The sequence below is a fragment of the Diabrotica undecimpunctata genome, chromosome 7 (genome assembly GCF_040954645.1).
Source record: "Diabrotica undecimpunctata isolate CICGRU chromosome 7, icDiaUnde3, whole genome shotgun sequence".
Taxonomy (NCBI): domain Eukaryota; kingdom Metazoa; phylum Arthropoda; class Insecta; order Coleoptera; family Chrysomelidae; genus Diabrotica; species Diabrotica undecimpunctata.
The window spans coordinates 113,050,286-114,063,689 of NC_092809.1; the positions used below are offsets into that span (position 1 = coordinate 113,050,286).

Below are 1,013,404 nucleotides of genomic sequence, written 5' to 3' on the forward strand. Positions count from 1 at the left end.
TTGTCTTCTTTTAAGGTGTCTTCTTCTACCAACACTTTTTTCATTCAACATAACACTAGTGGTAAATTATTGACAGATCGTCTTCTTTTTCTAAAATAGATCTCACACGGAAATTCCAATGGAGGTTAAGTTTGCTTCTGAAAACTTTTACCTGGAGATACCATCATTTTAGTACAGTTTTTGTTATATTGGAAAAGGTAGATTCATTATTATGATCTGAAAAGATATAAAGGCCTTTTCTATTAACACCGTTTCCTGCATGATTTAACCAACACCACCAAAGTACTCAAAGTGTAATTTTACTCCACACTTACTTATATTTTTCTGTTAAGACCTGGCTCTCTACTCTCAGGACTGTCCTGTAAGCTAATGTTGTAGCATAATTTTTTTCTTTTAATATCGAATATTAACTATATAAACAAGTTATTTGATACGCCCCTGGCTGATGACAGCGACCTGGAGCTGTCTACTTTTAAATGTTTGTGTTTAATCATCTGAAAATCAATATTAACAGCTAATTATCGAATTTGATCTCGCCATAATTGAGTTTTAATTTTAAATTTTCAAAGTTCCCACAAAAATTTGAAGACCCAGCGCCTTTAGGGTTCAATTTCGTGTAAAAAGAATCGCAGAAGAGAGATACGATTGGTTGCAAGTAAAATCTGGTACGAAAAAGTATGAGTTTGACACGAGAGAAATGGTGGCGAGAGGAGAACAATTTAGAGTCAAGGGGAAGAATGGCAGCGACTGAGTAGTAAAGATCGTTTTCGTGAAGTTGAAAAAAAAAACCGGCAAATTTTATCTTTATTCCATGAGAAGAAGGTGATTTGAGCTAAAAATGCCACGTGACAACCTTGGTAATATAAGTTAATCACCGTTTGTTGTAGGCTGTATCCTGTGACAGCTCCTGTGAACAAGGGATCCTATAACAGCGTCCTGAAGGCTAAGTAAGCCGACATGGTTTTAAGTGAAAGTTAAGTGGTTGAGTTTTAAGAATCACATGTTGTTGTCATCCAGGATAACCTGAAGTCCAGTTTTGGTATTTGATTTGATTTCTCCCAGGATTTGTCCAGCCTCTATTTAGTGTCTTCCAAGGGTCAGGTTTTGATTGTTTGAAGTTTGTGAGACAATGTTTTTTTTTTTCGAAACCAAGGTAACAAACTTTTTTAATAGTTTCAAAAAAATAATTATCCAGTAAAGCGAGTAGTTTTGTTAAATTTTTCTAAATAAACACTTATCGTTTAATTCAGTAAGATTTAAGTGACATAAGGTTAAATGCTCGAATAAATGAACTTTAATCAATTGAAAGGTAGATATCGAGCACAGTTTATTTATTAAATCTTGCCCAAGTACTTTCGCTCCTACAGCATCAGAGGCATCTGAAATAAGCCAAGAAACGTTTTTTTAACTGAAGAAAATTAATTAACTTCGATAAAAAAACTCGAAGTTGATTGTTGATAAAAGTTTTTATGTAATAAAACGTTGTAGACTTACTTCGTCAAATTTGGCCTAACCAACCATCTGTTGAGAATGTCATAGACATAAAATTGTAAATTACACTACATGGCACAAGGGCAACCAGTTTAAAATTTAAAAAACGGCGAAGCTACATATTGGTTGGCATCAGGAGAGAGAATGGCTCCTAGTCTTAACGGAAATGTTAAGGTGACATGTGAGATCTGACAACTAGGATGGGCAGTCACAATGATGGTGATTTGATCTGCTCATTTCAAAATTCTATGAAACTGAGCATTGACTAAAGGTCCAACTGACACTACTATAGGAAATCAACTGATGAAATATGAAATTATATAGATTACTTTAAGTGGATTGCATAATCCAGATCTCACAATCAAACCTGTCTGTAATAATTAGGGTGTTATTTTGAGAGCAAATGAAGTGGACGTAGAGTATGAATGCAAGAAATAGACTAAACAATCTATTAGATAGTGGGTGGTTGCCTACAATAAAAGGGTCCACCAAGTACTATCACTACTGTAGAAAAGAAGAAATCGAACTCTGAAATTGAAGTACTAAGAATTAAAAATCAAAATTAAAGGCAGTGTAAAAATGGGGTATAATCCAAATAGTTCAGTTAAACCCACAGTCAATGGGAGAACCATAAAATTACAATGTCAAAGCATTACTCAAAACTAACTGACCAACAATATGAGATGTTGAAATATACAACTGTGGAAATGGTATATCTAAATTACGAGATATGGAGAGTGTAATCAACGCCAACTATCGATCAATTGAACCTGAGCAAGCTAGTTTTGTAAATTATTGAAGAATATAATAGAAATGTTAATCAAAATATGAAATTAATATATTCTTAATCGGTATACTCAGTGCAGGCAGCCTAAACAGCCGAGCTGGGTCCCCCACGAGGTGAAGCTGCAATAAAGTTTTTAAAAATAGGTTTAAATTTAGTACAATTTAAATTAATTTGAGTATTAAAACAGTGACAGTTTTATTTAGTTTCTTTTGATGTTGTATGTATGTATGTATGTTATGTATGTTTTGTTAGAAGGTTCAATCTAATGTTTGTTGATAAATTTAGATTTTTTTTACTAACTGTTTATATACAATAAAAATAAATATGTAATTTTTCTCTTAAACTAGGAGTTTAAAAAATTGTTTCTTTTAAAAAAATATTCACCCTCAAACATTTTTTGGGAAAGAAAAACCATATACCTTCTTTTCTAAGCATCAAGAGGATTTTTTTAAACGCCGTCCTAATTTTAAATAGTTTAGAAATCTTCTTGTTGAGTATTGAACAGGATATCCTGTAAGTATTTCTTAATTTCTTTTTCGTTGTTAGTTCTCTCAGTCCTCCCCAAAAACGATATTGATGTTGATAAATTTAGATTTTTTTTACTAACTGTTTATATACAATAAAAATAAATATGTAATTTTTCTCTTAAACTAGGAGTTTAAAAAATTGTTTCTTTTAAAAAAATATTCACCCTCAAACATTTTTTGGAAAAGAAAAACCATATACCTTTCTTTCTAAGCATCAAGAGAATTTTTTTAAACGTCGTCCTAATTTTAAATAGTTTAGAAATCTTCTTGTTGAGTATTGACCAGGATATCCTGTAAGTATTTCTTAATTTCTTTTTCGTTATTAGTTCTCTCAGTCCTCCCCAAAAACGGAATCCTTATCCACAGCCTTGCTCTTCAACTAAAAGACGAGTAGACGTTCGCAAACGTTTCAATTTATTTGCTCCTCCTATCTCCAAGCCTAGTGATTGTTCAGTTTTCCCTTCTAACCCCCTATAAGCAAATTTTTACTATGTATCATTGCCTGTATCTCCACTTCGTGACTAAAAGTTCACAAACTACACGTCAAAAAAGCATGTTTTTAGACGGTTCTTCCCGAATTCCTCCAAAAATTTAAATTTTATGGAAAAATTGTTTGAATATAAAATTAAGCTTATAAAACAAAGAGATTCGTCTTTTATTATTACTGTAAACTTAATACAGTATTGTCCAAAATAAACAGTACTGAAACTGAAATATAGATGTCTCTTTGTGCGCGCTGTCATATTCAAATTAACTAGTATAGACCTGTTAAGTAATCCTTAAGCAATTAATTATTAAGGCTTTATTGTTAACCCTTAACTGGTCCGGAGTCGTCTGACAGACGAATTCATATTTTTAATTATATTTTATTGGAAATTGGCACTGGCTACAGGCAAGTCCTTTTATCTAATCCTTAAACTATTGGAGCTTGACAAGTGGGTGTATTTGCGACAAGTTTCTCTCAGTTCCTAAAAAGTTATCGCAATAATTAGGTCGAGAGTAGTTCCTCAGACGACGCCGGACTATTGGTGTGACTTTTTTGTGTGTCGTGACAAACGAGTGCGTTTCGACGTAGACGATTATGAGACAACTCTTTTAAAGTGGTACAATGAGGAATTTGATAGTGACAGTGATGTAGACGATATTTTGGAAGACCATAACATTGAATCTGAACACGATATATGTTCGGAATTTTCTGATTCTGACGAGCCTGCAGATTGTAATGAATTAGCAGTAAGTGATAAAAATAAGTGACAAAACCTATGTTTATGGTAAAAATCGACACAGGTGGTATACGTCAGAAGTTATCCCCTCATCTAGAACACATAAACACAACATTGTCATAAAAGTGCCAATTCTAAAAACAAAGGCAAAAATGCTCGGCGACGCTGCGATACCCTTGTCTGTTTGGAATATGTTGTTTAGTGATAACATTCTACAACATATTGAGCAGAATACAAACACAAAATTACGATCAATGCGTGAGAAATATTCTGCTAGTTATATCCATCATCTTAGAGAAATGGATGTTATTGATTTAAAAGCATTTTTTGGGACTTCTTGTTTACACTGTCATTTTTAACTCCAGTTACGAAAATATAGACCGTTTATTTGCAACAGATGGAACTGAAAGAGAAATCTTCAAAGCAGTCATGAGCAAAAAAAGATTTGCTATTCTTTTACTTGCTATCCGATTCGACAATCCTGAAGACACGGAGGAACGCAAAAAAGATGCTTCAACTATCCAACAAGCTATTTCATTTATATTCAATACTTTTATAGAAAATTGTCAAAGTGTATACGGACTTGGTCAATCTGCCACAATTGATGAAATACATGTAAGTTTTCGAGGTAAATGCCGGCTAAAAAAACCGGCTAAATACGGACTCAAAATACAGTGTCTTACGGATGCACATGATGGTTATTTGTATAATGCTTATATCTACAGCAGAAAAGACTCAGATAAATTTGGTATCAGTGATGATTACAAAAAATTCCTAAAGCCTACACAAGCTGCGTTGCGCTTAGCTGAACCGCTCTTTGGTAACAACCGAAATATCACAGCTGATAATTGGTACTCTTCTATTCAATTAGTGGATATTTTACGAACGAATAACTTGACTTATGTGGGCACACTGAAAAAAAAATAAGGCTGAAATACCTCCATCTTTTCTGCCCAACAGAAACAGACCTGAATGGTGAACAATTTATGGATTTAGGGAAGAATGTACCTTAATTTTTCATGTAGGAAAAGTGGGAAAAGCTACAGTACTTATATCTTCACTGCATAGTAGACGTTAGAGTGATCCCTCTACTGAAAAACCAGAAATTATTTCTAATTATAATGAGAATAAGGGAGGTGGAGATTTCCTATATGAGAAATGCTCCAAAAGCACCTCAAGCCGTCGAACCCGAAGATGGCGCTTAACAATTTTTTTCCGCATATTGGACATTTCTAGAGCAAATTCATATATTCTATATCAGTGTTACAAAAACAATCCAGTAATAAAAGAAAAAAGTGTTTTTGCTTTGGAGTTGGCTATGCAGTAAGTGCAAGATCACATGAAAAGACGAATGACAATGACGAACATTCCACGTCAATTACGTCTTACAATTAGCCAGATACTTGGAGTTCAAGAAGAACAAGAGGACAATCAGACTGATGTTGTTCTTATTTTAGAAAAACGCAAGATTTGCAGTTTGTGTCCGAGTAGAAATCGCAGGATGACAAAATACCTGTGCTTGCGTTGCAAAAAGCCTATTTGTTTGGGATGTACAAAACCACTATGTAAAAATTGCGTATAAAATTCGTAAAGTTTGACTGATGCTGGAAACAAACATTTTTGATCTATTTTTATTTTACCTTGTTTTTTATTTAGTGTACAGTTTTAACATTTATCCTAGGAATACATATTTTTCCATAGTGTTTTTTATTAATTTTTTTAATTACTTTACAAAACTATGTACTTTTTCACAAATATTTGTATGGATGTCAGTTTTATTTTAATATTTTCTTCTTAACCCACATAATGCCCAAATATAATACATTCACTTTTATATAAATATATCAGGGTATGTTTGTAACATTTTTTCTTAATAAAAAAATTATTTTTGAGTGTTGTTTTGCTTTCTTGAAAACAGTAGTTTCGCAGACTACGCCGGACCAGTTACGCTACTGCTACAGTACCGGACCAGTTAAGGGTTAAAAATGGCGTTTAGTACAGAGGAGAAAGTGTTTCTTGTGGAGCATTATTTTCGCTCATACGGAATCGGCCGACGTAATATTGCAAGTCTACAATACGCGTGTTATCAATTCACACAACGGTTTAATAAACGCTCTTCAAGTAATGCTGTAATTTTGAAGGTTGTAGAAAAGTTTAGAAATACGGGTAATGTATTGTGCCAACGAAAAGTGTTGCATCTTGGCTTAAAACGAACTTCCTTGTAAAAAATCCTGAAGATTCAGGTACATATGTGATTCAGATACATCAACAATTCCATCCTAGGGATTATCGCAGTAGAGTGGAATATTGTGCCAGAATTCTTGCATTACACTATGAAAATCCTGAATTTTTAAAAAATATATGGTTTTCAAAAGAAGCACATTTTCATTTGTCAGGCCATGTAAATCGTCGCACAAATCGATTTCTGGGCTTTGCCAGACCAGACGAAATTCAAGAAGTTTCTTTACATAGCACCAAAGTGAGTGTTTGGTGTGCAGTTTCGGGACACGGAATCATTAGTCCACACTTTATCGAAAAAAAGGGTAGGCAAGTCACACTTAATCAACAGAGGTACATACAAATTTTAATACGCTTTATCCCTGATCTACGTCAATTTTGTCGTGCACGTAATTTTGCCTTTCGAGACCAATTTTTCCAGCAGGCAACTTGCCATACTGCTGTCGCAGTTCGTCAATTTCTTCAGAGACATTTTTCAAACAAATTCATTTTACGATTTACTGACTTCCCCTATTCTGCACATTCTCCAGACTTAACATCTCCAGACGCATACATTTGGGGCATGGCTAAAACTGCCGTTTTTTAACGGGCACCACAAACCATCAATAAGTTAAAGGATGCCGTTAGAGCTTTCTTCGCGGACTTGAGATAACCTTTATTCCATAACATTACGAGAAATCTGGAATATCGGTATGAAGTCTATCTTGAGAGAGGAGGAGCTCATTTAGAACATGTTATAAAGTGTCAATAATATGTATTTTTTAAAACAATAAAATAATTACAAGTTTAGTACTGTTTATTTTCGGCTATACTGTATTAACAACGTTATGGCTGTTCAAAAGTAGACTTTTATCTATCGAATACAAAAATCCAAACATATGATGTTGAATAACCGGAAAGCAGTAAGTTTTTCATGGAAAACTTATTAAAATTTTGTTAATCTTACAAAACCCTTTGAAATGATAATAAAAGTCATTTGCATGAAAATTAAGGTAAGTTATAACTAAAATAAAGTCCGCTTATATTTTTTTTTGACGCAGAAAGTAACAAACTCATCCTCGTCTCTCCAAAACCACCCTGGTTGAAATTATTCGTTGTTTATTGTAATGTTTTTATTATTCTAATTTATTGTCTTTATTTATTATTAAAGGTTCTATTTATAACACTTACAAATTTATTAAAGTCTTTATTACTAATTTATTTCACACTAATAATTATATAATTTATCTACATTTATTATAATACGTGCGTTACATTTTAAAAACTCGACGCGATGTTCAAAAACTAACTGCCCTGTTTACAACAAAATTCCTCTTTAAATATAAAATGCCGTTAGTTCCGGAATCGCCGCGATCCCCCATCGAAGAGCCCAGAAGGTCTCTCATACTGGTTTAATTCGGCCTGCTTCTGGAAATTTCAAGTCGTGGGTGACTCATCAGAATTCAGGTAAACAGGTCTTTCAACTGAGCGCCGAAATAACTAGAATAGAAAAGAATTAGTCCAATTAGTACAATTAGTACAATTATAGAATTAGTACAATTTACAGTTGTATATGCCATAATATTTATCGTAACATTATTTACAATTTACTTCATTTATATACAAATATTACATTCTAAAAATTTAACTGGTGTAGAAGGTGTAACTTTTAAAAAATCTGAGTTTAAATTGAAGACGGTATTTTCGGAATTTCTCAATTCACTTTTTTCAAAATAACTTAATAACTAAAAAAGATACAAAAAAATACAATATTACAAAAAAACAGCTTTTTTTATTAAAGATTTTAATTATTTTTTGTTTCTATAGACTAAAAAAATTAAAGATATGATTATTGAAAGGTTACATTCGCATGCATCGTCTTCAAGCCCTTCCAGCGCAACCCATTTTAAATCGAAGGGATTGAAAAAAAAATTAATATAGACAACTTTGCTGTTTATTAGTTATTTAAAATTTAGTGCAAATTTATTTAAAAAAAATTGTTTTTATTAATCTACAAGCTTCAATGAAGCTTCGTTAGTAATAAAGTACTTGAAATCCAGGTTATTGTAACTTAATAATAATTTCTTTATCCGTAAGAGTTAACTCATGTTAAAAATATATTGACTTTCTTAAAGAGAAAACGTTTTCTGGCGACCAGTATATACCTACTGAAATGGAATACATTTAACATCTAAACACGGAGTCAAATCAGTTGAAAACAATATAATTTTTGATTAGCTGTGCACCGACTCTAAAGGCGAGCGTTGGCCTTTGGTAATCTATACGGCAGGTTGTTCAATAGCCGTGTACCGAAATATCCAATACCTTAAGAATGCATTAGGTACATTAATGCAACGTTGTCAAGCTGGGTCATTTGTTACATAAACGCTAATAAAAAAAGAGAAAAAGAATTTTATGGAGTAACACATAATATCTATTTATTAAATTTTTCTTCCTTCACTTTTTATTTGAAATTTAATATACAAAAATTGATTTATTTTGTTAGACATATATTTTCTTTTTTTGTTCTGTCTCATAATAGTATTTTAATACGGAGAATGATTTCTAGATCCGATTAGATTGCTTAGTCGCAGCAGATTTTGCTTGTATACTTTAAACAAAAATTAAGAATTTTCAGGAGAGGCAAAAAACATGATATTTGAAAAACTCTTCAAAACTGTTATATTATTGTGTGGTATTATTATCTTACTTTTTAGAATATATTGAAAATAATAATACCTATATTTAAGACATTAATGTGGAAAGAGTTATGACCACATAGAACGTACTGCTATAAATAGATATTACACATATAGGTAAGGCTGGTTGGTGACATAGAACCTATTGCAAATGAGGTATTCTAAGTTAAAATAAACCCAAAGAATAAAAGAGAAAGGAAAATAAATAGAATTAATCTTTCCTTATTACAAAACATGTGCCAATAAAAATTTAAATTTAGCTGTGGGTAATATTAACATACACTAAAACAAATTTCAAATTTTATTTCTGACACTTTAAAAAAACAATGGTAAGAAAAAGGTTTTATAAAAAAAAGTTTTAACGAAAAGATTTAATATGCAAACAGGTAGTTATATTTAAGCATATGTGTGGTAAGGTGTCATAAAAATGGTGATGATCACCTGGTATTAATGGTTTCATTTCTTGTAAATGAACAAATTTTGAAGTTTCTATTGGTAATGGTGCTTGATATAAGGATGTTTTATTTGATGATATGTTCAGTTGTTTAGGTCTTCTAGGTAAATCTGCCCATTCCATGTCAAAATCAGTTTTATATTTTATTACCCGTTCCACGGAGTCATAGTAACCTCCCACGAGATCACTAGCACATAGATAACCTTTTTTATTTCCAGGTCTAATATTGGTGTATCTTTTCACAACATTTTTAAAATCTGCATAATTAAGATAAACAACGTTGTAGGGTTCTGGGATCTGTCTAGCGGATTTTATAATATTAACATAATCTGCCGGTACAAAAATATCTTGACGCCTGGATCATTTTTTTCTATGCTGCTATGAATTGTGTCCACCTCCATTTGCGTATGACCGACCTCCAGATACTTTTGTTGTATTGTAACCTGCTTGTGAATTACTAGTTATAACAGAGCATTTGATATGGTAACAGATCGATTCTGGTACCCACATACATCGCTCCATATCACTATTTTTGACGGATTACATTGATTTACTTCAGCTTCAAGCTGTTGAACCAAAATTGATACAAAAACATTACTATCCAAACCGCCGTTACTCTCGTGCCAAATATAGCATGTGGCTTCCTTCGATTTTAAATTATACATAGTGTAATTGTGAATTTTCAATTTCGTTTGGTAATATGTAGATGAAGCTTGTAACCTTGGTGATAACAAAACAGCTTGAACGTCTACTGTAAAGACTAAGGTGTTATCCTCAGATTTGGTTTTATCATCATCTTTCTCTGTTCGGGCTCATTCATCTTCATTTCATCTTCATCTTTTTTATTAGTATGAATACCATAAACTTTTTGTGAAATATTACTATGTTTAAATGCAGTGCACTGGTCACAATGATCTTTTCGTGGAGAAAATATTGCCACATTTAATTTATGGAAAATTTTCATAAAAAATCGACGGGAGTATGGTATGATGTTACTTTGACTCAAATATTCGTTAAACAGATGCATTTGACTTTCCCACACTGGTTCCAAATATAGTTTTTGGGACGAAACTCTGAAGTAATGTGATTTAACTTTTGGCAAGCTATTGAGAAATTCTGTTACATATTTTTCTTTTTCTTCATTAGTTCTACTTACTTCTTTGGTGGTATGGCTGACTGTCATATTTTGTAGAAGCCAGTCTTTCAATTGCCGTTGTCCAATACCTAATGTAGATATAAACATTTATTTACAAACGTATAATCTAGGTGCACTTTCCTTCATAGACAAGAAATATTTAAATTAAATCTTTTTCCTGCATTCAGCATTTTTAGACTTTCTCGAGTATCGTGGCGATCCTATTAATACAAGACTGCGTATGTAAATTTTTCTAGAATCCCAAGATTCAATCCCCCAAAAATGTTTAAATATTAAATTTTGCTGTTCTTCTGTAATTTCGGAATACTGGAACTTTTGCCGAGGACCTCCAATGTTTTGTGCTCCTGTCTGCCCGCTACAACGTAATTTCAAAGTTTTTCCTGGTTTTATGCTGGTTTGTTTATATTTTTCATCAGAATTTTTTTAAAAGCCCAAGTATACAGGTTCACAGGTATTAAGGTTCACCCATAAACCCAGATAAAGCATTTTTTGCACGTTTCCACTTAGTTGAATCACCTTGCCATTTCTTTGAACGTTTCTTCTGACGGCCATCGTTAGTCGCAACTACAAATAAATTACCAGTAACAGGATCCAACTCTTCTTTAGTAGAACGGCCATCCGATATAGCAGAATGCAGGCTAATATCATCAGGGGCATATTCTGAGCCAGAATCGCTGAATCCTGTAGGTTCTGGATCACTACATACACTTTCGCCAGACGAGTCTTTAGATCGGAATTTTGTTTTCAGTTCTCCGGTGCTCTCATCTAGGATTATCTGCTGATGTTGATCTGGAGCCAAACTAACCAATTTCCTAGCTCGATTCATAGTTAACATATACGTAGGTTGCTCTGAAACAAAAATATTAAAAATTAAGGTTCAAATGCGATATGTTCTATGTCAAAACAAATTTAGTCAACGTACACATAAAACATTTTGCAGTTTCACATATAAAGTTATTTACATTATTTTAGTATTTACAAGTAAAGAATAAAAATTATATACTTCTGTTTTGTCTAGTAGCTACTATTATTAAGCATAATACAAAATAATTAAGGAGGCAATAATTGTACTTAGTAAAGGGAGGTAAATTTCTATTGGAACGAAATATTTTCTTAAATCAGTAGTAAAACATACAGATTTAAATATGATTAGGATGTAATATTATCATAAATGATAATAAATTGTATTTTCAATAGTAATAGCACTAGTGATTCAATTTTCGCGATAAGTCTGTCGATTTACTTCTAAACGAAACTGAGTTGCTTGAAAACACCACGAGTCCGTAGGACGAGTGGTGTTTTCTTTAAGAAACTCAGTTGAGTTTAGAAATAAAAGACAGACTTATAAGCTAAATTAAATCACGAGTGGTATTTTATTAGACTATTTCATGAAGAAAGTGATAGGTCAAAAATTCAGTAGAATGAGAGGAAGGAATTTAGTTAGTCTTTCGTTGTTATTTTCTGCATCTAATTTGTAGTTGCGATCCACACAGAACATCATAAATTGACTCCATATATAAGATTTAGATTTTCTTGTGTTACTCGGTATATTTTCTTCAATGTTTTGGTTTATAACTTCGTTTGAAGTACCACCGAAACGACTCATTTTGACGTATACAGCAATAATTTTTTTGGCAAACGTCAAACTTTGCTTTGCGATCGGTATCCATGGTTACGTCGTTGAAAACACGAAGCAGATAGACCAATCAGAATTCAAAGACAGTTGGTGTTTTCGCGATAACACAAGCTGTCTTTGGTTTGTGATTGGTCAGATTATGTGAACATTTTAAGATGAGTGAAATAGTCAGTTATACTTACCAATAGTATGCCAATAGTTTTCAATATTTATCAGCGGTAATACACACTCCACTATCTTTAAGCAAAATACGTTGTCACATAGAACGTATTGCAGTTACTCACGCCGCGCCGGCCGACTTATAACGTTTTGCAATAGTTTTAAAATCTAGTTTGTAATAGAAAATTTACATGGAACGTTTTGCAGGTGCATAGTGAAGGTCATAATAACACTGTTGGTTAGATAAACTAAATAACCGAAATTTTTGACATAGGACGTATTGCCGTATCACCGACAATATGCGGTCTTTCTATTCTTTGCGGGTGGACGTCATCTATCAGCTTTTCTTAAGGGAAGTTTGTCATCTTCGCCAACTTCAGGATTTTCAATAATTTTTATTACCCGCCCAATACATAACCGATCTTCTCGACCTATGCAAAAATTTCCAAATCACCGCTGTAATTTTGAAGTAACTAATTGCATAGCCAGTTGTTTTATAAAAGCATACCTGTTAATTTTTCTATTGTTGCTAATAATTGATGCAAAATATAAAAATTTACAGAAGATATATTGAGCAATCTAAAAAAATTGACATTGACCATTGTTGAACATATTCTGCATTTCCCATCTAAGGCATCTATATTCTCTTTTTTCAAATTGTAGAAAGTGATTATTTTAGGTTTGTTAACTTCATTATCAGTGCTTTCCAAATAGTGCATCGACGATATGAATATTACAATTTTTTGTTGTACAAATAAGTTTCTGTATCCATATTTATGCGATCCCAATTCTCTAGTTTTATTTCGCAAGAATTCAGTTGGTATTTTCCTTTTGTTTTTTTTTAATATAGGTAAGTTTTTTTTTATTTTAAAACATGTACTAATTCTATTGATGAAAACGAGTTGTCGGCAGTTATGTTTTAGTTAGTGTTGATAATAGGCTTTGCAAGTGTAAGAACAGATTGTCTTGGTTTTGAGAATTTTTTATCTTCGTCAGATAAGTTACAATCACCAGAATTTTTCGGTGTACATTTAAGCATTTTAAAAAATAGTTGTGGTTAAAAAAAATTTTGGTGCTATATAGTATAGTTAAATATTGATGGAAAGGTGATCAAAAGTAAAAAATAATAAAGATTTGTGAAAGTAACATACTGCAGACGTAAATTAAAGGAGTGATATTTTACTGAAAATGTAGAGGACGCATCATCACCAGTCATTCATTCATTATGGGATGTAAACATACAAAAACACAACAATTATGGCCTATTCGAGTTACGTTTTCTTAAATGGCTTAAAGTATGGAACCAATTAAACATCTTGGAAGCAAAAATAACGATCTTCAAAAAACTTTGCATGCAAGTACAATGATACATAACGCCTCTAATGTCATTTATTTTTTTATTACTCTATTTTTGGTTTCGGCGGAAATACCTTCAACTTATTGTATTTAAATAGAATACCCTGTATATTGTTGCAAATGTTAAAATAACTTATTATTCCTATTTCATACACACCAAGTTTGGTAGAACAAATTTATTAAAACGAGAAATAAATCACTTTACAGGTTAAGAATAGGTGAATTTAAGTTACTGGAATTGATTAAGAGAAATCACCTCAAACTTCCACAACAAATTTGGCGCTAAGCCATGGTATAAGTGCCATCCTATCATCATCAAGAATTGTCAGACGATGATTTTTACCGACGAATAGAGTTTTGTAAGCTACTGGTAGACATTTTAACGACGGCAAACATTTTACAGCTAATATATAATATTTTTCAATGAGCTAACATTGTGTTTAAATGTAATAGTTTAAACTAGTCCAAAATAGTCCAAACTGTCCAAAATGGGCTTATATGCTTATGCTATATTTTTATAGACGGAAACTAACAAGGTGATAAGTATTTAAATTTACTAAATAACCAAATTAATCCTCCCCTGTAACAGAATGGCCAGTTACCACAAAATTTTTAGTTTCAACAGAATGGAGCTCCTTCCCTAATATTATAGATAGGTTAAAATTGGATGGATTGAATAAAAATTGATTGAGTGGCCTGCTTATTCTCTGACTTTAACCCATTAGATTTTTTTCTTTAAGGTTATCTAAAATCACATGTTTACACTAGGCGATCAACATACTTGCAGGATTTGGCACAAAGAATGATTGAATTATTAATGAATTTAAACTAATACGTGGAGAAGTTTTGAAAAGAGAGTTTTCATCTTTAAAAAGATGAAAAGAGAGCTTGGTATGCATAAATTATAAATAACAAGTTCGTTTAAAATATGAAAATATATACAGGGTGTCTCCTTTAAAGTAAATAAGTTGGGGATATTTCCGATGAAACCGAAAGTAGAGTAGTAACAAAAATATGGCATAAGATGCGATATGTGTCGTTGTACATTCATGCAAAGTTTCATGAATCTCGTCTTTTTCATTTCAAAGATATTGACTTGGTGCTTCGTGCTTCATACCAACTCTGTATATGCCGTTTGTTTAACTTTTGCTCATCATAAGGTTGAACCGTTAATATAGATATAATAATTGTCGTTTCCCAGGATGGTATCTGATGGATGAACAAAATAGATGATAATAGAGAGGTAATAATTAACTACCTACCTAACATTTTACGGTCTATACCCTAATACCCACTTTATTTATAAATCAAATGCCCATATTTTGAGGCGACTAAAAACATCGAGCACCTAGTATTTAATACTTAGTCACTAAAAGTCATAATCAAGCCGTACCGAATATTAAAAAGAATAAACTGTAACCGAAAAAAGTTGCAAATTTTGGTCTATTAAAAAGTTCAATACGATATTTTCTATCATTATACTTTTACTTGGGAAGTAAAGAAGTAGAATGCTGCAACATGGAATTGGTTCCAGTTTACTCCAATTAGCCTCTTCTTACTCAAATCCGACTCTCACCTTCACACTGATGCCCCTGTGAAACCGAACAATCTAACTGGAGATCCGATAATCAACCCGGGTAAAAAGTTGGACCTCAACTGACGAGATCAGGTGAAATGGTCTTCCGAAAATCCTGTCCAACCATTTAAAAGAAACCCATGTTATGAAAGCTACAAAGAAAATAGCCAAACTGTTTAACCTACCACGAACTCGCAAACTAAATAAGGACAATGATTTTAAATCTGCACGTGGAATGTGAGAAGCCTTTATTAATTTGGAGCTACAACTCTACTCATACAAGAAATCCATAAAGTCAAAGTAGACATCATTGCTTTGCAGGAGAACTGGATAAGGAATTCTGTAAAAAGAACTTCAATACCTGCCACAGTATACACCCTACCCGACACGAATTTGGTACCGGATTTATTGTGAGCAGCAGGATTAAACACAGCATAATTGATTTTAAGGCTAATAATCACAGCATATGTCGAAGACTTCAAGGAAAGTTTGCTAATGTTAGCATTATAAGTATTCACGCATCAACCAAAGAGAAAAAGGACGATGAAAAAGACATGTTCTATGAGGCACTGTACCCGGAGCACGATCAGTGGCCAAAAAAGATGTTAAAATATTAGCAGGAGCCTTTAATGCCAAAGTCAGACGAGAGAATATTTTTTCTGCAACCATCGGTAAAGAAAACCTAAATGCAGACTTAAATGACAATGTAGTGAGACTCATAAACTTTGCTATGAGCAAAAATATGGCTAAAGGTGGGACGATTTTTTCTCAAAGACATATATAAGGGAACTTGGAAATTTTCTGATAATGGAGAGATTAAACCAATAGATCAAATGGTCATTAATGCAAGATATTGTTTCTTGTAGGTGTTCTTTTAGATGTTAGATATTTAAGAAGAGCAAACGTAGACAGGGATAACTATATAAAGGAGATCGAAAAAAAACAAATATTCACAAACTAAAAATCCACACGTAGCAAATGTATATAGAAAGAAAGTAAAAGATCCAATAAGGACAAAAAATGTAAAAGAGCAAGAAAGTATTAACCAGTTATGGATAAAAATACCAGATTTTGTATTTTTAGAAAAGTTGAAAGATAAGGTAGAAGCACGACAGAAAAAAGGAGTCAGTGGTTTGATAATGGGCACGAGATGACAACGAATAATAAAAACGCAGCTTATCAAAAAATTTTTGAAGCAGGTTGAACATGGAGAAAAAAAATAGTATAGACGCCTCAGAAGAGAGGAAAAGTTTATTCATTAACTTAAGAAGAGGGACTATGAACAGAAAAAGTTAAAGTAGATACAAAGTTTACTTGAAAAAATGAAACAAGAAAATACTACAAATCCTTAACTATCAGCCATCAAGAATTTAAGACAGTACAAATCAGTTCTTACTAGATGTACACAATATTTTAGCGACATAGAAAATCAACTGAACGTACATCAGCAACTACACATTTAAGCACCACTAAGAGAAAAAATGTAAAATGTCATCCAAAAGCTTAAAACCAATAAAGACCAGGAATCGACAAAATCTGCTCTGAAATATTACGGAAAGTGGTAACTATCTTTTGGCAGTAATCTATAAATTGATAGTACTTGATACGGAGAAACGAATTGATACCGGAGGAGTGGCTAAAGGAAATAGTATGCCCGCTGCATAAAATGGGCGATGAATTCGATTGCAAGTACTAGATGTAGAGTCATTATTCTGTTAGTATCTGCATATAAAATATTTGGCAAAGTACTTGTTTAGAGACATAAACTCTTTACAAAGAGATTATTGAACCATTACACATACAAACCAAATACAGGCACATAATAAAATTTTAGAAGTAGAGGACGACCGTGTAGAAGATGAATTGATGACGTAATAGAAGATCTTAAGATTTTAAGGATCAGAAGATGGAGGGAAGTTGCTAGGAATCGACGGGAGTGGCGACCCCATTATGATGATAATGATGATACTTTTATTTGACCACATATAACCTGAAAATGGAGACGACAAAAATTTAATATAAAGAAAATATGCAAATTAGTTAAAAGAGTCAAAACTTTCTCACGCTAAACATACTATCTATTTGTAAATTTATAACGAGACACTTTGTATGGTTATATAAAATTAATACACTTAATATCAAAAAAATATATCTCAATCTCTTTTGTAACGTCAACGTAATATCTAAGAATATTATTGATTAGTAGTAGAAGTAGTAGTAACTGAACTGTCGGGATTGAAAATTTCTCAAATATTAACTGCATTTCTTCAGTCGAAGACGAAGATTCGGTGTACGAAGAATTTTACGTAGGCGGACTAGGACTAAACACTTACTTATCTGTCTACTCTTTAATTATCTGAAAGCCCTATCAAGTTTAATGTTTCTCAGAGTTCGGAACCTTTTGTCAACGTTGCCAAATACACAAAAATATTTAAATTAGTATTTTAGTTAGGTGTAGGTTATATAGCTTAACTTTTATAAAGAGATAACTTTTAGTACAGACCATCTTCGAATATGTTTCATAGTTTTGTAAATGATTGATAACAAAAAATAAACCACATTTAATTTAATTTTTAATTATTTATCATCTATTTTGTTATGGATCTAAATGCCACCATAGTGCAACCAAATAATTAAATGTTATAATGCACTTGCATTATATTCTCACCACAACTAACCAAGATAACTTAGCACGTTGAGTAAGGTGTGAAGCGAAGAATGTATCACCCAATAATACAGATAATAAGCTCGTGAGACAATAAGAACTGCCACTTATTATCATGCACACCTACAGATACACCTGACAGGTACACCTGAACATTTAAGACTGCCAGTTGTGTCCGATAGTATGTGGCGGGAAAAACTCAGGTACACCTGACAAGTACACTATTCTGGTATACTCGTCAAGTTTACATGACAAGTTTGTTAATTCACCATGGATTATTCAGAAGATGACTTGCTCTTTTTCTATTAACTTTTTGTAATTTTTGCGAAACGTAAAAATAGACAGAAGAAACGTAAACAGCGGTGTGAGTAATGGTTGCAGAGAAGAAATAAATTCACCCATATCAATCTCCTTAATGAATTAAGACATGAACCATCTAACTATAATAATTTGCTGCTCATGAACGAATCAGTATACAACGTGTTGCTATCACATGTATCTGCTTTGATCAAGAAAAAAGATACACAAATATAACTATATCCCCACGCGAAGTACTGACAGCTACTTTGAGATTCTTAGCAACTGGCCAACCGTCTGAGTGTTTCAAATATTCCACTAGGATTTCACCACAATTTCTTGGACAAATTATTCCTGATAGGTGTATGTGGGGCCCTGTGGAAAGTTCTGCAGCAATAAATTAAGGTATGTTCTCTATGAGAAAATGAGACATCTTTTTATAAACAATATGGAAGAAAAAAATGAAAAGTAAACTTTTATTATACTTAAACAAACTTTTTATTTTCGTATTTACTCCTTCAAAAGTTTCAATGTAATTTAATAAAAAACTACCTTTTTGTACTGTTGTGAGAAGTTGGGTTTTGTTCTTGTTGCATGAATGGTGCTTGATATTATGGACTTCGCGTGGGAGATGGTGGACTTGATGTGGTAGATGTTGTAAAATGTTATGGATTTGTGTAAGTGCAATTCCACTCCTCCCTTAGTGGAATTGTAAAATCGAATGATCTCTGGTGGTATTTGATTCGTCACGTTTTTCATGAATTGTTGAAAGCATGACAACAACTTTTTTAGTTTTTGGTGGACAATACGAAAAAAATGTAAGTTATTCACTATAGCAAAACATGGCAGAATTTATTTGCCTGTATTTGAGCTTCAAAAACCATTGAGAACATTTTTTTTGTTTTTTCTCATGATACTAACAACCACGGTATTCTTGGTGTCTGAAAGGAATTTCGCCATATCTATAGATGTAAACCAGTTGTCCATTGTCAAGTTCCCGTTGGTTCCTTGAAATGAAGAGGTAAGTTTATCGCACTGATACTGGGCTACATGAATATCACGTAGTGTGGAGCCCTTGCCTACATAAACCTCAGCGACAAGTACAAAAGCTGTTTTAGCATCACAGCACATCATAATTCCATATTTATCGGGTTTGGAAGGTATGTACATTTTGAATGGACATCGGCCGTACCATAGATGCAAACTACCGATTTCTCCTAGTAGATTTTCGATAGTAGACGGCGGTATACTTCAAAATACACGTTTCTATGAAAATTAGTGGTTAAAAATCTACATATTCCTTCACCTAACGACGTAACTGAAACGACGTAACTTTTGTTGCGGACGATGCATTTCCGCTGATATCTGAAACTTTAAAGCTATTTAAACAGACATGCCTTAATTCTGTCAAAAAGAGGTTTTAACTATGGTATATCTTGCGGAGGACATATAGTTAAAAACGTATTTGATATTCTTGCATCGAGATTTCGTATTTTTCATACGGCAATAAATTTAGAACCACAAAATAATGAAAAGTTTGTGATGGCAGCTTGTGCTCTGCATAACTTGTTGGTGGATCAACAGCCTACAGTTTATGCCCCTGTAAATTGTTTGAATCAAGAAAGTGCTCAAGATGGAAATATTTTGTCTCTTGATGTGATAGTGCCCAATCTAATATGAACCCACTGCAATCTCGTAATCGAGGAAATATTTGTGAAAATGCCAAAGAATTTGGAGGACAATTTCAAGATTACTTCATGGATGAAGGGAAAGTGCCATGGCAAAATTAACTCATATTGAGGAATAATAGGCGAGGCAATGAAGCAATAAATGTACCAAATTTTTACAGTAGGATGGATCTCAATGAAACTTATTGCATTCAATTCATAAGAGTGTCATAAAATGTTATGAGTAAACATGATGATGCGAAATAAAAATTGCATTATTTAACAAAGAAAATGCATTTTCCAAAGTACTTTTCGAAGTGATGAAAAATGATAAATTTGTAATTCGCAAATAATTGACGTTACAATATTACTACCCGCAGGGATTTTGAGGTCACAACATAAATATCATGACAGGGATCGTGTTCGAGGCATCTAGTGCACCTTAGCCTGGTCTCGTTGATTTTTGTGGAAATTCCATACAAATCATTTTAAACTCTTTACTCAGGTGTTTTTGGGGTCGCTGAACACTAATATCATGTCGGCAATAGTGTGCGATGCAGTTAGAGCTCAAGACGGTATTGGCTCCTGGAGTTTTGTGTAAATTCGATAAAAAATTAGTATAAACTCGTTACTGGGGGGTTTTGGGGCCGCTGAACACTAATATCATGTCAGCGATATTTATGTAGATTATTTGAGAACCAATATTCGAAACGTATGAAGGCCGAGTGAAGGCAAAGGCAAGAAGCATTACGAAGGAGAGGAAGCCCACCCAACAGATGGACTGACGATTTGAAGCATGAGGGAGACCTATGGCCGTTAAGGCATACAGGTTGATGATGATGATATTGACCTGTTCTTCTCGGAGACTAATTTATGTGTATTACTTCAGGTAGGAAATTAGCTAAGTAGGTAATCCTGGAAAGAATTTAAGTACGACGTACGACGTTTTAGACGTCCTAGGTTTTACTGTTAATTTTTATTCTATATCAACATCTCTAGAACCTTATATTTCCATCAAGATTTAAATATTGGATACAAATACGCTTATCTGTCTTATAATTAGAATTTTGTATTCCCAACCGTTATTAGTCGTAAGGGGGGAGGGTTTGGTATTCTTTACATTTTTAATTTTTTTTTTATTCAATAGATGACTCTTCAACAGTCTCTCTCTCTTGTCGTTTCCCCATTACTGAGGATTGTGATTTCTTCCAATATTCCTAACAATTTATAATAATAATTTAATCTCCATTGGTCTCTATCTTCAGCTGCTCTTAGAGCTTCGCAGAATGAGTCCCCAGCTAAATTCTTAATTTGGTCGGACTATCTAGTTGGTGATCGTCATCTTGATCTTCTCCCCGGAACGTTTCCAGAAACAATATTAATTTCTCCAAACGATCGTCACCTCTGCAAACCACGTGACCAAAAAATTGCAGATTACGTTGCAGACTTATTGTAGACAGCCTTTTTTTAATCTCCAGTTAGTTTAGAATGGAAACTTTTGTCCTATGTTGTCCTATGAGCTATCCAAGATATGCGCAGCATTCTTCTTCAGCACTACATCTCAAAGGCATCAATTTTTTGGCGCTCGCATCCGCGAGCAGTCCAAGTCTATGCCCCGTATAGAAATATTAAGAATACAAGTGCATTCACCAGTCTCATCTTGGTATTTTGATAGATAGATCTGTCTTTCCAAACTTTAGTTAGGCGAATCATCGCATTTTTTGCCATACCAATACGTCTCCGAACCTCTGCTTCACATTTACAATTGTCTAGTTATACTAGACCCTACATAGATAAAACTGTCCACTATCTGGTATTCCTGTAACATGTTAGTCAGTTGAATAGTGTGGAATCTGTCGACCACCATTATTTTTGTCTTAGCTTTATTGATTTTCAGACCAACTTTATTGCTTTCGTATTTTTTTCGCAGGAGATTAAATATTTCTTGCTTATTCGCTGCTATAAGTGTAGTGTCATTAGCAAATCTTAAATTTGAGATTTTCCTACCATCCACTGTTACTCCACCGGCTCATCCATCTAAAGCAATCCTCATGACATGTTCACCATATATGTTAAATAAGTCAGGTGAGAACATGCATCCTTGCTATCACCTCTCTCGGTCTTGAATTGTTTTGAGAACTTCTGATCTAGTCGTACTCTTGCTATATTGGACTGGTACAGATTTTTAATAAGTTTCAACAAGTGTATTGGTGTGCCCATTTTTATTAAAATGGACCACAGATTTATTAAGCTTACACAGCCAAATGCCTTTTGGTAGTCAACGAAGCATATAATCATAGATACTTGAAATTCTCTAGACTTTTCAATGAGTTATCTCAGGTTCAGGATTTGTTCCCGTGCACCTTTAACCTTTACAAACCCCGCTTGTTACTGAGGTATTTGGTAATGTAGATAGGTTTTTTATCTATTTTTGACGATATGCAATAAGATTTTACTAGCATCTGTTATTAATTAATGACAGTGTGCAGTAGTTTTTTAGATTTTAGAATTGAAGTACACCAATCAGATGGCCATTTTCCTAAATTCCAAACAGCGACACAGATAGAATGGATGATATGTAATCCTTTGTTACCTAGTAACTGTAGTATTTCACCTGGTATTGAATCAATGCCTGGGGATTTTTTTCGCTTTAATTAATTGCATCTTTGTCGTCAGCGAGTAAGACAGTAGGTTCTCTAGGGTAATCAGAAAGCCACTGATTTTCTGCTGGTACCTCGTTATTTTAATATAGCTCGCCACAGTAGTTTCGCCATGTTTCCAATATTTCGTCGGTATCGATCTTTAGATTACCTTCCTTATCTATTACAGACCACGTTTGAGATTTAAATTCCCTGGTAAGGAGTTTGATTTTCTGAAATAAATCCCTCGGTTTATTTCGACAGCCATGTTCCTCTATCTTTGCATATTTAAGAGATGTAATTAGCTTTGTCTTTGCTGCACTGTTTTCTGATTTTTTTCGATAACGCTCTGTATTCATCTTTTGTTCCGTATCTAGTTTTATGTTTTCTGCGTTGAATCACAGTCCATGTATTATTGGATATCCACGGCTTACGGCACGTGAAAATCGCTGCCTCACAGTCTTTTGCAGCCTCAATTACCTTATCTTTGAGATAGATCCAAGTGCTCTCAGGGTCACTATCTACTTGTTCTATATATATATGTTTTACAGTTGATGGCCGACGACTTCCATCTTGATTTTATTAGGTTGTGGTCTATTTGATTTCTTGTTCGTCCATCTGGGCTGCGCCATGTGTATTATCTCCGTGGATGATGTTGATACTCGTGTTTGTAATTGTAAGATGTTGTTCTTCACAGAACTCCACTAGACGGTCACCATTCTCATTTCTCTGTCCCAGTTCACTTTTGCCCAGCACTCGTTCAATATTTTCGTTAGATGACCCTACTTTAACGTTAAAGTCTCCTAAAATTATGATTAGTTCACGATTCGTAATAGCGCTAACAGTTTCTTCTAGACGACTATAGAACCTGTTGATGTCTTCTTCTTGTGCAGATATTGTAGGAGCGTATATCTGGACAAGGTGTAGGGTATTGGTGAATATTCTCATTTTAATGGATATTATCCTGTCATCAACAGTATTATATCCAATTACGCAGTCGTTCAGTTTAGAGGGTAAAACTCTCCATTTATACTTGTGTTATCTGGGCCCGAAAATAGACGCCGTTACCAGCAGCTAGTCTTTAAGAGTGTCCGGTTAAAATTTCAGAGTACTCGGAGCAAAATTGATGGAGTTATAGGTATTTCTTCTTCTTCTTTCTTCTTCTTCGTCTAGCCATTCACGTCCACATCTGAACATAAGCCTCTTCAAGTCTTCCTTTCCATTGTTTTTTATTGTACGCTACTTGTAGCCAATTTTTCCCGGCAGTCCTTTTCAGATCATCTGTCCATCTCATAGGAGGTCTGCCTCTGGGTCTTTTGTGTTGGTATGGTCTCCAGGTTAAAATTGATCTGTGCCATTTGTTTAGATCGCTCCTAGCTACATGTCCAGCGTATTCCCATTTCAACTTTAATGATTTTTGCACCACATCGGTGACTTTGGTTTTCTGTCTTATCCATGTGTTTGTTTTCTTGTCCTTAAGTGATATACCTAGCATTGCTCTTTCCATCGCGTGTTGAGTGACTCTAAGTATATTCATATTCTTTTTTGTGATTGTCCATGTTTGTGCCGCATAAGTTTATATCGGAATAATGCATGCATCAAAAACTTTAGATCTAAGATGTAATTGAATTTGTTGATTTCTGAGTATATAGTTCAGTTTACCGAATGCTGCCCAAGCTAACTTTCTTCTTCTTTTTATTTCTTCAGTTTGAATTTCCCTATTTAGTATTATTTTTTGTCCTAAGTATATATATTCTTCAACTTTTTCTATAACTTTATCGTTTATTATTGTCACGGTGTCTTCGGAGTGCATGACTTTTGTTTTGTTTAAATTCATTTTCAGTCCTATTTTAGAAGATTCGGTATGTAGTTCTAAAAGCATGGTTTGCATTTCTTGTAGGTCAGTAGCTATCAGGATTATGTCATCTGCAAATCGTAGATTACTGAGGTAGCGGCCATTGATGTTTATTCCCTTATATTTCCAATTTAGGTTTTTAAAAACGTCCTCCAAAACTAAGGTGAACAGTTTGGGTGATAAAGTATCTCCCTGTTTGACTCCCCTGTTTAATGGTACAGGGTTCGTGTGTTCATTTTCATTTAGGTAGTATGTAGCTGTAGCTTGGTTCATAGTTTCTTTCATTAAGTTAATATATCTGCTGTCTATTCTACAATTTTGCATTGCGTTTATTACGGCCGTGTGTTCTATGGTATCGAAAGCTTTTTCGTAGTCTACAAATGCTAGGAAAACTGGAAACTTGTATTCGTTACATTTTTCTATTAATATTTTTGTGGTTAACAGGTGATCGGAAGTTGAATAGCCTTTTCTAAAATCTGCCTGTTCATATGGTTGGTATTCGTCTAATTTCCTTGTTAGTCGAGTAGTTATGACTTTGGTGAGTATTTTAAACAGGTGTGACAGTAGGCTGATGGGTCTGTAGTTTTCCAATTTTCGACTATTACCTTTCTTGTGTAATAAGATTACTTTAGAGTTGTTCCAGCTCTTAGGGACTTTGCCCTGATGTAAACAACTGTCCACAAGCTTAGTTACAATTGCAATTAGTTCCTTACCTCCTTCTAATATCATATCTGTGGTAATATTATCTTCTCCTGCAGCTTTATTTCTCTTCATATTTTCCAATGCTGTAGTTACCTCTGAAATTGTTACTTTTGGCATTATTTCTGATCCAACATTTTTTATTAATTTCCGTGCTGGTCTCATCTCATCATCTTGTTGATGTGTTCTGTAAAGTTCTGTGTAAAATTCTTCTATTCGTATCAGTATGTTTTCTGTAGTTGTGATTTCATTTTCGTCTTTTCCCATTAATGATATCATCTGACGTCGTCCTAGTGTCGGTCTGAGGCATTTCATACTCTTATTTTTTTCAATAGTTGTTGTTATTAATTTTTCGTTTTCTTTTCTTTTTTGTTGTCTGATTCCTTTTCTAATCTGCCTATTAAGTTCTCTATATTCGTCGGTTCCCCTTTTGTTAGATTTATTTAAAATTTTCCTTCTTTTTATTTGTTGTAATATTTCTTTGTCTAATTCATTGTATGTTGTTTTTGGTTTTTTCAGTTGCAGAAGGCTTTTATTCACTGTTTCGGTAATAAGGTTATTCAAATCATCAATATCATTGGAGTTTATCTGCTGCATGCTAACTTGATTTAATGCATGCGCTATCTTTTTATTAAATTCACTATTTTTGATTTCTTCAGATGTCCATTTGTATCTTTTTTCATGTATTCTTTTTCTTTCTAGTTTTTTGTTAATTATTAGTTTTGTTCTTATTAGTCTATGATCGCTTCCTAGGTCAAACTGATTTAATACTGATACGTCTTCTACTAGGTTTCTATTCTTCGTTAGGATATAATCTATTTCATTCTTTGTCTTTTTATCGGGGCTCATCCATGTCCATTTTCTGCTTGGTTTTTTATTGAAAAAGGAGTTCATTGAGTACATGTTATGTTCATTCATGAAATTGAGAAGCATTTCTCCTCTATCGTTTCTTTTTCCGTAGCCATAGTTACCAATTAAATGTTCGTAATCTTCCTCTTTTTTGCCCAATTTAGCATTAAAATCTCCTAATAGTATTTCGTAATTTGCTTTATTTGTATCTATAGCTGTTCTTATTTCATCATAAAATATTTCTACTTCTTCATCGTCGTGGCTATAGGTATTTAGGAGTGGGTAAATTAAGTGACTTAGGTGAGTAAGTGAGAAGAGTAAGTGAGGTGAGTAAGAGATAAGTGAGTAAGTTAATTAATTGAAGTGAGTGAGATGAGTGAGTGAAGTGAGTGAGTGCAATGAGTGAGTGAGGTGAATGAGTGAGATGAGTAAGTACGGTGAGTGAGGTGAGTGTGGTGATTGAGGTAAGTGTGGTAAGTGGGGTGAGAGAGGTGAGTAAGGTGAGTGAGTGAGGTGAGTGGTCGAGATGAGTGAGTTATTGAGGTGAGTGAGTGAGCGCTCACATAGAAATTGGAATAAATACATGGTCAAGTTCTAATAACTAGGCACGCACGGCAGATAACAATTGAATTACTAGCGCGGACAAAAAGACTGCAGATACAACAAAAAAAGCAGAGTTCTTCGAAGACAGGAGCAAAAAGATGCTCTAGATATTTTATCAGGAAACTGTTGGTATGAAAAATATGTTTTTTATGTGTATTTTAAAAGTATGTTTTCCTCTAAATAATCTTTTGTCTTCTCTAAAGTCGGTGTACACTGTATCTCAAAAACTGCTTGATCGATCCTTCTCAAGTTTTGCACACTTCTTTTATAGATAAATTACTAGGTCGCAACATTGAGATATTGTCCAGTTTGTTGTTATAATTAGTTTTACATCAAATTTGTTAAATTTTAACAAACAGTGACTTTTTTTTCATCTTAGAAAATTAGCTGCCATTGGCTTAATTTTTAATATTTTTGAACCAAAATTTCAGAAAATACTCTTAAAATGTTGTACTAAAATGTACTAATATTATAAATACATTTATATTAAACATTTTTTCAACAAATAACTCAATATGTCTAAAATATTGAAAATTAAACCCCCCTCTTAGGTTGACTATTGGTCAGCCTATATTCCATTTTTATTTTTGTTTTCTTGATTGACTTTGGGGACTATATGTATAATTTTTATTTAATTATTAATATATTAATAAACGCTAAATAAATTAGTTATATATTCTTCATTTAGTCCGTCATTATACTTATAAATTTAATTGTATATTATAAACCAAAATGAAAAGGTGTGAGGTAGGTGGGAACAGAACACAATACTTCCAAAGACTATACAAGACGCGCCTTTAACGTATAAGGTTTTCGGTGTCCAAAGGTATTACTCGAGTCATTCGTAAACGATGTAGGGAACAACATGACTAAGCGCCAACAATGGCTATTGTTAGATCGTAATCAGATCATAATCTCTCATGTTAATAATGGGTCTTATTGCTAAATGTGATAATGCTTTTGTTTTGGGTTATAAGTCACTTTTAAAACGACTGAATAAAGGGGGCCATTTATATGGGAAGAGCGCATTTGACTTTTTGTATGACTACCAGAGTTTTCGTGAATAGTAATTTTAATTCAAATACGATTTTACATAACATATTGTTGGCAAAACAGCAGGCTATGATTTCATTACCGGTGATGTCTTGAAGCATCATTCCGATATGTGAACTGAAAATATTACATAGTTTGTGTAATAAAATCTAGCACACAGACACATAGTGGGACGAAAACGCCAAAAAGCGCTTAAAAATGTTTTTTTTTCTATATACAATCAATAAATGATTACTAAATTTGCATAGGCCTACCTTTTAGTAAATCAGAACTGGAATTTTATAACCCTTCGTCCACTCAAAAGCTAATGGTAGCGTTTAGACGGCAAAGAAGGATGAGTTCGGAAATTTGAAAAAAATTTCAGAAATAATCTATAATTCTTTTTTAATAAAGGCGGGTATATTAATTTATCTCGTGTTCAACCATAGTTACAGAAGAAAGATAATTCAATATTAAAACCGACAATCGGTTTTGATCAGCCCCGAAAACCTAAAGAATTCAAGGTATTTTTCCAAGAATCTACAAAAAAAGAGCCTCTTATGTACTCTTTGAAATATATATTAATTAGTCATCAAGGGCTTGAATAAAGATCCTGAAGGAGAATTAGACGAAAATGCCGCTGAAGCCCTAAAAATCCTATGAACAAGCTGAATTTTGCTGAGAATGTCAATTTTGGAACCCCAAAACATACGCAAAAATTTTTCTAATCCTACCTCTCGGCTTTCCCCCCTTCGAAGGGGGAAAAACCGAAAAATCGATTTACCAAGATTTTGTACGTCTTGGAAAAAAATGTAGCAGAGATAATTTTAAATAAAAAAAAAATCATTATTAAACATTTTTGTGTAGAATGAACCGTTCTCTCAGAAACAACTCTTGAAGCGACCGACGATTTTGAATGACAGTTATGCGCGCGAAATCAAATCATAAAATTTGATTTATCTCGACAGTAAAATATTGTTCTGAAGCTATTTTCTTGTGGCATTTTAAAGTAATTATTATTTAAATGGGAATAAGCCACAATTAAAGGTTAAAGTACGTTTATTGACGTTTCAATTTCCACTTCGGAAATCGTTCTCAAAATACAAACATTAGTAAATTAAACAAATGTTTTTTTGTTTAATTTACTAATGTTTGTGTATTTTGAGAACGATTTCCGAAGTGGAAATTGAAACGTCAATAAACGTACTTTAACCTTTAACTTTGGCTTATTCCCATTTTGACAGTAAAAATACCATCTTTTTTATGCAATGTTTGTATTTTCCGCATATGAAGTCAGTTTTTATAAAGGTGTTATATAAATAAACATTAACTAACTTAATTTAAATTTAAATAAACGCCAACATCAAAATATACGGGAGAATAAGGAGGCTTGAGACCAGGGAGGAATAAGACACAACATTTATAACCTAAAATTAGGTAAACAGTGCCATCTGTTGGTTACTGGTTCATAACTTGAGTCAAGTTATTCACTGCTCTGCCAGCGTAATGGCGATAATAATAAGCAGTTGTTAGTACACGTGCAGAAGTTTCGCCGAAAGTAAATCTTAATCTTGTGATATCGTTGTAGTTTGTAGCAAGGTTAAGTGAAAACTCGAGTGGATTCTTCAGGTATTGTGACCTCAGGTATGTTTTGAATTATTTGTTTAATTATCTGATAAATTAGAAGTTTAGCAAGTATTTTAGGTTAAATTAATTGATGAAATTCTATATAGGGAGACATGAGACAGTTGCTTTAGGGAGACATGATACGTCTCAAGTCTCTCTGAGACATCTCATGTCTCTCTAAATAGCGTTTTATAAAACAATATGAGTTAACATTCTGGTTAAATACTTGATTCGCTGGATTACTAGTATTTTTAAATGGTTAATGCCCATTTGCACCAGTTTCCATTAAAATTTACCTGTTAGTTTTAGATGTCATTTGATGATTAAAGTGTTTGTTAATTAGTCGTAAATTTTGAACGGAAAGTGGTGTAAAGAAGGCATACAACTGCTAAACCTAATATTGTTTCAGATAAAATATGCCCCGTTTTTGGATTAAAAAGACAGAGCTAGTAGTTCCTCCTTCTGACGTAATGAAAACCGCAGTGGAGCAAGTTCTTGGTGGAGCAAAATTACTCGCAACTGCAAGGTTCGCATGCAAACATGATATCGATAAGCAGACGCTTAACAGATATGTGCAAAAAAGTTACATGCCCCTGACGACAACATTTCTTATTCACCTGATTTTAAAACTGCGTTAGTCTTTACCCATGAAAAAGAGACACTTTTTTCGGATTATCTAATTTTTGATTTGCAAATGCACCATCGTTTAATAATCCCATGTGCACGTCAACTTGCATTTCAATTTGCGAAGGCCAACCATAAAAAATATCCTAAAACATGAGATAATAAATCCATTGCTGGCTATGACTGGTATCGCGGTTTTAGACATCGTCACCCTAAGTTACCGCTTAGGACTCCAGAGTCAACCAGTTTGTCATGATGTCACGTTTTTCAATAATTTAGAATCGGTACTAAAACGCAAAAAGTTTGAACCTTATCAGATCTGAAACATTGATGAGACAGTAGTTACAACGGTACATAAACCACTCAAAGTTCTGGCAGTGAGGGGTGTTAAACAAGTTGAAAACATCACGTCTGCTAAATAAGGCACATAAGTAACTGCCTGTTGTGGTATTAGTGCTAGAGGGAGATTCATTCCACCATTTTTCATTTTTCCAAGAGTAAATTTTAAGGACTATATGTTAAGTGGTGGTTTTCCAGAAAGTGCTTGTGTTGTTCATTCCAGTGAATGGATATCTTACGAAAACTCTGTTGTTTTCCTGTACCACTTCATAAAACATACTGGTTGTTCAATGGAAAACAAAGTACTGCTGCTAATGGATAACCACGAGAGCCATATTTCCGTTGAGTCCCCAAAGAAAGCAAAAGAAAATGTAATTGTGATGCTTGCGTTTCCACCACACTGCAGCCATAAAATGCAGCCGTTGGACGTATCCGTTTACTTCCCCTTTAAAAATTATTATAATTCTCAGTGTGCATTATGGATGGTTTCAAGTCCAGGTCAAACCTTGACCATTTACAACATTGCTGCTTTAGTTAGTCAAGCGTTCGAATTAGCTTTCACTCATAAGGAAGCTTCATTAGAAAACATCAAGTACAATTCTAGAAGATGCATCATCTTTACCAAAAACTGGCGTGCAAGAAGAAATTTCGAACCCTGTGAATATTTTAGAGTGGAAAGATATGCATGAAGTATGCTTCAAATAAAGCTCTTAAGGATGTCAAGATTCTCCAAGTTGGAGACTTCGTTTTAGTTAAATTTGACAGAAAGACTTCAACTGCGCATCATGTGGGACTGGTACGAACAAAGGCAGATGATGAATATGGAATTAAATTTTTACGATGTCACGAAGCCACCTGAAAATTTATTTATCCATCAATGGAAATATTTCTTTAGTTCGAGAACAAGATATTATTTTAAAATTACCGTATCCAAACAATGTAGGTGGATCAAAAAGAGCTAAATCTACACTGACATTGGGCTTGGACTTATTATCAAAACTAGCATGAAAGCACGAAAAACTATGGCAAGATTAGCTAAATGACACACAATCTTTAAATTGCAAATTGTATAATTTATAAAAAATAAAATTCATTTTTTTGTCTGAAGTCTCTCGAGTCATCCCTACAGGTCATCCATTAAAACTAAAGATATTAGAATTTGTAGCTAAAGTTATGTACTTTCGAAAAACGGTCATGCGTAATCGAAAATAATGAGTTTTAAACGTTTTATATCGTTAGTAACGTAAAAGTTTAAATTCAGCATTTTTTAGGCATATTTCAAATGCCGCATCTTTGTTCCCAAAACTCCAAATCGAAATTTCATGCTAAATGTTTTGAAGATTAGGCTGTAATAGTAAAAATTTCATAGTGACTGGTCAATGGAAGTGATAAATTTTACTGATCTTATGAGAATCGTAAAAAATAGTAAAACTCGTGCAACGTTTATTTATTTAACAGTTTTATAGAAACTGACTTTAATTGCGACAAAATGCAAAAACTGCATACCAAAGCTGTACTCTTCACCTTTAAATCGTATTTTGGATCTTGTCAATAAGACACTCTGATGAAAAGATATCGAATTTTTACCCTCGAGTTGATACACATTTTATTTAAAAATTGATTTCGCGCGCGTAACTGTCATTAAAAATCGCCGGCTGCTTCAAGCGTTCTTTCATGTTCATCGATGTTTTTTCCCCCCTCATAAGTAGGGTTTTAAGGAGGTAGGATTGGCAAACTTTTTTCATTTTTTTTTGTGGTCACAAAATTGACATTATCAGCAAAATTCATCTTGTTCATATGATTTTTAGAATTTCACTGGCATTTTCGTCTCTGATAGGGCTCGCGGTTGTTGACAAACCACCGTTTTTTCGTTATACCGTTTTTTTTACTTACTGTTTAACCTGACGGTTATAACCGGTCAATAAAAACCGGTAATTTTAAAAACCAGTGTTCGGTTTTTTAATCAATAGCCAATACCCAATAGGTTACAATGTTTCATTTACATTACACTTTAGTTGACGATATTCAATTCGAATCGATATTAATAGTATCGATATCGATACTATCGGAAGAATATGTTGATACCAAGATAATCAGTCGATATAGAAACAGCAATTTTTTACCAGCAAATTTTACAACCTGGTGCACCAAAAATCCAAGCCAGGAATGAAAATTTTGATTTAATAAAAATATATTATATATATATATATATATATATATATATATATATATATATATATATATATATATATATATATATATATATATATATATATATATATATATATATATTGTTATGCTATTTAAATTGTATTATATTGCTTACTTAGGAAAAATCCTGTCTATATTTATTAAATGATCTAATCTCCAATTAATCACAATAAATCAGCATTAATTAATTACAATCTCAGGCTATTTAAATTGTACTATTTACCTTTGATCGTGGATTCAAAATATTTTCCAATTGGCTTCCTAATCGGGATAGGTAATATGACCTGAATAAAATACATAGAATTTCAACTGAACTATATGTGAGATGTCCTTTATTTTAATGAAATTTTATATAACAATCAATCCTGTAATATTTGCAATATACTAACTTTAAATATATGAGAAGTTGTTTTCTATCATGGACCCAAATGTTATTTTACATTGATTTTTAATATGTGTTATAACTAAGCTCTTTTTATAAATTTTTTTTTTTTTAAGTGATCGCAAAATTAACTGTCTCTATTATTTATTCAATTTATTTAATTAATAAATGAAAATCACACTCCAGCTCTAATGAAAATTGACTGACCTTTCCTTCTCTGCCGTTGCAATTCTATGGCCACGCCACAACAAAAAATCCTTTCTCTGCTTCTGCTCCTATTGTGGTCCAGATGACGTACACCTTTCTCCTATCTGTCACTGTATCTGCAACCCAACAACTCGTGTTAGTCTATGCAGCCTCCTTTTGAGCCAATCTCCGCGCCTGTTTACAACTCCAAATGTTTCCGGCTTCGTCTGCTATTAATATTCTTATACCCTTTGGTTTTCTATCTCTCTGTACCCCGTTCCTCACACTGGTCAGCTTTTACACAGCAAATAAACACACCCGGTAAATTACGTCTTCGGAACTTCAAACAAACACAAATCACAAAGCTCCTTCCTTCTTGAACAACTAAAACTGACTAACCAACCTTTTTTTCTTTCTCCTATCTCATAGCCAAAACCAACCTCCTTGCATTCAAAAATTGACCAATAAAAATCATCCACCTCTGTGACGTATATCGTTACCAACCAACTCTCTCTATAAAACGTCATTCGGGTATTTCCAGAAAACAACCTTCTTTAATTATTCTAACTAAATCTATCTGCTTTACAAATATTTCTTACTAATAGCTACAAACGATACCTGTTTCTCAATTCAATGTCTTTTGTTAATAAACTTTTACCGATATATTCTTTCGGGGAGAAAAACCACCGCAAATCCCGGTCTATTGTTGCAACACTTTCTATATACACTTTTATTCCGGGTAAATCCATTCCACAATAACCGACTTATTTAAATTTCTTATCGATAATATTTGAAAGTCTTGTCTCTGAGGCCTAATGAACAATTCTTCGAACAACTTAAAATACATATTTTGTCTTATACAGGATGTTTGAAAATTTATATGCCCGTGTCTTTATGAAATATCAATAATTTTAATTTTTATTTAAGTAATAAAATTTGTATATCGGTTTTTTATTGCTTATGGACATTCAAAAGTACAACAATATATATATATATATATATATATATATATATATATATATATATATATATATATATATATATATATATGTATATATATGAACAAATTTTTAATAAAACATTTTTATTTTATTGATTATATTTGTTTATTAATAAATATAATATACCGCAATATATTATATTGTTATGTTGGCCAGTATTTTTCGTGAAGCCTATTGAGGAAACTCGTTCGTATATATATTGGTCGGTTAAGTGGATTCTCTCATCCGACACAATATCGTTCAACGAATACACCAGTCTCTCTGATGCCACCGAACTTATACCAACGACATATATATTTTTTGGCTATAAAAGCCTAACCTAGCATGAAGGTCCTGCTCTGCTCCTAGAATACAAATGGGGCAAAGGCTGCTGCAGGTACGAGTTTATTTTGAAAACAAATTTGAACCTGTGTTTCCAGGGAACCTGAACTGGAACCACTGTTCACCAACTCCAGGTCGTGTGAAGACCAAAGAGGATTTGAATTAATTTGAACCCACTTTGGCTTCTTCAGTCTCAAAAGAGTAGGAAGTAGAAGTTTTTCAATGTTGTCAAGATACTTCCTGACTTCTGAGTCTAAATTAGATGTGCCTTTGCCCTCTTTGCCATTAACGGATTAATATATACTTTTTTGAACCTTGGGTAAGTGAGTGTAGCATGACACAGCAGAGGGTTTTGTAAAATCTTGGGGCTTTTCCCTTGAAGGCTAGTAACAAGTTTTGAGAATAGCCTTTGGGCCGCACTAGGAGTGGTTTTTTAAAGACCTTTAAAGAAAGAGGTCGATGATGGACACAAGGGGATTACAAGGCTGGTAGTAGTGTACTGGGCCTCATCGAAAGGCAATAAAATGCTGACAATTTTATTGATTAATTCTCTGTCTGCACCAGAAAATATTCTCGATACTTTGTTAATTAAGGGATTTGCCAATATTACAGATATGTAACGGTACATTAGTGCGAACTTTTAGAGATCCCCACGCGCTCGCGGGCACAAAAATTTCCCCATTTGTTTTGGATTAATTGTTTTTTCTAGAAGTAACTTATCCGGTTTTTCACCAGTTATTACTTTAAAAAGAAAAAACCGGTTATAATCGGGACAAAAAAACAACCGGAAAAACCGATTATTGCAGGGTAAAAAAACTGGTTTTGAGTTATAACCAATAATTTTTTCTCACCCCTAGTCTCTGACAACTGGAGTAAATTTTGTTATCTTTAGTAATATTTTATTTTTATTGTAATTTTATGAAATGTATACGAGATTCCATATGATAAATAAATAAATAAATTCTTGTGCAAATCTGTATAAGTAAACACATGTTAATATTTTATACTCGCTTCGTTAAAAAGACAAAACAATTCCGATAACATCATGTATTTGAAAACTTCAAAAAAATCTGCACTAGTCGTATCCCATCGCGGTCTGTCATACTCTAAATAAATTACAAAGTGTTTAATCGCGGTTTGTTAGTCACAAAGCGGCAGCAATATGCGGCTTGTCGAGTTATCATCCTCTTTGGACAAGCGCATTACCATATCTAATCAAGAACAGAAAGAGCCACGAGGAGCCGGACTACGATGGACATCTCCTGACCACTGAACAGTGACGCCAGCAGTAGAGGGAAGAGGGGTGTTCTTTTGGTATTTGCATTTTATTAGCTTTTTAGTACTACTATTAGAACCAGTTTTTTAATGCTTTTTAAGTTAATAACTATTGTATATTAAACTCTTTTATCAATAGGACCGAATTATTTGGTCTACTAAAAAATGAAAAAGGCAAGTTGCTGATTTGTTTTTTAAGTTTCCTATATGTAATGAATTTTAAGGCCTTAAAAAACCTAGAACATTTATAATAATATTTATTATTATGCTAAGTCAAATCATTTATTTAAGAAACGCAAATGGAGCTACTGAGATATTTCGTGTCTCTAAACATTTTTTACTCTGCGGTATACCAGAGAGATCTAGAAGTATTTTGAAATAGAATCCTAGTCTTCACCAAAGGAACTGATGGCGACCACTGACTAAATCAATCAATGAAATAAAAATAATTAAACGGAGCTGATTAAAACCAAGTCATAATTATGACTGGGATTGATACATGCTGTAACTTTTTAAACGTCACATCTTTTTAATTTACATTTAAATAATTATTTTATTTTAATTTCTTTATTAATTTATTAATTCCTTAACCTCCAGCTTCGTTTTTACTATTTTTTTTCTTCAAAAAGTAGTTGGCGCCCTCTGTCTTTCTTTTCTCTCTCTTTCTCTCCCGTAGAATAAATATTCGCCTTTTTTCTTTCTGCCCGGTAGACTAAATATTCTGTTCTATGTTGACAGAAAAGCTAATTCCATCATATAGGAACATCCTATGACATCTGTGCTAACTTCATGCAGTCCCTTCCTACTTTCTCACCTTTAATGATGGGATTATTTTTTGTTTATAATTAACATTTATAAAAGAAGGTAGGAATTATAATAAGCTTCATTTTATGGTCTGCAAAATTCTCTTGGGTGAGTATTTTTTATTGTAATCTTTATTCCATAATTCTAACAGCATTTTCAATATTCGTAACCTCACTTTTGAGCTGTTGTTGTATTTTAGTTTATCGACCATATTCACAGTTTATTGGCTGTATTAATTGGCCGTATGATGAAAATTTATCGAATCTATTGGAGGACCTAACCACTTAATTGGGAGGCCACACACGCACATGGAATAACTGCAGATCTCAGGAGGACCTAACCGTCTAATTGGGAGGCCACACAAGCAGCCCATTGATGCCATCGTTGCCATAAGTATCACCCTCACTATATTCATTGTTAAGCATTGGTAGGGTTGATTGTTTCCTATTTTTAATAAATATGATTAGATAAAAATTGTTTTATTTGCTATCAGCTAGGGGTTCAGGTTTGATTCCTAGTTTAAGACCAGACGAACTAACACTTGAGATACTGAGCTAGCGAAGCATAGACGATAAGCTCCCATGGTTGATTGAGGTATAATTTTTTAATAGTATTTCAATTCTCTTTGGTAGTCTTATTGTTAGAATATCTATGTACAGCAATGAACTAACTGAACGATAATGCTGATAATGATATTTAACAAAACCACGTACAAGTTAACAAAAATGTTTTAATAAAAACAGAAAAAAATTATACATTAATTAGATACTCTTAAGATCTATTTTCTCAAGCTTTTGACAAGGTGTGACATACAGGACTTCTGTACAAGTTAAAGAAAAACCTACCTCAAACTTACTTTAAACTGCTTAAATCATACCTTACAGAAATAATATATCTAGTAAGGTATAGTGAAGCCTAAACAAAACTCTACCCCATCATATCTGGTGTACCTCATGATATAGTGCTCGGACCGATCTTGTACCTGATATATACGGCTGACTTACCAACAAGCAATAACTTAACGCTTGCAACATTTGCAGATGATACTGGTTTCCTAACATGTCATAGTAATCCAGCAATAACATCAGAGGTACTGCAACTACATCTCAACAAAACTAATGAATGGTTTAAACTCTGAAGAATTAAAGTAAATCCATCAAACTTTACACATATTACATTTACTCTAAGAAGAGGTATGTGTTCACAAGTTTACCTCGATGGACATACTTTACTCCAAAAGGTGACGTAAAATATGTAGGCATTCATCTATCCAAATGATTAACTTGAACCAAACATATACGGACGAAAAGACTATAACTAGGAATTTTATACAGAAAACTTTACTGGATGCTGGAAATAAACTCACACCTATCGATCGACAACAAGTTGTTGATATACAAAGTAATAATCTAACTAATCTAATGTTATGAAAATACAAAGATTTAGGATCAGACTGTAATCTTTTAAACCCGTTGAGGAGTGTTTCTGGAACCAACAAGAAATAGAGAATATATTGTAATATTTCTTGCTTCTCCTTGAATGTTCATGGGTCTCTGGTACAATTCTGGATAACTAGGAATGGTTTAGGTCTCTAAAGAACTTTAAGGCAGATTGCAACCATTTAACATCACCCTGGACTGATTCTGGGACTTATAAAGAACTAGAATTTATTCTGGAATATTGCTTGATACTCCTAGAATGTTTTGGAACCTCTGACAAAATTCAGGGCAACCATGAAGAGTTTAGGAAACTCTGAAGTACTTTAAAACGTGCTGGAACCATTAAACACTACCCTGAAATGTTTCTGGGATGTTTAAAACCTAGAGGTTATTATTTAATATTTCGTGATTCTGTTAGAATGTTTTAGGACCTCTGGTAAACTTTAGGACAACCCGGAATGGATTAGAAGGCTGAAAGACTTCAAGGCTAACTAGAACTTTTTAACATGATAGTATTTGTGGTACGTTTAGTAAAATTAGAGGTAATCAAAAATATATTAGAAGCCCATGGAGGACTTATTATTAAACTGGATTACTTAAAAGAGTTTCTTACGTTGTTTTAGGACCTCTAGAATAAGTCAGTATATTCTAGAATGGTTAAGAGGTTCTGGAAGACTTCAGCTTGCTATGGAATATTTCAAAAGGCTCTTCAGGAAATCAGAAATAGTTCAAGAGTTTACTACGGCCTTCAGATCAGGCTGGAACCTTGTAAAACTACCGTAGAGTGTTTCTTGGATACCTTAAAAACTTTCTGTAAGCTGTTTTCTGGCAGATAGCGAGCGACCCTAAAAAAATCCATAGAAGTAAGATTGAAGCCCTGGTGATGTTGGTCTACAGAAGAATTCTACGCCTGTCCTGAAGAAATGTTTAACAAAAACACATTTAAATTTACTAAAAGAAATTCCTTATTTATTTATTCTATCTGTTCTAATTCCGGAGGAGTTGTATTCACAGACAGACCGACGGACGGACAGATAATTGGCATTTACAACGAATGTTGTAAAATTTAGAAATAAAAAAGCCCACAAACTGTATAATTTCGACGCCCCTGTACAAGGGATCACGTAGTACTTTTAAGGGGAATGTCACTGATTGGAATACCATCGGTATTTAATTGGTGTGAGAACTGGTCTGAGAGACAATATTGACGTATAGGACTAAACAAAACAGATATAATTAATTAAAAAATCTGAAGGATATGTTGTTTCTTTGTCGCAATTTTTAGTTACCTCAAAAGCATATGTCGGTTGCAGATTACAATTGTAAAGACGTCTAGTCGTTTTTGTTTATCGCAACTCAGACAAAGATAAATGAAACGATTTTTAGTCACTGACAATACCAATATAAAAAAGTCAGTGGTTGCAGTCAGTTTAAATTCAAGAACGGGCTTGGAACCAGAGAAGTTATTTGAGAGTGTTTTTGGTAAAAAGTAAAGATGAAGGCTAAACATGTACAAATTATAGTACCATGTTTTAAACAATGATAGTACCATAAAACTAATTAGGTGTAAAAAGTACAAAAAAGGAGTACAAATATCTGAAACACAGTTCGTATTTAAAGAGTGGTCGAGCTAAATAATCTAAGTGCGATTATTAAAAATTACCAGAAATTAAAGAAAACTTAAAAACCCAAAAAAATAAAATAAATATATAATTGTTTATGAAAATTCTGCTTTATTAAAAAGTACGGAAATAATGTATATCAAACTTTCGGTGTTACTACACTGAAGAAACTTGGTAATTTACAATAAATGAAGAAAAAAGGAAATGATCTAAGTACACCGAAATAATATATCGTGGGCTTACTGCAAAAATCCGTTAAGTCCGTAATTGTTTGTTTCGAGAAAATTAACTTTTAATGTTTACTGTCTCATTAATACTAAACTATTAATTTCTTATGATTATTATGTTAAAAAAATTAAAGTTTGAAAGTTGATATATTTCGGCAATACATGTTTTGCTCACAATATTATTATTTTTTACAGAGGATGCTAAAAAACAAAACCAAATATAAAAATAGTGCTGCAATATTTTGGTTGCGGTTTTGTCCGCCACAGGTATCAGAATACAAACAGAGCTGCTTTATTTCGGGTTTCATTTGGTTAATATAGTTAAGTAAGCAACTACCTATTTCTGAACTGCCTCTTTTTCCTTGTAACTCTGTTCATCCATAGCAAAAGGCATCATTTGGTTCACGTAGCTCATAAATGGTAAAATTATACATGCATACTTTAAGATTGTAATACATAGAACTGACGTCACTCGAAGGTATTTGTAACACTGATTGCAAATCAAAGGTACAACACATAAATTCTTTATGCTGCTGACATTTCTCCTTATCATCTGCTTTCGCATTCATACACTCTTTCTTCCGTATAGTGTGTTGTACGTAGTCATTTTCTAACAGCTGCTTCTCCGGGCCCACTTTTAAGGAATTATATTTAGTGCAAAGCTGGCATTGATCTTTTTTTGGCTTATAGAAGGACAAGTTGTAATTGGTACAAAAAATCCTCCTATAAGTAATTTCGCTTACATGTTTTACATTTTCATTTAAACATTCTTGTTTACATAAATTGTACATTTTCGTAATGCTAAGTTAAGGGTCGAGGTACAAACGTTTAGTTTCTTTTCTGGAATAATGAGATTCCATGGTAGGAAAGTTTTCTATATGATTTTTCACTCTTTCTATACTTTCTTGGACTGTCTTGTTATGTGGAGTCTTCTTACCTCTATTGTCTTGTCCAACAAACATTTTTCCCTCTCCCTTACTTTTATACGCAGTGTCAATCATATCGGCCGAAATGCATAAAGTTTTAAGAAAAAGGCTTTTACATACCCGGATTTTTTGCACATCATTATTTAAATATTAAATTTTTGTATCGGTTCTCTCTTTCCTTGAACTCTCTGTTTGCACTCTTCTCCTTAACGGTGGTATACTTTCTGTTATTCCTAGAAGAAACTCTTTTTGCTTTAAATATTCACTATGCCAAAAGTTGTGACAAAGTGATTTTCTTCTGAAAAATGTGCATTGCATTGGAACCGGCATTTTTCGCAGTTTGATACCTTTGGTGCCTTGGATTCAATTTTCTGTTTTTTCTTTAAATTTCTTTTCCATTTTGAAGGTTTAGCTTTCTTCCATCGACCTCTTTTTTGCGTAATTTCTGTATCTGCTAATTGTTCATTTATTAAATTTTCTTCCTTACCTGCCTCAGTACTTGAGACATTTTCTTTATCAGTACTTTCACTCTCTGATGAAGGTTCGTATTGTGGATCTTGAATTGAACAATCCGAGTCAAAATCTTGTACTTCAGGAATCATAATGATATCTTTAGTGAGCACTAAGGAAATCGAAAAACTTGGACCAGCAATAATGTTTGGATCATCTTTTGTTGTTGAAGTAGAACCAAAACCAGGGGAATTATCTGAAACAATAGAATTGTAAATTTAACATCCTACGGGTTTCAAAAGTATACTAATAGAACATTATCTAAGCTTTTACTTAGCTTGTAGCTAAATTAATTGCCTAGTAAATTGGTAGGTATTCATTGATAATAATAATTAGTGTACTAACTTGGACAACTTGGATCAGCAATAATGTTTGAATCATCTTTTGTTGTTGAAGTAGAGCCAAAACAAGGGGAATTATCTGAAACAAGAGAATTACAAATTTAACATTCTATGAGTTGTAATAGTATACTAATAAAACATTATCTAAACTTTTACTTAGCTTCTAGCTAAAGTAATTGCCTACTAAATTGGTAGGTATTCATTGATAATAATAATTAGTTGCAAATATCAGCAAGAAAATATTATATACTCTGTTTAATAGATCTTTTAAAATAAAAATACATAATTTTAATCAAACATAACCTCACTCTTAGAAAAATTAAATATAATATAAGAATCCACTATTAAATACATACCCAAATTATGGTTTTCCTCTTCTAATGCCATTTCACACTAATTTTTCACATCTACTTTTGCCACTTGTCATTATTTTATTGACTAAAAAACTATAAAACTTAGCAAAGTAACACGGTGAGGTTTATTCGTTACAATGAATATTTAACACAAAATAGTCTGCCAAAACAAGTTAGGTGTCCTTATGTGATATTTGCTGCATAAGCTATTCCCCGAAAAACATTGTGATAAACATCAGAAATCGTTTAAAATGCCTTAACGGTTTTTAGCTGTATTACATTGCATCATTTTGATAAATATATTTCTGCAACATCGGCTATGTGCTCTTAACGGATTTTTGTAGTAGCTTTTGCATTCTAGGTCACTATTATTTTACAATGTAAACCTTTTAAATAAACATAAAGGCTTTTTGTAGAAGATTTTTTTTTATTATAAAAAATAATAAAAGTAAGATCCATTTAAAGCAGCTTAAAGTATATTGCTTGTATAAGATTGTGTTATAAGGTAGTTAGTATATTTTGGTCACATTTAGTATTAACGTTTAGATAAGTGCTTTCACTAAACGGGTTTTACCAGTAGATAGTTTCTCTCTAATACTCTCTATGAACAAACCCGAAAAATGACCAAACATGGACTTAACGGATTTTTGCAGTAAGCCCACGATATTATATATATGATTAAAAATTTAAAATAGAGGTGAAAATGCTCTATTTTCCTGGATAATGAAATCTAGCATGACGCGAAGGTCTTTTTTCTTACTTTTGTTTATTGCTGAACACCAGAAACGCTAAGAGTTTTGAATTTACCTTTTGGACAGTCACACCTTTTTTCAATAAACGACACATCTCCTATCTCATTAAGTCACCGAATTTTTTTTTGTACAATACTATTCTTGGCTCTTCTTTCGTCATACATAACCACGATGCTTGAGTACTGCCAAGTTTAGATGTATCTACTACTACTACTAAGGATTTCCACAGTTTTCACTGTCTTCCTTCACTCAACCGTTTTCTCCAATTTTCCCTGTCATTCCAGTCTCCATCTCGCAGGGTTCTTTTCTCCATAGCCTCGTCGATTTCATCTCTGAATGACCTTCGGGGTCTTCCTCTCTTTCTTCTTCCAATCGGGCTCCATTCTGTGATTTTGTTTATCCAGCGTCCTCTGTCCGCTCTTCTGACGTGGCCGTACCAGGATAGTCTCTTCTCCTCTATATAGTCGATTATGTCTGATTGCACTCCCATTCTCCGCTTAATCTCTGCGTTTTCAATTCTGTCTCTTTTTGTAAGTCTACAGCTTCTCCTCAGGAACTCCATTTCTACTGCTCTTATTCTACCTCTATTTCTCTTGTTTATTGTCCAGTTTTCGGACCCATATGTCAGGATACTTCTTGTCAGGGTGTTATATATTCTCTTTTTTGTCTTTATCGTAATGTTCTTATCCCACAACACTGAGTTTAGTTGTCTTATACAGTTTCTTGTTTGTCTCAGTCTGTTGTTTATATCTTCTTCTGTTGTTCCTTGGTTCGATATTATGGTTCCTAAATACTTGAATTTATCTGTTCCATTTATTTGTCTTCCCTCGTCTATCTCTAGGTTTCTCATATCCTTGTTTTCTGTTGTTAGGTATTCGGTTTTCTCTAAGTTTATTTCCATTCCGTTGTTTTTATATTCTTCTTCTAGTTTTCTGAGCATAAAGCTGAGATCTTCTTCATCTTGTGCGATGACTACTTGATCGTCGGCAAAACTTAAGGTGTATAGGTATTCGTCTCTTAGATGTATCTATACATTGTAATAATATTTTATCAAAATCAAAAAAGTACATTCTCCCATATCTTACAGTCTGTAAGACCTGAAAGGTCTAGAAGCAGCAATTACAGTTTTTACATTATTTACTGTTTGAAGCTTAAAACGTTTTGCTCGTATCTCGATAAGAGCAAAATCTCTATCTGAAGATGTAAAGCTATGACCTGAAACTAAAAATTTATAATCGATGTTATCAAAATGTCCATTTGCTACTAAGAAAATAAACATTCGGTTTTTTTATTGCCCCGCACAGTTGTCGCTCCATATACATAGTTTTCGCTTATAAGTTGAAAGCTCTCCTGTATTCAGGGCTTGTAGAAGACATTATGCCATTTGATTTCCACCACTACCCGATTGCCCTTCACATTATATTATCTGACGTATCTTGCACGTGTATTCCAAAATTGTAGCATGAAAATACTTTTTGTAGATTCATGGTAATGGTACATGTATCGGTACCTGGAAGAGTACTGCTGGTACTGTCTTCGTCTTCTTAAATAACGTTAAGAGCTTTACCTGTTTTTCTATCATGTAATTTCAATTTAGTTTTAGCTTCTCTGGATACATTAAGATCTTTGTCCTTGCCTTGCCACAAGTCTTACAGGTATCAACTCTGGGTCTTCTAAAAGACAGATTCGAAAAATCCTTCATAAAAACTCTCCTATAGAATTTGTATGTTGTGGTGCAGTCAGAATGTTTTATTTTAAAAGCGTTGAATAGCTTATTAACATTGATATCCGGACTAAGACATTCTTTTTCACTTTTTGATCGACTGTAGTGGCTCTCGTCCTTCACGAAGCTATTGATGTGATCTTTTACCATCTGTTTATCACAAAGAGTGTACTTAAATTTTTGAACTTCTCCTTGTTTATCCTTGAAGGTTGTATGTCCCTCTTTTTTTACGCCTAACAAGCGTAGTAATCTTTTGCGGACTTAGAGCAAATATGTCCAAAAACGTTTTTTCACAAACTCTTTTCAAGTTACTTTGCCCATCTGGAATACCAAAACCTATGGTACACTGTCGTCTATTTTCTGATGAATCATCATAACTAGGATGGCAGCGATTTTGGACTGATAAAACTTGCAATAATCCCATGAGATAGCTGCCTTGTTCGTTAAGTTCAAGGCCATGATACAAGTCGAAAAGCTTTATTTTTGTATCAACCACGTCCATACAACTGAATTTACATTTGAATATGATATAAAATAGAAAAATCTCATAATAATATCATATCAACAAAGCCAAAGTAACAATAAAAAAGTTTTGGGTTGTAAAATCCAACAGCACTGGTAGCTATTCACAAGTTAGACTATCGTGCGTCCTAAAATTTCAAGTGAAATATCTGTTAAAAATCTCGTACTAACCTCTTTTTTGGAACGGCTTTTCCAGGTTTTTGCAGCTTATGCAGTTTTGCATTTTGGTGTAACATTAGGTTTTCCACTCAATCTAGCTTCACTTTGTTTTTTTCTTGTTAACTTCGTATACTTTTTATCACCAAACGCACTAAAATCCATTGCATTTACTTTAAAACACAAATATATAGACAATAAAAATCGATTTTAATGACGACACGTCAACCTGCATACTGGCACTTAGATCAATTAACAAGGATCATGATGCCGCACTTACAGACTGCTTCATCTTTGGGCTTCATTTGCAACCAATAGAGTGAAGTTGGCACGTAGATCTTATAGAAGGACATTGGCATAGGAACATAGATCATATTGATTGAAAACAAAACATTAAGAACACAAGAAAATTTATATTTTGGCTAGACTACTAGAGCTCGGCCACTCTTCATTTATGAAAGGGATATCAACAACATACGTTATTTTTATTACTTCGAAAATAATGGAACTTATTGTTATAACGAGTTATGTTGCAAACTTTCATACAGTATGTAAAACAAGTATTTAAAATGATTTCTATTAGTTTTTTTTGTGGGAATTAATCAATTACAAACAAAAAAGAGTCAATTCAGCTCAATTTCAAGGAGAAATTGAGGGAATATTATTGTAAATTATGTGTTAAACAACATCTTGTAGAACTAGATTCACAATTTCTAAAAAAATGTTTTCTATATATATATATATAAATATATATAACAAGCGAGTCTTCTACAGCTGGCGCCGCTTCTCGCATCCTAATTTCCAGCGTTTTCTGTCGAAGCAATCTTCAGTTGTTAGATCTCTGGCGGTTATTGCATCGTCGACATCGTCTCTCCAGGATTTATCTCCAGGATCTATTTTTAGGCATTCTCTGAAGGTGTCCATACCAGTTAAGTCTTTTGGCTTCGATTGTGTCTATTATGTCTAGATCGATTTCCATTGCTCTCCGAATATCTTCGTTTCTCACCTTATCAAGTCTAGTGAGCTGGCAACATCGTCTCCAGTAGTTCATTTCCATGGCCTTAATTTTTGATTTGTTTCTTTGGTTTATTTCCCAGAGTTTATTTTTTTTTTCTGGGAAAAAAAATGTTTTCTATTAAACCAATTATTTGGTTTCTGAGGTAATTTACAATGTATAAGATTTACACTTACTTTCATCTTTATCAAGATGAATTTTATATTTTAGTAATTTACACTTTATAATTGTACCGGGTGGTCCAATAAGCCGATTTCTCGGCTATATATCAGAAACTATTTATGTTATAACTTTAGGTGAAAAATTCCTTAGTAAAAGTGGCCAAGAGAAATCGCTGGAAATAGCTTTCAAGTTTCTGGGTTAACCGCTAGGTGCTGGTTTGAAAACCAGTTATTTGGGAAATATGCCCGATTATAAGTAAACTAGAAATAACTAATAACTGGTAAATAAGTAAACTAGAAAAAGGCCTAAATTCTGCACAAAGTTGTTCAAGTACTTTTTTTATTTTTTTCAAATAAAGGGTGGGGGAGAGTGGGAAAGTATTTGTGGATAAATACCTATAACTTTGGTTTGGATTAATCGATTTTAACAAAATTAGTGTCATTAGAAAGAGTGTGGATGAATTAATTTACATCTACCATGAAATAATTGCATTTAGTTTTAATTGTCATAGGTAGAGGGTACTTTCGAATAGAAAAAATTAAAATTTGTTTTTCTTTAAAATGTTTACTAGAAACACCTATTTATTGTAAATTATAATGGAACTGGATTAAATTCGTAACAAAATGGCGCAAACCACATGTTAATAGCTTTTGTTGAACTCGAGATATGAATAAAAACGCATAAACATAAGTAAGTATAGTATTGACTCACCTTGTATTATAAATTAAATTAAAAAATAAGTCAGTAGGTACTTTCAAATTTTTTTATAGAAGGAGAATCTTAATGTTGATACCTATTTTGACCATTGTTATTTCATATTATGTTTAAAAATAGTTTTTTCGAAACTAAGTAGGCTATGACAATGAATTTGACGGGGAGTGTTTTATTATAATTCGTATTGAAGATTGCACTTTTTTCAATAGATATTAATATTGGTAATATTAGTAATTAATTATCAGTACTAATAATTCGTGATGAGTATATCAAATGCAGAATTGTATGATATGATTGGAGTTTATTTCGAATGTCACCAAAATGCCGCTATTGTCTCATGTATATATTCTGTAAGATATTCTGATGGGAGAAATTATGGCAAAGAAGTATTTGAAAGAAAGGCAAGAAGATTAAGAGAAATTGGTAGTTTTCATCGTCCTTGTTTTAAACGACGTAATAGAGGTATGACCGAAGATAATTCAATCAATGCTCTTGCTTTCATTCAACAGAATCCACATAGAAGTAGTCGACAAATCTCTATAGAATTAAACGTACCCAAAACTACTGTTCTAAGGCTTTTAAAACATCACAGGTTGGTTTTTCATATTATAAAGTGAACGTTTAGGTCAGAAACTTGGAATTCCCTTTAAACTTTGGATTCAACTGTTATTTTAATATTCTGATAAAAAGGGCAACACGGCGCTTTTATCCTTTTATCCGTTTCTTAAAAATACTTATGCACGATTTATCTTGTGAAACAATTGTGGATTTTTCAAGATTTTTGAGTTTTAGTAAATATAGTGGTTTCTTTTTCACCAATATTTGTTGTTCTATTTTTTAGACTGCATCCTTATCATGTAGTTCTCCACCAAGCTTTACACGAGAGAGATTTTGATGCAAGGCTGGATTACTGCAATTGGATGTTGGGTCTGCTAAAAGAACAACCGCATATCATGTCAAAGATTTTGTGGACAGACGAGGCTACGTTTAATAGTGCGGGTGGTGTTAATCTGCATAATATGCATTATTGGGCTGAAGAAAATCCGCACTGGATAGATGAGGTGCAGGTTCTAGGTAGATGGAGTCTTAATGTTTGGTGTGGTATAGTTGATGGAAAGATCGTAGGTAGATATATATTTTGATAGAACTTTAAATGGCGAAACATATTTGGGTTTTCTGGAAAATTAGTTGCCTGTTTTATTGGAAGACATTTCCTTACAAACAAGAAGATATATGATATTACAAAATGTCGGGTGTCCTGCGCACTTTTCCAGACGAGTTCGAGATTATTTTTATGTAAGTTATCCAAATAAATGGATTGGAAGGGAAGTATATTTTCATGGCCAGCTAGATCTCCAGACTTAACATGCCTGGACTTTTATCTGTGGGGAAGATTGAAGCACTTAGTGTACCAAACTCGACCAACCACGCGAGACGACATAAAACAGCGCATTGTAAACGCAATAAATAGTATATTAACAGATGAGATTGAAGCAGCTTTTATGTCTATGTGCGAAAGATTCTTTTTTCGTGTCGACATCTTTGTATGGATAACGATGGAAAACAATTTGAACATTTAATTGGACATTAAGTTTTAATGATCGAGATATTTGTATGATCTTTCACATATTTAATTTTAAGTTATAATAAAGGGTGAGTCAATACTATACTTACTTATGTTTATGCATTTTTATTCATATCGCGACAAAAGCTATCAAGCTATCAAAAGCTATCAACATGCGGTTTGCGCCATTTTGTTACAAATTTAATCCAGTTCCATTATAATTTACAATAAATAGGCGTTACTATTAAATATTTTGAAGAAAAACAAATTTTTTTTATTCGAAAGTACCCGCTACCCATGACAATTAAAACTAAATGCAATTGTTTCATAGTAGATGTAAATTATATCATCCACACTCTTCAGTAATGTTGTCAAATATAAGCCAAGAATTCATTGGACCTTGGATACTGTCAATTAAACCAAAGAGCTCAATTCGAGCATTTGTTGTAATTATTTTATTTGTTTGTCTTTAATATGAAATGATTTCTTTAATAATTTTCTTTGTAAAATAAATTTTGAATTTAATTTTAAGAAATACGAGCACTGGTTTCCCTTACACTCTGTATACTGAAGTTCGAATGTGATGAGTTTGGTACGGTTGTACTCAGAAAAATATAAGCTTTTAATTTTTTATATAAAAATATGCCCTTTCTATTTAAAAAGTTATCGATGACGTCACACCTAGTAAGGTAGTGAGGGTAAAAGTTTTTTTTCCAAAAAGGTTAAAAAACAAAAATAAAAATCGACCTGTCAAAGCTTTAACTCTGAAAATAATTAAGTCATGGGATAATAGATCCACACTGTATATTAATCATACATAAATATATTAGTTAAGCAATTTCTGTACTGTGTTCTTAAAATTTGTGTATAGTTTAAATTTACTTATTTAATATAAACTAGCGGACCAACTCGACATCGAGCTTTTTAAATGAAATTTTTATTTTGCGAGAAAAATTAAGTAAAAATATTTTTATCAATAACTCAAAAACTATAAATGATAATTTCGTGAACTTACATTTTTGAACTCTACGTTGAATTCTCTATTGATTTGACTAATAAAAACGAAACCGGAAGTCGACCTCAAAACCGGAATGCAATTTTTAGTTCATCAAATGTCGACATGGATATCATTTAGCAGTTAATTTTGCATGCTGATCACGAATCCGATGTCAGATTTGCTCTATCTTGACGTTTTATGCGCGTTTCGGGTCACTTCCGGTGTCGGATCGCAACCGGAATTACATATTTAGATTCGTCTCGACGAGACCTTTTGATCCATATATACATTGTGGGGTCTAAAACTTAAAGTAAATTTTAACTTCCGGTCATCTCAAAACCGGAAGTGAATTTTTGTACCAAAAGTATATCTTGACAATCTCATACGTAATACTAATAATATTCCGAAAAAATATTTTAATTATCTAATATGGTTTTTGAGTAAAGTGGTGGACAAGAAAAGGGCTTAGCGTTTTAGTATATAAGATGACAATAAATGACAGCACTTTTTGTACAGTAAGTATATTTTGTATAAATTAATTTGAACATATTTTGGTTTTAATTATAATTCAATTTTTAATATTTTGATTTTTAATTCTTATTCTACTGTCGTTCTGAACTAATTACTTCATTTTGATACAGACATAATTAATATCAATGGACAATTTTACACAAAAACTTACCTATAACAAGAAAAATAAGGTTATTTCAACAAAAACAAAGCAAAATTGATAGAAACACAATTACCAACCTACTAATTTAAATACCTAAGTTTAGTTTTAATAATGAAAAGAGCTGTAGGTATTATGAAACTGAGTGTGACACTAAAGTGTACTTTAGTCTAAAGTGAACATAAGTTAAGGTTTAGTTTAGGTTATCAATATAAAATCGGGCTTTAATTTTTATTCTATACACTTTTCATTTTAATATAATTTCATATAAATATAATGTCGGATTTTTACAATTATCAGTTCAAAAAGAGATTTCTAAATCAGCACTTATTAAATATGGCTTTTTGCGAAATAGTAGTCACAGTAAACAATTGGAAGAGTTCATTTAAGCGACGAGGAGTGACCGTTATACAACATGTAAACTTTTCAATTTTAATTTTTAAAATTTTATTTTTGTTTACAAATCTATAAAAATAACAAATAAATAATAAAATTACTTTATTTAATTTTAGATATATTATTTGAATTTTAAAAATACAGAAAACATCGTATGAAGCTTCCGGCTTGTCTACAGTACCGCCGACTGTACCACATTTTTATTTGTTTATCTCTTTAAACGTTCTGACATAATGTACTAATAAAACTTTATTATGCTGATGTCAAGTTTGACGTATCTACATGTATGTTTCTACATATGAAAACACGTATGTAGCAGTTCTCGTAATGTTCATAAAACGACAAACACATTAATGGCCTCAAGTACATCGACTAATTAGTCGTTTTATGTGCGTGTAATATAATTTATTTTATTTGCTTTAAATTTTCCAATTGAAAGTGATACTTTAAAATTGCTGTTACAACTTAAGTATATATACTTTAACGTTACCGATTATGGAAACATTGTATTTGTAGAGGAGAGAGCTTCTTGATGTATCAAATATAGTGAAAGTGCTGCTTCGCCAATAAATTAAAGTTATTTAACAATAATAACCTATGGGCAGTACACTGGATTTAACAAAGATGGAGAAAAATGCATGAGAAATCTCATTTTTATTTTTTAATTGCCACTCGGACATTTAATTTTCCACCTTTATTAATGATGATGTAAGGAGAAGTAAAGTCCTCACTTATAAATTCAAATACCAAAATATTTAAATTTTATTGAATTATTGAGATTTTTTGAAATTTATAAAAGAAAAACTTTTCTTTTATAAATAGGGAAGTATAACGGGAGTTATTTATACACGGTGGACAGCAGATCGCCAATGTCAGGAAAAAAATAGTTTTTAAAATTTGTAACTTTCATATGGGACTGAAAGCTGTAAACGAAGCGTTCCTTAATATCAACAGTGTCATAAGACCAAGTCTGTAAAAAGGTATGAATAAGTTAGAAATTCCAAAAAAACTCATATGCATGATAAATGTGGCGATGGCAAAGATGCTGTCCGTATTGCTTGTCAAATTTAAGGTGATACTTGACAAATTTGTCCATTTGCGTAGAAAATTAAGTGAGAACGCATTCGGAGGAAAAGAGATACATAATGCGCTAGGTCTCTTCGCCTCGTTGGTACACTCCATACTACAAGTTTACAGAGAGTGCCTTATTTATTAATGGAACTTCTATGATATGTCTATATTGTATGCTATTTTGACGTTTCAATTTTTCCTTCTGAAATTTTTCTCAAAATACAAAATATTTTGTTTTGTTACTTGGTAAAAAAATTCTTCTAATAATTATATTTTATTTGACTCATTAATATTGACCATTCAGTCATGTTGAAGCGGCAGTTTTTTCGAACACTTCTATAAATGTCTCGTTCTGTAATTTTATAAGAGGAATATTGGCAGAGATGAAAGCTTTACATTTCCGTTACAGTAAACTGTATAAGAATAAAAGAACAGTAGTTAATCTTATACCTGGAACATACCGACGAAACACTTATTACTTAATTTTTATACTAGAGTTGTAATATTTTATTTTAAACTTATTTTAAACTAAAATTGTGGCTTATTCCCAATGAAAATAGTAAATTACATTATTATGCCACAAGAAAATAGCCTAAGAATAATTTTTATTTTAAATAAAAACACACACACACACACACAAGCGTACAACCCAGCTCCTACAGAGACATGTGTTCCAATGGAATAGTGGGACCCACATGTCTGAAGATCAAACCGGTCACACTCCCTTCGAGTGGTACCTATCTGACCCACAAGCTATCCTTCCACCCCTCCCCCTCGCAGAGGAGACTGTACTCATTTTTTACTTTGGAGACCCTGTTTAATAGAACATCTTCCGTATGTGGTTAAGCCACCTAATTTTAGGGGTAGCTAGAAAAGCTTTTCTCCCTTTGAATGACTACTTAGGACTCATGTTCCCTAAATGTATTGTCCAGACAGTGGGCCATCGCCCATCGACCTGGGTCGATATCTCGCTGTCCAAACTGTGTGTGTGTTCGGTCACTCAGTCGTTGAATTGGCAAAATGAATTTTGTTCTCTTCGGCGACTGGATACCCAAAAGGCCTGTCCATCCGCCTACGTCTGTCGGTATGTGACCTCAATGTTCAGTTTACGCGTCCTTCAGAAAGGTGTTTCGGTGCCGCTGGCACTCAAACTCACTGATTAGTCTGATGTCTAATACTACTTTTAGATACAAATTACTTGACTACACAAGACACTTGAGATAAATTAATTTATAACTCACCACAAAAGACACGATTAAAATTAAAGTTCGTCTTCTGTCTCCTAACTACTATTTTCTAGAGAATCCACACTATCAGTGTCACTATCTTTCTGCAAATGTATTATTAAATCGTCTACAATTAAGTTTAGAGCTGGTTCCTTTTCCATTTAATAACGCTCATAAGAAATAGCATGCTCGCAATATTTTTTCCACTCATCTTGGGAAAATTTACATTTTTATTTGCCGCATATTGTTTTAGAGCAGCCCACTCTAACTCAATTGGATTTAAGTCCGGATGGTAGGGAGGTAGTCCTAAGACAGAGTGACCTGCATTGTTCATAATTTGAACATATTGTTTAATATTTCTGAGAAACTTCCTCCGGGGCATTCCTTGTATATCGGGTATTTCCATTATAATTTTCCTGTTATTCTTCGCTTTCTTCCATCGAAATCCCATATCTCTCATCATTTTTCTCAAAGTTTCATGCGACCCTGTATAAATATTGTCTTCATTAATTTTTTTTTGTAATATGTCGCAATGTAGGAACTCGTTTTTCCGTGACATATATTATTATTATACGCCGAAGTTAACCTTTGTCAAAATCGCCCAATTGAATTTTGGGGCAGATCTCATTCTTTTGTTAGGCGTCGAAAATGATGTAGAAGCACCTTCTTCTATATTTTTCATTTCAGGAGATATCCGTTTTATAGTGGCTATACTTACTCCCGTTGCTAAGGAAGCACGCTCTTAAACTTTTTTAAAATCTTTAACATGCGGATTTTGCATCGCTTCTCTCTGCATAAAAATAATTACATTTGCTATTACCTCCCTCGTTTGTCCAGACAAGACTTTGCCTTCTAATTTTGAATGAAAATCCATGTTTATATTTTAAAATACTTAACAATAATTATTTAAAAAGTCAAAGCTATTGTAATACAATATTTCTTCAACACACAGTAACTTTAAACATAACTAAAATAAAAAAACTTTGTCGCAGACTATACAAGTACCTTGTACTTCGAAGGGCCAAGAAATAATAAGGACGAATTGTGTTGTGGTCGAATGCGCATCGTGGGTGGAGCCTAATTTCAAATCGGCCAAGTATCACGTTAAATTTGACAAGCAATACCAGTAAAAATTCAGAACGACACGTTAAACCTATTCGAAACAAATAGGGGTTAAGGCAGGGGACACACTGGCGTATAATCTTTTTAACAAAGCGTAAATAAAGCCTAGAAGAAGTCTGAAGAAGATGAATGGGATTATGAATGTAGCATATGAATCAAAATAAACCCAAATTTATGCCCACTAACATAAACATGAGAGCTGGAAATGTTGGAGCAGATCTTAGTGCCAAGCAACAACATTTAAAATATTCTTATTCCAATTGGTATATAAGATTCTAAAGTCGTCGAAGAATGATAACCATAAAACGATCATTAAAAATTTTTAAATTACCGATTTGAGTCATCCGAAAAACCCCAACAGCAAACGCAAGTTGAAAAATAAACCTACTCAGGCAATTTTACCAAAGAAAGGAAAGTTACAGATTGCGAAACGTAAAGATCCTTATTATACGTCGAGAGTCAAGGAAATGAGTTGAGGTCAGTTTAAATCCAGCTTTGGGTAAGCTAGAAGCTCCTGTTCGCGCTAGCCGCACTTCAAAAAATTAACCCAGTCGGAATATTAATAATTTTACTCAACTTGTGTCAATCACATCACCGATAAGTTCTCTAGTTTTTTTGCACATACATTGAAGACCAATAAATTTCCTAAATCAGCTGTCGTAAGCAAGTTATCGGCGTCCAAAATATGTAGTTGTAACTGTGTAAATAGACTTGTTAAAGCTTTATTTACGAAACCTTCATCTGTCCCAGATTTCTGGGCAATCCTTCAAAAAAGTATAGAAAAGTAAACCTATTTCCCTAAGGACAAAACTCGTTCCTCAAAGGAAAAACCATGGACCTTTGACTGGTGCGCGAAATAAAGGCATCAGGACGAGGTGTAAGGACAAACACACCTGTATCTTCGTACAACTATTATCTTTGTCATTCTTTATGTGCTCTGTTTTTTATAATTAACCATATTTATTATCTTCGTACTTCATGTACGGTCTCTTGGCAATTTTGTTGAATTTTGCTTTCAATCTTTTAATTTTATTAGATCTTTTTTGTTACTCAGTACACCACTCAGTACACCCAGTTCATTTAGTATGAAGACCTTTAAATCTAACTTGAACTGTTCAAAATATTTACAGTTCACTTCCTGACAATGGGTAAACCTTTTCTGATAAGAATAAAAACACCAAATTATGTCTTAAGATGTTTTTTTTTGTATTAAAACAATGTCATCACCATCATCATCATCTAGCCTTCATTTATCACGTACACTGTGTAACAAAAATTGTAACAAAAAGTATTTTGGACCAATGTAACAAGTTACAATAGAGCGCCAATGTAACAAAAAACAAATGAATTAGGGAAGGTTGTCTTCGTGCACCACTAAGAGTCAACTATAAAATGTACTTTGATACACCAAAGAAACTTCTAATCCTCACAAAGGAAGATATTAGATCAGGATGATAAACATAGCAAAATGTAAAATATGAATTTGAAATATAACAAAATTGAAGTGTAGAAAAAATGTAACCAAATTGGAATATAAAAATACAACTAAATTAAAGGTTGGCTAGCGAACTGTGTCAGAGAATGACTACTTGACACTCAAAAGAGGATTCGGCCAATTTGCATGCCCTACAGAGACCGTAGAATAAGAAAATAGATGACAAAGTAATCAAAAAAATATGAATATGTAAATGTAAGTAATAGAATATGGAAGTTCCTCTGAGATATGAGTAGGCGCCAGGAAAGTATTAACATATATCTTCCAAGGTATCTTGTAATGCTGTATATCGTTTTTGCTGAAATGAAAAAAAAAAAACAGTTATTAATTGAAATTAAAATAGGTTTACACATATATTAATGAAAATACCAATAACGAACTCTCTGATTAAATGTGTACATAAAAAACCGTACAGTAGAGTTAAAAGGGAGGATTTAAAACCTCAACCTGTATTCGAAAATTAGTCTTTAAAGATTATTCAATATTATTTTAAAAAATAACAAGTTTTTATTATTATGAGAAATAGTATGGTTTAAAGTAAAAAAATTATTATAGAAAATTATTAAAATTGATGGATAAAAAAACTTATAACGAATTGACAGTGTTCCACACTCTAATCAATTAGGGTTTCCTGAAGTTGTACGGGAATAGTCTGGTAGAGATCTGGACCTCTGAAAGAACAGCTAAGAATGACTAGTATCAACCCCTGGGGATCAGGTGTATAATCCGCCTAGGGAATAACTTACCCTTTTTCTTAAAATAAACCCAAAGAAACAAAAATAATGAATCCTTTCCCCTGACTCCTGATTAACTCCTTCAGTAGGCTAAAAAGAATATTTGTGTTAGTGTTCCTTCTTCCTCTTGAGAAAAGTAGGGAAAAACACAAGGTTTCTTAATCTTGAAAGGTAATACAAAAAGGTACTAAGGAACCTTGTATGAAGGCAAAAAACCTTATTGATTTTGTAAAAATATGACCTTCGAATGGTTTGACAATATTTTATGTGAAATGGATTGATTGAATAGATAATTTTAACGAAAGGCATGCTTGGATATATTTTAGAATATAAAAGAACGGTATGAGACAGAATATTTTTAGGAACTGAAAAAAGATAGATAATTATATGTTTTTTAGGCTGGGAAGTAAAATAGAAAATTGACATATGAATTTATATTATTACTAGATTTCGATTTAGAATATTTCTAAATGAAATGATGTGAAAAATGACAGATATACATAATATCAACTATCAAAGGAGAAATGACAAAATTTTAGAAATCAAAATGGCTGATGGTTTTTATACTGTTTTCACTTTTTTATTGATAATTAGACCCACTTACCGGCTTAGAGTGGCTATAAACTAAACGGGACACACACAAAAACAAACCAAAACTTTCCTCCAAGTTCTCTTCTTTCCAAAAGAAAAACAAAATTCAATATTCTTAAAAGAAAATTTAGGACTTCCGTGGCCGCCTACTGGTTTAAACCCAAACTTTCCTTCTTCCCTGTTAAAACAAGAGTGGCCAAGAGGTCGGGGAAATATGTATATCATTTTCCAAATCTGCCGCTTGAAACTGAAGTGACCAAGAGATATTTAATGGATATTGATTTAAATATTTTATTTAATAGTGATGAAAGGAGTATTGAAGTGACGGACTCGTTACAACTGCTGGACATAGGCATCCCTTATACTCCTCCATTCTTTACGATTTGGTGCTCTTTGTTGAAAAATTTTTGGTTATACGCCTGATGTCTTTCTCTACTACGTTTGTCTGCTCTTGGCCTCAAATTTGTAATTTTGCTCGTCAATCGTGAGTCGTGCATTCTCGCTACATGGACTGTCCAGTTTCATTTCAGTTCCGCTTTGCGTTCCACAACACTCTCTGTGTTCTGTGTCACTCTCAATTTCAATAACAATAATAACAATAACAATAACAATATCTTTATTTTTAGAAAATAATATACATTCCGTGAACATAAAATTATTTAAAAAAAAACAGTGTCACAAACGAAAATATTATTTACTTATTCCTAACCGTTACATATACAAATAGTCCTCCTCAGAATATGGCTCAAGAGCTACCAGTAATTTAAATATTTGATGTTTATACAAACTTAATCTTTCCTCCCTTTTAATAGGTTCAGGCAGTTTATTAAACAATTTGATGCAGCAATAAAGAGCGTTTTTTTCTGTTATACTTAACCTGTGTATTGGAATTTTATAATTATATAACCTGGTATTTACTATACTATTGGGCTCAAAGTTCCTAAAGAGTATTTTATTCTTATATAGAAACAGTAAGCATTCTTGAATAAATACAGCGTAAACTGTTAAAATATTATTACTCCTAAAATGCCCTCTACATGATTCCCTACTTTTTAAGTCAAACATAACTCTGATTATTTTTTTCTGAACCAGAAATACATTATTTATGTCCCTACTGTGGCCAAAATTTATTAGACCATATCTAAATTTTGCTTCAAAATTAGCATGATACACTGTTTTTAATGAGTTACTATTCATGTATTTTTTTAGAACTCTAAAGCTGTAAATCACTTTACTCAAAGACATACATAACTGGTCAACATGTTTATCCCAACATAAAAAACTGGCAATATATAATCCTAAAAATTTGGTACTGCTGCTAATATTTAAAGTGTCATTATTTACAATAATACTGTGTGGCATATCTGAATGTGCATAATTTGTCTTAAACAAAAGAAGATCTGTTTTATTTTGATTTAAAACCAACCTATTCATAGAAAACCAGTCTTTAGCTTTCTGGAACTCTAAACTAGCATTAACGCTTAGAACAGACTTGTCTTTACCACTGACTAAAATGTTTGTATCATCTGCATAATTTGTTATGCTGGAAGTAGTATTAGCCACTAGACCATGAATATCATTGATATAGATCACAAACAGTAAAGGACCAATGACACTTCCTTGTGGTACTCCAATATTGATAGTGCTTTCAGATGAGATGCCTATTTCAGTGTTTTTATGTATTTTTACTAAATGTCTCCTATTTGCCAAGTAGGACTTAAACCAGTTCAATGCTGGTCCACGTATACCATATTTCTCCAATTTATCAAATAATAGGTCATGCACTAAACAGTCATATGCCTTTGATAGGTCCAAAAAGAGACCCAAAGCCATATGACCAATCTCAGTATATTTCAAAATATCCCAGACAAATTGAAAAATCGCAGTCTGAGTTGATTTTCCCTGTTGATAACCATGCTGATTTGCACTAATAATATGACATTTTGTTAAAAATTCTGTTATCCGCCTATACATAGTCATTTCTAAGATTTTTGAAAAGGAACTTAGAAGGCTAATTGTTCTATAGTTATTAATTAATTTAGAATCACCCTTTTTGTAAACAGGTGTTACTATGGCAGTTTTCAGGCATTCAGGAAATACACCAGATTTGAGTGAATTATTTATGATTGTAGTGAGAGGATTCACTATCTCCTTTATACAAAGTTTAAGGATTTTAGTGGGTATTTCATCAATTCCACAACTCATTTTGTTTTTTAAATTTTTAGTTATATCCATAATTTCAGTTTCTGTCACAGGTGCGACAAACACTGAATTTATGTTACTTGCAATGTTGTTTTTATATTCAGTGTATTGTAATTGAGATAAAGTGTTATTTAAAGTAGTATTTAAGTGGATCATGTATTTATCAGCAATCTCTTGAGGACTACCCTCTACTTTTATTGAATTTACACTTTTTAATTGACCATTAATTTCACTAACAATTTGCCACATGTATTTCTAAGCCGTTGTCTTTGTTGTTTTTGCGCCATAAGTCATGACCGGTAACAAGCATTGGTCAAACACTTTCTTTTGAGGCTAATTGGTATGTTCGCCCTCAGTGTATCTCGTAATTTTCCAAAGGCTGTTCACGCTAAAGTAATTTGTCTTTGGATTTCGCATATTTGGTTATCCCTGTTGATTCTTATTTTATGACCCAAATACGTATCTTTCTTCACGAGTTCTACCACTTTGTCTTGAACAGTTAAATGGTTATTGAGGACCAGTTAAATGGTTATTTGTCAGAACTTAGTTTTGGTCAAGTTCATTCTGAGTTCCACATTCGAACATGCAAAGTCCAATTCATTTAACGTATCTGTAGCTTGTCCTAAATTATCTGTGATAAGAACAATGTCATCTGCGAAACGGAGATGGTTAAGCTTTTCGCCGTCTATTGTGACTCCTCTGTAGTCCCAATTGACCATCTTAAGGGCATACTCTAATGTCGTTATTAATAATTTCGGTGACATTGGGTAATTCGGGTAATATATTTCCTTGCCTTATCCCACGTTTTATTTTTATGGGTCGGGTTTTATCGTGTATCTTAACAATCATTGTATTATTTTTGTAAATATTGTAAATAAGTACACTATACCTATAGTCAATCCTACTGTCATTCATTGCTTCTATAAAGCTGTCTATTTCGATCGTGTCGAACGCTTTATTAAAGCAATGTGGTGACGAGTAAACAAGTACTATCTAGTAGGTAACTGTTGCCAAAATTTCATGAATATCATATAAATATGAATAATATAAATGAACTTTGTAATCGAAGTACTGAAATCCGTGGTTTATAATTATAAGTTATTAAATATAAATCGTCTAATTGAGTTATTTATCAGATATTGTATGGAGTTGAAGTTGAATAAAGATACTTTATTTTACTTTTACAGATAATGTAAAATACTCACTAAAATAATTCCATTTTTGAAAATATTTTATATAGAGCCTTAGAGCGCACTAAAAAATCTGAAAAAATTCAGAAAGAGAGTTTTAATAATTACCAATTAACATGATTTTTCCAGATTTTTAAAAAGATATATTCGGAAATAAAATATTCTTTTTATCGAAAGTATTTTTTCTGGAGCCTACTAATATATCTAAAATAATTAGAAAGAAGTTCTACTAACCAGCAGTCACCATGATTTTTCACAATTTTTTTTAAAGAGTAGACTCTTTTGTACAAGTAGTTAAAATATCACTTACACTTTTTAAAAAAATATTGTACTATCCAGGAAGTACAAAAGAGTATAACGAAGTATAAATGACAATGAGAAACTCCTCGGCTTGGATGATATTAGAGTTTATGGATTTAATTAAAATTAAACTTACAAAAATTTACAAATTACTTTTGTTTTAGTTTACATGCATCAAGATTTTAAAAAAGTTTGATTTAAAAAAATTTAGGAGAGGGGATCTGGCGCCTTCCGGTTAGAGTTAAGGTTGGCGCCTTTTTTTAGTCAGTCCGGCCCTGCTTCGACTCCTTAATATTGTAAAGATTCTCACTAGTTATAAATTAGTCTAAAATCAAAAACTCTTTGTCGAAAAAATTGTTTCTAAGTAAATAATATTCGCATAACTTTAAATGATATGTTAGTTGGAGATTTTTCACTAATACTCAATAAATTGCAAATTCATGCATATTTTTTGACGATTTTTACCTTGAATACTTAGCTTTATGCGTGGCGTTAGCAGTTAATCCCAAAAAAACTATAAATGGGCCAAATCGCCGTTTTGAGTGTGTGCAGGTATTTCCGAAACCGCGACTAATTTGGCATTCCGACCTCCAGGCCCCGTATATATTATAAGAAAAGCAAATAACTTCTTGACATTTATTTACACTGAAGTATTAAGTATGGCAGAAATCGAGACATAATCATGGCTCGTTTTATTAAAATTCGCACGCAAAGCCTTCTGTTCGCCATCAGATAAATTTCGAATTAATGGAGAGGAGTGAGTTATTGAACAATGCACAGCACCGTCTTAGATAATTTATATTATAATATGTTGATTTTTCGATTAAAACTTGTAATTTTATTTTTTGGATAAATTCCAAAAAAAAATTTTTTTAATTGATTTTTGATGGAAACTTTAGAAGAAAATAAAACTAACACTTAAAAAAGATGTGAACAAAATAACCAAATAGCAAATACAGCAAAGGAGACACGAGGAGAAAATAAAAAAAATAATCAAACAATGTTTTGGCAAAGAATGCCAACATACAACTAGACGGGAATTTTTACAAACAAACTCCCGATTAAATAGGAGGCCATATGAAGAAAAAAACAGATACAACTAGATTATACAGAAAGAAAACAGAACAATATTAAAGAGGAAAATACAATAAGTAAGACACTTTAACGACAGTAAATAGACTAGAAAATTTTACAAAGAATCCAAACGACAAAGGTAAGGATTAATTCCAAAAACAACAATTTGCAAGGACAAAAATAAAAGCATTAGTGAGAAATCAGAAATTCTGAAATCATTGAAAGAATATTGCCTTCTATGCATAGAAAAAGAATATGAATAAGGAGAAGAAATAATGCATCAAGCAGCAGAACGCTTAGTTGAAGGATGAACGTTAAAATAAACTATTCATGTCATAAAGCGGTTAAAGAATAACAAAGCGCCTGGCGCAGACGGAATAACTACAATACTAATAAAGCATGAGAAACGTGCATTATGGAAGCCTATCCATAGAAGTCATACTCTAGGATTGCAAATTAGGAATCGCACGTATTCTATACAGGAAAAAAATATTAAAAACTAAATATTAAATAATTATTAAATAACTAAATTAAAACAGATTAAATTTTTCTGAAAATTTTGTTGAAATGAAGTGAATATTCTATCACCAAAGTATGTGGCACCTCTGTACACTAACCAATGCAGTGGTAAATATTTAGGAGACATTCGTTGGACTTTCCGAGTTTGAATTTGTATCAGCCCGAGTGTCTGATAAAGCAGGGATGCTAAAATGTGTCATAACACTTTATTCATACCGATTCGAAAACGGAAAGTTTAACATATTTGTCCAGCTAGGTCATATATTTGACCATTCAATTCAACAAAGCGATAGCAGCTTTTGCTAAAAGATTTAATCTTTTACACATTTCGTATAGCTAAGAGGACAGAAAATGATATTATTAAATCGTTTTCGTTCATGGCCACTAAAGTAGGTGGCACCTCTGTACGCTAATTACTGCAGTGATAAAGATTTAGGAGATATTCGCTGGACTTTCCGAGTCTGAATTTGTATTATCCCGAGTGTTTGATGAAGCAGAGATGCTGAAATGCGTCATAACACTCTATTGAAACCGATTCGAGGAGCACGGGAAGTTAAAATTTGTCCTCCTAGGCCATTCAATTCAACAAAGCGATATTAATACTCTTACAAGAATACAAGAATTGTCGATTATCGATTATCATTGCGCCGAACTTTCGACATCCTCTTAGATATCTTCTTTGGGGCTTTCGAGGTCTCAGTCTTCCGGGCCTTCAGACACTACTACACCGATCACTAACCAATGCATTACTGGTACTGGGAATAGAGGACGGTTCATTTATACCGTCGAAGGTGACGTGGCCTGGGCGGAGGTTGACGTGGGTGTTAGCGTGAGGATTGAAGGTAACCGTATGCCGTCATCTCGTTTATTGAGACAATTTGGCATTTTTTCAATTGCTTTGACTTCTTGTATAATTCCTGGTTTATAAAAGCAGATGGGGCCTATGGTTCTGGAGTTTTCAAAATCAATTTTGTGACCTGTATGAAAATGGTGTTGACATAGAGCTGAAATTAAGTCGGAATTGCGAACAGAAATGGAATGTTCATAAATCATATTTTGGATTCTACGAGTTGTTTGGCCTATATCGGATCGAGGACAATCTGCATAAGACATTTCTTAAACTCCATTTTGTTCACTTGGAATGTTGTCTTTGATTGACCGGACAAGAATGAAGGTTTTTTTGGAAGCTAAATATTGTCTTTATTCCTCTTGATTTAAGAATTTTGTCGATTTTGTCAGTGACATCTTTGATATAACGAAGAAAAGCTTTCGTATGATGAGGGTCTGAGTCTTTGGGTTAAGATCGAATGGGACATATGTCTGTGGATGCATCTATTGATGTGATTTTCGCGTCTGTTTTGGATGAGGGCTTGTTTTAAACTAGAGAGCTCAGCGGGTCTACTTGCATCATCGCAAAGGCGTAATAATCTGGAGACACGCGTATTAATGACTGAATTAATTTATGAAGAGGAATGATGAGAGTTGGCATGCAAGTAAAGATTGGTATGGGTGGGTTTTCGATAAACAGAGTGATAAAAACCTTGAGATTGGTTTTTTCTTTCTGATAACGTTGAGAAACGATAGGTATATAAAGTATATAAATATATAGAAAAATATCGTTGAACGAAACTATAGTTTTTGGGATATGGGACTATGTAGTAAACTTGAGTGTAGAATAAATTGCAGATTTTACCATTTTGTTCAGACTGTAACACTAAAGATATTTTGTAATCATTAACAAAACTAAAATGTTATTAGTAGTTACAGAATTTCCGTTAAGATACTTAAGTTCTTAAGACAACCCTGAATGTTGTTAAAATTATATAAAGTCGAGGTGAGATTTGAGCATTATTCACAGTCAATTACGATCTGACGTGAGTATGGACAAAGACAAATGTAATTTAACATGATACTACCCATACAAGTTATTGATTGTATGTGTACTTAAAGTGTGAAAGTATTTTGTCTAGACTGAAGTAATTAATACGTATTCACATTACGTGTGAATGTTTCTGAGACTTATTTTAACCCTTTTTATTAATTTTTTTTCTTCGCCCTCTTTATAGTAACCTATAAAATTTAAGTTTATTCGTGAAGAAGTTAGTTTCCTTATAACGTACATCTGTAAAAATACAGGGTAAAGTACATAGGGTAAAATACATCTCAGTTTCCGCAATGACTTCCTCATTTGAAATATCTTTCCCTTTTGGGGTCTACAAATACCAGTAGTCAGAGGGCCAGAACTGAAAAATACGGATGTAAAAGCAATTTAAAGTACAAATGATTTGTCATCGCGCTCTCCGACTTCGTTAGTGCCATAACCCTAAAAAAATGGAAAATTGTTTTTTGGCCGAATATGTTCATTTAGGTATTGTCTTTATTGTGCAATAATTTTATATAATTTAGTTATCTTAAAATCAAGATATCGCGCCTATGGCGTTATGACATTTTCCGGTTTTGGCGCTCCCTGCGACAGCAAGGTCGCCACAAGACAGCTTACGTTACGCTGTGATCGGGAGTGGATGTGTGGTAAGTAGATTTCATTTTTCAATATTGTCATAACATGTGATCATGCATTTGTTAACCAAGAAAAATTACTCAAGTAAAACTTCTCTAGTACCTTAACCTGTGATATGGCAGTAATGCAAATTGGAAGTGTGGCTTTGTGTGACACACTCGACGTTGCTGACTGCTGCCCTAACTTGTGTTATGGCTGTACTGCGAACTTGATTATGAATAGATTTCCGACGGTAGATAATTTCCATTACTATTACATTATGTGCTAAGACATTACTGTAGGATAGCTATAATTGATCTATTCTGGGATAAGACGTTATTACTTATTATTATTAGTCGTTTAAAAGTCGTAAATTTAAGAGATTTAAAGCGAATTTGTAGCATGTTTCTTTTTAATCTTAAAACTGATTTTTTAATAGCTGTATATAGCTTAATATGGAGTTAGCCCTTCATTGTTCGGAGTCAGAATTTCATTTTGACACATTGGAATATCACATTCCTTAATACATAGACTGTAGTATGTATAAATACATTCAACAAACATAATTAATATTTTCCTTTCTATTTCTCTAGCACAATGAATACCAATTCAAGAGCCGCCTTGATGCTGTGCCTAGTTCGCGATAATTCCTTGCAATACGAAATAGCAAAGGACGGTGATCATTTTATAACGTCAGAAATTGAATTTGATGGCCCTGGTTACATTGAGTGCTTGGAAGGCGTAAGTGGTAAGTGCATATCTAAGGACTAATAATCAGATATCTTTCGAAACCATAACATCGGATGTACAGTTTAAGTTTAACTTTGGCATTTTTTGTTTTGTAGGCACTAGAGAGGCTATAAATCCTCAAACCGTATCTACCCAAATTTATTCTGAAACTGATACCCGTATAGAAAAACATGGAATTGAACATTTTGAGACTAAATCAACTACGGAAAATCATGGAATGGAACTTGTTCAGACGACTGGTGTCCTTGATGCCAACATCCATTTGACTATCCTCCGAAATGTTGAATTTACGTTTAAGGGCGATGAGAATTCTTGTCAAGATTGTAGTAGTTATGATTACATTTAATGCATGGAAAACGTAAGTGGTAAGTGCGTACCTAAGGGACTCAATCCTGAAACCGTATCCGCCCAAATTTATTCTGAGACTAATACCCCTATAGAAAGACATGGAATTAAACATTTTGAGACTGAATCAACTATGGAAAATCATGGAATGGAACTTGTTCAAACGACTGGTGTCTCTGATGCCAACATCCATTTGACTATCCTCCGAAATGTTGAATTTACGTATAAGGGCGATGAGAATCCTTCTCAAGATTGCAGTAGTTATGACATCAATATTTTACTACAAATCGCAAATCAATTCCTATAATTTTACTACCACTAACATAATTTCTGGTGAAACAAAGTGCTATTTTTGGCATCAAGGTAAGGGAAACAGAGGGACCAATGAAGATTTGAGCACAAAATATGACAATGACTCCGTTGAGGTCACTTTTTACACTGATAACTGTTGCGGACAAAAAAGAAATAGATTTGTTATAGCTATGTTTAATTTTGCGTTAAGTACACTAAAAATTAAGACAATTAACAGGTCATAGAGAAACAGGTAAAGCGACACCCAAAATGTGGACCGATTTATATACCTCAGCAATATGTGACTCTAATTAGAGAAGCAAAGAAGACCGGAAAACCATTTGAAGTGAAAGAAATGTCTCATGCAGATTTTTATGATTTCAAAGCACTCCAAAAACAAATCGGTAACAACTTTGATGTTGATGAAGCTGGCCAGAAGAATAAGCTTACTGAAATCAAGATTGCAAGGTACGAAAGGCCGGACTACTACTTAATAGCTACTTCGTACGAAGACATATATGAAATGAAAAAAGTTTTCTTCAAACAGCGACAAAGCAAGAAAAAACCTGTCAAATTATTACTGACGCATGCATACAAGAAAAAAAAAATTATATTGACGAAAGGAAAAAACGTCATATTAAAGACTTACTTAGTTAGCGAGTCATTCCCGAAACTTATGGTCCCATTTTAAGAACTATTTTAAAGTCATGAATCATCTTATCATTTTAAACAATTATTACTGTTCTTAGTTTTTTACAATAATATCCTCATTGGTATATTTATAAAATGACAAATTTCAAGAAAACGATGTCTATCTTAATGAATTAATACAGGTATAGGCCCTAAGCCTTGAATTTTAATTATGGGCGCCTCAGCAATAGCGCCTTATCATATTTTAAGGGTGAATTTCAGGGTAAAGCAATGTCAATAACTGAAAATAAATACAAGCATTACATAGCTAAATATATTCAACATGAGTGCAGAATTTGGTTAACTTAGATACTGTATTTCCAAAGAAAAAAATGAAAAGTTCACATAAAATTTTGTTTTTACTCTCCTGAAAAGTTTGCGATTTTGGGGTTATGGCACTAACGAAGTCGGAGAGCGATCGTTGCAATCGACTTGTGACAATATGCATTGTCTTAAAGAAAAGGCACTTTTTTCTCCTGAACTTGTGTCCGTTTTTCGCAATCTATATCTTCAAATTCACCAATATACTACAAAATATTTGCTAATATTGGTGCTCCTGTTCTAAAGGTAATCGATTGGGAAAACTTTTTGCGCATCCCGAAATAGCAAAATCATTTTCAGTTAGTTTTCCCGTTATCGTGTTTGTCACTTTGGATGGGTTTTATCTACATTAGACAATTGGCTGCCGTTCTGATTTCAAAAGTAAGTTATGAATATATGTTTCATGTATTGGCATGTAAAAATTTTGTAAAAGTCGTGACTGGTAATAAAATGTCAATATCTACCTATTTTTTACCTTGTTTAAAAATCTAGTTACGTTATCAACACCAATATTAATACTTGGACATTCAAACTTAATAAACTTTCTGTCAAGTTAATAGTATTATTGTAGTAGACCTATTCAAAAAGTCTTTGTATCTATCAATATGAAGCTGACTGACAGTCAAAAAACTAAAATTCTAATAATTATTGGTTGTAGAGGTAAGAAACGTGCGCAGAAAGAAGTATGTACGTAATTTAATAACAAATACCCCAACCGAGAACCAATTTTACAATCCACTGTAAGCTAAATTGAGAAGAAATTCGGAGAAATGGGTCATATTAAAGATCTCCCTAAAGGTAGTAGAGAACCAATATATGAAAACAAACATGTAGATGTTCTATTAGCCTTTCAAGATGATCCCCATACTAGTTTACGTCAAGTAGCATTAAATAATGACCATTCAACAGTTCTGAGAAAGCTGAAGAAGAAAAAGAGGCATCCCCACAAAGAAACGAATTGAATTTTGTTAAATTATAATGGAACAATATAACAGAGATCCGAATTTTTTTAAAAAGGTTCTTTTAATTGATGAAGCTACATTTCTACTAAACGAATATGTCATTAATCAAATAAAATGTCTAAACTTGTTTATCGGTACTTGGCTACGGAAAATATACACTGGATGCAAGAGTATCGTACTCAATACCCAGAGAAAGTTAATGTTTGGGCGGGAATAATAGATAATGGGATTAGTTTACCACACTGTCTCGAATAAACCATAACAAGTCGTCGATATTTAGAATTTTTCAAAACTTCTTACTCCCCTAATTGAACCAGTTGTTTCCAAACAGAAATGAATTAGGGCTGCAGCTAGATAGTGCGCAGTTACTTGAACAACGTCTTTCCAAATCGGTGTATAGGTCGAAGAGGAACAATAGAAGACCGCCTTGGTCACCTGATTTGATTTCACTTGATCCCTCCCTTTTTATGAGGATACCTAAAAAGAAAAGTGTACCAAAATAGACCACAAAAAATGCAATTATTGAGATTGCACACATACTGTAAAACTTATAGAGAAGATTCGAGAATTGTTCGCAGCATGTATTTCGCATTGTATTTTACCTAAAGGTGAACAATTTGAACACTTAATTTAGGTTTCGTTGTATTTAATGAGTAATACATAATAAATATTTATTGTAATAATAATTTTTATTAATATTTCAAAAAAATACAAACATCAATTGTAATAATGTTTAATAAGGACTGTGTATGCCATGAGACCTCGTGCCACCTGTCTCATGTCATAGTCCTGTCAGGACTTTACATTCATGAACTATTTAGTCTCATGGCATCTTTTCCTTCCAATAAAACATAGAACTTACAACAATGAACTAAGAATAAAAACATTTTAAACTAAAATCTAATAACAATACTGATTGCAAAACTAGAACATCTCGAAATTATTAAATCTAGATGGAGGTTTAATTAATCTTTTACTTCTGGTAGAAAACTGATTCGGTATTTTACTCTCACAGGCCGTTGATGTTGAAGGTCTGTCATTCTGCTTGTGATCAAAATCATCTGCTAGGTTAATATGATGTTAAGACATATTATTAGATGGTCTCAAGTGAATGAGTGATGGTCACTCTATTTCTTCTTACCAATGTCCAATTTTCTTTCACAACAACATATGATCTTGGCTCTTGTAAACTCTCTTGGATCTTGGCTCTTGTAGGCTCTCATAGTAGTGCTTGTACAATTTTCTTTTACTATCCAATTTATTCTTTTCATTTTTTAGGTCTATCTGTTCTGGTAAATATTTTTCATGTAAAACTGGAAGTTTGCCTCTGTCTACGACTATTCAAGATGTATGCTGGGGATTTATCTAATCCTAATAGCGGTGTGTTCCTATATTCTAATGCTAACTGAAGATTTTCACACTTCCTGAAAATGTTTTTAGCTATCTGGACGGCTCGTTCTGTCCTTCCATTCCTTAGAAAATTCTGGACATTCCTCAGAGCCAAAAGCATATTATCAGATACGACTTCCAAAGGAATTCCATGAGTGGCAAACATAGTATTAAACGAATTTATTATTGACTCAGATGTTTTGGACTGCAACTAAACAATTTCAATCCACTTTGTGAGATAATTCATTACAATAATTAAATAAGATGCTCCTCCAAATTCACAAATATCTACCGTTAGCATTTGAAATGGCAGTTCTGGAATTTCTCTTAGTATTAACGGCTCTTTAACATTCTTTATTTGATATTTCTCACAATCAACACAATTTCGAACCAATTCCACTATGTCCTTATTCGTATTTGACCAGAATAATAGCTGTCCCGCTCTTTGCTGTGTTTTTGTAACCTCAAAGTGTGTTTCATGAAGCAACTTTAACATCCTATACCGCAAAGAATCCGGAACTATGACTCTGTCCTTATAAAACATGAGTAAACGTCATGCCTAATATTAAAATAATTTTTTACTATGTAAGGTACCCTCGATGCACATGACAGTTATCCTTTTTCACAAAAATCCTTTCTCCTTTCTTCTGTTACATTTAAATGTATTCACCATTTCCGTTGCAAAAGTATCATCCTCTACAAAAAAAAAAAAAAATCCTCTCGAAATAATTTCGAGACGACAAATAAGCTATCAGCTTTTCATTACCTGGTTTAAATTCTACAGTTAAGTCATATTTTAATAATTTCACCTTCATACGTTGTAGTTTAGGAGAGTCTACTTCTGTTATGCCTTTCTTCATTATCGAAATCAATAGCTTATGATCTGTGAAAACCTTAACTTCTCTACCATAAATATAATTATGAACTTTAGTACAAGAAAATAGGATTGCATTTAGTTTCTTTTCAATCCGGCTAAATTTGGTCTCACAATCGGTTAAAGACCTAGAAGCAAAAGAGACAGGTTTAAGATTTTGTAATAATACACATCCAACACCGTTTTGACTTGAATCTGTTTGAATTACTATTGGAATATATTCATCAAAATTTGCAAGATGAGTGATGATGATAAGATGATGATGATGAGTGAGAGATGATTTATTAAATTAAATGAGTGTGTGTGACTTCTATTCCACATTCAGACTATATTCTCTTTTAACAATTCTCTTAATGGGGCTGAGACATCCGATAAATTTGGTATAAAATGGCGATGGTAATTGATCATGCCCAGTATTCTTTGCAACTCTTTTTTATTATTGGGTTCTTTCAAATTTATAATAGCTTTAACTTTATCTCATACCATCAAGTCAGGTCTCATACCATCTTTATCGAATTTATTTCTAAAATCCTTTACTTCAGACATTCTACACTGTAGCTTAACTCCAATATTTCTAGCACTTTCTAATAAGAGTACTTTATTAAGGATTCTATCATGTTCTTTAAGAATATCTGCAAATATTAAAAGATCATTAAAATAGATAAGACACCCATCAATATCACCAATCTGTTCTAAGTTAATTCTTTGAAAAAATTCAGGAGCAATATTTAGTCCGAATGGAATTCTATCAAATTTCCAAATTCCAAAAGGAGTTCCAAATGCACAAACTTTACTGGACCTCTCATCAAGGTAAACTTGATAGAATCCTTCTATAAAGTCTAAAACAGAAAAATAACATTTGTTTTTTAACTTACTGCATATCTCATTAATAGTAGGCAATAAACAATATTTCTTTTTAAGTGCTTGCTTTAAATTCTAGGATCCAAACAAATTGTTAATGTTTTATCAGGTTTTTCAACTATATCCAAATTGTTCAACCGCTCTGTAGGACCCTCACATTTAGATATAATGCCACGTTTTTCTAAATATAACAGTTGATTTTTTAATCTCTCTTTAATGGCTAAAGGGACCCTTCGTGGGGGCTTAGCCACGGGAACACAATTATCTTTAAGTTTTTGTTTACATTTTTGAGGACATTTACCTAATCCAGTGAATACATCAATATTTTGTTTAATAAAGTCATTTTTTGTTATATCTAAATCTATGTTATCCTAATACTATATTATTTATCTATGTATGTTATCTACTCTTTATGTCAAATCTAAATCTAAACATGATTTTACACCTAAAATTGGCATGAGGTTATCTTTAACTATAACAAATTCTAGTTGAAATATTTTCCCTTTAAATAAACATTTTAGTGTAATAATATTTAATACGGACTGTTGTACATCTTTATTATTATTACTTTCAGTAATACAGTATCATCATAACCTAATCTAAAGTGCTTAACGTCTATTTATGCCATGAGACCTCGTGCCGCCTGTCCCATGTCACAGTCCTGTCAAGACTTTACATTCTGAGCTATTCAGTCTCATGACTTTAATTACTCAGACATATTGATATGGCTAAATAGATATTTAAGAAACCTTTCAAATAATGTATTACAACACACATATTTACATTTAAAAATTTTAGCAATGACGTCATCACGCTCACATAGATGACGTCAAAAATAAAAAGGTATCCTTACGACTAGCCTGTTTAAAAATAAAAATCGACGGGTTTCATGATTTCTCCTTAAAATAACTGGTTTACGAAATAACGAATTTGTTTCTTTCATTTGCACCATACCATATAAAAGAAAATAAAATAAATAATATAATCATTCAACTACAACGTAAAATAAAATAATGAGATAAGCGTATAAATGTATTTTAAAACCCCTAAATAAATGTCTAATCTTTTATATTTGAAAAACTATTATCCAATTAAAACTATCAGCATAACTTGGCACTATTATAGCTATAAAATTCAATATTCGTTCATTCGAAATAAGTGCCCAGTTCGAAATGAATTAATGCCATTACTCCGTACAGTCTCTGGCACTAAAACAGAGTTTTGAGTAGAAAATGGTTATCGTCGTTTTGAAATAACAGTTTGGTAGTGTATGCTCACCCTTGTAAAATGATAAATACTGCTATTAAAGCAACCGCAGAAGATTCTCGAAAAGCTATTGCAATAAAACTCAAGGATGCTTTGTTTATTACATTACTGAGTCTATAAAATTAGTAGCATATATGTTATTCTTTCCTATAAATCATATAGTTTATACAAAACAATCTGACTTTATTTAACTATGCAATAATTGCAATATATAATGGTATAAGATTTCCAAACATTTATTTGGAACTTTTATGAAACGCATCGGTATTAATGGTTCCCGTCTTTAAAATCTAATCCCTTTATATATAAAATCATAGAGCCTACGAAATATATCTTAGAAAAAGAACAGAAAAAACAAAGAAGGAACTGCCAAGGAGATCCGCGATCGACTGACAAGTAGATTTCTTGCGTCCTCATCTACATCATCCTCCCATCGCTTTCTTGGTTCTCCAATATGTCTTTTTGTCTGCTTACTTACATTTAACAGTATTTTGGAAGCCTGTTTTCTTCCATCCTAAAGATATGGCAAAATCAAGTCGCTGTAGGTGGATATTATGTCATTCCTAATTAGCCAAATTGGTCAAAATAAATTTTGACCAAATCCTGTAACTTCACCTAAATCTAGAAATTAAGCATAAGCGAAAAAAAACTTCTTAACTCCGTATCAGCTTGACGTTAGAAAACCACGTACCTCTAATATAAGTGAGGTTAGGTACATATAGTAGACTGGCAACACGGTAACCAAAACGTAAACAAATATTTTATTTGTCGTCTGCAATAAACTCAATTTCTGAGAGTTGTAACGGGAAATAAATTATTGAAAATATCCAGTGAACAATATAAGACATTAAGTGAAGGAGAGTGCTAAGAAAAAACTTTAAAATCGGTGAAATTACATCCGAAAACACCAAGGCCCTATAAAAAGTAAGATCGCTGTAATTGATAAGCCTAATTAACATCAAAGCATAGAAACGAAACTCTGACCTTTGAAATTGCGACGTTGCCGTTGTGAGTAGACTTTCGGGGTAGACACAGAAAAATAACAACGGTTAATAAACATAAAATAAATACGGTAAACGCTGTCTTCTCTGAACTGTTGAGGTGGAAGACAGTGTTTGGCGCCGGAAAATGGAAAAATATATGAAAAATTTAGACAGTGATGATACACTTTCAGAAGGAGGGGCAAAAAGGAAGGACAGATATAAAGACAGCGAGGAAGAAGATAACATTTTCAGAAAGAGCAAAAAGTTTTCGAGAACACCAACAAAAACTCCAGAGAAAAAAAATGAGGCAACAAAAATTGATCAATTACTAATAATGGTGAGCCACCTCACCGATGATATTAAGGAAATAAAAAGAAATCAACAAGAATGCAAGGAAACGATAGAAAAGCTCATAATGGAAAACAGAGAGCTGAGAAAAGAAAATTCAGAACTAAAACAAGAAAATATAGAGATCAAGGAGGAACTCAGAGAAATAACAAAAAACATGGAAGTTATGGAAAAACACCGACGAATAAATAACATAGTTATGTACGGCCTAAAGATAGACACATATGAGCAAGCAAAGTTGAAAGGAACAATCAATAATTTCATCAAACAACATATAGGAGTAGAGGTTAAAATAAGGAATGCTCACAAGTTAGGCGAAAAAACATGCCTAATTGAATTGGAAAACCAGGAAGAAAAAAGAAAAATAATGGAAAAAAAGCACAAGTTAAAAGAAATTAAAGAGTACAAAATATATATCAACGAAGATGCAACCACAAAAGAACGAGAAATACAGAAAACAATTAGAAACATTGCTCAAGAAGAAAGAAATAAAGGAAATGAAGTCAAGATTGGAGTAAAAAAAATATGGGTGAATAACAGCGAATGGAAGTGGAATGACAAAGAAGGCGCAATATGTAAAAAAACATCAAAAAACTAGCAACTAAATGTACTACTGGAATAAAGTTGACGAAACAAGCACAGAACAAGGTTAGCGATAATACGAAAAAAGGAAAAAAGAGGAAAAAAATGATAACGGGACCAAAACACAAGAAAACATTACGAAAAGAACACTTACTTTTGGGAACATGGAATGTAAGAGGCACATATGGAGAAGGCAAACTTAAACACTTAGCGAGAGAAACCGAAAAGTTCCATTTTGACATAGTAGCTTTACAGGAGACGAAACAACTGGGAAATGATATATTAGAAATAGAAGATACAATGTTTTTTAACAGCGGTGGAAAGAATCGAACGTTAGGCACAGGTTTTATGATAAGAAAAGAGCTAAAAGAAGCACTAGTAGAGTTTAAACCAGTATCAGACCGCATATGTAGTATCAGGTTCAAGGGAAAATACCAAAAAATCACCCTCATAAATATTCACGCGCCTTCAGAAGAAAAAGATAATGATGTCAAAGAATGTTTCTACAATGAATTAAACAGAACAATCGAAAATATACCCAGATATGATATGAAAATTATTCTAGGCGACGCAAATGCCAAAATAGGGAAGGAAGAAGTATTTAGACCGACAATAGGAAAATATAGTAAACACAATGAAACTAATGAGAACGGACAATTCCTGATAGATTTCGCAAGAGAAAAAAATATGATCATAATGAGCACATATTTCGAACGAAAAGAAATACACAAGGAAACTTGGATATCGCCAGATAGAAAGACTAAAAACCAAATAGACCACGTGCTCATCGAAAAAGAAGAACAGCAATGTATAAAGAAGATAAGAACATACAGAGGACCAGACGCCGACTCAGATCATTACATGGTGGGCATCAAAATTAAGCAACTGATACCAGAAAACAAAAACAAAATAAAAAAAAAGAAATGTATACATAACCCAATTCGATTAGCAACAAAGAAAGAGCAAGACATATACGAGGAAACAATGGAAAGAGAACTAAAAAAGATACAAATAGAAGAGCAAACTGAGAACAAATGGGAAAACATAAAGCAAATAATGAACAAAGCAGCAAAAGAATGTAACAAACAAGAGAATAAAAAGAGGAAAGACTGGTTCGACATAGAGTGCCAAAAAGAAATAGAAATAAGAAAATCATTAAGGATTGAAATGATCACGAAAGAAACAACAGAGACAAAGAATAGATATAGGGAGCAAAGACAAAAAGTAAAGAGAGTGCTGAGAGAAAAGAAGAGAAAACACATAGAAAATAAGCTAAAAGAAATAGAAGAGAATTACAGAAATAAAAAAATAAAAAACCTATATCAAAGTGCTAGAAATGAAAAAAAAGGTTTCCAACAAAAACCCATATTCGTCAAAAACAAAGCAGGAAATAATATAAGCGGGGAAACAGAAATTGCCGAAAGATGGAAAGAGTATTTTGATGAATTACTAAATGGCAATAATAAGTCAAACCAAAGAGAATACGTGGAAACAGAAGCAAGAATCGAACACTTAGAAGACATAGAAGATAATTCACCCAGCAAAGAACAAATCGAGGAAATCATAAAAAATCTGAAAAACAACAAATCCCCTGGAAGCGATAACATAACAGCAGAGATGATGAAATATGGTGGAAAACTGCTAAATAATTGGATATACAAGATCATAAAGGAGATATGGATAAAAGAACGAATACCCGAAGATTGGAAGGAAGCCATTATTTGCCCATTACACAAAAAAGGAGATAAAACAGAATGCAGTAATTACAGAGGAGTAGCGTTACTAAATACCGTATATAAAATCCTATCAAAATCCATAAAAGATAAGCTAGAAAAAGAAGTTGAAAATATAATAGGCGAATACCAATGCGGATTTAGACGAGGGAGAAGCACAACGGACCAAGTATTCATAATCAGAGAATTACAAGCAGAAAGCTATGAACACAACTTACCAACGATAGCGCTATTCATCGACTTCCAGCAAGCATACGATAGAATAAAAAGGAAGGAATTAAAAGAGACCCTTCAGGAACTGGGAGTTAGCAGAAAGTTGCGTAACATGATACATCTTACTTTAGAGAATACAGAAAACAGAGTCAAAGTAAACAATCATGTATCGGACAAATTTATAGTAAACGAAGGATTAAGGCAGGGCGATCCTTTGTCATCATTACTCTTCAATTTATGCCTAGAAAAAATAATGCGAGAAGCGAAAATCAATAGAGAAGGACTCCTATATCATAAAAGACACCAAGTTTTGGCATTTGCGGATGATATAGTGTTGCTGGCAAGAGGAAAAAAAGAGCTACAGGAGATAGTACAGAGAATAGTAAAAGCAGCAAAGAAAATGGGACTTTACATAAATGAAACTAAAACAAAATGTATGCAGTGGACAGATGATCAGTTCAGGGATGGACAAAAGTTTAAAGTAGAAGTAGAAGAAAGATTATCATACGAATTCGAAATGGTAGAAAGATTTACATACCTAGGTACAATAATATCACGCAAACCTAACATTAAAGAAGAAATACAAGCTAGAATAATGGCAGGCAATAGAAGTGTACATGCTCTTAGTGGAATGTTGAAAAGCAAGTTTTTATCAAGAAAGGCAAAAATACAGTTATACAAAACAACTATACAACCAATAGTAACGTACTGCAGTGAGACATGGACAATGACAAAAAATGAACAAAATTTACTGGAGATATGGGAAAGGAAAATCCTGAGGAAGATATATGGAGGAATAATAAGGGACGGTTTATGGATAAGAAGATCAAATGATGAGTTAAAGAAATTATATAATCAACCTAACATAATAGGAGTCATAAAGGCACAGAGACTAAGATGGCGAGGTCACCTAGAAAGGATGCCGAACACGAGGACTTCAAAAAGGGTAATGAACTACACTATAACTTTAAAAAAGAGAAAAGGAAGGCCAAAAAATAGATGGAATCAGGAGGTAGAAAAAGATATGGAAGAAATTGGACTACAAGGCCAGAAAAGAAAAATGAATAACAAGAAGGAATGGAGAAAAATCACATATCGAGCCAGAGAAGATCTCAGTACATAAAGAAAAGCGAAAATGAAGAAAGAACAAACTTTTTAAGCCATGGGCCTCTAAGGCCTTTAGTGCTATTGTATATATATAGGTACATATAACAGTAACACGTGAGGACTGTTGTATTGTAAGAAGGAAATCGCCACCAAATTTCAAGTGAGACTTTTTTGTCCTTATAGATGTCCCGAGCACAGAAAATGGTAAAATTAAAATTTGCGTTGTCAAAGCCTCCGATCATAATCGATTTGTTTGTACCACATCAAAGTAAAACTGGAGATATTTGTAAAGCGGATGTTTTAATTATCGAAGATGTATTCAAAAACCCCCATGTAGCAAATACATTTGAGAAAGAACCAGAAACACATTTTAAAAGAAATGGTGTGATAAGTAACCAAATTTAAGATTCAGAATGCACCTTATCTAAAAACCATAAGAAAGAAATTTTTGAAAAAGAGAAAACTTCAAGAAAGAACAGAAAAATGAGAAGCTATATTAACCCTTTAACGGGCAGAACTATTTTTTGTAAAAATATATGTTTGAATAGTAAAAGTATGCCATTATTCTTCATTATCAAGACAAAAAATGTTTAAAAAAATCATTATTTGAAGGGCTGAAAAAGGTGGTAAACATAGCTACCAGTGTGCATTTTGACAAACGATTAATACTTTCTGGGCAATGATATATACATATATGTATATATATATATATATATATATATATATATATATATATATATAAATATAAAAAATATAAATATATATATATATATATAAATATAAATATAAAAAATATAAATATATATATATATATATAAATATAAATATAAAAATATAAATATAAATATATATATATATATATATATATATATATATATATATATATATATATATTATATATATATTGAATGGATACGGAGGCAAACCCAGGTGACTGATGTAATCCAAAGAATAAAATCCCTGAAATGGCAATGGGCAGGACATATGGCAAGAAGAACAGATAACAGATGGACCACTAGAACAACTATGTGGTACCCCAGGAACGCTAAGAGACCAAAGAGGCGCCCGAATCTCAGATGGAATTATGATATTAGAAAATTAACAGGAACAACGTGGTCTCGAATAGCACAAGATAGAAAAATATGGGCGCAAATGAGCGCAAATTATTAGAACAACGTATAACTAAGACATCGTCGAATAATAATAAGAACATTGAAATAAGGGAGGCTGCACTGTAATTGGAAACGGTTGATAAAGCTGCACATGATGATGATGATGATATATTTATATAGCGACGGGTAAAAACAATTACAAAGATTTATAAAAAATATACTTTATTTTGAAAATGTGAAAAAAACTAAATCCAGGAATATTTTAAATTTATTATGTAGTAACTTTCTATCTATTCTGGTAGGGTGCATAGCAGGATAGCAGAGCAGTATTTGCATAGAGCAACGTTACAAACTTGACAAATCAAATTGCAGCGCGTTTATTTTTTTTTTAGATAAATACAAAGGGCACAGCGCCTATAAGTTTCTTTGGTGAGTAGTTGTGAACCAGCATTTAAAGCTGAGTTTGATGGAGATCCAGCCTTTTTTCTGAAAGTAAAAGTACTAATCAATTTATCAGCTAGTTCATTGCGAAACTGTAATGCAGTCATAGGTTTAGTACTTGAGTTATTTTGTTTTTAGAGTTCCTTATATAAAATATAGCTGTTTACTGTTGCTGCCTCTAAAAGGTAGTAGAATATTTTCACCCACCAACGTCTTGATTTCCATGCGATGGAGTAGTTAGCATGATATTGATCGAATAGATCTACTCCATTCATTTATTTGTTATAATTAACTATTACCTAAGGACATGTACTTGATCTCTATTTCCGGTTTTGTTTGTTCTCAAAACCTGAGTTTTTTCTTGAAAATAATGTAGATTGTTGACAACACTAACACATTTTAAGCCTCTATCTTTCCACTTATACACAGATATTTCCCTAGAACTAACCGAATTTGACTGATTTTGGGAAAGCTCTTTATCAACACATAATATTTGTTTTGGAAAATATTGTTTTGTATGCCTTACTGTGCCACAAGTAAAAGTTTTCTTTTCCAGTAGTTTCTGCATCAGTGGTATTGTGGTAAAAATTATCAGCATTACAGTGTACGCAATAACCACGATTTTGATATTTTGACGCAAGTTTTAAAACAACACGTTGTCCTAACATATCGGACCAAGAAAGAGTCGAGTTCTTCCATATCCATAAAAAGTTGAGAATTTTTCAGGGTAGCATAGAGGTTCGATTCTTTGGAAATTGTTGGACAGATACTCTCACTAAAGAAAACTCTGAAGAAGTCGAAGATTGATATAACGAAGCAAGGGCTTGTTCCTCTTTATCGTCTTTATCGGCAGGATAGTTAAAATTTCTTTTTAGAAAATAACCTAGCCTACTTATTGTGTTTGAAACCAAATTCATCCTCTGGATCAAAGTCAGGATCTTGAACCGAATCATCAAAATCTTCATTTCCGCTAGAATTGTCTTTCTTGTAAGAGTACATTGGTGCACCCTTTTCAAGTGCTGCACTGGAGTACTGAAACATGTCAGCTGGTTGTCGATACTAGTAGTCCAGGTTTGTGACTGAGTTCATGAAAGTAAGCTTGTCTCAAAGAAATTGTTGTCCGCATGTTGTCATCATCCTGGTCTTAAACAGACTAGGGCCCACAGTTTACTAACAGAAATGTTTTTGTAAATAATAGATCAAAACCAAACAATAAGTACCTAAATGACTTAAGGTAAAGTTACACTCAATGCTTACTTGGAATCAGCATATAGAACAAATAACCAAGAGAGCTGTAACTCCGTTAATAGTAGCAGTAGTAGTAAAACAAGTAATTGCATATGCATCAGTGATATGTTTACCAATCATGCAGTATAAAGATGCTATCCCCAAAGTAAGCAAGGTGCAAAGACTTTCTTGCCTTGGAATCATAGGGGCTATGATGGATACATCAACGGCAACTCTAGAGACCCTTTAAGACCTCGCTGTTTTACCAAAAAGCCATTTTCTTATAATCCAAATATAATTTTAGTGTTCAAATTAATTTTTTTTTTCTTCTAAAGGTTTCAAAATAGTGATACAATTTGGCATCTGGCTAAAACTATTTAAATACAATCCAAAATACATAATACTGCTTTAAAATAATATTCGTTGGCTACAAACCAAAAAAATCAAGAATATCAAATAAAGAAGAAATAGATAACTTCTTATCAGAAGCTGGAGATACTATTTACTTAGTAACAAGGGTAATATAATATAATTAAATGTAGTTTCTCTTCTTTCATTTGATTAATTGTTATGCATATTTTAAATTGCGTTGATCATTGGTTTGGCAGGCGCTTGTCGTCGTGACGATTTTTGTAAAATAAGTTTGAATTATATAGAAGATAAGATATTATCCATTAACCATATTGGTAATTAAAATTCCTTATTCTAAAACTAATATCGAAAGAACTTTGGTCGTCATTGAAGAAAATAATATTTCTTTTTAGAGGGAAACATTTGTCATTATAAAAATTTTATTAAAAAATCCTTTATAAAAGGAATGTATATAATAAAAAGACCCTTTCGGGCTACATTACAGAACGTTTTCGGACAAAAAGTCTATCATCAGTGTATTACCTGGAATAAGTATTAACACTTTAGTGAATGCAAACGTAAAGGTAAAGGTTAAAAAAGCAATGTGGTTAAATACTTACCAAGTGTACATGAGTAAATCACTAAATATTTGGATAAAAGCCCCTAAAATGGTTCAAAATTTATTATGTGTTACATTTTTGTTGAAAAGATGGTATGATGTTAAAGTATTTAACAGATACCTTGCATGGCAACGTAATACTCCGAATAGGGATTTCTGCTGACCCTCAGACAATGTCTGAATGGGTTCTAGATGACAACTGATTAAAATTACAGTTTTTGAACGGATGCATGAACAAAGCAGACAATTTAACTTGTAGTATGTGTTTTAATGTGACACCAGCCAACAATGTGCTAAATGAATATGTTAAGAAATTTTAAAATTTTTATTTATTGTTCCGTATAATAGTAGCAAACATCAATATGTTGGGATTAAAGTGTGATGTACCACGAAAATTATGTTTAAACCTTGTTAAACAATTATATGTATGAAAAGACTTTAAAAATGTTTGAATCTAAAGTTAGCGATCATCAATACATATACCTAATGGAACAAGAATAAAAGGGATATAGGTATTAATAAGCTTAGTGAAGATAGGTGTACGTATAATTTCAACCCACAAGAGGCAAAATAAAAAATCACCCACCTACAACCATTAAAATCCTGTAAGCCAATTGACAGGTCGTCCACAGGGTTTAACGCACAACAGGATAAAAAAATCCTGATACGTCTAATAATATTAATTTCAATACTGCCACTCCTGTTAACATCCCTTCTTCTTCTTCTGGTGAATATTCGTTTAGAATATTGGCGATCATTCTGGCTATAATTATTTTATTAACTGATGCTTTAAATAGATTGTGGAGAACCATTTCCTCAGGTTTTTTAACGATGATATTCTTCTTCTCTCAATTCCTCGCTTTCCAAATACTTTGCCTTGAAGGATTATTTTCAGTAATCTGTATTTAGTGCCGTTTCTCATTATTTTTCCGAGATATTCTAACTTTCTCTTTTTAATCGTATACATCACTTCTCTTTCTTTCCTAATTCTTCGTAGTACAGTCTCGTTGGTTATCTTGTCCGTCCAAGATATCCTTAGGATTCTTCTGTAGAGCCACATCTCGAAGCTTTAAGTTTTTCCTCCATCACTACAGTGAGTGTCCAGGATTCAACTTTGTAGTATACTATCGAGAAGATAACATCATGGAAGCCTTATTCCAGATTAAGGTTGTGGCTTTTAAAGGATTTGGCCATATTGTTGAATGCACTCCTAGCCTTCTTTATTCTGCATTTTACTTCTTGTGAGTGATCCCATTATTTATTTACTATTGTTCCAAGATAGGTAAACTGTTTTACTCGGTCCACTGACCATAAATTTAGTTTTTGATATATTTACTTGTAGTCCAAATCTGTCACTTACTTCATTTACTTTGTTTATTAGTTGCTGTAAACTGTTTAAACTGTCTGCAAAAATAACGGTGTCATATGCATAGCGGATGTTGCTTAGACGTTCTCCATTTAAAAGGATTCCATGTTTGCAATTTTTCAAGGCTTTACTAAATATTTCCTCTGAATATAGGTTGAATAATATAGGTGAAAGTATACATCCTTGTCTAACGCCTCGCAGAATCTGGATCGCTTCCGTCGGTTCATCTCCAAGATTTTTTATGTTATGTAATTTATAATAAAAAGTTAAGAAGTAATTTATCCATTCAGATTCTTTTTAAAATAATAAATGCATGCAGAAAATAATATTGTAAGTAAAACAATTCAAAAGTGATTTTACCATATTCGCAGCATTCCAGGAAACTTCCTACTCATCCTGTAAAATATCACTTTTGGAACTTGTTCCATTAATTACTATTAACTATATATATTTATTGCAGCAGAAGTACTTGAATGACAATTTCTATTACATTTCAATTTCTATTACAGTTACACCGTAAACAACATTGCGGAAATTTGGATTCATTTAATGCAATTATTCGCAAATCTAATTTTACATGAATGATCGCGTCGGATAATTGCAGTTAATTCATTTTTAATCTTCGCGTGACCAAGCGCACTATTTTTGTTGCACAATTTCAATAAATATTTTTTTACAATACCACGATTTAGCTAATACTCGAAAATAGATACTTCATTAAAAATATTGAAGACTTGATATTGAAATATAAGACTTGATAATTACGTAAATTAGTTTTGTAATAATTAACAATGTGGGAGTATGTCAACCTAGTTACCTTGACTTTTTAAGATTAAAAACTTGCCGGGCTAAAGCAAACCTAAGAGTTACGGTATAAACATATAGATTTGCGCAGATACTGAGACAGCTTACATTTTAAATACCCAAATTTATGCTATTATGATAAATATTAAACGTGAGCTAAATCAGTCACAAAGGATGGCTATATACGATCATACTATATTCAAATTATTAACGAGGAATTCCATTGCTTCTAAATTTGTTGATACTGGGAAGAAAATAACGCAGAAGTATTCAAGTATGACATTTATGACTTTTAAATTTTGACAATCGTTGAGAATCAAATCTTTTACTGACAGATATTCTTTTAATTATATAATTCTCATTTATTGTCTATTTTTTTAGTTATTTTTCATGCAATTTTTCATTTAAACCTACTTACAATAAATATATGATGACTAAAAACGAATTGATCGAGAGTAGTGAATCGAAGTGAACAACAGCTATTTTGTGACGCTACTCGTGACGACGCCATATTGTAGTGCTAGTTCCGTAACGATACTCATGCCAACTTCATCTTGTTTTGCTAGTTCCGTGACGCTCCTCTCAGCATTTTACTATAAAAAAGTAATACAACCCTAGTATAGAAGCTTCTCTTCAAAAGAACAAGTTGTATCTATATAATGCAGATTTGCACCAATAGCTTAATAAAGATAAGTGTAATAAAAGAGCAGAATTTTGTCGGTGAGTGTAGGAACAACTTTAGTATGATGTTAAACAGACAAACAACACGGACGTTGAATGTTTGGGTTAAAATTCTTGGACATTATGTCATAAGATCCGTCTATTTCGAGAATCACGTAAACGGAAAAATGTATCTACATTTTCTGGACAACCAATTATTAGGAGTAGTTTATGGTTATGGTTATGATAAATCGGGGCAGGACCCATTCATGAGTCCTTCAGACATCTTCAGACAGGCGGGTCCATTGTATCACCCTTATCATACGGAGTAGGCCCATAAGGACCTATTCTTCGACGTTTCTGGGCCCCAGGCTGTTCTGGGCTCCTATATCTGCAGTAATCAGCAGGAACTCCAAGTCTGAGCCCTTCATGCCGTTCTGAACGTCTAATCCTTCAGTACTCTTGTGGCCTCACAGAAAGCGACAAGTCTCTTTAAGGATAACTCACTCATTTGGTTCGGTTGTATAAAGATCGAACCCAGAATTTGCCACCTTTGATAGAGCAGTGCCGGGCACTTCCAGAGGACATGCGAGATGGTTTCCTCCCCCTCATTACAAAGACAGCACTATGGGCTATCCGCCAATCCAAGCAGATGAAGATGCCGCTTAAGTCTACAGCGGCCGGTAAGCATACTGACCACCAGAGAGCACCTTTTACGGTCTATAAGGAGAAGTTGGGCTGTAAGACTTTTGTATGGTCCCACTATGTAAAACCTAGCCTGTCTTATATCTCCACAACTGGCCCAGGAATCCTGGAACCTCCTTAGAAGAAGCTCTTTGAGACTGCCCCGACCTGTACTAAAGGGCACTCCAATCACTATCGTACCAGTGCGTCAGCCTCGTGGTGGCCTATTGGAGGTAGTAGAAATAGAGAATGTGGATATAGAAGGGGGGAAGTGAACGAGTAAGACTTTTTTTCTGAGGCTATATAAAAGACAAGGTATAAAAAGTCAAATCATATACAAAAAATACATGAAGGAGGGAATTATAAATGAATGTATGGGATTAAACAGAAATGTATTAAATAGTATCGCTCTTTTGAAGATCGCTTGCAATTATGTATTGACGTAGATGGATGCCCTTTGAACAGTTATTATAAATTCAACGATTTGCTTGATATTTTTAGTAAATATTTGATTAGATTTAACTTTATTTGTATATTAAACATCACTTCACTTTAGGCTAATTTGTTAATTGGCATACAAGTTAGATTTTGAATAATGGTTGTAATTAGAATACCTATTATCGCCACAACCTAACTGTAAGTCTAAGCTAATTGTATTTTACACACCAACATTACTCATTCCAAGTATCGACCAAAAAAAGAAACCAACAGCACACACACACACACACACACACACACACACACACACACACACATTTTGAAAAGTAGCCTCACCTGCTAACGTATCAGCAATGTACACGCTATTTACTTCTGAAAATATAAATAAATATTTGATGGCAAATTTAACTATTATATAAAATAAATAAGATGTTTAAATATAAAACTTGAGTATAGTTTGACAGAAATTTATTAACTACCAACCTAAAAAAATATATGATGACCAGAAACGAATTGGAGATTGAATTGCAAGATGGAGAGTAGTTAATCGATGTGAAGACCGCTATTTCATGACGCTACTCGTAGTGCCGTTTCGTGCTGTTCGGACTTTTTAATATTTGTTAAATGGCAACCATGTCTACACCGCGCTTGGTTATGCGCATTTAACAAATATTAAAAAGTCCGAACATGGAATCCATAGGTCGCTGGATCATATCCGGCTCGAAGGACCAAAAATGTATAATAGAATGTGAAAACACTGGTTTGTTTTTACTTCTCCACTGGTAAATAGAATTGAAGTGAACACTGTGGACTGTAATTTCGTTTAATTGTAATAGAATAGATTTTACACGTCTAGGTATGTGTACACTCTTACTTCTTACTTATTCTAAAAATGGTATGAATGCGCATAACCAAGCGCGGTGTAGACGTGGTTGCCATTTAACAAATATTAAAATGTCCGAACACGTGGTGCTTCTTCCGTGACGCTCGCCTCAGCAGTTCACTATAGAGAACAAGTAATACAACGCCAGTATACCAGCTTTGCTTTAAAAATCTTTTGAAGTTCTTCTTCTTCTTCTTCCCCTTTATAAGCAATTCTGCTTGTTCATTGGCGGATTAATACCCCTATGGCAGGTTGCCACTCCTTCTTTTGCACTGTCATCCGATACTTCTGCCGATTGCTGACTTATCTCTTGCTATTTTGACGACAGGGGTCTTCCTCATTCTGCTTATGTGGTTGTCTGCTGCGCGCGGCACTAGAGAATTAGGCGCGTTGAATCGCTAAAGTTGAAAATCGTTGAAAGTATCGTCAGCTGTGTCTGTAGTGAAAATGTGGAGTGCTTACAGTGTCCTATTTTAGGGGGAACCACCAGTATCAGATATAATTTTAGGAAATTACCTAGGGACCTATATTCTTTTATAATATTGCTATGGATTTATCCATTTAATATTGAGCAATGATTGTAAACATTCTTTATAGTTTAAACTTCAATGAAAATTATTAACTGTGTCTAAAGACATATATGATATGAGTTATTTTACCCAAGAGTATTAAGTATAATGAATATACATAAAAACATAATTTTGTTTTCTTAGGATTTAACATTTTGTCAGCACATTATCTCAAATTCACACTTAAATCAATATGTTTTTACTATTAGGTCTGTTGAATGTTTGTTCTTTACACAAAATTTAGTCTATACTTCATATTTATTAAAGGCGGTAAAATATACATTACAATTCAGTTGTTTATAAACCACTTTCAAAGCATAAAGAACCTTTTAAGCTTTGTTTATATTATTTTGTGTATATTAATTGAGTTAATTGGAGTAGCCCACTTTGATAAAAAAATACAGTCAATTTATGGATATTTCAAGGTGACAATCTAAAAAAAGCTGATTTCCTCCCATGCATTTTATTAGAAACACTTGAAATTTAAAAAAAATTTAAAAATCGTAAGATGTAAGACCTTAATCGTGAGATCGTGAGATTTGTCTTCAATTCGTGAGTAGATTCGTCATTTACAACAACTACAACAATAAAGGTAAATAATTGTACACTAATATTTCATTATCGTAAACTATGATTGATTGATTAATTGTTAGATTGACACAAAAGTTGAGAAACTGAGTTTATAGCGGCAATTCCTTGTTCCTATTGTGCAATTTAATAATATTCATATCAATAAATATTCTACCGAGAAAAAGACGTTGTCACGTAAAATCTTCGCCCGTAAAACCGACTTTACAGGCAACCGATTTTTTTTTCTATTTTGTGTCCATTTATTTATACACTGTACGTTACATTTTCTTCTAATGTCTTCACTTCTCTTTTGATCTCTCAGCGTATTTCCTGTAATTCTTCTCAGTACTCTCATCACTGTCGTTTCCAGTAATCTTTGCGTTGTGGCTGTGTCAGGTCTTGTTTCTGAGGCATATGTCATTATTGGTCTTACACTGGTTTTATAAGTTCTTGACTTCATCTCAGTGTTAATATGTCTGTTTCGGCATATAGTGTTATTAAGGCATCCTAATAGTGTATTTGCTTTTTGTACTCGATCTCTCATTTCTTTGTCTAGGTCTCCATAGCTGGACAGTGTAATTCCAAGGTATTTTAATTCCGTTACGTGTTCAATACTGATGCCATCAATTTCTATTTTACATCTGGTTGGTTTTTTGCTGATTACTATTGTTTTGGTTTTCTGAGATGATATTGTCATATTAAATTCTTTTGCTCTTATTTTAAATCTGTAGACCAGTCTTTGCAGACCATCTTCATCTTGGACTATCAATATTGCATCGTCTTCGGAACAGAGTATTTTTATTTCTTTATTTCCCATTCTGCATCCTGTTCCTTTGTTAACACTTTTGATGATTTCGTCCATGATTAAATTGAAGAGCATAGGGCTCAATAAGCCCACTTGTCTTATCCCGCTGCTAATTTTTATAGGTTCTGTAAGTTATCCATCTATTCTTACTGTTATTTTGTTGTTTTGGTATATACTTTCGATCATTTTTATAATATTTAGAGAAACTTCTATATTATACAAAAGATGGATTACATCTTTGAGTCTCACTCTGTCAAACGTTTTCTTAAAGTCAATCAGATAGAGAAATGCTGGTCTATTATACTTTAATGATTTCTGAGTAATTTGCCTTATAACGAATATTGCATCTGTACACGATCTTCCTTTACGAAAAGCCTGTTGTTCATCTACTAAACTTATCCTCTGATTGTACTTGTAAAATTTTAATTGTAAGTTTTAGTGTAATATTTAACAAGTTTATACCTCTGTAGTTTTCTGGCTGTTTTTATCTCCTTTTTTGAATAGTAGATCTAGTTCGCTTGTTCTTCATTCTTCCGGTATTTTATTGTGTTTTATAATTTTATTGACCAAAGAGGGCTGATCGGACAACGAAGAAGAGGAAGACCGAGACTTAGGTACCAAGACAACCTAGAAAATGATTTGAAGTCTATCGGAATTAGAGCATGGAGAAGAGTTGCCAGAGACAGGGGCGAATGGAGGATTGTTCTGAAGAAGGCTTTGGCTCATAAAGAGCTGTAACGCCACTGATGATGATGATGATGATGATGATAATGTTATTAATTAATGTTGTTAATTGTTTTGTCATTGATGCTCCACAATATTTCAGGAATTCATTTGGTATATCGTCTTTACCTGCTTCTTTTCTGTTATTTAGCCTTTCAAATATTTTACGAACTTCGTATACATTTATATTAAGTTCTTTATTTATGATAATTTCGGGTGTTTCCGGTTTTAGCGTCATTTGTTTTCCCTCTGTATAGAGCTTTTTAGGTAGTCAATCCACATATCTTTTTCTATGTGTTTTGGTTCTATTTGATCCTTTACCTCCGTTCTTTGACCTCTTATAAAGCGCCATATTTCCTTCTGCAGTCCGTAAAAATCATGTTCCATTTCTTTCGAAAATCATTATCGGTAATCATTTTTTATTTTTCTTACAAGTGCTTGTGCCTCCATCAATTCGGGAAGTACGGGATGCAATAAAACACCTAAAAAATAATAAATCTCCAGGAAGTGATGGTATACCCGCGGAACTTATTAAATGTGGAGGTGCTACTCTGACTAATCATATATACAAAATCATACTGAGAGCCTGGAATGAGGAACAAATCCCAGAAGAGTGGTGTATTGGGATCGTTTGCCCGCTACACAAAAAGGGCGATGAATTAGAATGTAGAAACTATAGCTCCTTAATACAGCATACAAAATATTTTCGAGTATTTTATATGGTCGCCTGAGTGAATATTCAGAGTAGCTTCTTGGCGAATATCAAAGTGGTTTTAGGCCTGGTTGATCAACAACAGACCAGATCTTTGTGCTAAGGCAAATACTGGAAAAAACCAATGAATTCAATATCGACACATACCATCTTTTCGTAGATTTTAAATAGGCCTATGATAGTGTCCTAAGAAATAAATTGTATGATGCCATGGATGAATTCCACATGCCCGATAAACTGATAAGATTGGTTAAGGCTACAATGCGTAAAGTTGTTTGCAAAGTCGAAATACAGGGCGAACCATCACAGGTATTTGAAACGCATGTTGGGCTGCGACAGGGAGATGCGCTGGCGTGTCTCCTTTTCAACATAGCTTTGGAAAAGGCGGTCAGGGATGCCCAAATAGACAGCAGAGGAAACATTTTTAATAAATCAACCCAAATTTTGGCATATGCAGATGATGTTGATCTAGTTGCCCGCACAACACGCAAGCTAGAAGAAATGTATACCACCTTGTCAAATGCCTCAAAAAATATGGGCCTGCAAGTAAATGAAAATAAAACTAAGATAATGGCATCAACACCCAACAATAGAGCCAGAAACATCGGCCACCAATTCACCGTTGATAATTCGACCTTTGAAGTGGTGGACAAATTCACATACTTAGGCTCCCTGATCACCAAGGAGAACGTCGTGACGGAAGAAATCAAGCGAAGAATAATCCTAGCAAACAAATACTATTTTGGACTGAGTAGACATATGAGAAGCAGAAACTTAAGCCAAAAAACAAAAATAACCATATACAAAACCCTTATACAACCAGTGTTGACAAATGGGTCGGAGACATGGACCATTTCCAAGGCAGATGAAAATCTCCTGCTTATATTTGAACGAAGGATCCTGAGAAGAATATTTGGTGACATCTGTGAAAATGGTGTTTGGAGAAGGAGGTACAACTACGAGATATATCACAGATATAAACATATATTTGGTGGTAAAGACGTAGTATCCTTTATAAAAATATTAAGACTAAGATGGGCAGGACATATGGCAAGATCACAGCAGAACAACCCTCCTAGAAGAATCCTTATGTCACAACCTGTGGGAAGTAGAAATAGGGGTAGACCAAAACTCAGTTGGAGGGATGGTGTAGATGAGGATGGTAGACAAATAGGCGCAGCAAACTGGCAACAGTTGGCAATGGATAGAACTGACTGGCGTAATAGACTTGGGAAGGTCGAGGCTCTTTTATAGGGCTGTAGCACCAATGATGATGATGATGATGATGACAAGTGTGTGTGATTCATTTCTAATTGTCTTGTAATTATGGTATACCTCTTGCGTTTTGGTTGACATGTATTTCAGGTAGGCTTTTTTCTTTTCTTTACATTTTTCCTTTAATTCTGTACAAAACCACGGAGTTCGCCTTGGGAACGATATTTATTTTTATTTATATTTCTTTCACCAATAATTTTTGGAATAGGTATCTTGTGGAGTCATCCTGTAGGCTTCCGACTTTTATCTTTTGAACTTAAATATATTTTAAGATGTTAAATCTCTACAATTCTACAGGTTTCTACCAGGTTCTTTTACCACGGGTTTTTTAAGGTTCTTATTCAACTACGTTGTATAAAATTAAACTATTACCTTATATTGCAAAAACGAGAACATCGAGAAGAGTAAAAAATGTAAAAATATACAGAGTGTTTCATTAAAAAAGAAAACTTTTTTCCAACTAATAATGTGAGTTGCTCTGTGTATTTAAAAAGTATGGTCCTGTTTATGCTGCAACTTTTATCTAAATATGTAATTTTTTTCGTATCTCTTACGACAAATAGGTAACTGGACTTCCTCATACTAATGCCGCTCCCTGTATAATATTTATTACCTTAGCAGGCAATAATGATATTTTATATAGTTTTATAAGTGGAAAAAAAATGTTTAAAGACAAACTTGGATGATGGATGTAGTTCTTTCTTTTCTTCATCAAAGTCAAAGTCGTGTTTTTTAAAACTTATCCAAACTATCGGATAAGTAGTCACTACCCCTAAATTATTGCCAATAAATTGGACTACTATCAAATGAATGGGAACATCGAATACGAATTTTCGTAGTCGAACGTAGGTGTTATTCAACCCTGTTATTCTCTAGCAGGTTATAAACTAGTCAGTCTAGTAAAGTTTTTATCTGTGTACTGGCGAACAATAGATATATTTCGTCCCACATACAGTTAGGAAGTTTTGAGCTATAAATGCGGATAACTAATGCTCGAGTGAAGTTAAAAAGTTAGTTTTGTTGAAGAGTTCGGCAAGTACAGGGTAATCTATATAATTGGCTTTGTTATGTTGACCACAAACAAAACCAGACAGAGAAGTAAAATCTACTATGCGGTAAGGTAGGTTATGGTCAGTGGCGAGATCAATACAGGGAACGCTGCAGAGATAAATAACTTTTTTTTTTTATAAATACTTTATTTAACCCTACAGTAGACGGGTGGGTTAAAAATTACACGATTAGACGGATGAGGCCTGTCAGGACCATTATTTTGACAATTTTTTAATGTAAAATTTTTTTTTGCAAAAATAAATTATTTATTAAAATAAAATACGCTTTTACATTTCCTACAAAAACAAAATTTATTTAGTCTAGTAAAGAACTGTGCTCTAAACTTGAACTGTCTTTTTCCTAATTTTGGTTAAGACACTCCGCACAACAGGCTGTAATCGGCTCCAGACAAAGTCGGCCCTTCACAATTTGCAAAAAAATCTAGTTCTACGGCTCTTACAATATTTGCATTATGTCCTTTTGTTTGGTGGGAGCTCTGGATGCGCTGAATCTCGTAATATAGCTTGGTATTATATTACTCACATGTTTTGCGGCAATTTGGCGCACACCTCTAGGCAACTTCTCTGTTAAAATTCGTGCTGCAATGTTTGATTTAACCAGGTCACGTCCTAGTTTTTTTTTGAAAACCTCTTCTGTATTTGCTACAGTGTGCATCTTGATTATTGTCCACAGTTATAGCAAAAGCATTAATGACAGCCAAATTTAGCAGTCCATAAGATGTTACTATTGTCCATCTTCTCGTTGCCCCGACTACGTTGTACGTTGAAGCCATTCCATTTACCACAATTACTTCACTTTTTGTTAGGTTGTAGAAAGATATTATTTCTGGCTGTTAAGCATCTCTAGTTGACGGATCTGTTGACAATCTCGCGATGCAAAGACGATACTAGTAAGACATTTTTAGATTTCTTGGGAACATGAAAGACAAATACAGAAGACAATACTGGTATATCATTTGCTCTTAGCAGTATTTCTGAAAGCTTTCGTTATGAACCATACAAATGTTGGCACATTCTTATTGCAACATCGAAACATTTATTTGACACCAGAAACGGTGCTTGAGATTGCTAACCTGCATAAATCTCCATGTTGTACGTGTAAACGGTTCTCGAATCAACCAATAAAAACAATTTTGTTCCATATTTGTTGGGTTTATTAGGAATGTATGTTCGAAACAAGTTTCGTTCTCGGAAAGCTAAAAGCATTACGTCTAATGTAAGATATTATCAAAGAGTATAAGAAGAATTACATTTTTGGTTAAAAACTTCAAATTCTTCTTCTTCTTCTTTTGGCATCATAACCCTGTATGGGTCTTTGCCTGTCTGGCTATGTCCTTCCATTCAGATCTCTCTTGTGCCCTTCTTCTCTATTGTCTTATGTTCATTGTTTTCAGGTCGTCTTCCACGTCATCCAACCATCTCGTTCTGGGCCTTCCTATGGGCTTCCATTGTAACATTTTCTTTGTTGTTTTTACATCATTTTGTCTCTGAACATGTCCCAGCCATGACAGTCTTTGACTTTTCACAAATCTTACAATGTCATAACCTTCATTTAACTAAAAACTTCAAATACTTCTCTAAAAGCAGCCAGTGTATAAATAATACTTCTTTTTTTCCACGTGTCTGTGTCATCAAATCTAATCACACGAGACAGGAATCTAAATCTTCGCTGCGACATAGCAGCTACGAAGATTTCAGATCCCATTCCATCGTTTACCAAATAGTCTTATAAATTTCTTATTGCTCCTTTTTCAGAGAAAAGCAAACCAAAATAACCTGCAATTCTTCTTTGGATGTTTGTTTGGATTTTCACATCATGTTTATTGTGGACCAACTTTTCCGATGTAAATATTTGTACATCGCACATTTACGTCAAGAATATCGCTAAGTAAATGATTCCGTGCCTCAGTTGGAGTCATTATATTTGTTGTTTGTCATATCGGGCCTGGTAAATGAGAGATCATATTTTGGAATTTTTCTCCATTTAATTACATTTTTTCCGAAATAATAAAAACGCCTATCATGAGCTGATCCTTCTACACGATTAGCACATTTTCATCTTGTTCATCTTCTTCTTCAATATAAGTTTCATTATTGCTTAACTATTTGTGATCTAAGGTATACAATATCCTTCAGAATCATTTTCATCCGAAAATTCCTCGGTATCCGTTGGAACTGTCTTGTATACTTGTTGTCAACTTTGCACTTTTTTCTTATATGGATCCATGCAGCGTTGTCCGCCCTCTTCCTCTGGCTTTTGTCCCATCGATCCTCTTCGGTCAAAAACTTTTTTAACTGTTTCACCTTTTTCTCGCCTGTTTACATGCCTTATTCATCTAAAGCATGCTAGCTTAATGAATTTTACAACGTCCAAAACTTCTCCTACCTATGGTCTTTTATTTTCTCCATATATTCTTCTTAGGATTTTTTGCTCAAAACGTTTAAGCAGTTCTTAATCCTTCTGGGTAGGTGTAAGTGAGCATGTTTCTGCTCCGTTTGTTAGCATTGGTTTTATTAATGTTTTATAGACGGTCACTTTAATTTTTCTGAATATTTTTGAGACTATTTGTCTTCTCAAGCCATAGTAACACTTATTGGCAAGCGCTATTCTTGTTTTAATTTCTTTGCTAACGTTGTAATCTTTAATCAACAGCGAGTCTAGGTAAATGAAGGTGGCTACATCTTACAGTTTTTAATAGTCAATTATTATTCTTTTAGTACTTAATCTAGTACGACATATATGTCTGGTATTTTGGTAATTTATATTTAGTCAAATTCTATATACAGATGCTTTTAACGACCGGAATGCATTGGTCAGAGACCTCGTGAACCTAGCTGCGATGTCGATGTCATCTGCATATCTGACAACTTGTACATATTTGTTAAAGATAGTACTATTTGTGTTAATTTAAGACTCGAATTACTTTTTTCAGAGTAGGGTTAAATAAAAAAAAAAGAATAGGTTATCATCCTAACAGTCTATTTTTGCAATGGAAGAGTCTTGGAAGATCCTTCTAGATTCTGATCATGCTCACTGCTCCTGTAAGTGTTAGTTTAGTTAGTTAAATAAAATGAAGCGGTATTTTAAATTCCCCATAGCTACCATGAAGTTTATATCTATTAACTAAGTCATATGCGGCTTTGAAATCCATGAGTACATCGTGGGTGTCGACATCGAACTCTAGGGTTTTTTCAATAATCTGCTTCACTGTAAAGATTTGGTAAGTTGTTGATTTATCAGACCAGAAATCAGACAAATATTTTCTCACTATTTGTATGGCGTTGGAAAGCATTCTTTTTTTGTACAATATGTTAAATAATACTTTTGTAGTGTCGTTACAAAAGTTGTCGGTAGTTAGGCAGTAAATACATTAGCTTTTCGTTTTGTCTTTTTTGTCATGACATTTTTACGAAGACTTCTCGTCTCCTGTCCTTCATTTATCGTAAGTATGTAGTTATGGTATTTCGACGTATGGATGTTATCCGTTTTTCTCTTTCTTGCTCGTGGTATGCTGCTTCTTAGAAAAAGGGAGAGTAACTGGTGACGGTCTTAATTTGGTCTGACCATCGAAGTGGCGATATCCCTCGAGTTCTTTTATTATTTACTTTTTCTTCAACTACCAACTTCTCTATTCCTTTTCTTTATCTGCTATGTGTCCAGAATACTTCAATATACTTTGGTTAATTATTGTGGTTAACCTAGTTCTAATGTCCAGAGTATGCGAGTCAGACTTTTGATGGTCCAAGTTTCTTCACCCAAGGTTGCGATAGAATAGATAAGTAATCGTTCTAGGCGTAGGTGTTGTTCTTAGTTATGGCAGTAGCTTTATAGGTTTTAGTAAGTTCATCCTCCTACGTTTTTTATTTCCGGCTGGATATTTCTTGTTCAATCAATGATCACATTTAATCTTCTGTGCATTTATTTAAGTCCATATTTATGATTAGTAGTATCTAGTCTGTTCATAATATGTTCAAGTTTATTTGTTGATAATGCTAATATTATAGTGCTCTCATCAGCATAGAGAATTGCTGATTTTTCGACATCCTAGTGTCATTTTACCTTGCCATCCATCGAAAAAATACGCATTTTCTACTTGCTATAAGAAAATATGCTACCTGATGTCTGGAATAATAGAAACGATATAAAAACTCGAATTGAAAAAGCTAGAAGCTTTTTAAGTATCAATATACGTATAAGAATTCTTAGATGTTAAGTCGTTAGTGTCCTCTTCTACGAAGCAGAAAACTAGATTCTCACAGAAGATGCCATGAGATTTCCACAGAAGATCTTGATTTCATGCTTAGAGCTTCTACACTGTCTCTCTGAGTGAGTGAAATCAAATCTCACCTGTCTTTTCGGTAACAAATTTTCTGTTTAAAACTTTTTTTATACCATATGATTATTTATATCTAAAAAGTTCCAAACCGAGAGCTCAGAGTTAATCTCATGTTCAATGTTTTAAAGTAGACAAAAAGTGAAAATAGTATTCATTAATTTTTATTTTTAAGGTAATATGTAATATGTTATAAACCTAACATAAATGTTTTCATTATATTAGGAACTTGTTTTAAAGTTTTGTCAATTTTAGTAATTTTTTTGTCTACAAACATAACTTGTGTTCAGTATTTTTAATTTTGAAATAGAAATAGCGGTGGCATCAGTTGGATTTGCAACTAGTTAAACTTTATTATCAAATCTCCTAAAAGGACTGAAAGAGCATCGTAATGCAAATGTAATGGATTTTAGCGTTTCAAAAAAAAAGTACTTGTGTATCAATGTGTAAGTATGACTCTGTATGTGGGCGAAACAAGTGGGGATAGGGGTAGCGGAAAGAAGATGAACAAGAAGGCATAGCGACGCCGACGTCGCGACGTCGACGACGTTGTTGTAGCGGGTCAGTCAGTGTGCCGACGTTTATCGACCGACTCGCGTCTTCATCCGGTCGAAAAAAGTTCGACCACGCGGCTCGGACCAAATGAGGCCTCCATAGACACATGAACCTAAATATAAGGTAGGTTTTTTGACAGTGACTAAAAAAGAGGAATATCTTATCGTATGTTAGTTGCTTTCCCCAAAAAAATTTCCCGACCAAGATTATGCAAGTTTTAAAGTGTTTTAGAGTAAGTTTTTAAACATTTCACAACTTTTATATTGACAGCTTTCATGTAACAAAACATTAAAAATGCTTAATTCGTACTACACCAGGGCAGATCTATGAAAAAAGATTAAGCATATTTGGATGTGAGAGATTGTCTGATTTCTGCAGAAAAAGTTAGTAAAGTTAGGAGTTAGGGATAACTTCAGCAATAATAATTGACCTATTTCCCCTTTTAGTAAAGTCGGGAATATTAATAAAAAAATTAAAATATTTAAAAATTACTAAAAACATCGTTTTTTCTACTTTCCTTGCTTATAACTAAAACGATATTATGGAGTAAAGTCGTAAAAAAATTAAATAGCGGTATTTGAATTTTCTATAAGATGCGTCTGGTTACAAATATTTTAATTTATTATTCTTGCTGCAAAATAGCAATAAATAAAAAATGGAGGAAACAAGCATTTTATTACTCAATGTTTTTCAACCACTTAGATTGCCCTTAGGACCTTTATAATTTGCCTAGAAAATATGTATAATATAATAAAACAAACCACCAAATTTCATAAAAATTAATTGATTAGATTTCGCATAATACTTTTGCAATCTAATTTGTATTTTATCTACTTGAAATTCTTTACAACTCGTATAGAAGTTTGCTAAATTTAAACATATAAAAAAGCACCCTTGCTATCTAACGTATTTTATAGAATTGAAAATCTGATTATTTGGGCTGCTTCAGGAATGTTTTAAAATTATAAACAATTTTTTGACTTAAAAACAAATAGAATATCTCGGTAACTATTACTTTAAATTAAATTTAGAAAACGGCATTGGAAAAGACTTGGCAAAACACTTCTTTTAAAAGCAAATAAAGTTGAATTATAAGCAGTGGTTCCTGAGATACAACCGGTCAAATTTCGTATTTTCAATATATTCATAACATATAGTAGGTATAATAATAAAAATGATCAGCATTGCGTGTGGAAAATACCAAAAAAACTGGGTTAAAAAAAATAATTTCAGTTAATAAGTTTGAAATTGGTATAAGCACGTAGAAAATGTATTTTCTCGGATTCCAATTGAGTAATTTTCTTCTTTTTTCTACTCCGATGTAACTCGAATAGAAACGTCTAAATAACGTATTACCAAATCCCAAATATGCTTTTGTTTTGTTTTAAATAAATTTATTTATAACAAAATAATAATAAATATTTTATCATATGTTTTCGTTTCCTTTTGTTTATATAACTAGTTATTTAAATAAAATAAAATATTGTTTAATACTTAGAGTGTCCATCGGTAAAAAAGTTTATGATATATACTATCTCCAAACTTTGAACATCGCTTCATTAGTCTGATACGGTTTCCTCTGCGATGTTGTTTGTTCTGGGGCGCTTTTCCTTTAATTTTCCCAAAACATGTCGATTTTATGATATACTGAAAATTTATAGATACTGCTATTTTTTTAATTAAATACCTCAAAAATTGTAATAAAGAAAAAAAAAATAAAATTACTCCGATTTTTCTGTCTGACGGTAAAAGTGGCTGATTTTATGACTATAAAAAATTTATTCACAACCGTTTTTTCCACACAGTTTTTGTTTTAAAATGAAATATAAAATATGATATAATAGGTGTCTGATAGTACAATAGAGTCGTTTTAATATAATTAAAAAAATTTTATAATTTTTCTTTTGAACATGGTACCTTGCGTTCATAAGTATATATTTGGCTGGTAATAACCGGCTGATTTTTTTACAATTTAAAAAAAAATCTATTGTTTTGATGTTTGATCCAAAAATGTTTCTGATGAAACTGGCAGCGATAAGGTAAATACCTTCGATAGTAGTGATAACGACAATTGTGATGAATGCTACGACAATTTGAAAATTTAACTAATTTTGTAATTTTTTTTTTCTATTTTGAAAATGTACACGTATTTTTATATTAACTAAATAATATTTTCAAATATTTCTTCTTCTTCTTGCTGTGCCTATCCGTTTCAGATATTGGCGACCATCATGGCAATCTGTATTTTGCAAACTGCTGTTATGAAAATATTTGTGGTTGTTGTGTTAAACCACGTACGTTTTCATCCAGGAAATCCGTAGCCTTCCTGGTCATCGTTTTTCTTTACTTTTTCTTGTAGAATTATTTGCAGCAACCCATATTTTCGTTGTTACTCATGATATGACCAAATTATTCGGTTTTGGCTGTTTTTACTGTGGTTAACAACTCTTTTCCTTTTTGCATCCTTAATAAAATGTCCTGGTCAGTAACGTGGTTGGTACAGAATATCTTTAGGATTCGACGATAAAACCACACTTCAAAAGCCTCAATTTTCTTGCAGGTAGCATCTGTAAGAGCCCACGACTCAACTCCGTACAACAATATAAGAATAATAAGAATAATACATTTTGTTTTAAAAAAGGTAAAAGAAATAATAAATTAGACTTACAATCAATTTAATTTAACTATTCAGACGACCGGTTTTGCTTTCTACAATATGCAAAGCATCTTCAGGTCTCGATACAAAGTTAAATAAATGCTGAAATAATAAACCCATATGAGGGTGTTGTCTAATCAAGATAAACAAAGATAGATGATATAAATTATATAAATTACAGTCATTATGCCAATATTACATGTCTGTGGTTTTTCAAAGTGAATAAAATGTTTAAGTAGACAAGGTAAGACCCACAAATTGGTAAAATAGTCTATTAAACTGTAATGAATTAATAAATGAACAAATAAATAAAACATTACTTACATGCCGGTACTCTATTAATTGATGGTTGAAAGAACATGGTTCAAACTATCTTGTATTGTTGATTGGAGAACTCAAGTCTGCTATTGTAATTGTTTGACAGTAAACGGGGAGGTTCTTGAGGAGACAGATTTTATCCAATGAAGTAGAGATAGGTGTAATGTAATTGTTTGTTTGATGAAAGTAATGTTCTATACCATTAAGTTATTTATATTTATTCTAGAGATATATTTATGAAATGTGTGTTATTTATTGAGATTTTTATTTTTGAAGGTGACAGTTATGAGACAATGAATGAGAGTAGATGTACAAATTGTGTGGGTGTGCAATTCTATCAACTTGTAATTATCAAATTTCTTTGATAAAGTTCTGTTGCAATATGTAGCAAATGGTTGTAAAGTCCAATATATAAAGTTAAAATTAAAATTAAGGACACTTTAAGACACACAGAGAACACACAGAAAACACTTAAAAAACTTAAAAAACGGGGGGACGAAACATACATTAAATTTAAAAAGGGGAGGATTTGAAAGTACTACATCTCTTACTTGGAGACAATGAGTTTTTTATGTTATATATTAGATTTTAGAGGTAAATTTGACAAATGTAGGTTAAAGTGTGACAGTTCTTCTTCTATTTTAAATGCTGTAAGTTAAGCTGTAAGTTAAGTTATCTAGTTTTATGAAAATAAGCTGATATTAATAAATGTCAAAATTTTTTTATTGTAGATATCAAAGTTATTTGATGTGTTAATATTGGCATACTTTTACAAACTTTAAATAATTAAATTTTAATGTAACAATATAAATAATTGTAATACATCTTCTATGATAACTAACTTAGCTTAGTCAAAGTTACAGGACAAACTTAAGTGATTATTTGGTAATTAAATTAAATATGTACATTTGTAATCAAAATGTATAACAAAATTACAAACTTTCTTTGAAATAATTGTTGGTGTGAGTTATCTGCCATAAATATTTTTAAATATGTATTCCAGTTCTGATATATTAATATGGAACTTAAATAATAAACAAATAAACTATAAAGTGTTATCTATTTAAACCGGTGTAGCAGTATAGCAGTTTATAGTAAAAATATAATATTTCTATTTGAAAATGTAGATTTGCATATGATTAGGAATAACAAAGATCCATTTAATTAATACTACTAGTCTGAACGACTTTACAATGTTGTGTTGGGAATCATCAAACCACGTGTTGAATTTGAAATAAAATATTTTGTAAAATGAGTGTATTTCGAAACCAGATGGGATGTAATAATAAGTTTGGGTTAAATAAGTTGAGGTACCATACCAGTTTAATACTGATATTTAATATAGTTTTAGGAATAAATGTTGTTTCTGGTAATATGTTAAAGAAATTCTGTGAACAAAAAACTTAGATCCATGGGGGACCAGATTTTAAATTTATGTAGAAAATTTAAATAATCCAAGAAGTATATCAAATGTATTTGATTGTATATGGGATTCTGGAATAAAATATTGTTTGACCATGATATTGAAGTTAATTCCAAAAAATGTGTGAAGATAATGGAGACTCCATTATCCAGTATCCATTACCCATTATCCAAATGTTGATAGATTGGTATCAAAAGCCACCACACTCTGGAAGATATTTAAACTTTTTTTTCAAATCATTCTACTCAAAAGTTTAATACAGTGATCACAATGAAGAATAGGGCAAGGCATATTAGTGATGATAAATTCATAAACAGAACCTTAAATTTGCTGTTAAACATCTTTGAAAATAATGGATACCCAAAACATATCCTTAAAAAATTGATATTTAACTTAGACATTTTGACGGTCGCACTGATATCGGAACAGTACAAACAATCCAATATAAAAAACTACCATTAATAAAACAGGTAACACCTTCTGTAACCAGTTTATTTAAACAATTTAGCAATATTTAAATTGTCCAATATAATTTATTAGAAAACCGACAACTGTTTTCTAAAGTAAAAGACAAGACACCAACTGTAAATAAAACTAACGTTATCTACAAACTGCCTTGTTTGGATTGCCAGAGCTGTTATGTTGGTCAAACTTCTCAATGTCTAAAACAAAGGGTCACACAGTACAAAAGTGACTGCACAAAAAAGAAGAATACATGTGCGGCAGTTGACCATTACTTAAAAACTGGGCATCAATTTCACTACTCAAATGTCAGGGTTCTACAGTAAGATAATAACTACAAAAAAAGATTGTTTTTAGAAATGTGTCATAATAATAGAGAAAAATATGCAGTAAATTACAAGGCAGACACGGGACAGTTGAGCAATATCTACTGTAATATTCTTAGTATGTTAAAATAATTGTTCTGTTTACAATTATATTTTAAATCACCCCTGTATGTTTTTAATGTGTAATTTTATTGTGTTTTAATTGTTTCTTGGTTGCTTTTGTTTGCTTTTTATATTTAATTACTAGTGACCTAGGTGCTTTTAACCAATATTTTTATTACTGTTTTGAACATATGTATTATGTACAAGAACATCTTTAAATATTGTAAACTCTAAATCTGTAAGTAATTCACTGTTTATTCTCACCTTATATTTATACAAATTTTAACCATATTTTAGTTGTCTCCTGATCAAGCTGACAAAAAATCAGCGAAATATAGAGAAATAAAAGAAAAAAGAGTTTTTTTCAAATAACAGACCGCATACCCGATACACCACTACAATAAATTGTTATTTACGTTTCGGTTGATAATCCTACCAGTTTTGCTATATATGTATGTATATATATATATATATATATATATATATATATATATATATATATATATATCCTTTGATGTATCCATTAAGCTAAGTTAAAACAACTTATATTATACTACTACTATAATTATATATTTTATAAATTTGTGCTTCCGAACAGCCTTACAAAGTTTTCGAAAAGAAAATACTTGTCTTTGTATTAAGATTTTTATTAAAACCATAGTAGTATTAAACTAAATCACATATTAGATAACATATTTTTTCTAGAAAGTATTTGAAATGCCACTGGAAACAATAATTCGCAATGCCCCTTATAAACAAATTGTAAATAAAAACATGAAAATGAGAGCGTAAAAATTATATTAAAAAAACATTTTTCTGATTTTTTCATTTATATCTTAAAAACTATAAAAACCGTAGAAAAAATTAAGAATCTGTTAAGTAAATTTTTGACAAGTTCGAAGCGATAGAGTAATTATTACTCCTGTTAAAAAATCTCATTATTTAAGAAAATTTTTTTTAACGTTGTAGTTTATATTTACAACCCTTATGATTAATAAAGAAAAACTTTTTGATATAGAAATTCCGAACAAATGTTAGAGCCTAACATTTCAAAAATAAGCATTAATGTTTGGCTTTCGAAGATGGCCTAACATTTATAATAAATAATACACAAGAGAAAGATTTAGAAAATTCTCAAAAGAACAACTCAAGAAGCAAAACATTCTGGACTGAAAATAAATTAATACAAGACTAAATACATGAATTTTGGCAGCACACTAGCAACGGGAGAGTCAAGTAAAACGAAAGTTATTAGAATAGTTATTAGCCAAACGGTAACAAATAAAAATAGGAGGGTAGGGTGAGTAAAAAAAGTATTCAGAGACGAATAGTTTAGTTTTCAAATCTTTATATCATTTATTATATATACTTTATAATTTTTAAAACGACTTTGCGTTTTGTATAGAAGACTGAAGTGTCTCTTGAATCAAATGTTCCATTCATTTATAGAATTTAAATTTTGCTCAAATTCTTTGAAAATTTAATACTCCGAAAACTGTCAGCAATATATTTTATAAATAAAAATTATCAGTATTAAATTAGACCAGTTCATCATACGAGCTTGCATGTTTTATCACTTGTATCAGAACGCGAAAACACAACCATACTTCATTTTAGTTCATTCCATTTCTATTCACTATTCACCATTTAAGATTCAATTGAAAAGTACTTATAGTTTACGTGCATCAGTATAACTAGTTTATGGTGCTGTGTAAAGTTTTTCTCTTAGGCCAGTCAGACTATGTAGTTGAAAATATTTTTGTAAATTTTGAAAATAGATTGTAACGTTATAACCACTAGACGTTTGTTATTTTTCTTTAAATAACTATTTTATTCTAATTTCTGTTGATTTACTATTTTTATTTTAAAAATAGTTGGCGTTCAACTTTCTATCAACCAAATATTCTGTCCTATTATTACTCTTTAATTTCAATGATCACTTATTTCGATTCTATTATTTACTCTTGGAATGCCCCCGTATGCATACCCCGTATCTACTCTTTTTGATTTCAGAAGGACTTCTCACTAAGACTGAAGATCTACAAAAAATCCTTTTAGAATTTAACGATGCCCATAGAATTGGTCCAACTAAAATGAAAGCTGATCTTGCTGCTTTTCTGAAGAGTTATTCACCTTCAAAAATCAAGGAAAAGTCACCGAAATTACTATTCCGTTGTTTCTCCGACACCAAGTTTTTAAACAGTACGACATGTTTTAAGGGACTAGAAACCTCAAATATTTTAGTGATGACAACTTTATCATGGTTTTGAGTAATATTCGGTCTATAAAATATAAAACAAATCTACTTTTACAGAGCACTAACTTAAAGTCAACGAAGCTTTTTTTTGTAGAAAAATATATCACAATTGCTAGGTATGATCGTCCAAGTTCAGCTCATGGGGACATCCTAATTTTTTCTATAAATAATGATTTCTCTCCTATAACAAAATATGACTTTCTGTTGAATGAATCCTTTTTTGAGTTTTTTTGAGTGACAATAATCTTAATCTATACATTCTTTGCATTTATAGATTACCTGATTCTTCCACGGAAATATTTTTTTCAAAGCCTGATAAATTTTTTAGATGACCTGCCCAATAAAAGCAGAAAAATTCTATGCGGTGATTTAAATATTAATTACGCTGTTGTTTGTACTATCCTATGGTTTCACAATGCACGTTAATTCTTCTACAAGAATTACTAAAACAACACCTACCATAATTGATTATATTGTCCCACATTTCACACCCCTTGATGTACGCTCTACAATTGTTAATGCAGGACTATCTGACCATGAAGCAGTTTATACCAAGTTTAACATTCTTAACAAATCCTCCTCGAAAACCCGACGTTTAGGTAGCATTTTTCCATTTTTTCCACATGAGCATTTCCGCTCAGAATTTTCGTAAATTCCAAAATTTATGCTTAACTTCTGAGTGGCACTTTCCTTCTGTGGACGTGGACTATAACTTCAGTGATTTTTTAGATAGGCTTGTCTGTCTTTTCAATAAAGCATTTCATTTAATTACAATTAAGTCAAAACATCACAAAACCCTGGACTACCAAAAGTATCCGCATATCATCAAGAAATTTACTACCAACGTCTTTGTCACTGTCACTGAATATATCACCAAGTAAGGAAAAACCTATCTAAAACTTATCAAAAAAGCTAAAACAATGTATTATCAAAATAGTCTGGGAAGCTCTAAAAATCAAAACTTGGTCCATAATAAACGATCTTCGAAATAAAACTAACACAGCTCACACATTTTCTCTTCCAAACCCTGAAAATCTAAATGAATACTTTGTTAATGTGACTAAAAATATAACAGTAACTATTTTGCCACAACAAGATCCCATTAACAAGACCAGTTGATAAATCTGAACTGATTCAAACATTCAATAGTAATAATAGTCTCCCGTTTTATACCGCTGTCGCGGCTTTGGGAGTATAGCAGGGTAGTCTGCTATATCTAGGGCCTACGGTATACAAGGAAGGTAACATGGCCAGTGCTACGCTTCAACCGTCTATTATTACCCCTGGTTTTACCCAAGGTACTCATTTTTATTCAGGCTGAGTCGACCTGGGGCCTATAGACATTTTTAAAATGTCTAGATGTTCTTGCCGGCGGTGGGATTCGAACCCCGGACCACCAGCTTGCGAGTCAAGCATCCTACCGCTTGCGCTACGCCGGCCCACATTCAATAGTATCAATAGCAAATATTCCTGTAGTAGGTACTGATGGACTATTTATAAAAATTTTCTTAAATCTCCCAAAAAATGTGTTTTTTCTTTTCATAAGGCTGGTAAAAAATCGAATGTCTGCAACTGTAGACCTATTGCCTTACTACCGGTACTATCCAAAATATTGAGAGACTTGTAAAAGCCGGACTTATGTCCTTTCTCGTTAAAAACAACATTTTATTACAATGTCAGTTCGGCTTTTTATCTAATAAATGTGCCAGTTATGCTATATTTTCTGTACTACATGATGTCTACCAAACGCTGAACAATAATCTTTACACTGCCTTTGTTTTTTATGACCATGCCAATGCTTTTGATTGTGTAAATCACGACATTTTGATAAAAAAAACTAAATTTATAGGAAATAGTAAAGAACTAGTTAGAGCAAATGATACTGACTCTAGTCACAAAAGCATTGTACGTGGAGTACCACAAGGTTCAGTGTTGGGTCCTGTACTTTTCCTTATCTTTATAAATGACATCACTAACTTAAAAATCGATGAAAACATTTTTCTTTTTGCTGATGATACCAGTATTACCTGGAGGAACTCTAATGTGCAACTATTTATGCAACTATAACTTCTGATCTACTTAAAATAAAAACCTGGTCCGACTCTTGTTTACTCTCTTTTAACGTGGATAAGTCAGTACACAGTAGACAGTAGACATTATCTTATAAACAAGCTCTTCAATCGTTGCTTCTTAATAACAGCCAGATCAGTATCGTTGATTCTGTAAAAATCTTGGTATTTTTATAGACAACAACCTTAAATGGTCCTTTCATATAAATTTGTTAAGTAAGAAACTCTCCTCAGCCTGCTATGTAATAAGATCTGTTTCGAAGGAAATCAATTTAGAATCATGTACAAAAAAGAGCAATACGGTATCTCTTTGGCCTCAGTAGAATAACACATTGCAGAAGCTACTTCAAAAATCACCTGATTTTAACGCTTCCCTCTTTATATATTTTAGAAACTGTTAACTTAATTCGTAATTATGCTATCACATGCAGCAACTTAAACTTATTAGTTCGTTAGGTTTTATTATGCAATTTGCAAGTTAATTAAAATTTGCAATGGTTTGTTTATTTTATTCTCTTTTATTTTGTGCTATTGACGATTTTTCGTGCTGTTAACGTTATTTTTCTGACTTTTTCTAATTTTTGTCCATAAAATTGTACAATTTTCAGTGACAATAAAGCAAATTTCTATTCTATACTAAGTTTATTTCTTTGTTGGCCACTCTGAATTCCGATCTGTCATGTCAAGTTTCGCTTCGATAGAAGTGGCAATATTTTTTTTGTATTTGACGTCTATTTAAAGTACGATCTTTGTTCCAAACCCCATTTCTATTGTTTGAATCGAATCTTAGGTGGAGTACCCAATATATAAGTTGTTAATATTTTACAGACATTCAATGTCTTTCTGATAATATTTTTTGACATAACCTAACTTCTAAGCGTTTCTAATAGTGCGCATTCAAGAAGAAGATATAACTTTAAACTACATGATATTTACAAGCATGAGTTTCGTGGGATAGATATTATCACTACAATCAAGTGTAATCGTTTGCAGTGGGCAGTACATGTATCCCGGGCCCCACAACCAACAAAATAAAAAGGATTTTAATACCACAGCCAGTAAGAATAAAAAAAGGGGAGAACGACGTTAAGGTGAATAAACGGCGTAACACGTCATGCTAAGTAGATCGGTGCTGCCAAATGGAAAACCCAATAAGGCACAGAAGGCTTAAACAGGTCAAGGCCAATTAGGAGTTGTCGTACTGTAATGATGATGAAGATGGATAAGTTACTAGGATTGATGTTTAGGTAAATTTTTATTCAAAATTTCTTTGTCGTCTATAAGAAAATTTGTTGAAGATAACATTTGTACTGGACAGGAATTCCTGTCAAAATTGATTTAATAATGACGATTCTGTTTCTTCATATTAGTGAACGTAATCTATTTTATAAACTGTTAATATTATTGATATCTCCCTCTTCCTCTATTCTATTTTAGTTCCCATTCCTCTACTCCTTAAATATTTGTTACGTAATATAGCTGGCCTACAGATTGTTTTATTGCTTACGCGGCAACTTTACCTTCTAGTAGGTAGCAAGAAGGAGCAGATCTATCAATCTGCATTTGTATTGTGTCGGAGGCAATACGTTTCAATTAATTGCTAAGTCGATTGTCGATTGTCGATTGCTGGGCGGTTGCTAGTTTGTTGGTGGGAACGCGGTTGTATTTACGCCTCGACTCGAGTAGGTACTCTTTGTAATTTGCATTCCAATGCTGGTGGTACCTAAGTGAGCCGGTAGTCCAGTTAAAATATATTGGCATGTTAACTAATTGTTGCAGGTTGTATCGTTCTAAGCGATATAACATTATTTTTATCCACTTTGAAGGATTACCAAAATAAATGAAATTACTGTATGGACTGGTTACATTTTGTAAATATATTTAGAAAATTATACAAATATAAGTACAAAAATAGAACAAGAGTACCAATTTTTCATTATTCCTATCCATTTTCGCTATCAATACAAAAGTATTTAAAACCTAATCAGTACTAAATCATGACAAACTTACAATAAACTTTGTTTTAAAAATATATCTAGTAATGTCGGGATTTTTTTCTTATTTAGAAAATACAGCCGCATGGATGTTAGCGGCAGTCATAGAATACAAAATTAAATTTTATAATAAATATTTCTATGGATTTTAAAAAAATACAATATCATCTCAAATAAACGTTAAAGTGTAAATACGAACTTAAAAGTTCTCTGCATTTTAAAGTTTAATTTCAGATAGTTTTATTACATATAAACTCAAGTTAAATTACACATTTTAAAGTTCTCTGCGATTTAGGAAGTCCTAAACACAGTTACATTCTATTACTATAGTTTAATACATATACATTAGTACTAGTTTAGTCGTCGAAGCGATCGTCGAAGGCTCCATTTATGGAGTCTTCTAACGGGGGCGAGCCCCCCGATAAAATTCCAAGGGATCAGGATGCGATGGATGATTGCAGTTATGGTTCCCATGGATTTTCATCCAATCAGCTAGAAAACTGGATAAGTAGCTTTAATAATATTAATCATTTAAAAACCAATAAACAAATTAACTCATTAACTTCTAATGAGCCAGAAAAAAGCAGACCTGTATATGTATATGATAAAACTGATTTAGGGCCATTTCACATTTTTATTGAAAACAATGATAAAAATTTTACAGACAAATTAAATGCAGTTAAGATAGGTGAAATATTATTTACCGTACACCCAGAAATTGATAATTATATTAAAAAAATTTATTCAATTGGACGCAACCGGATTAGGATAACATTTAAAAACTATGCTAGTGCAAATACCTTAATTACTTCTAAATTGCTTATTCAAAAAAATCTAATTGCATATATTCCGAAATTTCAATTATTTAAATTAGGTGTAGTTAGGGATATAGAATCAGATATATCGGAAGAATATCTTAAAGATAAAATAAAAGAATTTGATCACCGTTGTAAATTCTCAGTGGATTATGTGAAAAGAATAAAGAGAAAAATAGTAACAGATGATAAAGTAGTTTCTAAACCTACAAAATTGGTAATTGTATCATTCAAATGTCAAAGTATACCAAAATATATCGTAATTAACCATGTTTTACATAATGTAGAAAAATACCATGAAAAAGTAATAATTTGCTACAACTGTTATAGGTATGGACACATGAGTAAGCAATGTAAAAGCAACCCTAGATGTCTTAAATGTCATGAGTCTCACCCTTCCGATTCTTGTTCTTTATCATCCTTTAATAAAAAATGTCTCTCCTGTGAAGGTGAACACTTCACTAATGAATGGGAGATATGTCCAGAATTCGACCGTCAAAATAAAATAAAACATTACATGTCTGAAAACAGCTTGTCTTTCAAAGAAACGCTTAAATTATTTCCTAAAGTAACCTATGCATCGATAACAGCTAATAATTCCTCAATAAATTCACATCAAATTCCAATTATGAACGCTCCATCTTTTTTTTATGCCTCTACTCAATTGTCCACATCCCCCTCACCCTCCAATCAGCTCGCCCTCCCTACAGTTTCAAACAGATATACAATAATAAAACCTCCAAAATCCAAACGACCCCTCCCTTTCTCGCAAGATCCAATAGCAATAGAACACCAAAAAATAATAAAGTTAAACCCCATGTCCACCAGACCTGGCGGCATTTTCAATTCATCTTCTTATCAATCTACATTTAATGCAGAACAAGGATCCAAAATACATGAATCTCCTAAAGAATTAACAGAACTAATATCAAATATAGTTATAAGTATTATTTCTAATATGAATCACAAAAATTTTGAAATCCCAGAAAAATCAGTTTTAATAAATTTAATTCAAACAGTTTTAAGTTCTCTCTCATATAATAAAGAATAGTTTGGTAATTTGTCAATGGAATTGTAGATCGGCTAACTCTAATAGAGAAAATCTTCTCCACCTACTAGAAGACCAGAAAGTTGATATCGCATTATTATCAGAAACTAGATTTAAACCAGAAAAGTATATTAACTTTCACGGATATAATATTGTCAGAGACGACCGCTTTTCAGCAACTGTCGGTGGTGGCTCAGCAATTTTAATAAACTCAAATCTGTATTATGAGGAAGTCACCATGAAAGTCGAATTATTAAACATCAATAAAGTAGCCATTAAAATTAAGTTTAAATCATTCACTATCACATTTATATCGATGTATGTTCCCCCAGGAGAAAAGTTATCGTTACAACAGTGGAACAATTTCATAACATCTATAGAAAGACCGTTCATAATAGGAGGCGACTTCAATGCTCATCACATTGCCTGGGGCTTGGACAATCATACAGATATAAAAGGCAAAATCTTAATGGACTGTATAGATGATAATAATTTGATATACAAAAATGATGGCTCTCCTACTTTCTTTAGGAACTTTTCGAAATCGGCAATAGATCTGACCATTTGTACTCCTGACTTAAGTCATCTGATCACTTGGAAAACACTTTAAGACCTATTCGGTTCAGACCATGCACCTATAAGGGTCGAATTAGAGGATCAACCAACTCATATATATAATATATATATATATATATATATATATATATATATATATATATATATATATATATATATATATATATATATATATATATATATATATATATAACCCGTATTCACAAAAGTGGAATTTAAAGAAAGCCGACTGGAAATTATATGAACAATTTTCGGAAGATATCTTTTCTCAATCTGAAGATATAAATTCATATGAAATATTTTTGGACAATATGAATACAACTGCATCCTACTGCATCCCCAAATTTAAAATAAAAAAACCAACTTCCAGAGGAAAATACTAGTGGGATTTAGAATGTGAGATCACCAAACCAAGAAAACCTACTTAAGTATAAAAAAGATGATGCCCACGTGAAGAAGATCACTAAACAAGATAAAAGAAATAGCTGGAGAGATTATGTCAGGTCCTTAAATAGGTCGGTCCCTATTAAAGATGTATGGTCAAAAGTTAATAGACTAAAAAATAGAAAAACTAAGAACAAAGTCCCTATAATACTATCGGAAGCTTCATGGATAGAAGAGTTCCACCAAAATATCACTCCACTGTCTGCAGAATTAGTAATTCCTGACCTATAAGTGAATGCGCAATACGACTATCCAGAACAAATTCGCTTCTTAATCAAACCATTTTCTGGCACTGAACTTTACTTTTCGTTAAAGAAAAATTCAAATTCAGCACCAGGTGCTGATGAAATCCATTACTCGATGCTATCAAATCTTTCAAAAATTGGTAAGACTGTGCTTCTAAATATTTACAATGAAATTTGGTCACGCCGCATAAAGATTCCTGACGATTGGCACGTTTATACTATTCTCCCGATCTTAAAACCCGGAAAATCGTTAAATAATTGTGATTCTTACCGTCCAATAGAACTGGCTTCATGTATACTTAAAACATATGAGAGACTAATTAAAAACCGTTTAGAATTTTGGTTAGAAAAGAACGACCTATTACCAAAAACTCAGTTTGGTTTTAGAAAAGGTAAATCCACACAAGAAAGCCTGAATCACTTATTGATAGACATTTAGGGTTCCTTTACTCATAAGAAAGCAGTTAGTGCTTTGTTTTTAGATATAAAAGGGGCTTATGACAATGTTGTCTCCACATTCTATATGCGAAAATGTTGGAAATAGGAATACCTGAAACTGTAACATGGAATATCATTAATTTGTATGTTAATCGATCAGTACACGTTAGATTAAATGGAGATAAGTCTAACACACGGTACACATCTTTGGGACTACCACAAGGTAGCATCTTGAGTCCTCTATTATATATTCCTTATACTGCTGATTTAGAAAATAAACTTCCTCAGCATATAAAAGTCTTACAGTATGCTGATCATGTTGCAATCTATGTAGAAAATAAGTCAATAGATAAATGTAATGAGTACCTTAAATCAGGATTGAATATTATAAAAAAATGGGCGACGGATAAGAATTTAACAATCTTGGAGAGTAAATCAACCATTGTTACTTTTACCAGAAAACGATATTCTCCTCCAAACCACCTACAATTTGATAATTATAAAATTCATTATAAAACTTCAATAAAATTTCTTGGCGTATTGTTAGACTCAAAATTAAATTGGAAAGAACACACAAATTATATATTGTGAAGAACGGAAAACGCAATGAATATCATCAAGACTGTAAGTGTCAGTAACTGGGGAGCTGACCTAAACATCTTAATATTACTATACAGAAATTTAATGAGATCGATCCTAGATTACGGATCTATATTTTATGGCTCAGCATCAAACGCTGTACTCCAAAAAATCGAAAGTATAAAAAATAAAGCACTTAGGTTAAGCACTGGTTATTTTCGTAGTACTCCCATATTGGTCATGGAATGTGAGCTTAATGAACCTCCACTTTCATTACGCAGAGAATTCCTAAGTGAGAAATTTATAGTTAAAGTGGCAGTTAACAATAAACTGTTGTTGAGTAAAATTGTACAACTAACCACTACATATCTAACTCATCATTACTGGGAAAAAAAGAAGCAGCTTTTAGTTGTGGAAAGTTTTCTCAACGTTTCTAGTTACATTGACGACATACACCAAATGGAACAAACCTCGTCTCGAAAATTAAACTATGAAGATTATTTATCTCCATTTAACTGCCATTTAAGTAATATTCTTGTCACAGATTTTCTTACTAAAATAGATCACCTTCAGTATGTACAACATCATTGGGGGAGTTATCAAAAATTATATACAAATGGTTCAAAAATGGACGGCAAAGTTGGATATGCTATATTCTACCCTCAAAAAAGTATAAAGATAAACAACAGATTACCTGACAAAATGACAACTTTAACAGCTGAACTCGCAGCAGTCAAAGAAGCCTACAAAATATGTATGAATCAAAAAGAACTAAACTATGTTATATTTACAGACTGCCAAAGCATTCATAAAGCAGTACATAAACTGAAATATAATTTACATAATTTTGAAGAAAATTATATCATCAGTGACATTATAGCACTGATAGCTTTGAAATCGGGCAAAAATATCATATTGTACTGGATAAAAGCACATATTGGTATAAAAAACAACGAAATAGTAGATGCTCTGGCTAAAAAAGTAACAATGAAAGAATCCACTCTGCAAACCTATCAACTTCCTATGGGTGATTTAATATCTGTAATCAGATCTCTTAAACGCACAAAATGGCAGGGACACTACAACAATTCAGACAAAGGCAAATTTTATAAAAGAATCCAACCCACAATTTCCGTCAAGACATGGTTTAAACAAGTTTCCAACAGAGGCTTCATCAAAACTATTTGTAGAATAAGAAGCAATCATTGTATGACTCCAGTATACAAAAGAAAATTAGGACTGACAAATAATAATGAATGTATATGTGGGGAACTAGCTGATCTACAACATATGCTGTTAGAATGTCCTTTACATTTTATTGAAATATCAAATTTTTTTACCAAGCTAGTTTCAAGTTAATGTTCAATTACCTTCTAATCTAACACATCTTTTAGAGTCAAAGAATCTAGATGTATATCAAATTTATATGGTCATATTAATTGCTTAAAATTAAAGCTCTGACAAAAAAAAACAATAAAAAAAATAAAGAATAAAAAAAGGAGAACAAAATAAAAAAAAAATAAAATAAAAAAAACTTACTAAGAAGATCTAAACCTCCGAGGTGTCGAATCGGGTTTATGTCTTAGCGTAGTAATAAAAAAAAATAAATAAAACAAAATAAAAAAAAAGTAAAAAAAAGTAAAAAAAAATAAAAAAAAAATTAAAAAAAGATACAAAAAATAAAACAGCAAAAACAGAGTACAAACTAGTAAGTAAGTTTCTAACATTTCATGTCTTAACTGTCAATACAATAGTTTTAAATTTAAATACTAACAATATCTTGTGTAAAGAGAGAACTCAAAACAAATTGACTGGCCAGTTGGTTGTCAAAACCAGTGCCAATAAACACACACACACACACACACACACACACACACACACACACACACACACACACACACACACACACACACACACACACACACACACACACAAAAATACAATATTATCGGCTGAAAAAATAGTGCTCAATAAATTACGTATACTGTTAGGTATGTTAAATGGAACACAATAATTAGCACAACGAGGACATAGAATTAAAAAATGGTAACAGTCAAAGGTTGGCGAAGTGCTTTATCTACTTTAACTTATTTAAGGCCGAAACTTTTGTCTTTCTTATATTGATGAGATATTTAATTTTTAGGCATATTAAGATTGACAAAAATAAATTATGGAAGAAATTTTACACAAATTACGGTATATTTTTCAAACAAGGTTGTCCTTTTAAAATCCCGGTGGCATAATCAATGATTGTGAATAACAAAAATAATTAAAAGTACCAAAATTTTAAAACTTACAGATTTTTATTCTAATTATTCCAACAAATTAAAATAAAAAAATCTGAAATATCTAGTTTGTATGATATTTATATCATACAAACATTACATTACATTTATTGCAGCAAAAATTACATTTTTTTTTGTGACAAGCAACACGAGTTTGAGTGTCCTTATAGACAATAAGGTGATATATCCGATCGTATCTTGAGTGACTATGCAAATTTGCTGAAGGTTTGCTAGGTTTTTTTTGTTATCTTTTTAAAAGATTCAATAATGCCTACTGTAATTGTGCGACGATGCTGTAAATGATCCATTTTACCACCACTAATTCTATGCAGTTGTCAGATCCACTATGTGGCTTATTATGGGAAAATACCATTTCTTGTTACTGATGGCAAAATACTCTGTAGCAGCTGCTATTTTCATCTGCCCGACGCACGCCACCCATGTTTTCGGTATACTGATTTATAATATTATTTTGATCAACAAGCACCTTCTTTTCTTGTTTTTGAGAATACCGTTAAACTTGATTTGTTTGATATGTCTGATTGTGATTGGATAATATAAAACAACATTATTATCATTCCATTTGCAAACTACTATTTCACTTTCCTCTGCCGTACAGTAGTCAACCGAACCTCTTTCTTGGTATCTTTTCAATATCACAATATTTACACTTTTTTTTTCTCTTATTGTAGCTGTTCCTTTACATCCCCTTATTATAAGTTCTTCCAAAAGCAGCAACGTGGTAAAATTCTTATCAAAATATATATCATAGGGTAATTTGGAAGTTTTGTCTTGCCCAAATCAAGAAGTTTATATTTATCTTGATTAGTGGTTAAAGATCTCAGATATGTATCAAACCACTTGACATAACCTAGCCTAGTAGTTCCCATCCAAAACTTATATCTCCATCTAATAGGTTTACCACGGATAAACTGCTTGGATCCATGTTTTCCATATTACGGAACCATTAAATCATCCAAGCTGTGGTTTTCTTCTTGTGGTGCTAAATTGAGAAATTTTTGATTTATTACATCAATCAGAGGTTAAACCTTTGAAAATATGTCCTGTGTATCCAATTTTGCATTGTCACAGCAATCTTCTTCTTCTTCACGTGCCATCTCTGTGACGGAGGTTGGCAATCATCATGGCTATTCTAATCTTAGATGCTGCTGCTCTGAATAGTTCAATTGATGTGCATCCGGACCATTCCCTCAAGTTACGCAATAATGAAATTCTTCTTCTTCCTACACTTTTCTGGCCCTGGATTGTCACAACAATGAATATTCTGTATTAGAAACCTGAAATGGTTCTAGACATTGCATTAGCTATAAGGTCGTGAGTATAATCAGGGGATTTTCCCAGTACATATATCACCTAGGAACACTCATATATCCACTATAAAATAAAATTCCAACAAAACACTTAAGTTCGTTTGTTGTAATATCGCCTTCACGGTTATGTAAATTGGTGTACATATTTAGAAACCTACCGGGGAAATGATGTTTTTTGGACCACCTATTCTACTCCAACTTGAAATCTTGCTATGTATATCTCTCTTGGCCCTTCGATAGTTTTTGCGGCGTTTGCTCTTCTGTTCTTTCACATTTACTGTAGTTACTTGCTTTTTAAACTTTGAGTTATTCTTTTTAGAGTGCAGCAAAGGCATGTTGTCTTCATCTTCATTGAAAGCGGATTTGGTATGGGTTTTTGAATCATTTTTCAAGTTACTTATTTCCACAGCCTCTTCATCACCGCTGTCCTCGTCAGTTTCTTTCCCATCTTTAAGGGAAAAAATAATTATGTCATCAGGAAGTTCATTATCTGACAGATTTTCTATCTCGTTCATCAACTAACTTAAAGTCAAAGGTTTTGGTCCAGTACCTAAAAAATATTCATTTTTTAGTATAGTGAAAAACGCCACCGTTCTTTATAAAGAACACCAAACTTTGATAACCAATATACAAAAATAATAATAGTTTTATATTATATTACTTTTTACTTTTTAACTTTTTACATACATTTAATATTAAAGGAATTTTAAATACGTACATAAAATATCTTTGAAATTAAAGGATTTAAACAATATATCTTTCTCACTCACTCACTTTTTCACTATCTCTTAATAACCAGCAATATAAAAAAATTATTACAGGCATATTTGTAACGTAACGAGGTCGTTTAATAGGAGGGTGGCCTAAAATGTTTTAAACGGTTCTGAGCAGTTTGGTCCGTTTTTTATTCTACATTTATTATCTTCGTAAAGTAATTTTATGTCATTTATGGAGGTCTTTGATCAAATAAAAGGCAGATATCGAGTACAGTTTATTAATTAAATCTTGCCCAAGTACTTTCGCTTCCTAGAGAGAGAGAGAGAGAGAGAGAGAGAGAGAATTCATTATCTCTCCTGATGTATGATGCCAACCATAATGTAGCTTTGCCTATTTTAAAAAATTTTAAACTGTTTGTCCTTGTGTAGTGTGGTGTAATGTACAATTTTATGTTTATGACATTCTATGATTGTTGGATAGGCCAAAATTAACGAAACGTCCCTGCAGATGCTCTAGGAAGCGAAAGTACTTGGGCAAGATTTATTTAATAAACTGTGCTTGATATCTACCTTTTATTTGATCAAAGTTCATTTATTCGAGCATTAAACCTTATATCAATTTATGTAGGTGTTATCTACTTCGTGATTTTCAATTGCTTTTTACAGGTTGTGGACTGGGACACTATCATAGGCCTTTCGTAGGGGAACAAATAGAATGTGCAATTCAGCGTTAAGCTTTTCTCTTTTGAATGTTTCTGTGAGCTCTTTCATAGAAAACAAATTATCAGTACATGAGCATCCGTGACGAAAACTACTCTGTCCGCAGTTGTTCCTCCATTCTTTTTTAAATGATTTTCCCATCCAACCTACCCACAGAAGGTGTGACGCATATTCCCCTAGCCCATTTTCTGTCCCTTCGGTAATTTCCCCTTAAACAAACATGTGTTAAATATTTGTTTTAATTCTTGTATTTTGAAGGTATGTCTCCAGCGACAGTGCTCTGTTTTTTTTTCATTCTTTTTACAGCTGATATAGCTACAGAAGCAGAAAAATGGCAAAAGTATTTCGAACAAATATATCAAGAAACGAATAGAGAAGAAAAAAGACAACAAAATCACAGAATACACAAGAGAAATAAAATAACAAACAGAGAACAAGATGACGAAGAAGAAGAATTGACCTATACAGAAGTAAAAGAGAAAATACGCAAAATTAAAAACGGGAAAATAGCGGAAGAAGACGGAATATGTGCAGAACTTATAAAATACGATGGGGCACTATACAGGCAGATTTATAAACTAATTCAGAATATATGGAGCAAAGAAAATACACCCGAAGATTGAAAGAAGGGAATTATAGTAAAAATCCCAAAACAAAGAGATCATAGAATATGCAAAAACTATCCAGGAATTAATTTACTGAATGTAACATATACAGTAATGACTGGTATAAGTAAAGACAGACTAACAATATATACAGAACAAAGCATAGGGGATTAGAAATACGGTTTTAGAAAAGGAAGATCAACGATAGACGCTATATATACGCTAAAACAATGAATAGAGAAAACATACGAGTTTACATACGATACACCACATATGCTTTTCCTAGACTTTAAACAGGCGTTTGACAAACTAAACAGAAGAAAAATGATCCAATACAAGAGAGTAATATACCAAATAAAATTATAAGAATGATAAAAATAATAATGCAGAGTTCCCAAGAATTAATAGACACCGGAAGAGAAAGAACAGAAATACAAAAAATAAAAAATGGAGATGCGCTTTCAACGGTACTATTTATTCTATGACTAGACAAGATATGCGTATGATATAACAATAGTAGCAACAGACAAAAAGGCATTAAAGAAAACCTTCCTAGAAATAAAAAACGAAGCCAAACTGAGAGAACTAGAAATAAATAAAAATAAAACAAGATACATAAACGTAAGCAAGAAAAAGAAGACACAAATGGCAGAACTGACAATTGATGCACGTAGTTTCATAGAGGTTGAAACATTCAAATATTTCGGAGTACTAGTCAACAAAAGAAATAAAAGTGTACATAAAAAAAAAGAATTCAAGCGGGAAATACAGCGTTTTATAGAAATAAAAAATGTTTAGAGATAAGAAGATAAGCTGAAACACAAAAATCTACAAAACGAAAATAAGATCAATAGAAGTATATGCTGGCTGAATCACAAAATATAAGAATGGATGGGTCAAGAGAACATATTTAGAACAATAAAAGCACAAAGAATTAGATGGTATGAACACATAATAAGAAGTGAGAACAGCAATCCGTTAAGAGTTATAACGGAATGGACACCGCCAGGTGAAAGAACCAGAGGCAGACCTAAACTGAGATGAAAACAACAAGTGAAAGAAGACTTAAGAAGTATAAAAATTAGAGATATAGAAAGGACAATCAAAGAGAAAAAAGAATGGAGAAAAGTAGTAGAAACAGCGAAGTCACCAGAAACTGTAAACTGAAACCTAGAATGGGATGATACCCCACACAAAAAGGATCTTTAAGTGAAAACAGCTTCAGCTTCTTCGGAAGCGAATATGTATGCATATGTATGTATGTATATATATATATACATATATATATATATATATATATATATATATATATATATATATATATATATATATATATATATATATATATATATTGTAAAGACTACGACCGTCAATTTATATTTCTAAAGTATTCAACTAGTGAATTCAGAGGTTTAATCGGTCATTCAGGTTGGCAAATAAAAAAAAGAAGTCAACTACTTCATAAGTTTATTGAAGACGTTTCGCTTTATATTTCTAAAGCTTCATCAGTTCTCTAAAATATAACAAATGACATTGAGTTTATAAGAAATACAGATATAGTTCATAACTTACAACTCAATATGTAGTATGTTATCGATGTTATCATATCTACTGTACACTTTACTCCTTATTTAAAACTAACTTAACCAAAAAAGAAAAAACAAAAAACAAAAACAAAAAACACACAAACTTTGCAGAAAATAATGTTCATATTCGTAGATATGAATATTTAAAAAATTTTAAACGAACATTTGGCTTCATTTAGATGGTTCTCCACTGAAGACCAACAAAGTTCTGATTTATTGCAATCTAAACAAACAACTTGACGCGATACCGAAAATTATTTTAAGGGCCATGTGTCACCAAATTCCAAGGTTTGAGACAATTATGAACTTCTACAGGGGACATTGCATAATTAGTTGGACAGGTGGAATTTATATGGCGGAAATATTCGATATATTATTTTTAATTTATGTTTTAATGAAACTTGGAAATAGGGGATAATTTTGTTATTATTTTGAACAAAACATACGCCAACTTTTAACTGAAGAATAATTGGTATCATTTATTTCGTAAGATGAGAGAGTGGTAAACCTGGCTCAAATTGTCGATGTCGGTTCTTTTGTTTATTGCCGATGAGTTCTTGAGGATCTCACACATTTCAATAAAGGAGCGTTTCTGATGGTTGTTTTGTTTCGCCAGTATTTTGGTATTTGTGAAATCAATGTGATGTTTAGTGGAAATGGCGTGTTGAGCAAGGGCACAAGAGGGTTTGGAAAGTCTGATGTCGCTTTTGTGTGAAGTTATACGCCCTAGAAGAGATCGACTAGTCTGGCCAATGTAGCAGGAGTTGCATTCTGAACAAGGTATCTGATAGACAACATTAGTGTGCTCTAACGAGCTTAGTGGAGTTTTAGACTTGGAGAATAACTTTCCAATGGTTTTAGTATTTTTTAGGGATATTTTGACGGGTAAGTTTTTGAATAGTTTAGTAAGCTTGTTCGTAATTTGTGGGAAATAGGGAAGAGAAGCATATTTTGTGACTGGTTTTGTGGTTAACGGGGAAATGTTTGTCTGTATGCTATTGGATATGGAGGCTAGTATTGCACCGTTGGGTGCTTCCGAAATAGAATGACCATAGCTTTTAGAGAAAAGATATCTGTTGATGATGGATATGGGGTAAGAGTTATCAATGAGAATGGATTTGAGTAAATCCAAGGATTCCCTCTTGTACCGCGTATGGGTCAACGTATGAACTCTAAAGCTAAGAGCTTGTACAAGGTTATGTTTGTATCTTATTGGGTGTGTAGAGTGGTAATTTAAGAACCGGTTGCTCGCCATATCTTTCCTGTACCACGTAGTGCCCAATGTGTTACTATGTGTGCGTATGATTCGCATATCCAAAAACGGTATGCTGTTAGCAACCTCCAATTCACAAGTAAATTGCAGGTGAGAATCAACGCTATTGAAGACTGATAAGGTGCTTAAAATCTTATCAGGTGGTGTTGCTAGGATCAAGTCGTCGACATAACGCTTTACAAAGGGAACCTGGAAATCTAACTTACTGATACTCTCATTGATAAGGTCATCGAGTACGAAATTAACTAGAATGGGGGAAATGGACGATCCCATGGGAGTTCCAAAGATTTGGCGATAATATTTGTCGTTAAATATTAGATAATTGGTGTCAAACGTCAGTTTTAATAATTCCGAGAATATTTCCCACGATACTGGACTGTGTGGTTGGATTTCATTCCAATGGTTCCGGAGTGACGGAGTTCCGGAGTTCCTGTAGAAGTTCATAATTGTCTCAAACCTTGGAATTTGGTGACACATGGCCCTTAAAATAATTTTCGGTATCGCGTCAAGTTGTTTGTTTAGATTGCAATAAATCAGAACTTTGTTGGTCTTCAGTGGAGAACCATCTAAATGAAGCCAAATGTTCGTTTAAAATTTTTTAAATATTCATATCTACGAATATGAACATTATTTTCTGCAAAGTTTGTGTGTTTTTTGTTTTTGTTTTTTGTTTTTTCTTTTTTGGTTAAGTTAGTTTTAAATAAGGAGTAAAGTGTACAGTAGATATGATAACATCGATAACATACTACATATTGAGTTGTAAGTTATGAACTATATCTGTATTTCTTATAAACTCAATGTCATTTGTTATATTTTAGAGAACTGATGAAGCTTTAGAAATATAAAGCGAAACGTCTTCAATAAACTTATGAAGTAGTTGACTTCTTTTTTTTATTTGCCAACCTGAATGACCGATTAAACCTCTGAATTCACTAGTTGAATACTTTAGATATATATATATATATATATATATATATATATATATATATATATATATATATATATATATATACAGTGTGGAAACCACTTATGGAATAAAATTGTTTGTGTCCTTATTATAGAAAATAATAAAAAACTCTGAGACACGTTAACTTTTAAATTTAAATGTGCGCTTTTTAAACACAAATTTATAGGTACAGGGTGATCCACGCAAGTCTGGCAAAGTTCATAATCCTTATTTTTAATGAAACACCCTGTATATTTTTATGTTTTTTAAAGATTCTTAACAACCTGATTTCAACGAACTATATCATGTAGGGTCTATAATGAATAATACAAGGTGAAATTTTGAAATTAGTAATTTATCACGTGTTATGGTATTATTTTAAATTAGCTAAATACACAAAATACACTTCTACTCTAAGTGTCAGTATATTGGGGAAAATTTCTGTTTAGTAACCGTGTTAACATTTTTTGTCATGAATAGGTAAAAACTGTCTGGATAGTGTGCTAATTAAACTAAATCGGTAAATAATGCGAATTGTTATCAATCAGTTGATGGTGTGTTGATATTTTACATTAAAATAATAAATTCCTTATTAAAAACTAATTTCTTACAGAAATAAAAATGAAATATTTAACTGAGACCCGCCGAGTTGAGATGTTACTGATGATCGGTTACGGGGAGAATTGTAGAAGTCAAGTTGAATTAGCAAACTTATTTAATCAGAGATATCCTCAGCTGCCTAATATTGCACAAGGTACTTTGTCTAAAATTTATGCACAATTCAGAGAACTTTGACATGTCAAACCATTAAAAAATAACCTAACTTCATTGAAGATGAGGTGAAAGTGGATATTTTGTTAAGTGTCGCAGAGAATTCAACATCAAGTTCACGTCAAATTGCACGTCAAAATAATGTGAGTCACACAACTGTCCTAAGGTGTCTCCATGAAGAAAAACTTCATCCATATAAATTGACTTTTGTGCAGGAGCTAACAGAAGATGATCCAGATCGTAGAATGTATTTATGCGAAAGAATTATGGATAAAATTAACACAAATGAAATAGCTCTTGGCATAATTATTTTTTCTGATAAATCAACATTTACATTGAACGGACAGGTAAACCGACAAAACTGTAGATATTGGTCAGCGGAGAATCCTCATTGGATGCTTGTGACACACACTCAGTATCCTCAAAAGTTGAATGTTTGAGCAGGTATTATAGGAAATCCTATTGGTCCTATATTTGTAGATGGTAATTTGACAGTGGAAAAATATTTAAGCATGCTAAGAGACGATGTTCTTTCTCACTTAGATAACTTATATCCCAATCCAATAGATCCTACCCTACCGCATGAGACTATCTGGTTCCAGCAGGACGCTGCAACACCTCATTGTGCTTAAATGGTGAGAAATTACTTGAATGAAATCTACTTCAATAACTGGATTGGACGAAGGGGTACTATTGAGTGGCCAGCTAGGTAGCCAGATCTTACGCCTTTGGATTGTTTTCTGTGGGGTTATCTCAAGAACAAAGTATATGCAACACAACCAACTAGCATTGAAGACCTCGAAGAAAGGATAACTACAGAAATACGGAATATTTCACCTCATACTTTAAAGTAAATTCGGGATGAGTTTTATAGGAGACTGTGTTATTCCCAACAACAAGGTGGAGAACATTTTGAGCATTTATTTTAATGTAATCCGATCAATTACTTCGGGTATTCTATGAATTAATTGTCTTGAAGAAAATTATACTTAATTTCAAAATTTCACCTTGTATTATTCACAATAGACCCTACATGATATAGTTCGTTGAGATCAGTTTGTTAGGGAGCTTTAAAAAACATAAAAATATACAGGGTGTTTTATTTAAAAAACAGATTATGGACTATGCCAGACTTGCGTGGATCACACTGTACATTCAAATTTATGTTTAAAAAGCGCACATTTAAATTTACAAGTTTAGGTGTCTCAACGTTTTTTATTATTTTCTAAAATAAGGACACAAACAATTTTATTCCATAAGTGGTTTCCACACTGTATATATATATATATATATATATATATATATATATATATATATATATATATATATATATATATATATATGTTATAGTTTTGAGTTTCTTGAAGCGTACTATATTTAATATAAAATTAGTTTTTCTTGGGTTTAAGTTCAATAAATTATATTATATGTGGAACTAGATTTTATTTTCCATAGGAAATAGATTTTCCGTTTGCTGCCAAAACGTTCATTTCTATGGAAAATAAAATCTAGTTCCACATGTAATATAATTTATTGAACCTAAACCCAAAAAAACTAATTTTATATTACAGTATTGCAGGTATATCTCCAGGGCCAGTTGCTCTGTTATTTTTCATCCCTTTTAGTGCATTTATTATTTTCAGATGTCGAGTTCCACAGAAAATATCCAATGTTTTTTTATGCTAAAAAAATGGTTTTGAAATTTAAGGGTACATTCGTGGAACCATGATTTTTTTAATTCTTTATTAGCGTTTTTTTACCTGGGTCATTTTGTTCCATCCACATTACATGCCCTATCCACCTCAGACGTCTTATCATTATTTACGATATCTGGTTCCTGGTATATTCTATAAGGTTCAAAGTTGTGTCTTCTTCTTCATACTCTCATACATCCCCATTGCCATTAACTGCTCCATAGTACTTAGTACTTTTCTTTGGAAACATCCTAACATGTTTTTATTACTTTTTGTTAGAGTCCATGTCTCTGAACCATATGTTAGGACTGGACATATTATTGTTTTGTAGAGTTTTATTTTTGTATTTCTCGATATAATTGTGGATTTAAGGTGGAGATTGAGTCCAATATAGCATTTGTTATATAACAAGTGCTATATGTCCAATATAGTATTGCAAATTCTGCGGTTTATCTCTGCGGTAGTATTATTTTCAGTGTTGAGGAGCGCTTCCAGGTATACAAATTCGTCCACTTCTTCGATGACGTCGTTTTATATAACAAGTGGTAGTAAAGGATTTTAGGATTTGTGGTTGCGTGCTTATTTTCATATACTTCGTTTTGTTGGTGTTTATTATTAAACACATTTTTGTAGCTGATTCTTTTAATGCTACATATGCCTCTTGTACAGCGTTTTCCGTTCTACCAACAATATTGATATCATCAGCATAGGCAAGGATTTGCACTGATTTATTATATATTGAACCAATGGTTGTGATTTGTTATATACGTATTACTTTTTCCAGAATCATATTGAACAGTATACAGGAGGGATGGTCTCCCTGGTGCAGCCCGTTATTTATTTTAAAGGGTTCAGACATTTCCCCCTGAATTCGTACTCTACATTCAACTTTTTCAAAAGTTAGTTTTGTTAAATTTACCAACTGATTTGATATTCCTAGCTCTTTCATTGCTTTAAACATTTCTTTTCTATTCATAGACTCTTAGCCTGCTTTGTAGTCTATAAATATTTGATGAGTATCTATGCCATATTCCAGTGTTTTTTTCGAAAATTTGTTTCAGGGTTGCAATCTGACGAATTGTCAATTTACCACGTCTAAAACCAGTCTGGTATTTTCCTTCTATCCGTTCTGCATACGGTGCCATACGATTAGATAGTACTGTTAAAAATATTTTAAACGTTGCATTTAAAAGCATAATTTCTCCGTGGTTAGAGTATTAAAAGATATCTCCTTTTTTGTGAATGGTGCAAAGTATTCCACTATTCCAATCATTGGGGAGGGATTTCGGTGTCCATATTTCTTTTATAAGCTACTGTAATGCCATTATGGTATCGTCGCCACCTTATTTATATAGGTCAGCTGGTAGACTATCTATTCCGAGTGATTTGTTTCTGGCTAGTTTGTTAACTACATCTTTAACATGAAGAATCGTTGGTGGTTCCTCTTACCTCTCGTCTGTTTTCTTACCTTATGTCTTTCGACTTTCAGGTTTTCTTTTTCTTACTCTATATTAAGTGTCTGGTTAAAGTATTCCACCCATCTATTTAATACATCTTTCCTTGTTGTTAATAGGTCGCCATTCTGACTTCTGCATTGCCCTGTGATTGCCTTGAATTCTTTTCTGTTGATGTTAACTCTTTTATAGAATGCTCTGAATTCTTTCTCTCTGTTGAGGTTTTTTATATATTTAAGTTCCTTACTTAAGGGTTTAATGGCTTCATTTTTTTCTTTTGAGTATCCTCTTTTTTTCGCTTGTCTTTGTTTGGTAATTCTCTACAGTTGTTCTAGTTCGTCGGGTAAGCATCTTTCTGTAGGTTTCATTTTTTTCTTTTGTTGCATTCTTGTATTCATCGTCAAATCAATAATTTTTATGGGCACACATTTCTGTTCCTATTTCATCTTTCGCTGCTGCTTCAATGTTTTCCTTTATTCTGGTCCAGTAGGAGTCTATATCTGTCTGGCCTTCTTCATTTACATTTTGATTCCTTAGCTTGTTGGTGAGGTTCTTTACTGGTGTTTGAAATTTAATTATTATATAAACTAAATAAGATGTTTACAAATAATAATTATATTAATATGAAATTATTTTAACACCGGAAGTCTCATGTAATTTAAACAGATGGTTTAGTATTGTTATTTGGATGACATTTATGACTTTTAAATGTTGACAATCATTACGAATCGAATCTTTTATTGATAGATATTCTTTTAATTTTTTACTTGCCATTTAATTTCTGTATTTTGTTAGTTGTTTTTCATGCAGTTTTTATTTAAAACCAGCTTAGAATAAATATATTATGATGACTAGAAAAGAATTGATCGAGACTAGTAAATCGATATGAATACCCGCTATTTTGTGGCCCTACCCGTGAGGCCTTCTCGTCGTATCGCTAGTTTCGTGACGCTCGTCTGAGCATTTTACCACAAAGAAAAAAGAAATACAACGCCAGTACAGATGCTTCGCTTAAAAAAATTGGTCCCAAGAGTGTGCCCTCAAATTTCAAAATCAATGTGTTTGACATCTAAAAAGTGGATATTTTTCGTGAAATTCGACTAAATGCAATTTGTGTTTGCCTGTCTTTTATTTCATAAGTTGGGGGAGTATATAGATATCTTTTTACTTAAAATAACTAAGTAATATTTGATTCATTTGTATTAGTTCTATTTTTATCTTTCATGTGTATTCTGTCTGACGTTCCTCAATCGTTTGCCATTTCTCCCTCGATTTTAAGCTTTCCATTAAGGTTTTTATACCTTTACATTTTTCTTTTGCCAAAATTGTTTTTTTTTTCTGTTCTCTATTCCCTTTTCTTTGTTTCATATATTGTCTTCTGTATTCTCTTCTGACTCTTGATCTCCTGTGATCAGCCACTTTTGGTAAGCTTTCTTCTTTTCCTTTATTTGGTTTTCTATCTTTATTTTCCACCAATACGGATTTTTGTTTTTATAATATATTTGGTTATTTTCCCTTTTAATGGCTCCTTCCTCTTTAGTTTTCTTGGCCCTTTTTCTTTATTTCAGTAGGTACCGCTATAACCATTTTCCATTGTTTTAGTTCTGTAAAAGTTTTTTTGTTATTTCTTGTTTAAACTCTGTACATTCCAATATACTACATTCATTGTCCGTTTTTGCAGTTGAGTTTGCTTCCGTTTTTTGTTTTCGTCTAGTGTCTAAGGCTTTTTATTGCAATTGTTGCTTTAATTTTGATTTTCCAGGTGCTGGGGAGCTAACTCCACAACCTGACCCTCCTCCTTCCTCAACTGGGCTTAGTACCGGCTACGGCGGAGTTACGTGGTACCTTTAGATGAACTTTATTCTAATACAGTTCAAATATATCTTTCGATGAAGATTCCAGCAGTCCCATTTACCTATTTTCAGGCTGCAGTTGACAATATCTTTCTTTTAAATAAGGATAATGTTTTGACATTTCTTTCCTCATACATGGTATATTCTATGGTAAATTTGCCCAATCAATATTTATTATTATAAGTTTTATTTAAATATTATAAGTGTCAACATTAAACATATTAAGGAGACCCAAATTTTTTGTTCAGAACTATAAGAAATTTTCTAATAAACGAGCTAAATATCAGGACTTTATCTTCTCAATCTCAGTCTAGTTAACAAATGATTAATACAAAGAAAATAATTTGCTGAAAGAAGACAAACGAAAAGGCTTTACTCTAATTTCATTGCTGACTCTTTTTAACAAAACCGACCAACAAATTAAAATTTTCAAAATGAGTGGCAGAATTTAATTACTGATGCGTTTTGAAAAGTTGAAAGTGAGTGAAGGATTATTGTGAGAAATACCATTTATCATGCACCAAATCATGTGGCGAGGGTGTCAAAAGGCGCTTTCAACCTCTCAGTGACGTAGCAGGCAATCTTCTGTTAATTTTATATTACTGTTTAGCTCTAGATAATTTTAATTTAAGTTTTTATTTTTTTTGTTGGTATTTTAAAAACATTCATTTCATTTTATTTAAAATATTTTTTGTTAAACTTGCTCTTGTCTCTTACGAGTATTCCAATCTTTCGATTTGGTTTGCACACTTTTATTGTCGTTAATTAGACATGTTTGTCTGGTATAATTTATCAAATTTTGCGCTTTGTTTGCTTCAATGTGTCTTTCCTTGTCCTCAAATTTTGTGGCGCTCATAATTATGTGCTCTAAAGTTCATGGACGTTATTAGTCATATTTCTACATTGCCACAATATAAGCAATTATTGCTTAGAAATTTTCTAACAATAATTGAAGACCTGTCCGGAAAAACATTGTAAGCGACAAATTTTAATAACGTGATATTTCAGTGGAAAAACGTACTTTGTGCGTTAAGCAAATTAGTGACACCATCTATTATAATTAATTTCAATTCAATGCCCTCCTTACAGAACTACAAAATACGGCACGAATGCGAAAGGAAAAACGTTAGTTGTGCATTAAACATGTCGGAGTGTGGAGAGTTATCGCCTATAACATGTGTCTTAAATCATCTAAATAAAGGTAAAAAACGACAAATAAATTTTGAAAACTGGGCCAAAGAAAAGCGTAAGTGCTTAAAAAAACAGTAAAGTTATAAAAATGTTTCTCTTCTAGAAAAATTGCCTCCTAATGTGGTAAGTGGAAAAGTTACATGTGTTGAAAATCTGTAAACTCATATTTTCGTTTTAGGCTAGATCTTGTGCACGATTATGCACCCTTAAAATGATACACAACGTATTTAATGATATCTATAAGAAAACATACAGTGAACAGTCATAATATTTGGGGATATCTATGGAAGTAGGGGAGCCAAAGAGAAGGAGGGTAGACAAAGCCACATCAAAACGTCAGTGTACTGTAAAATATTTTTTGTTGATTACTGGAAAAAGATAATAGGTATGCCAAATAATGTTTTGTGAAATGTATTTGATAACAAAATGCAGAGTTCAAATTTAATTTGAAAAAATCAAGTCAAATCAAAAGTTGCTTGACTGTCGTCAAAAACTTGTAAATCGTCAAAAAAAAAAAAAAAAAAGAGTCTGTAAAAGACCTAATCAGACAACATGTCTCGTCTTCAACTCCAACAAAAAATGGTGCCTTAACCCTGACCTAAACATTAACAACATGCTGTTTGAGCTGTTTAAAATATTGTATCTAAAAGTTGAAGTAAAATTACATACTTACAGAGAAATGTTTAAAGAAGATTTTAATTTGCGTTTTAGAGTTCCTCTCTCCAATACTTGTAAAATATGTGATGAAAATTTTATAAAACTGAGTGCTGCAGCGAACGAGGAAGAACGAAAGTAGACTCAAACTGAATTCGAGATACTAAAAGATAAAGCTAAGATTAATACTATTATAAGAATTAATATTATACTCCGCCTAAGTTGTCTGATAAGTCGATTGAGTAGCTCATCGGATGACACTGCCGGTCCCAAGCCCGGATAAAGGAAGAAGGTTCGTAAGGCGAGGTTAGCCACCTACCTGGGGTAAAGAATCCATACTGGCTCACAGAACTGAAGATACAACCTCGGATACCGGACGGAACTATCAGATGACGATACGCTCTATGACAACGGAAAAACGAATTGGTAAACGAAAACCTAAACACCCCATCACAAGAATCACGTGCTGGAACTTAACGTCGTGGAATGGAAGAGACCAGAAGATCTTACCAGAAATGAAGAAACATAATATTGACATCTGCGCAATCTCCGAGACAAAGAAAAAAGGCCAAGGAATATCAAAATACGGAGAGTTTACACTCATATACAGCGGAAAAGCTAAACAAGAAAAAGCACATTCAGAAGTCGGAATTTTTCTGCACGATAAATACACGCAAAGCATCGAAGACATCGAATACATCAACGACAGGTTATTAAGAATCTCTATAAAAATGCGTAACATCACAACACACCTGATAAGCACATATGCCCCAGACATACCTAAGCCCACAGCAGAAACTGAAAATTTCTATCAGCAACTACAAAACACCGTAGATAACATAAATGCTAAACACAACGTTATTGTATTCGGGGATCTTAACTCACGGATCGGAAACGATGTCATACTACTACTACTACTACTAAGGATTTCCACAGTTTTCACTGTCTTCCTTCACTCAACCGTTTTTTCCAATTTTCCCTGTCATTCCAGTCTCCATCTCGCAGGGTTCTTTTCTCCATAGCCTCGTCGATTTCATCTCTGAATGACCTTCGGGGTCTTCCTCTCTTTCTTCTTCCAATCGGGCTTCATTCTGTGATTTTGTTTATCCAGCGTCCTCTGTCCGCTCTTCTGACGTGGCCGTACCAGGATAGTCTCTTCTCCTCTATATAGTCGATTATGTCTGATTGCACTCCCATTCTCCGCTTAATCTCTGCGTTTTCAATTCTGTCTCTTTTTGTAAGTCTACAGCTTCTCCTCAGGAACTCCATTTCTACTGCTCTTATTCTACCTCTATTTCTCTTGTTTATTATCCAGTTTTCGGACCCAGATGTCAGGATACTTTTTGTCAGGGTGTTATATATTCTCTTTCTTGTCTTTATCGTAATGTTCTTATCCCACAACACTGAGTTTAGTTGTCTTATACAGTTTCTTGTTTGTCTCAGTCTGTTGTTTATATCTTCTTCTGTTGTTCCCTGGTTCGATATTATGGTTCCTAAATACTTGAATTTATCTGTTCCATTTATTTGTCTTCCCTCGTCTATCTCTAGGTTTCTCATATCCTTGTTTTCTGTTGTTAGGTATTCGGTTTTCTCTAAGTTTATTTCCATTCCGTTGTTTTTATATTCTTCTTCTAGTTTTCTGAGCATAAAGCTGAGATCTTCTTCATCTTGTGCGATGACTACTTGATCGTCGGCAAAACTTAAGGTGTATAGATATTCGTCTCTTACTGGTATGCCCATTCCTTTGCACTTTCTCCTCCATGGTTTGAGTGTCTTTTCCAAGAATATTTTAAACAGAGTAGGGGACGTAGCACAGCTTTGTAGAAGTCCTTTTGTCGTCTTAAATGGATTGTAGGCTTTATTTCCACATTTAATAGCTACTTTGTTTTCTTTGTATAGTGCTTTAACTGCTTTTATTAGTGTTTGTCGGATTCCGAGATCATTCATTGCTTCCCATAATTTGACTCTAGGTATTGAGTCATATGCTTTCTTTAGATCAACAAAGGCCAGATGGACCGGTCTACCTTTTGCCATTTTCTTCTCTATCAGTTGTTCTAATGTGTACGTATGATCTAGGCATGATTTTCCTACTGTGAACCCTGCTTGGTCTTCTCCAATTTTTCCTATTATTTCAGTTTCTAGTTTTTCTTTAATAATTTTCCCGTAAAGTCTACCTACCGACGATATTATACTAATTCCTCTATAGTTTTCACATTTTTTCCTGTTTCCTTTCTTATGTATGGATGTGATGTATGATGTCATACCAGGTATAAAACAAAAGTATAACAAAGAAATAATTAATGAAAACGGCGAAGCATTAATAGACTTTTGCGCTAGAAATGAAATGAAAATCAACAACACATACTTTGCTCATAAAAACCAACATAAATACACTTATAATAATAATCGAGGCCAGCGGTCAATATTAGATTTTATAATCACAAATCGAGTGATAACACCGTCACGAGTACTTGATGTCAGAACCCTAACATTTGCTAACCTGGGAACCGATCACAACCTTGTTTTATGCAAGATGCTACTAGAACGTCCGCAACGAAACAGAAAACCCCCAATGCAAAGAAGCTAAAAAACAGAAAATCACCTGGAACAGATGGTATACCCAATGAACTCTTAAAATATGGAGGCTCTGAACTTGGAAGTAAACTGTCACAACTATTTAACAAAATCTTAAACGACACAGAAACACCAGAGGAATGTCATAAAAGCATCACAATCCCCATATTTAAAAAAGGACAAAAAACTTGCCCACAAAACTACAGAGGAATAACCCTCTTAAATACAACGATGAAACTTTTCACAAGTATTCTCAAGGACAAATTGGAAAGGCAAATCACTAATGCTGAAGAACAACAAGGTTTTACAAGAGGGCGGTCTATAACAGATGCAGTATTTATAATAAAACAAATAAAAGAAAAAGCTATAGAAGTTCTAAGCATTCTAAATATATTAATAGAAAATAGAACACCGACCAACATAACAAAGATAGTCCATAACCTAAATAACAACAATGTATCCAAAGTTAGAGAAGGAGACCAATTCACTGAAAATATTCCAACACCGGGAGGAATTAGATAAGGCGACAGTTTAAGCCCCTTCTTGTTTAAGCTACTCATGGGCAAAATCATAAACAAAGTAACATCTCTCAATCTCGGATACAGAATGGGTAACAAAAGAATTGGTATGGTGTGTTACGCAGATGATGCAGTAATTATTGCTGAATCAGAAAATGATCTTCAGAGACAGCTCTTTCAATTCTTTCAAATAAGCCGCCAACTAAATATGACCATTTCTACTAACAAAACTAAATGTATGACAATAGCAAAAGATCCGCTCAGATGTAAGTTAGTGGTTGAGAACAATCCCATAGAACAGGTGATGCAATTTAGATATCTGGGCATAGATATATCAAGCACACACGACCCAGTAAAGGACCTAAGGAGTCAGATCAATAAAGCATCCGCATTGTCGGGATGTCTGCGAGAGATTGTCTGGTCAAATCAGTATATGCGCACAGATAGTAAAATTAGAATCTACAAGACTTGCATACTACCGATCATGACATATGGCATAGAAGTGCGCGAAGATACCAAAAAAACGAAACAGATGCTAAGGGTTGCCGAAATGAAAACCCTTAGAACAATAGTGGGCAATACAAGAAGAGACAGGGTGAGAAATACAAACGTCAGAGAGCAGTGCAAAATTCAAGATATTGTAAAATGGGGAAGGCAGCGTAAGAGGATGTGGTACAATCATGTAAGACGTATGAATGGATGAGAATAGACTCCCAAAAATTGCCCTAGAAAACAACCCGCCCGGTTCAACACCGGAAGACCACCTAAAAGATGGACAGTTGGCAGGGTTGATAGTGATAGTTGGCAATCTACCTTCCAGGAAATTAACCAGAGGCAGCTTCAAAATTAAACAGATCGAAAGATCGCCAAGAAGTAGAAGAAGAAAAAGAAGAATATTAAACTCAACTGGCTTCAGGGTTGAACCGCGTCGATTATCGAGCGAAGTAATAATCGGATAATAAGAGATTTGTTTATTATAATGGAACTCTACTATGGACATGAGATGAGAGGCAGAAATATTCATTAATAAACTCCATTAATTCAAGGAAAGCGAAATGTGAGAAGACGAATAGTATCCTGAATTAAAAGCCCGAGAAAATGGTTTGGATACAATATCGCAGATGAATTATTTAGAGCGACGGTCAGACAGATGTGCAGATCAATGAAAGAAAAAAGAAGAAAAACTTGGAAGTTTGGATATGTGTTTTTATTTTATTGTTTTGGTTCCCGGTTTTCTTTATAATTTTCTTTGATTTTGATTCTCATGCCATAACTATTTCAAATAATTATTTTATATTTTCAGTCCCCTGTCGTTCTTGCAAATAATATTGTCTAAATATGGAAATTTTATATTTAATTCCTTTGACTATTTTTTTTGCCTGCAGGGGAACTTTTTGTCCATTCCAGTCAAAAAACACCCTTACCGGAATCATCTTATGCTTATATCTGTAAATTCTGATAAATTTGGTTATAGATGATTTAAAAATAATTAAGAGTCGTCAGTAGTTGGACCGTTAGTGATAATAGAGGTATATGAATCTTGCCCAGTTTATGATTTATTATGACAATTAAATATTTTATTAACAAATCCTTTTCATAGTTTTATACAGAACGCTAATGTAATTTTTATCATACTCATAAAGTTCTTTTATCCACAAGTTTTAGCCGACATAGGAGACCAAAAGTTCGTTTTTAACCCCTAAGTAAATAGGTGAAATCTTCAGCCGTATGGTAGAGGATTTATAGGAACAGAACAAAATGAATAGAAGTCGTTCGTGACTGCGGTTGGTAATAAAACGGTATAAAGGGTATACAGTTCAAATAAATTGCTGTAAGCAGGTAATGAAATGATATCACTGTCGTGTAAGAAAGTTTATTACAACCTATGTACGTAAAGAATTTTAAGGCAAACGTAATTTACAGGCTAAGGCAAATTAATAATTCTACACAAAAAAGATATTTAAATTTTTTTACCTAATATAAAAATAAATAAATAAAAATTAAAAAACCAAGTATTTTTTAATTACCGCTTTTAAAAAACTAATACGGACAGACATAAACTACGGTTAAAAAACTATTAGGACATAGGCACATATATTGGAAAATCACACAGTGCCATAATTTTTGACAGGGTGTATAATGTTATTTAATTTATTTTTTCTTTTTTCATTTTTTTACAGTAGGTTTTTACAAATGAAGAAATGCTAAATATGAGTTGTGTATAACCATAAAGAAATTTCTCCGGCAGTTCTGTATGCAGATAAAGGCAACCAAATCATAAAACTGTTTCAAATATATTTCATCCTCGGACTGTAAGAATTCTTCTTTTTCTGTCCACCCAGAAATTTTCATGCCTTGTTTTTTATGTGCTTTTTCTTCTCTCAAGGATGACAAAGGTTATCTGATGTACAACTTTATTTTATGATGATGTCCTCTTCCTACGTGCAATCTCAGTTGAGGTTCGTGACCATTATGGCAAATTCGGTTCTAACATGTACTGCTTATATTAGGTTATTTCCGTTGGTGTTCGTACAATCTCTTATATTGCAGACACCTCTTCTCTTTTCGATCTATACTTCTTCCTTCTATTTTCCCCCCAAGATTAGTACGAATAGCTACAGTTCGTACTCACTGTGGCGCATAATATAAATGTGGCTCATCTTAATAGTTCGGACTAGTGATGTAGTATCTATTGTATTAATTCTTATGAATTTTGTAACTATAGGGATCTATTACTATTAATTTCTAAGATTTACTGAATCCTTGCTTCATTTAAAATCTATATTACAGATTATTTTTCATGACTAAAATATGCAGTCTTTCCCTTTTATTTGGAGATAACAGGAGACACTTTCGTTGAATTGGTCGTCGTATATTGTTGCACAGAACAATTACTCTACTCGTTATCCGGTCCAACGTAGTATGTTTCAAAACAATGAGAGTTTTTCACGGCCTATCCATCTTTTAGGTGTCCATTAGTTATCCATTTGCGAAATATTCTACGTATCATTTCAATCCTTGCCATTATCTCTTCATCGCATGCATTTTCATGACTTAACCAACTTTCCAAATATCTAAAGCTTGATACGATCTCAATATTGTTAGTTGTTATTGAGATCGGTTGTATATTTATTTTGTCTACAGCCATCCATTTTTTTATGTTAATATTAATGCCCCATCTGCGACCTATCTCATGCACTCTATCCAGCAGTATTTGCAAGGCCACCATGGTTTCTGCGATGTTGGCAGTGTCATCGGTGTATGGTATGTTGTTTATGATCTCATATTCTATTTTTATTTCTTTTGACCTGCGATGCAGGGTCTCACAAAATATGTTCTTTGAATAAATGTTAAATAGCAGGGGTGACACAACACAACCCTGTCTTACACCATAGTTGAGGAAATAAAGCACAAAAATAGGCCTTACTTTCGATTTTCCGCAAAATAAGATGGAATTTTTACTTACATACTAAACAAACGACTACTACAATTAACTGAAAATATTGTTGAGAATATAAAACCGGTTTTCAATAAGGAAGATCTACAACTGACCAGGTATTCAGTGAAGTAAATTCTAGACAAATCGTGGTTGAAATCTATTAATATGTTGGGTACATTGAGGTGGACAACATATTCAGATTTTAAACAGGTTTTAAACAGCTCTAATTGATTCACGAAAAGCAGCTGTCAGAATACAACTAAGAACTTCTCAATAGGTAAAGGTTTAAAGCAAGGAGACGGGTTAGCACCGACACTATTCAATCTTTGTCTTGAATATGTGGCAAGACAGGTAAATATAGGTAGAGCTCATCTCCTAACAAACAAATTAATATAGATTGCCGCCTATGCCGATGGCATCAGTATTATGTTTCACAGAATAAAAGAGGCGGCAGAAATATACTTAAATTTAAAAACAGGGGCAAAAGTGGCTGGAATAAAAATAAATATTCAAGAGACAAACAAACTAGCACAGGGAAGTGCTAGGGGAAACAGACACACAGTTGAATTAGTGGACGATATTCAAACTGTAGAAAGTTTCACGTATCTGGGAGTTGTATTAATTACTGATGGAACAGAAGAATCACAAATTCAAAGAAGAATAATTCATAAAGGGAAACTAAGCTTAATTTTCACCAGAATGTCTCTAAAGACATACTGTTTACTTATTGTTTTTTAGGTCTGATCCCTTTTATTAGCTTATAACAATTAGCCACATAGCTCCACAATCTCTGCGCAGACATGAGGTAAACAGAAGTAAAATAAAATAAATTATGAACAAAATTAAACTGTCAATCCACCAGGACATACTTGGGCTTACAACAAATTGACTGCCATCCCTAAACCTACCCTTATATCTTGCTCAGGCTTAAGGAATCGCTGACGACTGCTTCAACGTGACTGCTGAATAGATGGAATGAAGATGGTTGTTACTTCCTGCGAGAACTCCGTAGGTCTATCAGGAAGGTCTATCAGTAGTTTTAATGTCCCTCGCCATATCTGCAAAAGTTTAAACAAAACTTCAAACAAAAAATTGCCACTGTGGAGCTGCAATCCATTTTATCCATCATATTATCCAGAAATATGAGCAGAGAGCATATCCTGGCGATCCAATGAATTTAAAGGCTCCAATAGCCCTGTACCTTAAGTGGATACCTGCAAGTATTTATAACATATGAAATCTATCTTTGACCTATTTTTCACATTATATTATGTATAGTTAGTAAAAGAACTGTGTTATCCACATTTTACATTTTACAAATATCTTATATTACCATGCGTGCTTTACGCTAAATAACCACCACTTAGATGCTCCAAATTTATCCTTTTCATTACATTGTAGCATTTTTGTTTCACCCCGTATATCAAAAATACCGAAAAATATTTATAATCTCTTTGCGTCTCTAAGATTGATAATATAAACATTCTTAGTCTGTTTATAATAACACAAATTGCTTTTTCTTTTGATATTTATTCCGCCTGTTAGATATTTACGCTGGAAATAAACAATAATCTTTCCGCTGATGCGGGCAAGAGACCGATTTTGGGAGAATGATATCACTCTTCGATAAATTGGCAGCGAGAGCAGTCGATTTTATTGTTGAAGTCATGAAGAATTACGTAACATCGGGAATTCAATAGTGTGAAGTGTAGCAGTCACAGCTTAGGTTCCGAACGGGAAAATATGGTTCTCGGCAGAGAATTTTAAAAATTATTTTCATTTTATTCCATGAGTTTTGGTTAGGAAGAGGTGATTAAGCTCAATTGCTATGTGGCAGTCTTTGTGAAGCGAAATAATCACCGGTTTGTTGCAGTATTCCGTGTCAGGGGATTTGATGAACAGCATGTCTGAGGCCTAAGTGAGGACCACATGGTTTTAAGTGAAAATTAAGCAGTCCAGTTTTAAAGAATACATATTGTTATTATCAGGATAACCTGAAGTCCAATTCGATATTTGACCTCCACACAATTTGCCCAGTTTCCATTTTGTCTCATATGGGTCGAATCCAGATAGTTTGACGTTTTTGTGGGACAGTGTTTTTTTTGTACCCAATTCCAAGGTAACAAACTTTCTTAATGACCCAAAAAAAAATGATAATTCAGCCAGTCAAGCAAAGTACTTTTGTATAAATTTATCTAAATAAAATAAACATTCTTCCATAATATACTAAGATTTGATTTCACGACAAATTAAAAGGTTATTTTTTGTTGTGGCTTATTCCCATTAAAATAGTATCTAATTTAAAATGCCACAAAAAAATAGCCTCAGAACAATATTAAAAGATATAAATACATATAAGTTTTATGGATCAGCTAATTGTGATATTTTAGTTTTATTTCAAATAAAGTTAACCTTGATAATTAATTAAAAATTCAGAAAAGTTTGATATTTCAGTTCGAAATATGACAGTTAGTATTATCCTTCTCTGTTATTCTGTACATATCCAAAAATTTTAAATTCTGTTTTGTTTTGTTAAAAGTAAAAAGTTTTAAAAAATTTTAAAAACATTTTAAATTCTATTTTGTTAAAAGGTTAAACTCAATGTAAGGTTTGTTGATAAATTTTGATAATTTTATTTGTAATAACTGTTAATGTGAAATAAAAATAAATATGTAATGTTTCTCTTTAAACCAGGAGTTTAAAATTATTTTTTTTTAAAAGATTTTTACCCTTAAAATTTTTTAGGAAAAAAAAGCCTTTCTTTCTAATTAGCAAGATTTTTTAAGCGGCGACTATTTTAAATAGTTTAGGAGTCTTCTTATTCACGACCTAGCTCTCCAACCAAAACACGAGTAGCCGTTCGCAAACTTTTCAATTTATTGGCTTACCCTATCTCCAATCCAGTAATTGTTTAGTCCCCCTTTCAACCTCCTATAAGCAAATTATAAATTGTTACAACACTTTTGAAGATTCTACTTACGATTACAGCAAAACGTTTGTTATTATTTCTAAGTTGGTGAACACGTCTAAATCTAGAAGATGATTTAATAAATTTGACCATAAAAATTGGAGCCAACATTCTAAATCAAATCTAAGTTTTAGCATTCTATTAAAAAAACAATATAACTGTTTTTTACGGAAAACAGATTGAACTTGATGACATCAAAATATATCGGTGTTGTTTGTATCGACTATACTCTACATAAAAAAGTCTCGATAGACCTATAACTCTGATAAACGTAGTAGTGAAAACGAGCGTTCATTAAAAGGAAAAAGAGGCTTTTCAGCATTCGTTTATTTTGAGTGTTTCCAATGTGAATTCCGACTGTATGATCACACGTCCGGTAGTCCATTAATTAATTTTATAGGCCAGGTTAGAAAATGTTGGATAATAATGTCAACATTTACTAGTTATGAAACATTTTCTAATAGTTTATATACATTTGTGTTTTCTTGTTAATCTATCGTTCCCAAACGATACTGAAATCATCTCTTTATACATTTCTATGGCGGTTGGTTTCAATAAATGAATTGCTTTATTGTTTTTGAAACTGTCTGAAACTGTTTTGTTAAGTGTCTCTCACTATATCCATTTCAGGTATTTGACATTCAGCAATTTTTAGTGATGGGTAAATGATTTTGGTCTGTCTGATAGTCAAGCAGGATAAGCTTTCGCTTCACCAAGAGAGGTCTAGTGGAGTGATGGTACGATCCCCGACAAGGTAACACAAAGTCAAACGTAGTAGTTTAAAATTCAAAAAATAATATGGGCACAGCGTTATTCAAAATTTTCGGAGATTGGAAATTCTTTACAAGAAACTGGCACATTGTCAAAATTCTATCAAATTTTTACGAAGACGTAGAGACAGCAACCTAATACCAAAGGACTTGAAGTTACGTCCAGCATATTCAAGCAGAAGGTCGAAAAACAGTCTACATAGAGCCAGTTTGTCCATGATCCGCGAAAGGTTACAATCCCAAAGATCTAATTTATTTTTTGTTGAACAAGATATTGTAGATTTGCTTTTTAATGTAATATCAAATTCTGATTTTGATCAAATTATTTTTAGTTTACATATTGTATATGAAAATTCATATAAGAAACAAAGAAATGTATATTTAAATAAATTTAATATTCTTTTAGAACAAAACAGTATACACACTTTAGATAACCTAAATAGAAATAATGACATATTAGCGACAGTTGTCAATCTATCAAATAGACATTTAAATGTAACGGAGAGTTTGATACTGTCAAAGGGTCTAAACTTTGCTGTTACTCATCCATCCATTCCAAAACTAGACATAATAAGCTCAATGGAGAAAACGAAAAGGAAGAAACAGAGTATTATTTAAACTTGAGTTGAAAAAGTCTATTAAAATTGAACAAAATATAAGCAAAGAGGAACTAAAGGCTATAAGAACTTTAAACAATGACGACTCCATAATCATCCTACTAGCAGACAAGGGGAATGCAACTATGATATTGGATAAAATTCAATAGGAAAAAAAATTAAAGATCTAATAATAAACGGGCCCTATACAAAATTAACAAAGGATCCACCAAAGCATTTGGAAAACAGAATAATATATAGAACTTTATTCAAGTTGAAAGATTTATATTAGCCGAAGATTTTGAAACAAATATTATTTCTAAACAAAATTTAAAATCCACAGTATGGTGGAGATATGTAGACGATGTAGACGATAAAGAAGAGACAATAACATTTACCATGGAAAAGGAATATAATAACACACTACCTTTCCTGGACGTTTAAATCTCTAAGAACGATACTGGGTATGAGACTCAGGTGTATAGAAAACCAACAGATACCAACAGATATTTAAATTTCAAATCAAATCACAATATTAATATTAAAAAGGGAATCATTAAATCCTAATACGATAGAGACAAAGTTACTTGTTCCAATGAAAATTGGTTCTTGGAGGAAAAACATTTGTTAACATCTGTTTTATTAAAAAATGATTATCCTTTATCGTTTTTAAATAAGGAATTTTCAACAATCGACCGAATAGAACAGAACAACTTAGAACGAGATCCTACAGTATACACAAGGAATAATACGAGGAAAATAACAATACCATACATAAAAGGATTATCAGAAAAACTTAAAAGGATAGGAAATAAATTCAACATTTCAACAACATTCAAAACAACAAACATATTAAGATCTATTTTGTCTAAAACCAAACATAACAATGAACAAGAAAGGACAAAGAATTACATTTATAAAATACCTTGTGAATGCCATCAGTTTTATTTAGGTGAAACATCAAGGCCATTAAATGTTAGAATAAGTGAACATCAATCTTATATTAAAAATAGAGAATTTGATAGAACTTAAATATGTAAAGATGCATGGGATGGGATAAAAGAAACTGATGGTAAAAAGAGAAAAATCAAAGAAGCGGCTCTAATTATGCTAAATTATATTAATTGTGTCGCAAATTCCTCGTCAGAATGTAGTAGGATCTGGTTACACATATTAAAAGAGGAAGTTATTAAAAGAAAAATACCAGTATTAGTAAGTCGGTAACATATAGAGGATACATCATTTATGTTTTTTAAATAATAAACATAAAAAATCAGAATTTGGTGTTTATTGAACGTAAACTAAATTCACAACCAAATACTTACCATGTCGGGATAGTATTATGTGGTTTTTTCCTTTGTTTTTCCCTCATAATTTACTATGGAATCACTAACAGGAGATTTTTACTGTCATCATGGCATGTGTTTGTCTTTTTAAAGACGAATTACATGCTATGATTTTTTCTGACGGATATTCTCAAGTTAAAGTTGATTTCATATAATCGAATGAACTATCTTACAAGTAAAGTCATCCCAGGAACGCAACTCAACAATATTGGCAATATAATTTTAAAGTCGTCTACTTTAAAATGTATAATGTATGTCTGAATTGTCAATATAAATGAGTCAGATAAAATTAAATTATTAGAAGAATTTTTCAGCAAGTAACAAAAAAACAAATTTTGTTTAATTTACTAATGTTTGTATTTTGAGAATGATTTCCGAAGTGGAAATTGAAACGTCAATAAACGTACTTTAACCTTTAATTGTAGCTTATTCCCATTTAAATAGTAATTACAAAAAATACAAATAGATCTTGTACTTAAAACTAGAATACGCTGGTGTATTAGATTAACCTATATGTTGGGTATTAAAGAATCATGGAAAATTTAATTTAATTTTTTAATAGTTGAAAGGGAGACGTGTTATTTCTGTTTTATCGAAGTAAGAAATATCATATTTACCGTAGCCAATATCTTGGAATTCTGCTCGACCTTCTGTTAGCATTTGTTTATAATATTCGACCCATAATTTCGGGAATATTATAGTTAACCTTCTGCATTTTTTCTTCGTATCCCTAGTGTTTTTCAGAGTGTAACCAGCGGATTTTATCGTTAAGATTTCAGTTGTCCTTAGGAGCTTTATGATTGTAGCTATTTCCGCTCTGGTCTCGATAGCTCATTATTGGTCTTACGCAGGTGTTATATAGTTTCACTCTATTTGCTATGCTTATGTTCTTGTTCCTCCAGATAATGTCATATAGGTAATCAAATAATATTACTGCTCTGTTGCTCTGTCTGTGTCTTGACTTTCTCCTTGTGGTTTTTTCTACTGGTAATGTTGACTGGATATTTGAAGTTTATAAATGGCTCAATATTTGGTTGTTTGTCGCTAGTTTACAACTCTTAGCTGACTGTGTATTCTTAATAGATATAACTGTATTAATTTTTTTGCAATGTTTTTGAACTTTTTTATCAGATGAACAACAAGGATTCAGATCCAGAAGATCCTGCGTAGATGCTGTATTTATACTAAGACAAATCACAGAAAAGGCCATCGAGTACAATAAACCAGCATATCTATGTTTTATAGACCTGACAAAGGCTTTCGATCTTATCCAAATCAAAGACGTCTTACACCTACTGTATGAAAGAAACATACCAATCAATATTATACAAATCATCAAAAGTATCTACTTCCATAATCGAATACAGGCAAAGATAAATGGAAAACTAACACAGTGTATACTAGTACAAAGCGGAGTCAGACAGGGTGACTAGTTAAACCCACTTCTCTTTAATATAATAATGGACGAAATAATACAAGCAGTACGTAAAGGTCATGATTACAGAATGAAGAACAAAAAAATCTAAATATTATGTTATGCAGACGACGCCGTATTAATCGCTGAGACAGAAGATGAGCTACAAAGATTAACACACATCTTCAATACAACAGTCAAGAAATACAATATTATAATATGATAATATCAGCAGAAAAAACCAAATGTATGACAACATCTAAATACCCACTACAATATAAAATCAAAATTGATGGGAAAATAATAAAGCAGGAAGCAAGGTTTAGATATGAATATGACGAAGATGTTGAAGAAGAAGTACGACAACAAAGCTTAAAAACAAGTAAAGCGGCGGGATATCTCAATGACACAATCTGGAAGAACAACCATCTAAGACAAGACACAAAGCAGAATTCTGTAAAGCAGTAATTAGACCTATATTAACATACACGACGGAGACAAGACCTGACACATCTAAAACAAGACGACTGCTAGAAACAACAGAGATGAAAATACTTCGACGAATATTAGGGAAAAGTCTGTTGGATAGCGAGAGAAGCAAAAACATAAGAAAAGCGTGCAATATAGAACACATAAATAGATGGGTGACAAAACGGAAACAAGAGTGGAACGAACACAGTAGAATGGCAGAGGATAGGATAGTATGAATAGCACGAGATAAGTCACCAAATGGACGAAGAAGTATTGGCAGACCAAGAAAAAGATGGTGCGATAACTTAAACAATTTAGGAGGCTAATATTGAAGACAAAATAGGCTTTAAAGCCTACATACAAGAAGGAAGGATAGGATATTTTCATCCTCCCAATTGAGCACTACATCATAAGTATAGCAACATATTCTTCTAATTTCTTTATTTCTCATTCTGCAACTTCTTCCTGCTATTTTAAATTCTTTTACGATTTCATCCAACACTGTCCCCGTCTTGTCTTTGTCGCCATACTGTTTTTTTATTTTTTTCATCCATTGACGTTCTTATTTACGTTTTTACTACCTATTGCCCTAGTTATCATTTCATCATAGTCCTTTTGTTCTCTCTGTTGCTAATATAGCTGCTTTGCTAGTCACAATAGCAAATATGAAAAATCTTATTTCATTTATTAAAAGATATATAGGGCTAAATAAAATATGTCGTTTTATTTATATGATTCTTACTCCTCTGATGACTGACCTAATATATTCGCCAGTCGATTTCTCTCATATTTACAAAATTCCAGAGGTGACTAACCCAACTAGCGATAATAACAGGAATCGATTTCAGGAGGTCTGTGTTGACGTTTTGAAACACGTTTCAGTCATTTCAATGATTTCCATAAGTGGCGGGCACTTGTTTATACGTAGTGGTCGTAATTAGAAGCAGCCGTCAATAACTCGTCGATGAAGCTATCAATTCACATCATATCAAATCGGACGGATCTGACCGGATCGTCGGACTCGAATTTACATACTATGTGATTTATTTATTCTTGTTGTGATGGGAACAATGAGGTGTGCTAGCTGCAGTAAGGTAGTGGGTAGGGTCTGACGAAAATGTTATTAATCACTATTCACTTTCGTATTGTTTTATTGTGGTCTTCTGTGTGGTAAAGGATGATTTGTGGTTTTTAAGAAATGCCTTGGGGTAGCATGGTATATTCTTTTTTAAGAAAACAACCGTTGTATAACGTTCTTTTAAAAGTTTAAATATTTAACGCACACGTTTTTTGGAATCAAAAATAATACGTAATACATTAAATGATTAATGAAAAAAATAACAGAAAATATTACTGCAATATGCTTTCTTTTAGTAGACTGTTAAGAAGAATTTTATTAGATCAAAATATATGCAGTTGTTTAAATAGTGAAAAACCTGTCATTTTTAATACTATAATCTCTACAAGTTGTATAGAATAATGTGATCAATGTCTTCTTGGGGAATTAAACTCCAAGCCTCAAAATTGAACCAGGAAGTTGAATTATTATTCTTTTCCTTATCGCATCCTATTCATGTTACGATTAAATGGCAAAAAGGTCAGAATATCTAGCGGCTAGGGCAGAATGTTATGTATGAACTTAAAAGTCATAAAGTAACCTAATAGGGCCTGCTAATGTCTAAGGTCTGGCATTATAGTAGTGGAAAAATCTATTTTATTGTTGATGAATATATAGTACAGAAACTGGTTCTAAAACATTGTAGATGCGGAGTACTAGAAAACGCTTTCATATGAAATTGCAGTACATACCATAATTTCTCGAATAACCACTCTCCCACTTTCACAGCGAAACTAAATGTCTCTCCTTTCATCACATCTTCCACTACTCTTCTTCTATTTTTACTGAATACTTCCTTGATACCTCTTCAGTTTTGCCTGCAGTGGAACATGAAAATCCCCTGATACCACGAAATCGTTAACCAGATAGGTCACATCCTGTAGATGCAAGATATTCTTTCGATCTCATGGACGCCAGAAGCTACCAATCTTCCTACCTACCTAGGTCAGAAGGATGAAGAAGACTATCAAACCTAAAGAAGGATGAACATGTAGAACAAGACGATAATAATCTGCATATTGAAACCGTTGCGACAGAGTATAGCAGACAACTGGATGAAAGCCTTGAGATGGGGGAAAATATGAAGAAAAAAGGGGAAAAATGAAGGAGAAAATTAAGAAACTTAATAAACAAAAAGACAACAGGAATATTGTGGAAATCCAAACCAGTTAAAAACACGAATGGTTTGATAAGAACTGTTAATAAGCAACTGATAATAAAAATGTTGTGTATTAAAAGTAATAAAACAAAATACAACAGTGTTTCCTTATGATTAAGATGTCATTAAATTAATTGATTACTCTTTTTCTACAAAACCTATCAATTGAACCAACAAACACAGCAATAAATTGATTTTTTTTTGTGGACATGTCTATGAATGTTGTGATTCGAAATTTGTTATAAATTCATTTCCAGTTTAAGGGGGTCTACATTCAAGATTAACACTTAGAGTTAAGTAGTGATTAAAAGAATAGTATTAAGGTGCTATACTTTCTTAAAAGGTGATCTCTTTGCTTTTTAGTAGATGACAAAACATTAACGATAGTCTGTTTGTTTGTTGGACTTAAATAAGCGTAGAAGCAAAAGCTTTTGCTAAGATATAATCTTTTAGACATTTCGTATAGCTGAGAGAACAGAAAACGATATTATTAAATCGTTCATGGCACCTCTGTACGCTAACGACTGTAGTGGTTAAGATTTAGGAGACATTCGTTGGACTTTTCGAGTTTGAATTTGTATCAGCCCGAGTGTCTGATGAAGCAGGGATGCTCAAAAGAGTCATCACTCTCTTGATACCAATTCGAGCATGAGAATTTTATCGAACTTGTTCTCCTACTCTATATATTTGGCAATTCAATTCAACAAAGCGATAGCAGCTTTTGCTAAAAGATTAAATCTTTTACACACAAGTATTATATGGGACATGCTTACTAGAAGTAAAAATTCAGTTCATTATGTAATTTGCAAGTTCAGAAACAAAAACTGTATAGAAAGCAAATGTGATTATTAAATGGTATAAAATTGTTTATTGCAAATTTCACGTTTTGCAATTAAAATAAGGGTTTGAAAAGATCATATTTGTCATCCTTGTCATTCAAAATAATCGATTTAATAAAAGATGAAAATTGGATTACAGGAAGCCAAAAAAATGTAATTTTTGTAGCCTTTTTTGTCTTTTTTATGTTATCACGAGGAGCACCACGCAAACATTTTTATATAAAAATTACTTGACAAGACAAGGGTATTTGTTTAAAAACGATCCTTCTATCACATTATGCAGGTGGCATATCCATGCCAACTTTAAGCTTCAATATTTCGGCAACCGAGTGCAATTGAAATCTGTAAAACTCGTTATTTTATTTATAAAATTGTTTATAATATTAAAAAACTTTCTAGGCTCTTCTAATTTACCGATTTTAATTTTTTAAAGTGCGTTTTAAATCCTGAGCCATTCTTTATATATAAAAAGTGCATATTTAAAGTGCTTATTTTGGACCCAGTATAATTTTGCAAATTTGCAGTATATTTGCAGACCCTGTATTGCAAAATTATTGTGCAAAAACTATAAAACCGATCCTAATGAAACTTATCACACGTTTCACTCGTATTATAAAGTTGTTTTAGGCGGAATATAAAGGCTGTAAGATATGTTAAGAAGTCAAAAAAAATTAAAGGAAAGTCATTATACAAACAATAAACATTAAATATTTCATATCTGGCTAGTTAAGTATTATGTAAAATTGAAAAACTAAACTTTTATTTTAGACTATTTCAATAGACTATTTTTAACTGATAAAACGTCATAGCAACGCCACGTTTCCTACTGACAAAACTCCTTCTTGCCGGTGATTGCTCAGCGACAAAATTATGACAGATCCGTCACGACGGTGTCTGGTAATTCTATTGTTGTCAGTTTGACAAAATCAAGATTTGGATGCCAGATGCCAGTGAAGAAATCAAATAATTGGTTTCGGAAAATGTCCCATCATAACGAAATGTACTACCATAACGAAACTAGCAAAAATTCTTGAGGATTATGCCTTTAATATGAATAAAAGCAATGGCGAAGACTATAAAGAGTCGTCTGTAAAGTCAATGGAGAATACTGCAGCAAAAATGGCACACGAAAAATATTTTACGGGGTACGGCATAAAATCGACGCTTTCAGAGATATATCTTTCAAATGTGCAAGGTTTGCCAGATATACCAAGCAGCTTCAAAGTATTCAAGAAAAAAGACTCAGTTCAAAAACATCGTCTACCGAAGAACTATTAAAAATCATCCAAAGCTACGCCGACGAAACCTCCGATGGAGCACAAAAAAAGTTTTCTCACCTATACTCATTTAAACTTGCTTGGAGAGGTTATGGGATAATTTACGTGCTGAATTGAATACAACAGCATTTTTTTCAAAACAAATCAAGGCGGTTCGAACAGTTTGGCAAGCAGCAAATGGCTGGTAAGAAATTCATCAAAAGAAAATTTATGCCCAGTTAAATTATTTTTTAAATTAATGGAAAAAGGGTACCAAAGATTTTATCAGACAGACTCTTTCTTACCGTTCATCCCAACTGAAAGGATGGATCTTGGTTCAAAAACTGTCCATTTGGAATCAACACCGTATCTAAGTGGACAAAAATGTCAGCTGAAAAAATTGGACAAGACACAAAAAAACATAAAATAACAAACCATTCGCATCGATCTTTAGCTGTGGCAGCCTTATTCAAGCAAGGTGTTTCTGAATAGGAGTTAATTAAATTAAAGGGTCACTCAAATGTAAGCTATCTAAAACCATATCTGCAGCTGGATTCCAGTCACCACCAGAAGTTGATCGAAAATCTCAGAACAACATATGAAGCCGGACCTTCGAGTTCCCAAATGCTACAAGTCAATAATACACAAAATCATGCTTTGGTAGAAAAGAATGGGCATACTACAGCTTATAATAAATAACTAAATATTAATGAATAAATAGGTAAAGATTATGTTTCGTTGATCTGGTGCATTAATTGTCTCGTAAGATAGTTTTGTGGAATATCATTCGAGAGAAAATTATTTACCGGCAACATTTTCTTCTGGTTTTATTCAAGTTCATTTCCTTTTGGCAATTTTCGCTTACGAAATTTTGACAAAGTCACTCGACGGACGTCTCGTGATTTAACTTTTAAAATTTAATTCGCGAAAATTGGCAAGCAATAAACTTTCCCACCAGTCGAAAATATTGCCGGCAAAATTTTCTCTCTTATGATATTATATTCGCTTTGTGTGTAACCATGGCAGGGGTACCTTGAAACGATGACAGCGTGCCTAGCGGCGAAATATGACAGAATTGGACATATCTTTTTACGCATAAATTTTATCAAAAATGGTTGCAAATAGAAGTTGCGTATTTAATTTTGCGAATAATAGCAAAAATAGTGAGTGTAGTTTTTATAGGTTTCCGAAGATTACATATAAATTATAGAAAAGAAGAAAATGGATTCGTGCTATTAATATGAAACAGTAAATATCACCTAACCTCATTTTTATGACAATAGGTGTATATTATATCAAACAGTTGTTTTGTAATTTTTAGTGCTAAGCGTTCAGATTGAACTCCAAAATCTAATTATCGAATTTGCAATGCTCATTTCGTCTCCTTCTTCATGTACCATGTCCTTTCAGAACGTTGGTTACCATCATAGCTTCCTTAATTTTATTCACTGCCACCCTAAATAGCATGCTTGTATCAACACAATACCAATCTCGCAAGTTCTTCAACCATGAGGTTCTTCTTCGTCCTGGAATGCGTTTGCCTGCTATTTTTCCTTGCATGATATTTTGTAGCAAACCTATATTTGGGACCTCTCATTACATTTCCGAAATACTCCAGCTTTCTCTGCTTGATAGTTTTTATGATCTCAGTAGTCTTGCTAAGACGTTCTAGTATTGTGGAGTTTCGAATCTTTTCCACCCAGGAAACTTTTAAAATTCTTCTATAGCACCACATTTCGAAAGCCTCAAGGCGATTTTATTCACAGTCCAGGACTCGACACCATGAAGTAAGTCCGAGAACAGGTAGCAGCAAAGTAGGCGGATCCTCAATGCCAATTTTGGGTCTCTGTTACATAACACCTTGGACATCCTTCTAAAAGCCGCTCTAGCCTGCTCTATCCTAGATCTAATTTCGCCGTGACTTTCTGCGTTACAATTTAATTGCTGTCCAAGGTAAACGATTTTATCAACTTGCTCAAATTTGGTATTATTTACATATATAGATGGTTGCATATGCTGTTGTTTACTTATTACGAGTATTTTGGTTTTTCGTATGTTCAGATCCAGACGTGCCTCCCTAAAACTCTCAACGACACTATCAAGTAGTGTTTGCAGATCTTCTTGACTACAAGCTAGGACTACTGTATCGTCCGCATATCGCAAATTATTGAGGACTTCACAGTTCACACGTATTCCTTCTTGGTTTTCAGAAAGTGCTTTTCTGAAAATTCTTTCAGAGTAAACTTTGAAAAGCAGTGGTGACAAGAGGCATCCCTGCCTTACTCCTCTTTTAATATTAAGAGCCTGTGATTCCACACCATCTACTAAAACTGATGTTGTTTGATTCCAATATAAATTTACAATTATTCGAAGATCTCTGCCGTCCAAGTCAATGTCTTTTAGATCTTTGATCAATATACAGTGCTTAACAAGATCAAATGCCCTTTGGAAGTCAATAAAACAACAGTATATGTCTACAGATATATCTCGACATCTTTGAGCAAGTACTTTCATTCCAAACAGTGCCTCTCTCGTTCCAAACCCGTTACGGAAACTAAACTGTGTGTCATCCAGGTATTCCTCACATTTATTGTAGATACGACCATGTATTACCTTCAGAAAATTTTTCAATAAGTGGTTTAAAAACCTGATGGTTCTATAATTAGCACAGGTTTTTGCTGTTGTCTTCTTAGATAGAGCTATTAACAGTGAATTAGACCAACCATTAGGTAGTTGTCCGCTGGTATAAATGGTATTGATTTCGTCGGCAATAAAAAATCTGAAAATGAATTAAATCCAAATTATATTCCTACTATTTTTTCCTGTAATGGCAATAAAATACAGAAGGTTAATCACCAACAAGCTCTGAATAGGTATGACATTTATTTTCTATTTTTCTTAATAATTTGTAAAATTTGTTTAAAAAGTTATTTAAAAATTAATTTTAGACATGCACGTTTTATAAATAGAAGATTTAAGGAAATCAGTATAATAAAAAATAATCAGAATATAGCTTCAAAAAAACCGAATGAAAAATGTGCTAATGTGATTTCTAATATGAGAGAAAAACAAGTAGAAAGGGAAACAAATTTAAATGTAGTCATTGAGAATGAAATAAAAGAAGTATCGCCAATTTTAACAGCAGAGCAAGAATGTCAAGCTAACTTTTGCCGTCATTTTTCTGATGCTTATAAAGGTAAGTCTTTTACCTGCAACAGATTTATGTACATTCCTGATAGATGTGACTCGGAAGTGCAAACAGATATATGTGAAAAACCGTAAACAGTTTAAAGACAAGAATAATTGTGGTAAGCTGAAAAAAACGTTTATTAATTCATCGAGCCAATGTGATTTTACTAATGATCCATGTAAAAAACACTTCGTGGGCTTTGCATCAATTAAGAATAAAGAACAATTACTAGATCTTGCCGGAGTATCACCAAATAATTTTGAATTTTTACTGACAACGATACCGGCACAAGAATCGCATAAATATACTGTTTCAAGAGAAAATCGACTTTTAATATTTTTAATGAAAATGAAAACTGGTTTAACTTTATCATTAAATGTAATATTTTCTATCCATCGAACAATAGTTTCAAGAATTTTTTTTTTCACTTTTACAATTTAGTTGTATCAACAAAATAGTTAGTGACCAAAGCCTAGTACAGTCAAATATGCCTGAATGTTTTAAACTAGAGTACAGTGATACTCGAGTTATAATTGACTGTGCTGAATTAAATATTGAGATTCCTGTAAGTGTTGATAATAGAGTTTATTGCTATTCGCGTTATGAAAAAGGATTTACTGCAATAGTATTAATCGGTATTACGCCAGGTGGTTTTATTTGTCTAGAACCTAAAGCTGCTGGAGGAAGAAAAGCGATACACACTGACTATTGAGAGTGGACTAATTGATTTACTTGAAGATGGTGATAAAGTTCTAGCTGATAAGGGTTTTCCTAATTTTCAAACAACTATAAATGATAGTGGTAAAAGAGTAATACTAATAACGCCTCCTTTTTAGACAAAAAAACAGAATTTTCAAAAGAAGAAACAAAACAAACATATAGTATAGCAATAGTACGAATTCATGTTGAACGGATAATGCAGATATTGAGTAAAATTGTGTATTAGTAAATTTACAACCACTAATTATATCGGATGATAATTGCAAATATTTTTTTGTTCGCTTACTTACCAATTTAATTATTTAGTTTTATTTTGGAAAAAAATTGTTTGTAACTTGTTTTAATTAATAATAAATTTTTAAACAAATTAATTTCTTAAATCATTTATAACCTGGAAGAAAATACATATTACAAAATATTACAAGTATTACAAATAAATTCAACAATTTACTTATAACTACAAAAAAAGTGAAAGTTTTGTAATTTTAATACACCTTGGAATAATTTTTATAAAAAATAAATGTAATATTTTGATTAAAAAATAAGTTCTATAAAAATGTTTCAATCAAATTATTATTTTATTATTTTAATAAGTATTACTTATATCTTATCCAGTAAAGCACTGTACTTGACTCACATTTTTGTTTTAATTTAAATTATTTTTATTAATCAGACTAGATTGAGCTAATGCAGGTAACTAATATTTAAAATAAAATGTCTTGCTCTTCAAAACAACACTTTTTAGAAACGTTTCATCCTTTTTTACTGGAACATTGCAAATACCAGCTGGCGAATAAACAAATAGATCACACTCATTAAAGCCAGATAAGTACATTTGTATTTGGCACTGAGTATAATATTGAGAACTTGCTTTTAATACTACTTGGCCATTTACTATTGCACTTTTCACCATCAACAATTGGAATTTTTTTACACGAACTTGGACATTTAAATTCTATAAGCTTGATTATTTTGTTAGAGGAAACCATAACATCATCTAAACTTATACACAGCCACGGTTGTTTCAACAGAACTAACCAGATTCCTAACAGCACCGTTTCAAATGGATCTGCCCCACACGAAATTTACAGTCAACCAAGTAACACAAACAATAAATGAAGTCGACATCAAAAAAGCCCCTGGATTTGACCTAATCTCTGGCAAGATTCTAAAAGAAATCTCGGATAAGTGAATAAAACTAATAACCTTATTTAATGCAATCCTGCGCCTAAATTACTTCTCTAGTTCATAGAAAGTGGCACAAATCATAATGATCCTTAAACCCGGAAAAAGACCGGAAAATGCATCTTCATACTGCTCTGCTGCTTTCCTTGACATATCTTCAGGCTTTTGACAAGGTATGGCACATAGGACTACAAATAAAATTAAAGAAGCTCCTACCCTATCTTCACTTCCAGCTCTTAAAATCCTACATAGAAAATAGACACTTCCTGGTGAAGCACAGTACCGAGCACACTAAGATATATTCTATTCACTCAGGCATACCACAAGGCAGCGTTCTCGGACCAATTCTATAACTTTTATACACAGCTTACATTCCAACATCTAGTACAACTACTACAGATGACACTGCTATCCTGACATCCCACACAGATCCATCAACAGCATCAAGAAATCTTCAATCAAACCTAAACCTAGAATTCAGCAATGAATGAAAGTATGGCGCATCAAATCTAATGAATTGTCTAATTCCTCAACTCGAGGACGCTAAATATCTTGGCATGCACTTGGATTGCCGTCTAACTTGGAAAAAACATATTTTTAACAAACGAAAACAGCTTGGACTTAAATTGAGAAATATGTATTGGGTCATTGGACACAATTCAAAACTATCTTTGGATAACAAAATTTTACTCTAAAAGTCCATCCTCAAGCTCATATGGACTTATGGGATTCAGCTATGGCACTGCTAGCGTCTTCAATAGAAACATCTTACAGAGATTCCAAAACAAGGTGCTGCGTACCATAGTCAATGCGCCATACTATGTATCCAACTAGGTGACTCAACACGACATCCCCCTAGAATCCGTGAAAGAAGCCATATAACGTTTTAGTACTAAGTACTAAGTACTGTAAAAGAGTGCTAGTGCATCCTAATGCGTTTGCTCGACAACTAAATGTGCGGAACGACTTTGAAGTGCGTAGACTAAAACGGCATTTGCCGTCCGACTTTTCCAACTGAACATAATAAGTGTATTCAAACTAATAAAATTTTAATTTTAGAATTGTAAAGAGGTTACTCACTAGAGTAACTCTCTACGTTTCTGCATTTTTTTACCATACCAAATGCTTAATGCCCAATGGGCAGATTGTTGTACTCAATGGAGTTAATAATAAAAAAAAAATAGTTGAGTAATACTTTTGCAATGACTAGGTGGGCATCTCATTGACATTCTGCCCCTAGATACATCCTTAAACCCTCATATACAAATACGTATTTATATTTTTTTAAAAGTAAAATGTTTAAATGTCGAAGCCACTGGAATGTTTTAAGGATTAATATTACACCAATTATTTCTAAGACGCCGTATCGTATCTTCGACGGACAAATCGAAGCAGTCTTATTCATCGAAGCCACTGACGGGTCGGCTTCTCCCTCTTTATCTTCAGAAAATAATTTCTCTGAAGACCAACCCATCGCACCGAGCTATAATTAAAGCATTTAAAACGTCGTATAATCATGAGTTTATGAGTTCATATGAAAATTATATCAAGTATTAATACAATATCAATCAAGCTAAATGGTATAGGCGTAATTTAAGCAACGTAATCAAAAGGTTCGGCTTAAATATGGGCAGATTTCTGTCAATCACTCACTCGGGTAAAAATAGAATGATTTTTATGTCGCATAATTTACCAAATTGAAGGTTTTTAACTCAAAAATAAAAAATAATTTTAAATAACAAATAAAACAAAATTTGATCCAATTTTTTTACGTATTAAAATGTTTTACAAAAAGGCATAAAGATAAACTTACAGACTCTACTTACCAACTTCCTACTCTCCTAGGAAGTTGAATAATGCGAAATATAAATTAAAAGAAAGTGAAACATTCATTGAAGACATAAGTGCATGAAGGATATATGTAACATAAACAACTTTTCAAGTAAAATGAATTCAAAGTTTTTTAATTAGAACTTTTTTATTAATAAGCCTAGAGTGATGCCATTTTGAAGAAACTTAGACCTAAAAGTACACTTTTTAATAATGATAATTTAACAATAATAATTCACAACTAAAGAAAAATATTTAATTATAAATCTACATAAATCCTTTATTCCCTAAGTAACTTAGGCAAACATTTTTAATTCAAAATGCATAAAGGATACAAGAAACAATAAAACGATGTAAAACCAAATGTTATTCCTAATTCGTTCTTCTTTTTTTTATTTTTTTATTTATTTCATTTTCGACCTCTGCGCCTTCTTTATTTTCTTATAGACGAATATAAAAATGTCTATAAGTTTCCTCTATAAAACAAACTTGTTGTTTTAAATTATTAATTTTTTCCACATAATATCCACTTTTAAGAACGGCGTATTTGGGTCTAAGGAGTTTTTGTAGTAATATTCACCGTAGCTATCCACACGTATCTATTTGATATCATCTCTAAAATTTATTTTATCTCCACAGCAATTCGTTTTTCTATTTAATAAGTGTGATTTATTTTCTATGTCTGCTATATTTTAAAAATGGTCGGTTATATTTATAATAACAGAACCTTTTTTACTTGATTCTCTTATAACATCTCTATATTGATCTGCGGCATATATGGTTTCAACTTTTCGTAATTTCTTTTTAATATTTCCAAAATCTCTATCAGAATCTAAAAAGGAATGCCGTAGTTCTGGAAATTTATGGTCTATTATCTTCACGTATCCCTTTAAAATTAAGTACTGATATAGGCATATTAGGTTAAAATTTTTGTTCTGTCCTGCACACGAGTCAGACCATATGAGAAGATGGTTTATTTCTTTCTTTCTGCTTGTTAAAAGTTAAACAAATGTGTGCAAGGTATTGCCAACTTCAAGACTGCTCTTCGTTGCTACATCTTCGGTCCAATTAAAAAAGTAGGCTTTATCACCCTCTGACGTTATTGTGTGGATTACAAAATTATAAAACCACATCTGACTCAAATAAAATGCCTTAGAAGTAGTAAAGCGTAGTAAAGGCATGGTCTGTTGTAGGTATATGGTTAAATAACACGTTTCTTTATTATTGTGCTCATTCTCTATCGACTTTTTGTTGCTCAAAAGCAAATTAAATTTTTTCTTTGTGGATCTCATTCCATAAATTCGCATCGCACGTAGCATGTGCCTTTTTTGGGCTGGCCAAAAGACAAATTAAATTCTGATGAGAAAATGTGCGTATAAAAACTTTTTGAAACCAAAAACCGTTTGTCCATCTTAGTTTCTTGAACATATTCTTGATACAATTCATGTAGTTTTGTTAAATTTAACAAGGGAGACAAATATATTTTATTGGCATTTTTGTTTCGCGAATAGTGTGACTGTTCTGCAGGAAAAGAGAGAATGTGTCCTTTTACAGCATCAACCACATTTTTTTCTATTTTATTTGGTCTACAATTATGATGCCCCCTTTTATCTAGTGAAGGAGCTGTAGCCCTTGATTTTAATTGATTCTGAATGAGTTGCACCTTTTTATTTGATATTTGGTAAAGGGAGATAAAGGCAGTCTTACAGACAGTTTTGATACCAAATTTTACAAAAATTTACAAAAAATTTTGTATAACCAAATGTATATGATTTTTTTTTACTAATGTTTTTTCTATGGCGATTAACTGGCATAATGGAAACAGATTTAAAAAGTAATGATTTTTTTGCATTTTGATCTAATGCGTAAAACTTACAAAATATTGTTTCCCTATCAAACTTGTTAAATTGCTCATCACATTTCTTTTTGCAATTTTCTTTTTTGCATAAAAATCCTTATTCGTGACTTTTGCTTGGCATCTCTTTTTTACTTTTTAATGATATATATGTCTCACCTCTCTGTCTCGCTAAGGCAGCCTTATTCTTCTTTCATGTTTCAGGACGGCGTTTCCTTATTCTTTTCTGGGGAATTGAAAACCTTTCTCTTAACATTATTTATGCTAGATATTAAAAGACTTTCTTTCCTGTCCAATAGATTTTCAGTATGTTCATGTTGATTTATAAGTAAAACTGAATCTTCTACTGTGACAGGTGGTACTGCTACGGGATGACTTTCATCCTCACAATGAGAATCTTCAAAACTTTCGCTCGAATCCGTACTATCTGGATTGTAGTCGTCTGAAGTATATTCTGGAGAAGTTACTTCATCTTCCGAAATAGAATCTACAATTTAAGTTTTTTTTAACATATAATGTAGGTAGGTTACTTTATTATTTTTATCTGCAGACCAAAACCTTTAAACAATTTAATTTTAGAATGAATATTTACCTTGCAAGTTTGCAACTCTGTTGAAGATACAATAAATGTATTCAACAGAGTTGCAAGATACAATAAATGTATCTTGCAACTCTGGTGAAGATATCTGCTTTTCATGCAGGATATTCTCGATTCTTGGTGGAGTTTTATCTGGTTCAGGTAAAGTGTCGGCAATATCTACGACAATAAAGTTATGCTGTATCTCTTTTTCAACGATCAAGTTGTTTTACAATATTTAAATATTAAAAACATTGCTCAAAACAAGTTTTATGGAGGCATTTTGTTAGCGTTCTGGTAAACTCTTAAACTAAAATTATTATTAAGAAGCATATTTTAGTAAAAACAAGATAAATTATCAATTCAACATACCTTCATACTGTTTTTGTCCCAAATTAAGTAAAAGTCTACTTCTTGCTGACATTTTCGCAATTTATTTCACTATTTTCATTATAAAAGTACACAGTACGATTTTATATGTGAAGAACAACATAACCTAACTTTAGGGATCTATGTAACATGATATGACAACAGCAATCCATTTGGTCACGCATAAAAGATCTATGTATAATATTGAGCACATGGATATTTTATGCACTTTTGTAATAAAATATTGCTTGGTACATAGATCCTTTATCCCCTAATTAAATCGTTGTTAAACGTTTTTAAGCCAAATAAATCTTATGAAGCAAATTTAGGGGTTAAAACAGACGTACTGAGCCTAAAAACTGATATGTTAAAAAAATGTTGCATAGATCCTTTATGCACTTGTGTCTTCCATTACCGAAATGCCAGCTGCTTAGGATCTACCTCCAGACGAAATGAATCAATTTCTTACTACAATTGCAGAGAATATAATTACATCTCTTCCCAATATTAACGTCGATGTCGTCGTCAATTATAGAAATTATCCTTCTCCGAGCAAGTCATTTTTTTTTCGTCCCGTTTTGAAAGAAGAGGTCTCTCAAATAATAAAGTCTCTTAGTAATTCTAATTGTAGGGACGTTCACGAAATTAATAGCAAAATTTTAAAAGAAACTTACCAAATAGTTTTAACACCTTTCACTCATCTTATTAATTTAATTCTATCAACTGGAGTATTTCCAGAAATACTAAAATACTCAAAAGTACTACCAATTTACAAAAAAGGTGATACTTTTGGGAAAGTGATCAAGTTATCAAACAACAATTTTATTCCTATTTTGAGTCAAATAATTACTTTAGCAACTCACAATATGGATTCAGAAGTGCTCGTTCTACTACGAACGCGGTATTTAACGTTGTGAGCGAGGTGATTGAGGGGCTTGAACGCGGCAATCGCATAGCAATTTCTCTTTGCGACTTGTCGAAGGCATTTGATTGCGTTTCACACGACATTTTGCTTCACAAACTAAATTACTATGGAATCAGAGGTATCCCTCTTAAGATTATAACTTCTTATCTATGTGGCAGACACTAGGCGGTAGTGTCTAAAGGTCATCTCTCCGATTTTCTATCCGTTAAACATGGAGTCCCACAAGGTTCGGTCTTAGGACCTCTTTTGTTTATTATTTATGTCAACGATCTGCCTAAATTCATATCTCCGTACAAAACCATACAATTCGCAGATGATACGACACACGTTATATCAGGAAAAAATAATATTGATTTAAAAATGTCTCATGAGGAAGTTTCTACAAAATCTAGCTCATGGTTTGCTGCAAACAAACTAAAACTTAACTCTGATAAAACGCAAAATTTGGTTATATCTGCAAGTAATTTACACAATGATCTAGTTAACAAAGAGACTGTTAAACTATTGGGAATAACCATAGATAATCGACTTAACTGGTCGGCTCCTATCTCACAACCTAAGAAGAAACTATCAAGTTTATTATTTGTTATTCGCCAACTAGCAAGGGTTGTCAACTTTGAAACATTAAAAATGACATATTTTTCCTTATTCCACTCTCATCTAAACTATGGTGTAATTATATGGGGCAATTCAACAAATGCACTTCAAATTTTTAGAATGCAAAAGAAAGCTGTCAGGATTTTAGCAGGAGTTAGTTATCTAGAACACTGCCGACCTTTCTTTATCAAATTCAAAATTATGCTGCTACCTACTCTGTTGATATTTTAAGTTCTAACTGAAATCACCTGAAATTCACATACGTGCTCATTTAATAAAGCAGTCTGATGTCCATGTTCACAATACGCGAAACTGTCACTAACTACGAACAAATCGCTGTAGATTAAGTCTTTCAGAAAAAAATAGTCTTAATTATAACTATTACAATATTCTACCAAAAAGAATAAAACAGCTAAGCTGTAATAGTTTCGATAAAGATATAAAAAAATATCTTCTAAAATATTGTTTTTACTGCTCAGAAGAATATATGACTCATTGCAGAACATCGACTGAACTGCTTAACGTAACTTTGCCATAAATGTTTTTCTATTTATTATATGTTCTTGTTTGTATATATTATTTAAGTAACGTTTTATATTCGTTTTTTAATACTATGTATGTTCTTTTTGACTTGCTACAAACAATATTTGTATATGTTATGTAGTTAAATAAATACTATACTCCACTCTACTCTACTCTACTCTACTTAGGGCTTACTCTTCAAAAATTACTTTAATTACTAAAATTAAAAACAGTTACTTTCAAAACATATAATTCCTGGATTTTGTAAAGCCTTTTACAATTAAATTTTTCGTTGATACTTTTTTTGCAATATCAATTTTATGTTTAAGTTCCTTTTTATTAAAAATGTTTGCTTTGACTACAATTTTTAATTTGTTTAATAAACTTTTTCAATGACTTTTTGTGCTTATTTCGATTCCACCTTTCAAAACTATCTATGTAGGTATTAAAAATTTTTACAAAATGAGTATGTCTGTGAAAATTTTATCTTTAAAACTAAATTCTAAATTTCTCTTTCTAAAACTAAATTTTAAATTCTAAATTTTTCATCCCTAAATTTGATCCCCAATTGCAATTACGTCATTGTTGGCTCAGTTATTTTGTGGCAACAATGACGTAATTGCAATTGGGGATCAAATTTAGGGATGAAAAATTAGGAATTCATTTCGAGTGTGCAGTAGAGTTACAGTATATCACGGTGGCTACGTATAACTGCAATACTAATCCAGTAACTTCATTATGCTTCATTACATAAGTTATTAAGTAAAATAATTTTATATTTTTGGATCTCCTGAAAAGTTACACTTTTGTAGTTGCGTCGTTGTTCCACCGGGACAGCGATATGTCGTACTCTCTCTCAGCACGTATGTATATCAACACATAAGTAAATATGTTGTTTTGTCTGTCAGTGATCGAATATATCTTACGCCACGTGCTTGTCCCGTTTTTCTTTTATTCTAACTATTGGCTGAGTCTTCTTTGATTGTACCGAACACACTCACTTAAAAATTCGTCTTCTATTTCATCAGACCTAAACCCAAAGACTTCAAGAATTGTTATCGAGTGTAAGATGAGCTTTTTTAACAGTATTCATAGACGATGTAGTGTCGACTAGTATCACATGAACCTATCTTGGGTAAATATTTAATTAACTGTGCGTACTTCTTTTATTGTTTAAATTCGTAACGACTTGTTGAAAGTTAAACATGTTTCATAACCACTAAAATGTGTTGTGGGATGGCATGACTTTCAGTCTCCGGAATATTGAATATGGCCGCTGCTGCATTATGATCCTGGGAGTGACTACTGCTTTTATGTTAGCTATTTATGTTTGATCAAGCACGACAAGCTATAGATTTCTGACCATAATTTTCGTTAATTCAAGCGAATTTTAATGAAGATATGTAAATAGTTATTACATTGGTGAATATATTATATTATATATATTTTAATAAAGGATCAATTAAAGCACTTAGCAGACTCTGGCTTTAATATAAAATTTATTTGGGTTAAGGCACATATTGGACTCAAAGATAATGAATATGTAGATTACTTAGTTAAAACCAGTATAATATCAGGCACTTTATTGTCATATTCTTTATGTGTATCAGATGCCATTACGATAAAAAAAACAGCTAACGACATGGAAAGATCAATGGAATCTTTACTGCTTTACAAACCCAACAAGATACACCACTTTACAACCAGTTATTCCTCAAACTACTTGGTTTAAGAATTTTAAATCTCCACGTAAATATATAACTACCATAAATAGAGTACGCTTTGGACATGCGTGCTATCCAAGTCATTTATATAAAATAAATGTGATTGAAGATGATAATTGCAAACATTGCGGAAAACTAGGTGATCTTGATCACATCTTTTTTGAACGTCCTAAGTTTCAACAGCATTCAAACTCTCTCTACAAAAAATTTATTGAATTTAATATGTATGCAACATTCAATATCCAGTGGCTACTGGCTATAGGCTCACAACAACTATAATATAATATCATGATAGATTTCTTGTCAGACACATGCACAGTTCTATAGAAGTTGTACGCGAGAATGGAATTTTTCATGATCGTGTGGAAATTTAGATTTGTATCCTTTGTTTACCCTAAATGTTATAACACCTTATCCGTGGTCCAGTTTTGTTTGTCTACTAAGAATGTCTTGATGGGCCCCTAGACGAGAAGCAAGTGACCCTGTAAGTTTCCTTGTCGTATATTCTTCTATTAATTATCCGTTAGTTTTCTATTAGGGATAGAGTTGTGTATTTGTCTGATTGGATAATCTATTGCAACTGGCTGAATGACTAATGTCTATGCCATTAAAAAAAATACATTGGTAAATACATGTTAAGCATGAGCTAGTTTTACAGCGATTACAGGAAATCAGTATTGACGATAAAGATATAATAATTATATGAGATCGGACAGGGTGATTATGCTTAGAATCAGGAATAGTTTCACCCCCTGGATCTTTTGCTTTTTTGATAGCTCGTGGACTATATATTTATTTCTTCTATAAGGTTGGTTGAAAGTAACTGCAGGCTCAATCGTCTAATTGGCTTACCTACAAGGGTTGCTAAGTATAGTTTGTTTAATAAAACTCACCACATCCCAAAGACCATATATTGACTCTAGTCGGACAACAATACGTTCAAAGTTAGTTACTAGTACATGATTTATTTACAGCATTCTTTCTCAACGTTGCGCTGCTAAGTTTATGTCTTTCCTTTTGAGATCATCCTCCACGTTGTAACGAAATATTTTGCCTACCTCAGGGTAAGAACATAGGGGTAGAAGATTGGGGATAGAAACTACTGGGGTAGAAATAGGGCAAACAAAATAATCGATACTGGTGCGTACGGGCACTCAGGGGTTAGCTGGAGAGCTGGGGTTGTGGATAAGTTGAATCAAAGGGGTCAGATTGGGGTAACTACAAAAATGAAACCAAGGGATACTTACATAAATCTCCTGGAATTAAATGAACAAAATTGACAGACAAGAAATACCTCTAGCTATTTCAATTCAGACGCTGCTTCGAGAAGACTTCCTGCTGGAAGAAAAAAAGGTTCTTTTTTCAATTTTGCACTTAAAATTCTGAGATTATTGCTGAAATTTCTGGGATTGAACTCCGATCCGGGATTGACACGGTCTAAAAACTACATCTATTTGAGGTAGGAACTGACACAATTAAAATAAAGCTGCTCCAGTAATAAAACAGGAACACAGACGAGGTGGAAGGAGGCACTTACTCAAACCTTGGAAACTTGGGATTTCTTAATTATTTTTCGGATGTTCACACAAATCTTTCAAACATCGAAACAAGTGATTACTCTTCCAAAACTGACATATTACATAAGAATAATTCTCACTTGTTTCCCGGCAAAATTCTACCGGCTTTATTTCTCAGCACACTCTTATTCCAATAACATCTTACTTCTTCAAGCCACACCTTCCAACTGACCTTTTCGTTTTCATTTCAATCGAAGGTCAGCAACACCCCTTCCTCTCCGCATTGCCTACCATTTGCCGAATCGACCCGAAAATTAACCTTAAGTCTCTTCTGGAGTTATTACGTCTCAGAGAGAGAGAGAAAAAACACAAGACTTGCAATATTTTTTCTATGAACGTTGAACTTATAACGCCATAAAATATCGATCGTTTTAAAATTCCTTTGCAAACAGAAAAACGAAAATATTCCACCGACAGGGGCGTACTTACAGAATTTATATTATAATATAGATATTAAATATTATATTATTATATAGATAGAAACAAATTTAAAAGCGCTACAACGTGATGATATGTATTGCAACGCTAATATCTAAAGACTCATGTGTCTTATAGTAGGTCAAACGTAGACAAACATTAAATTATTATAAACAAATATACCACCAAAGACACGAGGCCGTTTACAAACATCTGGTTAATATTTTGATAGTAAATATATTGCCAACTCTAACAACAAAATAGAAAACTTAATTTAAATCACATCACATTTACCAAAGTTAATAACGATAACCTAAAAGTTATTAAATTACTCTTTACCTTCAATAGTGCAAGTATTTCTACAACTTAATATTTAAAATATAATACTAAAAATCCTGTTTATGCACCGGAGTCTAATTCCAACTCAACCTTTATCTCAAAATCTGGTGGGTTCGAAGAAAAGATAGTGAGGGAGATAGTTATTCTGTCATCCTCAGTTTGTCTCTAGTCTAATGCTCCCTGGCTGGGAGTGTTCAATTTTTCACATTCAAAAAACCATGTTATAGTTTTCGTTGTATTAATTCCTATCATTCTTCACCTCGATTTTAAAATTATTACCCTACTCCAATCCTTAGTAATAATTCCTACTACCACTTTAACCCCACTCCTTTAGATATACAGACAGTTTTAAAATAGCAAACGAAAAAGAGTCTCCTCGACTTTTGACTGCCGCTAGCCACAGACGCTCTCTCTCTCTCTCTCTCTCTGATAGTTACGCGAAAAATATCGTGAATCCTCTTTTGAATCATAAGATACTAATTGTATCTTATTAGATACTTTGCCCATTAGAGGATTAACAGAAAAGTGATAAAAACTTGTAAAAAATTGTAATGATTTAGATGTGGTGTATCTGGAATAGTATACGATTTTTTATCTTACGGAGGGGATGATACATTCAGAGATAGATATTTCGCGGATGACTAGGAATCTTTTGATTTGGGTGCCAAGACGGTATTAGCTCTCTGCCAAACAATAAAAAACCCTGAATGTTGCATGGTTTATTTTGATAACTTTTTCTGTTCCCCTAGTTTAGTACACTACTTAAGACACGAAAAAGGAATTCTATCTCTTGGAACATTGAGAGCAGATCGTCTACAAGGTTGTGGTTTTCAAACAGATGCGGAATTAAAAAAAAGAAAGAGGATCTTTTCAGCAGAAAGTGGATAACGAAAAAAGAACTTGCATTATAAAGTGGTTTGATAACAAGGCCGTTCATGTGTGCAGTTCGTATGTAAGTGTTTATTCTATTAGATTATATAATATATTTATTAAAAGATTCTCTAAAGAAGCTAAAAAGAAAATTGAAATACCCCGTCCATTAATTATCAAGCATTACAATGCACATATGGGTGGCGTAGCTTTGGCAGATATGCTAGTTGCCTTTTATCGAACACCTTTTAAAAGCCACAGGTGATACGTTTCAATTTTTTCCCAAATATTGGATACAATATATGTGTCAATAACGCTTGGCTTTTATATCGCAGAGATAATAATTTACTGGAGGACGAAGAAAATGGTATGGGTCTAAAGGAATTTTGTAATATAATTTGTCGATTCCCTTCTATTGAAAAATAGAAAAAGGAGATCCGACGGAATTAATACACCAAAAAAGAAGATTCGTACTCACGTTCAGAATATACCTGGAGAAGATGTTAGAAAAGATCTTTTTGGACATTTTTTAACTTTTACAACCAAAGGACGATGTCGAAACTGTGGCAAAGGACAAACAACTATGAGTTGTTCAAAATGTAGTGCGAGGTTATGTTTAGTGGAATCCCGTAATTGTTTTTATGATTTTCATAACTAAATTTTTAAATTTTTTAACAACTTATAATTATTACTTTTTACTTTTATTTTTTGAGTGTTCCAAGTTTTATTTGAAGTTTGGAATTTAAGCTGTAAAAATAAATGTTTGATCATCTTTGTAGGTTATTTATAATTTTTAAATCTAAATGATTGATATTAATTGATCCAATATTATGTTTATGGTTTAAACCCCTACTTTATGGTATCTGTCCATAACATTTAAAGTAAAACACAGTACCACAAAATGTAATGAAAACAATAAACAAATCTACAATTGTTTTGCTAAAATATATTTTGTGAAAATTTGATAATTTTCATTTAATTCAATGACCCAATATTATTTAATATATTGGTCCAACCGACAAATATACATCTTTGCAATGTATCTTTCTAGATACGGAGGTGTTTTTCTAATAACCTGGCAATGTATCTATTGGTCATCAGTACTTGTTTTATAGTATTCCTGGCAATGTGTCTTGCGAGATACATTGTAATGTACAGTACGCCTAGTAGTGTATCGTATGAGATACAATGTCAATAAAATGTCAAAAAAATTAAAATAGAAACAAAAATGTAATTAACTCTGAAAATGGAGCCCTCTAAAGATAATATTTAGTAAGCAATACCATTTTTCTTACAGCGGTTATGTGCGCGCCAAGTTAAGGGTTAACACGCTGCAAGACTTTGCCTATGCTAAGCCGACATAATTTAGTTAAACGTCCCTGCGAGCTACCGGCAGCTTACGATCGACTGTTAGGAGACCTCTGAATTAGAGGACGATATTAAAACAGTAGAAAGTTTAATATATTTGGGAGATGAATTAAGCACGGATGGAACAGAAGAACCAAAAATTTAAGGAAAAATAGAAAAGGAAAAAAAGCTTATTCTTGACTTGCCCATGTACTCCATCCCAAAGGAAAATATTTTGAACTAATAATGAAAACGAAGTATGGAGATCCAGATACAAACCATGAACTCTACCAACTGTTCAACAAGAACTGATCAGAATTTGTTAAAGATCAGAGACATCGATGGACTGGTCTTATAGCGAGAATAATAGCCAACATATTGACGAAAAGAGCCCTAGATAGTAAAATACAGGTGCCAAAACCACAAGGAAGACAGGTTAGAGGTTGGAGGCATAGTTTGGAGTAGGCTAAGGCTCGATTTGTTCTGGACCGCCGTAGGAAAGAGAGTTTTCTTTTTATTTATTTGAAATACAAGTAAAAATGCAATAAAAAATATCGTATAGACATAGAAACATCTGTAACTGGCTAAAAATTAAACAAAAAAACAAATATAAATAAACATTTTTACACATAAGTAAATTAAATACAAAAAAATAAATGTTGAGTGTGTTGCAGTTGGGAGTCTATGTCAATTTGGGTAAAGAGAAATACATAAATATAAAGGTTTACTCAGTTCTCCGGTAGGGTAAACTGAATGATGAAATTACCAATTACCAATATTAGGGTGCTGTTTAGTTCAAAATATATAACAATTATACCAACATTGTATGTGTACAGTTTTATTGGTGTACCATTTTAAATTGTATGAGTGTTACTTGTACCAATTCCCTCTATAGGCATATAAGTAACACTCATACAACTTAAAATGATACACCATTAAAACTTCTTCTTCCTATTTTTATGTAGACATGACTCTGTAGTCTGTTTTTCAATGTGCCTCCAGTAAGTTGTCGTTCCATCGTTTTCGTGGTCTTCCTACTGATTATCTTCCTATTGGGGAACCATCTCTTGCCGTCTATTTGTTGTCATTCGGCTTATATGATCGTTCCATTCTACTCTTCTATTTCTTACCCAGTTCTTAATTTTCTCCATTTTTCATCTACGTCGTATATCTGTACTTCTAGCTCTGCCTCATAGTATTTTGCCATCAATTTTTCTGTGTTCTCATCTCCGCTGTTTCTAACATCCTTGTTGTCTTCTCTGTGTCAGGTCGTGTTTGTAATTATTGATCATTATTGGTCTGATGACTGATTTGTAAATTCTTCCTTTCGTTTCTTTCCCGATATTTTTATTTCTCCATATTGTTTCATTTAGGCAGCCTGCGGCTCTGTTTGCTCTATTCACTTGATCTTTCACTTCAGTTTCGAGCTTTCCGTAGCTAGATAATGTGATGCCCAGATATTTAAACTCCATCACTTGTTCTATTATCTGACCTTCCAGCTCCAATTTACATCTTAGTAAATTTGCTGTTGTAACCATGCATTTTGTCTTTTTTGGGGAAATTAACATGTTAAATTTTCTATCGGTTATATTAAATTGGTGCAGCATACGTTGTAAATCATCTTCACTTTGAGAGAGTAGTACTACATCGTCTGCATAGCAGATTATTTTAAGTTGTTTTTCTCCCATTTGGTATCCTTTAGTTCTTACTTTTTTATTATGTCATCTATAATCAGGCAGAACAATAGAGGACTCAGGAAATCTTCCTGTCTTATCCCATTGCCAGCTTTAATAGGGTCGGTTAGTTCTTCTTCCACTTTTACTTTTATTGTTTTGTTTTGGTAGATCGATCGATTTGTATCCTTCTTAAGGTCCACGTAACATAGATATGCCGGTTTGTTTTATCAATTTGTACCATTACAACTGTACACATATAATATTGGTATAATTGTAATATATTTTCTACTAGACAGTAGCCTAATATTGGTCATTTATAATTTTAGCATTTAGTTTAGGATGCTGTACATTGTTTCTTTGAGCAGTATTTGTTTTTACGATTGGTAGGTTGCTAACCTTGCCAATCAGCCTCCACATTTTCACATTAGAAAAAATAGTAATAGCAAAGATAAGAATAGAGAAGGAAGACCTGAACATCATCGGAGTATACGGCCCAGAAAATAACAAGCCTTAAACAACAAGGAAAGCATTTTACAACCAATTACAACAAGTAGTAGATCAAGTCAGAGGGAAGATGATAATGTTGGGGGATTTTAACGCTCGAATAGGCAATCAAGTAATACCCGGCATTAAACAAAAACATAACGAGAAAGTTAAAAATTAAAATAGAGAACTGATGATCAACTTCTGCACGAAAAATCAACTAAGAACAAACAACACATTTTTTGACCACAAATACCAACAAAAATATACATTTAATAACACCTGTGGACAAAGATCTATGATAGATTATGTTATAACCAACAGAGATATACATCCATCGAAAATAATCGACGTAAGATGCCTCAACTCAGCAGATGTAGGTAGCGACCATAGCCTAGTATTATGTAAAATAAGAATCATCCTGAAATACTTCCCAGCCGAGAGAGCACCGCCAACACTAACCAAAATAAAAGCCGAAGGACTAAATACGGAATCCACGGAATACTTATACAGGAAAAGAAAATCAGAGAAAATCACTGGGAATGAAATATTAGAAAACGATAACATCGAGGAAAGCTGGGAAAAAACTCAAAAATAACATAATTATTAACGCAGCAACACAATCACTTGGAGAGAGGAAAGTAACGAAAACTAACATATCAAAAAAGAAAACACCATGGTTTAGAGAGGAAATGAAGACAAAATGAGAAGAAAAGAAGAAAACCTTCTTACAATATAGAACACAACAAACACAATAGGCATACAACCACTATAAATGAATCAGAAATGAAACGAACACTTTGGTTAGACAAATAAAAAAGGAACACTGGCAAACAGATTGAACACGACTTCCACGGAACACAAAAAGAAATATGGAGAATGATCAAAAGACAAAAAAAAGAGATGAACGAATTAATATAAACGAAACACATCCAGAAGGAAATGGGTAGACTGCTTTCGATACCTATTTGCTAAAGGTGACGATAATGAACCACCAACACCAGAGGTGAGGACAAACGAAGAAATAAATATTGAGGAGGAAGAGGTAAAGGAAGCAATAAGGAAATAAAAAAATAGAAAATCACCAGTAGAGGACAGAATACCGAACTAACTCCTAAAGTACGAAGAACCAGATCTGACCAAACGACTATTAAGACTAATCCAAAAAATAATAGAACAAAACAGAATTCCTCAAGAATGGAGATCAAGTATCCTAATAGCTCTTTTTAAAAAGGCAGACAAACCGGACCCGGAAAATTACAGAATCCTTGAAAGATCATGCACCGACGCTATATTATAATGAGACAAGTGCAAGAGACATCATTAGAATACAACAAACCGGCATATCTATGTTTCGTGGACCTTAAGAAGGCATTTGACCGGGTCAAATTAAAAGACATTATCCACTTACTGTACGCAAAAAAGATACCTCTAGGAATAATCAAAACGATCGCAAACATCTACCAAAACAACACAATAAAAGTAAAAGTAGAAGAAGAACTAACCGACCCTATTGAAGCTGGCAATGGGATAAGACAGGGAGATTCCCCGGGTCCTCTAGGTCCTCAGGTTCAACCTGATTATGGATAAAATAAAAAAAAGTAAGAACTAAAAAAAGGTACCAAATGAGAGAAAAACACCTTAAAATAATCTGCTATGCAGACGACGACTACTCTCTCAAAGTGAAGATGATTTACAAGGTATGCTGCACCAATTTAATATAACCGCCAGAAAATTTAACATGTTAATTTCCCCAAAAAAGACAAAATGCATGGTTACAACAGCAAATTGTAAATTGGAGATGTAAATTGGAGCTGGAACGTTAGATAATAGAACAAGTGATGGAGTTTAAATATCTAGGCATCACATTATCTAGCTACGGAAAGCTTAAGTGAATAGAGCAAACAGAGGCGCATGCTGCCTACATGAAAGAATATGGAGAAATAAAAATATCGGGAAAGAAACAAAAAGGCAGAATTTACAAAACAGTCATCAGACCAATAATGACATACGCGGCAGAAACAAGACCTTACATAGAAAGGACAAAAAGCATGTTTTGAAGCATGAAACAGCAGAGATGAAAACACTTAGAAACATTGATGGTAAGACACTATGGAACAGAGCTAGAAGTACAGATATACGACGTAGATGCACGGTGGAGAACATCAAGAACTGGGTAAGAAATAGAAGAGTAGAATGGAACGATCATATAAGCCGAATGACAACAAAGAAGAAGAAGTTTGGGATGCATAGTAAATTGTAGTATGCGAAGTTGGTCGTTCGTAGTAGAATAAACTGATTGTAAGTTTTTTTATTTATTTCTCTTTACCTAAACAAAAAATTAAATAATGTCTTTTTTGTCTAATTATATTGTTGTAATAATGTTTTGGTAAGCTCCTCTGTATTATTAGCCACTGCTTAAAAAATTATCAACCGTGGTGGGTGCTTAAAAGATTCATTGAGAATATGTTTTCTATTCAATAGTACAGAATTGAATGGGTTGGTAGCTGACAGCTGAATATTTAAATAAATAACTGCTTGAAAGCAGGTTCACCTCAACGTAATTTGTTTTATTTATTGATACCGTGATTTTAAAAACTCTTATTTTCGATACATTTAAATATGACATTGAGTTGTCAGAACATGTATATAACTTCTTATGTACTAGTAGATAAAAAAATTTAGGTGTTTCTTTTGTATAAATATCGCGTAAGAAAAATTTAAATAGAGTTCATCTAATTTAGAATACCTTAAAAATATTATCTCTTATTCTTTTAGTCAAAATTAGCTTAGAAATATCATATTTATAAGTAAAAAAAATATAAGTTTCAATCACGTGGAAAATATTTTTCAAGGAATCAAGTAAGTGTTTTTTGGACTATGCTGTCATAATTAAGAAGTGATATGCTGACCCTAAACGCTGTTGTATAGATATAAATTATGTTGAATGAATAGCACTAGTCTAAAAATTATCATAGTTAATGGAAACATTAGCTATTAGAGGTGTTGATAAATTCATTTAAACAAATTTAAAAATAAGATTATTATGGGTGACTTGAATGCAAAAATTGGTAAAGGGAAAAGCGGTGAATTAGCTGGTGATTTTCGTCTAGGGAAAAGAATTTAAAGGGAAGAAGGATTAAAACTATTTGTAGAGCAACCAAAATTTACAATAATATAAATACGCTCTTCAAACTACCACCAAGACGTTTGTATACTTGGGTCTCTTCGTAATATCAACTAGGAAACATAATAAGGAATCAAATTGATTACATAATGGTGAACAAGAAATTCCGTAATGGATGCCTATCAGTTAAAAGTTACCCCGGTGACATATCGTTAAATCATATTCCTGTTATTGGTAAATTTAGGTTTAGATTTAAAAAGGTTACAAAAAAGAATAGTAACAAAAAATGTGATATGAGAAGACTAAAAGATAAGGAAACAAAGAAGACAGTGAATATATGTGAAACCTTTAACAAGATCAGAGAAGAACATATAATAGAATATAAAGAGAAGAGAAAAGTTGGATGATCGACAATATACTGCAACTCATGGAAGAAAGCAGAAAATCAAAGAATAACAAAAGAATGTACAAAAATATTCAGAAACAGATAAGAACCCAAAAACTAAAGGCCAAAGAAAATTGGTTAGAAACAGTGTGATGAGAAAGAGTTGTTGGAACAAAAACACGATACATTTAATATGCATAAAAAGGCAAAACAAGCAGCTGGTCTTCAAAAATCCAACGCAGCTAGCAAACTGCCAGATTAACAGGGGAACATCATCACACATAAAAATTAAGAAATACGCATATGGGTCAAACACATACAAGAACTCTTTGATGATAATAGGTCCGAACAACCTCCCTCCTAGATAAATATGTAATGACTATTTACCAATCACATCAGATGAAGTGGAAAACGAAATATCACAACTAAAAGATGGCAAACCTCCTGGACCTGAAAATACGTATGCTGAACTCATAAAGCTACTTAACTCCGACGGCACTCAACTACTAACAAAAATATTTACATACATATATTTAAATGGAGTAATACCAAGATCATGGCTAAAGTTAACGTTTATTGCTCTACCAAAGAAAACAAAACCCGTATCCTCCAATGATTTCCGGACCATCAGCTTAATGAGCCACATTTTAAAGTTGTTTCTAAAAATCATATATTAAAGGATCTATAGACTATGCGAAGAAAAAATCAGCCGTACATAGTTTTTGATTTTCGAAACGCAGTGGGGACGAGAGGGGCTATCTTTAGCATACAAGTGCCTTTTCAACGATGTAGAGATGTGAATTGCGATATTTATGCATGCTTCATTGATTACCATAAAGCATTTGATACAGTAAAACACAAGCTGATGGAGATATTAACAAATATTGGAATAAACACCTGTGATCTAAGAATTATGAGCAATCTTCACTGGATTAAACATCGTCCATCCGTACAGAGGCAGGAGAATCCGATAATATCAAAATCAAACGTGGGGTCTGGCAGGGATGGATACTATTACCCTTACTGTTTAACATATACTCTAACTAATGTCTTCCTTCCCACCACTGCCAGGTAATCCCTATTAGACACCAGTTAAAAGATATATATATATATATATATATATATATATATATATATATATATATATATATATATATATATAGCTCAAGATAATAAGAAATTTAAATTAAAATGTACAAGCATTGTTAGAACATTTCCTATTACTTGTGACCAAGGATAACTGGCAAAGTGCGATTAAACATGTGTTAAAAGAAGAAGAAAACACGGATTTAGATATCCATAAAGTTTCATGGTTTATTTGAGTGCACATATTATATATTCAAATTTATCGTTTTACCCGAACATTTTCCAAAAATGTTAATAGATTAGTTTTATCCAGATTTTTTGTCAAATTAATATAATTATGTAATGCCATGTAGCCTAACTACCTGCGTCAATTTCGTGGCGTAATACCCAATTTAAATTATGGTTATTGGAAATATATGAGAAAACCATTAATACGAAGTATTTTTAATGAAGAACTCCATCGATGACTACCATTAAAGTACTAATTTAGAGAAACTCGAACAATTATTGCTTGGGCATCAAATAATTTTTCAGTAATTGCACTTATTGTCATTTTAAATGTTTTTCTAACGTACATTGAGTCGAATAAAACCGACTTATAAGCACTTACAATAATTTTAACGTGTAAAACTACGTAAAACTATCGAAAACACTTAAAAATAATGAAAAAGGTGCATGATTTGGAAGGCAGTACCGGACTTGCAATCCGTTTAATATAATGGTACAATAACGTTGTTCTTAGTTGAATGATCTTCATTACGAAAACACGTTTTATCTCAGCAGAGTCATTTGGTAATGTCACCAAAGAAGCCATTCTGTGAATAGGGTTGATCGCGGTAGTAGTCAAAAAAGTTTTGGGGGTTCCAACCCTTCAGAAAAATTAAGATATCATTTACACAATTAAAATAAAAATAGGCATGCGGCCTATCCTTATTTTAATTGTGTAAATCATCATCATCATCATCATCATACGCTTTCATGCTTCTGTGCCATTCTGCTCTGTCCATTACTTGAATTTTGGAAAAGTATCAATTCACCAATGAATAAGCAGAATTGCTTATAAAGAGAAAAAAAATCGGAAAAATTCCAACTAATTGGCTGTATACCATAATTTAAAATAACTTACCATCCAGTGTGAAACTTCTAATATAATTGATATAATAATTAATACAATTATAAAGAATATCCAAGGATTATAAAATTGTTTAAAACCTTTTCGGTCCTATTAGACAATCATCAGTGATACCTGAAAGTAAATAATTCCATTTTTTTGTTCTTCTTGTTCCTTCTTGTATTTAGGCTTTAAAGCCTGTTTCGTTTTCAATATTAGCCTCCTAAGTTAGGGCACCATCTTGTTCTTGGTCTACCAATACTTCTTCGTCCATTTGGTGACTTATCTCGTGCTATTCGTACTATTCTATCCTCTGCCATTCTACTAATGTGTTCGTTCCACTCCTGTTTTCGTTTTTTTCCCATCCATTTATGTCTTCTATATTGCATGCTCTTCTTATGTTTTGGCTTCTCTCGCTATCCAACAGACTTTTCCTTGATATTCGTTGAAGTATTTTCATATCTGCTGTTTCTAGCAATCCTCTCGTTTTAGATGTGTCAGATCTTGTCTCCGCCGTGTATGTTAATATAGGTCTAATTGCTACTTTATAGATTCTTGTTTTTGTGTCTTGTCTTAGGTGTTTGTTCTTCCAGATTGTCTCATTAAGAGATCTCGCCGCTTTGCTTGCTTCTAAGCTTTGTTGTCCTACTTCTTCAACATCTCCGTAACTAATTATATCTATTCCCAGATATCTAAACCTTTTTTCCTACTTTATTATCTTCCCATCAATTTCGGTTTTACATCGTAGTGGGTATTTAGATGTTGTCATACCATTGTTTTTTTTCTGCTGATATTATCATATTGTAGTTATTGGCTGTTGTATTGAAGATGTGTGTTAATCTTTGGAGCTCGTCTTCTGTCTCAGCGATTAATGCGGCGTGGTCTGCAAAACGTAATATTTGGATTTCTTTGTTCCCCTATCTGTAACCATGACCTTTACGTACTGCTTGTATTATTTCGTCCAATATTTTAATAAAGAAAAGTGGACTTAACAAGTCACCCTGTCTGACTGCGCTTTGTACTGGTATAAACTGTGAGTTTTCCATTTATCTTTGTCTATATTCGATTGTGGAAGTAGATGATTTCTATGGTTTGTTTAGTAAAGATTGGTATGTTTCTTTTATACAGTAGGTGTAAGACGTCTTCGACTTGGATGCAATCGAAAGCCTTTGTAAGGTCTGTAAAACATAGATATGCTGGTTTATTGTACTCGATCGCCTTTTTTGTGATTTGTCTTAGTACAAATACGGCGTCTATGCAGGATCTTCCGTATCTGAATCCTTGTTGTTTATCTGATAAAGTTGTAAGTTTATTGATTTTGTTGGTTAGGACTTTTGTGGTAAGATTAATCGCGGTGTTTAGTAGATTTATACCTCTATAATTGTTGGGTATTTAAGGAAGCTTTAGACGGTTGTGCGAAAGGAATACTAATAAACGGTGAATGGTTGAATAACATTAGATATGCAGATGACACTATAGTTTTTGCCGATAATCTGAATGACTTACAGATATTAACAAATCGCATAACAGAAGTCAGCAACAGATACGGACTAGCTCTTAACATAAAGAAAACCAAATTTATGACAATTAGTAAAAAACCAATACTAAACGCTCAACTTACAATCAACCAACAGAATATCGAAAGAGTCGAGCAATATACATATCTAGGCACCAATTTAAATAGCCAATGGGACCACTGAACAGAAATTAAACAGCGAATAATAAAAGCAAAAGCAGCATTCGTTAGAATGAGAACCATTTTTAACAGTCGAGATATATCATTAAAAACAAAATGCCGTCTATTGAACTGCTACATATTCACAGTTCTGCTCTACGGAATGGAAGCATGGACACTGACTGTTGCATCTATGAATCGGCTCGAAGATTTCGAAATGTGGTGTTATAGGCGCATCTTACGTATATCCTGGGTTGACAGAGTTACTAATGTGGAGGTCCTGCGTAGAATGGGGAAAGAATGTGAAATTCTCATGACCGTCAAAACTAAAAAGTTGGAATATCTAGGACATGTAATGAGAAATCCAGAACGTTACGGCCTTCTCCAGCTGATTCTCCAAGGGAAAGTAAATGGTAAGAGAGGACCGGGAAAAAGACGCATTTCCTGGCTTCAAAATTTACGAAAGTGGTATAACACGACTACCACTGAACTGTTCCGCGCTGCAATAAATAAAGTAAAGATAGCCGTGATGATCGCCAACATCCGGAACGGATAGGCACTTTAAGAAGAAGAAGATAATTGTTGGGGTCTTCTTTATCTCCTTTCTTGAACGTTGGTATCATTATGCTGTTTTTCCATGGGTCTGGTATCTTGCAGTGCAATATTAGTTTTTGTATTACTTTTCTCATCTGAATGATTATACTTTCTCCTCCGTGTTTTAGAAGCTCGTTGGTTATTCCGTCTGGTCCTTACAACTTTCTATTTCTGAGTGAATTTATGGCTATCTCCACTTTCTGAAAACTGATTTTTGTGTCTTAATTCAGGTACGTTATCATGTTGAATATTAATCCCATTTTAATTTACTTTAAGTACTTTAAGTAATTATACCATATGCTTTTTATAAACAGTCAAAATTTTACCCATTAGCATTAACAAGCAGCAGTTTTCTTGTGCTGACAACGTTATAGAAGCCAAATTGGTGTTACTATGTGATCTAAAGTTAGTTTAAATGTGTAAACAATTTTATCCAGTATTTACTGTTGATATCATCTGTACTTCCAGTTCAAAACCTACTTTCGTTGATTATCTATGTATATTAATTTCATATTTCATTTTGTCAATATATTTATAAAGAGCCTGGTTACTTGTTCTGCTCTTTCCAATTCAACTTACAGTCTTTCTAAATTATCTATGATCTTTGATTTTACCTCTTGTGGGTTACCCCTCATATTCATGTATTATGCAAAATATTTAACCGATGGTAAACATGGATTACACTATAAAAGATATATATTAGATTCACCCTGTATAGTAAGTGGTGCCGGATGATAAGGAATGTTGAAAACAAACACTAATGGTGGTTGAGTACACAACTAACACCGGTTGACCACTAGACTTGGCTTCTAAACCGCTAAAAGTGTTTGTCTACGCTTTCTTATTTCAAGCTTACTGCTACAGGCCATTCTCGGAAAAAATGTCCATAGCGTTTGTTTGAAAGACAAATTTATTTATACACGCACTTATTGGACGATAAAAATATTTATTTGCCTTCGAGAGGGCATCGAATTTTTTTGATGCACTAAGCGGATTGCATTCATTCATAAAAGTCGGAAGAATATACTGTTATTGGACCCAGTTTTGTTGAATTTTAGAAGGAATAATATATACATAAACGTATATGTATATATATATATATATATATATATATATATATATATATATATATATATATATTTATATATATATATATATATATATATATATATATATATATTTATATATATATATATATATATATATATATATATATATATATATATATATTATATATATATATATATAAAATGTGCACTCGTAAGTGAATGGGATATTTTCGGTCAATTTGGAGATAAAAAAGACAAGAGTTGTGCTACTTTATCTATTTATTGAAGACGTTTCTCCCAATGTTCATTGGGCATCATCAGTTCATCTAAAAGAGTATTATAAGCGATACATCTATATGAAAAACAATTAAGTAAATGATCTTACCATTAAAAGATCTGTAGCATTAAGATGTTATTATTGTGAAGAAACATCAAAAATTAATCTATTAAATAAATCACCAAAAAATTAATCAATCAATGTTTTCAAAAGTTAAATTAAAAAAATTAATATAAAATTACTTTAATTGGGAATCTTCCGGCGTTCTGTGTTTCTGTGTTTTTGCTGATTTATTTAATAGATTAATTTTTGATGTTTCTTCACAATAATAACATCCTAATGCTACAGATCTTTTAAAGGTAAGATCATTTACTTAATTGTTTTTCATATAGATGTATCGCTTATAATACTCTTTTAAATGAACTGATGATGCCCAATGAACATTGGGCGAAACGTCTTCAATAAATAGATAAAGTAGCATAACTCTTGTCTTTTTTATCTCCAAATTGACCGAAAATATCCCATTCACTTTACGAGTGCACATTTTTTTATATTAAATTAAACGGTCATATTCCTTAAAGATGTCTTGCTCATGCTCTTTAATTTAATCATAAATAAAAACATCAAAAGCGTTAACAAAGGAAGAGGATAGATAATGGGAAACAAAGAAATAAAAATACTCTGTTGCGCAGACGACGCAATATTGATAGCCCAAGATAAAGATAGTCCCAAAGACTGGTCCACAGATTTAATATAAGAGCAAAAAATTGAATATGACAATCTCATCTCAGAAAACTAAAACAATAGTAGTCAGAAAAGAACCAATTAGATGTAAAATGGAAATGTATGGCAACAGTACTGAACAAGTAATGGAAATCAAATACCTGTGAATTACACTCTCCAGCTATGAAGACCTGGACAAAGAAGTCGGAGATCAAGTATAAAAGCAAATAGACTGGCAGAATGCTTAATAACACTATATGGCAAAACAGACACATTAACACTGAGATAAAGTCAAGAATTTGTAAAGCCAGTGTGAGACTAATAATGACATATACCTCAGAAACAAGACCCAACACAGCCACAATGCAGAGGTCACTGGAAACGGCAGAGATGAGAGTACTGAGAAGAATTACAGGAAATACGCTGACAGATCAAAAGAGAAGTGAAGACATCAGAAGAAAATGTAACGTACAGTGTATAAATCAATGGACAAAATAGAAAAAAAGAATGGAATAACCACATAAGCAGAATGAAGGAGACCCGTGTCGTCAAAATAGCAAGAGGTAAATCACCAATCGACAAAAAGAAGTATCGGACGACCGCGCAAAAGAGGGAGTGATAACCTACCATAGAGGTATTAATCCGCCAATAAACAAGCAGAATTGCTTGTAAAGATGAAGAAGAAGAAGAACAAGCAACAAATATTTTCAATTATCCATCTAATGTACCCTGTAAATAATTTTTCAGGCACTCACACCTTAAACTGCTTGTGAAAACACTTAGGAATCTCCAACGACATAAGAAATATGTGGAGAAGTTTGGTCTAATATGTGAGGAGGCTTGGATGGAGAAAACCAATTTTTACTATGCAGTACTTCTTGTTAGAAAGTGTCCGACTATATTTAACTAACACAAATAATTCTCAAGGCAAAATTTACTGGACTAGATTAGACTAAAATAATTAAGAAATATCAAAACACTACTAAAGATATTTTACAAAAACTTGGCCAGAAAGTCATAGACTGTCTGTGGCGATAGGTATGTTGCCATTGTGCAAGTTTACATTTAAAATAAAATCAAGTTAATTTAATCCCTGAATAAGATAAAAGTTACTAATACATTGTGCGCTATAATTGGTAATTACAATTTATTGTGTACATACTATCATAATAAACTTTTAATAATTCCCTCGATTTACTGCATTTTCTTGCCATGGTACTGCTCCAACAGAGTTGAAATAATCTCTATAAGAATCTCGTATAGTTCTTGCAGATGTAGAGTGTCTGTTCGCACCCTATCTTGTGACCTGCGAAACACAAACTGAGTTTTCAGTTTCTTCATTTCTATCTGTCTAAGAAGTATTGTGATCTATCAGATAATAATTGTGACGGGCTACACAAGCCAACGTAATTTTTTGCACTTTTTCTGGACTTAAGAGAATAAGTTTTAAAAGTACCCTCCACGTATTAGCCAAAATGCCAAATGCACTTTCAACCATTTTTCTGCATATTGAAAGTCTTTAATTAAAAATGCGTTTGTCATGATCCAAAACTTTTTGTGGATATGGCTTTAATATATTATCCATTAGAGGAAAAGCATTATCAGTAACTATAACATAGGATGTTCTAATTAAGCTGCCAGGAAGTAAAGCTGGTTCAGGCAAATTCAAAGTTTTATTTACAAGAGCATGATACAAATTATTGGCTTCACTGATTCTGCCATTGACCCCTACATTCACATATATAAACTTATAATTTGAATCTACTAAACCCAGTAGGACGATACTGCTTGTGCCTTTATAATTGTAGTAGTATGATCCTGCAGTTATTGGTGCATTAAATGTAATGTGTCTTCCATCCTAAGCACCAACACAATTGGGGAAGTTCCATGCAGACCCAAAATTTGCTGCTATTTTCAACCATTTAGTTGGTCTATGTGGGGTTTGAAGAAACTGTTCTTTTAAGTTTTTAAAAAAAGCATCACACACACCTCAGGAAAAATTTTGAAAATAGTATTTTCATGTACCCTAGTACTATAAAATATTGACCTGAGTGATTCACCAGTAGCGGAGTGTAATATTCAGTCGATGTTCAGTACTTATTGAATCACGCATTACTGTGTTTGTCTTCTGTATATCATTTTTAAACATGTTCAAAAGATTAACAAAACTGTTTTCATCCAGCCGGATAAAATTTTGATAGCTACCGGGATATTCCATTCTCAACTCTTGATTTAAAAGGTTGAGAGTTCCTCTTCCTTCTTGCCTTCTTAATAGCCATTCTTTTGTCTATGTAGGCTACTTTTTCTTTGAAATAAAGATGTTCTATTTATTGACCAAAACGCCAATGCCACTTGGATATTGATGAGAGCTGCAAGAGCCAGTATATGTCTATGGACATAGACTATAGATATATTATTATTTAGTTCAAAAGTAGAATATACCTTTAAATTTATTATTTCTGCACAAGAATGTACCTCTCTGTAGAAATATATTACTAAAAATAAATATAATGGATAAATTGCATATCTGTTGACGAGACGACTGATGTTAAAGGAAGCTATATTTCAAATTTGGTTATAGGAAGTTTAAACAGGAGTGAACACTGTAACTTTTTGTAGATTTGTCAATGAATGTCTTTGAATGAGTAACTTTTTTTACCTCAACCGATACCAACTGAAAAAATTTTGTTATTAATAAGTGATGCTGCACCATATGATCAGAGCTGGACAGCATTTAAAATATTTCTTCCAAATTTGATACACGTTACCTGTTTAGCACATGCTTTAAATAGAGTAGCAGAAACTTTAAGGACATAGTTTCCAGTAGTCAATACTCTTGTATCAAATATAAAAAAAAAATATTTTTAAAAGCTCCTCTGCGAGCTCAGGCGTATAAAGATCGTACCTTTACCACCTGAACAGGTGATAACTAGATAAGGAACATGGTTAAATTCAGTAAATTTCATGACCGATAATTTTGAGTGAATTAGAGACGTCATTTGTAGTTTCGACGTAGATAGCTCAGGTGCTATAAAAAATGTGTGGACATTTAAAAAAAACCGTTATTAAAAAATAATTTGGCACATATAATTTTGTAAATATTGCTAAATCATTTACTGGATTAGAAAATCGAAACATTTCATTAGACCAAAGTATTGAAATTATCAATTTATTAAAAGAAAACATTAAACATCTTGGGAAAACCAACAAAGTGTATCACAAAATCTGCGCAGTGTTAAAGAAAAATGAGGGATAACAAATAAATAATATTATTAAGATGGGGAATTGTGAAGATAATTTAATTTTACAGGTAGAATCCTCAATTGTACAATATTTTAAGTTTGCTCATATAACTTCATGTGAAATGGGAAGAAGTTATTCAGTACATAAACAATTATCAGATAGACGACACAGTTTTTCTCTAGAAAATTTAGAAAAACATTTAAAAATATATAGTTTTAACTGTAATAATAGTATATTAAAGAATGATGATGATGATGAATGATGATGAATCAAAGAATAAATAAATATATTGATGTGGATAATACCAATTTCTATAAATATTTTTTGTGATTTTAGCATAAAATAAATTCAATACCTTCAATACAAGTATTACTGCGTTTATTATTTATATGCATTAAATGCATAAAAGCATAAGAATAATATTTTAGTAAATATTTCAACTGTTTTTTGTGTATATTGTTTTTGTGCATGTTTCCCGAGCTCTGGTGATAACTTTATCTAATATAATGTAAAAAATGTCATTTCTTCTTTTCTTATGTTACGTCTAAGTTAGTCTTCTCACACACACACACACACATATGACTTCATCCCAACCCCTATAGGACATGAGTGTACCACTGCTGGACAGTGGGACCCCCATGTCCGAAGATCAGACCGGTCTCGTTCCAAAAGAGCAAGTCATTTTGGCTCGGTACCTATCTGACCCCCAGGTTTTTCCACCACCCCTCCTCTACGTCTGACATACGCAGAGGAGGCTTGAACTGTTACGTCGGGCGATTTGGGAAAAGAAAACACCCTCCGTTTTCCATGACTTGTGGTTAGGCCACCTATCTGTAGAGGTAGCTTAGTGTAGCTTTTCTCCCTATTTACTTTACTGAATTTATTATGACTTTACTTTGGGCTCTGTGACCCTAAAAAATGTGTGTCCGATCAGGGGGTCGACAGCAAGCTGTCGGCCCTCTGCTCGGCCGTTGTGTGCTCGGTCACACAGTCGTCAATTTGGCAAAACAAGTTTTGGTCTCCTTGTCGACTGGGTGATCGATAGGCCTGGCCATCGAGCCCGTACTTATCGCACACGACCTCGATGCTCAGTTTTCGCGAGTTGCCTGTGGCAACTTAGCCCTGATGGGCTAATTCCTGAAGGGTCTTTTTGCCTTAGGGGCGTGCCTGAGGGGCCTCAGCCTTATGGATTTATTGATTAGGATTTTGTCCTGTTTATTTAGTTTTGCTTTATTGGCTTATACAGATTTTTGTTATTGGGTTTTTGGCTGATATAATAATAGGGGTAGGGGTTTTTAATGGATGAGTGGGTGGGATGTGCATTCCCAAGTGTATATTGCTCTCACACATCCCGTGTATATGTTTTTGGGTTTTTTTTTTAAATTTTGTTTTAACTGGTTAGTAAAATAAATATAACTGAAATAATAATAACTAAAATACAAATAAAAATTTGGGGGGGAGTGGGTTGGGAGTAGGGGGTTTCTTTGGTGAGCTAAGCTCTTTTTTTGATTTTTTTGTGTTTTTGTGTAATTTTTGTGGGCCAAATCTGCTAAGCCATAGATTAGGACCTCTCATGTGAATATCTTTCTTTGCGTTCAATTAGGGTTTCCCCTGTATCCAGCCAGCTGTTGTTTTGGCCGTCTATGTACTGTCCTTAGATTAGGATCGTAGTTTGTCAACTCTCTTAGCAAACGGTTCGGATGGTTTCTGATGTTTTCAAAAAGCTCATATGCATGTTCGACCATCATGTTCAGAAAGCTCTTTTGCTGCGAATCCCTATACCTATACGTACCTTAGTGGTACATATTTAGGAATTTTAAGAGCCTCCCTGATCATGTAGTTCTGTACAGTTTGGATTGTCTTTCTGTTTGATTTACATGCATGCCCCCACGCTGCTGAGGCGTATGTGAGGGATGGCAGAATGATGGCGTTTGCCATTCTTATTTTCGTTTTGAACCTCAGATTACTTTTCATCTCTATTAGCGAGGAGAGCTGACTTCTAAGGATTTTTGCCTTATATACCGTTCAGTTTATGTGTTCGGTAAAGGTGAGTCCCTGTTGGGGATTCCATGCCGTCTTTTGTACATGACTGCCTGAGTTTTGTCCGGGTTGACGGCAATTTTCCACGTAACACACCAATATTGCAATTGGTCTAATGCCGTTTGCAAGTATCTAGTGGCCAGATCAGGATTTCTGCTGCTAGCACCTATAGCAGTGTCGTCAGCCTAAAGGCTGAGCATAGTATGTTGATCACCACTAGGGGTATCTGAAGTGTATATGGTGTACAGGTAAGGCGACAGCACGGCTCCCTGTGGCACTCCAGTCAACATGATTCCAACTTCGGATAGGGTGGGCCCTATTCGAACTCTGAACCTTCTGTTGGCTAGGTACGAGGAGAGGAAACATGTCATCGCTTCACTGTATCCCAGTTGGTTCTTTTTATACAGCAGTCCGTCGTGCCATACTCTGTCGAAAGCTTTACTGACATCTAAGAAGGCGGCTGCTGGATATTTCCTTTCATTATACCCTTTAGTGATATACTCTGTCAATCTTAGTATTTGCAGTTCGCAGGAGTGATTGTTCCTGAATCCGAACTGCGCTTCAGGGATTGTATCCATTGTCTCAGATTCTTCTCTTAATCTTGCCAAGATGACTCGCTCATCAATTTTGCTTACTGATAATAGTAGGCTAATGGGTCGGTAGTTCTGTGGAAAAGTTCCGTCTTTACCCGGTTTCCCTATCATTATAACATGGGCCTCCTTCCACCTGTCAGGAAAGTGTCTTAATCTTATAATATGATTGATTATGTTCGTTAGGTGAACGATAGCTTTCACTGGCAGATTTTTTAAGGCCCTGTTTGTGATGTTATCTGGGCCTGGAGCTTTCTTAGCGTTGGTCATTTTGATGAACAGCTGGATTTCCTCGGGGGTGGTATGCCTGATAGCTATGTCGCCTCTACTTCTCTTTAGGTATCTGCTCCTTATTTCCACTTCGTCTTCAAAGTCTGGATCTTCGTCAGGATGGTGGTTGTTTCTGCATCCTCTTTCTAGTGTATCTTTCATGACTTCCGCTTTGTCTTGTCCAGAATAAACTAGGCCGTTTTCCCCATGCAACGTGGGTATTGGCTTTTTATCCTTTCGCAAGACTTTAGAAAGCTTCCAGAAACCAGATTTATTAGGGTCCAGCTGTTGGATGAAGTCGTCCCAGCTGTTATTTCTGTAGATTTCCAGCTGTTTTTTAACCTCCCTATTTAGTTTATTGACAATTCTTTTATCTTCTATGTTCCTAGTTGTGTTTGCCCTTCTTCGCTGTCTGTTTTTCTCTCTTATGAGAGTTTTTAGTTCGTTGCTGATGTCTCTGAATCTTCCTCTGGTTGTTGTTGAGGCTTCTTCTTTTGTGCTGGTTTCCAGCGCATTTTGGTTCTTTCAAATTTTAACACATACTCTTCTAGTTCCCGTTTGTTGTTGATGTCAGGAACTATTCCTATTGTTTCAGAGACAATACGTTTGAAATTGGGCCAACTTGTCCTCTTTTTCTTGTATGGCTGCACGTAGTTTGTTTCTACGGCGCCTAGAGTTAACACGATTAGGTTGTGGGTGGAATCTCCTTCATTGAGTGAGATTATATCGTGTTGTTGTCCCACGTTGTGAAGAATTGCAATGTCCAAATAGGTAGGTAGCCTGTCCCTTCCATGGAAGCATGTGGGCTCCATAGGACCTGTGACAACTGTATTTATTTGATTTTCTAGATATTCACACAAGAATCTCCCGCTTCTATTACTTGTTCTGTCAAACCAATTGGGCGATCTCGCATTTAATGGCGTCCAGATCCTCGCCCTGGATCGGCTCATTCGGTCTGACATAGGCGGAGACAATCTTCAGCGTGTCGTTGGCCGTAATGATCCGAACTATGGTGGCTTCCATAGTGACCAGACCACCTGGTGTAGGAATTGATTGGTGTTCTATTCCTTTTTTCACCATAATGGCCGTGCCTCCTGAACGTGATCTATGGTCATTCCTGTAGACGCTATAGCCCGGAAATTTGGTTTTCACCTTTTCCGTGAGACGAGTCTCTTGTAAGGCTACAACGTCTAAATTGAGTCTGTTGGTAAACTCATCCAGATTGTTAATTTTTTGTCTCTTTTTGTCTATTTGTAGAGTTAGTCTTCTTTCATCAGTGCCCTTTATTTATAACAAAATTTTATTTAATGTCAGTCACATTACACACTACGCATGCGTTTCACAAAAATTACGTTACGATTTAACTGCAGGTGTAAAACAAGGAGCAATGGAAAATGTGTATAATTTTTCTACATAAATTTTGGTTATTATTCTTGAAATAATTTTCGAAGTAAATCTCGTCATGTAAAACAGCTCTAAGAAATGCATTATAGAGGAGAATATGTTTGAGATCTATAAAATGACATAATAACCTCTCCAACAAGACCATGTGAGAAGACATATTCAATTGTTTAAAACTATCCTTTTTAATTAATTGATCTGACCGTCTAGTGTCTACGTCACCTGTATATATTATTTACATTGAATGTCACTACAATCATTTGGTAAAGGACAATAATATTAGTATTGTTTTTATCTTTTTTGTATCTAAAAAAATAAAATTTTAGATACGACTAATGAAGTAATTTGACAAATTATCCAAACAAAAGATACGATCAATCCTTTTTAAAATATATTACGAGGACAATATATGGTATTTTTCCAAGAAGACCGAACAGCCTCGAGGTTTTTTGTAGATTTACGTGAAGAAAATATCAAAATGAGGAAGTTTCACAATAACACGTTACAATATTTTGATTGGTTTATCTAAATGAAAAACTTTGCATATTTTCAGCGTACTTCCTAGACGAGAGCATTAAGATGTTTGCATCGCCTTTTATATTTCCTTAGGAAATTAGTTGGGATAATTCTTATTACAAATAAACAAAAAATTTCGAGCTTGTTTGTACAATTATGATCATCAGCAACATTCCAATAATTCGTTTTAAATGAAATTAACAGCGTTGTGCCACCTTCTCATCCGTCTTTCATTTCTGTTTTCTTTTTAAAAATATTCTTGTGCTTCTTATTATTATAAATAATTCATATATTATATTAAAGGGTGTGACAAAAGTAGCGGGACAATCGAATACTTCGCGAAATTTACATCAGATAAAAAAAAACTGAAAAACACTTCAATATTTTTCGAAAATCTATCAAATAACACATCTTAAATAGGAACCCACATTATTTATTGCAGATTTGGATTTCTTGTGCAAATGTGCCTAAATAACTTTTATTCGAGATGTTTTTTTCAAATTGTTTATAGATGGCGTTACAATCGGAAAACAATCTAATATCTCAAGAAATACACTGTGAAATCCAAAACTAAAAAATACGTATTTAATATTTTTCAAAAATCTATTGAATGACACCGAACACGATTACCACCCCTGCCAAAGACGGGCCATGTTGGGAGAATGAATGATGGACAGTGGTCCCAAAAAATTACAATGTGGAGACTGAACAGACAGAAGAAGTAGAGGTAAATCATCTAGAGATCGACAGAACTGGTAGAAATTAGGGGAGGCCTATGTTTAACTTTATACGCAGAAGGCTAGATGATGAAGATAGTTAACTCTATAGATTGTATTCTTTATAGCTTCTAAACAGTAAAATTAACGTCTTAACATTCTCTTAACGGTCTTAACGTTCTCTTACCCCATGTTTTCTTCTTACCTCACTAAAACCAATGATATACCACTTTAGTAAACTTAACTTTTTTTGAGATGTATTAGTATATGCTAGTTTTTATAGACAACTATACAAAGAACAGCAATATTACCAAAGATAATAAATCAGGGATCTGAAATTTTACCGGACGTAACACCCAATGAAGTTCGAAGGTCAGTGCAAGAAATGAAAAACAATAAGTCCCCCGGAGGCGATGAAATAGTGGCAGATGCCTTGAAGGTGGCTGGAAAAAGATTATGGCAGGTCCTTGCCAAACTATTCACTAGATGTTTGCAGGAAGCAATAACACCAACCCAGTGGTATAACGCAGAAATTATCATACTTCATAAAAAAGCGGATGCTACCGACCTCAGGAATTACAGGCCCATAAATCTACTTTCACATATTTATAAACTATTTACAAAAATAATTACGAAACGACTAGAAAATAAATTGGAATTTTATCAGCCCATAGAACAGGCGAGTTTTAGAAAAGGCTATGGAACAAACGATCACCTACTGGTAATAAAAAATCTTATAGAAAAATGCACTGAATATAATAAACCACTAGCTTTAATATTTGTCGACTATGAAAAGGCATTCGACACCGTAAACCAACAAAAAATGTTGGAAGCCTTGACAGAATGCCGAATTGACTATCGGTATATAAATATAATTAAACATATATACCAAAACGCAACAGCCAGTGTTAGAGTGGGTGATCATCAAACCCAGAAATTCCCGATACAACGTGGAGTACGCCAGGGGGACACCATATCGCCGAAACTGTTCACTACGCTTTTGGAATATATATGGAAAAGGGCAAAACTGACCGACAAGGGCATAAACATAAACGGAGAAAAGCTTAGCCATCTAAGGTTTGCAGATGATATTGTACTAATAGCTGATAGGATAGATGAGGCCAAAGAACTTTTAAATCAGCTCTACCTTTCCTCGCTAGAAGGGGTATTGAAAATAAATGCCAGATAGAATAAAACCCAGATGATGACAAATCTTGTAGTCAGCGAAGATATATGCGTAGGAACATGATCCATAGACCAGGTAATAACCTATAAATACCTAGGTCATGAGATTCGCATAGGAAAAGATAACCAAACCGTTGAGCTTCTCCGTCGTATAAGACTGACTTGGGCAGCCTTCGGCAAGCTGAACCATATTTTCAAATCGTCGGATATACCAATATGCCTTAAAAGAAAAACGTTTAATCAGTGTGTTTTGCCAGTGTTAACTTACGGTGCCGAAACGTTGACCATGACAAGGAGAACAGTTCAAAAGATCCGTGTGTGTCAAAGGGCGATGGAGCGTGCTATGTTGGGCGTTTCACTACGAGACAAGATCCCAAATCGCCAGCTACGACAAAGAACAGGAGTGGCTGATGCAGTAGAGAGAGTAGCAACACTAAAATGGAACTGGGCAGGTCACGTGGCTCGAATGACAGACAATAGATGGACAAAGCGGATACTGGAATGGAGACCAAGAGATGATGCCTACCGAAGTAGAGGTCGTCCACCAACACGTTGGACTGAAGATCTAAAACGTTGTCATAGGAATTGGATGCAAGAGGCACAAGATCGAAATAGATGGAAAATTATAAGGGAGATCTATGTCCAGCAGTGGATAAGCGAAGATTGAATGATGATGAAGTATATGCAATTTTCGTCATATTTAATGCCTCATCTTGTTTGGGAGTACTTGGCACTATCCGTTCTTCGACTTATCCGCTTGATACTGGTGAAAACTGAGGGTCTTACTGTTCTGTCTTGAATATTAATGGGGGCAAATTAGCCGATTAATACTCTTCTACTACTTTCATGATCGTTGTAAATAATTCGATACTGACTTGCATAGTCATTATCCCCGTTTTATTGATGGCACCTGAAAATAATGATCTGCAATGATAAGCTTTTCTTTTGTCAGGTTTTTTAATGCCTGATGCCTCAATTGTTGATGCAAAATTCATATTTTTGAGAGTGTTTCAGAATATGACTGAAGTATTTCAGCTTGCGACTTTTTATTATATTAAGTAGTTGCTTGACAGTAGATGATTTGGTTTATTCATTTATGTACATCCTTACACAGCTTATCTTTTGCAGACGTCTGTATGCCGACACAATGACAACAAAATATCAGGCTGATCTATGCCAGTGGGCTGTTTTTTCTTCTCTGGATGCCGTATCTTCGAAACTTCAACAGATATGCTATATCTGCTATATAAACCCGCTGTCAACACCCAAAACATCTTTTATTGGGCCATGTGATATTCAGGTCTCATGCATTAAGGCGATGAATATTTTTATAGCTGCAGTAAGTTCTCCTGTCTTGTTGTAATAAAAGTTCGCCTGTAAGACCTTGATTGCGGTCATTGAAACGTATTTGAGGTAAAGACATAGTTTACGATCACGATCGCCCCTCTAGTCATTTCCTTCATATTTATTTGTAGACTCAGAAGATTTACTAATTAATGATGCATATTCTAAATTAGGGATATAGGATAGCATATTAAAGATATTATTGGGATTAAGACAAGACCTTTTTTAAAAACAAAACATCTTCTGAGAACCATCCTTTGTTCCAAACTGATTAGATAACATAACAGAATACAGGAAGAAGCTATAAAATGTCTTTGCTACGTTGACTTAAAATTGACTGTTGTAACAAGCAGTGGGATACATAAAATAAAGCATAGTAATACACTACCTGCACCGTTGGATTTCAATACGTTCATCCACGATATTTTTCCTTATGCCTTTTTGTGTAAGTACTAAAAAATCATACGAAAAAAGCAAAATAAAAATAAATTTATAGTTTAATCAGTTTGCGTTTTTCTGAAAATCTATTTTCCTTATTATAAAAAGTTTGGGTCGTGCGACGATATTATCCGTTATGCCATTTTATCAATCGATAGAGGAACATTGATTCTGTTTTTAAAAATTATGGTATAAGGTTTTAGTGCCCTAAAGGTATTAGTTATACCTAAACCTGTAATGTTAATTGGTCAGTATCCGCGATTTTCTCCTTCATGACAGTAGAACATTTTTTACCATATAAGAAAATTAAATTTTCTGGTAGATTTTCCCAGGAAACCCCACAGTTTTCACATATTTTACTCTCCTTAATTTCATTAAAGGCAGAAGGGAGAAAATCATGACTGAAGTTATATAGAAATCCGACGGTCTATAATTAGGCAAACCACTGATGAAATAATAAGGACTGGCCTATCATAGGAGATACATAAGTTATGTAAACAAAATGAAAAAAAAAAAACATTTATCGTGTATTCCAAAGATATTTTTAGAGCATTTTATTCAATAGAATACTAGTAAATGTTTCGACAAATTCATAATATATTCATTATCAAACAATTCGGGTAGAATTGTATAAATTGGTAAATGTAATTTCAAGAAGCGATGACGGATGTATCTTTAAAATTGACATGGAAAAACCTAAGTAAAAGTAATTTAAGAAACCACAAATTGAAGGGTCAAAAAGTTGAAATCTATGAATATTAATAATATTAGTAAAGTATAGTTATATGAATATTAAAATACCTTGACCCAGAATCGAACAAAAAAACCGAGTTTTATTCATTGCTATTAAATACTACAATAGAAATTTTGGCGGAAATGTCAGAATGATAAAAAGACGAAAATGATTATTTGAAGAATATACATTTTTAAACAAACATTGAAATTCGTGTTTAATGAGCATTATGTGGTTAGCGTTTTCCAGATCCATTAGGTTCTATAAAACCTGTGGGTGATAGTTGTTTTTTATCATTTTATCATAATCTCAATTTTTTTCTCTTGTGATAATGTAGATTCTGGAACATTTCTTTGCAAATTTTTAATGTTTTGTCGTCGTTATATGTGATATAATATGAAACCACAATTTGTCGTTTTATTATTTCTGCGTTCTCCTGTATCCCTTCTTTCTATCTTCTTTGACTCTGTCTTTATTCTTTCAGAAGTTACTTGGTCTTTATCTTGCACTTTTATAAGAAAATCATAAATAATTTCTTTTTGTTCATCTAGAGAGAGTTTCTTGTGACATTTATTGCGACAGCATGTAGGAAGCGCTTGAAATACTTTTGCAGGTTTGTATATACCTTTGAAAATACCTTTTATATTTTGGTTTTTTAGGTTGAACATTATTTATTTGGAGTTATTTATTTGGTCTCTGTCATCATCACTTTTATTTGTAAAATGATCATTAATTACCTTGTCACACATATTATTATTGGTAGTAGCTGTTATGTTACACTTTTTATATTGAATTGCTTGATATTAACCTGGCCTTTCATTGTCACTTGTGTCAGATGAAGTGTACGAAGGAATATAATTTTCATCTACATCTGAATTATCACTACCCAAAATATGACACCAATTCTTCAGAATTACCAGTTGCTTCACAATTTCAACTTATTTCTTTAATTTCGGCATTATCTAAACACCTTTTTAATCCTCTTATATTCACTAATTTTTTTAAATCGTCACTTTCAGTGTATAATACTGTTTCTTCGATATTTACTAAAAACGCCAAATTTTCATGTTGAATAACCATATTAACTAACAGCTTTCCATGCGACACACTTTTTACTAATAGTTTTCTTAATTACCACCGTATTTAGTAAAATGCATAACAATAAAATTAGGTTATGTTATGTGTTAGCTAGTAACCAAAACTTGATGTCTATAAAACATCCGTTCACATTTTCATTCTGATGGTGACAAAACTTGATATGTCGACTAACCAACTTTTGGCAAAAATTAAAATCTTTTTCTTTTTATGAAAACATGACTCTGTCTGTTTTTCGTGGACGTGGTCGTCCTACTGATCGTCTTCCTATTGAGAAACCGTGTCTTGCCGTCTTTACTACTATTTGTTGTCATTCGGCTTATATGATCGTTCCATTCTACACTTCTATTTCTTACCCAGTTCTTGATGTTCTCCACCTTGCATCTACGTCGTATATCTGTACTTCTAACTTTGTCCCGTTGTGTCTTGCCATAATTTTTTCTAAGTGTTTTCATTTCTGCTGTTTCTAACATCCTTTTTGTCCTCTCTGTGCCAGGTAGTGTTTCCCGATATTTTTATTTCTCCATAATGTTTCACTCAGGCAGCCTGCGGCCCTGTTTGCTCTATTCACTTGATCTTCTAATTCAGTTTCAAGCTTTTCGTAGCTAGATAATGTGATGCCTAGATATTTAAACTCCATTACTTGTTTTATTTTCTGACATTCCAGCTCCAATATACCTCTTAGTAAATTTGCTGTTGTAATCATGCATTTTGTCTTTTTTGGGGAAATTAACATGTTAAATTTTCTGGCGGTTATATTAAATTGGTGCATACCATGTTGTAAACGAGCATACGTTGTAAATCGTCTTCACTTTGAGAGAGTAGTATTGCGTCGTCTGCATAGCAGATTATTTTAAGTTGTTTTTCTCCCGTTTGGTATTCTTTTTTAGCTCTTACTTTTTTTATTATTTCATCCATAATCAGGTTGAACAATAGAGAACTCAGGGAATCTCCCTGTCTTATCCAATTGCCAGTTCAATAGGGTCGGTTAGTTCTTCTTCCAATTTTTTTTTATTGTGTTGTTTTGGTAAATATTTTCGATCGTTTGGGTTATTTCTAGAGGTATCTCTCTATAAATATAGCCTCATTATAAATATAGCGTCGGTGCATGATCTTCTCGACCTGAAACTTTGTTGTTCTTCTGCTAGTGTTATAATTTCATTCAGTTTATTTGTTATCCCTTTAGTTGTTAATTTTAGTGTTATTTAATAGTTTAGTGTAAAAAATTAAAATAAAGTAATTTAATATATTATCATGATTATTCGTTAACTTATATATCTTTAATAATATTTTCTTTTGACATATTAAGTTTTGGCATATAAAAATATAACTTTAAACACATATCATGATTCTCAAAGCTGAAAACCGTGATTTTGATCAAATACATATAATATGCATGTTTTACGTTATTACTATGTGTTTTTACTCTTGTTTAATATTCTTTATAAATCCTCTTCTTTTCAAATTTTCTATAAATTTTCTTGTTTACGATTTTTTAAAAATGTTTAATTTATAAATATTCAGTACTTACTGCCGTTTTTCATTTGTATTATTATTTACAAACTAGTTTTATTTCCAAGTTATTCTAAGCACAATGACCACCTTGTACGAATGTTTTATTTGTTTATGTTGCTAGCGTATGGTTGAACATTATGTCATTACAAAAATTCACAGTTCATCAATGATGAGCTGAGGTATGCTAGCTGCTTGTTTGTTGATTGTTATCAGATACACTCAGAGAAAATCACGGCGACATTAAAGTGAGTATATGCAGTTAATTTTGTTTATTTTCGCTAGTCTTCAACCGATTTCAATTACCGGAAAAAATATTTACCTAAAACAGGTAATTTTATTTTTACGATCTTCAGAGTGTTTAGATTGGCTGTTTTTTTAAATGGGTACGGAAAAAGGTCTGTTATTATTGTTATTTTTACTTGCCCCTTGTTTGACTTTCTAAGAAGTATCCGTACACAAATTTCAACTTCAGTCAAGTTCTTTAACAAACATATATGTACATATAGATTTCTTTGTTATATATGCGCTAACTAAACCAATTATATGCTGTAGGTTATACCAAAATTTTAAGATCATTTGTAATTGTTTTTACTACTTTTGTATCTGAATTTTATGGAAACTTTTCCTTCTATTGCGGCTTCATCTTATCTCATATAGAGAAATATATATTATAATAAGAGAAATTGTTCAAGCTTGTCCAATAAGAAGTATTTTTTTTATCTAGCTAGTTCATTTAGCTCATTTACGATTGAATTAAATGGCAAAATTTATGGCCTAGGACAGAGTTTCCCAAACTTATCTAAACCGCGACGCCTTGTTGCTAAAAAATTTGTTCGCGACTCCCCAATTTTCCCCCACTCATTTATTCAATATTATTTGACAGAAATAGCGTGCCAAATTTACAATTATCTGATGGTTTCTCAAATTTAATTTTACTTTACTGTTTAAGTTTAAATCAAAAACAATTATTTTATTTTAATACAATGATTTTAATGATCGCGATCTGTCCCACTAGTAATTAGTAGTAGGTACTTCTGCCAGAATAGCATTTACAATAAAAATAAATAATAAGCAGTCGACTGCACATTGTACACCCATATTAGCTTGTGTCTACATCGCAAAACTCTTCCATGATAATCGCGAAAGCGCTCGCTACTAGATGGCACTCTGGAACGTTCTCGTAGCCTCGTTTTGGCTTTATATAAGCGGCGATGCGCAACGAAACCTCAGTTTGAGTCCAAACAGCCTATGGTGGCGAACGCGGTGTTGAGTAATGAGTAAATATTTTACGACTTACGTATTCCCGTTTACATATTTACGTCTACGATAAATTATAAATTATGGATAAGTTTTTAAAAAGAAGTGCAGAACCATCTACGTCTGAAAGTGGCAGTAGCAGCAATAAAAAGAAAAACAGATTCTACATTGATGAATATCTTAAATATGGTTTTACCGTTATTTCCAATAAACCACAATGTGTTATTTGTGGACAAGTCTTGTCAAAAGAAAGCATGAAGCCATCAAAGTTACTTTGACATTTAAATAGCAAACATCCAGATAAAAAAAACAAGCCCGTAGAATTCTTTGAAAGAAAGCTGAACGTCCTTCACAAACAGCAAGACAGTTTTCCCTTGGCAACCACTACTAATGAAAAAGCATTATAAGCAAGTTATAAAGTTGCTTATCGTGTTGCCAAAACTAGTAATCCGCACACAATTGCTGAAAATCTGATTTTTCCAGCAGCTGTTGAAATGGTACATATAATGTGTGGGGAAAGAGAGGCTGCAAAACTAAATACAATACCTCTGTCAAATAATACTATCCAAAGAAGAATTAGTGATATGGCAGAAGATATTCAAGAGCAAGTTGTGGAAAATCTTAATAAATGCACGTACTTCTCTCTTTAAATGGACGAATCCACAGATATATCTAACTGTGCCCAATTCATTACGTTTGTAAGATATGATACAAATAATCGCATTCAAGAAGATATTTTATTTTGTTCCCCATTGGAGACCAATACCACTGGAAAATGTTTACTCGACACTTTTGTGAAACGTACAAGGTCGCGACATTAATATAATTACAGCCACAGATAAAATTAAGGCGTTTCTAAGAAAAATCGATTTATGGTCGACCTCACTTGGCAAAAAACAACTCGATTCATTCCAGTGCCTTCAGGAAATTATAGAAAATGTATCCAAATACAGTGCTACAAATTTTGAACAAGTTTTTGCTAACAAGCAATTTAAAAAAACAGCTCTGTGATTATTTCCCCGAAGAAATTCAAAACAGTTACGACAGTTGCAGATGGATACTAAATCCGTTTTTAGCCGATTCCTTTCAGCATGTTGAAATACCAATAAACATGAAAGAAAAACTTATTGAAATATCAAGTGACGGAATGTTGAAGCTCCAATTTTTTTCCCAGAACTCGGACCAATTTTGGACCGAAAAGATGCAGGAATACCCCCAGTTGGCGAGTGAAGCTGTAAAATGTTTGGTTCCATTTGTAACATCATATTTGTGTGAGTTAAGTTTCTCGTCTATGACTGCCATTAAAACAAAAGTTAGAAATCGTCTCGTACTTGAAAATGATATAATTGTGTGTGTCTCAAATACACAGCCTAGATTTGAAAGATTAGTTTCACAGAAACAGGCGCATAGCTCTCATTAAGATTATAATATTTGACTTTATTTTACTCTTTTATTTTTACGGACTTTAATATTTAGTTTTATATTTCGTCTGATAAGTAATTGTTAATTTCTATTTACGGCGTTGTTAAAATAAAAATACATGATCTAACAAAGTGGTGCTTTTGTCTTATTTTGGAAATGTTCGGCGACCTTCCTAGTACCTCATGGCGACCCCCCAGGGGGTCGCGACCCCCATTTTGAAAAAAAAGGGCCTAGGAGGACAAATTCGTTAAACTCCTCGTGTTCGAATTGGTATCAATACCTATTGATACCGATAACCGGGATAAACGGAGGTATTTGTTTCGGGAGTATTGTAAATTTGTAAGAAAGTAAATTTGTATTGGAATTAAATTTGTATTATTTCTCAATTCGGGGGTAAACCCAATCACAGGAGTAAACACATTCACGGAAGTAAACCCATTCACGGGAGTAAAACCACTAACAGGAGCAAGTTCGTTGTGTTTTGGATATAGCTTATGTGTAATGCTGATCATATGCAACAAACATGAAAAATAAATTACTAAATAAATAAATTATACACTATATTTTTAGTAAAAACTCTATCGCTTCCTTAATTTATTTTCCTTGCGATGGTACATCGATAACGTTTGACTTTGAATATTTTAACATCATCAAACTTTCAAAAGACTTAAATATTAAATTGTTTAAAATAATAAACTTCTTGCATGTACACCAAGTATATCTAAAGTACCATAAAGCTTTAAATTATTTTGCTTAATAAATTTAATCTTAAAATTACAGTAATCAAAAATTTTGGCAAATTTCGCGGAAAAATTAATTACTGATGAAGTAGTTTAATTTCCGATTACATATCGGAATCATCATCAATATGAAAAATAAATTTTAGCAATAAATCAACTGAATTGTTTCAAGAACAAAATGTCATTGATTAAAACTAAAAAGTTGAACGTTGAAGTAACGATACGATCGTTAATAATCCAAGATTTCGACCGTTAGCAAAATCACATTCAATAATGAACTCGAATCCCTACAATAGCTACTAATTTGCCGCCGTTGGAGTAGGCAACTTACAATACAATTTAATATATCGATTGATCAATAATCGATTGCCTTGTCATTGGAGAGGAAGGAAACCTAACCTTCTTATCTATGAAGGGAATTCTGGTCATTTTGGAAGAGAACTTCGACAAGAAAAGTTAAGTTATCACGGCAGGCAGGACTTACGAGCATGGATAGAAAAAATTTTAAGTTATTATTTTTGGGAAATGTGAAGAATTTTAGTTTGAATAAGTATTTAGTTTGTACAGTTTATCTTTAGAAAATTACGTTGTTTTTTATGGGAAAAAACACGAGGTTCTGGTAAGTTACTTTCCATACACTTACTATCTCCATTTAAATATTACAAGTCCTCAATCATTTAAACTTTCTCACCTTAGTAGAAATATCTAACCATCATTTTTTATATATGCATATATAAGTAAATTCCATTATGGAAATATTAAATATTTGAGTCAAGGTCACTTAATGACCAATATATTCTATTTTTTGTTATTTGATTAAAAACTAATAAATAAGAACACGGAATAAAAAGGATTTTTTTGTTCTCTTGTAGCCTGCCGGCTCCAATCGTTGGACTTTTTATTTGGGGAAGATTTTTTTTTTAATTTGGGAAATACTTGGATTTAAGAAGAGTTGGACGGTTGATTTTGGGCAAAGAAACCATATTAAGTTGAAATGTTCTGGTTGGTCTGCCAGTCCTAGTCAGCTGTTACATTAGTCAACATAGGCAGAGCCACCTCAGAGTACATCCACTACCTGGACAATAGACAACGGACTAGGGAACTTCCTTTCCGACAATAAGGCTACTAAGAACATTTATTTTCTTTTTAAAACTATTAATAATTAAAATTTCAATTTTTTTATATTATATATTATATCCTTGGATACTTTTGTAACCCACTTAGGCCTTCAGCCTAAGTGGGTTACAAAACAGGTTTGTGCACAATCCCTGGGTTGTACTCTCACCTTGCTGAATCCTTTTACTTGCCTTTATTCTTACATTTCTGCTTTATCTTTATACTGTATTTTTATGTATGAGAGAGTAATAAAACAATAAATTATGTATGCAAATCCCTAAACTGTTGATACGGGTGACTCAATGAAAAACAGATATTTGTCAACAAGTTTACAGAAGTATATAGGAAAACAATTTTAAATTAACTATGACCACCAGGTATAAAGGTTTGAGCAGAATAGAATACAATAGTTGTGAGGGTTACTAATCCCTAAATAAGGTTGCCAGTGTCGGAGTGATGGAGGTTAACAGGTACTAATGAATTTGCAAGAAATGTAAGATGTTTATTTTGTTGGTTATATATAACCAATAAAAGTTTAATAAGTACCTACCTATTTGCAAAATAAAGTTTAATTCTTTAGATAAAATAAAACGTTTTATTTTATCTGAAATGAGTGCGTTCCACGAAGTAAGGGTTTCAACAATCAAACATTTAATTCTTTAATTCCAGGAATCTACGACAGTAATTGACTAGATAATTACCTTCTAAACTTATTCCACAGAAAATGTGATAGTGGGTTTTTCCATTTTGTATATAGGAAGGTCCAAGTGGCGTATTCAAAATTCTTAACAGTTCACTAAAAGTAGGTACTTCAGTTGCAAGGTGCAGTTTATTGTGTATACTAGTGTTATGGAAAATTTGGAAGTGCCGTGTAAACGCCGAAAAATTGGTCCTTTAACAGTTAATGAAAAAACATTAATATTTAATTGTTTTAAATAATTTACAGACAAACGTTTATGTGAAAGTGTTGATGAGACCGTTGAGTTAGTTAGCAGTACACATGGTGTTGGGAAATCTACGATTTACAGAGTTATTAAAGAAGAGAAATGTGGTAGTTTTCAAATGCCACGTAATGCTCCAGGGAAACCAAAATTTAAAATAGAATATCATTTTAAAGAAGGACTTCGACGGAAAGTGCATGAATTCTTCTTTAGACAAGAATTTCCAACATTGGATAAAGTTCTTGTCTCAGTTCGAGATGATAAGGATTACCCAGAAATGAGTCGAAGTACGTTATGGAAACTTTTAAAAGAAATAGGCTTCCGCTGGAAAAAGAATCCCAGAAAGTCTATTTTATTAGAAAGAAGCGATATTGTCATATGGAGAAGACATTTTCTAAGAACCATAAAGGAAATGAGAAACCAAAAAAGAAAAATATTTTATCTTGATGAAACATGGATCAACGAGGGTCATACACCAAATAAATTTTGGCAGGATGAAACTGTTACAAGTCAAAGGCACGCTTTTGTAAATAACTTATCTACTGGTTTAAACCCACCATCAGGAAAGGGACGCAGGCTGATAATAGTACACATTGGCAGTTCAGACGGTTTTGTTGAAGGTGGTTTATTAACTTTTGAATCAACTCGTACCGGTGACTACCATGAAGACATGAACGCTGATGTCTTTCAAGAATACTTGGAACAAATGATAGATCTTCTTCCTAAGAACTGTGTAATAGTAATGGATAATGCAAGTTATCACTCCAGACTTATAGAAGGACTGCCCACAACCAAGTGGTTAAAAAAAGACTTGCAGAATTGGCTGAGTTCAAACAATATTACGTACCATCCCGGATCTATAAGAAAGGAACTTTATTCGTTGTGTGCCCTTCATAAAGAAAAATTTAAAAAATACGAAATTGATGAAATTGCCAAAAATCGTGGAATGACAGTACTTAGATCCCCACCATATCATTGTGAATTAAACCCGATTGAACTGGTATGGGCACAGATAAAGAGTGAAGTTTCAAGAAAAAATACCACTTTTAAAATTCATGATGTCAAACAGTTATTTTTGGAGGCCGTAAATAATGTAAAACCTGAAAACTGGGAAAAGGCAGTAAATCACACTATTAAAGAAGAGGAAAAAATGTGGAAGCTGGACAATATTACTGATAAAATGATCGAGCCAGTTATTATAAATCTTGGTTCTGAAAGTTCATCTTCTGAATCTGATTTGGATTTGTAACAAGTAGCTGTAAGTTTTATATTAATATTTTTATTCATCTATTTAACATACCTTAGACGGTTTTAAAAACTCTTTTTCTCTTTTGTAATTTTTAAAAATTAAAAAAAAAATGTGAATTTTTTAAAACCCTTTTTAATGTAGGCCAGTCAGTTCTAATATAGTGTGTGATAAAAGAGGTCACTTTTGTTTACATACACATAACACTTTATAACACTGAAATAATTCATTTATTTTTTACAATTATTCAAAGTAATTTTTCAATTAATCTTGAGCACGCCCATGGAGTGGTCGGAGGTACCAGTTAAAATTATGCTAATTACTCTCTCGTTCACAAAAATAAACTATAACAAATTTATTTATTATTATTTTACATAACAACATAAATTGTCAGGATACATTATCCCATTTTATGGTTACTAGTACGTACCTTTATTTTGTCAGATTGATGTAAGTTGTGTGCTGTTCTAATTACTTAACTGACTATTGTCATACTTTAAAACTGCCTCTTTTATTATTTTGTCTAAATATTTAATTGTTTTGTTCTATTTTAATTATTATTTACTCCATGTGAGTTATTCAACAGTTATAACATACTTACCTATTGACCTCATTGTCAAAGAACTGGGTAGATCAATTTTTGTATATATTTATATTTTGGGTCGTACTTTTAGATAACTGTTTTTGTAAATACATATTTTTGGGGATATATTTTAGTAATTGTTTGGTAAATATAATATACATATATGTTTTGGGGCTATAAGTAAATTAAGATTGTAATATAGTGTATTGAGCATTTCAGATTTTTATTTGTTTTCCCATAATTGTTTATTTTCAGTTATAAGTTTCCAGTATATAACTATAGATACCCCAAATTGGAGTGATATTCAAAATTCACTCTGGCGCCCATCTCATGATCATCTTAGGATTGATCTAACCTTAAGTTACTACAGGCAAGCAAACGTGCCGACCTCCTCTCTGAGCACAACTCTCATTCTCTTGAGCTAAGCCTATTCTCTTGTAGTGTTTCAAGTAAGCTTCATATTTTCTTTTGTATTGGTTACATTCCCTGTTGTTTGACAATTTATTTTAACCATAAGTATTCTTATTCACTACACTTTATCTTCTTACATAATTTCTCATATTGGCTTCACCATTTCAGGCTTTTTCCCTTCATTTGCAACAATGTCAGTTGGTAGTTAAGATCTCTTTCCTACGTGGCGCTAGGAGTTATAAAGAAAATTATAACACTAGCAGAAGAACAACAAGGTTTCAGGTCGGGAACATCATGCACCGACGTTATATTTATAATGAGGCAAATGCCAAATGACAACAAATAGAGTAGTAAAGACGGCAAGAAACGGTTTCCCAATAAGAAGACTATCAGTAGAAAGACCACAAAAACGATGGAATGACAATTTACTGAAGGCACATTAAAAAACAGACAGAGTCATATTTACGTAAAAACAAAAAAAAAAAGAAGAAAAATTTTTTAAGTTTTGCCAAAATTTGGCTAGTCGACATATTAAGTCTTGTTACCATCAGAATAAAAATGTGGACGGATGTTTTATAGACATATCAAGTTTTGGTTACCAGCTAACAGATAATATAACCTAATTTTATTGTTGTGCATTTTACTAAAATAAGGTGGTTCTTTGGTTCTTTTAAGAAAACTATTAGTAAAAAGTATATCGGTGAAAAGCTGTTAAATGATATGGTAACAGTATTACACACTGAAAGTAAGGATTTTAAAAAATCAATGGGACGTGATATAAGAGGATTAAAAAGGTGTTTAGTAGATGCCAACTAAAATAAAAGCAGCAGCTCTTGTACAATTATACACGTACCAACATTGAACTTTAAACAAAAGTAAAGAATAATTTATGCATATTTTGGCGAGAAGTAAACAAGTGGGAGTTGGTAGATTACATTACGTCAATAAAAACCTTTATTGCTAGTAATTGTATGAAAGAAATTTAGACGCTTTCTTCTTAAAAATATCAAATATTTTAATAAACAACATTCTTGTTTTTATTGCCTAAATTCTAAGTAAATATATTTAAATCAACTACTAGGATTTAGCACTTCGATAAAACAAGGATTCCCAAGTAATATATTCAATTTGAAGACGGATATTCAAAATGTTATGACATTAATTTCAGCATTGTAATAAAACCGTGGCGCTAGTGACGTTTCTACCCAGACGGCGCCGGCGCCCAATGAATGATTTATCAAAATAATGTTTAATAATGTCTCAAAATAATTAATAAGGTAAAATAACTTTTAAATGAGTATAATATGGAATTACCAACAAAGGAAGATGTGAAAAATAGCATAAAAAAATTAAGACTAATAAATATGCACCAAGTAATACTATTAGCACAGCATCTCTACACGGTGGTCAATCAGTTAACATGCAAAATCTTAGCAGAATATAGTCTATAAAATTACCGATGGACGTCTGTGGCGGTTTTCTCTAAAATTCTGTCGTCGTTTACACTACAATATGATATGTGAGAAAGAAAGGCAGATCGTTAAGCAAAATATCCACGTGATAAGAGTGGTATCCCTACTTGGCACGATCTGAATGAGGAGCAAAAATTCAAATGGAATTTTAAATATTATTGTTTATTTGGCTAATAATGAATGTATAAATATAATGGTTAAGCTGCCGTACAATTATATTGTAAACAACATTATAATAGTGTACTTACTGATTATTTAAATTTATAAATCATCATCGTCACCAAATTCAGTACCGCTATCAGTATGTAAATCTATAATCACTGGATTAATTTCACCAATTTTATCTTCCCGAATGTATCACTCTTTTATTAATTTTTCACATTTATTTACAGTTTTGACCCATATTTTTGGAGTTGCAGTTTTAAGAGCTTCTTGCCACATTTCCCTAAATGCATCGTCACTATATCCACTGCATCCAAAGTGATTATCATAAAACATTTTACATATACCCCAGATGTGTTCAACGGGATTAAATTGGAAGTGATACGGTAGTACTTGATGTCCATAACTTGATACAATTTGGCCAACTATATAAACTGTTGGGTTTTCATTACGTTTCGAAATTTCCAGTAACTCTGATTTAAAGGCATATTCCGGAAAATTGATATTATTTTTAACTAACCAATTATTTATGCTCGGTACGTTCCACGACTGTTTTGGCTGTTTCTCCAAAATCTCTGAATGGTAAAGTGCATTATCTAAAACTATAACTGATAGTTCACTCAGACAACAGTTTCTCCTCAAGCCATTTAACAAACATACCTGCATTCATGTTTTCATGGTAATCAGCAAATTTTAATTTGGAAGGAAAAATCAAATCTGCGTTTTCTATAAAGCCTTCTTTCACTCCTGCATGAAGAATGATGTGTCTTTTATCCCTAGTGCGTCACAAACGCGTTGATTTATAAATAATAATGACTTTAAAGGTCCACCATGGTCTCATTCCATGGTAAAGTATTTATGTACATTTGCAATTAATTCATCAATATCCAACTTACGCCTAGGCATGATGATCACTTGAAACTACACGTTTGAATTAGAATATACTCAGTTTTATCAATATTACATAAACTTTCTAACTGTTGTGTTTGAGAGGTAAAATATATTATAATCGCTTACAAAGATCCTAAACACATTATGCAAATTAGCATAATGATCATTAGGAATGCCGATTTTTATTTAATTCCAATAAGGCATACCAAATCAGTTGGTAAATTTAACAAAACTAACTTGTGAAAAATTTAATGTAGGGTACGAATTCAGGGGGGACTATCTAAACCTATTAAAACAAATAACGTGCTGCGCCAGGGAAAACCTCTCTCCTGTATACTGTTCAATCTGGGTCTGGAAAAAGTAACACGTATGTCACAAATCCCAAGCATTGATTCAATATATAATAAATCATCGCAAATCCGTGCCTATGCTGATGATATCAATATTGTAAAACGCTGTACGAGAGGTGTATGTAGCATTAAAAGAATTAGCTACAAAAATTTGTTTAATAATAAACACCAAGAAAATGAAATATATGAAAATAAGTATGCAACCTAAAATTCCACTACCACTCATTATAGAAAACGACGTCATCGAATTAAAGAACGAATTTGTATACCTGGGAGTGCTTCTTAACACTGAAAATAATACTACCGCAGAATTTTCAAGGCAAACAGATGCTATTTTGGGCTCAATCTCCTGCTTAAATTCACCAATTCAGTCTCCTGCTTAAAGTGTCAAGTGACAATTATATGAGGAATTCTACAAAAATTCGCACCTTAACTGGAGCCAAATATGGTGATATTGCAATTTGCTGCCCGTACCCCGCAGTAACAATTTTTTTCTATAGGTTGATACCAAAAAACATGTTTTCAGGTGCGAGCCTCAAAAAAAAAGACAAATTTAAGTTTTTTTCAACAAAAAACTGATTTGTTCTCTAAAGCTATTTCATTCTTCTAGCGATCTGCCTCGAAAAACGAGTGAAAGAGACTTCTATACATGGAGCACACGTACATATCAGGTACCAATCGCTTCGTCTTGGTCTCCAGAAGGAACTCTGACCCTTTGAAGAGCCAAGAAACACCTGCTCAAAGCGTGGTAAGCGGTTATTCAGTCACTAAAATCGACGTTTTTTTTTCATTTTTTCGCGATTTTACCCGAAAATAGATTAAAAGATACCTCTATAGTTGGAGCACACATACATATTAGGTACCAATCGCTTCGTCTTGATCCCCAGAATGAATTCTGACCCTTTGAAGAACCAAGAAACACCTGCTCAAAGCGTGGCAAGCGGTTATTCAGTCCCTAAAATCGACGTTTTTTTCATTTTTTCGCGATTTTACCGGAAAATCAAGTTAAAATGACTTCCGTAAGTGAGGTTCATCTACCTATCGGAAGCTGGTGACTTGATCCTCAGTATGTAGTCTGATCCGTCATCAAATTATAGATAGTAAATTGTAATATAGCTGAAAACCTTCACATCTAGGTTCAGTCGGTAAAGAAGAGCCCTTTAAGTTATAATAAAGCTTGAATGAATAATGTCACTGAATAAAAAAGTCAAATTTATTTCAATACGCATTGATTTTTAAAGATGTTTTGCATTTAGAAAATGTTATTTGGTCGATAAATTATTAGAAAAATATTTCTATGTATTTTCAGGTAAAGTCAAAAAATAATAAAAAGATTATTTAATATTATATGCCAAGTTCTTTTTTATATTGTTTTATTAATGAAGAATAAATATATTTATAAAATTTAGAATATTTTTATTTTACTTGACTAACTTTTATCTCGTTCTAATACTCATACTAACAAAAAAAAAGTTTGTTATAAAAAAAAGAAGAAAAAAAATGGAATCGTATTTTCTTACTAAAAACACAATAAATTAACTACCTATAATTTGATGAGTGTATCAGGCTACATACTGAAGATCAAGTCACCAGCTCCCGATAGGTTGATGTACCTCACTTATGGAAGTCATTTTAACTTGATTTTCCGGTAAAATCGCGAAAAAATGAAAAAAACGTCGATTTTAGGGACTGAATAACCGCTTGCCACGCTTTGAGCCGGTGTTTCTTGCTTCTTCAAAGGGTCAGAGTTCCTTCTGGGGACCAAGACGAAGCGATTGGTACCTGATATGTACGTGTGCTCCAACTATACAGGTCTCTCTTAATCTATTTTCGGGTAAAATCGCGAAAAAATGAAAAAAAAAACGTCGATTTTAGGGACTGAATAACCGCTTGCCACGCTTTAAGCAGGTGTTTTTTGGTTCTTCAAAGGGTCAGAATTCATTCTGGGGATCAATACAAAGTGATTGGTACCTAATATGTACGTGTGCTCCAACTATACAGGTCTCTTTTAATCTATTTTCGGATAAAATCCCGAAAAAATGAAAAAAACGTCGATTTTAGTGACTGAATAACCGCTTGCCACGCTTTGAGCAGGTCTTTCTTGGCTCTTCAAAGGGTTAAAGTTGCTTCTGGAAATCAAGACGAAGCGATTGGTATCTAATATGTACGTGTGCTTCAACTATAGAGGTATCTTTTAATCTATTTTCGGGTAAAATCGCGAAAAAATGAAAAAAAAACGTTGATTTTAGGGACTGAATAACCGCTTGCCACGCTTTGAGCAGGTGTTTTTTGGTTCTTCAAAGGGTCAAAATTCATTCTGGGGATATAGACGAAGTGATTGGTACCTAATATGTACGTATGCTCCAACTATACAGGTCTCTTTTAATCTATTTTCAGATAAAATCGCGAAAAAATGAAAAAAAAACGTCGATTTTAGGGACTGAATAACCGCTTGCCACGCTTTAAGCAGGTGTTTTTTGGTTCTTCAAAGGGTCAGAATTCATTCTGGGGATCAATACAAAGTGATTGGTACCTAATATGTACGTGTGCTCCAACTATACAGGTCTCTTTTAATCTATTTTCGGATAAAATCCCGAAAAAATGAAAAAAACGTCGATTTTAGTGACTGAATAACCGCTTGCCACGCTTTGAGCAGGTCTTTCTTGGCTCTTCAAAGGGTTAAAGTTGCTTCTGGAAATCAAGACGAAGCGATTGGTATCTAATATGTACGTGTGCTTCAACTATAGAGGTATCTTTTAATCTATTTTCGGGTAAAATCGCGAAAAAATGAAAAAAAAACGTTGATTTTAGGGACTGAATAACCGCTTGCCACGCTTTGAGCAGGTGTTTTTTGGTTCTTCAAAGGGTCAAAATTCATTCCGGGGATATAGACGAAGCGATTGGTACCTAATATGTATGTGTGCTCCAACTATAGAGGTATCTTTTAATCTATTTTCGGATAAAATTGCGAAAAAATGAAAAAACGTCGATTTTAGGGACTGAATAACCGTTTGCCACGCTTTGAGCTTTTTTTTTTGGTTCTTCAAAGGATCAGAGTTTATTCTGGGGAGCAAGACGAAGCAATTGGTATCTGATATGTACGTGTGCTCCAAGTATAGAAGTCTCTTTCACTCGTTTTTCGAGGCAGATCGCTAGAAGAATGAAATAGATTTAGCGAACAAATCCGTTTTTTGTTGGAAAAACTTAAATTTTCTTTTTTTTTTTGAGGCTCGCACCTGAAAACATGTTTTTTGGTATCAACCTACAGAAAAAAATTGTTACTGCGGGGTACGGGCAGCAAATTGCAATATCACCATATTTGGTTCCAGTTAAGGTGCGAATTTTTGTAGAATTCCTCATATCGAGAATTACGAAAATAAAACTGTACACAACAATAATACTCCCGGCCCTAACATATGGTTCCGAGACCTGCATCATAACAAAAAGTATTGGCAAATGAAAAGTACTAAGGCAAATCTATGGAGCAGTCAATGACAATGGAGTGTGAAGAAGATGATACAACTTCGAACTTTATAGAATATACCAGGAACCAGATATTGTAAAATATATTAAGATAGGACGTCTGCGGTGGATAAAACATGTAATGCGGATGGAATAAAATAACCCAGCTAGGAAAACGATCTTTGATAGACTTATTGATCAGAGAAGAAGAGGAAGACCCAGAACAAGGTTCCTTGATAACATCGATGAAGACATGGGAAATATGGGAATACGTGCTTGTCGGAAAAAGGCGATAGATAGGGACGACTTTAGAGAAATTCTTGAGGAGACTAGGACCCACGCAGGGTTGTAAAGCCAGAATGATGATGGTGATGTTATTTGAAATGGGTCTGTCGTATCATGTTATATCTGTATCTGAGCCACTGTGTGTCCGTCATCGTCATTCAAAAGAGTCTAACTAGTTTGGACGGTATTTAATATTCATTTAATATTTTGTATAAAAGAAAATTTAAAGTATTGGAAAACATTAGAACAAATAGAAGTAGTAATAGCAGATCTAAAACGGGTGGATTCCTCAGAGCTCAAAAGATTTTCAAATAAAGAGAACTACATATTTAACGGGTATACGATTTATATGATATTTATTGACAGATAATTTAGTACCGATGTTATCGATAAATTGCCTTCGTCATTACGACGTGTCATATCCATAATTTAAAAACTATCGACTTTTAGGTACCTCTTTAAGTCATAAAGATAGTTTAAAATTTGTTTTGTTAATTTTACTGTCTGTTTGAATAAGTTTATGGTAAACATTATTATATTTTCATTTACGTCATAAATGGTAGTAATTTTTATTTTTTGCTAATATCTAATTAAAGAGTCTCAAAATCTAATTGGCTAATTTGGATTTTAGTTCAGGGAACTATGAGAAGTCAAAAATTAATTGTGGACTAATAAAATTAGAAAAAAAAGTTATTGTTTAGCTAGATAGCTCGATAATGGTAAAATAGAAAAATCGGCGAAAAGTTGTAGATTTATATGATGTCTTATAATGAAAAATCAAGTCTAATTGGTCAACCCCTTGCATTTTATTATTCTTTTAATAATATTATATTTGTATCGCATAAGTAAAAATTGGGCTAAGTGCCAAAAAACGAAAAAATATTTTTAGGGCTTAAAAGTGGTATATGTGCCAAGCCCGATGCTGTATAAAGTGGGCTAAGTTCACAACTACTCAGAAGTAGTTCTAAAGAACGCCACAAGATCGTGTACGTGTCAAGTGACAGGCTCATACATATCTGGCGAACGCATGTGACCGAAGCCCTTCGACCGAATTCATTCGATGTCTTCCACGTTCGATGGAAAATTTGGTATTTGGTCCACATTACAGCGAACGAATTCGTTTGCACCCATTCGATCAGTTCGCGGGTAATTTTAGCGATTCGTGACTCGGCAGTTATTTATTTGATATAAATTGTTAAAAATGACATAGGATGAGGATATAATTATTGCAAGTGCGTTGTATATTATTATTACTGAAGCGGAGGCAAAAGCAGTGAAAGATCCCCCCAAAAAACGACGAAAACAGCGCTGGCGAACAACATCATTATTCAAAAGCAGAAGCCGGTATAGAGGGATAGACTTATTTAATGATCTAAAAGCTGAAAATTTTGGACATAGGCCTCCTCTTCCTTCTTCCACGTCTCTCTATTGTAGGCAGTTTGTATCCACTTCGAGCCTGCGTGTTTCTTCAAGTCATTTAAGCATCTCATTTGTGGCCTTCCTCTTTTTCGTTTGTAACGATAACGATATGGCCTCCAGTGTATAATCATCTTATTCCATCCGTCGTCTTTCTGTCTTATGGTATGTCCAGCGAACTTCCACTTAAGTTTTGCTATCTGCGTTAATACATCGGTCACTTTTTTTTGTTGCGGTTTTCCGTGTTTTCCTTTGTAAACGTCCAAGTTTGAGAACCGTAGGTGAGAACAGGAAGTATACATTGGTTGAAAACTCTTGTTTTTAAATATTGGGGTTATTTTCTATTTTTTAATATATAGGAAAGTTTTCCGAAGGATACCCAAGCCAACCGTATCCTTCTCTTTATTTCTCCGGTCTGATTTTCTTTATTTAATTTAACTAGTTGTCCCAAATATACATATTTTTTTACTTGTTCTATAGTTGTTTGTGCAAATGTAATTATTAATCATTCTGGTTGGTTGGTCATAATTTTCGTTTTATTATAATTCATTTGTAGACCTATTTTTGTTGATTCGCTATTTAATTCATCAATCATATTTTGTAATTCTTCCCTTTTATCTGTTATTAATACAATGTCGTCTGCATATCTTAAGTGATTCAAGTATTGGCCATTTATGTTAATACACCGTTTTTCCCTTTGAATGGTTATTAAATGAAATTGGACCAAAAATCGAGAAAGAAGATAAGTTAAGAGAATAAGTTTTAAAATGTGCGTCGATAGATACATATATAGTATTGAAACGATAACTACTCTCTTCTACACGATATCATGCAAAAAAGAGTAGGAAAAAGGAAAGAAGAAATCTTCGCTGAGGAATATCAGAGATTGGACTAACCTAAAAATTAAAAGATATTTTACTTAGCAAATGATAGGAACGCGTTTAAAGAAGTGATTGCGAACCTTCGTTAGAAGACGCCACAATAAGAAGAATTATAAAGAACTACCTTTATCTTGGACTTTAAACAAGAGCAATATTGATAAACTAGAGGCCTTCCAAATGTGGATATACAGAAGAATTTTGAAAATACCTTGGACAGACAAAGTAACAAATAGTAAAGTTCTTCGAAGAATGAACAAAGAACGGGAGCTGTTGATCACCATCAAGAGAAGAAAGTTGGAATATTTTGGTCATGTGATGAGAGGGAAAAAGTACCGATTGCTCCAGTTAATTATCCAAGGAAAGATTCAGGGCAAACGAAGCGTGGGGAGACGACGTATATCTTGGCTGCGCAATTTAAGAGACTGGTTCCAGTGCACATCTAACCAATTATTTAGAGCAACAGCTTCAAAGATACGAATAGCAATGATGATTGCCAAACTCCGTAGCGGAGTTTGGCAATGGACTTGAAGACGAAGACCTTTATCTTAGCATTTCCGCCAACAGCGTCTTCAATAGGCAGGCCGTGTATTTAGGATGGAAGAAAAGAGGAACGCCTATTGAAAAATTGAGAAAAAAGGGTTAAGAATTTATAGGGCGGTAAACTGGTGGGATAAAACTATCTGTCTTGAAGAAAAATCTTTAACATAGGATTTGCTAATGACACTACACCAATAGCAGCAACAGGACAAGAATAGCTGCATCTTGTCAGCAAAATCTTGCAAGAATTGTACAACTAACATGGGCATGAGAGTTGCATGAGTATGAGATCGCACACAGCTTTAATTACTTAGCTCATATGATTATTAATAATACAAAAAAGCAATATTTTAGTAGGGCGAATCACCATCCTCAGTAATGGAGTAACGACAATACAGAGATATTTTTATTTAGTGTGTCATGCATGTTTATAATCTTTGTCTTGTACTTATTTGTCGTTGTGTTTGCGGATATCTTAATTCTTTGAAAATGTCAATGTTTTTATTTTTATGATACTCTTTTTAGAATTGTCGTGTCTTTTTCCAGCTATTTATTTTTAGAAATTGGCTATGCATATTAAAAAATAATTAAAATTCAATTAAGATATTTAAGATGTTTTAAATAGTTGATGGATTTATTTTTATATCGTTTATTTATTATTTTTTAGCAGAAACTGAGACATAAATTTCTTTCAAACAATTATTACAAATAAGAAAGGTTATTATTGACGTAATGTAATATACCCACTCCTACTTGCTCACTTGTGCCGGTAAACTATGCATACATTATTCTTTGTTATTATTTGATTTTGTTTATAATTCAAATAATACATTCAAGGATATTTAAGGCGCCAAGAGGTAAAATGCAAATATTGATATGCGAAAAAAAAGAAGAACTTGAGGATAACTAATTTATTCTCACATGGGTGTTAAGTACCAACTTATAAGACAAAATAATAGCGTAAATAATAGATTTATCAATGTTATTAGATAGAATGGAGCCGATAATCAATAAAGTTGTAGATCCTGATTTAGATATTTTCGTATCTTGCTAAAAGTGCTAATGACCAAAACGGTTCTAATCTTTTGGTTGCTATTTTAGACTTTTAATAAGTTTATTTAAATATGCAAATTTATTTCAGACAAATGGTATTTATGTACAAAACATTTCCATTGGTTTCTTACGTAATAGTTTTGCTTTATTAAAATCGTTGGAAGTACGAGTATCATCATCATCATCTTTGGCTCGATAATCTGTGTTCGACTGTTCGGTGTCTGACGATCTGTTGCTATCTTCTGATTTTTAATATTTGTAAGTCGGTTTTAACTCCATCTAACCATTTAATTCGCGTCAAGCATCTGCTTCTTCCTACATATGTTCCCGTGGTTAGTTTTTTAGCCATCGTGTTGTATGGTATTCGAATTTGGTTCCAAATGAATGGAATACATTTTTTTTGTTTGATTAATAATATTTAATGCCGATTGTAGAATTTTTGTAACTAGAAGTGACTTGGGAAAGTTTACTTGGGCTTCGAAGAGTTTTAGATTGTCAAGGCTAATAAGGCCATCAAAAGTTTTGTATAACTTCGTCATCCTTTTCTTCTTCGTCTTTTGTTTGTTTTCATTGTTTTCGTGGTCTTCTATTTCGTAGTATTATATTTGCATTCAGTTTATTTGTTATTACTTTGGTTGTTAATTTTAGTGTTGTGTTTAATCAATTAATTCCTCTGTAATTTTTCGGGTCCAATTTGTCTCTCTTTTTGAAGAGAGGTATTAGGATACTTGATCTCCATTCTTGAGAAATTCTGTTTTGTTCTATTATTTTTTGAATTATTGTAATAGTTGTTTGGTCAGATCTGGTCCTCCGTACTTCAGGAGTTCGTTCGGTATTCTGTCCTCTTCTGAGGATTTTCTATTTTTTAATTACCTTAGCCCTGCAACATCCGGAAGTTAAAAAGCAAGTGGGGGAATATATTAACAATCAAGTTAAGCAACTAAAAGAAGAAAATAACATCCAACGAGAAATCAATCAATTCGAAGAAATAATTAAGAAAACTAAACAAGATCTGCTAAAACCAAACAAAGAAACAAAGAAGAAATCTTGGATGACTCCAGAAATCCTTCACTTAATGGAACGCAGAAGGTTAATTAAAGGAAATAAAGATGAATACAAAAAAATGCAGGCTTACATCAGAAGAAAAATAAGAGAAGCTAAAGAAAAAGAAGCTGTAGAGAAATGTAAAGAAATAGAAAGACTACAAGCCAAGCATGACAATTTTAATGTACACAAAAAGGTAAAAGAAATAACGGGTACTTTTAAAAAGAGAACACAAATGAAACTCATAGACACCAATGGAAAATTAATCATTGACACCCAAGAGATGAAGGACAAATGGAGAATATATTTGGAGACACTTATTCAAGATCAAAGAACGGATTATAGGCATCCATTTTCAGAGAGGATGACGGGCACGGACATACTTAAATCCGAGGTAGAAGAAGCAATAAAACGGATGAAAAGCAGAAAAGCTGTAGGGCCTGATAATATCGAAGCTGAATTTTTAAAACTCTTGGAGGATGAAGGAATAAATTGGATCACGGCTGTCTTCAATAAAATATACAATACAGGAATCATCCCTGATAAATGGTTAGAATCAGAATTCATAGCGATACCTAAAAAACAGGGGGCTAAAAAGTGCGAAGAATATCGAACAATCAGCCTAATGAGCCACATGTTAAAACTGTTTCTTAGAGTCATCCATGGAAGAATTTATAAGAGGTGCGAGGAACAAATATCAGACAGACAGTTCGGCTTCATTAACGCAGTGGGTACCAGAGAGGCACTTTTCGGAGTACAGGTACTGATTCAAAGATGCAGGGACGTTAACTGCGACGTATACGCGTGCTTGATCGACTATGAAAAGGCATTTGACAGAGTTCAACATCAAAAGATGATAAACATTTTAAAAGAAGCAGACCTGGATGACAAAGACCTCAGAATAATTTCAGAACTATACTGGAATCAGACCGCATACATGAAAATTAACGGAGAAGAAACAGATCACATAAAAATACTACGCGGAGTTAGACAGGGATGTATTCTATCACCGTTGATATTTAATATGTACTTAGATGTCTCTACTAATTAGAGGGACTTCAGAGGCTAATGGACAGAATAAACGAGTACAGTCAACAGTACGGACTAAACATTAATACCCACAAAACCAAACAAATGATTGTCAGCAAGGAGAATATAAATGGGGCTCATCTATACATTAATGGGACGCAGATAGAGCGAGTAAAACAGCATTGCTACCTGGGAACTATTATAAACGAACAGTGGAGCAATGTACAGGAAATAAAGTGCCGCATAGGAAAGGCAAGAACGGTCTTTAACAAAATGAGCGCCATCTTCAAAAGTCACAACATATCCCTGGATACAAAAATGAGACATTTGAGATGCTATGTTTTCTCTGTGTTGTTGTACGGGGCGGAGGCATGGACGCTTACAGACACCACTATTAAAAAACTTGAAGCATTTAAGATGTGGCTTTATAGAAGAATGCTGAGAATATCATGGACAGCAAGGATCACGAACAAGGAAGTTCTAGAAAAAATGAAGAAGGAACCAGAGATTGTGTTTACGATTAAACGCATAAAATTGCAATATCTGGGACACGTTATGAGAAATCAGCACCGTTACTCCCTGCTACAGTCTATATTGCAAGGTAAAGTCAAAGGTAAGCGCGGACCCGGTAGAAGGAGAATATCATGGCTGCGGAATTTAAGAACATGGTTTAAGAAAACCTCAAAGGAGCTGTTTCGAGCCGCAGCGAGCAAGGTCATGATTGCCAATATGATTTCCAACATCCGAAACGGATAGGAACCAGAAGAAGAAGAATTACCTTAATTTTCTAATTAAGGAAGCATTAATCCTTTACCTCTTCCTCCTCAATATTTATTTCTTCGTTTGTTGCCACCTCTGGTGTTGGTGTTTTATTATCGTCGCCTTTAGCAAATAGTGATCGAAAGTAGTCTACCCATGTTTCCTTCTGAATGTGTTTCGTTTTTATTAGTTCATTCATCTCTTGTTTGTCCTCTGATCATTCTCCATATTTCTTTTTGTGTTCCCATCTGTTTTGAGAAGCTCTGCCAGTGTTCCTTTTTTATTTGTCTAACTAAAGTATTCGTTTCATTTCTGATTCGTTTATAGTGGTTGTATGCCTGTTGTGTTCGTTGTGTTATATATAAAATTTTATTTTGGTGTCCTGAAAATTCAGGAATTTCAGCGCCATATTTTTGGGAGTAATTTTGAAAAATTGATGTAACAATGTAGGTTGTAGTAAGGTTCGTGTTTAATATATTTCGGAAAATATGAAAAGCTATCTATATCTGGATTAAGAAAGGATTTTGTGTATCCTGTATTTATTAAAAGCCGTAAAGAAGGGATAGATATTTCGATGTAGAATAGCTCTTTCATATCGGAAAATGAATAGAGTTCTATTACGTTTCGAATGCTTTGCTTGGGTCCACAGGAAAATTTACGCCTTCTTCATTTTATGTGTGCATTTTAGTGGAAATCTTCTTAATCGGGTTCGTAGCAATGGTAGTTGGCTTTCTCTTCTTCTCCCTCTCCATGGCATTGTATACTGTACAATTCTACTCTAACCCTTGGCTGTGCTCAGTAATTTGGTGCAACATTTTGGCGGCCCTTGTTTTTGGTAACTGATACTCCACTCACAGATGTCGGTCTAGGCTGCTGTGATTATCCTGGTTTGAGTGGCTATACATTTGACTGGCTCTAAAATCTGAATGCTGTCAGGTTTAAATTTTATCTTAATAGGGTAAAGTTTGGCTGTCAGAGTGGCTATTGGAACTAAGGTTGGAACTAGTCCTGTGAGAAGAATTGAGTAATACCAAACCAGAACTAAGGTCTCCTTGTAGTGCCTATCCGTTTCGGATATGATATTGACGACCATCACCGCAATCTAAACTGTTGCTCTGAAAAGATTTGTGGTTGTTGTGTTGAACCATGTACGTAGATTTTTCAGCCAGGAAATCCTTCGCCTTCCTGGTCATCGTTTCGTACTAATTTTTCTTGTAGAATAAATTGCAGAAACTCATATCTTTCGCTGTTTCTCATTATGGTAAGAAAGTAAGTCAATACAAAAATAGAATAAATAAATTCCAAGAATAGATGACAGCATATTACCGCTAAAAGCTATTAGCTATAAATGTTCTGGAAGAAGAAACATGTAAAATTCCAAAAAGCGATGAGTACCGTAATGGATAATAGTGATTAATATAATAATAACAGGTAAAGTAAAGAAAAAGAAGAATTTTTTTACGAAATCTTATTTCTTCTTCCACGTTTTCTAAAATTAGCACTTAAGCCGTAACTTCTTTTAAATAAAGATTTTATTGATAGCATCCATTTAATGGTATTGCCTTCGCTCTAAACGTGTTTCTATTTATTCAATCAGTTATAATTACATCATCGGGAGCCGTAAATTCTTGATACGTTGAAGTGATTCCTTTGTAAAGCTTTATTAAGCTGACGCTTAACTCCATACGCATACCTACAAGTGTTGAATAGGCTTCTGAGTGTCTTTTATAATTTAGTAACATACAATAAAATCTTTACAAGTAAATCCATTGAGATAGGAACATGTTTGGAATATCATTGAAAAGTATCGATTGTAATTTTTTATTATACACAGAAAATAGTTAATCAATTATAAATGTATTTAAAAGACTACGAAGAGATTATCATGAAGCAATTATTCGTTTCTTTAATGGGGTATGAAAATTTAATCCTTAGTATTTTAGATATAAATCAGCCAAGGAAAAGACAAAAGAAAGCAAATGCTAAAAAACGTAGAAAATATTTTACATATTACATGATATATAAATATTTTACAGAAAATACTTTACATTTTGGAAATAAACAGCATATATTATCTATTTGGCTTTTCGATTTCCCATACGGAAATCGTATTCCAGTCGTTAGAGACAAAAATGCCACTGCAACTTTAAAAATTATGAAAACGCAAGCTGAATTTTGCTGCGAATGTCAATTTTGGGAGCGTAAAAAAGATGCAAAAAAGTTTTATAGAAAAAATATTTTAAACAAAAAATGTAACTAAAATGATTTTAAACAAAAAAAAAAGGGTGTGGCAGCCCAGTGGGACTGCCGGTAGAAGTTATACTTCTATACACGCGTTCGCCGTTACAAATTTTTATGGGAGTGAATCTGCACAATCATTACATATGTAATTCTATAGGTAAGAGAGAGCAGAAAGAGAAACAGAATTAGGTATATGGTGCATCATTTGCTGTATATAAACAACATTTGACTTGTAATAGGAGGATTTCATCAAAATTTAATAATATTTGTATGAAAATGTATATTTTTATTTTCAGATATATATGTGAGAAAGGAGTTGAGTGCAAAAAATTTTTTTTACACATACTCTGCAGTAAAATTCATTGTTTATTTTGTTATTAATATAAAAATACAATTCAATACACTGCAACATAATTCAATATAATAATACAATACAAATTAAAATGCAATAGTCATAAGTATTTAAAAATGACAATATACATAACTTACTTACGCATATGTTTAATATACACAAATAACTTCAAAAACTGAGCAATGAATCGCCGTTGTAAAATTTTTATTCTAAACTCTATTAAAAATTTATAAAATCTTTATTTTTATATAGATAAACAAAAGTATCATTTTTAATCCTACCCTATTATCGAATTTTTCGTTTCCAACAATAATTTTTTCAAAACAAATTTTTTTTTTGAGCGGGTTAGAGTATTTTTTATATACATCTGTTTGTAAAAATTTGTTCAAAATACATTTTGTTGTTTTAAACACAGTAATTAATATTTTTAAATATTTTTTAACAAAAAAAAAAAACAAAAAATTGCTTCACCGTGACTTGTTAGCACATTGCCGTGACCAGAATTCGAACCTGGGTTACCACGGCCACAACGTGGGATCCGAACAACTAGTCCACTAGACGATCACGGCTAATTAGGCGATGTGTATTACGATTATAGTTCGAATATTTTAAAACTCTAACCTAAGATTCCATTAAAACAAATTTAGGTCAGTTGTTTACAAAAGAAACAATGTACTTAATATTAATTTAATATACCATTTTATATAAATAAGTACGCTAATAATTAAAAATAAAGTAATCAATCAGTGGAAATAATAACAAATACATGTTTCCGATTCTAAAAATGCTAAGATATTAAATAAATAATATTCATCAGTATTTAAAAATGACAATAGGTATACATAACTTACTTACCCATATGTTTAATTTACCATGATAATAATATTAATACAAATTTAATTAAAATGAAATATTTATAAGTATTTAAAAATGACAATATACGTAACTTACTTACGCATATGTTTAATTTACCATGTTAACAATATTAATAAAAAAAATATTGTTTGGTGATACAACTGTCAATTTATCTGACATTGATAAATACAATATTTAATTGTTGTTTGTTGTGTATATAAGTTTGTTCACATTTGAACTTTCTTAAGATATTTACAAGTTTTAATTTATAATTTAACATGCCTAACGAGGCTTGTTACTCCCGTGCAAATTTCCGATTCACTCCCGTGCAAATTTCCAAAGTCGAGCGCGGGTCTAGAAGTATAACTTCAAAAACCAACAACTCGCATTATGTTGTAAATTTTCATTTTATTTTAAAATTTAGCATTTTTGCGTATATTACATATATTTAATAAAATTAACGTTTGGTTTTTAAATATTTCAAAAATAAAAGAGGAAATTCATATTGGGATTCGAATACATATACACCAGCGTATGAACCAAACACGTAAAATATTTGCCAATTAGACACGACACAGACGTATTTCAAAATTGACAGTTCTCGGTCATACAGTGATTTATTGAGATTATTATTTTAAAATACAAAAGTCTAAAATAATTATGAACATTTAATAAATAATACAAAACATATCACATAAATAATCATATTAATAATATTATATATATATATATATATATATATATATATATATATATATATATATATATATATATATATATAATATTATACATATAATATTAAATATATATACAAAAGGAACATTTTCCTCTCGAGAGAGGAAGAGAGAGAAAATATATTTTCTGTCTCTCTCTTACTCATTATCTTACATATGTAATGATTTCACCGATTCATTCACCGATAAGATGCTGTTGCAGTTAACATTTCTAGACTCTCATACTCAATTCCTATTCTCACCTCTACGAAGTGTAGTCTTGACCTTACGTTTAAACCCTGGACACATCAGCAATCTTGCTGGAGATTGGGTAAACAACTCCAGAAAAAGGGAAGGGCGGGACAAACGAGTAACGGAGACATGGACCACCGAAAAGAGGAAAGAACCAGGGGAATCCATATGTAAAACACCAATGTTACGAAACAAATATTATTGCCTCGGAATAGAACAGATTATCAAAACAAACGACGAAACCTACGGATAAAGGATATTTTACTACGAACATTAAATTTATTAAGTTGGTACCGACATAAAATCGCCACACGGTAATCCACATATCACGATACGCGTAAAATGTGTAAATCCTCACATCTTTCGTGAAACACATACTCAATTTTCAAAAAAAAAAATGTTTGGGCAGATATTTTGGGAAACCTAATAGTTGGGCCTGTTTTTCTCAATACTAACTTAACCGGTGAAGTGTATCTGGAGATGTTACAAAATGTAGTTGAACCGTTATTACTTGAAATTCTGAAGAATAATCCAGATGAATTTGGCAACTTGGAAATTACGTTTTAACAAGATGGCGCTCCTGCACACCATTATGGTGCAATAAGGCGTTACATAGATGAGGAATGTCGTGGTAGATGAATTGGATGACGAGGTACGATAGAATGGACAGTTCGGTCACCGGACCTCACACCATTAGATTTTTTTGTGGGGATACTTAAAATCTAGAGGTTAAGCTACAGCACCCGACAATATTGACGTTTTGAAACAACGAATTGTTGAAGAATGTAGTGCAATTTCCTCCGACACATTTGAACGAGTACGGCAAGAGTTTAGAAATAGGATGCATTACTGTCAGGAAACAGATGGAGCACATTTTGAACACCAAATACTGGTTGAACTGGTTGTTAAATATTTATTAATTAAATGGATACTTACCATAAGAACTGGTTGTTAAATATTTATTAATTAAATGAAAAACTACAATTTGAGTATTTATTTAACTTATTCATCAAAATGAGCTTAAACTCAAACAAAATGATTATGACTGAATAGGTATTTTCAATATCTTTCAAACAATACCTTTTACCATAAGGTTCCATTTAAAATTATCTGTCACAGTGGCGCTGTAACGTCATCTGTCACTATTACGTCACCTGTTTTGACTATTTGAGAAGCCTACGTCTGTTTATTACCTCCTTCAAAATTTCGCTATTATAACAATAACCGTTCAAAAGATACGAGAGGGGAACGGACTTTTGTCTAGCGCTGTATATTGATAAGGTAGAAGGAGAACATACACACGATCAAAGTAAAACATTCCACAAAAAAGTAAGACAATATACGAGAGACTCTAATACAAGGATACCCAATTTCGTGAAAGATAAATATGGAGAAATGTTCATCGCTGAAAATAAAATAACATAAAGGTGTGCTGTATATTTTGAAGAACTCCTGAACGCCTAGAATGCTACTGATTAAAACAATTAAACGATGAAAAACGGAAAAAGATGAGTATCAAACGAGACCAGATGGGAGCAGATCTGTAGGACAGTTACAAAGAGGTGGAAAGATGCAGTCAGATAGGATCTGGAGAAAGTGAGAGTGATACAATAGTGGCACAGAACCAACAGATATGGAAAACCATAGTTAACGCGGCAAAGACTTACGTTGTCTTCCTTTTTTGATGATAAATAAACTAATATATACTCTACTATCATTGAACGTTGAACTCCTATAAATTCCATAATAAAAAAATTATAAGTAATTAAACAGGATAACTTTACAGAAGAAAAATATAAAGTTTTTTTGCCCAAAATAAGTTTAAAAGGGCGTTCCGCCTTTACGTATCGCTTTTTTTAAAAACGTTTTAAGGACACAATTTGTTTCTTTAATTTATTAACGCAGTGGTGCTATAAATTCGTCGAAAATATCACGAACGTGTGAGAATGAACTGCGTTTCTTGGAATACATAGAAATAAATATTTAACGTGTACTACAGTTTTTCTTCTAGCGCAATAAAATGCTTTTTACAATGCGAGCTGGAGTTAAGTATCGGTTTGAATTACTCCCATTTAGTCATTAATTTAATAGTATAAGTTTAAGATTTACGATTTACAATAGAGGTAAGTCAGAAACGTGACAAATTAGTAAACAATCAACCAGGCATCATGGCGTTGATGAAAAGAAAACAAAGGCAACCAGATTCAATAAAAATGGCTTGATAATATTTGTCATAATTATGATTCTAAAACTATTTCCTGGTGGCATATGTAACACTCAATAGTTTAGATGTTTCGAATAAACCACGATAATTGTAATTCACGTTATATGCTTTTAGTTTAGACATTTCGATTTTAAATTGGAGAATGGTGAAAAAAATATATAAAAATTCACGTATAACCTGCAAATTATATTTTTTTTATTATTTGGCAGTTCATGAATTCTTGACCGCTTCTACTTAGAAAAGACAGTTAAGATTTGATTTCACGTATAGTGCCTCTACAATTCGCTTATACGTATTTCGTATAATCCCTGCTGGACTCATCAGAGCGACTGGGTAGAAGCCCTGAACCTGAAATCAAATATTTTTAAGCAATGGAAGTGATAATAAAACTTCATACAGATGCATACAGCGCCGTCTGAGAATAGAAATCCGGAGATTTCTACAATTGAGGACCTTGCTGCAAGAAGGGGGCAACTCTATGTTTGGTCAAATTTTAGTTTATAGATGCATATTATGTAAAAATCTGAGTTGAATCAATTGGTGCAAGAAAGAAGCAGATCCATTTATAAATGGTAAACCTATAACTGTTTATGTACCTGCCTCCGAAAATGTTTGTTGCAAGAAGGCTGCAGCTCCGAAGCTGCCCCCTTCTTTCGCCAAACATCGAGACCCTTCGGCTGTAACCGTTAGCTTGACCTCGAATGTAATTAACGGAAATTTAAGTTTAATATTCAGTCTATGATTCTTCGTCTGATCTGTATAATCCATCCAAATCGGAAAAACGATCCGATCCTGATGAAACGGCGCCTTCAGTGAAAAGAAGGCGTGTAAAAAAACACAAGTCAATACAGTTCAAAACGAGGTCCAAAGGGTTTCGTTTGCGAAGAATAGAAAAAGTATTGATCCAGCTAAGTGAAAACGGAACATTAAGAAAAAGTGTATTGCAGAAGGAAAAAGTTATGTTAACTGGAATGGTAGTAGTGTGGGGCTAGTGAGAAAGTGAATCTTGTGAATGTAAGTTTAAATGTTTTGAAAAGGTGAACGAAGAACAGAGGCAAGCAGTTTTAGTAAACTTTAATGAAATAGGAGACAAATAGATTTAAACTATCTACTTGGGTGGTTTAATAAAAACAAGCAATGTTTGCCAGAACTCGAGCTAAAACTGATGAGCAAGAGAGGCGTAGTTGTACTCACAAGTAATGTTTTAAGCTGGGTATGGAAAAAATTCGAGTTTGTAGGAGTGCATTCGGAGCAATACACGGGATATCCAAAAAACGAGTGAATAATATTGTTAAAACTTTGCGCAGTAACAACATAACACCCCCGAACAGCAAACAAGGTAAACATAAAAATAGAAAAAACCGAATTTCAAAAGATTTACTGTAGAAGATAGATAATCACATAAAAAGTTTTCCACGACGCGAGTCACACTACAGTCGAGTGAAAATGTCCTGTTTCTATTTGTCTTCTGATCTCAATGTTAAAAAGATACATGAACTTTATTTGCAAGTGAATGAACCGGAAAGTGTTGTTGATAAAAACTATAAACCTAAAGTAACCTACGATTTTTATTTTAGGTATTTTAAAGCAAATTTTAATTATAGTTTTGGGACGCCTCGTTCAGACATCTGCAAAAGATGTGACATATTACACAATGGCCTTCAAAATCCAGCTCTTGGTGATACTGAAAAGGAAAATTTACGACTTGAAAAGAAAGTAAATGAGGTTAAAGCAAGTCGTTTTTTTACAGACTCAAGAGAAAAGACAAAACTGAGCCAACAAAATAACGACATAGAAATTTTAACGCTTGATTTTCAGCAGAATTTTCCTCTGCCGAAAATTCCGGCCGTCGAAGCCTTCTACAAACGTCAACTATGGGTCTACAATTTTTGCATACATTCGGGCAAAACCGGCAAAGCTCATTTTTACATTTACGATGAAACAACAGCTAGAAGATCACCGAATGAAGCTGTTGCTTTTCTTTATCACTACAAAAAAAAATATCCTTCCAAAAAATGTCAGACAACTGTACTTTTTTCCGATAATGCTGCAGCTCAAAATAAAAGTTCCACGATACAGTTTCTGCATCTTCTTTTAAGAACCACGTCTTTGGAGAATATTCAACATCGTTTTCCTGAACCAGGGCACAGTTTCCTACCGTGTGACCGTTGTTTTGGTGTTATAGAAAAGTGTTTACAAAAAAAAGATTATATTTTCTCTCCTACACAATACTGTCAGTTTGTTTATTCAACAGTTATCCAAATATTTAATATCCATTATGGTTCATCAAGATAATGATCTTCAACTTTAGCAGTCATTTTGAGAACCATTTTAAAAAAGTTATAATGAATTCTCAGAAACAGAGGTTTAAGATTTCTCAACACCAGATTTTTGAATACAGCAAGGACCACATGGATACAGTTAATGTGTCTGTTACAACTGGAATTCCTATTTTTGAATCGTAAGACAAATTTTGAAGGAACGATAAAGATAATCTTTCAGTTGAAACTAACTTGATGGTGTACGAGTCATCACTACGAGTAAAAAAGCCAAGTACAAAGACGTCATGCAGTTAGCTACCAACTACGTTCCAGCCAACGAAATGGAGTTTTACCAATTCCTTAAATGTGATGACGTTGGTAATGGTAACCATGATTCCCAGATTTCAGGCATGAATAACGACGACCAAGCAGACGAATAGACTAATTTTTCTGTTAATAACGGTTTTTTGTTAATTTTTAATAATAATAAACAGATTTTGCTGTAATTTTTTTTTATTTTTCAATAATAACTACAAGGACTAATATTTTTTTTTGTAATTTTGGTTCAAGAGAGGGGTAGCTCCACTTTTTTTTTACAAAAAGAAGCTTATATAAATAAAGGAAAAAGTTGGCAGATGTACCAATATGATTATCTTTTAACTAAACTAAAATATGGGGAATTTAAAATTGCATTTTAATGCAATTTTAAACAACAAAATATTGGTTCATCTAGGCAAAAATTTAGGATTTGATTTCACGTATAGTACCTCTACAATTCACTTGTACGTATTTCGTCCTAGCGGACTCATCAGAGCGACTGTATAGAAGCCCTGAACGTGATATCATATCTTTGCCGACGGTGCCCTATGCGTCTGTATGAAGTCATTTTATTATTACTTTCTTCTATGACGGAAAACATTTGATTTCAGGTTCAGGGCTTCTTTCCAGTCGCTCTGATGAGTCCTGCAGGGACGACATACGTATAAGCGAATTGTAGGGGTACTATATGAACTGTCTTTACCGTCTTTTTTATATCTTTATTTATTGATTTTTTGAATATAAAAAACCAGTTCATGACAGGTTCTTGCCTAGATAATCCGATATGTCGTGGAATGCAATTTTAGATTTCCTATGTCGTTCCATTCCCGCTGTCACCGAAGGCTAAGATGACGAACACGATATTAGATACAGTCTTAGAGAAACTGCAAATAATGGAGGACCACAATAAACGAGTCGAAAAGAAGTTGGATAATATACAGTCAGATTCAAGAAAAGTATCTACAGTTAATGAACAGCTGAAGATGGAAAACAAGATTATGAAGAAAAAATTACAATATAAATGGAAAGAATAGAAACGCGTAAAAAAACATTAGAAGGAAGAACCTTCTGCCATCTGGCTTTTCCCAAAAGTTTGTATTTAGTAGTCTTTTAATATGTAATATAATGTGCTAGATTTTAAATTAAACCTGAAGAACAGAAAAGCAGCAGGTAAAGACGGGATACCAAATGAGTGACTGAAATATTGTGGAGCAGCAATAACAGAACAATTAAGAACATTAATTATTAAAATTATAAAACACATTAAAATACCGGAAGAATTGAGAACGAACGGAGGAGATAAAAAACAGTCAGAAAATTACAGAGGTATAAACTGTGTATTTCTGTGTCTGATTGACCCAAAGAAAGCGTTTGACAGAGTAAGACTCAAAGATGTAATCCATCTGCTGTATAATAGAGAAGTTCCTCTAAATATTATAAAAACTATCGATAACATCTACAAAAACAACAAAATAAAAGTCAGAATAGATGGACAACTTACAGAACCTATAGAAATAGGCAGCGGTATAAGACAAGGGGATTCATTGAGCCCCATGCTCTTCAATTTGATCATGGATGAAATCATCAAAACCGTTAATAAAGGAAGAGGATACAGAATGCGAAACAAAGAAATCAAAATACTCTGTTATATAGACGACGCAATATTGATAGCCCAAGATGAATTTAATATTGACTATCTCATCCTAGAAAACTAAAACAATAGTAGTCAGCAAAGAACCAACCAGATGTAAAATAGAAATTATTGGCATCAGTATTGAACAAGTAATGGAAATAAAATACCTGAGAACTACACCGTCTAGCTATGGAGACCTGGACAGATAAGTGAGAGATCAAATACAAAAAGAAGGACTCGCAGGATGCCTTAACAGATGTTACGTTTTTTCTGTCTTACTGTATGGCTGTGAAAGTTGGACAATGGACTCTAACATAGAAAAAAGAATAGATGTATATATACAGACGAATGCTGAGAATTCCATGGGTACAAAGAGTTACTAATGTTGAGGTATTTCGTCGCATGTGTAAACAAAAAGAATTACTAAGAACAATCAAAGAGAGGAAAATGCAATACTTGGGTCATGTGTTGAGAGGCGAAAGATACGAATTACTTCAAGTTATACTGGAAGAAAAAGTACAGGGCAAAAGATCAGTAGGACGACGCCAGAACTCGTGGCTGAAAGACCTGAGGAGATGGTTCGACCGCTCTTTCGCAGAAATCTTTCACGCAGCAGTTTCCAAAACTATAATTGCCATTTGGATCGCCAACCTTCGAAAGAAGATGAGAAGAAGATGCCTTAATAATACTATATGGCGAAACAGACACATTGAAACTGAGATGAAGTCAAGAATTTATAAAGGCAGTGTAAGACTAATAATGACATACGCCTCAGAAACAAGACCCGATACAGCCACAACACAAAGGTTACTGGAAACGGCAGAGATGATAGTACTGAGAATAATTACAAGAAATACGCTGAGAAATCAAAAGAGAATTAAAGACATTAGAAGAAAATGTAACGTACAGTGTATAAATGAATGGACACAAAGTAGAAAAAAAAAAAGAATGGAATAAGAATGGAATAACCACATAAGCGGAATTAAGGAGACCCGTGTCGTCGAAATAGCAAGAGATAAATCACTAATCGGCAGAAGAAGTATTGGACGACCGCGCAAAAGATGGAGTGACAACCTTTCATAGAGGTATTAATCCGCCAATGAACAAGCAGAATGGCTTATAAAGAGGAAGAAGAAGAAGAAGAAGAAGAAGAAGAAGAAGAAGAAGAAGATTTTAAATTGAACTGCTTACTTTTATTTCGTATTTCATTTTTAAAACAGTAAAAATACCTACGTCATTGCTCAGGTTTACCTGATAATTCAACTTTGTCAACTAACCATCTAAAAGATTAATCTTAAAGGAATTACTATTGTAAATTTTTCATTCTGTTTATAATAGACTCAATAAAATAATGTTTTTCAGATCCCATATAGATGGTCTGGGCCTCAGATTTTGCAAATTTCGGCTTACAAGGTAAGTTTATTTGTATTAATAGTGCCACAGCAGTTTAAAAAATTTATTATTAATTACAAACCTAATTTTCCATTAATGATAGAGAGTATAAGACAGCAATAGTATTTAAAACAGTATCTCTGCAATTGATATTTTACAGAATAGATATTTTGTTAAAAGCATCCATCAACACTTGTGGATAATTGCAAGAGGACTGAATAGTTGTATTTAAAGTATTGTATTGTAGATGAGTAAATGTAGCTTGGCGACAATACAAAAGAAATAATATACAAAGACAATGATTCTTATTTAAAGGATATATGAATTGACAAAAAAATTAAAACACCAACAATTAAATATCAAAACAACGACCTTAACGTAAATTAATACATTTTTAGATAACTCAACATAATTTTTGTAATGTCAATATCCTTCCAAATATAACATGTTCTAATTATCAAAGAAGATAATATGAGTCTCAGAGACCGTTATGTCAAAATTGTGGAATGTATTTTTAAAATGACATTTACCAATAAGTTCTTTGTTAATATACTAATTAAACAATATATATGGTATTTTTTAAATATAATTCATTACCAATTTTTCAAAAAGCAAAAAAAGTAAAACGAAAAACACGTTTTCTCTGGTAGCCTGAACTCAACAAAACTTCAAAGAAAACTCCGTGCTTGAATTAAAATATTAACGTATATCCCTAAAAATTTTGAAAAATTTTAGATTGAAATGTATTATTGGTAGGAAGCATTGGTTAGTAACCAGTTAGAAATCAAAGTTAGTAAACATCTTAAACGATATAAATAATCATGATACTATGACTAACAAGAAAGGATCTTCCCGTAGCACAAAATCGGTCATGTTCGCGCATGTCGTCATTGGAGAGTAGAATTTGAATTCTTGTCAAAGTTAAATGGGATTTGTATGCATTCTGTGATGAAATTATTCAATTAGCAAAATAATAATATTAAATAAAGGCTTAATAATTACAATAATCGTACAAAAAAGGATATCTCCAAACTATTTATTAAAGATTATTTATTGATACATACAAAAAACTGACATTACGAACGTGCAACTCTCCAATTACGTCACGACCTATGCGCAATATCTTATCTTCTTAGTCATAGTATCATGTAAATAATGTCAGTTTGGACAAATACGGTTCGTTACGATGTCGTACAAACTTAATATTGAATTAATATTGAATAAATGAAAGTACACACCAGCCCAGTTAGAAAAAATTCTAATGTTGCCGTAGACGTATTCATTTTCCTAGTAAAATTCTCATTATTGATGATGAAAAGTCTTTTATACTTTATCCAATTCCGAAATAAAGAGCAACGACTGAATTTATATATGTAAATGTACAAGATACAAAATGTACAAAAAGTAAAATTTGCCGATAAAATTTTGGTATGGTGTGCCATCTCAGAAGGTGATGTTTCACAGCCGTTTGTTGGGGGCGTGTTCGTTATGAAGCTCTCAATGCTGACAATGGCGTTGTCAGGTATCTTACAACGCTTGTTCAATTTATAAATACTCATCAACCCAATGATGAAATCATATTTTGGTCCGACATAGCGTCATGCCATTACTCCAGGAAAACGACAGATCGTTTAACTGCTCAAAATATAAATTTTGTTCCCAAGTGCGACAACCATCCAAATGTGCCTTAGGCGAGGACTATGGAAGAGTTTTGGGCTGTTTTGAGTCTAATGGTGTATAATCATGGCTGAGAAGCCCAAAGTAAAGATCAACTAAGGCGAAGAATTTTGCAAAAATTTCGTGAGATCGACTTAGAAATAGTCCAAAAGCTTATTGCACATGCAAGACCAAATTATCATACCATCGAAGATCACGGACCTTTGTCTGTTCTGTAAAAATACATTATAAACCTTAAATTATATGTAGACTTAATTGCCTGTATTTAGTTAATAAAATAAACTTAATTTACAATAAGAAAATACATATTTATTTTTTCCGAAAACTTTAGGGACATGCGTTAATATAAAATAAACTAAACATTTCTAAAAGCCCAAGTAACAACATGGAACTATGGAAATTATAAAAGCTCTTTGGTGAAACAAAATTTTTTTTGTTGAAGTTAAATACCATTTTCCACACATTCGGTACAAATAGGTGTCTAGGGCTCCAGGCTAGTGATGGGAAGACCTGGTTCGTTTCGGTGACCCGGGTCTTCCAGGTCATTCATTAAAATGATCCGTTCATAAAGATCCGTCCATATGAACGCCTAATTAAATTTGTTGTGTAAAGGTCAAGTGTGTAGAGTTTAATATTGATATGTTTACGAATCTTTCTAAGAGTATTATGAATTAATGATAATACAGGACCCGTTCATAGAGATTCGTTCATTAGAACGAATTTAAATATATTGTTGCTTACGTGTAGAATTCGATATTGTTGCTATAAATTTTAGAATGAAATATAGTTTAAGGCTGACATTAAGATTTGTATCTCTCAAATCATCTTCAAAAATCATTAAAACAAAAAAAATACTTGAAAAATTTAAGTAAAATTACAAATTCCATATTATTATGTTCATGAATGAATGATAATGCAACATTTAAAATGGATTTTATTTCCCATAAATTTATAAATAGAACAGACTACGGGACTATTGACTCGACAATTCGAATGTATATAATTTTACAGTTTTGCAGCGTAAGGGTTTCGCCATTCTGGGAAACTGAAATCGCCGTTTGAACGATCCTTTGCGGTTCGCGGTTAATGCATTAATTTGACCGAGCAACGTATCGCGATCACACAGTTCGTAAACACTAGGCAGCGTCATTCATAGGGTAATTCGAACGATAGGGTCACAGAATGTGATGGTATCAATCACAGGTCTTTAAAAAGATCAGATCTTTGTGAACGGATCGTTCATGATCACTACTCCAGACATAAATTTTTAACATTTATAGTAGCTGGATTTGTTTTTACGTCTTTGGTTGGATGAACAGTAAAAACGTCTACCAAATGCAGAGCTTGCCCATTGTCGGAAATCTTATAAATCTCATTCATTCTCAATTTTATTGTTCTGGAAAGTCCTGGAGATATTCTATGGTTTTCACGTGGCGTTCAAGGAATTGATACCCAAGATTTTCAATAAACAACCTTTTGGTATCATTTTCTGCATATTATGTAAAACCAACTACAAATATGTGTTATGTGTAACACGAAAGCTAATACCTCGATCTGATAATGCTCTGTTGTTGTCTATACAATACTGAAGAGGGTGTTTTAAAGCCTTTAAGATACAAAACAGGATAATCATGTCGGTGCGAGTGTTCTTAAAATATAGCCGTTATTTATAATTATTATGGACTATCTTCCAGAATGGCTGTTAGCTATGGAGGGTTAAAATAGCAGCTAAGCATATTTTTGTTGTTTTTTAAATAATAAATAGGTAGATTTTTCAAGCCATTCAAGACCATATGAGAGAAGTAAAACCGACATAGAGATCATTGCAGAGATATGGAAAAATTATTGCTCAGGGATCGATGGCATACCAGCTGAAACTGTAAAAGCAATTGGCAAGATTGGCGTAGATGTAATACTGGATAGGTGCAACATGATAGGGTTCACAGGTAAATAGCCCGATGAGTGGCATGAATCAACCTTTATCCCTATCCATAAAAAAGGATCCCTAAGCATATGCAGCAATTAGAGATTTATTGCCCTTATTGTTAATGCAAGCAAAATCCTGCTACATATAATCAATGAACGGCAAAGAACTTTCTACTTCCATAAATAGCCGTAGAACAATGCGGATTCGTGCCAGGAAAAGAAACGAGGAAGCAGATAATGAACATCAGATAGATAATAGAAAAAGCGAAGAAACTCAACATACTAATGCTGCTCTGTTTTGTAGATATAATTGAAAATATGGAAATACCTTACAATCTAGTTAACCTAGTAAGAAATCTGTATGATGACATCTCAGCATAAATTAAAATACACGGAATATATTCAGATGCGTTCAAAACAAAGAAATGAGCTACACAGGGCTGCACACTATCACCATTATTATACAAAATATATTCTGAATATATAATGAGCAAAGTACTAGACGAATGGGATGGAGGAACCACAATGGGAGGCAGACAAATCAGTAACCTACGATATTTAGATGACACACTTATACTAGCAGCGAATGAAGCTCAAATGATTACCACCACCGAACGGCTAAGCCGGATAAGCAAAGAATTTGGACTTCAGATCAACACCGGAAAAACAAAACTAATGGTCTTAGATAAAGCCAATAATAATCTACCGCACATACACCAAATGGCAAATTTCGAAGTGGCACAGATTTGTATATGTAGGATGGCGATTGCTCCTTATATAAATACCTACTAATACCTAACAATGGCGATTGCTCCTTAGAAATCATGCGTAGACTAGCAATGATCCAAATCGCAACAGCTAAACTAATAAAAATATAAAAAGACTGAACAAAAACTACGCTCAGGTTGGTCAATACCCTTATTTTTCCCAATTGCAACATACGCAGCTAAAACATGGACTCTCAAAAAATCGATAGGATTGAAGCCATCGAAATTTGGAGAAGATTCTATAGATATATGCCCTTAGGCAGAAATTCTATAAAAAAATTCTACGCGTGTCCTGAACAGAACATAGAACCAACTTGTCAATTCAGGAAGCTGCTTATGGAAGAGCTTTATATAAAAGACAGGTTATTACAAAAATTAAACCGAGCAAACCTAAATTACTTCGGCCATATAGCTAGAAAACAGGGATCATGGAACGATTGGTAGTAGAAGAAAAAATAGAAAAAAAAAAGAGGTTAGTCTTTGTATGTGGGTATATTTTATTTTATAAAAACCCTTAAAAGGGCAACATTACAAGCACGAACGTTTTCGGAACAACTGTTCCATCATCAGGTTAAAATACAGGTTACCATGCCTGAGCCACCAAAATATTTGGGTAAAAACCCTTTAAAATGTAATGTGTTACCAAAGATTGTACATGTTGTTGATAATATTATATGATGTTTAATATTTTAATTAGATTTTACTTCAGGTAACATACACCCATGCTTAAGTGAGTTCCAGTGTCCGGAGAGTAAACCTCTTCAAACGGACTACGGCTGGCAACTGGGTGTATGTTACCTGAAGTAAAATCTAATTAAAATATTAAACATCATATAATATTATCAACAACATGTACAATCTTTGGTAACACATTACATTTTAAAGGGTTTTTACCCAAATATTTTGGTGGCTCAGGCATGGTAACCTGTATTTTAACCTGATGATGGAACAGTTGTTCCGAAAACGTTCGTGCTTGTAATGTTGCCCTTTTAAGGTTTTTTATAAAATAAAATATACCCACATACAAAGACTAACCTCTTTTGTTATACGTGGTATACAGCCAGCTACAGGAATTATTTTCCTTGTGGATTTTTTTAAAAAATAGAAAGCTAAACACCAAGAGAAAGATCTCTAATACGATGGGTAGACCAAATGAAGACTCTGGTAGGAAAATGCCTACACGAAGACATCCATCTGGCACAGGATCGCAGCCAATGGAGACAGCAAGCTAACAATATTTAGAGTGTCACCACACCCTGACAAAGGCTTAAGGAAGAAAATTCTATAGATAGATGTCCTTGAGCAGAATTACTGATTGGACTCTATTAAGAACTATCAACATTAGATATCAATATGCCGTTTTGATAATTACTTTCGACAATAAAGCGAACAACTAGACATGATCACATGTGCTAATTATTCATATTTTTTACCACAATTGTGCTTATATATGTTCAGTAGTTTAAACTGTATCTACATATATTATATGACATATTGCATATAATATTATAGCATATTATAGGCATATTTCTTTCTGAAAAACTGCTTTATAGATTTTGCGTAGTATTATTCTGTCTGAGATATAGAGGATTCATCAAATTTATTTACGATTTGTGCATCTTTACCAATTTCTCGTTACCAAATTTAAAATATAGTCCTATATTTTTGTAGTACATACAACCACAACAAATCCGTCTAATACCGATTGCGGAATTTATGTGATAATACCAAAACTTGACCATGTTTTATTTTAACATTATTTCTATTAACGTTTTTTCGAAAATTTATATTTGCCTGAGCAACAAAGCAAATGAAGACGATTTAAAAAATGACAATAAGCAAATATAAAACCTAAAAAATATCAATAACCAAATTTGATGGAAATACACATTGTCCACAAGACGAAGTCGGAAAAATCAACTAAAGGATAGTTCAAATGAGAACACAATCTTTTAGAAAATGAAAATATTGTAAAAGATAAACTATGATATATTTGTATAAAGATACTTGTTAACGTATTTAAATGTAATAAAATAGCAAATAGGAAAATTACAGATACCTTCAAAACCTAGACTATAAAAAACTACATAATATATAATTTATGTTCACACTTTACTTTAAAGCTACACACTAAATTATAATAAATTGAATTCCTACTTCATCAACTGCTCTTGTACATTTTTTTATTAACAAGGTAACCTAACCTCATATTTCGCAAAATAATTGCGACTAACTCACTAACATTCTTGGAATTACCCTCTTAACCTTGCTCACGTATTTAAATATACGCGATACTTAACCATGAAAAGTTAAGAGAATTGAAGCATAGAATTTAATTGCTTCTCGTAACTTGAACTTTGTTCTTTGTCAATATTGTTTGACTCGTGGATTTACCTCGACATATACGCTCAAAAATTAATGTTTAATAGTTCGTGGATAAAATTTGTTTCATGAATTAAATACTAATAACTGGTGCTTTGTAAATTTTTCCAAAAAAATTTGTGGTAGTCGACGACAGATATCTCTTAAAAAACGCACTTTTGTCTATTGGATATTTCAAATTTTGAAGTTGAAAGTAAACACTTCTTAAATTAACTTACTTCAATTTATTTATACAGTCATGTGATAATAAATTTAATTGTCCAATGAAAATATATAACACATACATAAGAGAGAAAAATGTATAACACTTCATATACCTACATAACAAAATTTATATTTACAAAAAGTTTTCAATAGACCAAAACCTAAAATTTAACCATCAGATACCAAATTGTATAAGTTTACGAGATTATGCGAGAGTATACGAGGTTTCTCAAAAAAATGTCATTTTTACTCAAGAGTAAAGTATTTTTATTTCTAATAATAATGAATATTATTATGAGGAAAAGATGTTTAAAATTAAAAATAACTTATATATCCAACCTCATATATCCAAGATTGCTTATTTACGAGGACAGATTGATATTAAAGTAGCCTTTGATAGATGGTGCCACTTGATACCGAATTGGTTTCGTTGTTGACATTTGCCATTCATGACATGACGTCTGTCAAAATTTTAAGTTTTAAAAACAATTAGTTTCGTTTTTACAGCCGTCAAAAGCAAGCAAATTTTGTGTTTTCGGAGAAATGGAAAAAGTCGAGTATCGTTCGGTGATTAAGTTCCTCCACAAAAAGGGTAAAACGAATGTACAAATCAAAGCCGACCTGGACGAAGTTTATGGTGAGGTTGCACCTTCGTTAGCAACGGTAAAATTTTGGATGCAAATGCAGAAACGTGTGACCACTTCGGAGACGCTTTTGGGGATGATACGGCGCGATCCGAAGGATTTTTTTCGCCGATTTATCACCATTGATGAAACCTGGGTGCATTATTACACACCGGTCAACCAAATAACAGTCGAAACAGTGGCGCAAACGCGGCGAAGGGCCGTCGAAGAAGGAAAAGGGTGCACATTCGGCCGGAAAAGTGATGGCGACTGTTCTGGGATGCAAAGAGCATCATCTACATCGACTACTTGGAAAAATGGAAAAACAATCAATGGTGAGTACTATGCAGTATTATTGGATCGATTTGATGCCAAATTGCGTCGAAAACGCCCCCGTTTGGAACGCAAAAAAGTGATCTTTCACCAAGACAATGCACCGGCTCACCGATTGGCCGTCGCCACAGCAAAATTACACGAATTGGGCTATGAATTGGTTGAATACTGATCGTTTCTCCCAGATCTTGCCGCCAGCGATTCTTTCCTGTTGCCAAACCTAAAAAAAATAGCTCAGAGGACGCCGTTTCTAAACAAATAATGAAATCGTCGCTGAAACTTCGGCCTATTTTGAAGAGCTCGAACAAAAGTACTATTCGGATGGGAAAACAAATTGGAACATCGTCTTACTAAGTGTATCGAGCTAAAAGGGGACTATGTTGAGAAATAAATCGATTTAATTCCAAAAAACTTGTTTTTTCTATCAAAGGCTAGTTTTATATCAATCTGCCCTCGTACATACACATACACAAGACAAAATCAAATAAGTTTAAATCTGGAGTCCAAGGAATTTCAGAAAAACGATGAAAAACTCTTTCGTTGAAAACATTTTCAAATATATTGACGTACACTTAAAGTCCTTTTACCTTATGACGACCGATATGGAATTAAGATTTGATCAGTGGGTCTTAAACAGTGGGGCGTTAATATTTAATTCCAATCGCTTGAAAAGTAAAAATATTTAATTTCCTGTATTTTATGTTCAGTAATAATATTGGATTTTACTGTATCAAAGGCAAATAAAATGAATATAATATGTATATACAGGGCGTGTTAAAAGAAGCGGGACAGAATATTTCGAATACTCGAAATTATTTCTCGACATCAAATGTTCATCAAGGTCTCTCTAAGTCTCTATTTTGCGTAGAGTGAAAATTGTACGAATGGTTTTGCATGCAGTAAAATTGGAAAATGCCAAGTTGCTGCTATGTCCAAATTTGAATAAAATACATCCAAGACTTTACTTTCTGCAGACACTGTATTAAATATAACCTTGAAACAAATTGGCACTAAATCTTTTCCGAGTTTTCAGCAAAACAAAAAGTTTAAACACGTTTAGTCCAGTAAGTAATACCAAAGCTATTGAAACTTTCGACTTTCAGAACTAAACGCCGCTCTTCTGGAGATGACACTCTACGTTTTGACTGTATTTTATTTTCTTCCAAAATACTCATTTTACTTTAAAGTACCGCTTCACTACACTACTATAAAAAATAGGTACTTATGTACAACTATTACACCCTTAAAAGGACGAAGGTTGTACAACAGACGAAACAATCGAACACAAATTATTTAACATCCAATGCTAAACAAGCATAAACACTGCATTGATTGTGATTGCAAAAACCGTTCGCATGTTTTAAATAAGATTTTTGCTAATTATGTATTTTGTTAAATTATTAAATATCACCAATACAACCCACGACCATCAATTAATTTTTAACGATAAACAGAAGTGTAATATGATGACAAGATTGAATTTGATCTACTTTGTCGATAACAGTATCATTAACAGAAAGATATTTTTAAATAGCATGAATGATTTTTCAATGATTGTATGGATTTAAGAAATACATTACTAAACAAATTTTTAAAGTGTCTATAAAGGAGGTTACAATTATTATTACAGATGGTACTCCTTATTTTTTAAATAAAATGTTCTTGTAAAGGTATAACTTTGATTATTGGGTAAACCTACACTATACGATACGTCAGAAAAAATGGGAAAAAAAGTTTAACGTGTAATGAATTCACTGTTTAAATAAATATTCCGTACTCGTACTATTGCAAGAAAATATTAAAACCAATAAACGATAACTTTTTGAGCAGTTGAAACAACAGAGCAGTAAAATGTTATTCATAAAGGTAGTGTAAAAAGTAAAGGGGACGCGGAAAGGGACGAGGACGAGGTGAAATTTGCAAAAAAGCCCAAGAGAAAGTTCGGAAACGTATTGCCGTCGAAGATTCTGACACCGAAGAAAGTGATCTTTCCAATATTGAAGAGGATACAGATTCTGACACCGAAGAAAGTGATCTTTCCAATATTGAAGAGGATACAGATTCTGACACCGAAGAAAGTAATCTTTCCAATATTGAAGAGGATAAAGATTCCGAACTAAGTTTACAGGGTTCAATTCCTGATAACGACGACGCCGTGTGCATGTTTTGCGAGTAGTCTTATTCAAGTAATAGCAGAGGGGAATCTTGGGTATAGTGTCATAGCTGTCTTTTGTGGGCACACAATGAATGTGCCGGTGCAGAAACTGAACATTATATCTGCGATTTCTGCAGATAGATTTGTGTATTTTTTAAAATGGTCCCCTGGCGGCCATATTAGAGTGACGTTTTTGTTTTTCACAGTATCCTAGATACTGACTAGAATAATTTTTTTTATGTTAGATCTTAATTTTTTTTATATTTGTTAATAATACTGTATTAGTATTAGACTAATAGTTATGTTGGACGGTGGACGCCTACGCAGAAATGCATGGCACCTTAAGAAGAAGACTAGTTATGTGGACGAAAATTAAAATTTAAAAATGTTGATTGTTTATAATATTTTTTCGAAAAACAAATTAAGAGGCCATATTTCCACCTTCTTCTCTACTATTAAATGATATTTATTTAAATTTTATTATTTATTTACTATTTCGTCTAAATTTGACAGGACTGTCAGAAGTAATAAACAGATTATGCTTTGTTAATACGTTAACAGGTGACGTTAGGAGCAAACATAATTATTTAAAGAATTATTTGACTATGATATAATTTGTTTAAAATATAAATAATAAATAAATATTAAAATTACTTTATTCAAAGCTTTGCGCTAGTCTACTGTACCGTCTTCTGTACCATTTTTGTTACTAAATTTATTATGTAATCAAAGTACTGAAGTCTTAAATTTATTAAATACCTTTCTTACAGTTCCATTTTGAATATTTTTATCTAAATGTCTGAAATTCAAAATGTCTTCAGCTTCTCGAAATGTTCTATAGGTATCACCCACTATTTTCAAAATCTCAATTTTCTCTTCCAAATTTAATGTTTCTGGCATTTTTACCTTTTCATAAACATTTAAAACTTTGATTTTCGACGCTATCGCAGAAAAAATGTCGAACAAAATAGTTTTCTTCAAAAAGTTATTTTTAAACAAAAAGAGAAATCAAACGATTTCTACCTGGCGAATCCGAATTCAAATTTTTACCACTGTGCCTTCTAAAACTTGCAAAGCAAACAGCTTGATAAATTACTCGACACGGGAATCTAAAAATTGCATTCCACCTGCCGTTCATCATGGTCAAAATTCGTAGTGAATTCAGTTTCTGGTATTCCAAACGGAGTAAAGTAATAAAACATAATGACGGTGTTAGATTTTTGTTTCGATACAGGGCAGCAACAAGCTGCTTATACGTATTTCGACCTCTTTAGGTCTCCTCAGAGCGGTATAGCCACTGCTCTGAATTAAAACAAAAATCTTTCCCATCCTAGACAATATTTAATAACTATATACATGGAATCAGTGGAAGACAGTTTCGTAAGATTGATTCCATATAAAAAAAGGCCCTTGACGAAAAAGAAAACGAATTAAAAACTAGATTTTTTAGACGTAATCGAAATATCCCAAAATTTCTCGTAGGGTTTGGAACGTCAGAAAATGTATATAAACAGGAAAATTATGTTTTAGTGAGTAGTAGTAATTAAGTGTTTGATTACTTCTGTCATTCAGTGAGAGTTCATTTGGTTAGAGTTATTAAAAAGTATTGTAATATTGTTTACTTTTTTTAAATAAAAGTTATTAGAAAGAAGTCTAATAATACCTTTGCTTTTATATTTTTAATTTTTTTTAGTTGGTACCATTTTATTCTCTCAGTTTTACTCAGTTCCAGAAATCACACTAGTTTAGTTCCTCAAATATTTATTTTGCCTTCTTTATTAACCAATTCTGTAAGTAAAACAGTTCTTTCTATACACTGTATTCAATTTCTTTATTACAATTTTATTTTACGTTGGTTTTTATTTTTATTTCAGTCGTTACTTACATTTAAGCTCTTACACTTAAGTTAAAACTATTACTTAAAACTATCATTTTTGTATCACATATCCAATAATTGATGTCAGACATGGCACTTGATTTTAACCCATTTAATCCTACGACATTTTTTTCTCGATAAAACTACATTTTTTTTTAATGTCGTTCGAATTTGTTTTAAATGAATACAAAAATGGAATTTTTAGCAAAAATAGGTGTACTTATCCGAGTACAATGGATTGATCGGGAGTCAAAAATATAAAACATTGTGTAAAAATAAAAATGTTTTACTGAAAATGATAATGAAAATATAAAGCATTGTGTAAAACTGATAATGTTTTGTTACAATATAGGTATATACTTGGGTATATGCTGTATGATAATCTAACGAGTATAAAATTGTACAAAACAATTACGTTTCGAACACAGAGTAACTTCACACTTTATACAAGTCCAAAGTACTCTTTGATGGCATAAGCCGCTTTCATCCATTTTTAGACTAATTGGTACAGATCCCGCTAGAATAAGTAGATTTCCCAAAAGTTCTTAATATGACGTACTACATCTCGTTGAAAAGCCAAAATATCTATTTCCTTATTTTCAGCTAATATTTGTAACCTCCATGAGTTAACAAGAGCGGAGTTGAGCATATGGGTAAAAATGAGCCACCATCATTTCTTATCTTACATACTGACTCGGTAGTTATTAACCGATTGGTCAAAGATAAACACCGCCTATTCAAGCATTGTATGCTGAGAACAGTTTTGGTTGGAATACATCAATTTTTCCTTTGGTAGCAGCACACCAACGTTTCACTTTTGGAAGTGGTTCAATACTATCGTAACTTGTTGCCATTGTAACCACATTGTTGACCTTCCATTTTACAAAAAGTAGTACATTTGTTTTGTCAAAGCAATATTTAAAATATCCAGGATTCTTCTTTTTCATTACAGTGGAAGGTGGCAAAGAACATTTTTTTATACGATTTTTTCTTGCTGTACCTGTTGTTCTAAAGTCCTCCTCTTTCAAAGTTTCCATCAAATTGTAACTAGCAAAATAATTGTCAAAAAATATTTTTGAAAATCCATTCATACTGTACTCAAATAATATATCTTATATATATATATATATATATGTTATTGTGATATTTAGAGTCTTGGTGCGCCAAGCAATAATTAGCTAATTAAATTTTTTGATTAATTAAAATTATTTAAATGATATGATTCTGACTCTATCACAATTTTTAATTCTTGTATCTCAGGGTTAAATTCGTGCTTCAATATCTATGCTATTACATGTGAAAGGTAAGGTCCAGAGAATACCGGAATAATAAAAAACACATATGATCTAACACTATATATTGAAATAAAAATAATGAAATAATTTACACTCAAAAGTTTTCAATAAACAAATCTCATATAAGGATTCTCAAAATTTTGTTCTCCGTACGTGAACAATCAAAAAATTAATGGTACAAACAATATTAATTGAAATCTCAAAATCCCAAACTATTCTAACTCTCCTAATCCAAATATTTATATCCTTTCTAAATTACGTGTAAAAATTGTGTTATCAATAAAAGAAAAACTGCAGAAAACAAAATTATCTCTCTCTGATGATGAGTGGTCCAAATCCTTGTTCCTTGTAGATTATATTATCTCCTCTCAACCGCTCCCTATGTAATCAGCAATCTTACATCAGATTGTTGCAAGTATATCGTCCTTAATGATCTCCTTCAAAAGCACAAATCATTCAAATTATGATAGCCTTTCTCCTCTCGATAAACTGAATCTCTCGTTGGCCCGAGTGAAAAATTGACTCTTGGAATATCTTCTCTTTACGATAAACTGAATCTCTCGTTGGCCTGAACAGTGACTCTTGGAATATAAGTAGAGAAATATGACTTACAATATTTTGTTGTTTCAGCTTCTGTCAGATACACTAACTCCACAAAAACTCACTAACATTCAACACTACTGCTTGCTACATTTCGGGAACCGACAGAGAACAAACACTGTTCTTTCTTGAAGACTTGGAAACCAACTGCCCGCTATCTTTTCTCTCTCCTCAATCTCGCTAAACTTTCTCCCACACACTTATCCCACCTTTTTCAATCTCCGCCAATCACAACTCGTCACAATTCCCCCATTTCTTCATTTCGATAACAAACAAATTTTTACCTATAATTATAAATTTCCTAAAACTTATTTACAAATAATATTTTTCTATAAATCTTAAAACTAACAAAAACCTCTTTCTAAAATATCTTCTATTGTCTTTAATCACTGCACTAATGCATTTGTAAAAACCCGTTTCAATTTGTCTTTTGTTTCACTTAAACTTATGCGGGTCACTCAAGTTTAACAAAGAAATGATTGATGTAAAGCTTACATTTTGTTTGGTACAGGTAATTCAAGGATTTAATAACTTTCCTTCACCGAAATGTTTGTTGGATATTATCCTACTTATCTGAATTATTTTAATGTTTTTGAACTTTGAAATATTTTAAACAAACCAATATTTTCTTGATTTTACATATCATAACAAATCCCCGCCATTTGATCTGCCGAAAACTCTTTGTTAAATTTTAAAATGACAAAAGTTTTCCAGGATCAAATCATTTCACTATGTTATTAAAATCTACTTATGATACTGATAAATGTCGTGAATGTTAAAATACCCCGTATATTGCCTGTCTTTATACGGGATTGGATATATTTTCGTTTTAAATTTTTCCAAGTATTTTCCCTTAAAAGAAAGTTCATAATTTTTAACCACTTGATTTACTTTATTAACAAAATCTCCATGGTTTCCTAAATTCTTCTCTATTTCCTTCTCCATGTTTTTTCCACAATTTATTTTTCTTTCATCCACCTTTTGTTCACATGTGTTCACTGTCCATAATACTTCTTCACAAAATTCTGGATTCTCGTCCATCAGTGCCATTTTTTCTTCTGTTTTCTTTTTATCCTCTAATTCCCTTTGGTATTCCGAGCACCATGTTTCTATTCCTTTCACTTCTCTGATGATACCTTTTTTTTCTTCCTGCTTCCATTCTGTTTTATCGTCGGTTGCCAACAATTCTTCTGTACCTTCTATTTCCTGTTTTTCTCTGGTCTCCATCTTATTTTCCTGCTTTCTTTTCGAACTCTTCTTCTTTTTCTTCCTTCTCCTTTTCTTTTCTGTTAGATCTTGTTCTTGTACTTTCGGTTTATCCTCTACAGTCATATCGATTTCTTCGCGTTTTTCCTGTGCATTGATCCTTCCAGAATTTGTTTTCCTATCTGTTTGCTTTTCTTCTCCTGTGTTGTCTGGTTCTGCTCTGATTTCCAGTTTATTTTCCGAAAAATTGATGGTGATATCTTTTTTCCTCAATTCATCAATTCCCGCTATCATATCATGATTTAAATCTTCAATCACCACACATTTCATAATATGGAATTTGTTTCCCACTCTTATCTGTACTCCCAAGCCTTCGTTTACTGTCGTCAAATTTTTATTGTTTGCACCCACTAAATCAACCCTAGGAATCTTATACACAAATCTGTCCAAATTTAATTCTTTTACTAGTTTTTTATTGATTAGCGATATCTCCGATCCAGAATCAATCACAATTTTAATCGCTTTATGTTTTATAAATGCATCTAAAAATATTAGATTAGAATTAGAAATTTGTCTGTCGTTTCCTATTGCTACATGATTCATCTCCCTTCTATTTTGTTGTTGGAAGCTCTGGTTATTTCTATCGTCCCTTTGTTCGTTAGTATTCCTATTCGGAGGATTTTGTGCATCTCTATTCCTGTTGTGATTTTCATATGTTCTCTGTTGTGTGTCATTCCTGTTATCGTAATTTTGTTGTCTATTGTAATTATTGTAATTTCTCGGCCTATATTCGTTTGTTGATCTGGGATGTCGGTTTCTCTGGTCATAATTTGATGAATACCTTCTTTCCGGTCCATTATATTGGTCATGTTGTCTTCTATTTCTCATTTCTTTTCTTTTCGCTTCTTTTAATTGAAGGAATTGGCACAAACTATCAATATCTTGATAGTTTCTCAAAATCACGTGATCTTCCAAAGTTTCCTCAAAATGTCTGCTGATCATTTCTACCAGCTGTTCGGTAGAATATTTGTATTCTAGATATTTTGAATTGTTATATATCTGCAAAGCATATCTTTCTTCAGATATTCCCATTTTTTCGTGATATTTTCCATTCTGTAGCTCTTGGTTGATTTCTCTCTGTTTATTTTTCCCCCAGAAATAGTTGAGAAACTTATTTTCAAAATCGGTCCAATTTTCAAACTCATCTTCCTTGCTTTCATACCATAACGCTGCTCCTTCTTTCAAATGGTTTCTAATTGTTTCTTTGCAATCGTCAAAATATCTAATATGTTGTAATTTGGTTTTCAAATTTTTAACAAACGGTACTGGGTGTGTTTTCCGAATATCCCCGCCAAATTGTATTTTCGCCTCGCTTGTTCCATGGATGATAACTTCTTTTCTCTCTACCCCTCTTAGTTCAATTTCTGCCATTTGTTTTTCATTTTGCTTTAATCTTCTTTCTACTTCCTTCCTGTCTTCTTGTAATGCCATTTCAAATTTTTCTTCTAACTGTTCTAATTCCTTTTTCTGGACCGTCTTACTATCTTTCATTACATTTTCAAGTTTGCTTTCTAATTCCTCCAAATTATCTTTAATTCTCATTTCTTGTTCTTTCATATCATTTTTAATTTCATTAATCTCTTCTATTTGTTGTATCAGTTCTTTCTTTATCCCCTCAACACATCCTCTAATTTCCTGTTCATAGTTTTCCAGACGCTGCTCTATATTGCTCATTGTTTGTTTTGTTTCCCGTTGGTTTTCTTCCATTTTTAGTGATGTTTCTTTTTGGTTTTTCTCTATTGTTTGTTTTGTTTCTGCCATTGTTTGTTTTGTTTCTTGTTGATTTCTATCCATTTTTAGTGATGTTTCATTCATTGTTTGTGTCTGTATTTGCATCATTGCTAATAATTTCTCTATTCCTGATAATTCTTTTTTTTCCTCAACTATTGTAACATTTCCTTCATTATCCGATCCTTCTTCAACAATTGTTTCCTCTTCTCTGTTATCCTCCTTCCTTTCTTGCATTTTGCTTTGACTCCTTGTCGTCGACATGTTGTTTCTTTTCTTTACTGTTTTTGTCCCCGCCAAATGTGAAATTTTACAACACTCTATATGTTTCAGAACACGACAATATTTCTCCCCAAATGTATTAAATTTTCACGACAAATATCAAATATGCAATCAGTAAAATTCAAATAATTCAAAATAAATATCAAATGTACGATTGGTAAAGAAAATAAAATCAAATAATTCAAAAGCAGTAAATATCCACTAACTACGATCAATCAATAAATCAAATTTATATTCTCTGGAAAAATTGTCAAAATACTTTCAAATTCCCTCAATGTTATATGTTTTTATCTCTGGATCACCTGTACTTATTCCAGATCTCTTTCCCTTCCTTCACATGTAAAGCTGCGATATATTCAAGCCCCACGTTGGGCGCCAGTTATTGTGATATTTAGAGTCTTGGTGCGCCAAACAATAATTAGCTAATTAAATTTTTTGATTAATTAAAATTATTTAAATGATATGATTCTGACTCTATCACAATTTTTAATTCTTGTATCTCAGGGTTAAATTCGTGCTTCAATATCTATGCTATTACATGTGAAAGGTAAGGTCCAGAGAATACCGGAATAATAAAAAACACATATGATCTAACACTATATATTGAAATAAAAATAATGAAATAATTTACACTCAAAAGTTTTCAATAAACATATCTCATATAAGGATTCTCAAAATTTTGTTCTCCGTACGTGAACAATCAAAAAATTAATGGTACAAACAATATTAATTGAAATCTCAAAATCCCAAACTATTCTAACTCTCCTAATCCAAATATTTATGTCCTTTCTAAATTACGTGTAAAAATTGTGTTATCAATAAAAGAAAAACTGCAGAAAACAAAATTATCTCTCTCTGATGATGAGTGGTCCAAATCCTTGTTCCTTGTAGATTATATTATCTCCTCTCAACCGCTCCCTATGTAATCAGCAATCTTACATCAGATTGTTGCAAGTATATCGTCCTTAATGATCTCCTTCAAAAGCACAAATCATTCAAATTATGATAGCCTTTCTCCTCTCGATAAACTGAATCTCTCGTTGGCCCGAGTGAAAAATTGACTCTTGGAATATCTTCTCTTTACGATAAACTGAATCTCTCGTTGGCCTGAACAGTGACTCTTGGAATATAAGTAGAGAAATATGACTTACAATATTTTGTTGTTTCAGCTTCTGTCAGATACACTAACTCCACAAAATCTCGCTAAACTTTCTCCCACACACTTATCCCACCTTTTTCAATCTCCGCCAATCACAACTCGTCACAATTCCCCCATTTCTTTATTTCGATAACAAACAAATTTTTACCTATAATTATAAATTTCCTAAAACTTATTTACAAATAATATTTTTCTATAAATCTTAAAACTAACAAAAACCTCTTTCTAAAATATCTTCTATTGTCTTTAATCACTGCACTAATGCATTTGTAAAAACCCGTTTCAATTTGTCTTTTGTTTCACTTAAACTTATGCGGGTCACTCAAGTTTAACAAAGAAATGATTGATGTAAAGCTTACATTTTGTTTGGTACAGGTAATTCAAGGATTTAATAACTTTCCTTCTCCGAAATGTTTGTTGGATATTATCCTACTTATCTGAATTATTTTAATGTTTTTGAACTTTGAAATATTTTAAACAAACCAATATTTTCTTGATTTTACATATCATAACAATATATATATATATATATATATATATATATATATATATATATATATATATATATATATATATCTGATACTGTACAAATAAACATTACCATTTAGTACTTACCCTTTCAACAATAAAACTTAAAAAATGATAAATAATATCAAAATCACAAAATAGCAAACACTTTAATGATCCAACAGAAATATGGATGTTAGCTTCTAATTACTGCGGCCAAGGGCAGAAAGTGGCGCATCAAAAGTTAGAAAGATGAGCACCAATAAAATATAATTTGTGAAAACTAGCAGAACACTTCCTAATAGAATCGGATATATACATGAAATGCCACTATTTTGCAAGATATGTCACTACTAGGCTATTTTTGCTGCTATACTCGGACGAGTACAGTGGGACTAAATGGGTTAAATAACTAACCCTTCTTCTTATGACAACTGTAGTATTTCATCCAGTGTAAAATATATTATATATATATATATATATATATATATATATATATATATATATATATATATAGATATATATATATATATATATATATATATATATATATATATATATATATATATATATATATATATATACAGACTGTCCAAAATATTAATTTAAAAGACAAACCAACCATATCAGCAAGTATATAAGTGGAACGTTAGGGGAAAATTGAAAAATAATGCAATATTCCAAACACAATTAAAACACGAAATTTAGAATTTCTGTGTCATACTGTGAGAAGCGAGCAGCCATACAGATTGCTTCAGTTGGATTTACAAGAAAATTTTATAACAAAATCAGACTAGGAAGAAAAAAAAAACGGGTGTGGCAGTTCAGTGAGACTGCTGGTAAAAGTTATACTTCTATACACTCGTTCGCCGTTACAAATTTAGATGGGAGTCAATCTGCACAATCATTACATATTTAATGCTATAGGTAAGATAGAGCAGAAAGAGAATATTTTGATGAAAATGTATATTTTTATTTTCTTATGTGTATGAAAGGAGTTGAATGCAAAAAAAAAATTTTACACATCTTCTGCAGTAAAATTCATTGTTTATTTTGTTATTAATATAAAAATACAATACAAATTAAAATGCAATATTCATAAGTATTTAAAAATGACAATATACATAACTTACTTACGCATATGTTTAATTTACCATGATAATAATTTTAATAAAAAAATAGTAATAATGTTAATAAATATTAAATATATTCACAAAAGGAACATTTTTATTTTCGAGAGAGAAAGAGAGAGAAAATATATCTTTTGTCTTTCTCTTACCTATATCTTACATATGTAATGATTTTGCTGATTTACTCCCGTACAAATTTCCAACGTCGAATGCGCGTATAGAAGTATAACTTCAAAAAATGTTTGTGGAAAATAAAAATAAAAAACTAACAACTCGGATTGTGTTGTAAATTTTCATTTTATTTTAAAATTTCGCATTTTTGCGTATATTACAAAATTTATTAAGATTAACAAGGGGTTTTTAAATATTTTAAAAATAAAAAAAGAAAATTCGTATTGGGATTCGAACTCACATATACCAGCGTATGAACAAAACACGCAAAAAATTTGCTAATTAGACATAACAGTAATGTATTTCAAAATTGACAATTCTCGGTCATACATTCTCGAGAGAGAAAATATATCTTCTGTCTCTGTAATACCTATATCTTACGTATGTAATGATTTTGCTGATTCACTCCCGTACAAATTTCCAACGTCGAACGCGCGTATAGAAGTATAGTTTCAAAAATTTCCTGGTTTTAAAATCAAAGAGCTTATTTTATTAAGAAAACCACCAAGTTGTTCCGTTCAACAGTAAGTAAAGCGTTAATTTCTAAGATGATCACCAATAACCAGAACGAGTGACACGATGGGAGAAAAAAAAAGATTCATATACTTGTATACTCGCTTATAACTCTAATAGTTGATGCAAAAATCTGTAAAATAAAAAAATGTGCAATTTTTTTATCCTATGTGTCATTTAAAAGCTACTCATATTCTCAGGTTTTATAAAAATCAGTTTTCCATAAATTTGTGACTGATAGTATCTACACTACTGTTACATCTGCGTTTAGTGGTAATTTGTTCTTAAACGCACACTAACAACCTGTTAATAATTATAAAACAAAAACAATAACACAATTTTTTCATGTAAACGCCGTCCCTGAACAAATTGAATGCATTAATTAAGGAGTGTTTAGCCAGCGGCGGCCATTACATTTCGCATGGTGGACTTGATAACGTGTTAATAATTCCAGCTTGACATTATTACTACTATTAAGTATGTTTCAGAGTACTCAGACTTCTTTACCTTGGTGAAGAATCACTTTGCATTTGTCTCAGCGCCACTCCTGTTTACGGCTTTTCATTTGCACTTTGTGTATTGTTATTTGAGAAAGTAACTAACCCCCGCAAGATTCATACCGCATGGTCTAACGTATAGTGTTAAAAAAATAATTCGCAAATTAAAATTTTGATTTATAGTCGGTATACCTATAAGAAAATTATTTAAATACATTTTTTTACTGTTCTTTATTAGTTCTATATCATATACACACACACACACACACACACACATATATATATGTATATATATATATATATATATATATATATATATATATATATATATATATATATATATATATATATATAAGCCCTGACACACTTGAAGAAGTAATCAGTAACCAAGCAGATGTACCAGAAGTCCTTCTGGAAAAAGTAGAATCGACAATTGCAAAAATGAAAAGCGGTAAAGCAGCTGGAATAGATGGTATAACAGTGGAACTGCTTAAATACGCTGGCAATAAAACCTAAAAAATCTTAGCAGGCATATTTACGGACTGCCTAAGAACGAGATGCATACCAGACCACTGGAATAGAGCAAACATAATTCTCATTCATAAGAAAGGTAGCAAAGAGGATATCAAAAACTACAGACCTATAAGTCTAGTACCAATCGTATATAAGATATTCACAAAGATCATTAACAAGAGATTAACAAACGCATTAGATGCTGCACAGCCGAGAGAACAAGCTGGCTTTAGAAGTGGATTCAGTACCATATATCATATTCATACACTTCGAGAACTAATAAGCAGAGCTAAAGAATATGAAATACCGCTAGCATTAACCTTCATAGATTTTGAGAAGGCTTTCGATTCTATATATCCCAATTAATTGCAGTAATTGAAACTTTGACCAATCAAGGCATTAACAAACCGTACATAGAAACTTTAGCAAATATATACAGACAAGCAAAAGCTAAGATAAAAATTTATGAAAACACTCCAGAGTTTCCAACTACCAAAGGCGTATGACAAGGAGACGCAATATCACCAAAGCTGTTCACTGCAACTCTAGAAAATATATTCAGCAAAATGAACTGGCAGAACAAAGGAATATCCATTGATGGAGAATACCTCAGTTATCTAATATTTGAAGACGACATCGTTCTGATTGCTAATAATCCTGCAGAACTACAAGAACTTATGAAATGAACCTAAAAATGAACTTGACAAAATCAAAAACCATGTACAACGAGCTAGTGCATGTCCGAGATGTAATAATAAACAACATTGCTCTTAAGACAGTAATCGAGTATGTATACCTGGGACAATTAATACATAACTCTGGCTTCTTACTTCCAGAAATCAACAGCTTGGACCTCTTTTGGTCGAAATGCAGTTATATTCAAATCTAAGATGTCAATCCACCTGAAAAAAAAAGCATTCGATCAGTGTATACTACCAATCATGACATACGGCCATACGGCAGCGAAACTTCTACACTAAAGAAAGGGATAATATCGAAACTCAACGTCACTCAAAGGTCAATGGAGCGATGTATGATAGGTATAACAAAAAAAGATCGCAAAAGATTAGAATGGATCAGACAACAAACCAAGGTTAATGAGGTAATCCATATAATTAAATTTTTAAAATGGCAGTGGGCGGGACATTTAGAGAAGAACTTACACTGTGGTATCCAAGAGGCAAGAAAAGCGAATTTTGGGCAATCGTGGGCAGATATGAAGAACGAATATATAAGGGAGGCTACACCATAATTGGTAGAATATGCCGAGAATGATGATAATGACGATGATATATATATATATATATATATATATATATATATATATATATATATATACAATATTTGACATAAGACTTCTATAGAATACCTTCTTCTTATGGTGCCTATCCGTTACGGATGTTATAGAATACCTATCTTTCTTTATTTCGAAGATGTTGCAAGGTCTATTAGCTATATCGTTCAACCATTCATTTTAGAATTTAGAAACATTTTTACTTCATATATCAGAAAAAAACTATCCTCATTATGTTACAAAATAATGCTTCTTATTATTTCTGTTTTTTATATGGATTTTTTATATTGATAATGTTTCTCTTGTGATATTTAGAAAGGTTCCTTATTATTTTTATACTGTTACTAATTAAATTCGGCTGTTGTGTCTACGATTGAGATGAATCTGGAGAAATAAGTTTTCTGTTTAGGTCGATTTGTACAGTAGCTCTTTATTCGCGGAGTACTCTCTCCCTCTCTCCAATGGCGCTATAGCCCAAATCGGGCCTTGGCTTCCTCCAAACTATGCCTCCAACCTTGTCGGTCCCGCGCCAATCTTCTATCTTTTCCGTGGCCTTCCTTTTGGTCTTGCGCCCTGCATTTTACTATCTAGGGTTTTTTTTTGGCAATCTTTCTATCTCCATTCTTACTACATGACCAGCCCAGCGAAGTCTCTGAGTACGTATTTCGTAAATATGCCGCGAATACAAAAACCGTAAATATGGAATTTAAATTTATGTTTATTGTATATTATTTATTTATATTATGTTATTTCTATTAATTTGCTAATATCAACTGCTTTTTCTTGATTTACTTGTAAACTGTATTTTGGTATTATACCAAGGTTACAGTGGATACGTTCCTAGGTAACGAAATAAAAAAAACAAATATATAAAAAAATTAGTTTCATTAGTTTTCGACTATACATATTGATCAGTTACATATTATCTTCAGGTTTAAGTAATGGTTAACTTAACTATGTAGTCAAGTTGTGCTTATGATATACTATCTTAGTTGTGCCTTGTAGAATACATAGCATTCTTTCCCTCCTCCGGATGTACTGTTGTGGGTGAGGTCACTGTTATAGACTGTATATAGAATAGACATTAGTGTTGCTGTGTGACCCTTGCTTGAGGACTGAAGAGTGTGGAGAGTTTATCACTGACTTAAACACGCATAGTCTGAGCAGGGAGGTAAGCATGAATTATAATTCTCAGGAAATAAATTAGTACTAACGCTTGCTGTAGTTTTTTGAAGAGATCAGCATACCACACCTAGAAAGATGCCGATAGCTTGCATGTTGTGTTTATTAATTGCCTCAGAAGTGAAGTTTGGTGCTTTCACCAATACGATATTAATGGATTGAATGGCTTTAATTCCAAATCGAATGTTGCGTATGGGTTTTTCCTTAAGATCTCTCGCAGATCTTGTGTAGGGAACTAAGAAGCGAAATTGGTCCGTAAGATTTAGGGCTGGTGAAGAAATTCACTGGTTTTATGATGATGATTATGCTGACTATCCAGGACGTAGGAAAATATTTCAACTTGAGACTAGCATTTTTGATTTTGACCAACAGCAGAAAGATGGGTTCTGAAAGTTGGTTAAGGCATCTCTTGTGTATACTATCTGGGCCGGGGCTGTGTTTTTGCCTAAACTACACAACCTTCTAACAGTGTCGGTATCTACTTGGGCCATTATTTTGTGGTGATCCATTTTTTGTCTGTTACGGCTGATCTGATCAGATCACCCGTCATCCCCCACCCCTTCCCGACTATTAAATTCTTATTTTACTTCTCCACACAATTCCCTCAGGGTTTGGCTTCGGTTCTCTGGGGACCTCAGCCTTCCGTAGTCTATCCGTTTATCACAATTCTCTCAAATAACACCTTAATTTTTTATCCTCTTTACTCAAACTGAACAGAGCCACCAACAACAATTTCAGTTTACTAATATATTCAATATAGACCAATAGTTCATTCAACCTACCAACTTATAACTTAATCTTTTATTTCCTTATGTACCTAGTGTTGCTTTATAACAGATAGGGCCTTTTCTCAAGTTATAAGTTGAGTACTTTATGACCAGCACATTATAAAACCACTTCCAACCATCAATTTTTGTCCATTTCAGATACCTGTCAACACCCAAAATATAACTACATCACTCAGTTTGTTAACACCCAATCAGATATTACATTTATGAACTTGCAACTCAAGAAATTCTACATTTTCCAGGTACCAAATGTTGTTTTTTGACATACAGGGCCTAATATAATTGAGTTATAAGTCAATTTTTACATCTGTCTTATACTACAATAGTTTTATTCCATTCATTGAATAATATTCTCACATATCAAACATATTAATTCCTATACTTTTCAAGAACCCAACTGTCCACCTGTGTCTAGTTTCCATTTTCCAGGTACCAGATGTTATTAAAACATAAAGGGCCTTATATTAGAATCTTTTCATCACACCACTTGACACTGTATAGTTGGTTGCCTAACTTTAATCACATAATTTTCTCACCATAACTTTATCTTACATACATAATTTACAACAATAACATTGATGGTTGATACTGTTATAATTTTATTTTATTTCAATTTTTCACAACTTTTAAATAACGTTGGCTTTTGTCTTAAATAGACACATATAGTTACACTGACTGCTCTGTCACAACTTCCGTCATAACCTGCCAAGATTGTCATTTTAATCAGTTGCTTTATTGAAGTCCTCGTAGACATACCGTCTCAGGACTTGCAACTTATTGCAGAGTCATATGTCGCCATGTTACCAATCCAACGGTAACTTTACCATCTAAATTGTAAAACAGACATTATGTAAACTAAATTTCAATTAGCAATTTTTAAAGGGTTTGTAACCCCATATTTAGTGGCTACATCCATGTATTAACTTGTAAGTATTAACCACATTTTACACTAACCTTAGTCAAAACTTAAATTATTTCAATTCTTTTTAATTAAGTGGTTAAATACTTTTAGGGTACTGATGATGGAATACTTATTCCGAAAACGTTTTGCCAATTTAACATAGCCCAACTGGGTTTTTTATATACCTTTTTATACAAAGGATTTTATTCAAAATTTTTTTAATATATGGTATACAGCCAAACACAGGAACTTAGTTTCCTTGTGGATGTTTCTATAATTATAATATGGTAGTTAATAGCCATTCCAGGGTGACTAAAAAACGTTTAATCAATGTTGGTGATTCTGTAGAAAGGCAGATTCCGAAGAAGGTCTGAAAGATATCTGCCACTTAAATTTGTGGAGGAATCACCGAATTTGATGTTGAGAACCGGTATTAAAACTGTTCAGTTGAGTGTAGAGAAGTACTCATCAAAGGTTCAGAGAAAGGCTTGGTGGATGTCTTATAGTAAGAGATTACAGTGGTAATATGTTCTCGGTCAATATCAACTACTAGATAGTTGATATCGGGAAAGAATTTGGTTATAAAAATATCAAATTATTTTAAAATAATTTTTTTTTGGAAACTATTTGCGGAGTAGAAACCGAAATGTCAAATAAGAATTACAAAATGTAATTATGACTTAATCTCATATAAACATAATTATTATTTTAAAATTCCCAAAAGAGTTTATGTATTTCCCATTTTCTTCATTTTTATAATAACCATCTTTTGTAAATAACTATCCGAGAATATCTATTTGACTGTCTTTTAAAATATGTAGGATTTTTTTGGGTTTTGGCCAAAGTTTGTTTTAACACTGCTATCTACTCTTTTCGTTTTATTATTAAAGCAAAATAACTTATCTTTATACAATTCTGTACATATTGCTCATGCGTTATCTAATTGGTAATAAATCAGTAATTTACTAACAAACATCCATTAAACGTTCTGTCAGACATGTACCACAACAATAAGTGTGCCATGTTTAGTAACAATAACAATATACGTTGAATTCAAATCACGTAAAACCAATGAATTAATAAGCTCCTCCTACCTTTTTGTTTCTAAATAAACCAATCCAGTACTGGGGATTATTATCAGGGTCGGTTTAAGTCACGTTTTAATAATGAAAATACTACGGTGCAAATAAGCTCCATATCGATTTTGCAGAATATTGAATATATTTATGCATTTACAATCAGTGATTATTGTAGTTACTGAAAATAGATTATTATTATTTTTGTCTGTTAAGATTTTTTTGGCTACAAAAGGAAATATGGCGCTGGTGGATTTACTACCTAAAAAATCCCTAAAAATTACCACAAATGAAGAACTTAATATAAATGTACAGGAAGTTCGGAAAATACTTGAAAATCTGAAGAACAGAAAAGCAGCAGGTAAAGAAAGGATACTAAGCGAATTACTGAAATATTGTGAAGCAGCAATGACAAAATAATTAACAAGATTAATTAATACAATTATAAAACAGAATAAAATACCGGAAAAATGGAGAACGAGCGAACTAATTTTACCATTCAAAAAAGGAGATAAAAAACAGCCAGAAAACTGCAGCCGTATAAACTTGTAAATACTACCCTTAAACTTACAACTGAAACCTTACAAGTGCTAATAAATCAGAGAATAAGTTTAGCAGATTAACAGCAGAGTTTTCGTAGTGGAAGATGGCATAGTGGTACAGATGCAATATGCGTTATAAAGCAAATTACTGAAAAATCACTCGAGTATAATAGATCAGCATTTCTCTATCTAATTAACCTAAAGAAATCGTTTGACAGAGTAAGACTCAAAGATGTAATCCATTTTCTGTATATTAGAGAAGTTGCCCTAAAAATTATAAAAACTATCGAAAACATCTACCAAGACAACAATATGGAAGTCAGAATAGATGGACAACTTACAGAACCTATAGAAATAGGCAGCGGAATTAGATAAGGGGATTCATTGAGCCCTATGTTCTTTCATTTAATCATGGATGAAATCATCAATGGCGTTAAGATAGGAAAAGGATACAAAATGGGAAACAATGAAATAAAAATACTTGGTTATGCAGACGACTCAGTATTGATAGCCCAAGATGAAGATAGTCTGCAAAGATTGGTACACAGATTTAACATAAGAGCAAAAGAATTTAATATGACAATCTCATCTCAGTAAACTAAAACAATAGTTGTCAACAAAGAACCAATCCGATGTAAAATAGAAATTGATGGCATCAGTATTGAACAAGTAATGGAAAAAACCTTGTTGCTATCAACAACTCCTCGTAGACACTTTGTCTCAGGACTAGCAATCTCCAGTGGAGTCTTACGTTACAATGTTATCTATTCCTGTTGTAACTTAAACATCCTAGTTGAAAAAGTTAAATAATGTAACTAAAATTTAATTGAACAACACTTAAAGGGTTTTTACCCATGTATTGAGTGGCTCAAAACATGTATATCCAGATAGCACTGATGATGGAAAATTAATTCCGAAAACGATCTGTGATGTAGCCCGATAGGATGTTTTAATATTAAACAATCCAGCCATTTACAATAGTTGTTCCAAGTAAAAATTTAAAGGCTAGTTTATGGTACCATTTGAAACTTTTTCTTAAAACGGAATAATAAGAACTCATCTAATCACAAAAGTATACTCCTTTTTTTGCTTGATTATAATCAATAATTGCCGTTGGTTTCAATACAAGCTCACGTTGCCAGTTTTGCTTTCCTGTTGGTTTTAAGGTAGTTGTACGGGTTGAATCAGTACTTAACATCAGAACTGACCGTTTGTCCATCCATTTTATAATACGTAAGGAGTTGTGAATACGCCAAATTTCTCCTTTCTCATTTTTTAGGTGCCTTTTTTGAATACCTCTTCTGTTGGACCTCAGGGTTCCACAATAAATTATTTGTTTTTTGAAGAATAATTTGGCCAAAGACAAACTCGAGTAACAATTATCAGCATACAAATAACGATAGTACCCATTTTCGAATTCAACATGTTCAAGATCATACACTATCTGCTCACTCTGAGAAGTATATGCATTTTTCGCTTTCAATTTCTGTCTCATTATAATCATCGAATAATTTACTCGCACTTACATCAGTGTACGATTCATCTAAAGAACAAACATAGCTTTTGTCGATTACAGAATCGTCCGAATCAAAAGGATCTTCACTGTCACTATTTGGAAACTCTGCAAGCACATGGTGTCTTGAATCGGTTGGACTTTGGCGAGCATGTACAATACTTAGGTTATCTTCGTTATATTTTTTATTTTCAACTGCAGTACTCGGTTCATTACGCTCTACAGTTTTTGTTTTGTTTGTATCAGCTGTTTGAGCTAAAAACGAAATCTTTTTAACGCCAAATTACATTTTTAGACTAGTAAAACAGGGACGTAAACACACCTGCTATTAAAATATAAAAGATTACAAAACGTCGATTAACTGCGCAAGCATGCATATATATGTGCCGGTCCCGTAGGCCCGGTCTTTCACCCGAGTAACAAATTGTAATGTCTGTGCGTTAACGGCCTACAAATCTCGGTACATTTTGTTCTTTTAGAAATGTTTCCCATCTTAAGTAGTATAATGATGTTTTTAGCATTTAAACAAACGAATATTAACGAAGATATGCCTTTCGTAATTTTTAAAAGTTTGCAGTTTTCACATACCGCAATTTAATAATAACGAACACCGGTCTCAGTGGACCGGTAACGCAGTCAACAGGTAAACATGTTTTTAGCTGTATTTTAGCACTCATCCTCGATACCTAGGGTATCAAAAGAATTGATCTATGTCCTTGTTATCGAGTTATAGGTGATCTAGTATGATGAAGAATCTTTATTATAATTATTATTATTATAAATAAGCAAGGGCAGAGGAACAAGTCCCTATTATGCCCAAAAACAAAGAAATTTCATTAATAACCTACTAGTAACTAACAAAATTACAAAAAAAAAGAAATAAAATTACAATTTTTGGTTTACAAAAGAAAAACAACATTTTAACTATAATATAAAACGGTCTAGTCTGTTTTTGAACGAGTTGGTAGAGAAAGCAGAGACAATGTAAACTTAAGGTTATTCCAGCACTCAAAAACTCTATTTGGTAGAAAGTTCTGTCTTGATCTTGTAGAAAAATTTTCTTTCTTTAGTTTAAACTGATGACCTCTGAGGCGTTCATCGAGATTTCCAAAATTGAATATATAAGTTAGGTTGGCCATACTAAATATTTCTCTAATAAGAAGGTCTTCTTGGTCCTAAAGGAATTCGAGTGGCTTTTCTTTGAACGTTTTCCAACAAAGTCTTGTCTCGAACCAAATCAGGATACCACGTTGGTCCAGCGTATTCAAGTATGGGTCTTACGTAGAGTGTAAAATTTACAGAATGATTGCATTGAAACTATCGAGGAACACCTTCGAATAAGATACAGTCTAGAGTTCGCACGTTTACAAATAGAGGTAATATGGTCGGACCAAGTTAGGCTGCTTTTTACGATGGTCACCAAGTAACACCAAGGTGGTTATACGAAAACACAGAATCTAACGGCTGCCCGTTAACAAAGTACGGCACAAGTGGGTTGTTTTTACCAATTCGAAGCACTACACATTTTTCCGAATTTAAGGGTAGTAACCACTGGGAACACCAAGTTAAAATAGAGTCCAAGTCCATTTGGAGGGTTAGCTGGTCTGTGATTGGATTGGCATATATTTTTGTGTCATTAGCGTAGAACGATATTTTACTTGAGACATAATAAGAAACATCTCTGGTATAAACCGTAAAAAGCAGAAATCCAAGGACAGAACCCTAAGGCACTCCACTTTCCACTAACCTTTCCTGTGAGAAAGATTCGCCAACTCTAACTTTGTAATATCGATCTGTCAGGAAATCATCTATCCAACGAAGTAAAGTACCGCGAACTCCGAAATGTTCTAGCTTATATCGAAGTCTGCGCTTAGGTACACGGTCAAAGGCTTTAGAGAAATCTAGATAAACAACGACGACCGGCTGCGAACTGTTAAGGGATGACGTCCAGTCGTTAACACAATGCAAGAGATTGGTTAGAGTAGAGCGACCAGAGACAAATCTATGTTGTTGTGTTGGAATAACATGTTCCTGGAGAAGGAATTTGGTCATCTCCTCGGAGATAATGGCTTCCATAACTTTGGCAACTACTAGCAGCAAGCTAATCGGACGATAATTGTTGGGGTCAAGTTTGTTGCCTTTTTTAAAAACAGGGGCGACGGAAGCTAATTTCCAACTAGGGAGTAAGGAGTTCTGGATGAAAGAAGTTTGCATAATTAACGTTAAGGGTATCGCAGGCGTATCTGCGCACCTTTTTAACAGTTTTGGTGTTAAACTATCTAAACCAGGTGAAGCGGCTGTGCGAAGTTTAATTAAGTGTTGTTTGATATGATCCACTGTGAATTCAACTTGCTGTAAGGATGCGCCGACACGATTACAGTTAATAGCAGGTAGATAGCCATCATTCGATTCTTTAATAAAAACCTGTGAAAATGCTAAAGAGAGAGTTTCGGAAGATTCTTTGTCAGAGGAGCATAAAGTCTGATTGGGTTTTTGAAGTAGAGGAATAGAAAGTTCTTAAATGAACTTTCTGACCCAACTGAATATCATAAGGATTACTGCTTATTGTAGGGTCTCAACAACGATGTTAACTAAGCCCAAGCTGTTTCGTATTCCCTGAGAATCTCTTCGGAACGTTGCTAGTAGTTAATCATCATCATTTAACCCGGATCTATCCACTGCTGGATATAGGTCTCCCTCCGTCTTTTTCATGTATTTCTGTTTTGTGCTGTTTGCATCCAATTTTTGTCGATCCGTTTTATGTCATCAGACCATCTTGTTGGTGGACGACCTCTACTTCGATGTGCTAGTAGTGGGATGTGGCGACCCCACCGCCCAAAGGTGTTTTAACCTTTGCAGTCAGCCTAAGGTAGCAAGTAGATACTCTTCTATGACCCCGGTAGAAGACAGATCTGCTAAAGGGACGCAACTTTGCCTTAAGCAAGCCTTGACTTTCTCCACAGTCCCCTACCAAGGAGAAGTCATGTCCTAACCAAAAATTTCCATCAAATTCGTACATATCCATTACACATCCTAACCCACTACCAATACGCACTGGCCCGCGCGGTAGTGAAACGACTAAACCCCCCTCCTCTATTCATGTATGCAAAATTCAGGATAGTAGTTGATAGATTAGAATAAAAATCAATTAAGAAACTTCAACTAAAACAACAAACAAATAATTTGTTAAGTAGTAAACATTTCTAAGCGAAGGAAAGCGAAACTCCGATGGTTTTAAAGAATTGAATAATCAAATAAAGAAGGGAGTAAAGGAAGATTTAAGAATCTACAATGAAAAAAAAAGGTAGAAAAAATAATAGAAAAGAACCGAGGCCCTAAATGCTTAAGATCAAACTTAGGAAGGCCTATAATAATCTAATTGAATGATAAAGATGGAAAAGCAAGTAGAGAAAAGAACGAAATCCTAAAAGTTACTCGAACATTTTACCGTGATTTATATTCCTCAAACAAGAACCCAGATAACACTGCAAAGAAAGATCTTAAGAGAAAATAACGAATGTCAACTCAGAAATACTCCCTAACATGGAATCCTTCAAAATAAAATAAGTTATGGCACAATTAAAGAACAATAAGGCTCCAGGCGATGGATTACTTGTAGAAATGTTGAAGAAGGGGAGTGAAATTATTCTCGAAGAATTGAAAAATTTTTTCAACGAATGTCTTCACAGAGGAGAGGTCCTAGATGATTGGAATAAAAGTTTAACAATACATCTCTTCAAAAAAAGTGACAGGAGAGATCTGAAAAACTATAGGCCAATACACAATGTCCGACTGAAGAATAAAAGATGGAACCACGAAATACAACAATGGAGACCATGGTTAGGAAAAAGAAGCAGAGGAAGACCACAAATGAGATGGGCTGATGACATTAAGAAGATCGGAGGACACAACTGGAAGCAAGTGGCGCTAAATAGAAAACACTGGATTTATTTGGGGGAGGCCTTTGTCCAAAGTTGGATTACTTAAGGCTGAAGAAGAAACTTTAAATTGTTTAAAATAATTTAAAGAATGTCATTAGTGGTAAGTTATTTTGTTTAGTTTCCATAGTATTCTTTTACAATTAGATATAAATTTGTTAGTCAATGGAAATGTATGATTGATACACGAAATTGAAAAATTCAAATCAATTTTTTTCAAAAATGGCGTGTCATATGGACTTTAGAGAACAGCATCAGTTTTGTTTAAATAGAAATTTGTTAAATGTTATCTGAGAAAAATGAAATTTTTAAAGACATAAAAGTTATGAATAACCCTGCTAAACGAGCCGCTTATGACTGCAATTAAAAAACGTATTCTCGCCAAACGATTATCTAAATTGTATTAAAAAAAATATACAGAATGCCATTACTTAAAAGACAACCGTTTTGAAGATATTTGAATTAAACCGATCTTAAAGGGCCATTTTTAAAAAGTTCTATATCCCTTAGTAGGAAGTATTTTCGATAAGTTGATTTATACCAACTCGACATAAAATAAGTTCCAGTTTTCTTTTGTGGACTCTGTATACTTAACTACAAATTCTAAACAGGCAACCGCAATGTATTTTTGAATAACGTTTATATCATAAATATATTTTTTAATTCGATTTAACTTTTCTATTTTATATAAGACCTTGATGCAATATTGTTGAACTTTCTACTTGCAGTAGCTTCGGAAATAGAAAATAAAGGCATAAAGGTGCAAATGTTCGATAGAAAGCAAAGCATAGCGAATCTATAATTGGCTAGGGTCCAGAAAAGGTGGCCCCAAACGGGTCGAGGCCATATTATCATTACAAAGGGCAAGGCACGAGTGACTTATGAAGAATTGTTATATATAAAGCCCAAATTACCTTTTACCAATTGTGTTTTCACATATTTTATCGGTTATTCGGAATCTATACATTACTTTTGGTGACAAGGGACACAATAGATGCGTTTTGAAATAGAAAGTTCGTATGCCATTTTGTGGGGGATCATACGTCAAGATGGAAAATTAGATTACAATTTAGGTTTATTATCAAGGGGAAAGTTTTTCAATAATGTATTATTTGACCAACCATTTATCGCTGATCATAACATATTTGAATTGGTGCTATTTACGTCAAACAGGATATTTGTTTTAGTGTATTCCCCAGTGTTCTTCAATCTGTTTAAAAAGTGCCTATATACATTTACCTACATAATATATTTTTTTACTGCCTACACAGCAACTGGAATTTATATTATTTACACTAATAAAAATATCATTAAATATGTCTTAAGCAAATTTGAATTATTATGTACACTACCGCCCAAAATTAATGCACCACCTTAAATCTACCATAAGTTTGAAGCTATTTTTCTTCTAAACGGATAACTCGATTCTGATGATTTTTTCTTATATTATAGGCATATTTTTAATAAATCACTTTATTAATGTTTTCCGAAAAATACCAATGGGTTGCTCATATGCGGGATAAAAATAAAGTTGTATTTTTTTATTGTATTTTACAGTAACCTGTGGAATTTAGTACATATAATTAATATTTTTAGATATATTTACTCTTCCTAAAGATTTTAGTAAAAAAATTATCTCGATATCTTTATTATCAATGATAATACTTAACTTTAAATTTCTTCTTCTTATGGTGCTTATCCGTTATGGATGTTGGACACTAATATGGCTATTCTGACTTTGTTGACTGCTGCCCTGAAAAGTCCGGTAGTGGTTAAGTTAAACCATTTTCGCAGGGGTTATGCAGCCAGGATATTCTTCTTCGTCCTGGACCTCTTTTCCCATGCACTTTACCTTGAAGTATGGTCCGAAGTAGGTCATATCGTTGTTCATTGCGCATTATATGGCCCAGGTATTCTAGTCTGCGCGACATTTTATGGTTACGACTAGGTCGCGCTCTTTACCCATTGTATATAGTACTTCTTCGTTGGTAATTCTGTCTAAGCAGGAAATTTTCAACATGCGTCTATAGCACCACTACTCAAATGCTTCGAGTCTCTTCAGTGATGCTTCAGTTAAGGTCCATGACTCCACGCCATATAAAAGAACGGAGAATATGTAGTATTTTAGTAAACGAACTTTTATTTCCAATTTTATATCGTGGCTGTTAAAGATTTTTTTCATTTTGACGAAAGCTGATCGCCTTCTCGATCCTTATCTTAATTTCCGTCGATTGGTCCCACTGTTCATTTAAGTTTGCACCCAGATAACAAAGTTGGTGATTTGTGTTATAGGTTGTTGGTTAACTAGTAATTGACCAGGTGGTATCCTATTTTTGCTTATAACCATGTATTTGGTTTTTTTGATGTTAAAATCAAGCCCAAACCTGCTACTTACTTCTGCCACCCTGGAAACAAGTGTCTGCAGACCTTCAAGACTGTCTGCAAAAATGACAGTATCATCAGCGTATCTTATGTTGTTCAATCGTTCTCCGTTTATAAGTATTCCCTCGTCTATGTCCGTTTTGATTTAAACTTTTTTAAAATTTAACAAGTTTTTATTACCATTTAAAGCAAAATGAAACACTACTTACATAAATTTTATTGACATTTAATACAACTAAAGCCTAAGAAAATATAATCTAAATAATCTTTACCAATTCGCTCTCCCAAAAACACTTATTAACAACTATTTCCACCTCTACATCTAATTACTTCTTCTCAGCGACGAGGTATACTTAAAATCGAACGGCGTATTTGGTCTTGATCAATTACATCCCAAACCTCTCTCACCATAACTTTTATGTCGTCAAGCGAGACAGGTGGTGGTTGTCGGCTCCTGAGTTGGTGATTAATAATATCCCACAAATTCTCTATGGTATTTAGATCAGGGCTGCAGGAAGGCCAGTTTATAGTTTGTATTCCAACCTCGTCCAAATAATCATGGACCCCATACGCAACATGTGGTCGAGCGTTACCATGCATTTAATAAAAATGATTTCCTATGTAAGGAGCAAATGGAACTACATGGTAAAACAAAATGTCTGTAATATACCTTTCACTTGTTAAGGAACATATTCGTAAAGCAACAAGATCCGTTTGCGCTGTAAGAGATGTTCCTCTCCAAACCATTACAGATCCTTCATTGAATAAAGTAAGAGGTCGTATGCTGCACTGTGCATAGCGTTTTCTTGGCCGTCGAATAACTCTCATACGTCTATCTGAGCTATATAAGCAATACCTCGATTCAGCAGTGAATAACACGTGCTCTCAGTCATTCAGTCAAGGTGCTCTCTGGTAAATTGTAATCTATTTCTACGATGATTTACGTTTAAAGCTGGTGATCCGACTAGTATCCTTACATGTAGATCTTGTTCAGCGAGATGCTTTTGTATAGTGCTTCTACTAATTTCTAATATTATGTGCATCTGCCACTTGTATGTGTAAATGTCTCACTGCAGCAAAACGTTTTCTTATAGCGCGAAGCCTGATAAACTGATCTTGGCATTGTGTTGTGAGTCTTCCTTGTCCACGACGTCTCGTATGGTCGTTTGTTTCTCAAAAACGTTGAATTATTCGTGATATTTTATTATCAGACCTCAACACTAATTTCACGAGAACCCAATATCAGCTAAAGTAATTACCTGAACACATTTATCTCAGCAAAACATTTATAGCAAAACAATTTATTAAATTATAAATAATATTAACAGTCTAAAACTGTCCTGTCAAATTGTTTGATTTTTCATAGCCAACTAACTGCTTCCGGTAATGAGTACTACAATTTAATAAGATTACGTTATGCTTTGATCGTACTTTTCCTTTTTGATAAATTCCACAGGGTGTTGTAATATAAGATGAAAAAACAACTTTTCTTTTACACCCCCGTATATGGGTAAAACGTTGATATTTTCCAGAAAACAATAATACAGTAATTACTTGGAAATAAATCTGCAATGCGAAAAAAAAAAAAATTGAAATACAATTAAGGATTCCAAAGAAAAATAGCTTACAAATTATGGTACAGTTGAGGTGTCAATTTAGGAAAATAGAAAATCACGTATTGCTTTGAACGTACTTTTCTTTTTTGATAATAAAAATATCGAGATGCTTTTTTTACGAAAATGTTAAGAAAATATGAAGCTATTTTGAAATATTAGTAAGATGTAGCGTTTGTTTCTAATATATTCCACAGGATGTTGCAAAATAAGATGAAAAACAAAATTATATTGTGTTTTTCATTACATTAACATAGTCATTAATTACATTAATATAGTAATTAATTAAAAATATACCTACAATGTGAAAAAAATCATTGAAATCCAATTAAGGATTTAGAAGAAATATAATTACTATTTAAATGGGAATAAGCCACAATTAAAGGTTAAAATACGTTTATTCACGTTTCAATTTCCACTTCGGAAATCGTTCTCAAAATACAAACATTAGTAAATTAAACAAATTTTGTTTTTTGTTACTTAGTGAAAAATTCTTCTAATAATTTAATTTTATCTGACTCATCTATATTGACAATTCAGACATAAATTATACATTTTAAAGTAGACGACTTTAAAATGATGTTGCCAATATTGTTGAGTTGCGTTCCTGGGACGACTTTATTTATAAGATAGTTCATTCGATTACATGAAATCAACTTTAACTTGAAAATATCCGTCAGAAAAGATCATAACATGTAGTTCGTCTTTAAAAAGACAAATATATGCCATGATGACAGTAAAATTCTCCTGTTAGTGATTCCATAGTAAATTATGAGGGAAAAACCAGGAAAAAACCTCATAATACTATCCCGACATGGTAAGTATTTGATCGTGCATTTAGTTTAACTTCAATAAACGCCAAATTCCGATTTTATATGTTTGTTATTTAAAAAACATAAATGATGTATTCTCTATATGTTACTGACTTACCAATACTGGTATTTTCCTTTTAATAACTTCGTCTTTCAATATGGGTAACCAGATCCTACTACATTCTGCCGAGGAATTCGCGACACAATTGGTCTTATTTAGCATAATTAGAGCCGCTTCTTTAATTTTTCTCTTTTTACCATCCGTTTCTTTTAGGACTATATTTGAATCATTCCATTGAACCCTATGTTCATTATCCCATGCGTGTTTACGTATTTGAGATTTATCAAATTCTCTATTTTTAATATAGGATTGATGTTCACTTATTCTAACATTTAATGGTCTTGATGTTTCACCTAAATAAAACTGATCGCATTCACAAGGTATCTTACAAATGCAATTCTTTGTCCTTTCTTGTTCATTGTTAGGTTTGGTTTTGGACAAAATAGATCTCAACGTGTTTGTTGTTTTGATTGTTGTTGAAATGTTGAATTTATTTCCTATCCTTTTAAGTTTTTCCGATAATCCTTTTATGTATGGTATTGTTATTTTCCTCGTATTATTCCTTGTATATGCTGTAGGATCTCGTTCTAAGTTGTTTTGTTCTATTCGATCGATTGTAATTAATTAAAAATGCCACAAGAAAATAGCTTCAGAACAATAAGAAGAAATATAGTTTCAAAATCATGGTCCATTAGAGGTGGTGCGTTAATTTTGTAGTATATATATATATATATATATATATATATATATATATATATATATATTATATATATATATATTATATATATATATATATATATAAATATATATTATATATACTATAATAAATTATTAAATGCATTTAATTATTTTGTTATTATCCGTGTTTTTATTTTTGTTGTCTCTTGTCAATTATATTTAAAAATTTGTTCGTCTGATTTCTTTTTTTTATTTTTTATTTGTTTTCATATCCAATTAAATTTTTTACTAATCGTGTGGTTTAATTAGTAATATTAGCACATGGGCTTAATTGTCCCTCTTTTGTTATGTTTAAATAAATTCTTATGCGTCCATTTGCTTTAATTTTTTCAATCGATATCGCAGATGCAGGAGAAAGTCCTGTTAAGATATTTTGTGATCTAAGTAGGGCTTTCGACTGTGTTAATCACGAAATTTTGATTTAGAAATTAAAAAATATCGGTATTCAAGGACGTGCACTGAATTGGTTAACATCTTATTTAACTGCACGTCGACAATATGTCAGCTTTACTAAAAAAGGTAAAAAATCAAATGCGAGTCCTAAATCTAACTATCTCAGTATTAGCATAGGTGTACCACAAGGTACAATTTTAGGACCCACCATATTTCTTATTTACGTAAACGATGTGGTCTCGGTTAACTCAGATGAATATTTTACAATATTTGCAGATGATATAAATGCTATAATCAACAAATCTGATACCTCTTTGGAGTCTAAATGTATTCGTTTAATGTTGAACCTTTACAGCTTGTTCTGTAATTATTACCTATTAATGAATACCCAAAAACCTCTTTTCAGGCAGTTTCATAATTGGCATCGATGTGTTAACCTAAATAATTTAAATATATATTCATCTGTAAAGTTCCTAGGACTTCATATAGATGAATGTCTTAATTGGAGAAAACATTGTGATGCATTTGTCGCCAAATTAAACTCACTAACTTTGTTGTTAACATAGAAATCATTAATAGTGCTTTATTTTGCCCAGGCCGAATCCCGTCTAAAATAAAGGATTTGTTTTTGAGGAACAAGTAGCCATATTAAGGAAGTCTTTATTGCAAAAAAAAGAATAATAGTCTATGGCTGGTATCGCCCATTTACTAGTTGCAGACAGTATTTTTAAATATTCAAAGTACTGCCTTTGGCCCGTCTTTATATTCTGGAGACTTGTATATTTGTATTTAATAACCTTGAGAATTTTAAAAAAGGAGCAAGTTCATAACCTAAATGCTAGATACAAAGATACCTTACGTGCCCCAATATGCAGGGAAAATATATATTTCAGGTCTCCTAGTATAATGACACAAAGACTTTTTAAGTTTGTGTAAAGTGTGTTAAGTTTGTGTAAAAATATGAAATGAGAATATTTTTTTCTAGCTGGCGCCTATACTGCCCGGACTATTTGTATGTGTACTTATATATTCCCCATCCTATCTAACCATGGTTTATATCTTCTGTGTTCGCTTCTAAGTCGCTCTGATGAACCCCGGAGCGTGAAAAGTGTGCTCTCTGTACAAGCCTGTATGAATGACTACTAATATTTATATGTAATTAAGTGGCTAAAGGTTCCAAACCAAAGACGGTTCGTATTTTAATATTCACGGAACTAGCTCAAAAATATCATAATAAACACCACAGCATCAATCGTTTTGTTTATATTCGTATAACAAATTAGTATTTTTCCATTAAATTTAGAACAACACTGTTTAGCTATTTTATATCACCTTATTTGACGACATTTGGTAAGATTTATTTTAAAAACTTACTTATTTCGTTATTTGACTTATGTTTCCTTATATAAAGGTGACAATAAAAACAGCAAAGTTATTTTAAATATTTACTTTTTATTACTCATATTTTAATTTAGTTTACTAAATCATACAATACACAAGAAATCATTTTATACCGATGTTGATATTTCGAAATATTTTCATTATTCCGCAATATGGCATTCTATGTTTATAAAATTGAAATCGAAGCGAGGGCCTTCTAAGACGAGACTCGCTGTCAACGGAGCTTTTTAATCCCGTATTGGAAGTAATAATTAAAATAGCAGATTTGATATGAAAGAGATTTAGAAACAACCATCCATGTATTGCAAATGCTGTTAACTTAATAGAAATCAATAGATAATAATACAAAAAATCAAAGCATGAGCTTTCTCGTTTTATAAAATTGAAGGTAGCTTTATATAGTAGATACTTATCACTAAACCTGAAGACTTTTAGTTTAATTAAATGTTACGTGTTCAGTGTACTTGATTATGGTATGGAAGCTTGGACTTTAAACTCGGAATCAACCTTTTTCTTTCGGTGTCATATTAGGTCCTCCTAACGTTGGAAGTTACATTGGCGAGTTGGTCATTGTTTTCAGTTAATCAAAATAGTTGTTCGAAATTGCGTATTCCTGTCCAATCACGAATGCTTTGAGCCACAAGATCGCTTCCTTCCTAATCCTCTGCGGCCCTCTATTTTACCTTTCATGATAAGCTGAAATATTTTGAACCGGTCTCTTTCTAGAACAGGCACTATGATTTTTTTTTTCTAATTTCAATAAAGAACGACATTTGCTCTATTTAACGTAACTTGGTTAGTCTTCATCGCTGTAAAGGGTATCCGGTGCATTGTTTTAACACACTGTTTAACAACACTGACCAAATATAGCCTTTGATCATTCTTTGACGTAATTTTAGGTTTCAGCTGGGGTTACAAACGAATGAATCCATTTTTAGAAAGGTTATGCGAGCTGCTTCATTTTTGCATTTGATCTCTTTACATGGGTTTAGTTATCTTTAATGTAGCATTTTATATACTTATTTAAAGTGAGCAGCTCTCCTAATATAATATTGGTCTTAACTTCATTAATTTTTTATTTTGGAAAATAAAGTAGAGCATTTATTTACTAATGACAATAACGAGGATGATGTTCTTTGATATTTTTGGTTCCGACTCCCAATCCAACGAGGATTATGTCGAAGAACAAAATTCCAATATCGATACTGATAAAGCTGAAAATAGCTGAAGCTGACAATGAAGTAGATGATAATCCAGTTAGACATATTGTAAGTTTACTCGGAAAATACAGGCATCGTTCGTCTACACAACAACCCTCAAGGCATGGCCGTACAGCAGCCAGAAATAATGTTACACATTTACCCCAAAGAACAAGACAGGATACTTTAGTTTCCTTAAGAGGCCTAGAACTTACTGTCCAATGAAAAAATGTTAGATATTATCGTCCTGTATACAAATAAAAAAATCATATGCAAAAGTGACAGTGTCGTAGCACAAGGTTACACCAGATTGACAAATAAAACAGAAGTGCAAGTCTTGTTATTTGGTGCATTGGGTGTTAAGAACTCTAACGTTGATGAACTTTTGTCCCTAGAATTTGGGGATGGAATATTTTGTTCCACGATGTCACAGCAGAGATTTGAGCAACTGTATGTTATACTGCACTCCTTTTGAGTTTTTAACTATGAATGAACAGCTCGTAGAATTCAGGGGAAAATGTCTATTTAAAATTGATATAAGTAGTAAGTCCGATAAATAACTATTAAATTGATGATGAATGACTGTAAAACATTTTATATAATTAACAGTATTTCATGCATTGGAAAAGTTGAAACATACAACAAACAAACAAAACATGTGTCAGTACCGGCTTTTTACGTTCAAAAAGTGCCAAAACTAATACAGATAATCAACTGAAATATAAGAGTTTATAACTAGTTTACCTCAGTACGTTTGGCTTATCCAAAGATTAAGGCAATACAAAATTAATCTCTAGGGTACACTGGGAAAAATAAACCAAAAATTTCACCTTTCTTTTTTGTCAAAAATGAAATAGGTACAAAAAAACCAAACCTTATACACACCTATAATGAATCAGAAAGACATAGATATACATTTGACCGACTATGTCATTCTTGAAGCTCTTTTCTGGTGCAAGTCCCCATTGGAAATGGGGACTTGCACCATAATAGAAGATCATTTCTGAAATATTTGGGAATAGTTTTTATTGAACCACTAATACCTTCCTTACAAAAATCACTCAGGTAAATTTTTTTTAATTTTCAAGTTGAAGACTCTTCAATGAAATATTCCACAAATTTAGTAAAGCAAAATAGGTGTTATTCTGCAACGTAAGAAATAGAAAAACAAAGCACGCATTATTGGCTTTCAATAAAACTGAATGCATGAAGCTTGTAGCTACATTGTGTTATATGAATGTTATCATCAAAATGATTAAAATTGAAATACCTTCATAAGAATGAATATGAGTTCAATAACCAAAATGCGTTACCTTTTAGTTAGAGAAACACCTTTTTGTAGTTAAATTTAAGTCAAATATTCTAAATTAAGTGTATGATTTTTTTTAGAAAATGTTTTTAACAATTCTTAAATTTCAAATTTAAATTTTTTAATTTTTTGTATTTCTACAACTAAGGAAGAGAAAATATAATGACTTGATTATTCTTGTGTAAACAATAGTGATTGAGCATAGAAACGATGAGATATTTACTTTTTTTTTTATTTCTTCACAAAAATTATTAGGTGTCTGATATCTATCCATTTAGTAGAATAGTAGAATACCTTTACTAGAATAGAATTAAGGTGTTCTACTAAGTGATTACCAGCTAAACAACATCAGATATGCAGGTGACACCATAGTATTTCCGGACAACTTAGAAGACCTACAAGTTCTGAACAAAATCACGTATTACAGTCAACAATATGGACTCGATTAAACGTTAAGAAGACAAAGCTTATGATAATAAGCAAGTAAAGGATAACAGAAGGTCAACTCTACGTCAACCAATCCCCTGTAGAGTGACGCAATACAACTACCTCGGCACCATAATAAATGAAGAATAGACCAACAACGAGGAGATTAGAGCACGCATCGGAAAAGCTAGATCCACCTTCAATCGGAAGGGGGCCTCCTTCAAGAGTCACAACATCTCTCTTGAAACAAAAGTAAGAATGCTGCGATCCTACGTCTTCTCTGTCCTTTTTTATAGTGGAATTTGAATCGTGCACCTTAAATGAAGATATGTGCAGAAAACTGGAATCATTTGAGATGTGGCTATATCGGAGAATACTTTAGATCCTGTGAACTGACCAAGTCACAAATGAGGAGGGTCCTTAGAAGAATAAATAAGAACCGAGAGGTACTGACCACCAACAAATCTAGAGAGTTACAGTTCTTCGGACATATTAAATTTTTGCAGGAATTTTATTCCTGCATTAACTGCAGAAAATTAATTTCCTGCAGGGAAAAATATTTGGAAAACGAGGTCCAGGAAGAAGAAGAACATCTTGGTTAAATAACCTCAGAATCTTGATCAATACAACATCTGTGCAGCTTTTCCACGCTGCTGCAGATAATATTGTATATATTGCCATGATGATCGCCAATATTCGTAACGAATAGGCATATCAAGAAGAACAATCTGATATCCACGTGTGCAGTTTATATAAAAAACCGGTGTCATCTTCTAGGGTTACGTTGTTGTTGAAGAAATCTGCTTGCTAGAACTACTTGTAATTACATGGGCATGCAGCTGTGTTCTTCCTCCATGTTATTTATAATACTGATCAATCAATTGATGCACTTGATGTAAATGCTATGAAATGGATTTGATGAAATTGCCTTCTTACCTATTAGATTTACTTAATAAACAAAAAATGTAGCAAGTTCCAGAAAAGAACTCCAAAATGAATCATGCAATGTTAGTTTGCACCAATATATGAAAAAGTTATTTTACTCGACCTTGAGAATAAAATACTAAATGCATCTTCTTCTTCTTACGGTGCCTATCTGTTCCGGATGTTGGTGATCAGCATAGCTATCCTAACTTTACTTGCAGATATTCGGAATAGTCTGGTTATAGACGTATTGAACCACTTCGTTAGGTTTTGAAGCCAAGATATTCTTCTTCTCCCTCGTCCCCTCTTTCCAAATACCTTGCCTTGAAGAATGAGTTGCAATAAGCCATATCTGTGTTCATTTCTCATAACATAGCCAAGATATTCTAATTTGCGCTCTTTGATTGTGTAAGTGATATCGCATTCCTTGTCCATTTTACGTAGGACCACAATATTAGTCACACGATCCGCTCATGAAATTCGTAAGATGCGCCTGTAACACCACATCTCGAAGGCCTCGAGCTTTCCATAAGATGTTTCGGAGAGCGTCCATGCCTCTACTCTGTATAAGAATGTAGAAAATACATAGCATCTGATGATACAGATTTTCTTACTAAGTGGTAAATCGTGACTTCTGAAAATCGACTTCCTCTTTACGAACGCTGTTCTGGCTTTCCCTATGCGTTGTTTTATTTCAGTAGAGTGGCCCCATTGACTGTTTAGTGTTTATGTTAGTACCAAGATATGTGTAGCTATTTACCCTGTCAATTGGCTGTTGCTTTACCAAAATATGTTTATTTATTATTTCGCGCTTCAGCCAATATTCTCGACTTCTATCTGATATGCGCGACATTATTGCTTGTAAACCATCTAGGCTAACTGCAAAAACTACTGCGTCGTTAGCATACCTAATGTTGTTTAGACGCAGTCCGTTAACTAAGACGCCTTCCTGTAGTTGTCCCAGAGCTTGCTTAAAGATACGCTCCGAGTACATGTTAAATAGCACTGGAGACAGAATGCATTCTTGTCTCACTCCTCTATCTATGAAGATTGTATCTGTCAACTGGTCATCCATTTTAATGTTGGCAGTTTGGTTATAATATAAATTATATTTAATTCGCAAATCTCAATCATCCAAGCCCGCTTCTTTTAAGATGGATATGAGTTTGAATGCCTAAAATATGTACATAATTATAAAATTTAGAATCAGAGAGTAATAGCAAGAACATTTTTATATATAATAAAAACAATAAAATAATGAAGCCTATAATTGAAAAAAAAAAATTCAAACCACTGGGAAATAGGTTATACTGAAAAGAAAATTTAACTATAAAAACTTAAAAATAAAAGTTATTTTTCTTAAAACAGTTTGTTATAAATACAGATCCACCAAATTTTACATTTAAAATGTCAAGCCATAAAAATGTCGTCATTAAACGTGGTGAGTACACTATTAACACACCATATCTAGAGGTATTCCCGGCTTATCCTAATTACGATAGTTTTGATGGCTTAATAGAAAGGTATTTTTGTCATTTTACCATCTTAAAACTTTCATAAAAATATGCCAAACTAGATCAAAATTATAACAATATATTATATATATTACCTACACTCTAACAAATTTGTAATGAATTTACAGAAATGTATTGCTACTAATTTCCTATTAAAACAGTTTAGTCACACTTCTATTTATGATTTTTCGTAAGCAGACCGCTGTACATTTCTTCTTGAATATACTTGTTAGTAACTTGACAGTAAGAACAACAAGATGTTTCAGCGGTTTCAGACGCAAAAACCGTGGGAAGAATAACAAAAACTAATTTTAATTTCTTCCGAAACGAAGGTGTCAGTTTAAACGCTTTGTTTTACAGGTTGCACGGATTGATATGACACTGTTGCCAGATATAAACGAAACACATTAACTCATTTAATGATTCAGTATTTATTATCAAGTATTGTTTCGAATACTTTATGAAAACGTATAAAACATTAGAAATGATACTACAATCTTTAGACTTCAGTAGCTTCAAGGCATTAGGTTATCCTTAGGCGGGATCCCAAAAACAAACAACTTAAAATGGGATAGTTGGCGGGTGTTGGCTGTATACCATATTAGTTAAAAACTCTAACATCGAAGTAAAAATTTCTCTTAACCTAACCAAAAATTTAAATAATTCCACTAAGTTAAGAAAATCGTGAATGTTAAATTTTGACTATCAAATGAAAAATGTGGTTTATATTACTTATTTTAGAGTACTTGCGCTACTATCCTCAAATCCAAACAGTGATTGCGTTTAAATTGCAGATAACATAATTAAAGTATTAAATTAGACCTCTTGATGCCAATGAAAATGGATATAACTATCCGGGAACAGTATGTCCCTACTAGAAATAAAATTTCACATCCGAACTGATATGCGAGAGTTTGCCAACTGATTTAAGATGCCAGAAATAATAATTTACTGTTTAAATGACAAATGACATTCAGGACATCATCGATAGTTTGTTTTTAAGAAGTAAGCAAGGTCAGTTTATAAATTGACTATAAAGTTAAATTGATCAATAGTATTATAAACTGTTTCTTAATATTGTTCTGAAGCTATTTTCTTGTGGTATGTTAGAGTAATTACTATTTAAATGGGAATAAGCCACAATTAAGGGTTAAAGTACGTTTATTGACGTTTTAATTTCCACTTCGGAAATCGTTCTCAACGAAGAACGATTTCCGAAGTGGAAATTGAAACGTCAAGAAACGTACTTTAACCTTTAATTGCGGCTTATTCCCATCTAAATAGTAATTATTATAAACTGAGATATGAAAAGGACATATAGAATTCAATATGAGATAAAATAGGAAAAACAGTGAAGTAAGAATGAAATAGTCGGATAGACTAGAAGATGTATGCAAGAGATTTATCCTATAGACTGACGACGAAGGATGTATACATGACTAATATTACTATATGAGAAAGTAAAAATTAAGATGAATTAAGTAATATGAGAAAAAATGTATTGAAGTTGTAACTAATAGGTGGGATGTAAAGTTGGTTGAATATGTCTGGGGAAATGTTAAATTGCATTTAATGTAATATAAATATTTTTGAATTAGTTGAAAAAAATGTGGAGAAGAGATTAAGATCTATGATTATTGGTAATACAAAATGTAAGTATTTTATAAAATCATAGAAAGTCAATCTTCTTCTGTTCTTAGTGTTATTAATTGCGACAATACTTGATGCAAACGAAAATTAGCGAAGATATATTGGATAAGAGAATTTGTGCAGAGTAAATATCCTCTATAGGGCTAGAGTATTAGTTCTTGGGGAAAGAGGTTGATGAACTGCCCTCTGAAGGTCTAGAGGTGAAGAGGTCTTGGCTGTGTTTCTGATCTTGGGTTGGATAGGTCCTTTATACGAATGAGGTTTTTGCAGGCAGTGGTGATATTTAAGGTTTGATTTCCGATTTACTGGTAACGGATTCGATGGCAGAGTTGTGGTTCAGTGCGGGTCCTGGGGTGATCCTGAACGAGGATCAGCTCAGGACTATACGTTCAACAAAGAAGTGAAGAGTCTCGCAAAAATTGGTTTATGTGAAGTAAAGTATCGTTGTATAGCCTCGTTTGTTTACTCCATGGTGGTGACTTGGTGGTCATTAATTTGAAAATGAACTTATGGGGAAGGTATCGAAGATATTTAAAAGGAAAAGGTCTCAGCTGAATGGGTCGAATGGTTTTATGATGCCAAAAGCTTGTACGACATATTATAGAGTGGCCAGAATTTTTTTAAAGTAGTACGAGACATTTTTTCTTTTGCAGTTTGAGTGCAATGTTTGGTTAAGTGATCGCCGGTGCATTTTATGGAGTTTTTTTTTTTAGTTGGCAGTATGGTTTCATATGTCCATAACGCTGGCATCTTAAGCACTGTGGTCTCTGCCTTTTTTGACGAGGCGGTTCGATTTTGACCTTATGGTTCATCAACTAATCTATTTCGTATATTGCTTTGTTGTTTTCAGCTGCTTTTATGTCAATAAAGAACATCGGAAGATTTTCTTTGGTTTAAGGATGTCTAATATTCCAGAATTTCGTACACTTTTGATCACATTTTCTCCTTAACCCAGATAATAGAAACAAAGATGGCACAGAATGAGGAGATTCATATGTTGTTCGTCGACCTACGGAAAGCCTACGACAGCGTTTTACTGAAGAAGCTGTGGCAATCAATGGAAAGCACGAATATTAATATAGAATTAATAAAAGCCGTCAAAGTGCTATACAACCAACCAATAACAAAAATAAAAGCAGGGACACAAATAACAACAGGATTTATAACATCAAAAGGATTAAAGCAAGGATGTTGTTTGTCCCCCACTTTATTTAAAATATACCTCGAAAGTGCTTTAAAAAGATGGAAATAAAAATGCAGGAGAATGGGGATACCGGTTATCAACACTATGCTCTATATATATATATATATATATATATATATATATATATATATATATATATATATATATATATATATATATATATATGTATATATATATATATATATATATATATATATATATATATATACGCTCAACTTTGCAGACGATCAAGTGATAATGGCTCAAGATTATGACGATTTAAACTATATGCCATGAAAATTAATTGAAGAGTATGATATATGGGGTCTAGAAGTAAATAAAAAGAAAACCGAATACCTGTGTATTGGAGTAGAACAAAAAGATCTCATATTAGACGATAACACACAAGAGAGAAATACGTCAGGGAGAAAAGCCATCACAATGTTAAACAGCATTTTATGGGACCAATCCATCGGCAAAGAAAATAAAAAGAGGATATATGAGACTATAGTAAAAAGTATCACTTTGTACAGCTGTGAGGTATGGCCACTGAAAGAAAGAACACTGGCAACGCTGAAAGCGACAGAAATGGATTTTTGGAGAAGAGCTACAGGAAGATCTAGAAGAGAAAGGATTGCCAGCGAATGTATTAGAGAAATAATGGGAATCAAACGAACAATCACAGATGATCTAAAAACAAAACAACTTATCTGGTTCGGACACATACAAAGAATGGATATTGGCAATCATGACCTTGCTCGCTGCGGCCCGAAACAGCTCCGTTGAGGTTTTCTTAAACCATGTTCTTAAATTCCGCAGCCATAATATTCTCCTTCTACCGGGTCCTCGCTTACCTTTGACTTTACCTTGCAATATAGACTGCAGGAGGGAGTAACGGTGCTGATTTCTCATAACGTGTCCCAGATATTGCAATTTTATGCGTTTGATCGTAAACACAATCTTTGGTTCCTTCTTCATTTTTTCTAGAACTTCCTTGTTCGTGATCCTTGCTGTCCATGATATTCTCAGCATTCTTCTATAAAGCCACATCTCAAATGCTTCAAGTTTTTTTAATAGTGGTGTCTGTAATCCATGCCTCCGCCCCGTACAACAACACAGAGAAAACATAGCATCTCAAATGTCTCATTTTTGTATCTAGGGATATGTTGTGACTTTTGAAGATGGCGCTCATTTTGTTAAAGACCGTTCTTGCCTTTCCTATGCGGCACTTTATTTCCTGTACATTGCTCCACTGTTCGTTTATAATAGTTCCCAGGTAGCAATACTGTTTTACTCGCTCTATCTGCGTCCCATTAATGTATAGATGAGCCCCATTTATATTCTCCTTGCTGATAATCATTTGTTTCGTTTTGTGGGTATTAATGTTTAGTCCCTACTGTTGACTGTACTCGTTTATTCTGTCCATTAGCCTCTGAAGCCCCTCTAAACTATCTGCTATCACCATGGTGTCGTCGGCATCTCTAACATTGTTTACTCTTTCACCGTTTAGAAGGATGCCTTTGTCTATTCCGTAAAGAGCCTCGTTAAAAATTTTCTCTGAGTACCTATTAAATATCAACGGCGATAGGATACATCCCTGTCTAACTCCACGTAGTATTTTTATGTGATCTGTTTTTATGTGAAAACGAGGTAGACCGAGAAAAAGTTGGAGCGAAGGAATAAATAAAGAACTGAGAGAGAGAGCCATAGAAGAAGATCTATGGAACAACCGGACTAAGTGGCGATTGGAAGTAGGAAAACGGCGGAGAACGTTATAAACCGACTAGTAGTAGTAGTAGTAGTAGTAGTAATATTCCAAATATTTGTAACAATATGACCAAGTTATTCCAACCCTTTTTTTAAATAATTTGTGTCAATTGAGTAATGCAAAATTTTAAATACGACCCTGAAATTGCGATCATTCTTTATGTGATAAGTATGAAAATCCGTTTTTTTCTCCATTAACGCTTTTGTGATGATTGTATAACTTTCAGTCGTTTTGGGTTGTACTTTCACTTGGCCAAATTTAGAACTTTCAGTTCATAATTATTTTTGGCTTTTAGATTTAGTAGCTCCATTACTGGAGCTATATGTTTACCTCGTTTAATAAATATTGGCGGAGGTTTAAAATTAAGTTATTTCTCTGATTTCTCTGATTCCTTGGCGTCTTTGCTTAGAACCTCATATTTAGTAGAAGTAGATGGTGGAGAGTTTAGCCAGTAATCGTTGATTTTTGACTGGGCTGATTCAATGTATTTTATTTGAATTTTCGACGAGTTTCTAAGCTTCAATTGGGTCTTGTGTCTTCCATTAAGAAAACTTCCGTAGTAATAAAAGGATAATTATATAATATTTGCCTGTACAACAGACATTTGGACTTCTTATTTTCTGGTCAATTTATTTCAATAGTGATACCACGGTTCTCTTTGACAAACAAAATGGCAAAAAAGTCTAAATCGTCCCAGTAATTGTTATGAAACCGAGGTACTTTACATGGTCGCCCTAAGTGCACTATAAAATTAATTAAATCGTCATCATTTTAATTAGGTTGCAGTATGATTTTTCTGTTAAACTGATGACCTCTCGAATTGCACATGCGCAAGCACAATTACTGTAACGAACAGAAGAAAAAAATGGTTAGCTAACCGAGATTTTGTCAGCCTGGTTTAAAGCACAAAAAACGCGAAGAAGGTTAAAAAATTGGTTAAAAATTTTATCTAGGTTAGCTAACCAAAATTTTAACCTCAGCTAAGAAAACTGGGCTAGTATCAAAAAACCATCAATTATTTTCTATATAATTTTAGGGTTTATTTACCAAATAATTTTTTCTTTCACAAACGTTTGTATGACTGATTAACATTCTAAAAATATTCTTCTCCATAACATATATTTTTTTTAAATTTAAGCATAATTTAAAAACATTATTTGTATGTTTTTACAATCGAAATAGTAGATCAATTCGACAACATTGCCACAAAAGATAAAATTTAAGAATAATAGAAATAAAGAACGAAACAAGGATCGACAGCTGTCACTCGATGGGTTGCCGTTTTTTTGACTGGCAACATCTTCTTCAAGGTGGTCCACTGTGATGTTCTGCCACTTGACATCTAACTAAAGGTAACTATTAGATTTATGGACGCAGCCGTGAACTTGGAAGTGAAGAGATTTTAACGTTTTCGAGGAAGGGATGTTAATTTTATGGTATTTGTTTCATAAAAAAAGTTGAAGCATCTATTAGGCATCATTATTTTCTAGTATATCTACCGGGTTCAAATCGCAACAAAGGTTTAATCAGGGGCGCGCTGGTAAATGTTCCAATAGGATCATTCTGATCTAAAATACAAATAAATATTAAAATTGTATTAAATACCGAGTATTTTTGTTAAGTTAGTAACACTGTGTTAACTGGAGGCTATTTTGACAGCTGTTAAGTGATTTATGTTTAGTTTGGTTTGGTATTTCAACATGACTAGACTGACGCCTAAACAGCGCTTCCAAATTGTGCAAATTTATTTTGAAAATTGTCGTTTTGTTCGAAATAGGGGAACATGTTGTACCTAGGGACAATTTTTACAATTTGATTTTTATAAATTAGACAAATAAAGATAACAAAAAATAATAAAATCTGGACAGTTGTTCTTACCTTTGTAAAGCTAATTCGAAAATGCCAATTTTCCAACTTATATATTTCTACCCATTTTATCACTTTTTTTGTATGTATGTACGTGTCCCTAGGAACAACCGGTCTATTGTACCTACGGACACGAAGAGTTGTACCTAGGGACACGAGTTGAAGTACCTGTACAACCAGAATTTAATGTGTAAATACAAATACTTCATATTCGTGAAAATTTTATTGAAAATATAAACTGCTAATAATACACAGACTACCCTAAATTAATTTTATCAAGATATTGGAAGGATAAATGTGTTTGATTGTCGAGAGGATGAACCTGCTGTTTGTGGTTGAGGAAGTTTTTGTATAATATCGCTGATGTTAGTTCTATATTCCTTTTCATCTTCAACCTTAAATGTATAGCCATGTGCAAAGGAATGAGCTTTCTTTAAATATTTTTTTAAACTCTGTTTCGTCCACATTCCCTGATATTGCGGCTACAAAATATCCTGAATGCTGTTTCCCTTTTAAGTGCATCAAAATGAAATCACCTTGCTGAAGATCATCTGGAGTAAATTAAATAGAATCAATTTCTAAATCTGCCAAAGAATTATGATTACAATTACTGTTCTTACTTTCTTTTATTTCATTAAATTCTGGGGCGTTGGTAAGAACGCGAGACCTTCCTTTTTTGCGCCCCTTAGAAACGTTCTTAGAACTTAGAAAACGCAAAGCTTTTGGAATAGGACGAACCTCATATGGTGAAATAAAACTTGACATAACAGGAATTGGTTCTTGAAAATCCAACTTAATTCTGGTGTGGAAGATGACGTTAAACCAGAACACGAGCGCTTAGGGTCTGTTTCGGAAGCATCACAATGCGGTGGATCGGGGTCAAAATAAACAGGAAGGGTTGTGTAAATATGGATCCTCTCGATCGGTTATGTCAGAAATAGATGGCAAAAAGTCTTGTTTAGTAAAAATATCACTGTTAACTCTGCTACGTTGTAAACGGTAACTGGTTTCCCTGCGTTACCAGGAGAACTCATCCAATTAGTCATTGCATTATTGTAGAAAGACTTAAAGGGTCCAAAAACAGATAAATCAAGAGGTTGCAATCGGTGTGATGTATGGGGATGAAAAGTTACTAAAATGACTCCCGAACGTTTTGCTAAGTTAATAATTGGGTATGTAAACATGGCTTTTATGGTTATCTAACAATAAAATAACCTTATCCTCCAAAGTACGTTTAACATATGATATGAAATCTTCTAGGAATTTAAAAAATATATCTTCATTGGACCATTCACTCGGATTTGCAGCTCTTATTGGTTCAGGTAGTGCTCCTTTCAACATGTGACTTTTAAAATTCACTCTCGGAAACACAAATAAAGGCGACATAGTATTTTCAGCAGCAGTTGCTCTGGCCAAACTTGTACCCTCGGGTTTTCTAAGTGACAGAGATGCAGAATGTCTATTTCGGAAACTTCTAAGCTAATTATTTCCTGCTTCTTTTGTATCGTCCCAGCAAGCAGGATATTTTTTTTTATTTTGCTTTGCATATTCATATGCCAGTTTTTTAACGTTTATCAAACCTAGGCCATTATGCATTCTAGCAGCTGTTTTTTAATAGTTTACCAGCTCCGTTTCCTCGGCTTCATTAAAAACTTGCTTCACTTTATAATTCGGACTGTATATAAAATTGTTTTGACCTGATGTTTTAAAATTTTTAATGTGTCTTACTAATGCAGACTTTGCAATTCCAAATTGGCTCGCTGCGGCACGAATTGAAAGACTTAATCATACAGCAGTTGGATATTATGTCCATCTACTTCATGAAAGATTTTGTGAAAATATTTTGGTTTGCTTGCTTAAAAATTTCAACTCGTGTTAGAATTGAAGTTACACGATCACCTAGAAAGGCGTAGATTCGGTGAATGGGGCCAAAATAAGATTCTTATAAGCGAATTTTGTTAATTGATGAAGCTGAATTTTGATTGAATGGCTAAGTCAACAAACAAAACTGTCATATTTGGAGTAAAGATAATCTTTAAGTGTATGTTGAGAAACCATTACATTCAGAAGAACTGTGAGTTTGGTATACTTTATGGGCTAGTGGAATCATTGCTCCGTACTTCTTCAAAAAGGATGCTGAACCAAACGTTACAGTTAATGGTGAGTGCAATGGAGCCATGATTAATATTTTTTGTATTTCTGAATTGAACAACCATGATATGCAGGAGCTGTAGTTGCAAAAGATGTATCACACATATCACATATCGAACATATCGCATAACTCGGGCCACAATTAATTTATTAAAGGCAACGTTTGGTAACCGCATAGTTACTAAATATTTGACCCCTGAATTGGTCTATAAACTCGTGTGATTTAACACCGCTAGATTATTTTCTGTGGAGATGTGCGAAGCCGCTGGTCTACGCCGATAGGCCTGAAACGATTAACTACTTATGGGACAACATTCGCTGCGTTATTACCTGTGTACTGCTACCAATATTGGAAAATATCATCGAAAATTGGACCTCCAGATTAGACTACGTCAGAGCCAGCCGTGGCGGTTATATGGCAGAAATCATATTTAAATTATAATAACAACATTATCTTTCGAAGAAAGTCAATGTTAATTTAAAACATCAATTTTGTTTTATTCCATTTCAAAGTTCTAGGTATACCTCTAAAAAAACATCCATTATGTACCAATTGTTAAAAAAATAGTGTATGAGAGTAAACAATACCTCCAACTATAACACAGATATAAAAAATAAAATTAATTGACTAATTTTAATGGACAAAAGAAAGGTTTTTATTTAACTACCAATAGATAACAGACATTAACTACTTCTTTGTTTTTTTCCTTCGTAAGAATATGGTGATGTTATGGTATTTGACGTATAGTTACTATACATTCTTTTCGCTCCAGAGCATGGTGTGCTGCCTCAGAGAGAGTACGAGAAAGAACGACAGCAATCAGCGGTGCTCTTTATGTGGTCTCATCAAAGTTGTGATTTTCCTCCAGTTCTTTTACCATGTACTTTTTCTTTAACCGCCAATCTCGCCATACGCTCACTACGTCTATGTAGTTGTGTATCCAAAATACCCCAATATATTTTGGTTAATGACAGAACAATTAACAACATTAATTAATAAAATTCTAAAACACAATCAAATACCAGAAGAATGGAGAACGAGCGAACTAATTCTACTATTCAAAAAATGAGATAAAAAACAGCCAGAAAACTACAGAGGTATAAACTTGTTAAAAACTACGCTAAAACTTACAACTAAAATTTTTTAAGTGTTAATAAATAAGTTTAGCAGGTGAACAACAGGGTTTTCGTAGTGGAAAATCGTGTACAGATGCAATATTCGTTATAAAGCAAATTACTGAGAAATCACTAGATTATAATAGACCAGTATTTTTGTGTCTGATTGGCCTACAGAAAGCATTTGACAGAGTAAGACTCAAAAATGTAATCCATCTTCTGTATAATAGAGAAATTCCCCTAAATATTATAAAAAAACTATCGAAAACATACACCAAAACAACAAAATGGAAGTCAGAATAGATGTACAACTTACAGAACCGATAGAAATAGGCAGCGGAATAAGACAAGGGAATTCATTGAGCCCTATGCTCATCAATTTGAGCATGGATGAAATCATCAAAAGCGTTAACAAAGGAAAAGGATACAGAATGGGAAACGAAGAAATAAAAATACTCTGTTACGCAGACGACGTAATATTGATAGCCCAAAAAGAAGATAGTCTGCAAATACTGGTCCACAAATTTAACATAAGAGCAAAAGAATTCAATATGACAATCTCATCTCAGAGAACTAAAACAATAGTAGTCAACAAAAAGCTAACCAGATGTAGAATAGAAATTAAAGGCGTCAATATTGAACAAGTAATGGAAATAAAATACCTAGGAATCAAACTGTCTAGCTATGGAGACCTGGACAAAGAAGTGCGAGATCAAGTACAAAAAGCAAATAGACTGACAGGATGCCTTAATAACACTATATGACGAAAAAGGCACATTAACACTAAGATTAAGGCATGAATTTATAAAGCCAGTGTAAGACCAATAATGACATATGTCTCAGAAACATGACAGACACAAAATAGAAAAAAAAATGGAATAACCACATAAGCAGAATGGAGCACCGTGTCGTTAAAATAGCAAAATATAAGTCACCAATCGGCAGACGAAGTATTGGACGACCGCACAAAAAATGGAGTGACAACCTTCCATAGAGGTATTAATCCGCCAATGAACAAGCAGAATTGTTTATAAAGAGGAAGAAGAAGAAGAAAAAGATTTTGGTTGATAATTGAAGTGAGCCTAGTGGTGATGTCTACTTCTGTTAATCTTAAGATATTTGTGCAATGTGCTGTCCAGGGTATGCGCATCATTCTGCGATATACTCACATTAAAATATATTTGGGAATATCTTCACAACAACTCCATTAAACAGTCTACAAGTCATAATAAGTCTTTTATTAGAAGCTTAATACCTAGATATTTTCCAGACATATACTTAATTTACTCCTTTTAAAAACTTATGATATTCAAGTTAAAAGGTATTTTATAAACATGTCACACAGCTCCTGAAAGCAAGATTGCCAAAAATATAATTAAACTTATTTAATTACTCCAAAACATTCAAATAGTCCTTGTTCTAGTAGACTAACATGCATCTCAGAAGTTGGAGCTGGAGGATATGAAGGGAACGCAAAGTTAAGCCTAAGTGAAAGCCTAGGTAATCATTTTACTGTCTTTTAAGTAGAAATTTACGGTATAGAGTTATGCCTGCAGGAACTATTACGAGGAATAATAGAGGCAGATCTATAAAAATTATATCTAATAGTCAGGCGGAAAAGAAAAAGTAACAAAGTATCTTTACTCTGGGTGCCTGAACATACTGGTATTTAAAAGAAAAGGCACTTTCCAGCGAAAGGGTAAAAGAAACAGTGATACACCCAGAACTTTTCATCGAAAAAGCAAGAAGCACAGCTAAAAACTATAAAGGACTGAATAGAACAAACAAAACGTAACCTCCGGATGAACATCCGAAGAAGTGATCCATAGAGTAGATATAAGAGTGATCTGTAAATAATCGTAGGTCTCTTTACAGAATACTGTCGCCTTAAGGGGCATATGAATAAAATCGGATTGACAGAAAGTAAGGATTGCAGATTTTGTGGATAGGAAGGTTCAAAACATTTGACCATTATTAACTGGAACTCTACGACTTCGTAAAAGTGTTACCAAAAACCATAACAGACTTTGTTAAAGAGGCTGGGCTGAAAGGAGGATGGGACTAGGGATAAGCCACAATTGATCTCTTAGGTCGAGTGAAAGGTTGATTAAGCGACCACTCATATTGAACCTAACCTAACATTTATCCTTAAGCATGCAAGAAGTCTTTTAAAATAAAAAGAAACCACTTTTCTTAAGACAAGATTTTTCCAGCTCCTCAAAATGACTAATATTTTTTACATCCTTTTACCTATTTACTTAAAAAAATATTTTGATTTTATATTAGTCATTACATATTAAATATAGTAATTACAAGAATATTTTTTATTTGGAAATATATTTCTTGGTACTAGTAAGCCAGATATTTTCTTTACAAAACCAATATTTACAGATATCTTTTTTCTAATCCTTCTTATCATTATTAGCATACTTGTGGCAAAGTAGAACACGTAGTCACATACACGTTAAGTGATCTTGTTACCTTGTATTAAACAGAAAAACTTATACAAAAAATTCATTTAAATTTATTAAATGGAGTTTAATAACTTAATCGAACAAAATATATTTTGTTCTTTTTTTGGCCGCTACTACTACCTAATAAATAGACAACTGGCTACCTAGTAGTAGGACAACAACATGACTACAGGAAAGAACACGTTAGTTAATGGAGAAGGGTAGTAAATGGGGTATGGTAGTAAATATAACTAAAACGGAAGGTATATGTATACGAAAGAGACCGCAAAATATTATTTTAGAAAATAGCAAATGAAAATTTTCAAGATGCAGCTAGAGTGTGTTTAGATAAAAACGGGAGGTAATGACCTCTCCTCAGACCGGGAGTGGACAGTGTTTTACTGTGATTAAAGAGAGATCTTTGTGCTAAGTGCCAACCGGGTGCTGTTATGTCTTTTTCAAGACAATTATGATGCTTTCCGATCTCAGTGTCCATCTCAATTTTTGGTTTATAAAAACCGATGAGAGATACGAATTCGAAATTTTTAAAATCCATTTTGTGATCTATTTGGCCTAGAACAAAAATTTAGTCGGATCTGAAAACTGTAGTGAAATGTTCATAGATTCTGTTTTGAATTTTAAGGTTAATTTGACCTCTGTAATATCGTAGACAGTCTATACAAGTAATTTCATAAAATTAGCGTTGTTCGTGTAGGATGACGCCTTTGACGGATCCGACAAAAGATGAAAGATTTTTAGTAGGAAATAAATATTGTTTTAATTACTTTTATTTAGGAATTTTATCTATTCTGTCACTGATTTCTTTGATATAAGAAAAAAAAGTTTTGAAATGATCAATGCTATTGTAGATTGCGATCGGAATTGGACGATAGATATTTGTAGATGCTCCTCCTATAGATATGATTTACGCGGCGACCATTTTGCACGTGGTTTTAAAAAGGAAAGATGGATGTGGATCTACTTGAGTGTGTAAACTTGAGTTGGTATACGAGTAGGAATTGGTACAAGTGGGAGTTTGATAAAAAACGACATGACAAGAATAAATCAGAATTTCTATCGTGAGCTGGTTACTATTTATATCAGTTAAAAAAGACATCAAAGGGCAAATTATCGTTAACACATGTAGGGTTTGAGCATTGATGCGGATAGTGCACGAGTCTAAAAGTCTTCCACGAAAATATTAGCAATTACTATAGAAAGTGGGGAGACCATTGAAATACCTTTTACTTGTCCATGGAATAGATTTTAAAATATAAAATAATTGTTGTATATGTAATATTAAATAAGGTATAAATGGTCTTACTGGGTATTGTCTTAAGTTTCCAGAATATTTAGGGTTTCATCTGTAAGAATCTTTATGAAAAGTGAAGTGATGTACGTAAAGAAGCAATTAGTTCTTAACTTTAATCCCATAAATATCGTAATATGTTATCTACGTCTTAAAAAAAATATCTTTAATTATAGCTTCCTTAGTGTATTATGCACCTATGGAAGAAATAAAGACGACGAAAAAGATAAGTTCTATGACACTGTGGACAAAGAATGTGATCGATGCCCATGCCATGACGTGAACATAATTGCTAGAGACATTAATGCAAAAATTGGCAAAGAGCATTTTTTCCAACCAACTATAGGACGTGAGAGCTTTCATGAAGAGTTAAACGATAACGAGATGACTAACTTTGCAAGAACCAAAAAAATGACAGTAGGAGGAACAAGATTTCTTCATAAATGATGATAAGGAACATGGAAATACCTTCACAACAAATTTGTTAACCAGATGATTCACATCCTAATAATGCTAGGCATTCTTCAAATTTCATGGATGTCAAGTTCAAATATAGATAGTGATTGCTTTCTTGTAATGGCAAAAAACCTAAAGAAGGATAAATATGTGAAACAAGACATAAATGAATGTGGATAATCTGCGCATTGAAATGCGCAAAATGGATGAAGGAATGAATAATCTGGAGACAGGGGGAAAATATGCAGGACTTGTGGACAAGATGTAGACATACAACAATTGGGAACAGGAATATTGGGGAAAGCCAAACCAGTAAAAAAATAAATAGTTTAACAAGGAGTGCCAAGAAGTAACAGATAACAAAAATAAAGCATACCTTAAGGCAATTCAAGCAGTACGCACAAGAAGAGTAAAAGAAGAATACTGGATCCTAAGAAGAGAAGAAAAAGGTTTCATAGAAGAAAAAAGAGGAAATTTGAGGAACGGTAGTTAGAATGGAAAAAGGTCTAAAAAATCAAAACGAAAATCGTTTTACAGACATTTTAATAAAATAAGTTTTTGTTAAGAATAGGAAGGTGTAAGGTTGGAGAGAGAAATATCCGAAACGATAAGAGCCTCGTTCGGTTGAAAATGATTGGAATATATTCAACCCAAACGAAAGACCACCTACCATTGAGAAGGTTGCCCAAGCCGTTATAAACGCTTAAGAATAATAAATCACCAGGAACTGATGGAACAATATAATAAAGAAACGCAAGCTGGAATACTTCGGTCACAATATGAGACGCCCTGAAAAATATGATCTTTTACATCTGATCATTCAGGGAAAGATCCAAGGTAATCGTGGTCCTGGTAGAAGAAGAACATCGTGGCTGAAAAATCTAAGGCAATGGTATGGAAAATCTACTACATCGTTATTTAGAGCTGCTGTCAATAAAGTCACGATAGCGAATATGGTAGCCAACATGATATCCAACGATCGATAACGGTCATAACGGATGAAATTCATTGTTTATTTTGTTATTAATATAAAAATACAATAAAATACACTGCAACATCATTCAATATAATAATACAATACAAATTAAAATGCAATATTCATAAGTATTTAAAAATGACAATAATATACATAACTTTTCTACTTACGCGTATGTTTAATTTACCATATAATAATATTAATAAAAAAGTCATCCCCGACTGGGAATCGAAAACCGGTCTCCCGCGTGACAGGCGGGTATACTGACTACTATACTACCGAGGACATGACACAAACGTATTTCAAAATTGACAGTTTGGGTCATACAGTGATTTATTCAGATTATTATTTTGAAATACAAAAGACTAATATAATTATGAACATTTAATAAATAATACAAAACATATCACATAAATAATAATATTAATAAATATTTTATTATAATAATAATATATGTATATATATATATATATATAATATAATTTTAAATATATATACAAAAGGAACATTTTTATATTCGAGAGAGGAAGAGAGAGAAAATATATCTTCTGTCTCTCTCTTACGCATTATCTTACATATGTAATGATTTCACAGATTCACTCCCATATAAATTTCCAACGTGGAGCGCGCGTATAGAAGTATAACTTCAAAAAGCGACTGGCCCGAGTATATATATTATAGAAGTATAACCCTGTTAACAATTGCTTACAAAATACTAGAAAATATTCTTTTCAAAAGTTTACATATTGGGAATAATTGAAAAATATTATTTTTCCGGATTCGCTACGAAAAAATCAAAAATTTACCAGAGTCATTCAATAAGACAGATATTCGGGAATATATTAGAATGAGTTTGGCATACCAAAAAACTTATACGAATATCGAGAATAGCAACGTCTAACTTAAAAGGAAGTGTTAAAATACAGGGGGAGAATTATATACCTTTTGTCATAAAGGATGGACTTAAAAAATGGGATGTGCCTCCTATATAATATTGCATAGGAAAAGGCAGTCTATGCAAGACTGGTACTATTTACAATAGATCGATACAGATACATTAGCATACGCTAATGATATTGACCGAATAGGCCGTAGCAAGCAATATGTTGATTTATATTTCGTAGCCTTGGAAACAGCAGAGGAACAGATTGGTCTAGTGGTCAAGGGAGATAAAACCAAATAAACGCTGGTTACTAAGGATCCCATAGCAACCGATGAACGGAAAACAGTTTTTATAAATCATTTATTTGAACGTGTTGACTGCTTCACATACATTGCGAATAGAGCATAGTATGGACTCTAAAAACAATTCCACTCAAAAAACATCCAAAGAATGATAAAAGATTTTTGGGGATATTCAAGTTTAAAATACTTCAAAAATATTTGGAGCTATAAACGACCAAGAATAGTGACGCAAAAGATATAACTTTGAATAATTTCAACTCTTTAATGAATCAGACTTAACTATTCACAGGAACACATGTAGGAAGAAGAATGGAACATGGAACAAGAAGAGTTGACACCGACTTGGGCGTGTTAAAAATCAGAAGATGGCAACGGTCGCCAGAAATCTTGGAGAATCAGGTAGACCAGATCCGTAGAGGTTTCTTTTATGTGAATCTTTATAATCTTTTCGAAAAATATACGTTTATAACCAAAAATTGGGTAAAAAAATATAGAATTTAAATAAACATTAACATTGAAAATGTCAAACCATATATGATGTGATAACATGTAACCGCTCAGCGAAACTTGGTAGAAACTAATGTAATAACAGCCTATATGTTTAACCTATATCACAACTTACCACAATTACGATTTTTTTGATGGCTTTATAAAATTATGTAAAGGGTCAATAACAAACTTACTTATTGTGTGTTTCTGTTATTTAACTAATAGCAAAAATTCAACGTATTGAAAAGGTACTTTTATTTAATCACGTAACTAGCACTCGACATTAGTTTAGTCCTAGATTCCTTAAATCACAATTTAATTCTTACCCCTTTTATACTTATCCATTGTCGTAATACTCGCAGCATAAATTTCCTAGTTGTGTTATCGGTTTATGGATTTAAATTAGATTTCTAAATTTAGACGGATTTATACGGATTAGTGAGAACAATCGAGAACGAGGACACTTAAAATTATTAAAAGTTCTCTTCTACGAGAGTGTTGATAAAAAGAAAATACGGAAGTGTCATATTATATATTTTACGAGAGTAAATTGGAATGTTCTCGTACTAGTGCACAAGTGGCATCACTATACAGGATTTATTCTGCCATCCTAAGCAAAAAGGCAGTATCTCTATAAATGTAAGTTTCGAGATAATGCAGATTTTAATAAACAGGGCTGAGCCACCATATATTTATTTATGGATTCCGGAATTGTTTAACTGTGTTGTAGTTCTTTTTGATATCATTGAATAAGTTTATTTTTTTGTCAGCTATTTTTATAAATTTTAATGAAAATGGCGGATACTGCTTTTAAGCAAGGTATATTATTACAACCGTTAAGAATGAAATACATAAAAAAGCAGTAACTCCAATTAGTTTGAGGTTACTGCTTTTTAGTGTAATATTTCTTCAACGTAAAGCACGGTGACAACAAAAATCATTTTGTTTTATTAACTTTATTAGTTAAGAACTTTCTTAAAACATTATTAAGCTTAACTCTACATTTTGTTGAAAAACAAATAATTAGTTAAAACAGATTATTAATTATTAAAAAAACACAAAATCCACTTATTAAACATCATCAAACTCCGATCTTAAATCTGCGGCTGCATCATTGACGGGAAGGCTCTGCCAAAATTATATCGATTTTCAGAAATTAATGTAACCAAATTTTGCAAAATCGCTAGCTTCCTTTCTTCTGTAATTCCTCTTGGTTTTGAAATGCTGACAGGTTCTTTGAAGCCAGACTTGGCTACTTTAAATTTAAAAAAAATTAATTCATTTGTTTCGTTGGAAACAAAACTTGTTTTATAAAATAAATTAAAGATACCTCGCTTAGCAACAACTTCAACCATGTCTTTCAGGTAGGGTCGTGGTGTTGTATGGTTTATTTTGTGAATTTATGAGTTATCAGACCAAATAAAGAAATCCTCAAGCTTCATTTCTTTGGTCTCAACCTTTCCAGAATTAGCTGACTGAACGCAAGACACAAAATCAGCGAAGTCATAAACCTTTTTCATTCGCTGCAAAGACTGCTCCACCTGATGGTGAAAACTGTCAGCTGACATAAAGGAATGACCTGGTTCAAAATATCTAAAGGTAATTGTCTGTGCTGCAATTATATTAGAATTGATAATGTATATTAAGTATGAGAACAGTGACCAATTCTTGTTTTGGCCCGCACAGTTGTCAAGCCAAATGATTATATTATGTTCTACATCACGCATGTGCAACATAAATGCATGAAATGTACTTATCAAGTCTTCCTTTTTCCTTCCTGATATGCATTCATGCCAGATGCACGCAAAGGATTTGATTTTATGTTTCTTTCCGACGGCTACAAAGGTTTCGTTGAAAACTATAATTCTTTGGCAAAACACAACTTTTTTGAACATATCGATTCTTTGCAACATAATCACCTTCTCCAAGTCAGCTGAAGCACAATCTGTGCTTAATGGATAATCATACTCTGTATGAGCCCTGTACTTTTCACGTGCTTCCTTAGATTTTTTGATGTGTTCTTTCCAAAAGTTACAGTTACTACAATCCTCCGATAATGACTGTTCGGTATGTTTAGGATTGTGAAGCTTAAAACCCCCCTCACACAATTCGCACTCTTCATGGCCCAATGATACAAAGGAAATATTTAAATCCTTAGACACACATTTTCTATATAGTTCATATGAACACTTTATATTTGGATAAACTGTAATAAAATCTCTATGCATACTTCGAATGGTGATATCACTCGGAAGGTATCTCTTGAGAGGAGTATCTTCCCTGCGATAATGGGACACAGAAGGGTTGAAAGATTCAACATGTTTTTTATTAATTTTCTGTCTATACGGGGTGTTCTTGTATGTTTTCCTCTTCTATCAAATAAAGGTACGATATTCTCAGGGTCTTCTTTCGCCATAACATTTGTGATGATTTTGTCGTTCTTTGAACGATATCCTAGAGTGCACAGAAATTTTTTTTTGCACACTTCATGCTTTTTTCGAGCACTTTCTACACTACCGCGCCTTCTTTTCACATCATGAACTGCCACATTTGACGAAACAAAAATCCGTCTCTCTATCCAATTCATCAACCAGTACTGCTTGTTTATTGTTACCCGCTGATTCTCATTAAAAACTGTTTTACATTTCCTATGGCACACATCGCACCCAGGTCGAATATAGTGTTTGTCCCGTTGCTTCTGAGCATGTTCTTATTTCCTTTCTTGTTTTGTTTTATCGTTTGTCTTTCTCAGTTTTTCTTTTTTAGTATTATACGTTTCATCGGAATTTTCACTGCAAGATACGGCAGAACTTGTTGAAGCTATGGTACCTGTTAAACCAGCTGTAGTAATGTTCTTATTGTTACAACTCTTATTAGTAGCTCTGATACTGTCGTCCGATTCTGATTCAACGCTACCATCTGAACTAGACTGCAAAAAGTCAGGGTCTTTAAGCGAGTCATCAGAATCAGCCTGAAAACTCGTTAAAGTGGATGTAGCTGGCAAAGCTGAATTTTCACTTTCGGAGATTTGTAGCCTAACGGGTTCTAAGTTAATATATATTTTACCTTCTATCTCTTCACTGTCACGCGGTTCCTCACCATAACTTGGATTGATAACTTTCATTGTCTGCAGCATTTGCAGTATTTTCTTACCACGGGTTCCCATGTTTTAAATTTCTTTAGGTTAACTGTTAACTGTAACAAAATAATATATGACAATAAACCTATTAACAATCGAGTCAATAATAATACATACCTAAAACTTTTTGAAACAAATAAATGTACTGTAATCATTATTATTGATATGAACACGTACACACAGTGTGACTAATTAGAATAAACTGAAAGAAACTCACGCTTTCGGCTTCACTGTTTACACACAGAAACTAAGAATTGTGATATCGTGATATAAATGTGTGGTGGGACATGTCGCGATAAACTCAAGCAGGTGCTAGATTAAAAAGCAGTATTTCCATTTTCTGTAGGAGATACTACCTTTTAGGGTTGTATAAGGTACTTACTGCCTTTTTACTAAGGAATGCCCAACAACAAGTTGAGATATGTACTGCAATTTTAATAGTCTACCAGACCAAGGAATGAACGCTTACTGCTTTCTAACTTTGTTTGGTATATTAATAATTGTATAAGAACCCATATAAAAGAGCAAACTCGAAAATTGTAAAAATTGGAGATACTGCCTTCTTGCTTAGGACGGCAGTATTGGTTTGTTATGTTTTGCTTACTTTTTGAAGAGAAATGAATCATGGATATACTATATGATTTTACTATATCTTTAAATTTGGTGAACAAAGGTAGTAAACAACAATTTTTTTTAAACAAATTGTAAAAATAAATTTTTTCATTCCGCCTAATTTTTTCCGTATAATCATTATGAACAAAAAGGGTCTGTTGTAAGTCTTGTCTAAATTTGATCGTTTTCGAGTAATAAATAATTTAAATCTTAAAAGAACGTAAAATGATGATTTACCGGGCTCAAAAACATAAATGAAAAATAGAATTTTTGAAATTATCAAGTACCTAACTCCAAGTTAAAGCCTTGTTTTTATCAGCTCTATAAATTATAGATGAAAATTTTGGGCGTATTTATTAACATAGTTTTTTAATTGTTAATTCATCGCGTATTGCAGGCGACGACTCTCGAGCGCTCGTCTTGTCATAAGCGCTTCATTAACAATTAAAAACAATGTTTTAGAATTAAATAAGCCCAAAGTACTTTTTCAGAAATGATAAAACAAGGTTTGAACTTGAATTTGAATTGGTGAATTCAAAAATAATATTTTTACTTGTATTTTTGAGCAGTGAAAATTGTAATTTGGCGCTTTTTTCAGTTTTCAATTAGTTATAACTCGAAAACAATCAAGTTTAAAAAAAAATTAGCAGATATGTATTTTGTTTAGACTGATCCAAAAATTAAAAAAAAAAGATTGGCCCGGGTCGAAAAAATTGATTGCTACAATTTGTTAAAAAAAAAAAATGAAAAAAATTTGAACAACTTTTTGCCTGGGCGACCTCTTGATCCTTATTTGGGGGTATCTCATTAATGTGATTATACAAAAAAATCTGATGGGAATATTTTTCCGAACGAACCCGAGCTTTTCGTCTTGTTTAAGTTAAAACCGAGCTGATTCGGCTACTCGAGAAAACAGTCAACTTATATTTATTTATTATAAATAGCTTTTTTAGAAATAAAAATTATACTTTTATAAAATATGATCTTTTCACCTTAGAATGGCACTAATTTTAATTTTTAATTGTTATAAACACAACAGCTGTGGTTTTTTAAACAAATTAAGTTACCTCCACTTCTAATTGCCGCCAAAGACTTTTTTTAAATCTTTGTCTTGACTTCAGTTATAGGGATCAACAAGTTTATCAAATCGAATAAGAGTCAAATGTGTGTACTGTATAGGGAGCGCTGTAGCTTAATTAGTTTACGTAGGCGGTCCGATAAGTACTTATCCTCACCGCCCCATGGCTCGTAGATGGCTAATGTCAAAATTTCAGCCGAATCGGATACGTAGTTTTCTTTTGAAAGCGTGTGAAAGTGGACGTGTCCGTGAAAGTGGACGTGTCCGCGGATTTTAGAAAAATGGCAATATCGATCGATGATTCGATTCTTGTTTTTGCAAGAAAAATCGCGCAGCGAGATCAAAAATAGTTTGAATGGTATGTACGGTGACCCATCATCTTCGAAGACAATCCTCAAAAATTGCTTTAACAAGTTTCAACGTGGTCGCACGTCGGTTTTTAATGAGCCACGCCCAGGTGCCTAGAAATCGGCTACCTCGAAGCACAACGTGACAAAAATCTCATATTGGGAGATCGCCGACTAAAGGTACGCAAGATAGCTGAGACAGTAGCCATCTCAAAAGACCGAGTACGTCATATCCTGCATAAAATTTTTGGCATGAGAAAGCTATTGACGCGATGATTGCTGCGTTTGCTCACTCCGGACAACAACCTTAATCGTGAGATTACTTCAGAGCAGTGTTTGACACTATTTAAGTGTAATTCGAAGGAGTCTATACATTGTTTCTTAATCATTCATTAAACATGAATCCGTTGCTACACACCAGATACTAAAAACAGTCAAAACAGTGGCGGCAACCGGTGAACGTGCTCCAAAGGGGGCGAAGGCTGTTCTATTGGCCGGAAAGACGATGGCCACCATTTTCTGAGATTCACAAGTGTAAGCAGTCACAAAGCTCTACTACACCGAATTATTGGACCGATTCGATGCCGAATCGTAGAAAAAACGACCCCATTTAGCGAAGAAAAAAGTTCTCTTCCACCATGACAACCGACACGCTATACCTCCGCCGTCGCTATGGTCAAAAATAATAAAATTGGACGAATTGGGCTATGAACTGTTGGCCTATCCGCCATATTCTCTAGATTTGGTCCCGTGTGACTTCTTTTTGTTTTCAATCTTGCAAAAGGCACTTGCCGAGCAGAAATTAAAGTCGAAACAAGAGGTCATTGCCGCCACGGAAGAATACTTTGAAGATCTCGAAAAAACACATTTTTCATACGGATTAAAGAAGTTGGAGCATTGCTTAGTCAAGCGTATCGAGTTCTTTTGTAGGCTAAGTACTTATCAGATAACCCAAGTATAACGCAAAAATAAGTGGTTGAAAAATTTTTGAGCTATTATTTTATTTCTGCATAAAAATATAATTGGCCAACAAAAGAATTCGGTTAAAGTTAGATCTCTCTCTTTTTTAGAAAAAAAGTTCTGGTCCTGTAAAATTTTATATTAATTTAAGAATTTTTATAAAAAATTGAACGTATCTCAAAAAGTTCAATTTTTGTTGAATTTGCCGTTCAAATCTTAGGAAGTCTCCAATTTGTAATTAAGAAATGCTTTTTTCGTAAAAAAAAATTTACAAAAGTCATTTTTAAAATAAAAATGGCGAAAAATTTACATTTTTGAAGTTTCATTCGTTAATTTTGCATAAACTATTTGGTCAAATTTACTATAGCACAGCTCAAATTGAAGCTCTTTTAAGATATTAATTTGATACAATAAAATTCAAAATTATCAAAAAACATTAAACATTTAAACAAAAAACTTTTTTTGGATCTTAAAAGTGCCATAAAAAATTTTAACCAATAGTTTGGAGTTGAAAACAGCTGGAGGTTACTCCACGCATTCTCCAGCTTAAAATCATTCATTTTTGTTTCTACAGCTTAGACTATGACCATCCTTTGAAGACAAGCCCATCCTCAGGACATCAAATTCCACCACCGAAACACCACCAGTACCCGACGTAGTGTGCCGCCACTCACTAAAACGAACCATGTCCTGAAGATGTGACGAAAGCCACCTAAAACAGGACCCTCACACACACACACACACACACACATACACACACCTATACATACACACATACGCGCACACACACACACACACACACACACACATATATATATATATATATATATATATATATATATATATATATATATATATATATATATATATATATATATATATATATATATATATATATATATATATATATTATAATGTTGCAAAGAACAAAGTTACAAAAAATTAGGGGGTGTAAGAAACAGAAAACTTTCCAACATGGAGGACAAACAGAATTTACAAAAAAAAAACTGATAGAGGTATTATTTAATAATTGACAGTATTAAGTTTTATATTTGAAGTTAAATGTGTCGATAGCAATTAAAGTAAATTGTCGCATTTTCGCATTTTTATATTTGACTTCTATTCAACAACGTTATTACAATCTAGTAAATGAGAATTTGAATTAGTATCACTTACTAATTCGGAATAGGCTTGTCAACAAGTAAATTATTTAAAAGTGTGTATTAACATCACAAGCCAAGCGATAATGAGCGAGGGAAATTTCGATTTTCACGTATATTGAGAACGATTTCCGAAATGGAAATCAAAACGTCAAAATATTGTATTGTAAAACTTGTAAAGTAAAATTGTGGCTTATTCCCAGTAAATATTCACTTATTCCTTATAAATTCAGTATTAAGTTTTCAAAATGCGAATAATCTATATTTCCTACAATCTCAGATAGTTTTGGGTTAACCATTTTATTTTAATAAATCCTGTTATCGTATTTACACATTGTAACAAGTAATCGATAAATTTGTAATACATAAAGTGTTGAAATTATTATAAAGATACATCTCTTTTACTAAAAAATCCTTTTTTTTACTACGATATGTTACAGAACATTTCTTATCATCAGTAATACAATATTTATGACGCCAGAGAAACCCAGATGGATTATTGTAGTTTTGTTTACTATTAACTTATATCTCTGTGAATTTTATTATTGACAATTTATTTATAATCCGAAAAATATTGAAAAGTCTTTTGTCCTTCTAAGGTCGTTTACAGACATGTCAAGGTCGATTCAAGTATATCAATAAATTTACAAATTATTTTTTTGTGTCGTACTTAATTTTGGAAATAAAATTTTAATATTTTTGCTCCATAGATTCTTGTAATCAGTCGCCATCTATATCCAAGTTGCTATTTTTAATTATCTTGTCTACGACTTCTCTCCAGCCTCTTTTTAGTCTTCGTTACGTTTTCTGCGTCATGGCTGTACCCAATTTAACAGTTGTTTTGGAAATATATATTCTGTCATGCTCTGTACATGGTCGTATCATATAAGTTCTTCTTCTTCTACTTCTTCTTTTTTTGTAAACATGACTCTGTCTGTTTTTCAATGTGCCTTCAGTAAGTTGTCGTTCCATCGCTTTCGTGGTCTTCTTACTGATCGTCTTCCTATTGGGAAACCGTCTCTTGCTGTCTTTACTACTGTATTTGTTATTATTCTGCTTATATGTTCGTTCCATTCTACACTTCTATTTTTTTACTCAGTTCTTGATGTTCTCCACTTCTGTCAGGTCTTGTTTCTGCCGCGTAGGTCATTATTGGTCTGATGACTGTTTTGTGAATTCTGCCTTTCGTTTCTTTCCCGATAGTTTTATTTTTCCATATTGTTTCATCCAGGCAACCTGTGGCTCTATTTGCTCTATTTACTTGATCTTCACTTCAGTTTCGAATTTTCCGTAACTAGATAATGTGATCCCTAGATATTTAAACTAAATCACTTGTTGTATTATCTGACCTTCCAGGTCCAACTTACATCTTAGTAAATTTTTATTTTTTTGGGAAAATTATCATGTTATATTTTCTGGCGGTTATAATAAATTGGTGCAGCGTACGTTGTAAATCATCTTGACTTTGGGTGAATAGTATTGTATCGTCTGCATAGCAGATTATTTTAAGTTGTTTTTCTCCTATGTGGTATCATTTTTTAGTTCTTACTTTTTTATTATTTTACCCATAATCAGGTTGAACAATAGAGGACTCAGGGAATCTCCCTGTCTTATCCCATTGCCAGCTTCAATAGGGTCAGTTAGTTCTTCTATTTCATCTATCTTCTAACATATTATTTAACTGTTTTGCTTGCGCGGGCCACGAGTTACCGCTCTGGGTTATGTCCAGCCCAGCGACTCAGCTCTCGAGAACGTGGGCCCTTCTTTTTTTCTGGTTTGCCACTTTTGTTAGTATTGTTACTAACATGCATTCGGCATGGCCCGTGTAACGGATGCATCTCGAAAGCGACTAGAAGTTTCCTGCGATGTATCGAGTACGAGAGAGGTCAACCCATCAAATAGGTGAATTAGAGGTGGGCTACTCCAGAATGTTCTAGTACATAGTGACTTTTATATATACCTTCTAGGAGTTGAGTTTTAGTTGATAAGGTATTACCGAACTGTAAACTTATAAATAAATATATTTATATAAATTCGAACCGCTCGTTTTATTTAATCTCGCTACAGTATTTTTAATTTTTTTTTTTGGTGAACGAGTCAGTTTTTAGGTTTTTTTGTATTTTTTTTTTTTCTAGAATAAATGGTACTCGAAAGATTAAATACATTAAATGCAGACACTTGCAATTTAACGGGAGGTGGCAATTTAATTGCCGAACAGAAAATAAACTTTTGTATACGGAAATATAATTTCTTAACCCGCAAGCTTATTTCTTAATTTCAAGAATTATCAAATAAAGACACTAGAAGCATGTTCGGAAGAAAAACAACTGTCATTGATAATATACGTCAGAAAAAATTTATATTGTATAAATATCAACAAAATAGGTGACGACTGACTGAATACAAAACAGATAATAAATCTGAAAGCGACAGGAAAATCAAAAAGTAGAAGAATGAATGGCATCTGACAACATATAATCTATAATTTCAAGTGCTAATGGAATCAGAGATGACTGAGTGGACAGAAAAAAATAGAAACTGAAAACAGTCTGTCTGACTTCATATTTGAAATTAATAAGGTCTTCAATAAATTATTTGATATCCAGTTGAACTCTATAGTATTAATCAGCCGATACTTTTTCCGTTTGATGATTTAATATTATTATTATTATGTTATTTGTTATATTGTAGTATAGATTACATTTTAGAGTCAAAATTAAAAAATTTGTTATTTTGGACCATATTACTTTTTAAAAAAACCCAAATGGGTTTAAGTCGAACAGTTTTTAAATATTTATTTAATAACAGTTTGGCATATCACGCAACCTCATTGCGGTAAATATATTTGAAATAAGGGTTGAAATATCGATTAAATAATATCACTATTAGAAACATAACCGACCTGCGTAAAATAATGCAGTCAATATTGAGAAGTATTTCAAAAGATTGTACAATATTGCTCTGTAAGTATTCTTCTAGACTTCTAGCTTAAAAGAAAAACAATATCATGTGGCAGAAATGATAATGCTTAGATGTATGAATGCAATGACAAAAAATGGTAAAATTAAAATGGATGTGTAGTAGTGATACCAATTGTTTAACACCAAAAGATTATTCATCACTGTAGTGTAGATTTCGTTGGATAAGTGTAGGTTCATAAGCTAAAAATGAGAATAATATCTAAAGCTCTCCTTAGTTTGACACACGGGATATTCGATAGACTTGTATAATTTGTTACAGATAAGATAACAAGATCATTCCCTCTGTTCTATCCCACTTTCGAGGAGTTCACTCTACAAAAAGTGTAGACCGAAGTCATCACCCACATTACACAAAAGCTAAATGATAAAAAATTCACCACTGGTACCTTTTTTTTGTTCAAAAAACCTTTGATCAAGTCCTGGACGCCAGATTATTGAAAAAACTACTATACATCGACCTGCCCATCCTTTTTATCAAATATCTGCACGTATATGTCTCAGATAGGAGTATAAATGTTAATATAATGTAAAAGCATCTCCCCACATGATTCACTGCCACTGCTTGAGTGTCTCAAGTTTTCATATATCAAAATTATTCACCATTGATACTAGAGACTTTCCAAGCTTAAGACGAATGACACTTCATCGTGATGATCAGCATGGTGTTACAGCCCTTAAAATATCTCGACCTTCTCAAGCTTTCTGCATCATTCTGCTCTGTCCCTTGCTTGGACTTTCCTTTGCTTCGAACCAACACTACTACAATATTTTACGCAGACAGAACTCCCCTCCCGTTACAATACCACGAGACACAGTTGTCATCGACAGGTACGCTCGGACATGAACCAGGTCGATAGATGGTGCAAGTGGTGGGAAGTGACTCCCAACCCAAACAAAACCCAACTAGTACTCTTAAAACAGGTTAAACACAGCAAGCAGAATTGATTGATTTCTCAAGGCTGTATGAATCCTGACCTTGCAGCGCTCTATGAGGCAAATTCGAATGGATACGAACTAATACACTAATATAATAAATGTAAATATATATAATAAAGCAAGCATCTAGAAAAAACACTGGAATATGGCATTGATACTCATCACATATTTATATACTACAAAGCATCCTACGACTCTGTGAATAGAAGAGAAATGTTCAAAGCAATAAAAGAGCTAGGAATACCAAATCAGTTGGTAAATTTAACAAAACTAACTTAAAAAAGTTGAATGTAGAGTACAAATTTAGGGGAACTGTATAAACGTTTTAAAACAAATAACGGGCTGCGCCAGGGAGACCCTCTCTATTGTGTACTGTTTAATCTGGCTCTGGAAAAAGTAATACGTAAGTTACATATTACAACTATTGGTTCAATATAAATATAATAAATAAGTGCAAATCCTTGCCTATTCTGATGATATCAATATTGTTGGAATAACGGAAAACGCTGTATGAAAAGCGTATGTAACAATCAGCTACAAAACTGAGTTTAATAATAAACATCAACAAAACGAAGTATATGAAAATAAGCACGCAACCACAAATCCTACGACCCTTGTTATAGAAAACGACGTCATCGAAACAGTGAACGAATTTGTATACCTGGGAGCGCTCCTTAACACTGAAAATAATACTACCGCAGATATAAAACGCAGAATTTGCATAGCCAACAGATGCTATTTTGGACTCAATCTCCTCCTTAAATCGACAATTATATCGAAGAATACAAAAATAAAACTCTACAAAACAATAATACGCACAGTCCTAACATATGATTCGGAGACTCGTCTCAAACAAAAAGTAATGAAAACGTGTTGGGATGTTTCGAAAGAAAAGTACTAAGGCGAATCTATGGAGTAGTGAATGACAATGGAGTGTGGATAAGACGATACAACTTCGAACTTTATAGAATATACCAGGAACCAGATATCGTAAAACATATTAAGATCGGACGACCCATGATAGACCCAGAGAAGAAGAGGAAGACCCAGAACAAGGTTTTTTTGATTACATCGATAAAGACATAAGAAATATGGGAATACGTGCTTGGCGAAGGAAGGAGATGGATAAGGACGACTGGAGAGAAATTCTTGAGTAGTCTACGATCCTCGTAGGATTGTAAAGCCAGAATGATGATGATAAAAGCAAGCATCTCTACTCTCTACTCAGTCAAGATATTACACACAGGCTGCTAGCTTTGAGAAGGTGTATTCTGTGTAAAGCAAACTACAAGCAAAGATCTCTCTTCCGTTTAAAAATATTAACAATAGAACATCACAAACATACTTGAGAGGCTTTCTTAGCAGGGGTTACACACAAAAAACTATCTTTACCAAAACATCCAAACAGTAGACACCCAAAACAGAAACAAACTGTTGAGATTTGCTAGCGATGGAATTCCTAAATAATATATCGTAAAGCTTATCGATCCCATTGTATAATTAAACCATACAATGAGATCACCAACTCTCTATTAATATAGCTTTTATAACTTGAACAATTGTCACCAGTGGCAGAAAGATCCAACACGCTCTAAAATGTCAAGAGAGTTGCCTAAACGTGGGAGCCTCAATCAAACACATACACCAGAAGAAAACACCCCTCGAAAGTAGAAATCCGTAGATTTCTATTGGCGAAACCAAAATTTACGTTTTTGCTTTAATCTGTGCCTTTTATAAATTTGCAAGCTAATCAGACGATTTTAAAAAGTGTAAGAGAGATATCGAGAATCTAAAAGTTGCATATGTCCATATCTTTCTTACACCTTTTAGCATCGTCTGTTTTGCCTTGCAAATTTATAGAAGGCACAGAATAAAGCAAAAAATCTGAATTTTGGTTTCGTCAATAGAAATCCTCGGATTTCTACTTTCGATATTTATTATCAGATGTCGCTATAGAGTCCAAATTGAAGCTAATTTATTATTGCTTCTTTTGACGGAAAAGATTTGTTTTCACGTTTAGAGCTTCTGTGCCAATCGCTCTGATGATTCCTGCTAGGATAAAATACGTATAAGCGAATATAACTGTCCTTTCTCTTATTAACTATATTTTTATCAATACACATGATTCGGTGCGAGTAGCTAAAGTACTAACCTGAAATATTTGTATGTTATTACTTCATTTCTAATTTTTAAATGATTCGATATTTTGTCATAATAGTCGTAGTAGTAAACTTATAGATATTTTACCCAGTCAATAATTGAAGGGGTGCCTCTAAAAACGTTGCAGCTGACAATTTTTCATAAAGTGATATTTTAATGTAAAATGGTTACTTATGCAGTTTAATATACAGTGGTGCTATCCTTTAGTCGCTACTTAAATTAAACTATTATAATTTTTAGTACTGAAATTTGAGGTCAGCCTAAAAAGGTTACATATATTGGAAACATGGCAAAAACAACGTCTATTTCTCTAATGTGTAGTGTTTTAAAAAAGGCAAATAAAGGTAAAAAACGAAAAATACACTATGACCAATGGCAGCAGGTAAAGAATAATAAGTTAAAGGATAGTGGAAAAAGTTACATGGGCCACAAAAATATTGTAAAAGCCGAAAAATAGTGTTCAAATGAGGTGAGTCTAAAAACGTTACATGTGTATACTCTAACCTTAAATTTTTTTCCTGCGGTTTATTGTGTACTACAGCACGTCTGTTTTAGGATTCAACTTGTTCGTTAACTTACAACTATGATGGTTGTTTCAAGCTTAACCAGAATTTGAAAATAATAGTTGATATATTTAATCGTTTTAACTAGTATTATTATAATGAGGAGCAGCGGTTCCTTGCAGAATGTATGGAGTGAAGAGAACCTAAACGAAGTATTGTGCCTGAAGATATATCCAAACGCCAATGTACTATCAAGTATTCACTTCCAGTAAATATTATTGCTTCACAACGACAGCAGGTATGTCAAAAACAAATTATATCTGTTTTGAATTTAATTCGGCGGAGCTTGCAGTTTCCTGCAAGTAAAGTTAAGCAAGGTCTCAGCATCGACAATGGTCGTGGTAAACATAACAATAAACCACGAAATATTCCTGATGCGGATCAAGAGCTTGTCATTGCGCATATTTCTTCTTCTCCTTGCCAAGAAAACCATTATCCGAGAAACTCAAATAAAAAGAAATATCTTGCTTCAGACCTATCCATAACTAGAATGTACCAATTATTTCGAAATAAGTACCTTACCACAAGGGTGCAATTACACTTGTATAGGTCAATTTTTCATGACAAATTTCTTAAGATTTGGTGTTCCCAGATCTGATACATGTAAAGTTTGTGACAAATTTTATATACAAATGGTTGCAAACCAGAATAATAATGAGTTAAAGCAGCTACAATTTCAGTCAGAACTGCACCACAGAAAAGCAGAAAAGGCTTTTAAAACGTTGGCAGAAGATACATAGGCAGCTACTGAAAATGAAAATTTGGTTGTTCTCTGCGTTGATTTGCAACAGGTCCTTTTTACTCCTAATCTAAGCCATTTAGATGTCTATTACTTGGGACAATATTCTAATTATAACTTCTGTATTCATAATATGGGGAAGAATAGAGCAACAATGTGTGTTTGGCATGAAAGTGTAGAAAAACGGAGATCAGGGGAAATTTCCTCCGCATTATTTCGCTACATTCAAAATAATTTTGAAATCCTGGGTCCACATCAGGAGAGAAAACTTATAGTATGGTCTGATAGGTGTGTAGGCCAGAACAATAATTGGCGGATGGCAGCTTTGTATCATTACCTTGTTTCATTGCGTTATTTCACAGAGGTCAGCAGGTCAGTCAGAAATTTCTAGTCACAGGACACAGTTTTCTTCCATGTGACCGCGATTTCGCCATTAATGAAAAATTTAAGAAAAACGACAACCCATTATGATCCTTAAGATGTTGTAAATATGATTAAGAATACAAGAGAATCGAATCCATTTGATATTTTGGAAATGGAAGGACAATTTTTGGATACGTCGTCGATTGAACTGCCGATCTATAAACATCCCGAAATCAAGATCACTGAAGCAAGATGGATCCAGTTTACTTACGACGAACCAACTGCCATTCGTATAAGAATATGCCACAATCCAATGCAGAACTGGATGGTTTATAATATAATAAAGAAACCCAAAGGAAAGAGATGCCAAACTGCCTCATTACCTGTGTACAACATGGTTGACCCTATCGATCTGCAAATCCTTTATCCTAATAAACTACCTATTAATGCCTCAAAAATGACTGATCTTTTAAAACTTATAGATTACTTACCTCCAGATAAAAGAACTTTTTATCAATCGTTAGATAGTGCAGATCCAAATGTTATGTAGGATAAACAGTTAAAAATTGAAAATAAAAAAACTTGAATACATTTTTTGTATTGTTTATATTATTAAACTATTTGTTTAATCTTACATTTTACCGTGCATTAATTTTTTCTGTAATAATCCCTTAATGTAACCTGAGTTTGTAACGAAGATATTTTGCCTACCACATGGGGTATTATTGTAAGGGGTAGAACATTGGGGACTGAAATTATTGGGGCGGAGATAGGGCAAGCAAGATAATTGAAACGTATGCCGACGGCACTCAGGGTTTGTTAGGAGAGCTGCGGTCGTGAATAAGTAAATAACAATGGGTTTGGATTGGGGCAACTACAAAAAAATGAAACAAAGGGTCATGAATCTCTTGGGACAAACAAAACAAAAAAGAAACAGGAAACACCTCTAGTAATTTAAAAAGGACGCCACTTGGAGGTGCCTAATTATAACTATTACAACAGCTAGTTGTAACTATCAAAATAATTATCAAAAATGAAAAACATATCTTTTTCAAATAAAACTCAAAAAAGGGTTAGTTAAAAAAAAAACAAAATGTTAAGAAAAAAAAGTTAACATTTATTGTGTCTTACCACAAACAGTTATAAAAATAAGACAATATAAAAATACTATATAAATAGTTACAAAGCACAAAAATACAAAAAAAAAACTTACATGTGTCCTATCTGTTTACAATGGGGAATTGCTACAAAAACTTTTAAAATTGTTACTGCATGGAGGTTAACCTTTTTTAACAACAAAACAAATAAACATCAAAAATAATAAAATGAGCTGTCATAAGTTAACATTAAATAAAAAAAAACTGAACAAATAAATTGACAGCAAAGTCAAACCCTAAAATTTTACAATTTATTAATTATTACAAATCCTTTTTTATAGTATGAAATTATGAACGCAATTATTACTCTAAGAAAAAAATGTCTGTCTTTACTTTAAAATTTGACACAAAAAAAGTTACCTGGATTTCACAAAAACACTTTAAATTTTCTGGAACTATTACGGGAACAAAAAACTACATCTCACACTGCGATAGGACTGACTATTCGTGGTTGAAGTCGGCGCTGAACACCAAACTTGTGACTCTGCCTCTTAAAAAACAGAAACAGGTAGAATTAGACGGCATACACATTAATTTGCTACGATTAACTGCTACTAAAATTGTTTTCCATAACGTAAGACGAAGATTTCCCTGAAAAGGGACAAAATCAAAAAAACTTAACAAATTCGACGTGAATTTGGACATAACGCTGAAGTCTATCACTCTTGACCGCAGCTCCAGCGAGAATGATCAAATTATCTTTAAAATTAATTCACATTACTTGGTATAAACAAAACGCTGGGTATAAACAGAAACGGGAATTAAGACGCAAATTATTAATTTGAAAACGCAGTATCGGGCGGTTTGAACAAAGAAATATCGAGTAACATACGCAGCTGCGAAGTAAATAAACAACTCTAAGATGGTTTATATTAACCCGAGCCGACCTAAGAAAGAATTGAAATATATTTCGGGTATTTAAACTTAAAAGATACGAACTAAGAAACATGGAAAAAATTCTTCGTTATTATAATGCATATGAGGGGATATCAATTTAATACATATACGAGAGGATTCCAATATATATATATATATATATATATATATATATCAAGAAATTTCTATATCAAAGCATTTGTAAATGCTACAAGTTCTGTTGTAAAACGTATCAAGTACATAATTAATATTAGTTAGATTGAATGTAAAAACGTTACATATGGGCATGTGTAACGTTTTTAGATTGAAAAAGTTTAATACTGTCTAATAGTATTAAAGTAAATTTTAAAAATAAACAAAAAATCATAGCAATCTTTAACAATAATATGTATAAGCATCATATAAACATATTATAAAATTTTTTATTGTAATAGGGAAAGTTTCTATTGTTTTATTCATCATCATTTTGGCTTTACAACCCTGTGTGGGTCCTAGCCTCCCCAAGAATTTTTCTCCAGTCGTCCCTATCCATCGCCTTCCTCCGCCAAGCACGTATTTCCATATTTCTTATGTCTTCATCGATGTTATCTAGGAATCTTGTTCTGGGTCTTCCTCTTCTTCTTTGACCAATAGGTCTATCAAGGAGCGTTTTTCTAGCTGGGTCGGTTTGCTCCATCCGCATTACATGGCCTACCCACCTCAGACGTCCTATCTTTATGTGTTTTACGATATCTGGTTCCTGGTATATCCTATAGAGTTCGAAGTTGTATCGTCTTCTCCAGACACCATTTTCATTTACCGCTCCATAGATGCGCCTTAGTATTTTTCTTTCGAAACATCCTAACATGTTTTCATTGCTTTTTGTTAAAGTCCAGGTTTCTGAACCATATGTTAGGACTGGGCGTATTATTGTTTTGTAGAGTTTTACTTTTGTATTTCTTGATATAACTGTAGATTTAAAAAGGAGATTAAGCCCAAAATAGCATCTATTAGCCGTGCAAATTCTGCGGTTTATCTCTGCGGTAGTGTCATTTTCAGTATTGACGAGCGTTCCCAGGTATACAAATTCGTTAACTGCTTCGATGACGTCATTTTCTATAACAAGTGGCCGTAGTGTTTGTGGTTGCGTACCTATTTTCATGTATTTTGTTTTATTGGTGTTTATTATTAAACCCATTTTTGTAGCCGCTTCCTTTAATGCTACGTACGCCTCTCGTGCTGCGTTTTCCGTTCTCCCGACAATATTGATATCATCAGCATAATGCTAAGATTTGCACAAATTTGTTATATATTAAACCGGTAGTTGTGATTTGTGACGTACGTATTACGTTTTCCAGAGCTACATTGAATAGTATACAGGAGAGTGGGTCTCCCTGACGTAGCCCGTTATTTGTTTTAAAAGGTTCAGAGAGTTCCCCCTGGATTCGTACTTTGCATTCAACTTTTTCAAGGGTTAGTTTGGTTAAACTTACCAACTGATTTGGTACTCCTAGGTCTATCATTGCTCTAAACAATTCTCTTCTATTTACAGAGTCGTAGGCTGCCTTGTAGTCTATAAATATGTGGTGCGTGTCTACACCGTATTCCAGTGTTTTCTCTAGAATTTGTCTTAGGGTTGAAATCTGATGAATTGTTGATTTACCACCTCTAAAACCAGCCTGGTATTGTCCTATTATTCGCTCTGCATATGGTGCCATACGATGGCATAGTATATTGGAGAATATTTTATACGCTGCATTTAGGAGCGTAATTCCTCGATGGTTAGAGCATTCAAAGATATATCCCTTTTTGTGTATGGTGCAAAGTATTCCAATATTCCAATCATTGGGAAGGGACTTCTGTATCCATATTTCTTTTATAAGCTACTGTAGCGCTATTATGATATCGTGGCCACCTTCTTTATATAATTCCGCTGGGAGATTATCTATTCCGGATGATTTGTTTTTGGCTAGTTTGTTTACAGCGTCTTTAACTTCCAGGATCGTTGGTGGATCCTCCTCCCTCTCGTCTGCTCCGCTTACCTCGCAGCTTTCGTCTTCCGGGTTTTCTTCTTCTTCCTCTATATTTAGTATCTGGTTAAAATATTCCGTCCGTTGGTTTAGTACGTCTGTTCTTGTTGTTAAGAGATCGCTATTTAAACTTCTACATTGATTTGTGTTTGCCTTAAATTCTTTTCTGTTGATGTTAACTTTCTTATAGAATGTTCTGAATTCTTTCTCTCTGTTGAGGTTTTCTATATATTGAAGTTCCTTTTTTAAGTAGTTTCGTTTCTTCATTCTGTGTATTTTCTTATCTTCTCTTCTCTTTGTCTGGTAATTCTCTATACTTGTTCTAGTTCGGTGGGTAAGCATTTTTGCATAGGCTTCATTTTTTTTGTGATGCGTCTTTGCATTCATCGTCAAACCAGTGATTTTTTCGGGTACAAGTTTCTGTTCCTATTTCATCTTGTGCTGCTGACTCAATATCTTCCCTTATCCTGTTCCAGAATGAGTCTATATCTCTCTGGTCTTCTTCGCCTAGACTTTGATTCCTTAACCTATTGGTAACATTTTCCCAGTACTGTTTTGCAACAGTTGCATCTCTCAGCTTCTGTACATTCCATTTCTTGTTTTATTTTTTTATTGTTTTATTCACTCCCTGTAAAAAAGCGATTTTGCTGTTTGCAACCCTTTTAGAGGGAGGTATTCAATTACTCCTTGTCTGTTTTAATATTTCGAAAATGGTAACAGCTTTTAAAGCTTTATCTAAAATATCCACCAAAGAGTCCGCTAAAACATAGTTTTAAATATTAAAGCAAACTTAGCGCATAATGACATTAAACATATTTTTCTGGGAGATATATTATCTAATTAATGTATTACATAAATTATTAAGTTGTAGTTGAATGTTTGACGTAAGAGTATAGAAGGTACTCCTCAAATATATGTGTCCTGACGTAATTTTTAAATATTGTTTTTATATACATAAATTTTAAACGGCAAATTATCACATAAATTTTATTAGCAAGTGCATATTCTTACACCCACTATAAATATTTAAAAAGTTGTTTAAATGCTAATTCTTAATAATCGTCCATAACTGTTTTATTTATCGTGACTATGAAAATTTCAGAATATAAATAGGTGCCCATATAAACACCAAACTTCTTGCACATACTGTAGAAGAAGTTATTCTTTGTCTTATCATTCTGTCGTTATTAAAAAATTTACTATTTCCATAAACATTGAGTGAATCATATAAAATTTTTTATTTCAAATCCTTAGTAAAAGGTATATATTAAAATACTCAAACGGGCTATATCACAAATACATTACAGAACGTTTTCGGTATGTAAATTCCATCATCAGTGTAACCTGAAACTATACAACGACTTTAATTAAAAAGAACGTAAAATTTAAAATGTTGACTAAGGTTATGCAAAATGTGGTTAATACTTACGAAGTATACATGCCATGAGCCACTAAAATATATGGGTGAAAACCCTTTAAATGTTATTAATTTATAGATATATTACATTATATGTTATTGTAAATTAGGATATTTCAGTAACTGTTGGAATTGGTAACCTGGCAACGTATGGCTGGCTCTACATCGGTTACATGGTCCTGAGACAAAGTGTCTTCGAGCACCTGTTGATAACAACTGATAAAAATGACAATATTGACATGTTAGGACGGATGTCGGAACAAAGCAGTCAGTGCAACTTACGGAAGTTTTCTAAAACTGACAGAAGCCAACATTATTTAAAATTGAATAAATTAAAATTATAAGAATATAACAGTATCAACCATCAATGTTGTAGTCTGTAATGTGAATTTGTCCTACACATTGAACATTGAAAAAATTTTGTTTTATAAATTAATTTAGATAGACTGGAGTACATAAAATTTTGTAGGTATCGATAGGCAACCAACTATATATGTGTCTAAATTTGTTTGTTTTTAACTGAGGATTTTAACAACAGGTCCTGTATGTTATGAAACATTTGAGACTTAGGAAATAGTAAAAAAGACATATGTAGGAAGATGGTTCTTTAAAATTTATTGTTGAGGAGTGATATAGTAAATAATATGTTTGAATGTGCTGTTGAGATGAAATTTGAATATGAAAAGAATGTTTTGTAATGTAATGTTCATGTATTGCTTAACTTACAACTTAAGCATGGAAGGCCCTCTATGTCAAAAACAACATTTGGTACCTGGTAAATATAATAGACTTTTTAAGTTATAAGTTCATGAACATAAATTACTGGTTCGGTGTGAAGAATAAAGATGGTAAGTTGTTTTGTGTGTTGACCAGTATGCAAGATAAACAGAAAATTGATGGCTGAAAGGTGGTTTGGTATTGTATGGTTCAAACATTGCTCTAGTTATAATTTAAAAAAAGATAAAAGCCCTACATGTTAAAAGGAACATTTGGTACCTGAGAAATATAAAAAGGATGAGTTATAAGTTTGAGTTTAAGGTAAGTAGATGAAGTTAATAGGCTTTTGGTGTGTATTGTAACGATATGTAAAAACTGCAAGAGTAGATGGGTTTTGGGTGGATCTGTTAAATTTACTAAAGTTATGTGATGTTTTAATATTATTGTGAAAGGAGAAAAGACTCTACAAGAGGCTAAAGTCTCCACAGATCCGGAACCAAAACCTGAGGGAAAGTGGATAATATTACGTTGCTTGTGCTAACGATTTGTGTGTTAACGTCCCTGTATATCTGTAGTCGTTGTTTAATTCATTTTCTTCTACTAATTAGTATCTTATCTTCTTCTTGCAGTACCGTCTCCTATCGGAGGTTGGCTACCATCACAGCAATCTTTACTTTGTTGGCTACAGCTCTGAACAACTGTATTGAACTGCACCCATACCACTCCCTTAAATTTCTCAACCTGGAAATCCTCCTACGTCCCACATTTCTCTTTCCCGAGATTTTTCCTTGGATTATGAGTCTAAGCAGAGAGTACTTCTCTCCTCTCATTATGTGTCCCAGATATTCCAGTTTTTTCGTTTGTATGGTTTTTATTACTTTGCATTCCTTCCCCATCTTCAGCAGAACATCTTGATTTGTTACTCTTTCTGTCCATGGTATTTTCCACATTCTCCTGTAACACCAGTCTCTTATAGAATTTTGTAAAAACTGCGAAGAACTTTAACTGCTACTATTAAAATATGACCAAAAGTTTCATAAAAAAACTTAAAGAAATAACAAATTCTGTTAGGAAAATAAACTTGTCAAAAATAACAAAAAAACAACAGCATTCTATTGGACCGAAAGGAACTATGTGACGTCTAGCAACACATACTAAATTTTTTTTGACAATCGTAACGTAAATGTTTATGAGAGAAACATAGAACTAACTGGACTACGGAATTTAGAGTGAAGTAGAATATGCAATCTCTAGTTTAAAAAACCATAAGGGAGTTAAACCTTATGTTGTAACAATTTATAAAGCTTACCACGTTGGGCAATCATACGACCTACGTATGCTGAAAGACCTTGATACGAGGATGAGAGTCCAAGCCACGTTAAACCAGCAAGTGACTGCAATTAGAGACGAATCGAACGAAGAGCAAACGATGAAACATATTACAGAAATAGTGCAAGATGTAAAGAATAAACACTTAAAGATAGATAAATTAATGAAGAAAAAATCATGTATGACAGATGAGATCCTGAAACTAATGGACGAGAGAGGAGAAGCCAAAAATTACCCAGACAAATATAAAAGCATAAATATATTAATAAGAACGAAAATCAGAGAAGCGAAAGAAAAAGAAGCAAGGAAAAGATGCGAAATGATTGAGACTCTGGAGTCAAAGTACAATAGTCACAATGTACATAGGAAAGTTAAGGAACTCACAGGGGGACTAAGACGAAGGCAGAAAGAAAATATAACTGATTCTGACGGAAAAATGATCTTGGACAGACAGAGTAAAATAAGAACGTGGAAAGGATATCTGGAAAAACTATTTGAACACCAAAGAGATAATACCTTTGAGCTAGAAGAAGAGGTGAATGATGGACCAAGAATTTTACAGCAGGAAGTTTACTCCGCAATAACTCAGTTAAAGGATGGCAAAGCGGCAGGCTCTGATAATATACAAGCAGAACTACTCAAACTAATGAACAACGAATCAATAGCAATAATCGCAAAGACATTCAACAACAACATCTGGAGAAATACCGACAGAATGGCTGAAATCAGAGTTTATTGCACTTAATTTTATTTAATTAATGGTTATTTTACAAAACTGACTTAATTCTGTTTTTGATAACTAAAACTAAACGTTTTGTATTTTTTAATCCGTGTGGATCATAAACTAAGTATTTCTCCTCTTATCTTTGATGAGATGATGATATGTATGAAATAATGCACAAAACGTTTTTAAAGAATCAACTTTCCATAAATGATGGCAGCGTTGACTTTTATCATTTTCTTATACTGTTTTCATTACACCTATTGCTAAAAGATTATAGCTATACGTATAAGACATTATAATAATTTCAGTATTTCTGTTTTTAACAAAGTGTCCAAAGATTTTGGTGCCTCCGAGAATGTGGTAAAAATTAATATTTTATCGAAGTATTATGTAAAATTCCAAATTTAATGCCGAGGTGTATTGAAAATTATTGTTATACGCCTCCATGTTTTTAATAATTTAATAATACTTAAAGTCATCAAATTGATTGTAAGTAGAATCTCAAGTTACATACAACGTACAATTTATCGAACATCAATTCATCTCTGATCATAAATAACAAATGAAATTTAAAGAAAATGTCATCAGCTTATAAATAAAATACCAGTGTAGTGGGTAAAAAACAATAGGAATTCCGTGAATGGTTTATGCTTCTTTCTTTTTCTTTCAGGAGATAATGTTAAAATATATTGGCAGGAAACAATTTTATTAAATAATCAGTATGAGATTTTGTAACCTCATAAATGTCACATGTTTGCCATTTTTCTTTAAAAAAATATTATAATCCAATTTCTTTTGATTTATTTATTCATTTATAAAAGTTTATGTTTTATTGTACCATTTTTATTCTAAAAATAGTTGGCGCTCAACTCTTCTATTAACTTAATATTGTATTTAATTTTTGACTTATTTCCATTCTATTCCCCGTATTCATACTCCATTTTGTTCTATGCTATAAAAATATATAAAATTCGTGATCTCCAATTGTTTTCAAATATTTTTCTGTACCTTTCGGTTTCGGCCCAAAATTCATTTATATATTTAAATCTCTAGTTGATAATTTTTTATATATCTATCTTTTTTTAATTTCCCATTTTTGACTTGTTTTTGTGCATAACCTACACAATACGTTCTAACGTATGGTCCTAAAGTTTTGGGAAAAATTTCAAAAGCATATAACTCTGACTACAATAATCTTATATTTTTATTAAATTATTCAACAATTTAACTTAACTATCCTTATTATAAATCAAAATTCAAATGACAGACAAGGGACCATTATTTTCGATTTACCTAATAATTCCCCTGACACGTTGCATCATCCTTTGGACGACCTCGGCGTCAATTTCTCTAATTTTTGTATATATGCGGCGTCTTAACTGTTCCTGATTTTGTGCTTCCCATCCGTTATTATAGACTTTCCGACTTAATATTGCCCAGAACTCTTCAATTGGACGAGCCTGAGGTAGGTTGGGGGGATTGTCTGCTTTCGGTACAAAGGTAATGTTGTTAGTTTCGTACCAGTCCCTTGTGATCCTCGCATAATGACATGAAGCACTCGCCTTAACGCGCGGCAACATCTCGGAATTCTCTCTAATTGATCCTCTGTGTATTTTGGAGCTTTCCTTCTTTTCCGGTAGATAATATTGTTACTCGATAGGGTCCTGTATACTGTAGTCTTTCCAACATGAAATCTTCTGGCCAGTTTTCGCTGTGAGACCACAATTTTGTTCTTAGCTGCTTCAATCAGTCTTGTCTCTCTTATATGGTTAAAGATCCGCGGTCGGCTACTTTTACGCAAGTTAACACATGGTATCCCTTCTTCACATTCTCTGATTGTGCGATAAATTGTCGATTTGCTTATGTTTTGATCTCGATAAATATTAACAATATCTCGTTTCGACATTCGCCCAACCATATTATAAACACCTCGACGAATATCAATTTTATAAGACATTTTGCAGAGCACAAACCAAAATATTCTCCTTTGTTTATTAAATGTCAATAACTGATGACATTTCAATTCCATGGCCTTCTTTGTTAAATGCATTTTGCTTCTCAATCAGACCAGGTGAAATTTTTCCCAAAACTTTAGGACCATACGTTATTTTCCAATGTATTAATCCTATATGCAGCTAGAATCTTTAATGTAATTTACCTAATTTGTTTAATAGGTATTCTATATTCATTAAATTTAGTCTTTGCCATTTGCTCTTTCCTATTTAATATTTTATAGAATTGTAATTACTTACCTATTAAAAAATGGCCTCAAACAAAGATAAAATAAGCTTTTCTCAGAATTTCTCTAAAAACACAAGAATAACTTTCGTCTTAGAGTAACTCAAATTATTACAAAAAAATTAATTTTTAAGCAAAAAAATATTTTTTTATAATTTGTTTAAAAATTGTTAAATAAATAAATAATAATAGGTTGCTATGGAAAAAATTTATTAAAGAAGTTTATATTAACCATAAATATTTATGTTTTATTAAATAACCCTAAATTATCATAAACAAATCTGCTATCAATGTGGAAAAATGCAGGTTTTCTAAATATGAAAAAATAATTTTCTTGTAGGAAATGCAAGAAATGTTAAAACGTTGTCCTAATTGTTTATAAGCCCAAATCGACATGCTTTTGCAAAATTATTTTGCAATATTTAAAGTTGTTTTTCTTCATTCTTTTTTAAATGACGTTAATAGAATAAATCTTCTTCTTTTAGAATTTGCCTTTGTAATTACTACTAAATTTCTTCTCAGAGCCTTCTTTCAGTGCGTCGCAGTTTTCGATTTCTTTCTAACGCAATAAGTTCGATGTGACATAAAAAGAGGTAGTTCCGTGATTAAACGCAAAAATATTGCAGCGTTACATAAATAAGCGGTCTATTGCTAACCTACTTTTGATTTGTCGATATTTAAAATGCGCGCTTTACAAAGCCAATCAATTACGCGAATTACGAACATTTGACGTAAAACTTCATCCATGTTAGCCATCCTTTCAAAGTGTAAAAGAGTGAAGTGATCGTTATCATTTAGGGCAGTATTTGACATTATTTCACAACGCTATGCATTATTTTGTTTTTTGGAATATTTATTTTTTCATTAAAATATTTTAGAAATGCCAAGATATACGGAAAGGGAGCAAGTACTAATACACAAATTAATTTACTATTTTCAATTAGAAAAGGAAGCTAGACAAACTTTATTACCAATTTCTGCTTTATTACTTATTTATTTCTTACCAATTTCGTAAAGTAAGTTTAAAATTATGCTGAAAATAAGATTGTTTTGCATACTGTTCAGCGTGTTGCTGAGGCTTTAGGAATTTCTTTGCCGACTATAAGACGATTGGCAATAATGAATGTATCCAAAATTATTCTGATTATTCCATCACAATGAGCGAATCAGTAGCCACTAGTCTTGAACCCAATCTTGAATCTAATCGATTATCTAATCAAATAGAATCGATGATTGAATCGAATCGATTCTGGAATCCAATCGAATCAAATCAAATCGAATCGATGATCAAAACCATTATCGAATCGCGTCAAATCAAATCGAATCGGTTATAGAATCGATTATCAAATTGAATCGGGAACCGAATTAAATGGATTATCGAATCAAATCGATCATCGAAAAGAATTGATTTTCGAATTGAATCGAATCGATTATCGAATCAAATCGAATCAAATCGAATCAAATCGAATTAAATCGAATCAAATCAAATCAAATCAAAGCAAATCGAATCAAATATTGAATATAATCAAATTGATTATCAAATCGAATCGATTATCTAATTTAATCGATTATAGAATCAAATCGAATCCATTATTAAATTGAATTGATTATCAAATAAAATAGAATCAATTTTATCGAATCGAATCGATTTTCTAATCGAATCGATTATCAAATCAAATCGATTATTAAATCAAATTAAATTAATTATCGAATTATATTGAATATACTAGATTATCGAATGGAATATCAAATCGAATCAAAGCAATTATCGCATCGAAACGGTTATTGAATCAAATGAAAATACAGTAAAATAGAATAAAATTAAATAAAATACAATCAAATTGAAACCAAACCATTATCGAATCGAATTGATTATCAAATCTAATCGATTATCGAATTGAATTGGAATTGAATCGAATCGATCATCGAATGAAATATCGAATCTAATCAAAATATCGAATCAAATCGAATCGAATCGACTATCGAATCTATTATTGAATGGAGTTTATTATCCAATCAAAAACAAATAAAATAAAATAGAATGGAATAAAATAAAATAAATTAAATAATAAATTAAATTAAAATAAATTAGACGATAAGAAAGCTATGCTTCCTCTCCTCGCTCACTTCCGGAGTGCCACATCCCGTTTTTTTGTGTCAGATGTATCATTAGTTAATATGTCGTGAAATAATTATATTAGTTACCTAATAAAAAGTTTTGAAAACAATCTTTTTTGTGTTCTTACAAAAAATGACGGCAAATTATTTAATTGTATAACTAGAAAACGCACTAACGATGCTTGTATTATACACGATTATAAAAAACAATAAATGGATCGTTTTGTTGTCATTTTTAAATGTTTACATCGTTATAAATTTAATAAACAATATTGTTTACTATTTAATCCACCTTGCAATAAAAATACTAGTTTAATGCTTTTTACCGGTGGCTAAATACGATCCTGGCATTTGTCAGATTCGTCAATAATTACATGAACTAATTCTCGAAACATCCAATACATTATATAACGTCATAATTATTGACGCACTGTAAGAAGGCTGTAAGAAGAACCATACTACATAATTTTCTGACTTAAATTTTTGATAAAATTTAATTTGGGATAAACAAATTAAATAACTTTTAAACTATTTGACCTATAGGTTTGAAATATTGGTCATATATCTATAAGACCTATATGGATCTATAAGACCCAACATTCCGTATAATATGAAGTTTATACGCTTATTTTTAAAAAAGTTATCAACAGTTATATAAAACCAAAATTTTTTACTTATTTTGAAACTTTCTAAGCAACAAGTAACATATTTTAAAGATTTTTATATGAGTTATAGGTTTCTTACTCTCAAATTTGTTTCAAATACTTCACTTTTTGCGGATAGATGAAAAAAGCGCAAATTTACCATTTTTTGACATTAATTTGTTAATAACTAATTAAGTCCAAAAAATCGACTGCAGAAACATATAGGTTTTTGTTATAGAGGTCCATACTACTGAAAACAACCCTCGTTTGCCTAGCCGGATCAGTGTCACGAAAAAAAAATTATTTCCCTGGGCTATATTGCTAATGTGGGTTGTTTTCCAAATGAGCTTATAATTAAAAGTCACCTCAAGATACTTAACCTTACTCCTTATCCTAATTTCATCTCCAGATAACTTATTTAATTCCAAATTTTTGTAGGTTATGCTATAAAAATAATTTTTGGGACCTGTTTAGTTTTTTTTTCAAATTTCTTCCATGCTACTAAAAATCAAATTACCTGTAGATACTAATATCAGTTTTAAATTTAAACTACCTCTTTCCCTCTTCATCTACACCAATGATATATTTTTTAATGATAAATTAATTTTTAAGACAATTTCGTAGATGAATGTGTAGGTCCTTGGAAATGATATATTCTAGAAAAATGAAACTTTAAAAAATATGAGACAAGATATGTGTAAGATATATTAATCATCTTTTTATCAGTGACTCGATCTTTTGTTTCTTCATTTAACGAACCTTATTATCTCAATTTATTTACATATTTTAATAATGTCCCTCTTATTGTAAAAAAAAATAAAATCATACACACATCAGTCATTTTGTAGTTCTTATGTCTTTATTTTATGACGAACAAAAATACAAACACTTGACATTTGATAAAATCATATACATAAATTATAAACATCAGATAGCTAGCCATAATATAGATTGAAAAAACTATAACAGAAGTTATACCAATTAAACGCGTAATCAGAAAAGGCTTTGTACTAAATTCTATGCTTTCCAAGACGTATATCTAAAACGCACTTGAAGGTGCAGAAGATGTCATAAAAGTTAAATAAAACATTGATGAACGAATTAAGATATGATGATAAATAACAAATTAATTAAATTGTAGGCAGTTAGAAGATTTGCAACTCTTTAACTGGTTATCAGCTAAAGGAGATCTGTTGAGCTTAAAAATCAATATCTCAAAATGAAGATATTAGTAAAAACCAGAATCCAACCAATTAGTAAATATAAATATATACGGCACATAAGCAACCACTCCCTAAATTTAAATATTTCTTATCAAGTACATATCAAGAGGAGAAGCCCAAATTACTCTTAAATCAAGACCCGTAATTCATTTTAGAGCTAAAGAAGACACTTCAAATGGTGAAGTAGGATTCATTATACATAGAAAGCACACACCAAATATAGTTGAAATTATCAGCATAAGCCCCAGGAATATATATCTCATCTTCAAACTAAATGCAAGATATAACCTTAAGGTAATCCAGACATATGTTCCAACGAATACCCACTCGAATGAAAAAATTGAAGAATTTTATGAGGACCTAGAAACAGTTACATACCACACCAGCATATTACACAATTTTTATGGGGTTTAAACAAGATCATGCAGAAGTAGTAATGGGTAAGTAAGGATATTTCGAAAGAAATGTACCAGGGAAAAAATGTGTCGGTGTCAAAAATGAAATAGATTATATCATAATAAACAGAAAAGAAATAATCAAAGACATCGAAGTACTGAACAAATTTTCAATAGAAAGCGACCACAGATTAATCGGAGCTAAGGTACTATTAAATGTCAAATTGGAAAAAAAAAGATGATCCTAAAAACAAGAAAAAAAGAAATGGATTTTCCCAGAAAAAGACTTGCAAGATGAAATAGAAGATGTAGATCAAGCAAATGATGACATAACTAAGGCTATAAAAGAAACGGAAAGGGAGTGCTGCCCGACCGTTCTGACCCATAAAGGAAAACTAAGCCAAAATACCAAAGAGCTAATAAGTAAAAGAAGACAGCCGACGGAAAAATACGGCTCCAACTACATAACAATCAAGAAATTAAATAAAGATATCTACCGGACAATCCGAAAAGACGTAAGAGAAAACAATATAAGAGAAATAGCTAAAATAATTTAAGAAAACAAAACAAAAATTAAAAGTTGAAGCGAAATACGAACAATATAGGCAACAAAAATATGTACAAAATAAAAAACCAAGATTGAAACATTACTACTAATAAAATCAAAATCCTTGAGGTTGTCGAATCCTTTTATCTTGAAATGTATGACAGCACCGACAAAAGGCAAGATCAGCCCATGCCCAATATCGCAAACCAGGGATTAGAATTAATGCCAAAAATAACTCTATACGAAATCGAAACGGCACTTTTAGAAATGAAAAAAAAAAAACAAATCCCTGGCGACGACGAAGTAGTGATCGAAGTGATCAAACTAGGTGGAAATAAAGTTATCCAGGCTTTGGCCAAGCTTTTCACCGAATGCATCTACCAAGGAAAAACTCTTTCCCAATGGAACAATGTAGTCATTATTTTATTACACAAGCAAGGAGACATAACAGCTCTAAAAAGCTATCATCCTACCAGTTTGCTTTCACACATATATAAACTTTTTACAAAAATTATCAAAAAAAGACTGGACACTAAATTCGACTTCTATCGGCCTAGAGAACAACCTGCATATAGATCGTTATACAGCACTAACGACCACCTACTAGTAATAAAGAACCTCATAGAGAAGTCTGCAGAATACATTACTGATATTTGTCGACTACGAGAAAGCATTCGATACCATAAGCCATCAGAAAATGTTAAAAGCATTGGCAAAATGTCGAGTAGACCATGGCTACACTAACATAATTAAATATATTTACCAAAATGCCACAGATAGCATAAGACTATCTGAACAAGAAACAAATAAATTCTGTATACACCGTACGGCAAGGAGACACCGTCTCTCCAAAGCTATTCACGACGCTTTTAGAACATACTTGTAAGAAGGCACATCTGAACGAGCATGGTATCAACATAAATGGAGAGAAGTTCAGTCATTTAAGATTTGCAAATGAAATCGTCCTTATAGCCGATCGTATGGATGATACAATAATAATTTTTGAAAAATTATATCATGCTTCCTTGGAGGTCGGACTAAAGATTAATATGAACAAGACGCAAATAATGACTAACCTGGTGCTAAATCAAAATATTGCTGTTGATGGAAGGGATATTGTGTAGACTACATCGTATAAGTACTTAGAACATGAAATTCGGTTGGGCAGAGATAACCAGTCATGTGAGCTTCCACGTTGCATATGATTACAGCGTTTGGTAAATTAAACTATGTCTTTAAATCGGATCTACCCATATGCCTCAAAAGGAAAATCTTTAACCAATGTATGTTACCTGTATCCACTTATGGGTTGGAAACATTAATACTCACAAAAAAGGTAGTGAATAAGATTTGCGTGAGTCAGAGGGCAATGGAGCGCCAGATGTTGGGTGTCTCTCTGAAGGACCGAATCCCAAACGAAAAAATATGTCGTAGAACAAAAACAACAAACGCCATCAAAAAAATCGCGTTGCTCAAATAGAAATGGACAGGACACAGGCCAGATTACCAGACAACCGATCGGACATAACGTATTTTAGAGTGTAGACGAAGACAAGAAGCAATACGGAGCAAAGGACGCCCACCAACTACATAGACTGACGACCTGAAGCGTGTTAGCAATCACTGGATGAAAGCCGCACAAGATAGAGACAAATGGAAAGAATTTATTAAAATCCTTTGTAAAAGGTATATATTTAAAAACCCAAACGGGCTGTGTTAGACAGAACGTTTTCGGAATACATCATTCCATCATCGGTGTCTAGGAGTACATGAATGTAGCCACTAAATATATGGGTAAAAACTGTATATGGGAAGCAACTCAGTTGCTTCCATAAAGTCCTCGTAGACACACCGTCTCAGGACTTGCAACTTCAACGTGAAGTCATATGTCGCCATGTTACCTAATCCAACGGTAACTTTAACATCATAAGTATTTATAAAATATAATGTCGAACAAATGTAACTAATTATTTGTTAACGGGTTTTTACCCATATATTTAGTGGCTACATTCATGTACTCCTAGACATCGATGATGGAATGATGTATTCCGAAAACGTTCTGTCTAACACAGCCCGTTTGGGTTTTTAAATATATACCTTTTACAAAGGATTTTAATAAATTTTTTAATATATGGTATACAGCCAAATACAGGAACGTAGATTCCTTGTGGATTTTAAATGGAAAGAGCTGAGGGAGACCTATGTCCAGCAATGAACGCATACAGGTTGATGATGATGATTTCAATAACTCAATATTAATTGTAGGACAGATTCATCAATAAAAGAGTTCTTGCTAAAAACAAGACCGAAGTAAAGTAAAGATAGGAAAAAGGAACATATTTTATAAAGAAAATAATTTTGAAAAATTAATTGTGAAATAAAAACAAAATAGGAATGAAAATAATGCACCAATAACGATGTGTATAAGGAAAAAAATAAACAAAACAATTAATATAAAATAACTTTAGTAGTTGAGATACCTAGAGCGAATTGATGAATCAAAATTAAATAGAAGGTTCAAGAATTCATTCATTCAGTTCAAATTGCATTTAAAGAGAGAAATAACTAAAAGCAGTAGGCCAAGACGAATGTGGTGGGGAGAGGTTATGCAAGCGGCCAGAAAGAGAAAAATAGAGCATTGGGAAAGTAAATATATCGACAGAGAAAAATGAAAATAAAATCACTCGATTATAAATTTGTATGATTTGAAAACTAAACCAAAAAAAGTGTTAGTAGTGTCAAAACAAACTAACGAAGTGGAAAAAATCCTGGGACAAATCAAATAAAATATTAAAAAGACATTGCAGGTTATCCTGAATGATAACAATATGCGATCCTTCAAACTTGGCTGCTTATTTTCCACTTAAAACCATGTCGCCTTACTTAGCCTTCAGACGTTGTTATCAAATCCTTTGTCACAGGATACAGCTAACAACAGACGGCGATTAATTTATATTACAAAGATTGTCAAACTGCATTTTAAGCTCAAATCACCAGACTTCTTACTACACACAGGGAATTAGGCGAAACTTTGCCGTTTTTTCCAAACTCTTCGAAAACGAACCTAATTTGTCCAGACACTGCATTGCTTTTTTACGGCTGCCAACATCGAACTCCCGATGAACAAATGCGAACTATTACAATGAAAGCGTCCGTTTCTACGGACGAAGTGACCTCATCCGCGAAGTAACCTCATCCTCAAAAATTGGTATAAGCATAAGCGGAAAGAGTTTTGTTTATTTCCTGCGTAAATATCTAGGCAGAACCAAGATAAAACGAAAGAGCAATTTGTTCAATATAAATAGGTACCACTCCAAAATGTTTAAATTATGAATCTTAGAGACGCAAAAAGGTTGAGAATCCTTTTCGGCGTTTTATGATATATATGATATACAGGGTGAAACGAAAATGCTACATCTCGAACAATTCAAAATGAAATTAGCATTGACAAGAGTTGAATTTGTCGCCATTTGTGCAGTAAAGTGATAAAATCAAAAAAACCAAAACAGTTTGACAGCTGTTTAAAGTTAGTGAAACTGGAATGTTACACGAGGCAACAACTTGTTTTTATTGTTTAACAATATTTTAAAAATAATGTAAGTTTTAATATCGAGAATTTCGTACAAAATATGGTCGGAATATTCATTTAACTTCGTCAACTGGGACGGGAGTAATTAAAAAACAAAAACTGTGAGAATATCAAAGAAGTGTGCGAAAGTGTTGGTAAAAGTCCAGAAACGTCAATTTGGCGTCTTGGACAAGAATTGCAAATTTGAAGAAGCTATTCCACATCTCCATGCTTACAAAGTTCAATTAATATAAGAACCGAAGCCTAATGTCCATGGATAGCAAAGAGAGTTCATTGAACGGATTATTGAAAAGTAAAATCATACTAAGCGATGAAGCATATTTTCACATTGGTAGCTTTGTTAGACTCAATTACTGCATGAGACATTTTTAAAAAAATTACGATCTAAAAAAAATAGTATTTTCATAGTGTGATTCAATATATTAATTTGTTCTTATATATATTAATACATATTAAGTGCACTCAGTATATATACATATATATATATATATATATATATATATATATATATATATATATATATATATGTATATATACTGAGTGCACTTAATATCTACATTAAACCCATTATAAACGACTCAATTTTCTTGAAGACTACGAAAAATAATATTTGTCTCAACCTGTACAGTAACTAATAATTATTAATGTGTTATATGACTTGCATAATAATTTTAGAACTATGTTTACGTAGCTATGATGCATATTTGGAACATCTGGTTTAATCAAATTAATAAACATACTTTTTATTTTCCCGACTATTACTCGAGCAACACTTTTCTTTCGATTAGAATTAAAAAATAAATAAATAAACAGAAACACTAGAAAAGAACTTAAAAAGAAGAAAATCAGCAGAAATTATAAAAACCCAAACTAATCTATATTATCGTGTAACAAAACTGTCCGTTGCCAATTTTATAAAAAAATACTTAATAGTATTGTTGTGAATTTATTAATTGTTATGTCTTTAATTTATAATGTCTTTACTAATTTATTATATTGTTCCTACTTTAATTTATTAAAAGGCACGATAATTTATATAAGTTTATTTATCACTACATATACAATAATTTATTAGTAGGCGAGCGTAACAATAATATCACGAGCGCGAATCTTCTTTATTAACTGCTTTCAAAATAAAAGTTCCCTCATATTTATACGAAAACAGCTGCTCTAGAACTGCATGGATGTTGACCTCAATTGACCTGGTTTCGTCTCGAATGGACAGGCCTATCTCCGGAAGATTCGAATGGAACCAGTTTTTTATTACTTGGGGTTTATGGTCGAAAGGTCTCGTATAATCTAAAACATATTAGAATCAGTCATCATATATTTTACAGTTATTTTTAGGCCAGGATATTTATCGTAACATTGCCCCCCTCTTAAAAGATGGTTCCTCCTGGAACCTTGTCGGGACTAGAACTGGAACGGTATGCTGGTATCGGCAACTGGACCCTCTTTTACAACTTCCAGTTGTATAAAAATGACAAGGGACGGTTTTCTCTCCGCACCAGTAACTATGCGGATTGCAACAGACTAACACCTGGACTTCGGTGTCTTTAAAGATCTCTTCCACCATATTTCGGATAACTCTCCAATCTAATTGGCGGCACTCCAACTTTGGCATGGCTAACTTTTGCACGTCGGACTCTAGTACGTGCTCTCTCAATTGAAGTAAGGCTTCCCATACATCTCGGTAGGTAGGTTGGTCACGGGCAGTGTCTTTTGTTACCAGGTAGAAAAGGTAACGTGATGCATCTTGGAGTTTCAAGGTTTTACCGGGAGCTGGCACCTGGCATTGCAGTTCTGCAACTCGACCAAACTTCCTTCGAAAGACGGATGCCAACCCTGGTGCGTCTTTGATACTGGCCGGGATGGTAAGGGCCAGCGAGTAGTCATCGGGGAGCGCGAGTAGATCTTGCTTTTCTTCAGTAGTAACACCATGTCTCGCTTTACCGGTACCTCCATAGGCACCCATGAATTCCTCAAACGTGAGGTCAGACACATCGTGGACTTGGTTTACTTCCACTTCTTCATCTACGTTGTGGTCACCTTCGAAAGACGCCAACCGGTTATGGTGTACTATCATCGGCTTTCCCCTCGGAATCTTGCTTATTCGGTAGATGACATCGTTGATCTTCTCCATAATGAGGTATGGACCTTCCCAAAACTGCTGCAATTTGGGAGAACAACCTTTTCGCTTCTTGGGATTATACAGCCATACTTTGTCGTTCTTCTTAAAGCAACCCTTTTCGGCTTGTGTATCGTACCGTTTCTTCATTCTGTCGCTAGCGATCTGAAGGTGGGAACGGACCAACTCATGTACATCGTCCATTCTTCTTCGTAATTCGATCACATAATCTTCACCTGCTACATCTTCTCCAGGTTTACATCCAAACTCGAGATCACAAGGTAGCCGCATTTCGCGTCCGAATAGGACTTTGGCTGGTGTCTGGCCTGTTGATTCGTTAACAGCAGATCTGTAGGCCATTGTGAAGAACGGAAGGTATTGGTCCCAGTCTCGCTGATGATCGGACACCATCTTTGTCAAATACTTGCCAACTGTCCTATTCATTCGTTCTACCATACCATCCGATTGCGGATGATACGCGGTAGTTCTTGTTTTCTTCATGCCTAGTCTATCACATATTCCTTGGAATAGATCACTTTCGAAGTTCCTGCCTTGGTCACTATGGATCTCCAAAGGCACTCCAAATCGGCTGATATATTCTTGGATCAACTTATCTGCAACGGTGGCGGCCTTCTGGTCTGGAAGTGCGTAAATCTCGACCCACTTAGTGAAGTAATCCATTACTACCAGCATGTACTTGCCTCCATTTTCACTTTCTGGAAATGGCCCAGCGATGTCCAAAGCTATTCTTTCAAACGGGCTTCCAACATTATATTGTCTCATAGGAGCTCTCCTTTTTCGGTAAGGCCCGTTACTCGTGGCACAAATAGTACATTTCTTACACCAGTCTTTTACATCGTCGGAACTGTTCATCCAATAAAACCGTTCCCGAATTCGCTGAAGGGTTTTCCTTACACCAAAATGCCCTCCCGATGGACTGTCGTGTAACTGACGAAGTACTTCGGCTATTCTGCTCTTTGGGATCACCAACTGTCTTCTCTTCTCTGAACCGTCATCATTTTCCAGGACTCGTTTGAGCAAGCCATCTTCGATGATAAATGAGTCCCACTGGGCCCAATACGTCTTAACTACTGAGCATAGGTTTGATATTTCCTGCCAAGGTGGTCGACGGTTTTCCTCTTTCCATTTTCGGATTTTCTGTATAACTGGATCTCTCTCTTGTTCTTTCCTTATCTTAGTAGGCGTCCAGTCGTCGTTGAGAATCGTCGTTCTTAGCACTGCTGCTTCCTTGGATTCCGTTTTGTTGCAGTGGGAACACTCTGCTGGGCATGGCCTTCTGGAAAGAGAATCAGCGTTTCTGTGGCTAACTCCGGCTCGGTGCTCAATCTTAAAATCGTATTCTTGGAGTCGTTCGATCCACCTGGCTATCTGACCCTCTGGATTCTTAAACTGCATCAACCACTTAAGGGCGGCATGGTCGGTTCGGATTAAAAACTTCCTTCCATAGAGGTATTGATAGAAGTGTTCTACTGATTTCACTACTGCCAGAAGTTCTCTTCTCGTGACGCAATAATTCCGCTCAGGTTTTGAAAGAACTTTACTAAAATATCCGAGGACTCGTTCCTGTCCTCCTTGAATCTGAGACAGCACTCCTCCAATTCCCACATTACTTGCATCCGTATCTAAGATGAACTCTCCTTCTGGCAGTGGATACCCTAAAATTGGTGCTGTTATTAAATGCTTTTTCAACGTTTCAAAGGCATTTTGGCAGTCTATATCCCAGCGGTATTCTCTTGCTTCCTCTGTAAGTCGCGTTAATGGCTTAGCGATATCTGCAAACTTCTTAATAAACCTCCGGTAGTAAGTACATAGTCCAAGAAAACTTCTCACTTGATGTTTGTCAGTTGGTTTTGGCCATTCCTTAATAGAATCGATTTTTCCCTTATCCACGGCCACTCCTTCTTTACTGACTATATGACCCAGATAATTGACTTTACCTTGAAATAGCTGGCACTTCTTGGGGTTTAGCATCAATTGGGCAGCTTTAAGTCGATTAAAAACGTTTTCTAAATTCCTCAAATGATCTTCGAATGTCTCCCCCAAGACGATTATGTCATCTAAATAAACCAGGCATGTTTTCCAAGATAACCCTCTCAACACATTTTCCATAAGCCTCTCAAATGTCGCAGGAGCATTACAAAGTTCAAATGGCATAACGTTGAATTGCCACAATCCAGATCCTGTGGTGAAGGCTGTCTTTTCTTTATCGACTGGGTCCATTTCTACCTGCCAGTATCCAGACTTCAAATCTAAAGTAGAAAACAATTTACTTCCAGCCAATGTGTCCAATGTGTCATCGATCCGAGGCAGAGGATAACTATCTTTCTTGGTAACGTTGTTCAGCAAACGGTAATCCACACAGAACCTCGTCGTTCCGTCTTTCTTCTTAACCAGGACCACCGGAGAGACCCATGGACTCGTAGAAGGTTCTATCACCCCGTCTTTCTTCATTTCCTGAACAATCGTTTCAGCTTCCTCTCTCTTCGCCTGTGGTAATCGTCGAGCTGTTTGACGAATTGGCTTAGCATTACCAGTATCAATTTTATGCTTAACAACGGTAGTTCTTCCCGTCTTTCCTCCTTTCGGTACGAAAATATCACGATACTGCCGAAGAAATTCCCTTAATTTCCTTTTCTCCATCTGATTTAGAGACTGTCCTGCAACTGCAACCATTTGGTCGAATTTGTCGTTGGAATTATCAGATGTTGTCGCCTGACGGATTATGGATGTCACAGGTACACAAGTTCCTACCTTTGTCTCTTTCTTGATGGTCACTGGGTAGTCGTTGACATTGATAAGTCTCACAGGAATTTCTTTAGCCGAAGTCACCAATTCCTTTCCAATTATGATTCCACGGCCAACCTCATCGTCGTGGTTCCAAGGCTCCATCATAACAGGTCTCCCTTCGTCCACAATTCCCTGTAGCCGCGCTACTATGATCGTTTCGCTTCTCGCAGGCACGACTGTATCTTCTTTAATGGCTGCTTGAGCAGTGTTGTCATTATGTGGATGGAGAAATACTTCCTCGTTGCCAACTTTGATTACCTTATTCTTAAAATCCAATTGGAATCCATGCATATTCATTACGTCCATTCCTAATATAACATCCTCTTCGATGTCAGCAACTATAACAGTATGGACAAACTTTTCTGCTCCAATTCCCAATTGTACCTGGATTTCTCCATGAATGTTGGCATTTTCACCTGTAGCGGTCCGAAGTCGCAACCTTGTTGGTAACAGTTTCTTTCGGCTGTTTATAACTGTCGGGCGTATAATGGTTCTGGTCGCTCCGGTATCCACCAACAACGTATGCTTTTTACCATTTATGTCTCCATCTACATATACACTATCTTCACGACATTTCAAAGAAGCTATTAGTATAAGAGGGTCTTTGGAAGAGTTCCGGGTCGAAGCTGCCCCTCTAAGGTTGACTCGTTCTGGTTTTCCTGATGGTGAGTTTCTTGATTTTATGGTCTTCTTTTTCTTGCATGTCATGCTTTTCATCAAATTAAAGAGCTGGTCAAGTTTATCTTCGTCTCCTTCCTCTTTTACAGTCCTAACTTTACTGTACCCGCCAGAGGCCTGCGTAGCTGACTCGTATTCGAGGGCGGCGGATAGGACATCAACCAGCGTCTTGTGACGAGCTAATCGCAGTGTTCTCTGCATTTCATGATCACGAAGACCATCAATAAACGTTTGAACGGCCAATTTTTCCATCATGTCTTCGGGAGCTGTTGGATAAGCATATCGTACTAATCTGGCAATATCTACCTCATATTCTTGAAGAGCCTCATCTTTCTTGTGTCTACGATTTTTAAGCTGCGACTGATATACATGCTCCAAATGTTCGTGGCCATATCGCATATTTAACCTCTTCTTCAGTTGTTCGAAATCATCGGTCTCCTCTACGGTTATGGTCTGAAGCACATCTAAGGCATCTCCTCGAAGAGCGATAGTCAGGTTTACAGCCTTTTCTTTTTCAGACCATCCATTTGCTCTTGCGGCTGATTCGAACTGTTTCATGTAGTTGTTCCATGACGATTTTCCATCGAAAGTTGGGACTTTAACATGAATAGAACCTCCACTTCCTTCAAATTTCGGCCGTGTCTCCAACTTACATTTCGTCTCGTCTTCTTTTATCTCCACTGTAATCGGATTGTTACCTCTCTCTGCTGTCCCTGTTTCCTCCATCTTCCTTTCCATTTCTTTCATCTTTTCTTCGAAGGCCAACATATCGGCAGCAACTTGATTTTTTAACGAAGATATTCTATCGTCGAGGGCAGACATCTCAGAAGTGACTTTAGAGATTTCCGAAGAGATGTTAGCAGAGACTTTGCTTTCCAGCGAAGAAATCTCGTTAGAAACTTTGTCTTCCAACGAAGCGATGTCGCCGGAAACTTTGGCTACATCACCAGAAACTTTGGCTACATCAGAAGAAACTTTCGAAATATCGTCAGAAACTTTGTTCTCTAATGATGCGATGTCGCCGGAAACTTTCGAAATCGACGAGAGGATAGCATCTTCAAATATATAGGTCTCTGGATCTAGTCCTTCTTCTAGTAAAGCGTTCTTTAGTCGTTGGACTAACTCAGCCTTTTTTCCGGTAGAAGCTAATTCTCTGTCTTCAAGATGTCTTCTTAAATTAGTCACTGTCAGCTCATAAATCGTAGCCATTTTCACAATTTATTTTATATTCACTTGTAATTTATTTCCGCAATTTATCTTAAGTATTCCACTGTTCTGACACCATTTGTTGTGAATTTATTAATTGTTATGTCTTTAATTTATAATGTCTTTACTAATTTATTATATTGTTCCTACTTTAATTTATTAAAAGGCACGATAATTTATATAAGTTTATTTATCACTACATATACAATAATTTATTAGTAGGCGAGCGTAACAATAATATCACGAGCGCGAATCTTCTTTATTAACTGCTTTCAAAATAAAAGTTCCCTCATATTTATACGAAAACAGCTGCTCTAGAACTGCATGGATGTTGACCTCAATTGACCTGGTTTCGTCTCGAATGGACAGGCCTAATTCCGGAAGATTCGAATGGAACCAGTTTTTTATTACTTGGGGTTTATGGTCGAAAGGTCTCGTATAATCTAAAACATATTAGAATCAGTCATCATATATTTTACAGTTATTTTTAGGCCAGGATATTTATCGTAACAGTATATTACTTTATGAGGCGGAGAAGCACGACTTTTCTTGACGTGAGGCGCGTAATAGAGGGCAAGTCAAGAAAAGTCGCTTCTTTGCCGAATAAAGTATACTATTTTTTCTTCAAACGTAGCAATTTTCAACCATAAATAGTACAATTCATACGCTATTTTTACTCGAAATTAACTGTGACAACTATCAAAGTCGTCTAGATGTTAGAAATTGAAATAATTAAGTCTTCGGTGGAATTTGCGTCTCCCTGGTTACAGTTGCTTGACAGTTGTTTGCAATTATTAAAGACAGCTTATTGTTGTTGCAACCGCAAGCGCAAATTTAGTGCGAAAATGGAAAACCTAAACGAAATAAGAAATAAGAACGATAATGCTCAAAAAATGTTAAACCCTCATGATTCGCCAACATCGGGAATGATTGCTGAAAGTTGTTCTCGACCATCAGTATCATCAACAATTACCAATGCGTATCAAGAGTCGGGAACATTTTTGCACGGTTTCAATTTTGAAAATGCCTCATTAACTAATTGTACTTAATTAATATTACTATAAATAAAAATTATGTTTAATTGTTGTTAATGACATTTGTATTGTTGCTTTGTGACATGTTTCATATTGTTGCCATGACAACATTTTTTCCTCCGCCGTAAAGAAATGGGGAAAAAAAAAACTGCTGCCAGCGGAGACATCAAACTTTGACAGGATCAAGTTAAATAAGTAATGTCATCATTATTTGACGTTGGAAGAAAAAATACTTTAAACACTAGAATTAACCCTTTCCAGCCGGATTTTTTTTTTCAAGATCGGTATGGAATTTAGAACTTTTTTTGTTTAAAATACAATTCTGCAAAAATAAAAGTGATTAAGATTAATTTTATCCTTGATATCCCGCATTTTGTCCGGGGCATATATGTCCCAGTCATACTTTTTTGGAACATATATGTGGGACTATAATAACCCATCAGACACCAAATTATTACTTTATTTTAGTAAAAAAAAATCAAAAATATAAATAAAATCTCATATTTTGTAAACAAAAGGACTAAACTTAGATCAATATTTATTTTAATGTAAATGAAAGGTGTAAAACATGTTTTGCACAAGGGCACATTGCATCTCTGACATAGTGGTTTGTTTTTCTTGTTTCTGAGAAGAACATCGTTGACATCTTTTACGGGTCTTTTCTTCGATAGGTAAATGATATTTCACGTTGTACATTCTTTTTGTTTCTTTGCTGAAGGACGTCCAAGTGAAGTCAAGGCTTTTCTTTTAACAGCCTCATAGCTTCTTCCCAATGAGTAAGTCCCTCTGCTACACTAATTAGAACAGGCAAAAATGGTGTTTTTTCTTTCTTATTTAGATCATTGTAGTACATGAGGATTTTTAACAGCCATCATCAGAAAGCGAAAAAATACTTTCTTCCATCATTTGGTAGACTTTCTATCAAAGTAATACAAGCCCAATATATGATCTGATAGGTCCGCACCCAAAAAAAAAGATCTGATAGGTTTACTCTCGTTGCAATAATTATTCCTATGGCTGGATAAGATAGAGTATCAATTAGTCTAATAGATGAGAAAAATCTACCAAAACACAATAATACACCAGTTCCCCTTATAATACTAACTAGTTTGGTCACTACTCGTTCTCCTAAGAATAAACTAGTATCATTTCCTGTTTTCTTTCTCTCGTAAATATTAAAATCGTATACATATCCTGTTGCAGAGTCGCTTCGTACTCGTATTTTTATTCCCCGTTTAATGGGTTTCATGTGTAGGAACTGTTTTAGGGAAGACCTTCCTTTAAATTTCGCCATTGACTCAATGCTTTGAAAAGCGGCTTTTTTTTAGTGGCAACCAATACAATTATAATTTCATGTTCATAGGAGGAATTCGTTTTTTCTTGGTGTGGTTTCCAAATTTCTCTAAACGTAAGTTCATACAATGTGCAATATGTCGAGTGAGGTTTCTGGAAAACACTTTTAGAAATATTTCTATTTCGGTCATAGTACGAGGAAGATAACAATCGACTATTTTTTCTGATGGAACCGAAAAATGTGGTACAATAGTTCCATCGTTATGAAACCAAATACCTGGTTGGTACATACCTTCGCCTTCTTTATCATTTTCATCACTACTGCTTTCTTTTTCACTTTCGTCACTTATCATCTGATTCTTTTCATGCATCTGTATGTACATGATTCTGTATCGCTGGCAAAAATGGCTGCTGCCTCCTCCTCTAGCTCCACAATTTTCCCTGGGTAATCATCAACAAAACTACATAAACACATTCCACAGATCAACATCACTGGAAAATACAGCGCGAAAACGGTTCGCAATGTTGCCGCTTACACAAATTATTCTTTTAAGATTGTTAATAAGTTCTTAAAAAGTCGGTTACAATAAAAATTGATGTAAAACGGTTCAGATTTAGTCCAACAGACTTGACAATTTCATGACTCTGATACATACGTCCCGACAGACTCGAAAGGGTTAAATAAGCTTTATCGTGAATTTTATCGTCAACTACATATATATGGAGTTTGAGATTTGACTATATTGTACAGTTTCCATCAGACTGGTTACTATCAATTCCATAAATGTCTCAATGTATTGTATAGTATGTTGGTCCTTTCACCACATTAATTGTTAACAGTTATTATCTAATTAAAATTATATATACCAACTCTCTTACTTAACTGAGGTTTCTTGTTTGCTTAATTGTTTTAATTTAATGAAAAATACAGTCAAGATTTGATTTTACGTACAAAGCGTCTATGTATCTGTTTATACGTATTTCGCTTTAATAAAGCTCATCAGAACAGCTATTCATAGGCGTTCTCAACGTGAAAAATAAATCTTTCCTGTCTTTAAGAAGCAACAATAAAATGGCTTCGAAACGGACGCAATAGCGACATCTGATATTAAATCCGTAAAATAGTTTCGAAACACAATTCAGACTTCTGCCTTAATCTGAGCCTTCTAAAAATTGCAAGGCATAGCAGACGTTGATAAAGATGTTAATTGAGACATGGGGAATCTAAAATTTGCATTCCACGACATGTCTCCTCAACTAAGCAGAAATCTTTAGCGAATTGGTTTCTTGTACTCATACAGAGTAGATCCGAATAAAATGAAAAAGACAGTCAAGATTTGATTTCACGTACAAAGAAATGAGAATGCCTTTCGTGAACGAAAGTTGAGAACGCCTATGAATATCTGTGCTGATGAGCTTTATTAAAGCGAAATACGTATAAACAGATACATAGACGCTTTGTACGTGAAATCAAATCTTGACTGTCTTTTTCATTTTATTCGGATCTACTCTGTATGAGTACAAGAAACCAATTCGCTAAAGATTTCTGCTTAGTTGAGGAGACATGTCGTGGAATGCAAATTTTAGATTTCCCATGTCTCTATTAACATCTTTATCAACGTCTGCTATGCCTTGCAATTTTTAGAAGGCTCAGATTAAGGCAGAAGTCTGAATTTTGTTTCGAAACTATTTTACGGATTTATGTTTTAATTTGATTTAAATCTTTATATTAGCTGTTTATACTGTTTTATGTCGTTCTTCTTTTAGCTTTTAGTTTTTGGTAAAAACAAAGACCTATGTACTGAGGCTTGATGATGAGACACAATATTGTAAGCCTCGAAACCGGTAGTCTACAAATTCTACTATATTAAAACCTAAGATTGTGAGGATTGACTACATCAATTTAATATATTTTTCTGCTAGTATATAAAATTTAGAAATTTTTAAGAAAACCTTGAATACTTTTTAATAACAGATATCCGATTAAATAGACAAAACAATATCAAGTTGTAATCCAGTAATTAACTTTTCTAGTAAATACGAATACTAGTTAAGATTACGAAACAATTATTTAAAAATAAACTAGATGACAAAATCAAAGAAATATAGGTGAATACAATGGAAATCGTCAATTGAGAAACTCTACAACATTAGATAAAATTAATTGCAAATTGCTGATTAAGGTTTAATCAATGTTTATTGTTTTAAAAATCGCCTTGCTCCAAAGGTTAGCAATAAATATTGTTTATATGATCTCCGTCTAGGCTCCAGGCAACTTCCTTTCTTCAATATCTTGAAATATCTAGATAATTTAAGTATGTTGATTAAAATATATCCAAACTCAAAACAATACTAGTTTAAGCTAGTTATAAGTCAAATCTCTTCATATTCTCTTGTATCTTGAACTTTTGCCTCTAAATATCTAAAAATATTAGATTACTCTAAACAAATCTTCAGAGAAGCACTGGGAGAAGTTTCGGAGGGTATCAAAGTAAACGGAGATGTAATCAATAATATTAGATATGCTGACGACACAGTTATTATCGCAAATGACTGCAATGAGCTTCAAAGACTCATGCAAAGCATACACACAGCAAGTCAAGAATATGGTTTAGAACTCAATACAACCAAAACTAAATGCATGCTCATCAGCAGAACACAACAACCTCCGATGCAATTGACATTAAACAACCGAAAAATAGAACAAGTGAAGACATACACATACCTTGGAACCACAGTCAACACAAAATGGGACCAGTCAACAGAAATAAGATCACGAATTGAAAAAGCTCGAAACGCGTTCAACAATATGAAAAAGTGGTTCACAAGCAAAATCTCAATGGAACTAAAATTAAGACTGGTCAAGTGTTATGTCTTCCCGGTCTTGTTTTATGGAGCAGAGGCATGGACCACAACGGAAGCCACCCTGAAGAAACTAGAATCCTTTGAGCTGTGAATATATCGCCGTATTCTCGGATATCCTGGACAGACAACATCACTAACGTGGAAGTAATGCAGAGAATAGGCAAAAGCAAAGAAATAATCTTCACCGTAAAGAAATGGAAGCTTGAGTACTTCGGACATGTCATGAGGCATACTAAGTACCGTCTGCTACAGTTAATAGTCCAAGGAAGAGTCGACAGTAGGAGGGGACCGGGAAGAAGACGACACTCATGGATGCATAACCTGCGACAATGGTTCGGACTAACATCGACCGAACTGTTCAGAGGTGCCGTAAACAAAGTCAAAATAGCCTTGTTAATAGCCAACGTCCGAAACGGATAGGGCAAAGAAAGAAGAAGAAGAATTAGATTACTGTATAGTGTTATTTTCTATATTTAATGTCAAACTTTTCTCTTTGCCTCTAATCTTTGATTTGCCTTTATTAGCTATTTTGAGGTTTTTTTTTAGAGTGTGATTCGATGGGTGTAGATTATTTTGTGTTTGTCTCTCGTTTTTCGCACATATTCAGATTGTTTGCGAATGCGGATAATAATATTTTTCGATTGTTTTTTTTACACCTAAATTTTATAATTTAAACTTACATACTTTTTAAAAATTGATAAACATTAATTTTGCAAAGCTTATTTTAAAGCCTATAATCATAGCTTTACAATGAGGTACTTTAAATCATTTTAAGTCAAACAAAAGCGAAGTTATAACTAGAAATAGATGTCAAATAAATTTGCAATATCTCAACTTCTAATGGATCGATTTTAATTTTTCAAAGTTTGTTTGATTTGTTTTTTTTTTAGAAACAAAACATGATTTGAAAAAGTTATATCTGTATTATCTTATTAGTTATAAGCATTGTTAATACATTGTTAGATATTGGAAACATGGGAAACTACTGTGGCGAGCTATATAAAAATAACGAGGTACCAGCAGAAAATCAGTGGTCCTCTGACTACCCTAGAGAAACTACTGTCTTACTCGCTAAAGTCAAAGATGCAATTAAATCGCTAAAGAGAAATAAATCCTCAGGCATTTATTCAATACCAGGTGAAATGCTACTATTACTAGGTACCAAAGGATTACATATCATCCATTTTTTCTGTGTCGCTGTTTGGAATTCTGGAAAATGGCCGTCTGATTGGTATACCTTAATTTATATCCCCTACACAAAAAAGAAGCTACTACCAGATGTGAAAAAGTAAAAAGTTCGTGTAACCTTCTGGCTAAGGTCTAACCAGATGTGAAAACTACCACACACTATCACTTATAACACATACTAGTAAAATCTTGTTTCATATCATCAAAAACAGATTAAAAACCTATCTACGTTACCAAATACTTTAGGAACAAGCGAGATTTGTAAAGGGTATACATAGAAACAAATCCTGAACCTGAGACAACTCATTGAAGTCTAGAGAATTTTAAGTACCTATGATTATATGCTTCGTTGACTACTAAAATGCATTTGATTATGTAGGCTTGAATAAATATGTGGTCCATTTTAATAGAAATGGGCACACCAATGCACCTGGTGACACTTATTAAAAATCTGCACAAGTCCAATATAGCAATAGTACAACTAGATTAGAAGTTCTCAAACCAATTCAAGACCGAGAGAGGTGTTAGACAAGGATGCGTGTTGTCACCTGACTTATTCAACATTTATGGTGAACATGTCATGAGGATGGCTTTAGATGGATGGGCCGGTGGAGTAACACTAGTTGGTAGGAAAATCTCCAATAAGATTTGCTGATGACACTACACTTATAGCAGCAAATAAGCAAGAAATGTTTAATCTCCTGCGAAGAGTTGAGTACTAAAGCAATAAAGTTGGTCTGAAAATCAATAAAGCTGAAACAAAAATAATGTTGTTCGACAGATTCCACTCTAGTCTACTGACTACAACATGTCATAGGAATACCATATAGTGGACAGTTTTGTCTTTCTCGGGTCTAGTATAACTAAGGATGGTAACTGTGAAGCAGAAGTTCGGAGACGTATTGGAATGGCAAAAAATGCAATAAGTCGCCTAACTAAAGTTTGTAAAGACAGATTTTATCTCTCAAAGTATCAAGATAAGACTGGTAAATGCCTTTGTATTCTCAATATTTCTATATGAGGCAGAGACTTGGTACTATTCGCGGACGCGCGCGCCGAAGAATCGATGCCTTTGAGATGTGGTGTTAAAGAAGAATGTTGCGCATACCTTGGACAGCTCATAGGACAAACGTTTCTATTTTAAACCAACTCGAAATTAAAAAAGGCTGTCCACAATATGTCTGCAACGTATTCTGCAATTTTTGGTCACGTGGTTCGCAGGGGTGACGATAGGTTGGAGAGATTAATTGTTTCTGGAAACGTTCCGTGGAGAAGATCAAGAAGAAAAGATCACCAACTAGATGGTCCGACCAAATTAAGAATTCAGCTGGAAACTCATTATGCGAAGTTCTCAAAGCAGCTGAAAAGAGAGACCAATGGAAATAAATTGTTAGGAATATTGGAAGAAATCACGATCACGACAAGAAATTGATTGTTAATACCAAATTACTGCTGAAAAATTCGGTAAAAAAGTATTCTCTAGTTTTTTCAGCTGGTTATCTCGCTAAGGTATGTCTTAAGCGATTTATTCCCGATACAATGTATTTCTCGTTTAAGATGTTATGATGCAATATTTTAACTTGCCTTCATTCAGAAATTAGTACTGCAATTTCTTTTGGATAATTTTTTCCTCCTATCCTAATAGAGGCATGCGGCTTGCTGAATATTTTGGAGAAAGATTTGGCTTGGTAAAAGATTTAACTTCTGCATCTAATTGATTTTAGTTGTCAAAGGAAACTAAAGAATAACTAAGTCTTCTAGTTAATTTCTGAAGTTCTACCGATCTATTCTTACCTGGACTATCCTAGGGAGTCTCTGTTAGATTATTTCGTCACTGAGAGTGAGGAGAATTAAGAAACGATCTGAGTTTATATCCCAAGTCTCCTAAATGCTCAAGAAATTAGAGGCAATGAAAGTTAATCAGTTCAGGGATTTTATTCTGAGCTGTTAGCTACTTGGTTAATATTCCAGTGAATAGCACAATTGTCACAGTTCAATTTTCTGTAGGCTTTTGTGAGCTGTCTGGCTTTAGTGGTCGATAATCTTGATCTTCATTTAGTATGCTTTGCATTGTAATCACCTTCAAGGTACTTCCTTGGGTATATAAAAATGTTATGTGCAAATATGACTATATTTTATGCTTTGACGGGCAACATAAAACTGAGACTACTAAGTTATAGGTCCTAGTTTTGATTTTTACAGCAGTGGCTTGTATTTCTTATTTTTGCCTTTATATCTCCTAATGTATAATATTCTGTTTTATAATTTTTGCTATTCCTTAAAGCCTCGACGCGAGCATATTTATCTATGTAAATAAAGTTCTCTTGTCACAGTGTTAGTCGTCATACTTCTCCGAAACGGTTGGACCGATTTTTATGAAATGTTATACGTATATTAGGTAGGTCTGATACTGCCCTACAAAAAAAATTTAAATGCTCCCTTTACTTTATAAGTCAAATCTTACTAATTAAGGGCTAATAAAAAAAAACAATAATTAAAAAATTTACTAGCTCTAGTTTTCTTGATACATAATAGGTATAATATGCTATTGTAGTAAATTAAAGTAAAAAATGATATTTTTTTATATATTAAATTAACATTGGAAATATGTGTTTTTATTTTTAACTAATACTTTTTAAGTTTAAAATTAATAAAAAATAAAAATAAATTAAATGGATTTGTTTGAAGCTCTTATAAAAATAAATCAATTGTTATCGCTATACGAGTACGAGACCTTTTTGCTTTCGTCTCTTATGTGAGTTCCAGAGCATTCCTGCACACAACCCAACAATAATCAGCTAGCATAGCTTCATTCCACCGCCCTTGATACCTTCGTTCCATTACAGAAATGTCTTGGTAGAACCTTTCATCATGTTCGTCACAGACAGCTTAACAGCTAGGAGGAAAAAAGTCCAGATGGGGAGAAAATATATCTTGAGAGACATGTTGCAGCCGAGTATGGTATTTTTCTAGAAGTACTACTACCAACTGAGTGTAGTTTTCTTCTCGTTTGTTGCCCAAAAATTCTTTAATCACACCCTTATGAGCTTTCTAGGCTTCCTTTTCTAAAACCCTTTAAAACTTTATCAAACGTGGGATCTTGGACCAATTGACGCATTTGTGGTCCAACAAAAATGTCTTCTTTAACCTTTGTATCACCTAACGAGGTGAATTTGTTTCGTAAGTACTTAAAAGCATCTGCTTTTCTATTCATACCTTTGACAATATTCTTCATCAAACCCAATTTTATATGTAAAAGTGGAAGAAGAACATCTTTTAAATCCACGAGAGGCTCAGCAACGACATTTTCTCGCTACTATTGAGATTTCTTGCAGGCCGTTTTGTTCTTATCCCACCTTCACAAAACACAGCAGTATTTAGTATAACCCAACTGCATTCCTATAAATGTAGCAACAACTTTTAAGTCCCCACAGATCTTCCACTTGTGCTTATAGTAATTTATTGCTTTCTCTTTCACGAGAAATGCATGGCCAATAGGAATAAAAGAAAAGCTGATTATTTTGTTGAGTATTATAGCTTTTAAACTCAACTTGTTGTAGTTGTAGTGTAATTATAAAGAAATCATTAATCCATTTATATTGAGACAAAAAACAAAATTGTTCTTCTTCTCAAAAAAAGTGATCAAATTTTGCTGACGCTTCCTGTACTCCGAGAAGCTTACATCACTTTGAAGAGGTTCCTTTGCTGTAGTCTTAACCCAAGAATTTCTGCCTTTTTCTATGACAAGTCTAAAACTCAAATGAGATCACTCAATTCTGCTTGGCTCAATCTGTATGGTTTTTCATCTAATTCTTCAAAATCAGGATCTTTCGATGTGAAAGGCTTGTTATATCCGTCTTCGCCTTCCATTTCATCTTTATCTACTACTACTGCTACCTTTTTTCGTGACGCTCGCCTTAGCATTTTACTGTGAAGAAAGACTAATACAATCCGATATAGAAGCTTCTCTACAATATTCATCATTGATATTGGTTTGTTTTAAATAATTCTCTGATACAATTTTTATAGATCAATACACCACATTCAACATTATTTGCTTGTATACGAAATTTAAATTTTTTTAAGGAAAACCTTGAAATTTTTTGATAACAGATATCCGATAAAATAGACAAAACACTCTCGAGTTGTGTTGTAATCCAGTAATTAACTTTTCTAGTAAATATTAGTCAATAGTACGAAACAATTATTTAAAAATAAACTAGATGACAAAAATCAAAGAGATATCGATGCATACAAAGAAAGTCGGCTGAGAAATTCTACAAAATTAGATAAAATTAATTGAAACTTGCTGATTAGGATTTAATAAACGTTTATTATTGTTTTAAAAGTCTCCGTGTTGCAAAGATTAGCAATCAGTATTTTTATATGATCTCCGTTTGGGCTCCAGTCGACTTCTCTTCTTCAATGTCTGGAAGTGCCTAGATAAATTTGCTAAGTGGATGTTAATAAAACTATGTCGAAACTAGAATTAATATCAAAATAATAAGAAGAAATATAATTAAACACAAAAGCAAAATATTCTGAAGAAAAATTACAAAACAAAAGAATAATTAAAAAATATAATAAATGTAACAGAGAATCTAACGAATAAAATAAATACAATACTCCAGTCGTCAGAGACGAAAATGCCACTGAATCTCTAAAAATTATACGAACAAGCTGAATTTTGCCGAGAATATTAATTTTGGGACCACAAAAAAGATGCAAAAAAGTTTACCACCTTTACCCCAGGGCTTCTTCCTAAAACCCTTCTCGTACGTGGGTAAAAACGCAAAAAAATCGATTTACCAAGAATCTGTACGGCGTAAAAAAAATGTTTTATGTAGCTGAGATAATTTTAAATAAAAATATTTATTAGCACTTTTTGTGTAGAATGAATCATTCTCTCAGAAACAACGCTTGGTGCGACCGTCGATTTTGAATGTGTTACGTGCGCGAAATTTAATGTTCAATAAAATTTTTTGATCCAAGTATCCTATCCACAAAAATCAAGATGTGTTTTAAAGGCAAAGAGTGCAGCTTTTGTATGCAGTTTTTTTTATTTTGCCGCGAATAAACTCAGTTTTTATAAAGGTGTTAAATAAATAAACGTGGCGCGATTTTTGCCATTTTTTAAGAGTCTTGTGAGATCAACACAATTGATCACTTTCATTAACTAGTCGTAGCAAAATTTCCATTTTTAGAGATTAATATTTAAAACCTATGACATGAAATTTCAATTTTGAGTTGTGGTAACAAATATGAGGCATTTAAAATATAAATAAAAAACGCAGCATTTAATGTTTTACATTTCAAACCTTCAAAGCCTCCAAGAAGACTGTTTTAGATGTAGTTTACAGCAGAATTGTGGTTCTTTTGAAAAACGTATTAGTTTTATTAAAAAAAAAAATTTAAACGTTTCAGAGTGTTTGTTATGTGAATGTTTAAAAATTGCAAAAATCGCGCCACGTTTATATATTTAATACCTCAATAAAATCTAAGTTTACTTGCTGCAAAATACAAAAACTTGCTTGTACTTTTTTGTACGTTTTTACTTATTTCCAATTCTATGACTATAACTACACTATTTTTATTGTAATGAAAATAAAATCAATTATAAATATTATAACGAATTTATTTCTAGGTGTAACCCCGCTAATAGAATAATCCAGAATTTTGCTACGCCTCTGAAGGACAAAATAGAACACCCCAGAATAAACACAATGCCCTAAAGACATGGTACAAAATAAATAAAAGTCGGAAGTAAATTCTAAAACTATCGTTTTATATCGATAACGTTTTATAAAGTTAGTAAAAAATTAAGTTTTACTTAATTGAAGTTAAATTTTAAGAGAAATGATATTTTAAAATGTTTTTTTGGTGACGATTTGTTGTAAAATGTTAAACAGTTATATTTTGATGAATTCAGTGATAAAAAGTTTTTCACCAAAGTGTATAAATGTTTTATAAATAAAAAATATTTCAAATACTTTCTACTATTTTTCCTATTTGGTTTGAATATAACCACTAACACGTTGCATAACTTGTTTGTTCCTAGGTGGTTCACAGCAAAACTATTTCAATGCAAAGCTTCGTTGTGAAACTCGTTCGTTTTAACTTTTCTTCTTCTTCAAGTGCCGTCTCCATCAATGGAGGTTAGCGGTTATGGTGGCAAACGTTTGTCTATCTTCAGCTGTTCTTAAGAGTTCCTCAAATCCAAGTCCTGTCCAGTTTCTGATATTACGTAACCAGGACAATTTTTTTCTTCCAATTCCTCGCTTTCCTTCTATTTTGCCTTTTATTATCAACTGAGGGATGTAGTATTTCTCGTTGCGCAACAAATGCCCTAAATAACTGGTTTTTCTTCTTTTGACTGTTCTCAATAGTTCTTTTTCTAAATTGAGTCTCGCTAGTACTTCTTCATTTGTTTTTCGTGCTGTCCAAGGAATTTTTAAAATTCTACGGTACACCCACATTTCAAACGCCTCGATTCTATTCAGGCTCTTTATTTTTAAAGTCCATGTTTCGACTCCGTAGAGAAGAACAGACCAGATAAAACATTTTACAAGTTTTAATCTCAATTTAATATTTATATGTGTATCGCAGAATAGAACGCGCATCTTAAAGAAACTATCCCTAGCTTGAGCAATTCTCGCTTTAATTTCTTGTTCTGGGTCCAGCTTGCAATTAATCCAACAGCCAAGGTATTTGTATTGGTTTACCTGTTCTAAAATATTCCCATTTATTTTTATAGGTAAGGGGATATTCTGTTTTCTTTGGATCACCATTACTTTTGTTTTTTTTTCGTTGATCTTCATTCCAAACTCTCGACAAGCATCCTTAAGGTGGTCTATAACCCTCTGTAAGTTTGTGTCTGTATCAGCCAGTAGGACAGTGTCATCTGCATATCTTATGCTAGATATTGGTTCTCCATTAATTTTTATTCCTGTGGAAAGGTTTTCCAAGGCTTGCTTGAATAGTAGTTCCGAGTAAAGATTGAACAGCATAGGGGATAGTATGCATCCTTGTCTTACTCCTTTATTTATACTAATATTTCTTCTTTTAACTTTTAATCTATTATTTTTCTATAAAATTTTGCTTCTGATTTTTTAGTTCTGAGTTTCTTTATCGAGACAAGGATAATATTTCACAAGCAGAAGAATTCATTTTACTTAAGGTACTTTTTAGATTTCCTAAAAAACTAGTTAAACATATATATATATATATATATATATATATATATATATATATATATATATATATATATATATATATATATTATAGAATATTAGGCGGTTTTAGAAGAACAGGATTCAATACAAGCGATCATCTGCTTACGATAAAAATATTAATTGAAAAGGCCAACGAATATCAAATCCCAATGTAGGTATATGGCACTTGTAGACTTTCAGAAAGCATTCGATAAGGTGGAACATTGGGCAGTAAAGAAGTCTTTACAAAATAGGAGAATAGACTATAGATATATGGACTTAATTTCCAAAATAGTTGAACAAACGGAGACCATTAAGATACGGCGAGGAGTCAGAGAGGGTGACACTATATCACCCAAACTATTCAATCAAGCTTTGGAAGACGTTATGAGGAAATTACAATGAGAAAAACGGGGTATTAACATAAATGGCCAATACTTGAATCACTTGAGATATGCAGACGACATTGTATTAATAACAGATAAAAGGAAAGAATTACAAAATATGATGGATGAATTAAATAGCGAATCAATAAAAATAGATCTACAAATGAATTATAATAAAACGAAAATTATGACCAACCAACCAGAAGAATTAATAACTACAATTGCACAAACAACTATAGAACAAGTAAAAGAATATGTATATTTGGGACAACTAGTTAAATTAAATAAAGAAAATCAGACCGGAGAAATAAAGAGAAGGATACGGTTGGCTTGGGTATCCTTCGGAAAACTTTCTTATATACTAAAAAAATAGTAAATACCCCCAATATTTAAAAACAAGAGTCTTCAACCAATGTATACTTCCTGTTCTCACCTACGGTTCTCAAACTTGGACGTTTACAAAGGAAAACCTAGAAAAAATAGTAAAGACCCAAAGAGCTATAGAAAGGCAAATGCTGAACATCAGGCTATCAGACAAGAAAATAAATACTTGGATCTGCAACAAAACAAAAGTGACCGATGTATTAAAGCAGATAGCAAAACTTAAGTGGAAGTTCACTGGACATACCATAAGACAGAAAGACGACAGATGGAATAAGATTTTTATACACTGGAGACCATATAGTTACAAACATAAAAGAGGAAGGCCACAAATGAGATGGTCAAATTACTTGAAGAAACACGCAGGACCGAAGTGGATACAAACTGCCTACAATAGAGAGACGTGAAAGAAGGAAGAGGAGGCCTATGTCTAAAATTGGACATATACATATACATATATATATATATATATACCTATATATATATATATATATATATATATATATACATATATATATATATATATACATATATATATATATATATATATATATATATATATATATATATATATATATGTATATATATATATATAAGAAAAAAGAAGTACTTGTGACTCGTTTGGAAAAAATATATAAATGTTTTGGATGGTTTGGAGTCAATAAAAGGGGCTATTGGTTAACATTATCTCGAGCTTTCAATTGTGTTTACAATTATTATTATCAAGAGCTGCTAAAAAAGACAAAATATCTTACAAAAATATTATAAATAGAAGCATTAGATAAGGACATTTGTGTATTAATTCTTTTTGAGATATATTAGTAGCAATTTTATTAACCAAACTAATTTTATTTGGTGAGTTAACAAAAAAAATTTTTTCTTTCTAGTTCAACTTTGTAAGATATTTTGTCTTTTTTAGCAGCTCTTGATAATAATTGTAAACACAATTGAAAGCTCGAGATAATAAATAGTTAACCAATAGTTCCTTTCCTCCAACCCATCCAAAACATTTAATATGTATATATATATATATATATATATATATATATATATATATATACATACGTACGAGTATATTGTCTATATTGTCTAATTTGTTACTTTTTAGTAGCTTTTTCAGGTACACCATTCATCTCGAACGTAGCCACCCTAAAGAGTAAATTTAATTCTCATTTTTCTGATGGTGACGGTAGCATTCCAAGTTCATTATTTTAACGCCCTCCCCTAAGATGAAAAAGATAAAAATCCTTCCAGATCGATCAGTTCCAGATAATCAGCGACTAAATTCTAAAAACTCAATTAGATTATCCGATAAAATTTTAATTTGTAAGCTTTGTAAAAGATTCCGAAATTTGGGCATGCGCGCTAAGCGGAAGCACACAGGTAAGGGTAGGTGTGTATACGAGTGAGTAAAAGAGTGGGGCTATGATTCGTTTGGATCCACGGCCGCCTAGCATTGTGTTATCACCGTTAACGCTGGAACGTATACGTACGTCGTAGGTTTGTATTACGCTCTATCTGTTTCTCTCGAGCTTTTCCAAGTCCAAGTGACCGAGTGCTGCTTTTAAATGAAGTTGCGTCTTTTGGTGAGTTTTTCGTATTGTAAAAGAGCGCGCTCTCGTGCCGCTTTTCGACGGGTAGTTTAAAAGTGTGAGGCGCCAGTTACTACAGGACGTGCTTTTCTGTGTTTTTTTATTTGGTTTGGCAGTTTTCTAGGATGTGTTTGAGTGATGCTACTACTGGCACCACTCGTCCTTGATCTACTGGATGCAACCATATGTGTAAGTGAGTATTTTTTCTATATTTCCAAAATACCCTAAACAATTCTTTCAGAATTTACAAAATCTCTTTAAAATATACTGATTTTTGACATGATTATTACTAAAAGTTAAGTCAACACAAATATTAAGTAAAAACAAAAAAAAATACAATAGAAAATCAGAAAAATCTCTTAATTATTGCACCGTATAGCTAATTAAATTTATTTTAATGGTTTAACTTATCAATAAAAGTGTACTTGAAGCTGTAGTTATTCAACTACAATAAACAAAACAAGATTATACAAAAACGTTCGACAGGATTTTTCGCATTTCTTCATATTAAAAAATTGTCTGGTAATCGTTGTTATCGATTTTTCAATTTAAAGTTGAACCGGCTATTTCTAACAAATGCTGATAAACACAATAAACTTATAAATTATATAACCATATTTTACTGCAATACGTTGAAAAAGTATAATTTGTTCAGCTAATATAAACACCGCTATATTATTTTCCAAATTGTTATTTACAGAGTAGGAAGATTATTTTAAAATACGAATTAAATGTTTTTGATAATAAATCATGTATTGAATGATAAGTGTAAAACACGGACAATTTGCTGCAATCAAAACTAAACAAATAAAATATTATAACATTGTATCTGGGACATTTAAAATCTGGGTCAAAATGTAAACAAAATATCAAATGATGTTATTCCACAGACAGAAATCAATATAATCGAAATTTTGATAAATGTTCGTGCCGTACTTTGCGCATGTTCTTTATTTTTTTTTCATACTTATTTATTAACTTATTTCAAGTCATAATTTTCGTCAGCCATTTTGATTTTCTTCATATCGGTTATTTTATCAGGAATGCCTAGTAGCTTCCGTATTATTTGTCATTTGTTTCGTTGTCGTAAATTTGTTCTGTAAGTTTTCTTTTTTAAATATTTTACAGCAGTTAATAATATCTAAGTGAAGAATATATTATTATTTTTTGGTCAATTCTGATCAGCTCCTTTCTTCAAATTTTTAAAATTTAATTAAGTTTATTATAGGTTTTTAATGTATTTAGTGTCTTATTCTTAATATCTTCTTTACAATTTTTACGTTGTTTTAATTTTACCATGTCTTTAAAAATATTTATTGGCTTGCATTTATCTAAGTAGATGACAAGGATGAGAATTTCTGTACCGAAGTTGGGTAATAAAATTCAATTTTAAAAAAACTTTATTGGCATTTGTTCAATTCATAATGCTTTATTTAGTTTTTTCTACATTTTTTATTTTTATGTCATTTTTAAATCTATGAGTTATATTTAAGAAAGATGGAAGTGACAATAAAGATATAAGTACTTCAAAAAATAGGCAGGGGTAGAGTTATCACAAGTTAGATAAATTCTTTATGGAAAGATGGAAACTAGTAAAAAGTTCCGTTACATATGGCTCAGAAGTCTGGACAATAAAGTAAGAGCATGCAAAATCGAATGTTTGTAGTAGTAAACAATTTTTGGTAAATATGTTGCAGACTCACAGGACTTGACCATGTAAATACGAACAGAATTACAGAAAGAATAAACGTAGAAATAACATTAACAGATACCATAGGGAAAAAAACAACTTTCTTGGTACGTCCACATGAGACGAATGAAGTGTGAGAGGTTACCACTTAGAACTTGGAGATAAACCCAAAATCTTCTTCTCATGGTGTCTATTCGTTACGGATGTTGGACACTAACATGGCTATTATGACTTTGTTGACTGCTGCCCTGAAAAGTCCGGTAGTGGTTAAGTTAAACCATTTTCGCAGGTTATGCAGCCAGGACATTCTTCTTCTTCGAACCCCAAATAGAAGAAGGAAAAAAGTAGCACCAGAGAAGTCTTTGGAAAAAGGAATTATTATAGCCATGAATAGAAGAGAGCGAAGTAGATTCATAGGCAAACAAAAATCAATGGCGTTTAAATTAAAACAAACAGATACAAACTGTAAAGTCTCTAAATGACTACTCTATTTTTCTTTCAATTATTAATCTTATTTTTGTGTACTCGGCAGCGGTAATTTGTTTTGCAGCAAGAGGTTGGTCATTCTTTCATAACCCACTATTCGTGATGTTATAAGGACTGCTATAGCATTGTATAGAGTGTGTATGTCTTCGTTTGTTTTTCTTTTCCACATCATTTTTGAACTTCTCTGTTAATTGGTTGAAACATTTTTCATCCCCTTGTTTTTAAGAACTCTATTACAGGACTCAATAACAGAGTACGTAAGTACTCAGTTTTAACATTTAAATCTTACTGTAGTGAAGTCCAGAGAAGTAATCACTCTCTAGCAGATTCTTATTTTTTTTGTTTCTTTTTGACGGGCATATACTAGTTATCTCCGCGGTCATATTTTAATACCCTACAGCAAAGGGTCACAGGTGAATTCACTCCGGCTATATACATATTTTTTAGAAAAGATAGTTAAAAAATGACTTTAGTAGGTACACAATGAATAATAATCAATAGCCAGGGTTAGCGTAAATAGAAAAAGTTGTCTTCATTAAGGAGGTACTTTGGTACCTTTTTTTAATGAAATTTTTAATAAATATTTCTCAAACTATGTAGTTACCTAAAAACAAAACTACTTCTAAGTTAAAATTTTATTACGATGTTATTACTAAAGTATTACGATGTTAGAGCTCATATTCCCTTGTTCAATATTTGATTGAACATATTGGTAATTAGTACTTATTGTACCTGAAATTTTATGGTAAGAAATAATGGTGGTCCATATCCCAATAATATATTATTACCTTAGTTATGGTTTGAATGTCTTAAGTCCATCATGACATTTGAAATAAGTCAAATGTTAATCGAAAAGGGCAAGTCCATGATAGTTATTGACAATTACAAGTACAAATTTCATAAAATTCTTGCTAATAATATGAAATTTTGGCCGTGTGTAGAAAGAAGTTGCTAAGAATTTGTTAAAACTCTAAATATTTGTAGTTGAATGTAGTGTATCAAAATCATTGTTAAACCTGCAAAATTAAGTAGCGATGTTAAGCAAAAGGCAATGGACTGTTTGAGTGAAAAACCATTGAAGGTGATGTACAGTGAAATTGAACGAACTGGCACTAAAACTCTTATTGTAGAAGATGCACATTGGATTAGAAAAAATATTTATAATGGCAAAAAACAAGTTACTCCCAAAATTCCGAAGTGCCTACAGAAAGTACATGACTCATTGAACTCGGTGGAAGTGAGACCTAATTAAAAAAACAATTTTTATCAAAAAATGATTCGGTACAAAAATTTGCTGCTTTTTCTTGTGTATCCAACTTAACATTTTAAAAGTAAATTAGAAGCAATCTATTTTTTACTTAGCTATTTACAGTTCACGGACTACAAAATAGACACTATGTGCCGTTAGCGTTCCTTTTGCTTTTAAATAAGTTAACTAATTCATATGTGACTATCTTAAATTGTTTAAAGACGGAGTGTCGAAAATAAAAGGATGTAGATTTTATCTTGGACAATCATTTTGGAGAAAAATTTAAGAAGTTGCACTGGCTACTGAGTATTCAAAGGAGAATGACGTCTAGCAATACCTTAGATATATGTTTGGTCTACCTTTTCTAAATTCATTAGACGTAGGTGAGTGTGTTGCTTTAGGCTTTAGTGAGATATTACCAGCAGAACACCAAGCCGTACAACAATTTGCTGGACCACTATATTTCGGAAGAGGCAGCTCTCCTAAGATGTGGAATGGATAATAGTTTATCACTTGCGCATACAACCAATGCCTATGAAAATTTTCATAGTTGCAAGTTCTTAAAGATATTCAATTTGACACTTATATAAAAAGACGAAGTTCAGAGAAACCAAATAAAGTGTACCGAAAAGTAATTCAAGAGCGTCAAAAAAGTGTTAAATGCAATTAAACCAAAATAAAATTTGCATTTAGATTTATAGCAAAATAAATGCCTTGTTTAAATTTATATTTGTTTAATTTCGTAAAGCTAGAGGATATCCCGAATGTTTTTACACGTCTTTGTCTCACATATTTTCGCATTTGTACAAATTATTTCAGTAATTTAAAAGACAGAATAAATATCAAAATAACAAAATTCCTAAACAAGATCAAAATTTCTAATAAAATTTTTAAATCAATCACTAACATTTTTAAAATAGAAACAAAAGTGAAGCGAATATAATTTAAATAATCTAATTCCACTGCCTCGTATACAAATATGTAACAACCAATATTTTATATAATTTATATAAAATACAGAAGTCACAGTACAAATTTTGCCGATAATAATTTTCCTAGAACTTAGTAAATACTTAACCATGGAAGCGAACTAGTATATGGTCTTTGGATCAAACTAGTATATTATAATTAACAGGGTTTTTGACCTCGGGAGTGAACTAGTGTGCTCTGTTTTTGACATACCATTTTTACTGTTCTATATTTTTTATTTTCTTTGAGACTGTAAACTATTTTTCTTTTTCCTCTAAACTCTAAACATTTCGTATCCATATATTTTACTCTGAAGCTAGTTTCCGTGGCATATTAATGCAATTTATTATTTATTTTTTTTTAAATAAGCCACAATTTTTACTTTAAATTTTTTTTTACTTTTTTAATTTTGACATTTCGACTTTCGATGTGGTTTCGTGTTTTATTCTTTTTAATGTTAGCTAAAATAGTAATAGTTTTATATTAACAAATCAAAATATTTGCAACAAAATATTTAGTATGTTTTAAATCAATGTGAATCCTTAGTAATTACATACAAATCTCACAACATGGGCAAAATTTTGATTAGTCGTAGCAAACTAATTATGAATTTTAATAGATTCTTATTGCGAATAGGTTTTATTTATACTTAAGGGACAATAATTATTTCTTCTCTGCATATTTTATGAATTAATTCCTATGTCAATTGTTTGAAAAATGTTTCGTCCCCATGTTTACAAGAAATCTTTTTCATGACTCAGCAAGTATTTTTCTAAGTGTTCTATTTACTCAGATTTAACATTTAACTGATCTTAATATTGTTTTTTACAGCATTTTGGACATTGCTAACCTTTCTCTGTTCTATCTTTTCCGTTTTCTTTGTGATTGTAAACTGTATTTTTTTACAATTTCAAATCAGTAATCACTGTTTTCATTTATATTTTCTTCGAAGCAAATTAAATGCATTTTGTATCTTTACATTTTGCCTATTAGTTTTTTCTAACCTAATTTCTTCTGATTCCTCTTCTTCTTTAGTCAAATTTTGTCTAATTAAGATATTTGGTATGTTTCTTCGCAGCATGGTTTTCTGTGATGCATATTGTCAGCTATCAACTGTTAAAAATCTTCCTAATGATCAATATCTGCATATATTTATGTCGTCCATTCCACATGTGTTGATTTCTTGCTTTTTTATCTATGTTCTAATTTTTAACCCGCTATTCTTAAACTCTTCAACTCAGTCAATCTTAATATGCTTTTGGTTTCAATATAATCATATCATCATCTAGCCTACATTTATCACGTCCACTGCTGGACATAGGTCTCCCTTAAACTTCTCCATTCTTCATAAACGACGTTGCGCTCTTTGTTGCCAATTTGTGGTGGTACGCCTGATGTCGTCAGCTCAATGTGTAGGTTTTCTTCCTCTACTACGTCAGTCTGCTCTTGGCCTTTAGGCCAAGACGCTTTTGGTTTAATTCATATCAAACACGGATGTTGCAATTTAAAAATTATTTATTTTGCATCTAATAACTAATTTTAAGTAGTATATTAAAGATCCTAGTTTTATTTCAAGTTCGTCTTAGTTAAATTATTTCCATTTAATTTCTTTTTTTTGCCGTTTCTCATTTTATTTCTAATGGTACACGAATGGTGCTTTACACGAATGAATAAAAATATTTGCAACAAAATACTTACTTACTTTTGAATTAATGTGAATTCTTAGTAATTGAATTAAATTCTCAGACACGGGCGAAATATTGGTCAATGTGGGAAAACTAACTATGAATTTTTATTAGAACTTTCGATTTATTAATTTTATATATTAATTTTTTGCCTATTACTATTGTTTCTAATAATTAGACTAAAATACTAGTCCATACTCTGTGGCTGTTCACGTAGGAAAAATGTTTCTGATTTGTTTTCTTTATGGATTCCTATTCAAAAATGTCCTATAAACAAATCTGAAGGATGCTGGGCGACATTTTTGGGCAGAAATTGTTTAAACCATTTTTCTAAACAAATTCCAAAAACCATCAATTTTTTTTTCCGAAAAGCAATTTTTTAGTTTTATGTGTCATTTTAAACCAAAAAAGTTTGGTGTCTTTTTCTCCAGAGTTGGCAGTTTTCGAGTTATAAGCGATTTAAAATTTGAAAAATGTCCTGTCTCTAGTTAGTAGCTGGAATACTATACTATAAAATATATGCCTGATCCTCGTTAATGTTCAAACTATGAAAATTTGAATGTTAAAACACAAATGCTGATTTTGACTGTAGTATAAAATTATTGTTAAAATGATTTGTTTAAATATTTCTAGTCTATTTTACTATTCTTTTTAATACAATATGAAACTAAGAATATCTATACTAACTTATCAAGGGTCAAGGTTTTTATAAATAGGCTAATAACTTTACCCTTATTTTACAAGATAGATCGTAAGTATTTTTAAAATACCTAAAAAAGTAGGTTAACATAAAACAACACATTAAGTCCAAATATTTCCGTTTAATATTAAATATATTTTATCGCCAACCGTCATTAAAGTCATTCATTATTGTACTCATTTGTAGCAGTAAAGTAACACATTGGACTGAAAGAAAAAGCATTTTTTAATTATTTTGTGATTTTTAGTATTTTTTTATTAATAATAATAATTTTTAACATATAGCAACTCTGATGCGCGATTGGGGCACAACTATTAGCCAAATACTCTTCATGTTGGAGTCCTGAGTAAAAGAACTCAAACATGGTACCTTATCCGATTAAAATTCAGGCTAGTGTAGTCGCTTTATTCCTGTTATTTTCATGTGACTTATCCGCGAGTCTAAAATGGCTTACTTGGGCCTATGCTCTGGGCTAGGCCCAGTTTAGAGACTTGGTGCTAAATGGGTTTTGTCCTACCTGCCCGGGTTTTTTTGCTCTTTTTTAATATATTTTTTTGTGGCTTTCGCCGGTTTTTATTAGTCATTTTGTAATTTTTTTGGTGGCCGAAGCTGTTTTTTGTGTTTTTTGTAATTTTTTTTGTAGGATGTCCTGAAACATAAAACCATAATTAGTGTATGTATATTAATATAATCAAATTACCTGGGCCTACACTGTGATTGCGCTTGTCCACGATTTTATAGAGCTACGAACTATCCGCTTTTGTGTGTTGTTATTGTTTGATTTTCTCTCCGATGATTTTTGTTTTCTCTCTGGTGTTTTATTTGTTTTCTGTCTGGTTTCATTTTAATTTTATTCCACTATTTGTTATTTGGGTCTTTTGTGCTTCCATCGATGAAACGCGTCGTATCTTATGATCGCTCGCATTATGTGACTTGGATCGTTCTCCAGTTCCGCGAACTTTGTTCTTCCTTTATCTTTAATTATTTCAGTCACTCTAATTAATATGTTTATAATTTATATGCAAAAAAACCTTATATTATATGTTTATATACTTCCCACTAAACTCAAAACACATACCGCCTGATCTAGTGGTCGGTAATATTTCTCGCTGAAGTTGTGCTTTAAATTGTGTTATAATCAGTTTTGAGTAACATTTTATTAAATACAATACGTTATACTAAAGAAGAATTGTTGCAACATGTGTTTTGGAGATATTTATTCGAACAGTTGTTGCTTAACAATATTGCTTAATTTTGCAGAATTGAAATGTACGTTTGATTCACTTTGCAGATTTGATCAACTCTTCTTAAAGTGCTCTCTCCTCATTGAAGGTTAGCTACTACAATTGCAAACTCTCCTCTGTCTTCAGCTGTTGTTAGTATCTGTTCAAAATTTAGCTCTGTCCATTGTCCGATTGTCAGTTAGGTTGGCCAGGTGCTATGTTTTTTCGACTTTATTTTATGGAATGGAATCTTGGACCTTGAATGCGACATCAATGAGAAAACTGGAATCATTCGAGCTGTGGTATAGAAGAATTCTGAAAATATCGTGGACAGAACACGTTACAAATAAAGAGGTTCTGAGAAGGATGAATAAAGAAATAGATATTCTTTTTCTTCTTCAGGTTCCTTATCCTATCGGAGGTTGGAAATCATCATCGCTATTTTAATTTTATTGGCCGCGCTTCTGAATAATTTTAATGAGCTGCAACCGAACCACTCTCTCAAATTTCTTAGCCAGGATATTTTGCGTCGTCCTGGGTTTCTCTTCCCTTGTATCTCCCCTTGCATAATTAATCTAAGTAATACATACTTCTTGCCCTTCATTATATGGCCCATATATTAAATCTTTCTAATTTTATCAGTTTTTATGACTTCACATTCTTTCTTCATTCTTTGTAACACCTCTATATTAGTTACTTTTTCAGTCCACGATATTCTGTGGATTCTCCTGTAGCACCACATCTCAAAGGAGTTTAATTTTTTGATTTCAGACTATTTTTTTTGTCTACCATAGAAATAGATATAGAATAGAATAATTAAAACAAGAAAATTGGAATATCTCGGACATATTACACGTGGAGAGAAATACACCTTTCTCCAACTGATTATGCAGGAAAAGATCCAAGGAAGGAGAAGCATAGGGAGGCGTAGAATGTCTTGGCTGCGAAACCTGAGAGAGTGGTACGGATGTACATCAAATGAACTTTTCATAGCAGCCGCCTCAAAAGTCCGAATAGCTATGATGATTGCCGACCTCCAACCTCCGGAAAGGAGATGGCACTTGAAGAAGAAGATTGTCCGATGTTTCTTAACCGCAATAGTCTTTTACTACCTAGTCCTCTTTTTCATTAGTCTTTCCTATCACTATTAGTTGGGCATATTGGTACTTATTATGTGGCCTAAGTATGTGGTCTATGATCCACATTTTAAAGGCTTTGATCAGCTAACCTATTAATAATTTTTTAAAATAGTATACCATAGTAGTTCTTAAAATAAATAGTTAACGAATATAAAAAATAATTAAACGTTAAATAACAAATGTTTACATTTTAAATTTACTTTCATAATCCTTAATTTGATTAATGTAGTGAACCACAGAATAACCACTATGATTTATTCTTTTAGTTTCTTAGTGCTCCATCATAGCACTAATTCTGTCCTTACATGTTATTGCAAAGTTAAGATCCACATTAATGATAGACGTGTTATGAAACCGTGCTTTCTTCATTGATGTCAATTTACACTAACTGTAGCAACACCCCGATATGTTAACGCTTTTTGAAATAACCGCTGTTAGTTGGAGCTTTGTCAAATGTCATTCTTGATCTGGTGCATTCGTAAGTTTAAAGCTAATACACACTTTTAAATAATTTACTTGTTCTCAAGCCTCTTCCAAATTAAACCGTTGAAGAGTTCGCATAGTGTCTCGTTGGTAATACTAAATCAAATATAAAACCTAATACTGTCAATTATTAAATAATATCAGTCCTTTTTTGTAAATTTTGTTTGTCCTCCATATTGGAAAGTTTTCTGTTTAATACTGTTTAATACACACTAATATTTTATAACTTTGTTCTTTGCAATTATATAATATATATATATATATATATATATATATATATATATATATATATATATATATATATTTAAATAATTCCAGTAAATCAGGTATATTGAAGTATAAAAAAATAGATATAATTTATCTGTTGATATCAGATTACTTTAATGCCGTGGAAAAAATTTGTTGTAAACACACGAGTAGGTACTTTGTCTATCAGACGGTATTGAGTGATAATTATCATTGTTCTATAAGCTATAAATAACACCCATCTGAGAAATTTTCATTAATTGTATTTATTTCATAAATGAACTTAGTGCATAATAATAAATACCATTGCACCTAGAGCAGTACTTATTAATTGGTATAATAATAATTGTGTTTAACTAACGATAACGAAATCATTTTGGGATTTACATATAATATTTGCTTATAGTATATTTTTATTTGGTAACATTATTTGTGTGGTATTTTAATTTGAGAAAAGTTTCGCACTGAAACAAGTTTCGACGATTTTGATCTAACCGTTCGCCTTAGAGCGCGTTATTAAAAGTTCCATATCTTGGTCAAAAATTATCTACCCCAAAATGATAACTCGGTTAAAACCAGAAATGCAATTTTACCGGAGACGATAAAAACGGTTTTAACGAAACTGGTTCTAATTTTAGTTACAAATTGTTATTTAAATACTTATTGAATGTGTTTTGAAATGTTCTTAGTGCTCATATTTTCGTTTAATAATATTTATATTGGAAAAAAACAATAAATACAAGACGGATATACCTAGTTTTCATTCTTTCTCAGTTAAACCTGTTGTGTAACGTACTTCCCTAGTCGCGTAAATAGATTCTTTTCACAGTTTACTGTGACTGTGAACCATGAACCGCTATTTCGTGGCACTACTTCCGTGACGCAATGTTGTGGCGCTACTTCCGTGGCGTTCGCGCTACTTCCGTAAAATGCTTCCGATGCAGCATTTTACTACATATAAAAAGTAATACAACGCTAGTATAGAAGCTTCGCTTCAAAATGTCAACTATTGGTAGTACTGATACTGGCATTTTGTTGATAGTCCAAGCTAATAAAATCCATTTTTTCGTCAGTTTTAGCTTGAATTCAATCGGGATTTTTCTTCTGGATTTTCCGCCGAATCTATTTGATTCTTGAACCTATCACATGCATTGCAGACGTCCGTTTTAGGTTTTCTAAATAAAATATTGGATATGTGTAGATAAAAATCATAGCTGATTTTAAATTATGTTTTCTTATCAGCTTCCCACTATCTATATTTCTTAGGTTCGTACTTTTCAACATGCAGCTGATGCATTTGCATTACACTTAAATCGGGCGAAAGAAACTTTCTTTGAGTCCTGTTTCTGGTGTAGTGGGAGAGGGTAATTTTTTAGATCAGGTCTTCTAATTTTTTTTAGTAGCCTGGGTCCTTCAGATTAATCTCTTTTGTCTGTCAAAGGAGCATAATTACTTTTTTTAACTTGTACAATTCGATCAATCCTACCAAACTTTATTCTATGAAGCACCGCTAAAGCTTTTTTGCAAACCATTAGTTCACGCCCAGAAGTTAATGTAACCTACAAAAAAAATAAGGTTATAAACTTACGTACTATCAGCGAATAAGCATATACCTACTTACCATATACTAGAAGAATGCGTTTCGTTTCGATCTTGGAATTAACTTAGCATCAGTTACAATATCTGCAATTGGAATACCCTTTTCAAGAAGCCACTTTTCCATAACTTCTGGTCGTCTTCTGAATAAAAAAAAATAGTTTTAAAATAACTTGCTACTTCTCTGAATAGAAGAAGTATTTTAATAGTTAAAAAATGAATTTGTAGATATGAAAGTTTTGGACCTCCTAGATAACGAAAATCTAAAAATGTTAACATTTTTCGATAAAAATCTTTTCTTGTGATAACATTTACAGCAAGGTAAGTTTTGAATAAACAACCAAATTTACCGATTTTTTTTCTGTTATTTATTTTTATAACAAATAAAATTTACGTTCTTTGCAATAGATTTTACCGCCGTTAATCCAAAAAGGGGAACACTAACATTGTTATCAGCCAAATTGTTAAATTTGTTAAGAATGCTTCCTTCTTTTTTGACTGAGATTTCACTTGTACATAGATTTTTGCAGTCACATTCATAACCCTACCTTACAGGAATATTTTTCCTGGCTTTGGAAGTGTAAGCTAGTCCATTATTAAGGTTATATTTCCTGAATACTTTTTCAGCAACGTTTATTTCTTTTCCTCTTTCTTGTTTTATTCTTCCCAAATTCAGTATCACTGTTACCTTTATCACTATAATCTGGGTACAAATCATCGCGCAGTATCTTGATATTACTGTTACTAGGCATTAATAAAATGATAGAAAACAAACATTTGCCGGATTTTTAAAGTTTAAAAGAATATAAAAACATCAAGGTACCGAGGGGAATAAAAGTGCATACTCAACCCCTTGCCTCTTAAACTATCTAATGCCTCCTCTTTTAAGGGTCCCTTATTAATTGTTTTTATATAATTGATTGCTCTTATGTAATTATAAGTACAACGTTTTATTTTTTATTTACGCGATTTTTATTCCTTATACAAAAACAGAAAAATAATAAATAAATTTCATGATAATCTTCAGGACATCTTAACTAAATACATGCAGCATTCGTTAACATAGTTCAACAGTTAAAAAGTCAATATTCTTCGTTTACACTTACTTTAAAATATTTATATATATTTAAAACCAACCAGATTCCATAAGATTGAATTGATTAACTTAGGTATTCCAATTTTACCAAGTTATTTACATCAACTATGTGTGCAAAATAATTGTAACAGTTAAAGCAGCCATTAAAAGTCCTATGGGCTTTTAAAAGCTTCATTTAGTCTTCAATTATAGTAAATAAAGTCAGTCTGTATTTACTAGTAGAACCAGTATTCTTGATGAGAAGCATATTTAATTGCAAAAAGATGTGTTTAACACAAAACTGGACTTGATATTGACTCTACTTTGAAAGTCGGTACGAGTATATTGGAAGGCGATGTATAATTAAGAAATCATTTCTACAAAATGTTATACAGTTGCTATTTCAATCAGTTTTTATGCAACTTTTGATTTCCTGGTCAAATAGTCTGAATAAAGTGACTGTTTGCATGACATTTTAATTCGCTTCGAGGTGTGGTTTGCAATATCGTAAATGTTCTTAAATTTTTATGCCATGCTTGATTTGGTGCGTTGACTATCACATTGACTATAAATTTTGTTGACGGCAGCTCGGAGAAGAGATGCAGTGGATCTGTTAAGTCATTCCTCTCAGGTTTCTAAGCAACGATGTTCTTACCTGCTCCCTATCAACCTACTCCCTATCATTTTTCTGTCTTGCCTTGTATTATTAAATGAAGAATATTAAATCTCTCTTTTTAGCGCATAACATGGCCAGAATATTAAAGTTTGCGATTTTTAATTATTTTGAGCTGTTGCTTTCTTCACATACGATGATCTTTATATAACATATAAACCCATCGGAAAGAGAGGATGAATATATATGTTCCATCTAGAACTTGCTGCTTTTCTCCCTTTCGCATTGGTTATGTATATTACCATAGAAATATAAAAGCAAAAGAAACATATGAAACTATTTAAAAAGAAGTAAAATCAAGAGACTAATACACATTAACATACATATATTCAATTATAATAAAACATATAGCTATAAATTTACATATTATATATGTAGTAGTATTTTATCATTTGATTTCAGTACTACAGTCCTGTCCATGTTATTCTATTTACCCTAATGTATCGCACTATTTTCGGCTATTATCACTGCTTCCAAGTGTTTAAATTCTTTGACAATTTCGAAAACTGTATTTATTTATCAAAACATTTTGTGTAATTCTTAGTCATGGATTTTTGGTAACTACTACGTACTTTGTCTTATTTTCGTTGATTTAAGGCTTATTTTTCTGGCTCCGCTTTCAAAAAGCTCCTTTAGAATCTCTAGTGGATTGTGCAATTGTGTCGACGTCGTCAGCGAAAGCTAACAGTACCTTTGCTCTCTGGGCAGCGAATTCATTTAATAATTCTGGTTGTCCTTCCCTAATTGCTTGTTCTAAAGCAAAGTTGAACAACAAAAGATGGCTTTGAGAGCAACAAAAAGACCGCGGCAGCGTTCGCTTTGCCGCGCGTAACAGTAGTAAGATATCGACTTTCCGCGGCAACGACAACGAACATGCCGCGCGCCGTAGCCTAGCGTAATGGATACGCCGCTTTAAATGAAAATTTCACAGCGATCGGTCGATGGAAGTGATAAATTTTATTGATCTAAAGAGAATCGCAACAATTGGCAAAAATCGCACACCATTTATTTATTTAACGGTTTTATTTAAATTGACTTTATTTGCGGCACAATGAAAAAATTGCATACGAAAGCTGCACTCTTCAACTTTAAAACGCATTTTGATTTTATTCAATAGGGCACTCTATTCAAAAGGTATCGAATTTTTAATGTCGAGTTGATCACATTTTATTTAAAAAATTAATTTCGCGTGCCTAACTGACCTTTAAAATCGCCGGTCACTTCAGGCGTTGTTTCTGAGAGAATGGTTTATCTAGTTTTCAGAGATCAAATCTCTGAGGAGTGGACTAATATAATAATATACTCTCTAGTATATTATAAACATTCTGAAATATGTATTTATGTTTTACATTACACGTATCAGAACCATAATAAAGTGTATAACTGGTTGTATTTCTACAATAAAAAGTGATGCAACTTTTATTTATTTAAATGATTTAAATTTCTTCACTTCTATGATGCTTTGTTGACACATGATGGAATTTGTTTTATTTTAAGTAATGTAAATGTTTTTATTTAAATCCTGTATAGAATTTCCTGTTTTTACAATATTTTGTGTCATCGTATCAATTAAATCGCATTGGAATGTAGTTTTGTTAAAATATGTTGAATGAACCCATCCGGATGCTAAGTACTTCATAAAGAAATACTGGATTCTGTGAAAAACCAGTAAATTCTGTTTATATACTACATGATAATTTATAAGGAAAATATTTTCTTGCTAATTATGGTCAGAGTTTACTAGACATTTAGTTGTGATTTGGGACATTTAGTTGCGACGGTTCGATTTTAGTCCTGGTAATATTTATAGAATATTTTGATTTTCTGGAAGATTCCTACTATTTGTAATTATGTTGACAATTCTCCTTTAGTGGAGACTGAGGAAGACTATAATAGAAGAACTAATACACTTACTCAATTTATACTTAAGCTATTTGTTGCAATAAATTATTATGTTAAGCAATAAATAAGTATTTAAATGCAAGAATTAATACTCATTATATGAAAATTTTAGGACGTGTTAATTATTGAACGTGCGATATTCTTGCAATCAAATTCCCAATGTTTGGCAATCTATTTTTGCTTACTCCCGGAATGCTGATATCTAGTATGTTTATTTCATATAATATATTTCCTAAATAAGCTCGTACAAGCTAGTTACATTCCAAGGGGCTATGTTCATCTTAAATATCTATATTCTTGATGTTGTCTTTTTGTTTAAAACTGTTTAATTCATTGTGGTTTTCCTGGTTGATGACCTGAGAGACCCTGAAACGTGCTTTTAGTTTACTTTCCCTGTTGGATCTTAGGTTTCATAATCAGTTCCATGATCAGTATCTATATTTACCCTATTCGTAAATGCCATGATGGTTGTAGACAAGATATCTATAAGGATATTTAATGTACTAGTTTCATCTTGTTTTCTTAATTCTTATTCCGTTGACGTAATTACTGATTACTCCGCCTTTGGGACCGGCTTCTCAGCCCCAGGACAAAGCCGTTGGTCGGTGAGTGGGAGATTGCTTATATTATCGGCAATTATTCTGCGTTAACTACTTATTAAAATAGATGTTGCCTGCCTTATAGTACGCGGAGGTGCAGATTCGGAGTTTTCCTTAATCGAGATTAACAACTTTCGTCATTTTCTAGCTTCTCCAGAGCTTCAGAAGATAATCTTTTAATATATATAAATACATATACATATATATATATATATATATATATATATATATATATATATATATATATATATATATATATATATATATAATAGGCGAGTCTTCTACAGCTCGCGCCGTGCGTGCCTCGCATTCTAATTTCGGATTCCACTTCATATGTTGTTATAATGGTGTTCGTAAATTGCGGTCTTGTTTCAGTCAGAAGTTGTAAGTAATGTTTGATTCAAGATTTTTCTTTTTTTATTAAATCTATTCTACTCACTTCTTTTTTGTTTGTTCTCAGGTTTTTTATTGTTTTCCATGCTTCTCTTCATCTTGCTGACCCTTTATATTTGTTAAGTTCTTCGCATTTACTTTTCCAAAAAACATTTTTTACTTGTTACTAGATTTCTATCGTCTATCATCTGGGTCAATTGTTTGTAGCTACTTCTGATCCGCTTGTTTCTGGTTGTGTACTGCATTAGCGATGTCATTTGTCCACCACAATGAAGTATCCGTTTTGTTCCTTTGAATCGTGCCAAGTGTTTCATAAGCTGCTTCATTGACTTTATTTATAATCTCTTGGTAGGTATTCTGGGCTGAGGAGTAGATCGGGTTTGTTAATTTTTGGCCAAGCCGTAACTTATATAAAAATTATGTTGAGTCGTTTTGTAGTACATCAATATTGTATTTGGGTGGATTCATTTCCAGTGGTTTTAATAATTGTGCTGGTTCGTTGTCGTTTCGATTATTAAATTATGTAGCGTGCAATAATAAATTTATTTCAACTATTCATAACAAGAGGTAGAAATGTTTATGTTGTATATTTACGATAATAGTTTTCTCAAGCACATTAAATCAATTTATATTATTACAATAGTAATTTGTAGATTATCAGAATCGTTAATAATTATTTGCCCTAATATTCTAAAGATTTTCTCTTACTACTATACTAAATTAAAATATTTGATACTCATTTGAATAAATAATGGCGAAATAAAAATATTAAAGAAGTAAAAGGGAACGAAAATGATATTGAATGGAGTAAATGAAAAATGTATTTTTTTGAACAGTATCGAGATTTTATGAATTTCGGATCAGTTGATGATAACTTTGAATTAATTTATGACAAATTTGTATACAGACAATAAAACTCTGATGAACAGTGTACATACTACGTTTAACTCAAATCTGAATACATTTAATATCTGATTTTATAATCAACGTTCTTGTATATTACAATTATTCGCTACACCCCTTACAAAAGGGGGCGATAATCTTTCTAGCTCCTGGTCCTCCTCTATTAAAATTGGTGTATTGGTAGCTACTAGTATGCAAATTATTTGAAAGAAACATCTAACCCTTACCCTTCAGTTAAATGATTTGTCCTCAGTGGCGTACCGTGTCAATAATTTTGATGATTTAGCATTGTAATATAAAATATTCTAAATTTTAGACTTACAATGATTCAGAATAAAAACTGGAAAGAGGAGTATTCTTTTTAAAAATTATGCAAATAAATTTATGTCTCTAGTTGAAATACTATATAAAATATTGGACATTTTAACTTATAATTTTTTATTATAAGGTCATAATACATTTGTTCGTAAAAAATTATATATTGATGGTGTAATAAAAAGATCTTTTGGATCATAATTCTTTAAAATAGCAAACAGCTTTTCTTTCCATGATTTCATGTTTTCAAGATTAACATCAGCGGATTCGCCACATATTGTCTTAAAAGTAATATCGTGTCGACGACGAAATCTTTCTAACCAACCATTTGATGCGTTGAAATCACTTAGTTCTAGGCATTACGCAACTTCAAGGGTTTTGGCTTGAATTATAAGCCCAGATATTGGCAAGTTCATGTTTCGACACAGCTTGGTCCACAGCGAGTCCCTCTGTTTTAAGAATTTGTTTTTTAGTCAGCGTTACCACCTTCTTAAAACAAATGTCTAACCTCTTATTTATTTTGTAGTAATACGGTCACTTGAGTCTTGCCTACTTTAAATTTTCGGCCAACGTTCTGCTACTTATGCCACTATCAATAAGCAGTATCAGATCCGCCTTTCATTCAGAAATTTGTACCATATTTATATTTTTTTAAAGTGATCGAAGTTAATTGCATGTTATTGAGGGTATTCTTATCATTGACGGGTACTAGGAAAATTCGATGATAGGAACTCGCAGTCGTTTAAGAGAATGGTCGATATAAAGATCTATAAAATTACGTGGATTTCCATTTCTAATTACCGGTAATTCAGAGTGGATCAAAAAATTTTCTAAAAAATTTTAAAGTTTTGAATGTATGTCATTTTCTTACTAAATAAATTCTCTTAAAAAGAAGAAAAATTTTCTACTAATAGATGAAATATATCATTCTACACAAACAATAGAAAATTTATTGACAAGCTGTGGCAAAATTAATAAAATCACATATTTTGCAAGAATTTAACCCTTGTAACCTTCACGATACATATTAGGCACTACATTTAGGTGTAATATCCATTATTTTTAGTGCGTTTTACTTTTTCTCGTCTGTTAAAACTTTTAACATGTTCCAAAAATGTGATTTATTCTGCCTTTTTTGGGTTTCCTGTCTTTTGTATCTGTCCAGATATCCTCTTTCTATTAAAGGAAACATTTTTTTGTAAAATTTGTTCTGTGTCTTTGTTGTTTGTTTTATTTTCTAGGTTATTTTTTTTAACTCCGCATACATTACCTACCGAAGATATAGATATAGATCAAAGAATTCTACGAAAAATTGCAGGCAAGTATTAAGAACATCCCTAAAAAGGGTCTAGTCTTAACTGGCGACGATTTAAATGCAATGGTTAACAACACAACACAAAATCATGACTTATAGGAAATCTCTCAAAACTTCGAGAGAAAATTCGGCGAAGATAAATGAGAAAAAACGTAACACTTAATCAAGTTCTCTATTACCAATAAATACTCCATTGTGAACACCCCTTTTAAACACCGCATACGCAGAACTATACTTAAAGTTGTAGAGATAGGCCGAGAAACCAAACCGATTATATTTTAAATAATATTCCCTGAAGATCATCAACCCACAGGATCATATTATACCTGGACGCCATAAGCGGATCAGATAATATTCCTCATATAGCTAAAATAAAGCTCAAAGCATACAATACACGTGGAGAGAGAATGAAGCTATAAATAGGAAAATCCTTCTCCGAAAGGTAGAAAAAACTATGCCCTCTAGTCTTAAAATTATACATTCCATAAAATACGGTAAGCTGCTAAACATTGTTAAACGAAAATGTTAATATACTCTCTAGGGAAACAAATTATATGAATTGGAAAGACTGGACAACAAAAGAGGTCGTTTAAGAATTAAGGGTACAAACAATCCTTTTTAAACTAATGTACACACAGATAAAAAAAATGTCTGGGAAACTTCAAACATAAACTTAAATGAAGATATAAGGCTAACAAACAACAATATTCCCACAATATATGCAAAGAAATTGAGGATCATGATCAATCCAACCAACCAAGCTACCTTAGAAAAATAAGATATATAACAAGAGACTTCAAAGCGTTAACTTTAACCTTTAAAGTTCACATTTAAACCCTGAGAACAAACAAAGAAAAAACGTGAAAATCCTACTGCCATAATCCGTATGTAACAAGCTAAATGTCTACAAGAATTATGATCAAACAAAAGTAAAACCTGATATACTCGAAAATAAAGTGAGATGGTCGGTCAATAAACTTACACTCAACAAGGAACCAGGTCCAGCTGGTACACCTCTTGTGTAATCTAAAATGGCATTCCAGACATTGATCCACTGACTGGTCACAATCTACAATCATAACACTACACATTAAAAAGAAATGTTTCATAAATGCAATAGTTACAGAACTATTTTCCACATTTCACATTTCAGCAAGAAAATATTACCAATCATCAATGATACGATGAAAACTTTCCTACAAAAAGAAATGTCACAAGGGTATATCGAATATGGTAAAGGTAGAGGTCACGAGAACACCTTTTGAATATTGGACTAATTATTCGATCTTACGCGTATGGATTTTATTTTCATTTCTATATGTATTATGAGTGTCTTGTCAACTACACTACGAAGGTTTTTCACTATTATTTTTGTTTTTTTTTATATATATATTATCTTTTTTATATGCTTTTATTTGTGGTGATTCTTTTGACCTTATAATTTGAGTTTTTCATTGCTTTTTTAAGCATTGCTACACTTGTATTTCAAGCATGAAGCATCTTAGCGCATTATGCACAGTGATTTTTTGATTACACTGACATTTATGTGAGAGTTACAGTATTGTATTAAGATACATTATACATTAATTGAATTATATTTTAAAAAAGAATAGAAAAATAATATATAATCAAATGTCTGTATTTCTATAACAGATTGCTTCTCTTGGTCTTATGGTGCCATCCTCCAGACGAGATTAGCAATCATTATAGCTATCCTTACCTATGATGCTTTAAAAAACGTGCAGCCAACCACTTACAGAACCAAATGCCTAGCCTAATCAGCTGAAGTTGAGCATATCTCTCTCTCTCTCTCTCTCTCTCTCTCTCTCTCTTCGTTCTAGCCTCAAACAGTTTTACTCTTTCTCCATTCCGTCTTTATCATAGACTGTTTGTATCCATTTTCCTAATGTTTTTTTTTAAGATCATCTGTTCATCTGATCTGCAGTCTCCACTCTCCGTTTGTGGTTCTAGGGTATCCAGTGTATAGGCATCTCATTCCATCTCTCGTCTTTTTTCCTTAGGACTTCTTTCTTTAATCCTGATCCTCCAGAGGAAGTGTAGTGGTCATCGTGATGTCGTGTATTTTCTGTCTCCAAAGATCTCTGTCTCTGGTCATTTGATCTGCATCTGGTAATTTGATGGATCCATCCTGTTGGAATCTTCCTCGTGATCTTCGGCCTTTCCTTGGATAATAAGTCTTGCCATGTTTTCTGTTTCTGCTCCCATTACGTATCCAAAGTATTTTATTTGTTGATGGTTGACTTTGCTGGACAGCCGTTTGCTATCTTTCTTATTTCCGCTTATCATAGAGTCCAAGATTCACATCCGTATGTCAGTATTGGAAATATTAAGCAGTTGATCAAACATTCTGAGACAGACTCAGACATCTAGACACTACATAGTGCTACATCTAGACAAGTGACCTTTACAGGGTGCTGTTAGCAGGGCCAGCTGAACCCTGGTGTTTATGGAGTTGTTACTCCTCTGTCTCTCTTAGAACTATTGGTCTGGGGACTTGCTATATCGTATGTACATCTACTCAGGTCTTAGTTATATAACCAAAATATTCTAATTTTTTTTCTGGATGGTAAATATTAGCTCACGTGGTTTCTGCATGAGACCCAACACTTGCTCATTTGTTTAACATTTAGTTCAAGAAATCTTCAACAATCTTCTATACGTCCATATTTTAAAAGCTTCTAATCTTTGGATAATCTTTCCAAGATCTAAGCTTCACTTTTATATAATAATATGAAATAAATCATTTACATCCTGAGTTCTAGTTTGAGATTGCTTAACAACATCTAAAAACAAAATCATATCTACTTTGCGGTTACAAGAAACAACAGAAAAAAGCATTAATAATCCTATCAGGTGAAATTGATAGTATGATAGAGATATTCTGGTTAAAACAAATCGTATGGTTACGGTAGACAATAAAAATAAGAATTATCTTATTCGATTATCGCTTTGTTATTTAGACGTAGTGGCAAAGATAATTTAAAGAAAGACTTTCTGGTGTTAATTACTGCTTTGTCTAAGACTATTTGTCATTAACCTCTTTGGTTTGTACAGTAATCTTTGAATAAGCTAGAACCATGTACATATAATGTTAATCTTTACTTCCGTGCAACAATGTATATAAAAATCGTATATTGGACAGAATTTTACATTGTAAAGACATGGTTGTGCAACGTATATATCATTTTCTTTGGTTAATTTTCACGGAACAATACAACGGAATTTCTACAAGAATCATAAAACATATTTGGATAAATAAGTAACTGTAAACCAATACAATGTTAGTTATTAACAATAAAGTTTTACGATGATGAAGTATGCTTGGGTTTTGTAGTTGAATTGATTAATATGCTACAGAACGTCAATCGATTTTTGTTACGGTTACCCCACTGTAAAAAGGAGAAATAATGACAGAAGAAAAACTTTAAAACGTACTTTTTAAATTTAATACTCTTAAGCATTTGTCGTTTTTGAGTATAAAAAAAGAATATTTGTTTATTTACTGCAGAACGGTTCATTTTGGTTTATTTTTTCGCTCGTTTTCTCTGGAATCTCTCTTCTTTCAAGTGTAGTTGAGATAACAGAAAAGCTATAAATTTAATGATTGGTTATTTCTTCTAATTGACTATAATACTCTATTACAAATATAGAAATCGGAAGAAATGTTCGGGATACAATATCAAACAAATAAAACATATTCTGGAGGGTTTATATAATACACATATTTAGATTTTTGTGAAACTATTTCTTTTTTCTATAGGTATTCTATAGGTTTTCTAGGTATTTTCTCTATATATGTTGTTGAGAAGAAAGCATAAGTTTTTTAACCATATTTTTTCGCAATGTCAAAAAATTTTAAAGTTTAACAAACTTGATGTATGTCAATAAACAAATGGAAATAAACCAAACAAATTAATTCTATCTCGAAACTACTCTACTTCCAAACTCCAGTTGCCCTTATACTGACATTTAAACATTTTAAAGCTTTGGATTAAGTATCTTTAACAGCCACGATATAAAATTGACAATAAAAGTTTGTTTACTAAAATGCTACGTATTCTCCGTTCTTTAGTTGGTAACTCCGATAGACAGAGTTACCAACGAAGAAGTACTACATAGAATGGGTAAAGAGCGCGAACTAGTCATAACCATAAAACGTCGCAAACTAGAATACCTGGGCCATATAATGCGCAATGGACAACGATACAACCTACTTCGGACCATACTTCAAGGTAAAGTGCATGAGAAAAGAGGTCCTGGACAAAGAAGAATATCCTGGCTGCATAACCTGCGAAAATGGTTTAACTTAACCACTACCGGACTTTTCAGGGCAGCAGTCAACAAAGTCAGAATAGCCATGTTAGTGTTCAATATCCGTAACGGATAGGCACAATAAGAAGAAGAAGGATTAATTATTGGCCTTTAGATCAGTTTCTGGGATGATCTGGGGACGATCGATATATGTATATGATCGGGGGCAGTCTGCACAAGGAGTTTCATAAACTCCTTGTTGTTGATTTGGAATGTTATCTTTGAATGATCGGACAAGATATGAAAGTTTTTGTGGGGGGGGTGAATATTCTCTTTATTCCTCTTGATTTCAGAATTTTGTCGATTTTATCAGTTACACTTTTGATTTAAGGAAGAAAAGATATTGTTCTGAAGCTATTTTCTTGTGGAATTTTAAAGTAATTACTATTTAAATGGGAATAAGCCACAATTAAAGGTTAAAGTACGTTTATTGACGTTTTAATTTCCACTTCGGAAATCGAGAACGACTTTCTAAAATTTAATATTTTAATAAAAATTTTATACCATTTTACAAAAGAAAGTTTTTACTTCATCGTAAGTTTTTTGAAACTATGGTATACAGTCAATCACTGGGAATTTCCCTTTTAAATTTTTTTTGTTTTTTTTAAGTCTTTTCTCTGTATTCTGTGTTATGTTTGAATAAATCGTTTAATTCTCTTCACTTATTTACAGAAATATTAAATTCATCCATTTATTAAAAAGCACGCCCCATACTTTTCACTTTTGTTTGTTGATTTTTTTATTACGGTTATTGATTGTTACATAGTCTACAAGTTTTTCAGTACAAGCTCTTATCGTACTGTTTATTGATTATTTTATCTGAGTACCCCAGCGATCAAAATTCGTGTGAAATGGACGACATTTTCCAATTTATGAAGGATTACCCAAGGTGATTTTTATCATAATTATATTTTAAAATATAAGTATTTGACTCTCATATCTATGTTAGATAGTATTTATTTATTTAATAGTTATCAACTGTTTACGACAAATTGATGTTCTTAAAATATTAATTGGTGCTGGATTATGGATTATAAATAATTAATTCACTCGAAATTTGATTAATCAATAACACTTATATCAAAGTCAAAGACAAAATTGTCATTATTGCTGCTATAATAAAGGCCAATAAAGAAAATAGAAGAAATTTCTGGGACAAATACAATGTATAAAAAATGTATGACATATTTATTTTATGAGGGCATTCCCAATATAAAAATTTGGAAAATAAAAGTGTAAACGATATGATTTATAATATTCTCTAAATGATATAAATATATATGCCAGTTTTTAATATTCTTTATGAATAAGGAATAAAGGATTAGAAAAAATTAAACAGTTGGGCTGAAACGGCCATCTTATGAGGAAAAACCAAAATAATTTAACTCAGAAGATAATAGGAGAAAAGTATAGAAGGAAAAAAGCAGACCAAGGAAAGGTGTAGACTGTAAAAGCTGGAAGAGTTAAGCAGCAAACATCAAAATAAACAATCCGACACTCGATTTATGTTTAGAAGGAGAAAATAAAGAAAGCATTAAAGAAAAAAAAATTACCAGGAGATGGCAGAATACCAAACGAACTTCTAAAGTACGTAGGACCAGATCTGGCCAAACAAATACAAACATATCAGAATTCCTTAAGAATGGAGATCAAGTATCCTAATACTCCTCTTTAAATAGGAAGACAAATCGGACCCGGAAAATTACAGGGACATTAATTGAATAAACACAATACTAAAATAACAACCAAAGTACTAACAAATAAATTGAATGAAATTATAACACTTGCAGAAGAACAAGGTTTTAGATTGGGAAAATCATGCACCGACGATATATTTATAATGAAGTAAGTGCAAGAAAAATCATTAGAATACAATAAACCGGCATATATATGTTTTGTGGACATTAAGAAGGCAATTGATCGAGTCAAAATAAAAGACATTTTCCACTTATTGTACTCAAGAGAGATACATTTAGGAAGAATCAAAACGATGAAAAATATCTACCAAAACAATACAATAAAAGTAAGAGTAGAAGAAGAACTAATTGACCCGATTGAAGCTGGCAATGGGATAAAATAGGAGGATTCTCTGAGTTCTTTATTATTCAAACTGGTTATGGATGAAATATTAAAAAAGTAAGTACTAAAAAGGGATACCAAGTGGGAGAAAAACAACTTAAAAATAATCTGCTATGTAGACGACGCAATACTACTCTCTTAAAGTGAAAATGATTTACAACGTATGATGAACCAATTTAATATAGCCGTCAGAAAATTAATCATGTTAATTTCCCCAAAAAAGCCAAAATACATGGTTATAGCAGCAAATTTACTAATATGTAAATTGGAGCTGGAAGGTCAGATAATAGAACAAGTGATGGAGTTTAAATACTCGTATCTAGGCATTACATTATCTAGCTACGAAAAACTCGAAACGGAAGTGTAAGATCTAGTGAATAGGGCAAAAAAAAGCTGCAAGTTGCTTGAATGAAATAATATGGAGAAATAAAACTATCGGAAAAGCAATGAAAGGCAGAATTTACAAAACAGTCATCAGACCAATAATGACATACGCGGCAGAAACACGACCTGACACAGAACACTTGAGAAGACAAACAGGATGTTAGAAATGGCAGAGATGAAAACAGTTAGAAAAATTGATAGTCAAACACTATGGGACAGATCTAGAATTACAGATATACGACGTAGATGCGAGGTGGAGAAGAATGCAACGATCATATATGCCGCATGACATCAAATGGAGTAGTAAAGACGGCAAGAGACGGTTCCCCAATAGGAAGACGATCAGTAGGAAGAGGAAGCAGAAGAAGAAGATACTATCTCAAAGCTGTAATTATACACGATAAAGTTTTGACCAGCGTTTTGTGGTTCAGCTATGCAGTTTGAGATTGATGTCATTACTACTATGCCATACTAATCCATTGCTATATTGAAGATCCAGCATGACATTTGGTTTTCATGTAGTAACTGCTCATAAATTTCAAAGACTCGTAAAGAGTTCCATAACACTTTGCAGATCAATTTACTTTTTGTGTGTTATAAATCTTATGGTTTTGTTGAGAATTTTATTCATGGTTTCACGTTTTTTATTCCTTAGAACGCAATCATACGTTAATTTCAATTCTACTAAGTGATCACAAGTATAAATATTGTGTTAACAATTTTTTTTATTTAATTTAATATAAAGATCAGATTTGCTGTTGATTTAGTACATAACTATATTGGCATTCACCAAGATATTCTTTCAATGCCCATTAAACGGATTAAGTAGAAAAATAAATCGTTCAACAAATGTGATTTTTCATCAAAACTGCCGTTTAACATACAGGCAGATTTTTTATAACATGTACGATATTGCTGGTAGTTTTAAACTATCTAATCATTGTTATTAATAGTTTTTATTAGGTAATATAATATGAAACATCGATACTTTTCTCATATCTCTGTGCAAGTAAAAAATATTAGTAATATCATTTAGATCAATTTTTACGATTTTTCACAAAATCTTTCGTAATTTATCATCATGAAAGTTTAATAATCTTATCAATTTGGGTAAAAATTTATTATTGAAGTTCATTATTGTCTGTTATTATGAAACGCCTTAGAATACATTTTGTAATTAGATGAATAAACAATTTGTCTAGTGTGTTACGGTAAAATTTGATAACTGTTTTACAGTAAATAGTATACTGGCTGACCCGAGACAGACGTTGATCTGTCATAGCTATACAAGTCAAAAAATGAATAGCATTTAGCCCATTTCCCAGTTTTAAATTTGTCATAGGCGCTACACAATCCAGGAGCTTTACCTTTAAACTTAAATAACTTACAATGTGAACACACAACGTTCAGTTAGCCAATAGCAATGATTCGCTGTAAACTGTAGTCAATTGCTACATTATAATTGAATGCTTCACGATGGTAATTAAACGCGATAGTCTAAGTTGTTGATTTCAGTGTATCACAATATCCAAACTAAAATTACATTTTTTTTTGTTTTTAACATGTAAACTTTCATGAAATATAAATAAAAAAACTTGGAGCCATCAACCATGAAACACAAGTTTAGAGCTAAAAAAGTCTTATAAGATGTCATTGCATATCAATAAACATTAAATTTAACTTAGGTGATATATCTACTAAGTATCCTCCTTTAGTTTTGAGATTAAAAAATCTAGAAACGCTGGTGATAATTTTCGTCCTTATATGGGCAATTGTATTGACTTTTCTTTGTAGTTAAGCTCTCTCAGAAGTTTATCTAACGATTCTTATTTACCAGGTCATGTAAACAACACGTCATCTGCATACCTCCACCGTACCGTTGGCGTTAAATCTTATTTGTAAACATTATTTGATTCAATCTCATTCGTGGATATATTTGCTATATTTCCATGTTAATATTGTTCTGAAGCTATTTTTTTGTGGCATTTTAAAGTCATTACTATTTAAATGGGATTAAGCCACAATTCCAATTTCCAGAAAACTGGAAGAAAACAGAAAACTGGAAGAAAACAGAAAACTGGAAGCATTTGAGATGTGGCTATATGGGAGAATGCTTAAGATCCTGTGGACTGACCGAGTCACAAATGAGGAAGTCCTCAGAAGAATGAATAAGAATCGAGAAGTACTGACCACCATCAAATCTCGAAAGTTACAGTTCTTCGGACATATTATGCCAAATGAATCCAGATATACTCTCCTTCAAGCCATCCTACAAGGAAAAATATTTGGAAAACGAGGTCCAGGAAGAAGAAGAACATCTTGGTAAAAGAACCTCAGAATCTGGTTCAATACAACATCTGTGCAGCTTTTCCGCGCTGCTGCAGATAAGATAAAGATTGCCATGATGATCGCCAACATTCGTAACGGATAGGCACATCAAGAAGAAGAAGAAGAAGAAGCCACAATTAAAGGTTAAAGTAAATTTCTTTACTTCATTCTCATCAAATTTCATTTCTTTGAATGAACATAGGGTTCAATGGAATGGCTCAAATATAGTCCTAAAAGAAACGAATGGCAAAAAGAGAAAAATCAAAGAAGCGGCTCTAATTATGCTAAATGAGACCAATTGTGTCGCAAATTCATCGGCAGAATGTAGTAGGATCTGGTTACCCATATTAAAAGAGGAAGTTATTAAAAGGAAAATATCAGTATTAGTAACTCAGTAACATATGGAGGATACATTATTTATGTTTTTTAAAAAACAAACATATAAAATCAGAACTTGGTGTTTGTTGAAAGTAAACTAAATACACGACTAAATACTTACCATGTTGGGATAGTATTGTGAGTTTTTGTTCCTGGTTTTTTCCCTCATAATTTACTATGGAATCACTAACAGGAGATTTTTACTATCACCATGCCATGTCTTTGTCTTTTTAAAGACGAATTACATGCTATCATTTTTTCTGACAGATATTCTCAAGTTAAAGTTGATTTCATGTAATCGAATGAACTATCTTACAAGTAAAGTCGTCCCAAGAACGCAACTCAACAATATTGACAATATCATTTTAAAGTCGTCTACTTTAAAATGTATAATGTATGGCTGAATTGTCAATATAAATGAGTCAGATAAAATTAAACTATTAGAAGAATTTTTCACCAAGTAACAAAAAAACAAAATTTGTTTAATTTACTAATGTTTGTATTTTGAGAACGATTTCCGAAGTGGAAATTGAGACGTCAATAAATTTACTTTAACCTTTAATTGTGGCTTATTCCCATTTAAATAGTAATGATTTCCATGTTAGGTATATTTTCTTCTTTTTATTAAATCTAATTTTTATTAAATAACTTAACTACAGCATCATTATTATAGGTTATGTACACAGTAGTGTGCAAGACCAATATTCTTATTCTTACGTCCAGTTATGCTAATTATTTTTGCGTCGAAACCATCATAAACGATCATTTATTATTTCTCAGGATGATTTTATGTTTTTATAGGTTTATTACTGCAGTAAACGGAGTCATTGATATTTATAATTTTTATATCACCCATATATTTCATATAAATCTGCGATAGAGTACCATACCCAGAAAAAATTTGATTTATTTGAAAATTGTATTTGCCTGAAGCAAATATAAACAACTTAAAAAACCTTATTTTTATGGTATAAAGTTTGTTTGAATAAAAAAATTACAATACTAATGGATCATAAATACAAGGCGATCTATTATGTCTAGAAATGTGTTAATTTGATATTTTTTGTCCCATTTACAACATAGGCTATACACTGTTGGAGAAATAATAGCTATATATCAGTTAAAACTATTTCTGGTGTGGGCCAGTCGATTCTTAGTTTTATTTTCACTTTTAAACTTTATTTCATAATATTCGTAACTCTTTCCCTCTCTCTTTATGATCATTACAATTTTAGAGAGATATTCTGTTGTCTCTCTTACTAGATTTATATTTTATTTACTCGTTATAGGTCCATGTCATCTGTTGCTTTGTGTTTTTTATTATTTTTACTGTGGTTTTGTATTTTACACTTAAATATATATCATGATTGACTTAATCGTCTATAGACTTAATAGATTAAGCTGAAATTTTAGCGTTGCTTATGCTTTGTCCTTACCCTAGTCCCAATTACAGTTTATCACCTTTCATATTTATTTTCTGTCAAACATTTCTCGTTGATCTTGTTATGTTGTCGTTAATGTGCTTTATTATAATACTTAATATAGAAACATTTAAAGAAATATGATTAGTTAAGCCAAGCTCCCATAAAATAAGTTTATAAATATTGAACTTTAATTCAAATAATAACTGCTGCCCTTCTGTTACGCCTATGCTTGTGCATGCGAGCAGAGTTTGGCCAACGCGTGCTTTAGACCGAATTTGAATAAATTGCGGTGCACTGTAAAAGGGTTGTCGTTCCGTTGGATATCAATTTGTCTGCTCTTGTACAATTTTATAGCATTATTATTAAGTGTTGTGTCGTTACGTTTGTATTTAAAATATCTTTTAGAGAAGCGTCCTATATGATCTGCCAACATTTTTACAAAAGATAATAATATGTGGTAGTCGTAACACTAATGTGAATTATTTTAAAATGAAATAACGAGACATTCAATTAAATTTTTTCAGATCTTAAGTCATTGTCAAAATATTTGACACCCTAGAATATTCTGATAAAGTGGTTTAATTTGGAAAGCTATGGTCTAAGTTGGTTACTGTTTTCTTAGGTACAAGATACTATTTCTAAAAATATCATAAATTAATACTAACTAAAATAATGAAATAAAAGGAGATGTGACTATAAGAAAAATTCCATGAAATTGAAGATCTACAAAAGAAAAATAATTATTTCTATCTAGATAGAAAAATTAAGGACATGCATAAGAAAAACCTAAAATGTCAGGATGAAGAACGCAATTATATCAATGTAAAAGAACAAAAACTGTTGGAAAAATACATGTTGGAGTTTTTCGATGGACATTACAACTACAACTAAAAAGAAAAGCTCGTAGCTAACGTAGGTAGAAGGTATGACAATAAAAATATTTATAAATAATAAAATACTGGTGATAGATAACGTACATAAGGAGATGCTTAAACAGAAATGTAAAGAACACAGAATAATTAGTCTAATATGCCAACCTCTGAAGGTTATTTTCTGAATGTGATTCATTCACACATGTACAAAGAAATTAATAGACACAATCGCAACATAATTGGTTTATTGACTCTATAACAGCATTTGGCAAAGTGTACTGTTACAAATGTATTAATATTATAGTAGAATCTCAACTGAATGACAAAGATGTTCACATAATACAAAATCTGTACGCAAACCAGTGCAAGACTTGCATAACACGGGACTTTTGCAAATAATTTGGGGTAAAGAGTTAGACAGGGTTCCTCTCTCACCTCTATTGCTTAACACGTATTTGTGATTGTAAAAATTATTTAGAGAAGCGTTGCAAAATTCAATATATGGTATATCAATCAATAATATAACAAGTTCATAGATAGAAGCGACACCGCCGCTAAGAGTAGCTCTAAATATCATCAAAATAAATAAATAGTAAAAATAATAAAAATTTACTCGGAATTACCGATGTTATTGCATGTATGATGCTAATGCATTGTGTGACTTTTGAACTTCTGCCCTGAGTTTTACCATCTGTGGATCTCCGTGGTTTTTCTTGGCAGAGTTGGTAAGTTTACGATTACATCTAACTTTTATTATTCCATTTTCGTTGTTCAGCTAAAGACATGTCTTAGATTTTTCAGTTTTTAATTTTTTTGACTGTTTTTTGTCGTCAATTGAAGAAAAATAAGCTTCTAATTCGTTTACCCATATTCATCTTACCAATAAAGTTTTACAAGATATAAATTGGTTTAATAAAATTTAACAATCGTGGTAATTTATATGCACCTTTGAATTTGTTACAGTCTATTAAATATCTGTGTCAATAATCTTTGTAATGGATATACGTAAAGGTAAATAAATCACCGAACAAGAGCCATCAATGTCACCTAGGTATTCACGACAGTAAGAGTTGTTTAATAATATTTATTTGCAAAGTCGTTGTCTCTATTGTAATTTATTAAATATTACATAATAAAATATTGTATTTAGCTGGTGCGTAATTGGCGTCATCATCAGAATTTTTCTTCTTACTTTGGCTAATAACATAACTTTTGCTCTCTCTTTTGATGCAATATCGGCTGCAAAATGATCTCTTCTGACATTAGACGAGACCAGATTTTCTCTGGCACTTTGTAGTGAAATATTTTTGCCAAATCCTGTCATTTTATCACATTCTCACTAGTCATTTGCCTAACAATATTATTTCCGCTAAAATGTTTCATTTCGCAGCGATGTTTTTATATCTAATACTTTTTTAAAGAAATTCGGTGAGGAATTCCTAAAAACAGACGAAAAATAATGTTAAAATAAAAAACAGAGACTTAAATAAAGGTTTTTTGGTCACTGTTCCATCTTTTAAAGAATTTAGTTTTATCAGCATTCAAAATTCCAACAATTACTGTGAATCCACTTAAAAACATGCTATAAATTAGGTTCTTAACCATTTTTTAAAATAAAACTGTGCTTTGGTATAAAAGTCGTCAAATTCTTGCGATCGCATCGAATAAACTTGTTGGAATCGCTTGAAAATAACCGGGTAGTTTTAAAAATAACTTACTATTTTCAAGAAACCAACATAAATCACTGGATTAAACCGATTATCAACGATATTTTTTAGCAGCAAATTATGTGTCGAAACAAATTTCGAATCACTCTACGATTTCTTAAAAATGTGACTTAATAATTAAAACAAGAAATGCATGTTATATGTTTTTTAAGTATTTATTTTTAACACAATATTAAATTTTTTTTAAAATCTACTTAAAATAAACATAAACTGTTAGTATTTAGGTATAGAATATAAAACTGTGCAGTTGATTTTAAAATCTCAAAAGTAGTCGCAAAAATGATTAGTACGTACGATTTATAGCTGCGAAAAACTACAAAATAAAATCCGTAAACAATTTTCGAAACCAAATTCAGAACTTTGCTTTAATCTCTGCCTTCTAAGAATTGCAAGGCAAAACAGACGTTGATAAAGATGTTATTAGAGACATGGGGAATCTAAAAATTGCATTCCACAAAATATCTACTCAACTAAGCAAAATTCTTAGCGAATTGGTTTCTAGTACTCGTACAGAGTATATCGGAATAAAAAGGAAAAGACAGTCAAGATTTGATTTCACGTACAGTGCGCCTGTGCATCCGCTTATACGTATTTCGGCCTAATAGGCCTCATTAGAAGGGCTTTCGCATTCGCTCTGAAATCAAATCTTGACTGTCTTCCTTTTTACAAAATAAAATTGAAGTAAACTAATAAAAAAATCAGAAACTTTATAACGTAGTTTAATATTTCTAATAAAGTTTCGGAAGAGAAGTATTTTCCGTTATCAAATTGATCTAGAAATTTAAAGGTTGATAGAAATTTTTCTTTGGCCGTTTTTAAATGATAATTTTTTTGGATAACATATTCAACTTGTAGAAAAACTTAAGCTGTCTTGAGCAGACTACTACATATTTGCTATATCGTTGCCGCATTATTCTGTTGTAATATTGTCTTTTAGTTGCTGAATACATCGTACAGCAAATGGTTTTAAACATTGCGCATTAAGACTTTCAAAGTTGTCTTTCCCGTTTGAACCATGTTTTTGGCGACCTCATCGTCATCCACAATTCCTGATCCCACTGGACACGGTATTGGCATTACTACAATATCAGCCCCTTAAAGTATATCGATAGACAGATGAGACGTGGTAGACAACACAACAAACCAAAAGGACGAGATCCTACAATAAAATAATCGTAATGGAAGTGATTCTTCTTCTTCTCGTAGCACTACAACCCGGGGTGGGTTTTGGCTGACAGCACAACTTGCTTCCTTCTTGAACGGTCGTCCATAATAGTTGAGTCAGTGGGTAGCCCCATTGTTCTTAGGTCTGACCATATATTGTCTCTCCATCGCATTCGTGGACGTCCTAAGGGCCTTCTTCCTGTGGGGGCTTTCTCCCATATTAACTTGGCAAGGAGGTTATTGGCAAGGGAGTCTATGTACATGGCCAGCCCATCTTACACGTTGGGATTTAATCTCTTAGACTGTATTGCTCGCTCTATACATCTGCTTGACCTCAGCATTTGTTCTCATTCGGTATTGGTTGGTATTAATGTGATAAGGCCCAAAGATTCTTCTGAGGATTTTCCTCTCAAAACATATAAGTTTTCTTTCAGTCTCTTTGATCAGGGTCCACGTCTCACAACCATACATGAGCACCGGTCTAATCACCGTTTCATATATTATAATCTTTGATGTTCGTGTTAGGCTTTTATATTTATTAGTATTGTGGAGACTGTACATACATATGTTTGCTGCTTGAATTCTTCCTTTAATCTCTTCCGCGATGTCGTTATCTGCAGTGATTGTTGCTCCGAGATATTTAAAACTCTCCACTATTTTAAAGTTATATGGGTCTATTGTAACATTTTGCCCTATTCTATCTCGTCCCTTTTGTCTGTTGATGCACATGTATTTGGTTTTCTCTTCGTTTACCTTTAAACCAGTTTTCTTTTCGTCTACCTCCAATTTATTAAAACTCTCCTTCACATAGGTGACTGTGTTTGCCACACCGTCAATATCATCTGCGTATGTTAGTAGTAATTTTGGTCCATTTACTGTCAGTAATTCTGTGTGAAGTTGTGCTGTTCTTACTACTTTCTCCAGGATGATATTAAAGAGGAGAGGTGACAGCGCATCTCCTTGTTTCAGGCCACTGCTTATTTCGAAAGATTCTGTTACCCATCCGTTCTCTGGATCTACAGCTATTAACACATAATTTAACAAGCTGGATAAGTTTTTTTTGGAACTAAAAGTTCTGCCATTGCACTCCACAACTGATCCCTTTTAATGCTGTCGTACGCTTGCCGAAAATCTATGAAGAGATTATGGATAGTTCTATTGTATTCCCATTTTTTTTTCAAGCAGCTGTCTTAGAGTAAAGATCTGATCTATGGTCGATCTATGTTTTTTGAAGCCGGCTTAGTATTCCCCCACGAAATTTTCTACAAACGATGTCAGCCTACTTAATAGGATGTTCGATAAGATTTTATATGCCGTATTAAGTAGGGAGATGCCTCTATAATTAGAGCACCATGGAAGTGATTGCCATGTAGAAACCAACTATTCTTGTGTTTATTGGAGTTTGTTATTATGTTGTAGGTCTAATGAATATATCAAAATATAATGAATAAGATAAGCCAGAGCTGTAATCAGTATGGATTAAAACTAAATATTAAGAAAACTAAATGTATTATAGCAAATAATATTACCTACAGGATGACGGTATTAGAGTCGGAAATGGAGTACTGTACAGAGAAACTGGTGAATATTATAAAGAAACTCATGAATGTTAGTAGTAATATAAATGAGAGCTGGAATCCAACCACAAAAATTAAAAACCGAATAGAAAGGTCCTCGTTTAACGTTTATAAAAATGAGAATTGTGAAATATATTATACATAATATACCATACGGAATGAAAGCGTGGATTTTAAATGAGACCACGTTTAAACGTTGGGAAGCCTTTCAGATGTGTCTATACAGACGACTACTAAAGATCAGCTGGTTCGGCAGAGCCAGACATGAGGAGATTTTTAGACGGCTGAGCCAAATAACACATTTGGTCAACGTAATAAAAAGACGGAAGCTGAAATATTTTGGTCACATTCTGAGGCACTTCGAAACATATGTATAAAAAAATAACTTTTACATCTCAAATAACGGTAAAGCTCCAAGGTTAATGAAGTTCTGGCAGCAACTAATCTAAAAGCAACTATATTATTATTTAGAGCTCCTTCAATAAAATGATACCAAAATAATTTCCAACGATCAATAACAATTTTATGAAACTAGAAGACCATATGATGAATAAATTACAAAAATATTTAGCTCTAGTTTATTTGTTAAAAATAGAAAACAATAATGTTCACATAACTTGATTATCTTTTATTACCACTTAAATAGACAACACTTATAGTAAAAGATGTTACATATTTCAATCAAAAGTTGTTTTTGTTTGTAAAACAAATCAATTGTGTTAGATGATCTAAATTCTATTTGTAGAACAGGTGCATTGACTCTTCCGGATGTAAAAAATGCTTCTGGTTGTCTAAAGATACGTCAGTCAATAGTATTTATTTGCCACTCGTTTACTGTATTTATTTTAAAGCGTTCTTTTTAAACAAAATCGTAAAAATCTGCTTACTCTCTTCATATTGCATTACATCACGCGGTTGATTCCAGTATGGGACTGGCTTTATTTTGGTATTTTTTTCTCCTTGGATTACACCTTTATTATAGTAGGACCTCATAGATTACTCCCAACATAATACGCATTTTACGCGAATACCTGTTCTTTTGAATTATCAATTAATATTATCCGAAATCTTATCATTTGGAAAATGCTCTTTTTCATCAGTGTTGTTTGCTTTTTTATCTTCCTACTTCTTTGATAGGTTCATCTTCAAATGTCTTCTTATTGGATGTCTATGTTAACACACATCTTTTTATTTACCTACCTTCCCTTTTTGGCCTTTTGGTGATTTATATCGTACTATATTTACTAGTTTGTGTCCTCCGTTCTACTTGGATATTTTACTACTTTTTAGTTCTGGAATGGAATGGCGACATTCATCATCACCCAAAAGAGTGAAGTTTAAGCAAACAATTTCTGCCCGGAAAATCATGTGCACAGTTTTTTGGGACAGAAAAGGAGTATTGCTAGTGAAGTTTCTACCTTGATATTGAAAAATCTGCGTCGTGCAATCCAGAACAAAAGACGTGGCAAGTTGAGTAAGGGTATCGTTTTGCTGCATGACAATGCCCGTCCACATGTGGCTAATCAGACCAAAGATCTCATCAAATCATTTAAATGGGAAACTCTAGATCATCCTCCATACAGCTTTGATCTGGCGCCCAGCGACTACCATTTGTTCCAGCACTTGAAGAAACACCTGGGCGGTCAGCGTCTTCAAGACGATAACAAAGTCAAAACATTTGTGATGCAGTGGTTAACAAGTCAGGCGGCAGAATTTTATCAGGAGGGTATTCAAAAACTGGTGCCACGTTATGACAAGTGCCTCAATATTCACGGAAATTCTGTAGAAAAGTAGATTAAGGTACAGGCTTTCATCTAAAAATAAAATTATTGCCATATCTTTGCACGCCTTTTTTTAATTCCAAAACGGTACTTACTTAAAAAACACGCCTCGTATATGGACCAACCGAAAAAAATAACAGATCGAAATCTGGAGGTTCTGGAGGCTAGCGGCTCTATCGCTTATTATTCCTATGATTCCTTCTCCCCATTCTAGTGCTGGTCTTCCTCACGTTCTTCTATTCCGTAGAACATAATTTAAGGCCTGTTTTGGCTATCGTTCGTCTTTCACTTGCATACTATAAAAGTTGTTTGATCTGACAAGCTCTTTATTTATTTATTTTTTTTGAAAGTCTGATCTGACAAGCTCTTTATTTCCCAGTTTCTCTTCCCTTTCATCGCCATTTGCCTACATTTAGATCCGTACGTCCAAATTGGTTCTACAACCAACCTATAGATTGTAATTTTTATTCGTAAACTAATTTTGGGAGACCGAAGTCATGAATTTAGTGTTTTTACCACATTGCGGGTCTGCTGTATTTTCTGTTGAATGTCCTGTTTCGATATTTCTTCCCTTGCTATCACTGTTTATAAATTTTTTGAATTTTTTTATATCTCTCATCGAGGATTGTGGGTATCTTTCTACGTTTTTCATTCTATTCTCTTGTGATAATGTTGATCCATGTGTATTTCTTCCTATAGTTGTTTAATGTTTCATAAAGAACATCCTTGCTTAAAGTCTTTTGTGGCTGGAAATGCGTCTGAAATTTTATTATCCATGCATCTTTTGCATTTATGTGAATGTTCGATATCTTCTTCTTCTTGTAGTGCCTATCCATTTCGGATGTTGGTGACCATCATGACAATCTGTATTTTGCAAACTGCTGCTCTAAAAAGATCTGTGGTTGTTGTGGTGAGCCACGTACGTAGATTTTTCAGCCAGGAAATCCTTTGAATTTCTGGTCCACGTTTTCCTTCTACTTTTCATTGTAAAATTAATTGCAGCAACCCATATCTTTCGCTGTTCCTCATAATGTGACTAAGGCATTCGATTTTGGCTCTTTTTATTGTGGTTAACAACTCGTTTCGCTTTTGGGAAAAATTAAGACATGGTATATCATTTTCGAATTTTTTAATTTTTTAATTGTCTGGTAAATCGTTGACACAGAAATACAGCACTAAACATTTTTACAATATCGCGTTTTGGTACATGTCCAACTAAACGATAAATATTTTGACGAACATTAAGTTTGTACCACATCTTAACGAACCGTATTTGTCAAAACTGACATTGTTTATATCGTTTAAGTTATTTACTAACTTTGGTTTCTAATGGCAACTTGATCCAATGCTTCCTACCAATAATACTTTTATATCTAAAATTTTCCAAAAACGTTAACTCTTTTGTTATTTTCTTCATTCGTTTTTACAATTTGTTAACTTATAAAACCATTTTTTGTGAATACTATTATCTTCCTAAATCCGTCGAACATTTTTAACCATGTAATGGACACACAGTCATTGCCAAATATTTATTAAATATGCTTATTGTACCATAAATCTTTCTAAAGTTCTGTTATTTCAAAATAGCTTTTCATTAAATACTTTGCAATACAAAGATATAATTAAGATTGAAGGTACGGTAATATTAATAATCAAATTACAGATATTTGTGATCAGATCAACAGGAAATTTGTGATGGTTTTTCTGCAGCCGGTCCTGTAGGTTTTACATCGGTATTACATTGTTTACTCGAAATACCTAGTTATTTTCTAAGGAATTTACTAGGAAAAGTGCATGTTGGGATTCTTGTAATAATATTTATTTAAAATAGAAATTTAAACGTAGAGGTGAGGTTGGTATTTACCATTTATCACCTTTTAACCCTTTTAGCTAATGCATTGTGTTGTGTGTAATTTTAAAACAGAAAAGTACCCATTATTAAAGTCACAAATATCAAATAAAACTGGTGGTAGTGCTTAAAGCTATTTAAAGACTACAGCATTTACAAGTAAAAGCTAAATGGATTATAATATGTCTTAATATTGATACCAAGATATTTTCTGTGACATTTAAGATTTTCAAACTGTTTTGTAACATAAAGAGCAGATAACTGAAGAAAATAGACATAGACAAGGGTCAATAAAAGATCTTTGCACAATTTGTTTATTAAATATCATCTGTCTATCGGTTTTGTAGTCTACTATTTACACCAGATTTTTAAGCCGCCAGCTTGCCTTATGAGTTCATCCTACAAGCTCAAGCTACGTATCGATATTGTTAAATTGTATACTGTAGCCTTGACTATGTGGTGCCAATAGTAGATAGACTACCAAACCTCTTTGAACATATGTATATTAAGTTTAAAGTGATATTCTACATCTCCATTACATTAATCCGTTTTTTAAACATGCAAGCTGTTTCTGTTGAATTAAGGAATTTGGGATATGGTAAAATGACAATAATAACACTCACTTCAATCGAAAATTTATCATGTTCGACCAGTTTGAAGGCGTTCTTTACTTCGTCTAACTCATCCAAGTTAGACGTTTTACCTTCTGTTTCCTTATCAGTTGGTGGTTCTGCTTCAAACAAACTAATCGGGATATTAACAAATGCAGATAGTACCACTATAACTGAAACGCAAGATAAATTACCTAGATGGAAAGAATACATTGAACACCTATTTTATGACCAAAAAGTAGAACAATTAGAAGTTGACGGAGAAATCACGGGACCAGAAATAATGAAAGAGGAAGTTATTTATGCCATAAAACACACAAAAGGTAGAAATGCTCCAGGACCGATAATACACCAATTGAACTATTGAAGATAATTAATGAAGATAATATTGATGTCTTGGTAGACCTTTTTAACTCCATATACAAGACAGGACACATACCCAAAGAATGGCTTCTCTCAACTTTTGTAACGATTCCAAAAATCACAAATGCTAAAGATTGCAATGACTATCGGACAATTCCATTAATGAGCCACACATTGAAAACCTTCCTTAAAATCATACATAACAGAATTAATATGAAATTAGAACAAGAAATAAGTGATTCACAGATGGGTTTTAGAAAGGGTCTAGGAACTAGAGAAGCATTATTCGGAGTCAATGTTCTGACACAACGATGTCTGGATATGAATCAGGACACATATATGCTTGCTTCATAGAGTTTAAAAAAGCTTTTGACAGAGTTCAACATGAAAAGCTTTTAAGTATTCTTAAGACCAAAAACATAGATAGTAGAGATCTACAAATTATATCGAATCTGTAGCAAAATCAGAAAGCAAGAATAAGAGTCGAAGGAGAACTGACTGAGGAAGTAAGTATACTTAAAGGAGTTCGACAAGGGTGCATACTTTCACCACTCTTATTCAACGTTTACAGTGAAGTGATATTTCAAGAAGCTTTATTGGATATTGTGGAAGGATGTTTTGGTCAACGGAAATAGCATTAATAATATTAGATATGCGGACGATACGGTCATATTTGCAAGTGACATGGAAGATCTACAGTACATAATACAACATGTATACAATGCATGTAAAAGGTACGGACTGCAAATGAATCTCAAGAAAACGAAATCAATGATATTCTCAAAAAACCACAAAATGTAGATAACCTCATCATCAATAATACAACTATCGAAAGAGTAACAACATTTAGGAACGTGGCTAAATGAAGATGGAGATCAAACAAAAGAAATCAGACCTAGAATAGAAATGGCAAGAAACACGTTCATAAAATTGAAGAACTTACTTTGCAACCGTAACCTTAATCTAGAGATCCGCACAAGAGTGCTACGTTGTTACGTTATTTCTACTTTACTATACGGCATGAAAGCGTGGACAATAAAACAGTCTGAAATCAAAAAATTAAACTCCTTTGAGATGTGGTGCTACAGGAGAACTCACAGAATATCGTGGACTGAAAAAGTAACTAATATAATAGAGGTGTTACAAAAAATGAAGAAAGAATGTAAAGTCATAAAAACTATTAAAATTAGAAAGATTCAATATCTGGGACATATAATAAGGGACGAGAAGTACGTATTACTTAGATTAAGTATGCAAGGGAAGAGAAACCCAGGACGACGCAAAATTTGAGAGAGTGGTTCGGTTGCAGCTCATTAGAATTATTCAGAAGCGCGGCCAATAAAATTAAAATAGCGATGATGATTTCCAACTTCCGATAGGAGAAGGAACCTGAAGAAGAAGGTTCTTCTTCACTGTCGCTTTCAGTTTCACCAGGTTGCTTAGCTACAAAACTCTTTCCTGGTTCGACATTTAGTTTGGTTCGCATAATATTTTGGCTGGATGGTGCAGCTGCATATCTTTTCTGCTTTAGATAATGTACCAAAAGGTTGTCGATTTGGCCCTTTATTGCTTCATCTTCTCTAGGTAACTTATTTAAAACTTTCTCGGGAAAAAAAGGGTAAATTCCCGTGGCTGCAAAAGAGGAAACAATAATTTGTTTTATAGCGCTGTTTTCGTCCGCTGTTTTTGTTTTTTTGTCCATGTGCTGAAGGGTAGTGTTTAACAAGTTTGGAAAACCTTTCTTATCTATTATGGTTAATGTGGAATGACAGTTCTTCCAATCACTAAGAGTTTCCCTCCAAGTTATCTGAAAGTGATTGAAAAAACCGACATCAAGTGGTTGGGTCAAATGTGTTGAGTTTTTGACCAAACATATAAAGTCCACATTATTTTGTACGCATAAAGATATAACCTCATAGGTAAAATGTGAGGAAAAATGATCTCCAATGATGATTTTTTGCCCTTCAAGACGTTTTGCATGTGGTAAAAAGGTCAAAGTAAACCAATACGAAAATGTCTGAATCGATCCATCCATGATGGGTGCGATTATATCGAAAACCTACATTGTAACCACATTTTTTCTGCTTTATAAAGTATATATGATGGTAACAACAATCCTAAAGACAAAGCATACATCATTATAGTCGTTGCTGCTTTAGTAAAATTAAAAACCCGTTCGGGATATTTAGTGCCGCGTTGAAATATCATTTTCTTATTTCCGGGGTTATCTTGTATATTGGTCTCGTCGTAATTGAATATTGTAATTAGGTGGAATATTTTCTAATTCTCTACGCAGATTGTCGAAGTAAGCAACTAAAGTTTCTTCTGAAATATTAGCTCTAGGTGAAATATTTTAATATTGATCGCCACTTTTTGGGTAATTACTCCTTTATGCCGTCTCAGTGATGAATATACCTCCAAGTTAAGAGGAAAAAATTCCCATTCGCCGCCTTTTGCAGCACGCTATATAATGGTTTTTCTTCATGGGCGGAAAATACAGTCTGTCCACTATTTGTTCTTCCATGTCGGCCATTATAGCGGTTATTAAGGGTCTTCTTCTTACGATGCCTATCCGTTCCGGATGTTGGCGATCAACATGGCTATCCTAACTTTGCTTGCTGCTATTCTGAATAGTCCGGTTGTCCGGCCTCTACTCCGTATAATAACGTAGAAAATACATAGCATCTAATGAGAGAGATTTTGGTAGCAAGTGGTAAATCGTGACTTCTGAAAAGAGACTCCATCATTATGAACGCCGATCTCGCTTTTCCTATGCGTTGTTTTATTTCACTGGAGTGATCCCATTGGCTGTTAATGTTGGTACCAAGGTATGTGTAGCTGTCCACTCTGTCAATTGGATGTTGGTTAACCATAAGCTGTGTATTTAATATTTCGCGCTTACTGATTACCATGTACTTTGTTTTCTTCGTATTAAGATCAAGTCCGCGTTCTCTACTTATATCTGATATACGCGACATTATTCTTTGCAAACCGTCCAGACTATCTGCAAAAACTACTGCGTCGTCGGCATATCTAATGTTGTTTAGATGTATTCCGTTGACTAATACGCCTTCTTGTAGTTCGCCTAGCGCTTGCCCGAAGATATATTCAGAGTATATATTAAATAACACCGGGGACAGAATGCATCCTTGCCTCACTCCTCTATCTATGGAGACTGCCTCTGTCAATTGGTCATCCACTTTAATATTGGTTGTTTGGTTGTAATATAAATTATAGATGATTCTTAAGTCCCTATCATCTAACCCCACTTCTTTAAATATGTTTATAAGTTTATCATGCTTTACTCTATCAAATGCCTTTTTGTAGTCGATAAAACAAGTATACACATCGCAGTTAACATCCCTGCATCTTTGCATAAGCACTTGGACAGCGAATAGAGCCTCTCGGGTGCCTAAGGAATCGCGGAATCCAAACTGCGTCCATGATACTTGTTCTTCGCATTTTTTATATATTCTGCCGTGTATCACTTTCAAGAACGTTTTAAGTGAGTAGCTCATTAGGCTAATTGTTCTGTAGTCTTCGCATGTCTTGGCATTTACTTTTTTTGGTATGGTCGACTTTAACCAGCTTTGAGCTATTTTTCCAGTTACGTATATGTTGTTGAATACAGTTGTTATCCATTTTATTCCCTGTTCATCCATAAGTTTTAAAAATTCTGCACAAAACTCGTCAGGCCTAACCGCTTTACCATCTTTAGTTCTTTTAATAGCTGACGTGACTTCTTCAATGGTAATCGGGGGTCCTGTTTGGCACTCAGTGTCTTCAATGGTATTCTGCCTTTCATCTGCAAAAGTTACTTCCACATAATTCTTCCAAGTGTCTAGTTTTTTTTCCACAATTAACAGTGGTTTGCCTTGGTTATCTGCCAAACACCCAACTCTTCTAGGTTTGTATAAGCCTGCGGCTTCTTTAATTTTTTTGTGCATATTAAATGAATCGTGTTTATGATGCAATTGCTGTATTTCCGCACACTGATTTCTTAGATGTGTATCCTTAGCTATTCTAATAGCTTTTTTGATCTTTTTATCGATTCTTTTGTATAAGGACATGTCTTGATCTTTGAACTTTCGCCTCTCTTCCATCATATCTAGAATCTCATTTGTCATCCACGATTTCTTCTTTATTTTTGGTGGTTTGAGAAATTTCTCTCGTATGTCTTTTGAAACTGTATTACTGTATTACTCTTACTGAAACTTATTAAGGGTACCATAGGGAATTTTATATTCTTCGGCAACGCGACGTAAGTATCCTCCTTCCTCAACAACTGTCTGGAAGGCATTTTCCACCCTTTCTTCATCCTAGTACTTATATGGACGACTACCAAGTTTGCTTATATAATTTCGAACCATTTTTTTTTTGAAAAGAAAGCACTTATTGAAGATTTCTTTAGAAAAAATGTTGTCAAATTCGCCCCCGGTGGAGATCAATTTCGGCCCACAGACTTGATTAAATTAGCCACATCGTGAATTTTTAAATTACCCGCGTAAATTATGATACCCTGAAAAATAGTGTGTTTACATATGTTGACAAAGAACAATTAGTTAAAATCGCACATTTTTTTGTAGTTTTTCTCAGGCACCGGAAAGCTAGGAAGCTAAAGAAACTTATCAAAAATAAAGCCATGGTTAAATCAATTCGCAAATCATTCCCAATTATCAATTTCGCCCCTTTTGGATCAATTTCACCCAAATTTATGTAACTGGAATTTGTGTTTTTAATTTTCATATATATTTTTTTGTTTCTTTTAATCTGTCAGACAATTAATTAATTTGGTATATTGTAATATCTATTTTTACAAATATTATCCTGCATATTAATGGTTTTAAAGTATTTTGTTTTAACGTAATAACAAAAAAAGTCCAAGAGTACAAACAAAACTTATATTGAATGTGATATCATTTGATATTTTTGGTTATTAGACGACATTGACGGAACTACGAGAAAAAAAACAAATACAAGTATAAGAAATTATCTAATACATTCTCTTTTAATAATAAATCAATAAAATTAGTGTGTTAAGTTCTAATTTTGACGTAATTCGTTAATTTCCATAGATTTCGTAGCTTAATGGTAGTTTTGTTACGTAAAGAAGAATTCTTATGCAAATTTAATATGTTCAAACCAACAATAAATCTCCAAAATACAAGAAATCAGTTGCGGGAGTTCAACTGTTGTTGTTGGCTGTTGTTTAGATGTCGGTGACATAAATTATGTCCGCAAATTAATTGAGCCATCGTTAGAAGCCAGCACTTAAAATTCCCCAAAGCATTTTTTTTGGCATAATTAATTTCTTTTAGTATATATTAATAAAAGTTAAATGGAAAGTTTTCGTTTTAGTTTATTAATATTAAGAAACATACCAAAAATGTCACCAATACATATTTTATTGAAGTTTTAAATTGATTTAACAACAAAATGAAGAAAATCGGAAAATTAAGAAATAACAAAATTCGGTGATATACCAATCTAGAGGCAATTTGTTCATCAAATTTGTTAAGAATTGTACTGAATATTTGTTCTAAATTAATCTCCTAAAGTTTTACTTGATGTTTACATAGAACTTCATTATTTTTTCCAAGATATAACTTCTCTTCCATTTCTTGTGCTATACTCACGAGTGAGTTATTTTTAGCCTTTTTTATTTAAGAATATTTCATTATCTTCTCTCGTTTAAGCTTTTCAATTTACCAATATATTACACTTCTCTCAGATCCCATTCGTTTTTCAGAATATTCTGGGTCGAGCTCTCTTCTTTCTATCTGTGGGCCTTCATTGTATTATATCTATTCGCTGCCACTTGATCTTCTTATATGTCAGTACTATTTCTATACTGTCTTTTCTAAAAATCATGTAATGCTTTGAACTTAATTTTCGTTTTTGATAATAGAGATATCGATATGATTTCTAACGAAAATATTTAGAAAGGATGAAGCTATTTCGAAATGTTAATAAGATGTAGAGTTTGTATCCAATAAATTCCACCAGAGTGTTGCACAGTAAGAACAAAATACACAACTTTATTTTTACACCCCGTATACGGGCAAAACGTTGATATTTTTCAAAAAACAATAATACAGTGATTTATTGGAAATAAACCTGTAATACTAGAAATAAATATTAAAATCCAATCAACCGTTCAGAAAAAAAAAATTGCTTCAAAATATAGGTAAATTTGAGGTGGTCCGATAACTTTTTAGAGTCCTCCTCCTGTATCCTTTTACGTTCGTAAGGATGGGGTGACGTTATGGTATTTGACGAATAGTTGGTATTCATTCTCCTCTCTCCTGGGCGCGGTGTGCTGCATCGGTCAGAGAGTAACCGGTAGCGCACTTTATTTGGTCTGACCATCGGAGTGGCGATCTTCCTCGAGTTCTTTTACCATCTGCCTTGCCTTCAACCACCAACCTCTCCATGCCTTCTATTCGTCTGGTAATGTGTCCAAAGTACCTCAATATATTTTGGTTGATGATTGTGGTAAGTCTAGTATTGATGTCGAGTTCTGTCAATATTGAGACATTTGTGCGATGTGCTGTCCAGGGTATGCGCATCATTCTACGATATACCCGCATTTCAAAGGCCATTATACGTCGTGAGTCGGACTTTTTAACGGTCCAAGTTTCTGACGCATAGGTGGCGATAGGAAAGTTAAGCGTCCGTACTAGGCGCAGTTTCGTGTTCCTGGTTATGTCCGTGTTTGGAGAGTAGGATATATGTATATGTTGTTATTTATTTTTCTAAAGTCTATTTAGGAAATTTACATGGATTTATAGCATATTTGATCAGTTTTCATAAGTAATTTCTTTTAACTATAAACGTTTCCATTAAAATAAGATCTATTTGCCAGTTGATTTTCACCTGTGGACAGGAATACAGTCAGTGTTAAAATTTCTAATGTGCAAAATCATACTGGGAAAATAAATATTTTTGATTGTAACTTTAGTCACTGCTGTGCCAATAACGCAGTATATTACCACGACAAAAAAAATTGCTGTAATAATAGTTGAATCTTAAGATGGAAACTGAAATTTTGTGTTATTTTTCAATTTTTAAAACTATTATTATAAATTTGTATATGACTGTAAAAGTTTAATAAAAGTACATTTTAAAATATTGAATTTACAGCTGAAATTTTTATATTTAATTTTATTTAATTCGAAATATAAGGTAATAAATAAAACGCTGAGGAACACAACAACAATATGCAAACTTCTTATTATTGTTAATGAGAACTTAGCACAATTTCTAAAAATAGCGTAAAATTAATATATAAAGAGGAGATATCAGAAAACATCAATGAGAATACCAAGAGACCGATAAACAAATAAAATAAGAACACCTCTCCTCCATTTAGTCTTTTTCATTTGTACACTTAATCATACATAACACATAAGAACTTAATCAGATATATACAGACGAGTTCCCTGTTATCAAAATTAAGTATTGCATACTAAGAAAAAAGGCGAAAACATCTATACAAAAAAATATTTAAATATTTGTATTCCACTATGATCGATACAAGGAAGAATACAAAGGAGAATTATTGAAAAAAGAAATAGCCGTAATAATTGCCAAATTTCTTAAAAGGGCCCTAATAAAGCAAAAAATATGTTTTTTTGTAAAAAATTTCATATTTTAAAATTAACCCACTAGTACCCACCGTATGTAGAGATGTCAGCTGTAATGTTTTTGCATGCCTGATTGATTACAAGAAGGCTTTCGATAGAGTCAGGCATGAACAAATGATGGAAGTGCTGAAGAGGATAGGGATTGACAGAAAAGACTTAAAAATAATAGCTAACCTGTATTGGAATCAATCAGCGGTACTCCGAATAGATGGAGAATATACAGATCAGGTCCAAATCTTAAGGGGAGTGAGACAGGGGTGCATAATTTCACCACTGATATTCAATCTGTACTCGGAGCACATTTTTGAAGAGACTCTAAAAGATATTGATGAATGCATCTCAATAAATGGAGTCAAGCTCAATAACCTGCGGTATGCAGATGATACAATAGTGTTTCCCAATGCCGTAGAACAGCTGCAAAACCTAATGAACAAAATAACGGAAACAAGTAGAAAATATGGACCGGATATAAACACCAGCAAAACCAAGTTAATGATCATCAGCAAGGAAAACATAACTGGAGCAGATCTGTATGTGAACCAAATGAGAATTGAACGTGTCTCACAATACAAGTATTTGGGAACTATAATTAATGAGTCGTGGGACAATACCCAAGAGATTAAATGTCGCATCGGAAAGGCAAAAAGTGCATTCTTGACTATGAGTTCTGTGTTCTAGAGATATAACCTCACCCTAGAAACAAAAATAAGACTCCTTAAATGTTACGTGTACTCAGTGCTTCTGTACGGAGTAGAAACGTGGACATTGAAGGTCCAAACTCTATCAAAACTTCAGGCTTTTGAGCTATGGTCATACAGAAGGATCCTGAAGATACCATGGACAGACAAAGTTACCAATGCAGAAGTATTGCGGAAAATGAACACAACTGCGGATTTGGTCAACATCGTGAAGAGCCGTAAGCTGCAGTACTTGGGACATATAATGAGAAATCAAGGCAAATACGAGCTACTACAATGCATTTTTCAAGGTAAAATTGAAAGAAAAAGGGCCCCAGGACGAAGAAGAATATCCTGGCTTGCTAACCTGAGAGCATGGTATAGAAAGACCTCAACACAGCTATTCCGTATAGCAACCAACAAACCAACGTTTCTGAACTGACAGACACCCTAAGAAGAAGACCCAGCATAACCATATGGTAACAAAGATTACTTGCTACAAATTTGCGTAAGTTATCTGTGTAGGTTTAATTATTTTATGTTGGCTGCAGTGTATTTTGTTTTATTCAAGTTGTGTCAACTAGCAAATCCACACCAGTGATTTAGACGAAGATTTAGACAATATAAATTGGTAATACATGTTAACAAACAGTAAGTATTATTTATATTTATTCCGTATTTTGTAAATTTTCTTTTTCATAATGCTTAAACTTTTTTAAATAGTAATAAAAAATGGCCAGCTAAAATTTAGAAAATATTGTTCAAATGATTATATTACCATTACGTTACGCTGAGTATTTGTTGGTATATTATGTGTAATGTTACGTATCTAAATATTTCTATTTTAGGGCATTGGTAGCCAAGCTTCTTCCTGGTTTTATAGTAAAGGAAGCATTATATTTATTAAACTTTGTTACTAATACTGAAGATATTTTTATTATTTCTTCTGAACCTGACGTTTTGACAGACGAGAATTTCGGGAGCAAAAAACCCTGTCCCGTCTTCAGGTTTCTCTTAAGTTAAAGGTAAATTCAGTGATGTGTATCAGCTTTAAGATGTGTTACAAATTTTACATTGTGAAGGAAACAAATCTATAATCAGCCTGATAAATTATGGAAAATAAGAGCACTGATACAGCTGATAAAAAGCAACTACATCAAATACTTTCCAATACAAACCAATCCACTTTGGGTACTAAGTTTGGTCCCTAAATACAGATCACAGACATCTGGTAAACTTTGATATCAGGAAAAGTCACTACGTTAGACTGATAAAATAAGCAGCACATTTGGCAAAGTATTTTTACCACTTGTAAATAAATATGATTGACGACTTTCCAAATGAGGATAAATGTTTACAGTTTAATTTTTTGTGAGATGTGGCCAAAGTATATAAAGCTCCTGGTACGATTGTTCAAAATAAAATACCTCGAAATTGTCCTCTTTTAAAAAAGGAAAGAAGGTCTTTTCTGTGTACCATAAGCAAAGAAGATGGTGTATTTTTAGTAGCATCTAATACGTTTGAAATAAATCCTATCCTCAAAGATAAACGATACTCCCAAAAAGAAAAAACAGGTAATAATTACTAGGCCCTCCCTTCATTATTCCAGAATATAATTATGAATGGAATGGTCAGGATGCATCAAAATATAGAACAGTGGAAAATAAATGTGTGCAATAAAAAATAGTACTGGCTACTTTTAACATGGCTCATCGACATAATATGTGTATAAAATGCATGGATAATACTTTACTTTACTTAATCAGTAGACCCATTTGTAACTTTCGGTGTTGGGCCTGCATGGATAATAATATATCGAAAATCTGTAAAAAATTTCTCAGATAAATTTTTATAGAGAAGTGGCTCAATATATTTAGAAAGATATAAAACACCACAAAAATAATCAGGTTTCTTCCATGACTTCTTTTGGGATACGGTTAAATAATAACCTTCTATATTTTATTGGGAAAATACCTAACAGGAAAAGAAGAACGTATGTAGAAAATGAATGTACTAGTTTAAGACGTACAATGTACTTTAGGTCCAATCTTGGACTGTGCATTGATTGCTTCAGATCTTTTCATTATGAATAGAGACCGGTACATTTTTATATAAGTTAATATTTAAATATAATTGTTTCAATTCTACTTTTGTATTACTTTCTTCTAAATCATATTAGAAAATAATGTTTACGCCAATGTCCAGTATTACCATAAGGTAACGCGTTGCATGTCAAAACATAAAAAATATGAAGGACAAAAACTCTTTCTTTAGTTTAACTCATTGCCATTATAATATGGTTTTTAAAAGTTCATAAAAAATTACCTAAAATAATAAAGTTCAGGGCACTGATGGAATTGAAGTATTTGTAAAGGACGAGTTGAAGAAAACTCACTCGAATATTCAAAACTATTGTTTTAACCATTTTATCGATTATTCGTTGCATGTTTGTCGGTACTTTATTGTATTCATATTTGGAGGTTTTAGCATAAATATTGGTTTATCTCCCTGTATAGTTAAAGGCGCCAGTAAAACAGACGTCTGAATCAAGAAATCAAATTTATTTGACTTGAATAATTTGAATATTTAATTAGCTAAATTGTGTGGGAGAAAATATTTTAATCATCTTTAGAATCAAATACTTTTCGTAATTTGTCAGCTTGAGGATTTTGAAAAATGTGATATATTGCTCTCGTAGAACAAGTTTTTAGATATGTGAAGTACGAATTTTTACATATTTTTGAAGGTCGTTCAAGACTGTATTTTGATGGAGCACATTTTTTGACGATGTCATTTATAAACACACTCCGAACTTAACTTCCTGGACATAAAGGGTCATTCAAATATTTCAAGGTGCTAAAACATTTTGTCTGTAGGTTTTTACAGTTACATATTTTATTACATAATAATTTTGAAACTGTCTATCACGAACGGAAAAATGGATTTCAATATTAAAATAAAATTTGTAATAAAATGTAGTACAAATATTGATGAATGTCAATTTTGACTTTTTAATTTAATACTCTTACTATTATTGATTCAGCATATGATGAAATTGATATAGCGTATATTACTGATATATTTGCTGCTTACTTCTTTCCTAAAATTCTTTCCTATTATTTTCACCAAAGACTTCTTTTTGGAGTCTAAATTTGCTTTTGTTTATTTTTTATCATTTTTTGTGTTAATACCAATAGTTACATGAGACTGGTGATTTCATATATCTTTACAAAAGGGATATGTTCCTTCCATAATTTAGTTCGTTTTTCCACTGTGACCAAGTTCTCAAGGCATTGCATTTGCGCCATATTTTTCACAAATGTGTCTCGCTTTAAATATTCAACAATTTTTTAACAAACTAGCTAAATACGTGCTGAGTTTTGAAACAAAACGTTGAATTTTATTTCAACTTTACCTTTCGGAGTAGTAGATCCCTATCTGTCAAAAATAGGCGCTTTTTTTATTACTTTTGTGTCTCTAACAATAAAGTTAACTTTCCATGCTTTTTTCAATAAAAATAATTTTTTTTTTGTTCAAATTGTTTCACTAAGCTCAATTAAAACAAGTTACTTTTTCTCCTGTCTTCATGTTTTGATAATTTTACATCAATGATAGAATAGAATTATTGTATTATATTATACTGTTCTTGTTAACATATTGTGACGTTTTTGTGACTTTTTAATGTTTGTATAAATTTTAAAAAATTCTAAATGTGTGTTTTTTTAACTGTAACTTTTATTGTTTTTATTAAATAATGTATTTTGTAACACCTCAACATATGCCTTTGACATTGTGTGACATCTATATATAACTTTACAATCATTAGAACTGAAGAAGTGCAGAAATACTGCACGAAACGTTTTCTATTAAAAGATTGAAATAGTTTTTTCATTTTTTATTTCTTCTTGACCGATATCCTCATTTCAGTGAGATTTTGAGATTTTAATCGCATTCACATTGTATATATATATATATATATATATATATATATATATATATATATATATATATATATATATATATATATATATATATTAAATGGCCAAATATATGGCCTAGGAGGACAAATTCGTTAAACTTCCCGTGCTCGAATCGGTATCAATAAAGTGTTATGATCATTTCGGCGTATTCCAGCCTCATCAGACACTTGGGCTGATACAAATTCCTGAATTGTTCCTTGAAATTGTCCTCCTAGGCCATATATTTGGCCATTTAATTTAATAAAGCGATAGCGGCTTTAGCTAAAAGATTTTATCTTTTACATATATATATATATATATATATATATATATATATATATATATATATATATATATATATATATATATATATATATATATGTAAAAGATAAAATCTTTTTTTTTATCAAAAAAGCTGCATTTTATAATGAATTATGAATTATTAATTGATGAAACTTCTCGTCTGTACCTCTAATCTACGTGCGTGTACGTTGTTTATTATGTGGCGGTAGTAACGAAATAGACCTAATGAACTGAGTTGACTCTATTCAGCTTTAATGGATGAAACTTTCACTAACAAGTTTTATGGCAAGGAGCCTGGTTGAAATATAATCAAGTAACAAACTAAATCAACTTAATGGTATAATCACTGCGTCGGTTAAGACGTTTATATATTCAAAGAGTAACATAAACTTTCTAGTCCTTATCTCCACCAGTTGTTAAGTTGGCACCACTTGAAACGTAACCAATATCTGAAACAAAAATATAATAACAATAATAGATTAATTCACTAAGCTTGTTCTAATCTTTGGGCAGTCCCACAAGGAGATGTCCGCTTTATCGAGGTATTTGATAAACCGCCTTATATGGATATTTTCACTATTAATTAAGATAAGTATGGTAGCACCGTAATAGTTGGAAATATTCCGGTATCTTAATGATAAGATCGGTTTAAATTTTGTGTCTTTATTCAGCCTCGATAAAGAGGGGAAAATTCAAATGTAACTTTGTAAGCGGTGTAATTTAGAAGTAAGATTAGGAGGAAGAAACAATTCTAGTTGATATGATCACAGCCATCTTATATATTGTATCTCGTAGAAGTACATGGTAATTATTTAAGGGTAATTGACAGAAACTATCGCTACAAGATTTTAGATAATTATAGAAAAATAGTATCAGTTTTCGATAGAAGAAAGATTAGTTATTCTTATTAGTTATAAATCTCTTTATCGATTTATTGTCATTATTTAAGGATTAATCTTGTCAATATCCAGTTTAAAATAATAATTTACTTTGAAAAAAAGCAACAAAGTTAAATAGAAAAGTGACAATGATAATTTAATTTTAAAGTAATTCCGGAAACATCAATAAAATGTGCTAAAACCAATTTAAAAGGAAAAAATATAGATTAAAAAGAATTTTTTAAACCATAACTATAAATCTTTTAGTCGAAAAGATATTATTTTTAAAATACAATATAATTTTTTTGATGGAAAAGCGAAAAATAAGTTTTTTTGAGATAAATCTATTTACGAAAGATTATACAAACAAAAGTTGTAGGCTCAGGAGATATCCGAAGCTGTAGGCTCGGGAGATAAAGGAGATGATCTCTTACTTTTCTTCTTCTTCTTCTTTAAATGCCATCTCCGCGACGAAGGTTGGCTATCATCATGGCTATTCTGACCTTCGAGGCAGCTGCTCTGAACAATTGCCTTGAGCTGCAACCAAACCACTCTCTCAGGTTCTTCAACCAGGAAACGCGTCTTCTCCCTACGCTCCTCCTACCCTCTACTTTTCCTTGAATTATGAGTCTCAAGATGTTGTATCTTTCGCCTCTCATCACATGTCCGAGATATTGCAATTTCCTTTCTTTTATTGTATTTTCCATTTCCCTCTCTCTGCCTATTCTCCTTAACACTTCTGTATTCGTGATTCTATCTACCCATGGAATCCTTAACAATCTTCTAAATGTCCACATTTCAAACGCGTTAAGTCGATTTATTGTTTTTCGGTTTAATGTCCATGCTGCATAAAATCTTTTTCATTTTTACGAAGTTGGCACGTGCTTTTTCACGTTTTTACTTTTTTTGCAAAGTGACTTAAATGAGATTTTGTAACATGATTGTGGGATAGTTTTTTGTGAAATAGGCCGAGCATTAGTTTGTGAAGAAATAGTTGCTGCAGCGTATGAAGATGTAGATAGTATATTAAAGTTGAAGGAATGTAATCTTGATTTTTTTTTCTCAATTGTGTAGATTTGACATTTTTATTCACGCCTTTATTTAAATACAGATCTGCAGAACTCGGCAAACTATTATTGTAATTGGATTGTGACATCATTTGTTTAATTTTTTCTTGTCTGCTGAATTCTGAACATACGTTAAATACTTTCGTATTTTGATTTCCGTTGCAAAAAATATTTGACTGTGCAGTTAATTGTATCATGATTTTAAGAACATTTAAGTCAGCATTTTTACACATTATATACAGATGTATTAATTAACTATAAGAGTTGCTGGTATTATGTTTTATGATAAATTAAGTTAAATGCCACATAGACATAACCAGGAACACGAAACTGCCCCTAGTACGGACGCTTATCTTTCTTATCGCTACCTATGCGTCAGAAACTTGGACTATTAAAAAGTTCAACGCACTACGTATAATGGCCTTTGAAATGTTGGTATATCGTAGAATGATGCGCATACCTTGGTCAGCACATCGCACAAACGTCTCAATATTGACAGAACTTGACATCAATACTAGGCTTACCACAATCATCAACCAAAATATATTGAGGTACTTTGGACACATTACCAGACAAATAGAAGGCATGGAGAGGTTGGCGGTTGAAGGCAAGGTAGATGGTAAAAGAACTCGAGGAAGATCGCTACTCCGATGGTCAGACCAAATAAAGTGCGCTACCGGTTACTCTCTGTCAGAAGCAGCACACCGCACCCAGGAGAGAGAAGAATGGATAGCAACTAATTCAATTTTTATGCAAATTTCCCTAAAAACTCCAAAGTTTTTACATTTTACCCTTCTGTCAGTACTCTTAAAGGCATAAGGTATAAAAATGTGTTTAAACTTCGTCGGAAATCCGACGTTGTAGTTATGTCTGGTTATTTTATCTTTTTGTTTTGTTGTTCTATAGTTGATCATTTAGATTTTTATATACTTCTTCAACAAAGTTGTATGGACCAATGTGATTGCCAACATACACAGAGGATAGGCACTAAAAGAAAAAGATACTTCTTTAGCTTTTGAATAACTGTGTCCAATCCACTTTCTTGCCACTTTTTATATGGTTCCGTCTTCTTTAATTTTCCTGAACTTCGTTTGACCACCACCAGCTCTCTGTATTCTCAAACTTCTCGGTTAAGTATTTCCCAAGTATTTTAATAGCAATATCTCTTACAGTAAGAGCCATATTTCTTCAAATCATATTAGGACTTCCTTTTATGTTGTAGCTCATTGTTTATACTACTTTTGCGCTGAATACACATATTTTTTCATCATGTTTGTGGTCCCCTCTGATATTCTGGTTTTGTTTCGCGTCTTACTCCAACGTCCAGCACATGTAACTTATGTTATTGGCTCACAGTCTCACTTATATTCTTTACATTCACATAAATGCGGGTATGGAGCAGATAGGCACTCGAATACCAACCAGATGGAAGAAGAAGAAGAAGGTTAGATAATAGCTAGAGAAGAACTATAACAAGAGATCATGAAAGAATTGGCCTGGGTATTATAGAGGTCAAACAGAGAGCGGGAAATAAAGAGGAGTGGAAAAGACTTGTAGAGGAAATTTTGAAGGAATAAAATAGAGAAGGATTCTTTTTTAGCTAAAAAACGCAAGAGCACTTAATACTCCATAGGGAGAAAAGGCAGTAGAGAGAGAGTGATATCTTGGTATAGAATGTCGTACAACTCTTAACAAGTGGTCCAAATATGACACGTTTCTTTCTATTTTTCCTGGTATGTATTTAATTTATTCATTATAAAATATCAGGATTTAATATTAATAAAATTTAAAAATACCAACTAATAATTAAGAAATCTGAATCTGTTCTCTGCATGATTAAATAAAAAAAACTTTAAAATTGCAAGTAAATACAAATAAAGAGTAACAAGTCTATTAAAGTCAAGGGCTGTCAATTTATTGTCTGACAAATGATTTTGCGCTATTTTTGGGTGATTTCCTTTTATGTGCACCTGCGTTGGGCTTATCATTAATGTAAATTGTTCATCGGGATAAATACAAATAGTACTGGTATAAGCATCAAGAGTTTAATTAAATTGTGCTGAGATTCTAAGTAGGCCATTATAATATAACTAGAATTTAAAAACCTACAATTTATTTTTTTTATTGTTTTGTGCGAAAGAAAGCATTAGAATTCCTTAGTTCTTCTTACTTAGTATCAAAGTACAAAACCTTAATACTTTATTGGTACGTTAGTTAGTTTTACTACGTAAAAATAAAGGATAGATCAGAGTTATGTATATAAACATCACCTAGCCATTGTTAGTTGCAACGTTTAAAAAAGTTTTCGGACAGATCAAAACAAATATACCTTTTCCTTATTTTGTATGAAATCCAACACAATAGCTAAGTATTTATTACAAGATTTATAGCCCAAGTGTATCGCAAATACTTTGAATACTTTATTTTATTTGCCATTATAAAATTTTCCACACCTGTAACTACTATATAGGTCGTAAATCAGAAGCGGTCAATATAGTTAATGTTTATTACATAAACTCTACTGTTTTATTTGTTTAGCGTATTTAAAATGCATAGTTCGGTATATTGATTTGATTATAACACGGCGGAACAATATTGATTTGATTTGATCACGACGAAACAAAAGACAAGACATATATCATCTGAAACGTTTATTTTCCCTTTCTTTTCAAATGCCCAACCTTTATCCAGTGTGGGCGATCCTCATAGATATTCGCACTGTGTTAATATTCCAAGCTGTAAAAATAAAAATGAGTGATTTTGAGCATTAACTAGAGAATTTTTGAAACCAGCACAGCGATATCAAGGATAATACCAAAATTACCTCCAAGTGCGTACAATTTAACTCTTGGTTATAATTTTTTATGGGACTTTTAAGATGCAAAAACGGTATTATTTGATTATTTTTATTTTTATGCCATATTTAACCCAATAGTTTATACAAAATTACCGATTGAATGTCCATAAATGTCAATTTTTGTAAAAATTCTTTTTTGTAAGCAAAAAGCATATATATTGCAGCTCTTTTAATTGCAAATCGAATAAATTTTCGTTAGATCCGATCGGTCAATTCCTTTTCAAGATACTTTTAATTGTTTATAAAAATTCTTAAATTCTTATAAATTTTTCAGGGCCAGATTGTTTTTATTTTTAATATAGAGATCTAATTCTAAACGGATTCTCTTCTTGGTCGAGTATATTTTTATATAGAAAAAAATATTTGTCTAAAAATTTTTCAACACCTTATTTATTGCTTTAAAATAGGAGCAACTTTTGCCTTTTAAATGAATACTCCTTATACATTACACACATTTTTAACTTATTGATTATTATAGTTGAAGTCAAGACAAACATTAAAAAAAAGTTTTCTACGACCAATAGTAAGTGGAGTTAGCTTAATTTGTTTAAATTGTATTAGAGGTTAAGACGGTTAGGCTAACTTCCTCCACTTCGACTCCGACTTCGTTCAGCTCGAGAACGGCTAGTTGGACTGTGACGTATGAGGCGTCGTTAAAAAGTGGGTAGATGAAGAAGTAAATAATAAAAGGTTGGGGTCAGGGGGTGGCTTGTTATAAACTTAAAACATACATGGCCGTGCAATATGTCATATAAGAGGATTTAGCGAATAGAATACGATGACAAAGAAAAATTAAATATGGCGGCTTGCCAAAGTGGTCTTAGACACGTATCTTTGCTACTATTGGGGCAATGGTGAAAATTAATTAACAATTTATACAACGATATACAGATAACACTGTGAAAATTGCAACGAGCATAGAAGACCTACAACATCTAATCGAAAGCTTTATGAATAGGGCTGACATGGAAATTACTATAAACGTCAAAAAAAAAGAAATTAATGCTTATTACAAAAAGATTACAAAATATACACCACATAGTGACAATAAACGGTCACGTGATAGAACAAGTAGAAACAAAAAAATATCAGTACTTGGGAACTTAGATCAATGAAACCAATAATCGAACTGCAGAAATAAAGAGGAGAATAGAGATTTTCAGATCAGAATTTATACGAATGAAGCCTCGAACAAGACTCGTAACGTGCAAATAAGGAAACTGGAATAACTAGGCCACGTGATGAGCGGACCGAAATATGAAATTTCCAAACTCATAATACCGGGAGAGATTCAACGAAGAAAATCTGTTGTCCAAAGGCAGAATTCTTGGTAAAAGAATTTACGTGATTGGTATCATTGCAGATTGTTTGATTTGTTTAGAGCAACAAGTTAAACCTCCCTAAAGAAGAAGTTGCGTGTTAAGCTACTGCTCTCTTTGTCAGATTGAACAAGAGAGTGCCAAAGGATAGGCTCTTGGTTTAATTTTTTTCTAAATTTGTCATAAAAGGCAATGGTTAAACATATAGGCACACATATGTATGTGCAAAAATGTCTAAAGCAAAAATAAATAAAGTAGGAAAGTCTTAAATATATATTAATTTAAAAAAATGGGAAATATGGAATTTAAGTTATAATAAAGCAATAGCATCTAGTTCGTTTTTACAAAATTAGTAATATAATCTTTAAGACCTTGTAAACCAGTTAATGTGAAATTATTTAAACATTTAATTCAATTTGTGTTATCTCTTACTTAATTAATTATAACATAACAAATATATTTATCGATATCAATGTTTATAAACATTAAAATTTTACACATATTTAAATTCATAAAATTTTCCTCCATGTGCACACATCTTATCATGTTGGGTGTTATTTACAATAAGATTACAATGTAATCCTTTATACTACTTAATAGAATTAGGTTGTTATTTGGAAGCATAGTCTATTAAACCCAATCTCGTGTGAATTTGCTTATATAATTTATTTTATAAAAAACAACATACATCGTGACCATCACTTTTAACTTGGTTGACACTGCGACTACCAGAAACATAATCGAAAAATGATGTCGCGACTCAACAAATTCAGTTCCGTTCCACTGGAATCTTTAGTGGAGCTGAATAAGGTAAAAGGTCATTAAGGTATTATATATGCAAGTAAATTTACTTATTGGGCTTATATGAAAATGTCAATGCTTTAAAAAAATACACAGACGAAATAATCAACGGTTTGGGAGGACAATTGACAAAATACTGTAATCAGTTTAACTTCAAAATACTAAACTCTCATTTTCTCCTAAATACATACACAGATACATATGGAAAGACCCACTATACACCAATAATCAATCATCGATTACATAGTCGCAAAAAAAATCAGAAATTATGCTAAAAAGCAAAATGTGGAGATAATTAATAATTGTGTATTGGATTACTACTTGTTTGTATCCAAACTAATCTTTTATTTCAGAATACCGCCAGAATACTTTCTGTGCTGTTCTACGGAATGGAGTCATGGACGTTAAAAAAGATTGATACCAAAAAATTAGAGGCATTTGAACTGTGGATGTATCGCAGATTCCTTAGAATATCATGGACCGAGAGAGTCACAAATGTCGAGATCTTGAGAAGAATGAATAAAGAAAAGGAAGTCATATTTACGATCAAAAAACGAAAACTGCAATTCTTGGGACACATTACAAGAGGCGAAAGATATGAACTGCTTCGAATAATTATGCAAGGGAAAATAGCCGGAAAAAGGTCCATAGGAAGAAGACGAAACTCCTGGCTAAAGAATCTACGGGAATGGTATAGCTGTAGCAGCAACGAATTGTTTCGGTCAGCAGTTTCGAAAATACGTATAGCCCTGATGATCGCCAACCTTCGAAACGAAGATGGCACTTGAAGAAGAAGACCGCCAGAATAATAAAGAACAGAATAATGCTTCTGTAGATATTGGATATGTAGATATATATTATTTCTACTGAAACAAGACAATATCAAACACCTATTCCACAAACCAATAGAATTTCAATAAAAAACATCACTGTAAGTAATAATATAGTGGAAAAATACCATAATCTAAAGATTAGTAAGGTTGTAGAGGAAGTACTAAAAACAGAAAGTAGAGAAAAATCGTAACGTCCTTGGCTGTTTGAAAAGATAAAGAAATTAATAAAAAAAAGTTATTTTTACAAGAGGAGGCCGATAATTAAGGTATACCAATATATAGAAGAGGCTATGCAAAAATTAAGAAACTTAAGTAAAAAAGAGGTTCAGTGAACACAAATGTCTTCGTATTGAAAACATGTAGGAGGAGCTTAGTCAACAAAAACATGAAAAACAGTGGCAAGCCTAAAAACAAAACAGTCATTCATTTATTTCTTTAACTGGAGTATAAAAAACATTATGAAGGATGCTAATTGAAAATACACCAGAGAACATAACTAAAGATTCTGTATTTGTTAACGAAGTAGCATAAAGAAATGTAGCTATACAAATAGAGGAAGTTCATTTTGCAAGAGAGAAAGATCCTTCATTCTGTCGGAGTATTGCTGTAAAAGTCCTTGGATCAGAAAGTCCACGAAACAAAATACTGCAGCTAATGCAAAACTGCTGCCAGGAAATACAGATTCTATCGGAATGAAAACCGGCACACTTAATATGTATTTCTAAGAACGACAACAATTTTTATCGATGTTTGAGAGTAAATAAATAGTACAATAGGCCGACTATTTGGTAAAGTTATTAATGATGAAATAAGACATCACTAACAGAATAGGAGAAGATCAAAGTAATTTTACAGCAGATAGATCTTATACAGACAACCTATTAATTTTAAAACACTTAGCAGAAAAGTTTAGAAAAGCTGTAGGAAAGGAAGTACATTTGGCAGTTGAGTACTTAGAAAAAGTCTGCGATAATATTCCAAGATCGAAGTTGTGGGAACCATTAACAAACATAAATAGACCTGTTACATATTATCATACAAACACCGTACAAATAAAAGAGGATTGACCCTTACGCTACGGTGCATTGACGCCACAAAAGATTGAGACAGGGTTGCCTCTGTCATGTCATGTCTCCTCTTCTGTTAAATCTGTATGTAGATATGTGCTTTTTGTTTTAGAAATGCATTGGGAACTATGAGAGTACTTTTTGCACTAAACATGCCGTGATCAAAGAAAAAATGTATTTACATGCTTCGCGCACTTCGAAAACGCATTCGATAAAGTACAGCATGTAAAATTATTTATTTTTGCTTTTATTATATACTGCAAGCATTATGCTTAGAAATCCTGATTCTAATCATTAGGAATATACCGAATTTTAGAAAACTAGTTGACCGGAAGCAAAAATATTTACAGGCAAAAAAGGAATTAAAAGTAAATAACACCGTGTAACAAATAAGGAGATAATAAAACAAGATAATCATACGAAATTAAGTATACTTCACTCATTGATTGTTGCTGTTTCGGCTAAACATTTTAAGTGGTAGATCATTAAATCTGGTAGCTGGGTACCAAAAGGACTAAAACTGTTATTAAAACTACTTTATGAATAGCATTTTATTTAGTCAAATTATTTTAATAGCACTAAACAAAGTATAAATATTATACTGCAAAAAATATACTTAGCCCATGTCTTTTATGATCAATGGTCATAAAATGTCATTCACTATATTTTAATTTGCAACATTAAAATGTAAACAAACAAAATCTTTCATGAATTGACACACTTAAAAGGTCAAAAACTGTTTAAACCTCCCGCGAATATACAAGCCGCTGCGGTTAAAGTAAAAGTGCAGATTGATTACCGACTACCGCTATTAAATTAATTATGATTTCTGAGATAAAGTATCATTTTTCATTGTAGTTTCCTCGATGTTTATTTATATAACGTAGTGATAGGAAATTAACAAGTTTTCAAGCTAAAGTCCAAGACAATTAAGCATTATGGTTGGAATATCCAGTATTACCATATAACATCATAGAAATTTATACTCTTTAACCACACAAAAATAGTAATAATTTCATGTAAGACATACATAAAGCTACAAATAGAATATAAAATCAATATGTATTTAAATGTCACTAACAAAAATTCCTATTAAGTGTGGCGTCAAACGGGGATGTGTTATGTCGAATAGCGTTAGAGCCAACGCGCACTACGCAGCCAAGAATTGGCTGTTGGCAAAATAATGAGTCTGTTGCACCGACAGAACGTTGACTTTGACTACTCGAAGCCAAAGCGAGTGGGGGTTCTGAAGAATGAATATGGCTGCCTTCAGTCTCCGCGAAAATTTCGTGTTAACCAGACCTTTCCCCAATGTTTTTAAAACGACTTTTTACAGCGAATGTTTGACACGTTATTAAAAATGTACAATATTCTTTTATGTAGTCATATTAAAGTAATCACCATTTTTGTTCTTCGAGTTGTGCTAGCTTGCGTAGGAGTATCAGTGCACATGACTGAATTTCTTAATTTATTTAAAAGATTATCAAACCATTCAACTGTAATTTTTGTATAATTAAAAAACCGATCTAGGAATCTACGAATATCCTTAAAATATGTTTAAAATAATCATTTCTATTGAAGTTCTAAAAGAAGAGGATGAGTGAAATGCCTTTTCTTTGTTTTGCGTTTTGTGAGACAAACGGTAAATAATTATGGCCTCTTCCACATTCATATCGCTTGAAGGAACGGACACAACTGGCCGTAGATTGACTGCTATAACTGGCTGCTCTTATATGTCGACTGTCTTAATCGATCTTCGATTCTTCAAGGAAGTGCTGCTCCTTTTTTGAGCTATGAGTTTTGATGTGTGGGTTTGATTTTTGATGGTAGTGTGCTATAGAGCTGGGGATCAGAAGGTGGCGTGTGTGTGTGTATAAGATAGGAGTGTACTAGGAGAATTTTTGGTTAATCAAACAAGCCAAGGAGAGGTACTTCGAATGTTACCAGCCATACTACAAAGGGATTTTGATCAGCGTTTTTGGTATGCAGTTATGATCTGCGGTATTTTACGGATATTGCTTCAAGGACGTTGAAATTTTTGCTGAAGTTTTGCTGAAGGGAATGGAACTTTTCTTTGGGGAAACCGGGTGAGTATTTTTGCTCTCGACAATAGCAAGGAGTTTTAAGTTTTTGCTTAGCTCGGTTGTTGGAGCCAGCTATAGTGCGCAGAACATGTCTCTTGCTGAGAGTTCGGATTTTGTTCTTAATGGCTGGTGTATTTGCTAGTTAGTGGATTAGTGCTGACGGATAATCAGCACGGTTCCTCATGCATTTCCTGAATATTTAAACCGATTGTCTAGTACGCAAGGGCTCTAAAACAGTCGTAACGGAGTTGTTCAAATCATTGGTTTATTGACTAATATTTTGATTGGTCAAAATGAATCATATAAAGTTTATAAAACGGCACAGTACAAACAAAATTTGTCAAAACGCGAGAGTTGCGTTGCTAGCGGTCCATAGGTTAATAACATCAGATACGCAGATGAAACCGCCATAATAGTACAAATTCTAGAATTCAAACTCTGTTAAAAGCAGTAAACAATGAATGCAATGAAAAGGGCTTAACCATCAGCGCGAAGAAAACGAAATGGATGATAGCCGGAAAAATTAGTGTTGACGACTTGTTACTAAAACTAGGCAACCAAACCCTGGATAGGCTGGAACACTTCAGATATATGGGTAGCTGGATTGACTGCAGAGTTAAAAGCGATATATACATAAGCGTTAACATATATATGATAAAGTTGGACGTGAGAGACTACAACTGTAGCTCAAGACCGATTTTTAGTGTTAACGCTAGAAGACCACTAACAATTACAGCACCTGACTTGGTTGGATTGGGACATGCTGCGGGCATACCAGGTAACCATAGGCCCTGATAGTGTAACAAATCGTCTACATAAAGCCAATATCTACAGTTGAAGCCCATTGAGATGTGCACCTATCTTCAGAGGCAATTGCGCTGCAAGATTATAGTGGTGTCAATTATATTAAAACTGAGATGCAAATGATTGAGCTAAATTTTATTCTGAGAGGAATCAAGATTTGGATTTCATCTAGATTTTCGTCGAGTAAGAATGTGGAGACGGTCTGGAAATGTAGAATGTTTAAGACATCTCTAGGAAGTTTATACATACAGACCTTGTTTTTCCAGACCAATTTTTTTAACCGCACAGCAATGCCTTAACACCATTCTTCAACATATTGTTAGTCAACTTGCTGGTGCTGTTAGTCAAAACTTCCACCGAATGCATCATAATGCTCTTTCACATGTCGCACTCCTATTAACAGACTGACTTGCCAACGAAGGTATTGATGTGTTGCCTTAGCCAGCACAATCCCCAGATCTGAATCCCATCGAGCTTGCATGTATGGCATGCTTGAACAAAGAATTATTTCACATACGGGTAACATATACACGCCGTTTCGTTTCTGAGAGCATCTGATAAAAAAATCAATAAACGCACCTCAATATAATATGGACGATCTCATTTTGTCTATGAACAATAGATGTAGAACCAGGCTGGACGCTGTACTTTGTATTAATTTTTTTATTACGACCATATTTTATGATTTTTGTGATTAACCTTTTTTTTTAGTTGCTATTGTAGACATACTCGTTATTTTTGAGATTCTAACCAATTTTGTTGTATATTGAATAATAACGTATGGTCCTAAAGTTTTGAGAAAAATTTCCAAACCATATAACTCTGACCACAATAATCTTATATTTTTATTCAATTATTCAACAATTTAACTTAACTATCCCCACTATAAATCAAAATTCAAATGACAAACAAGGGACCATTATTTTCGATTTGCCTAATATTTCCCCTGACACGTTGCATCATCCTTTGAACGACCTCGGCGTCAATTTCTCTAATTTTTATATATATGCGGCGTGTTAACTGTTCCTGATTTTGTGCTTTCTATCCGTTATTATAGACTTTCCGACTTAATATTGCCCAGAACTCTTCAATTGGACGAGCCTGAGGTAGGTTGGGGGGATTGTCTGCTTTCGGTACAAAGGTAAAGTAAAGTTTCGACTTGTTGACGAAATGCACTCGCCTTAACGCGCGGCAACATCTCGAAATTCTCTCTAATTGATCCTCTGTGTATTTTGGAACTTTCCTTCTTTTCCGGTAGATAATATTGTTACTCGATAGGGTCCTGTATACTGTAGTCTTTCCAACATGAAATCTTCTGGCCAGTTTTCGCTCTGAGACCCCAATTTTGTTCTTAGCTGCTTCAATCAGTCTTGCCTCTCTTATATGGTTTAAAATCCGCGGTCGACCACTTTTACGCAAGTTAACACATGGTATTCCTTCTTCACATTCTCTGATTGTGCGATAAATTGTCGATTTGCTTATGTTTTGATCTCGATAAATATTAACAATATCTCGTTTCTACATTCGCCCAACCATATTATAAACACCTCGACGAATATAAATTTTATAAGACATTTTGCAGAGAACAAACCAAAATATTCTGCTTTGTTTATTAAATGTCAATAACTGATGACATTTCAATTCCATAGCCCTCTTTGTTAAATGGATTTTGCTTCTCAATCAGACCAGGTGAAATTTTTTCCAAAACTTTAGGACCATACGTTACGAATCACTACAAATCGATTATTATTTATCAAAACAATTAAAGAAGAAATTAGGACTCTTTCTAAAAATTTTCCTACAATTTTCCAATGTGTGTATACATATACATATTTGTGTGTTTACATTTCAGATGATAAATACCGTGTCATTTTATCTATAATTCCACGTATTAAAGTTTCTCCATGAAGCTCAACCGTTTTTATATTTAACACAACTTTTTTTCAACCAAAAACTTTCTACATACACGTTCTTTGCGACTAGGCTATATAAAATTTTAAAAGCAATGTAAAGATAACGTGAACAAGCTATTTAAACCCACATAATAATTTTTTATATGATTTTATTATACCAAAATAAAAAATTTAGGAGAAATTTAGAAGCAATAAATTTTACCGTGACGTTCTTAGGAAATGGGTACGAAGATTTATCGAAATTTTCTTGTGTTACGTTATAAAGGTTAATCTTAAAATTAGGTACAGCTATATTTAGATATAAAGTGTAAAATTAAGTCTGTACCGATGAAAATATTTTAACGTTCTTTAGTTATCGGAAAAGAATTATAATGGACGCTTAATTTTTCACATATATTGTTTTGTATAAGAAAAATAAACTATATTATAGAAAAATGTTAGAGAATGAAATAAAGGCAGTAATTCTTTTTTTCTTCCTCCTGGGTTTCATTCATTGCGTATGTCACTGCTTCATCTCCTGTTCGCCAAATGTGACCTAACCATCTAACTTTGCATTGCTTAATTTTAGTCAAGATTTCTTCCTTAAGTTCTTCCTTAATTTTTACATTTGTTCTGCTTCTATATTTATTTTGCTTTGTATTGATTGGTCCCATTATGGTCTCATTCTCCTCCGCTATTCTTAAGTCTTCTTCATTTTTTTTGACCATCGTCATTGTTTCTCTTGCATATAATAATATTGGCCTAATATAGTACTATACTGCCGTGTTAACTCAAAAGGGCGTATCTGCTTTAAACTAGTTTGCGAGAAAAATCAGTTTTAGTGATTTTGATTAGGCAATCGTGATTTTTTAAAAATTTGTGACTTGTACCATATAGAAGTTAACAAACAGGTTTATACTATCATGTGACAGATTTTGGTAGAGTATCAACTTGGGAAAACAACACTTTTGACAGATACGCCTTTTTCACTTAACATGAGGTACTTATATAATTAAGAACGTAACTACATGATTTTTTGAAAATATTTATTGCATTAAACAAATGAACGTTACAATTTCGTAAGTTATTCTTAATAATTAGGAAAAGTTAAAAAAGTAAGCAAGAATACAGACTAAATAAAATATCATACTCAGTCAAACAAATATAAATAATTAATACTTAATTTTCTACTCCGAACTAGTTATTATATTATATTAATCATCAATTATTGTGTCCACATTTTCGCTGACAAAAATATTTTTCCAAAATGTAATGCGATTTGGGGGCATTATTTGACCAATTTTAGTGATTATATTCTGTTTTCTTTCCATTGTAATACCTCTTGGTTGAGAGATAGAGAGTGGTTTTGCAATGCCATTTTTTTGGATATTAGCCTTTAAAAAATTGGCACTTATGACTTCTCCTTCAAAACTAGTTTTATAATCTAATGTATGGAAACCTCTCATGAACTGAACTTCCACCATTTGTTGAAGGTACGGACGAGGGACCAACCTTGTTATTTTATATTGAGATGATTCGTCTTTCCAGTTGTAAAAATCATTAAAAGCCATGTCGATAACTTCGACATTACGTGTTGACGTTTTAACCGCATTTACAAAATCAACGAAGTCATAAACTTTACCTTGTCGATTTAGTGATTGCTCGACTCTATGGTGAAATGAGTCAGCTGCCATAAATGTATGACCTGACTCAAAATATCTTAGAGTTATTTTCCTAATGTTCAATTCTAATGAGTTTACAGCATACACAAAAAATGTGTACAAGCACCAATTTTTGTTCTGACCGGAACAATTATCCAGCCAAATAACAACTTCTTCGGAATCCCTAATTTTGTTTAAAAATGCATAAAATGTGCTAACAATATCCGCCTTTTTTCGTCCAGAAATAGCTTCATGCCATAGAACAGCAACTGTAGAAGTTTTAGAAGTACCAACTGGAACAAAGCTCTCATTAAAGGCTATCAGTCTGGGAGTAAATATAATTTCTTTGAAAGTATCGCATCTTGGGAGCATAATCACCTACAAAAAGATTGTGTAAGGTCAAATATAACAGATATTATTTAAAATAAAATTCATACCTTCTGCAGATCAGCTGTATAAACTCTAGAATCGCCCGACGATCTGGAATCAGCGTTGTACATCTCTCGGGCCTTTATAAATTTTTCTCGATGATTTTTATATGTTTCGCATTCAGGACAAACTAGACCGTCATCTAACACGTGTGAGCTTTCTTTTGTATGAATTTCGTATTTTTCACAAGTGAAACACTCTTCGTTTCCAAGCTTTGCAAATGAAATATTAAGCTCACTAACGATTTGACGATATAAATAATACGAACATTGAATACTGTACTTTGCTTTAAATGATTCATACATTAGTTTTATAGTTATGTCGCTAGGCAAGTATAAACGGTTCGGAGCATGTGCTCGTCTATAATGCGATGTCATAGGGTTGAAGGACTGTATATGACTAATGATTAAATCTCTGTTAAATTTTTTTAAGCTGCCTCCTCGTTTATCTTTGTTAGGTTTAAGCGATAATTGGGCTGTTCTAACTGGCTTATCATTTTTTTCATGATGTCCTAAAGTTGTCAGATAAAATACTTTACAAATATTTTGAGGTATTCCTTCTTCATCTTTTAACTGATAGATAAATGTAAAAGAGCGCCGAGAACTATCTGAATTTCTAGTTGCGCATCTTTTTTTGGGAATCTTTAAAATGGAACTTGAATAAAACACTTTCTGTTCCTCGGAGGAAAGATTCCAAAACTGCCTATTTATATCTTGCCGTCGAAGAGTTGAAACTTTATTACTGCAATTTTTCTTGCAAGTAGCCAAACAGCTTCCAGATATTTTGTGTTTATTGACTAACTTTTGCATTTTTATTGAACGCCGTTCACTTAAACTTTCTTCTATCTTTTTCCGTTTTCTTAACTGTCCCTTTTTAGTATATTTTTTGCTCTCTGATTTGTCTATTGCGCTTTGTATAATACTGTAAATTAAATTATTAAAATAGTTATAAATATTGGTAGTACGATGTTCTTCCGTATCTGTCAATAAGTTGTTTAAATTTAATTCCGAAATAGCTGATGAGCTCGTTGTTGAAGTAGGTTGTAATAGGATATTGCTAATAATATGTATATTTTGGTCGCTAATGTTATTATCTCTGTCCCAAAATTCTTCACTTGAGGTAGATGTTGAAGGAAGATAGTCTCTATCTCTGTCATCAGACACGTCAGATTCAATATCTGACTGAGCTATATTCAACAGCTCCTTATTTGTTTCTGTGGAATTTAAAGCCAGGTCCACCAACATTTTACCTCGTCCTCTAAATTCTGCTGAAACAAATGTTTTCATCAAGTAATTTGACAAAGCAATAATTATTTTTATAGTTTTTAACAGAATATACATAATATAAATACCTATTTGGTGTGAAAACCAAAGTGACATAACCTTATTTTCAAGATAATCAATTTACAATAACTTCAGAACCAAAAATATTTACCTTGACACATAGGTACAAGGTAACAATTTGTATTTGTTTAGCCTTTTATATAAATTAGTAGAAAATATACTTACTAGTTGTTTCTGCAAAATTACTATCCATATTTATTATGAAGAACAGAATAGGCCGTATCTGCCGAAAACTTTTTAGTTACGGCTTTTTGTGTTAACATTTACAGTTGCGGCTTTTAAAGCTAACATTTTAGTAGAAAATTCAGATACGGCTATTAATTTAAGCAGTATATATCCGGTTTTATTGCAGATACGGTTATGAAACCCAGGTAGATTTGTAGAAAAGAGTACTAAATAACGCGTGGGATATGAAACTCGTTTTTAATAAAAGTTGCAGTTACGCCCTTTTGAGTTAACACGGCAGTATAAATGTTCATCTTAGTTTTCTTAGTCAGTGTTTTGCTTTTAAGTAATCTTTTGTTTGCAAAATAAGCTTTATTCGCTGCTAATATTTTTTCTTTTATTTCGGACTTTCGTTCTCCGGTTTTGCTTATTGTAACTCTTGGGTATTTGAAGTATTCTTATTCGTTTGCTTTTTCCATTATTTGTTTTATTGTATGTATTGCATTTATTGTAGATCTTCCTTCTGTGAATCCACATTGGTACTGTCACACTGTCTTTTTTGTGATCTTTGATAAGCTTCTTTTTATTATTAATGTCAATATTTTATATGTTGTATTTACCAACGTCATTTCTCTATAATTTTCACAAATTTATTGGTTTCCATTTTTATGTATTGTTATGATCGGCTCCACCTTCTAGTCTCCTGGAATTTTCTCTTCTTTCCATATGTTTTTCAATAGTTCCAGTATTTTTCCTCTTAGCTCCCTTCCTTCGTATTTTATTAGTTCCATATTAATTCCATCTTTATCAGGTGCTTTTCCATTTTTGTTTCTCTGTATTACTTCCTTCAATTCCTCTAATGTTGGTTTTTTTGAAATATTGATGTCTACTTCATCTACTTGGTCTGCTTCTTCTTCGTGCATCATTTTCTCCTCGTTATTCATTTCTTCTCATGTTGTTTCCTCCGTCAAGAGTTTTCTGTAGTAATTCCTCCATACTTGCTTGCATTCTTGATCCTCGATTTACACTGTTCCCTCTCTATTTTTTGTTCCGTTTGTTTTGCGTTTGTATTTTTTCTTTTGTTCTTTAATCTTTTTGTAAAAGTTTTTCGTATTTCTGTTTATTCTCTCCTGCTATTCTTACTTAATTTCTTATCATATTCTTCTCTGTCTTCCTCTTTATCTGTTCTTAGCCATTTAATTGTGGCTTGCACTTTTCTTCCTGTTATTTCTCTAATAACTAATTTTTTGCTTTATGCTGACTTTTACCTACATGCATATTTGCACCTTCTTATATAGATTTTTGATAGTCTACCATTCTGTGTTTATATCTTCTGCTTTATATTTCTCTTCTATTTGAACTGTTACTACTTCTTCATTGATAATTTTATTGACATTCCACTTTTATGTTGATTTTTCTGTTTTGTTTCAATTTTAACTTTTTGTCTTATAGTGGCTGTGACCATGTAGTGGTCTGAATCTGCACACGCACATCTAAATATTCTTACATCTTTGAACAATAATGAATATAGCATCCTGATATATGCAACTATTGTAGACTTTCAGAAAGCTTTTGACAGTGCTGAAGACTGGGCGATAAAATGCTTACTAAATAACAGTAAGGTATAGTTTGTCTCAAAATATATCGTTTTGACTTTCCCGTCGTTAAAGGATTAGTGGTATTATCGCCATTATTAATAGACAAATACATTTTAAATTTCTACCTGACCGCTCAGGGTTGGATCAGGTACGGCTAATGTAATCAGTCATTAAAAATCTCTACTTGCTACTGCGTGTATAGTATATTAGTGAAGATTGTTCGTAACAAATATGTTTCATCCACGGAAAAATAATCGCTCCAGATCTACTAAACATAATCAAAAGCATTTGTCATTGGACGCAAAAAAATAGTTAAAAATGTGTGTCATACTTTAATAGATAGGGGCCTAATCAAACAAAATGTTGTGAAAAGAACATATTTACTTACAAAAACGTCGATATCGTCGACAAAGGCAATTGTAAGCGAAGAACCATTGACAGGACGAAAAAAAGTAGTAATTTTTAGTCTCATTATTTGGACAGTACTCAATAAGATATTATAAGAAGAAGAATAAGTTGTTCTTTACGAAAATCAGATAGTTCCTACGTTAGATAAATTAAATTGAAGTTATAGGAAGAAGAAACAAATATAGATACCACTCTCCATACAGTCTTTTCTAAAATAAGTTTTAAACACTTGAAGAACTGAGTATCTCTCTGAAATTATAGGTTAGAAAACAAATCTATCATATATCTGGATAACACATGGTTTGATACTCGTGATATAGTATTTTAGGCGCTTTTTGTAGCTGTAGACTGTAGTATCTTGCGTTATCCATGACGATTACACTACTTTCAGGAATATTTTTCAAAAGAGAATTTTGAAACCAATTTTCAAAAAGTTCTGCACTGGTATCTTCATGATAGTCTAAGCTGAAGTCTTTGATATTCTTTGCAGATAAGAACAAACAGTTTAGAAAACACATATCTTTCGAACTGTCGTGAATTATTGTTATGCGTTTTCCTTTATTTAAAGATGCTTTCGTATGACATTTTTTACTAAAATCGACCTTCTTTTACATACTATATCACGAGTATCAAACCATGTTTTATCCAGATATATGATAGATTTGTTTTCTAACGTATAATTTCAGAGAGATACTCAGTTCTTCAAGTGTTTAAAACTTATTTTAGAAAAGACTGTATGGAGAGTGGTATCTTTATTTGTTTCTTCTTCCTATAACTTCAATTTAATTTATCTAACGTAGGAACTATCTGATTTTCGTAAAGAACAACTTATTCTTCTTCTTATAATATCTTATTGAGTACTGTCCAAATAATGAGACTAAAAATTACTACTTTTTTTCGTCCTGTCAATGGTTCTTCGCTTACAATAGCCTTTGTCGACGATATCGACGTTTTTGTAAGTAAATATGTTCTTTTCACAACATTTTGTTTAATTAGGCCCCTATCTATTAAAGTATGACACACATCTTTAACTATTTTTTTGCGTCCAATGACAAATGCTTTTGATTATGTTTAGTAGATCTCGAGTGATTATTTTTCCGTGGATGAAACTAATTTGTTACGAACAATCTTCACTAATATACTATACACACAGTAGCAAGTAGAGATTTTTAATGACTGATTACATTAGCCGTACCAGATTCAACCCTGTCAGGTAGAAATTTAAAACGTATTTTTCTATTAATAATGGCGATAATACCACTAATCCTTTAACGACGGGAAAGTCAAAACGATATATTTTGAGACAAACTATAGACTACAGGTAAAGTGAACTTATTGACACTATTAAAATGCATGAACTCAGTGGCCCAATAGCATTGAATAGAAGACATAAATGTTACTTGACTTTTAATTTGCTAAAGTGGAAGTTGATAATACTGTGAAAAATCCTCAGAACTTGGTAAGAAAAGCCAAACTCTCGCCTTGTTCAATACCTCAACTAGATATAATATCAAAAATTCTTTGATATAAAAAAAAATGTGGCTTTGTTGTCGAATACTGAAGATACTCTATACCAACCACGTTACTAACAAGGAGTAACAACGAGTAGCAATGAGGACCAGGAAAGTAAAGGATTTTCTGGCTGAAAAATCTACGTATGTAGTTCAACACAACAACCACAAATGTTTTTAGAGCAGCAGTTTGCAAAATACAGATTGTCATGATGGTCGCCAACATCCGAAACGGATGGGCACTACAGTTCAGCTGTATTATCTATCTAGTATTTATTTTTATACCCACCACAATGGCGCTTTCGAGAATGAGCAACAATACGTTCGTAATGTTCCTGTGTACTATCGGCTTATTGTCACCTAAAGTCACTCTTTGTCCACAAGCTTTTTTTTCGTTACACCATTGATCATTTAAATTCGTACCCAAGTGGCTATATTTGATATATTTCATTGGTTGTTGTTTAACTAATAGATATCCAAGCGTTTTCTTTTTTTTCGTATGAACATATATTTTCTTTGTTTGGTGCCAAAGTCGAGGTAAGCGTCATTAATGTCTTCCATGTTCATATTTTAGATTTAAGTAACATTGCACATTTTATTAAAACTATAAAATAGAGTCTCCATAAAATAAAAAACCTTGTGAAACTTTGATTGATACAAAGTTTTATGCAATTTCGTGTTGATAAATAATATACGTAAAACGACGAAAAAGGAATGAGCCCGACCAATAAATATTATTTATTTGTATTTATAGGACATAATTTAGTTTTATTTGATTTTCATTTACATATTCTTCATATTAAAGAAATTTCTATTATATTCTACGTACTTTCCTATTATTATTTCGCTTTCTCTCAAACTGTAAATATCATATAGTTTCTATATAATGTTTTTTGTGGGACACCCAAATATGCAAACAATTGTATATATTTACATTACGTGTTGTTTTGAGTCTTATACCTTATACAAGCTAAGTCAAAATTCGTTTCAAATTATCTTATATAAGAGTATATACTTTTAGTAAAGAGATTTAAATCCTTTTAATTTACTATCGTATTTAAAATAGAACAACTTATGTAAATCTAAATAAAAGTGATAGACTAGTAACTGCAACAAGTGCATAAAGTGACTAATGTCTAGAGCCTGACCTATTACACTGAGCCGCGTAATGTAAGTTGCCTATTATGAACTTGAATCGTTGAAATTACTGACAGACTTACTCATGACGTCTTTAGTGACGTGATAACTTAAGTGTTTTCCTGTCTTGTTTGTTACAGTTACAGCCTACACTGATACATTTTCGATTATTTCTATCGTTCACAGTTCTGTGTTTTCTTTTTGAACATTTATTTATTTGATTCATTTATTCCTCATTCGCGAGAAACCGCAAAGTGGGCGACGCCTGGTGGTAGATTTTAAAAGCATCCACTTCGGGAAAACCTTCAAATTGTCATTAATTAGTATACATATTTGCGATCGGTTTATATTGTAATTAACAATGACTTCGACTTCAAAAAAACTATTGCAGTGTTCCTCAATGTTCATCCTATTATAATTCACAAAAAAAATCCATACATAAGTTTTCGCTGGACGAGAAGATGAGAAAAGTTTGGCAATGCATTTTGCGAATTGGCAAACTTATAACCAAGTACATGACTGTGTGCAGTTTACATTTTACTGAGAACGATTACTTTCCAAGTAAGTGTTGATTAAAATATTATTTATATTTTATTATATTCATATTTAATTTACTTTATAGTAACACCTGAAACTAAACTCAGAAGACTGAAGAAAAATGCTGTTCCATTAGCTAAATTGCCCCAAAGGTCTCATGAAGGTATTAGTAGAAAACATAAGGCGTAATTTACAAAATATAACGTGGCCAGCTCCAAAATTTGCTTCACCCTCAACTAAAGATCTCTGTCGACCTTACAACCACAAAAATAATTGAGATAATGTAAATTTTACTTTCGGTGTTTCAGACATACTGTAAAAAAACAAACATTTAATTTTATTTTTATTCAGGTTTGGGAGTCAATTGCCGTATGTATAAACTCGAATCACAAACAAATAAACTTTGAAGAATGTACTCCAACTTTTACTTTGGCAAAACACAAATGTAAATGATTTATATTAAACGTTTTATAGCTTCGAGATCAAAATGACAAAATTATTTGTTTTCCCGAAGTGATCGTCCATCTTTGAAATCTTGAGCGCCCCCTGCCGAAATTTTCTATCGCGAATAATGTGAATTTTTTTGGCTTGCTCAAAAACGTTTTAGAGACCTTTTCTTTGTAATATCTATAAATGAATAATTTGCCCGTTTCGAAATACAATATACAGCACAGTAATATAAAGTTTATTTATTAAATGATGGATCGTTCCTCGAAAAGCTCTTGTTCGTGAATTAATATGTTTTGTTGCGCATATGTTTCCAATAAAAATGTGTTATACAGTCTGTGATGTCATGTAAATACTGATGCCAACTTTATTATTCTAGATGGCAGACCAGGTATATTATTTAATTATTGTATCCTACATAAAATTCAAAGAACTTTAAGGTATTAGCAAGCCATGCTTTTATTTAACTGTTTTTAATATACAATGTATTAAAGACACAATCCCTTCTATATTAACTTTTAAATATTTAACCTTTAAGATACCTACCTATGTACATTCCATACGCCATCTGGTAAAAATATTGGCAGGTTTCATTTATTTGCCATATGTATTTTAAAAGAATATAGGTACATATCTTAGAGTACATATATACATTATTAAAAACAAGTTATGATACGAAAGTGAACTCCCTCTTCTTTATTGAATTTATTTTTAGAACCTTTTAAAAACATAAGGAGACACACAGAGAGTGATATATTTGTTAAGTATACTAAAATAAGTTAATTAAAACTATAACAACCAATATATAAAAGTTCTGGGAATTTTGTACAGAATCCAAAGATTTTATAATATAACCAATGTTTCATTTAAAATAAGAAAGGTGGTATCATAGTAACTAATATATAACATCAGTCAACATCCTGTACATAAAATAACAAATTTTTATTGAAAAAAATGCGCAAAAAGTATTTAGTTCAGTGCACGATGATGACGACCTTTAATTTTGATCTGCTATTATTTACTAATAATTTTAGAGTTATTCTTATAATTTAAACATTATTAAATTTATCAAACGGGTTAAATAGATAGATTGAACTAATTATATTATTATTAATTTAAAAAAAAAATGTTCGCAACCAACAATACACATAAACCCCATTGGCACATTCAGAAATGTAAAGCAATGAACTGCGCAAGTCTGCACCGAGTAGTAGGTCAGGCTCTAGACATTAGTCATAAAGTGGAACTTGTTTCCACGAATGGAAGAAAATAGCAATTATATAATTGAAAAAGGCACTGAATGCATAAGTTGCATAAAAATTTTTTCTACAGCTTTATGCAAATATTATAATCAATATTTGGAACATTTTAATTAAACATATGTAGTAAATTACATCTAGTGACGAATACATAATGACTAAATTGAAAGTTAATAATCTGGTATATGGGTACCTTTCTGTATGCATGGAATCGTGGATAGTGAAAACTATTCTGTCATGTAAAATTATTCGCTTAATATGAATTTTTAGGTCCCCCATCTCAAAAAGTGGTACCAATTTTTATATACAATATTTTATAAATAAATTTTCCAATTTGAATATTTTTAATTTAAAGTTATTCCCATCGCAAAATATGGCTAAAATACATTTAAAATGCTATAATATTAGCTGCTTTAAAGCATATATAAAAAGTTGATAGTTTAAAATCTGTTTGATATCATTTGCCACAAATTCTCGATGTGATTGAGGTCCGGGGATTGCGCTGGCCAATCCATCCTATCAATTTCATTACTCTCCATCCAAGCTTTAACCAATTTTGCTCTATGGCAAGGAGCATTATCATCCTGAAAAATAAATTTTTCTTCGCCAAACAGGTCTTTTTCACTACGCTGCATCTTATTCTGTAGTACCTCAACGTATTTGGTAGCATTCATCATCCCAGAGATAACGTATAGGCGACCAACTCCTCGAGCGGACATGCAACCCTATATAATAACAGAGGTTGGATATTTAATTGTGGAAAAACACATTTTGGAGAAAATTCTTTACCAGGAAATCTTCCGACGTAGGCATTCCCAGCATGATTATTAATATTGAAAGTGGATTTATTACTAAACAGTACACTCTGCCACTGGTCTGCCGTCCAGATTCGATGTTCCTTGGCCCAATCTTTGCTTTTCTGAAAGCAGTAGTTTCTTCCGTGCCTTACATCCTCTAAGTCCAAACCTACGCAGTCTTTTTCTCACAGTCAAAGTGCACATGCTTACACTTGTAGATTCAGACCACAGCTTCGTCAATTGGGTGGAATTAAGGCTTCTGTCTGCCAGACTTGTTCTTCTTAACGCAGCGTCATCCCGAACAGAAGTTTTCTTTGGTCGGCCACTACGCGGTCTGTCGTCGATTTCTCCTTATTCAGCATACTTCTTAATGACTCTAATTACTGTAGATTAATTACAGTTTACTGCGGATGCTATTTCGCGACTAGATTTGTCGTTTGTATGGTGAAAAATAATTTCAAAATGCTTTTCGTCCGATAATTTAGTTTGTTTGGTCTGGGATGACATTTTGACCTTTTTATCAAAAATCAAAGAGCGAATAAATGTGTTAGGGTAACTACAATGTATACATAGTCAAAATATGTGGCAAATTTGTCATTATAATTCAATTTTATAGTACTTTAACGACTTAATAATTACCTCATAATTTTCTCGGATTATGGGAAATCCCTTCAATCAGATTATTTTAATCTTTTCTGTAGAATTTTGAGCGAGTCTACTTTAAAATGAAGCAAAAGTATACAAAAAACTTGTGTTAAACCTCAAAAACTATAAGGCGCTTACACCACTGTACTATCGAAGCCAAAAGACTAAACTGGTATGGACACCTGCAGAGAATGCCTAAAAATAGATGGCCAAAAAAGATAAGAAAAATAGACTCCGCCCACTAGAAGAAAACAAGGTAGGCCAAGACGGTCATGGAGAGAAGATGTAGAAGATGAAATGACCGCCAGAGTTTAAAAACTCTGGAAATTAGGACGCGCGAAACGGAGCCAGATATATATATATATATATATATATATATATATATATATATATATATATATATATATATATATAAAGTGAAATATCACGAACTCTACTAAAAAAGTTAATGGTTGTTTCCGATTGTCTGTTATAGCGCCCTATCATTTCGATGCACTAGGTTGAAAGAATTCATTTAAATCACATAGCTATTTGTAAAAATAGACAATAATATATTATTTGGTATATATTTTCATATATATGAGAAATTAAAACTAGACGAAAAGTACGTACTGAATCTCTTCATATTATATTAATGGTGTAAATACTTTAGTCACCTATAACTTGCGATGTAAGGACTAGTACATCGAATATTCATAAAAGTCTAGATTAATTTACACCTTATTGATAATTTTTATAAATAATAGGTCAAATTTAGTCGAATCAGTAAACAGCTCAATAAACAAACGCACGCTGGTCGCCAGATTCATGCTATGTCAACTTTTGTGTTCTACTTTTTTTATTGCTTAATTCATTAGAAATTGTACTTTTTATATACCCGTAGTAAAAAATGTAGAGTCAAGGTCGGCATTGCATACTGTGATATTTATTTACCCCAAATTAATAATTAATAACGCTGATAGTTTATCTTTTAAAACAATACCAGGAGCTAATTTTTTTTTATCATCACCTACATATTATGTCTTGTATAAATCAATAAGAAACACTTACTTTGGTTTTTAAACAACGAAATATGCATAACATACTAAATGCTGTCTAAAAAAAAAATTTAGTAAAGGACCAACGTTACGTAGGTGTCAGCACTCCGAAAAGTAGTACTTGCTTTTACCTTTTTTTTTTAATTATCATATTGACTCTAGTAAGAGCCTACAAAGGTATCTATTGAATTCTATCAGGCAGCGGTGGGGACATTTTTTTTTAGACATCCAATGTCACCGAACCACACACTCTGGTATTTTCCGGCCAAGTATGGCACAGATTAATCGTATTCCGGCTATAACCTTAATCACCGTTCCAGAGTAATGGTCTTACCACACAATAAAAACCTAAAATCCATATATTACCCGTCACCTTAAAAGAAGAATAACTATATTATATTAAGGAAAACAACATATATTAGAAAAAAATAATAATAATTTAGAAACTGCCCATTAACAAAAGAAAATAAAAAACGAAAATATTTCCGTGAAACCATAAAATAATTATGGTAATTACTGATTTTTGGCTCTCGAGAAAAAAGAAACAAGATATCAGACCCATGTTTTAATTTTCTCTGCTGTCCTCCTTTTTCTTCATCACCCCAGAGATCAGACAGTGTACTCTTCACTCTCTTTCCTCACATCATTACCTTTACCATTTCTTTCATCCAGCCTGAAACCTATCCTCTCATTTGTCCACCTCTGGAAGTTGAAAAGGTGGGCGGGAACGTCCAGCTCCACACAAACAATACAGTCCATCGAGGTTGATTTGTCTATTTTATTTGTGAAGGTAGCAAGCCTACCATTCCGGTCAGAAACTACGTCAGGAAGTAGTCGAGTAGTCTAGGAACTTACATTCCCAAAACAGCCTCAGATCGGGAATAAGCTACTTGGACCACCTTGCCTGTCCGCTATCATTCGCCCATTTTCTCTGTTAATCCTTTATCGTTCTCTGTCTTTCTCTCTTCCTCATTTATATTTCCATCCATCCTCCCGGCATACACCCTCGCTCGCAACACAACAAAACGATTGCTATTACCGCTCCAATGACATTCAAAGCCTTATTTGAGGCCATCCTGTTTGCGCTAGGTACCCTGAGAAGCATTCGTCTTTGCTAAGTCTCTATCAGCTTGGTGTATTTCGCACTGTTCAGCTAGCTCTACTTCACGGGGGCAGTTTAGTTCACCACTGACTGGAAAACTCCATTTAGCACCCTTCTTTTGGCACTACCTGGGCTTCCAATGTTCGGCATTGGCCATACCGACGCTTCCAGACTTCGAATCGCCTTCTCCACGGTATTTTAGACGTGTACTCCGAACCTAAGGTATACCGACAAATAGATTCCGAGATACTTAACCAATTTAACCTGTGCAACCTCCAACCCTTGCAATATAAAGCGAAGAGAGGATTTGTCCCGGCTCTTTTTAAGAATTATCACGTTTTTTGAGATGCTAGCTGTAGATCGTTCTCTCTGATTTAAAATGCAGGGCTGTGTTAGCCGCTTTAGGCATGTTCGTTTTCTGATTCCTCTTTCAGACCAGTGCGAGATCATCGGCATAAGCTACAACAGTACATTCCCTTGGCATTTTGAGTAGTACAGGACATTCCACAGGGTGGAACCCAGTACCGAATTCTGCGGAACACCCTGCGACAAACTAATGCTAGTATCTTTTTCCCTTATTGACCTGCCATTAAAGTATCTGTCTGACCAGGTATACACTAACGCCCAATTCTCTCAGCTTGGACTATCATTTTGTCCTAGAAAAAATTATAAAAAAAAATTACCTAAAAATTCCAAAGTTGTAAGGAAAGGAAAAAGTCGTAGAAAGAAAAGAAAGAAAGAAAGAAAAAAACGTGAAAGTCGTAGAATATATGAATCTTGGAAAACCAAAATAATTTATTTTATATTATCGATATCAACTAGAGCAGTGGTCGCCAACCTCTTCAATGTGTTGAGCTACTTTGTTAATTTTGGAATAAACAGCGAGCTACCCACACGGAAGCCACGTAACGCAACGTAAATGAAATAATCCACAGTTAATCTATCATTATATGTATTTATTTTACTGTTTAACTGGTAATACATAATACATAGGTACTAATAACAAACTAATAACAAAATAACTAATATTACTAGTACGTACTTGTTCATAGCTACATTCCTACCTATCAAACGAAGGTATTTGAAAAATAAACACAAACTTTTATCGAGCCACAACGGCATGTTACGAATGATTTAAAAATAGTTAATAATAACAACAAAAAAGTAACGCACTATCATAAACATAAACATTGAAAAATAAAAAAGCACGTTCAATGAGAAGGCTGACACTCAGACTCATCGATAATTTTTTTAATGTTTGCAGTATAATTTGATGCAGCCATTCGAATACAATTATCCAAATGTTCATCTGTAAGTCGATTGCGATATTTGTTCTTAATAAACTTCATATTGGAAAAAGAAGATTCACACAAATAGGTTGAACTGAATAATGCTTTCACTTTCAAGGCAACACGGCATAGAACTGAATATTTGTCTTTACTTACAATAGGCCAGATACATTCAGTACTCAAGACTAACGATTTTAAAACTAAATAATTTTGAAACTCAATGACTTCCATTTCTATTGCAGCGATGTCTTCGCCAAAGTTCTGCATAACACAAGCTGCAAACTGCTGGATATCAATTTCCATAAAGGGTGAAACAACAAACTGCGCTACTAAAGCCATTTCATTGAAATCCTTAAAACGATTTTTGAAGTTACTCTTCAGGGTAGAAATTATTTCTACATGATATTTGTTGTCATAGGGTTCTAATGGATTTTGAGATATTTTTTCTGAAAGAATAGGAAAATGCTTGGAATCGCTGTTAATTAGGTTTTGTTCCCAAAACTCCAGTTCTTTGATAAATGCTTTTATATCAGAAATCATTTCCGTTAGTTCTTTGTCTCTCCCCTGAAGCTGCAAATTAAGTTCGTTTAATTTCTTTGTAATGTCCACGAGAAAACCAAAATCTCTAAGCGAGATTGAATTTTCTAGTTCTGGAGTCGGTTCATCGCGTTGTTTGAAAAATTGAACTATGCCAGATAGGACATCATTAAAACGTTTCAGCACCCGTCCTCTACTTAACCATCGGACTTCAGAGTGAAGGAGTAGGTCCCCGTATTGACAGTCAACTTCATCGGCCAAGGTTCTGAATAATCTTCTTTGTAACGCTTGAGCTCTAATCTTGTTCACAATTTTTACCACCAGTTTCATAACGTTGTTTAGTTTCAGGAAATTTTTACATAATGCTTGCTGATGGATAATGCAGTGGTAACAGAGAAATTGCGGAAAAGTTTCATCTTTACGACATAACGCCACCAGACCCTTATCACAACCCACCATAGCTGGAGCGCCATCGGTTGTCAAGCCTACCATTTTCGATATCGGAATTTTCTCGGAAGTAATAATATTTTTTAAATGAGAAAACAACTCCTGTCCAGTAGTGTGTCCTTTCAATGAAATGAACTTCAAAAGATCTTCTTTAATCGTAAAATCACTAAAAACCATCCTGACTAACACGGCCATCTGGGCAGTGTCAACGACATCTGTTGATTTATCTATTTGAAGTGAAAAATAAACACAGTTATCTAAGTCAGTTCTTAACTGTAAAAAAATATCATTGCTCATACTTCTACATGTCTCATCACTGTATTAGCAGAAAGTTGCATAGATTTTATAGCTGAAACTATCTCGTCTTTATTTCTAAAGTTGGCAAATAATAAATCAGCAGCTTCTAAAAACGCCTGTTTTATCATTTCCCCGTCTTCATAAGGTTTCTTTTTTTGTGCAATTATCTGGGACACACGGTACGAATCTTTAGTTGCAGCCTTATTTTTGTCGACTGTTCTTAAAAATATTGATTGTTGTCCAATTAACTGTTTTTTTAACTGTTTCAGTTTCTCCTTTCTGGCGGCAGAATGTAGTGGGAATGATTTTTCAAAATTAGAATGTAGAGTTTTATGATGTCTCTCAATATTTCCTTTTTTAGCAACGGAGACCGAAGTATTACATAACAAACACACATTTTTATCTTTAACTTCTGTAAAAAAGTATTGTTCTTCCCATTCCGAATGAAAGTGGTATGTCTTTACCTTCTTACAACTGCTTGCCATAATATTATTTTTGTTGTTCTCTACTAACCCAACCGCTGGACGTTGGTTACGCGTTCAGTTTTAAACTAAGCGCAATGTCGCCGCGCCGTGCGTATTTATCCCGTTCAAAGCAATCCAGATCGTTCTCGAACACTAACGCGCTGGTCCGGCTGGTCGGTTCTATAAATAGCCGATTCGAGCTTAACGGCGTCAGGGGCAGATCGCTCACCGCAACTTTGCCGCTGTTTATGTTTAATTTAATGACAATTAGACTTTTTTTGTGGAATTTTCGGAAGCTTCCCTGATTTTTGCAGTTTGTATTTTTTAAATTAAAATCGTTGTGAGAGCTACCAGAATTGCCTCCGCGAGCTACCGGTAGCTCGCGATCGACATGTTGGCGACCACTGAACTAGAGAGTCACTATAGCCGAGAAAACAAGAACTATGTTAAAAAACTGTTATAAGATTCTGTATCATGAGCTTATTGTGTTACTAGTAAATAATCTAATTTTTTATTTGGCACCAAAAACCAGAAGCCAATAATGAGAAGCCCTCGTTTTTTTAATATTCGTAAAAATGATTAATCCGATTTGAACAGCTTTGTTAGTGTGATCCGTATGTTGTATTTTCATGATTTATTGTATTTCCCTCAAATATCGGCTTCTATTAACTTTTCTAAAGAATATAATTTCCACATAAAATGTTATCAATCGCAAACGCGTATTGCATCATACACTATCAATAGTGTATAACAAAAACCATCGTAATCGTTTTGAAAAGAATTTGACACTTCCTTTATTATTATTTAGGTTTTAGTTTGGCAACTGTAACATTATTTAGGTTTTTAGTTTGATAATAGTGAAGGTTAAAATAAAACAAAAACAAATAAACAATAAGGTTTAAGACGATTTGTTAACATTCTACGCCACTATGTGCACGTAGGCCAAGTTGCAATTTCGTTGTACAATTATTTATTTTACAAAAATTAACTTCGGTTATATTTAAACCACCAGTGCATTGTATTTTAAAGTATGTACTGTAGAGTTTATGATAACTTTTGTACTATCTGTTAATTTCTGATTCTTACAGCCATCAAAAGGTAATGTTCTCCCGACCATTTGCAATGGTATCATATATTCGGGATTTGCAAAGCGTGGTCTGGAATTGTTTATTTCTGAAGTTTTGCATGTTGTAGCAGATATTATCACATGCAATACGGGAGCCAAGTTAAACATAATCTCTGGTTGTTCCTATTACTTACTGATAATAAGTCTAAATCATTGATTTACCGTAACCTAACTTAATCTTTCTTTTACTAAGAAGTTTCAAACTCACCTAAATTCTAAAGGGTGCAACAATTGAAAGCGACAAGCAAACCAATGGGAAAAGGGAAGTTCCAGCATACCACTCAAACTGATGACTACCAACAAAAACCACACCTTTTGTTAGCTTATGTACTGGAAATTAAATGTAAAAAGTCAGGGTGTATGAGCTATACCTATGTTCTAGCTTGATTTATCGTTTTTGGTACTTAGAATGTCTGACTGTCTGTTTTATAGTTTTTAGCATTGATTTCGCTTGTTTATTATTTTGGTGTTGTTTCTTTCTTGTTTCTTAAATATTTTGATATTGGTATTGTTTGTTACTTCATCGGGCAATGTTTCACTTACAATCTTCTTCCGTATAATGCACTCCTTCATCCCAATAATATACCTTGAGGTTGGAAATTCTTTACTTCATATTCTTCTTCTTTTTCTTCTTCCTCTTTATAAGCAATTCTGTTTGTTCATTGGCGGATTAATACCTCGATGGAAGTTTGTCACTTCATCTTTTCCGAGGTCGTCCGATACATCCTTTGATTAGTGACTTATCCCTTGCTATTTTGACATCTCCGTTCGGCTCGCGGAGATAAGAATACGGCCGAGGTCAGAAGGCCCTGCCTGTCGTAAGAGGCGACTAATGGATAGGAATTGAGAGGTGGAGAGCCGTCGCTTAAGGTATCGGGTCCCGCCTGGAGATTTAAGAGTGGTAGAGGAGAGATCCTCGGCGGCGACCTGTCTACATGCCAGGTGGAAATTCCTCTGCCTGCGTCACCTGTCCGCTCGTGGGAGGGGATAACGGATGGGTGAGGTAATCGCAACACAGGTACTACGGGGGAGGTGGAGCCCCGCGATGCATATGCAACGCGCCACCTTCAATTTGGTGTCGGACTCGTAGGGGCAGTGGAGGCGCTAACGGTCGTATGCCGAAAGGCCAGGTAGACCAGGGTCCTGCCAGTTTTTCATAATTGAAGGGCACAAAGTATAGCTATGCTATTTTGACAACACAGGCTTATACACTGTACGTTACATTGTCTTCTAATGTCTTCACTTCTCTGTATTTATGTATTTCCTGTAATTCTTCTCTGTACTATCATCTCTGCCGTTTCCAGTAGCCTTTGCGTTGTGTCTATCGGGTCTTGTTTCTGAGGCATATGTCATTATTGGTATTACACCGGCTTTATAAATTCTTGACTTCATCTCAGTGTTAATGTGTCTGTTTCGCAATATAGTGTTATTAAGGCATCCTGCCAGTCTATTTGCTTTTAGTACTTGATCTCTCATTTTCTTGTCCAGATCTCCATAGCTGAAGAATGTAATTCTCAGGTATTTTACCTCCATTACTTGTTCAGTAGTGATGCCACCAATTTCTTTTTTACATCTGGTTGGTTCTTTGCTGACTACTATTCTACTATTGTTTTAGTTTTCTGAGATAAGATGCTACTCTGCCAAGCGCTTTCTTTGAGATTTTTTACTGTGTGGGTTTTTAAAATTTCAGTAGGTCTATTTGTGTGCGACTGTGCTTAGATGCTGTCATAAGCACAGCTGGGGTTCTGTACTACTGTAATATTATGGTATAAGAATACAGACATGGAAAGACAGAAGGATATCTACAAAATAATATCCACCAGTTATTGCAGTTTCGCAACGTCATGAAAATATTAATTAAACATTAAATATAAATTATTTCAACATCGCACCACCCCCTACCTGCATTCCGGTGTTCAGTTATCTGGACATTCATTTTTGCATCAACACACTTTTGTTCCTCATCTTCTGCGACATAGTCATGTCCTACCTGCGGGGTAGCCTATCTACCTTCACCGCCATCCACGTAAATTACAATACGTATACACCAATTAATGTGTTTGCTGTTCTACATATAGCAAGTACCGTTTACTGTATGATTATTATATAAATTGTTGCGAAATTACTTTTGAGTTGAACTATTCTAATTGTGTCGTGCTTTAAACTTTTTAACTGAGCTTTAAACAGAACATTTTACTTTCGTTTCAAAAATTATTTGATAGATTTATTGCTTATTTTACCTTTCGAATGCATGTTTTATCAAGTTGTTCTTTTTTTTTCTTGCTCTTTGTAAGCGATTCGGTCGTCCGATATTTCTTCTGCCAATTGGTGCTATTTAGACCACACGGGTCTCCCCTATTCTGCTTATGTGAGTACCCCATTCTTTTTTCTATCTAGTGGAATTCTAATGTATTTTATTTCCATTACTTGTTCAATACTGATGCCATCAATTTCTATTTTATATCTGATTGGTTCTTTGCTGATTACTATTGTTTTAGTTTTCTGAGATAAGATTGGTATTTTAAATTCTTTTGCTCTTATGTTAAATCTGTGGACCAGTTTTTGCAGACTGTCTTTATCTTGGGCTATCAATATTGCGTTATATTATATACAAACCATTGCTGAGGCAGGTCCTCACATATGGAGCAGAAACATGGACTGTAACGCAGAAAGATAAGGGGTTTTGGGAATATTTGAGCGTAAAATACTTCGCAAAATATTTGGAGCTATAAACGACCAAGGGCAGTGGCGCAGAAGATATAATTTTGAATTGTATCAGCTCTTTGATGAGCCAGATGTCATAACGTTCATTAAAACACAGCGACTTAGATGGGCTGGACACATAATACGAATGCCAGAAAATACAATTGCTAAAAAGCTAACCACAGGAACACGTGTAGGAAGAAGAAGCAAAGGCCGACCGCGAATTAGGTGGTTAGATGGAGTTGAAACCGACTTACGGATATTAAAAATCAGAAGATGGCAACATGTTGCCGGAAATCGAACAGAATGGCGACTAATCTTAGAGCAGACCAAGATCCACAGAGGATTGTCGAGCCAAAAATGATGATGATGATCAATATTGCGTAACAGAGTATTTTTACTACTTTGGTTACCATTCTATATCCTCTTCCTTTTAACCTAAAATAAATTCAAATATTTTTCCTGAGCTCAATTTTGATTTAAAAAATTTGAAAAAAAATCAGAGGATTTTTGGGCAATAAATTGTATGTTCGTCATTTTTTTCAATTTTTTTAAAAGAAAGGATCGCTCAAGAAATATTATTATTTTTTTTTTCGAAAAAACACATTTTTTGTGACAGGGCTCCGGGGGCCACCTAAGGAGCTAAAAATTTGACTGAAGGGGTTTCTAAATGTTGTCTTTTAAGTTCCCAACCCCAAATAAAAATCCAGAGGAGTGCAGATTTTACCATCTTATCCCGCTGTAGTCTTTACGTCATGCACCAAATTCTTTGCACCTAAGTGTATATCGCTATCAAATCTTCAGTATTATTCCAAGCATACACTCAAATCTTTCTCTGAATGTTGCTTAAATCTTCATATATTTTTAAATAAACCCCCCAGCCATTTGTTTTACCAAAATTTTTGCCTATTTAATTGTCACTCTTATAGTTATATTACATATAATATAAGTATATAAGCACAACTTTCATATAAAAGAGGTAGTTTAAATTCTGGTTTTTCCTTACATTCAAAATTGCTTTGACCTAAATATAAGCTCTTGAAATATTTGGTATTCGTATTAATTTTCAGTTCCATATTTATTTAAAAAAAAATGCAAAACCACAAGCAATAATAAATCAGCAATTAGCTGACCCCTTACAATACTTTCTGCGAATATGAAGAAGGTTAATTTCAATGAATATTTAGCTGTATGTTCCTGTAATTAATTTCCATATTTACAAGAAATAACAGTCGTAGGTGTCAGCTTAACCCATTAAGGTTCTGTATCTTTTTCGGTATCAAGTTTCGTTTACGAAGGTCGATTTGAGGTGCACAGTTAATATTACGTACCTACCACATAAGAAGTCAATTTTTATCAGTTATGACTCAGGATACATTATATACCATTGGTCTTAATCACGCAATTTAGGAAAATATGAATCAGTTAAGTAACCTTTCTATGACTGTTTTGAAAAATATGTCAATCGTGAGTAGTGAGTTAATGAAAAACATGATCTACTGGCAACTCGACAACTTGTGGTTAATAATAGGTAATAGGTGATAAAAATTGTTTTAAATAAATTTTGTCCGGTTAAATATTGATTTACTGCTCTACATAAAAAAATTTATGACTTGAAAATGCTACTGAACCTTCACTTGAAATTTCCGCGTGGGCAATATGTGCTTTCTGTGGTTTTCCGGGTTTGACTCCGCTTTGAATAATATTGGTTTTGAGAAAAACCATTATTTTGACGACGTTTCGACAAGATCTCACTTGCCATTGTCAAGTCTCCTTGCTGATGCTTGAAGTAGACTTGAATGGCAAGTGCAACTTTGTCGAAACGTCGTCAAAATAATTGTTTCTTTCATTTTTCAATCATTTTTATGATTCAAAAATCATATGATTAAATCATCAATTTATTTTAACTGTTCCTCATATTGCTCTATAATCGCTTCCTAATTCAAAATTTTTCAGAACTGTGACATCCGTTACATTTTATCTGTATCAGGTTATAAAGAAATCATAGCTGTCCCGGTGGAACATTGACGTAACTGCAAATTTATCGAAAATGAGTTTAGGTCTTCATTGGGTCCAAACTTGGTTACCCCATTCGTCAGGTCACAGGCAGACGTGTTGTTCAGATTTTAATCACAAGGGAGCAGATGCGTCATATTTGAAAAATCAGCCGATCTCGGAGAAACTATGACAGAATGTATAGTTGTGCTTCGATAGGTCGAGTGTGTGCTTATACCTACGGTGCTACATTGACGCAATTGTATTTTATGTTATTGTTGCTTTAAGGTTTTTTCGCAAATATGGGGAAATATTGACGTAACTGTATTCTGTGTCATTTTTCATCTAGATTGAATATAGAAAATATACACCAAGATCCCCAAACATCAACACTCGGTAATGCTCTCTTAGTCAAGAAGGAAAAAAAACAAAGGAATGTGGATAATTGGTTGAAAGAAAAGAGGAAAAGACTAAAGAATTCGGGACAGGGGTATACTTCTAGAACAGGAAAACCTGAAGCTGCTTAACAGATGGGACCTGTGTGTACCGACAAATGACGTTTGAAATGTCCAAATAGGGTACCTGAAAAGCTGAGAGAGACACAGTTTAAAGAGTATTGGGCATTAGGGTTCTTGTAAAGACAGAGAGATATTTTGGCTTCTTGTATTCAGCCACTTAAGTTGAGCTACCGATGTATTTCAACATCAAAAACCACTCAAAGAAATACAAATTGTGCATTTTTTATTACAGGCAAGGGAAAACAAGAATGGTTATGTAAAACGTTTCTCATTAATACTTTTAAAATAACTGAAAGAGCTATTCGCTCAATAATTAAAGCAATTTCAAGTGCCAAAACTACTATTATACCAAAAGATAAACGTGGGAAGCACGAGAGTCACAAGAAAATAAGTGACAAAATTTTGGATTCTGTTCGTAGCCATATAAATTCAATTCCACGAATTGAAAGTCACTATCTTCGAAGTTATTCTTCGAGGCAATACATAGACGGTGGTTTAATTATTGCGAAACTTCACAGGAACTATATAAAGGAACGAAATGAAGCAAAAGAAGAAGAGTCAGCAACCTACGATTATTACTCTCATATTTTCAACAGCGAATTTAATATATGGTTTTTTATCCCGAAGAAAGATCTATGAGACCAATGCGAATCTTTTAAAAATGCCGGAGCAGGAAAAAAAGAAAATATGCAAGCAACCATTGAAAATCACCTAGAGGAAAAGGATCTAAGTCGTAAAGAAAAAACTAACGATAAACAGAAAACAAAAAAAATTCTGATAACAATATACATCTTGCTACTTATGTACTTGTTACTGGTGCAGTGTTACCTGTACCAATAGGACAAAGTTCTGCATTTTTTTACAAATCTCTTTACAGTAGTAGAAGTAAAGGCGAAAAAAGACCAAGTCTCCGAAACACATAGCACTTGTGAAATTGATAAAGTTAGCTGTTACTTTTGGAATGAAGTGATGGGGAATAGAGGGGCAATAGAAATCGGATCTTGCGTTTATTACTATCTAAAAGAATTGTCAATAACTAGCCCAGGAGTTGATGTGATTTTTTATTCCGATAACTGTGGAGGCCAACAAAAAATAAATTTCTAATAGCCATGTACCTGTTTTCTGTCAATATTTTGGACATCAATTCTATTACTCACAAGTACCTTGTTCTCGGTCACACCCAAAATGAAGGTGATTCAGTTCACAGCATTATAGAAGAAGCAGTGAAGAGGGCAATTAAATCAGAGCCCATATAGATTCCCGAGCAATACGTTGAATTAATTAGGAAAACTTAAAAAACAGGAGCTCCTTTAACCATTAAAGAAATGGATTTCACTGAGTTTCACGATGTAAAAGCAGTGTACAGTGAAATGGGACTAGATTTCACCAAAGAGGAGGAAGGCCGTGACTTCAAAATAACTGAAGTAATGCTACTTCAAAGCTTAAAAGGGAAAGATTACTTCCTGTATAAAAAAGTTATAAACAATCAACGTAGACGAAAGTTGATATTTGCCAAAAAAAAGGGGTCTGAGTTCGTCGGAACTGTTTTTACATAAATGCCAGTTGCGTTGGGCTTACTCTTCAAAAATTCCTTTAGGTGATAACAAACTAAAAGATTTGAAATAGTTACTATTAAAACATATAATTCCTGGATTTTGTAAAGCTTTATAAGGTTAAATTTTTCGTTGATACTTTTTTTGCAATTTCAATTTTATTTTTAAGTTCCTTTTTATTGAAATTGTTTGCTTTTACTACAATTTTCGATTTGTTTAATAAACTTTTTCAATAATTTTTGTGCTTATTTCGATTCCACCTTTCAAAACTAGCTAGGTAACCAAAAATTTTACAAAATGAGTATGTCTGTGGAAATTTTATCTTTAAAACTAAATTCTAAATTGTTCTTTCTAAAACTAAATTCTAAATTCCTAATTTTTCATTACTAAATTTGATCTCCAATTGCAATTACGTCAATGTTGCCTCAGTTATTTTGTGAAAACAATGACGTAATTGCAATTGGGGATCAAATTTAGGGATGAAAAATTAAGAATTCATTTTGAATGTGTAATAGAGTTACAGTATATCACGGTGGCTAAGTATAACTGCAATACTAATCCAGTAACTTCATTATGCTTCATTGCATGAAGTATTAAGTAAAATAATTTTATATTTTTGGCTCTCCTGAAAAGTTACACTTTTGTAGTGGCGTCATTGTTCCACCAGGACAGCGATATGCCTTTCAATTAAACGAAAAGTACGCATAAAAACATATGATTATGCAATATTTTTTTTTATTTTGTGGGATCATTATTAGTAATGATTTAAATGCTAACAGCGGTACTCTTTCAATACCGCCACCAAATGATATTTATTTTGTCAATGCAAATTACGATTGTACGGTTCATTATCAAGTATTTTGATGTTTATATTTGTCGTTGCATTAAACGTAAAAGCTCTCACATGCAACGAAACTGATTAAATCTTTAAGATCGCTACCTTGGATACAGAAGTAAAAAGTCATGTGAGGTGTTGCAATTTTGATGAAGTAGGCACTCAGTTCGTGTGACACATGTCATCGCCAACTTCTACATTTGCATAAAATGGCTAGTCCTTAATTAGAATTTCAAATATAACTTATCTGAGTGATTAATTAATACTTTTTCGATTAACAATTGTTGTGTATGTTAACTTGTAATTTTAGATAATTTAATGCAACGCCCATTTGTAAAGAAATCGTTGTTGCCAGTTGTACGTCTCGCGTTATTGTTTTGTTTGAATATAAATGAGGAAGTTTTCGAGTCGTGATAAACCTTAGCCTTTAAATATTGTTTTAAGAGTTTTCGGGTTCAAGAGCAACTATCTGTCTGTGTCAGTTTTTTTTTATTTTATGCTTCCTAATAGTTACTTTAAATGATATATTATCGATGCAAATTTAAATTAATAGATACATTTTTATTTCCTATAAAGTAAAATGATTATTGCAGTATACATTTCCTGGATAAAAAATAAATGAATTAAGAATGTTCAAAAGCTGAAGGTAATTGTCAGTGTAATAAAATGTAACCTTAAGTTTATAAGAGTTCTATTTGAAAAATAACCTAAATATTTCAATACATTTGTCTTAAGTTTTCTTTCTTTTCTGAACAGCATTTACAGTCTATTATCTACAGTCTACTGTCTTTGTTAGACAAGATCTATATTAAAATTTTGATTTATATTGGGTCCATCTATATACCGTACAAGTGAATCAGTTTGTAGTTTTAATTTTCTATCATCATCATTCTGGCTTTACAACTCTGCATAGGTCCTAGCCTCTTCATAAATTTCTCTCCAGTCGTCCCTATCTATTGCCTTTCTCCACCAAGCCCGTATTCCAATATTTCTCATGTCTTAATCGATGTTATCAAGGAACCTTGTTCTGGGTCTTCCTCTTCTTAGAGATCTCCTCTCATCAAAGAGCGTTTTTCTAGCTGGGTCATTTTGTTACATCCGCATTACACGCCCCATCCACCTCAGACGTCCTATCTTAATATGTTTTACGATATCTGGTTCCTGGTATATTCTATAAAGTTCGAAAATGTATCGTCTTCTTTACACTCCATTGTCATTCACTGCTCCATAGATTCGCTTTAACACTTTTCTTTCGAAACATCCTAACATGTTTTCATTATTTTTTGTTAAAGTTCAGGTATCTGAACCATATATTAGAACTGGGCGTATTATTACTTTGTATAGTTTTATTTTTGTATTTCTCAATATAACTGTGGAGCTAAGAAGGAAATTGTGCCCAAAATAGCATCTGTTGGCCGTGCAAATTCTGCGGTTTATCTCTGCAGTAGTATTATTTTCAGAGTTAAGAAGCGCTCCGAGGTATACAAACTCGTTCACTGCTTTGATGACATCGTTTTCTATAACAAGTTGTCGTAGGATTTGTGGTTGCGTGCTTATTTTCATATACTTCGTTTTGTTGGTGTTTATTACTTAACTCATTTTAGTAGCAGATTCTTTTAATCCTACGTACGCCTCTCGTCCAGCGTTTTACATTCTCGCAACTATATTGGACCAGTAATTGTGATTTGTGACACACGTATTACTTTTTCCAGAATCAGATTAAACGGTATAAAGGAGAGGGGATCTTCCTGGCGCAGCCGGTTATTTCTTTTAAAAGGTTCAGACAGTTTCTCCTCTTACTCTATATTCAACTTTTTCAAGAGTTAGTTTTGTCAAATTTACCAACTGGTTTGGTATTCCTAACTCTTTAATTGCTTTGAGCACTTCTCTTCTATTCACAGAGTCGTATGCTGCTGTGTAGTCTATAAATATATGATGAGTATGAATGCCATATCCCAGTATTTTTTCCAAAATTTTTCTCAGGGCTGCAATCTGATTTTTAGTTTTCTATAACTATTTCAAATGGATTGTCTAACTGAACTGCCATAATCTCATATAGCTGGTTAAGATGTTTTATTGAAAGATTCTCTAGTACTATGCTTAGTATTTAGTATGCTCTAGTATGCCTTAATGACCAACCAATCGACTAAAGGATCTTATATCAAAGTCTTAAGGCATTAGTTTCTACCTTCATCATTACGCAATATTGCTAAGGAGGAATACTCAGTACTGCCTCTAGATCTGCTGTAGGATATGTTGGTATTACTTTTGTGATTTATTGATAGTCAATAACCTTTTTACAATTTAGTACACGCCGTTATTTTTGCCAGTTCAATCTAGATATAAGTCCTAGTATAAGTACTCTGATTATAATTTTAGTAAAAAACTGTATTGTTAAAGGCTTTCTTGTATTATATGTTAAAATTGTTAACTAAAGTTTTAGAGCAAAAGACAACGAATGCATTTGATATCTTACAACAGAAAAAGAAATTAAATACCCATAGATCAATAGATCTTTAAATAAACTTAGAACTCATGTAAATCAGATGACAATGTAAAACTCATAATGCTAGGTACAATCAACAACATGTTTTTTTTTTAAATAAAGTTAGAATTTGATAGTCCCGATAAAAAGAAGACTGATAATGGAGGGATATGTCAGCATATCGAATTATTGAAGAATTGATCTTATTCCAATTCTTATCTGAATTGATAATGGCCTTTCCAAATTTCTTCAGTTTATCCAACATCATACTAATGTCGATATGATGTTTTGACTGGATCTAGCATTATACTATTACTCATAAGATACCCAAAATTGGCTTCCACAACATAATATTAGTTTTGTTCCCAAAAACGATAATCTTCCAAACTTCGCGCAAATTTGTCCAATAGAGGATTTTTGGGCACTACTATCTATAGAAAGGATTGTCATAGTGGCTGGAAAGCCCAAGATGAAGAACAATTAAGACGGCATATTTACGAAAAACTTAGAGAAATTGATCTGAATTCCGTGCAGGATTTCATGAGAAACATTCGAGGACATTTGCATCTGGTAGTGCAGAATGGGTCAATCCACATAATTTGATAATACAGTTTAGTTCAGGGGCGGACAGAAAAGAGTACAAGAAAGTAAATGTAAACAAAACTAAGATAAAAAGTGTGCGAGAACTTTACAAGGTGTAAACTAGCAAAAGATTGAGACAAAAAGAAACGTGGACAAGGAAGAAAAAACTCCTTCGTATTATTTTTAGAGGTTCTGTGGTACTTTTGTCTATGACGTTATCGATGGGTTAAAATTGTTTAAAACATAAAAAAATCAGTTCTAGAGAGTGTAAAAACCTCAAATACTTCTTAAATTATAAGAAACATTTTCCAAAAAGCAAGAGAATAGTGAAAATAATATCAGGCAGAAATAAAAAAAGGTAGAGGAATGGATAAGGAAGGACAGACAATACAGTCTCGACATGATTTCGATGCGTAAAGTAAAAGAAAGAAGTATCATCTCGAAGCATATTAGAATGAACTTTTCTGAAGAAAAGAGATAAAGGATACATATAAAGCAAGTACAGCAAGGTATTTAGAGACAGCGACATATATGATAGAAAAATTTTAGATGTGGCTATAACCTCCATTTTATTTTAATATAAAATAGAATATATAGAAATATGAGGAAAAAGACAGTTAAGATTTGATTTCACATATAGTGCGTCTGTATATCCGCTTATACGCATTATACCCTAATAGGGATCATCAGAGACAGATATTCACAGACGCTCTGAACGTGAAAATAAATCTTTTCCTGTCTTGGGAAGCAACTCTAACATGGCTTCGTATGGACGCAAATAGCGACATCTGCTACTCTACTGTCTGTAGAGTCAGACCAAGTTTTTATTTTAAGTAGATCAGAAGTAGTTGGATGAAGAGTTGCAATATTACAGTTTATCCAGGTAATACCGGTATTATTATCTCATCGATTTTTAAGTTAGTGATGTCATTTCTAAAAATAAAAGAAAAAGTAAAAGATCCAATACTAAACCTTGTGGTACTCCACATACAATGCTTTTGTGACTAGAGTCAGTATTATTTGCTCTAACTAGTTGTTTCAAGTAAGATTGGAACAATTTCAAAGAAATACCTCGAATTCCGTAGAAATTTAGTTTTTTTTATCAAAATGTCGTGATTTACATAATCAAAAGCTTTGTATTAGTCACAAAATTCAGTTACAGTGTAAAGATTATTGTTTAGTGCTTGATAGACCTCATGTAGTACAGAAAACACAGCATCACTGGTATATTTATTAGATAAAAATCCGAACTGACTTTGTAATAAAATGTTGTTTTCAACGAGAAAAAAACGGGCTTTTAAAAGTCTCTTAATAATTTTGGATAGGATCGGTAGTAAGGCAATAGGTGTATAGTTGCAGACATTCGATATTTTACCACCTTTATGAAGAGGAATAATAATGGCTGTCTTTATTCACTCTGGAGATATACCTTTTTCAGAGGAATCGTAAATTAGTGAGACCAGGACTTTAACACATTTTTTGGGAGATTTAAGAAAATTTGTATGGATAGTCAATCACTACTACATAAAGACTTGCTTTTAATTCTACTGATTATTTGGATCAGTTTAGATTTACCAATTGGTCTTATAAAGAACGAATTCAAGACCTTTCTAGACTTGGGGAGATAAAAAATAGGATCTTGTTGTGACAAAGTAGTTTTACTCACATTAACGAAGTATTCATTTATATTTTCAGTGTGGAAAAGACAATGTTTGAGCTATGTTAGTTTATCGTTTATTATGGACCAAGTTTCTCTTGCAACATGTTTAGAACTTCCCAGACGATTCTGATAGTACAGTTTTTTAGACAATATAGTACAATAGTACAATACATCTCCATTTTGTATTATTACAATATATTTCTTACATAATCACTTCTTAATATTCTCCTCTAAAAATCATCTTGTGCATCAAAAAATGCTAATTGATTATCTCGTAAGTTACCAAAGCAAATATTCATATTTCTCTTCGAATAAACCTTCTTGCGGAAATAACATTGTAAAACTTCAACACGTGTTTCCGTAAAGATTATATTGCCTAAATAAATTCAGGTTTTTATGTTTACTACGTTTTAATTATGAACAAAACTATATATTAAAAACAAATTAACGGCAGCCCAACTCGTAATAAGCTATCAAAATTAAATTTATAATCTGTTTTTGCAATACCGATTTATAATATCATTAATATATTTCAGTTTTATATCTAAAACATTCATAAAAAAGTTATTATCATAATCTGTTGTACTGATGTAAGAAAAAAAGGTAATAACGCTCGAAAAAAAAATATTAACGTTAAAAAAATTGCACTTTTATCATGCAGAATGGTTTGAACAGTATATTATTTTTTCAAATAAAATATGAATAATTAATTTTTTTATTTATTTACATAAAGTACCTCGCAAACTATGGCTATTGGTACATGAATAATTTGTTTTATTAATTGATTTTATCGCAAATATTTATTAGTAAAAGTTTATTAGACTAGAGATACTTTGTTTTATTATTCGCTATAGAAACGGCAACCAAAACCCAAGTAAAAAATTAATAACTAAATAATTTACAACCCTCAAAGAATAAAGGTTTTACTTCAATTAATCGTTCATCTATTTCGTTCATTTATTTTGTATAGTCTGTATGTTGCGTAAATGCCTTATTACTAAGTAAACTCGGCTTCGGTGTCTAAGAGTCGCTTATTATATCAGATCGCGGTATCTTGCACGTATTGATCCAACAAAGTTGCGATTGTTTTGATAAAAATTCATATGCCGACCCACGGAAGAGACAGGAGGTCATCACTTTATTCAAAAAGGACAACAGAAGTGACGGCAGAAGCTATAGATTCGTTAGTTTACTAAATACTGCTTATAAAATCATCGCAAACATCTTAACCTTTTGACCTTTTAATAAAGATAAACATACCCAAGAAGGACAACAAAGGAATATTATACTGAGATCAGAACATTGAAGTTCATGTGTAGTATTAATGAAGGTTTTAAAGATTAGAAAAGATACGAAACTAAAAATATAAAATACAGTCATAGAGACACATGGCGCAGTAATCACATATACACTTAAGAAAACAAAATGAAGACACTGCGGTTATGTGAAAGCAATATCTGAAGAAAATTCCTTTTTTTTGGAAGAACAAAAACAAACAACTAGGTGACCCGCCGAGCTTCGTACCGCATTAAACTTGAATAATGTATCAAAGTTCAATAAGTTGCTCTTTCGAGCACGTTAAGTAACAGAAATTTTTGGGTAATAAAATGAATCCGGTCGAGGTCTCAATAACGACTTTACCATTTCCAGTACTTAACAACTGCTTTTATTTGTCAATTGGAACGTCTTTACATGCCGGCACAAATTGGATGATAGTAGGCATGCGTTATGTTTGTCCGCAGCAGTTAATTGGGGAATAATTGTCAAATATGAAACAGTCTGAAAATATAATCTTGGCTCCCCTAACTGAAATGACTCCTTGTGTGCCAATATACATTCAGCCTAAACGACTAATTTGCATACTTCGCCATTGCTCTATTTTTGGTGATGTTGCAATCCGTTTCAATTTGTATGTTTAATGGTAATTTCAAGGCAAAATTTGCAATTCGTTTGCTTACCAATAAGGTTGCAGATATTCCAGATGAAGCCAACGCTAGGGCTACTGCGATCTGATCCTTGCTAATAACAATAAAATTAGTAATGTTTTTTTTTTGTCCATCCCCAGCATGAAGCAAGTAAATTCCACGAGATCCCATGTTCACTGCTTATGTCAAAGTATCATACGCAATCCTTTTTTGTTGATTCAATTTTAGAAAATTTGTATAACTTATTTCGACAAATTCTTCAGTGTTGAACTGTTGTTCTCTTTGTAACTGTTGTTCTCTTTCATAAAGTCACAAAGGAAATTAATAACATTTATTTACTGTAAAATAGTATTGGTGAGTCATACATTTTTTAAGATTCATTAAGATATATATAAAAAAACATGTCTTGATAATAAACTAAATTAAAAAAAATAAAATACAAGACAGACCAAATGATACACTATGTAATTAAATTAACATTGTGCGAGCGTGTTAATATTCGTTAAATTTAAGATTTGATTTCATTATGTTTTATTTTCACTTTATTCTATTTTATTCCATTTTATTCCATTTTATTCCATTTTATTCCATTTTATTCCATTTTATTCCATTTTATTCCATTTTATTCCATTTTATTCCATTTTATTCCATTTTATTCCATTTTATTCCATTTTATTCCATTTTATTCCATTTTATTCCATTTTATTCCATTTTATTTCAGTTTATTCCATTTTATTCTATTTTATTTTAGTTCATTTAATTTTATTTTACTTTATTTTATTCTAATTATTTTTTTAATCTACTTTTTTCTATTTCCAATTAAAGTTGATTTAATTTAATTTTGTTTTATTTTATTTTATTTTACTCCATTTTATTCTATTTAATTTAATTTTATATTGTTTTTATTCCAATTTATTATATTTTATATATTTTTATTTTATTCTATTTTATTCTATTTTATTCTGCTCTATTCCTTCTTCTTCTTAACATGCCATACACCAAAGTGCGTAGGCGACTATCTCATTACTAGAATTCTGTTCTTGGCGGCGTGACACAGCTCGCCTGTATTGTGTATTCCTGTCCATTCTTTAATATTTCTTAACCAGGATAATTGTTCGCGGCCGGCTCTTCTCCTATCTTCGATCTTCCCTTGTAGGATTAACTGTGGTATTTCATATTTTGCTCCTCTCAATATGTGCCCAAGGTAACCAATCTTGCGTTTTTTAATTAATTTAAAGAGTTCTCTTTCCACGCCGGCTCTCTTAAGGACGTCATCGTTTCGAACTCTATCCACCCAAGGTATGCGCATCATTCTTCTTAATGACCACATTTCAAATGCTTCAAGTTTGTTGATAGATGTTTTTTTCAAAGCAAGATGGACCATATGTAGCACTTGACCATTCTGTAGCGTATTTCGAAATGTAGGTTTTGATTACATAGGAGCGGTCTGAATTTCACAAAAGCTTGTCTTGCCATTTGTATTCCGGTTTTTATCTCTTGTTGTGGATCCAATTGGTCATTGATTGTGGTGCCAAGGTATTTAAAAGTTTTCACACGTTTTATGCGATCGTCACCTATGCATATTATCGGGTTTTCTGGAGGGTTTCTGCTAATGACCATATATTTCGTTTTCAAAATGTTGATTTTGAGGCCATATTTTTTACCTATGCTATTCACCCTATCAAGTAATAACTGCTGATCTTCCAATTTATCAGTTATAATCACTGTGTCGTCCGCATAGCGTAGGTTGCTAATTGGTATACCGTTCACCTTAATTCCTAATTCCGTGTCTTCTAATGCTTCCGCAAATATATTTTCAACATATAAATTAAAAAGCATCGGAGAGAGTATGCAGCCTTGGCGGACACCTTTCCGGATTTCAAATTCATCCGTATATTGGTCTTGATCAATCCTCACCTTTGCAATTTGTTTCCAGTATAGATTCTGAATAATTCTGATCTCCTTCTGGTCAATGTTGGCCCTATGTAGTAGTTCCATCATGATATCATGTTTAACATTGTCAAATGCCTTCTCGTAGTCGATGAAGGTGAGGTAGACATCTTTTCGTTGATCTAAACAGTTTTGTATTAAAGTGTTCAAACATAAAATTGCCTCTCTTGTTCCTAGTCCTCCCTTAAAACCGAATTGTGTTGACCTGCTAAGTTCTTCTAGTATCTTGTACATTCTTGAGTGTAATATCCTAAGGAAGAGTTTCAGCAAGTGACTCATTAAATAAAATAAAGTGTATCATAAATTCTATTGAATAGCTTTACCAAGATTTCGATATTCTCCTCGTCTAGTAGTTTTATTACTTCTATATTAATTTCATCTGGACCTGTTGCTTTATGCATCTTTGTGGTTCGAACTGCATATTCTATTTCATTTCGCATTATTGATGGCCCTGATAAGTTTTCGGAAGGAAGTTTGAGCGTTGGTTGTGTTGGTCTTTCGTCATTAAAAAGTCTTTCTGCGTATTCTTTCCACGCCATTGCTATCTCCTCTTCTGACTCTATGTATTCGTTTCTGTCGTTGCGTATTCTTGTTCTGTGGTGGCTTTTGTGTATATTCGATATTTCTTTGATCTTCTTATGTAGTCCAAAACTATCTCCTTTTTCCGGCAATTGTTCTATTTCGTTGCACATTTCCACCATCCAACGTTCTTTTGCTTTCTTAATTTTCTGGCGAATTTCTTTGTGTATCTGTTTGTATTTGTTTTGATTACGTTGTTGTTTATGTTGCCTTCGCTTTTCCATTAGATCTATAATTTCGTCCGTCATCCATTCCTTATGCTTTCTCTTCCTGATCTGTGTTTTAACTTCCCTGTTTACTGCCAGAATCGTTCCTTTAATATCATTGACCATCTCTTCGATATCATCTCTATTCCATTCCATTTTATTCTTTTCCATTCCTCTATTCTATTCCATTTTCTATTCCATTTTAATCTAATTTATTTTGTTTTATTCTATTTTACTTTATTCTACTGTATTCCATTTTATTCTATTTTACTCTATTTTATTTTATTTTAATATATTAAATTTTATTTTATTTTAATAAACAGGTTTTGACCTATCGTTGAACTGAAAATCAATATACCTTAAACAATATATACCTAATACCAAAAAGTCTTGAAGAAAAGAAATACTGCATTGCTATATTTTTAGATATCTCACAAGCGTTTGACAAAGCCTGGCAAAGAGGTCTGCTTTACAAAGTAAAAATAGCACTATCCAGTAACTATTTCCTCCTACTTAAATCCTACATATCATATAGATATTTCTCTGCAAAATTCAAAAACCAACAATCCAACCTCTGTCATATCACCTCCTGAGTCTCGCAGGTAGTGTTCTAGGGCCGCTGCTTTTCTCACTCTACACAGCTGATATACCAGAGACTACTAATACTACAATACTGGTTCTACGAACTACACCTGTGGGGCTGTGCACAGCCCACGTCGCTGAATATCATTTAAAGATTCCAATCTAAAGTGCTAAGATCGATAGTGGATACACCATGGTATGTAAGTAATCAAACACTTCAATACGACTTAAAGATTCTTTTCATCAGTGAAGAAATCCGTCGAGCTACGAAGTCATAAAATGAACTTATAATTCAGTATAAAAATGAGCTAGTAAGGGAATTATTTAACAATGGTCCAGCCATAAGAAAACTAGATTGAATCTGGACCCAAGACCTACTTCAAAACTAAACCAAAATATAATAAGGTGAGTCATCATTGGATGTTCCTCTCCCATGCCCAAAACCTGCAACACATTTACTTATTCCTCTGTAAGGATGTAGATTGTAAATAAAACTAATTAAGTATATAAAAAAAACAATAAATATGTTGTCAAGTCTTCCTTTAACAAAAGGAACCATTTTAATGTTGTCGTTGGTGAACATTCAGCTCTTTGCGTTGCGTTTTCTTTCTTGAAATAAAGTCGTTGTTTACTCACTGTAAACAGCTCAATTATTACCTACATTGGGATGCCGTTTGTGTATGGAAAATAAAGAGATTCTTCAATCCGCCTCATTGACATTATCTTGACATATAATTTGATATATTAAAACTTATTTGGAGACAACTATTATTCGTCGTAAGATAATAGCCACCTTTATTACAGGATCCTTTAATAAAATACAAAATTCTTTATGTCTAAAAGAGAGTAATTGATAACATGTAAAAGAAACCTTTTATTTTGACAAATGACATTAAATATTTTTGTATAATATAAAAATATCCTATAAATGCCTATAAGGTCCTATTTGTCACTTATATACCTAATTCTAATTTAAAAATTAAAATAAGATCGATTGAATTGCCTTTCTTTGTCCAACAATACTGCGACTTGTAAATCGCACATTTTACACACTATATTTCCAACGATATTGTTTGTACAAATGAAATCGCAGGTCGCTATCGGTCCGATGTGTTCGCTTTTTATAGAAACCTAGATCGCCATCGTCATCGTGGACGGGATCGCGATCGCGGTCACTTAAATGTGTTCCCCGATTAAAAAGAAATCAAATTAGTTTTACACAAAATGCAAAAAATTGTTTTGCGACAAAAGAAAAGGAACCGTGAAAGTAGTTCGCCATTTGCATCATTGTAAAGCTGCTGTAAATAGAATAAGATAGGTTAATGTGTTCGCCAATATCACTAGAAGATAACCACCTTTAGAAGAAAAAAAGAAAGAATAAAGCAAAACATAAAGAAGTGGAATAATTTACAGCGAAAATAAAAATTAAAAACTATAAAATGAAGTGTGATTCTGAATATACTATACCGCGTATAAATAAAGAAATACTACACTTTCTTGATATTTGACTTCATTGCATATTGTATATTTGGATCATTTCTGCCTCAGTAGACAGATATATACATTCCTCAATCCGGATTGTCGCTTATAACGAATCTAAAGGAACCTTTGACCGTGTCTAGACTCCACAGACGGTTAATGGTTTTATTAAATATATTTTAGTCGGTATCATATTCCGCTAGTCAAAGCAACCGTTATTTTTTTCATGTTAATGTGTCTAGATCCTGTTAGTATGTTGGTGGTCGTAGCATTTAAAGAGGTAATATAGGTCAGAACGACTTACCTAATATAAACAAATAGAAAAGGTCAGTGTAACATTACACCGATAAAATTTAAATACTAATAGACATCTGAGCGTAGAAGTACAAGAGAAAGTAATCTCAAAAATCTTTTTTATCAGTCACAATGCCATATTACATCGTAAATCGTAAAAATAAACAACTGTAAAACCAAATAAGGCAACATCCAATGTTTTTATAAATATTTTATTCAAAAATACCTAAGATAACTTTAAACACAAATCTTTCATACTCTTGTACATTTTCGATAATTTTGAATAATTTAGAATCGTAGTCGAAGACGATTCTCGCTTTTTAAAAGGTTGAATTCTTATATACTTTGTATTTTCAATGTATGTTTATCACTAATGTTCTTGGGAAGACTAGTCGAGCCGATACGTAAACTTGATATTTTAGTAGACAAACCGCAGTCAGTATGTATTATATGTGTTACTTGTTTTAATATGCGACATCTAATAAGCTATTTCCGTATTTCACTCGTGTACTGAGTGTACTTAAGAAAAAACCAGCAATACAACACTTACAACCTACTACATTACGAAAATTTATGTATAATCTTTTATGTGGCTACAAATAAGTAACTAAAAAACACGAGAAAAATAATTTGCCCATGTATATAATTTCAAGTGCTTTCAAGCTTAAGTTGAAACTGGGACTAGTTATCAGAAAAAGAAGGTTGAAATGAAAGAAACAATGTTCAGAAACAATCACCAATGTAACTTATTTTAGTACCTATATTATATATATATATATATATATATATATATATATATATATATATATATATATATATATATATATATATAAAAAATGAAATCGGATATGTGGAACGATCAGAAGATTAAAGGAACATTCTACATAATAGTGGTCAGAAGACAGTCACATACACAAGCAAAATGTTTGTTTAAAAAGAAACAATATTTAAAAAAAAAACCAAGCACAAATGCTAGAAAATATTGCAATGTGATTTAAAATAAAACGAGCGGTTCTTATTTATTTAAAACTATTTATTTTTAAGCTTACAGCACGGTATTATCTTATTAACTTTTTCCTTTCAGTATAACTTAAAGTAATTCATATCTTTCGCCTCTCAACACATGATCCAAGTATTGCATTTTCCTCTCTTTGATTATTCTTAGTAATTCTTTTTGTTTACACATGCGACGAAGTACCTCAACTTTAATAACTCTTTGTACCCATGAAATTCTCAACATTCGTCTGTATATATACATCTCAAAGGCTTCTATTTCAGAGTCCATTGTCCAACTTTCACAGCCATACAGTAAGACAGAAAAAACGTAACATCTGATCATTCGGATTCTAAGCTGCAGACTAAGGTCTGATCTTGTAAAAAATGTTTTCATGCTTATGAATCGAACAAGCTTTTCTTGCTTGTTCGATTCTTGGTAGGTTTTCTTTTTTTGGATTACAATGACTATTGATATTTGCTCCCAAATATTTTATGGAATTTACCTGTTCTATTATTTGACCCTTGACATACACATATGTTTATACACGTACGTTTATTGGTGTCTTTGTAAATACTAAAGTTTTTGTTTTGGAAACGTTTATATGTAAACCGAACATTTCGCTGTGGTGAATAACCGCATTTATTATAATTTGTAGTTCTTGTGCGTTGCTTGCTATTAAGAGGGTATCATCAGCATATCTGATGTTGACTATGCTGATTCCGTTAATCTTAATTCCGCCTTGGACCTCGTCTAATGCTTCTCTGAATATAGACTCCGAATACAAATTAAATAGTAGCGGTGATAAGACGCAACCCTGTCTGACTCCTCGTCGGATTTGTATATCTTCGGATGTTGTGTGCTCTATTTCAATTGTTGCCGTTTGATTATAAACTGGCACTTTACATGGTTCATGCAAAATTAAAAAAATCTATTTAATGATCAAAATGGTTTTCGTCAAAATACGAGTAGATTAACGACTGATAATATAGTTAATCTTAAATCCGAAGTTCATGAAGCACTCATAAAGAAACAACACTGTCTCGCTATTTTTTGCTATATAACAAAAGCCTACGATTGGACATGGCGATATGGTATAACAAAAAAGCTTTTTTAATGGGGATATTATTGGATACTTTTAAAAATTTATTCAAAAATTTCTTAAACTCAGAACTATCAAATGAAACACTTATTAATTCGAATCCAGGAAAACGGAGTCCCTCGAGCATCAGTGTTAATTGCAACTTTATTTCTTGTTGCAATAGTTTCTCGCTTCTGTTCACTAGAGCTGAGTGGTATATAATAGCTAACAAACCTGTTCTTAAATAACTAAATATGATTCAAAATACGCTTTTATGTGTATTTTGCTAATATGCGAGTCGCTTTGGGTACTTTTGAACAAGCCTTATCTTAAGAATATGAAGTGAGTTAAAAAATTTTTTAGTTTATCGCTTGCTTGTAAGGTTCTACCTTCTTCAGATAACCTAGTCTACCATAACGTTCAAAACAATTATTTCATCACTACTTCTCTTCTCACCCTCAATACAATCCGCCTTTCTACGTATAAATTAACCGATTACTTAATAAATAAACTACGAATTATCACTGATTTATCAAAATTTAATAAACCTGTATATCCACTAGCCATACTACTAAATCACTTCAAAGGCATTATGTATAGATTTAACGACTCAAACTACTACAACAAATAGAGTGCGTTTCTTCTTCTTCAAGTGCCATCTCCGCGGCGGAGGTCGGCAAACATGGACTTACTGGAGGCACATTGAAAAACAGACAGTCATGTCTATATAAAAAGAAGAAGAAGAAAAGAAAGACGAAGTTATACAAAACTTTTAATGGCCTTATTAGCCTCGACAATCTAAAACTCTTCGAAGCCCAATTAAACTTTCCCAAGTCACTTCCAGTTACAAAAATTCTACAATCGGCATTAAATATTATTATTCAAACAAAAAAAAATTATTCCATTCATTTGGAACCAAATTCGAATACCACAAAACACGATGGCTAAAAAGGTAACCACGGGAATATATGTAGGAAGAAGAAGCAGATGCTTGACGCGAATTAAGTGGTTAGATGGAGTTATAACCGACTTCTTCATCAAGTGCTATCTCCGCGGCGGAGGTCGGCAATCATCATAGCTATTCGGACTTTTGAGACGGCTGCTCTGAAAAGTTCATTTGATGTACAGCCGTACCACTCTCTCAGGTTGCGCAGCCATGACATTCTACGCCTCCCTATGCTTCTCTTTCCTTGGATCTTTCCCTGCATAATCAGTTGGAGTAAGGTGTATTTCTCTCCACGTGTAATATGTCCGAGATATTCTAACTTTCTTGTTTTTATTGAATTTAAAATTTCCAAAAATTTCCCAAATAGAAACAGACATACTAACATATATAGAACAAAAAAGACTAAAGTGGTATGGACATGTAAGAAGAGCTAGCGACAGCAGATGGATAAAAAGAATAACCGAATGGAGCCCCATAGGAAGGAGGAAAAGATGACGACCCCCCGAAAATCCTGGAGGAACGAAGTAGACGACGCCATGAGTAAGAGAGGACTAAACGATGGAGAATGGAACAACAGAGAGAGATGGAAACGTTTGAGCGAGGGAAGGCAGTGAATACTGTAGAATCCCTAAATATATATATATATATATATATATATATATATATATATATATATATATATATATATATATATATATATATATATATATATATATATAAATTTCCATTTCTTTGTTCATCCTTCCCAGAACCTCTTTGTTTGTGACGTGTTCTGTCCATCCCACAGCTCAAATGATTCCAGTTTTTTCATTGATGTCGCATTCAAGGTCCAAGATTCCATTCCATAAAATAAAGTCGAAAATACATAGCACCTCGCCAACCTAACTCTTAGTTCCAGTTTTAAATCCCTGGTACATAGAACTCTTCTCATTTTGTTGAAATTGAGAAAGAGTGCGTTTAGTAATTTTTATAATACTCATATTGTTATCAACAACTGGACTATCTCCAATGCGGGGCTATATGCAATCCTCGAAGTTCTAAAATTCATTAAAAAAAATCGGTTTGCCTGTAAAGTCGGTTTTACGGGCGAAGATTTTACGTGACAACGTCTTTTTCTCGGTAGAATATTTATTGATATGAATATTATTAAATTGCACAATAGGAACAAGGAATTGAATGAAAATAAGAATTGCACAAATTTTAACCATAGAAATATATTTTGTTTACGCCAAGAACGTTCGAGAAAGACAGAGACACAAGCACGCACCGATTCAACGCGCCTAATTCTCTAGTGCTGCGCGCGCAGCGGACCGATCATGTTTGAGTGGGAGAGAGACGCAAGGCATTCGCCGGTCCGGCGGGCCTCTCTCTCGTTCGGTGACTCATCGTAACAGACGTGAGCGGGCGTTACACTTTTTCATGAGTGACTCCGAGCCACAACCTAATTTAAGACGTTGTCACGTCAAAAAAATAGACCAGAAAAAAAAGACTGATTCAATGAACTCCCTTTGTATCATTCAAAACATATACTCTAGCAACCCTATTCAAACAGACTTTTACAAAGAACCTCAAAATGTTGCAAAGAAAAATAAACACTTGTTATCAATCTGGGCTCTATTTAATATTGGAGTACACGGTAACGAAGTTGTGGACCAATTAGCTCACCAAGCCGCAGCAAGTGATGGTCATATTCAACTAAACAAAATTTTACCAAGTGATCTTAAATTTTGCTTAAAAACATAGTTTGTAGTGCCTGGCTAAACAAATGGTCGTAGTGTTCGGAAAAACTAAGACAAAGTTAACACCTTTTACCAACATCCCTTTTTTTGTTACCTAGGACAAAACAAAATATCTTTACTCTACTTCGAATTGATAGCACTCGCCATATACATCTTTACCGTATCACAAAGACAAGCAACTACAACCGGTGTCAAACAAACATTACAGTAAAAAATATTTTAACGGAATGTCAGATATTCCAAAAAGTGAATAGTAAGCTTAACCTTCCCAATGGCACATTTGAGCTTCTTAGAGACGATCAAAATCTAAACATTATAAATCTTCTAACAGTTATAGGCAAAAAAGACATTTCAATTAAAATCTATGTAATTAATATTGCAACCTTTTTATGTGTTTTTTCCATTGTACTCGTCTATAACCCCAGTGGTTCGGACGATATTAAATAAATGACAATAAAAAAAATTAAGAAACAGTGAAAGAATTATATCTATGAATACATCACAATGATAGACAAGCAATGTATAATGAATCAAGACTAACACACGAACCTCATGTGTTAGGGAGGTCACCCTCTTATGGACCTCACTGCTTTGATGATGCTTTGTGATGCTGCAGAATTTTAGAGAATCTTTAAAGGTGTCTACTAAGATGGCCTATGATTCTAATAGTTTGTTACCTTGGCCTGCATCTTTTCCCGCCACTCACATTGGGACACCTTCTATCAGTTTATTGCTTAGGTTTTTACAATTAATTATCAGTTTACATTAGATAAATATTGTTACAAACAGATTTTTGCCGAGACAAAAGCCGTTGAATCAGCCAGAGTTGTGTCCGGCTCACACAACTTTATTTTATATAATGAAATCTTGTTAAGAGGGCCCGTAGATCCCTGGATCAACGGGTAGCTCTCGAATTCTCCTCGCTACGTCATCCCTACACTTTGGAAGATTTTACATAGTGAACTGTAGTAGTCAGTAGACGTTTGTTAACGAAATCAGACTCGTATCGACAGTTTTTATTAAAAAGCACCAAGAATTATTTTATATGGTTGCTGCGTTATAGTCCAGAGCAGTGTGCACGCATCTTTGAGTTTTTATAGCTGGATCGGCAGAAAACCAATACAATAACGCTTAGAAGACAAATGTACAAATGTACAAATTTGTTAAAGACTTACAACAAATTGAAATTATCTTCTTCTTCTTCTTCTATTTTCTTATATGTAGGATTTAAAGCCTGTTTCTTCTTGAATATTAGCCTCCTAAATTGTTTAAATTATCGCACCATCTTTTTCTTGGTCTGCCAATACTTCTTCGTCCATTTGGTGACTTATCTCGTGCTATTCGTACTATACTATCCTTTGCCATTCTACTACTGTATTCGTTCCACTCCTATTTCCGTTTTGTCACCCATCCATATCCATAGAAGATATAATCTTCTATATTGCATGCTCTTCTTATGTTTCCGCTTCTCTCCCTATCCAACAGACTTTTTCCTGATATTCGTCGGAGTATTTTCATCTCTGTTGTTTCTAGTTATCCTCTCTTTTCAGATGTGTCAAGTCTTGTCTCCGCCGTGTATGTTAATAATTGCTGCTTTATAGATTCTTGTTTTTGTTTCTTGTCTTAGGCGTTTGTTCTTTCAGATTGTGTCATTAAGAGATCCCACCGCTTTACTTGCTTTTAAGCTTTGTTGTCGTACTTCTTCTTCAACATCTCCGTAACTAGTTATATCTATTGCCAGATATCTAAACCTTGCTTCCTGCTTTATTATTTTCCCATCAATTTCGATTTTACATCGTAGTGGGTATTTAGATGTTGTCATAGATTTGGTTTTTTCTGCTGATATTATCATATTGTATTTCTTGGCTGTCGAAGATATGTGTTGATCTTTGGAGCTGGTCTTCTGTCTCAGCGATTAATGCGGCATCGTCTGCATAACATAATATTTTGATTTCTTTGTTCCCCATTCTGTAACCAAGACCTTTAGGTACTGCCTGTATTATTTTGTCCATTATTATATTAAAGAGAAGTAGGCTTCACGAGTCACCCTGTCTGACTCCGCTTTGTACTGGTATACACTGTGTTAGTTTTCCATTTATCTTTGCCTGTATTCGATTATGGAAGTAGATGTTTTCGATGGTTTGTATAATATTGATTGATATGTTTCTTTTATACAGTAGATGTAAGAAGTCTTCGACTTGGATGCGATTGAAATCCTTTGTCAGGTTTATAAAACATAGATATGCTGATTTATTGTACTCGATGTCCTTTTGTGTGATTTGTCTTAGTACAAATACGGCGTCTACACAGGATCTTCCGGACCTGAATCCTTATTGTTCATCTAATAAAGTTGTTAGTTTATTGATTTTAGTTGGGACTTAATATCCCCTTAATATTAAATTTTATAAATTTTTTAAAACATTAGTTTTCGTTTTTTTTTTATTTTCCAGCAAATCCCTCAACAATCTTATATACTAAAACGCTAAGCCCTTTTCTTGTCCACCACTTTACTCAAAAACCATATTAGATAACTAAAATATTTTTTCGGAATATTATTAGTATTACGTATGAGATTGTCAAGATATACTTTTGTACAAAAATTCAGTTCCGGTTTTGAGATGACCGGAAGTTAAAATTTACTAAGTTTTAGACCCCACAATGTATATATGGATCGAAAGGTCTCGTCGAGACGAATCTAAATATGTACTTCCGGTTGCGATCCGACACCGGAAGTGACCCGAAACGGGAATAAAACGTCAAGATAGAGCAAATCTGACACCGGATTCGTGATCAGCATGCAAAATTAACTGCTAAATGATATCCATGTCGACATTTGATGAACTAAAAATTGCATTTCGGTTTTGAGGTCGACTTCCGGTTTCGTTTTTATTAGTCAAATCAATAGAGAATTCAACGTAGAGTTCAAAAATGTAATCTTATATACTAAAACGCTAAGCCCTTTTCTTGTCCACCACTTTACTCAAAAACCATATTAGATAATTAAAATATTTTTTACTTTCATTATTATTGATGAATGTTATGTATATTCTTGCTCATATTGTTTGTATTGATCTCTTAATTTTTCTCGCAAAATAAAAATTTCATTTAAAAAACTCGATGTCGAGTTGCTCCGCTAGTTTTATACTAATACGATTATCTGTATTTCATTTTGTATCACATATTTATAAAGCGCGATCCGTTCACAAAGCGAGCAGTTAATTATATCGGTAATTGCAGACACATTTATACCTTGTTAATATGTCGATAATATACCCAGTATACTAACTTCCAACATTACTTATTATTTTCCTATTTATCAAATGAAAAGTATATAATTAATTGCGCTACCGTACACGTCGTAAAATATTCGCAGATATTAACTATCAATAAATTCTTGTTCAATGTGCCGTATTTTATGGAGAGAAGAAATAACTGAATAATGACATTTTAATTAACTTGTTTAAAAAATACCTATCATATAGCGTAGTACTCTTAGAAATAGGATGCTAAAACTCACTCTTTCATAAGTTAAAAAGGTATTTACATATAAACTATTGTCAGTCACAATACTGTACTGTACAATGTTTGATTTCGAAAAAACGAAAATTTTTGCGTTGGAAGAAGCTGCTTTATTACTAAAATCCTCAGCGGAACCCTACATAAAAATTCAACTGGTATGGGCGAAATTGCGAGACCATTACAATGTGGCCATTTGCACGTGGCGCTAGTTGACTCAACTCATGAAATTAAGAAGTAGGTAATTTATGACAGTTTTTTAAACTGAGAGACACAGAAAATCTCAAATCACAGCGTATTAAATTGTAATAAATAGTACATTAAAACAAACTGTAAAATACACAAAACATTTTTAAAATAAAAAAAATTACATATATTTATTGCTGAAGTGCTAAGTTTGCTATTTTGGGCTCAATCTCCTCCTTAAATCCACAATTATATCCAGAAATACAAAAACAAAACTCTACAAAACAATAATACGCCCAGTCCTAACATATGGTTCAGAGATCTGGACTCTAACAAAAAATAATGAAAACATGCTAGGATGTTTCGAAAGAAAAGTGCTAAAGCGAATCTATGGAGCAGTGAATGACAATGGAGTGTGGAGAAGATGATACAACTTCTAACTTTATAGAATATACCGGGAACCTAATATCGTATAACATATTAAGATAGGACGTCTGGTCTGGAGGACGTGTACGAACTCATCACTATATAGCCCCCCATAAAATTATTAGACCCTCGGAGATATAGTAAACTGATCACCGGCATCCTTTGGAGATTGGTAAACTCATCACCGCAGATAGGTAAACTCATCACCGGGATTTTTGCCTGAGAAATTATTCAGAAATTATTTTAAGCATGTAGCTTTAAAATTTAACTGAGATATTAATATGTCTCACGGTGTGGCCTATTAGACGTATCTGCCAATCTAAATGGTTTAAAGTTTAAAAAATAATAGCTACATAACAATATGATAGTTTTGTGAAAAACAAACATTGATATTAGTTTTGATATTAAAAGTTGTTATGATCAATTATTAGGTAAAGTGGAATTGTCATTAATTATTACTTGAGGGTTACCAGAGTTAAGCAAGAATTCCCTCGTGAATTTGCTATTCTCACGATGAAAAATATTCATGTTATTGTAATCCATAGAATGTCTTGTAGTATGAACCTATTTGCTTTGTTCTAAGGTCTTTTCCGCCAAACTTAAGAACAAACAATAGGTGTATTGTTAATAAATTTATTAATCCAATAAAGACTTAAAGGTTTGTGTTAGAAGAAGTACTCGAAACATCATTTTTATTACATTACAAGTTACAACAATTTTGAAATTAGTTTCAGGAAGCACCTTCTTTTTTGATATTAACATATTGATCATTATTCACTTGGTGCAGTGGTCAAATTGTTCATTTTAAAATTATAACAGTTTATTTTGATTTAAACATTTAGAAGATTTTGTAGTGTACCGTTACGATATTTGTCTAGAATATTTTATAATATATTTACCATTTACCGAAATATTTAGTACACATCGGCATCGCTAATGTAACAGACCTTACATAAGTCTTAAGGCTTCTCTATGGAATAGAGAAAGATATAATTTTACATATTTTAATAAATTTAGAAGCCTTGTGATTCTCTCTTTCACTACCAATTTACCGCATTTAACGAAAAACAATTTGAAACTATTTTTATTGGTGATGTAAATTATAAAATGGTGGTAGATCGACCAGCATCGGTACGTCAGAAATGCAATTATATCGAACAGATATTTTCAATAAATCACATGGCTCCGACCAGAAAAAATTTAAATAATCTACAATTCAAATTCGGCGTCAGTGTGAAATGCAAATTTTGAATAAATTATTTTAGTATTATAACATAACCAATCAATTTGGAATCGTGTTGAATATTAATATATTAATTTAATGTGCCTTATGAATGCACATATCTACAGGGTGTCTATAAATTTCTCATCGACATTGAAAATCGCAAATTATAGGGGTCATATTTTGGCAATGTGGCAAAAGCAGAAAGACATATATCACAGAAAGTGATTGAGTCGAAGAAAGCGGGGCAAAAATTAAGTCTAATATCTTAGCCTCTGCCAAGGAAGTTCTTGATGAAATAAATATAAATAAAAATAAATTGTTCCCAAGGCAAAGAACTCCATGATTTGTACAGAAGTGAAGGAAAAATGCAACAAAAGAAAAACGCTTACCTGAAATACATGTCAACCGAAACACAAGAGGCATACCATAATTACAAGACAATTAGAAACGAAACACATGCACTTGTAAGAAAAATAAAGAATGATCACTGGGAACGCTTTTCGAAAGAAATGGAACATGATTTGTACGGTCTGCAAAAGGAAATATGGCGCTTCATAAGGGGTCAAAGAACGGAGGTAAAGGAACTAATAGAACCAAAACCAAACGACGCTAGAATCGGAAACACCAGAAATTACCACAAATGAAGAACTTAATATAAATGTACAGGAAGTTAGGAAAATACTTCAAAAGCTGAAAAACAGAAAAGCAGCAGGTAAAGACAGGATACCAAACGAATTACTGAAATATTGTGGAGCAGCAATGACAGAACAATTATCAACATTAATTAATAAAATTATAAAACACAATAAAATACCGAAAGAATGGAGAACGAGCGAAATAATTCTATTCAAAACGAGAGGTAAAAACAGCCAGAAAACTACAGAGATATAAACTTGTTAAATACTGCCCTAAAACTTACAACTAAAATTTTGAAAGTTCTAATAAATCAGAGGATAAGTTAAGCAGATAAACAACATTGTTTTCGTAGTGAAAGATTGTGTACATATGCAATATTCGTTATAAAGCAAATTGCTGAGAAATTATTAGAGTATAGTAGACCAGAATAACTGTGTCTGATTGACCTAAATAAAGCATTTACAGAGTAAGACCCAAAGATGTCATCCATCTTCTGTATAATAGAGAAGTTCCCCTAAATATTATAAAAACTATCGAAAACATCTACCAACACAACATCTACCAAGGGAATTCATTGAGCCCCATGCTCTTTAATTTAATCATGGATGCAATCATCAAAAGCAATAACAGAGGAAGAGGGTACAGAATGAGAAACAAAGAAATAAAAATACTCTATTACGCAGATGACAAAAAAAATTTTTTAAGTGACAAGAAGAGTATTGTTAAGATGCAAGAATCAAGCTCAGAACTATACACGACAAATAAAGGAGTACCACAGGGGTCCATGCTGGGACCATTATAATTCCTAATTTTTATTAACGACCTACAAGATTACATAAGGACACTTATAATATCAATGTTTGCTAATGATACCTCGTTAATAGTCTCTGCACGTACACTCCAGGAATAGAAATGACAATGAAGACTGTTGTTGACTGCTTTATGCGCTGGTGTAATACCAACAGACTCATATTAAACATTGACAAGACGGAAATTATTTATTTTCATTCATACAACTCACCTACCTATGACTATATCTTACCCATCCATGATAGAAACAATATGTTATCTTCCACTCACTCTACAAAGTTTTTGGGTGTGTTCATTGATTGTAATCTCAAATGGTCAGAGCAAGTGAATTCAGTGAACATGAAATTAAATAAAGCTTTTTATGCTATATCTAGAATTAAAAACGCACTACCCATCTCGGCATTAATGAACGTTTATTATAGCCTTACTTACAGCCACATGTGCTATAATGTAATTTTGTAGGGGAACTCAGTAGATAGTAACAAATTGTTCATTACCCAAAAAAAATTATCCGTAAAATTTTTAATTTGGATTATCAACAATCTTGTAAACCAATTTTTATTAAACATCAAATTTTAACTTTCTGCTGCCTATATATCTATAAATGTTTACTTTAGACAATCACTATTATAATACAAGAAGTGCTGAATCTTTACGAGTTCCTAAATACAGAACATATAAATTTCAAAATTGCTTCAGATATATCGGACTGACCTTATATAATCATTTGCCAAAAACTGTGAAAGAAATACCACTTTCCTCTAAATTTAAAAAAAATGTTAAAGATTTACTCTTAAGAAAAGCATATTATTCTATAAATGAATATCTTGAGGACATGCTGCAGTAGCTTCATTATTTTATATATTTTATGTTTTGTCAATTTTTTTACACTGTGAATTTTGTATTATACACATTAATGTTTTTTATACTAAATTCTGTAGTGACGTATCCTATACATTTATTTTGAATGTCTTAAAGGATCAATAAAGTATGATTATGACTATAACTATTGATAGCCCAAGATCAAAAGAAAGTCTGCAAAGCCTGGTCCACAGATTTAAAATAGCAAAAGAATTTAATATGACAATCTTATCTCAGAAAACTAAAACAATAGTAGTCAGCAAAAAACCAACCAGATGTAAAATAGAAATTTATGGCATCAGTATTGAACAAGAAGTGGAAATAAAATACCTGGGAATTACACTGTCCAGCTATGGAAACCTGGACAACGAAGTGAGAGATCAAGTACAAAAAGCAAATGGACTGGCAGGATGCCTTAATAACACTATATGGCGAAACAGACACATTAACACTAAGTTGGAGTCAAGAATTTATAAAGCCAGTGTAAGACCAATAATGACATATGCCTCAGAAACAAGACCCGACACAGCCACAATGCAAAGGCTACTGGAAACGGCAGAGATGAGAGTACTGAGAAGCATTACAGGAAATGTACATTAACAGTGTATAAATGAATGAACACAAAATAGAAAAAAAATGGAATAACCACATAAGCAGAATAAAGGAGACTCTTGTCGTCAAAATAGCAAGTCACCAATCGGCTAAAGAAGTATCGGACGACCGCTCAAAAGATGGAGTGACAACCTTCCATATAGGTATTAATCCACTAATAAACAAGCAGAATTTCTTATAAAGAGGAAGAAGAAGAAGATATTTGGGAAATGTAATTAGTAGAACAATAATCTTTGAAAACGATAACGAGAAGAACGAGGTAAAAGTTGAAAAAAAACAAGCGATAGCAAAGGCTAAGGTATTAGAATTTCACCGGGATGTTATGTAGAAAAAATATTTAAGCATCGAAACAAAACATTAGTTTACAAAGCCTGTGTAAGACTTATTATAACCTAAGCAAACCTAAACAAGCGCCACTACTAGTTTAATTTTAAAAGTCTTTGAACATGACAAAGAGTGAGGTACTATTATGTCATTGATACAATTGACATATTCCAATTTCTTAATTTCTTGAACATACGTAGCCCAGGAGAGGAAATCAAGTAACCGCTAAAGTACGAGAGATAATCAGTAAACAACCGCTTCTAAGCAGCTACTAAGAACGACAGAAATAATAGGTAACCATAAAATAAAATAAAATAAAATAAATAAATAAAAAAAATATATACCTCAAAGACTGCGAACCAAAGTATTTAATTCCTGTATCCTACCTGTACTTACATATGGAGCTCAAACCTGGACATTCGCTAAAATAAACATGGAGAAGATCAGAAAAACTTAGAGAGCTATGGAACGACAGATGCTGGGTATCTCACTCAAAGACCATAAAACCAATGAAGACATTCGTAATAGAACAAAAGTAAAAGATGCTGTCGAAGAGGCAGCTAAACTGAAATGGAAATGGGCTGGACATAACGAACGTCTTACGGATGGCCGATGGAATAAAGAAATCGGGATTTGGCGGCCATATGAAGCCAAAAGACCACATGGAAGACCACAAATGCGATGGAGCGACGATATTAAAAGAACTGCAGGGCCAATGTGGAAACGTCTTACAAACAACAGAGATGAATGGCGAGAATTAGGAGAGGCCTATATTCGGCAATCCGAATAGAGTAGAGTGCTTAAAAAAAATCAAGTACTGGCAAAACACTTAGAGATAGAGTGAGGAACAGCAACATCAGGACATTGTGTAACATTAAAGATGTTATGGGAGGAGTATACCTCGAAGATCGTAAAGTGGGCACATTAAGATATGGACCGAAAATCTTCAAGATAAAGGAGAAAAAAGATTTTTCAGATTAGTTATAGATGCTATTGTAAATTCCTGAATTATATACAAGGATATATATAAAAGAAGTGTATAAAGAAGTGTAAAAGCAGTGAAAAAGATAGTACGAAATTTTTATTTTTTAATTTTCTGGTGCCACTAGCAAAACAGCTAATTTAATTAAGAAAATCAAAATAAGTGTAAAAAGATGAATAAGTGACTGCACTGGAAGAATTTCTAAACGGCAGATACATAATATGTCAACTAAATCAGAAACTCGAACTAGGAGTAATTTTACAGCGTGTAATGTGCCACTATAAAAAATTTGTTTTCACCACATCATACATAAGAAATAGTGTTTTTTGTATCTTTTTTTAAATTTTGAATATAACTTATTCTTTACAGAGTGTCTTTTAACACTAACGGGATACATATATCCCATGCCTTTCTAAGGCTACAGGGGACGAAGCGATGTAAAAAAATACTTTGTTAGGTCTTCAGATGTCATTTTAAATAATTTTATTTCGCTAACATGAAATCAGTAACGAAACAGTTAAAAGTATTTCAATAACTTAAACAAAAATAACTACGACTTCAAGAGAAATGCTTACAGGCATAACATTACATTGTAAATCAAGCAAATTCCTAAAATTATTAAACGATAATAAACTGAAGGAATTATCTAAGGCATTCCAGAGCTCATTATCTATGAATTTATCAAATAGAAAAGCAGGATTGACCCAACATAAAACGAGTTGGTCTAACGACTGGGAATCCCCAGAGAATTTATTTTCACGAATATTTTATATTTCATCATCATCACCATTAACCCGTATGCGTCCACTGCTGGACATAGGTCTCCCTCAGCTCTTCCCATTTGTCTCTCTCTTGTGCGGCTTGCATTCAGTTAATGCTAACACGCTTCAGGTCATCAGTCCATCTAGTTTGTGGGCGTCTTCTGCTCCGTATTGCTTCTTGTCTTGGTCTCCACTCTAAAATACGTTTTGTCCATCGGTTGTCTGATACTCTGTCGATGTGTCCTACCCAATTCCATTTAATAACGCGATATTTTCGATGGCGTCTATTGTTTTTGTCCTACGACGTCTTTCTTCGTTTGGGATTCGGTCCCTCAGAGTGACACCCAACATTTGGCGCTCCATAGTCCTCTGAGTCACGCAAATATTTCTGTTAATATTTCCGCTCCATAAGTGAGTATAGGTAACACACATTGGTCAAAGATTTTTCTTTTGAGTCATATGGGTAGATCCGACATACAAGTTTAATTTACCGTACGCTGCCCAGGCTAATTCTATGAGACAAGGAGCTCACATGTCCGGTTATCTCTGTCCAATCCAATTTCATGTCAGTACTTATACGATGTAGTCTGCCCGTCATATCCCTTCCAGCAATATTTCGATTTAGCACCAGATTAGTCATTATTTGTGTCTTGTTCATATTATTCTTTAGTCCGACCTCCAAGGAAGCATGATATATTTTTTCATCTGCAAATCTCAAATGACTGAGTTAGCTGTGGTATTTTGGTAGATATACATATTTGATTATGTTAGTGTAGCGATGATCCATTCGGCATTCTGTCAATGCTTAAAAAATTTACTGATCGCTCATGGTATCGAATGCTTTCTCGTAGTCGACAAATATCAGTGCCAATGATTTGTTGTATTCTGCAAACTTCTCTATCAGGCTCTTTATCACTAGTAAGTGGTCGTTAGTGCTGTATACCGATCTAAATCCAGCTTGTTCTCTAGGCTGGTAGAAGTCTAATTTAGCGTCCAGTCTTTTTTTTGATAATTTTTGCATTTGAATTTACTAGTTGTATATTACGACAAATAAATAGGAAAAATTTTAATAAAAATAAATGTGATTGTAAATAAACAAAATTTTGTCGTTACATCAAAAAGGTAATTAAAACTCGTTAATAAAGTGCAATAGGATGTGTTTTATTCGTTCAAGTTATTTTTAAACAATAAATTGTAGATGCAAAAAATAAAAAAAAAAAACAATAAATAAAAAAAAACAAATACCAATAGGAATATATAGCTATGTAGTAAAAGTATTTAAGTTGAGTTCCAACAGTTTAGTAATTCCTAGAATTTTCCGAAGACCTAGACAACAAAAAGAAGTCCGTTTATGATCCATTCTTAATATGACAGCTTTAAAATTTTAGAAAGAATTTCATTCATAGTCGCGTCAATGGTAATTCCTAGTGTTGTTAAAGGTAAGACTTTTCAATGAAGATTCATGAATTGTTAAATAGAATTATGCAGTATTTAAAAAGAAATAGAAGCTGTGCGGAAGTCAATATTTGACAAGTACGTTTTCAAAAGTAAATCATTGGTCAGTAGTGAATAGTAGTAAGTACTGAATAATACAATTATGTTTTTAATGCCTAGTTTTAGCTTTTAACTATATTTTTGCATAGGCCAATGTTTTTTTTAGATTTTTTACATTAATAGTAAAATGTATTTGATGTAACTGCTGAGTAGTAATATCTAGCGTAACTAAATTATACTAAACTGAGGTTGGCCTTCTTCTTCTTTGGGTGCCGTGTCCGTATTCAGACGTTGGCCGTCATCATGTTTACAATTTCCTGAAACCTTTCTCTGTCGGCTGCTGCGCGAAATAATTCTTCTACTGTGAAACCACACCATTGTCTAATATTACGCAGCCATGAAAGTTTCTTTCGACCAATCCATCTCGTTCCTTCCACACTTCCCTGTATTATAAGGCGAAGTAGATGGTATTTAGGTCCTCTAATTATATGGCCGAAGTATTCTGTTTTTCTCCTCTTTGTGGTGTTTATGAGCAGACGTTCTAAATTGATCATTTGAAGAACATCTTCATTGGAAGTGTGCGAAACCCACGATATCTTTAGGATTCGTCTATAGCACCACAATTCGAATGCTTCTAACTTGTTTAGCATTGTGGTTTTTAACGTCCATGTCTCACAACCATACAATAGGATGGACCACACATAACATTTCAGGACCTTCTTACGAATATTCATCGACAGGTTTCTGTTGCATAAAACTGGTTTCCAGGTCATAAAAGCCTTACGTGATATTTCGATCCTGGTTATTATCTCTTCATCAGAGTCACAATTTACATTTAACCAGCTGCCAAGGTATTTGAAATGATTTACCCTTTCGATCTCCTCTCCATTCAGAGAAATCAGACCTTGATCTATATTGATCTTTCCAACTGCCATCCACTTTGTCTTTGAAATGTTGATTTTAAGGCCTCTCCGATAACTTGCTTCACTGACTAGATTTAGAGATCTGTTTGAAGATCTTGTAAATTTTCTGCAAGAATGGCTGTATCGTCAGCGTATCTAATATTGTTGATTACTTCTCCACCTAGTCTTACTCCCTCTTGTCTGTCATCCAAAGCCTCCCTAAAGATTTCTTCAGAGTACAAATTAAAAAGAGTGGGTGACAAAACACAACCCTGCCGTACTCCACGTTTGATGTATATTTTTTCAGTCGGACTGTCTTCAATTTGGATGGAGGCTACTTGATTGTAATATAAGTATTTCAGCAGTCTTATATCATAGTGGTCAAGTCCTGCTGCCTGTAGGCAATCGAAAAGTGTATCGTGTTGTACTCTGTCGAACGCCTTCTCGAAGTCAATGAAACAAACATAAACATTCTTTCTGAATTCACAACTTTTTTGTAATAGAACGCCCATACAGAATAGTGCCTCTCTAGTTCCTAGACCGTTTCTAAATCCAAATTGCTTATTACCCATCCTACTTTCGCATAAAGGAATACTCGGTTTTGTATAATTCGTAAGAATATCTTCAGTGTGTGACTCATCAAACTGATTAGTCTAAAATCGCTGCATTTGGTGGGACTGCTTTTCTTTGGTAATGTTATAAACAGTGACTCTAACCAATCATCTGGTATTTTTCCTTCGTTGTAAATTTTGATGAAGAAAGTGGTTAAGCAGGCAATGCTTTCCTCATCCAAAAGTTTAAGTAGCTCAGCAGGGATTTGATCTGGTCCAGGTTCTTTATTGTTTTTGGCTTGCTGTATTGCCTTTTTGACTTCCGAATTCAGTATACTGGGACCTCTGTCTAACTGGTTGTCACAAGCAGTATTTGGAGTATTTTCTCTAGAAGCATCGCCAAAAAGGTCAGTGATGTATCTCTCCCATTCTTTGCACTGTTGTTCGTAATCACAAATTTTTCCGTCCGCGCTTTTAAGTATGTGAGCATTTTTCTCTTTTTTAACTCCGGCAGTATCTTTAAGTTTCTTGTGGAGGTTGAAACTGTCATGCTTTTTTTGGAGGTTGGCCAACTAATATTAAATCGTTGTTACTTTTAAAAACAAACAAAATCTTTTTATATATAACATAAAAAGCAGAAATTTTATTGGTTGAGAAATAGTTAAGATCATAGATGTTTTTAACAAATATATAAGACATGAAATAATCCTTGACTATAAATAGGAAAGCTCCAAAATATGTTTCAGAAAGTCTCAAAATATTGAAACGGTAAACAAAGATCCGACGGAAATGTATCAGAAACAAATTAAACTAGCGGTAGAAAATTCAAAATCAATAATATATTCAATAGAACAGAAATACCTCAATATCATGAACCCACAGCCTCCTAAATTATACTCTTTTATTAAACTAAACAAACCTGATCACCCAATAAGACCTGTAGTTTATTTTTATACAGCTCCGTTATAATATAAACTTTCAAACACATTGTTAGAGATTATTTTAAACTACACTAAATTTTCACCTAAATTTACCGTAAAAAATACAATAGAACTAGTTAATAAAATACAACATTTTCAATTACCTAACAATTCCAGATTTTACATCTTCTTGAAATTTGCATAAATCAGGACTACTTTGAATTTAATAATCAAATATATACAAATAACATTGCAAGGGATAATCCTCTAAGCCCTTTGCTATCAGATATTTTTATGGATCATCTAAAGACAAATATTTTAAAACATCTCGTATTTAAAAGTTTTTATATTGGTGGAGATACATAAACGACTTACTGGTATGTTTTACAGGAACTAACAGGCAACTTTTATCCTATATTAATGTACTCCATAGTCATATTGAATTTACAATAGAAACAGAACAAAATCAATCCATAATTTTTTTAGATTTAAAAATTAACAGACTTAAAAACAAACATGAGTTCTCCGTATTTCATAAACTTACTCATACTGACACGACTATACACAATTCATCATCCCATCCTATATAACATAAATTGGCAGCCTACCATAGCATGTTACATAGATTAATAGAAATTCCGATGTCGAAATACAACTTTTAGAACGAATTAAATATCATTAGGCAAATAGCAGTAAACAATGGGTACAACGAACAAACAATTAATAAAATTTTGACCACCTGAGAAAAAATCCAGTACCTTCTGCTCGATTACAGGCAAGATATTAACAAAAAAAGCCAAACACATAAAAAAGAAGGAAATAACGCTATCTTTTAAAACGAAACACAACTTATGCGAATATATTAAAAACAACAAGATCCAAAATAAAAAGCACTTACACAGTGATATAATACACAGTATACAAACTAAAATGTGGTGACTGCCCAAAAACTTACATCGGTCAAATTGGTAGAACTTTTAACAAACGTGTTGCAGAACGTAAAAGGGCTTTCAATAATAAAAAAAAACAGATTTTACATACTCACTTCACCTTCTAGATCATAATCATTCTTTTAATGACGAATTTCAAATTCTTCACATTCAAAATAAAGGTCTTAAGCTATGTTTTTTAGAATCTATGGAAATTAACAAATTAAAAAATTCAGACATAATTCTGAATTACTTGAAGTTGAGACAAATAGTTCTCTTCTCCTCAACCTATTCAGGTAAAGACTTTAAAGGGTAAACACATACCAAAAATACATCACTTGAGACAGGCACTCTATCGAAACAGCTGTAATGATGAGATATTAGAATACATTTTGTGAAAGTTTTGAAAACAAAGTTTTCAGTGTTTTATCGTGATTTAAAGAAGAAAACTTTAAGAAATTCAAAGGATACCACAATCATCAAACTTAAGCACAACTTTATTCTTAGTAGCAACAAATTCGAACTTAACACAAATTGAAAACTCTATAAAAGCTAGATTATACGCTGAATATTTAGTTATTTTTTGTAGATGAATATACATAACAATCGTTTTCTCAAAGAGAAATCAAATCCAAACAAAAGAATTATATCTACACGAACAAAAACTTGATTATGTAGAAGAAATCCGATTCTTGACTTTTGATAAAAATTAACTTGGAAGACATATATTCAACAGCTGAAAAATGCTGTCTATCTGGTATACATTTACTACGATCACTTGCTTTTAAAAACTTTGAAAAAGCAATGCCAAACGTTGAAACGTTTAAAAAAAAAAGGAAAAAGTTAATGTGAGTGAATAATAATAGTAAAATGTCTCGCAAAACAGGAATCCAAAAAAGTTATATCGATGAAAGGCAACCGTAGATACGTATTTCTGACTATTGGTCGTCTTTAGTACAGTGCAGCCAAGTTAGAAAAGGAGCAACTTGGGAAAGGATCACTACAGGAGCAATGCGACCAATTTGTGACATTAGAGTTAGAAGACGCTGATGTTTTTTTTTCTTTTTTTTTTTTCTTTTTTTTTCCAAGCAGCTGCAGCTTCCTCTGTGGTTATTGTTAGTTGTTGCCCTGGAAACCATCAGTGTCTTCTAATTCTAATGTCACAAATTGGTTGCAATGCTCCTGTAGTGATCTGTACGTAATACACCGATTATTATTATAATGTTTCTGTGGTAAATAACACACAAACGCACACAATGAAGAAAAATTAAATGATATTTATTTCATATTACGAGTATTTTACAAAAGAATAATACTCTTGGTAATCCGCGCATCTGTCTTGTATATTAACCTTATATTAGAAAAGTAGAACTATTTTTAATTTATTCTACTACAACTACTGTTCAAAATACTTGATTTAGTTGTCATTCTAAGTTATTTTAAGAATATATATGTTCTCGACCTTTTCACACGTCTTATTTCGACCAGACTAGAAAGAAAATAGTACCTAAGCTAGGTACCCAACCCAGAACCGTAATAATTGTCGAGTGACCATCAGGTAAATTCAGGTAACCGGATACAGTGCCAAAGTCGGATGACTTTATTATATATTTCTTTCGGCAAATAATCTAACTAACACCTTAAATGGCCCTTTCTTAAAAATCGCACCAATAAATTGTTTTCGGAAGACAGTTCACTTTAGTGGACACCCAAAACGTTGATGGTGATAAAGCCAAGGCTCGAGATTTTTGCGTCAACGTAGAAGATAAAATCTGTTAAATGAACAATAGATTTTTGGTTTCTCCTTCTTTTAAAGTAAGATAGTAAATGTCTAGTGAAAGTGTTGAATGTCTTTGTTGGATAGTTAAAAGTAGTATAGGTTTAAATTAAACAAGAATTCCGGAAAAATGTATATAAATCTTTTTTAGTTTTTTTTATTAAACTAACCTATAGAATAATTATAAAAAATATGGCAAATATATTAAAATTTTTCTTTTCAACACTTCCACAAAATGTATTATCACTACGACTGTTTCAGGAGAGTACGTTTCTTAAGTAAGCTGTTTTTTGTATCTAGACTTTATGGTATTTGACTGAATAAGTTAAGAAGGGACAAACTGCTTGTTAAAATTTGGCCTTTATTTTGAATCTGAAAAGAATTTGAAATTGGTTATCAGAAGAATTATTATTATCTAGAAAGTGAAGTGCGTACGTAGCATTTGTTTTTCTATAATTAAAAGCTATTTTGTGTTCTGCTACACGTTTGTTAACGGTTCTGCCCGCTTGACCGATGTAAGTTTTGGGCAGTCGCCTAAGTTTGTATACACCACTGCGGAAGTGTTTTTTTTTAGCTCTTGTTATTCTTAATATATTTGCTTAAGTTGTTGTTTGTTTCGAAACTATATGTGTGTTAAATATAACGAAGTACGTGTAAAGACTAAAAATGACAATATACAAAGATAAAATAATTCCAGAACATTAGTTTAGTTTTCGTCATAAGCAGTTTGCTCAGCTGCTTTAATTGACATATCTCAGGCATTGCATAAGGTTTGGTACACAGAACTGCAAAAAAAATAAAAAAACATTGAAAATCCTAAGATTTTCTACTTGGCGAAACTAAATTTAAATTTTTACCACTGTGCTTTTTATACTTTACAAAGCAGACAGATTGATAAATTAGTTGACAAGAGAATCTACAGTTTACATTCCACATGTCGTTCATCACCTGAAAAATTTTTAGTGTTTGGCGCAATAATTCTAATGGAACTAAATCACTTCACGTAAAATTTACGCTACGTAGAACAACATGTCCTCCTGTATATATTAACAATTGTCATATTTCTCAATCCGAAGATGCGAAGATAATATGTTCACCAAACACAAACAACTTGGAGATGAATTATTTAATACGTATTGACTCGTTGGCCGCAAATTAAAATTGCGGCCAACTTATTATATAAATTTATCTTTAAGCCCATGACATACGGGATCCAGTTATTAAAGCACCGTTGGTGTCTTCAATATAAACATCTTACAGAGATTCCAAAATAAGGTGTTGCGTGCCTTAGGGAATGCACTATATTGTGTCCCCAATGAGATGATTCAGTACGATATCCCCTTAGAATCCGTCAAAGAAGCCATATAACGTTTTAGTGCGAAATACTGGGAGCGAGTGCGTGTGCACGCTAATGTTCTTCTCCAGACAATTTAATGTGCAATACGTTTCCAAAGTCTGAAATGATTATTGACGTCCAATCTGCCTTTAGGCCCCAATCAAACTTAGTGAAGTGCATTCATATTAATTAAATGTTAATTTGGGATTTGTTTTAAGGGGAGTACTCAGACAAGTAACTCCGGGGAGTACTCAGGGGAGTAACTCTCTCCATGTCAGCATATTTAACAAAACAAATGGTTATTGCTCATGTGAGAAGGTAGTTGTACTCAATAGAGTTAAATAAAAAAGACTATAACGCAAAAATCGGCAAATATTTAAATCATGAGGTATAAATAAAGAGAGGATGGAAAATGGAAAGGGTTTAGACGATATTTATTATTCTGTTAATTAACATTGGTGTAACTTCGAAAAGTGTTCTAGAGAATAATAAACAGCAAAATTGTTCGCGACCGACATCCAGGTACGGCCGAAAATTTATGGAATTCTCCAGTATATCAGTTCATCTACAGTTTATAACTCGAAAAGAGCTCACTCAAACTTCAACCCTTTATACTGGGGCCACACTAACGTTAAAGTTTAACGTTTATTATGGCATTAATTTGCACACCAAAAATTATGTATTAAACTCCGCAACAAAGTTACTGGTCACTGACCAGAGTAATGCGTAGTCATACTAAAGTCCTTTTATCTGTCTAAAGTGACCGCCACTTTAATTATCACCTAATGCCTAACGTGACTAATAATGACAATAACGAATTACTCAGGGCTAAAAAGTCAGGGTCAACTCGCCATATTTTGACCCAGTTTTCACTAATTTATTACCACCCTAATAATTTTTCACCACTTAACCCCCATTTAAGGCAAGCGATTCTGCTGACTTAAGGTTCAAGCTAGCAGAATTCAAAAAACCTTTTTGCCTATGACATATCTTTTTACCCATTTTTCACAAATTTATTACCAACCCAATAATTTTTCACTCATAAACCTACCCCTAATGGGAGCAATTCCGCTAGCTTAATATTCAAGCTGGCAAAATAAAAAAAAATATGGTATATGTATCACAGTTTTCTACTAGGTTTTTACGAATTTACTACCCACCTAGTAATTTTTCGGCCCTCAAGTAAATAATTCTCTGAAGTTAAAATTTAAGGCAAAAAAAATACTTTTTTACAATTTAACTGCCTGCTATTTATAACTGAAATTAAAAAATTGTTCTGGTAAGTTTTTACTAAACTTTGACCACTCTGATAATTTTCTAAACCTAAACCAATCTTATTTGCAAACACTTCTGATAGCTTAAGCTTCGAGCCAGGTCAATTAAATTTTTTTTTCAAATAGGTACTACAGTGTTTCGCTAGGTTTTTACGAATGTATTACCACCCTAGTAAATAGGCAAAAAGTTTTTTTTTGTATTCTGCTATCTTGAAACTTAAGTCAGCAGAATTTCTCCCCTTAAGGGTGGTTTAGGGATAAAAAATTATTAGGATGGTAATAAATTCTTGAAAAATGGGTGAAAAAATATGGCGTCGGTTAAACTGGTCCGTGCTAGCTTAAGGGTCGTGACTACACTACTCTATAGTGTCAAATAATGCGATAATTGACAGTATTACACGCTAGTGTGGCCTCAGCATTAGAAACACTAGGTATTTGGGATAAGTCAATTTTTTCTATTTAGTCTACTGCGTAGTGTAGATTATATCATAACAAACAGAAAAGAAATAATCAGAATCATCGAAGTATTCAACAAATTTTTAATAGGAAGTGACCACCGATTAATCCGAGCTAAGATACTATTAAATGTCAAATTGAAAAGAACAAAGATGATCCCAAAAACAAGAAAAAAGAAATGGATTCCCTCAGAAAACATCGATCTGTGTGAAGATACACCAACCAAACATATATAAGACTTGCAAGACGAAATGGAAGATGTAGATGAAGCAAATGATGGCATAACGAAGGCTCTAAAAGAAACGGAAAGGGAGTGCTGTCCGACCGTTTTGACCCATAAATCCGTTGTCGAATCCTTTTATCGCGAAATGTATGAGAGCACTGACGAAACGCAAGATCAGCCCCTGCCCAAAATCACAAACCAGGGATCAGAATTAATGCCAGAAATTACTGCCATACGAAATCAAAACGATACTTTTAGAAAAATAACAAATTAACTGGCGACGACGGAGTAGTGATCGAAGCGATTAAACTAGGTGAAAATAAAATTATCCAGGCTTTGGCCAAACTTGTCACCGAATACATCTAGCAAGAAAAAACTCCTTCTCAATGGAACAATGCAATCATTATTTTATTACAAAAGCAAGGAGACATAACAGATATAAAAAAATACGGTCCTATCAGTTTGCTTTCACACATATATAAACTTTTCACAAAAATGATCAAAAAATGACTGGACGCTAAGTTAAACTTCTATCTGCCTATAGAACAAGCTGGATTTAGATCAGGATATAGCACTAACGACCACTTACTAGTGATAAAGAACCTGGTAGAGAAGTTTGCAGAATACAACAGACCGTTGGCACTGATATTTATGGACTACAATATTCGATACCATAAGCCATCAAAAAATGTTAAAAGTATTGACAGAATGCCGAATAGACCATCGCTACACTAACATAATCAAATATATCTGCCAAAATTTTGCAGCTAGCGTAAGACTATCTGAAGAAGGAACAAATAAATTCCGCATACAGCGAGGAGTATGACAAGGAGACACTGTCTCTCCAAAGCTATTCACGATGCTTTTAGAACATAATTGTAAGAGGGCACATCTGAACGAGCATAGTATCAACATAAATGGAGAGAAGTTCAGATATTTGCGATTTGCAGATGACATCGTCCTTATAGCCGATCGTATGGATGATGCAATAATGAGGTTTGAAAAATTATATCACGCTTCTTTGGAGGTCGGACTAAAGAATAATATGAACAAGACACAAATAACGGCTAATCTGGTGCTAAATCGAAATATTTCTATTGGTGGAAGGAATATTGTGCAGACTCCATCGTATCAGTACTTAGGACATAAAATTCGGTTGGGCAGAGAGAACCAGACATGTGAACTCCCACGTCGCATATGCTGGGCAGCATTAAGTAAATTAAACTATGTATTTAAATTGGATCTACCTATATGCATCAAAAGGAAAATCTTTGACCAATGTGTGTTGCCTGTGCTCACTTGTGGAGCAGAAAAAAGGTAGTGCATAAGATTCGCGTGACTCAGAGGACTATAGAGCGCCAGACGCCAGATCGCCATAATCCCAAACGAAGAAATACGTCGTAGGACAAAAACAACAAACGCCATCAAACAAATCGCGTCGCTGAAATTGTATTGTCGAATAGAGACCAAGACAAGAAGCAGAGGCCGCCCATTAACTAGATAGACTGAGGACCTGAAGCGTGTTACCAATAACTCGATGCAAGCCGTACAAGAGAGAGACAGATGGAAAGGTTTGAGGGAGACCTATGTCCAGAAGTGGACGCATACAGGTTGATGATGATGATATTGAGTGTACCGTGTATATGACTATAACTTTTTAGTTAACTTATTTTAAATTTTTACATTCTAGTTCATATATCTGCACAGTTAACTTATAAAAAAATACTAATAAATTTTCTAGTTGACACATCGGTGCTGTCTTGAATACACCATGCACGTAGTAAAATGTTAAATGATTGCCTTCTCTATATTTTCCCAATTATTAAGAGAAAACGGTCATTTTACAATTTAACTGTCTTTGGTGATAATTATTTTTTATAGTTTTTTCTATATATTGCTTTTTATTATACCTTTAGAATTAAGCTTTAGGAAGATATCATTATTACTTTTTTTCTAATCAATTCATATTGACTAATACTACTATAATACTAATCGTAAGCTTTACTGTTGTTTCCCACAGTATCAAATCGAACTGTAAATCTCCAACGAATAAAACACGGTGTTAACGTTGAGTGCCTCCTCGAAATGGGAAGCTACCAAACGATTTGTAGCTAAAGAAAACTCAATGTAATCTCCGATTTCGTAATAGATTTCATCCCCACCTTGGCACCTGTTCGACAAATGAAGTAAACGTGCCTCGGATTAAATGTTGTAGTCGTGGTATAGCCATAAAATATAATTTATAGATTTTCTGATAGTATTAATAGTGCCGATATACTAGAAGATGTTTTGTTTCGACGATGGTCGGTACATTCCGAGTGTCTATAATTCAATATTAAGCGTGTCCGCGCCATACACAGACCGAAGCAATTTCTTTCAACTTTTAACAATATAAATACAATAAAGTATTGTCGTATTTTATATTATAATTCTATATTTTGTTTTTGTTTTTGTACTTCTAAGCTATTGAAATGACTCCGCGTACACATTTTAATGAACGATGCAACTAATTTGTATTTAGAGAATAAATTATAAAATACTTGGAATGTACATAACATGATATAAATTTTGCTTGCTATTATGTGTAGATACTGTGGAGAAGCTTGCACATCTCCTAGTTTTTATTATTAGGGCTTAATAGTATATTAAACTTAGTGAACAATAAAATAAAATAAATTTTTCCATGTGAAGTCTATTTATTTGCAACTGGCAATTCATTATAAATGCCAATCTTCAAATAGAGGTTAAGGGTTACCGTCAAGACCATAAAACTGCCGTAGTTGAAACCAATAAGGTTTTTTTTTTGAAAAATTACGAGTTGTGCATTAATTTGTTGAGTTACATATACTTAACTATAGAACTCCTGTTTGGATTAACGTACTAAAATACCAGAAGTACAAAGATATTATAACAAGAGCCCAAAGGAAGCCCCTTTTAAAAGTGGTGAGCGCGTACAGAACCACTTCTACGCTGGCCTTACAGGTGATTGCGGGAACGCTCCCCATCCACCTGCTTGCCAAAGAAAGACAAATGCTGTATGAAGCCCATGACGGTCACCTACCTCAGGTAAGAAGGACCATACGAGTGAACATGCTTATAGAATGGCAAAGAAAATGGGAGGTACAGGCCACGAAGGCTCGTTGGACCAAAACGCTTATCCCCGATGTTGTAGCATGGTACAACTGTAAATTTAAAAGAGTGAATTACTATTTTACTCAGTTCCTGACCGGTCATGGATCTTTCAGATCCTACACATATGGCATCAAAAAAACCAACGATGACATATGCACCTCGTGTGATGAGAGGGACGATGCGGAACATTGCATCTTCCGGTGTAATTTTTTCGCCTACGAACAACAAAGGCTGCAGAATAGATTCGGCACGATCGCGCCCAACAACATCATGCAGATTGCAATGACCAGCAAAGAGAATTTTGAATATATAATCAACCATATAACAGGTATCATGAAAAGAAAGACTATAATAGAAAGAGCCGAACAAGCTGGGTGAGGGGTCAAATACAAAAATAAATAATAAAAAAAAACATAAACATTCTTTTTTTATTTCCTTCTTTTTCTTTTCTGTACAAAAATGTACCAAATGTTACCTTTTACGGCAACCCCCCTTTTTTAAGCTCTCAAGTTTATCCGCTTGGAAACTAGGTCTCCTTCCCTACACGCTTACTGCTTTTAGGTAAGTGCTGTAACTAAAATAAATAGCCCTAAGGGCACCTTTAACCCAGTCTGCGCGTGGTATCCCCATGTTTCGTTCGGTAATGAACTCGTCCAGTTATACCACGGGTCGAAGAGGGGGGTGGTTTTAGTTGGTAGGCGACCTGGCAGGGATGTCCGAAGGGGGCCCTCTGTCATATAGTTTGACATCGTGCCGTCGGCGTATGTCTCTGGTCCTTTATATATACCCCAAGAAATTAAAACTCTTAAGACTCATAGTAGAAAATGAAAGGCAAGAATTTGGTAAAAGTTGTATCGTAGGCAGGCAATTATCTGTATTTTCTTTCGCCGAGCCGTGTTTCGCTTTATGATATCCCTTTATGATTCTCCAATACTGACCCTTGATTCTCATACCTGTTAGGTATATAATATATGTTTTTTTATTGCTAACTCTATGTGAACAGGGTAAACTGCACACATGAAATTAAATATTTTGGGAATAAGCGAAATGCGTTGGCCAGATTTAGGAACCGCAAATATCGGGGAACATCGCGTTTACTATTACCGATAACGGCAAACATGAATTAGGTGTCAGCATTATATGGACAAAAGAAGTGGAACAACTTCATCCTAGTCTCAACAAGAGTGATGCTTATACAACTGAAAGCAAGACCAATCGACATTAATATAATTAAAGTGTATGCACGTACAAGAGAAGGAACGGAAGAAGAGGTAGAAGAATTATACCGTAGCATTAATCAAGTCGTGAAAAGGTTGAAAAAGCAATACCTAATAATTGTCATGGGTGATTTCAACGCCAAAGTTGGGGCCAGCAAAACATCATCTGCAATTGGACCATTTGGATTAGGAGACCGGAACGATCGAAGAGATACATTGGAGATTTTTGCGGAAACAAATTAATTAGTAATAATTTACACCTGGTTTAAGCTACATCCAAGGAAATTGTACACCTGAAAATCTCCACAGGATTCTGTGGGAAGGATTGTAAGAAATCAGATTGATTACATGCTAGTAAATAAGAGGTATAGGAACAGCTGTACATCGGTCAAAACATACCCGGGGAAAGACATAAATTCTGATCATGTACCAGTTGTAGTTTGTCTGACTCAAAGTCAGAATAATGAAGGTCACAAGTAAAGCGATGAAGAAGTATAATGTTAGAAAACTGAAAGATCCGAATGTTCGACTGAAGGTGAGTGAAAATCTCAATACAAAGGTGCTTAAATGCTAAAAAACAGGAACTATAGAGGTAGTCTGACCATCACACAAGAAACAGTGAGACAAATAAAAAAACAACACCTGAAGAAAAATACAGAGAAACGGAAATTGTGGATGACCGATGAAATACTTGAACTTATGGATCAGAGAAAAAAAAAAACAAAGAAAATCTCCAAGAATGTAAGATAATACATACCATCGTCAAAAGAAAGATAAAAGAAACAAAAAAGAAACCAAAAATAGAACAATGTCTAGAAATAGAGGAGTATCAGAGTCGATATGATAACTTCAGTGTCAATCGAAAGGTGAAGGAAATAGCTGGATGGTTCAGAAAACCCAACAGCCGAAAAATAACAGATGATAAAGGCAATCTTACGATAACAAAAGAAGATAAAAAGAAAATATGGAATAAAACTTGGAGAAACTTTTCGATGACCTAAGAACAGTATAAGAACCCACCATTAAAGAAAATTCAGGTCCCGAACTCCTACCAGAAGAAATAACGGCAGCCGTCAGACAAATTAAGGATGGAAAGGCAGGAAATTCCTGCATAACTGCTGAAGCTATTAGATACAGAACAAATAAAAATAACAACTGAATATTTAATGATATATACAAGGCAGCACCAATATAAAACAAACACCAGCAAAACCGAGCTAATGATCATCAGCAAAGAAAATATAACTGGAGCAAATCTGTATGTGAACCAAATGATAATTGAACGTGTCTCACAGTACAACTACTTGGGGACTATAATCAATGAGTTGTGGGACAAAACCCAAGAGATTAAATATCGCATCGGAAAGGCAACAAGTGCATTCTTGACTACGAGCTCTGTGCTCAAGAGCCATGACTTCACCCTAGAAACGAAAGTAAGGCTCGTTAAATGTTACGTGTACTCAGTACTTCTGTACGGATTAGAAACGTGGACATTGAAGGCGGAAACTCTATCAAATCTTGAGGCTTTTGAGCTGGGGTTATACAGAAGGATCCTGAAGATACCATTAACAGACAAAGTCACCAATGAAGAAGTACTACGGAGGATGAACACAACCGCGGATTTGGTCAACATCATGAAAGGCCGTAAGCTGCAGTACTTGGGACATATAATGAGAAATCAAGGCAGATACGAGCTGCTTCTAAGCATTTTGCAGGGCAAAATTGAAGGAAAAAGGGCCCCAGGATGAAGAAGAATATTTTGGCTTGCTACCCTGAGAGCATGGTATAGAAAGACCTCAACACAGCTATTCCGTATAGCAACCAACAAAGTCATCATAGCTAGAATGATCGCATACGTTTGGAACGGACAGGCACCCTAAGAAGAAGGGTTGACTCTTTAAAAAATAATATTTAAACGAAAGAAAGATAAAGATCGATACTGTGGACGGTTCTCTCGTCTTATCAAGTGGTCCTTCATCTTGCCTGATAAGTCTTATCAGCTGAGATTTTTTAGTGCTAGATAGATTGTAGGTTGTACAATTTATGTAGAATTAATAAAAGGTTATATATATATATATATATATATATATATATATATATATATATATATATATATATATATATATATACAGGGTGTCCCATAATTAATTGGACATTAGCTAATGGGTGATAGATGACATCAAAATAAAGCGTTTGAGCTCAAATTGCTTAGGAAAATTGTTGCTAGTTTTCGTTCTACAGGGAGATTCATTAATATTTTTTTATATTATTTTTATGGATATATTGAAAACTATTTAACCGATTTAAGTGAAATTTGGTATCTTGCTATTATTTAGTATGCTTAATAAGAAAATGATATTAGTTTTACAATTGACACTAGGTGGCGCCACCTACTGTAACATTGGTTCATTAATGGGGCCATAATTTTTTTGTCCGCCCTGTATAAACATTCTAGGAAAAAAAACATGAAATAACATTCAATTCTACACAAAAAAGGTATTCTTGTTTCAAATCAAAAAAGTACACCGTTTTCGAAATAAACGTATTTTGTTAATGATGCATGTCTCTATTTAATTTTTTGCAAAACAAGTATGCTTTGAACTTAATGACAACGTCAAGACGTAACTACGAATTTATTTATTATTAGTTGTCAAAGGTAACCACGAATATATTTATTATTAGTTGTCAAAGTGCAGGGCGAGTCATTATTTTTCAAAGTGCTATTAAGTTTTTTATAAACCACTTAAGATAAAGGAAAAATGCCACGTCATAGTGAATTTTCTAATGTAGAAATGCGCGATATGATCTGTTTGTATGCCCAGGAAAATTTTTGTTCTCGTAAAGTAGCTGAACTCTATTTCGAACTTTATCACAATAGAAGTCAATCAAACCATAAAACTATTAAATCATTGTTCGACAGATTAGGCGAAACAGGGTCATTTCATCCCAAAAACAGGAATGCTGGAAGACCGAGAGTAATTGATGCGGATATGGAGGATGAAATTGTTGTGCGTGTTGCAGAAGATCCAGAAACCAGTAAAAGGCTTGTTTCTGCGGCCACTGGTATAAGCAAATCTACGGTGTCAAGAATAGTACGGACAGAAAATCTGTATCCGTATAGTTTTACTCCAGTACAGAATCTTTTACCACAGGATTTTCCAGCAAGGCTCCGATTTAGTCAGTTTATGATGGGGCGGCATTTAGACGATCCAATGTTTTATAATAAAATTTTATTTACCGATGAAGCCACATTTACTAGAAGGGGCGTATTTAACTGGCGCAATAGCCATACCTACGCGACAGAAAATCCTCATGCATTTCAAGAACATCATTTTCAACACGAGTTTTCCATAAATATCTGGTGTGGCATATTTGGGGATTGTATTGTAGGACCATTCGAATTACCAACTAGGCTTGACGGAGTAACGTATCTAAATTTTTTGAGAAAAGATTTACCAACTCTTTTAGAAGACATACCTCTAAATTTGAGACGGAACTCTTGGTACATGCATGATGGTGCACCACCACATTATAGCCTAGAAGTTAGAAATTATCTAGATGAAATTTATCCTCAAAGGTGGATTGGTAGAGGTAGTGTATACCCATGGCCAGCACGCGGTCCCGAACTAAATCCCCTAGACTTTCACTTGTGGGGCTAGCTAAAGACACTTGTTTATAAAAAAAAAATAACCGTCAAGAGTTATGGCAAAATATTGTAGAGGAAGTTAACGTAATTAGGGCCCAAAGAAACTCATTATTTAAAATAAGACAAAACTTACACAAAAGATTTAGATTATGTAGTTTATCTAATGGTGCACATTTTGAACACTTATTGTAATTTTTTTTCGTTTCGTTTTGAATTATTCACTTTGTTAATTGTTTTATATTCACTTCATTCTTTAATTTAATTTCTGATTTTTTTAAAATTTGTTACTGGATCAAAGGTTTAATAAAAATAATTGTTTCAATCATATGCATTTTTTTTTGCAAAAATTATCTACTACTAATACATTTAATATTCACTTTTATTTAAGACCTTTTGAATAATGTTTGAATTTACATAAGTTTTTGTAAAATTTTTTTATTTTATGCACGTCTCTAATTATTTCGAAAACGGTGTACTTTTTTGATTTGAAACAAGAATACCTTTTTTGTGTAGAATTGAATGTTATTTTATGTTTTTTTCCTAGAATGTTTATACAGGGCGGGAAAAAAAATTATGGCCTAATTAATGAACCAATGTTAAAGTAGGTGGCGCCACCTAGTGTCATCGGTAAAACTAATATCATTTTCATATTAAGCATACTAAATAATAGTAAGATACCAAATTTTACTTAAATCGGTTGAATAGTTTTCAATATATCCCTAAAAATAATATAAAAAAATATTAATGAATCACCCTGTAGAACGAAAACTAGCAACATTTTGCCTAAGCAATTTAAGCTCAAACGCTTTATTTTGATGTCAGCTATCACCCATTAGCTAATGTCCAATTAATTATGGGACACCCTGTATATATATATATATATATATATATATATATATATATATATATATATATATATATATATATATATATATATATATATATATATATATATATATATATATAAAAAAAATGTGCACTCGTAAGTGAATGGGATGTTATCGGTCTGGAGATAAAAAAGACAAGAGTTGTGCTACTTTATCTATTTATTGAAGACGTTTCGCCTATTGTTCAATAAGCATCATCAGTTCATCTACAAGAGTGTTATTAGCGATACATCTAATATGAAAAAACAATTAAGTAAATGATCTTACCTTTAAAAGATCTGTAGCATTACAATGTTGTTATTGCAAAGAATCATCAAAAAATTAATATAATAAATATAACAGCAAAAAATATAGAAACACAGAACGCTGGAAGATTCCCAATTTAACTAATTTGTTTTAAATTTCACTTTTGAAAACATTGATTGATTAAATCTATCAAAAAATATAATTGTCAATTTTGAATTGTTATATAAACAACGGCACGGCTAGGGTTCTTGACTGTTATGATCATATCATGAAAATGAAGTATTTGAAAGCTCGACTGTCAGAAATGACAATCAGCTGGTGAGATTGAAGGAAAAGTTTTATAGATGTCAACATAAATGTTATGATATAATAAAAGAAGTTGAAGAAGAAAACAATAATTAAAAGTAGAATACGGAAGAATCAATTTTGTCGTATTAGTGCATGGTAAATTTGGCTTAAGTTGCTGATATCAGTTCTCTTAAGAGAGAATTGATATCATGAATTAATTCTGATAAGAGAACTGATATCAGCAACTTAAGCCAAATTTACCATGCACTAATACTACAAAATTGATTCTTCCGTATTCTACTTTTAATTATTGTTTTCTTCTTCAACTTCTTTTATTATATCATAACATTTATGTTGACATCTATAAAACTTTTCCTTCAATCTCACCAGCTGATTGTCATTTCTGACAGTCGAGCTTTCAAATACTTCATTTTCATGATATGATCATAACAGTCAAGAACCCTAGCCGTGCCGTTGTTTATATAACAATTCAAAATTGACAATTATATTTTTTGATAGATTTAATCAATCAATGTTTTCAAAAGTGAAATTTAAAACAAATTAGTTAAATTGGGAATCTTCCAGCGTTCTGTGTTTCTATATTTTTTGCTGTTATATTTATTATATTAATTTTTTGATGTTTCTTTGCAATAACAACATTGTAATGCTACAGATCTTTTAAAGGTAAGATCATTTATTAATTGTTTTTTCATATTAGATGTATCGCTAATAACACTCTTTTAGATGAACTGATGATGCTTATTGAACAATAGGCGAAACGTCTTCAATAAATAGATAAAGTAGCACAACTCTTGTCTTTTTTATCTCCAGACCGATAACATCCCATTCACTTACGAGTGCACATTTTTTTATATTAAATTAAACGGTCATATACCTTAAAGATATATATATATATATATATATATATATATATATATATATATATATATATATATATATATATAGGTTTAGGATTTTCAGCTCAGACGACCTAGCTCCTAACTACCACTTAAATAACCGACCAACGATAGCGTTATACAGCCTCCAATGCATGGTGGTACTTTAGTTAAATTAGAAGTTTATATGATAAAAACTACATTTATAAAAAAAAACTAGGAAGTTGCATATAATTTACATATACTTACGTGAAGAAAATTTTACATGAACGAGTGCAATTGAATAAACTTTAATATTAACATAATCGTCATTATTGTAAATCATTAATTATCTAAACTTTCAAAGTTGTATTAAATATTTCTATATTGAAAGTCGCACAGTGCGAATATGTGGAGGTAACAGCTTTTCTATGAACATCATTATAGCCCGTATACAAGGTGTTAAGAACTTAATTAATATTTAATTGTTCAGATGTTTTAACTGGAAAATAACATTAGCAACAGTTGAAACTATGTAAAGTATATTCTCTTAGACACGACAGAATACGTAGGTGCAATAAGAAATTAAACAACAATTATGGATACCATAGGGACCTCCGTATTTGGTAACAAAACCATGTTTATTCAAATATGTGACATAAAATCGAAGAGAGAATCAGCAGTTTTTGTTTAGCGGATGTTTATTTAAGTACGCGAGACATTTTTATAGACGAACACAAATTGTTATGTAGATTTTGTACAAAACTACAATTATTGGTACTAATAAAATTTACATACGCCTTAAGTAGTAGTTAAGTTAAAATATAAAAATAATAAATATATTACAATTAATATTTAATGAAAATTGTACAATGTTATTTTGAAAAAACTCTAACAACATTCACAACAAATTATTTTAATATTGATTTAACCAAACAAGAGAAGGAAACATAGAAGGATATAGGAAGGATAACAAAATGGAGGCAAAATAAAAAGAAGTCAAAATAGTGTTCAAGAAAATTACAATAAATGGAATAACAGCAAACAAACGCTATAAGCCATGACAATTAAAACAGGAAAAAAGGAATTGTACTTGGCAAAGGAAGATGTTGCAGCACACCAAACGTTGAAGTGTTTGACGCACAAAAAATAATGGGGGATACGTTGCTCAGAGTCGGAAGAAATGTGGGAATGACTCTTAAGATAGTTTCACTAGTACACAAACTAAAGTAGAATTGAGGAAAGAAAAGAAAATAATACAAGATAATATAACTACCACAGTTAAACCAGCAACATTAAATGAACAGAACCAAGAAACAAATGATATTTTGGTGTTTTGCTTGTGGGTTTCTAATCGCTCAACTGCAGTAGTCCTTCGAAATAATAACTGGTCAAGTTTTCCACCATCCTGTTTTTACATGTGGTATAAATTCTGAACTGTCACGTCGACACACTGGGTTATCAAAAAAAAGTAGCACTATTTTTGTTGTATAGTTGTTCGATACTGAGCAATATACTGGTCGCTTCTATCAGCTCCACCCATGTTTTCATTGTACAGTTATATGAGCTTACGCTGATTTATATATATATACTTCTTCTCGGATTGTGAAAATCGTTTTACTTTATTTAAAGGAAAAACTGAAGACCCGTTTGATGCCAAAGTAACGTCATTATTATCATTCCAATTGCAGATTATAATATTATCCTCTATCACGAATAGTCAAAAGCACCTCACTACAGTTTTTTTCATCTTTTTTGTTGTTTGTGGAATTCTATTTACTCTTCTGGTAACTATACCTTTTATGTTTCTGAACTTTTATTTCAGGAGAGACAAAGATGTGAAGTAGTTATCAACAAACAAATCATCTGCGTATTTAAGAACAACACTTGAACCGTAACCGAAATAACTATATTGTGGTTGTAGACTTGAAGATGCTGCTTGATATGGATCCAAATAAAGGATATATCTAAGTCTTGTTGCGCCAACCCAAAACTTATAGCCTCAGCGAATGGGTTTTCCACGAATAAATATAGCTTGGTATATACTGTGCTTTTCTTTTGTTGGAGCATATTCGAAGAATTTTTTGTCAAAAGAGTCAATGATTGGTTTCATTTTAGACCAACAACTTATCTTGCTTATCCAGTTGGGTGTTATCATTGCAGTGAATATTTGTTATGATATGTAGAAACCGATCTCCAGATAAGGGTGAACAAACTACTTTATTTATTATTTGTATCATCAGAATTTTGTCAATACATTTTTCTTCTATCAACAAAGCAATAACCACTAAGCAGTAGAACATGAATGAAGCAGAACATTTCATCCCTAGATACACCTACAGAATTTTTTTGTTGGGCATGGGTAATACTATATTCCGTAATCTGATCAACTACATATATCAGCCATAAACAATTTAAATATTGTCGCTGGTAAGCGTTGATTGTTTACGGATTGAATTGGAGTCTATGTAGGAAAATTATATTGTAAATTTTTTAGGATTCTGTTCATCAAAATTTGCTAATGACTTATCATCATCTGAATTAGATTGATTTGGTACACCAGCCTAAGACTTTGCCCTTAGTTAACATCCAGGCAAATTATTAATATTAGCACTATCTTCTTCACCCGAATTCTCATCGGTAACGTCATCATTACTTATTGACGGAACGTCAATATCTTCTTTTTCTATTGTACCTATCTACCTACGTCAATATCTACCTATTTCTTCAAGTAGCTCCGCTAGTGTAAGGGGCTTTATCCAGTACGAACGACTGAAAAAAACAAAAATACATAGTAATACAGAACACTATTGACGCTGATTGTCCTACTACTGACCTTTGAAGAGGACATTATAGTTTGAGCACGTTTATGATATAACCGACAAAAAAAATTCTTTTGTATTGAGTTAAATAATTACTTAAATTTTATCACAATCCGACATCACCAATTATGTACAAAACAGTAATAGCTTACCTAGCTTTATCCATTTCAAGTAGCTTAAATTACTTCTACACAAAAACTTCCTAACATACTGGAAATTATTTAGTAAATGATTTATAATAATAGTATTCGATGGGTAATATGATAATTTAGGATTGTAAAACTAATGCGGCATTTACATTTGAAAGGTTGAAGTTTTTAATGTACTAGAAGAAACCTTACGGCCTTCATAAAAAGCGGTAGGTTCAAATAGAAAAGAAGAAGAGAAAGACCAGCATTAGAAGGAAGAGAAGAATTCAGAGGGATAATGAGAGATAGGGCCATAAATGGGGAGCAATTTACCGACCGAAAAAGGTGAAGATCGAATTGCGGAATGCGATGGGAGGCTGTGGGACCCACCCCACTAGATATATATATATATATATATATATATATATATATATATATTATGTTATTAAATATTGCTGTACTAGTTTAAAACACTGGGTAACTCTAGTGATCAAGCATAACGCAGAATTACGAAACAAATCTCATGTCAGTAACAAAAATTCTGTATGAATAATTGGTTTTAGAACTAAAGATTGTGTTCCCGTAAAAGAAAACGATATTTTTATATAGAAGCAATATCTTCTTGTTATAAACCCCATTACTCATTACTTTTCGCGCTATTTGCCAAAGAATTGCATTTTTAGCACTGCATTTGTATCTGTGAATTTATAATACAATATTATGAGCCACATACTGTCAATTTGGTGTCCAATAAATGGAAGTGCCAAACAAAAAAGTAATAATAACGCTAAAAACAAAAATTGAGAGTGAAGGCAAATATTTGTGACACTAATCCACTCTAAAGTACGCCTTGAAATTAAAATCGTGCCCAGACTCTGGTATTTTATAGTTGTACAAACAAACAAGCAATTAATCATATATAAGTACTAAATGATCTTATCTTTTAAGGAAAACAAATTTAATCAGCCAATTAGTTTGTTTTGCAAAAATTATATCATTAAAAATCAAAATCATCAACCCCGAATTTGATATACGACCTGCCGAAAATTACAAACTTAAATAATAGCAAAAATATGCAAATGACTCCCCTACAGATTGTATTTGTCTAACAACAAAGTCAATTCATCATTGTTTGAGGTAAAAATAACTCTGATATTATACAAACATCAATTTAATGTCTTAATCGCTTGTAACCCGTCGAATATTTAACTAGAGATTTAATTTTTTATCGAAAAAAGTAACTATTAGCTTTTACAACAAACGGATCAAAATACACAAAAAATAAAGTGTTAAATTTCACACTTTACATTAATATGTTTCGTGTTTGCCTATTACTACAAAATGTAAAATAATACAGCCATTAAACTTACTATGTATCTTGAATTTTATTACGAAAAAAATAAGTAGGAATAAATTACTTGAACAAACTGAAGAGACGATAGGCGATAACAAGTCTTATTATTCAAAATTAATTTTCTTCCATTCTGTAAAACAGATGTGTAGTGATATTTCTTTATTTTTCTTGCCAAATTTGTTTTAATAGTTTTTTCAAAGGCATTAGCCAGTCTTGTTGGTGATCGCCCTCTTCGCTCTTTACCAATGGTTTTACAAGGACCATTAGATAAAGGATTATCGCTAGACCAGCGATTCTTAAACTTTTTTTTACACGTACCACTTATATAAAATCTGCGTCAATCGCGTACCACATATTAAAAAAGTAAAAGTAAAAAAAATAAAACTTACAGTCTAACCCAGTCCAAAAATTCAGTGAAAGGGTTGGTTGTGCATAGCTACAACAAGTGAATCGATATCAGGATCAATATTGTGCTTAGTTTCATTACAATTACACTAAGTTTTTGCACTGATGCTTAACTGTGGAAAAAATTTAAATTGCGATGATCGCGAACCGTCACAGAAAACTGTAGAAAAGATTGAACTTAAGCATATATCGGTATTAAGCAAGGAAATCGTTGACAAAGATTGTAGCACAACTTTTATGTCGTTGATACAATTTTGCTAATTTTTTACCTTTGAGCCACTATCGGATTAAATATGAACACTTGGAATAGCCATCCTCTGCACCATATAATATTTTCACTAACTTATATTTGTTTACATAACTTAAAACATTATAATACATGTAATGGTATTACAGCAGTAGATAAGTATTCTTAACATCCTTTGGACAATACCTTCAGATATAAGAGAAAATATAGTAAAGAATAGTCATTTTTTAATCAGTTTTTAATCACTATTTTTGTCGATATATTTTCTTGAAGTCTTCTATTTTCCCTTTAATAGTGTATGAATATTCTCTTTAATTAAACTGCTGATGATATTTCTATTCACATTCAAAATTTTTTCGCTAAATTTGCTATACGATCATTCTCAGTCAGAATACGTACCAATTAACTAGTTGTGTATAACTAAGATTAATATAACTTTTTAGGTTCCAATTTCATCCTGCTTCCAATTTTTATACACTTTCTCGTCATGCCAATTAGTCAGCGGCTTTGTACCTTGTCAGCATTTTTTACGGCTCGAGGGGGTAAGGAACAAAATCAAATAGACAATAAAATATTAATGGTCACCTGTCACCTCAGTAGGGGACTTTCTTACCTACCAGTTATTTTACAGTTTCTCTATTTATAAATGCGCCCGTAGTACCAAAGTGGTATTTCGTAAAAGGTACTTGTTGCAGCGTGCCCTGCCACGTTGGCCATATACAGGGTGATTTGGTTTCTAGCAATTTAATGTATGATTATTACCCAACTAAAACCTATATTAAAAGTAATGTTTCTTTTTATATTTCAAATTCAAAGATAAAAAGGTTTAAACCAATCGATTGATAGATTAATATATGGTACCGAACAATTTAACATGACGTAGTAGCAGGCTTCCTCTCATACTAGCTCTCTAAATGTTCTAGTAATAAAACTTTTAATTCAGTGTCATCATTTTTAAACTTTAAGCTAGCTCTTGCAAATGCAAATTCAAAGTCGCAGATCCATTTGGTATTTTATTTTGCTATGTTTAAAAACGTTTTTCTGGAAATGATTTGGATCGTCAGTCCAACGTATTCGTGAATAATCTTTACTTCAGTATCAGCATCAGCCTCTCCTAATCTTCGTCGTAGCTGGCTTGGTGGTTTGGAATATTTTCTCGTAGAAAAACTTCCAACATAGCACGCTCCATCGCTTTTTGAGCAACACAGATCTTTTGCAGCACTGTTCCCCTTTCCTCAGGTATTCCTTTCCTCAGTTAGCTGTAGCTTCCTCCGTAGATATATTAGTTGTTGCTCTAGAAACCTTAGTCTCCTAATAATATTGCCACAAATTGGTCGCATTGCTCTTGTAGTGATCCTTTTCCAAGTGTCATGGTCAATGTATCCGCTCCGTAAGCCAACACCCAAAGGTTTTTTAAGACATATTGGAGTCAGACGATTTGAAAACATAGTTCAACTTTTCCAAGGCTAAAACAACAGAGAAACTCTATGGTTTAAATACCTTTTCCTATGCGTATCTTGTGACTTAGGTATTTATGAGCCATTACTTGGTTTATGAATCTTCTTCCTCTGCAAATATTTTCAGTGACTACAAGATTTGTCATCATCTGGGTTAAGATTGATTATCAATTCCTCGTCTAAAGAGAAAATATAGAGAAGTTCTCTCGTCTCATATATCCTAGCACAGTATCATCTGCAAATCTCAGATATCTAAGCTTTTCTAATGTTACATTTATGCCCTTCTCAGACAGATTTGCCTTTTACATATTATGTATTCCGGTGATATAGTGTCTCCCTGACGTACTTCACGTTGTATCGGGAATTTTTCGGAAGATTGACCATTCTAACACTAGCTGTGGCATTTTGGTATAAGTAGGTATTTAATTATAATCAACGATTTCCGTAGTGGAAATTGAAACGTCAACTTATTTTGACCTTTAATTGTGGCTTATTCCCAATAAAATAGTATCTACTTTAAAATGCCACAAGAAAATAACTTCAAAACAATCATTATATTCTTATACTGATAGTCAATTCGGCATTCTGTCAAAACTTCCCTAATTTTTGTTGGGTATCGTGTCAAAGGCCTCTTCATAATCCACAAATATTAAAGATAAAGCCAAAAGTAAATACTGAGGGCTCAAAATAAAATTTGATTGAATGTTTACCTCTACTCTAATAATAACACATTCGTTGAATACAGACTACTTTTCTTGTCAAAAGGTAGCAATATTTTTTTATTGTTTGGCTTTTATTTTTAAATAAATACGCTGTACAAAGTATAAGTATCGTTGTATGTATAAGTGATGGTTGTTTACGCTGTAAAAGTTTAAAAAAGATAAAAATTATATAATTTTCTGACGTAAATATAGCAACTGCTGTACAGACTCGCTACTTCAGATTTTTATCTTAATTCCTATTGAAGTGAAAAAATCAATACGGAAAAAATTCTTATTAGAATTATTGATAATGCATGATCACTCACAGATAACAATTGACCGTTTATGAAGTAGAGTTCTGCTCTTGTGATTTGTTTTTTGTTTACTAGCAAAAAAATTAAATAATATAGTTCGAAGCTAAAATTATGAAATTTTTATTTATCCCGGTTTTAATAAATTAAAAATAGTAGAACAGTTCTAGAATTACAAAATCAAGGAGGCTGTAGACAGTGTCAGCAAAGGACGTAATCATGTGTCAGCAACATTTTTGTTGTGTGTGTATGTGGTTGGGATATTTTTGGTAATTGGAAATGAAAGTTATAAAAGATGATGAAGGACAATTGCTTATAGAGGTTATGAAAATTTGTTGAAAATGAATAGAATATGTCAAAAAATTCTTAAATATTTTGGCGAGTTCTGGCGTCTTCCTACTGATCTTTTGCCCTGTACTTCTCCTTCCAGTATAACTTGAAGTAATTCATATATTTCGCCTCTCAACACATGACCCAAGTATTGCATTTTCCTCTCTTTGATTATTCTTAGTAATTCTTTTTGTTTACACATGCGACGAAGTACCTCAACATTAGTAACTCTTTGTACCCATGGAATTCTCAACATTCGTCTGTATATGTACATCAAACTTTGTTAATTATCAAACTTTTAAATTTATGTTTATTTTGCTGCTACGCAGAAGAAATATTAGGCGAATAGCAGTGTATCTTTCCTCCTAAAAGATCAACCTAGACCACATCTTTATCCAGAAAGAGCCAAATTTTTAAAAAACTAGAAAAACAACCAAACAACCTCAATATTTGTTAATTTCTAACACGTATATGATTCCATAAACAGGGATACGATGTGAAAGGCAATGGTGGCAATGAGATTCTCCAAGAAGCTGGTAAGATTAGCATATGTATCTGTTTAGCCTTTCTATATACGAAACTTCTTCTTTCTAGCCTTCTCTTGTTGATTTTTGGACATAAGCCTCTTCCAACTCCTTCCGTCGATCCCTCCTGAGTAATATATTTCCCGGCTATTCTTTTTATGTCGTCTACCCATCTCATCTGTGGTCTTCCTCTTAGTCGTCTACCTTTGTAAGGTCTCCAATGTTGTATTATGGCGTTCCAACGTTGGTCTTTTTGTCTAGTAGTATGACCTGCGAAGCTCCATTTGTATTTAACTTTAACATTTTTTGTTCTTAACTTTTTTTTGATCTCACCCAGTAGTTCTTTTTTTTATCTGACAGTTGCATATCTAACATTGCTCTTTCCATTGCCCCTTTTATTATGGCTCGTTTATTCATATTTGCTTTGGTTAGGGTCTAGATTTGACATCCATATGTCATGATAGGAAGGATGCACTCGTTGAACACTTTGTTCCTCAAGTATTGAGGTATTTTGCAGTTCTTAAGTATTTAACTGAGTTTTCTAAATCCTGCACATGCCGGTCTTGCTCTTCTAGTGATTTCCGCACTTTGATTTTCTTTGTTAAGTTTGGTTTTCTATGTTAAGTTTAAGAATTTCGTCTAGGTAGATATATTCCTGAACTTGTTCTAGCGCACTTGTGTTTTTGTTTTTGTCATATTCATTTTTATGCCGACGTATTGGGTCATAATTTGTGATTTCTCGAATGTGATCGCTATAATCACGATATCGTCAGCGAATCTAAGGTGATTTAACTTATTGCCAGTAAGATTGGTGCCATATATTGACCAATATGTAGTTTTAAAGACGTCATCTAGGGCTAGAATCAAAAGCTTTGGAGATGTGACTTCGCCCTGTTTAACTATTCTCATGGTATTTGTATTTTCGTCTAGTTGTACTATCATAGTTCCGTTTTCATATATATTATTTGTTAGTTGTCTATATCTTAAATCTATTCTACAATTATTAATAGCTTGTTCTATAGACGAATCAGAATTTCGAATATGAGACCACCGAAAAAAATGTCCTGCACGTCTTATTTAACATAGTCTCGACTTGCTTGATATGACCAGATCTGTTCCAAGCAGGACACGCATATTAAGCAGTTGATAAACTCAGTGCCAGTGCATTTTGTTTTAAGACCCCATTTACTTCCCGTTAGCTTTTTGGCTATGATATTCCTAGTTGCTATTTTTTCTTTCGCGTCTATGTAGTGTTGTCTGTAGGTGAGGGACCGATTCAAAGACACTGTAAGATATTTAGATTGGTCTGTGAGAGTATTGCCATTTGCGCGAAGGCAGAAGACACACACTTGAGTTTTAGAAAAAGATCGTAAGCTTAGGAGGTGCTTGGTTTCAGTCAGTGTCTTCAATGTGTTCTAAGAGTGTGAGGACGTGGCCGGTGCAAGATTTACCGCGTCTTAATCCTTCTTGTGGTTCTACGTGCCCGTAACATTTTTTCTATTCTGACCAGGATGAGTCTTCCGAGCAGGTTGAAAGAGCGACAGAACAAGGAAATAAGTCTGTAGCTACTGAAATTTTCTGGGTGTTTCTTTGGTTTAACAACGCTATTATTTTAGATATTCTCCATGATCTTGGAATTTCGCAGACGTTACAGCACGTCTTATCAAGCTGCATGATCCATTTTTTGCTCCTTGGCCTAGGTGTTTAAATATTTAGATACAACAAAGTCATGTTAGCCTTTCTCAGTCAAAACTCAGTTAAACATTGGCAACTAATGGAAAAAATAAACATAAAACTATGGAAAGAAAATAGTCGTCAGTTGTGAGCCCTTTTGGTTTGTAAGATCTCTTAAAGTAAGCTCCTGAACTAGATGTAATATTAAAGATTTGAAAAGAGAAGAATTTTGTTAGAAATGTTTTATTAATATTTTAAGGTTTTTTAACTTTTTATTAATCGATCGTCGGGCTGTTTTATTCATCAAGATCTTTAGTATATATTAAAGATATTCACGCTATCCAACAAAGAGTGTGTAAAAAATACTGCTAATAACGATCAATTTTTTTTGTATTTAGTTTTGTAGGTCGACAGTTACCATATTAATGGACATTAAAAGGATAACTTAAGAATCAACATTATTAAATAAAGTCTAAAATGGTAATAATCGAGTAAAAATATTTTAACAACTTTATTTAATAGGCAGTTAACAGCTATTTTAATACAAAAGTTTTGGTGTTCATTAAGTCTCGTAGGATCTTATATTGTTATTTTTTATTGATTTTGGAAGTATGGCGCCTTTAATGGGTTTAATAGCACGGCTTTGGTTGACGGTGTAGAAATTTCAGGACGGAAAATAAGTTTGCGTGTTTACCTGCTAACCCGCCGTTCTTCATTTAACACCATGACGGAATAAATGACAATTAATGAAGTTGCACAAACATGCAGAGGCGCTGATTATCATCATTTCGACACGCACCTTCTTGATCATACAGACATTGCGATCCGTTAGGTAAATGGCTTTATCTCACAGAATGTGTTGTTTAAACAAAATCTGTATGACGTGTGAACACATTAACGGGTTGAATAGCAGAATAAATGAGCGATTAGAAAATATGATCCTGATCAGATACATTGTATCAAATAAAAAGGTTTGTCACGAGAGTTATAAAAAAAATTATTTATATTTTCTTGATAGTATCTCAACTTATTTTCTTTATCTTCTAGATGCAGTTACCTTCTAACTAATATTTTTTGTCAGGTTTATTACTATAATTGATTACGTTGTACTTTTCTATATAACGTATCAAATATCTAGAATTTTGGATATGTGACTGTAAAATTAGTATTCCAAAATTCAAAATTTTTAAATAAGTTAATTTTTTTTCTTTGTTGCAGGGTGCCATTATTTCCATTACGTAATGCATGGTGAGTTATTTTAATGTCAAGTATATTTTTGTCTCTTTTATTGAACATTGTTGATTTTAATTTAAATATGTATTTTATTATTACATTTAAAAACCTATAATATATGTATAAAACTACGAAAGGCTCAACATGATATAGTACAGAATACAATGGAATTACCATATAAACAAAATGCCAGTAAATAAATCCTTGAGACGAATCGCCAAAATAAATCACAATATAATCCAGTTCTCAGTATATGGCTTACTTATAAAGTAAAAAAGCTGAATTTTTAGGCAAAAAAATAGTTAAAGGTCCGGGTCAAGAAATTCAATAAATGGCTATTATTGTATCTTCTTCTTATAGTGCTGTGCACCTATAGTGAGTTGGCGAATTATCTTAAGGCCAGACGTCTGTCTTTTGCGGCATGCAAAAGATCGCCAGTGTTACTTATGCATGTCCAGTTCTTTATGTTCCGTAGCCACGACATTTGTTTGCGACCTACTCCTCTCTTGTCTTCAATCTTTCCCTGGATGATTAGTTGAGGGATTGCGTATTTTTTCCCTCTCAGAATATGGCCGAGGTATCCAATTTTTTGTACCTTGATCAAATTGAGTAGTCCTCTCTCAGTATTTGCCTTTCTTAAGACTTCCTCGTTTCTCACCCTATCTGTCCATGGTATGTGGAACATTCTTCGCAACGTCCACATTTCAAAGGCCTTCAACTTATTAATGGAAGGTACTCTTAACGTCCATGTTTCCATGCCCTATAACAATATGGACCATAAATAGCATTTAACCATCCTATAGCGGAGATTGAAGGAAAGATTGCGGTTACATAGTAGCGGTTTAAATTTGATAAAAGCTTGTCTTACTTGTTCGGTACGGCATTTTATTTCTTGTTGAGGATCCCATTGGTTATTCATCATCATTCCCAAGTATTTAAATGTTTTCACTTGATCGATTGGAGCATTATCTACTTGCAGTTGTATTTTTAAAAGTGCGTTTTTTCTTATTGCTATGCATTTAGTTTTTCCAGCATTTATCTTCAAGCCATATATTTTTCCTACGGTGTTTATTTTATTTAACATCAACTGCATATCATGTTCGTTTTCTGTTATTATCGTGGCGTCGTCGGCGTAACAAATGATATTTATTCCACACTTAAAGCCTTCCAGTGCCTCTGCAAAAATGTTCTCCACATAGAGATTGAAGAGCATAGGAGATAAAATACACCCCTGTCTCACCCCTCTTAAAATTTCAAATTCTTCTATAATGGATGATTTGTTCAGTCTCACCCGTGCTTTTTGATTCCACTAGAGATTCTGGATAACTCTTATATCTTTCTCGTCAATGTTAGCGTTGTGTAGCATTTTTATCATTGCGTCATGTTTTATGGTGTCAAACGCTTTTTTATAATCGAGGAATGTTATGACTATATCCTTTCGTTGATCCATGCAGTTTTGTACAAGAGTATTCAAGCAGAAAGCTGCTTCACGTGTACCCAGTCCGCTCTTGAAACCAAATTGTGTCTCACAGCTTAGATCTTCCAGCTTTCTGAACATTCTTGCGTGAACGACGCAAAGAAACACCTTAAGCAAATAGCTCATTAAACTTATCAGTCTGTGGTCTTTCCATTTTGTCGCTCTTTGTGATTTAGAGATCATTATAAAGGTTAAATAAAGCCAATCCGTTGGAATGTGGCCGGTGGTATATATGGTATTAAAAAATTGTTACCAGCATGTCGATGTTATCATCTTCCAACAGTTTTATGGCTTCCTTAGTAATTCCATACGGTACAGGGCCTCGCCTAGTTTTGCTACTTTTATAGCGTACTCCACCTCGGCGCGAATAATGGGAGGGCCGGATAAATTTTCCGTGGAAAAGTTAGTAGTTGGCAGATTCGGTCTATTGTCCACAAAGAGAAACGAAGCATAGTTTGCCCAGATTTTAACTAGTTCTTCCTGGGTATGAACCTAGTTTTCTTGATCAGTCTTCAGGCGAGTCTCATGGTGTTGCTTGTATATACCCGAAATTTCTTTGACCTTTTTATGTAGTCCAAAGCTGTCTTTCTTTTCTTGTAGTGATTCCAATTCTTCACAACGTTCTTTCATCCAGCTTTCCTTTGCGTTTTCAATTCTTGCCCTTATCCTACGTTGGATTATCTTGTATTCCTGTTGATTCTGATGTATTTTGTACTGTCTTCGTTGCTCCATTAGATCAAGTATCTCTTTCGTCATACACTCGTTTTTGGGATTTCTTTTTATTTTACTTGCGACTACTTTTCCAGCCTCGACTATAGCTATTTTTATTTTCTCACAGGTTTCCTCTATGCAATTTCCTTGTATGTTTCTCAAGTTCTCGTTGATGTGCTTACTGTATGTAGATCTAAGCTCTTCATCTCTCATTAATTCTCTAGTGTTTATGTATTTTTTATGAGATGGTTTTTTTACCTTTGCCAACCGAAGGTCAGACGAAATGTCCGCACCAGGGTAAGCGGCCACTCTTTTTATATAGTTGGGAAATCTTTTGTTTATCAAGATGTAATCAATTTAATTTCGTATCATATGACCTGGACGATCTCCTGGTGCTCGCCATGTATACAATCTTCTTGGTGGGAGTTGATACCACGTATTGGATATTACGAAATCGTGGTCATTACAAAATTCAATTAGTAACTCTCCTATCTACCCCTACCGACTTTGTCATTAAAATCGCTCATTATGATGTTGATATCGTTTTTCTTTGTGACCTTTATTGCTTTCTGTATGTCTTTATAGAAATCTAAAACTTCAGTTTGTGGTTTATCAGATGTGGCTGCGTAAACTTGGATTAGATTTATATTAATAGGTTGACCGGCTAACTTCACTATGATTACTCTATTTTAAACGGGTATGTAATCTATAACAGACATCGCAATTCTATTATCAAGCACTATTGCAACTCCATGCCTGTGGTAATTATCTGTGGCGTCGCTACCGGAATAGTACACTGTAAAGTTGTCTTTGTGAGAAATTTCTGAGCCAGACCACCTCAATTCACTTACACCCATTGTTTTCACTTCTAGGCGCCGCATATCTTTGAGCAGGTTATGTAACTTTCCTGGGATGCACAAACTATTGATGTTCCATGTCGCTACTTTATGAAAACTGACTATTTTTAAACAGCTGTGTTTTCGAAAGTATTAAATAAATTTTTATTTTACAGTGCTTATTTGAAAGGTATTTAAAAATTCTTTAATTTACCTATTTCTACATTTTTTTCCATATATAAATAAATTTTGACAATTAATTGAAAATCATAAAATTTTGTAAGTTTCCTTTTCGTTCTTCTTGACCTATAATATAATAAAACCTGTGCGGTTTTGTACATTATTTCATTAAAAAGTTGACATTATAACAGAAAAAAAATATTGTCAGTTAAAACCGGTTCACTGGGCCCATAGATATAGCTCTTCAAATATAGGGTAAAAAGGGCCATTTTTTACCCTTGCGTGGGTCTATTGTCATGTCTATTGAAATGTAACAAGGAATATACTTTATGGCACATATAAAACAATCTTTCAAATCATCTATTGTTGCAAACACTAAATAGGGTTAATTTCTTCCAAGATAAACCATTTTATTTACAATAAAATCACTTTATTTTGTAATTTAAATTAAAAGCAGTATACTCAATTTTTGTTTATTGTAAGTAGCTTTACGGCATTTTATGTAATTACACTCCCATGGGTCAACAGGTTTTTAATATTATATCTTATAGTTTTTTGTATATCCGTATGTTTTTGAATATATTACTTACACTTAAGTGAGCTACACTAAACTAAAATATTTTCCAAACTAGTTATTAAATGTTTTCCAATGTTTTCCCTCTATTTTAAATTAAATTTATCCCAAATTGAGATTCGAGAATCCGTAAACTGTAATTCTCTAAAATGTTTAATGATAACATATCAGACTGTTAGTTATTATCAGCTTCATTTATTTTAATAAGCCAACATAATTTTCGGCGTTTTCGGTAATGAAACACTCGATAGAGTTGCAATTTAAAAGCGATTAAAACAGCAAATTGCAACACGTTTTGGCACAAATTTCATTTCAAAATTACAATATACTCCACATCGCCACACACGTTGTCTTTCCATTGGCGCTAACTAGTTTTTAATGCAGTTTTATGTTCATTGGCGGAGAAAAGTACGAAGACCAAATTTAGATCTGACAGAATTCTTTTTGCTCTTTTTAAGCGTGTCCTTATTTTCTTTTTTAATTTATTGACAATGCTTTAACAATAGTTACATAAAAATGCAAAAGTACATAAAAATGCAAAATGCAAAAAACTGCGGCGAATACCACCGTGTCATAAGCGTATCTGATGTTATTGATACATTCTCCATTAATTCGAATTCCGGCTTCAACATCCTCTACTGCTTCTTGAAACATTTCCTCAAAGTATATGTTAAACAGCAAGGGTAATAGTATACATCCCTGTCGGAGCCCACGTTTGATTTTGAGATCATCGCAACCAATGTCTACCCATCGCAATTAAACTTCAGATATATGCTTGAACAACTTCATCGTTTATTACTTTGGCTACCATTACAGATTACAAAAACAAATTAGGGGCCTAACGGACTGGTACATGACGACCGTTGCAGATCTATTGTGTTCCCATATATTATTTAAAGCGCCCTATTCAGTCTTGTCATTTTAATGAGAGTTCACAGCTTCAATAGTGTCCTTATATAGTCTGTCGCTTCTGGTTTTCCTCACCGAGTAACCGATGTTTTAGGAACCACAATCTTGTAAGGCTTTTACAATAGCATAAGATATGTAATGCAGTTTCCTCTTCTTCTAGACAGAAACATCCCTTTCTGTCCCATCTGTAGAATCACATGTTTATTGAGCCTGAAATAACCAGTCAACAAACCCACCATTATCGTCAAAACATTTTGGATGTGGCTCAAAATTTTTGATGTAAATTTGACTGTTTATCCTCTAAGAAACTCTTTAGCCAGTCTCTGTCCTAGTGTATTCTATCACCCTTTAAGAGATTTCTTTTGCAACTATTTATCAATGGTTGCCTTTTTCGTGTGTTCGCAATTCCAAAGTAGGGTTTCGGGCCAAGTAATTGCGCACATATGCTTGTCAGGTCATATTATCAGCCTTCTCGTTGCTCCGGTAACCCTTACACCCGGGTATCCAGGCTTTTTTTAAGAGAAAGGAGGTTGTTAAAATCTGGTACGGAAGACCGTACCAGACCGTGTACCGTTAAGAATGACTTGTCGTGTGTTGGATTTACAATGTAAGGGCCAATCCGCACGCAGTCTTTTAAGAGAAGTCGGGCTCACAGATATACCCATAGATACAATCAACTAAAGTCCATCCCCTCATCTGGACTACTCTTGCGATGGGTTCTCCTCAGACCGGTGCATCACACCCCGATTAGTGTTAACCTATTTTGGCTTCCAACATAAGAAAGGACATACTAACGGGCTCACAAGTGCTTTAAAATAACCTGAATGGAACTAAATGCCTTAAGATTGCATATCGGATTAAATTTTAATTAAATTGTTTTATATCTTCTGATCTATTAGTTTCATAACGCCACTTTGTATACCAGCAATTTCGACCTGAATTACAGTCTTGTATATCCCCAGGCTTAATCGAATTTCTGTCCTTAGTCTTACACCGTGTATTAAAGCCCCTGTACTTCTGTCCGTTGTGAAGCCAACGGAATACCAAATTGAATTTTCTATTACCTAAGCGGCAGCCACCTTTATTTCCTGATATAACCTTAATTGATCTGCTCCATGCAGATATAGCTTATAGGAGCCTGACCATGTAGCAGCCTGTGTATTGTTAACCTGGCCTCTACTTGTATATATATGTGGTAAGTTGGTAAAATGCAACGAATCTCTAACGCGTCCGATAGGTGGTCCTAATCGTTCCTCTGACTCTTACACACGCAAGCCTTTGAGTACCTCTGAGCATTCGAATCGGCTGAAACTGTTGCGTTTTGTTTCACCAAGCCATTAAACCATAAGTTATCATGGCCTTATGTATAACCAAAGATTCATTTATCATTTATGGTATATTTATTATTTATAGCTCCATAATCGTCTACATCTGCTAAGCGTAATCGCTATGTGGTTTTTTGGAGATGCAGATTAGAAGTCAGGTTCTAGTCAAATATTACAACTAAATACTTTACTTGACTTACAAATAAAATCCCCACCCCTCATTGCACCGGTGGATATAGTTCTTGTAATTCCCTTCTTTTGGTTAATACGACAACTACTGTTTTTTGTGCCTTTACCCTTACACCACCTGTGCACCTCCCTTAAGGCGAGATGTATTCGTTCCAAGATTACGTTGGCAAAGCGCCCTTTGACTACAATTGCCAGGTCCACAGTGTAGTCCAGACAGTAAAAACGTTCCATGGACAGCTTCGGTAATAAGTTGGACAACACTTCCTACCATCTAACAAGGACAAGAAAAATATGTGAATAAGTAAAAGTAATTTTAACTCCCTGGATTTTTAACAGAAACAAACCAAAGAGATAGTTGTAATAATTGAAAGCAGGTTTCTACAATAAGCTACAATAAGACAGCTATAAACAAAACAAAAAAAGAATGTCTTCATAGATCGGGTGTCTTATCAAGGAAAAGAAATATCCCAACATAAAACGATTACAATCTGCTACTAATTTTCCTACAATCAGAAAAATTAAACAAAAGAATGGTTGCAATAACTGAAAATAATTTTTCACCCTTACAAAAACACTGCCGAATACAAAAAAAAAAAGTGTCTCTACAGACTTAATATCTTTTTGGACAAAATAAATACCCCAATGGTTTTAGTAACTACAAAAAAGGTCGCCAGCATAAGAAAACCTAGAACAAGTAAAAGTAATATTGTCTTTCTATTGAGTATATTCTTAGACAAAAAATACTCCACTACAAGAAGTATGAAAAAAATCAACAAAAAATATTTATAAAACCCGGAATAAGGTCTCTGTCATAAGAGCACCTTGAATAAAGTATATAAAAAAGAAATAGTCTTTCGGTAGACTAGGTATTTTTCAGCATTAAAGAAGTCTCAATGTAAAATGCTTATAACAAACGCAAAAAAGCACCTTGAACAAGTATAGAAAGAAGAAATAATAGTCTTTCAGCAAACTAGGTATTTTTTAGTAGAAAAAAAAATACACAATAAATGGTTATAACAACCGTAGAAAGAAGGTTTCATTACCACCGCGATTCATCAGAGCCGCCTTTGTATTTGTTTAATATGATTTGTATATGGCTTAATATTAATTGACCAGTCCTAATTGATCTTATTGGACTTAAAGTTGACTTAAAAATTATAGAAGATAATAGAATTTGTCAACAGTTTACTTCAAGTATCTTTAATCCCAATATATATAAATAAATCTTTAATCCCAATATTTGATAACGACAAGTGCTTGAACACGGGGCTGTATATCTGCAAAATCATGCACGTATTTTATTTTTACTACAGTAATTGTAAAATACGATTCCAGATTATAAACAAGACAGTTAACACACATTTAGGTGTTACATTATATTTATGTTTTATTCCTTATGTTCCAAAGATTATCTCAACAAAGAAAACAACTCGTCTTTAACGAAGTGGAAATGCAAACGTCAAAACAATTATAAAATGTAATATTCATTACAGTCAGTTATGGCTTAATTTCATATAAACCTATTTAACATTGTCGTGTTGTACAGCTGGTTCTTAAAAAAACTGATACGACTCTTAAAGCATATTTTTTAGAAAATGGAGTAGTGTATTTTGAAGGATAAATACTTGTTATTTACATACTGTCAATGTCAATGCCAAATCTTAAAATTTGTCACATAACTTATTTTGTTTAACCTCAAAAAATGACTCCACATGCTAGCAAAGAACTAAAAGCAAGAATTGTAACGAAATTCGAAGATGGTTAGTCACTATCTGCCATAGCGAATCCTACCGCTACCGCTCCTAATCCTACTGCTCATGATGATCGTACGCTTTTGGAGGCATTAGAAAAAAATCCTTTTGAAGATTCCAAAACTGCAAGTATTATGTCACAGCTTCCGGAAAGAAAGACAACAACTTGGCGCAGAATTAAAGCATTGCGTCTTAGGTAACAAACTCCAGCAAAAAATAGGCTCTTACACCACAACAGAAGCAATCAAGACTTATATTTTCTTTAAAACATTAGCTACAAAATCAAGATTTTTGAGACAGGGTAATATTTACAGATGAGAAAATTTTTCAATCTTCTAAAAAGGGCAAAATTGGGGTATTTACACCAGATAATAATAGATTTAATCCTCTATATAATGATATATATATATATCGAACAGCTGATTTTAGCGCCAAAGTATGGGGATGGATTTCATCTAGACCAATGAAAATGGTATGGCGTATTGATGGCAGGTTTTTTGGACATACTTATCTGAATATTCTAGAAAATGTCATATTTCAAAGTGTAGAACAGTTGTATCCAGAAAATAATTTTATCCGCCAACAAGATAATTGTCCTGTTTACACTGCAAATATATTAATCCAGTGGATACAGAATAACAACATCTAAACCTTACCATGGCCCAGCTACAGTCCAGATTTAAACCCAATTGAGAATGTGTGGGGGTTATTATAAAACGGTTGTATTGGCGTAATTTTATACCTCAAAATGCTGAAGAGCTGTGGCACGGTGTACAATAGGTTTGGGAAGAGCTCTCAGAAGAAGAAAATTTCATAGTTCCTTTCACGCAGATGGACCGAAGACTACAAGCTATTATTAATGCTGATGGAGATATTACAAAATATTAATTTTATTTTTACATACGTAAATTTAGTATAGTTTTGGTCTTCCAAACCCTTGCTTTCTTTCGAAAGTTTGTCGTTCCCTCCATTTTTTATTAATAGAAGAACTGTGGTTTTGCTTATGTTGAATTGTTTTGCTGCCTCTAATAGTACCCAGTTATCTTTTAATTTAGTTGCAATTATTGCATTATTATATTGTTGAGTTAAGTAGTTTGTTTTATTCCTTAATAATAATAAAAATATTAACAACACCCTCTTTTATATAAAAACTGTCATTTATATACTCTTTAAAAAATTCAGGAATTCAAACTAATATTAAAATTTAGACCACTGTTCAAAATGATCAAATCTTACTAAGAGTCGTATCAGTTTTTTTAGGAACCAGCTGTATTATGCTAACTCCTAATCTCGAATGAAGCTCTCAGCTTGACACGCTTTTTTCTGCATCTCTTTGTAATAGGCTGGAACAATATTTATTGCAAATTAGTTTTGCTGTATTTTATATACGTAATCTAGTAGACAAATAAATGATTTTAATAAATAAAGGTTTTTCTATATATTTTTGACACACTGTTTATTCTACTCCCAAGCATAAATCGTAGGTGCCGTGCATGGCTTGTAGAAAATTAAGACATTAACGTTTTTGTTTAAGTCGGATTGAGCGGTTTAACCAACAAATGAATGATTCTGTTGCCGCCCGCTAATTATAGCAATAATATTTTCTTTTCTTTATGAGCTTCGTATTTTACACTGCATTTACTGGAACGCGTTTTTTAACTGTTACAGATTAACTTTTACAATTTAAATAGGATTTTACAAAACAACAACCATCATTCTTTTTGTCTTTTGTCCCTAGACGGGGACAGCTTGCCTAATTACTCGTACATCTTTACGAAGTTACTATCCTAAGTTACTGATTCTCTTCGGGAATATTTCTTGACTAATTGTCTTTAGCCATTTAGCAAATAATAATTTTATCAAATAACTATTTTTTTTTTAATAAGCCACAATTTTAAATTAAAATAACTTAATTTGACGTTTCGAATTCTACTTCGGAAATCGTTCTCAAAATATAAAACATGAATAATTAACTTTTTACCAACAAAAATAGTAAGAAATTTCTGTTAAGTCTGGCATGGATCATAGGAAGCACAATTGGGCACCATTCCTTAATAGTTTACCCTCGTAAGGAAACGAGCTCAGACAAAGAAATAAAATGAAAAAACAAAGATCACCTTTATTATTTTGTAACGAACAAAAAGTTATTAAACGATTCTAGGAAAATTACGTTATCCAGAAAAAGAAATAAACAGTCTCTGTTTGAGTATCAAATTACAAATGAGAAGTGCTTATACAAAACTAAAATTAAAGTCATATCGTAAGAAAACAAACATTTTATATCTTGGCATTAGATTATGAATGAGAAATACTTTACAATACTAATAGCAGAAAATATATAGCAGCGAGTAAAGAATTTGGTCTGTCACTAAACATAAAGAAAACAAAATTCATGGTTATATCAAAGAAAAATATTAGATACATCAATCTACACGTAAATAATAAGACGATAGAACGAGTTCAGAATTATAACTATTTAGGGGCAAACATTAATGAAACAAACGATTATACCAAAGAAATTAGAGTTAGAATAGAAAAGGCTAGAAGTACATTAAATAATATGAAACAAATATGATTTAAAACTGTTCTTTTGTATGGTGTGGAGACATGGACTTTAAATAAACAATTTCTCAATAAATTAGAAACATTTGAAATGTGGACATATCGAAGAATGCTAAGAATCTCCTGGACAGACAGATTAACCACTGAAGAAGTACTAAGAAGAATAGAGAACAGCAGGGAGATACTGGATTCCATCAAAATAAGAAAACTATAATATCTGGATCACATATCATATAACACGTAATTCCTAAAACTTATAATGCAGGGAAAGATTTAAGGAAAACGCAGCATAGTTAGAAGAAAAATGTGCTGGCTGAGAAACCTCCGAGAATGGTTTGGATGCAGCTCAACTGAAATCTTTTGGGCTTTAGTGTCAAAAGTTAGAATAGCAGTGATGATTGTCAACCTTCGTCGCGGAGATGGCACGTAAAGAAGAAGAAGAGAAATACTTATATAAAAATAAAATTATACTTTATCCCAAATTTTGCAATTTGTTCACATAAAAAAATTTATAGATATTTATGTAGGTAATTAAAAGATCAGTACTAAATCGCTTCACTGTTATTTAGTTCATAGATAATGTTCACTGTTCAATAACAAAATATAAAATTGGTAAAACCTGAATTATCCAAATGCTCGTGTGGCTTGTAGAAAGAATATAATTTTACCAACTTGGTACTCAGGTTGGGATTTCAGAACGTTGAATTTATCGGCAGCAGAAACATATATTCACCATAAATATTTAGTGGATTGGGCGGCTAAGCAAACGGGATATTGCACAAAAGGCACTTATACCAAACAACGGTAATTCTTTGAATTGTTGAAGGTGTCATGGCGGTCAACTATACATTCTAGTTTTAGAATACATACCATAAATCCATAACTAAGATAACATCATGCCAATAAACATAGTTCTGACAAATATAAGGGCTCCCAATATGGGTCTAAAATAAATAATTATTTGAAATATAAAACAGGAAAGGAATTTTGCGGATTACCTCATCAAGAGACCACTCAAGCAAAATTTTTCCTGTCTTCTGGACGTTCTCAATAATTTTGAAACCTTCATTATTTTCTAAAACCTGCTTAAGCTTCGCCAAAACTTTTGTACCAATCTCGCATTTTACTTTTTAGCATTCCTTCTAAAAATTTTCAATTAGTTCTACAGAATCAACTAGAAGTTGTGACTTCTTTTCTAGTAACGTAATTGTTTCCGGAATAAAACTGTAATTCGTTTTTTTTACCCAGACTTTTATGCACCTTCTTATTATCGAAAACTGCTTTTGATTATTTAACAGCCTGTGAAGAGTCTGATATGTCGCTTATTCTATCATAATTTTCAGCGTAAAAAATAGCTGCACTTAGTAAATCGAGTTGACACAGGTTAGGGAGGTAGCGATATGTCGCAAAGTCTCTCTTTGTATAATTGTACTCGCAAAGGAGCCTTAAGGAACCCATTCTTTAAGGAAATTGGGCTCTGATAATCTCTGAAACTCTGTTAACTCCATGAGCTAAATCAGTAATATGAAAATGATTCTGATAAAATATTTTTAAATTTTGCCCCACCTTAACCATATATCGGGGAGCTTCCATTAAGAAAATCACAAATTTATTTAATGGAATGGCATCTGGCGACAAAAAAAATGTTAAAGTGTCTTGAATGCATCGTGTAACTGTCAAATTGTTGACTTTTTCAAGTTGCTATGAATATATTAAAAATGAGTTTCCTGGACCATGTTCAACAATATATCTTCCACAGGCGTCTGTAGTTTCGTCCACAATAACATAAAGGTATCTGTATAAGTCTAAAAGTATAAAAAGCTGGAGGTCCCGGGTTCGTATCCCGGCACCGACAAAATTTTCAATTTCTAATTTAACTGAGCTGCCACCTTGCTTTGTAGGGCACGTAAAGCCGTCGGTCCCGGCTACGAAAGTAGTCGTTAAGTCATATTAGGGGCGCTTGCGCGTCCTGAAAACAATAACACTAGACCTTAGCAAGAAGGTTACCCGAACTTTACTATTTACTTCACTTCTCGTATTCTTCTCGTATACCTCTCGTATAGAGTCGACACTTTTCCTCTGATTTCCTCAACGTGGATTCATCCGGGTTATTATACTTGCAATATTTTTCCAAAAACGATCTTAGATTAACATTATTTAATTTTTAGAATTATTTAGATGTTAGAAGTAACCATTGACTGCACAAATTTTCATTAAATTATGTTTTATCGTTGCTTAATGAAACCGAATTAGAACAGTTTCTCAATGATTGCTGACTTTTTTCGCCATTTATAATCCATTTTATACTTGCAGTATGTTTGGCTGTTTTGATATGCTGATGCACGTGAAATTTTATCGACGATAATCTAAAGCAAGGAAAAGTTAAATAAATATTTAGAGTGATGAATAATTAATAAATACGCGAATTAAAAATAAACGAACTGCAAACTTTTGTTTCATTAAAAATTACTTACAATTTTTGAACAGGCCGTGCGCAACACATTTTCAACTTCCATTTGAAGTTCTGGGTACGGTTTAATCCACAGTATATTAACTTTCACTTTAGGAATTTTCTTAACAATTTATTAAAGAAGTTTACACTCACTAAAAGCAACGCTGAACTGAATTACAGGAAAGCAATAGTGTCTGCTTGAAGTTTAGGTGGGTGTACGATCGACGACAGCGTTTATCATCGGCAACGATTTGTTTCGGGATCTTTTCAAATTATAAATGAAAAATAAATAATAGTTCATTTTATGATTATTTCTGGTTAATGCCAGGCTCAAGATCCAAGTAGGTCAACTAAATTTGCAAGGATTAAAAATTTCTCAGAGCTTAGGTTTCTAGTACCTAGAAATAAACGGACAGGCCCTGCATAATTACATCTTAATGGATTTCGGGTTTTCCATTGCAGAGTAATCTGACGAAAATATGTAAATATTTTTATTAACCTTTTAAATATGCACTTTTTTCAAAAAATCTATAAATATGTTAATATGTTACTTAGATATACTCAACGGCCTAGTCATAAGTGTGTGAAAAGATATATTAGTCTTTTCGTTTAATAATTTTTAAATTATTAACTATTATTTTCCGTCATTATAATTTACAGGGTGAAAAGAAAATGCTACAAAGTTTGTAACACAACCAGATACCTAATACCGGATACCACAATAAAAGACTGAATCCAATGAACTGTTCAGAAAACAATTAATCATCGAAAGCACATAATATACTTATCTGCGCAACAGAAACTGTGCTGACAACTTGCGCTTCCTTACTTTATTGTAACTATAATATCTTTTTTGTGATTGCCAACAAATACGAAGGCCAAACAATCCTAAGAACAGCCGTCTTGGAAGATGTCAAGGAGTCTTTAATTACAACTTAATACAGTTGAGACTATCCACCTCTACAGCAAACTATTAATTATTTTGATTGCAATAGCTAGTTGTTATTAACATTTTATTTATTAGCATAAAATTACCGCGAGTACACAGTTATATTTATTTATTGATTGTCCTGTTTGTTTCAAAAGATTCCAGTTAAAAATGAACATGTCAATGATATGTCGAGAGGAGTTGATAGGAAATTCCTAAAAGCCAAAAGTCATGACACATAAATCTGAACAAAACAAATTACTTTAACATTTACTCCAACAAAGAATTCAATGCGCAAATATTATGTTTATAAGGATCAAGATATTTATTTTCAATTTGGTACGAGGTAAGATTTCCATTGTACATATCCGTCCTAGTCAATTTCTGTTTGCATTGGCTCCATCAATGAACTGTGGCCTTTATTTGACAAACGCCAGACAGAAAAAAATTGGCAACAATTGTTGTTTGCATTAGATGTTTGCTGTTGTTATATAAGTGAACAGTATTATCAATTGGCTTAACAATTCTTGAAAGGTATTTCGAGTATCAGTTAGAAGAAACGGCAATGTCTTCTTTATTTAGCTTGAATAAATATTTGCTTTACTAAAAATGAAATATATAAAAAACTGAGACGTTCAAAGTTTACTTTTTATATTGATCTTGTGGGTATTTAGTTTACAATAATAAAATATTGTTTATTTAAAAAGTATTAAATTTCCTATTTATTAATATTAGGTAATCGTTACCTAGAGATTATATTATTTAGGTAAGTACATTATCCTCTATTTTTTCTGATAGTTTCATTAGTGACGTTAAAAATTTGCATACCAGATTTATGTAAATATGTATTAAATAACGATATCAAATATTTGCGTTTATTGTGACCTACTCTGCATTAAAAACATTCACGAGAAATTATTCTTCGTGTGGTGCCATACCTAGAGAAACTATTAGTAAATAAAAATCTTACTTTTCGTTTTAGAAAGGCGACAGAGATTCCCAAGAAAAATAAAAGAACAATTTCATCTATTCTGTATTTTCTGTGAAATTAGTTCCAGCTATGACTTTGAGGTATCCTGTATTATTAAAATTAAAATTTTGTTTAAAATAATGGGCAATTAAGAATTTAGAACATAACCATTATAAGAATAGACAAGGTAAGGTATGGACCGCTCTGTAAATGGACTACCTAAAATGACGTCATAATGGGTGGGGTTTTTAAAAACCTTTTCAAACATTTCTAATTTGTGTGTATTTGTCTTATAAGAAGTTGGAAATATTGGTTTTTTTAATTGTTTGAAGAATAAATAAGGACTTTTGGGTATGAACTTTCATTATGTGCAATCGCATACCCACCCAATTAGATACCACGAGTATCGGTGACGGGGGACCCACTCCGCCACTTTTGAGTTCAAAGTTCATAGCATCAAGCATTCTCATCTCACATTTATGCTTCATGATCTTATCTATCTCTCACCTCTACCATAATATTAGGAGGGAGATAGCTGCACACCAGCTCGAATTCCTTGATCTGGATGAGCATGTACCCTTACTTTGCCTTTATTTTATATACTTGCAGCATTCTGTTGCAGATTCGTATACTGACCCTTTCAGTCGCATCACCATCAACAATGGGGAAACATAATGTCTTTTATATAGGTACCGGATCATGAAAGGGTACTTACGAGTGAATAAGCAGATTTGTTGGCAAAACAAGGCTGGAGAAAAACCGTAGTAGGCCCAAAATCATTGTGTAATATCACTAAACATGATGCAAGAAACAAGGTGTAGAAGTGGCTAATAAGGAATCATCAAAAGAATTGGAGAGCCGCAGATCTAGACTAAGAGAACAATCAAGAATATTGATTAAAAAACTCTTGGACATTTTAATAACCGCAATAAACAAAATATTTAAATGTAACTAAAGTAGGGATACTTGTCTTTGTCGACTTTGAAAAAGCATTTGATACGGTCAATCAAAGTGAAATGCTCCAAGCACTAACATTATCAGCGATTAATATCCCTCATCAGATACATCTATCAGCATGCTACAGCCTGTGCAAGACTTAATGAAGATACTGGGACCTTTCGTATTAAAAGAGGCGTTCGGCAAGGAGACAACATATCTCCTAAATTATTTTCAACTTTGCTAGAATACGCTTGTAAAACAATAGATTGGAACGAAAAGAGCATCAATGTATATGGAAAATTTTTAAATAACCTTAAATTTGCAGATGATATCGTTCTTATTACAGACAGCTTTGATCAGGCACAGATAATGCTCTAAGAACTCCATACTGCCACAAAAAGAGTTGGTCTTAAAATAAATTTTTCAAAAACACAATTTATGACAGATTTAGTCCACAAAAAAGAACATCTCAGTAGAAGACAAAGATATTGAGCCAGTTGACTCTTGTAAATACTTGGGCCATGAGATCAGAATAAGTCAAGACAATTAAACAATCGAGCTGAAAAGAAGAATAAACCTCGCTTGGGCTGCATTAGGAAATATGAAGGATATTTTTAGGTCTAAGATTCCACTGGGAAAAGAAAAGTATTTAATCAGTGTATTTTGCCAGTGATGACCTACGGCGCAGAAACCCTAACACTCACAAGAACAACAGTTAGTAAACTACAAGTTGCCGAAAGGGCAATAAAGACAATAATGTTAGGGATTTCTCTACGTGATACAATACCCAATGCTACTATACGCAAAAGATCAGGAGTAGCAGACGTTATTGAAAGGATAACAACACTAAAGTGGAACTGGGCAGGTTATGTAGCAAGATAAGTTGATGACCGGTGGACAAAAAGAATTTTGGAATGGAGATCCCGAATACAAGTTAACAGAAATAGAGGTCGACCCCCAACGAGATGGACAGATGACATAAAAAGAGTGACTACAAATTGGATTCAGATGGCGCAAAATCGGACTAAGTGGAAAAACATGCGAGAGGCCTATGTTCAGCAGTGAACGTTAGAGGCTAGTTGATGATGATGATGATAAAAGTAGTGACTGAACATTGAAGTTTAAAAAAAAAACTTAAAGAAAATTAGAATGTATGAAAAAGATGAACGAGCCATGGTGCAGAAAATGCGAAATAGACGATAAGACTGTCATACACATTCTGTGCTACTGCAAATTACTTAGTGATATGAGGCAGGAATTTACTAGTCGACTGAGGATTGAATTAAAACAGATCCTTCAGCTACCAATGAGGAAACTGTTTGCCTTTGTTGAGACTACAAAACCTATTGGAGTTAAATGGAAAAAACACACTTTATGGTACAAAGGTCTTATGACCAAATATCAGAGATAAATAAGAAGTATTAAATCTTCTAAAACTATTAATTTGGGATAAAAAAACTGCTCACATTGTAGTATTAAGACACCCTTTTTGCTAGTATTTTATTAAAAAAAAAAATACCTACTCTTCCTACTCTTTGCTTACCAAACACGTTTAATAGAATATAATAATTTAAAGTATATGCATGTTTATCCCATAATTATTTTGTTGTGTTTTTATATTTATTCTGGTTTAGGGGCCTTAAGACATATATGATCTTTTGACTTTTAGTAGAATCACATAGTAAGGGCTTCCATTAGAATGTGGGTCTTCTTTCACATATTTTTGATTGTCACTAAGTAAAAATCTTTATTATTCAATATTGTTATAAAACCATATATTCAAATATACATCAATTTGAAAGACAACGTCCCAGTCAATACTTATTTTTTATCATAAATATGGTGAGAAATATGGTCCTAATATAATCAGATTCTCAGATACCAACTGCGAAGTAAACTAAACTTCTATCAACAATTCCTCATAAAATCTTTTCTTTTTTGTAGATAAACACTCGGATTATGTTTATCGCGTGATAATAAAATGAGAGGCGATATTATGTGAAACAAGGTATACGTCGTTCTACTTTTTGAGAATTATATCAAACGCGATAAGAAAGGTGAATGACAGTTGAGACAACCCCGCACGCTTTTAAGAAAAAGGGAGTCTGTGGTACTGTATGTATAATGCAATTTTGCAAGTGCTATTCTCGTCGTTGTTTGCGTTTCGTAGTGACTCAACTCAGGTGCAATAATACAATAACTTGATAAACAAACGTGGGAAGTATTATGTAAACAAAACTTAAAAGGGTTCACCAAAATAGACTGTAAATAGTCTGGTTTGCACAGACGTGATTGAATTATGTGATAATAAATTTTATCACACTGTTACACATACTTAGGTAGGGCCTTTTTTATGGAAGATGAAAATTAGTCCCTATTGTATACAACATGAGTAAATATTCTTAATGTTTGCTGTATTTCCAATATAATTTTGCGCTATTTGTCTATGTTCGCACCTCTACAGATTTAGATAATCCTCGTGGTCTATTATTTTTTTACCGACGATAGTGCGAAATAAATTTATAAGTATTAATTTCACTCTAACTTTAATTTTCTTATTTATTTCTTATTTATATTTTAAACAAATATTGTATTTAAATAATTCAATGAATTATTAAGTTTGCTTCTGATGCCACCTGTTGACGTATTAACAAAGCAAACGTTGTTTAGGGGAGACCGGGGTAAGTTGGTATAATTTTTACATTTTATTCTTTTGTGCATTCAATATGGCACCTGATGGTGTCCATCAAAACAGCCGTATGTCTTTTTTTCCTATCTTGTGCAGTTTTTTTTCTGGGTTAAGCTTTAGGTATACGACCAATATCTTTAGGACTAATAAGTCCTGTAAAGGCCGGTTTTCACGCTACGTCTTATTGTACGTTTTGTTAGATAGGACAAATCCTATACAATAAAACGTGGCATGTAAACAGCAAAACGTACGTCTTGTCGAATCGAAATGAAATTCAAGGTCAGATCGTAGAAATGATGGGAGAAGCATAGTTTTGCGAGAACTGATAGGATAAAACGTTACGTGAAAATACATGTTCAGACAAGTCGTCCGATCTTGACTTATTTGACGACTAGTTCCACTGCAGTTCGTTTCATTTTTCCCAGAAAAAGCCTAATAATGTCAGATTTGCGGCAATGCACCCACGATTTTCTCGGGGAATTTGTTGAATTGTATAAAAGTTTTTAAGTAGTTATATTTTAAAACCAAGTAGATTGCATTACAGGTTTCAGGAATTATTTGGCTTAACGCTGGTTTGAATATTATGATTGTGAACTCCAAGTCCTTGACGCTGCGTCCTGTTGTAAGATATCTGAGAGTTGCTGTGAGATTTTCATGGGGTGTAATGGCTTTTCTCATGAGGTGTCTTATTTCAATATGTATGGTGATACCAACTCTAGCAATTGACAATAGGCTGAGGTGTTCATTCGCAAATAATTGCGCCAGTCATCTGGTTAGCCTCTTTTAGTAACGAGACGTGGGAATACTGGCTTCTTTTTAGAAGCCCACTTCATCCCCTTTTTCCTCAGTCGTAGTATCTTTATAGTTGAAAAAATAAAAGAAAGCAGCCGTGTTTCCTCTATAATAAAAAAAAACACTAAACAAACTTCACACAACTCAAGACTCTGAATTAGAAATGAGGTAGAAAACGGAAGGAAAAACGTCGTGTGTATACACTGGAAAAAACGTACATTTTGTCGTATATACATTTATATGACCCACAAAACGTACAATAAGACGTAGTGTGAAAACGGGCCTTAACTAAAGCGCGAGAAGTTAAAGGTTGTGAATCTTGGTATGGTTCCTTGTTGATAACTTGTGGTGGCTTACTTGGTGGTGTTAGTATATTTTTTATGGCTGCTTGTGACTAAAACTCTATATTTTTTTTTGCAGCTCAGGTCTATCTGTATTGGATGATGGCAGAAAATCTTCATCAGTAATAACGTCCCTATTAAACGGGAAAATACCAGTTACACGAAAACGGGACTGCTAATAATTTTTTTAATGGTGCAAAATTTGTCCAAAGGTTGCAATCGATGAGAGCAATGCGGAGGCAAGGTCAAATCGTGATTGTCCAGTAATAATAATACTGGTCTTATCTCAGAACATTTAATATTCTTATGAAAATGTTTCACATAAACTAAGAATTCCACTTTCGTCATCCATCCAGAAGGATTGCTCGTTCCTATACATCCTGGTGGTTCACTGAAAACAAAATGTTCTCGATAATTTTTCCGCGGAAAAAATAAACATTGGCGGCACTGAGTTTCCGATGGCATTCACTGCCAGACACACTGTCACCACTGTTCCTCGTTTTCCCGAAGTGACCCTCTTGCTTCAATCATTTTGATGCTATTATTTTTGCAGGTTTTTAAACTGTAGTAACCCCGGTTTCATCTAAGTTGTAGAAATATCTTTTGCTCCAAGATTGTGCCTATTTAATGCATTGGAGAGATTGTCAAGGAATTAATTTACATTGTGCCTATTAAGCTTGTGGCTCGCCCTAAGGTAGTAGCCTAAGGGGTACGGATAGATGACTAATTGTGAGGGTTTCAAAAATTTGTTAGCCAGTTAACAGATGCAGTTTCAAATTTGGTCCAGTTATCAGGAACAGTTACGTTATTTTTTCAAGCAAACTGAAAATCAAGCTGTTTAGGATCTTTTGGGGAAAGACCATGCTATATCTGTAAATATTCAGTTACATAAGAAGCTAATTCATTTTCTGTAGATCAGAGCAGATCTTCTGATTTTTTAAATATCCTGTAGCCATGGTATTAGCATCTGAAAAAAAAACAAATTTTAACGAGGCATGTGCTATAGATATGTTCATAGAAAAAAAAATTACGATTTTACTACACTCACTATCAAGCCCAATTTTCTGGATCTTTTTGACGTATCTCTGATGCGTCATAAAATTAATCCCGTTTTCATCTGCTACTGGTCTAAAAGGTCCTTCTTTTTATATCACCTTCTTTGCTGCAGCAATAATGATTTCCTGTGGCGTTTGACCACGCTTAGTTTTTTTCTTGTAGGTTCTCATTTTAATCTATTAAAAATTTACAATTTTATTTACAACAAAATCTAGGTTACTTATAAACCTATACACAAATTTCTTGAGACGGGGCAGGTTGTTACAGTAACAACTTATCTCTTGAAAATAGTAACAACCTACCCCAGGACTCCATATTAAATATAAATTGTAATTACTTATCAATCCCAAATATTTAATCTTGTACGTATAGACAATAATAAAGCTAACAGTCAATAAAACATGCTGTAAAACAATAAGTTACCCTATCTTGTAAAATTGCTACTAAAAACACAAAAATGGTCGGTCTACATCAGAACCTTAAACCATACTAACCAAAGTTCGTTAAGATATCGTGAGGTGTGCACCGCATTGGATACGTCGAGTTAAAGGTGCTGCCATCTCGTTAAGTTGATTAAAATTACATGTAACAACCTGCCCCGTGTAACAACTAACCCTGGTCTCCCCTACTTCTAATAGACCTCTCAAATTCAAACGAAATAATAAATTATAATAAAATATAAGTAAATATACTTGATAGTAAATTTAATTATTATGTAAACAAAAAAATATGTTTAAAAATAATAATTGTATTTATATGAAATTATTTTAGAACGAGAAGTATGTTAATTTAAACAGATGACTCAATATTGGTATTAATGGGATGGCACTTATGACTTACAAATTTTGACAATCGTTGCGAATCAAATCTTTTATTAGCAAATATTCTTTTTTATTTTTTATTTTTCATTTAATGCCTATATTTGTTAGCAGTTTTTAATTGAAACCTGCTTAGGATAAATATATAATGACTACAAACGAATTGATCGAGAGTAGTAAATCGATGTGAAAAACTGCCATTTGATAACTTTACCCGTGATCGCCATCTTGTGGCGCTAGTTCCCTGCCGTCCGCCTCAGCATTTTACTATAGAGAAAAAAGTAATACAACGCCACTATAGAAAATTTGCTTCAAAAGCGTTTAAAACGTTTTAGATCGTTTGTATTTTGCAAGAATAATTCAGCGATTTTTAGGCATAATTCAAATGTCTTATATTTATTTCCAAAACAAAAAATAAAAATTTCATGTTAAAGGTTTTGAAGATTATATTCTAATAATGGAAATTCCATCGGTGACCAATCAATAAAGTGATAAATTTTATTGATGTCATGGAAAAAATGCAAAAACGCGCAACGTTTATTTATTTAAAAGTTTTAGAGAAACTGACTTCATTTGCTCACAAAATACAAAAATTTCATACGAAAGCTGCACTCTATTTTTTGTTAATAGACACATTGATTAAAAGATATTGAATTTGAAAAAAAAATAGTTTCGCACGCTTAACTGACATTTAAAATCGCCGGTCGCTTCAAGCGTTGTTTCTCAGAGAACAACAAAAAGTGTCAATTAACATTTTTGTTTAAAATTATCTCAGCTACATTTCTTGTTTAAAACAATTTTTTACGGCGTACATATTCTTCCAAATGTTTCGGTTTCCTCTCCTTTGAGCGGGGTTTTTAAGAGGAAGCCCGGGGGAAGGAGTACCAAAAGATTTTGCGTCTTTTTGGTGTCCCCATATTGACATTTTAAGCAAAAATCTTAAGCTCAACTGTCTGATTTTTAGAGATTCAGTTGCATTTTCGTCTCTGACAACTGGACTATTCGGTCCAAATACGCTCATTTCAGTCCATGTTATAATATTTTTACCCCACTCTGTACATAAAGTATCTTGTGACAAAAAGAAGGATGCGTAACTAAATACAAGTCGCAATATAAAAATACGCAATAGTAGATATAAATCCAAGAAAATGAGCTTTTTATAACTAAAATTATAGTGTTCAAATTGTTTCTATTTCAACATACCCAAACACTAGATATCATATCATAAAGACAACAGGTTGGTATTTGGGTAAAATATTGGCTCATATATAGTCAACCTTATTAGTTTACCATGTTTTCAAGCAAATACCATATTTTTTTCCTATAAAAATTATAGGCCGTAAAGATCAAACCGTTGTCGTAAGATAAGCTATTCAAACATTTGATATATCTCTTTGATTAAAAAACCAACAGTTACCACAGTATTTATCTAGTTACATACTATATTATTTACGCTTAAGTCAAGAATATTAATGTCATACATAAACAAATTATTACATTTTTTCTTTGTGCTTTACTGAAATAAAAATGCGTCGGATAAAAGAAAGCTTGTAAGCCTCGTGCGTTCGCTGGCTTGTAGGTATCTATTTGACGCCTAATTTTTCCTTAATGACACTCTTAATTAATTACGAACACACCCATTGTCGTTAGTTCTCTGGTCGTCCTACCGCTACTTCTTCGATTATTCAAATCAACTTCCATGAATACACTATAAATATACCAACTTTCGTGTTGTTACTTGCCGTTTAATAAGTGTTCCTACTGACTTTTATTTCAATTCGGTAAGTTATATCCCAATCAAAATTGTTTGATATGCATCGTAATGACTATTCTTACATTCTAATAGACGGAGAATTCGATTAATTTAAATAAATTTTTCGGGTGTTAGAAATACACTTAATCCGAAATAAAATATCTAAGGAATGTCGGGTACTGTTCTTTATTAACAACCTAAAGAGATTCTCAAAATTAATAATTTCAATGTCCGATATTTCAGTACATATTATGTAAAGAATATAATACTCTCAATAGTCTCAATGATACTACATCATTACCTTTTGAGTCCACTTCGATGATGTTTATTAAATTTCCCATTCTCTTTTGTTTTTTACCATTTGGTTTCATGTAAAGCTATTTTCGTTTTCTATAGTACTTTGTCATTTATTTGTTGGTCTACATTTTCTTCGTCAACTAGAACTTTGTCATGCAGCAGCGTCTGTGTAGCAACGGTTGTTTTTGATTATCTAACAAATAATCAATTTCCCATTTACAATATGATTTTTATTTTTTTATCACCCATTACATTGATGATATGGGATAAAATAGGTAAACTATAATGTAGTTTTTAATGGGCAATACCACAGTACACTCATTACATATTCGAAAAGTGAATTATATCTTACAGAGTGAAACTCATAATTTTGCAACTGATTATTAAATTTCTATAATAGGCAAACATATGACTATATTTTTTAGCATAATTTCCTGTTTGAGCTCAATAGAATCGGATAGTAAAATTTAGATATTGTTTAAAATGTGTAAAAAATAAATGTCTCTACAGTTACGGAGATTAGCGTATAAAAACTCTTTTGAAGTTTAAGATATTATATACAGACAGTGCAAAATTTTATAAATCACTATTGGTTGTTTAATTTCGTCTATAAGGTTATCTAAGAACCATATTTTCTCATCTTCTTTAGTTACATGATTCACAGCATCTTTTCAATTTTAAGCGGTTATTGTTATGAATGAGTGCTTCATAATCGTGCATTTTAGATGTGCATGATGGTTGTGTATCGAGCTACACAACCATTCATTTGGGGCCACATTAACTTGATAGAATTTAATTCACAGCAGTAAGGAGGTAAAAAAGCAATTTATTCCATTACTGTTAGTTATTTTATCGGTAACATTTTTTTATCATGATCATAATTCTCTTTGTCTTTATCCCTATGCGAGGTTGGCTTTATTAATTACATTTCCATATAAGTTTTTATCTTAATATCCGAAGTGGAAATTGAAACGTGAATAAAATTAATTTAACCTTTAATTATGGCTTATTTAAATAGTAATTAAGTTTCTATCTTGGGCCATACCAATAACAGTCCACTTTAATGACATACCCTGCTTTAAGTGTCTCCTCCAGGTCTTCTTTGCTCTGTCTTTCCTACTCCTTCCAGGAACCCGCAGATCAACAATTCTTCGTATTGGGCGATTAATTTCTCTTGATCACCATGACCAAATCATCTCAACCTATACCCTTTTATCTTGGCATCAATCAGTGCAAACTCTTAAGTTTCCTATTATACTCATTCTTAATTTTGTCCTTTTTTGTTACTCCATTCATCCATCTTAGCACAATTTTGAGCTACAAGCACTTGTTGTTCCTCTTCCTTTATAACTGCCCGACATTCAGTTTCGTACTCAACCCGATCATAACTGGTCTTATTTACCCTTCAGCTTTGTTTGAATTTTTTGTCACGTTTCAGCTTCACTATATATGTGAAACAATTTGCAGACCATCAAAGAACATGACCAGAATGATACAGTGATAAAAAATTGAGTTTTCTAAGAAAACTAAAGTATGGAGTTATTATCTGAACAACCAGTATGCTAGGAGAAAGTTAACTATAATCAGACTAGAAGAACTCTTAGAAACTTGCACAGAACCAAAGAACTTGGAGCTAATATTGGATTTCGAAATATGCTCCAAGCGAAATAAGTTTTGGAGCTCAGCCAAGTATGCTTAGAACATGAATTTTTTCATCAGTTTACGAGATATTCTCTAGAATAGGAATTGCTACTACCAACTTTAGAAGGAGAATTCCTACCAAAACAACAAAATGGAACTCAGAATAGATGGACAACTTACAGAACCTATAGAAATAGGCAGCGGAATAAGACAAGGGGATTCATTGAGCCCTATGTTCTTCAATTTGATCATGGATGAAATCATCTGAAGAGTTAACAAAGAAAGAGGATACAGAATGGAAAACAAAGAAATAAAAATGCTCTGTTACGCAAACGATGATATTGATAGCCCAAGATGAAGATAGTCTGCAAATATTGGTTCGCAAATTTAACATAAGAGCAAAAGAATTTAATATGACAATTTCATCTCAGAAAACTAAAACAATAGTAGTCAGCAAAGAACCAACCAGATGTAAAGTAGAAATTGATGGCATCAGCATTGAACAAGTAATGGAAATACTGGGAATTACACTGCCCATCTATGGAGACCGGGACAATGAAGTGCGAGATCAAGTACAAAAAGCAAATAGACTGGCAGGATGTCTTAATAACATTATATGGCGAAACAGACACATTAACACTGAGATGCAGTCAAGAATTTATAAAGCCAGTGTAAGACCAATAATGACATATGCCTCAGAAACAAGACTCGACACAGCCGCAATACAAAGGCTACCTTAAATGGCAGAGATTAGAGTACTGGGAAGAATTACAGGAAATACGCTGAGAGATCAAAAGAGAAGTGAAGAAATTAGAAGAAAATGTAACGTACAGTGTATAAATGAATGAACAAAAATAAAAAAAAGAATGGAATAACCACATAAGCAGAATGGAGGAGACCCGTGTCGTCAAAATAGCAAGAGATGTCACCAATCGGCAAAAGAAGTATCGGACGACCACACAAAAGATGGAGTGACAACCTTCCATAGAGGTATCAATCCGCCAATGAACAATCAGAACTGCTTATAAAGAGGAAGAAGAAGAAGAAGAACTTTAGAAGAAAAGTGATTTCTGAAATTAGGAAAAAAATACAAGATAGTGATCCAGTTCGTCCCATGTTTAGTCAGCAAAGGCATCCATGAAGATTAAAATCACGTAAAAGTTTCATGTCGCATAGCTCAAATTAAAGCAACTCCTGACCAACGCCATTCACAGTTTTGGAATGAATCTTGACTGATAATGCTGTAGATCCAAGGGAATAGTGGCGAATTACTATGAAGGTTACCTAACATACTTATAACCGGAACAATACGGTTGTAACTTAGTGCAACACCCCGAATATTTATTGAGTTGCAAGAACTTCCATCAAGGATGCACTCACTTTTACTTAATGATAACCAATGATAGGGTCAGTTAAGTGGAAATCGAAACATAAAAATAAGATGAGAATTGTGATTAATTCCAATTACAGATAGTTAATAAAATTAAACTTTTACAAGAAAACACGTTCTACCCAATACTAAGTAAGCTAGCATTGATTCAGTTATGCATTTTAGACGCAATGCCTAGAAACTTATCTAGATAGTAATAAAAACTCCTGCTGCATTGAATTTTATAGGCAATATAATTAAAAAAATAATAAACAAATAGTAACTGATACTAATTTTCGTCTAAGGAATATAAGAAGACAACAATTTCATACTGTAAAACAATAGCCATACCAATGAAATTTCTAAAAACAAATAAATAATAGAAAATAAAAATTTTTATGACCGAATAATCACTGTATATACATAAACTGTTTTTAAACACGCTATTAAGAATCCAACATCACTTTAATTTTATTGCAGTTTCCTAAAAAAAACTCCAGAATTCAAAATACGTAAAGATGACATCTAGGTCAGTCACACGCCGAGAAAGGAAGTGTATTAAATTCTTTGGCTTAGAGTGTTGACTCCAATTCCAGTTGATCGTTTTTTACGTTGGCCTATTTAGCGTACGATCCGATGATGGTTGTATCTGAAATATGCTAAGCCGAGACAAGTATGAGTCATAACTGCGAGGAATTTGGTACCACTTCGTTATTGTTAAATATATTAAAATTCGCAGAATTTGACATGTTTAGTAATGTAGGTATCCGGAAAATTCAGTGTGTGAACATATTATTTTAAAGACACAAATCATTTTTTTAGATTTTGTAGTTCAGTAACAAACTGTAACATCCCAAATCGAATTATGTTTTAATAATATTATGTATACTGTATTTTTTTGGGTTTTTTTGGAAAGCTAGCCTCTGAGTTTTTTTGTTATTTTAGGTCACGATCTTGTATCGCGCTAGAAATTTTGTCACAGCTAACTTTGCTTCCTCCTTAACAGCTTTATAATTTTATGATCTTTGTCAGAAATAATTTTATATTATTCGTCAGTTTTTTCAAGAATTTGAAGACCCTACATTGCTACTCATGGTGATATTCCTTTGTGGTCTTGGTATTTTGTTCTAAACGAATAGGTTTCGTTGTTTTTTCCAAACACAAGTATACCCTGTTATCAAAATTCAAATACTTACAGTTTTAATGTAGCTGTTTTAATTAATTTTGCAAGGCGCGATTATTTTGCTTCTTATTGTTGAATTTCAGTTTATTTCGTTGTTAATTTTGATTGAAAATCCCACAGCACCGTAGAACCACTTAAGATTGATATTTTTATATTTGTTAGAATTGATTGAAGAATTATAGAAAAGCAAGAAAACTCCAAAAGTGCATTTCTTGATATGAGTCAGGTAATCGAAAAGATCTCGTACCTTTTTATAATATAAACGATGCAAGTCGTTATTTAATGCACTGTATATTTGCGATAATAAAGGATTGAATGTATACCTAATCCATTTTTGGCTACAAAATATGTGTCAGTGATGGATTCAACCGTTACTTGATGGAAATTTATTTTATATAACAATAAAATACTGAAAACTTTGTTTTCAAAACTTCCACAAAAATTTTATTATATCTTATCACTACAGCTGTTTCGACAGAGTGCCTTTTTTCAACTTGAGAAAGGCACTCTACCGAAGTATATAATTTTTTTTTCGTGTTTATAGAGGGGTGGTCTAGAATCTTCAAAAGACATCTCAGTCCAGGACGCCGCCTGACTAACTTTAGTGCAGGATTCGTTCGTCGTACTCCTGGCGATAGTTCCCGAGGTAATTTAAAATGCCCTCTCGTCGCCGAGTCTACGCCGAACGCCTACCTGCTAAACCAGATCCTTCTCTGTCATTCAGCATTCCGGAAGCGGAATGGCCGCTGTAAGGCTGGGATCATCTCTGAAGCATTACCCCTATTCATTCATTCTCCATTCATACACATCCACACTCAATTCATCAGCAAGCAGGCTCCCTGTCTCGTTCCAGGTAGCGCATAGAAAACACTCATCGCTCCTAGTTCGGCATCATTCCCAGATAGGCATTTCCTCCTTCCCCACAATCTGACTCATGCATTCTAACTCATACAGCATGACCCACTTTTTTAGCTTCACCTTTTAGCATCATTCACTCTTATCTTTAGCGTTGGTCCAGCTGTCTTTCTTCCTCTTCCTTTTTCTTGATCACTGCACGGATATAGCTGTGTATATTAGTCCAACCTAATTTATTTTCAATCATTCCCTCAATCATTTCTCTCACTCTAACAAAATTCACACCTGTCTCTCTCTCCATTCTGTTCCTTTCCACTATCCATCTGCTGCAATCTAACATCGTATATGTCACAGTGTCCGAGTATCCACAGTATAGGCATTCATCTTCATCAGCCTTTCCCCGTGTCCTGTGAGCACCTGCGTCAGTATATCATTTAGCTTGGGCGTTAGATACAACACGGGACAACGCATTTAACACTTTGCCAGTGAAATTTGAACTAACGTTCTTTAAAAAGTAGATGAAGTTCAGCATGTGAAAAATCTAAAAGTTGAGAAAATGAATCATTAAAACAAATGATTACATCAAATTATGAAGTTGAAAATAGAGTAGATTGTGAACTAGATGTAAGAGAAGAAAGTGAAAAAAACTAATTATAATATACACACTTATAGAAAATTAAAATGCTGTAATAATAATTTCATGAAGGAAGTACAGAAATATTAGACATACAAATAGAATACCTATAAGTCCTAATTTGTATTTATATATAGATTTGACCTATTTACACCAAACATAAAAATTGTAAGAATTTGACCATCTTCCTTAGTCATAAGCTACGGTACTACACAAACACACTTATATCATGTAAGATGGCGCCAGACAGCATTCTGTTTTCAAATCAAAGCAATTAATGCTTTCAACGGTTTTTTATTATTAGACGAATAAATTTCAGAATGGAGGACACACACAAGCGATACGATACGGTATTTAAAGTAGTGGAATTTAATTAAAATTTTTTCAGGTAATTTGATAATGGAAAGTTATTTCGGAGTGAGTCGTTGTTGAAATTTCCTTTTTCAGATATGTTTTTGGGAAACTAGTCGAATTTATGGACTAGGTGCCGAAGTCTCTTTATATCAGTCAATATTTATGAAGTTGTTTACTTATGCATATAGCGTGTCGTGCTTTGGTTCATTTAAAAAATGTTACCAATTTGTTTAAATATATACACAGACATAGATTATGTCAAACGACCATTTATTTCTACAATATTAGCATTAGAATAAAGACCTGTAGGTTTTAAAAAGTTAAGCAAGTAATTTTTAGAAATGTACAATCTACAATAAAAGAAAAAATTCATAAAAACGATTAAAAAACTAAACTAAAAATTGTAACGTTTAACGACTGTATTGCATAAGTCAGGGCTTCCTTATTCGTACTGTGACGCCCATGGAACTTTGCTATTTTTTTGCGACGCCCCCTCAACCCACCCCCAATGATACTTACCAATTTTAGTACTAGCCTAGTAAGAGATTATAGTTATAACAAAACCACTATTTGAACATTTATATTTTTTATTAGAAATTCAGAACGAAATCAAAACATAGGCACAAAAATGAAAAGGGATATTTATTTATGTAACTGGCTGGTAAATGTGAGGGATGTGCTTGCTTTTTTGAGCACAGCTTATGAAACCGGGGCTCCAGGTTGGAAATTGCCACTCTCATTTTTTGATTTATGTTTGACCTGTTCTTGTTTTTATTTTACTGCAACTGCAAAAAAGCCCGTTTCGCACAAGTACGAAGTCGCAAATGGCAACAAAACCTTTAATTCAGCAGTGTTAATGGCATAATACTTATAAGAAAGTTAGCTCCAAAATTCAAACAGTTTGTCGTTGTCGTATTGAAGCTTTAGGTTGGAATCACACGACAATTCTGTCAGTTGTTTTTCTTCCGACACAGTTTGGGAAGCCCTGGCATAATACCTAATAGTTTACACGTAATAAACAAATTTACAAAAGGTTGAACAACAAAATATCAAAGTAATCAATATTAATAATAAATCTAATATTAGAATTTATGAAACCGAACTAATCCGAAAACTTGATATAATTAGGGTTTTATCATTTGGCCATTGTAAAAGATTGAAGGTAATGAATGACATCGTTACGAAAGTTCGTTAAGGCGCCTCTTCAAAGTGTGGTAGATCCCTTGCCAGAAAGTGAATTGGGCAAACAGCAGACGTCCGTCTGTAAATTTAATTGTTGTGATTGCAGTTTGGAGAGTTAGGAAGAAGACTGGATTGCTAAGAAGTAGTGGTTGGTAGAATTGTTGGTTGATGAAGATTGTTAACCATGCCGTCACGAGGAGTATCTTTGCATGTTACCATCTATTGAACCCAGATTAGTTCTATGAGGTGAAGTTCACAATGATAAGGTGGTAATCGCAACACTTTAACTCCATGTTCTTTTGCTATTCCATCTAAATACACTCTACTTCTTAAATTTTGGTGAATATTGTTTGTATAGCTGCAATAACTCTTTTTTAAATAAACCTTCTGATGGCACTACTATTTCTTTGGTTATTAACCAATCCTTTTCTTGCTTTCTTCATTTAGTGTTAGGTAACGATTTCTTTAATCTTGAATGGTAACTGGCATTTTCCATGATTATTACACAATTGGTCGGTAATAAATTTCTCATTTGACTAAAATATTCCTTAAAAACATCTATTTGAAACAAAATCTTGTGGCGTACAAAACCGAATCTATATAAAAAAAATTATAAAATGTACCAAATATAAATCAGACGTACACCCGGAAAGAAAAGTACTATACGGTGACAGTCTGGGAATGGCTCGCGGCTAGACAAAACAGTGGAGATGGTCGTGCGGTCCACAAAACAAAAAAAATCCGAAGTTATATCAGGGGCGCCAGGTAAATTGGCCCACAGCCTTCCCTACGTTACTATTCAATAAACCACCAACTTACCAATAGGTTTACTACTAAAATACTAAGTAACAGTATACAACCTGAATAAATAAAAAAAAAATAAATGAAATTGTCAGATTAGAATTTAGTCAATTTTAATAAATAGATTCCCAAAATAGTTGAAAATAAATACATACATACTACATATTACAATATTATTTAACTTTACCATAGGCTTAATAAAAAAATAATATAAAAATGCGGCTTCTACTTGCCTAACAAAAATTCATAAGTTATTTCTATTTAACAGAACAAAATGAAAGGTAAGACGTATCAAAAGTACCGGACGCTAAGGGGTGTGCGGTTCAATACCAACCAAAAAAAATAATTAACGCAAATAGGACACCACGTGAGCTCAAGTGCGTGCGCAGAAAATAATATAAAAAAAATAAATCTCAAATATATAACCCCCCCTTAGACGCAGTTTACAAAATTAAAATAGGTATGTGTAAATATTGAATTAATAAAATAAACCGCAAATTATCTTTAAAAAAAATCTGTAAAGTATTTGTAAATATGAAAATAAAAACTAACAGCAAATAATCTTTAAAAAAACTATTGTATTCCGCAAACCAAATTAGACGGCGCTTAAATCTTCCGTTGAAAATTAATTATCGATCCATACCTCGAATTTTCATATACTTCACCGCGTGGAATTCCAGTTATAGTTCAGCGTGTCTTCAATCCAAAATCCCATACGCTTGTCGCTGTACATAGACTTGTGTGACAATGTTGAAAAGTTAAAAATTACAGCCAGACGGAAAAATACGAAGAAGAAGAAGCAGAAAAAAACAAACAAACCAACCAACCAACCCTGAAGCAAGAAAACATTAATTACCATCTGTGTCTAAAATAATTATTTGGAAATAAATATATTGATTTTAACACTTTGTTTATCTGCCTTTTGGCGATAATGGAGCAATACAAAAAAAAACTTGTCTCCGAACTTGAATGTATGAAAACTGATAAAAATGTGAATAGCTTTTTAGAGATGGGATAAAAAAATAACTACAACTTTTTAATTAATTAAAAACGAAATGTTCTAACACTCACCCTTCTTAGCCAGATTAGGGGTTTGAAATATCCCAAATTGGACCGAAGCGTAGCCGGCTATTTGGACTCGTGATTAAGGCTAATTTCTTGATCTAAATACGACTCCCGGTATTCACGTGTACTGTAGATCCGCTTTTTTTAGCGAAATTGTGGATATTCCAAAAAAAACCCTTCCACGAAGGCAGCAAATCCCCTTGAATATCCACACGGTTCGGACTAGTCCAGATCCCACATGGAACAGCAGCAAAAGCAAAAAAACAAAAATGCCGTTTTTAATCTAGCCCAACCTTTCAGTAACACTCTCAAACCTGGAATCACTTTCTTTCCGTCGTCTTTCCGAACACTTGACAACTTGACACACGGAGGTCACCGAATAGTACCGAGATTCAAAAATTTCAATTTTATGATCCCAATTCTTCCAAGATAACTCTAGAAAGAACGATCTAAATTAGTTTCTTCACAAAAAAGAGGACGTGTTCCCTTAACTTCAGCACAATTTGCCAGACATTACCCCTATTTGAAAATTACTAATTTTATTTTCGCCACCTTGCTTATAATATATTATAGGCAACCGCTCTTACACGTCCTGAATTATTTAAATTTTGATAAAATAGAGGTGGGACTTTCTACTTTAAATTTGGAACGTAACAACACCTCCCTTTCCCAGAGGAAAATTTACGAGGAAAAACTAGACGAAGAAAATTTTCCCTCGCGCTAGCGACACACTACCTAAACTCTGAGCGAAGTCCACACAATCCACACAATCATCATCCACACCGTCTTCACCATGCGCAAGTACTTGGACAACGAAAGACATACCAACCTCAAACCACACGCACAAAGCAACAACTTACTTACAACACTTACTCCACTTCCACACAACAGTCATCTCTCATCGTATGAGATCAAGTAGAATAGTTTCAAATTCCAACGTCAATCTGACAACACTGATTTGGTCGGTTACTGGATGTTGCCCTTATTCGCGACCTCCCAGCTCTGGGGCATCGCTAGTACTTCACTATACCTCGCATAACATGAGTCCATAAGAAACTCTCCACCATTCCACTCTTACTGATACTGCGAGAAACATCTACCGAAACAGTAGTGTAATTCCAATTGTTCATTAAAATAAAAATGAGATAGGTCTTTCAGAATTTAAATCCGTATACAACGAAATTTAGTGAATCATCCAAAACTAAGCTATTATCCAACAAGATTCACCAAAACATAATTATGTGGCTTCGAAAAAATCCCAATTAAATAGAATGGCTTACTAACATCAAAACAAATCCCAACGCCATATCATCGAAGACAACATATTTCTGACCAAACCTAAGTGACATTCAATTCCATAAATCAAAAGAAATTAAGGCTACCGCAACCCTACGACTTCGTATTGGCTACCTAACACAAAAAAAAACGAATCGGTTGACCATCCAAATACATCCTAAGAACCGATCATAGCCAACACTCAGTCATCCTTCACGGACACAACAAAAAAATAAATACAACCAATTTCAGAAGACTAACTAAATTTACTTAGACTAGACAAAACTTTGCTAGTCCGTTCTACTCCGACCTAAATCCTATCGGGATCACCAGTCGGGTTACTAATCCTTAAATCCTTAATATTCCAAATACCTTGATCCTTGCCATTTTCATCCTCTAAACTATATGTCCAGGGGGAAACTTTCTTCTTCACGAAGTAGGGTCCTATCCATCTAGGAGCTAACTTTTTCGTGAAATATTTAGCGGCATCTGACAACACAAAATTTCTCCGCCATACTGACTGATGGGGCTGAAATTCCTCTGGACGTCTCCGTAGATTATAGGTCTTCTCACACTTAGCCGAAGCTTTATCTAAACGTTTTCTAACATCAACAAATAATTCCTGGAGTCCACGCGATCGATTATATCCCATTTTAGCTACTTCGTCCTCCGGGTCTCCGAGTTTGTCCTTTCGGGAAAAATCTCGTCCATCCACTACCATCTTCCGACCGAAATTTATGAAGTAGGGATCTTGACCAGTCGACTCGTGGTATGCAGTGCGCGTAGCACATGCTAGTTTGGCCAAATTTTCATCCCACTTCCTATGGTTGTCAGCTATATAAGTTGCCATCATTGTTTTAAGGGTTCGGTTATAGCGTTCAGATGGATTGCACTGTGGATGATACAACGCATTATAACGAACTGAGACACCATAGGTTTCCATCATTTTCTTGAAAATACCCGAAGTATACTGGACACCATTATCACATAGTAACAGACGTGGAACTCCAAATACGAGAAAAACTTCTTCTTCTATTTTCTTAACGACATGCACGGCTTTTGAGGATCGCAACGGAAATACCAAAGAAAATTTACTAAACACATCCATTACCACTAAGATAAACTTATAGCCTTGAGTTGATCTTGGGAAAGGTCCCATAAGATCGGTTGCTACTATCTCCCATGGTTGAGTAGCTTTAGGTTGAGGAGTCATAAAGCCTTTGGGCTTACCTTGTTCCACCTTATGCATGGCACACAGTGAGCAACGTCCAACGTAACGAGACACATCACTCCGCAGTTTCGGCCAAAAATACTTCTCGTTAATACGCTTATAAGTTTTCAGGATCCCCATATGACCTGCTAAAGGACTATCATGACACAACTTCAGCACTTCCAATCGTTGACCCTTAGGAACGACTTCCTTCCAATTGTCCACTTCCTCGACCAAAAATCCATGACTGGGACGGATGTATTTATAAAGTTTGCCACCAGACATTCTCCACTGAGGATACTTCAAGGGATTAGACTCGATTTTTCTACAAAGTTTATCATACCAACTATCACCACTAGGAAGCGGTACAACCTCTTCAACCATATCAAGCACGGGAACTGACCGAGATAACAAATCGGGGACAACATGTTCTTTTCCTTTCCGATGCACAATCCTAAAGTCATATTGTTGCAATCTTACCGCCCATCGAGCTAATCTTCCAGTAGGATCCTTCAAATTTTGAAGCCATACGAGGGATGCGTGATCAGTCACGACCGTAAACGGAACACCCTCCAAATAAGGACGCAGTTTTTCGACTGCCCATAACACAGCTAAACATTCCCGTTCCGTCGTGGAAAAATTCCTTTCTTGACGCGTTAGTGATCTGCTCAGGAAACTAATTACTTCGTCACCATCCGGGCCTGGCTGCAATAACACGGCGCCCACTCCATATCCTGAGGCATCACATTGGACAACAAAAGGCAAATTGTAGTCAGGACAATTAAGTATCGGAGCAGAAACTAGACATTCTTTTATTTTCTGAAAAGATTCTTCACAACTCGGGGTCCAATTGAATTTTCTTCCTTTCTTCAATATCGCTGTAATTGGAGCTAGTAGTGTCGCAAAGGAAGGAATAAATCTTCGATACCAGGAAAATGTGCCTATGATGCTACGAACTTCCTTGACGGATGTGGGTGTTGGGATACGTAGCATAGCCTTGACCTTATCACCATCAACATGTAGTCCATTCCTATCAACCACATGACCCAAATACTTTAGTTCCGGTCTACAAAATTGACATTTATCCCAGCTAACGGTTAACTTAGCTTCTCTCAAGCGTCTAAAGACTTCCTCTAAGATCCTTACATGTTCTTCAATAGACTTTGTCACGATGACCACGTCATCCAAGTAAGTAAAAACATAGGGTTCCAACTCCGGACCGAGGACACGATCTATCAACCTCTGCCATGTAGCCGGGGCATTATGTAATCCAAAAGGCATTCTGCAAAACTGAAAAAGACCTCGACCAGGAACCGTAAAAGCAGTATAAGGCCTGGAAGCCTTAGCAACAGGTACCTGCCAATACGCCGACTTAATGTCTATGGTGGAAAGATAATGCGCGTTCTTTAATTTATTTAAAATATTAGAGATGTACGGTAATGGGTAGCCATCCCTCTCTGTTACGGCATTAAGCTTTCGATAGTCTACGCAGAACCTCCATTTTGGTTCTTCACCTTCTGGAACCTTTTTTTTCACCAAGAGAATCGGGGACGACCAAGCACTATTCGATCGCTCCACTACTCCTTTCGCCAACATATCTTCTAGCTCTTTATCAATATGGCTTTGGATTACTGGGGATACAGGATAGTAACGTTGTTTTATGGGTGCAGATTTACAAACAATCACATGCTCAGTGACATCAGTACAACCAAGAGAAGTGCCCATTAGTTCACGACTTCTATTAATAACTTCCTCCAATTGCGACTTCTCTGCATCGGTCAAAATAGTTTGACCTCGGAGATGATCCACTGAACCTACCATTGCTGGAGCGTCCGAAAAATACCATTCGTTATGCCTCAAATCTGGAACGATACCCATAACACGCCAAAAATCAGATCCTAAAATCAGAATGTGCGGTACGTCCAAAATAACTAATACTGGCAAGACACGCAAGCGATCCCTAACCATGAAAGGTACTAAACATTCCCCCAACGATTCACACATCTGACCATTCGCCACTCTACAAACGGTCTTCTTCGAAGTATCCAACTCTAAACCCAAGTTTTGTAAAAATTTCCAACCAGTTCTTCCTACAATGGTCTTTGAAGCACCAGAATCCAATAATCCCAAAATTTCCTTTCCTAAGACTTTAACTTTCAAATATGGACGTTCATCTCCTTCGGAATGATGTAAAATAAAGTCTAAAATAGGACGTAGGTTGGTCGAGTCAACGTCGGCAACACCTCTTCGACCAGTTAGGTGCGCTTCCTTCCGTTTCCCGAATTACACGAAGGACAAGTTCTGACTGTAAACCCTTCTTTCTTACACTTAAAACAGTGAACAGCCTCCTTCTTCATTAAACACCCTACTGCCTTATGGCCTGACTGATTACAACGATAACAGACTAAAGTCCTAAACTTTCCTCTAGCGGACTCCGATTCGGATGAAGCAACAGGACCCTCACCAACACTACTACAACTTTCAGCATCCACACTGATATAAGCTAGGTCCTTTTCCAAAGTATTCATTTTCCTACTATTCGGTTCAACATAGTTCCTAATACAATCACGTCTTTCCTCCATACTGCGACATAGAACACGAAGTTCCTCCAAGGTAGCTGGCAAAGGATCACGTAATCTATCTTGATAGAACGGATGCAAATTCCTAATAACTATAGACAATTTAACTTCCTCTGGAACATGACAACGCAAGCGATTAAAGTAACTATTCATTATTGCCAAGTAAACTCCAATAGTCTCAGACGAATGCTGAGTTCTCCTCCGAAGCTCTTCAAAAAGCGCTTCCCCATGGTGAGCTGACAGGTACTCCCTACGAAACTCTTCAACTAATTCAGCCCAACTCCCTACACGTAGACGAACATCTTTATAAAACTGATAGGCTTTATCCGAAAATAAATCTATACCTGATTCCAAAAGTATACTATCTGGTACATGACGAGCGAGACTCAATTCATTCACCATCTCAAAAAATGCAGAAATAGACATACCCCTAGCAGAACCTGAAAACTTTTCTATTCCCCATTTATGAGGAAGTATCATCCCAGAAGAAAAACTAGAGACAGACCCTGAAAAAACATTATTACCAGCTTGTGACATCGCTCCAGGAGAAGAAGCATGAACTTGTCCTACCCCTGCCTGAAAAGACTGATTTAAAACCGAAATCACATCGAGCGCTACTGGTACCGAACCAGATCCGATTGGATGCTGCTTATCATGTAAATCCTGTGACAACTTCAAAATCTCAGCAAGAAAGTCTGACTTAACAACCTGGGCTGCGTCTGCATCGTCACCTGTTGGCAATACCATAAGATCAATTCTCCCCAAGACATGGTTAATCTGTGTCCGCAATCTCAAGGACTCAGCACAAGTAGGAGTTCCGGCAAACTTTCCAACAGCCGTATTCAGCTCCGCAAGTTTAGTCTCGATTGCAGTTTTATCCTGTGAAAAGGTGAATGGGTGCTCAGGATATCTAAAGCTTTCATTTGCTGCCTCACGACTAAGTGCATCAGACAGACTAGACCTCATAGACTCAACAGTGCCAGTAGACACTCCACGAATTTTGAGTTCATATTCCAGTTCCTCTTTCCTTAAGTAGTTGGGTACAAGTTTTCGCACCATCTTGCCAAAGTTCAAAATTTAAAAAAAAATGTATCAACCGAAAGGAGCAAATATTCAAACAAAATCAAGATATAAGTAAAAATATTAACACACAGGTACAGTTTACTTTATTAATGGGAGCAAACCAAAAGCAAAATAAAAGTAATAGTCGCTTTATTCAATCTATAAAATTTCACAAAAGATTTTCAAAATTTCATTGTTTCAGAACAAATTACAAGTCACAACATAATCTCAAAAAAAGATTTTACATTCCCTAACATAACTAAGTTAAACCACAATGTAGAATTTCGAAGTCCAACTTCTCAAAAAAATAAATTTGAACTCCAACTGAAATAGAAATATTTCAAAGTCCTAATATATCCATAATTCTTCTAAGTTCCACAACACCACTTCAAAGTATCTTCTTTTAAGTTCCATTTTTGGCTTCTTCCAACTTCACGTCACACAAAAAAAAACTAGTAAGCACTTCTTGGCATACACTTCCACTAAACACGAAGTTCTAAGACTACTACTAAGTGCAAAACCAGTGGTAAAGTAAATAAATCAAAGTTAGTCAATTAAAGCCCAAACACGTTAGGTTAACTAATTAAAAGGAATCTACACAAGGGGTTGACAAAAAAAGGTTAATTAATTAAGGGCCCCACGTTGGGCGCCAAAATATGTGGCGTACAAAACCGAATCTATATAAAAAAAATTATAAAATGTACCAAATATAAATCAGACGTACACCCGGAAAGAAAAGTACTATACGGTGACAGTCTGGGAATGGCTCGCGGCTAGACAAAACAGTGGAGATGGTCGTGCGGTCCACAAAACAAAAAAAATCCGAAGTTATATCAGGGGCGCCAGGTAAATTGGCCCACAGCCTTCCCTACGTTACTATTCAATAAACCACCAACTTACCAATAGGTTTACTACTAAAATACTAAGTAACAGTATACAACCTGAATAAATAAAAAAAAAATAAATGAAATTGTCAGATTAGAATTTAGTCAATTTTAATAAATAGATTCCCAAAATAGTTGAAAATAAATACATACATACTACATATTACAATATTATTTAACTTTACCATAGGCTTAATAAAAAAATAATATAAAAATGCGGCTTCTACTTGCCTAACAAAAATTCATAAGTTATTTCTATTTAACAGAACAAAATGAAAGGTAAGACGTATCAAAAGTACCGGACGCTAAGGGGTGTGCGGTTCAATACCAACCAAAAAAAATAATTAACGCAAATAGGACACCACGTGAGCTCAAGTGCGTGCGCAGAAAATAATATAAAAAAAATAAATCTCAAATATATAACCCCCCCTTAGACGCAGTTTACAAAATTAAAATAGGTATGTGTAAATATTGAATTAATAAAATAAACCGCAAATTATCTTTAAAAAAAATCTGTAAAGTATTTGTAAATATGAAAATAAAAACTAACAGCAAATAATCTTTAAAAAAACTATTGTATTCCGCAAACCAAATTAGACGGCGCTTAAATCTTCCGTTGAAAATTAATTATCGATCCATACCTCGAATTTTCATATACTTCACCGCGTGGAATTCCAGTTATAGTTCAGCGTGTCTTCAATCCAAAATCCCATACGCTTGTCGCTGTACATAGACTTGTGTGACAATGTTGAAAAGTTAAAAATTACAGCCAGACGGAAAAATACGAAGAAGAAGAAGCAGAAAAAAACAAACAAACCAACCAACCAACCCTGAAGCAAGAAAACATTAATTACCATCTGTGTCTAAAATAATTATTTGGAAATAAATATATTGATTTTAACACTTTGTTTATCTGCCTTTTGGCGATAATGGAGCAATACAAAAAAAAACTTGTCTCCGAACTTGAATGTATGAAAACTGATAAAAATGTGAATAGCTTTTTAGAGATGGGATAAAAAAATAACTACAACTTTTTAATTAATTAAAAACGAAATGTTCTAACACTCACCCTTCTTAGCCAGATTAGGGGTTTGAAATATCCCAAATTGGACCGAAGCGTAGCCGGCTATTTGGACTCGTGATTAAGGCTAATTTCTTGATCTAAATACGACTCCCGGTATTCACGTGTACTGTAGATCCGCTTTTTTTAGCGAAATTGTGGATATTCCAAAAAAAACCCTTCCACGAAGGCAGCAAATCCCCTTGAATATCCACACGGTTCGGACTAGTCCAGATCCCACATGGAACAGCAGCAAAAGCAAAAAAACAAAAATGCCGTTTTTAATCTAGCCCAACCTTTCAGTAACACTCTCAAACCTGGAATCACTTTCTTTCCGTCGTCTTTCCGAACACTTGACAACTTGACACACGGAGGTCACCGAATAGTACCGAGATTCAAAAATTTCAATTTTATGATCCCAATTCTTCCAAGATAACTCTAGAAAGAACGATCTAAATTAGTTTCTTCACAAAAAAGAGGACGTGTTCCCTTAACTTCAGCACAATTTGCCAGACATTACCCCTATTTGAAAATTACTAATTTTATTTTCGCCACCTTGCTTATAATATATTATAGGCAACCGCTCTTACACGTCCTGAATTATTTAAATTTTGATAAAATAGAGGTGGGACTTTCTACTTTAAATTTGGAACGTAACAATCTAGCAAGCCTCCATCAACAAGTTCTTTATCTCCTCCAGTATGAGTGATAATTAAACGGCAACCTTTACCATTTGGAAATTTTAAGCCAGTAGACAAGCCTTCTATAAATGCCTGAGGAGCATTTGTAACCAGTTTATCTTGCCAAACTTTTTTTGCAAAATGCTCTTCATTTATCCATGTTTCAACAAAATAAAAAATATTTTTGCCTTCTTTCCTCAATTTACGTATTTCCCTTAAATATTGTATCCTCCAATCAATAAGTTCTTTTTTTCTAAGAGCGCAGATTTTCCATTGTTCGTCTCATAAACCAATCCTAACTCACGTAAAGTTTTCCACAATTTATCTTTTTTAAATTTTGGCAAAGGTTCGTCTTTATTAATGTCTACTAAAAGTTTATCCAAAGTAGAAATCTTTTTTTGTAAATAAAATGAATGAACTTTTATTCGAATCGATTGTTTCACATGCATGAATGGGTTTTCTTCCTGTTGACGTTTGAGGTGCTTCTGTAATACTTTTACTTTTTCCTTGCTTCAAAATTGCATAAATAATTGCTTCTCCAACTCCGGTCATATCTGTACACTTAGAAACTATACTCCGAACAGTACTTGTAAAAATGTTCATGTACATTTACCATTAAACACATACACACACACACTCACACACACATACACACACACATACACACAAACACACCCACACACACACACACAGTGATCAACCGTGCCCCTAAGGAACATGTGTATACCATTGTAAAGTGGGATCTACATGTCCGAAGATCTAAAGGGTCACACTTCGCTATTGAACTGGTACCTATCTAACCCCCAGGCTTTTCCTCCATCCCTTCTCAGTGTGTGACTTACATGAGGAGGCTTATGGTCTGAGAGTTACTTTGGGTGACCTGAGTAACGAACACCCTCTATTTTTATCGACTGTGGTTAAACCACCTAACTGTAGGGGTAGCACACATATCGGCTTTTCTCCCTATTTACTTTACTGACTCTATTGAAGTTACTCTAACTTGACATCGGGACTTGAGACTCGCCAACTTGAGTTGATGTGTGTGAAAAATGTGTGTGCTCGGTTACTCAGCCGCCAATTTGGCAAAATAAATTTTGTTCTCCTCGCCTGCTGAGCATCCGAGGGAGGTCCGGCCACAGAGCCCATGTATGCCGCACATGACCTCAGTGCTCGGAATTCAGGAAAAGATCTACATTTGATCTGCCTGAGGGGCTAGTCCGCTATTGCGGTTATTATAAAAGACCTGACGGGCCTTTTATACTTGTATATATTTAGTTAACATATCTACTCATTCGATATTCAGCGATTCTGCGATGATGGATTTTGTTTTTTTTTTGCCTAAAACTAACTAGAGCTTAACTAACTTAAAAATGTGCGTGTGTTGGGGTGTGCATTTCCAGGTGTATATGGCCATCACACACCCCGTGTATATTATACTTAAATCTAATCTAACCTATTGCGTGCCTTCTCGACAAAGTAATTTTTTGGTTGCTTTCTGTCTAACTTTACATTCGTTCTTGGGACCACTGGGCTACTATCTCATTTTTCATTACTCGTTTTAGTTTTCCCTATATCCTGCTATCTGTTGTTTAGGTCTTCTGTGTACTGTCCTTATATTCTCGTTGTAGTTCGTCAGCTCTCTTAGCATTCTGCTAGGATGATTTCTTAGTCCATTGAATATTTCATATGGTCTTTCATCCATTGCACGTAAGATTCTTTTCTGTCCAGTGTTTCTAAATGCGTATTTCAGTGGTACGTATCTGGGTATATTTAAAGCATCTCTTATTATTTGGTTTTGTGTTGTCTGGATTTTTTTCCTGTTGGTTTTACAGGTGTGTCCCTAAGCAGCAGAGGCATACGTTAGGATAGGCAAGATTATGCTGTTCGCAACTCTGATTTTGATTTTAAATCTTAACTTGCTTCTTCTGACTATGAGTGTTGAGAGCTGACTTTTCAAGTCTTTAGCTTGGTACACCGATTGGTTGACGTGCCCGGTGAATGTGAGCTTTTGGTCGATTGTCACTCCGAGGTATTTTGCTTGATAAGTCCATTCTACGGGGGTATTTCCTATCGTGGTTTCTCGATTTGGTACACTTCTACGATGGCTAAACATGACAGCCTGTGTTTTATCGGGATTTAAGGAGATCTTCCATTTAATGCACCATCTCTGGAATTTATTCAGTGCTCTTTGCAGATGATTAGCTGCATGATTCAAATCTCTCCAGCTGACAGCTATTGCCGTGTCGTCAGCGTAAAGACTTGACACACCTTGAGGCACACCTTGACTTGAGGCACAAGCCTCCAGGGCTCTGAGTTCAGACAGGGTTGCCCCTATCCGAACTCTAAACCTTCTGTTGACTAGGTACGACGCAAGGAGACATGTCATCGCCTCCCTGTATCCAAGATCACTAATTTTATAGAGGAGTCCTTGGTGCCAGACTCTGTCGAATGCTTTGCTGACGTCCAGGAATGCTGTCACAGTGTACATTTTTTCGTTGTATCGTTTTGTTATGAATTCCGTTAGTCTTAAACCTGTTATCCTGTTACCACTTTACCGCCAAAGTTTTCATGTTCTTAATTAAAATAACTACAAAATTTAAGACAAAAATTGAAATAAATTTTAAACATACCAATTTAGTTTTAGGTAAAACTCAAACATTTTGAGAATAATGCTGAATATTTTATTTTAGAAACTCTCCGTCACTCTTTAATGATGTTCTATTAGGTTTTATCCCAAGTGCATTAAAATTTATGCTACCAATCATTTTCAAATAAACTATAATCCCAAATATAAGAACCACGTCGTTTGCCTCTAGAAGAGAATGGTTGTCCTTCTGTCTATACTTGTGTTGTGTATCATGTTATTTGTCTAATAATAGTAAGAGATCTCATTACTCTAAACTGGTTACACGATAGTTCTAACATTTTGCGAAATATATACAGCTCTACGTGTTAGTTTTTTTTATTATAACTCTATTGGTAATTTTTAAATTCTTCCAGGATAATAATCATAATTATTTTAAGATCTTGGTCATACATTTTCTAAGATACGAGTACAAAACAATTTTAATATAAAATTTCGGAAGAAATATTATAATTTGTTAAATATATTGGTTTTATGAGCTACATTATCATATACTGTATAACTATCTTGCTGTAACGGATATAAAAAAAATATAAAATGCAGACCATCTACTCACTAGACCTACCTCAACGCTTACTATCAAGAAGCCACCAACGCAAATCCCTTATATAAATGATTCATTGGCTCACAAAAACATCTTTATCTTATTTAACTATTACATCCATACTCTAAATCATACAATCCCTGCCAACTGCCACCTCAATGTCCATTAAGTAAACAAAGTAAGTATAATCCTTTCATCGTCCGACAGTAATAGTCCCGTGAATGACGTACCAAAAGATCCCCATAATAATGATTTACCTTATCCTTTTATACGGTCAGGGCACAAAGCTCCCAAGCTGGCAATAATAAGATTACCAAAAATACTTCACAGATTATAGCCTTACACTATTTAAACGATCTGTCAACTGGGTGAAATAAAGCGGAAGGGTTAGGAACTAAAGGGTTTATTGAGATTACTGGAAGGAAAAATATGAAAAGTATGATTTTTTTTCAACGTATGATATAAATTTGTTAACGTTATCGATTTAGCTAGCATTTTATGTATACGATATGGATGAATAAACTATTATGTTAGTTACGCGGTAAATAGAAATTATTATATTATTAGGAGATTGTGGTTTTAATATTAGCTAGTCTCAATATCCTATAATCAAAGCAATAAGTTCTACGCCTTGCATTTAAAAATATCATACTTTTAATAAATTTAATTTTAACTTACGGTAAAAACTTAATAGTACTATATATAGCAAGGGTGGTAAAGAGTCTATAGCAATAAATATTTAATTTTTGTTGCCTTTTTGCTACGAGAAAACAATCATCTTTAGCTCGTGTGGCAAAACAATCATATAACTCACATTTATATACAGGGTGGGCCAAACCTCAGCTTTTATTTTGTTGTTGCTAAACAGCAGAGTATATAAAACAATGTTTAGAATTAAACTTCTTTTTCTTCTTTTTCTTATTCTTCTTCTTCTTAGTATATTAGATCCTAAGGTCTGTTTTCTCCAGTCTGATTTAGGAGTATTTGCGATGTTGACTGCCAGCTATCACTGTATCTTTTAGGGGGTCGGCTTGTGGTCTTTTACTTTCTGGTTTTCCATCTTTTACTATTCGGAAAAGTCTTTCTCTTCACGTTCTGTTTAAGTGTTAGTTCCATTCTCGTCTTCTTTAGCGTGTCTCAGTGTTTTCATCTCTGTTGTTCTTGAACACATTCGTTGCTACTAATGAACCTCGCGCGTTGTCAGGAATTTCCACCATGTGCCACCAACGCGCCTGGCGCGTTTTCGAGAGTCTTTTGTTCAGTGGTCATAATATTACCCGGCTTTACTACTGCAATGAATTTTATTGTGTCGGATGTTTATTATATATATGTTAGTGTGTTGACAACAGAAGGTTGGTTCCGAATGTGTGTGTTCTTACGTTATTCAGGTGACTTGTTCGAAAGAAGGATATTGCAAAATCTATTTGAACTTTAGAAAAGGTAACTATTATGCCCTTGTTTTATTATTTTTTTATATACTACATTTTTGAACAGTATTTTGAGCTAAAATCACATAAAATAGTAACCTGCATGTAATGTAAACGCGCTAGGTGCGTTCATTGGCTCCTGGTGAGAATTAGTTTTAGTATAAAGTAGTTATTTATTTGCAGATCTCATGGATTAACTACCGGGCTGTTCCAGTGATGGAGAACCACAAAAAAATTGCAAAGCGTGATCAAGCTTGACACAGAAAACCATTGTCTATTTACGAACTTCTGCAACTTGAGAAGAGTGTGATGCTGAAGCTGATCCAGACTATATTGTCGAAGCTTGTTCTAGTAATGATTTTTCAGGTAGTTAATACTGTCAAAATTCAGCACCTTCTCGAGTCAACCCTTCTTTATCTCCGCCAATACCACCAGTCTTAGAGATGCAAAATTCCGTAAATGGAACAAAACCATTCGATTATTTTCAATTCTTAGCAACTGATGATTGTTACAATGATCTCTGTACCAAAGCAAATGCACACGCCGTCGCGTCGAATTATTATGTCAAAGTTACGAAGATCAAGAATTTCATCTTGGAAAGATATAACCGTTGACGAATTAAAGAAGTTTTTCAGTTTGCTGCGTCATATGAGAACAATTCGTGTAAATCGACTTAACGATTGTTGAAAGAAGCACTATCTCTTTAATTTGACTGCATTTTCAAGCTTTATTAACCGAAATGTATTTCTTATTTTAAGAGCTTTGCAATTCAAAAATCGCCGAAAGCAAGTCACTCGAACAGAAATCTGACAAATCAAGCCATTGATTGATTTTTTCAATAATAAAATGAATGCAGTTTTTTACCCCGACAAAGAAATCTTGATGAATCTATACTTCCGTGGAGAGGCCGCCTAAAATTTCGGCAATACATCAAGTGAAAACGACACAAGTTTGGTGTAAAGCTGTACTCACTGTGTGAGCCGAACGGGCTGGTATTAAAACTAAAACTGAGTTGTCTACGCAGATTCAGCTGATGTACAGTTAGGAGGTTTACAACATACTTAAAAGGTGGTTCTATGTTTATTAAAAGAAAAACTTGGTGCTGGTCATGCAGTCTACCTGGACAACTTCTATAGAGACAATCTCACTGAGACTTTATTAAATACCCAAACGTATGCTACGAGCACGCTAAGGGTTAATCGAAAAGGAAATCTGCCTGAAGTTTTAGCAAAAAAAGTGAAAAAAATTCAAAAGGAAGTGAAGTGGTCCCCAGTATAATTCGCGAGGCATATGTGTCGCAAAGTGGAAGGACCGGAGGGAGGTGTTAGCCATATCTAGTGTATTTAATGGAGAATTGCAAGAAACTACTAATAAACGAGGTCAGGTGAAGCAGAAACCACAACTCATAAATTAGTACAACGATTTTATGTCAATGGTAGACCAAACTGATCAAATATCGTACTACAGTTGCGAGCATAAAACTCTTATTTGGTATAGGAAAGTTGCTATCCATATGTGTCAAATCATGCTCTTAAATTCATGGTTTCTATATAACGGCAATAGTTTAAACAAATTAAATTACTACGATTTTCGGCTTGCGGTCATTGAAAAATTACTTGGGCCACCACCTGCAGAACCCATCCCAAGATTTAAAGTATACTATCTGCCAGAATATTGCCGCAAAGGTGAAAATGGAAAGGTGAAAGAAATACGATGTCAGGTATGTTGGACTAATGGTAAAGTCAATAAGGATTCCGTTTACTATTGCTCCCAATGCCCTGAAGGTCTCGGACTGTGTCTAACTCCATGTTTCCCTGTATCTCATGCAAAACTATAGCAGTAGTATATAGTAGGTAGTTTCAGTTATTTTCTGTTAGAATAATATCTTCGCTTGTATTTTTATTATTATCCTGTTGCTTACTGTGTCGTTATTTATATTTTTAAAATATATTTTTTGATGCATTTAATTTGTATGTACGTATTTTAATAAAACAGTTTTTCTTGCGCACTGCACCTGGCGCGTTCTGCGGCAGTACAGTTTCACAAACATTGTCCAGTGCTGACAACGCGCCTGGCACGTTTCTTTTGTTCTGTAATATAAATTGTTAAAAAAATAAGATACAATTTTACTTTGAGAGGTGATTATAAAAAACTGACAGTTACAATAAAAAATTTGAACTAACTGGCTCACGGGTATAAGTCTCCCGTCCAAGTTGGCAAAGAATGTGTTAAGAACATAACTGATGTATATTAAAGACGTCTATAATACAGGGTCAGTCAAAAAAACATAATGAACCAAAATATTGTTTTTTTTTTCATATAACACCCTGTATAGTAAACCATTTTTGAACACATTTTTTAGAAATATAAGAAGTTTATGAAAGGTATTAAAGGTGATTAAGAAAAATGGTAATATTTAAAGGGCTGTTGAAATAATGTTGAATGAAAGGAAATGCAATGGTATATTTTCATTTTTTGTAAGACTTTTTTTTGTAGGTTGTCTTCTGTGCGCATATCTCTTCAATATACATGTCCACTAATTATTTACTTGATTAAATAGATAGCCATGTCCACTAATTATTAAGTTGATTAAACAAAAATTTAAATATAAAAATTTGTTACTGAAAATGCAACTATAACATTATTACCAGCTTTTGTGACACAAATAGGTGAATATTTCAAAGCATACTTTATACCTTTTTAAAACGTAGTATGTATGTATTATAGGTACTCACATTACAAAGTTATTTAACTCTTCTTACTCATAAATAAAGTTTAACTAATGATACATTTAGTAAAGAAAAGCGATCATAAATTCATTTATATGCTTAAAATTAGGTAGATTTTAAATTGGTTGTTTATTTAATTTAATAATTAATGTATGAATAGATTACATTTACTAGTGTGGTAAATATTATGTAGTAACATGATCAATTATTTAATTCAACTAATTTTTTCTATCATACGTTTTTATTTTAATCTTTGACATTTTATTTTATGATTCTAAAATCACATTATAATTTTTGTTTTTTATGAAAAATACAACTTTATTGTTGTTAAAGAAATTATTTTTAATAAAAATCCACAAAAACATGAAATCTATATCTTTTTTTCTATATATATATATATATATATATATATATATATATATATATAAGTTTTGTTTGAAACATTTTTTATATACTTCACAGTTTAGCCGTAATCAAAGAAAGTCGGAGGTTTCAAGCACCCTGTATATTGCTAACATTTCGTATATATTTTTGTAAAACATACTTATAAAGATATTTATAAATTACTATTAGAGATACTAGTAACAAGAGCACCAATATACGTACAATAGTTATTGGATTATATACCGATACTGATAAAATAATAGCATCATCTGGAAATTTCATTTGCATCATTAGATAAACTTAAAATTCACTAACTGATTTATATTTATTTCTGGTAAACCATAGTTGACTTTTAATCTATTTGTATCCGAAATATCTGTATTCAATTTCAATAAAACGTTTTAATATCAGGAATTCCCTCATATTTGATAAAATCTAAGTGTTTTGGTTCATGTGTACTTAACAGTTTTCTAAAAGCAACATGAGATAGAGTATATGATAAAGTGGAAAGAGGCTATTATAACAGGAAAATACATCGATAATGAAAGTCTACCATTGTTCGAAAGTGGTATATTTTAGCGACCTCAGTTTCACAGCATCTTAACATGTAGCGACATCTGATAATAAATCACGCAAGTAGCGTCCATACTGAAGCCATATTACTGTTGCTTCTTTTGACGGAAAAGATTTTTTTTTCACGTTAATAGCTTCTGTACCAGTCGCTCTGATAATTCCTGGTAGGATGAAATACGTATAAGCGAGTATACAGAAGCATTATACGTGAAATCAAATCTTAACTGTTTTTTCTTTTTATACTCAAAAGCGCAAACAGACAGCGGTCTGGCGTTCCGAGTTCTGCGTTCTTTTCTGGAGTTCCGAGCGTACACATGTGGAGGTCAATTAATGGCGTTCAAGTTTCTTTTCAAGTATTGAACCTGAAACACGTTCTCAGATAGTTCTTCTTCCGATGACATTACTTTTGTTGAGTCTGAAGGCGTCTAAGCAAAAAAGGAAATGCTGGGTGCACCTAATTAACAGCAAGCGAAAAGATCAAGGAGAATTTAATTCTTCAATATGATATTTATGTTCTATAAATATTATTTTTTTTTATTTATTTTCGTATGTCAATAAACAGCTTCAATGAAAATAAACATATCTATTACCGAACGTAGATTTATCACGATCTCTGTTTAATGCAGATCTATCGTGAATAGAACGCCAGATCGCAAGAGCACTGACCGCCCAGTTCTGACCTCTGGCATTGTGTGTTATTAGATTGGACGTAAGTACAAAGTGCGCAGACCTCTGAACGCAGAACTCAGAACGCCTGACCGCTGGCTGTGTACACGCGGGCTTAGATTACCATTCTTAGAATCGCAAAAAGCTTAAGAATCCTTTTCGGTTTTTATGATATGCCATGTGAAACAAAAATACTACAAAGTATATGTAATAAACATATTAATGCATAACTATAATCCACAATTTTTCAAAAAAACCTTATTGGTTTCAACTACATCCTTACGGAAATGGATTATGGCCTTGACAGTAACCCTTAACCTCTATTTAAAGATTTGCGTTTGTAATGAAATGCCAGATGCAACCAAATATACTTTAAGAGATTGCTTTTTACAACTTGGCACGTTTGACCAACTCTTAATACTTTTTAAACTTTGTATATTATAGATCGATCTCGTTTAATGTTAATCTATAATATCTTTTTGCAATCTTGCGCAAACTTTTCAAGTTTGCGCAAGATCACAAATCATTAAATCTTTAAAACAATAGTCGAAAGCTTCTTACTTTATGGCTCAGAGATATGGGCCAACAAAATAAATGAAATAAAAGAATGAAAAACAAAATAAATGTAATGAAAATGATCTTTTGCACAAAAAGTAATAGACGCATTAGAGAACTAATGAATGTAAAGGAGACACTAAATGATAAATAGAAAAACAAAAATTACTCTGTTATGCATAAATGCAAAGGCTTGACGGGCCAAGTATTCCGCTGAGAACGTGGAAATGAAAACCAAACAGAAGAAGGAAAAGAGAACTAGATTGTAGATTACAGTGGAATAGTAAAGGAATATAGAGACCTCACTGAAGAAGATATATATCATAAAAAGAAATGGCGATTGGGATGTGGTAAACGACAAACAGAATATGCTGAGTAATGCTACGGATTAGTAAGTGAGTAAGTAATTAAGTAAGTATAATAAATGAAGTGATTATAACCGCCTACAATATGCACGCTATCAGATTAAACACCACTTGGTTTCAATAATTTGAAATCATTTTTACTAAGAATGATAAAATTTTTTTTTTAATAATTATTATTTGATAACCAAGAAAAATACACTTCACCTGGGCATTTTTCCATTTAAATGAGTTGCTATCAATATTCCCCAACTTTATTTCGGAATCTCAAAAATTATCGATTTTAATTTGATTTATTGTTGTGGCTTTTTCTCTCAACTGATATATCACGAAGTTCTAATTACCTTCAATAAAAGATATCAAATACATTCCAATCACCGTTTGTTCGTGTTGTCACTCAGTTGGCGGTAGCCCATTAGCGGCCCATCACCCATCACCGAAAAGTAGATGACGGCAAGTCGCTGACTGTTCGAATGCATCAACTTTCTTCAGGACCGTACAACACGTTAAAAAAATAGTTTGGTATCAGTGTACATTGCTTACAACAATACGACAAAATAAAATAGAAAAATAAACATAACAATAGAGAAAGGCAATTAAAAATAAGAAAAAATTGACAAAAATTGGGATAAAAAAGAAAAAAACAAAAGATAACAAAGAGGAAAGGTAACTGTTTGGGACAAACAAAAAAGAAAAAAGTAGAAGTAAACCGAATACAAGAACAAAATCCCGAGGAATGGCTGCAGTAGTACCAATGTATAATTAACTGCTTTAAAAAAATCACAGAATAAATACATTTATTAAAATAAACGGTATCGAAACTAAAATGGGTAAAAAATTGCACGTGAAATATCATGTATTTACATATTGACATCATTGCTTCTATACGGACATTGAGCTGTTTATCAGGTACATCGATGCTATTAATAAATTTATTAGGAGCTACCTGGAACTGGTTTCTAGAATACTGTTTGTCAAGAACTCCATGCTTTGTACCAAGGGTATAAGAATCATCTTTTTTATTTATTACAACAGCCATTACATTTCTTGAAGCTAGTTGGCTCGGGTCACCATCAGGAAAGTTTACCAAAACGTTGTCGCCGACTGAAACTGGGGTGATTTTCTTTCAGTAAGCTGCCTGCATTTTAATGCAGCTACCCAATTGTCTCGTATTGTGTCTATTACAGATTTTTTTGGGCAAATAGTGCACAAGGGTAAGTCTAAGTCTTCGTTTTTTGAAACTTTATCATGGAGGTGCTAACCACATTCAAAACAGCTATTTGCTTTATTACAATCAATATCGCAGAGTGTTAAGTAATAGCTTTTTCTACGTGTTTATTGTTTTCTACAGTCCTTGTCAAAATCTCTGAAGCATCTTCATTCACAGCATTTATTTCTTCCGTTATCTTCTTCATTAAAACTTCTTTCAAGCTTAGAGAACTCTCCTTCTGGTTCTTCCTGAGTAATTATTTTTTTACGACGTAACCAAACATTACCTGACAAGAAATTCTCTTGATCCCACTATGGTATAACTGTTGTTTTTAGTATTCTGAATGATTCTCAGACTATTTGCCCATCCTAAGGTGTTGTTATCAGCCATCCAAGCCACAAGACTATTTCGAAGGTTTTGATTGATTCGTTTGACAGACGCTTGGCTCTGCGAGTGTCTTGGTTTTACATATACTAGTTTTATAGCACTCCATTTATTGGTTAGGTTCTCGAGTTCTTAATCACAAAAAAAACTAAATTTTAATAATTCAAACACTCTTTACTTATGAGGCTCATATTGGAGCGGCATATATGGAGTGACATGTCTCGTCCTGCACGTCTGAACCGTGAGAAAGGGATTTCAACATTTGCCCAAACTAGAAATACCCACAACCCGAAGTGCTTATGGGTATTATGGTTTTTTGCTCAATCTCCAGTGAACGTGTTTATTTTGGCAATTGAGTAATTTTGTTTACCCACAACGCGTTTTGCTATATATAATAAAATGCTCACTCCGCGACGTGGGTAATTCACATTGTCCACCTTGTGAAGTGAGTCAAAATTTCGGGAGTTTGAGCGTAACATACACAAAACTTTACTTTTATATTTTTAAGTCTTATACACTAAGGGTTTAGGGATTTAAAATACTGGGGGTTTTAGGGAATAATATATTGTCTAGCAAATTTGTAACTGAGCGAATGTAACAGACAAAAAGAAAATGAGATAAAGGGAGATAAAGAGAGAGAAAGCAAAATAACGCTAGTGAGAAAGACAAAGAGAGGGTGCAATAGTTGGAATTTCCACTGTGGGACCTGATAAGTCAAGATGTCGTACCAAATATTTTGATTGTACATTTTACAGATAATTTGAGGAAGAGATCTTTGTATTACGACAGCGAGATTAATTAATTTTATTAGAATAAGATAAAATGCAAGGCGCCAGTATAGTTTGCTATTTTTTGAAATTCCACAAATCATTACCATCATGATTTTGCCAACACACTTTTACTTATAAATCATAATAATTATCAAAATCCCATTGTTAGCCAGAAATCTCTCACCTACTGACTGTTATCGTTATCGCATATCATTCAATCAGCTATTAAAGTTTTTGACTGTGTCCTTTAATAACAGGTCAGTGATTAAGAATAGTATTACAACACGTTAAAAAACTCATTAATTAAAATTAAATTTACGTCTCTATTAGTTTATTCAGTTTAGTAAATGACAAATTATCTTGTCGGTATTTAAAAGTAGTACTAATAAATCAGAGAATAAGAACAACAGATAAACAACAGGGTTTTCGTAGTGAAAGATCGTGTACAGATGCAATATTCATTATAAAGCAAATTAATGAGAAATCAATAGAGTATAAATCAGCATTTCTGTATCTGATTGACCTAAAGAAAGCGTTTGACAGTGTGAGATTGAAAGATGTAATCCATCTTCTGTATAATAGAGAAGTTCCAATAAATATTGTAAAAACTATTGAAAACATCTACCAAAACAACAAAATAAAAATCAGAATAGATGAACAACTTACATAACCTATAAAAATAGTCAGCGGAATAAGACAAGAGGACTTATTGAGCCCCATGCTCTTCAATGTATACATTGATGAAATCATCGAAAGCGTTAACAAAGGAAGAGGATACAGAATGGGAAACAAAAAAACAAAAATATTCTGTTACGCAGACGACGCAATATTGATAGCCCAAGATGAAGATAGTCTGCAAAGACTGGCCCACAGATAAGAGTAAAAGAATTTAATATGACAACCTCATCTTAGAAAGCTGAAATAATAGTAGTCAGCAAAGGACGAACCAGATGTAAAATAGAAATTGATGGCATCAGTATTGACCAAGTAATGGAAATAAAATACCTAGGAATTACACTGTCTAGCTATGGAGACCTGGACAAAGAAGTGAAAGATCAAGTACAAAAAGCAAATGTACTGGCAGGATGCCTTAATAACACTATATGGCGAAACAGACACATTAACACTGAGATGAGGTCAAGAATTTTTAAAGCCACTGTAAGACCAATAATGATATAAGCCTCAGAAATAAGATCCGACACAGCCACAACGCAAAGGCTACTGGAAACGGCATCAATGAGGGTACTGAGAAGAATTACAAGAAATACGCTGATAGATCGAAAGAAAAGTGAAGACATTAGTGTGAGTAAGTGACAACCTTCCATAGAGATATTAATACGCCAATGAACAAGCAGATATGCTCATAAAGAGGAAGAATAAAAAGAAGAAGTATTTAGAAATAAATTTTCTGTTCATATATCACATTGTGTATGCTTATTTTTACGCTGTAAAAAAAAGTTTTATTTTTTTTTTGACATAATCTTCCCTTGGTCAATACTCTTTATCCAGATGTGTTTTAATGGCGTTATTTCCTTTATGTAGAGTTCTATAAAAACTGACCAGCGGGATACGTTTTTACGTTTTTAGAATAAATGACAGTACCAAGAAGACAAAGCTGGTGACATTTTGGACCTCATAGTGCAGATAATTCAATGTTCCGATTGTCAAAACTCTCCAGTCGTACTCTCCAGTTATCGCTTTGCTCTTTTCAAGAGTCAATCAGCAAAATTCCTTTCGTATCTTCAGTGTCACGACCTTACTCACATTCTTTGGGGCTGAAGAATCTATTTTTATCCATTATTTAGACTACTATTTCCGTTCACGTAGTAGTAAATCATCGTAGAGTATCGATAAGCTCAAAAGTCACTTTTGTTTTTCTTAAAACTTTCAAGCAGTTTTCGGAAAGTGTTATGCGAATGCGCTCGTAATCGCTAGTGAGCCCATGTGACACTTATCTTGCGCAAAGCTTTTATATGTTCAGTTCCAGATACAAATTGTTACCAACATATTCCTTTGATATTTTTTAAAATTAGCAATTTAACACGACTTCATACTCCGATCTTTTAAAACCATATCATTCGCTTTATCGATTTCAGGTGTAGTTGCATTTTTTGGTTCAACTTCTCGTGCGTCACCCTAAACGAATTTGAGCTTCTGTTAAAATCGTCCATTAATTTAAACTTTACTTATTCGGTTGGTGCTAAACCTTTTACGAATGGTTTTATCACTACACAAAATCGGATTTTTTCTATTTTCATGACATCACTCACCCCAACTGCTTCAAACAACTTGCTACGGCCATTTGTATAATTTACACAAAATATTTACAATATTCCACTAGATTTTTCGGTATTAAAAATGGCAACTCCGGTTCTGATGTTCTTTCAATCTTGATTATATACGGGCTTAACATCATTTAGGCCTGTCAGACGCTCATTAGTCAAATTTACGAGGTTAATCAAATACCTAGTTCGATGTACCTACTGCCTAAATAAAGTAAATTAAAGAGTGTGTTCCAACATAAATATTAAGTTAATCAAAATTTTCGGTAATGGATCGGTCGCTTAATGGCTAATGGGAGTTAATTTGTTTTATAGAAACAGCTTTGGCATATCGAGTATTGGATTTCACAGTAAATGTAACCGTAATGGTAGAATAATAACATGAACAGATTAAATATAAAGAAACATTATCAATAATTCACAATAAAATTATGATTTTACTATTATGTTTACGAAAATTTGTAAAAAGAGCAGTGTAAATTTGAAATCATCTAAAAATTTTTTATTATGATATAGTACAAGTATAAATTAATAATAAATATTGCAAAAAATGTGAAGAATTTCCAAAAATAACGAAGACAGCAATAAAAACTGTATATAAAAAAGAAAAACTGCTCCCATCGTAACAAAATGATAACCAATTAGGTAGCAAATTCTTCCTCATTAGCATGTAGTAGCATCTTAGTTACTCAAGTTAAGAGAAGTTTATATTCGGATTTTGTAGCCTTTAGATTAATTCTAAATAATTACTACTATAGTTACGCACGGAGCGAATTTTATACCAGCAAAAATAATCAGAGCAACTGGTAGAGAAGCTATAAACGTGAAAACAAATCTTTTCCGTCAAAAGAAGCAACAATAAAATGACTTCAATACGGACGCCATAGCAACATCTGATAATAAATCACGAAAGTAGAAATGCGAAGATTTCTATTGACGAAACCAAAATTAGATTTTAGTTTATTATATGGAGCAGAGTAAGAGATATGACATTGTGATGAGACCTTGTGAGTTAAAATCGGTTTACTGGGCTCAGAGGTATTGCTTTTTAAATCTACAACAAATACCAAATAGCAACATATATATATATATATATATATATATATTTAAATTAAATTAAATTAGGAAGGTAATAACGATAAAAAATATTTTTATGGTAAAAATAGATTCAAGTGGCCAAGCGTTCCTCCAGCAAAAAATCTACGGACTGCTGTACATAACATAATCAAGATTCCAACTGCAATTCGTTTACCCGAAAATAATCGTAAGTACATATTTGAAAGATTATTATCTGAAGATATAGTTACTATAATACTAGAGTGGACCAATCAGAAATTATCTACTCTAAGGAGCAAGTATGCAAATGATAACAGGTCAGAATTAGCTTATGTAGACACAGTTGAGTAGAGCTTTCTTAGGATTGGTGTTATATTCATCAATATTTAAATCGAATCACGAAGATGTCGACCCATTCTTTGCTACAGACGGAACTGGCCGAGGTATCTTCCGTTCCGTAATGTCGAAGAAAAGAAAGAAGACTGATCCATATGCTGCTATTTCTGCTGTTTTTTACATGTTTATACAGAACTGTCAGGAGCTATACTCTATTGGTACCACTGGATGCATCGATGAAATGCTTACTGGATTTAGAGGGAGATGTAAATTCAAGATCTACATGCCACAAAAGCCTGCAAAATATGGAATTAAAGTAATGTGTCTAAGTGATGCCCGAATCAGTTATTTGTTCAATGCCTATATATATGGAGGAAAAAATACCGATGGAGTAGGCCTGGATGATCAAAAGAAAAACTAAATGTTCTAACTTAATCTGTTCTCTGATGATGCAAGCCTATTTGTTAGACAAACAGGAACATTACCACCGATAACTGGTTTTCCTCTATAAAATTAGTGGATATTCTAAAAATAAAAGGTTTGACATACATAGGTACGTTAAAAAAAAATAAAAAATAAATTCCATTGGCGTTCCTTCCAATGGTTTCCAGAAAAGTTGACGAATCTCTTTATGGGTTTACTAAAGAACTAACGCTTCTTTCTCATTGTGCCAACGTTGTTTTCTCATGGTTTTAGTTGTTTCATAGTTGCACCACAGTGGAAGTATTGACGGTGATTCTAGAAAGCCTGAAATGATTGCATTTTATAACGCGACAAAAGGTGGAGTAGATGCTCTAGATGAAAAATGCAGCAAATATTCGAGCAGTCGCCGTACACGTAGATGGCCAATGTCAATATTTTACAGAGTTGTCGACATAGCTTCTACAAGTGCATATATTGTGTATTGTTCGGCAAATTCTGAAGAGAAAATAACTCTATTCCAATTTGTCAAAAGCTTAGCACATGATTTATTAACACCACTGCTTACCAGAAGACTAGCCAACACACCAATTCCTAAAGAAATTCGAATGAATTATAGTAGGATACTTCAGGTTCCAGTTTCGGTTGTCGAAACAGTGAACGAGAAGTTGCCAAATACAAAAACCTGCCTTATCTGTCCGCCAAGGCTAAAAAAGAACTGCTTATGCGTGTGTTGAATGCAAGAGACCAACTTGTTTGGACTTTTTAAAAAAAAATTGTAATACTTGTTACATTCTACGCGAAGTATTGTATGCTTTGTTTTGTAATGAAATTTATTGTTTTTTGAAAAAATTTTAGTAAAACGTTTAATTAGTGAATTTTTGTTTTTTTTTGTTGACGCTATACTCTGGCTTATCTAAATAAATACTTAAATCAGTTGCAACAATTTTTTTAAGAGAATGACACTTTACGAGGTGTGTTTAATGTATTTATTTCTTAATATTAATTTGATGGCGGTGTCAATTTGACGGCACGTCACCAGTTGCGTGACAACTATGGCACGTCACCAGTTAAGGGTTAAGAGAAATATAATGTCCATCTATTAAGCGCTGAGTTTTTATCATGTAGAACTTCACCGATTCACTGTTAATAGGACTACAAGTTGAGAATAAAAATGTTGAAAAATTTTTTCTTCAGCAAAGCACACGGAGGAAAAAGAAACAATAGATGTTGCAGATAGAATTTTTAAGCAAAGTATACAAATAAAAGAAAAAATAAATTTCGAATTAACAACAAAAGATTAAATAAAATCTGTTCGTTTTAGACAGAAAAAACATTTACAATTGTTAAATATTGCTGATGATTTCCAATGGTCGAAAGGCGCGGTACTCTGAGAGGATGACAGACTAAAAACACGTAAATATTTTATTATTTTTGTAAAAGCAGAATATTTTAAGGTATTATATTAATAGAGACGCATCTATTTGAATATAATCAAGTTATTAAAAAACCGCTGAACCAATATTTTAAAAATATATCCAATCCAATTTAAGAAACTAATTTAATAATCTAACGGCTCATCCAAAAAATATAAAACCTTAAAAGGTGCAGTTTTAAACGATGATGTTCAAAACCACCCATGCAGTCATAAAAGGCCCAATTCTCAACCCTGCAATTATGTTCCGCCATTTACTCCCAGAACTAATAACTATAATCTGGGCTACCGCAATTAAATATTGTATTTTGGCACATAATGTGGGGTCGGCCGTTTCCCAGTTATAGCTTAATTTGGGGATGAACTACACAAATAATAGAACATTAATTAATAGGCTCTACTTTTCAAATTTCCTAATAGAGATTGATGTGTGATGAGTGACAGGGCGGTATAGTCATATTTTACAAGACGGACGCCACGTATTTTTCAGGGTAACACAACAAGAATTTTTTATTTCATCAGCTAAAATTTTAAGTTTTTTGAAAAATTTAGTTGCTTAAAAATTTATAGAGAACAAACTGGCTACGAACTGCTAGAAGCAAACTGGATCGTTTTTATCTTTGTTCAAATCTAAATTTGTTAAAAGAAACTAATTGTGGCTAAATAAAAAGAAGTTTACCAAAAAAAATAATTTTGAATGATATTTGAGAACACAATTTTATGAAGAAATATATAAAGATATTTATTTTAGTTAGAATACAAAGAGAGAATAAATTACAAACTATGGTAAAAAATTATCATCCAAAAATTAACTATACAAGGTTAGGTTGTCCACTTAATAGAGCCCTTCATTGAATTTTGTGGGAATCCTACAAATCATCATGATGTTGGTATTTATCAAACTTAATTCATTAAATATTTAATATTTTTATTTTGAAAATAACAGTATAAAATCCAATCTGGATCTGCGACTTTGAATTAAAATTCTCGATTGAGTTTAGTAGTCCAACGCAAGAGTAGTACTTTCAGGGTATCTCGAAACGATGCCAGCGTGCCTAGTGGCGAAATATGACAAAATTGGACGTATCTTTTTACGCATAAATTTTATTAAAAATGCCTAAAAACAAATTTTTGCGTATTTGATTGTGCTAATAATATAGTGAGTGTAGTTTTTATAGGTTTCCAAAGATTACATATAAATTAGAGAACAGAAGAAGATGGATTCGTGCTGTTAATATGAAAAAGTAAATATCACATAACCTCATTTTTTTATCTTCAATATTGACATAGTAAATTTATTAAACCAGCAATGTGTATGCATATTTAACTTTTGTTATAAATACATAAATGTACAGCATGTCTTAATCACTGGGCGGGTATCATCAAGCTTTTTATATGGTTTTTCGACTTTTATGCATATATTTTTAAAAATTTTAAATAATATACCTTTAATGATGTTTCATAAGGCTTCAAGCTAACTGCTTGAATGCCTGCCTGATGACTTCAGCTTTTATTTCATACTTTTTTCACACTTTTACTATTATTGTTTTTAATTAAATGCTCTTCTATATGACAAACGTGATTTGACAGTACTAGATTTTTCCCTTTTTTTCCGTTTCGAGTTGAAAAGATAAATTATGATGAATTTTTAGAAACCCAGTTCTTAACCCATTAACGTTGAGATTAATAAATTATTTATTTTGTATTATTTTTTGCAATATTATTATATATGAACTGTGTTTAAATAATAAAAAGCTTCATAAAATATTTTTTCTGAGATATTTCATTTCTGAGATATTAAGTGTTGCCTTAGAGCAACGCTAAGCGCTTACACTGCCTAGTTTTTGTTGAAAATAATAAACCAAAAAATTAAAGCATTTGGGATACAGTAAAGTAGGTAGGGAATAAAACAAAAATAGATATTTATTCATAAAAAATGTAATTCGGTGTGTATATTATAAAAATTTACACTATCGAGAGTGAAACGGTATAAAACAAGAAGTGCATAGTCCAATATCACATTTTAAACACATTGTACTAACGATAGATTTACATGTTTTATACGCACATCTTCTCTTTTTCCCATCTGGAATGTACTCTACTAAATGATTGCTGGTGTCAAAAGGAATGTCATCCGATACTCGGCCGTCGAGAGATGCTGTCAAGGAAGCCGACGGTCTTCCACTTCCTTTACTTTTTCTCTGCAAGTTTTACTTTACAATATCCAACTATTTTGTAATGCAACATCGAGCATCCACGTAAAAATTGGCCAATATCATTTTTTGCCACATCCAGTAGCAACTTACACTCTGATCCATTTGGTCAGTTTCTCCCATAAATGTATTATACTTGGCGATCAATTTCGGTCTTGAAACAATTATGTTTCGTTTGAGTTTCTTAGAAAATCTTCTTACTTGACCTACTTCTTGAGTGCCGCAGGATGATGAAATCATTGTTACTGTTGCATTATCCATCCACCGGACATATAATTGTCCATCATTTCATTCAATAGCTGTTTCAAAATAACATCGATCTTTTTTCAGAAACTCATTTTTAGGAGTTAACGGACGTCCTCTGGGAACTCGGTTTTCGCGAATGGTTCCTATGGCGTTATAACCACGAAATTTTAAAAATGAAAATAAAGCCGTTCCAGAAAACAAATTATCTATATAAATATTGTATCTTAGATTGCTTTTCTCGGCTGGCAGATCATCTAATAGTAATAACAAAGGACTGGCAGCTTTTCCAAATAGTTTTTCATAGTCATTATTTGATTTTAGATTTTTTCCCCTTTTATAAGTCGAAGTTAACTAAATACCCATTTTTTGTGTTGACACTACATTTTGTATCCAAATCTAATTGGCTTTTCTCTAATAAACTGCTTGAAGCTGTGTATGCCAAAGTATTTTTAACACAACTTTTTTTAAGCATGTCCATAAGAGGTCGTATTTTCCACGACTTGTCATTTTGGTTGATTTTGGTATTATCTGAACAGTGCAAAAACCGGCAAATCTGTAAAAATCGATCTCTTCGAATGGCCTTGGATACTGCATAATTTTCATATCATCATTATAATCCCAATAATGCCACTTGGATTGTAATTGATTATACCCACTTATATATAAAATAGTAATAAACATCTCCTCACCTGTTATCTTCGGATTGGGACAATTTAAAAATAATGCATAGCGACGAATATTTTTGTTAGAGACTTTTGTTCATATTTAGAATAGTCGGATTTTGGAAATACCGATGCACGTTCTTTGTCAAAGTCTGCTTCCTTCAGCCATTGAGGTTAATTTCGAGGCTCAAGAAGTCTATCTGAAATCCAATATTTTACCAATTTAGAATCAAAATTATGGCCACAGCCAGGAATGTCTTCATTCTGTTTATAATCTTCGATCAAACCAATTCTTTCATTGTTTGGTAGTCGTATTTCTGCTCCGGCACGTAATTGACGGGATGAAATGTTATCTACCAGCCTAGAAATGGTAGGTATTAACATTACATTACACTACTAAGGCCATACGTTTTTATTATAAAAGATTTGATTACTATATCACTACATACCCTCTCCCATCTTCATCTCCTGAATCCTCGTCAGTGTCTACATTTGTATCTGGAGGTTCTACAAAAATATCGCCATCTAATTCATCATTATAAATTATATCAAGGGCTTGAGCAAGCGGAAGCTGTCTAGAACAAAAATGATAAAATTTAAAATATAGGTAGTACAAGCGCCTAGCGTTGTTTTAAGGCAACGGCTGGGTTACAACAGGCACTGACAAGTAGTTATTGATCAATTCATATAAATTATTTAAAATATGTTTTGTTAGAAGTATAATCAACACAAATTTAACATATATAAATAATAAGTTTCATTTATATCCAAATGATGGTACTTACTCAAATCAAATGTCCATTATTTTCAAGTTCTAATATTATACTCAACTTCAAATGCACCAAACTAACAAACAGTTTTTAACACCGCAAAGAGATACGCATAACTGAGTGTGGGCGATTATGGTTGATGGAATTTGCAAGGTCACATCTCATTTATGACTGTCTTATGACTTCAAGCTCCTCCCAAATACAGGCATGTCTGCTGTTGCTTTAAAGCAACGCACGGCGGTAATGAGTTAATACTACATGCATTTCATACATAAACTGGAAAAATATAATTAAAAAACCAGTTATTAATAATTGTCAATTTCGTATGTATTTATCATATGTTTAACCTCAAATTGGGACGTCTAAAACTGCCAGATGAAGGCGGTAGGTGTTGCGTCAGTCAGGCATGGAGCGAATACGTTTGAGTGAATATACAGAGGCACTATACGTAAAATAAAATTTTTACTGTCTTTTCTTTTATTTCGATTTACTCTTTATGATTACAAGAAACCAATTCGCCAAAGATTTTTGCTTAGATGAGGAGATATATTGTGAAATGCAACTTTTAGATTCTCATTATCACTCTCTTACATCTTTAGCATCGTCTGTTTTGCCTTACAATTTATAGAAGGCAAATATTAAAGCAAAATTCTGAATTTTGGTTTAGTCAATAGAAATTTTCGCATTTCTACTTTCGTGATCAATTTTAAATACTTTCTTGTGTGCGTTTCTGGATTGCTTAGGGTGTTTCCTCTATAATCTTTTAAAATTCTTTGTTTCTAAATGACAATGTGTAATTATTTTTTGTTAAAACCTTTTTTAGCAGGTTTTTCTCTTTCAGAAATGGATTTTTTACAGAGCAGGTATTTTAGGCTATTATATACTGATTTCCTAATTCCATTTATGTTATATTCCCCTTAACATTAACATAATAATAATTCCATTTAGTAATAAAATAATTTAGGAACTATGTAAGTGTTATACCTAAACGTGTATAATATAGATGTTATTATTCATAAAATAAAACAATTTACTACATTAAATAATTTAAATCGCCCATCTGACAAACCCATTTAAAGACATTTAAATGTTTTGTCTGGATTTTACCATCAACTTAAAAAGAAAAAAGTAAATTAAAATTCTAATGTCATTACCGTTGTCGCCTAGATATAATGATGTCACACTTACAGACGATGAATCGTTTGTTTTTGACGCTTCTGCCGCTCATACTTTAGACAAATTATCGGTTATCTGATACATTAGCCGAGTCTGTGAGTGAGCCGTAGGACGACAAGAAAAATTGGAACGTACCAAAAGTCTAATTAGTGTCGTAGAACTCATCTTAAAGTTACACAATTCTAGCTTTATATGTTTGTTATGCTAGAAAAATTCTTATAAGCGTTAAATATAATAAAAACTGACAAATCTTCGAAACCAAAGTGAAAATATTGAGTAAGCAATAATAAAATGGCTTGCACTCTCATCCAAAATATGTTTATAGATATAAAAGAGGTCTAGCAGTTGAGATCAATATATTTTTTAAATTATTGAGTAGGGTATCAAAGAGTGACAGGCCTATAGACAGCGAATAAATGTAATTTACTAAAAGATGTGGTAGTATTGCTTGTAAATCGTTTGGAACGAATAAATAAAATTGAATTAATAATCCAAAAGCAGAATAAAGAAAATAGTGAAAAGTGGTATAAGTGAACAAAGAAATGACGAGCAAAATGTACATTTTTATTAAAATTTAAAGTTAGGTCGTGAATAGACGCCGAATACAAATCACAGAGAAGGCCCTTGATATAATAACCTGGCATATTTTTGCTCCGTAGACCTGACAAAGGTTTTCGGAGTTATCCAACTCGAAGATGTCTCACATCTATTATAAAAGAGATATACCAATCAATATTATACATATAGGCTTCTACAGAGATGACAGAAGCTGAAATCTAGGATTAGATAAGATTATTTGTGGAACATACTCAAAAGTATACATAGGTCAGACAGCAAGAACTTTTAAGAGACGTTTACCTAAATATAGATTTGATTTTGGGAAAAATATGCAGAATAAACTCACTAAAATAACTGAATCACAAAATACACCTCACAAAAAGGTCCTTTTTAAATAAAACTTCTAAAAAGACGATTTATTTTGAAATTCAGAAGTATATAAGATTACTTGTGCTACATCCAAAAAGCATACATAGGTTTGATCGGAAGAACTTGTCAAAAACGTTTACCTGAACATAAATTTATTACATAATTTATTTAAAAGCAGTGGAAATACGACGTGGGGTGAGGCAGGGGTGTTCTTTATCGACTCTGTTTTTAAATATTTACTTCAAATTTATTTTCAAAGAAGCGTTAGATAGGCAGAAGACACGGTACTGCTTGCATCCAATGAAAAAGAGTTGCAACTACTTATAAACAGGGTGACCGAAACATGTGTTGAGTATGGGCTGAAGCTTAATACTCGTCAGCAAAACAGAGCTACAACCAATGAACATCAGACCGTATGGAATAGAGTTAGAAGGAATCCACAATATCACCTATTTGGACGCAAATGATAATGATTACTAGGATATAAGGAAAGAAATAAGAATTCGCATTGAAAAAGCCAGAGCTGCCTTCTATAAACTAAAGAAAATTCTGATTAATCGAGATATTACATTAAACCTTAAAATTTAACCAGATTAATACGCTGCTATATATTCTCCACATTGTTGTATTTCATGGAGAGCTGGACTCTTACAGCAACACTACAGAAAAAACTTTGGCCTTTGAGATGTGGATTTGCCGATGAATATTGCAGATAAGTTGGTTTGATCGAATAACAAATGAAATAGTTTTATACTGAATGAAAAAGAGCACAGAAATAACAAAAACAATCATCATCATCATCATAAGTGGCTCGACAATTCGTTGTGGATCTTGGCCTGCTCACAAAGAAGTCGCCACTTCTGTCGAGTCATCAATCCATCTTCTTCGTGGTGGTCCTCTACTTCTTGTGCCCTCTGGTTTTGAAAATGTTAATCTCTTCGTGTCTTCGCGATCCGACATCCTAGCAATGTGTCCAACCCATCAAAGTCTCTGCACTTTAACGAATTTCACAATATCTGAATCGGTGTATAATTAATATGGTTCAAAGTATCGACGCCATACTTCATTTTTATTTACGGCCCCAAAAATGTTTCTAAAAATTTTTCTCTTAAACATACCAAGAAGTCTTTTATAATTTTAAAATAAGGTCCATTTTAGCCCCATATATAAAAACCGGTCTTATTAAGATCTTGTATATATTGAGCTTTACTACAAGTTTTATATTTTTATTATTTAAATGTTTCTATAGTTGTTAATTTGAATTCTCTGTTGGATATTTCGGGGGTTTTTAGAAACCAACATATATTTGGTTTTTTCCTCGTTTACCACAAGTCCTAATTTACTTGCCGCGTCCGCAAGCCTTGTAAAACTCTGCACCATGTCTCTCATGCTTCTACCTACTATAACTATATCGTCAGCGAATGCGAAAATTTGCGTCGATCTATAAAAAATAGTTCCATTCATTCGTTTAATTGTCTGATTGCCTTTTCCAAGGCAATATTCAAGAGGAGACACGCCAGTGCGTCCCCCTGTCTTAGGCCATTATAAATGTCAAAGAACGTAGAGTTTTCTCCTTCAATTTTTACTCATGAGCTTACGTTTTGCTTTGTTAGTCGGGTCAACTTAACTAACTTAGGTTGGATCTCAAAGTCTATCATTGCATTACATAATGCAGTTCTTTTTACACTGTCATAGACTTCTAGAATCTGCCTATGTACCAAAAACAATAAAAAATTGAAAGTTACAGTATTTCGGCCATGTAATGAGACATCCAAAGAGGTATAACCTTCTATACCTCATAATACACATCAAGATCGCCGAAAGGATAGGCTGGGGCTAAAGAAGAACATCCTGGCCCTGAAATACTGAAGAGTGGTATCGAGAGATATCCGCTGATCTGTTTCAAGTTGCCGTAAACAAAGTTATTATTGCCAATGTGATCGCCAACATTCGATAATGGGACAGGGTACTAAAAAAAAAAAGAGATAGAATTGATTAAGTTAACTATATTAATGTGGAAATTAAAAACAGTGTTGTGTTTTACGCTGTATTGTATAAAATTACGTAATAAAACAGATAAACCAAAAAATAATCCTACCAATACAGCAAATTTGCTGTATAATGCTCATCTCTTCTTAAACCGTTTAAATTTAGATGGTTTATCTATGATAATTTGATGGACTTTTGTTTTTCGTATGAGAGATCAATTAGATTTAAGATAAGCATTGATAGTCTAGCAAAACAGACGATTATACAAATTCAAACAGTATAAAAAGTATTCGCACCAGGTTGACGGGCACGTGTTTACTTATTCACGATGATCGCGTAATATTAGTAGTGAATGGTTTTTAAATAATTATGCAAGATTTTCCTTGTGTAGATAACGCATTGTGCGGGTGTCGTACTTTACGACTGGCCTAATTGTCGATATGAAATAATTCAAATACTTCAGGAACATTACGCTTTCGGGCGAAACATCTGAAATAGACGCCTGAACAGTGAGAGATGTCGGCGGCGTCAGGTCTATACAATTTTTTCAGCGGTCCATGGGTGACTAGACCTTATCACTGGCGTCTACATGTACTTTACAAATCGGTTTTAGGAGTATTTATTTCTTTCAAAATGTCTTGTGCCATTCATAGTATTGCAAAAGCTCGAACAGATCAATGGGTAAATGTGCCGGAAAAGTGTATGAGTTTTTTGGTGTTCTAGTGGGTGAAATTTTGGAATGAAATCAAGCTGTTACTGTGGGTAAGTTTATTCAAAGTCTGTTTGACAGTTTACGGCTCGTACGATATTCTTCAATATTTAACAGTATAAGTTTTATTGTTGTTCTGCATCGCTTTTGCACACTGTCTTTAAAATCTAAACAGATGTTGATGAGTAAAATAATTCAATAATAATGAGTATACACAATTTTCTAAAACTTCGGCAACAATAGAACAAATATTCGATTTTTGTGTGAAAAATTTTAGAATTATCTTTATTTTTTAAAGTGTAGACTATAATAATTGTTTAAATGTATACTCAAATTATTTTTTCACGTAGCCTTTATCTAACACCAGTTATTCCCCTCTTACTTCCTTTTTATTTTTTGTTTGTCACACTATCGATCTTCACAGCACTGAAAAGCTGTATATTAATAGTTTGTTTCTTCTTCACTTCCTCTTCTTCCTACTCTTTATAAGCAATTCTGCTTGTTCATTGGCGGATTAATACCTCTATGGAGTGAAGTCACTCCATCTATACTTCTGCCGATTGGTGACTTATCTCTTGCTATTTTGACAATACGGGTCTCCTTCATTCTGCTTATGTGGTTATTCTATTATTTTTTTCTATTTTGTGTCTATTTATTTATACACTGTACGTTACATTTTCTTCTAATGTCTTCACTTCTCTTTCGATCTCTCAGCGTATTTCCTGTAATTCTTCTCAATACTCTCATCTCTACGGTTTCCAGTAGCCTTTGCGTTGTGGCTGTGTCGAGTGCGCTTGTTTCTGAGGCATATGTCATTATTATTGGTCTTACACTGGCTTTATAATATCTTGATTTCACCTCGTCTTTCGCCATATAGTGTTATTAAGGCATCCTGCCAGTCTACTTACTTTTTGTACTTGATCTTTCACTTATTTGTCCAGGTCTCCATAGCTAGACAGTGTAATTTCCAGGTATTTTATTTCCATTACTTGTTCAATACTGATGCCATCAATCTCTATTTTAAATCTGGTTGGTTCTTTGCTGACTACTATTGTTTTAGTTTTCTGAGATCAGATTGTCATATTAAACTCTTTTGCACTTATGTTAAATCTGTGGACCAGTCTTTGCAGACTATCTTTATCTTAAGCTATCAATATTGCGTCGGCTACGTAATAGAGTATTTTTATTTTTTTGTTCCCCATTCTGTATCCTCTTCCTTTGTTAACGCTTTTGATGATTTTCTTCATGATCAAATTAAAGAGCATGGGGCTCAATGAATCCCCTTGTGTTATTTAGCTGCCTATTTCTATAGGTTCTGTAAGTTGTCAATCTATCCTGACTTCCATTTTGTTGTTTTTGTAGATGTTTTCGATAATTTTTATACTATTTAGGGGAACTTCTCTATTATACAGAAGATGAATTACATCTTTGTGTTTTACTCTGTCAAAAGCTTTCTTTAGGACAATCAGCCACAGAAATGCTGGTCTATTATACTCTAGTGATTTGTCAGTAATTTGCTTTACAACGAGTATTGCATCTGTACACGATCTTCCACTACGAAATCCCTGTTGTTTATCTGCTAAACTTATCTTCTGATTTATTAGCACTTTTACAATTTTAGTTGTCAGGTTTAGCGTAGTATTTAACAAGTCTATACCTGTGTAGTTTTCTGACTGTTTTTTTTTATCTCCTTTTTGACTTGTAGAATTAGTTCGCTCGTTCTCCACTTTTCCGATATGTTATTGTGCTTTATAATTTTATTAATTAATGTTGTTATTTGTTCTGTCATTACTCCACAATATTTCAGTAATTCGTTTGGTATTCCATCTTTACCTGCCTCTTTTCTGTTCTTCAGGTTTTCAAGTGTTTTCCGAACTTCCTGTACATTTATATTAAGTTCTACATTTGTGGTCATTTCTGGTGTTTGCAGTTCTAGCGTCGTGTGTTTCTCTGCATAGAGCGTTTTTAGGTATTCAATCTACGTATCCTTTTTCATGTCTTTTGGTTCTATTAGTTCTATTAATTTATTTCTTAAGTATTAGATTTATATTTCTAGTTTTTATAAGAATTTTGCTTAATGTGCACTACAAATCTTACTTAAAAATTTGTGAGAATTCTTATATTAATATTGTAAAAAATATCTGTAATTCCATGTCTACAAATTGTTCTTCTTCTTCTTTTGTATATACATGAATTTTTTTACTGACTGACTCTTAAAACTGGGATTTTAAAAATGTGGTTTTCGCTTCCTAATAAACTGAATAAAAACCATTTTTTTACCAGTAACATTTTTTTGTTTCCAACATTATTCCGACAATACGGATTAGAACAAAAAAATTGTATTCACCAAATAATTTAGTATCAAATAATAGTTACGTTACTAATTTTATTCTTCTTCTTCTTTTTGGGCTTTTTCAATGTGCCTCCAGTAACTTGTTGTTCCATCGTTTTCGTGGCCTTACCATTCATCTTACTATTGGGCAACCGTATTTCCCACCGTCTTGACGACTATATTTGTTGCCATTCGGCTTAAATTATGATTGTTCCATTTTACTTTCTTCTTTCTATCTTTGTCCTATAGTATCTTACATCGATTTTTCTAAAGTATTTGGTTTATTTCAGATTGGTTTATGATGGTTGTATGCCTTTTGTGTTTGGTGTGTTCTATATTGTAAAAAGGCGTTATTCTTTTCTTTACATTTTGTCTTCACTTCTTCTCTAAATATGGGGTTTTATTTTTTGATCTGGTGTGTACATTTCTTTCCTCTCTTCACGTGCTTCGGTTGCTGCGTTATTTATGTTATTTTCGAGTTTTTCCGAGCTCTCTTTGATGTTACTGTTTCTAATATTTTGTTCCCAGTAATCTTCTCTGATAGTTTTTCTTTGTATTAGTATTCCGTGGATTTCGCATTTAATCTTTCGACTCTGATTTTTGTTCGTGTTGGTGCCGCTCTCTTGGGCGTGATGTGTTTCATATTGATTCCTAATGGTGAAGTTTATCATCAGTTCTCCATGTTCGTTTTTAACTTTCTTTTTAATTCCGGATTTTACTTGGTTGTCTATTCAGCGTTTTGAATCTCTGAGTAACTTACCTTTGACTTGGTCTCCTACTTGTTGTAATTCGTCATAAAACGTGTCTCTTGTTCTTTGAGGCTTGTTAATTTCTGGGCCGTATACTCCGTTAATGTTCAGGTCTTTTTTACTTCTTTAACTTTTTTCTTCTTTAACTTTAACTCTTTGATCTGATTTTGGTATCGTTGGTATATTAGTAAGGCTACCCTTTTCCTGGCCTTGTTTTTTTGCTACTTATCTGAGGTTTAGTATATATTCACCTAATTTTTATGGTTCGTTCTTTTAATGTCTTTTTTTTTTCCTGATATCTATTTATTTCCCTTTTAACACTTGATCTATTTCTTGGTATCTTGTATTAAATGATCTAGTTTATCATGTAGTAACTCTTACCTAGTTTTTGAATATTTTTCTCTTATCCTTAGTTCTTACTATGGTCGTCTTCATATTAATACTCCGGCTCTGAGGATTCACATTGTTTCTTTATGCAACTTTCGTTTTTACCATCGGTAGGTTGCTAACCTTCTCAATCATCCTTCACATTTTTTTCGGGCTTGGGACCGGCTGTGGCAATTGCAGAGCTACTCGATCCACCCCGCAATTACACCAGGCTGTGTTATAAACTTTTCTTATATCTGAACTTTCTTTATTGTATATCTTGAGATAGTACTTTACTACAAAATTAATTTTCTAGTCAAAGTTTGTTAAACTGAAAAATTTACAAAAAACTGAAGAAGAAGAAGAAGAACTGAAGAAGTTTCAGTAAACTGAAACAATTCCATTGAAAAAAAAATCAGATTTTTTCAATCAGAAGAAATTTTTCAATCAAAATCTTTTTAATAATATAGATATTAAAAAAAGTTTTGATGATTTGTCAAGTATTTTGAAGATAATCGAAATAATTTCAAAAATGCACACACCAAGTATCATTTTATCATCACGAGCGATTTTTGTAATGCACTGCTACAATGAGTGTTTTAATCTATTATTTTAGAACGACCTCCGGCACGTTTCTTATGTAAAAGTGGTTTTAGATAAATAAGCTTAAACTTTGCAGAGAGGTAGATTTCGTCAAGATGAGTAAACGTTTCTGAGCCAAGACTCAGAAATCAAATGTTTCTGAGTTACAAAATTTCAGTATCGGTTTTTAGTGCCTATCCTCTCTCATACATCTCTATAGCTCTTGTCTAGGAACTGTGGAGTGAACTGCGGAACTGCATTTCTGTATCGTCTGTCTCAAAGCAAACAAGGCATGCGTTGTTCTTCTTCTTGGCATAAACTCAAACTGTTCTTCTCCTATCAATGTCTCTCTCCTTAACTATATAATATCTAGCCATTTAAATCATAATAGCAGAAATTTTTTTCGTATGTGAAATTGAATTTTCTGGAGTAAATGTTTTTGTAAAATCACAGGTTAGTATATAAGCTTGATCAAAGCTTGATCTTTTTTTGGAAACACTCATATGTATTTCCATATTTCTGTATTTTCATATTGAATTAAACAAAATTTCAAATTTGTGGTGTTGCAATTTGTTTAAATGAAATTTCTTAACCTGACATTAAATATTTTTTAATTATAGTTTTCTGATATGCACTATTGAAACCTATGCATATATTATCATTACACAATAGCATCCATTTCAGAATTCGCTTACTGATACCAAAAAATATAGACGCATATGCGTCTATATTATTTATTGATACGATAAGTCAGAGATAGTTGGACCACCGGTATAGACGGACCGGTCGAATATTTCGCTAGTCTGCAACAGCAGCGCTGCAGTCGGTGTTTGAAGTTGTTTTTATTTATCAATGCTATAACTTCATTGTACATCTAGCTGTAATCTTAATTTAAAATGGCGTGCCGGTTGAGTTGTTTGTTTGAAAGGAGAGCTGGTCCATCTATCTCTAAAATTTGGGGTAGTTGGTCTACGTAAAAAACCTGAGATAGTTAGACCATAGCTTCTTTTAGAGCTTGACTTTATATTTGAATTAAATTTTACTTATGAAAAAACTATTTTAAACTTGTTGCATATGACTAATAATCCCTCAAGTAAGACCACCAAGCTGCAGGTTGGTACGATTCTTAGCTTGGGAAAATCAGCAAATATAGAAAATGGAATTAGTGGTTTTAGAACCTGTGGAATCATTCCTTTTGAACCTGAAGTAATTCCAAAATATGATTTTCTGTCAGATTCCAGATATCAGGCCTTAAGACACATCTCTTCTTTCCCACGATATGACTGGTATCGCTGTTGCTGGTCATAGTAGCTCTCTAAACGATATTAGATATTAGTATTGCACAAAATACTTCCAGTGCCTTACGTCAATAAAGTTGAAAGACTTTGAAAAAAAAAATCTCAAACTATAGCAACCGTTTGAAACTCCCTAGAAAACATAATTGTCTTAAAAATAAAAAAATAAAAAGAAGTCAAGCATTAAGATAACATAAGAAAAGAAAAAAGAAAGAGAATACATCATCAATTCATTACTCATATGTTTCTTTCCAAAGCTTGTCTTAGAAGGAATATTTGATGAATAATTGATTTTTCTTTGCATAAACCACACTGTTATTTGCCTATTATGTTTTCATAATATCCCGATAGTCAATCGTGAAGAATGTAGACCAATCATAAATTGTTTATTCTCTTTACTTAAGAATAGGTACAATTATACCTGCGTTCCAGTCATTTCTAGTAGCTAGTAGCTTCTAAACTCTAGGTAGTTTTACTTGCTTTCAAGTCAGTTCTGTTTTAGTTCTACCTATACATTAACTCAGATTTTTTAAGCCATGTTTTAAATGCCTAGAAGGAATGTCATCTGCTTCAGGAGCTTTGTGTCCTTTTAATTTTTGTATTGCTTTGATGATTTCTTCCTCTGTTGGGAATGTTATCTACCTATCTCTTTCGTCTTCCATGCCTTCGAGCAAGATTTCTGCTTCTTTTATCCTCATCTCACTTCTTAAATTTAGTCTATTCTCTAAATTTTCTGCCTATCTTTTTAGTATTTGGTCCTGATCACCTGATTCAAATGATCCTGATCAAATTAAGAAAGCAAAAGAACGTTGGATGGTGGAAAGGTGCAACGAAATAGAACAATTGCAGGAAAAAGGAGATAGTTTTGGACTACATAAGAAGATCAAAGAAATATCGAATATACACAAAATCCACCACAGAACAAGAATACGCAACGACAGAAACGAATACATAGAGTCAGAAGAGGAGATAGCAATGGCGTGGAAAGAATACGCAGAAAGACTTTTTAATGACGAAAGACCAACACAACCAACGCGCAAACTTCCTTCCGAAAACTTATCAGGGCCATCAATAATGCGAATTGAAATAGAATATGCAGTTAGAACCACAAATATGCATAAAGCAACAGGTCCAGATGAAATTAATATAGAAGCAATAAAACTACTAGACGAGGAGAATATCGAAATCTTGGTAAAGCTGTTCAATAGAATTTATGATACTGGTTACATTCCGCGAGAATGGCTGCAGTCATCCTTTGTGATGATCCCAAAAACAGCTAATGCCACAAAATGCAATGAACACCGCTTAATCAGTTTAATGAGTCACCTGCTGAAACTCTTCCTTAGGTTAGGTTAGGTTAGGTTATCCTTAGGATATTACACTCAAGAATGTACAAGATACTAGAAGAACTTAGCGGGTCAACACAATTCGGTTTTAAGGGAGGACTAGGAACAAGGGAGGCAATTTTATGTTTGAACACTTTAATACAAAACTGTTTAGATCAACAAAAAGATGTCTACCTCACCTTTATCGACTACGAGAAGGCATTTGACAATATTAAACATGATATCATGATGGAACTACTACATAGGGCCAACATTGACCAGAAGGAGATCAGAATTATTCAGAATCTATACTGGAACCAAATGGCAAAGGTGAGGATTGATCAATACCAATATACGGATGAATTTGAAATCCGGAAAGGTGTCCGCCAAGGCTGCATACTCTCTCCGATGCTTTTTAATTTATATGTTGAAAATATATTTGCGGAAGCATTAGAAGACACAGAATTAGGCATTAAGGTGAACGGCATACCAATTAGCAACCTACGCTATGCGGACGACACAGTGATTATAACTGATAAATTGGAAGATCAGCGGTTATTAGGGTGATAGGGTGAATAGCATAGGTAAAAAATATGGCCTCAAAATCAACATTTTGAAAACGAAATATATGGTCATTAGCAGAAACCCTCCAGAAAACCCGATAATATGCATAGGTGACGATCGCATAAAACGCGTGAAAACTTTTAAACACCTTGGCACCACAATCAATGACCAATCGGATCCACAACAAGAGATAAAAACCCGAATACAAATGGCAAGACAAGCTTTTGTGAAATTCAGACCGCTCCTATGTAATCAAAACCTAAATTTCGAAATACGCTACAGAATGGTCAAGTGCTACATATTATGGTCCATCTTGCTTTATGGCATGGAAACGTGGACTTTGAAAAAAACATCTATCAACAAACTTGAAGCATTTGAAATGTGGTCATTAAGAAGAATGATGCGCATATCTTGGGTGGATAGAGTTCGAAACGATGACGTCCTTAAGAGAGCCGGCGTGGAAAGAGAACTCTTTAAATTAATTAAAAAACGCAAGATTGGTTACCTTGGGCACATATTGAGAGGAGCAAAATATGAAATACCACAGTTAATCCTACAAAGGAAGATCGAAGGTAGGAGAGGAGCCGGCCGCAAACAATTATCCTGGTTAAGGAATATTAAATAATGGACAGGAATATACAATACAGGCAAGCTGTGTTACGCCGCCAAGAACAGAATTCTAGTAATGCGATAGTCGCCTACGCACTTTGGTGTATGGCATGTTAAGAAGAAGAAGAACCAAAGATAAAAAAAATTATAACGAATATGTCATAATAATAATATATAATATTTCATAATTCTTTAATTTTCTCTCCTATGCCCACTGAAATATCTATTGTAAATATTAAATTTAAATGTCCTATAAATTATATTTTTCAGAAAAAGAAATTCTTATATTCCGTTTAAGAATAACAATTTATGTCTGAAATTAAGCGTTATTACTTTCGGTCGTGAGCGTATATAGTAATAAAACGAAGTCAAATACCCAAATTAGTGCCTAATACCTTGCGAAATACTCTGTAGGACTAGTGTTTTACTTTTTAAAACAGTCTTATGATGGGTGTAAATCAAAATTCAGAATGTTGAAATTGTTTCATAACTTAGTAAAGGAATTTCAAATATGAATCATAAAAAATTCAGATAGGTACGACCTGCTTATCAAAGATCCTTCCCACATCGTTCATAACGTTCAAAATTATTAATGTTCATCTCTTGCTTGTGTTTGTTTAACTAAATAAGATATTAACATAAAAGTGCTATTATAAGTTATACTGCTGTGATATTTGTAGGTTAGAATCAATTTTTTTATAATACATATGCAGTTTAACACAAAACCTGTTACTGAAAAGGTTGTAATTTATTTCCAACGCATATTTATTAGCCTTTCATTCGGATCATAATTTAGCATATTCGAACATTTTTTATGTATTTTTTTGTGCTGTTATTTTAAACTACAGCATTTGTTAAAAGTAACTACAATTAATACGCCAAGACTTTCTATGTCTTGAGCTCTAAATTGAATTAACTAAATTTTTACTATACGAAATTCTGGCTAATAATGGGGGCTATGATGTATCATTTATGTAAATAATTACATACTAGTGTAAAATTCAGAAAACGTACATCAGATTACAGTTCTCAAAACATAATATGTAAAAACGGTATGATGTATCATGCCCTGCGTTGCTATGCGTAAAATGACCAAGCCACAGCAGAAAATTACATAAAACGTTATTTTCGGTTCTGTCATATCCTGAAGATCTGTCAGATAATTCAAATTAACCTAATTTTTGGCTTCTTGTTTGTTTTTGAAAAAATGGATTTTGTAAATTTGTTATTACTCAATGAATTGAATAATGTGGCAGAAAGAAATTATGTAAATATAGAGCAACGACAGTTACGGGACACCAGTAACTCATTTGAAATAGATAACCAGCTCTAACTAAATTGCAATAGAATTAAAGGTTCTCTCCCTACTTAATTTTGTAGGAAATGGAAGTTACCAAAAATGTACTGGTAACAACCTGTTATTTTCAATGGAACAAAGTACATTTACTAAAGTATTAACAGAAATATCTGCAGGGATAGTGGAACACTTGGTGCCAAAATGGTGAAAAAGATGAAGTACAGACTGTAGTTCTCATGGAAATGATTCCAAAGGAGGCAAATCAAAACAATGGCTGGGTGTTGGAAGCACAGAGAATAAGAAGTGTTATTGCTGCAAACTTTGTGTAGTGAAACAAAAACTTATTAATATTTACATAATTTATTTATTTCAGTTATAGATTTCAGATATAGTTTTATAATCAAATATAGTTTAGTAATATAATTTTACAATTTAGTGATATTTCATCCTTTTATAATATATATGATAGTTTTATAATCTAGTATAGTTTAGTGATATATATGTTAATATTTCAACTAATTACAAAAAGCTCAAAACAAACAATCTAAAACATATTACTAAGTGGCTCAAATTTTTTTTAAATGTTTAGATAATACAAAGATATTATATTGCTGCAAACTGTATTATAACATATTAAATTAAAAATGTTTATATATTGTTAAAAACAAAAACATAAATCATGTATGTTACATTTAATTACAAAAATGACACAACACTAACAAAATAAAAATATATTACAACCTGGATCAAAGGTTTTGAAAACCCTTAGAGAATATAAAGAAGTGTTATCGCTGCAAATGTTATGTTATAAAATATTTAAATAAAAATGTTTATCCTCAATTTATTTTATAATTATATGATTTATATTTATACAAACTTTGTGTTATAAAATTGTTAAATAAAAATGTTTAAAAACATAAAACCTGTATGTTACAATTAATTGCAAAAAGTTAAAAAAAAAACAAATTTAAAATATATTACAAAATAGTCCAAAATTTTTTAAAACCCTTGGAAAATTAAAACATACAAGTAAAGAATACAATTTCAAAAATTAACACAAACCTAAAATATATCACAAAGTAAACCTACAAATACACCTAAAATATACTACTACAAACAACAAGGTTTGTAGCACAGGCATTACAACTTTGGGTTGTATAGAACCTTTGTGGAACCTGACATAAAATTCATTAAGGTAGCATACCTTACATGGATAGAGCATTTCATCAGGCAAGAGGTAGGTGCAACAGTCGGAAAGGTTTTTAACAGAAGAGGGCTGATGGGATAATAAAGCTGAAGAAGACCAAGACTTAGGTATCAAGACAATTTAGAGGATGATTTAAAATCTATTGGAGTTAGAATGTAGAGAAGAGTTGGTAGACACATGGGTGAATGGAGGATTGTCCTAAAGAATTATTTGCACAAGCACAGGGTTTTACATTACAGCCCCGTTAAAGCTGGAAACATATATTCCTGTGTTGCATTGATGTTGACTAATGATAATGGTAAAACAAACTAAAATATATTACAAAATGGTCCAAATGTGCTCATAACCCTTAGAGAATATGAAAGTATTATTTCTGCAAACTTCCGTGTTGTAAAATAAAAAAAAATAAAAACAAATTGTTAAATAAAAGTGTTTATAATTAGTATATTTCATAATGATATGTAGGTATTTATGTTACAATTAGTTACAAAATCAAAAAGAATAACACAAAGATCAAGACAAAACAAAAAATCTGAAACATTACAAAGTGGCTAAAAAATTTTGAGTTATAAAATTGTTAAATAAAAATGTTTATATTCAGTTTATTCCATAATTGAGATATAATTTTATAAAGGATATGTTTATAGAATTTTAAATAAAACTATTGGCTCTTTAATTTTCACAGGTTGACTTCCTTTTCCTTCTGAAAAATATTATACACCATAATAAACATAATACATCAATCATTAAACTTTACCTTTAAAATCCAATGTATTTATAATCTGGGGCTCCCCAAGATGAATCTTTGAAATGAGTTGCAAAATCTTCCACTTATTGAACACCTAAAAATTTAGCATTTATTAAATTTGATAGTAACAGAAATTAATTTTCTTACATGTCTTCATTGTTCTCCTGTTTTTTTTTAGGGCCACCATCTACTGTATTTACCATGATAGCAAATTCCTCTCACAATTGGGCTACTTTCTTAGCCTTCCTTGACTATTTTGCCAGTAAGCACTATTTATTTTTATGAAGTCTAACGTCACTTCTAATTGTTTCCTGGTTGTTTTCTTTTTAATTGAAGCCATTAGTTTATTTTATTATAATTATAAAAAAATAGTAAATTGTTTCCACAAATTACATACAATAACATAACCTAACTAAGAGCGAAAACGGCACCTAATTTTAGACAGCTTAAAAATTACATTTACATATAGATCAATTACATATCAAGGTAGGCAACCCGTTATACGTAGTTCTTACATCATACGGATTTGAAAATTTTTACATAAATGTGTTAAAATTGTAGTTTACAGCATGTAATTATTTCACATAAATGATACATCATAGCCCTCAATATCACGGATAAACTGCGTAACAGAAGCTAAAAATATAGTAGATATATTAAAACAGCAAAACTGTATTAATTGTTATACAGATAACGACATTGTTTTGTTGACCATAAAAATTAAGTTTTATTGCAATCCCATCTCTAGAGTATATTTATTATAATGCTCTAAAACTAATTTTTTGGTTATTTTGTTTGGTTTGGCCTTAACAGCAATACAAATAAATAAGTAAGTAAATAAGTAATATACTTTATTGTCACTGAAAATTGTTCAAATTTTATGGACAAAGCTTATAACAATAAGACAAGAGAAAAGAAAAAAAATCAGAAAAAGAATCGTTTGTACCTTTAAATAAAAAAAATCAATAAAATTCTTCCAAACTTAAACATAAAAAATACTACCTAATTAAGAACCTACAAACTTGGTAAATTGTGACTAACAAAAAATAAAAATTAGGAACTTATACACAAGTAAAACACTTCAAATTTGTATCTTGGTATAAAACATTTAATTTAAAACTTTTTAAAAGTGTCCTCCAAAATTTACAGGCGCATAACGTAACGTTTTCGATCTAGCTCAGATCATCCTCAGTGCCTTCTTTTTGTACTTGAAGCTAACACTAAAATAGTAACAGTGTCATCAATATATGGTTTAAAACTTTAAATTCTAATGCGACCTTAGGTCGATGACAATGGATAAAGATTTTAATACTTAAAGAGGAACATGTTTCCTTGCTCGCCTTGAACACGTCGTTCTTGTCAGTTAAAACGACACAGACCAACAAAAATTAGGAAAGCAGATTGATGAATTAAGGGCTCAAATATTCCACCTCCTTGTGTTAAACAGTAACCAAATCTGACATACAGATTTCTCCTCATATTTCGGAGTGGGGCTGGTGTAATGCTTGCAGAGAAATGATGTATTTTTGCCCTTAATTCGACTAGGTTTGTGATTGTTCTTTAAGAAAACCCAAAAAAAAAAAGAAATCATTAAGCGCTAAGTCACAGGTTCTAGTGGGCCATTTAATTGTACCACGTGTACTTACCAGTCGATCAGGAAACGTTTGATTGAAGAAGTCAATAGTTGCTATAGAGTTGTGAGCCGTTGAACACCCATCCTGTTGGAAATAAACTTCCTGAAAATTAACAGGAACGCGTCAAACTGCCGGAATGATCTTATTCTGTAAAAGTTGTAAATATATGGGCCCGTTTAGATTTCTATAAAAAATGGACCGACAATATATTCGCCTAACATCCCAGTCCAAACATTTAACTTCGTTGTAATGTATCTCAAGCGAGGCATATAGAAGAGTTTTGGGCTGTTTTGAGTCGAATGGTGTATAATAATGGCTATGAAGCGCAAAATAAAGATCAGCTAAGACCAAGAATTTTGCAAAATATTCGTGAGGTCGACTTAGATACAGTCCAAAGGCTTATTGCATATGCAAGACCAAATTTACGTGCCATCAAAGATCACGGAACTTTTCTGTTCTATAAAAATACATTATATACCTTAAATATGTAGACTTAATTTGTATTTAGTTTATAATAGTATATTACTTTATGAGGCGGAGAAGCATGACTTTTCTTGACGCGCCCGATATTAGGCGCCGAACGAAGTGAGGCGCGTAATACAGGGCAAGTCAAGAAAAGTCGCTTCTTTGCCGAATAAAGTATACTATTTTTTCTTCAAACGTAGCAATTTTCAACCATAAATAGTACAATTCATACGCTATTTTTACTCGAAATTAACTGTGACAACTATCAAAGTCGTCTAGATGTTAGAAATTAAAATAATTAAGTCGTCGGTGGGATTTGCGTCTCCCTGGTTACAGTTGTTTGACAGTTGTCTGCAATTATTAAAGACAGCTTATTGTTGTTACAACCGCAAGCGCAAATTTAGTGCGAAAATGGAAAACCTAAACGAAATTGAGTCCGCGGCTACTGATGCAGCAGCACGTTGGAATGATTGCTGAAAGTTGTTCTCGACCATCAGTATCATCAACAATTACCAATGCGTATCAAAAGTCGGGAACATTTTTGCACGGTTTCAATTTTGAAAATTCCTCATTAACTAATTGTACTTTTAATATTACTATAAATAAAAATGATGTTTAATTGTTGTTAATGACATTTGTATTGTTGCTTTGTGACATGTTTCATATTGTTGCCATGCCAACATTTTTCCCTCCGCCGTAAAGAAATGGGAAAAACAACTGCTGCCGGCGGAGACATCAAACTTTGACAGGATCAAGTTAGATAAGTAATGTCATCATTATTTGACGTTTGAAGAAAAAATAAATTTACTTTACAATAAATTAGAAAATACATATTTATTTTTTCCGAAAACTTTAGGGACATGCATCCCTAAAAAGTTTAGGGACATACAGTATGCTAATAACACCTTAACACTAAAGAAACTCAGTAACAGTAAAGAAAACCAAAAAACATAATTAATTTATGTGAGATAGTTGCTGTACCAAATTGCGTTTATCCCTGATTTGAAGCGAAATAACCATGAAATTTAAAAGAGGTCCAATATGGCTGAAATATAAAAACAATAAATATAAAAATAAAATACCATTGTTAAATATATTAGATTTAAAATATAATAGTTCAAGTTATTCGATTTTTATTACAAAAGTTGGTACTGTAACTATTCCCGTTATCCTCGTCAAGAGTTACACAATTTGTAATAGTATTGAAAAGTTATAGCCTATTAAATACATTGTTGCATTATTCATTATATACTTCAAACATAAATTTTTATATTAAATTCATGTAAAAACCTAATATCAATTTAAATATCCACCATGCACTCAACAATAAAAAATATGACATATGTTCGGGTTTATTACAGTTTAGTAGGTACCACAAGGTCCTGTTTTTTTTCTGAACATTTTTACTAAAAACATGATTTAAAAACAGTCAGAAATCGAGAAAAAATTAGTTACTTTTTTATTGTTTAAAAGTGATTTAAGTTTCAATAAATCTAGTATGAGGCACAAAAGTAAAGTAAAAATTTATAATACATTACACGTTTTACATAGGTTTAACTGTATATTTTTTCCTTCTTTTGTCTTTATTCATTTTAAGTTAGTTAGTTAAGAGACGTTGAGTCTCCCTTCAGTTCTGGTACTAAATGTTGGTGTTCTCAGTAAAGACGAACCATGTCATGTCGTCGTGTAAATGAAGACAGATCTGCGTTCGCCAATCTAGACAGTAGAAATCTGTGAATATTAATTAAATAAGTGAAAAAGGTGGATTAAAACACGATAAAGTAGAATAAAAATATCGTATGTTAAGGTCGTATGACACTATGCATTTTCAACATTTTTTCAATTTAATCTTCGTCTCTATATTCTGAACACTTTCTCTTACTGCAGCTACTTACTTTACTAGAACAAGTGGAGTAAACTGGAGAGTGGATGGGAGAGTGAACCCTTTTTGACTGCTTTGGTAGACGGGGATGTGTATCATCGTTAGTTCCTAATTCTACATGCACTATATTCGCCATTTGCTTGGCTACATTCGGCTGATACTGGTGAACCTATTCTGGCTGAAGTGCTGGAGGAGGATAGTCATGTGTTCCCAATTCCGCGTGATATAAAATTTGATTTATATGATACTGAGTAGTGATTTGAGAATGTAAAGTAGCTAGCTTCCTTAATTTTCAGACCACATGTTCGTTATAAATCGAAAACTTATCCCTTGTCTGGGTTCTATTTTGCAAGGATTTCATTATATTGTAAGCTTCTGTAGTCATACTTTCATTTTGTCGCTTCAGACTTTTTTTGATTGTGACACATTCGAACCTCCATTGTTTTCTTGATTATTCATTTCATTGAAATTTTCATTTTCAGCTGTCTCTGTTTTTATAGACGTTTTTTCATTAACCTGCAAAAAATTCATAAATTGAATTACCGGATTTAAAAAAGTCAATAAATTTGCAATTCCTAATAGTAATTTACTCTATATATTTTTTGTTTTAATTCCGACGCCAACATCCGATGATCGATGGAAAACTATAGCAGATAAATTTTATCATATATGGAATTTTCCACACTGTGTTGGAGCTATGGACAGGAAACATGTATCTTTGCAAGCACCTATTGGAAGTGAAAGTGAATTTTTTAACTATAAAGGATTCTTTAGTATCGTGATCTTCGCCATCGTTGATGCTAGATATTGTTTTATCTATGTACACGTTGGAAGCCAGGGACGCATATCTGATGGTGAAGTATTTGCGAGTACTGTAATCCCAAAAAAGATACAAGATAATTTAAAGCTGCCGAAAAAAAATTTTCTTCCTGAGAAAAATGACCACAAAATGCCATACGTTTTTGTGGCTGATGATACTTTTCCCCTACAACAGCATATCATGAAGCCTTAGCCAAGTTTAGAATTGAAAGAAACAAAAAATCGCTTGAGTAGAGCTAGGAGGGTGGTTGAAAATGCTTTTGGAATAATATCTTCGGTTTTCCGGTGTTTACGCAAATCACTACGTCTTGAACCAGAGAAAGCAAAATCGTATTTGCATGCATATATTTGCACAATTTCCTGCGAAACAGCACCACATCTAAACGCAGCTACACTCCACCAGAAACTTTTGATTCGGATAATAGAGATACAGAAGAGGTATTGCCAGGTCAGTGGAGACTAAATAATAATAATAATATTGCAAAAAAGCTTGCATCTAATGCATAAACAATTATGTTCCAGAAATGAACATATCGTTTTAAAATATAAAATAAAAATATAATTCCTTAGACTTTTCTTAGTGTAGAATAAGTAAAATAGTCATTTCATCAAGTTTGCTCGGGATACCCGACTCATTGGCGCCACAGCCTCTTAAATAGTTTTCACACCTAAATACAAGAGGGGAAATCTTCACTTTTACGCATCAAGTAGTATTATCAGTTCAGTTCACTCTCACACATCGCCCTTGAGGCATGTGCATTTTAAAACACCCTCAATTCATGTATAAAATATTTCTCTACGCCGAAATCGGACATTTTTCTCATAAATACGGTTTTCTCTTTTACGTGGGATAAAGAAAGAATTATTTGATATTGTATAGTTAGCTACGGCCGTTTTGGGCCTCTCTACTCTAAAAATAGTTAATTATAAATCGATAAACTTAAAGTGATTTTATTTCTCTGGAGCTGTATTTGCTCACATTAACAATCCTTATCCTTCAACGGTCACTGAAGAACCAAACCTATGGAGATACATCCACTCACAAGTCCTTTGAAGTAAGGCTTGGAATCAAAAGATTTCCAACCCTCTTATGCAGGGAGCCAGTTACAAGGCTCTCCCTCAAATTAGGAATGGATTAAGTAAATATTTTATTTCAAATGAAGAAAAACTGTAATGGCAGAGAGACTATTAAACATATTTTAATTTACTTTAGTTTTTAAATAAAGAAACAATAAAACCACTGCACATTTATAATTAAACTTCTTAAGTACTTACCATAACTCCACCTTCAATAGTAGGACGCGGCTTGTTCTTATCCTTTAGAAACATTAAACTCTTAAATGCAAACTACTTGCCCATGTAAATGTCATTAAATCCATCTTCTAAACGAGATTTACTTTTCTTCAGCTCCCTCTGAAATTGTAATATTACGCTTTTAATTTTTGTCTACTACATCTTTTTCTAGTTCGATTGTAATCGCCATTTGGGTAAATGCATCACTCTTAATTTGACGATTTTATAATCTTTATGGCAGCAATCCCACAACACGCTATTATCTTTAAATAAATCTATTAAAACAATAGCTGCCTCTTTTGACCACTCCATTTTCCACAAAACTTAAAAGAAATTACAAAAAATAAATCTCGTGTTTACTCGTTCCTGGTGTATATGTAACTGAAAAAAAGATTCAAAAACTTAGGGTGACATAAGTGTAGACGCAGCGCCAACATGTCTCAAAAACTATGTTATCAACATTATTTCATCTTTATCGCTCTCAGACGGGTAACACATAACTTGTTGAAATAACAAGCAACATGTTGAAGTTCCAGCAAAATTTTGAATAACATTGTTGATAACAGTGTTGTGTTGCAAGTGAGGACTGGCCTTAACTCACATTCAAAATCGCTGATCGCTTCAATCGTTTCTGAAGGAACGGTTCATTCTACACAAAAAATGCTAATAAATGTGTTTGTTCAAAATTGTCTTAGCTAAATTTTTTAATTAAAACATTTTTTTTACAGATTCTTGGTAAATTGATTTTTTTCCGTTCCCTCCCCCCTATACGTGGGGGATTTTAGGGTAAAGCCCGGAGGTAAAAGTGGTAAACTTTTTTGCAACTTTTTTAGCGTTCTAAAATTGTTTTCCGCGTAGCTTTTATCGTGTACACTAGTTATCAAAAAATTCGTGTCATCTTAAGAACAAAGATTGTGATTACTATCCAGCACTTCTTTTATACGTTAGAAAATCATAGAATGTCATGAGAGAAATCCTGTTTTAAAAATTACGCTGGTACTTTTTAGTAGCACAATATAAATTGTGTCACATAACTAAATTTTCTGATTGCTATAAGGTTCCAAATATCTCGTTATAATTTGTAAAGCTTCTAATATTAACTAGCATGATACGCTAAAACGTACATTCCCCATTACGAGTAGCTGATATTATACTAATAGCTCAATATATATTTGAATATAAACGCCATAAAAATTATCTAAATGGTAGTAAAACAAGAAGATTACAAATTTCGAAAAATGGTTTTAATTTTCATGCATCTAAATTAGTAACAAATGTATAAATTAGCACCAGTTCTAATTGGATTCATTAAAATCCTTCTAGTTTAATCTGACATCAGTATAATGTGAGAAGTGTGGTTAAAAACTGTTTTGATATTCAATCTAGTGTAAATCAACACCGGCGACTAAATAATAGACCAGGGATTTTGTTAATAGATAGAAATTTGTTAGCGACTACTTAAAATTTTTAATGCTATTTAATTTCAAATATTTATAAAGTAAAGAAAAGAAAAAAACCTAAAATACATGTCAACTAAAACACAAGAGGCATACCATAATTACAGGACAATTAGAAACGAAACACATGCACTTATAAGAAAAATAAAAAATGATCACTGGGAACGCTTTTCGAAAGAAATAGAACATGATTTTTACAGTCTGCAAAAGAAAATATGGCGCTTTATATGAGATCAAAGAACGGAGGTAAAGGAACTAATAGAGCCAAAACACATAGAAAAGGATACGTGGATTGATTACCTAAAAAAGCTCTATGCAGAGGAAGCACAAACGACGCTAGAACCATAAATACCAGAAATTACCACAAATGAAGAACTTAATATAAATGTACATAAAGTTCTTAAAATACTTGCAAAAAATCTGAAAAACGGAAAAGCAGAAAGTAAAGATGGGATATTAAACGAATTATTGAAATAATGTGAAGCAGCAATGACCGAACAATTAACATAATTTAATAAAATTATAAAACACAATAAAATACCTGAAGAATAAAGAACGAGCGAACTAATTCTACTATTCAAAAACGGAGATAAAAAACAGTCAGAAAACTACAGAGGTATAAACTTTTTAAATATTACACTAAAACTTACAACTAAAATTTTACAAGTACTAATAAATCAGAGAATAAGTTTAGCAGATGAACAACAGGGTTTTCGTAATAATTTCTTCTAGGATTTCTTCAAACATTAGATAATAATCCTTGTATCGGCATCATTTAGTTTACCATGTACCGTTGACCTGAAGATGCATAGTACATTATAGTATGCGAAACCGGTCGTTGGTGGTAGAATAAATTGATTGTGAGTAAGTTTTATTCTTATTTCTTTTTACCTATTTGCTTTATTATTATAAATATTTTGCATATTAATATTTTGTTTGCCTTATACTTTTTCACGTAAGAAACTCGTCTCTACACATTATTACTAGACTTATGTTTAGTTTGAAGTTAAAATCAATGAATCAGACATATACCTCGCCTTTGCCAAATTTTGCTTAAAATCTTTCAACAAAAAATTTAAGGAATAGCATTTGTTTCTTTTTCTTGTTTATGTGTGTATTACCTTTCTGTGAGTGATTTAAAGTTGAACAACTATTTAAATATATTAAAAAACTAATACTGGTATCCATTTTTACAATACTGAAAGGTAAATTTTAATAAATTTTATTGCTCTACATGATAATTGTATAGGAATTATTTCTGTTACTGGGATTTATTCACTGGTCTATTAGTTATAATATACTAGAACACAGAGGGTTCTATTTATTAGTTTCACATATATGATATGATATCAATGTAATTTTCAAGCAACGTCCAAGTAACTGACATGTGTTTCTGTTTATTTCAGGATATTAAAACAACCAGGAAAGGCTATTTTCTATTTGTTTACTATAATGGTAAGTACATATTTCCAAATATATACTATTAAATATTGAAACGATTATCCTAAATTAAGATCTTTTATATCTATTGACCACTGACGTCTGTTTATAGCACCAGTTTCTATAGCCTCCCCATTCACACAGTTTTTCTTAATTAGGTAATTAAATAAGTTACGTAAATGAAACGAATAAAAGATAAAAAATAGAAAATCTCAAAATCCACAAAGGCATGAAGATATTTAGAAAGAATGGGAAACGTGTAAAAACCTTAAACAAGAAACTGCAAAGTACAGTCTGTCCCAAACCCTTCTTTCAGTGCGTCACTAATTTTGACGTCATATAGGATTTTAAGAATGTCGAGCATTATTGCATGACATTTTAGTTAAATTTGAGAGTTGCAGGATCGTAATCTCTCTTTTTCTAATTGAAAATAATTTAATAATTTTAATATTAGTCTTTGTTCTTTCTCGATATATTTCGGCATATTTAAAATATTTTTATGACAATAAATACAAAATTAAATTTTCACTGTAAAATGTCTGATAATACTAACCTGAAATGACAATTATCATTTTATCAGTTGACATTATGAAAGTACTGTCACGATCGAGAAAATCTGCGTCAAATTATATTTATGCGCATCATTGATTGGATATCTAAGCTCTATGTATAATAATCACAGACTCACGTTTTTTTCTGTCACTTCTAGCTTAATGTGTTAGAGAGAATTCGATCAACTAAGAACGCACTGAAAGAAGGGTTTGGGACGAACGATAGATACTGGGCATTGAGAGAATACAAAGAACTGTATAATAAAAAATGTCGCAAAATAACAAATAAAAGGAACGACGCGTATTGGCGGATGCAACAATGACACAGAACAAGACAAATAAAAGAAGAATAGAAGCGACTGTAAAAAGAAGAAAAGGAAATACACCTAGAAAAAAAAAGAGAAAAAACATAAATGAACTAGAAGAATTAAACAAAATGAAAGAAACTAGAAAATTCTTATAAAAAATATAAAAAAGTAGAAAGGGTCTTAAACCAAGGACAGATATGTGAAGAAATAACGAGAAAAACATGCTCAAAGAACAGAGGGAAATGTTATCGTTTCTTTACTTACTCGGTAAGGAAGGCGACGCTCGTGCGTCGTTTGCTCAGGAGGCAGCGACTGTCATGGTATTCTTGAGCCAAGAGCACGGAGTGACGTTTCGTTGCGTCGTGCGGTTCGTCGGTTTTGTGGTTCCGATAAGGCTTGCCTTTCGGATATCCGGCTGCCGTTTATGTGCTTCGTTTCGAGCGTCAATTTACCTCTAGCCTGATTCGATTCCAGGACACTGCCAAGAGGAGAGTTTGACTGGTTTGACTGCTTCGATATCAGCTTTTCATATAATTAAATATACTTACAATATTATATACATTTGGAAAGTTTTTAACGGAACATAGGATTTTTAATACAATTACTGAGATTCCCTGATTTGCAATTACTCAGTGTAAATTTCAATACAACGTCGCGATGTTTTATAATTAATATGTTTGTTCCACTGGATTGCTGCTCTTTCGCGATTTGTATCAGCATATTTTTCAGGCGTATGTCGACAGTGTTGCTCGGTTTACCGATTTTCTGTATTTTTGTGCAGATAATAATAATGTTTTATTAATAACAATTTTGTTTGTGTTCATTAGATATTATTTGAATTGGTTAAAGCATACTTTAATACATTTATTATTATCTACCACGAGAGAAAATAATCAACGAAGTTCAGCAAAATAGGGAAATTGATGTTTGTAGTGTTGCTGAAACTAGTGATTCTTGTTCAAGCAAAACTATTGCTGAAGAAGTTGACATGAATGATAGAACTGTCAGGAATATTTTGAAACGAAATGATTACCGTTGTTTTAAAGTTTCAACAACTCAAGAGTTGTTAGCCAACTACAATTTCAAACGCATGAAATATTGTGAACTGATGATGAATAAACAAAATGAAAATGAACATTTTTTAAACAACATTTTGTTTACCGATGAGTCGACATTTTCTTTATATCGGAAACACAATCCTTCTGTCGTACGAAATTGGTCTCAGCATAATAAACACTTGAGTATTCCAGTATAAACACAATATCCCAAAAACTTGTTGTTTGGATAGATATTATGGGGGACTATATCGTCGGTCTATTTTTTATTGATGGTAATTTAACGACAAATAAATATTTAGAATTGTTGCAAAATCAAATTATTCCAGCAGTTCAATTACTTCTTGTCAACTTTGACGATATTTAGTTTCAACAAGACGGCTGTCCTGCTCACAATACACGAGCAGTTCAAAATTATTTAGAAACCATTTTTGGAAATAAATTGATTTCTTTTCGTGGCACGGTAAAGTGGCCTTCCAGATCACCAGACTTATCCCCAAATCATTTTTTTGATATATTTAAAACCAAGTGTTTATCAATATGGTTTTAAAATAGCACGAAATTTAGCGGAAATGAGGGACAAAATAATTCATTTTTGTGGAAGCATTAGACCGGAACTGCTCAGGGATATGAACGTATCTTTGTACAACAGATTTGGTTTTTGCTCTGCAGAAAGAGGTGGAATATTTGAACCTCTATTACGTTGAATTTTTGTTTTTAATAGTATTATTATTTTATTTTTGAAATTCGTTTTTATTTTAATTTTTAGAAATCTACTGTTTTTTCAAGCCATTTTGGCAATAAAATTTAACAATTTTTTTTAGTAAAATATTATTTAACTTCCATATTTATGTAAACTTGTACTTGTTTGGCGAATTGACATGCTCTCTATCTGTGTTCCATTTTTACACTGGCAGCTATTGCTGTATTTTTATGGCTTATTATTATTTATTATACGATATATATAATATATTTATTTAATTATACGATATATAATGATCGTTTGCCTTTGGTAACGTGCGTAGCAGTTGAAAAATATCGACTGGAGAGAGAGTCCAGTCGAACAAATGAATTAATTATAAAACATCGCGACGTTATATTGAAATTTACACTGGTTAGTTGCAAATCAGCTAATCATTGTATTGTTATGAAAATCCTATGTTCCGTAAAATAAATTCCAAATCTATATATATATATATATATATATATATATATATATATATATATAATGGCTATACACTCAGCGTGGGGTAAACCGCGAATGCTTTCTAGATCCTATTTCTTAGGTGGATTAGTCCCCTTTGCTTATGTTATCTTCTTGCCGATATCTCTCCATTTTTTCCTGTCTCTAGTTTTTCCATTCCCCTCCATTCTCTGACTCCTGCCCTTTGGAGGTTTTTTCAACTTCTTGCAGCCACTTTGATCTTGATTTCCCCTTCTCTTTCTTCCTCCTGGATTCCATTCTATTATTGCGTATGTCTCTGCTTCATTTTCTGCTCACCAAATGTGACGTAACCATCAAACTCTGCATTGCTTTATTTTAGTGACGATGTCTACCTTAAGTCCTTCCCTAATCTCTGTATTTGTTTAGCACAATAACAGGCCATTAGTTTGTTCTAATTTAATTCAAATAAAACATAAAAGTAATTTTAATTTCCATTATAAAATTCCAATGGGGACAAAAGTCAATTACTTGTTGCACTAGAAATGATAGATAATGTTATGAAAAATGAAAACTATTTCTGTATAAACCATTATCTTCATTAAAAAAGAAGCCAAAATTAAGTTTTAAACTCTGTTAGTTCTCCTACACTGATCATTTTGAGTAAGCCACACAAAAATATAAGGTAATAAATATAATTTTACAGAACTAACTATAAAACTCAATCAAATTATATTAACTCCATTGTATTTCTGATTTTCTTTATGTATTAGTACCTTGATGTATTGATTTATTCAAACATTTTTATTCTAAGACATTTTCTGGATAAATCATTTATAATTTATTACCACAACTTATTTGTAAACTGTTGGACGATAGGTTAAAACTCCACCCATCAGGAATAGCAATATATTAAATTAATGTTGGTTGTTAAATGATATACCATATTGAATAACAATAATAAAAATTTGCTGCTTAAACAGACATAAGAGATATTAACATATTCTCTTAATCCACTTCCGTATTGTTATAAACTTTCTTATCGTAGACTGATGGCGCCATTCTTGACGCAGCCTTCCCACCAAACGCACATATCTCTCACCTTTCATGGTTTCCCCCAAAGAGTGCAACACCCAATTAACCATCCATTTCACCTGTGAGCCGTGGCACGGTACATTCTCCGCTTTTGCCATTCGCGGCATCAACCATCGTAATTATAATTGTTTTACTTATAAGGCCACTTGTCGGTTATTCAGCTAACATGGCGCCCAATAAACAAAAGATATAATCGCCGATCTCGTTACAACTTACAGCGACCTGCTTTTACTGATTTGTAACTTTTGTGCAACTTTTTAATTGACGCTGCACTTTCGGTTACACAAAAGGAATTGATATTACGTCTGTCGTTGCTAAAAATAAGTCGATAAGTCAGTTCGTGGCTCTTTCCACTCCAATAGCAACAATTTGCGTGGTCCAATTAAATCTGTTTTCAACCTAACTTTCAAGTATAACAGATTAAAAGTATTATATATCTGATAATGACTAAAGCTTCTACAGGTTTTTAAGTACTTTCTAGTTCTTTGTTGCTTGAGGTACAATTTGCTTGTAAGCAAATGTTTTGAGAGTTTTGTATATTATATATTTTTTTTAATTTTGTTTCGTATTAATTTTGAGGCATACAAAAACCTAAAAATAGTATTTTAAAAGTAAAGAACGTTGTTTATTTTGTTTAGAATAAAAACATCACAATTAAAGTTCGGATGTAAAAGCACAATGAAACGCAAAAAAATCGCTTGAAAAGCATAACGATATTATATAAAAAGCATAGAAATAAGCATAATGAATTTTGATAAATCATTTTTTTACGGAAATTGGCCTAAAACATATTATATAATAATTTCTAAGCTAAGTTAGCTTTAGAATACCTATCATAAATTTAAAAATAAAAAAGAATGAATAAATAAAAAAGATAACTGAAACAAAAATGCTTTAACCTAATTTTTCTCGACAAACCTTAGATTATAACCTTCATAATAACCTATAAAATATTAACATTTAGGTTACATATAACTCAATTAATCATGACAGCGTGGTCATTCGGAGCTGCTCATCGACATAACAATACCTCACTCAAGCCTTTCCGAAGTGTCTACTGTTCCGATGCAGGATTAATATAATAACATCTCCCTCGTTAGAGATCAAGCTTAATGGGAGCTTTTACTAATCTTTCGTAGTGCGTTCTAATATTGCAATCCGTGATGTTTCATCTCTAGCTAGAGATGGTCTTGTTTCTGCTTGTGATGAACATGGGATGAGCTCCTTTGGTTTTAATTGAACCGATTCGGGTCTCTAATTTGGATTCACTGTGGGTACAATTGTAACAATGTCACGTAACACTGGTATATTACCACACACTATAGGAGTTCCTGACTTTTGGGTCTAGTCAGAATCTAGGATTTTATCGTCACCTCTGTCGTTTCTCATATCATTTGCATGCGCGAATCTTATAACATCATTACTTCATACTAGATAAGTACAATTTTTATAATCTTACCTTTCTTCCATAATTTTGTTTGTTTGTTTTTAAAGTAATTACTATTTAAATGGGAATAAGCCACAATTAAAGGTTAAAGTACGTTTATTGACGTTTTAATTTCCACTTCGGAAGTCGTTCTCAAAATACAAACATTTAAATAAACGTACTTTAACCTTAAATTGTGGCTTATTCCCATTTAAATAGTAATTACTTTAAAATGCCACAAGAAAATAGCTTCAGAACAATGTTTGTTTTTAATATAAACACATTCATTTACTTATATATATATATATATATATATATATATATATATATATATATATATATATATATATACAAGGTATGAGCTTTGTTGATTAAAATCGATGAATGACTTACTATTATGACAAGAAGGTTTCAACATAATAAATCTAGTTCTACGACAAACTTTAAAAATTAATACTTTCGCTTGGAGAAATCCCTGTAGCCGTTGAAGGAGTTGTTCTATAAGAGAATAAAAAGTTTTAAATTTTCTAAATAACCAATTGCTTATTAATCTCATCTGTCTTAATAGTCAACAGCGCATTTTCCAAATTTTTGTTCACTATTTGAACATTACGCTCCGCAGCACCATTACTCTGTGGGTGATACGTAATTATCTTCACTGATTTGATTCTATTTGCTTGACAAAATGCTACAAATTCACTGGAATTAAAAGGAGGTCCATTGTCTGTGACTAATTTGACCGGAAGACTAATTAAAGTAAACATATCTCCTAATTTTGATATAGTCTCTGATGCATTTGTGCCATTTGACATTAATTTGACATCTAACCATTTTGATTTCTTATCAATTAAAAACAAAAATGTGTATTTAAAATCTATATTTATACTTTGTAAAAGTTGTGTGGTGCTGATGGCCGCGGACATAAATCCTTGTTTGAATTTTTGAAATTTTGACACTGTTGACATACATTACAACACGATATAAATTTTTCAATATATTCGTTTACATTTTGACACCAACAATATAAACGTAACAACATTTTAGTACGAACAATAACATTATGTTGTTCATGAAATAAGTCTAATACATTATCTTGTAATTTTTTTGTCACAACTATTCAATTTCCTAATAGGATGCAATTTTGTTCCATTGACAATTCGTTTCTACGTTTAAAGTATGGTTTCAAGGATTCATCACTCACTTCCCTGGGCCAACCCGACAAAATAAAATCTTTTAATTTTAATAATAACAAATTCTTGTTTGTTTTATTCGCAATATGACAAGCATTTAAAGGTATTTGATCTACCAAGCTAAAATAATACAAACAATCTGTAATTTTTGGTATTTCACCACAAGGTAATCGTGATAAATCATCAGCATTATTAATTATTGTTCATTAGTAAATAATAATAATGTTCAGTCAGAACAAATCAAATAAAAAAAAATCAAAAGTCAAATGTTTTTGAACTTGGTAGTTCTGGTGCTAATAAGTATTTTAAGACTCTGTACACTTCTCCACCAATTATTGTAATCAATAATGGAACTTCCTTGTCTTCTTCCACTACATTACATAAAAACAACTGCTCAAGTCTTTCTAGATAAGACGTGATATCATTTTAAGCAGAATCGAATTGTTCAATGGTCCCAAAACGGTTACATATAATGCAATTAATCATAGCAGCTTGGACATTCGGAGCTGCTCATCGACATAACATAACCTCACCTAAGCCTGCGTAGCTTTTTCGAAGTGTCCACTGTTCCGATGCAGGACTAATATATATTAATTATGTAGATGAAATATCTATATTTTCTGATAATAGGGCATGAGATATATTCTCAGATTCACGACAGTGGTCTAAAAATTAACAAAACAAATGTACTGGCTGATTATTGAGTAGAATAAAACCCAAAAAAGAAGAAGAGGAAGAAGAAGACAAACCTTAGTTAAAGCAAAATACATCATTTTTGTTTAAAGCATAAAATAACTAAATACTCATTTAAATGTTTTGTCGTAAAATTTCGGCGCCGGCCACTCAAAACATTTTTATAAATCGAAAAGCTTCTTTCAACGTCCACACCAGTTATCAATGCATACTTTTACTTTGTCCTTACTGTCGGATCCATATTTTATATCTTCAACGTGTGCTCCATTTAAAGCTAAACCTATTTTCTTTATCTTTTCAAATCCTTCGTTTTTTTAATGCATCTCTTTGTTTTTGAGTATTGTTAAGTTTTGTTAATACTACCAGACAAACTTTTCCAGGGATACCTTCCATTTTTTTTACCAAAATATTGATTTCTTGGATCGACAAATATTTTATTGTTTCAGTTACAAAATAAAAGTTAATTTTAACAAAAGCAAGATTGTTTTGTAATTCTGTTTCACCTTTTATCAATTTTTTAGCAATATCTTAAAAATCCAATACGAAGCTTTTAAAATTTTCAATATATTTGGCGTAGTATAAAGCTGCGTCTAACCGTGTACCCTACCAAGTTAACATGGATTCAAGTGGTAATGGAGTGTTAGGCAGTCTTTCTTTAAAAAGTTGCACCCTTAAAGGATCTTCAATGAAAATATTTTTTACCATTTTTAATCAACTAATTAACAAGTGGAAATTGCAGCCGTCATGCAGATCATGTGCTAGATACGTAAAGTGAATAGGTCTGGATAAATCACTTATTGTATTTTTTGTGGCATTGTATCTGTAATCAATAATACAATCAATGTAATAAGCTCATTCAAAGTACCTTAAAGAATCAACACAGGGTTTTTCCTGTTCAGTTTCGTTGTTTTAAAAATGTAATAAATATATCTGAAATATCTGGAAAATGGTTGTTCATAGTGACTTTTATCACGTATTCTTTTAAATTTTAAATAATGTGCAGCGATTAGTTTAAATCGAAATATCTGGAGAATGGTTTTTCATACGAACTTTTCTCAGGTAAACTTTTTTACGATAAAATGATGGAGAAATCTATTTTCTGACTTAAAACTAAAATCCACGTACGTACAAATTTATGGTAATATTGTTCTGAAGCTATTTTTTTATGACATCTTAATGCAATTATTCCTTTTAATGAGAATAAGCTACAACTTAAGTTTAATTTTTTTGTCATTTCGTTTCCACTTCGGAAATCGTTCGGAAATCGAAAATGCAAAACATTGTTTTGTATTTTGAACAATTGATTACTTCGATTTAAATAAAAATATGTAAAAAGCTTATTAGTTGCAATAATATATGCGAAATATGCTGTGTGCATATTTATTTAAGTCTGATGATCACTGTTGTTTAATAATAATGTTAACTTCTATTTTCTACACATTTCGGCTACTCTGTTTATGGAGAGTCCTTCCGTAAAATTCCTGATTTCTAATAGACTATGCTTTCTTTCCTTGTATACATGAAATATAAGAGGTGATAATATACATTCGCGTAAGAAAAGCTTCGCAAATTTTATGTTGTCATTTATGAGAATTTGACTGGGTATGGGCAAGTATTTTAATCTTTTAAATACAATGTTGTTCCTACTATATCGTACTTCATTCTACCGGACTAAATAAGTTCATTTTTGCCTATCTTTATAGACTTTTTATAAAAATATATCCTAAGGTGTTTCAAAAACTGCAAAGAAAGTTATTACATTTTACATTGTGTACAGTAAGAGTAATCAGTACAGCACATCAATAATTGTAAAGTCGTCGGTGGTAACGTATTTTCTTAAGAGCGTAGGCGCAAAATTTCGGGCCAATGCTTTTTAAATGCATTCATTTTTTTCGAATCCTGAGAAAACTAATAAGTTTTTTTGAAAAATTTAAACGCAGAATGAGAGAATAAATTATTACTGAGGGCCGAAGGTCACTGAAAACTTCTATAATGTTTATTTTAATAAGTTACAGGGGTGAAAAAAAGGAGAAAATTTAGTGTGATTTTTAATTTCAAATATCTCATTCAAAAAAATTTTTTGTTTATTCTAAGGGACTTTCGGCTCTCGGTAATAATGTAATCTTTTATTATGTGTTTAAATTTTTCAAAAATATTTGTTAATTTTCTTAGGATTCGAAAAAAATGAATGCATTTAAAAAGCATTGGCCCGAAATTTTGCGCCTACGCTCTTAAGCTTCTCTGCGCGTACACCGCAAAATGTTTATGAGTGTACTTGGCACAAATAATATGTTTCCCACCAACCATGTTTCAATTGTTGAGCTGTAACCAATAGTTAGAAACCGATGAATATTTTTTCTCCGTTGTTTTAGATTTTGATCGTCAAAGAATCCCATGAGCATGGTCGTTGCAATCATAACTGTTTCGGACCAGTAACAAAACTCAAAATCTACAATGAACTATCACATGGGTATCTTCACGTCAATGGTTCCAACGTAGTAACAACAGATGAATCAGATGGTAAGTAGTGATAAAAAATATTATATAATGTAAATCACGACTAGACAACCTTTCTTGTCAGTGTGCCATCTGTTTATAAAACGTTATTACAGTACTATGCGAATTATTGGAATCATAGGCAGTTTTAATGAAAAAACAGTTTATTAAGAAAAAAAATATTTTTTGATAAAACTATAAAGGTAAACTTACATCTTTTAGTAGGAGATATGTCCCTCATTGGCTACAATTACTACTTTCACCCGTTTTGGTATAGATTCTATGTCGTTCTGACATTCTCTGAGAAACAACGCTTAAAGCGACCGTAGATTTTGAATGTCAGTTACGTGCCCGAAATCAATGTTCAATAAAATTTGTATCAGATCAACGATAAAAATTCGATCTTTTGATCTAAGTCTGTCTTCTATCGACAAAAATTAAGGTGTGTTTTAAAGGTAACGAGTGCAGCTTTCGTATGCAATTTTTGGAGTTTTTCGCGAATTACCTCAGTTTTTATAAAGGTGTTAAATAACTAAACGTGGTGCGATTTTTGCAATTTTTTAAGATTCTCGTGAGATCAATAAAATTGCTTTCATCGAACATTTTTAGGGATTAATATTTAAAACCTATGACATGAAATTTCAATTTTGAGCTGTGGCAACAAAGATAAGGCATTTGAAATATGAATAAAAAACGCAGAATTTAAAGCTTTACATTCTAAAAGATCGCACGTCACGCAAAATGCCTCTAAGAAGACGGTTTTGGATGTAGTTTATAGCAGAAGTTTGATTCTTTTGAAAAACGTACTAGTTTAATTAAAAAAAAGTTTTAAACGTTTAAGATTGTTAGTTATGTGAAAGTTTAAATCCAACGTTGTTTAAGCATATTTTAAATGTCTCAAATTTGTTGCCAAAACCCAAAACTAAAATTTCATGCTATAGGTTTTGTAGATTAGGCTCTAGTAATCGTAACTTTATAGTGTACAGTCAATAACAATAATAGATTGTATTGATCTTATGAGAATAACAAAAAAATGGCAAAAATCGCGCCCCAACCTTATTTATCTAACACCTAAATACAAAAACTGCATACGAAAGCTGAATTCTTGACCTTTAAACCGCATCATGATTTTTGTCGATAGATCACTTGAATCGCAAGATATCGAATTTTTACCGTAGAGCTGATACAAACTTTATTGAACATTGATTTCGCGCGCGTAACTGACATTCAAAATCGACGGTCGTTTCAACCATTGTTTGTGAGATAACGATATATTCTACACAAAAAGTGCTAATAAACATTTTTATTTAAAATTATTTCAGCTACATTTTTTATTTACATCTTTTTTTACAACGTACGGATTATTGGTAAATCGCATTTTTTGCGTTTTTACCCCCCTACGAAAGGGTTTTAAGAGGGAAGCTCGGAAGTAAAAGTAGTAAACCTTTTTGCATCTTTTTTGGGGTCCCAAAATTATTATTTTCGGCAAAATTCAGCTTGTTCGTATGAATTTTAGAGGTTGAGCGGCATTTTCATCTCTGACGACTGGAGTAACAATTGAATTAATTATACAAGAAGCTCTTAATTTTATGGTAATTAAAGATAAAAGATGAAAAATAAGCTGCAAAATAAAAAAACTCCAAGGTAAAATTTAATTACTCACAAAATTAATATACAAAATGAGAGTGAAAAAGAAAAATAAATCTACATTTATTTATCGGATGTGTCTTATTGTTAGCTGCTTTCTTTTTTATTGTCTTTTCCTTTTATTAAAGGTAAAGATAAAGGACATATTCCCATTAAATCCAATAATATTGAAGTTAAATAAACAACTAGCTCACTTATATTTTATAAAGTTATTATTCTCAAATGTACTATTAATTACACAATTTTTATGCTTACCCTCTACTTGCGTCGACTAATAGTAGTCAATGTAAGTACAGGGGACCATAACAAGGGGACTTTGCTCCACTCTTATTAAGTAATAAAATAAAGGTAATAAACAGTAATCATATACATTTCCATGTAAGTTACCGTAGTTAATACACAAAATGGTGTACTAAATTATAGCTGTAAATTTCAAAACTAAAAATTTATTTTTTTTGCATTTGCAACGTCCTATTTTACTGAATACAAAATACTTTATTAAAGTGGCACTTTACCGCACAAAATGACACTTTACTATGCAGTAATTACCCTGACAGTAGAACAGAAATTCACAAGTAATCATTTATTTTAATTATACAATATTGTAATTATTTTAAATTTTGGAATAGCCATATGGAATAGATTCGTTTTATCAATAATAGTAGGTACATATTAAAAGAAAATCCGAAATACACCAACCATTATATCGCTTCATGTTCCTTATTTACGGATTTCGAAACAATAGGTTAATTCTTAATTGATATGGCGGGGTCAATTTTGACCCCAATCCAACTATTTATTTAATTCTCAGAAAGACGGAAGGATGCGGCAACCTCGCCTTACAGCCATTCCCGTACGGCACCGATTTCATCGTTTACGTGTAGTATATAGTCGCCTTTAACCTTCCATACAGTTAGGTGTTACACGTTAATCGGGTCAAATTTGACCCTGACTATACCTGTTATTGTTTTATAATGGCCAATTTAAAAGATAAATAGAAACCTCTGACCCAGAAAGAGTTAGATGAGATTGCTGAACATTTTTTTGACAGCGATTATGATATTTCTGACGCCAAAACAATTATTACTAATCATGATACTGATAGTTATTAAAAACTTGACCAAAGTGATAATGACCAAAGTGATACTGTGAGGAATGACCAAATACTGGCCAGTGATTTGAGTAGCGAGAACGAAAATGTTAATAACAAGGAGAGAAATGAAGGAAATTACTATTATGGAAGAAATATGATACAATGGTCGAAAACAGCTCCTGCCTCAAGCCGTACCCGTGCATCAGATATAGTATCACATCTACCAGGGCTGAGAGGCCAGCACAAATACATAAGCCGCCAACGTTGCTGAAGCCGTCAAGCTGTTACTCGATGGCACAATGATTGACTAGATTATTGAGAAGAGAAACGAAGAGATTACATGATTACAAACAACTCATGGAAGTAATGCTTTCAACTGTCAATTTATAAGCCACGTTGATCAAACCGAAATATTAGCTTATTTGGACTAGTGTATTTGGCAGGCGTGATTAAGTTTAACAATGAAGATATAAATTCCCTTTTTGCGACTGATGGTACAGGTCGTGATGTCTACGGTTCCATCATGACAGCATAAATATTTAGTTTTATTAGAATTAAGCGTAATGAAGGAGGAGACAAATTGGCAGCCATTTCTAAAACTTTTAATCGTTTCGTAAATAACTTTTATACTAACTATTTATGTGAAGAATATGTAACCGTAGATAAAATGTAGTTGATTTCTACGGTAAGTACAAACTTACCTGACCAAAGCCACAAAAAAATATAAGAACTCAAAATATGTGCCGCACCCATTATTTACTGAAGATTTTTGTGTATATTGGAAAAGAAAGCAGAATACCAATTCCCACGAAGTGTTTCATACCAACTCTCAATGTTTTTTCGTTAGTTGCTAAAATAGAGAATTCTAACCGCAGTATTACTGGGAATAATTGGTTTTCCTTGCTAGAGCTGGTCAATGAGCTACAACAACGTAAACTTTTTTATGTAGGTACTATCTGAAGAAACAAAAGAGAGTTATCAAACGAGTTTTTGCCGAATAATCAACGCGAAGTTTATTCTTCTCTCTTTTGTTTTACTAAATATATAACCTCGGTGTTTAACGTACCAAAAAAAATCGATCAGTTTGTTTCATTTCCAGTTTTCATCACAATGACAAAGTTTTGCAAACAGAAAAAGAACTCCCAGATCAAACAAATAATGATAAATATTTTTTTGTGAACTTGAAATAAACATTTTGGTTAAAAATCTTTACACTGTGCAGTATGTGTGTCTCTCTAAGTATTACTTAAATCCGTTACTCAGTAAAAACTTACTGTACCGCTAAAGAAAAGTATTGTTTTTACGTACATTCTGTAAAAAATGTATAAATGTTTAATTGGCGTTTGTTTTAACTGTTTTTGTTGAAAACAAATATGTTTACCAGTCATTGTCAAAGTAATTGGTAATCCGGAAAAGTTAACAAGTAGCTAAACATGTACCTATACCCAACAAAGGCCAGTAGTTGGCACGTATTGCAAATAATATCCTGTAATTTTCATGTTATGATTAATATATTCCAATAATATATCTTCTGCTAAATATATAATGAGACTTTTAGTTTCTTTTTATACAGCTTTGTCACATATAATTAAAAAAGAACTGTTAGATGTACACAAATAACAGTTCAGGACTTTTACGGGCATTCCTCTAAGCCCATTGCTTTCAGATATTTTTATGTATCATCTAGAAACAAATATTTTAAAACATTCCATATTCAAACTGATTTTATATTGATCGAGATACGTGGAAAATATACTGGTATGTTTTACAGAAACTAACAAACAACTCGACCAAGTTTTCCTACTGATCTATTGCCCTTTATTTTATATTTTAATCTGATTGGGAGTAATGTATATCTTCCTTCTTTCAACGCATGATCCAAGCATTGTATTTTTCTCTCTTTGATAATGTTTAGTAATTCTTTTTGTTTACTCATGCATCGAAATACCTCATCATTTGTAACTTTTTTAAACCCATGGAATTCTCAGCATCTGTATGTATATATACATCTTAAAGGCATCTAGTCTTTTTAATGTTTATCCATTGTCCAGCTTTCACAGCCATAGAGCAAGACAGCAAAAATGTAACATCTGATCATTTGGATTCTGAGCTCTGAGCGGAGTAGTTTTATGGCCCTATAGTTTGTTTATTATTGAACTATGTTTCCCTACTCTTCTCAAACCTACTAGCCAACGGTATCCATATTTCCAGAAATATCATTTGGTGCCACTATTTCAAATTTCTTTATTTTTTGAGTTGATTCAGCAACTATGTTTTCTTGGCACTACATTTTGCAATTTTATATATTTTTCTTTCACCTTCTTTGGCATCAAATACGAAACCAATGCATCAAGATCTGCTCAGAAAATAAGTAATGAAGAAATAAATAGGCGTGATGAGATAATAGCAAGCATATTTGGTATGCAATAATTAAATTTTTTATTAAGTGTTTTAACACAACATTTTCACTTGATGTTTTGACTTTCATATCGGAAGCAGTTGTCAAAATGTATTAAATTAATGTTATCAAATAAAAATACATGTTATAGTTTATGGTTTATGACTAACAAACTAATGGTATAGCATAGGAAAAAATCTAATGATTTGCTGAAGGGGTCCATGCATGAGCCTGAGAAATTAATTTAATAGACGTGTTATGTTTACTATAAATTAATCAACATGTGCCTAAATTAGGAGTAAAAGGTTTTCGAGAGGTGTTTTATTTATATCAATGTCACCTTCTTTATCCTGGTGAGACATCTGGTATATCCTATGTATCAGGATCAACTATATTATCATTCTTAATTTGTTGAACAGTTATCTTGAGCACCCGGTTCTTTTCTCCGAACTTTTGTTTTCCTTAGGAAGGTAGCAGCCTTCTTATTGGGTACTACTATAAGGTACTATAAGGTAGAAGTTAGATGTGAATACGCACTACGATGTTAAGACACAAAAAACCGAAAAATCCATCACTTAATATGTAAATGTTCTTTTCCTATCCCAACGTATACTGTTGACCGCGCCAATTATAGCTATAAATTTTAAAAGTAGTTTTAAAAAAATTATTTTATTTTCAAAATATTAAAAATAATAACAGAAGTGTTACGGGGAAAATTACAGTACAAAATATAAAAGCTAAAAGTTATTATTATTTAAACGTTCCTTTATATACAGGGTGTTTCAAAAAGGTATATCATAAATTAAATCACGCATTCCGGGGACAAAAATAAATTGATTGAATCCAACTTACCTTAGTACAAAAGTGTACCCAAAAAAGTTACAGCCCTTTGAAGTTACAAAATAAAAATTGTTTTTTTGCATTATCTCCTAAACCACTTGACATTTTGTAATAAAAATGGACACGTTACTTTCTTGTTCGGAAAGCACTTTTTATACAAAAGAAACAACAAAATCTAAGAGCACAAAAAAATTTTAAGCGGGGTGTGCAGCGCTGAATCACCCCAAACTTTTGAGTACGTTCAAATCAAATGAATTTTGTGGCATCATTAGTTTAACACATTATTTTTAAAACTTTTTTACCTCTTTTAAAAGTGATAAACTTTTTCGAAAAACTAGTTTTTTCGTAGTTGGCCATAAAATTACAATAATTAGTTTCTACGGATACAATAATTATTACAGATAGTTTCATCAATAATAGTCAATAATTTGAAGCTATCATTTATTGTGTGAATAAGATTAATATTAAAAATTTTGATATTACAATGGCCTACACATTTCAGGAAATTGCAGATATGCATTTAACTTTGGGTAAGTTGGGAAACGGGTACATTCCAACCGCAAGTTGCTGGCAATCGTGGTCGTCCAATAATGGATGTAACTAATGAAGACATTTTAGAAATCATTGAAGAAGTTCCTGGAACAAGTACAAGGATAATAGCTGCTCAACTAAATGTAACTAACTCACGTAAGGGTTTGGAGGCGTTCAAAAGATCAGCTGCTTAAACCCTATCACTTAACAATAGTTCAAGAGTTATTGGTTGAAGATTATCCTAAAAGGATTGGATCTTGCGATTGACTGTTAATGGAAAACACTCGAAATGTTAATTTTATTAGAAATATCTTGTTTACCGACAAGGCTACCTTCAGTAGAGAAAGTGTATTCTGTAACAATAGAGGACGAACAACAATTGAGGGTTAGAATAATTGAAGCTGCAAGTCAATTTCGTCAGAAAAATATGATTTTTTAGCGCATTCGGTTTTCCTTATTAAAACGATACCGAATATGTATTGAAGAAAATGGGGGTCATTTTGAACATTTATTGTAATATCATATTTATAAAGGTTATAGACATTCTTTGTACTTGTTAATTCATTTAAGTCATTCATTTAGTTGCACGTAATTTTTTAAAGGTTAATGAAAAGGGCCGTAACTCAATAAAAACTGTTTTTTGAAAAAAGTGATACAGACAAAAAAGTTTTAAAAATAATGTGTTAAACTAATGATAACACAAAATTCATTTAATTTGAACGCACTCAAAAGTTTGGGGGGATTTAGGGCTGCCCCCACCCCACCCCATTTAAAATTTTTCTGTGTGGTTAGATTTTGTTGTTTCTTTTATATGAAAAATGCTTTCAGAACAAGAAAGTAACGAGTCCATTTTTATTACAAAATATCAAGTAGTTTAGGAGATAATGCAAAAAAAAGCAATTTTTATTTTGTAACTTCAAAGGGCTGTAACTTTTTTGTGTACACTGTTGTACAAAGGTAAGTTGGATTCAATGAATTTATTTTTGTCCCCGGAATGCGTGATTTAATTTATGACATACCTTTTTGAAACACCCTGTATAATATAATATAACGTAGTACATCATTCTGGTACACTGAATTTTGTCAATTCTGTAGAATTCAGTGTCGTAACTCGCGGTAGTATCTCTCACCGCAGTAGTCATCTGTAGATTAATTCGATTTACTCACAATTTTGAACTCAAATTGTCGATCAATTTAGTAATTTACAACTATTTGAATAATTTTTGATTGGAGCAAGGTTAGTACCATGATTCTTCAAAATGTACAAAAAAGGAAAGATCTTACTCTTATTTTTAATAAAATATTACCATATCTTCGCAAACTTGGCTATACTGCACATTTTTATCATATACCAAAGCGCTTTTTGTGCATTGGTAAAATTATTTTAGAAAGGTTTAAATGATAACACCAGTTTCTAGTTATATAACAAAGCACAACTAATTATAATTTTTCTTTTCCAGGTATTTTATATAAAATTTCGTCAGGACGAAATTTTTACTTGTACGATATGAGGGCAGAAAAATTTATTTGTTGGCGAAGACAAAGACCCCGCGCGACGAGGGAATTGCGCAACAAAGCACGACATAGAATGCACAGCCCTTTAATAGCAAGGGTAAGTAATTGATGCTATTAATATGAGCTCTTAAAACCAAAACATATCAGTTGAGTATTTATATTCTTAAAATGTATACATGTATTCTTTCGCCACTGCTTTTCAACCTATACATGGAACAAATATTTCTAGAGGCACTGAAAGTACAAAGTACAACGAGGGCATCAAGAATAATGGCGTACCAATAAGTAATTTTCGACATGCAGATGATACTGTTATACTGGCCGATAACATCGAAGATTTACAGATGATGCTAAATAGAGTAAATACAACTGGCAACCAATTTGGACTGAAGATCAGTAGAAAGAAAAAGAAATTTATGGTGATCATGATCAGTAAAAAGAACATTCAACATATCGACCTGAATATTGAAGCCAAACGTATTGAAAGAGTACACCGATTTAAATATCTGGGATATACAGTAAATGATAAGTGGGACCCAGGTGTAGAGATTAAGATCCGAATTGAAATAGCAAGATCCAAATTCATCAAAATGAGAAAGCTTTTAAGCAACAGCCACCTAAGCATTAACCTCCGATGGCGCACCACGAAATGCTACGTACTCTCTACGCTACTTTACGGAGTTGAAGGGTGGACGTTAACAGCAGCCACTATAAAGAAGTTAGCGACTCTAGAAATGTGGCTGTATCGACGCATACTGAGAATACCTTGAACAGACAGAGTGACCAACACAGAGGTATTAAGCCGAATGGGTAAAGAGGTGGAATTTTTAACAACAGTTAAAAGGAGGAAAGCATCATACCTGGGCCATGTGTTTCGTAATGATACCCTGATGAAGTACAGCTTATCGTGGAAGGCAAGATTAAAGGTAGAAGAGGTTTGGGCAGAAAGAAGAAATCCTGGCTGAGAAACTTGAGAAAATGGTTTCAAATACCAGAAGCTGCAAACATAATACATGTATTTCCAAAATACCGTATTTCCAAAATTAAATCATTTTTTCTTCACCTGATAAGTTCACTGTGAAGATTCTAGCCAAGAGATCGATTAATTAAGTTAAAAGAGGTCGGGAAATCACTAATCTCTTTTTATGTGTTATGTGGTTCTACAGGAAAGCCTACTAGGATCCATCCATTAGTTATACACATAATATACACAGATTTCCAATCACTTACAATGCATAGCCGTCGCTACATACGCTGAAGAAATAGTTATCACCGTTTCAAATTCTGTAGCCACGAAAGTATCCCAGGTATTGAAAAACCATGTGCTTAAACTGAAGAGCAAGCTGTTACTGTTGCGAATCCAAGTTAACACAGATAACGTTTACTTTAAAAAAGGATGACATGCCACTAGTTGCATTATTCCAAAAACAACACTCCACTACCAGTTAAAATCGTGGTTAGATACTTAGTTGATTAACTACATTTCTATTGAGCACTTTTTGTTTAAATATCTAAAAGATACATCAACAATAATTTTTTCTGCAATTACTTTTTTATTTATTATTAATACAGATCATTTAGTAAATACACAGCAAATAGAATTGAGCAGATATTTTATACTTTTAAATACGTTTGATTTATATTGCACATCTCTTTACTTCCAAAAAATTTAATTATTGTACCAATATGGTAAGCTATTTAAACGAAATATCCCAGTTGTTATAATATTATTTTGAATACGAATTTCCTTCGTTATAAAGAGTAGGTAAAATGATTTCAATTTGATGAAATCTCATGAGTAATTTATGATGAAATAAACTATTTTATAACAATTGCATTTGTCTGGGTATTTCCCCGTCGGTGTATTCTGTATTGTAATAACTCAGCAATTTAATATGCAGTAGGTGGCATTTTTACTGTAATTTGCCTACTATTAGGTGTCATTGGACTTAACATATTTCCAGAAGATATTATATACAGATTTTATATTTACTACTACACAATTTTATGAACTAGAGCTTTATACGTAAAACGTTAACATTTTATGGTTATTATAAAACAATGTATTATAGTTTGTCGCTTCTTCTATTTCTAGCATAGAATAATAAAAATAACAACACACAGCATAAAATCGCCAGATTTGGGTGACAGTATATAAACGTAGCTTTTTAAATAAATTGCTTTTAAGTATCATTAGAAATTATAATTTCACTAAGAGTGAGTTCTCAAAAGTGGGCTTAACTTTTTATGAAATAATATATTAACACTTTGGCTACTGGCTATAAATTTGAAGTTTTTTGTCAGAAACTGAAACTATATTTTGGTAAAATTCACAATATTTAATACTAAAAACATGTAAATATCAACATTTAGGTATTTTTTTGAAAAAAACAAAATCATGTGTAAGGGCCGTGTCAAAAAATGGTACACACAATTTGTGGCAGAAATAAATGCGTAATTATCTTCTTAGAAACTATGTGTACCATTTTTGGACACAATGTTCATTTTTTTGCTTGACAGTAATGAGTGTCAAAAAAGCAGTTGGTACACAAAAACTTATCACTGCATGCTAGACAAGATGTTTTAACACGTTTTGTTTCTTTTATAGCAAAGTTACGTCCATTTCTAGCACTATTATTTTTATAACATCTTGTACAACGACCTCTCTGTTCCACTTCGGAAAGTTTGTGATTTCTTTCTTGGTTAACACAACGATCATCCAAATTTTTCATCTGAATATTTCGACTACGAAAAATTTCTGAGGCGATTTCTTCTCTAAATTTAGTGATACTTATCTTTTTGTTTGTTATAGCCTCGTATGCAGTATGTGCATTTATAATAGATGTGTTAACCAAAAGTTCAATTGAAACTTTCCTATACCACTTAATACCCCTACGCACTGCTGATGAATATGATGCTTTTTGATCAGAGACGTCTATAAATGATTTCACATTATTATACTACACGATTGTGGAAGGCTTTCTCACGACACCCGTTTTTATTGGCACGTCCACTATTTTAGGCACAGACTCCGTAGTGAGAAACATGACATCTCTTTTGTCTTTCCATTTTCCAATTATGATTTTACTGTTACTCTGTCTCATGACTAATTCACCCCTTTTTAATTTAGCCTCACTTACTACTTTTGGATTATGCTTCCTGTGTTTTCTCAGTGTGCCTATTAAACGTGTATCTTTGTACAGAAGTTCGTGTGCTAAATTCACGCTAGTGTAATAATTATCTGTGCACAAAACGCGACCTGAATGTAAAAGTGGTTCCATAAGCTGTAGCACCACTTTTGTACCAATTGGCTTTTCATTAGGTGTTTGCTCTTTTCCTGTATAAATTTTAAAATTGTATGTGTAACCTTTCACTCCACATAGTTTAAATAATTTCAATTTGTGACGCTTCCCCGGTATATATTGGCGAAAGCTCAGTCGTCCTCGAAAAGGAATCATCGTCTCATCTATACACACATTCTTGTCAGGAGTATATGCTGATTGGAACTTCTTGATTAACAAATTTTGCAAGGGAAGGAATTTTTTGAGCCTATCATCTGAGGCAATTTCGTTGTTTGAGAAGTGCAAATTGGACAAAAGAAGCTCAAACCTTATCCTGGACATGTGAACAAATTTTCCAATTTCATTTTTGTACAGCATATTGGTGCTAAAATAATCTTTCAAAGTGGGTTTACGATCCAAACCCATTCATAATAGAAGACCTAAGAAAACAAAAATTTCGGATTGATTTGTGTTTCTCCATTGTCCCAATAATGCTGTTTTTGTTAATGTTTCATTTGTAATTCCTGATACTATTTTCTGTTCAGCATATCTGTTGGTTTCCTCGGCAATAAGTGATAAGATATCGTTGTCAATAAATAATTTATAAAAATGAATTGGATGATCTCCTTCCCTTTGTGCAAAAAAACTTTGGGAGAATCCTGAATCTTCCGTGGAAGTAAATGTGTTCAAATTACCTACAAAATTATAAACTCAAAACTATAAAAGTGAATACTAATTTATATATTACCTGCACAATTATTCCAAATGATATTAGGATTAGGATTATTTAAAAAAATATCAGGTTCAGAATCGTTGTTGAGAGATTCTAGATCAGATTCGAATTCTAACTCTTGCCCATCACTGTTAATTTCTAAATTAGAGGAAGAAGAACACGAATCTTGATCATTTGGATCATCTATATCCATAGCATCATCATCATCATCTTCACTAATAAACTCATACTCCATTTCACTCATATTTTCGGCTATTTCACGTAGTTCAGCATCACTTAATTTTTTATTTGACATTTTAAGTACTAATTTTAGAACCGTAAACACACAAGACTAATATTGCACAAACAACAAGTTTCTGCAAGTCAGAAAATGGCCATAATATGCCATCTGCTGAAGGAGTCTCAAACTGCTCCGCCATAATTTTAAAAAATCGGTCATATCTGTTGATTAAGTCCCAAACTGCTTCGCCAGAATTTAGCAGTAAACTGTAAGAACCTAGATACGCATTTAAAACCATCAGAACTGTGTTCACCAAATGTACACACAACTTGAAACATTACCATTTCATGTGACCAAATTTGGTACACGCAGTTTCTGGTAAACATCAACTGTGTACCAGAAATGTAGCCAAAGTGTTAAGTGGCTTCAAAACATTGAGTTTTTTCCTTGTTTTTTTTTCTCATACATCTCTATTATTGATTTTAGAACAATTTTTAAGAAACATGAAAGTTTTGCAATTCAATTTTACATAACATAAATAAAAATTATTATCATTAATGCAAAAAATACGAAAAATCACAAAAATACAAAATCGTTTTTATGTTCAATAATCACACAAAATTTCAATAAAATCTTTTTCTTCTTCTTTCTTCTTGTATTTAGTCTTTAAAGCCTATTTCTTCTTCAATATTAGCATCCTAAATTGTTAAAATTATCGCACCATCTTGGTCTGCCAGTACTTCATCGTCTATTTGGTGACTTATCTCGTGCTATTCGTACTATCCTATCCTCTGCCATTCTACTAATGTGTTCGGTCCACTCCCGTTTCCGTTTTGTCACCCATCCATTTATATCTTTTTTATTGCATGCTCTTGTTATGTTTTTGCTTTTCTCCCTATCCAACAGACTTTTCCCTGTTATTCGTCAAAGTATTTTCATCTCTGCTGTTTTTAGTAGTCGTCTCGTTTTAGATGTATCAGGTCTTGTCTCCGCCGTGTATGTTAATATAGGTCTAATTGCTGCTTTATAGACTCTTGTTTTTGTGTCTTGTCTTAGGTGTTTGTTCTTCCAGATTGTGTCATTAAGAGATCCCGCAGCTTTACTTGCTTTTAAGATTTGTTGTCGTACTTCTTCTTCAATATCCCCGTAACTAGTTATATCTATTCCCAGATATCTAAACCTTGCTTCCTGCCTTATTATTTTCCCATCAGTTTCTATTTTACATCGAAATGGGTATTTAGATGTTGTCATACATTTGGTTTTTTTCTGCTGATATTATCATATTGTATTTCTTGGCTGTTGTATTGAAGGTGTGTGTTAATTTTTGGAGCTCGTCTTCTGTCTCGGCGATTAATGCGGCGTCGTCTGCATAACATAATAATTGAATTTCTTTGTTCCCTATTCTGTAAACATGACCTTTACGTACTGCTTGTATTATTTCATCCTTTACTATATTAAAGGAAAGTGGGCTTAACGAGTCACCCTGTCTGACTCCGCTTTGTACTGGTATATACTGTGTTAGTTTTCCATTTATCTTTGCCTGTATTCAATTATGGAAGTAGATGTTTTCGACGGTTTGTATACTATTCATTGGTATGTTTCTTTTATATAGTAGGTGTAAGACGTCTTCGACTTGGAAGCCTTTGTCAGGTCTATAAATCATAGATATGCTGGTTTATTGTACTCGATAGCCTTTTCTGTGATTTGTCTTAGTACAAATACGGCGTCTACGCAGGATCTTCGATATCTGAATCCTCCTTAGTTCATCTGATTAAGTTGTTAGTTTATTAATTTTGTTGGTTAGGACTTTTGTGGTTAGCTTTAGTGCGGTGTTTGTTAGATTTATACCTCTATAATTGATGGGGTCTTCTTTATCTCCTTTCTTAAACATTGGTATCTATATGCTGTTTATTCATGCGTCTGGTATTTTGAAGTGCAATATTAGTATTTGTATAAGTTTTGTCATCTCTAGGGTTATACTTTCTCCTCCGTGTTTTAGAAGCTCGTCGGTTATTCCGTCTGGTCCTGGTGACTTTCTATTTTTGAGTGAATTCATAGTTATCTCTTACAGGTACGTTATTGTGTTGATTAATATTTTCCTTTTATTTAAACAGTTCCGTCAGGTTCTTTCCCATTGGTTTGCTGGTATGTTATTGTATTCCTTCAATTCTGCCATTTACTTTCGTTGGTTTCTTATGAATGTCCATGTTTGTTTTTGTGTACCATAGTAGTCGCTTTCCATTCTTTTTGTAAACTGTACCCAGTGTTTATTTTTTCAACGCCATACGTTGAAAAAAACAATGTTACACAATTACACATTTGTTATCATTTTGGCGCAACTACTGGCAACATTGTAACGAAATTTTATACGAATATGTTTTGAAAGCTGATCTAACTTTCATAGAGGTCGCTAGGTTTGTACCAAGTGTTACTCAACATAACTTTTTAAGAGTAGAACTATTGATCCAAATTCCATGTGCATTTAAACATCGTACTATTTGACAAGAAGAAGGTACTCTTATTCTTCTTCTTTACGTGCCGTCTCCGGTTGGCAATCATCATGGGTATTCTCATCTTAGATGCAAGATAATTGTAGGTTTCAAATTGTTCTAAAGTTTTACCATTAATTGTCAGGCTTTCATCATTATTTTGGGTTATTGATATCCTAATAAATTTAGTTTTCTTAATGTTTATTGGGAATGGATTGGAATGTTTATTTATCAAAGGGCGATGGAGCGTGCTATGTTGGGCGTTTCACTACGAGACAAGATCTCAAATCGCCAGCTACGAGAAAGAACAGGAGTGGCTGATGCAGTAGAGAGAGTAGCAACACTAAAATGGAACTGGGCAGGTCACGTGGCTCGAATGACAGACAATAGATGGACAAAGCGGATACTGGAATGGAGACCAAGAGATGATGCCTACCGAAGTAGAGGTCGTCCACCAACACGTTGGACTGACGATCTAAAACGTTGTCATAGGAATTGGATGCAAGAGGCACAAGATCGAAATAGATGGAAAATTATGAGGGAGATCTATGTCCAGCAGTGGATAAGCGAAGATTGAATGATGAATGTTTATTGATAATCCATATTCTTTTCCATACTCAAGTATCTTGTTCATTAGCTTTGGGAGGTCTTGAAGGTTGTCTGCTATTATGATAGTATCGTCTGCATATTTAATGTTGTTAATTGGTGTTCCACTGACCTTTATTCCTGCTGTTTCTTCCTCAAGAGCTCTTTTCATAATTTCTTCAAAGTATCCATTGAATAGTAGTGGTGACAATACACACCCCTGTCGCACTCCTCATTTAATTTCGAACTCTTCTGATGTGTGTTCATTAATACGTATGTGTGCCTGCTGTTTATATTATAGATTTGTTATAATTCGAAGATCATTGTATTGTAATTGTTTTGCTTTGAGGACGTCCATTAGCTCTTTGTGGCGGACTTTATCGAAAGCCTTGCTGTAATCATTTAGTTTTAGCCCATTTAGTTTTAAAATTTTTAAATGTGACATGTGCTGTTAATTCTTTCTAACCGGACCATAGTTAATTTTAAAGAAAAGCGTATAATGTATAATATAATAAATAGAAAGTGTAGTTTGCTTATATTATAAAAACGTTTTTTGTTACAGAAAATCAGCAACTTGAACTGTCGATTTCAAGACCTGGTTGCAGACGGTGGTGTAGGCTATGTAAACCTTGCCCCAGCTTTCAACCGCAGCCTGCTAATGAAATTCAACAGTCGAGGAAGATTTGTTACCCAAGAATGCACCCCCTCTACAAAGGAGGTTCGAAAAAGGCATCTTTGTGCCAAACAAACGAATTTTCTAATCGACGACGGAGATGCTTGCGAATGCCACGAAGCAGAACGCCACTTCTGCAGGGCTAAGTTTGCAAAAATGAAAGAATTCAGAAGCGTTTGCAAAACAAGTAATAGAATTAATGGTTTGTAGATAACAAAGTATTGTTTTTTAATAGTAGTGGGTCAAAGTAGATTGATTCATAACGCGATCAATCACCATGGTAAATTTAATTTGCTATGTAATTGTGACAACTGCCCTTTTTTAAAACTATTTTACCTAACAGACATAATTTGCACCATTTCATAAAAATCCTTGAATTATTTTATATATTTCCGTTACAGTGAGTAAAAGTAAGCGACTGGCGCATAGCGTTGCAGCTGAATGCTTCATGATTTTTGAAAAGGTAAACTATAGCAAGCCGCCAAATCTTTGAATTGTGAGGTTAACTTAAGCGAAGTAATACAATAATCACTAAAAATTAAAAAGTGAACAGAAAACTTAAAACAGAACCGGCTCGAATTACCAGAATATTTGTAAGAAACTACTTCGATTAGATTGGACTGCATATTTGCTAGTAACGAACTATTCTTGAAGTAAAAATGTAAAATTGATTGACTCTGAGAGTCAGTTTTAGACAAAATAACTTAACGGATGATCAACACAATACCACTAAGCCGACGCAGAACCGAGTTAATGCAATTTTACATTGAATATGAATATTTTTTAAATATATTCGAAGTGATGTAAAAAGAGGCAAAAGAATTTTTATTTTTATTGCAAATATGGCCACAAATTGGACAAATCGTGGCCAATAAGATACCTTTATCTTATTGTGTTGTTTGGTATTAATATGGAATTGTACAGAAAGTGCATAGCATACATTTTTAATATCTGTTAATGGATATGAGTATTTATAAAAACTATTAGCTAAATATCATCGTTTAAATTATGTTAAACTGGAAAATGTAGAGAATTAATCGGTTTTTAATGAGATCTTAGAGATCATATAATATATATATATATATATATATATATATATATATATATATATATATATATATATATATATATTTAAAATGTAAAAATTTATTCGATATATACAACAACCTCCAATATACTTTCTTTAGAAAGTAAATTAAAAACTAGAAAACTAAAAATTAGAACGCTTACAAAACATCAATTTAAAATAAAAAAAATTGGAAATTTGAAAATAAGTCGACATCCAAAAAATATATAAATGAAAGAAAGGAACTTTCTTTCTTTTGTTTTCGTTTTCAAAAAGATTTTTTTGTTTTCGTTTTCAAGTAAAAATACTCTAACAAAAATCTGTAATGAAATTTACTAAGGCTAAAAACGTAGCATAAAAAGCAGATAGTAGAAAAGCATTTAAAACTGCGCCATCTTTTGCCAGATATCTAACTTCCGTAGATACCAAAGCAAAAACACCAACCAAAGCAAAGCAATGAAGTAAAAAGAGTAAAAAATTTTTTGTTTAAAATCCTTTATAAAAGGTATATAATAAAATACCCAAACGGGCTATATCACAATTACAAAACGTTTTCGGAATCTATATTCCATCATCAGTGTAACTAAGTTGACATGTTTTGAGCCACTAAAATATTTGGGTAAAAACCCGTTAAATGTTGTTAAATTGAATTTCTGTTACATTATATATTCTTATAAGTTGAGATATTAAAGTTACCAGTGGAATTGGTAACATGGCAGCGTACGACTCTACATGAGGTTGCTTGGTCCTGAGACAAAGTGTCTACGAGGACTTGTTGATAGCGAGTCTTCAGTTGCTGTTCGAGCTGTTTGAATACATTTTCCAATGCTAAGGTAAAAAGCTTTGGTGAAATAGTATCACCTTGTCTAATACCTTTACCAAGACGCATTTTTTCAGTTTTTTCATCTTCATCGATTTTAATGTGGAATGTGGTTCATAAATGTTTTTAATAAGTGTAGTGTACCGTGAGTCTATTCGAGCATCCCTCAGGGCTGACAAAAAGGACCAAGTTTCAATACTATAGGAAGCCTTGTAAAAGTCAATAAATGCCATATGTAGAGGTACATACATTATATTATGCTATAAAATAGTATTTCAAATTGAATTCCTCGTCATTGTTATGGTCGGTATTAATTTCTAATATTTTTTTGTAGAGGTATTCGAGCAAAAAATTTATTTACAGCTGGTTCCTAAAAGACTGATACGACTCTTCGTAAGATTTGATCATTTTGAGCAGTGTATTTGGATTGGTCTGACATTGTATTATCTTTATTATAATAAACAAACAATAAAATAAACAAACAAACAACAAGCAATTAATTACATATATTAATTAATAAATTTTAATATTTATTAAGGTCTAAATTTTGATATTATTTTGAATTGTTGCAAATTGTCTTCTTCAGAGAGCTCTTCCCAAACCTGTTGGATACCGTGCCACAGCTCTTCAACATTTTGAGAAATAAAATTACGCCGATACAACCGTTTTATAATAACCTCCCACACATTCTCGATTGGGTTTAAATCTGGACTGTAGCTGGACCATGGTAAGGTTTCGATGTTGTTATTCTGGAGCCACTGGTTTATTATACTTGCAGTGTGAACAGGACAATTATCTTGTTGGGGGATAAAATTATTTTTTGGATACAACTGTTCTACAGTGGGAAACGTGATGTTTTCTAGAATATTCAGATAAGTCTGCCCAATAAACTTGCCATCAATAAGCCATACCATTCCCATTCCTCTTAATAAAATCCATACCCATACATTGGCGCTAAAATGACCAGCTACTCAATATCTATCAATATATAGAGGATTAAATCTATTATTATCTGGTCTATATACATAATTATGCCCTTTTTAAAAGATTGAAAAGTTTTCTTTTCTGCAAATATTACCCGGTACCAAAAATCTTGATTTTGTAGCTGATGGTTTAAAGCAAATATAAGTCTTAATTGCTTCTGTTATGGTGTTAGAGCTTGTTTTTTTGCTGCAGTTAGGTACCTTAGACGCGATGCTTTCATTCTGCGCCAAGTTGTTGTCTTTCTTTCCAAAAACTGCAACATAATTCTTGCAGTTTTCGCATCTTCAAAAGGGTTCTCTTTTAATCTCTCCAAAAGCGTACGATCTTCATAAGCGGTAGATATTTTTGGTCTTCCAGAACCTTACTTTCTTTCGACAGTTTCCTGTTCTCTCCATCTTTTATTGATATTAAAAACTCTTATTCTGGTTAGGTTTACCAACCATCTTCTAATTTCTTTACAATTCTTGCTTTTAGTTCTTTGCTAGCATGGGGAGCCATTTTTTAAGGTTGAACAGAATAAGTTATCTGACAAATTTTAAAATTTTGCAGTGACAGTGACAATATGTAAATAATAAATATTTATCCTTCAAAATACACTGCTCAATTTTCTACGCTTCTCAAAATACGCTTTAAAAGTCGTATAAGTTTTTTAGAAACCAGCTATACATGACCACACTGGGAAGCGTAACTTACTTTTCCCCTCTTAGTAAGTCTGTATTTTTTTGCAGTTTTTTAAGGAACCTTCTGTTGGTTTTAGTAAATCCCATTTTGCTACTTGGATTCGGAATTGTACTAATTATGGATTACTGGGATATTTTTACGTAGCAAATATAATGATACATAGCAGATACATACATAACTTTAATTACCAACTCATTCCGATAATAATTCCGATAATAATAAGGTGCAGTTTTTGCAGGAGATACGGTACGTCCCGTGGGACCAAGTGCCAGTCTCGTCCCGAGTTTCGTTCCTGCAGAAAAATCGCTGTCGTACTGCGTGCATCCGTAACCCTATCTATATTAGCCATCAAAATGGATGTTTCCCACTTTTTACCACCGGCATTATCGGAAATTAAGACCTTTGGGCATGTCCTAATTTCTCTAGAGCTTTATTTATTATAACTTCTTTAAAACGATATTAAGACATTCAAAGTTCTTTGGAATTTCTACAGACAGATAATTTTTACTGGATACTTAGTTATAGGGAAAAGTACACAATTCAGGATCGTAAATATCATGAAACAAGCGTGATTATCTAGATATTAATATCTTCTAATAATAAGTTTAGTAATGTAACCTTAATTCCAAATCAGGTATTTCCAAATTACTTTATATGAGGGTAAGATACCGTGTTAAGTAATCTCATTTTCTAGAAACGGAATTAAGTCTGATATTTACAACGGCGCTGAATTTATATTATTTTTGTTTGACTAATAAAACACTATCAGTACGATCCGTATATTTCGAAACACAAATTTTAAGCCGAGTAGCAACAAAAACAATTGTAAATTATCTTAAATTGTCACAAGTGATCCTTGAAATATTTTTTTAATTTAATTTATAAATATGAAACATAATGGATATTTGCTTAAAGAACGATGTGCGAGATTTAATATGAATCCAAGGGTTATTTAAACCGTATCGTACATTATCGTAAATCGAAACAAAAAAAGAAATCGACTGAAAACTTTGAAAAATATATTAACTAAGCAGACTACTGCGGATCGGAAGAAAGTAGAATAGACCGAAACAGAAAGAAATCTCTTGGATTGCCAACTGAGCGAATTTTTTGATGATTTAGCACCCTCCTCGAGTATTCAGAGAAACGTTTACTTTTGATACGAAAAAGGAATTAAAGTTAGGAAGTCATATACTGAACTTGTATCACCACGTGCTATTTTATTTGCTGGGTTTTGCTATATTTCGCAACTATACACATTTTTATTTAATGGCCAATAAAAAATATCAAAATTAATAAACAAAAAAATGCTTAAAAACACACAATACAGCTTAATATACAAAAATAGAAGCTTAAAAGTTACCCAATAGTTTATTTTGCTTAAAAGTTTAACCTTTTTACAAGGTGACCGGGTTAAAGGCCTTTGATACAAAATGATAGGTGTCTTGCGACAGGTGGAAATTGATGATCAAAACCTCTTTATTATGAAAAATTTATATTGGTATCAATTTGCAAACATACAGATTAATCAGAACAGGACGAAAGCAGTGGAAATAAGATGTGGATTGAGACAAGAGTGTATTTTATCGCCTCTACTTTTTAATATCTACTATGAATTTATGTTCAGAGAAGCCTTAGATGAAGAGGCAAATAATAAATTCAACGGAATTAATGTCAACAATATTAGATACACAAACGACACGGTATTGAGAGTTATTGACACGATGACAAAGTTATTATTGCCGATATGGTCGCCAACGTTCGATAATCGGACAAGATACTGAGAGTAGAAGAAGAAAAGTTAAACGTGTGCTTTTGTTTTCGTCAGATCTCAGAGATGGATTAGAAAATAATGTACAAATAAAATTATCTGTTAAGTTCGGAGCTAATTTGCGGAGATTCAAAATCATTGCTTGGCGTTCTTTTCCATTAAACTCCTATCCAATCCGCATAAAATATATTAATACATATTTTATATGGAGGACGAAACATCAGAGATTGGACCCACGCAAAAGGAAATGAATTAATTCATCAAGTCCAGAATAGAGAGAAATTTGCCATATTGATCGCCAACCTCAACAGAGTAGGCACTTAAAAGGAGGAGGATGGAGGATTTAGAAGTTAATCAATGAAAGTCAATTAAAAGTGTTAATAAGTTCATTTTAAGTACATAGTATTAGTTTAGAAGACATTAGAAGAGTTTACATTAGAAGACACCGAATTAGGCATTAAGGTGAACGGCATACCAATTAGCAACCTACGCTATGCGGACGACACAGTGATTATAACTGATAATTTGGAAGATCAGCAGTTATTACTTGATAGGGTGAATAGCATAGGTAAAAAATATGGCCTTAAAATCAACATTTTAAAAACGAAATATATGGTCATTAGCAGAAACCCTCCAGAAAACCCGATAATATGCATAGGTGACGATCGCATAAAACGCGTGAAAACTTTTAAATACCTTGGCACCACAATCAATGACCAATCGGATCCACAACAAGAGATAAAAACCCGAATACAAATTCAGACCGCTCCTATGTAATCAAAACCTAAATTTCGAAATACGCTATAGAATGGTCAAGTGCTACATATGGTCCATCTTTCTTTATGGCATGGAAACGTGGACTTTGAAAAAAACATCTATCAAGAAACTTGAAGCATTTGAAATGTGGTCATTGAGAAGAATGATGCGCATACCTTGGGTGGATAGATTTCGAAACGATGACGTCCTTAAGAGAGCCGGCGTGGAAAGAGAACTCTTTGAATTAATTAAAAAACGCAAGATTGGTTACCTTGGGCACATATTGAGAGGAGCAAAATATGAAATACCACAGTTAATCCTACAAGGGAAGATCGAAGGTAGGAGAGGAGCCGGTCGCAAACAATTATCCTGGTTAAGAAATATTAAAGAATGGACAGGAATACACAATAGAGGCGAGCTGTGTCACGCCGCCAAGAACAGAATTCTAGTAATCAGATAGTCGCCTACGCACTTTGGTGTATGGCATGTTAAGAAGAAGAAGAATTAGTTTAAAATATACAAAAAAATTTATGAAAGATTATGCATTGCAAATGCAAATTTCAAATAACATCCACCGTGACATTTTTATTTTAGCTACTTTCATCTTGTTTTCCTGAATCTTCTTTACAGGACACACCAAAGTAAATCTTACCACACTATTGTAGATCTTTCCTTTCAGCCGTTGATTTTTCGATTACAGAGTATCCCGCTTATTCGATTCTAGTTAAACTGACCAGCCTGTGTCCTATGGGTAATTTCTTGATCTAATGTTCCATTTTCCGTTATGTAGGTGCCAAGGTTTTTAAATTTTCCTACTCATCCTAGTTTTTCTTCAAGCAATTATATGTCCTTAACCATTTTTCTTCCTCCCAACCACATATATTTCGTTCGTTTTTGACCTGCTTTTTAACCTTAAGTCCTCTATCTTCAGCAGCCCTTCTCCAACACTCCAACTTCTCATCCAATATTTCTTTGCACTCCTCTACTAATAGATATCATCAGCAAAGAGCATAAACCAAGGAACCAGTTCCCTTACTTTCTCTGTCAGTACATCCACAACAAGATTAAACAAGTGGGGACACAGTGAACAGCTTTGATGCAAACCAACCGTCATTGTAAAATTTTCGGTTAATCTGACACAAGTCTTTACTTTGGTGTACGCTGCCTCACACATATCGTTTACGACCCTCACGTACTTCTCAGGAACCTATGTTTTTCTCATACATCCCCATAGTCTTGTCTAGGAGCTGTGTCATACGCCCCCTCAAGATCTATAAATATACCTTTTCTTCTCGTCATATTTCTCTATCAACTATTTTAAAGCAGTCAAGGCAGCTGTTGTTCTCCTTCCTGGCATAAACCCAAACTGTTCTTCTTCTATTGATGTCTCTCTCTTTCACCCTCGCTCTACAGTTCGCTCTAGAGCTGCGTTCTACAGCTTTTAAATTTTCATTGTGTGCGACATTGACTCTATCCCTCTTTAGTTCCTACAGTCCTGAGTGTCCCCTTTCTCTTTATACAACGATACCATCACACTCTCTCTTCAAGGATTGGGCATTCTTTCTTCCTCATATATCCTACTCATTTGCTACAAAATATCAACCCCTTTCTTTCCTAGAGGTTTTCAAACCTTCACAGATATTTTAGGATATTTTATTCCTTTTAGGAATCTAGTACCTTATCTTTAAATATTCTATTTGACGCTTTGAGAACCTCATCTTTCGCTATCCCCGGTATTACATTCTCATTTGAGATCCCGCATCCTCCATTTGTCCTCTGGTGTTATTCATTTAGCAACTTCCATTCGCACTTTTAATCTGTCGCACGAGGGTCAAGTCCTTTCATGACTTGTCCCTTGCTTTAGCAATGCTGTATAACCTTTTCATCTTCTCACTGCCACTACTTTGTCTTACTTGACCGTGAGGTTGAGGATTTGTTGTGTTAGTTTACATGTTTTTGAAAAGTAATTTTTTATAAAATGAATAATAGACAGAATAAACTTCGATACATTAAGCAAGTTTTTTCCTTCTTCTTTACAGGCGAGCGATCTAGATAAACTTTATCTTGAACCCCATTTAACAAAGTAGAAGTTCTTTCCTTTGATACTAATTCTGAAATAATAATTTCGTAGAATGAAAATTCATCTTAAAACCTTTTTGAATTAAATATTTCATAAAAATACTTCAACCATTTTACATTAAACAGTTTACGTTACCCCCTCCTGTGATTTTGTTTCTATTACAGATACGATCTTCTAATTTTTTTGCTGAGAAGAATTCTTATCGTTTTCATAACGACGGTATTAGATTTTTGTTTCGATACAGGGCAGCGACAACCGCTTATATATATTTCGACCTATTTAGGTCTCGTCAGAACAGTATAGCCACTGCTCTGAACCAAAACAAAAATCTCTCCCGTCCTAGACAATAGTTATCAAAATAACTATATACGGACATAACTACGCCATCTAAAAACAAAAAGAGAAATCAAACGATTTCTACCTAGCGAAACCAAATTCAAATTTTTACCACTGTGTTTCCTAAAATTTGCGAAACAAACAGCTGGATAAATTACTCGGCAAGGGAATCTAAAATTGCATTCCACATACCGTTCATCCTAGTCAAAATTCGTAGTGAATTCAGTTTCTGGTACTCCCAGAATACAATAGAAATCGTTTGATTTCTCTTTTTGTTCTTATCTTTTTAGTACCGTTACTGGAAATCGATTACTGTATTTCGCAGATAAAATTAAATTGGTCCAGTCCTTAGGGCCATAAATACCTAACTTCAGTTAAAATTTTGTAATTTTATCTCAAATATTAAGCTTTTAACGGTAAGAACAACATTAAAAAAATGTCATTTTTACACTAAATTGTTAAAAATTATAAAAGACCCCGAAATATTTGCATAAAATGTATAGGATTCTTTTAGGATAGGCCTATAATAACTAACTAAAAATTTCGGACACCTGGATTTGCCACAGTCCCGAACAGAGTCTTTTTTTGCTGATTTATCTGGACGATTAGTCAGGTTTTCTATTTTAATCTGATATAGGACGATTCCAAACATATTATTTTCAATTAACCAAGGTTTCACGCTTCTCCTTTTAAACAACTTTTTGGAGAAACATGTTTTTAAATTTTTTTTCTCCATAAGAAATTCAGAAGATCCTTGTTTTTTTAATTTTACAATTCACACATTTTCAGAAGCAACTAATATTTTAATACCTTTAAGATAATTTGTAAAACATCACATTGGCTCTTACTTGTAACTTTTTGTTTACAAACTAGTGTAGTCATTGAGATGAAATTTATACATTAGGTATATTTACAAAAACTTAGTTTATTTTTAACATCCATTGATTATGTTGGTGTTTAAAACCTCTTGATTATGTTGGTGTATTGTAATATAACGTTTTAGCATTTATGAGTGTTACGAATACTGAACAGTTTATGCTAATTTATTTTCTTTAAGTTTTATGTTTCTCAAAGTTGGTTTGTTTGTTTACAGAAGTTCTATAAATGGCTGTTACTTTTTCATTTTATAAATTTTCTATTCCAATTTGATATTAGATTTATTCAAAAAGAATTTTTTTTATTTAAATTAATGTGTCTCGGCTGCAACGACAATTGACACAAACAATATTGTGTACAATAATTACAAAAAGCACATGTTACTAATTGCTACAGTTAATCTATAAGCTTAGAACTTATTACTAACACAACAACAGTTTTCTCACTAAGTTATAAGTTAAAGGTAAAGTACATGGAAAACAAGGTGTCATATTCTGTTGAACAACTGAATGTCTTTCAAGAAACCAATTAGGTTGAAGACTTGATCGGGTGAGTTTAAAACGTCTTTGATATTTGACTTAAGTTTATGTAGCATTATGGGTTTTCCGTACTGGATACACTCGATCAGAATGTGTTTAACAGTTAATAGACTTGAGCAGATTTGGCAGTTGGGCTTCGGCTGGGACTTAATTAAGTATTCATGTGTGAATCGGGTATGTCCTATTCTTAATCTTCGGATGACAGCTTTTTCTTTTCTAGAGATGGTTGCAAGTTTAAATTTTTTAACAGTCTGCCGGATCTCATGTACTGCACTCTTGATTGTGTTCCAGTGGGTTTACCAGGTATGATACTGTTGTTGCTTGAATATTTGCTTTACGGATTTGAATATGTTGGGCTTTTGAGGATTGACTGTTTACACAAGAAGCTTGCTTGGCTGCTTGGTCTGCTTTTTCATTACCGGGGATGCCGATATGGGATGGTAGCCAGCTGATGGTGTCATTTACACCTTGAAAAGCGAGTGCACTGTAAATCCTATGGATTTATTGAACTAAGGGATGCTGAGGGTATAGACATTTTATCGAGTGTAGTGACGACAGGGAGTCTGTGAATATTGCTTGGTTTTTATCATTTGTTTTTAGTTTTTTAAAAGCTTCTCTTATCGCATAAAGTTTTCCATTGTATATTATTATTTTATCATATGTGGTAACGGCACATCCAACGCCTGCTTCGCTTTTGGAGGCATCTGTATACAGAATTTTTTGGAATTGGTTCTTGCTTATGATTTCTTCGAAGTGTTGCCTTATAAGAAGGTTTGAGGTTTCATGTTTACTGTATTCTAATAGAGAAGTGATTGCATATAGGATTCGTCTATTCCAAGGCGGAGTATTCGGGATTGGAAAGGGCTGTGTTTTAGTAAGGTCGATGGTTTTTCTTAGAGTTAATTTAAAAATGCATTATTCTAATATATTTTTCTTGGTCGTTTTTGCTTCTTTGGAAATTAACTCAAGGTTGATAAGCAAAATAAACAGACAACTAATCCATTTGTCTCTCTTAGTATTTTTAAAGGTCATTTTTAGAGAAAGTTTATTTCAGAACTATAAAAGAAAGTCATAAGGAGAATTTAACGTTTTTATATGTATATATATTTTTTAAATCTACTGCTTGACTAATTCAGGAAAGGTATATTTCTACAATTTTAATCTGATATTATTTACGTAATGTAAGTTCCAAAAAAGAAATATAACTGATTTATTCAACTAAAGTTATTGAGCTGTAAATAACGGTCAATTCTACACTATTTATATGTAAAGTAGCCAATGTTTACAAGCACTAACGAGACCTCCCCTGTGATACACTTACAATCACTCTGATACAACACATCCTAAACTATTATTAAGATCGCTTATAAAGTTTTTAAAGCCCTAATCAATTCGAGCAACTCTCTCACAGAATTATCACTAAAGACATGTTTAATTCATGAGATCGAGCCAGTTATAAATTCCAAAAATATAATTCGAAAATAAAGATACACGTGACTTTTCATGTACGGTCGTAATTGATTAGAGCGCTGAAGGCCTCAATAACTCATTTTAAATTTTTCCACTCATTTATTTAATCTTAATAAAGATGTAATCGATATTTGATGTTAATTGGGAAGAAGATTTTTGTTATAAAGGAACATTGTCGACCATAATTAAAAATTAATAACATTAATCGATTTGATAAAAGGGTTTATCTTAACAATTTACACAAATTTCAACAGAATTGGTGTAAATTGTTAAGATAAACCCTTTTATCAAATCAATAAATGTTATAAACTTTTAATTATGGTCGACAACTACAAAATACACATTGAAAACAATAATAATGGAAAAGTACCTGAATTTTGCCAAACCAGTCCTGCTAAGTTTGCTTTAGAAAACAGACGAGAATCTAAGAATTATTCTTCTTCTTCTTCTTGCTCGTCCTCAGTTTTTTCCTTTTCAGTGGTCGATGTTCTTGGCCACCAAGTTTTGTCCATCGTGTCTTCTTCACCTAAATGTTTATCTCCCAAATACTCCGCTTCACAGTCCTTCCATCTTTTTCTTGAATTTCTCCTACCTCTCTTTCTATCAGCAGCTATACCTTTCGTTCCACATAGATTATAATATTCACCATACTTTTTTAAGAAAAGAAAAGAAAATAGAGGTAAATTGAAATACATAGAAAAAAACTTTAAAAATAGAGAAATTAATTTAAATAAAAAAAAAACATTATATCAAGGCGTAAAAAATGAGAAAAAGAGTTATATAAGAAAACCTGTACATTATCATCATCAGTGGCATTACAGCTCATTATGAGCCAAAGCCTTCTTCAGAACAATCTTCCATTCGCCCCTGTCTTTGGCAACTCTTCTCCATGCTTTAACTCCGATGGATTTTAGATCATCCTCTATGTTATCTTGATACCTAAGTTTTGGTCTTCCTCTGGCTCGTCTTCTCACTGGTCCTCTTCGGTCGAAAATTTTTCTGATCGTTGCATCTTCATCTCACCTAACTACATGCCCTATTCATCGAAGGAGTGCTAATTTAATACATTTTACAACGTCAGGTTCCCCAAAACTTCCATATAGCTTAAAGTTGTAGCGCCTACGCCACAAACCCTGTTCTTGGATTCCTCCATATATTTTCCCTAGAATTTTTCTCTCGAAACGTTTAAGCAATTCTTGGTCGTTCTGTGTAAGTGACCACGTTTCAGACCCGTATGTTAACACTGGTCTTATTAGTGTTTTCTATATGGTAACTTTAATTTTTCTGGGTAGTTTTGTGGCCATATGTTTCCCCAAGCCATAATATCACTTATTAGCAAGCACTATTCTTCTAGCTGACATTGTTGTCTTTGGTCAGCAGCTATACCTTTCGTTCCACATAGATTATAACATTCACCATACTTTTTTAAGAACAGAAAAGAAAATACAGGCAAATTGAAATACATAGAAAAAACTTTAAAAATGGAGAAATTAAAAACTTATATCAAGGCGTAAAAAATGAGAAAAAGAGTTAAAAAAAAGAAAACATGTACAATAAAAAAGCAAAAATGAAAGGAATTTAGTAAGTAACAAATGAATACTCAATAGATGGAAAGAACACTTCGAAGAGCTTCTAAATAAAATACCCACAACAGAAAATGGAGAAGAAGATGAACTAAAGGAAAATACCGATCAATGACGAACAGACGAAGACCACCTAATAAAAGAAAAATATGTAATCTATAAACAGAAATACAACATGAAAGTAAGGGATGGAATAGACAGAACGAGAATACATATAAGGACCACACCTAACAATAATCACAGAAGAAAAAATATATAAATTAAAAAAAGTAGAAAGGTTAAAACAGCTAGGAGCGACATTTTTCTGGAGACCCAATATGAAATAAGAAATCCAAGTGAGAATTATAGCTGATAATTGATGTATCTTTGTTCTAAACACTATATTAAGAAGTAAAAACATATCTCAAATATACTATAATAGATAAGAATATATAAGACAGTGATAAGACCTTTAGCATTATATGCCAGTGAAATATGGACTATGAACAAATAAGAACAAGTCATGCTCTAAGTGTGGGAAAAAAAGTCATCAGAATAATATTTGGAGGAAAGCTATGGAATGGAATGAATGTGGATATAAAGACCAAATATAGAGCTAAAGAAGAAGTGTGAAAAACCGAATATGGTAGGGACATATTCAAAGAATACCAAACACGATACTTCTCAAAAGAATACTAATGGGAGAAATAGGAGAAAAAAAGAGAAATATAGACCGAAAACCAGGTGGAAAAAGGATGTTGAAAAGGATATAGAAGAACTTAAAGTACCAAAATGAAGAAAAAAGCAGCAAAGAGGAAATAATTTAAAATAATAGCAAACAAAATAATTATCTCTAGATCTCCGTACTGCAAAGCAAATAACCCTGTTAGGAGAAAAAATCGATTATACACCCTTGGTGTCCTATTTGGGAGTTCATTTTAGTAGTATCCTTAATTAAAACAATGATGTTCAGCACACTCTAAAAAGAGTAAGAAAAAGACTAATCCCCTGAGTGCGTTGTCTAGTAAAAAAGGTGGCACTAGCTCCAAAACTTTCCTTTATACCTTCAAAACATTTGTCAGACCAATTATTGAGTACAGAACGTGCATCTATGCGTCAATTAACAAACAAAATACCAAAAACATCTTGGCCACTAAAAGAAAAATTTTGCGGAAATGCATGAAAAAACGTGCTTACTATCTCTCGGTACTAATCCATCCACTTGGTAAAATACACACTATGATAAGCAGAATCCATTCTCTTAGCAAGAGATACCTACTATGTACGATAAATAGCTTTAACAACCAAACTAAACTGATCCTCAAAACTCCTTACGATCGCCTAAGGCACATACCAGAAATTTAATTAAGAAAGTTCCATTCCCTTTAGCCAAACTTCTATACATGACTGGTAATAAACTCCCTGATGAGTATTGCGAAGACCTAGAATCAACTCTCATAAAATATCGCAGATAAAAATAAGCTGCATGCCCAAACGCTGATCTAAAATGTTTCCTTCTGGAGACGTGTTTAGATTTTCGGTTCTCCTTAAAAAAAGCCAATCTTCAGCTTTCCCCCGCTTTGTTAGCAGGCATACTACCACTCCTCTTTTTGCTTGCATTGCTCTACTCCCTCAAAAACTCCCGCATAAAAAGGGAGATCGTTTCTTAAAGAAGCACATTGCCTAAGCGAGGTTAATAACGTTCGAGATTCGAGATTCGTACAGCGTACGAGAGTTTAATTCGCTCTCCAAGTCGGTACACGTCTCGCGCTCCGAGCATTGTGGATGATTAAAAGGCTGCTTTTAATTAATATATTATTATGCTCGAAGCTAATTACAGTAGAGCACTTCTACAGCATTGACAGGAAAGCAAAAAGAGAAGCACTAATGCAGCTTGTGACTACTTAGACAAACACACTCTACCCACTTTCAAATAATAACACAAAGACAAAATAAAAGATATTTGTTCCAACTTTCTTACCAATCCGTTTTCTTTACTATAGACCTCTTGTTATAACTTTTTTCTATAATTTTTTTAGGGACAATAATTTTAAGAAAGGGCAAAACTAGTAACTTACAGCTTTATCAGTATTATTGTACTTAAAAATAGCTATGGCTTTAGTAATTTTAATTTCGCTAATTATGTAATATAAGTTGTTACCAATTATATCAAAAGATATTACCATATAACACTATAAACATCAATCTGCTGTGACCGTACTATAAAAATTATATATATTATACTGTATGTATTTGTACAAATGTTGAAAATCTTTTATATATTAATTTATTTTTCTATAATTTAATTTTTGTATTATTTTGTGAATTATCATCATTTAGGTTATGAATGTAAAATGTACAGTATTTTTTTTAACCCCTATGGGGTTTTTCTTAACACAATCTAACTTTTGTATATTATTATTTATTTTTATGAATACGCATATGTTTGCACCCTTAACTTTCTTAAATAATCCATGTTTTAATGGTATCTAACAAAACAACAAACAATTGCAAATACCAAATAATGACTGAGGCCCTGAATGTAAGAAAAATTTTGATAAATGAAAAAATAATATGTCTATCTGTTGTTATATTAGCCTCATTATTGTTATATAAGATCTGTAGGCATTGTCTTTAATTTATACAATACATTCCAACTCGTATGCATTTACAATAAAATTATAAGAAATTGCAATCTTGTTTTTCTATTAACCTCTCCTATAATTCCTTCAAATGTGTATTAAAACTTTAATATTTACCTGTAGTAGTATATTAGGTGCATATATAAAGCCTAATAGATCAAACAACCATAAATAGTATGGTATCTTGCCGTAATATACATGGTGAGTATTGAGAAACATTACTACCCCAGGAAACTAAGCCGAAAAAGCACTTGAAAAATCGAAAAATTATTTGCTGCTATTTTTTAACTGCTATATTTTGTAACGTATGCAAAACCTATGTACATAAATATTCTAGGCCATCTTGCTTCTGTCGGAAAGAGATTCGGTGTGGTTACTTCAAAATTGATATACAATCTGTTAGTATTATCTTTAGAATTAAAATGAAATGGAGGCTATCCGTTATTTATCCCCGTAAGAAGACGAGCTCAGACAAAGAAATAAAATGAAAAATTTAAAACAAAGCTAACCTTTATTATTTTACCGAACAAACAGTTATAAAAAAATTCTAGGAGAATTACATCAATCAAGGTCTAAAATAAATATTTATTTGAAGTATAAAATAAAAAAGGAATTTTTTGGCTTACCTCGTCAAGAGGACACTCAAGCAAAATTTCGTCCCGTATGCTTGATGTTCAGAGACAGACAGAGAAGATGAATTGCGGAAAGGTTACGAACGCTCGGATTTTTGAGGCCAAAGTCAGAACTACTACGAACTGCAGTTGGACCCCTAAAGGAGGTAATTCAGATGCTTCCGCACTCGGCAGATAGGTGGCCTGAGCAACATTATTTTGAATATTTAGTAGGAATTATAATAATAAATTTTTGAAACTTTTGAAATGCTTACAATCTAAAGGAAGCCAATAAAAAAGGCGTATTATCTCGTGAGTATTGAAATTTTTATTGCATCATTGTTTTTTATTAAAATTTAGCCAAAAAAAAAGCGACGTTCATTTCAATATTGCTAGTTTTATTATTTGTACTGCTTTTTTCCAACATTTTATTTTTGTTTGTATTTGTTTTGATTGTAACATATATTTCATATATTCGTATTGATCCGTCAAAAAATAGTCAAAGTCTAAATGCGAATTTAATAGTTTTCTGCGTTTTAAAGTTTAATTCAGATAGTTAGTTTTACATATTATAAAGTGAATCTAAGCGATTTTTCTCACCTCAAGAATAAATTCTGTGAGTACAAATATTTATTTAACCCAAATAATTAACATTTAAGTTAAATTCACACAAACAAGTATCAATTTTTGGTATAAAGCAACAACTTTTTACTACTACGGATTATCAGAAAGTTTTTAAAAGTTATCGATGATAATAATTAAAAATGAATAATTATCCGCCTTTTTGGGGTCACAGAACAAGAACTGGAGCAACTTCACCAAATTCAAATATGAAATAATCTGTTGCAACTGTCACAAATTAAAATGTACCTAAACTTTCATCCAAAACATAATAGTTTTTCCTGCGTGGGAAAATACAAAGTTGGAATATTTGTTTGCAGTTATTGATTTAATACAATTCTCGAGAATGTCAAATGGTCAAATTTGCATTTACCTAACAAGCAATTTATTTTAGTTGAACTTTTCAATAGCATTTATACATCAGGAAAAATACCACAAGAATGGCTTTTATCCACCTTTGTTATTATACATACCAAAAAAGATAAATGCCAAACAATGTAGTGATTACCGTACAATCAGTCTGATGAGCCATGTACTGAAAATATTCCTGAAAATTATACACTCTAGAGTACACAGAAAACTGGAAATGGACATCAATAATACCCAGTTTGGATTACAAAATGGACTTGGAACAAGAGAGGAGTTGTTTGCACTGAACGTTATGTCTCAAAGATGTCTTGACATAAATCAAGATGTATTCATGTGTTTCATAAATTACAACAAGGCAATTGATTACAATAAAGTGCGGCATGATCACCTAATCAGACTCCTGACAGAAAAGAATTTAGATAAACGAGACATCCGACTAATAGCAAATATGTACTACAATCAGAAAGCAGTAGTAAGAGTAGAGAATAATACTACTAAAGAAATTAAAATAAAGCGAGGTGTGAGACAAGGGTGTATACTGTCACCAACCCTGTTTAATCTCTATTCTGAAGACGTAATGAATAGAACACTCTCTGAGCAATCCGTAGGTATTAAAATAAATGGTGTTAGATTAAACAATCTGAGATTTGCCGACGACACCGTTCTGATCGCAGAAACACTTGAAGAGCTACAGACATTGGTGTATAAGATAGCAGACTGCAGCGAAGAATATGGACTATCTTTGAACATAAAGAAAACTAAATTTATGGTAATATCGAAATCAACACAAAATGTCCAAAATTTATATTTACACAATGAAATTATCGATCGAGTTAGCAAATACAAATATTTAGGCACTTTTATAAATAAAGACAACGATAGCTCAGCAGAAATCAAAATAAGAATAGAAAAAGCCAGATCCATATTCACTAAAATGAAGAGAGTGTTCTGCGGAAGAGATTTGAGCCTTGAAATGAAACTTCGCCTGATGAGATGTTACGTACTTTCTGTGCTGTTCTACAGAATGGAGTCATGGACGTTGATAAGATTGATACCAAAAAATTGGAGGCATTTGAACTGTGGATGTATCGCAGAATCCTGAGAATATCATGGACCGAGAGAGTCACAAATGTCGAGGTCTTGAGAAGAATGAATAAAGAAAAGGAGGTCATATTTACGATCAAAAAACGAAAACTGCAATACTTGGGACACATTACAAGAGGCAAAAAATATGAACTGCTTCGAATAATTATGCAAGGGAAAATAGCAGGAAAAAGGCCCATAGGAAGAAGACGAAACTCCTGGCTAAAGAATCTACGGGAATGGTATAGCTGTAGCAACAACGAATTGTTTCGGTCAGCAGTTTCAAAAATACGTATAGCCCTGATGATCGCCAACCTTCGGAACGAAGATGGCACTTGAAGAAGAAGAACAAGCAAAACTTTAGTTAACAATTTTTTACAAGTTAACAAACGAACAATAACTGTAAATAACATTTACAACTGTAAATTGGTACAATAAATTCCAATTACAAACAAATTTTCATTTTTAGAAGGCATACTTTTATTTCTCCTTCAGTTTCATCAATACCAGACTTAATAATTTTAAATTATAAAATGACATGATATCGAATATTTAGTGTAATGCAGAAAGATCTCTGTACTAATTGCAGGCAAACAGGACATTCGGTTGAAAATTGCCCAACTACTTTTGAAACTCAAACATCACAAACACGAATTGCTGCCTTAACTACTTCAACTGATCCAATAAACAATGAATAAATCCCCTTAACGCAAACCATATCTTTTTCTACTCCCACACTATCGACTGAACCGGATATTCATATTATATCATCTACTCTGTTATAGAAAAGACTACTGATTTTCAAAAAATGGCACACGACCCTCATTCAAACAAAAAATTATATCGAAATTATAACCTTTCCACCAAATAATACCCCAGTAAATAACCCCTTTCCAGACTCAAAATAAAAAAAATTTTAAAACAAAAAGAGATATCAAACGATTTCTACCTGGCCAAACCGAATTCAAATTTTTACCACTGTGCTTTCTAAAACTTGCAAAGCAAACAGCTTGATAAATTACTCGGCAAGGGAATCTAAAATTGCATTCTACATGCCCTTTCATCATGGTCAAAATTCGTAGTGATTTCAGTTTCTAGTAATAAAACATAATGACGGTATTAGATTTTTGTTTCGATACAGGGCAGCGACAAGCCGCTGATACGTATTTCGACCTCTTTAGGTCTCCTTAGAACGGTAGAACGGTGCTCTAGAGAACGGTGCTCTAGAGCAGTGGCTATACCGTTCTAATTGTCTATTACAGATAAGGTTTCTTGTCGGATTTGCTGAAACTCTAGCGAAATAAACCAGTAAAAGTTGTTGTCTTAGATAAAGCTAAGGTTCGAAAAATTCTACCTTAAAGCTTTCCACCGGACTGGATCGGAATGCTCCTAAACAGAGTCGAACGGAAGTATTTTGGACTACATTTAGTGATCGTAGTAGTGATTTACTTGATGACATGTAGATAACACTACCATAGTCAAGTTTGGAGTGAATAAGAGCTCGATATATGTTAAGTAGTGTTTGCTCATCGGCTCCCTAACTATAATGAGCTAGTGATTTAAGGAGATTCATTCTTTAAAGGCAGCTACCCTTAAGTTCTCGAATGTGTGGTCTCCAGGAAAGTTTTTATCGAAAATAATGCCGAGTAGCTTTATTTGGTCTAATACTTAAAGAAAATTTCCATTCACAGTAATGGTTGGAGATTGCGTGTTTTGTCTTCTTTTAAAATGAATAACTTTGGATTTGGATGAAGTTAAGGCCGGATTAACTGACCCATTTGTTTATTTTACTTAGCATGGTTTGTAGTAAAGTATTGAGTCACAATTTGACCGTTTAAGTTTTTTCTTGATTTGTAATTTGGAAAACTCGGCATGGGTATTAGTTTGTTCACTATGAATAGATTCTTCAGTTATGCTAGTTCTGTCGTTAGGAGAAAAAAGTTCTGAGTGTGGGCGTTTAAAGTGTGTTTGTGTATCTGTCATATGTTAACTTGGTTGTTCTAATGAGGAGTTATTACTTGAGAATGTAAATGGTATGTTATTGTGGTGTGAAAGGTACAGTGTTGGTTTCCGGCTTTTTTCAGTAGACGTGGATTCGGCTCTTAAAGGAGATGAAACAATTGTCTGGTCAGAAGAGGTACTTTCTGGTGGATTTGTGCAATTTGAAGCGACATACCCTGATATTTTACAGACGAAACATTCCATTTTGCCAGTAGAAAGGAAGATGCGGTTTTCATCAATTTCGAAAGAGAGTACAAGAGAGGTTTGAAGCTCAAAAGTTTTGGAGGGCGGAAACACGTAAAAGGATATGTGAGAATTGCTCCCCCGAAATTCCTGCTTTAAGAAATGATACTAGAGAAGCAATTTTTAGACCTAGGCTTTTAACAGCGGTTTCGATAATTTCATGTGGGATACACGGGGAGACATTGGATATTAAGATTCTCTTTGTAGGAGAAACGAGTTTACGTATGTTCAAAGTTAGGGAGCCGATTTGTATGGTAGGATGAGAAGTTCATCTACTATGTTTTTATTAGTTAAATATATACAGACCCCATTGTTGGAGATTCTGGAGACGAAGCAGATGTTCCTGGCTTTGATAATATCACCAATTTCTTTTATATAATCAAATAATTTGAGGCTGTCTTTCGCATGGAGTATAATTGCTTGTTCTTTCTTTGGGTAGGTTGGTTTCGGTGTTATTTTTGCTGCTGTTACATATGACATTGAAGAAGTGTTGTTGTTTGGTGTATCTTGTTTGTTGCGGATTGTTGAATCTGGTTGTAACATTGTTGTGGAAGAAACAGTTGGTTTGATGGTATTTCCTGTGCTGCTCATGTACACATAAGCTGCATGTCAATGGTTGATATTAACTGACAATTTAATTTTTTTTGAATTCAATGCCTGGCCTATAGAGCCAGCAAATTATTTGTAATAACAACAAAAGAAGCCAGGGGTTTACTCTTTGACTTTTCGAATAGGACTTCACTCTTTTAGGACTTCTTAAATCACAAAAATTTATGGAAAACTTTTAAATGCGTAATTTAACTTTGACAGTTATTTTGACACTCAAAACTTATTTTAAAAATTTAAAATGATTATTTCTGTTTTAAAAAAAGTAGTTAATAAAAAGAAAAATAAGACAAACAGTTATAATGAAGGTTTCTTTATAAATAAAATTGTTTTTTAAGGGTGTTAAAACATTTTAATATTTCAAAATCGAAAAAATGCAAAAAAAAGAAAAACATTTTAAAACACAAACTTTTTAGGGGTTGGTGGTGATTATATAGGGGTGAAAAAAAAAGACCACGTTACGTATACTTCATTCACAATTATAAGAACTGACTTATGCAGAATTTAAAAGTATCCCGCTGATAAAGTCGACGCCATAAAGAGATTTGCCTCTTCAGGTAAATAGTAAAAAGGGCCGGCTTAACGAATTTTATATTTTATTTGGCATTTACATTACATATTTAATTTAAATAAATATCTAGATAATTAGGGGAAAAATACATAAACTGATAACTTATTCGATATACAAAATCAACAAATGCAAAAGTATTTTTTTATTTACTTTTTACTTTAAATGTATTATTTAATTATTAGAAGGCCATGAATCTAAACTTGGACATCATTTTTAATACCTACAAACATTTTAAAATAACATTTTCTTGTATATCTAAATTTAAAATCACTTCAGTATTAATTAATAATTATGATTTTCCCTATCTACCACTTAATATTTTATAAGATTATTGATTAATAATTTTATGTGATGCACAACCTTTAGTGAAGAATAATTTTTTTTCGTGAAATTATTAATAAAGAAATTTATCATTTTTTGCCAACTTTTTCAGACATGAAACGGAAAAGTTAAACATAACATGTCAACATGAATAAATATGAACCTTTTAAAACGAGTAAATCGGTACTCACCTGAGGGACCGCAAACGTTCGGATACAATTAGCGTCCCTTTGTAAAGACAATGACGTCGACTTTACTAAAGTAACAAGACATTTACTTAACACAGAGACTACACATTACTCCCCTGAGTTAGTGATAAGTTATAGTCTAAAAAAATCATTATGAAATTGACTGGCCAGTTGGTTGTGAAAACCAGTGCCAATAAAACACAAAACACACACACACACAAAACGAGTATAAATATTACATCATATAGATATTATGGTAAATCTGTGTCACTATAACTGTCGTCTTTTAAATTGATGATAATATTTTGTATATTATATGTAGGAAAATATGAATTTTCAGCTTTCATAACATATGAGACTGCATTTTTCCAACTATTGGCATCAATTTTGAGTACTTCCTTTTCAATTAAATACAGGACAGATGCATTTAAATGTGTCGAAGTATTATTTCATCGAACTCTTGACTTAAGTTGATGCCACATATGTTCGATTGGGTTAAATACACAGTAATATGGTGGAAGTCTTAAAATCGTATGACCCATGTTTTCGGCATAATTATCACAAAAGTATTCTTTTTTCAATGCGAAACTTTTTAAAATATCCAATAAATCCTTCTTAGTATTATCTATGTGAAAATAAATATCTTTGTCATACAAGTAATTCTGTATTGTTATTTTCGTATCGCTTGAACTGGGAATTTTATTTAATTGCCTGCTATGATATGTTGCATTGTCCATAACTACAACATTATTAGGGGGTATGTTGGATATTAACTTATTTTTGAACCAGTCTTCAAATATATCTGAAGTTGTGTTGTCATGGTAATCGAGACATGAATCACTGATGTTTTTAGCTGATAAAGATAAAGCATTTGGAACCCATCCATCGACTGATCCAGCATGGAATATTGTTATTCTTTTTCCTCTATTAGAAGGCGCTTTTGTTGAACAAGATTGACTATTATCTACCCAACCTTTAGATGGCGTATCGTGTGTATCAAACCACGTTTCATCTAAATAAATAATAGGTCGATTCTCTCGACGACACTGTTTAATTTTGTTTAAATATTCCATTCGCCATATCCGTAAACGATTGGATTCCATAAGTACCTGTCTTTTATCTACTTTTTTGTATTTAAACCCTATACGTTGCAAACACTTCCAAACAGTTGTTCTACCGCACTTAATTTCAGTGTTGTCGACGTGAAGCCTGTCAACTAATATATCTAGTGTGGGTACAATTTGTTCTTCATACAAGGCATTCACTTTGCGACGAATAAGATCTTCATCTGCACGATCGAGCTTCCGAGAAATACTGTTATCCCGTCTTATTAATCTTGGTATAATAGGATTAGTTACAATTTTTCTGACTGTGGATAATGGTTTTTTAGTCAAAGTTGCCGTTTCATGTAAGGCTTCGTTAATGTCCATATTTTTTTCGACAAGAGTTTGAAAAACATTAGCAATAATTTGTTTTGCATCAGTAGATAAATGTATTCGTTGGCGCTGTTCAGGTTCTAATACTTGAATGAGATCACCTCCTTGTCGATGTGCTTCCGGTTCATTAACTGGCAGAATTGCCCTATTATCCTCTGGACTCCAGGGACGCCACATTGTTTCATACAATAAAGGTAGAGTTGACTACGTGGATTCACCGGCAAGTGTACACACTCTAAAAAAATAAACACTTTTATTACAATACTCAACTAATTTTTTGCACAAACTGAACACTCAAACGACTTTACAACCAATTCCGTCGAAGCAGACTTTTAAGTGTTAGTTTGTCATTGTACAACTCTCTTCAAATTAAAAAACAATTAACGATAAGTAACAGGTAGAAAGTTATATAAATTCTAAGTAATTTGTTAATAGGTCAATTAAGTTAAACGTTTACTCATTATAACTGTATATACGGGTTTGTCAGTTCTAATGTGTTTGGGATATTACCCGTTTCCCAAAACTTATTAATTTCCACCACCGGTCCAGTCAATTTAACTAAATTGAGATCTTCATAATTTTGGGCGCTTTTATTTCGTTGAGACTTAAAATAATGATTAATAAAAGAATACAATAATTATGGGAAATTTGTATGTTTATAAAAAGAGTTTTTTGACATTACGCTTGAATGATAATATTTGATCTGATTATATGTACTAACCTACAGTTGACTTGTCTATATGCCGGTCCTGTCAGCTTGGATAGCTGTGATAATTATACAACAATAGAGTACTTACAAGGAATTATTCAGTTTTACAGCTGTTATTAAAATAACTTTTATAATGAGACACTAAATTTCTGGATACAGTATACAATCCGAGATTTGCAAAATTTTCGACCGTACTTCGTTTTAAAGTATCGTTTTCAGTTTTCGTGAGCTTGAAAGAAATTCTCCCCACCATGGGGCTTAGGCGACCTTCCTTTTGGTTTAGTAACTTTAACAAGTTTTCACAATTTGCGCTGCAACGTAAAAAAATATCTCCAGTTATATGAGCCGTACAAACTATTTTTTAAGCAGTATTTTTCCATAACCTTTCAGATTTTGAAGAAAAAGTCATATGTAAGTATTTCCAAAGAATATAGTGAATAAATAGTAAAGATGTTTATTAGTCACGGATTAGCAAGCATTTATTAACACTTTGAACTGTATCCTTAATAATGATAAAAGGCATCAAGAACGAGATAAATATAAGCATATATGCTGTAAGCGGCGAAGAGCTTTTAAAATTTTCAATTATAGGTAATAATAACCTTTATCTGATTACATCGGTATCATTGTTAATAACCCATTCTATATTTAAATTATGTAAAAATTTAAAAATAATCTTTATTGTAAATAATTTTAGGTGTTAGTGTGTTTTTGTAGTAATTTTTTTTACTATTAAATGAATTATATACAGTGAAGTCAAATCCAAACAATATATTTAATAAAAATTTAGCTCGCCTTTATTAAATAGATTTATTTTATTAGATATATTTTAAAATTGTTCTGAAACTATTTTATTGTATCATTTTAATATTATCTACTATATTTTTAAATAATTATTAATACGATTAGACGAAGAACAATGTAATTTTCTTTGCAGAAATTATACATATCCAACGAGATATGGCTTGAATACCAGCAATACTTGATCGGTCTCAGTTGATTTTACATAGCTTTGGAAATGCTTAATCCACGGCAAGAAAAACAAATTGTTTGATCATCCGTTGTCTAAACACGTATATATACCTTATAACTCATAACATATAACATCCCAAGGATCCAAAGTCATAACATCCATAAAGATCGGACGTCTGCGCTGGATGGGCCATGTTACACGGATGTTGGAGACTGAAACATCAAAACATATAATGAGGCAAACACCAGTAGGGAGAAGGTCAAATGGAAGACCCAAACTTACATACATGGAACGTGGAACAAGTGGAACAAGATCTGAAAACACTTAAGATTATCAACTGGAAAAACAGAGCAAGGAACAGAACCGAATGGCGGAAAATCCTAGAACAAGCCAGGACTTAGAAAGGGTTGTCGAGTAACTCATGACGATGATACCTTATTGGAACACACCTCTCTGAGTGTTGAGATAACCGTTTTCTAGGATAAATGATCATTGTGGAGACATAGGAACCAAAAGCACTAACAGCACATAAGATGGTAATTATCTTTCAACCAGTTTTTGTCAGCTTGTTTCTTGTTTCTATTGAATCTGTGTTTTAAATGAATAGCAACTCACAAGGCAAACAAATTTTCCAAGTTTATTATGTGGTCCGCTAACTCTGCTTCTTGTACTTTGGTACATACTGGTTTTCTTCCGATGCATCCTGTTATACTTAATGCTCGATTTTCAAAATCTCTTGCTCTTAAATGTTCATGTATTTTTGACTATGAAATATTAGAATTTCAAGCGGCGGAACGTATTTTGGCACCTGTATATATATTTTACTATAGCGTTCTTAAGCTGCTCAATTGACCAGAATTGTCGTTGGGTGTTTCGTTTGCAGTTTTTCACTATCTATAATAAAAAAGAAACGGTATCAATAAATGTAAATATCTTTTCGATTCTTTTTAAAAATATTTTTTTAAGGGATTTGGTAAAAATAACCAAAAATAGTCAAACGATGATCATCTTTAGTCATTAATACCATACAATGTTTATTTTCTTTACCAAAATTCAGAACAAAGAATACAAAAAAGTTGACATTACTGACCTTGATTTTGTTTTCTAACCGTCGCTGCAATAATTAAAAATCAAATTAAATACCAACTATGGACAAATATCACACAAAAATTGATGAAATTATCTACACTTACAAATCTCACTTTGTTTTAAACTTAAGACTTACCTTTCTCACTTTAGAAGAGCCCAACATTATAAGAAAAACTATCTACTGCAAGCTTTTAAATACCACGTGCAGCTAAATTTATTGAGCGGATAGCAGACCATTTCTACATAGTTGCCAGCTTTTCCTAACACCCTGCACTTAATTATATTTCTTATTGTGTGATCCACTGTATATATTTGTGGCCTTCGCGAAATTACTCCCTACGCGGTATTACCCCTCGTTCCCCTATACATATAATATATAGAAATACGTAAAAAAAGCTAAGAAATATACACTTAAATAAATTTAATAATCTTCTAAAACAAACCAATATACATAATTTCTTCAAATTATGTCTCTAATGGAGACTAGTAGTGATTTCAGCAACTTCATTTCTATTTTGGGCTTTTTTTACGAAAGTTTAGTGTTTTAGTCTTGTCCATTTTTTGACGATATGCAGCTATGTCAGTTGTCATCTGCCAGGACCCCGTTTTTTCTATTTTTCCTTCCTAGTTAAGACAGTTATATCTCTTTTGTCTGGATCAATACCCTCAGATAAAATGTTTTCCATTTTTTAATAATGTCTACAAATATACGATCTCTCTGCAGATTCTGTATACAGAATCTATAGAAAGTAGAGAGAATACTTAAAAAAACCTAAATAGAAATAATATTAATACAAAATTTTAATAACTAAATCAATATTTTATAAAATTTATTCCATGACTTAATGACCAAAGAAAGAATCAAATGTGTTGCTTTTATATGACTTACGTTGGTAACAGCTTCTGTTTTGGAAGTCGAAACGTAAGCCAAACATTTATTCTTTAAAAAACTAATCGAAAATTAGCTTGCAGATTTATTTATCAGATGTCGCTATTGCGTCCAGATCGAAGAAATTTTACAGTTGCTTCTAATATGACAGGAAAGATTATTTTCACGTTCAGAGCGGTTGTGAATAGCCGCTCCGAAGATCCCTTTTAGGGTGAAATACGTATAAGCGGATACACAAACGCACTGTACGTGAAATCAAATCTTAACTGTTTTTTTTTTATTCCGATTTACTCTTTATGAGTACGAGAAACCAATTCGCTAAGGATTTTTGCTTAGTTGAGGAGATATGTTGTAGAATGCAATTTTTGATTTCCCACGTCTCTAATAACATCTTTATTAACGTATGTTTTGCCTGGCAATGCTTAGAAGGCACAGATTAATGCAGAAATCTGAACGTGGTTTCGAAAATTAGTTTACGGATTTATCTATTCTTTAACTAATTTGCTATTTTCCAAGAATGTATAAAAAGTCATAATTTTTTGATCAATGGTAGAGTATAATCATTCAGGTTTAATTTTTTCTTGTAAAATAATAAATTTTTCGCATACTTATATTAAGTAGCAATTTTAATACTTATATTTTACGGACCTATTGACTAAATATAAACAAGTCTCGACATAAGTACCCGACACGTTTATAAATCAGGCGGAAAGTGAATACCTACATAAAATGTGTGATTGTGGATTAAGTCTGATGGGTATCGTATATTTAATACTTTATGGGGTCCTTATATGTGCAAGAACGTGCCAATAGCAAAGCTAAGGGAGACAATACCCTCAATTTGAAAAACCCTAAGTGACTTAATGGATTATTAAGTCACTTAAGTTGCTGGGATATTAATTTTTTCTTAATGTATGACTGAAAAATATAACATTTACATTAACTCCCTGTATTAACGATATTCTCTAAAATTTTGGGCTATAAAATCTACAGTATATTAATTTTTATAATTTCTGCTTAGTTAGGTGCCCAAATTTCGAAAAAAAAAAGTGTAAAAAACATAGCAAATTGAAGAGGGAGAAGAAAATAAAGATGTTTTGTTTTAAACTGACGAATACAAATCAAGTCCACTAGAAGAATTTTGTAATTATTCGTAAGTACAAATACGAACAGAAAATGACAAGAAAATTAAGAGTATCGTAGAGGAGGTAGCATCAAATTAAAAATTATGGTAAAAACACATTTAACCCTCGGTTAGTGTTCTGGGGTATACCATACCCCAGGTACTCCTTTTATTTCTATAAAATCGAAAGTAGATGAAATAGCGCCTTTTAGCGCATAGTAGCTGTAGTGTATACATGTTTTCTCACCTTGTTACCAGTTGTACATACAATTTCAGTTTAAATTAGGAGTTGGTCAAAGACGGTTGGAGTGTGTGATACCCCGGTACACACCTGTAACTTTTAGTTGTTCTGTTCTCTAGAGGTGAATTTACATGATATTTTTGATATTTTTTCGAGATGTACTATGTTTTTTATTTTTCTTTCAGCGATACTGAAAAATAGAATAATTATGTCTTACGAATAAGAGCAGGAAAGGTTCAAACGTTTATGGGCGGAGTTTGGCAGTATTTCTGACGATGATAAATCATTCATTGATAGTGAATCTGAGGAAGAACAAACCGCATTAGAAAGTCAAGAGGTAATCATATTGAAAGAAGGGGCTCAAGGAGAGACAGTACATAAAAGGGAGGATTCTAAAGGAGTGGAGGCTGAAGAAGAAAGTGAATTTTAAACTGGTTCAGAAAATTGTAGTGAGAATAATGGTAAGAGATACTTTTTAGATAAAGACAAATGAAAGTGGTTTAAGCTTCCAAAAAACAAGTGAGAACAAGGTCGGACAATCTAATTACATATTTACCTGGTGGAAAAGGAATAGCACGAGAAAAGCAGTGTTCTTGATTGTTGGTTGTTATTATTTACAGAAGAAATGTTAGATGACATTGTTGACTATACAAATGTAAAATTAGCGACGAAAGTCCTACGGTACGATGCACGACATCAGTATTTAGTCACAGAGACTGCCAAAATAAAAATCAAAGCTGTTATAAGCCTGTCTATTTGACGGGATTTACAAGTCAAACCTACAAAATATTTCAAATCTTTGAAATACCGATGAAAGCGGTATTGATCTCATTCCAACAATAATGCCACAACAAAGATATTCCCTTATGTTGCAATGTTTGCAATTCGACAATGTGCAAAATAGAGTAGAACGGAAACAGATTGACAAATTGGCAGCAATTGGAGGTATATTTGATCAACTCGTTGTCAACTGTAAGACACACTATATACCAAGTCAACTTCTTACAATAGACGAAAAACTGGAATCGTTCAGGGGACGTGTGTCACTTCTTCAATACATACCGAATAAGCAAGCGAAGTATGGCTTAAAAGTATTTGCGCTAGTGGATGCCAAAACTTACTACTGTCTAAACATGGAAGTTTACGTCGGCACACAGCCAGAAGGACCTTTCCGACAAAGTAACAATCCGCAAAACATAGTTGAACGTTTGATTGGGTCAGTATCTGGTACTAAACGTAATATTACTTTCGATAACTGGTTTACCAGTTATCCGCTCGTGATCAATCTACTTCAGACTCATCATCTTACATCGGTTGGGACAGTTAGGAAGAACAAAAGGCAAATTCCAACAGCACTTCTGAATACACGCGGAAGAGAAATTCGCAGTTCAAAATTTGCCTTCAAAGAAGATATAACGGCTGTCTCATATGTGCCAAAAACGTCAAAAAAAATCATGATGATACTATAATTGAAGAAACTGGTGAAAAAAAAAATTACCTGAAATTATCGACTTTTACAATTCAACCAAAGGCGGTGTAGACACATTGGATGAGCTATCTGCTAATTACAGCGTATCAAGAAATAGTCGTCGTTGGACTTTGACACTATTTTTTTCATTTTTGAATGCACTATATGACACTATTTTGGAGTGAATCCTCAAGTTATATATAAAACAAATACAAAAATCGATAAATTAAAAAGACGAATTTTTTTGAAAGAACTGGGTGTGCAGCTGATTTCTGAGTGTCGAACCCAACGAAGACAAAATCCTTCCTTGCGTCGACCACTACGTGATAATCAGCAATCAGAGGTACATCAATTGGGACCTAAGCGATGTAGGACAAGCAGTAGATATTCTGTTTGTCCAAGAAATAAAGATAGGAAGAATTTTTACATATGCATGCGATGTGATACTCCCATTTGTTTGGAACACGCAATAACGACGTGTTCAAATTGCGACAATTTTGAGGAGTCGTAATTTTGTTCTTTTTCAATGTATTTTGGCGAACATTTTTTCTTTGGTCTGTAGAATCTTAGGTTATAAGTTTATTAAGAGTTGTGTAATCAATAACATTTTTCATAATATCTGAGTGTATTATTGTTCACTCGTTTTTTGACTAGATAAATTTTGACTGATACATAATGTTTACCATTTAAATATAAGACTTTTACAGTACCATATTAAATTTATTTGAACCATAAATAAGTAAAAAACCAAGAATAACGATTTTAAATGATTAAATTTAAAAATTTTACCTTCCTGCGTTAGTTTAGTTTGGGGTATGACATACCCCGAAACACCTCTCGTGCTAATTTATCTAGGCACACTAACGCAGGGTTAATAATCACAAATAAGAATTGATTTATTAAGAATAATGTTATACCAGATTAGAGATTGGATAATTGTTAAGAATAAAAAATAAAAATAAACCACAATTGAAGGCTTGGGACAAAAAGCAGTACAATAGAAATGAATAAATATTAAATGAAAGAAATAGGCTTTCTGAGCCCGACAAGGGCTTAAAATTTGATTTTTTGTCTATTTTTTTATAGCTTTGTAATACAGATCCTGAATATAAAAAACTATTACGTTTTTCATTCTATTTTCCTTTTTTAAAATGGCATAACATAATATGATTCAGTGTTGGTTAATCTATTCTGCCATGATTAAAAAAAAACTTTTTGTGATAAAATAACATTGATTACTATCATTTCTCAAAAATTCAAACAAAATACTGTTGCTCTTAGCTTTTTTTTCGATCTATTTTAAAAATATGCTTTACTGTCACTGAAAATTGTACAATTTTATGGATAAAGCTTACAAAAAATCAGGAAAATAACAATTTAAAATTGACTGAAATTACATCAATCGTCAATATCACAAACTAACAGATAATAAAATACACAATTCATTGCAAAATTTAAATAAATTGCAAATTGCATAATAAAACCTTACGAAGTAATAAGTTTAAGTTGCTGCGTGTTATACCCAAATATATAAATATAAAAATACTTTAGTAAGGTACTTGCTACCTAAAAGTACTGTAATTTATTAGTTATTCATTAAGAAACTCTTTCACTGAATAATATGGTCTTTCGGATACATAAGGAGTACATTATATGAGTGGTGCATAACATGGCCAAAATATTCAAGTTTGCGATCTTTAACTGTTTTGACGACTTCCGTAACTTTTCCCATCTGATGCAAAATAACTTCGTTACGAACTCTATCCACCCAACTTATTCGTAGAATTCTCCAATACACCCAGATTTCAAAGGCTTCCAGTTTCTTGAGAAGTGTACTCGTCAAAGTCCAACCTTCGACACCAGTAGAGAACACATAACATCTCACTAATCTAATATTCAGACTTAAAGTAATATTGTTTCCACATAACAGTTTCTTCATCTTAAAGAATGCAGATTCTGGCCTTCTCTATCCGTCTTTTATATGTCTCTCAATAATTTTATGTAGGATTGGTAGTAAGACAATAGGTCTATAGTTGGGGACTCTGAATTTTTTATCACCCTTATAAAGAGGACTATTAATGGCTGTATTTAGGCACTCTGGACATATACCCTTTTTAAAGAAATCATTAATTAGTAAGAACAGGAACTTCCAACATATTTTTTGGGAGATTTAAAAAAAATTTATGGATAGTCCATCAGTACTACAGGAAGATTTGTTTTGCTACTATTGATTGTTTGGATCAGTTCAGATTTATCAACTGGTCTCATATTCAAATTGGGGAGATAGGAGATAGAATCTTGTTGTGGCAAAATAATTGATATTATATTTTTACTCACATTAACGAAGTATTTATTTAGATTTGTGGGGTTTGGAAAGGAAAATATTTTGAGCTCTGTTAGTTTTATTTCGAAGATCGTTTATTATGGACCAAGTTTCCCTTGCAAAATTTTTAGAGCTTCCCAGATGATTTTAATAGTACATTTTTTAAGCTGTTGTAATAAGTTTTAGATAGGTTCCTCTGTATATATTTAGTGACAAAAACGTTGGTAGTTTATTTCTTGATGTACAGTAGTGAAGGCATATTCTTGGCTGATATGCGGAAACCTTTGGTGACCTAGGGTTTGTGATATTTTGACTTAATTGTAATTAAAGGAAATGCCTTATTGAAAATACAGACAAACCTATCAAAAAAATCACTAAAATTATAGTCTACGTCTACAGAGGGAAAGTACCACCCAGAAGTCAAGCACAAATTTTGGAATTTACGAAAGTTCTGAGCGGAAGAAATCCTACCTAAACGCATATTTTGTTAAGAATGTTAAACTTGTTGTATAGTGCTTTATGATTAGATAGTCCTGCAATAATAATTGTAGAGCGTACATCAAGGGGTGAGAAATCTGAGATAATATAATAAATTATGGTAAATGTTGTTTTAGTAATTCTTGTAAGAGAATTACCGTGCTTTATGAAACCATACGATTCGAATATATTGACCAAGGATAATTGGGTAGCACAAGTAACAGCGTAATAAATATTCAAGTCCAGCATAGAATTTTTCTGCTTTTATTGGGCAGGTCATCTAATAAATTTAGCATGTTCTAAAAAACTAGTTCCGTGGAAGAAACAGGTAATCTATAAATGCAAAGAATGTATAGATTAAGATTCTTGTTATAAACCAATGAAAACTCAAAAAAGGCTTCATTCAACAGAAAGTCATATTTTGTTATAAGAGAAAAATCATTAGTGGTATAAAGAATTAGGGTGCCACCATGAGCTGAATTTAAACGATCATACCTAGCAAGTGTGGTATATTTTTCTACAAAAAAAGGCTCGTTGGCTAGTCTGTGCTCGGTAACTACAACTATCAGGGAAAATCCTAATTCCTCTAGAAACAAAAATAATTCTTCTATTTTATATCTTATAGAACGAATATTAATCAGAACAGTGCTAAAGTTGTCATCACTAAAATAATTTAAGGTTTCTAGTTCTACAGAACACGTCGTATTATTTAAAAATATCGTTTTGGAGAGACAAATGAATAGTAGTTTCGGTGACGAAATATACGGACGAAATGACATTATAAACTTAACCTCATGACATTGTACCTAGCTTAGATTATTGTGACAGTTTAGTAATTTTTTTTTGTAATTTTAAATGTATTTTTGTAACATTTTATTTCTTTAACATCGAAAACCGTTGTATTTGACATTGCTTTATATATGTATGTTAGGCTAAGTTTATGTCTATCTCTATATAGTCTTTACCATTAGGACTTCTATTATAGGAAATGGTTGAGATTAAGGAACTTTTATCTTATTTAGTTATCTACAGTCCATACAGAGTGATTCCTTTTTCGTTCATCTCTTTTAAATGCCAATATTACTGGTGCTACAAAAGGACTACATGGTTCTTCAATCAAATCATATTAAAATAATTCTGTAATCTATTTTTCTATCCCAATGCTATCTTCTACTGAACATCTGTATGGTCTTTTATAGCAATATATTTCTGTTTGTAGATCTATGCAAGCTTCATAATTTTTTACTCTGCCTCAAAGTTAATATTCATTAATTAGGGCATCTAGTATTTTTTATCTATTTTTTTATTTTTAAATTCTCATCATGGGTCAATCCAAATTTTTTATTCCTATTCCTACTCCCAATATAGGATTGTAGTAAAATTCTTTACTTTCTAATATAAATTCATTTATATATTTTTCTTTCTCTAATATTTTAGCTGTTAATGTTATGTTACCAAACCATTAGTTTTTTCCCTGTCATTAATCGATCTTAATGTTTTGCTTTGTTAATCTTTTTTTTTGGTTTTTTAATTGTATTAATTTTGAGTTTATTACTGTAAAGTTTAAGCCAGGGTCATAAATTTGTTTAACCTCCAATATGTCATTCAGCAATACATACACTTTGATAAATGGTGGGAAATTTCTTTTGTGTTTAGTTCGGCTTCCAAAATTAAATTCGTAGATATATTTTTATTTTTTTTTTCTGATACGTACCAGCATAAATGTTTTGCATGATATCGGTTTTTTTACCTTTTTCTTCACAAATTTTGCATAGTTGTATATCATGTTTTTTTATTTCTGGATTTGTACATTTTAAACATTTTTGCCGTCTTCTATAATCTTCTTAAGGTTATTTTTTCGCATCTTCTTAATTCTTTAAATAAGTTTTCGGAAATATTTTTTCTACTTTTTCTCGTACAAATACTGGTAATCTTATTGCAATTAGAACGATTAGAGATTTATTATTTATATTTTTGTTTATTTCTAATAGCAGCCGTTCTTTTTTAAAGCATATTCTAAAAGTTAACCGTTTAGAAATTGGTAATTTATTACATGTATCTCTGGAGATTATCCTTTATCTGCAAAAATGTCTAAGAAATATTTTCTTTAAATTCTCCATTCAGAATTTAGTGTATATTTTATCAACTTAAGCTATACCAGTATTTATCTTATTTTCCGGAACTAATCTTATTTTTTTTCAAAATGTGTAATATTTAAAAAAAATTAAACTTAGCTTTTTTATTAGTAGACAGGCAAATATGCAAATTGCATATTTTGCATATAATGCATAAAAAATGCAAAAATGTCCAATTTTGCATATTTTTATAAAAGTGAGCATAAAGTGCATATAATTTGAAAATTTGGTGTTAACTATATATTTTTATATTCAAACTTACAGATAGCATGAAAATGCGAATATTTAATTTTGTTTTATAATCACTTGGTATTCAAATTCTTGATATAGTAACTAATAAAAGACAGCGGCTTATAGTTTTGTCACGTTTTGTCCTGGAATTAAGGGTTTGTGTTTGCCAGTTTATGTCTCTAGATAAAAATTTTTATTTTGACGGTCAGTTTCACTTGGTTTCACTTTTGTTGTAAAATTGGAGGCGTAAACAATGTGTATTTTTAATTGTGAATAATTATTGAGCTTTGAAAATGCCGAAAATAAGCAATGTTTTAACTTGGATAAAACCTTACAAAGAGCTATCTGTGGATATGGATAAAGTTTATTGCTCATGTTGTGGCAAAACGGTAAGTATATACGTATTATTTTTTATTTTATTTTAAAAATTTACACGGTGGTACAAACAAAGATTTTAAAATTGGAGATTATGTTTAAGAAAAGTACCGACACAACGCTAGTTCGCAATAAATCGATGTATTTTTTCTTTTTTCCAGCATTTTTTAAACTCCTTGCGATAACAAATAGGATACCTATTTAAAATTCAAATCATTCAATCTACTGAAAGGTCGCTAACATTTTTTTTTTCTAACAATAGCATAGTTTGCTTTAATTTTCCTAAAAAAAAAAACATATTGTACCGTTTTTAAATAAAACGAGCGGTTCGAATTTATATAAATATATTTATTTATAAGTTTACAGTTCGGTAATATCTTAACAACTAAAACTAACTCATAACATCGTTACATATATATACCAAAAGTATTATTCTAGAATAATCCAAAGTAGTCCCACCTCTAATTCGCCTACGTGACCGGTTGTTCTCTCTCGCACTCGATACATCGCGAAAGTTCTCGAAGCGTTTTCGAGATGCAACCGTTACATGGGCCATGCCGAAAGCATGTTCGTAACAATATATATTGGACTTAATTAGGTGTTTTTAATTTATGCTCACAGTATTTTTTCTTTAAATGTAAACAGAAAAGACCAAGAGCCTCTTGTAAATATTTGGGGGTTCTTCTTTCTTGTACATACATTTCTTGACATTTTCCAGATTACTACACCGATTTTTATTTGATTTCATTTAAATATTTTAATTGTTATGCAAAAACGGTTCATTTTTAGTTTATTTCTACAATCTTAGATTTTAAAAATGGGTACAACTATAGAATATTTATATTCTTTTTTAGATTTTATCTAAAAAAAAATTTCAAATAGATCAGCATGTCAGAACCGCGAAACATTTAACTAAAAAAGTAAAAACCACATCCGGTGAAAAATATATCCGCTTTCAGTCAAGTTCCAAAAAACAAACCAAACAAGAAATTTTTAACAAAGACTTGTGTCGTGTATTAGTATCTTCTAATATACCGCTTTCAAAATTATCTAATGAAAACTTTAGTTCTTTTTTAAAAAATTATTGCAAACAAAACATTCCCAGTGAACGAACTCTAAAGAGAAATAATGTCAAGTTGTTATACTCCTCAGTTATCCACAACATAAAAGCCGAAATAGGTAATAATTACTTTTACATATGTGTGGACGAGACCACTGACTCGTGAGAAAGATACATTGTGCACTTTTTGATTAGTGTACTTAGCGATGAAACCTTTCCAAAATCGTATTTAATTTCCTGTAAGCAAGTGGAAAAAACCAACGCTTTAACAATATCACGGTTTCTACAAGAAGCATTAGCAAACTTTTTTCTTCCTGCTGCTGTGCCTAATGATAAATTATTCCTTATTTTATCTGATGCCGCACAATATGTGGTGAAAGCAGGACAAAATTTAAAAATATTTTATCCAAACTTAATACATGTCACTTGTTTAGCGCATGGAATAAACAGAGTTCCAGAGGAAGTAAGAAAATAATTTCCACTAGTTAACAGTTTAATAGCGAGCCTCAAAAAGGTATTCCTGAAATCACCTGTAAGAATACAATGTTACAGAGATATGCTTCCTGCTGTTCCACTGCCACCGCAACCCATTTTAACACGTTGGGGAATATGGTTGGAAGCAAGCTAATTTCTATGCTGATCATTTTGTTGATTAAAAAAAATAATTAACCATTTTACGGATGATAGTTGCCAATCTTTATTGGAAGCTAAGCAAGCCTTTCAAAATAACATCCTCTAACAGCAACTGTCATTCATAAAATCAAATTATAGTTTTGTCCAGAAAAGAATCCTCAAAATTATCATTGTTAGAGAGTAGTTTTAATAAAAGAATTTGAGTCTTTGTGTCAAAACGTTAAAGGTACTATAGGAAAGGAAATTTTTCAAAAATTTAAAGTAACCATGGAAAAACATAGTGGTTACCAGGTTCTTTCTGAAGTAGTTCAAGTACTAGCTGGGACATTTTCCGAACCACTTAATTTAGAACCATCTATTGTAGTAAATTTGAAAAATGCCCCAGTTACATCAGTTGATGTCGAAAGAAGTTTTTCTATTTACAAATATATGTATTCAGATAGAAGCTATAAGTTTTTATTAGAAAATTTTGAACATCATTTAATAATCTATTGTTACCACAATTCAAAATAATATTTATATGTTAAAATAATTGTATATGTTATGTATTTATAATATTTAAGTATTTTGTAAATAAAAAAATATTGTAAATATTTTTTATTACATGCATATTTTCTAGATAAATATGCATATTTTGCATAAAACACTGCATATTTTTGCATAAAATACTGCATATTTATGCGCATATTTCATACTTTTTTATTTGCATATTTGCCTAAGTCTATTTATTAGCATTCTTCCCGTATTTCGTGCACAAACGTAATCATTGTTGGTTGATGGTGGTTCTTCAGGTTAAGCAAAGCAAAGTTTGATTGTCTAAAAATATAGAGAATTAACCATTTTATATTAACATTACAATGAAATTGGAAAAAATGGCAAACGTCAAAGTCAAAAATAGTAAAAGAATATGTTTAGTTAAAGAATATGTTGTATCTTCACCTTATAGGTATATTTTTGAAAGATGCGCCCTTTTCGAATTCATTTACCTACGTCCGAGTACTTGGATAATGGATTACCGGCATGGCTTTCACGAGTCACACTAGCAAGCCTAAACAATAAGAGGCCATGGGGGGTCACCTCCCGCGATCAGATTCGACCTGTCACCTATTTCATCCTCACTCAATCCATAAAGACCTTTGGTAAAACCACGAAATCTCCAGAAATTACTTTATGAATCTCTCCGGTCGGTATATGTCGCAAAAGAAGATGCCATTTGATAAGCCTTTATTTATATTTTATATTTATTTTTCCCAACAAGGTATACGAAATGTGAAAAAGTGAATTCTGTGTGGCGCCTTCTATTTCAATAATTATTATCTTGCTATTTATTGCTTGCGATTTAAGTTGTAAACTAACTCTTGCTATTTAAAATTATTTATTGAATTTAAAAGTAATTAATAGGTTATATGAGTTATATTATAATGTGGAGATGATCAGATGAATATGACAGACCAACAGAACAATACGGACCAAATTCAAGACCTAGAGATCAATAAAAGTCTGTAACATTACAAACGTTACATGTTTGTTATTCTTCTTTAAATTGTAGCGTTATAACTGCTACATTGCCTGCTTTCTTTTTTATGTTAATATATTTCGTTAATTCTATTCTCCAATTTCCATATCTTCTGTCATAATTCATATTCTTCTATATCCTCCATTGTATCTCTTATTTTTCTATATATTTTCTCAGATATAGATTGTATCAGAATTATGTCGTTACTTAATTGATTCATTATTCTCTTTTCATTTTTACTGGTATTTGGTATAAAAACCAGTTGGCGTCCAAATCTATCTTCTTTATATATATATTTCAGTATCTACCTTTCCTATTTTCTTAATAATCATCGTTTTTATCTTTTACTCAAGTTTCTAAAGAATGAATTTTATTTTCATCTCTATTTCTGTTACTTTGGAACGAGAAGTGCCATCTTGATTCTCTGTTTAGTTTAATGCTAGTGACATTGTCATTGCATTGTTGGTTAACTGTCTGTCAAAGACTCCTTTTTGTTGACATTTCCTCCTTCCCGTTCGATACAAAAGTCGATATAATGGCTTCTATTTCTAAAAATGTCGATTTTCTTCATGACTTCTGTAAAAGTACAATAACCAATTGTTGTGTCGTCTCCTGATTAGGAGTCAACCTCCGGGATACATTTCTCAGGTGCGGGTCAAATTCTATTAACATTCAGAAGACCAACCGGCCTGAGAATGGCACTATCATTCCGATAGGAGAGTTGACTCCGGGGCAAGAAAATCCACAGCTAACAACATGGCTTGCTAACAACCATAGCAGAAAAGACCAGGATAAAACCTAGGATTTGGTGACAAACATTTTTCTTTACTATAATGTAACACTGTAGCAAGAAGTCGAATAATTTTTATTTAAATTCAATATCATATTTAAACATGTATTTTTCTGTCATTTTTTTTTAATATTTTAATAAACATGTGTTAATTTAACTGTGTATTGTTTCTTCTTTTTACTTGTTTGCGTGTGTTGCTCCAGAGTAGGCCATATTCACGTCCTGAGTGAGCTAGCCAGGGAGTGTTTCGTATAACGTCTAATGTAGCAATTTTGCAATTGATACATTAGGGGTTGTGACGTTAAAAATTGGTCCCAACGGGAAACGATTTGTCGCTCCAACGTTGTTAGTGATGTTAGTCGGGTTGTAGCAGCAAACTAAGGTTTGCGGTTACAAGTTGACAACAGCAGCTCAACGTTGGGATGTTACAAATTGAGCCTCGAAGGGTTACAAATTGGCACCCAATGAATATTCGTTGGCACGTCATAGATTGACGTCACAAAATAATCATTTTATTTTAATTTTTTTGATTTTATTCATCTATTAACTTTATTTTTATTTTATAAACAGTTTGCGCTCAACTCAATCCTTCGATCAACTTTCTATTTACTAAATTTTCTGTCATCTAAGTGTCTTCTTCTTCTTCATGTCCCATCTACCTGCCAACCATGATGGTTGGCAACCATCATGGCAATTCGGACTTTCGATACCGCTGCTCTAAAGAGGTCAGCAGAAGTGCAGTTAAACTAAGCTCTCAAATTGTTTAACCAGGAGATGTGTCTTCTTCCGCGACTCCTTCTACCCTGTATTTATCCTTGCATTATTAATTGCAACAAGTCATAAAGTCATAACGCTCGTCCCCCATTATATGTCCCAGATATTGCAGTTTTCTGACTTTAATTGTATTTAAAACCTCTTTATCTTTTCCCATTCTTCTCAATACCTCAACATTCGTGACTCTATCCACCCAACTTATTCTTAATATCCTTCTGTAGGCCCATAACTCTAAGGCTTCTAATCTGTTAGAAACATCTTTCTTTAATGTCCAAGCCTCCACTCTATCAAATAATACGGAGAACATGTAGCATATCAGAAGTCTTATCTTTAAAGAAATTGAAATGTCCCTGCTGCAGAGTACTTCTTTCAGTTTGTTGAAAGAATTTCTTGCCTGTCCTATTCTTGCCTTAATCTCTTCTGTGTACTCATTATTTTCCCATTTAATTATTATACCCAGATATTTATATTTTTTAACTTTTTTAATTTGTTCTCCATGTATTGACATGTTTTTTTGGCGCTGTTGGACTTTTTTAATTACCAAAAATTGTGTCTTTTTTGTGTTTAGGGACAGTCCGTTTTCCTTACTGACTTCTACCACTCTGTCAACCATTTGTTGTAAATCCTGAAGACATTCCGCTAATAAAATAGTGTCGTCGGCAAACCGTATATTATTGATTGGTCGGCCATTTACTTTTATTCCCATAGTTAGTTCTTCCAGTGTTTCTTGGATTATTTCCTCTGAATACAAATTGAACAAAGTAGGAGACAGGACCCAGCCCTGCCTGATGCCCCTCTCAATCTGTATTTCATTTGAAAAGACGTTGTTTTGACATCTAAGTTCTATTTTTCACTAAATATTATAATTCCCTTATTCAGACCCTATTATGTTCTATGAGATGATAGAACATAAAATATATAAATTTCTATGCAACACTTCATTCAAAAAAGTATATCCGTCATTTGTATCATCATTATATCCGGCAACTCTGCTCGGGCATGTTATTTCAAGTCTGTAAAGGTGGATTATATAAGTTTTTATATTGTCTTTTGTTTATTAAAGCTGGATCTTCTATTGAAAATTGATTTTATATTGCTAAAACTTTTCTGGGCTTTTTTTGGCATAATTTTTGTCCACTTTTTTGGTTGAAGAATTCCACAGCACATAGTCAACCATGCAACAATGACTGCAGCTGCTATTCAGAACTCAATGACCACCTGAAGATACAAACATGAAAGTATCTAGATTCAGCTACATCAGCAACTAACCACTACATTCTGCAAAACTGTTCAGCTACCTGAAGACAACATCAGATGCCGTAAGTATTATTTAAAAATATTTTTATGTAAAGCTATAGGCAAGATTTGTGTTTGATTTTAATTTAATAAAAAAATTTCAATTTTATATTCATTTATGTACAATAAATATGATTAGTTTATATCTTAGTTTATTTGTCCTAGCCAAACTCATTTTTTATATTTACTTCTAAGATAAGACTTTCTTCCACCTGAGAGACTGAGCTAGACGAGGTCTAACAATTAGCTCACAAAGACAGTTGTGAGTTTTATTGAAGTTTGTGAAAACCTAGACCTTGAAGGTAACACATTGGCTCACAACTTTCGGAGGTAGTTATATAGTTACCCATTAGCACGAACTGTTTCTGATTGATCGTTTAATGGTTACAAGTTATAGAGCAAATGTGCTGATGGACGGGGGTATAGAGATATGCAGGTGTAGTGTATTTTAAGTTAAACGTGGGCTAATGCAAGAAGACCCACCATTAACAACTGTGTTCAATTTAGTTTTAAAAACAATAATATAAAACCGTGATTTATAAAGAAATACAGCTACTTCTGGAAGCAGCACCAATGCCTAACTTTTGCGGACAATTTAACGCTTCAAGCTAAGGTAAAGTTAAAACTAATGAGGGTATTAAAAAAACCTGGTGCCACTCTGGTTCTTTTTCGATTCAGTGTTATATACTGGCCACATAGAATTTATACCAGTGAGCATCTCCTCGGCGAGTAGATAATTTAAATGTGAGCCTGACAAAATAATTAATCTTTTGGATTTGAATTTAACTCCATCGATGGAGTGGCGTTAATCAAATATCTGTTTTCTTCATTAGACAAATACGTGAACTTTTCTGCGGCTATTGGGGCTAGCAAATCAGGGGGTGTATGGCGTTTTTGGCTTCGTAGTTGGCTTTACACAGCCTGTTGTTATTCTGAAGATTTCATTTAAAATGAATCTTTTTCATGTGAATTTATCTGAACTAAACTGGTCATGTATACTTTGCCACGGAATATCAGACCGGGAGGTCGATAATTCTGTAAACGGTAGGACTGGCCCCCACCTTCTATTGGCGAGTTTTCTGAGGATGTTTTTTTTTGGCTGCCGTGTTTTCTCGCATTGATGTTTACATGTTAGCAACCTATCTAGGGGGATACCCAAGTAGATTGGTTTTTCCTTGTATTCCAAACCGACCCAATGTCATCGGACTTAAAGCCACTTTTTTGCTTGCGGATGTACGGACTTACTCACGTCTTAGCTGGGTTCAGTTTAAGTTTTTTTTTTGCAGTAGTTTAGCATAGTGTCGAGGCCTGCTTTAGTTTGCTTTTTACTTTCTTAAAAGTTTTTTCTTGCGCGGTGATGGGTAGGTCGTCGGCTGCATAAAGGAAGTGTTCCGTATTCTCTGATGTTGTTTGATCGTTCGTGTATATATTAAAGAGAGTGGGAGTCAAGACGCTTCTATGAGCCAGGGATCGCATGTTGTGACATTGTTTATCCACAACCTTCTGTGATTCACTATATCACACTATACTCATCTTCTATGTGGCTTGTAAGATTAAGAATTTGGCCAGATCATGATTTATCTGGTCTGATACCTGCTTGTTCTAATATGTTTTATATGCGATACAGGAGGAGTTTTTTAACTTAAAAGATGATATAAGAGAGAGATAGTCAGTATAATTTGGCGAGTCTGGGTCCTTTTCGGCACATTATTATTATATTATATAACGCTATTATTATGGATTTCCTCTACTGAGTTCGGTTAGAGAGTTATGTCCTGCTTGTTCTTCGTAAGTCCACCGATATTTAGAAGGGCCCTTTGGGTTCGATTCTTTGTCACATTGTTCAACACTTTGCGTTTTGAATTTTCCGGTGGGAAAAGGACTAGCCGTTGGTTAGACCAACGTCTCCGGGGGATACTGGCGTTTTTATTATTTTTTGTGAGGTTTTATCAAATAAACACACTTTTAAAGGCTCCTTCTTGGTCTCTCTCTTGTCGTTCTGCTCATACATAAGTTGATTCGATACATAAGTGTATTACAGTCTTAGCAGAAGATCTATTTAGATTTTAACCACTACGTTAGCCTTTTTGTTTCCTGGACAAGGTTTAAATTATCGATTCGATAGATTATTCACAAGTGAAGTGAATACGATTGGTCTGCCTGGTCCACTTGGCTATCCGACCGACAGAAAATAATCTCTTCTTCTTCTAATGGCGCTACAACCCTTTGTGAGTCTTGGCCTGCTTAACAATGTTCTTCCATTCTGCCCTGTCGGATACTTTCCTTCGCCACTACCTGATGTTCATAGTTTTAAGATCCCTCTCTACGTCGTCTATCCATATTTTACGGGGCCTTCCTCTTGTTCTGTTTCCTTGGGGCTTCCATCTCTGAACTAATTTTACAGCTCGATTATCTGGCATTCTTTCTAGGTGACCAAGCCAGATTAGTCTTTGTGACTTTACAAATCTGACAATATCTGCGCTCTGCATTAGTTCATCCAGCTCGTGGTTCATTTTAATTCTCCACGAACCATCGCTGCATTGGGTTGTTCCAAATATCTTCCTTAGTATTTTGCGCTCAAAAATTCTCAGTTGATTTTCATCAGTGGTTGAGAGGGTCCACGTTTCACATCCATATGTGACCACTGGTCTAATTACTGTTTTGTAGATTCTCAGCTTAGACTCACGATTCAGTAACTTACTTTTCATTCAGTCTTTGTATGCATAAAAGCACTTATTACCGCTAAGAATCCGTGCTTGTATTTCTTGACTGATGTTGTTGTTGTCATTTATTATTGACCCTAGGTAGGTAAAAGTGGAGGCATATTTGTAGGTATGGTTGTCTACCTTCAGATTCTCAAGTTCATTTGATTTTGTGCACTCCATATATTTTGTTTTGCTTTTATTTATTTATAGACCAAACGTAGCAGCTTCCTTGTGTTTATATCCTTGTGTCTATAAACACAAGGATATTCACAAATACACATGGGTACAACATACAAGGCATCTAAAATCGATCATTGACTATGTAATAGTCAAACAAAGCACTACCTTAAAAGTGAATGATGTAAGAGTACTTAGAGGACCGACGTGTGGTTCCGACCACTATATAGTTAGGACAAAAATGGTATTTCCTTTTAAATCTAACAAGGACAATAACGTTAATGAGGAACCTCAACAAACAGAAGTGATAACGAACAAACGATATAACTTAAACAGCCTTATCAACGAAAGCACAAGAAACCTATACCAGCACAGATTAGACGAAAAGTTGCTACATAATATAGAAGACCAGTCAGTAGAACAAATTTACGAAAACATAACGAGTAGCATCAAAGAAGCAGCAGAGGAGGCCATTGGACTAAAAACTAATTCCGCTAGTAAAAAACTTTGATGGAATCAAGAAATTGAAGAACTAGTACTTCGGAAGAAAAAAGCATACCACAAATGGCTAAATACAAAACAGGAGTTGGATAGAGAAGAATACAAAGATATTAAAAAAAGAACACGACAACTAGTAAACACAGCTAAACGAGAAATGTGGGACAAAAAATGCAAAGAGATAGACACATATATGGGAGGTAGAAAATGCTCAGAGACGTGGAAATTCCTGACAAAAGTTAAATCAAATGAAAAAAGAGAAACAAACATACAATTAATAACAACAGAGAACTGGATCCGACATTACGAAAATCTATTAACAGAAAACAGAGAGGAATATAGAGAAATGTCTCCAACTGAAATACACATACAGGGAGAAACGATAAACATCGATGAGAGGACTGTCATAAAAACGATACAACTACTAAAAAATGGTCGAGCTGCAGGTCCGGAGGGAATTCCAGCAGAACTAATCAAACGCGGTACTAACAAACTGTTTGAACGATTAACCTGGTGTATAAACCAATATCTAAACGGTGCACCAGTCCCGCATGAGTGGAAAGTATCCTTCATATCATCTATACATAAGAAGGGAAGTAAACTGGACTGCTCAAACTATCGAGGTATATCAGTAACCAGTACCTTAAGTCGCCTATATGGAAGGATACTTCGAGACATTATCGAACAAGAATATAAGGAACAAGAAGAAGAGGAACAATCTGGCTTTAGAGCGGGAAGGAGCTGCACCGATAATGTGTTTGTTTTGAAACAAATAATAGAAAAAAGATCAAGTACCAATCAAGAAACCCACCTTATGTTTATAGACCTTCAGAAGGCCTATGATACTGTACCCGCTAAAAAGCTATGGAAAGTTTTGCAGGAAACAAACATTAACCACACAGTAATTAACGCCCTTAAACAGCTTTATGAAGGATCAACGTCGGGAATAAAAATTGGAAATAGACTTTCAAAAAAATTTCCTGTAAACAAGGGACTCCGGCAGGGGTGTTGCATATCCCCCACATTGTTTAAAATCTACGTGGCGAAAGCAATGTATCAGTGGAAAAGAAAGTGCAGAGGAATGGGCATTGACCTGGGAGAAACTTGCCTATATACCCTACAGTTTGCAGACGATCAAGTCCTTATAGCCAACGATAAAGAAGACCTGACATATATGGCCAGAAAACTACAGGAAGAATACAAGAAGTGGGGTTTAGAACTCAATACACAAAAAACAAAATATCTCCCAATAGGCGCAGAACTATCCAACATTCAGATGGACACAACCGAAATTGCATTCTGCACTGAATATACCTACCTAGGAATTGATTTCGACACCACAGGCACAGACAATAGGAAAATTAGAAAACGAATAACCCAGGCCCGTAGAACAATTGGATGCCTTAAGGGAGTTCTTTGGAGCTCAGAAATTGGTAAAAGACGAAAATACAATATATATGAATCTCTCATAAAAACCAGCTTAACCTATGGTACAGAGACATGGAGACTAACAGAAAGCAATAAAAGAAAACTCGAAGCAACAGAAATGGATGTATTTAGACGATCACTTCGAATATCTAGAGCATACAGAATTAGAAACGATGAAATAAGAAATCGGATGGGGGTAGATGGATCACTGGCAACAGACATAGAAAGGAAACAACTTATATGGTATGGCCATGTTCAAAGAATGCCAGAAACAAGACTACCAAAAATCGCCATGAAATGGATACCACCAAATCGTAAGAAATGAGGAAGACCAAAAAGAACATGGAAGGAGGGAATAACAAAGGCAATGAGCTCCCGAGACTTGACCGAAGAACAATGGAATGATAGAAATTCGTGGAAATTAGGCATCGGACAACGACGCAAGACGTTTTGAAACCGATATATATATATATATATATATATATATATATATATATATATATATATATATATATATATATATATATATATATATATATACACGTAGCAGCTTCTCGTTTCAGTTCTATAACTTTTTCGCTTAATACCCATTTGTTGCTGCTTATTATGACAACATCATCCGCATATGCGCATATTTGCATTGATTTTGTATTAATACAGCCGTTTATATCCAGTTTTCTAACAACAGCTTCTAAAGTTAGATAAAAAAGTGTTGTTGATAAGGCATCACCTTGTCTAATTCCATTTTTAATATCAAAGGCCTGCGTCATATCTCCATCTATTCTTACTATAGCTTTGGAACCCCCCTAGAGTCATTCGTATAAGTTTAACCAACTTATTGGGTATCCCTAACATAGATAGTTGCTTTAACATTTTTTGTCGATCTACTCCATCAAACGCCTGTTTGAAATCGATATACAAGTTGTAAATAGGTATGTTATATTCAACACATTTTTCATATATTCCTTTTAACATATGTATTTGGTCTATAGTTGACCTCTTTGGTCTAAAGCCACATTGGTATTCACCAATAATCTCCTCCGAAAACGATTCCAGGTGGCTGTATATAATTCCTGATAATATCTTATAGACGACATTTAAAATTATTATGCCCCTATAATTTTTGTAGAGTCATTTGTCTCCCCCTTTGTACATAGGAAGTATGATTCCTACTTTCCAATCTTCTGGGATGACTTCTAATACGCCTCCATAGCGCATATCCACCATTCTTTATCAGTTCTGCAGTTATTCCATCTGTGCCAGGTGCTTTGTTATTTTTTAGATGTTTTATTACGTTTATCGTTTTTTCTAATGTTGGTTGTTCAACTAGTTGTTCTGCTATGTGGTGAATTATTTCTTCATCTTCGTTTTGTTTTTTTTTTCTGGGTTTAACAACTCTTGAAAATGCTCCTTCCACCTTTTCATTATTTCCTCTTTCTCGCTGATAATTGCCCCATTTTTGTCCTTGCAAACTGTTGATCTTGTCATGTATCCTTGGGTGCATTGCTTATTATAATCTGTAATTTGTTGTATTTTTCTATTTAACATTTCTCTCTTTTTCCTTCTACATATTTTCTTTGCATCTTTTCTGAGTTCTCCATACACCCTTCTATTCAATCGGGAATCTCTTTGTAGACATTTCTGCCTAGCTATATTTTTGCTATTTATTACTTGTTGGCAATCTTGGTCAAACCATTTCTCGTTTCTTTTGCTTGAGGTTTCACCTAATGTTTCCTTTGCCATATTTGTAATTGTCGGTTGGATGACATTCCATTCTTCTTCAATGTTGTTTTGTTCTCCTCTTTCATTTAATATTACTTTTATTTTCTGCTATTACTCATTCTTCTTTTTAGGATTTTTAAACATATATGTATTCCATTTTCTTTGTTTATCGGCTTTCTCTTTTCTTACCATTGATATTCTTTGTTTTATCTGCGATATAACCAAGAAATGGTCCGAATCGCAATTTGCGCCTCTATAAGTTCTAACATCTGTTACGGAGGTTACCCACCGCTTAGATATTAATATGTGATCAATTTGATTAAATTTATTCGTACAAGCTATCATCCAGGTTCCTTTATGAATATTTTTATGAGGGAAATACGTACTAACAACTCTTAGTTTGTTTGCCATTGCCAACTGTGCCACTCTTATACCGTTGTTGCTGGTAATATCATGTAAACTATGCTTACCAAAGGATTCTGCATATATTGGCTCTTTTCCCAGCTTCGCATTCATATCACCCAGGACTATAACTGCATCTCTCTTCTGTGCGTTTTCGCATTCTACTTGTAGTTGGTCATACAATTGATCGGTTACTAGTTCATCTGCTGCTTCTGTTAGGGCATGGATATTAATAATTGTAATATTATGAAATTTTCCCCTTAGACGTATTTTGCATATTCTTTCATTAAATCTAGTAAAACCCAATACTGACCTGCGGCATTTATGGTTTACCATAAAACCCACTTCAAAGTCTCCTTGTCTTTCTGCTCCACAGTAGTACATACTGTATTCTTTTTTTTTATGCAACCATGCTCTTTAAATCTAATTTCTTGGAGAACTGCTATGTCTAATTCGTACTTCAATAGTTCCTCAGCAATACTTTGCATTTTGCCTGCCTGCAGCATGGTTTGGACATTTCAGGTTCCCAGTCGCAAATCCATCATTTGCGACTTTGACAGAAAATAATACTTAAAGTAATAAAAGAAATCAACGTAAGCTCCATTATAGTCTACTATTTGATGTAGAAGTAGCACACATGTCGTATTTGTTTTGTTTGTATCGAAGAAACTATAAATATTACAGGAAATTAATATTTAGAATGATAATAATTATTTATTTAAAATAGAAAAACAAACACCACTAGAGAAAGAGATGTCAAAATGGAATATAAAAGAACGACTTTAAAAACATTGTTGTTGACAACCGTGAAAAAACTTAATATTTATTTATTAGATAACAATATTTAAATAAAGAAAAGTAAAGTTATTTTTTTTAAACCATTACACTTTTTATTCAGAAGAAACTTCTCGTACATTCCTAGCATTTCAGTTTTACACACCACCTCGAACATTTTTACCGTTTCATAATTGAAAGATATAGTAGCACAAATGCCACACCGAAAGCTGGCGTAGCAGGATTTCAAATGCCGAGTATTTCCGGACGGCCCTGTGTAGGTAGTTGGGGCGCATACCAAGTAACATGTCACCAAACTAATGTGGAATTTTATACCTTGTGACAACCCTATTTATAAAAAAAATCCAAATATTCTTTTTCCGACGCTTAACTTGATAAACGAGATATTTTCATTCTATCTTCGGAAGGTAATAAACTTTTCTAACAGCTTTATTATAGACGTATAAAACCTCTGAAGGAGCTTAGCACAAACATTAAGTTACAAACAATACTGTAGATCATCACTAAAAACTTAAATAAACCGGTTAAATGCAGTAATATGGTTCATTCGTCTAATTAACTGGCAGTAAAATTTAATATGGGGTGATTCTTGTGAGAAATGATCCGAAACAATGTATTGTTCGCATATAATCCGAGAGCCATTCAGCCATTTTCACAGAAATAAAATAATAATAAATATATACATATATTATATATTATATACACTGATGGAAAAAAATATCGAATATTTTGGAATTTTTTGTTGTAGTAACTATTATTTCAAAATAATTTTAGATTACTGATGTTACTCACATAGTAGGCTGATGTACTCATTTGGTTTGAAATATTTTAACGTTCCTTTTGACATTTATTCGGCGTGTAGTGTCATTCGTGCATTTTATCATAAAAAACCTTCTTCTAAAAAAATTATAGGTACTATTCCGGTTATTTTTAGTTATTTAGGTAATTTATTTATTTAGTTTTAATTAAATATTGTTTTAAGTTAACTAAGTTTAAAACAAGTATGCTACCAATTCAATACCATAAATATGCAACGCTTCGATGACGCCCAAGCAGCGCAGATTGTAGTTTTTGTACGAGAAGGGATATACACAAAAGGATATCGCACGACGTCTCAAAAGAAGTCAATCTAAAGGCTTGAGTCCTTTAAAAAGGTACCACGAGACAGGAAATTTTGTTCGAATACTGGTCAAGGACGTCGATGTTGAATATTAAATGAAACACAGTTAATGAGTTAAAGCATAGACGCTCGGTCAAAGTTCCATGTCTTCTCAAAAATCATAATGCCCTTCGTTTAGAATTTGAAGGAACACATATTCAGTGGAATATCGATAACTAAAAAATGTTCTGTTCACTGATGAGACCAGAATAATATTATGGAAGATAGATGTTTAAAACAACGTCTACAAAAAAGTTGGAGAACAATTCACCACCTGCAATCTCGCCCAGACCGTTATTTTTGGAGATGGTGGCATAATGATTTCGAGAGATATTAATTGTGAGGAAAGCACCGCACTTGTGGAAGTGATTGGACATTCAAAACATCCTGCAAGATCATGTTTTGCCATATGTTGGTTACATTGGATTTGACAGATTCATGTTAATGCACGATAATGCTCGACTACATGCCACTGCCATAGTGAGTAATTATCTTTATAAAGTCCAAATTCAAAGATTGGATTGGCTACCATTTAGCCTGGATTTAAGTCTAATAGAGCACATGTAAGATCAACTAAAACGCCGCATAGGATAAAGCAATCCTATATCAAATACGATAGAGCAACTGCGGCTTGCTGTACAGGATAAATGGAATGCAATTTCCCAAGGGTATGTCCAAAACTTATTGCAAGCATGCCGGGAAGGATGCAAATACTAATAACAGCTAAAGGGGGAATACTCTTAGTTATACTTAGTTCAGTTAAAAAAACTTATTAAGCAATTTAAATTAGGATTTAAGTTTAAAGTAAAATAACCTAATTTACCTAACATAAAGCATTACTTTTTTCGTAATTTTCTTCTCATAAAATCTTAAAATTGTTTATTAAACATTGTTAAAATAAACTCTTATTCACAACAAATGACTTGATTGACCAGAATTTATTTAAAAAAAAAAAAAATAGAAAAGTGCAAAATATTCAATAGTTTGGTCCATAATATATACATATACTTTATGGATTCGACCGTTACTTGATGGAAATTTATTTCATATAACAATAAAACACTGAAAACTTTGTTTTCAAAAGTTCCACAAAATTTATTTTAAACTTTTATCACTACAGCGGTTTCGGCTAATTGCCTTTCTCAAGTGAAAGACTTGCAAAAGACGTAATAGCGTAAAAATGATTTGGAAATTTAGGAAATGAGGGTTCAACATTACCCATAAAGAAAAATCGAGAAGAAATCAAAAACATACAAAACCAGCAGTGAAGGAAGTTACGCAGCATCTGAACAATTTTTCCCAGCTAACAATGATGTTTTTTTTTTATTTCAAATTACATGTCTCGGCTGCTGTGGCCATTGACACGAGGAACTGTATTACAGAAAACAATAAATTAAGTTACATTGATATCTAAAAAAAAAAGAAAATAAAAAACTAGCGGATGATTACAAAATTGAAATATAGGTAGGTGAAACAATTACAACAGGTGATATAATTTACAGTTTTTAAGGAACTCTATGACATTAGACATATTGTTTTTGGATGTTAAGATATCACATAAACTTCCATGGATACCATGTTTGATCCGTGCTGCTGCGTACTGGTTACATTCCACAAGTATATGGTGTACACTTAGACGGGAGTTGCAATATTGGCAGTTTGGAGGTTCTTCGGGAACCATCAGATATCCGTGGGTTAGCCGGGTGTGCCCAATTCTAAGCCTTCTAATGATGGTCTTCGATTTTCTTTCCGTAGTAAAAATTCTAGGTCCTAAAATGTTTGGTTGGATGGACTTTAATTGGGTAGTGTACCTGTTCCATTGATTTTGCCACATTGAGGTAGATAAATTTTTAATTTCAATGATTATATCTTGAAACATTTGGACTTTTTCATCTGTAAGGTCAGAGCGACGTGCTTCATTTGCTGCGTGGTCAGCATTTTCATTTCCTTTAATACCAACATGTGAAGGATTCCATATCATCGAAACCGAAGTGTTTGACTTAGCAAGTGCTGTACATCTTTCGTGGATCTCATTAACTAAAGGATTTGATGTGTAGATTTTTCTAATCGAATTTATGGATGATAATGAATCTGTGCAGATTGCTAAGTTTTTGGTACCCTGCATTGGAACCTCTAGAGCTTTAAGTATAGCGTAGAGTTCTGCTGTGAATATACTGGTCATCTTGGGTAGTCTATACATTGCTAATCTGTTATTTGTGGAAGTAACAGCACATCCGACACTTTCTTCGTCTTTAGATGCATCGGTGAATATTATGTTATCAAACTTGCCTCTATTAATTATGTTGTTAAAAGTTTGTTTTATGAGTATCGTAGAGGTTTCCATTTTCTTATATCTGCACAAATTTACGTTAAAGTCAGGTAATATTTTTAGCCAAGGTGGAGTATTGGGCTGAATAATGGGGGTGGTAAGATTTAGGTCAAAATTTTCTAAGAGTGGCAATAGAAACTGTAGTGATGAATTGGCAGTAGCTCTACTGTGTGCTCCTGTTAATTGAAAATTTTTAATAAGTTGGAAAGATATATTATTTGGGTTTGCAGAGACCTTAGCAAAATAGGAGTTTAGTAGACGTTGTCTTCTAATATTTAAAGGAGGTTCACACGATTAGGTATAATATATGCTTTCTGTAGGGCTAAATCTGAAGGCTCCAAGGCATATTCTTAATGAAGTGTTTTGAATTGTATCTAGTGATTTTAAATAAGTTTTAGGGGCAGACATATATAATATCGATCCATAGTCTAACTTAGATCTTATTAGGGCTCAGTATAAACTTAATAGGACTTCTTCTTCGGCTTCCCATTGTAGATTGGCTAGTGATTTTAAGAGATTTATATTTTTTGAGGCACTGGCTTTAGTTATTTCTATATGTCTCTTCCATGTTAATTTTTTGACGAAAATTACCCTTAAAAATTTGTGATTTTCAACTACTTGTAGTGGATGCTCTTTTAATTTTATGAGTGGAAGAGTTTGTTTATATTTTTTGCTAAAGTTAATCACTTTAGACTTTGTAGGCGAGAAGCTGAAACCAATTTTTTTAGACCAGTGAGAAATGTTATCAATAGTATTTTGCAAGAGTGCTAGTGGAGCTTGTTACTTTACCCGAGCAGTAAATAACTAAATCATCCGCATAGATATTATGTTTGACAGGGGGTTGTACTAAGGAACTAAGGTCGTTAACAAGCAGTAAAAATAAGGTTGTGCTGAGGACTGATCCTTCAGGATATATGAGGGAGACATTTTACCATTTGCAGAGACTTTGAAACTTCTGTTAGTAAAAAAATTCTCAACAAATAGATATATGTTTCCAGATAAATTAGACTCTTTAAGTTTTTCTAGAATTGCCGGCCTTGATGCTGTGTCAAAAGCACTTTCTATATCGAGTGAGACAGTTATAAGGTCGTTTCTATTATAGAATGCTTCTATGATATCGGATTGAAGAGTGATAAGATTATCAATGGTGCAACGATTTGGACGAAATCCTGATTGAGCGGTATTGATAATATTATGTTTTTCAAGATACCAAAGTAAGCGTTTATTGACAATTTTTTCCAGGAGTTTGCAAAGTGTGCACGTTAATGAGATGGGTCTAAATGACATAGTTGTATTGGCAGAAGTATCATTTTTCTTAAGTGGAATTGTTATAGCTTGTCGCCAAAGTGTTGGAAATTGGTTAGCTAGCCATATGTTGTTGTAGAATTCTAGTAACTTTATTAGGGTATCTTCATGTAGATGTTTTAGGAATATCGATGGAATGTCATCCGGCCCTGCAGCACTGTTCTTTAGGGAGTTAACAGCTTCGACTAATTCGTCGATTGTTAGTGGGAGATTGACAGGATGATCATTGGGATTTGGATTCTTATGTACAACACATTTATTTGTTATGTTTGTTGGTCCAGTACAGTTGTTATCAAGTTTAGATTTATTTAAATAGTATTTGGCAAGTGTGTTTACAATCTGCTGGTCATCAGCTATGACATTGTTATTTTCTATAATGGCTGGAATTTTGTATGTTGTATATCTACCTTTCATCTGTTTTAGTTTAGTCCATATTTGACTAGAAGGTGTGTCGGAAGTTATGCTACTGATGTATTTGTTCCATGAGTTCTTTTTGCTTTCTTTAACAATTCGCTTAGATTTAGCTCTTAGTTTTCTAAGATTTATTAGGTCCACTTGGTTTCTAGTTCTACGATATCGGTTTAATGCTTTTTTACAATCTTTTACAGCTGGTTTACATGATTCATTCCACCACGGAACATTTTTTTTGGAGGGATCAAAGTAGTATTTACCGATGCATTTTTCAGCGGAAGTTATTATACAATTAATCAACATGTTAAGATCTTCATCAGCAGAATTCATAAAGGAGATTTCATTTGTTTGTTCCTTGACAATTATGTTAAATAGATCCCAGTCAGCGTGAGCAATTTTCCACTTAATTTGGCTTTGTCTTTGTGAGTTATCATTGTTAGAAATTAAAATGGAAAAATGATTACTGCCATAGAGACTTTCCAGTGTTTTCCATGTAAGATGAGTAGATAATTCTGGATTACATATGCTTAAATCAATGGAAAAGAGAGTACCTGTTTGAATATGAAAGTATGTGCTGCTTCCAGTGTTTAGAAAATTAAGGTTGGAATTGATTATGATATTTTTAATCATTTTGCCTCTACCGAAAGTATTACTGGAGCCCCACATAGTGCTATGTGCATTAAAATCTCCAACTAAGATAAATGGTTCAGGAAGTTGGTTAGTTAGGTTTGTAATTTCGAGAGCTGTTAGGGTGTAATAGGGAGGGATATATACATTGCAAATTACGATTTTATTTGGACACCAAGCAGTAACGGCAACGGCTTCTAGAGTTGTTGTTAAGTGGAATTCTTGGTGGAATATATCTGTAGAAATAAATATTGAGCTTCCACCACTAGCTCGTGCGTGTGATGTTCGTATAAAGTGGTAGCCAACGTAATTTTTAAGGTATGGATTATGGTTTTTAGAGAAATTAGTTTCTTGCAAACAAATGAAATCGGGTGAAGTATCAGCAACAAGCAGTTGGAGATTTTCTAGATGGGGGTAAAACCCATCACAATTCCACTGGATTAAATTGAATGAGAAAAATATTACAAGGGGGGATTTTTCAGTGCTGCGACCTTTGGGATCGATCGGAAAGGCACTCATCGTCAGTTAGTTCGCTTGATGAAATTGGGTCTGATAAACTTGTGGCTTCAGAGGATTCTAGTTGTAGTTGTTTTTTTATCTTTTTACTTAGACGGGTAAATCGGTTTTTTAAGGATCTATCTGAAAGATTTGGATATATAGTATGCAGGTTTAAAAGTAGACTTTTTACATCATCCGTAAGCTTTTTTGCTTCCGAATAAGGATCAGAATGTCCAAAACTATTTTTAAGGAAGAAAAAGAAATTGTCTATGGGTATTTTAAAGGTTTGTGGGTTCTTTTTGTATGCTTCTTGGATTGTTCTCTTGGTGGTTTCGGTTAATACTAATTCTGTTGGAGTATCAGGTTTGTGCTTTTTTTCTTAGTTTTGAGATCTTTTTGGGGGAAGCTGATAGAGGGGGAGGCATATCTAACAATGGTTGAGCCTTTTTCTCAGGAATTTCAGGGCTTGTTAGTTCACTAGAAGTTTCTATTTCAGAGTGTCCTCGTTTTTGAGATATTTGTGTTATAGCAATTTGGTCTGATTGTGTTTCAGTGTTGGATTGAGTTTCAGTGTTGGTGTCTTTATTTTTGATTTGTGGCTCTTTGGCATTATGTGTAGAGGGAGATGAAATTTTTACGGATGAGTTGGGGCTTGTTGGTATATATTCGGTTGGGATTGTATTGTCTGTTGGAGGATTTGGACAGTTGGAGGCTATATGTCCTGTTTGTTTACAGATAAAGCAATGTACTTTATCTGTAGAAAGGAAGATTCTGTGTTCATTCCCTTCAAAGGAAATAAGTACTGATGTTTGTAATTCAAAATCTTCGGAGGGAGGGTATACGTAAACTTGGCGTTTAAAACTTAATACATGTGAATATTCGTCCCCAGGAATGCCTGCTCTTAAATAGGATATAGGAGATGCAATGTGATGTCCAAGATTTTTAATGCTATTTTCAACTATGTCATGTGGTAAGAACGGAGATACATTAGATATAATTATTCTTTTAGCAGAGGAAATAAGTCTTCGGATATTTAAAGAAACATCTCCTATCTGTATTATGGGATGTGAATCTATGAGCTGGTCAACAAGATTAGTGTTAGAAAAATAGATACAAATGCGATTGTTTGATATCCTAGAGGCAAAGGAGACTTGTTTAGGGCCTATTATATCACCTATAGCTTTAACGTAATCATACAATTTCAGATTTTCTTCGGCATGCATCACAATGGCTTGATGTTTGCTTGGGAAAGTTGGCCGTGAAATTGTTTTCGCTACTGATACATAGGATAAAACTTGGTTTTGTGTTTGAGACATATTTACTGTTTTGGTATTTGGTACCACTGCTCATGTAGTCAAAAGCAATTGCGTTTTCAGTTGAAATTATAATTTAGCTTCTATGTTTTATGGTAAAGTTTCAGCTTTTTATTCATTTTAAAATGAAAAAAGATTGCCGGTTCTAAGGCAATCCTGTTTAAATTTTTTCTTTTGTGATTTTATTCAGTTGAAACAAAAAACAAACCTCAACTAGTAATGAGTAAATTATACATACATTTATTTGTAGTTGAAGGTACACTTATGTTCACTGTTTTTGCACTATGTTTTACTAAGCACAGCAAAATATAAAACGATGTTACTCGTTCGACACCTCGTAGTGGAATCGATTTATTTATTTAACTCAACAATGATGTTGATTTTAAGAAAGTTGGGCAAAACACAATAGACGACCAAGATCGTCTGTAAAGCAGACAGAAAGGAAAAGCTTTGGATTCAGTGGTTTGACAAGGCATTTACAATTTGTGCAATTAGTTTCAATTTATTTCTGTTTTACTAAATAAGGTACTCAACTGTGTTTTTTGACGTGACAACGTCTTAAATTAGGTTGTGGCTCGGAGTCACTCATGAAAAAGTGTAACGCCCGCTCACGTCTGTTACGATGAGTCACCGAACGAGAGAGAGGCCCGCCGGACCGGCGAATGCCTTGCGTCTCTCTCCCACTCAAACATGATCGGTCCGCTGCGCGAGCAGCACTAGAGAATTAGGCGCGTTGAATCGGTGCGTGCTTGTGCCTCTGTCTTTCTCGAGCGTTCTTGGCGTTGGAAAACCGAGAAAGCGTCATAATACAAGTTCACACGTTTGGTTAAAGTATCGTCAGCTGTGTCTGTAGTGAAAATGTGGAGTGCTTAGATTCGTCATTTACAACAACTACAACAATAAAGGTAAATAATTGTACACTAATATTTCATTATCGTAAACTATGATTGATTGATTAATTGTTAGATTGACACAAAAGTTGAGAAACTGAGTTTATATATTGTTGCAATACTACGACTATTGTGCAATTTAATAATATTCATATCAATAAATATTCTACCGAGAAAAAGACGTTGTCACGTAAAATCTTCGCCCGTAAAACCGACTTTACAGGCAACCGATTTTTTGTTAAATAAAACATTTGTTTGTGATTTTTCTTGGTGCCCGTATTTCCAACACAATTTGAGAATTTGAAAATTTGCACGAAATTTATATTATACTAATTATTTGTTTTTCCCAAAGCTTTTTTAAATAAAACACTGTTCAGCACTATGTATATAACTATAATCAATGTTGAATGTAAGTATATGTCTAATTTCACATAATTATCATAAGAAACAAAATATTTGGACAAAACAAAATTATGGCCCATATTAGGACCTTCTTATCCTTCTCTTGTATTTCCGATATTTATATTAGACGTGTGGCGCATCAGCTGGATATACCACGTTAACGGTAAGGCGATAACAAAAATTATACGTCCTTTTATAGAAAACAGCAACAACTTTTTACAATACTTGAAAACAACTTTAACGGAAGTACAGAACTATTCAAAAACTCAATTGCTAGTACTGCCTGAACTGTCAACTTTCTGTTTATATACATTGTCTGACGTTCCAAACCTTACGAGACATTTCGGGATATTTCGATGACATCTAGAACATTTTGAATTTATAATACTTTTTTTTTCGTTAGAGACTTTTTCTATATGGAATTAATCTTACGGAACTGTCGTAATAATTCTTATGAAAATGGTAAAGAAAAACAGAAATAATCAATCAACATAGGGAGTGTCAAGTGGCATAATAATGTTTCCTTGTTTTCAAAATACTAAAACAGACTGCTTAAAAATAATACCCTCCAAAATGAAGACTCATACTCTCCGACATATATGATGACACACTCCAATATTTCTTGACTCGAAACCAAACCAAGAAATCGAAAATCAAAATCCGCAAAAAAAAACACAGGAACAGAAAAGCCTTATAAGGAAAATGGACGGAAAATGTGTATAAATAGACGTATTGTCGATATGATGTTGGAAAAAAGTATAAAAAAGGTTAAAAATGGTTTTTATTAAATTTTATAAGAAACACAACCTTTCTAAATTATGAATTTTAATTGAAAGATTTGATTCTCTGCACAAAAGTTAAAATTAAAGATTATAATAAATTCAATAATCTTGTAATATAGAGCTCCATGACTATATACTGAAAATTGTTTCTAGCCTGTGAGAAGTTGAATTTTTCATGTTTTATTTCCTGTAATTAGGTAGTTTTAAGTATTAAGTCGCTTTAAATATTTACTTTCGAATGATTTTAACGATGCTTTTAAGTTGAATGTAACATTAACATTGTTTAAATTTCATTGTCTGCAACATCATTTAAATACTAAAATAAATTGTACTAAATAAAGTCGATATTGTTGTGGCAGTAAATAATGATGTATATAATTTTTATTGCTTTCTTTAAATCTTAGAAATTGTATTATAGTTGCTGGAAAACATACCCCCTTCACTTTCACGTAGCTTTTAAATATAAACAAGATTTTTTTTGTTGGAAAAGAATTTTTAAGCGTTAACACATAAATATAAATCTTTATCTTTCTCTTTGCCGTCATCCCTATGCTTCCATAATTACATTTCTCCATGAGTTTTTATCTTAGGTCAAACCAATATCAATCAGCTTTACCCATTTTTGGTATTAGATAGATAGTTTATTTGACTGTAAGTTACAACAAAGTTTACAGCAAGTCAAAATTAAAATTATAAATATCAAACATTACAAAAAAATGGAAACAATACATTAAAAATATTTAAAACATTAAAATACATAAAAACGTACAATTTAGACATATAATTAAAATAATATTAAATTTGGTTATGTTGCAGCTTGGGCATTTACATATACAATCTCGTAATATGCACCTAATGTATAGGACACATGGTCACTAGGTACTCATTGATTTTGTTTTTAAAAGTTGTAGTTGAATTAATGTTTTTAAATTTTTGAGGAAGTTGATTATACAGTAGCAAACCGCAGACAGTAGATGACTTCCTACTTCTTTCTAAATGTCGATAGGGTACTACAAACTGTCTCTTATTTCTTGTGTTGTGTGAGTGAATATCACTGTTACATAAAAAAGTTCTTTAATTTTTATGAATTAGTATCAATAATTCCAAAATGTAAATTCCATACACTGTTAATATATTTAAATCTCTAAATAGATTTTTACCAAGACCAACCATACGGAACACCTGCAATAAATCTGACAATACGCTTTTGGGCCTTGAAAACGTCCTTTATACTAGAAGAGCCACCCCAGACAGTTATACCGTAACTCATTATCGATAAAAAAGCGAATAAAAAAGACGAAGGTGTTCCAGACTAAGTACTATATCCAAATTTCTCAATTGATAACATTATTTAGAATTGAGTTTTTTACATACATTCCAACAATGAGTCTTAAAAGATAAAAAACTTCACATAACTACAATTCAAAATACCCTCACCACTAATGGAAATACTTAAATCAGGTTTGATAGAATTTGAACGGGATGTAAATGATAAAAATTTAATTTTGTGAACATTAAACAGGAGCGACTGATTACTGGACCAATTAGAGGTCTTCTGAGTTTGTTATTTTATCTTGTATAAAATTTATATCTTTATCACGATATAGCATTGTGGAGTCATCCGCATAAACAGATACAAATGCATCAGACATTACATATGGTAGTTTATTAGTATACAAAATAAATAATATCAGGCCCAATACGGAGCCCTGTGGTACTCCATTTTTATTAAAAATCGGATCAGACATTAAAATCTTAAAGTTATTTTTCACTCTAACTATTTGGTGCCGGTCTTTCAGATAGGAACCAAACCAACTATGGGCAACTCCCCTAACACCATATCTGTACAATCTATCGAGGAGTATATCGTGTTGCACACAGTCAAAAGCACGACTGAGGTCACAAAAAATGGTAGTTGGATTTTCATTGTTTTTAATTGAGATTAAGACTTCCTCATAGAAATTGTTATGGCTGTGGAAGTACAAAATTTATTTCGAAATCCCTGTTGATGCTTTGTGGTAATTTGGTTGATGTCTAAAAATAATAAAAGTTGTTTTAGCATTGCATATTCAATAATCTTAGATATCACAGATAGAACAGACAATGGTCGAAAATGTGACATTAATTCAGGATTACCTTGTTTTAATACCGGTGAAATAACAGAAACTTTCAGCATACTGGGAAAAACACCAGTACTAAAAGAAGCATTTATAATGTGAGCAAGTGGTGTCAAAATCTGAGACGCAATTTTCTTAATTACTATACCTGATATTTTAACAAAACCACACGATGCTTTGTTTTTAATTTTATATTTTATTATGTCTAAGACATCTTCCTCTGTTACTTAAGAAAGAAACAAACTATTTTGAACAAAATCATTGGAATGCTAAAAATTTAAATTTGGTTTAATTATTTTACTAATTATATCTACTGGTGCATCTATAAAGTAATTATTAAATTTGTTTGATATATCCGAATCTGTAATCCTACTATCATCTATTTTTAGACAGATGTGATTTTTTTGTTTTCCATTAAGTTCATTTATAATAGCCCATGTGGTTGTGTTTTTGTTAGAGAATTCAGAGATTTTGTTAAAATAAAACTGACCCTTTGTGGCCTCAACAACAACTTTGTGTTGATATTTTTTTTTGTCTATATAGAGTTTTTAGCTCAAGGTATGCCTTACTCAAAATATACAAATCCTTCAGACTATCTGAAGAAGATTTTACTTCTTGTGTGACCCATGTTTTTTTTTTCGTTTTGATAATGTTTGGTTTTTCTAATAGGACAAATAATATTGAAATAGAACTGTAATTTATTATGAAAGGCATTATATTTACTCTTAACATCAGTTGTATGATAAACATCTTGCCATGTTTCTTTACTCAAGAGATTGTTGAATGCATCTATAGCGCCTTCATGTGTTACTCTGAAAGTATTTCGAACTGATGTCATATTTAGATTAATAAAATTCAACCTTAAAAAGAATATATCGTGATTCGATTCAGTATTTGTATTTACAGTACCTATACAATCATCACAATTTGTCTATACCTGATCCAAAATATTTCCGCATGTGGAAGTCGACATTGTAGGTGTAAAGTTCCTGGGTGACCAACCATAAGATGCTAGAAGATCAGAAAATCTGTGTGAATTATTTATTGTCATGGAATTTACATTAAAATCGCCTTTTAAAGATATGAATTGATTTGGTTTAAAATTTGAATTTAAAATAAGATTAAGTTTTTCATAAAATACATCAACATTATCTTGAGGAGGTCTGTAGCAAACTAAAATTTTGTGTTGATTTGAATTATAATGCCACTTCACGCCACATACCTCAATGTCTTTTTCAACACAGTAATGATCGAGTAAAATGGAACTAACCTTCATATATCATTCCTTGCCCAAACTGCAACGCTACCACATTTATATTGAGATATATTAAAAGAATTTACAATTTTAAAATTTGGAAAACTATAATGAATCATCTCGCCATCTGCTGACCACGTCTCATTCATACAAAGAAATTTCAAATCAGACTCCTTGTAATCAGCAAATAAACAATCCATTTGAAATTGATTTAGTCCCTGAATATTTAACAGTAGGAAATCGTACTGATCCCTTCCTTTTCCCTGTTTTAAAGTCATTTCTCTATACTTCACTTTATTTGCGTATGTGTTGGGAGCTTCATAAAAAACCTACTTAAATAGGAGCCTACTCGCCATAGTTTTGGGTCCATCGCTTTACCGTAATTTTGTTCAAAAATTAAAACTTTAAAAGATGAATATATGTTGGGATGCTTAGCTATTAACGACGTACACATTACTTCTGGAAAGTGTTTTTCTAACATCTTCTTAAGATTTTCTGCCGTTGTATGTTGGTCTACTCTAGTAACATGGAGATGGCTAAATTTTGCGACACCTCTAATTTCTGAGTTCTCATTATTAACTATAACAAAACGACCATAAACACAAACACAAAAACACAGTTTTTGTTGGGGAACTCCTTTCTTTTTCACCAGCTAGACTTTCATTAACAGCAATATTTTTTGCGGGTGTAGTTTTTTTGTTTTTTGGGTATTCTTTACTACTAAACGGTATCGGTCATTTAAAATTGAGGTTTCTGTTAGAATGATTTATTAAATTCATATTTTGTTGAGTAGATGGCGACTAGTCGGTTAATTGCATATATTTAAATAAATTGATATACGGTTGAATGCTCGAATAAATGAATTTTGATCAAATAAAGGCAGATATCGAGGACAGTTTTATTAATTAAATCTTGCCCAAGTACTTTCGCTCCCTAGAGCATCTTCAGGGGCATTTCGCCAATTTTGGGCTATTCAACAATTGCAGAATGTCATAAACATAAAGTTGAACATAACGCTACACTAAACATGGACAAAGAGTTTAAAATTATTTAAAAAAGCCGTAGCTACATTCTGGTCGGCAACAGGAGAGAGAATGGCTCTCGAAATTGAATTATTGAATTCTGAATTTTTTTTTGTTGCTCCACTAATCCATTTAAGTATTTTTATTTCCGCCACATGCATTCGTTGTTCCTCTTTCTTTCTAACTGCCTAATATTCAATTTTATACAGTATTCCCTTCAGATTTATTGGAACTTTTCTGTCACATATTACAACATTCGCTTCCTTTCACTAAATCCATCCAAACCTAATTTTACTGTAAGCATATCCATCTATTTACCCATTACTCTGTAATACCGATCCTAGGTACTCAAAACTATTAGTTTCCACAGTTTTCACAAACATTTCACTACACAAATAGATCATTTTATTTGTCGTAACTCTACCTTTAGATGAACATTTTAAATGATCTTTTTTGCTTAACTAAGTCTTAAACGCGTTCCTCAAGAGCTCGAACTCACTGTTCCAGTTTGTGTTCTAAATCGCTTTTACTGTTTCCTGCTAACACTGCGTCATCAGGATACATTAAGCACCAGGAAATGTTAACCTGTAGTTTCTACAGAAATGGTTTCTACAAGTAAAACATCCTTAGTAGAATATTAAAAGATTTGGGCTTTGAATTTAAAAAAGATGGTCATCGAAGAGCTTTAATTAAAAGAACTCATGCTACAGCACAACGAGCGTGTTTCTTATGTAAATACATGGAAAACAGATATACTACATATTTACGAGAATTTGTATTTTTGGACAAAACGTGGATTTTTTTAGGGGAAATTAAATGACGTCGTGGCAGGATAACAACAGCATAACTGTACGTAAACCAGATTGTTATGGTGAAAAATATTTATTCTGCTTTATGCCGGTTCAGCATATATATATATATATATATATATATATATATATATATATATATTGTTATGATGTATTGTTTGTTTGAATGATGAGCAATGAATATTTTAATAATATAGGGATTTTATCGCGGTTCTCAAAGAATTAGTTTGTAAGTACTTTTTTAAATTATCTTTATTATAACTATTATGAAACACACATATATATCTAACCTAGCCAATGTAAATTTAAAATAAACTATCTTTAAATTCTCTTCTAATTTCTGTTCCATTTTTTTCATGTCTTCTTTGACTTCTTTTGAATTCTCTTCCAATTTTTTGATGTCTTCTTTGACTAGTTTTGAATTCTCTTCCAATTTTTTTATGTCTTCTTTGATTTCTTTTGAATTCTCTTCCATTTTTTTCGTATTCTCTTCCATTTTTTTCGTATTCTCTTCCATTGTCTTGTTCATCTGCATCATTAATGACATCAAAGCTGCCATATTGACATTTTCCTCTCTTTCTGGATTCATTTCTGCAGTATCTTGTGGAACTTGAACTAAACTCTCCTCTTGTATAGGTTGTGTTTCTACTTCCACATCTTCTTCATTCTTTTTGCTTCTTGTACCTTTCTTTCCTTGAGACATTTTGAGACTTTACTTGTTCAAATATAATTAAAAATAAAATCTATAATTTTTCCTTTCTACTGATAATTAATTTAATTATATGAGAGCACTTATCTTCCCAAACTAATTCTTTTAAATAGAGAGCCACCGCGTTGGGTGCCAAATTGTTATGATGTATTGTTTGTTTGAATGATGAGCAATGAATATTTTAATAATATAGGGATTTTATCGCGGTTCTCAAAGAATTAGTTTGTAAGTACTTTTTTAAATTATGTTTATTATAACTATTATGAAACACACATATATATCTAACCTAGCCAATGTAAATTTAAAATAAACTATCTTTAAATTGATACTCTTATAAAACTAATTAAATTCTATAGACAATGTAAAATTTAAACAAACGATCTTCAAAATTGAAATTGTTATGACATTAACTAAATTATATTAACAAAATTTTGTACCTTTTTTTCACTGAATGCCTAAATGAACTGTTTTCCACTATATAGATTCTAATCACCACTGAATGTCTTCGTACTTCGGTTATCCTTGTTTTTGTGAAATTACTTTTTCCAATTATCAGCTTCTACCAATTTAAGATATATTTTTCTTCACCAGCATTTATAAACCACCAAGCAAACCAGCAAACAGCATTTATATTTATTCTTCTTTTCAATATACCAATATCCAACCAATATTCTTCTAATATACTTTTTTTTAATCTTCTATATTATTTGTGTATAATTACAAATGTGCATTAAAAATATATGCATAATTTTTAATCTTCATTTAACTCACTATATTAAACAATTTGAACTGATTAACTGACTCTAACTAACTTTCATACTTCTTACTAAACTGCTTGACTTAAACTTTCTTACTAAAAACTGTCTGACTGACCATCTTGAAAATTCTGAACAATTGACTTCACTAACTAAATGAGTCTTTCTTCTACTAACTTTCATAATAAACTGGCCATCTTGAATCCAAATCACGGGTATTTATATCTTTTCAATCTTCCAGAACCATCTGGTAAGAAATCATGTTCGATTTAGTTCTATTTCTTCTATATGGATGTTCTCGAAAAAAATATATGTTCGATCCACAGACATAATCATTATTCCAGAATGTTCCAACATAAACAAAGGTCAAATTCTGCATTCTGGAGAATTCGTTAATGTTCTATTGATGATTTTGTTGACATTTAGGCTTTTCAGATCAGAATATACACTTAAATCATTAATTTAACATTCTAATTTAATAAACTACACATTTTATTATTATAACCCCACTTATATTCGTAATAATTCTTAATTTCTGTCACTTCGAGAGTATGTATATCTGGTTGCCTAATTACATGGCTCACTTAAATATATTTACAACATTAAAATACAACTTTTTACAATTATTATATGCCAATTTCTTAAAAATGCCCTCACATAAATAATCTTTATTAAATTCTCTAGTATATAATTTATTAAATTAACCAAATACTTTTAATATCTAATATTATCTAGTAGTGTAACTTATAAATTATTTTCTTTAAACACCAATCATATCAATATATATATATATATATATATATATATATATATATATATATATATATATATATATATATATATATATATATATATATATATATATATATATATATATATGTTTGTTTTGAGGTTTCCGCGGGAGCTATATGTGCTGTCACTATTTTTCCGGGTTTGACTCCGCGTTGTAACAACGCGGAGTCAAACCCGGAAAAATAGTGACAGCATATATATATATATATATATATATATATTTATATAAATATATATATTTATATAAATATATATATATATATATATATATATATATATATGTATATATATATATATATATATATATATATATATATATATACATATATTGAAAAAGCGATAAACGCTTGTAACCAACGCTGTTCAGTTAGACTACAAACACAACTATTTGGGTATGCATAGGAAGACAATACATAGAAGTACTCTTTTTAGTATACCTACAAAGCTTTCGCAAATCTTTATTTGCATCATCAGGGTGCTAAAATAAACAAAAATTGTACAAATTACAGAATAAAAATTATTTTGTATCTTACACTAATATTGAGGTTATTTGTCATGGTGTTTAGAAAATGGAATGAACATTTCATCTGACTCCTACAAATAATGGCGAAAACTATCCAATTGTTTTAAAAAACGTTTTTTTTTTTACAAAATACACATTTAAAAACATTTAAATAAAATTATGTTATAAAATAATTACAGAACATGTAGTCCTAATATAAAATTTAGGTTATACATATTCTTATAGGGAACAAAACAACTGGTTGTGAATTCATTATTATTAACTTAAAACGGCAGAACGTTGGATCTTAAACTGATAACACTGGTTACTGATAAGGTAATGGTATACCTGATATGTGTTGAATTTTCTGAAAAAGAAGAATTAACAAAAGATTTTATGAAGTAGAAGGGATATTATATATATATATATATATATATATATATATATATATATATATATATATATATATATATATCACATATATAATGAAACTTATACCGTTGACGACGCATTGCCTTTATTAGTAGATTTGTAGTTATCTAAATTTAACAATAATAAGTATAAGTTGCTCAAATTGTTGGTATCTGTCTCTTTTTAATTTTTATTAATGGTTTCTTTCTCTTGAAAAATGAAAGCTATCTCGAGAAACAGTATTTTTGAATAATTACTCTCCGTGGATAGGATTTTTACATTCGGCAAATCGAAAGAGTGCCCTGGTGTGTTAACATTTGTGGCTTGAGTTTAACTTAATGCCACTCTTGTGAGGAGTCAAACGGCTGGAAAATGTTTTGGGAGGTGTGACCTATATAAGAACTTTGGTCAATTTGGGAGAGACATCCTTAATAAATGGAAGTGATACAAAAGAGATTTTAGGAATATTAATAGTCAGTGAATGGGAATCAGAGCTAACTTTCATGACACCTGTATTTTGGGGAGGGTTCACTTGTGTGTTGAATATAACAGTGGATGTGTTGAAGATGATTTTCCTTAGTAAGGATTCGGGGTAAGAATTATCTAGGAACAATTGTGAAAGGATGTTGAAATTCTTTTTTCTAAAAACAGGGTCAGCTAGTTTACAAACTCTTGTGGTCATTTGTTTCACTAGATTAACTTTCATGCTTGATTTGTAGTAATAATGGTAATGGAATGGAATATACCAATCAATTTTAATGATGTTATCCAGTTTTCTGGTAAACATTGTGTCAAGAAAAGAAACATATTGGTTTTGATCCCCTTTTTCAAGAGTAAATTGAATGTAGGGATCATAGCTATTGCAAATGTCTAAAAGCTCAGTCTCTAAACCTAGTGTACATGACATAACAATGTCATCAATATACTTTTTAATTAAAAAAAAACGTTAAAAGGAACAACCTGGATAACAATATCCAATAGATCATTCGTTACAGATGTAGCCAGAATTGGAGAGATACTGGCTCCAATGGGACTTTTGTTTATAATATTTGTTCTTAAATAAAACAAGTGAAGTTAAACAAGAACTCTATAATATCAATAAACAAATCATAATCAATGCTACATACTGCAGAAATTTTATTCCAGTGGTTATGAATAGATCGTAGAATGGCATTTAAGTAAACATTACTGAATATTGACATCTAGACTGAACATGGTGGTAAGACAGTTCTGTTAAATAACTCGACAACTTGGAAAGATCCACAAGAAAACTAAATTCCTAAATAATGTAAACCTAATTTTAACCTAAAACTTTAAACAGGTTTTTACCCAGATATTTAGTGGCTTTAAACATGTATACCTAGACACTGATGATGGAATATGGATTCCGAAAACGTTCTGTCTTTAAAACATAGCCCGATTGGGTTTTTTAATTATATACCTTGTATAAAGGATTTTAATAAAAACTTGGAAAGAATCTCTGATCTAGTAATCATTATTCGTATCATAAGCAGTCAAAATATTAGTGAAAATCTTGCAATATATTCAGTTGGTGAGCCTATGTAGGAAACTATATGTCTCACAGTTAAGGCAGGTTTATGGATTTTAGGCAAGGTACTTATAGACTTTAAATACAACAATTTCATAGGGTGAGAGTTTCGTTTTAGTGTTTGAATCAATTTGTTTCTTTGCCAAAGGCGTTTTATTAGGGCATAAGGTATATTTTGAATATTACTCGTTGGATTACTAGGGATTACTCTTAATAAAATTTAAAGTAATCATATTTTAACATTACTACGGTAATATTACCTTTGTTAGATTTAGTCACTATTAACTCAGGGTGGGATTTTAGAAAACATTTAGTTTAGTTTTTTTTAAGAGACTTTGGAGGAGAGAAGGGGAACTTATAGGTTTAACCCTTAACCCGAAACATAGTACTTTTATTGGTAAACATTATGCGAAATATATGGTCTATTGGACCAGTATAGGTAAAAATTGAAATAAATCAAAAACAAATGTAGTATTTGAAGAGAAAAGCAAAATATTAAAGGGTTTATTAGGTATAAACGAGCAAAAAAACTTATTCATACATAATACTTACATAAAACAAAATGTGTAATATAGAAAACAACATTTTTAGGCGTAATTAAGTAAACAAACATATATATTTCTAGATAAAACAAACAATATACTACAGCTACCTACTAATTTTGAAGACAGGTAACGCAAACCTTTCTACTACACTCCAAACAAATAGCATTTGAGCAACGCACACATTTATAATTGGTCTTCGTCATTTTTGATGATGGACAAATGCTACACAATTCTTTTGGGAAGCTTATCACCTGGAACATTGTCGCCGATATTCTCGACAGGCACTTCGGGATTTATTCACAAAAAAATCTCTATCTGCTTTCTAGGGTCTCGGGAAAGATTTTTTTTAAGTTTTTTCCTTAGATGAGTCTGAATTAGTTCAAAGGCTAAATCTTTTACAAGTTTAAAACGTGGAAGTAATTTATTATCTTTGTAACAAAGATAAAGGATGTAACTGTTGATTGAACTTATATTTATAAGTGTATAAAATACGGCTAAGGGCCAACGCCTTGTCCGGCGGTTTGCACTATAATTAGCACACTTTATGTCTAAGACATCAACTCCCGATTTTGTACTGTTATAGGATCGAATTATTTCTGGTTTTCCTAATTCATTGTCTCTTCTGTGATGCATAGAGGATAATAAAAGAACAGCTCTATTTTTTTTTCGGTACATATGATATCAAGGTTATGTCATTGGAGAAACCATAGAGTGTTGTACCAATTTCCCTACTTTTATTAGCCTGGAATTCCTAAGGAACTTCTCGCTTATTTTTTTTACTGTACCCACATACGTGAGGTGGCGTTTTTGCAACTCTGTGACTAACTCTATTGAAGAAAAATAGTTGTCAGCAGTAATATTTTGGTTAGAGCCCTCTATTGGTTTGGATAGTCGAATGACACATTGAGCAGGCTTGGAAAGCTTCAGTTCTTCTTCTGAAAGTCCAACACCATCCGAATCTTTCTCTGAGTATGATATATCCATTATAGAAATACGAGCTTTTAGCACCTGTCATGCACATTAATTTTATGCCATATTTCGCAGGTTTACTGGGCATGTAAATTCTAAAACCACAGTGACCTCTAAATGGAAGTATCATCTCATCCACAGTTACACAATCTGACAACGTGTATAGCTTCTGACAATTAGTCACAAAATTATTAAAAATATTTGAACAGCCGCTGTTTTATCAAATTTCTTCCGCTCTTCGCGATCCATGCTATTGTCGAATCTAAGACACGACAAAAGTATTTCAAATCTTTTCAAAGACATCGTCCTTCTGAATATTGGCCGACCCAAAACATCTTTAGAAAACAGTTGAAGCATATCTTCATGAGAAGATTTTATAATTGAAGATAGCATAAAAAGCCCAAGCAAAGAATTCAACTCAACTATATTTGTGCTTCTGTAGTTTGATGTATTAGTCGAATCAGATAACTTTTCTCTTATTATAATAATTTTTGGTTTGTCCATGTTACAGTTTGTTCCAATATTTCATCAGTAATCAATAACTTCCAAATATCTAATTTAGAAGGGCTATTTCTCAGAGTCCTGCTTACCGCTGTTAATTCCTTGTAATTCTCTGACAATGTTATGTGTTCGTGTCTTTGTATTTCTCGGAGGCTCCGTTCCCTGTCACTGAAAACCATTTTCTCCTTTGAACATCCCTTCTACTTGTAAAAAGTCGGTTCTGGATTGTAAATCGTTCGACGGTTCATCTAATTGCAAAAGTTCGTGCTCTGAATTCGATACTTCGCTGCTAGAGGGTTCACTTTGCCGAATTACATAGTCGGGATCTTCATCCGAATCATTTATAACATCTCTCATGCCATTCTTTTCAAAATCTGGGTCAGCCAGATTTACTTTTTTATTACGGCCAGGTCCGCTAGGTCCTGCTCTATCCATTATTACTACAAAATTAAAATTTTTTAGAGTAATTATGTTTATTATACAAAAAATATAAAACAAGTGGCCTCCTAGACTTATCATAAAAATACTGCAATTCAAAACATCTGGCTTACTAGACCTACACGTTTTGAAAACTACTGTTACTACGACGTAAACACTAAAGCGATCGCTACGATACTGCAGAACTATGCTTGTTCTACACTATTAAGAAGGTATTTAAAAGGACAGTGCATGCAGCCTACACTGTTGCCGCCATTAGCAGACTATCCTTTCGCTGTGGTCCGTTAGACCAATGTTTCGGGTTAAGGGTTAAACGAGTTATTAGTGATTATGTTAATCGATCTGACAATTGGAATATTTCCACAATCAGTATCCGGAATAAATTATGATATAAAATCAATATCTGATAAAAGCGGTTTAATAGGAGAATCAATACCGTGTTTCAATGCTAAACTTAGGACCTAACGGAAGAAACTTAATAACGTTTGATATAATTTCAACCTGGGAGATATTTTTTATCCAAAAGTGCTTAGTAATAAGTTGGTTGTTCAACATAGTAGATTTTAAATGGTTGAATTTATTAATATTACTATTTTTTATCTTGTGAAAAGAAAAATTGAAGACCTCGGTGCAAGAACCGGGCAACTCCACTTTTCTAAATTGTTGGGATATCGAAAAAAACTTAATATTTTTAGAAAATGTGAATAAATTATACTCAATTAAATTTCAAGCCTTATATATTCAATAATTACTTTTCATTCATATTGTAGACCCAACAATTTTGTTTTGAAAAAATGGACTTGCCTGTTTTTTGTTCCAAAAATCCCACGTGTTAATAAAAATGAAACAATGTACTGTTTTGGATTTTTTATTGCAAATGATACATTGAAATGAAAATATAATAATTAAATAACTATTTTAAACATAAGAAGAGTAACTAACACTACCTTCATCACGATCTTCGTTTACATCTATAAAATTTGAATCTCCTGCATTATCAGTAATATTTTCATAACATAACATGCGGTTGTAATAACCTTGGTCATTTAATGGCACATATTTTCGTACTAAGTCTCTTAAATCTTTAATTTTTTTAGGGTTTATGTCTAAGTGCTTTGAGTATGCTCTAATATTAGGCAAGGCGAATGCAATAATATCTGCTTTTAGGTTCATAAAAAATTTTGTGGAAATAATAAATCCCAAACTTACAGAACATTCGATGAACTGATAATTTTTTGTATACCTCATTAATCTATAGGTTGATATAGCAAACTTTTCTTTCTTTGGCCCTTTGAGGGCTGATTTAAAGAGTTGTTTAAAATGGTCAGAAAAGTTTAGGATCATCTCTTGATCTACAGGAACTACCCTAAATTTTTTCGAAGTTTGTTCAACTAACTTTATTCATTCTGACGGTAGATATATTCTTTCCTTCTTCCTTTTATTTTTTTCTATAAGTCCAAATGACCTATCACATGGTAGAAAACTGTGTCCTGGTTCGGTATACTGGTGATGTATTTGAATGATTTTTTTATTTACATTTACCAAAGTATACAGATATTTCACTAACGTTTGATTTTTGTTCTGTGCAAATGCATTATCCGAAAAAATGTATAGCTTACTTACTGAACCAGGCAAATATGTGTTTATATAATGATCAAGAAAGGATATGACTTCGTTACTTCCTTACTTCGCGGTCTGCTCATCATACATGTAAAAAGTTGATATGCCAAATTTTCCCGAATGAATACAAAAATTATATTCCCAAAGTTGCCTTTTGTAAAACACATCTCCTGCTGGAACATGGGGTAAAGGCAAATTCTGCTGGAAGTCGAAACATAATACTTAGATGGACTCGTCTTCTTTACTGAGAATGGTAACTTCTTTTAATCTTCTGTAAAACACCTCAGATTTACGAATATGAAGATCTTTTTCAGTCAGACGTGCTTTTTTCTCTTCAGGATCTATCTCGGCAAGTATAAGATTTTGTAATCTGTCGCAAGTTTGACATGTGTCAGACCTCGGAGTTCCGAAACTAATATTATGATTTAATACAAAACTGCGATTGTAAAAGTCGTAGGTAACTTTTGGATGGGCTTCTTCCCCCTTTTTTAATGCCTGAAAAACTTCATTTTCATACTTCTCCAAATACAACTTATGCATCTTCGAAATATTTAACTCTGCAGGCAGAAAAAACTTGAAATCATTTTTTTCCCGGCTATAATGGGAACTCCGCTTTGGGAAGCTGTTTATATGATTTTTTATGTTCAGCAATATTTCCTCTGGCATCTTGTTAGGTCGATTCGTGTGTTTTCCTCTCATATCAGGTGGGGCGGATATCCCAGTTTTCAGTGATAAAGCGAGACGATCAACCCGATGTTTGGTCACTCCATGAATACCATAAAACGCCTTTTTACAGACTTTATGCTCAGAATGTCCAAAACGAATCTGTAACAAAACACAATATTATTGGTATAACAGTATATTGTCATACTAATATTACATTCGTAATGTTGTTTGTAAACTAGTACTTATAAATATTAAACTTATTTATGTTCTGATTTAATAAAATTCTTATTGAAAATATACTAACTAAAATAAAGTAATGTAAAAAAAACTACTAAAACATACCTTGTATGAAAATGAAACTTCTTTTGAATTTTTTTGTCCTGATTTTGGCCGCTTTCTTTGCACTGGTTTTAAAGAAATCAATCCACCCAAATATAAATCTTGCTTCTCTTTATTTCCTAATTCGTTAAAAGAGGAGAGAATAGACAATCTTTTTGTTTCGTCAATTTTGTCAAAACATTTAAGTCGGCAAGTGCATCGTATTCCCACTGTTCTTTTAGGTACAACCTTTTTAACTGAATTCAGATACTCCTCTCCGCAGGCTTTTAACGATTTCCTTACATTTCTTTGCCACGCACTTTCGTTTCTTACTCGTTTTCTACCTCTCTTCTCAGTTAATGTTGTCCGATCCAAACGTCTGCGAACTCGCTTTTTTTTTTGTTTTAATTTCCCTTCTATTCGATACACGACTTGTACTAGGTTGATCCAAATCACTCGGAGCATATTCACTACCCGAATCTTGAAAAGGATGGGTCTCGATTTCTGACTCCGACGACATTATAAAATCTATTATACTAAACACAAAATTTCAACCTGTTCTTTTTAACAAAATCTCACAACTGAAAACAAGATACCTAAACACCAGACCAGTACCACCGGACCAGTGAAGGTTATCCCTACTCCGACATCTCCCACTACACGCGACCATTTCGGTGCTAAAATCGGATATATTTTGGACTTGCCTGATTCTTGCGCCGTAATGGATGATCGGATAAATCCTTTGCTACGCTAACTTAATGAAGATTCGTTGGATTTACCCGATTCTCGTACCAAAATATGCGCAACTTCAAATTTTCTATGCTGAATGCAATATCTCAATTTCGGTTAAAAATGGACTTGCCCTGTTCTTGCACCGAGGTCTTCAATTATAGTGTTTCATTTGTTTTTGAATGAAATTATTACAAATATATACACTAATACTACCAATTATAGTTTGACTTAACGGTGTATATTTATTTTCTAATGGTTTTATTAGTTTATGATTAATGTTTGCTTCAATAGTTAAAAGTTTATACCTTATTTTGTTAATAAATGATCTTATCAGATGGGTGTGAGTGTCTTTGAATTAAATTTTAAATTGGGACAGCACAATGTGAAATGTGTTTAGGAAGTATTCCAGATTTCTTACATTTTAAAAGGAAAATTCCCCTATTTCTTTCTTTGAATAATTTTAGATTTGTCTTCGACCATCCTTTGAGGAATCTAACGGCTGCCGCTCCATATGTAGCGTAGATGTTGTCGTAAACCGTGTAATGGGTTTTTATTCAAATATTATATTCCGTGATCGGAGCAGTAGCTACTTTTTGTCTACTCGGGTACTACTCGGGTAAAGAACCATATGGACTCAACTGTAGAAAAGTAATATTTAAAGTAAAATAAATGGACATGAAAAAATTAACACAAAGAAATACTAATTACCATAGGAAAAGGAAAAACAGTCGACATTTTCAACTGAAAAAATGGTAAAAATTCCATCGTCCTTTCATTCTATGGTCATCTAATTTTACTGCAACAAGGCGGCCGTAATTCAGCGGTAAGATACTGGCTTTTTAAGACTAAACATTTTTATTTCTAAAAGTGATACCGTATCTTGGGGGTACATAAAGCTGTCGGTCCCTCTGTGTCAGTTTGCATTGATACTAGTTAGCTGAGACGGGGTTAAACGTGCAGTTGGCGTCAGACTAATTCAAAAGGCAAAAAAGTCATACGATATTATTATTATATATACTGCATCTAAGAATGTTTATTTGCATACATTGTATATATTGAATGGTATTAATACTTCTTGCAGTTTGAAAGAACTTTTTTTTGTAAATTTAATTTTTCACAGAAGTTGTTCTGCATATCTGTTACCATCTTAGTTTTGTACTAAGCTCTTACTTTTGTTGTCAGATACCAATATTTAGTTTTGATATTAATATATTTTATATTTTTGATAATTTAAATAAATAGTAATTACTCAGTAGTACATTTTCTTTTTTATGTTAACAACACGCAATAAACAGACTGTTTACTGTTTCTTGTCTGTAAACAGACTACATTGAAAATCTTAACTAATTTCACGGACTAAGTATCTCACGAAAAGTATTAGAACAGTAACCGTTAAGCGTTGGTGCATTGGTGTATTTTTTAAGTTACGCCAATGATTCTCACTTAACTGTAGAAGTGGTCGTTTGAAAACTGCGCCCTGAAATTACCATTTGCCGTCTTTAGCACCTAATACCTACCTAGTTGCCGAGCTTTAATCAAAAATTACGCTCTTTTTACGTCAGTATTTATTACCTACCGATCTTCTAACCACGATAACCAGTCCAAAGAAAAAAAGGAACCAACTAGGTAAAACGTCAATGAATATAGGTTAGAAACTAGTTGAAATATAGTATTAAAGGAAACTTTATCTTAGCTTAAAGTCTAACCCTTGATCATGAGCATACTTTTTAATATAAAATTTAAACAAAATACATTTATCCATTGGTGGAATAAATATTCGATATGAAAACCTAAGTATATAACAAATTTACGTATTCTTTTAAATAAAAACAATGTACATAGGTAAATTTAAATTTGTGGGGAGATATCGTCGGTAATGATGGTAATGACGGTTAAGATTTGCACATCACATCGTCCTTATAGCCGATCGTATGGATGATGCAATAATATTGTTTGAAAAATTATATCACGCTTCCTTGGGGGTCGGATTAACGATGAATATAAACAAGACAAAAATAATGCCTAATCTGGAGCTAAATCGAATAATTGTTGTTGATGGAAGGGATATTGTGCAGACTGCTTCGTATAAGTACTTAGGACATGACATTCGATTGAGCAGAGATAACCAGACATGAGAGCTTCCACGTCGCATAGGATTAGCCTGGACAGCGTTTGGCTAATTAAACTATGTATTTAAATCGTATCTACCCATATGACTCAGAGGGTTATGGAGCGCTAAATATTAGGTGTCTCTCTGAGTGACCGAATCCCAAACGAAGAAATACGTCGTAGGACAAAAACAACAGACGCCAACAAAAAAATCGCGTCGGTAAAAAAGAATTGGGCAAGAAACGTCGCCAGATTATTAGACAACCGATGGACAAAACGTATTTTAGAGTGGAGACCAAGGTAAAAATCAATACGGAGCAGAGGACGCCCATAAAGCGCGTTAGCAATAACTGGATACAAGCCGCACAAGAGAAAGACAGATATAAAGAGCTGAGGGAGACTTATGTCCAGTTGTGGATTCATACAAATTATTGATGGTGATGGTGATGATCGTCGGTAATCACGTAGCAGGAGCGTATTTTCTTGAAGATAACTTAAATGGTATGATGTACTTACATATTATTGTGAATCACTTACCGATATTATTAGAATAGTTTTCACTTAACATACGTAAACAGATGTGGTTTCTACATGATGGTACTTCGGTGCAACATAACGAATTAGAACGTGGTGAACATAATGATCAGTTTGGTAGAAGCTGGATCGAAAAGGATGTACCGGCAAGATGGCCACTCAGGTTACCAGATTTTAATAAAATTGACTCATTTCTTTGAGGTTATGTTAAGAATAAAGTGTATAAACACCTCCAACAACAACGTATATAAGAGATGATATGGAAGATAAAATCCGAATTGCATTTCAAATTGTTTCTTTACAAATGCTTCTCAATGTAAGCAACTCTTTCAATAACCGTCTTCAAGCATGCACATATGTTTTGAGAGGTCATTTTGAACATCTTATCTAAATAAGATAATTTAATATAAGGTTGAATGCTCGAATAAATGAACTTTGATCAAATGAAAGGAAAATATCGAGCACAGTTTATTAATTAAATCTTGCCCAAGTACTTTCGCTTCCTAGACCATCTTCAGGGGCATTTGGTGTTTATTGAAAGTAAACTAAATGCACGACCAAATACTTACCATGACGGGATAGTATTATGAGGTTTTTTTTCCTGGTTTTTCTCTCATAATTTACTATGGAATCACTAACAGGAGATTTTTACTGTCATCATGGCATGTGTTTGTCTTTTTAAAGACGAATTACATGCTATGATTTTTTCTGACGGATATTCTCAATTAAAGTTGATTTCGTGTAATCGAATTAACTATCTTACAAGTAAAGTCGTCCAAGGAACGTAACTCAACAATATTGGCAATATCGTTTTAAAGTCGTCTACTTTAAAATGTATAATGTATGTCTGAATTGTCAATATAAATGAGTCAGATAAAATTAAATTATAGAAGAATTTTTCACCAAGTAACAAAAAAACAAAATGTATTTAATTTACTAATGTTTGTATTCTGAGAAGGATTTCCGAAGTGGAAATTGACACGTCACTAAACGTACTTTAACCTTTAATTGTGGCTTATTCCCATTTAAATAGTAATTAATCTAACATGCCACAAGAAAATAGCTTCAGAACAATAAAAATAAAGGTAATCTAAAAACAAAAGGTTGTGGTCAATTAATCGCATATATAGACGATATTGCTATTATCACAAAGAACAGGAAAATAATGAAAGAAATGCTAAAAGAAATAAAAGAGAAATGGCCGGTAAGGAGACTAAGATGAAATTAAGAAAAGACATAAATATTAAGATTGGGGAAAAAGCCAATGAAAGCAAAAATACAAAATAGGAAGTTCTGAGTTTGAAGAAGTAGAATACTTCAAATACCTAGGAGTTACAATAAGCAAAACTGGAGAAAGAAAATCCGAAATAAAAGAAAAAATATTAGCAGCGAATAAAGCTTATTTTGCGAACAAAAAATTACTTAAAAACAAAACAGTGACTAAGGCAACTAAGATGAACATTTATAACAACATAATTAGTCCAATATTATTAAGTGCAGAAGAAACAATGACGATGGTCAAAAAAGATGAAGAAGACTAAAGAATAGTGGAAATAAAGATTATGAAAATCATACCGGGACCAACCAGAACAAAGCACAATGAATATAGAAGCATAAACAACAACAAATGGAGATTAAGGAAAGACTTAAGAAAGACATCGTGACTAAAATAAAGCAATAAAGAGTTAGATGGTCACACTTGGCGAGCAGGAGATGAAGCAGTGACATATGCAATGATAGAATGGAATCTAGAAGGAAGAGAAGTGGAAGACCTAGATCAAAGTGGCTGCAAGAAGTTGAAGAAGACTTCCAAAGTGTAGGGGTCAGAGAATGAAGAGGAAAAACTGAAGACAGGAAAAAATGGAGAGATATCGTCAAGAAGACAACATAAATAAAAGGGACTGATACACCCAAGAAATAGGATCTAGAAAGCATTCGCGGTTTAACTCGCTGACGTACAAAATTGTACGTCATTTTTTCTAATGTTCAAATTGTTTCAGTTTACTCCTGAGGAAGCTATCAAATAAATAGCGAAATATTGAGTATCTTAGAAAAAAGAAAGATTTTTATTAGATACCACTTTACCCGATAATTCCAACGTATTTATAAATTATTTTTTGGTCGAAATAATCCCTTTAATTAATTAATATATATATATATATATATATATATATATATATATATATATATATATATATATATATATATATATATATATAATATAAAATTAGTATTTCTTGGGTTTAGGTTCATTAATGTCTGTGTCCCGTTTTACGTTTTGATACTTGACAAAGGCAAGGGTTTCCTGCCGAAACATTTATTGCTATGGAAAACAAAATCTAGTTCCACATGTAATATATATCTTATTGAACCTAAACCCAAGAAATACTAATTTTACATTAAATATAGTACGGTTCAAGAAAATCAAAACTAATATATATATATATATATATATATATATATATATATATATATATATATTTTATAATTTTATATTTAGGTTTTATTAAATGATATTTAAGAAAAATATACAACTTAAGAAAGGCGAGAATTTATAAAATCTTTATATTACTCGTGGGTTTAATTTGAAAAGTTTATAATTTCACCTGATACTCTAAAGGAGATTAAATAACGTATTAACTGTAAAGTAATTCCGTAAGGGACGGCCCTGAAGTTTACAGTACCTTTTAAATTGATCACTCCGAAGATAATCTACTAACGGTGGTACCTTAACTTGATTAATAAATAATATTTTTATGTGTGGATACGGGCGCTGGGTTCCTTCAAAACATTTATTGTGAGATTTAATTGAATGGATGAATTTTGATACCCCATTTGTTATTTGTACTGTTATTTTTTACTGTAAAGGTGGTACGATCGGTACAAATTGGCGCTTAATAGAGCTGAGATAATTTTCAATACATTCTAATTTTAAATCTTTATAAAGAAAACATTAAAACTTGTCAAGTAAACATTCTATTTATCAGAAAATATATCAGTATATAGATTTATTGCAAGATTAAAACATTATCTATAATAAAAATAAGTTTAGTAAGTAAAATAATTCAGATGGCTATCCTTTCAGACTTAATGAAGGCAGAATGAATTAGTACCAGAAGAGTGGCTTAAAGAAATAGTATGTCCCTTGCATAAAAAGGGTGATCAACGGGAGTGTAAGAACCATAGAGGCATTAATCTGTTAGCATCTGCGTATAAAATCTTCAGCAATGTATTGTTTAACAGACTTAAACATTTTACAAAGGATATTGTTGGTCAATATCAATGCGGATTTCACTCGTCACTATTCACTGTACGATTCAATTTTTGGGCTCTGACTAAGTTGAGTTTTTCAGCTCAACGCTTTGCAATGTCAGAACGTCTTCAGAAAAACAATTTCATCCATTTTTTTCATCTTTTTCTAACCGAGAATGAATCGCTTATTCCTGCCACTTTTCCAAGAGCATACACGTTTTTTCGTAATATTTTGGTGGTTAATGGCATACTCACATCACACAATCTTCCTTTAAGCCTAACCAATTCATCTTCCTAAGGTTTTGTGAGTACTGGAGTCCGCCCAGTAAAAGTGAGCTGCCCCCATGCCCAAAGAAAAAGGTATTTGATCAGTGCGTCCTCCCAGTCTTGACGTACGGAGCAGAAACACTTACCTTAACAAAAGCAGCAGCTACCAAACTGAGAGTAACGCAGAGGAGAATGGAGCGGTCCATGTTAGAAATAACTCTGCGAGACAGAGTAACCAACGAAGACATCAGGAGAAGAACCGGAGTGACTGACATCTTTGAGAAGATAGCCAGACTAAAATGGAGATGGGCAGGACACATAGCCAGAATGACAGATGGGCGATGGACAAAAAGGTTATTGGAATGGAGGCCAAGGGAAGATAAGAGAAGCGTCGGTCGACCACCTACAAGATGGACTGAAGAAGACTCAATAAAAACTGGATAAGAGCGGCACAAGATAGACGGGGTTGGAAACATAAGGAAGAGGCCTATGTTCAGCAGTGGACGCTTAAGGCTGGATGATGGAGTCCGCCCAAGTCGTTTTTGTGAACTTCCACTAGCTACTGCACTAGATGGTTACGTAACGTACGCCGAAGAATATTAAATGTAAGTACTGCCTTAAGAACAACCATGCAATATCGTACGGCATTCATCACAGCTTCAATGACCTTTCCCTTTGTACCACTGTGTCCTTTTCCTGATGGACATACCTGGAAAGATAAAATATTTTAAATGATTGTGTAAATAAATTGTTTCTTGTGCCAACCAAATTTTAATAAGGCCAGTCTTTCTTAATTGGCCTACTTCTTTATTTAACATCATAGTACAGTATTAACAAGCAATATAGTAAAAAAACATCATCATTTTCTGAAAGAGTAATAATTTGCTATCGCTTTGCAAAGAAAACACAATTGGTACACATTTAAACAACTTTATTAATTTATTCCCTTATTTGGCGCCAGTACCTTATGTGATCAGAAAAATAAAGTAAGTAGTATTGAATATTTTTTGGATGTATATGTGATACATATATATGTGAATGAATGTATAAAATTAAAATTAATAAAAACTGAACCTCTAAATTAATTATAAATAGAATTGTTTTGGTTAACGTACCATATCCTGTACCTTTGAATATTGTTATGGACCATACCTTTGGACTGTCCCAAGGTACGTTACTAAAGCTTAAGGAATTTAAAGAAGAAGTAAAGCGAGTTTAAGTCAAGGTTACTTATATTAAAAGAGCAGCCGCTTTGGTTTTGGAAAATATTTGGTCAATCCGGCATGCTACTGTGGAGTGTAAAGTTTCGAAATCCAGATTATTAAGGCATCTGAAATACACAAGACAAGCAATAACGAAGTTTTCCAATATAAAACTAGTTGTGATATCAATCATGTATATACCCCTGAAGAAAAAGATACACTGAAAAAATACCTTCAGCAAGCTTCACAAATACACTATGGGCTTACAAGAAATAAAATTTGTATTTTAGCTAATGATTTTGCTGACGTAAACAGAAATAAAGTTCCTCAAGCCTGGATTGAAACAGTTTGACAGGAAAAATTGGTGTTATGAATTTATGAATCGTCACAAGGATGCTGTTTCTCTGCGCAAACGATAGGCACTAAGTTTATCCCGTTCTACTTGTTTCAATAGATACAATGTTTTCATCTTTTTTGCCAAACTCAAAGGTTTGATAGAAAGAGAACATTTTCCTCTAGAGAGGGTGTATAACATAGACAAAACTGCAATGTCAACTGCACATAATCCGAACATAGCCATAAAATAAATGAAACAAGTAGGAAATAATGGTTCCAAGGAAAAGAGGCATCAACATAATGATCGCAGGCGTAAACGGAATAGGTAATTCTATTCCTCCCGTTTTTGTGTTCCCAAGAGCGTTTTTTAAAGAACACATGCTGAAGGGAGCACTTCCAGGAAGCGTTGGTTTTGCTAACCCGTCTGAATAGTCCAACTCAGAAAATTTTTTAGAATTCTTCAAGCATTTCATTTACCATACCAGACCCACAGTGGATCAAAAACTATTGTTACAACTCAATAACCATAAACGTCATATTACAGTAGATGTTTTAAATTTGGCCAAGAAATCCGGATTAGTTCTTTTGGCATTCCCGCCTCATATGAGTCACAAACTCCAACCATTGGATGGGGGAGTTTTTGGTACACTTAAAACATATTATAATTCCGCTTGTAGTGACTAGTTATTAAACAATTGTCCCAGACAAGTAATTATTTATGACGTCTGCGAATGTGTAGAAATTGCTTATCCGTTGGCACATACACCTCAGAATATCTTGGCGGAATTCAGGGTTAGTGGACTATTTTCATTTAACGAAAACATTTTCCAAGATTGCGATTTCTTAAGCTCCTCTGTAACTGATCTTCCCGAACCAACTGCAGATCCCAGCATTCCTAGTTGCTCAACTACTGAATCTACTGCTGTGACAAATTTTGTTAGTCTAGAGCAGATACTGCGATGTCTGAGAGCTTGAGAAATAGAGGTACCTAATGCGTGGCGGACCTAAACCTGACCGGTGACTGACACTCCAGACTAAGAAGAAATAGAAAACAATGAAGCAGCGAAGAAGATAAAAATCAAAGCAAAGACAGTAAAAAAAAAATAAAATGTAAAGTGTTCGAGAAAGAAGGCTTAAACGATTCAGGGAAAGATGAAGCACTGTCTTTAAGCTGCAGTTCACTTGAATATGTTGATTTTGAGGTTACAGAGTCAGTCAATATAGAAGAAGAAGACATTGAAATAGAAAATATACGAAAAGCTAAATATGCATTATTTCGCGTTGTCGGTAAGAAAGAGAACATTTCCAGAGCAAAAAAGTAGAAAACAAAGAAGCAGCGAAGAAGATAAAAATCAAAAGCAAAGACAGTAAAAAAAAAACGTAAAGTGTTCGAGAAAGAAGGCTCAAACGATTCAGGGAGAGATAAAGCACTGTCTTTAAGCAGCAGTTCACTTGAATACGTTGATTTTGGGGTTACAGAGTCAGACAACATAGTCAAGAGTCAAGAAGACATTGAAATAGAAAACATACGAAAAGCCGGATATGCATTAGTTCACGTTGTCGGTAAAAAAAGAACATTTTTATGTTGTGAAAATTCTAAAATTATATGGTGCTATATTAAGAAGGTAACCAGTTTTTCAGAAAATAAATTTGTTTATAATTCTGGATAAATATATGGACTTTTTATGAATGATATATTCAAAAATACTATCTCTTAATATTATCCAGTCTCTGTTGGGTCCACTTCTAGCTAAACAAACTTTATGCTTTTTACGGTGGACTTTTCAAACTATAATGTGGTTATAGGTTAGGTAAGGTTTGCTTTGAGCTTCTTATAACAAATTTTATGATAAAGATATTTTCTTTTTAATGTTGTTGATTTATTGTGTTTTTACTTTCTCGTTCTATAGTACATGCCTATATGTCCCTAGGGATGGTGTTGTAACTTGGGACAAAAACTGAGTTAGAAAAAATAATTTTTCAGGTATTCATAATAAACATAGAAACTTATATAATTATGGATGTGTACTAAATACTATAGGAAATAGGTATGCGTCAATATATATTTAATTTATTGAAAAAAATATTAACTTGCTCTTTTTTTGGAAAAATGTCTTTCCCAAGGCAATGTAGTTATTATTTCTGATATAAAATATTTCCTAATATTTTGTTCTTTGAAAATATATATATATATATATATATATATATATATATATATATATATCTATATATATATATATATATATATATATATATATATATATATATATATATATATATATATATACTTCTACAGCTGGCGCCGCTTCTCGCATCCTAATTTCCAGCGTTTTCTGTCGAAGCAATCTTCAGTTGTTAAATCTCTGGCGGTCATTGCATCGTCGACATCGTCTCTCCAGGATCGTCTTGGTCTACCTCGTTTTCTTCTAGTTGGCGGAGTCCATTCTTCTATTTTTTTTGGCCATCTATTTTCAGGCATTCTCTGAAGGTGTCCATACCAGTTAAGTCTTTTGGCTTCGATTGTGTCTATTATGTCTAGATCGATTTCCATTTCTCTCCGAATATCTTCGTTTCTCACCCTATCAAGTCTAGTGAGCTGGCAACATCGTCTCCAGTAGTTCATTTCCATGGCCTTAATTTTTGATTTGTTTCTTTGGTTTATTTCCCAGAGTTCGGCGCCGTACAGCCCAATACTTTATATTATTGTTTTATAGATTCTTCTTTTATTTTCTTTTGTTATTTTTTTATTGCATAATAGTCCGTGTAGCTGTCTGGTGGCTGATCTTGCTTGGCCTATCCTGGAGTGTATTTCTTCGCTACTTCCTGCTTTTGATGTTATTTGGACTCCCAAGTATTTGAAATTGTCTGTTGGTTTTATAGTTCCCATTTCGATTTGTAGGCTTTCTGGTTTTTCTCCTACAACTAAGTACTCAGTTTTTTGTATATTAATTGTGAGGCCCCATTTGGTATACTCATCTTCCAGTTTTCTAAGCATGTAGCCTACATCACTCTCGTCTTCAGCTAGAATAGCTTGGTCGTCAGCGAAGTGTATCGTGTACAATCTATCATCTCCGATTGGGATGCCCATATTGCAGCACTTTCTTCTCCACACTGAGAGTGCCTCATTTAGATATATTTTGAAGAGTGTAGGTGCTATGCAGCAGCCTTGCTTTAGGCCCTTACTAATAGGAATTTCTCTAGTTAATCTATTTCCAGTTTTAATGTTTGCCGTCATATTATTGTAGAGTTGTTGTACTGCTTGTATATTTTTTTTGCTTATTCCTTGTTTTTCCATTGCTACCCAAAGCATTGAAAGTGGTACAATATCGTATGCCTTTGTCAGATCTATAAAGACTATATGAGTTGAAAGGTTGTGGGCTAATCTTTTCTCGATAACTTGCTTTAGAGAGAATATACTGTCCATACAGGATCTGCCTGCACGAAAGCCATTCTGTTCTTCAACATCTGTCATCTCTTTTTCAATTTTGTTTTTTATTATTTTTCCATACAGTCTTGAGAGTAAATTTATGACACTTAGCCCCCTGTAGTTTGAACAATTCTTTCTATCTCCTTTTTTGTAGATGTTGTTAATATGTGCTTTTGTCCACTCCGGTGGTAAGTCGTGTCCATTATAGAATAAGGTGAAGACATACGCCAGTAATTTTCGTAATACTTGTGGGCTATGTTTTAATAATTCATTTGGTATACCTTGTGGTCCGCATGACTTCCGATTTTTTAGAGTTTGTATTGCATTCTCGACTTCCTGTACTGTTATTTCATCGTCTTCACTGAATTCCAGTTCATATGTTGTTGAACTGATGTTTGTGAATTGAGGTCTTGTTTCAGTCAAAAGTTGTGAGTAGTGTTCGATCCAAGATCTTTCTTCTATTAAATCTATTCTACTCGTTTCTTTTCTGTTTGTTCTCAGATTTTTTACCGTTTTCCATGCTTCCCTTGATCTTGTTGACCCTATATATTTGTTGAGTTCTTCGCATTTACTTTCCCAGGAAATATTTGCTTTAGTTACTAAATTTTTTACTTCTCTGTTTGTTCGTCTATCATCTGGATCATTTGTTTGTAGCCACTTTTGATATGCTTGTTTCTTGTTGTGTACTGCATTGGCGATGTCATTTGTCCACCACAATGAAGTATTCTTTTTGTTCTTTTGGATTGTGCCGAGCGCTTCGTAAGCTGCTTCATTAATTTTATTGATTATCTCTTTATAAGTATTCTGGGCTGAGGAGTAGATCAGGTTTGCCAATTTTTGGCTAAGTCGCAGCTTATATAAGAATGATGTCGAGTCGTTTTGCAGTGCATCAATATTGTATTTAGGTAGATTCGATTCCAGGGGTTTTGATTGAGCTAGTTGGTTGTCATTTTGATGTAGTAGCCGAGGTCGATACTGTAGGTAACATTTTGATCTTACCATATAGTGGTCAGTTCCGCACTCCGGTCCTCTTAATACTCTTATGTCTTTAACTTGTATGTGTGTTTCTTGTTTTGTGATGACATAATCTATAATTGACTTTGTGTTTCTCGTTGGTTGAACCCAGGTGTACTTATGTATGTTTTTATGTTGGTAGAATATGTTTGGGATTTTTACAAAGTGCTGTTTACAGAATTCGATTAAGTGTTCCCCATTTTCATTTGTTTTAGCGTCACCATATTTTCCTACGACTTTGTCATTTGTTTTTGTTCCTGTCCAAGCGTTAAAATCTCCCAACAACACAATTTCTTTGCGGCTATTTATATTTTCAATGAGTTCCGATAAGGTTTCGTAGAATATTTGTTTAGCTGCTTTTGATGCATTTTCTGACGGAGCATATATTCCAATAATCTCGAGGTCGTGCCCTTTCCACGTAATAGATACTCTAATAATTCTCTCATTGATCTGCTCCCAGCTTTTTAGGTTTCCTTTTAAGTCTTTTTTTATCAATATTGATACTCCTGCTTGTGCTCTTTTGTCCTTCTCTACTCCACTATAAATATTTATAAAACCTCCTATGTCTTCACTACCTTGGCCTTTTTTCTTTGTTTCGGTAAGAACCGTGATATCTGATTTTATTTTCTTTACTTCTGCCATGACTTCGTCTGACTTGGTTCTCCACCCTTGGATATTCCATGTATTTATATTCAAAGTCCTTGTTCGTTTGCTAGTTCGTCTTCGTTTTTTCCCGTCCGTATTCCGAGGCTGGATTTTAGAATTTTTTGCAGTAAGTTTTTTCACGGGTGTAGAGGAGCAGGCCCTACGTCCCAACCCCCTACCAGGAGGACCAGGATTTTCTGTTAGGGTTTACTCCCTTAGTCAAGAGAAGAGTAGTAGAGTGTAGTAGACAGAATTATAGTGACCCGTCCGCCCTCGGATTACCCTAATAGCCACTCAGGGTCGGAAAAAACAAGAGTTAGCCAAGAGAGGCCGATAGGAAAGATTAAAGACATTTCACTCAAGACACATTGAAAAAGAGCAAAATGTGAAGGCCCCTATGATCCGCCAGGTGCGTTTCATAAGCGTATGAGTATTAATACGCTTTGTATTCCCGCTCATATCTCGGGGTGTCGACTACAGGCTGTATGGCTCGTCCAGCATGCCATAGCATGGAGGATAGGGTGCATGTCATTTTTACAATGTAGACCCCTAAACTCCACGGCCTGACAAAAAAAATTTAAGGCAAAAAATCTTTGAAAAAATTAAAGGCAAATATTGAGCAAAATTTTAATAAACAAATCTTGCCCTAATATTTTGTTGACTAATATAGATATTTTATAAAAATTCCTCTCATATTTTCTTATTGTTTCATGTTGCTGATAAAAAAATGTATTTATCCATTACTTTCTTCATTAGCTCTGCGTTTCTGCTCAGTTTATGGTCACAAGATAATATAATAGGAAGGAGGAAAAAAGGTAGACCCCGAAAATCATGAAGGGATGAAGTGGACGAGGCCATGGAAAGACGAGACCTTAGAGATGGAGAATGGCAGAACAAAAAGGACTGGAGACGTTGGCTGAAAGAAGGAAGGCGGCGACAGCTGTAAAAATCCTTGTATAGATAGATAGAGATAATATAATGCTGGTTAATTAATTAATTAATAATTAATAATTAGTTAATTAATATTTGAGAATATTTCTGATGCAATTTATGTTTTTAATTTAAAATAATTCGTAAACTATCAAATCTTAACTTTTTTTCCTTTTAAAATAATTCGTATTTTCAGTGGCTACATTTTCTTAAAATGATAGGTTGCAGGTCTACCACTTCAATCACAATCTTAGAAGACCCGGCTTTTCTATTAGGGTACCCTAGTCAAGGGATTCTTATTTTAAGGCCCATAATATTCGATTCACCACAGAAGCGATTTACATAAAAAGAGGACAGATTGAAATGCTATAAGAACGAATAGTATATCAAATAGACAAGTGCAACAACAAATTATCTTAGTAGGTTATTAAAAGTAAAAAAAAATAGTATTTTTAAGTACATAATTTGTATTTTATTAAACAATAAACGTCTCAGTCTCAGATTATACGATACATCTCTCATGCGTTCATAAATTACAACAACTCGTTGTCAACGCTTGACCATCACCAATTAAATGTTTTTTTGTTGTGTTTACATAGGTACTTATCGGTCTTTAAATTAAATCCGATAAAAATCTTGATTCCAATCTCAACCAACCTCAACATCTCCTTGAGTTTTTGTTTTATAACCATTGACACTGAAGTATTTGCCTTTTTAAAATTACTTTTCTCATAAAATCATAAACAAACAAAAACCAGACGGTACCTTGAAATAAGCTCATAATTTTTCAATACTTTATTTCAATGGATAGTTTGTATGGCGATCATATAAAATGATTAATAATATGTATAAAGTGTCAATGTTAATTATTGTTTGTTAGCAATAATATGTATATTTTATCTCTAGCGTGTGGAGTAGTCCAATCGACGATGATGGGATGAATCTGATTATGTGCAAAACTATTTATCAATTTCTTTCTTTGTGTATTAAATTAATGTATAATATAATTTAAATATAAATGCAAATGCCCTTAATTTGTCGATCGATATTTTTTTATTTTCCAAGTAAAGATTTGCAATCTGTCCTGTTTGGACAATAATCAAATTTGATAATTCAAACAGAGAAATTAACATTAGCGAAGAATATCTGCCAGTGCTGGTACTTTCCTTATTAAATTTAAATAAAATTAATATTTAAAAAAAAATTCTTATATTCTGAACAATTTACCTATGAAATCTATCTGCCAAGTCCAAGGGTTTGTGTCTCTTAAGTCTTCACACTTCCCTGCTAGCTAGTGTCCAGTAGGTTTACCGCACTAGAATTTGGGTAAAGCTCAAATCGCTTTAAATGGCTATCACTACACTTTTTTGTTTTTTCGCGCCCAACACTTACTGAGAGATCACGATGTATGACTTCATTAGGGACGTAGTATGGTGCATTAACAATCTGCCTAAGGAGCTTCGATTGGAACCTCTGTAGGATTTCAATATTGACTTTTAATATTTCAATAATTACTTTATACACTAATATTTTATTTTCTAGTAATAGTTCAGATCTTCTTCTAAGTAACCAGTGCTACTTTTAATCTGTTTTAGTTTCGCAACCGAATTTTGCCGCTCCCGGTTTCATGCTCTTAACCCTTTATTTTTCAACATTGCTTTTAAATCACCTGCCATACTCCGACATTCGAGCTCTGATTCATCGTTACCGATAGCATCGCGAGTACTTCCATCTGCTAATTTATTGCCTTCGATACCAATAAAGAAGATATCTACATGAAGTTTACTGTTCTGAGGTTTTCTTGGGCATTCTGAAGTTCCAATTTAATAATTTTCTATAGTTAGCTTTGTAACAATTTATAATTTGCTTATAGGGGGCTAAAAGGGGGAATTGAACATTCACTGAGATGGGTAAGCAAATAAGTTGAAATGTTTGTGAACGGCTACTCATGTTTTGATTGGAGAACTAGGTCGTTAATAAGGATTTCTTTGTTTGGGGTGGACTGGAAGAACTAGCTACGAAAAAGAAACCAAACAAATACTTAGAAAAATGTCCTAGACAACACTAAACAACTAAACAAGAAGATTCCTAAGCTATTTAAAATTGAAACGCCGTTTAAAAAAATCATTTTGCAGCTTAGAAAGAAAGGCTTTCTCCTAAAAAATTTTAAGAGATAAGGAATCTTTTTAATAGAATAAATTTTTTAAACTCCTACTTTAAAGAAAAAAAATTACATTTTTTTTTATTTTACATAAATAGTTATTACATACCAAAACTGGACTGCAGGTTATTGTTGATGATAACTATATGTATTCTTTAAACTTGGCTGCCTATTTTGTACTTAAAACGGCTTACTTAGCCTTTAGGACGTTGTTATCAAAATTCTTAAAAAATAAAACAGATTCCAACAAAACGGTGAATAACTCACTATGCGAAGACTGTTACATAGTAGTTCGAGCTCAAATCTCTTCTAACCAAAACTCATGGAATTAGGCTAAAAATTTGGTAATTTGTAAAACTTTCTACGAGAACAATGTTTCTACCTCTACCGCAACACACCCTGTGTCAAACTCGTGTCTCGTCATACCAGGTTTTTACTCGCAGCCAATCGGGATTTCTCTTTGTGTATGAACTTTTTATTTAAATTAAAACACAATTAGAGCAGGTCGAAATCGATACCTTTTTCAGATTATTCATCAAATACACTTGGGTAAAAAAACTTCAGGTTGCTATGACGTATCAGCCACGGGCGTTTAACTAAACAACTTCAGATCGCTGTTACGTACCAGCCAGGGGTATATTAAATAAATTTTATATATTTGATATTTAAAGGAAACAACTCATGCTACAGAGAAGAGATTTTGCATGGCTTTAATTGTAATAACGCAGTAGAAAAGAATGAAACTATAGAAGATGTTTTTGGTGTTAATGTAGGGATTTAAACAATGCAAAAATTCTGATAAGTATATGGTAGAATTAATAAGAAGTTAAAATTTTAAGGAGTCGTCTGATGTAATAATAGCTGCTGTTTGGTTTTTAATGCGTCTGTAAATATTTTAACCAGTCTTTGTACTGCTGGTACTAAACAGGAAGTCGATATTAGATTTAGTTTCGCCAAGCAGGAAATCTTAGGATTTCTAGTGTTATTGCTGGATTTGTTTGATCCTTAATATTTAAGGTTAATGATATATGTATGTTAGGTTCTCCAATAGTTCATGGAGGCCAGTTGTCAGAGTTGCTGCTTGAGTTGCAGAGTTGCACGAACTGCTTGCAAAGGCACAAAGGAAGCCTCTAGTAAAGGTAGCAAGCGCATACCGGACTACTTCTACGATTGCCCTACAGGTCATAACAGGTACGCTCCCCATTCACCTCCTAGCTAAAAAAAGAGACACTTTATATAACAGAGAAAACGGTCATTTACCGGAAATAAAATCCGAAGTAAGATCACATATGCTCCAAATATGGCAGAATGAATGGGAGGCACAAACGGAGAAGGCACAATGGACCAAAATGTTAATCCCTGATGTGGTAACTTGGGCTAAATGTAGGTTCAGAAGGTTAAATTATTTTTTTACACAATTTCTCACCGGCCATGGCTCATTTAGGTCGTACACGTATAGAATAAAGAAGACAACAAATGATTTGTGTATAGATTGTGGTGTCATAGACGACGCAGTGCATTTTTGCTTGCACTACTTTCCAAAGAGAACGAAATAATCTAATATCAAGGCTAGGAGCGATAACGCCCAACAATCTGATACAGAAAGCGACGCAAAACAAAGAATCCTACGATGTTACTGTCGACATAATTACGCAAATTATAAAGAAAAAGGAGACGCTAGAAAGAGCGAGACAGGAACAGGGTGGTTGAGGTAACAAATTACATAATACGCTGTCATGAGTTCTTTACAGCTCGGCTGCACGACGGAATAGACGGCACCTTTACAGCCAGATCTGTAATTATATTACGTACGTAGTTTTCACGACCTCATGCCTCTTTTAATTCACATTCCTTCCTTGTCAGGCTGAACACACCTGAACTTTTTATGAACCCATATTTTGTTTCCCCACAATACCGTCTCTGCATATCATTTTATGTGGTTCTTATCGTTTTTAGGTAAGAACCTTTTTACAATTTTCTCCCAAATTTTCAGACTGCACAAGGCATCTCAATGTTTCGTTCACCGATTGAACTCGTCCGGGGGTGCCTTGTCCGAAGAAGGGGTGGTTTTTAGTTGGTAGGCGACTGGTCAGGGGTACATGTGGCGCATATAATCCATATTTTGGATGCTATGTCCTAGCATGTGCTCCTTTCCGGATCGAATCCAACAGTACTAGGGACATCTTCCCTAGTCGGTTTAGAACCTTTCCACCTCAGTCCAAAAAAAAAAAAAGTTGTCAGAGTTTACTGGAAAAACTTTTGGAATATTTAGTTTAGCAGTATATTCGAATTCTTTATGGTATAATTTTGGTATGTGAGACCTATTACTAAGGTAGTTCATGTACCTATCATTGAATGTATTGTCATACACAGTTTACTTGAACGGTTTACTTGAATTTGAGGTAATTAAAGTTGAGTGAGATATTATTAAGTACATTCTTCGGTAAATTAGTGGTAATCCAACGACTTCATAGTTATTGAATTAGTGTTTGAACTCGACTATCCACTATTATTTATGTTTAATAATTAGCATACTTGATGATTAAAATTCAGTCATATGTCCTGTCAGTTTTTCAGTTTTTATTTTATAATTTTTTCTGTATCATTTTGATGCTCACTGTTCATATTGAATAAACAGAAAATCCTCACTTTATTATAGATGTTAAACACAACTGCCAATGATACTAATAAAATTTCACTCAATGATCGGATACTTTTTTATTATTTGTCATTAATAAATATATTTAACGATTAGTTATAGATTTTTTAATTGGATAATATTAATTTTTGTTAGACATATTTAGGTTACAATAAAAGAATATAACAAGAAATTATTTAAAAAAAACCTCTGCGAAAACGGTCCTGACACACTCATAAGACCACTAAGTTTCCACCTCCCGCTGTATGACTGATATAGAGATATTTATCTTAACGTTACCGATATCTCTCATGCTCTGCGGTAATTATAAGACCCTGGAATAAAGATAAATTAAATATTTTGTTTGAATGGGAAAATTTGATTTAGATAATACCGCTCTTGTGGTACAATGGCTGTTTGGATACGTGTTTCGGAAGGATCGTGCTTTACCTTTAGGCAGTCTGTAATTAAATTTAATATTTCGTTCAGTCTACACTTGTTGCTGTACATCGATACTATCAATGCGTTGTTGATTTTGTGAAAAATAAATAAAACAAGAAATCAGCAGATGTTACAACATTTTTAACTAGTTCCGTTCTACAAATTGTTCTATCACCGTTTTTCTGTATTTTTCTATATATAGGTTGTATACTTACCCATAATTTAAGACATTAGAGAAATAACAAAACAAGCCACATTTATTTAAAAAATGAATTATACATATTTTTAATAAGAATAGGCACCTACTAACTTACCCTATAAAAACTATCGCTATTGCTCTACAGATAAAGCCACATATTAGAAAAACCCTTGTTGATTTCAAAATAAAATCAAGTATGTATTTTAATTGTAAGAACGGTATTTGCCACGTAAGTTTAAAAATGGTCCCTTCAAACAGTACGAGACCTCGTCAAAATGCTCATTATTATGATGATTATACAAATGATTTTAACTCAGATTTTAATTCAGATTATAATGTATATTAGTTATCAATAATCAGGAGAGTGATTCATAATGTGGCTTATCCCTTTTATGTTAAAAATAAGGTACAATTTGAAAACCAGAAGAAATCCCAAAATAATCTATTTTTTTTAGTTAGCCCAAGTGCCTCGACAACTAAGGCCATTGGTACGGTACAGATGGTTTATTCTTAAGTAGGTATTACAAAATAGATATTATTATTTTTTTAAATAGTGCTAAGGAAGGAACTGTAGTACTTTGGTGTATTCACTTGGATGATTTGGAATATCTGCAAACGATATCTTTAAGTTATTAATTTATTTTTTAATATCTATTTCATTTTAAATAAAATTGTTAATATTAATAACGTGAATATTAACGTTTGTAGTACATATAAAGTGTAAATCCTCGTACAATTACATGCTCATATTATAATTGGAGCACATTGTTAACGTAGTTGTTTTTACAGGTAAATCGTAATCACAGAAACACAAAACGATTCAGCTGAAAGATATTCTCTTTCGACACCAAAAAAAGTTCTTTGTTTCAAAGTGACACCAAGGAAATCTAGCGAGAGAAATAAAAGAAAAACCATATGAAACTTGGGCCATAGTTATATAAATAAAAGACAAAAACAAGTACCAAACAGAGAAATAGGACCATTATGTAACTGTTGACAAAATTATCAAAAGGCTTTGACAGGAAAATAAGTGCAAATATTTAATGCTTTTTGGAACTTGTTTGGAATTTAAATCTCTAAAGATTGGTAGAAGAGGTCTTCTATCTGAAGAACTTCAAAAAATCTAACTGTTAGAGATTTAAAAATCAAATACGATGCTCCTATTCGTTAAATCCAAAAAAGCTCTATATTACTGTTAATGAAACAACAGATCATTTTGCCTTCTTCTTCATTTGGTGTCTATTCTCTGTGGATGTTGGCAATCACGTTGGTCCATGCAACTTTGTTGACAGCGGCTCTAAATAGATGTATGGTAGTCATTCCTGTCCACTGTCTGATGTTCTTCAACCATGATGTCCTTCTGCGCCCTTGAGATCTTTTGCCTTCTATCTTGCCTTGTAAAATTAGTTGAATTAGTTGATACTTTTCATTGCGTATCACATGCCCTAAATATGTCATCTTTCTGATTTTCACGATACGCATAATTTCCAGATCTTAATTCATACGTTGGATCACGGTGTTGTTTGTAACATAATGTATATAGGAAATTCTGAGCATGCGGCGGTAGGACCACATTTCGAAGAGTAAAAGCGCAGCACATGTTCTGGATATTTTCCCATGTTAAATCCCATAAGAAATCGCTAAGGTACATTCTGCTCGTTTTTGGCTCATTTTGTGGTGGGGGTAAAACGGCTCGTCCGATCGTGACGTAAGAGATATCATCGAAAAGGAGAGGGGGTAACAAATATGTTAACACAAAAAACAAAAGATGCCGTCATCTTTGTTTTTTGTGTTTACGTATTCGTTACCCCTTTTCCTTTCCGACGATAACTTGCACGTTGTTGTAGGTTGAGCCGTTTAGACGTTACAAGCTTAGTGTCCTTTTGGCATACGCCGCCATTGTCTTTTCAAATACTCCTCGAAAACATGTGGACCCCTAATATCGCTGTAATACTGCTTAAAAATCTTCCATTTAGGACACAATACAACACATATAACAAATCGGAGATTAATTTAGCAAAATTTTTGTTCCACAAACAAAATCTGCCGGCTTTCTGAAGATTACACGGCGAGCTCCTTTCCTGTCAAAATTTCAAATCCAACTTAATTTGATCTGGCTTCAGTCTCTGTACCGGCTTCTTCTCACCCTCTTTGCCCCTCCTATCAGTCAAAGGAACTAGCCAATCGGACTTCTATTCAACAACGCTTTTCAGGCGAAATTGAACCTTAACATGGCTTGGGTTTGAAATTCGCAGAATTAAAACGTAAAATATGACCATATTTTTACTATGCAGTGAAATTTCTTTTAAATGATCGAATATAAACAAAAACTCAAAGCAATTTTATACATAGCCCAGTGGCGTACCAAATAAATTTTATACATTGAATATTCGATGGTTATAAGGAATTTTTACATGCTACACCCTACGCATTTCAGTAACATATTGTTAGCAAAGCAATATAGCACGTAAGCATTTACAATAATCGTGTGGATAATCTATATAAAAATAAAAATATACTACTTTTTTCCGCAAATTCTTGTTCTGTATTTGTAAACATATCAGTTTAATTTATAAACACCTCCCATAAATTTATTATAATGCAATCTGGTTGATCTACTTTGATTTGTTATTTTTTTAGACTTGGACCATCTAGATACATCCATAAGAAAGCAATGTTTCTGTGCTTTAGATTGTGTAATTCTTGTCTAATGAGTTTAGCCACAGAATGGGAAGAATAGATGTTAGAGATGATTTCTCTAGAGAATTTAGTGAGTCTGTAATTATTAGGAAGTTAATTTCAAGACTTTTTGTGACATATGGCTAATATTGCAAAGAGTTCTGTTAAGATAGTATTAGTCTCCATTAGTTTATGTTTTTTTATTGCATCCTTTGTTACAAAGGCAGATGCTATACAATGTTCTGTCTTAGATCCATCGGTGATAACTGTTTAAACGAGGAAAAAAGCTTAAAGTAAGTTTATTTACGTTATAATTTCCACTTCGGAAACCGTTCTCAAAATACAAGCAGTAGTAAATTAAACAAATTTTGTTTTTTTGTTACTTGGTGAAAAATTCTACTAATAATTTAATTTTATCTGACTCGTTTATATTTACAATTCAGACATACATTATACATTTTAAAGTAGGCGACTTTAAAATGATATTGCCAATATTTCTTTTTTTTTATTTACAAACTCGAATCAGCCTGTAAGGCTGTTAGCGAAAAAAGAAAAAGTAATAACAATAATTGAACAGCGTAACAATTAAATTTTGTATAAACAGTTTATTGCTTTTAGATATTGGATAATCACTTTGGCACCGCACTTTAAAAATAGTTCTCTCAAATTCTCCGGGATTCCGAATTTACATATTTCCTCACTGTGTAATGGGCACTCCACTAGAAGGTGTTTTACTGTTAGCGGGGTCTCGAAAGCATAACATTCCGGTTAGGGATCCCTTGTCATCAGATGTCCATGCGTAAGGCGACTATAACCAAGCCGCAGTCGTTTGATGATAACCTGAGAAAAACGATTGATGAAACTATTAGACCATGGTTGAAATACTGGTTTTATTTCAAGTAATTTTGCCTGTTTTTTGTGCCATCTGCTATTCCATATGTTAACCATTTTGCTGTGGAAATATGACTTAAGATCTGTTGCTAAAGTTTTCGGATAGAACTAAATAGTTCTGTCCTCTAAGGCTTCTCGTGCATATTTATCCGCCAGATCGTTTCCCGTGATTCCAATATGAGATGGCACCCACAGGAAAGCAATGTTTCTGTGATTTAGGTTGTGCAATTCTTGTCTAATGAGTGTGGCCACAGGATGGGAAGAATAGATTTTTGAGATGATTTCTAGAGAACTTAGTGAGTCAGTAATTATTAAGAAGTTAGTTTTAACGTGACATATGGCTTTATATATTGCAAAGAGTTCTCCTGGTAAAATAGTGTTAGTCTTCGCTAGTTTATATTTCTTTATTTCATCCTTTGTTATAAAGGCAGATGCTACACAAAGTTCTATTCTAGATCCATCTGTGAATAACTGTTTGAAGGAAGAAAATTGAAAAATTAAGGATTAATATTTAGAATTAATTGGATGACGATTGCTTTCTTTTTTATTTGCTGGTAATAGATCCAAATTTATGTAAGGGGCAGATATTAGCCAAGGAGGGGAAGTTGGCATCTTGCTAGGATAGATTACAGGGACTTTAAGGTTTAATTTATTTATGATTCATCTGCATCTTTCGTAAAAGGGAATGTGGGTTTTTGCGTGCTGGATATTTGAGCAGCGAATGGTTTGGTGATATTGTAAAGAGTACCGCTTCGATGCATATGAGAGCATTAATTCCTGTCTTCTTAAATCTAATGGTAGTTTACCGATTTCGGCCTGAAGACTTAAGATAGATGTTGTTCTAAATGCACCATTTATTATTCATGAGCGTTATTTTGAATGGTGTCTATAACTTTTAGAGTTGTTGTTGAAGAAGACGAGTAAGCGTGGTATCCATAATCGATCTTGGAGCGGATCAGATTTTTATATAATATGAGTAGAGTTCCACCGCCCGCTCCCCAGTTCGTACCAGAAAGACAGTTCAAGAGGTTTAGTCTTTTTTGACATATATCTGATATATATTTGATGTGGTCCTTCCAGGTTAGAGCTTGATCAAATATTTAATCTAGATATTTAATTGTATTTACATATTCAAGTGTCTGACCCCCAAGTTTTAAAGTAGGTATTTTTTTATCTGTTTTGGTCTCTTTGAGAATATGATGCAGAGAGTTTTAGATAAAGCAAATTTAAAACCACTCTTTTTAGACCATGCTATAAATTTATCGAGTTGATCTTGTAGTAATTTGGCCATACTCTGTATATTGTTTCGATTTAAGCATATTATAAGATCATCCGCGTACAATCTCGCTTGAATGGGTTTGTTCATTGATTTGATTATATCATTAATAGCTATAAGGAAAAGCGTCAAAATGATGACCGAGCCTTGGGGTGTACGATTTCTTTAATATCTTACATTAGATAGAAGACCGTTTACTTTTACTTTAAAATTTCTATTTAGGAGAAAATTTTTAATAAAAGCAAGTATATTTCCTTGATAGCCCCATGATTCCAGTGTTGAAATTATCTTGTGATGACAAGCCATATCAAATGCTTTGTGCAAATCAAAATAAATTGCAATACATTTTTGATTGTTGTAGAATGCGTTATTGTTATTAATATGTGATTCTAAATCTACTAAGTTGTCGGTAGTCAATCTTAAAGGACGAAATCCAGATTGTTCATTAATCAGTTGGTTATTTTCTTCCAGACACCACAATAAACGTTTATTTTTAATTTTTTCTAAAAGTTTACACATTACACAAGTTAGAGACAGTGGACGATAAGAATCTGCCTTGTTTTGTGGCTTATTGGATTTTAAGATGGGAATAGTTATAGCTGTTTTCCATAAATTGGGACATTCATGGTTGGTTCATATACGATTATACATTTTTAATAATATTTCTACTGCTTCGTCAGGTAGGTGTTTCAAAAAAGAAGCTGGGATATCATCGGCCATGATATTATCAATATTGTTGAGTTGCGTTCCTGGGACAATTAATTAAATAACAATTGGCTTCTATTTTATTTTCTAACAATTGATCTAAATTAATATGAGAAGATATTAGCCAAGTTGGCTAATATCTTCTCATGTTGGGTTGGCATCTTGCTAGAATAGATCTCAACAACTTCAAGGTTTGATTAATTTAAGATTCGTCTGCATCTTTCATAAAAAGTTAATGTGGGTTTTGGCATGCTTAATATTCGAGGAGCGAGTGGTTTAATGACATTGTGAAGAGTATCGCTTCGCTGCATATGAGAGTATTAATTCCTGCCTTCTTAAATCTAATGGTAGTTCACCGAGTTCGGTCAATAGAATTATTATAGGAGTTGTTTTAAGTGCATCGATTATTATTTTAAGAGCGTTATTTGTTCTTATTAGAATAATGTCTTAAATTTTTTGAGTTGTTGTTAAAGCAGACGAGTGAGCATGGAATCCGCGATCGATCTTGGATCAGATTTTTGTATAATGTGAGTCGGGTTCTACCGTCCGCTCCCCAGTTCGTACTAGACAAAAGACCGTTTACTTCTACCCTGAAATTTCTATTTAGGAGAACTTTTAATATCGGCAAGTATATTTCCTTGACAGCCATATGATTCCAGTGTAATAATGGAATCATATTACTTAAAATACTTTAGTAAAAGTTAAAATACTTGATATCATCCACAATCTCCAAATTGGTATCACAATGAAATGATCAATAAAATATTTTTTTATGGATGCAGAAGGCTGCTGAATAAGTAACACATAGTTACTCTCACCTCTAGACTACATGTTTATGTCTCGTACTTATTTATGATATAAAAACCAAACCAAAATGATCATGCTTTAAACTGATAAGTTTATTGTATTCAACAGGTTAATTACTATTTAACTGGGAATAAGCCACAATTAAAGGTTAAAATACGTTTATTGACGTTTCAATTTCCACTTCGGAAATCGTTCTCAAAATACAAACATTAGTAAATTAAACAAATTTTGTTTTTGTTACTTAGTGAAAAAAATTCTTCTATTAATTTAATTTTATCTGACTCATCTATATTGACAATTCAGACATACATTATACATTTTAAAGTAGACGACTTTAAAATGATATTGCCAATATTGTTGAGTTGCGTTCCTGGGACGACTTTACTTATAAGATAGTTCATTCGATTACATGAAATCAACTTTAACTTGAGAATATCCGTCAGAAAAGATCATAACATGTAATTCGTCTTTAAAAAGACAAATACATGCCATGATGACAGTAAAATTCTCCTGTTAGTGATTCCATAGTAAATTATGAGGGAAAAACCAGGAAAAAACCTCATAATACTATCCCGACATGGTAAGTATTTGATCTTGCATTTATTTTACCTTCAATAAATACCAAATTCCGATTTTATATGTTTGTTATTTAAAAAATATAAATGATGTATTCTCTACATGTTACTGACTTACCAATACTGGTATTTTCTTTTTAATAACTTCCTCTTTCAATATGGGTAACCAGATCCTACTACATTCTGCCGAGGAATTCGCGACACAATTGGTCTCATTTAGCATAATTAGAGCCGCTTCTTTGATTTTTCTCTTTTTACCATCCGTTTCTTTTAGGACTATATTTGAATCATTCCATTGAACCCTATGTTCATTATCCCATGCATATATGTAGAGAATACATCATTTATATTTTTTAAATAACAAACATATAAAATCGGAATTTGGTATTTATTGAAGGTAAAATAAATGCAAGATCAAATACTTACCATGTCGGGATAGTATTATGAAGTTTTTTCCTGGTTTTTCCCTCATAATTTACTATGGAATCACTAACAGGAGAATTTTACTGTCATCATGGCATGTATTTGTCTTTTTAAAGACGAATTACATGTTATGATCTTTTCTGACGGATATTCTCAAGTTAAAGTTGATTTCATGTAATCGAATGAACTATCTTATAAGTAAAGTCGTCCCAGGAACGCAACTCAACAATATTGGCAATATCATTTTAAAGTCGTCTACTTTAAAATGTATAATGTATGTCTGAATTGTCAATATAGATGAGTCAGATAAAATTAAATTAATAGAAGAATTTTTTTCACTAAGTAACAAAAACAAAATTTGTTTAATTTACTAATGTTTGTATTTTGAGAACGATTTCCGAAGTGGAAATTGAAACGTCAATAAACGTATTTTAACCTTTAATTGTGGCTTATTCCCAGTTAAATAGTAATTAATTTAAAATGCCACAAGAAAATAGCTTCAGAACAATATTCAACAGGTTATTTCCAAAATTTGGAACTTTACTTGTTGAAAAGAACATAACTAAAAACGACACCGTTTGCTGCGAACAATAATAACTGATAAGTATAAGATAACATTATACCATCAAATGTACCATTGATATTGTTAGCACCAAAAAGTGTACGTCAAAAGTCAAAATCCCCAAATGGGGATCGTGGAAGTTAATGAGTTGGTAAGTAAGGAATTCGCATCCAGCCATATTCTAGAAAGGAACTTACAAACGCAAATATTTAAAAATTAAGATTCTAAGCAAATAATATTATTGTTCTTTCACTTAAAAATAAGAACGTATGTCGTTATTTGCGGAACACCCCGTATACCAAACCATTTCACTACCAAATCGGCAGATATTTTTCGAAGATCGTTAAAACATTCATTTGTCGTACATTATCGAAAATGAGTTTTAGCAACATATTGTGGCTGTAAGTGCCTTCGAAAAAAATGCCCGAAATAAATTGCTAAGAATAAAAATCGGAAGCGAGTGAAGTGAGCAGGCCAAAGAAAAGAAATAAGCGGTTTCAAAGCTCCCGACATGTTAGCCAGAAAATTGCATTTTAAATTTGTATACACCCAGTGCAATCTGCTGCGCTATACTCTATATTATGTATGGTTCTGAATTTTTGATGAGTACAAGGTTAGGGCAATATTTTTAGGGAGTATAAAGGAGTAAAAATACAAAACAAAGTTGCAAATTTTTTGGACATGTCAAGTAATGTTTTAAGTTAGATGGCATTTTTAATTATTTAGAAGAATATAATTTTGATTTGTGGAGAACCTTTTATTTTTCGTAATGGTTTGCAGTTGAGTATGCGGTATGCGAACGTATGGCAGCATTGACTGAGAAATGGATTGCAAAAGTAACTGGGGGCATATAAAAGTTTGATTAAATGTTTACTTTATTAAACTCAGGACAGCTATTAAAATATTTCTCAAAATAAACAATTTTGAGAAAGTAGATCTAGAAGTGTGTGCTTTATAAATTCCAGCAATAAAATACAAAATAGAATTAAAGATTAAAACCTGCTCTTTAATATGTTAACAATCGACCTAGATCTGAAAAAAGTAGATGTGTTACCTTATACTCCAGTTTTCAGAGACGAAAATGTCACTGAATCTTTAAAGATCATATAAACAAACTGAATTTTGCTGAGAATGTCAATATTGCGAACCCAAAAGAGAAACAAAAAAGTTTTACACTCCTACAAATCGGGCTTTTGCCGAAATTTTCCCACGTAGGGCAGGAGAAACGGAAAACATATGTTTACCAAGAATCTATACACCGTAGAAAAAAATGTTTTAAACAAGAAATGTAGCTGAGATAGTTTTCAATATAAATGTTCAGTAGCAATTTTGTGCAGAATAAACTGTTTTCTTAGAGACAATGCCTGAACCTACCGGCGATTTTGAATACACGAGCGAAATCAGTACCATATCGACAAAAATCAAAATACGTTCTAAAGATGAAGATTGTAGCTTTTGTATAAAGTTTTTAAATTTTGCCGCAAATCAAATTAGTTTCTATAAAGCTGTTAAAAATTTTTTTAGCCATTTGTTACGATTCTCATGATATCAATAAAATTTATAACATCGATTGACCGATTTCTGTAGAATTTTCATTTTTAGAGGTTTTTATTTATTTATTTAATACACGGGATAACCCCATTAACAGTTTAAATTACAATATATAATATCACAGTTGGGATTCAAAACTTGAAATTACTTATAATATAAAACCAGTATTAAAAAGTTTAAAAAAATGAGACTAAAAAACTAAAAATCTTACATACTAAAAAAAACAAACAAAACATAACAATAACAAAATTCATTAATACCAATATACATATCACAAATCAAGAGATCTTATTAACTGAGTTAAAGTTATGTTGAAAATATCACAATCGCGATCATTTGATAGCCCCACGTATCTATCCAATGGGTTGTGAATACCATAGGTTGTTCTGTGGAAAGGAATATTGAAAACATTGTGGTAACGTAGAAATTGATGGGGATCATTAAAGTTATTCTGGCTTAACATGTTTGTACAATTAATAAATCCATGTATGATCTTATATATAAATATAGCTCCTGACATGTCACGACGGTTCTTGAGTGAGGGTAAAGATAATTGTTGTTCGATACGGAAATAATCATAATTTTCAATAGTAGTGTGGACGTGGTAAGCACAATATCTCAAAAATTTATGCTGGACTCTTTCTACGGTATTAATATTGTTCTAAAAATAGGGTGACCAAATAACTGAACAGTATTCCAAAATAGTTCTAACTAAGCAACAATACACTAATCTTGTTGAATTAATGGAGAAATACTTGCAATTCCTAGTAACGAAACCAAGAAGTTTAGATGCCTTTATTGAAATAGAGTTTATGTGGTCACAGAAAGTAAGCTTCTCGTCGAAAATAACACACAAATCTCGAATAGAAAAAACAATTCAGTGGCTGATTATAAGTAGTATAGCTTGTTCCAATTCTATTGACTTTACGAGAAAAACTTATAAAACAACATTTTTTTACATTTAAATGGAGTTTGGTTTGATTGCACCAATTTTGAAGTCTGTCTAAGTTACCTTGTAGCAAGGCTTGATCTTTTAAACTATCTATAACTTTCCAACTTTCCAAAATTTTAAGTCATCTGTCACCATTAGACATTTGCTATTAAGGAAACAGGAAGTAATGTCGTTAACGAAGATATTTAAAAGAAGTGGAGAAGTGTGTCCTTCTTGAGGAACTCCAGATGTTACTATGATACTGTCAGACAGATGACAACCTATCTTGACTCTTGGACTTCTCCCAGATGTAGAGTTTTTAATCCATTCAACAAACCTGACATAAAAGTCTACATTAATTAATTTGCCCAAAAGTATTTAATGATCTACACGATCAAATGCTTTGAAAAAATCTGTGTATATTGAATCTACCTGTTTACGGTCTTCCATATGAGATAATACATCAGATTGATAGCCAACCAAATTTGTTGTAGTGGATTTTTTGCTATGAAAACCATATTGCTATTGAATATTAAGCCTTTACATAACCAAGAAAGTTGCTTTGCTATAAGACAGTCAAAGAGCTTAGGGATTGCAGATTGTATACAAATGCTACGATAATTTTCAATATTGTGTTTCTGACCATTTTTAAATATAGAAACAACATAACTTTCTTTCCATGAAGAAGGAAACACAGAGGTTTCCAGAGATCTATTAAACAATATAACAAGTGGTAGTACAAGGGTACATACACATTTTTTTAATAAAAAATTAGGCACACCATCTGGACCAGCAGTAAGCTTATTGTGTAGCTCATTTATGCCACTAAAAATATCAGTCGTGATAATGTTAGAAGGACAAATTTTTAAACTAAAGTTTCTATTTAATGGATAGACAGGTTTGTAAAGGTTGTTGTTATTTGGTAAATACACAGTTTGGAAGAAGTTCATAAATAAATAAGCTATGTTTTGACCATTTGTTGCAGATTGGACTTAATAAAATAAGGAGTTAGGTAGGTTATGACTAGACCGCTTATCATTGATGTACTTCCAAAATGATTTTGGATCATTTCTTAGGCCAGTATCTTTACCTTTAATATAGTTGCTGAAGCAAATTTTAGACAGTTGTTTACATTCAGCTCTTAGGTGGGAAAATCTAATATAGTCATCATCAGTACGATAATTAACATGAATATAGTGAGCATATTTTTTCCACAGAGTCAGTCTTCTAAGATCAGCAGAGAACCACTTGGGAAAAGTTAAATAATTAAAAGTTAATAAGCTAAGAGTTTAATCTTTTAAACGTATAACATTAAATTTTGATTTTGAGTTTTGGCAACAAATATGAGGCATTTAAAATATGCTTAAAAAACACTGAATTTAAACTTTCTCATTTCACACGATCTACAACGTTTAATATTGCTTTTTTCCATTGCACAAGCACGTTTTTCGAAACTACAAAACTTAAGATATAAATAATTCTGTTCAATGCCGTCCTCGTGTAGGCATTTCCCGTAACGTGAGATTGTTTATATAGAGAAAGTTTAAATTCAGTATTTTTAGGGATATTTCAGATGTCTCATATTTATTACCAAAACTTAAAATCGAAACTGCCTGTTCTGCAATGGAAATTCCACAGCGATTGGTCAATGAAAGTGATAAATTTTCTTAATTTCATAAGAACGGTAAAGACGCAAACTAAACGCGCCCTAAAGGGGAGCGCCCCACAGGTTGAGAATCGCTGAGTTAGTATATACTTTTTCCCTAGTAAATTTTAACAAAAACCGCGTTAGGATAAGCGGTTTAGCAAGGAAAAGGTTTAAGTAATTATTGAGCAAATCCTCAACGCAAAGAGAGCTCATCAGCAAGGACAAATATGTTTCATAGACTCAAAAACATACATTAATCATTAGGAATACAATGGTTAAAACCAATTGTAAATAAGAATATAATAGGATGAATGCAGATTTATAAAAATTAAGACATAATAAGTGTCTGTGCACCCACAGAAACCAGTGATGACTTAACAAAACAGCAGTTCTATGAAACACTAAAAGAAAACGCCGAGAAAATCCTTATAGGAGATTTCAACTCCCAAATAGGCAAAGAAAATTGCTTTAGAAACATAGACATAAGTAGCACGAGATATAAACACTAAGACATACACAAAATAACATAAATGAGACCAGGAAGTCTAGATGAAAATCAAATAGACCAAGTACAGTTTAAAAAGATACACAAACAATCGATAAATGACGTTAGATCTCACAGTGGGACCACCATCGATTCGGACCATATGCTAGTGATTACAAAATGTAAAATAAAAACAACGAAGAATGAAAGGCGAAAAGCACAGAGAAAATGGGAAGTAGATAAATTGAAAGAGAAGGAAGTACAAAGAAGATTTGTACAAGAAGTAAATACAGAGAAGCAGTTTAAAGAACAACAAATGGAGGAACAGTGGAAAAAATCAAACAAGGGATAAACAAAGCAGCAGAGAAAGTGGTTGACAAAATGCAAAATATAAGAAGAAATAATTGGTTTGACGATGAGTGCAAATTAGCAAAAAAGAATAAAACACGATCGAAATGGATAAACTCAAGCAATGAAGAGAAACGAGAAAAATAAAACAAGACAATAGATCAAAGGGAAAAGAGAAAGAAATTATATAAATCGAAAAAAATCAAAAAGTAAAAGAATTTATGAACAAAATAGAAACAGAAAATAAAAGATACAACTCAAAACCATTGTATCAATACTTAAAATTAGGTAACCGAAAACGGACAGCTAATATAGCTATAGAACCAGAAAAATGGCAGAAGTATTTCGAAGAAATATATCAAGAGACAGATAGAGAAAAAGAAAGAGAAACAATAACGAACACAGAACAAGCCAAAGAAGAAGAATTGACCTATACAGAAGTAAAAGAGAAAATGTGCAAACTCAATAAAAGTGGAAAACAGCGGGAGAAAATGGAATATTGCAGAACTTATAAAATACGGTGGCGAGGCATACAGAACATGGAGCAAAAACATAATGCCCGAAGAATGGAAGAAGGGAATAATAGTGATAATCCCAAATTATGCAATAAGCAATTAATTTACTGAATGCAACATATATTATAAAGTAATGCCTGGTATAATTAGACTAATAATATATACAGAACAAAGCAAAGGGGGTTATCAGTACGGTTTTAGAAAAGGAAGATCCACGATAGACGCTACACTATGCTAAAATAAGCAATAGAGAAAACATACGAGTCTGACGAAGAAACACATATACTTTTCCTGTACTTTAAACAGGCGTTTGACAAACTAAACAGAAGAAAAATGATTTAAGACTTACAAGAGAATAATATACCAAATAAAATTATAAGAATGATAGAAATGACAATGCGAGATTCACAAGCAATAATAGACACCAGAAGAGAAAGAACAGAAATACCAAAAATAAAAAATGGAGTAAGACAAGGAGATGCACTCTCAATGGTACTATTTATTCTATTACTAGACAAGATAATAAAAAAGCTGTCAAACGTAGGAACTATAAACAAGAATGCAGTAAAAATAATAGGACATGCGGACGATATAACCATAGTATCAACAGATAAAAAGGCATTAAAGAAAACCTTTAAAGATATAGAAAACAAAACGAAACTGAAAGGACTGGAAATAAATGAAAATAAACCAAAATACATGAACGTAAGCAAAAAAAGAAAACACAAATGACAGAATTGACAATAGATGCACACGGTTTCGAAGAAGTTGAAACATTCAAATATTTGGGAGTACGAGTCAACAGGAAAAATTAAAGTGTAGAAATGAAAGAAAGAATTCAAGCAGGAAATACAGCGTTTTATAGAATTAAAAAATGTTTAGAGATAAGAAGATAAGCCGAAACACAAAAATGAATATCTTCAAAACGACCATAAGATCAATAGTAGTGTAATATTATTATTAATCTAATTTATTGTTTTTATTTATTATTAAAGGCTCTACACTTATAACACTTATAAGTTTATTTAAAGTCTTTATTTGGACAATATAACTAAGTTATCTTACAGTTAATAATTATATAATTTATCTACGTGCGTTACATTTTAAAAACTCGACGCGATGTTCAAAAACTAACTGTCCTGTTTACAACAAAATTCCACTTTAAATATAAAATGCAGTTATTCGAGAATCACGGCGATCCCCTATCAAAGAGCCCAGAAGGTCACCCATGCTGGTTTTATTCGGCCTGCCTCTGGAAATTTCGAATCGTGGGTGACTCATCAGAATTCCGGTAAACAGGTCTTTCAACTGAGCGCCGAAATTACTAGAAATAGAAAAGAATTGGTTATAATATATTTACAGTTTTGAGTCATATGACACGTCATTATCTATCGTAACAGCAGTATATACTGCAGAAACATTTACATTAACAGCAAGACAAGAAGAGCAATTAAAAGTTTTTGAGGGGAAGATTATCAGAAAAATACTGGGACCAAATAATAATAACAATAATATCGTATGGCTTTTTTTGCCGGGGAGATCCTTTTGGATTGTTTCGGCGCCAATTGCATCTTTAACTCTGTTTCAAGTAGCTAGTGTCGATGCACACTAGCCCAGGGAAACCGACGGCTTTACGTGCCCTTCGAAGCACGGTGAACGGCTCGTATCATTTTTAGAAATGAAAATGTCGTTGTTGGTGCCGAGACTGGGACCAAAGAGGGAAAACGAAGAGGATACAAGACAATGGATGAATCTCGAAATAAAAGAATGGATGGGTCAAGAGAACATAGTTAGAGCAATAAAAGCACAAAGAATTAGATTATATGGACACATAATGAGAAGATAGAAGAGCAATCCGTTAGGAGTTATAACGGAATGGATACCACCAGGTAAAAGAATTGGAGGCAGACCTAAACTGAGATAGATACAACAAGTGGAAAAAGACTTATGGAGTATGGAAACTGGATATATAGAGAGGACAATCAAAGAGAGAAAAGCATGGAGAAAGGTAGTGGAAACAGAGAAGTTACACCAAAAACTGTAAAACCAAATCCAGAATGGGATGGGAAGAGGATCTTCAAGTAAAAACAGCTTCAGCTTCTTCGGGAGCGTATAGCTTGTTTGTATAAATTTTATCGCTTTTTTATCTGTTGTATTCATCAGGAGTATAAGATAAATTTGTAACGAGGAATAAAGCATTGCATGAAGCATAAAACGTAACATATTTCCAATAAAAATTGTTTACAAATCAGCACCTATCTACTTAGTATTTATATCAAAATTATATTGACTTCAATATAATTAGAATTATATACAGTGAACGGCTAAATTATATAATATTATCATTATTTCGAGAACCGTCGAGTTTTTAAGGAAATCCCGAAACAGGTCGATTTTTGATATAAAATACCCATGTTATAACGGACATGGAGTAGGGATGATGTCACTGGTGTACATGTAGATGTAAATAAAAAAAAATTGTTTTTGTACCCTTAAAAAATATTTTAGTTAAAAATGTAATGTCGTTAAATAGAGAATTAAATTCTCGTTTAAATGAGGTGTCGCATTATACCGATTTCTATTTAAAAAAATTAATGGTTATGTCACTACACCTATACCGGTGACGTCATCCCTACTCCATGTACGTTATAAGATGGGTATTTTATAACAAAAATCGACCTGTTTCGGGATTTCCCTCAAAACTCGACAGTTCTCGAAATAATGATAATATTCCATAATTTAGCCGTTCACTTTAGTATATAAAACCATGAAATTTATTAAAAATAAATGTAATGGTTTACATACACAATGTATCTACTTAATTAGGTATGTATTTTAATACTTTGGAGTCTTTTATCGACGCTTTAATGAGTATTAAGTCAAATAAATCCATTTTCAGTATGATTATCAAAAATAAGTACATAATGGTAGATTTAACAGATAAAAAGTGAATTAAAATTGTGAATATATTCACACAATGAATAACTGGACAACCCCTTGTGATTTATTACAGACGGTATAAAAATTGTATATCATAACTATCTCAAGTGTTTCCTTAATACTGTTTAAAAAAAAATTAAAAATTAAGATATTTTTAATAAAAGCAATCACGACAAAATCAGATATTGCCCATCTGGCTGATATGTGATACGTTATGAAGGTCGGGAGCAAATAAAAGCAAATAATTTTTTTTTTAATGAATCGAATTCTTCTTTTTCTTCTTCAGCCTTCAGAAATCCAACTTTGGACATAGGCCTCCCCCAAATCAATCCAGGGTCTTCTATTTTGCGCCACTTGCTTCCAGTTGTGTCCTCCGATCTTCTTAATATAATCAGCCCATCTCATTTGTGGTCTTCCTCTGCTTCTCTTTCCTAACCATGGCCTCCACTATTGTATTTCGTGGTTCCATCTCTTATCCTTCAGTCGGGCATTGTGTCCTGCGAAGCTCCATTTTAATTTGGCAGCATGTTCTCCTGCGTCTTTTACTTTCGTTTTGCTTCTAATCCATTTGTTTGTTTTTTTGTCTATAAGTCTCACCCCGAGCATTGATCTTTCCATCGTTCTTTGTTCTTTTACTATTTTATCCATATTGGACTTGGTGAGTGTCCACGTCTGTGAACCATACGTGAGTATAGGGAGCATTGGTCGTAAATTCTGGTTTTCAAATACTGTTATATTTTAGTGCTTTTCAAGATCCAACTCAGTTTTCCAAATCCTGCCCACGCTAACCTTATTCTTCTGGTAATTTCGGCAGTTTGATTTTCTTTGTTAATTTTCACTATCTGTCCCAGATAGATGTATTCGCTTACTGTTTCTAAATTTATGTCGTTCAATGTTATTTCTGGAATGTTCGGTGTATTTGCCATTATTTTTGTTTTTTCCAAGTTCATCTTAAGACCTACTTTTTCCAAAGCTTGAAATAGTTGCGTCATTATGGTCTGTAGTTCTTCGAAACTTGTAGCGAATATTACAATGTCATCAGCGTATCTTAAATTACTCAGTTTTCTTCCCTTAACATTTACTCCCTTATCTACCCAGTTAATGTCTTTGAACACGTCTTCAAGTCCAAGTGTAAATAGCTTTGGTGAGATAACATCTCCCTGGCAAACTCCTCTGTTGATTGGTATAGCTTTGGTTTTCGCATCAATTTGTATTTTCATTGTAGCTTTCTTGTAAATATTGTGTATGAGCATTCTGTATCGGGAGTCTATCCTGCAGTTGTTCATAGCTCTCTCTATTGCCCAAAGTTCTATGGAGTCGAATGTCTTTTCATAATCAGCGAAGCCAATATATAAGTTCAAGTGATATTCATTGGCTTTCTCTATTAGAGTTCTGACTGTAAGAAGATGATCCGCTGTACTGTAACCTTTTCGGAATCCTGCCTGCTCTACCGGTTGATAGCTATCGAGCTTCGACGTTAACCTGTTAGTTATTACTCTCATAAACAGTTTGTCCATTTGGGACAGCAGGGAGATTGGCCTTTAGTTCTTGAGATCTCCGCTGTCTCCCTTTTTGAAGAGAAGTATTGTCAAATTTTTATTCCAGTCATCTGGGCCTTCTCCTCTGTGAAGACATTCGCTGAAAAGTTTTTTCAATTCTTCGAGAATAATTTCATTCCCCTCCTTCAACATTTCTACAAGTATTCCATCTGGACCCGGAGCCTTATTGTTTTTTAGTTGTGCTATGAATCGAATAATAAATAAAAATATATATTTTTCACCCCTACAATGTTATACACTAGATTATCTGGGAGTTAACCACGATTTTAATTTAAAATTGATTATTCTAATATTTCGATTTCCACCTCGGAAATAGTACTTGGGGATGGGATATGTTTAAGTCAAGAATGTTCAATTGTCAATTAAAAGATGGCAAGAAGAAGGAAACAACACGGAGGATGTGGCAGAGTGGACAAAGATGCTGATCCCGAATATAAGAGATTGGGAGGACTGTGGCCACAGGTGACTGGATTATTTCTTAATGCAAGTGTTCCTAGGTCACAGGTGTTTTAGGGCCTACCTCTAGTTAGGAAAGTTCAGAAAGGCTGACACAGATGAATGCCTATACTGCACACATTCGGACACTGTGACACATATCATGTTACGGTGCAACAGACGGATAGTAGAAAGTAACAGAATGGAAAGAGAGACAGGGGTAAATGTTGTTACAGTGAGAGAAATTATTAAAAATAAAGCAAGTTGTACTAGTGTACACAACTAAATTTGTGTAGTGATCAAGAAAAAATAAGAAGGAGAATGACAGCTGAACCAACTGGAAAGGTAAGATAGAAATATGTCGGAACTTGAGGGTAGAAATGTGTCCGTCTAGGAGTAATGCCGTACTAGCAGCGGTAAGAGTCTTCGACTACAGTCGTCACAATAAAAATAAATAGTGATCAAACAAATAGGGATATGCTCAGTAAAGCTTGAAAGTAATTCAAAGACAGACAAAATAAAGGCAAAAAACACATTGCCATAAAATACAGAAATGTTGTACCAAAAATTAAATTATTCAAGAGAGAAGAAAAACACTAATTTCATCCCTATCACAAATTTATTATTAAAACGTAGGAGGAATTCGCACAAAAATGTAAGATCTTAGATTAGTTAGTTCTATTTTATGTTCGGATTATGACACATTTATATTTGTTAAAAGTTGGTTACACGAGGTTATTTTATATTGTGAAATTAAAATACCTTCATATATAACTTTTAGATGCAATCGTGATACTAGTTATAAGTCAAGAGCAAGGGGTATTTTGATTGCTGTTAAATACTTCATTAGGGAAACTGTGCTGAAACCTTTGTACAAAAATCTATCAAACAACTTTTTATATTATGTTCATTTGGTAAAGAACATTTTATAATTGGAGGGGTATATAGTCCCCCAAAATCCGTAGAACGAATATATGAACAATACTTTTTATCAGTCGACGATATATCATCAGACATATATATTCCAAGACTTCAATCTTCCTGAAGCTTCATGGGATAACAATGAATCAGGTGTCCTGGTATTGTCCTCAAGATTTCCATGCATTGTTTGTATTTAGCTAAGTTTTATGGTTTCTTTACATCTTCTTTTTGAGTTATTATTGAAGATATCAGTTTTCCCACCTTTATGGAAGCTTTTTGTATCTAAAGCACGTGGTGTTCGTGTGTATTAAGGTATAAAAAAATGCTTATTAAAAGCTTAAAATTTATATTTTAAAGAAGATCTTTTCGAAATTGAATAATTCCATCATCAGTTTACCAAAAGAGAGAGATTGCATTTGCGATTGTTTTTAATACGGATGTCCTTCCAACGTTTTTATGTGGCCATACAATGTTTTTAACAACTTTTTATGTAAGTAGTAAAAAACCAACGTGTTCTTTCTATATATTTAAATTTTAACTTACTTGTTTTTTAATATTGGTATTTTTACTCTCTCTTTTAGTAAACTGATGATGGAATGATTCAATTCCGAAAAGATCTTCTTTAAAATAAAAATTTTAAGCTTTTAATAAGCATTTTTTTATACCTTGATACACACGAACACCAGTGTGCTTTGTATTCAACAGGTATACTAGCCACTCCTGGATATCTCCACTTTATGGTTTGTTTCAGTTTCACCTTTAACTTTTTGTATCTATATATTTATATAGTTTTTAATTAAGGTAATAAACAAGATATAACAATTATCCTAGCATGTGTAAACAATTCTCTATACCAAAACGTTTCGATAGACTACTGCACGATCAATTAAAATTTTATTGTATCAATTACACAATATTACACAATCAACATGGATTTTCTCAGAATAAATCAACGGTAACAAATTAAGTACTCTTTAAACAAAAAATATTAAACGCGTTAGAGAATAAAAATCACATGGATACTATTTATACTGAATTCTACAAGGCATTTGACAGAGTAGATGAAAACATCCTATTAGAAAACTTAAATGCCTTTGATTTCAGTCATCAATCCTTACAATGGTTTAGAAGCTTTTTAAGAGACCGCACACAACATGTGAGAATAGGTTGTTTTAATTCAGATACTTCATTAATTTGACATTAGGAGTACCCTAAGTAGTTCACTGTTTACATTTGTTATTAAATTTGTTTGTGGTAGATATATTAGAATGTTTTAGAAACTGCGATTTCCTGATGTTTGCAGATGATTTGAAATTATTAAAATCCGTAGACTGAAATGATGATATTACTTTAATTCAAGAAAATTTAGATGGGTTGAGTATTTAGTGTGGGAATAATATTTTGCATTTAAATGTTGTATTTAAGTTTTTATAGAGATATTAACAAATATTATACTTCTTTAACAATAATTAATGATAATGAATTGTCTTTTGTCAAAACAATAAAAGACTTAGGAGTCACACTTGATGATCAAACAGTAAATTCATTAAAATCTTTAGGCTTTCTCAATCGCAAACTGTCTGAGACTATCTGTTTGAGCTTTAAGAACGGTTTATTATGCTTTGGTCGTATATAAAGTGGAATATGCATCTATTCTATGGTCTCCACAATAACAAGTTCATTGAGATATAGATATCATTATTCATGATTATACAGATATTTTAAAAACACTCAAGATGAATTTATTATAAACCCGACGAGACAACTCTGATTTAGTATTTGTGTTTAAATTAATAAATGGTTTAAATTTTTGTTCTGAACTTCTCCGATCTATTAGCTTATATGTTCCGTCCAGAAGTCTCAGACATGTTGATCTGTTTTATATACCTTTTCAATGTACCAATTATGGTATGCCTTCGCCCATTGAGCGGACACGGAAAATTATAAATAGGAACAATTTAGAAATTTGGTGTCTCGTTGGCTTCATTTAAAAATCGGATAAAAAGAGCTTGACAAGTTATAGATAATTATTTGTTTATTTTAATTTATCTTGTTTTATATATAATTAATATTTTTTTTATTTAAACACAAAACCATATCAACCGCGCAGGGTTATTAGTGGATATAACAAATACATGAAATATTATATTAAATAAAATTGAATAACTTGATGTCTTTTAAATAGCTTAACACTGTCGAAATTTTTTTGGTAAGAACTGTCTTAAAATCATCATCTGTGAATCCGTGGGATCTTCTTTTTTCCTTGAATTGAGGACAATCAAGCAGGATGTGTTTCACAGTCAGTGGGTTAGAGCAGCTGGAGCAGATAGGTAGTGGTTCTTTTGTTATTAGGTATTTGTGTGTTAAGGCAGTATGGCCAATTCTTAAACGGTTAATAATGACTTGGTTTCTTCTGTTTAAAGGAGTCTCCAGGACATCAGTTATTTTTGGGCAAATTACATTTAATTTAGTACCTAATTTTTCCCAATAATTTTGCCAAGTATTAATACAGTGGGAGTTTGGGTTTAGCAGCCAAAGCGAACACACGTGCAGACAACGACATCGACGAAAATAAATTCGCATATCGGACCTTTTCACGGTGTCGGAAGTCAAATAATAAATACAAGTGATTAAAGTAAAATATAGATAATAAGTGTTTATAAAAAAGAACTTTCGATTCGTCTACATTGAAAAAAAAAACGTAATTTAATTAAAATAGTGAAAGTAGCATTGATAAATAAATTAGGTTTCGGCAAAGTGACAAAAAGATAAGAAATATTTATTGGTTGGTTTTTAAGATCATTAGCCAGATAATTAAGTAAACAATACAACAGGATATCGTAAGTAAGCAGAATTTTAGTTTTAATAGTAATAATAGTAGCTTTGATACAAACAATATAAACATATAGTCAGGGCCGGCTTCTGAGTTTTAGGAATAAAAGTGTTGGAGTATTGGACGCAGCCAGCGCAGGTGTGGGCGGAAATTTGAATTGAGTAGAGTTTTCGCACAACTGCACCCGTGACGCAGTGACTAATAACCCTAGCACAGAAAATTACTATAAATAAAGAACAATGAATTCAGATGAGGAGTTAACTGATGAAGGAAAAAGGAGGAGAGAAGATGATGAATATTACTCCAGGAGATCAAAAAAAACACCGAGAACCCCACAAAAAAGAGAAGAAGCAAACACAATTTGGAATCGACCAAATGATGAAAATGATGAAAGAATTAGCAATGGATGTAAAAGACATAAAAAAAGAACAATATAGATCACGAGACGAAATTACGCAACTAAAGAGGGAAATTACAGAACTAAAAGATCAACAAAGCGACTACAAAGATGAAATAAGAAAGATGCGAGAAACAAACGAAAAAGCTATTAAACAAATAGGCCAATTAGAGAAAGAAATTACCGCAGCAAACGAAAAAATAGAGAAACTGGAGAGAAAAAAAGAGGAAAAATGTAGTAATACAAGGACTAAACATTGACACAAATGATCAAAAACTATTGCGAGAGGCCGCAGAGAACTTTCTAGAAAAAGAACTACAAGTGTCAGTAGATGTAAATGGAGCGAGAAAAATAGGAGAAAATACTACCTTAGTAGAACTTAACAGCGTGAAGAACAAAATTGAAGTAATGAAAAATAAAAATAAACTAAAAAACAAAACAGACGAGCGAATCTACATAAATGATGATATGTCAAAGGAGGAAAGAATTATCCAGAAAGAAATTAGAAGTAAGGCTATGGCAGAGAGATATAATGGAAAAAATGTAAAAATAGGATTCCAGAAGCTAATCATAGATGGAGAAATATGGACATGGAATAACAGCCAACGACAATTAGTAAAAGATAAAAATGTAAAACCAAAAAACTAACAGCAAAATTTAAACAGGCTAAAATAACGAAGACGACTTGGCAAGATAAAGGTACAAGAGATGAACAAAATGTAGAGATCATTACTGGAAACAAAGTAATAAACGAATGCATATTAGTAGGGACATGGAATGTAAGAGGAACGTACGAGGAAGGAAAACTAAAACACATAATCGACGAATGCAAACAATACAAGTTCGAAATAGTAGCACTACAAGAAACAAAACAATTAGGGCAAAACTAAATGGAAATAAACGACTATTTATTTTTCAACAGCGGTGGAGAAAATAGAATGTTAGGCACAGGCTTTGTGGTAAATAAAAAGCTGAAAGATCTAATCGTTGACTTCAAACCAATTTCAGAGAGAATATGTGTATTAAGAATAAGAGGAAAATACCAAAAAATAACATTTATAAATATACATGCACCGACTGAAGACAAAAGTATAGAAATAAAAGAAGACTTTTATAATCAAATAGATACAGTATTCGAAAATATCCCCAAATACGATGTAAAAATAGTGCTAGGTGATAGTAATGCAAAAATAGGAAAAGAAGAAATATATGTACCCACCATAGGAAAATACGGCTTGCATGAAACAACGAACGAAAATGGTCACTTCCTAATTGATTTCGCGAAAGAAAGAAATATGATCATTATGAGCACATACTTCCAACACAAAAGAATACACCAAGGAACGTGGAGATCACCGGATGGGAAAACCATAAACCAAATTGATCATGTGCTTGTCGAAAAAGATATGCAAAAATGTATAAAGAACATAAGAACATACAGAGGTCCAGATGCAGATTCAGATCACTTTATAGTTGGAATACAAATGAAACAACTTATTCCAGTGCTTAGAAACCAGCGGAAGAAAAAGTATAAAGCAACTAAACCTGTGAGACTACTGACAGAAGAGGAACAAAATAAATATGAAAGAATAGTCAGTAGAGGATTAGATAATATTGCAGAAAGTGGGGATATTGAACAAACATGGATGCAAATAAAAGTATGTATGACCAAAGCAGCTCAGGCCAGTAATAGAAATATAAAACACGAATACAAAGAATGGTTCCACGATGAATGTAAAATGGAACTAGATGAACGAAATAAATTAAGAATGAAAATGATGCAAGAAAAAACAACAGAGATAGAGAGAAAATACAATGAACAAAGGAAAAGAGCCAAAAGAATAATAAGATCTAAGAAAAGAAAATACAATGAAGATAAATTAAAATGTATAGAACAGAGCTATAAAAATAGAGAAATTAGAAACTTATATCAAGGGGTGAAAAATGAGAAAAAGGGGTACCAAGGAAAACCTGTACACTACAAAAACAAAAATAGAAGAAATTTAGTAAGTGACGAAGAAATATTGAGCAGATGGAAAGAATACTTTGAAGAACTTTTAAATGAAATTCCCACAACAGAATATGAAGAGGAAGAAGAAGTGTATGAAAATGTCGATCAAGAACGAATAGAGGAAAGACCACCTAACGAAAAAGAAATAAAAGAAATAATAGAGAAACTAAAGAATAATAAGAGCCCAGGAAGAGATGAAGTAACAGCTGAAATATTTAAATATGGAGGACCAGTACTAATTAAGCATTTGGAAAAGTTGCTAAAAGACATATGGGAACAAGAAAAATTACCGAAGGAATGGACCGAAGCGACACTGTGCCCTTTTCACAAAAAAGGCGACAAAAGTTTATGCCACAATTACAGGGGAATAGCCCTACTAAATGTTGCATATAAAATACTTGCAGTATATATAAAAGACAAGCTATCTCAAAATATAGATAATGACATAGGGGAATATCAATGTGGATTCAGAAGAGGGCGCAGCACAGTGGATCAAATTTTCCTACTGCGCGAAATACAAGCAGAAAGCTACGAATATGGGAAAGATACAATGGCCCTATTCATCGACTTTAAACAAGCGTTCGATAGGATAAAGCGCAAAGAAATATACAAAGCACTACGTGAAATGGGAATTAGTGAAAAACTGATAAGAATGGTAAAAATGACACTCCGAAAAACAGAGAATAGGGTTAAAATAAATGGCGAAGAAACAGATAAGTTTGAGGTTAGTCAGGGAGTGCGACAAGGAGACCCACTGTCATCGCTGTTGTTCAGTATCGTCCTCGAAGTTACCATCAGAGAAGCTGGAATCAACAGGTCAGGACTTATATATCAAAGAAAACACCAATGCTTAGCATTCGCTGACGACATTGTACTGATAGCCAGAAGTAAGCAAGAATTAAAAGAAATAATAAAAAGATTAGAAATGAAAGCGAGAAAGAAAGGGATGTACATAAATGAAGAAAAGACCAAATATATGGAATGGACAGAAAGAGATTACCTACAAGAACAATATCTGACAGTAATAACAGATGAAAAAACATATAAATTCGAATAAGTAGAAATATTCCAGTATTTAGGAGCGACATTCACGAGAAGACCAAATATGAAGGAAGAAATCCAAGCGAGAATTATGGCCGGTAACCGTTGTATTTTTGCACTAAACAATTTATTAAGAAGCAAAAACATATCTAGAAGGGCTAAGATAAGAATATATAAGACAGTAATAAGACCTATTGTATTATATGCCAGTGAAACATGGACAATGAACAAATCCGAGCAAGTCTTGCTGCAAGTCTGGGAAATAAATCTGTAGTTTATAAAAAGTTTAAAAATAATACTTTGAAAAAAAGAAACACTATTCTCTAAACCGAAGTATTTTAATTATTTTAGTTAATTTAGCGGAACGTTCATTTTAGATCCTTTTAGATTTTGCCACCGGCAGTTTTCCAGATTCAGACTTTGAATTTTAATTTTAATATTGTTTTTTCTCTCTTTAGACATACTCTGTACTATTTTAATTTAAAATAAGCAACAATTTTACGTTAAAATACCGAAATAGTTCTCAAAATACATTGCATTAAGTTTCCACAAGAAAATAGCTTCACAACAAGATTAGATATACTCCTTACACAATTTTTTGACTAGGTGGAGCTAAAAGACCTGTTTCATATTTAGCTAATAGAAAATTTAAGTATTGAAATTATTTAGAAAAATATGTTTTATATTTCAAACACCTTTTTCATCTTTAATATTGAACAAGAACAAAATCTTGCAAATAATGTTAATTTCCTTGGAAACTATTTTTTTTTCGCTTAAGCAACACATTCGCTAAAGTCTTTAAATTTGATACTTTTTTCTTTCTTTTTATTCCTAATTCGTCTTGGTAGTAAAAAGTATTACTGGACATAAAAGTACAGCCGGAAAATGAAAGATTACCCATGAAGGATCATATCAATCACTTATTTTGTAGTTGCTGTCTTTTTCTATAAATAACAAATGGTTGTTATAGAAAAAGACAGCAAATACAAAATAAGTGATTGATATGATCGTTTATGTTGGTACAATTTTAAGCCTTAGTGAGGCATTGAAAAGTTGTGTTACCATAACTATTCCTTTTTCTGGTAACTCCTTTAAGATAATTTCTGGTATAAGGTCATAACCTGGACCTTTTTTGGTTTTAATCTATATTCAATGTCATTTTTTACTTCTCTTTTTGTAACTGGTTAAATTTGCTCACCTGGCTGTTGGATTGTTGCTAGACTTTCGTAAATAGCTGCATCTTCTTTAGCACTAACAGAAGGTAGAAGTTGAAAAACTTCTTTAAGATATTTTCCAAATGTCTCTGCTTTTTCTTAATCTGTTCTCGCCTATAAGCCATCTGGGTTTCTAATGGTGGGACGTGTTTACTAGCTTTTTTTAATTTCCCTTTGTAGATACAGATAATTTTCTACTTTGAAGTTTTTGTGCTGTAATATTGTATTTTTTAGCTGTCTTGTGGCTCTATTGTAGTTTATTTCATCTTGATGCTGCCTTGTGTTTTGCCATATCTTCCTTAGTCGGCTCTTCTCAATTTGGTTTCTAATATTGATGGGACAGTTTCTTATATTCTGTATAGCTTTACATTCTGGAGTGGCATACCTGGCAGCTTTTTCGCGAAGTGTAGTAAATTCGTATACTGCCATTTTAAGTTGATCTTTTGCTTTTAGGAAAATATTGACGTTTATTTTTTTACGCATTTTTTCCCTATATAGTTTTTAGTCAGTCTTGTGATTGTCCAGTTTCTTCTCAACAAATCTTGAATTTAGCGTCGCTATTACTAAGGTATGGTTTGAAGCAATTTAATAATTAGGTACAATATTTAGGTAGCCTTCTCCAAAGCCTTTGCTTACAAAGAAATTAAGGCAGTCAGGAAGTTTACTGATTATTAAATATTTAGTTTCACATATTTTTAACACGATGCAAAATTTGCCTTTTGGAGATCTACTGAAACGTATAAACCATTATTGCAGTGATATACTGTTTGCAATTCTCTGTTGCCTTACTATATGCATCTTGATGCCATTTAAATAGTGTACATTTGTACATACTTTACAAGTTTCGCAAATGTTTTCTTTTTTATTTTGGTAGATTAATATTGCAATCATATTGACTCGTCATTAAAACATTCCTCATGTTCTAGTTCTAGTTATAATTTCTATTGCCAGTTTTTTATTGCATAATAATGCTTTCATCTCATTGAAATTGCTTCTCTTAATGCGTCGTTTTATTTCATGGATCCCATTGTTCATTTAGCTCACATCCCAGGTAGTTGTATCTGGGTATTGCCTCTAAAATTTTTCCTTTAACTTAGATTTTTTGGTCTTCAATTTGTTCTTACTGACAATCATGATATTTCTTGTGTCAGAGTCATTCCATACATCTCGCAGAAATGCAAAATCTGCAACGCTTTTCTGCTGTAAGCAAGGAGTATGTTACCATCTGTATATCTATGAGTATTAACTAGTATTCCATTAATTGTTTATTTCCTTTTTGCAGTGTTTCTTTAAAGATCTCTTCCAGCCACGGAATAAAAAATAAAAGGAGCAGTACATATCCTTGTTGTGCTTCCGATCATCTATTTCTGTGTTACCTAATATCTTTGCATACCTTCTGTGTTGTATTTTGACAAAAGCTTTCGCAAAATCAACTTAGCAATAAATACGTCATAGTTTTGTTATTTCGACACCATTTTATAAGCGTTTGTACAGTGAATCGTATGTACTGTACTATCGTATAGTTTTTGTTGATACGTTCATGTATCACTTGCAGGAACACTTTTAAAATATGGTTCATCAAACTGAGTTACACTAGGTGTTTTGGGCAAGGGTCCAAAGCAAATATATTAGTAATTTCTTCGAAATTTGCCCAGTATCATAGATTTCATTAAACAATTCTACTAATAGTATTGTTCTGAAGCTATTTTCTTGTGGCATTTTAAATTAATTACTATGTAAATGGGAATAGGCCACAATTAAAGGTTAAAATACGTTTATTGACGTTTCAATCTCCACTTCGGAAATCGTTCTCAAAATACAAACATTAGTAAATTAAACAAATTTTCTTTTTTGTTACTTAGTGAAAAATTCTTCTAATAATTTAATTTTATCTGACTCATCTATATTGACAATTCAGACATACCTTATACATTTTAAAGTAGACGACTTTAAAATGATATTGCCAATATTGTTGAGTTGCGTTCCTGGGACGACTTTACTTTTAAGATAGTTCATTCGATTACATGAAATCAACTTTAACTTGAGAATATCCGTCAGAAAAGATCATAACATGTAATTCGTCTTTAAAAAGACAAATACATGCCATGATGACAGTAAAATTCTGCTGTTAGTGATTCCATAGTAAATTATGAGGGAAAAACCAGGGAAAAAACCTCATAATACTATCCCGACATGGTAAGTATTTGATCGTGCATTTAGTTTACCTTCAATAAACACCAAATTCCGATTTTATATGTTTGTTATTTAAAAAACATAAATGATGTATTCTCTATATGTTACTGACTTACTAATACTGGTATTTTCTTTTTAATAACTTCCTCTTTCAATATGGGTAACCAGATCCTACTACATTTTGCCGAGGAATTCGCGACACAATTGGTCTCATTTAGCATAATTAGAGCCGCTTCTTTGATTTTTCTCTTTTTACCATCCGTTTCTTTTAGGACTATATTTGAATCATTCCATTGAACCCTATGTTCATTATCCCATGCGTGTTTACAGATTTGAGATCTATCAAATTCTCTATTTTTAATATAGGATTGATGTTCACTTATTCTAACATTTAATGGTCTTGATGTTTCACCTAAATAAAACTGATCGCATTCACAAGGTATTTTATAAATGCAATTCTTTGTCCTTTCTTGTTCATTGTTAGGTTTGGTTTTGGACAAAATAGATCTCAACGTGTTTGTTGTTTTGAATGTTGTAGAAATGTTGAATTTATTTCCTATCCTTTTAAGCTTTTCCGATAATCCTTTTATGTATGGTATTGTTATTTTCCTCGTATTATTCCTTGCATATGCTGTAGGATCTTGTTCTAAGTTGTTTTGTTCTATTCGATCGATTGTTGAAAATTCCCTATTTATAAACGATAAAGGATAATCATTTTTTAATAAAACAGATGTTAACAAATGTTTTTCCTCCAAGAACGAATTTTCGTTAGAACAAGTATTTTTAACGTCAATAAACGTATTTTAACCTTTAATTGTGGCCTATTCCCAATTCTACTAGTATATGAATGTGATTCTCAGTTAGTAGTCTTAATATTTTTGTAGGTTTTTTATGCAGTTCCATGGCTTTATTATTTTGAATAAGTTTTAGTGCTTTTTCTCCTTTGGTAATTATAGGTTAATTTTTTCTCTAGGTTATATTGTCCCTATTTTTTGTCGTCTTCAAATAGCTCTTTTATATATTCTTCGCATCTATTATTTTTTCTGCACTTTAAATTATTATTCAGTTAATTTTGTCCCTTAAGTTTCCAGAACCTTTTTTCTAATATATGCCAGCTTCTATTTTTGTTTTCCTGTATAAAATGTAGCTTTCATGGTGCCTTTTGAGCTACAATTCCATTGTTTTTTAATTTTTTGTTTTTTGTTTGATTATTTTTTTATATTTTTGTGAGTTATGATTTTTGTTTCTTCTTCTTTTAGATATAAATGCCTTTATTTTCTGTGTTATCCGTTGTTTGCTATTAGGGGATGTATCGCTATCCAGTTGTTGCTTTATAATCCTTTCCTCATGATTTTCATATTTTATTCCAAAACTTTTTTAACAATTGTGAAGTAAGTTTAATATTTTTAAGTAAAACCTAAATTTTTTATCTGTATTTTTGCATAAATAATTTGTATACCTAAAATAAATGTACTAACCAAAACTTTAAGCTACACACATCAGAGATCCTTTTAGATATTCTAATGAATTCACCGATAAATGATTTATCCCTTCAACCCGAGAAGCCAATTTAGAAAATTTAATTGACCCGATTGGTCCATTACCTAATATATTTAATAAGGTGTCGGCAATAATTATCACCCGGTATATAATAAATCAACTGAAGCAATTATAACCGTACCACGATGAAGCAATGCTATTATAACGACAAAATATTTTTACCGGGAGTTGTCAAAACAAATTAAGACGTGTTAAAGTAACACTTAATACCTTTGACGAAAGTTAATATCGGAAACAAATCTAAACGGTAATTAAAAATGTTATCCCAGAGGCGGGGCAGATATAAAATATTAATGTTAAAGGCAGTCTATCCATTCCTACCCCTTTCATAATTTTTAATTAATTTGCAATCAGTTACAATTTTTGCAGAATTAAAAACACATAAATTATAATAAAAATATCTTAATGATCAAGAGGTGCTAGTGGGCATCTACAAAGATAAATCATACTAAAAACGAAATTAAGTTTATTGGAAGAAGGGAAAAAATAAATGCCAAAATATGGCTACGGCTTATGGTTCAAAAAACTGTACGAAATCGGAACATAATTAAAACCGTACTTCTCATAGACTCTTATAACACACAAAACATAGTGGGTTTGACAAGGTCCAACACTGAAATGAAATATGATATTTAGATTACTGTTGTTGGTCTCTATTTAGTCTATATTTTATCATTAATATTGTTAGAGCATGTTAAAGATAAATAGTTTGATAATAAATAATAGAGACTATTTCATGATCATTTTCACATGCTCGACACCTCTTTTTAGGTCTTCACATGTTCCAGGATTGTTCTCAATTCTGACCTGTTTGGAGTTATTTTTTATTTTTTTAATTTTTAACCTTTTAAGGACTGAATTAATTCAGCAGATATCCAAAATATTTCAGACAAAAAATATGATAAATAGTCTTATAACAGAGACCAAATTGACCTATTTTTTAAATATTCTTAAACCTTATGGTAAGACATGGGACAACTTTGTCCCAGTAGTGTTTTATATTATTACTTTTGTTATTTTTGTTTTGTTTTATCCCTCTTCTTCCGCGTCGTATATATATATATATATACATATATACATATATGTATATAGAATAATTCCATAATATTATTTTTTAAATTATTTTTGGGTGTTCTTTTTTCTAAACACTGAGAATATAGCTTGTAGATTTTATTTATTATTTATTATATTCCAAATTCCATTTATAAAACTTAAATAAAGCTTTATAACTAAAAATGTAATTGCATTGATGGTAACGCATTAAACGAGGAAAAGAAAGATTTCAAACAATTTATAACACATTTAATATATATTGCAAAGTTAAAATGTATCGTTTTCACTTCCTAGATACCCTTAAGAGGACTGTCTATGAATTTTCTCCTTGGTTTGGTATTAAAATTAAACGGTTAATAAATTAAAAGCTTAAGTTTGGGAAGATTTGGTTTAAGATAAAGGCCTTATATGAATATTGATGCTCCAAATCTGATTACACTTCCCTTTTCGATTAACAGAGAAAGAAATTCTTATACCACGCAATTTCAACAGATAAACGACGTGAAAATCAAATATAACTGTTTAAACAAAGTGGACTTCAAAATATAAATAAACAAACAATTGGCATATTGACGTACGAGGTATTTAAATTGTTTTGTGGTAGTACATAAAATTCCTTATCACAGGGTTTAATGTACAGTATGAAAAAAGTGTAAATTATGTCGAATAACTTGGTGGTCTTAAGGATTTATGGAAAATTCTGAAATACAGGATGGAATTTACTACGCAGCTTTGTCTTATGCCCTAACCAACCACTAACGATTCTGGCAGTTCTGTATGTACCCTCACTTTTGCTGAATTTTCTACCTACAGGTTATCTATTAATGCGACTAGGTGTTTTGAGTACCCATTTCCTCCAGATATTTTCAAATTTTGTCTCATCATCATCATAAGTGGCTCGAAAATTCATTGTGGATCTTGGCCTGCTCACAAAGAAGTCGCCACTCCTGTCGATTCCTGGCAACTTCCCTCCATCTTCTAACCCTTAGAATCTGTAGGTCTTCTTCCACATCATCAATCCATCTCATTCGTGGTCGTCCTCTGCTTCTTGTCCGCTCTGGTTTTGAAAATGTTAATCTCTTCGTGTATTCGTGATCTGACATTCTAGCAATGTGTCCAGCCCATCTAAGTCTCTGCACTTTAACGAATTTTACAATCTCTGGATCGGTGTATCACTAATATAGTTCAAAGTTGTATCTTCGACGGCATAGCCCATTTTCATTTACGGCTCCAAAAATTTTGCTAAGAATTTTTCTCTCACATTTTGTCTCATCGTACATTTAAGTTCTTTACTATGTTGAAGTTTAATTTATTATTTTTATTATTTGATGTAAAATTGAGTTAGCAGTTTACGTCACAAACCCTATTCGGCGTTACCAAGAGCGATTGTAATTAGCAACATTTATCAGAGTCTGTCTATATCTGTCAGAAAGAATTGTTAAGTAAATGTTTGACAATCAGTATAGTTATTTTACATTTTTTACTTCCAAATAATCTGTCTGCACCTGTCAAACTATTTAGTTTTCTCGCTATGGACTAATCATATACTTTCGAAAAGTAAGCAACTATTGCAAAGAATTTCTGACGCCGTAAAATTCTTTACTGCAATCAATAAAACACACTTGTTTGCTTACATTAAATTCTCGTTATTTTCGATAATCTGTCTTGTGTTGGAAAATCATTAAAGCCATCAAATCTAGTTATCAAATTTCTTTATTTATCGCTAAAACTAAAAAAAATCATACTAGAGGAAAGAATTTAATAGAACCGTCAATATCAGCAATTCTTAAAACGATTCGTAAAAAAGATGACAAAGATGTAAAAGCTATGATACTCAGTAACAATACTGAAGCAGAATATGAGCATCCACATATGAGCAATATGAGCATCCACATACATCGATCTCAACCCAAGGACTTAGACCGGCATCATACGAAAGCTTTTCTTCCTTACATCAAGGTGTCACTGACAAAATCGATAATATTCTTAAATCAAGAAGAATAAAAACAATATTTACCCCACAAAATTTCAAGTGAAAAATACAGAGTTTATGAAATTCCTTATGCAGACTATCCCCGATCCTGTATGGGCCAAACAAATCGTAGAATTTAAAATAGGAATAATGAACATTTCATTTCTGTTCGCAATTATTATTCAGTTTCAGCTCTAGATCAACACCATCTTCATACAGATCAAAAAATTGATTTTAAAAACTCTACAACCACAGCCCCAATCCGCTTCTATAAACCAAAAATTACCCAACAAGCCATAAAAATTGAAAAAATATCAAATTGTCTAAATAAAAGAGATGACGGCATACGGTTACTTTCGACATGGAGATCTCTCATAAAGAAAATATCGTCCGCCCCACCCGTTAATCAAAATCTTACTGCTAGAAATATTCGCGCCAACCCCCAAGCCAATCTTCGCGCCAATCCCGAGATAATCTTCCAGGTCCAGGCTCTCTCTTACTCTCAATCTTGCCTTGTAGAATCAATTGTAAAAGTCGGTACCTATTTATCATTACGCATGATATGGCGAAGTAAGTCAATTTTCTGTTTTTTATGGTGTTAATAATTTCTTTGTCTTTCCTTAGCCTCTGGAGAATATTTATGTTACTTGTCTAGTGTATATATGAGACCCTCAACATACGTCGGTAGCACCATATTTCAAATGCCTCCTATCGTTTTATGGCATCTTCTGTAAGTCTCAAGCTTTCTACTCCATAGAGGAGGACACTAAAAACGTAACATCTAAGAATTCTTATGCGTATATTGATACTTGAAGATAAGTTGCAGAGAATCTTCCTAAAGCTGTTGAAAGAGCTTATGGCTTTTTCAATACGAGTTTTTAATTCGTAGCTGTGATCGTAAGTATCTTTAATATCGCAGCCCAAATAGCATATTTTTTCCACTCTTTCTAACGGTATATCGTCTATTGTAATTTGGGCGTTTATGTTGGTGTTCTTCAATACTTCAATCAATTCGTCCCGAGCCAATACCCGCGCCAATCACCATGCTAACCCCCATGCCAACCTTCCCCAAACCACGTTGCCATCGATGATTTAAATGAACCGTCCTCTGTTCCCAGTAGCAATAATACATTGGATAATAATTTTTGAATATAACTAAAAAGCTAAAAAACTACTTAGATATTCATGATATATCAATAAAAAATAAAACATATTGTGCTGGTGATCTTAATATAATGGCAAAAAAATGGCTGCTTAACATTGTTGAAAGATGTCAAAAATATATTAATAACAAAAACTTGGATCAGTTTGCCGCTTTACTTGTTATGGTCAATCATCTTAATACTCCATCGGCTGCTATAAAAGATAGATTTTCTGATTTAACACAAATTGATTTTTTAACATGGATGATGCAGCTTATTTTAGTGGATTTGTCTGATATATCGAATATGCAATATCAAGAAGAACTCACAGAATTGCAAAATGATGACTCAGTTAAAACTTTATTTAATATAAAAGAAGCGATAGCATGGCTTTGTGAGTAAACATCAGTCAAATACCCAAATTCAACAAAATGTGCAAGAAAACCATTGCTATCATTTTTATCTTCATATTTTATTTAGCTGAATGTGGATCTAGTGCTGTAAATGATTTACTGGTAAAAAAAGAAATCTGCTGGATATAACACAGCGTGAAGACTTGAGACCAAAGCTAACCAAATTGCAACCTACTATAAAATCTTTGTAAAGCAATAATCAAGCGCAAGGATCTCACTGAATTAAAATATTTAATTAAAATAAAAAAATCTTTATTAAATTTAGTTGGACTTTGAATTTTAGTTTTTCATTATACAGTGATGAGTGTCTCACCACCCGGCAAAATAGCGGAAAGGATAGAAGACAGATTAAGTTGTGAGATAGTACGAGATAAGACTAGTTATTAGACGTGTCTATTTGACTTCAGTCATAATTATACGGATGACCTCGAAAATATTTTATTTTAATAATTTCTGATGTTAGAATAAATGATTAAATATATTAAGATATATTATAGTAAAAAACATTAATTAGTAGCGATTTTAAATTATAAATCTTTAAGTTTATTTAATAATAAAAATAACTCAACTGAAATATGTGACTAAACTAAATAGGTATGTTCAGTCCGAAAACAATTGTTGTATGTGGAGTTGGCGTAATAGTTAGAGACGTTGTCTATTGATAAGAAGACTGGGGTTCAATTCACACCAAGGGTAAAATTTTTGTTTTACTCAATCAAAAATAATAGAAAATATGATACATATTAGGTAACAAGTTTTCGAAAAACTCATTATTTACAATTTATTCTTATTCCAATTTTATAAAATAGAAATACAAAATATTTCAAATTCAAATTCAGTGCTACTTTTCCTAATCGATTGATTAGTGACCACGGATATTTTTTATTTTTGTAGAATTTTTACTTATTTAAACATTCTTAAAAGTTTTTGCTTTATTTTCGAAAGTACGACGATACTGTTTTGTCAATAAGATTTTTTGTTTAGTGATTCAAAGCACAACGATCTTTGCATAGTTTTAAATTATTAAAAAAAAAAAAGAAAACCACATGTGGGTTTTGAACTCTAATCGTCTGCGATGTCTGTATCGCAATGTCGAATTCTTACCACTAATCCACGAAGGATTTATAATTATTCCGTGACAAAAGTGTATGAAACTCTTCAAATCATAGAAGAAATTTTTCTTGGTTAATAATTTAAAACTTTAGATTAAATAATCACTATTAATTAAATTATTTTATTCACATTTTTGCTTTATTGTGGTCAATCAGTTTTTACTTTATGCGAAATTAAAAAATGGAAATACGTCACACATTCGACGTTACTCATAATAATTATGACCGAGGTGATTTAGCTCGAATCTAACGTCTAAAGGTGTGAGACTATCGATAGTGGTAATGTAATGTAATATAAATTATACGTTTTTCCGATTATTTCTCACCTCTACGAGTTTCATCTCTTTTTATTTCACAATATAACTGTGTTTTCTATCTCTTACGTTAAAAAGCCGGGTGGTAAGACACTCATCACTGTATATTTTGAAATGTTACTTACTGTGTTTAGTTAAAAATCTCCGAATAATTTCTTCATAAACCCTATTATTTAAACTTCGTAAGTCAACAATTCATTTTTGCAATATTAAAAATGATGTATGTTACGTAGGGTGGGCATAAGAATTTTAGAAAGTCTAAGATTGAGCATGGCACAAAGAATATTATAAAACACTGCTTCAGAAGATAACGAGATAGCTGGCAGTCAACACCACAAATAAGGCTACAGCCTAGATCAGACGAGAACAGATTTAAGGCCTAATATAAAAAGAAAATGAAGAAACAAGAAGAAGGAGAAGTAGAAGAAGAGAAAGAAGAGGTGATATTTTTAGATATATTGTAGACAGTGTGCATCTTTTCCAGAGTCCTTGTTTTACTTTAAATCCTCCTGAGCCACCTTCTTTGCAAACGATTTATTTTTTATTTATTTCTAACGTTAAATTAGTTTAAAAATTAATAATTGAATGTAAACAAATTTTCCATATACGGGATTTAATAGTATTGCTACTTTCTTCAAAGCTAATTGTATAATTGTATAATTCATATGGAATAGTTAAAGAATGTAACCATACTTCATTCTTCCAAACATTCGCGGCGTTAACAAGAATATTTTTATGGTAATCCAATAAATTCAATGGTTCAATGTGGGCCGGCTTGGGCCTTAGTTACGGACAATTACCCGCACAGTTGAGGCAAGATTTGCCGTAGGAAGTGTTAAATTACACGCCGATCAATCGGTTTGTACACGAAACCTCTATCAATCAACTTTCTAAATAGACGCAGACGTTGTTACTCTTTAAACGGCCAATTTGTGACATTAATTTTCGTACGAAGCTCACCGATTTACATACTGCGGGCAACCAATATGTTTATTCGATTTTAACGCTGCATATATTTATAATTTGATCGTATGATAAGACTAATCTTTGATCTAGAATAAATTATTTCGGATTATAAAACTAACAGTAAAGGAACTAAACAAATTTTTAAAGCATTTAGATAAGATAATCTTCAAGTATATTATATGTATTGTAATTTGAATAAGCTTTAGTAGTGTGAAATGACAGTGGGTACTATTTAAAACAATATAAAACGTACGTAATTATAACAGCAGAAAAATATATAGACATTTTGTTTTTTTTTTTGTAATTTTAACGTTTTTTAATTCTTGCTGTTAATTTTCAATATAAATATAATAATTAAAAAATTTAAACGCCAAACAAGTAACTTTATTTAAGTTGTTCTAAAGCTATTCTCTTGTGGCATCTTAATTTAATTTGCCTTTTGGTTGCCTTTTTAAAGACGAATTACTTGCTATGATTTTTTTCTGACGGATATTCTTAAGGCCGGTTTTCACGCTACATCTTATTGTACGTTTTGTTGGATAGGACAAATCCTATACAATAAAACGTGGCATGTAAACATCAAAACGTACGTCTTGTCGAATCGAAATGAAATCCAAGGTCAGATCGTAGAAATGATGGGAGAAGCATAGTTTTGCGAGAACTGATAGGATAAAACGTTACGTGAAAATACATGTTCAGACAAGTCGTCCGATCTTGACTTATTTGACGACTAGTTCCACTGCAGTTCGTTTCATTTTTCCCAAAAAAAGCTTAATAATGTCAGATTTGCGGCAATGCACCCACGATTTTTTCGGGGAATTTATTGAATTGTATAAAAGTTTTTAAGTAGTTATGTTTTAAAACCAAGTAGCTTGCATTACAGGTTTCAGGAATTATTTGGCTTAACGCTGGTTTGGATATTATGATTGTGAACTCCAAGTCCTTGACGCTGCGTCCTGTTGTAAGATATCTGAGAGTTGCTGTGAGTCTTTCATGAGGTGTAATGGCTTTTCTCATGAGGTGTCTTATTTCAATAGGTATGGTGTTACCAACTCTAGCAATTGACAATAGACTGAGGTGTCCATTCGCAAATAATTGCGCCAGTCATCTGGTTCGCCTCTTTTAGTAACGAGACGTTTTAGAAGCCCACTCTCTTGACCATCTTGTCTTTTCCCTCTTCATTCCCTTTTTCCTCAGTCGTAGTGTCTTTATAGTTGAAAAAATAAAAGAAAGCAGCCTTGTTTCCTCCATAATAAAAAATCACTAAACAAACTTCACACAACTCAAGACTCTGAATTAGAAATGAGGTAGAAAACGGAAAGAAAAACGTAGTGTGTATACACTGGACAAAACGTACATTTTGTCGTACGTTTTATATGACCCACAAAACGTACAATAAGACGTAGTGTGAAAACGGGCCTTTAAGTTAAATCGTATAAACTATCTTACAATAAATTCGTCCCAGGAACGCAACTCAAAAACATCGGCAATATCATGTTTAAATCATCTACTTAAATATATAGTATATATGACTGAATTTTCAAGTAACTAAGTAACCAAAAATAAAAGTATGTAAAAGTCTGCACCGAATTGAAGGAGAAAAAGACACCCTACCCCCTGCCTAAGGTTGAGAAACTCCGTTTAATACGGGAACTCTTTCCTCAGGTGGAGGATAGGCGTGAAAGGGTTATTGTTTTTGTAGATGCGGAATCTTTTACCGAGTTGGAATTTAGCGAGGCTGTTAAACGGATGAAGATCCGAAAGGCACCTGGCATAGATGGAGTCATGCCGGAGACGGTAAGACTCGCTGCACTAAGATACCGGCAGGTTTTCCTGAGATTACTAAACAAACTGCTTGAACAACAGCAGTTTCCAACAATGTTGAAAGAAGCGAAGGTTGTTCTTATCCCGAAAGGTAGAGGTGAAGAGGAGAGGTACGATTTCAGCCAATTTGCCTTCTCAGTTCGATAGCTAAATTGTACGAACAGCTTGTAAAAGGCCGCCTTGAGTGAGAGCTAGAAGAAAAGCATGCGCTCAGCGACCGCCAGTATGGTCTTAGAGCCAAAAGATGCGGTTACAGAAGTAACCTCTTTAGTTACGCAGAATACAAAGAGATGGGTGGCTCTTAATCTGCTTGACGTCAAGAATGCCTTTAATACGGCATCATAGGAAAAAATCATGTTCAGGCTGAGAGAATTGGGCGTTAGTGAGTAACTGGTCAATGTAATTGACAGATACTTTACTGACAGATCTATAAGAGAAAAAGATATTAGCACCAGTTTGTCGCAGGGTATTCCGCAGGGTTCAGTACTAGGTTCCATCCTCTTGAATGTCCTGTACGACAGGGTGTTGAGGTTACAGATGCCAAGGGGATGCACTCTTGTAGCTTATGCCGATGATCTCGCACTGGTTGCGAAGGCGAGTCAGAAAACGAACACGGCTAATGCGGCTAACACAGCCCTGCGTCGCATTAGTAGGTGGGTCAAAGAGAACGATCTGCAGCTAGCGCCTCAGAAAACTGAGGTGTTAGTTCTCAAAGGGAGCTGGGAAAAATCCTCTTTTCGCTTTATAGTGGAAGGTGTGGAGGTTGCACCGGTTAAATCGATTAAGTATCTGGTATTCTGGTTGTCGGAAGGACTAAGGTTCAGAGTACACATCCAAAAGACGGTCGAGAAGGCGAAACGAAATCTGGAGGCGTTGATACGGATGATGCCAAACGTTGGAGGCCCATGTAGCACTAAAAGAAAGGTGTTAAATGGAGCTTTCCAGTCGGTGGCAACCTACGCTGCCCCCGTGATAGACAGTTAAGTGTCTTAACTGTCTTTTCCTTTTTATTTCGATATACTCTGTACGAGTACTAGAAACCAATTCGCTAAGAATTTTGCTAATTTAAGGAGATATGTTGTGGAATGCAATTTTTAGATTCCCCATGTCTCTCATAACATCTTTATCAACGTCTGTTTTGCCTTGCAATTCTTAGAAAGCACAGATTAAAGCGAAATTCTGAATTTTGTCTCGAAAACTAGTCTACGATTTTATTATCAGATGTCGCTACATTGCGTCTATACGAAGCCATGTTAGAGTTGCTTTCTAAGACAGAAAAGATTTATTTCACGTTCAGAGCGATTGCGCAAGCTGTTCTGATGAGGCCTATTAGGCCGACGTTCTGATGAGGCCGACATACGTATAAGCGGATGCGCAAGTGCCCTGTACGTGAAATCAAATCTTAACTGTCTTTTCCTTTTCAATATTTTCTTCTTTTACTTCATCATAGAGCTGTTGTAATCTAAGAATTTCTTTCAGGTAAGGATCCATCACTGAAATCTGAAATACAAGAGAAAAAAATTAAAGGCTGGAATATTACTATATTTCTGTATAACCATAGTAATTAAAATACTTACTCTATGTAGGTTATACTTCACAAGAAATAAGAAAATAAATTTACTTGTCGAACTCACAAAAGTTACTCGAATAGTCGGGTAGAGTCTGACAAACCAAAAGTGCAAATAACTAGCGAACTATTATACACTAATGCAAACCTCGTTCTTCACTGTTGTTCGACATGTCGAAGGAAAGGTACTGTCGAACGCAGCGCATTTGACATAAAATAAGCAGTGAGGCATAAGAAATAAATTGTCACTGGTCTCACAGGCCTCACCCGACTACTCAAGGGGTAAATAGTTTTTTTATAAATGTGGTAGATAAAAAACTATCGAGAAAATTAGTGCATATAAGCAGCTGGAAGAACAACCAAAAAAGAAAAAACAAGAATTTACTGAAACATTAATAAATCTGGAACCCAACACTAGACGTATTGACAAATTAACTTCATCTAAAAATGACTTAACTACTTACTCGCACATAAACAAAGAATTACAACCAAAATTATGAGACGATAATTCTTCAGTAATTGATAGCTTTAAAAAATCTCCGAAGCGACTCATGTTACTAAACGACACATTCCTACCTCTTCTGAAGTACTTGAAAATTACCTACCTCCTCCCAGTACTCACAAACTTAAGCAAAGAACTAAAACTTAAAATAATATTTCAAATATTCTTAATAACATTAAAGAAAAAATCGAAAACAGAAGCCCTTCCTTTGCACTTTTTTCTCATAAAATATGTAATTTTCTGGTAAATTACCTTCACTCAAAACATTCTGAACTTATTGTTAAAAATTACTTAAATGAAAGCGAACAAAAAAAAGAAATTTGGGTTGAAGAAGTTGCTTAGAAGAAGCAGTTATTCTTTTGCTGAAAAAACTGACTATAAATAAATAGGTGAGGTGGCCAATACGTTCATATTACAGTGGAACCTTAATGTTTATTTTACACATATAGAATCCATTAAGCTTCTTATACACGAATATTTTTCGTTAATATGCCTAGAAGAGACCCATTTTAAGCACCAAATTTGACAATTAATTATGTTTCTTTTCTAAGAAACTGAGTTTCTGATCCCTCAAGATGCGGAACAGCAATTTTCGTAAAGGATGATATAGTCAACTAAAATACAACTGCAAAACATACCTCGAAATAGTTGCAGTGTCAGTTTCCCACAAAATGAAAATCAGTATTTGTAATGTATATTGACCTCATCCTACTGATTGAAACATATTTGAACTACACCCAAAGATAATATTAGGTAATTTTAACTGTCATACTCATAAGAGTACTTGGTGAAGTAACAAAACCTCATTGATATTTTAAATTTAGTTTTACTAAACACTAGCAAGTCCACTAGGTACAAATCATGCCATGGTTCATTTTCTGCTATAGATCTCTCTTTATGCAGTTCTTCAGTAACTCCTTTATCATATTGGAAAACATTGATGTATTTATATTATAGTGGTAATTTCCCTATCACAATAGCTATAAACACTAATGATAAATCAACTTTTCCAATTCACCAGACATGGAAAATAAAGTCAGCTGACTGGGATTTGTATCAGACACTCATAGAAGAATAAACATCCTTATCATCCATCCTCAAAACTCCACTGCTGATCATAGGCCTTTTCTTCGTGTTTCCAACCCCGTCTATCTTGCGCACTCTCATCTAGTTTTGATTTTTTCTTCTTAAATAAGAATCTTTAAGAAGAAGAACAAACAAATAGTATTTTTTAAAATCATTAATTTAATTTAAACTTTTAAGTTTAAACTTCTTTTTAAATAAAGGATCGATTATTTAAAAAGTCGTTACTTCCGGTAATATTGACAAGACTTGTTAACCGCAGTAGATTATCACAGACACATCTAGTCACCAAAGAATCTGAACCTCAATATGAAATTTGTGTCTCTATCAATTCGTGATATGTTGGAATGTTCGATATATCCCTGAAGAAAGGTTCAAATATAATTTCCCTTCAAATCTGCAATTTCATGAGTTTTTACGCGTCGCAAGATTACTGTATACATACAATACTGTTCGTTATTATTTTATCGCTAATAATAACCTTTTATTGTATTTTCAATTGTTGAAAGGTATCAAGAATTTAAGTTTGTAGTTACCTATAGTAAGTATTTAAGTAATGTTTTCACATTACGAAAAAAATATACTTTAAAATCTACAAGTAAGGGTAAGGTATATATTAACCTAGAAAATTTTTGTCTTTCAAGTGTGCTTGAAAAATATGATTAAAAAAGATGATACTCTAAAAAAATGGTCATAAATAAAAAAATATATTATTTAAATGGTAACTCGTTTATATCTGAAAATTTTATGACCTCAAATTAAAAGAAATGATCATTTATCTACTTTAAAAGAAGCAGTTTTAATTACCGCTGTGTATTTTTATTGAAATATTTCAAATTTTTCCTTCGTCGGCGAGTTTGATTCGAATGGTGGTCCAATTAGATAGACCAACCCCAAATTGGGCTATTTGACGTATTTATGAGTTTGTAGGGTAGTTTCTCGGCTGATGGCTCTCTTTGGAAGCATTTATCGTTAATAATATATATCATAACTGTCAAGTTAATAAGGGTAACATGAAGTGGACAAGTGTTATTTATAGTTTTCAAATTGGGGCTAATTACTGGGGTCAAGTAGAATCAAAATTGAGAAATTAGATGATTAACTGTATCATTATACCTCAATATACAAACGCTGCTTAATGTTAATACGTTTAAAATAATAAGTCTAAGATTACGCGGTGTACAAAAACCTGATTTTACAAATATTTTAGTAAAACTTATATAATATATAATATATATAATATGTATATAATAATAACGGATTTATTACAACTGTCGCCGCTTCTCCGCCCCTAATTTCCATCTTTTTCTATCATATGCAGTTGTCTCTTCTAAGTCTCTTGCCGCCATTGCTCAATCAATAACGTTGCGCCAACTTCTCCGTGGTTGTTTTCTCTTTCTTCTTTCAGGAGGGATCCATTCCAGTACTCTTCTAGGCCATCTGTACTCTGGCATTCTTTTAACATGTCCGAATCAGATTAATTGTTTTCTTTCTATGTCATCATTGATACTTCGCTCCATTTTCATTTGGTTTCTTATTTGTTTGTTTCTAACTCTCTTCAGTTTCGATCTACCGCAGCTTCATCTCAGATAATCCATTTCTGTCGTCATAAGTTTGTTTCTATTAGCTTTGGTGACGTCCCATACTTCCGAACCGTAAAGTGTAATATTTTGGACTATACTACGATAAATGTGTTTTTTGGTTTCTCGTCGAATTGTTTTTTGCCAGAGAAGAGAGTTTAAGGCACGGGTCGCTGCACTGCCCTTGTTTATTATTTCCCTGATTTCATCTGCGCTATTTCCCTTCTTGTTGAAAATGACCCCCAAATATTTGCAGGATTGCACGCCTTTGACTTTGTCGTCTTCCAAGACTAGGTCACATTATTTCATCTGTTTCCACTGAGAGATATTCACATTTTGTCATATTCATGTTTAGACCTACCACCTCATATTATTCTTGCAGTTTTCTTACCATATAGCTAAGATCGTAGCTGTCTTCGGCAATTACTACCTGGTCATCCGCAAAGAAAAGTGTATATAGCTTGTTTTCTTCCACCGTTATTCCCATGTTTCTACATTTTTTTACCCATTTCACTAAGGATCTGTCCAAATAGATTTTAAATAAGGTGGGTGACAGACAGCAGCCTTGTCTTAGTTCCTTTGTTGTTTGAAAAGGAAAGGTGATTTCTTGTCCCATTTTAATTCTTGCAAAGTTTTGTTCGTAATATTTTTGAGTGGCATAAATAAGAATTGGGTTTATTTTCAAGTTACCCATTTTTATCCATAGTTGGGAGATTAATACACTGTCATATGCTTTTTACAAATCTATTAAAGCTATATGAGTTTCTCTATTTCTCTGCACTCGTTTTTCCATTGCAATTTTTAATGTGAAAATATTATCCATAGTGGAGCGTCCGACCCTAAATCCCGCTTGTTCTTCGGGTTGTTTGTCTTTAATATCATTTTCTATCAGGTTTCGTAGTACTTTTTAGTATAGTCGGCCTATAGTAGCAATCACTGCGATCCCTCTATAGTTTTTAGGATTCATCTTTGTGCCTTTCATGTACTGTGTACTGTGTATACTGTGTATTGGAGAGATATACGATTGTCTTCATTCTTCTGGAACTTCTTCTCCGTTTAAGCTTCTTTCGAATAATTTTCGGATCATCTCAAACAGTTTTGATGACCCATACCTAATCAACTCTGGATGTATTCCGCCTAGGCCTGGGAATTTTTTAAATTTCATTCCCTTAACTGCTTCTTTCACTTATTCTATTGATATTTCGATTCTTCCTTCTACTTCTTATATAATAATAAATAATAAAATACTTATATAATAATCTAAGTAAATAAGTTAACAATGTTATATATTATAGTACACAAGGAATTCCTTTCCAATCCTAAAGCGTGGATAGATACTAGTCGTCACTTGTCCCGCTTTGCTCCTCTCTTTCAGATCTCACCTGTATGGGATTTGGCATGTGCCTACTGATTGTACAAATTTATTTTTTCTTCACTATTTCTTATTAGCCATCGATGCATAAAAAGAGGTCCAGAGAAGGGAAAAAGTATTAATAGTACCAACTAGCGACCTATTACATTATTTTAGTGTCACTTATAAAAGAAGGGTATTACTGGAAAATGAGCCAAGTGCCAAAATCTTAAAATTTGCATTACATATACCAAGTGCCTTCAAGCAACTATATTTAAATACTAGCAAAATATCCAACCGACATATATACAGGCTTTGTAAAATTACTGTAAAAAACCAGTGTAAGATCAATAATGACATACGCCTCAGAAACAAGACCCACCACAACCACAACGCAAAGGCTACTGAAAACGACAAAGATGAAAGTACTGCAAAGAATTACAGAAAATATGCTGAGAGATCGAAAGAAAAATGAAGACACTAGAAGAAAATGTAACGTACAGTACAGTGTATAAATGAATGGACACAAAATAGAAATAAAGAATGGAATAACCACATAAGCAGAATAGACGAGACCTGTGTCCTCAAAATAGCAAAAGATAAGTCACCAATCGGCAGAAGAAGTATCGGACGACCGCGCAAAATATGGAATGACAACCTTCCATAGAGGTATTAATCCACCAATGAACAAGCCGAATTGCTTATAAAGAGAAAGAAGAAGAAAAAGAAGAAGACATATATACTCTAGCTACCTCTACCGCTTGTCGAACCTACTGACAAACTGACTAAACAGCGTTCACGCTTTTATTAAAAGAGATCCAAGCGACAGACGGTTCTTGTAAATAAATGCTTTTTTTTAACATTTGGCGCCTGGACCATTTTAAATATTTTACGACAGGTTTACGACACGTTTAACGTCTTACTGTTTTCCTAAGTTTTAAGCGAAAAAAATGTCTTTAAGAGGAAAAAAATACTAGTGATGGTAGTGAAAGAGACTAGTAGTGCGGAACAACAATATTGTGTTACGAATAATGCATATTTAACTAAAAAAGTAAGTAAACAATTTTTCTAGGTTATGTTTTTTCTGTTGTAGTAACTTTAATATTTTTTCAATACTATTAATAAATTGTTTTAGAATTAAAAAGTATAGACACGTAATAATTGACTATTATAGAAGTTTTTCAAGCATATATTAAAAAATAATAATAATAAATCTTTGTTCTTTGCCGCTTGGTTTTTTTTGTACGGTGTAGGCAATAATTTCTGGGTTAAATTTATTTAAAAGACAGAATAAATCGCCAATATACTTATAACAATATCATACATATTATTTTTTTTAACTAACATTACAATAAAAAAAACTATTTTTAAGGTTTCAGATAATGACGAAAATATAAATAATGAACCTAATCCTATGGAGAGGGCATCACGTGACTAAAAACTACCTCACTTCGGCCATATCGTTAAGATTGTTTTGACACTTTTGACAGATCGTATATGTTTGTTTACGTTTGTTGTTTTTCGAATATTTTTAGTTTTATAATACTTTTATAGAAACTGTAATAATATATTGTGATAGTGCATAATAATGATTTCTTGTTCTCAACGTAGTTGCAGTAGCAGAAGCAATGTTAATAAAAAATCTTCAGGAATAACGTTCTACAGGTTAGTATACAAATATGTAAACAAAGTAATGGCCCATACTTCAGAGAATAAATTAATAGTATTTGACTGTATTAATTTATCTTTATGTATAATATATAGTGTTCTAAGTGTTTACCGCGGGATAAATAAATCATAGTTTATTAAAAATGTATTGCACTTTTTTAGATTATGATTAAATCTTCTGAATAACTAGTCATATTTTTATAGTAGTTTTAATATTATTGAGTCCGGCCATGATCCCACCGCCATATTGGTATCATCGTTAGCCACGCCTACCTACACCGTTTTTAATACACACGTTAATATGCTCATAGCTTCTCCATAGATTCTAACTTGATGGTCAAAACCTATTGGAATCAATGGGATCACTGGTAAGATAACTAAATATTTAAAAATGATATCTATTTAATATATTCTCTTTTAGAAATAACAACTACAAAGGAAAGTAGATTCAGAAAACTTCAGTAATTTTGTAGGCTCTGGTAGTAAATATAGCTCAGACAAATCAGAACTTTCAGAAGCGAATTCAAGTGAAGAGTTCTTGGAAGAACCGCCTGAGACTCGGGAAGTGGAGGAAAGGCGAGCAAAATCAGGTAGATTGAAAATGGGACGACAAACAAAGTATCCCGATCAAATATTTAAAAGTAAAAAACTATTGAAAAATTCAAATTAGAGTCACTACACAGCAAGAGGTAAATTAATAAAAGCTAAAACCTCTTTGGATTTTGACTGCAATTGTTTTCCAAAATGTAAAGATAAGATTACCGCCGATACTAGACAAAATATGTTTGAACAGTTTTGAGCTTTGCAAACTTATGAAAGTCAGAATAATTTTATAGCTGCGTCAGTTAGATAGCAAGGCATCAAAAAAAAAGGAACAAAGAAAGTAACTTAAGAAAGTTTTCCCGCGTAAATCATTTAGATAACGTTGTATGTAGAAATATGTTTATTCAATCATTACAAATCTCTACTAAAAGAGTTGATACTGATCTAAAAAAAATCTCTGCTGGAACTGTTAAAGATGGAAGAGGTAATTCTGAAAAAAACATCAATGGCAGTAAAAATAAAAGGCTACCTGATGAAATTAAAAAAAAGTGTAATTAAACAATAGTTCTTTTCCAACCTATGCGTCCCACTATTGCAGGGGTGAAACTGAAACTAAGTACTTGCCTTTCGATTTAACTCTTAATTAAATGTACAATCTTTTTTTGGAAGACCAAAACTTAAAAATTGCTTTTTCTACGTACAAGAAAATTGTTTACGAAAATTTCAATCTAAAAAGGAAACCACCTATCAAAGATGCATGTAATACTTGCGATCAGTTAAAAGCAAAAATTGGAAGTTGTCAAAATGACCCTATGTTATTGATCAATACCAATATTTTATACAACCAACGTTTAGAAAAAGCAGAACATGCAAGATATGCTATGAAAAATGATTTAGAAAAAGCTAAATCAAGAGAACACTTTAAAACAAAAACACTTACCTATGACATGGAAAAAGTACTTGTGCTCCCAAAACTGCCCACTAACATATTATATTATGAAAAAAGACAGCATTCTGTTTATAATGAAGGAATGTACCAAGGATCCAATACCAGCCATATTGTTTTATATGGAAAGAGGGTATCGCTGGAAGAGGAGCGCAAGAAGACCTTTCACCTGAAACTAAAGAGCTAAATTTATGGTTTGATTCTTGCGGTGGTCAGAACCGAAACCTAAAAATTGTCCTTTTTCTCAAAAGTGTACTAGAAAATCATAAATCATTAAAAACAAGAAATTTTAAATATCTAATGCCTGGCCATAGTTACTTACTTAATGATTCTAATTTTGCAAATATTGAAAGTGCTTTAAAAAACAATTTAGAATCTACACACTTAAAGAGTTTAATGATGTGGTGGTAGAATGTTCAAAAAAGCGTAAGTTTATCGTTCACGAAATGGTAAAAGAAGATTTCCTAGGCAGTAAGAAATTAAGAAACTTATTATTAACAGAAAAATAGATATACTAGGTAATAAAGTCAGCTGGTTAAATGCCAGAGTAATTAGAATTATTAAAGATAAACCCTTTTCAATATTTTTTAAATCAACAACTCATGAAGAGGGTGAGTTTCAAGAGGTTGACATAAAAAAGGCATAAGAGGAAGACAACAACAATATACGCACAATTTTTTTTCTTCAAAATTCGAACTTTTATATCTAGAAGGAAAAGCTCTTTTTGACAAAAAATTAGCTTATATAAAAAGTTTATTACCCCTTATTCCCAAAGATGTCCAGAACTTTTATAAAAATCTTCAACATAGAAATTTCGATGATGACGAAGATGTGTTTGGTGATAAAGCTGACTTTGAATTCAGAGAATGATTAGAATATTACCACATATTTTGAGGTTCTTCGAACGAGAATTATTGTCATATTTTTTTAAATAAAAATTGTTATATAAAAAGATCCATGTCTCATTTTCTTATACATACCAAAAGAAGCAATCGCCAAAATAAAAAAAAACTATTTTTCTTTTAATTTTAAATTTTTTTTTAAAACTATATATTGAATTCGCACTTGAGCTATTAATATTACCGTCAAAACTTCTTTTTATTTGGATACAGTGATTTATAGTACAATTAAAAATTTAAGTGCGATTTTTTCGAAACATAAAAGTGACTATTAGCTCCTTTTGCAGTAACGCCCTACAAATTATTTACCATTTTAGAAAACAGGCTGGCATAATATAAAGAAAACATCATCGGTGACTATAAGGTAGGTTACAAAAAGGGAAATCTACAACCAACGCTGTTCACGTATTGAAACAAAAAAAAATGAGTGAAATTTTACGAATATGCTTACTTTTTATAAAAGTAGTTCTTTTTCTTCTTTCTTAGCTCTACGGCTCTGAGTCTTGGCCACGTTTACTATTTTCCTCTACTCCTGTCGGTCTTGTGCAGCAATCTCCAATCTGTTTCTTGGGCGACTGATTTTCTACTATCGGACCTTTAACAGAAAGTTGTAGTAGTCTTTCGTCATTCAATCTTAGTTCATGTTCTGCGCATCTTATACTATTTGCCAAGATGTATCGTACGATGTTTTTCTATATCTTCATAAATTAGTACTGGTTGTAGGTCCTTGTTATGTCTTTGTCTCCACTCTCTTGTAATCTTGTCTCTACAAGGCCCAAAGATTATCCAGAGGATCTTCCGTTCTAATAGTAATAATTTTGTTGTTTCACGCTGGTTCAGTGTGACGTCTTACTTCCATACGTTACTATAGGGCGAATTAAAGTTTTATATACCTTTATTTTAGCTGTCTCTACTTAAATATTTAAATTCTCTGATATCTTTAAAATTATATTCATTCATCAAAATGTTTTGTCTAATTCTTAGACTTTGATTGATTTTTGGTAACTATTATAATATTTGGTCACATTTTCGTTAATATGATGGTCATAATTTCCTTGACCCCTATTTCAAAAAGGATTAAAACTTCTTTTACATTCTAGTGGATTGTGCAATTGTGTCACCATACTCATCAAAGCTAATAGCACCATCCCTGTATGAGCAGCGAAGCCATTTGTTAATTCTGGTTGTGCTTTTCTAACTGCGTAAGCTAAAGCTAAGTTGAATAACACAGATAAAAGTGGATTACACTCTCCTAGACCTGTTTCGATTCTTGTACATAAATCCTGTACACACATCTGGGCTAATCCTACCAGCTTTCTGGATACTCCCATTTTCCCCATTACCTTCCACAACGTACCTGTACCTGTTTACAGAGTGATACGGTTGTTCAAAATCTACAAAAATTTAATGTACATCTTTGTTGTACTCTCAACACTTTTCTAAAATTTAGCTCAATGCAAAGATCTGGTCATTGTTGACCTAACCGGTCGCAAGCCACACTGGTGATCACCTGTTATTTGTGGAACCTGTTTTAAATTGTGGAATCATTCTCTAAAATACATACTCTAAAAAAGATGAACAATAATAAAGCTCCGGGGGAGGACGGTGTCGTCACGGAAGCGATAAAGATAGGAGGCTCAGTACTGATAGCCAAAATTCAAAAGCTCTTTAATCTATGCCTATGGAATCAAAATATCCCAACAAAGTGGAATAATTCAATAACTTTACTCTTACACAAGAAGGGAGATATAGAAGACCTAGAAAGATACAGACCAATCAGTCTCCTTAACCATCTTTATAAATTATACACCCGAATAATAACGAACAGATTAGAGACAAAGCTTGATTTTTACCAACCTCGGGAACAAGCCGGTTTCCGCCCTAATTACGGCCCAAACTATCGCCTACAGTGCCTAAAAACCCTGATAGAAAAAACTAACGAATATAACCGTCCCTTGGCATTAATATTTGTAGACTTTAAAAAGGCGTTTGATACAGTGGAACTACCGTTCATCTTAAGAGCACTACAAGATTGCAGGGTCGACCACAGATATTTTAATATAGTTAAAAATATATATGAAAATGCCACAACAACCATAAGTCTACATTCAGCAACTAATAAAATAAAGATAAAAAGGGGAGTCAGGCAAGGTGATACCCTGTCACCAAAGCTGTTCATTACCGTTCTTGAGTATGCATTGTAACCGTTTTAAAAGATTTAAAAAGAAAATCATTATAAATTTCAATATTTTTTTTTAAATAAAACTTCTAACCCCATCTATCTGTCAAGTACCTACCTGTAGCCGACTCAAGGATTCTTCTGTAATTCCCAAATATATCCGGTAGATGAGCATATTTTTCAACTTGTCACTCACGCCCAATTTCCAGAATCAGGCGCCATGATAGCGCTTTGCTCTTTTCTGTTAAGACCGTCCAACCGTTAAGACGTGTTTCCAAAGTGGGTCTCAATTTCAGAGGTGAGCTAAGCAATCCTTTTCTTGTTCATATTTCAGATAGATATTTATTTTTTTAGACCCTTATTGGAGAGGCTATAATGCTGATATTATATTTCTAATACTCGTCGCAAGATAGTATTGCTATGGAGTTATTCCAGATCATGGCCCAGTAGCAGTATCTTTTTATGGAATCCCTAACCCCTCTTATCTAGGATGGTGGTGATTTGATATAGTACGTAGCTGAATCAATGGTTTATTTGGTGACTGATTAAATAAGAAGAGAAACAGAGCAGATTAAGGTTGTACCAATTTTTATTATACCTACTTTCAAGACAACAGAAATGATTATGAACTCAAAAAAAATGAAAATATAGTGAAGTGTTCTAATTTAATTTAAAGGTTTATTTTCTTCATTGTTCCTAGTTGATAAATAACTATATTATTTTCAATGTAAACAAATTTCGAAATTTGGGGTTAATATATCTATACATTCATTTTCTTTATAACCAATTCTTAATTTAATACGATACAAAGATTTTTTGTTTATGATAATGTTAACATAAAATAATATTTTGGAATCCCTTTGGGATGACGTAACTTTTAATGTTTTCTTTTTGTTCATTACTAAGAAATAATAAAGAATAGTTTTCTTGTAAACTTTCAATAAATCTTAATTTTTTTTTTGCTCTTCCCCTTCGAGGATAAACCAGGGGTGGCGTCCAATAATAAATTATAATTTCATATTATCTAATTGTGCTTGAATTTAAGATACGATATAGTTTCTATATGTTTAAGAAAACCCCGCCCAATTCTCTTCGACAGTGAGCGATTCTGGCTTGTATATATCATTGTAGCACGGCAGTGTTACAGCATTTAAAAGACTAACATGGCAACAGAAAGGAATATCCATCGATGGAGAAAGATTAAACCATCTACGTTTTGCGGCCGATATCGTGCTTCTGTCAGATAATCTGGGAGAGATCAAAGACATGCTCTAAGAACTGAATGACATACTACAAGAAACTGGGCTGGAGATAAATTTCGAGAAAACCAAAATGATGACTAATATGGTTCCCAGCGAAGAGATACAGATCAATAACAACAAGGTAGAATTAATCAATAAATACACATACTTGGGTCATGAAATTAGAATAACCAGAGACAAGCAAACCTGCGAGCTAAATAGACAAATCACGTTGGGATGGGCGGCATATGGAAGGATGAGAGACATTTTTAAAACAAATACCAGAATTCACCTGAAAAGGAAGGCATTTAACCAATGCATCTTACCAGTCTTGACCTACGGAGCAGAGACCCTAACTTTAACGGAACCTACTGCCGAAAAACTGAGGGTAACACAAATGGCGAATGGAGAGATTAATGCTAGGCCTGACCTTGAAATATCGCTTGAGAAATGAGGAGATACGACGACGAACTGGCGTAGACGATATTATACTACGAATAATTAATAAACAAAAGTGGAGGTGGGCTGGACATGTTGCTAGAATGGAAGACGGAAGATGGACGAAGAGATTATTGGAGTGGAGACCAAGAGCCGACAAGCGAAGTCGAGGCAAACCACGCACCCGATGGACCGACGACCTAATGAGAATAAAAACAAACTGGATTGCAGCAGCTAGAGATAGAGAGAACTGGAGACGTTTGGAGGAGGCCTATATCCAACAATGGATGTGAAAATGGGGCTGGATGATGAAGTGATCAGCTTAAGCCATATACTCGTTTTCGTATATTATTTGTGCTCATTGCTATCTTGAAAACTTTCAAATAGTGATCGCTTCTTTAAAAGTTGTGAATTCTGGTAACGCATTGTTTTCGATATAATATTCTAATTAGATGAACACACTTTATCGCTCATCTGGTCGTTAGTCTAGGAATATATTATCATTCATCAAACTACTATTAAGACCACCCTCGAACCGCTGTTTTAAAGCCCGAATTATCAACCTTTTAGTTTTCGTAGATCTGTTTACAACGCCTTAATTAACAAAAAGCACTTTCGACATACCAAACGAGTCAATAAAATTTACAATGTTACACAAAGAGATATAAAAATTTATGTGGAGGAGCAAAATGTTCACACATCAAAAATGATTTACACTTCATTTTATCATAATACGTTACAATAGGCGCATCGGTAGTAAATACAAGTGTAAATAAGTCCACCAAACTTTTAACTGTGTCCGTTTGAATAATATTTAATAATAATAGGTACTAGTTGAACATTGGCGTAGAAATAGAGTTTAATATTGATTATATTTTTATTCATTTCAACGATTAATTATTATTTCATAGCTGAACTAGCATAATTTTAAAATAATTATGTAAAACGCCAAAAAAATCAATAAACAAATCAAAAAGTAAAATACTCACAGAATTATCTGTATGTGGATTGTTGAACTGTACTATGACATTCCCATTATCCACTAACTGCAGTGGTTACCTACCTGATTAGAGTTGTCTTTTGTCGTATTTCCCTATGCGTGTTGTGATACTTCCCTTCAATCTTTTCTATTTATGATATCTCTTCTGATGTCCATTTGTTGAAGTATCTCTTCAGTCATCCAGTTCTTATACCTTCAATTGCCCTTGGCACGTTTTTGGAACTGAAAAAAACATCTACAAATAATATTATGAAGTCTACAATGGTATGAAATATTATGAACGAATTTTTTGTTTACGGCTAGAAAGTAACTTTGGATATGGTAAAAAATAATGGATTTTATAAAGGTATGGTGGGGAATACTTCGCTGAATACCAAAAAAAGTTACTTTTTAATTTGGATAATATTACTTTTGATACTAAAATTTGGAGAATGTGAGGACTGCATTGTAACAAAGTGGAAACAGTTAGTTTTAAAACCAAATTTAATGGGAATGTTCAGATAAAAAAATTCCATAATACTTTACGAATATAATTTAGGTATAAAAAAATTCAGTTTTTTTGACAAACTTGTTTTATTTTGCTCAAATTTTTCTTCAAAATTTAAAACTTGCCAATAAAAAATAAAATTTGGAAAGGAGGTATCTTATCAACAACAAGGCACACTTCATCTTCTTCAGTTGTCACTCCCTCTTCTAGATGTAGAATAATACATGCTTGTAAAAACGTAATCCTTAACAATTTCTCCACTCATCTCCATAATGTTTCTTTAGAAGAGAATTTACGTCGTCTTTCTTTTAGGGTTTCGCTATACAATTACCTTTATCAATAGTCTCGAGCCTTAAGCTACGAAAAGTTTGTCCTCGTTTAGTGATGCTTCGTGCAGTGTCCGCAACTTCACTTCTCCACTTGTAAGTTGTGTCACCTCAACCCAAAACACGGGTGACGTTTTGTAACTTCTTTCGGATAATGTAGAGTGGCCTGTATGCCAAAATGCAAAAAAACCAGGAGCTTATATGACTTTCTTTCTTTGTTACCGATTTCCAATTTGCAACTGTTACGTCATCTCCAAGCTTTTAAACAGTAACAAACCTGTCAAGTATTCGAATATATTCCTTGAGGCTAACGATTATTTTACGCTCTCTGATATCCTTCTCAATATTTCCAAACACGATCAGGAGGAAGAAAGATGTGACCTGTCATTGCAAATCCGAGCTTAAACTCCGTTATATGATTTAGCGCATTTAACAACCTTTTGTCCAGCATGCCAAGTAAAATTGTGTTTTTATTTTAACCCCCACACCCATCACTGATAAGGCAATCAGCCGTGTATGGGGTCATATCAATAGCACATAATAAATTAAATAAACAGGATGCTATTACATCTGAACCTTTTCCAAAGTAATTTTCAGTCCATACGTAGAAAGTTATGTTTTTCTTAGTAAGTTTGGATTTTGAAGATCCTTTTACAACACAAAAATTATTAAAGTATAACCGTCAACTATAATAAGTGGATTGATCTGAAAGTTTAGGTAGCGCCTGATTTTTTTGACAATTAAAGCTCAAAATCAACAAGTCATCTTTGACCTCCTTAAGAATATCATAACATGCTGTATACTTTAACTTGTGTACTCGTTTAGTTGTTATGAGAGTATCTTTTTGCTGAACATCCAGCCTTGGGCTACCAAATCCTTAGTTATATTCTGTGTTAAATATATCTAAAGTATTGCTCTTTTACTTCAATAGTTTCGTCTTAAACAGCTGTTATGTACTTTCGCCAAAGTCTCCATATCTTAAGTTCAGCTGAGAGATACTTTCGATCCATCTTGTTTGTACAATAATGTGTTTCGCTACAGCTCAAGCTATTCAAAAAACGCATAACACTAACTTTTTTGGCTGTAAATTTGTGAGAAGTTATGTTCCCTCCTATCCTCTCTTGGCATTTCTCAGGAGTAGAGTACCTTTGGGCTAACCGATTCTCCCTAAACCTGGATATATTTAATGTTAAAAAAAAATGCAGTTTAGCAAACTGGGACATTTTTTTTCATTGTTGCGTATAAAATATTTCGCTCTTGCTTGTACTGTATTCCTATTATTTTCAGGACACCTTCTTTGGATGTGCTGCATAGTCAAATGTTTTAAGACAAAATTATCTTACGATATTTTATCCTGTGTTGCATAAAACTTTAAGGGAAAGTGTCTTATTTTCTGGGCTCATATTGTTCTGCATATTAGTGTGCCACTATTATGGTGGTTGCATGTCTGGAAGTTCGGGAAGCCTTTTGCTGTATATCTAAAAAACGGAAGATAAACATCGGTTAGATTGGCTATCGTCTAGATTTTATCTGAACATTCAAGTTAAGCAAGACATCTTGAATTTAACAATTCATGGTTAAGATTAAAGTTAGGTTAAATATCTGCATTTCTTTGCTTCACTTCACTTCCATTTTTCCGGTGCCTTCGTTTGCTTCCTAGCAGTTTCACCAATACTTTTGTTTTTTGTTTTATTACTTTAAATATTAAAAAAAAACGACAATAACTTCGCTTGTTAAGTCGCTAAAATGTTAGTTTTGTGATAACAACGCAATTTTTATTAAATAATTTGTACAAGAGACTGTTAGTTCTGCTCTCTAAAACTTGGAAAAATTTTGCATTTTAATGTGGAGAATATCCACCTTATTATATAATAATATAGTTCATATTACCGGTAAATCTCAGTTTAACGTTTTATCTGCCCTAGCGACTCAAAATAGATTAATTTACGATTGCATAATCGATTTTTAATTACACCAAGATATAAACAAAAAAATGTTGTTTTTACTTTTTACCTTTGTTTTCTCTCCTTTATATGTTTAATCCTATTTACCGTGGCCTAGTTTTCCTGTGTATTGTAACGTTATAAACGTCACATCTTTATTAATTTATATCTTAATAATTATTTCATTTTAATTTCTTTATTAATTTATTAATTTCTTTATCTTTAGTTTAATTTTTACTATTTTTCACAAAATAGTTGGCGCCCTCTGTTTTTCTCTTCTTCCTCTGTCTTTATTTTCTCTCTTTTTCTGTCCCGTAGAATAAATATTTGCCCTCTCTCTTTTTGTTCGACAGACTATTCTGTTCCGTGTTGACAGACAAGCTAGTTTCATGATATCTATAGCAACATCCTATGACATCTGTGCTAACTTTATTCAGTCTCCCACTTTCTGTCAAAACAACTTTTCTGTAGTGGGATTATTTTTTGCCTCTTTTTGAAATTTATAAAAGAAGGCAAAAATGATTATAAGACTCATTTTTATGGTCTACAAATTCTCTTGGGGTAAGTACTTTCATTGTGATATTTATTCTATAATTCTGACCACATTTCCAATATTTGTAACCTTACTTTCTTTCGAAAGCACATTTGTTTCCTGATATATGCATTAGGACTCTTTAACAGAATTTAACTAAGTAGTAACATTCATATTTCATTTTATCCTTGCCATACGCTATTTGTTTAAGTGTAATTTTGTAAGATGGCAAGGAAGTTAAACCTTTCTTTTTGATGCGTTTGTAATGCAAGTTGTTCCTTATCCTTTTAGTTTATTGGTTTACTGGACAGTTTACTGGACAATTTATTGGTTTACTGGACAGTTTATTGGTTTATTGGATTTATTGGCTTTATATCAACCACCTTATTTGGAGTTCAACAATTGGTCAGGACATACAGCCACGTGTGTCTGCAGCTCTCCAGAAGCCACAAATTCTAATTGCAGGACCCAACAGCTAGAACACACAAGCAGCCCATCGAAGCAATAAGTAACACTTATTAACTGTTAAGCTTTGGCAGGGTTAATTATTGTTTTTTTATTCATTTAAATAAATATGTTTGGTTAAAATTTGTCTTATTTGCTATCAACTGAGAACTCAGGTTCAATCCCTAGTTTAAGACAAGACGAACTCACCCTTGAGATACTGAGCTAGGCAAGGTATAGACGATCAGCTCCCATGGTTGATTGAGGTATTATTTTCACAATAGTACTTCAATTCTCTTTGGTAGTCTTATCGTTACAGTATGTTATATATTATAATGTCCTGATGGGCCCCTGGACGTGAAGCGATATATTTTTTTTCTCTTATTTTCATTAATTTTTGTAGTGATTTCCCAATTTTAAATTTATCTATTTTAGTCTATACGATTGCAAATAATTCAAAAACTTTTTGGCTGTATGTCGAAGCTATTTAAAAAAAATGTGGAGAATACGAAACAACTAAAAATACATTTTTGACAAAAAAAGGGAATGTGACGTTTTTATCTATACCCTACATCATCCAGTTCTTCTTTTTTCTATAACTTACCTTTGATTGCTCTTTGCACGTATTTTCGATTGCCTATTTGGTCTTATTTTATTTTTCTAAGGGATCGTTAGGTGATGTTATTATACTTGTTATTTTTATTCTATGTGTGTTTCCAACCCGAGTATTTATTTCTTCATCTCGGAGTTTTATAACATACATTCTTTAATCAATAGTGAGTCTATCAAGATTCTTGCATACCAAAGGATTATGATCACTAGTTATGTCTGCTGCAGGATAGGCTTTTACTAATTTTATTGCATTTTGAAAACTGAATAGTTAATATAACCTATTTTGATTGAGGATTATGTGTTCTAAATAATCTGCTGGTGATTTATAGGTAAACAGTTGCCTATGTGGTAGCTGAAAGAAGGTGTTACAAGCAACTAATTTGTATTCTCTACAAAACCACATCATGCGGTCTGCTCGCTTATTCCTTGTCCTAAGACCGTATTTTCTTAGAATTTTCTCCTCTGATTCTCTTTTAATATTTACATTATAGTCACCTACGATGGTCGTGATTTTACACCTACATTTTACAGTATATTTTACAAAAAAAATCGTTTTATGTTTTTTATTAAAAAAAACATATTTTGTCCTGATAGACCACCGTCGTTCGTTTATATAAGTCTTTTTATATACACGAACTTTATTTATTTATTTTATTTTCCAGTTTATTTTCTAAATCTTTCCTGAATATATTTTTTTGTGAGCACTTCTATCTTCTTTTCTTCGTTAGTTCTCTTTTCTCCATACTTTTTTATTGGTAATTTGTATACCAAATGTAAAACGCTTTCGAGTATTCGGATTCTGGCATGTGATACCAAGAGACCAAATTCAATAGCCGTAGAACTCGTACTTAATATTTTATTTAGATTGTTAAAGTCTTTAGATGTCGCTCCGCATATATAACACCGACTTGCAGATTTTGTATTAGTTGCGTCGTCGATTGGACTGTTTTAAGCCTTGAAGCTGGTCATAGCGTCCTTCGATTTCTTCGTCATTGTTTTCTACAGTGTGATCGTATACCTTAATTAAATTGATGCTGACAGGCGTTGCATATATCTCTAGAAGCAGCATTCAATATCAGCGTGTTATGAAATATTTAACACACCGTTGTAATCTTCTGTCATAAAAACTGTGCTGTCATTGATTTCCAAATCGTTAATAATTTCTGTATTATATAAGTTACCAAACATTAAAGTAAGCGAGCTTTGTGGAATTTTTCCAGTATTATATTCTTTTGGTTCAACACTTTTGTCATATATTTAATTCCATTGCCATCTGCCATTTAGAGTAAAACCTATTAAAGTTCCTTTTTTAATGGCTAAAATCCTGAATTTATTAAAATAATTAATTTCTTTTTAAACCCTTCCATTTAAAAAAATATGTAATATTTAAAGATATATTATTTTATAAGAAGTATTGTTAATAACATTAATTAATAATATAAACGAAATTCAAAATTGAAACGCCAATGACACTTGTAGCTGCAATGAGCATTTCGTAATCCGACAGTGAAAAAATTGAGAAAGTCTAAAGGAATGTGTTAGATGCTCTGGTCACTGAAAATTTATGTTATTCGGGAACATCCTACATGAAGCTCTGATTTTATGATAAGTTCTAATGGAAATTAAATCTTTGATATAGATCCGCTGATACAGACTTAGAATTGTGACTTAAAAAAATATATAAATAACATATTAAAAGAAAAACTTTAAATATTTATTTTATTTTTATGTAATTAAAATATATTAAACTGTTTAAGATTTTACTCCTTTAACATATTACGTTTAGCGATAATTAACTATTCTGTGCCGAAAATTTGAACGGCTTATACACCGTTGGATTCCCAAGGAAGTTCGTTCATGATCCCTTATAAACTAAAAGCCCTTGGTAAATATTTAAGGGGTCATTTAACCCAGCATGAATCACATATAAATCAATAATACAAGATGTAATACCAACTTTGGAATCTATGCCGTCAATTTTTATCGGTACAGGTGACTACACAGGTAAGGTCAACTTACCACTCAAGGGGGAAGGGAAGCATTTTAGCCAATAGCTATTTATATAACAAGGGAGCAAAGTACTACTTTTCCTCTGGAGAATGAAGTTTACTGCCCGATGCGTAGCGGAGGGCAGTAATCATTCAAGCGAAGAAAAGGCACTTTACTTTCATGTTATACATATGATTTTTCCACCTCCCTCAAATAACAAGTCATTTTTTTCATGTTTTTAAATTTATTTACGGTTCAACCACAAGGATTATTAGCGACCTTAAAAATATAATACAGGTAAAGTTAGAAAAAAATTACAATAATTGATACAGTCCTTAGTATTTAAGATAACTTATTGTGTTTTTTAATGTTCATGTTTTTTACTAAGGCTTCCTTTATATTATTTGGGATAGTGTGCTTCCTATGTTTTGCACTGAGTTAGTATATGCTCCACGGAGAGTGTTATTTGACAATTCTCACACATTGGCGGCACAATTCCGCGCAAAGAGGCATTTATGTGTCAAATCACTGTGTCCCAGCCGCAAACGAGCTATTCTGACTTGATCGTGTCTATTCTCCGAGGGTTGGAGCCACGGTTTCACTAATTGTTTGATTTCCTTGAGTTTACCTTGCGATAGACTCCACTTATTCCACCAGGCACTCGACACTTTATATTTTATTTTTGACTTGAAGTTACTAGAAGAAACCTAATTAATAAGAATGAAATCCTGGCTAAATGATGCTAAGCGGGCTAGTTCATCTGCTTCTTCATTTCATTGTATACCTGAATGTAATGGAACAAACATGAAGTCAACAGTGATCTTATTATTTTTTAGAGGAATTATTTACCGATGAGTCGGAATCTTCTTCCGACAATGAAGATTTCACTGCAGAGAGCAAACCAATGTGTTTGCCAAGTTTTCGTATTAATTTGGTGCTTTTGGTTTTCATTATTTTGAGAGTCTTCTGAGTACAATTTTGTTACGCTGATTATGTCTTCTGATCCTTGTATATTTTCGAATAGATCCACTACTTGATCGAAGCTTAACAATTGCTTTTTCCTTTCTACATATTCTCTAACTGGTTCTAGTAATGTTTGGAGATTTGGTATCTCGTCTCTTAAGTTTTTGTCATCAGTTTTGGTTTTTTTCTTTAATCGAAGCTTAGGTTTTACAAAGCTTTCTTCGGCGGGTAGCGTGATTGCATCTTCTAGGGTTCTTTTTCCGGTTGCTTTGTTCGAAGTGATCTGGGGTTCGTGAGAATTCATATGTGTATTTTTATTTGGAGGTAAGTGTTGACTTATTTCGGGTGAGGTTGATTTATGATTTTGGGGTATTAGAGGATGACTCAGACGATGTAGGTGTTGCGATTGTAGTGTTAACTGAAGAAGTGGTCAAATGTATAGATGTATTTTGTAGTGAGCATTGTTGAGTTTATTGTTAAATTTGGGATTGCTTCTGTTTGTAATGTGGTTTGAGAAGATGTAGTAAGTGTGGAGGGAGTGGTAATTGAGATTGTGGGAGTATTTTGTAGATTTATTTGTTGAGTATAATTTATTGATGAATTTTGTCTCATTTCTGTTTGCATTGCACTATCATTATGAGGATGGTTAGAAGGTGAAATATTTGGACAATTAGCTGCATGGTATCCAGTTAATTTGCATTTGAAACATGTTTCGTTTTGGGCTATAAATATGCGGTATGATGTTTGTTCCAATTTGATGATAAAAGATTCAGGTAGTACAAAGTTGTCTGGAAAAGGTGAAACAAAAATTTGTCTTCGGAAGCTTAGAATATGACTGAGGGCAGGATTGGTTGCTCCTATTCGTAGGTATAATAATATGTCTGAAAGAGGATTTAAACCTAGTTTTATTAATTCGTCCATTATTAAGTTAGGAGGTATGATTGGACATGCATTGGACAGAATTAAGCGGACTGATAGAGTTATTAATCTTCTCGCTTCTAGTATATTTCCATTTACTATTATCTTCTTTGTTTCTGCTATGAATTTATCTACTAGGTTTTTAGATGATAGATATATGCATATTCTACCGTTTGATATATGGGATGCGAAAATTATATTTTTTGATTCTATATGCTGACTCAATCCTTCAAGATAGTCATAAATTGTACAATTCTCTATAGTGTTAAATAGAATAGCTTGATCTCTGTTTGGGATTAATATACTACGTGGTTGACTAACTGCTTTTGAGTATGATGCATTCTGTGGTTTAACAGTTCATGGAAATTGGATAATACTTGGTTTGCAGTGATTTACTTAAATAATAACTAATATTATTTAAGTTATATAATATTATATATATAAGTTATATAATATTATATTAATTACTAATAACTGATTGCAGTGATTTACTTAAATGTCAGAAATCCAAATAAATGAAAAAAATATATTTTATCTAATCACGATTCCAATATTCAGTATACAAATCACTTTCACTTAGTTTTTTACGTAATTACTGTTAAATTTACTTCAATAATTACTATTTAACTCTTTTTTTTTTCATTTTTAAATAATGTATTTATATCTAACTAACAAAATTTATTATAGAACTAAAACTACCAAGTGGGTACAATATATTTGTATTTTCATTATTGCATCCTAAATATGTTTAATTTGTGGTTGGGCAATTATTTACATTAATGTTAAATGTGCAATTTTGAGTAGTGGTTATTTGAATAGCATACACTTTTATCCCCGAAAGTACTCGTATTTGGCTGATTAAAATCTACTTCTTTAACTTCAGTGACTCCTATAATTTGGTCCAAAATTTTTCGCTGTTTTGCAAAAGATTGCTCTACATATTCTTCTGCGATATTCGTAGACTTCCAACCTCCGTGTTGCTTTAAGCAAGAATATCTGCTCCAGAATTTGCAAGTAAACTTGCCGAGGTTCTTCTGAAACTATGCCTGGTATAATTTATGACATTAGGAAGTTTGAAAAATTGTGCAATTTTTGTAGGAATTTTAGCGATATATTTTTTTAACCAGATGTTTGATACATGTTTCTGCTCCATAGCAGATAAATGAACGTGACCTACCCTTTTTAGGACGTAACGGTATGTATTTTCTATAAATGTCAATATAATTAGGCCATTTCATGGTGAAGCATTGATTACAAACATTCTCTGCATATTTATTTAGTATTTGGTATATTTACTAATAAAATTGTACCCTTATGTTTATCATTTGTAGTCACCATTTTAATGAGCTCGTCACACATGTATGCTCCTGAAATTCTAAAAATGGGGAGAACCTGCAAAACAAAAATAAAAAATATTTGGCGACGCCGCGATTCGAACTTGCATCTACAAAGCAATATTGAGCAGTGAACGGCGCATCAACTCGTTGAGCTACCAGGACTCATTTGTCAACTATTTCTAATACAATATTTGCCACAATTTTTTTACTTCGTCTCTGGAGAAGCTTTTTGCCTTATTAGCTTATTAGGTCTAGGCTATTAAATCCCTGGTTTTGTCTTTTCAAGAAAGCAATTAATTTTGGGTATTTAATATTATTTTCTTTTATTTCAAGCAAGGTGCATAGCATCCAATATTGGGATCACAGTGTAGAGGCTTTTATTGTATTTGAATATCGAAAAATACCCAAAAATAACATTTCCTGCGTAGTTACGAATATACGTTTCTTCGGCCCATTGCTTAAAAAAGTAAATACTGTTTTTCGTACTTTTCTTTAAATTTTTGGAGTAATAAGATTGTACTGTTACATTAACTTGTTCCAAAATATCTGGTGGTGTATTATTAATAGAAACAAATTAGAACTACAAACTTTACTAGATGCCATAAATAGTGAATGCATTCAAATGGGACTTGACATCAACACAGATAAGACCAAATTTATGATAGTATCAAGGAGTCCAATAAATAATGAACAACTAACTCTTGGTGGACAGCAAATAGAGAGAGTGACAAGATATAAATATCTGGGAGCTTACATCAACACAGAATTAGATCCAGACCAAGAGATCAGGGTAAGAATAGAAATGGCAAGGGCAGCGTTCTTAAAATTCAAGCAATTGTTCTGTGACAAAAATCTGAATACTGCGCTGAGACTGAGGTTTGTTGAATGTTACGTCTGGTCGCAACTATTGTACGGGGTAGAAACTTGGACATTAAAAGAGCAAATAGTTAAGAAGGTTGAAGCTTTTGACTTTAACTATGGACTGCCATGGTCACCAATGAGGAAGTGCTAAGAAGGATGGGTCGAGACAAAAAATTGTTGAGAACAATAAAAGTACGCAAAACTGCATACCTTGGACACATACTGAGGAATGATAAATATAGTCTTCTGCAGGTCATCACGCAGGGTAGAGTCGATGGCAAAAAGGGAATACGTAGAAAGAGGAAGTCGTGGCTGCGAAATATTCGAGACTGGACAAACATGACTGTAGACGAATTATTCCACGTTGCAAAAGACAGAGAAACTTTTAGAAATGTGGTCGCCAACCTCCATTAATGGGGACGGCATAGGAAGAAGAAGAATTATTAATATCGGTAAGATAGTTTCTATCAGATGTCGCTATTGCGTCCATAACGAAGTCATGTTATTGTTACTTCTAATAAGACAGAGAATTTTATTTTTCACGTTAAGAACGGCTATGAATAACTATTCTGATGAGACTTTTTAAGTCGAAATACGTATCAATAGATACATAGACGCTTTGAACGTGAAATAAAATCTTTTCTGTCTTTTTCATTCAAATTATTAATATCTTCAAAATCGCTTAAATAATTTTTAAATATTATTTTATATTCTGTAGATATATATTATGTGTACACACTTTGAAACTACTAATCTGTCAATCGAACATAGCATGTTATAAAATTTAAAATCATAAATTCGAAAATCGAATGAATCCTTGAATCAAAGTCAAATTATTATTAAATCTAAATAACAATTTACTGTTTTTACCATTTTGCAAACTACAGGGTATTCTATAAATAAACTTTAAAATGTAGGATACTGTCGTAATAGAATATAGTACCTATAGGGCGTCAATAAGTTATTTCATCGATGACACACCATGACGTCACTTTTACTTTTACTCCCTAGGGAGTAAAAGTACTCTGTCTCCCTAGGGAGAAAAAGTACAACTTTGCTCTCTACAATGTGGCCAGGAGATGTATACTTTGTGTGTGTGTGTGTGTCATCGAATTTCCTGACTGTGGACTTAATCCATTAGCCGAACTTATTTTTGCTCTACAGATATTTATGTCACATATTACTATTAAAATAAGATTTTGTATTTTAAAGATATACCTAGATTCTATAACAATAAATGGATAATTTAATCTTCAGCTACAATCATACAATATTACACATTTATATAGATATATCTATATCATAAAATATATTCTAGTATTATTCAACATTATTCTTTATTGTGTGTTTTTTATTATTATCTTCTTTTTTTTTATTTTTATTTTTTTTTTTTTATTATTTTCTTTTTTTTTTTTTTTCTTTTTTTTTTTTTTTTTTTTTTTTTTTTTTATTTATTTATTGGAGGAATGTCAACAAGGAGTACTTCTGCTCAGGGGTCTTTCAGAGCAATGCACAAACACAAGACTAGACCACGGAAAGATAGGTAAACAAATGGGATAAACACAGGTATTAATAGTTCACAATTTTAATTTTATATTAAGTATGTGTTTAATTAGGATCTCATATACACGTTCGTCTAAACTAGATAATATTGTTTTTAGATTAAAAGGTCTTGTAATATTGGTTTCTCTATATACTTGATTCATGAATTGATTTATTTCTATTATCTTTAGTCTACAGTTTAGTATCATGTGTGCTGCAGATCCTAACTCACCACATTCACAAAGATTACTATCACTAAGACCTATTTTAAATTTGTGTTCTGGAACTAGGCAGTGTCCAAATCTAAGTCTGCATATGTATGAAACAACGATTTTTTCGCTGTGGTAATGATTAAACCATGATTTAGCTGGAATATTTAATTGTATGTTTTTGTAGAATAGCCCTTTAGTTGAGTTGTTATACCATTGTTGCCAGGTTTTGGTTTTATTGCTGGTAATATTAGCGTAAACATCATTTAATGTTAATTTATATTTACTTTCATTTTCTTGTTCGGTGGCCTTCTTAGCTAGAGTATCTACTATTTCATTGTGTTTAAAATTAGAGTGAGCTTTTACCCAACAAAATGATATTTGTTTGCCCTTAGCCCTAAGTGCGATATATGCTTTAATAATGTCAATATATATGTAGTTTGATATGTCCTTTAAACTTTCCAGTTTAAGTAAAGCACTTTTGCTGTCTGTAAGGATTAGAAATTTCTCTTCGTTATTGTTTATACTGCTTATATACTGCATTGCTCTCAGTATTGCAATAAGTTCTGCTGAAAATGTTGTAAAATTTTCATTAAGTCGTATACCCTCTTTATACCTTGTCCTAGGGTCCCACACGGCAGCGGCCACTCTCGAATTCATTTTTGAGGCATCGGTATAAATTTGGTAATGTTCCGGAAATAAAGTTTCTATATCCACATTAAACATGGCATTCCTTAAGTAAACTGGAAATTTCGAGTAATCTCTCATGTAGGTTGGTTGTATGTTTGGTATATTGTTTAGATTTATCTGAAACATGGATGGCAGAGTTGATGTGTATAGCTTATTTTTAAATTGTCTTATTCTATTGTAACTTTCGGCAAGAAGTAATGTTGGCTTTTTCCTCCAGTATTCAGTGGTTAGGTCATTTATATAAAGTTTGTGGCAGTTGTTACATATTATGCTCTCTTTAGTTATCATTTTAGTTATAAATTGTTCACACATAGTTTTCCTTCTTAACCACAGTGGTGGTTCATTACATTCTACGCTTAGGTTTGATATTGGAGTACTCATCAAAGCTCCTATACATAATCTGAGGCATTTATTTAAAAGGATGTCTATTTTTTGAAGATGGGTTTTGGCGGCTTGATTGTAAAAGTAACATCCGTAATCTAATATTGATCTTATGTATGATCTATACATTAGTAATGCTATGTTGGGATCTGCTCCCCAGGTTGTATAGTTTACTGCTCGTAACGCATTGTACCCTTTGTCAGCTCTTGCTACGATGTACTCAATATGATCTTTCCAAATCATTTTCCTATCCAGTATAATACCCAAATATTTAACTTTAGGTTGAACTTTAAACGAGACATTTTGCAACTCCACTACTTCTGGAATGTTTCGTTTTCGGGAGAATATGCAAGCTTGTGTTTTTTTGGTTGATATGTTTAATGCTATTTGATCTAGGTCTTCTTGTAGATGTTTAAATACTGTATTTATTTTACTACTGCCTTGTTCTATTTCCAATTGATCTACATATATGCATATATCATCTGCGAATTGTAATATTTTACCTTGTTTGCTAGTAATTATGCTTTGACCTATATGAGCTGTGTAAATAGTGTATAATATTGGACTTAAGATGCTCCCTTGAGGTAACCCGATGTTTGAAACTCTCGGTCCTATTAGTTTGTTATTAATTTGAAGATAAAGAGTTCTATTGATGTAAAGTTGATGAAGTTTTCAGCAGAGTATATCTGGCAGTCCGATTTCTTTCATTTTGTGGTATAGAAGTTGTAGGTTCACATTGTCATATGCATTTTCTATGTCTATGAATGTAGCAAATACCGACTTGTTGACGGGAAATGAGTTATATATATCCAGTATTAAGTGCGTTAAATTTTCCATCGTAGAACATGATTTTCTAAAGCCGAATTGTGTTGCAGGTATTTTAGAATTTTTTTCTAACCAGAATTCTAGTCTACATTTAATCATTCTTTCCATTGTTTTTAACACACATGATGATAGAGAAATGCCTCTATACGAATCCGGACAGTTTGGTGATTTGTGTGGCTTAAGAATTGGAACTATAATGTACTCTTTCCATGCACGTGGTATATCCATACTCATCCAGATATTGTTTATTACATTTAGTAGTTGAACTTTCTTATGTATGGGTAAATTATACAACATACTATAGTGTATACCATCTAATCCTGGAGCTGAATTATTATGTCTTTTTAGGCAGTTCTTTAATTCTTCCAGACTAAATGCTTGTGTGAGAAATATGTTGTCTGTGTTTGCTTCGTCATTTTCATGTCTATTATCCGTAGGGTTCCTGTGATTAATTTCTCCTTCTATAACCCAAGGTCTAGCAATTTTATTAAAAAATATATCTGTCCACTCATTTACAACTATCGGATTATTGGGAGGGTTATAAACGTTTTTTAATTTTCTTATTTCCTTCCATATTTTGCTAATGGGTGTATTTTTATTTAAACTATTACAAAAGTTTTTCCAAGAAGCTCTTTTGCTGCCTAAAATAATTCTTTTTTTATAAGCTTCTGCTTGTTGGTATTTTAAATAATTATCGTAATTAGATAGTCTTTTAAACTGCAAAAAAGCTTCTTTTTGTTGTCTTATAGCGTTCCTACAATCATCATTCCACCATGGTTTATTAAATTTTGCATTGGGCCCCCTTTTCCTCTCTGGAATAGAGCATTTACTAGCTAAATTGATTGAGTCACAAAATGTGGAATATTCTTGCTCTGAACCATCTGATATATTATTATTCTTTTCATTGTTTAAGAGATAGGTAAAGAAAGCCCAGTCTGCCTTTTTAATATCCCATGTAATTCTAGATCTAGATATATCATTAGTTTCAATGACATCATTACTATTAGTAACGTTATTATCAGTATTATGGTTAAATTCTATTACTATTGGGTAGTGATCAGAACCCAGACTCAAAGTTTCTGTGTGCCAATTAAATTTGTAATAAATATCCCTAGAGCAAATTGTTAAGTCTATAGCAGATCTATTTAAATTCATAGGTCTACGAATTAATGTTTCTGACCCATCATTTAGGAAATTAAGTCCACATTCCTCCATAGCCTCAAAAAGATAAAGACCTTCTTGATCGGTGACATCACAGCCCCACATTTTATTATGGCAGTTGAAATCTCCCCCTATTAAAAAAGGTTTTTGTAAACTAATAAAAAATTTAACCCATTCGTTTTTTGACACACATAACTTGGGTTTTGCATAAATGGAATATAAATTTAAGATTTTATTATTTATTTTAATCTGTACTGCAACGCACATGACATTATTTATTTTATAAAAATTTAAATTGTTCTGAAAATTGATATTTTTTCTTAATAATATCGCTACTCCTGCATAACCATCTGATCTATCTTCACGGAAGATGTTATATTGGGAAAAGCTTATCTTTGAATTCGGTTTTAACCAAGTTTCACTTAAAAGAATAGCTAAGAATTTATTTTCGAAAATGTACTTTTCAAAATGGCCTTTATTGTTCACTATTGATCGTGAATTCCATTGTAAAATCTTATTATTTACTAGGGCCATTTAAAACTTTTTCTATATTACTTTTAATGTCGTCTAAAATTTGTTTGTTTGCTATTGGAATTAAGTTTTTGTCTAAGAAATTTTTAAATATTGTTACTATATTATCAGTAATTTGTTTACTAGTTAGTGAGTTTTGTTGGACTATTTTTGTTTGATTTTGATATAATGGGTTGTTTATAATTGGTAGCGACGGGTAAGCAGAGGCGCTTGCAGTGTCCAGTATATTTTCGTGTTCTTTTGAATAAGGATAAACTGATTTATTTTGTGCTCCTTCGCTCCATTTTCTTTTGGTTGTCACTGTGTACCTATTTCCTGTGTTTGTTGAATTCAGGACTGTCCTATAGCTACTGCTGTATTTTAATTTTGCTTCTTCAAAAGGTAAATTTTCATTTGCCATTATATATTTAATGCCCTTTTGTTTTTCAAACTCAGCGCACTTGTTTCGATCTAATGCTGAATGGTTTCCGAAACATAATATACAAGTGGGATCTGTTAAATCGCATACATCTGAATCATGTTCCTGTCCGCACTTGCTGCATCTTTTCTTACCTCGACATTGTGACGTAACGTGTCCGTATCTAATGCAATTAAGGCATTGTATTACTCTCGGAACGTAAGGTTCCACTTGGTATATCATTCGTTCAATGATTACTTGTTTTGGAATCATTTGGCCTCTGAAAGACACCACTATCGTACCCGTCTCCACCAGTTGATCATTTTCTTTTCGCTTTATTCTTTTAACGTTTATTACTTTAAAATTGCCGTATCTTGGAACAATAATATCTTTTAATTCGTTTTCTGAAATATTTTTGTCTACCCCTTTAATTACCCCACTCTTTTGAGTAAAAAAATTTGGAATATATAAATCGTAATTTCTTTCTATTAATTTTTTACATTCCACTAAAATATTAGCGCTTTTATATGTGTTACATTCAATTTTAATTTTATTTTTTCCTATAATATTAATATTAACAATATTATCTTTAATTGCAGGTACTGCACCTAAAATTAATCGTGCTGTCGCTATGCGATGCAATCGGCCAATGTTACCTTCCTTATTCTGCATAAAAACAAAATAAGGACCTTGGTCACCTTGACTGTATTTATTTTTCACCTCTGACATTATGGACTGGCCTATATTAATATTTGTTTTATTGCTTACCTGATAATCTGGTAAAAAGTTTTTTGAATTTGTTATCGGTACCTGTTTTGATTGTGTATTAATATCAATATTTATAATTTCCTCAAACTGCTTTTGTTTTTCATTAACTTCATAATCCATATTACTAGCAACATCGTCAATCCTTCCTCTGTCAGGTGGATTTCCTCTGCCATCTGAATTTAATTCCATTTTTTGGTAAAAACAACAACTCTATTAATTAGCACTTCGATACCACAGAGAACTATTCGCTTCCGCTGCTACAATCGAACTGATGTATACTTTGGATATAGGTAGGTGGAAAACATATTTGTACGGCATTTTCAACTTAAACATATTTATACTAGGAGCAGCATATATCTGCTTCTTCTTGATGTGCCTATCCGTTACGAATGTTTGCGATCATCATGGCAATCTTTATCTTATCTGCAGCAGCGCGGGAAAGCTGCACAGATGTTGTATTGAACCAGATTGCAGGATGGCTTGAAGGAGAGCATATCTGGATTCATTTCGCATAATATGTCCGAAGAACTGTAACTTTCGAGATTTGATGGTGGTCAGTACCTCTCGGTTCTTATTCATTCTTCTGAGGACCTCCTCATTTGTGACTGGTCAGTCCACGGGATCTTAAGCATTCTCCGATATCGCCACATCTCAAATGCTTCCAGTTTTCTGCACATACCTTCGTTCAAGGTCCACGATTCAACACCATAAAAAAGGACAGAGAAGACATGTAGCATCGCAGCATTCTTACTTTTATATCAAGAGAGAGGTAGTTTCTCTTAAAGAAGGCCCCATCCGATTAAAGGTGGATCTAGCTTTTCCCATAATCTCCTGGTTGTTGGTCCATTCTTCATTTATTATGGTGCCGAGGTAGTTGTAGTGCGTCACTCTATCTACAGGGGATTGGTTGACGTAGAGTTGACCTTCTGTCTTTTCTTGTTAATTATCATAATCTTTGTCTTCTTAACGTTTATGTTAAGTCCATATTGTTGACTGTATTACGTGATTTTGTTCATAAGAACTTGTAGGTCTTCTAAGTTGTCCGCAAATACTATGGTGTCATCTGCATATCTGATGTTGTTTAGCCGGTAAACATTTATATAACCTATAATAAATCTGCTTATGAGAGGAAAATTAATATATTACGATTAAATAATTAAATATTACGATGACAAATTTCGATGACATATTTGATTATTATTGACATTAGTTATCAACAAAAACAAAATGCCGTACAAGAAAAATGGTTCTAAATGGCTTTAAAAGTATTATAGTTCAGGTTGTGACGCTGTTCCCATAGGAAAAATGTTTCTGATTCAGTTTCCTTACGAATTCTTGTTCAAAAATGTCCCCGTTAAACAAATTAGAAGGGTGCCTGGCAAAAATTACATTTATTATATAATTAAAAATTAAACTACATACATTTAGTATTAAAAACATTGTCAATACCATAGTACTGGTATACAGTACTACTTTATTTATATTTTCAAATTAATATATTCATAAGAATGTTACCAAATGCATTTTCGAGTAAAGCACGTTACCGTTAGTAAATTTCCATCCTAAAACCGAATGTTTATGTATTAATTGTATAAATTAGCACTTTCCAATTTTAACTAAGTTTTATATTTCACTTTTTATTTACGTATCTTGTCACATTTATCTTTTTCATGTCTAAAGTTTAGTTTTGGGATTACTAAATAATAAAATCACAGAGTGAAAGTATATTTTGACATTCTTTTATTATTGAAATATATATTTTACTAAAAATTTTAATTTGATTTCTGAGAAATGCAGCACAGAACGAAAAAAAAAGTAAAGAAAAAGATTTATTTCTGAGACAATAAAATTTTGTACAAGATATCTAAATACACTATGTCTAAATCACATATTCTTTAACTGTTCCTTACATGTCAAGACAAGTACGTGGTTGCTTCAAGAATTTTTAAAAGCAGGTTTAAAAACGGCAATAAGCTTAAACGCCACAATGCATATTAAAAAAAAAGTTATGTGGGCCAAACTATTAAATACATTTACAGTATTAGTTTATGCATTTTAAATAGTTACACTTTAGTTTAAGTACAAAATCTTACATTTTTATTGTTTTTTAGAATTATTTTAAGTGAAAAGCACGTGTGCATCTCGTGGCCAAAAATAACTTTTGAATTCCTGGAGCCATGTGATGCACACTTGCTTCTCGTGTAAGGCAAGAGTAAACTTGTCGTAACTTGTTTATTTTATACGTTACATTCGCTAGACAAATGCATTTCGTGTTAGTTATTAGTTGGTTGTCGGTAGGCGAGGTTGTAGTGTGTATTATCAGTTTTCAATATGTCATATGAAATGGAGCAAAAGCATTTGCAAAAGCTAGTGGAAGAGTTTTTTTTTCAGACGAGGAGAGTAATGACAGTGTTCGTGATAAAAATTTTGAGTTAGATAGTGATGACGAAATAAGTAGTTCTTCGTCAAATCAAGGGGTTCCGGAGAGCAAGAGACAAAAAATGCAAGATAATTTACAAGATTTACCTTCAACATCGCAAAACTAAAGAACAGTTGACGATACCATTGACGATGTTATTTCCCAATATCGACTGCCAAATGATGAAAACTCTTTAGAAGACGATGACATTATGATTGATCATAATCAGCTCTTGTTATGGAAAATGGTAGATGGTCAGAACTTGAAAAATATTGTAACGCTTGCCGTGCTACAATAATATTACAAGGCCAGAATCGCTCGTTGTCGAAGAGAATAGGGCGGGGTTATAGAAACTATATCGTATTTTAAATTCAAGCACAATTAGATAATATGAAATTATTATTTATTATTGGACGCCACCCCTGGTTTATCATCGAAGGGGAAGAGCAAAAAAAATTAAGATTTATTGAAAGTTTACAAGAAAACTATTCTTTATTATTTCTTAGTATTGAACAAAAAGAAAACATTAAAAGTTACGTTATCCCAGAGGGATTCCAAAATATTATTTTATGTTAACATTATCATAAACAAAAAATCTTTGTATCGTATTAAATTAAGAATTGGTTATAAAGAAAATGAATGTATATATATATTAACCCCAAATTTCGAAATTTGTTTACATTGAAAATAATATAGTTATTTATCAACTAGGAACAATGAAGAAAATAAACCTTTAAATTAAATTAGAACACTTCACTATATTTTCATTTTTTTTGAGTTCATAATCATTTCTGTTGTCTTGAAAGTAGGTATAATAAAAATTGGTACAACCTTAATCTGCTCTGTTTCTCTTCTTATTTAATCAGTCACCAAATAAACCATTGATTCAGCTACGTACTATATCAAATCACCACCATCCTAGATAAGAGGGGTTAGGTATTTCATAAAAAGATACTGCTACTGGGCCATGATCTGGAATAACTCCATAGCAATACTATCTTGCGACGAGTATTAGAAATATATCAGCATTATAGCCTCTCCAATAAGGGTCTAAAAAAATAAATATCTATCTGAAATATGGACAAGAAAAGGATTTATTTGCTCACCTCTGAATTGAGACCCACTTTGGAAACACGTCTTAACGGTTGGACGGTCTTAACAGAAAAGAGCGAAGCGCTATCATGGCGCCTGAATCTGGAAATTGGGCGTGAGTGACAAGTTGAAAAATATGCTCATCTACCGGATATATTTGGGAATTACAGAAGAATCCTTGAGTCGACTACAGGTAGGTACTTGACAGATAGATGGGGCTATTAGTTTTATTAAAAAAAAATATAATCGAAATATATAATGAGTTTCTTTTAAATCTTTTGAAACGGTTACACAGCCCTCCCCACGATTTCAACTGGGTACCAGCGTGGAATCGGACTAGGCATGGTGGCACACCATACTAACCTTTTCAAAAGTGGGAATAGATATACGGAGAGGTAAGACAAACAGAATGGACAAATGTAGCTACAATCTGGACTCACAGAATCCTTCTTTCACAACTCACGTGGGAACAACTCAAAGATTTCAGAACAAAGCGAAACAGAACGCATAGAAATGACTCAACTATAAAAATGTAAACAAAAAAATTGCATGCTCACTCTCAAAATGCATAGGGTATTTCACCTATAACCAATATCATGAACAAAGCGGAATAAAACAAAACATATCTACAAATCATTATTTGAGACCAAATGCTCGCATTCAATCGAAATAATATAATTAAGATATTACCATTTGAAATTTCATAAGTAATATAAAGCAAAACATACTAGTGTTGTCACCAAGATACAAAACAGATAATTTACTGCGTAGTCGTTATGAGACCTAACACAATAAAACACAAAAAAAAAATGTTATCGTTTGTTCGGAAGCGTAGAGTCTTTCATCTATGACTTAATCCACGAATAACATAAGAATAATAATACAATCGTATCATTAACGCAATAAGATACAAAATACAAATGTGTCATCGTTTGTTCGGAAGCATAGAGTCTTTCATCTATGACTTAATCCACGAATAACATAAGGTAATAACGCAGCGCGTCATTATAGACACATTTAGAAATACACAAATAAAAGGAAAGAGTTACTAATAGTTCAAAATTGGGTACATTAAAGTTCTACAAAGACAAGCCTTAATAAGTTTACTGGGAGAGGTAGACATCAGAATTTCTGTAAGACACATCTATATTTAGAAACAAAAAAAAGGCTGATGTTTAGTTATTAGTATGACAACTAGAATTTGTGATAACTAACGTGTATCATCCGCCTATAATAGGGACAACATTGGTAGGTCAACTTCGGGTAGGGTTAACTTCGGGTAGGGTCTAAATAATTCTAGATTACATAACTAAACAAGTATTGGAGAACTAAAAAAGTTTCCTGACGCGGGAGGCTGTTATTCTAGATTTATTACTGAAATAAAATTATGAATGGCTTATCATTCCGACGAGTCAACTAGCGGGAATCCGCTTACTTTATCTCTAGCCTTCCTCAGTGTCTGGCCATTCAGAATATAGGATGTTAGACAGCAATAATCTTTTCAAACATTATTTTGGGGGGTTTCGAATAGAGAGTCGAAATTCGAAGGTCTTCACACTAAGAGTAAAACTTAGGCAAAATGAACAGATACTATAATGAACTATCATTGGTAACTAGACAGAGGAATCTTGATATCTTTGGTATAGATACCAAAAAAATTACTTGGATTTATAAATCCGTAAAATAAGATAAATTGAATTTTGTATCCACTTGAAGACAACTAAAGGTATGTACAATTTATTGTAATATAAACTAACATAAGCATAAAAATATCACATTCTACCAAGGCATTCTAAAAATAAAATGAGATTAAATTTTGCAAACACCCTTAAAATCAATATAGGTTCTTGGTCGGGGTAGCACAAACTCAAGATCTCGATCAATACAAACTAGAGAGAGAATAATACCGAAGTAGAATAAGATAAATAAAAATAAAATTATGTCGAAAAGAAATACGACATATATACATATATATAGACATATTGAACACAATAAATGATCAATATTATAATAATAAAAAGTAAAACAGTTCAACGAACTGGGGTGCGAGCCAAACTGAGTTGCTCTGGAGATCGACGTGCGGAGTCTCCTACACTACTTCCAGAGGCTCGTCTCTTTGCGACAACATCTGAGATACACAAAATTATTAATTGGAATAGGGATAGGTCCACTAATCCACTTGACTATAGCAGGATGCTCCCTGACTAATAGTCAACACCACCGACATAAAACAAGGGTTGTCGAGACAGCTCAAAAAAAAATTGAAACGTGTCAACTTCCTGAAGGGAAAGAAGCACTAAGGGACAGATTTGCCGAAGCAAAGTGGTATTCAATGTACTAAGTACTAGGGTATCAGTGCTGTACTGACCCCACGCCAAAAAAATTTGGAAAGGAAACGAATCCTCTCCAGGATAAAGTTCGCGTTAGCGCAACTCTTCCTGTACACGGGCCACGGAGGGGTTGAATAGTCGCTGGAGAAGGTAGCAAAGATTAAGTACGCAAAGGCGTAAAGGGAATCAACTAAAAAATTAAAAATTAAGAATGGACTAAACATTTTAGAAGAAAGGTATTAAAAATTTAAGAAAACCGATTTATTCGGTTTCAGACAAGTCTGAATTATCCGACGAAACACTGACTTAGATAAGTTTTTAGGTCTAAATAAAACAATAAAAAATAAACAAAAATCACGACATATTTACATGCAAAATTAAACTGGATGCTCGATTTGATGAATCGACATCAGGTACAGTTCGTTGGCTATTAGGCACAACGACCAATGGCAGATTTCTATAAATATGGCTCTAACCTAACCAAAAGTGTGGAACAGACCAGTGTTAAAGTTTCTGGGAGCGAAAAGAGGGATGCTTCCAGCTCAACAAAGGCGGGTGGCCAACTAAGTAGTCTTAGCAAGCTTCGCTATGGTTATCCACTAGGTAGACAACCTAAATAGCATCAAACAATAATAAAGTTGACTATGACAGTCAAGCAATGAATGAATTTCCAACCACTGGTTGAAAATTGAACTAACGCAAAAGAAGAAAGACAGGATGGCCAATAGTTCCATAAGAATATCCTCTGGGATTGATCACAGTGGAAAATTTCCAAGCAAGAAGACTTCCAGAAGGACAAAAGAAGAAAATAAATCCAAACCGTTAATACACAATCTTGGAGAAGAAGAAAGAAAATGGGTTTATGGCATACAAACCATAATCGATACACAAACAGTTTAGTCTAAAACTGTTGTTTCCAAAAGAAACAAAAAAAAATCATAAGAGTCTTCCACGAAACAAAAACTTACGAAAAGACTTAAAAGGAACGGAAGAATCATTACCGTTTTCCAAAGAAATAGAAAAATATTACAGTCCATCGTTAATAATAAAAAATCATGATGTTGGATGTAACACACCATAACAATAAAAAAGGTTGAACAGTAAAACATTTTTGACACCTAATTGAATCCAATATGGTCGTCATACAAATCACAAAGAAATGTTTACCATTCTTTAGCAGAACTCTAACAGAGTCAAAATAATATAAACTTTTAATTCTCAGTGGGTCATTTAACGGTAGTACCAGAACTATTTCAATTGTTAAACAAACGTGGTCTTAACGTCGACATAAAGATAAAAGGTAAATTCACAATAGGCGGCAGCGGGTTGTTTCACTTCTGTATATACAAAGAGTCACAATAGACAACAGCAAACTACTTCAACCTTCACTTGTACCATATCATGAACACAAGATAATAAATGAAAGCTTTTGAGCCTTAGCCAAAAGTCTCAAAGCAAAAAGATATATGTGGTCTAATAAACTATTAGAAGACCGCAAAAATGTCAACGACAAAAAAAGAAAGCTGCTGCGTATACAACAGTCTGACATCACACAAATAACTCAAGATACAATAATACAGGTCACGTGCCTGTACGTCCTACAGGACATCTCGAGAAAAAAAAGGTAAAACCACAAATAACAATAAATTCCAGTACCAAAAACATACTTCTACTACATCTGACCACACAAAGACATAAAATTAACATAACAGAAGGAGAGTAACAATATTTCCGCTCTATATTCTCAACAAAGACGCCTTAGGCAGAGAGAAACGAAGTTATATCATTATTTCCTTATACATTGAAAACAAAAGAACCATGGACTGTAAAATATACCAGGAAATTCAGGAAATAAAATTTTCTTTTCAAAGTACGAAAAAGTTAAACTATGAAAAAATAAATTTTTAAAATAAACGAAACACAGATTAAAAAGAAAATTTATCAGGTAACAGATTAAACATATTAAAAACATCCAAGATCAAATAACTCAACTTCAAATCCTCGCAAAAAAATATTTCGCGTAATTATTCTGCACGAAACCAGATAACATATTTTAAAATTACGTAGGGACAGCCTGTATATAGATATAATTCCCAGCTGCGAATAAAAACCATGAATCAAGGTTAAGAAATAAAATTCACTTAATTGATTTTTCAAATAACAAACGCTAATAGCCATTTCGTTCATTTAAAATAAACACATTGAGGAATATAATTATTATGGTTCTTATAAACAAAATAAAAGACTGAACTGCAAAGAAAATGAATTGAGGACTAGAATATAAAATGCTTGAACATATTAGCCGGAATAAATTCAAGGTTTCAATCCATACCAAACACTTATAAAGAAATAAACAAAATTCATTTTTCACTTATGGAATGTTTACCTTAGGCAGACGGGGAATAAACAGACGATTATCTTACCATTCAAAATACGACCATTAAAATGCACACGTAATAAACATTCCAAATACGTATTATGTATTTCACAAAATTAAAAATACGACGAGAATATTTCTACGCAATTTTACGAAGATTAAATTAAAGGAAAAGAAAATCGTACCAGTTAAACTGATTAAACAAAAATTGGGTAAAAGCAAATACACAAACAACTTAAGTCTAAAATACGAAATGTAAACAGAAATCATAAACATATTACGTTGTTTTTATAATGAAGATACACGCTCCACGATTGGCGCGCCATTTATGTAACGCTTGCCGTGCTACATTAATATTACAAGGCCAGAATCGCTCGTTGTCGAAGAGAATAGGGCGGGGTTATAGAAACTATATCGTATTTTAAATTCAAGCACAATTAGATAATATGAAATTATTATTTATTATTGGACGCCACCCCTGGTTTATCCTCGAAGGGGAAGAGCAAAAAAAATTAAGATTTATTGAAAGTTTACAAGAAAACTATTCTTTATTATTTCTTAGTATTGAACAAAAAGAAAACATTAAAAGTTACGTTATCCCAGAGGGATTCCAAAATATTATTTTATGTTAACATTATCATAAACAAAAAATCTTTGTATCGTATTAAATTAAGAATTGGTTATAAAGAAAATGAATGTATATATATATTAACCCCAAATTTCGAAATTTGTTTACATTGAAAATAATATAGTTATTTATCAACTAGGAACAATGAAGAAAATAAACCTTTAAATTAAATTAGAACACTTCACTATATTTTCATTTTTTTTGAGTTCATAATCATTTCTGTTGTCTTGAAAGTAGGTATAATAAAAATTGGTACAACCTTAATCTGCTCTGTTTCTCTTCTTATTTAATCAGTCACCAAATAAACCATTGATTCAGCTACGTACTATATCAAATCACCACCATCCTAGATAAGAGGGGTTAGGTATTCCATAAAAAGATACTGCTACTGGGCCATGATCTGGAATAACTCCATAGCAATACTATCTTGCGACGAGTATTAGAAATATATCAGTATTATAGCCTCTCCAATAAGGGTCTAAAAAAATAAATATCTATCTGAAATATGGACAAGAAAAGGATTTATTTGCTCACCTCTGAATTGAGACCCACTTTGGAAACACGTCTTAACGGTTGGACGGTCTTAACAGAAAAGAGCGAAGCGCTATCATGGCGCCTGAATCTGGAAATTGGGCGTGAGTGACAAGTTGAAAAATATGCTCATCTACCGGATATATTTGGGAATTACAGAAGAATCCTTGAGTCGGCTACAGGTAGGTACTTGACAGATAGATGGGGCTATTAGTTTTATTAAAAAAAAATATAATCGAAATATATAATGAGTTTCTTTTAAATCTTTTGAAACGGTTACAATATTACATTCAGTGTTCAAGACTCGGGTATCAAACCCGAGATTTTTGAGATGTATGATAAAACTCCCCTTGACTTTTTTCAACTATTTATGAATGACGACATTATTGATTGGATTGTGTAAGAAACTAATCGATATGCACATCAAAAGATGAATATAGGTGGTCACGGTCCAAAAGCTAGAATTCATAAGTGAGTAGATACAAATACCGAAGAAATAAAGACATTTTTGGCCATTCTTGTCTGGATGGGATTGCAAAGATTGCCAAAATTGTGTTCATATTGGTTAAAAATCCATTATACGAAAGCAAAGTAAAGTGTCTTATGTCGCATAATCGGTTTGAATTATTACTTGCCAATTTACATTTTAATGACAATAAAAATATTGATAAAGGACTTCGACTGTATAACCTATCACCCCTATTGGAGAAATTGGTATCAAATTTTCAGAGAGTGGTAGTGCCGGGGGAAGAACTATGCATTGATGAAACTGTAGTTCCCTTTAGGGGCCGACTGTCATTTCGGTAGTATATCAAAAACAAAAGACGTAAATTCGGGGTGAAGATATACAAACTCTGTTTGGATGAAGGTTATACTTATGATCTACAAATTTATTGTGGTAATCATAAAACTGAAAATATGTCAGTTCCGGATAGTGTTGTGTTTAGTTTAGCTAATAACTTATTAGATGTTGAACGTACTATATACACAGACAATTTTTATACTAGCGTTACATTAGCACATAGGTTGCTAAACAAAAATACATATTTGGTGGGAACTTTGAGGCAAAACAGGAAACTTAATCCTAAAGAAGTGACAGGTGCAAAATTAAAGAAAGGGGAGATTATTGGGATGGAGAGTAACACAGGTGTAGTAGTAACTAAGTGTAAGGACAAACGCGAAGTGCTTATGTTGAGTACAAAGCATACTGCTGAAATGGTAGATGTCCATCAAAGGGGAGGAATTGTTGAAAAGACAGTCTCTGTTGTCGACTACAATAAGAGCAAAGGATTTATAGATATATCCGACCAACTAAAGTCTTACTCTACAGCATTACGAAAATCGGTGAAATGGTATCGAAAAATTGAGCTTCTTCTAGGGTCAGCTATTGTCAATGCCTATATAATTTACCAAAAAGTAACCAACAGTAACGTGTCCATCACATCTTTCAAGGAAGAGTTGGTTTGTCAACTGGTAGATTTCACTAGACTAACTAATCCAGACGACATGTGCCACATGCTCGTGAAGGTCACCATATGGAGGAAATGTAAGTTCGGCCAGAAAAAGATGTGTCACATGTTACGCGAAAAATTCAGCAGATAATGGTAGAAAATCACACAGACTAAAACTCCCTTTTCTCGTTTTAGGTGCATTCAGTGCAATAAACTTTATTGTATTACATGTTTTTGCGAGGTTCATTTATGTAATTTATAGACACTTGTATATGCGCAAATATTATTTTTTTTTATTTATTTTTTAACTAGAAACATGTATTGCTAATTTTTAAGGAATATTTACTGATCTTTTGCATTAAAAATACTTGTTTACGTTATACAGGGTGGTCCTTAAGTAATTGTACAAACGAAAACCGTAAATTCTACACTTTAAAATATTATGATTTAAGCCAACTTGCTTTAATAAAATGTTGATATTAAGAAAGATACAGGGTGTTAAAGTGGAAATTTAAAATTATATTTTTCGCTATAACTTTTACGTTTGTAAATATTTTTGGACAAAAATTTATAATTGGATGCTTTAAGGCAGGATAAATTATAATTTTATACACACTTTAATGTAACTGATAGAAGGCGCCACATATGCCACATGTGTGGCATAGATTTTCGCTTAACTTATTTGCTCTTTAAGTTAGCTCTATTTGTGTTAAAAAATATTAAAGATACATTATTTTTACAAGAAAAAGGTATACCTGTTAGTAACCTCAAAATTTAACCGTTTTCGAGATATTCGCATTTTATAAGTCAGCTGCATAATAATTCTTAGTTGTAATATTTGTGCGGTAAAGCACTGAATACCTGTAGATAAGCATAATTCACAGTTTATTCTTATTACAACAACTCAAAGATGATAATGTAACATGAAAAAATTTTTGTTATGGCTGCTAAATGTCTTATTGAAGAAAATATTCTTCATCTTCTTCTTTAGATGCCGTGTCCGTATTCAGACGTTGGCCGTCATCATGTTTACAAGTTCCCTTTTCTATCGCTTCTTAAACTTCTATACCTACTGGCGTTGTATTTCTTTTTCCCTATTGTAAAATGCTGAAAACCCAAAATATGTGGTTTATGCAAGATGGTACACCACCACATTCTAAAGAGAAGGCAGTGATAACATACTTAAATATAACTGTTCTGAACGTTGGATTGATCGTGGCAGTCATATTTCTTGGCAATGTGGTGAGATATTTATATAATTATTTAATAGATCTAATAGATCTAGATTTAATAGATAATAATCTAGATCTAAGATATGTTAAGTTAATTATTTCTCCTGTTCTTCTATAAAGATGGACTTTTGACATTGATAGCTAAATCATGCTTATTTTGTAACGAAGAGTCGCCGCTAGGAGATGTTGAACCTTCGTACAATTTCCTTTTGCCCACTGAGGCAAAAGCCTCTAGAGCTGTTTAAAAAACATCATCTATTGAATAGACACTATTGGAGCATTATCAGCCTTATTTAGCAAGCAAGACATATTATCCGGTAATATTACGTAGCATAAAATAAAATTACTCCTATTTTTGAGCAATATTACTTCATACGATAGTAGCTACTTAAATGTTATAAACATATTAGAAAAAATATTCCAATTAAATGAAACTAACAAGTAAATTGCCAATAAGAATCAGGTTTTAATTTAATAACATAAAAACGATTATACAAGAAATATTAACGTCTACCTTGTTACACTTTGTACGGATATTTCTTCTAGAAATTTATACTGCCATTGACATCTCAATAATTACTGACATTTGTAAGTATGTACAGTAGTCTCTCTGTCATACAGCTGGTTAGCTTTGGTAAACATTTCTACTTGCTCACATTGGCCGTTATAGTGCATCATGAGTGAATATGTTAAAACGTTTTGGGGATATAACAAATTAGTTAGTTACTACCTAAAGTTGAGTGCTGAATTTTTCAAACGTTCACATTTGTTGATTTTGTTTTATCGAATTTTTTGTATATCATAGTGTATCAGTATAGTTTTCTAGTTTCATACGTAAGATTATAGTATGTGTAAGGGTATGTAAAAACCATTTTGATTTAAAAATACAAGAAAATCATGTATTTACGTGTATAAAACTGAGTTGTTTCCCTGAGCCGGACCATTTTTAGGTTAGGAATCGTAGTTTATTTACAAAAGTGCAATATTGTACCAAACCGAGTTGCCTATATTGTACCGGTGCAATTTTAGATACCATTGGGCATTTTAATGGATTTTAAAAGGTCCTCTTTATTCTTAAAAATAAATAAATAAATAAATAACACACATCGTTTTTGTGTGTTTTAGATGCCCAGAGGAAAATATGTCACTTGGAATGTGGACGACATGAGCCAGGCTCTTCAAACATTTCGTAATGGAGACATGGGATTCAATGAATGCTGCAGGCAGTATTGAGTCCCAAGCCTACCTTGCTTCGCCACCTTAAGGAAACCAATATCAAATAAAGAAACGATGGCTTTTGGCCGAGGCAGTGTGTTACAACAGCACTGGAGAAGAAGCTAGTTAATCACATTTTAAAACTGGAGACGTTGATGTTTGGCCTCACGATTAACGATGTTCGACGGCTTGCATTTCAAAACGTCGAGAGAAATCAAATACCACATAATTTTAGTAAAGAATGCCATATGGCAGGAAAGAAGCAGTTTTATGCTTTTAAAGCTTATTATCAGAACATAATCTCACTGAGAAAACTTCAAGCAACATCCATGATGCGCGCAAAAGGATTTTATAAAAAAAAGTTATTGATGAGAATAATATTGATGCAGCTCGCATATTTAACGTTTTCGAAACGAATGTCAGCATTGTGCAGAACAATGCCAAAAACTTCTCGCACAAAAAGGTAAAAGGCAAGTTGGGTCAGTGTCCAGTGGCGAAGGTGGAGCCAACCCTATAGTTGTTTGCTGTGCGAGTTCTTTAGGATATTACGTTGCACCTATGCTTATATTTAAGCGTATGCTAATAAACAATGATTTAAGGGTTGGTGCTTCATCAGATAGTATGGTTGATATATCACAATCATGCTACATGAATAACGATCTCTTTGTAAAATGGCTCTCGCATTTATTGATTCTATAAACCCAACAGTAGAAAAAAAAGTTCTTTTGGTACTGGACGGGCATACAACGCACTCCAAGAATCTTGAAGCAATTTTACGTGCTAGAGAGCACAGCGTAACAATGCTAAAATTGCCTGGGCGTACGACCCACCGCCTGAGCCTTTGGATAGATCATTATTTAAACCTTTTAAAAGTACTACACTTAATAGTTAAAAAGTGGCTTCATTCTAACCCCGGATTATGTGTTACACAACTTCACGTAGCTGGCTTGATTTCTGAAGCTGATGGAAGAGCAGCAAGCATTAAAATTGCAGTCAAGGGTTTACGAACTATTGGAGTATGACCTGTTGATCGCATGGTCTTCAAAGATCATAACTTTTGTGCTGCTAAAAATTTAAATGACCATGAAGGCAGTGAAACTCGAGAATATGGTGAAAATGAAGAGTCTAATAAGACAAACAAGGAACCACATAGCTCTATAACAGGAATAGCGAAATAACGAAATAATCTAGCCTGAACTACCTAGTCCTAAAGAGAGTTTAGCTACGACTACTACACCCACTAGGAATACTAAAAAAACTCGTAAAGCAAGTCCAAAACTTTACATTTCAATTGACTCATTAAAAAATCCAAGAAGGGAATAGCACGAAAGGCAATGGTTTTGACGGGAAGTCCCTATAAAAATGAATTGGAATTAACTAAGCAGATACAGTTAGCGCAGGAACAGATAAAACAAACAATGAAATTAGGGATGGTTAAACCGAAATCGTCCAAGAAACTTGTAAGTGCACCAAAAATAAACCTAGAAGGTAAAACTAGTCTTAAAAGAAACAAAGAAGCTGTCAAGAAAAACCTAGCAAAAAGCAATGTAAAAATCCTACAGAGTCTTCTAAATGCCGCGTCAAGCTCGAATTAACCTGACGTTGTTTTAGAGATGTTTGTTGATGAGTGGTTCTGTTCAATTTGCGAGGAAAAAAGAATTTAAGACATGATACAATGCACCAAATACCGTTCATGGAGCCACAATTTTGTGCAGGAGTCCAACCTGGAACCCAAACTTTTTCTTCCTTTGAATGTAAATAAAAATATTATGTACGTTCAAACTGAATAATTTCTGATATTGGAAAATAAATTGTATTAAACCAAACATGATTAATGGTATTTACACTAAAATATATTTTTCTATACACTGATCCCTCTATATAGGTTACTACGGGTACAATTAAGAAAACTCATGGTACAATAAAGGCAACTAGTTTTCTAAATTGTACCACTTGCAACCTACCAGGAAAAAATACTTTTTAACAGTACCTACCAGGAAAAAATACTTTTTTAACAGTAAAATCAATGATATCAAGTTATAAATATTATCGTATGTGTGTAAATGTCTAGTATTTATCCTAATACATCGTTCAGTTAAATATGACGTATATTATTCAAATTAAAATTTGAAATATATTAAGTGATAAAATATTGGCAACTATCTGCTAAAGACCATAACTAGGAGACACTTACGTCTTTTCTTATTTTGTACCTTTTCAAAAATAACGCTGAATGTTTATAAGTGAATTAAATTCTAAGGTATAATTTAAAGTAAAATAAAATAATATAAGTTATGGTTTATAAAAAAAGATGCACGGAGAATAAACGAATGTTACCTGTTGGTTAACTCATATAATATGTAAGCGTATTGAGTTGTTTATATCTCAAACAAAGATGTACACATAGCAATAAAAGTATAAAGAATTTTACCAATTCTTTATTAATTTACGATATCCTGTTTATCCACTACAAAAACATTTTGTAAACCTTGTTACCTTGTTAAATCTGCGGGATCCCATATAACGTTTAACAACTCTATGTAGGAAGAATACTGTAACCAAAAAAATTTTATGATCGTTTTTAAACTTCAATAATAAAAAGATCCTTAGTTTTGACATGTGGCGCTTGGCTTTATTCTATTTTGTAGCATCATAAAAAGTATTTGATTTAAAAATTAAGTGTCGTGTACGATTAACAGTCGGATATTTATGTCTTCGTGCTACTTGTTCGGTTGGTGATGGCCCGTCGCCAAAACCTATTATGGAGCCAGTAAACTCATAAAGTTTCTTAATATTATCGTTATATATCAAAAGGTCCTCATTCCATTCAAAACTAATCATAAAACTGGACGTTTTAAATATATAGCCCAGTGAACTCAAAACAAGCGAATAGAATTAATAATATTTTGAAACTGTTTTAGAATTTGGATTCAACAAATTCTCATTTTTAAACATTAAAAAATCATAATACTATCAATCATAAAAAAAAATAAATAAAATCCGAAAAACGCTCCAACTACGTTCAGAAATTAATGGTTACTTTCAAAACAAGTTAAATTTAACATTTTAATACTGGTAATGGTAACGTGAATACTTTATTGCCTAGTTTAAAGGGTTCTTCAATGATTAAGTATTACCAAATAGATTAATTTGATTTGTTAAAATTTGTTGAAGAACTTTTGATAAGGTGGCCAACGAAGATATTGGTCGATAATAGATTTAATCATCAAGAGAGCCTTTATTATTTAACAGAGAATAGAGATATGTATTACATAGTTTTAAAAATTTTAAGATAACTATTAGAAGACATTATTTAATTTATTTAAGTTCTTAGAGGTTGGACAATTGTATTTTTAATAATTTTAAACCATTTTGTGTTAAATTCATCAAGATCTTTACTAATACTATTTTTACACTTCAAATAGTCATCAAGAGTTAGCTGAGAAACCTTAAGTTTATTTAATACTTTCTCAGCAGTAAAAGATAAAGGGAGTTTGCGGTTTAAGATATGTAACATGCAGAGGTATACATTTTAGAACTAACTTCATCGATTTTTGCTCCCCATTTGCCCCAATTAAATATTGACGCCTACGTTTACGACGATTCTGAGTCAACCACTCATCTCCCTTAATTTCACCATCAATATTTTTGCTAAACCTATCTTGTAACTTAAGTCTGTTGGAGTATGTTAATAGCAGTCAATATTTAAAAACAAAGGGATAGGTAATAATTCTTACAATATGAAAATAACATTATAACATTTCGCTATATTATAATTATTAAGCTTTCTACGGTAATAATTGTACTGCAATTTATACTGATATATTTGTATACACTTTAAACTTTTATTGTATTATATATTATAATTTATACTGTCCAATTTATTGAGACACTCTTCATTTTTAGAATAAACTATTTTGGGCGACTTTAATAGCTATCACAGCCTATGGGGATATAATTTTATAGATTAACTCAGTAAGCTAATCGAATAATAATTGGAACAATAAAACCTTGCATTGATGCACAAATATATAATAGTAAATAATAGTAAAATCTACAAAACGGTTATAACCCGTTATATTATGCTTCATATCCTGCTACATCTATTCAACTGTATTCAAACAATGTATGACCCCCTCCCCAAATAACAATATCTGCATGTAGTTAGGAAAAGGTTTAATTCCCTGAGAAGCCAGATGGACTAATTATTTGAGGACTAAAGAGCAAAAATGAAATAATCAGCAAAACCCTGGACCTACAAGAAACTTTGGAGTCAGTTAAGAAAAGATTCAGAAATATATACTCAGAGGATGCTAGCAACAATATATATCTGGTGTTACATAGGAACCCCAAAGTAGGGTCATCTAATAAAAATATTAAAGAAGTGCTGGGCAAAAATGGACTGGGACAGAGAAATGAGAATGGCGACCGTCTAGGGGAGTTCTGTGAAGAACAACATCTTACAATTACAAACACGTTTTATCAACATCATCCACAGAGATTATACACATGGCGCAGCCCACGTGGACCAACCAGAAATCAAATAGACTACATCCTAATAAGATCAAGATACAAGTCATCGGCCATCAACTGTAAAACATATCCTGGCGCATATTGTGGAAGCAATCATCAACTCCTGGTATTGAATGTTCGACTTCGTTTTTAAGTTCCCAAAAGTCTTTTTAAGTCCCCTAAGAAAAGTCATGTCTCTAAATCCATCAAAAATCAATGACTTTCAACAAAACCTAGAAGAAGCTCTTTCTTTAGACCAAGTAGATAGTGACCCTGAGAGCACTTGGATCTATCTCGAAGATAAGGTAATCGAAACTGCAAAAGACTGTAAGGCAGCGGTTTCCACGGACCGTGAGCCGTGGATATTCAATGATACGTGGACTGTGATTCAACGTAGAAAAGAACATAAAACTAGATACGGAACAAAGGATGAATACAAAGCGTTACCTAAATAAATCAGAAAACAGTACCGCAAAGACAAAGCTGATCACATATCTCAAATATGCAGAGACATAGTGGAACATGGCTGTAGAAATGAACCGAGGGATTTATTTAAGAAGATCAAACTCCTTACCAAAGAATTTAAATTTCAAACATGGTCTGTAATAGCTAATAAAGCTTATCTAAAGACCGATGAAATATTGAAAACATAGCAGCAGAAAATCAATAACCCTCTGACTACTCTAGAGAAGCTACTATCTTAGTGTGTGCTCCTAACGGGGCGCTGACCCTCGATTGGACCATAGGATGGTATCATATTATCATCGCCACGTAAAATAAATGCATTATTTTAAAACTGCCAGCGTTATAGTATTCAAGCATAGTATTTTTTTAATCCTCGAGCCTAGTACTCGATTGTACTCGTATGATTAACACTACTAAATGCATTTTATTTTAAATGCAAGCTTTCACTGTCAGTGCTATGCTCCAGACGAGGATACCATACGATGGTCTCCGTAATGAACGCACCCGTACTCTCAAAGATGCAATTAAATCGGTAAAAAGAAATAAATCCCCAGGCATTAATTTAATACCAGGTGAAATACTACAGTTACTAGGTAGGTAACAAAGGATTACATATCATCCATTCTATCAGTGTCGCTGTCTGGAATTCAGGAAAATCGCCATCTGATTGCTGTACCTCAATTTATATCCCGCTACACAAAAAAGAAGCTACTACTAGATGTAAAAACTACTGCACACGTTCACTAATAACGCATGCTAGTAAAATCTTATTGCATATCATCAAACACAGATTAAAAACCTATCTACATTACCAAATACCTCAAGAATAAGCGGGATTTGTTTTTGAGGTTGAGGTCTTTGTTGGTAAAGGGTAAAGGTAAACGGGAACAAATCCTGAACCTAAGACAACTCATTGAAAAGTCTATAGAATTTCAAGTACCTATGATTATATGCTTCGTTGTCTACTAAAAGGCATTTGATTGTGTAAGCTGGATAAATCTCTGGTCCATTTTAATAGAAATAGGCACACCAATGCACCTGGTGACACTTATTAAAAATTTATACCAGTCCAATATAGCAACAGTACGACTAGATCAGAAGTCCTCAAACCAATTCAAGACCAAGAGACGTGTTAGACATAGATACGTGTTGTCTGTGGCTGGTAGGAAAATCTCAAATTTAGGATTTGCTGATGAGACTATACTTATAGCAGCAAATAAGTAAAAAATATTTATTCTCCTGCGAAGAGTTGAGTAGGAAAGCAATAAAGTTTGTCTGAAAATCAATAAAGCTAAGACAAAAATAATGGTGGTTGACAGATTCCGTTCAATCGACTAACATGTTACAGAGAAACCAGATAGTGGACAGTTTTGTCTATTTCGGGTCAAGAGGAAGATCATTAACTGGATGGTCCGACCAAATTAAGAATTCAGCTGGAAACTCATTCTGCGAAGCTCAGAGCAGCTAAAGATAAGACCAATGAAAAAAAAAAATATTAGGAATATTGGAAAAAATCACGATACTTAGTAATAGGGAAACAACAAGAGAGAGAGTTACATAGAAAACAGAAACACTTATGAAAGTCTCGGTACAGTATTGCTTTAAGCACCAAGGCAGCAAATAAGACTATTATAATCGTAAATTTTCAAGAGATCCTTATTTTAAATCATTAATTTTAGAGTTTTAAACATATTTCTTTTAGTTTCATATTTCTTACGGTAAATTTTCTATAATTTAATAATTGATGACTTTAAAGTGTTTGTCACAAATACAGGTTCATTACAGGATAAACGCAGGAGAAATAAAACGTAAATGTGATGTAGCAAAAGTCGCCGCAGGAAAGATGCCCAAAAAATATGGAACGACTCTCAAATTTTAGGAACTCTAAAAATAAGGTTGACCAAATGCTTAATACTACCAATACTAATATACTTGGACCATACGAAAATCTTTCACACAAGGAAAGAAGAAGAATAGACGCCACTGAACTGTTCTATTTAAGAAGAATGTTACGAATTCCGTGGAACGATCACAGGACAAAGAATTCAATTTTAAATGAGCTAAAGGTCAACAAACGACATTCCAGAAGTCCACCTCCAATAATTAAATATTTTGGACATGTTATGAAGGCAGACACAGAAAACATGGAAAGACTTCCAGAGAAAAATCCCCAACAAGATGGATCGAATCAAATTACGAGCACGAGTTAAAAGAAATGACCAGATACAAAGATCCTTGGAGATGGACAATACACGACATCATGATGACCACTACACTCCTTTAGAGGGGACAGAACTGAAGGAAGAGAAGTGTTTGTGACAAGGTTGTAGGTACACCCCAGTAATATCTGCCTGAAAGCTTCACGCAGTTTGGCATTTGGTGTCATGTAGTAAAAATTATGCGGAACAGTGAAACTTTATTAAATTTATAAAATTAAAAGTTTAATTCAACACAGAAAATAAATACATATATTGAAATAAATAAATAAGGTCTCTACTTGGACAACAATCTGACTCAGAGTGATGTCACTGTAAAGTCTGATTTCATTTCTAACACATTCATGAATACTCTTCACATGCAGATACATCTGTTTCTGCAGTAACTGTCTACACACGCAGTCGTGTCCGTGAATGTGTTAGAAAATGAAATTTGTACTGGTATCTTCAGAACTTAAAAATGACCAAGTAGGTACCCTTTTATACATGAACATAATAAAAGTTTAGAGGTTAAATAAAACACACTTTAGATTTCTTAAAATTTTATTACAACAACTATGTACACATTTATCCATTTCCACACCACAGTATTCTTTTGAGAACTGCTGTAGGATAAACGGCGAGTTAACTTTTTTATTATAGTGGGAAGTTTTGATAGTAACCTTATTATACTTACTTATTTTAAAAAGTCCTAGTAGTAAAGAGGTATAAGCGACAAAAAGTAAATTTTAAGTAAATGCCGTTCAAAGTTGAGCCTTCACTGCAATTGCCATGATTTTTTAATGCAAATTTTTCTTCTCCGGTTTTATAACTGTAGGCATTATTATTATTTTTGGTAACAAGAAATCATAATTTTATTGACTTTACTCATTTTGAAGTTATTTTTAGGTTGCTTGTTAAGTAACACTTATACCCTTTTACTTATATAAAGGTAAAAAATGTAAAAAGATCATAAAGTTTTTGTACAAATATATTCTTCACCGTAACACTAATACATAATTGACTAATGATTTGTCGACACCAGTGTCGACACCATTTTCGACTTCTTCTAAGTTTGCTAGTTCCAAGGGCAGAGTTTTTGGGAGCTCGAATGAGTTTTATAGATAGCTCACTAAACTCTTCTTTGATACCTCCAGCTGTTTTCTTGTAAAACAGGGTTAAAGGTTTGTCTTGTTGAAAATTTAACCATTGCCTGCTCTATATTTCACTTGCGCTCTTGTTGAAGTATGTCGTAAGTGTTTGAAAGTCTAAAAAACGTCATTTTCCATCTGTACTGTAAAGAACTTTTACCAGCTCCATCTAATGTTAAGGTATAAAAAGGTAATTTTTGGTTTCTTTCTTTTTTAACTCCATCAAACCAAAGTCTTGGTCATACTCATTATAAGAATGGCCACTTATAAAAAAGCGATGATCTACTGTTTGAATATTAGTCTTTCTGACAATGTGGAGCTACAATTTGACTGTCAGATGATTCTTATTTTGGCCTCCATAGTTGTCGCTAAATACAGTTATGTGTTTCACAGATTGGGGAAGACTTCTGATATATTTTAGGAGATAAGATGATATTTTCTGACATCTACGTGACGCCGGACCTTCGTGTCGCATAAAGAAATGGGTCGTTCCAGTCTGTAGCTTATGGACCCCTTAGTTCATAGCTACCTTAAAGAATATGCTTTAGAAGTTGACACATTAGGAGTAGACATAGTTTTTTGAAAATGAAAGATAGTTGCAACTGTGCTAGTATCCTTTAGGTCATGATACTCATCTTTTGCTGTTTTTACGGCTTCCGCATTACAAAACATGATTTATTTTTATCTGAAATTTATCACATTTATCACAGATGTCTGTGCTAGGCCTTTTGAAACTAAGATTAAACTGAGTATTAAAAACATTCCTGTAAAATCTTTCACTTCACAGGGTTTAATGTTTTTCCTCCTTACAAAAATCACAATAAAGTTTGTACTTTTCAAATTACACTCCCGAGGAAGATAGCTCCTATTAGGAGTCTTATTTCTATTGTAGTAGCTGGTGTACCTAGGATATTTATTAATATGCTCTTTTATGATTTCAATTGCTCTTTCAGAAATTTTGTTTGGGGTGATTTCTTTCCTCTTTTGTCTATTCATGACATACCTGTGGAGACTTCTTTTTTGCTTTCAACTACATTTGTAAACGTTTGTTGGAGACATCAAGAGTTTTTATTATAAACTGTTTACATACTCTAAAACATTCCAGATTATAAACACATGACACTTCTTTGTTGCTAACTGTATTTAGTTGTTTTTATTTTATAGGCTCAGTCTGTATAAATCGATTTAGAAAAGCTGCTTGGAGATTCCAGTGCCCAATGCTCATTTCTCTTTAAAAATTGAAAGTCTTTATTCTTGTGAAATAATATTGGTATCTTTATTTCAACAATGATGATTTTCAAGTTCTCGTAACTGTTTAGCTTCGCGAATATTGTGTTTTTAGTCCATGTAAGCTTCACCTAAATTTCTTGCTATTTTACCCTTATCTGTTTGGTTTTACTTATTTGGCCTCCGAATTCTTTTCTTGCCATTCTACTTTGATGGTGGAAACACATTAGCAGGTAAATCCTCTATCACTGGCTCTGTAATCCGCAAAGAAACAAAATGAACTTTTCTTAAAAAAAAAAACTAATGTACATAATGACGTAAAATGCAGGAGCTATACCACTACCTGACACAGTGGAACAGGAGTACAAGTGCACTTGTATCTCTTCTCTTACTCATAGTTGGCTTAAAGGCTAAGCAACTTGCCGCTAGAAAGCAGCACCTGTTAGTGAGAGCGGCCATCAAACTGACGTGGCAAGTGACAAGTTGCAAGTAGCACGCGTCTAGCATGTTACTTAAAAAGTAACCACAAGACTTATCGCTTAGATATCTTTATCTCCAAATAGAATGAAATATTTCCAGTTCAGTGATGCAGTTTTCTTAATATTTACAAAAATATCACTTATACTTCTTTACTTCTAGAGACCTCAATTCATCATCATCATCGTCATGCAACTTCTTCTGTCCACTGCTGGACATAGGTCTCTCCCATTTTTCGCCACTCTTTACGGTTCTGTGCGTGCTTCTTGTTGCCATTTCTTGGATATTCGTCTAATGTCTAATTCGTTTAATCCATCCAGCGTGTTGGTGGACCTCAATAATACCTATATAATTGTCAATTTGGGTGTAAATTGACACAATGGGCACTTTAGTTCCTTACTGATTACTGCATGTTGTGATCTTCGGTGCATAATTAATTTTTTTAGCATGTCAAACTCCGTTGATTAGCAATTAAATTTTTTCTTACTAATGCAATTTCTCTAAAAATTAAACAAAATAATAAGTTAGTAGGACAGATAGATAATAGGGTGGTTTATGACCTGACATACTGCAATCTTTACAGATTTATTGTGAACTGTTTAGCCTAGCTATGTTGAGGCATATTTCTCCACCACTCAAGAGACTTGTATAAAAGCTGTACAAATGTAGCCCTATATTCTTAGAATATAAAAGTTCCATGTCCACCTTTAACCTTTGGTGACAATATATTAATTGTTCTAAAAGAATACATAACTTGTTAAAACTTAAATGTCTAGATTTGGCACTGTGTTTCTACCAAGAAAAGAAACTTGGTACTTACCTGTATGCTTTCTTTTTACATGCACCCTTAAATTGGACGTTTTGGAAAAGCTGACGTTGCATTCAGCACAATGTACCATTTTGTAGAGGTCAAAATCCTAATCCTAATGTCCAAATGCCTTACTTATATTAAGAAATATTATGAAAACCAACAAAAAACTAAAATTCCTAAAGACCTAGTCAAAAAATAAATCGTATTCACAGTAAATAACCAATTTAAAAACAAACAAAACTAGAATCGCTAAAAAAAAGGTTAGAAGTTTAAGTTTGAAATTTGACACAAGACATTCACACAGAAAATCTGAACACCAAATGTCCAAACTGCGCTTGCGCAAAGCTTTCCGGCCGATGTTACTGGCGTGTACCTAGATCCTTGTGTGTTTGTGCGTTTGTTGGAGTTTTTTCGTTGCAAACTATCTTAAGTCCAGTTATACATTAGTTAAAACATATTAGTATCAATTTGATATGTATTTTTTTTTTTATTTAAAATTACCGTGTCTCGACAGCTTATGGTCATTGACACGGGTACAGTTTACAAAATTATACATATTTTATATACAAGCATTTGATATGAACAATGTTTTTTTTGTGGAAAAGTTAAAACAATAAAGCTTATCACTATGCACTGTTTATATTAGCTGAAATAAACTTGTTTCTTTTAAAAATTTAAGAACACTGTCAAAACGGTTTGGAACACTAAGAATGTCTTTTAGTTTTCCTTTTAGGCTGTGCTTGTTTCTGGAAGAATCATACTGGCAACAGTCCACTATCACGTGTTTGATGGAAAGAAGGCTATTACAGTAGTGGCATACTGGAGGGTTTTCTGATGCCATAAGGTATCCATGTGTGAGACGTGTATGCCCTATTCGTAGTTGGTGAATAACTGGTTTTTCTGTTCTGTTCATAGAGGGGATATTGACGCGAGATAAGTTGGGTTGAACGTCATGCAGCTTAGTTTTTGTTATACGCCACAGGTCCGCCCATGAGCTGAGGATTTTTTGTTTTATTATTATTTTAAGATCCGTATGGATTTGGACCTCTTTGAAGGCTAGGTCAGAAGAACATGCTGCTTTAGCGGTTTGGTCTGCTTTTTGTTTCCCAATATACCAACATGAGATGGAGTCCAGATCATTATGACTTTTATGTTAGCAGAATATAATTGGTTACAGATGGAGTGGATTTCCTGGACTAGTGGGTTTTTCGAGAAAAGGCATCTTATGGAATGAATCGATGAAAGAGTACACTTGGCGATTTTTATGCTTTCATTTGAAGTAGGATGGATTGAAGTCTTTAATGCTTGGAGTATTCCATATAGTTCTGGGGTGTAGATACTACAACTTTTAGGCAATCGCAGAGAGCTTATTGTCGTCGTCGTCAGTGTGGACACAGCGGAGCCACAACAGTCTTCATTCTTAGACGCATCGGTGTATAAAATTTCATCAAATTGTGTTAAGTTGAGGATGTTTTGGAAGGATTTGTATTTTTTTAATCTAACAAAATTATACACTTACACTTCCATTAAAATAACAGAAACCAAAATATGTATTGTAATATCTGATTGTCGAGTATTGGAGCAAAGAAGAAAGTAAACTGTAAATGCATGCACACCAATGTATAAAATTAAAAAAAACAGGTCTTTCATAATGTCAATAAAATATATACTATCAATAAGACGTATTGTCCATATCACTGTAGGGAAAACCTTTTGACGTCTTTATTGTATTTTTGAAGCTACTGAAACGATTTATGTAGAGCTTTTGTCGTTCCCAAAAGCACATAAATTCTGACTTGACAGTAGTATATGTATATAAGTGTTTGTATTTACAATAAAGTTTATATAATAAAAGCTCATAAAGACCTCATAAGATATTTCATCATTCTCATTATATAGACATGATTTTAATATGATTTCTTGGAGAGGCGAATGCTGTATTTAATTCTGTGTTTTATTAGCATATGTTTTATTAGTGGTATTAAACTCTAAAATTTAGCCATATATATACACATATATATATATTGTGACAATTAGGGTTTATAGAAAATAATTTATAAGTTATATACTACATAATATTAGATATTTGGTTGTTTTAAATAAGTTATATACTAGAGAATTTAATAAAAATATATTTATGTGAGGGCATTTTTAATAAATTAGCATATTATAATAATTGTAAAAAGTTGTATTTTAATATTGTAAATATATATAAGTGAGCCATGTGCTTAGGCAACCAAAAATACTCTCGGAGATTGACAGATATTTATACTCTGAAGTGACGTTTAAGAATATTTACGAATATAAGTGGGTTATAATAATATATTGTTTGAAATGTGTATTTTATTAAATTAGAATGTTAAGTTACTAATTTAATTATATATTCTGATCTGAAAAGCCTAAATGTAAACAAAATTATTATTAGAAAAGAATGGAATTCTCTGGATCTCCGGAGATGGCCATGTTTGCGAAATGGTTTGTTCCAGAAAATTCAGACAAGTATTTGATAGAACAAATTAGAACATGATATCTTACGAGATGGTTCTAGAATGTCCAAAAGATATAAATACCCGTGATTTGGATTCAAGATGGCAGTTTATGGCAGTTTTTAGTTTTAGAAGTTTTTAGTCTGAAGTCAAGCAGTTTTTGGCAGTTTTTAGCAGTTTTATCATGAAAGTTAGTTAGAAGATAGATACATTTACTTAGTGAACTCAATTGTTCAGAAGTTTTAAGTTTTTAGTCAGAAGTCAGGCCAGTTTATTATGAAAGTTAGTAGAAAGATACAATTAGTTAGTGAATATTGAAGTAAATTGTTCAGAATTTTCAAGAAGTCAGTCAGAAAAGTTTAGTAAGAAATATGAAAGTTAGTTGGAGTCAGTGAATCAGGTACAAATAGTTGAATTGTTTAATATAGTGAGTTAAATGAAGATTAAAAATTATGCATATAATTAATGCACATTTATAATTATACACAAATAATTATTGGAGATTATAAAAGTATATTGGAAGAAGTTAAATTATATTATGGTTGGAGATTAATATAAATCAACTTATAATAATTGGATATTGGTATATTGAAAAGAAGAATAAATATAAATGCTGTTTGCCGGTTTGATTGGTGGTATATAAATGCTGATGAAGAAAAATATATCTTAAATTAGTAGAAGCTGATAATTGAAAAAAGAAATTTAACAAAAACAAGGATAACCGAAGTACGAAAACTTTCAGTGGTGATTAGAATATATATAGTGGAAAACAGTTCATTTAGGCATTCAGTGAAAGAAAGGTACAAAATTTTGTTAATATAATTTAGTTAATGTCATAACAATTTCAATTTTGAAGATAGTTTGTTTAAATTTTAGATTGTCTATAGAATTTAATTAGTTTTATAAGAATATCAGTTTAAAGATAGTTTATTTTAAATTTACATTGACTAGGTTAGATATATATGTGTGTTTCATAATAGTTATAATAAAGATAATTTAAAAAAGTACTTACAAGCTAATTCTTTGAGAACCGCGATAAAAACCCTATATATTATATTATTAAAATTACTCATTGCTCATCATTCAAACAAAAAACACATCATAACAATTTGGCACCCAACGCGGTGGCTCTCTATTTAAAGAATTAGTTTGGGAAGATAAGTGCTCTCATATAATTAAATTAATTTTCATTAGAAAGCAAAAATTATAGATTTTATTTTAATTATATTTGAACAAGTAAAGTCTCAAAATGTCTCAAGGAAAGAAAGGTACAAGAAGCAAAAAGAATGAAGAAGATGTGGAAGTAGAAACACAACCTATACAAGAGGAGAGTTTAGTTCAAGTTCCACAAGATACTGCAGAATTGAATCCAGAAAGAGAGGAAAATGTCAATATGGCAGCTTTGATGTCATTAATGATGCAGATGAACAAGACAATGGAAAAGAATTCAAAAGAAATCAAAGAAGACATGAAAAAAATGGAACAGAAAATGGAAGAGAATACGAAAAAATTGGAAGAGAATTCAAAAGAAGTCAAAGAAGACATGAAAAAAATGGAACAGAAATTGGAAGAGAATTATAGAAAATTAGAAAAGAAAATAGAAGATAATAATAATAAAATTGTAAAACAAATGGATAAAAAACTTGAAGCTGCAGAGAAAAAAGTAGCAAATGAAATAAAAAGTATACGGAATGACTACAAGAAAAGGATAGAAAATGAGAGGACAGAAGTAAAGAGGATTATTCAAGATAATAAGATAGATATAGAACAGAAAATAGAGTTACAGAAATGTAACTTAGAAGTAAAAATTAACGAAGACAGGAGAAACACAGAAGAAAAATTAGACGATATACAACAAAATATTCAAATAAATTGTAATCAAATAAGAAATGTGGAACAGAGAATAGATGATATTTCACAAATGAGAGACATAGGGAGACCTTACTTAAATTTAACAAATGAGACTGGGATTAAATTCTCTGGTAATATAAAAAATTTGCATCCTAGAGTATACATAAATAGTTTAAAACATAAATTAAGATTTGTGAATAATATTAATGATATTAAAGATTATATTAGAATGACATTAAATGACAATGCAGCAACTTGGTTTGCTAGTATTAAGATGATTTAGATAACTTTCAAACATTTGAAAATAAATTTTTAAATTATTATTGGGGTGAACTAGAGCAAGCCAAGTTTAGAGAAATTCTATATTTTGGAAAGTATAATCACAATTTAAAATCAAATATGGTTGATTATGCATTAAAATTGATAACAGTTGCAAAATATTTAGAACCACCACTTAGAGAGGATGAAACGGTCTTAAATGTATCTAGACATTTTGATGCTGATGTTGTGCAAACCGTAACTGTACAAAATATTCAAACAATAGATAGTTTTATTAATTTTATTCAAAGAATACAAAGAGGCAATATGACAAGTAATAATAACAACAGAAAAAACAATAATAACTTTCAACAATATAGACAATCATATAACAATAACACTAGGTATGGTGATAATTTACAAAATTTTAATAATAATAACAGTAATCAAAATAGACAGAATTTTAATAACAATACTAGTTATAATAGACAACATTTTAATAACAGTACTAATAATAATAGACAAGATTTTAATAATAGAAGAAATACAGAGCGACATAACTATAACAGACAGGTAAATTGTGTTCGAAGGAATAGGAGCTGCGAAGACAGGGAACGAAGTAGTACAAGGCAAGAAAATGTGAGTAGAAGTCATAGTAGGGAAAGACATAGGACATTAGATTCAAGTGGTCAGATACAATCTGACAATTCTAATAATCAAAATTTTGTGCAGTAAACTTTCTGAATTACAAGTTAGGCCATTGCTATTATGAAAAACCTTCTGAATTTATTTCTTTAGATGAGGATAAAATTATTGACTCTATTAATTTAATTTATATAAATGCTTTGGCCAAAAATAAAATGATTAAAATTATGATAGATACTGGTTCAGAAAGTACTTTAGTCTCGGAGAATTTTATTTTTAATACATTAAAACTATCAGATATAATAAAGATTCCAAAAATTAAAATTATTGGTGCAAATAATAAGAAGTTGGGTGAAATTGATAAACTAGCCAATTTTAAAATTAATATTCTTAATAAAGAAATTAATATGCAAGGATTTATTGTCAAGGATTTATGTGTTGATATATTAATGGGAAATGATGAATTGGAAAAGAAGAAAGTAAAGATAGATTTTGAAGAAAAAATGGTAACTTTGGAAGGGCAAATAATTAAATTTATGCAGAAAGATGAGGTAGAAGAAGGAATAAGAGTTGATAGGATATTATTAAAAGAAAATAATGATGTTTATGAAGAAGAAATGTATTTTGATGATAGGGAAATGTCCCAAAAGAATGTAAAGAATAATTATTGTAGTGAATATTTAAGGAATGGAAATTTTAAGCAGATGGATGCCTACGAGGCGGAGTGCGTAAAATTGGAAGCAAGGAATAATGAGTACATAATGAAGAATAATTTTATTTGTAAAGAAGAAGATATGATGAAAGTTTTAAATTGCCCTGAAGAATATAAATCAATAGTCATTTCCATATTGCAGCAACACAAGGGACTTGTCAATAAAGAAAATAGAATTGCACAAAATTATATCCATAGTATAAAAGTTAAAGAAGAAAAAGATTTTAAAACAAAATCATACCCAATACCATATAAATACAGAGAAGAAGTAAACAAAACAATTAATAATATGTTAGAAGATGGGATCATTGAGAAGGCAGACACACGTTTTATTAACCCCATAGTAGTAGTACGAAAAAGATCAGGTGAAATCAGGTTATGTTTGGATGCAAGGAATATTAACAAGATTACTGAAAAGCAATTTGAAGCACCAATGAGTATAGATGGAATATTAGGAAGAATTACAGGAATGTCATTTTTCACTAAAATCGATTTACAGCATAGTTTCTGGTTAATACCTCTAGAAAGAAAAAGTAGACAGTATACAGGATTTCAGATAGATGGAGTAGTATATCAATTCAAAGTAGTACCATTTGGACTTCAATCATCTTGCAGTGCTCTATGTAGATGTCTTCATGATATTTTGGATCAATATGAACATTTTGTAATTCACTACATTGATGATATATTAATTTTTTCTAAAACGGCTGAAGATCATGAGAAACACCTAAAAATTATAATAAACAAATTAGACAAAGTTGGACTAAAAATAAATAAAGAAAAATGTACATTTTTTCAAAAAGAAGTCATATATCTAGGTTATAAACTTAACACTAAGGGAATCGAAATGGATCCAGAACGGACACAAGTCATTCAGGAATATAAAACACCACACAATTTAAGAACTTTAAGAGGATTTATTGGAATAATTAATTATTATAAAAGGATGATACCAGATCTAAGTATAAAAGAAATTCCATTACTTGAACTACTGAGAAAAGGTGTAAAATGGAGATAGGATCAGAGAAGAGAACTAGCATTCCAAGAAATTAAAAACATTTTTCTGTCAAATTTGAAAATATACTATCCTGACTACACACAGCCATTCATATTAAGAACAGATGCATCCATAGAGAGATTATCAGGGGTATTATTACAAATACATGATGGGGTCGAATACCCAATACAATTCATTTCAAGAATTACAAAGCCACATGAAAAGGGTTACTCGGTTTCAGAATTAGAACTAGCAAGTATAATACACTGTGTCACAAAATTAAGATTTTATTTGTTGGGTAATGAATTTACAATAGAAACAGATCACCAAGCTTTAACGTCTATATTAAATAACAAATATGGAAACAGTAGAATACATCGGTGGAGTCTAATACTTAGTGAATACTGCTTTGAAATCAAATACATTTCTGGAAAATCCAATATAGTGGCAGATGCTTTATCAAGGTTAGAAAATACACCACAAAAAGGGCAGCGAACAATAAAAATTGGACTAAATCAATTAGTAGAAAGTACTGGATTATATTCTAAAGAAGAAATTATAAGAGATCAGATCAATTTGAGTGAAAAACAAAAAGTCCTTAGGAAAGATGGAGTATATTATAAAATAATAAATGGCATAGAAGTATATGTAATAACTAGAACTTTAGCAAAGAAAATATTGAAAAATTTACATAACGATTATATGCATATTGGTTCAAGAAAGCTATGGATGCTATTTAGGGACAATTATTTTGCAAAGAATGACATAAGTATAGCAAAAGAAATTACTACCCAATGCCCAATATGTCAACTAAACAAAGAAAAGAATTTCAAAAACCAGAACACATATAAATCTAATGTTGTATATGAAAAACTAAATACAGTTTCCATGGATTTTATTTCAAATTTAGTTCTCAGTCCAACAGGAAAAAAGCATATACTAGTGATAGTTGATTTATATACAAAATTTATTAAACTATATCCCTGCTCCAGAACAAATGTTAAAACATTAAAATTATATATTAATCAATTTTTCGAAGAAATAGGACCATTTAGAAATTGCATAATAGATAATGCTACATATTTTAACAACCAAAAATTTCGGACATTTTGTGAGAAAAAGGGAATCAACATTCATTTTACAAGTATCAGACATCCTCAGGCAAATCCTGCAGAAAGATATATTAAAGAAGTTATAAAATATTTAAGGATACTGTGCCAAAACCAACATGAAACTTGGCAGCAACATATACCACAAGTAGAATATTTTTTAAATAATACACATAATTTGAATACAGAGGAAGTACCAGAATATTTAATGTTTGGCCATATAGGAAACAGAAAGTGGATTAGTGAATATAATCAGGATATGTTAGAACAAGTAATGCAGAAAGTGAATAACCGAATTAGGAGGAAAGCTGAAAAATATATCAGAAGACAAAATCGAAATATAAAAAAACCAATCACATTTCAAAAAGGAGACCAAGTGTTAATTCGTTCACTTAGAAAAAGTAATGTTAAAGAAAATCGTTGTAAGAAATTACAACCAATGTTTGAAGGTCCATATACAATTGAAAATCAGAATGGACTAAATAGTTATGTGTTAATAGATGCAGAGAACAGACTAAGAGGCATATTTCATATCAACGACATTTTTCAATATCATGAAGAGATTGAATAATGATTTCTATACCTTTAACACAAATATAATAACACTAATAACTTACTGATATATCCATTTTATTCAATAGACTTGATTTGTTAAATGGTAGATGGTAGATTTCATTATTTTGAATCAATTTGACATCATACTTGTTGAATTTTGTATATATGGAAATTAATTTGTACCCTAAAAATCATAATTTGGGGTTAGATACAGAATTGATTGTGTAAATGTCTTTATAAAAAGTGTAAAACTTACCAATTCATATGGATGAAAGCCTGTTGAATGGAAATAATTCCTAGATTTTGTCTATAAATAAACAGAACACAATATAGATTATATTTTTAATTAAGGTTATATTTTATTCTCTGGTATAATATCCATTGCTCCATTTGACATGACAGTTTGACCATAGAATAGCCGAACTGTGCTCCGTTGTTCTCTGTTTTGACATAGACAGCGAACAGGGATGTATTTAACACATTTTAAATAAAAAAAAAATTTTTGATTTATTAAATTTAATAAGGTATGAGAAAATTAATATTTAAAAAAATAATAAGTAAATTATTTATTTTAAATATTATTTTTGGGGTATTGTGACAATTAGGGTTTATAGAAAATAATTTATAAGTTATATACTACATAATATTAGATATTTGGTTGTTTTAAATAAGTTATATACTAGAGAATTTAATAAAAATATATTTATGTGAGGGCATTTTTAATAAATTAGCATATTATAATAATTGTAAAAAGTTGTATTTTAATATTGTAAATATATATAAGTGAGCCATGTGCTTAGGCAACCAAAAATACTCTCGGAGATTGACAGATATTTATACTCTGAAGTGACGTTTAAGAATATTTACGAATATAAGTGGGTTATAATAATATATTGTTTGAAATGTGTATTTTATTAAATTAGAATGTTAAGTTACTAATTTAATTATATATTCTGATCTGAAAAGCCTAAATGTAAACAAAATTATTATTAGAAAAGAATGGAATTCTCTGGATCTCCGGAGATGGCCATGTTTGCGAAATGGTTTGTTCCAGAAAATTCAGACAAGTATTTGATAGAACAAATTAGAACATGATATCTTACGAGATGGTTCTAGAATGTCCAAAAGATATAAATACCCGTGATTTGGATTCAAGATGGCAGTTTATGGCAGTTTTTAGTTTTAGAAGTTTTTAGTCTGAAGTCAAGCAGTTTTTGGCAGTTTTTAGCAGTTTTATCATGAAAGTTAGTTAGAAGATAGATACATTTACTTAGTGAACTCAATTGTTCAGAAGTTTTAAGTTTTTAGTCAGAAGTCAGGCCAGTTTATTATGAAAGTTAGTAGAAAGATACAATTAGTTAGTGAATATTGAAGTAAATTGTTCAGAATTTTCAAGAAGTCAGTCAGAAAAGTTTAGTAAGAAATATGAAAGTTAGTTGGAGTCAGTGAATCAGGTACAAATAGTTGAATTGTTTAATATAGTGAGTTAAATGAAGATTAAAAATTATGCATATAATTAATGCACATTTATAATTATACACAAATAATTATTGGAGATTATAAAAGTATATTGGAAGAAGTTAAATTATATTATGGTTGGAGATTAATATAAATCAACTTATAATAATTGGATATTGGTATATTGAAAAGAAGAATAAATATAAATGCTGTTTGCCGGTTTGATTGGTGGTATATAAATGCTGATGAAGAAAAATATATCTTAAATTAGTAGAAGCTGATAATTGAAAAAAGAAATTTAACAAAAACAAGGATAACCGAAGTACGAAAACTTTCAGTGGTGATTAGAATATATATAGTGGAAAACAGTTCATTTAGGCATTCAGTGAAAGAAAGGTACAAAATTTTGTTAATATAATTTAGTTAATGTCATAACAATTTCAATTTTGAAGATAGTTTGTTTAAATTTTAGATTGTCTATAGAATTTAATTAGTTTTATAAGAATATCAGTTTAAAGATAGTTTATTTTAAATTTACATTGACTAGGTTAGATATATATGTGTGTTTCATAATAGTTATAATAAAGATAATTTAAAAAAGTACTTACAAGCTAATTCTTTGAGAACCGCGATAAAAACCCTATATATTATATTATTAAAATTACTCATTGCTCATCATTCAAACAAAAAACACATCATAACAATATATATATATATATATATAAAATTTGTATTTTAATATATATATATATATTAAGGAATTTAATCTTTGCAGATAAGTTAAATAGTAAACTCTTAAATATTGGGGAAATCTGCAAGAAAGACTCTAATGAGTATCAATTGTTTCGCCAAACGTTTTCGCAAAAGAGAATTAATTTGGCTTCTTCAGGGCTGAAAGAGAATAAATTATAATTAGCTACCATATATTATCTATTAAAAACATTATTGATCTTACTGTAACTTAGAATTTTATTGTAGAGTTAGAATGTTAAAAAACTTGGCTAGTAACAACATAGTGGTGTTTTTTTGTTACTATGTGCAAAAAAAATTTTTTTTTAACGTTGGAAATGTATGGTAGCTTTGAACTTAAAACAACAACATTAATATAGATTGGTATCAAAAACCGACCCATTCTGGTAGATACCTTAACTACCACTCTTACCATAATAATTCTACCAAAGTCAACTTAATCAAACCGATGAAAAATAGAGTAATAAAACTATCAGATACTTCATTTCATACAAAAAACCTACAAATCCTACAGAAACTTTTTATTTCAAACGCTTATCCAACACCATTAGTGAATAAGATTTTGTTTAATACTATCCATAACGAAGATACTTCACCTTCCTTCCCGACTAACAATGCTTATCCTGATGTCTTAAGTGGGAACCCAGTCTCGGATACTCCTATCAACAAATATTTTTCATTACCATATTTCAGAGATATCACTCCGGGGTTAACAAGGATTCTGAAAAGTGTTGAAAACAGCATTGGTAATAATAATAACAACATTAAACTTAATGTGGCTTGTAGATCAGCCCTAACAATTAATAATCTTTATTCTAAGATAAAATTTAAGACTCCCATAGATAGGCTTAGTAACATTGTCTACAACATTCCATGCCTCTCTTACAGCAATTCCTACATCGGCCAAACATCTCAATTATTGAAATCACGTATTACACTACACAAAAGTGATTCTCGACTTCGCCCTGACCGCTATGCATTAGCCAAACATGTCCATTCCACTGGTCATCTCATGGACTATACTAACACTATAATTCTCCACCGTGAGAACAATAAATCTAAAAGAGAGTTCATTGAAATGTCTTATATTTTCCTTAACGATTTCTCCATCAATGTTAAGAGTGACATAAAGAATCTAAGCGATATATACTACTTCTTACTTAAATCAGATACCAAGAACAATACAACATCACAGATAACTAACTTGACTGATATATCCATTAACAACTAACCTACTTTAATAATTAATTATTAATTTTCATTAACTAAAAAAGATAACATTCCCTTGCTTTTCTTAGATACATCTCAATAAGATATTATTTCCAATCTCCGAAAATTTTGAATAACGCTGGGCCCATAACGGTTTCTTAATATTGTTCTGAAGCTATTTTCTTGTGGCATTTTAAATTAATTACTATTTAACTGGGAATAAGCCACAATTAAAGGTTAAAATACGTTTATTGACGTTTCAATTTCCACTTCGGAAATCGTTCTCAAAATACAAACATTAGTAAATTTACTAATGTTTGTATTTTGAGAACGATTTCCGAAGTGGAAATTGAAACGTCAATAAACGTATTTTAACCTTTAATTGTGGCTTATTCCCAGTTAAATAGTAATTAAGATATTATTATAATAATACATGAACAATATAATATAATTAAAAAAGAAAATCTAAAATAATGTTTGCCTATACTGGGATTTAACTTCATTCGGTTATACCAATGAACCTTAACGACATAAAGATTCAAAAGAACTACTTGAATTGTTAGCACATGCGTTCTGGGCGTTTTGGTAAAACAGAACCTCACATTTAAACTTTCTAACAATCAAAAATTTAGTTATTGCCGACAATTCAAAGAATTACCTCCTTTTAAATGTAGTTACATTGGGTTGTTCGATCAACCTTGGGCGAACCTTTGCGTTTTAAGTTCAAAGCTACCATACATTTCCAACGTTAAAAAAAAATTTTTTTGCACATAGTAACAAAAAACACCACTATGTTGTTACTAGCTAAGTTTTTTACCATTCTAACTCTACAATTCTATGTTACGGTAAGATCAATAATGTTTTTAATAGATAATATAGGTAGCCAATTATAATTTATTCTCTTTCAGCCCTGCAGAAGCCAAATTAATTCTCTTTGGCGAAAACGTTCGGCGAAACAATTGATACTCATTAGAGTCTTTCTTGCAGATTTCCCCAATATTTAAGAGTTTACTATATATATATATATATATATATATATATATATATATATATATATATATATATATATATATATATACATATATATATTCAGTTATAAAATCTATTATGGTTTCCGAGTTTTTTAAAATTCCATGTCGGTGTTGGATTGTCTAGGTGGTAAAGTTGGCCGAAGCCTAGAATGTAACAAACCTAAAACTGTCCTCAGTTAGTAAGAACTTACTGAAAACATTTTACTTCTACGTCCTCCATAGCATAGTCCCATAGCTTACAATGGATGTGCATTGTTTACCTAACAGAAAAGTGAGAACAATGATTTTTGGGCAAAAGGGAAAAGAAACGATAGACAAAAAAAGAACAATGCATATGGTTACATGAATTATACAAGGTGTAGGTACAAAAGACGATGGAGCTTGGTACTTAAGCAGCTGATAAGATTGAACGTTAATTAACCTACTGAAACGAAACAAAAATGGAGGGAAAATGAAACAATTAGACTTTTATGTAAATAACGGAGTGTCCACTGAAATATAAAAGTTTAACGAAAGAAGTTAGAAAAAATTTCAAAGGTACTGGTATAATAACTGTATTAAAAAAAAATTCTAACAAATACACTTAACATGAACAAAATATTCTTTCTAAGAGCCCTATCTAAACGAAAATTTCGCCATATTCTTTGGTGTATTTTGCCATTATTTCTTTTGCTTCGTCGTTCAGACCAGATATGTAATGTTGTGACATCCTGTTGCTATTTGTTTACAGAAGGTTTCTTTTACAAGCTCGATGAAGGCATCATAATTTTCGGGGGTCGGGTATATGCTTTCGACTTGCGCTTTCAATTCGTCAGTTTATTTTTTCAATCGGCTTTTTTGAAGTTAAACCTTCGTTTTAAAGGTATTTTGGGAATTTGTATAGCATTTCATATGGTAATTTCCGCAAGATACGATTAAAACACAATTAATTGTAATAATAATAATTACATTTTCTTATTTGTGTTTTGAAGTTCCGATTTCCAATGCAGAAACCGTTAAAAAATATGCTGAAATTAAAATTGTAAAAATGATCTGTAGTCCATAAATTTTGTTTATAATAATTGTCGGTAGAAAATTTTAAATTTTATCATTGACAGTCTTCATTCTTTACCAGCCATGTTTTTATTCATTTTTCTCGCCTTTTGCATGTCTAAATGTGACATACATGATACCATCGATTTCAGGATAAACTACTTTCGCCTAGGCTAAACTAGTTTTTTCTATAATGACACTACAGGATAAATTGGTACAGCCTTAATATTATAGTAGGCCAACAAAGTATAAATTTGTTTAGTTAAACTAAATAATATGGTCTGTAATTGAAAAAATAATTATTATTTTATTAAAACGATAGTAATTCGTCGTTAAAACTAATGGATAATTGGTAATATAAACAATCATATTCTAACAAATATAAAGTGTTTTTTTAAGCCATAAATATACCTTAGTTATTAAAATTATTATTTATTTTTTCACATAAAGTGCTTTAGTGGCACTTAGAATTGCACAGCAACTTTGCCTTCTTGCAATTGCATCTGTTTGTGCAACAGTTTTTTGTTGCAGCTGCATATGACAAAACCTTGTCCTTATCCATCTGGATATCTCGTAGCTGCAACCCTTAACGATGTTTCAATGTCTTGGTTTACATCTGCTATCTCTTAAAACATTTGATGGCAAATGTCGTGTTCTGATCTGGAAAAAAACTTAAAAACATATTAGCTACAATAATACTCCAAAAAGTTAGATAAATTATTAAGTAAGAAAAATTCAAACTTGCAATATAGTTTCTGAAGTATTATATTTGGTGCCAACTTTGTGAAAACTTTCGTCATTGGTCTGAAGAATATCGAATATCTACAATTTATGTTTCTGAGATCACTTTTGCCTTTGTCAACATCTCGAATCAATATATTCACATTATTTCCAATATAGCGGACTGGTGGATAAGACTTGTTAAAAGTTGCGTTTATTTTTTTAGCCTTTTAAATATCATTTTCAGATAAAGAAACTTTTTTTGGCTACTAACTTTTTCAAAGTTATCATTACTGTCTTCTATTAGGTTAACATTGCAATTATCCTTTGTTACCTTCCTCAAGTCATCTTTAGCCTGAATTTCAATTAAAATGTCTTGTAGTCACGTACCTATCATATTCTCAACATCGATTGGTACGTACACTGGAGCCCTGGCTTTGACTGTGCCTGGGCTTTCCGTGCACAATTTTAAGTTCTGGTCAAGGATTGGCAAACTCACTTATAACATTTTTGGCAAATTCCCAACCGTTGTCAGGTTGAAGAATGCCTGGCGCTCTTATAGTTAGAAATATATCATTCAAACGATAAGTTACCTGTGCCGCTCTCTAGATTGTAGAGCATGTAGTAGAACAAATTTTGTTAGATGGTCTTGTTAAACCATAAAAAATATAAAATCTTCATCTGGTTGTATCTAAAAATCAATCAGATGTACTTGTCCCTTACTATTTATTCCCGGATGAAGAAAAGGCTTAAATATTAATTTCCTTTCGTTCTTTGTTTTATTTTGATGCCAGACACAACACATTTATAGATACAGGCATATACAGGATTTTTGTAATATTGTCATATTTTTTTTGATGTTTTGGCTAACATCCTGACACAACCATCGTGGCCAATAGCTACACATCGGATGAAATATAGTATTCTATATTAACTTCACTTAGTTGAATTAGTTTTTTCACATCCACAATTTTTAATACAGCAAATCGTTTCAATATCCTTTGTTGTAATAGTATCATTTTTACAAATTTTTCTGCATCTTCAACTTGCTCTAAATATGGTTCTGATGATAACACGTTATAATGAAAAGACTTTTTATTTTTACTTAGTAAAATTTCTGTCCAAAAAATTTCTTTCCCTCCATTGTTCATGATATACTTGTCGATTTGACGTACATAGGTTCATACATATTGAAGAAGAAGAAAACTTTGTAATGTATTGTAATACGTACCCCTTTAACTTTAAACTGCTGTTATAAACCACGGTTCGTAGACTTACTACGGTTGCCTCTTCCGCCTGGGGTGGGGATGCTTGAGTTACGTCACCAGAGTACACAAGAATACAAAACCCATTTATTCGCGATTGAAACTGAATGTAGAGGGCAGGTCGATTGCAGTGTTGATTGATTGAAGGGGAAGAATTACGTCACGAGAGTACAGTTTCGGGTTTAATGTTCATTGGTTAGGCGGAAGATACAACCGTAGTAAGTCTACAAACCGTGGTTATATTCTAAACAATTTACGCACGGCTGACAACTAGACGCAAAATGACATGTTCGCTTTCGAGATGTCAACTTTAGACGCAATTATTTTCGGATTGGCTAAATTGGTTTAGACAAGGCCGTACTAGTTTATCCTGGAGTGTATCTATTGAAACAAGCTGTCCAGAAACTCTTCTGACAAACGAAGACCGGAGATTTCGTAGATACTTTTAAGACAATTAAACTCAATTCACCTAGTGTAACCATGCTTCCTTAGGGAGCTAGAGCTCTTTGAAGACAGCGTCTTTAATTTTTTTTAAATATCTCCAGAAAATGGTTTTATTTATAAAAACAAAAACTAATACAATTATTTATACTGCAGAGTTAAATCGATTTCATCAATTGCCAATTTTCAGTACAGGTCATAGGCGTCCGTTTTGGGTAGTTCAAAAGATATTTTAACAAATAACTTTTTTATCTTTAACTTTTAAGGATTAGTAATACTAGAATAATAAATTTTCAGGTATTCTAGTAATAAAGGATACTCTAACTTTAAGTCTGTAGGATACACCGTTTTCTAGAAAAATCTATTTGAAAATTTTTCGTTTTTTTTGTCATGGAAGTTAAATTAATAGATAACACTGTAAAAACAGTTTGGGAAGTAGATAATCGTCAACTACTTCTATACAGACGTTTATGCTAAACCTATGCTGATGCTTAGATATGTAAACAACGTAGGGATTGTCACCAACGTACGAATAATAATGTGCATTATGTACATATAACTTTCATTTTTTGTATATTATTAAAATTTAATAAATCATACAATGAATATCTGCAGATATCCTGATAATTAGTAAGTTTTGCAATCAGAAGTGTTTTCTACGTCTACTTAGCAAAAATTTACAATATTTGTTTATTCCGAAATGTAGGCGGCTTGATGTTACATTTTTATCAGATTATTAACACATGTGAACAATATTGACTTATAAGGAATAACACTTGGTTTCTATTTTTATATCAATTGAGGCGCCAACAGGTACTAAACAACTATAAAATTACATTCCGTTTTTCTGTTAAGTGAGTGATTCTTCAAAATTTGTAGTATTAAAAAATTATATCGGAGTACTAGTACATTTTGGGAAATCAGTGTAATTTTAAATTCATGACGTAAATAAAATTTGCAAGCTTTAATTAATTTGTACATTAAAATCCGTTGTACGTTATAGATAAGTTTACACTGTTGTACTATGAATACCGTGAATTTTGACAGTTATAGCTATTAGCATGAGTTAGTTAAAATTTTATTATGTACAGTTTTGGTAATCTGAAAACGGCATATAGCACGCATAATTAGTGCGAAAAGAACAGTATAATATTGTTCTGCTAACAGAGAGGGGGCGAATGTAGTATGAAATTAGTATCAATATACGAGCTTGTTTTTAACACGAATTAGATTGAATTCTAATTTTGTCAAAGTGAAATTCAGTTTTTATAACGAAAACGTCAAATATACTTTTATTTAAATTCTGGTTGTGGTCGACAGATTAAACAACATTCAAACAATCAAACACATAAACCACACTGAACTGAAAATTCTTCAAATTATTTATGAAACTATACAATTAGGATTAAATATAATAATTACATGGATCAAGCGCCATTCGGGAATAAAAGGCAATGAGATCGTTGATAATTTGGCTAAATCAGCATATATGCTTGGAGAAAAAGTAAACAGAAATTTAATTCCAGCGACAGATATTGACACCGTTAGTAGACAAAAACTTAAAAATAATTGGCATTTACATTACAGAGAATGTAAGACTGGCTTAAACGTTTATCATTGTAACACTAGGATACCCTCAATAAGATGGTTCTACACAGAATCTAATCGACATTTTATAAAGACCATCAATCGGCTGAGAGCAAATCATGTCTTACGCCATCTTACATGCATGGAATCGGCTTATCAAATACTCCCAATTGTACTTGTGGCAAAATAGGCGATCTAACACATATTATATTAGAATGTGATTTACAAATTATTATAACGAACTTTATAAGGAATTAATAAATTCTAAGTATTGTTTTCCAACAAATCTTTTAATATTTTCAAATAATATGGAAATTCTTCATTGCATTTACAAACATGTTAAAATGTGTAAATATAAGTTGTAAATAGTATATAGGCATAATCTGTTAATATGGTTTAAAAATAAAACAAAAAAAAGTATACCACAAATTAAAAAAAAAACATAAAAGAATTAAGAAAATAGAAATAGAACAAAAAACAAAAAGATAAATCCAAAAAAAGAACAAAAAAAAGCAAAAAACAAAAAAAAAAGCACCAAAACAAAAAAAAAACAAAAAAAAAACAAAAAAAAAACAAGAAAATAATAAAAGAACCTTCTTCTTCTTCTTCAGATGCAAATCCACTAATGGATGTTAGCGATCACATTTTCCATTAATTCTCTATTTCTCGCAATATGTATCAGAGATTGTATGTCGTTAATCCCTGTCCATTGCCTTATGTTTCGGAGCCAGGACATTTTCTTGCGTCCCATTCCTCTCTTGCCTTCAATTTTACCCTCGATTATAAGTTAGAGGAACTGGTATTTTTCATTTCGCATGATATGACGTAGATACGCCGTTTTCCTTTTCTTGATGGTTTTGAAAAGTTGGCGTTCTTGGTTTATTCTTTTAAGGACATCTATATTTGTGATTTTCGCTGTCCATGGTATTTTTAGGATACGGCGATAGAGCCACATTTCAAAAGCTTCTAATCTGTTTATATCCCTCGTTTTGAGTGTCCAGCCCTCTACGCCATAAAGCAGCACTGACCACACGTAGCACTTAGTAAACCTTAGTCTCAGTTGAAGATCGAATTCTGAACAAGTCAGTACCTTCTTGAATTTTACGAAAGCTTGTCGAGCTTGCTCAATGCGACATTTTACTTCCCTGTCCGATGCCCAGTCTTCAAAAAGCCACGATCCCAGGTATTTAAATTTACTCACTCTTTCAATAGACTTAGTATTCAGTGTTATGGTGGAGTTTTCAAGTGCATCCAAGTTTCTGGAGATGATCATAAATTTGGTTTTTTTGGTATTAATCTCTAATCCCATTCGCTTACTGCATTCTCCGATTATAGTGACAAGTTATTGAAGATCGACTATGTTTTCACAAATTAAGACACCATCATCAGCATATCGTATGTTGTTAATCAATACTCCATTTAATTTGATTCCCATCTTTGCATCCTCCAAAGACTCTTGAAATATGGCTTCCGCATAAATGTTAAATAAAAGAGGGGAAAGCACACATCCCTGTCGAACGCCCCTTCTTATATGTATGGGTTTGGATATAGAATTGTCTATTTTTAACTGTGCCGTTTGATGCCAGTACAAGTTTTCAATGCATCTTATGTCTTTTTGGTCTATATCAACTTTTTTGAGGATATGCATTAACTTGTGGTGTTGGACACGATCAAACGCTTTTTGGTAATCTAAAAAGCATAGGAACACATCCTTCTTCTGATCGTAACAATTTTGGACCAGCACCTGTGTTGCTACTATTGCTTCTCGTGTTCCTAAACCTTGCCTAAACCCGAACTGGGAGTCACTGATGTCCCATTCACATTTTTTGTATAATCTTTGATGTAGTATTTTTAAGAATATCTGTAAAGTGTGACTCATCAGGCTATTGAGTCTGTGATCCTCACATCTTTTTGCATTGACTTTCTTGGGCAGGGGAATGAAGGTAGAGCGTAACTACTGTTGAGGATAGCAGCCAGTTTCATAAATTAAGTTAAATATTTTGTGTAGTGCTGAAATTCCCCTTTCGTCCAGTAATTTGAGTATTTCTGACGGGATTTCATCTGGTCCAGGTGCCTTATTGTTTTTTGAATTTAATATTGTCTTTTCTATCTCCTCTTTGGCGATTGAAGGGCCAGTCATCTGGTCGGCTGTATAAATAAAAGAAAAATAAAAGAATAAAAAAACAAAATAAAAATATATCAAAACAAAATTTATGTATCCATAAAAATATTAGGTATATGTAGTACAAACATTGATAACTGATAACAAGAAAATTTTGACTATGAATCTGCAATCAATAATAATTAAAATTCAGTCGATTCTAACAATAAACACAAACAAGTCTGGCTAATTGGCTCTGCCAAAGCCATTTTTCTGGAAAAAAACTTCTGGTTTTATTTTCAAAAAAACAACAAAGAAATTAATATTTCAAATAAGGCAAATGGCAACTTTTACAACTAAACATAAAATTTAAATGATTAAATGGCATTATTCTGGAAGTAATGCCGACGATATAGTTGATAGGTATTCGTCTTCATTCGAAGGCCCTGTACCAACTAAATCTACAATTGACATTATTTTTAAATTTGAAAAAACTGGTTGTATCAAAAATTGTAGAAAATGATAGTGATGAAGATGAAAATCAACCAGCGCTCGTGCAATTAATGAAGAGCAGGAACAGCGTGAAACTGCCATATGTAGTCTATCTGAAATCAATTTTCCTTGTAACAACACCCTAATTGCACAAGAAACTGGTAATAAACTGGTGCTAAAACTGTACGAAATATTTTAAATAAAAGAAACAAGTACCATTGCTACAAATTGCAAAAAACTAAGGAAATTTTCCCTGCTGATTATAAACGACAGATTGTTTTTTGTGAGGACATGATGAAACGCACTAATAATAACGAAGATTTCATAAAAAAAAATCTTGTTTACAGACGAGTCTCCTTTTTTTTTAACTGGAAATCACAATTCATCTGTTACCGTAGTGTACTCTACAGAAAATAGGAACGTAAGTGTTCCTTACAAAACACAATACCGTCAAAAAGTCAATGTCTCGACTAGTATTTTAGCTGACAACATAATTGGCCCTTTTTCATTGTAGGCACTATGTCGTCGTAAATAACTAGATCTCCTGAGAAATCACATAATTCCAGCAGCTCGAGCATAACCTGTGTATGGATGCAATTTGGTTGCAGCAAGACGGTTGTCCAGCTCATAATGCACGAAAGGTGTTAGATTTTTTAAACGTAAAGCCAGCCACTCACATTCCGGTCTACCTGTCAGGTATACCTGTTCAGGCCGCCTGTACAGGCAAACCGGAAGTTGTATGTGCTAAAACCGGCAGGTATCGTTACCAGTATAGGCGACCTGACAACATTTCAAAATTTATATTTTTTACCTGTAGGTAAATCCCACCTACAGGTAAACCTCTCCATGTATGTAGGCTCGCGCGTTCAGGTCTCAGTTATTTAATCCATTTTCAAGCGATAGGTCGGGTTTTAACACGTGTATTTGTTCGTTTTAAATGGCGTCTCGCAAACATACAGCAATTATGGAAGAATTTATTGAGATATATAAATCCGAGCCATGTCTTTGGCTTGTCAAAAGCAAAGACTATCACGACAGAAACAAAAGAACAGCTGCTTATGAGAAACTGACTGCCAAACTTAAAGAGGTAAAACCAAACTTTACAAAAGATGACGTATTAAAAAAAATTAATAGTCCGCGTAGTAATGACCGAAAAGACAAGAAAAAGTATAGAGTCTTTAAAGTCTGGTGTGTCTACAGATGACATTTATACGCCTACGTTGTGGTACTACAATCTTTTTGACTTCCTTGGTGATCAAGATCATTATCATTATCATCATGCAACCTCTTCTGTCCACTGCTGGACATAGGTATCTCCCATTTTTCGCCACTCTTCATGGTTCTGCGCTTCTTGTTGCCATTTCTTGGATATTCGTCTAATGTCGTCCATCCAGCGTGTTGGTGGTCGTCCTCTGCTACGTATGTCTTCTCGTGGGCGCAAGTAAATTAATTTTCTGGTCCATCTCGTGTCTTTCAGTCTCGCTATGTGACCTGCCCAATTCCATTTCAGCTTGGCTATACGTTCGACGATATCACTGATACCTGTTCTATTCCTTAAGTCTTGATTCCTTATTTTGTCTTTTTTGTCACGCCGAGAATTGATATTTCCATGCGCCTTTGTGCCACTCGGATTTTTAATGCTGTTGTTTTTGTGAGTGTGAGAGTTTCTGCTCCGTATGTCATAATAGGAAGAACGCATTGGTCAAATGTCTTCCGTTTCATAGCTATCGGGATGTCGCTCTTAAAGATGTCTCTTAGTGAACCATACGCCGCCCAAGCAAGTGTTATTCGTCGTTGACATTCGCAGGTCTGGTTGTTCTTGCCTATTCTGATTTCATGACCGAGATATATGTACTTTTCTGTCAATTCTACCACTTTATTTTGGATGATTAGTGATTAAGATACCCCCGTAAATCACTCTCAAATATGGATGATATCGTCGGCGAAATCGAAGAAGAAAATAACTCTGAGGTAAGTAAATACACTACTTTATTTATTTAGTTAAATTATATATCTTATAATTAAGTTTAGTTACAAATATACTTATCTTGCCACGGGACTTTGCCATCGTTTGCAGAATAATTTTGAAATTCTTGTCTCACTCGTTTTCCGTCATTGTTAATATTTTCTTTGCTTCGTCTTTGTAGATTTTTCATATTAGAACTTGCGGTATTATAGCCAATTGAAATAACTGTCTTGTCCTCGGTATTTTCAGTATTTAAACAATTTGTTGGTGCATAAGAATTTATGGCATGTGTCAATAAAAAATTATGCAAGACGCATGTAGCCATTACAACTTTATCAATATTATTCACATCTAAATTAATCGTAGTATGATAAATTCTAAATCTGGAAGCCAATATACCAAACGCATTTTGCGTTTGGTATATATGGGAGACATCTAGTACTATTACTGACGCTGTCGGCACTTGGCACCTTTAATATTTTTCTCTGCAAGTTTCGAAAGAAACTTGTATTCTGTGATACCATCTGAGATTCTGCCATTTGTACCAAAATCAGCTAATATGAACCGGTATCTGGTGTCCACTACTGCTAAGATAAACCTACTGTGGCGATTTTTATAATTAAAATAATAAGATCCACTGCTAGCATGTGGTACTATATCGATATGCTTGCCATCAATGGCTCCTAAGCAGTGCGGAAAATTGCATTGCTGCTTAAATAGCCGTGTTATTTCTTTCCACAGAACCAGGAAACTGTAACAAAAAAGGTTATATATACGTACTACATACTCAGATTACGATTTTTCATTCCATACACATACGATTTTTACGATTGTCATAAAAAAAATAAAATATTTCAATTTTATAAAACCAGAATGTAATATTTTTTAATTTATTGTTTCAGACAACCCCGGCAGAAAATACTCTGGATGATAGTAATACCGAAAATACTATTGAAGAACAATCTGTAGATGATCAATGTTCACAAGTACAAAATTCAACAAAATCTGCTAAAACTAAAAAGAGATCAGACACATTAGCAGCTGATATATTACTATCGGTGAGGGATCATTTTAAACGTCCTGCATCTGTCGAGACGCCGAACGATAGATATGATCTCTTAGGGAGAAGTGTTGCGATGAAAGTAAAAGCATTGGATAAACAGCAGCGACTCATACCGGAGGAAATTATTAACGACACCCTGTACGAAGCTGAAATGGGAACTCTGACTTATCGTTCAAATCTCAGCCATGTTAGCAAGGTGGCACAATATCAGCCTAATCTTCTTAGGTCTTCTTCCAGTAGTTCCAGCCCAATATTTGTTGCCTGTCCAATTCAGACACATCAAGTTATAGCCCGCTACTAATGAAACAATCTACACACAATAACCCACTAGAAACGGCCCACTCATACATCTCGCAATACTCGAACTCACCTGAATATTCACAGTTGCAACCAGTACAAATGTCCATTTCAGAAAACAGTGCAACGTCTGCAGCAGCGTCTATTGCCAGTTTTAAATAATATTATAATATCATTTAATATATTTAAATAAATATCTATATTTAAGGGTATTCTTTTTACATACCTTCATATAATCCTTCTGCAGAGGTTTATAAATGGCTTCACATGTTTCGGAAATAATTCTACCAAGAGCTTGTGCTGATATTATGGTAGACAACTTGAGGCATACATATGATCTACCTGTTGCAAGAAATCTTAATGTAGCTGCTAGTCGCTCATTAAGTAATCACTGATAGTAGTTTAAGGTAAGTTGCTTCATCCATTCTTAAATAATTACGGTAATCTTCAGGCTCTATATTCAATTCATTTAATAAATTGATATGACTGTAATGATTTCTTTTTAACAACCATTCTTTACACCACTTTTGTCTCGGTTTTCTTTCATTTTTTTTGAGAATGACAAGAAGACCTACTAGAGCTACCGCGTCGTCGTAGTTACTTTTAGTCGGTGTCATCATGTTAATAATAAACAATAACTGAGACTGCCATCAGGTTTGACGCTACCTGTATGGCTAAATTCGATCTCTGGCTGAACAGGTACACTTGCTACAAGTTTACCTGAACAGGTAGACCGGAATGTGAGTGGCCGGCTTTACGTTTCTAGATAGAGTTATTAGTACAAAAGATACCATAAACTTTTTTTTCGTACGGGATTATGTGAAGCAACAAATTTACTGACAGGCCTTTCAAAGCATAACACCCGAAATGTTGCCGAACAACTCAAGGCAATTAAATAATAGATTGGGCTACTATCTAATACTTAAAAAATTAAAATTAACATTATAGGACTAGGACAGTGTTTATCTAAACTTTCTTAGATCGTGGACCCCTTTTGACAAAAAAAGTAGTTAGCTACCAGCTTATATTATTATGCCCAGTTCATTCACCATTTAATAACATTAGCTATTAGCCAAATCCAGGGGAAGATCTAATACATAGTGTTGGAAAATTCTCGAGAATGAAAAATCGGAGAATATTCTCGATATGAACAATTTTCTGAGAATGAACCCTGTGACGAGCTTAGGAATATTGTTAAAGATGAAATAGGGTATTAAGAATCATGAAATTATATACAAAATTATGAGACGACACAGCAGTGTTCTTTATATATATAAAAAAAAACAAAAACAAGAAAAAACATAAAATTTATTTGATAAAAAAATTAAATTTTCTTCTTAACAGCAAATAATGGATGTGGTGATGTAATCTGAAAAAGATTAGGTCTCAGATTCAGAATCTATTTTTATCATTAGCTTATCCTGGTCATCTACATTCTTTATTTCAATGTACTGATGAGAAGTTGTGGGATTTTGTTTTTCACGAGTCGCCAGCTTAGTCATGGATTGATCTAAGTCTAATAATTTTAAATTGTAAGCAATAAAAGTTACCTTACCGTTCAGCAGTAAGCCGGTTTCTTTTAGAGGAGTGAATAAAACCATAAGTATTGAAACTTCTTTCAGTCGCTACACTGGATAAAGGCATGCTTAATATATACACTGCTATTTTAGTTAATTTTGTTTCGAAGCGTGTACCTTCTCGCCATATGATTGGGTCTAGTTTTTCAGTTGATTTTACAACATACGGTTTTCCAAAAAATCCTTCCTTAGACCAATAAAGTGCCAAATCTGCCATTATTTTAGCCGAGTCATCACCATATTATTTTAAAGTACTCTATAACGAAACGTGTACCTTTTCGCCATAGGATTGGGTCTAGTTTTTCAATTGATTTTACAAAATATGGTTTTCCAAAAAATCCCTCCTTAGACCAATAAAGTGCCAAATCTGCCATTAATTTAGCCGAGTCATCCATCACCATATTATTTTATAATTCTCTATAAACTCAGTTCCCGTAACTTGTTATTCTCTACTTAAATGAACACCATTAAACTTACGATCCAAAATACATATTTGCTGCCAAATGAATTGAATGTGTTACTATTTGTTTCCTTTTAGATACAAACAGTTTTTTATATAGTCCAGTATTTTATTTCTTTTTTATATAGTCAACAATAGGATTTATGAGATAATTTTGATACCCTTAGATGTTGCCATTGTTTTTGTTTTAGAAATGTCACCAATCAACAAATGTAAGATGTGAGCACTACCCTAATAAACAGATATATGTTTGTACTTCTCATAAATCAGGTTTCCGGGCCTTAACAATGGTACTAGCATTATCAGTCACTACAGCTTGAAATTTTTGGGGTCATATTTCTTCTAAAATCTTTTTTCAGACATATAGTTTATAAACACATATTTTTTCAGACATATATTCTGCTGTATGCCGATTAGTGTCTGTAGACAAAGTTTTATAAAGAACAGGAGATGGAGTGGTAACAATAAAGTTTATTATTGGCTCATTCCTTCGGATACTCCAACCATCTAGCTGCAATCTAAAAACAGTAGATTCAGCAATCTTTACTTTAATATTTGTATCGACACTTTCATGCTCTGCATCTAGCAATTTGTTTGAAAGTAAATACCGTGTTGGTTTTTTAAAAGAAGGTCTTAATTTTTTTTATTATTTAAAGGCAGCTGCATCAACCATATTGGTTATCAGCGGATGGTTTTAATGTAAACAATAATGATTACAAATAACAAATAAATAACATACTTATGTGTGGTTCAATATGTTACAGTCTCTTAAAAAGTTCACAATATTTTCACTGGTACACTCACTAAAAATATCTCTTATAACTGATAAAACATTTTATTAGTTAGTCTTTCAGCACTATATTTGGGACACTCCGTTAATACGTGTTTCACTGTTAACGGCACGTCACAACTCGTACATTTTGGTTAAGGTTCCTTCTTCATGAGATATTCATGTGTGAGTTTGCTGTGTCCTAATCGGAGTCTGGTTAATACAACCTGAAGGAAACGGCTAAGGACGTTGTTACTCCATCGTCCAAAATTTGGTTTAATTTCTTTATGGATTTTTCTTCCCAACATTTAATCCAATTACATATCAGCCTCTGTTTAAAGTACGGATTGAGATCTTCTGCTAATGGTTTTATTATCGGTCTGATATTTGGGGAATTTGCTATTTCTCGAGCATTTCGAGCTAGTTCGTTTCCTTTAGTGCCTATATGTGATGGTACCCACACGAAGACTAATGTTTTGTTTTTCAGCTGCTGCATCTTGTTTTTAATTAATTTAGCAATCGGGTTGCAGGTGTACATTTTTGACAGTATATGGAGGGAATTGATTGAGTCAGTAATAATAAGGAATTTATCTGGTTTGACTGTTTGTATGTGATTTATAGCTCTGTATATTGCATACATTTCTCCATATTGTTCTGAACCTATTTTCTTGTGGCATTTTAAATTAATTACTATTTAAATGGGAATAAGCCATAATTAAAGGTTAAAATACGTTTATTGACGTTTCAATTTCCACTTTGGAAATCGTTCTCAAAATACAAACATTGTAATAAATGTATTTTGAGAACGATTTCCGAAGTGGAAATTGAAACGTCAATAAACGTATTTTAACCTTTAATTGTGGCTTATTCCCATTTAAATAGTAATTTACATTTCTCCAGTTATCACAGTGGATTCTGTGTGCAATTTGAAACTTTTTATTATGTCTCTTATAACAAATGATGATCCTACACCAGAAGTTGTTTTAGATGCAACTGTGTAAACTTGCATATATTCAGGGAAAGAAGAAAGTATTCTATTATAATTGCTTATAAATATTTGTGGATTAGTTTCAGATTTATGATATGATGATAGTTCTAAATTTAAAGTAGGCAAAGGTATTAACCAGGGAGGTGGCTTGTTTACGTTTGCTGAATGTGTTGAGGGAAAGTTAAAAATTTCAATAGTTTAAAATGTTTTTGATCCTTAATTGAAATGGTAAAAATGTGTTCTTATATTGATATTTGATAACGATGACTGAGTAAAAAAAAGTTTGTCAGGTTGTAGTGATGATTAAGTAATTTCCGTCGTTCATGTAATGATGGCTCTCCAAGTTCCAACTCGAGGCTTGCAATAGGAGTTGTTCTATAATCTCCAGAGATTATGCGTAATGCATTCTTGTGTATAATGACACAAGAATCGTCATCTGAACCTGGTGATGTGTCTTTTAACATTTGGATTGTTTCTAATAGTTTTGTTTTATTAATTGGAGTATTTATATCATCGTTATTGGCTATAATTTCTATTGGATTTGCTTCTTCTTCCCGATGTCGTGAAATATATTGGTGTAATTTTGATTTGTAGATTCTTGTCTGTATGTTTCAGCTAATTCTTCTACAATTTTTTTGTTTTCATTAAATAGGTTTCCATTTCGTTTTAGGTATTTTATTCTATTTTGTGTATTGACGCCAGATATTTTCTTAACTTTTTTTATGCTGCTGTCATGTTTGTATTCCTGTTAATACTTTGAAAGTATTTTTTCCAAGACTCTTTTTTAGATCTGGTAGTAATTAATTTTGCATATGCCCTTTTTTCTTTAGCTCTATCAAGTTCTCATGGTCTTAAGTCTTTTAAAAGTAGGGAACAACTTTGTTTTTTGTTATATACTTTGTTTTTCCCATTGCAATTGTGACGGCTCAGTGATTAAGTTATTAAACAATTTTAAAGTTTAGTTTATATCTTCTTCAATTATAGGGATATTCGATATTTCTTCAGTAATTTTTGTTTTAAAAATGTTCCAGTTGGCTTGCTTAATTTTCCACTTTTGCAAAGGATTGGTTTTTGTTGTGGGGTTGGAAATTTTTGTTACTATTATTGGATAATGATCACTTCCATATAAATCGTCTATGGTTTGCCATGTGTGATTTAGTAATGTCGATGGGTCAGAAATAGACAAGTCAATAGCAGAAAAATTTTCAGTAGCGGCGTCGAAAAGAGTTTTAGCTCCGTCGTTCATTATTGTTAAATTCAGACTATTGATTACGTTTGCTAATGACTTTCCATTTGTAGCTGTTTTTTTGGAACCCCACAAAAGATTATGGCTAGTCCCCAAGAATTAATTTTGGTGATATTTTGGCTCGGGGGAATATAAATGTTACATATGTTTATTTTTTGATTAGTACCTATTGTAACTGTTACTGCTATTGCTTCAAGTTTGTATTAATTGTGATTCTGTTTACTTGTAAATCGGTTTAGCATATATCGCAACACCGCCACTAGCATAATTTGTCTGTTTATTTTGATAGTAACAATATATGACTTCAAGTTATACGCATTGTTGTCTTTAAAATTAGTTTCTTGAAGACATATAATATATAATAATAATTTATCATTTTTCGTCACTTGCTTGTGTGTTTATGTCTGTGTGTATGTGTGAAGAGGGGTTTGACTTTGAACTATATTCATTAGCCACAGATCATATTAATGAAATATTACTGACTTAAAATTAAATATTTTGTAATATACCTACTTTTATAGCTATTTATGCTAAATATTTACTTTTGTTTTCCTGAGAAATTCAATTACGAGATCAATACACTGATTTGTTGAATGAGGCAATTAAACATGATATATTAATATAATATTAGGTGAATATTTCCTAATAAGTACCTGAAATAAGGGTAGGCGGATGTGAAAACTGTTTAAATTCCACTGTAAAATATTATTATACATGAATTATATTTTTATTTATATAAATAGTTTTGAGATAAATCTCTGTCTAAGTCAGATAAACCAATATGTTCGAGCAGTTGTTTAGTTAATTTTTACTTAGTCTAGTACATTTAATTTTTATATTTCGATCTTCAGTCTGCTAATGTATTTCATTTATCATTTCTATAAGAGATGGAATATGTAGGGTATAGTCTTTAGCAATGCTTAATGCATTACTACTACCGTAAGTGTTCTCTAGCAGATCAGTGAATTATTGACTATCGAGTGGGAACTTGAGATTGTGATTGTCAATAAAATTGGTTACTTTTGGGTCAATTCTCGAAATTCTAATGAGGGTTTGTCTTTCGACTTCAACTTTTTCTTTGGAACTTTAGAAACAGGTGTTGGAAAGTAAAATTTTGGTTCTGAGGAATTCGTAATATCTGGTGTATCTTCTGGGCTAGGTGTTGCAATTTAAGATAAATTTCGTTTGGAGGTCGTAGGTTTAGTTATCGGAGTTGTTTAAACTTCAAAAGAAGCGGGTATGTCGGGATTGGTCTCATTAAATGTAGGAGTAATTGGTGTTTGTTCACATATCATTTCAGGGTTAAGAGTATTTGATATAAACTCACTTAAATTATTGCTGTCTGAAGAATGATTTAGAGAGGAACTACGTTGTTGTGATCTAGTATATGAAGAAGTTGAAGCTTGGAGTTGGAGGTCGGCACATTGAGATACAAAATGACCTGGTTGCTTGCAAGGATAGCATAATGTATCTGTTGTAAGAAATATGCGATATTTTAAGTCATCATGATTAATTTCTAATGTATCGGGAATTTGGAAACTATCTTCTGGAAGAGATATGTAGGTACACCTGCCTTCGAAAACTAAGTATGTAACTATACGCTAGATCGGTTGCTCCAATTCGTAAGAATGTAAGGGGTGGCATTAGCTGTAATCCAATAGTTTTTAACTCGGTTTCCAATAAATTATGTGGAATTGTGGGACTTAAGTTGGATAGAACAAGTCTTTGTGACGGGTAACTAGCTTTCTTACTGGTATTACTGTGTCATTAATTTTAATAAAATTATATTCTTTTAAAAATTTGTCTACAGCTGATTAACTTGATAAGTATACACAAACACGATTGTTTAAAATTATGGATGAAAAAATTATGTTTTTTGGATCTACAAGTGGTCCGAGTTCTAATAAATAATCTTGTAATTTGAGGCCCTCTATTGCAGAAAAGATTACCTGTTCTTTGCTGGGAAAAGTTATTAGTGAGTGAATCAATGCTGTGGAGTATTTTTTAGTGTTTGGTGAGTTATCAGTCTCAATAATAACATTGCCGTTATTACTATTTATGTTGGTCGTTTTCGATTTTTCGGTTTCATCAATTCGGCTGAGTACGGATCTGTTTTATTTAAAAATTAAGAAGCAACCAGATTGTGATAATTGCTCTTTTTATTCTAACCAAATTGATCGGTAATTTAGGCAATAATTTATTGAGTTTATTATCATGCAATCAAACAAAATCAAAGTTTTCTTTACTCACGTATGATTTTCTGCACTTAAACAATCACTATAATCACTTTAGTAATAATTTTAACTTGTTAATTATCGGTTTTTACTATTAATATTTCAGAGCTTTTTGTGAAACCAGTTGCTGGTAGCACGATCAACGCAATCATTTCGAAGGTCTTAATTGTCTGAAAAATAATTGCCAGTGTTGAAAGCTGATCTAAATTTTCTTGGTCCTCTTTAGATGATGAGTCAACAAAACTACGCAGCGTGGACTATGTGGATATCGAGCTGGAGCTGTAGACACTAACAGTACTTCTAGTGTCCATGTCATCACATTGCTTATCTGTAAACAGAAAATACATTTTTTAATCAACAACATTTCAAAAAATACGTTTTTTAATCAATAACAGCCAGACATCCGTTTTATAAAACAGCCTATAAAATCTACGCTTCAGTCTAGAATATTGTACGTTTTATAGGGTTATTACCCACTTTTGGAACATCGTATAAAACAACTAGTCGTTCAAGGTCTAGTTAATTACAAAATAATCTTACCTCAATCTTTTAATTTTATGTAAAACATGAAATATCTTACTTTAAGTAATACCCTGTATAAATGAATGAACATAAAAAGATTACAAAAAAAGTTCGGTAAAAATATTATTACCTGCCAAACTTTTTATTAACAAAATTTTTATTTTATATAGCCATAAGAAACCACCTATAATTATTACCTTAATTATTTCATATATTTTTCACTTAACTTCATTGGATGAGCCTAACTGTGTTGACTGAAGAGGAGTTGATGAACTGATGCTTTTCAAATAATTGTCTCGCTCCCACCGGGCATTTAACACATTTTTCTATATGTTTTGTCATTCTTGTTACATTTTTTACGTATTGACTATCACAAAATTTACAAAAGTACATTGTTTTACCTTGTACGTTTTTAATTTTCTTCTTCTTAGCCTTCTGTCGTCCATGTTTGGACATAGGCCTCTCCCAACTTCTTTCATCAGTCTCTATCCTGAGCAACATATTTTCAATTTGTTCCGGCTATTCTTTTAATGTCATCAATCCATCTCATCTGTGGTCTTCCTCTTGGTCGTTTATTTTCATAAGGTCTCCAATGTTGTATTGTAGTATTCCAACGTTGGTCTTTTTGTCTAGCAGTGTGGCAAGCGAAGCTTTATTTAAGTTTGGCAATTTATGCTGCTATGTCATCGACTTTTGTTTAGGATCTTACCCAGTCGTTCCTCTTTTTATCTGACAGTCGTATACCTAAGATTGCTCTTTCCATTGTTCTTTCTGTTGTGGCTAGTTTATTCATGTTTGCCTTGGTTAGGGTCCAGATTTGACATCATATGTCATGATAGGAAGGATACATTGGTTGAACACTTTGCTCCTCAAGTATTGGGGTATTTTGTGGTTCTTAAGTATCCAAAATTGCTTTAATTTTAAAGCAATTCCAAATATTACTTTTAGGTTTGGTAGTAAATTTTGCTTTACTTCGATCCATTCTAAATATTTACACTTTAATATAGCACCAAAACAATAAATAATGACACTGTAAACACCCTAGCTAGTGTTTCGTTAGATTCCCCAGCTACTTCGATTTTCCGGAATTTTATCTAAAATCGCGTCAGCGATTCTTCAGCCGGCCAAAGCCAAAAGCATTTCATGAGCGAAGCGGCAAGTAGGTGTTTGGGCTTCAAGAATAATAATGTTTAAAACTGAAGCTTCCAAGTAAAAGTACACGATTTCATTTCTAAAACAAGAATACAGGAAAATTGTACCCCTCAAGGATCATCGGTTCGTGTTACTATTTTTTTTATTGTTATTAACAGTATTATGGAAAATGATACTCCACCAGTAAAGAGTAGGCTATACGCAGATGATCTCATAATTTACTTTAAAGGAAGAATAATAGAACTAATTAAACAAACCTCACAAGATACTATTTCTGCATTAGCAAAAAGGAAAATGAAGTCGGGAATGAAATTTTGCTCCAACAAAAGTAAATGTATCCATTTCACCAGAAAACGTAATGTTAGTAGTCCAGAACTTACAATCTTTAATACAAAAATAGAATATGTTGATTGCATCAAATTCCTTGTAATTAATTTTGGCAAACATTTAAATTTTAAGAAACATATTTATCATATTGTTCTGAAGCTATTTTCTTATGGCATTTTAAAGTAATTAATATTTAAATGGGAATAAGCCACAATTAAAGGTTAAATTACGTTTATTGACGTTTCAATTTCCACTTCGGAAATCGTTCTCAAAATACAAACATTAGTAAATTAAAAAAGTTTTTGTTTTTTTGTTACTTAGTGAAAAATTCTTCTAATAATTTAATTTTATCTTTAATTCGTCTTTAAAAATACAAATACATGCCATGATGACAGTAAAATTCTCCTGTTAGTGATTCCATAGTAAATTATGAGTGAAAAACCAGGAAAAATAATTAAATTAAATTAATTAATTAAATCTCCATTATTAGCCGATATATTTATGGAAGATTTTGAAACAAATATTATTTCTAAACAAAATTTAAAACCCACAGTATGGTGGAGATATGTAGATGATGTATTCTCAATACGGCCTCATGAATTAGAGGTATTGGACACATTCCTAGATGATATAATCGATAAAGAAGAAACAATCACATTTACCATGAAAAGGGAATATAATAAGACACTACCTTTCCTGGATGTTTTAATCTCTAAGAACGATACTGGATATGAAACTCAGGTATATAGAAAACCAACACACACCAACAGATACTTAAATTTGAAATCAAATCACAATATTAATATTAAAAAGGGAATCAATAAATCCTTATATGATAGAGCCAAAATTACTTGTTCTAACGAAAATTCGTTCTTGGAGGAAAAACATTTGTTAACATCTGTTTTATTAAAAAATGATTATCCTTTATCGTTTATAAATAAGGAGTTTTCAACAATCGATCGAATAGAACAAAACAACTTAGAACGATATCCTACAGCATACACAAGGAATAATACGAGGAAAATAACAATACCATACATAAAAGGATTATCAGAAAAACTTAAAAGAATATTAAATAAATTCAACATTTCAACAACATTCAAAACAACAAACACGTTGAGATCTATTTTGTCCAAAACCAAACCTAACAATGAACAAGAAATGACAAAGAATTGCATTTATAAAATACCTTGTGAATGCGATCAGTTTTATTTAGGTGAAACATCAAGGCCATTAAATGTTAGAATAAGTGAACATAAATCTTATATTAAAAATAGAAAATTTGATAGATCTCAAATATGTAAACACGCATGGGATAATGAACATAGGATTCAATGGAATGATTCAAATATAGTCCTAAAAGAAACGGATGGTAAAAAGTGAAAACTCAAAGAAGCGGCTCTAATTATGCTAAATGAGACCAATTGTGTCGCAAATTTCTCGGCAGAATGTAATAGGATCTGGTTACCCATATTGAAAGAGGAAGTTATTAAAAGGAAAATACCATTATTAGTAAGTCAGTAACATATAGAGCATACATCATTTATGTTTTTTAAATAACAAACATATAAAATCAGAATTTGGTGTTTATTGAAGGTAAACTAAATGCACGACCAAATACTTACCATGTCGGGATAGTATTATGAGGTTTTTTCCTGGTTTTTCCCTCATAATTTACTATGGAATCACTAACAGGAGAATTTTACTGTCATCATGGCATGTATTTGTCTTTTTAAAGACGAATTACATGCTATGATCTTTTCTGATGGATATTCTCAAGTTGAAGTTAAAGTTCATATAATCGAATGAACTATCTTATAAGTAAAGTCGTCCCAGGAGCGCAACTCAACAATATTGGCAATATCATTTTAAAGTCGTCTACTTTAAAATGTATAATGTATGTCTGAATTGTCAATATAAATGAGTCAGATAAAATTAAATTATTAGAAGAATTTTTCACTAAGTAGCAAAAAAACAAAAATTTGTTTAATTTACTAATGTTTGTATTTTGAGAACGATTTACGAAGTGGAAATTGAAACGTCAATAAACGTATTTTAACCTTTAATTGTGGCTTATTCCCATTTAAAAAGTAATAACATATTTATCATCTTAAAATATCTTGTCAACAATATTTGAACATAATGAAAGTCCTATCTACTAAAAATTTGGGGATGTGATCAAGATATCCTATTGACAGTATATAAAAGCCTTATTAGATCAAAAGTCGATTACGGTTTAATAGTGTATGGGTCTACCAGTAAATAGCTTTTAAAAGAGTTGCAAAAAATCCAAAATGCTGCTGTAAGAATAGCCTTAGAAGCTTTTTGTACCACACCTACAAATAGCTTACTATGTTTAGTAGGAGAAATGCCACTGGAATTAAGAAGACAATATCTTAACTTAGCATATGCTGCAAACGTTTCAGCAAATAGTGAAAATCCCGTTAGAAACAATGTCTTTGCTTCTTGTTTCCATACAACATATCTTAACAAAAAAAGATCTAAACCCCCTTTTTATGAAAGACTTAATAGATACATGACCAGCAATAATATTGTCTTCCCTAAAATATACCAAACAATCATTTTAACCGCTCCCCCTTGGATGGTCAGAAAACCCTTCCCAGACTTGACTTTAACAAAGACTAGTAATCAACTTAATGCTTCCTCTAGGGTTAAACAATTTTACAGTAAAATTGATGAGTACCAGAATTACCAACATATTTATACTGATGCCTCCAAATCAGAAAAAGGAGTGGGATATGCCCTCATACAGAACGACTACAATGCTTCATACAAAATCTCAAATTTTAGCACAGTATATACAGGAGAACTATTCGCAATCTACAAAGCATTAGAATATGCACTGAACTTCAACTTAGACAGGTGCCTAATACTGTCAAATTCCTTAAGTTCCATGAGTAGCTTAGGAACCATTTACCCTACTCATCCATTGTTTTGATTGATAAAGAACTATTTGTACCAACTTCAGCAAAAGAATGCGATTGTAAAATTTATGTGGATTCTGTCATATATATGTCAGGTATACATGGTAATGGAAGAGTAGATGCTGCCGCCAAATCTTCAGTTAACAACGAAGACTTGACAGAACCTACCTATAATAAAGATTTTCATCACTGGAATAACTCGACATTGAATGAACGGTGGCTTCAAGAATGGAGTCAATCTCAACAAAAACTACGAGACATAAAAACAACAGTTACAAGATGGAAGAATAAGTATACCAACAGGAAAGACCAAACTATAATAAACAGACTGAGATGAGGACATACACGCTTAACACATGAATACCATATTACTGGAAGTATTCATCCAATGTGGGGTAAATGTTTCAACAATTTAAGTGTCTAACATTGCTTAATCAAATGCCCTTCATATTCAAATGAGAGGAAAAAGTGTAACCTATGGACAACACAAGGCGAGTGTCTAGAAGAAAACTGTGTCTATTCGTCAATTATAAGTTTTCTTAAATCAATAGGAATATACAACCAAATATAAAGATCAGTGCGTGTACAGATAAATGTGTAATAGTCAATGCTTGTATTAACCAATGTACTTAGTATAACTCAGAGTTATGTATGTACAAATCTATATATGTCAAAATCAGTATTAATTATCCATAAATGTAAAAAATAGATTGTAATACCGAGCGGCGCTAATAACCACATAGGTTGATGCGCCTTAATTGTAAATAAAAAAATAATAACAATGTTTGGGATGCAAAAAATACACTAGGTGAATTGGCAAAAGCAATATACATATTTTTTGAATTATAATAATTTGACCCATATTTACCTAGTTTTTATTTTGTTTCGTTTTTGGTAAATATAGAAAATTCTCGCCGAAAATTTTCTGGCCGAGAATATTCTCTTCTTACATCATTACTAATACACAGTGTAAGATTTTATAGTTATATAGAGCAAAAAGTTCTTAGTTACAAAAAAGTTTACATAATTACTTATTTAAAAAGTTAAATAATAATCTCTTTTAGTTTTAATCGCCCACATCAAGACTGAAAGAAGAATAAGAAAAATAAATAATTTAAGAATAAAAAGTCAGGATTTTTCATTCATTAAATAATCCAGGTATTTAAGTTTTTAATCCCAAAAATCATCAGGGGTTGAAAGGACCACCTAAAGACTATAATACCGATAATAAAACCCTTTACTGTTGTCCGTTGATTTAATATTCGACCCTTAAATCAAGTTACCCCCCGTTATCCGTAATATCAAAAGTCTTGAGACACACTTGAAAGTATAAGATATAAAAGAAAAAAATCGATAAGCCTCTCTTCTCTATGCTCATTTAGTGTAGTTATGCACATCTTTTGGTAAATCCGGCAAGGAACGGAATAGGGAAGTCTTTTGGAACTCCCCAGTGCTCATTATTTTATTTATTGAAGCGTGATGCTCTTTGTACTGGCACAAATAAAAATTCAAGTGCATGTAACGACTGCGGTTAGAATTTCGCAAACTTTTGGGATACCTTTAGTGTTCCCATTGTATGAGTTCTACTGAAGATTTTTATACAGGGTGGCAAGGAGACGTAAATAAAAAAAGTGTTTCGTCTTTTAAGTAGTCAAATTACAGAATAAATATTATGTGTGCCTATTATAATACTTAAATTAGAATAAACACTTTTTTTTATTTTTAAACGCATAGGGTAAATGCACCAGTTGTTGGCCATGTGCTAGTTATTGGCCTACTAATATGTTTTGATTAGAATTAGGAAAATGTTGGTATTTTGTTAATTCTAACTACTTTTTTTACGTTTGGCAACATGTCTCCTAGAGTATGACACATCTAGTTTCAAGGTAACTATTAAATTTTAGTCAGTATTCGGTGTTGAATGAGACACTGTTCTGTGCCGCTAGTTTGCAACCGAAATTTTGCTATTTACCTATAGAAACTTGTGTTGGTCGGTAAGTACTATAAACTGCAATTTACTTTCTACTTTATATTTTATGTTTTTGTGAGAATATAGTCTATGTCCTGTTCCAAACTGCATAACGAATATAACGTTATTTATACAAATAAGGTAAATTTTAAGGTGGCCAACTACTAATGCATGAAATTATCAATGTATCAGTTATTGGCCTAGATGGCCAATAACTGAAACATTAGATTTTGTAAGAATCTAGTGATTGACATATGTTAATGACTAGTGTTTTATATGTGGCCAATAACTAATTATTATAAATTGTTTTAGAAAATATGCCAAAACGATCTAATACTGAAAACAATTATAAAAAAAAGTATTCCGAAGACGATGTTAAAAAATCGTTAGAGTTAATTAAAAATGAGTGAGCGAGAAGCTTCAAGAATTTTTAATATTCCCAGAGCCACTATAAGTTACCGGAAAAGTGAAAAATTTCATTACAAAATAACCCATGGACCAGATCCATTTCTTTCGAAGGATAAAGAGGAACAACTGAAACTCTGGATTTTTCATTGTCAAAATCGACGATTTCCTGTTCGTGTTGACGACATTAAGGACTTCGTTAAATCATTTTTAGAGAGTAACCCTAAAGTTAATCCATTTGTTGAAAATAGACCAGGTAGAACATGGCTATCAGCATTTCTAAAGCGCAATCCCAACATTTCGCTAAGGACTTCAGAGGGAGTGACATCAGCAAGTTTAAACATTAACCAAAGGGATATTATCAAATGGTTTGACAACATAAAATCTTATCTAAATAAAAAAGGACTTTCAGACGTTCTTCAAGACCCAACAAGAATCTTCAATGGTGACGAGACATGTTTTTATTTATGTCCCAAAAATAAAAAGGTTTTGGCTATGAAGGGTTCCAGAAACGTCTATGAAATTGAACATAACCCAAAGGTTAACTTAACAGTTATATTCACATTTTCTGCAATAGGCAATATTTTACCTCCTATGATAATTTATCCCCATAAAAGATTGCCAAATGATATACTAAGTGCTGTGCCGAATTCGTGGGGTATTGGTTTAACTGAAAATGGTTGGATGGACAACAAAAACTTTTATAAATATATTGGAAATATATTTAACCCTTATTTAGATCGAAATAATATTACACGTCCGGTGATACTTTTTGTTGATGGGCATAAAACCTATTTAACTGTACAGACAAGTTAACTTTGTACAGATATAAAAATTATTTTAGTAGCGTTATATCCTAATGCCACGAGATTATTGCAACCAGCGGATGTCGCTGCATTTAAGCCTCTAAAAACTTTTTGGAGCAAAGCTGTGCTTCAGTTTAGGAGAGACAACCACCAAAAAGTGTTAACGAAAGTACATTTTGCCCCTGTTTTAAAATCTGCTATAGATAGGTTAAATTCAGATGTTATCAGAAGTGGGTTTAGGGCATGCGGTATATTTCCTTGGAATTCTTGACTATTCAAAATATCTTGGGAAAGAAATACAACAAATTCTTTTAAACAATTTTGTGAAATAGTTGGCAATGACAAAATTAAAAAGCTATGTCCAAATGATTGTAAAACTCAATCTGATGATTACCAAATATTGAAACAAATCTTTTCAGCATTTACCTTTGTTATCTATGTATACTAAATATTACAGAGTGTAAAGAAGGCATTAGATGTCAAATGTGTCTTAGAACATATCATGTAACTTGCATAACAAGATTCTATGGCGACACAGATCAAGTATATGTTTGCGAATCTTGCCAAAATAAAAAATAAAAGTTTACTTTGACACGTGTTTTTTTTTGTGTCCACACTCATCACAAAATCCTTGCTTACCCAAACACCTACCTATCTATCTATTTTAACTTACGAATTATTTGGTAAAATATTTCTTTAAAAAATGATGGTCAATCACTAACACATATGGTGTCAATAACTGGAACAGGGTGGCCAATAAGTGGTTCATTTGCACGTTTACAAAAGAACACATTTAAAATATTTTCACACATGAAATATTAACGTAATAAAATTTTGCAATATGTAGAAATAATAATAAAATTCCATGGTGTTAAAAATAGTTACAATAGGCCACAGTGACAAAACATTTCATAGATATATCGACATGCTCTCCTTAAGAGGCCAATAACTGGTACTCTTACCTTATTTAGAATTTACTCATAAACAGTACATTGAGTAATTAGTAAATGCGATGACAATATTTACTTGATTTGGGTACCGTCCAAAGTTCTCCATTTTAACCTATGTAACCAGGTCTTCTGGCCAAGTCCTCTTTAGTCTTCGTTCCTCCATTGGTGGCTGATATAATTCACTGATAATTTGGCTATGGTACGTTAAATTAAGGTGCTCCTAGGTCATTGTCGATGATTGCATTGCTTATATACTAAGGCACGCTAGCTATCATACTCAATGTTTTTACTACAGCACCAAAGTTGTACAACGTAAGTTCATATTGGTTTTAGTATGACTTTGTAAAGTAGTATTTTGTTCTACAATGACAGTTGTGACTTTCTGCCAAGTAACCAATTCATTAATTTTAATTTTATATTAAGCTGAGTTTTTTTTTGGTAAATGTGTTGCTTCGAGGTAAGCTTTCGTTCCAAATGTAACCCAATATATTTTACAATGTGTCTAGCAGGAATGCGAAGATTATTTAGACTAATTTGTGGACAAGTGCGTCTTCTTGTTGTAAATATATTTTAAGCTAATTTTTTGTCATTGACTTAATTTTCCATTTTGTCATCTAATTCTCTAATGTATGCAAGTAATTTTGCAGCTTTTCAGGATGCTATGTCTGGGTCTATGTTTGAAACTAAAACGGCTATCATCGACAAAAGTCGCCACTGTGATGTCACTGTAATAGGTATGTCAGCAGTGAAGATTAGGTACAGAAAAGGACACTTCCCTGAGGATCTTCGGATTGGATTGAGTGATAGGTTGGGAAATCAATTTTGATTTTTACTTGGAACGAACGTTCGTTAATATAGAACTTCAGGATAAGGTACATATCGCTAGGTAGTAAAGATTTTAATTTATATAGCAAACCGTTGTGCCAGACTTTATCAAAAGCCTGCTGAATATCGAGAAATACTGAGGCGCACACAGTCTTTTCATCTAAACTTTTTTGATTTTATTCACTATTTTATCACACTCTTGGATTGTTGAATATCTGTATGCACTATAACTGGCTTTTACCAATCATTAAAATATGATCATATTTCAAAAGGATTTGAAAATGGCTTAATTGCAGCATTCTATTATAGATAATAGTAAGCATGAGAACTGCTTTCCTGAGTAGATGTTTTATAACTCTCCCATTGATTAAATTGTATCCTGGGGCTTTTTGAGAGTTGGTACTTAGTATTATTCTGCGAACCTCGAATCGGGACAATGCTTTTATTGTAGGTAATAGTTGGCAGGGTGCATCTAGATATTCGCAAACTACATCATCATTTATGTTTTGACCTTAATTTGGAGGATATATTATATTCTCTAAATATTCTGCAACTACATTAGCTTTTTCATTGTCAGTTTGCGCCCAACTTCAGGTTTTCTTATTAGAGGAATTGGTAGTGTCGATTTCTTGAATTTTTTAGTTGGTCTCCATATAGAGTGGTCATCTGAAGAGAGATTGTTAATATAAATATTAAAGGTGTCATTACGAGCTTGATTTAGCGCTAACGTTAGTTAGTGTGTTAGTCTATTTAGCTGTGTCTTATCGTGTGGATTTGAAAACCTTTGCAATTTTGCACGCGCTCTCCTTTTTTCAGTTAAAATTTGTTTGATATGTAATGGCACATTGTTGTCTTCAGGATTATCCTTTTTACTTCTAGGAGTAGATTCCCAAGCAGCGTTTTGTATTACAGCCGTTAGATTTTGTACTGCAAATTACAGCTCATCAGATTCTTTTATTCGGTGATCTAACTTTATATTCTGGTTCAAGATGTGTTCAAATTGTTCACAATTTATTTTTTTGTTAGATGGTCTTAATGGCTTTTGATTGTATATTATGACTGTGCTTAATGTTATTATTAATATGGCGCTATGGTCAGAATTAAGGTCAAAACTAGGCTTTATTTTTAAATGCGTAATATTTAAACCTGTAAATATTGCAAACATAAACTAAACAAATAATATAAAAATATCTAGTCAAAAATACAGAAAGGAACATTTTAAATTTACAGTGTAACATGCCTCGTAAAAAATAATATTGTTTTGAAAAGTGTTAAGCAAACTTTTTAAGCTTTTCTGTAGGTTTTTTTTAGTTTTCTTTTCCTGTTGTCAGTCAAGTGTGATATGGTGTAAATATGTGAGGAATGAGCTGTAAAGAGTTGCAATCAAAACACGACAGTGGGTGTCCACGAGAAATTAAATATGTGTAGGTTATTCTATTGTGACCAATGCGCAGTTGTCGTATAAAAACTGTGTTTTTCTCTTCTCATCTTGGACAACTGGGACACTGTTTATCGGTTAACTGGATTTACTTCAATTTAGACGGTGTGTTACCGTTAATTTAATTAATTAATTAAAAAAAAATATTTTAGATCATCTACCATACATCCTATTAGATTGTGAAAAACAACAAGAAAATATTTCATGATTTTAAGATAAGATATGGAAACTAAATGTTTGCTTCCCATTTTACTGAAATGAATTAATTTTCTATGGAAAAAATGTAGTCGTAACTTTTGAACGCTAAGTTCAATGAATCTAATAATTTGGACAAATGTGTATTTAAACTAGAAAAAAAACCAGGTCCGGCTTTAAAAAATCAGTTAGTGTTCTTTAAACCAAAAATTTCACCACGTATTCGGTTCTTAAAAACTCTAATAAGAATTTTTTAAATTAGACTAAGAAAATTAAAACGCCGTATTTATTTTTCTTCTCAAACGATTACCTAATTTTTAATTAAAACCTTAATAAAATTTGACTATGAATTAAAAAGCAAAGTTAACCATCGATGTAAAAAAATCGAACTTTTCTTAGTCAACTTGAAGACAAATTAAGTTTGGTTTGTTTTAAAAGAAACATTATTGACATCTATGGTTCACTTTGCTATACTTTGCTAAAATTTTTGCTATGAACAAAACGAACTAATTTTTTAAAACCGGACCTGATTTTTTTCAGATTAAATCAGGTCGGATTTGTGTGATAAATGCTAAATTTAAAGAAAAGCTACATTTTTTACATCGATGGTTCACTTTGCTAAGCTTTTAATTTATAGTCAAATTTAACATTTTTAATTAAAAAATAAGTAATATTGTGAGGAGAAAAATAAATATAACATTTTAATTGTATATTGTACACTCGCGATAATAAAATCCGGGTCACCTTGAAAATCGCCGTTATTTCATTTTTAACGAGCTTTATCGTAAATAATAATAACACAAATACAAACTAATGCATGTTTCTGAGAATTGTTGTCAGCTTAGCGGTTTCCTTTGTAACAAAGAATTCCAATAATGCCGATTGCGCGGAAAACTGTAAACTTCCCAAAATGAACGGTACCTGTAACTGCCGCTTGTTTTAAATGTCTCATTTGTGCTTCGACGCAACAAACAAACGTTTATTATTGCCGCCATTAGTGTTTATTAGTGCCATTAATAGTGTTTATTATTGTTTATTTTTTGCCAAAAACGCCTTGACTGTTGTTGAAACGGCACGCATTGTTGCGTTTGTGGAAGACGTTCACAGTCAACGGCAAGCCGCAAGAGCTGTTGGTGTAAGCCGTTCTACGGGTCAACGGGTGCTTCAACGCTTTCAGGAGACGAGTTTGCTAACCAGACGATCTGGCTCTGGACGAAGAAGAACGACCACGGCACGAGATGACCGTTTTCTTGTGTTTCAGGCTTTACGAAACCGGACCTCAACTGGGGTTATGCATCGAAATTGCCTACAGGAAGTACGAAATTGCAATGTTAGCATTGGAACAGTCAGGAGAAGAGTTCGTTCTTCTGGACTATCTTCTCGGGTAATGGCTACAGGACCGCCACTTGGCTGGGCGCATCGAGTTGCACGACTAGCTTTTGCTCGACAATACGCGCATTGGGGAATTAATGATTTGGAGCAAAGTGTTATTCTCAGATGAATCCTGTTTCTGCCTAAATGGATCCAATGGACGTGTAAGAGTTTGGAGGAGAACTGGTGAACGATTTTCATAAGCTTGCATTGCTAGAAGAATGTCATTTGGTGAAGGCCCGGTCATGGCTTGGGGAGGTGTATCTTCCGACTTCCGCACAGAATTACCCTTCATCAAAAATGGGTAATTAACTGCACGAAGGTACATTACGGAGATTTTGGAAGAAAATGTTATGCCCACCATGGCAGGGCTTGGAGAAGACGCCGTTTTTATGCAGGACAACGCGCGACCGCACGTTGCCAGGATCAGTATGCAATACTTTCCCAAGGTTAGAATTACGGGGTTACCCTGACCAGCTAGGTCTCCGGACCTGAATCCTATCAAACATCTCTGGGACAATTTAAAAAAACGTATTCAAACCCATATACCTCCTCCTAACAACGCACATGAGCTTAAGGATCTGTTAGTGAGAGAGTGGAATAACATACCTTAACATGTAATCCGGAGAAAAATTGAGAATATGCCCCGTTGTCTGCAAGAGGTTATTAGAGCAAGGGGAGTCAATACACGATATTAGTCATTGAAATTCCACTGATGTTTTACCACGTTCTGTATTTTTCATTTTTTCTTTCGTATGTCTGTTTCAACAATTTGGTTTGTTTTCTGATTTTTCAATAAAAACAATAAAAAACCGTTTTTTTTTCTTTCAAAACAAACACTGATGACAAATAAAAAATACATTAGCTTAAAAAAAAAGGTTATTACAGAACCAGATGCAAAAATATTCAAGAAACTTGAAATTTTTAAGTTGATCCGGATTTTATGATCGCGAGTGTATATATTAGTCTTATTTATAAAATTCTAATTAGAATTTTTACAAACCGTATACTAGGTGAAATTTTTGCTATGAAAAAAAAAGTACCGTTTGATCAAAATATGAGATACATCAATTTAACCGTTCAAAACCGTTTCAGTCAAAATATAACTCACCCTGTATATTATTCAACAATGGAAGCAGACACGTATTAATAGTCATTTGTTATTCCCTATAGGGGTCTCTGTTGGAGGTAGGAGTATGTATAATTTCTCATGAGTCACCCTGTATATAGAATTTTTCATATAAAAATGATTGTACGTCATTCAATATTTTCCACGTCAGAACCCCTCAGCGTTACCAAAACATCAGAATAGTTAGTAAGTGAGGAATTTTTAAAATGTCAATTATTTGTCAAACTATTATAATTAACAGTAAATACACTTAGTTTTAAGATTACTGCAACACACTAAAATATATAAGAAAATATTTTAATACAAAATTATATATTCTAAATTTTAAACTTACCTCTTTTAGAGCATTAATAGGAAAAACGTCCCGCCATTACTTCTTGTTCAAAATAATCCATCTTATATGAATGCTTATCAGCTTTCTACAGACTATTTAGTTGTTTTGGCATACTACAATCTCAATGCACAACAATAATTAGTTTTTAAAGCTATTATTCTAAATTTAATATGAATTTATAAAAACAATTTATTAATATATAATATATTATGACCAACTTGTGTAAGAAATCAAAACATAAACAAAATTCTTACTCTAAAAAAGCGGCAACACTTTAAACAATTTTGCCACACGCTGAACTGTCATTAAAATTTGAATTATTCCCGTATCATTTACATACAATTGTCTAATATATTTAATTAAAATTATAATTTTGTGGAATATTAGACTTAAAAAGTTATTTCATAAAATTTATATTAATAATAATAAATGTTTTTGGTTATTTAATCAATATAATTCTAAAATTCCCAATATAATGATGATTATATTTTTCTAATTATTATACCATGTTGACGCCTATGAAAGATCGAGCCGTTCCGTATGGGTTTCGTATTATTAGCTATGTTAGGAAAATTTAAATTCTAAGGTTGACGTTCTGAAAATTTTAAATATAAGTGACGTCACTTTATATAAATCGTGACGTGCAACGTTTTTACTTTGAAAAATGGTATATGTAGCTTTACATAGGCATTTTAGTAAAATTATAATAAGAGGTAAAATAATAAATAAATTTTGTTTAAAGCAATGTTTATGTTACGCTACAAATGTATAATATATAAAATATATATTTTTCCATTAAATATTTTTTCGGGGGAATTACTTCCTACTTTGGGAGAATATAATAGGAATTTCCCATCGAGAAGTAAATTAATTATAGAAAATGTTATAATTGTTATAAAAAATATGGAAAATTTGTGAGATAAAATATTAAATTTAAAACTGGATGCAAAAAGTTGATATACGTAGACTACGTAGATATTTTTGTTTTTTTATTTGAAATTCCGGATTCAATTTTCTTGCCTGTCGTGTTGGCCGCAGAAACATTTCCTCTACAACCATGGGTACGCTGTCACTTCGCAGAAGGTCAACTTTATTATAATGAAAAAGCATCTTTTAAACATTTTAAATATTTTCTTAAAAATATAGATCATTGAGTATCAAATCACGTTCTTTTCGATTCATATTTGGTATAAATAAAATGGCAGCGATTTTCTTTAAAGAGGCTATGTTAGCCCCTATTGGTCGCAACAACTTTTTTTTTTAACTGTAGGTCTTACTGCTATAATAGTTAGGAGTGATCCAGCTCCAAATGGTATTAAAAAAATTTACCATATTTTTAATGTAATATATAAGGGATGAAAACATTTTTTAGGGTTTATTTTACATTATAGTGATACAACTTTAAAAAAATAATGCGCCTTGGATTAGATATCGTAATTTTTACGATAAATAAATGGATCGATCCAGCTTTACAAAATTTCACTTTTGTTAGAAACTTTTATTGAATTAGTATACAAAAAATAGCATTTTTATAAAAACTATGATTAATTTGATAAAGTACCGTTTTTCAATTTTGAGCGGTAATAACGCAATAACATCCATTCCAAAATAAACGTCTAAAAGCTTAAATTAAAGTTTATGCGATGTTATTTTATGATTTTAAGGCTATACTTAAAAGACGATATTATAAAAACTTATGCTGCACAGACTGGGGTGTTGTTCCTGACACCGCCCTTTTTAGTAACACCGCAGAGAGTAACTAATTTGTCCATGAAATCGACCTTTTTATTTATAATAGAGGCATTTCTTTATGCTAATTAAACAAAAATACAAATATAAATCCCTCTTATGTTATTGGATAAACTGTCTGTATATAGTGAATAACTAATTTTAATAATGGTTCCCTCAAGGTTCCATAATAAGTCCAACATTATTCTTAATTGCTATCAATAGTGGTATTCATGAAATTAGAGCACCTATTAAAGCCAGTATTTGTGCAGACAACATCGTAGTTTATACTAAATCAAACAATATAGAATCGGCAACTAAAATTTTACAAAATTTTTTAACTTGGCTTGAACATTGGATGTTAAAAACTGGGTTAAACTTCTCTACAGAAAAAACACAATACATATTATTTAATAAAAACATATCTCGGTATTCAACTAAACCTCAACCTAACTTTAAACAATCAGGACTTAATTTTCTAGGTTTAACTTTTACCAGAACCCTAAATTGGAAATTGCATATCAACAAACTACAACAACTGCCAATCTAGATTAAATATACTTAAAATTGTGTCTAATAAAGTTTGGGGAGCAGATACTAAAATATTAATAAACTTGTATAAATCACTCAGTAGAGGCAAACTATATTACGGTTGCATTTGTTATAACGCTGCAAGCAAAACTACCTTAAAAAAGCTTAACAGTATTCAATCGAAAGCTTTGAGATTGGCACTTGGTGTATTTATAACTAGTCCCACTAGTAGTCTACAAGTTCTAGCTAAAGAGCTACCTCTAAACCTAAGGCGACAAAAATTATCACTAAACTACATTGCCAAAATTTCAATTAAAAAATAACATCCCCTTTTCTCCCAAATTTTTCACCCTGGCATCCTCTCATTTAAAAAGACAATAAACTATATACCTCTAATAGAAAGAACACAAGTCACAAATTTTAACATGAATCAACTTACTCTATTGCAATATACAAATACAATCTCTCCTTCATGGACAACCCTCCTGCTGACCATTGAACTTAAACTAAGAAAGTATCTGAAATCAAATACAAATTTGTCGATAATTAAACATTTTTTTGCAGAAATCATACCCCATTACCACAACTACTTTCAAATCTATAACGACGCCTCTAAAACCCCAGATGGACATGTTGCTACTTACTATTCTGATGAAGAAAACTCCTACAGTATACACTTACCTACAAATTGTAGTATACTCACTGGAGAGACCACAGCTATATTAAAAGCCTTAATTTTTTTCAATACGAGTAACACGATAAGGTGCGACATCATTACAGATTCACTTAATATGTCATTGAAATTTAAGCAAATTTATACAACAAATCTTACTATACAAGCAATAAAAAATGAATAAGAAATACACAGCTTTCATTTGGGTACCATCGCACACTGGAATCTGGAGAAATGAAAAAGCAGATTAACTAGCAACTACAAGCCGTATAAACTTAGAAGATACTATAAAAATTACAAAATATCCTTATAGTGACCTGGAACATCTGATTAAAGTTCATTGCAATAACATCTAGCAAAATTACTGGGAACATTCAGCAACCAAATTAAACCCAATATGCCCAAAGGTGAACAGCTCTTTGAATAATCCCACAAGTAGACGAGATCAAGTATAAATTATAAACCGTTTAAGAATTGGTCATACTGCTGTCACACTTCTTTTTCTTTTTCTTCTTCTTCTTCTTCTTCACCCTTAAGTAATCCAACTTTGGACAGAGGCCATCAATCCAGTGTTTTCTACATATTTTGCGCCTCTTACTTTTAGTTGTGTCCTCCGATCTTCTTAATGTCATCAGCCAATCGCATTCGTGGTCTTCCTCTGCTTCTCTTTCCTAACTATGGTCTCCATTGTTGTATTTCGTGGTTCCATGTTTTATCCTTCGGTCGAGCATTGTGTCCTGCGAAGCTCCATTTTAATTTGGCAGCATGTTCTCCTGCGTCTTTTACTTTGGTTTTGGTTCTAATCCATTTGTTTGTTTTTTTTTTGTCTACAAATCTCTCCCGGAGCGTTGATCTTTCCATCGCTCTTTGTGCCTTTACTATTTTATCTATATTAGACTTGGTGAGTGTCCACGTCTGTGAGCCATACGTGAGTATAGGGAGGATAAACTGATCGTACATTCTGGTTTTCAAATATTGTTCTATTTTAGTGCTTTTTTAAGATCCAACTCACTTTTCCAAATCCTGCCCACGCTAACCTTCTTGTAATTTCGGCCGTTTGATTTTCTTTGTTAACTTTCATTATCTGTCTCAGGTAGATGTATTCGCTTACTGTTTTTAAATTTATTACGTTCAACGTTTATGTCGTCTCTAAATTTATGTCGCTGTAACACACACATTTTTAATCAGTCAACATTTACCACCAATTTGCAAAAAACTACTCTACTTCATTGACAGTGAAAAACTTCCTGCGTAACTGCCAATGTTTCCAAAAACAAAGATGAATACATAGAATTTCAGAAGACCTCAAATCTATCATGAGAAATAAAAATTTAAATGTGTTAAATTATTTAAGAGATATAAAATTGTATAATACTATTTAATGAACATAATCGTATTAAAACTATTATGTTTGTTATCCCACTAATAACCCTGCGTGGTTGATGTGGAATAAGTGTTTTAAATAAAAAAAACTAATTTTAGTTTGATAGCAATAGTATTCTTGGTATACTCTGATTTTTTAATACAATGGTTTTTTAGCGGGTTTCATTTGGTTAACCGCGACAATGTAGAACAATTTTTAATTACATATTTTAAACACAGTCTACCACATTTTTCTTAATAAAAACACAATGTTAACCGGTATCTATCGATTTTCTTGTCTAGCACATTAAATAATAAATTTTGCGGGCTATTAGTTGGTTCAGAAGACACTCCGCAAAAATACATTTGACCACTTTATTCTGTCTCTGACTACCGTTTTCGTCTGGTGAATCTGATTTCGTAAACAAGTACATGAATCACCTGGTCCAGGTAAGCACTAATTCAAGCTTTACTTCGAATGCAAGGAAAACTCCAGAACTCTAAAAATATTGGTTTCAATATAAATTTCAGAAACCTTAAAGTACGTAAACAGAGCAGATCGTACAGGGGCGGATTGCCAAATAACTTAATTCACAATTTTATTATTAAAGTACGTAAATGTACCGTTTCTAATTTGTTATCACTGTTTGTCTTATAAATATATTTTAATGTTATCATAAAGCTATTTGAATATTTTATGGTCACTACGAACATATTTATATTCATCTTTACTCAAAAAAAAGGTTGATATCGAGCACAGTCTTTTATTAAATCTTGCCCAAGTACTTTCTCAATCAGAGCATCTAAAATAAGCTAAGAAACGTTGTTTTCAAGCAAAAGAAGATTAATTACCTTCGAAAAAAACTCGAAGTATTTAGAAGCTAGAAGATATATGACACAGGTAAAATACCAACAGACTGGCTAAAATCAGCATTCGTAGCATTACCAAAAAAATCGAATTTCTCACAATGCGATGATTATCGAATATTAAGCTTGATGTCTTATGTTCTTAAAACATTTCTCAGAATTATTTTTGCTTTAAATGTATTAACGCAACGATGCAGAGACATGAATGTAGATGTATATCCATGTTTTATTGACTATCGAAAAGCATTTGACTGCGTTAATCATCAAAAGATGATCAAAATTCTGAGAACAATTGGAGTTGACGAACAAGGCTTGCGAATTATCTCAGAACTATACTGGCACCAAACGGCAACAATTGAAATGGAACAGACAACATCCGAAGATATAAAAATCCGACGAGAAGTGAGACAGGGTTGCGTCTTATCACCGCTACTGTTTAATTTGTATTCGGAGTCTATATTCAGAGAAGCATTAGACGAGGTACAAGGCGGAATTAAGATTAACGGAATCAGCATAGACAACAATAGATATGCGGATTATACCGTCTTAATAGCAAGCAACGCACAAGAACTACAAAGTATAATAAATGCGATAGTTTACCACAGCGAAATGTTCGGTTTACATCTAAACGTTTCCAAAACTAAAACTTTAGTATTTTCAAAGATACCAATAAACGTACATGTGTATGCCAAGGGTCAAATAATAGAACAGGTAAATTCCATAAAATATTTGGGAGCAAATATCAATAGTCAGTGTAATCCAAAAAAAGAAATCCTATCAAGAATCGAACAAGCAAGGAAAGCATTCATGAGCATGAAAATGTTTTTTACAAGATCAGACCTTAGTCTGCAGCTTAGAATCCGAATGATCAGATGTTTTTTCTGTCTTACAGTATGGCTGTGAAAGTTGGACAATGGACTCTGAAATAGAAAAAAGAATAGATGCCTTTGAGATGTATATATACAGACAAATGTTGAGAATTCCATGGGTACAAAGAGTTACTAATGTTAAAAAGAGGTACTTCCTCGCATGTGTAAACAAAAGGAATTACTAACAATAATCAAAGAGAGGAAAATGCAATACTTGGGTCATGTGTTGAGAGGCGAAAGATATGAATTACTTCAAGTTCTACTGGAAGGAAAAGTACAGGACAAAAGATCAGTAGGAAGACGCCGGAACTCGTGGATAAAAAACCTGAGGAGATGGTTCGACCGCTAATCCGCAGAAATCTTTCGCGCAGCATTTTTCAAAACTACAATTGCCATTTGGATCGCCAACCTTCGAAAGGAGACGGCGCTATGAGAAGAAGAATTTAGAAGCTATATTGTGGGCGACAGCAGGAGAGAGATCTTCTGGTCTTAACGGAAATGTTAAAGCGACATCTGACATATGACAACTTAGATGAGCAGTCGCAATGATGGTGATCTACACATTTCAAAATTCTATGGTAAACTGAATATTGACCAAAAGTCCAACTGACCACTAATACAGAAAGTCAAGTGATAAAATATGCACTTTATTTCTTTCTCTATTTATCACTTTATGTTGATTGCGTAATCCACATTTCATTTTTGAAGATAATATAATTTGAAGTGAAAACTTCTATATTCAAGCTTGAGAAAAATTTATTATTTTAGATTTAGAAAAAACGTCAAATTAACATCAGAAATGATTCAGTTATTGTAGTATTAATTACATACATTTGGCGCACGTCGAACAACTTCCAGTTATAATTTGAATTTATTATTTATTTTTCATTTGGTTTTTTATTTTATTTAAATTTTTAAGAATTATTGTTGTTTTTTTATAATCCGCAGGTAGTTTTTAAAATAGTGTCGGTACATGTCCATATATCTATGCAATAAATTCTAAAGAAAAATTTCTAGATTTTTGAAATTTAAAACATAGTTTTCCATTGATGTAAGAAAATCTCTTCTGAATTTGCAATCAATAGGTACTATTGATCATTAATATTTCTTAATTTGACAACCACCAAACAAAAGAGCAAGCATAGTTGTACAGGCTACAGTAGATGTAATGGCCTATTTACCATAAAGGTACTAATTGACACCATAAATAAATATCAAATACCATTTACAGATTTGGAAAAGGCATTAGACTGTATAGAGCACTGGTGACATCCATCGATGTCTTCTTCAGTCTCCTGAGCCTCCAGACACTACTACACTGATCAATAATCAATGTATTACTGGTGCTAAAAATAGAGGACGGGGCATTTATACCGTGGATGGTAACGTAGCTTGGGTGGAGGCTGGCGTGGGGGCCAGCGTGGTGATTGGAGCGACGATTTGTGCAGAGATTGGCGCGGAGGTTGGCGCTAACATTTCTAGCAGTAAGATTTTGATTGACGGGTGAAGTGGTCGTTATTTTCTTTAAAAGAGATTTCCAAGTTGTCGGTAACCATATACAGTCATCTCTTTGATTGAGACAATTTGGCCTTTTTTAAATTTCTATGGCTTCTCGGAAAATTCTTGGACCACGAGGAAGACCGCAAATGTGCTGGATCGACGATATTAAAAGAACGGCAGGACCAATGTGGAAACGTCTTACAAACAACAGACATGAATGGCGAGAATTAGGAGAGGCCTACATTCGGAAATCCGAATAGAGAGAAGGGCTTAAAAAAATGAAGATGGTGTTGACTTAGAGCTGAAATTGAGACAAAATTGTAAATAGAAATGAATTGTTCATAAATCATATTTTGGATCCTACGATTTGTTTAGCCTATATAGGATCGGGGGCAGTCTGTTGTCTTTGATTGATCTGACAAGGGGAAAATTTTTGTTGGGTGGCAAATATTGTTTTTATTCTTTTTGATTTTAGAATTTTGTCGTTTTTGTTAGTGACACTTTTGATGTAAGGAAGAAAAGCTTTTGTATGATGAGAGTCTCAATCTTTGTGATTTTCGCAGTAACCGTTTTGTATGAGGGCTTGTTTTAAAATAGAGAGCTCGTCGGGTCTACTTGCATCATCGCAAAGGCGTATTGATCTAGAGACAAGCGTATTGATAACTGAATTAATTTGTGAAGGGGGATGATGAGAGTTGGCATGCAAGTAACGACTGGTATGGGTGGGTTTTCCATTAACCGAGTAATGAAAACCTCAGGATTGGTTTTTCTTTATAATAACGTCAAGAAACGGTAGGGATGAATCAGTTTCCAACACCATCGTGAACTGGATACTACGATGTATACCATTCAGATGGGTCTAAAAAGATACCAAAGCATTTCTGCCATGGGGTTAAATAAAGAATGTATCGTTAAAATATCGTAGCAAACATGTGGGTTTGAGCATTGATGTGGATAGTGTTCGGGTCTCGAAGTCTTCCATAAAGATATTGTCAATTACTGCAGGTAGTGGAAAGCCCCTTGGAGTACCATTTATTTTATGTAGAATTAATTTTGGAAGATATAGTAAGTGTTAGATATACAATGTTTAATGAGGGATAAGTGACCTTGCTGAATATTGTATTTACAGTCCAATTTATAATACAATTTGTATATAATTTGTAAGATATAATATCAGCTGTTCAAAGACAGTTTACAATATATATTTTTTATTATTCCAACATTGCTTGATATTTCTTTGTCATACTGATAAAATAATCAATAGCTACTAATTCAAATTTATAACCCTAATGTAAAAGGACTTATTTTTAACAACGTTTTGAACTGTAGAGAAAAAGTGCTATTTATCTGGTGGCATTTTATTAAATCATTTTTTCAACAGTCCTTTCACGTCGCAGTCTACAAAAAAACAGTTTATTAGTTTAAGAGAAAAAGATACACCTTTAACGATAAAATGTAATACTAGTAGCTGATACAATCAATTTTTTTCTTCTCGTGGCATTTTCAATGGCAAGTAATTCAGAGGCCAACTTGCATAGGTGTAGGCCTCTAATAAGCTAATTTTGTTCTTAATAGTTAAAAGCATGTTACACAAAACCACTAACGTTTGATTTTTTCTAAGAGTGTAGGTAGACTACTGAATAATGGAATGGGTAATTCCTTAAACATGTTTTACATACCAATGTGGAGCTCAAGATTTATTGTCTCACCAAAATAGGAACGACAAGCTCTTTTCACAAGGCCAGAAATAGATTTTCTGTTTTCTGTCAAAATATATTCACCAGATATATATCAAAGATAGACATCACGATCTTAATTATTTTGCTATCAAATTACTTCCAACAATAACACAACCTGATACCACAAAGACCAATACAACATATTACATAAGATAAAGGGGGCAAACATTGACACATCTTCATAATTTTTGTTTTACACAGTCAATGACTTGTTGAAAAATGATAGCCAGAAGAGCGCTGAGGACTGCTACATCTGCGACACTAATTGCTGTTAGTATTGACTAAAAATCATCACACATTTTTGTACAAAAAATAAGTTTGCAGGGTGTTACAGGTGTCAATGTTACACCGTATTCGGTACAACATTGACAACCACTTTAAAATCCATTTCTGGAGCAATGTTGCCGCGCGCAGGGTAAAATTGACATTAAAAGTGACTGTAGTTTATTAAAAAAAATTGCCAACCCCCTAAGAATATTTTTATTGCACGAAAACAGTTAGAATATAAACGTTTACAAAAAAACAGAAGATAATATTTTATTTGTTGACCTAAATAATTGTTATTGCACTGAGAAAGCTTAAATTAAAACTACATTGTATTCAGAAACAAATATACAAACGAAACTTCTTATAAGTTGCCTTAGCCATTGCTCAAGATCATGCGTCAGGGCGGCTGGGCTTCTTTGCGAAGGGCATCTGAAATCACAAAAGGGGAATAAGATTAGCAATGTTATTCTTAAACAAGCTGGCAAAACTGAAAACTGAAATAGGTAGATAACTTACTTGCTAATAAATAATGATTCCAGGCTTAAAATCTATTTTGAAATAATGCTTTCCCCTTTGGATTACAGGGCTTTCCAGAACTTGCTCAATGTCGCTTAGTTTTACATCAGCCTTGTCTTGAACGTCGGGGTACACAAAATTTAATTGTTTCTTTCTTGGGAATTCCACCTCAAATGTATTTTCCTCTACATTTAAAACTTTACCAACGTAACAAATAATGTCCTTTTTGTTATAATATTTGACAAGAATCCAAGCTCCGGCCAAAATCAATGGCTGATCCATATTTGTACTGGGAACTGTACTTCCAGTATTATTGTCTGAAACAGCTTCTATTTCTGTAGAAGGATCACATTCGAGTAAATCTGCTTCTGCTTCCAAATCTGGCCCCCTTTCCAAATCTGCTTCCTCTTCCATATCTGCTTCTTCTTCTTCCTCACCGACCACAACATCATCATCGCTTTCTAAACGAACGCTAATAGCACTCTCTGACGAGCTAGAAACATCTCTCTTCGTTCTTTTTGTTTGTGTTCTTGTTTTCTTTGTGCTTGCTTTCTTTTTTTCTGCTTTGTTTTGTTTTTCATGTTTCTTTTTTGCTAGTCTTTCTCCCACTTTTAAATCTGTCAAGCTTTCAGCAAACTTTCGTGTTACTTGACTGCGTTTATTAAAAGTCATTTTCTGGTCATTGTCTTTTTTCAATACCGACATAATGGCTAGTTCAAGTCCTTGTTTTACACTCTCACATGACGGTGTGCTAGTCAGGTCATGCAATTTTCTAGCTTTTTCATAAGCGAAGGAAAAACCAATTTGTCAACATTCTTGTAACCAGTCTCTTGATAGTATTCCCGTAGAACTCCCCTCCAGGATTGTTTAACTGCTTTGTACACACCAACATCCAAAGGCTGCACAAGGTGTGACGTGTGAGCTGGCAAGCAGAATATTTCTACTTTCTTCTCAACAGCTGCTTCTACAAGTTCTAAAGATATGTGCGAGTTATGACCATCGAGAATTAGTAATTTTGTTCCTTAGTATTTTGAAGTTTCCGGTACAAAACAGCTTATGAACCTTTAAAAAAATTGAGCTGATTCCATCCAGCCAGATGAAGAACAGTTGTAACGAGCATTAGCGGGACCATTAACACACCAAGCATGGTACAGGTACAACCCTTTGTAATCAATGAACTACGGCAAAAAATCACCAATGGCATTGCAGCACATTAGAACTGTGTACGTAGCTTTTGTAGAACTGGCAACTAATTTATTTGGATTACGACTTCCTCTCCTACAAAGCACCTTTTGGATACCAGCATCGGTTTGAAATCAGGTCTCATCGCAGTTAAATATATTTTGTGGTTTGGTCTGTAAGCCACATCGGTTAACAACCAACTCTAGTTTTTGATAAAAGTCCTCCATCACTTCCTGTGATCCTGCCATTGCTCTGTTTTTCGGCAGGTTTTGCGCTACCCTTCTACTGATTTCATGCGACCATCTTCTTTCAAATATCAGGCACCAGTCTGAACCTGGCATACCATTGGCAAATGGATTGGGCCGATCCATTCGCCTAACGTAATCTTGTATGCAACGTTGTAGTTGAAATCGGTCGAAACCATAACCCCACTCTTCCAGTTTTATCAATGAATGAACCAAAAGCTCTTCCTCTTGATGTGTAAGAACTGTTGGTCTACCAACATTCTTGCATTTTATCCCCTTCACATGATTTAATAACGTTGTTCTATTAATACCATGACGTTCTGCCGATCTTTTACAACTTTCGCCATTATTCACTTCTTCAACTGCTTTCTTCATTTCTTCACTATCATATTTCTTATAACTTCAGGCATCAGGGCGCCTGGGTTTCTTGGAACGGGGCATCTGAAACCACAAAGATCATTCTGTAGGTGACACTTTTGGTCCAGGGGTAAGATTGATACTGTCATTCTTAAACGAGCTGGCAACATTGACACTGTCAATGTTCACATCAAGGCTAACTTTGACACAGTCAATTTTAACCTATAAACGGAAAATGCAGAAAAAAGCTGTTTACAACAACAGTGTGTTCTAATATTAAAAACTATAAGTGGTAATTGATTAAATACTATCCACTTACCTTGTTCAGCCAAATTACGTTTTTGAAACGGCCGTTTGTTGAAAGTTCCTTTAGCACAAAATTCACGTACCACCATCCGTTGACTCATGGGCAGACCTTTTGAAAAGCCAAGAGTGTTGCCGGAGTCCGGCACTTCGCTGTTAGATGGCGCTAGAGTAGTAGTATTTATAGATACCTTTACATTGGCGTTATCTTTATTAGCAGACGAACGACGAACAGAAAACTAAATTCAAACAAATGTCAATGTTGTACCAGTGTCAATGTTAGTCCGCGTTACCTTATACATCCCAGTTCGTCAAATTCGGTTCGGGGGGTTCGCAGGTATCAGAAATTTGGAATTTAATAATCACAAAGTACATAAAAAAGTTTAATTTGATTTTATTCTGTTAAACACATTTTTTAAATTTTGTTGGGCTACATTATGTAATAAATAACAAACATAAGTTAGTGGGACTTTGCATTTGTCGTGGTAATTACAGGATAAATTAAGGTTGACAGGACAATGTCCTGAATTTCATCAATCAACTAACTAAACCTTAATCCGTTACTGCTTTTACGATTCACGATATTTTATTTACTTCGAATTGAAACCCCTTCGACGTTTGTTTTGAACTTTGATTAGACATAGTAAAGTATCATCTGTGTAATAAATTTGAGTGGTTTAAACTGGATCTGTTTACTCAGAAATTTTAGGGGTAATGACTGCTGAAACTAAATTTGATAATATATTGAGATAATTTTTCTATTTTAGATGCTATAAACATTAAACTAAACATTGTAGCAAGAAATTTAAGACAGATTTTTCGAAACTGCATAAAACAATCAGAATGTTAATTACTTTAAACACAGTTTAAGTAAGAGATACTTTGTATTTTATAATATATTGCTATTTACATTATCTTCGCCGAAGTTAAAATATTTTTTTATATAATTTGAAGCAAAATGAGAATTTAATTCCCAAAACATGGAAGGACTATATTGTATTGCCTATAAAGAAGCCAGGAAAGCCAGATAACAACGTTGAGTCTTACAGACCTATATCTTTAAGTTCTTGGATACTAAAAACTCTAGAGAGATTAATCAAAAATCGGCTTGAATACTGGCTTGAATCCGAAGATATCCTTCCCAAATCTCAATATGGCTTCCGGAAATCCAGGTCTACACAGAATGCTCTCACTTCACTGGTTTCCTCTGTTCAGGTCAATTTTACAAATCAAGAATCAACAGCTGCAGCATTTATAGATGTAACCTCTGCATTTGATAACATAAATTTATATATTCTACATAAGAAATTGTTATATCTAGGAATGTCAGTTAAAATTTCAGATTTCATTATATCCTTGTACAAGAATAGATGGACTTACTTAAAAATAAATGAGACTCTTTTAGCGCCAAGGCTAACGAATATAGGTATACCACAGGGTAGTATTTTAAGTCCACTTCTTTTTTCATTGTATAATATAGATCTAGACTAGATAGTACCTCCACACTCTAATATATTGCAGTTTGCAGATGATGTTGTGTTGTATACCTCCCATACTACCCTTGACATTTGTAGACGTCAACTCGAATCTACACTAGATTGTATAAAAAGTTATTACCATTCTCTAGGCTTATCAGTATTAACTACAAAGACTGAAATTTGTTTTTTTTTTTCAAAAAACGCCAAACTCCCCTAAGTAACTTTAAATTAGGAAAAATAGAATTTCCAATCCAAAATTGTGTAAAATATCTAGGCACATGTTTGGATCGTAAACTGTTAAAGAAGGATCTAATTCATTCTATTATAAAAAAATCGGAAAACTCCATGAATATCCTTAGAGCATTTTGTAAAACCAATTGGGAAGCTGACCCGAATATTGCATTGCTATTTTATCGCTCCATGATTCGACCAATTTTCGATTATAGTTGTCATTTATATGGGTCTGCGTCAACAGCACATCTTAATAAAATTGAAACCCAAAAGAATAAATGTTTGAGGCTATGTCTTGGTTACTTAAAATCTACTCCCATTAGTATTATTGAAATTGAAGCTAAAGAGTCACCCCTTACACTACGCAGTTTTGTACAGATAAGTTTGTAGCTAGAGCTATATCATAGCTATACAGCTATTTAAAAAATATTCGTAACTTGATAGGAAACTAACAATATTTAAAGAAGAATTATATAAAAATAAAATAGCACTAATTTATACACAACCTCCTAAGACTCTCTTCTCTAAGATAATAGAAACATATTATATGGATTCAAATCTTCCAGGAAGTATGATCAATAAAATAATTAAAGATAAGTGGCCTGCATTTCAATATATTTTTACTGACGGCTCTAAAATTCCAAATAAAACGGGTTGTGCAATATATCACTGGAATTCTGATTACAAAGAATCATGTCGATTGCCCAATGAAGCTTCAATATATACTGCCGAACTATCAGCTTTATTTCTTGCGTTAAAATATATAGCCTCTATTGGTATGAATAATTATATCATTCTGACTGATTGTAGAAGCATTATGGACAAACTCACTTCTATCAAAACCACAAAAAACCTAAATCATATTGACATAGAAATAAAGAAGTTACATTATGATAGGATTTCCGCAGGTAGCTCGATTATTATTTGTTGGGTAAAAGGACACTCTGGAATATTAGGAAATGAAGAAGTCGACAAAATAGCTAAATCTGCAGCTTTAACCAAACATAATATAAACAACATACTTCTTCCAGTAGCAGACATAGATAATATCAGTAGAAACAACTGCAAACAAAGATGGCAACGTTTATACAACCAAAGTACAACTGGAATAAACTTTAGAGCTTGCCAACCACTAATACCCAATGAGAGATGGTTCAAATATGAGACAAATAGGTTATTTATAAAAACAATAAATAGAATAAGATCAAACCACACTCACTCCTTCATACAAACACAGCATAGGTATTACTGATAACCCATATTGCTCCTGTGGTCAAGTGGGAGATCTGCAGCACTTAATATTGGAGTGTGGACAGTACAAACAAAGTATCAAAATAATGTATGAAAAACCAATTGAGCTAAATTGTTCATTGCCTGTCAATTTAAATACAATTATTTTTTGAAATAATAAGCAGATATTAAAATGCATCTACGAATACATAACATCCTGTAAATTTAAATTATAAGTAGTTTTAGGTATTCAAATTAAAAATTGTAAATATGTCAAAAATTGAATGTGTATACGAACATTATAAAATTAAAAATTATAACTACCACAAATAGTCTGGCTAATTGGCTATGCTAAAGCCATTATACAATAAAAAAAAATATAATTTGAATTATTTTTAATGATTTTTTATTCTAAAAATATCATAACAAGGTCTACTGTCAACAAATTAGAAAAAATAATATAATGCTATGCTGGAACAACGTTGTAAACGCCAAATTACATTTTTTAGACAAATTGAAAAAAAAAACAAATCAACTAATTGACAATAACACAAGCTTTTATGAAAGCGTTAAATCCCCGTCGGTTAAAACGTGGTTTTAGAAATAAAAAATGAAGTACAGGTGAAATTAAGAAACGTACATATTATTACCAAATTACTTATAAACATGTTTTATATGACGTACGTATCGAAATGGGGAACAAAGAAATCCAAATATTATGTTATGCAGACGACGCCGCATTAATCGCCCAGACAGACGAGCACCAAAACAAGGTTTAGATATCTGGGAATAGATATAACTAGTTACGGAGATGTTGAAGAAGAAGTACGATAACAAAGTTTAAAAGCAAGTAAAGCGGCGTGATCTCTTAATGACACAATATAGAAGAACAAACACCTAAGACAAGACACAAAAACAAGAATCTATAAAGCAGCAATTAGACCTATACACGGCGTAGATAAGACCTGACACATCTAAAACGAGACGACTACTAGATACAACAGAGTAGAAAATACTCCGGCGAATATAAGGGAAAAGTCTGTTACATAGCGAGAGAAGCGAAAACATAAGAAGAGCATGCAATATAGAAGACACAAATGGATGGGTGACAAAACGAAAACAAGAGTGGAACGAACACATTAGTAGAATGGCAGAGAATAGGATAGTACGAATATACCGAGATAAGTCACAAAATGGACGAAGAAGTATTGGCAGATAGTAACTTACATACTGTAATGGAATATATTCGGCAATATTTTTAATACATTGGCATGTTTTTCTTTTTTAATTAGTAGTGGCCCTTCATAGGATTCTGTAAGTTCAGCAAAAGTGACTTTTAGTTACAGGCGTTTTAGTTGACTTTAAAGAATACGATGATCATGGTTGAATAGTGTTGTGTATTTTCTTAACCGTATAATATTTGAATCATCTGAGCTGATTTGTATCCAGACTTACTGAGTTATTTCGCACTTTGGATCTTTCCATACTACATTTTCTGCGTTGATAAAAAATTTTAAAAATATTTTATGCATGTAGATAAGTTTCAATGGGTTTCTAACTATAACTTTTGCAATTACATCTGTCCACTGAAATGGGATATAAAACGATGAAAGATTGTTGTTGCGTTCTATGAGGGCAAAGTCTCTATCACATGGCAGAAAGCTGTGCCCACTAGTTTGAAATTTTTGCTCATTTTGGGTAAAGTATTTTTCTAACAGTAGTAGTCGAAGTAATGTTATGACTTTCCAATTGTTATTTTGGCCGACACATCTATCTGACCAAATAACAAGTTTTCTTTCTTGGCCTGGATCAAGACGATTAAAGTTTTCAGTTAGGTATATAAAGTAGCAATGTTGATGCTAACAGCGTAGTTATAGGAAGAAATTTGTCGCTGGTAAAAAATTGATGAGTGAATTCTTCTTCTTCTTTAAGTGCCGTCTCCCGATAGAAGGTTGGATATCATCATCACTATCTTTACTCTATCTACTGCTGCTCTGAAGAGTTCTATAGAACTGCATATAAACCATTTTCTTAAATTCTTCAACCATGACACTCTCCTTCTTCCTATACTCCTTCCTCCTCTTATCTTTCCCTGTATTATCACCTTTGGCAGTTCATATCGCTGTCCCCTCATTACGTGTCCCAGATACTGTAACTTTCTTATTTTTATTGTGTTTATTATTTCGCATTCTTTGCCCATTTCTCGCAATAGTTTCGTGTTAGTTTTCTTCTGTGTCCATGCTATTCTAAGCATCCTCCTGTAACACCACATTTCAAAGGACTGTAACTTATTTATGTGTTCTTGCTTTAATGTCCAGCTTTCAAGTCGATATTTCAGTATTGAAAACACGTAGCATCTCAGTGCTCTTACTCTCAGTTCTAATCTAAGTCTTTGTTGTAGAGAATTGTTTTCATTTTTACAAACGCATTTCTTGCTATTTCTATTCTGGCTCTTATTTTGGTTGTTTGATCATTATTGTCTGAAATCTAGGTAGTTGTATTTATCAAAGTACCTTTCTATCGGTACATTTCCCAAATGTATGTTTGTTGGTATATTTGTTTACTTTGATATTATAATGTATTTGGTCTTTTTTATATTCATTTTTAGTCCATATTTTTCACAGAAACTGTTTGTTTTGTTTAGCAGTAATTGGAGTTGTTCAGCAGAGCTTGCCATAATCACGGTGTCATCTGCATATCTTATATTGTTAATAGATTTTCCGTTACTTAATATTCCTTCACTTTGGGTTAGTAATGCTTCTTCAAAAATGGCTCCACTACATACATTTAATAGTAATCGGGACATAATACATCCCTGCCTAAATCCTCTCCTGATTTTAATTTCTGGACTGAGTTCGTTATATATTACAATTTGTTCTCTTTGATTCCAGTAGAGGTTTGTTCTTACTTGTAAGTCCCTATGGTCTATGTTTTTGTCTTTAGAATTTGGACTAATTTTTCATGTCCTACTTGGTCAAATGCTTTTTCAAAATCAACGTAACAAACATGCACATCAACATTTATATCCATGCATCTTTGAGATAACACATTAAAAGTAAATAACGCTTCTCTGGTTCCTAGTCCGTTTCTGAACCCAAACTGACTATCATGAAATCTATTCCTTCTTCCAGTTTTTATTTATACGACCATGTATTATTTTCAGAAATAATTTGAGAATGTGACTTATTAGTTATTTTGTTCTGTATTCACTGCAATATTTAGCGTTTGTATTTTTAGGGATAGCACAAAAGGTGGAGAGTAACCATTGTTTTGGTATGTGTCCTGTTTTGTATACTGAGTTAAATAAGTCTACTATAATGTCTAAGGTTTAATCATTTATGCATTTTAAGGTTTCTATAGGGATTTGGTCTGGACCTACTGCTTTGCCATTTTTGCTGTTTTTTAATGCCATTTTAATTTTCTCTTTTAATATCTTTAAAACCATATCCTCTTCTACTTCTACCTCCATATGTTCTGTTCTATTGTCTTTGAACAGTTCATTAATGTATTATGTCTATCTCTTTAATTTGTCATTAGTATTCAACACAAGTTTCCCATTTGCATCTTTTAGTATTCCCGGTTTTCTTGTTCTATTGTTGTGACTTAAATCGTTAATTTTTTTATGTGTGTTAAAACTATCATGTCTTTTCTGGTATTCTTCTATTTCTTCGCATTGTTCTTTTAACCATTGTTCTTTCGCTTTCTTAATTCTGTATTTTATTTGTTTATCCACTTTTTTGTACATTTGATTATCTTTGTTTTTATATTGACGTCTTTCTTCCATTAAATCTAAAATTTCTTCCGTCATTCATTGCTTCTTTTTATATCCGGTTGGTATTACAATTTCTTTTTGACTTTTATCTATTTCTGTCTTTATTAATAACCATTTTTTATCCGTGTCAGTATTTTGTAGAACTTGTTCTTTAACATTAATTAATCCGTTGTTGATTTCATCTGCTAGGCGTTTTTTATGTGTGGGTTCCTTAATTTACTTGTATCGATTTTTGCATTTGTTGCTCTTCGTTTTATTATTTTCATTTTGAGCCTAATTTTGCTCACTACTGGGTTGTGATCATTATATGTCGGCACTTGGATAGGTTTTTGCGGATATAGTTGCATTCTTGTATCTTTGTCTAACTAATACATAGTCTATTTGGTTTCTTACACTTCTCTCTTCTTGATCTGCTGGTGACTTCCATGAGTGAATTGGATTAGGGCAAAAAAGAACGTGTTGCAAATCAGTACCTAAAACGATATAATTATATGAACAAGTATCTGATCTGAGAAGTCCAAAACGCAAATTGAATTTACTTTTTAAAATATCGTGGTAGGTTTGTAGAGAAATTTGTTTATTAGGGTACATTTTAAAAAATAATCTGTATATTTTTGAGATACTTAAATCAGCTAGAAGTCAACTTTTAGTAGAAGCATTTTTGCTATAATGATTTTCTTGCCGTGGAAATGATCTAATTCTGTTCGCATATTTTCTCAGCATCTGTTATCATGAGTTTTTTGGGACGATTAGTATGTTTGCTAAGTTGATCATTAAGATTTACTCCTGCTTTCATTTTATCAACAAGGTAGTAGAGTCTTCTAGCGGTTATTGAAAATATATAACATACTGTTGCTTTACATACCCTTATGTTTTCTACTGTATATTTCACTGTACACTGACGACAAAATGTTGCTTCCCCAACCCTTCGTCTTTTTGGCTCTTGTAGCGAAAGAGACATAAAAATTTTGGTTGGCCATTGTAACCCCGTTCTCTAAAAGTTTTGAATAGTTTTGCGTGATTGCCTACTAATAACTAAGCAGAAAACAGTCCGTAGCAGACTGCTTACATTTACAAACACTCACCTAAAATAAATATTGTTTTAAACCATGAAACTAGTTTAGATTACTTTAACTTACTTCATCTGTGCAACTTAGAGCTTCTTTGGGTACTTCTCTAGACGGAATGTACGAATCACCAGCATCTCTGAGACGTTTTCTAATATTCTGCTTCCACTTATTAATGTTAAACTTTCGTGTCTTCCCTCTGTTAATTTGGGTAATCACTGACTTGGTTATACTAACATCCATTTAGACTTAAAATGACAAATTACATGATTGAAAACGTTGGCTTACAACACACGCGCAGAAAATTTGGCGCGAAACACGCTCCACTTTAACACACACAACGTTGTTACTCCAAAAGTTAAAGGTTGACTAATTTGCAAACTACCAAAACAGGCAAGTCAAGTCTTATAATATTCGCCACAGTCAGCAGTACATTATTTTTCACATATAGAACGTTGTTACATGGAAAACCGACATATGAAAGTATTGGCGGTTACAACGTTGTTCCTGCATAGCATTCAATTAATAAAAATTAGTAAACAGTTTTGTTTAATTAATACTGTAAACGATTTATTGAAATCTAGCGCAGAAAACCTACAACAGCTGAAAACAAATTCATGTTAGGGAGATATCAATATGTGAGTAGTAGAAAAATTTACAAAGTAGAATTTTAGAAAACCAGTAAAGACAATTGCAGAAGATTCTCAACATTTTATTCATTTACGTCAATACAACAAACCACGCGATTTATAAAACTTTGCAATACATATTGCAACATCCCTGACTGCTCAATTCTTCTAATCTCTGTGACAACAACAATACATACCTAATTTAAATCGCAAAGTAAATAAAAACAAACTCATAATACAGAAGTTTATCTAAAATTGTTCCTTGTTTTAAACAACAAAAATTCAGAATTTTCATTGTCATTTTGTAAACCTTAATACATTTTAACTAGATATTTCGAAATACAGCTTTATTGCATGCAAACCGCAAAAGATTCCGTAAAAAAGCAATTCATTAAACAACCACGAAGAAAATTCCTGAGAAGAAAGAAAAATGGAGAGATGAGCGAAGACGATAGAGATAAGCCGCGCAAGCACGTGTCGTGTGGGTGCCTACGCTCGTGGGAACCGACCAAGGGAACCACACCAATTAGGAACCTGCCTACTTTTTTATTCGGACCCCTTTGATATAATGAGGCGGATGATATTCGGTATTCAGGGCAGATGAGATTATATTACGTCTTCAATTAAAGATTTATTTTTAAGTTGCGCAACTACCTATATTCTTAATCAACAAGTTTAAATCTAATTTTATAGCTTTCTAAAAGTTTTGTTAAATGAACAATTTTATCATTGTTATGTTTTAGACGTGGTCAAAATAATAGGTTTTCTACATTAGAACATTAGGACATTAGAATAGCAACCAAAAGATAATTACAAATAACCCTTAATGTCATGAATGCCAAATTCTAGTTTGTATTTTAATTAATTTTTGACAATACTATCGCCAACATGAAAATTTTGTTAAATTTTTTTTTTATTTAATAAGAAAAAAGATTTATTTATTATTCACAGATACCCGAAAAAAAGTAACCAGTATATGGAAAATAAAATAAAAATGTTATGTTTTGGTGGTTTCATAGATGAATTATAAAGATATAATCTAACCCGGCGACCGTGTGATGAAATTTTCTGACAGGAGCTGTGTGTTGGGGTAATTATCACGCCGTTTTTTTATTTATAAAATTGACTTTTGTTTAAATAGCATAATTAACAATTATTTGCACATTTAGAATAAAAATATACACAATGTTCAAGACAGAGAAACATGTCACATTTCACACATTTTTTTTTTGCACTTTTTGTCCTTTCCACGGGGACACACTCCACATCTGGATGTTGTTCATTGTTTCTTGTTTGGAGGTCCTTGAGAATTCTCTCCGCTATCATTTCTTTTTAGTTTCGCTCTTATTTTTGATGATATTCTTTGATTATTACCTCTTTTTTCAATATATGGTTTAATTAGTGCCAAACCAAGTTCTTAAAAAAAATCTGCATTTTAGTTTTTTAGTTGGCTTGTTATGTTGATAAATAACATAACTATTTATTCCTGCATTATTAAGCAGTGAAAAAAATTGTTAGAGACCATCGCTTGCTATTACAAGACACATTATATAACGCAGACATTTCGTCGACCATATCTATGCCACCTTTTGTGTGAGTATAAAAGTCTATAATCTCAGGTTTATTTGATTTGTGATCAAATTCTGTATCATGATGCAGTGAAGAAGCTACTAACACTATTTTATTTTTCTTCGGGACAAAGGACACCAAAGAAATGTCTTTTTTAAATCCGAAAATTGCGTGGTTTTCAGCTCTGTTTTTGGAATTCAAAAAGATTGTCCGTATTTCCCTCTTGTTTTTACGAATATTCCAACAGATGTTAACCGATGTTCATTAAGCAAATGTTCCATTAGCGGTATGCTGGTAAACCAGTTGTCAAATGTAATGTTGCAGTTAGTACCAGGGATTGGATTTACAAGCCTGTTTACTACATCAAACGGTCTATTACTAAATTGAAACGGTTCTTCAGGCTGTGAGCCAACATATACCTCTAAATTTAAAATGTAGAATATTTTGGCATCCACTAAGGCAAATATAGGCCACACAGTTTGGATTCAGAGGTGGACTGGGAACACGGGAAGCTTTGTTTGGTCTGAGTGTGTTAGTGCAAAGATGTTTGGATTTAAACCAAGACCTCTACGTAGGTTCCATAGATTTTGAGAAGGCCTTCGATAAAGTCAGACACCAAAAGCTGTATGAAATCCTAAGAAGCAAAAACATCGACAGTCGCGACATCAACATCATATCCAGGTTGTACTGGGGACAAACAGCAAAAATCAAAGTTGATAATGAGTTAACCGAAGAAATTGAGATTCGTCGAGGTGTGCGTCAGGGTTGTGTGCTTTCTCCACTATTGTTCAATATATATAACGAAACAATATGTCAGGAAGCGCTCCTAGAGCAAAACATTGATATGAACATTAACGGAGAGTTAATTAACAATATACGATACGCTGATGACACGCTAATAGTAACAGAGAACCTAGCAAATTTACAGTTTTTGATGGAAAACATAAACACCCATACCAATAAGTATGGTCTAAAACTGAACATCAAAAAGACTAAATTCATGATTGTAACAAAGAAGCTATACACCAATGTGAATTTAACCATAAATAATCAGCCAGTTGAAAGAGTTACGTCCTACAAATATTTAGGGGTTTGCTTCACTGATACTAATGACCAGATTCATTGTCAAAATGAAAAAGTTCCTATGCAGCCGGAACTTAATAAATATAAACTTAAGAACGAGAATGTTAAGGTGCTATGTTTTCTCCGTTTTGCTGTACGGCATAGAAGCCTGGACACTGAAAAAGATAAACATCAAAAACATTGAGGCATTCGAGATGTGGTGTTACAGGAGAATGTGGAAAATACTATGGATAGAAAGATTAACAAATCAAGATGTTCTGCTGAAGATGGGGAAGGAATGCGAAGTCATAAAAACCATACAAACGAAAAAACTGGAATATCTGGGCCACATAATGAGAGGAGAAAAGTACTCTCTGCTTAGACTCATAATCCAAGGAAAAATCTCGGGAAAGAGAAATGTGGGACGTAGGAGGATTTCCTGGTTGCGAAATTTAAGGAGTGGTACGGGTGCAGTTCAATACAGTTGTTCAGAGCTGCAGCCAACAAAGTAAAGATTGCTGTGATGGTAGCCAACCTCCGATAGGAGACGGTACTGCAAGAAGAAGAAGGCAAATATTTCAATGCCATATTTAGACGGCTTATTGGGGATATATTGCCGAAAGGAACAACGTCCCCGAAAAGATTCTAATTTTTCATCGATCGTCAAGTATCGACTAAGAATAAAATATTGTTGACAATTGGGTACAAATCGATCAAAAACAGCTTGTATAACTGCCAGTTTATCTACTATTTTTCGTTCTTCTCTATTTTCGATATTATCGAATCGTAAGCACTTTAAAAGTAATATAAATCTTTGCAGGGACATTGTTAGCCTGAAAATGTCAATTCCTTCATCTGTAGCCCACAGATCCTCCAGATTTAACCTATTGGCTTTATAAACGCCTAATAGATATAATAATCCGAAAACTGCACGAATTTCTTCTGCGTCCGTAGACTTGGTGATATATTTATGTTGGTCATTATAATTCTGAGCGACTAAACTGATTTCTTTATTAGTGCATTGGACAATACCTTCTACAATAATATTATCCATGAATAATTCCCAGTAAAAAATGGGCGACTTGCAATGTTTTGCATTATTTCGAACACCAGGAAGTAAAGTTATTAAATTTTCTGGTCGTATTCTAACCGATTTATTAGGACAGTTCTTTGCCCATTTTGTTTTCCCATCCCGTCCAATAAAAAATTTAGATTGTCTTACATTATTATCTTCAAACTTATTGTTGTCTTGAGAAGAATCTTCGGACGATGATTGATTTTCCTGATTAGAACTTCCAGGCTGACAATTTTCCACTGATTGAAGTTGGTTTTCTAAAACATCATCACTGGGACGAAGGCTAACCTGCTGATTTTTATGTTCAGATTCGCTTTCTGATCCTAGAGAGAGAGAGAGCTTCTTGTTCTTTCTCCCAACTACACATATTTCTATATGTCTGAAATTAAGAATATCTAATCAATTTATAATATTCCTACCAATTAAATTATGTTTCTGTTAAAAAAATAAAGATAAATTGTGCTAGTATAAGAACTTACCTGTTAATAATTAACCGGTGTTGTGGGGTTAAAATTACCCAAAAACTAAATATTACTGCACTTCAACTGTGTGGTGGGGTTAAAATAACCCAAAAGTCCAAAGAACGCGACACCACTCGTTCAAATCTTATTTATATACTAAAATTTATGATGCAATACAAGATCTGTTATATTATGGGAAGGTACTCGTGGCGCCAGATGAATCTGGCGATGTTGCCACTATTTTAACAAGCGCTAATGAACGACTTGGGTGATTTTCACCCCACAACACAGTTGCCGGGTTAGTTGTAAATTTTACTTAGATTTTGAATTCCTGATCTTTTGTTTAAATTATTGTCACTCTTGCTAATAGGGGAGGCCTAGGAGACTTTGGATAGATTTTAGATATACTATTAAAACAAGGATCAGAAAATAATTTAAGCGCATACTATATTTTACCAAATACAATACATATTAACTAAAGTCTACACAGTTTTTCATTGTTTTAAAATGATTACAGTCCTTATGAGAGAGTATAAGTCGCAAAGGTGCTTCTGTCCATAGTCTCCTTACCCTCAAGCAGACTATGGCCAACCATAAAGGAGATAATGAAAAATGCATTTGGCCAAAACAACCTTTATTTTTAAGAAAAACTAAAACATTATATATTCAAAACCACTTATAAAATCGATATAATACTAATAATTATTGTAAATTGTATTGTGATAAATCTGAATTAAAATAAATCATTCCCTCATATCTTGCTCTATTATCTTTAATTGGCAGGGGTATAACTACTACAATGTCAGTAATACTCACTGTAGCTGTAGGCTCATAAGTGAAACTGAGTCTATTTAATGGCATATATTTTTTTAAGAATCTGACCTCATAATCTGTTTGATCCACATTATCAACTACTGCCACAAAATTTCTAACACGTTTTTTCACAAAAACTTTGGTTACAATGTAATCGCCCTTAGAAATTTCTGTATCTAGCCTTTCTTCTTCTAATTCGAAACTATCAAACATCTGACAAATTATCGTTGTACTCTACTTTATCACTTTCGGAGTTCGATGATTTCTCCTGTAGGATTTTCTTCTTAACTTCTTTCTTTTTGTTATTTGCGACTATATTTTTTCTCTTCAAAGTTTCCTCATGTAATTTTTTTTCCAGTGTGTCGGTCGCATGATACATCGGCCTCTTTTCCCACCTCTATTAGAAATTTTTCTAGCAGGCGCTTTTGGATAGGGCTGAATCAGTGCTGGAGGTATAAAATTATTTGTGTTTTGTAATGGGTTGTTTTAACGTAATGCTTGCAGATCTGAAATTTTCTGATCTTAAACCAATCTTGTAGAAGCAGAAGTCATATTGTCAGATATAGGACGATCTGATACAGATGAAGATAGAAAATCGAAGTTCAGATTTTATATTAACTGGATTAGCGGCTCTGTCCCAAGACTGAAAACACATCAAAGGTAGATCGTATATGCTCAAGGTTTGTCCAAGATGAGAAAGCATCCATGAATCCGCTGCCTGATTAAAAAAAGTTTTAAATGAATTAAAAACAGTTTGATCCAAAAGTTGAAGTTTATTTGAGGTATGTGGGGAAAGCGTAAGCATTTTTTCGGCTCTGCAAAACTCCACGGCCTCCAAGGATATATGCGACTCATAATTGTCCATTACAAATAAAACCTGATTGTCTGGGGAACATCTATAAATAAAGTTTTTACGTGCCATCCAACCGCTGTGATACGCTAAATCTAAAGGTCCGTCATCAGGAACTGACTTTATCATTTTGGCAGCATTTTAAATCTTCGCCGCGGAAAAATCCAAACTGGTGGTAAAGCATTCCCATTTACACAAATAATACCAACATGGATCATGAGCTCCCCTCTTTTACTGAATGTTACTCTTCCTATTTGATGTTCACCTTTTTTGTCTACTACCTTTTGAACACGCTGGACAGTAGTCACACACGTCTAAAAAAATTGCGTATTTAATATGATGAGAACAATTTTATGTACCTATCTACCTCATCTAAGTTATAAATTTGAGCCGGTGTAAAGGAATAGACGGAGACCTATGTCCAGCGGTAGACGCATACAGGTTGATGATGATGAAAGGAACAGCGAGTAAGCACATCTTCCAATTTGTTCTGGAATATTCCCACATTTGTTCTGTTAAAACTAGTCATACGTGCTAAGCTAGATGCTTCTGGTTTTCCTACTGTTAGCTGTGGCTGTCGTCTCATGAAATTTGTAAACCAACACTCTGATGCCAATTTTGTCAGTTCCCATTTTTCTGGTAGTTTTTTTGTCATTTCTAATAGAGTATTCATAGGCTAAACTTCTACTTAATTCGGATGTAAGACTATTTAAAATATTGACTTACATCTAAGCAAATAATTTTCTAATTGAGTTTCTACCTTATTTGTGAAAATTTGTGATTTGATGTTTAAACTACATTTGTTCCATTCCAATTAATTTTGCACTTTTGACGTAATTTGCTAAGCGGCTTTTGATCACCCCATATTGCTTAGTGCTCTTCCGGATACCCAAGTTATTTTTTATTACAGACTCGACGGCTTGTTACATAATTAAGGGGTCAAAATCTCTATTAGTTTTTTTGTTGTAATGTTTGGCATTTTTAACGGACTATTTTACAAAATAAAAAGCCACATTTATTATTTCATAGGGGACAATGGACAGAGTTAGGAGATTATGGACATCTGTCCATTATCTACTCTGTATACACAAGAAACAATAATTTGCCACAGAATGAAACGTCTTCAGAAATAGGCGATTATTGAGATATAACCCCAAACTATATATGTTCATCAAACTCTCGCCAAAATACAAGATTATAAATACTTTTCATATTGGAAGCATAGCTTACATATATACCACCAGAAATTACAAAGTACTTACCAAAAACACAAAATATTCAATATTTTTAACACTATGTTTTTACTAGAGTTCTTACTCGGTACACACGAAACCTTATTTACAACACTTCTTTTAGCAGTTCAGTGAAGTCGCTAATCATATTTTTCCCGAAAAATTAAAACATTTTCATTCTCTCCTTGTGTCCAAAGTCTCCCAAGCCTCCCCTACACATCATATCTAAAAAGCTCCTTTTGAATTTATTACCTTGATTATACAAAATTTTAATGTTATCAAAATCCATAATATAATCTTTCTGGATTACATGTTATAAGGGTAATTTTCATCTTGTTTGGATGATGTGAGTAATAGCTTATAAAACTAAATCATCTACATACCTTTTAGTAAAAAAAATGAAAAAATTGCACTCGTTGACACAATCATTGATAACATCATCCATGATATAGCTACTTAGAATAAGTGATAGACTAGACCCCATAGGGCTACCAAAAATTTGTTTATAAAAGACACCATTAAATACAAAGTCAATATTAGTACGTTGTGAAATCTCATTCCAATATTTTGCAACACTACTTATAATTAAATCCAAAGGTAAATAGGTAAATAGAGATAATATATCAAAACTAACCAAAACATAGTTTTATGGTAACTGAAAATTATTGATAAAAGAAGTAAAGTATAAATCTTTAAATCCGTAAAATAGTTTCGAAACACACTTTATTAAAGCGTAATACGTATAAACAGATACATAGACGCTTTGTACGTGAAATCAAATCTTGACTGTCTTTTTAATTTTTTTCATTTTTCATTATAAATCTTTAATGTAAATATTGCTATTTAAATTATAAGCATTAGTTAAGATATCAACGAAGAGTTGAGCTATTGGACCATAAGGAGGGCATGAAGATGAAACTATTTGTCTCATAGACAAATTTGATTTATGTATATAAAATTGAGTATAAAAACGTGGAGCAATAGAATTTTATATTTTGAGCTCTCTTACTTTTTTATTATTATCCACCTTCATTATGTGTAATTTAGATATTTTTAGACAGTTTGCTTTTTGTTGCAATGTAGAAACAGCACTCCTTCGAAGTGTATGGTAATACTCAGTATAATTTAAGAGTTCTACAGTTTTTTGTAGGTAATCATGTTTCCAAATTGCAACAGTTACGTAACCTTTGTCGCTTTTGACAATGTAAATTTCAGGATGGTTCTTAAGGAAAAGTTTAGTTTGTACATAGTATTTATATAAAAAAGCTCTTTGAGTTATTTATGTAAAAAGTTGGTAATAATATTTCATTTAGATTTAACAAAATCCTTTTGACCATAATTAAGTGGTCTGATTATTGATTCTATTTCATAAAGTAAATTTGGAACTCAATTTCATAAAGTAACACCTGAGTTAGAAGAACACATGAAAATTTAGGTCCCGGTGATAAAAATTTTTTTACTTCAAAAGGAAAATGTATACCTAGATATTAGATTTTTAAAACATTTTTCTCGAAATTTTATCTTATCACAAGCTTCTATTTAACTTCTATTAACATTAACAAAGCTATTAAAACAAATCAATTGGTTACTTGGCAGAAAGGCATAACTGTCATTGGAGAACAAAGTACCGCTTTACAAAGTCATACTAAAACCAATATGGACCTACAGCGTAGAACTCTGGGGCTGTAGCAAGCCTTTAAGCATAAAAAGTTTGCAGACCTTCCAATAAAAAACACTGCGTGTGATAGCTAACGTCCCTTGGTATATGAGCAATACAACCATCCACAATGACTTAGGAGTACTAACCGTAAAAGATGTCATATCACTTTAAACCAACAAGGCCAAAATTCGTATTTCAACGGACCACAGCCAAATTATCAGTGAATTATATCAGCCACTAATGGAGAAACGAAGACTGAAGAGGACTTGGCCAGAAGACCTGGTTACATAGGTGAAAATGGAAAACTGTCGCTGTACGGTACCCAAATCAAGTCAATATTGTCATCATATTTACTAATTACTCAACGTACTGTTTATGAGTAGATTGTAAATATGCATTTAAAAATAAAAAAAATTAACAAGGCTATTTGCAACATGTCCAGGGAAACATTCATTAAATTTACATTTCAATAAAAAAGGTCTTAGGTTGTGTATATATATATATATATATATATATATATATATATATATATATATATATATATATATGTATATATATATATGCATATATATATATACGTATATATATATATATATATATATATATATATATATATATATATATATATATATATATATATATATTTATATAGTAATATGACTATCTGTCTTTACTATCTGCCTTTGAGGAACCAAGGTACGATGTTTCTTCTTGTCGAACATTGTGAACGAGATTTCTTCAAAATCTTGATATTTTCGTGACGGGTGGCACGAAGCACTCTTCAGTAGCATGTACTAACATTTTACATAAAAAAGTCGTGGCGTTTCACAACACTGATCTACTTGTTCAGATATGCAGGTATTGCATCGTTTAGAACAGTAAACTACAACATTTTTTAATCAGAGGTCAGTACGTAAGCGATTAATAATTATAAACTATCTTATCTGTAAATGACTTGTGATAGATTTAGTACAATTCTACTACTAAACATTAATTTGTTTCTTCGTTGGAAAGGGGTGTGTACAGTTGGAATACGTTTACACTTGTATGCTTACAATGTACATAATTAAGATTAATTGGAGAACTTATTTGCTGGAGAGTTTTATTGATATTAAACTAATATGTTTATATATAACAATCTCTTATTAAATCTGAAAGGCAATAGATATAAACTCAGCCTGAGGTAAGTATGAATAAATAATTATTTATTAGAGTGGTGATATGATTATATTATTCAGTGTTCAACTTCATACAGGAATCACTTAATGTTACCAGCTTTGTCTATGGGGTTAGGTTTAGTGTTTAAGGATTTTTTTTACCGGGTAGTAAGTCAGATCATTAATATAAGATGGTTTTAACCTGCAATTTAATTGTAATCGTTAGGCCTAGAAGAATATCTAGCCGCGCTACTTGTTACACCATGACTTTTGGTTTGCCATTTAATATCTTTATTATTATATTTTTAAAAATTAATGTCAAGTGATAGGTAATTAATTTACCAGGTACTTTAAAATATAGTATGATCAACTTTTCTGACAATGCTTATTATTATGAGAAATTTCGAAAATTTTGTAAAAAAAGTTATTTACAAAAATAGGAGTAAGCTTCAGATGTTAGAATTGGTAGCAAATATACAGTCTTCCAGAATATTGTACCGCATCAAAGATATGTTTCTTTTTTACTGAAACATGTTGTTTTTCTTTATTTTAAATTTAAAATCAGCTTTACTTTCCAGTTACAAACATATATTAAGTTATAAATATACATATTTTAAGTTTAAGGTTGACTATTTCACTAGACGATTTTGAACGGATAAAACGTCATAGCAACGCTACTTTTCCTATTGACAAAGCTCCTTCCTGTCCGTGATTTTTTAGCGATAAAATTATGACAGATTCGTCACAAAGGTGTCTGGTAATTCAAATGTTGTCAGTTTGACAAATGTCATTGAGCTGTAATTAATTTTGGACAGATATAATCAATCCAGACAAAAAAACAAGACTTGAATGCCAGTCATATGAAGAAATTAAAAAATTGGTTTCGGATAATGTCCCCTTAAACACGCAGAGATCCAGAAGCTCTTCTTGTACCCAATTTTTGGAATTCCTACGGGTGAAAAATTTTACGCTTGAAAGATTTACTATCATAACGGAACTAACCTAAATTCTCCAGGATTATGCCTTTAACATGAAAAAAGGCAATGACGAAGACTATAAAGAGTCGTCTGTAAAGTAAATATGGAATACTATAGCAAAAATGGTACAAGAAAAATATTTTACGGAGTACGGCATAAAAATCGACCTTTTTACAAATATATCTTTCAAATAGCCAAGATTGGCCAGAAATACCAAGCGAAGGCAGCTTTAAACTATTCAAGAAAAAAGAAAACTCAGTTCAAAAGCATTATCCACTGAAGGACTATTAAAAATCATCCAAAGCTACGACGAGGAATCTCCTGATGCAGCACAAAAAATTTTTTCACCTTTGCTTATTTGAACTTGCTTGTAGAGGCAATGAGGCAGTATACTGCAATATTCACTTTTTTTAGAACGAATTTGATGTTATAGGAGAATTTACGGACCGAATTCGATACAACAGCATTTTTTTCAAAGCAAATCAAGGCGGTTCGAAAAGTTTGGCAAGCAGCAAATAGTTGGTAAGAAATTCATCAAACAAAAATTTATGCCCAATTAAATTATTTTTAAAATTATTAGAAAAAAGGGGACCAAAAATTTTATCAGACAGACTCATTCTAACCGTTTACCCCAACTAAAAGAATGGATCTTGGTTCAAAAACTGTCCACTTGGAATCAACACCGTATCTAAGTGGACAAAAATGTCAGCTGAAAAAATTGAAATAGATACAAAAAAACATAAAATAACAAACCATTTTCATCGATCTTCAGCTGTGAGAGTCTTGTTCAAGCAAGGTGTTTCTAAGCAGGAGTTAATTAAATTAAAGGGTCACTCAAATGCAAGCTCTCTAAAACCATACCTGCAGTTACCACCTCCAAGTTGATCGAAAATCTCAGAACAATAAATGAAGCTGGACCTCCGAGTTCCCAAATGCTACAGGTCAATAATGCACAAAATCATGCTTTTGTAGAAAATAATGGACAAACTAAAAAAATTAGTTACAGGCAAAATTTTCTTCTGGTTTTATTCAAAATTGTGGCCTTTTGGCAATTTTTGTTTATAAAATTTTTTTTAACTGTCAAAATTTAATTCGCGAAAATTATCAGGCAACGAACTTTCATACCAGTCGAAAATATTGCCGGCAAAATTTTCTCTCTTATGATATTATATACGAATATATGAATGCTATATTCCTTTTTAATATAGTGAACATTAAACACTATCCAATGCTTTATCGAAAACGAACCTCGAATAATTGCTAAATATTAGAGGGAACGAAATGCAGCACTGTGTTACTACTTTTCGTATTTAAAGCTCTTTAGAATTATTCTATCTAATCTTGATGTTTAGCAGTTGATGTCATTAAAGATTTTTAGTAATACGTAGATCTTAATCATGAATAGCTACTACTGAAGAATAGCTATCATTTCAGTATGTTTTACTCGATCAAAAGCCTTCTCAAAGGCAAGAAAATACCTATAAATTGGATGGCCGACACCTCTACATCTTTGTACCATAACCTGAATAAAAAATAGTGCTTTTCTGGTACCAAGGATATTGCGGAACCCAAACTGAGTGTCACTTAGTTGTGTTCTTTTATTTTTTGGTACATCCTTGAGTGCAAAATTCGAAAAAATATTTTTAAAACGTGGCTGATCAAGTTGATGATTCGGTAGTCACTGCATCTTCTCGCATTTGCTTTTTTAAGTATCGTCACAAAAATCGACAGCAGCCAATCCGTTGGTAAATAGCCAGATTCATAAATTTAATTAAAATAATAATAGTTATGTCAGGTCATGTCACTACTTCTTTAATTTTAAAATCGGGCCTTTCATCATTAAACAGCTCCTTAAACTACTCTTTCCATCTGTCTGTTTTATCCAAATTGGTAATAATCAGTTCACCGTCTCTATCAACGATGTTATTTGGATTTTTTTTCCATGGCACTAAATAATTCATACAGATTTTCTGTTGTTCTAGCATCTTATGGATTGTCACCCAGGAACTTTACAATTACAAGGTCGAATTATTTTTAGGTATACACAAATATTGATGACTGTAGAGGTACCATAAATGTAAATACTGAATAGAATCTCTTGAGTAAAGAAACATGGCAATATGTTTATCATGCAACTGATGTTGAGAGTTAATATTATGCTTTTTATGATAAATTACAGTTCTATTTTAATATTAGTTGTCCTATTAGAAAAACCAAACATTACCACAACAACAAAAGAAAACATGGGTCATACAAGAAGTAAGATCTTTTTCAGATAGTCTGAAGGATTTGTATACTTTGAGTAAGCCTCACCCTGATCTAAAAATTCTATTTAGACAAAAAAATATCAGCACAAAGTTCTTGTTGGGACCACAAAGGGTCAATTTTATTTTAACAAAATCTTTGAATCCTTTAACAAAAACAAAACCACATGGGCTGTAATAAATAAACTTGGAACATATCTGTTATAAATAGGAAACAAAAAAATCACAAAAATATCTATCTAAAAATAGATGATACTATGGTTGATTTTTTATCCAGGAGGAGTAAACTAAAAAAACAGATTTACATCTAAGAAAGTTACTAGAAAAGTCACCAAATACATGTTCTTTTTGGTTGAATATCTCAACCTTGCGGTAATCCAGTAATCAGTATTGGACAACCTCACACGTCGATTCTAACCTAACTTTGTTTATTTATGTTTGAATAATAATTTTGTCGAATTCACTTCCAATATATATTTTTTGTTTTAACTCTTTCATCGTATGTTGCAAGGATAGGAGGTCGACCGCCAATATTTTTAGGACACCTTACTGTTTCAGTCTGCTCTGTAAATAGTTCAATTTGCAACATCTAAAATTAGCACAGTACTTTTGTAAGTCTTGATTTTAACAATAACTATTCTGCAAAACTAACCCGTTGCCTATTTTATTTTAGCTACAATGGCTGATATTTTCATTCCAGGATTATCAATTTTTATTTGTTTATACATGTTTATATTGCATTGTTTTTCATTTGATGACAAATGACCCAAATCTACTCGTCGTTTTTAGGAGGAGAAGGATAATTACCACTAGTACTTGGCATTGAATCCATATTGTTATCCTAATAACACTAATACGTTGCTCAGTAGTTTTTTATATAAAAGCAAACAAAAAATCTAAAAATTAAACGAATAACGCAGAAAATAAAAAATAATCGTGGATATAAATTTTGAATTTTAAAATTTCATAAATGTCATTAGTGTCAAAATGTCATAATTTAGTGGAGTAAACTTGCCTACGGTTGAACCAATTACAAACAAGCATTACGGCGCGGTAAATTTGAGTTACTCCTCCTGGTTAAAAAACAAACCATAGGATTACAGATTTAGATATAATATCAAACAAATTTAATGATTACTTTATAGATTAACCAGAAGATATAATTAGTAAAATGTAAAATAATTAAACCAAATTTTAATTTTCAGCATTCCAACGATTTTGTTTAAAATAGTTGGTTCCTATCTTATATAATAGAGGAAGATATCTTAGGCATAATAAAATATAAAATTAAAAACAAAGCATCGTGTGGTTTTGATGACATATCAGGTATAGTAAGTAAGAAAATTACGTCTCAGATTTTGACACCACTTGCTCACATTATAAATGATTCTTTCAATAGTGGTGTTTTTCCCAGTATGCTGAAAACTTCTATCATTTCACCGATATTAAAACAAGACTATCCTGAATTAATGTCAAATTGTCGACCATTGTCTGTTTCATCTGTGGTATGTAAGATTATTGAATATGATAAATGCTAAACCAACTTTTATCATTTTTAGATATCAATCATATTATCACAAAGCGTCAACACGGATTTCGAAATAAATTTTCTACTTCCACAGCCATTAACAGTTTCTATGAGAAAGTTTTAATCTCAATTGAAAACTGAAAATCCAACTGCCATTTTTTGTGACCTCAGTCGTGCTTTTAATTGTGTGCAACACAATGTACTCCATACTCCTCGATAAATTGTACAGATATGGTGTTAGGGAAGTTGCCCATAGTTGGTTTGGTTCCTATCTGAAAGACCGGCACCAATTAGTTAAAATAAAAAATAACTTTAAAATTTCAATGTCTGGTCAGATTTTTAATAAGACTAAAGTACCACAGGCCTCCATATTGGGCCCGATAATATTTATTTTGTATATTAATGAACTACCATATGTAATGTCTGATGTATTTGTCTCAATTTATGCGGATGACTCAACAATACTATATAGCGATAAAGACATACATTTTTTACAAGATAAAATAACAAATTCACTGAAGACCTTCTCTAATTGGTCCAGTAATCAGTCCCTCCTGTTCAATGTTCACAAAACTAATTTCCTATCATTTACATCCCTTGCAAGTTCTACTAACCTGATCTAAGTATTGCCATCAATGGTGAGGTTATTTTGAATTGTAGTGATGTAAAGTTCTTAGGAGTGACTTTCGACTCTTATTTATCTTTGAAGACTCATTGTTGGAATGTGTTTAAAAAACTTATTTCTAAATGTTATCAATTGAGAAATTTGGGTAGAATACTTAGTCTGCACCATCTTCGTCTTTTTTTATTTTGCTGAAGTACAGTCGTTAATGAGTTACAGTATAACTGTCTGGGGTGGCTCACCTAGTGTAAAGGACTGTTTCAAGGCCCAAAAGTGTATTGTGAGATGTATTGCAGGTGTTCCGTATGGTTGGTTTTGTAAAAGCCTATTTAGGGATTTAAATATAACAGTGTATGGAACTTACATTTTTGAATTATTGATACTAATTCATAAGAATCAAAGAACTTTTTTATGTAACAGTGGTATTCACTCACACAACACAAGAAATATACAAAATATACTACAAAATATACCTGCAGATAACAACCACTGTCAGATTACATACTAACAGTAATCGCATAAAAATGGAACGGGGGGTTAGACAAGGAGACCCAATGTCACCTAAACTTTTTAATACGGTGCTAGAACATGCTTTTAAGAATTTGGATTGGATGACAAAGGGAATAAAAATAGATGGAGAATATCTAAACAACTACGTTTCGCCGATGATACTTATAATAGCTGAAGATCTAGGTATGGCAAGAGAGATGGTACAGGAACTCGTTGTGGCTACAGAAAGTGTAGGTTTAAATATAAATATCTCGAAAACAAAAATCATGACCAATTTGGTACCCAACCAGAACATCAGTATTGGTGGGAAAGAAATAGAACTCGTAGATAGATATAAATACCTGGGACATGAAATTATGATTGGCAGGGATAATCGATAAATTGTACAGATATACAGTCACAGTTGTGTCAGTGTCATTGTTAGGGAAGTTGCTCATAGTTGGTTTGGTTCCTATCTGAAAGACCGGCACCAATTAGTTAAAATAAAAAATAACTTTAAAATTTCAATGTCTGGTCAGATTTTTAATAAGAATAAAGTACCACAGGGCTCCATATTGGGCCCGATGTTGAACTATTGACATTTAGAAATAAGTAGGAAGTCATCTAATGTCTGTGGTTTACTACTGTATAATCAACTTTCTCAAAAATTTAAAAACACTAATTCAACTACAGCTTTTAAAACCCAAGTTAAAAAGTAACTAGTAACCATGTGTCCTTATACATGAGGTGAATATTACGACAGTGTATCTGTGAATGCCCAAGCATTTATATACATGAGGTGAATATTACGAGAGTATATCTGTGAATGCCCAAGCTGCAACAGCCAAATTTAATATTATTTTAATTATATTACGCTGTGTATATTGTATATTAATGCCCTTTATATGTATTTTAATGTATTGTTCCATTTTTGAATGTTCTATATTTATAATTGTGTTCTACCACTTGCTATAAACCTTGTTTTAACTTATAGTCAAATAAACTATCTATCTATTTATCTATCTTTATATATTTCGACGTTTTGATTGTTAAATTTGAGTCTTTTGTCCATTAGATGCAAAATCTAATCGTTCATTCACTGTTGTATTTTTCGAATGTTATCTTTTAAGATTGAAGTTAAGCTCTTTACAATCGTTTTGGTTTGCTTCCAATGACCCTCGATGGATTCTTGTTGTTCGTTATTCTCATAATTGCTCCAAAGTTTTTTTTCCATTATCTGGTTGTTGTTTTTAATAAAATAACTATACAGTTTTTCAGAAGATCGCTGTTGTTTTCGCTTCCGTTTTAACTTTAATTTTAATTCGGCCAACAACAGACTGAGGTTAGATGGAACATCGACACCAGGAAAAGTTTTTACAGAGTTTACTGCATTTCTGTAATGCTCACTGATGGTTATGTAGTCAATTTGATTTCTTACAATAATACGAGGATCGAGATTTGGATGGCCCGATCCAAAATTTTCAATAATATTATTTTGTTTGCCTTTTCCTATCTTAGCATTAAGATCACCCATCAGAATGGTGAGATCTCTAGTCTTGAGTTGGTCAATAACAGTTTTTTCATCTGCGTAGAACTTTTCAAGTTCTTCTAGTTCAATTTTCGCTGTCGGTGTATACACTTATTAGATTTATATTTCTAGGTTTCGAGTTCAACTAAAATATTATAACTCGTTCAGATACCTGGCATATAGCGCTGATATATTTGCTATCCTCCTTTGAGACTATGAATTCAGCACCTTCATGTTTTACAGAGCTGTAAAATAGTTTTATCCTAGTTCACATTACTCCCCAAAATGTTACAAAGAAATGATATTTTACGATCTTAGAACTAATGTGATCCTATGACTAAAAGTAGAAGTATAGACAAACAGTATTTCTTATAACCAAAAATTACTTGCTTTTACACCAGGATCTTAGTCGTCTGCTACTGAGTTGATTTTTAATATCGGTGTGACTTTGATCAAAGCATCCACTATCCGCTGCAATAGTTGTATTGTCAGCATAAAGATTTAAAGTTACATCTAGATCGAAGATCTAGATATCAGAGTAGACGATTAAAATAATAGACAATTAGGAAGCATATAGATTGAGCATAAGCATAAAACGAATGACTGCACAGATAATTCCAAAACAACTAGTGGAGTCCGGAGTGGGAAAGAAAAGGAAAGTTCAAGCAAGCAATAGAAATGAACCCAGCCTCTGAGAATTGTACACTGCGTAAAATGTACAATACAATTTATAGGGGTGAGGAAGATTGATCCGTATAAATCAGGAACCACTCCACCCTACCCCACTGCTCCAGATCATCCTTTACTCCCTCCCGCCAAAGCACGGTGATGCTTCAATCGACAAAATCCTTCTCATGTGGTCGTCACAGGTCTAAGGACTCCCACATGATATCCTACCCTGAATTATGCGGGACAGCTTAAGGCGTATAATCCAGCTATGATCTAAGATAAGTCTTGTCGAACTGAATTGCTTGTTCGGGGGCCAAATCTTCGCTCGTCGCCAAAGTCGTCTTTGGATTTTTTGTGATTCTTTTTGAGGGTTGTCTGAAGCATAAAAACCATCATCAGTGATATATGCTGTCATGTTTGAGGTATATTTGTTGTTTGGGTCTTTTATGCTTCCATTTATGGTACAAACCGTAGCTTAATATCTCTCACAGGATCCAGTTTGGGTGGTATTATAGCACAGCGAATTTTATTATTGCTTTTTTATCATATTTAATAACTTATTTGTATTACATCTCTCAACAAGTAGCATTCAGCTAGGTATCTGGGCATAACCTCCAGCTTCTCTTAAAGAATTGTTGTGTGCTGCTCAAATTATATTATTGTTACTATGATATATGTGCCCATATGCGAGAGATACATATATAATGATCACTAAAATAATGCTGTTAGTCGTGTTATAGCAGCTCTGGTCGTTGCTTTTTTTGAACTTTTTGCATTAACATGTAGTGTGAACGTTAACTCTTGGTCCATTATGACTTCTGGTATTTAGCTTTGTTCTGCCATTCGACTGGTATGTTTTGCACTGTTGGCTGTTCTGTGTTATCTCTTCTCATTTTGAAGATAACCACTTGGACGTCTCTGGATTTATGGCTATTTTTTATTGAATACTTCATTCTTCTGTTGTATTTAGTACCGTCTGTAGATTTCTTACGGTTATGTTACACTCTGTCGAAGACTTAGCTTACTCCCAGAAAGGCTGCTGCTATGTAGTCTGTTAGTCTCTTGAGTTAGAGTACTTGTAGCTCACTGGAGTAGTCTGCTCTGAATCTTCATTGAGCTTTTGGCATTAGTCCTAGCTTATCTGCTTCCATTTGAAATCTGATCATATGACTTTTTCTGCTATCTTGCTGACTGCTTCAAGTAAGCTAATCGACCTGTAGTTTTAAGGAAATTTGTAGTCTTTTCCTGGCTTTGGGATTATGATGATACGAGTTTTCTTTTCGTCGGTATGTTTCCTTTATTGCATTTATATTGCGTTATATTCGTTAATCATACCATAAATTCTGCTGCCAGGTACTTCAGAGCCCTAGTTGTGATTTCGTCTAGACCAGGTGCAGAAAGAAAGATCAACAGAAAAAAAATGATTAAATACACTGATATCTAACTGAAGAAGATTGTGAGTAGAAAGTTGAAAATAAAAAACCAAATGTAGAGAAAAATGAATAAAATTATTAAACAAATAGAGTTTGTTATTCTTGAAAACAGCAAAGTTTTGTGTTTGTTTTTAATACTTAATCGGTCAATATTTAAAATAATTCTGCTTAATGACAATACCATAAAAGACATCTAATTTTTTAAACATTATCTTAAGAATAATTCATCACCGATTAGGTCGACTTAATAAGAACATAACTCTTAGTATTTGACTAGAAACCATCAGTTAGAATGTTGTTGGTTCACGCATAATATTTTTAATTCTTACACAACATCTTCCAACGTCTCCTTAATCAGGGCAATAAACAAAACTAATGCTCTTCTACTATATTTCGTGATTGTAAATCATGTGTAGTCTCATGTTATGTTATTAATCAAATAAATCATTTTGGTCTAGTGCAACTTTCGACTTGATCGAGAAAATTATGACCTTCTTCATGTTAAGTTTAAATTTTGTTCATTGGGAAATTTTCTCTTGCAATTATATAGTATATATATATATATATATATATATATATATATATATATATATATATATATATATATTGTGTATATTATGTATATTATGTATATTATGTGTATTATGTATATTATCTGTATTATGTATCTATACGTATATATATATATATATATATATATATATATATATATATATATATATATATATATATATATAAAGTAAAAGATTGCATTTCATTTCAATATCGGAACTCCACCATTGCTCTACACGTGTTTCGAGTTATTCAACTCATCATCAGGAACACTTGTGGTAGTTCAACTGAAATGAAATGCAGTCTAGTATTTGGTCACTATAACCAAAATAACAGCCAGGTACGCTAGCAGCGAGATCTATACGAAGTAACAAGAAGTCCAAAGAACAAAATTTGCTATCAGAGAGAGGTCTTTGGACTTCTTGTTACTTCGTATATATATATATATATATATATATATATATATATATATATATATATAAAATAAAGTTTTATTATGCGGTTGCAGTCATTAATAGGGCAGGAAATTGAAACTCTTTGTTCTTTATCAATCTTTCGCAAAATTTATTTGCTTCTTCAGGATATGCTAAAATATGGTATCAGTAAATACAATGAAATTATAATTAAATAGCATTGTATAATACTAGTATAAAAACTTACAACATGAGGTTAATCCATTAAATTTTCAAATTTACAAAACATTAAAACTTAACTTATTAAAATTATATAGTTATGAAGTACAATATTTTAATTTTATTTAATTTTGTACAAATTCATTATGACATTGATTATGTTGATGTTTAATTTATGTCAGAAAGACACTCGTTTCTGTTTATTATATTTTTTGTTGTTGATAACTAGCTTTTGATTGTTATTATGGTTACGTACAAAGTGGCGCCAAATAGTAATAACAATCAAAAGCTAGTTATCAACAACAAAAAATATAATAAACAGAAACGAGTGTCTTTCTGACATAAATCAAACATCAACATAATCAATGTCATAATGAATTTGTACAAAATTAAATAAAATTAAAATATTGTACTTCATAACTATATAATTTTAATAAGTTAAGTTTTAATGTTTTGTAAATTTGAAAATTTAATGGATTAACCTCATGTTGTAAGTTTTTATACTAGTTTTATACAATGCTATTTAATTATAATTTTATTGTATTTACTGATACCATATTTTAGCATATCCTGAAGAAGCAAATAAATTTTGCGAAAGCTTGATAAAGAACAAAGAGTTTCACTTTCCTGTCCTATTAATGACTGCAACCTCATAATAAAACTTTATTTTACATAACGTGTCAGTCAATAATACCTAACTACTTATATATATATATATATATATATATATATATATATATATATATATATATATATATATATATATATATATAATATATATATATATAATATATATATATATATATATATATATACATATATATATATATATATATATATATATATATATATATATATATATATATATATATATATATATATATATGTATGGCCTAGGAGGACAAATTCGTTAAACTTCCCGTGCTCGAATCGGTATTAGTAAAGTGTTATGAATTATTTCGGCCTATCCCAGCCTTATCAGACACTTGGGCTGATACAAATTCAAACTCGGAAAGTCCAACGAATGTCTCCTAAAGCTTCACCGCCGCAGTGGTTAACGTACAGAGGCGCCACCTACTTTGGCGGCCGTCAACGAAAACGATATAATAATATCGTTTCCTGTCCTCTGGGCTATGCGAAATGTGTAAAAGATTTAATCTTCTAGCAAAAGCTGCTATCGCTTTGTTGAATTAAATGGCTAAATATATGGCCTAGGAAGACAAATTCGAGACGGAAAAGGCCAAAGGAGCAGAGCTTCTACCAGCATCATATAAAACAGATTATTCAAGTATGTTTACTTAGAGAAAACATCGAACATTAGTCTCTTATGTTCCAAAACCAAGAACTGCAGTCATCTTACTTTTAAGTGAGCATGTTGACGAAAAAGTTGCTGGTGAAGAACACTCCTATTAACCTGAAATTATTCTACATTACAACAAAACGAAAGGAACCGCCGATACAACCGATAAGTTAGCTAAAGAATATACGGTACAAAGAAAAACAAACCGTTTGCAGGTATTGATGTCGCAGGTATTAATTCTTATAAATTGTGGCTACTAAAATATCCTGATTGGAAAAAGCACAATATGAGTAAGCGTAAAATGTATATTTTGGCACTGGGCAAGGAACTTATAAAGGAATATGTTTTCAGATATAACTTTGTTATAAAAATAAGCACACCGAAAAGAATAAAAAGCGTCATATGGCAGATGTATTCCCAGAAGTTTTGAATATTACTGAGCCCAGAGTAGAACAAACAAAAAATACAAGGGGGCAGTGCCATGTATGTTGTAGAGGCAAAGACAGAAAAACTAGTAAAATATGTGTAAAATGTAACAATTTTGTATGTCTAGAACAAGTAAAATTAGAGATAGTTTGTGTACATTCTACAAATAGTATGTAGTTGTTATTGTGTTATTGTTAATGTGTATGCTTTAGTCTAATAAATGTTCAATATCTTATATACTAAAATGCTCAGCCCTTTTCTTGTCCACCACTTTACTCAAAAACCATATTAGATAATTAAAATATTTTTTTCGGAATATTATTAGTATTACGTATGAGATTGTCAAGATATACTTTTGGTACAAAAATTCACTTCCGGTTTTGAGATGACCGAAAGTTAAAATTTACTTTAAGTTTTAGACCCCACAATGTATATATGGATCGAAAGGTCTCGTCGAGACGAATCTAAATATGTACTTGCGATCCGACACCGGAAGTGACCCGAAACGGGCATAAAACGTCAAGATAGAGCAAATATGACACCGGATTCGTGATCAGCATGCAAAATTAACTGCTAAATGATAACATTGTAACAAAAAACATTGTTTTCGACGAAATATTTCGTGATATTTAATACACTTTTTACTTGCATTATTATTGATGAATGTTATGTATATTCTTGCTTATATTGTTTGTATTGATCTCTTAATTTTTCTCGCAAAATAAAAATTTCATTTAAAAAACTCGATGTTGAGTTGGTCCGCTAGTTATAACAATAATGTGTTACTGGTACAGTTTTTTCTCGTATAAACATAGTTTACCCATTTAAAAATGGGGTCCGTTCAGACCCCGGCCCGTCTTTTGTGTATTATTTTAAGGCCCGTCTGATAAAGATTAAGAAAGTTTCTACAGGTTTTAGCATCTTATCTAAGTGGTGTCGAGTGGAAGCCATTAGTTTCAAATCATCCATATACAAGCGATGATTAAGCTTCGCCACTACAGTATTGTTATTTTTAATGCTAAACCTTAGTCAGTGGATTTCATTAACTGGGATAGTGAGTTAATCGCTAGGCAGAACTACAATGGGCTCAGCGAGTCTTTTTGGAATGGGCCGCGGTTAATTGCGATATTTTCCGTTTCAATATTGTTTTTACCAGATATTTGGAGCTGAATTTTAGTCTTCCAATCTGTCGTTATATATCTTATATTATCATTGACTTTTTATATTCTTAGTGAAGCCATTTCTTGTAGTAAACAAAGGCAGCAGTAAAGGTGCTTCCTGAAGTTGTGTCGTACTTCCTTAAAAGCTTTCTTATAATCAGTTAATGCCAAATGTACATTTTTTGACTGTACCTAATTTTTTTTGCGTTTAAAATTAAATATCAATATTACTTAAAAGCGTATTTTTATATTAAAATTAAAACTAAGAAAAACGGCTCCAGTTGAACTTTTAAGCATACGCGGCGGTGCAATAGTCGTTTAATGATAAATTTGATTCGACGACTTGTCGCTGTCGATCGTGGAAACTAATTGGCCTCGGTGTAGGCTAATGTTTTTGTATTGATGGATCGACTTAGGAGAGTGAACCATGCAGCTAGGGATGTGATGTGAGCAATGATGGATGACCCGGTCCATATGTGATTGTACAGAGTGTGAAACTCAAGTGATGTTAAATAAAAATTGTTATTTATGCGAAGTTTAATTGTATTCTCGAAGCAGTAATACTGTCCACAGCAGTAATTCCGTAACTATTGACAACATAATTTCTTTTTTCCCGCTTCTTTGCCTTCTTGTTTGACATTTTTTAAAACAAAAGTCGCGCGTTGTGTTCTTTCTGTTAATTTCCCTTTTATAATCTACTGTCCTAGTGTAATAGCAATGTTTAAAATTCCACCACTACTAAATATTCCTGCAAATGACCCTTCTACAGTTTTAGACCCATCTTTATACCAGGTATAACCTTCTAGGCTGGGCCGAGTATTTTCTCAATCCCCTCTGTATCTGGGTACCATAAAGTAAGAAATTGTCAGCCATTCGGTATTGCTGATTTCATTTATGATGTTACTATGTCCTGATGTAACTATTAAGTTACTTGGGCCGTCTCACAGACTATAAAATCCCATTCTTGCCTTTCCCCTTATAACAATATGTAACGGAGATCAGGATTTTGTACTCCACTCTTTGTACTAAATAGTGCAGTGCCATTTCCATGTTGTTCCGTATTGTTAATTTCTCATCGTCTCCGCATAAATGTCTTTGAACGCCGACATAACAAGCTTTCGAAATTGTTCGTCAACCATGTGCAGATACAATGTCTGCCTTACCGGCTTTTAACTTTGCCTAAACAATAGGTCCTATTTTTTCCTCTAAAAATAGAATACGGAAGTAACAATACACCCTTAGTATTGCAGCAGCTTTTCACATAAATCGTTTCTGCATTCTCTCCTGATGTAATAACAGAGATATTCTTGGATCCTTTAGACAAGAGTACATATCCAGGTCTATTATTTAATTGTAAACCTGTCTCGTCTACGTTGAAAATATACCCCGGCTTATTTATTGATTGACTAATATTGGTTAAAATGCGTTGCTGCAGACTAAAGTACTGTTTAACTACCTCCTAGTTTAATCATTTCGTCCTATCCAAAGAAATTCCTTGATCTTTTCGCACTGATATATCTGGATGGCGCTATAAAAAAAACTGCAACCAGTCAAAACCAGTTTTCTTGTTGTTTCTTTTGAATTTGTAACTTACATTAAGTTTTTCTGCTAACTTAAATGTTCGTACATGATCACGAGTGGATGCGAAACCATACTTTTGCAATTTCCTGATATGCATCACCAATTTCATCTCGATCTTACCCCCAAGAATCAAAGAAGGACCAAGACGATTGTGTTTTTTTAGATAAATATTTTGCTACTTCGAGGTATGCCATGGGCTAAAGCACCTCGATTTAGGCCCATGCGAATTTCTCTGGTAGCTGCAATCGCATTTTGTAGTGCTTCTTCGCTCCATTTTCCTCTTTTAACAGTGGACTTGCACTTACAAAAAAAAAGACATACTATAGCAATATATAAATAAATTAATACCATTAAAAAAATTGTTGAATAATACAAAATCAGTACTTAATATTACCCCATCTATACAAACACACCGTGGCCCGTCTATTAAAAAGGTTTGGTACAGACAAGCCACGCCATCGTACACACAATTTAAACGTTATATCAGTATTTTAGGTAAGGTTTTGTTGTTTAATCTCGGTATAATAGATTGGACATTCACTAAAATAAACATGAAGAAGATTAGAAAAACTCCAAGAGCTATGGAACGACACATGCTGGGACACACTTAAAGACCAATGAAGACATTCGTAATAGAACAAAAATAAAAGATGCTGTGGAGCAGGCAGCTAAACTGAAATGGAAATGGGCTGGACATAACGAATGTCTTAACCCGTAACTGCTACCGACAAAAAGTTATGTCGCAGCTGCTATTGACGGGTCACTGTGACCCAGTTTTAAAATTCTGAAATAAAGAAAAAACATTAGCTAATACATTTATTTTAAGTCATAAACACTTTTTTATATAACGGTAAACTAATTTAATGTAAAATAAATTCCTATTTACAATTTGGGCATATTTTTAGAGCACATTGTAAACATATAGGTAATTTGCACACAAAACAGTATGTATTTGTTTTCCGTTCTTTTTTTCCGGGACAAATTGCGCATCTCTTCCTTTTAGATATATTCTGTATTGGCAATGGTGCAGGTGTGTCATCTATATTGACTCCAAGGATATTCGCTGTGAGACATCGAAGTTTCCGGGGTACATTTACGTTGTAAAGTCTTTTCTTCATATGTGGCGTGTACAGTGCAATGCCTAGTTCTTTTAAAAAATTGTAACGGGATATTTCTTTTCCTCGAGAAAACTGATATATTATTCAGCTGTTTACACCAGACACATTTAAAATACAGTGAAAAATTGCCATAGGCCATCGACGGGTCCTTCGAGAAGTGGAATATGTTTTCGTCCAAAGCATCTACACCTGTTTTGGTTTGGTTATAAAACATAATTATTTCGGGTTTCCCAGTGCTCTGATCAACAGTACTGTCGTGATGCATTGATGATATTAAAACAACATATTTTCCCTTTTTTGGGACATATGATACCAGAGTATTGTCTGATGTAAATCCGAACTCTGAAGAACTAGCAGGTCTCTTTCTGTCGGCCATAAATTCTGGAGTAATCATTCTTATATTTTTCTTCACTGTACCTACATATGTAATTCCTCGTTTTCTTAACTCGTTGGTTAATTCTATTGATGTGTACCAGTTATCTCCAGTGACATTACGATTGGAATTTTCAATACATTTTATCATTCGAAGAACAACCTCAGTTGGATGTGAAAATAGCGATTTTTGTTTCTGTTGGAGAATTTTTCCTGTATAGACCTCCGCATTATACATGTAGTGTGTTTGGGAATCGGCTAAGATCTGCACTTTTATACCATATTTCGCAGGTTTATTAGGTATGTACATTCTAAATGCACACCTTCCCCTAAATGGTACCAGCATTTCATCTACTGTTACGTGAGAACCTGGAACATAGTTCTGTTGGGAGTTTTTTACAAAAGTTTCAAATAGGTTGGATATAGCTGCCAATTTATTAGTTTTCACTCTTTCAGACCTTGTAAGATGATTGTCGAATCTTAAACAGCTTAGCAAACATAAGAATCGTGCAAGTGACATCAAACATCTAAACAAATCTCTCCCTGTACCATCTGTTGCCCATAATGATTTTAAATCTTCATGGTTAGACTTAAATATACCTTGCATAAATAAAAGTCCAATAAAACTTCTATCTTAATTTTATCTGTTCTTTCAATGAAAGTTGGGGCAAATTTTGAGAGAGAGTTTTTACGTCTTTTGAATGTGGCCTAATTTGAGGATACTAAGTCAATTCTTGTGTTGGTATGTTCAACAATAATTTCCAACATGTCATCAGTTATTAATAATTGTCAAGCTTCTTTAGGACACAGTGGTGGATTCTGACGGGTAGAACCTTTCAGTCCTGGTAAAATTATAATGTTATGAGATTTTACTTTGGACCTTTTTGGCGATTGTTTTGCCCATTTTGTAGAATCTTTTCCATACCAAGCTAATTTTGAAATGTTCAAAGTAGCTGTTTTGTTACTTGAAGCGTTATTCGTGGCATCATCTCTGTCTAAGGTGTTTTCATGCAATAGTTCAACCTCAAATTCACTATCAGAGTCGTGTTCACTGAAAAATTTCATTGTCTATTTCATCGCTGTCACTTTCACCTGAATAGTTAAATAATTTGTGTGCAGCTTGCTCCTTATTTTCTACTTCTTGGAGAGTATCTGTCGTTTCATCGGCATCTTCCAAATCTATCCAAAACTCTTCACTGTTTAGAATGTTTTCCATCTCAGACAAAGTTAAATGCTTACTTGAAGAAGCCATTTTATCTAAAACAAAAAATGTGTATTAAGCAAATGATATAAATATTTAAATTATTCAAGCCGTTAACATAATAATATATATATATATATATATATATATATATATATATATATATATATATATATATATATATATATATATATATATATATATATATATATATAATAATAATAATAAAAATAGGTACATACCTTTATAACCAAAAAATATTATGTTACTTAAATACTATAGACGGGTCACCGTGACCCAACTACGTAATTATTTCGAATTTGACACAATCAACAAAACTGCTCACTTTGCCTTTTTATAAAATACTAACTGGCCAGAGAATAGGTGGACAGACAGCTCCCCCACTATTAAACTTAAATGGGTAGGGCGGTTTAAAACTATTGATGGGTCACGCTGACCCTGTCGGTAGCAGTTACGGGTTAAGGATGGTCAATGGAATAAAGAAATCGGGAATTGGAGGCCATATGAAGCCACAAAACCACGAGGAAGACCGCAAATGCGCTGGAGCGACGGTATTAAAAGAACTGCTCAATGTGGAAACGTCTTACAAACAGCAGAGATGAATGGCGAGAATTAGGAGAGACCTATATTCGGCAATCCGAATAGAGAGAAGGGCTTAAAAAAATAGATGAATACATAGATAATAAAAAAACTTACCTTTTGTCAAAACTTACACAACTTGAAAATACACCAAGAAAAAATTTCACCAACAACATATAATTAAGTAAAAAAATCTCAATGGTTTAGGCCTACATGTCACAGTGACCACGCTCACAAGGTCTGTCGTTGACTTAATATTATAAATCGAAGTAGTCGCACTACAGTATAAACTCATAGAATCTGTTATACGTATATGTATTTATGTATATATGTATGTATGTATGTATGTATGTATGTATGTATGTATGTATGTATGTATGTATGTATGTATGTATGTATGTATGTATGTATGTATGTATGTATGTATGTATGTATGTATAAAAAACACCAGAATTTACATAACTGACTTATATATATATATGAAAAAAAATTAATTTTATAACGTAATAAAAAAACTGTTGTTTTTCTTTTGGTGTCTATCCTCTGTGAATGTTGGCAATCACGTTGGTTCATAGAACTTTGTTGACAGATGCTCTAAATAGATGTATGTTAGTCATTCATGCCCACAGTCTGATGTTCTTCAACCACGATGTCCTTCTGCGCCCTTGAGATCTTTTGCCTTCTATCTTGCCTTGTAAAATTAGAAGATACTTCTTATTGCGAATCACATGCCCTAGGTACGTCATCTTTCTGATTTTCACGATACGCATAATTTCCAGATCTTTATTCATACGTTGGATCACGGTGTTGTTTGTAACATGATGGATATAGCAAATTCTAAGCATGCGGCGGTAGCACCCCATTCCGAAGGCTTCTAATCGTTTGGATGTTGCCTCTGTCAAGGTCCAGGCTTCGACTCCATATAAAGAGGTAGAAAATACATAGCATCTCAAGACTCCTGTTTTTATATATTAATGTTCAGGTGCATATTATATAAAATCTTCCTAAGGCGATTAAAGACAGCTCTCGCCTTTTCTATACGACATCTTATTTCCTGTGAGTGGTCCCATTCCGTATTTAGACTGCATCCAATGTATGTAATTTTGTCGATTATTTTCATGGTTCATTATTAGCTGTGAATTGGTGCTGTATTACGTCGTTTTTACTTACTACAAAAATTTTGGTCTTCTTACAATGCTTTAATTTCATGCCGTATCTGTCACAGGCTTCCACTACACGGTATATTAATGTTTGCAGATCCTCCGCATTATCAGCAATCAAAATCGTATTGTCCCCATATCTTATATTGTTTATGATTTCACCATTGATTTTAGTACCTTCTCTTAAACCATCAATAGCTTCCCTCAACAGCATTTCCGAGTAAGTATTAAACAACTTCGGTGACAAAATGCAGCCCTGACGTACTTCCCGTTTTATCGTGAATTCTTGTGAGGTTTCGTTGTCTACTCATACAGTTGTCCTTTGCTGTACGTTTTAATTTTTAGTACTTTAATATAAGAAGAAAGAAAAAAGAAAGTAGAAAAGACAGAAAAATAAAGGAAAAATAAAAAAGGAATAAAGGTATGAAGGAAGAAATAATAAAAAAAGAAAAAATACGGAACTTTGAGAAAAATTATTTATTTGAAATACTGACCTTTGAACATTTAAATTTATTAATAATAATGTAATTGCCAACTTCATCATAATTTATATAACCCACCGTGTATAAGAGACAGTTGCCACGAAGACCACTAGATAGGTACAAATACTGTCTAACAAATTTCCATAAAAGGACAATGGAATGCACAAGATCATTTAAAATAGTTCAATAATTGAGAGGTGATAAATTTTCCCATTAGTTATTAAGAATGTCATTATAGGAGACATTTTTTCTTTGATTGAACTAGCCGAAACTAGAATTAGTTCGGTGATAGATATTAGAATATGGCCGATAAACTTTGTTTACGAACTAACTGTTTTTTTTTTCTATCCTTCTCTGGAAGAACAATCTAAATGGGAATTTATACAGTTAATACAATGCATAAATTGTAAGTACGACTAAAATATAAGATAAAGAAAACGAATGAGTAAAATAAAGGAAAGAAAGAGTTTAAAAAAGAAATGAGAAAATAAAGGATATTTATGAAAAATGAAGATAAAAAATAAGAAATGTGTAAACAGGTCAAAGTTCATATAGAGAAGGACCCTAGAAGTATAGGAGTATAAGTGACAAAAAGTAAATGTTGAGTAAACGCCGTTCAAAGTTGAGCCTTCACTGTAATTGCCATGACTTTTTAATGCTAATTTTTCTTCATCAATTAAGTAACTTCATTATTATTATTATTTAAAACAAAAAATCACAATTTTATTGATTTCACTCACTTTGAAGCTATTTTTAGGTTGTTAAGTAGCACTTCAACCTGTTTACTTCTAAAAAATGACAACACAAAGGTAAAAAATGTAAGAGAATTATAAAGTTTTTGTACAACTTTATTTTTCACTATAACCCTAATACGTAATTGACTTATAATTCATTAACATCAGTGTCATAATATTGATCCAAATCGTTATTTTCGACAAATGTTTCTTCTAAGTTTGCTAGTTAGTATGTCGTAGATTTATGAAAAACTCATGGTACGTAGTTGACTAACTGTTAAAGATTTGTATATTTAGCTTGCTTAGTGAGAGCTTAGTGAGAGGCCTTTGATCAATCGGTACTGGCAAGAGGTCTGGCAGAAGGGCAGAGTTTTTGTCAGCTCGAATGGGTTTCATAAATTGCTCAATAAACTCTTTTATGATACCTTTAGCTGTTTTCTTGTAAAACAGGGTTAAAGGATTGTCGTGTTGAAAATATAACAATTTTCTATCTGTACTGTAAAGAACTTTCTACTTGTAGAAGTTACCACTCCACCAGCTACACCCAATGTTGAGGTAGGTACATACAAATTCTTTTTGGTTCTTTTCTTTTTTAACTCTATCAAACCAAATTCTGGGCCACACTCATTATAAGAATGACCACTTATAAAAAAGCGATGATCTACTGTTTGAATATTAGTGTTTTTAACAATGTACAGCTAAAATTTGACTCTCAGATGACTCTTATTTTAGCCTCTACAATTGTCGCTAAATTCAGTTATGTGTTTGAAAAATGGCGGAAGGCTTCTGATATATTTAGAAGACAAGATGATATTTTCTCACATTCACGTGACGTCTGACCTTCGTGCCACATAAAGAAATGGATCGTTCCAGTCTGTAGATTACAGACCCCTCAGTTATAAGTCCACAGTTGCCTTAATAATATGCACTAAAAGTTGACACATCAGGACTTGCATAGCTTTGTCTGTCGAAGTTGATCGCAACTTTGCTACCATCCTTCAGGTCATGACACTCATCTTTTCCTGTTCACATGGCTTTCGCCTTACGAAAGTAAAAGTTTTTTTTCTGTCTGAGCTAAAACATTTTCTTTTACCGAACCATGATTTATTTTTATCTAAAATTTATCGCATTTATCACAGATGTCTGTACTTTGCCAAAAGTAAGGTTAAACTGAGTAATAAAAATATTCCTGTAAAAGCTTGCACTTACGAGTTCTTCCTGTTTTTCCTCCTTACAAAAATCATAATAAAGTTTGTACATTATTTTCAAATTACTCCTGATTAAGATAACTCCTATTCGGAGTCTTATTTCTAGTGTACTGCCTTCTATACCTAGGGAACTTAATATGCTCTTTTATGATTTCATTTGCCCTTGATTTAGTAAAGCTATTAAGTACTAATATGCATATAACAGCCACCCGTAAATCATGAGTACCCTAGGTAATGAATAATTAATTAATCGCCTAATTTTTCAATTACCTGCTTCATATGATTTCGTCAAATTGGTCCTTTTTAGGTCCAACTATTCTAATTATAATATGTCTATAAATATTGCGGGCATATCTAGAGATAAAGAAACTTTACTTTAGTTAATCTTATTAGACATATTCTCTAAATACAAATGTGACGTATTTCTAATGCAGGAAATACATAGAGGAGTAAATTAAGCCAAACCTAGGGTTTTTGATATTAAGCTGACAGCTGAAAACCACATAGTAAATATGGAACTGCTATCTTTGCCGGCAGAGAAACAAAGAAAAACTCCAAGTGCTACTAACCATGGCTTCTCCGGATGATAGACAGCTACATTCAAAATATGCAGAAATTTAAAGTCTAAGAACAAGCCAAAGTTGTTGCCTTGCTTAAACTCCAACGACCACAAAAACTACAGGCACATATCTTTATTTTGTCAGCAATTTAAAATATTTTTGCACATAATCCTTAATATAATTTCACCGATAATACAAGAAAAACTCAAATTAATAGACCAAAGCAGCTATAGATACAAAAGATCATGTAGGTCACATATACTAAATCTTGTCCAACACAACGAAGACGGATACGAAATATATCAGGTATCAGGAGTGGTATTTGTCAATCTTAATGCCGCTTACGACACCTTAAATTAGAGGACATTTTTCCAAAAACCATATAACATCCCCTTAGATAATAAACTTACTTGTGTTATCCGCATATGCCTACAGAACAGAACATTTTTAGTATCATTTAATGATAAGAATAGCAGATTTAGAACGCAGAAGAACGGTCTCGCTTGGAGTAGCGTAATGGCACCTACATTGTATTACTTATACACAAACAATCATCCCATACCGATTGATACTAGGACTTTCATATATGTAGACGTTACATCTATTGTTGGACAATCAAAGACTTTTGTTGCTAGATTGGAAAAAAATATAAAGTGTATAAAAATACACCACGAATCATTTTAAGTCAGACTTCGGGAAAACTGAGGTGTGCTTCTTCAATTTCCGTAATAGAGACGCTTTCACAAAACTCAAAATTCAATACTGGAACTTTGGACTTTCTATTAATATCTTGGAGATAATTTATATCCAGAAATAACTAGAAATAATATTTTCCGCCAGCTGGTCAGCTAAGAATGGGGTACACATCCTTCCACTCTTAAAACGTAGACACTTGCACTCTTTGCTTCTGCTACCGTGTGTACTTTGCCAGTATGGGTAATACCAACACACACTTGACACGTAGATTTAGTTATAAGTTTAGTGATTTAGTTAAAATCACATCCATACTTAAGCTGTACCCTACTGTAGCTATTACCCTATCTAATATTCGAAGATAAGTAGCCAGAGAACGAAAGAAACAAAGTCTAGATTCGTAAGATCCACTCCACGAATACCAGTCCATTATATGACCACTCAAATCGAGAAAAAACTGATCAAATCAACACATTTGTAAGATGTACCAGAAAAACTTCATGCCAAAAAAAAAAGAAGCTGGTAGTTATCTTCCTTATTCTTCCTAGAGGATTCTTGTTCCCACAGATAAGCTATAAGAATGTGGAATGGTACAAGATTTATCACACCTCCTTAGTTGTCATAGGCTAGAAAAAGCTTGCACAGAACACGATCTCCTGCACGCAATTGACTTTGCAATTCAAACCGCTCTTTTCTGAAGGGAAAAGGTTTAATTATTTGTACTCAACATGTAGAGTATAGTCAGTAAGCTATTATTTATATAGATCATTTTAAATTTGACACTAATTCTACTTATATTCATTACTTATTACCTCTAAATAGGAGAAAAAACATTCAGAAGTGTGTAATATTGGTGAAAGTGGTATATTCTTGTTAGATAAATTAACCATTTTTTCTTTTTTGGCATGAACACTACTACCCATTTTAACACAAATATCTGTTCTAGCACTTAACCATAGTTGTTGTGAGATAACCTTCTATCCAGATATCGTATGTAGTACACAAATGAGACCAGAATATAACTAATAAAAATACTATACAGATCACAACATTGTTTTATTGACCATGCAACACAATGACAATCGCTGTGACATGTTACACGTTTCCACCTCTATATTCATTTCACAGTAGGTACGAATTGTCGTAATTGTCACATTTACATTAAAAATTTCAAACAAAGTTCCGAAAGAATAAACAAATAATTAATACAATGCCTATTACGTTGTATACCGTCCAAGAAAAAGTGCAACTTGTAACATGGTATCTTCAGGGTCATTCGATACGCGAAGTAATTGATTTATTTATTGTTGCCTTCGAAAATAGACTTCCAGCAAGTGTTATAACAGTTAAAATTACCATTAAACATTTTCAAACTCCGGGATGTGTAAACAGTAGTTAAAAGTGTCATGAAGGTAATGAACCACGTGTTAGACCTGTCGATGAGAAGCGTCAAAACAGGGATATTGATATTTGTGCTTTTGTGGAAGCTACTGAACTCTGCAATAGTGTACAAATTGCTAGGGAAGTTAACGTGAATGCTCGAACTATCCAGCGAGTTCTCAAAAGGAATGGGTATCACTGTTTTAAGATACAACCAACACAAGAACTGTTTCTGGAAGACAACTTTGGGCGGACGGAGTTTTGTAAAATTATGTTGGATAAACAAAATCAAAATGTACACTTTTTAAAAAATATTTTATTTTCTAATGAATTTTCATTTTCATTACATAAAAAATATAATCCATCCGTTGCAAGGTATTTTTCTCGGAAAAATAAGCACCTCCACTTTTTATCGATTGAAACTTAAACGGGCCCAAATATTTACAACTTTTACAGAATGAGATCATTACGGCAGTTCGACGCTTTCGCGTTAATTTATATACATTTTTTAAAAGTACGTGCCTATCAACAGCAGGTGTAGTTAGTAGGATACAATATCTGTTACACACTGTAATGCGTATCAATGACAACAAAAAGAAAGATCCCAAATAAACCGCTTAAACTATGTGTTGGAATAATACTGCATGATAGCAGAGTTGCCAAACTATCAGAGCTTACTTGAACCTATGAACTTATTGTTCATATATACAGTGAAAAAGATCTGACCGACCCCTATAATATATACACAGGGGTACTTATGGACTCCACAAAATTATTAAAAATTATGAAGCTCTACATGTTAAAACATCGACAGAACCAATATTATGGAATGGTCAAGCGAGCTCCGTATATCGGTGTCCATGTGACCACGGAGCTCACTTAAACCTGAATTTTAACATGGGCGGAGTTCACTTTATGCTTCATGTTTACTAAATTTATGCAAGCTATACGCTCCCGAAGAAGCTGAAGCTGTTTTTACTTGAAGATCCATTTTGTGTGGGAGATAATCCCATTCTGGGTTTGGTTTTACAGTTTATGCTGTGACTGCTAATTCCACTAGCTTTCTTCATTCTTCTCTCTCTCTTTGATTGTCCTTTCTAATTTCCATACTCCTTAAGTCTTCTTTCGCGTTTTTATCTCAGTTTAGATCTTCCTTTGGATCTTTTACCTGGTAGTATCCATTATGTTATAACTCTTAACAAATTACTTTTCTTTCTTCTCATTGTGTGTCCATACTATCTAATGCTTTGTGCTTTTGTTGCTCTAACTTTGTTTTCTTGACCCATTTATTCTTGTATTTCGTGATTTATCCATTGTCTTGCATTCTCTTCGTTTTCTCTTTTTTGTCCCAGTATTTTTCTGATAATCTTTCTTCCAAAAACTTTCAATTGCTCTTTTTCTCTTACTGTTAATGTAAATTTTTTGCAGCGTATACTACTATTGGTCTCATGGTCGTTTTGTAGATTTTTATTTTTGTGTTTTAGCTTATCTCTAAACATTTTTTTATTTTTATAGAACGCTGTATTTCCCGCTTGAATTTTTCATCTCTACACTTTAATTTCTGCTGTTGACTAGTACTCAGAAATATTTGAATGTTTCAATCTCTTCTATTGTCAGTCCTGTCAGTTGTGTCTTCTTTTTCCTACTTACATTCATGTATTTTGTTTTATTTTCATTTATTTTTAGTCCTCTTCGTCCTCGTCCGCATATTCAATTATTTGCACTGCGTTCTTTTTTATAGTTAATGCGTTTGACAGCTTTTTGTTATCTGTCTAGTGATAGAATAAATAGTACCGTTGAGAGCCCATCTCCTTGTCTTACTCCATTTTTTATTTTTAGTATTTCTGTTCTTTCTCTTCTTCTTCTTATGGTGCCTATCCGTTACAGATGTTGGACACTAACATGCCTATTCTGACTTTGTTGACTGCTGCCCTGAAAAGTCCGGTAGTGGTTAATTAAACCATTTTCGCAGGTTATGCAGCCAGGATATTCTTCTTCGTCCTGGACCTCTTTTCCCATGCACTTTACCTTGAAGTATGGTCCGAAGTCGGTCATATTGTTGTTCATTGCGCATTATATGGCCCAGGTATTCTAGTTGCAAAGTTTTATGGTTACGACTAGTTCGCTCTTTATCGGTGTCTATTATTGCTTGGATTCTCGCATTGTCATTTCTATTATTTTTATAATTTTATCTGGTATATTACTCTCTTAACGTCTAGGAAAAGTATATATGATTCTCCGTCGTACTCGTACGTTTTCTCTAACACTTGCTTTAGCGTATGTATAGCTTCTATCGTAGATTTTCCCTTTCTAAAACGGTACTGGTAATCCCCTATGCTTTGTTCTGTATATAGTCTGTCTCTAAGTATACCAGTCATCACTTTATATGTTACATTCAGAAATCTAATTGCTCGGTAGTTTTTGCATATTCTATGGTCTCCTTGTTTTTTGATTGTCACTATAATTACCTTCGTCCATTCTTCGGGCATTCTTATTTCTGTGCTTCATATATTCTGTATTAGTTTTTGATATTTAGTATTTTATAAGCTCTGCACATATTCTTATCCCGCTGTTTTTCCGTTTTTAAGTTTGAATATTTTCTCTTTCACTTCTGTATAGGTCAATTCTTCTTCATCATCATCTTATTTTGTGTTCTTTATTGTTTCTCCTTCCTCTTCTCAATTTTTTTCGTGAAATATTTCTTCGAAATACTTCTGCCATTTTTCTGCTTCTATAGCTATATTAGTTGGCCGTTTTTGATTACCTAGTTTTAAGTATTGGTACAATGATTTTAAGTTGTGTTTTTTATTTCTTTCTATCTCGTTTATAATTTCTTCTACTTTTTTATTTTTTTTTTTTTCGATTTAAATAATTTCTTTGTTTTTGCCTTTTATCTTTGTATTTTTCTCGTTCCTCTTCTTTGCTTGTGCTTGACCATTCCAATCTTGTTTTATTTTTCTTTTCCTTATTCTTGTTTTTTATCTTTATTATTCTTTTGTTATACTTCTAATTGGCATTTATCGTCAAACCAATTATTTCTTCTTTAATATTGCATTTTGCCAATCACGTTCTCTGCTGCATTGTTTATCCTTTGTTTAATTTTTTTCCTCCATTTATTTGTTATTCTTTGAACTACATTTATGTATTTACTTCTTGTACAAATCTTCTTCTTACTTCTTTCTCTTTCAATTTATCTACGTCCCATTTTGTCAGTGCTTTTCGTTTTCATTTTTCGTTGTTTTTATTTTACATTTTGTAATTACTAGCGTATGGTTCAAATTTATGTCACCCCCTCTGTGCGATCTAACGTCATTTATCGATTGTTTGTGTGTCTTTTTAATAACTACATGGGCTATTTGATTTAGTAGAAAGATAGTTTTTGCTTTTTGAGCGGTAGCTTAATTTCCAAGATTTGCGCACAATTATCATGACCTTCTTTTACTTTCAACTGCCTCCTTTTTTCTAGAATGTAAAAGGTATTTCACATATAGGTACAACAATCATTTTGTTTTAAACAAAAAATTAAAAAATGTAGGAAGAAAAAAACTTTAGATTTAATTTGTATATCTTAAAATAAGTAATTTTGGTTTCTTTATTTAAATTGTTTTTACTTGTCACAATTTTCAATTCTAAATAAAACTTAATAGAAAAGTGGAAAGCAATAAATTCTCTAAATGGTTTTAAAAATAGAAATAAACTGAACGAGTGCATGTGAGCACATTATTAAATGTAATGATGAAAAACTCAACGCAATGTTCCAGAAAATACCACTCTTAGATAAGTTGATAACTTAACGTCTTTAAAAAGAAACATTGCTGGCATTTAACGACACCCCGATAATAGCACCAAATCATTCTCTTATCTCCGAAAGAAGAATTCTCAAAAAGATTTAAAGTTATTTACCGTCTTAGCAACGAATACGAGCTTACCGCTTCGTCGAGTTAAAGTCTTTCAAAACAACATAAATAATGAATTTCTTGTAATGCCTTTATTTTAACAACGTAATCTTATCCATGACAAACAGAAACACACAACAATGAACATGAAATTAAATCAGTTCTCCGTTTTGGAGCGTAGGAATTTCTTACAAACGAGTCAACATGTATACAGTGCACATAAAAGATGGATACTTAATATTATGTATAGTAGATTAAGTATTATAGTTCTTTCTATTCACAACATATGAATGTATGTAGTTATAGTGGTTGTGAACAAACATAGTCATAGCTTAAAGGAAAAATTTAAAGGTGCTTATTTTCTCAAATTTTAACATAAAGCCAAAATTTAGGTACTATTTTATAGCTACTAACTCTTCGCCGAAAATAATATATTTGACGAAAATTAAAAATATATTATACGAGAAGAATTAGAGTTTACTATTAAAGTTTTAGATAAACATGCACATGCACCATATACCTATAAAGATGTAATAAAAGAATTAGCTACTACAGAAATAATATGTCGCTAGCCTGAACCTTCGGGAATGAGGACAGGTGGTCCAGACTCACTATCCATAGCTGAAATGGACCGGAGCAGGTAAGGGTCACCATCCGTGGACATATAGGTCGTATATGCCCATAAGCTAGAGTGTCCAAGGTCCCAAAAATTTCGAAAAAAGGTGAAATTTCTACTAAGTCGATTTTGTCCAAAATGTGATAGAAGTGTTTGTCGTGGTGACTTCGGGACTAATCACCAAACACATGTAACGAAATATCGACACAAAGCAAGTTATTGGAAATTTTCGGCTATCGAAGTCGATGAGACCAAAAAATGTAGAAAAATATTCTGATAAACTTCTCTTTATAAACTTATTATTATTAAGTTTTATACCAAAAATATTTGAAAGTCCAAAAGGTAAATAAAATATCAGAAAAATATAAAAAAGTTATTTGCATCTGAAAATATTTCAAAGTCCCTAAAAGAGAAATACAATATTAGCAAAATTATTCTGAGTTATTTGTGGAAACTTATGTACCTGAAAGAAATAATTTTTTTAATAAGTTGGAAATTATTCAAGTCGCTGAAAGAAATAATATAAAAATTCTTCTAAGATCCGTTCAGGAACTTAAAGAATCTGAAAGAGAAATAATTTTTACAAAAATTCGTCTAAATTCGTAGAAAAATACTAAATAAATAAATATGAAAAATTATTATAAATAAATAAATATAATTAAATCCAAATTGTACTAAGTCTCGTTAAAGAAAAATTCTAAAATAAAGGGATGGCGGTTAGGTGCAATAAAAAGAGCAGAGTTTCTGAGAACTAGATTAACCAGAAGGTTTATAATGCCAAGAAGGCTGGTTCTGCGGATCCCTGTCCAGACCAAAACGAATTTTTGGCCGTCGTGCACCTATACTTATATGAAATTAAGTAGGTCAAGTGCTCCATGGCGCTCCGCCATTGGAGCTTGCACGACAGCCAATGCTCAAGTTCGGGCAATACCATTGGCTGCAATTATGGTTGCAATTCGACCTATCGTAAAGCTGGAATTGGGCTTCAATTTCGGGCAAATTTGACCAATTGTTAAGCCAGAATTGAGCTATTGGAGACAAATAAAGCACAATAACACCAAAAGGTTTAAAGAAAACGCAACGACAAAAGAAATGAAACTCTCTCGCTCACTCTCTCCCTATCACTCTCTCTCTCTCCCTCTCTCTCTTTAGTCCTGATATCAAGGAGGTAGTGTAGTAGTCATCGTGATGTCGTATATTGTCCATCTCCGAAAGTCTCTGTCTCTAGTCATTTCTTCTGGAGAACTACGAAATGTATATATACAAATGGAGATATACAAAATGCAGATATACAAAATATCCAAATATAAATGCACAGAACGCTAAAGATTTTAAACACTTAACCCCTTACCGCATAGTGGGTCATATATGGCACAATACTTAGTTTTACACCTAACCGTTAAAAATCGAATCTTATTTTAAAGTATTTATGCATGACATGTCCATATAGAGCACAAATTGTGTATAACCGGAGATAAAGCGCCATCTCAATGCAGCAAAGTAAACTTTTATGAAAATTTGCAAATGGCCGCAGTCTGATAGCTTTTCATAAGATTTTTTTTTATTGTATAATGGCTTTGGCATAGCCAATTAGCCAGACTATTTGTGGTAGTTACAATTTTATTCTCCACTTATCCAATAGCTTGCATGATTTCGTTGTACGTCCTAATATTGTTGTTCGTCTTAACGTTGTACGTTACAACAGCAAATTTACTAAGGTGTAAATTGGAACGTAAAGTCAGATAGTAGAACAAGTGATGGAGTTTAAATATCTAGGCATAACATTATCTAGCGATGGAAAGCTAGAAACTGAAGTGGAAGATTAAGTGAATAGAGCAAACAGAGCCGCAGATAGCCTGGATGAAACAATATTAAGAAATAAAAATATCTGGAAAGAAATTAAAGGCAGAATTTACAAAATAGTCATCAGACCAATAATGACATGCGCGGCATAAACTCGACCTGACACAGAGAGAACAAAAAGGATATTATAAATAGCAGATATGAAAGCACTTGTAAAAATTGATGGTAAGATACTATGGGACAGAAACGATCATATAAGCCGAATAACAACAAATAGAGTAAGAGTAATGTCTACATAAAAAGAAAAAGAAGAAGAAGCCTTATATGATGAGGAGTAACGTACATTGTGTAATTTCAAGTGCAAGTAGATTATATCTCTTTGTTGAAATGTTGTGCAGTATAATTGAACTTTCATTTTCATGTTATCCTTGGCTTATTGGCAAGCTAAATTAAGCACGAATGGAGCAAACGAACCAGAAATATAAAGAAGAGTAATAAAGAGATACAAAGCTTACTTTTCACTGGCGGATTTGATCTGCTCGAAAACCACACACTAAAGATTCAAATTCAGGGTCTACAAAACTGTTGTCAGGCCAGTAGTATGTTATGGATGCGAAACATAAGTGATGACAGAACATTCAAAAAGAAAAAAAGCTTTGTTGTCTTTTAAAGAAAAATTCTAAAGAAGAATAGTACTATGTAGACCTATTAACTAAAATGGAGTATGGACATCCAGGTACAGCCATGAACTCTACCAACTGTTCAAAGAGATACCGATCTCAGAATGCATTAAACTTTAGAGACTTTGATGGTCATGTAGTGATAATGGAAACCGATAGATTTCTGAAAAGAGCCCTGAATATTTTAGCAAAAAACAAATCAGCTAGATTTGCTAGATATGAGAAGTTGATGAAGAGCAGCGCGGGAACGACAATGTTAAAGGCATAGCTTGAAGGAGTCCAAGGCTGTAACTGCATGGGAGAGAGATAATTAGTACGTGGTTTACATAACGCTATTTTGGTTATATAGCTTCTGGGTTGACGTTGCCAAATGTGACGGTATCAAATATTTCCTCAAGAAGAGACCATATAAGACAAAATCCATTCACAATATGGAGATTGTTTTGCTATCATAATGTGAAACCTTTAACAAGATCAGAGAAAAACATCTAATAAAAAATAAAGAGAAAAGCAAAAGTTGGATGAATGACAATATACTACAACTCATGGAAGAAAGAAGAAAATCACAAACTGCAAGATCAACAGGGAGACATTATCATAGACAAAAATCAATAAATATGCATATGGATCAAATACATACAAGAACTCTGTGATTATAATAGGTCCGATCAACCTCCGTCCTACATATGTAATGACCACTTACCAATCACATCAGATGAAGGGGGAAAAGCAACTGACTTTGCATCACAACTAAGAGATGGCAAAGCTCCTGGACTTGACAATGCATATGCTGAACTAATAAAGCTATTTACTACCGACATTACTCAACGACTAACAAAACTATCCAATGACATATATTTAAACGGAGTAATACCAAAATCATGGCTGAAGTCAACATGACTTATTGCTCTATAGTTTATTGCTCTACAAAAGAAAACAAAATACGTATCCTGCAATGATTTCCGGAACATCAGCTTAACGAGCCACATTTTAAAGTTATTTCTAAAAATTATACATCAAAGGATATATAGACTATGCGAAGAAAAATTCATCCGTACACAGTTTGGTTTTCGGAACGCGGTGGTTACGAGATAGACTCTCTTTAGCATACAAGTGCTATTTCAACGATGTAGAGATGTGAATTGCGATATTTATGCATGCTTCATTGATTACCATAAAGTATTTGATACAGCAAAATACGACAAGCTGATGGAGATATTAACAAATATTGGAATAAACACCTGTGATCTGTATATATATATATATATATATATATATATATATATATATATATATATATATATATATATATATATATATGTATATATATATATATATATATATATATATATATATATACAAGGATTTCCACAGTTTTCACTGTATTCCTTCACTCAACCGTTTTCTCCAATTTTTCCTGTTTAGCTAGTCCCCTTCCTGTAGGTTTCTTCTACTCATTGCTTCGTCCACTTCATCTCTGAAAGATCTTCGGGGTCTGCCTCTCTTTCTTCTTCCTATCGGGCTCCACTCTGTTATTCTATTTATCCACCGATTTTGGTCTGCTCTTCTGACATGTCTGTACCAGGTTAACCTCTTCTGTTCGATGTAGTCTATTATGTCGGAGTTCATTCCCATTCTCCTCTTAATCTTCATGTTATTTATTCTATCTTTTCTTGTTACTCTGCAGCTTCTCCTTAGGAATTCCATCTCTGTTGCTCTTATTGTGTTTTTGGTTTTCTTATTTATTGTCCAATTTTCACACCCATAAGTGAGGATACTTCTTGTCATGGTATTATATATTTTTTTCTTTGTTTTCATGCTGATGTTCTTATCAAATAGTACCGGCTTCAATTTTCGTATGCAGTCTCTTGTTTGTCCTAGTCTATTTTTTATGTCTTCCTCCGTTGTTCCTTTATTTAATATTATGAAGCCTAAATACTTAATACTTGTCTGTTCCTTTGATTTGTTTACCTTTGTCTATTTTCAGCTGTTTTATTTCTGTATTCTCCGTTGTTAGGTATTCAGTTTTCTTTAGGTTTATTTCCATCTCATTCTTTGTATATTCCTGCTCCAGTTTTCTCATCATAAAACTGAGGTCATCCTCGTCTTGTGCGATCACTATTTGGTCGTCGGCAAAACTTAGCGTATATAGATATTCGTTCCTTACTGTTATACCCATTCCTTCGCACTTTCTTTTCCATGGTTTCAGGGTTTTTTCCAGGAATATTTTGAACAGGGTGGGGGATGTGAAGCAACCCTGTAGTAGTCTCTTTGTCGTCTTAAATGGACTGCATATTCTATTGCCCGTTTTGATAGCTACTTCGTTATTCTTGTAGAGTGCTTTTACCGCGTTTATTAATCTTCGTGGAACTTCGATGTCTTCCATTGCTTTCCATAGCTTGGTTCTAGGTATTGAGTCATATGCCTTCTTAAGATCAACAATAGCCAGATGGACGGATCAATTTTTGGCCATTCTTTTTTCTATTAGTTGTTCGACCGTGTGATCTAAGAATTTTATTAGCAATCTTTACTGGAATCAAACATGGTCTATCCGTACAGAGGTAGGAGAATCCGATGATATCAAAATCAAACGTTGGGTCCGATAGGGATATATACCATCACCCTTGCTATTTAACATATACACTAAGGAAATTTTTCAAGACGCAGTAGAGGATGTTGAGGCCGGAATTCGAATTAACGGGATATGTATCAATAATATCAGATACGCGGATGACACGGTGGTATTAGCTATGTTGGTCGCCAACATCCAAAACGGATAGGCTCTACAAAAAGAAGAAGAAGAACACAATGCCGTAGATAAAATGAATGACGAAACGAAGTAAAATCAAAATTCTAGAAATTTGGCTGGAAGCCACAATTTAACCATACCTAATATAAATCCGAAAATGGAATCATACAAGCAGATTATGACTATAACGGTACAAAATATAGGACAATATTTTCGTGATTATTCTGTTAAAATAAACCGAAAGAACTTGCTAATGGCTAAAGTCTGATCAAAATCATCAAAGGACAGACTTATTTTTTTTATCATGGGTGTTATACTAGATTATAATTGACAGATTTATTCAGAATAATCGGTTGTACTTGCCTATGGTAACGATCTTTTTAGCATACACTTACCACCAAACATTCTTGATATACAAAAATAGAATGACATCTCTTTTCTATCGGTTTAAATACATATGATGTTAGTCTCGACAAATGGTTGGTATTATGTTTGAACGAGTTTTCTTTTCAGTTAATTATCAGGTATTAAAGATTTTATTCGTAGATTAGTTTAACGGATTTATGTTTTCTTAGAATAAGGTTTATGGATTCACTGAATGATTTTTAAAATTTTAAACTTGTGTAATCATTATAAACAAGCAAGGACATATAATATATTTCTGGTGACGTTTTCTTTGATTCAAGCTTGAACATAAACATTTAGTGTTTTCCAGATGCTTTTATCTACAATAAATTGAAATAGGTGTAATCCGCGATTAGGTAAATATATACAAATAAAAAAATTATTTGGCAATATATTTTGTTAATGTTATTAAGGAAATTTTATAGCAAAATATGTACTACATTATTGACTTTCTCGTCCAATTCATTCAAAGTTGTGCGAGCAAGTGAGTATGAGGAAATAATCGCGGCAGGGTGACAATTTTTGAAAGTAGATTTTTTAATTTTCCATGTCCCTAAATGTGTATTGTTATAAAAAAGATTAAGAATTTAATAATAAGTAGACATAAAATAACCCTTTGTTGCCCGACGGTATTTTAAAGTACCACATCAATACCATTTCTGGAAAAACTGCCACTTAAAAATACTTAAGCGTGTGAAACAATTCGCAATAATAGAAAGTAAATAGAAAATTTTCCTAAAACTGTAGTCAAAGATAAAACTCTTAAAAGGGGAGACTTTGATTACAGGTATTCCAACACAAACATAGGTATTTTCAAATGGAAGGATAATAGAATCGTGAACTTTGCCACTAAATTCCATGGAACCGAGCAGACATTTATTAGTAAAAGAACAAATAAAGATGGTACAAAAGCTGATATAAGTTGTCTAGTATGCTGATCAACTTCGTACCACCTATGGCAGTGTGGTCCAACCTCAGGCACGCAGGTCGCATGCGGCCCGAGGCTCGTTAAACTGCGGCAACAGCAAACACATTTCAAAAATATTGCCATTGAAAACCTTTACCTGTTCCAACCTTGTCTAACCTTCCGTAATCTTAAGAAAGTAGTTAACCTTGAACACATACTCCCGATGAGCAAGCAGTTAGCTTCAGTCAGCTGCACGTGTCGTGTTGAATTAACAGTGGCGAATAAATTGAATGTTAAATTCAGAATGAGTAGTGGCAAAAAACGCAAAATTTTTAAAGAGAATCGTACGTTCCAAGGAAAATGAGAAAATCAATATTTCTTCATCGAATTAAAAGGCAAAACTCAGTGCATTATTTGTTGTCAAGTACTCGCGGTATCAAAAGAAGCTTAGCAGCATCATATGAAGTATGTTTAGAGCTTGTCAAAAGTAAAAAAGCATTAAGAGATGGAGAAACGTTCAAGCGGTGTGCCGTTAAAATGGCGCAATCACTTGGAGATAAAAAGATTGCCAAAAATTTTGAATGTGTTTCAGTTTCCCATCAAACGGTATCTAGAAGAGTTGATGAGCTAAATACTCATGTATTTAAAAAAATGGTCGACACAGTTCGTGATTATTTGTACTACTCCTTAGTTCTTGACGAATCTGTGATATTACTGACAAAAATCAGCTATTAATTTTTGTTAGATGCATCAGTGAAAATGTTTGTGTAACTGAGGAACTTCTAAAACTGCTCCACATGGAAGACGGGACCAAAGGTATAAATATATTTAAAGCAGTTAGTGACGCTGTGAAAAATATAGGCTTTCAAAAGTGCTCTTGCGTTTGCACGTATAACGAGATTGGCTGGACTTTTGCGGAAAAATGGTGTTAACTGTGTTATGTTTTATTGCATTATCCATCAAGAGGCTCTCTGCGGAAAGATAATTAAAATCAACGATACTATGAAAACTGTAGCGCAAATAGTAAACAGCTTAAGAGAAGGAAACAGAGCTCAGCGACACAGAAAATTCAACTCAAGAAAACTCTTTCTTGAAGGAATTAAATACTGAATATAAGGATGCTCCCCTACATTCAGAGATACGCTGGTTGAGTAAATGCCTTGGAAATTTTTTTTCTTTAGCCCTTAACCCGAAACATAGTACTTTTATTGCTAATGCGAAACATATGGTCTATTGGACCAGTATAGGTAAAAATTGAAATAAATCAAAAACAAATGTAGCATTTAAAGAGAAAAGCAAAATATTAAAGGGTTTATTAGGTATAAACGAGCAAAAAAAACTTATTCATAAATAATACTTACATAAAACAAAATGTGTAATATAGAAAACAACATTATTAGGCGTAATTAAGTAAACAAACATATATATTTCTAGATAAAACAAAAATATACTACAGCTACCTACTAATTTTAAAGACAGGTAACGCAAACCTTTCTACTACACTCCAAACAAATAGCATTTGAGCAACGCACACATTTATAATTTGTCTTCCTTATTTTTGATGATGGACAAATGCTACACAATTTTCTTTTGGGAAGCTTATCATCTGGAACATTGTCGCCGATATTCTCGACAGGCACTTCGGGATTTATTCCCAAAAAAATCTCATATCTGCTTTCTAAGGTCTCTGGGAAGATTTGATTCAAGTCTTTGCCTTAGATGCGGCTGAATTAGTTTAAAGGCCAAATCTTTTACAAATTTAAAACGTGGAAGTAATTTATTATCTTTGTAACAAAGATAAAGGATGTAAATGTTGACTGACCTTATATTTATAAATGTATAAAATACGGTTAAGGGCCAACGCCTTGTCCGGCGGTTTGCACTATAATTGGCAAACTTCATGTCTAAAACATCAATTCCCGATTTTATATTGTTATAGTATCGAATTATTTCTGGTTTTCCTAATTCATTGTCTTTGCTATGATGCATAGAGGATAATACAAGAATAGCTCTTTTTTTTGGTACATATGATATCAAGGTTATGTCATTGGAGAAACCATAGAGTGTTGTACCAATTTCCCTACTTTTATTAGCCTGGAATTCCAAAGGAACTTCTCGCTTATTTTTTTTTACTGTACCCAAATACATGAGGTGGCGTTTTTGCAACTCTGTGACTAACTCTATTGAAGAAAAATAGTTGTCAGCAGTGATATTTCGGTTAGAGCCCTCTGTTGGTTTGGATAGTCGAATGACACATTGAGCAGGCTTGGAAAGCTTTAAATCTTTTCAAAGACATCGTCATTCTGAATATTGGCCGACCCAAAACATCTTTAGAAAACAGTTGAAGCATATCTTAATGAGAAAATTTTATAATTGAAAATAGCATAAAAAGCCCAAGCAAAGCCTTCAACTCAACTATATTTGTGCTTCTGTAGTTTGATGTATTAGTCGAATCAGAGAACTTTTCTCTCATTATAACAATTGTTTGGTTTGTCCATGTTACAATTTGTTCCAATATTTCATCAGTAATCAACATCTGAAAATATCTTCCATTAACAAGTTGGAAGCCTTCGAAATGTGGACCTTGCGAAGAATGTTCCGCATACCATAGACAGATAGGGTGAGAAACGAGGAAGTCCTAAGAAGAGCAAATACTGAGAGAGAATTGCTCAGCTTGATCAAGGCACGAAAGATTGGATACCTGGGCCACATCCTGAGAGGGGAAAAATACGCAATCCCTCAACTAATTATCCAAGGAAACATTGAGGGCAAGAGAGGGGTAGGTCGCAAACAAATGTCGTGGCTGCGAAATATAAAGAACTGGACAGGCGTAACTAACACTGGCGAACTTTTGCATGCCGCAAAAGACAGACGTCTGACCTTAAGATAATTCGCCAACGCACTATAGGTGCACGGCACCATAAGAAGAAGAATCAACAACTTCCAAATATCTTATTTAGAAGGGCTATTTCCCATAGTTCTGCTTACCACTGTTAGGCCTCGTAATTCTCTGACAATGTTATGTGTTCGTGTCCTTGTATTTCTCGGAGGCTCCGTTCCCTGCCACTGAAAACCATTTTTCCCTTTGAATATGTTCACATCCCCTTCTACTTGTAAAAAGTCGATTCTGGATTATAAATAATTCGACGGTTCATCTAATTCCAAAAGTTCGTGATCTGAATTCGATTCTTCGCTGCTAGAGGGTTCACTTTGCCGAATTACATAGTCAGGATCTTCATCCGAATAATCTATAACATCTCTCATGTTCTCGTCAGTCCCTTGCTCTGATAAATATAAATCTTGATCGTCGGCACGTAGTAATCTTTGTGTATTCTTTTCAAAATCTGGGTCAGCCAGATTTACTTTTTTATTACGGCCAGTTCCGCTAGGTCCTGCTCTATCCATTATTATTATTATACAAAAAATATGAGATACCTTATATTTTATCAGTACACAATCCGTAACAAGTGGCCTAGACCTATTATAAAAACACTGCAATTCGAAACAACTGGCTTACTAGACGTACACGTTTTGAAAATACTGTTACTACGACGTAAACACTAAAGCGATCGCTACGATTCTGCAGACCTATGCTTGTTCTACACTATTAAGAAGGTATTTAAAAGGACAGTGTAGGCGGCCTACACTGTTGCCGCCATTAGCAGACTATCCTTTCGCTGTGGTCCGTTAGACCAATGTTTCGGGTTAAGGGTTAAGAAAAGAGATCCTACTGTTTTTTGAAACGGAAATTGTTCCAAATACACGGCGTATTTATAACAAAGCTTACGAACAAAACTTTTTTTCATGAACTAGGATTTCTAACAGACATTACCTCTCATTTGAAAACATTAAACCTACAACTCCAGGGGAAAAATAAGACAGTATCACAGTTGGTTGGTCAAATTGGAAAATTTCGCAAAAAACTTGATCTTTTCGAGAACTGCATGAAAATAAACAACCTCACACATTTTCCTGCGTGTTTTGAAATAAATCAAGAAGAAACCATGGTCGATTTCTCAAGGTTTGCAAAAGTTCTTACAGAAATAAAAACAGAATTCGATGAAAGGTTTTCGGAATTTGAAGCACTAAAACCCGATCTTGAGCTTTTTAACAATCCAATGGAAGTCAACATTCAGAACCAATCAGCAGAATACCAATTAGAGCTGTGCGAACTACAGTCCGATTCGTTTTTTCAAGCAAAGAAAAATGAAGACATTAGTACCTTTTGGAAGTTAGTCTCCAAGAATCGTTTTCCTAAACTTCGTAACTTTGCGTTGAAACTATATTCAATGTTTGGTAGTTTGGTTTGTATATTATTTTTTAAAATAAACTTTTTTTGAACGAGTCGAGTTCTCTTCTTCTTCTTCTTTGGGTGCTGTGTCCGTATTCAGAAGTTGGCCGTCATCATATTTACAATTTCCTGAAACCTTTTTCTGTCGGCTGCTGCGCGAAATAATTCTTCTACTGTGGAACCACACCATTGCCTATTATTACGCAGCCATGAAAGTTTCTTTCGACCCTTCATAATAAATTCAAATTTAATACGGCCCGCAACGTCTAAAAGGTTGGACCACACTGACCTATGGATTGTAGTTTAAAAAAATGGTGGCATCATTTATTTTGGGGATTTTTAGATATTGCATTTGTTAATTCATACATTATACACTGTGACCTTATAGAAAAGATGAGCACGTTTGAGTTTCGAAGGTCAGTGTCTAAAGGATTACTGATGTGCAATCTTACAACCGTTACAACAAAGGGCTACAATTTTTTTTTAGTACTTATTTACCCAAGTACATATACACTTCTGTCGGCACTTTTTTTTTCTTTCCAGTTTTTAAATAATGAAACATATACCTAATGGCTATCGCTCTTTACTATTTCGATTCTACAGTTTTTTATCTAAAAAAAATAGTTTTTTGGGTATAGCCTATACATTCATAACATGGTATTTTTACTATTTAAGAATCTTTAAACATAGTCTCAACAGTGAATTATTTACATTTGTTCAAGGTTATTTTCAAAAGTATAAAAAATGTATGTGGGATCAAAGCGTTCCCATACACCTCAATAAAAAACAAATTGTACAATTAACCAATATCAGACACGAAATTCCAACGAATTTACATATTTATTATTAGAAGCCTACGGCTACTAGATAACAACATAAGAATTCAATATGAAATTTCATATTATCAACTACTCTCTCCTAAAAATTATCTTAATGTTTCATTATTATTTACTTACTTTCTTCCACACGGCTACTAAATACCTCTCCCGAAATATATAATATATGCAAACAACCCATTATTATTAAAATGATCATCGTAAGAGTATTTAAATTTTTCATGTTTAACTCCGTATGTTTTAGTAATGGCGTAGTTTTGTTTTATGGTCTATTTACAGTTAGTCGTACGGCTGGAATCAAACTTGCTACCAGAATCTTACTAATCGATACATAAATTAAGTAATTTTAGGGCAATAATGTTGAGTAACTACGAATTTTAATGAACTATCTCTGTGTGTTTAATATTTAGCTATGTATTTTTATATCGAATAAAATGTGAATCACAAAAATTGTTTAAAACCGTCACTCGGTGCATAAATCAATTTATAAATGGTTCTCCCGTACCCGACGAGTGGAAAATTGCTTATATTTCGTCGAGATAAGCTTAAATGTGAAAACTGTAGAGGGATATCAGTCACTAGTACATTCAGCCGTTTGTATGGACGAATAATTAGAGACCGCATTGAGAAGGAATACAAAGACCAAGAGGAAGAAGAACAATCCGGTTTTCGAACAGGAAGAAGCTGTACTGATAATATCTTCTGCCTCAAACAACTAATAGAAAAAAAATTAAGCACAAATCAAGAAACCCATCTCATGTTTATTGACTTGCAAAAGGCGTACGATACAGTTCCTGTAAACAAACTCTGGAACGTGTTACGACAGACCAATATTAGTGTCACCTTAATAAAAGCCTTAAGAAATTTGTATGAAGGGTCAACATCACAAATAAAAAATGGAAACAGACTATCGCAAAGCTTCCTGGTTAATAAAGGTCTACGTCAGGGGTTTTGTGTATCACCGACCTTGTTTAAAATATATGTTGCAAAAGCATTGAAAGAGTGGAAACTAAAATGCAGAGGCATGGGCGTAGACCTGGGAGAGATTTGCTTGTATACATTGCAGTTTGCTGATGACCAGGTTGTTACAGCAAACGATGAAGATGATCTGGAGTATATGGCAAGGAAATTACAAGAAGAATATAGAAAGTGGGGACTAGAAATTAATACAGAAAAAACAAAATACCTACCAATAGGTACCGAACTATCGAACATCACATTAGAAAATAACGAAATCATCATGCCCTGCGACCATTACACATACCTAGAAATCGTTTTTGACTAAACGAGGAAAAATGATGAAGAAATAAAGAGAAGAATAACACAATCCAGAAAAACAATAGGTTGTCTAAACAGCGTACTGTGGAGTCATGAAATAGGGAAAAGAAGAAAACACAATATCTACGAATATCTTATTAAAAGCAGTTTATTGTACGGAGTCTTCTAATAAACGGAACCAACGTCGAACAAGTGGACAAATATGCATACCTGGGAACAATGATTAACTCCACAAATGATTACAATCAGGAGATCAAAATAAGAATAGAAAAGGCTAGAGCAAGTTTCAACAAAATGAGAAGAGTGCTATGTACCAGGGATTTAAAACTGGAACTAAGAGTTAGGTTGGCGAGGTGCTATGTTTTTTCGACTTTATTTTATGGAATGGAATCTTGGACCTTGAATGCGACATCAATGAAAAAACTGGAATCATTCGAGCTGTGGGTGTACAGAAGAATTCTGAAAATATCATGGACAGAACACGTCACAAACAAAGAGGTTCTGGGAAGGATGAACAAAGAAATTTTAAATACAATAAAAACAAGAAAATTAGAATATCTCTGACATATTATACGTGGAGAGAAATACACCTTGCTCCAACTAATTATACAAGGAAAGATCCAAGGAAAGAGAAGCATAGGGAGGCGTAGAATGTCATGGCTGCGCAACCTGAGAGAGTGGTACGGATGTACATCAAATGAACTTTTCAGAGCAGCCGTCTCAAAAGTTCGAATAGCTATGATGATTGCCGACCTCCGTCGAGGAGATGGCACTTGAAGAAGAAGATTGTACGGAGCGGAAACTTGGCGAATAACCGAAAACAACAGAAGAAAACTGGAGGCAGTAAAAATGGCAGTAAAAACGCTTTTACAAGATCAGTACGAGTGTCACGCAGAGAGAGAATACGTAGTGATGAGATAAGACAGCGAATGGGGGTTGACGGTTCTCTAACAACAGACATAAAAAGAAAACAGCTGATATGGTACGGACACGTCCAGAGGATGGATAACTTAAGACTCCCAAAAATAATTATGCAATGGATACCACCAAACAGCAGAAAGAGAGGAAGACCCAAGAAATCTTGGAGAGAGGGAGTAACGAAGGCGATGAGCGCAAGAGATCTTAGAGAGGGCCAATGGGATGATAGAGTGTCATGGAAATTAGGCATCGGACAACGTCGCAAGACGTTTTAAAACCGATTGACATATATATATTTTTATATCGAGAATAAAGTAGTCTTATTAACAACGGCATGCAGTGTTTGGTACTTAGAGAAATACACAAATGAAGAAATAGGCAGGGTATGTATTCTGTAGATTCTAAAAAAAAACAGAGGGAAAAAATTTGCCTATTATATATACCTAAAGGGTATAGATGCACAAGTCACATTCCCAACTTTTTGTCAAAAATGTAATTTTAGTTGTGTCGTATTCTCCACATTGAAATACACATTTTTTTAAAGATTTAGAGAGCAGAACTGACAGTCTCTTATACAAATTAATGAATAAAAATCGAGTTGTTATCCCAAAACTAACATTCTCCGCCGTATTAACTTGCAGAACTCACGTTCTCCCTTTCAGCCTATAAGACTGGAGGGTTACAGTCACGTGCCAACTAGGCTGTTTGTTAGCGGCAGTGTTTGTCTTTCGGCTTAGTTTATTATGAATTAATTACACACAAGCAAATTACTTTTTTTAAATTATTGTCGTTTTTTTTTCGATATTTAAAGTTATAAAACACAAAACTAATGGATGTAGGTGTACGACCAGTAAACAAAAGTATTGGTGAAACTGTTAGGAAACGAGTAAAGACACCGAAAAAATTGAAGAAAAATGAGGCAAAGAAATGCAGGTATTTAACCTAACTTTAATCTTAACTGTGCATTGTAATTCAAGATGTCTTACTTAACTTCAATGTTAAGATAAAAAATAGACCATAGCCAATCTAACCGATGTTTATCTTTCGATCTTTTTTCGATTCTATCGATGTTTTTTTAGGCATACGGCAAAAGGCTTCCCGAACTTCCCGACATGCAACCACTATAGTGGTGCACTATTATGCAGAACAATATCAGCCCAGGATATTAGACGCTTTCACTCAAAGTTTTATGCAACACAGAATAAAATATCGCAAGATAATTTTATCTTAAAACATTTGACTACAACAACAACTGTACAACAAGCTAGACCGAAATATTTGATACGAAACAATTAAAAGAAAAATGTCGACGTTTGCTATACTAAGCTAAAGACTTTGCTAAACTATTCTGCTATAATATGCTAGAGAGTGGAGAGTTTTAAATATCTCGGAGCAACAATTACTGCAGATAACGATATGAAGAGATTAAACGAAGAATTCAGGCAGCAAACAGATGTATGTACAGCCTCCACAATACTATTAAATCTAAAAGCCTAACATGAACATCAAAGACTAGAATATATAAAACGGTGATTAGACCGGTGCTCATGTATGGGTGTGAGACATGGACCCTGACCAAAGAAACTGAAAGAAAACTTAGATGTTTTGAGAGGAAAATTATCAGATGAATATTTGGGCCTTATCATGACACTAATAGCAACCAATACCGAATGAAAACAAATGCTGAGGTCAAGCAGATGTATAAAGCGAGCGATATAGTCCAAGAGATTAAATCCGAACGTCTAAGATGGGCTGGTCATGTCCATAGACTCCCTAATAACCGCCTTGCCAAGTTAATATGGGAGGAAGCCCCAGGAAGAAGGCCCTTAGGATGTCCACGAATGCGATGGAGAGGGAGACAATATATGGTCAGATCTAAAAACAATGGGGCTACCCACTGACCCAACTATTATGGACGACCGTTCAAGATGGAAGCAAGTTGTGCAGTCAGCCAAAACCGACTCCGGGTTGTAGTGCTACGACAAGAAGAAGAAGAAGTTTGCTATACTACAATTTTGGAAGCCTTATATGTGTCCAGGTTTAGGGTGAATCGCTTAGCCCAAAGTTACTTTATTACTGATGAAATGCCAAAATAGAGAAGAGGAGAGGACAGAACTTCTTACACATTTACAGCCAAAAAAGCTAGTATTATAAAAATAAGATGAGTCAAAAGTATCTCTCAGCTTAACTTAATGTACGGAAACTTTAAAGAATGTATATAACAGCTATTCAAGACAAAACTGTTGCAATAAAGGGGCAATACTTTAGATATATTTTTAACACATCATTTAACTAAGGATTTAGTAGCCCACGGGTGGATGTTTGTTCAACTTGTTGGTCACTTATTGAGCAAATAAAAGTATGCAAAGACTTATAGAAAAAAGCTTTCTCTGATAACAAATAAACGAGTATACAAGTTAAAATATACAGCATTTTATGACCTTATTAAAGAGGTCAAAGATGACTTGTTGATTTTGAGCTGAAAAAAATCAGACGCTACCAAAATTTTCAGATCAATCCACTTATTATAGTCAACAGTTATACTTTAATATTTTTTATGTTGTAAAAGGCTCTTCTAAATTCAAACTTACTAAGGAAAACATAACTTCCTACGTATGGACTGAGAACGAGTTTGGAAAAAGTTCAGATGTAATATAATAGATGTAATAAATGTAATAATTTATTTGATGTGCCAGTGATAAGACCCATACACGGCTGTTCCTCTTATTAGTGATAAATGTGGGGGTCAAAATAAAAATACAATTTTACTTGGCATGCTGGCCAAATGGTCGCTAAATGCGGCAAATTATATAACGGAGCTCCAGATCGTTTTTCCAATGACAGATTTCTCCCTCCTGATCGCGTTTTTAAAAATACTGAGAAGAAAATCAGAAAGCGTAAGATAATCGTTAGCGCTGAGAAATGTATTCAAATAATAGACAAATTTGTTACTGTTAAAAAGCTTGGAGTTGACGTAACATTTGCAAATTGGAAATCGGTAACAAAGGAAGTCATAAAAGATCCTGGTTCTTTGTATTTTGGCATACAGTCATGTAAGCAACTTTACTTTATACAAAAGAAGGTACAAAATGTCACCCGTATTTTGGTTCAAGGTGAGACAACTTATAAGTGGAGAAGTGAAGTTGCAGACACTGCACGAGGTATCACTAAACGAGGACAATCTTAAGGCCCGAGACTATTGCTAAAGGTAATTGTATAGCGAAACCCCAAAAGAAAGAAAATTTTAAATTCTCTTTTACAGAAACATTATACAGATGAGTGGAGCAATTTTGAAGAATAATATTTTTACAAGCATGTAGTAGACGATCCAAAAGAAGGAGTTGCAACTGAAGTAGATGAAGTGTGCCTTGCTGTTAATGAGATACCTCTTTTCCAAATTTAATTTTTTATTGGCCAGTTTTATATTATAAAATAAAATTTGAGCAAAATAAAACGAGTTTTAAAAAAACCTGAATTTTTTATACCTAAATTATATTTGTAAAGTATTATGGAACTTTTTTATTTGAACATTCCCATTAAGGTTGGTTTCCACCTAGTTACAATGCAGATCTCACATTTTTCAAATTTTAGTACCAAAAGTATCATGGTCCAAATTAATAAGTATTTTTTTTGTATTCAGAGGTGTATTCCCAATCATATCTTTATAAAATCCATTATTAAGTTACTTTCTAAACGTTAACAAAAAATTCGGTATAATTGACTTCATAATATTGTTTGTAGACGTTTTTTTTTTTTCATTTCCTCTGAAATTTTAAAAGTGGAGAATGTGACTTATGCATCTATACCCTTCGATAGTATTATTTACTGGAGCGAGATATACTTATGTAAGATGTCAGTTCACTAAGGTTATCTTCTTGAATTTTACTAACCATGGATTAGAGATTTCAATTAAATGACTCCTATTAGTCTGGCGTAGATCCAAGAACAAACCTTGTAATGCAAACTTTTATATAACACGTTTGTTGCTTGTCACATTATAATATACAAATTTAATTACGGAAATGTTTTCTTGGAAGATTTTAATTCAAATGGCTACTTAACATAGAAGTCTGAAATCTTTTCATTGTAGGCCACATTTAACACTACACATTCGTAGGACTAGTAGAGAAGATTATAGTCCAGGAAAATAAAGATTTCTCAGGATATCGCTATAGCAAATTATCTAAAGAAAAAACCATGTTTCGCCGTAGCAAGCGAGATGTTAAGCAATATTTCCTAGAACTGAAAACGGCGGCGAAACAGGTCGGTCTAGTCATCAACAAAGACAAAACCAAGTACATGTTGGTTACTAAGGATCCTATTATAGCAAATGAGGAATGGGAAACAGCATTTGAAATTCATATTTTTTAATGTGTTGACAGCTTCACATACCTACATAGGCTCGCTAGTGACTACTACCAATAAAACAAGCAAAGAAATTAAAAGACGAATAAACCTTACAAATGGACTCCAAAAACAATTCCACTTAAGGACTATCAAAAGAAAAACTAAAATTATTATTTACCAAACACTACTAAGGCCGGTCGTAACATACGAGGCGAAAACATAGACTCTAACGCAGAAGGATGAAAGATTTTTGGGAATATTCGAACGTAAGATACTCTGCAAAATATTTGGAGCTATAAACGATGAAGGGCAGTAGCAAAAAAGATTTAATTTCGAATTATACCAACTCTTTAATGAACCAGATGTCGTAACGTTCATTAAAATACAGCGACTCAGGTGAGCCGGACACATAATACGAATGCCTGACAGCATAATTGCTAAAAAGCTAACAACAGGAACACCTATAAGAAGAAGAAGCATAGGCCGACCGTAAATTAGGTGGTTAGATGGAGTTAAGACCGAATTAGGGATACTAGAGATCATAAGATGGCAACACGTTGCCAGAAACCCAACAGAATGGCAACTAATCTTAGAGCAAGCCAGGATGCACAAAGTATTGTCAAGCCAAAGATGATGATGATGCATGCACCATGCACAATGCATGGTATAGTTCTGAATGCAACAATTTCTATGTGGAAGAATCCGCAAGACCACTAAATGTCAGTATAAACGAGCATGAATCATACATCAAAAAATGGGTCTTCTACAGATCACAGATATGCAAACATGCAAAAAAACAGACATGAAAAAAATCAAAGAAGCAGTCCTCATCCTACTTAATGAACAAAAATGTATAGCAAACAATACAGGATTAAGAAACTCTGATACACTCGTTTTCAGTCAGACACAATACATATGCAACACTAAACACACATCTTCTTCTTAAGGTGCCGTCTCCATTACTGAAGGTTGGCTATAACTATAGCAAATTGCTCTCTATCTTAAGCTGTTCTTAGTATCGAATGTGTGTCCATGCCTGTCCAGTCTCTTACATTCTTCAACCAGGAGCATTTTTTTCTTCCTGGATCTCTTCTTCCTTCCACTTTCCCTTCCATTATAAGTCGTAGGAAGTTGTATTTTTCTCCTCTGTAAATATGTCCTAGATGACGTTTTTCTGTTTTTTGGAATATTTAGGAGTTGTCTCTCAGTATCCATTCTTCTTAGCAATTCGTTGTTGGTCACGTGCTCTGTCCAAGAGATCGTCAGCATCCTTCGAAAAACCCACATCTCAAAGGCTTATACGCCTCATACTTGTAATTCCGAGAGTCCATATTTTCACTCCGTATAGCAATATGGAGTAAATAAACGTTTTTACAAATTGGTATCGGATATCCAACGATAACGTAGAGTTTATTAGGAATTTTTTCATTCGTTGAAATGTGGAGCTAGCATATTCTATACGAGCACGTATTTCGACCTCGTTGTCAAGATCGTTTGTTATCCAGCAACCAAGATACTGAAATCTTTGTACTGGCTCTATATATTTGTTATAGATACAAATATTAATGTCGAAATTTGGTGCACGTGTAACAACCTTTACTTTTGTTTTATTTGTATTTATATTTAGTCCCAAGCTATCTCCCTCTCTGGTTATGACATTCAAAAGTCGTTGTAAACCCTCAGCACTGTCCACCATAATGACGGTGTCGTCTGCGTATCTTAAGTTGTTTACGTATTCTCCGTTGATTTTTATTCCTTCTTCAATATTTTCGAGGGCATTTTGAAAGATCTTTTCGGAATATATATTGAATAACAGTGGTGAAAGTACACAGCCCTGACGAACTCCTCTTTTTATTGGCAATTCTGCTGTCAGACGATTGTCTATTTTGATCTACGCCATTTGATCCCAATATAGTTTTTTAATAAGTGCTACAGTGCTATGGTCCATACTATGTTGTGTTAGGGTTTCTATGAGTTCTGTGTGTTTTACTCGATCAAACGCTTTTTCGTAGTCTATAAAACACGTTTCGTTGATCTCGGCATTTTTGTAGTAATATCTGGAGGCCAAATAATGCCTCCCTTATACCAAGCCCCATACAAAATCCAAATTTATTGTCGCTCAGGTTTCTTTCGCATTCTCTGTATATTCGTTGATGTACAATTTTGAGTAAAATTTTCAGAAAATGGCTCATCAGGCTAATTAATAACACACATACAATACATAAACACTCTCTTACATACAAACGTTAGCACATACTAATAATTCAGAATACTTATAATAATCAAAATTTGAAGTTTCTTAGGGCAATAATCCACCCTTATAATTTTTTAGCCAAAGCATGGATGTTGCCCAAAAAACTGCGAGTGTATCTATTTTTAGTCTTTTAACTTTGTAAAATGACATATCCCGTAAACAACTTTGGCCGTTAAAAATTCTTTTTAACAAAATTCTAAATAGGTAAGCCTTTTATAGAATGATTTCCCAAGTGGAAATCGAAACGTAAAATTATTATAGCTAGAAATGTAATTATCATTACGATCAATTGTCGCTTAATTCTATATAAACACACTGTTTAACTTACACATACCACCAGAAATCTGTTTTGGAACCTTAAGAAAAATATAAGCAGTTTGAAACTACAATATTACTAATCAAAGCACATGCTTTGAAATAAAAAAAACTAAAAGCATTTTAGTATCTATGTGTATCTAAAAAAGAGTATAATATATTAAATGTTACAAAAATTTATTCGGCCAAGGAAAATTACACTGGACCTTTTTTTATCAATTACTGCCTACTTAGAAACCAACGCATGACATTGCCTGCACCCAATTTGTTCTTTCTCTTCTGCTTAAATGAGTGCCTTTCGTACACTAAAAAAAGTTGTGGGTTTAGAATTATAGAAGCACAAACCGGGTAAAAATGGTTCCAGAGGTGAAATAAAGAAACAAATGATAAGAAAAATGACGTGATTACAGCTAATTGATCAAAGAAGATTTATGATGGTCAAGTTTCACATAAGGTAGTTCATGCAGTTTAAGATTAAAATTTGCTAATGCGTGGGAAGAAACTATTTCTCTCTCATTTGCATCTCAAACACTAAACAGTCAACCTTTACTTCTTCTTCTTTAAGTTCAATCTTCTATCGAAGGTTGGAAATCATCATGGCTATGTGGACCCTGTTGACTGCGGTTCTAAATACTTCTGCACTACTGCATTTACACCATTCCCTTTAGTTCTTAAGCCACGATATTCTTCGTCTTGCCACATTTCGCTTTTTTTTTAATTTTGCCTTGCATGCAAGCTGCAATAATCAGTATCTTTGCATTCTCATCTTCTTCTTCTTCTTCTTATGGTGCCTTATCCAATTAGTGGATGTTGGCGACAATTCTGGCATACTCCTCTCGGTCTTGTGTGGCTCTAAAGAGTAAATTGGCATCAAGGTTTGTCCAATATCTTATGTTTTTAAGCCATGAATATTTTTTTCTTCCGATGCCCCGTTTTCCTTCTATCTTCCCTTCCATAATAAGCTTTAAGAACTGGTAGTTGGAATTTCGGGATATATGACCCAGACAAGCAGTTTTTCTTCTTTTTATTATTGGCAGCAATTCTCGTTCTCTGCCCATTCGATATAATACTTCGACATTTGTTGTATGATCTGTCCAGGGAATTTTAAGTAGTCTTTCAAATACCCACATTTCAAATGTCCAGGTTTCTACACCATATAGCAGTATGGAGTAAATGTAACATTTTGCAAAGCGATATCGAAGCATTCAGTTAAGACTGCTGTTGCTTATCAAGGTTATCATATTAGTAAATGCTGTTCTGGCTTGCTCAATCCTGCTACGTATCTTTATGTCTGGATCTAGATCTTCAGTTATCCAACTACTGAGATATCTGAACTTGGGGACCTTTTGTATGTTTTTATTGTTTACTCTTATATTTAATTGCATATTTCGTGTTCTGCTAACCACCATTACCTTTATCTTGTCTATATTAATCTTCAAGCCCAGTCGTTCTCCTTCAGTGTTTATTCTATCTATTAGTCATTGTAGCGCTTCTTGACTATCAGCTATTATGACTGTATCATCAGCATAGCGAAGATTACTAATAGTCTGTCCGTTGATTTTGATTCCATCTTCAGTGTCACTTAAGGCTCTATCGAAAATCGTTTCAGAGTGAAGATTAAAAAGGAGGGGTGACAGGACACAACCCTTTCGTACACCTTTTTTGATTGAGAAATATGATGTATAAATACGTAAGACCGAAGCATTCTTAGGCGTAGTCCTAACCGTATATTCCGACAACAAAGCAACTTTTTAAGTTTAGCGAATGATACACGTGCTATTTCAATACGTATTTTAAGTTCTTTGGTTTGGTCTACATTTGATGTTATACATCCTCCTGAGTATTTGTAGGTATCCACACTCTCAATTACAGTATTCGTAACAATCAACTAGATGTATGCATCTGCTGATTTGGTCATGATCATGCATTTAGTTTTTTCAAATTCATCTTTAGTCCGTATTCATGACAGCAATCATTAAGGCGTTGCATTACGTTCTGTAAATCATTTTTGTTATTCGTCATTATTACTCTATCGGCGGCAAAACGCAAGTTATTCCAAACTTTTTTGTTGGTAGATTTATCTTCTATTGCATCTGAGAGCGCTTCTTTAAATACCGCTTCACTGTAGACATTGAACAGAAGTGGTGACAGCACGCAACGTGGTGAACTCCTATCTATATTTTAATATCTTGGATGTTTTGGTTGTCATCTCTTACCTAGGCAGATTGATTTGAATATAGATAAGATATAATTTTCATATCACGACTGTTAATATTTGTGTCTTTTAATATATCAACAAGCTTTCTATGTTGAAACTTATCAAATGTCTTTGCAAAATCTACAAAACATAAGTACATGTCCTGATTTATATCCATGCATATTTGGGCCAGCACCTTCAAGCCGAACAAAGCATCCATTGTACCCATACCATTTCTAAAGCCAAATTCTTTGTCACTAATTTCATATTTAAGAGTTTTAACAATTCTGCTGTGTATTATTTTCAAAAATGTTTTAAGTGTGTGGCTCATTAAAGCTATTGTAGGTCGATTGCAGCCATTGTCTGGGGATTGTGGCAGCCTGATATATTAGATTAAAGAGTTCAACCATTACATCAATAACATCTTCATCAATGACTTTTAATAATTCGATGGGCACATTATCTGGTCTGGTACTTTTTTAACCTTTTTTAACCTTTACTTCATCATCATTATTATCCAGCCCCATTTTTACATCCATTGTTGGATATAGGCCTCATCCAAACGTCTCCAGTTCTCTCTATCTCTAGCTGCTGCAATCCAGTTTGTTTCTATTCTCTTTAGGTCGTCGGTCCATCGGGTGGGTGGTCTGTCTCGACTTCGCTTGTCGGCTCTTGGTCCCCACTCCAATAATCTCTTCGTCTATCTTCCGTCTTCCATTCTAGCAACATGTCCAGCCCACCTCCGCTTTTGTTTATTGATTCGCAGTATAATATCGTCTACGCCAGTTCGTCGGCGTATCTCCTCATTTCTCGCGCGAACTTTCAAGGTCAGGCCCAGCATTGATCTCTCCATTCGCCTTTGGCAGTTTTTCGGCAAGTTTTTCGGCAGTAGAACAGCAGAGACCCTAACTTTCGTTAAAGTTTGGGTCTCTGCTCCGTAGGTCAAGACTGGTAAGATGCATTGGTTAAATGCCTTCCTTTTCAGGTGAATTGGGGTATTTGTTTTAAAAATGTCTCTCATCCTTCCATATGCCGCCCATCCCAACATGATTCGTCTATTTAGCTCGCAGGTTTGGTTGTCTCTGGTTATTATAATGTCATGAACCAAGTATGTGTATTTATCGATTAATTCTACCTTGTTGTTATTGATCTGTATCTCTTCGCTGGGAACCATATTGGTCATCATTTTGTTTTCTCGAAATTTATCTAAATCCCAGTTTCTTGTAGTATGTCATTCAGTTCTTGGAGCATGTCTTTGATCTCTCCCAGATTATCTGACAGAAGCACGATATCGTCCGCAAAACGGAAATGGTTTAGTCTTTCTCCATCGATGGATATTCCTTTCTGTTGCCATGTTAGTCTTTTAAATGCATACTCAAGAACGGTAATGAATAGCTTTGGTGACATGGTATCACCTTGCGTGACTCCCCTTTTTATCTTTATTTTATTAGTTGCTGAATGTAGACTTATGTAGAATATACATTCAACCTTTACTTACCTTACCTTTATTATAGTTGTAAATTTTTTTATAACATCTACTTATTAATAAATTTATTTCCAATCTGTACATCTTATCAGATTCACACTAATTGTGAATATTAAGATGCTTTCAAGATTTTATGCTGTTTGAACGTTAGAAATCCCTATTTTAAGTTGCATGTACTGCTTCGACTGATGTTTGAAGTTTGTGAATAATAAATTTTAAAACTCTATTAGGCTATTGCATTGTTAAAAGTCCTCGGCTACGTTTTCTTTCTGGTTTTCCTTGGAGCACTTATCTATTCAAATTATCGTCACATGTAATATGTCCAAATAATGTTAATATTTAAAATATGAAACTAAAAAGAGTTTGCAAATTATTAGTCTTTACAGAACATACGTCTTAGTTCTTTTAGCTTTTCAAGCTTTTCAGATATTCCAAGCATTCTTCTCCAACAGCCATTTTCAAATATATCAATTATTTTTCTATCTGTTATTCGAATGGTTCAGATTTTATGTGGTGGTCCCCTTAAGTATTTATAAAAGATCTAAAAACTTAAAATAATAAAATATAAATTAACCTATTTAAGTATCATTTTAAAATACGACTCGGATCTACCCTAATATGAAAAAAGGGACCAAAACCGCGATAAATTATGTTGCATCAAATAAAAGATATTTTATAAATATATTAGTTAAAAAGATGATAAAAAAATAATATAAATTTGTAGATATTCGCAATAATTCCAGTTGTCTGTGTGTATCATGGTATTAGAGCATCCCAATTGCTGATATCGGCCCAGCATTGGGGAAACATCGAATTGCTTCTGGAAATCGGAAACGTTTCGTTTGACTCCGATTTCGCATTCCGCAGTGGCCGCAAATCGAAGGCTTAATGCACCATTAGAGGCCAGGAAATTGAGTAATTTAGTCCTTTGGATTTGATTGGGTTACACAACCGGTACGATGCAGGAGTTAATTTTGGTGTATGGACTGCATCAAAATAAGAGAAGCATAAATGTTGGTTTATTTTACATGTTATCCACATATAAAGAAAAAGAGATGTAAAATTTTTCATACAAAAAACGTTACGTCACGATTTATATAAACTGACTTTACTTGTGTATGTATAGCTATATTAGACAAGCCAACGATGAAAAAAGTTTTTTGATAAAATTACCTTTATCTTATGTATTTTAGTTTGCAAAAGTGCAAAAATCATATTAAAAATGGTGTATCACCTACCATTATTTCAATTTAACATTTAAAATTGCATAATTTCATTTTATTTTCTTTGAAGAGCAGAGAAATCTAATGTTACTTGGTTGATAGCACTCTTAATGAATTGTTCAACACTCTTTGTTCTTCTTCCCCTTTATTAACAGCTGTACAGTTCCTTTATTATAATAAACATAACCTCACTTTTCAGTGTTTGCTAGCTTAACAGTTTGCATAAGCCCGCTTGTCCAGATCACACTTTAACTGCGATCGAATCAAGGTGACATTTTGACATAAATTGGTAACACTTATTTGACAGTTACGGCGTTGATACTTCAGATTTGTTTTTATTATTTACTATTGATTAAATTCTCTCCTTTTTAAAACAAACCTGGTGTGATTTAATTCTAAAATGTCACCTAAAATGTTAAATAGTCATTGTAAAGAGATGGTAGCTTCTTTGATTTATTATTTTGAACAGGAAGTTTATGTAGATGCTTAAAATATATTTATACTCTTGTTTTAGCGTGTAGATGCAGCTATAAACTTACATATTTCAACTGTGAGTTCTATCTGTCAGACCGTAAAAACTAATACACCTCTAACATCACCACCCAAAAAACGTAGTAGGCCTGAAAAAGTTACTATGTATTACTGAAATAATAAATACAAGCGAAATTCGTAATACAATTTAAAGTATGTATGAACGAAGTAAGTACACTTTTGCTAGATATAATAAAGTGTATTAAGGTAAACAGATTTGTTTAACATGAAATCAAATTTAATTCTTTTCAGAAGAACACGTGACTTTGACCTCTTTATGGATTTAATTAAAGAAAAAAGAAGTGTTTAGTACAACGATTTCCAAACATTTTTTTGCACCACGTCCCCTTGTGTTAAAATAAAAGTTTCTCGCGCCCCCTACCCCTTATCAATAAATTGTATGGGCCAAGGAAAAAAAACAAAAACAAATAAGTATTAGATAAAAAACAAAACATTTATTTATACTGCCATAAGATACAATAATAGTAATTTTTAGAAAATACAAAAATTATTAATAAAAGAAATATAGATTAGGTTGGGTAGTGAGATGGATGTGCTTGCATTTTCTTTACTATTAGGCCTATTCGTGGCTGAGTTTTAGTAAAGTGCACAACGCAAGTCACCAGCAGCATCAAGTTTACTCCGATACGTTGTTTTAATTGCCACAAGTGTTGAAAATGCTTTTTCGCACAAATAGGTGCATGAAAAGGGCAAATATAAACGAAGAGCTTTCCGTGATACACTAGGATACACTTTGAAAGATTTTAACCAAAACGAAGGTTTGTCCATTATGTGAACGTTGTATTTGGCAGAGGAATCATGTTTTAGTTGCAAAGCATCTTGTTGAAGTAAATCAGGCAAGGAGTCTATGTTGACATGAAGTAGATCAATTGATATTCTGAAAATATTATCGTTACAAGTGTTTGGGAAGTATTTCTTGAACTCTTCAATTAGGCTCTCCAAATGGTTTGATATTTCTTCTAAGATTGACTCTAGTTTAGAGAAAATCGAATAATTGCAGGAGTTTGCTGATATTTTGCGCCTCCCAAGTTGTAAGTTCTAAATATACATCTTGATCGCATCACGATGAGTAACTATATTTGAGCCTCCAACTTGCAGTTTTAGGTTAAGGCTATTCAACGAGTCAAGGACGTCTGGACAAATAAGCTTATATACTATTATATAAGCCTTGTTTTTTGGAGGTCATGCTTAGATCATTTTGCTTTTGCTGTTCCAAGAAGGTGATTACTTCATCTCGAAAGTAAAATAATCCTGTCAACATGTTTCCTTTTGAGAGCCAGCGTACTTCTGTATGAAATAGCAGTGTTTTGTGATTGATCAATTTTTGCCAAGAGAGTTCATGTTTGCCAAAAAAATCTGACACTACTTTCATAACATCAATAGCTTTTGTCGTGGTCTCCGGCTCTGTAGAAATGAGTAGCTCGTCCTTCATTCTCGCGTTTTCAATATACCGACCATAAAAAATAAACGGAGAACATTGTGCTATATCTGTACTCTCGTCTAGCTGAATAGCAAAAATGGCTATTGTTTTACTGCCTCAACTACCTGATTTTGTATGTCTTGGGCCATATTATTAATGCCACGTTTCACAGTATTGTCAGAAAGAGGTGTTTGCCTAAAAAGAGGTAAATATCAGCTGCCTTTAACAAACACGGTTTAACAAGCGTCTCCCCAATAATATGGTTTTTCTTTTCTTTTTTCTTTAGCAATCAAAAGTGATAGCTCATATGAAGCTTAAAGCACTTTTTTAGATGACTGAGCCGTAGAACCAGTACTATCCAACTTCATGCGTTTTAAATTTTCAAATTTTGTAGCAAAAAATTCCTTTGGTTTGTCCTTAAAAGAGTTATATTTGGATGACAAATATCTTTTAAGACGATTAGGTCTCATTGTATCATTTATTAATACTTCATAGTAAATTACACACTAAGGATGTTCGACATTATCTTTACGCATAGAAATAAACCCATATTTGACATAATCATCATTACATCTGCGTTTTTTTATTGCTAAGCTCATTTTGACTACAATAACGTACCCTTTTATAATGCAAAAACACGTGCAAGCTAGGTCAAGGTATCTCAAACACTGAATCACAATTGATTAGCTGCGGTTAGCTGGCCTGCGTCTGGTGGAGGAAGTGAAGGAGGGAGGCAGTGCTTGGAAACATTCGGTTGTTAAATATGCACTATTGCCACATTGAACGGCTCACATTCCATTCTTTTAAGCATTCGAATTCAAATTTGTGTGTAAAGTCAGATGTAACAAAACATCATGGTTCATTAAGAATTTTAGAAATACTACCTAAATTTAATTTAATTTTCGACTTGTCTTGCTCTCCCCTGATATATCCTCACCCCCCGTCCCAGGGGGGCGCGCCCCTAATTTTAGAACCCCTGGTTTAGTAGTTGTCATATGTTACTCTGTATTGCGCTGAAAGACATTGGTTTTACACTGCTAAAAGATAATCCAAGCCAAGAACTGATAAAACAGTCTCATATTGCTGTAAAGAGAGTAGAATTTTTAAGAATATCAAAAATATAAACATAAAGAACTATACAAGTTTGTTTTATAGATAAAACTTTGATATCTCTGAATGGATCTATATGTCGCTCATGTTAACACTAGGATAAAATAGGTGTAAAATCTATTAAAACTAATAGAAAATGGTAATATATTTATTCATATTGAAACCGTAAAGGTGTTGAAATAATTTTTTTTTTGCAGATACATTATTCTTCAAGGTGGTAATGAAAATGGCCTCATTGAGGATGCAGAAGCTATATTTTTCTCTAAATCGGCTTTAATGGACTACCATGGAGAAATGAGTCAAGCAAATTTTTTGTCGTGGTTTGAAAATTAACTATTAAAAAGTTTGTCTAAACCATCCCTAATTATAATTGATAAAGCTCCATACCAAAGCATGTAGTTAGAGAAAGCAAAAAACATACCTTCAACCAAGACTAAAATAAAATATTCGTTAACTAATAATAAACGAACCTTTAAGAACGAGCTTTTTTGGATGATTGCACAGTAAGTTCTCCTTATGACAGTTAAGTTCAGGTTATCAATATTTATTTTTAGAAACAAGCCACCTCCAAAATACATTGTTGATGATTTACCAGAACAATATGACCATAAAGTATTACGTTTGCCACCATACTACTGTATTTTCAATGCTATAGAATTAATATGTGGAATTGCTAAAAACTATTATAACCGACATATTGGTAGAGATGGCTATGAAGAATGTGATGCATAAAACAGATGGAAAGAAGCTGTACAAACTGTTACATCCCACATAAGGCAAAAATCTATTATTCATGCAGAAAATGTAATTAAAAAGTGATAAGACCGAGAGCATACACTATATCAACAATGTCAACGGAGATCTTTGACGTAGATAATGACGTGCATCGGGATTTATACTATACTCACTGTACGTGTACCAAATATAAAAAAAATGTAAAGGGTGGTTCTGAAGTTCTGAATTCAGAAATAAATATGCAAAATCGATAAAACGCCCTGGACCTCGGTTATAAAAACCGTTAGAGCCAATAAATGTAGTATATCTACATGTAGTGTACATGTAGATGTACATGTACATGTAGAACCGCCTTGGTAACCTATATTCATCATTTATATTTCAGTTTCCCAATCACACACTTCTTCTTTTTCTTCTACGGCACTACAGCTCAAATTGAGCCTTGGTCTACTTTATTTTTGCCTCCACCCTTGCTTCCCTGTGGCTGATCTTCTCCATATACGGACTCCTAAAAGGGCTTGTGCGTCGGTGTTTATGGTATCTTTCCCTGCATTCTAGCATTCAGTGCTTTTTTGGTAGCCTATCCTCTCCAATTCTTCTCACATGTCCGGCCCATTGCAATCTTTGTATACTAATAAAGTCTGACAGTGGTGCTTGCTTATTAAGTTGATAAAGCTCGCTGTTGTATCGACTTCTGAAGATTCCGTTTTCACTCACAGGTCCTAGTATTTTTCTCAGTACCTTCCTTTCGAATGTGTCGTTTGCTTTTGGATGTTTCTTTCAGGACCCATACTTCACTGCCATAGCATGCTATTGGTCGACTTAAGGTTTTATAGATTCTCATCTTTGTATTTCGGTGGACATTTTTAGAGCGCAATATATGCGAGAGGGCAAAATAAGCTCTGTTTGCCTGCGTTATTCTTTTCCGTAATTCTCCATCTTCTGATCCGTTAGCATATATTTCTACTCCCAGATATGTAAACTGTCCAACCGTTTCAATATAGTCCCACATACCCCAATGACACACCCTGAATATGGTTGTTTCCTCTTTTAATTTCTCATGGCATATATGTAATACAATTTATATTTAATAAAAAGAAAAGACAGTTAAGATTCGATTTCACGTATAGTGCGTTTGTATATCCGCTTATACGTATTTCACCCTAAAAGGGATCTTCGGAGCGGCTATTCACAACCGCTCTAAACATGAAAATAATCTTTTCTGCCATATTAGAAGCAACTATAAAATGGCTTCGATCTGGACGCAATAGCGACATCTGATAACTAAATCCTTAAACTAATTTTCGAAACCAAAATTGGGTTTCGAAAATTAGTTTACGGATTTATTTATATTTAATAATTTGTAAAGAGTCATAAATTTTTTTTATTTAAACAATAATTTTCCCACCATTAGTTTTATATCGTTTATTAATTTTATTTACGTCGACATTGTTATCACGGTTTCATCGCAACATGAAATAAATTTAGCTGTCCTAACACCTTTTACCCCTATCAATCTCCCTTTTCACGCCTAAAATAAACTTATCCACTCGTAAGAAGTAATCGCTTATCGACTAAGAAAAAATACTCCCCACGAATCAGTCTATACACACTCGATCGACATCGTGTGAGATCCATTATTTCATCTGAGATAAACCCAATGGGCCAATAAACGATACAGCATTCCTCGCTGCACATACACGTTGTGAAACAGAAACCTCCAACTTGAGTGGAACAACACTGAAAATTATAGGGTTGTTAGTACAGCAGCTTGCAAAACTATTTATATTATTTAATGAAGTTTATCCATTCTTAATCTGCTTTAGATAAAATGTTTTTAACAAAATCCGAATAAATTTTTTTTTATTGTACTATGAACATTAATTAATGTTTTATTCTCAGCAAGCTTCTCTGATATGTTTTTCTTCATATGTGTTCCATGTAATCCATATTTGAGGGGTGCCAAACCATTAAGTTGTGAGTGCCAATCGAGCTAAAATATGTTTTATATGATTAAAACGTTGTATATATGTGCCGACCTTTACTTGCTCTCTTACAGCACAATCTCTGAGATGCTTTCCATCTTGAATACTGTGAAAGAGAAAGTGATAACGTTGTATGTGCTTTGTCACTTGCTACAAACAATCTACGTAAAGTGGCCGACGACGAACTTAAATGTGTAGCGTCCAAAAAATGGATTTTAACTACATTGCAATGAAAAAAAAACTATTATAATAATAATATTCATTCTAATCTATCATTTAAGCATCGACGAGTTGATACATGCCCAACGTGTGACTCGCTCAAAATAGACACAGCTCTAACATGAGAAGTAAAAACTGATACTGCAGTATTTCCGTTTTACCTCGTATATATAAAACACCGAAAAATATTCTTATGTCTTATTGCGTCGATAATATTGATAATACAAGCATTTTCGAGTCTGTTTAAGATAATGTTAATTGCTATTCCTTTTGATTTTGATTTCGCCTATTAGATATTTACGCAGAAAATAAACAGGAATCTTTTCGCTGATGCGGGCAAGAGACCGATTTTGGGAGAATGATATCACTCTTCGATGGGCTAGCGGTGATGGCAGTCAGTTTCATTGTTTAGCCAGGATTTCGGCGGTTTCCAAGGTTTTAAGAAGTCCACATGGTTTTTAAGTGAAAATTAAGCAGTCAAGTTTTGAAGAATACATATTGTTATCATCAGGACAATCTGAAGCCCAATTCGATGTTTGACCTCTCAAGATTTGTCCATTTTGTGTCTCCAGAGGTCAATCCAAATCATTTGAAGTTTCTGTGTGACAGTGTGTTTTTTTTTGTATCCAATTCCAAGGTAATAAACTTTCTTAATACCTTAAAATAATAAGCCAGTAAAGCAAAATAGTTTTTGTTCAATTTTTCTAAAATAAATATTCTTCGTTAATATACTAAGATTTATTTTCATGACAAATTAAAAAATTTGGATCATCAATGGATCAGCTAAGTTTTATGGATCAGCTAATTGTCATATTTTAGTTTTCTTTTAAATAAAGTTAACCTTAATAATTAATTAATAATTCAGAAAAGTTTGATATTTTATTTCGACATATGACAGTCAGTATTATCCTTTTCTGTCAATTGGTACATAACCAAAATTTTAAATTCTGTTTCATTAAAAGGTTAAACTTAATGTAAGGTTTGTTGATAAATTTGGATAATTTTATTTATGTAAAACTTAACTATTTATGTGAAATAATAATAAATATGTAATGTTTCTCTTTAAACAAGGAGTTTAAAATTATTTCTTTTAAATAAAGATTTTCACCCTTACCATTTTTTAGAAAAAAAGCCTTTCTTTCTAACCAGCGAGAGGATTTTTTTAAACGACGTCCAATTTAAATAGTGTAGGAACCTTTTTGTGTATTGTTGCCCAGGAAATCTCTGTAAGTATTTTTTTTATTTATTTTTTGTGGTTAGTTTCTTAAGTCTCTTAAATTGTAACGTTATAAACGTCACATCTCTATTAATTTATATTTAAATAATTATTTCATTTTAATTTCTTTATTAATTTATTAATTTCTTTATCTTCAGTTTAATTTTTATTATTTTTTATTTAAAAAGTAGTTGGCGCCCTCTGTTTTTCTTTTCTTCCTCTGTCTTTCGTTATTCTCTCTTTCTGTCCTGTAGAATAAATATTCGCCGTCCCTATTTCAGTCCGGTAGACTAAAATATTCTGTTCCGTGTTGACAGACAAGCTATTTCTCTCATAGGCTTACGTTTTCTGTCATCTGTGCTAACTTCATTTCAATCTCCCACTTAGTTTCTGTCAGTCAACTTTCTAACGTAGTGGAAATATAATTTTTTGCCCCTTTTTGAAATTTATAAAAGAAGGCAAACATTATTATAAGCATCATTTTATGGTCTACAAAATTCTCTTGGGGTAAGTACTTTCATTGTAATCTTTATTCTATAATTCTGACAGCGTTTCCGATATTCATAACCTTACTTCTTTCGAAACCACGCTTCTTGAATTGATTATGATTGTTTCTTAATTTTGTGCAGTAGAAATCTTAACAGAATTTAACTAAGTAGTAACAATTATACTTCATTTTATCCTTGCCATTCGCTATTTGTTTAATTGTTATTTTGTAAAATGGCAAGGAAGTTAAACCTTTTTGATGTGTCTCTAATGAAAGCTGTTTCTGGTATTTTAGTTTATTGGGTTTATTGGCGGTTTTATTAACCACATCGAGTTTATTGACCACATTCAAAATCATGAAAATTTATTGACCAGATCGAATTTATTGGTCATATTGGACATTCATTAACAACTTAGTCATGACCTACATACACATATTACTGTAGCTCTCCAGAAGACACAACATTTAATTGGAGGACCTAACATCTACAACATACAAGAAGCCCATCGAAGCAATAAGTATCACTTATTAATTGTTAAGCTTTGGCAGGGTTAATTATTGTTTTTCATTGTTTTTAATAAATACGTTTAGTTAAAATTTGTCTTATTTGCTATCAGCTAAGTGTTCAGGTTCAATCCCTAGTTTAAGACCAGACGAACTCACACTTGAGATACTGAGTTAAGCAAGGCATAGACGATAAGCTTCCATGGTTAATTGAGGTATTATTTTTATAATAGTACTTCAATTCTCTTTGGTAGTCTTATCGTTACACATTGGCGCCCAACGTATGGCGCCAATGTGTAACGATAAGACTACCAAAGAGAATTGAAGTACTATTATAAAAATAATACCTCAATCAACTATGGGAGCTTATTGTCAATCCATAGTTTAAGACAAGACGAGCTCACACTTGAGATACTGAGCTAAGCAAGGCATAGACAATAAGCTCCCATAGTTGATTGAGGTATTATTTTTATAAGACTACTTTAATTCTCTTTGGTAGTCTTATCGTTACAAAATTAAGAAACCTTTATTTACGTCCTAGCTGTCTTATCAAAATACAAGTAGCTGTTCACAAACGTTTCAATTTATTTGCTTACGCTATCTTCAGCCTAGTAATTATTCGGTTCCCACTGTCAACCCCCTATAAGCAATTATATATTCTTACAACTGTCTCCCAGCAACGGAGTAAGCTGTATATACATATTGTTACAAGTGACACCCAACGTGGTAGGCAAATAATACTTGCTACAATACTAAGCAAAGACTGGAAATTCACCACAAGTTGATAATACAAAACAACAAATGAGTAAAGATCCAGAGAAAACAATTCAGATATTTAAATGGTTCAATTTTATCTCCAGCAACAGATGTAACTTCCAACATTAACTCATAACCAAATGTACTATAGCCGTCAGCTTGCCTGTCTTAATATGGGTATTTATTTAGAAGACGAAGGAAGCGGCATCATGTTCCTCTGTAATAAAACTGTTGGGAAAAATGGGGTTCTTTCCTGTACAGTTTCTTGCTTGTACCAGTTTTTTACCACTAGCGAAATTGGATTCACTACAGATAGAAAAAAGCTAATCCTATGGTCAGATAATTGTGGTGGCCAAAATAAGAACCAAGCTATACTTGTTATGTATCTTGTTTTGATTGCAAATGGTTTCTATTCAGTAATTTCTATTTCCTGAGAAAGGTCACCTTTCTCGCAGGTGCTCGCGATTTTGCTATTATCAAGAAAGCAAAAAAGCATGTCATACCGCTTATACCAAAAGACCTCATTGAAATTATTTTTTGACTGGATAAATGTTGCTAAATCCATGATAAACACTAAAGAAATGCAGATATATTTGGCTGCTATGATTCGAGTAACATGTGAATGGTTTGATGAGGTTTATATAAGGAAAAGTTACAGAAATTTTGCTCCATGCTTAAAACTACAGTGAGCAAACCTGGAATCTCTAAGACAAGTTTTGCGAAGTTGGAAATCGAGTTATTGAGAAAATGAACAAAAGATACACGTAGATTTTTATCCTTCGGCATTCCTATGGTATGGAGGTAACCAAAAAAAAACCACTGAGACGACTGCTACTTTTACTCTTGCGATGTTAAGGGTTTTAGTTTAAAAAATAAACATATAATGTAGTATCCTCATTTACCATCTGCTAAACGATCTGTACCTCATGTGTAATTAATCTCCATTGCTCCACCTTTTTTTTACACCATCCAACAACAATCATCAGATGAAAGTTCAAAAAAAAAAAACCGATGAAGACGTATTTAATCCTTAAATAGACCAGCCTTAACAGTTTATCCAAGCTGAATTAAATGACTTGGTGAGAGACTTTCAAGGGTTCATTGGTGTACTGTAATATTATTTTTTTCTGAAGTAGTCATGAAACTGGGAGCTGACAATTACAATTCCACACCATGGTAGTTATTTATTGATTCTTCAAAGAGAACTCTAAAGGGTGTCTTGTTACACAATGGTAATACTTTAATGCATCGGCACCTGTTGCCCACTTCGTGCATCTTAAAGAAAGGTATGAGAGTTTTGACCTGTTGCTAAATAAAATAAAGTATGGCAACTCCGTGAAAATAATATCCATAATTTTGGGTCAGGAGTCTAGATTTACAAAATATCCATGTTTTTTGTGCCAGTGGGATAGTAGAGCATGAAATTTATGTTACGTTAAGACAGAGAAAGACTTGTACCGTGACAAAAAAATGTGCGGCGTGATGCAGTAGTTGACCCAAAATTGGCTCTGTTGTCTCCCTTTACACAAAGCTAAGATTTGAAGTGGCTTGTCAAACCTTTAACTAAACAAGGTGACTGCTTTAAGTACCTGTGCGACAAATTTACTGCACTTTCTAAAGCTAAACTTTAAGTAGGTTTTTTGTAGGACCTCAAATTTATACATTAAAATCGGACTGACTGTTTCAGTATACAATGACCCAGGATGAATCTTAAGCATAAAGTTCTTTCATAGAAATCATAAACGGTTTCCTTAAAAACAGCAAGTCTTCTAACTACAAAGAAATTGTAGTAAACATGGTCGAAAATTATAAATAACTGGGATGAAATATGAGCGTTAAACTTCATTTTCTAAATTGCCCCATTGACTATTTTTCCGTAAATCTTGGACGTCTGTCAACGAGGAACAGTGGGAGAGGTTCCATTTAGACATAAAGTAAATGGAGAAACGTTACCAAGGAAGATCTGATATTGGAATGATGGCTGATTAGAACTGGACCTTAAAGAGGGACTCGCTCACAAAGTACGCAAAAAGAAAACGACAAAACCCAGATTTCACGAAAAAAGAGAACGGTTTTATTCCAAATAAACCAATTATTGTCTAACGTGGATTATACTGAATTGTTTTTTTTTGAAACAACACAATTTTGCAGTGTAATTTTCTATTAACCCGGCGTCAGTGTGGTAGACTAAAATGTAAAAACCTGTGTGATGGGGTATCAGATATCCCAAATTTAAAAAAAAATTAAAATAAAAATAACACATTTTTAGAAAATTTATATTGTGATTTATATTTCAACATATAACAAACTTAAATCAAAAGGAACTAGTGTTTAGAAACAAATTGCAAACTAAATACTTGAATATTCCAAAAAAGTCTCATTTTACAGCATAAAAAAACGTCACACTCATTTTTTCTCGATTATAAAAAAAAGATCAGAGAACTAGTAAAAATAAATAAATGTTTGGAAAAGCTATAACATACAGAATACATTTTAATTGTCTTTAGCTATATAGCAAGAATCACAATGCACCACTGAATTCTCTAAACATATAGTTTTTTTTTTAAAATCACACAATTATAAAAAGTCTTTCTGTCATTTTTTTCTCGGGCAAACATTACATCTTTTTGCTACTTTCATTCGTTTACCTGATTGTTCTTTACAATTAATTTGTTACAGTTCCTTCACGATGGACTTGTAAATTTCGCGGAAGCTTTAAGTTGGTAGACCGAATTTGTTTGTATTCTGTAACTGTATTGCTAATAATTTCAAAAATTCCCTTCGTTTTGACTGAAAATTGCCAGTATTTTGTTGATAAATTACTCAAGCATTTATACCTGCAGAGTTAAGTATCGTACAAAAAATTGTAATGGGTCACCTTTTGCTATTACGTGAAACATCGTATGAAGCCGACAATTCATCTACCACATCTACCCCACATTTTGTAGCGTTATAAAAAGAAATTATTTCTGGTTTCTTACTTTCGCCAGTATTATCGTCAATATCACGAGTGTGGGGTTAAGTTGACATTAAAAGAACTACTTTTCCTTTTTTAGTACATGTGAAACTAACGTTATACTCTCTTGAAATCCGAATTTTGAAGAATATACTGGCCTATTCCTAGATGTTATAAAACTTTTAGGTATTTGCCTTTTGTTTTTTCTTACAGTTCCAGTAGACATCAGTTGATGATCGTTTAAAAGCTTCAGCATCAGCTCATAACTTGTGAACCAATAATTATCGAATGTTACCTTTCGTTTGGTTCCAGATATCGAAGTTACAAGTCGGAGAACTACGTCGCTAGGTTTATTGCTCAATTGGAAGGGTCCCTCTGGCTGCAATCCCACGTATAGTTCTTAATTTAAAACATAATACGATTTTGCATCAACGAGAGCCAATATCTTTAATCCGTATCGTGCAGGCTTTTTCGTCATATACTGGCGAAAACCACAGCGACCTCTAAATGCCTCCAGCTTTTCATTAATAGTAAGGTATTCGCTTGGCGTCTTGGCTATTTTGCACAAATTTTTCGAAAATTGCTTTTATTGCAGTCATTTTATCGAGTTTTTTTTTTCTTCTCTTTTATTTTCTATATTGTCAAAACGTAGACAAGACTGTAAAAAAATAAATCGCTGTAAAGACATTGTCTCTCTAAATAAGCTTATTCCGGTTCCATCGACCAAAGACCTTTTAAATTAAGCCGAGCAGACTCGAACACCCCAGCCAAGTACAATAGTCCAAACAATACTCTTATTTTAGTTGCATTGGTTTCGCGAACTGCATACTGATGGTTTTTATCGTAACAAGTGGACTTCCTTCTTATTTTTATATTAGTCCCTAAGTAACGACAGCATCCACCATACTAGGTGAATAAAGTAAATTAAAAACTCCCATTCCATGGGAGTTTTCGCCGTTTTTGCATTTTGTTTTACACCTGGTAAATGAGTAATGATATTTACTGAGCGTGTTCTTACACTTATAGGAAAGCATGTTGAAGACCATTTAGTGCCGTCCTTACCTACGTAATGTTTCTTTTGACTCTCTGTCCTTGCTCCAAAAGTTCATTTTCGATTTCTATGTCAGCCACCGACTGTTCTAAATCAATAGCATCTTCCTCGCTGTCAGAGTTGTGGCTACTGTTGTCTTTATTGTAGGATTCGTTCTCTCTTGCAGATCCAATTACTACATCATCGTCTTGAGAATCGTCCCATAAAGCTTGAAGCCTCGCCTGCTCCCGTTCAACTCGATAAGCCATAATCTAGAACAAAAACATTAATAATTTATGTATAAAATTTCACATTTTCATTCAAAATAAATAATTTTAACGAAAATTATATAAAAATATGAATGCCCAACTCAAACAATACTACCATAAATATATTAACTTACCTGTATGGTGGAGTATATGATACCCCAACGACGTTTGGAATTTTGGATCAAAACAGCGATGCGTGCGTTCACTTCTAAAGTACATCAGCAACTGCGACACCTCCTTCAAGTTCTAATGAAAGGTACTGAAATGGCCGTCGCGCTAATTTACCGTTAAAAATATTGGCGCTAATTTTAAACTCACTGGGGTTTGAATAAATATTTCCTCAGTATTTTTTGCAGTTTTTATGAAAAATTTCAAACACATTTTCTCTGAAAACCTGACGGGCTAAACAAAACTAAGCACAGAGCGGTAATTAGCTTACACCATTTACTATAAGTCACATATTAAATTTGAAACACTTTTTCATAAAAAAAATGCGTGTTTATGTTATGAGAGACAAATTCGAAAATTATATATTAATTCGGCCACCGTACTATTCCCATCTACATAAATGTGAGTTAAAAACAGAATCCTCAATCAGATCAAAACAAAAGAAAATAAAAGGGTAGTTATAAAGTGTTAAATATGACCATTCCCTTCCGCATTAAAGGTTGATTTATCTAGATTACGGACCAGTTGATCGAGAAACTAATGTACCCGCTTTTATAGAGTTTAGAGATCAATAAAGAAAGACAGGGTACTATTTAAGTTTGTCGTTAGTCAACCATGACGGTGTCTCTTAAATTTCAGGTTGTTTAAAATGTATAGATAGGTTGACTTAAATCTTCAATAAAACACATTTGTAGTTGAGCTATATCAACAATTTTTAATGTGTTTGGTACTAGTATTAACCTTTAATTACTGTGAGTATAAAGTAATTATTATAAGTGGGTCTATAAGATTCATTTTTTATGTAAAAAACAAACAATTTTTTTTTGATAATTTTTTATTTCTAAACCACGAATAAAAAATAAAGTATTTACCATTAATCATCGGCTGTATGCAATAGTGGCACAATACAAAAACTGGTAATTTTTTAAAACAAGGGTTTAAAGTTTGTGCCAATAATTTTGGTTTATTTGGGAGAGCGTTAGGTAGTCTTTAATGAATTGTAACACAGACTTTTAAATTCAACCCTTATTTTGAGTTGTGGTACTATTGCACATCAAAATTTTGTCTTTTAAGATTAATTAAGGCAAAGACAAAACCGGCATTTTTTTGTTATTCCTATCGATTGAAATAAAGGTGCAATAAAGAATACTACAAGTTACTTGAATGAGAAAATGTGTTTATTAACAACTATAAGAAGAACGAAATAAAAAAAGTATATATTAATAATAATAACACTGCTTTAAATGTCGGTAGAAATCAGCTGAATTGGTGGAACACTCTTGTCTTCACAACGGCTAGTAAGGTCTTTTTTTCTTTTTATTTATTGGCAGTCTATCAGTGTAAGCCTTATCTAGTTCTATAATATCCATGCTTTCTAAACCTTTTCTTATTTTTTCCTTAGTGGTATTAACTTATCTATACTCCTCTTGTGTAAATGAAGTTTTAAAATAGTAGTGAGTACCAGAACTTTTTTTTTACACGAATATCACAAATATCGTTGAAATGAAAATTATTTTCTTGGACACATTCATTGAAAATAATTGTCGCACTTTTAGTATTAATTCCGGTCAAAATAATCATTATGACGTAATTCGTGTACGTCGAATGGTTGTTTACAACGAGCAGTTCGGATTAGTATAGCCTAATGAGTCGGTAGCTAAATAGGCCCTCCTTTTAAAGCTTTAGTGATATTTCTGTCTATTAAAGAGTTTTAGCTGTCACCCTCATTTTGAGTATGTCCGACAACTAAATAGCGATGAGTTATAGAAAAAGTTTTAAAATGGTTTACAGCGTACTGATACATTGAAATTAGGTACTTGTATTTTCCTTGTCCACCATAATTATCTTAGTAAAATATGAATTTCAAATCGTCAAAATCGGTTTTTATAGATGTTTATTGAAAATACATCAGCACACACGAACCAATTTCCACGACACCTTTACTGCATTCTCCTTCGTGCCAAACATAGCAGTGCACATTTCACAGTCCCTTTTTCTGAAGTTTACATATAGGGAACTGATATGTTGATAGCATAGATTTAGAGCAGCTTGTAGGTCAAAACAAGAACTTTTGTAAGTTAGTTACATTCTCTTTGTCAAGTGTTTTCAGCTTCCAGCTTAAGTTTTTCTCCTTATGATGGTTATTATAAGCATCTTCTAGGGCTATTTTTCCTTCACTGCTTTAATTTTTGTATTTTTCACAATACTGACATTTATCTTTTTTTGAAGAAAGAATGCATAGTTAAATATATAATTAAACATTTTACGACATAAAGCAATTTATAAAAATTCATCATTGTCTCTTTGGACATCAGCTTTATAATCATTGTACAGATTTGTTAATATTTCGCCTCCTATATATTTTTTTAAGTACTACTTCGACAAAAATGGTTCTCCATTGTCAGAATTGAAGAAAGGTGTTTACGAACCTTGTTCATAGTTTAGTTACAAAATGTTTTATGCATGCTGTGTTTACCTCTTTGATCTTTGCTTATAAAGCCACTTTCCGTCTTCCCAATAACAGTTCCCAATAACTATTAGACATCCAATTATTGAAAAACGACACCATACATCAGACAGTAAATAAAGAATTAAACAAAAATTTAGGAAATATCGACCACAATAGAATTAGCGAGTACGATGACATAAACGTTCTGTGGAAAACTATTAAAGAACAAATGAACAATGTAACGGAAAAACATTTAAAAGTAACACCTAGAAATAACAAACAGGAATGGATGACAGAAGAGATTTTACAATTAATGAACAAACGAAGAGAATCCAAAGGAAAAAATGACAAGGACGGAGAATACAAAAGACTAAATAGAATAGTTCGAAAAAAAATAACCGAAGCAAAAGAGAAATGGCTGGAAACAAAATGCGTGGAAATAGAAGAACTACAACAAAGGCACGATTTTTTTAATTTAAATAAAAAGGTAAAAGAGTTTACATCGACTACCAAAAGAACGACTTTTCACACCATGCTGAACACGGATGGCAAACTGCTAGAATCAACGGAAGACAAACTGAAAGAATGGGAAAACTATATTAAAATTCTTTTTCACGACATACGAGAAGAACCAAGATTGGAAAATAACAACGAAGGGCCAACAATTCTGAAATCTGAAATCATAATTGCAATTAATCATCTTAAAACAAATAAAAGCCCAGGTCCAGACGGAATATACCCAGAAACGTTAAAATTAATCAGCGAAGAAAATATCGAAATATTTGTCCTTTTATTCAATCGCATTTATGATACAGGTAAAATACCCCAAGATTGGCTGGAGTCAATATTCATCCCACTACCAAAAAAGCCAAACCCACAACACTGCAATGAGTTCCGTCTGATAAGCCTTATGAGTCATGCAGTAAAAGTCCTACTAAAAATCGTACATAATCGTATCTATAGAAAGTGCGAAACAATCATCGGAGACGATCAGTTTGGATTCAGAGCCGGCATGGGAACGAGAGAAGCCCTGTTCAGTTTACTAATTCTCGCCCAAAAATGCTACGACCAACAGAAAGATATATTTATATGCTTTATAGACTTCGAAAAAGCATTTGATAGAGTAAGACACGACCTACTATTAGAACGTTTGCAAGAAGTCGGTTTAGATGGAAAAGACATCAAATTCTTAAAAAACTTGTACTGGAACCAAAACGCCAGAGTTAGGATCGAAGGTTCCACATCCGCAGAAGTAGAAATTAGGAGGGGAGTTAGACAAGGATGTGTTCTGTCGCCTCTGCTGTTTAATCTTTACTCCGAGTTTCTATTTAAAGAAGCATTGGAGGATTCCAAAGATGGAGTCAAGGTGAATGGCGTAAATATCAACAGTATCAGATACGCCGATGATACAGTGTTAATTGCGGATTCCGACGTAGGTCTACAACGACTCATCGATAAGACCAACTCGACCTGTGAGCAATTTGGTATGAAAATAAACATTAAAAAAACCAAAGTGATGTCAATCCGAAAAAACCAAAACGTACCTCAACCTTGCACAATAAATGGGCACATTTTAGAACAGGTCAATAGATTTAAGTACCTGGGATGTTGGATCGATAGCAGCCTAAATCCTGATCTAGAAATAAGATCGAGAATAGAACAGGCCAGAAAATCTTTCGAAAAAATAAAAAAACTGCTTTGTGATTCTCGAATAAAACTCGAAATTCGACTACGTTTATCAAAATGCTACGTTTGGTCGACTCTTCTATATGCAGTTGAAACGTGGACCCTAAAAACATCAACCGTAAATAAATTGGAGGCCTTTGAAATGTGGATCTACCGGAGAATGCTCAAAATTTCATGGACATCGCATACCTCAAACGAAGAAGTGCTGCATAGAATAGGCAAGGAAAGAGAACTTTTTAACACAGTAAAAGTTAGAAAAACATCATACCTAGGCCACATACTGAGAAATAATAAGTACCAATATGCCCAACTTATAGTGAAAGGAAAAATCGAGGGAAAGAGAGGCCTAGGAAGGAAAAGACTATCGTGGCTCAGAAACATCCGACAATGGACAGGGCTAAATTTTGAACAGCTAATAAGAACAGCTGAAGATAGAGAAGATTTTAAAATTGTAGTAGCCAACCTCCATTGAGGAGAGGGCACTTTAAGAAGAAGAATAACAGTTCGAATAAATCTATTAGTAACTTCAATGGTGGATATAAAACATCTTTTGTTCACTCCTGTTTTTTTCTGATCACATTTTTCCAAATAAAATGCATGATTATAACCACGGCTTGATGTGTTACCTTTATCTGCATATCGATATGTTGGTTTAATTATATACATGGATCTCAGAATATAACTTAGTTGTTAATTTATATTTCTCATTGACCAATATTTTTCAAAGATCTGTGTTCTTTCTTGTAACGTGAATTTTTCATCACATTTCAGTCTACATGGATTGCAAGATGGACCTAAACTGCGAGCCTGTACAAGATTACCGTTAACATTGGTGTGTTTTTGGCCTGAATTTCTAAGAAACTTTCTGACAGTCCTTTTCTATTGGTCCGGACAAGCCTTCCTTTTCCTACTTTTAGGTTTATTAATCGTCATATCTTTTGGTACTATAGTCTTCACATTTTCCTCAGAGACCTCAGTAAATGTAGACGATACATCATGATCATCATTCACTTAATGAGGGTCCGCATAATAACTAAAATGGATTTATTTTTTGTTTAAACCGGTAGATATAATCAAAAAATCCTCTAAAATTTTCACTTAATCGATTATTTGAAATTACACATTAAAATAATATTGATATTAATATTTACCTTACTTTCGAGATAGGATTAATTCCCTTTTTTCTGATAACCCTTTGGATCTGACATTTTTAAAACTATCAATTTATTTCTTTTATTTAATATGACACAACTCCAAAATTCTCACTGATACAGTTTAAAAATATCTAAAATTGTCTGTTATAGTGGCACAACTCAAAAGTGTCGGTATTGCATAGAAACTTGATATCGACAGGGTTCGACTTCCACTGCACAACTAAAAAGGGCCAGAACTGCAATAACCAATTTATCTCAACCGACAAGATGTCATACCTACTGTAGTGATGTCCAGCGGACATTTTTGCTATTATTATTGTGCCAGTTTTGCAGGTCATAAATAAGTCTTTTTTAAGCCCTCTGGTGATGTTAACTCAATTTTTTGTGTTCTCATCGACAACACTTTGTTCCCCGACAACGGGGCACTAATGGCAGGTAGCGAAGAGATCCAGAGAGTCAACAGATTCACTTACCTCGGAACTATCCTGAACTCACATTGGGACTACGCTTAAGAGATTAGATCCAGAATTGAAATGGCATGGTCTACATTTATCAAGTTGAGATCCTTGCTGTGCTGCAGTGATTTCAGTTTGGGAAGATGCGGATAGTATAGTGCTACATTCTTCCAGTGTTACTATATGGAGTTGAAGCCTGGACACTGACGCAAGCCACAAAAAAGCTGATTGACGCTTTCTAAATGTGGATCTACAGGAGGATACTAAAAATATCGTGTGTGGACCATGCCACCAACGTTGAGGTCCTACAGCGTATGACAAAAGAAAAAGAAGTGCTTAATTTAGTGAAACAACTTAGTCTTCATTGAGTACCTCGGTTTCGTGATGTGGAACGAAGAAAAATATCGAATTCTTTAACTCGTTATGCAGGGTAAAGTATTTGGCAGGAGAGGAGCGGGACGCCGTCGAATCGCGTGGTTGAAAAACCTCCGACAATAGTTTTAGATGACCTTCGCAGAGCTGTTTCGCAGAGCAGTCAACAAAACCATGATAGCCTTGATGATCGCCATCATCCAGATCGGATAAGGCACTGAAGAAGAAGAAGAATATCGACAATTGTCATGGTGCATTGCAGATATCAGTACAAAACTTTTGGTTTTTTTTAGGTACATAAGATACCATGGTAACATTACAAGTATATCCAAAAGAAGAACAATCAACGGAATTTGGCGTTTATTTTTTTAATCGTGCCCACGTAAGTGATATTCTTATTTTTTAATTCTCGAAACATTTCTACTGAAGTATACCAGTTATCGCCAGTCATATTACGTCTTTTACCATGAATTGGTTGAGTAATCAGTTAAACCACTTTGGTAGGATGAGAGAAGGGTGGTTTGTGGTAAAGTTTTGTTTTCGTTATTGCCACTGTACATTTCTGCCTTATACATGTAATGCCTCTTGGAATTCTCCAAAATTCATATTTTTAATCCATATTTAGCTGGCTTATTCGGAATAAAAGCATTCTATACCATAAGTCATCAGAAAATGTAAAAAGTTGACAGAATGCCGAATAGACCAGCGCTACACTAACATAATCAGATATATCTACCACAATGCCACAGCTAGCGTAAAACTATCTGAATAAAAAACAAATAAATTATGTATACAACGAGGAGTATGGCAAGAAGACACCGTTTTTCCAAAACTATTCACAACGCTGTAAGAACATACTTGTAAGAAGGCACATCTAAACGAGCATGGTATCAACATAAATGGAGAACAGCTCAGTCATTTGAGATTTGCAGATGACATTGTGCTCATAGCCGATGATGCAATAATAATGTTTGAAAAATTATATCACGCTTCATTGGAGGTCGAACTAAAGATTAATATGAACAAGACGCAAATAATGACTAATCTGGTGCTAAATGGAAATATTGCTGTTGATACAAGGGATATTGTGCACACTACATTGTATAAGTACTTAGGGCATGAAATTCGGTTAAGCGGAGATAACCAGACATGTGAGCTCCCACATCTAACAGGATTAGCCTGGGTAACGTTTGGTAAATTAAACTATGTATTTAAATCGAATCTATCCATATGCCTCAAAAGGGAAATCTTTGACCAATGTGTGTTACCTGTACTTACTTATGGAGCGGAAACAATAACACTTACAAAAAAGGTAGTGAATAAGATTCGCGTGACTCAGAGGGCTATGGAGCGCCAGATGTTGGGTGTTTCTCTGAGAGACCAAATCCCCAACAAAGAAATACGTCGTAGAACAAAAGCAACAGACGCCATCGAAAAAATCGCGTCGCTAACATAAAATTGGGCAGGACACGTCGACAGATTATTAGACAACCGATAGACAAAACGTATTGTTGAGTGAAAACCAAGGCAAGAAGCAATACGGAGCAGAGGACGTCCACCAACTAGATGACTGACGACCTGAAGCGTGTTAGCAATAACTGGATGCAAGCCGAACAAGACAGAGACAGATGAAAAGAGCTGGGGGAGACCTATGTCCAACAGTGGACGCATACTGGTTGATGATGATGATGATTCAGAATGTACATTCTGAAGCCACATCGTTTCCTGATTAAACTAACATGTCATCAATAGTCATAAAGAATCCAGGTGAATAGTTGGAAGAATTTTGTACAAATTGTTAAAATATAGTAGCATCGTCAACACGATATTATAAAAAAAAATATTGCTGAGTTATTTTGCGTCGAAATTGACTGCGGCCTGATCTCACATTAAACGTAAATCCTTGTGTCCAGATTTTAAATACTTTTTGCATGTAAAGAAATCAATAATTGCTTCCACCTCTGCGATATTAACGGAATGAATAGAAGCGGACTGAATAACGGCCTGGTATTTTTATTTTTTTTGAATGTCCCGTGTCGCTTTTTGATAACTTCAATTCTTTCGTTTGTATAAATTACTGCTTCTTTTAATATATTTGGAGTAATTAGCAATTGCCAAGTGCCTATAATACTGTCAGGAGTATTAGAGTGAATGTAACCTTCTAAACCAGGTAAAACTGTCGCAATATTCTCTTTAGAAGCTTTAGTTCTTTTTTCAGGATTTTTTAAATATTCTGTTCTGTCTTTTCCGTAGTAGTAACTTCTTTATTGTTTTTCATCCCTTGTATTTTGATTTCCAAATTGGTCGCTTTCTTCACTAGATAAACTTTAAATTACTCTTCATCTGATGAATCCCAGTCGATATCACTGACCGAATCACTTGTTGAAGACGACGCCGACGTTGACGCAACATTTTCCGGATCGTCAGCCCAAAAATAGTCACTTTAAAACACGGCGTCAATCCCGTCATCGATAAGGGGTTTATTTAACTTGAAAAGCCTTTGCGCAATGTGGCTTTAGACGTTTACATGCCTAAAAGTAGCGAAAACCTACTAGTTGAATAAGAATTATATTTAACCAGAACATAGTGGTAATAATAAATGATAGCATTGAAGATGCAATTGCAAATCCAATTACTTATTAGGAATTATGAGTATAAATTATGTTTAAAGCGTTTGAAGTCCACATAATTTGCGTATATATTTACAATCTCAGTTAATCAATTTGCATAATTCATCATCCACCACCATCTTCCCCCGACGCCACTGAATACTAACAAGACGATGATAGCGCTATTCTAGTCAATTATTGGGGCACCAGAGGTGTCCGATGCAATAATTGTGATTAAGGGTTACCACTACACCGCGGACTTTTGCTTCTCATAATGACATGCTTATTACAGTAATCAGGAGGCTATTAGTCATGTGACTGATTGTTAAATGGAATGGGTGGTCTAATTTTGGTTAGGTATAAATATTACGAGTGGAATTGATAAAAATCTTTAGTGTTTTTTGAGAGAAATTTTATTTTCTCCTTACTAAAACAAACTCTTAAATTTCAGTACAATTACTAAATTTTTCATAAAGTTATCAGCAGTGTATATTTAGCTACATTGATCATATCATATTGATCATATCGACCTCTGCATAGAATAACGTAACTAACATTTTTGGCGATTTTGAGTACCTATACAGTGTTCTTCTTGTACAATTTTTTATGCTCTAATTGCCAATATCCTCGGTGTGACTGTAATTGCATTTATAACAAAGATTCCGAATGGGGTAATACCGTAAATATAAAAAATATTTTAATTATTTATAGAAGAACTGAATTTGAATTATTTTAGAATAAGATGGGTCAATGTGGTCGCCAACATCTCTAGAAGATAGACACATTTAGAATATAGATTAACTGAGTAACCACAGATACAACGTTAAAAACCAAATCCAATTTTCGTCGAAAAATACTGTATCGTAAAATAGTGTATCAAAATAATTCAAATAATGTCAAAAACTATAACGTAACTGTTATTAGAACTTTATTCGCTGAATTGGCTTCTAAGTTTTGATAATCGTTCAGGTAGATATTATATGTGTGTCATCATTTCGCGGCATTAGTGTGAGGATAGCAGGGGTATAGATCTAGAGTCTCATTACCTTAGAAAAAAAAACCAACAAAATTATATTTTCAAAAGATACTAAATATTTGTGAATTTTTTAAGAAAAGTTTCTATACTGGCATTGTATAGGCTTTTTGATAGATACATCAGAGACGAAGTGTTAAAAGATAATCCTCTAAACAATCGTCAATATGCATACCAACCTGGTAAATCTACGGACTCTGCGTTGGATGATCTAAATGGGCTTATCTTAAAGTCAATGGAAGACAAAGAGATAGCAATGGATACTGTTTTAGGAATAGAAGAGGCATTTATTAATGTTACTACCAGCTCTTTGATAGGGTTTATGATTAGGCGAGGCACCCCTACGCTAATATGCAGATGGATAAGGGCATCCCTGGAGAATAGGACAGTAATATCCACTCTGGGTAAAGCAACCATCAAAGCAAAAGTAGATGGAGGCTGTCCATAAGGAGAAGTTCTGTCCCCTCTACTTTGAGCAACGTTGGTATCATATAAATACAATTATTATTTTTAAACATATTTAGTTTATCTAATAATTAAATTTTGAATTATTTCAATTACAATTAGTAAAACATTTTTAACATTTTCATATTTATACAGTCACAGTGGACTGTACCACTTTTTGAAGTTATACTTCTATACGCACGGTCGGCGTTGGAAATTTGCATGAGAGTGAATCTGTGAAACCATTACATATGTAAGATAATGAGTAAGACAGAGACAGAAGATATATTTTCTCTCTCTTCCTCTCTCGAGAATAAAAATGTTCCTTTTGTATTTAATATTATATATATTATATATACAATATTGTATATATATATATATATATATATATATATATATATATATATATATATATATTTATAACATTATATATAATATAATATGTATTAATATTATTATTTATCTGATATGTTTTGTATTATTTAAAATTAAACGTTTATAATTATTTTAGGCTTTTGTATTTCAAAATAATCACTGTTTTACCGAGAACTGTCAATTTTAAAATCCGTTAGTGTCGTGTTTAATTGGCAAATTCTTTACGTATTTGGTTCATACGCTGGTGGTTGTGAGTTCGAATCCCAATTATGAATTTCCTTTTTTATTTTTGAAATATTTAAAAACCTCACGTTAATCTTATTAAATATATGTAATATACGCAAAAAACATAAATTTTAAAATAAAATAAAAATTTACAACATAATCCAAGTTGTTGGTTTTTTATTTTTATCTGCGTAAAGTAAGTTAATGTATATTGGCAGTGTTAAATACTTATAAATATTACATTTTAATTTATATTGTATTATTATATTGAATTATGTTGCAGTGTATTTATTGTATTGTAATTTTTATATTAATAAAAAAATAAACAATGAATTTTACTGCAGAGTATGTGTAAATTTTTTTTTGCATTCAACTCCTTTTATACATATATAAAAATAAAAATATATATTTTCATTAAAATATTGATACAATCCTTCATTTACTATACTCCTATTACAGGTCAAATGTTTATATACAGCAAACTGTGCACCATATACCTATATAACTAATTCTTTTTCTCTTTCTGCTCTCTCTTACCTATAGCATTACATATGTAATGATTGTGCAGATTGACTCCTATATAAATTTTTAACTGCGAACGCGTGTATAGAAGTATAACTTCTACCAGCAGTCCCACTGGACTGCCACACCCGTTTTTTTTATTTGTATACCGAGTGGATGCAAAAATGTATGTATGTTACAATTGGTTACAAAATCAACAAGAATAACACAAGGATCAAAACAAAGCAAAAATATCTAAAACAAATCGAAACCATTACAAAGTGGCAATAAGTTTTGAAAACCCTTAGAGAATATGAAGACGTTAGAATAAAGATTATGTTATTGCTGCAAACTTTGTGTTGTAAAATTTTTAAATCAAATTGTTTATTATTAGTTTATTTCATAATAATTATGATTATAATTTATGTACGTTACAATTAATTACAAAAAGGTTAAGCAAAACAAATTTAAAATATATTACAAAGTTGCCCAAAAGTTTTCAAACCCTTTAGAGAATACGAAGAAATGTTATTGCTGGAAACTTTGTGTTATAAATTATTAAATAAAAATGTTTATATTCAGTATAATATTTCATATTTAAGATATAATTTAATAAACAATATGTTCATAGTATGTTAATTAAAAATATTGCCTTTTGATTTTCCCAGGTTGATTTTCTTTTCCTTTGAAAAAATATTATACACCATAATAAACATGAAAACACGCAAAAGATGGAGTGAAAACCTTCCACAGAGGTAATATTCCGCCAATAAACAAGCAAAATTTGCTTATAAAGAATAAGAAGAAGAGGAAGAAGATAATAAAGATATTACGCCAATCATTAATGAAATTTATAGCTTTAAACTAAAATGTATCTATAATTTGTAGCTCCCCAAGATGAATCTTTGAAATGAGTTGCAAAATCTTCCACTCATTGAACACCTAAAAATTAAGCATTTATTAACAGGTTGACTGCCAGCCCATTTTTCCTTTCATTGCCAAAGAGTCATTTGAGTACCACATATGATTCTCAGTCCAGAAGATAAGTTCAAATATTGAGCGACATAATATATGGTACTCAGTATAACTTACAAAACTGCATATCGTGTACCTAAGCAGTCATTCGGCTTGTACATTTTATATGGAGAAATTAAAGTTTTGGCCTCAGAAAACCGTTCCATGATTTTAGCCCGTATCTAGATGGTATTATACTTTTTTTATAAAGGTCGTTTATAAAAGTGTAATAAAAACGCTTTTTTAGCTTAAATATTTATTTAATAAGTAGCGTAACTCTAAAACGGTACAAAAAAATATTCGACAACTTAACATAAATGCTAATAAAGAAAACTTACTGTAGTTTTTCAGTATGCTCCTTAAAAAAGCAGTCCGAACTTAATATTTGTCCACACACGTGGAGTCTCCTTTTGTGCTCTTTGTCTTCTTTTGTGCTCTTTGTCTTCCATACTTGGTAACGATATCCTTATAGAATTGGCTGCGGCGGTTTCTTTTTAGATATTTTACTAAATTGTGAAAATTATTAGCAGGCATTGCACAATCGCGTTTATTAAGCTAATTTTTGATAATTTCCTCTCTAAATTGTGTTATTTTTATTGATTTATTTGTCACTTTATAATACCTATCAATAATTTCACCTTAAAATATCAAAGGTAACTTTTCTGTACCATTTCAATGACTCATTGAAAATGAAACCACTTCATTTTGCTTTGTAACAATATCAGCTTTTTTTAGTTTTATGTTAGTAACATCAATTAGATTTCGTTTCCTATTGGCTCGAAGTGTCCCTACTAAAAAGGTTTGCTTATCCAGTAATTTTTCTGCCAAAGTGACACTATTATACCAGTTGTCCGCATATAGTGTTCTACAAAAATCTAAATATGGTTCCAATAATTCCAATAAATTTTAAATTCCCCAAACATTTACTATGACAGCAAACTTCTGCCAGAACTAGGCTACTTTCTTAGCCTCCCTTTCAGGTAAGCACTATTTATTTTTATGAAGTCTAACATCACCTCCAATTGTTTCCTGATTGTTTTCTCTTTAGTTGAAGCTAATTGGTGGATAAAAATTCATTAACAAGTCAAACTAAACAACATTACTGTTCTAATGTATGTAGATAATAAACTAATCAGCACATATTTTCGGGGGAGAAGCTTTTACACCAGTCCAATAGTTATTTTTATTATGAATATGTTTTGCTCCTATAAAAATGCATCAGTAGCAGACTATATGAGCATATTGAGTACAACAGCTTCAAGAATTAAAAATATATCAAACAAATAATAAAATGGTCTAAGTTGTAAAAGAGTTTTATGCCATTCTATGATTTCTAAGATGCACAGCTACAGTTATCTGTACTTTAACACGAATTGATTCTTATGGAGGTACAAATGCAGAAATATATTGTTCAGAAAAAGAATTTTTGCATTAAATGTTCAAGAAATCAGTGACTAGTTTAAAAATTAATAATATTGTTGCAAAATGGTTGGGTTCTGTAGATAATCAAACAACATTTATTTAATAATAGTAGCATACAAAGATTTTAAAGATTTGAAGCTGGAGTAAAGATTTTGTTAGGTTTGTACTATTATTTATAGTTAGTCAGTGTCAGTTTAAAATTATATTTAATGATACGGCTAGAACAAAAGCAGAAAATCTTTATAATGAATCTCCCATACGAACTAGGAATGTTGTGGAAAGTTATGGAAACGATGATTCCCAATTTTTGAAAAGTGAATAAGATTAAAGTAAAAAGTGACTATGAATGTAATAGTAGCAACATCTCCATAGAAAATGGAGTCTTGTTTTCTGTAGATCCTAATCTAGATCAACAAGCAAACCATTTAACTAAAGCCATAAAAAGGAAAAAAGACAACAATATCCCTTAATTTCAAGGTGAAATTAAAAGAACATTATTGTGAGTAATGTATTAGACAACATTTTGCAGATCTAGATTCTCAATTTCTAAAAAAAAATATTTTGTATTAAACCAATTGTTTTGTTTCTGAGGTAATTTACAATGTATATGATTTACACTTACTTTCAACTTTGTCAAGATAACATTTATCGGATATTATGATGCTTATATTTCAGTAATCTGCATTTTTATAAATGTACATATATTAATCATAAATATATTACTTCAGCAATTTCTGTGCTGTGTTCTTAAAATTTGAGTATAGTTTAAATTTACTTATTTAATATAAATGAGATTCAAAGACAGTACTTTTCAACACTTTTTGTACAGTATATTTATTATAAACTTTCTTGGGCATATTTTTGTTTTAATTATAACTCGGTTAAATTTAAATCGGTTTTTATTACTTCTTTCTATTTTATAGATTATATTTTCTGTTTCTTGGAGAGACTTTAGACATAGTTTACAGAGTTTTAATACATATCGATATTTTGTACGATGTAGTATCTTCTTCTTCAAGTGCCCTCTCCGCTACGGAGTTTGGCAAATCATCATTGCTATTCGTATCTTTGAAGCTGTTGCCCTAAATAATTGGTTAGATGTGCACTGGAACCAGTCTCTTAAATTGCGCAGCCAAGATATACGTTGTCTCCCCACGCTTCGTTTGCCCTGAATCTTTCCTTGGATAATTAACTGGAGCAATCGGTACTTTTTCCCTCTCATCACATGATCAAAATATTTCAACTTTCTTCTCTTGATAATGATCAACTTTCATTCACTATTTGTTACTTTGTCTGTTCAAGGTATTTTTAAAATTCTTCTGTATATCCACATTTCGAAGGCCTCTAGTTCATCAATATTGCTCTTGTTTAAAGTCCAAGTCTCTACTCCGTACAGCAGTATCAAGAAGATTGTAGCATCCAACCAATCTCATTTTCAGGTTTAAATTAATGTCATCACTTCTCAGAATGTCCTTCATATTAACAAAAGCAGCTCGAGCCTTTCCAATTCTAGTTTTTATTTCTTGTGTGATGTCATTGTTGTTATTAACGCTTGTTCCCAAATATTTATATTTGTGCACCCGTTCGATTTCGTTATTGTGAATGTACAGGTTTGCATTCAATCTTTGTTTTTTTTTAAATTATCATAAATTTCGTCTTCTTGACGTTCATTGTTAACCCTTTCTCTTCACTAGCTGTGACTACCTTGTTTAAAATGGCTTGCAGGTCTTCTACTGTCTCCGCCATTAAAACCGTATCATCTGCGTATCTAATATTATTAATTGGTTGGCCGTTAACTTTTATCCCAATCTCTTCTTCCTCCAATGCTTTCTTCATAATTTCTTCCGAATAGAGATTAAATAGCATTGGTGACAGCACACCTCCTTGTCTATCTCCTTTTTTAATTTGAATTTCATTTGTTGTGCTATTTTCGATGCGTGCGACTGCTTTCTGATTATAATACAGAGTAGATATTATTCTTATATCGCGAGTGTCTAACTGTTTAGCTTCCAAGATCTCTAAAAGTTGGTCATGCTTGACGTTATCAAATGCCTTGTTGTAATCAATGAAACAAGCAAATACATCTTGATTCACATCCAAACACCTCTGTGTCAAGATATTAAAGGCAAATAATGCTTCGCGAGTTCCATATCCCTCCCGGAATCCAAACTGAGTTTCTCCGATATCCTCTTCCAATTTTCTGTAAATTCTATTGTGAATTATTTTGAGGAATATTTTTAAGGTGTGGCTCATCAGACTGATCGTGCGATGATCACTGCACTGCTTAGCATGTGCCTTCTTGGGTAGAGGGACAAACGTTGATCTTAGCCATTCTTCAGGAATTATACTGTTTTCATAAATCTTGTTAAATAAGTCTACTAACAAGTGGATTCGATCTTCGTCTATCAACTTTATTATATCCGCTGGTAGCTCGTCTGGTCCTGGAACTTTGCTATTCTTTGATGACTTGACCGCTTGCATTACTTATTCTTTGCTTATTTCTGGACCTGTCTCCTCTGGAAAATTATCACAAGGAGACTGCCTTTGATCGTCAAACAGTTCTTCTATGTATGTCTGCCAATGTTTTAGTTTCTCCTGTTTCCATTATCATGTTCCCTTGTTGGTCTATAAGTACTATCTGCTTCCTGTTTCTATTGTTGATCATTTCTTTAACTTTCTTGTGAAGATAGAACGAACCATATTTGGCTTCCAAGTTTTCAATCTCCATACTACGATGTAGTATAGCATCAGAAAAAGTTGCAAATAAACTAGATATTATGTATTTCTGTAAAAAAAGCCTATTTAAAGTTTGAACACAATGATATTTTCTACAATACTGTTACTTTTCCGCATATATTTTGAAGTCTCCCCGTATCTATAAAACCTTTAGCTTTATTTATGTGCAGTCCATTGAATATTATCAATAAGTAAAGGGAATGGACCACTTAATAATAGAATTAGAGTACGGAATTTGACTCATGATTCTTTATATCTATGATTTGTTTTGATAGAATTATGGCCGATGTATAATATACTGCGAGGAGGTGCAATTTAAACGCATAAAAGCTGATGATTATAAGGTTTCCCACAAAGTGTGGTGTAACTTTTTGTAAAGTAGTTTTACAAAAAGTTAAGCATAACGTTTTTTGTTGTTGGGAAGGATACTACTAAATATAAACATGTGTTTATTGTATTAAATATTTAATTATTTTTTTAGGTTAATACTTACATACATACTTACATATTTTATGATTCTAGCAGCTACTTAAAAAATTCGAGCTCTGGTTACACAAAAATATAGACAGCCCTATTTTTAAGCTATATAACGGCATGGTCGGCTGATATTTTCGATTTTTGCCTCTCCATTGCTTATTTTTCATTTTATATTCAAATCAGATTTTTAGAGAGACAGTAGAAAATTTCATGGGATAAATTAAAACAAAAACTGGATTTTAGAGACACCATTTAACACTGTAGTGATTCTTTTCTAAATTAACATACTCCTATTGTAACTTGACTAAACCGTACTGATGACTACCAAATAGTCAGAAATACATATTTACTATTGCCTTTCACCTTATATACACACATATATATATATATATATATATATATATATATATATATATATATATATATATATATATATATATACATATACATATACATATACATATATACATACACACATATAATATATATATATATATATATATATATGTATATATATATATATATATATGTATATATATATATATATATATATATATATATATATATATATATATATATATATTATTTATTTATTTATAGTATGGCAATTACAACACATTTAGAACAAATACACAAACACTAGTAATATAGGTATTTAACAAACTTTAAATAGTTACAAACAAACATCAAGTGTATTTATATAATCAATTGACTCTGAAGTTGCTAACAGGAAGTCTTCAGGGCTAACATTGTAGGATCTTGAGGAACACTCTTGAATAATGTGATCGATGGTTTGGTTCTCCCCACAGTCACATTGAGGAGACGGGTTCTTTACCCATTTACGTAGCATGTATGCACATCTGCCATGACTGGTTCGGATCCTATTTAGAGTGGACCATGTTTTGCGTGAAAGATCAAAACCTGGTGGCTTGTGGGTAATGCATGGCATGTTATTTTGCCATTCGTTCCATTCTTGGGACCATGCATTCGTGATGTTGAACTCCTCATGTATCATTCTTGCCGTTTTCATTGGTGGTTTTCTAGAACGGGGACGGGTATTTCGTGCATTCTCGGTATCTTGGTGGATCGGCAGGTTTATATTGTTCATGATCTTTTTGTATTCACGTGTAAGTGCGTCGACTCGTCGTAAATGTGGAGGTGGAATGTGACTTAATTTTACTATGCAGCTGATTGTCGACCTTTTTTACGTGTGGACTGTGTAGCCAGACTGGAGCACAATATTCAGCGGTCGAGAAAACAAGGGCTAAGGCAGTAGAGCGGAGAGTGGAAACCAATGCTTCTCAGGTGGTACCGCAGAGCTTCTATATAATGTTATTTCTTGTACTCAACTTTTGGGCAGTTTTTGTTAAATGCTCTTTAAATGATAGCGTTCTGTCTAGTGTTACGCCCAGGTACTTCGGTGTTTTGTTGTGGGTAAGTGTGGTATTTTCAAACCGTATGTTAAGTTCCTTTCCAGCAAGTTTATTGTTCAGGTAAAAGCAACTAACTTCTGTTTTGGATGCATTTGGTTGAAGTCGCCACTTGCGAAAATATTTGCCCAATGTATGTAAGTCTGCCGTCAGAACTTCTTCAGACGTTTCTAGTATTCTGCATCGTGTAGCGAGGGCCCAGTCATCGGCGTATCCGAACTTTCTAGACTGTGTTTCCGGCATATCTGCTAGGTATAAGCTAAATAGTAGTGGAGAGAGTACTGACCCCTGTGGTAGGCCATTCTTAAGTTTCTTTGGTGGGCTGATATCTGTGCCCATCACTACTTGAAACATTCGGTCGTTGAGCATGCTATCTATTAGGCGTGCTATTGGTTTACAGGGGATCGCACGGAGAATTTTGTATATAAGGCCCTCTCTCCATACTGTATCGTAAGCTGCCGAGAGATTAATAAATGCAGCTGAAGTTTTAAGTCTTCTTTGGAAACCCGCTTCGATGTAGGTGGTAAGTGACATTACCTGGTCTGCACAGCTTCGTTCCGGTCGAAAACCCGCTTGTTCGACTGGGATCGCCTGGAACAGTTCTGTACTGATTCTATTATATATAAGCCTCTCTAATAGTTTGTAGATGGCAGAGAGAAGCGCAATTGGTTTGTAGTTTTTTAGGTTGTCGGCGGGTTTACCTGGCTTTAGTATGGCTATTATCTTAGAGCGCTTTAGTTCTTGTGGAATATTTCCAGTTACCATGATGTCTGTGAAAAATCGAGCCAGCCAAACTTTTATATATTATCAAATCCTGGTGCTTTTGCTGGCTTAACGTCTTTAAGAGCCTTTGATATGTCTTCGCTGGTGAAGGGGATGGAATGCTCCGTTTCTGTGGCTACATGTTTTAAAGTTGTAAGTTCTCTCTTTACGAAGATGGTGTGTGCTTTATCCTTTGGTGCCCTGGATGTTTTTACTATATGTGATGCTACGGCATCTGGCTTTACGGCTGCCTCTCGGCGTTTCGTACTACGGACACCACTCCCTAATTTTCTTAGTAATGACTATGCCTGTCTGCTTGATTTCTGGAAGTTTAGACTTTCCACTGTTTCGGTCCACTTTTGGCTTCTAGCGGCGTCTAGGCTATACAGTAGTTCATCCATATATACCGTGTACAGTAGTATATATATATATATATATATATATATATATATATATATATATATATATATATATATATATATATGACCGTCTAAATTTAAATACACAATGTGAGTGAGATTCAAATCTCACTGGATATCGGTCAAGGAGAAATAAAAAATGAAAAAACTATTTCAATCTTTTAAGAGAAAACGTTTCGTGCAGTATTTCTGCACTTCTTCAGTTCTAATGATTGCAAAGTCATAATATATACATGTCAAACAATGTCAAATGCATATGTTGAGGTGTTACAAAATACATTTAATAAATACAATAAAAGTTACAATTAAAAAAACACATTCAGAGTTTTTTTTAAATTTATACAAACATTAAAAAGTCACAAAAAGTCACAATATATTAACAAGAACAGTATAATATAGTACAATAATTCTTTTCTATCGCTGATGTACAATTATCGAAACATGAAGCCAGGAGAAAAAGTAACTTGTTTTTTTAATTGAGCTTAGTGAAACAATTTGAAAAAAAAATTTATTGAAAAAAGCATGGAAAGTTAACTTTATTGTTAGAGACACCAAAGTAATTAAAAAAAGCGCCTATTTTTTAACAGATAGGGATCTACTACTCCGAAGGGCAAAACAAAAAATAATATTGCTTGGGAAACAGTCTTTGTGCGAAAAAATCAACTAGATGACAAATATATATTTACAGGACAGAATAGAAAAGTCAATTTATTTATAAATCTAATTAAAAAGAAGGTTGGATATAAAAAGTACCGATGATCATTGTTGGGGAACCATGAAAGAATTTTACATCGAATATGATGTATGAAAACTGCTAAAGTTCTCGTTGAAAATCTCATTTTGTGCCACTGTTATATTATGTTTGGCTAAAAAATTTGTTAATTGTTCAGATAAACCTTTTATATATGGAAGAATTGTGTAAGTAGTTTTGATACTGTTGGGTTTGTTGTTATTTGTGTTGTTATAAAATTTATTAAGTCTTGATTTGAAAATAGTTTCGATTAGATGTTCGGGATATGCATTCTTTAGAAGGGCATTTTTTGCTTTTTTTATTGCAGTTGGTCTATATTTTGGATCTATTAGTTGTATAGATTTATCTGCATATCTACATGAAAATGTTCTTCTATAACTGAAGTTATTAGGTCAAGTGGTATATTCGTAAATAATTACACATCAAACGACACAACTACGAAATTTTCTGGTATGATTGAATTATTGGTTTTTATGTGCAAAGTCGAATGTAATTTGTTAAATTTATCAGGAAGTAGTTAACATATCTGCTATCATTTTTGTCAAAGATTGGGTAGATGATTTAATGCATGATACGATTGGTTTAAGGGGCTTGGGGTTTGTGAATTTTTGGTAGTCCGTAATATAGTTGACAAATGCCATTGTATGTGGATGGTAAATTTTGCTATTTTTGCTATTTTTGCTATTTTTGCTATATATATATATATATATATATATATACATATATATATATATTTATATTATATAGTCTCGTCAAAAGATGTTGATGTCTCTCCTCTTAACAAGAGGAGAGACATCAGTAACTTGAGCCAAATATATCAAGCTTTAATATTGCAGAATTAGGCTTAATAAGCTATTTACTTTATCATTGTCATTTAAGGTGTACAAGTTTACCATATTTTCAAATTTTCTTATTAAATAATTAAAAACATATAAACATATAAATAATAAATTTATATAAAATAAAAAAACAAAGAAATATTTCTTACTTATATTAACTTAAACTATGTAACTTGTGACATAGTCACTAGTTGCATATTCACATATATTTATTAACATATAAAATAATTTTAATATAAAATAGAATACAAGAAATATTTCTTACTTATATTAACTTACACGTATGCAACTTGCATTACTGTTGACCTAGTCTCGTGTCATATATAGACAGTTTTGTATTGGCTATTTTTAATAAAATATTTCAATACAATTATATAATTGATGTGATTCATAGAATCCTTTTGTTTCATTTGCAGCTCCAAGTTATGAACCTTGGACTGTTGGAAATTATAATTAATCTTCACCTGTGGCTGATTAACCATCCACAACGTTGACGATATATATATATGAGGTTTTGGTTTGACCTCACGCGTTTTGTTTGTTTTTCCTAAGCCGATCAATGGGGGAAATTTGGTGTTATTAACCACCTTTCCTTTTTATTTATTGGTTCCTTACAAGCAGGTTGTCACCCAAACTCATCCTATCATTTAAATAAACCGCTCTATTATTAGGGTTGGTATTTCACCTTATTGTTCTGTCATAATCAGTGACCTCCAGGTTTTGACTGTCTTTTACGTTGATGGCTTGATTGTCTTAATTGAACTTCCATTTTACCGGCAGCATTCAAGAAGCCAGGAGTGGTAATTTCATTATACATTAAATTATTCAATTTCAATATTAATTAATACAATAATGCTATATATATACAAGGATTTCCACAGTTTTCACTGTATTCCTTCACTCAACCGTTTTCTCCAATTTTTCCTGTTTAGCCAGTCCCCTTCCTGTAGGTTTCTTCTACTCATTGCTTCGTCCACCTCATCTCTGAAAGATCTTCGGGGTCTGCCTCTCTTTCTTCTTCCTATCGGGCTCCACTCTGTTATTCTATTTATCCACCGATTTTGGTCTGCTCTTCTGACATGTCCGTACCAGGTTAACCTCTTCTGTTCGATGTAGTCTATTATGTCGGAGTTCATGCCCATTCTCCTCTTAATCTCCATGTTATTTATCCTATCTTTTCTTGTTACTCTGCAGCTTCTCCTTAGAAATTCCATCTCTGTTGCTCTTATTTTGTTTTTGGTTTTCTTATTTATTGTCCAATTTTCACACCCATAAGTGAGGATACTTCTTGTCATGGTATTATATATTTTTTTCTTTGTTTTCATGCTGATGTTCTTATCCCATAGTACCGGGTTCAATTTTCGTATGCAGTCTCTTGTTTGTCCTAGTCTATTTTTTATATCTTCCTCCGTTGTTCCTTTATTTGATATTATGAAGCCTAAATACTTATACTTGTCTGTTCCTTTGATTTGTTTACCTTCGTCTATTTCCAGCTGTTTTATTTCTGTATTCTCCGTTGTTAGGTATTCAGTTTTCTTTAGGTTTGCTACCTAAAGTAAAAATTAAATCATAACTATTGCTATATTGTTGGAAGTGCTTCTTTGATTTTTTTAGTTCTTCATACTCTTTTTTAATGTTTTTTTTTAACTTATACATTTATATAAAAAAACAAAACCACATGTTCTTTTTGCTGTGCTTAGTTTGAACAAATTGTTAACTTATCTAGTTCAATTTATTGTTTATAAATCATAATCGTATAATGTCCATTAACTTAAGTGTCTTTACAACTTTGTTATCACTGACTGCTACATATCTTTTTAAGGTAACACATGTAACAACTTTTCCATGCTTGTGTGGTTTTTTCATATTGTTCTTTTTAGATGAACTGATGATGCTTTCTGATTAAGAAAGCGAAACGTCTTCAATAAATAGATGAAGTAGCCATCAACTTTGTCTTTTTTCTCCATCTTTTGACCGAAAAAACCCACCACTCTTCTGAGTGATCCTTAATTTATATATATATATATATATATATATATATATATATATATATATATATATATATACATATATATATATATATATATATATATATATATATATATATATATATATATATATAAATTTATCTATAAAAGGATTTTTATCCAAACTTTGGAATCTTTTTAAAGAAGATATTTTATTTCTTTGTATGTTTTTAATGTACATTGTGTCCCAAGTAATCTACGGTTTCTTACTGAAAAAAATTTGTTAATTATTTTAATATCTATGATTCACATTTGTGTACGTTATGGTGAGATCAGTTTTGTTTGTGTTTACATAAATTTGGACTTATGGAAGTCCATTTATAACTTTCTTTTGCATTAAAAAGATTAAAAAGACTAGTTTTAATTCTTGTGACTGATTTTTAATGTTTCCCTTTTTAATGTACAAAAATAATTTCTTACCTTCACATTATTTTATTAAAATATTACAACTTACTCGTAGCGTTACCCTTTTCGTGAACGTGATAATCCGGCTAATGTTTATTTGCTTGTTTAAATACGGAAAATCTACATTCAACGGCTAAGCTTAACATTTTATATTTAAACATTTAATTTTCATAATTAGAAAAAGAGATGCTTTTAGGAATTTATAACTCAATGGAATGCGAGATAATTCGGGTTTTATTTTATTTACACTTTTTATTTGACGTTTAAGCCTTTGAACAATTATGAAGTGACTACAAACAAGATATGTGAATACCCGACTGCGACGTACAACTTGTCGAGTTACTACGAATCAACAATATTATGTCGAAATAATAAAAAAATAATATAAAACTTGTCTGTAAAAATATGCTATCAAATTTAGGAGTTAAATAATATTGTGTATGTCCGCTTACCATGAAGACACAGTTCTTAGACGTCCTAGGATGCTGTAGAACAGTTCTAAAGCTTCCAAGTAACCTACTGAAACATGGAAACAAATTTCTTTAATGCACATAATCACAACGTCCCAAAGCGTCCACGAGCAGTGTTCTAGCAAGAAACACACATATCACGTCAAGCATGGTGAGACATTAGGGCAATGTCTCACTGTCCGGTAAACTTAGGCAAATTAGGAAACAGCCGTCTATAGACAAATCTAATATGAACCGATCTGGAATATTTAGATACTTACATTCAGACACACTGTATTTAAACAATAAAATGTATAGAAAGTAAACAAAACATTTATTACCATAAACCTTTTTACAAAAATAAACCTATATATACCTACTTTTATATAAATGTGGAAAAACTAGCACTAATTTGATTTTGTAGCAGAATGCGTTTCAAAAAACATTAAATACAAAAACTCTTTTTACTTTGTGCTTTTGCAGAAAAAAGTTTTGCTTTGTGATTCTTGTCGTCTTAAAGTTTTTTTTTAAATCATAACACAACACATCGACCTTTAGCATACTCTTACGATGCTCATCATTTTGGATGTTCTTGGCTGATACAAGCTCATGAGTTACATCTAAAAGTGGTAAGGCGAGATGCTCTCTGAATTCAGTAATCTGCATTTTAATATTTCCTTAAAACACAAGTACGCAATCATTAAGGCAGAACCTAAAATTAGCTCAATTGTTAACTTCCGATGCCATTTAGTTCCTTTTCTAAAAGAATTTGAACATGCTTTCAGTTTCAGTCGTTACAGTCAGTATCATCTGCAATGGCTTTTGGTTTTTCGATCTCTTTTCCACGTTGTTTCACTACCACTACCTCATCGATATGTTTGGTGGTCAACAGCATTACATCTTTAGTATGTGTCCAATAATTGAGATGCTAGACACACACTAGTATAATAGTTATTTGTATGGAGGGTTCGTCCCTTGTCCAAAGGATTGTCCATCAAACTCATGACTACATTTGCTGTTGCATTACCAATACCATCGGTGCCACAACGCACTTGTAGATTAGAAGTATATCCACCAGTTGTACAAAGTTTGTACAATTTGATTCCAAATCTGTTTTTTTTTTGTTTTTAATATACTGCTTAAATCTTAAACGACCTTCAAAAGGTACAAGAATTTCGTTAATCCGGTCCTAGTACAAGAACATACTGGATGTCTCATTAGTAATACAAAAATCGATCCAAACGATTTTAAAAAATCGTATGGAGTCTGCTCATATCTATCATAAAATTCAGCTTTTATTTATATATTAACACTAGAGAAATCAAACGTTCTTAGTGAAGTACCATTAACGGGTCCCCGTACTATTTGACCGTCCTGGGTAGTGTTTTTTTCTTCATCAGCGTCTTCGGATATATTTCGAGATATCACATCTTCAATAATTCGATCTATCTGTGACAAAATAACTGCTGTGATCCAAAATTTTTTAATTGATTTATAATAGCAATTTTGCGAATAAAAAATAAAGATCTCGATTAAACTTAATCACCGTATTGTCTTCGTGTTCAGTTACAAGTATACTGATACATTCAACTGACGAGGATGGAACAAGTTCTTTTTATCATTCGGATGGTTTCAAATTTTTTTGCACGTTTTGCAGGAATTTCTTCGTCACTTAAGTTTCGTCACTATAAGTATTATAACTACTCTCAGGTACATACTCAACGGATAAATAAACTTCCCAAAATTTACTTATTTATCGTCTTCATCAGTCATTTTATCGGCTTCAAAAGCAGGGAGTAACGAATAAATAGATTCTAGGATTGGCCAAGCAAGAGCAGCTACTAGACAGCTATACAGACTATTGTGGAATAATAAAATAACAAAAGAAAATAAAAGAAGAATTTATAAAACAATAACGTGAAGAACGTAGACATTAGGAGAAAAATAGAAATTGACCTAGATCTAATAGATACTATCGAAGCCTTCTTCTTCTTCCTCTTTTTATGTAGACATGACTCTATCTGTTTTTCAATGTACCTCCAGTAATTTGTTCTATCGTTTACGTGGTCTTCGTACTGACAGTCTTCCTATCGGGGAACCGTCTCTTGCTGTCTTTACTACTTACTCTATTTGATGTACTTCAAGCTCTGTCTTATAGTGTCTTGCCATCAATTTTTCTAAGTGTTTTCATCTCTGCTGTTTCTAACATCCTGTTTGTTCTTTCTGTGTCAGGTCGTGTTTCTGCCGCGTATTTCATTATTGGTCTGATGACTGTTTTGTAAATTCTGCCTTTCATTTCTTTCCCGTAATTTATATTTCTCCATATTGTTTCATTTAGGCGGCCTGAGATATTTAAACTCCATCACTTGTTCTATTTGACCTTTCAGCTCCAACTTACATCTTAGTAAAATTACTGTTGGATCCATGCATTTTGTCTTTTTTTGGTGAAATTAACATGTTCAATTTTCTGGCGGTTATATTAACTTGGTGCAGCATACGTTGTAAATCGTCTTCATTTTAAAAGAGTAGTATTGCGTCGTCTGCATAGCAGATTATTTTAAGTTGTTTTTCTCCCATTTGGTATCCTTTTTTAGTTCTTACTTTTTTTATTATTTCATTCATAATCAGGTTGAAGAATAGAGGACTCAGGGAATCTCCCTGTCTTATCCTATTGCCAGCTTCAATAGGATCGTTCGTTCTTCTTTTACTTTTACTTTTATTGTTTTTTTTTGGTAGATATTTTCGATTGTTTTGATTATTCCCAGAGGTATCTCTCTTGCGTACAGTAAGTGGGTAACGTCCTTTAATTTCACCCGATCAAATGCCTTCTTAAGGACGAAACATAGATATGCCGGTTTGTTGTATTCTAATGATTTGTCTTGCACGTGCCTCAATATAAATATAGCGTCGCTGCATGATCTTCCCGACCTAAAACCTTGTTGTTCTTCTGCTGTTCTGCTAGTTCTGTTCGTCTCTGTTCGTTCTGTTCGCGAGACGAGACGAATCTAAATATGTACTCCCGGTTGCGATCAGACACCGGAAGTGACCCGAAACGCGCATAAAACGTCAAGATAGAGCAAATCTGACACCGGATTCGTGATCAGCATGCAAAATTAACTGCTAAATGATAACATTGTAACAAAAAACATTGTTTTCGACGAAATATTTCGTGATATTTAATACACTTTTTACTTGCATTATTATTGATGAATGTTATGTATATTTTTCTTATATTGATCTCTTAATTTTTCTCGCAAAATAAAAATTTCATTTAAAAAACTCGATGTCGAGTTGGTCCGCTAGTTGTTATTAATGTGTTTTTCTTAATTTTGTTTCAGGTAGAGTCAGGGAATCTCCCTGTCTTATTCCATTACTAGCTCCAATATGGTCGGTTAGTTCTTCTTCCATTCTTACTTTTATTGTGTTGTTTCGGTAGATATTTTCGATCGTTTTGATTATTCCTAGAAGTATCTCTCTTGCGTATAATAAGTGTTTAACGTCCTTTAATTTGACATGGTAAAATGCTTTCTTAAGGTCCACGAAACATAGATATGCCGGTTTTTTGTATTCTAATAGTTTTCTTGCACTTGCCTCCTATTATAAATATAGCGTTGGTGCATGATTTTCCCGACCTAAAACCTTGTTGTTCTTCTGCTAGTGTTATAATTTCATTCAGTTTACTATCTTATCCAAAAGACCAATCTGCTGATGACCAAAAAAGATATAAAAATGGAGTCCGCACACTAAAAGAAAACGAGGTAGACCAAGACGACCATGTAGAAAAGATGTCGAAGATGCCAGAGATTTAAAAACTGAAGATTGCTTCGACAGAAAGCGCTGGAAATTAGGATGCGAGAAACGGCGCCAACTTTAGAAGAACTCGCGTATTATATATATATATATATATATATATATATATATATATATATATATATATATATATATATATATATATATATATATATATATATATATATACCATGTTTTAGGCTTTGCTTATCTTCCCGACTTGATTTTGAATTAGATCCTCAAGTTTTTGTTTTCGCTTTCTAATTTTTTGTAGTCGTCACTCATCTTCATGGGTTTTTGTTTTTATTCTCTAATTGGAACTAGGTCTTTCTCATCTACGTTGTTTTTATCAAGAGATCTAGAGGATTCATATCCCTTCTTTTACAAGATCTAAGTAATCTTCCCGTCGTTCTCATACTTTGATTAGACAATTCAAACACAAATGTGATTGAAGTTGAAGTATAGTCTGGTTGCTTCCGTTGTTACTTTGGTGGTAGGTAATTATGTGTTTACGCTGTTTTTAGCACGAATATTCTTTCATTCCATAATTTTTCTTACATTACATAAATATTTTTACTATAAGACTTTGTTCCCGAACAAAGTGTTGTCTTATACTTTTAGTATAGCCAGGAAACAGACTGACTCTAACTTTGGTTGTCTGCTATTCGATCGCTACTTGGTAACACCGAAAGAGTTCTTGAAAGTTAATTCTGAAAGAATAATATACTTATGTTATTAAAGAAACTCAAAAAGACTAATTACTCATTCTCCTCCTATCAAGTTGAAAAACGGCAACTGGGCTAGAAGTAACGAAAAAAAAAAGCAGAACGATTTGCAGATCATTTAGAAAGCACGTTCAAACCCAACGACAATGATGGTGAAGAACTGAGATGGGAAGAACCATTTCAATCCGAGGAAAGAATAACGTTGACATCATTTACAGAAGTATTAACAGAGATAAAAGAGAATATAAATCCTACGAATGCTCCAGGATATGATCTCATAACAGGAGAACTATTAAAAAATCTACCAAGAAAAGCTATAGTTAGCTGACACATTTAGATTGAGATCTGTTCCCAGACTCTGAAAAGTAGCCGAAGTCATTATAATCGCCAAACCAGGTAAATCTCCTAATAAAATGACATCCTATCTACCAATATCACTCCTTCCGGCGATGTGCAAACCTCTTTGAAAAACTTCTATTGAAAAGATTAAAACCAATAATAATAAAGAAAAAATCTTATACCAAATCATCAATTTGGTTTCAGAAATAAACATTCTACTATGGATCAAGTTCACAGAATAACGAATATAATAGAAAAACATTAGAAGAAAAGAAAGTCTGCTCTACAATCTTCTTGGATGTAGCACAGGCATTTGATAAAGTCTAACACGAGGGTTTAAACGATAAACTAAGAACTCCATGCCTAAACAGTATACAGAAATCTTAGAATCATACATTGCGAATAGATATTTCAGAGTAAAACAAATAAAAGTGTACACCGATTTAAGGGAGATCGAAGCTAGCGTGCCACAAGTGAGTGTATTAGGTCCGGTCCTGTACCTATTGTTTACGGAGACGCTAGTGAAGAAGAGACTGATAAGTGGCAACTATTAGTAAATACAATACATACCTGGACCAGAAAATGGCGAATAAAATTAAATAAGGCTAAATCTGCACACAATAACTTTACAAATAAAAAAATAGAAATTTTCCCAGTTAGAATAAATGATACCCAAGTTCGTTATGCAACATCAGTAAAATACTTGGCATCACCCTAGACGCGAGGCTGCGCTGGAAAGTCCATGTTAAAAAGAAAAGAGGAGAGCTCGATATTAGATATAAGAAGTTGCATTGACTGATTGGAAAAAACTCAACATTATCCATTAATAATAAATTATCCATTTACAAGCAAATACTGAGGCCAGTATGGGTATATGGGTGCCAACTCTGGGGCTGTACCAAAGCTAATAATCTACATATTATCCAGAGATTTTAAAACAAAGTACTGAGGAACATTGTTGATGCTCCTTGGTATATCCATAACAGCAACCTTTACCAGGACCTGGGTATGGAAACGGTGATTGAAATTGTCAAGAGAACAGCAGCAAGTCACGAGCAGAGGCTGCATAGTCATGTGAATGTCGAGGCAATCCAGCTTCTTGACAACACTGAACTAAAGAGAAGACTCATAAGGATAAAACCATTTGAGTTAGAGTAAATGTGTAATAGTTTAGTGTAAAAAGCAGTAGAGTATAGTGCTGTGAAGTTATTGCATGTTAGTTGTAGTGCATTAGTTGATAGATTAAATAAGAGTAGATAAACCATGCAGCAGCTAGAGATAGAGAGAACTGGAGACGTTTGGAGGAGGCCTATATCCAACAATGGATGTGAAAATGGGACTGGATGATGATGAAGCCAGAGAGTAAGCACTTAGATTTAAGTACTTGCTGTTTATTAAGCAAATAACTGATAATTGGTCATTTGTGACCAGATAGCAGTATACAAACATCGTACAGGTATTATACAAAAAAAAATTAACAAAACTCGGTGGCTTTATTTACTACACTATATATATATATATATATATATATATATATATATATATATATATATATATATATATATATATATATATATATATATATACATTTATTGGTTTTTTTACGATAGGATAATAAATGATAGGCGATAAAAAAGAAATACACCATAACTCGGGGATTTTTTCTATGATTTTTCTGAGTATATTGGTTTGATTAATATAAGATCAACCGGTTTTATAGCCAGCTTACTCAGGTTAAAGTATTGAACAAACGTGGTTGGCCATTCTTACATGCAACAAAATCATTTTTTTAACATACGCACAAAATTATTATGCTACACCAATTATGTGATAGTAGGTAAAAAATGTCTAATTTTTACGATTAAACCTTGAATTTACTTAACACCTTAACTGAAATTAATTACCATACAATTAATCGTTCTTTAAACTTAAAATATCGATTATTATCTATAAAAACAGTTTATTTAAATTATTCTAAATAAAGTATTATGTATATCTATATTGTTGTTATCATTGTTTAATCTAAATCTGTTAATCTCCGGGTTCAAAGCCGTCACTTGAAATGATTGAATGGACCATTAGGAATATTTCTTAGTTTTCTGTTTACATAAACTCGCGTTTTATAGCACGAGATAAAAACTAAGCGCAAATTAAATTTTATTTAAGCAATAACAACGTACTTAAAGGTGTTTCGACTGATTGGAGCCGCTGCGTCAAATAATTAAAGTCTTTATGGCTTTTTTAAAACAATCTGTGCTTTGCTTCGCTAATAGCGGTTTTGCAATACAAAATTACTGGGTGGTTGTGCTTTTAAGAATAATATTGGTAATAAAGAAAATTATAAAGCACGTGTGCACTAATAATATGAACTTATAAACAAAGAAATTGTTTTTAACTAGTATTTATATATAAGTATAATGAAATAAATAATAGGTTGTTCAATAAGTTTTACGGTTCGATAAGAAAAACACAATTTTATGAGTTGCAATACACTTTATTATTTAGTATAGTCTCCGTGAACATCAATGAACTTGTTCCAACAGGACTCCAATTTACGAATTCCATCCCTGAATTGAGAATCTGGAAGGACTAAAAAATACGCTTTCACAGCTGTTATGACCTCATCATTTTGATAAAAAACGATTTCCACGCACGATTTTTTTAGGTATTTAAACCGACGGAAGTCGCTAGTGGTCAAATCTGATGAATACTGTGGATTCTCCAACAATTCAAACATTAATTAATTAAAAACCAAATTAATTCTGTTAGATTTATTTAATATCTGTTTTCTAAAGCATGCATTCCCAAACCTCTGGTCTCAAGCAATAATAATTCCCATTATTAAGCCTAACAAACCAAAAGATAACCCAACCTCTTACCGACCTATCTCTCTTACATGTTGCATGGGAAAGATCGTAGAAAAAAATTTAAATCCCCGCTTTTTATGGTACTTAGAAAATATTAATGGTTTTCGAAGAGGTAGATCCACATTAGATAATCACGTTGAATTACAGACTTCATTAACGAAGGTTTTTCAAATAACCAAAAACTAATAGCAATATTTTTTGATATAACCCAAGCCTACGATAGAGCATGGAGGCACTGTATTCTACAAACAATGTAAGGTACTGTCATTCAAGGTCACATACTCGCATTTATAAAAAACTTTTTACAAAATCGCTTAATTCAAGTTAGAATAACTGAGTTGTTCGGTGAACTGGTGTTATAAGCTCATCTAAGATACTAGACAATGGAATCACTCAAGGTTCGATTCTTAATTCAACTTTATTTTTAATCACTTTTCATAGTATTATGGACGTAATTAAAGCACCCATTAAAACTAGTCTTTACGCGGATGACATTGAAATGTAATGACAGCAACTAAAAGTGTACAAAAGTTTTCTAACGGGCTTTATAATAATTGGACGATAAAAACGGGATTTGTTTTTTTTTTCTACTGAAAAAACACGATACATTATTTTTAATAACAATAAAACCCACATCAAAACTAGTCTGACTTTAAATAATTTATCTTTAGTACAGTTAAAAGAAATAACTTTTTAGGTCTAACTTTTGAGAGAAATTTAAATTGAAATTTGCACATAAATAAACTACTGCTTTCCTGCCAATAGAGAAAAAATATACTCAAAATATTATACAACAAAATTTGGGGTGCTAATCATTAAATATTATTTAGGCTTTACAAATCGCTCATTAGAACTAACATCGATTATTGTTGTATATGTCATGATGCTTCATGGAAAACCACTTAAAAAAACTAAACAGTATTCAATCTACAGCTTTGAGATTAACACTGGGAGCTTTTAAAACACCGGTTAGTAGTATGCAAGTTCTAACGGGAGAACCTTCCTTACATATAAGACGACAGCAACTATCCTTGAACTATATTGCAAATATATCATGCCAGAAACAGCATCCTGTATTCTTCTACATCTGCAACCCTGGTCTTTCTCCTAACAATAAGACTAAAAACTCTACACCCCTCATAGAAAGAATAAAGCTCACAACTTTCGATAAGAATTAACTCAATGTATTGCTTAATATAAATACCAACTATCCCCCATGGACAAGCCACCCATTAACTATTGAGTTAACACTTACAAAGTATCCCAAATCAACTACAAATTCCACAATAATTCAATAATTAAACATCTAATTATAGATATTCTAAAGCACTATCCTAATTATTTGCAAATCTTTACCGATGCCTCTAAAACTCCTAATGGTCAAGGTGCTGCCTACTACACTACAGTATGCATGCGAGTAGGTACAGTACATGCGCACAGTACATTCGAGTCTACAGACAATTTGGAAGCCCTAATCTTCTTCAAAAAGAGTAGAACGATGAAATGCATTCTCATAACAGACTCATTAAATGCATTACTGGAATTAAAACAAATATATACCAATAACCCTATTATACAGACTATAAAAAACGAACTATAAACATCATTAGGAAAGGAAGCGTCTTTTATTTGGGTACCTTCACATACAGGTATTTACGGAAATGAAAAAGCAGTTCAACTGGCAAACAAAAGTCAAATGAGCTCAAACCATACTGCAAAAATTAAAAACATATTTGTACACCGATCTAAGGAAAAATTAGGTACAAAATTAAATGTAACTTGTCCAAACATAAATGCTGTCCTAGAGACTCCTTCAAACAGAAGACACCAAGTTAGTATTAACCGTCTAAGAATTTGCCATACTGCCTTAACACACACTATAGGTACTTAATAATAAAAGAACCACTACCTATCTGCTCCACATGTTCCAACCAACTGACCGTTAAACATATCCTGCTTGATTGTCCTCAATTCATAGAAAAAAAAGATCAAACGGATTCACAGATGATGATCTCAAAACAGTTCTCACCAAAAAGTTCATCAAGTCAGGACATCAAGTTATTTAATTGTATTTAATGTAATATTTCTTGTATTTGCTATATCCACTAATGACCATGCGCGTTTGATGTGGTTTTGAGTTTAAATAAACAAAAAAAAGGTATTTTCAAGAAAGTCTATAATTTATATAACGGGATCATTGTTTCAATAATGAAAAATGGGTAATGTTTGCATATAATTTACTTTTTTAACTTCTGCGGCAATTTTACAGCTGCCAAATTTGAAGGGAAAAGCTTTCATTTAAGACTTGTTAAATTGAATTTACTCTTAATTTGACACATACTTACAAAATTAAAAAATGTCTATAAAAATAATAGAATTAATCATTTATTTTGAAAAGAACATTAATATTCAATGATAAAAAAATACAAACTAAATATAATCCGATCGCCATCTCTACTTGTTATATAAAACTAATAAGCGATTCTGTACAGAATACTACTATTAAAGGAAACGTGTAGATGGCTCACTTTTTGTTAGTTCAGTTATATATATTTAATTCAAACATCAAGTGGTCATAATATAATAAAATAATAATAATAATAATATATTGACAGAATGACTTTTGCGTTACAAGTCAACGAGGATTTCTTCGAGTGATTAATTCAAAACTGTATGCTTCCGTTATATTCCTTCATAATTATAAAAAATGGAGTATGAAGCCTTAATATGTTTAATTAAATTTACTATCTTACAAAAAAGGGTTTAAAAAACTAAAAATACAAATATAAATTTAGAAAACTGCAATATGCAGATCAAAGTTGATTTTAAATAAGAATAAGAAAATATAAACTAAGTACATGTACAAGTCAACTACGTCATCTGCTGGCAAATAGTTACACTAACATACAGCTACGTACAGAACACTAAAGCACAAATTGAAAGACATATGGACAGGTAATCTGTGATATGAACTACATTTAGTTAATCCCAGTTGTGAAACAATTTAATGTTTATATTTTAGTCTATTATGCATATTATTTATTGATATAAAATTTAAAAATTTCGACAAGTAAATTATTCAGCTTGTAGTGAAATTCATGAATAAGTTTTGGTGCGAAATGGTCATTATATGAAATATATTTTACACCAAACTATAACTTAAACTTTGCTTAATTTTATAATTATATAATATATTTTATATAATATTATTGAATGAATACTTCACACTAAAAATTAAAGTCAGGAGCACATTGAGAATTATTCTAATGCGCCCTCTCTTTTTAGATAGCTTAATATTCAAACAGTTACCCTGAACGGACTTCTGGTGTTCTGATAACTCTCGATAGATGGCAACGCTAAGGACTGGAAAAATAATTATTAGCACATGCAGGTGTTTATGTATCAAAATTAAATACATTTTATAATAGACAATTAAATAAAAGAAATAATATATCATATCTCACCATATTAAAAAAAAAATAGATAAATTCTCACCGTATTAAAATAAAAAATGAATTTAAAAAGTTTTAGAAAATGAATTAAACGACAAAAATTATGAAATAGGAATACATTATAAGAGCAGTGTATTCTGCAGATACAGCAAAACAGTTTTTTATTCAACGATAACGTTTGGAAAGTATTAAAAAAAACTGACTTAAAATTTAGCAAAAGCAAATGTTGTATTATTTTTCATTTGCTACTTAATTGAATTTTATTCTCATATCTATTATTAGTTTATTCAACCTATTCATCCAGCATGTGCTTTGAAACAGAGAAAATGGACATTTATGCCTTTGATTAATATTATTAAACTATAACATCAAGAAAAGCTGAAAAAAAACGCAAAAATAAAATAATTAACGCATCAACCGAATCACTTGGAGAGAGGAGTAACAGTAACATATCGAAAAAGAAAACTAGAACTACACACGACTTTTATGGAACACAAAAAGAAATATGAAGAATAATCGAAGGACAAATAAAAGAGATAAGCGAACTAATAAAAACGAAACACACTCAGAAGAAAACCTGGGCAGACTATTTTCGATTCCTATTTGTTAAAGATGACGATAATTAAATAGCAACAACAGAAGTGACGACAAACAAAGAAATAAACATTAAGGAGGGAAAAGTAAAGGAAGCATATTTTGTCCACCAGCAGAGGATAGAATACCGAATGAATTCATAAAGTACGGAGGACCAGATCTCATCAAAAAACTATTAAAGGTAATCTAAAAAAAATAATAACAGTTTTTAACATTCATTCTTTTAGTCAGTTTTATCACGACCCATGCTCCCAAGCCAAACGCATTTAAATGCTTTTGTGGTAGTTCTGTAGAAAAATTCTTCATAAAATTATAAAATCATACATAATACTACTACTTTCATATAAGCAGAAAAGTATTTATGCTCCATGGCGTGAGTTGATTTTTAGCATACAAACGTTTTCATTTCATTATTATTTGTAGCCTAAAATTGAGTTTGATTTTGATTTACCTATATACATTAGTAAAATTTGCCATTAAATAAAACAAATACTCAGTAAAGTACTGTGAAAAAAAGAACATTGGAATTTCCAGTTCAGTTACTTTATCAATTTCACGCATAGCTTTTCCATGTCATTTTATATGCCTTGTTATAACATAAATATCATTTTCCGTCCATGTAACATCTCTTTTTCAGTCAATTCAATTTCAATATTCTCTGAATTAGAGCTAATAAATCAGAGGATAAGTTTAGCAGATAAACAAACGGGTTTTCGTAGAGAAAGATCCTGTACAGGATGCAATATTCGTTATAAAGCAAGTTACTGAGAAATCGCTAGAGTTTAATAGACCAGCATGTTTGTGTCTAATTGACTTAAGAAAAGCATTTGACAGACAAAGACTTAAAGATGTAATCCGTCTTCTGTATGATACAGAAATTCCCCTAAATATTATAAATACTATTGAAAACATCTACCAAAACAACAACCTATAGAAATAGGCAGTGGAATAAGATAGGAAGACTCACTGAATCCTATGTATGAAATGATCAAAAACGTTAACATAGGAAGAGGATACAGAATGGGGAACAAAGAAGTAAAAGTACTATGTTACGTAAATGATGCAATATTGATAACCCAAGATGAGATAATCTACAAAGGCTGGTCCACAGATTTAACAAAAGTATAAAACAATAGTAATCAGCAAAGAAACAACCAGACGTAAAATAAAAATTGATTGCATCAATATTGAACAAATAATGGAAATAAAATACCTTGGAATTACATTGTCCAGCTATGGAGACCTGGGCAAAGAAATGAGAGATCAAGTCAAGTGCTAATCAAAAAGCAAACGAGCTTTTTGCGCCGAGCTTTCGACATCCTCTCTGATGTCTTCTTCAGGGCTTCCGAGGTCTCAGTCTCCCGAGCCCCCAGACACTACTGCACTGATCACTATTCACTTCACTACTACGGTGTAGTAGTGGGAGACAGAGCTCGTAAGCCCTGAAGAAGACATCAGAGAGAAGAAGACATGTCTCCGCGCGAGATTCGACGCGGAGACATGTCGAATGCTCAGCGCAATGGAAATCAACGCGGTTTAACCCGGAAGACTGGTGAGTTTAATATTAATTTTTATGATACTGTTAATCTTAGCTCTAGGTTTAATTGTACTAACCGCGGAAATCTTTCCGAACATATATATATATATATATATATATATATATATATATATATATATATATATATATATATATATATATATATATATGTATATATATATATATGTATATATATATATATATATATATATATATATATATATATATATATATATGTGTGTGTGTGTGTGTGTCTGTGCTATAGGTCTTGTATGCTCTTGTAGGCCTTGTAGGCCTCTAAAACCTTGGTTACTACGTTTCATTTTTTCCGGTTCTTTACCCCTTCTGAAAAACCTTGCTTTACTGCTGTTAATAATTTTTTTTGTGCGTCTCTTGTCATTTCCCCCTCCTTTATTATTCGTTTAACGTTTTAGTTCTGTCGTATTTATATCTTAGAATTCTCAACAAAGATCTTAGAATTATCAGAAACATTTACTACAATCAAACGGCCAAAATCAAAATAGAAGACCAGTTAACTGATAAAATTGCAATAGAACGTGGAATACGACAGGGCTGTATTTTGTCTCCATTGTTGTTCAATATTTATTCTGAATGGGTATTTAAGGAAGCTTTAGACGGTTGTGCGAAAGGAATACTAATAAACGGTGAATGGTTGAATAACATAAGATATGCAGATGACACTAAAGTTTTTGCCGATAATCTGAATGACTTACAGATATTAACAAATCGCATAACAGAAGTCAGCAACAGATACGGACTAGCTCTTAACATAAAGAAAACCAAATTTATGACAATTAGTAAAAAACCAATACTAAACGCTCAACTTACAATCAACCAACAGAATATCGAAAGAGTCGAGCAATATACATATTTAGGCACCAATTTAAATAGCCAATGGGACCACTGAACAGAAATTAAACAGCGAATAATAAAAGCAAAAGCAGCATTCGTTAGAATGAGAACCATTTTCAACAGTCGAGACATATCATTAAAAACAAAATGCCGTCTATTGAACTGCTACATATTCACAGTTCTGCTCTACGGAATGGAAGCATGGACACTGACTGTTGATCTAACGTATCTTGTTACGTATATCCTGGGTTGACAGAGTGACTAATGTGGAGGTTCTGCGTAGAATAGGGAAAGAATGTGAAATTCTCATGACCGTCAAAACTAAAAAGTTGGAATATCTAGGACATGTAATGAGAAATCAAGAACGTTACGGCCTTCTCCAGCTGATTCTCCAAGGGAAAGTAAATGGTAGGAGAGGACCGGGAAGAAGACGCATTTCCTGGCTTCAAAATTTACGAAAGTGGTATAACACGACTACCACTGAACTGTTCCGCGCTGCAATAAACAAAGTAAAGATAGCCGTGATGATCGCCAACATCCGGAACGGATAGGCACTTTAAGAAGAAGTATTTATATGGTGACCAAGCCATTTAGCTCCTTGGGTTCGTATTTTTGCCGTAATTATTGGTTTTAAATACATCCTCATTATTTTTTCTTTCTTTGTTTTTCTTCCTCAAATATTCTTTGTCATCTGTATTCCTCCGACATTTTTTTCTCAGCCCCTTTTTTTCCACGTCTCTACTTACTTTTCTTCTTTCTTAATCCATATTTCGCTTGCATACATCACTGCGTGGTTTATTACTGTCCACTAGCTATTACTAGCAGTTGCTCTGTCCATGACATATTTTTTGCTTTCAGTATTGAATTTAGTTACCTCACCACTCTGCATCCCTTCAATAATTCCCTTTTGTCTGTAACTTTTTTTTGTTTTCCAGTGTTCGTTATGGTTACTCCTTAGTATTTTAATGCTACCACTTTTTAAAATTATAGGCAGCTTCCTTTCATTTTGGCATGTTTGCTATTATATATTACGTCTACTTTCATTTACCTCACTCGTTTTCAGGACATTTGGGTATTCAAACGGAATTTTTTCTCACGAATCGTTAGTTGTAGAAAAATTCTGGGTATACGAGAAGAACGAGCGGCAAATTTCATGTGAAAAAACTGCAACAGTTTGACTTTTGGCCTTAAATTGATGCCAATATATCCGATTAACGATAGGTTTAACAAAGGTTCCCCAAGATAACATTTTTTGACATGAACCAAATTTTTTTTTTGTTTTTTCCGAACCTCTTTGACGTTGATAGATACAGAATAAAATAAATAAATCCTGTAGTATAATGAAAAACTAGTCTAAAATATATTTTTTAACAAATAATGAATACCACAATACTATTTTAGAAGTGTTGAACAACTTGCCTCTTCGCACTTCACTGATCACTAAAGGGGAAACTATTCGGAAGTGGTGCTTCCCCGATAGAGTGCGCTGATAACAACTTGCTAATCCGATTCAAATGTATATAAGAGGAGTCGTTTCAGCGGAAATCTGATATTCTTATCGCCGATGTGCATTTGTTCAATTACGTCATAACCATCACGTCAGTCAATGGTGATGTGAGATGCGACCCCTTTTGATGTCGAATTATAGCTAGTCTTTGGTCGGTAAAAGGAGATTAAAGTTAATTTTTCATCTGGTTGGTTTTGAGTTTAACATCGGCTATGAATTCGCTTGTTTATGGCTACCTCCTACAAATGATTTTTAAAATAATTATTAAATGGTAATTTCTGAATGAATGTAATTATCTAGGTACATTTTTGTGTATCATTATGCGTAAATTTTGAAAATTAAAAGATCTCAAATGTACAACAAGGTTTGCTTAAAATTATAAAAAAAATAGCAAAGTACAGTATTTTAGTTAAAAAATAATAGATTTAATACAAGGTATGACTTTAACGTTAATTTAATGTATCTCCTTTTTTGTCGATAATAGGCAAATTCTTGTTCTTCTTGTAGTGCATATCCGTTTCGGATGTTGGCGACCATCACAGCAATCTGTATTTTGCAAACTGTGGCTCTAAAGAGATTTGTGATTGTTGTGTTAACGACGTACGTAGATTTTTCAGCTAGGAAATTCTTCACCTTCCTGGCACACGATTTCCTTCTACTTTTCCTTGAAGAATTAATTACAGCAACATATATCTTTCCCGGTTCCTTATAATGTGACCAAAATATTCAATTTTATTTGTTTTTTGGTAGTTAACAACTCTTTTCAGAAACTGAAAGAAAACTTAGATGTTTTGAGAGGAAAATTCTCAGAAGAATCTTTGGGCCTTCATCATCCAGCCCCGTTTTCACATCCATTGTTGGATATAGGCCTCCTCCAAACGTCTCCAGTTCTCTCTATCTCTAGCTGCTGCAATCCAGTTTGTTTCTATTCTCCTTAGGTCGTCGGTCCATCGGGTGGGTGGTCTGCCTCGACTTCGCTTGTCGGCTCTTGGTCTCCACTCCAATAATCTCTTCGTCCATCTTCCGTCTTCCATTCTAGCAACATGTCCAGCCCACCTCCACTTTTGTTTATTGATTCGCAGTATAATATCGTCAACGCCAGTTCGTCGGCGTATCTCTTGATTTCTCACTTTGGGCCTTATCACGACATTAATGGCAACCCATGCCGAATGAGATCAAATGCTGAGGTCAAGCAGATGTATAGAGCGAGCGATATAATAAAAGAGATTAAATCCCAACGTCTAAGATGGGCTGGCCATGTCCATAGACTTCCTAATAATAGCCTTGCGAAGTTAATATCGGAGGAAGCTTTCACAGGAAGAAGGCCTTTAGGACGTCCACGAATGAGAAAGAAAGAAGAAAAGAAAAAGAGAAGAACTCTTTTCCTTTTTGCATTTTTAATAAAATGTCCTGGTTACTAACGTGGTCGGTATACGATATCTTCAGAGTTCTACAATAAAGCCTTATTTCGAAAGCCTCAATTTTCCTACAGGTAGCGTCTGTAAGAGTCCACGACTCAATTCCGTACAATAGTATATTCCATAATAGCCATTATGTAATTAGTCTGATTTCTTCTTTTGTTTCCTGGTTGATCTTGCGGAGAGACCAAAGTAAACAAACGTCTTGGTGGTAGTTTGAAGAAGGTATTTAGTATTGCAAATTCTTCTTCCTCTGCAAATAGTTTGAATCTTTCTACCTTTTCATTTCTCTTCCCTAGACCAAAATCACCAATTAATTCACCGCATTTCCCTTTACCAATTTTTGCATTCAAGTAACCCATAATAATAGTTATATCTTCTTTTTTAATTTGTTTAAATGAATTTAACATCAACTCATAGAATTGCTCTACTTTTTCTTCTGGTTTATCGGTGGTTGGGGCAGACACTTGTCAGACATTTAATTTGACCGGAGTAGTATTCAGTTGGATTATTATTAATCTTTCAGAAACAGGTATAACATTTGTAACATATTGACGTAATTGAGGAGATACGATTACTCTAACCCCATACATATGTTGACCGACATCATTTCCCAAGTCATAGATAAATTGATATTGTCAAATTCGGCTTGAATTTGTACCCAATTTGCTATACTAAGCTTCCGATAACTAAATGCATTTAAAATGTTGTCCATCCGTGGAGTAATCCTTTCGTGGACCGTACGCACGCTGCAAGTCGCGCTTACCAATTCGTGTGCTGTAATTGTTGGTTCTCTTCTAGCAATTAAAACTAAAAATTGATCTTCAGCAGTCCACGTTTAGGTTGTTACTTAGCAGTACAGTTTTATGTAACAGCCGCCACATTGGACTCTGCAACTATTTTTGTCTGCAACGTGTAATCTGAGTGATAACTTGTGACTTCTCCCGTCTGAAATAAGTTAATGAAATCCAAACTGCAAGGTAATTTATGGAATATAAAATGTCTTGCTTTTTCTCTCCTCTTTAAGACAGTTTGATTCCATTTTAGGATCCCCCTCAGCAATTTTTTTACAAGTGGCTTCTCTAGACTGGCTTGCGTTTCATCCGATAATCAAACTTATTGGCCAGCTCTCGGAAAATAAAATCTAGTACCTCTATGTTCTCTGTTAACGGTGGTGTTTTACTCTTGAATCTTGTCTTAACATGGCTTTGTATGACTGCCGATTTTCTTAATAATCTTCTTCCAAATAATTTCGAAGCATTCAAAGTCTTTCCCAGTCAAAATGCAGCTAACATTCGAACGTTCTATCCCATAGACCTCTACAACTTTCAGGTAAAACTCCGCTAAATCACAGTATATAAAATCATCTCATTCAGTTACAAACAACTTAAATTCTGCTCCTAATTATCATCAGAATAACTGTCATCTAGTCATTGCCAGTGTAGACAAAAATCTCTCCATAAAAGATATCGGAGATAACCTATCCGAAACCAAATTTTCGTATGCCAAAATCGTTCGAATTATTGCTCGTCTAATGTACTTTGGTATCGGCTCGTCTAATGGTCAATGCACTTATGCACAACACAACCAAACACTGAAAAGTAAATGCCCTCGACATGCTTCTTAAGAGTCGCCTATTTAATCCACAGAGGACAGGGGGAGATTGGTTTCCTGTGATTTCCCAATTTCATTGCATAATGATACCTTGTTTGGAAAAGGATCGTTTGTTATCCAAGGAACTTGGGATTTGTTAATTACTATTTAAATGGGAATAAGCCACAGTTAAAGGTTAAAGTACGTTTATTGACGTTTCAATATTGTGGCTTATTCCCATTTAAATAGTAATTACTTTAAAATGCCGCAAGAAAATAGCTTCAGAACAATATTGGGATTTGGTGGCAGATTTTGGCCAAGAAAAACAACTCATGCAGGCGCAACTAGAGTTTAGGGACCCAATCTCAAAAGGTGATCATATACCTTGAAAAAACGCGAAAACTAAATCGATTTTTCATAACTTTATTTGATTCCTTCCTCTCTTTAGTGACACTATAGCCCAAATCGAGCCTTGGCCTTATCCAAATTATGCCTCGAACGTTGCCGATTTCGAACCGATCTTTCCAAGTTCTCACGTCTAGCAAATTTTGCGCGTTTGCTGCCACTTTATCCTCCTACTTTTTCCATTGCCTTCATTTTGGTGTTGCGCCCTGTATTTTACCATCTAGGGTTATTGTACCATATATCTACCAACACTGTTTAAGTCTCGTCTTGTTCTTCATTTGGGCAACACTAGGCCTGGGTAGTGGTCTTGCAGCTATTTCCTGGTTTCCTTATATCCTTTAACCAGCTCTTCAATATTCAATCACTATTTCGCCAATATAGATATGAGTAAATAGTTTCCATTATTTTTGGGGTCATGATTTTAGACATGAGCTAATATTGTTAATAGTACTTATTTATTTGGATTGTATCCTATTTATGTTCTCTTTGAAGATGTTTATGTTTAAAAAAAAACGAAACCACTTCAATTGGGAACTTAAATATATAGAAAGTATTAAGAAATGGAAAGAATTTAGAACATTGTATACGAAAGTTCATACTAACAGAAAATAATTGAAGGAACCAATATAGAGCCTGAGTGGAAAGGTATTAATGGCAAGGAAAATTCATGGGTCAAACATTTTAAATCAGGCACTAAATGTACAAACAATGAAGAAAATCTTGAAGACAAAAAAGATGAGATGCGAAACAGGCAAAACCTATGAGGAAATAAAAGGCACCAATGATTCTTGAAATTGTATAAACAGTTAAAGAATTATTTAGAAGCAAATTACCCAGAATATATAGTCTTGTGGCCTAATTATATAAAGATAGTGAAAAAAATACATAAATGGCACTACAACAACGAGACCAGAGACCAGAGAGAAGCTAGTACATCTGTAGATAGCCAAACGGGAGATGTAGGGCTAGAGATAACCAAATCAGAGGTTAGTCAGGCATTAAACTCAATGAAAACCAATAAATCTGCTGGTCCAGATGAATTACCAAGCGAGCTATTAAAGTTGGTGAGCGAGAAAAATCTAGACATAATAGTAGAACTGTTCAACGCTATCTATACTACGGGAATCATCCCTAGAGAAATGTTGACATCAGCATTTGTGTATTTGCAAAAGAAAGTGAATGCCAAAGAGTGCAGTGACTATTGAACCATAAGCTTAATGTCACATACCTTGAAAATTCTGTTGAAAATTATCCACGCCAGAATTCACACTAAACTGGAACTGGATATTAGTGACACACAATATGGGTTCCGCAATGGTATGGGTACCAGAGAGGCACTATTCTCCTTCAACGTGCTGACGCAGAGATGTTTGGATGTTAACCGTCCTCTTTGCGTCTGTTTTATAGACTACAATAAAGTGTTTGATAAAGTAAAACATGACCGACTCATGGAAATTCTAAAAAATAAAAACCTAGATGAAAGAGATTTAAGGCTAATAACAAACCTTTATTACAATCAGCGAGCAATAGTACGAATTGAAAAAGAGACATCTGAAGAAATGGAAATAAAGAGAGGAGTCAGGCAAGGCTGCATACTATCACCTCTATTGTTTAACGCTTATTCTGAAGAGGTAATTCGAGAAACTCTGGAAGATGAAACAGTCGGCATAAGAGTAAATGGAGTCTTAGTTAACAACATCAGGTATGCAGATGATACAGTAATAATAGCCGATAGTTTACATAAGTAAAATAGTAATGTGTAGTAGGGAGTACGGACTCTCGCTCAATATCAAAAAGACGAAGTTTAAGAAAATTTGTAAAAACAACCATAATACTAACGAAATCTTGACAGTAGAAGGCCAGCAGATCGAAAGAACAAAAAAGTACACTTACCTAGGAACACTTATAACAGAAAATAATGACTGCACTGCAAAAATCAAAGTCAGAATCAAAAAAGACGTTCTAATTTTATGAAAATGAAAAAGGTCCTAAGTGGCAAAGATTTAACATTAGCTCTTAAAGTACGCCTAACAAAATGTTACGTATACAGTGTACTATGGAGTTCAATCATGGACGTTAAATCTAAACACAATGAGACGACTTAACGCCTTTGAAATGTGGACCTATAGAAGAATTATGAGGGTTTCCTGGGTAGATAGAGTTACGAACAATGAAGTACTGAGAAGAATAGGTAAAGAGAAGGAAGTTGAACTAACAAATAAAGAAAGAAAGCTACAGTATCTCAGACATGTGATGAGGTGCGAGAAGTATGGCATCCTGCGACTCATAATGCAAGGAAAGATAGATGGCAGAAGAAGCATCGGAAGAAGACGAATTTCATGGCTCAAGAAGCTGAGAGAATGGTTTGGATGCAGTTCAAAACAACTTTTTAGAGCTATTGCCTCAAAAATTAAAATAGCTATGATGATTGCCAACCTCCGTAGCGGAGATGGTACCTGAAGAAGAAGAACAACGAGACAACAACAAGAAATATGAAACCATAAATCACCGTCAAATAATTTAATAATTGGAACACTCTTGGAACAGTAATACACAAGAAACGTGCTATACTCGAATGCTTTAACTACAGAGTAAATATGCTTTTAAATACAGTGTATAAAATATTCTACAATATACTATACGCTTAAAAAATAATTGGGAAATACCAGGCTGCCATTCAAGAGGCATAATAAATTAGACTAGGTCTCAAGAAATTAATTTTTTAAAAGCATTCATCTTGAGCGTTTTATGCTTATTAATATTTTCCACACATGTGTGGTAGTTTAGACCAGTGATTCCCAACCTGGGGGCGATCGCCCCCCGGGGGGCGATTTGAGATATTCAGGGGGGCGATAGAGCGAAGGGGGCCATATGGGGGGCGACAGAGAAAAGGGGGCGATAAGGGGGGCGTTTAGCATTCGGAAAACGAGAAATGGGTAATTGAGAAAAATAAGAATAGAGAAAAAAATACAATACGGATATCCATAGCATAATAAAAAGTAAATATATGTATACCAATGCAGGTAATAATAACACAAACATCTCGTCGAGTCACAGATCTTATCGACCACGAGGCGTCACAATATTAGAATCATTATTAGTCACAATGTTAGAATTCGGACAGAGACGTCGACGCGTGGCAATATAATTATTTATTGAGAATTGCGAGATAGTGGTTTTATTCTTTGCCTTCTCAATAAGTTGTAATTAATTACTCTTTTGTTTTGCTCTCAAAATGTCAGCACCTAAAAAAAAGTGCCGGCAGTACTCAACGGAGTATTTGAAATATGGATTCATTGAATTGCCAGGGAATAAGAATCTACCATTGTGTCTCATTTGTGCAAAATCTTTGTCAAACGAATCCATGAAGCCGCCTCGTCTTATGGATCACTTGAAGAGGATTCATTCAGATAAGTCAGACAGACCCGTCCAATATTTTGCGGTGAGTAAAAGTCTTTTGTTTGTAGGATGTATTTTTTCCATGTACAGTTACAATCATTAAATAGTTTACAGACTTACGTATCTAGGAGCATATTTTTTAAAATTTTTACCCCGTTTAAACGCACCTTTTACGTCAAAATTATTGCAATGTAAAAATTAAAGTGTAAACTATTTAGTGATCGTAACTGTACCTAGGTATCAACATATTATAATTATTTTTACTTTCTATTACCAAAAGTCAGACTGAAAGAAAACCTTTTTTAAACTTTATTACCATTACTTATAATAATTAAAGTGAATGTGTATTTCTTTCGTTTACAGGAGCTCAAGGCAAAGTATGAAAGGCGAGTTACTGTTGGATCATTGATTGCAAAAGCTACCAAGAAAAACGACAAGGGTTTACTTGCTTCCTACAAGGTATCATTCTTAATAGCAAAAAGTGGCAAGCCGCACACAATTGGAGAAGAACTCATCCTTCCAGCTGTCAACGAGATAGTTGATACTATGTGGGGACCCAGTCAGGCCAGCCAAGTAACAGATGCAGTTTCTCTCAGCAATAATACTGTCTCCAGAAGGATTGATGAAATGGGAGCGAATGTCGAAGATGTTCTCTGCAACAAATTGAAAAGCAGAGAGTTTACTGTGCAACTTGACGAGAGTACCCTGAGTTACAGCACAGCTTTGCTCCAATATGTCCCATTCATTGGCGACAATGGAGAAATGGCCGAGGAAATGCTATTTGTTAGAAGTCTGATTACTGATACAAAAAGATCTTCCATATTTGAGGTCATTAAGAGATTTTTTGAGGAAAAAGAGATTCCCTTATTAAATATGATCGCCTGTGCTACTGACGGTGCAGCAGCAATGACAGGACGCCATTGGAGATTTATTGCACATCTGAAACAAGCAGTACCTGGAATTTTGTGTGTTCACTGCATCATTCACAGAGAGCATTTTACTGTCAAGAATTTGAGTGGGAGGTTGCACGATTCTCTTCGACTAGTCATAGATGCGGTAAATCAAATTAAAGCAAAACCAAAGAATGATCGAATATTTCGTACACTTTGTGAAGAAAATGATGAGATATTTAATACATTGCTACTACATACGGAAGTCCGCTGGCTTTCTAAAGGCAATTGCTTAAGGAGGTTCTTCAGTCTCATGGATACTGTTATTGAATTTCTTAATAATACTGACATAACACTGAGTACAGAACTACAAGAGAAGCGAAATGACATCGCTTACTTATCAGATATTTTTCAAAAATTAAATGAAATGAACCTGCAACTACAGGGGAATAACATAAATATGGCCAAAGCGGAGGGTGTAGTCGGAGCATTCATTGACAAACTATCTATTTTTGAAGAAAATATGCAGAGAAGAGAGAGAAGAAAATATGCAAGATCTGCAGTCCCGATTCCCAAGATTTGACTAGTCTGATAGTGCCAACTTGGTTTATCAATCCTTTCAGCGTGGAAGTTTCAACGGTATGTTCTTCTCTTCAAGAAAACTTGATTGATTTGAGACATGATGTTGAAATTGAAAGTTTGTTTCGGGAGTGTGGGTACGAAAGATTTTGGCCGCGGATAAAAGAAGTGTATCCACTCTTGTGGAATGCAATCAAATTATTATTATTGGCATTCCCCACAACATATCTAGTGGAGAAAGGTTTTAGTTCTGTGTGTATATTGAAAAACAGACAAAGAAATAGGCTCGACCTAATAGAAAGAGGGGATTTGAGGTTGTTATTAACCAACATTGAGCCAGACATAAAGAAATTATGTGAGGGACACCAGGCCCAAAGAAGCCATTAACAATTCTTTTACACACATATAACCATTTATCATTTTACGAAATGTAAAAATAAATAAATATGGATACTTACCTTTTGTATAGATTCATTATTTGTTTCAATTTAATTGGGTGGGGGGGGGGGGGCGATTGTAGTATTCATAACTGGTGAAACCTGTCTAAGGGGGCGATCATGGGAAAAAGGTTGGGAACCACTGGTTTAGACAAGTGGTTTTTAGACTTGATAAAAATGTGAATATATCCAATTTTAACTTGAAAAATTTAAAGATATAAAACTAGCTATTAAATAAGGTCATATCTTAAAAATATTAACAAAAGGATATAAATAAATACTAAAAACTTTTCCAGACATTATAGGTCATATTATAATAAACACCAATAAAACTAAATACGAAATAGAGCAAGCAACTGCAGTTAACGAATTTGTACACTTGGTTCACCTTATCTAAACACATAGGTACTCGTGATCATTCAATGGTAGTCCACTTATTGAATTAGTTTATAAGAGAACGAGAAACGTAATAGAATGAAAATGAATGCCGTAAGGCAGTGTGGTCCAACCTTTTAGACGTTGCGGGCCGTATTAAATTTGAAATTATTATGAAGGGCCAGAGAGCTCGACTCTTTAAAAAAAAGTTTATTTTAAAAAATAATATACAAACGATATATTATTTACAAGTATTTTATTACGGTTTACAAATTACAGGTTATGTTTAAAATTTAACATAAAATAAAAAATCAATGGGATATTTGAGGCAAGGGTTTATCCTCTACTAACTTTTGCACATCTATATCTATGCTAGTCGTAGTGAGTCTAATACACGCTTCCAGAAAATCGTTTTCCATGCGATTACATGTTTTAGATTTAATATGCTTCAAAGCAGAAAATGTACTATCACATATATACGTACTACCAAACATTGAATATAGTTTCAACGCAGTTACGAAGTTTAGGAAAACTATCCTTGGAGACTAACTTCTAAAAGATACTAATGTCTTTATTTTTCTTTGCTTGAAAAAACGAATCGGACTGTAGTTGGCACAGCCCTAATTGGTATTCTGCTGATTGGTTCTGAATGTTGACTTCCATTGGATTGTTAAAAAGCTCAAGATCGGGTTTTAGTGCATCAAATTCCAAAAACCTTTCATCGAATTCTTTTTTTATTTCAGTAAGAACTTTTGCAAACCTCGAGAAATCGACCATGGTTTTATCTTGATTTATTTCGAAACACGCAGGAAAATGTGTGAGGTCGTTTATTTTCATGCAGTTCTCGAAAAGATCAAGTTTTTTGCGAAATGTCTCAATTTGACTAACCAACTGTGATACTGTCTTATTTTTCCCCTAGAGTTGTAGATTTAATGTGTTCAAGTGAGAGGTAATGTCTGTTAGAAATGCCAGTTCATAAATAAATGCTTTGTTTTTAAGCTTTGTTATAATTACGTCCGTGTTAATAACAATTTCCGTTTCAAAAAACAGTAAGATCTCTTTTCTTAGAGAAAGAGAAAACAAATTCTAAGGCATTTGCACTTAATCAGCGTATTTTTAAATGTGGAGGACGTCCTTATATTCAGTATTTAATTCCTCCAAGAAAGAGGTGAATTTTCGGTGCCGCTGAGCTCTGTTTCCTCCTCTTAAGCTGTTTACTTTCTGCACTACAGTTTTCATAGTATCGTTGATTTTAATGATCTTTCCGCAGAGAGCCTCTTGATGGATAATGCAATGAAACATAACACAGTTAACACAATTTTCCAGCAAAAGTCCAGCCAATCTTTTTATGCGTCCGGTCATTGTTTTTGCTCCGTCGTTGCAAACGCAAGAGCACTTTTGAAAACCTTCAATGTGGTGCAGTTTTAGAAGTTCCTCAGGTACACAAAAATCTTCACTGATGCATCTAACAAAAATTAATAGCTGATTTTTGTCAGTAATATTAACAGATTCGTCCAGGGCTAAGGAGTAGTACAAACAATCACGAACTGTGTCGACCATTTTTTTAAATACATGAGTATTCAGCTTATCAACTCTTCTAGATATAGTTTGATGGGAAATTGAAACACATTCAAAAGTTTTGGCCATCTTTTCATCTCCAAAGGATCGCGCCATTTTAACGGCACACCGCTTGATCATTTCTTCATTTCTAAATGCTTTTTTACTTTTGACAAGCTCTAAACATACTTCACATGATGCTGATTGACGCTTGATGATTGACCAGCTGTTGGTTTTGTAAATAGAGATTTTTGTTTATTTAATTTAGCTTTAAGTTCTTTTACAAGAGTATTGCGAGCTTCACCTTAATATTTGTCGTATTTTGTTTTGTGCTGGGTTTCATAATGCCTACTAATATTGTATTCTTTTGATACCGCGAGTACTTGACAACAAATAATGCACTGAGGTTTGCCTTTTAATTCGATGAAGAAATATTGATTTTCCCATTTTCCTTGAAACTCCCCTTCGAAAATTTAGCGTTTTTGGCACTACTCATTCTGAATTTAACATTCAATTTATTCATCACTGTTAATTCAACACGATACGTGCAGCTGTCTGAAGCTAACTGCCCGCTCATCTGGAGTGGGTGTTCAAGGTTAACTACTTTCTTAAGACTACGGAAAGTTAGACAGGGTTGGAACAGGTAAAAGTTATCAATGGCAATATTTTTGAAATGTGTTTGCGGGGGCCGCAGTTTAACGAGCCTCGGGCCGCATGCGGCCCGCGTGCCTGAGGTTGGACCACACTGCCGTAAGGGATGAAAGTTTTGTGCCATGCATTCATATAATACATTTCAGAAAATATTGATTTCAAAGTCGCTGATTTATCGGACTTGTATCCAGTGTGTTATTCATGTACTTTAGTTACTTATTATGGGTAACATTGCAAATCTGATAAAAAACGTGTATACGTCCGTTGACAACATAACATACGTAGTTTTTGACTATTAATGAATTTATATTAGTTAATTGTTAGTTTTCCTCCCAACTAACAAATTCCCTATAGGTATTTGTGAATATTATGCATACAAAATTAATAAAACAACTGTTTTTTAATCTAAGCGTCTTTGCATACAAAAATAATTTCTGATGAAAACAAAATTACTTTTTGTAATATAATTGGTTCGTGGCGGTAATTGGAGAAGCCTGAGGGGAGCCGCTTGTAATACCATTGGAATTGTAAATCACATTGTCATTTCATTTCGTTGTTGGCTGGATGGCAGCGTAGCCGAGGCAGAGACTAGTGTGTGTGTCATTGTTAGCCGATAGGTTTCTATTCAGCGATTTTATTGAATCTGTTTATTCATTTATAGGGTGAGTGCTGCATAAGGGTACCTTCCATACACAGGGATTTCTCTAGAAGTATTTTCTTTGGGGAAAATAAAGATGGAATAAAACGGTTTTACATTTATATGGAAATGTGTAGTAAAGTTGGATATCATTTAAAACTAACTTCGAAATTGACTTTTGTTAAATTGCACAATTTTGATTTATACTTATATGATTTTTTACGTAACGTACGATATTGAGTTAAAACACAGTAGATTGACTCTCTTACATCACAGTAGTTTTTTTTGTATAAATTCTGAAAAAATGAGAATCGTTTACTTATTTGAAAAACATCACTTATAAAAATTAAAATTTTGGCAAATCAAGAAAAACTGCCCAGCTTCAATTATTTATTTCAAATCTTACTTTTACTAAGATATTCATTGGAAGGAATGTAGATATAAAAATAATTGTACAAATTGATTTCATATTTTTAATGATAATTTAAACAAAAAATAGGTAGAAACTTAGCAAAATATATTGAAAAATTAACATAATTAACATTAACAGTATCTTCTTCTTCTTCTTAGTCGTTAACCTGATGCAGGTATCGTGATATCATGAAGATATTAGTTCAATTTCCCAATGTTCCTCCAAGTTGTTCTATCTTCTGTCATTCTAGCACATTCTGACAATGGAGCGCCAGCAACAATATGGTCCGTGTATCGTGTGGGAGCTCTACCTCTACTTCTTTTGCCTTCTACTTTTCCCTGGATGGTAAGTTTTTCAAGACCATTTCTTCGAAGGACATGTCCAAAATAGCTTATTATTTGTTCTGATATTTGTGTTCTTAGTCTTTTCTTTATGTTTAGCTGGTCCAGTATGGATTCATTTGTTCTTCGGGTCACCCATGGTATTCTCAGCATTCGTCTCCAGCAGTACATCTCAAATACATCTATGTTCTTTTTGTCTTTCTCAGTAAGGGTCCAGCATTCCGATGCATAAGTAAAAACTGGAAAAACTAGACTTCTTACTAGTCTCATTTTTGTATCGGTAGTTATTACATGGCTTTTCCAAATTTTTGTTAATTTTGCCATAGCGCTTTTTGCGATTGCTGACCGCCGCTTTATTTCTTCAGTACAGCCTCCTTTGTTGGTTATTAATGAGCTCAGGTACACAAATTTATCTACAACAGCGATATTGTTTATCATGACCAGATGATTTTGATTGTTGTTAGCTCTGTCAATTATCATGATTCTCGTTTTATCTCTATTTATTTTAAGGCCCATCGTTAAGCTTACGTCTTCTATCCGTTGTAGCAGGTGAATCAATTCAGCTTCAGAACTAGCGAGGATAGTAGTATCATCTGCATATCTCAAGTTGCAAATCTTTTTCCCGCCAATGGTGATGCCACCGTTCCAGTCCTCAGTAGCTTTCCGCATTATCCATTCACCATAGATGTTAAATAGAATTGGGCTTAGTATGCAGCCTTGTCTCACGCCCTTTGTGACCCTGAAACTATCGGTTAGTTCCCCATTTATTCTAACTCTGGCATAATTGTTATTGTACAGGCTTTTAATTAGCAGTATCAGATGATTGGGGACTCCCATTTCAGACAAAACCTGCCACATTTTACTCCAGTTGACCAAATCGAAAGCTTTACTATAATCTATGAAGCACAAATATGTTGTGATGTTAAATTCTCTGGATTTTTCTACAATCTGCCGTACGTTTAAAATTTGTTCTCTAGTACCACGTCCGGGGACGAAACCTGCTTGTTCCTCCGCAATGTTAGGTAGTAAAAAGGGCTTTATTCTCTCGAGAATTATAGGTAAGAGTATCTTACTGCAATGCGCAATTAGAGCAATTGTGCGATAGTTGCTACATAAATCTTTCGCCCCCTTTTTATGTATGGGAATATATAGTGATTGTGTCCAGTCCTCAGGCCGTTTACCTGTCTCCCACCCACACTCTTTGACAAATTTGATGTATTATATCCACTCCAACGTCATCTAGGGCCCAAATCATTTCAATGGGTATGTTATCTGGACCGGCAGCTTTCTGACTTTTTTGCCTCACAGTATATAATAACTAACATAGTATATAATATCCTAATTGATGGATTTGACCGTTACTTGATGGAAATTCATTTTATGTAACAATAAAACACTGAAAACTTTGTTTTCAAAACTTTCACAAAATTTATTTTAAACTCTTATCACTACAGCTGTTTCGGCTAATTCCCTTTCTCAAGTGATCTATTTTTGGCATGCGTTTACACTTTATAGTCTCTAATGAAATAAGTTGAGGAGGGGAGAACTGTTTGTCTCAAGTTGGTCATTCAGAATTATATCTGTGTTTTTTAATTTGTTGATTCCAGAGATTCTAACAAAGATAGCTTAAGGCCTTTATTTTGAATGTGAAGAATTTTAAATTCGTCATTAAAAGAATGATTATGATCTAGAAGGTGAAGTGTGTATGTAGAATCTGTTTTTCTATTATTGAAAGCCCTTTTATGTTCTGCTATTCGTTTATTAAAATTTCTACCAGTTTGACCGATGTTAGTTTTTGGGCAGTCGCCACATTTAAGTTTGTACACACCACTGTGTAAGTGTTTTTTATTTTGGCTCTTGTTGTTTTTAATCATTTTAATCATTCTTAAAATGAGAAAAACAATTTCAAGAACTTTTTAACAATTTTGCCTTATTTTGCTGTTTTTGTACCCACAAACGAATTTAAAAAGTTTTAAAAGACGCCACTTTGAAGGTATTTTATCTGTTAGCAGATCAAATTATTATTATTTGTGCTAAATTATTAATCATTAAAAAACAACGCCAGAATTTCTGCAGAAAATGTATAGGTTTTCTTACTATAAGTATATATTAACGAAAAAACTCTTTAAATATCTAGCTGGCGATTGCGATATCTTGAACACAGTAATTTTTCTTATTTCCCTATAGTATACCATTACCGCTTCATGTTCCAATTTATATTTTTACTATTTTTTGTCTGAATACATATAGTTTCTCATAAAATAATTATCTTCAATCTATTTAATGTTATTTCTTAGATTTAGCCATACAGCTCACACTCCCTCTAAGATAAAAAATTCACTTATCCCAGATAGCTACAATACCAAAAGGATTAAGCTCTGTTGGGACTCTTTTAGTGTTATCGAGTCCTAGGTACGTTGGTTTATCTCAGTATCTGTAGCACAGCTTTCTCCATAATCTTATGTAGATGTTCATTTAGACTCACCTTTTTATATTTTCTAGGAGGTTCTTCGGAATGGCTCCAGCAGTAGAGAGAATAATAGGTATTGTCTGGGTACTTACTGAGATGGTTTGTTTGGAGTAGTCGCAGTTTAATGGCTATCTCTTGATGAAAGATCTTTCCTAGTGAGTCGTACCGTTCCTTATATTCAGTTGCAGCAAATACCTGGCCCCTCGTAAGATGTTGGATCTTGGACCTGAGGGTCTTTGACGATATATTCCAGGTAATTTTTGGTTGGTATAACCTGATCCTGAATGGCGAGTAATGAACCTACTGTTTCAGGGAACATCTCTAATAATGTCAGCTAATAGTTCGATGCTATATTGTCGACATGGTCTTGACTGACCTCATTGGGATGTCGCCCGTGCAGAGGTTTACCCATCCAGGTGCGCATTTTGTTGTCCTTAGTAAAATGGTTTATGCGCATTTCTGGTTCCCTCAGTTTGATCGGTGTTGTATTATCTACTGCACAAGTTCTTAAATTAGTAATTTGTTTTTCTAGTTGCTCACTTATATCTATAATCCACTCCTAAATACCGCGGTAATGTCGTTCTTTCTACTGAACTAATTCGAGGATGGTGTTTTTGTGCTTTTGTGAGGTGTGTTCGTACTTTTCGCTAAAAATTTTCTATATCTGTTTTTGTCCACTTAACAATACCAAATGAGTAGCTAAGCGCGGAACATGCGTAGGTGTTTAGTGCCTTAAACACATTTTTACGGTTAAGGTGTGAACGAAGCAGCTGTTTTACCCTTCGTATAAACTCAATAGTTATATTCGTTTTCCTTTGCTTATAGTCAATCTTCCGCGCTTGCTTTATTCCGAGGTATTTATACATATCATTTTCACCCGTGGCCTCGATGTGGCGTGATTTTTTATTATTTACATTATTATTATTTATTATTTTATTATTTTATTATGTTTATTTCTCCTGTCTTATTAAAATTATTTTACAAATATCACTGTAATATCACTATAAGAAAATCCAGTAAAGTAATATTCGACACAATAATTTTCGTATTTTTTACACCAAATTATAACTAGCGTAAACTGCGACAAAAATGGCAATAAAAATCAATGTGGTCTGATGCAGTGCGATGTAAAATTCAGTGTAGATATATGACATGACGTCATCAATATGACCTTTTATATATGCTACTAGTAGAAGACCATCTGTCATGGGTATACGCACCCCAACACACCCCCTATTAGCCTGAGGCTAATGGGCTTCTTGCTATTGCACTCGCTTGTTACGCACTGATGGTGTCAATTTCAATTTGCCTTCCGATTTCTTTGTGTAGACAATTGTATTTGATATAACAAGATTTAAAAGTGAATATTTTATGGAAATTTTAGACGTGAAATATTAGAACATGAAACTTAAAGTTATATCATATATTTTAAATTCCATTCGGCACTAAAACATTCATTTATTGTTTTAATAAAATTTTTTGTAATAAAATTCGTTTTTAGGTTGAAAATTCTTTTCTTATGTAATGACGCTATCTAGAAAGATTTCTTAACTAACAAAATATCTTTTAAACGAAGTTGCGTATCTGGAAGATGAAACATCAAATAAAAATTTTATTTATAAAGATTTTATTTATAATTTATTGGTTATTATCAATAAGATATTTGATTCAAGTCCGGGTACAATTTATCCAATATATTTTTTTATTCATCATCATCATCATCATCTTCATCATTATCAAGCATTAACTGCTGGATATAGGTCTCATTCATCTCTTTCCATCTATCTCTATCTTGTGAGTCTTACCGCTGTACCGCAGTTACCGCTAACATGATTCAAGACGTTAGTCCCTCTAGTTGGTGGGTGTCCTCTGCTTCGTTGTGCTTCTTGTCTTGGTCTCCACTCGACAAAACGTTTTGTCCATCGGTTGTCTGATAATCTGGTGACATGCCTGCCCAATTCTACTTTAGCGATGCGATTTTTTCAATAACATTTGTTATTTTTGTTTTACGACGTGTTTCTTATCGAAACCGAATTTCATATCTAAAGTACTTATACAACGCAGTCTGCACAATATCCCTTCCATGAATCCTTCCATATAATTTTATTATTATTGCATCATCCATACGATCGTCTATCAGGACGATGTCATCTGCAAATCTTAAATAACGGAGATTCTCTTCATTTATACTTCATATAAGTATGTTCTAAAGAAGATACAGTGTCTCCTTGCCATACTACTCGTTGTATACAGAACGTATTTATTTATTTTTTTAATTTGTTTCTTTTTCAAACAGTCTTACGTGGTATTTTGTTAAAAATATTTTTGATTATGTTAGTGTAGCGATGATCTATTCGGCATTCTGTCATGGCTTTAAACATTTTCTACTGGCTTATGCTTTCTTGTAATCCACGAATATCAGTGCGAATAGTTTGCTATATTCTGCAGAGTTCTCTATTAGGTTCTTTATCACTAGTGGCTGGTCATTATTGCTGTATCCTGGTCTAAATCCAGCTCGTTCTCTAGGTTGATAGAAGTCTATCTCAGCCTCCAGTCTTTTTTGATAATTTAGTTACTTAGATAATTTAGATTTAAATTACTGAGTCATTACAAGAAAATAGATATGTATATATACTCCCCCAACTTGAGAAATATCACAGATATTTAAATATTCAGACAGATAAACACAAGTTGCAGCTATATCTGAAACATAACAGGGCAAAGCAAGCAAGCAATTTAATTAAACCCAGCCTGTGAGCCATGTGCACCCCTAAGAATTATGTTCGGGTATAACAATTCATTGGAATAAGGTGTATTAACTCGAGTAAAAACAGGAGTCACTCCACCGCGCTCCAATGCTCCAGACCATCCCTTTCCCCCCTATAGCACTCTGATGCGCGTTAGGAGCACAACTATCAGCTAAATGCTCTTCATGTGGGAGTCCTGGATAATAGAACTCCAACATGGTTTTTAACCGAATTCAAAACTCAGGACAGCGCATTGTCGCTATAATCCTATCTGTAGCTTATCCGCGAACTAAAATTACTTACTTGAGCCTCAAGTCTCCGTTCTGAGTCAGGCTCAGTTCGGCGACTTAGTGCTCAAGGGGTTGGGCCCTACGTGCCCGGGTTTTAATGGTTTTTGTTATAATTTTTTTTGTGGCTTGCGGGGGTTTTTGTTAGTAGTTTTTTGATTTTTTTTGGTGGCTGAAGCCGTTTTTTGTGTGTTTTTCGAATTTTTTTTTGTAGGATGCCTGAAACATAAAATCAGAATTAGTGCATATTAGTATAATAATTATCTATTTAAAATTAACTGGGTTTACGCTGTACGTTGCGATTGTCCACGAGTTTTTTGAGCTACGAACTATCTTCTTGGTCCGTTGTTTTTTGTAGTGGTTTCTCTCTGATGTACTTACTGATTTTCTCTCTAGTACGTTTGGTTTTATTCTACTATTTGTTGTTTGGGTCTCTTGTGCTTTCATCTGTAAAAAGCGTCGTACCTCATGATCTCTCGCAATATGACTAGGATAGTTCTCTATCTCCGCGAACTTTGTCCTTGCTTTATCCTTCATTATATCAGTCACTCTAATTTATTGTAATTCTCTGAAGAGGAATCTTTCTGCAACGTATCTCGGTACGTTGACTGCTTCTCTTAGGCTGCTGTTATGTGGCGCTTGTATTTTCTTTTTTGTTGTGTTACGTATGTGTTCCCATGCTAGAGATGCATATGTTATTATAGGAAGAATTATACTATTTGCTTTTTCTTCCTACTAGGCCTCTTATTGATGCACTTGCCATGTTGGCTTTTTATATTGTAGCGTATACGTGTTTACTAAACGTTAAGCCTTTGTCCATGATTACTCCGAGGTATTTTGCTTCGCTTTTCCACTTGATGGGATTGTCTTGCATAGTCACATGTTCTTCTGGTTGTCGGTGCCTCTTTTTGAAAAGTACAGCCTTTGTCTTTTTGGAGTTTATAGCGATTTTCCATTTTAAACTTTATTCTTCTATGTCATCTAGCGCTGTTTGTAAGTTGTTTACCACTATGTCTACATTTCTATGTTTGGCCGCTATCGCTGTGTCGTCGACATAGCGGCTTAGTAATGTACCTGGTGTTCTAGGTATATCTGCTGTGTATATCGTGTACAGTAAAGGTGACAGTACCGCTCCTTGTGGCACTCCAGCCTCCGGGTTCCCGAGTTTGGATAGGACTTGTTCTATTCGAACTCTGAAACTACGATTGCTCAAGTACGAAGAGATTAGTCTTGTCATTGCTCCGCTGTAGCCGTATCTTCTCATTTTGTAGATCAGTCCTTTATGCCAGACTCTGTCGAAAGCTTTGCTTACATCTAGGAAGGCAGCTCCTGTGTATTGTTTATCATTAAATCCAGCTGCTATGTACTCTGTTAATCTGAGTACTTGTAGCTCACTGGAGTGTTCTGATCTAAAACCGAATTGGGCTTCGGGTATTATATCTAGTCTGTCTGTTTCAGCTTGGAGTTGCTGAGTATTACTCTCTCTACAATCTTGCTGATTGCAGGTAGCAAGCTTATTGGTCTGTAGTTTTGTGGGAATGTGCTGTTTTTCTGGGCTTTGGTAACATTCTGACATGGGCCTCTTTCCATCTGTTTGGGAATTTCTTGAATCTTAGCATCGCATTGATTATATTTGTTAAATACACTAAGGCTCTCGCTGGTATTTTAGAGCCCTGTTTGTTATTTGATCTGGACCAGGTGCCTTTTTGGCGAGCTTTTTTTAATTAGCTCGTTTTACTCCTCCGATGATGTAGGAGGGATGATTTCGTTTGGATTTTCGGGTCTTTCTCTTTGTCTTTCGACTTCTTCTATGAAGTCTATGTCCTCGTCTGGGTGGTAATTTAATGTACACTCTCTCGAGAGAGTACTCCTCATTACCTCTGCTTTTTCCACTGTAGTGTAGACTATCCCGTTTTCACCATGTAAGGGAGGGATTGGCTTTTTGTCATTTCTCAGTATTTTCGGAAGCCTCAAAATATTTTGCATATTTGGTCCTTGTTCCTCCATATCTCTTATGTGGTTTTCCCAGCTTTCACTATGGTGTTGTTGTAGTGCTGTTTTGACCTCTCTGTTTAACCTATTTGCTCTATTTTTGTCCGCCTGGTTCCTTGTCCTTCTTGCTGTCTGCTTTGCTCTGTTCTTTTTTCTTATCGCATAACATAACAGGGCAGATAGCTCTGGAAATATGCCTGCACAAATGCCGAAACACGCCCCCTCGGCCTTAACTCATCCGCCAAGAGAAAATCTGAAAATACCTAAATCCTTTAGTAGTTGCTTTTAATTATTGAAAAAACCAACCATATGTACCCAACCATATACACTGAGACAATCAGTATAAAATATATAAAACAAATTTGTACTTCAATTGCTTCAATTGCTTCAATTGCTATCAATAGCAATATTAAACAAAAAAATGTATACAGACCAAAAAAACATTTAGTAAAAATACATACATAAAAAACACATAATTATTTATGAGTGAAATATTTTGAAACACTCTCTCTGCTCAATGTAAAGAGTTACATTGCATTTTTCACACATCTATTTAACTTTTATGTGGCGTTGGGGACTTCTTCGATAGTTCGTGGTTCTTTTAGAAAAATGGCCATTAAGGGTATCCAATATACTCTTTAGCAGCAGATCAGATAGTTAGATAGATGTGAATCGTCTTTGTATTTCGACAATATTTCTTTGAAATAGAAGCAGATCAATTTAGTTATTTACATTTTTATCGTATAAAGTTTATATGCATTGACAACTGTCACATTTATCATATGAGTAAAGAGTACCCATCAGCAATTTTTTTCATGGATGACGATTCTGTAATTATTTATTCCTTGATCGAGTAAGTCCACACCCCCCATTGATAAATTGAAAGATTTGAATAACTGTGGTTGTGACACTGCTACTTTTTCTTTTTGTTTTTACACCAACGCTTCACTTGTACAAGGAACTTTATGGTATCGTAATTGGTTGGTACTCATGGTTACAGCACTGCTGTCGTTGCATCTTACAAAATATAACACTTTCTTAATCGTAGCAATGATCATATTTATGATTTTTTTCTCTTTATCTGTTTGCCTCGTATAGGAGGACATTTTTTAATACGAACTCTGTCCGTAGCGCTCATACTTTTTTATTTGTGTCACTAAAAGTTCATAACTCGCAAAATTATTATCGAAAAATATTATGTGATTAGTTGGAACTGTATTAATACTCAGGAATTCTAAAACAACTTGTCATCGTTGAAGCAGTTTAGACCTTTTCTGGTTCATCTGTTCTTCGCTAGCTGAAGACTTAGCTCCGCAGTACATATCAAAAGCATAACAGTAACCAGTAGAACTGCACAACATCCAATCCTTATAGCCAAAACGTACAGGCTTTTATTTGATGAAGTGCTTCGCCGACTGGTGGCTAAAGTAGAGCCATTGCCGTAGGTCATTGTCTCATCGATGGATAAATTTTCATGAAAATGCCCCAATATTGAAACTTAGCATTCAGTTAATCCATAAGCGGTCGTAGTTTAGACATTTTATCAAATTTGTTGAGTTTAAAATTGTCTGCCAAATGTATAATTTTGAAAATCTGTAAACCTATTTCTGCTTATTGCGTTGGAAAGAAATGGAACATTAAGATTTTCATCCAACTTACAATATATCCTTTCACGGGGTTATTTACATATGATACTCGGTAAAAAGAAAAATTTCAATAAAAAATTTGATCCCATCTTTTGTAATTTTAAAATTATGATTATTGGAAGCTGTTGCATACAGATTGGTTTATTCTACAATATGATTTACAACTTTAGAGAGTCACTTCGCCTCGATTGACTTAACTTCGACACTTCGTCCGAAGAACTTCGATCGAGAGTATAGATGGCGTTTTAGGAATATAGGTTGTAATCAAACCATCTTCATCAAACTTCTCCTCTTCCGTTTGGTAGTCAACATTTGGTGGAATTATCACCAAATCTATTTCTGCACTATTGGCAATCTCTACACTTTCAATATCATTAACATTTGCTGCAAACGTTTTATACCATTTTTCGTAACTTTTGTTGTGTATAAAGTTTTCTCCCTTCTTCTTTATGGCCTTTTAGTACGTAAAATGTGTAATAACGGTAAATACTCACTGCAATTTAGAATTTTTCTCCTCTGTAGTATACTTACCGAGTTCTTTTTAAAAAATTTAGCTGGAGCGCGAACTTTAAACTATTTTGTTAATCACAAGCTGCAAGAAGATGCTAATCAGATTGAAAATGTTCCCACAATAATCTGAATGGGCACCTCGTCCGAAATCGTTTATATTACACGACGGATTAAAAAAGAAACACCAACAAACAAAAAGTTCAATTTGGGATCTATTTGTTGTACCCGTGATGATCCTCTAATAGCAATATTAAACCGACATGGAATGACAATATGCACTCCTGAATACTCGTGTCATTGTCAATTGAACACGTGCCGAGGCTCGCTCAACTGGTTTAATCCGGGACCATCCTCTATTCTTCAATGAAATTCATGAGCGGGCGCGGGCTCTTTTTAACGGTGTGGCCGTATGCAACGTGGGAAAAGGTTTAATTGGAACGGTGTAGGATTTCAAGTGGTTGGTATATTTGCCATTTGTAAATAGACTTTGAAAGACTAATAAAAAATATATGCAACTCAAGTCTTGGCTATTTAAACATCAAATTCAACATGATTAAATTTATCGTTCGATTCATCATCAATTTCTTCTCCATTATTCTTCTTAAATAGGCAAAATGCCTCTTCAATCTTCGGTTACTTCTACACTGTCATACTAGCGGTTTTTAGGTCCTTCGATGCTTCTTCCACCTATTGGCAATTTGTATAGTAAATTTCTTATTATTCTGTTTTGCGCCATTCTATCACATTGGAAGACGACAGGGAAATAACTTGATAAGTCACATTTTTGGTTTTGTCCAGGAGAACATTTTTAAAGTTTAAAACTCTGTGATTATGTTAAAATAAGTCTTACAATTATTTAGGGATAAAAAGGAAAAAAAAATTGATATATTGGTTGTTGGTTTACGTTTTAATTATTTTTTTTAAATTTATATTGCATATTAATGGTATTCATTGTTTATTATACATCTACATAGGCTTAACAAGTTTTTCCCCTGTAAAGAAGGACTTTCCAATAATTAATAATTGTTTTTTTCCTGTAAAATCATTGGTTGTCTAAAATAAAACAGAAATAGAGTAAATATATTTTTACTGCAAAAAATATCAAACAAAATATTGTAGTAAAAAAAATTTTACAATATAATAATTCCAGTTTTCCAGTTAGTTCAATAATTTGTCATGGTTTATTTCTTGTTTTTGGCTGTAATTTTGTCATAATAGGCCTTAGCTTTAATGTCACAAAAATCTTTGAGAGATTGGAGGTCCTTGAATTTCTCCACAGAAATAGGCAGCAACTCTGTAAAGTAAAAAATAGAAACGGTGCAGAAAGTGTTAAACATTCAGATTTTTTTAAATATTCACAATAAGTACAATTTTGTTAACTTTACAGAAAATTATTTTTTAGTTGATTGTTAAAATGATATTGAACACCAACATGTATAAGCAGAATCAGGTAGTAGCATCTTGCCTTCACTTAAATTTTTGATTTGTTCTATAACCAGTTTTCTCTTCTCTTCATTTTTTGCTTGATAGAACTGTTTTTCTGTCAATGCGAATGATAGCTTGTGTTCTTTCTTCTTTTTATTTTTCAAAGCCTTTTTCAAAGGCACTTGCTCCCATGCGCCGTTAAAAGATGTTCTGAGACTTATTAAGACTATATGTGAGTTTTCAAACAAAATTTCTCGAATAGGTCTGGTTGGGAAGGACAGTTTCTTTTCATAGACGAAGTCTAAGCACGCTGTCCAAGACTTAATCATTGTGGCCTCATCTTCTACTCTTACGACTACAAAAGGTATAGGCTTAACTCTGGAACACTCAACTTCATGGGACCAATTATCCAAAATCTCACACCTAGACTTTTTCTTGATCAAAGCTGTATTTTTGTCACACTCAAGCTATAAGTGTCCAAGAATAGGGTATGTTATTTTTTCAGTTTTATTTTTTCAGATTACTGACCAAAAAGTGGCAAAACTTGAATAGAGCACTGTTTTTGTTTTGCCCCGAGCACGAATTACAGAAAATATAAAGCTCTTCAACATTAGGTTCAAGGAAATTATATATATAGTGGAAGAGAAATGAAGAAATCTCGTCTGCATTTTTATTTCCTGTACATTTTCTGGATAGATATAAAAATAGCTGTCACTACTTGAAAGCACATGTATATTAAACATATATACAGACAATTGCCTTTTGTAGTAGACATCGTTGGTTTCAATGTTAGGGCATGGAAAATTCCTGCTATAATCCATAGTATTGGCTTCTATTTTTGACGATTTCATAGCATTTTGTTGAGCAGTCCTCTTCCTCTCATAAAAAGTTGCTTGTTTTCTCAAGTGAAGTTCTTGTTTAGCTTCAAGTGCTTTTAGTTCTTGACTAAGCTTATGCTTATTTAATGCATCTCCACCCTCGTTTATTTTTAAACTTAAAGTTTTCTTTTCCACAGTATACCTATCACACGTGCTACAAGTATCCGATCTCGGATATCCAAATCCAATGTTGAAATCAAGATTAAAAATAGACCTATAGCTTTCATAAGAAAAGTTTGGGGATTTTTGCAATAAATTGGAATATTTCTCTTTAAACATAATAAACATTTTTTTAATGTTTAATGAGTCATCTAAATAGGTCCTTGAAGGCTTTTTGAGGCTATAATAACTATTTCTGCTAGAGAAAGAACTTATGTGCTCATGGACTGCTTTTTTCAAATCTTCGTCCATTTGGTAAGGGCGATTTTTATGCAAACCTCTAGTCCCTAGGAGCGTCGTTTGATTTTTTAAATTTATTTACAAGAACATCAACTTTACCTCGTGTTATACCATGAAATGACACAAAAGAATTCTTGCAAAACTGGATATCTTCCACACTGGCTTCCCGTTTTATTTTCACATGATATCAGACAGTGCAGTCTAGAAAACCAGCCTCATTCTCAGGTTTTCTAGCTCTTCTTCGTTGTACAGGAACCAAAGTAACCAAAGGCGCTAAATATAAGTTTATTTCGTCATTATTTTTAAAAGAGTTCATATTTTTTATAATAGATTGTCTTTCATGTCCAGAGATTAAATCCAAACATTTCTTAGCACATTTACAAGCTTCACCAGTTGCATGAGACTGTAACTTCAGTTTCTTTGAAATATCTTGCATCCTTCCAAAGCTTTTTCTTTTCTTAGAGTTTTTCCCACAAGTAAAAGGTAATTGATTAATTATCAGATAAAAGTGGCAAATCTTGTAAATAATCACTTTCACTTTAAAATAAAACAAACTAAGCACTAACATAACCTTTAAAATACAGAAACTGTGATAATCAGTTTACCCAATGTCGCATGCCTTTGTTGCCAACTACTAGGATTACCTGGACTTATCAACGTTGTCCCCTGTTTGGAATGGACAAGTTCTTTTCCTGTACAGGGTTTTTTTAAACACTTATATCTTGTGACTGATCAAGTTATTACTCTGTATTTTGTTACTCTTAGAAACTATGTAATTAAAGCTACAGAGTGGTATTAAAAACGAGAAATGTCAAAAAATGGACTTATCAAGTTCTTTCCCTGTGATCTCCTTCTATATTTATCACATGTTCATTTCATTCTATTCTTCTTTTTTGTACCCACATGTTAACAGAAACTATTTTGCATTGTATACGAATATCTTCACTTCCTTCTTTTGTATAAAGTATTGCCGATTATCCTTCTTAGTATTTTCATCTCTGTTGTTTTCATTATTCGTTTTGTTCTGCTTGTGTCAGGTCTTGTTTCTGCAGTGTACGTCATAATGGGGCATATTTTTGTCTTGTATACCCTTATTTTTATATCTATATCGGGATGTTTATTTTACCAAATAATATCATATATAGAGCCTGCTACTTTTATAACTTTTGCAGTTTGGAGTCTTACTTCATTTCCGGTGTCGTTCGAGATTTATATCTATATTCCTAGATATATAATAGTCAATAGTCTTTTTATCACTTTCCCATTAACTTCTAACTTACATCGTATCGGTTCTTCATAGGTGGTCATTTTCTTCTTGATGTGCCTATCCGTTACGAATGTTGGCGATCATCATGGCAATCTTTATCTTATCTGCAGCAGTGCAGAAAAGCTTCACATCTATTGTATTAAACCAGATTCTGAGGTTCTTTAATTAAGATGTTCTTCTTTTTCCTGGACCTCGTTTTCTAAATATTTTTCCTTGCAGAATGGCTTGAAGGAGAGCATATCTGGATTCAGTCATTCAGGTGGTCAGTACCTCTCGGTTCTTATTTATTCTTCTGAGGACCTCCTCATTTGTAACTCGGTCAGTTCACGGGATTTTAAGTATTCTCCGATAGGTGGTCATACATTTAGTTTTTTAGTTCCTATTGTCATATTCATTATTTTCCGTTTTGTGTTAAATTCATGCAAGTCTTCTTGCAAGATCTGAAGATCGTCTTCATTTTCCACTACCAGAACAATATCGTATCCATAACATAGGATTTTCACCTCTTTCTTCTTCTTCCTTAACTATTTCCTTTTCAGGAGTCGCTATTCCTTACTTTTCTTCGCCACTCATTTCTGTACATTGTCCATCTTCTTCATCTAAACCTTTCTCTCTTAGTCCTCTGCCACATAGTCCTTTCATATTCAGCTCAGTTTTCTTCTACATTTCTTTTCAACAATTTTCAATAGCTTTATCCTTCGTCGCACATAGTTTTTATTTCTACCTGTGACAACATTGCAGTATTATTTGTTCTTGAATCTTTTTTTTTGACTGTAGTCACCCCGGTTCTTTCCCAAGTCAAGTCATTCTTGATTATGTCGCTTCTAATATCACCCATTATTCACCTTAACATTTTCATTTCAGCTACCTCCATCTTATTTTCTGAATCTTCGTTACAAGCCACACTTCACCGCTGTACACCAACGCAGGACTCTTGTATATCTCTTATACCACACTCTTGTATATCTTTCCTTTCAGCCCCTCTACGATACTTTAATCACAGAGTACCCCACTCATTCGTTAGCAGGTAAAACAACCAGCCTTTATTGTGTGGGAAATTTCTCAATCTAGTTTTCCGTTACGTAGGAACCAAGGTATTTAATTTTTTCCACTTGTTCCAGTTTTTCTCTAAGCAATTCAATGTCCCCAACCATGCCTGTTTCTTCCAACCACACAACATTACTCCGTTTTTGACCTACTAACCTTAGGTTTTTCCTCTTTAATCGCCCTTCTCTAACCCTTCAACATTTGTTTGCCCTCCTCTACTAATACGACATCGTCAGCACAGAGCATTGACCAAAGACCTTCTCTGTCAGTACATCCATAACAAGATTAAACAGGATTTTCCCTTCCGCGTTCCTCTTTTGCGGACTCCCATTATTACCTTAGCCATAATAATATTAAATAGTAATGGGCTTAGAGAACCACCTTGTCTGATACCATTGTATACTTTAGTGGGTTCTGAAAATTCCCCATTTACTCGCACTTTAATTGAGTTCTCTGTAAATGTTTTTAATTGTTATGAATAATTTCTGAATAATTCCCGTGTAAGGCAATAATTCGAAGCATTCTAAATCTGAGTTCTATCAAAGGCTTTCTGTAGGTCTATTAAGCACAGGAATGGTAGTTTATTACACTCGAGAAATATTAACAATATTTGTCGCAAAATAAATAAAGCGTCTGTACACAATCTTACAGATCTAGAACCTTGTTGTTCATCGACTAATATTGTGATAAGTTTAAGTTGCTGCATGGGATATCCAAATATACATAAAAGTACTTTAGCAGCCGAACTGACTAAACGTACTGTGATTTCTTAGTTATTCATTATATATATAGAAACTCTTTCACGGAATAATATGGTCTTCCAGATAGATATGCTTTTGCAAATTTACGGAACTTAAGAAAAGAAGTTATATATTTAAGTTGCAAAGGGAGATGGTTGTATTACATTTTGCCGAATATAATATAGATTTCTTTACTTACTCAGTAAACGGGATTGGTAAATACACATCAAAGGTTAAATTTCTGGTGAAGTAGTCATGATTAGGTCTTGCTGGAAAAATATGTGGATGTTTACGAATTTAGCAAATAGTTTCTAAAATATATAAAGAGGGCAGAGTTAAAATCCTGTGATTTTTGAAGTAGCTTCTTCAATGTGTTATTCTACTGAGGTCAAAAAATAACGTACTGCTCTTTTTTGTAATATAAAAATAAACATCAGATTGGGCAGCTATACTAGACCCCCAAAAAGGAAAGCCATATCGAAGATGAGACTCGAACAAAAAAAATATGATATTTTCAAAGAATTGATTTTCTTCGAAATAGATCTTATTGCATAGCAGGCTAAGGCTAGTTTCTTGTTAAACAAATCGATATGAAGGGACCGTTTAAGGTTGCTGTCTTTAAAAATACCAAAAAAATTTACAAAATAAACGATACCGATTTGGCTGTTGATTAGGAAGCAAGGGTTAAAGAGTTCCTTTATAGGATAATGCTACTGTCTTATCCAGGTTAAAAGAGAGTAAATTAAAGTCGGACCAGGTTTTTATTTTAAGTAGATCAGAAGTTATAGTTGCATGAAGAGTTGCAATATTAGAATACATCCAGGTAATACAGCAAAAAGAAAAAATTTTCCATCGATTTTTAAGTTAGTGATGTCATTTATAAAGATAAGGAAAAGTAGAGGACTCAATAGTGAACCTTGTGGTACTCCACATACAATGCTTTTGTGACTAGAGTCAGTATCATTTATTTTAACTATTTGTTTCCTATTCCTCAAGTAAAGTTGGAACAAATTCAAAGAAATACCTCGAATTCCGTAGAAATTTAGTTATTTTCACAAAATGTCATGATTTACACAATCAAAAGCTTTAACATAGTCACAAAAAACAGTGGCAGTATAAAGATTATTGTTTAGTGCTTGATAGATATCATGTAGTATAGAAAACATAGCATCACTGGTACATTTATTAGATAAAAAGCCGAACTGACTTTGTGATGAAATGTTGTTTTCAACGAGAAAGGACATAAGTCAGGTTTTTATAAGTCTTTCAATAATTTTGGATAAGACCGGTATTACGGCAATAGATCTATAGTTTCAGACATTCGATTTTTCACCACCCTTATGAAGAGGAAAAATAATGGCTGTCTTTAGGCACTCTGGAAATATACCTTCTTCAAATGAATCGTCATTAGTGCGACCAGGACTTCCAAAACAGTTTTTGGGAGAAATTTTTTATGGATAGTCCATCAGTACTACAGAAAGATTTGCTTTCGATACTACTGATTGTTTGGATCAGTTTAGATTTATCAACTGATCTCATAAATAATGAATTCGAGACCATTTTTGAATTGGTGAGATAGAAAATATGATCTTGTAGTGGCAAAATAGTTGATGTTATATTTTTACTTAGATTAACGAAGTTTGGAAGAGATAATGTTTGAGCTGTGTTAGTTTTATTTCGAAGATCGTTTATTATGGACCGAACTCTCTTGCAACATTTTTAGAGCTTCCCAAACGATTCTGATAGTATAATTATATAGGTATATACTTATATATATATATATATATATATATATATATACGTTCTAAACGTTTGGCATTTCTTTCCTCAGGTAGCTTAGCTTCCTCCGTGGATATGTTAGTTGTTGCTCTGGGAAACCTCAGAGTCTTCTAACATTATTACCACAAATTGGTATACTTTTACCTTATATATATATATATATATATATATATATATATATATATATATATATATATATATATATATATATATACAAAACCACAAGTTTATTAGGGCTGCAGTCAGAAGGTTTTCCCTCTTGGACTTAGGTTTTGCTATTATGGAAGCTGGTAATCCCTTTCGGTTAGTTCTAAAGGTGCCTAAAGAATGAATATTCTTCTCAAATAATTTGTCTAACAGGGGCAAGCTTGAAAAAAAATTGTCAAAAGCCACAAGGGTACCCGGAGGAATATTTTTGCATAAAGCAGTTACAACTTGATATCATAGACCTACTGGCGCATTATCTTCATCCTTGGATGGATTAGATTTTCCAGAATAGATATCACACTCATACAAATAACCCGTCTTAGCATCACAACGAGTCCATGCTTTGTACCCCCTTTTAACCGGTTTCTTTGTCAAGTACTGTTTCCTTCCACTTCTTCCCTTAAATGTTATTATACTTTCATCTATTGATTGGTGTTGGGAACTTATTGCATTTTCGTGGAAAGACTGGTTTAGAATATTCAACATAAGCCGTATTTGATACAATTTGTCATTACCGGGTTCTTGCCTAGGAATCGCAGCTGAATTGTTATTTACATGCAAATTTTCAGTGATTTTTTTGAACTGTTTGTATGACAGAACTTGGTTTATGACTTGATTCTTATAAAATTCATCCGAGGACCAATATAATTCTATGCTCGATAAAGGGTTAAGCCCAATCATAATAATAATTCCTAAGTAGGCACATAGTTCACGTCGATTGATGTCTGTCCAGTTATTTGATTCCTTTTGTTGGGCATACAAATTTGTGTTATTCACAATTATGTCCAAAACGTTTGTGGGAAACAATTCATAAAATATATTAACCGGTTGTGTTTTATGTGTGTACGGCTTCACAGGTTTCATCTCAAGTTCAAAACTATTTTGAGTGAATTCTCCTACTTCAGTGCTCCAATTTCTCACTCTCTCTTGCAGCTGCCTGTATGTTTCAGGTTTTACA

General features: G+C 32.8%; 5 protein-coding genes across 9 annotated transcripts; 3 read left to right on the forward strand and 2 right to left on the reverse strand.

Annotated features, from left to right (window-relative positions):
* Positions 1 to 96,423: 96,423 nt before the first annotated feature.
* On the forward strand, positions 96,424 to 609,980 carry LOC140445727 (uncharacterized). Of its 5 annotated transcripts, XM_072538013.1 has the most exons (7): positions 96,424 to 96,502; positions 226,262 to 226,312; positions 494,997 to 495,026; positions 582,894 to 582,942; positions 592,780 to 592,927; positions 600,873 to 601,024; positions 608,798 to 609,980. In XM_072538013.1, exons 1-7 carry the CDS (start codon positions 96,486 to 96,488, stop codon positions 609,116 to 609,118), a joined length of 768 nt encoding a protein of 255 aa, XP_072394114.1. In that variant the 5' UTR covers positions 96,424 to 96,485; the 3' UTR covers positions 609,119 to 609,980. The 5 variants fall into 5 exon arrangements, with proteins under 5 accessions (XP_072394114.1, XP_072394116.1, XP_072394115.1 ...); XM_072538015.1 differs by lacking the exons at positions 96,424 to 96,502; positions 226,262 to 226,312 and adding an exon at positions 345,149 to 345,487; XM_072538014.1 differs by lacking the exons at positions 96,424 to 96,502; positions 226,262 to 226,312 and adding an exon at positions 345,149 to 345,483.
* Positions 412,118 to 413,421, reverse strand: LOC140446933 (uncharacterized). Its single transcript, XM_072539528.1, has 2 exons — positions 413,090 to 413,421; positions 412,118 to 413,030 (listed from the first exon to the last, which is right to left on the reverse strand). Exons 1-2 carry the CDS (start codon positions 413,384 to 413,386, stop codon positions 412,206 to 412,208), a joined length of 1,122 nt encoding a protein of 373 aa, XP_072395629.1. The 5' UTR covers positions 413,387 to 413,421; the 3' UTR covers positions 412,118 to 412,205.
* Positions 609,981 to 836,888: 226,908 nt separating the features above from the next.
* LOC140446603 (uncharacterized) lies at positions 836,889 to 837,707 on the forward strand. Its single transcript, XM_072539175.1, has one exon. The coding sequence runs from the start codon at positions 836,889 to 836,891 to the stop codon at positions 837,705 to 837,707; it is 819 nt and encodes a 272-aa protein (XP_072395276.1).
* Positions 837,708 to 989,009: 151,302 nt separating this feature from the next.
* Positions 989,010 to 991,751, forward strand: LOC140446604 (protein FAM200B-like). The gene is made up of 3 exons (XM_072539177.1): positions 989,010 to 989,216; positions 989,537 to 989,956; positions 991,734 to 991,751. Exons 1-3 carry the CDS (start codon positions 989,010 to 989,012, stop codon positions 991,749 to 991,751), a joined length of 645 nt encoding a protein of 214 aa, XP_072395278.1.
* Positions 991,752 to 992,570: 819 nt separating this feature from the next.
* On the reverse strand, positions 992,571 to 993,128 carry LOC140446605 (protein FAM200C-like). The gene has a single exon (XM_072539178.1). The coding sequence runs from the start codon at positions 993,126 to 993,128 to the stop codon at positions 992,571 to 992,573; it is 558 nt and encodes a 185-aa protein (XP_072395279.1).
* Positions 993,129 to 1,013,404: the final 20,276 nt, after the last annotated feature.

Excerpts from the sequence above, each read along its gene's own strand:
- LOC140445727 (XM_072538013.1), top strand. Across the intron at positions 592,928-600,872 it reads AACAACAGATGAATCAGATG|GTATTTTATATAAAATTTCG; the intron begins GTAAGTAGTGAT and ends TTTCTTTTCCAG. Across the intron at positions 601,025-608,797 it reads ACAGCCCTTTAATAGCAAGG|AAAATCAGCAACTTGAACTG; the intron begins GTAAGTAATTGA and ends TTTTTGTTACAG.
- LOC140446933 (XM_072539528.1), bottom strand. The coding sequence starts at position 413,386 with ATGTATGAATCATTTAAAGCAAAGTACAGTATTCAATGTTCGTATTAT. Across the intron at positions 413,031-413,089 it reads ATACAGCTGATCTGCAGAAG|GTGATTATGCTCCCAAGATG; the intron begins GTATGAATTTTA and ends ATCTTTTTGTAG.
- LOC140446603 (XM_072539175.1), top strand. The coding sequence starts at position 836,889 with ATGAGTGAGCGAGAAGCTTCAAGAATTTTTAATATTCCCAGAGCCACT.
- LOC140446604 (XM_072539177.1), top strand. The coding sequence starts at position 989,010 with ATGTCAGCACCTAAAAAAAAGTGCCGGCAGTACTCAACGGAGTATTTG. Across the intron at positions 989,217-989,536 it reads GACCCGTCCAATATTTTGCG|GAGCTCAAGGCAAAGTATGA; the intron begins GTGAGTAAAAGT and ends TTTCGTTTACAG.
- LOC140446605 (XM_072539178.1), bottom strand. The coding sequence starts at position 993,128 with ATGGCGCGATCCTTTGGAGATGAAAAGATGGCCAAAACTTTTGAATGT.